Below are 1,153,433 nucleotides of genomic sequence, written 5' to 3'. Positions count from 1 at the left end.
GGACATCCTAAAGTGAGCTTCCCACTTCATTCCTAGGCCTGCTAGCAACCATAAACTTTGCTAGAGCTATTAACAATGGTAATTTCTTTTCTTAGTGTGGATCTTAAAGCAATCATATGTCACCACCAAAAAAAGAAAAATACAGTAACTACAGATACCTGACTAAGGTTTTCCAGACATTATTGTAACTCAATAACTGTTCCACTGTGCTATGAACTCTACAGCTTCAAGCTGGAAGTCAATCTAGGACAACCAATAGAAAGTGCACCTGTACAATTACTGCATTTCCTAATTCAGAAGGCCAAACTAGAGACAGATAAAGCTTGTGTGTACTCAGATCACCAAAACAGAAGTCCAAAAGCCCACACATCTTTTGTACATATTGCACACCTGTATTATCGTTAATTGCAATGAAAAATATCATTTATGCAATTCAGAAACAGAAAATTACATTCCTTAACCAACGTACATAAAACTTTATTCTAAATGAAATGTAATTGTCTACATATAGCGTCTAAAAACACTATATATGCAATAATTTTAAAAGCTTTCACACAAAGAATAATCACCAGAAGTTAATAAAAAATAATTTTTTAAAAAAAGTCATCTAGTAACTTAACAGTACCACACACAGAGATTTAAAATATTCAGTATGAACTCCATGCTGCATTAAAAAAAATAATCTGCATCACAAAAAATAACTTGTATCATTTCAAGGAATGCAATCTTATTTTTAAAAACTGCAGAAACCTACTATTTTTCAAGTGACAGAAAAAAAATTATTTAGCTCTTTGTACTCTAAAATAAAAAAAAAAATGTATGCTGCTAGTAATTGGTAACAATAATATAATTTATCCAAAGCAGTCTACCTTCCTGCAGATGCATTTTCATTCAATGTCTGACCCCACTGAGCAGTAAACAAGTTCACATATACCAACACCTTTCAGTCCTCCAAATATTAACCTAAGTTTCTGTAACTACAATAACATGTCTTAGTAACTGTCCTTTAGCACCGTCGTCCTACAACAATCAATAAAAATGGCTCTGACATATATTGTTTATATACTTGGGATCCCTTCAAAGTTTAAAGCTTGCAGATGTAAAATACAAATAAAATAACTAGAAAACAGAATTACCTTTAACTGATCACTGCACCAGGCCAGTAAGGAATTACAAGTTCCTTCTGCTTTATTTTACAGCATTTTTGAAGAGTAGGGATATTTTTATTATTGCACACACTGAAAAGCAAATAGAATCCCACACTCAAAAATACCACTGCAACAGCTTGATAGCACTCACCGCAAGTAATACTGTTTTAAAGCGAAGGCAGCGTTAGAACAACTTCTGGGAAAGTTAAACTCCTCTACAATTTCTCCCCACTGATTCTTCTCTGATACCTGTCAAAAACAACACACAGGCCGAGATACACAACGTACACATAAACATGTCGTCGACAGCGAACATCGCGAAAACCCACAGGCTGCCACGAAGCAAGCAGATGAAGATATAAAAAGAAATAAACACGAATGTAGATGGGATTTAGGACTGTGTGTTTCACTGACAGTCGGTAGTATTTCCCCTTCGGGAATAATCCCGCTTCTCACCGGTGTTCCACTTTATTTATTTTTTTTAGACATATACATATATATATGGATTTTTTTTTTTCGGGGGGGGGGGGGGGGGGGGGCCGGGGACACGACGGACACGGGACAGGGCCGGGAGGGTTTGTATTGTTTTGGGGTTTGTTTGTTTTTGTTTTTACTGCCTGGACAATAACCAATCGGGAGTCCCTCTGTCGCCCCCTTTTAAATCCTAACGCGGTCCGTTAAAAACCCAAAGAAGTTTAAAATAATGCGGGGAAGTCTTGGCGGGGGCGCCCCCTGGCCTCCGGGGCGCGGGGGAGCCGTCCCGGGGGGTCCCCCCGAGACAGATCCACAGACACAGAGAGGCCTTTCTTTTGAGGCCTACATTTCTGTCCCTAGCCTTGAAGCCTAAAGATGGCTATTTGATTACACACCGTCTTGGGTGCCCCTTTTGTTATTTTTCTGCGGGAAGGGCTCGGAGGGCAGCGCCCGGCCCCCCCCCCGGCTGCGAGGATCGTTTCCTAGCCCATGCTCCGTGCCGATTATCGATGTTAAACATGCCCGCTAATTTTGAGTTGCACTAAAACTGCGCTCAGACTCTCTCCTCTCTGTCTCTCTCCCTCTGCGAGAGGGAGACACACACACACAAGAGCTGCCAGCACAAGCGAAAAGAAAACTGCCTCTCGCCGACCGGAGCTCCCTGCTCCCTCCTCGCCTTCTCCCGGGGAAGCGGGGCAGGGGCCAGGGGCTCCGGCGGAGGCGGGGGAGGCAGGAGCGGGGTGTGCGCCGTACCCCCGGATCCCCCTTCATCGCTCCGCCGACAAGGCCAAGCCACCAACCTGCCTGTCTGCTCGCTTCCTTCTTCCACCCCCCACCTCCTCTAACCGGCTTTAAATAGGACGGTTCCCGGCCACCCCGGCTCCCCCCGCCGCCCCCGGGGGTCAGAGGAGACTTTTGGGAAGAGGTTAGTGGGAGGGAAACCCAAATTAAAACTTCCACTCACCTTCCCAAATCCGCCTAAAGTGGTGACTCTGGTATAGAGAGCGTGAAGATCCAGCTCCTTCCCACCCACCACGGGGATCTTCTTAAAAGGAGACCTGCCAAAGGAGATACACACAAAACACCACAACTTGTCAGCTCTGCCCCCTTTTCTCCCCTCGCTGGGGCTGCCGTGTCCTTCAGGGAAGGGGCTGGAAGTTGGATCTGGTCGGTTTAAAAGCCTCCCCCCCTCCCGTTCCATCTCCCCATTTTCCTCACCCTCTGCTGTGGTGAAACTGCCGCAGCTCGTCCAGGAAAGCGAGTCCCTTTCTCCGCTGGTCTGCGTGGTTTTTACCCGTCGAATTTGCCATTTTTGTATTAAAAAAGGTTCTCGTAAAAAAAAAATCCAATTTGAAAAAAAAAACGGCCGACAACAACAACAACAATCCCCGGCTCCTCCTTGTCTTTAAGAGACCCAGGTGCCCGTGCTCGGCCGGGGATCAGCCATGGAGAGGGGCTTGTTTAAAAAAAAGTTTAAAAGGAATAAGGGAGCCCAGAGAGTGTGGTAATTGCGAGTCCTGTCTCCACACAACACACAGGCAAAGAGACAGGGAGGGAGAGGGGCACCTCTCAGTAATTCCTCCTCCCGCTGCTGCTGCCTCTCTCAGCACCACAAACCCAACCGATCCAGCCTGCACATGAGACTCAACATGGTGCTGCTGGATCACACAATGAATTGGGTTACTGTTGTGGTGGGGTGGGGGGGGGAGCCGGAGTGAGGTATTGACAGTGTGTGTGTGTTACAGCCGCGGCTCCATGCGATCTCCCTCTCCCTCGCTCGCTCGCTCCCTCGCTCGCTCTCTCACACACACACACTGTACAGCTACGGCAGCGGCGGCGGCGGCGGTGGCGGCGGCAGCGGGATTCACTTCTCTTCTCTCTCAGACAAAAAGATCTGAGGCCGCCGTGCTTCTGCCTGGACGAGAGCGCAACACAGCGGACCCCGGAGGCCGGTCGCGGTACTGCAGAAGGCAGCTCTAAAGGCAAAAGCCAGCACAGCCCCAGCAAGCAGTTCCTGGCGGGGAACAATAGGCTCCTCTCGCCGCTAAGGGCTCATCTGCAATGTGCCGCAAACTTCACACAAAGCCGGGCGGAAAGAGGCGAGGGAGAAGGAGAAGAGGGTTGGAAAAAAACGGCTACTACCGGTTGTTCCGGGGCTAGGGGCCGGGGAAAGGGCCTTCCCTTGCCAGGCTCGCACCGATCGGCCTCTCTCCGCTGGCTGACGGCGGGGGGGGGGGGGGGGGGGCGGGGGGGAGGGGAAGGGCAGGAAAGGTGGATTTTGGAAAGCGGGGCCGAATTTTTTAATTGGACTAAACCCGACGCCCTGAGTTCAAAGGGGAGAGAAAACAACAACTGAAGGGGGCACTGGCGGATTTGGACTTTTGAAAAACTTTCCGAGTCCCCCGGCCTGAGGTGTTTCCAAGGGCAGGAAGTCGCCCCGGATGGCACGGCGGGGGGGGGGGGGGGGGCGGCAGGAACCCCTCGTTTCGAGGCGTGAGGTGTTTGGAACTCCCCGAAGGAGAATGCCGAGCGCTTTCCCGAGCAGGGGGTGCCCTGGAGAGGTTTGCCAGCAGGGGCCTGAGCTCTGGCTCGCTCCATAAATATATTTTTTTTTTTTCCTCTTGGAGATCCTGCGGCCTGTAACCGAAGTCCTTTAGGACTGCCGTGCTCACTCTAAGCCGCCTATATATTTCCGTATATTGACGCATGGAACATACAGCATAAAATTAATGAAGGAGCAAGGTCTTGGCCCTCACCCTGGATGGGCAGTAGCCACCAGTGGCACTGCAGGCCCCTTTCCCCGCTGCCTGCGGCGTGTACGGTGTTCGCGAGCGGTTGTCTCCTGACGTGTTTTCCACACAGGAGCCCCGGAGAAGACCTGCACGCCGGCCACGGCGGGGTCCGGTGTCGCTTGGGGTACACGGGAGCGAGGAAGGGCCCGGGCGGTGGTCAGCACCTTCCGTCGAACCTTTGCTCCTCGGGTAGAGCAAGCGGCGACCCAGGTGGGCATTCGTCCTTCCCTGGCAAGCAAACAGAGCCGCAGGTGAGCGCTTGCTCCAGTTTAAGAGACTCTGGAGGAACGTTTGCCCCTCGCCACCAATACATTGAAATCCAAGGCCAGATCGGGCCTTTAGGTTTTTTTTAAGCAGAACTCCTCATTAAAGTCAGTAAGGAGCTGTGTTTTAAAATCAATGGCACATTATGGCCCCAAGTGAGCGCTTAAAGAGGGAAAACTATAATTCCTTTCTACTCCATGTACTAACTTACTTCAGAAAATAAAACATTTTTTTTTACAAAGATTTTTTTTTTTTTCCTTTTGACTTGAGTGCTGTTTCAGCTTGAATATAGCCATAGAGACAGAGATATAGTAAGATGCTTGGTAAGATTTGCCCTGGGCTCGCGCTTCTTGGCGGGGGGGGGGGGGAGAAATCCCTAGGTTTCAAATTAATACTCTGTATTGAAAGTCGCCCTCTCTGTGTGGATGGAGTGGCGGTGTGTGGATTTCAGTGTAAGGAATGCATAGCGTCTTACTCGCTGTAGCATTGAGTCGTGTCGTCGTCCCCCCCCCCCCCTAAAATTAGACCTGCAGCAGATCCCGGTCTGCAGCTCGTGTCCGTGACACTCCTGAGTTTCTGCTATTTCAGCAACAGTACGCCTAAGACTCCCACAGCCCGGATAATACGAATGAGGGAGGTTTAAAACCGGCGATTGAGGGGCTAGACCGCTCTTTGAGGCACGCAGAGCTAAACCTTCCTTTCACAGGAGGGCGGTGGTTTTTAACCGTGCCTTAAAATTCCTTAAAAGCAGGGGGTCTCCCCTGCGCGAGGGGCGGTCGGCAGAGGTGAGTCACTTTCCTCGCCCGGGTGCCGTGTGGAAGGGCGAGCGGGAGGCAGAGGGGAGGATAGGCAAATTGCGTAGCAGGGCGAGGTGGGTTTCCATGCTAAGCACAGCAATTGCGCACGGTCCCTTACGTAACCGTCAGCTGGGGATTCCCTAGAGGGGGTCACTTTATTCAACCATTACACAGACCCCGGCCGCCGCTCCGGCGCGCCTGGGCCGCCGTTGCCGCCGCTACTGAGGCTGCGGCTACAGCTAGCGCGGCGGCTCCTCACAAAATGGCGGCGCCCATGGAAGCGGCAGCCCCATTTTGTGCCCGGCAGAGCCTGTCAACAAAACGCCGACTTGGCCGAGGCTGAGGAACAGAAGGCGGCGGCTCGTTCGCGTTACAGAGAGCGGAGGGAGGAGAGCGAAGGATTTCACCGCCCTCCCGCCGCCGAGAGGAGACTTTCTATCAAGTGTGCGCGTTGGGGGAGGGAGAAGAGGGAGGTGAAGGGGGACGCGAGCAGCGAGCGAGTCAGAGGCTGCGTTATCCCAGCGCGGAGCTGCCGGAGCTGCGGCGGGGCGGGGGAGGGAGGGAGGGAGGGAGGGGAAGGCGAAAGCAGGCGGCCTTGGCGCTGCCCGCGCCGGCTCCGCCGCTCGCCGGGGCCCAGCTCGCCCAGATCCGAGGGCTCCGGAGGCGGGGGGGGCTGGGGGAGAGGGCGCCGGCCGGGCGGGAGGGCGGGCGGCGGGCGCGGGAGCCCGGGGCTGGCCGGGCGAGAGGGGCCGCTCCCCGCTCTCGCCCTGCCGCGCAGCCCGGGCGGAGGGGACCGTGCCCGTCGGGTTCCGGCGAACCTGTAATGAATGACAGGGCGACCTAGCTCCTTGTGTAGCTAACTAGGTCACCGCCAGCACTTAATTACTGTTTGTTTCATTTTAGTGCGTGCCTTATGAATAAACCGGCTATTAGGCTGATGCTTCAAGTAACACTATCCAGCACCAAGGTACAAAATGTCTGTATTGGACTCTGATCTTGTGATGCCAGCTTGAGAGTAATTGCCGTTTTACATTAACGATGTCTTGGTTCTTATAGCTTGGTTCTTCACCTTACAGCTGAAGTAGTCGGAGATCCCCTAGGAGAAGGTCGTGAAGCTGATACTAGTGTTACACCACCGGTTTTGTTGGTTTTATACTGACGGGGGCTCCCCTCTCTTTTTGAGGTAGAGAAAGGGCTTGTGAGTTAAGACTTTTTTTTCCTGATTTATCTGTCTTAATAGGCATGCATTTTAATGGTGTTAAATAAAGGTGATGACCTGTTTCTGGTGGAAGTGATAATTTTTAAATGTACAAAAATTACGTTGATACTTAAGAATGCCAGAAGAATCTCTTGTTGCATATTGAAGAGTCCAAAGATTAAATGCAGGGGGAAAAGGGAAAAAGTCTTGCTATTTAGGAGAAAAAAAATAAAATCCTTTTACTGATCTCTGTAATAGTACCTGTCAATGCAATTTGCATTTATTTAAATTGTAAAATAAAACCTGTGCTATTATAAACTGCTTATAAAAGTTACCATATACAATTAATTTTGGTGTGTAAATGTTATGTGTGGAATGAGCATTCTTGCAGACAGACAGTGCAGATCCAGTAACTGAATTGTCACTATTCAGTAGTGGTTGGGTGGTTTTGTTTTGGTTTTTTGTGTGTGTGTGTTGGCTGCTTTTTTTTAAGTATCACTGTGCTAAGTGAATCTTGTGTTGTAATAGCTGTATCTTGTGTTGCAGTTTCAAACTTTTCTCTTGAATCTTTAATATGAAATTTGGGGCTTATTACTGATGTGCCAAACTGCTGCTATCCAGAGAGCAGGCCACAATTGCTCTTGTCAGTGTGCCACTAACTCTGCATTTGCTTTCTGGTGGGTGAAATACTCTTGCTCATTTCCATTTTCATTTCTGCTTGTGCTGCTCTTGACTTGTGGCAACATTACGTTTTGATCAGAGTAACTAACTAGTATCACTAGCTGTATGCTACTTACATTAAACTGTAAATCCTTAGAAACTCAAGTCAGTGTGTTTTATTTGTTTGTGTGTATGTGCCTGTGTGTATACATGTGTTTTTAGAAAATGTAGCCTGTTATATGGGCTAGAGAAGACAGCCAATTCACTCTTAAGACTGCAGACAGTAGCGTATAATATACGTGCAATCTGAAAATAAACAGAAGAATTACGGGATGAGCAGCATCTGGTAGAGGAGAAAGGGTCAGAAAGCCAGTGGTAGATTTTTAGTGACATTCATCTCAAACGTTTTTAATAAAAAATGTTAAAGTGTTGGAATTAACTGGATATGTTAGGCTAAAGACTTCAGTGTTTGCGTAGCTTGCTGTGACAAATGTACGCTTCAACAAGGGGCATTTACTTAGCAAGGTATTAGTCCTACCCCTTCTTACTGAATAATTTTTTAAAATTCTTCATTACGTTTCAGTGTGCTAGCTTCTTTTAAAGATGCTGCTACGTTGTATAGATGGTAAGTGGCTAGTCTTCAGTGGTGCAGTATTAAATCATAAATTAAAGGTCTTATGCATGAAAGGAAATGCTAGACAGTACAGCAAAGGTGGGAAAGCAGACGTACAGTATTACAGGCTACTTCTGCACACTTGTACAGAATTTCCACTACAATTAGTAGAACTTAACTACCCCAGCAGGCTTGATTTAGATAATCTTTAAAAAAGAAAAAAAGCTTTTACATTGAAAAGAACCAACTTCTTGTTTATTTAAATGACTTATGACACTTCCCTCCTAAATCTCCTAAAGTGTCGTGTGCCTTCCTCATTTCAACTTTATTTTTATGGTATTGCTACTTAGGAAATAAAACAGAAGGAAAAATGAGCTACATAAATGCTGTTGTACATACTCAAGTAAATTGGTTAAACACTTTTTAAAATGTTACCTGTAATTATTGTAATTTTCTAATACTTGCTGTTCTTCACAAAGGTCCACCTTTCGGAATCAGTTTTATGATCATCTAAACTCTAAATTAAAAGCACTTCAAAGTTGAGGGTTTCTCAGTTGTGCAATGAAGTATGAAACATGAAGCAGGAAAACCCTAAATGCAACTGAAGAAGAAGTAAAAATAAATATGTAAGTGCACTCCCACTTGATTTCAAAATTGCAGTACTTTTGAAATCTTAATTCTTGTGTAGGTCCTGACTTATGTGTTCTGAACACTTGGGGTTGGCAACACTTGAACAGTAAGTTTAGAGAGATTATCAAATTCATATCTTTTTCTTACAGGCGAAAAATATTTGCTGCGTTTCTTAAGTTATCATACCTGTAAGGCAGATGCAGGCCTTAATGGTGGAAAATGTTTTGAGGTTCTAACAAGCATTGGTCTGCAGCACAGAAGTCACAAATGTCCTGACAGCAAACCCGTGCAAGTTTTTTAAAAAGAAAAAAAACCAACAACATATTTGCACTTAGGAAATTACCCATTTCAAGCATTACTTTGTGATTATCTCTGTGTTTGTGTGATCTGGTGGATGGCACACTTCCCCTGCCACTATAGCTGTACATGTTCCCTGAAATAGCACTAGTGTGATTCATGTTTCTGGTTGGATGTGTGAAAGTTTGATTGAGATGCAAAACTGAGAGAATTCTTCTGAATGTTAAAAAGGAACCATGCTCAGAAATACAGAAACGATCAGGTTAAATTTGGTTCAAACTTAAGGGTTTTTGTAGAGTAAGAATGATGGTATCACACACGGGTGGGGAAGGTCTAGTTAACTTAAATCAAAACCAAACCTAGTAACTTCATAGTGTTTGTTAGAAGTCTAAGTGGCACAATGCTACTAGTAGAGTTCTCAGTATTGCAGATTTGCCAGCAATATTTGCTTGTCACGTAGCACTGTCTCATCTTTATATTTTTATCAATTCAAATGGCAGTCAACAGTAGCTAAAAATACGTAGAAATTTATCTGAGTAAGCAGTTGCCTTAGTTAACTTTTATATAGGCGTAAATGAAAAGGGAAGTAGTTTTTGCAACTGTGAATGTGTGGACAGACAATACATGTGACAATTTGTGCATTTCAATATAATACATGCTGCAAAAACTTTTCTGAAAACTTCAGTAGTAAATGAAGGAAATACTGATAAAATAACATCTAAACTAACTAATGTTTTGAAATTGCCCAAGCAAATCAAGTACTTAAAAGCAGTGAAAGCACACAAATACCCACAGATCCACTTTTGAAAGGAGAAAATCTGTTGTTGTTTAATTATGATTCTCAGTCTATCTGTTGGTGATCTACTTAATACGCATTTGGTCTTGCAGACTGCTGATAGATGAGCAGCATTGCATTGAATGCTGTTGTGTTGCCCAGATAAGAGGAAGTATGTCTATTTTCAGAGTAACTGAAAGGAAAAAAAAAAATCTCAGACTTAACTGTGTTGGTCAAATGCTGATGGGATACCTAATGTGAAAATTGCACTTAAGCCATCAGACTTAAACTGTTTAACTACAGTAGCACCTAACATAACTGAAAAAAGCTAGTGAGAAACAGTTTTTGAGGTTGTTTACATATAAAGGGCTATCAAATGTAGTCAAGTATCAGTTCCTGTTGCTTGTAGTAACATGATAGCTTTTGAAGCTCTTAGGGGAATCCATGACTCTCTTAATCTCCAGATATTATAAAAATGTTTATGAGGCTGAGCTGCTACTATTTCTGAATTTTGAACCTTAACATGAGATCTGTCTTACCCAGAGTCTTGTTGCAAATGGAGGATAACCGAAGTTAGGAAAAAGTAGAAGAAATAGAGTGTATATATGTTCCTGTATCTTCCATCAATTCTTGATTGTGGGCCTTCCAGAGCTACAGGGATCACTGTGTTTAAGAGCAGCTGATGCACAGAGCTGGGGCAGTGTGGTTCTGAGCCAAGACGTACCTAATACTGTTTAGAGAGGAGTGAGCATAGTCCCCTAACCCCTTACCAAGAGGCAAAAGTACAGTCTCTGGATATTTGGGGTAGCAGTTTTAAAACGCGTTACGCAAACTAGTCTACTTAGCCTTGTCCTTACCTAGCTTGTGTGCAGAGTGGGGAAACTGCAGGCCAGGGAAAGGTCTCTTCTCTTTATGGGACTCCCTTGCATGTGTTGGAGAACAATACAGAAGCTGGAAGAATTCTTGCAGTCCTGCTGCAGAAGGAAAAAGGGAGATTAAAGAAAATGCGGGCTCAAGCAAGGGAGTGAGGAAAACCTGGTGATTTTGGGTGGGCCAACCCCTGCTTTAGGGAGCTTGCAGCAGTGTCACAGGTGACTTCTGCTAAAGATACGTATCTCCTCAGATGCAATTACTGTATAGTTTGTTTCCATCTTTTGCTGATTCAGGAATATTTAGTACTGCAGCTATTACACTTGATTTGTAATCTTAAGACTTGCTTTCTTGTTGTAAGTATTTTATTTCAGTTTCTTGATCACAAACTTCCAGTGACTTAAGTCACATGCTGCACCGGGTGCTGCTTGTAGTCAGTTCCCCAGCATAAATAGCAGTGCCCTGAGCTTACAGTACGGTCTCTTGGAATGAAACTTCTTCCTGTCTCATTTCATCCTTCATCAAGTTACTCTAGTGTTGGTTTACAAAGTCAAAATAGATTAATTTTTTTTTAATGCTACAAGTTTAGCTCGATTTATAAGGCAATAAAAGTAAAGCAAGCCGGTCTGTGAATGAAACCCTTGGAATATTGTGTTTGATCTGTTACCTCTATTTTAATAAGTCTGGGCTCATTCTTCACTTTGCTTTAGGAAAATGAAATAATGTCATAGTTTTTCCTTCGAGAGGTTGCCAAGCTATTACATAGCCCCCATGGCGTTCCTTTGGAATTAGTTGTGCTTAGCACTTAGGAAAATGGAGTTGTGTGTCCTTAATCCAGGTGTTTGTGTCATGTTTGCAGTACTATACAGAAATGATAGTACCTATTTGATAGTGCAAGTTTCCCCATGTTGTTTAAGAATTGTGCTAAGGAATCCTCTCCTTTTGCCAAAATACGCTAATTCATCTTTCAAAGATGTTTTTAAATGATCTTTTTTTTAAAGTTTGGGTAACTAGCTGTGGCCAAGTTCATACCAGGATCAATTTACTTATTTATAGAAGAAAATACATAGACATTCGCTTTATTGTTTTTTTTCATCTGCCAAAGAGTTCTTGACTTTAAACAAAAGTCTAATAGTTTGTCTGCAACTGAACATTAAAATTATGTAGAATTACATACAAACATTAACATACAAACATATAAAAATTAAGGTTGAAAAATTCAGTGCTCATTGAGTTTTCCATCTGCGTGACACCGTGCATGTGTATTATGATAGTCCTTAATTATATGATCACTTTTTTTAATGCATGATCCTTACGTTTGAGATTGATACTGCTCACTGAATTAAAAAAAAAAAAAAACAGAGGTTATGCCTCTGTATCTGCATGATGTTTAAATGTTTATCTGAATACAGATTTTTTTTTTTCCCCCTTCCATTTTCTTACAGGCTTTTTTAGAGTTACGATTACTAATGAGTTCCCAAAATTCTGAGCTAGTAGCATTATCATCACTGTAATGCTGGGAAAGCTAAGTCACAGAGGAATTCAATACAAGAATGGCTGCTAATTTGGGGTGTTCTTCATTTAATCAAAGCACAGTTTCAATGGATATAATTTACAGGTTATTTGAGAGTAGAGGTAGCTCAGCGGTAGGAGCGCTAGCCATAACTTTAGAGCCACATTAAATTCAGCCATAGGCTTTTTCGTGAACTTGAGCGTACGTGCTGTGGTCCTATCTGCATTATTAGGGCTTTCCTAGTGCAAGATTATTGTGACGCTCTGTTCTTGCAAACGTTTGCAGTGCTGGGAAGCTGCAGTGAAGAAGGCTGTACACATACGGTAGATACCGCTTGGTATTTCAGCATTTATTTTCCAGAGGGTCGAATTTGGAACTCAGAAAACGCAAAGCACTTTGTTAGACGCCACCAGCGCCCTGTGAGAAACTCGCTGCTGTGTGTAAATCCCCGATAAAGACAGAAATAGAAATGGGGTGCACCCAACAGGATGCATTTGCTGTAGCCTCCCAACATCACCCATCCCTCCCCTCTCCCCCGAGGCCTGCTGCTGGCTCTTCGCACTGGCCTGGGTGCCAGAAGAGGGAGCACGGAGCCCAGCGGAGCCCCGGCCTTAACTGCAGTCCCCACTGCTGCCTCAGGTAGGAGTAACTCTGCTAGGACCAACCTGCAGCATTGCGGAGGCCATGGAATTTTCAGAAAACCCAGCTTCTAGCTCTTAATGCTTTTTTTTTTTATTATTATTATTTTTTGCTGTGCGTGTGCAGCTTGAGATTCAAAAGCTGATTGCTTCATCATGATGTTCAATAGGAAAACTGCCCAAAAGGCATATCCCTCATTCAAAGTCTACTCTCCCACTAAATTTCAAATTCTCTCTTCAAAGTAAAGGCCTTTTCAAGTACATTAAGAGGGCTTTTTCTGTACTTGAGTAAAAACGGGATTTTTTTTCTCCCCCAGATTCATAGTTATGTTCTTGTTGAAAATTTCTTTTGCAAACATCAGCTGGAGGCAGACACCTGGCCTGGAAAACTTAATCCCAAGTAGTTTTAAGTTTGGAAAAAGCAGCACATCTTCAGTTGTTTCTTCTTAGAAGGTGTCTTGGAACCTGGAGTCCTATCGAAATTCAGTCCTGACAACGTATCCTAGTAACTATTTGGCTCTATTTGCATTTATAGTCACTATATGCAATGTGATTGCAAAATATCTGTACACTGGGCTCAAATACAGGAAGTCAGCTATCTTATAATATGCTTAGCTCATTCTAATATAACGCTAATTACTCAGAACAACACTGCCCAATACAGAGTCAGTATATGAAGGAAAGGTAGCAAGTCCTGTACTTGTAATCCAAGTAGTAAAATATATTCCTTAGAGTGGTGATTTTGGTGCTGGCTTCCTCAAATGGGCTTGGGGCTCTGAGTAGCTGGAGCAATTGTGTTGCGTTAGGTACATTAACTGAGCCTTCAGTAGTATCTGAACTGTATCCTTCTGCTAGGTAGAGCTGTGATCACCGCATTCAGTCCTAACTGTTGTTAGAGGATCACGGTCCAAGACTGGAAGAGTTTCATCAACCAGCTGGATGTCCTGGGAGAATTCCCAAAGGATTACTTAGTTTGCTAATCTCTGCTGAAGGGGTTCTGGTGGCTTCCCTGCTAACAAAGGCTTAGCCTAGTAAGTATTGCCTGCTATTTATCTTTTTTTTTTTTTTTTTTCTTATTTGTTTAATTTTTAAGAAGGGACTGTCTAATGAATAGTGAGCTAGTGAGCATAATGTTAAGAGCTTTTTTATCCTCATTGTGGTACTACTGGCTTCAGTTAGGTGTGAGAATGATAGAAGAGCTTTACACAGCTGTTTGCTTTATTTGTCCTTACTCTGTCCCCATCCCATTCTCACACAAAATGTTTGGGGCATGTCTTGTAGCAATATAATTAGAACACAGAGAGCTACTCCATGGTCACATGCCTCTTATTTGAGGCAGGGGGGAAAACACAAAAAAACCTTCAAAACAAAACAAACCCGATGGTTGAGGGAGAGGGAAGGCTTTCCAGTTGCTTTTATATGATCTTCATAAGCATGGTTACTGTACAATTGAGAGTTCTATGGCTTGAAGTTAATAATACTGTTCTATAAAAAAAAAATTCTTCATTAAATACTCCACTAGGTATTTGGATGTTATACTGAACATTTGCTATAGTGAAGGGTCACCAAAAGTCTGCTTTTTGGTGCTCTTCTAGTCCCAGGGAAGATGCAGAAAGGAAAAGTTTTTTGTTTGTTCTTGCTGGTTTCAATGGCAAGTTGCAGTTCCTAGGTATAGAAGTCAGTGAAGCTGACGTCTTCTGTGTGCCTGCAAGTGGTTCAGTGCCAGCTGGAGAGAAACAGGCACTTTTTGAACAAATCATTGAAGCAGCTTCAGTATTCTTTAACATCTTTCCATAGAAATGGAGGGGATGTGATGTTTGCAAGTTTTTGAAGGAAAAATGGGCAGGATTTTAGATGGCCTTTTAGGTAGTCCGACAGATCTTCCCCTGCCTTGGTAGATGACAAAACTCCACCACAAATGATATGCTGTGCAGTCACTGGCCTTCTACAAAGCTGTCGTGCATGCTTCAAGACCACAGCTCTCTGGGTGTCTTGGAAATGGGTTGTCCTGCCTGATGAAGGAGTTTCTCTTAAGTTTCCCCTTTGTCCAGCGCCACAGCAGAGTACTGCTCGCTGGATGTTGGGAACAAATTAAAAAATTAGCAAAAGCAAAGCCACCGATCGCCAAACATATTTTGGGTTAATTTGTTACTGCCTTAGTAAAGCTTGCTGATCTTAAATAGGGAGTAGCAATAAATACTAAAACCCACAGCTTTGTAAATGCAAATGAAGTTATGGGAAGTTTAACATTTGGAAAGGAAGTAGTAGTAAATAGGCAGGCGGAGGAGCCTGGGTGTGGCAGGAGGAGACACCACTGCAGGCCAGCTATCTAGGGTGGCACATTTTGAGCGTAAACTATCAAATGCAGCACTGTACCAGCCTCGCCGAGTGTACCGTTCTTTGTGCTGGTGCCCTCCACGTATCAGGCAGAGAACAGGAGCTCTGCAAGTCACAGCTCCCGTAGCTTCCAGGACCTGAGCTCAAATACCTAAAAGGGGTTTGTGTCTATGTGTAAGTCTGTTGGAACTGGAGTCCAGGAGTTGAGCGGCGTTCTGCAGAAAATGTTGGATCATCTCTCAAAACCAGAGTCCTAGTATTCTGTATAATGTCTTACAGATGATAAAAGTAGTCAGGACTTAAGTACTGATAAATAGTTCTCTTTATCATGCTTCGCTCATGTCAAAATTAATTGGGCAAAGCTTCTGCCAATTCACTACTCAAAGACAGTAAGTAAAGATACTTGCAAAGAAACTCACCAGTTGAGTTCATATTCTGCAGCAGTGTTGCCAATTAATTTTTAGTAAGGGTTTGCTATTTTAAAATGCTTCATACGTATCTTGATCTCTAAAAAATGACTTTTCAGCATTTTTGTAGAGGTGGAAGAAAGAAGTAGATTGTTAATATGAAAATACAATCTTTTGTCTGAATATAAGATACAAGTTACCGTTTGGATGTATATACATTTGTAGTGTTTGATCCCAGAATTTAGCCATCCTAAGCAGTCTTCCTCATACTCTGTGATGCACCACTTAGACAAGAAATGAGGGTGTGTGGAGAGGAGATGGGAGAATTGCAAGCAGCTGATACTTGCCTTCTTCCTTTGCACATCAGTCACTTCTTAAAGTACACTGCAATTTCAGGACAACTTAGCAGTGGTTTGCACGTTGTTACATTGTTTTAAAAACATTTTATACTTTGCAGTGGTTATTTAACTTACAGACATGAACAATAAAGTTTTGTTGTTTGAACTCCTGCCTGCCTAATTGTAATGAAAGGAGAAGTACGAGCTATGCAAACAGATTTTATTGAAGTATAAAAACAGAGCCAGCAATTTACACAATCTACAGAAATGACATGTCATTACCACAAACTAGCTACTACAGGAAGTAGCTCTTGAATTGTGTGCCAGATTATGTATTAACTTAAGACTCTGCTTACCCCAACACATAAAATTAATTGGGGACAAAATATTCCATGCAATTTAAGAGCCCCTTAAACCTTGGGGAAGAAAAATCTAACAGATAACTCCTAGCTCTCTTACTGGACAAGTTTTGATGTAAAAGCTCAAATCTCCTCAAAATATGGAATATAATATAACTTAGGAGGCAGTTGTTTCATGGGATCACCTCTGAGTCATGAACATGTGCATGCACAGTATCTGTATCTCATCTTGACCAATGTGAGTCTCATGGTGCTGTTTCCTTCTAGAAACAACTGAGATTTGGGGCAAATCCCTGATACTGAAAACCTGCAGGTAAATAATTTACATAATGGTATCACTAGTAGCTCATGAATTGGTAGCAGTCTGACTAGCAAGTTTCTGAACGGCAGTAATAGCTTCATCCTGCAGCAGAGCAGCTTTTTACAGTTACGCACTAAATACTCAAACTGATGGCAAGTTCTGGAACCACTGCTAGTGGTTAGGTGACGGCAAGTTGTTCCACCATTGGTTTAAGATACCTTAAGCTGGTGCTGCTTCCAAACAGAAGCATATCATCCACCTTCATCCTCTCCTTCCTTCCTCTTGGCATTAGCATTCACACAGCTGTACTGCAACCTAGATAAAGATTAATTCAGCTGAAAATTTACAGGACAAAAAAGTTACCTTTTAAAAGGACTTGTTGCCTAAGAAGATTCACTGCGTGAAGGGTAGTGTCAGTGCAAGACAAGGTGGAAATAAGCATCAGGGAAAGGCAGGGCTGCCTCTTCCTCTATTCCACCTTCAAAGGCTCCGGCATCCACGCTATTCAGATACCAACAGCAGGACAAGGCACTGTCCCTCTTGTTCACACTGATGAGGGAGTCAAAGAAACCTGAAGTCAGGGCAGTTAGGTGCTGCTACGAGTTCCTTGCTGCTGTTTAAAAGCAAGATGAAGTGGCGGGTCTTCTGATAAATATTTCCTCCAGTTTGCTTAGCCCAGTTGCCACAGGCATTTTGAAAGGCATCCACAGTTAATTGTGCTCTTTATTTCTTTTTCAGGGCAGGTTGCATACAACTGTCATCTTGTGGTGTTTACAAGAAAACAGAAAACTAACTTTCATTCTACATGCAGCATGTCCATGTGTTATGGACACAGACGATACAGAAGTTAGTTAAAAAAAGCATTTTGGCTGATAACGACCCTGTTATATTTTTCTTCCGTTGCCTGCTTTCAGCCTGTGTGCCCCAAAACATTGCACTGCATCCAAAGACCTAAAATTTGGGAGTCTGCAGGCCTTGGGGATGGAGGGATGTTGAGCCTAAACATCCATAAAGAGCCATGTTTGCTGGATATTTTCAAGACTGAGATGTGGAAATAAGTTTCTCTCTTTCACTTAGGAAGAATCTAAGATACAACCTTTTGGACCATGGCACATCTACATTTAGATTTTCTATACCTATATACTTCTTTTCCCCTTTATTTTTCTGTGGACAGATTTTAACATAAATGCATACATGAAATAAATTGCACATCTAAAGTAGTGGAAACATGGGATATTGCTGGGATGGCTATGGTCCCTGCATGTCTTCATATAGATGAGAGAGACAGAGGACACATACCACAGCCTTGATTTTGGTAAGATTCATGTTTTCAGTCAACATTAAAACTGAACACTGAAGTGCTGAAGCTCTGCCCTGTCTCCTCTTGAATCTCCAAACTGCTGCCATCCTGTAGACCCATTGGTTTTAATTTCTGGTAAATCTCATCCGTTTTAGTCTTCTTTCCAGCTTCCACTTCCTCTACCTCCTCTCTGCAACCCTTTGGCACTGGTGCTACAGCACATCAGTCTGGAGATTCATGACTCCCCATGAGTACAGAGGGAAGAATGAAATTGCAATTAATCCCAAATTATAATGTGATGTTATAAACAGTAAAGTTAAGCAACTGAAAAATAAGTACAGACTTCTAACTGTCGATTTTCAATTGGATACCCTCCTGTTTCCCATGTCAATCACATCAAACCTATGCTATGCTTTAGAAAAACAAGGGGAGAGGTAGCTCTTCTAATAGCTCACAGTGGAAGTTTCACCCCTCCAGTGATGGAAAAGGATTGGGCTGGAGCCCAGAATTAATGCAGCATCATCAGCCTCACCACCTCCTCTGTCTTACTTCAGCAACTAGGGGCTTGGCTTCTGCAGAATAACCCAATGGCTCATCATGTATTACAGTCCCAGTACAAGTATGACCCTTTAATTTCTTGAAAGCATTGGAAGGCTCCAGAAGGACAAGTCAAATGCCTCTGCACATGAAGTAAGAAGAAATGTCATGCAGTTTAGACCTTGGGACAGGCTAAGAGTAGTCAAGATTAAGTAAATGCGTGTTCTTGAGTATAAAACCTTTTTTCTCACAATAAGACATTATAAAAAGTAATCTATATTCATTATGTGAGCTAAAGCAGAAGATATGGAGAGTCAGAAATGGAAATGAAGAAACAAGATAACTTATTTATCCCTCTTTTTAAAAGGAAAAATATCAGATTTTAGCTACAAAGTCCATACTCTTCCAGCCCAGCTATTGTACTTCTCATGCAACTGAGAAACACTATATAAAACACTTGGTGTTATGATAGACTTTCTATTTCACTGAACTGCAGTTTCTTTCCAAACCAGGTCCTGGTTCAGCATTTCATGTAAAATCAAGGGAGCCAGGTGCTTCACAATTGCTGTGACTGAACTGCGAGAGCAGCATCACGTTTTTCTGTTAAATGTAGCCATTGATGCCTCACACGCAGTTAACATCCATTTAAGTTTTTAATTTCACTTAAAATACTGAAAATCCTTTTAATTTACTTATCTTTTCTCCAAATAGCTTCTTGAAGTTTTATCTGTTTATAATGCTAGAAAAAATTCAGAAACAGCTAATTATTAAATGTGGAGACATGGTTATATTAAACATGATTCTTTAACTGACGCCAAACTCTGTTTTTACACATATTGTATTTTCCTATTTCAAGTGAACTTACCTATAATCTAAAAACATGTCTTAACTTTATATTTGTGAAATCTTCAATAACATTATGGGATTATTCATGTATAAAGTTGTGGATGCACAAGGAGCTTGGCTTAAGAATGCAAACACCTCCTGGTAGAGACTGTATTTGTTATCTGTGAGACCTATGATTCCCAATAAAATGTGACATACTGATGGGGGAATCTAAGTGCTACCACAGTAAAAAAAAAAAAAAAAATATTTACAGCTGAGGTTAGGGAAAAAATGAAGTTTGAAGGAAATTATAGCACCTAGACTGAAAGCGGTTAACATGGTTTAAGAGAAAAATCGGAATTTTAAATGGCCCATCTCATAAACCTGGCTGTGTTTTTCAGTGGCGGAGGGCCATACACAGCCTGTATTCCAGCTTCTTGCTACAAAGCCCAAATTTGGTATCCTTTAACATTCACAGTACGATACTTGTTGATGAAAAGAACAAAGGGAACACTCTGCACTTGAATAGCAACCCAGCTTCCAAAGGAATGGGATTTCTAGTCTGAAGGAAAAGGAAAATCTGAGCCCTGATGAAAAAAATTACCATCTGGGCTGCACAGTATCCAGCTTGTAGGTAAAGAACTTTGAACATACTGTCCTGCCCCAAATATTCCTGAAGCTTGACTTTGATGCTTGAAAAGCTGTCTAATAGTCAATGGGCAGTAGAATCTGCAATTTTAAGTTAAATGTCTAACCTGCCTTGTGCAGAGGGATGGGATAATTGCCCCAGAACAGGAACTGCACAACTCAGGAGTGAGTGGGACCAGGCAGTCTAGTGAAAAAATCTTGCACAAAAGAGGGTCTTGGAGCTTTTTCAAGCAGAGGTGCTGCTGTCTGCAGGTGCCTATTTTACTTGGGATTTATAGCCTACAATGCTATCCTGATTGGTGTTTATGTCCTTTCATTTGAAATATGATGAGGAATCCTCTTCAGGAGGAAGAGTTGTCATCCTCCTGCTTCAAATACATTAGCTGGGAAGTTACAGCCTTCACTGAAGAAAAGCCAGGTTCTATTTTAAGTGATAGCCCACATCTGTATTCACCTTGTAGGATGTATGCAGGACCTATTACTCAAGCTCAGAGACTTTTTTCCCCTTCTGTGTAGGATACAAGGCTGGGAGTGCCCCACACAAGTTTCTCTCAGGGACAGTGCTGAGGTGGAGTGGCCTGCTACAGTGAATTTCAGACAGGGTGTGAGTTGTTTTCTGTTTATTAGGCACTCAAGATGTGTATGTGCCTCTACAAGTCTTCTCCAAAGACTACTTTTCACTCGGCGTGACTTATAAAGGCTGGAGCCTATCGTCTCCTGTGCAAACCAGGAGCCTTAACTGCCTTAGAAGGTGATGTATTTCTGATAAACATTCAATCCATCATTATTTTAGAACAAGAAGAGATCAGGAGCTTGAACAGCAGAATTACAGACTCGGAAGGTTATGAAGACATCATTAAATTCAGAAGTCTATGGCCACATTAAATAGGCAGGAGCTGTGAACTGGCAAAAGCCTTCATTACTGAATCAATATGAGGCCATTCTCCTAAGAAGTTCTCCCTCAAGGAAACAGCTCTAGCCCTCACTATATCAAGACTTCTTGGGCACATGAGATTAGCCAGGAAGCTCATTGGCAAGTGAAATATGGCAACAGGGAGTCATCTCCAGCGCTGTTTCACCTGGTAAAAGCCTACATGAAGTGACTGCAAGCATGCTACCTTTCTCATCTTGGGCATGGATGGGTCTTGGAATACTATGCGTTCCTTGGACACTGGTGAGTGGATAGGACTCAACGTGGATAGGACTGCTCTGGTCATCTCCATAGCTAGCACCAACAATCTGAGAATGTCCCCTTAGTCTCCTTGTCCACCGTTAGAGGTGATGAAGGTAGCACCTGTCACAGCAGGCCTTGGCACCACAACGTTTCTAACCGCCTCACACTTGTATCTCATTTCTCCTCAGGATATGTTATAAGCCCTTTGCATCAGGGCCACAGTATTCCTCAGCGGTACAGCTGTGTTAAAGGAGCCTTCTCCCTGAGATTCCCTGTGGCAGGTGATAAGGATATTCAGATCTTGAAGGCCAAGTGAGGTTTCTGCTGTCAAGACAGTGAAAGTGCAACTCCTTATTCAAGGGAACACCAGGTTCCATACACGTCAGCACTTGAGGCATGGTTTAAGTGCAGAAAATCCAATGACAATTTCTTGACACAGGTGACTGGTGAGTCAGCGAGGGGAGGTGCTGTGCTGGACCTGTTACTCATGAACAAACTGGATGGGGGTGTGGAGGTGGAGGGCAGCTTTGGCTGCAACCCTGAGACTGTATAGCTAAAAATCCTGAGATAAATGAGCAAAACAAATAGTAAAATTGCCAGCCTTGACTTCCCGAGAGCAAACTTCAGCTTGTTTGGGGTCTGCCGGACAGGATCACATGGGAGACAGTTAGCTGCTCCTGGGATACCTAGTTAATCTTCAAGAACAGTCTCCTCAAAACACAGAATTGGTCCATTCCAAATCACAGAAAGATGAGCAAATGTGGTACAAGGCCAGTATGGGTGAGCAGGACACTCTTGACTGACCTCAAAGTATGCAGAAGGTAGAAACAGGTCCAGGACTACCTGGATGGAATATAGAGACATTGCCCAAGTCTGCAGGTGGGGAATTAGGAAAGCCAAAATTCAGCTGGTGTTGCAACAGCAAGGGATTTGAAGGGCAACAAAAAGGGCTTTAATAATTATATTGGCAACAAAAAGGCAGCCTACGGGAAATGTGGGCCGGGTACTCTATGTGGCAGGGGGACCTACTGACAAAAGCCATGGAAAAAGGTGAGGTGTTCAATGCCTATTCTGCTTTTTATTGTTTTGTTTTGCTTTTTTATTGGTAAGATTTACCCTCAGTCCTGAGACTAATAGCAGAGTCTGAGGGAGTGAAGCAGTAGCCACAGTGGAGAAAGACCAAGCACTTAAGCCAATCGGATGTACACAAACCCAGATGGGATGCATCCGAGGGTGCTGAGGATATCATTGTGAGTCTGCTGCCTATCAACTTTGACAGGTTATGGTGATTGGGGAGGTCCCTGATGGACAGATGAAAAAGGCAAATGTCATGCCCATCTTCAAGAAGGTTGAGAAAGAGGATCCAGGGAACTACAAGCCCAGCAGTCTAACCTCAGTCTCCTGGAAGATTTTTCCTCCTGGAAACCATTTCTGAGCTTGTAAGTGCAAGAAGGTGGTTAGAAATAGGCAGCATGAGTTTACCAAGGGCAAGCTGCCTCTGATCAACCTGATCGGTTGATCATGGTAAGATGACTGGTTCCATGGACAAGGGAAGAGTAGTGAATATCGTTTACCTTGACTTTAGCAAAGCCTTTCCCAAGGTCTTTGATAGTATCCTGCCAGTCAAAATAGTGGGATATGGTCAGGATAAGCAGATGATAAGGTGGATGGAAAACTGGCTGAGCTGCCAGGCTAAACAGGTTGTGATTGGCAGTACAAAGTCCATCTGACAGCTGGTTGCTAGTGGCAGTCCCCCTCAGGGACAGATTCTGGGGCCAATGCGGTTTGGTGTCTTCGATGTTAATGATCTGGACTATGGGAGACAGTGCACTATCAGCAATTTTATGGATGATACCAGCCTGCAGGGGAGCAGATGATATGCTGGAGGGCAGGGCTGTTATTTGGAGGGACCAGGACAGGCTGGAGGAATGAGTTGCCAGGAGCCTCACCAAGCTCAGCAAAGACAAGTGAGAAGTCCTGGGTTGGGCATGGAATAACCCCCTGCACTTGCACGTGCTGGAGGTCAACTGCCTAGAGAGCAGCTCTGCAGAAAGGGACCTGGGGTCCTGGTGGGCACATTGAGCATGAGTTGGCAGTTGGGGCAAACAAGGTCAACCTCATCTTGGATTATATTAGCAAGATGTAACCAGCAGGTCCAGGGAAGTAATTATTCCTGTCTATTTGGCACTTGTGAGACTGCTTCTGGAGTACTGTTTTTGGCTGCCCAGCACAAGACATTGACATACTGTTACGAATGCAGTGGAGCGTCACTAAAATCACACGGGCTGGAGTACAAGCATATGAGGAGAGTGCGGTGGAGCGAAGATAAAGAAGAGATGCAGACTCTTCTTGGAGCTGTATGGTGGTAGGGGAAGAGCTAATGGACCCAAGTTGCAATACAGGGAATCCTGCATGTAAGGAAAAATATTTTCACTGTTGGGGTGGTCAAATGCTGGAATGGGTTTTCAATAGATATTGTGGAATCTCAGTCCTTGGAGATATTCAAAACCTGACCAAGCAACCTGCTTTAGTTGGAGCTGCTTTCAATGAGGAGTTGGACTAGCTGACCATCAGGGATCACTTCCAACCTGTCCATCAGAGGGGTGAGGCAGAGACCAGTGGATGGCAAGAGTTTGCCACTGCAGATCTGCTAGAACCCTTATTGCCCTCAGAGAGCTCGCGTGTCAAAGGTGAGGCACCTGCACGTTTCAACGCTGAAAGCTGAGTTTTGATTTTGAGGACTGCAACTTTCAGTGTAGAATCCTAAAATCTGTCTGAATCTCTTTTTGAATCTGGCTCTTAATACTGAACTTTGAAAAGCAAGGATCTATTTTCAAAGAGTGCATGCCTCTCTACTGAAGACATGAAAGACCTAAGAGGATGATTAATCAGGATTGCTTTGAGGGACATTTTCCTTCCCATTGTCCTAAGATGAGATTGGGAGATAGTAGAAAGTGGCAGATGTTTTGGAGTGGCCCTGTTGTTTTCAGGACTGTAAATTGTTGTTTTCCTTTGTGGGTTTCTTATCTGCTTAATGCATACTTGTCTGTAGATAGCTAGTGTACATGACTGCAATTGGGACCTTTTTGGAGTTAGGTCATAGTTGTCTTCTAACTGTTGTTAATTCCCATTTCCAAAGATTCTGCTGAATTTCATCATTAGCAAAACTATATGAGAATGTGCTGTTGCTGCACTCACAGCAGTGCACAGTTGTGCACAGTGTATGTGGAGCTATGCATTACAAGAAGAATTGTATAAAATGAAAAGCTGACTTACAGTAGTATCTTTCTGTTAAAAAGTATGCACATTCTAAATGTAGTGCTTGGAAAAAAAAGTCATCTATCTCTTTATGACTGTGATCAAATTCTATACATTTTATAAGACACAGTATGGACCTACTTTATGTCTCACTAAAAATTTAATATACGTGATACATACTTTAATGGAATATATGACTTTTCCTTCTCCTGGTGTAATCACTCACAGTTTTGCAAAATTGATAGGGATCTCTGATTTGACAGCAGCTTCCACAGGTATAGGTAACAGGACAAATACAAGGGAGTGGATAATTGCAACCCTTATCTTAAAGAAAAACATCTGGCATTTTTTTAAGCTTTGATAACTAGAAAGTATTACTTGTATTTTGTCTTAAATCTAGCATTTCATCATTAGTTTGAAAATGCCTCTCTCTGTGTGAAAAATAGTTAGAATATAAACCCCCTTCTCCTTTCCTCAGTAGTATGTTAACAAATCCACACACTGGCTTATATTTTATTAGAAATATAGGGAAGGGGAAAATGGGATTTGCCAAATGGGGAAAGAGAAAAATATTTATCAGCTTTCAACACTTGGATTAAATTATATCATACTCTGTAAGAAAAATTATGTGGCTGTTCAGTTTTGCTTTAGGAGAGGTTCTATGATCCAAAACCCGTAACATATTCAGCGCATGTAATAAAAGCGTCACTCACATGCTGGTCACAAGAATATGCTTCTACAAAAGCAGTTGTAACTAATGAGTCTCTTTCCCCTTAGTTAAGAAAATAATTTCTATTTAAATAGCGTTGAAATTTCAAGATCTGCATTTTTTATAAGTGATAGTTTAAAGCCTGTGATATGATCTGAAAACTATCAAACCTATAATCTTCCTAATGTGCCGGGACTTTGATTACATAAAAATACTTTGTTGGTTCATGGTGAATATTCATAAATGGTATCTATATGGTATGTATATGCACAGTATAAAACATCATTGTCAAAAAAATAGCTCTATACTTACGGAAGATTTTGAAAACCCAGATCATTCCTTTCTACCTCTTTTTTTTTTTTTTTTTTTTTTTTTTTTAATTTTTAATTAATGCCTGTTTGGGGCATATTATCTCAGTATTATTTCTGCTGTGGTGATGTCTCTGTAGGATCATCAATAGTTCCTCTACAATGAGAACTGGAAGATAGTCTATATTAGCTACTAGTTTACTTGATCATGTCCTGGAATATCCCTAGCCTTCAGTCAAACTCATTGAATTTCTCTCCTGTTTTAGAGTGGGTAGAGGCAGCTGATAGCCCTGGAGTCATAGTCAATGGGGATCTAGTCAAAACAGTCAATATTGTCCAGAAAGTGAGTCAACTCATTTTAAAGCAGGCATCTACTTTTAGTCAGATGAATCACTCTCTAGACTCCATTGATGTAGATATGTCAAGCTGAATGAGATGGATCCCACCCTTACATTCCCTAGATCTTTCTGCTCACTTGTTTGAGAGCGAATTGAAGCACTTACTTAAAAAAGAAGTTTGTAGTGCAGTTTGCATTGCAGTTGCAATTGTGGCAACTGCTGTCTCAGCCTCACTGAGTTAGCTTTAAGTCAGCAGCTTGGCATTGCCAGCTACATACATGGACTCTACTATACCTGAAGTCTTCACAGTCCATACGTGAGTCGCTGGTGCATTCAGCATTTAAATGCAGTAGGTTCCTTTGGTGTTCTTACTAAAAACGGACTTTAATAAGAGCCATATTTAAACTTTAGAAAGCTTGCTTTTTAAGTAGCTCCAGAACTTTTAAATTAAGTTGGCTGACAGATTCTAAAAAACCTTCCAAGTGTTGTAAGAACTGTAGCAAATCCGTATCAGATGATACAAATTCTGACTGAACATCATTATACAATGCATGCTAAATTCTGTCTGTGAATTTGTTTACTGGCATGCGAATGGAGAAACAGCCTCACCTTCTCGTTCTGGACCTCCTGCCACTATGCCCCTTCTCAGGAACAGAAACATGGAAAGATTGAGTCAAAGCTGCGAATATGCTTTAAGTAAAAGAGAGAGAGGAAAGATAAGTTTGATACATCAACATGTACAGCAAAGGGGGAAATGACCGTGAACTTTTAAGCCCTTTGGCTTAGTCCATGTTGTTTTCTCCAAACACTCTGCCCTTTTTTATCCCTGTCCCCCACCTCAACTGGGTTGTTTGTCTAATGGCCGATTCCATGTTTTCCCTAGCAGGTTGCTGGCGGGTAGGGGAAAACGATGAAAAAGTGGATGGCCCAGAGCAGTTTGTAGGTCCTTATAGCAACCACCAGTGCCACATTTCATCACAGATGGGGTAGCCCTTAAAGGCTTTACCTTGCAGATTGGAAATGTGCCCTGAGCATGCAGAGGAGGTATGAGCAGCTATCCTCCACTGACTCTTGTTTGCTTTGCATGAATGAAGAACAGAGGAAGCAATTAGCAGGGGCATGAAATTTAAGGAATTGGTATTCTGTATTTTGTTTGTTAATCATCTCTGAAGTAGCATGATATCTGGATGGGAACTCCTCTTTCTTCCTGAGTTGAGTCAAGGGGCAGGTCATGATGGGGATGCTTCCACCCCCGCTTACTCCAAGGCTGAAATCCTTGAGACGGGTTATTTGTTCCTCTGCTCTACATCCCTCTGCGTAATTCTGGATGCCCTTTGCCTGGAGGAAGTCACAGCCCAGCTCAAGGTGCAGAGGCTTCCTTAGCAGTGTGGGAGGAAAAGAGGGAGTGGATTTCACAGAAACCTCTGATCAGGAAGCTGCCCGAGCAAGCCGGTGGGGAATGGCTGCATTCCAGGGGAGTTTCCTAATTGCTGTGCCACTGGGGCGTGCTGGGGAGCATATCCCGGCCAGTGCCAAACACTCTTGTCTTCAGCTGCCTTTGCCCAAGCACTTGACCGAGGGGTTGTGCTTGAAGGCTGTTTCCCCGTTCGGCCCCGCGGGTGAGGGAAGGAGGGAGCTTCCCATTGTGGGAATCTCATTCAGGCTTAAGGGGTGAGCTGGCAGGTCTCAAGCGCTGTCAAAATAATAAGACTAGGACTCCTTGCCTTATGGCAAAAGTTTAGGTTCATAGGGACGTAGGTATTCCAGTACCAACAGGTGCCTCACTGGAGATGGTGAAGCTCTGCAGTGCCTTTGAACCTTCCAAGAACCGGTGTCAAATAACAAAAGTGTCTGATATCTCTGCATTGTGCCCAAAATAACAGGCTAAAGCAGGTTTTATGCTTTCAGGGATACTTTTTCATTCTGTGAATTCAGTAATCTGGTTTTGCACCTGTAAGAAGTTGATGTGCTAGTTGCCTCTTCCCTGGCCTTTAACTAATTGCAATTTGAAAAATATTGTTGTACAATGTCCTTAACGTGGGCTTTATAGTAAGTAAACATTACATCCTGTTTACATGGCAACATCTGGCAAAACAGAAATATTGATGATTTGTCCCACATTTTATTTAGTTGTATTATATGCACTCAATATATTTAAGGATTATTTCATTAAAACAATTTGTTACTGTGATTTAAAAAAACTTCATGGGTTCTTTGTCCACAATCATGTCTACTTTAGAAATTTGTCCCATTCCCAGAAATAGATTTGAAAGCTAGAAAAAAGTGGCAGGGAATGCGATTTTGCATCTTCTTTGCTGATGGTCTGTCTATATCTTTATGGAATTAATTTTATGAAGGCGGGAGCTTGCTTACACCAAGTAAATAATTTTATGGTAGAAGAGAATTGTTATATACATAGAAAAAAATGCATGTAAAGTGCCAGTGTTTGAAAAGTAAAGTCAAATTTGAATAGGAGAGGTGTCATAAATTTTAAATAGTGTAACTACCAATAGTACGTCCATCTTCAAATCAAGATGTCAAACAAATTATCGCAGGTATTGCTGAAGGAGAGACTGTGGTGTTCGTTAGACGTAAGACCAAAGTACATACCCTAGCAGCTTCTTCCGCCTCTAGAAACTTTGACTATATGCGCAACCAAGACCTATTAAAAGGAGAAAATTCTCATAGCAAACAAGCTCTGCCTTGCTGTGCTGTATGTGGAGACATCACACTTCTGCTAGCTGGACCTGATGGAATAGCTGGTAACAGCAGGCTACTGTTCTCACATGGCCAGCTTCAATTTTGGTGAGACACATGCATTTTCTGACAATGGATAAATCTTGGGTTTGAGATGCCTTTTCTATTTTTTTCCACTAACTGTGTATTCATCTGCCCCAACCTTCCCAACTTTTGCCAGTCTGCTCTAATACCTGTCCCTCTCCCTGTGTACTGTTCCCACTTTCCTCAATTAGCCGATCTTAATTTAGTTTATCAGGTCGTTCATCTGGGCACTAATCTCTTTCTTTGTTTAGTAAAAACTTGTCCTAGGACCTCAAGGCTCCAGTCTTGTTGCCAGTCACTTCCAGTTCCTCCGGTAACATCCCAGTTCTTTATCTCTGTTCTTACCTAGCCATACCAAGCTGATTTTCTCTTTGCTCCCTATCCTACTGCTCTCTTTCCGCCTGCTCCATACTCCAGACTGTCTCAGCAGTCTTGTCTCCTGTCTTGGCCCAACTTACTTGTGAGGTCAGTCACTGCTTGTTCTGTAGAAAATCTCTTCATGAGATTTTATGCCTCTCCCATTTTGTCTCCTCTCCCCTACCCTTCACTGATCACGTTATGTACTCTACTTTAAGTGTCTAACGCTGCTAAAGAAAGAAAGGGAGGCCGTGTTGAGTACCTAATGTTGAATAGTTGATGGTAGAAACAGCCTCCAAGGTTCCTCTATAATCACTAGAAAAAAAAGTAGACTCCTTTGAAGAGGTGGTTGATGATAACAAAAAACCAGCTGCTTGAAGTTGACAGTGTGAATACCCCTTAGTATCCCAGAGTACTATACCTAGAGTAGCTATAAGCAAATATGACACTTCCTCGATAGACTGAGGCAGCTTCTTAAGGCTGGTGTACTGCTGAAGTTTTATGGTATTGTTTCTGAAATCTCCAGTATTCAACTTAACCTGAAATACTGAATGCATCAACAAATAGTGATTGTATAAAATGTTGTCTGCTAGAGAAGTTTTTCAAATTAATGCAAATATAAATACCTCTACCCTCTTACTTATTTATGACCAAAAGCCTAGAGTCACAATCATAACTCTTTGCAGTGGAATTGGTATCGTCATTGGTGACATAAGTAGTAGTCCTCCAGGAATGAATAAACAGACTGACCTTGTGTCTCGCATAATGACTATCCTACGTAATCCTTGAATGACTCCACCTAAATACAGTGGCATTTAATTCTAGAATCACTGTGAGAATGACATAAATGACAGTGTGTTGAATGTCGGGATCCTGCTCTCAAAAGCATGGATCTTTTTCTCTTGGAAAGAGTAGAGCAGTTAAATGAGGGAAGACAGAAAAAAAAGAAAGGAAGGGAGTAGACATGTTCTCACCTGCATGTCTCAATTAAAACTTTAATATGTTTTAATTAAGCAGGAGATCTAAAATCAATATAACAAGATACTATGTAATAAGGCATTGTTTATATAGCTCACAACAGTGGTAAGGAAACTATTTAGCCTGGTCTCTTGAAGAAGTAGGGCTTATGAAATGATGCTGTTCACCTGTCTGTATCAGCACACCCCCTGAAAATACCATTTGGCCAGTTTCAACCGTGCACCACAAGTAGAGGTCTTGCAGCCACTAAGTTTCTAGAGGTTGTTCAGAATAGCTGGTGAGGTGGGCTTGCGGTAGGGGCTGTTTTGTCAGAGTCCACAGAACTAGCTGTAAAATCACAGCCTAATCCTGAATCAGCTGTTAAAAACGGCACCAGCTGCGCTTGGCCCAGCCACTGTCTCCTCCAGCTTCTTCTCACCCCATCTACTTCATTTGTCATCCAGAGGCACGTACCCGGGCAGCTTCGCTGCTCTTGTTTTCATGAGTTTGGAAATATGCTCTTATAGGCAGATAAACACCACTGAGGGAGAGGCTTCATATGAGTTTCTCTCTTACTGGACACCAGAAAATTCATATAAGTAGTACAACGCAAGAAAACTTGAATCGGAGTTTGTGCCTCCTTAGATGTTCAATCAGTCAGGCTTAAGACACAAATCCAAAAGGAAAACAAGTTTCCTTAGATTGATTTTCACTGAACTGTGTTTTAATTAATCTAACTTTCAACCTTGGTTTCCAGCAGGACAATTACTATGCACTAGAATGACAGCTTTGGTATCCTTCTCCTGGGAGATGATCAGCTTCATTACTTAAATAATCAGATGAAATCTGGGACTAGCAAATCTTAATTTCATACTGAATTAGAATAGCATGTCCAGTTTTAGACACCAGACTTGAAGAAAGAAGAGAATCAGCTGGAGACAGTCCAGAGGAGAGTGACAAGAAAGATCAGAAGTGTAGAAATTATAACCTAAAAGAAAAAATGGAATAAATTATGTTAGTTTAGTCTGACACAGAAAAGATAGAGCGAAGACATTATAACACAAGAGGTTGCTCCAAGGAGGAAGAGAACAATCTATTTCCCTTGCCTGTGTTTGATAGAACAAGAAGTAATAGGCTTAAATTACAGCAAGGAAGATTTATTTTAGAAATTACAGAAAACTTTAATGGTGAGGATAGGGAATAGATTGCTTGGCAAGCTTTTGGAGTTTCCGTCTCCATTGGAGATCTGTAAGATCAGAGTACTTGAATAACTGCTTCCTGCAGGCAGGAGGATGGATTAGGTGTCTTCTAGAGGTCCTTTCTAGTTCTACTGTACGTTTTACTCTAGTAGTAAAACTGTAGTTGAAAAGATAGGCTTCATGTACTCTATCTCATCCTTGTCTTCAAGCAGTGATAATATCCTTCTGTAAAGAAGAGAGTAAACAATGTTATTACTCCAGTGATCTTGTAATGAAAAATGGAAATACATCTTGGAATAAAGTACTTTTTGATATACCTTCATTTAGATAATTGTGCAGAAGTACTTGGAAAGTTGGCTGTAATAGGGGAAAAACATATAATGTGATAAAATTCATTTGTTTAAAATTACTTTTTTGGCACCTGTTACTGTTGTACTGAATGATATCACTGTAGATCACTCATGTGGGAACTTCAGAAATCAATTGAATAAAATTGCCCTAATTGCATTCAGAATACTAAATATAGTTTAGATTTTTATATTATCATTCCTTCTATTTTAAAGAATTCATTTAACTAGAAATATTAGAAGTAGCACTTTAGTTCTCAAAAATTGTATGTATCGTGTGAAATCCATTAAAAAACTAAAAGGATAAAGTAAAGCGTAGACATTTCAGAGATAACTGTAAAAGTCCCTATTTATTACTGTGGTTGCATCCTCCAGAATAAAATGGTTGGGCCGAGGAGGCTGGCTGCTGACTTGTAAATCAAAGTTCTCAAAAATATGCTCCTGACACAGAGTTTCAAATCTATTTATTTGTTTAATTCTGGGCAGTCTTTATTTTTCACAGTTTGCATTGTAACTTGAATGCAGTTTGTTGCATTGCCTGTAATATGACCAGGGCATAGCACTTCTACTGCAGAATGTCAACAGAAATTTGACTGGGCTGTTCTATTTCTTGAATATTTGATTTTTAAATAGTTTAGTCTGTTCAACTGCGGGAGGTCTTCTTCGGGCAAAACCAGGAGCAGAGAAATTGGTTTAAAGTCGGGGCAGCAATGCCCAACTCAAGGCACCTTGCCAGCTACCTGGATTTTCTTTCCCCTTTAGCTGCTTAGACCTCAGGAGATCTTGGTGCTGACGAAGCCGAGCCGTGCTGAGCTGGCCCTTGGGTCCTGGCTCGTGGGAAACACGGTCTGTCCTTCCTCGGCTTTCTCGGATGTAGGCGCTGGGAGACCGCTGTACTTACGGGTTCCAGATTTAAGGCAGATGGACTGAACGAGGCTGCCAGGACACTTCACCTCGCCCCAGGCTTAATTCAAGCCTTCCTCCTCCCTTTCGCTTTCTCATGAGAGGCAGAGGTACACATACACGCGATGGGACCAGATGTCTACCACGGATACACGTAGATGATGTGCAATCCTCTTCTGCCATTGAAATAGCTATGGTTGGGGCCAGTGATATCAGAATTTAGGTGATTTTGCAAGGCTACAACAGTAGAAATTGATGCACTGAACGGATGTAGCCACTTACTCAGTGAACGGGAAACTGAGCCAAAATTTTGGAGGCTTTACTAGAGTGTAAATGTTAGACTTGGATACCTATGCTCCTGCAGACATACATGCCCTGTAGATTTCCGCACAGGGTAGAGTTATCTGAAATTAACTTTAAATACAATTGGTCAGCTATTGGAAGGAATCTGGCCTCAGTAAGAGGCAGCTCTGTCCATAGAAGTCATTGGCAAGGTGCTCTGCCTCCTCAAAACCATGTAGCTTCTACTGTTTGAAGTTGGTTGCTTAAAGCAAGCTCAATAGGACCTTGCCACTGGTGTTTTTCAAACTGTGACCCACAGCAAATACCTGGAACATGTTAAAACCCTGAGTGTTAACATGACAAAAGGTCACGGTTGTCCATAAAAAAAGGATAAAGAGTGGCCCAACCCACTGGGAATCTCTGCACCATTCAGCAACCTGTTGACATGCTTAAATTCCGCATGACTCTAACTCTTAAGAACATGTGTTTATATGAAAAACACATTAAAATGAAAACAAGTTTAATAAACAGTCAAATTTTTAATTGAGAAGCTCAGAAAGAAATACATACTTGCAAGAAGCAAGAATCTTCACAGATTTTTTGTTATATTTTTAAAACCAGCACCTCTATTCTGGGCATTCATGTTCTCTAATGGAGATCAGGCACATGTTCAAAGTGGTTTTACAGGTACATTTCCTTACATTCAATAGACACAATGGATTTTAAACAGTTTCATAGCAACGGATGGTTCGTGATGGCCATTAACCTAGATAAGCGAGTGTCAGTTTGGCGCATCCTTAATGGTCCATAATGGTCTGTGGGCAAAAAATTCTTTCTCTTCATCTGTTCCTAAGAGGGGTTTTTTGTTTTGTTGTTTGGTTTGTGGTTTTTTTTTTTTCCCTAGACTTTGTTTTACAGAGCAGGTTCATGTGAATTTTTGCATTCAGGAAAAAAAATTCATACCCAAGAGCTTTATGGTAAGAGCGTTTACCACAAAAAAAGATTTAAGTTTCTCTGGAATGTGGTAGCCGTAGTATATCCTAGCAGATAATCAAAACTTTTAAAAGTTGAATATATACCTTTACAGCAGCTAAACAGACATTCCTAAATAGTAGGGACTTTTAAATAACTGTTGGTATACCTCTTAGAATTCAGAAAGGCAGTTTCACGTTCTGTTTTTAATATTAAAATCCTTTATGCTGCTGGGACATGTTGTATCTCTTCTGCGAGACAAAATACTGCTAATGCCGTGGCAGAGGAGGAAATCACTGTGATACCTGACGGATGGAGCTGGCACAAATCCCTGGGAAGAGCAGAACCCAAGTGCTCCGGGAAGCGCAGAGCTGGGATGTAAGGATTAGTGCTGGGGTCCTCCGTCCCCCAGACCCCCGGGTGTCGCGGCACCGGAGCGACTGCGTCGGCAAGACGGTACACCTTGGAGGAGATTACACCACCTCTCCGAGTAGCATAAGTTCGGCTTAAGTACCTCACACCCTCACTCACATAGACCCTCGTGTCAGCAGGGTGGGTACCCCAGGGCTTGTGATTTACCTCCCCTAAACGTGCGCCTTCAATGATGTAGCGATGCAAGAAGTCATTTGCAGCGCATGCGTGGGCTTAATTCCATCCCCGAGAGGTACTCTACTAGGGTTTACTATATAGTAACGTAAAACCGTGTTTTAAAAATACCGCTTTAATATACTGTGAGGTGCTACATGATACCTTGGACTGATTATATGTGATGCATATTTCGATGAACCTTAATGAGACTTGCAAAAGTAAGAGGCAAATTTGAGAGAAAATTGGATTAAATGGCTTAATTCTCCATAGTTAAAGACTTTAAATTTTAATCAAGTCTTGAGTCTGGGACTAATAACTCTCAGACTGGATGTTTAAAATGACTAAAATTTAAAACCAAATAAGTATAATTTAATGTGCATTATCACCAATGTATTTGTGTAGTGGTAATTCCTAGAGGTACGAACATTAAAATGACAAATTTCAAAAGCCAGCATAGGCCTTTCCCAAAACTCGTGGTTGGATTTTGCTATGGTTTTGCCCAGCTGTACTGAGGGCGGTATCCTGCACTGCTGCAAACCCAGTTGCCCCAGTGCAAACTTCTGTAAGACACGCTTAGCGATCTGTATTGGTGCGGTTCTTGTTCCCAGTGGTGGGGCAATGCGATACCAATCCTGGTCTTGCTTCATGTGTAGAACAGTTTCTCTGTTATCTGCCTGAAATGCAATCTTTACAGAAAAAAAAATGTGAAAGAGGTGGTTTGGATTCCAGTCGGTTATTCCCTGTGCCTGTGGCCGCAATGCCTCCCTCTCAGGAGTATTCCGGAGTTTATAAATTTTATAAAGTTTGTGGATTTCAAAGTTTCCTTCAACTTGGGGTTGCTTTTCCACCTGGCTCCCACGGTTCTGGGGGACTTTGTGTTAGACTGAACAGATCATTTATGAGCGGTGGAACTGGTGAGTCCCAGACCCTTTCAGGGACTTTTTTAAGCTCCTTCTCACACAGGGTTTGTCTCACAGACTTTTCACATCGGGTATCTTCTCACACATAAGTTTGTCCGCTTGTCTGGGAATGCATGTGTGTGTGCGTGGCCATGCATGGCTGGGGTTAATTAATTTTTTCTCTCTTCTACTTACCGGTCACCATCCATACCTCTTCATACCACACAGCAGGTTTTGATAGCGGCCATCATGTACGTGAAAATGAGCTGGGCTGTTAAGAAGCCTGCCAGTACTAGACATTTTGTTGGTTGTCGTGAGGTAATGAGGGATTGTCTTGGCCTAGCAAAAGATATTTGTATTTGTTAATTGGAAAGAAGACGTAAAACTTTCTACAAGTTAATCTGTTGGATTTATATATCTATAGAGGATCATGAGAATGCTTCGGTGATAAACAGTAAGAAACTTTTAATAAGACATTTTTGAAGTTAGGCAGTTTTGACTACAATTTTAATAACCTTAGTGAAGCCATCATCATAATTCTAAAATAATTTAATAAGTTTGTTGTGACCTTAAGACATTACTAATATAGAATTATGTAAAAATAAATGAATTTATGTTTGACTAATGAAATAAGATATTCTGGAAGTGCTATGGAATATACAAGTATATAAGCTAAACAGTTCGAGTTTCGATATGCTTAAGAAATAATTCTTCAGAACTTTTCCCAAGATGACACCTTTACTTTCTGTGGATCAACTTGTCCTGTCAGGGTAAAGACGCTGTGTCTGTAACGGGGATAAGAAACCTCTAGCAGTGCCTTGCTTTCAGTCTACTTTTGGAGTTACTTTTAGTATTGCTAGTCACATATGAGACTAGCAAAGGTAGTAAGTATCCATTAACTTTCATCCAGTCTCAGCTGAATCTGGTGGTCAAGTGTCTTTAATATCACTAAGACTTCCACTGTTCTGCTAGATTTGGTTGAAATTGTCCAAGAGGTTGAAAAATTATTGGGGAAAGCAGGGTAATAGTTGAGTGAATGGATAATGAGCCTGCATAAACCTCATTTCCTTAGGACATTATACAAACCAGTGAACAGTCTGCTCGATGGGGGCATCTTCAATATTTAGCAGTATAGATGTTTTGTTTCAGTTGTTAATCTTACTGCCAGTTTGTGGAGAAAAAATACAGTTTGCTTAACAGAAAAAATACTAATCAGTCTTCATCGTGCTTGGCTTTTTCTTTGGAAAACATGTAAGAGTTAAACTGAATATATTCTAGCTTGAGTTAGCTGTAGTTAGCATTTCTGATCAGAACATCCAGTTCTTTCTTCTCTCTTTCCTTTGGAAATTATGTTTTTATTTCAACAGTACTTTCTACCAGCAGGCAAAGCTGCTGTTACACTCTACCCAGCTGTGAAATCAATATGATTTTCATTACAAAGATAACAGAAACTCTCTTAGAAAGACTGTGAATTGCCAAAGGTCAAATAACAGTCAGTGGCAGAGCTTAGAATTTAGATGTCCTAATTAAAAAATCTCGTGGTATAAATATATTAATGAAATGCACCCTGAGAAATGTTTGCATTTAAGATGGCAACAATTTTAAACTATTACATTGTTTCTTTAATTACTGTAGTTCATGTAAGTCACATCAAAATGTGATGAATTCTTTCTCTGGTTTATGACTGTTTCTTATAAAATAGGTATTATCTCTTCTTTCTTTTTTTTAATTCACAATTATTTAAGCGTGATTAGATTAGAAAGTGTAACAGTCACAGAAGAGAGAACATATCTAGTAAGATTTCTGTCATATTGGACTCTAAAAATTACACATAAACCGAATGAATGGGTGCATCAGTTATTTCTGTGATGTATGACTTCATTAACAACAAGAGGAAGTGCACAGTCAAACTGAAAGCAGCACTTGAGTCTTTCAGCCAGAGCAGCCAGTTCTATTTAAATTAAAATCAGCATTGTAAAATAAATGTTATTACTCTTCCTAAGATCATCCTTGATCTCTTCTTATTAAACCTTAATTTTTCCAGCAGTTAAGTTACATCTGCCTTATTATGGATGAAAATAACAGGAAATCAATTATTTTGTTACTTGTATTTGTTTGAGATCCCTCTCTCCTCTCTCTCTGTTTTTATTTAAATTCTGTCTTTTCCACCCCGCATGCTAAAACAGTAAACTCAGATTGCCAAATACCGTGGGTTTTAATAGAAAAAGTTCTTCACCTTACAGCTGAAGGGTTTTTACGTTATTGTGCTCCCTCTGCTGGATAGTGCCTATTAATTTTTTATTCCCTGAGCTGTACTAATACCCGTGTTCTATAAACAAGCAATCACACTGCCTTCCTGAAAGAGGTACAAAAAGTGGGAATGCCTCATTTTGGTCTCAGATGATGTGGAAGGTGACAGTTGTAGGCTAGGGAAAATCCTGTTGTCTGGCAGCTCAGAGCAATTGAAAGCCTTTGGTGGACATTTGAGGAACAATTATTTACTACCTCTTGAACAAAACCAGATGGACATTAAATAACCTTCTTTCATTTGTATAACTTAGAGAGGATGATGTTGATTCTCATCCTCTAGTAAGTACAACAGTATCCTCAGATGTCCCTGTAATGTTATTAACACCTCAGTCTTAGCGGTGTGGTTCTCATAACTTGCTTCATCCTTTGTTGAACCTTACAGGGTCGCTGCGTTTGCTCAGCGGAGAAAGCAAAACGTGCTCTCGTGCTCAGCGCGAGCCCCGCGGCAAGGCAGGCGATGGCTCGGTCCTTTCCCGTCTCCACCGCGGCGAGGCGAAAAGGAGGAAGAGCAATCCTCCAGTTTTGTTTCTACAAGTGACCTTGGTCTTCACGGCCTTTGACTTCATGGGGTGTTTTTTTGGGCTTGCTCTTCTGCTCGACCTTTCTCCCACTGCTGTCACATGGTAAACCTGGCTTCCTCCTGCTTTCCTTCCTTCCTTCCTTCCTTCCTTCCTTCCTTCCTTCCTTCCTTCCTTCCCGGGGGGATGTGGCTGGGGTGGGCACTGAGCAGCCCCCTGAGTCCCACCGCCTCCCCTCTCTGCTTTCTGCTTTGGCCGACCCAGTCGGTCCTATGGAAAGGCGATGGAAACTCAACATCCACTTCAGCTGCAGGTGATTTGCCCATCTGAGCTGCTTCTTCCCAGATCTTGTGCCATGGTTTTGCCAGGGAAGCTGGATACCTTTGCAGTTTCCTTCAAATTTAATGTGATGTTATAAATGCCGCTGCGTATTAATAACATTGAACTGGGAGTTATTTTTCAACTTGGCTTGGCTGCACTTACAGATTAGCTCTCCCATATTTCAATATAGATCAGACTGGTAGCATATTCCTGAAAAGAAATGAAAAATTACCAATTGTTGGGAGCAATAACTTACTTTTTAAAAACGGTAACTGTTTGACTCCTGGTTTAACTCGGAGACTCATTTTGGGGAAAGTCATTATGGACAAATTCTGGTTAAGAATTTTTTTCTGAGGTTAGTTTTAAATTTCAATTTTTGGATATATAAAATAATATGCAAAGTCTTTGATTCTCCCAGACAGTCCTACAGTGAAGTAATCAGCATAATTATCTCTGTGACTCTCTCTAATAAACAAAAACTACTTCCATGTGCATGTACACTTTCTTTTACAAACAAGTTGCTTTTTTGAACCATTTCTAAAAGAACAAACTGGGCAAAAGAATAAATTTCCAGTTCCTAACGCCTTCAATTCTTCCTGCTCAGAAGAAAAGGCAGATGTTTAATACCTTTTGCTTTTGCTAAAATAATAAAAGCTTGCAGTGTCGAACAAATATTCTTCCTTAATTTAGCGAGGCCTTAACAAAATCAGCATCGCTCTTTGCAGGATGGCTTGTCCTGGGGTGAATCGCCTCCGTTGAACCAAGTCAGGGTGGTGAGGGTTCTGCTGATGGTGGGACTGGGCTGGGGTGGCTGGGAAGGACTTCTGCAGAAGGGACCCTCTGTGGAGGAGCTTCTAGGATCGGGTTGAAAATCATTTGCCTCCGATGCCTATTGAGTTATAGCAACTGAAACACTTGACAGTGCTTGTCTCAGCAAAAGCACACACCATATGCTTTGGGAACATTCCCAAGCAGAATATTATCCTCCTAGCACCCCGGTGAGCTCATTAATACTCCCGTTATCCCATTCAGTGGGACTAATCCAGCAGCCCCTCAAGTCAGTGAGGAGATTCAAGTTGTCTTTAGGATGCTTTGAATAAAACCTTCGATGAAGTTCACATAATTTAAGTCACACCGGTGGAATTATTTTCTAAAGTTATAAATGTTAGCTTATTTGCCAGTTTCTTTATTCCAAGCTACCTGTTTTCCTCCATCTTATGAAGAGCAGTGATGTGAAATGGAAAAAGGAATATGTTTTTATAGCAGGATTTGAATTTGTGTACATTACTGTTGTTTTCCTAAGTTTTTCCGGAGAAGGACTGGAATAAGCTTGCATCAGCATTCCATATAATACTAATTCAAATGCAAATTTATATGTTGATCAAATGCAAATTTATATGTTCTCCAAATATGTGATCTGTTCATGGGAAGAACTGTGGAAATTTTACAGTTGATGTGGATAAAGAAAGCGCCAGTTTAAGCTATTGTAGTTCTCAGTCAATTCCGGTCATTCTTTATTGCTTTCTGGTCACACAACAAATTTAATAGAAAAATAATCTTTTGCAAAATAACTTATTATATGTAAAAGGAGAAGAATTGGGCTTTGCCAAAAAGAAACCCCCCTCAGATCCCAATATTTTTCCAGACTGTATTTCTTTATATGCTGGAAATTTTTCTTTTCACTCCCATTCATTTTAACAGCAGATTTTAATTTTTCTTTTGGAAAGAAAAAAAGAAAAAGAATAGGATATGTGGGGAGTGAGGAAGAATGAAGCTACAAACTAAACAGACAAAAGATACTATTTCAAATAAGTATATTTATGGTAGTGGGAGGGAAACTTAGATCAAACAAGAAGAAAAGACTGGAGAGGATCTACTCCAGATTCCACTGATGTGGTAACAGCTGTTATTACAGTATCCAGCTTTTTGAATTAAATATTGATAGAAATAAATGAATAAAAGACTGAGTAAACTGAAATGTGTGTTCTTCCTTCCTAAAGCTTTTTTTCAGCATCTGGAGTACAAGAATCAACACCCTTTTATACAATTAATAGTATTAAATAACGGCATCAGCTGACAGGAAATAAGAAAGTTCCTATGGCAACTAAAAATAAGCACAGGAGGAAAAATGCATCAAATGCTGTCAGCAGACAGCATAAAAGGCGGTTGTATGTAGATAATAGAACAAGAGCATACACAGAAATCCTACTTGTAAACATATGCGTTTCGATAGCTGTTACTGGTAGTATGTTTGTTTTGTTGGGTTTTTTTCCCCCAAAATGGGAGCATGATACCTTGGTTACAGCATCTACTTATCAGATATCTCAAATTGTTTTGCTGAGATAGGCTCCTGGTTTACGGCCTGTGAAACACTGGGACAGGGCACTTCAGGAGAGCAGACGTATCCCCTCGGATTTGTACACTGTTTAGAAAGCCTTTGGGTGCTTCAAATCTTGTGCACGTCTGCTGCTTTCTCTCAAGGTTAGTCTTTGGTCCCTGCATACAAAATGTTTGAGAAAAGTTTTCTATAGAAGCAGAAGTGCTAAATGCCTGGTGGAAATGTGACTTGTGGAAGAAATGGGGCTGTACGCATCACGTAGACACTACTTACACGTGCCACTCTGTTCGTTTAAAGTTATGCTGAGCTTGAGAAGGTGTAGATGATAAAAATCCGTGGTGGAGGGAAACCTGAGCGTGCAGCTGCTTCGCTGGCTGAGGCTACAGCTGGGCCACGTGCGAGCTGCTCCTTTCATCTCAGCGGGAGAACTAGTTTTGAAGACAATTTAACTCTTGAAATTCCTGGGTTATCTGCTTTTCCTACCTATCTGATCTTCCTTCCTTCGCTTCTCTCATAAAAAGCAAAGCCAACTCCCCCTCCCTCCCTCGCCAGACCCGTGCAGGGCAGAGCGAGCTGCACCCTTTCCCCTTCGCTTGCCATGCTCTCAAGTTGTTGTTGCTCCCACAGACCCATCCGGGCTCCCCCTTCTGATACAGAGATGTTGCTGGTTTTGTAGTAAAACTTCTGCTGAGCAATGCTGCATCTCCTCCACGCAGGACGCTTTGCCGGCCGGGGCTCGGTGGGGAGACAAACCCACTGTCAGCGTCTTGGTCAGCTCAGGAAACTTGGTTTCTGAGCGGGAGAACATTCAGCCCTGCAGATAGCAACGGGATTGCATTTCTCCCTTGTTCATTCTACCCTGTTAAGTGATAAAAATGAGTTTATTAAGGTCAACTCTGACATTACGAGGCCGTGTGGGAGAATGCCAAAGCAGGACCAAAAGCAAGGGCTGGGAGAAATGTGGTCAGACTGCCCTGATGCCAGTAGAGGCTTTTATCTTCACTCAGGACTTTTGTAATTTCTGATTTTTTTTTTTATGTGCCTGTGCTGAGTGGTGACCCAAATTTTGAATTCACCACTCCCATTGTAAAAGGCAACTCCATTGTTCCAAGGACAACTGCATTTTCAGTCTTAATATTACACAACCGAAAGGACCTCCTGGGGCAAGAAGCCCACTCTTCAGCTATGGGGGGCAACTATATCACATGGTTGCTTCCATAAAATTAATTTGGATGTGTTCCTCTCTATATATGTATATTTATACATCCTTCCCACTCCTGTTGTGCCATGCTTATATGATAGTGTATCACAGGCATAACCCATCATTATGTGACTCAGGCTGCAAGTCAACACATGTAACCACAGGCATGTGGAGTATGAATAGATATCAGCCACTGATACTATTCTAGCTTACTCTGGAGTTTGGGTATGGACAGGCTGTTGTGAACAATACCCTGCCCCTGTGTGGACTACACTTGCACTGCCTGCAAGTAACCACATGCACAACTCCAGAGAAATTTAGGAACTGATCATTAGGTAGTCCACAGCAAAACATCAGAAACTAGGTGATAGAGTCACTCAAAAGGAACCACTTTCTCAAACTGGCTGACAAGAACAAGCGTAAACATGTTGTGTTTTGCTCTGACATAATTAGCACAGCAAAGAAATTAGCTGTCTCCTGGTTGAGTAAGGGTGTATACTACACATCAGTACTCCAGCAAACAAAATGCTTCTGAAATTATCTGAACCAGGATGTCACTGTAAAGGGAAATTGCACATTATATTGTAACAGAAATTCAGGGGATGGCAGCTGAGTGTTGGCAATTACCTCCGGATCCGTAACAAACTCATTCTCATTCGTGTCTCGGCTACCGGAGCAGAGCAGCCTGCATCCGCGGGAGCTGCGGGTCTTGCATCAGGGAACGTTCGGCCTCTGAGCCGCGAGTTCCCGGTCGCGGTGTCGGGCAGGTACAGCCGGAGCAGGAGGCAAAGCGGATGACACAACGCGTTCTGTCCTTCCCTCCTGTCCGTGAGTTCCCCGGGCTCTTCAACAGCTGGACGAACTTACTGACCGCTTCCCCGCTGCTGTGACAGAGCTGGGTAATTACAGTGATTACAATTATTAGATTACTGTGCAGTTTTTCCTACTCTGCTTCTGAAACACTACAGCTCACCCCACCTTTTATTCATGGCAGATGGTAGATTTGCAGACTGTATGAATGGGTGCTGCAGGAGTAATCCTCTTTTTTTTTTTCCCCCCACCGCTAAGATATATTCTTCACCTTGTGTGAACTAGCAGGGCAGTAAAATAGACAGCACATCTACTTTGTGTGAGTCAGACTTGACATTTAATTTACCCTCTCATATTCAATAACTCCCTGATAATTGAGTTGAAAATTACAACAAACAACAACAAGCAAACAGAGCATGAGTGACCTCATAATTTTTGCTCCTTGGGTGAACAGATATTCTTGATTTGCTGAAGAAACTTAAGACAAGTATTAAGAAAGAAATAGAAGAAACTAAGTATATAATTTGAATCTTTGTACTAAACAAGCTCTAAAGAAGACATTGGGATTAAAAAGTTTAGGTTGGGTTTTGTTTTGTTTTTTCAAATACATTTTTAAAAGTAAAAAATGTCAATGTAACTCTTAAAAAATGAGATTAGTTGTAACACAGAATGAACTAAGGCATTGTACCTGACACCTGGAAGACCTGTACTAAAGCCTGCTTTTAGTGACTCAGAACATGTCTGCTGAAATGCTGACTGCTCAAAATGCCAAAATTTATGGAGGTTTAAATTTAAAAAATAACTGCAAAGCACAAAAACCAGTTCTCATTTGAAAAATGTGCTTCAAACAATGCAAATGCTCAAAGAATTTCAGAAGTCTTGTCTGTGGAAGGGATAAATGAAAGGTCACTCTTCTCTCCTGTGACATTTGTCATCTTCTGCTCTGATAAAGTCCAGCTCTACTGAACGTGGTGAACTTTTTGACAAAAGTATTGGGCTCACCTATGCTGATGCAAAAATTTCTCCTGTAGCAACAGCGACAACTTTTTCGGCAAGTGCGACTCACTCAGATTAGTTGATCCAACACTGGCCGCCGGGTAGACCCAGAAGCTGAGAGGGAGCCCGTGTTGGATCATCGCTATTTCAGCAAAGTCAGTTGTTGAAACTGTATGTCTGGTGTAGGATAGAGGAGGCAGAGGCACTTACACAGGGTCTGAAGCTCAGGTAACTCCTGCTGATCAAGTAACTAAATGAACTCCTAAAAGAAAAACACTTTTCAGCTGGAGTGAAGAAGTGAAATTGGGAAAAAAGAAAGAGAAAATGGGAATGCCTTTGCAATATTAATGTGTAGTGTAATGGATTTTTCCTTTATAGAGCATCTAGTGTTCTACTAGGAACTTTATGCTAACAGATGTCTCATTTAGTGGATCACTTGCAGATTATGGTCGACAATTCTCTTTGCTTTACTGATCAATAGTTCAATGAATGTGTATACAATAAAGTTACATTGGTTGTTTGTGGATAGTATACTTGGTATAAAAGAAATTACAGTGACTTTGTAAGCACTCAGAACAAAAACTTCAGAAATGGAATTTGACAGTGTACATACGGCATGTCAATCTACTTCTGTATGGGAGATCTCTCAGAAACTGAAGGAAACTCTGAAATCGGTGGGTCAAATGCTCTGTTGGCATAGCTGTCCTATTCTGTCGGAAAGAACTTTTCTCATTAAAAACAAACGTAAAATCTCGCATGAAGCTGTTTCTCAGCTAATTTAGAGCAGGCTCTTTCATGTGCTTATTCTTAAGGGATGCAAAACAGTCTTGGCTACTATTGAAATGAAAGATGAAATTGGTTAGTACCTTGAAGGACTGGGCCACCAGTAATCAAGGCTGATTGCACATTCTTGGGACCTCAGGCAGTGCAGTAATGCCGTCTGCTCAGTCACCTGCTATACTTAATAAATATAGCCGTCTCACTGGAAACTCATTGCATATGTTTAACCTGAAAATGATCAGAAATATTTTATTGTATTAGTAAATTAAAAATTTTAATTCATTGCACCTTTAAAATTGAGAGTACATTCCTTTCCACTTTGAGTGCATAGTTTTTTTTCCTTGTTCAGTACTTTTCTGTTTCTTCAGCAAGTGTAATTTGGAAGAGGAAGAGAAATACATGACTGATGCATTGAAATCAATCATGATAGCAAATTTAATATCCAAAAGTTCTTCAGATGTTCTGGAAAAAAATCTAAGTGACGACAAAATGTAGTGCGATGGTTAGTACTCATTTGCTATGTCAAAGTCAGAAATATGCTGTAGCTTAATTTTCCTCATGATTATAAATGGCTCTTAACTTTACTGGCAAGTCCAAACTATACCACAGCTTTTGAGATAACCAGGTTATCTTGCACATGCAGCTTAAAACGCATGTGGCAGAAGGGTATATGACATGCATAAGTCACTGTCCAGAGCCCAGTGCAGCGCATAAATATCATTCGGGTAGCACAGAACATATTTATAATTTTATGCTAATGTATGATAAGGAAATTTTTCAAAAAAGTCTAGCAGGAGTGTTTGAAATCTTATTGTAAGTCACAGGCTTAATTTATTAAGCATGGGCTCCAAATCCCTGTTCCAAGTTCAGGCCCTTCAAGGCTCGGCACGCAGGGATGCCTAGTTCCCGGGAATCTCCTGATCACAAAGGGCACGCGACAGAGGGGAAGCTGCCAGAAACCTCCTTTTTGCTGAAGGCCGTGGTGGTAAGAAGGATGAAAACCTTCGGGGCTTTTATCCACGATCTATTGCTGATGGTTTGAGTTGAGGAACGGTTTGAGTTGAGTTGGCTCCAAGGGTGCCAGATTGCCCAGTGAGAGGCATGAACTGGAGGATTGGCGCTAGGAAGCCTTCAGCAGAGCAGTCCGGTCCCTCGGGTGGGACGGGACCCTTGGGCTACCCCCGCACCGCTAAACAAAGCGAGACCGGAGAGGCTCCTCAGCCCTTTGGCCACCAGCCCACCTCAGCCCTACGCAGCCCTCGGTCCCGCGTCTCTTCCAGATGCACGGTGGCGTCCCCGTGACCCTAGTTCACATTTGTGAGGTGGAATCGATGCCGTTGTGGTGGTGCGAAGCTGAAGGTACGCCTCGCGTTCCCCGGACCACGGCGCGGGGCAGGCGGGGATGGCCGGGGGGGCACGGTCTGCTGGGACAGCGGTGGGGATGGTGTCGGGTGGAGGCAGGGCTGGGGGACATTGGAAAAAATTAAACAGCATGGATGATGTCCAGCCTGGTACCTCGGCCCTCTTATTTACCAGGCGAGAGACTCTAAACCAAAGTGACTGCCTCAGGTAAAGATTTAGCCTGACCTTTTGTCAGCTGTGTTCATGGAAAACCTGCTGTTAAAGAGGACTGCTTTGTAAAATTGCACGAAAGAGGGATTTTTACTGTTTGTCATTGGATTGTATTTCAGTGCTAAATCACATCAACCCCAGAAGGATGTCAGGAAAAAATGGAAAAACGTGTCTCTGCTCTCATCCCAAGCTTTTTTTACATTTCTTTACGTTAAAGCTTTGACTTCTGTAGTTTTGAGGTTGATCTTGTTCTCGTCTCTTCTAGGTTTCAAGAATATATTGTTAGGTACTAAATCAGGTCTCGGCGTTGCTTGTATTATGTTTACATATTGTAAAATCATATGGTCTAAATGATGCTCCTAGGAAAGCATATCAGCACTTAAAGCCATAAGTTTATGATTTTCAGTTTAGCCATCCTGCATTTCATTATTATTTGCATGTGTTAACATTATGTATTAAAAAAAATGTTAAAAGGACACAAAGCTTTGAAAACCAAGCAGTAAAACATAATTCTGTTTTTTTTCTGGCTTTAATCTGTACATTTTTAACTAGCTTCCTTTGGGTTTGTGCATTATGATCAGTCTTTAATTAAGAGAACACATACTACTTTTTTGTCCTTGCTGATGGACCTCTTCTGCTGAAACTCTTTAAAGTCGGACACCTGGCATGGAAACATGCTTCATATAGATGGCCCATTAATGAACCCAGTATTTGATTTTATCCTTGTGTTCGTGAGCATCCAATGCCTTATTCATTTCACATTGTGCAAACCTGCTGTAATGCAGAATTATTTGTTTCCTTATGACCATTTCTTTCATGTTCATCATTAGTGTACCCAGCTGTTTCGCAAGCAGTAATGAACTTACTGCCATACTCCTTTGCTGCAGCGAAGAGTATTATTAGTCCCATTTTTCAGACAACAAGCTGAAGTGGAGGAATATAACTAATAACTTTAACTACAGATTTTGGACACTGAGTAAGAAAACAACAGGCAACTATTCCTTAGACTTTATTAGTTCACAGAACGGCCTTCCCCGATGTCAGGTGTGGGTGTGAGAGCCCAGGACGAATGCAGCCCCAGGACACACGCAGGCTCCCGCTCGAGCCGGGCGCGCAGCTGAGGGGCCATCCGTGGCTACGGAAGGATGGCTTTGGGGGCGATGCCTTTGCCACGTTAGCCTGGTAAAAGGGCTTGAAAGGAGACCGATGCCTTTCCCTTTGCGACCGCAGCCACCTTGTGTAACCTCCACCTTGGCTTCGTGTCTGGCTCTTGGGCCAGCGCATCGGGGAAGGGGAATTGCAGGGAAAGTCCTGTCTTAGCCTCCTTTATCCCAGGGTCAGAAAGAAAACGGGCTTAGCATGGGCAGAATCCTTGGAAATACTATTTATCAACTGCTACTAAGCATATGCAATCAGATACTTTCTCAATTATTTATAACTTGGCTACGTTTGAGCATTATACCGCTCCGCACGCATAGATGCACAACAAAAGGCTTATCCATCACACAAAGACTATTCAATGCCAAATTTCACTTCCTTGCCTCAAGTCATCACGCTGCCAGAAATTATTGACAAAACTGTTGTAGTAATCACTGGTAAATAGTATGATTGGCAAATAATATATTTTCTGCTGATTTTATTATTGGAAACAACTGGACAATTTATGCTGACACTCTTTTGGAAAACAGACATGGAAAATTTCAGCCCCAACAGTTAAATTCTGGAAGAGTTTTGAACGACTGAAATGAAGGGTTTCTAATGGGAAGAGTTTGGCAGCATTAACTACAAAGAGCCTTAGCCATTCAGTCTGCAAGTGCTTTTCTCAAATCGTGAGTTGCAAATCACCTCTACCCCTAATTCTCCCCAGAGTCGCAGTCCCTGGTCAGATACCCGGGAATTTATTTTTTTTTTATATGGGACATGGGGGTAAAGAGGTTGCGTAGCTCTGATCTATACTATTTGTATGAAGACCACACTGCTAAAAGCATATGTGGAAGAATATGAGGATAAAATAAAAAGTAGAAATGAGTTTTACGTGCAATGTACACAAAGCATGTAATGAAATTTTTCAGTTTATTCATCTCTCTGGAATGAGTAGGAATAGTGTTATCTGTTATTTGAATAGCTGATAACTTCCAGTTGTAGAATCAGTGCAAGGTATTTACAGTTTTGTTTTGTTTCATTTTGTTTTATTTTTAGTTATGTGAATTTGATGTGAGAAAGATGCAGACTGTAATATCATATTAACATGAGTCCTGTCCACAAATAAAAAAATCAGTATGTACGTGCTAGGGCAAATAAGTTCTAGAGAGACAGTACAGGGGGAGTATTGTATGATTATGGTACAAATGCTGTTTCTTTGACGTTGCTGAAAGAAATCCCACGTGCAAAAATGCCATAACTTATTTTATAAGCTTATAATTCTGGTTGCGTGTGCTTAAAAAAAAAGCCAAAGGGCCTCATCTTTGAAGTGTTTCTTCAGCTTCAGGTAAAGACAATACTTTGTAGAATCTGTGCAGGAACTCTTTTAACAGCATGGAGTTAAAATGTGCTTATTTTTACATCTTTGGGAATTGTCAGTCATTTTGTACCTGTTTATTTCACAGTCAGATTCCAATTACAACCTGCTGCTAGGAAACCTGGCCATAAAAGTTGGAAAATACAGCATGGAAGACATTATTATATACTGAGGTATCATCAGAATGGTTGGTGTGTATATTTGGGAGGGGGTGAGGGAGTGCAGCAGCAAGGAGGTCTTTTTCATTTCATTTGCTAGGCATGACCCAGTGAACTTCTTATGACTGGGAAGATTATGCCAGCACATTGCAGAAAACAGATTTTCACTATAAGCACATTCACTCCCCGACTGGATGTGTCAGGGGGAAATAAAAAAAGCCAGATAGTTACAATTGATAATACAGAATTGATTGGACATGACAAAACTATAAGAGTTTACCAATGTGGTGGTAAAATTATTAAGATTTAAGATTTGAGAGGTCCGGCTAAGAAGTTTATCCTAACTAAAAGAACAGTCCTTTCGACTAGGAGCTAGCAGCGTGTGTTTGTTCCCCCCTCCCCACCGCTGATCGAAGGCAATACGGGGTGTTTGTCATCGTACAGGCTCCACCAAGGGCCACCCCTCCATGTCCTCACCTTCTTTACTGTGTGAGTCCCTCCTAGAGCTGTGGCAGCTAGCAAGCTGCTGAAGGAGTCCGTCCCCACTGGGGATGGATACCCGGCTTTTTTACCATCAAAATGATTGGTTTTCCTCACCTCTTTCTTTTTTTTTTTCTATTTTTTTCTTTTTTCCTGCGATCACTTGGCAGAGCACAGGGGAGCAGAGAGGGCGATGCTGTCCAAATGTTCTCTCCCTGTGATCATGGTTAATAAAGCTCCCGTCTGACCTGTCCTAAATTGTACCTGTGTTATTACACACTTGGATTCCTCAGATCTCCAACACCAACCTGGAACCCCCAAATTAGATGGTAACAAGGTTCTTATGATAGGATAACAAGAAAGTCACTTGCATATTAAAAGAAAAATATCTTTTTTTTTCCCCTCCCCTTTTTCTCCTCAGTTTTAAGCCTTTTAGAGGTCTTTGCACTGTATTTCAGTAATCTTTATCTTCAAGAATTCAAGCAGCTTTTTTAGCCCAAAGGAACAACTTTTTAAGATACCTATTTTTCTTAGCAAGACCACATCCACTCCGAACAGAAACATATTACTTGAAATTTATAATGTAATATTGTGTCTCTGAGTCATCATAATGAATCCACATTAGTTTATTATCACTTATGTTCAGCCCCAACACATTATCTAAATGACATTGGGTAGTTTGTATGTCTGAACACTGGAGTCTTACAAATGGTAGCTGCTACTCTGATTTAGAACTTGGATGGGCAAAATGGTCTTTATAATGAGTATTTGTTTATTAAAAGTGATAAAATCTTAGGCAAGGCATTAAAGCAAGATTGGGACAATAGAAACACATGCTGAAAGATTGTGGGAAACAAATATATTTCGCTTTGTGTTGGAGCACCCGCGACCGTGCTGAACGACATCTGCCTGGATGCGAGTTTCCTTGCTAACACCACATCCACGCCGGCCAACGGAGACCAAAGGTCCTGGAGATCTGCCCCAGCTTTTGGAAGACCGAGGAGTGTCCACCCGTTCTGCTTGTCCCGCTGCCTTCCCAAAACCCGAGGGCCTGGAGGAGGCCCAGCTCCACCATCTGCGGCTTCTACAGGAGACGCGCGTTCCCTCGGAGTGAATGGTTGTCTTCTTTTTACAGTGGTCTACCCCGCGGCTTCTGTTGTCATGTCCTGCGTTGCTTAAGGTAATAATTGCTGCTGCTGCTGGACTAGTGCTGTTGTGACTATACATGTACCTGTAACTACATAACGTCATCTACTCAGACAACGTGGAACTGGGTATACTTCAGATTTGTAGATATTATCACATACGATTAAAAGATTTTTAATCTCAAGGTACAACCCATAAACATCAGAGTTTATTTTCATGCTTACCAATGTAAAAAAAACATCCTTTTTTCTTTAAATTGGAAGTCTCAATTTAAAATGAAGACACTTGTCTTTCTTTAAAAATAGTATTTACATTCATGGCAATGACAGCATGTTCTAAGGCTTAAATTTACCCTGATTAGTCTCAGATGTTCATGAGTTCAAAAGGGCTTTTTTCCAATGGGAAAAATACCTTCTGTGTCACTATGGCCAACCTGAGTTAAATAATTTTGTCCAATATTATGTATCACATTGTATAAATCTCCACAATGGATCAAGAGGGGTTTTAAATTTTTATTTATTTTTTTATTTATTTTGGAGCTTTTTCAGTTTCTGTGGTATGGAAGAAGCTTTTCTGAATTAATTCCAGTGGAATTTTTAGTTGTGAGATGCAAACATAATGATTGTCTTCGTTTGTGTTACTTCAGCTAAAGCTGAGAGACTGAGTTAAAAAAGCAGAAAAAAGCTTCTGTCTTCCGGTTTACAAACAAAACCCCAAAAAGACAACAAAAACATCAGCTGAATCTGAAAATTAAAGAATATCTGGACGTATTTACAAAGATATTCTTGCATGTATGGCTGCTTTCCAGAAGTGCCTCGGCATCTTACTGGCGCCGTTTTCGACAGAGACGAAGCAGCTGGCCTCCTGCAGTATTTCTGAAATCCCAGAAGGTAATGATCTGCTTTATTAGGCACCAAATACCTTTGGAAATCAGGCCCACGATGACCAGAAGCAATCTGTCAGTTCGCTAACTACAATTAATATTTCTTTTGTATAATAAACCACTTTTAAATACAAAGTGTAGTTTAAAAACTTAATTTTTTCCCTCTGTGTAAACAGCAGGTAAAAGGTCATTTATTTCACCTGCAGAAACAATTTTAACCAGCTCTTTTTGTACATTCTTAAAATTTTAGTTCTCACTTTCATCTGAATACTGCTCATAAAAAATTCAAGACAAAAATTGGCACCAGAAAATGCGCCCGTCACTATGATCTGACGTAAATATATATGTATAACTAATCATCTCAATAAAGGTATGTGGGACAGATGAAAAAAACGTGACCAGATATTCTAAAAATACCAAGTTTAGCATAACTATAGCAGAAGTTGCCAATCAATGAAAATTAAACTTTACTCAGGGAGTAACCAAGAGGTCCACTGCGATGGTGCCCGTAGGTCGAGCTGGTGGGATGAAGTCCTGCTGGTCGTTTGCAGTGATGCTGGGTGCTTCCCTGACCTGCAGGCAGGGTGGAAGACGGTCCCCTCGCCTACAGAGGGGTGACGGCTCTTCAGGGAAGGGCAACGGGCAGCCCAGGGCGTGATCTTCGGGGAGGGAGCGATGCCGACAGCGGCAGCGTTGGAAAACCTCGTCAGGACGAAGGTGGGACCCGAGAGGGATGATTTCGCGGCACGGGTCACGTATCACTGTTGCAGGGAAAACTTCCTCCAAGAGAAAAAGAAGAGACGTGCAAACGCTTACAGGGATGGAAAGCAGCACAAACCTGCTGGTGGTTAATGCAGGGCGGTCGCCCGCCAAATCCCTGTCTCTCGTCACCTCCTCCCTCCTGCCAGCGTCCTGGTGCTGCTCCCAGCGCCATCCCAGTGCCTCCTCCCAGTCCTCGCCCGAGGCTTGCTGAAACCACTGGAAATATTCCTGCCAACTTCAAGAGCCTTTTCCTTCCCCACGTACGTATCCAAGGGCTGTAGCCTCTGAATCTGTAATTTCATCTATTATCCTGCATCTTTTTTTTAAAGGGATGGGGTGGAAGAGACCCCATATCCTGCATGAAAGCCCAAAGCGCTGTAAAGAATTATTCTCTTCGCCAGATCATGCCCTGATTTCACTCAGTCTTAAAATCAGCCTTTCTCACACTTCTCTTGCGGCTTCGCTACATTCTGGAAAAAAAGATGACTTGCTTCCCTGATATAGCAGAGGCTGTTTATCCCAAAAATGTTTTACACAAAATGTTTCCATTCATGTAACACAATTTGTACACACAGAGGCTGTAGTATACACAGGCGTGTTGAATATCGGGCCAATTTTCAATTTTTAGCTTCAAAAGGGACTTTCTTGCCAGTAAATCACATGGGATTTTTTTCAATACTTTATTCTTAGTGACATCTTTGGGGGGGGGCACGGAAAGGTAAAAATCAAGAAACATTTGCTATTTATACAAATACTCCATGCTTATTGCTCATAAGGAGCAATTTAAAATGACAAATCACTATTCTATAAATCAGATATAGACAGACAACTTACTGGACTCCTTCCAAGATACACTGAGACATGCACCAAAATATCAGAGTGTAATTACTTTCATTATGTATTCCAATTAATCTGAAAACAACTGAGACTGTAAAGTTCGCATCCTGCTAATTTTTACTGACATAAACTCCAAAATTATTTATAGAATTGGTTGTCCTCTGTTTACTTGATTAAAATATGGACTAATCAGGCATTGCTTTTCTAGAAATAGTTTTTCAGTATGGTAATTTGCCATCTGAAATTTTCTTTATTTAGCCAAAACACAAATGCATATTTTAATTCATGGCAATATTTTAAACTTACTTCTGTTTTAGAACCAATGACTTAACTAAAAAAATTCCTAAACTGAAAGACCATTTTTTAATGTGTATCTGAAAAGTAGAGTCTCTTGTGTGAACCCATGTTCTACTTCTGATATTCCCGAGGCGTTTTGTTGTTTGACCACAGCCCTTTTCCAATAAGCATAAGCAATTATTTTAAGTTGAAAATTATTTTGATAATGAACTCATCTTCACCTTTGACATCATTGCTTCAGTGGGGGAAAGGATATACGGCAGTTGTGGGCATATAACCATTTCCGACTCTGTATTGTCAATAATTTAGACGTTCTTCTTTGTCTTTCGAAAGCAATGGTTTATCTGTATTATTTGTTTCAAAAAGTGCTTCCTTCTTGCTTTAAAATGGAGATTCATTTTTGCATATCTGGAATTCTCCATAACGGGAAAAGAAATTGAATGAATCTTAAAATGTTGTAAGACATTAAAAACATTAGCTAATTGAATACTACTGTGTAGCACATTTTAATAAAAAACCTTTAGCTCTCATAAAGGATTGGGAAGTTAAAGGAAAAAGCTAATATTCACAGCAGAGGCAGCAAGTTAAAGAATGGGGCATTCCTGCCCTGATGGCTGCCGGGGATGAATGTGATGCCGCCGTTCAGATCAGACCAAGTACTCTTTTCGACCTTTGGGGCAGTTTGGCGGGTGCGGACTTGCATGGAGGTTGAACGTGGTGTGCCGGCTCGTGATGGCCCTGCTTTGGTCGGTTGGTTCTTCTTGGACAAGTACTACCTGCCCCGAGAAGACCCCTGAAGACAAGGACGTCCTGCGCAGCAGGGCCCAGAGCTCTTCTACGGAGAGAGGAAGGGTATTGCTTTTGCCTGCTCCCAATCCCACAGCTTCCCAAACACTGAATTAATTATGTTTGTAATCCTCTCTTCCTCTATCAGTTTAAGTCTTCTCTTCTGACCTCGTTCCTCCCTCTTGGCCCCTTCTTCATTGGCACCATGCTCCGTTCAGGGCTTAATTACTCCACCGCACTTTGTGTTCCCTAGTTTGAAGCCACTGCTTTTTGTTTTGTCATTTTCTAGTAATGCGAATAATCCCCTTCCTTTGAAGGTATTTATATTCTGTGATCTTGTCTCCCCTGAGCTTTCTCTTTGGCAGACTGTAGAAACTGAGTTTCTTCTGTCTAACCTAACTCACTAGATACCTTTTAATGTTATTTTCTCTGTGTGTGTCTTCTGTAGTTTCACGGCACTTCCAAGCTGTGGGGAGCAGAGTGGACCCAAAACGAGGTCCCAGCATGCTTACCTATATAAAGCACTCTGTAACCCATATGACCTTTACAAAATAACAGTGTACAATCACTCATCCCTCCTGAACTTTTTCTCCAACTCTTAACGTGAAGGAAAGTATCAAGGAAAAGGGATATCCATTAACCTATCAACAATTTGTCGATTTAAAATCTGTGCCCAGCCTAAAACCCATAAGGCTATGATTCACCATGCAAAGCAGTACTGAAACTGGATTACAGCTGAGAGTCCTTTTGGCTGAGCCTTATCTAAACTGCACTGGCCGAATACATTGATTCTAATGAAGTTATTCATGGCTTGCATTGACTGACTTAAAGCCTTTGTCTTTCATACGTAAATTTATTCTTCCAGACGTAAGGTAGATGGAAAGTCTTGTGATTAGCTGCACTGAGGATACATTAGAGAAGATAACAACCAGAAGTGCCCCAGCTCCCTCATGTCCTGGATCCTTCTCAGCAAGGGACTGTGTTATAATTTACAGAACGACTTAATTGAAGAAGCTATGGAAGTACAGTGATCAGAAAAATTTACAGTGGTTTCTGATGTACAAAGGTACTGTGAGCAAGCACTAATGCCTCAGCAGGTTGTTCCTCCATCATCTTGTCCATGCTATTTATTTTTAGACCCTGATGGTTTAATCAGTGCCATGCGGGCTGAAGGCTCCAGGCACTTGGAGCTCATGGAGGGTTACAGCCGCAGGTTGCAAGAACCTCATGGCAGTGACTGCCTTTCAGCCCTGTGCAATCCGGTTTTATTGGAAGTTATTCATTAAAGGCAGATAAACCATCCAACATTTTAAATCCCTCTTGGTCTGAGACATCTCGCATCCGCTAGTCATGCCTCCAAAATAAAAGAATGAAACCCGTGCGGAAAAAATACTTCACATTGTTTAATGTGATTAAAAATAAAAGTAAATTTAAAACAATGCTTTTCCTAGAATCCTTGTTTATCTCAGGGTATTTTCAGTACAACACCTCCACTTTTTGCTTTAATATAGTAAGTGATAATTGCACCCTTTGGGTACATCTTGGCTGATGCCTAAAACACATGTAGAACTGTTTTCATATTACTATGAAAAACTGTTTGAAATGAGAGGCTACAAGTGCTTTAATAACAGGACTGCAAAATGAGCCATCAATAAACCTCCTCTGTCATTTAAAAAAGCTAAGCAATGCTGAGATTTATTAAACACCAAATATAATCTCATTGGCGCACAAAATACCATAGCCCCATTCTGTTGCATTAAAAACAAAGGAGAAAATACAAAAATAATGAGTTTTATGCATTCAGAAATCTCATAGATCCCAGATAATAACTCTGGTCTTGACTTGGCAGTACACAAAAGGTCTACCCTGTGCCACAGAATTTCCCAAAAACTCACTGGTACTAATAATGCTTAATGGCTCAGTGGAACTAGGATTTCTCCCTAAGAAAGTTACTTTCTCCTGCTGTTATGGTAAAGGAAGTCCAAATCAAATAACATAATTAAACTTATGTTGTGCTTTCTAGCACAAATGATGCTATATTTTGTAGGCTTCTCCATAAGAGGTAAGCAGCGTGGATCTTGCCTAGTACTTGCAGGAGAGACCACCTGGGAATCCCACAAGGTGCAGTAGGCATAGTACGAGAAGTCACAGCAAACCGTCCGACACGCAGGAAGCCACAGCAGACAAATAAACTGGAAAACACCGTTTGGCTGTAACACAGGACCTCAGGGGACAGGTAGGGAAAAGATGAAGGGAGCGCAGCAGGTAAATTCATGTTTGCAAAACGATCTTCTTCCAAGCCTGGATCTCATGTGGTAAAGCAGTTCAGGCTGTCCACAAGTGCCCCATAGGCTTCGTGCAGGTTTCTGCACAGGGATGTGTTCAGTGTGAAGGTGGAACTCTAAAATATGGATACCAATAATCATTCTCTTCTAAAATTATAGACATTTCTAACTGAGCAGAGTTGAAATATTCTTTACATGCTAGTCTAAATAGATTCAGATTTACTATGGAAAAATGTACAGTAGCTTTTCCTTATGTACAAGACCCCCATGGATTCCAAGACAATGGGATCAAATTCCACAGCAGTGATCTTTTAATTTCAAGACAACATTAATTTATTAGAACATCTTGCAATAATATTCCTTCCCATCCTCCTCCTGGCCCAAGAAGAATCCCATACAACCAAAGTTTGCAGTTAAATGTATTTGTTGACATGACATTTGTTAATGATTTTTCTGCCATCCTTCACTTTGAAGATAGCTTTTTCTTAAGATTTCTGCACTGCCTGGCTTCAATTCCTAATCCTGCACAACGGACACGCTGCACAAAAGCAGGTATTTCTGTCAAACGCTACCTGGCATGGTGGAGAAGGGCAAAACAGTGGGGTTGTAGGTCTGCGATGGAGAGGAGCACAGGGCTGCAGCTCTACGAACCACATCTCCAAGATGTCCCAAGTCAAAAATGCACGTTTGTGCTGTGCACGGAAGAGCGGGACAGGGATCCTTGAGCCTTCACCTTTCCAAGACAAGAGGTCCATGCAGCAGGTGGCTGGGCAGAGTTACTCCTGGGGATCTGGAAGCTGTAGCTGCATTTTCCTGTAGCATTGAGCCTGGGGCTCGCACGCTGCCAGGCAGCTGGGCACTGCCTGGCACCACCAGGTCCCAGCTCGGCGTGTCCACAGGGAGAAAACATCTCAGCTTTTTACAGCCAGTTTGTGCTTCTGAGGTTTTCTCTTTTGCTAGGAGCTCCCAAATCATTATATTAAAAAAAAAAAAAAAAAATCCTAAAACACAATACAATTAAGATTTTATACATAATTTCACAGCAAACATTAGGTTTTGGTATGCTGAAGTACCAGGAAATTTGTGGATTCTTGCAACTCATTTCTTATGCAAGGAGATGGAAACTTGCATGTATCTCATGTCAGCCTTTAACCGGTTGCTTGGTGCAACTGGAAAACATCGTTGAAAGTGTCCCTGGTCACAAATCTCAAGAATGCAAAGAACAATGCCAACACCCTGCCCACTATCTGCTTGCTAAATAATTATATGTTTTAGGAACTAATCCCATGCATACAGCTCTAAGAGTATGAAAGGAAAGAAACAGCAGGTACGGTATGAAATGTGTGCTGTGCAGCCTTCTGAGAAGTGGAGAAAATGTAAAGAGAAAATACAATTTTGTATTCTGTGAATTCCAGTTCTTAAAAGCTCTCTGAGCAAAATATCTACTGTTAGCTGCCCTATAAAGAAGAATGGGAAACGGGCAGCTGAAATATATGAAAGGAACAATAGTCTAAAAGCTAATTGCTCTTATTTCCATATAATTCAAAAAGATAAAATTGCCTCAGCAATGTGACAGAAGTAATTTACTCCCAGCCTGTGAATAACCTAAGGCTTACATTTTTCCCTATTTGAGAAAAACTTGTGGAGGGAAGTTGAAACAGTAAGCTCGTGTATGCATTTCTTTCCAGGGTGAGGTTTGCCATTTCAAGACGGTATGTAGCTCTCGAGCCGGAGCAGGGACAGGTCTCATCCAAAGCAGCCCCCTTCCCCTGCACAGGGCTCAGGTCCCCCAACCACAGCTTAAAAGTCAGCACACACGTCCTTTTCGTACTAGCAAGAGCTCCCGCTGTCCCCAAAAGCCTCCTGGAGAGGGTCTTTGTGGTCCCCGGCGCCTGACTACAGAGTGTAACTGTCTCCCCACAGGAGCTGCACTCAGCGTTGGTCCCTCAGCCTGAATTGCTGGATCTCTGCCTCGCCTTACAAAAGCGGAGGACAGCATCTCCTGCCTTAGCAGTAGACTCCAGTAACAGGGGACGCTGCTGTAGCTGGAAGTAGCAATTAAACGCGATACTGGCAGTGCTACATAGCAGGACTTCAAGTTTAATAGCTCAAAAGTTAGGACAGTAAAAGTAATCATCATTCAGAGAAAAGCACACATCAAAATGCATTTCTCTGAAAAACTAAAGCAATTAATCTAAAATCACCAGGACAGAAAAAAAATAATTAAATCTATAGCACTGAGTGAAAGGAAGTATTGTCACTACTATCATAGGCTCACAGAATAATTCAGAGTGAGGAGAACCTCAAGAGGTGTCTAGTGCGACCTCCTGCTCAAAGCAGGGTCACCTCTGAGCCCAGACCAGGTTGCTCAGGGCTTTATCCAGCTGGGTCCTGAAAAACTCCGGGGATGGAGACTGCACAGCCTCTTCCACTGCCTGATGGGGAAAAAGTATTTCCTTTCAACCAATCTGAATGTCTCTCATTTCAATTTATGCCTGTTGTCTCTTGTTCTCCTGCCGTGCACCACTGTGAAGAGCCCAGCTCCGTCTTCTTGCTAACCTCCCCACAGGTACTGGGGGGGTGCTGTTGGGTTCTCCAAAGCTTCCCCTCTTCCAGGCTGACCAAGTCGGTTCCTTCAGCCTCTCCAACCAGCCTGGGGGCCTCTGCTGAACTCATTCCAGTTTGTCCGTGTTGTTCTTGGCTCAGTATCTAGATGTGATCTAACAAGTGCTGAGAAATGGGGGGATAATCCCTCCCCTCAATCTGCTGGCTAATGCAGCCCAGAAATGTTCCCAGTCACCTTCTTCTCCTTCACGTGCCCAGATGGGTACGCCAAGAGGAGTCACTGAATGATTTTCTGAGGGAACAAAGTGAGGCTGACCAGCCTGCAGTTCCCTGGGTTGGCCTTTGTACCTTTTTGAAGATGGATGAAACACTTGCCTTTTTTCTCCAGTTGTTGGAGACCCCACAATGATCTCCATGACCTTCCAAAGATGATAGAGAGCAGTCTGGCAAGGGCATCAGCCTGTTCTCCCAGCAACCTTGGAGGTAGCCCATCTGGTCCCATAGACTTGTATGGGTGAAGTTCTCACAAGTAATCCCTGACCTGACTCTCATCCACTGCTGGCGGTTCTTCCCTTTGAACCCTGGGAGACCTTGTAACCGAAGACTACAGCAAAGAAGACACTGAGAACCTCACCCTTGTCTGTGTCTGCTGTCACAATTCACTCACCCAGGCAGCAATGGGCCCTTGTTTTCCTTCTTCAGCGTTTTATCATTAATGTAGTGCCCTTCTTGTTGCCCTTGACATCCCTTCCAAGTCTCAATTCCAGCTGAGCATTGGGTTTCCTGATATCATTGCCTGGGCAATATTTCTAAACTTCTCCTTTGTAGCCTGTCCTTCTTACACCTCCTGTATGCTGCTGTTCTGCACTGGAGCTCTGCCATGAGCCAAGCCAGCTCCTCTTACACCCACCCGTCTTCCAGAATATCAAGGTGGGCCCTGCCTGTCCTTGGAGGATGCCGTCCTTAAAAGCTTGCCAGCTCTTCTGAGCATCTTTCAGAGCTTCCCCATGGCATCCCACCTACCAATTCCCCGAACAAGCAGCAGCCTCCTCGCCCGGAGTCCCAGGTCTGTGCTGCAGTCCTTTCTCACTCCTCACGGGGTCTTGGACCCCGCTATTGAGCGGTCGCTACAGCCATGGATACCACCGACTGCCCTGTCCCCCACCAGATCTTCTTTGTCAGTGCTGGGGAGATTCACCCTGCTTGCTCCACCCAATACCTCTATCAAGACGTTCTCCCTTGTTCCAAAGTGAAACATTAAAAATAGGGATTGAAATGATAAAAATATGAGCAAGGTTTACAAGCTAGCATTCAGTAAACCATCCTCTGTATTTCATGCCATCTCTGAGTTTGATCACATGCCTATTTTATATATTAGTGGAAGAAAGAAAAAAGAAAACTTTTATTTTATGTCAAAGGAACAGACCGGAAGGAACGGAGTAGAAGAACAGACCATTTTAAACTCTGGCTTACGGCATGAGATTTTCAGCTATTGAAAGGTCAGAAAGAACCCCGAAAGATTCATGGATTGTCTTCTGGAATGTGAGAACAACCAATTAGGTCAAATTACATCTCTGTCACATAATGCTGAATCTAATACTGATCAATATAGGATGCCTAGGGTTTGAATATTAGAAAGAGTACAAATGAAGGATGCTCTTGTGTGGAACACCATCTGGTACCCCAGGACACCGTCTCATCTTCAGCCGTCATTGGGTTTGGACTGTTGGGCTGCAGACTGCACCTAAACCATGCTGCTAAACAGTCCTGGTAATCCCATCCTTTACAAACTCATCTAATTTCCTTTAGAGCTCATTTATAACTTTGGTGACAATAAATGACACAATGAAATTGCACGTTGTGTTGGAAAAATGCTTCCTTTTTTTTTGTGTTAAACACACAGCCGAGGCTGTGCCTAGCTCCTGTGTAACAGGAAACAATGGGAAACGATGAACAGCAATTCCCTGTTCACCTTCTCCCCACTGTACCCAGTTCTCATAGATCCCCATCAAAGCAGCTCTCCAGCGTTTTCTTTCCTGATGAACTTCCCTTGGGATACATTTCATATGTCCATCTGTCTCTTATCCCCTTCCCATGTGTCTCTCCCATAAACACCAAGTTTGAGAACTGTTTACAAAACAGTCCACAGATCTCCTGGCAGGCTCTTAAGCAAAACACAGTCTCTAGCCAATGTCTGTGTTTTGGAAACTGTGTTTCTTTAGTAAGTATAGTTTCATTTTTATTTGATTATCTCCATTTGCTAAATGTGGTTAGCTGGCATTTTACAACAACTATATTTCATCAGCTGGAAAGATGGGAGGGACTCTGGTGCTGCATTTGGAAATGGGAGCGGGAGAAAGATGTCAGGAATGGCCTTCACCAAAGTCTTTTAAGTTTTATGTATGCAGAGGGCTCCCCGCATCCTGTGTCAAGGCGACTGCCCCACGGAGGTCATCCCTGCCACTCAGGAATTCAGGTGGGAGGCTTTGGAGGAGGAATCGGAGATTGTCCTGGAGAGGCAGGACAGGGATGCTGGGGTGTTCAGCCCCAGCGCACAGCGTGTGCTGGCGTTTGCCCCCCGGGCTGCGGCAGCCTGCTAAAGCCAGTGGGATTTGGGGCATTTTTGCTTTGGCTTTAGTGCCCTTAGGAGCAATAGTCCTATAAATCAGTGCTAGAAAACTCTTTCTTGCCATGAAGGTAGAGTTTCAGCACACAGCAGATGACAGGGGTGACGAAGCAGCACGTCACGGACCAGCTCCCCCCACAACTCCCCGCACTGATGTGTGAGGCTTTATGATTCAATATGTAGCAGAGCACCGCCTTGCCATTTTTTTTTCCTTATGGAGCTGGTCAAGGTGCATTTTACCCTTTTATTCGCAAGCCAGCTCCACTAGAAATTTTAATTCTCAGGGGAGGACTTACTTTGGGTGTAACTCTTCTGGTCATTCAGTTCAGAGACGCGTGTGTTGTCCTTACAGAACAAACTCCTTCCCCTGCCTCTCATCCTCTCTCCCGTAAACACAAAACCCAGCAACCAAAGCCATTATTCTACATATAGCTGGGACAGGACAATGTTTTTTCTTTTCCTTACGGTGGCCAATAATGCTGATCGAGATTAAAAGAGGAAAGAAAGACAAGGCAAGGCTATTGATTCTTTCCTTGGTGACATTTGGTTTTAGTCTTGGCTTTGGAAGACCTAGAGAAGTTTCCTCAAGTCTATCGTATTTTATGTGTGTCTCACATGTCAGTTTTGAGTTTGAGCAGAAGTCTTGGCTGTCAGACGCATGTTTGTAGGTTGTGGATGGAGAGAACCAGTGGAGAACTTCCTCAGATGTAGCCTCTGAACTTTCATTTTAAAGAGTCATACGCTGTTTAACCTTTTTTCTAAGTAGTGTAGTAAAGTATATCAACACTCATGTTTTCTCTTCCACAAATAAAGCCTTTTGTTTTCCAGCAGCTCCGTTGCTGTAGCACACCAGCAGATGGATAGTTCTTTTTCTAGCTGTTATCTCATCACGGTAAAAGGAGTAACTTGAAGGTACTTAACAAAGTTGATGGGCCTTTCTTTTGGCAGTAGTGTCAATATTTTTAAGACTTTTCACTTCCTTTTGGTTTAACCATTTAGCACATTGTTTTAGTTTTCTTTAGTACCATAACGTGCTAGACCTTTTCCTCTTATCTATCCAGACTTCTCTGCTAATGGCTGCAAGCCTTAATTGTGTGGAGTTAAAAAGAGAAAAACATAAAGCATTAGTTTTGCCAGTGCAGATAACATACGGGAGATAACAACATTTACCTATGACTTTCTCCAGCATAATCTCTTACAGAGTATACTGAAAATATGCAGACAGGCAATCTGTGTAAGGTTTCTGGGAGTGCTCTGGACAATATTTCTGACTAGATCCTCAGCTGATTTAAGTTGGCATTAGTGTGTAGACTACACTTTTAAATGATTTCAGTTATGTGCAGTGAACCCATGTTTATCTCAAATTTAAACATAGTTTAAAGGCGGCTGAAGATCACAAGCTCTTCTAACCAGGAGCCCATTTATTCCCACTTGAAGGATAGAAATTTTAAAGCTGGTTAAAACTGCTATGCAGCCAGATGCTGTTCACTGGGCAAACTGGTTCAGAAAGGCTTCCAGCACATATTCAGTCTCTTTGTAGAAAGGATTGATATGGTGCAGAAAAGTTCCAGAAGTTTTCAGGAAAAATAAATATATTTTTTTCCCCTATTTATTCCAGGGAACTCATATGGGGAAAAAAAAAAGCAGAATTAGATTGAAAATAAATTTTCATGTGAACCATTAAATTACAAACCTACCAGTGAAAGAAACTGACAAATATTTAAAATGTTCTTTCCATAGGCAGTATTTCAGATGATGATACTTTATTCTGGAATTTATCAGTTCAGAGTTACAATTCCTATGCATCATCAACAAAATGTACTGTTACTCTTTAATGTGGTTCTATTTTAACTACATTATGATGAATACTAATAGGAATACCATGGGTATTTTGAAAAATTTTCTCTATAGATGTCTATTCCATATTTGTATTATAACATCAGGTTAAACTCAATTAAATCCTATTTCAGAACTCTACAGATAACTCTTATTTTCATTTACAATTAAAAAATATTGATGGTTTCTGTTTTCAATTTTTTTAAAAAGATAAATCAAATTTATATACCTTAGTTCATAGTACATCTTCATCTCTATAAATCATTAATTAGAAGTAAACAATGTACACATTTCTTTTATATATTATCTAATTGCACTTTATAGTATCGAAATTACACATGCTACTCTTTTTTTTTCTTTAAGATATATATACCATTTAATTTCCACTTTGCTTAGTTGTAGCTAGCAAGTAACCATTACAGATTTTATTGCTTCACTCCTCTGTTTTTTGGTGAGGGTGTGTTCCTCTCAAAACCACACTCATGCATTTTTCCAGGTGTAGCTGTAGACGGACCTCTACCGCTGGAGAAATTGGAAAAGTTGTGGTGTTCTCCTTCATCGGCGATCTTGGTGGGCATACTTTATTTTTATAGGACTTGTAGGAAATGTGGCTATAATTTAATAGGAAACATTCAGTTTAGGATTAAGACTTTCAGTTAGACCTTGAAAAGAGTCTGAGGAAACTACAGTACTTCATCAAAGTGCTTGAGGATCCTATTTCCTAAAGCATGAGGAAAAAAAAAAAATCAATATTTTATTAAATAAGCTGTTAACCACAAAGGTTTAGATCATCCAGCATGAGTTTTTGACAAGGGAGAGGCCAAAAAAAAAAAGAAAAAAAGGGTGCAGAGACTTTGTGCTCTGCATCCCCACGGAGGGGCTGGGTGTATTCCCGCCGATGTGCTGAAGGTTTCCGTGCCAGCCGTGGCTCAGCGGGATCACCACGGCCCGTCCCGCCGCCGCCGCTGCCCTCCTGCCCAGCCTCGGCTGTCACTCCTGCTAGGAGGGTCCGTAAAGAAAATGGAGCTTGTGCCTCTTTCCAGCAAGAAGGGTTACCTCCGCATTTCTCCAAGCTCTGCAAAGGTTGCGGTCTAAACACTCTGTTTAACCCCAGGTTATTAGTACAGGTCTGTTGACTATTGAGTCGGCTCTTCTATTTTCTTTCAAGCAGGACAGAACATCATCATCTGATGCATTTCGAAGCGGTTGCAACGGCTGGAAGCACATCTGCTTTCTTTCCTGCATGGAGCTGTTGTATATCCATTGTGAAGGACATGGAAGAAGATTTCTACTTCTCTTTAATTTTTCTGCTGCCATTTTTCATAGTCTTATCTGTGTTTGGAAGGTTTCCAACATGGAAACTGCTAATTCACAATTTTTTTGTTGCACTTTATTGGATTTGCAGTTTTGGGAGTTCTTAAGAATCGATCTTCGATCAGCAGCTTAGATGTTTTCCCAAATGCCTATGTTCCGACTGTTTAAAATATTATATATTTATATAACTTATGCCATATATCAAACATTTTGCAGGTTTTTTCTGAGGTTGCTTGCTGTGGAAGGATCACAGTTCTGATCAATCTGTTAGATCTACAGATGTTTCGGTGTTTCCTACCCTCTGTCACCGTTTTCTGTTTCATTGTGCGTTATTAGGACCCTTTTGAACTTTGTCCTCTAAATGACACCCCAGGCGATTACCCACGGGCCTTGTGCTAAAGGCAGCTCTGGATAATCTACCTACAGCAAGGGAACATGCTTCCCTGGGATTCACAGCAAGTATGCTGTCTTTCTACTTAGACACTATGCTGTTAGAGGATTAAGAAAGGTTTAAGAAACCACATGTTTATTTGACTTATCTTCCATTACGCACAGGGTTTCTCCAAGCTTTATGTTTCTCTGAGCTCTCGGAATCCTTCACTCTCGGCAGTCCCCTGCCTCTCCGGTTGCATGTTGCGTGGGGTGTGATGACCCTTCTTTCAGCTTTTCCTTTGTTCTCTCATCTGCCGTTTCCCCTAAAGGTCGCCCTGGAACATCTTCCTTCTGCTGTTCCCACCCACACAGCACCTCGCGGGAGCTGGCTCCAGGACAGTACGGTGGTTCACGGCTTTCACTACGTCAGGGTCAGACCGATGCTGTTGGCAAAACGCCTGTGATGACAAGCTAGTTCTGAGACTTACATTTTCTTCCTTCCATTCACGTTGGTAGAATTACAACAAAGAGTGAGTAAGCGAGCATCTTCTCCACACCGCTCCTGGTTTTATTGACCTTAAATGTCTCTTTTCCACATAATGAGTCCTGCTGATTTAATTTTTCCCCATTTAGAAGGTGTTCCAACCTGTAGACCGTCCCCCTTGTCTTTCTCCTACACCTGTACCATTTCTACAATGATTTTTTTTCAAATAGAACCTGAACTGTCAGCAGTAAGACAGGGTAAATTCACACCATCTACACAATGCCATCATTTCATTTCTGGTTTGTTTTTTTTTTTTTTTTTCTTTCCTATATGCTGACACAGTCCATAGGCTGGGTCTCTGCAATCACTTGGCAGAGCACGGGGGAGCAGAGAGGGCGATGCTGTCTGAATGTTCTCTCCCTGTGATCATGGTTAATAAAGCTCCCGTCTGACCTGTTCCAAATTGTACCTGTGTTATTATGCAGCTGGAGTCCCCAAATCTTCGACACTTGACAAAAAGCCGTGTGTCTTTGTGACCGCTGTTAACAGTGAACTGAGAGCTTCCCACAGACCTACCAGCAGCAACTCCTAGTTCTCTTTTCCGAACGGTAATAGCCAATTTAAAATCCATTAAGTTATATATGTCTAGTTAAGGTTGTTTCCCTCCATATTCATTACTTTACATTTACTGACATTGAATTTTGTCTGTTATTTTACTGCCTGCATGCTCAGAGCGTGTTCATCAGACTAAATGCAGACGAACGGCGCCTGGTCCGGTCGCCGTGTGCTCCCGTTACAGGCGGCAGAGAGAAAGAGGCATCTCTAGGGCTGCGATTCCCCTGATTCTAATGTATATATCCCAAACAGACCAGGGGAATCGAGCCTTAAAAGTGCCTGTTTCTCTCCACTGAGTACGAAAGGAGCCTCAGGTGACTCGGTTTCTCTAACAGCTATGTTGTAGATGTCCGTGGTTAGGTAAGATGAATCCCACGTGTGTCGTATTGCGAGCTGTCTCTGTCACACCGCAGCCAGCTTTTGTTTATATTGCCCTCAACTATTTTGTGTCATCAACAAACTCCGCCACGCTGCTTTTCACTTTTCTCAGATGATTTATGGGTAAATGGAGCACACAGCTTCACAGATGCTGTTGGGACTCCTCTGGAAATCTCCCTTTTTTAAAAAAAAAGACCTTTTGTTCCTACCCTTTCTTTTTGACTACAAGAGCTTTATCTATTTAAAAACCTTTCGGGAGCGACCTTGTCAAAACCTTTTTGGAAACACAAGTATGCTGCAGTGACAGCACCACTGCAGTCTGTGCTTTCACTGACTCTTTCCAAGGAGCTCAGTGGATTTATCAGGTAAGATTTTCCTCCCTACAGAAGTCATAGCATTTTTGTTCCGATTGTATCGTGTTTTCCCAGTGTCTCTTAGTTCTACGCTTTATCATAAGTTTCCCAGGTCAGTGGTCCCAAGTCAGAATTACAAGTCTGTAGATCTCTGGACCTTTTCTAATTTTCTTTTCCAAAACTGGGATCACATCTGCCTTTTTATTCCCTTAGGAGCTTTTAAGCAAGGGGTTGTGCGCTGCAGTTAGCAGTTCTTTTACAATCCTGGGGAAATACAATACGGTCCTGCTGATTCATTACTGCCCATTGTATTGATCCATCCTAAATCTTCCCCTACTACATTTGAGCCGCTCTTATTTGTTCTCACCAGGAAAGCCCATGCAATGGGAATCTCCCCGAGATCCTCTTTCGTGGTTACCGAGTCCACTTAGCTTTTCTCTTTCTGGAAGCCCTGTGGGCCTTATTGATTACCCGACAGACTGCCAGCTCGCAGGTTTGACTGCTGCTTTGGATTCCTTTAGCCAGTTGTCTCTCAAAACGTTTTCCTGACCTGCCTCCTTATGATTTTACCTTTTGCTTACCAGAGCGTATTCTTTACCCATGTCCTAGCGATTTGTCCTGTATGTTGTTTATATCGATCAAATATTTTTTCTTTCTTTTTGTGTTGTAAAAGAACAATATTCTGTTCATAGAGGATTAGATTAAGTGAAGCAATGACCTACATTAGGCACATATTATTTCCTGATTATTACAGCAAAGAGGTAGTTTGCCCATTTCTGCTCACAATCTATAGTTTTGGTAAAGAGAAAGAGAATAATTTCCGTTAGTCTGAGATGGCCAAATGTAGGCAGCAGAGGTATTTGTGCTCTGGTACCCTTCCTTTCCATGCCATTTTTAGAATGCTCTCTGCTCCGTTAAAAAAAAAAGAAGACACACCCTCCATTTTTAAGTTAATTGAGTTAATACTGTTCTCACAAGAGAGGAACTTCCTCAGAGGAAGGGCAATAACATAATTAGGAAAACATAATTAAGAAAGTGGTGCTGAAGAACCAAGTTGCTGGCCAGATGCTTCCCTCAGTACAGCTGGCAGACCCATGGGGCTGTGGGTGTATCCCTGACACCAAAGGCCAAATTCTGCTCTGAGAGAGCACAGCAATGCAAGGGGAGAGGCAGGGTCCGTCCTTTGGCTAGGCGTGTAGAAAAGACAGAATTTGGCAAAAAAAAGCTCTGAGGGCTGAGTATCTGGTACTTGAAAGTCAACACGCACTATGATTTGGTTTTATAAGCACTTGGTCTTTTGCAGCTTTGTGTCACAAGTGTGCACCAAAGGCATCATATATGTTCTTTGCTTCAAAAGGTAGTTTTTCATCACGTATTCATTTGTAATGTTCAATGTTTTCAATTTATGCTTTGATATTTATTTGCGGATATGAGCCTGACTGAAGCCTGAAAAAAACATATAGCCTACTAATGCAGTCCACACTCTCAAATTTTTGATCTTAATGAACCCTCTAATCTCTGGAAGGTTTTTATAGAGGGAATCACAGCTAGTTTGGAATAATAGCCATATTTGAAATTTTGGACCTTTGTCTGTGACAGTTCATAAAGAGAAAAAAACAATGGTTATCCAATAAATTACTGGCAATGAATTGTTGTCCTTGCTATATTAATTATCACAGGAACAGAAGAATTGCCGTGTTTTAACAGACCACTAGTCTGACGAGTCCATTAACATTTCTTGCACAGTGGCCAATACCGTATGTTTCAAAGAAAGGTTCAACAAACCTTATGAAAATATTATGTAGTAAACCACCCATGGGAACAATTCTTAACTTCTGGCAGCTAGTGCCTGATTTATGGCCTCAAGCATGGCAACAAAAATCCTAAACGGTTTCACATGCCTTTTCCCAAAATGACCCCTCTGAGTACCTGAAAGACTATAGACCAACACCTGGGTTCCACCTGCACATTTTGGTTTTGGTTTTGTTTTTATTTTTTAAAGAAAAAATAAAAGTGGCAGGAAAAGGACACTTGTATTTATCTCTGTAACAGATACTGGAAAGGCAGTGGAAAAGGGAATTTCCCCACACTGTTCTACAGGGATGATTTAACCACAGCATTAACAGAGGGAATGAAGTCTATCTTACCTCCTTATTTTGGTTTCTCAAACTCCAGCCCTTGTTCCATCAGAGCACAAGAGGGTTTAATAATGCAGCTACCTTCTCACTGCTGGTAACTGGATTAAGACCAACAACTAATTTTACATACAGGAATGTCATTTTCCAATTGCTAAGCACTATTATCTTTCAGTCACTACTATGCAGAATCATTTTTATTAAAAAGTCAAAACCTCTGGGGATTTTTTATTGCTTGTGACCCTTTTTCCTCCTATGATTCAATTCTCACCTGGGTATATAATGCCAGTGAGACTGTAAACTCTAATAATTTGGTCATGCAGAATGATTCTTTAGGTGTTTGAATGCTCTAAGTATGGATTTCCTGATGTTCATTGACTAACATGTAGTTCCAGATTTTATTTAGTGGCCTATGATTGTTTCTAAAAATACATGTTTGGCCATGGATTGAATTCATTTGGCAACACTACTTAGGCATGGATGACTGATGGACCATTACAAGTCATTGACTGTGGAGAAGGTTAATCAGACAAATCTTCTCATTAACCTGAATCTGATTCTCTTCTTCATTATTGAAAGCCAGATAATTTTCATTTTCACTGTGAAGTTAAGCAATGAGTTATCTTATTATAAAATATGTTTATATACATATTAAGTATGTGTGTAGTTTCTATGAGCGCTTTATAAAATAAGGAATATATTGCGCAAAAGCATTTTGTAGTGCTTTGCAATCAGAAAAAAACCCCAAACAGTACATGTAAATGAACAGAAGACTATTCTTTTCCAGTGCACAAATGCATGAAAGTGCTTTTCAGAGACTTCTTTTGTCAGCTGATTACCTTGATGGCTCTTCTTCTTTTCTACAATTTTTCTATTTTCTGTGTTCTTGGTTTGTTTTTTTATCCTGCCCAATTTTTTTTTCATTGTTTTATGTTGATGTTTCATTTTCATTTCATTTTCTTTGGGCTGCTTCCTTGCTTAAAATACATGACTTTCCATTCCCTACAGTGGTTGTCTCCTAGTAGTGTATTTATGTTTTTAAAACAGATCTGCCCATTGTGAGCTTTATTTCTCAGACCACTAGGTAAAACCCTATTTATTTATCTTATTTGGCAAACACTCTGTGCCAATATTCCATAGTGAGTGGTATGTAGATAGCAGGTCAACTCATTCCTTGTGTCATTCAAAAATGACATATTTATATAATTTTGAATTATTAATGGCAGTGTGCTACATCTACATGTGGGAGAGGGAACAAGACTAAATGAGTCCAGGGTGTCGTCTTTGTTTGCAGTCATTGGACTTCCCTGTAAGATTCATGTTGTAGAGAAAGCTGGAAGCAGTAGTATCTCTAACACATCCTACATGCATATGGGGATGTCAAACCATAAATAAATACTTAAAATCTTGTCTGCTGGCCCTGGCAGGATCTTAAGTCTCTACTCACCTACATTTCTGCCAGTGAAGTCCTTAATTTCTTGAATGATAGGTTGGGAACATGACTAACACCATCTCATTGCTGAGAGTACCTAGGTATTCTCAGATATCCACTAAACATGGTTGTTTCTTCTATCAGATCAAGGTTTTGATTTTCTCTCCAATCAATGGTTCATGTCAAATAACTGAATAACCATGAGAGCAGAAACCGGAATGCAGTCCTCTTCCACTCCTACTCCAGGTGACTAGACTAGAGAGTAATTTTCTGGCTTGCTAACCCAAAAGACATGCAATCATCTCATAAAAACTTGAACAATTTACCGGGAGAAACTGGGAGAGCGCCATCCAGTTATATGCTGGTGGCCACAAGAAGAGCTAGGTTAAAATTGCCTTGGCCAGAGAAGAGTGGCCAAGGCTCCCACAGACCTGGATGGGTGTCCTCGCTGCTCCTAGAAAGCAAGGAAAGCGAGAAGGTCACATCAGCGGCTTTCTGGGGCTGAGGAAGAAGAGGCTTTCACCCCCAGCCCCTTAGTGCCAGCTAGGGGAGAGGGTTCCCCAGTCCTTCTGGTGGCTTTCCTAGATCCCATTCGGAATACGCGTATGTCTCCACGTATTCAACAGGGAGACTAGGGACATAACGCAGGGCTGGTTATTTCTGGGGGAGCCAAGATCTTGGATTCATCCCATGTAACAGTCAGCCTAAATTATTGCCTGGAGTTCTCCATTGACTTCAGAGGAGCTCAGCAAGATTTTTGTTCCCGGCTTAGGTTCCTGAAGTTAGTGGGATGAAGCCGGCCGAAAGTGCCGAAAGTTCAGAATTGCAACACTTGATATTGCAACATCTAAAGCCTTTTGTGGACTGATCTGCTGGGGAAATTCTGGTTAGGTAAACGCAGTGGTGTTTTACAATTGACTTTAATGGCCCTGGAAGTCATTTAAAGAATTCTGTACAAAAGCTAATGCTGCTACTCTAGAAGAAGGTATTAACTGCCTTTGCTCCGATAATATTGAGGGATCAAAGCCATTCCTCCTAGGTCTTGCTGTAATGAAAGATGGGTTTTAACCGTTCTTTAAAAGCAGTGAATCTTTTCAATTCTTTTTCTCCTAAAAGCTCTTTCTATCAGATGTATTTTGATAGAGTTAGAATCATGTCCCTGTTTTCTTACTAAATGTTCCTATTTATATGTTAAAAAACCTGGCAGGTTTGCAAGTACTGAAAAAAAAATCTCAAGGGGACAGCATTTTTTAAATGGAATGGGATTGAAAGTGAGAATTCATGAATATCCCTTTTGGCTGGGTATGACTGCAAATCTTACAGAGATCTGTGACACGCTCTTGATCAGCAGAGTCCAGCTGGGAACTGGCAGGTTGTGTCTCTGCAGCCCTTTTCTCTCTGCCTTGGTAGAGAAGGAGGTCACCTCCTGAGGCCAGCTCCGTGGTGGGGAAGGATATGGGTGCTCTGGTGCAGGTAGGAGAAGGGGCCGGTGCTTGCACGGTGGCTGTGGTTACAGCTGGAGAGGAGGCTGTCTGCAGGGCTTGACAAAACCTGGATCACTTGCATGAAACTGGGCTACTGGCAGCCTTTTGTTTTGGTTCTTGATGAAGAAGTTCAAGATCCTGGAAGCCTTTCCGAGCTCGGCACTAACACACACATCGCTAGACCTCTGTTGGCTTTTGCTGGTTACTTCTCTTTTAATACCGACTCTGCCGATATCTTCAGAATACAAATCACCATATTGCACCATGCATCCTTAATACGGGAAGCAATTATAGTCGCTGCCAAGTCAAAAACATCTGCCTGAGGGAAGATCTTACAGGCCCGGGCCGTGAAGGTGTTTTGGTGTGAGATAGCCCAGTGATGGGTTATTCCAGCGCTGCCCTCTTATGTGGTTCAGCTCAGTTCACTTCATCTGATCGTGCCTCCATCCTACTTTTTTTCTACAGTGTCCTTAAACTGATGGGTGAAAAGAGCCTCAGGAGCTGAGAAGGGCTGGAAGAGCTACTGTCAGCTGCCATGGGATTAGATCAAGCACTGCAAGGGCAATGGGGTGGGAGGAAGGATGGTGCCACTCAAGATACTGGTCCAAATTGGTATGCCTGATTGAAAGTCATTAAAGCTCAAGAACATACACAAAGATAACTCATTATTGGACTTAATGGGAGGTTGGTTCTATTGCATCAGGTTTCCTTTATGTTACAGAGTCGTCGGACAAAGCAGAGTCTTGCCACACCAAGAGGCATCAACTAAAAGCCTGGAAATAATTCTGTATAAAGAGAGACGGGGGACCACAGCTGCTTGATTCAGAAAGCAGATAGAAAAGTAAATGTATGAATAGAGTCAATATGGAGTGGAAGATGCACAAAATAATAAATGTTACAGAAAATCAAGGTCTCCTATTTATTCTTGAGCATAATGCCAAAACAAGGCAATTTTAAATGGAAGTGAAAAGCAGCATATCCTGAGTGGCGTATTATTAATTTATGGTATTGATTGATGCATCAAAATGAAGGATTTAGTAAAAATGAAAACAAGGAAACGTCTCTGTATGGAGAATGAGAAGATCTAAACCCTGTTAGACAGCACAGGATGACACAAGCCACGGGAACAAAAGGCAGGCCCCTAATTAATTGGTACTGGGTTTCTTGTCCCTTCCTTTTGGCAGTGATCCGAACAGGAGTCTGAGATGGCCAGATCATTTCTCTGGTCAGGTGTTGCAATGCTGTACAGACAGGTTCAGGCATGATTTTGCTAAAATGCTCAGGACGGCTTGCGTGTAACCATATTTCCAGCTAAAATATGTTTGACGTGACTTCAGTTGCATGCACTATGGCGAACCTGTTGTCAGCAACAGTCTCTTTTCACAGCCTAAGCAATACTAGGGAAAGTGAAGTTGGCAAGAAACTTAACTGAAGAGGAATACACTCATTCCTGATGTAACTCTCCTGACCTCGCTAGAGCTGCTCCAGAGTTCAGTCTAGCCTTGACCTGTTTTTCTGTAGTTCGCACGTCTTGCGGCTGGAGAACTGCTTCTGCTTCTGCTGTTCCATCCATCTTTGTTCAAAGTAATAACAAGAGAATTAAAAAAGGGTTCAGGGAAGGGTGACAAACATGACTGGAGCAAAGGAAAACTCTCATATCAAGGGAGATTGATAAGGTTGGAGTTGTTTCCCTTAGAGATGAGACAAATAAAAAGGAGACATAAAAAAGGAGACGAAATAATAAATAGTCTAGAAGGACTCATCGAGACACCCCTTGTGATCCGCTAAAGGACCTTTAGAGGTCCATGACAATGTAATCAAATTAAGCTGTTGTTACCTGCCTCTCCCTGCCAGTTGGCTGCAGTCAGGATCTCTGCCCTGTGCCTCTTTTGCTTTTGGGGGTAAAAAGGCTGCAAACTGTTAATATAGGGAAGGTAGGGCAGGGGCAGCTGTTGTCCCTGCTTCCCACCCGTGAAAATAGGGGCAGTCAAAGAATATTCCAAGCCAGAAGGAAGGGAGATACTTTTCCATATAATACAAAAACATCCACAGGGCCAGGCAATAAGTAATGTTCGAAGACATTGCGCTTTGTAACAAGGCTTTCCCAGGTTATAAGAGTTGCTGGTAAAGCTGGGTGCAGCTGTGCATGCTGGGGGAGGCTGCACACTGGTTTCTCCATCCCGTGAGCCAGGCTGGGTGCCCCGGTGGGTGCTGGTAATTAGCGGGCTACTACCCTCCCAGCAGTAAATCCTCTTGCTGTAAATTCTCCCCCCGCCCCAGTTACTAACAGGCATGCTAGCCTGTTTTCAACAGCTTACAGCAATTGGGGCGTAGGAGGAATCCTAATGTGGCACATTAATTATGCCACCTCTGCTAATGCAGGGGATCTCATGATGTCTAATGCCGACTGTCTGTCTGCTCTCGGGGTGGGATGGACCGTGGCTGCAGCTCCTGTGCTCCTGGGTCTGCATCTGCCAGCGCCAGGGCCATACGGCCACCCTGAATCCATAACAGTTAATTTCTTCCCCAATAGGGAAATAGCTCCTACTTTGACTCCAAAACCAGCTATGTGTTGTCCAGAAGAGAAGTTTTTGCAAATGATTTTGTTTTAGAGAGGGGTCAGTGCTTTTAAAAGGGGTCCTCCTGTGCTGTTTCAAACTCCATCCTTTCTTAGTTACATCTCGTTCCTATGGCTGAGACGACCACCTAGTACCTTTTTGGATCAGTTTGAGCCTAAGGTCATCAAAGTTTGAAAGCCATAAATGGAAATAGGCTAAAATTACATGACATATATTGAGCTTTTCTAGCAGCTCATTGCTTTCACTAAATGAAATGGGTGCTCCGCACCCTGCCATTCCCACCTCCACCTCTTGCCTACGGCTGGTGTTTGCCTTGGGCTCTGTTGAGCTGATGTGACTCGCCATGTGAGCAAAAACCTAACACAACAAAACCCAGGAATAGTCATCTGCTGGGACGGTGACCTGAACTGGCTGATTGCAACTGAAGCGAGTGATGACTGGGTACTGCTTTTAGTTGCAAGACACCCAGCTTAGGGTTTGGGGGTTGTTGTTTTTTTTTTTTTTCCTGCTTGAGATAATTTAAAAACTTTTATCTATCTGTCTTCTACAACCACTTTGCTAAGCAGGTAGGTGATATGGCATTGTGCGATGCAGCTTTCCCAGCCGCAACTAGTCCAGTCCCCCTGTTTAAAATACGCATTAATCCCAAAGGAGCACACACAGCCCAGAGCAGGCTGACTGTACTCACGCGGGCTGGCAGACATCTAGGCTACTGTTTCTGTGTCAGTGTTTCAATATTATACAGTAAGTTGCTTTTATTTGGATGAACAGTTTGATAATTGATGAACTGATTAAGAATCTCTTGCTCTGTTGGCACTGCTTGCTTTCCAAGCTTTTGGACTCATTCCTGCTTTTAGAGTACCCTGTTTCACACTACAGGTTTACAACATGCAGCTGGGAAACAGGAGACCTGCCCTCCTCTGCTTTCACTGCTGAAGGAAAAGTTAATTTCCCTTAATAGCCTCTCACTTACCGAGAGCCTGCTCCAGCATGGGGGAAGACGCCTGGCTGCTCCTGCGGGATGCGCGGTGCCCTGGACGGACGGATGGGAGAGGGGATGCGCAAGGACGGGCAGCGAGCGTGGTTCCCAGGGAAAGGCAAGGCTGAGGTGTCCGAGGCTTCAGCCACGCCGGGGAATTAGCTGCCCGAGTCAAGCCGTTATCCTGCATCGTCGACCTAGCATGGGTACGTTGCCCGTGGTCAGCGTGGAAAGCGGTATCTCACAGAGGGAGGGATGAAAGTGGGTCAGAGCGAATGCGGTTTCTCACGCATTTGCAGTAGACTGGCAGCAGAAACATGTAATCAGTCGCCACGGTTCACTTTTGGTGTTTGGTAACTCTGGGCGCGATGGTGAGATATCATGAGACCAAGTCCTAAAAACATGCCACCTCGTGCCTCTGTGTTTCTCAGGAAACAACCATTGTAACAGTCTCTGAGGACTCACTCAAACGAGTTCCCTAAGTAGTCAATGACAGCGCTGGCCTTTCTCAGTAAATTCAATTTTGTGTCAGTGTACTTCATTCTATGAATTTTTCATTTTTTGCTGCACGGCTTTAGTAGCAGCAGGGATGGAGAGTGCCACGTCCTTGCCTTTTGCTCGCCGGTTCGCTCACAGCACACCTGGGTTTGTAACCTGGCAAGCCCCAGAAATGGTAAAAAATGCATCTTTCGTGCCTGGGCTGGGTATTCTGGCTGGTCCCTTGTTGCCCAGCGAACTCCCACAGGGATGGCTGCCGGGAGAAAGGCGGGCATTTGGGAAACGGGAAGGGCCAAGGCAGGTGCCGGGGCATCGGGATCCGCTCGCAGGGACCCAGACCTGGGGATGGCAGTGGATCGCTGCTCCCATCCTTCTGGGGATCTGAGTCTCTGGGGCTTTTCTTTCTAACTTCTCTTTCTTCCTTCCAGGAGTTTATTCTTGTCTTAATACGAAGGGGTTTACACTGATCGTTCTTGTTAACAGCTGCTAATGGGAATTTTATTCTTACATCTCCTGTGTTTTGAAGTACCATTTAGTTTTCAAAGCAAACTCAAATTTGTGAGCGTTCATGGGAAGAAAAAAATCCTACCAGCCTAGCCTCTGCACTGCCTAGCTGATGTTATACAGCCTTCTCTGATTAGGTCTTTAAAAATATTTTTGGCTTAAGTACGTAGCATAGAGCCCTCGACACAGAGCTTTACGATGCTTATCACTTCAAACACGATATCAACAACCTCCGCCCCAAAAAGAACAGAATGTAGGTGTGTAAGGGACTCCCTTTTTTCCTCCTGGAGAGAATCTTTACTCTTAATATCAAAAGGCTGACTCCAGCGATGGCTGAGGCTTCAGGTGAGCTCACTGCAAAAACTGGGGCACCCCCCCCAAGTCCAAAGCGAAGCAGCTGGAGCTGGATGGGATGCGCTCTGCAGACACGTCTCCTTTCATTATTTTTAAAATTCCCTTTACTATATTATTTTGCTATGTTTCTGTTCTATTTTTCTTCTCGTTTTTCTAACCCAATTAATGTCGTTTCACTTGCAGCGGTTTGTACAGTGGTTAGAGGGGATTTGGGGAGAGACAGCAGCTGTAAAGTAGATGCTGGGATGCTTTATCTGATAGACCTCTGTGACTGCCCCTCTTTGTGTTCTCAGAGGCCTTTGTACATGCTAACCTGACTTACCTGAGTTTATCTAAGGAATTTAGGCAGTCGTACAAATCTCAGTTCATGGGGGGTTGGGTGGCTTTGGGATGCTCACGTGAAAATGGAGTATTTATGTAGACAAAAATAATAGTAGAATAGAAGACTATGTAAAGGAATTGCCTTTCTAACGTCCAGACAAAAAAACCAGGTTTGTGTTCCCTAAAACACATAGGATGAGCGTTCTGATGACTGAGTGTAGGAATGCTTATTTAGGCCCCAGATATCAGGTTGCTAGGTTTTTTTTATTTTAATGTATGTGAAGAAGTGAAAGATCATTTGCAAAGTCAAGTGTAAAAATAATACTGCCATGCAATAATTGCAATATTTTTTCAGGTGAACTTCTGAAGTTTAGTGTTTGTGTGTATATATATATTTTAAAAGCAATAATTAAGAATATATAAGCTTTTCCATCCTAACCACATCTGTTGAGCTGGTGTCTTACATATTTGTTCTTTTCTAGAATAAAAGTCACTTGCTTTTAGACTGAGCAAAATTTTCTCAAGTGGTCTTCAGCAGGAAAATGATAGAAAACATAGCATAATCATATCTTGTGAGATTTTCCCAACTTGAAAGATTCCTAAGCCACTCTTCAGAATATGAATGCAAAAGTTAATTTATAAAGATATCTGGCAAATTATTTTTATAATGGCATTAGAAAACTGCCCTGCATTGCTGCAAGTGAGGAGGGGCAGCTATTTACCACTCCTGCCATACCAGCCAATCTCTAGAAATGTGTCTGGCCAAAACAAAAAGAAGGAAGACAAGTGTAACAATCTGTATTTGTATTTTATTAACATTCAGAGTAGTTTGCCTTTTCACGTTAATAGGCTTTTAATGATTTTGCATGGGAGAATGTCCTGTTTAAAGAAAGAAGGACCAGCCGATAAGTTCAAATATAGGAAAAATAATTTAACGTAACTCGTGTAGCATGGCAGCATATTGAAATTTATAATGTAACTCGTGCTGCCTCAGTTGTGAAATGCCCTCATCTTTATTCCACTCCATACAGTTTAGTAGTCAGCTGAAAGACTGTTGCTAATAACTGTTTATCTTTAATACCTTCACTAACAGCATTATTTTGCAGCCTATTTTCAAAACACGCTGCATTTTAGAAATAGACCCTGTATTAGATCACATCATAACGGCCTCTCTCCCAGGGGGCAGACACAAGCTGCTTAAATAACTTCATTATTGCCTTTGTGAATGCTTTTACGGGCAACTCTGAGACTTGTAGCTTGTTGGACGATGGGGCTGGATTGCTGAAGTGTGTCTGCTCACTATTAATAGCAGTGGTGGGGTCTCCAGTGCCGGGGGGGGGGGGGGGTCTTGGCTTTCCTCACATATCCCTGGGGACCGGCCATCAGCAGGACCTGCCCCACTGTCATTAACGCTGCGTCATTTAGGAACGCGTTGGTGGTTGGCGACAGGTTTGCCTCTACGTATAGCATAGGCAATTCTGAATTATATTAAAGCTGCCTTTCACTTGAGCTAAAGGGAGGAAGGATTGAGAGCTGAGGGGGGGCTGAATTCACTAAAAAGGAAGCAACGTAAAATCAGAAGCACGATAGATAAATGAGTACAGAAAAAATAATTCAGTTGCTGCCCTGCTCCTGTTCACCCTGTCTTTTGAAAGCGCAGTGAAACTCCATACTGCACCTTTAGATGAAGAGCAGAGTGGTATGTGAGTTACGGGCTTTACCTTACACGAGGAGGAATCGCTCTCCTAATCCATCAGACAGGTAAATTGCATTGCATTTAGCCAGTAAAAGGTGGATATTGGAGGAAACAGCCCATTAAGTTACCATTTACTAGTCCTAGAGAGATGTTTCTGAAGAAATAGATCACAAAGGTGTGAAAGAGCAACCACGTCTCTCATCAGCTCCTGGTTTTGAGTTTGGAAAAAAGACGGCAGCGCTCGGCTCCGGGTGAATCACATAGCTTAGAGTAAGTCCCTTTAAAATCTTCTTATTCGTTACCGCGCAGACAAGAGACACGTGTGCTACACGTGTCGCACGTTACGTGCAAGTGGTATCTTGGATGCTGTAGGGGACTTTTCCACAACCGAACCCCCCCAAAACGCCTCTGCTAAGCTGGGTCAGACCCAAGGGCGGAGGGGAGGCTGCTTCCACCCCAGGACAGCCTGCAGCAAGTGCATGGGCTCGCAGCCACCCCTTCACCAGCCCTGGAAATAAAGTGGGGTTATCCACTCTTTACTCCTGTTTTTGGTTTTGCCGTTCGTTTCGAATCCTAGCAGAGGCTGGGTGAGGTGGTGGGGCCATTGCACGGCTCGGCGAAGGCCTCGGAGATGAGGGGGTTGTGTGTGGGGCCGGGGCTGTCTGTCTCTTGGGACTTCAGCAGAAATCCCACCTTCTCAAGAGAAAAAAAGTTGGGTTTTTTTTTTTTTTCCTTTTTCCAGTCTGTTCCCACTGCCAGATTTCTCCTTGAGGTTTCCCTTTTGATGAACTGGTATATTTTCCTGAAGAAAAATAGGTGGTGTTGAAAAATTCCCACTCAGCTGTATCCTGGACGATTGAAAACCTTCCCAGAGAGCCGGTCCTGTTAGCAGCACAGCGCGTTGTTAGAAAACCAGCTTGCAGCCATGGCCCTCGGGACTGGACCAAGCCGTCGGAAAGAGCTCAGGGGTGTTGCGGGTACGTGGGAGTGGGGAAGGGCAGCGGCCAAAGGTGACTTCCAGCGCTGGGACTTCTTGTGGCTCTGGTCCCACATATGAACCCATGCTGGCCATAAGCTGGTGATGATAAGTTTGAAGGATGGGGCCTTAAGTTTGTTTAAAAAAAAAAAACCACAAAAAAAAAAAAAAAACAAAAAAAACAAAAAACCAAAAGGAAGCAATTGAAAGCTTGACTTCTGGTGTCTGTATCTCCTGGAAATAAAATCCGGACGCTGGAGCACTCCCCTTCTGCTTTTCATCATTTAAAAATGCAAGTGGCCGGTACCACAGCTGGCTGAAGCGCTGATCCCGAAGCCCATCCGCAGTGTGCCTTCGGGAGGAGTGGGAGCTGGCACCCATACTGCTCGTCCCCGCGGCGGGACTACGCTTTGCTCTGAGGCTTCCCAAAGCTTGTGCTAGTATTAGTAAAACTACTCTGGTGTTACGATGAAGAAAACAGGTTTTAAAATAAATCGGGTCTTTAAAAAGCAATGCAAATCAGTACTTCATTTCATGCAGTACCATGCATCTCATTTTATTTCTAAGCTAAAACGTCAGCAACAAATGTAAACTATATATCAGAAAATATTGCATACCTTTGTAACTGATGTAAATATCCAAGCTTTTTTTTTAAATTGCAAGATTCTTTCTGTATTGTGCTCTTTCCTAATTTACAACCCTGAAAATTCGTTCAGTCGCATTTGGTACATACCTAAGATCCAGATCCAAAAGCACTCACATGTCTTAACTAAAAATTCTTCTAACACCCAAGTTTACAAATGTGAATCTTAAAGACCACCTAGCATCTATGTAGCTTTTTTACTGATTGATACAAAAGCGATGGAACTTTTCCCACCCTTCTACAAGTTAAAATAAACATATAAAGCACCGATCAGGTTTTCATCAAACCTCCCAACAAGGATAAAAAACAAACACACTTCTTGACAGATGCACAGCGCTGAAAATCAGCCTAAAAGCGAAACGAAACAATCTTAAAATCAACTCTGTTTGACAACTAAAATTTTCAGTCCTAGCTGGTATCAGCTTTCGGACTATAAATGGCCTCAAAGCATATATTAATGTCACTAATGGGAAAGGGTCACATAAAAAAAATCTGGATTTTTTTATTTCAGTCAAATCGCATGACAAAGCTAGGAAAAGTTAGGCCTCTGGCATTACCTACTCTATGTTATGGACTTGGATGTATTTTAGCAGCAGTACTTTGGTCTTAGGGCTTTGTAGAATCATGTTAATTTTCACACTGTGACATCTATAGATCAATATGAACATATATATGTATTTTTGCTCATTCACACACTTTCTGTGGAGTAAAGATCTTTCACTTTTTTTTTTGGTCATGGCTAAGCTGATTGATCTAAATCGAATCTGTTAATGCAAAATCTAGTTATTTTTTCTATTAACACACACACATCCTTGCAGAAAGGTTCTTGGCTAAAGTACGGTGTTTCTGGTCCAAGCTGGGAGGAAAGAGGAGGAGGAGAAGGAAGGAAAAGAGGAGCAGGGAGGAACATTTCTCCTCTTCCTCCCACCATGGGTGAGTATTTGGGGCCCATCCTGGGATGCTGAAGGCTTTGACTCAAATCAGACTTCCCTGGCTTCAAACTCGGCAGGAGTGCACCCAAATACTGCATGGTAGCTGGGATAAGAGTCAGCTGGGGTGAGAGTTAGCTGGGAAGCACTCTCTGAGTTTCTTCTACTGAAATAATTTTATACTGTCATTTTAGATAATTAGGCATTGGCGTAGGGACCTCAGTCTGCATTTCCCAAATCCCAGGTGAAAATGCTTTACTCCAGCCTTTTCCGGGCTTTTAAAGCTGTTTGTGGAAAAATCCCAAGGTCTTGGGTTTGCCTTGGGTTGTGGAATATAAAACAGTTTGGACTCTTAGAAACTCTTTGGGGAGGGAAAATATTTCCCATTCAGCTCTAGTGAAAAAAAAAAGGTTTTTTACTTAATTTTAAAGGTAGCTAAGAGATAGATAGTTCATTCCTTAAAGTTGCCTTTTCACGGAGCAATTGATGTACAAATGTTAGCAGATTAAACAAGCTGGTCTTGCTGTATTGGAAAGCGCTGCAGACAGCAAGCCTGTAGACAGATTGAAAAGAAAAAAGTGCTGGGAAATGCTTGCCATGAAATTAATTAGGTGTTTAAATAGGAGGAGCTGATTTCTGTAAAACCAAGAGTGCTTTTTAATTTTCCAGAGTGGTTCAGAGATTCAGTCCTCAAGTGGAAGAAGTCCTAGAGGGCAGCTCTAATGTGTTGGTAAGCAAAGGACACGGACCAGTGACTAAGGTGGCAATATCTGTTTTATAAATACATAGAGACAGCTTCATCTCTGTAATGTATTCATCATGAAGCAGTAAAAGCACTTTGGCCCCATGTCTTGAGGAACATTCAAGTTTTACTGTTATTGCAGTGCGTTGCATGTCCCGCTTGGTGTTACTGCACACTCAATATAGCTTTGGGGCTTGTAATTGGGGTGTGTCGGGGGGTATTTCTTTATGCTTAAATAATCACGGGCCAGATTTTCAAGGACTGTCAACATGACTGGCTGCAATGGAGTCGGTGGGACCAAACTCCTTTATAGCAGCTAAGGATCTGGTCCTGTGTGCTTAAAAATAGCCTAGTGAGGGAAGGACCCATCTACCTACTGAGAGGTTTCGTGACCTGCTTCTGCAGCTCTCCTCCTCATTCGGGAAGGCTCCGCCGGGCTCCTGCTTCTTCATCGCCTTGGTCTCCCCCAAATCGCTCACAAAAGCAAATTCCACCAGAGAGAGAGACAGCTGCTTCTGCATATATTAATAATACACAGCTCTATAAATGATTAATAAAAGATACCACTGACTTTGAGTTATGGTGTAGTAATTCACACTTAGCTGTTTAGATGGCTCTCAGCCTTCATCCCGGCATTGCACAAGGCACCCGGGATGAATGATTACCCTGTCATGCAGACTGTTGTTTCTAGTTGCTTAAATTGAGCGTGGCACATATCGGACGGGATCATGCAGCTGATTATGGCACACCAGAGAGACCTTGCCCACCGCATGGATGGTCAAACTCAAAATGATCAATTTTTCAAATTGTTTAATGATGCATCTGTGGGAACGCTGTTAGCCATAGACTGCAAGGGCTCCGTCCTTTGGTGTGCTGGGAACCTAGAGCTGGTCCAAAGAGCTGTTTAAACTTGTGATTATAATTAATCACATGTGCAGACATTTTGGTGGATCCTATGAAGTGCCTAGTGCAGAGCGAGGTCCTGCTGCTCCTCCGGTGATGGATGTGGTCCCGTTGTCTTTTTCCAGCTGTTCCCTCCATGGGAAATCACCGCACTTTCTGCTGTGCCTCTCCGTGTTCTCCGTGATGTTTGTGTGTGTGTGTGAGATCTATCCCTAAAAAAGGAACACTTCATTTTTAAAAAGCTTTGCAAAGAGGAGATTGTGTTTAAAAAAACAAACAAACAAACAAACTGAGAAGCCGGGGGCTTAGTAAATTGAATTGTCTGTGTGTGATGGCGAACAGAAGCAGAAATACAACCTTGCATGATCACCCACAGACAACTGAGCCAGTTCCCGTTTACCTCCAGGTGATTCACCACATCCCAGTGCCAGTCAAAGGGATCAGAAGGCTCATACCTGAAAAGTGCCAGTTTTTCTCTGTTAATTACAAAGGCATCCTAGGCTGGCTTGCTCAGATGCAGATGTCGATGCTCCAGAGCCCTAAAACTTGGGGAGGTGAGGCTTAGCCTCTAAATCCCTGTTCCCCCCATCCTCTATCACATTCCGTTGGGGTGACAGTACCCAGGAGACTTTTTGTGTGCTGTCTCCTTAGCATAGGCGAGTGAAAGGCCACAGTCATCACTAACATCCTATTCATCAAATAATATTCAGTGTTCAAATGCTGTAGTTAAAAAAGAGACTCTGCCGACGTGGAGCTTGTAGGGGTGTAAAATCCCCACAGAAACCTTCTCCCTGATGATGGTCTGCACATGGGAGGTGAAAAATCTGGTTGGGTTGTGCCAGGTGGAAGGATAAACTCCAAAGCATTTAGATCTGCAGTTGAAGCCTCAGCTCCTCTTTGGAGGAGAAAACGGGGCCTCAGGAAAGAGTTTGGTGCCTTTGTGCTGGTTTCTGAGTGAAACAAACCTTTCAGGGGGAACAATGCTAATAGAGTCATCGCCTTGGCACATGAGCCCTGCTGGAAAGAAAGTCTGTTAATCCCCTCTATAGTCTCTCTCTTTATACCCTTAGGCTGCACATAAACTGGCCAAGTCCAAGAACAAAAGCTGACTAGAAATATCTCCTGTGACTGTTGTTCTCAAGAGCTATTATCCCCTTTATTAAGGATCAGGAGAAGAACAACCTCTGTTAAGGACAATGTTCTGCGAAGAAATGTGATTATCATGCTGATTTAGGTGAAACTTGGCCCTGTGGCTTGCCTCTCCCTCTGCCCTCAGTGCCCATTTTTCTTATTGTGCTTTTAAGTGGTGGTGCCATCAGCCAGGCTGGAGGAATGCTCCCACCCCAGCTGTGTCCCTTGCTGGGGGAGCGAGCCCCAGGGGCGGCCGGGCTTGCACATGCACCAAGATCAGTATCAGCCTAGAACTACAGTTTGCCTCCTCAGCCATTACTTTGAGATATATAATTTTTACAACAAAAAGGAAAAAAAAAAGTCTTGGGGTATGTATTTTTGTGTCACCTTAGAGATGGGTTCTTCTAGAGAAGGGCAAGGCATGTACAGCCCGGGTTCCTTTGTGTCTGTCAAATCCAAAGAGGAAAAACAGACCAAAAATGGCTTTTCTGATCTTTCTGCAAAGTACGTTTCCAGAGGCTTTTGGAGAACTTTGTCCTTCATGGAAATGCACCACTGACTGAGAAGATGCTTTGCAAGTGTGGAGTGCAAACAGCTCCAGTGGTTTTGTTAGAGAAATTGGAGGGTGGGTGGGTGGGGGTGGGATTCATCATACTTGGCTGTACTGAACATGAAATTTCCTCTTTGGAAAGCTGTTTGTCTGCATCAAGAATAGCTGTGATGTACCTTATGTTCCTGCAGTTAGAATTGTTGAAAAGAGCTGATTAGACTTAACTGTAACAGTTTTACAAACTGTGACCAAATGTAATGTTTCCATTCGCATACTAGAAGTGTGATTGAGGATAAATCATTAGATAATGTGGACTTAAGGAGTCTATGAACTGAATGATGGAGATTCTTGAAGTAAAGTAGTAAATTACTTTTTCAGACTATGTGGTTACAATTTTCTAACCCTTCCAGTATTGGACAATCAAAAATTTTATCTGCAGGGTACCCTGACCTTTCAGGGCATAATCCTATTTAAGGCTAGACAACAGGAATAAATGAAATCAATGCAAAGAGCAACACATTAATTTGTGGGATTCTTTTTTTTTTACTTCTTGAGCTATGATACTCATTTGTGAAATGAAAGTAAGCTACTCTAATAACGGCTTAATTATAGATAGACCAGATGAGGCTGTTGGTATTTAAAGATGAGGATGTTTATATTTAAAGAGATGAAACTCCTGTCACACTGGAAAGATAAACCAAAAAAAGATAATGAGATAAAGAGTGGTAGGTGTTTAGGCTTATGTCTGAGGCTGACCAGGACCAAGTGTTGGACTTAGATGTGGTGGTGCTGGATTCTTATGAGCGTGCTGCTGCTGAGAGAGCCCACCAGTGCGGGGCAAAGAAGAACTGCCTTGATGCCATCTTGACCATGAGCAAGTACAGTCAGTCCTCTTTCTTTGCAAGACCAGCTGAATACCAGAAGCAACAGGAGAAAGCAAAGATTTGGGAATTTTTGCACAAATGTGACTCATTCTGGGATTTCAAAGTGGGTCAATTGGGTATTTCTAATTTTTGTGAAAGCAAGACAAATCAGAGTATGTTTATTATGTCACGTGCACAAATGAGGCAATCCTGAATCTGGAGGAGGGAAAAACATCCACCTCAGAGTCAAGGTTGAGGCATGCCATATCTTATTCCCGGGTGAAGAAGAGGGAAGTTGGAGAGCCTACCGTCCACCACGCTGAAAATTGTCTCTTTGGGCTTGACTGTCTGAATCCACAGCTCGTCTCTTGCCCGTTAAATCAAGAATGAGCTCACCTCCTAGGGTGTTGTACAGAGCCGCTAACTCCCATGTAGGAGCTACAGGAGCAAATATGGGAGGACAACCACTGGGAATGTCCTGACTGGTTATTGTAAGAATTTCTTTCTCTATTAAAAAATGTCTATTTAAATGTTTGATAAGTTTTTCTCTTCCTGAGAATTCAGCTTTAATTGAAGAGGGGTATCTGGAAAATGGAAGTGGTCTTCCTGAGCCAGTTTTTGCCAGCGTTGTTAACGTCTCTTTGAGAAGCCGCTTCTGAGAACAAGTCTCGCTCCTTTGCAGGTCCTCCAGCCGCCTCCTGGCCAAGCCTTGGTGGATGCTCAGCTTCCTCAGGGGATTTGAATTCGGCCCCCTTTCCCTTCCCTTCTGGCCTCAACTCTGCATTTTGAAGATGCATACTCACAAGTTAAGACATTACATATTGCTCACTCCTGCTCTAGCACAGACAGGATTTGATATTAATCTTTGTTTACTCAACAGCAAAAGTTGTATTTAATCTAAGATCTGTTAAATTTAATACTGATAAATCGAGCACTTGCTTAATGTATGTTCACATTCTGTCTTAGTCTATTATATATGTGCTGTACAAATGTGATGCATTGGCTTTGTAAACACACAAATAAAGACAAGGAGAAAAAAGCATTTGCAGACCAAGTTACTTTTCTGTGAAGTAATGGAGCTGTGAGAGCTGCAGTTCATCCCATGCAAGGCTGAGGATGTCTCAGCTGATCTAATACCTATCATTACCCATGAAGGGGCAGGTCCGATCCCCCAGCTTCTGGCTGTGTGCTCCCTCACCCCTTGCACTGGTTCTGGTGCTGGCTGGATCTGTAATGAACTGGTTTGACTCGCTGATCCAGACTAAAAGTGAATAGGTAAAAATGGAGGTAATTTTCCGCTGGGTTGGTGAGTTGCATCGTCTTCACGAAGGGCCTGAGGAATGCTGTGCAGAAGCGTACGGTGAAGGTTGATGGAGAGGGGGGGCGAGGACCCTTTTGGTAGCAGCGATCTGTTAGACCCGCTCAGCTGCCTCTTCCACCTCCCCATCCAGGACACGGGTCCATGAGGGTTTAAAGCAGTCCAAGCGGGTGCTGCTGTCCTACCTTGCTGTGCCCTGCCGTGATGCACTGCTCCTTCCGTGCACCAGCAATTGTGTCCATCTGGCCCCGCAATGAGTTGGTTCAGTGTGCTAGGCTGGCAGAAGAATATTCAGTATTTGTACTGGTTTAGTTTGGTCTCTCCCAGTTCCGCATCCTGAGCTAGTTCTCCATGGTGTCAGATGAACACAAGTGATAGTGGAGAAATGTGCAGGCAAGCTTGCTTGGGAACACAGGGGGTGGTTGAACTATGACAGAGGTGGCTTACATTAATTGAAACTGTGGGCTGCGGTTCTACAACATACCTGTTTTCTGCATTTCTGTTTCCCCTTTGCTTGGATGAATTTGGGAGGCACAGTTACATTTTACATCTGACTGATTTTTCAGCTTTACAAAGCCATATGTATACAATGGACCTAACTCTGATTCCTGGTTTGCAAAAATCTCTTCTTACCCACAGGATGCTGAGAGGAGCCTACAAGAAGGAAAATCTAGCTAAAGAACAAAGGTACATTAATAATTTTAATAAGATCATACACAGACATGAAAAACAAAACCCAAATCACCAGCTCATGTTCAGTCATCAAAAATGTCCTCAGCTGGTCCAATTAATTTGATGAGGTACAAAAATTAGCAAATAACTTTGCTTAGGCTCTGGTAAGGCTAAACCGGGCTGTAAGAAATGGATGGACCTGTATTGCCAGGCCCATCCATACATCAAGTACAGCAGTGAGAAAAAGTTCCAGCATCGTTCCCATACGTGCCGTAGATCATACTTTAACTGCTTGCTACTTTGGGCATCCTTCTCGTAGTAAGGTTCCCATACTTGATTGAGTTTGTAGTGCGGGTGATACCTCGGTGAGCTATGCACACCTTCTCTGTGCCTGGGACTGCTAAAGGCCATTGGAGAACTAGAGCAGTCATTGTCTTTGATTTAGTAGCAAAACCTGTTTTCATTACTTGGTCTCAAGTCCTGAGGACAGCCCAAATCCTCTAGCACTGGAGCTTTCAATAAGACATTGTTTGTTCTGCTGCGCTGTCAATAAGATGTCATTACTTTAGCTGCAAGATAAGAAAGGATTTGTTAATGGCTGCTCTTGGGGGATGGTGACATTTTTTTCCCCTTATAGATCACTGGGGAAAAAAATATGGGAGCGGGCTGACAAGGAAAGAAAATCAGTTCGGCTTATTTTTTGTATTTATGCCTCCCAGTTAAAGCCTTAAGTTATGAAGAGCACAAATGCAGCCCTATTCTTTTATTTGTAGTCCTGCATGAAAACAGTGATATAATATGTAATGTGCATATCGTATATACCTTTTTAAGAGAAGAAAAAAGATACTTTAGCATCTCTTTAAAAGAAAACTGCTGTGAACTGTAACAGGTCTATAACCTATTGTTAATCTTGACATACGGTGCTCCAGGAGAGGCAGATCAGTTTTTGCCTTCCCCAGATCTAACTAAAAGTAGTTACTAATTAACAGCAGATACGGCAAGAATTTGTCAGCTCTTGCTTTAGCATAGCTGTCAGTGCTGTAACCCGGGGAGGGGGCGGGTTGCGGCTGTTGCCCCTCGCCCCCGTGACCTCTGCCTCTGGCCAAAATCTCCTGCAGATACCCCTGTCTGGTGTCACCTCTGTCCCCAGCTGCACCGCAGGCTTCTGCCACAAAACTCCCTGGTCATCCCGGGGGTTTTCAGAGACCAGGTGACATTTTGGCAATCTATCTCAGAAATAACAGTGAGGTATTCTTTGCAAAACCGCACGTAAGCCAATGGCGAAGGGCCCGATTCTGCCAATTTTTAGCCGCCTGCTTGATCTTCTATGTAGTTGAAGTTATGAGCACGCAGAGGGCACGTCGGAACTTGAAAAATTCACTTGGCTCCAGGTGAAGCGTGAGCTCAAGGCACAAGAGCTGCCCCTGAACAGAGATATCCAGAGGACCCAGACCAGGTGCCAAGACCAGCCCTGCCCGTTTGCAGTTGTGCAGGGGACCCTTAAAGGCACAGCCCTGCCCGTTCAGCTGGATAACCAGCTCCGGCAGGCAGGCAAGTCCCTTTTTTTTCACTCATTAAAATAATCGTGGGATGAGGAGCACATTCGGTTGCATTTTGATAGATTTCTTGGCTGGCCCCGTCCCCTGCTTCCCACCCGGCGTGACCTTCTGCCAGGCTGCCCGTGCCAGCACAGCCACCCATGCGGCCACAGCCACCCATGCGGCAATAGCCACCCGTGGCCGGCAATAGCCACCCGTGGCCAGCACAGCCACCCACGACGCCCTGGGGTGGCTGGGAGCAGGCAGAGCCCCTGCCTGCTTATGCTGGCACGGCCATCGAAATATTTTCAGGGGACGAGTAACCTTATCCCCGGCTGACCCCTTGGTAGCCAGGCTGCTCTCAGCTCCGTAAAACCCAAGAACGTGACAAACGCCGAGAGCCACCGACCCTCGGTGGAGCGGATGGATGTTCAGGGCTGAATGCTGGGCTGGGGGTATCGGTCACTATTTTCACGGGCTTGCCAGGCTCTGGCAAGCGAAGGTCCTGCAGTGGCCTTGCCGCAGAGGCTTACGTGTAACTCTGCTCCCTCTGAGCAGCCAGACCGGTTTAGAAAATGACTGCATGAATGAGCACAATACGGCTGTAACAGGAGACCAAGTGGGAGCCCAGAGAACGGGGACGTAAGGCGATAGCCGCAGGTGGCTCTGGCTCCCAGCACAGCTTATTTAGCCGCTTGTTGTGTGACATCCACCCAGAAGCTGAGAAACGATACGAGAGGCTTACATGGGTGCTACATGAATAGCTAAAAAAACAAAAACAAAAACAAAAAAACCCCTGATACTGCATTAATGCTATCAGAGTTGGCCTGTAATTTCCCTCGTGTTGCACAGTTTAAGAATTTGAGTTTCTCTCCCCCTCCCCCCATAAACTCTCTCTTTTCATATGCTAGAGATAGCTTTTTGGTGTGTTGGTCTGTGCTCGCTGCACCATGGCACACAGTAGGATTTTTCTCCATGGTCTATGTTGCCTGCTTTTTCTTTCTCGTCAGCATTTAGGAGATTACATTAGCCTGGAGATTTATAGAGAATAATATATCTTGATACAATTGGATGGAAGCCTTTTTTCTTTACTGGAAAAGCGCATCTTGCAGCATGAGGCAGGCCGTGAGTTACGTTCTTTATAGTTGGCAGAACACCCATCAGTGTGTGCATGTATGCATGTGCTTGAAAGAGGGTAGAGGATACGTGTTCACATGTGTGCTTCCACACCCTGTGCTAGGACTGCCTGGAATAACCAGAGAATTGATGAATCCATTCTAAAAGGAAGAGAAATTATTTAATTTCTTTGCATCACTGCTGACTGATAAACTGTAACTTTAATTCCAGTGATTAGCATTGCTTTTACAGGATAGGTGTATCACAGAATGCAATAAAAATTGTAGAAAGCAACTTTAAAAGGCTCTTGTTTTGATGCACTTCCAGCATGTAAATAAAAAACACTTTCTTCAACGTTCCTGGAAAGAATTTGTTACTATATTTTCTTATGAGGCAAGTATTGCCCCAAGCCATGTGGAGGTTATTTATGACTAACTACATCCATATCTTTTCAGTGTTTTGTGTACCTGTAACTGATCCACGGTTGAGGTCCATATAAATGCAAATAAAAATAAAACTTGCAGCCACCAGCGCTGCTCCCCTGTATAGGAAATGCAGCCTTATTTAGTAGACTGGAAATGACAGGTGGGCATACCAGAGAAAAATCTAGACTTGGTGTGAATTGCTGATACCTTTGCTGACATCTCTGGTGATGTGCAGGTGGGGTGCAGTGACGAGGTGGGGTGTACCAGGTGAGGCAGAGCACAGCTTGCTTTCATCTGGCACATACTGGCTATCCAAAATAAGCTCAACTCATCCACGCTGTGACAAAAAAAATTAAAACTAAGCAGGCACCACCAGAAGTAAGATCCTACTTTGGCTATTTGTGTCCTAAGTAGAAAAATACTAAAGCTTGTTCTTTGAAGGGTTTTAAATGTATCAGTCGATTTAAAAACACCCCATCCTCATATAGATTTGGCCTATGATGATACTATATCTTTCTGCTTGTAGGACAATAACCCTTATTATTCCTCACCACGAAGTTTCTTTTGTTCTCGCTCCGACAAAGCCAAATCAATGCAAGAGCGGCAGAAGGAGCTTGGGTACTGGCATCTGTATGACACATAGCCCTTGGTCAGCAGAAAACAAGTTGGAAGTGGTAGTACCTCTCCTTCCACAACTATCATAAAGCTACTGAAAGCAGATCTTGGGAATCCTGAAGGGAAACAAACAGCACACCTCAGTGCAAAGAAGGTCTCTGTTTAAAATTACTCTCTAACCTTCCTGTTCTCTTAAGTCTGAGAAAAGGGTTTCCTCGAAGCAGAGGGGAAGAGTCAGAGCAGAAGCAGAAGAGAACTGATGGCTGGCTGGCAGGGAGAGACAGAGCGGGTGGACTGCCTGGAGGTGGGAGCATCACAGGCTCGATCCAGATGAAGAAATAAATGATGACTCTGAAACATAACACAGGGTTTATCATGACAGGAGTGAAAGGGTATAAAGACCTAAACTGTTTATTTGTATGAGAACATAATGGTCCTTGTCATCGACTTGGTGTTGAAAGGAATGACTTCCATCTAGAGGATGCAGAAAAAACAGGAGATAAATTTCAGTACTAGTAACAGTTTAATGGAAAAAGATTGAAAAAGAGGAGCAATATGGAAATTAGACAGGGATGACACTGTAAGAATTTAAATGGGGCATTTGGCAGCAGCAGTGTCGTTCATGGAAAAACAAACAATGCCAATCAACATCAGATTCATTGTTATTTTAAAATAGACTTTATTCAATGACAATAAATATAAAGACATCTTAATATTCAGAAACTAATAGCAAACATTCTTAGAAAAAATACAAAAACCACATTCTTAACATTCTGAATTTTATCAACATACACAGAGTCTAAAACAGTGGCGACGGTCTGCAATTTATGGTGCTTGTTAAGGCAACGAAATGGTCACTGGTCCAAATTCACCCTGACTTCAACAGATCTGTACAAAGTAAGAGTCCAGCCTACATATCAAGTGTAAAAAAAAAAGTAAAATTGATTCATAGTTTAAAACAAATGTTAATTTTCCCTTCAAGCAAATCTTTAAATATTATTAAAGTGACCTAGCCTAAAAAAAAAAAAAAAAAGTTGCAAATACTCATATGTTGGCAACTGCCCCCCCCCCCTTTTGTTCTGATGCCTCCGCAGAGCTCCCTGTGTACAAGCAGAGCACATTTCAGCAGTTGGAGGTAGAGGTTACAGAAATTGCACAGCTTAAATCAAACTATTAAAATGCAATTATTAGGCACTCTGTTGGTTTTCCTCTTCTTTCTCTCTCATTCAGAACTGTGCTGTGAATAACAGTGTGCATATGGCAAACTGAACTGAATTCCTGATATAGTGTCTTCTGAAATGAAATGTTACAGCTACATTAGCAAGGAGTGTGGCACTTTAGAAGCAAATCACGAGAGCAAAAAGTTGATGTTGACTAGGTGATGCCCACCCAGTACTCACTGCTCACTTCAGCCTAGCTGTGGTTTTAGCTCTCTGGACTAAGTGCCTGTCAGAGACCATTAAGTGCATATCTAAAACGTGCCTTCTGGTTCAGTTTAAACCAAGAGGGATCCAGTCCTTGTGCCCCGAGACCAGTCTGTGATGGGAAGCACCGCCCAGAAAGTGGAGACAAGTGGAAGACTAGTTTCAAAAGCACATTCTTGATCTGAACAAAAATGGTAATGTAGAAACACACCCGAAGCTGGTTAGGATTTTATTATGGGAGGAGCCCAAGTCATAGGTATACACGCTTTGCTGATGTAGAATTTTTTTAAAATCATTATTTTAAAGGCAGGAATATAAACTACAAAATATAAATGCTGCCAACTGATGTAAAAAGGGGCAACTGAGAAAGGCCACAGGAACCAAACAAGGAGCAGAAGACCAGGCACTCCTGAAAAATCAGCCTTAAGCTCTGCCACTGCTCACAGTGTGACCCCGGGCAAGGCACTCAACTCCTTTGTTCCCTAGTCTCTTTACCTCTCAAAGAGGGCAATAAATGCTTCCTTAAGACCAAATAATGACCTGAAATGGTCCATTTCGTGCTGCATTTTTTTCCTTTATCACAGGATGCCTCCTAGCCTTCCCCAGCCCTCCAACACCCCACCTGAAAAGGTATTTAAGGCACACACTGGTGCTGTGATCATTGATGGGGGTATCTGAAAATGGCATCTCTCGGCTGAACAGAACTGCAGATGGGGAAGGGTCAGCTCAGAGCTAAAATCAAAAGCTCCAAGTCTGAAAGGAGCTAACTGGCCTTTCTAACCAAACTCATGTTGCACAGGGAAATCCTGAGTACTTCACTAAAATTGTTCCATGAAGCAGCTTTTTGGACAAAAATTTGTTTTAAACAGAAGTTTGCTATACTATGCAGTGACAGAAGAAGAGGCAATGGGCACAAACTGAAACACAGGTTTCCTCTGAACATCAGGAAACACTTTTTCACGGTGAGGGTGACCGAGCACTGGCCCAGGTTGCCCAGGGAGGCTGTGGAGTCTCCATCCTTGGAGATGGTCCTGGGCAACCAGCCCAGGGTGGCCCTGCTTGAGCAGGGGGGTTGGGCCAGGTGACCTCTAGAGGTGTCTTCCAACCTCAACCGCTCTGTGATCTGGGAAAAACGTCAAACCAGTATTGAGGGGATATATTTTGATAAGAAATTCTGCCCTGTTTAGACACTTCTGAGTGTTTGTCCATCTGCTCAATTTATATTTGCTTCCTGGTACATTAAAGACTTGTCATGATTCTGACGAAACCAACACAAATGGCAAAGGGTAGAATTCCCTGTGCAAAGAAGCACTGGTTCTATCGCTGCTCTGGTTGACTGTCTTTTATTGTTACGGTCTATCTTGTTTTTCTGTCCTGCGTCTTTTTTTTGTCTTCAGGTGGTGTCTACACAAAGTTTTCTGGGCATTATAATAAGTAACCTTCAGTCCTTCAGTGTCAGAAATGCAAGTGGTTCTGTGGAACCTGTGAGTTTCTTTCTTTCATCTTTCCTTGATTTTTGAACCAAGCGTTCCTCTATGCAATCACGCAAAGTCTTGCTGAGTGAAAGCTTGTGTATCATGACTGCTGCAAGGACTCCCCTCATGTGCTACCTCTTCTGTTTTAAATGTTGCCGTTTCAAAGAATAGGCTTGAGGTGCACAGCAGTCAGTATTTGGAAGTTTTGCTACAAAACTCAGGCATTTGATTCCTTCTGGTTATTAATGGGATAAAATACATCTTATAAATGCTACATAGTTTCTGCAAATGAACTTCTTAATATGTAAAAAGCTATATGAATAATCTGCCTAAAAATTCTGCATATCTATTAGATTTAAGAAGAGTACAAAATTACAAACACAACAGTAATCTCCTGGCTTACAGAGTACAGGCATACTTTTGATTTTTTAACAGGATTTTGGTTTTCAGAATTTGTAGAAATTGGTCCACTAAAACTGTTGAAAGACAAAGCAAGTTAATAATCTGGAATATCACTGCTGCAGACACAAAGAGGAGCTCTACATACAAGCTTAATCTGTAATTCCCTAACTCCCAGCGTGCAACTGGAGCCAATAGCCAAGCAGCTCTGCAGCCTAATTTGAAGATGACTGATGGCTCTAGCACATGTATCCACACCTCTAACATCCTTCCTAGTTATTTAAAGCTTCATAACATGGTTAAGGCATATTAAACCGTTTATTGCAATCTCCAGTTTCAATAGATTCATGGTCTTGTCAGAATTCACTTTATCATGCAATGCTGTATCACAACAGGTCCAGCTGCACATTCTTCCTATGTCGAAATCTCAGGGAAGAGCACGGTGCCTCTGGGGTGGGAGAAATGCAAAAGACAGCCCTCCACAAATACTGATTTTGTACATGAGGAGACTTCTAACACTCATTACTGTTAGAGGTAGGAGACCTTCAAGGCTATGGTCATTCAGAGCAGGATGGGCAAGTGAACTAATGAAAGTACATTGACTGGGGAAAGATAAAATGCCTGAGGCTTCTACTCACTTGGAGTGCTGTAAAGTTAGTTTTTACGCATTGATTTCAAAGGCAATTCTCCTGTTTACACAGAGATTGATGAACAGGATGGGCTTACAGTCCTGCTGCTTCTTGTGATCCAAGTCCATGATTAATTGAAATATCTTGTTATCCATTTAAGTCTCAGTATGCATAGCTAATTCAGTGTAGCACACAACAACGCTTACTATGTCAATTCCAATGGCTTAACAACATGATTTTGAGTTGCATTTTCCTTCTCTTTCCTTCATGTTTTGGCTTTTCCTCTTCATTTTATATTTGGGGTTTGCATTAGCAAGCAATCAAAACTCCTTCAGAAAACGTGATGGTAGAATTAACAACAAATCATTCTTGTTCTTAAGGTTTTATTCAAGTCAAACAAGAGATCTAATAGGTGATGCCTAAATAAAGCATTCTATGTGTTTGGGAATTAATCTGCATTTTCTTAAGATGATAAATAATTTTCATCTTCACATGTTAACAAAATATGTCCTACTAAAGTGTTTAAAAAAACCTCTTATCTGAGTCGCAGTGGTTGCATATGTCCAAGGGAAACAGGTAAATGAGCAGGTAACAGTTGCAAGAAACAATGTTTAGTAAAAGGAATTAATCCAAAGTGTTTGATTACCTATTGGTAATATCTGGACAAGTATTAGTTGGCTAAATACTGTTATTCCATATAAAAAAGTACTTATTCAGCTTTCGGTCGGAAAGCGCTATCTACTCCTTTGAAAATTTTGTCAGCTATTTTCCCCATGGTTTTTTTCACAACTTTGAGATCGTTCTCATGCAAGAGTTTCTGTGTTACGTACTTCTCTCGTTTGACCTTGCTCTTGGTCTTTTGTGATACATCCGGAATTACATATGAAATAATAAACTTCACAAAGTATATGACATGCTGGGGAAGGTGAAAATGAAAAAATATCAGTCAGGCTGAACAGGACATTATTATTATTATTATAAATGAAATGTCACATTACCTCTTAAGACTCTGAGCTGGTTCTGTACCAGTATCTATCACAGTGGAACAGTACTTTAAAAAGCAGACATGACTAATGAATAGAATAATTGTCTGATAAACAGGAATTTCTGATTTTCTATTTCTGATTTTAACAAGGACTTCTCTGCCTGCTGTGGGGGAACCCTGGTACCCAGTGCTTCCCCCCCTGCATGGAAATAGTGGTTACAGTTTCTTTTAAAATTGTTTTAGGTTTGTTCAAATGACTCTGGGGCAACGGAGTTTTCTCTGCTATGGGAACTCTGATCTAACCAGTTGCATGTTTCTGATGACTTTAGTCCCTGGATCCAGACCTAAGTAGATTTTATAAGGAAATAATACCTAATATTCCTCTCCCTTCATGTTGGACCGACTCCCATCTTTCATAAGCCCAGACTGTAGTTGCAGAGGAAGGAGCAATTGCTTTTTGATGCTCATCTAGAGACTCACCTCTTGCAGTGACCGTCTTTATAGACTTCACACTGCTAGCGCACATGTATTATGTATATGTATTCATGAGATTGTGTGCAAACTTCCTCTAAGTATATGTAAAAATATTTTTACTGTAACTGTCCCTTCTATTTCTGATACTAAAAATAATTTTACAGTTCTTGAGAAAAGAAACTGCAAACAGGGGCAATCCTCAGCTGATGTCATGACTTCAGAGACTTCTTTTTCTAACGGTGCTACACTTAATTTACATCTCCCAAGCTCTTGCCCATGCTAGCACACCTCACCAGCTCTGATAGCCATACCTGGACAGAATGTCTTTGAAGGATTTTCTGCATGGAGGGAAGAGAAGTTTAAATAAGTAACGCTCAAAACTCCGTACACTTACCTCCATGACAATGATGAAAGCCAGCTTGGCTGCAATGACATGCCAGTAGTATATGTTATGCTCATATTGGTGCTGATGGCCAGGAGGGTAGCGGAAATCCCGGTATCTGAAAGCAAGGTAGGAAAGTCAGGAACTAGTCTCAGGCATCTCTGCAGTACGGCACTGTGGCCAGAGGATGGAGCAAGACATGTCCCTGCTTAATGCATCCAGGAACAGTTAGCTGCACATAACGACAGTAATGGGTAAAATCACATCTGCAGAATAAGCTATATTTGGCTGAAATGTCCTTTTTTTTTGCCACTGTATTAAGAATTACTTATAAAACTTTAAAAGTGTTTTTTTTTGAAGACTATCAATAATAAGAAAACCAAAATACAGTAAGAATTTTCTGAGTAGCACAAACTTATGGGTGAATACTTCCACTCAGTTCTGCCATTCAAAATATGCTGGCTTTTACTGTGTTTTAACATTTCTTACTGTATACTGTTAACTGAATTAGATGATTTAGATATTAAAAAAATGTATTTATTTTTGTCATTGGAAAAGAATGGTTATTTGACACTTGCCTGCATGTCGTTTGGTTCCCAAACCAAGAAGGGGAAAATGGCTTGCTTGCATTCTTGAAGTCTGATATATTGAAGACAGAAAGTGTACTGTTTATATACCCTTTCATAGTGTGACTGCTGTGACTCCCATAAGGAGGGACCGAAAAGGACCAGTAATAAACCAGGCGAGGAATCATGTCAGATGTAAAAGCAATGATCATAGCCTGCATTTCAGAAAAAGAAGACAAAAAGCCAAAGCAGCATTTAAGAAATAAGCCTTAATATGCATGGCTTTGCCATATACGTAGTACCTCAAAAGTTACAATATGAGCTAAAAATAGAAAATATGTGCTTTTCCAGTCAGTGGTTCCCTCTGTAAATGAGCACGTAGTCACTCATGGGCATAAAACAATCTCTTTCTGGAATGTGCACTCTGTACGGTTTTTAAATTACGCTAGCTCTGCTGGATGCCTTAAAAAAGTTATACTATAATACACATTCTCCCTCAGGAGCATGCAGTGGAGGTCAGCAGCCAAACTCACTTTAAACTACTCTAAGGTAACCTTCAGCAAACGTACTTGCTATCAGATGTACTTACGAGATGCTTAAAGAAATCCTGCCTGATGAAACTTGTGGAAACAACAGAAGAGTCGTTCAGTAATAGAAAATTAAATTTCACCAGGAACCCTAAGGTTTGAGTAAAGGAATTAAATAAATTATCTATATAGCTGATTCACCTCTGACCCTAGAAATGTCCCACTCTTTCTGAGGTGCTAGACAGCCCAAATTCATTTGGCAGTTGTTGCCTCTTAAGTTTCAATGTCAGTACATGTGGAAACTGCTCCTGATGCCAAGATAATTTTTTTAATAGCAGCTGCATAGTGCTGTTTTACATATGACGTGACCATTTGTTTTTATCTTGCTCCCAAGAGAGTCCCTGTCCTACTCAGTCTGCTAGTCCCAAACTGGGTAGGAAATTGGATCTGTGGGTTTGTTCTGGGAAGTCTTTTCTAAACTCATGAACTTCCCAAAACATCCTATTCTGGAGGACAGGTTGACTATGTTTAATCCAATCTCCTCCTCTGCTATTGCAAATTCAAAAGCTTTCCCTGTGAGGAAGACTTTCCACTGGCAAGATCTGCAGCTGAGTGCCTAGCACCTAGGAAGGAGTGATGAGCTGCACTCTGGCTGAAAAAGAAGTCTTTTGTCCCACGACAGGGGAAAAAAAGCAGTTGACAACATGGATGGAAAGAACCGGGGCAGAGACATAGAGGAGAGACTTGTGAAGTAGAGTTCTAATGGGATCAGGGGAGGGAGGTTTAGGCATAAAAAGGGCAGAAAAAAACCATAGGAAAGGCATGGGACAGAGGAAGGGGCAAAGTTAAGCAGTAATGGGTAACAGAGGAGCAGAAGAGCTGCTTAACATCTGTATTTTATTCCCCCCATGCCAGTCTGCGATTCATGCAGTCTGTATTTCTTCATTTTCATGAGATGGGGCAAAAGCTGTCCACTTTCACGCAGCATTCCCAGCAAGACAGCCCCGACCTGAGGAGGTATTTGTGACACTTGTAGAAAAAAGGAAGGGGAAAGGGGAGAAAGGATGAAAAAAAATGCGGACACCTCTTCTACAGTTCCTCAAACAACGCTTTGGTGGCAGTTCTAGGTAAAACAGTTGCAGTTCTAGGTAAAACAACCTGCCTCTGCCCTAGCAGCTCACTCATGCCCTGTGCTGATCACTCATGCCAGATATATCGTGGTGCTGATCTGGCTGGGAATCCCCGCTGGATCCGTTCCCTGGTCTGGTTCATCGTACGTTTGTCAAAGTGCTGGTGCCAGCACAACACAAGAGACAGCAACAAGGGGAAAAGACAGGGAAGGGAAAGGGCAGTGAGTTGAAAAGGGTGAAAGACCCACCCCACCTCAAGTAGCACCACTGCCAAAGGATGAACGCTATCCCAATGGCTTACCTTTCGAGCTGGCTTACTTTGAAGCACCCGAGAAGCTAAACTCTAGTTTGCAGAAACAATACTTTTGAGACCGTGGTCCAAGACCTATATTTGGTTCTCCAGGATATTGTTACAATTGAGTTCAGCTGAAAGAAGGTTAATTTGGCTGATAAGAAAGAAAAGGGAGGCGTCCTAAGACTAAAATAAACTTGTTCAAAATTTTCAAGGATAAGATTTTTTTTTTTTGTACTGTACTCTGGCTTAAATCAAATTTAGTTGGCATGCACTTTTAAAAACTGTTTTTAAGCATTACATGCCAGTGTGAAATGAAGTGAAAATTATGTGTTGTTTATATTTACATGCAGAGTAGGTGTTTTTGGCTGACAAGAAATATATATTACGGTGTCTTGCAGTTGCAGGGAGACGACCTCACACCTAAATTACTCTGTTTTTAGCTGAAGTGCAAGCATAGAAAGTTTTAGTTAAATATAATTTCTTTCTGTTCATTAGCTCATCCAGTCAGACCATAGATGAACTAATAGCAACTGAACAGTAAGGCAAAAAAATCCCTTCTCCCTTTGGACCAAATGAGTTTGATGCTGCTTCTTTGTATCATTTAGAAAGATACTGGAATATGGTATTTACACAACTTAATATTTGCTCTTACTGAATTTTTTTGCAAGGCCCCAGGTCTCTCATCATCCTAAATCTGAACCCTGTCTCACTCTCCTCCTTCTCTTGGAATGATCTCCAGATGTGCTCCAGAGAGCTGCAAGGACAGAAATACGAAAGCTAATCCTATGGTGTCCTCTCAAAGGAAAAGTTTTTTTTCCTCCTGAATTATGGGCCGCATTTCAGAGTATTGCACTGGAGAACTACAAACAAATAGCACATTCTTTACTTCCCAAGCTTTACTGCACACAGGTTTCCATTTATACCGTAACTAATTAAAATCAGGCTTCAAATCAACAACAGATGCTTTGGTATCATGCAATAACTTGTCCAGTGCCTGAGCGGCAAGTCTCAAAACTGATAGTTTTGTGCAAAAGTTGCTTCCACGTTACTAGCAGGTATTACAAAGGTAATGCATGAAGGAGAAGATGACATACTACCCAAGTCTAATCAGCTGTAAGAAGTCACATAGAAGAGAAGAAGCAGTTTCTGTGTACTAAGGAAAAATCAAGGCAGGGATGGTAAAGGAAAGACTGATGACCTGTCTTAGATCCTGCATGTCAAACAAGAAAAAAACCTACTTAAAGGAAGAAAACTGCTTCTAGCATTTGCTCTAGTACATGGCTTTATATTCCACACTTCATTAGCAAGAAATACCAATCTCTTCGAGGTCCTTACAACACTTGCAGCAGGGCCTTTTGAACGTGACGGTCTCTGGTGCTGTGCCCCTTGCATGCTAATAGCCCCACCGATGTCAGCGGCAAATGCACTGCACTCACACTGGCATTAACTAAGACGCGAGACCTCCAAAAAGGGTGACTCTAAAAGAAACATGCCTGCAGTTAACAGTCACATGAACATTGGGATTGAGTGCCTGTCAAGGAGAACAGAGAGTAAAACCAAGTTGTAAATACACGTTTGCACATCGAGGACTCCATGTTTTCAGCGATGCCTTGAGGGGTGTAGCACATAAAGAGGAATTTGGAATGAAAAAAGTTGCAAAGGTCAGATTAGCCTCAGGTGGGCTGTGACTGGGTAGTGACAGACACCTATTGCTGGGTCATTTTTCTGCAGAAAGCAGGGCAGGAATACATTTCTAACGGAAGCCTACACATGTCTGAGTCACCCTGAGGCCACCAAGGGCACTTTAACTCTGCCCTGAGTATCATAAGGACTATGACTAAGGTACTTGCAACAATATTTTAAAGTAATCTTAAGAAGTATATACAACTTTTAATTTCATAGTGGTATTACAAGATCCAGCTGGATTGACTGGGAAAGACAGTTAGCTCATCCAATAGCATAACATATTTGTTTTTCTTCCAGGGCACCAGAAACTTTTTTGCCTTTTATTTTATAAGTTTTCTAGCAGCATAGTTCAAAAGAGGATATTGGTGCACCAATAATGTTGCCTCTACTTCTAGCTATGCTAGATGAAACTATGTTTCATCTGTGAAGTTGCATTATCTGTTGGGATTTGCATCACTTGCTAGGAGAGTTATCATTAACAATCTTTTGCACAAGCACTAGACCAAAAGAGCCCCAAAGTATCTCTGGCGTCACCTGACATTTCTAACAATCTGAACATGTGTTACCAAAGTTGCATCAGTTTGGGTTTTTTTTTAATTTTAACACCACATTTAGTAGTAGGCTTTGGATGTTCACATGCCTATAGAACAGCTGGATTTATGTTTGGCTTGCCTCAGCATAGCAGTGTGAAACAGATGGAGCATATGCTCAAGCTTGTTGTCTGTCTCCCAGATTCTCTTGTAAATTTTCCATCCTCAAGCTCCCTTTTTTCTTCTGACATTTCTCTGTGCTTAATTCTCTGCCTTTATGTCCTCCTGAGTCTCTTCTCTACATCCTAGCTATGTTTACCATACCTGTTGAATTGCTATAGTGCAAAATAAAGTTCTGAACAAGAATAATGGCCATTTTGGGAGACCTTCCAATACCTGAAAATACATCTGGTAGCTAAGGCTGACATTTAAAATTTTCCTAATCACTGAAATCCACCCTGGACTCCTATTTCTATATGGTACCACCTCCAGCCCCCAAAATAACAAAAACAAGCTACTGAGAAGATAATAACCCAATAGGCAGTCAAGTCATGGAAGCTCATCTATCCATTCTTCAAAAATAACCTCATCCTTCCAGGGGCAAAACAAAGACTTCTTAAAGTAGGGGGAAAAAAGAGAGAGGAATATGCAGGGACACTCATCTGGGTGTGGGAAAAGAAGGTGCACATACCTACCCCTATATTATTTCTGTAAAGCAGAACTCCTGGGGCTAAAACCCCAGACCAGCCAAGCACCTAATGACTATAGAAGGTGCCTGAGATACAGGGATATAAGTTCGTGTCCTTATTTAAATTTGAATTATTCTTTTACTTGCAATAAGTTCCCAAACTATTGAGTTAGTAACTCCAAACTATTGAGTTAGTAACTATAGTAGAGTGCTCAGCTCCATCTCCCTCCTCTTACCCAAAGTCCACCATTCTCCAAATAGGCAGGGCCTCCTATGAAAGCTCGGGCTAAGATAAACTCTTGTCTTCAGACTCAACTGCTTTCGCCAGAAACTCCTACTGAGTGAAAATAAGGTGCTGTTGCTGCAAGGGCGAGGTCCTGGAGGAAGTGACTACCTTTAAATGTGTCAGAAGGGATCCCTGATCTCACCGATAACAGCAGAAAATGGTGACCCTGTTGAAAAAGGCTATTAACCATGGACAATCTGTGGTGTTACTGTCCCTGCAGAGGAAACCAGTGGTCACTGCTCTTTTAAGAAAGGCCAGCAGTGAGAGTTTTTTGAAAGATAATACATATTAGCTACTGTTTAAGAATAAGCAATCAAATAATTCACAGTGGTAAAGTCCAAGGGATTATTTTTCTCCCCACAATGCAGCCTATGTATGAGATCTTGGTAAATTAATGACATGGGAAATTTGAAAGGTCTGAACTTCATTGTTAGGAGTATATTCATCAGAAAAAAATTTCTAAATATTTTAAAGAACTTCTTTTAAAATTAATTTTAAATCCAACTGAAAAACAGATTAATTTGCAAATTCTCAGAAAATTCATTCTGACCTCAAACGGTAAGTGCTGCAATTCTGAGCACACATTGTATTTTTAAGTACACAAGAAAGAAGCTGAATTTGTTTTAAGTGCAAAATTGCTTAAAGCCAAATTCAAACATGAAGGCATTGACCATAAGAATTGTAACAATTAGAAACCACAATCAATTATAACTTAGCTAAACTGCAACCTATTTTTTTCAAAAATCATGCATTTAGCTGTAGACTGTCTACAGCTAAGAAAAGGTCTCTATAGTACGCGCTGTAATTTTAGAAAGATGTGCTATAGTCTTCATATGTAACAGATTCTTCTGAAGGCTAGCAAATCTAAATAAAATTTCTTTTCTTTAGATCTAATATTTTAGACAGTACCCATATTCTGTTTCCAAAACATCTGGAAAGTAACTGAGAGCCTATTTCACAGGGGCTGAAGTCTTAAGGGACTGATGCTCGTAATTCATTTAGGATCATTTAAGTGCTACATTGCCACACGTGGCATTCCTACATTTGGATGTAACACCTGCAGTGAAGGCATTTTGTCTTTTGCAATTGTTGGCACCGTACTTACATTGGTGACCACCGCCAGAATGGCTATGCCTTGCATGATGGGCTGCCAAGCACCGATGTCTTGTGCCTTCTGTGTAACCATGCGCCTGAACTGGGTCGTCAGCTTCCACGCATCCAACCGGATTTCCAACATGTTGTTAATAAGAGCCAGAAGAGGAGCCAGGGGGAACGATGCCACAAACAGAGTGACAAAGCCAAACTGTATAACTGTCAAAGGGAGAGGTTACATACATCGATGAGGCTTTCACTTACTGGAGATAAGCATGGATGAGCACGTATACTTTATATACTTCAGCTGTGGGAGAGATAGAGACAAGAAAGAGTAGCCGAGTTCCTAGTGAATCTTATGTATGAGAAGATAGGAGCACAACAGTACTGAAAAAACCTGCTAGGTGAAGGGGACAGGAAAATGTGACAAGTCACAACACACCAAGAGGAACTATTCTGGGTATTTAAACATCCATTTCTTTCTTATGTCTTCATCATGAAGACCTGGAAATCTAATGACTATCATCTGTCTCAGTGCTGTGCTGCAAAGCCTGGACTAACGATCATCTTATGGGTGTCCGAGTCCTGCGACAAGTACGCTGGCAATGCTGTGACAGAACGGATTGTAGCAACAAACCGGAGCTCTGCCAGCTCCCAGGAGGCCAGTGGCAAGTCCTGGTGACTGCAGAGCCCCGGCAGAGCAGTCCGATGCAGGGCTCTGCTGTACAACACCAGAACATGGCAGCGGTCTGACTTCTGGGTGCATTTCTTGGAGGATGGGGCAAAGAAGCGGCAATACTCCTCCTTGTACAGTCAGTCACATGCTGTTTCCTACTTATAAATTGGATTGAGGCTTAGCTGCTTAATAAAAGCTTGCAAAACTACCTGTAATGGCTCATCAAAACTTTTCTTGGAAAACATTCATGTCTCCTCTGTATACACTTATTAAGCATTGCTTGTATGAAGATTTTCTTTAGAGCATGTTTGTATCCAGCAGTGGTAGGGAATCCAAACTAAACTGCTACTTACCCATTTCAAGATACTCATAGAACAGTCCAAGTTTTCCAATGGGCTGTAGGTGGTAGTCCTGTTCCCAGCGTGGAACAACTTTTTCTGATCTAGTAGCTGCACAGTATCTTCCGATTAGATTCTTAACCCAACTATCAGCCAGGGAGAAAAAGACCACTAACATTGGTAAAATAACCTAAAAAGTTCAGTAAATGGAAAAAATTGACATTTGTGCTGCTATAGCTTTGAACAGTGGATATAGTTATTCTTGAATTACTGAAAATTTCCTTCAAACATGAGCATAATCTTCTGTTGCCTTATCCTGAAAGTGGTTATTTACAACCATAAATAAGAGTGTGAAAGGGCAATATATCAGAATCATACTGATTTATACTTATGTTGTACAGCTGAATGACATGTAAAATACAAGGTAACAAAAAATTGAGTTAAATGTAGGCCTGTGGTTAGACAGATTAATTCCTTCTGATCACAAAATTCACAGAATCATAGAATGGTTGAGGTTAGGAGGCATCTCTGGAGGTCATCTGCTCCAACCCCAACTGCTCAGGCAGGGCCACCTAGAGCTGGTTGTCCAGGACCACGTCCAGATGGCTTCTGAGTATCTCCAAGGATGGAGACTCCACAGCCTCCCTGAGCAACCTGTGCTAGTGCTTGGTCAACCTCACAGTGAAAAAGTGTTTTCTTATGTTCAGAGGGAACCTCTGTGTTTCAGTTTGTGCCCATTGCCTCCGGTCCTGTCACTGGGCATGTCTGAGATTAGCCTGTCTCCCTCTTCTTTACTCTCGCCCTTCAGGTATTTGTACACACTGATGAGATCCCCCCCGATCTTTCTCTTCTGGAGGCTGACCAGTCCCAGCTTTCTCAGCCTCTCCTCATATGCGAGGTGCTCCAGTCCCTTCATCATCCTTCTGGCCCTTTGCTGGACCCTTCAGTAGGTCCACGTCTCTCGTACTGGGGGGGGGCCCAGAACTGGACACAGTACTCTAGGTATGGCCTCCCCAGTGCTGAGTAGTGGGGAAGGATCACCTCCCTTGACCTGCTGGCATCAGTCCTTCTAATGCAGCCGAGGATACCATTAGCATTCCTTGCAATGAGGGCACTTTGCTGGCTCATGTTCGACTTGGTGTCCACCAGGACCCCCAGTCCCTTTTCTGTCAAGCTGCTTTCCAGCTGGGTGGCCCCCAGGTGCAGGACTTTGCAATTCCTCTTGTTGAATTCCATGAGGTTCTTGTCAGTCCATTTCTCCAGCCTGTCAAGGTCCCTCTGGGTGGTAGCACAACCCTCTGACTTATCAGTTTGGTGTCATCAGCAAACTTGCTGAGGGAGCACTCAGTCCCCTCATCCAGATCATTAACGAAGATGTCAAACAGGACAAGACCCAGTAGTGATCCCTGAGGAACACCACTTGTCACTGGTCTCCACTTGGACATAGAGCTGTTGACCACAACTCTTTGAGTGTGACCAAGTCAACCATAACTTCCCCATGGTGAAACCATGCTGACTACTTCTGATGACTTTCTTGTCCTTCGTGTGCCTGGAAACAGTTTCCAGGATTAGCTGCTCCTTCACCTTCACAGGCGTTGAAGTGAGGCTGATCTCATCTGAAAGGCTTGCAGAAGAATTTAAGAAAACTGATGAATTGGCAGTAGCCATTTTCAGCAGTCAAAGAACCATATTCAAAAAAAGGAAGGTGGGGGCAAATGTCTATCAACAGAGAAAAAACCAAAATGATTCTTTTTATACTTGCAGAATGAGGGAGCAGTTAAGAACCAGATGCAGAAGTGATACTCAGCATTTCAACACCTAAATGTTACTTGTCACCCTGGGAAGTGAATTCAAAATTCTGGTCAGATGAATGTAGTTCCTGTACACAGAAGGGGGAGTCAGTCATTTATGGCTGGAGCTGACATCTGCAGGCATGCTCAGTTTAGGGACCCTTCCCCAGCTAAAAGAAGATGTTGAAGAGAAGGATGGGTCTACAGGTCCATCCTGCAACCAGCAGCATATACAGAGCATTGGGGAGGCACCGTATCTCAGCAGAGCACCCTAGCCTCAACCCTACACAGTATTTATGACATGCTTTGAAGAGAGTGCAGCAAAGGAGCACAATTCATGGGCTTGGAAGAACCACAGCCAGAGGGAATACAATGCCATGGGCTGGTGATTATGGCATTCAGGAGGGCATGAGTAAACTGGGAGATCCCTACTCCAAGCAACATAACAGCCACTGATCAGCATAAAATAAAGAACAAGTCCTAGGAGAAGGAACAGAGTCCTGGATAGTATCTTAACCTAAATTAAATGGAGGGCATTCGTGATTAGCACTTTGGTTATTGTTTACATTAAAACATGACCTTCCAGAGATCTGCCCCACTGAAAGAGAACCTACAGGCACTATGAATGTCAAATACGACTGTAAAACTAAATGAGTTAAATTAGTAACTTATGCATGACTTTAAAAAGCCCAATGTATAACAACAAATCAATCTACTCAATATTAAGCAACAGTTTTTAGTTTAATAGTTTCAGAGCTTCTATAACCTTAGTTTTAAGTATCCAACCCGAAACACATTGAGTCTGATTTGCAGAGGAAGGAAGCATTTCTGATTACAACTCAAATCAAACAGAACGACAGAGACAGGAGCTCAGAGCTACCAGACCGAAAACAGCCAAACTGTCTAAAAAGGCTCCAAAAAACTAGTCTGTGATGCTTTTTAGAATACAATACGCACCTACCAAATTTAGTGACCAAATGCATGAACACATCAAGCAAAAGCAGTATCTTTCAAATATGAAAAAGCAGATCACTTAATAGCTTCAACTTACGGAAGAAGCACTTCTTGAATGTTGTTCCAGATCGCTTTACCTCCTACTATGATGGCAAGCTGAGTTGTGAGTTCGAGGAGACATCCACCTGGATCACACTGAAGGTTAGGAGAGACAGGAAAAATTTTTGTAATTGGGTAACTTTTCAGGCATGGATGAAGCATTTAAAATAACGCATTCCTGGTTTATTATGAGCACATTTCTTAAAGCAATACAAGAAGACTATTTAGGCAAACCTTTCCAGTAAGGTATGCAAAAGCCAATTCCAGGCCATGTATGGTCACATATGATAGGTTGACAGGACACTAGTGAAAGAGTGAAATACCAGGTGAAGTCATGCAGGTCTGTACTGTGCTGTGACCAGGCGAGGGTCACCCAGCAGAATAGGAATGCCTCTACTGATGTTTTCCCCTTCCCATGTGCCAATTCACAGATTGCTGGATCATGGCAAAATAAGCTTGTCTGGCTACATGTAATACATTTGTAAGTGCAACTGGTCTCGTGGCATATTCTTTTATGCTAGGGGTTACTAAGGAGGCAATTGGCTTGGCAGGCAGTCACTTTTTGAAGCCTCGTGTTAAATATGTACAACTATGTTATACATGCCTAACTGCATGCCTAACTGCATGCATTCTTACCTCTTCATTGCGATACTTTCCTAGCCAATAAACCGGATTTCCAGGGTGACCTACAAATCTACCCTTAAAGAAGGCTATGTAGAAGCATGAAGAATAGTAGTTGACAAACTGGAACAAGAACATCTTTGTGGTCAGACTGTTTTCATAATCAGTCTGTGTCCTTGGAAGCTCTGCAATTAAAAAAAAAACAAATTAAAAAAGAAAAGCCAACCTACAAGTAACCTACAAGCTGCTTTAGAGCCTCAGCTGGAAAAGTATGTGTATGCCTTGTATTCCTTAATATGACTGATCATTGTAAATTAGATTGTACATAATTCCCATGTATACTGTAACCATTATGCTAATTCTAAAACTATATGGGTTGTAAAAAGGAAATAACTTGTTCCCTGACAATAAAGAAAAAGAACAAGCAAAAATTCTGATAACTCAGGGAAAAAAAAGCACCCAAATCCAGCACACTCAGGAAAGATGCAAATGCAACACTCTGAACTGATGAAACAGTATTAAGTGAAACTATATTAAAACACCGCACTACTTCACACATCTAAAGTAAAATAGCTACTTTAATGTTGATGGCCTGGATATAAAGAATAATAATATTTGTGACTGTTTATCTATTTAATAACATGGGAATGGTATCTAGCTTTGGAACAGTGACCTTATTTCATTTATTTACAAGAAAATAGCTATTTTCCCCATAAACAAAAGCTAATGTAATTGAATGCGTTATGCGTTACTGATCTGTTTTCATAAAGCTTGGTTATTATAGTAATTTTCTTTGCTTTGTCTGTTTCACAAGCACAAAACTGTAAACAATTGATCTTTCATGCTGTCTATACAAGGAGTTTTCAGGCAAAGAGCTGAATATCATATTCCTTTGATATTGAGAAAATCCGTATTTGAAAATTTCTAGATGGTATTGTATGACTTGGTGGGAAAATTCTGAAATATGTGGTACAGGTGTTCATTTATTGGAGTTCTTATTATACATGTACATGGTATTTTTTCTTCCTATTTTACCACAAGTTTCTATCTGAGGTACAGCAGTGGCATACCAAAGTCGGTAATCAGGATTGCCACTTTTTCATAGATGACGTTGAGAACCATAATGACTATAAAGCTGATGAGTGAAGCAGTTACTGAAGTGGCTGTCTGCGGAGTCAGGTACTTGAGGATCGTCTCCGTTCCACTAATGTGCTGTGACAACATTGCAGAAAACACCAGGAAAACCGAGAGCCTGTAGACAATGATTCCAATAACTGAAGCAATAATCAAAAGAATCTGCCAAGGAAGCGCAAGAAAGATGTTAATGTTGAACCATTTGCTTTAGGAAGAAGTGAGTTTGAAACACTTTTTACAATAGGCAAAAGGAAACCAATTGTGTGCCTGTCATTCCATCGCAAGAGGATGATCAAATAAGATAGAAGGCAATAAATACAGAATCCATAAAAGAAGCCTTTTTTTTCATGCAGCATAGTCAATCTGCAGGAAAGAAAAGAGATGGTCTGTTTTATGACTAATAACAAGGTTTGTACCGATGCGAGCAAAGATAATGAGATGCGTAATCAAATCTTACGCCTTGAGGCATGTGATAGAAGATATCTCCCTCTTTTGACATTGGGCAATTGGTAGGATGGCAAATGTACTAGCAAGTCTACATTGATTATGGCAGGGGTTGTACCTTCTCTTCTGCGTGATAATATTACAAACTACAGACCCCTGAAAGGAACAGACAAATTTTAAGCCAAGTCATGTAATCTGCAGGAGTCGTAATAATGATCCATGCACCCCATCTTGCTTGCCACCTTCCCTCTTTCTGCTTCTCCTCCTGCTTTTATTTCTTGCTAGTTCTCTAGCTATTACTCAGATTGAGGTCCATAGAGCTGTGAATCTTTTTTCCACTATCTCCGCAAACTGCCATGAATCCACCTACCTCCCCCTACCCTGCGCATAAAAAGAGTGCAGGAACACAAATGACAAACCCAGACCAAATGTCTTCCCTTCAACCTGAAGTCCTGCCTATTTAAATCCAACAGCAAGCCAGTATTCTTTCCTTTGTGTTTCAGAAGTGTTAACGCTGAGGCTCTCCTGGGCTGCCAGCCACCACTCTATCTCCTATCTCTCTCCTGTCTCCTAGGATGAGGGCTTTTCCAGCTGCTGTTTGTGCTACAGGCAAGGAGGACACACAGCATGCTAAACCACTGAGCTTTTCAAGCTGACCTCTCCGGGCATGCTCACCATGTTAGATATTGTTTCATGGGTGACTGGACTGCTTTCAAGTTTTAGTTGTAATTAAAGCAGCAGCTCTGGAAGATTAGAGAACACCCAGCTTTGCTCTGTTACTTGAAATGAAAAACCTGAAAGAGGCCAGGACTGTGAGACACGATATTGAAGCAAATGGCTGGAACAGGTAGGATAGAAACTGGCAGGGAGGAGAGCATATAGACCAAAGTCTTTCCCCTTCTCCCCCCTCCAAGCAAAGCAAGACATTTATCTTAAAATAATGAGGGAAATGGACCACATTCACAAGCATAACTCACAAGCTACAGCTGCAGAATATTTTGACGTATTTTCTGTTGACTGTAAGCTAACGAGTATTCGGTGACTACAGCTACCTTCTCCATGTGGGTCCATACCTTATGGGCTTGGATTATGCATCAGATGGAAATCCAACTGAACCTGTTCCTTTGTTACCTTTAGTTCAGTTCAGGAGGATCTTTTTTTAGACACTTACTAGAGAATTGAATTCATGAGGTGAAAGAATAAGAGGAGAACTTTACCCAGAAGAAGACTGCACTTGTACAGAAAGTCATCCTTATGCACTTCCCACAGGCGGTGTATGGCACATGTTCTTCTTGCTGTAAAAGATTTAGAAGCAGATCAAGGATGCACGCAAGCTTTTCTTCATATTTTTTGGGTGCTGCAATTAAACCCTTTATGATATTGAGGGCAGAAAAAAGGAAAGAATTCTCTGGTTTTGTTTCCTTTCCTGCTTTGTTGTCCTGGAAACTCACATTTATTCATGATTTCAAAAGTCTTGCCTTTACAGGTGTCTTTTTTTGCTGCCCATTCTAAGATAAAAATGACTTCCATAGAGGCTGAGTGTCCTCAGCTCTCACTGACTTCAGCTATGACAAGGTGCATAGTCCTCTTTAATGGACCCATCCTTCTCTGCTGACCATGGCATCCAAGGTCATTATCTTTCAAACCTCCTTGGCTAAAATTAGCAGGCACTAAGATTTTGGTCCCTGATCTCCGTATTTCCCAATTTATCCCATGGGAACAATGGGATGGCTTTCCCAAGGAAAATGCGTACCTCAGTATGGTGGTGTGAAAATTCACCAAGTCTTTATAGGATCTCTTGAGGATCAAGATCATTATGTTTTAGCATATTCTTCACTCTTTGAACTGTCTGAAAAGAACTTTCTAGCTATGTCTTTATACATTAAAGGTGGCATAGGTTTATAAGCTTTTAAACAGAACCAGTTTTTTTGTAGTACAAGATATAAAAAGAAGATCTATATAGGATAGTTTCAACCATGGCAGTTAATTTTGAAACTTTACAAGTGCCCTCTAATAAACATTAGTATAATGTGGATGGAATGTGAAAGCAATGCAAATGATCAGATAAACGCCAGAGTAATATATTGACAGAGAATAATAAAAAGTGAAGCTGGAGTAAGCTACAGAAGCTAAAGCTACTCAAAATGTATAATAAATAGAGATCTAAACTAAGATCCTCATAAATATGAATCCTATTTCATTGAAATGAGGATTATCCTTGTCCCTGTGAGTTTGCTGTTATTAATCGTAATTGCATCCACATGGACTTAGCAACAATACCTATTTATACATGTCTCAAACAGAAACATCTTTGGTTAAAAAACCAGTCTTGGCATGATGCATAATGTAACAACTTTCCCTCTATTTCACCCTTTTTTCCTGGTGCATTCTTAGGCAAAGATAGCAAATGCTCTGTGATCTTGGCCTCTGGCAGCAACACTGAATCATTTCTTGGGGGATTTAATAAAGTAGACTTAGTCTCCTAAGCTGGGGATGATGCCTACTTCTGTTTATTTATGACACAGGAACCTCAGCAGTGCAACCTCCTCAAACAGGCAACTACTTTAAGGTGCCTACAGTTAGGTATAAATTCCCTGCCATGCATCTGTACTTTGTAAGTTCACTATTTCCAGGCCAGCTTATCAACTCTCCTTGAAGCACTGCTGATTTATACAGGTCTAGTCTAGATTCACCACATTCATAGTATCCTCTCACAACATGTCTATTGCAGTAGCCATCACCAGTTATCAAAATATTCCTTACCTGTGTGATTTCATTCATTACTACATGAGTGCATCGAGCTTCATATTCTGGGCGAACTTGTTCTTCTTGCTCTAAGTACTCAACTGTGTCCCATTCATACTCCAGTTCAGCCTGACGCCGCTTCCAAAACTCCAAAAACAAAGTAACTATCCAAAAGATAAAGAAAGTGCGCAATACCATGTGAGTGTTGGACACTGCTTGACCCCCCTGGGCACTAACATGTGGCTCAGTTTTCCATACAGCTTTCCACAGACATGGAACAAAACCCTTATTGGCTAATGCAATAGTGAAAATAACTGGATATACTCCTTTATGCAATTATTGCTTTGGATATATAGGTACTTTAATATGAGAAACCTGAGGTAAATGGTGTTGTAAGCATATGCTAAAGAATGCATATACATTTATTTGCTTTCTGCCTAAGGCTAGAATATGAGGACTTCAGATTTCATATTATAGACTGCTCTTGAAAAAGTTTATCATGGGGTGCATAAGAAATCAAGTTGGTTGGATAGGTGAAGACAAAATGCTGGAGAGTGCAGGACTCCTAGAAAAGAAAAACTCAGCATGCCAAAAATTGCCACAGGGAAAAGCTCACGTTCATTCGGTCTGCAATTTTCGTGTGGACAAATTATCAGTTTGCAGACTACGAGAACCAATGATGATTCAGGTAAAGCTGCTTAAACACAGCTGCCTTTTCTCCTCACTAGCAGGAATCCGAAGGGGCTGCAGCTCTTTTTGCATGGCATGGAGCTTAGAAACTCTCTGGGCTGGGCCAGCCGTTTCCCTGGACTGTGTGTGCTCCTACAACTGGAAGCGCTGGGGCACCAAGTACACAGATGCCTACGTGGTACTGGCTAGACATGAACCCAGCCAAACTCATTACCTTGTCCCGAGTCATGAAGCAGGCAGATCTGGCAGCAGAGGCAATGACAGACCCAGCTGAGAAGGCTCAGGACAACGGGTGTCAGCGCCACGCTCCTCGGTACACCCGGATACTTTATTACTGAAGACAGCGCATCCTCACACCGAGTGGTGTGGCTCTGCAGCACTGCCTCCAGGAGGAGTTAGTATCCCATCCCTGCACTCCTCATTACTCCCATTGTCTGGGAGTAATTAACCCTAAAAGTTTTTTTTTTTTTTATTAGTTTGGCCCCTCATCCTGAATGATGAAACATCAATGGCATGTGGTTGCAAGTCCAAACATTAAAGGTTATTTCCAAAATCAGGTGTGGTCAATAAGCCCCAAACTGAAGCATTTAAAAATGAGAAAACTCCATGGGCTGGGCTGTGAGGCATCCTTGGCATCTGCACACAGGCAAAACCCTAGGAAACCCTCCTCCCCTGATTATTCAGGGGCCTCTTTCACCAGGACTTCTCCGCTACTTCATGCTAAGAAGCACAAAGGCCATTCCAAGCAGCGGGCTAGAGGATCGCATCTGCCTTCTCCTGCAGAGCAAGATTAGTCTTCCATACAGCTGAAACTGCTGCCCAGCCCAAATCACAGGAAGCTACAGGCTGTACTGATTTGCTCCAGCTGCAAATCCAGAAGTGCAGGACTTCCCTCTGTGATAGCCTTCGTGTTAACAGTGAGAGAAGGGCACATAACATGGGGACAGCTCTCTCAGCCCCAATGCAAAGAAAAATTCTGCTAGCTAAAGTAAGCCAGCAGCCAAGTTGTGTCTTTCAGAGCAGGGAAGGAGCGGCTGCTGGATTTGACATTTGCCTTTTGTTTTGAACCAGCATTTTTTTTAACAGTGGAAACAAGTGACGTTTCAGCATCAGGAGATCTGAGTGCTAATTACCCCTCACACTGGTAATTTGTGGTGTCCCCTTTCGCGTGTCCCTCAACACTGCCATTCAGTATGGCTTGGGTATTCTGCCTCTGAAGCTGTGTCACCAAGGGCTGAAAAGCTGGAGAACTTTTGTTTGTTTAACTGATCTTGTTCAGGGAGGGGATCCAGCGATGGCAGCAAGTAAAGTGGAAGCTGCCTCTTGTTCATGACCTTTGCCAATCTAATCATACCATCATGGGAGAAGTGGCAGAAGTGTTGGTCCAGAGCATTAATATATAAAGGACTAATTCCTGAGGCCAAATTCCCTGGTGTTTTATAGTGCCTTAAGATCTTTGAAGGGAATAGACTAAAAAAAGCAATTATTAAAAGTGTATTGATGATAATGATGCAATAATATATCTAAAAATCTGATATTATTTTAATTGTTTTGGACCAGGAGGTCTAAAAAAGTATTAGAGCAAGATGAAAATTACAGCTGGAATTGCACCAGGACCATGGGTCGTTTGGATTCAGTACAATTTTGACTGAATTTCTGTAATACAATTCACCTCTTTATATCATGGACTTATGACAAGAATACTAATAGACCTTGCAGCCATCACTATAACCATGCAGCTTAACTTTGTAATTATTACTCTTGGAACCATTCTTCAAAACAGGAAACACAATTTTAATTAAAAAGCAAACTGCAAATAAATTAACTATTCAGATGACAGGAGAAGATTACATTAGTATCAAACTTCTAATTTTCTTTTATTTAGAGAATATCCTACCGGTATTTTGATTTTAGCATATATTTTGAAAGACATCTTCTTTTTGAAATTATATGTTTCATCTTATATTTCTTTAAAGCAGTAGCTATTTTGAAGCACTTTAGGTCATCATTGGAAAATAAAAATACAATGCATTTTACAAAGAAAGCAAATTATGTATTCTTGTCAGCCTACATATGAATTCAAAATGTTACATGAGTTATTTTCTCTATAGTGTCCTGTATACAGAACTAACATTGAGCTTATTTTGGTAATTTCTGGATAAGACAGTGCAATAAAAGCCAGTTAACAAAGTTCATAATATGAACAAATGAAACCGTTTCTGGGAAAACAGACCTTGCCCAATGCCTTGAATACAGGACCAAGTGGTTTCACCCATGGGAAACATCCTGGTTTCAGATACATTTTCTCTGCTAAAAGATAAATCTAGTGCTTGTAACTACTACACTTTTTACAATCAGTTTCTTAAATAAAGACAGGAGGAAAAAATTCCTGGGAAACATGATAAATGACTATTTTTCAATTGCCTTGCACAGTCACACAGCTGTTAATAGGCACAGGCAGCTCCAAAACTCTTTGGAAAAAAATCAGCTCCTCTGCCAGATATACTTAAGCATGTAGCTGGCTCCTGCTGGATGAACATGAGGCAGCTCTAATCACTTCTCTCGGACTTTTCTCCAAATCAAATGAAACAAAACAGACACTGAAAACCAACTTTAAGTTCTACAATTTTCTGTTTTCTTATGATGCTAAAAAAGAGTTCCTGTGAATGTACGTATCTTCTACAGAACTACCTACTAGTGAATTCCTGAGTGCTAGAAAATGAAGTCGTTGCAAATTTATCCATGTTTTCTTGGCTGATGCTGGAGGCTTGGCCAAAATTAGATAACAAACCACAGTTGTTGAAATCGACTTACCCCATATGCCCATAAATACTGCAAACACCAGTGTTCCAAAGCTATCAAATATACAGAGTTTCTGGAAAAATGGAAAAGAAAAAAAGGCTTAAAATATAATTGACCATTTTTTTTCTTCTACACTGACCCAGAACAGAAGCTGCTTACTGAACATGTTGATTTTTAGCTTTTAGGTAGTTTAATAAACAATCTTTATTGATAGTGTTTCCTCAATTTCTGTCAATGTACACCATCCTCCAGTAAATTAAGGAAATTAAATGCAAACCCCAGAATTAAAAATATAAGCAACATTAATTAATTTTTAAAATTTTTAATAAAAAATAAATAACACCACAAATTATCAATGTGAGGGAGAATTAGCACTCGGATCTCCTGATTTTGAAACATCATTTGTATAATTAAATATTTTTAAATTAAAATAAAATAAAACCAAATCAGTCTGGCTGTATCACATCTAACAGGTCATGGCTGTGTCACAGCTTCTGTCATGGCCCACATCAGCCTCTCCATGTACCTGTCTCCTGCTTGACAACACGGGTTAAATTCAAGGCATGGATCCAGATAATTTGTTTGGGGAGGGATGGGGCAGAATTTAGAAATGTCAAAACATGCTTTAAATATTTCCTTAGCAAAATTGATTCAGATTTAATAATTGAATGTGGGTTTTCTTTCCCCTGCCCCCAAAGGAAAAAGTACCCTCAAATGAAACCAAAGTGTTTAATTTTTGATTAAAAACCCCCTTTAGTCCTGTATCAAATATTTGGGGATTATGTGAAATAAAAAAAACCCATTTTTTTCATCTTAGATCAAAGTGGAGTGATTATTGTTTTCACTTTTCAAAGTTCAGTCACTGTATCAAAAGACACAACTATTTGCACAGTTCTTTCTAGCAATTCTGCAGGACATTAGTGGAGGAACAACATTGTTTTCTATGCAGTACTAGAGAAACTGCAACTAAAGTTCAATAGCATGTCTATAAGCTGTAAAAGTAGTTACCTTGGATGATTCACAGGTGATGGTGAGGTTCCAGTAGGTACACACTTTATCACACTGAGGGCACATTATGATATTACCTCCTATGTTGGGATCACATACTTCTTGGCTAAAAACAAAACTTGTCAGTCACTTACCAACACTAAATTCTTTAGTCCTTTTTCGCACATAATCTCAGGGAATTGAGAAATAATTTACCAGTGATCTGCTCTCAAGAATCCCCCCTCCCCACCCCAGCAACACATCCCCATTTCCATTCTTAGTCCTCATCTCAAAAATGGTTGACATGGGAGGAGAATAATTTCCATCCATTGTGCATGGTGGCAATTCTCAGAACTGCTCACATTAAAAATAAATCAACTCTTCGAAGATCTCACATTATTCAATAGGAAACCCACACTTCCATGCTCACAGGTGCTATCATAGCAAGTCTGAGGGGAGAAGGAAGAGCGTACCAGAGCAAGGGAGGGCTGCAGAACTGAAATGGCTACCTAGTCCCTGTGGTCTTCTAAAGAAGATCAGATTGGAAAACACGCAGAGTCGGGCTGCTAGGGTAATTCAAGGGATGGCAGGTCTGCCTCCTAAGAGATGGCAAAAAAGTTGCCATCTAACTGGTACGCACCAACCTAGTGTGGTGGAGGCTGAAACGTGATGTAATTGCTTTCTACAAATACATCAGCAGGGTAAACACCAAGGAGGGAGATGAACTATTTAACTCAGTGATAATACTGGCATAAGGCTAAATGGGTATAAATTGGCCACAGGAGCAGAGCTCCGGAACAGCCCTTCAGCACGTTTTATAAAGATGAACACCCTGCCTGAAGGGGGTACACTGTGTGATGGCCCGTAGACGATTTGGCACAGTGACCCAGGTGGTTTTCCCTGGGTCATTGTGCCATGGTTGAATTTTGGCACGATCTGGTGAGGGAATCTGTGTCACGGCTGTGCCTCTCCTCCCAACGTACCCTGGGCAGCTGAAGCCCTCTGTGCTGTTGTTCTTCCTGTTTTCTTCTCTCAAAAGAGAGGGAAGAAATTTTGGGGGTTTTATTGAGGTCTTTGGGTATCTCCTTTAAGGATTACCGCAGTGAAAAAGATGTGTTATGGCAATTTGTTTTGACTTCCGACTGTCACTCTTTTCTTCGTGTTTCTGCCCTAGGTGTGGTGAACCTAGAGCAAAATATAAAGAAAATGCTGAAAAAACAAACTCTCAAGATGTCTCCCACTGTAATGGTCCATAGACATCCATTACTCCTCTAGCTCACATTATATGTGTTTACCTTCAAATCCATAACTGTTGTTGTTCTCTGGCTCTTTCATTTTGCCTCCTTTATTATGCAGTGCCTTGCAAACCCCGTACAGTTCCCCACTGTAGGGGACTGATCAAAATTGCACGTGATATTAAAATAGGCCTGATCAGGTACCTCCATGTGCAGTTGTCCTTTGTCAGGCATCCATACAGAAAACAGCCAACTCCCACAACTGCAGCCACGATCAGCATATTAGTGTAAAAGCCCAGCCAAGCAAAGTAGATTCCAATTTTTTCTCCATAGTATTTCCTGTGGAGGGTAAAGGTTTTTTTCTGAAATGCTAGTAAATTCACATTTCTGTTTCAAATGGCTCTTCATTTCAGACATTTTGTGCCAATTCATATGGTCATATTCCTCCGGTTTGAACTTTGTGATTGCAGAAGTATTACAGCTGTGTATTTCTATCACCACTTTTATGCTTTTATAAGAGGATAGGAAGGGAAAAAAAAAAAGGAAAAAGAGAGAAAGATCATACCTTGCAAAGAAAAATTTTAAGTGATTGCCTTTTCATGAATTGGTTTATCATGAAACCATGCTCAAAGTATGCTCACATGCGTGAGCTGGTGTGGGTGTATGTACCTGCCCTCAGTACTGAGCTGTGCTGCTCTGATGTCCCCAAAACCAGACCTGCTATGTAAATTCCTAGTTCCCTCTGCATTAGCCCAGCCTCAGTCACACCAACCTGATGAAATCCAGGGGTTGCAGTTTGAAAATGTTTTTAGGATGAGCCCATTCTCTGTAGAGAAGATATCGTTCACTTGGGCAGTCAGGATCGGTTGACAGGTGCCTAAAACTAGACTGCAAAACAGAAAGAGCGTGGGAAGAAGATACCATTAATCTAAGCAGCATGGATCTCATCTCTGCAGACCCCATGCCATGAACCCAGAGTCTGGAATAGCCTTTTAGCCCAGTCTCACTGCAAGCCAGAAAAGGACCTGGAAGGCAGCTCTGGGAGTGCACCAGGATTCGGGATAAAGGTTGTCAGAAAGGCACCTAATGCTAAAGCAAACGCTTTACATATGTGAGCTGAAAATAACAGAGAGTCATAATGAACTTAAATCTAAGCACATGTCAGCGTCTTGGCACTTATGCATAGAAAATAGGAAAGGATCCATTCTAATTAGAGCACAGGACTGAATTAAAATTGATTTTAAGTAGCTCTAATGTGCTAACATGCTTTGCTTCAAAATAATATTGTACTGGAATGAAGGCTGGAAAGTCTGAGGGATAAATCCAGGGCTTCTAGTCTCTGTTTTAAATTTAAAAGAGAGTTCACATGGAGATAATCCTTGTATTTTTTACTAGGTTATTTGAAAACCTATTTCAATAAAGCCTATTTTATTTGAGGGAATTTTCCATTCTATATCTGTGATACAAGAAGACAAGTGACATTTGTAGAAATCTATAGGCTACTTTTGATTTTCACAGTAGCTGTGATATATAATTTTAATTGTGTAAAAAGACAGTCATTAATTACTAGGCATACTGAGTCCAAATTCCCCATGCCATGATAGAAATAGCCTGCAAGGCAGGTTTTAAATCTTTAAAAGGAAACCTTAAAAATGGATAGTCACAATGTTATTAATTCTACCCTGTAAAGCTTTGGGTCACTTACAAAAAACATGATTTGTCTTGATTCTGCCTTAAAGATTTCCTTGAAATCCTTGGAAGCCTCCTGAATATGTTAAGCAGAGTCCAAACAGCTGAAGCAGTTACCACTCCTGACCTCCCATGTTCTCAGTATCTTCTCAACAGAACACACCTCAGACACAGAACGGTGGCTCTGATGGGGAGGAGGTGTGGGGGTGTGGGTATATAATAGATATAATGCAGTCTTTGCTTCCTCTACCCCATTTGCAGCCTCACATGGAGTTTTTTCCTTAGTCAAATACTCTGAAATCTGATTTTTTTTCTCCTTCATTTTCTTTTTCTGTGCTATTGCTTGCCTTTGTACACAAACCGGTTTTCAGATAACTTGCTTTTTTAAATGATCTACTTTAAAAAGCTTCAGAAGTGTAGGTACAAAAGCTTGCATCTTATTGCAAGATGAAATTCAACCTAGTTAAACTCTTCTCCACACGATTCTGACACCACCTCTGAGGTGTTGGACTGGCCAGACAGAGCCTTCCTGCAGAAACGTGAGTGTCCCTGTACATATGTCACCATGTTTGGGAACTGTGGGAATGTTTCCCACTGTGTGAGATATTCACGCATCCTAAGATGAGATTTGCATTCTACATCTTTATTAACAATGTTGATATTTGATAGGAATTTTAATAATGAAAAAAGAGACAATGTTAAAATTGATTTAGAACTGATGATACAGTGCATCATGGGAACGATCACTCAGGCCAGGCACTTTACTGAACTACATCTCCCAGAGAATATAAGGTGAACACCTCCTAAATGAAATATATTGTTTTTCAGTTATGGAGCTACATTTTTAACCAATAGTGCTTTGGAAGAAAACCTGTTTAGCCAAACTGTGTCCTATTCTAATATGTGGATATAACAACCAGTCAAGGAGTGAGGCAATCAATAGTGCTTGTATCTTTTGATATAAACCCCATAGAAACAGTTCAGACCTCTGTTTCAAAATACATTTTAGTTACAAGCACTGGACTTACATCATGAAGGGGAAATGCCGCTTTGTAGATTCCTGTGTCCAGTAATTTGTTAATGCCAAACTTTTTCACGTTGTTTTTAGTTGCATATTCCACACGGGACAGGATAAAATGAACCTGAAATTTAGAAAATATTTTTGTGTCTCTTGCAACCTGAAAGTAATCATACACAGCTATACCTGTTTCAGCATCTACTTGAGTCAGGAAAGGGTAGGTGGTGCAGACAAAATTAATTGCACTGGGTATATGAACCACTCAAATCCCTCCTTTAAATTCTGGTGGAACATAAATGGGACAAATGTAAGGTATGTTTTCCTTCTGGATTGCCCAGACTGCTTCATAAATGATGCAGGACTATTGCATCCCAAATATTTCTAATTTTTCAGGATGCTTTCATGAAGGTAATTGCACTGATTTGATTAGAGGAATCTTTTCTTTTTAAGATTAAATGCTAGAAATATTCCACAGACTTACAATTCGGCTTCTAGTTGCAGGATTGAAAAATGTGTCTTTGTCTTGAATATAGAAGTTGGACAAATGTTCCTTTTGAAAAGGGGCAGTGAAAAACTCTTGCTCGGGTTTGATGATATTTTCATCCACTCTGAAGAGTCTACTAAACCAGTTGAAAGCTGAGTCTCGCGTTTTCAGGTCATTGGGTTGCAGAGGCAATTTGATGTGCATAACCTCGGCGTACATGCACAGCACTTCCCAAGGTGCATGCACTTTCACAAAAATAAGTTTTTCATCCAAAACCTAAAGTGAAAGAATATTGAAAATATGTGTGTAAGGAAATCAAAGCAAAGATTTTTCATAACCGTTCTTAAACTATCCAGAATTTTCTTTTTTTATACATCTCATAGATGATCTATTCAAAGATGCATTCATTGTCCATCTTAGCAAATACACCATTAGCTTCTGTAAAAGCACTGACGTGAGGTGGACACACTCGAGCATATAAAGGCGTATAAAAGTATATTAAAAAAGACAGCTAAACGTTCCCTTAATGCTTAATGTTTACAACTCTGCAAAGTATTTTACAAAGCAATTTAAGTTTAACAACACTTCTCCCACACGGGTTAATTAGGAGCGTTTGTACGTGTAGCCTGGCAGGGCAGCTGTGGCTTTGGAGCTGCCAGTAACTCCCCAGCAGCTCAAGTTCAACTCCAGGGTGACGTGACTTGATGAAAGCAGGCTAGGCACCCACGGGTGCTCCTGGGCAAACGTGAATTCCCAGCTTCACAGGGAGAATGGCGAGAGGGAAATCAGCCGAGACTGCTGAGAAAGACAGCTCGGGGCACATTTGCTCCCAGTTGCATGCCAAAACCAGCACCAGTAGGCAGCGGGAACCCTGACAGCTACTCTTGTCTCCCGTCTACACGTGGCCTGTAGACCTTCTATTGACACCCTACGTTAGTGAGCCGCAGCCTTGTGAAATTACATGATGTAGCTCGTTGGCTCAGGAACATCGGTCAGGTATCTGATCTAGCCTGGGGAAACTCCAGTTTCAAAATTTTGTCAGTCCTGATTGTGGCAGAACTATTGAAAACTGCAAGAGGGCCATGTCAGACTTCCAGCAAGCGGTTTACTTTCTTGCGAATGTGAAGAGCCAGACCGCATCCTCGGATGTGCAGCAGCAGCCCTCGCTGCAGAAATCAAATAAATGCCCTGATGCCATGGATTCTGAGTCTAATTTGGGAGGAAGAGGCAAAGCGACCTTTTCTGGAGCTCACTAAAGACTACCAAATGACAACCAATTTAGACTGGAGGTGACTGTCCTGGACGGGAGGACGCGGACGGAGCGCTGCAGCCCTGCAAGGCTGGAAGGGAAAGGGGCTCTGAGGAACCTCAACCCTCCCTGCAAGAGGCAGCGGCTCCGGCAGCTGGTGTGCATTATCACAGCACTCTTGAACTGCCTGCAGGCGACATCACAGCCCAAAATATACAAAGCATGAGAGTTACAACCGCTTGCACGGTGCCAGGCCTTGCGGGGAGCAGGGTCACTGCTCTTCTGGCAGGGGTGTTCCGCCCCAGACACCCACTGGTTTCCCACACGTCCTACAGAGTCAAACTGGGGACAGAACCTCTCCTCCGAGTATAGCCAGTAATTTTATCTTCCAAGCGGTGAGCAAACACAGCCTGTGTAATCTCCCAGATTCCCAACTTTTATTTTGCAGAGGAAGGAACAGACACAAAGTTTAAAAGATTTCGCATCAGATCACAGAGACACTACTGACAGAAAAATGGTGAGCCTTTTTCTCCCGAGAGGAGAGAAATGTTACAGTAAATTCACATATCCGGTTTCCTTATTCCCATAGGGGCAGCTTTGCTCTCAGACACAGCCGCTCACACAGAGAAGAGCACTCACCGATCTCGTTGCTTCAAGTTGCAAGCCGTTGTTTATCAGGTTTGATTCATATACTTGTCTCTTCCTCTGTTAAAAGGTATTGAACACTGTAAAATATCTGTTCCAAATTTCACAAATACGTATGCATAGAAGAATGGAATTGCTTCCCAAAACAAAGAATTGTTGGGTTGTTATCTCTAGACCCTACTTGACAGCTACTGTGGTCATAGGTACAGCCTTATCTACTAATGCTGATCAGGTTTTTTTTGTCTGATATGCAATATTGCCCTCAAATGCAATTGTGGAGAATTCACCCTTTCAGTTTCTGGTACATTACAGGGTAAAAATGTGCCCCAAATTTTGAATTTTGAGAGCAGCTACCCCTGAAACTTGTCATCTTCACCTTTAGTCATTAGTCGGACTACTGACTGCAGCCTCCCTCCCCCCATTGATCTGCCCTTTAGAAAGTCTTCATCTCAAGGGCTTTCCATCACACTTTCCTTCCGGCAACCCGTAACTTTATTCTTCTTTCACAGTAATTGTATGAGTTCACACAGTGGTTCAAACTGTAGTAGCCCTCTACATTTTAGTCCATGGATAAGCATCCCCAAAGGAAGAAGCCGAGAGCTGTAGCAGTTGTAGAGTCAGTGGTGCTGTTCTAGGAACATTCAACGTCCCCAGAAGGACAGGACAAGTTTTCCTCAGTAAAGATGAAATTCACGGATCATTTTAATTTCACTTCACAGTTACCAGCACTTGGCAGGTAGTAAGTTACAAAAAATCTGAAATGTCTTTGCAATCTTGAATTTGCTTCCCTGCAGACATGACCACCCCCCAAAACCCACAGAGACAGGCAGCCCCTCTCCCCTCCAAATACAAAATATACATCTCTATAAGGGATTTATAAGAAATTTTGAAACTTCATGTGAAGTAATCCAATTTAAAAGCTATCTGCATCAACCTGATAGTTCCCAATAAGCTATTTCTTTATGTAAGTCAAGGGTAGCCAGCTTTCCCTGGCCTACAGACTGCATGTCAGAATATCAGCATGGGTACAGGTGAGGGCTTCTGTGAGCAGTTTGCCAGAAGGAGGTGACATTAACGCACTGGGGACTGATGGCTTTAATCCTGAACCAGGCTAGGCTAGGCATGCAGTGAGGTTCTGAGTCACTTGGTGATACTGCTTTCTTACTCCCTGATTGCTTTCATGCTGCTGGCCAATTTTTTAGCTGTTTATATGCCCTGTGCTTAAAGGATTCTGCAACTAGCACTACAGGAACTTAAAAGAAGAATGGTCCAATGGTTTCTGTCGCCTGGTTCTCTATAGCCAGACCAACTGCCTTAATATCTGTGCTTAAGCTCCAGGCCTGTTGCTACTGTGAAGGACCAGAGTCAATGAACAACCCTTTAGGTAAAGTCTTAGGAACTTTGATAGGTACATGGAAACTGGTCTTCAGGACTAGACCCAAGACCCACTCATTCTAGGGGGCAAAACCAAGATGCTTCAGCAAAAAGGGCAAAAATCTTCAGGAGTTCCACAGAACAGGCTGGTTGTATGTCCACGTAAGTTTCATCCAGTTCTTTAATGTTTAAAGACTGTTGTAAGTCCCCAAAGCAGAAAAAACTATTTTTCCAAAACTCTAGTGTCTTGCCATTAATAATTATAAAAGTGAGTAATAATATAAACAACCTACCCCATTTATACTTCATTAGTTCTGAGCTGCAGCACCTGCATGTGGCAATGGTCACCATGGACTAGTTTCATATTTTGTTACAAGGTATTTCTTTGATCTGTTTTGATCTTCTGCCTTTTTATTCCAGTGAATATCACCTCCTTCTCAGGTTAGGGACAGAAGAGCCAATTTTTTCAAACAGTTTTCTTCTTTCATCACTACTTACCACATTTCTCCTTATTCTTCTCTTTTCTCAAGATAAAACCACAATCCCAAACTTTGATAGCACTCTTCATAGAGGTATCTCTCCATGTCCCATTAATCCAGTTGTTTATTGGTGACAGTATAATGCTCTTTATATTTTTCATTGTTTATATAACATTGTGTGTGTATATGTATATATATATATGTAGTATGCATATTTATAACGTATTGTATATATGTAATCCTTTCTATTATCTAGAATTTTGATGGTAGCTGAACCTTGAAGAGGACACTTAATATAGCTGTTTCCTGTGACATCTAAGTCTCTTCCTTGTACTAACAGCACTAACTTAGAATCCCAAATCTGAATGAGTTTTTGCCTTGCAGTAACATACTTCCTTGCATTTTTCAATGTTTCATAGCTAATAGTGCTCTCCATTCTCCTTCAAAGCTGAAGGTTCAGAGTCATCTGGCTTCTGAGTAAACTACATAATGATTTCCTCTACAATTTGTGTTATATCATAACACAATCCCCTTACCAGATCATTAATATATGTAGTACACAATGCAGGAGTTGTTTGTTACTCCATTATTAACTCTTTTGCCATTTCATCCTACCTCTTTGCTTCTTCCATATTCACGTGGTTCTTTGTAAGGTGAATAATACTGAGTCATGAAAATATTTCAACCTGAATTCTACTTTGTTTCAGCAAATAAAAAAGGCGGAGGGCTAAATACCTGTTTCATTTCTTCCTAAATAGCACAAAGATGGATGCAGGGCAATTCTCATTTGTAGAAGTCTAATTATTATTATTATTTTTTTTAAATCTTACCATTCAGATTGCTTTAATAATTTATTATGGCAAGGAGTTCCCCAAATTAATTTTGCCCTCAAAATCTTAGAGGAATGTTGACAATATTAAGGTTTCTAATAATGCATTAATGCAAGTAGTGAGAAACGAAGCCCCTGGGAGGCTTTGCTAATTAGGGGCTTTGCTATTTTATATAAATGATTGAATTATGCGCATGATGATCTATGGAGGAGCTAGACTTTTACCCAGAGGAGTCTATAGTGGTTTTGCCTTGGCTGGGGAATACAGCATAAAGATATGATAGCTTATTAGGCTGGAAGGTGGAGACTGTCCAAAGTTTATTTTAGTATCCGGCATTTTGTTCAGCTACCTGCAAGGCTAAGTTGTAATAATAATGTAATCATGGCAATGCTGCTGATCTAAACCTGACATAGATTTTGATGACTGAATGGCTAGCCAAAAGACTAAGACACTACAGAATGCATAATCATATACAATCTTAAGAAAGTGAAAGCATAGTGTAAGTAAATGCCAAGTATTACAGGCATGTAGAGGGTTAGGTCTTGGGAGCTACTTTTTCACCATAATCCTTTCAATGTCTGGTGACTGTCTTGCCAAGCTGAGGAGACTAACAAGATTGTGGGTCTGGAAACTGGTGGCAGACCACTAACAGTTTTTTTCTCTGGGTTTCATAAATAGTAGGGAGCACTTGCTTTGATTACAGTGACAGAAGGACGCCAACTCCTATCTTTGTTTAGTTTCTTTTGCACAAAGAGAAAAGTTCTCCACAACAATATCTGTGTGGCTTCAGGGGAAAAACCCTAACAAGGAAGGAGTGCTTGAATAGCCACCTCTGCTTTACCTGACAGGCAACAGATAAATCACAGCCAGTAAGAGAAAGAGCATGGGGCCCAAAGCCTCCCCCATGGAAATCAGCTAAAGGGGGTGGAGAGGAGAGGATCACTGTATCAATATTAGCTGCCAACTCTCACAGTTTCTTTGATGGTGTTTGGAAGCTTTCCTGAAAGTCCCAGCTGTCAGCATCAGGAAATTAATTGATTGAGAAGCTCTGCTTCTGTAAGCTTCTTTCCCTTGTGTTTGAAGATAATCACAAAAATGTGAAGCATAATATGCTATAAAGGCTGACACAAAAAAAGTAAACCCAAAGAACTCCAAATACATATTTTCTTAGATACCCTCTGATTTTAAGGCAGACTCGTGATTTTCTGAAACCTGATTCATGACCACACAGAACTGGCAATACTGCAGTCTAGCCCTGCTGTCAACAGTGGCTTCTAGTCACCCTGTTTGGAAAGACCCATTTCTGGTCCTATGAATGTATGCAGTAACTTCAGAGTAACTCCCTCCTTCCATTTGTCTTCCCATCCTTCTGGCATCCTTCCTTCCACCCATTAGGCAAAGAAGTAAAAATTTGGGGTTGGGTATGACACATGCTAAACAGTGGGAGAAGTACAATTAAGTTTTTGAAAGGTTATCCAAGCTTTTTTTTGGTGTTGGTTATCTAAACTAAGTAAGTCTAGAGGCAGGAACTCTTCATTGTTTGCTTATGAAGACAAACTTCTCTAGCCCTGCTGGAGTTCTCCGTCAGAGCTTACTTAAAAAAAAAAAAAAAGATGCGTGACATGCATGTAATATTCTCTGTGAATTACAGTTTTCATTTAATTTGGGAAAAAAATCTATTTCTGTAAAGCACAGATTACTTCATGGCTGGAAATGAAGGTTTTGCCCACATTCCTACTTAAATTACTGACAGTTTTTCTGTTTATTTCTGTTGGAGGGAAGCAGATGGACTAGAATGACATTCTGCATGGATTTATTTTGAATTCACCTTTCTGGTGCTAACCCTTTAACTTTCAACAGTAAGCTCCTTGAGGACCTCAATGGATAAAACTGGCATTTTGGAGCATTCCTGGAAAGACTGGTGATACTTAATTTCTATTCTGATGGTAACCTATCCTGACAAATAAGGTACATAAATTGTAGGTTTAAAAAACATGCTTTGGGCAGGAATTTCAATTGCTTGCAAGGTACAGTTTCTGGAATCTGCTCCTGAGAGTTTGATTTTTGCTAGTGCTTGCAAAATTAATTGTATACTGACTTAAAAACATTTGGAGTTTGAATTGAGTTGCATATATGAATCTTATCTGCTGACTTTTGGATCTGTAAATTATGTTAGAAACTTCCATGAGGATGTCATTTCATTAGTTTGACTTTGCCTCCTTTAAACCAGATTTCAGAAACACATGAAAATGAGAGAAGCACAGCACCACTGCACATCTCCAAGAGCTTCAGAATCCCATAGTTTTGTTCCCTCTATCCAAATCACCCCCATGCTTTTAGCCAAGTTATTTCCTTCTGTCCTCTGAGATGTTTTCCCAAGAATACTGCTAATGAATATAAATTTAATGCTGGGCCATTTTCTCAGTTACACTCATGTAATTCTTTTGAAAAAGGACAGAAAGCCATTCAAATCAAATATAATGATAGTCCCAGGACCCGATTCTTCCCTTGCTACAGAATAATAGGTGGATCTGTGCCCTTTTTCTCTGAATCCAGTAAATTGGATACCTAGGTCTGATTTTCAAATCCTTCTGACAAAATTCAGTAAGTGTTTGGGGACTCCTCTACTCTCAGTATCATACAAAGCCACCCAGTGCAGCACCCAAAACTTTTCACTTCAGATATGTAGACCTATAGATGTCCACTGACAATTTAAATTCTGCCCCAACTTCCACGTCATGCAATCAGATGGGGTGCAGTGTGCATCAGACAGAATTTGTCTCAGCGACTACACTCCTGGTCCCTACAATTCACAGACCTGTAACGTTGCACATGGCCAGTGGAGACCTTGCTGCTGACCTCAGTGAGGTGAGGAGAGAACAGACTTCACTGGATCTGCTATCCTTTAATAAGCTGGAGTTTCCAAATTCTGTGAACAATAAAGCTCTGGATAATAGCTCTATAAAACTGTCAGGGGAGTCAAAGAAACAATAGCAGGAGCAAGGAACCTATTCAGGCTTAAAGCACCTTGAATTACACAAGATACTGCTTATAAAATTTGGCATTTTCAGTTCATCATTGATCAGAGACAGACAGTGATGTTTGCAGTATTTAAAGCTGATAGTAAATGGCAATACTCCTCATTTTGGTTGTATTTCGTCACAAGGGTAGAAGTCGTTTGCCCCGGAAAAAAATACAACCAAATAAACAAGAGTGTAGTAGGACAAGTTATCAAGTAGGTTTTATGCCAACACTGATAAGACTTGTATGTATCTTGGGCAACATCATCCCCACACCATTCTGGGAACTGTGGTAGGCTAAAATGTTAATTCCCTTCCTGGAATTCCAAGGATGCAAAACTGTACCATAAATGTCACCTTCCTTTCCATCTCAGACATAAGGTATATGTGTTTTGTTTCTTAGTTTCAAATATTCTATTCACATTTTTTTCTTTATTACTTCTCAGTTTCTCTCCTTTCACTCCTAGTATGAGTGTAAGGTAGGTCCCAAGGCAGCGTCCTGCATCCCACTCGGGAGGAGGTACAGGAAGAAAAATATTATCGGTGCTGCCAATGTCTGTGCAGCCTTTGCTTAGGGAATGAAGATTTGCAGCACATACAGCTTCTTCCACTTGCATGGCAAGTGATCTCAAGTGAGCAAAGGACCTCTCTGTCTTTGAGATGACTAACGCGTTTGTGTGCTTGGAGCTGACCTGCACCCATCCCATCCTAAAAAGTTAGAAAGCTTACATCTATTCACATTTTAAGAGACTGTTCCTCCAACAATAGATTTAGAAATGCATTTCTAAACTGCCGACACCTGTCTGTGAGGTTTTAGAGAGAGGGAGCCAGTACTTCTGAGTTGTATCACAGGAGTTTGGTTATGACCAGGTGACTCATTTCAGCTTATGTGACAGACTCATTGAAAAAAATTCTCTCCTTGCTCCCTCTTCTCCTTCCTCCACCTTTCAGTGCCCTCTGGTACTTTACCCTATGTGTAGTGTTTTGTCTGTTTCATGGCCAACTTTGGGTTTTTTCATTAGTTCTCCAGCTCAGTGTCATCACACTTGTATCCTTTGTTCTTGTCCTTGGAAGTCCTCTGTAACTGCCACTTCTTCATCCTTATCTCCTTCTATGCTTTCTACTGCCCTTTCAGCACTGTATGCATTCCCAGTATCAAAATTCTTGCCTACACCTTCCACAGTACCCCTATGGCTTCACATTCTCCCTGTCCATGGAAATCCTGGCTCTGAAAACTGCTATCACTGCTGTTTTCAGCTTCCTTCCGACATATCCATGTCACCCCAATGACGCGTCTCAATCTCCTGGCAGTACTTCTGTCCATACAGACTTTGTCGGCCACTTTCCTGCCAGGCCACAGAGCTGGCTCTTGTTCAGCTTGCTGTCCACCAAGACCATGAGGGCCTCTTCCACAGAGCTGCTCTCCAGCCACTCAGTCTTCACCTTGTCTGACCATTAGTCTCATATACTCTCGTTCTCACCTTTGTTGCGTGTAGGTAGACCGCTTCTTCTTCCTCAGCACACCACAGATTCAGTGTGGCTGCAGATCCTTGTAGGACTGAGACCTTTGAAAGTAAACTTTTTTTGCAAGCACCTAGCGCATTACCCACAATCTCCTGGTCTAATTATTCATGGTTTCATTCTGGTTAATGTCCTAACATTAATGCTGCATTAAAAATACTACTCCATTGCTCACATTTAATTTCCATCACTGTTTGGAAAAGACACTCATTATATTTTTAAGTATATTTGGGCAATGGCCAAATATTAAAAACATAAATGTAAAATGCTAATTGATAAAAACAATTGTTTCCAAAGGGGCAGCTTTTTGTTTCTAATTACCTCTTTCAATTAATTTTTATTGCTGATCCTGTGATCACGTGTAATGCAACATCCACCCACTGCAGGACTCCCTCAAAACCTACTAACGACATTCCTTATGGCTGCCCCATTAATGCCAACGACAACACTGTGTAATGAATATCAACCAACTTAGTACAGGCCTTTTTACTCCTACTCTTCTCTTTCCTAACTGCAAATTATTATTTGCATATGAGGTCCTATCAGTGTTATCTTTGTCCTTGCCTGTCGCTACCAGAGGCTGCTGTTGGAACATGGAGAGTTGCTAAATCAGAGAAGGAAGCGGGTGGGTGGGAAAGCGCAGATGCCAAGGGGACTACAATCCCGTGGATGGATATTTCTCAGGCAGTTCACAATTACAATAGCTCAATGGCATGGCTGAGCTTGTTTTTGTGGCCCTGGGTGCCATAATGAATGTAGTTCACTGATAGAACTACTGAAATAATTAAAAAAATAATAGTTAAAAATAATCTATGATTGTCGTTCATAGTTGTTAAGGAGCATCAAGCAGTCACTGCCTAGAGTCAGAGATTTTTTGCAAGGTCCCTAAGGGGGGGCCAAGCTGTCGAAGTGTCAAGGGAAGGAGTGTTACAGGGAGAAATTCTGATGGTAAAGTGACATACAGTTATTTCCCATAAATGACTTAGGTACTTTATTGGGCAGAATGTCAGCAGCTATGTTCATAACTGTGATCTGGAGCACCTGGTCAGCTGCTCCTTCTATGGGTTCCTCTGAATACCCTGATTTTAATACTAAAGTCCATTAGGGACCTAATTCAATCACTGTAGGTACAGAAAATTGCCCTAGTCTGAAGATCAGGGTGTCTAATTCTAACTGGGAACCTGACACTAGCATTTTTCTGCTCACATCTCCTGAAGGATTCCGTCCCAGGAGGATGCTCTGAGGTCACCTAGCACGCACTGACAGACACGATGTGCAGTGCTCTGCCCATTTACACAGCAGTCTGCTGGCTTAAGCTCACCCCTGCTCCCTGCTCAGTTTGATGGGCTTCAGTCTCCCAGCTCCCAAGAGTACTCCTAGGACAGGGCAATGCAATTGCCGTTCTGCGTGAGGGCACTACTGTCCTTTCTGCCTACTGCTCTTAACACCCAACAAATGATTCAGATTTATCCTGAAAATAACTTACCTTTTGCTTTTTACGATCACTCCTCTTATGAGTCATTTTTTTGCTTTCATCTTCATATACCAAAACAAAGTCAATTCTTCGCTGCCCATCGTTGAAGAACAAGGAGTCAGGCTTATCATCAAAATCAGCCTGGAAGGCAGGTAGGATAGGTTAATATGAAGAACTTTACTTGTCGGTACCTTACTTGCCTCCTGTTACACAGTATTTCAGTGAACAGAGAAACTCAACACATCAGACATGAAGACCACCAAAGTGACAACAAAAGTAGCATGGAGTAGAATGGAGAAAAAAAGTTGGGAGGTCTCCGCATGACATAAGAACAGCAGAACTTTGACCTAATTTTGTTCTTTAAAAATAGCATATTAGCTTTTGGCAATGGGAGGAGCATTGGGATGCAGAACCATTCCCGAACAATGCATCTGTCAAGAAATTTGCATGCCATCATGGATACAATGTTAGATAGTCTATCTACAAGATATGTTGTTGCCTAATGGGAGTCTCAGAATTAGTGCGTTCCCATCTGTCTCCTTACCCACCAGAAGTTTAAGCATCACTGCAATTAAAAAAAACCCAAAACAAAAAGCCCAGTAATTTCATGGACCCTAATACCCAAACCCATCATTGCCCAGAGAACAAAGAACATGACCAGGCTGCAGATGAACTCTCAAAATGGACACATCCTATGTGGATTTATTTCCCTTTTCATTCGCAACATCTCAGCAACCAAAAAACATTTTTGTACGCCACACATCCATCATGTTATAATATATGCCAAAATCAAAAGGATTAATATATCCATAAGCCATTATCTACTCCCCGGAGGAAAGTAGGATAGATTGTCATATCCAGTAATAACATCTTAATGTGTTATTTCATGTGTGAAACGATACAGACACTGATGACGGGGGAACCTGAATCCTCGAGTAATGATTTTGTAGTTTCTTAGAGCACTCTGAGGGCACTGTCACATGTAACAACCCCTTCTTTCAGGTAATATATAGCTGTAACGTTATCAGAATTGTCATGTAATGAGAACCAAACTCTCAGGTACTTGGCCAAATCCCTCCATGGTGTTAATGAGGGCAGTGCAACTGAAGTTGATAGATATCAAATGTCTGAAATGGGACTCGGCATTGCATTAGAGATGGTAAGATCTCCAAAGGTGGCAAGAGTCCCATAGAGAACCACAGAGGAGCCTTGGCTTCCAGATAGCTGGGCATGCAGGGTGGCCCAGGGCAGGATCAGGCTGGGCAAAAGGAGCCAGAATAATCTCTTGAACATGCTGTGCCTTTGGGGACATGGAATAGATTCCCAGATGTCCTATCCCTGAAATTTCCCTGTCAGTGCAGACCAAACTTCATGAGGGATGCCAGGTCCAGTTTGGGGAGTTTTGGGATGTCCGGTCCACAGAAAAGCACATGGAAATGTAGTTAGGGTGTCAGAGACCCCTTAAGTGTGGACTGAAATGGTTGTTCTTCAACTGTGATAAAACTGAGAAGAATGCCAGTCTTCAGTCAGGAGCACCCCAGTTCCAGGGAGCATACAATGTTTTAGGAACCACATGTGTCAGTGTTTCCAAAACAAAATTTCCCAGGAGTCTTATTCTAAACCTCTCGCTGTGGACTACTTTGTTACTGTTTATTGGCTGAGCCAAAACAGTCAACCAAGATGTGTCTCCCCTTAATTACAACAAAATTTCCATAGTTTAAATAAACTCAGGGGAGTTATTAAGCTCACTATTTTTTTATGTTGTATGTGCAAAGGCTAGGATCTGCTGCAAAGAGGTCCTGTTAACTTAGTTGCTTCAAACAGTCTGAGCAGATTCTTGGTTAGAACAGTTATCTTTGAATCCCACCTGTGCCTAGAGATTTGTGACAAACCTGACAGCAAGCAGCTGCTGACATACATACATGCATATATATATATATATATACACACACACACACGCACGTTGACATAAGGCCAATATACACGTATATTCTATGTTGGTTTCACAATCTGGCCTAGCTTTCAGAAACTACCTAGGCAGTCACCAAATCAACATACAACTGAACACTGTGAAGAAAGTTTTAGGAAAAAAATTGCTTTAAACTTTCAGATGGCATCACCAGACCACAATGACACTGAGTATCACCTAAAGCAAGTCACAGATGGGCTTGCGCAGAAATTCTTCTAAATTCTTGAGTGCTAGCGTTGGCATAGTCCCATCAAGCAATCAGACTTGACCCTGACAAGTTTTCCTCCTGCTGAGGACTAGCCATGGGTGTAAAATGGAGCCCTGCTGCGACCATTTCCAGTCTCATTTACAATATAATCACGATGATTTCACGTTGACTAGATTCCCATCGGGAGGAAAGCATCAACGACAGCCAACGGCCCCTGTTGGGAGACAGGTTGGGAGGTGAGGGAACGGAGCCCAGCAGGCACCGAGCCCAGCCCCGCAGCCGCTGCTCTCCCCCGGGACCCCAGCAGGCTCTGCCCAGGGCTAAAATTGCTCCGTGTTGCAATGCTGGAAACACAGAGCCCAAACCTTGTGATAATGAATAAGGAGGGGAAGTGTTGCTGCTGCATAAGCCAGAAGTTTTTTTAATTGGGCCTCTTCGTCTTTTGAATCTTAGAAACAGCATTTATAATAACTTCTGTTTAAAGAGACAGAGTTTAGTTGTGAAATTCAAGCACTTGAAAGCGTAAAAGCAGTAATAGCTTTGAGTTTTTTTCACTCCAGCTTTTAGCTCTTTCTCCTATATGACCTATCCACAGGATAGAAAAGAAATGGCAGACAGCAAACATCAGATCAAGTTTTGATCTATCAAGTTTTGATCGTAATTTGTGATTGCATAACTTTACCATTTAAGTACTTTTCCTTTAAATGTAGTCTCCTCTAAGCTTATAAAACTAGTATGTAACTTAGTGACAACTGGCTTAACAGAATTGTCAATAACCAGACAAAAGACTGCCTGTTAATCAGTATTCTGACTCATGCATTTACTTACATACGTGGTCATCCACATGAGTATATACATGTTACCACATACCTACATCTTGATTGCTTTCTTTCTTTCTATCTATCTATCTGTCTGTCTGTCTCAAACTATGCATATAGATAATGGAATATAGCTGAAAGATTAATCAATATTGGACTGCATGAATCCAGAGAGCCAGAAGTTCACACTTTTGAAACTAACTTCTTAAACGTAATCTCTATTGCTTTTAATCACAAGGGCATTGTTCAATTGACCTATCCATAGACACATTATATATCAATAAAATAATAAAGAATTGACTCATTAAGCTGGAATACTTAAGAGATCAAGATTAAGACCCACACAAATAAATTGTAGTGTAACATTAAATGTAGCTCAATTAAAAGTAAGAAGTAAAATGCAAATGGTAATGTAATAGTTAAGGTTCCGACAGTCACATTAACTGAGATGTGTGGCGTATCTTGTAATCCCTACTGGATAGTTTGTAATGAAAAATCATATATTATTCAATATAATTACCAGGGGAAAAACAAGACTGGAAACCAAAAAAGATGTGCTGTACTCTATAGTTAATAATTCCTTTGAGACAATGTTTGTTTTCTAAAAAATATGTAATATTATTTGACAGTATTACAAATGTTATTATCATACAAATGCACACAAGCTTGTGTACATAGACACATAAGTTAATGAGGCTGAAATTCCAATACATAATTTTTCTTAAGTATCAGTAGCAAATTATAACCCAAAATAATGAACAGGCCCATTGATACCTCTTTGTTTTAGAAGAAACAAATGCCGGGTCTGTTTACTGCACTTTCTAATTTTCTTAGCCTCAGCATAATCACATTTTAAGTACTGACGGAGGCAATCGGTTGTGCACTCTAATGTTATAATAATACCCTAGTGGACAGCAGGTTAATATTGATTAACATCATTAATAAATAAAAAAATATAATACATTTAGCTGTAAAACACTAATTATATTTAGCACATACTCCGTGGCGCTTCTGAACTCTCCAGGTGCTGTACAATCAACCGCTTGCCTACCACTGAGAGACAGGGAACTATTAGCTGCTTTATTAACAGAAGGAATCTGACGGAGAGGAGGACCTGGCCGTGGATAAGGCTTTTTGGAACACTTAGGTTACACCTACGTGGGCTAGCCTAGAGGCAGGATGGCCATGTTCATGTGGGTGTACCTCTGCGTTTCAGTTCAGAGCAGGGTCAGGTCGGGTGAGCATCAGTGGCTCTTCGCTCCAAGGAATGAGACTGGAGGTAGCCAAAAAAAGCCCAGAAACGTGTATAATGCAGACACCACCTCCTCAGCGCCAAACGCCTCGTTCTACAGACCCGCTGCTTGGGTCCTCGCTTCCAGAGGACGCACGCGCAGCTGGAGCTGGGAAGCGCTGCCCTGATGCCATCAATCGCGCTGCCGGCCCTCTGCCCCGCACATTTACACACCTCCCCTTCGTCCTCCCCGACTCCAGCCCCCCGCGGCCAAGGAATAAGGAGCTTCCCGCGCTCTTTGCTAATCCGGCACAAGCAGTCGTCGGTAAACAGCATCTGCTCTCCCAGCCCCCGGCACAGAGTGGCACTCGGAGGAGGGACAAGCTGGCCACGAAGACGAGCTTGCCCCTCCACGCAGGCTGAGGTAACCGGTGTGACTTCAAGTGACAGCATCATGGCCCCGACCCTCAGCCCCTTGACTCAGAGCTCCTCAGGAGGAAGACTACCGCGTGCTCCTCCGCACGTATAACCGGGCTGGCTCGCCGGTATCTGAGGGGAGTTGTCGTGTCTTACTCTTGAGACCGCTCCGGTAGCCATGGCTACACGTGATGCCTGCGGCGGGAGGCGAAAGGAGACCACGCCAGTGGAAAGCTCCCTTCAGCAGCAGCGATGCTCCGCGCCAGGGGAGGAAAAACGGTGGCGTTACGAAGAAACCTGTCTTCACTTTTCCGGGCTTCTCTGGGCATTACATTGTTAAACATTCAGTGGGGGTAGTGGTGGGAAGGGCAGCACCGAGGCAAGCGTGAAGAAAAATATCTGCTCAGGAATTGCAGTTATTTATTCTTTACTACACTCTGAACAAGCACAGTATTGTAAGCTGATTTTTTTTTAAAGAACAAGAAATTCTGCAGGAATGACTTATCTAACTGGAAGGATAAAAGTGCTTTATTTTGTCCCCATGAGCCTTTGGTGTGACTGTCAATAGCACCAAATGTAATCATTACTGGAGGGATAAACTACTTGTCTGCGACCTCACATAATTTTCAGATATGCTTCAAAACAGCTTCCTGCAGCATGCCAGGGAATAAATCAGTTCTGGGAAACAAGGGAGCAGAGCAGAGCCTGTGTAACATCGCCTCTGCTGACAGGTACCTGCAAAAAATCCTCCCGCCGGAGCACGGCAACAGTCTTGCGGGGGACCCGCAGGTTACACTTCAGTTGTGGGTTTTACGTAGGTGAAAATTTCAGACTGCCTGTTTAGGAGCACAGTTATTTCTCTCTACAGGCCTCAGGAAACTTCAAATCAAGTAAATAAAAAGGAAACAAATTATATTACCAGGGTATCATGAAACATAATTATCTGTAAAGTGCTTTGAGATCATCTGAAGAAAATGTTGCAGAAATATAAAGTTCTTCTTACTGTCACAGCTATATAACAAGATCTTTTATTACTTTATGTTCTGAGTGACCAATAGAGACAACTCTCTGACATTAAGACCAACACAAGCATTTACTTCTGGAAGATATAAGAGATATATATATATATATACAATATATAAGATACTTCTGGAAGATATAAGTTTATTTGCATATCACATGCTAATGTGGGTCTGTCTCCGTAGGGCCATAAAACTGTTATGTCTTTAACGTTTTTCCTTGTGACTCATATTTGCTAATAACAACAGAGGACTGTTTTAGTTCTGTTTTTAGCAACAATGAGATTATTAGCAAGCACTTAATCAGAAGAAGGTGGGGTTGGTTTTTTTTTTTCACTTCCTCAACATGCAAAGAAATTTTTGCTGTGTAACAAACTGAAATAAACTGAGGCTAAAGGCAAAGTAGAAAAATACGGGGCATCGTTACAGCCGCACATTTCTGTCAGCAGAAAGCGGTTGGTAACCGGCCAGGCATCGGGATGCCTTGTCCCCTGAGCTAAGTTTGGACCAGACACCCACTTGACTTCCTGTCTGAGCGTCAGGTCGCTGCTGGCTGCAGAAGGAATTCCAGTCACTCCTGATTAGAGAGAGACCAAACGGACTTACTTTTAAAGAAAGGTGAAGACTGTACGCTGCTGAAAACCTACTTTTCAGCACCTCCCATCTTTTCCTGGGATGCAGGAGTTGGGAAAATCACTCTTTCAGACTTCCCTGAAGCCTTCTCACTGCAGAAATTGTATTTGAGGGGCAGCAGTAACAGACAGTTTGAAGAAGTTATCCTCCCCTCTGCAGATGTTGACTCTCAAGAAAAAAAATCTTACTGTTACATCCAAATTCAAACTATCTACCTATAAAGCAGATCAGCCTGCAAAATGAAACGTCTGAGAACTGGAAAAGGCTTGAATGAATGCTCTCTATGCAGTTTTGTCTTCCTTGTACATACTGTTTATGATACATGACTTAATTGTACAACCACATGCCATACTTCTACCCTCCTTGTAGTAGTTACAGAATACTCCTTATTATCTTCTTCATTCAATGCCTTTTTTTGTTACACCTCATCTAAATAGTCCGAATGCTTAAAATAGGGATTTCCTTCTGACTATGCCTGTGGTACTCTCCTCATAGAATCTCAGTGTTGTACAAATGTTGAGAAGTTTAATTTTACAAGGTCCCCCAGGAGAGAAAGTAACAGTATAACCCTCATTTTAATGGTGATCACATAAGGTATCTAGAGAGCAATGCTAAAACCTATTGACTGTCTTCTAAATTTGGGGTTCCAGCTTGAGACACCAGGACAGTGAAATCTTTCCAGAGAGCTCAGCAATTCTCTCTCTTCAAAGAGCAATGCACTCACTTTCAGGTCCGTATGTGACTATTTTGAACTAATGCAAACAGGGCCACAGATGTTCCCCTTTGACACTCAGGAAATAAACAAAAGCTGGATGTGACTTTGCAAGTCTCGCACAGAAACCCTGTAGCAGGAGCAGGGATAAAATCCAATTATCTAGGACCGGACTGAGTTTCTCTAGTTGTAAGAGCCTTTCATTCCTTCCCTGGACATTCCTTCCTGCCACATTTACACCATGCTGAAGTACTACAAACAACATTCTCGCAGAATATGGGCTTTTTGGAGATTAATGTCCTACTTGTACCAGATGAGGCAGGGATCTTGTGGCAAACTTAGCATGTGATCCTCTAATTGGAGACGGCACAATGAGAAGAACAGGACCATTTTTATTAACCAGTAACTTAGTCCTGGCTACTCCAGGACGACTTGCAAAATCAAATCAAATTTCCAGAATACTTCCAGCTGCAAAGCATGATCTAAGTTTAGACAACAGGTGGAGTATTTTCCTTCTATTCAATCGTTTAAGGTTAGGCTTCCTATTTAGTTTCCATTTCTAGCTACAGTTAGCACTCATCCATTTCACAGACAGGCTCAGTAGATCTCAATTTTATCTTTCTGGCCCCTCCACCCCACTGAAACTGCCCAGCGGCTGACAAGGAAGACCTGACTCGGAAGGAGCAGTGCAGAAAAGATGCTGCTAAAACTGAGCAGAAATTACAACTGCTGGTAAACATGAGTAACCAAAAATAAAAATTGATTTTGACAGTCGATTTTCAGTAGAAATAAAAATAAATTCTACCAAGACTGCTCGGAGGAGACTGTTCTAACCACAAGGTATATGACATTCTAGCTGTTTTGATGCTATTTCACATCATATAAATACAGAAAAAAAAAATTTCATTGAACCACAGAGAGTCTAAGAAGGATTTTTATAACATCCTGGTCAGGGCACTCAGTTGGGAAATGGAAGCTCTTGGTTACACCTCATGCTCCAAAAAATGTTTAAATATTTTTCCAGAGACCAAAGCAGCTTCAAACAAAGAACACCCTGCTGCAAAACACTGGGACAGGGGCAGGGGAGGTAAGGGTATCCAGCTCCCAGAAGGAAAGTCATTTCCTGGTGCTTTGGGTATTTGTTTCCTACAGCAGAGGCAAGAACAAACCCTCCTGACCCATAACTATGACAAGTACTTTGCCAGCTGAGCTGCTAGAGCAGCTCCCCAAGGCTCTGGTGCACCTTGGTGCAATGAAGAGTGAATCTATCCCTTCATTTACACTGCTTTCAAAATGCACTAACACCACAGAAATCCTTTGTCTCTTTCTTTCATGATTATTTCCCATTTCAGTTTGATATGAATCGAAATAGCTTTCAGTCTGGTGGCCAGGCTGAAAAATAAATTATCTAAACATCTCCAGTCATAATATCTACATATAAGACAGGGCAGGCTTAATTCAACCCCCTGAATCTGAATGCTTGATTTGAATTTTTAACTTTTTAGCTCACTCTTCATTGTATTGTATGTTCTCCTAGTCATATAAAGAAAATAACATATTTCCTTATAGGCAGAGAAGTCAGCAGGACCTGGACCTCCACAGTCATAACAGACCTCCTCTGTGCAGCTAAAGGGATAACCGGTAGCAGCGGTAGCAGGCTGTCATTCCTGGAGCAGGATCTAGTAGGCAGTGGTAAAGAAACACACAGGCAGGTTCAATTATTTGTAAATAGCTGATAGTTTAAATGTCAATGCCTTGGACGGGGCTGACTGGGAACCAGCTCCAGCTCACATTACTTCGTGACACCATTACAGTACTTTCTTGAATGATTTCTCTACGTGAAAACTGTCATGAAGCTCTTAGGTGCTCAAAATTAATAGGTCCAATGAGCAATTATTGAAACTGTTGATCCTGTTTCTTTATGCCTTGTTCTCCTGTAACACTGATCCACTTGTAGAGGTAGCTTGAATAGAAAAGACAACCTATACACACCCAAAGCCAGTGACACTAACCTCTGTCATTAGAGTAACAAAACACAGAACAGGCTTTTTTTGATTTATATGGAGTTGCTCTGTTAGATTTAGGATAAGTATATGATTTTACACCTTTTTTAATCCAGGCTTATAGCTATCTCCTTGTGCAACTGCAGACCACACTTGTACCATTCTAGGGGAAAAAAGAAAATTGGACGTATCAGCATGCCAGTTGGGCATAAGGTTGACAAAGCATGTGCCATTGCAGGGCTTTTTGGGGTCAACTGGCCAGCCCTTAATGATAAATGAGATCTGAGCGGATCCTGAGTTAGAGCCAGAAGCCTGTTAGCTGTAGAAAACATTAGGCGAGCTGGGGAATCTGAGCTTTGGATAAAAGGAATGGACACCTCCAGGTCTTTTTTCTTCTTGCCACTTCTATCTCTGATTGGAGTAAGGAATTTCTTGGTGTCTCCAGGCTTTCTGTAAAAATGAGTCCTGAACTCACATGTCAGCCAACTAATACCTGGCTGTGTATGGACTCTATAGTGTATGTGTGTTTATATGTAGGGTGTGTTCATAACTATTTATCCTTGCATACACACAGAGAAATCCTACACATGCATGTACAAAATTATGTGTAGAGAGAAGGTGTATGTGTGTGTATCAGTTTATAGTGAATATATATTGGTCACTTTTGAGTCCAGCGCCTGTGTCAACCTGCACTTTCACATCTGAGTCAATGACTTCAGGTACTTTTTAGTGAAACAGAGATAGAGCAACTCAGATTCAGTCACGCAGATGAACTGCATGTGCTGCAAAGGCAAAGGAATGCTAGTCTTCCGGAACAGCTACTGACTGTTGCATATCTATATGAGAAAAAATTACAGGTAGTCATAGTTAAAGTAAAGAAGTACCCACCCATTCAGGAGTATGAAGGTTTTGCTGATCCGGCACAGTTCCGTAAGTGGGAATAATCACTTGGTTCAGTTCCAAGACTAAAAATAGACATAAAAAATGAAAACGTTTCAGCATTTTGTGTGGTAGGTGTTGGGGCTTTTTAAAATCTTGTCAATGATTTGTGGAGAAGCCACTTTATTGCATTTATTTAGTATTTCAGAAACAGAATGTTTGTATCTCACGCGTCAGTTATAATCAGCAGGTGGCAAGAGAGCAAAACATAAATTTCACCAGGATGACAAGCTAATGCTAGGAGAGCATCCTGACCAAGCTACAGGGATGCAAAGCATCCCTTTGCTAGTATGTGTTATTTAATGTTTCAGAAACTCTATCCATACTCTAGCAGTAGTTATGTTTATCTTTCAGTGAATAAGGGTACCAGAACTGGCTCCACCTGCACAAATAACCCTACCCCATGCTGACCGTACTTGTCAGACAATAACAAATAACAGTACCAGGGAATTCTTCAAAAATCCTAGAATGGATGTGATAAGCAGTGATGCTGTAACATTCACTCTGTAACAGGAATGATTTTCACATAATCTAATAACACACCTACAATTCAATGTGTATTGATGCCCCAGTTACTCCTCACCCATTTCCTCAATACCTGTTAAAAACCAACAACCTGCAAACTGAATTGGTTTCCTGAAAATACAGCATAAAATTAAAATGATCTTATGAAGTATGCTACTCCATAATACTCACCACCAGATCAAGCACTGGATAACACACAAATTCATCCTAATAAAGCTGCTGGAAATAAGTTACAGAAGCTCTACAATTGCTGCAAGGTATTGGTTTTAGTTTCTTAACAAATATTTTTGGATCTTAAGAGGAAGCCAGATAACAACCTGAGGCTGAAGATAACATCAAGTAGCTGAAGGGAGAAGGCTGCTTTCTGCCTATGCATGGCAGGCAGATGGACCCCATGTGTTATTTTTAGATCCTTAAAATAGAGAGGTGTCTTAGCTAAGTCTGTCCTGCACTGAGGAAAGGGTCATGGATATCAGTGGTACCTAAATGCCAGTGTTGTTGGGAAAGGATAGCCTCAACTTATCAAAAAATACTATAATACTAAAAGAAAGCCCCCAAACTCTAAAATAATCTGATCTATAGTACTGTTAGGATAGCTAAACACCTATTAGATACTATGCCAGGACAAACATAGCTGATATGCCTGGGTTTTTTTTTTTTTTTTTTTTTTGGCTTAAAAACTTCATTGATATGTGGCCAAATTCTCAAGAACTTTTAAGAAGCTTTTTTTTCACGAATGATGCTCGTTTATACCAGCTGAAGATATGTCAAAACACTTAGAAACAGAGCACAAGACCGCTCTTTACAAATCAACAGAATTCTCTCATGGCCTCTAAGCATCTGAATTCTCTGGTTTAAATACTCTTTCAGAGAGTTTGGTAGCGACGTCGTTCCAGATGTTGAGCTGTCAGTCTCCAGATCTCTACTGTGGTGATAGTGTGTACTCTAGGGAGGAGACAAAAGCAGCTCCATGAATTTTTCCATCAACACCGCTTCAGAAACATTTGAGTCATAACCCAAAGGTTGGCCAGTTGAATAATCAAAGTCCGTGAGCTCTGAAAAACACTAACATCTTTAGAAACATTTCCCAGCATTTAAAAACAGAGCAGGAAAATGTGGACTAGTGTAGCACACAAACTTTACATGGTGAGACAATAATATGAGGACTCGGAAAAAATGAGCATCTCAGCAGCTACTGCAAGATTGCTGTATACGCGCATCATTATGTTTTAATGGGTTCAGCTCAGACTAGTGTGAGAAGGGCAAAGACATATTCTTGATGTCAGTGTAATGGGCATCACCCTACATTCCTTAGGGCATTCTTTATTCTCTATCTGGACACAAAGATACCCAGAGACAAAGTGCTTCTGCAAACCCACGGGAGAGGGAATGTTTCTGCCCACATATAATGAGCAGAGTGAAGGAGAAATATAAGCATCTTGCTTTGAAATATAAACATCTGCTCTGAAGCTCTGTGTGTCATTACACAAAACAAGCAGATGTGGATATAGACACGAAGACTTCTGCCAGCCACTGAACTGCAGTAACGAGAATCATGAGTTAAAATGGCCTTTTTGCTTAGGCCTCACGATGTGTAACTACACACCCCTCATCAGTGCTGTCTAGAAATCCCTTCAGCCAGAACTGAAGGGGGAAATGTGGCATTCACAGCAGGAAGGATAACTCCAGTTCTCCCAAATCCTGATGGATCTAAGGCTGCTCAGGAATATCCTCCGGAGAAATTTATACATGAGTACAATTTGATTCTGCCTCAGTATCTCTGGCCAGCACATCTTCCCCATGATATGGTGAGTGTCATGCACTCATTATCATTTTATCAATATTTAGCATCTTAACACATTTTTACTTGAAATACCACTCAGTACAGCCCCCGGGCCAATGAAAGGACTTACGCAAAAGGGACCTGCCACTCTCACTTCTTATGGGACATTAGCCCAGAACTTCTCTCAAATTAAATACAGATTAAGGCTTGTGTGAAGCCAAAAATACAAAGCCTTGACACTACCTGAATGTGTACTTAGATAAGATTTGTTCTGGCAGTGGTTTGCAAGGACAGTTGTGCCTATTTGTGCAGGTTTCAGCTGGAAGAGACCGTTCTAGCATCTCGGAAGTACAAAAATGGTACCTGCAAAAAATCAGCTTTGCCAGAAAAACCTGCACCCACACAAAGTGCTTTTCCTACCCCCAAAATCACTTCATTCATTTCTCCCACCTCCCCTCCAGCATTATGGTAAGGTCAGTTTTAAGTATGGGGGACAAGAAAGAAAATTGCAGCACAAAAGTTTGGGGCTGGACATTAAGGAAAACATTCTAAGAGCGAGAGCAGTAGAAGAGACTGCCTGGGAAGGCAGGGGAGGTCATATGAGGTCTTCAACATCAGAGATTCTTCAGTACAGATTAATTAAATATCCTGGAACAAGCTAGGCCAAGTTGAATCCGGCATGAACCTTAGGAGGATGGCCCAGATGAGTTTTTGAGGTCCTTTCCAGACCCAGTTTCCTCTGAGTGTAAGGCTGGTCATTGTGTTCTCATAGTTATGTCCAAAAAAGACCAGTGTGTTGAGATTTTATATTAAAATAATAGTTCTGCTTACCTATTTCGACTTCAGAAGCATTATCACTCCTGTTAATGTTTGGGTCAGAGCACATCAAGTGTAGATGCTTATTTTCTACCACCCAGCCAAGTAAAGCAAAGAAGGTGTAAGGGAACAAAGAAATCTACTGGATTTGTGCTGGCATACTCTGATTTTAATTGACCAATACATCAATTTCTATCTTCAAGTAATCCTGGCAACATATGCTTTTGTCAGAACATTTTGTCTAATTTCTTTGAATTGTACTCATAGATTTTGAGTTCCTGCTCAGTGATACCAGTTGGTCTTTGATCTAGTTCTTACAAAATATGCTGTTGTAAAAATTTTAAGTACTGAATCTGTGCATGCTAATTTACAAGAACATCTCAGTGGTATCTGAGCTGCCAACATATCAGTGGTATTTCCAGATGCCTGGAGATGGTTCTGCAATCCAGGACACTGAATTGCGCTGTCAGCATTTCACACCTTACCTCAAATATGCCTATACACAAGTACTAAGAAGCCTATGTTAATCCCATGCTGCTTCTTTATAACCTGTGTACATCCCACACTTTGGGCCGGGCCCTGGGAGATGAATCCTACTGTTGATTCTACCTGTAATTTGTTTTACGAGTTTTCTCCATGGCTTTGCTTTCTCAAAGGTCAGCCAGCATTTCTGACTGGATTGAATAAAGATCCTAAAATTCCTTGAGAGCCAACGTAAGATGTCCAGTCTTTTCATTAGTTAATTGATATTGACAGTGAATGGGTTTATAAGTTCAGTGATCTTCCCATTGAATAATTCAATTTTAAAGGCTTTCATGAACATTACTACTAGCAATCTCCACCTATTGCTATGGCAGAGGTGAGAGGCTATGGCATGCTGATAGGCATGGAAGCGGCTCTCCCTTTGGCATAAATATAAAGAAGAATTAAACCTTTCCTTGGAATCTGAATAGTGAAATAAAAGAAGCTGCCTAAAGCACAGGCAGTAGGGATGAAACAGCTTTTTTGAGACTGTAAATTAAGAGGCCTGAGAATGGAAAAAAAGCAGTATCCAGAAGTGAAAAGAAAGGTGCTGCCCAGAAAAACATTAATGACAAGAAACCCACAAAGATATTGGATAAGCTGATGTTTGAAAAGACCACTGAGCTTGGCTCTATAAGCACAGACATTGCAAACATGCCTGAAGTTGCCAGACGTTTTGTGCCAAAGAAGTTCTTGGCTATGATCAATTTCCTCTCTAATGGAAATAATCAAATGTGAAAAAGGGCAGCAGCACTCTCTAAGCTTGTAAATCACCTACATAAGCCAAATTAACAGGCACAGAATTATTCTGAGAAATCCAAAAGGTCTTACAACACCAAACTCATAGCACCTAGTACTTCACTTCCCTGAACAAACCTGTGAGACATTGCAAAGGACAAGATCTCAGCCCTGGCACTGAACATGGTACCTCATGAGCAATCACGAATGTAAAGCCAGGAAGCGATGTCTGGAATTCCCAGGCATTGCTGCTTTGCTATAGATACTATATCACCTCTCACTTCCCTCAGAGTATTTTGTAATTCTGTCTGTCACAGAAATTTTAAAAAGTCTAAGTCCCAAATCCTGTTCTTACAGGGGAAAAAATAAATTAATAGAATACTGTGCTCCCCTAAGTACAAAACTGATGTGCTTAAGAATATCCGCTCAGCCCCTCGGTGGGATCTGCCTGCTGCATAGAGTGCCTCCTCCATAAGCAGGGAAGTTTACAGCGTGATTACAGAAAACGAGTTGTTGCAAAGCTAGACTGCAGTGCTGGGGCGCATCAACTTCTCTGCATTGCCTGGCTGCATGCACAATGCTGTCGCACAGCAAATGCAGGTGGAAGGCATGGGAGGAAAGGGTAGCAGGCATTTACCAAAGGAGAACACTGAATAGATGGTGTGCTTCAAACCCACGCTCTAGCTTAGCTCACAGCACTGCCCTCGTGTAGCCGTGCCTTAGGCAACAACAGTCACGACATACAGAAAAGTAAAAATGTAAATACACAATTAGACACACTTAAGTCTTTTAGACCTCAAATAGATTGTGAAGAAAATTAATAACAAAATACTTCACTGGCTGGAAAATATCAGGAAATGTTTACATGCAAGTTTTATCTGAATCGACACATTCCCTGAAATCTTTGTTTGACAGCCCTGCTGCCACATTAGAACAGAAAAAATAGTCATTAGCAAAGTCTATCTGTTCTAATGAAGACCAAATGAAAAGATGACATCACGTTTGCCACCGTGAGGCTCAGAGAACTGGATGGAGTCAGATTGTTCCCATCTGCTGGGATAAACGAGAAGATCCAAAGACGGTGGGCTTTGCCCCAATGATACTGCTTTTTCTAAGTAGAGCTGATCCTGCATCACACACCTCCTCAGAAAGCAGACCAACATCATGGCAGTGTCTCCCCACCCCAGCAGGCTGCACTCCTGCTAGCAGAAGATCGGTTTCATCATACCATCACGCACGGTACCCAAGAGGCAATGAAGCAAAAAGCCTCACCTCGCAGGTACTGTCTCAGAAGCCAGGAGAAGGCAGGAGGTAAAATACCGGATATGAACTGAGTCCTGGAATGAATGAAAACTACTCTGAAGCCCATCATCTAATCAAGTCAAATTACTTTCACCTTATTGCATAAAAAAGAACAAACTACTGCTGTCTGGAATAAAACTAATGTTTCGGAGAGACTAATCTTCTCAAAAAGGATGAGTATTGACATATCCAAGCCAGGGTACCCTGTGAAGAAATGGCAATCACTGTATCAAAACTGTGGAAATAATAATGGAGAGCATCATTAGCAGGTGAATCAGTCTAAAGATCCAGAGTCATCCCTGAGTACCAGCTGGGGACTGCAGTAAAGCCACTGTCCTGGAAGGGACTTTATGTAGATAGCAGCTTCCTTAAGAACGTCCAGCCCTCTGTCTCTTGGTCCAAAAATAATAAAATTATGGTACTGAAGTATATGATTCTGTCCTGGCTTTTGGGGAGAGAAGGGGGGGAAGAAGGGGACAAATTTATGCCATGTTGTTTTAAATGCTCCTGAAGATCAGAAAGGCAGAGAACTGACAATACAAAGGAGTTTCCCTACTGAGCGAAGATTGTGCTTTTCCAAATCTTAACACTTACTCAGGAAGTGAAGATATTGTTATAAAAATGACTACAAGCTCTGGGGCTATGAACAAAGAAAACTTTGAACACATGCTATTTAGACTAGACAAAACAATTGCTTTCCTCCCTGATAATTTATATCAGATTTTATATATTAATATATAATTATGCATAATTAATATATTAACACATATAAAATTAATATGTTAATATATTAATTTATACATTAATTACACGTGTATATATAAAATAAAAAAATTAATCTAATAGTTATTACTAAAAAAAGCCCATCAGAACAGATCACAACCTGTTTTAAGGACTGATCATAGAACAAATTTTTTTTTCAGTAAATGTCAGCTATTCAAGCCATATGTAATACTTGCTGAAATCTGAACTGAAGTAAAACCATTGCACAAGTCGATTTTTTCTGGAAACAGAAACTGTTGGACCGATATACTGGGTTTTGACAGCCACAATCTCTTTTGCCGGTGCAGAATATTTCTTTATTGTAGTTTATTTCATATGTTCAGTTCATTGTATAGCAGTACTCTCAGAGCCAAGAAAATATTTAGCAGTTGAAAAACCAAGAATATGTATTTTCCTTTTTAAATATGAATCAAAGAAAGAGATCCAAAGCAATGAGATCCATAGCTCCAAAACAAAATTAATCAAGGCCATTATGTTCCTTGAGCTACTTCCTTTGTTAAAAAAATCAGTTTTAAACGTAAAATATTCTTGATGGTCTTGATCCTTATATATCAAACCACATATAAAACAGTTTTGTTTAATCACCTAAACAATTTTAATCAAAAAACCTGCATCAAATCCTCCTTAGCTAGGATGATATGTTGGCCTAATTTCTTTCACTTCACAGAGTAAATGAATAAACGCAAAGACTTAAGAAAAGAATGTCTTAGGTTATCCTGCCAAAATGTAGGTCTGATCTTTTTACCTTGCTCCTTGCTAGGTGAAGACATTATTATTGGGATCTTTTTGATGGTTAAAGGTCTGTCTGGGTTGAATTGACTTTCCCAGATTAGCTCTTCTCTGGCATACAGTCTTTTCTCCACTCACATATGAGGGCTGCCATTATGATCACAGATTATCAATGGTTTCACCTCATTCCACCAAAATACTATTGGCTTGCATTTAGTAGCATTCATTCTTTTAAGTTCAGTTATTTGATTGGAATGTATTTAAATTAGTTTTATTTCATACCTGTAGACCTTATTTGAAGAATACATGCTACTAAACCCCATATTCTTCACTTTCGGAAAAGCTAGGTATTAGAAGCGAAATTGAATTACTTTTGTAAGAAACTATACTTTATAACCTATTATTTATAGTTAATAAGGGATCTATACAGCTGCATTCTGTGTGAAAGTCTTGTTCTCTTCTTATGGTCGCCTGCAGTCTTACAGCATGTGAGAAAACCAAGGACAATTAGTAATGCCAAAATGGCTTTTCAAGCTGTCAATAAATTACGTTCTTCGTGCACTCACACAGAGCAGATCTGCAGGTATCATCAACCCAAAACCTAATCTATGCCACAGAATAAGAAAACAGTTGATTTTCATTTCAGACACCCAAGCATACCCAATATGAAGCTATAGATGCTGCTGGATCACAAAGGAAGCGAAATGGCTGTCTTGGAAGATGATTCTTTCCTGTTTGAAAGACTATTCTTTCCATTAAGTTATCTTCTCTTACAGCTGTGCAAACAAAGGATTGGGAACATGTGGTGTGACTTTCAAAAATAAATACTCTTTCATGACTAACCCTAAACAGGAAAATATTCAGTTGGGAATATAATACAGAGTGTTGCTAGTCTAACACCCCATGTCCTGAAACAGCCAGCTCAGAGTCGGGGTAGCTCACTGTCCTGGTTTTGGCTGGGATTGAGTTAATTTTCTTTCTAGTAGCTGGTACAGTGCTATGTTTTGGTGTGAGAATAACATTGATAACACACTGATGTTTTCAGCTGCTGCTAAGCAGTGTTTATACCAAGTCAAGGATTTTTCAGCTTCTGATGCCCAGCCAGCGAGAAGGCTGAAGGGACACAAGAAATTGGGAGGGGACGCAGCCAGGGCAGCTGACCCAAACTGGCCAAAGGGGTATCCCATACCATGTGACGTCATGCCCAGTATATAAACTGGGGGGAGTTGGGCCAGGAGGGGATCGCTGCTCGGGAACTGACGGGGCATCGGTTGGCGAGTGGTGAGCAGTTGCATGGTGCATCACTTGTTTTGTATATTCCAATCCTTTTATTATTATTATTGTCATTTTATTATTTTTATTATTATCATTATTATTTTCTTCCTTTCTGTCCCATTAAACTGTCTTTATCTCAACGCACGAGTTTTACTTTTTTCCGATTCTCTCCCCCATCCCACTGGGTGTTGGGGGGGGAGTGAGCGAGTGGCTGCGTGGTGCTTAGTTGCTGGCTGGGGTTAAACCATGGTACTCACCAAAAATAATAAAGTAATTAGCAGGCAGTTACAGAACAAGAAATTAGATTTTGTGGAAATGATTCTGCTGATAGCAGTGCCTAAATATTTAAGAGGCACTGAGTTGGAAGATTTAAGGGGCTCAGTAACCAAATTGTCAAACAGTTCTTATGTGTTCAGAGCTCAAAGTGGGACACTTGCCCAAAACCTGTGGCAGAAATCCTAAATCATTTCAATGAGCCCTGGACTAGCCCCAACTTCAGTTTCGAAAACAAACACTGGGCTAATGACTTTTTAGTTACAATTCTGTGAAACCAGAGTAATCCGCTGAAATGCAAATGCTGGCTCCTGGTTTTCACTGCTGCAATTGCACGCCAGAACCAACCTGTCTGCATCCAGTCTGCGCATCAGACACCAGTTGACTGTAAATCACTGCAGAAATTCAGCTGCTAATTAGACTGTTCCAAATGCTTTTTCTGAAGCTAAACAATTTACCCACCTTCAGCTGAAATGGCTGTCAGGAAGAATTATTTTGGCTCTCATCTGTCAATAAGCAGTATATAGATACAGAAACAATTTTTGGTTTTAGAATGTATTAACACGCCTACCTGCTATAATTTTAAACAATATTTGGTATGCTTTTTGGTTGTACACTGAATGCATACATGTCAAACAGCTAGCTAGCTTTGTCAGAGTATAAAATAATGGGCTAAACTGATTAAGTCAGAAGGCTTTAGGCTGATAATCTTTTCAGGCATTAATCTCAGGTTGGAATGTGGGCTTGAATCATTCTCTCAAGGTGTCCACATACACCTTCTCATAATCTATTAAGTAATTTAAATATATTAAAATGATGCAACAAATAAACCTTCTTAAATTTTTCACTTAAGGCCTGTTTTGTTTTAAATATGTATGGAATCAGGTAGAAAACTGCTGTAATGTTGACTGCCAAATGAGCCTGTTTCATGATTGATTCAACCTATATCACATTGTTACAAACTGAGGCACACATACATATATACTTCATTTCTTTCATTTTTAACAATAGTGCAAACATTGTCATTCCTGCTGTCAAAAATGCAAGTTCTTAATTTCTAGGGTTAAGGAAAATAACCCTAGAAATAACCCTCAGTCACATTAAGAACATAAGACATAAGGGATCAGCTGGGTCACTGAATCCAGCACCAGCTTACAGACAACTTTTATTTTTAGTTTTGTTAGTATGTTCTGAGAGAAAATTTTCTTTACTTGGAATAATCGGTTCAAGTCTGAAAAAGGGATCAAGAAGAACAGGCTGCTGTTTTTCTCTTGCAGTAAATAAAATCCAGGTGGCAGAGGATGAGATCCACTAATTCTAAAAACCCAAAGGGCATTAGGACAGATTTGCGGAAGGTGTTAGGCATATGAAGTTACAGATAAATTCCTGCTGGGGTACTCAAAAGTGTCCAAGCAGATTGACAGTTTTTATGCCAAATTACATCAAACACAGCGTACGGCCCTTAGTGACCAGAATGAATCCATCAATTTCATTAATCAATCCATCAATTTCATTAACTGCAGTTAATGCTTCCCTTGCTTAATAAATTATTTTAAATGCAAAATGTTTTATAAATGCACATTCTTCTTAAGTATTCAGCATCTTTAAGATAACTAATAAACATGTTTGCATGTTGTTTTTCTCTATGGTAATTAACTCTACTTACCAACAAGATGCACCTAAATACAAGTTCAGAGTAAATAGTTATTATCTAGTAGCTAAGAAGGAAGTCATTCAACAAGAAATTAAAAATCAGAGTAAGTGTGCATTGAGCTATATACTTGCTGAAATGAATGTGTGTCTATGGAATTAAAGAAGGGATGTAGGTACCTAAAACAGGATTTGGGAGTAACCAAAACATTCGGGTCCAGAAGTACAAACCAAAAAAGTGGTCATGTAGCCGCTGGCTAACGGGAGCCTCCTGCCTCACTATCACCCACTGTGGGCATCTCCCCTGGGGGTCATCAGGGACCAGGCTGGGTGTAGCCCCTGTGGTACCCTCAGCAATGTCATTATCCAGCAGAACACAAGGGTTTTACTGTCTTAGCTGCTCTACCAATCAACAAGAAAAACCTCTTTCTCTTAGAAAGCCTTTAAAATAAAAATTCAAAACACGATTAAGAACTCTATATGGGTTACTACTTATTATGAGCTGTAAATTAAATCACTAACTTCAATCATTCCACTTTAGTTAATACTGCTCTACATGGTAGAATCTGATTTTCAGGGCTTGTAAAAAAAGTAGAAATTTGTAGCCAAATATGGCAATTGAGCAGATCAATAGGACTACAAACTCAAACTCACAAACACTGAAATAGTGCTGGTTCAGGACTGTCTGTCATCACTGATGCTTATTTTAAGGAAGACAAAGGAAGAGATTGGATCCTGCTCATCTCATTTCAGAAGTGGTTCTTACTCCATAAAAGGTAAAAGGTACACAGCAGTACCACTTGATCTAGCACAGGAGATGCTGGTGGATTTTAAAGGAAAGGAAGTAATTTTTCATTATAAACCCCAAATTGCTATTCTTTTTTCTTCAGGACCCTACCTCCTTTTGTATACCGCAACGAGGATGACTCCAGGTTTGGCCAAGGAAGAGAACTTGTCTGTCTAGACCTTTAATTTGTTTTTGCAAAAGATGGATAGCATATAGAGACTGTAGGAAAACTGAAAGGAAGAAAGATTTCTGATTGTCAAAGAATTTGCATGCGGCCTTGGCGAAACGCTCTATGTATGCCCCAGCTTTGGGATCTAATACATGTGATGCTGAGCAAGCTCCTTGAACAGTTTTGCAGAGCTTTCCACAGCAGAGTTTTCAAGCTAACTGTCCAGGGTGTTACAGCCGGGAAACTCAGCACTTTTACAGCAGAGCTGGGCATTTGTCACTAAGTTAGCTGGAGAAGTACAGTGTGGTACTGGAATACCAAGATTGGGAAATGCTTTTATTTCTGAAAAATCAGTCCCAAAGCTTTTGTGATTGGTGAGCATTTTTTGGACAACTTTGTGTGAAATGCAGAGAGTTTATCAACCATAAACCCAGCACAGTGTTAAGACCCAATTGTACAAAAGTGGTTGAAAATGAATTATTTTCTCACGGTCCTCCAATAGATGTGTTCTAGGGAGGCCTGCCAGTGGGATGTGGGTCTCTCTGTTCAGCATCTTGCCTTTGCACAACCCATTCAAAAGTGTTTTACAGTGCCCACATCTTATCACCTCAGCAGCCTGCATTCCTATCACGGGGGTCTGGATTCCTGAGACTCCCATCCCTGTTGGATATAGTGCTCAGATGTGGTAAAAGCACCATAGAAACACAGAGGAGGAAAGGAATGAAAATGTATGCTGTACAAGGCTTGGATAATTTGAGTTAAACAAGGCTTGGAGCCATGCTCTTAATGAGGAAGATAAAAAGAAATCTGCAATTACTACCAGTTAACTGAATGAGGCAGTGGACTTAAGAGGGGAAAAAAGAACAGTGATTGTGTAATTAAAAACTGTAACATGCATGCAAACAAATGGCAGGAAAATTGAAGTTGCCTGGGTAACGTTAATGCTGACATTGCCCAACTTCTAAGTGCTTGACTTCATAACCTTAATGTTAACATTTTTTAGACATAATATATAATTAGCCGCAACCAATTAGGGATGCTATGGCTCCTGTTGGCAACCGGTAATATTTACATTTAAATATGGAGAAAGATTACTGCTGGCTATACTGTATTATTTAATTATACAGTCAGTTTAGAAATGAAATTATATCTGAAGCATTTGAGAGATTCCCTTGAGCAGAAGTGATGGAACAATTATTACTGCAATTTGGCATGAGGAAACTGCTGAAAGTCTAGGATTTCACCTAATCAGACAATTTGATTAGTGGTCCATGTGTAGAAGCACTCTGTGCTGCTGATGAGTAATTTCAAAATGCACTGTAAGAAAAGTAATCATCATAACTATGGACACTTTTCCTTAGCAACTCACATATCAAATTTTTAAGTTTTAAAAGGCAGTTCAGAGTAATGTAATTAGTGTAAATTCAGTACCATGATGGAAAAAAACCCGTGTCTTTTAGCTTATTACAATCACTCTGAATAAAAAGTTCTGGTTTCTGCTGACAATTCAATTCATGATGCCCAGCAACTACAGCTGGGCAAGGTCTGGTAGCTTTGTGCCAAGCAGCTGTGGCTTTGAAGACACAGGTTTCTAAATTACTTTCTGGGAAAAGAGACATTAACAAGAAGGATGCATGTGTGCACGCAGCTTTCTAGTAACAGTAATGTGGGCAGACTGATGGAAAATAAGAATATGCTCTCTCTGCCTGGCACTGAAAAGTCCACTATACAACTAAAGAAAAATAGATGCATGTGAAAATACCAACTCAAGTAACTTATACACAAACACATTTGGAAAATATGAAGGCAATAAAAACAAACCCCAGAGTGATACAAACATTTTCCCCTGGACTTTGAGAACCTGGAAGTAGAAGGAGGTAAGATCTCAACAGTCGTTACAGTCTTCTTACAAGACAAGGATGGAAAAATGCAGTGGATTCCTTTGGAGAGAGAATGCCATGCTGAAAGTCCTGATTGTTTCAGTCACTGGTAAAGAGCCTCCAGCTTTAGGCGACGTGAATGCACAGATCAGGCATTGCACATTTACCAGATCAAGCCTTGAGCTTACGCAGGGTTGGTAATGCTACTGGCTTTCTGAGGTAATGCCACCATCAGACTGCACCTTTGGCTGCAGTCAGCCTCTTGTTGGGATGGGCGACCTGTGATCTAGCTTGTGAGCCTCATCGGTGGCTTGTCCTTTCTATCAGATGTAAGAAGGAAACTCGGCACTTGCCGGTGGTCATTCAGCTGCGGGCCTTAGCGCTAGCACCTGCCTGTTGTCCTTGGACAGACTGCCTGCTCCCAGTCCTCAACTTTATGTTATAATGGAGTCTTTGGCCTATAGCCTGCCTCCTGTCATGTTCTTGCCTTGCCTTTTGACTGTAAGGCTTTGACTCCCTTCACCGGTTTTGTACAAGGTCAGTGATTTTTGGGAAACAGAGTGCCTGTGCGGCCACAGAAGAACAAGCGCACATAAGAACACAAGAATGTGCTTATGGATCATCCCAGTGGTCCACCTAGCCCAGCCTCCTGTCCCCAAGAGTGACCAATGGTGCTCAGGGCCAAAACCACCACTCAATGTTCTGAAGTGTCAGATGAAGGCACAGAGGCAGTGAAGCTCCCATGGTATACAATCAGACAGAAGCAGTATCTTTTTGGTTTTAGATCATCTCATGGCTTTTTAATTCATTAATTTCTTTCTATACCTTTTGAACCTGCAACTGCTGCTTACACTTCTTGACACTGGGAAGAGTGAAGACCAGTAAGTCTTGATTCCCCTCCATTCCACGAGGTGGCACAGTAGAAATCTTCTCAGATAGATTATGTATTACTCCACACCTTGAGGCAGATGCCATAGATACCTGAGAAAAATTATCAACAGTGCTGCACTTGGGATAGCAAGAGCTTTCGAGTGCTTGATGTGCAACGATGTTAATAATGCATTGGGTATCTAGAGATATTTGTGCTTATTAGCAACACATATAGAGGGATCATTCCCTGGGTTATGTCACACTTCAGATTTCAGCATTGACCACCGTTGTCAATAGGTCTTTCAGAGTGGGAACAGTGGAGGCAGCTATAGACCCACCAAAGTGAGCACATGATAGTTCATCATAAAGTGTCATTTCTAGAATTCTCTAACAATTGTTGCACCTTCCTAGAAGATTAGGATCCCAGAGTGAGTAAATTCAGTCTAAGGACTCATCAGGAAGGAATGCAGGTGAAATTTAAAGTACAAGTCTCCTTTTGCTTGGCAGGTAGCATAAAAATGTGGAAAATAAATAGGTATTTTGATAGCTTATCTCAGGAGAAAGCAAAAAGAAGTCAGGACTATACAGTAATGACGCTGATGAAAAATGACTGGCTTTGAATCTTAGATACCATTCAGCTATAACAAAACCAACCAGCAAGAATAATAAGGATTAAAAAGCCAAACAGCAATTCTTTTGTTTTCCTCCTGTCTCACCTATACCGCAGTGTAATTCCATGAAATCTTTAAAAAAGCCCACAAAAGAGGATATGCAAGCTTTGCTTTGGAAAACATGGAAAGAGATTTTACTTTGGTGTCTACAGAGTCCTCCTAAACTGTTTTACAACATTATGAACGTATCAGACGGCAGTAACACGGGAACAACCACGGGACTTGCTCATTTCATACAGCATTGCAGATCTTCATGAAACCACAAACAGTGCTGAGGGACCCAGCCATACCCCTCTTCACAAACTCATTTCCACTGAGATTCTAAACCATTTCTTCAAAACTGTGGAAGTAAGAGGATATAAAAAAACAGTTTTCAGATAAAAAACCCAAGCAGCCTCTACAGATGTGTTTTTCATTTAAGCTTAGGTAAGATTGCTTACACATCTCATTATAACAGTAGGGAAAAAGCAAGTGTGATGGGCTGTTAGGAGGCTAGTCATAACCCCTTGACACTGGTTACGCTGAGTTTTGTTTTATTTTTAAGAGGAGACCAGAGTGGCTTTACTGCAGATTCATTTTTTTGTGTGGAGAGGAAGAAAAATGACCTTTCGAAATGTGTGAATCCAGCTCACAGACTGTAAGGCAGGAAGGTGTACCAACGAGGTCATCCAGTTTGATCCCTGTAACACAAGCCAGAGGATTTCATCTCCTACTTCTTCTGTCAACTCCAACTTCTGGCTGAAGGTGAATAAACTTCTCAGCTCCGAAGATACTACTGAATTGCAGACTGATAGCATGAAATCAAGGAGATCTCTTAAAACAGACAACAAAGTAGGATCCAGTAAATCCATCAAGAAAATAATCTGTTTACACTTTATCCTAAGTATGGACTTCACAAATCAATAACTTGACATTTGGCCATACTAATTTATAACTCGGTGAAAAACCACACAAGCTATGAAATAAATGCTGCAAGCAAACATACAGAAACAGACGAATCTAAAGACAAACCACTATCCACTTTCTCTATACTGTTTTTTTAGGCCTACCTGTATTTATAAACCAAAACTCACAGTGCCATTATATTTAGAGCTCTAAGTTTAAACACAAACTTCATTTTGGAGGGTTTTAGCACTCAGCCCTTCTAACTGATTATTAGTTTTCTTGAAAGTCCTTAGAGTGACAGGTTGATGGAGATGTTGCAGCACATGAATCAATCTCAGTATCTTCTGCTAGCACAGTGAAAACACTACATTCTGCTCTCCCTTCACATGGTGGAGGCGGGACAGAGAAGGAGGAGGAGAAGAGGGCTTCAGGAGTAGCAAACACCAAAAAGAGACAGCAAATAGGTGACAGCATTAGTTGTGCCAGCCACTCTTTAATGTAGTCACACACTGAGGGGACTGCAAGGGGTCTCTCACAGGCACAGAGGGTCTCCGGTGGCCTCCCCTCTGAGCTCTCTGCAAGGGGCATGACTTAGCTTTTAACGAAAAACAAAAATATCACATACTTCAGGAATATTTAAGGTGGGACAGCTAAATTCCAAGCCATATTTTTGTTACTGAAAAACTACTGTTTATGCCTAGAATGAACGATGCAAAACATCTCCACTGATTTCAATAGCAATGTACATTCCAAAAGCAGGGATATACATTTGAGACCAAAACCTTTAGCTGAGATTTGGCTTGCCTGACTTCTTACCATCCCATATCAAGGGGACGTGTTAGACAAGGGTCCACAGATGTGGAAAAACCCACGTTTAGAAAAGTGTTGGCACTTTCATTTCCCTTGTACTATGAAATGAAGCAATCATGTTCAGTTAAAAAATAGCGGAAAATTCTGCTCATAGACTTCCAGAGACAAAGAGAAAAAGAGCAGTGCTGATCCCCAGAAACACACATAATTCCACATTTCAACCTCCCTGAAAGTAAACTTTGCTAACTAGGCTGCAAGGAATTTTTTAAATATCAAATACACATTTTCTCACTTCTGTAGACTTCAGTTCCCTACATTAGCACAGTTCGAAAGCTGCCTGACCATGTAAAAGAAAAGCTTTTTAATCTTACTTACTGTCATATTTTTGACCTGCATTATACACAGACAAAACCTTAAAGGTTGTAAGTACTCGCTGTATCAGTCCCCTGCTGCACACAGCCCTGATGGGCTATGTTCATGCTGAACTCACACAGCTGGGTTTTCAATAGTCACCCTCCCTGTCACCACAGACTTTGGTTTAGTATCTGCAAAGTGGAGCACTGCCGAAACATGAAATGGCCACATAACTCCTCTCTCTCTGTTTGCTGCAGGTTGGCACTTTGACTGTGCAGTCCGGAGCCTGAGAGCACTTTATGTCACTTCTGAGTGACATTTCTTTTCTGCAAGCACCAGATCTGCTCATATGGAGTCAAATTCAGCACTCCAAAGGCCAAGAGAATCACTGACCCTAAAGGTGACACAATAAAACCAGAAACAAAATAGCGAAGGGGATGAAAAAGAACTGAAAGACTTTTTCTGAAGCCAAACAGGATTTCTCTGGAGCTTCTTTTTGTACACAAGGTGTTCCTATGGAACCTTCTGTTGAGGAGAACGGTCAGTGGGTTTGTTCAGTGAACTGTACGCAGTGAGAGATGCAGAAACTCCTCTGACGGACACATTTGGTCTCATCTTAGAGTGCAGGATAAACATCTATCCCCAAAACATTTAATTAAACTCAGAGGAAACAAACAAAAAAAGAAAGACGATAAATGGAGTACCGTTGTTTAGACAGATATTTATGCTTCCATCATGAATAGCTTTGGAAGATAAACCACTGGAAAAAACCTCCAACACTTCAAAAAACCCACTCTGAACAGCAATATACAGTCTCTGGGGGCTGAGACTGCAACATTTACACACTTTAATAACTTTATGGATGCTGACGGTTCCACTTAACTCAAAAGGATCGTTCTCATGTTTGTGTCATGTTTGGCTTGTAATGCGTCCCTATGCGGACTGGTGCGCAGAGATGAGCAGCAGCCTGCTACCTCAGAGGTTTATGCTGTTGTGTAAGGACTGTAGGAACAAGCTGCAGGTAATCCTGTAAAAATCAGGATTCCTACCATGGGCTTAGAGGAGTACGTGAAATTGTGGCAATGTAACAGCTATCAGAAGCACTACACTACTTGGGTCCAAACATCATAAAATGTCATTGGGTTTATGTGTTTTCTTTCCCTGAGAAATTTCAGAGGAGTTGTTAGTGAGATCTGACTTAAATCAGCTCTGTTAAACCACAACATTGCTGATATTTTAAGAGGTACAAAGGATAAAATCAAGAAGCAGCATAAGCTGTTTATCATTTTTGTGTCTAGATCACATGCATGCCCAGAACCCGGCCTAATAAACATGCATATCTCTGAAGGCTGATTTGTTGAAGGACTGTGACCTAATGCTTCGGTGGGGACTGTAGTCAAGAGTGTGATAAGTTCTTTTTTCACCCGCTCCAGCGCTGAAGCCCATCATTGAACAAATGCACCTGGACTTCTGCCAGTCCCCGAGTACCTTCTCGAACCTGAAGGGGTTTTTCTTCATGGCTTAAAATAATGTGAGGTTGTTTTTTTTTTCTTATCCCAGAGCAACTAACCCAAATGAGCTGTCCTTAGGCTGGAAATATAAAGAAGACAAGCTGCTTTTGCCATGAGATAGACTTGCCAAGACCAACCCCAAGCATACTGTCAAAATTACTGCCCAATTACATGGGGAACGAGTGTGTTTTACGGGAGGATAGCCCATACGAAGCAGTTGCCCCAAGCTACAAACACAGCTTTTTCAGCAGCCAAGCTGATCCCAGGGTGTTCCTCACCAATGCCAAGCCTCCAGGCAGCTGTGGAGCCTTTTCATTGGGAACCGAAATGATTAACCAAATTGTAATTGCAAATTGCTGTTTGGTTAGACTTCAATGCCTATGGATCAATGAGTTATCTAATTAGGAATCTTAAGTTCGAAATCTGTTTATAAAATTATACCCATTGCTCTTAAATTTACATGTCTCCAAGGAGATATATTTGAATTTCTGTAATGAGTTTCTCAGAATGTTTGCTTTAAAGTATTTCCTACACTTAGCTGTTATACAGTGTGTTTACAGGAGTGTCCCAAAAAGATACTTTTAATTACTTTGACTACGAAAATATTAAGTTTAAAGTCAAAACCTACAGGCATTTTTGAGCTACTTTCTGTGTGTAGGTGCAAAGCCTCATACCTGCAAGTATTCCCAGTGTTGGACCTAGGATTTAGAAATAAACTGTATTCTTTTGTTTCCTAATCAGGAAATACTTTGTAGTTTTAGCAATTGAAGGACTCTTCAGATTTTTCTTCTAACAAGTGCAGCTTAATAACAAACTTCTACCTAAACCCACCCTCTTTTGTGTGTAAGAGGTCTAAAAGAGACCTTTGCTCTTGCAAACACCAATAAACTTAGAAAAACATCTGGAGCTCTATTTGGCTGGACTGCATTGCCCCTGAAGCTTTTTCTCTCCTCACTTTATTATCAGCAAGGAACAAGTTAAAAGAAATAAAAATCCAGCATTGACTCATTTATTCTTCAGGTCATATTGATTTTTTTTTTTTTAAATAATACATTACATATTTAAGTCTTACCAAATATTGTAGGAGTTTTTGCTGGGCTGTTTGTCTTAAGCACAGCCATCAGTTTATAGATTAAACTGTCCTTTTGTGCAAATCCCTTCTTGTCTTTTATAGACAGCAGAATAATTAAATGAATTTAATTATTTTTCCTAGAATAAATCAGTATATATGAAGATGATGAAAGATTTAATAAAGATATTTCCTCCATTAGGGACTAGTTCTGCATTCTTTACTATGAATAGCATTTACAAAAATAATGCTATTCCCACTGTAGTCAATGGGACTACTCACAAGGGTAACGTGTGCATTGTTTGACCTCATCCTCGTTCATTAATGTCTATAAAAACTCCATTAGACTACTTAAGGAAAAAACACATAGAAAGAGAATGCTAATAATTTTACTAATATTGCACAAAAAATAATAAAACTCTCTGGCAATGGTAGAGCCCTCTGGATCACCATCTCTGTCTTGTTTCGTTAAATGTTATTATCTCTAAGTGCAGTGCAAACCTAGAGCACTGGAAATTTTTTGCAAATAATTAATGGTATAAAGACTGTCTTTTTTTCCTGCTGGATAAATTACCTATGAACACATTCTGATTTTTACTATATATTAAAAATACGCACGAAAACGCCACAGATGAATTACTTCAATTCACTGCACCCACAGTTATATTACCTTAGTCCCTTGCTGTAGCTTATTTTCCTGATGAACTGACTTGGAAGAATCTTTATGCCACTGCTTATGAGTTCCTGACCAGATAAATAGGTGAAGAGCTGCACTGGTCGGCTTTACCCTTATGAATACTGTCAAGAGTTCTTCCTCTTTCCCTTTTACTTACTTTCTTTCTTAGTCTGTACCCAGGACTCAGCAGATGTTTTGCCTTTACTTCCATCTCCTAACTCTTTTCATCTGTTCGACACTTCTTATTTTACCAGACCCTTCAGCCAAGACCCCAGTGTGTGCGACAGGAGTCTCTCCACTGACCTAAGTTCTAGTTTTCGGTGCTTATCTCAGGCTCCCTCCACTGACAGCCACAGACCCCAGCTTCTCCACAGGCAGGACATGGGTGGCTCTTCTTCAACTCCTGCGCTGTGCCAGATCACAGCAAGTTGGATTAGCCTTGGATTACACAGTCCTTGGTTTACTCATATCAGTCCCCAGCATCTTCAGCGGGGTTGCTACACCGACAACATTTTATTATCGGCTCTCATACTTTCCACCCTGATCTGCAATCCAGATGACGTTTTCTAGTTAAATATTCCTCCCACAAAGGAAGGGAAGAACCCACAATCTTTCACCCACTGAAAAGTCACTAATTTCATCCTATTCTCCTGACCAAACCCCATCAGCACCACCATAGCACAGGAGACTCAATGAATCTCAACACAAGTGCTTCTTGCTCCCACTGTTTGTTCCAAATTCTCTTCCCTACCCAGTGAAGATTCCTCATCTGATTGTAATTTCCCAAAGTAGTTAATGGTTGAGGGACAGGTCATGGGTCTTTGCTGCAGCAGTGGAGCAGGAACAGAGATCTTCCTGTAGACACTGTGACAGTCAGATGCCTTAGCAAAAGATCCACCCCAGCTAGAAGCCCACGGGACAGAAACACACCATGGACACTCAAGTTATCAGACATTCTGCTGCAGCAACTGCTCTCAAACAGCGCTTGAACAGAACAGAGGTGGTGGCTGCTTCCTGCAGAAGAACACTGGCGCAGCAGCTCATTCTGATGACTGTACCGTAAGCAGTCTCCTATGCAAATATTTAACGTCCCATGCTAAATCACATCTAAAAAATGCTGGAGAACCTGACTAACCAGATTAATGGGGTCAGGGGAAACCCATCAACAAAAAAATGAAGGGAAGGGAAACTATACAAGCAAAGCAAAATCTGCTATTGGTGGCAGCTCCTACAAAACTTTGATGTTCAGTTATGTCTAAAGAATATTGATGATTAGTGGTTTAGTTGGAAATTACTTAATGTAAACACTAAATTGAAGGGTTCAATCTTATTCAGCCTTTATACAATATTTTGAAACTAAGCTGCAATTTCTACCACATGAGGCATAAAATCAATTAAAGAATGTTTATGCTCCAGCAGACTTGTAACTACACTGTTTAAAGTTCAGTCAGTTTGTGTTTTAATACATTTTTGTTAATTTTCCAATTTGAATCTGGTATTCATTAAAGATGTTTAAATGTGGTCTCTTTCCAAAACCATTTGGTCTTCCTGGTTCTTCCTGCTAACGGGGTCTATGCTGGTCTGAATCTTGCCCTTTTACAAACATAACACAGACATTTTATTAATATGGCTATTGCCGTTAGCAAAACTGTCTAGGCTCTGCCTATTTTGCATTCAGTAATGTTATGCCCTTCAACAGGCCAACTGCTGCGTAGGAAACAGACCATCTATATTGATAAGGTTTGGAACTGAAAGGCTTGTGAAGAGGAAATGGCTCTGACATGCAGGACAGGAATGGGAAAAAGGGATTATACTCCCATTTGATAGTTTCATGCAATGGAAGAATATATGCCAGGCTGCCGGGTGCTAATGCGAGTGTAAGTCTTCTCCGTTCTCTACCCTTCGCCACTTAGCAGCCCATCCCTGACAAACCAACAACTGCTTTAGGTGAATTATCTTCTCCTAGGCAGAGTACTAAACCATGTATATACAAACATGGGGCCTGGGCACACCTCTTGACGGAAGGTATCCCATGTGTACATAAGGAGGTTGGGGAGTGATTCTGAATCCTGCAGAGGAGTGGAGACTGCTCAGAGATTAAATCAAGCCAACTTGAGGTTAAGGGCTTTTTTTTCATTAGCTCTAGTGATGCTTCAGGATCTCACTTCTGAAGTCCACGCAGGGGATTGTGCCTACATGTCTCCTGTTATCATAGGCAGAGTTTGGGACAGCTCAGAACAAGGGTTAGAAACAATTCCATTGAACCAAGCAAAAAATATATTTCAGATGCCTGTATAATTCCTCAGGAAGCAATCAAGACACTCATCCTGTCACGAAACCCTCAGATAGATGTGGGATGCCTGAGGAAAGTGTGAAGGGTGGAGAGGACAAAGGGTTCTGTGCTCAGATGTTTGCTTTCTTAGACTGATTATCTAACAAAATCCATTGTTTGACAGCAATTCGCATGACTGCCGGTTTTCGTTTCCCACAGAAAACACTGGAAATAAGAAAATAAAGGGTGCAGTGTCCTTCTTTATAGCTTTGCATTCCTACCACACTGCCACTGATATACCCCAATGAAAAATAAGGCCAAAATGCCACGAAGTCTTAAGCTGCCGCTGTAAGGTGGTTGTGGGGGGAATACTTCTTTTGGTAGCCAAGCCAGTCAGTGCTGGCTTGACGTGTTTGTGATATTGCGGCCTATGGCTTTCATTTCAGCTTCCACATTCATCAGACATGAACCCTAACACAAAATGTTAACAAGGTCCCAGCAGGCTCTCATCGCGGGCAGTGCAGTGGGTGAACACATATGTTCTTCAGTGGGAAAACTGTTCCACCTACATTCACTGTGAGCATGGATTTGAATCAAATACCCCTAAAAACTTACAAGTGATACTAGGCCCGTGCCTTGGTGAAATGCTTTTTTAATTTTATATCAAAAACATCAATCAACTATCAGTTTAATAACATATATTTCTACAGAGCAATACTTCAGACTGTTAGAAAGGACTATGCCAGAGACATGCACTTAAGCAATAGTGACAATCCAGTAAAAGCAAGCTTATTTTTTCTATTCATTAGGATACAGAGATCAGCGCTTGCATAATAGTTCCGTCCCCACCTTTGTTTTCTGAATGTACGAACAATACACAATCCAACCCATGTCACCATTCCTCAGTGCCCTCCTCTGTGACATTCACACCCTGTTAAATGCATTACCTTGTTAAACACACACCTGCAGCGGCTCCACATGCTTAAAGCCTGCAGCACCTTTTTTCAAAGATCTTCTCATGTCAAGCACAGGACATTTAGTTTCATTATTTGTGCATTATTTATAATTCACAAAAATTAGTAACTCTTTTTCCTGGCCTGCCCCAGTTAATCCCAAACTTAGGCTAATGCTTTTTTATTTCACTTTTTTTAGGGGGGGTACAAGAAAGTATTATCTCAAAATAAAAATAAACAATAGAAGAAAAAAATCCATCGTTCTTTCTAAGGGCTAAGCTGGAAGGCATTACAAAGACTATTTAACTTATGACAGTCAATTGGACCCATACAAATAATTCCTCTGTTTTGTATTTTTTTTTACCACAGCAGAAGACATCAGTTTTAGTATGAGTTCCCCCTTGGGGTTTGCCACATGTCTGGTGACAAACTAAGACTCAATTCCACAGCATGCAACCCATCATTTCCTAGGAAATGGCAGGTACCAAGAAATACTAGGATGAGGTGATTTAAATGATAACAATTTTATTGAACTCTCCATGCATATCGTAACAGATCTTACTCATTATCCTTCTCTAATTACTTTTGAAAGGCCCATTTGTGTGACGTCTGTTATGGCATGCATAGATCACCCCTTCCATGTCTCTGGTCTCCTGAAATTCAAGCGCTCTACCTGCAGTTTGATATACTGTATAAATTCCAAATCAGCTGATACTAGGACATTTTTTCCAAGTTTTTGATTGGATTACTTTCAATAACTGCAACAACTATGGAACTGCTGGAGTTCTGTACCATGTTACACATGCCTGGCTGTTTCCTACATATCAATTTTAATAAGTTTTCTTTTTTACAAATGATAATGCTTGAAAAGTAATTTAAAAAATCTAAGATGTTGAGCATAAAGGTGTATAGGCTGTTTTTCCTTTTAAAAGAACTTGTGAGCTGTGTAAATAGAAGGAATCACCTGTGATAAATATCTAACATAAAATTAATGACTTAATAACCAGGAAAAAACCCAAAACTATTACTATTAACCTTGTGCAAAAGGCACAAGTTGATACAATGGCAGATAACAAGTCCGTCCTACAGATTGCAGATTTATCTGTAAACCGCACTCATCTGTTCAGTACAGCTAAGTCTAAAACACAGGCACAAAGAATACTTTCAAAGTATAGGAAGTTTCTAATGGACAACTGGGAATTCTGTTATAGTAGAAAAACTTTAAAAAGAGAAAGATGTGGTAAATTTGTGAAGTTTATCAGTTTCCTAATTTCTGATTCTTGAAATACTCTGATCACCTCCAGAGTTTATGAATTATAAATAGCTGCAAAACAGTAATTATATTGTAGTTAAATATTTATACTCTCACTATGTGTTTTTTAGTAGTTTTGTAGAAAAATCATTGAATCAGAATTAAAAAGTGAGCGGTACCAGCAGCATAGTGTTCAAATACAGCCATACTCGTTGACAAGGCTGTTACCCCTGGGTGGCTTGGATTCAGTGAAAGTGAAGTGGGTAGAAAGTAAAAAAATAAAATTACTGAAGTATGAAGAGAGAAAGAAACACAGGTAAACCATCACGTTAACAGATATAAGAGGAACAACATGAAGGCATGAAAGGTAGTTTAAATTTTGACCAGTATCGCAGGCCAGCGTTTCCTGGACATTTACAAGTCCCAGCTCACCATGAAGAGTCTCTCACTGCCCCAGTAGCAAACCAGAATAAACGAGACCATGTGTCTACATTCCTGCTTGCTCCTGTTCCTCGTCCCCTAGATGCACACGTGCGAGAACAGCGTTGCAAACAGAGCACAGAATTGGGGAGCAGAAATTCTTGATTCTCAGCTCATCAGACATCCCCATCCTACAGTCTTCTTCAGGGGAGTGGGTGACTGAAATGTGGCCCAATAATTTTTAGGTTGATTACAAGACAGAGAAGAAAAAGAGAAGAAAACCAGGTGTGGTAAGAGTGGGCTAGGGCAGTCTTACTCATTGTGGTAGATATAGACTAAAAAGCAAGATATTGTCCTTCCAGAAACAGATTTTTTTTTTTAAAGAATCTGCTTATAAAGCCTTGCATGTTATGAAATTAGCAGATCTGATCCCTGCACCTACTGCCGAGCAGACCACTTTTAAATTTCCCACAGTGTGGGGATTACAGTTAATAAATGACAGGACAAAGCCACATTTGTCAAACAAGGAATCTAATTGTTCAGGCTTTCCAATGCCTTCAGAAGACTTCTGTAGAGAATTGACCACTTCACAGCATCATGAAGGCAAACACTGGAGTAATTTGTAGAACACTGTTGGTATCCTGTATATTCCTATTGGAGTACAGTATATGATATCAATAATATTTGTAGAGTCATGTGAGAAGCAGGTCAGGCTAATGAAGCTATTGAATAGGAAAAAATAGAAGCTCTAGGCAATATGATAAAATTCAGTGTAGGCCATGAGGAAACAAGCAGAGAACAGAAGAGTGAGAAAAAGTAATGAGGTGAAGAATAGCTATGCCTGCTCTTCACCATCTGGACTACAACATCACCCCTTAGGACAGGGTTCCAGTTGTACAGTGGGCTGCACACACCTGCTTATTTTAGGCTGCAACTCCACAAATAATGTTGTTTGAATAAGACAGCGCCGCTGTACATTTTTATTGTAGCTGGTAAAAACGTCTGCTGAAGAACAACATGAAATCCCTTTCAGAAAGAAGAGCTGGAATCCTCATCAGCACTGTGTGAGAAGAAAAAGGTTAACATGTGAACATCCATTTCTTGGTCATCTATAAAGCATGGCCTGATGATTACTGCAGCGGTGTCAAAAGATGGGAAGATGTTGTACACTCAAGGCTCAAGGAACAACTAGGAATGTATTTGAGCAAAACCAAGACAACAAAGAGTGAGGATATGCCAATGAAAAGTATTTCATGTGGAATGGTTAGTCAGAGTGGATGCCTCTGGATATTGTCTGCAAAAGTTAATTTTTCCGGAAAACACACTCAGATATTCTGTAAATTCCAAAACACAAACAAGCAAACTAATTTAGATATGGTATGAGGTTTGGCACCAGGGAAAGAAAAACTTTACAGTTTCTAGGCAGGAAATAATGGGTTTGGAGAATTTTAAATGCTGTGGCAACCGCAGGTCAATGTCCTTCCCATCATTTCTGCCTGGTGATAAGGTATCTCAGAAAAAAAATTGATGCCACTAATGTAACAATCCTCTTAAAAACAGTCTGAGTCCAAAAGAAAAAGTTACCCATCTTGTTTAATCACTAGAAAAAAAGGTTTTCAACTTGTCAGAAAAGCCTAACCTTAGGACAAGACTTTCTTCCTTAAGCACAAGTCTGACCGAAACAATCCATTTCAAAGCTATGTACAGCTGGCAGTGCGGTTGTGGTACCTTCCTGTGGGTTGGGGCTCATGAGTCCAGCTCTTTTGCTGGACTCCTGCCGAAGTCTGCTTCTGACGTGAGTGGTTTGCTAGTCATCAGCACGGATAACCAAAACCAACTGTGTGCCAATATGAGCCAGAGCTCTCCCTTTATGTGCCATGACTACAAGCTTTGATATGCCATAATAGTGCTTTTCCTGATGAGCTATAAACACTTGGGATTGATATTGAATAGGACTGGAAAGAGTTCAGAAGTCCTGCTTCCTTGTTAAAGCAGGGATGGCTTTCTTGGGAAAAGTGCAGATGCAAGTGGTACAATAAAACTGGAGGTAAATGGATGATTTACAAGTTTGTCAGCCTAATCAAATAGATCTCCTGTACTTATACCTAACGTCAAATCCTCGAGACTGTTATCCATGCATTTTGCAGGGCAGAACAGCAAATGTGACAGAGCTGCGCACTGCGTGACAGGCTTTGCGAAACAACTCATGAAATCATCGCTGCTCAATTTTTAGTTGATTTTGCCACATAGCATGTGTTTTTCCAAACTGCTGTATCCTGCAAGCAGAACATGCAGCTCATGATTTGCTGGCTCTGGGAGCTGAACTAACCCCAAATTTGATAGAGTCACGAGTAGGAAACAATTTCATTGTTCTCTGGGGTGAAGAATGGAAAGAAAAAGGCATGTGTTGATTACTACACTGCAGTGCTGATCCACCCTTTGATTCAGGGAGTGGAGTCAAACAATCCCTCCACCTCACTTTATATGGAAAACTGAATTTGTCTTTGGACTATTGCTGTAAAGCAGAGGATACTCCCACAGCATCTGAAACAAAGGCTAGTAATGTTGGAGGAAAGACTTTCCCTGATTGCCACAGACGTTGGGTGAGGCTCAAACTTTATACACTTTTGGAGTGAGCTAACTGAATACATGAAGCAAACTGTACTGGCCATTATTAAGGATTAGTATTTGGAGGCAACATAAGTGTCAGAGGGAGTTAATGCCACTAGAAATTTTGACTAATGCAGAAATTCAGTCCCAATAGTAAAAAAAAATAAAAATCAAAATTCAGTACTTGTCAGTAAAAATATCCACAACCTTTTGAACACAAATGAGCAGGAACCCTTTTTATTTGATAAAATGTATATACACAGATCTATCTTCTACTTGCTTGTCTAATTGACCTTTGCCTGCATTCCTCGTTTGTCAGATTCGTTTTAACAAATGAAGTAGAAATAAAAGGCTTCAGAATATCTTGGGTACTGCAGCTGAAAACAGCTTCTGAACCAAAGTAAATCTGTGAAATGAATAGACCCCTTCAGCCCGAACCAGCTGAGAACCAACCCCTTTCGGGCTGTTTTCTGGAAATACTTTAATAGAATTCATTCCCACAGTACATACAAATGTCATTGTCCCGGGCTGCTGCTCTTGGGACAAGACTAACATACACCGCCTTTGAATTTAAAACTCTCCCGTCATTTTGCTGCCTGCATTTCTGGCGGCGGACACAAAAATGCATTGTTTTCCAGCAAAATTACTATCTTTCTACGCTTTGCCAATTCCCCCCCCCCCCTTATTTCTTTTTTTTTTTTGGGGGGGGGGGGGATAATCTTCCCCCTCCTTTCCTTGGCTGTCAAACGAAGACAGGCAAGCCTGGCAGGAGCCGGGCTGGCTGCTGCCCCTTGAGGCTGCTGCCAGCCCCAGGGACCAGCCCCGGGGGCTGCTGCCAGCCCGTGGGTGTGCGTGGGCGATGGCATGCTTCGCATTTTCCACGGGAGCAAAACCGCCCCGGCCCCGGCTGTGCCCGCGGGCTGGGAGACCGCTGCCAACACCGCCAGGTCTCCGGCATCGCGCTTCGTCCCAAGCGCTGCTCCCCTGCCGCCTCACGCTTTTCTTTCCCTCCCTCCTCGGGAGAGGGAAGGGAACAGGTCAAGTTTTTCGCTGTTTCTCTGAAAACGCGCCCGGGCTGATGCGGTGAAAGCGGGAAGGCGGCAACGCCGCTCCCTGAGGAAGACCCCCCGCCACCCCCTTCCCCGGGCAGCACGGACAGAGCCAGCACGTATTTCCCAGAGGAAAACCATCAGGAGTTGTAGCAGAAGGAGGTGAGCTGAGGGGCGAGCACCCTGCATGCCAGCCCGGCGCCAGCAGCTGCCCCCCCGCCTCAACTTCCCCGGGGGACGACGACCCTCCCCGCTCCAGCCCCCTACTCACCGATCTCCCCATCATCATCTTCCTCCTCCTCCTCCTCCTCCTCCTCCTCCAGATCCAGCAGCACATCTTGGTTCTCCGCATTCATCTTCCCGAAGTTGCGGTGTGTCGTTCCCCCCTTCCCCCTCGCCGGCCCCCCCCCCCCCCCCCCGCCCGTCTCCTCACCCCGTTCCCGCCGCCGGGGAGGCGAGCCCGCCCCGAGGCCCGGCCTGCCCCGGAGGCGGAGCGGCGGCGGCGGGGAAGCGCTGAGGGGAGATCCCGCCCTTGGCCCTGGGCAAGAGAGAGAGAACGAGCCTGTGGCAGCTCCCGCCTGAAACCGCTGGATCTGGGGAGAGGTGAGCCCCAGGCGGGATGCGGGACCGGCGCCATGTCCTCACGTCGTTGTCGGGGGCTGGCGGGACGGGGCGAGGGGACTCGGCCGGTGGGTCCTTGGGCTGAGGGAGGCAGCGAGGGTGGTCACAGCCCGCGCTCTGTAAGCGAGCGCGCTTGCTTACTTCACGAATAGCATCCTGAAGGACCGAAAGGGGGGACGTGGAATAAAACGTGTGTTCATTGTGCGTTTTGTTCTGGTTTTTGCAGCTGGCCCCATCGTCAAACGCATATACGTGATGCTATCATAAGCCGAGCAAATGCCATCTTAAAACTGTTTGTGGAACAGTTTTTCTTGACGGGATCCAGGGTGAAGATTTTACAACGATTCCTCTGGTTTCGCCCATATCTTTACCTTTTGAAAACTGGCTCAGGAGTGAAACCCCTGGGTCTGCCTAAAGTGGGCCAAATTATGCACCCAAGCATAGAAGAACTCATCATTGCCAAATACTTCTGAAAATGGGAAGTCCGCATACGTAAAAAGCCCCAAACCAGTAAGTACCGGCAGAGTTATTTGGAGAAGGTAGCAGAAGTTGGAGGGGGAACGCTCACGGACTGAATAAAAAGCCCATCTCTAGAGCTCTACTGATGTATTCAACGCAGTTGACTGTTTCACAAGAGCTTGTCCTCAGCTCCATCTTTGTCTCCAGATACAAACTAGGAGAATTTTGCATCACAGGGAATGCAAAATGGGCACTATGCAGAAATGCGGTGGGGGCAGAAGTACTCATAAAAGGGGGACTTGAGTCCTCAGCAATACACCAATCTACCTACATGTGTTGGTTCCAGGGGGGAAGTGGAGGGTTCCTAAAACTGAAAGACATCTGGAGGGGTGCCCAGAGAGGAACTGGACCAAGCTTGAATAGTGGGGAGAAATGGAAATAATACTGGAAAATGGATTGAAGAAATGGGGGAGTCGTGTTCGGGGAAAGGAGAAGATAAGAAGAGAAGAGCAAGATAACCTTTTTTTTTTCTGCATAAAGCAATAAATGCCCTATAAGCAATCTATTTTCAATCTCTAGTCTATTGCTGATACCCGAATGGCCCACAGGAGCCAGGATGTCTAAAGCGTACAAACCAAGAATCGGGACCAAAATCCATTTGTCAGATAAGCTTATCGCTTGCTAATATGGTTATCTGTTGTCAAGCAGCTGTGCGTTAGGGTCACAGCAGGGCCTGGCAGTACAGCGAGCCTAAGTGCAAGTGCTTTCTGACAAAAATGAGTTGAGAAATTTAATTGGAAAGTTTTGGAGCAACTCTGCTTAGCGAAGACCCCCCTCACACTCATCGCTCGAAAAGAAAAATGGTCTGTAAGGACATAAGTGAATCAATCAGAACAGAAACTACCCCTCTCAACCTTATTGATGCCAGCACCCGTGTTATCGAAAGAGCGTTATCTGCACCATCTGACACCAAGCATTTTTCTCACTCTGTTAGATAAAGAAAGCTTCACAGAGCTGAACCGGAGACAGAGGGCAATACAATGGGGTGATACCCAGTAGAGGGTAACGACTCATAGTAAGACATGTGGTTTTTTGTGTCCCAAGTTAGAAATCTGGTGTGCTGCCCTGTGACAGAGCGAGTCTGCCTCTGACCATCCCAGCATGTGCCTTACTCACTGTTAGGACGACTTGTCAGGTTTTGCACTTAGTGAGGTTACAAGGAGAGAGTGTATTATGCCGCTCCAAGGAGCGTTTACTCCAGGCTGGCTCAGCCGCAGACACCACAAGGTTTCAGTGCGTCCGGCAAACAGTTGCAGCTACATCATTATATACCTGTATTCTGTAATATTCAGCTGCCCTCCTTTCTTGTGGGTCCTCCCCAAACTGTGGTCCCACTGGTGAGACCTTATTTCCTAAATGGTGGGAGGAGAGCAAGGATTGTTACAAACAAGGTCCAATTTAGGACTCTGATGTGAGATTTGTGCACTCTCGCATACACACCAGGGACATCATTGTTACCTTAGTTACACACTTCCTATTTTCACATTCCATGAATGAAAATGTAATTAAAAACCTGCAAAGTGGGGTGGGGGTGGGGGAAGTGTAGAAAAGAGGAGCATTTCAAAACCAGGAGGCTATACACAAAATGTGGGGTTTTTTAACTTGATCCTACTAAAAATACAGGTAGAGGATCTACCTCTTCAGTCCACTGTAAGATTTCTCCCAGCAATTACAGAACATGAATATTTTGTAGGCTTCATTCAGCCCTCAATACCTGAACGTTCCATTTCATAGATTACTATAGAGCTGAGTTTTGCAGTTATCTGAAAAGGCAATGAGAGTACTGTGTCTAAAATTCCCATAAAACTTTTTGAAAATGTATAGCTATTTGTTTTTTAACTTTATGCCTGAAGCAAATATTTCTGTGTGTACTTCTCGTAAAGCTCCAAAGCTTTAGAAGCTCGGTTTTGTTACTCCTGAAAAACAGAGATTAAAAAAAAATAGCAAAGGAAGAGAAAAATGCAACAGCACCACCCTGCTGCCATCTCTTTGTCAGACCGATAATAACAACAGATCCACTCAAAGAATTGTGGTTGTGTAACCTCTAGCCAACAAACAGACTTTTTCAAAAGTCAGCTGAAGTGAAGAAGTTAGGTTAAACCAAATTCTTTTCTCCCCCCTGGTTCAAGCCTGGCTGTTTTCAATTTTATTGAAGAAGAAATAAAAATGTTTTAACATTCCTGGTAGTGAGAAACAGAGCAGAAGACCATGGAGCCAGCGGAAAAATTGCTTCCATGGGTAAGGGTTTCATAGCAACCGTAACAACATAGGTCAGGAAGAGACGAAAAGAGATTGTTTAGTCCAGCGGTGACAAAACTTTGGCGCAGGCACCAAGTCTCTAACTGACATGGATCTGGGCTGGCACCAGGGTCTCTGAGTCACAGGGCCTTCAACAATGAATCTGGCACTGAGCATCAGAAATACGCTGTCAAATGCTGGTCTGGTCCAGCACCGCTGCAGTAAGACAGGTTTGAACATATCCGGACCTTGGCGACAAATATTTGCCGGTCATGTGCTTCACAGTCTCCGGTGAGGAGTCTGTTGTGGTCCCCAGGTAAGCTCTTGCCAGAGTTTCGCTCCTGTTGCTACACAGCCAAAATAATTTTGCAGCAATTGAAGCTGTTTTCTTCTTGTCCTTCTCCCAGCATCCATGAGAACGGCTGGTTGTTGTCCTCTTAGTAATAACATATTACATGTGGAAAACTATCGCCTTAATGCCTCTGAAGCTTTTCTCATCCAGACTACACAAACTCAGGTCTTTCAGCCTTCCAGCGTGTATCAGTGTCTGTGCTTTCCTCTCTGATAAGAAATTAGTGTAAAAAGCTCAGCGTAAGACTCTATGGAAGAAGAAGGTGATGTTATTTTACAAAAACTCTTAAGTACATTAGCTTTACCCACTCACAGTCATTTTCTCAATGATTTAATTCACTTACACTCCCACACTCACATACCTAGAAGAACCAAGATGTAAGTGTTCAGGTGGTCTGGCCAGGGTTACTTATGTCCAGTACAGAGGACAAGGGGAACACGGAGTCTCTGTCCTTGGAGATATTCAAAAGCCATCTAGACATGGTCCTGGGCAAATGGCTTTAAGTGGCCCTGCCTGAGCAGGGGGGCTGGACCAGATGACCTTCAGAGGTCCCTTCCAACCTGTGAATCTGCGAAGGGACACAAGGTATCAGGTCCTCATCACATCTGTTAAGCAATGAGAAACTAATTTTTGGACAGGTCTTTTATACTCGAGAGCCCGAAATCACTGTGGCATGATTCTTCTGTGTCAGAATTTGCTCACTTCCACCTCCATAAATTTTAGGCAAGTCTGCTCCAAGTTCCTTAAGGCCATAGTCTGTATCCTAGCTGGGCTGAAAGGAAAAGGAATGGCATATATGATGTGCTGTTACCTTCTTCCCATCTTCCTCTTGTTAGAGGGTAGGGTCTCTGTTCTTTGGTTTTACTGGAGTGCAGGCCTCCTGGGCTTAACGCCGGCAACAGTCCTCGACCTTACTGTTGTGGACTGTGTCCTTGTTTACGAATATAGTCCATTTTTTACATTGTTCTCATGCTTATGCAACTATATCTACTCATACTTCATTTCTGACATCTTAATATTTTCATTACGAGTCAGTACCTCTGTACACCTTCTTTCATTGCCTAACCCTTTATTTTAAGGTACAGCACCCAACAACAAATACTGTATTCCAGGTAACAACTCACCCGCAGTGAATACAATTGCTGTACCAGTCTGAATGTGATGCTCCTTCTAACGTATCCCAGAGCGACAATTACTTTTTTTGCAGCAGGATCACATCGTCTGCTCATATTTCTATTGCACTCTGCAATAAGTCTTAGATTAATTTCTGCAGTTGAGTTCTTTGTCGTGCTATTTACCCTTTTGTATTTCTGTAGTTGATTTTCTGCTTCTAAGTGGACATTTTTTCCCCCTTGCTTTTATTATCTTTCCTCATTTGATCAACTCTTTCTCATTCATCAAGATAACTTTGGATTCAAATGTTGTCTTTCACAGTGCTTGTGAACTGCTGGGGGACAAAATCCATACTGCTTAAACCATAGTCATAGCAGAATAAAGACCATGAGCATCAAGGAAGCAGACAGTCAGCAAGTGTGGAAGACTGGTAGGTCAAGTGTACTTAAAAAAACTTGGAGGGAAAGAGTTTTGTGGGAAAGCTATCAGTTATTGAAAGAAACTGTATTAAGGCTGCTACAGCAAATTATATCAGTGAAGACAAAATTTGGGAAGAATAGCAGGAGACAAGTATCACTGTGTGAGGAATTCTTTAAGGATACGAAGGTCGAAGTGGTCCATCACAGTGGGATTCACTCCAGAGCAGAGAACACAGCTGTCTTTCTGTTCTGCATTCTTAGGTGGAATGAAAGGAGTAATTATCCTGGAGACCAAACAAAGTCTATTATTTCACGTTTCATAAAACATTAGTCTTTTTAATAACTGCTGGGATATTGTACCTTTGTGTCCGAAAGCAGGTGAAATTGAAAGCGTTATTGAAACTGTTTGAACCTCAGTTAACAGAAAAGAGACTATTTGAAATGCTGTATTAGATAGCCTGCAAAGCCCTTGTTCTAATCGAGAAATAAAATCAGAGAGAAAATAAAAACAAATAAAATGGTAATTCCCCACAAGAAATTCCCTTAAGTGCACTGAATTATTCAGAAATTTGCTGCATTAAAAGTCAGCAAAAGAAGATGTAGGAGAATGTACTTCCAGTTCACCAAACCATATATTCCCTGGTACTGATAAATTAGTGCTTATTATCTGTTCAAGACTAGAGAAGACTGACTGTGAAGAGTTTGGAGTTCATTTTGTTTCAACAAGCTCTGGTGTTTATTTCAGTATGATTCACAGATAGGGAGAGCAGTGAAGCATTAAGGGAAATTAAAATTACCGAAACCCTGTCCAGCTCTAGTATTTTTCTTTTACTTTGGTCATGTTTTCAATTGTTTGTAATCCTCCCAGATTTCTCAATTCTCATTCTTGCATGCAACTTCCAGTCTGAGATGACAACTTCAGTCTCTTTTGCCCTCTATTGAAGTGAATTGGTAATAACAATTGCCAATAAAATGTGAACTACAATATATAAAAGAGGATATAAATACCTGATCTCAGACCAGTGGCGTGTGTAATTACTTTATGTAGACGTCTCATAAGTGCTGCCAAGTCTTCCACTGGCTCCTACCTATGTGTTCATTTTACCTTCTTTCACCAGCTGTCCTTAGTATGGGATGTAGACATGGTAATTTTACAGCAAACTTTTTGTCTGATGTTTCTGACCTGTTTAATACAATGCTTTTAATTCTTAGGAAAGGGCTATATATGGCCAATGGATATCTTAGAATAATAGACTCAGAGTTCAAATAGTTTTATTTTTCTAACACAAATGTTTGAACTCAAATAGTTCAGCATATTTAAATTTCAGGGGGTTAATGGGGTTATTTCACCAGGTGAATTACGAACGATGGCATACAATCATTTAATTTGCAGTGTGCTATAGTAGTTTTACAATATTTTAGTTGTACTTACAAAAAACCAATTTAGTCCCATATCTGTCTGGATATCCCTAAGTCACAGGAAATTACTGTAGCAGATCTTACTCATTCTTCAAGAGAGAGCATGTTCTCAGTTATCCCGACTTACCCTGCAAGTGCTCAGTAGACTGCAAACATTACTATGGGTAGGTGGTATGGAAGGCAAAGTCACCCACATGGGTTAGTTAGTTCAGGTATGGTACATTACTAACATGACTAGTCCTTTCAAAGCCTGTGCTAGTACCTCTGCGTGTTGCTGCCCTTTACGTGGGGATATACCAAGCTGCTCTGAATTAGCGGCAGTATCTGGGCATCACGTTCACCTGATGGACAAGGTATGTCCCACACTTGTGAGACTGCAAACAGATTTTGTCTTAGCGCTCTGAGAAGATATAACTGAGTGTCCAGGCTACACTGGGCAGTGCTATCAGTGGGACATACAGTCTCGGAGTAAAAACCTGAACTTACCTTGTGACAAATATGCAAACGGAGTTTACCGATGATAAGGTCGGAAAGGGTTGTCTTAGCACAGTCAGACTAACTCGTGCAGGTTACATCCCCTCCCTTCATCGTCACCACCTCCCCTTACTGGCGCGGCTGATGCATCCCACACTGCAGCTAGTGTTCATTTCTGCTGTACTTCCAGTGGGATAAGCAAGTGCTCCCTCCACGTGCTTTCGGAAAGGCTCTGTGTTTGTGGTAAGCAAAGTGCTTTCAGTGACTGCTGTTGTACACCTCCCCCACCACTTGCAAGAACAGATTTTCCATTAGAAGTTGAAGGGAGAGGAAGAAAGAGGAATTCTGAAATCAACCCCACAATTAGATAAGTGAAGATTTAATGACAAAATACTTCACAGCACTTTTAAGGATAATTTGGTTCTATCCTGTGGCCATGAAACAATCTTAAAATAACTTGTCAATAACTGTATCCTGCAGGGAGAGAATAGGACCTTCTGGCTTTAATGAAAAACCTGGCAATCAAGTTTCATAAGGCTTTACTTATAGCTGAAAGCATGAATATAAAAGCACAAGGAAACACTTAGCAACAGTTTGATTCATGTCTGAGGTTTTGATACTCAGCAGTTCCTCCCAACAGGTAGAGGGAAGCTTCAAACTCCCTTGGCTCCTTCTCTTCCAGCAGAAAGGAAACAGCTTTCTGCTATTTCCGGATCAGACTTTTTATATCAGGATGGGTAGCTTTCTTGCTGGGGCTGGTCTTAATTTGCAACAGTCCCTCATCCCATCTTCAGTAAAATCCCTGTTGCTGGGTTGTTCCACTGTTAGATTAGCTATGTCTGTACTTGCTTGTGGTCATGTAACTGGTGTACATCAGTAGATTCCACAATTCACGATGTGAGAGTGTTCTGTGACAGGCTCTGATGCTTGCATGGGAGCGAGAGGAGAATAGATTTCTACATGTGTGTCTCAACTCCCCTTCCTCTCTGCTGCAAAAGGGAATGGTCTTGTCACCAGTTCTTCCTCCTTCGCCACTCTGTTGTGCCATGTTGCACCTCACTGTGTTGCACCTGTACTCCGGGAAGGAATTACGCCTATAGGCAGATAAGGAGAGTCCTGGTCCTCCTGGAAGATGTGGAAGGAGGGGTTCTGCTGTACACTGGTTTGGAGCCCCAGGAGGAATACCAATCTGCTCTGCAAAGTCTCTTTATTGCACTTGAAAGAGAAATTGATCCTTTTTCACATATCTTCCATGTCTAGCAAAATGCAAGATAGAAAAACACTCTTATTTACTACTATGAAACATTAAAAAAATATATATATCTACAGAGTGTGAGAATTTCCTAACCTCAAGGTATGAGTTGGCTTTAAGCAGCTTCTTTTTTCTTTCCCTGTGTCATTTTTCTCTTTTATCTTCTATCGAAAGTAAGCTTATAAGAGCCTTAAGCTGTTAGTTGGATAAGACCGATATCCTTCACCAGATAGAAGCAGGAAAGGAAGCAGATAGATGTGTGAGGCAGCTGGGACCGCAGACTGAGTTACCCATCCTTTGCTGTGTGTTTGACACCTGCGGTGATTTTAAAGTGAGGAGTTTGCTCTGTTTGTCTCTGTGGCTTCAGCCTCCTCAGCGCAGGCTGCTGCATCGCCAGGAACGTGGATGGTTTCTGCTGCACGGGATCTTGTTTTGTTACCGCTTCCTCCTTCGGCTGCTTGCCAGAAAATCACCTTGGAAACCCAGGCACCAGTTTCCATGGTCACTTGGAGGAACATATGTTTCCTCCCATTGCATTGGGTATTAGGAGGAGGAAACCCACGAGCTTTTTTTGCCAGAGTAAGTTCGGTGGGATTGGACTCAAAGAGTTGCATCCTGACCTTATTTCCTTCATCAAATCCCCAGTGAAACCGCTGGAGCTGCAGAGTGTAAACAAGGGCAGAATGTGGCTTTACGTGATCGTGCTCACAACGGAGCTGTGAGATGACGTCTTGCAAACAACTTGCCTCTGACTTATTACCAACCCAGAGAAACTCAAGAGTGAGATAAACAGGAATTAAATGGAACCTTGTTCTCCCCCAAATGCAGACACATAAAATTCCACGAACAAGAAATAAAAGCCTTTGAAAGCACTCACCTGATGGTTGAGGTGAAAACCAGCAGTAGCTGCTCAAACTAAAGGTATGACTGTGCCAGTATCCTGTACTCAGAAATGGCCTGGGGCTGGTTGTAGAAAAAAGTGCAAGAAATAGCACAAGCGTTTCTCCTGACTCCCAGGTTCCTGAAATCAGCTAGTTGGGTTCAAGCACTGTAGGATCAAAGGCTAACCATGCAGATGAGGAACTCATTGACTTCCTCTAAGGAGAAACAGAAATATTGCTCAGGCTGGTGTGTGAAGACCTGAAGCTCCTCGCTATTGTGACCACATAGGCTGCAGCAGAAACATCCTCACATCAGGTATTGTAATCAGACCAGGGGAAATACAGCAAATACATAATGCTCTTCTGTGGCTTGAACTTTTCCAGGTAAAGGTTGTCACCATTCCCCTTCCATCTCAAAGCAAGTTTCTTTCTGAAAGGTGCTATACCCATCTCGTTCCTTACAGAAACGAGGTGCCTAACCACAGGGTCCAGGATGCCGATGAACTGGTAGATCACAAAGTGGTCAAGGCCGTACTGTGATCCTGCAGAATACCAGAAGATCTGTTTAACACTTTGCAGCAGTTTTCCCGATTTCCAGTTTGAAGCCATGGTGATTGCTTTGTGAACAGTAACTCTGCTTGTTGCAATTGGAAATTAATGTTTCAAAGCAAGAAATCCTCCCCGTTTACAGATGTGACCATTCTCAAATGTGGGTCTGAGACACCAAATCACTACAGCTCCTGCTTCTTCATTCTTACTCTTCCTAACCTTCCATTCTGAAGGAAAAATATTAGGGAAACAGTAAATCAAAGTCAAATACCACGAGAATATTTTCTGTTAAATTCGATGTTTCAGTATGGGGATGTGAGCGGAGACACATCCCTGCCAATGCACAGAAGGGCGTGAACAGATTTGGAGCTTATTTTGCCCAAGCTATGAGCTGACTAGCTGCCAGTCAGCCAGTCCAGAAGCTACATAAACATGGTAGCATGCCTGATGTGTTGCGCTCTCTCTCTAAGCCAATATGCCCTTGCAACACAAAATAGCCCTGCATATTATTTTCCACATTATACTAAGTATGCAGAAACTAAATTACACTATTGCTGTGGCCCTTTCAAGGCAAGTTTAAAGAGAATCAGTTCAGTAAATTCAGGTTGTTTGGGGCACACTTCGTCCACGCTGGATAGCCCATTAAATCACGCTAATTCTCACAGCAACACATTCGTGGAAGGTACTGTTGAACGATCGGTCGGTTCCCCGTTATGTGATATCCCCTCAGGACACCCGGGATGCTTTTACTGTATTTGTGTTGCCATCAGCAACTCTGATTCCCCTGAAAGCAGCCGATGGTTTTCAGTAACCACAGCTCAAGTGAAGAGTTCACCTCTGCGTTGATCAATTTTGTGCATACCCTGCAGAGGCATGGATAGAGTTACAGCCTTTTACTGCTAACAAGCGAGAAGAAAATCAACTCTGCTTATATTAACTTGCAAGTTCACCTCAGAAACACTACCTACTACCTTCACTACCTAGTTATTTGCAATTTCACCACCATATTTATGTATTGCATCAATTATGAAGTTCAGTTTCTAAACAGATACAGTAAATTCTGTGGAAATACTGCAGCACAGCCTTCATCTTACCATGGGTAGGGTGCAACGAGAATTGGACCCTTCCCTCCACCTCAAGACCCCCCAAGAGGTTGTGTTCACTTTTAGTGATTTTTTTGTTGGCCATATACTCCAATTGCCCTGTACATGAACTGTTCCAGCAAAGTATAATATTGGGCCTGGCTCACTAACCTTTATTTACTTCTTTGCTAGGAGATTACCCTCTTTCTAAATATCCATCCCTAAACTGCGAACGTCACCCTTAACTGGACAAGACTAATATTAATTCTGTTAAAGTTAATTTCTGCTAAAATTGTTTTCAATAATCCGTTATTTTCTGGTGCACTTATTTAAGCAGGAGCCACTTGGCTTGGCTGTAGGAATGTGGCATGTCAAACTACTGTATTTGTCACTCTTTCTAAAATGACATTACAAATAATTAAACAACATGAAATGGCTGCGATATTAATTGAGAAGAATTTAGGAAATGCCAAAATGCTGTCTGTCTGCACATCCTTAGTGGGTTTACCCAGCGTATGTACTTTAGTTTACACTCCATAAAACAACATCATGTTACTTTTTTCCCATAAGTCTTATGGGAAAAACAACAAGAACAACAACAACCACAACAACATAATTACACATAATTATTATGTGGACAAAAAGGTCCACATAATAAGTAGTGCTTTCAGGAATGGAGCCTTAGCTAGCTAAAATAAGATAATATGAAAGCCCTGCTGTGGGAAGCCTTATGAATATGTGCTTGTGACAGAGTTGCTTCAGAGAAGGAGTGTCGGAGCAGAGCCCATAGGAAAATTAGTTGAACACAGCCCTGCACATGGACCATGGTAGATGCAGGATAGCGTGGCTAAAGAAAAACACCGAACGGTTTCTTCTCTGAGTGCGTCCCACATTCTGCCCTATGGGTGAAGTAAGGGTCCTGTTGCAAAAAGCCTTTGCTAACTTGAAGATCCCTGACCTTAGAAGTTTTTTCAACAGCAGCCTTTATGCATAATACAAACAAGTTTATATTATCCATGCAGTATTTACATCATTTACAACAGAGAAGGAAACTTGCATAAAATAATTTGCCTGATCATTTCTGCGAGTGATGGATTTCTGCCACTGAAATGCCACAGAAAATATTGTATCCAGCTTTATTCTCAGCCACTGAATATAAATGTCTTGCTCCATGCTGGACTCGGTTGCCTCTGCACGGTGACTTTTTCTGCTTCCAAATGTGACCGGCAGTTTTTGAGAAGTCTCGTCAAACAATGTACACATGCTGCAGCTACCTGCGGACGCAGCGCTGTGAACTTCTCTCGCATTTGTGATTTGCACATTTATGTTTTGATGGTTGGTAAGACCTTTTTAACACAAGGTCACGCATTAGAGAAGAAGGACATGGCATTTTAGCCAGGCACAGGGACCAGCAGTGGGCTGCCTTGGCAGTGACTGACCCTTTGCATTTGCAGCAAGAAGCTCCTGCTGAACACCCACCCACTGATCTCCAGTTCATCTCAGCACAGAGAAAATGGATTTTGATTTGGTTTTGGGGCTTGGTTTAAGACACAGGGAGGTTGTACAAGCCAGAAGGAAAACACCCCATTGCTCTAGTCTGGAGGGCTGTGAACAGCACTCCAATATTTCAGGGAGGAGATGAGGATTTTTAAACCTTCCCATGCCGTTCCTGGGGAATGTGGGAATCCATCCATCTCTCTGTTAGCAGAGGTAAAGGAGGGGGGCAGCCCTTAGTGGGGCTCACCTCTATACTGGTGTGAGGGAAATCTGGTCCCTTTTCATCCCTTCCATGCCTGTCTCTCTGCTTAGGGCCCTGGAGAGCCTCCTTCACGTGTTTGTGGTGCTTCTGCCCTTGGAGATACACCTCTCCTGGTCCCACAAAGGGCCCTAACCATGCTTTTTCCCAGATGTTTCTGGGGATCATCCTCCTGGTGTGGCCTTGTAGCGATAAGGAACAGTGATGCTCTGTGACATGCACGAGACATCTGAGCGTGCAGATGAGATGCAAGGGACATCAGACAGAACTGCTCTTTAAAATTACAGCCAGGCGCAGTTGCTTGTGAGCTGAGACTGATGCGCTGATGGGTCGGTTGATGGTGGAAGGAGCCCAATGTAAGACAAGAGTCCTCTGTGGTCATGAGGGGAACAAACTGAGGTGCTGAGCTACCCCCAGCTATACGCCTGGAATTCCCAGACCGGCTGCAATGTCTGCCTTGCAGTAACACGATACAGTATTTTGGTCTGGTTTTATATTTCTTTTTGTTGAAGAAGAACATCGCCGACTCCATAGTCTGAACTTTCAACTTTGATGATACATCCAATTAGCGCAAGAGGTTTTCTCTAGGAACCTCAGACCTTTGTAAAGGTCAAATCTCAAAGTCAGAATTTTGTTCTGAAAGATGGTTTCAGTGAGGGTGGGTTAGGGTGCATTAGGGTAGGGCTTGGACAAAATCTCCTTGTAGCTGTTGGTCCTAAGAGCTGTTTTTCCTTCAGAATAAAATGTAAGAAACAGTAAAGCTCCTTCGTGGAATTAGATAGCTGAAACAAAAAGAACTATTGCCAAGAACACAGCAATGTACACCACTGTAAGGATCCCAGATAAAAGAGAAGGTTTTCTTTGGGCTGAATACAAATGCAGAGGTGTGGGCACTGTTTGGTGGAGCTGGACGTGAAGAGAAGCAGCAAAACTATCACAGGCTGACACAAAAACATTAGAAAAGCAAGGTGATAACCATAGCAAGTATTAGGCATGTGGCCTCTTAAAAAGTCTATAGCCAGAGATGTCTTTCCGTGAGAGCTCTGCTGAATGGATTTTGAAATTGAGAATAAAGTGCTTGCCCTTTTTAAATAACTTTGTTTTTAGTCTTTGCACATAAAAAGGACAAAAGTCAGAAAAAGATCTGACTTTAACAGCAGTTTTTCTTCCTGAAGGAAACTTCCAGTAAGACTCCAAACACTGAATAGCAGCTCGTATCCAAAAAGGAAAAGCATCTCTCCCCAGAATCTTGCCATCATTCCAGCAGACTCTGGGAGGTGGGCTGGGGCAGCCATGGTCCTGCCAGGTGGAGGGGAATTCAAATTGTAGCCATTTAAAAAAATCGTAACCATTTAAAAAAAATTTAAAAATTGTAAAAAAAAAAAAAAAGTTAAAAAATTAAATTGTAACTATTTAAAAAAATGTGAAACTCCTTCAATGTACCATGCCATGAATAATTAATAGGACAGTAACAAAAGCACCAGATAAACATCATTATAGCCTGTGCTTGTTTCATACCTCAACCAGAAGGACTCCACCTCTCCTCCCCTACTTGCACACCAAGGTAGGGGTGATCAAGCGGGCAGTGGTAGCACCTCTCTGTGCCCAGCCCGCAGAAGCGGGGTGTCTCACCCTGGCGCTCCTACCTCAGTCAGCCTGGAGGAACCTCCCTCTGCCACTTACTGGGAAGAGTAATGCTGTTTCCAGACTAACTGGCTTCGAGTAGCATTCGGAGCCTTGAACGCCAGGAATAGTTTCTTTCTGGCCCCACAGGGAGCTATAGTGGGTCATGGAAGCATCATGGAAGGCCAGCCACTAGGTCTAACCGAGCCTGAGCATTAGATTCTCTTCTTTGGTGGGTTCCTCATCTGTACGGTAGCTTGGGCTTCCTTGAGGATAGCCTCTTCCTTCATAATCCGCAAAGCTTCCTTATAGCTTCCTCAGATGAGGAAAATCTTCCTTTCCTGTGAGGTCAAAGGATCAGCACCTGTGGAGCATCCTTTTGACTCAGCTGGTCAAAGTTTAAAGACTCCATACACCAAGATGTATAAAAAAGGAAAGGGTGGTTGTAGCAGAAGGCCTTCAGGGGCTTGTGCAGACAAAGTGAGTCATCAAGGGAAAACGTACATTAAAGTGAAAGTAGGTAGGAAGCTCAAGCCTGGAAGCACAGACTAGCAGCAGCTCCTGTGAAGTTTGTTTGTGCATTCATTAGCCTGAGCCTTGTGGGACTAGTTAGTTCTTTAGTGAATTTTCATTTCCTAGAGCTCTTTGAAACTTTCTGTAGTTGCACTCATCCCTGAAAATCCAGGCTGGACTTAGTATTTAAAATGCGTTTATCATTTTTGAAGTGCAGAATATAGGAAGAGGATGCTGACACCAACAGGGTACAGACAGAAAACAAAGCAAAATGGTAATTTTCTAAACATATGCTTTCATTAAGAATGAATTACCAGATGGTTCTGGCTGCTTTGGTTATGGCCAGTGGTACAACACACTCACAAATTCAAAGGAGAGATGCTATCTCTTGTGAATAGGAGAACAGCTTAGCAGAGGAAATAGAATAAATACCACCAGTACAAAAGAAAAAAAGGCTGCCCATTAGCTCCTAATAAAACTAGAAAATAGGTGATTGTTTTAAAGAGAAGTGGAGTGGCTCTTGCAATTTGGCTGTTCCTATTTACATTTTGAAATAGATATGCACATAGATAAGCACAAATACAGGCTGGGCAGAGGATGGATTGAGAGCAGCCCCGAGGAGAAGGACTTGGGGGTGTTGGTTGACAAGAAGCTCAACATGACCCCGCAACGTGCGTTTGCAGCCCTGAAAGCCAACCGTATCCTGGGCTGCATCAGAAGCAGCGTGACCAGCAGGTTGAGGGAGGTGATTCTCCCCCTCTACTCCGCTCTGGTGAGACCCCACCTGCAGTACTGCATCCAGATCTGGGGCCCCCAACACAAGAAGGACATGGACCTGTTGGAGGGAGTCCAGGGGAGGGCCACGAAGATGATCAGAGGGCTGGAGCACCTCTCCTGTGAGGACAGGCTGAGAGAGTTGGGGTTGTTCAGCCGTAGAGAAGAGAAGGCTCCGGGGAGACATTATAGCAGCCTGCCAGCACCTAAAGGGGGCCTACAAGAAAGCCGAAGAGTGGATTTTTGCAAGCGCATGTAGTGATAGGACAAGGGGTAATGGCTTTAAACTGAAAGAGGGTAGATTTAGATTAGATGTAAGGAAGAAGTTCTTTGCTATGAGGGTGGTGAGGCACTGGAAGAGGTTGCCCAGAGAGGTTGTGGCTGCCCCATCCCTGGCAGTGTTCAGGGCCAGGTTGGATGGGGCTTGGAGCAACCTGGTCTAGTGGAAGGTGTCCCTGCCCATGGCAGGGGGGTTGGAACTAAATGGTCTTCAAGGTCCATTCCAACTCGAACTGTTCTATGACTCTATGATTCTGTGATATGGCCATACAAATGTTATGGGCTTTGAATATCTGGACGTTGAGAAGTTGCCTCTTCCTGATTCAGAAGAGGTGCCCATCAGGTAAGCCAAACTGCCGGGATCTGCCTGGCTTTTGGGAAAGGTGTGGGAAAGCAGAGCTACGGACACAGGCAAACAATGTCTTCTGGCTGCTTTTGGGAGCTCGCGACCCTTCAGCCGTGCCTGCCAGCACATAGGAACATTATGCAGCTGTCCCCACTTCCCACTGCCATACCGGCCATCTTCAGATGGTCTCAGTGTTCAGTAAAGGAGCCAACTGTCTACCTGGTATTGCGGATATTTGGGGTTTTTAAGGGGTCTAGATGAATCATATTGTTAATCAGAACTATAAACGAGCCCTTTCCCCAGTCATACCTGGGATGGCTTTTCATGGAAACATAGGTAATTTATTAACTAGTGTTCATTAGGATCTATAGAATGGTGTGTATAACAATGGTACTGAGATGGGGTGTGTGAAAATGGCATTTGTAAGCTGCTTCACCCCTACAGTGTCACTCACCGCTGTCGGAAGCAAGCTGTTACTAGAAAGCCTCGGCAGATGTTATTGCACTCTCTGGGGGAAGGGATGCTACTAGGCATTTCGGCTGGAGGGAAAGGCCATGATGCTTCAGAGCTCCTTTCCAATCCCATAGAAGTTAATAATTCCTGATGATTATTTAGTTGATCTTGATCTAAGGATTACAAGACACTGCTAGGCTAGGAAACTGTCCCAAGACCACAGGACAAATCATTGATAGACCAAGGAATGGCAATGGAAAGACTCCAGACTCACAGATCAGTAAAGATGAGGTTTTTTTATTTACAGAGCATTGTGCCTGTCTATAAAAATGGATCTTTACGGAAAAGTTTAGCTGAATAGTCCAGGATTGGATAGTTAGATTCTCTAGAAAAAAGAAAACTCTTCATTAGCTTTGGATAAAATATTTTTTTGATGTATAAATTTTTGCACAAATAACATTAAATAAATTATCAGAGACTGTGAGGGCAGCATGTAGCTGTAGTACCAGTGTTTTCCTACAGAGAAATTCTTAGGAAAAGCTCTTCAGCTGATACATACTGAGGTAGCTCCACTAACAGTTGTGTTAGGAGACTTACACCTGCCCAGTATGTATGTATATGTCTGTAATCTAGAAATATACTTAAATTGCTACTGAAAGTAACTGAAAAAAAAACCCCTAATACAAATATAATGTTTTACTAGTAAGATTAATAATATCAAATTGTCATGTTCTTATAAGAAAGAGTACATAGTTATTTCATCTGGGCACTTCTTAGTTTCCTGAACCCGGTTTGAAAGAGTCACCGCTAGCACGGAGTGATTTCCACCGCTGTCTTTAGCAGTATGTGGCAATCATGTTAGTGCAATTAAACACACATTCACTCATGCATGCCCAGTGTAGGCACTAATAGCCACTTAACTAAAGTCACTTTTAGCCATAATTTATATGCAGCCCTAGGGTAGCTCATTAGTTCTCCCTTATTGCTATTTATATACCCACGAGCCATGTCAAAGAGCTGGGGATTGTTTATAAGCTACGTTTGAAGCAGAAAGGGAGCTGCTGGAGTGAAACCCAGAGCAAGGCAGCCAGCCTCCTGGTGGCAGCATGCTCTCATTTACCACCTCAGCCCAGGGCTACGGCAGAGTTCACTCACCCAGAGAAAGGAGAAAAGAAGAAAAAGGGGAGGGGAAGAAAAAAGAGAAGAGAGAAAAGAGAAAAAGAGAAAATAAGAAAGAGAAGAGAGACAGAAAAGACGCTTGTTATACTAACAGGTTGGGGTTTGGAAATGGTGTTAAACAGAGCAGGTTAGGTGACATTTCTCTAGGGAAAAAAATGCATTTAATTATTGTTTTAAACCTCTGGAGGCCTTTAAACAATTAAAAAATATTAGACATTTGCTGGCATTTTGATGTAAATTTGACCACACACAATATAAGGAGGAAAACATTTTGTATGGTTTATGCACTCTATATTCAAATATACTAATTTATTTCCCCTCTATCTAAGTTCCTTCCATAAAGAGGATTTAACTCATAACTTACACTGAATAAGAATGTTTTGGTATTTTTAACCATGCAAAGGATTAATACACAAGAAAATACACAAGTGCTGGTCACATTTTGCCTCCCAGTTACTTATTTCAATGCCTAGTAGATGCTTTTTCAAAGGAAAAAAAAAGCCTTCACTTGTACAAATGAACTTGTGGTACTGAAAATTTAGGTTTGCCAACCCAGCATGGGGGTTGCAACATGGAACAGCAGTCCTGTTCACCACACAAGAATCTGAGAAACAGACTTCTAGAAAATTGATCCCCAAAATAGGTGGTGTTTGTCCCAGGGAGAGCTTTCTTGACATACGTGTACTGGAAGCAAATTTGCAACAAGGACAAGCTGCCCTGGTGCAGTGTACTCATGGAGTTTCCATCCATTCCTCCTGTGGATCCTCATGCCAAGAATTAAAAAATAGGCAAAATTTAACAAAGAGAAAATAAGAGAGTGTAATACTGAAGATTTTAGTCAACTTTAAATTTTTTTATTTAGATTTATTTCTTCCCTTTCCAAACCCTAGCCCACTGAATCCACTCCACCAAAGAGAAAAAGGCATTACCCCATGGGTTTTTTTAAAAAAAACTTTCTTTTTTTTCCAGCTGGGCCACTCTAAGTTGCATTCAGTACAGCTGAGCAGAAGAAGAAGGGTGAAGGAGAAGCTGTTGGGGAGCTTATAGTAATTCCTTGAGTTTCATTCATTTAATGCTGTTAGAAACTCCCATTGAAAGGCAGGCATGTCCCGTCTTGTCCGGTTGAAGTGAGGTCTGTCTGGACCTCCCATCGGTGGAAAACCAAAGTTGCAAAGTTCCAGTTTGCCATCTCCAGCTACTCTCAGTGCCGGGTAATCTCCTTCCTCGACCCCGACGTGCCCATTTCCCCCTCTTCAGCAAGGAAACCCCAGGTGCAGACAGAAAAGCAGCAGCTTTCACCAACTGGATCTCAATGTATGTTGATTTTACAGAGAGCGAGGGAACCCCCAGCATGGAGAGCCACCAAGTTAAAGTAATGGCAGATGAACTCCGATAGGAACTTTCCTTTTGCAATAGATAAGGAAGCAGGACTATGCAGTAACATTTGGGGAGGATTGCCCATTTGTTTGCTTTCAAATGCAAAACCTGAGTTCTGATCGTGAGTCCCGTGTGCTGGATAACATGTTTTTGTGTCAAGAGTGGCGCTTAGAGGCTGCGTGTTCACTACATGTTTTCAGTTTAACATACTTTCCTCTGTCTCTGTCTGCAAGAGGCACTATTTTATTCCCCAGAAAATAATAATCCAAAATGGAGGTTAACCTTATCCAGCATTCCCATCTTTGCCAAACTCTTAAGTAGAAGCAGTTGCCTTAATTAACAGAAGAAATAGGGTCCCTATAGGACCCTAAGGGGTCCGCTATGGGACCCCGTTTTGCTGCGAAAGTAATCTTCCCAAGTTCTGTGTGCTGAAGTAAAGTAACTGGATTGAAAGTGTTTGCCTTTATATTTTACAGTCTTCTTCCTCTACTCTCAGCCACTTAAAGAAGTGCGTTATCTCTGTTTTCACTGTGACAGACTGGTACTTAATCTGATTCAGTACACTGCAAATCCATTTGTAAATAAAAGGAATTCAGACAGGATGCAACCATTATGCAGGAGTGATTCAGATGTTTGATTTTGCCTACGAGGGAAATGATGTCTCATGAGCTATAAAAATAGAGGAAAGTCAGTGGTGCTTACGTGTCCTATGTTGTCTCTCAGCGTCCTTGCAAGGCTTCTCTCTAGCACAATACAAAACAGAGTTGATATATTGACATGATTCTGCTTGGAGTGTAAAAGAGACCCTTCAGTACTTAACTGGATGGGAAAATACTCATTGCTACACATTTTGCACCTTCACACTAGGAAGAGAAGATCCATTATTCTCATCATTTGAGTGTAAAGTTGTGAAGATTTGCCTAGGTTTGAGAACAAAGTATTTATTCTTCACTTTGTCACTGGTTTTGTTTTAATTCTGTCTATGGAAATAACTGTTAGTTTACAGTTACTGGAGAGACAATCTAAGCCCAGGACACTATTGAACAGGCAGGCATTCACCCCCGGCTACCTATACTCTCAGAAACTTTCGTGGGCAGAGCTCTTGCTACCATTGCTATACTGAAAAATGGTCTTTTTTCATGTTGAAGAAACAGTTCCAGATTTCCAGGAAAGGAATGGCATTGCTCATTTCATTGTTTACACTATAACTTTCGGCAGATGGAAGCTTTTTGCTTTGGAGTCACATGTACTTGTACTCTTGACTAGCATGAGTTGAGTTTGAAGTAAGTCGAGTTAGCCTCACCATACCCATTCTTCTCCACCTGGCAGATGCAGTCCAGGACTTCAGTGGCAGTTGGGTGAGAAACCTGGCCACAGCCCTGAACGGTTGTTTGCCAGCTGACTTGTCTGTTGGTCTTAGTGCACAGCCTTGTGCGAAGGCTGTTACTGGAAATGCATTTACCAATCTCTGTCATTGCAAAGGAATGTAACAGGATAACAGGTTATTGCTATATTTTTCTTCTGTCATCTTTGTCAGGGAGAAGATTGTACTGTGTTTGCTGTCAGAGGACTGCAAAATGGCATATGTTATTAATCTAAGTATATTAATATGGTAACATATATTAGACGCTACATCATTCCTGAGGAAGGCTTTCTACAAAGCTAGAATTTTGTGGCAACGGCTTTCGCATCCCGTTTCTGTTCTCTCCATCACCAGGATTGAGATATGCCACTTCTGATAAGATCTGTTCTGGACTCTGTGAGCACTTATATAAGTGTACTAGCACTTACAGTACGTCTTTGCTGAGAGTGAGAAAAATTCCAGCTGAAAGCTAAGTGATACATGAAATAATGGAATGAATATTGGAATGAATGATTATTGGAATGAATACTTACAATCTAAATACAAGAGACTTCAAGATCCAAGATATACAGCACTGCATGTTCTGGAGAGTTTGGTCCAGTTGCTCAGAGTTTGCTAGATCTCTCTGATTTATTTGTAACAGCATAAACCCAGGAAACAATAGGTTTTTTACATTTACAATAAAGCAAGATGGAACAACATCTGGGTAAGTGACTATTTTATTAATAGTAGTAGTAGTAGTAGTATAAATGTTAAAATATAATTCAGAAGTTATACAGCTCCTGAGAGAGAAAAAGCATTATAAAAGCACATTCCTTGCCTACAAATGGGACGTTCTGCTTCCGTTCCACAAAAGACTCTGAGTGTGTTTATACTCCTGCTCTTCAGAGCCCTGCATAATGTAAGAGCTTTCTAAAATTACTAGTTCCTGTTCAAAACTTGCATAGACACATAGGTCAAGACCTCATATCTAGGCAGAGAGATATAAACCGGTATAAAACTTACTATGTATAAACTTCAGATTCCTGTATTTTCCAAGGTTTATTATTTTTTCAAAGTATGTTGTATTTTTTAAAAATACATACACATATATATGTATACATACATAGACACACATAGTGTTCTTATTCCTTAGGAGGGATTTTTATTCCTCATAGAGAAGCTGGGAGACAGACAAAACAATTTCTGGAGTCACCTCTTTTGGAGTTCATGATTTGTATATTTTGAGTGCAAGCCTGCTGCATGCTAGACTGATGTCCAGTTGAGTATGTGCCTCTGAGTATGGACTGTACTTTTTTATTGAGTTAGAAAACCTGGGACACATGGTTTTCTCTGGAAAACACTGATGTCTTCAGGCCAAATGAGAACAGTAAGAAGCCACATACCATGCTAGCCTGAGGAGCCTCATGATTAAAGAGAACTGCATGGTATGAAATATCAAACAGAAATTAAATTGGCTGGCCACAGCTCTAACCCTCATGTTCCAAAGACCGTACAATCTGAAGATGTTATCTTTTTCCTTACCTACTGCATCATCTACACCAGACTTCATGAGACATGTGTCTGAGCCAGATTGTCAAAAATCAGAGCATAGGTCCCCATTCAATCAGTGCATCTCAAACCTGCTACCTGAAATGACACCTCAAAAGTGATCTAGAAGACCTAAATGATGAGCAGGAAGCTGTCTAACCTTAACCAGGGGAAAACACCAGACAGAAAAGCCTAACCTCCCTACCTGCCTCTTCAGCTAAGGCATATTTCATATGCGTATATATACTCATATTTCAATACTTCACATAACACTTGTTCAAGAACTGAGACAGCAGGTTTCAAGTCTTCCTCTGAGTTTGTGTTACATAAATTCATGATTTAACGCACACAGTGTTTCCTTGATAATTTCACCCACTGCTCAGAATAATTTGTGACTTCATAATATTTTATTTATACAATAATTTCTTTGATTCTCATTAAGCTTAATTCGTAACTGTATTGTTTCATTGTAGTTAGTTTTCCTAAAGTTAGAATAGTTTGGTTTGGATTTTAATTAACTTTGAATTGCTGGTTTAATAATTTTTCAATAAAAAGCTTAAAATCCTGCAGAGCTGTTGTTTTCTTTCAAGGCTGCAACATATGTTCACCAACTGTGGATGGTATGAAGTAACCTCAGATGATAAACCTGAAAGTCGCTTTGTTCTCCTTCTGATCTGATAGTCTCTGGTCACTTTGCTCACATTGCAGTGAGGAAAAAGGCACCTATTCTCCTGCATCGCCAAGTATGTCCTCATTGACAGATGGAAGAAGTTCTTTCTAAGTGTCCAAGTCAAATTCAAAATGGAACAGAGTCCTAAGTCAGGGAAGATGTTTTAAAGATGCTACTTTAATTTCACTCAGTATTGATACAATTTAAGCTCATACTTCATGCAGACATGCATACTTCTGCACTAGAGCTGCATTTCCATCCAGCATGGTGGTCTAGCACAGCCTCACCTTCTTGACTATAATTTTGGTGGCCTTGTTCTTGAGGTAACTTGCCAGCAGTGCTGCTACTGGAAAGTGCCAGGTTCAGCCATGTAGGGGTTCTGCATGCAAAGCTTTGAGCTATGCCAAAGTCCAGGACGTTATATTAGAATACATGAGTTCAACGAGCTTTCCTTCCCTCCTCAAGAACACTAAGTTTTAAAACACAGAGAATCATTTTTCAAAATAATTTAAGAATAATGATTAATATTTAAAGGATTATTATGTTTTATGATGTTTTCATGATTAAATGAAATGTTAAACCACTAACTTTAAAAAATGGAGGACAAGCACTGAATACTTCTGCAAGAGTGTCCTGCTTTCAGCTGGGAGAGAGTTAATTGTCTTCCTAGTAGCTGGTACAGTGCTATGTTTTGAGGTCAGTATGAGAAGAATGTTGCAGTCAGTAATATTAACGCTCTTTGCGTGCCTTGACAATTACCTTGGTTCCTCATCTTTTTCTAGCAGTCACGAGACAGAGGTCAGTGAAGCAATTTGTCTCTCTGCTTTTCATGGCCTCCTCTTCCATTGTGCAGCCTCGCTTGCCATCCAGGCTTGAGAGGTCTGGAAATGTGGACAGGCTCATCAGTTGAGAATAGAGTAGAATAGAATAGAATAGAACAGAAATAGAATATTTCAGTTGGAAGGCACCTATAATGATCATCTAGTCCAACTGCCCGACCACTTCAGGGCTGACCAAAAGCTAAAGGATGTCATGAAGGCCATTGTCCAAATGCCTCTTGAACACTGACGGGCTTGGGGCATCGACCACCTCTCTAGGAAGCCCGTTCCAGTGTTTGACCACCCTCTTGGTAAAGAAATGCTTCCTCATGTCCAGTCTGAAGCTCCCCTGGCACAGCTTTGAACCATTCCCATGTGACCTATCACTGGATCTCAGGGAGAAGAGCTCAGCACAACGAGCCCAAAGACCTCAGCTGCTCCTCACAGGACATTCCTTCCAGCCCTGTCACCAGCTTTGTGCCCTCCTCTGGACGCATTCAAGGACCTTTACATCCTTCTTAAATGGTGGGGCCCAGAACTGCACGCAGTACTCCAGGTGAGGCCGCACCAACGCTGAATACAGCGGGATAATCCCCTCTTTTGACCGGCTGGTTACCCTGTGTTTGATGCCCCCCAGGATGGGGTTTGCCCTCTTGGCTCCCGGGGCACACACTGCTGGCTCACGTTGAGCCTGCTGCCGACCAGCACCCCCAGATCCCTTTCTGCAGGGCTGCCCTCCAGCCACTCCTCTCCCAGTTTATACTTGTGCCTGGCATTACTCCGTCCCAGGTGCAGGATCTGGCATTTGGACTTGTTACATTTCATCCCATTAATCATTGCCCAAAGCTCCGATCTATCTAGATCCCTGTGCAAGGCCTCTTGTCCCTCAAGAGAGTCAACAGCACCTCTCAGTTTGGTATCATCAGCAAACTTGCCAATGGTGCATTCAACTCCTGCACCCAGATCATTGATAAATATATTGAACTGGCCCCAGAACTGAACCCTGAGGAACACCGCTGGTGACCAACCACCAGCCAGATGTAGCCCCATTCACTACAACCCTTTCATAGAATCATAGAATCATTTAGGTTGGAAAAGACCTTTAAGATCATTGAGTCCAACCATCAACTATGCCCACTAAACCATGTCCCAAAGTGCCTTGTCTATGCGCTTTTTGAATACCTCCAGGGATGGTGACTCAACCACTTCCCTGGGCAGCCTGTTCCAATGCCTGACAACCCTTTCACTGAAGAAATTTTTCCTAATATCCAACCTAAACCTCCCCTGCCGATTTCCTCTTGTCCTATCTCCAGCCACCTGACAGAAGAGGCCAGCACCCACCTCACTACAACCTCCTTTCAGGCAGCTGTAGAGCGCGATCAGGTCTCCCCTCAGCCTCCTCTTCTCCAGACTAAACAACCCCAGCTCCCTCAGCCACTCCTCACAAGACTTGTGCTCCAGACCCTTCACCAACTTGGTTGCCCTTCTCTGGACACGCTCCAGCACCTCAAGGTCTTTCCTGTAGCGAGGGGCCCAAAACTGAACACAGGACTCGAGGTGCGGCCTCACCAGTGCCCAGTACAGGGGAACAACCACCTCCCTGCTCCTGCTGGCCACACTATTTCTGATACAGGCCAGGATGCCATTGGCCACCTGGGCACACCGCTGGCTCGTATTCAGCCGGCTGTCAACCAGCACCCCCAGGTCTTTCTCTGCCAGGCAGCTTTCCAGCCACTCTTCCCCAAGCCTTTGAGCTCTGCCCTTCAGCCAGTTCTTCACCCAGTGCACCATGAACCTGCTCATCCCACAGTTGGACAACTTGTCCAGAGGGATGCTGTGAGGGACAGTAACAAAAGCCTTACTAAAATCCAGAAAACCTACATCCACCGCCTTCCCTTCATCTGCTAGGCGGGTGACTTATCATAGAAGGATATCAAATTAGTTAAACAGGACTCTCCCTTTGTGAACCCATGTTGTCCATGCCTGATGATGGCATTATTCTTTAAATGCCTTTCAATAGTACCCAGTATAATCTTCTCCATAATTTTTCCAGGACCTGAGGTTAGACTAACAACTGAAGTTGGCTTTAGAAACACAACTGCTGTGGGCTCAGTTTTCATGCTGGACAGGGAGGTGTCCACCGGAGTCCCACAGCGAGACAACCACGGTTTTGTGCAGTTTCTGCTGCCACCTCAGGACATTGGGCCAGCCCAGCTCAGCATCTCCTGCCGTCTCCCTGGCCAAGTCAGGGAAAGCTCAGCAATGTGCGAGTTTCTACACAAAGTCCCCCAGAAGAGGACCTGTTCTCCATCAACCCATCAACCTTTAATTACCCTCAGAAGGAAAAAAACAATCTATGTTTTAGGCAACCTGTTTGCAGCTGTCCTCTGGCAGAAAAGGAGGCAATGCTGCTCCGTTATTTTCATTTGCTCACCAAAAGAAGAGACCTCCTGCCCAGGCAGCTGGGGGCCATTCTTCGTTCCCATCAGCTGCAAGCGCATACTGGGGAATGCCAGGTCAGAATGATGTCAGACATCTACACGTGGGGAATTTTCTCTTTTTCAAAGTAACAAGAAGTTATTTTTGTCAAATTAAATATTATCAGTAACTTTACCAATATTTGTTTTGCTTAATTTTTCTGTTTTCCATTTCGAGCACCACACATCTGTGTGGGGCCTTATTTCAAAGGGACATTACACACTCCTCATAGAGTAGCTTCTCCTTGAAGTATATATTTGGAAAGTATTTTGCTCTCAGTCAGTCATTAAAAGACAAAGTAACTTCTGCCCAATGAAAAATGTTTTTTTAGAAATACCTTTTTGCCACTTTCAGAAAGCTCACCAAATCACTATTTATATCTACATTTTAATTCTTCTAACAATAAAAAGTGGAGATAATAAAAGCTCCTTATCTACAAATAAAGTTTCATATAGGGCTATTTCAAATATAGTGTTAGGCAGTTCTGGGCTTACAAACATTTGCCTATGAAAAGAAGTTAAATAATTATCAAATAGGCTGTTGAATTGCTGATCCCTGGTGTTCCTAAATATCTGTATTTATTCCTTTGCTTTAATTGGGGCTTTCATTAGCACATGCTACTTTATTGTTTCATATTAAAATGCATGTTAAAGTCACAAAGGCTCAGGCCCCACATTGATTCATAAACTAGCATGAGTTATCAATTAACTTCATTAGTCAGATGAGATGCTATATGCATAAGTAAGCATTTCTGGGCTAAACTAAAAGTGAGAAATCTCATTCACTTTCCAATCAAATCGCTGATCTGCCAGTACTGGAATCTCAGCCACTGAATGAATAAACTGTTTGCTTCTCATATGCAAATATTGTCTTACTGTGATCTGATAGATTAGAGAGGTTTTCTTACACATAGGTTTTTCAAGGTCCAAGATTAACGCGAAATTCTGATGAATATTATTGGCTAGATATGACATTTAACACACATTAATTAATCATTTAAGGCATGTAGGTAAATTGTGGTGTTTATAATACAGGGATGCATTGCAAACTTATTTCATACATGGGGGATTTTCAAAGTCCCGCGTGATGACATTGATATAGTGCCACTACTCTGTTATAATCTTTGTATATTATTTAAGTGTAACAAATACTTCATTCATTGCCTGCCCTAAACTTTGCATTTGGTGACATTCTTGCTGCTGTGTTAATATCAGGTCTATTAAGCTGGACCTCATGGTCCATTACCCTTTCTTTAGGCCTGACCCCATGAAGTTTAAGGGTCTTGAGCACAGTGTGAAAAAGCAAAGGGTTTCACTCTCACCCAAGGAGCTCATTAGGACTTTATAGAAACACAAAAAATACTCACACAGTACCAACATTTGCACTGAGGGATACTCACCAGACAAACAGCCTGGTGTCAGGAGGTGTTCATTGTTCTCTTTTTCCAGGCCTGCACACCAATTTAGCAGGCTAACTAAAGGGATCGCTCATTTGTAATCCCCCATTTCAGCCTTTGTAGCAGAGATTCATTTGCCAGCATCTTTTAACTTTGCTTCCTTGAAATTCCCGTTTCACTTAGGACAGCGTATTTGAAATGAACTGAAATACGCTGGGTAGGATTACACTTGCCAATTGCTATAGTGGGATTTGGAGGTTGTCTTTGTTTGCTGCCTCAAGGCAAGTAAACAGTCATTCACAGTAGGTTTTTAAAAGACCTTTCTGCAAATCACTTGTTGACCGAGGGCCAGGTTCTGCTCTGTTTACCTGCCTTGAATAATGCTCCTTTTCTCCTGGATTGCAGTTGAGTTACTGAAGGAGTAATGCACTACCAAAGCTGCAGAAGGCTGTCAGAGTCTGACCCTAACCAAGATAAGACTAAAGAACTGCTCTTCTGCCATCGACAAAACACGTTTGCTCTTCTTGGGCCGTAGTCCACCTGTCTAACTGTCTCTACAAAGTGTCAGCATCTTCGGTAAATATCCTGTGTGCCATTAGTGGATGACAACACAGTTCGTTACGGCTTTGGGTTCAGTATAAAACATCTCCCCGTATAAGACACTGGATTGTTAAGGTTTTTGCAGCATTCAGCCTCTGAGCACAATGTAGGTAGTGTCTCGACCGTATTTTAAACTGGGTTTTTTGTAGTTAAGGCTCTGACATGAAAACCCAAAGTACTGATTTTTAAAACATTTTTCTTTCTTTGAAAGCTGGTGCTCATTGCCTTGGGCAGCAGCAGGCAGCTCGCCGGGCAGCAGCCTTCGGTATCATTTTCAGAATTTCTACACTTTCTGTAAAGACACTAACAACAGATTTGCAAACCAAAGGGACCCACTTTACATCAAACCCTAAGAGCTTTTTATTTTTCAGGGAAACAGCAAAATTGTGTAGATAATTTTTTCTGGCAAAGATTCCTTTCAATATTTCACAGTAAGGTATCCTTCCACCAGGAGAACCTGTTTAAATTCCTGGCCATTTCCCACATTCACTGTGTGAGGTTTTGCTCTAAGAAGGGGCAGCTGACATTAAAATAACTACAGCTTTGTGTTTGGCCAGGTGTGGGAAGCTGAAGTAGGAAAACTGTTGTCTGCTCATAAATGGCATCTAGGTGGGGTATTCCTCTTATTACATTATGCTATGAAATCAGTGGAGAAACATATGGCAAGTATTTGTTATTCTGTTTTAATATACCAGCAACACAAAAGTAGCACTGCGTGACACCTGTGTATCTTCCCCGGGAGCAAAACTAGTTTTGTTAGTCAATGTGGAATTTTTTCTACTTTAAAAAGAGCTACTGTGTAAGTCAATTTGGTGCTGTCAGTGGATTCAATGCAAAATAAATACAAACAAGACAGTCTGCTAAGGAAATGTCATATCCCTTCAGACTCACCAGAATGGATTTGGGTCACTGGCACAGTGCAGGAGTGCTGTACGTTTGCTGACAAATAAGTTCATAGTCAATTCTTGGTCAATGAACCCTGCCTGGAAAATCAGGTGTGACTTATTCACGCTCACTGCCTACCATAGAAAAGCCTGTGCCCTGCTTGTTTGAGAGCCATTACAAAGCAAAATCCTGGGATTTCCGCAGCCACAGTTTGGTTATTTTTTAGTTACTATGCCATCTCCGCGTAATTGCCTCGACTCATAAGATTACAACTCTCGGAGTTCCTTAGCTCCAGCCCCCAACTGTTTCATCTCAGCTTACCTTTAACTAAGCCCAAATAGTTAATATAATTTTGAAAGGAATTACAGGGGGGGAGGAAGAGGCCCGTGGAAAATTCTGTGCTTCATTCAAAGGCAATTAGAAGAGTGAAGGGAGATGCTGCGAAGGATGCAATGAGGTGAGGTGGTAGACCCACTGGTCACACGCAGTATGAACGGGGAATTTTTGAAGATAGCAGCCGCCTCCAACTTCACAGTACCTTCGACAAGTGGGAGGCCCAAAGGACAAAACGTGAAACCAGTTAGCAGCAATTTCAACATAGCCTCAAACAGCAGCGTGTCCAAAATGGCTCATGTGAGGACCCACGCTGTCTTCTCTGCAAAGTCACCGAGTTTATCCTAAACAGCTTTTCACAGCTTATTAAATGTATCTGATATTGCTGATATTTGGATTCAGGAAGATGCAGAGCCACTTACACAATCTATTTTGGCATCTCTGCTTTGGGGATGCAGAGAAAGGAGGAATGGGGGGGCAGCAGCATTTAAACAAGTATTTCTGCAGTGAATGTCTGACTGTGGCCTAGGATTTTGGCCTTTGGCCTCCAAATATATTTAATCTGAGACATGGTCAAGACACTGTAAACATGAAGGCTCCTGAAGCTATCACAGCAATAATCTGGGATTTTCACTTTGTTGTCTCAGAAGCAGCGCAAACAAACAAATGCAGAAAATGTTCTTCCAGCTGCTGTTGTTTCTAATTACAACGCAGAGGAAAAGTTAAGTCGGCAGTTGATTGAACTGAGTCCACTAAAAGTCATTGCTCTTTAACAGCACAACTATATGGCTTGAAGGCTTGTTAGATAAATTGTAGCATAAAAATCACCAGCAGATCATTGATGATTTTAATGCTTCCTGTATGGATTTATTGGCATTCTTAAACAGGCAGAGGCCGTGTGTAACATCATTCTTTCAACATTTTTCAGGATAATATTTTTATATTAGATGAAATCGTTACTTGGAATAAGCTGCATCTTTACTCTGTGTTTTGTTGTGTTCACCGGAATTTCACTCCCAGGTGCCTAGGGACAAGTCCTTGGTGAGATGGGAGAAGCTAAAAATGAACGTCTGCAGCACACCACCACAGGTGCAAGAAATAAAGTAATAATGTATTAAAATCTTACAAATAGCATGGGACCCTCACTACTGCGTTTCAAGAGTCCATGCTCTATCTGATAGTACTGCTCAACTTCAAAGTTTTCTTCAGACTGACTTGAAATAGAAATTGAGGTTTCCAAGTGCTGTCAGTGAACAGTCATAATGTACCTATGGCTAAATAAAACTCATACCGATTTTTATAGCTGCATATGCAGTTCTTTGCACAATGGACCATGAATAGCTGATCTCTAGACTTTCCAATTCTATTACCACTAATGTAAAAATAATATAATATAGTAAGTATAATATAGTAGCAGTAATTAGGATAACTAATAGGACAACTAGAATAGGAGCAAGATAAATGGATGCTTTCCAGTGTGACCTTTATAAAAAATAAACCAGATGTACAGCACCTATAAAGGATCATACATGAAATTCAACAGAACCCCATACAATGGTATGATCCTGTACAATGATGTAAGAGTGTTAGGCCTTCTAAAGTGGTATCAAATGGCAAAAAAAATCATAAAGGCGGGTTTAACTAAGACCAAAGAAAAGGGTGATTGCATGAGATCTGAAAAGGAGGAGAGATTTATTATATGGGGTGCAAAGGTTGGGCAGGGGTCTAACAAGGGCAGATGATGCTAGGATATTACAAATGCATCTTCAAGTGGAGTTATGAAACTATACCAAAGTACAGCCATGCGCTTGGTATCTAGGAAAAAAACGAAGAGGTGACTGGACTTCAAATCAAAACAGAGTAACAGTAAGAAAAACTCCACATTGTCAGCAGCTGATAATGTATTGCCTGTAAGTGTCAAAGGGAAGATCCTGTAGTGCTGACTGGCAACACTATATTTCAAGTAGCTTGAGAATAAAGAACAGCCCTCCTGTTGAGGCTGGCATGAGGACAGTCAGAAAACCACATAGCCATAAACCCTGCAAGTAATCTATTTCATGATCACTTCTGACCTTTTGAAATTGCATTCCCAACTGGAATAATAACTTGGGACATTACCATTTTCTACAAAGGGAAATTTCAGGTAAGTGTTGCCCGTGAAACATGTAGATGATTTTACTGTTTTGTTTTGATGAGAGTGATTACTTGGTATCTTAGCATCAAAACCAAGTGCCCATAGTAACAATATGTAAGTTTTCAGTTTTGTTAATGAACTTCTAGACAAAAATGGTTGTGGTATTTTCAAATGGCTGTTTTCCAACCAAAAACATTTTGTCAGCAAGTGTTTGACTAGCTGTAATGATTTTAATAAAGGGAATGGTTCTTACACAGTACCATTCAGATGTTATTCATTCTTCTGCAGGGTAAAAAAATAAGACATTTAAATTACGTGAGTGCCTGGGGAAGAAAGAAGAGAAGTAATTGTATACAAGGGAGTAGGTGCTATACAAATACCTGGCTAGATTACAATCTACCTTAATTGAGTAATTGATCACATCCTTTTGAATTCTATTTCAATGAGCTGAGAAGAGGGGTTAAATAGGGGTTACTGGGTGCAGTAATGTGCTTATAGAAGTCTAATGTACAATCAAAGTTTATGTACATAGGACAGACAGACTGACAAACAGTGATAGGTTAAATAACACATGGTAAACATGTCAGAGGGCCTTACCTTGGCAATTACATCTCTTTGTAACATTAGGATATCGCCTAAATAATTTCTCCCTGTTGGCCCAGTGTCTCAGGGCCAACTGATCTCCTCCCAGATACATGCTACCTAGGTATGATTTGTTACATAAAAAAACCAAACTAAAACAAAACACAAAAATTGTTTCAGTAATTATCTGGAAAGATAACTGGGAAACATATGAACAGATATGCACTAGTCAGCATGGATATATAAAGGGAAAATTGTGTTTAACTAACGTGATTAACTTCTTCATGGGAAAGACAATGAAAACCGGCAGGTGTGAAGTAGGGAGACATCTGAAGTTGACAACAAAGAGGCTTTTTGATTTAGCATCGCATAAAAGATTGATATGCAACATCATCAAATGTGGTATTGATGGTGACATTTTACACTGGGGAAAAGTGGTTCCTTAAATGAAATAAGAGAGCGGTATTAAATGGATATAAATTGAGGGACATCATCAGAATTGTAATTAGGTATATAATTTTTTCCAGTAATATATAAACACGCTGTAACAGATGCACATTTGTGCAAAGCAGAAAAAAGTTGTAAGGCTGAATTTTAGTGAAGAGAAAGAAAACGAATCGTTGAAAGTATTGGAAAAGATAGATATTTTAAAGTAATGAATCTTAGATCACTTTTATTGTCAAAATTTATTCTCACACTTTTGTGAAAATAATCAGAAAAAGGTTTTTAGAGTAATAACAAACTCAAATACATTGCTTGATACTTGTAAAAATTTGGGAAAGGAAATGGCTTCTTTGCTATTTGTTTGCTTGGAGAGCAAAATGTAAATGAACATCTACAGCTTGGTATGCTAATTTGGCCTCACATTAAAAGCAGACAAGTGAAGACTGCAAAAGACACCAAGCACAGGTAATAACATAGTGTATCTCATGTCTGAGGAGCTTCTAATCTACAGAAACAACAATTCCATGCCAACCTGTAAGGTATGAAAAGAAGAAAAAGAGGATTTCTTATATGCAATCCTATATTTTCACCACAGCACAGTTTTATGCATACAGCCTTGCACCCCATGATACTCTGAATCTCATCACTCTTAAAATATTTCAGGTATAACCTCAATCTTAACTGAAAGCTTCACAGTATTAACAAATGCTTGAAATAGTGCTCCATGTCAGGAAAAAGCCCTCAGTACACCAAGACAATGAACACTATTCTAATTTGAAAAGAAGTATTCCTAAAATAGATAATGATCTCTTCACTAATTTTGATTTAGGAATTTTCTAAGTCAAATGCCCAAATTGGGTAAGACCCAAAACAAAGGTGAGACAGAACTTTCATTTTTATATTTGACTTCACAAAACTTGTGTAACTCTACGGTTAGGACAAAAAATACTAATGCTGGTTCATACTGCTTATAAAATAGTTAATTTCCAAAGACGTGAGTATCCTCCTACTGACTATAATCATTCTAGCTACAATTAGCTCCAACAAAAACCCTCAGAAATTTTTATCATACGGTTTCAACCAGATCCTTATCAGACACAACCTTCAAAGTATGATTACAGGCCCCTGTGTCTACAGCATTGGCCCAACCAGACTTCTCACCAGCTTTTGGGCAACTACAAACCCTCTATTTTCAACAGTTAAATGCCCCACGAGCTCTGAGTTCTCCCACAGCCCATGGGAGTCAGTCACCCCCCCAAGGCAGAGGTACCCCCAGTGCCTGTCCCATGCCTAAGCCTGCCCTGGAGCCCTGGTTTTGCCGAAATTTCTGGAAGGGCCTGTTTTGTTCAGCAGGATCCAGGCATGTATAATGGATGAAAAACTTAAGGTTAAATACAATAGTTAGGGCCTCTTTTAGCCAAAATACATTCAGTGACAAAGACGATACCCATTTTTTATGCTTTAGCCAGGTGTACAGCTAGGCAGCCTCAAGCCAGCTGATGCAAATACTAGAGGCAATCCTGCAGCAGAATGCGAGGACTCGTCCCCAGGTCGCAGAGTGGGGCTTTTCTTAAATGCCTTCTCTCCTGCCCCTCAGGCCTCCTAGTCCTCACTGTGCTCAGCCTAAGTGCCATGGCCTATGATATATGAAATAAAACCCCCAGTATTTTGGTCTAAAAAAGGGTATCTGCAAAAATAGGAGCTTATTATCTTTACCCAGAAGACGCCTAAATACAAAAGGACTTGAGGTTTTGTGGATCCTAGTCTTATCCCAGTATAAGGACCTGTAAGTAAGGGCCATAGAGGTTCTCCAGAAAGATCTAGGAATATTCTTCCTTCATCACCTTCTCTCAGCTCAGGCAGCTCTCTCTCAAGGTTCAATATACATTGTAAAGCCTATTAAATGGAAAATTCCCAATTAGAACATTATTAAAAATTGGTTTGATGTTGCAGCGCAGTTTACACAGACCTGTCATCAGGAGCTTTGTTCCTGAACACTAGAATTGGCTCATAGGATAATTCAGGCTGGAAAGACCTCATGAGGTCTCTAGTGCGACCTCCTGCTCAAAGTTGGGTCACTTCTGAGCTCAGACCAGGTTGCTCAGGGCTTTATCCAGTTGGGTCTTGAAAAACTCCAGGGGTGGAGACTGCACAGCCTCTCTGAGCAGCCTCTTCCACTGCCCGACTGTCCTCATGGGAAAAATGTTTCTCCTTCTATCCAGTCTGAATCCCTCGTTTCAATTTATGCCCGCTGCCTCTTGTTCTCTCTCTATGCTCTGCTGTGAAGAGTCTGACTCTGTCTTCTTGCTAACCTCCCCAGAGGTGCTGACGGGCTGTTGGTTTCCCCCCGAAGCTGTGTCTGTTTCAGGCTGAACAAGCCCAGTTCCTTCAGTTTCAAATGCTCCAGTCCCCAACCAGCTCGGGTGCCTCTGCTGATCTCACTCCAGTTTGTCCGTCTCTTTCTTGCGCTGGTGGGCTCAAAACTGGACGCAGTGTCTAGATGTGGTCTAACAAGTGCTGAGAAATGGGGAGCAGTCCCTTCCCGCAGCCCAAAGGCTGCATCCCTGTTCCTACACGAGGCAGGCGGCTGTCCTTGCTGCCGGGGCACACAGCTGCCCATCGGAACCCCGTTCCTGCAGAGCTGCTCCCCAGCCTCTCCCTCCCCAGCCCAGGCTGCTGCAGGGGTGCTTCCCTCCTGGGGACAGCACTTGGCATTTGTCCTTGCTGAATCTCACAAGGTCCCCTTAGTTCTTGTAGTTCCCCAGCTTGTCCTTTTTGGGGATGGGTGCAACATTTGCCTTCCTCCAGTTGTTAGGGACCTCTAAGCCTCTAGGAGCTTTCAAAGACGACAGATAATAGAGAATCATGTTTTATAGATGAGGACATAAATATAGCTTGCTCCTATTTGTTACAGGAAAAAAAATATGTTTTAACAATGTTAGGGAGACATCATTTTGTTCAGAGACCTCAAATGCAGTGGGTGAAATCTCGGCTCCCTGGAAGCCTCTGGCAAAGCTCCTGTTGCATCCAGAGGGAAATGTAATGGCATTTATAGTTCAGTCAGGACTTGGGTTTCCTTGCTTTAAAGCTGTATTTGTCAAAGTAATCAAAAGCAACTTTTATTTTTTGTAATGTACCTGTGTTTGCTCTAAGCATGACTCAAAGCCCCCTGACAACGGCAAGACTATAATTTTTTAGTGTACATTAGATCAGATATTTAATATGAAAATTTATGTAATTAATTAACCTTGTAAATCAAGGGAAAAATAAGAAATCTGCAGGGAGCTTCTAGCTGCCATGTGAAGTCAGGAGGGTTAGTACTGCTGTACTGTGCTCTAGATATTTCTGCTATTTTGCATTATTTTAGTTGCAAGAAAAAAGGAAAATTTCAGAAGAGATTAAATTGCTGCAACGAGTCATTTTTTCTAATTAATCTTAGGAAAGTATGCAGATTTTATTGCTGCGGGAATGCTTGCGCTAAGCGTATTTATTTTACTTTGTCTAAATCTAAAGTTACTGAAATTGTCTTTCTACCTGACAATCAAAGAAATCGTGGGTTCCTGTAGGGATTAAGTCAGGAAGCAGTTTTTAACAACAACAAATTGAAACGTTTACACAAGGAAGTGTTGCTTTTATAAGTGATGGGAAACTTCAAATTTGATTACAAGCAACCTTTGGCTTCCTATCTGTTCAACAATAGGCCATGTTGTTAAGGGCAATTTCCATGCACAGCATGTGGGTCCCATTTTTTCATCCTTAGACATGGTTGTTTACTGTTCAGAACTGTTTATGCATTTTAATCAGGCTTATTCAGCAGCCCTTAATAAATCACCACTAAGTGAATGTACCAAAACAAGAACTATTATACAGGATTTGTTCCCCTTATGCAGTATTTGCTGCCCTCAGGTTCCACTGGATATAAAAATAAAGAGTAAATGGGTAATTGAGTCAAAAGAATAATTATGAGACATATGATTTTAATGCCTTTTGCTGAGCCGTTGCCTCCAGCAACTTCCGCTCACTACAGGAGCCTGCCTTTAAATTCAGCCCGGGCCAGAATGACTTAACAATTGGAACCTGCCTTCAGCTCATGGCACTGGAAGGCTTTTTGATGGGATGAAGCTGACAGCCCAGTTCCTGCCTGGCAGACGTTCACATGAGACAAGACTGAAGTCATATAGATAAGCGCTTAAACATTCAGGTATCTTGGGCTCTGGAAACAACGGAGGAGAGCACTGTTGGTAAGAAATTGGTACACAGAAGTAAATACATCTTTTTGGTTATTCATATCGGGAACAACCAGAAAAACTTTTTTTTTCCATAGGCTGGTGAACAAAAAATTTCCAGAGGAATTTTAATAAAGGCTAATGGTTTTCTGTGACAGCTCTAGTTCATAAATAGAAACAATTTCCAGAAATGAACTTATTTATTTTCAGTAAAGGAGTATTTAATCTTGAAAGACTTTTCCAATCCTGCTTTTACTGGATATTACTGGATTACTATCCCTTCCTGTGAAAAACAGGGGAATTTTACAGACCTATAGATCATGTGCAGCGAAAATGTGACACACATGGCATGGTGCCCTACACATGTCAAAGAGTTATGTCTGGGAAAAACAAAATAAAACACAACAACAAAAAAGGCTTGTACCACGTAGGGCAGACTTTCCCAGAAACTACTACTCAAATGCAAAATACCATTTTGGAGATTATTTAGCAGGATCCTTGCCTCAGTCTGTCAGTTTGCCCCACTGAAGCCACTAAGAGAAATTAGGGTGCATAGATTTGAGCTCCATTCTTTTTGCTTGCAGAAATCCTGCTTTCCTTGGGTCAGTGTGCTCGGTCAGGCTGCCCGGTCCTTATGTTGCTCGTAGCAATAAAAGCTTTGTCCGGCAGTCAGCAGCCATGCAAGATTCCCCACCTACTCTCCTGCTGGACCATAACCCCTACTGCAGCTTTGCAGACCTTTTCTTCTCTTTCCCCGCCTCCCAAATTGTTTGTGAAGCATTTATGGTTGTTTCCTAAGAAGCAGGATATTTGGGGTTTTTTGCTTCAATCTGTTATTGTTTACCATGATAATGAAAGGTTCCTTTGTGAGCAGAAAAATTGCCACAACATAGCAAAACTCTGATAGCTAAATAGAGATTTCCTTTAGGAAATTATAAGGCCCAGTTCTCCAAAAGCCTAACTAATATGAATGGTCACCTTGACTTTAGTGGTGCTCAGGTACCATGATCAGCACGGCATATAACCTTTCAGCTAGCTGGAGCAGGTAGGCTCGAACCTTTCAAGAATACCACACTGAAATACTACTATTTTCTTCAGTAACACCTTGGATAGACCTACACAAAAGATGGTCCCTGAATTGTGCAGGTAAAGTGCTCAATTACGAATATCAAACTGGCAGTTGCACCATTCTTTCTTTGAACATAGATTACAGTCATTCCACCTGCAGAAAGAGAAAACATGTTGTCCTTGGATAAATGAATGGCTATATTCAACAACAATACTGTTTTATTTAATTGTTTGTTGTTAAGCAAAATGTGGCCAAACCTCTATTTCTTGTGCACCATTTGCAAAGTATGTCCAGCTCAGACCACATTGTCCTCTTTACTCTGAATTTAGATTCCTTTTTTGTTATTCTACTAGCAGCCTTGCTTCTCTCGCTGAAAAAAATAAAACCTCCATGCTGTTATGATGGTGTGCAGTGAAGAGAAACTGCCACAGGAAACCAGTCCAGTACTTTCTATGCGGTGTTACCTGAGCAGGAATTTGCTTGACAAACGGACCACGTAATTGTATTGTAAATGTTGGGTTGAGACCTAGCTGTCAAGGTTTTACTTCTTTCACAACTGCAGAAGCTATTCGTGTTTTTCTTTGCCTTGAAATTTCATTATACTACCTAACACTTCAGTTAGGAAGTGCGAGAGTCATGCAAGTCAGCCATTTGGGACCTAACCAAACTGTGAACCTTCACCTCTTGTGGGTAAAATGCTTCTGAATGCAGTAATCCACTTCATGTGCTCCCCTGCATTACGTTACAAAGTTTAAAAGAAATTAATGATGTCAACAAGTGGGCAAATATTCTCTTTTTCATACATACTCCCCCACTTGATTCTCTGCTTTTTTGGGGGGAAACAATTATTTCTAATGTTTAAGGAACAACGTTCAAAAAACAACTGAAGTTGTTCTTTTCAAAGGAAGCATGAAGAGGGTATGCGCCCTCTGATAATATGATGGTGACTGATTTCTCTTTTAATAGCATTATCTGCATGTGTCTTATTGTAGGGCCCTTCTAGGTACAGTAAAGAAACTAGTACAGTAATTGAAACATATGTAGGGAATAGAAAAAGACTGTCCATCTGTCCCAGTTATTTTGAGACAGACTCACCTGTGCTGGAGCAGTGCAGCAGCATGCTGTACCCTCTGACCTGAAGATGTTAAAGCTTTGGAAACTGTGGCAGCAGCTGTAAGGGAAATAAAGAAAACTGTGACCCTCTCACCTTCTTTAAACTACTTAAATCTATGAATTGGTAGAAGGACATTTAATAAGTTAGTCTTTTGCTGAAAATACAGCCTGAAACTATGATCTGTGAGAGGATCACAGTGCTCTGACCATAGAAATAGCTGGTACTTTTGAGCACTACATGGATTTCAGCTGGTTAATCCAATATTGAAAAACATTCCTTAAAACAATTACACAAGTCTCTAACACCATCACTTTCTGAAGAGGACAAAGGTACACAATAGAAGTTGTGAAATACCCAAGACATTCAGAAAACACCTTGCTCTGTTTTTTATATCACCAGATGCCTGAAGTATCAACACTGCTATAAATCATACCAAGGTATAGAAGACGATGCTGGACAGACTATTGGATAACCTCTGTATTTCACATCAGCAGAGTTGTAAATATGATTTATTCTTAGGAATATAAGTCATCTTCTGAGAAATCACTGTATGTTTTATATACTGCCTTCTGAATCCTTTGTATCAGAGTGGGAGCAGTAGATCCTGCTACTGTCTAATTAAATGTGAATTACAAGTTCCATTATATAAGCTCTTTCACACACTCCACTTTATTCCCAGTATGTCACAGAGGTGAAAAAAAATCCAAACTATGAAAATGAAATTTCCAAGTAAAATCCTGTAGGATTGAAGTTTTCCATGTGTGGTTTCTGCAGGGAGAAGCATAGTTTTAAAAGTTTGAGTCATATCCATATAGCTAGCTTTCGACATGTGTTAAAATCATGCATGAAAGTCAGGGTGCATGCTGCAGTAAGATTTTGCTCACATCTGCAACATAACTTGACAGGGAATCAATTTCTTTTCACACTTCAACATTTCACTTCTTTTTTTGCAACTTGTTGAGATCTAATGCCAAGCCAGATTTGACGGAAATGACTTCAGCCATTTGAAACTGAGCTCTTGAAGCTTTTTATGGAACTGGATAGAAAGAATGCTAATTCCATCTGTGTTTGTTCAGAATGATGGTGATTCCTAAGCACAGCAGAGTTTCCTGGTGAATGGTTAAGTTCAGCTGGGAGTGCTGTGAAATGCTTTAGCTAAATCTAGACTTCTCAAAAGCTTGACTAACCTGGCAAAGTTTATATTGCTTTCAGGATGTCAGGCCTGAAAAAAAAAAAACCAAAAAAACCCAGCAGGAGGTAGGAAGAGAAGTTAGTGTCAAGGCAAACTGCCTCCTCAGAAATTAAAATGGCAACAACAGGGTGCCCCAAATCTTCTAATGTTGTGGGCTGGCTGCCAGTTTTGCTCCTCCCTCATAAGGCAGCTGTGGCTTGCAAGGTTTGGGAGGCTTGCAAGTGGTTTGTGTGGGCAGCTACAGCGGAAGCCCATATCCAACACAAGCCCACCCAGGCTCTCCTTGAGGCTGCCCCTTGCTGCTGCATGCAGAGCAAGACAGTGGTGCAGTTTCCTACTCTGTTTTCTGAACACTGCCTATGTCTCCCCATGCACAGAAAATATTTCCAAGTCAAACGGAGAAAATACTGAGCTGTGACAGGACCCCAGCCTAGCCAGAGTGTACAAATCTAATTTTCCTCTCCTTCCACACCCTGCCCTTTCCTGGAAAGAGATGCCGAAGGCTTCCCCAGGCTGCCTGTGGGAGATCCATTCATAAAGTGGTGCAGGCAACACTCACCCAGCAAGAGTCTCCACAGTGCAAGTCACTGCAACATTTTTTGGTGTAAGCTACGCTTAAGAAGTTAGCTTATAACAGGTTCATGCCTCACATCATGCAGATGCCATAGTTTTTATTTGAACTGTGTCCTAAACTTTATGGTACAAAAAGCAGCATGTGCAAGCCAGAATAGTTTGGGGATGGTACAAAAACACGGAAAAAAACTTACGGTCAAAACTCAAATCCCTCCTACAGAGCTGGATCTTTGCTCCTAGTTTGCTGAGTACCTGTGCTACTTCTGTCACTGCTGTTCTGTGGTGTCTCTGGGTTGGAGCTAACCAGAGTGGTTTGCACCCAGGTTAGCATAACCTGACAGCGAGCTGCTTTCTCAGGCCAGGACATTCAGCCTCCCCATGTATGATCATCACCAAAACGTCAAGGGAGTGATTTTTGAGTGGGGAGGGGAAATTTAGAGCAAAAACTGCCTAAAAGTCTACAGCAGCTCTGCAGTGATGACATTGCCCAGCCTGAGCTTGCCAAGCTTGGTATTATTTTGAAGAACGTACTTTTGCAGACTGTTGTCTACTATGCTCAGGTTAGATGAAACAGTGCGAGACTACTATCTCCAAGGGTGTGGAAAATGCATCTACCTTAGAAAATGGCAGATAATTATGTTATTAGAAGTGCATTTTGATGCCGAAGTCCAGGGCATTTTTTGCCAGAGAACTTCAGCATCAATCTCAAGAAGTGCATGTACACTCTGGTAGGATTTGCGTATTATTCCTTTGGCTAGAATATGCCACTCCAAAGCTTACAAGCAGAAAAGTAGAGAGAGTATGGCATTATTTTTGCTGGAAAAGCAAAGTTGGAAATAATTAATAAGTGAGTTCAAATAGATGTCTCTAACGTGTCATACACTGAATCCAGTAAAATTATGGCTTGGTAGAGCTGCCTTTAGCACGCTTAAGCAAAGAGAGCATTAGAAAAGACCTGTATTCAATTACCTCATCTCTGTCTCCTGCAAGTGTGCGTCTGTTTATCAAGATCCTCATTCCTGGCTATATGGAAGAAAATGGCAGTAATACAGTTTGAGCATCTCAGGCTGCCAAAGAGGAACATTGTTTGGGAGCATGGAGGCAGACGGCTCACGCCACATGAGGTCTTCACACCCAGAAATGGCAGGTGTGCTGAAGTTTTTGCATATCTGATTTTAATAGAATGTAAAGAGCATTTAAATGACTAATTTCTCAAATCAATTTTAGGCATTTTATCCATGCTGATTGGAGATGCCTTTGTGAAAACTCGTAGTCAGGAACAGCACAGCGTGAATTTGCCCTGGGCTAGGTAGGACTCCTCTGCTATTTACACGCTTCTTTTGAATTACAAGGCTTTTCAGCTGCTGCTGTCACAAGGTCCTGGAAAACACATCTTTTCCTGAGATACCTATGCTACCATTTTCCAACATAGCCTATGCAGTAAAATAAAGGAGCCTCCCCATTATCCTTTGGATACCTTGGAGTAATTTACTGGAGTGCAGATCTAAACCTAAGCGGCTTAAACTTTAAGCAGCTGTCTTAGCCAGGGAGGTTCTCCTTGTCAAAAAGGGTTCGCAGAAAAATTACGTGTATGTAAATCTGGCAAATAATGTAGATGCCGACTGAATCTGGTAGAGTGTAAAATAAGGAAATGAATAAAGAATTGTTTCTGTTATTTGGATTTTGTGGTTGACTGCTGCAGCTTATGACTAGCCATATATTTGGCAGCTTTAGAAGAAAGTAAGTAAAATGTCAACAAGTTAGTGAGAATTACTGGAAAGAAAGTTAAGAGGAACATCTGATGGCTAATAATACATGCTTCCCGCTAAGCAATGGGAATGTTTGTAAGAAAAGTTTGAACTAATGGCAGGATTCGGCTTAACGTGAATTGCTACAGGGAAAGACCTGCAAGGGAGAGATCGCCCAGCTCAAGGATGGAAATGCCATCTGAGAAAGGGCAAAGCTGATGTAGAAGAGGGATCATTAGGGAGACTTTGATTTAGTTGCACAGATCTCGTGCTTAGGATGTTAAATAAATTGTCTGCCTTAGCAGTAAGACTGTACCGAGGACTCCCGGTGGGGAAGGCACAACAGGGAGAGCTGAGCATTTAATGTACGTTCCATGTACCCCATTTTTAAGCTCTGCAACCCAAGAAGCGTATCTTCATGTTTTCCAATCACCCGATGCAAGCCAAGATATCCAGTCAAGGCAAACTTTCTTCTTCTTTAGTCTGGTTAAGGTAAAAGTAAACTAATAAATTGGCAAAATCCAAATACAGAGTAAATCCCTTCCAAGTTTGCAGAACCAAATGGAATGAAAGCTTTTCACCATGTGAATACCAACTCTACTTACTGTCTGTATCCAGGTAATACACATGCAATGACTTTCCAGGTCCTTGGCTAAGGATCTGTTTGTCACCCATTTCCAGGCTGCATTCACTGGAAAGGATCTGGGTTTAGGGATGACACTTGTTTTTACATTCAGATCAGCTCATATTCCAGATCCGAACGAGGAACCTATACTTTCTTGTACTGTGCTCTCCAGCTTTTGACAGGTAACACCTCTTGGGCCTGACTGTACCCGATTATCGCATGCCCAGAGGACAAACAGAATTTGCTAGCTACTGCTCAGCAGGGCTACAGACACGTGTCCCAGAGACAAAGTGCTCAGAGGCTGCCCTCGTTTAGTGAGTTTATTCAGCTATATGTACTCTACCACCCTTACTTAAGCTCACATGACCGGTTCTAGGTCGGCACTGGGAATCTCTTGAAAAATATTTTCTCACTGTCTTATTTAAAACCTGGACGAGTTCTCTCATCTGGTTCACAGTGCTTTGTTGGTACAGCTATGAGAGCAGAGCCAGAACATGAGTGAGAGGCCACCGATAGATGAAAATGGGAGAGAGGAAGGGAACTGCTTAAACACACATTGCAATGAATGGGCTGAACCCTGGAACTACAGATGAAACCTGACACGACTCGTTAACCCGTCATGTGGCAACCGATCACTCTCTTCCATGGCACAGAGCAAATTGTCAAATGCTACATGTGTTGGGCTTGTATTTCACAGAAACATGCAACTTGCTAATCATACTTTACTGAACTACACAGCTGAGATGATTAACACAATAGTAGCCACTTTGGCACGAAAAATGGCTTTGGAGGAAACCAAACCCCAAGCCTGTCTTTGAAGGCTACTGTCTTTGAAGGCTACTGTCTTTGAAGGCTACTGTCTTTGACAACCATCTTTTCCTTGGTGAATACCTTTTATTCATGCGGCACAGCTGGATGGACTAACTGCGCTTTCCCAAGTGTTGAATTATGGTTTTCAGTGTCTCAGGCCCTTGGGAACTCTGTGAGAACTTGGTCAGTGAAAGGAAAGACAGAATAAATCCTTAAGTGTGAAGAAATTTATGAGGGGTAATTAGAAAGGCAGCTACTCGCTCAAAAGCAGGTGCCCTCCTGGGAAGACTCGCTTCTTTCCCTTAGAAACATGATAAATATATATTTCTGCATCTTAATATTACAACGATGCATATTACCTTCAGATGTACTCTGGGATCCACCAGGCTGGATTCTGTCATTTTCTATGGCAAGAGGCAACTCCAGTCTCAAAACACTCACAGGTAAAATACTTGCATTAATACCTTGAGTTTACAAAGATGAGGGCCTTCAGATCTGTAAATACAAGTGTTTAAGCTGTGGAAATCCTTTAAGCTGAGAACAGTTAGAGAATGGGAGTGTATCAGGGCAAAACTATCAGGTATGCTCATTTCGGTCTTATTCTTCTTCATAGTTTCAGCCACTGCTGAGGACAGGTCAGACTACAAGGGCCCCTGGCACGAAGCATCCTTATCAACTTACTTAGGTTCCCATTCACCACAGGTAACAACATCTTGGTGCCAGCGGAGTAAGTGCCCAAACTCTGGCAGGGCCAATCTACCCAAGGACATGAAGCAAAGCTTGGGACATCCACACGCTTAATCCACATCTCCTAAGGTATTACTTAGTACCGCAGCAGTTACACCATCCTTCCTGTTTGCTGTCTGAGGACATGGATGATTCCACTTCTCCAGCTGGTTTTAGCTATGAAGTACCCTCAAGCCCAAGGGGTTACGCCCCTACTGCTATACAAAAATAAGGGACACACCTGCTCCAGAGGATTTTGCAGGGAATATCCCTGAGATTAGACTGGTGAACGGCTGCTTTGAAATAAAAGGATCTCTCTGCAAAACGGGGAAGGTCTTTGGGAACAGCATCCGATTTTAACTTTCTGCATGTGTGTTTGAACTGGAAAATGAGACATCTTTGCCACATTACTTGGTTTGTAAGAAAGTAAGTAAGAATACAGGCAAGGAAGTGGAAACGGACAGAGCCACCCCTGCCAGAGCATGTTTATGCCCACAGAAAGCATCGTCCCACATCTCGAGGAAAACATGATTAACAGCGCCGCGCTGATCTTAATCAGATTTATTAAGACAAATGTTGAAAATCCAACCGGGGGGGGGGGGGGGTGGGGGGCAGTCACTAAGGCAAAAAAAAAAAAGGGGCCAGATAAAAGTGCCCAGAGGGAGTGAGCTAATGCCTATCTTCCCATTACCTCATGGGATCGTTAGGTCAACATGATCTCGCCGCGGCGAGCACCGGAGCCACCTCCCCGCCGGGACGGAGGCCAGAGGCCATTCCCTTCCCCTCCACACAGGTGCAGCTCCGCAGCGGGAGGCGCGAGCCCGCCGCCATGTCGGGAGGCCGGGGGCGCCCCCTGAGGGGGCGCCCCCGGCCTCCCGACATGGCGGCGGGCCCGGGCGGGTAAAGCGGGACAAGCCACCCCCGCGCCAGGACCGGCTCAGCTTCCCGCCCTTACCCCCCTCAAGCGGCGGGCGGGAGGGGGGGGGGGGGTCTGCCGGGCAAGGCGGCATTGTTGGCCGCGTCCATCACTCCCCCCCCGTCCGCGGCTGACATAATGAATGCGCTTGGACACACCTTCCAGCCCGGCGAAGAGGAGCGCCGCGTCTCCACGGACAGCCCCGCCGAGCTCTCCGCTCGCCTTTTCCCTCAGCCCTCGGGGAGCCGCCCCCGTAAGCCCGCCCGGCCCCATAGCCCGGCGCCCCGTCCCAGCCCAGTGAGGGGCCGCGGCGGCCGGGCTGGGCTGGGCTGGGCTGGGCAGGGCGAGGCGGGGGGGTGGGTAAAAGCCCTCGCTATGCTGCCCAGCGCCCTGTACTGGGACCTGGTGGGCTCCTCGGCTCTCCTCAACCTGCCGGCGGCGCCGGGCTTCGGCAACCTGGGCAAAAGTTTCCTCATCGAGAACTTGCTGCGGGCCGGGGCGCCGCCGAGCCCTGCCCAGCTCCGTCCCCTCCCCGCCAGCCCCGTCCCCCTCAAGCTGTGCCCCGCGGCGGAACAAATCAGCCCCTCAGGGGGTCCCTACCCGACAAGATGGGCTTTTCAAGTGCTTAACCCCTCCGCGGCGGACGGCGGCCGCCTGCCAGCGCGGGCTCCGGCGGCGGAGAGAGGCGGCGTCTTCCCGCCGGCAGCCACAGGTGAGCGCCGGCCCCTTCCCGCGTCCCGCCGCCGGGGAGTCGGGACGAGAAGGGGCTTCGCGAGGAGCGAGGGGACGGCGACGGGGAGAGAGGCGGCCGCTGCCCTCCTGCCGGCCGCTCCGACCAGCCCGGAGGCGGCAGCGGCGGCGGGACGCCGTGCCCCGCAGGGTGCCGTACCGCCGGGGTGTCCTCCCGGCGGCGGAGGGGTGCTGCCGGCGGGGCTCCGGAGCGGGGTCTCGCCCTGCTGCTGGCGAGGGGCCGGTCGTGAGGGCAGGCGGACGGCGGCTTTAAACCGCGCGGGCCGGCGCACCTGTGTGGGTGTAGTGAGCGCGGCAAAGCCTTGTGCTTTCAGGTCTGCTCGTTCTTCGCGGCCTGAGGGGATGGTAAAAGAGCTTCACCGCCAACAGGCGCTCCGGGAAGGGTTGAAATTCCTAGTTTTGGGAGAAAGGCGAGCGGTCCCGTCCCCTTCGGTAGCGATAGCTCGGGAGGCAGCAGCCCCCTCCCCAAGTGCCCCGTCCCTGGGGGACAGCAAGGGCTGAAGGGCCGGGCTCTTCCTACCAAAAGGAAAATTAATTCAAGCAAAGCAGGTAATTTTCTGGAAGTTTTGACAAAACCAGGGGCAGAAAAAAAAAAAAAGAAAGCTTTAAAGCTGTGTAAAAGGTCAGTAATTAGCCATTCGGTCCGGCGTTAAAGTAAAAACTGGGTGGTGGGAGACGCGTGCCCTGTGCCGGGCTGCCCACGGTGTTTGCTGTCGCGGGGGGTGGCTGCGATTTTCTGTCGGAACAGGCCCGCAGTAAGCTGTGTCATTGAACTGGAAACGAATAGTTCTACAAAACAGGTTTTGTTTCTTGGATGGGCCGATTTTCACGTAAATATGTTTTGTCTGGGCACGAACGACGTTTTAAAGTATTTTTAGGAATGCGCGCTTCTGTCAGCCGTGGAACTGATTGAAGTTGAATTCAAAGTTAATTCACAAGATTAGGTATTAGACTCACCGTCTATATTGCGTTTTGCCTTTCCGTTATAATATATCAGTTTATTTCAGTCTTGTGTGGTGTTTTCAGAATTTTTATTTATGATCATGCGGTTTTAAATGTACTTGAAATTCAGACAAGCAGAATCATATTTATTGAAGTAAGTCTTTGAGGTGTGAAACCAAAAGGCTCGTTATAGAAACAGAATAACAGTTGTTTTCTTTTCAAGCATAATTTTACTTCAATTAAATCCTACAAACTGTTCTGCAAAATCCAAACCAGTTTTTGATCCTTTAGCATGATGTACTTTAAAGGTAGGTAGGAGAGAGTCAAAGAAGCGTACATTAGCATTTCTGAACATTCCAGACCTCAGCTGCCCTAAGCGTTATCTCAAGCATATCAGTTATTTAAACATGTTTATTTTAACCACCAGGAAACAGGACAAGTATCATCTTTCTGGAATTAGGTGCATATTCTTTCCCCCCGCCCCAAAAAAAAGCTCTAGAAAATGCTACGTTTATGTGTGCAGAGCGCATGTAAAAGGGGAGACTTCACATGCCTCAGCACTCATCGCTATAGGTGAACTTTCTGTAAATATTACAGAAGTTCCTGAATGTCGAGTTTTTCAAATGCTTGCTTCCAGGATTAGTTCTTTCTTTGATTAGCCTGCAGTGGTACTTGTGAACTTAGGAAAGTGTGGCAGGTCTGCCTAGTGATTTGGAGTCTGATCCTACGTTTCTTCTGATCCCACAGCTCCCAGGGATTTCAGTGGGAGCTCTGGGCAAAAGCACCAGGCTCTTATATTTGGGCAGTGAGAAATACTAGGTTTCCTCATGCATTATGCACTCAGGAAAAAAAAGTCTCCTGTGAATGTAGAAGATGTACCACAAAGATGTATATATTCTAACAGGGATCTGTTGATTCTGATCTGACTTACATGTCTTAAAGTGTTGAGGGCTCTTGGGTGTCTGAACTTTGATAAATGTAAATTAGATTGGAACTGTCCTGCTAAACCAGATTTTGTGGTTTCTAAGGAGTCTCTTCTCTCTAGCGTAGGTGTACGCTGGGGGAACCATTCAGACTGGACACTTGCATTTGTGAATAGGGCTGGGGTGGTCAGGCTGTGTTTATGTTTCTTGTTTATGCAGTGATAGGGCAAAAGAGTGTTTTTCAGAATAAGAATTTTAGCCTTCAGGGACTAATGAAGGTATTTTAACTAAGGAATTCATACTAAGTAGGGTTTTTGAATTTACTGATTATTGTGAGTATTCACTGATTTTTGTGAGTTATTTGAGGAATAAACTCTTTCCTATCTGGAGTCCCCAAATCACATGGCATTTTGGAAAATCTTGGTCTAAGTCTTTAATAAGACTATTGAACATGATAAAGCAAAATGTTTTTTTAATCCTTCTGAACTAGCAAGTGCTTTATAAATCATGCAGGGACTAAAAGTGCTCTAACAAACTAGCTTGGCATAATCCAGGGGTTTTAAAATAAAAAAGAAAAAATGCTACAGAAAAGAGAATTGACAAAATATCAGACTTTTTGGAATCAGTAATCTGTATTGCTCATGTAGTCCCAAATTCTGGTGAGGTCACCAAAAGTTCTCAGAAAGGAGGGAATATAAAATCACACCAGGGACTGAACTGAATAAGCTGAACCTTTTTACAGTTCCAAAACCAACATGTATCCACAGCACCTACCAAGGAAAGACATGAAGAAAGCACTCCATTTTAGGGTACCTTTTAACACTCCCTAAAAGTGCTAAAGATGAAAGTTTTCTTTCTGTAAACTGGAAAACTCTTATCCATGGCAGCAAAGGACACCAGGTAGGATGGCACTCTTGATCTGGTCCATCTGGTCATGGTAGCTTTTCCCTTTGTAACTCCTCAGCAGCAGACTTTTATCAGCAAGTTTCCATTCCCATAATTTACAGGTTTCAAAGGATTTAGTTTGACTATATCAAGAGCTTATCTGCATGTGTATTCTGAGTTCTCCTCCAAAATTATCCAAAATGAAAAACTGAACAACTACTCAGAAAGTGTCCCATCCAAGATACGTCATCTCATGAGTGGGCTTGAAATAAATATCTTTACGTTGTCTGTAAAATATTAAAATCATCACTTTCCATTGTTACACCAGTTTTAAAAAATTAAATGTAATCAAATCATAGTTTTTTTAAATGAATTTAGTTTATTTTGACTTAAGAGTACAACCACATGCAGAAGCAGCATGTTACATAAAACTTAAGAAGGAAAAACAGAATGAGCATTATTGCTATATGATAAACTCACTTGCCTTCTGCAACGGTATGCCTGCCAGATTCCCGCAGGCTTTCTTGCACCTTGCTCTGAAGCCCCGGTGCTGATGATGGAATGCTGAACTGGGCCCACCACCTTCAGCAGGTGTGGTAGACGCTGTGTTTCTGTCTAGCTGAACTGAATTTCTCTTAACCTGTGCGCTATGGTCCTGATTCTTCTCTTTTAAGACCTTTTGCCTTGATGAAATAAATGCATAATGCTGGCTTCTGCTTTGTGAGAACTTTGCATACAGTGTGTATTTGTAGCCCTGCCTAGGTAAAGCAGTGCAGAATCTGGTTCTGCCTTTTAAACACTGGATGCCCAGACTGTGTTCTTCCTGGCTAAAAACTTTTAAAAATGCATCGTTGTAAAGCAGCATTTCCCAGTGAAACATATTACAGCTATGCAGCTTATAGTTGCACTGCCTCTTAAAGGATGAGGGAAGCTTCAGATGAAAGTTCTCAGCAAACTAACGGACTCTTAAGCATGGAGGAAGTCCTCAATTTCTGCTTGCTAATCTGGGATTTAGTCCCTGTCCTTGTACTCCAGTCCTATCATTATCGTCTGGATAAATTAGAAGACTTGACCAGTTTTCCTCAGTGTTCTCTGACATAGGAAAATTACCTGGAGGATGCTGAGATGCAGTATATTGTGGCACAGGTGCTTTAAAGAGATCTACTCCACATCTTTCCTCATGACTTGGTTTCCAGAAGTATTGGTTGACAGCAGGTCAGAGTGATCTCCTTGAGAAATGCAAAGTTACTCTGCTACCTGGAATGATCTTCTGAAAAATCTCTGCTCTTCTCAAGTAATTTGCCCTGGACGAGGATGACAGTAAGTGCTTTACAGCCTGAATATGGTCATTAGTGGTATGACCATGAATATGGTCATATGTGGCAAGAATCCGGCTTTCTGCTTTAATCTTGGCATTTTGATAGATTAACAGAGAAAGGAAAATGAAAAGTGCAATGAAACAAATAAATGTAACAGTGAGATACTTCCACTGCAAAACTTGCTGAATAATTAAGTTTACAGGATTTTTGCCTAAAGCGTCAGAATACAATAGAGCAGAATAAGGTACGGTACATATAACACAAAAGAAAGCAATTAGAACAAGTATGTCATGAACATAAATTGGACTTATAATAATAAACACCCATTCTGTGATACAGCTGTAGCTTTTCTTTCTGTAATATTTGAGTACTTTACATTTTAATACATTTATCATCACAATGTGGCAGTGCGATAGGAGAGATTTCTACTGCGTAGAGGAGGAGCTGGAGCAAAACGAAGTGAGTGACTTGTCTAAGGTAATACAGAAAAAACAGTAGCATTGCAGGGAAGTAAAACCAAGACTTCCTCTGCAGGCTAAGTCTTTGGACCAGGGTCAGTTTTTTCCCCCTCGGGTGATGACAGCAATTCTATCCTGCAACAGTTATTTTAATCAATATACCTTATTGCCCATTTTTAGTAAAATCTCTTGTGTTTCTTTATGACAACCAGGAGATACTTGAATTACTGAAATTAAGTGATTTTTTTTTTCCCCCTTCATTTTGGACCCTCTCTTAGTGAATAAATGCTTATTAATTATTGATTTCAAACCAACTGGCAGCCAGAGTGTGTCCTCAAGTGACATGTAACACTAACTTTCAGTAAAATAAAAGGCAGGAAAGAGCCGAGCGTTTTCTCTCAGCTCCCACTAGGCTTGCACTAGCCTCTGGAAAGTGCTACCCTCACTCAGGCAACAAGTTGACTAACAAGCCTCAGGATTTTCCTGTTTTGTTGGTGTTCTCTGGGGATAGAAAGTTTCTTCAGGGTGGGGAGATCTATTTGGCATCTTTTCTTATGCCCTGATTACCAGGAGCACCGAGACACCTTCACCTATTTTAAAAGTTTGTCTTTGGAGGCAGAGAAGTTTCTGTGAGTATCAGAAATCACACACTGTGTGCAGCATCTTTTCCTGCTTCCAGTTAACTTTGTGAGTCATTTAATAGAATCGGTTTGGGGTGCCTAGCATACCTTAAAAGTGGCTGCAAAATGGCTTTTTAAAGGACAAATCTTTGTCCTCATTGTAAGGTTGCCAGAGCTAGACTAGTGCCAGCTACTCTCTGACTGAGCCACCAGTCTGGCAGTCTGGGCTCAGGAGGGAACATGAGCATTGGCTGGGCAGCGCTCTTGCCTCTGGAGACTCTTGCTGTGCCGTCTCTGAGAAAGGAAGAGGATCCCAAGTTTGGTCCTTAGGAAGATTTAAGCACTGCCAGAAATCTCAGAGCCACACTAGGAAGACAAGTGGTAGGGTTTGCAGAAAAGCAATTCACCAAGGGGAAACCCTGGAATCAATCATGCCTACAGTTAGTGAATTAACTTCTGTAAAATGTATTTTGTATTGCAGAATGAACTGGTCTTCTGAAATCTTGTAGTATATTCTTCATGTTTTTAGAAAACACATGAATGTGATAAGGAATAATGTCATCAGGCAAGTTCTCGAGTGTAGATTTCAGGTTTCATTGTACTGTGATTTTTTTGTATTAACAAATTCCCCTGAATTTTGGAAGGCAAGTTCTCTGCCTCCATTGCCCACCAAAGGTGTTACGTGTTCTTGTATAATGCAGCTCTGCAAAATAACTCTTACTCTGATTTTTCTAAATGGTACTTTTGTGGTCTATCGTGACCCATAGCGGAATTGGGAAGGTAATTTTTTCAAAATGAAAACAAGTGCACGTATATAAAGTAGTAGGAGGCTGTTTCAAATGTTGGATGTGTAGACCTTGATCCTTATAAAGTTAAGCACCTAAATATTTTCACTAACCTGGGCTGTGTTTCTTTGAGGTGAGTCATGATGTTGGAGAAGTGGCCTTTGCTTTGTGCTGAAAAGCTTATGAAAATTTCCCTTGAGAGGCTGCCTTTTTCTGAAGTTATAACACATAATTCTCTTGAGGTATTTTGTATGTATGTTGAGGATTTTACCTCCTCCTCTTGGACAAGTTGATGTTGTTTGTTAAAGTCCCCACCCCTGGAATCTCGTGAATATCTCGAATTGCAACTTGAAAAAGTATTTCCTTGTACAAATGTAAAAAGGCTAAAAACATCATGTGTTTAAGAAAAAGTAGGAAAAACAATTCACCGTTTGTTATTTTTTAATTCGAATGTTTAGCCGATCTTTAGACTTCTGTCTGGTTGGAGCTGGCAATACTGCAACAAGTAAAGACTGGTCCAGGTAGGAAATTTTAGCTAATCAGTGCATACCGCTGGAATAATTGTGCATTTTGGCCTATCGTACAATTTCAAATTCAGGCTGCAACAATGAAGAACCAGTGAATTCCCTCTTGCAGCATATGACCCTAATTTTGCCTTGCTTGAGGAAATTATTTCTAAACAAATTGTAATATGTTGAAAATCAAGGAAAATAATTTTAGTTCTTTCATGGCTGACTCTTATAATTTTTTTACAAAGTCTTTATGGCTGAACAGATGATTGTATTCTTTTGACGTTACCTATGAAGGATAAGAAGAATGTCACAGTAATTCAGCTGTTTAATAAAAAGTAGGTGTCTTGTCTAATCTAGTTGTCTAAATACCCTGTCTAATCCATAGTCAATACAGAGAGACGCCTCCAGAAGATGACACAACTTATCTTCTTAGATGTCTATTTTAAGGTGATGAATCATTATATAGAGCTAATTATCTCTTCTCATTGACTGTACAGGAGGCCCAGACAAGGAGCTTAAACAACACACTGAACTTTTAGACAGAGAAGTGACAGTAATGCCCCTTTTGCCAAGAACTGGTAAGCAGAAAGTGCTGGGGCACGCTCGCGCATGGGCATCTTGAAGAAGGACAAAGCTGGAGGCAAAGCTGGTAAATCCACAGCTTTCCAGATCCCCATCTTTCTTCTCAATAGCAAGGCTGTGTACAAGGCATGGAGAAGGTGGAAGCCACCTTTACTGCTGACACCAGGAGACCCATGGAGCCTTTGGCAAATGGTGTGGGGTTTGGTTGTTGCTTTGGATTGTCACAGAGGTGAAATGTGAGCATGCATTGTCACCAGCCTGTGCCACCCATGTTTCTTTAGGTGGAGAAAGACATGTACAGCAACTCATACCCTAATAATAAGCCATGTGAGTGTTACTTCTGAAAATTGACAGTGATTCACGTGATCTCAGCTAATCCGCAGCGTGACTCTGTCAGCTACTACATTGCTATAGATGGAAGAAAACGATGATCATGCTGTTGGCACATTTCAAGCCCTTTTTGTTGCGACTACTCTGCTAATTTTTGAAAGCCCCACCGAGACCCAACATAAAAATGCAAGCCCACTTCTCACATCTGCCTTTTGTGTAGGATTTAAAAATATATATTTAGAACTTCAAAACGCATTCTATGAACGTTTGCCAATATTTTAAAACTGATCTGCGTATGCTGCTCTGGTCTGCCTTTTGGCTTGACTTCCTTTGAGCATTCGTGCAGTTGTGTTTTACAGGAATGAATGGGAAGCAAATAGACAGTGACTTTGGGAGTGCAGGAAAGCCAGCTCTGATGGATGCTGTACCACAGGCTCTTGCAGTAAGTTTTGCCAGGTCCATGTGGTTGTGGCTGCCTTTGGTGGAATATTGCAGTGGCTGTTGCTTCCTTTTCATGGCCAGGTGCTCCCCTTCAGCTGGCTGAAATGCTTTGGGGGTGCACAACTGCTGCTCGAACATTGCACTCTAAACACAGTAACTGCTGGGGACAGAGCCATGGTTCATTGTGAGGCCCAGGGCTTGTGGTTCAGGAGCAGACATGGTGCCATGTGGCTCAGCTAGACCACTAACCTGGCAGAGCTGCTGCTGGACTATTTGCAGGGAGCTTTTCATGACATGAAACTTTCCTGCAGCTTTGCAAAAGCATGCTTTAGTCATTGCCAAGAATGAGTGTAGGTAGGAAACTGCAGTTTACTTGTGCCCACTTCATGGGCACAAACCATCCAAGGTTCTCAGATGAAATGTGATCATTTTACTGATAATATTTTTAATTTGCCTGCCAGGGCTGGAGCCTGGGTATCGCTGTGGAAAGCAGTTCATGTGGGCATAGCAATACTTGGAGAATTAAAGGGCTCATGCAGCTTGAGGTCTGTCTGTTCCTGTGCTTACTGTTTCTTGTTAGCTGGCTCTAGGCAGATTTCTGAATCATTCTTTGGAAGTGTTTCAGCTCTCTTCACAGGTTTATACCACATTTTTATCAGTTAGCTTTAAAAAAACCCAACAAACGAACAGCATGTACAGTGAAGGAGCCGTGTATGGGTCATACCAGAAGTTTACCATCAGTTTACTTTTCCTCAATAGCCATTTTTTCTTCACCTGTTCCCTCTTTCTTGCTGGCTAATGGTCTACACTATTTCCTGAGTTACTTCACAAGACTGGGATTAGGAAAAGCAAACAGCGTCTTTAATAATAAGCCATTTTAAAATTACATATCCATTTGAACTGAATTGTACTGAGGAACCTTACTCTCAAAATGGTGGATAATGGAAGGAAAACTTCCAACTCCCACTGTCAGCATGACTTTTTAGTATGGGAGAGCTTTTGAACTTAGAATATCTTCAGAGCTGTCGGTATACTTTAAAATATCAGTATCTGAACTAATCTCTGAGTTTTAGCACTAGATGGGCTTGAGGTCCATTTGCATGTTTAGTATCATTTTATTGTCTGTTTGTAAAATGCTTTTTATTCACAAAGCTGAATGTAAATGAGCATTATTACTAAAATTTTGCATGCAGCAACAGTGTCAAAAGAATTTATCTTTTGTGAAAAAATAAATAATGTATTTAATTTTAGATATTTCATCCTTTTATATTTATGACCTGATAAATTTTCTTTTAAAGTATATAGTACAATTTTTGGAGTGCCAAGATGCACTTATACCATACTCTGATATTTCATTTTCATGGATCTGTGAAGCTAAACCTGTACAATCTTGACTCTTGTGAAACACTTAATTCCACACAATCTCTGGTTTTATGAAATAGGAATGCAAAGCAGAAAAAGAATTAAGTATCTTGAATACGAATTATTAGGATTTGGCCCCTGGTTAATGTGTACTCCACATGGCTGGAAGCAGCAGCTACCTTTTGGTTACTGTGTACTTCATTCTGGCCAATAAATACAGAATTAATATTCTGACATTTTCAGCAATTTTCAGCCTTATGTGAACAGCAAACAATGTTTGCTTCAGGTCGCTTGACCAACAAATATTGGTAGAGTGGCCATGATACATGTGAACAGAAAATAAAAGCATTGGCAATGCTTTCTGTATATTGTCTTCAGCACTGATAGCTATTCTGTCATTCTTACAGGTACAATCACAGAATAATTCTGAAATACATATACGTTAAATATATCATTTTTGTCTGAGCAATTTTCATTCTGTTAATGCAGTTTCACGCAGACAGTGGAAACCATTTAATGCGATGAATATTCTCTGCTGTTTCTATCAAAGATAAAAAATATACTTGGATGTGTTAGCTTGAAGCATTAACATTTTTCTCTACATAGAGCTCCCAAGGTAGAGTTGAGCATCCCTGTATTATTATGCGAGATTTTTTTTACTGGTGTAACTCTGTGTAACTGCTACACATTGGTTTGAGTGCACCAGCTTCACTGGACGTGACCTGGGGATGTGGTTTGATATACTTAACCTACAATTCACTTGTGCATTTAGTGTAGTTGGAGCACATTAAAGAAGTTTATAAACTAGACAGATGCGTTACAATAGGCTTAGGAAGACATAATGCCATTGTTTGTTCCACAGGACCTAGAATAAATCAGTCTTGAGAAATGGTCTCGGGAACCACTTGGTTCAGAGTTATATGAGGATATCACCCGCATCTTATTTCTTAAGCAAATGTTCTGCCTTAAAGGGATATGTGCTATGCAGGCAGAAGAGACAGCAGTTGGTTGAGGGAATTAAGTAAAATGCCCAGTAAAGCCAGAAGCATGATTTTCATTGACTTGAGCAGAATTAGTGCCAAGATCTCTACTGTCTGCATCATGGTGCTGTGCTAGTGCGTTAAAGCATTGCCAGCAACATCCATGGAAATACATGGCTTGTTTGGAGTTTCCTTAAGCAAAATGTCTCAAGTTTTGACCCTGATCCAGCTCCTGACCTTTATGCTTGCAGCTTGCTTGTTGAGAGATTTAGTGAACGGAGAAAACCTATCCTTTCCTATTCCTCTATCTTTATTTGCAGGACTGTGCTATCTCTCTGAAGCAATAGCTTATGCAATTCCGATTTATCCAGGTATCTCCTGGCTGTATCACGTATGATCACCACATTATCAAAAAAGAGGAAGGAACTGGGGAGAGTTAAGAAACCATAAGAGGGAACATCGAGGACAGGCCACCATGTCTGACAAAAATCATATGGCGTGAATAATGTGCTGGAGTAGTGATTAGAGGGAATAGGGCATTACGGCAGCCAAGGAGTATCTGAGGTGTATGAAAAGGAAGCAAAGGAATTGAGTGTGGCACCTTCTGTATACTAAGTTGTATTTTTAGCGGTGGAAAGTTTTACCTGACTGTAAGGGAAACTTGATAACGGCATGAGGAATGTGGGTCCCAAGGAAGGAAGGAAAAGCTCTTCACCTGGGAGTTTGGGAACTGCAGCAGATAAAACATTTGCAGCAGATGAAAGATACTGTCAAGAACAAGTTCTCATGTTCAGGAGGATGGCTGAGATTATCTGGCAGGTCTTTACCTTCTCCATCTCCTGTGTTTCTTCAGTTAGTCAAATCCTTTCCAACTTGTACACCCCACCAGTTGCATTGAAGCCCCTTGGATACGTGTGATAGCTAATGTTTGGCTGCACATTCTTGACTGTTTTAAGCTCCTTAGGACACAGGTCCACATTTGATGGTCTTGTGTGGAAGAGAAGCTTTAGACTACTAATGCCTGATGTAAATCATTCCTTTTTGTAAATGTTTTGTAAGCATGCACCTCAAATATAGGCAATTAGTTCCTCTTGGAGTATATTTATATTTCATTAGAAACAGCAAAGTGTCAATGAAGAGCTCTAGCAGTAAAATGCTTATCAACTTGTAATTACAGTTGAAGAAATTTTCACCTAAGCTTTTATAAATTCAGATAAAAAATAGAGGTAAATATTTAAAAAATGCTTAGAGTTAGGCTTCTGCAGCAATAGTTCATTGCTTTGGGAGATCAGCAGATTTAATGGTCAGAAAACTTATTATGACGCCCTAATATGTACTCGGGAACCTAATTTTGAGTGATATTTATTTTTAGTTCCAGTTGAAAAACCTTTAAAAATCAGCAACATGGCTTATATACATTTATCTATTTATCATTCTTCCTGATTGTTGACTTCTTAATTTTTTTTATCTAAGCATGCAGTTACTTCTTTTTAATTGATTAGGTTATTTCTAGAGATTTAGACAAACTACAGTGCAGGGTCTAGAGCTGTGTATTTTCTTCCTAAACCAAAACAGGAAAGTGACATAAATGTTTTGATGCTGATCACATTCTGCTAGCCTACAGTTCTAGCAAGCATGATGTATCTATTTTCAAAAGAAAAAGATATTCCAAGTTTCATAGGTGATGAGTATATGCAGAAATTAAAAGGTAATTAAGATTAACAGAAAAGCCCATGAGCTTTATAGAAAAATTTAAGGGCTTATTAGACAGTGAAGACCTTTCCAAGATTTGGAAGCCCTTTTTAGACATAACAGACTTTTGATTCATTGGTTCAAAAAATACTATAGAAATTTTACCAAATATTACCTAATTCTGTGGGTTGATTTTGCAATTTTTTATTGTATTAAGCAGAGCCTTCTTCAGCAAGTGGTTTATTTAAATTTAGAGCACTTTCCCAGCAAGACTGAGTTTACCATCAGGACAGCAGAATCAGGCCCTGTAGTTTGTGCCTATAGAGCTCAGCTGAATTGTCTCATTGCATTTTATAGAATTTATTCATAAAGGTTTCTTATTTATTGGAGACCTTATTGGTTTGAGTACTAATAACAGCATTGGAGTACAAGTAGAAGAGACAGGATTAACTTTTAGATTCTGTTTTTCTAGGATATCATGCTTACTAGAGTTATTTAAAATAACTTGTTCAGATGCATTATACTCATTATTTCAACAATGTATTCTTAAAACAACACATTCAATCTCAATATTTAGGAAAAGAACACCATAATTATAGCAATTACAGAAGTAAATTTCAAATCTGGAGAGTTTCATTCTTATGACAAATGTATTGAGAGTTTTGGATATTATAGTTAAGCTACCCGTGTAAAATAACCTTCTAAATTAAAGAGCAATTACTTAGTTTATCATTGTTTGCCTTAAAAATATCACCATCTTGAAAAAAAGGAAAAAGAACTTGTGGGGCAGGACTTTACACACTGACTTTTTGGAGGACTGTTGTTATGAATATCACCTAAGCTCAATGGATAATCAATTAGATCTATGCTTTCTTTGCAGCTCTTTCCAAACACTTTTTTCTCCGAGCCCCGCCATTCTACTCAGCATGCTGTGGTGGGTCCTGTCAGCACCCTGCATCCCCCACTGCTTTTCCAAGTAAGTTTTTATGCTTCATCAGTAATGCTTGAGTTATTCTGTAAACCAAAGCAGCAGGATTTAATGTGTTCTGGAAAACTAATTGGTGATGCAATGGCAGCAGCTAATTCCTTAGTAAAATCACAGCAATCCTATTCAGAGGGTTTCCAAAGATTTATCAAACTTAAGTACACTGAGCAATTGTGAGAGCTTTCTAATGGCATTGAGACACCCAGACAGAGCTAACCTAGGAAGGCTGCTTGTTTTCAGTGTGCTAGAAAAGATTCTTTAAAATCAGTAACTCTTTTAAAAATCTGTGTCAATAAACATTTGCAAATAAGAAAAGAGCTGAAAGATCTTAAAATGGATGCTGCATTTTAATGTCTGTTAGGGATAAATTAGATTCAGGAAGCCCTAGCATTATTTAAATAAAACAGTCATTCTTTCTGTAGCAGTCAAATGCATGCACATGTTTAATTTGTTTATCTTTTTTAATTATGATGTAAAAAAATTGAAGAAGTACGTTGAAGAGAATTTTGGCCAGTATACACTATACGTTCAGGATTAAGACCTGGAATGCACTTCCATTTAATCCAAATCTAAATTTAACCATGATTGGGAAGTTTGTGTGCCATGGCGTAAGAATGGATATTCATGATTTTACATGTCTATGGCTCAGGAATACAAACAGAAGCAGCACGTCCTCGTCCTGCAATGCAGAGAAAAAGCACAACTCGCGTGTCAAATCCAAATAAAAATTGGAGCTTATGCGTGCTCTAGCATATACTTTTTTATCACAGTTGCATTCAAACCCTTCCTGACTATGTGCATGCGTTTTATGAATGTTTCAGAAGGGCAGTTGCTAAGTTGAATGATTCTTGACAAGTGAGGCAGCAAATGCTGGCAGTTTAATGAGCTGCAAGTTTCTGAGCACCTCTTTAGGGGGCTGACACTTTCCCACAGAGCGTTTTACATGGCCCCAGCTCTCCCACAATGGCTGACAGCACCATGACCAATCACCACTTTCACTTTACTCATCCACACGCGACCTCACCACAATTTTTCACTGTGCAGATGAACTTTAGGAACCATTTCACATTGAAAAGGCCTGGGCAAGGGTCAGTTGCCCTTTTGTATGGCCATAAAGCAATACTCTATGTGCCAGTCTTTTCTCCTGTCTCACATTCCAAGAGATTTTCTGGACACCATTTAAAGCACTTGACTGAAAAATAAAGCAGTGAATGAAACTGACTTTTATAGACTCATTCTAGCTCATCTTCCCATATAACCCTGTCTACCTGAAAAGGGATTTAGTGGATGAGCTGAGTGTATACAGGGACTTGCTGAATACATAGGCCCATTATCAACTGTGGGGATTGTTTATTAACCAGGACTGATACACTACTATTTTGGAAGTGACCTATTAATTGTCCATTTAACTAGAATGTATTGAATTCAAATGAAAAAATGGAAACCATGACTAAAGCTTTTACTTGCTCCTTCAAGGTGGTCTCTGCCATGAAGGCAAATGAAGATTGTTCCACAGATTAAGAGGACATTTATCACTATATATTAGGATACAAAGGAAAGACTTAAAAAAAACCCTCAGCAAAACAAAAATCAAACCAGCAACATAGGAAATAGTTAGTAACAGATTCACATTTATGTCAGCAGAACACTGAACCTTTTGATGCACATTCAGAGCGACAGGCTGCAAACTGCCTTATTTCATTTTGATGCAATTGTTGAAATGTATGAATGACTGCCTATCCCGCCGTGCTGAAAAATCCTTTAATCCACAAACCGAAATTTAGGTTTTGTGTGTGCAGTCAGAATGCATTTTGGAATATGGGGTATTCTTAAAAAAATTCTCTAGGCTGGTGAATTGGGGGTGAGTATTCATTATCCCGAACACACGTTTCAAATTTTTTGACCCAGCGGCTGTTCACTAAAGCTTGTGAGCATTCTGCTCATCATTAAATTTTGTTTAGTTAATCTTTTAAAATCAGTCACATACTGTGCCTTAAGAGTGTGTAGATTCTCCACTATTAAGTTAGTGTAACACAGGTGTTGAGCTGTACCCTGCATACTGCCTGTATGGGAATTAATTGGCACCTCGGGGCTCCGGCGGGAGGTTGTTTCTTTGGCAATTGACTGTTAACAACCAGCCAGGCAAGACAAATTTTAAGGGGTCACATAATCTGGCGTCCTCTGTCCTTGCCTGACAACTCCATTGTGGAACGGAGGCCAGGAGGCAAGGACCAGCCCTGTTACGCCTCTTCCTCGCTGGTATCTCTCATCCCGCGGTGGGGATGAGAGAAGGTACCAGCTCTTCTACTGTCAGACTGTACCTTCCAGTAAACTTGAGAATGGCTGATGATTCATCAGAAACTACTCAGAGGCTACCTGGAAAAAGGTACCTAAATTCACCAAATTCGAGCAAGACGGAGAGAAAACATGCTTGAGGAAGAAGGGCCAGTGTTTGCCTCCAGCTTCGTGGACAGGATGAGAGCTTGAGGTGGGGGTTGTGAGGGGGCCATGCACTCCTCAGAAATAGGAACCTGGCTTGCCCTTTGTAGCAACCTCCATTGCGGCATTTTGACTTTTGTTCTGCAGATAGTTTATTTTGGTTTGGCTTGAGTCTGACTGTGTCTCACTGGGTAATAAATATCAGGAAAGTAACCGGTAGGTTATGGTTTTTCTATCTGATCTCAGATACAATTTTGAAAATTGAAATACATCTGTATAAATTTAGACTTATTTATATTGTAACATTTTAAATCATAACAATTACTTTTTGCTGCAGTCTGTTATGAGGGGCAAATATAAAGATGGTCTTAAAGTGTAGAAAAATTCAAGAAAGGCATGTCTAGCAGAATGCAATGGTCCTTAAATCAGTAATGTTTCACAGTGGCAGTGTATTTTAGGGAAGGATCGTTGTACACTTGCTCAGCTTCTGATATTCTTCCTCTAGCGGTCACAGCTGGAGGCAGGATACAGGGGTAACTATGTAATATCAAACCAGTCACACAAGCACCACAAAAGTATTTAGTCAACTTTGCAAGACATACACGTATACACTTTAGTTTCTCATCATTATACATACACGGTTCTACAATATCCTTGGTATGTCTGTGTTTGTTTCTCTGTGAGTGTTTAAAGATACACATGCCCATGTGTATATATGTATAGTATACAGAAGTTGAAATGTGGTTTAGCCCCAAGGAACAGTTTGTTGAAGCTGCATCTGGGTTTAATTAGTATTTTCAAGACCACTGTATCTATTGAACAAATGTATTTAATCCCCCTCCACTGTTACAGCTGACTAGAATAGATAAGACTTTTTCATGAAAAAAATGTGCAGTCTTTTAGAGAATCTGCTTTACATGGGGAGTTTTCCATTGGCTTTGATATGAAAATGATCAGATCCTTGATAGAAATGGAACAGCAGCACACCTTTGCAGCTGCTGTAACTATAAACTGGGACGGCAATCTTGGCCCGTGTACATGGGAAGGTGGACAACAGGAGGACAGCTTGCACCCCTTTGGAGCCTGAATTGCACGCGTTACGAACTAAAGCCACCTTCGTGGCTGCCCTCCTACAGAAAGTTCGTAGGCATCAGTGGGTATGTAGCCATGGCACGGTTTTCTGAGTCAAAGTGCAGTTCTTTCCTGGCCTGCTTGCAGCTGCCCCGTGCAATTGTCACATCCAATGCTTGGTGACAGGCCCTATTCAGCTGGCCTCTGGTACTGCTCCCTGGGTGAGCATTTGGGGAAGCTGGGAGTGCTGGAGGCATACCAAGCCTCACCAGGGACTGCTCCCTGAACGCCCCATCCTTCTGGGGGGGAGAGGGAGCTTGGGAAAGCACTATGGCTTTAGGCTTCAGTGGGTGTGAGAAAGGTGAGAGATTTACCTGGATGTGGGTTTTCTGTGCTCTTTGTGAGGCCAATGAAGGGACAATGTGAACATTTCTACTTCTCCACTGTGGCACTGTCCCCCAGCTTTGAGGCTGTTTTCCAGGGTGGGGTTCCCTCTAGGCATGGATCAAGGGGATGTGATGGGATTCATTGAAAACTGCCCTCCCAGGACTTGCTATGAGATGTCAAAGGATTAGAAACCAGGCTGAAAGGAGTAAGTCCAAGTACTCCCCAAATCCTCTACTAAAGAAATTGCTGTGGTTTCCAGAATAAGTGAGTGAATGGGCAGGGATTTTCTGAGAAATAGTTCACTCTGAAAGCCTTTCGTTAGTAAACAAAACTAAAGAAAGCCTATTTAGTTTCTTTGAATCAGTATTACAGACCACTTTTATCTGGTTCTACATTTCACACAAGGAGAAAATAAACTCCTAGGAAAACTTACTGCAGTTTACTCAGTGATGATGATGGGCAAAGGAAAAAGTGGAGAAATTTCTTCCTGACAATATTTGAATTTTTCAGTACCACGGGCCCTGTGTTAATGTTCCTCTATGAACTCATCTGATTTACTTTTTACCATGTCAAGGGGAGACTCTTGACCACTGACAACACCTCTGGATCCAAGTGAGGATTTAGTCCTTAATGAACATGACTGCAGCATTACGACACACTTATAACACCAACAAATCAAAAGTGGGACAGTAGTCTGCTAGCATTATAATGAACGGCACTTAATATTTCTCTGATATGTGTTAGATATTATGTGAAATTCTCATCCATTTCTACTAGGAGAGGAAAGTGTGTTGCCTCTTCTGACCCAGGAATCTAACTCCAAAGCCCGGAGAGGTATATTAAGAAGAGCTGTCTTTTCCGAAGACCAGAGGAAAGCTTTGGAGAAAATGTTTCAGAAGCAGAAGTACATTAGTAAAACAGACAGGAAGAAACTGGCCATTAACCTGGGTCTAAAGGAGTCTCAGGTAAGGAATGACAGAACATCTGTGACTTTCTGTCTTTTTGAGGAAAAATCTTTAAAATGGCTTTGAAGGAGGAAAATTGAACAGCACAGAGGCAGCCCTGAGCTCCTTCACTGAGCAAAGACCTCAGTAAATCAATGGCATTTTTAACCAGGGAATGCTTGAACAGCTTCCTGGTTTAATTCCTGAAGGTGTACATTCAAAAGTTGATTGCTCCATTTTCACACAAAGTGGGAGAAACATGACCTCTGCATTTCACTTCCAACTGCCATTTTTCTGTCTGACAGAGCCCCCTCAGGAGCTTTGGGGTGGGGAACTATGCTCCGTCCCACTGCCTGATAGGCAGTGATCCAGGCAGAAAACAGCAGAGCATAGAGCCCTCTTGTGTTCCTCTGAACACCCTTTGCACTGGCGGGTGAACAGCTAGTGACAATGCAATCAACAGCACTTACTCTGAAACCATTCTGCCCCAAGAGACAGGCAGTCATCCCTGCAGAAAGAGAGTTAGCTGCACAAGGAAAGAGATCCTCGGAGCTGAGAGAAACTGTAGAAGGAAAACTTTTGCAGGTTGACCTTCTAAAATGCTCCCACTTACCAATTTGCATTTCATGGGATTTTTCACGAGTCTGAATTGGCCTACTGCAGGACTTTAGAGTTTAGCTGAGGGTCTAATACCTCCAGTGAGCTGTTCTAGCTGAATGAGTATGTTAGTGGTGATGCTGAGCGGCAGTAGCCCAGTCTGGAATCTCAGGGGCCTGACCTAGCTGCAGATAAAAACAAAGGAAAACTGCCTGGCTTGCAGAGCACAAAACCTGAAAGAAACTGGAAAAAATGTTTGTGAGGGCATGTAACAGCAGAAATTGAACATGGTAGCTGCTGGCAAGTGGGATTCTGAAGGTGCTGGAGTAGATGCAGATCTCTAGAGTACAGCTGAAAAAGAGTGACAGTACAATCTTATTTCTTTGCATGCAGCAGGAGTGAAAGTGCTTAAGATATGTATGGCAGAAGCTGTCTAGGGGGCAGAAAAGCCTGGGAATGGCAACGGGAGTTCTCACCATCTTTATCTTGGAGATTTTCAGAACTTGACAAGGCCCTCAACAATTTGACCTAACTTTGCAGTTGGTTCCACGTTGCACAGGAGGTTAGATCTTGTGGTCTGGAGTGGTTCCTTGTGACCTGAATGACTCTGACTCTATCGCAAGTACTGCAACTATAAATAAAACCCAGAAGCAGAGTGTGGTGCTTCTCAGTGTGATGAACAGAGCTGTAATCTCTGCAGGATAAACTGTTTCAGTGAAAATGCGCAATTGCACTCACCAGTGTACTGCCTAAAAATTTCCCAATATGTAGTCAAATTCCTAATATTGCAATTATTTACTTGCATTTTTCTTCTGTGTTCTTGATATTCAGGAGAGCCTCAGGGAATAAAAAATAATGGAATGACACATAGATAATGACTACCACTACAGGAAAATAATTTCATGATAATGATAGATCTGGTGATATCTATATTTTTTGGTTTGGGTTTTTTTTTTACCTCGTGAAAGGAAGAGCAGTTGCTGTGAAGGTTACGTCTTCAATTTTCTGACCAGTTGTGCTGGAGGAACTGTACCTGCCATCTAAGGCAATGATTCTCAAACCTTCAAAAGCATAGCCCCTTTGTCTTCATATCAAGTATCTGAATACTAGAAATAAATGCAAATATTTAAGGGAAAATAGAACACAATCTGAATAATTTGATTGATTCCCCCCACCATTTCTTCTCTTTATGTAAACCCAGTTCCTAGATGTATATTTCCCCAAGATTTTGCCAGTGTTTCATAAATGCCTTTGAATGCTCGTGATCAAGCTTTGCAACTCAGAGTTTTTGAAAAATTGATTTTATCTCAAAAGCACATAGATTCTAGACAGCTCCTGGAAAACTGTAGTCAGGCAGACAAAATGTCTTTACATCCTCACTACTGTGTCGTATGTCATAACACACATTTTGAAGCTATATGTATAACCTAGTTATGTTTGTGAATAGGACAGTCATAGTTCTTAGAGCCTCTTTTAAATAGAGGGCTTCGCATCGCCAGTAATATCACTTAGTTTTGTTAATGACGATGCTAATTTACTCTGAGAATCCTTTTCTGTCTAGAAGGATGTTGCTATAGGAAATCGCTCTATCCCTAGCCACTGGGCTGTCCTTTTTCCAGTCTAAGCCAAATAATCACCTGCTAGAGGTAGTGAAAGTCAAGGAGAGTATTTGGCCAAGCTGTAGTAAATAGTGATGGGAAAATCCTCAGATAATGTCCATCAGTCAGCTTCACTGGATCTGCTGTAACAATGAATAAGAAAGGAACACGAAACTAAGGGGATGGAAAGAAAAAAACCTTGTTAAGGCAAAGTTGTTTAAAGAAAAGAATGATAATAAACTCTCATTAACTTGCAAACAGGTGAAAATTTGGTTTCAGAATCGAAGGATGAAATGGCGAAACTCCAAAGAAAAAGAAGTGCTTTCAAACAGGTGCCTCCAAGAAGAAGGTCTTCAGGAGAACTACCTCTCACGATCCACCATGAATTTTACCTCCCCGTGCCCATCTGTGTGGGAAGTGTCTCAGGAGCAGGCGAGTCCAAGGTGGAGGGAGACTTCTCCAGGAAATTCTGAAAGACTTACTAGTACACAACCACCTCCAAGAGCAAATTCATCCCAGAGCCCACTGTATTTGTATCCTGACCAAGACACTGCAAATAAGGCAGTTACATCATCAGCCTAAGGAAATAGGGGCAGTTTGTAAATTGAGTGGAGAGCAGAGGCTTCAAATGAGCAGTGTTCTAAGACTAACAATATTTGGACATGTAAAGCTAACTAGTTTATGCCTCATAAATTTGCTAAAGTCTAACACCATTAAAATGACAAACAACTAATGATTTAAGAAGTATTCTTCAATACTCAGTCTTTTCTTGTGTCTTTTCCAGTCTTGTACTGACCTTAAAAGTGAAATAGGAACTGATGGTAAGTAAAATGAAGTGAAGAGCATGAAGCTGAAGTTGTGCTCTGGTTTATACATCTGCGCTGTATATGATAATTCATTAAAAACACGCTGATAGAGAATCACTTTTATTTCTCATTGTAGTCAGACCAATTAATTTCTTTTGTGCACAAGATAAGAATAACCCTGTTTCCCTCAAGATAGTAAGTGGCTTTGGGTTCTTCTTGAAATTCATTAACTGACACAATAGGTTCATATTAGACAAACGTAAGCATTTTTAGTATGTTTTTTCTGTCTGTCCTCACCTACATCAGTATTGCATTAGTTTTAAATAGCATGGTCACAGGTCAGCTGATAACCCTGGTAAAGTATGCAATACTAAAAGACAACCAACCAACCCTATAAAATATTCTGTGTTTAAATCTCTTTGATGTGAATGCATACTGGGAAACACAATTCACTTACACCTGTCTTTTCTCCCGTGGATGAACCTTCCAGTATTCTTACTCTGAATTTCAGTGGCTTTTGTCAGACTGTTAGTGCAATCTCTTGTAATCTCTTCTGTGTTTCAAAACTGTAATGGCGATATGCAGAATTGTAGTCCAAATGCACTAAGCAACAGAAGTGTAATGGGAAAAACTGCCACTGCAGCCATCTCGGAGAAGTACTTAAGGAGATGGCATACCATAGTAGCCTTATTCCTGACTTACTCCTGTTTAAACTGGTGCCAATAAGTACACATTAGCGTACGTGTGTATCAAAGACAGGACAGTATTCTGTGTAATGCAGGTAGCCTCAAATTATATTAAAACTGCTTTACTTAAAATGATTTGCTTTCTTCATCTACTTTAAGGAAATCACTCTATGAAATTAAGTATCATTTTTTGTTTATTTGCAAGGCTTTATAGCTCAAAACAGGAGCAGAACTTTTTTTTTTCTTTATCATACATTTATGAATGCATTTGTTGAGAAGAAAGACTAAAGGTATTTTATGTTATAGGCAAAACCTTTTGGAAAACATTATGGTTTTATAGGGACTATTTCATTTCTGGCAGATTCATATATTTTGTAGTCAAAAGAGATGATTATGATAATCTAGTCTGGCTTTCCTCATCATGCATGCCATGAATGTTTCTAATTATTCTTGCCTTGAGCTCCAAAGCTTTTTGCACTGTATTGTACATCTTTCAAAAAGCCATACAATTGTCATTTAATGTTTTACCTTTTGATGGATGGTCTACTATTCCCATTGTTACATTGTATTATCTGGGAGGTGAAGTTTAGATACATTTGCAGCTAAAAAACTTGAGATTGCAGTGATGAAGCTTGTATCATAAACTTTATGCATGATCAGGCAAGTTTTGTATCCCGCCTTGTGCATGTCCTGCCTTATAAGTGGTCAGCTGTGCAGTCATAGTCTTGCGCTATATGTCATTTCTTTGCATGTGATTGCCTATGCTTGTTTTAAAGAAAAAAGAAATTACAGAAAAATTAAGAAGTCATTTCTTCCTGTGGTTACAAACCCTCATTAGTGTAAGCTGCCTAGATACCTACCCTCAGAAGGCACTTGAACACGTTTAGTATGCCATGTGTTATATGCTATTCAGTAACATCAGAAGTTTATTCCTATCTTGCAATTGAAATCCCAGAACCAAGTCATATTCTGCCTAAAACCTTTAGGGATGGAGAGACAGATTGCATACATGTAGGGATGAATTTACTGTCCAATTGTCCTATGGAAGTCATAGCCCTGCCCTGTTTGACTAGCTGCTACCTGAAGGACCAGCAAGTGTTGGTGGCCCAGATTCTTCTGAAATGGCATTTGCTAGTGTCTGCCTACAATAAAAGGCATGCAGGTATTTCCAAATTACCATCAAATGATCAAGTGGAGATACATGCGTGTGGGGGCATTCATCAGTGCTTCCCATTTTGGAGGAAATCAGTGTATGGTGGGGGTGACTGGGATTCAGGGAAAGGGAGCCTTTATAGCCGCTCATATTCTTTTACTGCAAGTCAGTTGAGCATCAGTGTTAGAAGCAACACTTCTGGAGAGGGGAGATGGGATTCAGAGTGCTCGCTGGGAAATTCTTTCAGTTGATGGTGTTGCAAGCACTGAATGTGAACTGCTGTCAAAACTCTGAAGTGCTAAACAGAATACATCTGAAGGATGTCTCACCGAGGCAAAGATCAAGCAAGGCTGGTACAGAATTGGTTTCACAGTTACAATGTTATATGTGTTTTTAATTGGGCAAGTTCTAGTTTCACTGTAGCCTATTAAAACTTAGGCCATTTCAAGGCTCTCCAAATCTCTTAACACCTCCTACTGCTATTCTTCTTCCATAGCTAGAATAAAGTTTCGGTATGCCAGATAAAACATTCTTTACTTGAAAATGCTGATCAAGCTTTCTTAAAAACGCTAAAAGTATACATGTGAATTTTGAATGATAACTACAGTAGTCTGATTCAGTTAGTCAAAATGGGTTTAGGCCCATGACAACCTTGATTCCTCTCATTTTAAGCTATTTAAAGAAGTTTCCCTTCAGTCCGTACTGTGAAAACTTGGTAAATGAGAAACAGCACCCAGTATGAATACAAAAATACGATACAGTTACTTTACAGTCCCAGTCTTTTCTGTGTCAAGGATCAAGTAATAAGTATTCATTTTCTTCAAGTAATACACACGAGTTATAAAAGAACAAAGAGAGCACAAATTATATGCAAAATCCGCAGCAGATGTTTGAAATGCTTCATAACAGGCACATTGCAGAGGTGTAGGGTGTAGAATGCATCTGGTATTATGGAGTGATGTGATAGATACCGATGGCACCTCACAGTTAAAACCAGTAACGTACTACTTTGACTTCAAAGATATGACCTAGTGGATGACCTTGCAGCATGGTTGTAGGGTATCTGAGGTATTTCCTATGTGTGGCATTTTGAGACTATAGTTCTAGGCTGTAGAGTATTATGAAGGACATTTGTTGAGGTCCTGGGGCTGGGGAGAGTTCAGGTACCTCAAATTGCGAGCCACAGTTAAAAAAACCAGCTCTTCAGAGGCCACAAACAAAGCAGATACTTATACTGGCTGGGCACCTCTCTGTTTAGTCTGGCAACTTACCAATGCTAATGTAATACAGAATACGACAGGGAAAGGGAGAAAGGGCTGAGACTCAGTACTCGCTTTGTTACCCGAGGTGCAGACTCCCGTGCCCTCAGGCTGTGCTGCTGACAGAGGGATCTTGCTGCCCAGCTGAGCAGCCTCGGGAACAGGAGAGGCTTTTCTCTCCCCACCTATGGGAGATCCCCCAGACGGGTCTGAATGCGGATCCTGAAAGTCTATTCTTAAGGTCAGGCACTCAAAGGAGCTTCTCTGATACCTAACAAGAAGGTGCTGATTTCCTTTTCGAGGTCTGGCTCTTGGTCTTTTGAAAAGTATCACAAATGGTGCAGATTGTGCAAGTCTGCATCAGGCACAGCCACAGTCATGTTTTATGGCGTGTAAAACAACTGTGAGACTGTGAACATGAGAGACCAGCTAGCTCCTCCACGGACCTCATACAACATTGCTAAAAGCTGGATTTGCTGACCACACCTGTGTCAGCGCTTACACTTTGGTTGTACAGATGTACAGTATGAAATAATTTTCTAAAAGTTCTCTTGTTTTTATTGATTCTTTGCCAAACAGGAATTAATTGTTATGATCTGCTGAGGAGAACAGGACTGCTTTAAGGCACAAAACTGCATTACTAACTTCAGTGTCAGAGCAATAGTACAGCGGTCAAATGTCACTCCTGAGCTGCAGTAATATATCAGATTTGTTTTATGCGCTGTGATTTACTAGTACTGGGTTTTAAATACCAGTTGCCATCACTGTAGCCGCACAGCTCCTCTGACGAATATATGGTCCACAGTCGAAAGACTGACATAAATTAAGTATGTTCACATGCTTCAGCACCCTCTACCAACAAGACTGTTGCTGATTTTCACAAACCAGAAGGAAAGACAAACCAATTTCAAGCAAGTTAGCTGTAAATTCAGTGCCTTAAGAAAGGACCGGAGAGGAATTCGTGTCTAATTAACTTGAGAGTTGGCTTTGGACCGTGGGGAGACCAAAAAGCCCCTGCAGACAGAGGTTCATAGTGGACAGAATTGCCATTGACTGGAGAAGTCTTTAATGACCGTGCTTCTAAGTTATGTGCCTGACGACTGCTGCTGAGTAAGATAAACCGAGGTATGTAAACCTGGATCTGAGATGCTCCCCGTGCGGGCTTGCACCTAAATTAATGGCCAGAAAACGGCAACTCCCACTCCTTGTGTTCCCATAGATACTGGTTGTAATTCTCAGCAATGAAGCTGGGCATGGTGGACGGGGATGTCACAAGGCAACACCACCTCAACAGTGATCCTCCAGTGCTCGCCCAAACGCACAGAAATCTCGCCTTTTATAAATGTCCAACCCTTGAGGAATTCTTAAGTTTTTCCAAGTAGTTTTTTCTTTGCATGTCAACATTTGAATGTAATACGGCGTAGCTGAACGTTAATGCGTATCATTCAAAGAAGACTGTTTCCGTTTGTTTCTGCTTTGCTATCATATGGTTTTAGATAAGAGTTAAACTACAAGTGACATCTGTCACTTAATCTATCATGCAAACATCAGCACATATCAGATTCAGTCTAAATTTAAGATACACTGTGAAAACCATTTAGCACATTATGAAAGGAACAAAATGAATTTTCAGTCACTGAGAGTGTCTCTGTCATCCTTCATTCTGAAAAAATGGAAAAGTTAACGATGAGGAAATGTCTCACGTACAGAAACAACTGCTAATAACTGAAAAAATGAATTGGACTATACAAAAATGTCAATATTCTAGGGTTATCCTGCAATGTTTCATGGAATAAGGTCTGAAGACCAATTGGAGATATTTTTAATTCTTAAATTTATTTGGCTGACAAGGAAAGTTAATGGAGACAGGTTCCACAAAGGGAAATTACACCATGACTTACTTATAACATACGTTGCTACAGATTGTTGCACGTGAGCCCAGCACTTAACTGGAAGCCAATCCTGAATTTCTGATTTTCCATTAATTTGCGAAGTTATTTCTTCTAAGTTAATATTCTCAGGTGCAAATGATGCATTCTCAAACTCCAAAGCATTTAATTGTAGTGCACAATTTTACATTTTCAAAAAACTAGTTGCGCTGCTTTCTTGAGGAGAAATCATGTAGGAGATGAAGTATTCCCCTGTGTAAAAAGCAACCATCACCGGTGTTTCTGTTTGAGGCATCGGTGGCCACAGAGGAAAACCCATGCCCTTTTCAGCCCACCGCTCAGTTGTTTTCTCAATCAAAAGAGGAAGCAAGGCGATGTTGGCAATATAGGAAGGTTTTTGTTCTACCAACGCGCCTCGCTTCAGCCAAAGGCAAATCTTGAAATATACCGCTAACGAGTATGAATGACTGTGGATTATACTTCGGTGCATTGTTGTTCCTCCTGTGGCACCCGCTTCCTCATTTTCTCTATTTTCGCGTTTCTCCACAGCAAGACATCCCCAGGGTTTTGCTCTTTGAAGGAGACGAGAACTATTTGTATGATCTGCTCCGTTTGCAACATGCTCTGCAGCTGACCCTCAGCCGCAACGCCCGGTGTGTCAGCCCAGCTGCGCAAATTCCTAGTAGCCGTTCGGGTTGATTTCCGAGCCACCTCGCAACTCGCGCTGAGCGCCGCCGGCCCCGCCCGCGGGGCACGGGCACTGCGGCGCCCCCTTGTGGCAGCGCGGGGGCGCAGCGCGTCAGCCCCGGCCGCGGGGCCCCGGGGAGCGGGGCGGGACGGGACGGGACGGGGACACTGCCGGTCCGGTCCCGGAGGGAGTTTCCTTCCCTCAGCCTCGTTGGGCTCGGTAACCCCTCCCGTGTCTGTCACCTTTCGCTTCTCTGGGAAAAATGCTGTAACTATTAATTGCTGCTACATCTTCAGCGATCGCGCATAGATGCAGGAAGAGCGGGCATCCTTCTCTGGTTCTGTCTGTTTGCCTGGAGGAGCCTTCCTTCACTCTCTTCGGAGCTGTGTTTTGTTTCCAGAATTTCTTCAAAATTTGCACGTGAATGCTGCTATTTCATTATGTGTTTCTAGTATCTTACTGCTTAAAGAATTGCAGCTACTAACTTCTTCAGGGCGGGCGCTATATAACCCCTTGCATTTCTACCACACCTGCCACGACAGGGACCAGATGCGAACTGTGAACACTCAGCCTCTAGTTGAGAAAGTACGTCAGCTGTCTACTAGATAGTAGATATCTGAGGATATCGGTAATTACAGAGATGTAACTGAAAAGGTTGTTCCTCTGTTCTGCATAAATGTTTCTTTGAAATGTTTTCCAGCCGAGTTTCTCAAGCCCTAATCCAGTATCATTATTAAATAATCATCAGCATTTTACTCTCCATTCTTGGCAGCCCGAGCTCCAGCTACCGTCAACAACTGTCAAGATCAGGGGAGGCCAGAAAAGAGCATTCAGGGATGAAATAGTCAAGAATATTAAAAATAAATCCATGTTGATTATGTCTGTTCAAATGGCTCATTTAGGATCTGAATGCAAAGATGTTTTGTTCTATAAACAGCCATCAGCACCACCCCACTGCTAGGAAAATGTGATCGCTATAAGATATCTGACAGCTTTCGGGTTTTTATTTGCTATGGAGTTTGTCATTATTACTGTAAACCCCAAGCCCTGTGCCAGCATGTGTTATGGGAAAGAGGCTTATTGCTACATCAGCCAAGCTCGGCCCTCAGACTGAAATGGTATTTGGACCAGAATTCTGACTTACCTTTCATATAGAGACTTTTCCTTTAGGAGTTTCCATTGAAATCAGTGAAGCTCTTACAGGTATAAGAGAGCATTCAAAATGAATAGAAGTGCTAGGAACTAGATCTTATGGGGCACACGTGAAGGCCCACAGAAATTAGTAGGAAGTGTGATGTGAACATAGAAGTCTGCCAGGGGCCCTGCAGTTACATGAACTGATCGACAGCAATACCACTCACTCTTCAGTGTTAAGCAATATTCTGCAGGTATGTATGTATGTAGAAATGGGGGGAAACTTTTTTTTTTTACATAAAAATATACTTTATTGATAGTATATAGATGTATTTGTACCGAGGTTTAACAAACTGGATTCCACTTTCAACTATGTATATATCTAAACTGTGTGAATCAGCCATAATATAGTCTGTCACAGTGTAATGTGCAAGGACATTTATTTATCTACTGCTAGAGTACTCCTTTTTATCTGGTGCATTAACCCACATACACACATGATGCTTTATTTAATATTTCATCTGCATAGGTCAACTGTGTCAAGTAGCTGCCAAAGAATTTCAAAACGGCTTTCCTATTACAATTACTGTAAATGTGATAATTTATATATTCTAATTTTTCATCTTTATAAACAACATGCTGAAGACTACCTGTCAAGAGATTACAACTCAACAACTATTTTCTGGCATAATCCTACATTTAAGAATTTTTAAGTAGCTTTGTACTTTATTGGAGTCTCTCCTGAAACAGTGAATAAAGTCAGAGTCACTCATCATGTTTGCTTCATTACTAATTGATAAACCAGTGGCTTCAGATGATGCCATTCCATTTAATGAATTGCTGATGATCCCCATGGACTGCATCTGTATTGAAAACAGGAAAAGAAGTACAACTTATAACTACGCATACAACAAGTCTTTAAAATACTAGTGCAGAAGTCAACTGGGGCATCACTATGTTGGGCTGTTCGACTCCAGACCATTTTTGTCCTTATTGAAGATATATGTAAAGCTCCTTACATAGAATAACATTGTCTTTTTATCTTAACGGTATTGATACAACCTTTAGACTAGCCTGAATTGATCTGATATACTAGCAATGCAAGAATACCAGGGTATAACTCCATCTGAGTTTAAGTTGAGGAACCCCTGTTTGGTAATTGTTATTTCCTCTTGAAATAATATAGCAAATCAGTCTTGAGATTTTTTAGCCATTTATTTTAATGAGTTTTGTAAAGGGAAGCTTCTAACGTGAGCATTCACTGGTGCTGTTTAACCTGGTGAACTCTGCAGACTGTTATCACCTCTCAGAGTTAGCAGCTTCACAACAGAACCAAGCTTAGAATTAATGTCTTACAGAAAAACACAGCTGCAAAATATTGGAATGAATTTGCATTGTTTGCTTCATTTTTTTAATTATATTTCTACCTTGTGGTATGTCTGTAGTACAGAGAGGTCAAAACTTCAAAGCTTTCCTTCTTAGTAATTCCTTCAAAGGTGTTTTAGAAAAATAAAATCAGGTAAATATACTAGAAGTGTGTAGCTAGTTTAGAGTTTGATGGATTGCTTCAGTTACAGAATGAAGCAAACAAAGGTCAAGCTTTGAGGTTGAGTACCACTGAACTTTAAGGCCATTAACCCAGAACCATGGCTGCACTTGGAAGATGGGCTTTCCGTTTGTAACTCTGAGTCACCCTAATCAGGGCTGCATTTTAGAGCAGGGTACAATTCCTCCCTTTCTAGTGTTAAGCTGCTTATTTTAAAACTTGTATTCCCTACCTGCGTTTATAAAGCTAAAAGGTGATCTACTAGTGCAAGATACTAGTTTATTATTCACTTTTTAGTGAAACAGACACTTTGGCAGCATAGCCATTCCAGAGAATGGACACACAGCCCACACTTGTTTAGCCAAAACTACAAGTAAGTTTAGATATGAATGCACAAGAAATACAAAGATCAGGACTTCTAGCTAGTAATGAGAAGACAGAAATGGAAATAACAAAAAATTACATCCAATAATTTATATATGATCTACCAGAATTTGGAATGGAGTTTTGAAATTGTTTTGTGACTGGCATCTGACTTAAGCAATGCCACTGTTGTCTTGAAGAACTTATCCCAGCATAAAATTGTTGCCTTAGGAAGAAGCTCTTTGCAGCAGACAGCAGTGATACTTGAATTACTTAGAATGTAAATCCAAATAAAACTGAAAACAATAATTAAGTATTTGTCACAGTCTACCCACATCTCCTCTACTGCCCTAGAAAAGTCAAGTCATTACTGGCTCGTATGTGAAGCTGTAAATGGCTCTAGTCTTTGTACTTGTGTCTGTCCTTCATATATTTCATATTAATAAAATATTGCTCTACACATATGGACATATATAATGGCATCTACCTATCTGCCAATCCGTAAACTAAGTCACATCCTTTGACTGAAAAATTCCTGTATCTGTAATGAAGTCCAGCATTGCTGGATCAGAACCTCTGTTGGCATTAAAGCTATAGCCCTAGTGAGAGCAAGCATGGCCCCCCCCGAAGTCACTCACACCACATGACTAGTACAAATAAAAGCTACATTGAAAATCTTGCCTTTTCTGTTACTTTCTCAACTCCAGTCTTCAGTTCATGTACCATATTGCTGATTTGCTTAGCTTTGCTAAGGCTGTCATCAGGTAGCTCTTGATGGTGCTCAATATGCTGGTTGAAGTGGGAAAGTGGTTCTTTCCAGGCTTGCAAAAGTTTCAGTATCAAGTGAGTGAGTTCTTCTCTCTGATAAATTAAAACAGTAAAGAATTTCTCTGTTAGTTTGCAGCAGGTCATATGAACACTGTTAGACAGTCTCACGGTGAAATCTCAGTGGGATTAAGATTTACACCTGCAATTCAGTAGCTTTCAAACATTCAGAACTTGAGGGCCACTCTGCCTCTGGTTATTTGCTTATGTATAAGCAACACCCGAAAGTTGTATTTATTTGTCTTGTTTTCAGCTTTCCTAGACTCCTAAGCTCTGTAATACCTAAAACTGTGCATACAGCATTAGCAAAATGGTGGCGTTCCTGTCAAACTTACTTGGTACTAAATAAAAGTTTTCAGGAACTCCTAGGTGTCTCAAGAGCCCAGGAATCCTCATCTAGACATCTCTGTTTGCTGGTACGGAAGCGTGGGTGTTTCCTCACACCTGCTGTGGCTATCGCTGTGTTGGTTAGAGGTTGGCTGCAGACACACTTCCCAGAAGGTGCCTGGTCGTCAGGACGGTTGCTTCTCTAACAGAAACTCAATGGCCGTAAGACCTCTCTTGCAATGTAAGTTCAGAAATGAGGTTGACTGGTTAAAGTTTCCTAAAGCAGGCAGGGTCTCATTTCCCATTGCCCTTCCAGGGGAGCTTCTAAACGCCTTGGGGGAAGCTCCTCACTCCAGCACAACCAAAGAGCAAAATGTTAATATTCATCTCCATCCGTCTCCTCCCTGAGGCAAAAGTTTCTTCCGCTGCTGTATCCTCGACATGACAGTCTGCTTTTTGTCTGTCTAAAGAAACTCTTCCTGCTCTTCTCTAAACGAATAATGATTTTTTTCTCTTTGCCATTACATCTATCTAAAACAATTTGCTGTTCTTTTCCCTCTACCTAACTACCGATTCAGAGATAATGACTGTTACTTTTCTCCCGATTGCTTTTCGTACTTTGCAGGAACACTGATTAATTTAACTTGTCTGTCACACACAGTTTTCTAAATTTGTGTCCCACAGAGATTGCCACAAAACAAAACCAAAGGGAGGGATGTCTGTCAGTCATTTGGACAAAGTACTACTGCAATACCCTTACTGTGATCTGAGCATATGTAACCCTATACACCTTTAAAACGCAACAAACCAACGATTCGGATGCAACACCTCCGTGATGTGCACCTGTTTGGGGTCAACACTTAGCAGCTTCTTCAACCCAAACCGTTGATGAAGCACCGGAGGCAGAAGAACCTCTCCGCCCATCTCCAGCCCGACCGGGGTGAGGGACCACCGCAGCCCCATGGCTGAGACTTCTGGGGGCTCTGACAGGACGGGACAGGGCTGGTATTTTCCCCTTTCCTCAGGGGGGGAGAAGGGAGGCGGTGTGACCCGCGGGGACCCGCCGTGCCCCCCCACCCCGCCGCCCGCCTTACCGGGATTTTTTGGGCGTATTCTTTGCCGTTGGGGGTCAGCATCCCCGACGTGTGGCACTTCCGAGCGGGCTTCCCCAGCTCGTTGTCACGGGGAGGAAAGCGTTTTTCCTATGAGGGAAGAAAACCCGAGGAGACACCGAGAGCAACCCCCCGTCCCCGTCCCCCGTCCCGTCCCGCCCCCGGTGGCCGCTCCCCGGGCGGCGGGAACCCGTTCCGCGGGCGGCGGGGCCGGCCCGGCCCTCACCAGCTCGGCGTAGAGCGCTGTGGAGAGGCTGTGGATCCTGCCCGAGTGCCGGATCACCCGGTCGAAGAGATCGGCCACGGTCAGGAGGCGGCAACCGGCGTCCCCCGGGGCGCAGACCAGCAACCACAGCAACGCCAGCCCCGCGGAGGCACCTGTGGAGAGCTCGGCGTCGGCGGGGGGTGGTGGCCCGGCCCGGCCCGCTCCGCCCGCTCGCCCTCCGCCCTCACCTACTCGCCCCGCCGCCCGGGCGAGGGCCATGACGCCGCGGAGCCCGCTGCCCGGCTGGGATGGGCCGGCGTTGCCCCGGCGTCCCCTATATATATATGCCGGGTGGGGATGGTGAGTGGCGGGAAACCTTCCTGTCAGGACGGGTCCCTCCCTGACATGACGGCTCCTTCCCTGACGTGCGCAGCCGCGGCCGGCGGGAGCAGGGCCGCCCGCGGCGGGGCTGCCGGCTCGGCGGGCGGGAGCGTTCCTCTCACCGGCGGGACCAGCAGCCTCCCCTCCCGCCCCGGCAACCCACCGGACCCGGCAGAACCGGGGCTCCGGGGCTCCGTGGTGGGGCTGTGACACCCCCGCCGTGGGGCCAGGGCTGCGCCGGCGCCACAGGCCGGACGGCAGCGGGCAACGTGAGGGGTGGGAGAGAAGCCTGGCGTGATGACGGTCATGTCTTAACCCGTCTCTTCTCATCACAGGGCTAAGATCGGATCTGCTTGCCCTGCTCCCTGGCAGGGGGTCAGAGGTAGGGCCGCTGAAGGTGACCTCGTGCTTGGTGGTGCAAGCCTGCCCGAAGATGGTTGGCGATGCGTCCCATATGGCTGAAAGGTTGAGTAACGCAGCACCGCACTCAGATCAGGATCCCCAAAGGGGTGCGAGTCCTACGGACTCGGCTGTGCTGTCCTCCATTTCTGGGGGCGAGATCCTGAGCAACCCTGCAAGACGTACAAGGAAAGAGGAGGCGTTTGCCATGAGGCTCACGACTGCTGACATGTCAAACTAGGAGCTGCTTCAAGCTGACCGACGGGGGAACCTGAGCACAGGGTCTTACTGCTGTGTTTTCTGGGGTTTGGCACCCCACCCCTTTGAAACCCACTGGGAACAGCTCAGGGTCTGCTAGAGCTGGAATCGGGCACCTTCCCATCCTGTGGGTATTCGGGCTGAGGTTGGCCGGGGGACTGCCGTAACTTGGCGGCTCTTATGACATGGGGAATGAGTCAGCTCTGCCCTTCTTGTTGAAGTTTTTCACCACCAAGGGAGCAGTCTCCTTAGAAATGAGGATACATCTGACATGAAATTGTCATCTTTCCTCTGTGACTACCCCAGCCACTAGGCTAGAGTCCTGGATCTGTTTCTAGTCCCTGAGTCCCAGTTTCCATGATGGAAAATGGAAAGACCATACCTCCACCAGAATGATGAAGAACGTCCCTATCCCCTCCCTGCCTTTTAAGGAGAGCTGGGTGACTAGGATCCCTTCTGGAGATGGAAGACGTGAGTTTGACTAGCTCTTGGCCAAGAAGGAAATGACCTTGGTCACCCGTAATCTGTGTGGATGCTAAAGAATTGGTGGAAAACAAGCAGAGGCGGCTGCTTCTCTAGCTGAATCTTAAAAGTAATTGTCGTCTGCCACTGCATTCTGCATGAAGTCAAGTAGCATTTCCAAAGGATTTGGATTTTGAAAGTGCCAGCAGAAGTCACTGCAAAGTAGGGCCCCCTTCTTGCATGCTTGTGCTCTCTGCCTGGGTTCTGTTTTCCTTGTTTGCATCTGTTTAAGGATTTGGCTCTTTGCTAACAAGACAGATTTTTAAGTAGGAAAAAAAGAGATTTTAATTTCCTTTTGCCCAAAGGAAGATTGATAAGATAACATGAGAAGGAATATTCAGATATCTTTCTCACACAATCTCCTTCATTCATATAGACATCTCAAAGGAAGGTTATTTCTCTGAGAGCTACCCACAAATCCTGTGTCCTTCCAGGGAACTTTTGCTGTGATGTGCTTTGAGCTAGCTAGATTTGATTTAATTAAGTGACTGCAATCTCCAACAAGAATTTACTTTTTTCTTGACAGAGTTGGATCAATATAAGCAAATACTAGAAATCTCACTACTGGGCTAGTCCACATGCTCCTCAGCCTCTATCAGCAATGCAGCTTAGCCAGCCCTTTAAACCGATACATGTCTGAACCCAACAGACCAAACTCACTTCTCTAAAATTCCCCAAGTCACTTCCAAAGGTCGCTAGCGCGATGGGTCCATAAGATACTTTTTATCCTTCACTTTTTTGAATTTTAAAAATTAGTTTTAAAAACAGTTCATTAAGGTGTACTTAATGATCTACACTATTCAGGTTGTTCTCATTCTCTTGCATCTGCTTTATTTCTAATGAATAAAACAATGCATTTAATTTCAGTGGTTAGAGCTGCTGAGACAGTTCTTATTGGGGATTGTACAGTAAGCCTTGCCAATAGCTCTGAGCTCTTTGGTAGCTGATAAAATACTTCTGGCTTGTGGTCCAACTGAAGGCTTGGAATTTTAGTACTATTTCTGATAAGCAATCATGCATTATGATAGGATCTGAAAAACATTGGTAGTGTGCATATGGGAAGCAAGTGGATCAATGACTTATTTTTATTGGCCAATAGCCATTTTCTTTTGGTTTTCACATGTCTTGGAGAAATCCTGACATATGCAAATCTTATCCTAGAAGAGGTTCCTTAAAATGTTAAGACAGTTTTTAAGTTTTGAAGGAGCTGTGAACTTTGTGCTGTGGAAAATGTAATGACTCGCACAGCAAAAAATGCAGTACAGCTTAGAGGTTCCAGTTTCTAAAATGAATGATGTTTTCTTAACGAAAGATATACCAATGTTTAAGAATTGTTTTTCCTGGCTCTTCACTGATATTTTAAGTTTGTAGATTACAGCAAACTGGAAGAAGTCACTTGCATTTTAGAATTCAACATGATCTTGAAAATTAGAGAAATGGCCTGAAGAAAGTAGGGTACAGTTCAGTAAAGAAAAATGCAAAATACTATGCTTAGACAGGAGCTTAGGCTGCCCACATACAGAACGAGGCAGCAGTCGAACAGAAGGGGATCATGGCTTGTACGAAATAACAAGCTGAACCTAAGTCAGTAGTATCTTACTGTTGCTTTGCGTTGTTTATTCATTTGTTTTGCAGCCTGGGGTGTGTCCTTTGAAATGCTATCTGTGAGACATGCAGAAGAGTTCTTCTGCCATGCCTTGCATTCGTATGGCTTCTGCTAGAATACTGTGTTCCATATTGGCCATCCCATTTCAACAGAGATATGAGCCAGGTGGAAAGAGCCCAGAGGAGAAAAGCAAGAATGATCACAGGTAAGAAACCCTCATGGCCTACAAAGAAAGACTGAAGGAAGTGGGGTTGTTTGCTCTCTAGAAGGGAAAGACGAGGCAAGGATACAGTTTTCAGATGTGCAGAAGGTAGCAGCGAAGAGGAAGGGAATCAATTATTCACCACATTCATTATGGATACAAGATATAGCAGGTTTAAACTGCAATAAGGGAGATTTAAATTAGACATTAGAAAGAACTTCTTAATGGTTAGGAATGTTAAGGACTGGAACAGATTGCTCAGGGAAACCGTGAAAGCTCCATCTTTATCTAACCTTTCTTACAAACTTTCAAACAGTTTTCAGCCAGTCAGCAGTGGTGTTTGTCCTGCTGTGGGCAGGAGGGTAAGTGGGTAATGCCAGACCTCTCCCCCTTCCAGCCTGCTGAAGTTTTATAGTGCAAGACCAACTGCAACTGGAGTTCATTACGTGTTCAAAATCACTCCTAAATTTACATCACAAAGGAGTAAAAGCTGAAATGAAAAGGTTTGTTTCGACCAAATACTGTCCACTGTTGATTTGCCCTTTTCCTATAACATAGCAACAGGCATGTTTTACAGCTCAAGAAGGGACAAGTCACACACTTTTGCTCTGAAAGTTGATAGTACGAGCTCTCGAATAAAACAATATGGAAATGATGTAGCCTGGATCTTAAAAGTGAAATGACTGACTATCCGCTTAAAGGAGTCAATCGTTTTCTGAAGGCCAGATCTCAGCAATATGATTTTTCTCAGTTCTATAAACAAAAAGCCATACTTCTTTTACCACTTCCTGTAAAAGTATTTGGCTTTTCTCATTTCTAACTTCTCTGCTCTTCTCTCTCTCCTTGGGGTGGTGCATTTCTTCCCCCTCTCTGGGCTGATTTATGAACTTGGGAAGTCTCGCTAGGCCTTGGCATAAGTGTGATGAGTTGGGTGGTTAAGTGTCCCTTGACTGTACCAGGAACTCTTACATGGCTAAGACAAGGAGCTGCAGTGACCGTACCAAGGACTCCTGTTGTCTGGCGGAGGCTGGGGATGGGAGTAGGGATAATTAGTCATTTCCTGACAACCTTGGGACATATCTCAGTCCTCTCCTGACAGCCTTGGAGCATCCCATATCTGAATCTTAAGTCATTCTCTGACAGCCTTGGAGCCTTCCTTATCTGAATCGCAACTCACGTGAAACGGTACCAGTTCTACTGGTATCCCAGCAATTTGTTGATGACAAAAGTCAATCGTCTCCCGAACCTATAAACAGCGGTACTAAGTGAGACCCTTTGAGCTCTCCTGGACTGCAGCGGGCTGTGACCAGCATCTCCCTCTGAGCGGGACGCCTCTCAGAGCTTGCAAACTTTTCTGTTTGCAAAAATTGGAGGTCTGTCACCGAAAGCCGACAAGACTTGGACTGATACTCTCTGCTCCTTGAGGCTCAACCCTTCTTCGCCCGTTGAGAAAGGTGCCGAAGCATTTGATGTGAATATTTTCACTGAACTCCAGGGGAATTTTTAACAGGCATACCTCTTTTACTTGCTTATATGTATATCTTTTAGTGTCTTTGTGCATGTATGTGTACTAACCTGAATATTCTATAGCAAGTATATTACAAATACTGCTTTTCAAATCTATACATAAGTCACTGTCATGAACTTCATTCAGCTGTTAATGTATCTCAGGCTGCTATTATAATCCCTTTAGATATAAACTGTTGACCAAGTCTGAGACTTGGAGTCGATCCAGCCGCACCTAGACTCTGACAGGAGTTTAGAAAGCAAGGGGGTCTTCTCTGAACCTCCTGACTCAATGGGACAGTCTCCCCTACCTTTTTACATTCCAAATCTCTGTACCAATCATGATAAATCGATTCTAACATGATTTTCCTTTGTATGTTTCTCTCTTAACCTTTTGCATTGATGGTTTCTGTATACATAATTTTAGTTTGATTCTAACTTAATTTTCCTGTGTATGTTTCATCCATTTATTAATTAATAGAGTGAACATTGCCATTGAATTCTGTGAGGTTGTGCTTTTGTGTGGATTTCTGTTGGATCATTTTTGCTAATACCCTTGACAGTGATTCTTTAAGTGGTCCAAACCACTCCATTTTGTGACACTCCTCTGATGAAAAGAGCTGTGTCCAATTCGGTGTCTCCCACCCTGCATTCATATACTTATCACTAAACTTACTGGTTTTGTCTTGATTTCGATTGCTCTTGATTGTTGCAGTCTTGAAAATCCAAAGACATAGGCAATACAAGGTAAGTAAGAATAGGTAGTATTTTTTTGTTGGATCAATTGATACAGCTGGAAAAAAATGGAAACAAGCTTTCAGGCAAACATGAACTTTTTCAGAGTGAATCTGAAAAATTGTCTATTTGCCCAACTATCCATTTTTTTAAAATGAATTGTTAGCAAATCTCATCTTGCTCTTGGTTTTATATTTCTTGCCTTTATATCTTTCTTCTCCTCCTTCCTCTCACTCTTCACAGTATAAACATTCTTTAGTCCCCTCATCTTAAAACAACAGTCTTTGACTCCATTCGTCTCTCTGGGCAAAATCCTTCCCCACCCTCCATCTCTTTTAGTAACTCTTCACTCACTGAAAAGTTGTTTACATTCATCAGATAGTTTTCTCTCCCTTTTATGCTCTCTTCAGTCATGTTTCTCTGTTTTGATCTTCACTGAATCTGCTTTTGTTTATATCTATAATGACTTTTTATAATCAAAGCTCTCCCTTGTCATCTCCTATAAAAAGCCTCCAGCTTTCCTTGTCCTCTCTTTGCTTCTACAACTATACCCTTTACTGTTTCTCCTGCTGCTTCTTTAATTTGTTACACAGACAACCCTCCCCATCTCTTCTCCAGTTTTATGTGAAGGCTTTACAGGAGTCTGTCTCGCATTTTACAATCTCATCACCAAAAGCAAAAATTCAGCTATTGCTTCTTACTGCCACTTGGAGGCTTGCCTTTCTGCTCCATATTGGTCTCCTTATGTCCAGACAGAAATCTCAGATTGCCTCTTCAGCATGTGCTTTTGAGTGCTTGGCTTTCAGCTCAAATGTAAAAGAGCTAAAGAAAACCACAGCTCCTATTTTTTTTTTTTTCTTCCTATAGAAAGCATTGTATTTTGATTCTCTGTGCACATCAGAGAGCTTGAACTGGAGATGTGCGTGTGTTTGGTATGTGTGCTGGTGAGTGCTTGCCTCAGATCCACGGCATTCCAGAGAAGCAGTTTGGTTGAAGATGGGCCTAGGCTGCTGGAGCTGCTTTCTGTATTCATCATGTAATTTGGGGAAGGTGGTGCAACAGAATAAAGTGTAGCACCCTCAGCTCTCCTTCCATAGTCCTGCCTTGTTCTCTCCTACATTCTCTTGCTTATGCCCTTACACTGACCCAAGGAATAACGTCCATAAAAGACCCAATCCTCTTTTTAGCACTGGAAAACCATGTATTGAAATAATAATTTTTTTCTGAGGAGGGCCAGGTCCTTATAGGACAAACTTCTAAAGGGAAGTATATTGTCATCTTTCATTTGTAAAATATTAAAGAGAAATGGGTGTTCAGAGCACGCAATGTGATTCTCTTCCAGTCATTCAGGATAGGATTTCTCTCTTCCAATTTTAGGTATCTTGAAGTTAGACACAGGCACCGTCTGAGGTTCATCTGGAGATAGGTGCCCATCACTAATCTCTGGTAGTGTCTCGTTTTGCCTGTCAATTGTCAGGGGAGCTTAGGGTGATGAGTATAGACTAAGTTAGGGCAGAGGAATCTCATTTTCTGTTTGCAAATGTAGGCCAGGAGCTGGCGGAGCATATGCTTGATAAGTGGAGCAGGAGTGCTGCTTCTCCTGCTACTCCTCTTCTGGACAGCCTGTTATGGATGTTGCATGTTTGCCTCCTCTGGGGCTACAAAGATTGTCCTTAGCAGCCATGAAAACATCGTTCTTACTATTTGTGGCAAGGATGGTAGCACACAAGTAGAGAGGAACACATTTTTGAAATATCTGCTCTATTCCAACCCTCTGGAGAAGGTTAATTCCTTAGCTGATCTGGTGACTGCTCATCAGAATGAACTGCTGTGCTATTTTAGGAAAGACCTGTATGCACATAAAGATTAAGTAAAACTGAAGATGAAAACCCAGTTAAATTCAGGTACTTTAATTTTTGGAGCCTTTCATTATACATCCTGCTAAAGAGGTAGAATCAAATGTGTAAAGGCGGATTGGGCTCTACGTGGAGTGTCTGAGCAAAAAATTGCCATGTTAAAGAGATATTGCTGTAAATCAATGATTTCCACCATAGTAAGCATCACACAAGTCAAGGGGGAAAATCAGTGTCTCAATGGTTTTTATTTATGAAGTGAGGTTTCTTTTGGATATTGTTTCAATTTATTTTTTAAGAGGAGAACATTTCTGTTCTTATCTCTGTTGACTTCAGTGGGATTGCTTATCTGTGTGAATTTAGTACTACTTGATAGAAGATTTACTTAATGATTTGGAGGGACCAATCCAATCACAGGGAAAGGTAGGTTCTATGAAAACTCTAATCTTCACTGAAACTTGAAAGGGTAATATGCCCTATGACATCTTAACTTTGAATTTTAGATCCCTTTCTACAGAAATTTTTGTTTGTGAAATTTTATTATTTCAAATTTAAGTTATATACTTTATATTAGATTTTGTATATTTCAATTTTACAACACTTGAATGTGGCCTGGAGAAACAAACTACTGAATTTGAACATGAAAGGTAGAATCTAAAATTAAAATATTTAATATTAGACAACGAAACTTTAGGAGAAAATAAGCTCTGCACTCTGGGATGTACAATTCCACTGAAGAATGCACTTACATATAAATGTAAAATATTTCTAAAATAAAAAAGTAAAAGAATATAAAACTAGATTTAAAAAAGAGAAATGCATGATCAAATCCTACTACTTGAATATTTACAAACGATCTTATTGCTTAAAAAAGACAGAGAGAGATGAGGTGTCATATTTTACCAGCTACAGATTTTGTGAAATGTTTCAATGGAACTTCATTTTCCTCTAAACTGCTATAAAAGAAGCCAGTCTTCTCAAAAGAAGCTGCACCCTAACTATAAAGGAGCATTACCATCCTTTCTACTCCTTACAGTGTCCATATAGGATAGTCTGTATAGTACCTCCGATGTGCTATAACAATACTAAATATTTCAAGCTTAGCCATCTTTCTCCTGATATGACAAGTGTCACTGCTGTGTCAGCAGGATCAGTAGTAGTGTAATAAAGAGATGTGTTAAATTTTAAAGGAGATGGACTTGTATTTGGAGCAAGCTTTTTTGAACATAAAGATAAAATTATACATTTCATGTTTCTATGTGCATTAGGCAAAAATGCATTCTTTAGCTCATGATCAGAGATTATATGGAGATAAATTTCAGGCAAAGTCACTACCCCAGCTCTGAGAATTTTAAGGAAATAAAGATATCTCCGTCACACACTGGAGGCAATCTCAAGGCGATGCCCTAGGGCCCACTGAAATCTCTTAATCGGCTTTGGCTGACTTTAATAAACACTGGATTAGACATCACGCTGGTATAGCTCCACTACTTTGATGAATTTACTTTCACACTGGTGTCACAGAGATGGGGTTCAGGCCCCGAGTCTGTGTTATTGATAAGCATGCACAGTTGAACATGAACTGTAACCCCCGGGGTTAGTTCTGTAATACCCATCTGGAAAAAAATACATTGTATGTCCTCTGTTGAGGAAATCAAATTACTTAGAGCATTTAGTGAAGCAGGGAAGAAGACACTAGCGTTACCCTATGCACATTTTGTTTTTTTTTCAGGACCATTCACAGATTTGAAGTGATGCTTCATTTAAATTGTGAGTTCCCATCTGCCACCATATTGAAATCACCATTGTAGAAGAGAAGCATGTCAGAGGTACCAAAGGTCCAAGTTTTTTATGAGTGTAGTATGGACATAAGTTAACTGCAGTTCATTTAACATCTGGCTAGTGTCAGGTGTTGCCAAGCTGTGTCTTCCCCACTGGCATAATAATATTTTACAGCACAGAGTAGTTGGCAAGATCTCAAGCTTTGCTTTTTTATAGCAGGACTCATGGGCAAAATGTCATAAATATATGAGTCCTCCATTTTGTCAAATAATTTGTAATTTCTGCTACATCCTTTTCATATTCTCAAATATTGTAAAGAAATTTGTTATTATAAAATACTCTTTACTGCAGTTGAAAATACTAAGTATGCTATGGAATCTTCCTTTGCACTCCTCCTGCATACAAGCGTAATAGCCTTTAATGACATGCTTGAATGGTATTTTTTTTCACATGGTTTCTGCTTGGTTTAGTATACTGTATTCAGCTGAATAAGCAGCTATTGAGTTTTGTTTTTCTCTTCTTGTTCACTGTGTGCTCCCATGCCTTATTTACTACACACCATTCAAACCCATTCTGGATACATAATAATTTTCCTCCTGGATTCTTTCTATTGCTCTTGAACACCTGTCTGTTCACAAGCATTAATTAATTTATTATCCCAGCATATTCCTGAGGTGAGAATTTTTACATACCCATTTTACAGATAGGTGAAGAGGTACAGTGAAATTACCTACTCATTTGGATAGTCAATTTACGGTGCAAAGGATATGAGTAGTACTTGAGGAATAGCCTCACATCAGATTATGAATAACTTCACATATAAGTACTACCTTTACTGAATTCAGATACGGAAATCTTTTGCTTAGGTCCCAGATCTGCTATTCTCAAGATTCTTGTTTTTCCCCCTACCATAGGAGAAAAAAGGTAGTTTCACACAGCTCTGCTTGGAATCCTGAGGTCTGTTTTCAGACTTTTTTCCTCTAAGGTAAAAAATTGATAGCAGTGGAAAGTTGTCATTCATTTGTGGGGAAAGGGTAAAGATATTTGCTGACAGTAAGGTGATGCTAAGGGAGGCCTGGGAACATTTTGTTCCGTCTCAAGTTGTAAAGGGGTGGTGCTGTAGTCGGATACAACTGATCTCCATTTCAGTCTTGTCTCTTTGGTACTGAGACACCGAGACACGGTAAGTATTCCCTTTACCGAATATGCCTAGCGTCTGGGTATTTTACCCAGTTCTCCCCTGCCTTCTTGTTTTGAGGTACCTGTTCAACCTGTTACATCCTTTCTTCCTACCTCTTCTAGCAGTCTTTCTCCTCAAACTTAGCTTCTAGTTATCCTGTCTGCCTCGTAACCTGTCTTCATTAATCCCTAATCTTCATTCCCTTCCTTGCACCCGACTTTTTGCCCCATTCTATTTGCCTTCTCACTAGTCAGGCCTGAAGCTTGATAGGACAAATTCAGGTCCTGCTTTCCTCCACCTGTGCTTCCCAAACTGCTCTACACGGGACTGGTCCATATCCTCCCTGTATTTGAATCAAATTCCTTTTCCAGGGTTTCAGAGCACAACATGGAAGCAGAGGCAATGCAGATGAGATGTTGCATGCTCTGAATTCAAGTGTCATGGCCAAGGTCTTTAATCCCATAGTAGCTTAGAGCTGCATCATCTCTGTGATGGAGGATGCTGAGTGGAAGTGGGATCGCTTGGAAAGTTTGCAGCTAATACCAAGGAGGTTATATTGCATGTACACTGAGTGTTTTCCAAAGGGTTACAATTTGACCATATGAGGGTAGATTTGCACAAGAATAAAAAATATCTATCCCCGATATGAAAACAACTCCTGATACCATGTGTCCACCTCTACTTTGAAAGGGAAGGGTGAAAGGAGAGTACTGGAATTTTATAAAGCAAGTGCTGCCGGATCTTTTTCGAACATAAACAAAACAACCTTTCCCCCCCCTCCCTTTATTTGGAAACAGCCCCAATGATTCAGGCTGAAGTCTTTCAGAAAATCAATAAACCTTCACTAGATCCTGAAGTTTTGGTCATTTCAATCTAAAAAAGCAAGGCTTGGGAAATTATAAAGAATCAGGAACCAGGAAAGTACGCAACCTCCCTTGTGATAGGCACTGTTATCTGCCTGGATTACAATAAAAAAATACCAGAAGAAGATGAGAGGTCAGTTTTAATATGCAGTTCCCTGATCATCTTTGAAGGCTGTGTATCCAAGATGCTCTGCTGTCATGACACCTTCCCTGCTTTTCCTTTGTTTAAGAGAGGGTGGCTGAGGATTTTATAAGCTGCTTCCATGAGCGGTATTTTCTTATTTAGCCCCACGAAGATGCCAGTATGTGGGCAAGGGAGCGTGGGTGGAGTGGAAACAAGGTGTGGAAACTATTTCCTCTCTCCAGTTCTCCAATTCTTTCATTCCAAGGAGGAACGCAAATGATCTAGCAGGCAGCTGGCCCCATTATACCTGCAGAATGAAAACCAAGGAGAAAATTGACTTTTTTTTTTTTTTTTTTTTTTTTTAACTTTTCCTCAACATGGGTAGACTAGCCAGGAGTTGATACCTCCATATGTGACAGGAACAGTCTTTCCTATTTTCCTTGACAAATGTTTTTCCTGGATTTGCACTACTGCTGAGATTCCCTGCCCTGAAGCTTACAGGACACCTGTGTAGGACAGCTTATAAATGTCCTGTATGTGACTTCTGCTGAGCAAATCCCGTTCCCTTAACTCAAAGGCTTTTCTCATCCCTGCTCACCACACCAGCAATATTCAGGGGAGACAGAGAACCAGATCTCTCTCTCATGGGGAGTACTACAGGATGCACTATCACACTTAGGGGTTAGGAGGTATCTTTCAATTATTTACAGATAGAAGAAACACCGAGTGGAAAAGTGACCTATCCAAGGTGGTACAAGGAGTTTTCCTGGCTAGGAATAAACCCCCTGCCTTTCGGTTCCTGTGCTGTGACCTCAGGAATCCTTCCCTGAACAGACTGGGTGCTCCTTGCTGAGGCAGGACTGGTGCACATGCTTCTGACCTTTATGTTCTGAGATCTGTAGGAAGTTCCAAATTATTCTCTTGTGGCTTTTTAGTAAATATTGTATAAAGTGACAAATTATTCAGAATCCAAAAAGAAAAATTGCTTCCTCTTGTTCTCTTAATGTTGTTTTTCTAGAGGTTTTTTTGTGTGTTTCCAAATCACTGACTTGTACTTCCATTTATATTCACATGCTTATGGGCTTTAGTCTTCTGCCATTCCCTGAGTGCAGCCACGTGACAGCATAATGATAGTGAGAAAGCCTGCAGGTTTTCTTACCAAACTGCTGCAAACCATTTAATAGATTGGAATAAGTGGCTAACCTTCCACTTTCTTATGTAAGATGATGAACATAGATTATTTATAGAGGCTGCTGTCTCTAAATTTGTTTACTGTCACATGGAATGTGTGTCTCTTTCACGTGTCTCTGTCAAAACTCTTTGGAAAAAATCAACCTACCACCAAATGCTAAGAACTCACTGGTCCTGATGTGTGTTGTAGTTGACAAAGATGAAAAATGACATACTTATAATAAAACAAACTGGAATGAGTAATTGTGTATATATATATAAAATTATTGTGCTCATATGTTTAGATCTAACTCATGCCAAAGGAAATCATTAAATACTGAATTACTGTAATGTAAGTTAAGGCTTCATTTCAGTGTTTCCTAATAATCCTTTGCATTCCCAGGACAGGAGTTATTTAAAATGGGTCCAGAATATCCTTCCAAAAGGGAGAAGCAGTCACCCAAGGTAAAATTTGCTTTCCCCTGTGTATCTGCTGTAACTTTGTGTGAAAGAAGTGCGGAGAAGTAAAAATGCTCCTACCCTGAACCAAGCATAACTGGGCAGGAGTACAAGATCCTTCCAGTCTGCTCTCCTCATCTTCTCTTATTTGTTAGAGAAGGAGTAATCGTCTTTACTACACTCCATACTGGAACCATAGGATCTGTGCAACTGCAGGGTTCTTCTGGACTGTGCTACGGGAACGAATGTGTCCCTTGCCAAGATCTCCACAGCTCTTGGGAGCAGCTCTTCTTGCTCCAGGCAACCCAGGACACAATGGAGCAGGAGGCCAAGCACTGCTCTTTCTTGTGCACTGGTCCTCACCCGGTGCTCCTCCTGCTCCATCGGCACTACGGCCCTGTGCATATCGGTGTGCCCACTCCTGTCAGTAGCCAGTGCTATTTGAATGACAGAGTTTAAATCGCAAGTGACAGGAAAAGGTCTTACCCAGAAAACGTTTCTGAAAATGCCTGCCGACATCCCTGATTTATATACCGCACGTGCTGTCAGGTCTTAATCCGTACCTGCTGCCAGGGATGAGTTGTTCCAGCTGCAGGTAGGCACAGTAGAGGCTGTTGGAAGAAAGGGGAATTGCAGCTTCGAGCAGTCCACAGCCAAGTGCAACACTGGCACGGAGGAGACTTTTCCTCCTCCTGACTCCTCTCTGATAGCCCTGACCACAAGACAGAGTAGAAGGGAGGATGATGTGAGCAGAGACAATGTGACCAAGGAAAGGCCTGCTATGGAGTGTAACAGTTTGTGTTTCTGATTAACTCCACGATGTAGTAAGACACCAAGCCTAACCAGTCTCGTGGTGGTGTGTGGTATGTGGTCTGAGTGCCCTGTTCAGCCACATCGATTTCTGAGGGGTTCATAATGTCTGTCTAAGGTGTAGGTGGCTGGCTGTTTGGTAGCCTAAAGGCATATCTGAGTGACACCCAACTCTTTTCTTATTGGGTGTCCAACGTGGTAAAGAATATGGTGTTGAAAGAAGGAAAAAAAGTGGAAAAAATGGTATGCAATAAATTGGCTTGGGCTAAGAGAAAAATCTGGGAAGGAAAAAGTAAGGACCGTTACAAAAAATGTAAGCCCAGCTGGAAGGAACTAATAGACTTTCCTGCAAAAAATGGCTCTAATTGCTTTTCCCTGCAATGACAAAGAAAACTGTGAAGCCTGGAAGGAATGGGACAAATAGGAAGGGAAGCAATTCTGAGGGCTAGCTACCCTGGTGAAAGGAAGAGGATCCCAGGGGGGCCAAGATGTTCAGCATTTCAAGCTCACGGCACAGACTGGTCTGTCACTCGGCAAGTGAGAAGTGTGAGCAAAGTTTTCCTGAGCTCTGAGATAGGCCAGAGAAAGCTTTGTGTTCCCATCCCTTCCGATTTACATTTCCCATTTACTTGACAAGTAGACCATTAATAGTGTTGATTTTTTGTTTGTTTGTTTTTAATGTCAGCTAAAAAGATTTCTGTAGGAAGAAAAAAGAGAAGAAAAACCAAGACTATGCTTTTCTCAGTGTTGTCTGATGGATGTGTCAGGAGTTTTCAGTTGTTCTTCGGTATGCAGGTATTTTAGTTCATTGTTTGTACAAAAATGAACAAACCGTCACATCATGGGGAAAACTGTATGTGGCATTAAGAAATAAGTTATAATTACATCTCACCAGCTATCAATGGTCTTTAAGAACTTACAATTCCTATCAGTGAGAAATTGTCCTAGACTTTGTGGTGGAACATATGAACCCTGAAGGAACCATTACAGGCAGACTCATTAGCAAATGCTCATTTCTTTAAACTACAGACAGACTATGTTGACAGTGAAACTTAATTGCCAAGAATGTATTTGGTTTAAAATTACTGAACCAAATACTGGGAGACTTTTACAGGGAAGTACGTTGTCACACCATCTTTCTTATTAAAATGGGGCCATGAATCATCATACTACAAATCCAAAGCTTAGCAAGAACAGTTCTTTTTTTTTTTTTAAATGTGTATAGATTTTGAACTAGACCTATTTCATCATTCTTTTCTCCTAATGTGGCAGTAATACTTTCCTCTCTATCTCCCACTGTCAGGTCTACCATGTAACTGTATGTAAACGTACAAGGCACTAAGTGTGAGATTAAGTAGCCATACTGAGTTATAGTAACTATTTGCTTGAATAGCAATATAGGTAAGCCTGGGATAATGTAATTAAAATGGTGTGGTTGTCTGTCTTTTTGTCAGTGGCAGACTATGTCTTCAGAAGGGAAAAACTGTCAAAGAAAACAAATATAAAGACATCAGCACTTCATAATATGAAAATACATGTGTGACTATGAGAGTGTGCTAGTTGGACTGATCAGTCTGACAGCTGCAGGATTACTCAAAGTTACACTTGAATATGTTTCAGAATTGAAGCCTGAAATCTTAAGGGTTAGATCCAGATAAGACCTTCTGCAGCTGTGGAGAATCCAGGCCCAACACAATGGTATGAAGGACTGATAGCAACAAGGCAGCCCTGCAGAGCCACCTCTGATATTTTAGGAGATGGCAGCTGAAATTAAATACTCACAGTTGAGATTTTCCTTTGTACTTGGGATTCTCATTCACATCCAGAGCTAATATAAAACTAACTCCAGGTGAGATTTTTAAAGGAGTTCTTCATCTGAAGTAATGACTATTTATAATACCAGTGATGTGACAAATAATATTAAGTAGAATGAGGATTATTAAAGTCTGCAGTGCTAGTGAATAGGTTGATTTGCTATTTTCTCTGTGGTATGCATTTCATATCCTTTAATGGGAGAGATCTATGTTTTGGAGTCACATTGTTGCCTAAGTAGTCTGACATTTATCAGATGATTTTTCAAAGGGACAGAAAAACAGAACAGCAAAGAGACGAGGAAAGTCAGTGGGAGCTCAAGTCAGGGTCTTTGAAAAAGTTCTCTTTAATTGTTTTTTAGGTAATGTGTAAATATTGTCCGAGAAGTTTGGTCTATTGTTTAACAAGTTAATATTTTGTCTTTGCCCATTAGCAAATATTTGACTCATACAATTCAAATCATTAAAAGTGTGCTTCAAGCATGAACACGTGTGGAACTAATTTTTGACTGGTGTCCTTATCATGTGGTAGATTTTCAATGATTAGGAGGCATCGAATGAGTCACTTCATAGTGCAAGGTTAAATAAGGATGATCTTTACTAGGGTTTATTCTGTCTTGAAGGGAGGGAGGTCACAACATGGGTTTTTCTCCATTGCTCTGTAAATTCACCTTAATTTTGACCTGCAGCAGTAGCCTCTAGTTAGGCAATAGGGAATTTCAGTTTTATACTTAATTAATTTTTAGTCATCCTTTGACGTTGGATGCTGGCCTTACTGGTTTTGTTGTAATTTGTGGTATTTGTCCGTTACATGACAAAGTGAAGTTGGTTTGAATTAAAGGCTACCAAAGGCCACAAAACTCAACTCAATTATAAGCAATAAATCCAAAGATGGTATAGTATTAGTGGTTTATCTTGTTATAACTAGATTTTTTTTTTTTCCCCAAAAACAAACATGCTTCATATCTACTGCACGTGGTGTGTGTTGCCTTTACTGTTAGTTCAGTTTTTTATCATAGTTATTTGACACAGCATCACTGATCTCTGTGGGGCTGTGTTTTCTTACAGCAGCGGATCTTCCAGCTCTAACAGGAAAGTTTGATGCTTTTGCCTTGCAGATTAGAGTTTCTTTCTCTCTTCTGCAGATAAATACTCCGTAACACTTCTGAAAAGAGAAGATCAAGGAGGAGATCAGTGAACTGAGCAGAGGTGGGTGTCGGACAGCAGAAGCAGTACTTCCACAGAGCTATTAGCAGCTAAATACCAGCCTCCTGTTATCCACACCCCAGTCAGCCCTTGCCTCTGCGGGCAAAAAGTGGTGGCATAGCATTTTACACTCAATTTAAAGAGCTTAAGGAGGATCAAGGACCAGGATGGCAAGGCTGAAGGTGGTGACAAAGTGTCTCTAATGAATCCAGAGTTAGTACTGAGCAACTTAATGGATACAGTGACACCAAAGCTGATGAAAGGCAGCATCAGGAAGAACAGTAACAGATGGCAAAAAACTGTAGTGGGAATGGGAAGGGAGGATGGCAAAGTATAACCAGCCCTGAGGAACAGCGTGACTGCCTGCCCTATGGCACCGTTTAGCAATCAGGATCCCTGACACAGGACAGGAGTCCAGGCAGGTCTCCTCAGCGTGGTCTCTGGCACGTGGATGGAGGGGACATGATTCAGTGGAAACCCAAGGGGGAAAGATGGAGCCATTTAGTCAGTTTGTGAGGATATTTGTGTACTGGGTTGGAGAGAAGAGCACTATTAAGAGAAAGCAAATGGAGAAGTGCAGGGCTGGCTCACTTAGGAGCAGAGCGGTTCACTGAGGGTGGCAGAATTACTAGAGATGGACAGATACTGTTTGTTTTGGCTTGCTGAAGTCAGTAGGCCATCTGCTTTGATGAAAGTTGCATGACATTTTAATACAAGTGTAAAGCTAACTGCAATTACATGGAATTCAACATTTTTCAGTCCTTCTGGGAGGAATAAATCAAACCCAAATAAATGTGGCAGTTTCCTGATGCAAAGGAAAGAATAGGTCAGTGTAGTTTCTAAACATCCAAAGATTCACCTGGCCAAAGCAAAAAGCCATTCAAACAATGGGCCCTCAATTGAATGTAAACATGCCAAACCTCCATGGGACTCAGAGAAGATGTTTTAATGTGCATACATATATTCCCTTTTTTTCCCATAGAAATGTAAAAGGTACAGAGGTGAAGAATTACTCCAAAATATACACTTTTATTGTTAGCAGAGTTTAGCATTTATTCGATTAGGAAAAATATTTAAAATTATATTTACAGTCATAAGGCAGTTACTGAAGAAAATATTTTTCAGCTTCCTAAAAACGTCACAAAACTCCACACTTTCTTCCCTTATCAGTTCTATAATCTGTTGTTCACTGGAAAATGTCAGGTTTTGGGGGGCAGCTTTTCTAGCAGCGTGTGCAACAGTGAAAATAACCTGAAATACATTAAAACATTTGTAGACATTATTATTACAAGCTGTAAATTGTATGAAATGTTTCTAGAGGAAAAAATTCTTTAACAGTCCAGTGTTCTTGTTTCTCTTCAGCCAAATGGCAGAAGAAACAGTGTTTCTATATCTAACTCTGCATTGTGGTCACAGGCAACACTTGTGTTTGCAATCAAGGAGCTAAATGTCAGCACTCTGCTTTTTATTCAGATATGAACGCAGAGGTCCTGGTGAGGGCTCTTCGGAGATGTGACCTACATGTCTAGCATGTTACTGATAATACATTTTTAAAGACAGCAAGCTAAAGGAGAAATTGAGATTCAAACCTGGCTATAACAGTTAAAGCAAAATGGCTGCTGGGAAAAGGGTCATGGCTTCAGGAGTTGCTTCACTGCAAATTTATGCCTCCTGCCTGTAAAGACACGTGTAGATAGTTAACAGAGGACTGGTAACAGTACAATATATATCCCAGAGTAAAGGAAAAAACCAACCTCCTGAACAAGCAAACCCTTTTTTCTTTAATGTTGAGGCTTTTTCCTTTGCCAAAGTGAACACTGAAGAATATTGCATTTCATTCCTCTTTTCTCTCCTTCTTCCTCTAAAAAAAAAAAAAAGAAAAGAAAAGGAGATGGTTTATTTTTTCATTTGGAAAAAAACTCCAGAAAATTTAAGAGCAGAATTTTTTTCCCCAAAAAGCTGTATTTCCATTAAGACATGCAGTTTTACTTACTTTGGTCTGATAGTTGTCTCCTTGAATCATGCAAAGCATTAGGGATATACATAAAAATTTGAAGGGCTGGAGCTTTGCTCATTGTCTTTGATTTCCGTTGGACCAACTGGATATCAGAGCATGAGTCTTTAGATCACTGTTGGTTATGAGAAAATCTATATTGAAAGAAGGCTTCCCAGGAGAGACTCTCAACTTCGTTACTACCTTGTTCATCCATCTGTTCTTTTCCCAAATTTCAGCTTTACTCTGGGTTTTTTCTAGACATGTTTTGTCATTAACAGGCTTTCTGGATTGCTGATCTTTTAATTCTGATCTACCTAAGGCTTTCATTAATACAAATGTACTTCTATTCCATGACCAGATGATATACCCTACATCTCCCAAGTCAATGGTTATAACTGTTGTAAAGTATAAGCAATTTTATCCTCTTGCTCAATCCGTGTTAGTCTAGTCCTGTAACGTGACACTTTTAGTTTTCACATTTTCCACATTTTCTACCTATGTTTTCTTTCTTTTCTTCTTCCTTTTCATTATCAGGTACTGCAAGTATCTCTGCCTCTAGCACATGTTCATCACACATGCTGTCCTCTTTCATTAAATACCTGTAAGAGGAACTAAGACCGATCCGAACAACTAACATATTGTGTAATGCTTTTTATCTGGTTGTGAGAGTGCTGGAATTAGATCTGACAGCAATTAAATGTTCTCAGATTATCACACGTGTGAGCTGAACCTGATCTGCTCCGCATACTTTGTCTCTGCCTTCAAAAATTGATTGTTACTGACTGTAATAGTCTGGGCTGCTCTTGCTGGTTGGAAGGCTCAAAAAAAGCACAATGTCTCCAGCTACCTGCATAATAGCCACTGAATATGTAAAGAAAATTTATGATCCTTTAAAACAAAGGATTCAACAATTTAATGATTTTTCTACTTCATGCATCGAACTAATAGTCTGCAAACAAGTAAGCGAATTGTGTTTTCTTTCTCTCTCATTGGGACTGACACTTGTTGAGAATATCTGCAGAATGATGACTACGTTATCGAAGCACTGATACAACACACCAGTATATATGAGATTTTCCAGCCCGTTATGATTAGGTATGGGAACACATGCTAGGGGAGCTCAGCAGGGATTTCTAGAGCCTGAACCTATTCATGAGAGGGATGGGAGGGCCTCTGAACTAAAGATTCACAGAGAAAGGTTTCCAGATTTCTTCCGAGCGCCAGGTTAGGTTCAAGCGGTAGCTGTTGTAGCAGTATTTCTGAAACAGATGAAAAGCTTATTCAGCAAAACTAAGAATTCTTACTAGCAGGAAATCTCTCAGTGCAACTACAATATAATAGTCAATTTTTCGTGGTTCTTCGCATAACATTGTATGCAAGCAAGTCTGAAATGTACATTATGGAAATATCACGGAACTGAAGCATATCATCCACATAACCTACCTAAACCAATGCATATATCTTCATCTGTGTGAGAGAAAGAGATGTGGAAATGCTGGGGCTAAGGCGTGAAGACAGGCTGGCGTCAGGCTCATCACACACAAAAGGATGCTGAGAAGTTTCTGGGCTGGTGTCAGGGACAGGTATCAGGTGTTGGACACATATGGGGTTGCTTATGGAGCTATGAAAGCAGCCAGATTTTCTGAGGGTGCCGTGGGTGCCCAAAGCACCCTGAAGATCTGAAGTTGGGACTGTTGGTTTAGGGGATGGTACCTCAGGCTACCAATATTGTCAAGAAGTTTGTGTGTTTCCATTGCTTAAAGTATTGAAGATCTTTTATTGGTGGGTTTGACATCACAACTGAATAGAAGAAGTTGTCGCCAAGAAGAGACCACCTCTAAGCATTTGGGAAACCCTTAGTGGAAATGTGATGAAGAGTGGAGAATCGCTACCTTTTACCCCTTTTTAGAAAACCTCTGGCATAGGAGGGTTATTCCCTAAATCAGCTCCTCTGTTTAATTTTTAAGGCTCTTTATTTCATTTTCCTCTTAGCCACAAACGGTGCCCAATGGCAATTTTAAATGGATTTTTCTGCCACACGATGGCACTGCAATACTTTAGATAACAACGAGAGACAGTGGCAAACTATTTTCTCTTTCTAGACACAAACTTTCAGAACATCCACACAAAACAACCATTTGAAGAGACTGTTTCCAGCAGCTTTTAGAGTTTAAGGAAAAAGGGCATGATAGTTGTTTTAACTGTTATTATTCACAATTATGGCCAGAATAATTCACCCTATGCCTGAACATGCGCAACTGCTGTTTAATTATCGGGCACATAAAACCATTAAAGAGATTTGCACAGCAAATGGGGGATTTTGTGGTAATATGCTTTATATGCATCCCAGATGGCTGCAGTATATGGATGGCTTATTATAGTACATTTCTTTTGCGTGTACCTAAATGCAATCTCCTGCTGCTTGGAAGAAAGTTGGATCTCAGAGTGTGCCTAAGTGCTTTGTGGAAACAAGATCCTAGACCACTTTCTAGCTTGATGTCTGGCACTTCCTCAGCTTCCCCAACCTCCCTGCCGCAGTGTAAAATTAACTGCAAGAGCATCGTTGGGTTTTATTTTTCTTTTGTTAATGGCCCAGAAGTTTCTATCTAGGTACCAGCTGGGATAAATTCTGCAAAGAAATGAAGAATCCCAGCTCAGAGAATGAATCGAAGGTGGCAAGGTAAGAAAATAAGATGAGCCAAAGACCACGGTTCACTCCTCCAAATGCTTCTTTCATAGACCTGTGGTAAGCTGTAAGATTTGCAAAATTCCTTGAAGGAGTTTTCCATTCTTTTGATGTACAGCCAAAGGCACTCAGATAGTTTGAAAAGGGTAACTTAAAAATCTGCTTTGTTGTTAAGGATTTATAACACAATGCCTGCCATCAGTATATAATCAGCGTATAATAAAGACAGCTAAGGAGACACAAATTTGTCTAATTAAGTATAGTAAGGTATTCCAAAATGTCTTATTTTTGTTGTTGCATAGCCTTACAAAAGCTGCTTTAGGTAGGACATGGTTAAAGTCTGGGCTTGGCACTCAGAAGCAGCTGAGTGCAATTCTGCTCACTGCCATGCTTCTGCGTGACCTTGGAGTCAAGGAGATGCAGAGAAGAACAGGGAGAGTAGTTTTTCTCTCCGTGTCTCAGTCCTCATCTCTGAAAGCAGAATTACGATTCATCCCTACTTTCTCATCTGGATATCCCACCTATTTTGAACATAAGTGCTTTAAATACTTCTGTTTCTGTACATTTGCAAAATTTACTTGACTAAATTGTATCTTCCTGCTACTATTGCGATACTGCTAACACTGTAATTAAATGCACTATCACTGTAAGAATTAAACCTGGGTGTGACTTGACAATGTTGTGTTAGAGAAGACATTTTCTCATGGATTTATTATACCAGTTCAGTGTTATATGCTGTCCTCATTTAGGTGCTTGCTAATATGGGGATTTTTTTTTTTCCTCTCAGAATACTTCAACTCACCATTTTGCTCTAGCAACAGCACATTTCTCTGGCAATATAAAGTGTTACAAACAGGCTTTTTATTTAGCTGAATTACTATCAACAGTCAGGACAGGTGTAAGTGAGGTTAATGGGAGCTACGCTGATGTGCATGGAGGATTGCAGTCTAGTACATGCTCTATAATTGATAAAACAGTTCAGCTTTTGGGGAATCGCTTTCATAAAGTTTATCTTTGTTCGTAAAAATAACTCACTGTTGGTGCATGAGAGCCACAACTTTTTCTAGTTTAAACCTTTCCAGGCAAGCAGGCCACAAAGCTTCCTTCAGTGGCTGGCAAGGGCCAGATGCCGCAGTCCCTGCCCCATGGTCTGCCTCCATCTCCTCGACGTACCACCCTACAGCTACCCAGTCCGGGGTTCACTGCTTCTGGATCACTGCGGACACGAGCAGGTAAATCCTAGCTGCTGCCACGAGACCGACCCTGGCAAAGGAGGCAGAGAGCCGTGACCTGTTAGTGGCAGAATAATCATAGGGTTCCTTCCTAGCTTTCCCCAGTCCACCAGTTTGGGCAGGTTGGAGGCTGTGGGCTGGATGAGTTGGTTCAGCTGGGACCCCATGCCAGAAGGGGAGACGGACAGGACATGGGGCAGCCAAGCCTCAGGAGAGGCAGCGAGCCAGTGCCGCCTCCAGAACAAGGTCTTTGCTCTGGGAAGGATGCTGGGGAGCATCCATGGAGGGGGTCTGGAAGGAGGAGGGATGTGGGTGTTGGTTGGTTGCAGGCTGACCACCTCCACCTTAAGGAAATTGCCTAGTTGAGAACGGTTTGTAAATAGAAACTAAAAATTCTCGGGCTTACAAGTAATAAACGATGCCCCTTTTTTCTGAACAGTCACTCATCCCCCCTGTTTTGCACTGTCTGAGGAAGAGCATGAATGCACGAGACCTAGTTGGAAAGAGCTGAGTTAGTGTCAAGAACACCTACACTCGTTAATGAGGCATGAAATAAAACTGTGTATAGTAGCAAAAGAAAATTAATATTGGCCATGAAACCTTCTGTTTTATAAATTGGAATAAGTGTATCCGGTGCAGTATTATCACTTTTAATAGATTACTTTGCTTCAGTAATCTTAGAGAACTGACTCTTCAGTATATCTGGGGCCTGTAGCACTATGTACCACTAAGCCTGCCTGATTATAAAAGACCATTTCAACCAATTTTTATGATCAAGCTAAAGTCTGTTTTTTAAAAAAAATTCTCCATACCAAGATTATAGCCTCTCAGCAAAATTATTTTAACAGGTTTGGTTAAAGCAGCCCAACCATTCATTGAAGAAGAGATTGTTTTGCCCAGCAGCCTAGGGAAGGAGGTCAGAGACTGGGGAGGAAGCAAGGACGTGATGAAAAGTTTGGATGCTTCTAATGTGAAGACTGAGACTGGGTATTAGTTGGCAGAAAGAGACAGACTGGAGAGAAATTGAAGGGAGGAAAGGACTTTTCTGGAAGGAGAATTAGCACTGAGATAAGAAACTTGAGATGTAAAAATACAGATTTTCTATAACAGAAAACATGATTGTACTGAATGGAGAGGAAAGAGACTGATGGAGAATCTTGAAAGCAAATTAGAAAGAGCTACAGAGATAGTAAAAGCATTTGCACTTGTTAGTGAAGAGCTGGAGCAGAAATAGTCTGAGTATAAGGATATGAAAGCAACCCCTTGGAAGCAAGTTTGGAGGCAATGGTCAACGAAGGTCACATATCCCTCTGAGCTGGAAAGGGAAGCCTAAGATTAACAGCAAATGTCTTTAGACTATGTGTTTATGTCACCCGAAGCTTGTTACTGATTTTATAATGTACAGACTTTTGTTGCACAATATTTATTTCCCTCTTTAGCTTCTTTAAAACCAAGAACATAAATACCATACTCCATAGAAGAGGTTTCTCAGATTAGGGAAGGAATTATTAATCAGGGAGGGAGAAATACATACATGCAGATGAGGTCTAATGCCTGATTTCCTGCACACTCTGAACCCTTCTTGGACAGCAATTATTCATTTCCATCTTGGCTTTTATTGTCACATCAGAACATCCCATATATGCAAAGTGACCTTCAGGAAAGTCCCATGAGATATGCTTATGTGCGGTAATCAGGATCCTCTTCCTCAGATGAAGACTTTAAGCCTGAAAGCTTAAAGACAAAAGTATCCGCTGGTTCCGAGAAGTTTGGGAATTGATTTTCAGAGCACAAGCTCTTTTTGTAGCACTCTGGTAGTGTCCACTCCAGAATCTGCCTTCTGTTTTGGCTGGGCATCAAGAAGTTCCCCAATGACCCCAATCTTTATCCAGCTCACTTCACAAAACATAGTCCTGCCCCTATCAGAACTAGAAACCTTGCTCTTTGGTGACCCCGCACATCATTATACCTGACAGAAAAGAAAAAAATTTGGATCCAAGCTCCAGGAGTCTGGCCCAAAGGTATAAGGTTGTTCATGTTGTTTCCTCCCCTCATCTTCGTAGCTCTCTCCATAGTTTCGTCACTCTTTGCAGGTACTCTGACTTTTCTGTTCCTGACTTATTAGTTGCTACAAATCACTGCAAGATGGTGTTACCTGGGTTTTCTGAGACTTGTTCCCCCTTTCTGACATTTCTTTCTCCAGGATTTGTCGGATGCGCAGGGCAGCGCGTGCTGCATATGAACTGCCCTGGATGCTTGACAGCACCTCACACCCCCTCAGCCAACCCAAAGCTTCTTGCCGAGCACTTGAATAAACATCCAGGCATCCCAAATATACCTTTCCTCAGATTGCTGTGTGATTTTCTCAAAAATCCCCTGTGTATACACATTATGTGCAGAGGATTGAGTCTAAGCAGGTGTAGAGAAATGTCGTATTCAGAAACTTACTGAGCTTTGAAAATATCGGTTTACTGTGCATGAAAACACCTGCAGAGAAGAGCATTGGATTTAAATAACGTGCATTTGTTTTCACTAATGACTTTTCTTCCCTTATGCTTCTACTATATATTTTCCAAGCAATAATGATAAGTTCACCAGCGCCCAGACCACCCCCATGCGCATGATATGATGATCCTTACTAGTTACTGGGCTTTTGCCTTCTCCTTTACTGGCCAGCCCAGGGTGTAAGCTGGGATGCCACCCATCAAACATCATCCTCTTTCAACAAGGCTCCGTGCCTCCGGAGCCACGCAGACTGAGGCTCCTGAAAAGCTCTTGTTCCATTTTGTTTCTTGTCAATCTCTACTTAAAAAACCAGTTCCTGTGGCCCTAAACCTACATTAAACAAGGTTATTATGACTGGAGGCTGAAAATTCACACTCAGTGACCTGAGCCAGGTCGTTATTGCTTCGCTCACCTGTGAGCGCCTTCCATGCTAGCAGATGAACTTTTTACCAGGAGCTTCTGGTACTGTGATATAAACGTGCAGAGACAATAAGTAAATGTTTCTAAAATTGCAAGAGTGTTTTATTGTGCGTCCAGTCAAAAAAAGGCTTCAGCAATTAATGGCTGTGTTTGCGTCATTTGGACAGGTTTTGCAGGAAATGGATAATTCTTGCTTTAATTTTTCTTTGCATTTTTTCTGATTAGGTCCAGGAAGGTCATTAATTCAGCTTAGCCAATTAAATTCTGAGGAACTGCATCTTTCCTCCCTGAACCAGAGTAATTATACAGCTGCAGCAGTGGCTGTGGTCGCCCGTGCTAGTAAAAGCCTGGAAAATGCAGCCACAAAATCCTTGTTGATTTTACAATATGTAGGAATCCAGGAATTTATACACACAGTTTTTTTAAAATAAGATGGAGTTGTAAAGAAGAGTGTATTCACCAGCATAACGGAGAAACACATACTGACTTCTGCTTTGCTTTTGCTGAAGTTAGTTTAAAAAAAAAGCAAAACCCAAATCTGCAACACCCCCCCCCCCCCCCTTGCATCAGGGCAGCAGAACAAAACTAGGCTCATGGTTAACCATTGGAATGATTTAAGACAAAAGCCAAAAGCTGGAGAAAACACATCTGACCACTTCACTTTTCCTTTTCTGCACCACTTTACTGCTTCTTTTCTTCAACTGCTCTCTTCCCCCATCTCCATTTGGGACACATTGGGAAAAGCATAAAACCCAAAATGACTGAAATGAGCACAAGTACAGAAAGAAAAGGCAGCTGCAAGAGGACAAATCAGTCAAAGTAAATACATCAGAAGGAAAAGAATTCAAAAAGCTTATTAGAAATTACGACATGAATTCAGCTGACATATGATTTATCATTTGGGGCATTTCACCGTTGCAGCTGAGAGTCCTTCACCGAATGAATTGTAAGTGTTTGGGTACAGTATCTGTTACCATTTCTATGGGAAAGGAGATCTTCTGAAAATGGGCCTAGTTAGTTCACAGCTGATATTTTCAGTGGAATAAAAATAGCTGGTGTGGGGGAAGGGATCATGGAGAGTGGCAAAAAGCAGGGACTTGTGGGTGTAAGCCTGAAGGACTGGTGGAGAAGCTGCTCTCTCTGCTGCAGCAACCTCTTTCCAAGGTGAACATATGCTGTGCAGCCCCCAAAAAAGCAAACAGTTTGTGGGAGGTGGTTTTTAAGTCAGATTAAAAGAAGCTTTAGCAAACCTTCCCTGTCAGCAGTATGGTTGGTGCACGACCGCTGTGTTGGTCTATGGCCCAAAAGTCTCCTCAGTGAATCACCGCCCAGGGCTAAGAGGAGCTGCAGGCTCTGGCTGAGGCTTTAGCAGGTCGGGTTAGAGGAAAGTGAGGTCTCCAAACGACTGCTTTTTAAAATGCTTCTGCTGGTGCTCCGTGTAGCCAGGTTAATGTTGCCTTGGGTTCAACTAAATGTCTTGCCATTTCATCTCTGATATGCCACGATAAAACCCTCTGCCAGCTGTGGTTTCTTATTTATTTCTAAGAGGACTTCTTTGGGAAAGTTGAGCTTTTGGAGATTCATCAGTGTCTGGAAGAGAAATCTAGTTTCAATTTATCTTCTCTAGGGCTTCAGGGACTTGAATCCTTTAGTTTACTTGGAAAACTGGAGATTTCATGGTAAGAAAGACAGAGAGAATGGGTTCACAAAAGTAACTGGGCTGCAGAAGTGACTGTCTGGATCATGGGGCAAAACTGAACACAATAAGATCTCAGACAGGACCTTTCTGAACTATCCCTTGTTACCCAAACTCCGGAGAGAGAACAGAAGTTGATACTTGGAAATGGAACTTAGTACTGTACTGCTTGTTGACCTCAGTTTAAGGAAATACAATTTCCTAAGACAATTCAGTGTGCTTGATAAAAGCTCCATGTAAGCCCTTTAAAATGACTAAGTCTTTCAGAACAGACCCATACATCCCTGGCAAGTACAGATGTCTCACTGCATAAGGCAAAGCTGGTGGTAGAGCTTGGATCAATTTTCTAACTTGCTTGATGCTGTGAAAAACTTGCTCTGCCTGATGATGAATTGGTACGCATCTAGGTCTGAGCTGGTCATCTAGACTTCCTTTATAGAGAGAAATGGGGTCTTTATGCTATTATTGTCTCACCCTGAAGCCAACATCTAAAATGGGTCAGATGAATCAACACCTAGAAGTGTCTCCCTTAGATGAAGCAAATTTAGCATGACAAGCTCGGATGGAAGCACTTGTATTGCAAATGTCTCAAGTGAGGTGAAATGAGTCTACCTATTCACCTTTTTTTCCTGCACTGTCCTGTAGAAGACTGAGAAGCTTTCTCAAGAAGAATTAAATCCCTACCTTACTTCTAACTTCTTTAGTTCTCTTTGGCCATGTTTCCTGGACTGTCTGAGATTATCGGTTGTCAAAGCAATAAGATCTTAATTCTCTGGAGTCCTCAGACCTCAGATATCTTGAATAATTTTCTGCAAGGAGCATGATACAGTTTATCTTGAACAATACCATGTTGAATTGTTAATGGTGGTCCATATTAACAAAAAATTATTCGATTTATCAGCTTTCCTGTGACAAGAGAAGTACTGAAGAAACATTTGATGCTTTCCTCCACGGGAAGATAAAGCCACAATCCAATCAAGTGCAGGCAGGAAGGTTGGGTTATGTCACAAGATCTTATGTCCTGGAATGAGGGACATATGTGCTGTAGTAGGTCATGCTGATGGTAAAGTAGGGTGGTTACAGCCCCTCCGAACTTTCCCTTCTCTCCATCCAATAAATCCATACCTGCTTTACTCTCATCGATGGGAAGTCCATCTGAATGAGAGCTGGTATCAAAATACAATGTGCTATTCATCAATTGCAAATGCAAATTGAAATACTCCTTCTTTTGGGGAAGAAATAATGTCTGTCACCCACTTGTCTTTATACATAACCTATTCAACCTGCACTCATACAAATGAAGAGTCAGCCTACCTGTTTCAACTTCTAAGATGCCACTGTGGCACTCCGGTACCTATTACCCCATTGCATGCAGTGATTATAACCTGATATGAAACATCATAATCTTCCACAAAAGTACTAACTTTCCCCCCAGGTTTTTAATCAGTTCTGTGTCATTTTCCAAGGCACGTACTTATTCTCTTTTCTCACAAGCAGCATTTGTATGACACAGAAGTCTAAGCAGGTAGAAAGCTGGCACAAACAATGGATAATTGTAGAGACACTTAGCTGTCAGGCAGGCAGAAGATCTAAGATGCAAAACTCTGGACTTTCAGTTGATACTGTGATGTGGTTTTCTTAATATTTTTAGAAACAAGTGTACAGTGTGTAGAATACGTACTAGAAGATGAAAAAAAGCTCTGCCTTCCTGAAGAAAATAGAAGTCATGTGGAATGTTAACTAAATTGTTCTTGCTTTCTTTTTTTTCTCTTCTGCAAAGGTAAAAAGAGCTTTTTTCCTGCTCTCCTAAAAATAAAAGATTGATGAAAACGATGCATGACATGCACATCAGGAAAATGCACCCTGACATTTTTGCACAGAATATGCGTTGCATGTTGACAGATTTTTGCTATAAAACTGACAGTTTTGGTGCAAGCTGTTCCTGCAATGACTATAGGGAATAGATAGCAAAAGGGAAAAGTATAATTTACACTATGCACACTTGAAATGGACCTGACAGGCTACAAGGTGGCTCAGTTGTTCCATGTAAAGGTACCATAAGGTATCTAAAACTAGTTCCCATGCCCTTCATAGAACAACATCCCTAAACATTATACTTGTAATGTGGTGAACTGATTACAGGAAAATCACAGGCCTTTTTACAGATTTTCACGTGTCTTTAAAAAGTATTGGTGTGGACCAGTGAATTGAAGTCTTTGTGAGATTCCATCTCTTCCCCCAAACATTAATAGTGCAAGACCAAATTTCCTTTAAAAATTTACATGAAACAGGACTGCTTATTTATGAAAAGATTAACAAAGGTGACCATGCTGTGTCTGCATAGTTCTAAAGACTTTTTACAAGAAATAAAAATGGTAGCAGTACTTGTAGCAAATTAAACATTTGGCTGCACAGAATGTATATCTATTAATTTTAAATGAGAGTACATCCAAAAAAATCTTTCTTGTTGTATAAAGGTTATCATCAAAGCTATAATATATTCAAATTCAATACAAAATGTCATTTTACTAATAAATTCCTTATGCCTTGAAATTTCAAAGTGGAAAGATCTTTAAAAAGCAATGATTAAATATGCAAATGCAATCCTTGCAGCCTTTTTTTTTTTTTGTAGAGAAATGTACCTTTTAGAAACCTATCTGCAGATGAATCTTACTTTTTTCTCATCTTATTTTTCTTCTCCGCCTCTTCTATTTTTAATGATGGATTGCGGTACAGTAGGCTGAATACCACACAGCTTCAGTCTTCCCTATTTAGATTAATCTAGGGAGAACATTAGATTTCTAATCTTGGGCAGTCTCACTTCCATTCTCCCATTGCTTGAGGGCTTACCTGCTGTCACCTCAAGCTAAATCCTTCTCATTTATTCACATGAACCATCAGCTTCCATGAGACTGCCAAAATAAATAAGACCAGCAGGATATGGCCCCATATTTATCTCAGTAACAGCTTTCTTCAGTGTAACTGCTACACAGAATGACAGTAGGGCTCCGCTCTTCACACCCACTAGTTTCTAGGAGAACGACTTGATTTTTTGTTTTCTTACAGCGTGAGCTATTTAGTAAAGTTGTAAGAAATGGGTAAGTTAGGCATGTTCTCCAAACCCAACACAAGTTTGAGGTATTTTTATTTTCCTTGGCATTATGATCTATTGCTATTCTATTCAGTACCTCCTGAGGCTCTCTTTTTTTGACTTTTATATGCCTATTCTAGGTTTGGCTCCTTTCTAGAGCTCTCTCAACGGGCCATGTTTGGAAAGACACATGATTGATAGAGCTAGTCTGATGAAGTACTGGGGGATCAAGGCTGAAATTTTAAAGCTCATCCAGAAAGTGAATGAATATGATCTTTCATATGAAGAAGAAGAAGGAGAAGAAGAAGACGGAGAAGGAGAAGAAGAAGAAGAAAAAAAAAAAAAAAAAGAGAATCCTTCATATTCAGACATGCTGCTGCACACTGGCTAGTGTCAGACACCCATAAACCAGCTGGAGCTCAGCTGCATCCTTTGGTGCTCATCCCACCTGAGTGCAGGAAACGAGTCCTGGAGTTACATAGGAGAAAGCTGGGATTAGAGCCATAAAATAATTTAAATGCCCCTGTAACAGCTTGGGATCCTCAAGACCTCACCTTTTGGGGTCTTTTTATTGGAAATTAACATTTCTCTGAACCCTGAACTGTAAGCGCACTCTACTAATCCAGAGGTCCTCCTGCACCTAGGTGGCCCAGCAGGCTACTGTAGTCAAGACGTGCGATGGTGACCAGCAGCATTGAAAGAAGTGATGTGGCTGGCATTACAACTGGCCACCTTTCACTTTCCACCTTTAAAGACCCTAAGTCTAAACAGTAAAGGCAGCTATGCCCAGGGCATGAGGGAAGACTGAAATGGGGCAGAAGGGTATTCTGGGTCAAGCAACGGCAGAGAGTCCTGGCATCCCATCTGGTCGCTTTGTTTAATCCCAGAGCAGTAGTTCGCCGGTTTCTTTAAACAGCCCATACGGGCTCTGCCGCCTTCTCCTTGCTGAAAGGGACACGGGGCATAACCAGTCTCCTTACGCTCTCTCTCCCTGCCCTTCGCACTTTACCGGAGCTGCCGTGCTAGGTCTCCCGGTATTGATGCTGCCCCGCTGTACCTCCCTCGCCATCAGCCGCAGAGCAAGGGGACCCGGGCTGCGAGGCAGTGACAGCAGAGGAGGCAGGAGGTGGGGGAGACGGCACAGCTGGTCCAGAGCGTGCAAGGAGAGACTTACACTGAGCAAAATGCATCTCTGACTTCTGCCTTTTCCTTATGCATCTGCATATGCAGTGCTGCACCTTGTGAAAAAGGCAGAATCAGGGCTAGAAAAGCGGCTGCTGCTGCCTACCCCCATTTCTACATTCAGTGTCAGGGTGTCTCGCTGCTAGGGGAGACCCTCTGCCAAGGAAGCTGCTGCTAGCTTCGTACAAGCAACAGCAGTGGGAACGCAAATTCTCTCCCAGTCTATCCCTCTCCCACAGGAGATGATACAATTTGGGGGCAGCTCAAACTTTAGGTATGCCATCTGCTTCCGCAGAGCTGTAAGAAAGAGACTACTGCTGGTCAAAAACACAGATGACAGATCAGTACAAGACAGAAATGTGCTGAGCAATCCAAAAGAAGACAAGTTTCTCTCCTAAAACCAGAATGCAATAATGATTCTGGAGAAAGCAAGGCTGTGTAGCAACCTGTTCAAAAATGATATTCTGAATGATATCGAAGTATGGGATAATTATGAGTCGGAGAGCTAGAAGTTCATTCCCCACTTTTCTGAGCTCAACCATTATAGTAGTTGCATCTTGGCTACGTTCTCCAAGAGGACTAGGGATCCTCCATGGTCGCCCACCTCCCCCACAGCATGTCACCCGGAGAGCAGAGTTACTGTGTCTCATAGGCCAGTATCCAAAAGCATCTTCAGTGTGCTACTGATTTGTTGCAGAGCAATCTGTCATGAATGCAAGCCAGGAGGAGGGAGGAAGAAGTAGGAGTGGAGGGGAGAGAAAGGAGTGATGCTTATTGTCATGGAAACATTTCCCCACTGTATTGTTGGCCAGCACTTACAGATGTGGCTTGCCAAACAGCAGGGCAGACCTACAGAATCCATCAGCGGTGGCACATGTGACCCGGTGTGCGGTGGACAGGGTATTTGCAGTTTTGCTGCCATTGCATAGCTACTTGTATATTGCAATCAATAAACCACTTGAGCCCAGTACTCCAAGACACTTGCAGTAGCCTGGATACTCCGCTGCTGATGAAGACAAATGTAGGATATCTGCAGACAGCAAAATCTGCTATGGGGCTGTTCTGCATTCTAATGGTTGATTCTAAGTAATGTATTTTCTGACCTTGAGCTCTGCATTTATTTTTGAAGAAGCTCGAGAATCAGTTTCAAATTATTGGAGGGATAGTTGTAATCTCCATTTTCTTCCAAGTGCATTGCTTTCAATTCCCATCTGTCCTTTCAGACACCTCCTCTATTAAATGGTCACAGAAGATGAATATCAGTGGTGTGAATTCTTCAAAATTGCATTACATGTTATTCTGCTCCTTATTAATGTTCTATGTTGTTTTATTTACGATAACCTTGTGAACAGTAAGATGAGATGACATCCACATGGTCTCTACATCCAGCTGAAAAATGACACAAGTGTATTATTAACATCCAAGGATGGGGAAAACAATAAAAAGCAGGAACAAAGGAGAGAAAGTACATTTTCAAAATTAGGTCAGAAATTAAAGGAAGACTGTTACTGGTATTGTTTGGATGAGTTCTTTCTTAGTTGCCAAGGTTTTAAAGATCTATTTGTGTAATTCATTTAGTTGTCAGAAGTTCACATGCTTCTCTTGTAACACCTACTGTATGCTAATATGTCTTTTTCTAACGGATTTTATTCAGAGTTATTTAATACATGCAAAAATGAACACTGCAAATTTTGTATTGCCTTTACTGGCTCCAAATACAGTGTATCACAGAGAGCTTTGAGATCAAGGGAAGAAAGGTTTTCCTTCTGCTATATATTTGCTTCATAGATTGGACTATTCCAACATTTTCACTGTTAGGATGACATGGTCCATGTTTGCTTATTCGAAGTATCTTAAGAGTATGGTAAACATTCCCTAGATAAGGAGCATGAGTAGTTGAGTAAACCATTTTCTACATCACTGTACCTGTAAAAATATTTTAAAGTCTATTACATGTGAAACTATGTTCTGTACCACTTTCCTGGCTGCTTGAGAAGACTTTCAAGTTATGAAATCTGCTTCACCTCACGGTTCCTGGTGGCAATGATAGAAGGACATTTGGAATGTTAATACAAGAATTCTGCAGGTCCGTTCTGTACACTGGGTCCCCTTTCCTTTTCCACAGCGCACACAGGCATCGAGCCGGCCCCAGTTGTCTCTCCCTCCTTTTAGCACGGTATTGCCAAGTTCAATGCTCAAAACCCGTGGCTCAGATCTCCAAACTCTTGACACTGCTTACATTGGGATTTTAAAAAAAATTAATTTCAGGTCTCTCATTTTTTTTCTCTTCAGAATGTTTAGGTGCATCTGAGTCATGTTTTCAAGCTTTTATCTATGAATTTGAGTGACGAACGCTTTTCTTTTTTCTCTTTTTTCCTTCAATGAAAGCCAATAGTCTCATGCAATCGCTTGCTGCTAGCTGTGGCCTTCAGAAAAACAGCAAACATCCCAAGAGTCAAAGTAAAATATGAGTGCTGCCGAGATAGCCATCAAAACTTCTCTGCTTTTTAGGCTTTTTATGGGGAAACTACATAATCATGAAGGGCAAGAAAAGGTGTTAGTAAGTCGTGCAGGGCTTGATGGTGGGAATAAGAGGTACAGGAACAGAAGCTTTCTGATGAACAGAAGGCACAGAGCAGAAAATATGTTTCTGTCAGAGCCATCTGTTGTGGATCTCCCCAGGCTCAGCTGTGGATTTGGGTGGAGATGTCTGTAAGGTGATGGAAGAATTATCTGTTGGTAGGAGTTTTTAACTTGTATATATAGATTGGAAAGTTATGCTACCAGTAATTGTGAAGTCCTGGTATTCTTGGATGAGAATGTCTATATGTTCTGCTATAGGGTCACTATATCAACCAGAGATGATCCTGCTTTAAACTCAGATCCTTACAGACTTACAAAGGGACTGGCTGTCAAAAATCATCTTTGATCAGGTGATTATAAATCAGCTAAAACAGGTCTGTAACTAAGGTTTTGGATTCAGAATGGCAATTTTTTGTGTGTGTGAAATAAAGCTCAGTGGAGTGAGGAGCTCAAGAATTTTAATGCGAAGGAGGCTTGGAGTTAATTTAAGTCAGAAGTGTGTATTATTTAAGAGTTTTCTTGTGTATTGCAGGTGCAAGGGGAAAATGGTAGGAAAGGAAACTTGACCCGCCCGGCAAAAATAAGCACCCACAGAAAGTGTTCAAGAGTGAGAAGAAACCTGTCTCTAATGGAAAAGGAACTGACAGTTAGGAGGGCGAGGTCTCACAGGTCAGAAAATGCAGGCATAAACCAAAAACATTCGTAAGCCTCGCTGAGCTGCACCTCATGAAGAAAACAAAAATAAATGGCAGGAGATACTCTATCCCCTGAAATAAAAAGAAGGCAAGAAGTGCGGGAACTGCTGACTGACAGATAGAAATGAAAGGTTAATCCAGGTGTGGCCAAACAGTGAATAAATCCCGTTCCCAGGATCTGGGAAGGAGATGATGCTGGCACGTGAATGAGGATGGCAAGGTGTTGGAAGTCATCCTTTCCCGAGGCAAAAGCAAAACGGTGGGCACATTCGCACAGTACGTTGCGGTCAGATGTGAAGCGAGCTAACAAGTCCCGCCGCTAAGGCTTATGACCGCGGACAAGCAAACGTAGCTCGCATGCAGCCCTTCCACCCAGCACCGATTGGCAGCTCGAAAGGCCTCATCCAGTTTCGAGCCGTCTTTAGTAAAAACCTGAAGAAAGGCTGGCTTCCTCGCCCACTTGGAAATGTGGGAAAGTCGGTTCCAGTCTGGGCAAGCAGCGGGTGACACTTCCCCGCTCCCAAACTGTGAGTTAGGCAGATGGCCTGAAGCAAACAGAAATTTTACTGTAGGGTTTAAACATATTGAGAGGGGAAACCTGAGCAACCTGCCACGAGCAGGGCAAACACTTGAAATAATTTACTGGCAATAATCCTGACCACATCTTCTCCTCCACCGCCGAGTGTTGGGTGAGGTGAGAAGTGCTCGCTGGCTGCCAGGCTGGTACGTAAAACGGGGTGGTGAGGGGCCCGGAGAGCTGATGCCTCCCTGCTCTATAGAAACTAAGGCAGCTGCATATATATTAAAAGCCCCACAAGTCCCGAGCTGTCAGAGCCCTGCACGTGTATTTGAAACTCCCTCGTCCAGCTGGGAAGCCGATGGACGTGGGAGCTGGTCCCTTTGAGCTGCTCCTGCTCATTTTTTGGTGGATGAGCCTATGCGTTGTCATTGCTCAGCTGTCCTGCTCTCTCTGCTCTCTAAGTCCAGCCTCGGGCAGCAGTTTTACCCCACTTCTGGCATGGCCTGGCCTTCAGCCCTGCCTTTCCCAAGAACTCTCCCCTCCGAGCCCCAGCATTCGTTTGTTTTGGAAAAGCCGCAAGGACAGGCAGGTTCTATGTGGAGTCCTCGCCAGTACCGGTGTAAGAGGCTGAATTGTTATCTCGAACCATTTGCCTCAAAGATTGTGAGGTATGAGGGACTGGGCTGTCATCAAGGAACTGTGAACTGCCCATCCAGAGCCCTTTGTCTCCAAGATGGCCGGTTTAAGCGGGACACTCCTCTGTCCATAAGGACGATTACCAGGCCATTGAGGCATTCAGGGGAGGAAACTGGGCTGGAGCTGATAAGATATTGGTTTCTGGTATCGATCACGCGAAGGTCGTGTGTGATGAATGAAACCTGCAGCGCATGACATCATCGAAATATGCCCTATAAAGAACCCCTAGAAACAAGTGGTGAAGGGGGGGCCTTTTCTTCCTCACCAAAGAATTGAAGATTGAGGACCAACGGGACGCCGCTGGATCCGTGCTGGTGACCATCCTTGCAACTCGCACCACCGACTGCTGGCCTGAGGACCGACGGGACGCCGCTGGATCCGTGCTGGTGACCTTCCTTGACCGACTGCTGGCCTGAGGACCAACGGGACGCCGCTGGATCCGTGCTGGTGACCTTCCTTGACCGACTGCTGGCCTGAGGACCAACGGGACGCCGCTGGATCCGTGCTGGTGACCATCCTTGCAACTCCCACCACCGACTGCTTGCCTGAGGACCAACGGGACGCCGCTGGATCCATGGTGGTGACTATCCTTGCAACTCTCACCACCGACTGCTTGCCTGAGGACCGACGGGACGCCGCTGGATCCATGGTGGTGACTATCCTTGCAACTCTATCCCGACTGCTTGCTTAATTTCTACCTTTTCTTCCATTCTATCCTATCGCTACCATTTTTCCACTTTTGATACTTTTGATAATAAAAACTCTTTTGACTATACGGCATTTGACCTCGTTTGTGTCTTAATCTCGCTCTTGGGATCATATCGAAACCTTCCCCGACATTGGATCGGGACATTTAAATTGGCGTCACGGACAGGATCCCTTGAGACGAGAGTGCCGTACTGTTTCCCTGCTTTAATACGCGAGACCTCTCAGGAACGTAAGGGGGGCAGGCTTGTGGTGTTTGAAACTTTACGTGCTGCCTTCCTGAGACGACTGCTTCCCCGCTTTTTATAAGGTGTTTGAAACTTTACGTGCTGCCTTCCTGAGACGACTGCTTCCCCACTTTAACACGTGAGACCTCTCAGGAACGTAAGGGGGGCAGGCTTGTGGTGTTTGAAACTTTACGTGCTGCCTTCCTGAGACGACTGCTTCCCCGCTTTGTATAAGATGGGTGATAGCAAAATTGCCCGTTTGGGGAAAGAAGCTTTGTTTGATTTTTTACAAAAACATAAAGCGCGACCCTCTGTGCTTGGGATAGACTGGGCTCAGGGAAATTGGTATAATCTGCAGAGCGTTGTTGATCGGATGGTCGCTTTACAGAAAGATGCTAGAGTGCGGTCAGGGAAAGGAAAAGCAATTGTCTGTGCCGTTCTCGGAGCCAGTCTGGCCGCAGCAGTGGAGGATAGGGATTGCCATCTCACTGCAGAATCTCAAATTATTGAATCCCTCCAAAATCTTGTTCAGTCCCTTATGGGACAAGTGGCGGGATTAAAAGCACAACTTGAAGCAGAAAAGAACCAAGTGAAACATTTGCAAATTGCTCTTAAGGAGCAGCTCCTTGCAGGTACTGTCCGTGAGGAAATTCCTCCAAGATCAGAAATTGGCTACCCCTTTAAGGACCTGCAAGCAGCAAAAGAGAGAGTGGAGAAGTTAGAGCTGCCTTCATTGCGACCTTTAGTCAAAACTGAATATACTTATGATGATGAGCAAGACCAGTTCCCCCAAGTTACAACTAAAGAGGTCCCCTATACTGCCACTGAGTTGGCAAAACTAAAAAAGGAATTTGGCCGAACCCCTAAGGAGTCAGAAACGGAGTATGTGTGGAGAGTATCATTGTCGGGGGGGGACCAGATTCTGTTAAGTGAAAAGGAGGCGGAAGGGTATTGGGGACCGGGAGTGTTTTTAACTACTGGGAATCACCGTGCCCCCTGGTCTTTAACCCAACGAGCAGCCTATTGGGAGGGGGGTTTGAACCCCTTGGAGAGGGGAGATCCCCTCGCGATTACGGGGACTGTTGATCAATTAGTGGAGAGTGTGCAAAAGGCAGCTTGTCTGCAGATGATGTATGATCGAAAATTGGAGCCTAGGCAGGAGTCCCCAATGATGATGTTGGTGGATCCTGAGCGAATGACTCCCCTTATACGGGGACTCCCTGATTCCCTGAAACCAATTGGTATACAATTACAAGGAAAGATACAGGCGATGCCCCAGGGCGAGAGTGTTGGGGCTGCTTCAGGAGGATTCACGCCTGATCAGCACCGCCGCCCCCCAGATAAGAAAATTTGGACTTGGGGAGAAGTGGCCCAGGAATTAATTAATTACGGGCGCAAATATGATCCTGTTAACCCTCCAGCCACCAAAACAGACTCCAGGGGCTTGAGGCGGACTGAAGTAAAAATAGTCCCGTGCCCTGGGAGTGATAAGAGAACACCCCTTGCTAAACCGCCGGGGGGGAGAGATATCCCGAACAAACGTAATATACTGTGGGCGCGGGGATACCAGAAGGGGATCCCGCGTGGCTTAATGGACGGGATGCCAACAGACAAATTGGAAAAATTGGTAACAGCGTGGCCTGATAAACCAGTAAACAGAAAAGTGGATTTTGAGAATACTACCCTGAGCACACCCTCCCTGATTGATTTATCAGAACCAAACGCCACCCAAGAGCCGGCGGGAAACTAGATCCTTCGCCTTCCAGTGGTGAGCGGGGGGGCGAAGGTTGGATGTATATTAGACAGCTCACTGAAAACGGCCAGGGTGATTTACTAATTACAGGCATTGTGGGACCAAGACAAGTCCCAGTCACCTTTTTGATAGATACCGGAGCTCAGATTTCAGCTATTAAAACCAAAGATGCTGCTAATTGCGGAATTACACCCTCCAAACAGCGGCTTTTTGTGGCAGATGCATTCGGCATTGTTCAGCCACAGGCATTAGCAATGGTCAGCCTGCGTTTGCCAGGAGAAGATAGTGCCACTACAGTGACAATGGTTGTGGGGGAGTTTCCACTTAACCTTTTAGGACTCGATGTTTTAAAAGGAAAAACCTGGATTGATAACCAAAGCAGACAGTGGTCGTTTGGCTCTCCCACAATAGATATTCGGCTGTTAAAAGCCGCGCCGCTGCTTCCCCCTTCAAAGCTTACAAATGTTAAGCCCTACCCGATACCCTTGGGGGCCAGAGAGGGAATAGCGCCTGTGTTAGAGGACTTAAAGGGACAGGGTATTGTGATTCCAACCCATTCTCCTTTTAACTCCCCGGTGTGGCCAGTGCGAAAACCTAACGGCAAGTGGAGATTAACTGTAGATTATCGCAGACTTAATGCAAATACCGGTCCATTGACAGCTGCGGTACCAAATATTGCTGAGCTTATAGCTACAATCCAAGAACGAGCCCACCCGATTATGGCAACAGTGGATGTTAAAGATATGTTTTTTATGGTCCCCCTGCAAACAGAGGATCAAGACCGCTTTGCATTTACTTGGGAGGGCCAGCAATTTACTTTTACCCGACTCCCACAAGGATACAAGCATTCACCCACTCTGGCTCATCATGCATTAGCGCAGGAGCTAGAAGTAATTCAGACAGAGGAAGGGGTCAGTGTTTATCAGTACATTGATAACATTCTTGTAGGTGGGGATGAAACAGAAAAGGTTCAGAAAACTCAAGATAACATAATTTCTCACTTGGAAAGATTGGGGCTGAAAATTCCACCAGAGAAAATACAAACACCCTCAAGCGAAGTAAAGTTTTTAGGAATTTGGTGGAAGGGAGGGATGAAATGTATCCCCCCTGACACCCTTTCCTCATTGGATCAGATTAAAATGCCAGAATCAAAAAAGGATTTACAGCACGTACTAGGATTACTTGTGTTTTGGAGGAAACATATCCCTGATTTTTCAATTATTGCAAGACCCCTATATGACTTGTTGCGAAAAGGGGCTCAGTGGGAATGGACCAAGCCCCACGAAGAGGCATTGCAATTGCTAATTTTTGAAGCAACTGCCCATCAAGCCCTTGGTCCTATTCATCCCACAGACCCTGTCCATATTGAATGGGGATTTGCCAAAAGTGAGTTATCAATACATTTATGGCAAAAGGGCCCCAAAGGACCCACTCGACCTATTGGGTTCTATTCTCGCAGTTTTAAGGATGCAGAAAAAAGATATACTGCTTGGAAGAAAGGTTTGTTTGTAGTCAGTTTAGCCTTGAGAGAGGCTGAACGGACTATTCGACAACAGTCTATAGTACTTAGAGGCCCGTTTAAAGTAACCAAGACTGTTTTAGCAGGAACTCCGCCCCCTGACGGGGTGGCTCAGAGAGCCTCTGTACGAAAATGGTATGCCCAGATAAAGCATTATTGTGACATTTTTACTGTGTCTGAGGGGGCAGCAAAGATGTTAACCATTCAAGAGGAAATACGTGAAACTGTTAATTGTTTGTGTAGTTTTGTCGGTGATTGCTTTGTTAATATTCACAGGATGTTCATTATACCACCACAGATGTTGTTTTTGTTAACTATTGTTACCGCCTTTAATATCTGGGGAAACTCCTGTGCCCCTCTTTTCGGCTTGGAGTGGCAAAATAAATTTGTGGCTCTAGGCCAGCAAGTGGCCAACACTTTTAATCTGACTAATTGTTGGGTATGTGGTGGGCCCTTAGGTTTGGAAAACTGGCCATGGACTGCTGTCCCTATTTCCCCAAAATGGTTAGTGAGTAATTACAGTGAGGTCAAAAATGATTCTTACTGGAGTGAAGACATGCAGCCCTGGACAATACAATACCCAGTCCAAGGTGAATATTGTCTGAACCGAACACAGAAAGATGGTATTCCCGTGGGAAATAGCAAGTGCAACTGGACCTATACTTATGACAACCATTGCCTCACTGATGGTTGTAGACCAATTGATTGTTCAAACCATAGGGCAGCTATATCACTGCCAGAGGGGGGCGACCAGGCATATTGTCGCCTTTTGAGTTCTAGTTCTCCAAATTTTGTGCCTCGCTGGTCTGGATGGGCCTGGGTGAATCAAACAGGACACAGGAAACAGTTTTCCCATTTTTGGTCTTCCACTAATCAGTCTAATAACCTTAATGTTACCTGCTTTTGGCACCATGATTCTGGTGCCTGGAAATGCAGACTCACTGATAAAACATATTCTCGTCTCCCTGATGGGACTCAACTTTGGTGGTCAAGTGATAATAAAGACTACTGTAAGGGACATTTGAGTATAGGTCCGGATGGGCTTCCTATCTGCTGGGACACCACAGAGGGGGTGGGAAAAACTGTGGACAGGTTGTTGATGAACGGTCCATCAGATCATCCTCTGGGAGTAGGTAATTCAACATATTTCCAATCACCACAGACACCTACTGGTTTGTTTGAAAATGGTGCACGAGCCTTAAAGGGTCACTATTGGGTGTGTGGCCAACGGGCCTACAAACTGCTACCAAGAAATTGGACTGGAGTGTGTTATGTGGGGGTAATTCACCCTTTGTTTTTCCTGCTCCCAGACGATGAAGGGGATGGACTGGGTGTTAAAGTATATGATGATCTCAATCGATATCGACGATCCATTGATACCTCTATAGCAGGTGGGAGTGGTCAAACCTGGGGCAAAGACAAGTGGACGCCTCAACGTATCATACAACATTATGGACCTGCCACCTGGAACCCCAATGAGTGGGTTAGCGGTGCTCGAGAACCTATCTATAACCTAAATCGCATCATCCGGTTACAAGCTGTCCTAGAGATCATTACTAACGAGACAGCCCGTGCCCTTGATCTATTGGCGGATCAAGCTACACAAATGCGAACAGCAATATTACAACATCGCATGGTTCTCGATTACCTGCTAGCCGAGGAAGGAGGTGTTTGTGGTAAACTAAATGATTCTAACTGTTGTTTAAAAATTGATGACAGCGGGAAAATTGTTAAACAAATTACTGCGGGAATACGAAAGCTGGCCCATGTTCCTGTCCAGACATGGAAAAGCTGGGACATAGATATGTTTTCCTGGCTCCCTGGAGGTCCATGGGTTAAGCGAATCCTATTTTACTTGTTGTGTGGCTTTGCCATGTTATTCTTTTTACCATGTGTCATTCCATGCTTTATACAATTAATTCAACGTGTTGTAACTAATATGCAATTTGTAACTACTATTTCACCTGACGGTGTTAAACAAATTCGCGCTGTGCACCGAACCACACGGTCGGTAATACAGATTGTATAAAATGCTCTTTTCTGGCTTTTCTATATAGCTATCTTTTCTCAAAACCACCATGGGTCCTGAAACAATCTTTGAGCCACGGGGTGGTGTAAGAGGCTGAATTGTTATCTCGAACCATTTGCCTCAAAGATTGTGAGGTATGAGGGACTGGGCTGTCATCAAGGAACTGTGAACTGCCCATCCAGAGCCCTTTGTCTCCAAGATGGCCGGTTTAAGCGGGACACTCCTCTGTCCATAAGGACGATTACCAGGCCATTGAGGCATTCAGGGGAGGAAACTGGGCTGGAGCTGATAAGATATTGGTTTCTGGTATCGATCACGCGAAGGTCGTGTGTGATGAATGAAACCTGCAGCGCATGACATCATCGAAATATGCCCTATAAAGAACCCCTAGAAACAAGTGGTGAAGGGGGGGCCTTTTCTTCCTCACCAAAGAATTGAAGATTGAGGACCAACGGGACGCCGCTGGATCCGTGCTGGTGACCATCCTTGCAACTCGCACCACCGACTGCTGGCCTGAGGACCGACGGGACGCCGCTGGATCCGTGCTGGTGACCTTCCTTGACCGACTGCTGGCCTGAGGACCAACGGGACGCCGCTGGATCCGTGCTGGTGACCTTCCTTGACCGACTGCTGGCCTGAGGACCAACGGGACGCCGCTGGATCCGTGCTGGTGACCATCCTTGCAACTCCCACCACCGACTGCTTGCCTGAGGACCGACGGGACGCCGCTGGATCCATGGTGGTGACTATCCTTGCAACTCTCACCACCGACTGCTTGCCTGAGGACCGACGGGACGCCGCTGGATCCATGGTGGTGACTATCCTTGCAACTCTATCCCGACTGCTTGCTTAATTTCTACCTTTTCTTCCATTCTATCCTATCGCTACCATTTTTCCACTTTTGATACTTTTGATAATAAAAACTCTTTTGACTATACGGCATTTGACCTCGTTTGTGTCTTAATCTCGCTCTTGGGATCATATCGAAACCTTCCCCGACATTGGATCGGGACAACCGGGAGATTTTTCTGAACACTCTTTCCCTTCTTTGAGAGTCTCTCAGGGTCTTTGAAAGAAATGCCCCCAATACTATTGAACCTGCATGTTTGTTAAACCTATTAAAGACTTAGTGAAAAAAAACCCAAACCCGAACCAAAAGTAGGACTGGGTGATGTCCCAGACATTACTTCTCTCTATCCTGACACTTCACCTGCTCCCCAGGAGATGCTGGCAAAGTTCTTGTCTTCTGCTGGCACTTCTCCTCCTGCCGCCTCCAGGGAGAAACATGCTGCTTCATGGCATGAGCAAAATAAAAGAAGAAAAAAGAGTGGAGGAGGGAGATATAGATAATCACAGCTCAGCTGCATTTTGTCCTATATGAACCCCAGGAAAGATTTTAGGGAATAAATGAAAAAGCAAATAAAAAGTGGACTGAATCTATCTAGATTGAAGGAAAGTGTTGAGACAGGGTGTGCCTCACAGGAACTCATGTTTGAGTAAGAGATGACAGACGATTAATTCTGACATTGTAGAACAGAGGAGGTTGCTGGATTACAGGAGTAGAGAGCGATAGTTACGTTCCTTGTGAGGGCAGCCTTGGGCCCAGGCTGGTTTGATGTTTTCCTTCGTGACCTTGGTGCAAGAACTAGACGTGCGTTTACAAAATCTGCACATGACACAAAGCTGGTACGTACAGCTCATACAGACCAGAGGAAGACTTGATTATTATGCAGGAAAAATTAGATGACCTTGTGGAACAGCAGAATAGAAACAGCATGAAATTTAATAATCCAAAGTGCAAAATCATGCCCTTGAAGACTAATCACCAGAACTTTTGCTGTAGGAAAGGGGTTCATGAACCGGAGGAAGGAGAGATGAACAAACTGATTGACCATAGGATGGCCGTGAGCCCCTCTGTGCTATATGGCTGTGAAAACAGCTAATGATGCTCCAAAATGTACCTGGCGAGAATTTGCAGCAGAAGGAATTAGCAGCAGGGTAAAAGGCATTGAGCTCAGATGATCATATGCGTTTCTGCTCACCTGAGCTCAAAAGATGCTTTAAACTGTAAGAAATGCAGAGAAAGGCAGGTATGTACGAGTAGGGAAGGTCAGATGGGGTAGCAGTCATTACCATTTCTGTGTTGTGTGTTCTTTATTCTCCTCCCTCCCCCCAAGCTTTCATCTGAGGTTTGCTGCTCTGTGTTTATGTTGTCCTTATTGAGTTATTCCCATCCCCTCAGGGATATTCCAGTCACCTGCACAGGTGAAAAAGCGAATTCCCCTTCCCGCTGATGTATAAGTTCATCGTGGGGAAGAGGCAACGTTTACCTCCCTTTCATTCACTAGAGGTTGGCTACGGTAGAGTATTAAGGCAAGCACGTAGAGTCTTCTCGTCGTCCTGGGAAACCAGCCCGTGCCTCTCGGCTCTACCCTCCTCTTCACCTGCTCAGGGCTGAACTGACCCACAGGGCTGAGCGGGAGCGATGGAGATGCCAGCAGCATCCACATTGCGGGGCTGGGTACCGGCAACGACAGCGTGGTACCCAAGGGCTGGTCCATCCGCACGCTGCTCTCTCTCGCAGCCCTATTGCTGAGGCGTCTCTCTCTGCTGGACTTTGCTGGGTTACTCCACTTTTACACCGGTGCAGGGAAAAAAAGAGGCTCGAGCCCAGCGTGAGGTTTTCGGGGCACCCCTGGCATTTTCCCCTTCCTCCTTCTGCCTTTCATGATTTCCGGAGCCATTTGGGGTCAGAAGGAGGAAAGGAGATGCTTTGGTGGATCGGCCAACGGGAGCTTTCAGCAAACCCCCTCCCATCAGCACTGTAATCTGTGAAAAATATCTTCCAATAAGGACAGGCTGTTCATTTTCCTCTGCGCACGGTTCGGCTCGCCCCGTGTAAGCAGAGGCTATCTTTAGCATGTCGTCGGTCTTTTTTATGAAGAGATATAAAAGCTCCCGCAGCAGGAGTCCTCTGGCTCTGACACTGGGTGAAGGAATAAGGCTATGACAGACTGCTTCGCTGGCCCCACCGTTCAGAGCCATCTGCTTGCCAAGATTTCTCAGCTCTGAAGAGAGAGGCAGACACTGCCCTTCTCAGCGGTGGTATGTCACTGGATGTATTGAGCACTACTCAGAGATTAGGAAGGGTTCAGATAAAATGAAACCCAAACAATTTAAATAGACGAACAGAAAATACTTTGTACTGGCTGCTATTTTAAAATAATCCCTCTGGTTGTAAATAAGCAACAAAATGTAGTAGCTCTCCTCTCCCCAATGCAAATCAGCAAGGCTCTCCCATAATTCGTTCAGACCCCATTAATGAGTATAAGCAGTTTAAGCAGTTTGTTTTATGGCCATATCTCTGCAGTTGCTTATGCTGAACATCATTTCCTTTCCTGTTGCTAGCTTTGCAACAAGTCCCAGGAGTTATTTACAGACACCTTAGTTTTATCTAATTTAACAGCTTTGTGTTGTCAGCAGTTTTGCCATCTCATTGTATTCCCTCTCTTCCTGGTCATTAATAAATAGATGGGGCCGGAGAAAGAGTGGAATTAATCCTAGCACTGATCCTCCGGTACAGTCCCTGTGGCATCACACTCTTACCACCTTTTCATCCCAACCGTCTGCCGTTCATCCCCATCCTTTTCTCTCTCTTTAACCCGTAACAAAGACCTTATCTCCTACCCCAGGGGTACCGAGTTTCCTTAAAAGCCTCATGTGAATGATATTATCCAATGTCTCTGTAAATGCATATCCCGTGATTCTCTTTTAGTCAATATTTTGCTAACGATTTATAACATTTGAACAGGTTAGGAAAGCACAATTTATCCTCACTGATAAGTGTATCAATTTATCTCTGCTGATCTGTGCTGACTTGCAATTTGTTCATCCTGATTTCTTCTCTCTCTCCTACATATCACCTGTAGGTGTTTTATAACTATTTTAAATGATTTTTCTCAACTATTTTCCCCATTAATGAATTAAGATTCTCTAGATTTCAGTTCTGAGGGTCAGTCTTAAGAGCTGTTTTAAAGATTGCTACAGTGTTGGCCATTTGCCAGTTATCCAGCAGAGTGGCTGTTTTAATGATGAATTACGTATCTTTAACAATAAATTATGGTAGGCTGAAATTGTGCTTCATTCTTAGGATTTCCTCAGAATCTCCGATGAATTCCATTTGGTACCATGAATTATTGGAACATATATTTCTGGAGTTGTTACACCACGGATATTTTTAATATCTTTTATCCGACAGGGCTTTCACATCATCACATGTAACTTCAGACTAAAGATTCACCCCCAGCCCTTCTTTTCTGACACCCCAATAAATCATTTACCTTCACAGCAATCTTTTCTCACCCTGTGCTTTCTTCCTTTACACTTAGCAGTCTAGTAAGCCTACATGTAACAGTCAGCTTTCCATATGTGATTTACTTGCATCACTTATTTGTCGTCATGCGTTTGACTGTTTTTATGTACTTTCTGAGCTTCGTCTAACTGTATGAGTCGTATCTTGCCTGCCAAATCTTCCATTTATTTGCATTGCTTTAACTGGGTATCCATTTCTGAAAGATGCTTTGGGTATCAAAATTAAGCCTTGAATTTTACCATTTAATTATCCTCTGCCTTCCCTTGTTTCTTTGTTCTGAACTGTGGAGATCTGCTAAAGCACAGGTTATAAATAGCTTCCACTCTGAAGTTATGAATCACATTTTTAAAAAATAATTATTTCTCTGGAAGAAAAAGCCCTGTTTTAAATGCTGATATTTTATTGTAAAAATGCTGATATTTTGCTTAAATTATTTAGCCTGAATATGACTTCAATCATCCATGCTTGTAATTCTATCAGCTTCAAGGGAAATACTCATGTAAATAGGGATATCACAATTATTCTCATCGTAATTACTGTACTTGGGACCCTACTCTCTGCACCAAACTCTGTTGTTACTAAGCTAATGAACTCCATTACACATAGTATTTCTTCATGCTGAATCATTTTGATCCACAGGTGTGTTTACAGCACTGGATTGGTTTTTCTAGGATCTAGAATTTGCGTGCCAACAGTCAGTTTCTCCTACACGACCTGATGGTTTAGGTGCTTTAACTCCTACCTTTATCCTCCTCTAAAAAACCTGATCGTCACTGAATATCTTTTGATATTCCCATCTAATAAAAGTTACGTATTCACAATTGCTTCATTTCTTCCCAACTTGGTACTGGTTTCTCAGCCATCAGTAACCCTCCTGTACCTCGTATGTCCCTTTCTGTTACTTTAACACCCGTGGTTTAGCGTGCCTGGCTCCTGAATCGTCTTCCCCAACCAAGAAGAAAGCACTGATGTTATTTTAGATGTTTAATTTCTTTCTCAAGGTTACACTGTTGTTATAATTCAAAACCAAGAATGCAAGGAATTCCCAGCTTCTAAAATTGTTTTTACATCAGTGGTTAGGTACCGAAGCTAGTGACTGCCATCTGTCCCCATTAACAGTCTAACTCCCCTAGCCAAACAGGTATGCTTAAATATAGGATCTCCAGCTTTACATGTGCTTGAACAAGTAAGGAGTAAAACTGCAAGTGATGTTCATGAGAAATGTCTAGTGCCCAGACTTTTGAAAAACAAACCACTTGGGTTAGGACTAATCAAGCATTTTGTGGTGAAATAATTTTCTGCTAGAAATAACTCAAGAGTTGGATGCTTACTAGCAATAGAGATAAGCCAGGATGAAGCATACGCTGTAATCAGATGAAGCGGGTACCTGAACCTGGCCCTCCTAGCCCTACGTGCATTTTTGCTATTAAGGGGACAAGGAGTGGGATCTAAGATATGTGTTAGAAGTTGTCTACAGATGCTAATTTTTAAGAAAATATGGGCCTAAATCTTTCTCCTCCTTTTGTTTGTTCAAAAAAGGGAATAATGGAATTTATTTAGCGTCATGTCCTGTAACAATTTAGCTGTATTAATTCACAGAGAATTTTAATTTTTTGGCTTAAAAAGCAATGTTGAAGTCATACAAATTTTAAAATGCAGGGCGTACATTTACACTCTGGAACTGCTGATCAAATTTATTACCAGACTGTTGGTTCTAGCTTTTTGGATTTTTTTTTTTTTTTTTTTAAATTACATCTGTAGCACCAACCCAATGAAACGTGACCAAGGCGCGGCGTGCATTTCTTCTTCCTGACGATGCAAGTCAGGTCTCCCTTCAGCTGCAGGACGATTTGGCGAGACTGGCACTGGGCACCTTTAGTCTCTGCAGCAAAGCAGGGTTCAGAAATCCCCAGGCTTTGCCATGCCAGAGCGCAGCGCTGTTCAAACTTGCTTCCTCGGGTCCAGAAGCTACCTGCCGTGTCCCAGCAGCACAGCATCTGAGCTAACAGGTCTTTACAGTTCTCCCGGCAGGAGAGGCCACACCAAAGCATAGACAGGCTCCTCACCGCCCAGGTTGTTGCCTTTCTTCTACGTTTTTCTCTCTAGGCAGGAGAAATCCAAGGTCCGTTAAGAATTGGAGTTTGATGATGTGTTAATGCTACTACACAATGCTATACTACTTAAAGGCCTTCTTAATTATCTGATAAACTGATAGAATCATTGAAGCTGTTCCAGTTTGCCCAATAAATACGCCTTTGTGTATGAAAACTGTACAGATCAAGTTTGAAAAGCCTATTATTTGTCAGGCAGTGTAAGAGATCCTGTGATACTTTCTCTCCAGATACTGCAGAAGTAATTAGACTATACTAGGAACTGTTAATTTTGAACCTTTGAGGTCACAAGCACGTTTTAAACTGTTTTCCTCCTCTCCCTACAATGCAGGAGCCAAAATCTGGCTTTGCTCAACTGAAAACTAAATGGATGTATGACAGGTATTAATATTCTGTTCCACTGCAGTCCCACTCATGACACACCGGACAGACTGGATCTCTTTGAAATTATCTGTGCCGGATTCGGGGAATTTGTTGATATGGCAGTTTGTGCCCGCGAGAAGGAAAGCAGAGCCCGGTACCACAAGTGTCCGCTGTTCTTTTCGAGTGAGCGGGGTCTGGGGACGGGATCTGGATCTGGTCCCTGATCCAAAGTTGCCTGGAATCTCTCCACTGACTGCGACCACCACAGCGAGCCGTAAGTGTCAGCCCCTAACATCGGTGTCAAACCTCTGAGAACAGCATGTTCTCTACAATGGCATCTGCTTTTAATGAAAATAAAGCCTGGAGAATTCATCGAGCCTCTTGCGGTCATTAACAAATTCTGCTGTCAAGTATGGATTTGTTCTGATTTGACTCTCAGCTACTGGATTTTGTTTTCTCTTTGTTTTCTACAAGAGGGAGTCTTCTACTATGAGAAATCCTCTCTCCACGTTGGTACTTGCAGATGGAATTACTGTATTACATTAAGGCGGTGGGAGAAGAACAAAATAGCACCCACCTTCTTTCAGGGACTCTCACTCCAGCCAGTGTCTGGCTCCAGTGAGGGCTGAGTAGATTTTTTTTCTTTATGACAAGAGTAAAACATACCAGATTAAAGTCTTTCCATGCCAGCTTTGTTATCATAAATATTTGTGATGGATATGCTAATCCATTTTTTAATAGGGGATAATACTTCAGATGGCAAAATGATCAAAACACTGAGCACACTTAGGTCAAGGTAATTTAACTCTAATCTTGCCTAATTGTTATTGCAGTCTGGACTGACAGAACTGAGATAATTAAATCCTGATCATGAACTATCCGCTTCTTACTTCATATGGTTCCACACGCCAAATACAACGCCAGCGCTTCTAGCTGACATTTTCTGTGAAAAGACATTTTTAGGCATCATAATGTGTGAAGGCTGCCAGCAGGGCAGTCTATCACTTTTACCTTACATCAAAGGGATGTGAACCCTCTTGGAGGAAGAAAATAAAGCAAGTATAAAAAACAAGACTCTAGCAAGCAAGGTTAACGTGGGCACCTTGCAACTCTGAAGATTCTAAGTTTGAATTTGGGAAAAAGAGAGCAGAGCCTGCACTTTCAGCCTTTCTTCCTTGCCCTTGAATCAAACAAGACTCTTTGGGAAAAGTTCTGAAAAATACCTTCATCTCTACCTCCGTCTTTACCTCTCATTAATGTAATTGCCTCCATTTCTCTTTCTGCGCTCAGAAGAACGTGGCCGTAACAACAGCCTTGTACTTTCCACCGCTCCCGGTGCCGCTTCTCCACTGCCGACTGCACCCGTCCGCTTGCCAAAGCTGCAACCTCAGGCGCAAGACGTGAAGTGGCCGCAAGCGCAGAAGATGTAAAAAACCAGGAAGACATGAAACTTTTAGAGACATAAAGTGTGTTCCTTAAATAGCTACAGCCTTTGTTTCACAGCTCTCCTTTCTGACGGTAAGGAATTTTTGCTATTACAAGTGGGGCAATATCAAATCTGTATGAAACATTCATAACTGTAACTAAAATGGGTGATGCCTCCTCGGCTGGTGCGTGCTTGAGGAACGCCTTTGATGCCGAAGGCTTTTGAACGGGGCTGGTACTGTCACGGTCGGGTGTGTAGCTTCGTCAGTTTGACAGTCTCTGCTGGGTCTTTGGCAAGTGCTGTATTTAAATCCCAAGTCCTCCGAGGCTTTCCTGGTCCGAAGTGCGTTTCTGAGACGGGAAACCTGCAGCGTGCGGGATGCTGGTACAGAGAGCAGCTCTCACCTCGGGGAGGCTGCAAGACTGACAAATTGCAACGAGGGGATGAGCAAGGGAGAGGGCGTGCATGCATCTCGTCTGCGAGAAAGGGGGAAAGAGAGAGCGCGCCGGCGCGAGAGAGAGCTGCCGAAGGGCAGAAAGCGTTTGGGGAGGAGGAGACTGGGCGAGGGGGGAGCTGTGAGGAGGATAGCGAAGCAGCAAAAGTAAATCGCCTGCTTTATAGAAACAAGTAGAGGTGTGTATGTGTTGGAGGGAGAGGGTGCCACGGGAGAAGTTCCTAGATCTGGTCAGGAAGCTGGCAAGAAAAAACTATCTAATAAACACCCGAGGTTTATTCAAGAACAGCATCTGAGCTTTGCTCCTCGCCGTTGAAGCCATCATTTAGAAAACAAGTGAAAATGAGTTTGGTGGTCTCACCTTAGTCCCACACGGCATTTTACACATCACACAACAACTGTACGTTTTTTACACCTGACTGTTTTCGTAGACGGGAAATCTGGAGCGTAATGATATAGCAGTGCAGACGGAAGTCCACCTTGAAGGGTATTAAGAGAAACTGCTGCAGCATAATTTGCCTGCATGTTCCCTGACTGTAACTAATAAAAGCCCTCATCCCCAGCAGTATCAAATTTACTCAAATTAAAAAGCTGCTTCTCTATGACAACAGACCATTCTCCTTGTTCCACTTCAAAAAGTATTAATTACGGAACATCATGTTTTACAAATATTTTTCTGTAGAAATGCTGCATTAGAGCACTATAATGTTGAGTAAACAACCATGTGTGTTTTGCAATATAAGGAAGACTGTTTTCTATACTCTCAGAAAAAAAGTTGCATCAGTGTTTTATAAGTAGGTCAGTGACAATTCCTTATGTAGTTCTTAACTTCACATGGACTCTCCAGGTTCCGGCACAGGCATACATGGGTAAAACTACTGTGAATAAAATATTCATGTTTTTCTTTAAAAATAAATAGACCCAGATAAGCTGCAGTAAGAGAGGTAAAGCTTTCCCAGTGCGGGATTGTCATCTGCATGCTTTAAGAGCTTGACTCGGTTCAATTTATTAGCATATAATTATTATGAGCGTAATTAATATGAGATTCCCTTTGCAATGAAATCATTCATGAATTTGGAGCTTGTAACACATCCCTTAACTCTTCATTTGGCATGAAAATTGCTGTGAATATTAGCCATTATTCAGAAGACCTCCTTACTTTTTAGGATCTAGTAGGGGTTTTGATGAGGTGGGGATGTCAATATCACGCTACCTATTTAATCCAAAAATCTCACTGAAAATGAAACCCTGATGACCAGAAGACTGGTTGTAAGTCAGTTGTATTACAGACCATCGAAGCTGTGTTACACAGCGTGCTCCTGCTAGTGCGACCGAAGCACGGCAGGCTCACCTGCCCCTCCGGCAGGGACGTCACCGGCGGGGTCGTTCCCCCTTCCAGAAGATTTGGTGGCCGAGCCCAAGGTCAGCTCCCCAGAAAGCCTCTTCACTTATACTTGGACAAACTCTATTGTGTGGTACTGTTGCCATGTCCATTGGTGTGGAATTGCAGGACGTCATTTCATCCTAGAGGTTTCGTCAAAAGAAGGTTGTTTCACTGTAGATGTGGTAATACCTATGACCAGGTGGTATTCTAAAGAAAGTCACAGGAGAAGTCCCATAGCCAATGCAAAAGATTAACCTTGTCTTCTACAGATGTTTCCTTGAGTAATCCCACCTCTAGCGTTTGTAGGGATCAGAACTATCTCAGCTCACAAAAAAAAAAAAAAATACCAAGATACCTCCGAGACTTCTAGACTCTGGAGAGCCTTGAAAATTGCTGGGAGACGTAAAGGTTGATATCTGAAATGGGCTTCTTTAGACAGAGACCTTGCTTAATATTGAAAGCACTGGAGTATCGTGCTTTCACTAACGCACGGTTATTATAGATATGTATACGCTGTACCGTTTTCTTAGGTTTGTCACCCTTTGCCATGTGTGGAGTAGAATATGGTAAGCCTCAGTACGAAGTGTATGTCTTGGCTAAAAGACATGGTTTCCATCAAAGGGAAGAGCGTTCCAGCCAGCTGAAGGCGTAAAAACCATTTTCTTTTTGGTATTTCCATAACATCCAGATTTAAGAAGGGACATGCCCAGCGAGACTGTGAAACAGTATGTTTCATGAGAGCTCAGAAAGTGATTCCATGGGTAGAAATACGTATTAGGTTTAGCCAACTACTTGAAGGATCTAATCATCAAGATAATTTTCCTTGTATCGGTAGAAATTCTTGTTTTGCTGTTCACTTACTTCTTGGTTAGCTGAATTATGTCACTATTGACATCTCACATGGCAGAAACACAGCTCTGTGTAAGGCTTATAATGTCTGCCCTGGGCTCCAGATAGGTAAGAGGGAATAGATAAAGCAGTTGGATGGCGTTTTGAGTGATTTTTCATGTATGTGACATGAAGATGAGCGGCCACTCCCCGGAGATCTATTGAGAGAAATGGATTATCAAAGGGGTGGACTCCACCTGATTTACACACCTACTCCGCTCTGGCGTCCCATAGTAATGGCCGATGGCAGCGGCTGCTGGCAGATGCAAAGAATTCAAGGCAGATGTTTGCCTCTTTTGGTTTGTTCACTTGCATCCCTGACGCAACTGGCGGTGGGGGCTCACTAGGCACCATGATTGCTCTAGATTTTGAACCTATTTCTACTCAAATTAATTGCTTCTGGTTCAGTTATCTGTAACCAATGTGATTGAAATAGCATGAAAACAATCACCGACGCGTGGCTGTTGTCCATTTACTCCCCCAAGGAAACACGTCATTCGTTGGACTGCCCTGGCAGCCAGCGGATGCCGTGGGTTCGGAAGCACGGTTCCACGTCACCAACAGGCTGGAGGCAACGCTTCGGTGCGGAAGAGGAGCTAGGCTGATTAGGATGAGGGTGGGATGTCACTATCTCCTCTGCCTATGCAAGCTATATCATCAGGGACACCGTGTGACCAGTTACACAGCTGGTACCAGCAGCAGAATTCCTATTTTGGTTTTCAGACCCATTGCAATGGGAAGTGGCCGTAGAAGCAGCTCTCACGGGGCTCTGCTGGCTCTGCCACCTGGAGAAGAAGCCTGTAGCTCTTCCCAGGCTGACGCGGGTAGTGGGCACACTGGAACGGTGTTCCAATGCCCGTGCTGTGGATTTGGGTTGAGGGATGGGTTGCATTTTCCCGCTTTCATCTTTAGACAGTCCTCTCTCCCTTTTTATTTTTTTATAGGAAAGAAGGTGTTTGCTTTGTACATTGCTTAGGATCTCAGTTGGTTAATCTGGCCTGGAAAGGAGAGTTACCATTGATTCCCATGGTCTTCTTTGGGGGTGAAAAAAAAAAAAAAAAAGGGAAAAATCCCCTCTTCCTTTGGAATTATTATTGGGAAAGATCTGTAAAGGTTACTTGTAAAGATTTTATTATTTGCAAAGATCACAGAGGATGAATTTGGGGGAGGTCAATAAACAACACTGGAATTACCGGCTGACATCAGGGTCTTACTGATGTGCCTGTAAAACTAGGGAAAAAAAAAAAAAAAAAGTTTAAAACCCCAATCCTTTATTCCACAGAATTTGACAAACTGGCAACGCGACGTTTCTGCCTTGCATGTTGGGAGTCCGTGAAAGGGAAGAATGAGGCTATTCTTAGCCCCCTTTATGGGCACACAAAGTAAAGGCACAGAAATGTCACTTGCCTGGGGGGGGGGAGGAGGGTTTGTTAAGGAACCGAGGAAGCCGTCCCTCACGACAGGGCAACCGGCTGGGCTAGCTCCGCACGCTCCCAGCTTCGGCAAGTCCTGAAAACGTCCCGGCTTCTTCACCCCCCCCCCCCCCCCCCCCCGAATTATTTTTATTCGTGCTCAGCCATCAGGCCGAGGTTCCGACGGCATTCCCCGGGCACGCCGAGTCAAGCGCTCACTTCCACACGGCCGGACGATCAACCCAAGGGCAAAACCCGGCACCGGTGGACTTTGGGGGGGGGGGGGAGACGGGGACAGCGAAGCCGTGCCTCCCCCCCCGGGACCCCCCTCCCGTTCCCTCCCCTCCCCGGCCCGGCGGAGGCGGTGGGCGGCTCCTGCGGCCTCGCCATAAACCGGCGGGCCCCGGGGGAGGAGGAGACACGGGTGTTCCCGGGGCGGAGAGCTGGGGGGGGGGGGAACCGGGCAGCAGCTCTCCCCTCCAGCCGGGGGGGTGGCGGCGGCGGGGCGGGCACGGACGCGCCGCCTCCGCATCCCGGCTGCCGCGGCCTCGCTCGCTCGGTGGCGGCAGGCTCTGCGTGTCCGTGTCCGTGTCCCGTGTCCCCCCCCCCCCCCCCCTCATTGTCTGCCCACGGGCGGAGGGCTGCGCTGCCCGTCCTCCCTTCTCCCTTCCCCTCCGCCCTCGCCTTTGTGTGCTCGGGGCGGCGCGGCCCCCGCCGTGATGCGAGCTGCGGGGCGGCGGGGGGTCCGCTCCTCCCGGTGAGAGGCGGGCAGGGAGCCCAGCCTCTGCCCCGCAGGGTTTTTGGGTTGTTTTTTTTTTTTTTTTTTTTTTTTTTTTCCACTCGTACCAGCCGGAGGAGGGGGATTATGGACTGAGAGCATCGGTGGACCATGGAGTCCGGCATCCGCTTGAGCACGCTTTGCTTTCTCCTCTGCCTGGGGACAGGTAGGTGGATGCCGGACCCGCCGGGAGGGCACCCGGGGTTGGGGGGGAGGTTGGGGAAAGCTTCGCGGTCCCCCCGGGCGGCCGCAGGTGCGGGGAGTCCGCGGCTGAACGGGGTGGGAAGGGCGGGAGGAGGGTGGAGGGCTGCTCGGAAAGTTGCGGTGTCGGGCTCCGGGGGGGGGGGTAACGGCACTTGGTGGGTCTAGTCGCAGGCTTTGGCGTGGACCCCTCGCTGCAGATCGACGTGCTGGCCGAGCTACAGCTGGGAGGCTCCGCGGAGGGGGTGCGCCAGGTGCCGGGGCTGCACAACGGGAGCAAAGCCTTCCTCTTCCCAGGTACGGCCGCCCCCAGCCCCGTATCCCCCTTCCCTTCCCTTCTCATCCCTTCCCTTCCCTTCCCTTCCCTTCCCTTCCCTTCCCTTCCCTTCCCTTCCCTTCCCTTCCCATCATTTCCCTTCCCTTCCCTTCTCATCCCTTCCCTTCCCTTCTCATCCCTTCCCTTCCCTTCTCATCTTTTCCCTTCCCTTCTCATCTTTTCCCTTCCCTTCTCATCCCTTCCCTTCCCTTCTCTTCTCTTCCCTTTCCTTCCCCCGGCCCCGCTCAACTTCGGTCGGGCCCCTGCGCCGCACACCGGGGGGGTCCGTCCGTCGCCCCCACCGTAGCGAGGGATTTGCCGGCTCCAGAACCACCCGGGGGGGTTTCTCTTCCCTTCCTGCCCGCTTTTCTTCCACTCTTCTTCTTCTCCCTCCACCCCCGCTTTTTTTTTTCCCCTGTCCCCCCCCACTTTTTTTTTTCCTTTGACTGGTAGACGCTTAATTAAAGTACAGCAGGAACGGGGACGGCAGATGGCTTATTTTGTGAGTCGTGGGGTGCAGTGATGAATAATAGCACCACCCACTCTTCTGCTTTACTTGGGAAACGCTAAACATACCCCAGTTCCAGCTAAGGAAATGCTCACTGAAAGTTTCGTGTGAATCGAGCAAAAGGCTGAAATGAAGTGCCCCAGAGGAGTGAGGCAGGTGGCTGAAAATAAGAATTCCCTTTTTTTTTTTTCACGAAGGGAAAGTGGCCCTTGTGAGCTTCTATGTCATACCCCTCGTGAGAAACAAAGAATGAGTTTCGGTCTTTCTTAGGGCTTGTGATTGGTTTTTTTGTTTGTATCGGTAATAGAAATAAAATAGTAGTCTTGTTCCATCTTTCAAGAATATGTTTAGGAGGTTTATTAAAAAATAATTAAACTTCCTTGTATTGTAATTTGTAAAGGACTGTAAAATAACTCTCAGTGGCTAGTTGAATTTATTGGAATAGGTCACATTGCCTAGACTTGCTCATTTTCAGTGTATTTTTGAATTACGCTTTAATAATGTACTGATACGTTAAATGAAGCTGGAGTCAAGAACATTTTCGGGGAAAAAAACCTATATCTTAATTTAAAAAAAAAAAGCCTAAAAATGGCCTTTAGAAGCAAGTGTCTTATCTGAAAGATGATGAAATGCTCCTTAGAAGCATGACTAAACAAGAGCAAGGAATATGGCTCAACATCTGGTGAAGCAAGAGCAAATCTCCCCATCAGCCTGTAGTTTTTAAAATAGGGGGACTTGATTGCTGGCTTCTCGTGTCGTGCCAGGAGTTTCAGCTGGGATCCAAAAGCATTTCTAGTGCAACAGGCAAGAGGCTGCGTTTCCCATACAGAAGAGTTGTAATTCAAGGGAGATAAGATCTGGAAAGGGAATTTCTTTTTCATGTTTGCATTAATGAGATAATTTATCAGAAGCGAATACTTGCCAAAGGTGGCAAATTTTTAATTTTTTTTTTTTTTAAGGTGATCTCTCTAGCAGTGTTCTTCCCCGGTACAGCCAGCGTGTGTCACTATGGACATTGATGTGGAGACACATGGGCATATACATTCAGAAACCCTGACACATGCTGGTTTTTAATATCCGTGGTGGGCTTGTGGCTTCGGAGCAGAGCCCTCTGTGAAGGGGGTGACTGCTTAGAATGGCAACCTGTTTGTGTGGGGTTCGTGTCCTAAAATAGCTGTAATTTTTCGGGTACGGTTCCAAGTTGAGGCCTCGTTGCGCTATGATGGGGTGAGGGAAGTCAAAACTCCCTTTGGCTTCAGTGGTAACAGAATTAGAGGTCTGTAAGAGTAAGGGTTTTTTTTATTGTATATTTTCCCAGCGTCGGGACAAAAAAATTAACTGGGTGGAAGAATTTTTTTTTTCCAAGTTGTTCCCTCTTTTTTGTAATTATGAGCGTACGTACTTCCTAAACGGCTAACTAGTTTAGTCCTAGCAAAAAGAGATAAGAGTTTAAATTTTCACACCAACCTTTTTATTTTGTTGATGTCAATCGGGGAAATAACGAGGACGAAAACACTTGGGTTTAAGTGGTGGCTGAAGTCACGCAGTATCCCTTGGGAAGTCTTCAGCGCCCTGCAGGACTGGAGATACTTTTCCTGCTACAGCATAGGACGGCTGCTGATTTTCTTATAGTAAATGGGGTCCTTACTGAGCAAACGGATTTTCATTTCTTAACTTGCATTTAGAAATAGAGAAGTCTCCTTCCTTGATCAGACCACTGGGTCCGCTTAGTCATTTTTGTTCTGCTGTTAGAGCTCACACCATGGGAACATTGCTGCAATGTATGCCTCTGAGCGTATGTATTTGCAGTGTGTGAATTTCAAATACATGTGCGTGCTGACTTGAAATTTGTTTTCTGCCTGTGTGTTTTTTCCTTATCGCAGCTAAAGCCTTAGTCATAGACCCAAATGGTTTTGTGAAAAGGACACAAACGACTTTAAATGATCTGTGAACTTAATCTGGCAGCTTTGTGATCCTTTGCCTTTTGGTTTCTTGACACATTGAATCTTGTACTATATACATATTTATGGCATTTTAGTATGTTGCCTTTCTGATAGACCACATTCTCGACTGGTGTAAAGCCTCACTTTACATATGTTTAAAACATACAGAAAGCCTAAATGCTGTTTATTTTAGAAAGAAATTACAGTAGTGGCAGGTTGAACTGCCAACAGGTAACAGACAATTAAAGGTATATGATGGGAAAAGTGTACGTGCAGCTAAAGCGGAACAGTCTCTTTCCTTCTGTTTCTAGGCGAACAGTCAGTTTTGACTGCTTAATTAGCTGTAGCATCAATTTTCAATACAAGGATTTTAGCATCTAATTGGCTGTTCTGACAAATTCTTCTTTGCGTAATTGATTTTCAAAGCTGCTTATATTTCTAGGCCATATAACACAGTAAGCAGTTACTCTCTGAAGGTAGTTTTAGTCTGTTGTAGTCCATTCAAGACCATTTAGATTGCCCCTTCTACAGTTCCTGATTTAGAAATATTTATAGCCATTTGAAGTTTGTGGTCACTTGGACTTTCTTTTTGTGTACCAATCTGCTCTGTCATTGTACAAATCTTATAGAAAGCATAAGATTTGGGAAAGAGAACTCTTCCCACCGACTTCAGCAGGATTAGATGCTGTGGTCTTGAATTCTAAAGCTTTTTAGGTGCCTGATGCTCCTTGGTTGGAGTGGATGGTAGCACCTGAATGCCACTGTAATCTGGCTCTAGTTAGCTGCAGGGACTTCTCTTTCTGGAAATGTGATTTGCAAAGTAATTGTAAAATGTTCCAGTGTAGCTTGTGGGAAGATACAATTATGAATAGAAAACAGGCGGAAGTCTTCCAAAATGTTAGTGTTGCTATATGTGAACATCTGCCAGCACTTCCTAGCCAACAGCAGATATTATTATGTCAAAATATGTTGAAAGGAAAATTATTCCTCTTCTGGTCAGAGCAGCAGAACACAAGTCAGAATACCTATACCACAAACTTCTCTCTGTTGGTGACTGTTTACACAAGTCAGTGAAATTTTCAAACCCTTCATTTTCCCTTTGCAAAACAGGGATGACACTGAAGGTAAAGCCCAAATCAGGTGGGTGGATTGAAATGTAATTAATGTAGTTGAAAAAGGCTTTTGGAGAAATACCAGTTGTCATTCTTATAATTCTTTCGTTGTAAATGTACTGCATTAATACAATTTGAGGAGATCAGTGGAGATGAAAGTCCATAGAGCCGTTTTCCTATGCAAACATGAACATCACATTGCTGCAGGAGCACTTGTTGCCTATGTAACTGCATGGAAATTTGAAAAGGCAGACAAAACCACAACAGCAGAGGCTGGAGGGAGCTGAGGCTTTCGAATGGGTCGGACACATCTGACTTAAGTAATTCTCCCGAGCGTAGACTTAATGCGAAGCACGTGCAAGGTCCCACTGAAGCCAGGTATTTCAACTTGCGATAGGAAATGATGTTTCGAGGTGTGAGAAACTAAATTAAGGCTGCAAGAGTAACTTGGTCTCCTCTGGCACTCCTCTAGGCAGTAACTCTTTGCGTCGTGTCCCGTCCCCCCCCTTTAGACGCTGTATTATTTTATATATTTTATAGATATAATACTGTGTTAGTGTTTCTGGGTCTGACTTGCTGTTGAGAGTACACACTACGCAGCAGACTATCTTTGTCCATAAGAGCGTACGTGTAGTAATGGAGGCACTTTCCAACCACCTCCAGCAGCAGTGGAGAGTGGTGGAAGGTGCGCTGTAAATCAAGCGATGAGAGGCACCAAATATGCAAGTGATGTGTAAGGAAAGTATATGCCCATCAAAAGGTATATAAACTCCTCAAAGAGGAGGCTAAAGGGTGGACAGAAGAGTGCAATCAGACGGTTACAAGCAAAGGAATATGTATTTAAGGAAAAGATAAAGGGCATGACTGTCACAAAAATGTGGGAGCCTGTGTATCTGAATGCAGAACTTGGAACTCATTCAGAGGATAAGCTTTTTCTCTGCCAGTTAGGATATGTAACTCTTAATATGGTTATAAGTAATATTTAGATATTTCTGATGAGGAGGGACAGTTCTAGAGGCAAGATATGGTATATTCCGATGAGGAACAAGGTGTGCTATAAAAGACCAAAGAAATTATTTAATCTGTCAGTGGGATGCATGAAAGGACTCAGCACTACTGTTCTTTGAATTGGGGCTTGCCGGCACAAACTGCTGGCAGAAACCCCCCCCCCCGAAATAGGCCTCTTGATGTAAATGATTTGTTACCTATTGCTGCATGACTGGATCATTAGCCCATTATTTTAAAATGCTAGCAAGACAATATTACTATATATATAATATACATCTTATATCCCTTTGGAAAGATCACTGGTTTTGGCCCATGACATAATCTCTGGACATTACTAAATAAAGGAGCTAAAAATAAATCTTTAAAACTACATGCAAGTGAACTTTCCCTCGTAGAAATAGGGTTTACATTCCCTATGCACTTCACACAGGCTTTTTTCCTTGCCACCTGTCATTGAAACTATGGACAGATGCTTTCTCCTGGTTCCAGCTGAGCCTGCTGAAAATATTACTGTTCCCAGCTGCTTGTCACCACCCGGGAGCTAGAGGTTACCGTCCCCACAACTTTTCCAAAGCAAGAGATCATATGAGCATTCCCGTGTCTGCTGATGGCAAAGTCGACCAGCTTCAGGAGCGAACCTGGCTGACTGCAGTGACATGGATTAGAAAGCCCCGTAAAATCCCTTTTCTCCAGCTGTACTCATCTCCCAGAGGAGCGGTAACAGACAGCTGGGGGAGAGGATGCTAATGTTGCCAACTGGCATGGCTGACGGCAGAGTGAATACCTATCTGCAGCTTTTTTTTGTCTTGGAAGAAAGCTGGTTTCTCTCAGAATCACTAAATCCTCAAAATACGGGACCTCCAGCATAGAGATCATCCGTCGGTAATAAAAATTCCCAGAATTTTTCAGAGAGACAAAGAAAACCCCTCACCCCTTAGTTTTCAAAAAGATGGAAATAACTGAGTTTAATTTCAGTAAGCACTGGAGTGTTTTTCAATGTTAGAAATGCCTATAGTGTAAGCAATTACTCTATGACAACGCGGTAGCCAGAGACCTCCAGATTTTGGCGTGTCTGGAACGACAGCCTACGCCTTCCCCCTCGCTGCCCCCATCCCCGTCCGCCTCCGGCACGTTCCAAAGTCACCTCTGCACCCACGCGAACAGTAAACCGTCGTGGTACGGCACTGCCCGGGTTGTGGTCGATGCTGCTGGCAAGGTGGGCTGGCTGAGTTACCATGCGTGGAGAACTAGGATGCTGAAAAATCATGAATATACCTGGTACTGGAGACTGTGTTGCTTGCTAACTACTGCTGTGCTGGCTTATCTGTAAAAGAGAAGGGGAAGAAGTTATGGGAAGAAAAATACTTGAACATTGCGGACTTGGGATTGATGCTTGTAATGGTACAGCAGAGGGTAGGACTGAGAAATGGAAAGTGAATGGGGACCTAATATACGGCAGATAGCAAGGAAACTCAGGTTTCCAGGGAAGAAAAGCTTGCAATCCCTGTACGTAGTCATTAGTGCATAGTTGATGCACAATAAAGTTAAGGTATGACAGAAAACTTGGCCTGTAGCATTTGGGGATTGCAACTGTCTTAATGCTGAAAGTTTCAAATAAATAATGTTGCTGAGTGTGCGTATTAGGCATATAAAGCATCACAAAGGTATAAGCGTAGAGCAATAAAGTTGTTTTAAGTACGGCTCTAAAAATTATGTCATTGTTCATTGCAAGGAAAGGTATTTTAAAAAAAAATTTTCTTTTCTTGTGTTTTTTTTTTTTGTTGTTGTTGTTTTCTATAGTGGGCTTTTTGGGGGGAGGGAAAGGAAATAAGCAGAAATTAAATATTCCCTCCATAGCCTTTGGGTTTTGATTTTTTTTTTTTTTTTTCCTGTACTCGCATCTCTTGCCATGTGTCTTGATATGGGCTTTTGTCAACTTTCAGTTTGTTAAATTCTTAAGAGTATGGATTCTGGAAGAAGCTACAGCATGGGGAGAGAAATGATACCTGCTCGCTGGTGTAGGACCGTACCTTACCTGCCCAGATCCCCTTGGGAGACGGTGCCAAGCAGCGTGACTTCCACGGCTTTGCCTGGTCTTGGTGGGACAGCTGATGTCTCCAGCCTCTGCAACTTCAACCTTTGGAGTGAATTAGTACCTGCGTTTACTAATCAGCGAGGGTGTGACTCCATTTAGAGGAATGTCCTGTTTTATTGTGTTCTTACGGGCTTGACCCGGTGCTTTTCACAGCCAGGTTGCATCCAATATCTGCAATAAATTGAAGCCCCTGGGGGTCTGTTTTCTATTGGGACAATGCTGATTCATCCAAAACTCTCTTTTTTTAATGAGCGTTCGATTGTTCAGGTTAATTCAAATAACCATGTTCTGTTTATACCTTCAGTATTGCCCAAAAGAATTCATACCGATTAATAACAGACAGAATTGCACTTACTTGTTGCTAACTTTACAATGAGGCCTCTTCTAAAACACCGCAAGTACAAAACCCTTGTTGAGGCTCGTATTATCTCGGGGCTCGACCCGGCGTGTTTGTTGGGAGGCTGAAGATGGGTATGATGTGCAGCTCTGGGGCACGTATAGAAGGAAGACACGTGAAGGCGGCGTCGGCGCGGCGATGTGGGGCGCAGGAAGGGCGGGAGGGCCGGAGGAGCGGCGGCCGAGGAGGACCTCCTCCACGTCACCGTCCCCGTCGGGAGCAGCCAAGGGCAGGTGGCTGCTCGGCAGGCGGCCTCTCCTGGCAGCGGAGCGGGGGACGCCGGCCTCGGCCGAAGTTAAAGATGGGATGTCGACAGCGGGACAGCATCTGTGCTGCGTGCCAGAGAGAGCCCGGCGCCTGCGGCACGTGTGCCCCGGGAGGGGGGACGGCGGCTCTTCTGGGTAGCTGTCAAGCACGTCTTTCCATATTGCTGGGGGAGGATTGCATTAGCAAGGGGTGGTGACGTGGGGAAACGAGGTCTTGCTACCCTTATGTAATTGCTTTTGCTGTGACATAGTTCTGTAGTCACGAAGCGTGGCTGAGACTAGCTAGGTTAATGGTTTTTTTTTTTATGGTTTCTCCATCTCCTGCAGCACGGTTCAGTCTCCAGTGAGGTTTCACAGAGGACAGCAGCATTTGCTATACATCCCTTCATCTAGATCAGTCGTAATGTCTGTTTTTTTCCCCTACTGTTTGCTTATAAGGCGTGGGAAATAGGTTTCCTACTCTCCCTGCCTTGCTTACGTTCTTCTAGTCTGTATCCTCCAGGGCGTATGGGTGCTGGCTTGGAAAAATAACTCCAAGAATGGTTAACTTCACTGCTTCCAATGAGTCTTAAGGGAGGTACAGAACCGAGCTCGTAAGTTATTTAAAACCAGTGGATAAGAGCTGGAGATTATATATAGCTGTCACGGGAAACTGTACTTCCATGTAGTGACTCTTTGGTTCCCTATATTTTGTCCTGTTTGGTCGTGTGCCAAGGTACAGCTCCACAGAGCAGCTGTATTCTCCTACCTGGGGTGCTGAGGTGCAGCTGAATAAGGGGTGAAAATGATTTTTCACTGAATTTTTTCTGTCCCTCTGTTTTGGCTAAATTCCTCCATATTTTGTCTCAATGTTTAAGACATGCTAACTTTTCCATCTTGGTGTTGTTCAAAAGATTTCTTCTCAGGAAAATCTGAGAAGAAATATTTTAAGAAAGGGTACTTCAGTTTTTCAATTTTTTTGCCTGGTCATGTCTTCCATGATAAATACCCATTATGAATGTTCACTCAGATTTTTCAACTACTGAACTTTAAAAACTTAAACTTGTAGCAAATATGTCATCGTCCCACTTAGGGAGTAAATTTTTTTTTTTCTTTTTTTTTCCCCTTTAAACCATGTTTGGGAGGGAAAAAAATGCTGTAGCCATTTTCAAGGTGGAAAATTTTACAGCAAAAATTTCTCATTATTTGTTATGTTAAACAACATTTTGTTTGCTTTTCTTTTTTTGGTGCATACTTTTTTGGGGTGTGTGTGATCCTGATGACTTCAGAGAGAAATGCAAGCATAGAAAACTGACTTCTGTTGAACTTTCTTGGGAGATGCTACTCGCAACTCTGTGCTGTTGCAAGGTGCTAAAGCAATGGGCATGGTCTAAAAGGACGAGTAGACTAAAAGAGACCTCTGAAGACAGTGTTCAAAAAGCTTTTAGCAGATTAACATATTTGGAGCAGCAACAACGTTGCTACGATAGACTGTAATGTTTCCAAAGGAGCCATTACAATCAATACTGCTAGCGATCCATAACTGAGAACTCTTTTAGTGGAATTTGAGTGGCAATAGCCCTGTCTGAAAACATAGAGGGAGTATAATAAGAAAAAGACTTCCAGTTGTAGACTTGTTCTCTCTGTTAGGCAGAGCAAGGTTTATACGGTTTCCCCAGCATAAATGCTTATTTAAGTGTAATTAGATGGTGGTAACATCCGTACTGTTTCTCCTATCAAGAGAAGAAGACGTGCCAGCCTTGACTCCACAGCTAGAAGTCTGCCAGTCTCTAAATACAGCTGTGTAGTGATCCAGAAGGGTTCCAAAGGAGCTTTTGTGGTTTTGAGGTCAATAATCTGTGTTTTAATAACTCCCTAAGCATGCATTTGCATATTGGGCCACAGTTGTTCCAAAGGCACTCCTAAGATTTCCTCTAACATTGGCTAGTATCCCTTGAACTTGCAACAGTCCCCAGATTTGCTCAGCACCCATTCAGGGAGTGGGGTAGGCTTGAGGAAAAACTTGTGTACCCTGTTCGGTGATGTTCTTCCTAAGAATCCCTGCAGACACCGTTAGTGTTTGAAGCATAAGGAAAGCATACTGTAGTAAGGCATCTGGGAACTTGAAATTTTTTTTAAACTGAGATTGCGTCTGGGTTATTGCATTCACTCTGGGTTTCTCCATTTCAGAAAAATATCAATGAATTGCAGGGAGTAAAGACAACAACAGCAAACCTGATTACACAGAAAAAAGGACTGGCTTGCTAAGAAAGCTTTTGAAAGAACTTGAGTATGTACAGCTTGTCCAAGCAATGACAAAAGTGTTGTATGATAAGTGTCTAGTATTAGAAGATTCTTAGAGGTTTAAAATGAAGGAATTATTTAGTATTCAAGAGCTAGAGGTAACAGTAATGTAATGATATTATAAATGGAGAGGATTTAAGATAAAAGGAGACTTTCACAGTGAACTAGTATAGATTGTGGAATAGCTACTGAAAGGAATTGGTGGAAATCTGCAGACTTTCCATTTTGTAGAAGATAGCATGAAATAAAAAATCTAGGAAACATTAGCTATGTTGTAGTCCTTGTGTGACATTCAGTTAATATGCTAAGGAGGGGGTGGATGACCCTGTAAGTCTTTCTATAGTCTGGAGATCTGGGGTGTTGGTGGAATTGTTCTAGTACAGGGAGAAATTTTCAAAGACACAAAGGGGCATTGAGCACCTGACACTCAATAATCAAACTGGTGCCTTTGCATTCTCCCTAAAACCTGTTCTTTGGTGCGCCTGAATATGTGTTAACGGTACTTGGTTAAAACAAGCCTACAAGAGCAAAGAAATCAGGGTTTGGAAGCATTTCTAATTTTAACTCATCCAAGCTTATAAATTGGGCATGTGTTTAAAACCTGTAGCTGATTCACTGGGGCTAGCAGACACATTCATAGAAGCATGGACTCCATTAATACCTGATTTAAAAGAAAACTTCGTGCAGGAGAATCTGAACTCTGGTCCTCCCCAGCTTCTGTGGGACCTCCAGCAATGGTAGCTTGAGTCCCCCATGTAATTTCTGTCTGCCTGCCCTGCTCATAGCTGAGCTGTGTGTATGGTGTTCCTTGGTATCCCTCCTCTTTGATGTTCCCGATTCAAAATCCTTCTAACCTTTCCTTTTCCTGGCATCAAAACAGATACTGAGTGAGTAGAGATTTTTCTGAGGGTGCCGGTACGGCTGGTAGCTTAGGTGTCCCTCCTCTCCCCTCAGGTGTGGTCTCTCTGCCACTTGTCCCTCGTTTCTGCTGGTACCTGAACTTTCTTTACGGTTCAGCCTCCTGCCTTCTCCTCCCATCTGCTGCTGCTTGCTCACTCCGCTGCCGGAGAGCTGTGGCTAGCAACAGAGTTGTTGGATGAGTGTGGCATGCTTCAGCTCTCATTTTTTTTCCAGTGGTGGCCTCCCTTCCCCCCTGCCTTGATCTGCTCTTCTTGCTGTTGCGATAAAGGTTTGGGTTTTCTGGAGCTCTCCAAGTTGGTGACTGTTGACCGTTCTCTTGTGTCCGAAGTTAATCTTTCATGCAGACCACGTTGTTGTGGTCACCTGGGAAATTAGAACGGATCTCATATTAATGCTTTCTTAAGCTCACCATTGTGTTGTATGAAAATAAAACAGCCTTAACACTTAGAATTTTGGTGAGCTGAAGGCAATTAACCCTAATGTGGGTAAAAAACAATTACACCCCAGAAAGCCAGAGGTGAAGGAAAACTGGGATGAGAGATCCAAACCACTGCAAAGGGGGAGAAACAGATTCTTAATGGGGAAAAAAAGCTAAACCCTCCAGGGCATCTGCAAATGATTGGGACTGGGCTAGACGATCTCAAGAGGTCCCTTCCAGCCTAAATGCTTCTGTGAAACGCAGGCCGCAGGTGGTAGGTCCTCAGGAGCAGCATCCCGGTCACAGGGAAAGGAGGTTTTGAGAGAAAATGACTGAGCAGAGACCACAAGTAGGTCTGACTGACACTTGCACAGTGAGAACCAAGTGAGGGAGAGATGGGGTGCGTTGCTCAGAGGGTGTAGGAGTTTCTACATCCCACGATCATAACCCAGAGGTGCCCTGGTGGGTGCTGGTCTTCTACAGTCTGTCATCGTATGACCCAGTTCCCTGCTGGAATATGTTATATTTGAGAAGCCTGAATTGTGTCATATATTGGGGGAGAAGGGTAGTTCACGTAATCCAGTTTGATTTACACCTAGCATAATCTGCTTGCGCGGTTTATTATTGCTGTTAAGTTTGCACTTTATTGTTTTTGATTGATTAGTGTTTGTTTACCTTCAGTAGCCTGCTTTTTCATTTGGAAAGGGCTGACAACACTGCTTCCTTCTCCTGTCTTCCCCCTCGGCGTGACTTGCATAACTTTTTAAATCCTGACCGTGCTATACAACTAGGGACTGGAAGGAAATTCAGTCTTTTAGCAGTTCTCATGTGTGTCATGCCCTTATTACAGTACCAGTAGGGCTGGAAGGCGATGCATTATTTTTCTTGTGCTCTTCAGCCTGTGTCCCAGTGTTAACAGCATTTCTTGGTGTGATATTTTTGTTTGTTGTTAGGTCAGTTTGACACAAAGCGCTCATACGACAGTATGCAGCCAAGCATAACTAGGTGCATATGCCACAGATGGCAGCAGCAAGGAAAACAAGACAGGCTTGATTTTCTCCACAGGTTTCAAGGTGTTCTCAAAGCAGCTTCTAGAAAACTGCTTTGTGCCTAAAGGGATGTGAGTGAGTGCACGTACATATGCACATATGTATTTATAAAGCTAGAGTAGCTGCACCCTTTTAAATGTAGCTAGAACCTGTCTTGAAATGAAGAAGCAGACAGAAATCCCGCTCTACCTACCTCTGTGTCCTTGTTCAAAGGTACTAAGTTTTGTAGTGGTATTGGCCACAAAAAACCTAAACATCATCATCGTAAGTAGCAGTACTTGATACTACCTATGAGGGAGCGCATACAAAGCGTCTTCAGAATTTAAAGAGGAACTGAGAATAGTGTTGGAATATAAACTAGGGAAAACTGGTAATCAAAAAAGCTATTGCATCGTATAATTGATAACCTGGAACCTATAAATCATCAGAAAGCATTGCAATAATAAATACCTGGGGCAGAGCATACCATACAGCACGCGCTTTAATTTCCTAGGAGTAGAATTTCTGTAACAAGAACAGAAGTCATCTTTTATCTTCATCACTTTGTTATGATGTAATAGGTTCCCACTGAGTAGCACCCTCTCTCCTGGTGATAGTATCTAGCATGATGACATATTTACAGTGAAAGGGAGAAGTATTTCTTGTGGGCAAGGAACAGTGGTTTTCTGTATCATGTATGCCTTTAAAAATTCCTGATAGTACTTTTGTATGGTGCTTCCCGCTATGTTGATGTGCACATTCCTTACATTCCTTTCGGGAATGTTCAGGAGCGCACATTTACATTTTCTTCCGCAATTTGGTGGGAGTTGTTTTAGTAACAATCTAGCGTGGTAGGATCTGTATTGCTTATTAAGTGAATCAGCTGCTTCAGCCCTCTGTGCTAAGAATACAGACTTCTAATCTGGAGCGCTACACATTTAAAGTTCAGGTTTTCCTACAACTAGGTTCCTTATCCATTCATTTGCAAAAGGTTAGAAAAAATGTCAGAAATATGCTACTGTAGATACAGTCACTAGAACCTTTACTGTATTTATTTACCTCTTATTTGCTTTTTGCTTGCTGAGTCCACAAGCCATGAAACCCTCGGTCATGGACCCTACATATTTTTGGAGGAGCGCACCTGACTTGTTGCGGTGCAGCCGGGCTGCTTTACCTTATGGTAAATGGTTCACACTTGTAATCCTGGTGCAAATTCTTTCTTTGCCGAAGGGACCACAGCCAAAGGGAGAACGAGAGATGTCTAAGTGTCTTAGCGTTGTGCTCTGGCAAATTAAGCCTGGGACTGAGAGCTGTGATACCTGGACCTGATGCTCAAATTGGTGTTTATAGTGGTATAAATCCACCGCTTGTTCTCCCTTCATCTATTTCCCTGTGTTGTACGGATCTACTAACCAAGCAGAGCTGCTGTCTGTGGCTGTTTGTATCGTGCTGCTGACACACTGAGACGTACCACCATTGAAAGGACATTTCCCTGATCTGTAATCCAGGTGGGGAATCGTGCTGAGCAGCCGCACCATTCATTTGACAGCTTCACCGATGCAGTTGGATTCTGCTTGTGTAGCAGGTGGATGGGCTGGAAGGAGAGATCCACCTTCCCCATTTGTCCTGGTTTCAGCTGGGATAGTTAATTTTCTTTCTAGTAGCTGGTAGAGTGCTATGTTTGGGGTTCAGTATGAGAAGAATGTTGATAACACACTGATGTTTTCAGTTGTTGCTGAAAACAACTGAAAGTTGTTTAGACTAAAGTCAAGGATTTTTCAGCTTCTGATGCCCAGCCAGCAAGAAGGCTGGAGGGGCACAAGAAGTTGGGAGGGGACACAGCCAGGACAGCTGACCCAAACTGGCCAAAGGGGTATTCCATACCATGTGACATCATGCCCAGTATATAAACTGGGGGGAGTTGCCTGGGAGGGATCGCTGCTTGGGAACTGACTGGGCATTGGCCAGTGAGTGGTGAGCAATTGCATTGTATATTTTGTACATTCCAATCCTTTTATTATTATTGTCATTCTATTATTGTTATTATTATCATTACTAGTTTCGTCCTTTCTGTTCTATTAAACTGTTCTGATCTCAACCCAAGAGTTTTACCTTTTTCCTTCCGATTCTCTCCCCCATCCCACTGGGTGGCGGGGAGTGAGCGAGTGGCTGCCTGGTGCTTAGTTGCTGGCTGGGGTTAAACCACGACACCATTCCACACCGCGTGGTCTAGTTAAGTACGTGCGCACCACAAAGAACGATTTCATAGCCCCAATCTCAAGATCATCTCAGGGGTTCGGCCGTGTTTTGAAAGAGCTTGATTGTATTTGAGTGGCTAGCACCTGAACAATTGTTCTGTAGACTCACAGGGACGCAAGGGAGGCTGTTTCAGCAGGGGGTGTCAGTAGTCGGGCCGTAGGAAGGTAAGCTGAGCATTACAGAAAGATTCCGCTTCACGTGACTTTCCTTGGTTTCTAAAAGCAGCCAGTACATAAGCTCAGAGGCTTAACCCAGCCACTAGTATAATCACTCTCAAACTAGCATTGTATCATCTCTTTTGCAGAATGCTTCTAGACAGATTTCGGTGGTATTACTGTCAATTTACTGTGAATGCATAATACATTACAGCTGTAGTTTGCGCCGGACAGTCTTGGATTTGCAAACGCATTCCTAAACAGTCATCCAAGTCAGTGCCAGGAGCTGGCAGAAATGGTTGAGGGCTTGCTTACCACTCACTTATCTCATTCTATCATATCAGGTAGAAGGTTTTCCTCCTAGTAAATAAGTTCTGTTTTAATTTCATTTGCATAGTTGACAATTTTTAATGTTCCTTTAGCTTAAAAAAGAAAAAGTTAACAAGCTTAACAAACCAAGCAAAAATTACCTGGGGACTTTGACCATGGAGAAGAAAACATTACACACAAAGCACTTTGAATGAAATCATGATTACTTATGCCAATGCACAAACTACTTCCGATTACACAAGCAAGTCAGATCCTTAACAATGTTTTGGTTATTTCAGATCGGAAACATTGCAGCTGTAGTCAAGTGTATGTGTCCAGGCTCTCAGTACCTTCTCCCCCTCTTGTCCCACAATGGATTTGTGTTCTCAGCTGTGCCAAAATGACTTTCAATGCACAAGTATGTAGCTTGTAGGTGAGCCAGAGTTTTGGCCAGAAGTGATACGATTAACATTTTTTGAGGATATAGGTATGAACAGTCAATATAATTGGGGGAAAAATGTGTGTGTGTTCAGAGACAAGTCCTTCTTCTAGTCTTCTGTGTCAGTCTGTTGTGACTTGTGGGACTTTGCTTGCGGTTTGAGCTGGAGGAAAGCCCTTGCTGGATGACCCACCAAAGCTGTAGCTGACATTCAGAATAGAGAAAGCTACAGAGCAAAGGCAATTGGAACCTCCCCAAGTGCTGCAAGAACAAACTGTGACATTTTCCCTCTTGTTTTTATTTGATTTAATGATTTGGCTTTAAGTCAGTTTTTGTTTAGATTGTTTAGTTTCAGCTGAAGTGCATTTTGCCCTCCTTCTTTTCTCCTTCCCATCCATTGCAGTTCCTTCTGCATGCATCCTTGCTGAGGCATTTGTTTAAAGGAAATAAGAAGGGAGGCACAGGGATTTGGTGGTCACTGTGATGGTGTCTAAACTACAAGGGCAGTTTGTGGGTTATCCCCCTTAACAGTCTGTGGGGTATCTCAAGGTCTGATCATTCAAATTGGGAGATTTACTAGAGTCCTTGCTCCCGGCATTTGTGAGTTTTTGTTCTGGTGAGACCAGGTTGTACCCCGTTTGTAAGGAGCACGTGGGTACATAAAGGTCTAGATGTACCTGGTTGGGTCCTGACGTATGATTAGACTGTAGTCCCAGTGTTCACCCAGCCTTGGGAACTGGGCAGCGTTCCGGGGTCCTGCAGCTCAGGCACACCCTTTGGCAATGGCCCCAGTGGGAAGGGAGTCTTACAGGGTCAGGGTTTACCCCGTATCTTGTAGACTTTTAAACTTGAGGTGGAACTGCAACACCTTCCCCCAGCCTCCTGCAGAGCTCCTTCCTACAGCCGTGGAGAAACCAAGTCATGTTCATGTGGGGTTGGAAAACTGTACTGCTCCTGTTTTGCTGTTCTCTCTGAAACGATTGGGAATCTGTGAGAAGGGAATGAACAAATGTATAGGAAAAGTAGCTCAAAATGTTTTATCAACCAGTATCTTATGTATCAGCTCAAGTAAAGAGTCAGGTGTATTTACAAAAAAAAACCCAAACCAAAAAGGCAAACCAATCAACCTTCCCACTGAAGTATCTGAAGCATAACACATCTAGCAGGGTTTTGATCTAATAAAGGGTGTTTTACTTCTTGCTATCTTCAGTTTTCATTACAGGAATGCAGCTCCTGAATTTGAATGCACGGTGCTCCACTTAAAAACCCGCTGTGCCCTTTCAGCCTTGTAAAGATTCTGCTTTTGGATAGTCTTTGCGTGCTGCCCCATTGGCTGCGAGCAGCTTAGCCCACGTTGGTTACTTAAATAAAAGAACAATATAAAGTAAATAGTCTCAGATATTGTTGCCCTTTGTAGGCTGTATGAAATCCCTAGTTAAGAAAAAGATTAGCCAGAACTTTTAATATGGGGAAGTGACACGATGTGAATATATACTTGTGACAGTGACCCCAACTAGTGTAGGAAAATGAAACAAAATTGAGCTAGCCTTATTATATTTTTTCAGACTCTTTTTAGCCTGCAGTCCTTCTCCTTTTTCTCATAAACCACTAGAATTTAATTCATGTGGTTCAGCAAACCTACAGTCAGACGCAGAATTGATTTATAGATGCTGCTATTAAAAGCTGATTATGTGCACACGAAACAAACTGTGGAGCTCAATTAGAATGCCTCCTTCAAAGAATCTTCTGCAGGAGTTTGTTTCATAATTCAGTTCATACTGTATGTTCAGCTTTAGATGCACTTCAGAAACTCAAGAGCACACCCTTTCCTCAGACAAGTTATCTGTTCTATTTAATAACTGTTTGTTTTTATTGTGTCCTGGAAAACACCTGTAATGAATGGCTTGTCCTAAACCGTATTTGCATGTAATCTTTCCACTGTGCGATTTAGTACACTGCTGGTGCTGTGTATGGAAATTTTCCTGCTTACCTTTAGTAACGCGTTCATGGCTGCTTCCAACACCTTTTTTTGGGGGGGTGGGGCTGGGCTAGTTAAAGCTGGATCAGTTGCCTGATACGGTTCCTCCTATGTTTGCATGAATGCAGTTGTCATCATAGGGATGAGGAGAAGGAATTAAAGGCTGGTGGCAGAGCAAAGGGTAGAACCGCCTCCTTCTGCAGCACCAGTTTAGACTGGTGGAAGTGCCTTTGGACGTGTGGAGTGAATCCTGTTGAAAGTTAGACTTACTGTCTTGGTTATAGTGCAGTAATTATCATCTCATGAGCGTGACTGAAATGACAAGGTCTGCACTTGACACCTCCAGGAAACACTTGCGTGGCTTTGGTGTTCGCTGCAAAGCTCTGACTGCAGGTGTCTCTGAGACGGGAAGATTCTGGTTGTGTCCTGGTTGTGAGGGCTGTTGCAAGTGCACGGTAGAGGCAGCCACTAAGTTTGCCCTCTGAAGGGCTGAGTTCCTGCAGGTCTTACGGTTGGTGGTTTTCTTCACTGGGTTTTCAGTTTGCTTTGCAATGTTAGATCTTAAAAGACTTGGTTTTCTGCAGCTATCACCTCATAACGAGATATTACAGCTGAAGGTTGACCACCACCTACTCTTGGTCTGTGTCCTTGTAAATCATTATCATTGCCAACCACAGGATGAGTTAATTTGCCTTTCTTCCAGCCTCCTTCCCCCAGGCTGCTGTGGTGTTTTCAGTACTTCTGCTAACTTGCATGTCTCAAACCAGCCGCATGTGTTACCGCATGAGCGTTATTATTCCTTCTAAAGGCATTTCCATGCTATAACATTTGACTTGAGCAAGGAGTGTGACATGCTTTGAGTTTGGATTTTTGTTTCTTTCCTTGTCACTTTGAACAACATTCTTCTATAAATTAAAGACGGAGTATTGACGCTATGGGTCTGTGAGTTGTCATGGTGTAGTCAAACCAAACACATGCAATATTCTGGGAAAGTAAACCAAATATATAGGTATCTTGGCTAGAGACAAATTTCTCATTCAAGCTAATAGTTCACTCGTTATTTTTGCACTCTAGTATCGAAAGATTTACGCCTTTGGTTTTGTGTATTAGGAATGTTCACAGTATGAGGTTTTTGTTGTGAACTGTTGAGAAACCACAAATTATTATCTGAGACATACCAGTTTGATTTTCCAAGCTATTATGGAGGAAGTCCAGTTCCAGTAAAGTATTTTCCTCAGGTCTTAAAATGATTACTAGAAGCCAAATGTCAAGAACAAGCCTGAATCGGTATTTATTGAGCACAGCTGGTGATCTATCAAGCACCTACTGCTAGTGTTCAAAGGCAATTGGAATGAGGGATTTGCACTGTTGTGTTAGTGTAAAAAGAATGGATCTAATGGATCAAGGACCTTTCAGTGGTCTTTCTTTAAGAAATCCACCTGGTGCCGGCCCTGAGCAAAGGGTGCTGTGCTTCATCAGAGCAGTAATAATTCAAAAAGCTGTGTAGCTCTTTGGTACAGCAAGTATGAACTGGCCTATTTGCAATACCAAAACCGAATGGCCATGTGTTTCGGCAATTTAATACTCTAGCAGTTAATGTGAGGATAATCTTAATATATAGGCTTCCAGCACGATCTAATCAGGTTGTGATACTTTTGTATGTATTTGAGAAGATAGTCTAAGGCCATGATGAATGATTATAAGGTTTTATAGGTAAAAGGATGGAAAACTTCCGTCCAACCTAGTGATCGGGTAATGATTCACAGGGGTGACACGGGTAGACCTCAAAAAAGATTCCTCTTTTGTGGGCGTAGAGGCAGCTCCGTGTTTCCCCCACCTATCAGCGCAGCAATGAGGACTGGGAGGGCTCGGGAGAGTTCCACGTTGACAGCAAGGGTTTGTTTCCTTCCTAAAGCACAGGCCCCCTGCAGCACAGTGTTTGCATCCCAATAGCTCCAGTTAGAATAAAAGTGCATGTAGGAGGGGGAGACAGTTATTTATGTGTGATTGGAACTGGCCTTGTATAATGGTAGGGGTGTTATGCATATACTTTCTTTCATCAGCTGCTAATGAGAATATCGTAGGAATTTGGTAAAATTAACATTTCTTTCTAATTGAAAAGTTGTGGATTTTATTTTTGTTAAGTAAGCATAGTCTCCGTGGACTATTTTCCCACTTCCAGCATAGAGCATTTATGATTTCCACTGGTAGGGTGTGATAGGAGTTAAAACTAAGAATGATATAGGGGGATAACTGGGACAGAGAGGCACCCTAGCATCTTCCAGGGTTCAGAGCTGTGCAGGGGAAATCCGGATTCTTGGAAAAAGGTAGTTGCTCTGCATTTCTCATCTTCTTTCTTACTACCATTTCATTGTCTTGAGGGAAACCTGAAAGAAATCCATTGGCGACAACAGGAACAGAGCAAGAACAGCCAGGGAACTTTCTGCAATTTTTCTATTTCCCACAATTCTGACAGGACTTTCTCTTTTTTGCCTTGCTTGACTTTTTTCCCTCCAACACTCTTCCTATCTCCCCATCAAATTCACATTTCATATATGTACCTCCTATCTTTTCCTGCTGCCATATTAAACCACGAATATTATGTGTCCAGCTGCAATATACATCCATGGAAATTGATAGTACCTATTCAGTACCTTAATGCCTCTATAGATTCCTGTTTACTCACTCTCTAAATCTGAGTGAGACTGAAGCAACCAGATGCAGAAGCTGTTGGATGAAGGACCTGTGCAGCTTCTTCGCTATCACGTTCACGTGGATGTGTGCTTGATCAACCCTGTATAAATGGCAGGGAGCGGAGAGGTGATGATGTGGAAATCATCTTCATAGCCCTTTTTCTCCACCCTTCCCTTTCCTCCTAGCAACTCCTGCAGTGTTTCAGGTGAGGGGCAATCAGCCTGAATTAACGAGGCTGAAAAACCATGGGGTGTTTGTGGTGTATACTCTATAGGCTTGGTTTCTATAATCTCATTGTCTACTGAAGTCAAAGTGAGATATCTCTACCAAGGGAGTTTAAAAGAAGTATAAAAGGTTGTTGGAGGGACAGGAGCGTTGCTACAAAGTAGTAACAATTATTAATACGTAAGCAAGGTGACTTCCCGCGTTCCAGTAGTCTCAGCTTGCTCTGGGTTTTGTTCTCCCACTTTTATTTAGTTTAAGTTTCGCTGCTCGTCCTGACTGCGGCTTCTGAGGCTGCAAGCCCTTCAGGCAGGGCAGCTCTGCCCCTCAGGGCAGACGCTCTTTTGACTACACACACAAGCACGCAAACATAGTTTGATTAAACTTCGTCAGATCTTCCCTCATTAATCAAAAAGAGATTGTTCTCGCTCCAGTGTAAACGTGTAATGTGTTTGTGGGCCCAAAAGCAGACTCTGTAGATACTCTTAACGATAACGAACCTGCACTAGAAGAGGATGTTGGCTGGGCTTTCTAAGCTGAGAAACCCGGCTCCCTGCCATGGCAAACAGGGTTGGAGGACGTGCTTTGCACCTGGGAATCTGACTCTATAGGCTTTTAAGTGAGTTCCACGTCTGTATTTTCCTGTGCTCTTCTGTATCTTGGTAGGAAAGCTGCTGCTGCGAGCTGCAGCACGTGAGGATCCTGTGATTGTGATTAAAGAATATGTTCCTTGTGTGTCCTTCTGCTCTGTCTCTTGGGAGTAGATTGTTTATATTGCTAGAAATTGTTAATGCAGTTAAACTATCTTCCAGCCTGCAAACCTATGTCATTCCACTCTGTTTGTTAGTGTCCCTTGGCTAAAAATGAACGCTTTGATGTAATTGTATTTGAGTTGCCTTATAATTTATTAACAATTGCATTAAAAGACCATGGATGTCTGCTACAGTAAGGGATATATGCAATGCACAGTAGAAAAGACGTGAAGTTTCACAGAAAAAAGCTTTAAATGATCTTTTCTTTCTTTTTTTTTCTTTTTTTCTCTTTCTTTTTTTGTCTTTTGGATTCCCCTTTATAAAAAATGAATCAAATTCAGCCTGGTGTGACACTGTGCAGAAGCTTGGTTAGGACTTCAAGGTTGTACAGGTTGTTGCATTTCTTAAAACACATTGAAAAAATATTCCTGGTCCATAAACCACAATAAACTGTTTGCTGTTAATACAGAGTAGCATCTTCATAGATACAGCTTAAAGAATAAACCTGTTTTTAAGAACAGCAGTGTAAGCTTACGCAAAAGCTCAGCTCCAGTGCTGCCGAAAGAAAATCACAGTTTCTATTGCAGTTAGATCTCTGCTGCTGTTGCTGTCCCTGAATTAGTGTCCCTGAGTTACAGCAGGATGGTCAAATTGCAATGACAAGAAGCTTGTGAATTGATTTAGTTCTTACACAGTTGATTACACATGCTAATGAATTGATTTTGTGCATTAAAAATGTATATTAATTTTTTTCTAGTATAATGTATTATGGAAAACCTTGGGAATTGTTTTTCTAGCATTTGACATCTTATTTTGTAAATTATCTCTCTAGAGGGCTTAAGGTTGGGCCTTTTTATTTTCTATGCAAGTTCTGTGCATATTCAGCAGAAACATTGCTTCAGTTTTGGTTGTGTGTGGGTTTTTAAAAGCAAAATCTTTATTGTGTGTGTGCAGTTACTCTAACAAATGTTCGTGACATCCTGTGCAAGAAGCAGCAGCAACATACTGCACAACTGGAGAATATAGCGATTAATTAGCGACAATATATTTTGAAAGATGATGAGTTTTGAAGTTAATTTATAACAATTACTTAAAGCTGAGTAAATTGTCCCTAAAGAGATGCTGCTCTGTTTTTTTGGTTTGGTGTTTTTTTTTTTTTTTTCTTTTTCTTTTTTTAAATTAATTGTGCATAGCTATTAAGCATAACATTTTTCTAGACGTCATTAAAAAGTTGCTCAGGTCGCGCTTCACAGCTTAGGCTCATATCCAGTGTTGTCACTCTGTGCTTCAGTGCTAGTGAGTCCATATTTTGGATGAGATATTAAAGGTACCATCTGGCCATCCATGGAGAAAGGAAAAGAGTTATGACCCTGTCTTAAAAACAAAACAGCCCCCCCTACTCAGAATAGAATGGGTGTCCTAGAAAATGTGTTCTTTCATTGAAACGGCTCCCATTGCATGTAAAAGCTGGTGTTTAAAATACTTTGGTCCCTGCTTTTGCCTGTCTGTTCAAGTGGGCTACTCAGGAGGAACTTGTTATTTTGTAAGCTCTTTGAGTTGAGGATATAAAGTAAAATAAGATTTTTATACTGACTGTTTATTCTGGGTTTGTTTTTTTTTTAGATACTTCAAGAAGTGTCAAGGCATCTCCAGAAACAGCTGAAATCTTTTTTCAGAAATTAAGAAATAAATATGAATTCACAATCCTGGTGACCTTAAAACAAGCCTATTTGAATTCAGGGGTTATTCTCTCTATTCATCATTTAGATCACAGGTAAGTACTGCTACCTGTATGCTAGTTAACAAAAGTGGATGTATTTATGCAGTCAAAAATTGAACATAAGTTAGGGCAAAATTGTTGTGTAGCAGGTCAGTTGCAAATATTTATAGTGTTTGGGTAGGCATATTGTACAGATTCATAAAAATTCACAAGTCCAAATCGGCCAAGGGAAAGTGGAACAGCTTTTACTCTTTAAATATCTCTTGCCACCAAGGGCATGAAAAGCCAATTCTCTCTTGTCATTCATAACCATGAGGACCAGATGCTCAGCTGGTGTAAAACTGTTGCATCAAAATAGCTACACTGATTCACAAAGCCTGGCCCCGTATGCCCACCTCTTCACCAGTTGGCTTTTATCACTGCAAGCAGTTTAAAAAAAGCCGAAAAATCTTCCAGGTATGGGCTTACGCCTCCCGTGAATGGCAGAGCACTTTACTCAAAATGTTGTCAGCCTTAAAAAACTAAAGTGAATGACACAGAGCATTTAAAGATTATCCCTTTGATAGGATAACAACTGCTAGAGAAATAAGATACTCTTTATATATCTGTCTGAGTAATAGCTATTAAAGATAACCGCCCTATGATTCTGTGACATAATAAAAAGGAGTTTTAAAATGTGCACTTTCTAAGCAGTCATTAGGACTAGCAACAGATGATCTCTGCTTTAGGTTCATAGTCCTTTTTATTTTCCTGTGTACAATCCTATAATTCTTTCTTGATGGTCTCACTACAAAATAGAAAAAAAAAAAAAAGGTAAAGACAGATGTTCAAGCAAAGCAAAATGTCTGTTTCTTTTACATGAGTGTACAAGTTTTCATTAGCAGGCATGGTGGCAATTATTTTGTGCTGGAAGATGCTCCAATTCTACTTTTATTCTATTTCCCAGAGGCCCCATCTTCTGCAATTCACTTATTTTTTTTAAAAAAACAAAACCAACCAAAAACAAACCAGAAGAAGAAAACAAGGGAAAACATTCCCAAGGATCATTATGCCAAGTTTATAAAAGCATCTTTAAACATTGCAAGGGGGTGGTTGAATACCTCCTGGATGATGTTTGCAGATGTTATATCAAGGAAGAGCCAAGGGGCTTCTCTGTTAACTGTTACTTACTTCTTATCTGCAGGAGTGAGCAATTTGCAAGGGGCAGAACTGGGCAGCTGTGATTATTGAGTTTTGAACTCGGACTGTACCACTGTATGTGCAAATCATCCCAGATGGAAAAGTTTATTCTGTCTCAAATGAGAGAGTAGGTCTGCAGAACCAGCTGTGCCCCGACAAAGCTTGTTTCTACATTTGTAGGAAGAACATGGATTGGTTGGGCTACTGGTAGGGCTAATGCAACTATATTTAAAACTTCAAAATTAGAGATGAAACCTTCATGTGCCAAAATAGCCGCAGAGGTGGGCAAAGAGGTCACCAATGTGAAACTCTCAGACTCTGGAAAAGAGAATAACCATAGCCCTTCTGAAAGGAGGCAGTGTTTGCGAGAAAACCTTCCCTGGCCTCAGGAATGGCATGAAGAAAGAGACATGCCATAGAAGATCAAAAAAATGCATAGTGTATCACTGAGCAAAACTTGACAAACATTAACTTGGAGAGTGGCCAACAGGGAGAAAACACTGCCACTTAGTGAACATAAAGAGTGATAAAAGTACAAAAAATAATGTGCAATGAACTTTCACTGAAGGGTTGCAGAAGAATTTGAGATATTGTTTGGGAAAATAATGAATTCTTGAAGCGAGTAAAGCCCGGCAGGTAGACCCGCCGTTGGTCTTATGCGAACAAGAATGCATTAAATTGATTCTATCCAGCCATAGCAAAGAAAAGGAAAGATTAGAGCAGTGCCTGGTGTCCAGGTTGCGTGGCCATACAAACATAATGCTGCTTATCTCGTTTGAATTGGTTTCATCCATGTCATCTGCCTATGCCCATATATAAAAGATGGTTGTAAAAGGGTGACAAACGGGACTCTGAAAATCCTATTTGATATGGGTGTGTTTTTAGGAATGGGTGATTGGATTTTTAACAATATATTGATAACATTTATACTTTTTCAAGAAGTTGCTCTCATACTTTAAATATTTGCAGGTTTTAGTGTTACATTTTTGCCATCTGTTTATCTGCATATCGGAATCTGAACTGTCGTAACTGCAATGGAAAGTATTTGTCAAGGTTTCTAGCTGAAATGAGAAGGTCTGCATTATGTGTGTAGGTATTTTAACTGTGGATGCATAACTTAGTGGCACTGCTGAGCGTTTTTGAGGTCCTTTTTCTCTTAACTGTGGAAACTTTTAGTACTGCTGTTCTAATGTTAGAGGTATGAAAAATGAAAATACCCAGTTCATGCCTTGATGAAAAAAAACTCTTAGCATCATTTTAGCCAGTGTGACCTCTTTATCTTACTATGTCCTCTTAAGTGATGCCTAGTGTTTACAGTTTTTCTGTAGGGATGTATGCTTTATGTTTGGTTTTGGGGTCTCCTTGTAAGCCTTTGTATAATCAAAGAGGGAGAAAAAAAAGCCTTCTAGGTTATTTAGGCAAATAGAGTCACTCATCAGGTCAGCTTTGGATGAAGCAGCTAAAGAACAATCTACTTGTGAATATTTAATTGCTTGCTTTGGGAGAATATTAGGTCATCTATTTAAAAAGAAACTTGAAGAATTTGTTTTAAAAATGTTAGGCCTAATCTGATCCCCTTACAGTGAGAGAAAATCTTCGTTATCTCCAGCAGGTGTAAAATCAGTCTCAGGAAAAGTATGGCCAGAAAGAACTTGTGGCTATTAAATTAGATGTGCCCTTAAGCTTTTAATAAACACATTCTGGTCTATTCTGTGCTAGGATGTACAGAAAGATGTCTGTGTGCCATAGTAGTGTTTGTTCAATTTAATTGTGCTAAAATGAGGGCTGATGTACGTGTGGATAATACTGGAATTAGGCTAGCCTCTCTGAGTCTCCTATAGTATCTTTTCTGGTTTTCATTTTCTTTTATGATGAATGACAATAAAGACAAGAGAACGTAGAAGTTAAAAGGAGGCATTTGGACGGGCTACCTTAAGTAACTGCTTCTTCAGTGCTGGATTTCCAGCTCTCTGACCTTGCCCACTTCTGACCAGGGACTTGTCTGTAACAGCCCTTTAGTTCTTAAACAACTGCTTGTGAACTCTCTGTCCCAGCAGTCACCATAGTTGGTAGGAGAAGCAGCAACGCCAGACCTGACTCCACTCCTTTGCACCAGCTTTAGCCTTGTACAGCTCCTCTGATGTCAAAAAAGTTGTGCTCGTGTTGAACTGTTGCCTCGTGGGGTAGAATCCCACCTGGCTATATTCTTAATTTACAGCAGTCACTACTAGCTCTTACTTTTCTGCAGTGAGGAAGGCTGGAGGTGGCAGTAACTGAAGGATATAATCAGTTAGCACACAAGTAACTTTTCATATGTTTTATTTTACGGAGGTTTCATAACACCTAATGGTTCTAGGGTTAAAGAATTTCTAGGGTACAAGAAAATCAAAATGTTCGTTTAAAGAGTGGGAAAAGGTATGTTCAATTATTCAGTGGCTTGGGAAATATCTTATGCGTTTTCAAAAATAAATTGGAGTGAAAACTCATCCTCTCTTTGCTTGGGTCTAGGGACTTTGGTGCAAATATGCTAATTTACAGTGATTGAGGACATTTCCTAAATTGCAGTTACTTTTAAAATTTTATAATTTTCTTTAAAACTATATACTTAAAATGGTTTACATAATTCAGAGTTTCCTGATTCAGTATGTGTTGTCTAGTTTTATGGGTGTTTTTTGTGGGTTTTTTTTTTGTTCTTTTTTGCTGGTTCCCTTTTGAGGAACATAAAAAATGACTACTTCCACTGAGATATGGTCATGCAACTACTTTAGGCTTTGAGTCTTAAGAAGTTGACAGGACTGCTCTCCCAAAGTTTCCCCTCTAACGTCATGTGGTGAATGCTGTCCCTGGGCTATCAGATAGATGCAGAAGTTCTCTGTGTAAATCTAAGGCATTTGCTGAGGCTGGGCTGTTGCTGTCACTACAAAAAGTAGCTCCTGAAAGGATTTTCTGCAGATATAGTCATCTTTTTCTACTCTACTAAATGCTTTTATTTTTCTTTTCCTAGTTGAGTACCAAAACTGTCTTCCCCTTTTATAATGATTATGCTTTTCTCTAGTGTTTAATATATTAAAATCTTTTAAAACTGATCTTAAAGTGAAAGAATCTGAAACGATACCTGTAACTCTCCCTTTCTAATTTGCTCATATTCTTCCACAGAGATTGTTATTTTCCCCAGTGACTAGAGCAGCCAAGGAGTTCAGGCAGTGGTAGTTTTGGGTACAGCTTGGACGTGATACTTTCAAGAAAACTCTTGTGGTGTCAGGGAATCCAAACTGCACATCAGTAATTGTTCAGATGAGTTTCAGGCAGCTGAATGCAAATTTCTGGGCAAATTTATGTATGGCATATATGTGAAAGATAGAAGTTACAAATGTTTTAACTTGAGAGCATCACCTTGACCACATAGAATGCCCTGCCTAAAATGCATTGTACTTTACAATAACAAGGTAAATATTTGGAATGATGTTAACAAAGTGATGCCCTAAGTCCAAGTGGAAGCACTGTTAAACACTGATTGCTGTGTGCTTGCTCTCAGCCTTCAGTTTAAGCTGTATTATCCTCCTCATTTCACTTCTGAATTTCTCTTAGCTTCTTCTTGATGGAAGAATCAGCAGAGAGATGATTTTAATCTGCAACGGGGTTGTAATATATGTTAAGTCTCACTATTCCATCATATTTTTTCATTTAATTGGCAACAGTGGAGAGATGTAATAAAGCTTTTTCCTCCCTTCATGGTTAGATGGCTTTATGCAACTAATGTTATATTCGTATCTCTTGAGGTACTGCGTATTAGGGCCCTTAAAGGATGAAGTCACAGGATTGTAGTTTAGCCATTCTTTCCTTCAGTTAATGCTTTTTATATCCTGAAACCGAACACTGAAATCAATAGAATATTATGGACAGGCTTTCCCTACACTTAATTGTGTATCTCTACTAATTTATTCAATTTCTGCCTGCCTTAGCATTTGTTTTCACAGCTGTTGGTGTCTTGTGATTATCTGCTGTCAAAGGGGCTGTACTACACAGCAGTTTCAGACCTCTTCCAGTATCCAGGAGGAAATCTGTGACAATTTCTCTCCTAGTGATTTAGGCGCAGAACGAGATAAGTTGCCAGAGGTGAACTCCCGATGCATGAATTTTGTTCTATCATTTGACCATTGTATTAAAATAGAGGTGGAACTGTATGTTCCCTGCTTTTGATGTATGAGTGTCTGTACTTCTGGACTGCAGCGTGAGGTCTCCTCTCCGACACCACAAGATCTGCTGCAAACACAGTGCACTGGGAAGAACTTTCAGTATTTACCACTTAAGCCAATACTGTAGAGTTATGCTGGTTTTGTTTGAGGGGTGCTCTCCCCCTCCCCATCAATAACTTGCAGAGCAGACGTTAGGTAAGAACAACGTGGGATTCATTTTCAAACGTTAAAGCTGTACATGGCTGTTCCCTGTGCCAAAAGAAGTAATATCTTATTTCTGCTTTTTAAAACACTCCATGCTGTTCTTTGCTGGAAGAGTGGAGGGTTGTAATGTTCTGTATTTTGGTTTTTTGGTAGTAAATCTTAGTTGCTGTTTCTTACCGGTCTGATAATAATTATGAACCCTCTTAAATTTGTTCGTAACAATCAATTGCTTTTGAATTGACTTTCTCTAGCAATTTAAAACTCCTCTGGTGTCAGCCTTCTTTTCTTTTGATGCAGTTTGCATGTTTCATCAAAGGTGTCAAAAAAAAAAAAAGGTATTTTCTTTCATTCATTCACTGCTTTTCTAGTGCGTGAGAAGATTCTGTGGAACAAAGGATTCTCTATGTAGACACTAACAGCTTGGTTGGGCTCTTTCCTCTATCCCAAAAGAGAAGAGTTCCTTGTTTCTGTTGGTTTGGGAGATTAACTTCTATTCCCGAGTTTGTGTTTGGATGGAAATATTTGTAAAAGAGCAGTTTTGTGTTATACTCTGTTTCATGTCTTCAAAATGTTGGGAATGACTTGTTTCTTTAACTGTTGGTTATAAGGGATGTTATTAAATTGATTGATGCCTTGTCACTGTTGCCTGGGTTTTTTCGCTTTGGTTTAGTTTATGCTTTGTGACCAAAAAAAAAAAGAAAAAAAAATTGCCAACAGGATGTAAATTCTTGTAATGCACCCACCTTAAAAACACCTTCCTGTAACTTTTGTTAAATCAAGCAAGGCCAGCCTGTCTGCTGATGTAAATCATCGCAGTGCTGACTAATCCAGCGTGATTTGGTTGCGAACTTGTTACCAAATGCTCATATGAGCCTGGATCCTCTAGTTTGAATTGAGACTAGCAACATACCTAGTTGAGTGAGAGACAAAAGACTTGTCCCTTGCCTATGACACTGAAAACCACCACTGAAATAGTTGAAACATGAGTTTTGACTGATATCATTATTCTTCTACTGTTGTTTGAAAGGGTTTCTATTAACAAATAAATAACAAAGCAATCTATATTCTGTCAGGGTAGGAAATGGGAGGAATTAGGTTGAAACTGGCTTTTGCTTTTACTAATATCTATCTATCTATCTATCTATATCTATATCTCAGAAAGTTGTTTATTGTATTTGCAGTCCTCTTGCTCTCCGTGGAGAAACTTTGTCAAGAAAGGGAGTGAGAGAGATAGTTTATGCCATTTGTTTTTACAGTGTTTGATCTGAAAAAGTTCTTCCCTCCTTGATTTTTAGCAGAAGAGGAAGCTTCAGATAGGCAAGATTGATATTAGTGGGGCTGTGTGATAGTGAGAACAAAATGGAAATAAATATATTGATAAATGGGGTTAGTGAGAGAGATGGGAGGAATGAGAGCAATTGCTCAAAGGCAAGAATTGTGTTTCAAAAAGTGTTTCCTGGTTTGGGAATTTGATTTCACATTCACAGCTCGAACAGGGATAGCATGGACAATGTGCTGTAATAGCAGGATTGAATTTTTCCAAGACCAAGCCAGCACCTTTTGGGAGAATAGGTCTTCTCGGAGTGCTTTGAGGAGCTTGGTGGGACCTCAGCTCCTGCTTCTTGCTCCTGCTGAGCTCCCGCAAGTGCAAGAGCCTTGCCTTGTTGTCAGCAGTAATGTTAGAGGGTCCGGGATATCTTGCTCCTGTGATGACCGGGGGCTCTTGGATCATAGTGCTAAACTCAGCAGAAGCTATGCAGACTCTGCAGGTGGGGAAGGCAAGATTTTGCCTCCCTGATTTAGGGGCATGATTGAGCTCAAATTTTGGGAGGTAAGCCAAGAGATCTCTCAGGTGAGAGGCAAGTTCTTGCCTTCAAAGCCAGCAAAGGTTTCCAGATCACAGCAGCCCCACTGAAGTCAGGTAAGGGGCTGCAAGATGTTGATGGAAACAATATCTTACTGACATACATTTTTGTCCCACATCCTTTATTAGTTTGAATCGGGTACAGACACTGAGAGGGACAGGGATGAAAAGGATTTGAACAGCCTCACTTGCGTTTATTTCCTAGCCACCTCCTCCACCTCAGGGCATTGCAACCTCACTCTCCTAGCTGCTACCTTGTGCCTGTGGCTTCCTTCTGGTTGGAGAGAACCTGCAGTGCTGTGCAGGAGTAGTTTGTGCCGGTGAATGTGTGTGGATGGTGTCTCTCTGCCCTTCCAGTCATCTGTTGCCTGGCTGTTCGCTCCCATGAGCATCCCAAAGTGGAAGGTGTTCCTTGATGCGTGTCCCAGCATGGGGCTCTGTCTCCTGTGCACCTTCCTCCTCCCCAGCTGTCCTCCATAGCTATCCAGAGCGATGAGCAAGTGTCGTGCTGGAACAAAGCTGAAGTCATTGACCTTTTTAGTGGTGGAGGAAAATAAACAGCAGAAAAGATGTAAACGCCAGAATGCTCAGTAGCTCGCTGGCTGGGGCGCTTCAAAGGCATTTTCCTCGCACTGTTAATCTCTGCTCTGCCTGATTTGGAGCAGGGACTTGAATTTGGTTCTTTTCCATCTGAGGCAAGTGTCCTGAGGAGTGTCATTCTCTCTTTTTTTTTTTTTTTTTTTTTTTTTTCCCCCACTCAATGTGGTAAAAAGCTTTGTTGGCAGTGCCTGGCCAGGGCCCAGGCCCAGGCTGGAGCACGGGCCTGCTGTTGTCCATTCTGCATAATTGTTAGCATCTTCCTTGGCATGCTTTTGCCTCCTGCAATTAGCACCCTTGCAGACAACATCAGAGCACGGTTTGTGGAGTAGCATTGGCCAGGGACTGTTCCCAACAGGCAGTGTGGAAAAAACCCACCCATTTCAGGGAAAAAGTGGGAGAGAGCACCCATATGGATGTGAGTTGTAGTGGAGCACCACTGTTAATAGTTGTCTTCAGGGCCGGGGAATGGGCCTTGCTGGCTTTATTTATTAGTACAGTCTGTGATGGGTTGACCCTGGCTGGTTACCAGGTGCCCACCAAAGCCGTTCTATCACTCCCCCTCCTCAGCTGGACGGGGGAGAGAAAATATAACAAAGAGCTTGTGGGTCGAGATAAGGACAGGAGAGAGATCACTCACCACTTACCGTCACGGGCAAAACAGACTCAACTTGGGTAAAATTAACCCACTTTATTACAAATCAACCAGAGCAGGGTAATGAGAAATAAAACCAAATCTCAGAACACCTTCCCTCCACCCCTCCCTTCTTCCCGGGCACAACTTCACTCCCGGCTTCTCTACCAACCCCCCCAGCGGCACAGGGGGACGGGGAATGGGGTTTACGGTCAGTTCATCACACGTTGTTTTCTGCCGCTTCATCCTCCTCAGGGGGAGGACTCATCACACTCTTCCCTGCTCCAACGTGGGGTCCCACCCACGGGAGACAGTCCTCCACGAACTTCTCCAACGTGGGCCCTTCCCACGGGCTGCAGTTCTTCACGAACTGCTCCAGCATGGGTCCTTTCCACGGTGTGCAGTCCTTCAGGAGCACACTGCTCCAGCGTGGGTCCCCCACGGGGTCACAAGTCCTGCAAGAAAACCTGCTCCGTGGGCTCCTCTCCGCACAGATCCGCAGGTCCTGCCAGGAACCTGCTCCAGCGCAGGGTTCCCACGGGGTCACAGCCTCCTTCGGGAAACCCACCTGCTCCGGCGTGGGGTCCTCCACGGGCTACAGGTGGAGATCTGCTCCACCGTGGACCTCCATGGACTGCAGGGGGACAGCCTGCCTCACCATGGTCTTCACCACGGGCCGCAGGGGAATCTCTGCTCCGGCGCCTGGAGCATCTCCTCCCCTCCTTCTGCACTGACCTTGGTGTCCGCAGAGTTGTTTCTCTTACATGTTCTCACTCCTCTCTCCGGCTGCCGAATCTGCCTGTCCCAACTTTTTTTTTCCTTCTTAAAAATGTTATCACAGAGGCGTTACCGCTATCGCTGATTGGCTCGGCCTTGGCCGGCGGCGGGTCCGTCTCAGAGCTGGTATTAGCTTTCTCTTGAACACAGGGGAAGCTTCTAGCAGCTTCTTACAGAAGCCACCCCTGTAACCCCCCCCGCTACCAAAACCTTGCCAACAAAACCAATACACAGTCATAGGACTTGAGATCAACTTACTGAATTTAGGTTGCTCTTGGACCTGACTTACTCTTTTTGACTGATGAATTATACGTAATGGAAGAGCCTCAACAGGTCAACCTGAGAGACTGGTTTTACTGTCCTGTTGTTTGTGCACTCTATTTTGATACGGGAAATACCCTCTTCTGATTTCATCCTCTCTTCACTTGGGATCTCTGCTTTCGAATTGGTAATAACTGTGGCATTAAAGAGTATTTGAGAAAGTCTTTCAGAGAGTCTTAGATTTGCTCTGTCTGTCTCTCATTTTAACAAGCATTTCATCCTGGACCCCACAAGCCTTGCTGCAAGAATGCTTGTTTCTATCAAAAGATTTGGTTTTAATTAATGGATCAGCATTTTTGGACAAAAATATCCTATGTCAGAAAACTCTTGTCTGGCTCTAAAACTGTATTCAGCAAAAGAAAGGGACGGAAACTGAATTTGGTGGCTTTCCTGCCCACTGTGCACTTGCACAAAGTGCTACCAACTTATCCAGAAAGGTAAAGACTGTCTTTTTATTTATCACTCCCTGGCAAAACTGCCAGTCATCTCTTGCCTAGGTAGAGCTCTAGATAGTCAGGGAAAAGGGCAAAGCCAGTAAGGCCAAGCAGTAATGTAAGTGAGAGGTGGGACTAGGTTTTTACAGGTACAGTGCAGTTGCCACTTGGCATTTAGAATCCATCTGGGGCTATTTTGATGCCATATTGATCTCGGAGATGCACCAAGCAGTAAAAACTCCTAGTTAATGTTTCAGAACACTTTAAGTGTTACTTCCAAATAGAAAAATAAGGCTCACTCTGCTGACTGCCCAGTCATTATACTGTGGAAAATAGCAAATAACACATTGCTGAATGTGGTGGCTGTACAGCGTGAATTGCTTTTATATCTTCATAATCTACACCCAGCAGAATTGCTTACTGCTGTTGTAGCCATAGTTCGCACTGAATAGGGTCTACTAAGTAGGATCTCTTTTTTTATGTTTTATGTAATTATACCTAACAAAAAGCCAGAACTTTTGTATCAAGAATCTTCAGATAAAGATTTTTATAAGTAATGGAGATAAGGATTTTAATTTTTTTCTGAAGTACATACTCCTTTTTGATTTTACTGGTTTTCCTTTTCTTCTTAGTGTAGATCAAAGAGCCATGAAGAACTCTTTTAACACTCTACCTATAAATGTGAGTAGTAAAAGTTTAAAAAAACCAACAAAACAACCCACCCTGTAATAAATTCATAAGAAGCAGACATGATATCTTGCCTTTAGCTTCTAAAATATTTGTCTACACGCTGTAAATTGAAGTCTGTTTTTATTAGTTGCCTGGAGTAAAGGCGGGCAGCTGCAGTGTGTGTTTGCTGTGCGAGCAGGGATGCCAAAGGAGCGAGTGAGCCATCAAAGGCTTGGCGTTACCAGCGCTGGCCGTTAGCTGGAAGGCCATAACGTCCCTTTTCTCAAAGACTGCTACCGCGTACGCCAGGACCACCTGGTGTTCCACCTCCTAAATCTCCAGCTTTTTGCTGTACATCCCGACTTCTGCTTCCACGGTCTCCCCCACGCTGGTCTGTCGCAGCCTGAAGAACAGGTCCGGTACAGCCTCGTGCAGACCACGTGCTCTTCGTTGGGACGGTCAGTAGCAGCTCCGCAGTTGAGCAGATCTGCTGACTCTCAACTCTTATCCAGGAGTTACAATAGATCAGTGCTGGGCAGCAGAGAAAACATCCCTGTTTTCTGTCTCAAATTCCTCTGGGGCATTTGAGACAAATTCCTTCCTCTTATGAAGATAGGCTCAGCCTTAGTCAGTACATAAGGGATCGCTGTCTGGCTGGTTTCCAAGGAGAGCAGCTGATCTTACGGTGGCCTTGGCTGTTGCCTTTGCAATGATTGTGCATGCACAGAGTGATCTACAGAGATGTAACAACTTCTTTTTCCAGGTTGGCATTTTCTTCTCCGTACGTCAAACATAGTAAACCTAAGCACGTATCATCTCCCTGCGAAGTTAAATCCGTTTGACCCAAAGCGTGTGTGGTTTTTGGGGGGTTAAAATGAAGTAGGCTGGTATTGATTAAACAACCACAGAGATCACAGACGTTAGTAAAGGGGGAAGCAGGTTCTGCTGTTGTACTGTGTTTCTCATTGCAGTTTATTTTTCACTCCCAGAGCCATTTGCCTTTTGCAGTATGAAAGAGCACCTTGGAGCTGTTGGGAGAAGCAGCAGTGATATTAGTCATGGGACTTCTTTGGCTGCTGCTCTCCCTGCAGTGGGTGGGCTGGGCTGGTGTGGGCAAGAAACCAGTGATTCAGCTGATGAGGTTCCCCTGCAACTTTTCAGTAATGAGATTCTTGGTTAGGGGAAGACTACAGTACGATGCAGTTATTGTTTCCTTTGGGAGTAAGTCGTTCAGGAACCAAGATCACCCTCTTTTCTCTCTCAAAAGGTTAGTAATCCTGAGCGTACAGAGAGGGTAGAGTATTTTTGTCACTATAAATGGATTTTTAAAATCCAGGTGTATTTGTTAATGCTTAGCTTACTGTCTCAAAGACTCTTCCAAACCTTCGGAAAGCACGTACCCAAGTCTACAGCCTCACAGACGGCGCAAGAAACCTCACTGCAGGTGGACTTTGCATTTCCACCCGTACCTGTTTGTCAGTGCTGAGGCTTGTCCCATCTTCTGAAACTCATGAGACTGAACCAGAGCCGTTTAAGTCCAGGCAATTAAACAAATCTAGAGAAGTGGAATAGCAAGCACAGTATTTTGTAAAAAATGAAGTGAAAGTGAATCACTTTCACTTCTCTGTGTTTCAGTGTCATGACGTTAGTTCAAGCTGAAGGCAGTATTGTTCCGGCTGTCATTCCGCTTGCTTTTCTAATTGCGTTTTGCTGCCTCTACAAATTATTAGTAAACCATAAATGATTCTCCTAATAATTCTCCTAATGGCTATTGTTTTCTTTTTCATATTGCTGCACGTTTTCTCTAACAATCATCAAGCCTTTAGAAGTTAGATGTGTTTGTTAGTTTACCAAATGGAAGGACAAAAGAGTTTGCCTGTGGATCTCAAAACAGTGCATTAATCATGGTTAAAACAAAACCCCAGGTGTCCACAATTTTTGCACACCTTTGCGTAGGAAGATTTCATTGCTTACTGCAGTGTCATCGAATGCCAGCATCTTCTCTCAGCAGTTCTTAATTCCTGAAATTTTTACAGCGAAGTCTTGTTTTTATTGGGAAATCCGTGTTTCATTCTCAGAGATTTCATTATCTCACCTGCATAAGGGGCAACATAAGTGTTCATTTTTTACCTTCTGTACTTGACTGTATGTCTATTTGTGTAGTTTGTTCCCTGCCTGCCTGCATCTCAGTGTGCTGGCATCAGTTCTGCCATTGACTTTGAAGACAGTAGAAGCTAGCCATTGGTTCTGCCAGGAGATAATGTTTCAACATATCCGTGCCTTTCTTTTTCCAGATGGTTTCTTCAGCTGGGTGGAGACACTTAAAAGTTGCTGGAGGAGTCCAATTCTCTAATGTTGCCCTTCTCTGTTAGGTTGAGAATGACCTTATTTTTATCCTTGAAGCTTGAGTTATGAGGGAGGTTATTAAGTTGACTGATGTCCTTTCATTATTGCCCAATTTTTTTCCAGCCAGGCCTTCAATTAGTTTACACTTCTTGCCAATGCAAGAATTATTTTTGGGCCGTGAGGAGGTAAATTATCTCAGATTATAAAATTCATTGCTGACTCCAGTTAACTGCTTTGTTAATACTGGGGAAGAAGAAGAAATTGCCTTTTGCCAGTTTTGCAAAAGGATAGTTGGTTTTGTGCTGTTGCTAGGCATGTTCCACTGTGAAACACCCTGAAGGAAGGAGAGATGTGCAGTGAGCCCAACCTCTTCCTGGGGATAATGATTGTACAAGGTGGTTTTGATTTGGTCTAATCTTCACTCTTGAAAACTGCAATCATTGTCTTGTCTGTTCTTTAATACAGATAGCCTGTTAAAGTAAACGACAGCACCCTAAAACACGTGTGCACTCAGATTACAAACCACTGTTATGCCTGATTGCAAAATGTAGCAGCAAAAATAGACAAAAATGAATTGTCCATTTTCCCAGTTGTTGTGCATCTCACCACATACCATGTTATTTGCCTTGCTCTTTAGATGTAGGTTGCATATGATTATTAGAGAATCTCCATTTCTGTTTGTCTTTCCTGTTTTAAAAGCATTTTAAGGGGGGACTTTAAAATGGGAAACTTAGTACTTTGAAGACAAATGGTTTGTCAAGCTTGTTCCCAGAAGAGGTCCGATATGCAAGAAACAAGCCTGTCTGACTAAGTACCAAGTTTGGTTATGGGGTGCTTTCTAAATTGATCTGCTGGAATTTCACCAGCAAAGCTTGTGTTTGCAATCTGCAAATCTGGTGTATGGTGTACTTATCTTGGTACAGCTGCAATGCTGTTTATTTACCATGTATATACATATGCACATATATGTGCAAACATATACATACATGCGTGTATATATACACACCCACCACAAATACACATGCTTATTTAACAAAGCAAATATGTGCACATATATAAATTGTTCTGAAGAGTTAGCATGTCTTGATTTTGTATTTCTTTGGAGAAATTTCATTACAAAAAATGAAAGGAGATGTTAACGGTACATCCGAAAGCAAACAAGGCAGTGTTCTGTCTCAGTTCTTGCTTACTTCCCTGGTTGGTAATGGCGAGTGATGTCCCTATCGCAAAACTTGGTGTTGTCTTTTGTGCATTCATGCCTTCAGAGTATCCTTACTGTGCTTTCAGGATATGAGGCAATTATTCATAATGGAGCAATTGTATTTCCAATCAGATCATGTTATGGAAAATAGTGTTGCTAAAGGAAAAAAATATTTGGCTTGGGATCTTGTGTACTTACATAAAAGTTGGAACCTGCTATTACGTGTTATTGAGAAGAAGGATGCAGCGCAAATCTGAAAAGTGTCTACGTTCATCTTTGTACCTCCTTGCTTGTCTTTCCCCCTCTTTTAAATAGTTCCTGCATGATAATGAGAAGTTGTGTTATGTAAAATGTTGCTGTGCTGATAAGAATGGTTCATGACATGATGATGCATTTATGGTACAGGTACCTGGAGTTGGAAAGCAGCGGTCATCGAAATGAAATCAGGTTGCATTATCGTTCAGGCAGTCATCGCTCCCATACAGAAGTATTCCCATACATTTTGGCAGATGATAAATGGCACAGGCTTTCCTTAGCAATCAGTGCCTCTCACTTGATTTTACACGTGGACTGCAATAAGTAAGTAAAGAGTGTTGTTTTATAAGAAGTTGTCACATGTGGAACATTCCAGCTCCAAGTGAAGGAAACGATAACTTGGGACTATGTTTTTCCCTTCTCTTTCAGAATTTATGAAAGAGTTGTGGAGAAGCCCTTCATGGACTTACCTTTGGGTACAACCTTTTGGCTGGGACAGAGGAATAATGCACATGGTTATTTTAAGGTATGCATTCACTGGAAGGAAAAGAGTGAACTTAAAAATGGTTAAGGGATTGGAGCATCTTTCATATGAGGAGAGGCTGAGAGAGCTGGGATTGTTCAGCCTAGAGAAGAGAAGGCTTGGGGGGATCTCATCAATGTATATAATTACCTGAATATGTGTGGGAAATGAAGATGAGGGATCCAGACTCTTCTCAGTAGTGCCTACTGACAGGCCAAGAAGCAATGGGCAAAACCTGAAACACCTGAAATCCCATCTGAACATAGGAAAACAGTTCTACCGTGGGGTTGGTCAGAGTAAGACTACTATGGAGATATTCAAAAGCCGTTTGGACACAGTCCTGGGCAACCTGCTGTGGCTGATCCTGCTTGAGCAGGGGAGTGGGAGTAGATGATCTCAGGAGGTGCCTCCCAACCTCAACCAGTCTGTGCTTCTGTAATCATAACACAGTTTTTAGGGCTGTGGTGTGTTTGGTATCAGCATATCTGATGCGGCGAGCTGTGTTTCCATCAAACTGGACTTCACTAAGTAAAGCTGCAGAGCCAGATGCATAGGGCTCGGTGTCACCAAATGACACAGCCAACCACAGCCTAAGACAGGGAAAGGTAAATGGCCAAGTGCAACAGAATTCCAGGAGATAAATGGTCAGATTATTGTCTGTTTCATAGCTAGATGCATTTTTCTGTGTGTCACAGAACACTACAGTCTAGGGAACTCCAAATTCATTGCCCCTGTAGGATTTAGATTTCATCACAAGGTCGTCTTGGCTCAGAAACGAATGAGATGACTGGCGTCTATGAAGAGAATGCTTTTTCCCCCAGAGGAAGAATATTTGTACATGCTTTTTGCTTACTGCTTCTGCTTTAACATGTATATATAGCAAGCACCTGGTGTATAGCAAGATTGAAGAAGTGAATGCTATGTTGAACTGGAGTGTAAATTTTGATTCCTCTGAGTCCATTAGGTAGCACTCATTGGTCACAGCCGCTTTCTGTCGTTTGGCCTCGATCTTCTCTGGAGCTGCTGTAACAAATGATGGCATGTGATGCCTTCCACACTGCAGTCCCATTTGCCTCCCAGTAGGCATCTTTTTACTTGAGCTGCAAAATAGAATTGATGATGTTGATCACAGAAGACCCAATCACTTTTTAAAATATGGCCTGCTAAATCTTTTTTTAGCCTAAACCACTTTGACTATGGTTTTCACAGCAAGTTCTGTGCTTTTGCACTAAAATCAGGGTTTGGGTGTTGAAATACTGTTTGCTATACTTAAATGCTAATTTATATCCTTGTTGTGTATGAAGTACAGAGGTCCAGTGGGGCACTCATATTTGAAAACTGAAGCATGGCTTTGTTTTTATTTTTCAGTTCAATATGTGTTTCCTTTTCCTCCAAGACTAAGAGGATGTCTATTAAACAAGCTGCAAAATTATATTTCTGGCTTAAACAGTTGACTACAAGATTAAAATCAGAAAATATTAGTGCATTGCTTAAACTGATCTCAGATACATTTCATTTATTCTATGTGCTTATAATTAATACTTTTTAAAAAATATTCCTTTTTATTTTTTTGTGCCTTCTCAGTTTTTGACTTGATTATATTCTTCTTTTTGCCAAATCATTAGGTGTAGAGAAAGAAATACTCCAACAGTGGACTGAATTTTTTTGTTTGTTTCTTTCTTTTCAAGAAAGGTAAAATTAAACAAAATACATGGAGAATTTTGCCTCAGTTACATATATAAGCCAGCTTAACGGAAATACAGAAATGGATAGCTGTTAAAAGAGCGTCAATATAGCCAAAATATACTGTGCTAAGTGATTTCTCCAGCATAATACGGTACCAATGGTCAAACTGCATCTGAAAATGTGATGCTGGTGTACAGGAGATTCATCAGCTTAGAAGATGAGGACTTTCAATGCTTCTTTGTGTTTTGGAGAGCCTATATTTTTAGACACTCACTGTGGGATAACTCCTACTGATCTGATTTTGAGAGGTCCAGGTGCTTAGCTATTTCTGAAAATCAGGCTGCTCTGAGTGGATTAAATGGATTGCCCAGAGCGGTCAAGGTACTCAAAATCATAAGTCACTCTGAAAAAGATTTTATTTGGCTGTATTTGTTTTTCAACCTAATATTGCTGCACTAAACCCATGTGCCAGTAGGCATATTCACACTGGGATATATTTGTACTTGTTTCACTATAAAGTCTGAAGTCTGAGAAAGCAATTCTGACTATCTGGTTTCTGTCACGGTATAACTTCTCTCGGTACCTAGCATCCAGCGGTGTGTTAATTTGAAGACTAGGTTCTTGGGGAGCCTGTGCAAAGCCTCTCCTGTACTGTCAGGAGGTCCTGATTTGGGAGCCCAGGCGGGCTAGGTGTCACAGCTCCCTGGGGTTACTCTGGGAGAAGGAACCTAAATTCCTGGCGAGTGGCAGAGGCCAGCTTGCATCACAGCTGATGTATGATGAATAAAGCTCCTCAAATAGTTGGAGAAGCTTTACTGTTAATAGCTAAATTATTTGAATACTTGGCTGTGCGTTCAGTGAAGAGTGTTTTAAACTTGAATGGGTTGGACCCTGCCGTTCCTCGTTTTCATGAAACTGCCATAACTTGGGTTGACATGAGTTTGAACTTGATGACACCGAGGAAGGAAGGGAGGAGAAATTAATACAGTGAACTTTTTGGTGTGCTCTTCAAAGAGGTCTTTGCTCCTGACTTCCAGAACACGTGCTGTGAGAGGTCCTGACGTGGAGCCCTGTCTCAGGCGCACCTATTTTTTTTACTATTAGCTAATCCCTGCAGCTCCTTGCACAGCGTGGGGAAGCATCCAGTTCCTGTAGAGTGTAGCTTTGTTGTTAAGGGAGAAAGGTAGGCATGGTACTTAAGTACCCTCTTAGTTGCCCTCCAGTGACACCTACTCTTCTCTGTAGGTCACTTAAGCTGCTAAGTCACTCCGAGTCATTCACTTGAGGTCAAAATTCTGGTTCTTTGACCTTGCAACATCTGTATTGAATGCCCAGTGTATGTGGATGAAATGTGGACTTTTGCATTTAGTTTGCATTGTGTTCTTAGTGTTGTGAAACATTCCCTTTATAAGCACGCTGAAGCATGTTGTAATTATTTTGCTTTTCCTCCTAAGAAGGAGTTTTGGAGATGCAGGGAAGGAGCCATGGATGAAAGGGACATCTGGAGTGAAAAAGACAGGATGGCTCACTTTGAAATTGCTATTTGGCCTTTGCTGTTGCAGGGCAGCAAAGTGGCTACTAATTATATCTTAATGACTAAGGATGCATGTAAATTCTGCCTGCAAGTATGGGATCTATTCTTGTGCGTGAAACTGGCCCTTTCCAGATGGCATAGTTGAATTTCATGCTAAACTTCCCCTAAGTTCTTGCCAACATGCAACACTGCAGCCGTGTAACAGACATGTAGTTTCTCGGCATTCCGCATGCTTTATGGAAAAATCCCTGTTGAAATCATAAAGGGTTTGCATGAATGTGTTTTTCCTGACTCAGGTTTCTTTAATCTTCACTTCTATTTGACAGTTATAGCTTAGTAAAAAATTTCCGTTTTATTTAAAAGTGTCTTTCAAAGTAACTGAAACTGCAACTGTTTTTCAAATTACTTTTAAAGGTCATTTGCAAGCTTTTCTGCAATGACTAACTAAAAATAACAATGCATTCAAAACAGCCAAACTCTTGCCATGTTATTACATCTTGACATTTAATTTCATGTCTTTAAAAATGATTCAGTATGTCTGTATTTGTACATCTATCTATTTTACTTTCTGTTTATTCTTTTATCACTGCATTGTGTCCAGGCAAGAAGCTGTGTATTCATAAGTATTGTTTTTATCAGGCAGCTTTTCTGTGTGGGCTTTAATGTTTTACATGGTGAATGGAAAACATAATTTTGACAGGTAAAAATAATGTATCCTTTTTTTTCTTTCCACTTACACATAGGGCATAATGCAAGATGTGCAATTACTTGTCATGCCTCAAGGATTTATTTCTCAATGCCCAGATCTTAATCGCAGTAAGTCTATTAATTCTTATACCATAAAATGAAAGGTGTGCTTTGTACCTACTTTTTGTCCTATAAGCTTTCTTAAAACCTTGAATTTCAGTGTATTGGTTGTCAACTTTGACATGATTGAACCTATTGTGAATACATGTTGGTTTTTTTTAATTAATATACGTATTTTGTTATTCTAGCGTGCCCAACTTGTAATGACTTCCATGGACTTGTGCAGAAAATTATGGAACTGCAAGACATTTTAGCCAAAACATCAGCTAAGGTAGTGTTTACTAGGAGTCATGGCATGGGAGAAATGCGGACTCTGAGGCTGTAATTGCTGTCTTTTTAGATTATTTATGCATATGTGGGGATGTGCACGTGGGTGTGCGCGGAACACCCCTGCATGGTATGTTTATACGTTTGTATTTATATATCTGTGCCTAGTGTCTGTGCATACAAATTCCCAGTTCAGAGAGCTTTCTTGTTTTTTAATATTTTTATAGAATCATATTTTTTAATAGTAAACAGAATCCAAATCCCTGAGCAAGGAAAGGTCTCATAGATCTTCAAGCTCTATCTATTAGGCTAACAAGTCGATAAACCTAGAATGAAATAGGTTACTGTGCTTATAGTGCTTATTGCAGCAAGACTTATTGGTTCAAGGCTTTTCTAGACCTGAGCTGCCAAAGGTGTGTTCAGACAAAATATATACAAAAGAAGGAATTAAGGATCCAATCCAGCATTTTCTTCTTCTTTTTCCCTAGAATGTCACACCAAAGACATTCATGTCTGCCGGTCAACATAGACTAGTCTTCTGGTTTTAAATGTCAGTTCTTGCAGATGTCTGCAGGAATGCTGTTACCTGGCTGATTTTATACACAAATGTTAAAAATGCCTTGGTTGAAGTGGAGAAACAGTTGCTAACATGTTGGTTTTGAGCTTTACCACCAATTTTGCCTCTCCGCTCAGATTCAGGTCTTTTGTGCATAACCTAATGTCTGCAAGTAGTTTATGTTGAGCAAAATTCTTGGTCAGTTCACACATACAAAGATAAGAAACCAGGGGCCATACCCATCTTCACCTACTCACTTTGTTTCATGATGTCCCTGATGTTAGAAAAGGATGAAATGCATTGTGTCTTGCTTCTTAATTTCCATCTCTGAATGAGTGATGTTTTAATCATATTGTATTTGGCAATAATTGTTTTATTATCTTTGACTGCATTTTTCTACATGTATTCTCTCATCTGCATGCTTGACAATAAGGGGGACAGTTTCAATCATGTTTAAACTAATGTGGAAGCCACTTACACATTCAAAACTTTTTTGTGAACTGTAAATACAGTTGTCCCAAGCTGAGCAGAGGATGAACAAGTTGGATCAGTGCTACTGTGAAAGGACCTGCACAATGAAAGGCACGACTTACAGAGAGTTTGAATCCTGGACAGATGGCTGTAAGAACTGCACTTGCATGGTATGGCTACAGTTTGAGTGGAGACTCAGGAACTCTAGTGTTTCCTCTGATGACAGTTTTATGGAGGCAAATAATGAGAAAACTGCCAGGTGTATCCTAGGTAGTAACCACAAAGTGCTAGAAAACCTGTTCTGAATCCAAGGAATAGTATTAATAAATACATTTTCCTATTGTTTCAGCAGTGCCAGCATGCGTAGCTCTCCTATATTTCATGTCACCATACGTAGATGCTGTGCAGTATACTTAGCTATCACGTTATTCCCATGCACTGGGGTGCAAATAGTTTCTCTGGATAATTAATTCCCTGCTTTTTGTCACTATAAACACAGCCTTTTTCTTAGCAAATGATTTACTGGATCCCTTGTGTCTGATTCCCTCTGGTTGCCTTTGGTTACATCTTAATAAGTAAGAAAGAGTAAAATGTCAGGGTCATATGCATGCTCTGTTACATCACAAATGAAAAAGATTTGTTAGATGGATGGAAGATTCCCAAAGGTATCACAACTCCAGAAGCTATTGCAAGTATCCTTTCAGGTACCAAACCATGGCATCTTTGTTTTGTCCATTCATGTAAAACTCATTAATTCCATTTGAACTCATTAAATGCCTAATCCAAAAGCCATTAGAAATTGGTGAAAAGGATGTTGTTGAATGTACTGCACCTTAGATTGATTTGATGCTATCTATAATTTGCTAAATGCTTCTTCTTAAGCTTAGTATGATTTTGATCTTTTTATTTCTGGAGGGATATTCATTTTGCTTTTAGTATTTTGTGGTTGATGAGAAGAAGACTTAGTCCATGATATAAAATCTGGCTGACAGCTCTTTAAAATTCTTTGAATTTAGTGTTAAATGTATTAGGTATTTTTGTCTCAGATTTTTTCTTGCAGCCATGATACTACCTTTTAGAAATGTATTGTCTGTTATGTAAAAATCAGAAGGCAGAGTATGGTTCCGTGAGGTTGTTATTTCACACTAATCTGTCAGTTTGCTGCTAATTGGCAGAATGTTTTACCTCCAGATAGATTTGCCTCAAAAAAAAAAAAAAAATTTGATCATTATCCCCATCTCAAAGAACACATCATACATGTCTAAAAGTTTGTACGCATGATATTCTAAAGATACAGTTTTTGTTCTTTTAGTTATTAAAAGAACCATGTTAAAATGTCTTTTTGGGTGTTGTTACAGAGTTCGTTGCATTTAAAAATAGATTTTTAAGTTCCTGTGTTTGAGAACATCTCTGTTCTTGCTAAATATAACTACCAGTTAAGCACCTTTTATTCTTCTAGAATGGTACTGTGCAGTGCGAGGCTTTGATTTGCCCCCTCTCTGACTGCCCACTTAACTCTGCCCTGGCGTATGTGGATGGCAAGTGCTGCAAGGAATGTCAATGTAAGTTTTATTGTGGTGTTTCCTTCTAATGAGTATTTTGAAATCTGTAAAGAAAATGAACCTTTCTGTAAACATGTCAGTGAGAGAACTGGTCAGGGAATGAAATATTTGGGTTGAGGAATTGGGGAACCTAGACTTCTCTGAAATATTTTAGGAAATTGGTAACCAGAAGGTTTTAAGTTTTCAGGTGCGGGTATTTTGTTTCATTGTAGTTATGGTGGTAGTGTTTGTTGTTTTTGTTGTTGTTTTTTTTTTTTTAGCATAGATATTTCTTATCGATGTTTAAAAAGAAAAAAAGTTATTTAAAAACTTTCTGCAGACTTCCATAGTGTATCTTTTAGACCAAACTGCTAGAAATTCAAGAGCGATTGCCTGGTGTTTGTTTTGACCAGTGTTTCTAACACCTCTGTCGCAAGAAGAATGTACTTTCAACCTTATGTTGTAGTGCTAGAAATGGAGGTTCAGATTTATGATTCTTCTTCTGTAATTAAGGGAAGAGAAAACTCATACTAGACCCAAGAGACCAGCAAAACCCAGACACCTAGAAATGTTCTTTCACAAAAGGTCAGACAGAATTATACAGGAAACTGGATAGAGGTAATTTAATATTGTCATTTAAGATAGGTGATTACCTTTTGGTTTTATAGCATGTTGGTTTTGTTGCAAATGGGGCCAGAGAAGGGGAATTTTAGGTTAATCGCTATCTAGGTGGGCTATATGTAATATTTCAGGTTGATTATGGGCCTGTATCGCATATGTGATGGTTATTTATTTTAGGCTACAGTGGAATCCATTCTTGAAATTGAGCATGAGATGCACACACTTCTTTATTCTGTAAATGTTGAGATTTTGCTGTGTGGTTTCATCACTCTTCTACTGCTGTATAAACTTCTTACAGAGTATAGAGAAATATATAACTGGTTAAAATGACACGTTGTAAGATAAAATTCAGGAAGACGTTTTGTACTCCATTGATCTTGCTCCCACAGGAGTTTATTAATATTTAATTGTGTTAGAAGTTACACAAACCATCCCATTTTATGAAACCTTATTAACTTACTCAAGTAGATTAATTCTAATTGAGAGGAAATGAGAATTCAAATACTTTTTTTTTTTTTTTTTTAACCAGCTACATAGAATTTCCATGCATATTAGATGGCTCAGGGAATTGGTAATTCAGGGATGTGAGATGTGTGGAGTTCAAGCCTCTATTTGAATCTTTGACCATGTCGGCAGATTTTGAAAACCTGATCCTCTGAAGTATGTTTTGTAATGTACCACCTGTGAATTGAGTTGGGAATTCTCCATCCGGATGTTAATGGGGAAGCACTCACATCAATATGACTTCTTACAAAGTTGATTTTATTGACAAAGGTCAAGAAGTGTGAACGAGCATATGGACACTGACCTTGTCGTACAGCATTGCTACTTCTCCTTTCAATTAAGATACAGTTCTGGTACAGCACACTGTGAAGTTTACTCTGATACTGCCTTTTTGATATTCTTAATATTATCAAAGGCCTGTTAGCTTCCAGTGTTGTTAATTTGATGCCAGTATATAATTCAATTTATAACTGACATGCACACATATAACTCTCTTGACAAACTACCAGGAAAATGATTAGATAAAAAAATATAAATAAAAATTGCTTTTGAAAAATTATTCCTAATTTCATCTAGGTTATTTAAAGTGCCTTTAAAAAAAACCAAATTCAAACAACTTTTAAAGTGGCCAAATCCCAGGGACCAAAGGACGAAGAGTGTAAATTAGAGTCCCGTTGGCAAGGTAGTTAAATTCCAGAGTGTAAAGAGTGGAGGCAATGGAGACTGCAGGACCCTCACTTACTCTCCAGGCCAGTTTGGTGGAAATGCTGAGTTGTCACTAGTTCATATATATATATATGCCAGCTGTACCCTGTTTTCTTGGTGTCTTTAGCTCAATGTCTGAGCTGATTGAGGTCAGTGTGCTCAGTGACCACGGTTCTTGCTGGAGGGGTCAAAACTGAGTTCCTCCACGTGGATAGGTTCTGAGAATACTTTTTTGGTTTTGATTCTGAGAACAATATCAGGGGATGTACTGTCTGACTAGATTATGCAGGGCGAACACAGATGGCTTATAATTGGGAAAACAGCTAATTAGGGTGTGTTGCTCAAGGAGCCGCTATCCTTAGTATTTGACAATCAATCATAAATGCTGAGAAAAAGTGATGCCTAATACACTGTTCTTTAGCTGGGTTTAGTATTTGTTTCAAGACAGAACGTGTATGGATATCTCTGTTCCCTTGCTGGTATTTGTGGTTCCTTGTACCAGACGACGGGTTGTCTCTGCCCAACTGTCGTGTGGGTAGAACTGCCCGGGCAGCGGTAGCTGTGGCAGCCCTGGCACTGTGTCTGTCCCAGGGCTGAGTGCTTCCCACCACACTCCTTCCTTTCTTCTGCCGGTGTTTGAACAAAGCCACCAAAAATGAAAAGAGTGGAGTCTGATTTAATGACAGCTGGCATAGAAGAGTGAAAATGTACAGCACTTAAGCTTTTACATTGACCAGCAAGCAGGCTTCCCAGGTTTTTGGTTTGATTTTGTTTGTTCTTTTCTTTTTTTTTTTCCTTCCCCCTGAGTGATTGAAGATGCATCCAGATGGCTGACTGGGAATGGCCTCTGATCAGCGCCGTCCCCCCAGCCATGCCTGGCGTTGCTTCAGAGCATGTTGGCTGGTTCAGGCCAAAATGGTGCCGTGATGTGTGCTGATGCTCAAACTGCATGGAGGATTACAGACTGTAATCAAGCATTTTTCAAGCCTGTTGTCGTTTACTAGTTATGGACATGGCCAGTTCGGCTCTCCTGATAGCCAGTGAAAGAGGCTGGCACCTCCGGAGGGTGCTTGGTGCTGAGAGGGGGCTGGAGGGGATGGGATGAACTGCCTTCTGGAGGTGGACATCTCATTCCATGGACTGTATAGGGAGCCCCGGCAATTAGATACTGAATTTTTAGACAGCTAAAGTTGTGAGGCTAATCTTTCCATCAGTTAATGTAATGAATATCAGGTGTGTCAGATAGGAATGGAAAGTGCTGGATTTTTTTAAGCCTGGTTCTGATATTAAGCAGTTACGCTAAGAGACTTGGGGGAGCCTAACACACTGCCAAGCCCCAGGAATTGAATTTCAGCCCAGCCCAGCATTTACATATTGGACAGGGTGGCTTTGTTGTATCTTGTTTGATGACATTTTCAACACTAGAAATTTCAGCACAACTGACTCTTCATGTTGTTCTTAAATGTTTAGTTCAGGGCAGAACACTTAGTAAGGAATGTTGTAGCTTTTTTTTTTTTTTTTTTGGTTTGGTTTGGGATTTTTTTTACCAATATTGTTTGACTTTGGTGGTTCTTGTGAGCCAAAAGAAAAAAAAAAAAATCCCAAACTCTGACCTTCTCCCCTAACTCTGTACCTTTGCTTGAGGAAATTCAGACAACTTGATCTGTTTTGTCTTGTGTGAAGGTCGATGCTGGTAGCATAAGGAATGGCAATGCATGCAAATTATCATTGGGTTTTCTATTAGCCGTAATGGGCTAAAAAGCAATGATCTTCCAAGGCACATAAATTGGCCAGTGTGTTGGATATATGTTTCAGCTGCAGACAAGCTATTCAACACACAACTCAGTCCAGCTCCAGAGCATACATACATCTTAGATCAATGGGAGCTTCCTGTGGAGAATTGTTTGGAGCTGGAAAGCAGACTACTTTCTTTTCTATTCCCAATGCAATTTTAAACCTATCTGAGAAAGATGTGCAAGAGATCATTAAATTCTTTTCTCCTCTGCAGAGACAAATGCATTGTGTTGTGATAGACGCTGATACCCTATAAAGTATTGCTTTAGACCACAGGCTTGGCTTAAGAAGTACAAGGACGAGTTCATTCATTTTAAGTGAATTGTGGAAGGACTGCCAATGTCTTAGTAGCCGAGACAATGGGTACTTGGTCAGCAAATCTTTTTATGGTAACGTTTTTATTAGTTGGTGTATTAACACTAAGGCATCACTTCCGATAGCTATGTGATGTATGTATTTTTTTTTAAATGAAGCCAGTGTATTTTTAACAAACTAGCTGATTTTCCTTTTTTTTAAGGCCAGAAGTGATATTTATACCAGTATCTGGCGCAGTAATAATTCCCATCACCAAAGACTGATCTCCAGGAAGAAATTGTGCTCTTCTCATCACTGGCCTCCTCCCAGGGACACTGCAGACACTTATAGACCTAATCCCAAACTATTTAAATCTATCCCAACAGATTTCAGTGGAGGTTAAAGTCTGAGCCATTATGTTCAAATCTGCAGGCTGTGTTTTTTCCATGCACTTGTTTTTTCTGAAACAGGACATTTGATGGTTTTCTGGTGCATTGTAGCCAAATCCACACTCTAACACAAGTATTTTAAAGCATATGTGAGAAGCATAGGGCTGTATTGGATCAGTTTACACTTCTGGCGCTAGCAGGCATGGGGAGAGAGAGTGTAGAGGGGTTATATAACTTGGAAAGCATTTTTGTACAAAATAATTAAAACAAAAATATGGACATTGTAGCTCTTATAACATGCGTGGGTTTCTGATGCAGTGATCCGTCTTGCTAGCTTACAGAAACTTTTAATTTTACAATTAAGGTTAGGGGGATTTCCCCTCTTGCTCTTCATCATGCACTGATTTTTTTCCCCAAAGCTACACACTCTTCTGCAAGCTCCAGCACTTGTAGCCTACTGACACAGAGAGAAGGAGCTGTAAAAGCCCATCTGCTTCTCATTTGCACAGCAATGGGCCATCAGCAAGAGTTCAAAATTTTTATCTAGCAACTTAGGGAATATTGATTAAGCTTCCTCTGAAATTCATCATTTATCCGGGTGGATTGAAGCATTATGGACTTAAGCCTGTGCTGCTCACTAAGTTTCATCTTTTCACAAAACTGCCACCTTTTTTGTGAGCTGAGGGAGTGGCACCGTCTTGCCTTAGGTGACATCCATCAGTGGCAGGGTGGCACGCCAGCCCGTGCCTTGTTCGCCCCAGTGCCGGCGGAGCTTCTCCTGCCTTCAACGTGGCACAGAGAAGAGGCTGCAGCTCAGAGAAATGATTGAATGACAGGATTAGTGAGCGCTGACTGAGCAGGCCATCTTATCCTTGGAGTAAATCAGAAGAAGGGGCAGGCTGGAAAGCGAAGGCTGGCGGGGACACGGCATGGGTCCGAGAGCTGCGGGGCAGGCAGCAGGCTCAGGGCGGCAGAGCAGGCATCGGTACTGGAGGAAGAAGAGGCAGTCTTGAGCAGTGAAGCAATGATTAGTCATTTATCATAGCTTTTTTAAAAAAATGCACACTTTAGAATATAGAGGAGAAGCAACATTCTGGCTAATGCAAAAGATTAGTGGCTTTTGATTATAAATATTTATATGTGGCTTTTTAAAGATACGAGTGCAAATAGAGCATAAATTCTGTTATTTTGAGGTTTTTTTTTTTTTTATATGAAAAATCAGATAAATTAGCCTACTTCAGAATAGTACTAAAAGATATCTGGAATATAGCCGGCACTAGATTATTTCCTAGAGCCATGTTATTTATTATAACCTCCTGTAGTCAACATGCAGAACTTCTGAATGTTATTTAGCATTTAGCAGAATAGTGTCCATTCAGCCTCTGCTTTCTGGATTTTCCGTGCTGAAATGATTCACATCAACCTTATTTCTCAGGCTTTTGAATCACGTACAACGATAATACCACATTGTATTGACAGTTAAAAAGCATTATATACACACTTGTACTACTGGGATGAATTACACTGTACTTCACTGCCCATTTATGCCATTTTATTACTTCAGCAAGTCTGTGTCTTCAAAAGAAAGGCAGTACTTATATTAATTTAGAAATAGGATGCACAAAATTTTTCTAAAGAAATATTTTGAAGGGAAAAAAATGTATCCTTGAACTCATGTAGGTCAATAAAATCAGTGGAGCTATTTTAGATTTACAAAGCTACAGTGGAAAAGCATAATTGATGCATGTGTCATTTGTGAATCCAGCATAGCTCCTACAATCTGAGTCTCACAGAAGGGTTGAGGTTGGAAGGCACCTCTGAAGGTCATCTGGTCCAACCCCCCAGCTCAAGCCGGGCCACCTACAGCTGGTTGCCCAGGACCGTGTCCAGACGGCTTTTGAATATCTACGCAGATGGAGACTCCACAACCTCTCTGGGCAACCTGTGCCAGTGCTCGGTCACCCTCACAGTAAAAAAGTGCTTTCTTGTGTCCAAATGGATTTTCATGCGTTTTAATTCATGCCCGCTGCCTCTTGTCCTGTCACTGGGCACCACTGAGAACAGTCTGGCTCCCTCTTCTTCATTCCCTTCCATCAGGTGTTTGCACACATTGGGAAGATCTCCTCGGAGCCTTCTCTTCTCCGGGAAGCGTAACATCTCTGGAAGCTGAGCACTGAGACACTCTAAGAAATGTTTTGGGGCCTTTTCTGTGCTGAACCCAAAGCCAGCTGAAGGCAGTGGAAAGACTCCCCTTGGCTTTGGTAGGCAGGGCCAGTCTCACCCTTGACCCTAGCTACTCAGTCTCTGCTATGGGAAAGCTATGGAAATTTTCAAACTACTCTTATACCAGAGCAATATATTTGGTTTATATCTGTTATATATCCAGTGGCAGAATTGTTGGGGGCTTTTCGGTGCAGAGCTTGTAGTCTCCAATGACAGTTGTTCTTTGTAAGCTGGGCAGTATACCTCCGTCGGAAGGGAAACGCTGCCTTTTCACTTGCAGTTCCCTCCTGAGCAGGAACTCACTCCTCATACATCTGTTGTTCGGTGTAAATTAAAATACAGCTTACAGTAAATTGAAATACAGCTTACCCTAATTGGAATTCTCAGAATATTTTGCTCCTATGTTTCCTTTTGTCCTTCCCCGCATCCTTTGAATTTCATTGTTCCGCGTTAGCAGAGGAGGACTGGGGGATTCGGTGCACTGTGCCTCAGTCAGACTTTTCGTACATCAAAGTGCAGCTCCCTTCTCGGTGAGTGGCTTCTTAGCTATTCTGGACCCCATGCATTATGGAACTCCACTGGAAGACTCTAGGTCTGGAGGCAATGCATCAGTATATGAGTTAATGGTAAAGCCATCCAGTTTTAGTCTTACTGTGTGCCTGAGGGATGAATTATAAAATAAAGTATGCTTAAGAAAATCCTTATTCATTACAATACATTACACTGCGTGTATAGCAACCTGCACTAAAGAAGAAATTGGAAGCATGATATTGGTAATTTTATCGACAGAGAACTAAAAATATTTTTTTACATGGGAAATTTTGCTGTAGGCCGTGCTCTGCTCTCCCCTGCTCTTCTTATAACCTATTTTGTCGAGGCTGTCTGGGAAGAGAACCTGTTCTTTTCCATTCCTTTTTTTCATTATGTTCTTACCAGGGAGTTCACAAAATATAAAATACCTTGGAACATATTATTAATTTTATTTTATTTCCAGCGCAAATAAAACATTAACAGATGTTAGATATGGATATTTTGGCTTTCAGGCAGCTGGGAGTGGATAGATTGGCAGTGTTCCAGTCTCTAATAAGTATACTACCCTGACTTTAGTAACGCTGTTTTCACTAGAATTTGCTTAGTCAGGTGGTAATGTAATAATAATAATAATAATAATAATAATAATAATAATAATAATAATAATAATAATAATAATAATAATAATAATAATAATACCTGTTCTATTTATAATTACAAAAATCATCTAGAATATGTGGATGTTCACATGGCTATGCATTGATTTCAATATGTTTGTTCTCACCACTAATGTGCTAATGTCACTCTGCACCTGCATCATTGGATCGTGGTTGGGGTTTTTTTGTTGTTTTTATTTTGGTGGGTTTTGTTTGTTTGTTTTGGGGTTTGTTTTTCTTATTATTTTTTGGTCTCATATCCAGAAGCATGTTGCCAAATCAGCAGCTTGTAGCTGATGTTGTAGTTTCTGCCTGGAGCTTTTCCTCTGTAGATTTTGCAAATTTCTGTAGTACCTGTAACAATGATCTTTAATGGGCATGCGTTCTGAAAAGAGCAGAATTTGGCTTTAGCTAAAGATACCAAAATGGCAGGTTTTGGACAAGGTCACAGAAAAGTAACAAGTTGGAGGCAGAGGGCAGTTCATGGAGCTGAATAGAGCAAAATATCAAAACTCAACCAACCAAACAAGAGATTCATGGCTTGTTGAGAGCTGTACAGTTTTGCAAAGACCAGTTTGCACCTGATATACTCTTATTTGTAACAGGATTGCCACACTGACAAGGGTCATCTGAGTGGAAAGTTGGCCTAGGGGAGACACTGCTAAGAATGTAAAAGGCGGCACATGTACAGTTTTCTGACAGTGCCTATGTCATGTGAAATGAAAAAATTGGAAGGTTGCGAAGGCTGAAACTCAATAAATAAAATACTGACAAAACCCCACCACAAAACCATCAATAATGTGATGTTATTTCCCTGGCAGTCTAAGGAAGGGATGCTAAAATATGAGTGAAGTTGATTCAGTGAGATTAATATAAAATGATGTTTACTCTTATCCTTTATTTGTCTTTTTGTAAAGATAATGATTTAAAACAGTGGCTTTCAGTCTTCTGGACTGCAGAAGTTTGAAATTTTTCCAGTGGAAACATGTAGTGAATAAAGCCTTCTACTGCTTGGCTTACTTCACCCAGCCATCACTTGCAGATATCTGAAGTGTGATGTATCGACCTCCAGGCTGTTATCGATCACTGTTTCTACATCTGTCAGCTCATAAAATATATTTGGCTTCAAATAACGGCCACTTTGTCCCACGTGAGCCACAACTTTAAAATTGAAATCTCACCAGATATGGTGTACCAGTCCTTTCTCATACTTTCCTCATCTGTTCCTTTCAAAACAATTATTTCAGTCCTCTTTATTTGAAGAGTTTCTGCTATTTGCTTTCTTCACTGTACCGGGCATAGCACTGTATCTACTACAATGATTTTCGTGTTTTCGTATCACTGTTCTGCATCTTTGCCAATATAGACAGTGTTATTACTAATTTTTGCCTTTTTGGAGGGGTTTTATTTGGTACCAGTTTCCACTAAGGAGAAAGCTCTGTCCATTTGTTTGGGAGGGTAGTTGACCATCCATACTTCCTGTATGGAGTAGCTAACTAGTATTTTTTTCCTACTACTTGTTGAAATGATTTCCTGTAACTTTCTGCTTGGAAATGAAAATTCTGATACTCCTCTGGTTGCTCTTGGAAAAAGTTTATGTAAACTTTTTTCAAGTATGATTTTGACTGTTTTCCCAGATTTCATTTTATTTATAATTGATGACATTTGGTTAAAATCCCTGAAAATTATTTAACATCTAGAACTTTTTTCCCTAACAGGTAAATAAATTTGAAGATGTTATTAGGTTTGTTGTTTTGCATTGTCATGAACTATTATGGTGAAGAAGAGCTTTTTTACCTTGCTTATTTCTGTTGGCCAGTATATACTTATATATAGTAGTGTTAGAATGGTATTACAGTGACATCGTTGTTTGATGTAATGAATTGGGGCAGAAAATGCCTGGTTTGAATTATCAGATTTTTTTTTTTTTTTTTTGCTATCTGGAAAGCAAAGCAAGAAAATATGCTTACCTCATCTAGGAAATAGGCACATACCTGTTATTTCTAGTGAGGGAGTGCATCAAATACTTTGAAGGTAGGGAAGATGAACTGGCATGATTCTCCCTATATCATTATTACTTTGACAAAGAGATGTAAATTCAGGTATTATTTCCTTAAGATGTTTCTTCGGGTTATATTTGTATTCACCAAAGTGCAGCATCCTCTCTAGGCACATTTTACAGGCTTGTGAAGAGGGAGGTTGTTTTGTAGATGTTTCCATCATGCCATAAGCTTTGTTAGATCCTCAAGGCACCTAAATGAGAAATCAAATCTGAGTATAGCATAAAAGAGTTAACAGTCTTGCATATGGTTGTTGTGAGTTCTCAGACAGGCTTCTTAATAGTAGTAGAATATGATTTCAGAATGCTTATATCTTGTCCAACATCTTCTGTGGCTCTGTATGTATAGACTTGATAGTATGGTTTAAGCACCTAACCACTAATTTTTCATTTTACTAATTTTGCAGTATTTTACTGCAGAGTTGCTATGAAGAAATGTGGGAATAAGTGATTACATTTAAAAAAAAAATAGAAAATTAAAATAGACATATAAATAAAGGAATCGCATCCTTTTTTTCATGCATCGGTTCAACCATCTTGATTCACATATTTGCACCTTTGCTTCTGTTCCCGGTGTGACATCTTGAGTCCCGTGAAAACTCAATGGAAATAACAGGTTGATTCTTACAGTGTGGGCAAACAGATTAAAAATCCTCACCTTGGCTTCTGCCGTACTCTGAAAACTAGTCTGTATGTACCTTGCAACAGTCTTTTATCATCTAGGAAGCTATTTACCACTACTGTTTAAAGCAAGTCGCAATCATTCTTTCTTGCTGACAATTGATCACGGACAGCAAGAGCCCTGTCCTTCGTTCTTTCCAATAAAATTCCATGTTTTGAAGTCTAACTTCTAAACATATGTGGACAGATGTCAAGGTCTGTTAAATAAAATCCTAAGGTGGCTGTTGAAATAAAATATTTTGTGGAACAGAAGAAACTGTCTCCCTTGGGGAATGACAGCCCTTTGCATTTTTTCCCCTGCCAGAAGTTTGAAGGTCATATTGCAAAACAAACTGGATGCTGCCTTTTAGAGTGCAGTTCTTAGCAGACCATGGTTGACTTGGAAGTGGGTAGATGCAGTGAGCAAATTTATTTAAGTAGCTGTACTTGTTATCGCTATTATTTGTACTAAGGTACCTTTAAAACCCTGCTGTTACGAAGAGCCATCAGTCTAGTTACTGTACACACAAAAGACAGTCCTCTGTTCTGCAGGATTTGGCAATTTAAGTGTAAGAGAAGAGGGTAAGACACTGCATATAGAGAAAAAGATGCGGGGAGAGTAAGGGAAAACTTAAATAAATGAGTCATTGTCCTGTCAGGCTTCTCTCTCAGGTGTGTCTCTGCACTTCTGGCGAGACGTTCATGAGCTCTGACCTGGAGCTGTTGGCACTGTGGGCTATACCTTGTTTCATAGTCAGGATTGTGTCCTGCATACATACCGAGTTACTGATATTTATTCAAGATTTGAAAAATTTTTCTTTCTCTCAAGATGTTTACTCCCATTGTATTAGCATTGTTTAACCATTATGGTTGTTTGCTCCTCACGTTTATTGTGGAAATACTGAAGTATTCCCCATGTATTGAGGTGATGTGATCACAGGCGGGTTCATTTTCTCAGTCCCAATAAAGTTCCCTCTAAGAAAACTAGACTGTTCCACAGGAAAGACAGTACTTGTTCTTGCTGGGACAAGACCCCAAATTTCTTATCTGTCAAGTTTGATCATCATACGTCCACTGTTCCTTTATAATTCTACTAAATATCCATACTAGATCTCTGCAGCTAAAGAAAGCAAGGTCTTTGCTAATAATATATTGAAAACAAATTCAAGAATTTGTCAATGCAAACTACTGTTTTTCTCTCAGGTTTTCAAGGGCTTGAAAAAAATGAAAAACATGAGAACAGGTTTCATAAAATTCATTAAGCTTTTTCTCTTAATGCCATTTAACCCAGTGCAGTCATTTCTGAGGTTCTTGGTAATGAAACGAATTACAGTTAAAGATGTACCTATTTCTTTTCTGTGCCGTTGAAATTGCAGAATTGTACTTTGCCTTACGCAGGTTTGATGCTAATAGGCGATAATTGAAAATGAAATCTTTTTTCTAACAGTGCTTTCCGATTCTTGGTTTCCATACAAAGGTAGTGGTAGACAAAGGAAAAGGAAAAAAAGTGAGTTGGCTGACATCAGTAAGATGAAAGTATTGCAGCTCTCCTAGAGACTGGCATACACCACAGCCCCATATAGACAAACACCTGGTCGCACAAGCACGAGAAATCTGAGTCTAATGTCTGGAGAGGTCCCCCTGAAGACAATAGGAGTGTTAACATAGATATAATACATAATTTTTTTTGTATTATCAGTGACTCTGAGGCTTTCCCTCATTGATCTAGTTCCCAAACAAAAAAGGAATAGTCCCATTAACAGTTGGTATGAACTCTAGCTTACTGTTTTTCTGTGACTGGGTTGGAGCATCAACAGATGCACTCTGGAGAAATTAGCTATGACAAAGCAGAATCTGTGAACATCTGTTCCAGCCACTTTTACATTTTTAATTATTTCAAATCCTGAACTGACTTTAGACATGAAGTATTGGGTTGTTTGGGAATGCACAATGGATAATACTAACTTCTGGCAGCCTTGAGAAACAGGGATGTGATGTCAGGGGTACATAGGTTTCTATTTAAAGTTGTCTTTTGAAAAATTCCAACTCTATTGGTAGCACCTGATTTTTTTTTAGATTAGTTTTTGATTAAATGCTATTTGATAATGAATGATGAGAGTGAGTATATAACAAATTTGGAAAGCCCATTTGCATAACTGACTTTAATCAAGATTTCCAAAATGTGTTTATCTTGCTGTCTGTGTTAAAAACCTTTTGCTGAACTAATGCTAAGGACTTAGCTTAAGAACGTTAAGTAGAGTTCTCCGGAGTGTTTGTGATTATGCCAACTAATCCCGTCATTCCGGCTGAAGTGAGGGAGGAAGATGATGCATCTCGGAAGAGGGATGGGAGGATGGGCAGATTCCTTATGCGGGAACAAAAACGCTTGGAGGAAGAGTTGGGAGCATGAAACCCTGTTCAGTTGCTGGGTGGACCTTGATACAGGTGCTTGGAAAGAACTGAGATCTAACAACAGCAAGAGATGCGGTGCTCCATCTGTGCACTAATCCACTCCTGGGAACGTCTAAACACATTAGACTGGCCTGTGCCATAATGCAAATAAGGCATACGTGATTATTACTGTAATATCCAAGTTAACAAGGGGCTGCCATTTGTAGGGGAAGTGAAAGCACTTGGATTAGGGAGGAAAGTAAATACAGTAAAATGGAGCTATGTGATGCCAGGTCACAAGAAGTCGTGCCATCACCATGGAGGCTCGTGCAGCAAAGTCACGGTGCAGAATTTCTAGCTAAAGCATCTGTGGAAATTGTTCTGGGCCAAGGAGAGTCTGGTTGAGAATGGGAGCATCAGCAGGGTCCCCGACAGTCACTCAGATATGGGTACGCCCATATCTGTGGGTGCTTAAATAATGGGGCAAATTTTTGGAGAAGAAGCTGTTTGGAATCTCTATGGCTTGGGAGCATGGAAATGTTGCCTCCAAGTGATTTTCACGCAAAGAAATGCCCCATTTACTATTTTGCGGTGAACTGAGTAGTTTTGCTATTTGCATAGGATGTTTTTTAAGGCTGTCAAATGAAACGCTGTCAAAATCTCTGAAGGTGCTGCCATTCAGAGGTACTTGCCTTTTACTGAATATGCTCGCATGATCTGTGTCTGCAGACATTGCAGCAAGCAACCATCTCACTAATCATGGGCAAAAATGTGTTGTTGAAAGGTATGCATAATTGGTGCACGCTATTTTTGCTTGGCAAATCTGGGCAAAAATATGGGTAGTATCCCAATATGCTTTATTTCTTCCCCCCCGCCCTGTTTGAAGTCTCTGTGGAGCAGAGTAAGAGTTACCCCGTGTAAAGGGCTGTTGCAGGAGTAGGTGTCCTCCCTCATCGCATCCGTGGGTGGTCTTAACTTATGGCACGGCAATGGAGAATGCAACCTGCTTTTTATATAGTAAATTAATGCTGATGGGTGATAACTGTTTACCTCTCAGATTTTAAATAGTGACTCAAAAGGGTGCAGGTCTTTAGCAGTTCTTCATTAGTTCAGAAATTCCCAACACTCAGTCCTAATCAATTAATTGGATTTCATCTTCCATATGGATCCCCATGACTTGAGGCCTTCTGATGGGTGTATGTGCAAGTTTAAGCATGTCATGAAATATAAGGTGTTTTAGGGAGGTGTGTATTTATTTTTCTACACCGCACAATTTTCCTCTTAACAAAGTTTTCAGAAAAGCACTTTTTACAGTTATCCCAGCAGTCCAGCTGAGAGAAGGTGGAACTGAAGCAGAAATTTCCCCGTCATTAGTAGCTGTCGGCATTTGATAAAATACCTATTTGCCCCTTTACTGAGATACAACTATGTCACTACTATTGTGAACAGCTTACATGACGAGTCCATCAAATAATGTCTAATCCTACTTTTATGAGGATTAAGTGGGCACATAATGTTTGCATTGGAGTTCTTTTGGTCTTGCAGACTTGTGCTATTTATAAACCTTTAATATAATTGTAATACAGTGGTCATATAATTAATATTAACCTTAATTGCTTTTCTTCTCTTGACACCCTCTAAGGCTTTTGTCTTGGCATTTGATTTTATTGTTTCACATTTTGCTGCAAAAGTTGCTTGAGTATCGGGTGGCCAACATAGTTAAATCGGCATAAAATGGATGGGCATTTTGATCGCTTTGGTCATGTCCAAGTTTTCAAAATCCTATGCTTAGTCCAAAATATTCCAGTTCTGTTTGACAAGCAGAATATGGTTCATTGCTCTAAAGCCAAAGTTGTGCATGTCTGTCAGTAGAAATATTTTGGCTGCCATATTTAACCAAGCTAAAGTTGCAGTATGGGTAGCAATAATGCCATTTTTAAGAGAAGCTGACATCAAACACGTTGTCCAGATTGGATCTTTCCTTAACTGGAGACAGCTCCCTTTGTGCAATGTGAAGTCTGTTGGCTTTGATTGGTTGCAAGCTCTTTCCCAGACTCCCTGTCCAGCAGCCTACTTTAAGAGTTTTACTTCATCTGTCAGGTCTGTTTGCTTCAGCAAAACAGAGTTTTTAGTCACATTTTGATGTGCTTTTTCAGTGTTCAGATTGCTTTTTTTAGTCTTTAAAGATGCCTCAAGGAGCCCTCATTCTAGGGCTCAGATGAATTCTACAGAAGACTTCCCAGCAAGAACACACGGGATAGATGAATTATGTCATTTCCCCATAGCAGTTGATGGAAATACAGGAAACATGAGAAGTAGGTGAAAGAATTTGTAATTTTAGATTGACTCCTTGCCAATGTGACTAAACAGCCTGTTAATGTTGTTGGAGGTGGCTCACACCGCAGATGCTCTTAAATTATTGTAAAAGTACTGTAGAACAACGACTTCGTGTTTTCAGTGTAATAGAGACATTTAGCATTTCCGGCTAACAAGAAATAAGACACAAATAGTAATTGATTCCTTATCATTAGGAAAATTCAAAACAGATTTTCTTTTTTTCAGCTGAGGAAGCAGAAGCATATATATGCAGCTTTTTAGCAGTGATTGACTGGAAAAATTAGCAATATATTTTCCAGCCTGAAATCTGGAATAATTTTGAATTGTTGAGGGGAGATGGCATGAAATGAAGCACGTGTCCAGTCTCACTGACTGCAGTAACAGAGGAACTTATGCTTTCCAGAAAACGAGCAAAGAAATAATGCCTGAATCCCTGCAAAGATAAATGAAAAAGGGGTGAGACCAACGCCTAGTAATGGTGTGGCATTGAGAGAGAAATTAATGAAAGGTGACCATTATCTCTGTGTGTATTTCTAAGGATAAAGCCACAGAGAGGTTTTGCACTATGTAAGCTTGCAAAGTAGGATTAATGGGACTTACACAGTGCCTAAGCCTCGATCTCTGAAGAGTGGCAAATGTAATCAAGGAGATTCCAAGGAGGAAGTTGGAAAATTAAATGAATGAGACAGGAGGTTTTTTGGTATGCTAATTTTTGGTGGGGTTTTTTCCCCTCACAAACCACAATATGTGAACAAAGAATGCAGTGACATAGAGTTAACTACCAGATTTAACTTGTATATCCATAATTGCTGGCAAATTTCACAAAACTTCAAGTCACATCTGCCACTCATAGGGCAGTTATGAATACAAGAAAATAAAGTGGTTTGAGGAGTTCACCAATGCCCCAAACTTTTGCTTTTCCTTGGTGATGAGTCTGAATCAAAATCAGCTTAGATACCACAGGGAAGTGTACATGCATTTCTCAGAGGACGGCATACACAATCTAGATAGCAAAGGTGATAAATACAGAAGTGAGAAAATGTACTAAATTACATCCTGTGAACTCGGTGAACAGAAGGCAGGAGTTAGCTGGGTCATGGATTTTGCATGGACATTTTAAGAAATGCAGAAGGAAAGTGCCATTTGGAAGCCAGTGGGAAGAAGAAAGGGTTGTGAAACAGAAGTGCTGGTTTGACAAACTGTTGATAATTCACTGAGCGAACACAACAGCCAGTGGGCTCCCGAACGATTCCTTTCGCTGGTTGAATATGGAGAAGATGCCATGTTATCACAACGTGTTAAATGGTACTACAGGGAATAGTTGTATTATCACTACTCCTGTGTAAATTAGTAGTGGGGATATAAGCAGACCTTGCTGATAATATTGTAATATTTGATCACCTTTTGTATACAAATATATTGAGAGTAGCCAAACTTCCTAGTGGGTTTTGTAGACTTCCTGTTTCATCTTCTGAGAAAAATGTGCTTTGAAAAACATATGTTGTTTTAGGTACTGGGGGGATGTGCAGGTTTGATGGCAAGAGGAAATGGTTGATGTAATTCAGCTGTAGATGAAATCCTACATAGGCAATAACTATCGAGTTCTGGCACAACTAATCATCAGGTAATTTCTTGACTGTGACTCAGTCTGTTGAATAAAAGGACTTAGGAAGATGAAAGATGATATGTTTCCCCAGAGGCATACCAATCACAAACTAATCACAGTATCCTGGGAAGCATCTAGCCAAGCAGAAATTAAATCCGGACTTTCCAATTACACAATTCTAGTCCAGATGTTCATGTTGTTGAAATATCTTTATTTCTAAAGGAAAATAAAGACGTGAAACACCACCATCATGGGACGTGTACTGGCTGTGACAGTTGCTGTCAGGAGGCAGGAGAAACGTTCTGTTCCACATTGCCTGGGATGTGGATCCCACTGTCTTAGGAGGAAAGTGGGACAGCAGAAAATTGGTAGCTTTGTCTTTCTAGAAGTTTTTCCAAGTCTGCTCAGTGCTTACCTAACTAGACAACCTTAGAGTAAAGTTTTTAGAAGCCTTCAGGTAGCTTGATGAAAATGTGCCCTTTGCTGTCTGGCAGGATGCCTCCTCTGTGGGCAGCGGAAGAGCGGGCTGGCAAGACAACAGGGAAGAGACAGAAGCATTTATGGGAGTATTGGAGAAAAAAAGACAGTGTGCACTGGCAAACTTAGACCATTACTAAACCCACTGGTATCTGTCTTGTTAAATAAATGTGAAGCCAGTGGTACTGGCATAGATGAAGTGCCTGTGTGATTTTTGTAAGCTCATTTGGCTCAATTAGCATAGATGAGAAGAGAAAAACTAAGTGATAGTGCTCGGAATTAGAGCTTCAGAGTGTACCTTAGTTCTTGCTGCTTTTTAATGGAAGGAACTGCCCAAATATGGTGGAATCCTTCATGTTTTAGAGAACACTAGTAGGAAAGAAATAATCCAGGTACTTTGATTTTGAAGATTTTTAAGAAGAAATGTCCCTTTTGAACGTGGTTAATGACAGCAGCAGTCCGTAAGAAGACATGCTTGGGCTTGTGCTCAGATTATTCAGGTTAACAGGTTTTGAATTTAGTTTCAATTTAGTTTTTCAATTGGCCATTTATTGTTTGTTGGGTTTTCTCTCTTTTCTTAAACATAGTTTGGTTGTTCTGTATAGGCAGGTCCCTGATACCTGGGGGCTTTATAACCTTGCTGACAAAGCCACAGCAAAATCCAGTACTTGGAAATGTTTATTTAGGGGAATTCAATGAAAGAGATGTAATTTTCTTACCTGCATGATGGCCAGGTGTTGTGGTTGTGGAGGTGGAGATGCGAGCATCTGTGATTCACTGCTTGAAACTTCTGGGACCCACACAAGCAAGTGTCTTTAAACATGCACTCTGCCTTTGAGAAACAATCTTCGAGTGTATGAAGACACATGGGAAAGGGGCAAGGGCTCTCTAGGCAGAGTCATCTCACAGCCCCAGAATTTGTAAGTTTTTCTTTTTTCCAAGGCTTTGTGGAGAAGAGTTGATTTTCTTGCTGAAAGCAAGTGTTTGCGATGCTGCTTCCCTGCATTACGGTGGTTTCATGTGCCAAGAATTCCGAAGGCTGTTGGTGGAGTCAAGAAATAACTTTGTGATTTCACACTAGGCTGGATGTGTTCTTTGCTGTGTACATTATTTTCTAAGTTTTTCTGAAGAATCAGAGGTTCGTCGCCATTGGTAAGGTGACTGGATTCAGTGGACTATGCTTTGAGGTAATATGGATACTGGATAATTTTTTAATTTTTTTTTTTTTTAAGATGCCTGGGTGGTCTTATTCATTTGTTAACAGTATTTTGGCTTCAGGAGAGTGTTTTCTTCCAAGACAGGATGACGGTCATTTTGATGTCTTTTGTCTTCCCTGTGAACAGGCATAGTCTGCCTGTTGGAAACATGAGGATGTTATCAGTCCGTTGCCATTGTGTGGTCCTCAGGCATTGCCATACTTCGTTTTTCCTGTCACATATAGTTCTTAGAAGCTTGAAATGTATGGAGCAAGGGAAAGGGCTTAATATATCAGTATTTCAGTTTAGTGTCATGGCCTGTAATACATAGGAGGTGATATATATGACTGGATGATTGCCTTGTCCTGTCTGGATTCAAGATCTGCTAGTCCTCAGTAAAGATTTATATACATTTTTTTTTTCACATACTTCCTTAGAGAAGAGCTTGTTTTCTGGGAGAGGAGAGAGGCACTGTTTGAGCTTTTCTGACTCTTTGTGACCTTTCTTTGTGGATGTTGTACAAACTTTCTCATTCTGTTAGCCCTAGGACTCTCTCCTGTGGCTCTTTTCTGTACTTTCTCTATTAAGTCTGACTGCAAACTCTGCTATTCATGGGATTCAGAATGTTGCAACATGCTGTGATATTACTTCCTGAAAGTGCTGTGCAGACCTATATCACACAAGATACTTTATATTTTATTTGGTATTATAACGCGTATTTTGGAATTTGAAAAAAGCTTTTTTGTCACTATGGCCATCACATCTTTTTCAACATCAGTTCCAAGAGTTGTCTTTTTACATGCTGAGAAAGTAGTAAGTTTGTAAAATCAAGGAGCTGCAAGTTTAAAAAAAAAAAAGTAGAGGAGAATTGAAAACAGCAGTAATGGTAATTAATATAGGTCACGCAATAAAAACTCCTGTACTTTTAGATATTTTAAAATTGTCTACCAATTGTTGTCTATTTAAACAGAATAGATAAATCTCTGTGAATGAATTGTAGTATAATTGATTTACATCTCCAAATCAATGATTAGCAAATTAGACCTCTAACATGTAATCTAGAACTTGAAAGCGGTAACCTACTCTTGTTATTTCATGATTATGCTTACTTGATGAGCCTTGACTGTGTCCTAAGCAACAGAGACAGACATCCGATTTTCTATACCTAGCAGTTACATTACTTAGCCTTTATACTTTGCATAATGTAATTGCAGTAATGGACCCATTTAAAAAAAAAAAAAAAAAAAAGTAAGACAGTTTGCTGTGAAGATATTTTCTGTAACCCTTAAAAACCAAATAGGAACTTTAGTGAGCAATCCAGTATGAGCTGTCAGCACGCTGCTGTAAAACCCAGTACTGCCAGGGCACAGGAGTGGCACCAGACTGGATTGTGGTATAACAAACACCGATCCAAGGGGAGTCATTTTGTCATTTGATCATTGGAGACTTGATCCTATTCTGTTGGTGAGAAGAGAAAAAAAAAAAAAAGGCAGTCACTGAAGGTCAGCTCCTGTACAATAAAATTCATGTGCTCTAATATACTTCAGCAGTAATGGTAAATATCCAGGATAATCAAGATACAAATATGTAACGTTTAAATAACTGTGGGGGGTGATGAAACACCAAAGGGCTTTGATAACAAATGAATACGTGGCTTCAGTGATCACCCTTCATCATGCAACATTCCTCTTCAAGAAACTGATTATCTATTAATGCCACTCACGCTGCTCTCACAGCTCCATTTTCCTTTTTGCCCCTGACCTGTGTTGCAGGCAGTCATAGCTCCCTTGGCGTGACGTCTCTTCTGCCCTCTCAGTAGCTATCTGTGCTCCATAGTGCTTCAACAGCCTTTACCTTCTACTTATGTGTGCTTTTCTGGTTCTTTTGTGTCTTTTTTTTTATTCCTTCTCCTCTGATTTTTTTTTTTTTTCTTGTAATATCCAGAGTCCTACAGGTGGGTTTAGAATATTCTTGCAGCTGATTCAATCTTTTTATTTTGAAGTGCAGTTATCTTTAAGAAAATGTATCAGTTCTATAAGCAGAGTACTAACACTTTTTTACAAAATCATTGTGTTTTTTCTTTTTATTTATTTTCTCCTGAAGCGGTGTGCGTATTTGAAGGCAGAACCTACTTTGAAGGACAAAGAGAAACCGTGTATTCAAGCTCAGGGGACTGTGTTCTGTTTGAGTGCAAGGTAAGAATACTGTTGATGGGAAAAATATTTCTTGCATGTTAGAAATATCAAAGTCCCACTGAAAGAAACTGTTGAAATACAGACAGGTCTACCTTAGGAAGTGGCAACAGAAAAGGCATCTAAGGGGTCCCGTGTTTATTTTGTCTTACTGAGTTCCACATCAAATTTTGCAAATAAATTTACTTTGCATAGCTACGAGCTTTGATTACGCAGCTTGACAATCAAGCTGCATTCTTTCCTCCTTAGGTATCGTCTCCATCATCAGTAATAAAAAACCCAGCAGACTACCTTATGCTTCCATTGGCAAATGTGCAATGTTATTGTTCAAAATTATGTGCTCAGGTACGAGAGGTGCACAAATGTGATGGGGCCATAATTTGAAATTCAGGATAATTCTTAGAAGAAAAGCTAGATGAAAAAGAAAGAAAAGAGCTGGCACACCAGGTGTCTGGTATTTCTAGTGATGGAAATGAGGTAGGGTTGTTGTTTTATTTGTAAACAGAAATTGCCTGATGTTGAGTCAGTCTTGTCCTGCTGCTCAGACAGAGTTGCTCTTCAGGCACAAATGCACTTTAAGGGCAAAATATACCCCAGGGACGTCTGCGGGTTGAGGATTACACAAACTGCTGCCGTGGGTCCTGCTTTGCCTCTGCGGGGGAGGGATGGGGAGGAATTCCCTCCGGTAAGAGAGCTGCATGCTTCGGGGTGGAGTTGGAAACCTGAGGACACATTTCTAGGGCAGAGAAAGAGAGGAGAACAACTCCGCTGGCCATGCTGCAGCTATCTATCGGACCAGTTTCTGGAAATCTCAAAACTTTTTCATACAGCTATGAAAAAGTGTGTTTTACAAAGTAGAACCGAGGACCGTTGTCCTCCTGCTGTTGATTTTAATCTTTGTGAGCTTAATTCCTGGAGTAGGTGCTTTGAAACCCTTTTGAGAAAGGAAAGGAGAAGCTGACCAGAAATAATTTTGAATTCAGTCGTACGCTTTCCAGGACTGTGAGCTCGTATTTTTAACATGACACCTGGGACATGAATTCGGTGATTAGTCAATGGATATAATTAACAACCATCAAAAGTTATGTGGTGGTGCCTCATGTTTCTTGCAGCTGGCAAGTACAATATTGTGTGAACAAAATGTCTCTGTTGGCTCTGCTGGTCTGCATTTTGTTGATTATACTTGTTTGCTGGTGGGCTGCCTGACTGTCCTGGTAGAAATATTAAGCAGCAACTTTGGCTGATTCAAATGCTGCTTTTTCAAGGACCGAAATACATACAGTTTCTGCTGAACAGCCTTGCGAATGATAATTCGGAGCAGAAAATCCACATACTGTGAACTGTGTTGGTCAGTTAGGTAGTCATAGGTGGACACTATTTTATTACTACCAGAGTTCTCATAAAAGAATATAATTAATGACTCCAGCTCAAAAGTGTCTTAATAGGGATGGCACAAGTACTGATTGTGTGCTTGAAGGCTTATGATGATGTTATCAAGGCAATGTTGGGAATTTCTTCTTTTTGTCTGCTTGTAATTTTAAACATAATTTTTTGTTTTGTTTGGCTGCTGCAGTTGTGCCTGCTATAGGCACACACTTTTCTGTTTGAATATTATACAACAAGTGAATGAAAAATTCTCTTCCAAATTAGAGTTTGTAAAAGAATTAAATGCAATCCAGGCTACTCTAATTGATATTATTTCTATCAAAGGGGTTTTTTTTTCTTTATTTTGTGGTGTTGCTGGGTTTTGCTTGTCCTGGTGTACAACACATCTGTGGCTGGTTTGCTTTACTGTATTATCAGGTTAGGGTTGGTTTCTCTGTCAAGATTATTTAAAGTAAAGTTTGAGCAGTAATTTTGATATTGGCCATTGTGTTCATGTTTCATCTTTATATTTCATGCTTTAAGAGGATTTATAATTAAATGCTAGACCCAAAATAATAATACATGCAATGGCATATGCATGATTTTAGGCACTTTTCTTGCACGCAGAAATACAGGGTCCTGTGTTCAGTGAGCTCATATTTTAACTAGATTGCTGATTTTAAGGCAGATGCCTCTGAGGAACATGTTGTTTGCCTTGTTTTCTGTCTTTGCCTTATCATGACTAGAGCACTGCAAGACACATTAATTAGGGCCCAAGGGAGCCTATAGGTGGTACGTCTGCACTAACTGCATTGCTAAGGCAGGCATATTTTGTGTGGACATACTGCCATGATTGTGTGTGACCTGCACTAAGTGCCTGAAGACGTTCAGAAACCATCTTGGCGTTGGACATTTCCAGAAGCCTGATCCAAACTTAGCTGAGAAACCCTCTCTTTCCTAATACGGAATCAGTGCCAGTTTCCTTCAGCGTTACTACCACAGCATTGAGATCAGAGATGTTCAAGTTTGATTTTACTTGCTGTATAAATAAAAAGCTGCTTTAGAGTATTTGTAATGAGCACCCTTGATTCTGGAATCTGCTGCCTCAGTTTTTGAGAAATAATTGTTACGCTTTCAGGCATAATTTTAAGAGAAACTTCTGAGGCAAGTTGATTGATAGCTAAGATAAGAGAAGAATGAGAGCTATTGCCACGCTTTTGCTTGCTTGAGAAGTTTTCAGTACAGGGGAGTTCCTGATGCTTTTATTGTGCTACGTTGTCCTTTCAAATGGTTTCAAAGGTACCTGGAGTTTGGTGGAGGTAGTTTTTTGTTTGTGCATTATAATGCTAAAACTCCACTAAAGTTATCATTTATCTTTATTTCTTATCTCACGATATTAATCAGTTATCTCAATTTAACAGGACCACAAAATGCAGCGTATTCCAAAGGACAGTTGTACAGCTTTGAACTGCCCAGAATCTCAACAGATCCCCTTATCTCACAGTTGCTGCAAAATCTGTAAAGGTAAGGTAATAGTCGGATATATAAGCTCAGTGTAATTTTCCATTCCTATAGTTTATATAGACTTTTTTCTGATTGTTTTGAATAGGACACTTCTAAGCATGATAATCACTGTAAATACTGGGAAACTGAATAGGTAACATCTGCATCGTGACATCTGAAAATTGTTTGTAAAATGTCTAGTAGTGTAAATTCTGTGAAACATGTTTGTGTGTTTCATTCTAGCCAAAAGTGGGTGAAAAGTCAAAGAAATTATATACATAATTAGTGATTTTCTACTCTTCGCTCACTCCAGTGTCCAAACAAAATGAGATTGGAGAAATGTCCATGCTCACCAGCATCTTTCTGAGATGCTTTGAGATGTCTCTTTCAGAGAACTGTTCATGCTATGCAGTTGTTCGAAAACTGGATTGACTTGTTTACCTGTTTGGGGCTGTAGTCTGCAACTAGAAGCAGAAGCTTTGGGAAGTATTTTTGTATGCTGCGTACCTTTTTATGTTACATCCAGCCTGATCCCTACCAAGGAGAGAGGTGCAGGAAGCGTTCTGTGTCTTGAGCCCGCTCTTTTGATCTGGACTAATACCGGTATCTTCAAAGCTATGAGCAATTGCATCTTCAAGTGGCTACACCTGTTTCTCTACAGCTAAATAAGATAAATTGATACCTGGCATGAAAGAAGATGTTAGACTCTTGGGCTGATTTTAGGTATACTTCAGTTGAAAAGAAAAGTGCAGCTATAGTTGTTTCTGTGCTACTCAGTGCAAACACAAAGTATATGACTAATCACATCAAGCAGAGAGATAAGAAAGTAGGGGAAAAGAACTTAAGAGAAGTTGATAGGTCTTGAAGTCTATCACAAACAAAAAGGATTTTTTTAATGATAATTTTCTATAAAATCTTCAGTGGCTTAGAGAAAATAATTCTGTGTTTCTTGTGCCTGGTATAGCTAGAAAATTTTAATATATGTCGGATGAGTGCTTCCTGAACATTTTCAATCCTCCCTGAACCATGCTAGCTTGGCCTCTCATGAGCTACAGAGCTTATTCTTTAAACAAGAAGCTGCTCTATGCTATTATTCAGCAGCATGTATTTTGTTTATTAATACAGTTGATACATAACTGTTGAGAATCTTAAGGATAACAAAAAATTCAGTAGAAAAGCCCTCACCCTTTCTGGATGACATGTATATTCCTAGTTATTTAATGTCAAAATCTGATACAAGCCAATCCAGGCCAGGAAAGCCAAAAATAAGACGGTTGCTTTGTCATTAACTCAGGCTTAGATGAGGAAGACAACAAAAAGGCAGAGAGTAGATGTCGCCATGGCCAGAGGTTGCTCTTGACACACACACACTTCTGCTGTCGTCAATGAGTGTTGAAGACCTTCTAATGTTAGTAAAAGTGTAGAGCTTTTTGCTTCTTAATGTCCTGAGTTAGGTAAGAGCACTGTGGTAGCTACAGTGAATTATAATATTTAAGTAACATTACCTAAGTGTATCTCTAGGTTACAGTGAGGCAATCCACAGCAGAAAAGAAAGAGAGAAAGAAAAACATCAGCCTCTCATATCACAGTCGGTCTGTGATGTTTGCATCATGACCATGTCACTGGGTCTCAGTAGTAAAACATTCTGCCTTTACGGGTTCTTCTGTTTCTCTTGTCTTGTTTTGCTTGGTTTGTGTTGCTTCGCGCTGTTCATGAGCTGCCCAAGTGCAAAACACTTCTCTGACCTGACCTCCTAGCAGACTTTGCCGTCGTCCTGCTTGAAGTGCTCATTTAACTTAGCTCTGTGAAGTTAGGGGTGGAAGCTCTTTCACAGCAAAATATGAAGCAGAAGCCAGGTGGAGTGATAAAAGTAATAATCTTTACTGCCAACGAATACTGTTGTTTTGTAAGATGCCTGTGTTGCAGCCCGATTCCAGCTTGCATTCTGGAGCTGTTGCTGTTACACTGGTCCTGGTCCCCTGAGCCTGACCCACGTTCCCCAGTTCTTCTGTGGGAGGTTTTGAGAGAAGAAAGTGGTTATTGGAAAACAACAGTGAAGTACTGCTGCTTGATCAATTCTAATGCTTCAGTTAAAGAAGAAAACTTTAAACAAATGAAATTATTGAGAAAACAAATTGAGAAAGACAAGCTCCACACCTTTATAGACAGATGTGGAAATTGTGGAAGCTTCAAGTCAGTTACTGCAACCAGCTTGAATTCAGCATAATAAAGGATGATTTATTGATGTTCAGCAACATAGCACATTAGATTTCATAAGAGCAAACAGAAGGAATTTAAAAAACCTACTAAGTTGAAAGGTCCGATCTAAATAAGGTGCAATGGAAAATGGTCACACTTAGGAAATGGAAGGGAAAAAATAGGAAAATAGGAAGTAGGGATGGCTAAAAGGTGAGATTTTAAAAATAAATTTCTCTGAAATGGAAAGAATGATGCAATCAGGGAAGAGTATTCAGTCAGTGGAGCTTGAAAAGAAGAGATAAGGGGAAGAGAAAAGCAAAGCAGGTCAATGTTAATCAAAGACTTTTGGTTAAATGTGGAAGGATTTTATAAACACACCTGGGAACAAAAAAGCGCTAGGAAAAAAAGTAATACCACTCGTAAACGAGCTACTGAGTGCCTAAGCTATTCAGCTCTTTTATAAATGTCCAAACAAAAAAAGAAAAAGAAAATAAAAAAAAATATATAATTAAGAAGTGCCCTGTAAAAGTACTTAACAATGACAAGGAGACAGTAAGGGGATTTAAGCAAGCTTCCTATCCAGCTGCCTTAGATCAATGCCATAACCTGAAATTGAATCGAAGACCTAGAGACAGTCTGTTCTTGTGGCCTTTACTACTCCTTTCATCCGTTTCATGCTTGGTACAATTTATTTTTCTATATCTCATGGACAATAGAAAGGTATTCTTTGACCTAACTGAGAAAAAGATAGGACTGTCTTTGACAGGGATGTTTTGTAATCCCTGGATTCTTTTTAACCCTCAATCATATTTGTTTCTGTACAGGCCATGACTTTTGCACTGAAGGACATAACTGTATGGAGCATTCTGTCTGCCGAAACCTAGATGACAGAGCTGTCTGTAGCTGCCGAGATGGCTTCCGAGCCCTTCGAGAGGACAATGCCTACTGTGAAGGTAATACTTGTATAGATGCTTAGCTCCGCTCTATAAATTACAGTGGGTTGAACGTATTGATTCATGAGTTGTCAGAGGGATAGGCCTATTAAATACAATGAATTAGATATGCGCCTTATTAATCAACTAAAATGATTATCTCTCCAGTTAAGTTCTTTCAAAAAAAGAAAAAATCTGATCAGTGTTGAAGTGGCAAGTTAGTATGGCTGAGGTCTTTAATTAGAAACATGCTTCCATAGGAAAGTTTTCCTTTTTTTTTCTGTGGTGTTCAGATACTCAGGCAACCTAAAAGTCAACCATTTGAATAGCATATTAGTATAACATTTAGTTTCTCTTTTCACGGCTGCCTCTTCCTATTCTGTCTCCCCAGGAAGTAAGTAAATGCTATAGACTAGAGAGTAGTATTGTTAATCAAACTGACTAATGATTTATTTGAGCTGTTCTTTTTTGTATCAGGGAGCCACAAGCTAGTTAATCAGAAGAGAAGCCTCTACAATTTGTGTCTTTACAATCTAGCGTAATCCTGTGAAAAAAAAACCTATCCCCACTCCAGCAGCAAGACCCAAAGTCCTCTGCACAATCTCTTAGCTTTTGTGCTAACTGTTGCTTTTCCTCATGAAAACCCTGATTCTGCAAACACATAAGACTAGTCTACTATCAGGGCATTCTTACCATAAACTTAAGTGTTGGCAGCAGGATGGCCTTTGACTAATAAGCAGTTTGGTTCAGATTTAGCCTGCTAAATTGAAAGTCAAGCATCTGTGAGTAGAGTCTACGGTACTTTGCAGTCCAACCTAATACCTGGATTGTTCTCTGGCAATGTGCAATTAAATGGGATGAATCAAGGCCTTTTAAGACTGTTCCCTTGGCTGAACTCTGCAAAAGTTAATGCCTGCAGCTTACTTGAGTTAGTAGCTGCATTAACGTCAGTGGGAATGCTCATCTGTAGATGTAGATTTGAGAATCCATGACTGTTTTCAGGAAAGGAGCATATAATTAATTCGGCTTCGCATACCTCTCTGCTTAATGTTTACGGTAAGCCTGCTGATGGAAGCCTGTTTTGAGAAGTAGAACTAAAAATCAGGCAGAAACAAATCCCTTGCCCCTCGTCATGTCCCAGCAGGCATCTGACATCAGGACCTGCAGTAGAGCTTGTTCTGTGTTGCAGCATCAACCACGTTTTATCCCATAGTCCCTGGAGATTCTGCCAAGGCTTATGCTGCAGATCTGCATTTCTGGGAACTCACCAGCCATTTCCTATTCAAGTGGGTCACTGGAGCAATGGAGTTATGGTGAAATCAGGTGCTTTAAGAAGGTTTTTTTTCTGCGGCGCTGCTGAATGAAAGCAGAAAAACAAGTTATTCTCTCTTAGTGATCTCCACATTACTCAAATTAGAGTCTGTTGCTATGTGTGGAACTTGCCAGGCATGTCGTAAACAAAAAACAAAAGAAGCTTTTTGATCAGCATTGGTGGTGAAATATTTAGTTGAGGACACAGTAGATCATCGTATGTGAGACTGATGCATTCGTATTGTAAGTGGATTTACCAGTTTGTGCAGTACGGGAATTCAGTATGATGACTTTTTGAGAAGATTTCTTGGCCTGATTGCTTCTGCATGGGCAAATGACATTGTTTCTGGGTGGTAATTATCAATCTGCGTAAGTGCTTTCAAAAAACTTGCATAAGTGAATAAAAGGTTGGGACACATTATTTACATAAAAAAAAAATTACATATTACTATGTTTGGATGCATTAAACTCCCTCTTAAAAATGTGTATGATTTAGGGTCCAATCCAGGAGCAACTTGCTCACATTGAAGATTGCAGATTCCCGTTAGGAAGATGTGCCCACGTGAGCAAAGCTTATGAGGTTGGGTCCCTGCCAGATGAGGTTCTCCCAGCCGAGGGCGAAGCTAACCCAGCAGGCAGAACAGCCCAGTTTTGCTGTTCGTTATGTACCGTAGCTGCAGTGTAGGCACCACGCTTGAACTATGCACGCTTGGTTCACGGGTCCAGACCTGGCCTTGGCTGGCCGTCCCTGACTGAGTGTTCAGGTCATGATGCTGGAAGGAGGGAAAATGAAGTTACAGATTGAAACTTTAGGATTGCCTTTGTGGAAGAGGAAGGTCAGGGGACCGAAATACCCGTGTTTCTTCAGAGCTGTGCTTTCAGTATTGTAACCCTTTTTCCAGCCCCAAAGTCTCTTTGAGCACTGAGTTTTTTATATCTCGAAAGAGACTCTTACCTTAATATTAAACAATGTAATAGCAAAGGGCACAATAGCAACAGTTTAACACCGAGCCTTTTCCGAGTCCTGTCCCTCATCTTGAAAGGCTGGAATGGTCCCAACCTCCCTTTCTCAACACGTACCCTTTCTTCGCTGTGCCATTATTGTGGCTTTAATTACGAGCAATGCCAAGTGTGGAAATGTTGAGTTAACACAAAGCCTTTCAGAGAAGGCTTTTTGTAATGGCTGGAGCCCATGGGTATGATAGCAGTTTCTATGTTCGCACTGCACAAACTTCAAATATACTGCAAAAGTGGATGTAATTGATTCTGTGTTAGAGCCAAACTTCACTAAATACAATCCTGATTTGTGCCTCAGCACTGTCAAAATTCAAAAAACAAACAGAAGTAATGATGCTCCCATTGGTAGAACTTCTCCTTTAAGGTAGAAGAACAAAAATATTCAAAGCTGATTTCATTGTGGGTCTGGAAAAGCTGCATAAATTTCATCTGAATGATGGAAGAGTTTGGCTTCTGTCCTAGAAAGAACCGGTGCTTTTCCAAGATACCTCTAGATACTGTTACGGTGGATACCTTTCTGTTTTATAATAATAATATTTGTTAATATTTATGTCACATTTAGCTTTCCCTTGGAGGACTGTTTAAAGCAATATTTAAAGAGTTGGAATTTTTCATTTTTGTGCTGTAAGCCTTATTCCAAGTACTCTGAAATCTACTTTCTGCCTCAGGTTATTATGCAGTTTGAGATACCTTGTGGGCAGGTTGGGTGTGGATTATGCTGTGCTGCCCAGGTGTAGGTGCTTTTGAATATAGCATCCTTGGTGTACAGCCTACCTAACATCAACGTTTTACAAAAACAGATGTTCTGATGAAGTGTAATTAGTTTTTCCCAAAGCAACACCTGCAGTGCTCTCAAACCGATGATCGCCCTCCGGGAGATATTTCAAATAGTGTTCAATGCCCACTGCATTTGTGGTGTCAGAGTTATGCTGAAAAAGTTTTTAAGGATAAAGCTTGTGACTCTTGGCTATCAAGATATTCTGATGCATCTAGAGGAGTGAAATATATCTGTATTTCAAATAAGATGGGTTTGCAAATAGTCTGCTTGATGGCAGCTTTAGGTATTCTTCTCAGATCCTTGAACCTAAGCTGTTTCCATGCACTGTCATGCGCTTTTGGCAGTCCTTGAAAGATGTGTTTGGGGAGGAGGTGTTACTTGTACCCTTTGGAGACTGCACTTGGAAGGATTGCTTGAAGTCCGATTTTCTGATTTAATAATAGTGCTCAACTATCTCTGTGCAAAATCCGATTTCACTTCAGAAGTGTTGCCAAGGATTGCTGATTAAATAGAAGAGGACAGTAGGCTCAAGAAAGAAAACAGGAGAATGCGGTAATCTTTTGTAAGCACCAGAACTGAACGTGATCTGAGAAAACCTGGTTATTTGCTGCTTTATCAAGAGGATTTTGCCTGATACAGGGGCGGTTTTACATCATGTACTGATTTTGGCTGGGATGGTGTTAATCTTCTTTGTAGCAGCCTGTATGGTGCTGTGTTTTAGATTTGTGACTAGAACCGTGTTGCTAACAGGGATGTTTTAGCTATTGCTGAACAGCGCTTGCACGGTGTTAAGGCCGTCTCCGTTTCTCGCTTTCCCCGCAGTCAGTGCCTTGCGGGTGGGCAAGAGATTGGGAGGGGACACAGCTGGGACAGCTGACCCCAACTGGCCCAAGGGATATCCCAGACCATACGACGTCGTGCTCAGCAGTAAAAATGGGGCTACTCTTTCTAAGGCAGCTGTTGCTAGACGACTGGCTGGGCATCAGTCTGCTGGTAGGAGCTGGAGAGTGATTGCCTTCGAATCACTTTTTTCCCCCTTTTCCCCCCTTCACTTATTAAACGGTCTTTATCTCAACCCATGAGTTTTTCCTCACTTTCGCTCTTTTGATTCTCTCCCCTATCCCACTGGAGGGGGGAGCTAGCGAGCGGCTGGTGGGTGCTGAATTGCTGACTAGGGTCAATGCTCCACACATCCCAGATTTACCTTACGGGTGTGTGGACCATAATGTTTATTTTCTTATATTTGGGCATTTAGTTGTACTAGTTGCGCAGTACACAACCTAGCTAAATTATCTTAACAATTTGGGATCATTTAATGTTATTAAACAAATTTCTGTGAAACCATTTTCCATTTTTATTCTAATTTATCATTTTTCCTCAGTAACCCTGCTAGTTTCTCTGCTGTTGCCATGTTTGTCCCAGTTTCAAGTGTAGCAGCTGAAACGAGACCAAAGACTGAGTGACTTTTTCTACATTTGAGAATTGTATCAGCTTCACTGATGCTTGTCCCTCGAGGGCAGAAGGTCTTCAGTTTAGAAATCTGCTTTTGAATAAGCTGGCTTGATTTGAGTCTTAGTCAGTGGAGGGAAGTAAGCAGTCTTAGAGGATGAATTGTGTCTCTCCAGAATAAATGTCTGAAGCCCATCGAAGTGCCACTTGGTTGGACCTCTTCAGGTTTCCCTTAGCTCGGAGCTGTATGTTCTCATTCTGCTTGGAAAGACTTACTAATTTATCCCTGTGTTTGGGTAAAATACTAATGCATTATTCAACCCTCTTCCCTAACAGCAAAAACATTACACTTCTTCACTTACCTAATTAGTACAATCTGTTGTTAACCTTACTGTTAATATTGTTGTTTTTAACTACTGGATTACAAAAATAAAGTACATTTTCAGAATACACCTGATTTCTACGGATTGCAGTGAAGAGAAGAAATCTTACAAAAGATAAAAGATAGTAATCAAATTGCAGTAGGATACATGTTGCATCATATTGGCTAAGTACAGTAATCAACAACACATTTTTTCTTTAAGCAAGTGTGATATTGAGGAGAGTGTAAGTAAGGTAGAGACCTCTGTAATAGAGATAAACCCCAGAGTATTAAAATATATTTTATTAAGTCGTCTGGGTCTTTAATAACCAGTACTGGGCTATTTGCTAGCTTTGCTGTCTTCATGGTATGCACCATATTTTTTCAGTGAGAGTCCTGCTTAGGAGCTCTGCAGTACTGTTAGTTTTGTGAAACTGGGAAGGTCACCCAAGCTTCTCTGTTCATACATAAATTCTTTTTTGTAAGAAGTGAGATGTGGCAATAGTATCACATATAGCTAAGAAATAAAAGTTTCTGTCTCCATCAACTGGCAGTGTTTGAGTCATTACCTTGTCATTTTGGGTTGGGTTGGAAAACTATTCAAGCAGAAAGAAAAACTTTCGCTCCAGGAGGGCAGAATGTTATTTCCAAATCTCTATTAAAAAGTAATTAAACATTATTAATATTAAAATTAAACATTAATATTAAGCAGTATTAATATATTATTAATTATTAATATTTTTTCTCAACAAAGGCAGTACTTATTTCCATCATTATGTTCCTAAGAAATCTAAATATGAAGAATTATCTGGCCAGTTCTAATGTGTCAGTGTGTCAGAGTGGGCCAAATCCTTCTTGTCTGCCAAGGCTCTTATTCAGGAAGGTAATAAAGCATATTCCTAACTTAAAGTGTACAAGTAGTATCCCTGACACCAGGGATATAAAGTGTGGAGCATACTGGGGTACAGATAGTCCCACCGCCTGTAGCAGTAGGATAGTTTATATGTGGACAAATTGCAGGATGTGATTCAGTGTTATTTGATTTTAATTTCTTCTACAGGAAGTGTGTTCAGACTGCTTCTATCATCCACCATTGTCCAAGAGTGACAGTGATGTTACTATGATAAAAAAAAGCTGAAACTAATCATATAAAGGGAGCCTCTTGGAAACTTTTTTAAACTCCGCTGTGCTAGCAGTGCCTCGTAAGGCGATGCTTTATTGTACTGAGAGCAGCCCTTTTCCACCGGCAATAAAAGCATATGTTGCATTTTGGTTTTAAATGAGAAATTAAGGTGAAAGTTTTCATACAAATTGCTTAAATCTGCAACCTCAAAGCAAAAGAGAAAAGAAACTGAAGCCTTAATTTTGTTCTTGTTTTCCTTTCTCTCCAGTTTTCACTAGTAGCTGGGGTGAAACACTCTTCTCAATATTACACTTGCTTAAAGAAAAAATGTGTTGTTGATTACTGTACTTGGCCAATATGATGCAACACGTATCCTTGACTACTGAAAGAATTAGATGCTGTCACTGTGCTGAAGAGTACCCACAGCCAGCTGGTGGGTTTTCGTTTGTAACTTTTAAAACCTCAGTCTAAAAGTGCGACGCGTCTTAATGGTACGTAGAGGCTGGATCCCCAACAGCTGTAACAAAGACACAGAAATGCCTGGCATGAACCCAAACTGAATTTAAGATAAATATTCTTTTATGAAGAGTGCAGAACAATAGCAGCCACAGGGATTGTATCTGTTACGGTACTCTAACTAGTACCTTGAGAGACAGCCGAGTTGTGGTACGGCCACTTGTTTCTGTAGAGCGGGCAGTAATCTACTGGATAGCTTGTAGGAATGTGCTGCGTGCTTTAGACCCTACCCAAACCCCAAATACAGTCTAACCCACCCACAGGGCCCTTACCACAGCTTACAGGTACTATCCTGTTACGTGTGCATCTGTCTTCCGATGAGGAGTTTTAAAATATACATGTGCAATACAGTCTGTGCTGTCTTTTCCTGAGAAGAATCTGATATATATTTGTAGTTTCTGTATGAAAATATTAATGCTCCTTGCTCCCCTTTTAAAATAGGGGAAAACGAAACCACTAACAGTGGCAAGTATTTATAAATTCTTGACATTTACAGTTCAAAATGTTGAGAAGCTGTCATACTTAAAAAAAAAAAAAAAGAAAAAGATAATTTTGCAAGTCAAATTTAAAGACCTATTTCTGACTGAGTGCAGTGCTGAAGGGGGATGGATCATGAACTGGAATCTCAGTAAGTTGTTCTGATTTTTGGAATTCACTAATTAATCATATACAACATCCTTTTTATTCTCAGTATGCAGCTACATCAGACTAGTTATTTGGTGCCTAAGGAAAGGCGCCCTGGGATGCTTTCATGTCTGACAGATAACTATATATAATTACTTGTTTTATCATGTATACACTACCATATGAATTAATTATAAGATATTAAATAGTAAGAAGATGCAGTTTGCCAAGTAAAACATTACATGATGGCAGACAATATTTGTTTTCAAAAATTTCCTGTGTGATATATATATTTTAAATTACATAATGTCTGTGGGGTCCAGTGATGTTTTCATGAGACTGAGATGAAGATTTCATTTTCTTCCAAGAGTCTCACTTGCATGGGTAGCTCGAACAATATCTACTACTACATGTTTAACAAGGACAGTTTTATCTCAATTGTCTGTCTTCCTTTCCAAAAACTGGGGCAAGTTGAAATAAAAACAACTCTTTGTACTGTTAAAAATGATATTTCTGAAATGCTGTAATGTTGTATTGTGTCCTTTCAAAGCTATATAGAGCTTCTGTCAAGGAATGTAGACCTTGAGTGACTTTGTTTTTATTTTAAGAGTATTTTCTGTCCTAATAGCCCCCTCTCAGGCTGCAGGAGATGGACAGAGAAATCATGAACTTAAGCAAAGATTAGAGATTTAAAATAATATGAAAGGAAAGGCAACAAGATGCATACAATATGTGTATGTGTTATCTATGCAGTTTAGTTATGGGTGAGGAAAGAACACACCTTGTGTGAAGATGCCATAATTAGAATTTATTTTTAGTCTAATTGATGCTTTAGCAGTCTAGTCAAGATATAATGACCTCTTATTAGTTCAATTACAACAGTGCTAACACTTATCCAACTCACCCAGTTTCTCTTAAGGTCCATTAATAATTCAATAAAAATCAATAGACACAAGTAGCTGCCCATTTCCTCTCTTACCCTCCCTATACATTGCTACAGTGAGTTAGTGGCCCAAGTTCTTTGCTGGGAGCAGCGTGGTGGGGACGGTGGAAGGTTATTTTGTTTTTTCTCCTTGGCCTTTGTGTATGCTTGAGGTTATTTTTGTATGTTTTAACTCAATACATGGGGTATGTTCTTGTAGTTGGTTCCCCAAGTTAGTTATATTATGATTCCTTAGGTCTTAGTGCTTTTCTCTTTGGGGAAAGAAGAGACACACAACTGCAGAAAGGTAGGCAAAAATAAACATAATAAAAAAACCCAACAACAAACCCCCCAGTTTCAGAGGTAGATCGTATACACGTGACCACTTGGTAATTTTGCTGTTGGAGCTAGGCCTTTTACTGGCTGTTGGTAACACCAAAGGCACAGGGCTATATATATAAGGAGAAGAAAAAGCTGAAGTTTATCTATAGAGGGTATGAGTGATGATAACTATGGTGGTGCAGTCACCTGGAATAAATAATGCGGGAGATTGTGAGAAAATACACAATTTTGATTGACGTTGATGTTAACATCCTTTGTGGACTATGTCAGTTGGAAAAACTGATGCACTGGATGTGATAGAGCAAAACAAAACAGAAGTGCAGTGATCAGTTTGTGACTGACTGGAGTAACAGTAGTAGTTAAACCATAGGCTTGCCTGGTGATGGGAGAGCCTAGAAATGGTACTGGGAGTAGGAAGAGCAAGGGCTGTGCCAGAGCCCTGAGAAATTTTGTCCTCTTAGACATTGAGTGAGAAAGGGTATACGCAGGAGATGCATAGGAGGATAGTGTTGTGGAAACCAAAGCACGTGAGATATTGAAACCAAGTTGTAGCTGAAAGTGAAGGGAGCCTGGAGAGAATAGGAGCTTGGAAATATGGTCGGGGAAGTGGGTGAGACCCTACTAAGACCATTTTTATTGGAGCAGTGGACTGGGAAGTTTTAATGTACTAAACACTTGAGCAATTGGGAAGGAAGTGTTTGAGAACGAGTTAGTGTGTTTGGTGGTGGAAGGAAAGAAAACCAATACTTTCACAGATGGGTAAGCTGGTGGGAGCTGGCTTCAGTTATGAAAGTTACGGTCTATCCTTTTTCTTTTAAGGAGGAGGGGCTGTTGAGGGGATGGGTTGAAGATGGGAGGAGAGACAAGGTGAACAAGACCAAACTTACTCAGAACTTTTTTTCCTTTGTGACCCTGTCCAGGATGCAGGATAGGTTGTGTTGGTTTTAAATCCCCGTTCACCTTTTTCAATGGTATTGGTTGCTGTGATCGGTCACTGTTCATTCTCCTCTTTTGTAGTCCCTTCATTGGTCAGAAACAACTGCTGATCCTGCAATGCTATTTTTCTAGGTCAGGGACCAGATGAGAAAGTCTCAACCTTTCCCAGCTTGTCTATTTCTGTAAGAGTCAGGTCAGGAGTGATAAAAACAAGATCCTGAAGGCCCTTTATGGTGACTATCATTACTGGCATCCGTCCTTGGGATTCTTAGCAGAGAGGCCCAAAATTCACAGGAATGGTGGGTAAATGATGCCCTTGCTCTTAGCAGTGGAACCCTCAGGTCAGGATGGAGATTTGCTGATGAAGTTGTGTGTGGGAGGTGGAAAAGCATTACCCTCTTCAGCAGGTAAATGTGGGGCTTCTTCATATTTATGGGCTGTGAAGACAGAACCTTTCATTAACACAAAACCCGTGGGGTTTTGTTTGTTTTGTTTTTAAATTATAGGTCTAATCTACTCTACTCTTGTGTTCAGGGTAATTTTTGATGCACTTTTTTTGCACCATTTTTGTAAATAAAGCTTTTTATGCTCCCGTTTGCTCTCTTCCTAGGTACTTAATGTTGTTTGTTGCAAAAATCCTACAAGAGCATCTCCCTGCCCACCGTGTGCCTCTGTAAGTGTGACCAGGGAGATCACTGATGCCATTGAGCTTTAAAGGAAATGGCTGGAGGCAGGACACTATCCATAAAGGATCCTCAGTTCTGGAAATAGCCTTCTCTCTTTACAGCCCAGATTTACTGACTTAGTACCAGACTCATTTGTTCTGGCAGCCTTTTGTGGTGGATAAAGGCAATGATGGATAGTGAGGCCTAAGGAGAGGCTTTGTTTGTTAGCGTGAGGCTTTAGTCAACAATGATTTATAGATTGCAGGTCAAGTTCTCATTAATGGGATTGTAAAACATAACTGGGAATTTCACTCTGGGGAAGCAAACTCATTAGGGTGCGGGAGGAAGGGATACAGGGAAACTTTTCCTGGGTTATATATTTTGCATAAATTTTGTTTGAGTGCTTGGGGGGGATAAAGAAAGGCTTTTTGTTGTTGTTGTTGTTTTGATGTTTTTGCAAGTATAAATAAATCATTGAAGTGCAGATTCCAAACACTTTTGCACTAAACAATTTTCCCAGAGATGCCTCTTTTCTCTGTTCCACTGGGAATAGAGCAGGTTGATGATCTCCATGACTACATTGTTGTCAGTACATCACAGCTGGTGGCTCAGTATCACATCACAGACTTCAAGCACACAAGTCTTTATTGTTGAATGTGTAGAGCCATTGGAGTGGTGCATTCATCCTATTGAACTGACTTCAGCATCTTACTGGCTAAACAGTAAGACATTAATGCGCATTAATATGCTAACTAGGCTTTTTGGCAGGGGAAAATTAAGATAAATGTTGTAGGCTTTCTTAGATATTGAAATGCATCAGGTTTGCTGTTGTACTTAGTGCATTTGTATCTAAAGGTGAATAAAAGGCTACACCAGCGTTTCAACCAGTAAGCAGGATGAAAAGGCTTTTATTTTGGTAGCTTTGAAAGAGAACAGATGTTGGGCTCTTTCCCTGTCCCAGTTCAGTCTTCCTTGATCTGTAATACCTTACCCTAATGTATACAAATCTTGCACATAGATTGCTAAAGGGGGAATGGAGTCACATGTTTTTAGTGCGGGCAATCTCTGTGTGACTAGTTGTCATTTGACTGTTACTTTGCCCTTTCTGTATTAATTATCTTTTGTGTCCAGTGGCAATGTAATTTAGTGCTAAAGTTGCAAACTGTTTGTAAAAGCTGCCTCTTATCAGCTGTGCGTCCATGGCGTAGAGCGATGGAGTTTTGACACTTGGTTAGCGTCTTCAGGTGCCAATGTAATATAATAATGTGATAGTAGCAATAATAATCACTTTATTTCCTTAGCATTCTGTACAGGCTCTCTAGAGACCTGGGTGGGAAAGAGTTTTGTTTTCCAGTGGGCATGTAAAAAACGCAGACGATATCTTTGCAAATCAGTTTGAAGAAAAAAAATCAGATTTGTTCAAATGAAACATTTCAAAGTTAACCTGATGAGTTGTGGTTTTTTTGGTTTTTTTTTTTTTAACAATTGAACAAGCAAGGTTTTGAAATAAAGGCAATTATAAATAAAACATTGTGCAAAACCTCGATATGTGGTATGTTGGCAAAATGAAAGCTTTTATTTAGAACACTTCTAAATTAGGAGGTTTGAATCAAAGTAGCTCTGGCTTTAAGTTTTTCACTGCAAAATGAAAACCATTAACGTTTTGAGTCTCCTGTGGCTATTTACGTGCCAAAGCAATCATTAATATAGTTTTCAGAAAGTTCGATTTAATGCTTTTGAGGGTGCCAAAGCCGGCTCCTAGGCAGTCTGTTGATGCCAAGAACATAAGGCCTCTAATTACTCGAAGACTGATGTTGTTACTTAAATACAAATCAACACCATTAATTTAATATGGAGTTGTGAACTGGAATTATGAAAGACACAAGTTGCATCGTTCATGGTAGTAGCTGAGGCATATGTTGTAACTGCTGGTGGGTTTTGCATACTGCACATTTATGTTTCTGCAGAACATCTGTATGTCAGGAGATCTGTGCCATTTTCCACTTTCTGTGCAAAAGCAGCTGCCTCTGCGGTAGTCTTGTGATAGCGTCACTTTTTTTTTTTGCTTTCTTAGATGACTTTCACAAAATGTGTTTTGAGCCTCAGTATACACACTGTGCTCACTCTAAATACACGTTTGTTTGTGTATGTATGTACATGAAAATTACAAAATCAGCTTTTCCAATCCAACACCCTGATAGAGCCATCATTCTTCTGTGCCTGCAGAGCTTACAGGGAAAGGAAGGGAAGGAAACCAGCTGAAGTATACTGGCTGTGAAACTCTTAGGAACTCAATGTGCAAAGCAGGCTGGGCTTACCACCCTGAGCATTCGCGGTGGACACCTTAATGGTTTGTAGCCAACTGCCGCCAGCTTCTCCAGCAGAACGGTTGCACTTGGCAGAGAAACTGGGGAAAACAGAAGTTTTTTTCAAAACTGAATGAAGTTAGGAAATCAGAATCGCTAATATTCAGTGTGTCGCATTGTTTTGTACTGGAAGGCAAATTTTCTTCTGGGAATGTAAAAGGAAAAAAAAAAAAAAAGCAGGCAATGAGTGCCATTGGTAAATAGCTATTGATTTAAAGACACTGGGAAGAGAGGAAGAATTGGGAGATAAGCATACGACCTAAACAGGAGTAAAGTACAGGAGTTAACGCTGTTGACATTTAGCATCAAAACATTAAGAAGTCAACCCTGATTTGAGTTTATATATCCAGTCTATTGTTTTGAACTATCAGCAGACTCTGGACCACAACACTGTTTTCCATCCAGAGATTTTACTTTCAACTCTGAAAGCTGTAAACATCATTGAAAACAGGGAGGAAATCAAAACTGATGAGCATGAAAATACCCAAGCCAACAATCCACCCTTTTGATTTTTAACATACTGTTCTAGCAAGGTTCAGTGGCACATTGCATGATAATATAACTAGATGTACAGAGCATCTCAGTAATGCTGTCTTTATCATTATTACAGGAACAGCATGCTGCTAAGCACTTCCAAATCAATATAGCTTTTCTTCTTTGTGGCATAATAGTAGTGTGCAAAACTTTTTTTGTTATTTGTGGTGCTTTCTCTGTCTTATCATTGAAGTATAACCTGCTACAAGAAATACATCTAATTTTGCAGCCCAAGGGAACACCAAAACCAATCAGGTTTTGAAGTCCATGCCTACAGTGATTTATGTCCGGAGTTTGCTCTAGGACTTTACACTGCAGCAGGTATTCCACCCCAACGAGTATTTTATAAAGTTGCAATTTGTCAGAGCAGGTCTTTATATAAATCAGATTCTTTCAGGTTCCTTTCAGATATGGTGTGTGTATATGTATCTATATACATATGTATGTAGATATGTATAGATATAGATATATGTGTTTATATATGTTAAAATTACCGATTGGCTACTTTATAGTTCTAAGAGAAACTTATAATAAGTTCCAGTGTCTTTTCAGATCTTACCATGTTCCTTACCATTTCTTCCCAAACAATAATACCTGTTAGATCAAAGGCATATAGTATGCCTATAGTAGTGTGTTTGTATATTGATGTGACTGTACAGGTACAGTGATGGATGACATTGCAGTGCTGAGGCAGTTGGTTTGCTGTTTGGGACCCCAGTTATTTTGGTTTTCTTCTTATTTAAATCATAGGAATAACATCGTAGGCACTTCAACAGGAAAGATGTAAGCCAATGTAATCTTCTTTGTAACTCCACTAACAGCTGTTCACAGAAAGCTCATGCTGCTTGTCTTGTTTTAACACTTCAAGCAGTTTTTTTTAAAGGAGAAAGCCCCAAAACTTTCCGAAATGCATTGCTGTTGAAGTAACTTTTCAGTCTAACCCAGTACTGATGGAAGTGAATAGTGGTGTATCGAGAGATTGCAAAGAACGCCGCTGAATTTGACTCGTGTTCCCCTTTGCCTTATTCACAGATATTGATGAGTGTGCTGAAGGACGGCACTACTGTCGTGAGAATACCATGTGCGTAAATACACCAGGATCCTTTATGTGCATCTGCAAAACAGGATATATACGCATTGATGATTATTCATGTACAGGTAAGAGCTGTATATTTGTGAAAGGAAATAATGGGATGATGGTATTTAGGAGCACTGATACGATTCTTCTAAAGTTAATCTTTGTTAGAGTCACAGAACGTCTATGTGAAATTTTAAACAGAATAAACAGCAAAATAATCACAAGGATACAGTGCAGAAAAGCTAAGGCATTTTACAGATTATGTGTATGTTGTATCGTTTGCCTGAAATTGTAAGGCAGTCTGGATTGTCTCATAGGTCTGCATGGTTTTGGGTGCCGATCAAAAAGGTGAAGGGAAGAGGCTGAAGGGAAAAATAAGAGAGCAAAAGCAGTGCTATGGGTTACTCGGTTTTCATGTGGCATACCAGTACAGCTTCACTTGGAGTATAATGACTCTTCTGCAGACTTTTGATGGAGTTAAACTTGCTGCATGTTAGAAGTGGCCGTTTTCCTCAGTTTGAATTCTCCTGCATCGGGGAGGTTTCCCACCCGAATCCTGAGTTCAGAGGGCAGGAGCTCTGCCTGCCTTGAGCCACTGGACAACATGGTCGGGCTTACCTCTGTATCTTCCCTCTTTGCTCTGTTGCCAGTAGATGCTCTAGAGGAGGTGTTGGGTTCATACTGACTTTCTGTCTTCTAGTCTTCTTTTATTGCAAGGTATTTTAGGGTTATGGAATGAACACTGAACATTTAAAACAGCCTTCTGTATCAGAGCCAGGCTGACCGTAAGTGTTCCTGGGGGGAATGTGTTTTTTCCTACTAGGCAGATAAAACAAATGTGATTCAAAGATGTGGCACATTCTCTCAGTGAAGAAAAACGTATGTGAACAAAATAGTACCACTATTTTGTGTGCACAAGGGAATGCATTAGCTCTTTCTGTAAGAGAATATATTTGTTCAGTAAAACTTTTTTGGAGTTATCTAACAGTAAAGCTGGATATAAATGGATGAGAGTATTCAGAATGTGGAGACAGCACTGTGAAGTTCATTTCTAAATTTATTTAATTCTGTCCATTATGTCTTGACATTTTTGAGCATCAAAGATATGTCTTGGTACAGAAACAGCTTCTTCATAAACTGGCATAATTTGCTCACCCAAACATGCACAGCACTCAGGGACATAGATTTGAAACCACATACGTGTGATTTTTGTGCGTACTGTCTTACCTGTACTCGACATTCTTCTCACATACACTGGCAAGCACTATTTTACTGCAGTAAGCCCAGTTCTTGAAGGACCAAGTTATAGGCTGCTTGCAGGTCCTTTCTGAAGCAACCAGTATGTTTCTGATCACTCTTTCGTGTTTCCCACACCCTCAGTTGAGGAATAAAGCAATTGTTTCACTACCTACTGAGTGTGAGTGAATGTTGGGATTACTTTAGGACTGACTTAAACTAAATCACTGTGATACTTTCTCCGCTTTGCTTCCCTTAACTTGCTGTTCTGATTGAACTCTGCGAATGGTAAACCATTGCAAACAACTTCACAGGGGCATTCGGTGCCTATAAATACAATAAAGTTATTTCTCAGTACTCCACACATTGCATTCCTCATATTTGCTGAAACGTACTGTTGTGAAATTCAGTGCAGTTCAAGAGCTCTGGACAGTCAAACTGGCATAAAACTTGCTGGAAATCCATTACAGATCTCACATTCCAAATTGACTTTGGCTCCACATTTGTAAATAATAGTTCCCTGTGAAATCAGCCTGATGGGTGACAAAATAAATTATTTCTTTTCCACCTTTCCCTTGATCAAGCTGGGAAAAGTTAATGCAAAAGGAAGCAAAATAGATGAAAGAGTTTTTTAAGATTTCAAATCTTAGGACTCTCTAGGCCAGAGGAACTGTAAGTCACGCAGTGACTTTCTGTACGGCTGAGCAATGCTACTCACTGTCGTTTGGGACCTGGAGTTTTTCTGGAGTTAAATTATAGTGAATTTTGGATACTGAGAGGCAACCATGAGGATGCAGTGCCTGTTGGGTGGTAGAATTTTGATGAATGGCAACCTATCATCATTAAGTGTGTATGTCACAAAATAACTGCATTTTTTTTCTGGTTCCACAACTATTGCGACCCCCTCCGGTGGAGGCAGTGCTCAGTTATTGATGTATGTAGACTTAAGAGACTCTTGCATGACATTTCTATCAAACAACTAGTGAGTGAAAGGTTAATTATGTTTTAAAAATTGAAGGAAACAGAGGATACATTTAAAGTCATGTGCTTTGATCAGTAACTGGCATTTTGTGCTTGTTTTAGTCTACATGAGTGACACAGAGCATTTACATTATAGCACTGTATTAAAGCAGGTGGCAAGTGTATATATTTGTACATGAGACTGCTATAGGTTTTTCACCCCTCAGCAAATTATTTGCTCTTTGCTGGTTTTACCATCTATTAAAGCTCCTGATTTCGGAGACTTTCATGTGCACCCATTTGCCCAGATATAAATCTAAGTGATGAAGTGAACTCAAGTAGGGAGGGTATCATGCTGTGGCTTTAACATGGTGTCTATGGAGGTTTAAACTACTAGATTGCTTAGTATTGTCTCTCCCAAAGAAACTTCTTCTGTTCTGAGAACCAACATGAGCTCGGTGTAGTAGAAACACTGACCATGTTTACAGGACTGCTGAAAGATGTGTATGTTAATAAATCACTGCAAAATAACAGTGGGAAGGAGTTTATGATGCTAATAACATTACTTTTCTGTCCTGCAGACAGACCAATAGGTTTAGTCTAGGCCATTATACTTGGGTATAGCTGACTTTTCCCAAGGATTATTTTCTCTTACAGCATACTGTGGTATTTTAAAGCAAGTAGTTTACAAGAAAAACTCATTATACTTCCCTTTATTGTCTTTTTTTGGTTTGTTTATTTGTTTGATTTTAATTTAAGTGGAGCCTTAATGACATACAGCTAAACAAATGATATCTAGGACTTGAGAAGGAAAAGTATTTTCAAAAAATGTTTTGTTTAGAGAATGAAGGCAGTAAAGTGTGTTAGGGATCTCAACCTGTCTCAGCCAACCTTGCATTTGCTCTATTTAAGTCTATCAATTTAATCTGCCTTTTTGATTGTAGAAAGCAGCAAGTAGAAATTTTTGCACTTTGAGAATCGAGATAGCAGCTTGTCCGTTCCCAGCACACCTCACTGTGCATCACGAGCTCACGGCCCATTCATTGCAGCTGGAAATTATTTTGGTTAAGCTCAATTTTTGTTGTCATGATGGTGCTAGTTCTTGAAGTTAAAGGCATAAACTAAGCCTTTTTATCTGGCAGAAAAGCAGGACAGTAAGGAGAAAAGCAATCATGACAGACCAAAGAGTCAGAGCTCTGCAAATTAAGGAGATATTTTTGAAAGGTTTTGTGAAGAGTACCCTGTTGAACTTAGCCTATCTGTGAAAGTAACTCTGTGCACTGTCCTTAACAGAATTTTCTAGGTTTTCCATATTTCTTTTTTGTTCTAATAATCAGATTTATTGTAGAAGCTGCACAGAATAGTTGATGTATTCCATAGTCCATACAAAAGCCTGATGTTTACATCTTGCAAAAATGGAAAGTGGGAAAGATGTCTGTAAAAGGAATGGTATTTTAAAACCAATTCAAACACTGATATGCAAAATACATTTACATTCTTACCGTTGGATAGTCTCTGTTTATGTAATTCACACAAAAAATGGATATTGTAGGGCATAATTTCTGCATTGCTCTTTTCTATTTTCCTCGAGATAGCTGGAAGCATCAGCTTCGATAGCATCAGTTCTCAGCTGCTGCAGAAGGGTATTATGAAGATGCCTCTTGCCAACTGCTTGTGAGAGCCGTGCTGCAGAAGCCTCACACAGACATCTCTTATGTGCAAAGGCAACCTTGAGTATTTTAGGGGCACCTTGGTACTGCACGCATACTACAGAAACTACCAAAAGCTCCAGGACTTATGTTGGCGTGGTTGTACAGTATGCAATTCTGCTCAAATCTCTCAGTACTCGTGTACAGAGAGTCTGATGCACTTTGGTTTTTGCCAGCGTTTGCAACTAAATTTAGCCGTTCAACCTTCTTTTGCCTTCTGCAGAATTTAGAGTTCTTGGCAAGTCTCTATTTGCCTCATCGGCAATTCTGGGTTTAATTTGCCGGCTGAAATATCAATGAAACTGAAGAGGAGGCAGATTTTCAATCCAGTTCAGGAATAACAAGAATAGGGCAAACAAGCGACAACTGACCCTGTGTGTTACTACTTGTTAAATTTTTAAAATATATTTCAAGTCACACTGTTCCTTGTAATGCTGCGTGATCGAATCCAGTTACGGAACTGTAGCTGTGCATAAAATAGCTGACTTATTGTAAGCTGGACCAGAAGCTCTGGTAGAACATCCTTGGGAATGTTACTGAGCAGAAAGAAAATGTTCTGTAGCTTGGCATTAATATGTCATTGTTTGCACAGGATAGGTGAAGCGCAGGAAGGAGACGTTGAGGAATTATACCTGAACTTTGATTAGGCAAGTTATGATGTGAGTGATGTCCACGCAGCTTGCCTGCAGACTAACGTAAAATGCCTTATTGTTCCATTCTATGCACACATATATAATTTATCAGTCATTGATCAAGATAAAAAAGAGACATGAAATCAGTGACATTGAAGGGTTTTTCTCCTGTATGAGACATTTGAAAAGAAGTCTGTGCTATCTATCTCTGTCAGAGTCCTGGGCACAAAAGACTGATTTAAACAGCATATAGCTGCTTCCAGAACAGCTCCAGTCTCTTTCTTCCTGGCGTGTTTATTGCAAGTTTTACAATAGATCTGAATTACATTTTGATTTTCACAACAAAGGATGTAATGAAGACATCAATTTCAGATTTTGTTATTTGTATTCATCTTGGAAGCAAGATTCGCAGGGTTAGCTTCAGTTAGTCACAACCATATTTACACAGAAATCTGTTGTTAGTGACTGATTTTATGTTCAGAAATCAATCATAGCTATGAGAAGGGAGATGAGTCCTAAGCTGCACCCATATGCCAAATGGGTGCACAAACGGCAAATTAAAGGCATAAAAAATATGCCCTGGGCTACCATGCTTTCCCTACATTGGTATCATCTCATTCCCCTTCCACTTTGCTTTTCACAGACGCTGAAATGTAATGGTGGTGTGCTGGGGGAAGGAAGGCAGAAAATGGCACGAGTCTCTGCTGGGGTAGTTTTATATGTGTAGCAGTACGCTGCACCATCACTGTTAGATATGATTAAATCTGAACGCCTTAGTATTTTTCTGGAATAGTAACACTTACATCCTTACTCTGCCTGGGATTACAAAAATGCACGGGCTGTTTTCTTAGCTGGAAAAAAGAAAGTTTTCCTTCTGGAAACAAGGTTGCAGCCAGTGTCACCTCCAGTCTTTCGGGCTGCTGTGTAATCTGCAGCTGGTAGCAGTGCTCTGAACAGTGCAATACATATATATCCCTTCTTGCACCATTTATTATTTTTTTTTTTAATGGAAAAGAGAGAAGTTAGGAAATGAGAGATGAGAGCTCTCTCTTTTTCGCGCTTGGCTCTCACAGTGAGGAGTTCTGACTAGCCGCAGTGGATGGTTAATCACATTTAGTCTGAACAGATGTCTTTAGTTTCCTGCCTTGGGACCACTCACCTATCTAAGTAACCCATCAAAAATGGAACAGAAGAACAAAGACCCTGTGAGATTTAGTGCCTCCTCCTTAGATCGTATGAAGGCAGAGGAAGATGCATGCCGTGGCCTGGAGAAGCCATGGATTTTCTGAGCCCCAGATGATTTTTAAGGCTCAGTTTCTGTGTAATCTCATGGGCCACCTTCTTTTTTTTTTTTTTTTTTTTTTTCTTTCCAGTCAGCATAAGAGGGGGAGGTGACACTTGTGGGGAGGGTAACGCAGCTAATGTTACCCTCCCAGAGAATCCTTCCCCAGGAGCTGTTTCGTGTTTCACACCCAGTGGTACTCGAGTGGGAGGCACTGGGGCTCCCCATCAGCACCCGAGGTCTGGGTAAGATGATAAATGACCGAATGTAAGACAGACATAGGAAGTATGGAGTGTGTTAGCATATAAACCAGACTCTTCGCATTAATGTTTGTACATGTTGTCATCTATGGGGTTTAGCAAATTCATGTTTAGGTTTTGGGTTTGTTTGTTTGTTTGTTTGTTTGTTTGTTTTTTAGAGAGAGAGAAGTGAGTGTTCTACAACTTTGTACCCTCACACCAGTGAGGTATTACAATTGTGCTATACTTTGGCAGTAAATACATGTGAATTCCTAACTGATTATTAAAAGCATATCAGGTATGTTGCAAATCGTGGCCCACTTCTTCCAAGCATGGTCCAGCCCCGTGAGCAGCCACGTCCATCCCCACAGCAGTGCTGAGCTGTGGGGGACCACTCCTGCGGGCATGTTTTAAATGCGTGTGGACCTTGTAACGTTTTTTCATAACCATTTTGCTAAATCCATTCCAGACAATGTTGTCTTTCCTTTTCATTTTCACTTAAGCTAAGTCATGCTGATTTTTTGCTCCTGCTTGCTTTTAGAAAGAAATAGCTTAGAAGCCAAAGGAGATGGCAAAATAGGTGGAGATTCTAAGTCTGTGAGGCCATTATTGTGCATTACAGCCTGGTACTGTCAGGTTCATGCTCCTGGGTTTGTTTTCTGACTTCTAAAGAAAATTGTGAAGGATTTTTATATAACATACCATGTCTGTGGTGGGAACATTTGCGGGGTTTATTCTTCAGACTCTAAATAGACGGAAGGGATGAAGTACTTCTTTAGAAATAAAAGGGCTGAGTGGAACAGATGAATGGCTTTGGTCTTCGGGCTTTTTGACTTGGCCGTATGGAAGGCCTACTCAAAGCAATGAAAGATGTGTTGAACCCACTGGGCTTTAACTGGGGGTATCCAGCTGGACCTTGCTAGGCCTCCCTCCTCCTCCGCCCCAGCCTATCTAGGTCTTTATGAGTCTCAGAGATTTTTCTAACAACATTTTTCTGAAAATGGTGTCAATGCATTCAGCAGCATTTAATTTTTCTTCTGCAATAGCCTCTCACAGTAAACTGAAGTCTAATAGTTGTTTCCACATAAATTACCAAGAAGCATGGTGGTAGCAAGTTGAGTGACACCTGAAATCTTAATTCTTTGGAATACTGGCAGCTCTGCATATTTTTAAAATCAAATTAAATCACAAATCTGTTGCAAATTGGAAGGAATTCCAAGACCAACATTAAAATAATTAAGGGTCTAGGGAGATTGACTTGACATATGGGAAAGATTTAAGGAGAAAACTACACATTTAGCTGCATAATGATGATGAATGTGCAGAAAGTAGGAAATATGATAACAATAATACTAATTAGTAATTACATGGGGGGTGTCAATAGTAAAGGGAAAAATGTAGGGAAAGGCTTGCACTGCTGCAGGTCAGTGGCCAGTACTTTTTGACATTAGTTTTTCACATTGGACCCATATTTGTTGCTCTTTAATGATACTGTGGGATGATTGAAGCAAATTCACCTCGTCATAATGCATAGAAAACAGATTGTCAGTTACCCCTTTCAGCTCTCATGCATCTGATACTCTCTCAGCTATCTTTGTGCTTTTCTTCCCATGCAGCCATTAATGTTTTCTCACTTCGTGTTTCCAACAGGCCACATCCTTGTGATATATTTTACTTTTGCTTTGCCCACAGCAATCAAACTTGTGTCCTTCCTAAGCCCTCCTGTTTGGTTCCATTCTTTTAGATAGCTGTGGCTTATAAACAACCTACACATCTGCTTGGATTTCAGCTAATGCCACTGGCAGTGTCCCCGCTTCAGAAAGAGACCTGTTGGTTTCGTATTTTGCTAAGCATTGATACATGGTGAGGTTTTTGAGTGTGTGTTTTGGTGCATGTATATGAAGAAGGATTTTAAAGAAACATCTCTGGAATACTTCTGTCTCCATGCTGGCACTGGGTCAGGAGATGATGGGCTAATGATGTTCTCCAGAGGGTGGGAGACTCTCTTCTTTTAGAACTGCCAAATTTCCTCCACTGCTTTTGAGCATGAAGTGTTAAAAGTATAGTTATAGTCCTCAGTAGAAATTGAAGTTACTTTTAGAGGCTTCTTTCTCTTCTCTCCCCATCTTTGGAAGTGTCAGTATTAGTTGTGTACATCTGATAAAAAAATCTGCTTTATATGTGCCAGTGCCCAGTTTTCACTATCCTATCAGCCAGGAAATAAGCTCACATCTCCGTTTTTTTGGTATAGTGTATAGCCAAAGATTGGCTCTTGCCTCCTTTTCCTTCATTAATGCTTTGTTTACAATGCAAGTCTTCTGCGGCTGCTTATAAGGAAACAGTGGCAGTGTCTTTGCAATGCTAATGCAACCCATCGTTATCCCCCTGAGCGCAGATGCCCCCACTATGGGAACCACCAGTCTGGTATCTGGGTGGACTTGAAATGCCAGTAACAGGGACCTGTGATTTTGCTGAAATAACACAGCTCATGCACTGTTTATGATTCAGATCCCCAGATTATCAGGGCTTTTGCTGGCTGCCCAGTTGTTACCCTCTGTGTCTTGCAAGATACAGCTATTTTTGAGGGGGGAATACATTCCCCGTCACTTTTTTTTTTATTTTTTTTATTTTTATTAACATAGTACTCTGACATACTTTGGGTGAATGTTTCCTCTTGGCATCTAGAAACTCAAGTTCATAAGAGTGCATCTGCCTGTGGGCTTCTGTGCAGATTTCACTGGTTTATTTTTGACTTGTAAATCCGTCAATTGTTTGGGACATTAACAGTCTGAGAAATCTCCTCTTTTTCCTATACTGTGCAGCAGAAGTGATGCTTAACGGCAGGGATACTTGAGAAAAAGTTTTGTTGAATTACTTGTGAGGATGCTGAAGGTAAAATCCGTCTTTAATCCCTAGGGCACAGGCCAGGTAAAATTCCAGACTTGCAATACATTCCTTTCAGATATTCAGAAAAAGTTCATTGATGGGTTCTGATGTAGGTCAGGTAATGGGTTTGCACCAGTGTACGTTGGTAGGATTCCAGCAAGCTGTGAAGTGTGGGTATTTCACAATATCATGTATTACTAGTTATTTTTGTTCCCACTGTACATTTCAGTTCCCACAAATGAGTTCTGAGAACTGAAAGGGAATGCCTCTCCTTATTTAAAATGAAGAATAAAATCTAACTTACATGCGAGGAATGTGGGCTGTGTTTTAGCACCTGCACCAACCTCTTCTAAGAGTGGTATGTTTGCCTGGGTTTCCATGGAGGTAAGCTACTGTAAGACTGATGTAATCCAGAGTTGAATGAAGTCATCCAGCTTCTGTGTTTAAAGCTGCATGCTTGTCCTCAGTTAATTAACAGTATAAAATTGGCCTGCTTTTTCAGATACACAAGAGCATCCACAAATCATCCTGAAGATAATAAGAGCCGATAGTGCTTAGTACTCTGGTAAATGAGGCCACGTTTTAATACGTGACTAAATATGGCCACAAGATGCAACTTTATTCAGTGCTGCTGTATACCCTTTACCCTTCACTGCTGCAAAGAAGTTAAAAAAAAAAAGTCTGTGACCTCAGATTAGTCAAATGCTTATAGTATACCAGCTTCGTTACTTGAAAATACAGTAATGTGAGACATGATGACAATAAAAAAAGCTAATTTCTTCCTGTTTATTTCCCTTGACTTATTTTGATGCATTCAGCAATATTTCAAGTTTTCCTCAAGTTCTGCAGCTTGTACAACAGCTGAGCTTGTTGACTGTGCTTAAATAAAGACAGAATAATTACGCGGTATGGTGTGAGGGACAGAGCAATAAGCAAGCATACTGACAGGGGCTTGTAGCATCACTGGAGTGACATACTATGGCTTGAGTAAGGAAATGTTGTAGTCAGCAAAGCACCAGAGAAAACATGCGGTTTTGGATTTATAATGACGTGGGCAAGATGAACCATCTGTCTTTTCCATCTCTGATTTTGGTGATTTCCCTGCCCCAATTATATTAGAAGTAACGTGCATGCGCATGCATTATCACACAGTGTAATCCAAACTCCGCTGAGGCGACGGTGTCCAGCTACATTGTCAGGGTTGCTGCTAGTAATAAGCACTCGAGAAGTCAGCTTGTATGCACAGGTTTCGAGTTAAAAATGCTCTATTTGATTCTGATTTCCATTACTTGGCCCAGTTTCCATTCTGCTTTATAGTATGTCAGTCTACATGAAGCTCTCAATCCTCTTTCAGGATAAATTCTCTCCAATACCCACTTTCTAGCTGTAAGATAATTCACAAAGCTAATAAAGGAATGATCATTCAGACTGAGCTTGTTGCTATGCAACCGCATTACTAAGATAATAACACAAGTCATTTTTATATATCTGCTGTATCTTATACAACGGAACTCATTTATGTTTTATTTGGATTGAATTGGGTTATCGTTGACAACTTAGTTTGGATGCTGTTTTAACTTGGAATGAGACCTTTTGTTTTCCTTCCTAGAGGATACTTTTTAGGTTCCATTTCCTCCTTGGTTACTGACCCAGTTCATAACAACTGTTCAACTGGCTATGCAATTATAGCAGGATTGATTTCTCAGCTGATCAAAATCCAACACATTTTTAAAGGCTCTTTGGTAGAATATGAATTGAGTTGATAAACAGAAAATTTATTCCCTTGACAAAGATATGAATGTATGATCTTTGGTATTGGATGCTAAATTCTTTTACAGAAATCATTCTTTTACCAAATGTATGTATATTTGGTATGTGTGTGTGTGTGTGTGTGTCTATAAGTATATCTACATCTCTATTTATCTATCAATGCATTATAGACCTGGATTCCCTATTGGCCTTAGGAACAGAGGATGGTAAAAGGTATTATATCAAAAGCAAGTCTCTAACTATTTTGCATTTCTACAGTTTCTGTATACTGTTTAAAATCTGTCTTTCTGCAGAAGCAGACATCAGAATTGATTATTTTGTTTTACAAGGAATAGATTTTGCATTCTTAGGGGGATGAGGAATTTTTCAATATATAAAAAGAGGTACAGGTATCAACTTGAGAATGTACTCAGTTTGAAACAGTAACTCAGAAAAGAGTGAATAGAATAGAATATTTAGTTAGAAGGGACCTACAATGATCATCTAGTCCAACTGCCTGACCACTTCAGGGCCAAAAGCTAAAGTATGTTATTAAGGGCATTGTCCAAATGCCTCTTGAACACTGACAGGCTTGGGGCATCGACCACCTCTCCAGAAAGCCTGTGCTGGGGTTTGACTACTCTCTCGGTAAAGAAATGCTTCCTCGTGTCCAGTCTAAACCTCCCCTGGCACAGCTTTGAACCATTCCCACGTGTCCTATCACTGGATCCGAGGGAGAGGAGATCAGCACCTCCCTCTCCACTTCCCCTCCCGTGAGATCCTTCTTCCGTGTAAAAATTCTGAAATGATAGTATTTTCAAACTTTAACTTTGCTTAATATTTATCTCACAGTATTACGACAGACATCCAGTGTACCTGCCATTTCTCAGTGTTCTGAACCCCTCTGCAGCTTCCAAGCACCCAGCGTCCCTTGACAACTTCTGCAATGCTGTTAGGTGCTGTGTCAGTACAATAGGATTGGAAATTAGAAATGTAGCGGTATAGCAAAATGAACAGAGTACATTGTAAAAATAGATAATCTAACAAACCATACAGCACTGAATGAATTATTCATTTCCATAGCTAATTACATTGACTCTTCATGTTAGAATTTTACTGAAGTTGACACAAGAGGTGGAATCCAGTTTGCAATTAAGACAACCAAATGTAGATGTCTTCATCTAAGCTCACACTGTATCCAACAGAGGTCAAGGATTCAACTGGACCCAACTCAGTTGTCTATTTAGAGGTTCGAGGCAGTCGTCATCATGGGATTAGCAGATCCGACACAACTTACCTTGTAGGTCTTGCGCTTTTGAGTGACAGCTGGGTGCAAGCAAAGTAAGTTACCTCTTTCCATGAGTTTGAGCCCCTTATCTGTGGGCAACTCAATCCCATGTTAGGTATCTATTTTACACTTGACGAGTTCTGTCGGTTACACTGACTAAAATGAGAACATAGATGTCTATAGCAAGATCTGGTTGCCCAGTTATAGGTCTAGTGCCTTTTTAGATGCTGTGGTGTATCCTACTTGCTCTCCAGCTGCTGTTAGTCTTCCCGTAGAGCCTCATGTTACAACCTTTGCTGGTGTCTTGGATACCTGTGAGGTGCCAGGCTAGGTGGGACTTTTTAGCTAGCTGTGTATTTATGCAGTAGAGTCCTGCCCAGTAACGCACACGTAGACACCTGAATTTAAGTACCTTAAGCTGGAGCTGAGTTGCACCCAGAATTACCAGCAACCAAACAGCTGCCGTTTTTCTTTAGAAGAGTTTAAGTACAAGAGACTGAAGAGTACATGGGGTATTAACTGGTCAAAACTTCTTCATCTGTTCATCCCAATACTGGACGGTAGTTGTGGACTGTGGGAATTAGGATGATGGTAGCAAGAGGATGGCTGGTCTTAATTAATGGCAACATGACCTCCCCTGGCCCACCCTTGTGTGGATGATCACAGACTGTGAAAGATAGACTGCAAAGATCAGGAAACAGAGTAGGCAGCCTTGAGGACAGTTTCTTTGAAGTTGTAAGGATCTTTCTGGCGCAGGAGATGGGAATCTGCTGCTGCCTCATTGAGCGAGGCAGAAGTGAAGGAAGTTGGATAGCTGACATCCATCATGTCTGAGCCAGCTGGTGATTGCCTCATGCTGGGAGAGCACAGCCTGTTCTCAGAGGGACTCCAGCCAAGGTCAGTGAGAGACTGGAGCTACTGGGTAAAGCAAGACAGTTTTTAAAAAAGGAACAGCAGAGTTATTTAAGGTTATGTGGTCATGCTGTATTGAAGTCAGCGGTTTTCTACACATTCACAGTAAAATCAAGGTGACTATAGCCATGATATAAATTAGCCAGGTTTTGAGAGTAGTAGATACAGCTGGCAGTATATGGATATAAGGTCTGTCAGTCTGCTGGCATTCTACTGTTGAAAAACATTTCCAATCTTAGGATAACACAGTTGTAAGAAAAGGCAGAGGGTAAGAAAAGTAACTGTCTGTCGAGACTTACAAGAGGAGACATGACATTTTTTAATTTTGTCCAGGGCTTCAGAAGCCGTTTCTTTAAGTATTATAGCTGCAAGTTTTTTCTTTGAATGAATATGGAAGTTTCCTGCTTGGACAGGTATGAATCCCTAAATTATTTCTGTTCAGACAACCTGTGAGCATGGGAACTTTTCATTCTTTATCATTTGATTCCCATTGCATGCTACATGGCATGTCCGGTAATCGCTGATTCCTGAAACATCTTAGACGTGTCCTTTGTTTTTCAGGAAATGATTACAAGAGATTAACCTGCTTTATGCTAAATGGCAGACTGTTTCCTTAACTCATGTTTTATACTGTCAGTCATGGTAATTTAGTATTTGTCATCTTCTTTGGCAAATCCTTCCTAGGTTTGTCTCTGCGATAGATCTTTATCAATGTTACTCCTTTTTGTCAGTCTTTTGGACTGATTTTTGACTTACAAAAACAAACGTACTTCACTGCATCAAACTGCTTCTTCAAATTAGAAATTAATTTCTACAGCCAGAATAATTCAGAAATAGCCTTCTCGGTTACAAGCCTCTCTTCCAGCCATGTGCTTAAGTAGTGGCCTTACTTGGGGTACAGACCCCTTGACCACAGCAGGAGTTGCGTCCTTGCTAGTCCTTTGCACATAGAATTATGCTGAAATCTACCCTGAAATGTCCTGGTGCGCAAAGTAAACATATTGGGCTTATCCACTTCACTGACTCATCCGGCGTCTGTGTTCCTATGCATAATCCCAAAGAAAGCTTATATTTTTAGTTCTGCATGTAACTTCTGATTCACACTGAAATGTGCTGATGATTCTGCAGCCAGGCCGTGGCTGGTTCTGCACAAAAGTGCAGAGTGGAAGCTAAACTCATGCTTTTTCTGCCCTTCTGTTTCTGTCTAAAACTAGTTTCGGTTCCAGAATTTGCTCTGTGTGTGTTTGCCAGTTCATCTAAATGAATAAAGAAGACAGAGTGATTGGCAGGACCTCTCTGCAGCAGTCAGAAAGAGCTGGCCAACAAGAAGGAACAAATACCACCTACTGAGAAAATATATTGGAACCCATCCGTACGGTTTTGTTCTGCCGATGCCCCAAGGAAGATTGGCCAAATCATCATCATTAATTTGAAAAGTCACGTAGATACAAAGGGAAGCATCGCTGTCTGTTCTGTGCTCCCGTACAACAGAATCCCTAGGTTCTTGAGTGAAATTTCATTTTTGCTAGTGAAGATACATATTGTGAGGCAATGTTTCTGAAAGTACTGTGTCTATAAAGATACTTGATATTTTTCCTGAGGACTTTCTCAATATACAGAACTGTTCTGTCTTGTCGTCTTTTTTTTTTTTTTTTTAAGAAAACACTAGAGGTTTTGAGGCATCTTCAAGACTGAACCAGAAAACTGAAACCAGAAGTTATTTCAGAAATGGTAATCAACTTTCTTGAAATCAGTTACCTTTACAATTTATGTACTCAGATGTGCAATAATTGAGGCCCTCCCCATCAAATAACAAAAAGTTTGAAAATCTTGATGTTTCTCTTGAGAACCAAGAGCTCTGTCAACAAGCTCAGCAATAAAATAGGAGGCTGCTCTACCTAAAAGGTTTGTAGGAGTTCTTGTAGGAGTGTTTTTGCTTTCTGACAAGCTTCCAAATCATCTTAAAAAAACTGCATCTGTTTCCTACTGTCATTATATGCTGCAATCTTTTCACATCATCTTAAGTATATTCTTAGGAGAAGTGTTGCAAGCAATTGTATCTATTTTATATTTTAAAAGTGATAGATATTCCAGGGAAATGCTTGCAGTCAGCTAGCTTGACTAGCCTGTAACTCACATTGCTCTAAATCAAAAGTCGCTGTTGTCTTCTGTAGGTGTTCTTTAAAATTGTCACAAGAAGGCAATGAGAATTAAGTATCTTAATGTTTTATCGCTTAATTTTTTTACCTCACATTTTGCTTTAGGAATGAGCATTTTCTGAAAATATCAATGTACTTATTTATTTGCACTTTATTCCCTCATTTTATTTACCCAATTTAGTGTGTTTCCCTTCCAATATATTAATAAAAGAAATGAGCATTTGATTTAAATGGGGAACAGAATTTCATTGTAAATACTTTTTTTCTAATGCAAAATAATATTAGAGTGGTAGGCAGATTAATCATGCAATAAAAGATAAATTTGTACTACCCCAAATATCTGTCTTGGCAGATATTGGAACTAATTTGTAAATACCTCCTGAGTTAATGTCCAAGTCACATGGAAATGGAGATTTGGACTGGACTGACAAAGACAGGCAGCTCTGAGTCACACAGACCAATCACCAGGGAAAATATATTGTCAGCAACAGTAATTACAGCAGGTAATTGTGTCATTTACCCTGTTACAGACCAGTAAATGTGATGAGTTTGGAACATACCAGCTGTCACACAGTGTTAACTTTGATGTTCAGGGTTTGGAAACCTGTAGTAGAATCTTTTAATGACGGTGCATTTAAAAAAAAGAAGGTACAGGTTTCACACTGTTCAAAGCAGGCATAAATGGCCAGTTCTTTTCAAGCTAAGAGGAATCTGTTTTAATTTTTTCCTATGTATTTAATAAGTTTGGAGTGTGCACATGCTTGGTAAGAAGAATTTATTAACTTGTTCCTAGCTCTTTGGAAGGTGGAAATGGATGTAGAATTCAACTTACTTTCTGTCTACATCATTTTAATGTTTGGGAGGTAAATAGAGATTGTGGTTGGTGGTAGCCTGAAAGGATATTCCAATCTGCTTTGAAAACCCTGTGTTTATTCACTTAGTACGCTTTCCATGGAGTGAGCTTCATCTTAGATTGAAGTCCTCCAAAATTGTTCACAGCATCTCAGCTTAAATCCTAACTTTTCCAAAGAGGAGACTTGTAAAGGAAGTAGGATTACAAAGGTGAAGTCATCCTGGGATGACAGTAGTATTAGGAAAATTGAATATCTGGTCAAGGTTTGCTTTTTTTTCTTAACTCTGTGGTTTGATTCTAAATTGATATTTTTGAGTATTTGAGACCTGAACAATACTGAAGACTTAATGTCATCTGTGGTTCTGCTTATTAGAGCAATTCATGGTGTTCTTAAATAGGACAGCAAATTTGATAGCAGAATTTTTCAGATATGTAAAGTTTGCTAAGATGTGCTTGTGCAAATATTTATTTGTCAATATAAAATGCACATAAGTATCCATATATGTAAGTTCAGAAATAATTATTTGTAAGCTTGATTGGCACTAGCAGTTGAACTGTGGCAACAAAAGCATGGTGTGGGCTAGAAAACCTACCTGTGAAATAAGTAAGTTAGCCAGTGTCAAGTTTTATACCATTGCGGGGGGGGAAGGAAGATGAAAGCTAGTTTCATTGCATCTCCATTGCTATGCTGTGCTGGTTTTTGCTAGAAGCAGTGCAGACGGCTCTGCAGGTTATCTCCTGGCATCAAGGGCTGTGTTTGAACTGCAGAAGCCAGGAGCACGTCCTGCCTTCCAAGGCCCGGTATGCGTGTTAGCTCTTCCCTGACGGTATGCTATGTTGAGAACTGGCTGTACCATTTCCCCCAAGTGCTTTTGTTTCCAGGGAAGGCAGCTTAGGTGCCCTGTTTGTGGAGGATATATTTGCTGTGCTGTTTCGGTGCGCCTCCGTAAACTATCAGGGAGGATGTGCCCTACGGAAAATCGGGAGCATCACTAGAGATGGTATGAAGGCTGACCTCAGGGCAAAGCATCAACATTGTTCTGCTGTACCCTCACTGAAGCATATCTTTGTCCCCGTTTTCAAGTGGAGAACCTTCTTCAAAATCAGGTGAGCAACACTGAAGGCAGACATCCTCTCTCCATAGAGCTCAAGTACTACAGCTGTCTTATCAAAACCAGTACTGTCCTACTTTATATCCAGTGAGTCATCTGAGTGCCTGTGTCACAGTTCCACCAGGGAAATAACAGGAACCATCTCATGCATTAAGAAATCTCCCTGCTGCATAAGAGGACAGAAAGAGCATTTGTTTCCTAATATTTATGGTTAGGTAAGTTGCTCCAGATTCCTGCAGACAAAAGCAGGATCAAAGCAAGAGCAGCATTTCATCCACCACTGTGCTGCCTCTCATTTTCTTCACCTGACAAGGACTGTCCTTGATACTGGTGCTGTATGTTGTAACTGTGATTGTCCCAGGAGCCCCTGGAATGAGTTGGCAAACCCTGGTCATGATGCTATCCTAAAAAGAATAGAAGAGGGGCACCAGCTGTCTCTAGAGGGCTTTGAGTACATCTATATTTGATCAAACCAACCTTGGCCAGTACTTAATTGCTGAGACATCTTTCTCCTGTCCCGTTGTATATCCATCCTTCTGTTAATTCTGTGCTGAAAAAGTGTTGTTCAGAGGTGTTTTTGTGGAGCCCTCTGATTATGTAGATGGTGTGTGAGTTGTTACTGGTGAAATACGAGAACAGGCAGCAAGTTAAGAGCCTCAGCAGCCGTCGGAGAGCCACTTTCCTGCTTTCTTTGTATAACAGAAATATGTGTAGGATGGAGGCCAAATATCCAACATGTATCTGTTGCTGGTGGCAGACTTGTATAACACGGAGCCTTTTAGTAAGGAAACAGTAAATTAAAAGGGTTGGCATTAGGAGAAGAAGTAAAATAAACATTTTGCAGTTGGCTGAGGAAATTGGAGTAGCATATTTACAGCTCTAGTCTGGCTATTCTACTAGCAATAAAGTAGGGAGCACTACTACAGACGTAGAATTTGCTATCATTGTCACTTTTGACAACATAATAGAAGATTTTGAAAGCATCAGTTTATCATAAGTGCCTGGGAGGTTTCATGTACAATACAAGTTGGAATTTAAAAAGATTTACCTAGGAACAAATAATGCATCTGGCTAGATAAAAAAAAATAAAATAATAAGATGAATTTATGGAGAAAGTCTACGATGAAATACCTTTTAAAAGATAGAAACCTTATTTTAAAATGTCAGTGGTAAAAGAGACAAGATATTAAGAGATCAGTTTGAATTAAGGCAAGAAAGAAATGGGTGACAGATCACAGACCTTATGTCTAGACTGAAATCTCTTAAAGTGGGAATTTCAAAATCATTTTGCATTTCCATTACAGTCCTGCCATTGAAATCAGTGGGAGTTAAGATTTTCCTTTAGGGGAAACAGTTAGGCCTATGCTAAGTGCTTTAGAAAATCTTTCCCTCAAACTTTTCTGTTCAAGAAGGAATATAGAAAATGGCAGACGTGAAGGAAAGTGGAGATAAATCAAAGCTTTTTTAACTTTAGCTGTCATACTAAATATTCTTCAATATATTTCTTCTAACTGGTTGAAAAGTGTAAAAACTCACAGTATGTTACATGAAGTAACACTGATTAATATTACAATAGAAGCCTCCAAAAGAAGAGTATGAGTATTTTGCGAAAATATGTCTTGTTCCATGAAATCAGAAATCACAATTACAACACACCTTTGGAAGATGATGAAACTTAGTTGGGTTTAAGAAAGTTTAAATGATTTCCTGAAGAACCGTGGAGGCACATGGAAGGAGTTATTGTAGGCCCGCCTTGAAATATGTATTTTAACCATCATCTTGTCTGTTGTGGCTGAGACTGGGAATATCTTTGTCTTCCCTGAGTTCCAGGAGATCTTGGCATGGGCTTCTTGGTGTGCAGATACCACAGGAAGGGTGTACTGGTCAACATTCAAGTCACGTGTTAGGCTTTTCAAGTTGAGTGCTAGGGGAGAATATACCCTGCTTAGAGCCATAAAATCCGTTATTAGAGCTACAGAATTTGGAATTACTAGTGGACAATTCAAAGGGAGTTACAGCTATGAGTTATGTAATCCTTCAGTCTAGGAGGAAAACCCAGAACAGGAATAACCAAAAAATAAAGAGAAGAGATTTTGTGCAAAGAAAAAAATCTTAAAGTCAACGCAAAAGGGGAGAGAAAAAAGTATGTGCCTCTCATAGGCTTTGGTGTGTGAAATAGTTTTCTTTAGCTGAAAGTCTGTTGTGAAATAAAATGTAAAATTGAAAATCTTCTTAGAATAAGTTTTTGAAAAACTTGTGTTTACTAGGATTAGAATGTCCCATATTTTTGGAAGTTGTATTTGCATATAAACGTGCAGTACTTCTCTAGGGAGTTTTGGTCCCAGGATCTTTCTTGTGTTCTCCACATTGGTAAAGAACAGCGCACACATTAAAAATTTTGTTTCTCCTAGAGAGAAAAGAACTTCATGATTGGAAATGGGAGGTGTTTTAGGGATGGATTTCATCATCACATTCAGTATCACGATTTGTCTTTTTGTGAAACAAATTGTACCAGTTCCAAAAGTCCAGCTCAGTCCGTGCCAGTCTCAAGTCTCGTCAGAGCTACAGCCACCCTGGAGCTTTCTCCAAGGCCCTTCTAGCCTCACAGGCAGATGGAAGGAGCGTGAGTGCTTGTTCCTTCTCTTGATCAAGTGTTTTTTCAGCTGTTTTTAATCCTGCATCAATAATTGCCAGTAATATAGATTCCCTGTTATATCTTCCTAGTAGTATAACTAAGATGCAGTCCTGGAGCTTTCTCATAATGCATATGAAAAGGAACACGGGATTTTGGCTGTATCCCCAAGTGGATTTTCTTCCTGAGGTTTCATTACAGTTTCCTTGTTTTTCCTTTTTTATCGTATTAACACTGAATATAGAATAAGTAAAGAAGCTAATAATAAGAGAGAGAAGTAGACATCTGGATGAAATGATGGCAGCTGTTGTCCCTGAAGAACAACAATGGACTAAGTAATTACAGACAGAAACAGCATTTCAGAAAGCAGGATGGTTTCTAAACAGACCTTGAAAATAGAACATGCACATGCTGGAGCTATTTTTATTATCAACATAATTAAGAGAAAAAAGTAGGAAAATTCTGAACATAGATCTACAGAAATTGTTGTGTATGGCTGCACTGAAGAAAGAATTAGAAAATGAGGACCAAGAGCAGCATGGATATATGGGAGTGGATGAAGGTCAAAATCAATGAAGTAACAGGATTAGCAGTGAATAGACTATTGTAGGGAGACCTGGCTTTTCATATCCCCAGCTTTGAACTGAGGACAGCTGCTGGTGGTCATTAATTAATGATTAATGACTTCAGTGTCAACTAAGGGTAAACTGTGTGATGGTAACTCTATGAGTAATCAAAGCATGGGTTACATTTTGCATTTGAATTAAGGAATATCTATAGAAAAATGAATTGCGGCATAGTTGGGTTGGGGAATATCAATCCAAAAATTTAACATAAATATATGGAAAACATAGAATCATAGAATTGTTTAGGTTGGAAGAGACCTTGTAAGATCATCCGAGTCCAGCTGTAAACCTGACACTGCCAAGTCAACCACTAAACCATGTCCTTCAGCACCACATCTACACATCTTTTAAATACCTCCAGGGATGGTGACTCCACCACTTCCCTGGGCAGCCTGTTCCAATGCTTGACAACCCTCTCAGTAAAGAAATTTTTCCTAATATCCAACCTAAACCTCCCCTGGCGCAACTTGAGGCCATTTCCTCTCATCCTATCACTAGTTACTTGATAGAAGAGACCAGCACCCACCTCACTACACCCTCCTTTCAGGTAGTTGTAGAGAGCGATCAGGTCTCCCCTCAGCCTCCTTTTCTCCAGGCTAAACAACCCCAGTTCCCTCAGCCGCTCCTCATAAGACTTGTGCTCCAGGTCCTTCACCAGCTTCGTTGCCCTTCTTTGGACACGCTCCAGCAAATAGCATAATTCAATAAATTTACAGCATTTGGTCTTTGAAAACAGTGTGCATATACTGAGACTTTAAGTAACCCTGCCAATTAGAGTTTAAACTAGTTAATATGAAGTCTTAAAGAAATTAACCATCTGTCATTTCCCAAATGATCTTAATGGAATAAGTCTTCCAAACTACCCATATAATTACTATTTTTTGTCTTGTACATGAACTATATGAGGGGGAAAAAGCTTGTAATTAAGATAAACTGTAAGTGGGCATTTAAATGTGTCGGCTATTGATGATTCAAGTAACTCTCATCTGTTGTCACTGCCACGTCAGATGGCCAACTGGTCACTGTGGTTCTATAGATCTATACCTAATCAATGGGAAGGAGACAGGAGGCTGAAAGTAATTTCAGTTCAAGAATGCAGAGGCATCGAAAGGAGAAAATACCTAATATATTCTCTTTATTTAAATTATTTTAATTTAATCCTGGTCTGCAAGTTCCTCACTCAGAAATGAGTATCTGTTGCATTGTGTTACAAGATTACAATTGGAGAGGCACATTTTATTTATATTTTTGGGAACTTTTTTGCATTTCTGTGCCTTAAGTGTGATCTCAGCTCTTATTTCCCAGTGTTGGTAATGGATGGTTCAGGAAAGCTGCCAGCATAATATCCTTTACCCGTGAGTGATGCAACTCAGACATCATTCCTTTTTACTGTTGGATTGGATTCTGTTGGTTGTTTATTTTTTTCTTAGACATTTGCAGAATTTGGATGCGCAAGGCAAATATTGGGAAGGCTTGCAGTGTGCAAGTAGGAAATGCTATGCGGACTTTTGTTTCTTTTTAATCATGAACTACACAGTAGGAAGGATAAGGGCTGATGTTGCATAGTGCTGGGATAATGAGGAGGAGGTGGCAGGTGACACACCTTGTGGACAGCATGTTAAATTTTACTAAGTTCAGCAAGAATCTCTGCACAGATAATAAACTTGGTAAGACAGATCCCCAGCTGTCATTGCATTGACGTACATCACAGGATCTAGTGGGTCCTGATCAGTTTATGCCAGCAGTCTTTCTCCCTGGGATGCAGTACTTCACCCTAGATATCCTTCTGAAGTTACATTTTTGTCAAGCAAACCCTATGGAATACTCTGGAGTAGTATTTCAAAACGAACCAAGGTAAAATAAAGTACATCACTCTTACTGTATGTGCATATATGTGTATGTACGTATGTGTGTATATGTGTGTGTGTATATAATCTATTTGCCGCACACCCAAACGTGCATAAGTAAATTAATTGCATCGTCACATAATTTTTTGCATCTCTAAGTCATCTGTGTCATAAGAACTATTTAATGAAACATTCATACATACTTACTGTTACTATTGTTATTGCCATGGAGCAATAGCAAATTTTGGAGTTGAAATTTTTTTTCTATCTAGAAAGACCTCATTCCAGGGATAGTTTAGTCAATATAAATACTGTATTTAAAACTTCAGTTGATTCCCAGAACAGAGATTTTATGAATTTTAACACTGTTAAGCACAGAGTCCCAAACAGTGCAAAATGGAATTTAGATATATTAGATAATAAAGGTTTAGAACTAATCATTGAAACCACTGCATTTGGTCATTCTAGAAGATGTTTATGCAAATTCAGGTTTGTTAATCATTAAAATCTCTCTGCAAAAGTAATTTTAATTTCTCTGCCTTTGTAATACTATTGTACCTGGCCTGTCCCCATCTTCATTATGGTGTGAAGTGAAGTAAGTATAGAACTTTAGTTAAATGTGTCACATGTTTTCTAAAGATGCTTGAAATAAATGGCCGCAGTGTTGTTTCTTCCAGCATCAATATATTTGGGCAGTACTGACACTTCTAAATAATGCAAATAATGTTTCTGTACTGGTTTTTGAACTTAAAAACCATATTAACGGTTCTATATAAATGATTCTATTATAAATTGCTTTTTTGCTTCTTTGTAATGCACAGTCCTATCTGCTTCTACAGTTCCTGGTTTGCTGTTTAAGATTGCTGAACTCAGTCTCTGTAATGTCCTCCTTAATTTAAGGTGATTTTCCAAGTGTTTGATTAGAAAAAGAAACCAAAGTGATAAACATGAATTAATGAAGAATTGTCAACAGAGCACCACTCTTTTTATTACAAATAAATATTTCTAACTTTATTAAGGCTGGACACTCTACCTTGTTATTAATAGGCAATTCTGGAAGAAGCTGTTTCTGATGGTCTCTTTAAATTGATGTGGATAGCGTACCATGTGCTGGAAGAGTGAATGTAGTAAGATGCTTTATGTACAGGATTTTGGGGGGATTAGTTCAAGCATTTGTAATCTGTCCATAAAAGATCCAGTCCTGAAGTGTAGGCTGACTGCTCTGTTAAGTGCCACTGTAAGAAGGAATATGAAGAAGTACTATGTTTAAATGGTTTTAAGTGTGTTACTGAACCTAAGCTCAGATGATACAGAGCAACAAATCTAGGTGAATTGTAAAACATCCTGATTCTTTTTTTGCTCATTTTTTCCATTCCCATTGTTTTAAAAATCTCTGCTCCTTTAATTGAATCACAAAATTTCCTCTTACTCTGAAACATTTTCCTCCAAAAAAATGACATGTAAACTTCAATCCGAGAACCATTTATCATACTCATGAATTTTTCATGAGTCACTAATATTTGATTTAAATAAAAATAGACCTGAAATTTGAGCAGATAACCACAGAAGTAGAAGTGCTGGCTGTTTTGATAGAGTTTGGATTATGTGCCAGACCCTCTTCCTGAAATGTTAGCAAGCATCCTCCGTGAACTTTCTTACAGGAGGATAAGAAACACCGACGCTTCTTATGTAGACTAGGAAACCAGGCATATTCTCTTTGAAGCCAAGCCCCATTACTTAGCTGACGGAAAGTTAATTTTATTGATACTGTACGCTTTAAGAAAAATCTGTCTTAAAAGACTCAGTAGTTTTTCTTAGCCCAGAGAGCAAATGTTAGGAAGGCACACTCAAGTGTGACAGCCGTCTTTTTATATGAAGGACGTACATCAGTGCAAATGGCCTTCAGGGCCCCGGTACTGCAAGGTGTTATAAATACGGTGAATGCCTTGTCGTACTGGAATACCAATAGCAAGTTTGCTTGGCATAGCGACCAGAGCACTTGCCCTGCCTGTGGGTGCCTTGATGGGCTTTCAGAGCTGCTCCAGCCACGCGTGTAGAGCCATTCCTCTTCGCGTGACAGTCCGTGATCACCTGCTTTCCTCTAATATACTCTTACCCCTAGTAAAGAGCTGCCATACGTGCCAGGGATGCTTTTGCATTCCGAAGGCGTGGGGTGGATGGCTATGCTTCCTCGTTGAGGATGATACTTAATTTGTCAAATTCAGTGATTTGAGCTGAGTTTACCGGTGTGATGTGTTGTTGTATAGACCTACCTCCTGAGATACCAAGATAATGGCTTTGCAAGATATTTTGGCCTGCTGAGTGCATAACGTTTCGCAGATTTCCATAGTTATTTTCCTGTTGTATGTTATACAGAACCTTTGAAAATGAGAAAATAATATGCATTTAATATTTCAATAGCATACCATATTTGAATAATTTCATAATATTAACACAAACCAAGAAAGCCAGGATATTATTACAGTACAGATAACACTTTTTACATAATTTGCATGGTCATTACTTTATTTTTCTTTTATTTTATGGACTGATTTAGCATAAATACTGTTTCAGCCAGCATGAGAGATTTCACTATGTTAGGAGGTCAGAGTCAAATTTTGTAACTGGATTTTATTGGGGGTGGATCATTTGGTGAACAATAACGATTTTAGTTATTCATGCTGAGAGCAAAGTAATTAAATCTCATGCTTCAGGGCAGAGGCCTGCAGCCCGTGCTCTGCTGCACCCAGCGAGGGACTCAGCTCAGTAGGTGCTGGTGCCTCGGTGCTGAGGGTTGAAGAGAGCATCGTTGGTGATATGAGAGATACATAAGGCCTTGTTTAGAAGAGGGATGTTAGGTTAGTGTTATTAAAAACCAAACAAATAAACGCTCAACAACAACAACAAACTCCCCCCCCCAAATTGTAGTGTTTAAAATTGATTAGTTACACTCTGGTGAATTTTTTCCCCCTTTTAAAGAAGTGCTTGCCATTACGAGAGGACAATTTACGTCTACTGATGGATTAGAGATGTGCCATTCTGCCAGTTTTATACCCCTACAGTTTATGGACAGTATTGAAATAGCAAGTGGAACATTTCCATAGTGATTTGCAAATGTTAAGAAACTAATTTTCCTGACAGCTCTGTGGGTTATGTGCAGACTTTAGATCTTTATATATAAAGGGGAAGATTCAGAGCAATATGTGACGTACCCAAAACTGGGGAAGAAAGAGCATCCAATTCCAGATCTAAGACTTGTGTCAGGTAGCCAGAACTGGCATAAGCTGCGCTAATAAAATTTGCTAAAACCTGGGCAGAATGATGGCTATCAAAAACTCACATGCACGTTAGTCCATGTGTGCTGATTGAAACTAGGTGCCTTTGTGTTCCCCAAACAGTCAGTTTTCCTGAAATTAAAGTTTCAGGGGTCTGAAATTATTTGTGGATAGATGAATATTGTTGATTTAAAGAAAATGCAAGGAGTATTTCCAGACGATGGAAACATTTCATTTTGATGCCTACAGACTAAGATACTGCATTTTGAAAATGGTAGAGCATTTCATGTAGCATTTTGAAATGACACCTTAGAGCATCTTATTTTGAAATTGCATTTTCCATTTCTTAAAAATAACAAACTAAACCATTAAAATGTTCAGTAACCTAAACACCTATACAATACTTTTTTTGTTTCAAGATTAAACAGTGCATTGCAAGTTAACACAAAATCATACTGTCCAGACTTTTCATTTATTCCCAAAAGGGGTATTTCCCAGTATGTCTAAGTCTAGTCACCAGAATGAGGAGTCTCATCCGTCGCACTCCAGTGCAAGGACATGCCATGCCAAAAGTCCTTTTTACAGCAGGCAGACCTTTGTTTTTGGGTTATTTATTTCATGTAAATAAAGCGCTGTGTACGCACTGAAGGGAGGGAAAATACGGGCTACGTTTAGAAGTCCTGCCTTCTGCTAACTGTATCTTTTGCAGTTTGGACCGTGTGTCTCGCACCATTAGTCAGCTTTCTGAAGGAAACCCTAGGAATCCCACATAAGATAAACCTGCATGAATAAATTATACAGTAGATCTAGCATATGGATTTTCAGTATGCTAGCCAGCTTTTTGGCAAATGTTTACGAGAACACTGTAGCCCACATAGAAAATGTAAGGATGGTGGCTCCCTGTTGATGAAAGTGGAATTATGTTGCAGCACAGTTATCACGTACTGGTATGCGCTAAAAATATATACCCTTGCTATCCCACGGTTACATGTTCACATAGCCCTATTGCCAGTAACTACTACTGTGCTTATCTCTTTTTAACATGGAAACCTATACTAAGCTTTTATTTTGTTGTGTTTTAAAAATTCAGGACCATCCCATTCTTGTTTCCATTTTCAGAGCATGACGAATGTATAACAAACCAGCACAACTGTGATGAAAACGCGCTCTGTTTCAACACCGTGGGTGGGCACAACTGTGTCTGCAAGCCGGGTTACACGGGAAATGGTACCATCTGCAAAGGTAAGCTGCTGAAAACCCCAGGGTTCGGCAGTCTTTGAACTGGATGAGATGCTTTGTCATAGTTGATGCAAATCTGGTCACGTGCCTTGAAGAAGACAGACAAAATGCTAGGCTAGGCATTTAGGTCACCGACAAGAAGGTCTTCATAGGCAGATATACACCGCCTTTGCATTTGGCAGGGTTCACAGGAATTTGAGGATGATGCGTACGTAGGTAGTATGCTCTAAAATTTGAAGTAGTTATGTTTAATTTCTGTGTCCACTGAACAGTTTCTATACATGGTATGCCATTCAAGAAAGTCCACAGCTACCAACAAAGTTACAGCTGTGAACATTGTCAGATCTACATTGTCTGTGGTCAATCACTTGCTGTTTTGCTTGGATGAACTGAAAGTTGTTTGGTATGCTGTCTTCTTCTTGTAAATGAGAAAAGCGGTAGACATGCATGCACAAAACCTTTGCTACACATGAAGTGGTGCCTTGTTTTCTAACATTCTTGTTCACTGGTAAACATTAGAAGTTACACTTCTAGTCTTAGAAAGATGCTTTCCCAGAGATACAATGCTGCTTTTATTTCCATTGCATTTCACATGAGAGATGATACTTAGTACTTGGGCCCAAATCCTCGCAAGTCTTCAGGCTCCGAGTGTAGGATTTAGAGGATGCTTGAAAATAAAAGTAGTGTAGCTGTAGGGGAACTGGCTCAGATGCGAGAAGTGGTCCAGCTGCACCAATAGCATACCCAGCGTTCCTTGAAATTGTGCCTCAGTCCTCTTGATCTGTTAGGTGTCAGAATCCAAGGGGCTTCAGTTAACATTGGTAATATCCCATAGATACCTTCTGCTGCTGTGTGTTATCAAGGCTAAGCAACCCAGAATTTCTTTAATTGCTAAGCCTGATTAAGATCTTAGCACTAGCTATTCCTTCACCTGAGTCACAGTATGATTTTTCTAAATATTCCAAACGTAAACAAGCTCTTTGTGAAACACGGCAGCTAAGTCCGCTTTCAGTCAAACACATGGGTAGAGGGAGAGATGTCAGCAAATACGCCCTTTTATGCTGGGCTCTCTCCTCTGGGGAATTGGAAAAAAGTCTTAGCCTGAGGAGGTTCAAAGCCAGAGCCCGTCCTCCTGGGAGAGAGCTCTGTCTGCACAGCTCACTCCTGTGCTGTGCTTGGGAGTATTCCCCAATCCTTCTGCTGGAGGTGTGTCAGCTTACAAAAAGGTAATTGAGATTTCTTTGGGTCAAAGAGAAGGTGCATAAGCCTAGACCACCACGTTCGGCTCTTCTGTTGCCTGAATAAGAGGTCTGACATTTCAGAGGGCATCTGGCCCCACCGTGAAGGAAAAGAGCATCCCTCCCTCTCTCCCTCCCTCCCATTTCAATACCAAAAAGATGTTATGCAGGAGAAGGCACTGAGCCCGTGTATCGCCATCTGAGAAATGTACTTCCCTGCAGCCCTGGCTTGGATGCCCCGTAGCAAGTCCTTATGTTGGTGATAACCTCCATCTGCCTCGTTTCACTTACAGTTTCTTGTGACCAGAGCATTTCTGGTTCCATATTGTGGATGCAATCAGAGCAATTAACAGCTGCCGTGTTTTCTGTCAGAGCTGGTTGCATTTCTGTGTCCCCAGAAGGGACTCCTTAAAGCATAGACATATTCACAGCTGGATCTGGAGAACGCTGCACCAAAATATGTAAGCACGGCTTCTCAGGTTGCAGCGTGCCAAAGAACAAATGCAGGGATCGACTTCACACGGCAAATGGTAAAAGTTTTTAAGTTCTTCAGAATCCCGTGAGACAAAACTACTATTTTTATTGTTTCAGTCTAATTGCTTAATCGAGGAATAAGGCAGCCAGACAATCGAGCGTTCAGTTGTGCCTATTATGCCCAGGCCTTTTTTTGGGCAGCAGAGACCAGCACCGCCCTAGGAAGAGTCTGTTCCTAGGGAAGATGCTGCCGTTCGCTGCTTCCCAATGCATGCGAAGGAGCACATATGTGACCTGTTGTCTTCAGATGATTTACTCTAATCTCCTTCTGTAGCTTGTCAGCCCAGCTGGCCAGTGAGGCAGGGGGGCTATAAACCATCTCTTCGTGCCCTCTGTCCTTAGGAGAAGGCAGTTTCTGCGCTCTGTGCCGCAGGGACCGCGTTCCGTGTCAGCCTGCCAGCAGCCCGTGGCCACCTGCGTGGCTGCTGAGTGTAGTTCTGTCACCCATATATTGTGATTTTGCATTTTGCAGCATTTTGCAAAGACGGGTGTAGGAACGGAGGAGCCTGTATTGCTTCCAATGTGTGTGCCTGCCCACAAGGCTTCACTGGGCCCAGCTGTGAAACCGGTAAGATTATAACTGAATTTACGATGAAGGTAATCGAAGGACAATGTTTGGGGTAATCCAAGAATAAAGGATTATTTAAGCATGTGCCCTGAAAGAGGAAGCTGCTACTAAAAAGTTACTCACTTTTCTTATATGCCTCCCAAGAGAATATATTACAGCAGTTCTAATTAGAAGCACATGGACTGCAAAAATGAGAACACGAATTAAGACATCTCGGGTTTTGATGTTTCATAATTAATAAGATTATTACAGACTTGCTTTTTACCTCAAATGGCCTTTGGTATCTCCTATAAATCACACATAATCTGACATCTAGAAATAAATTCCAATAATTGATTACTTCTGTGCTGTAAATGTGTGACTGGTTCAGTAGCCCACCTTCCCTTGCAACCGTATTTGAAGACTTCTCATTAACTCAGCTTTCTTTACTCGGTATTAAGGCAGGTTTCAGTGTTCCCACTGCTTATACCTCCTTTCGCAGGCATGCCTTTCTCTTCCTGCTACCCCTGAGGATGGCAGTACCACAAAGCCTTGTTTTAGAACTTTGGTTTTTAAGTCTTGGATCTAGTCAAATTATATTGCCCAGCAGAGTATGTAGAATGTTAATACTTAGCAATTCAAATGCCTGTAAATAATTTCTCAAAGTTCAAATGAATAGTTTCAGCACCTTTATTTATTGCTGCAGAATTTTTAAATCCATTCTAACCGTACATGCCTCCAGGAGGTAAAGGGAGAAAGCTCGCTTAGATTAATTGGCTTCAGTATGCCTAATAAAAGGGCAGTCTGCCACCTATGATTGACTATTGTTGCTGTTCTATATTGCCTTCAATAAATCTTCCAAACAGAGGAAAGGAGGTCATTTGAGCAAGTATTGCTTTCATCTGACTTGTAAACATGTCCAGTTTAATGAAAAACACAGACTGATCTGAATTCTGTATTATCTGGTCCATTTGAGAGGTGAGAAATGTGATTGTTTTCATTCTTCTGTATTTGAGCGGATATTAGCAGAGTGCTCAAGACGGATGCTGTGTGAAAAGCAGTATCCTGATTGTTCATCTGTTTCTAGAAAAATGGCAAAAGAGCAAGTTTTCGAGTGTTCCTCACTGTTTCACAGACTGCAAATAACGTGGTACAGGATGCCAAGGCCTCTTCAATGTAACACTGTTGGTTTTTTGCTTGGAACAAATTGTGTGCTAAGATAATGCGCAAGTATTGATACAGTTACTTTGTTTTAGTAATATTTGTCTTGTATGCTCCTTGCAGCATCCTGCTGTTATCAACTAAATATAACATGTATAGTTTCAAGGCCCACATTCATCTTTTCCAGGTTTATACTCCCATCTGAAGTGTGTAGACTAGAAGCATTATTTGGTTTAGTCTCCTTGTATAGTCAATATTAATAGCCACTATCAAAGAACGATCTTACAGGTTTTTCTGAATTGCCCCTGGAAGTCCTGTCTCTGCTCCCTTCTTTAGAGGAGAACCCAGGGACGCTCTGTTCCCAGTTCAGAAAGTTCAGGCACCTTAAGCTAACTGAAGTTAGCTTAAGTGCATTCAGCCCCAAATGTCCTTTGAAAGCAGCCGGACCGCTGGCCTAACTGCCCGTCCTTCCTGCCCTTCAGGAAACATATAGGAGGGCAGGCAGAGACTTGGACGAGACGTGATGCCTTTCTGAATATCTGATCTCAATATTTAAGGTAAGGTTAGTACGGTAGTGACCTGGTATCTCATAGCTAGTGATACTGTTATGATTTGGAGCCAGTTTGCCAGCCCCAAACCAGTTTTGTAGGTCAGCTTTGCAAGGAGAAGCCCCTCCGTCCTGGTGGACCTCCACTGGACATCATATTTTTTCTTGCTGTTGAAATAAGTAATGCTAGAGATCAGCCACAGGGGTACACGTCTGGTCACCTCATTTGGATATTAATGTGCAAGAGTAGGATGGTAATCTACTTGCACATGGCTTTGAAACATACAGTCTGAAATACTGGCAGAGTGGCAAGTGGAAGAGCTATCCTGTCGATGAAGAGCAAAAGCTGGTTCGTTCTGAGACTGCATTGTCAGAAAAATGGTGCTGTAGACAGCCATAAAAGAAAACCTGAGCTTCAGACACCACCTATTCACTTGTAGTGAACGCAACAGTTTCCTGAAGATACTTCTCGTTAGGCTTGAAGTGATTCAAGACATTCATACTACAAATAATTTATGCTGGAAGCTTCCCTATTTGAACAGTCACTTTGTCTACAAAGGTGATGTAATCTTTTCTAGGCAGACATCTTTAGTTGTGATCACGTACAAGGAAGGAGGAGGATTGATGTAAAGATGCCAAATCTATTTTTAAATCGCATGTTACTTATTTTTGTTTATGCTACATATATTTAAAAACTGCTTATTGAAGAATCTTGGCATTTTTAACTTAAAATAAAACATACAGTTATATAGAAATTGTCAGCAGCTGTCGAACCTATGAATTAATTAACAGGAGATTGAATCCACACCCCAGCAATAACCTAGAAAATACAATCACCAGTTTTTACTGTTTCCTTCTGTAAAAGGTGGTTTAATAGCTCTGTTTAAATCATTTCTCAGAATCATAGAAAGGATGAAGTTGGAAGGGACCTCTGGAGATCACCTTGTCTAATCCCCCTGCTCAGAGCAGGATCAAATAGAGCTGGTTTCTCAGGACTGAGCCCAGCTGGATTTGGAAGTGTTTTCAGGGTTGGGAGACTCTACAAGCTCTCTGGGCAACCAATTCCAGTGTTCAATCACCCTCACAGTAAAAAAAAATTCTTTTCATTACGTTCAAATGCAATTTCGCATCCCCCTAGCCCCTTTCCTAGGCATGACTGAGAAGTGTCTGGCTTCCCCCAACACCGTCAGGTATTTATACACATTGATAAGGTCCTCCTCAGCCTTTTCATTTCCAGGCTGAACATCTTGGCTTTGTCAGCCTCTCCTCGTATGACAGATGCTCTGGTCCCTTAATCATCGTCACAGCACTGCGCTGGATTTGCTCCATGTCTCTTATGTACTCTCAGCACTGGACCCAGCATCCCAGATGTGATCTCAACAGCATGAAATAGAAGGGGAGGATCACCTCCCTTGACCTGCTGCCAATGCTTTTCCTAACGCAGCCCTTCTTTGCTGCAAGGGCATGTTGCTGGCTCATGTTCAACTTAATGTCTACCAGGACCTCCAGATCCTTTTCTGCAAAGCTGCTTTCCCACCGGCCGGTCCCCAGCCTGTACTGGTGCCTGGAGTTGTTCCTTAATGGCTAGAGGACTTGGCATTTCCCTCTGAACTTGATGACATTCTTGTTGGCCCATTTTTCCAGCCTGCTGAGGTCCTGCTGAATGGCAACACAACTACCTGGTGTAGCAACCCTTCCTCCAAATTTTGCATCATCTGCAAATGTGCTGAGGGTTCACTCTGCCTTATTGTCCAGATGTTAAACAGTACTGGCCCAGTACCCAGTATTTACCCAGGCGTACACCGCTGAGTGACTAGCCTCCAACTGGACATTGTACGGCTGATCAGAGCCCTGTGAGCCCAGCCGTTCAGCAAGTTTTCAATCCACCTCACTGGCCATTTATTTAGGCTGCACTTGTTAGCTCATCTGAGGATCTTAGAAGAGCATCAAAAGCTTTACTAAAGTCAAGATAAGCAATATCCACTGCTCTCCTCCCATTCACCAACCTAGTCATCTTATTTTAGAAGGCTATCAGATTCGTCAGGCATGATTTCCTCTTCATAAATCAATGCTGACTATTCCCAATCACCTTCTTGTCCTTAATACATTTGGAAATGGTATCCACGAGGATACCATCAGCTTCCCAGGGATGGAGGTGAGGCTGACTGATCTGGAGTTTCCTGGATCCTTGCCCTTCTCAAAGACAGGAGGGACATTTTCTTTCTTCCAGTTCTCAAGAGCTTCTCTCAGTCATCATGACCTTTCAAAGATAATTGAGGTTGGCTTCACAATGACATCAGCCAGCTCCCTCAGCACTCCTGGGTGCATCCCATCGGGTTTGATCGACCTGTGTTTTTTCCAATTTATTTAGATATTGATCCTCCTCCACCAAAGGTACATTTTTGTTGCTCCAGACTTTCCCACTGGTCTTGGTGACCTGGGACTCCTGAAGGCAGATCTTACCAGTAAAGACCAAGGTGAAGAAGTCGCTGAGTACCTCACTGTTTTTCCTGTCCTTTCCAAAACCCATCCCTGCACACTCAGTCAGTGTCTCTATATTCCTCCCAAAGCCTGAGAGGGATTCTGCTGTCTCTGCTTAGGTCCTGCCTATGGAGCCAGGCTCATAGGCTTGACCGAGAACAAGAATAAACCAGAGCTGAAATAGGTGGGATTGTTGGTGTCCAGAGCATCCCCCTAAATTTTTGATGAGGCCGTCTACTGTGTGGCAATGACCTGGCCTGTGTCCTCGGTGCCCGTGTTGGTTGGGGAGGTGTACTGTTCCACGTGATGGGACTAACAGCTCCTCCAAGCCTTCCAGCGGAGCAGAGGCAGTGACTGATGGGGCACTGCTGAGTAGGAAGCAGACAGCCTGCTTCTGATGGGAGAGGTCGGAAGGCTTCTGATAAAATTATCCTGAGATTGAAACATGGTTTCAGGGCAAGCCCATTCACCCAGAACTCAAAGCGGCTTTCCCAGTTCTGGTGGATTAGCACCAGAAGCTTGCTTGTGTTTATGGGCACAGCTGTAACTCTTTTCACCCGTCAGCTGCCATCAAAAGGCTGTGTCGGATTCCTAAACTCAATGCAGCTTTTGCAAAGAGAATTGAAGCCCTGTGTAATTAAGCATGGTAATGGGTTTCATAACATTTTTTGCTTCCAAATGGGTGCTTCTGGGGTGTCAGTAGGTGCCACGTCTCTCTCAGAAACTTAAGAAGGAGAATCAAGTACTACTGCTTGTCAGGTATTCCCATGAGAAGAGGTGTTCACTCGGGAGTGCCTTGCAGTTAACAGAGCTGTTGCAACACCTTAGAATGATCTGTTGGAAGCCTTTTAGCTTAATCACGACTCCGTGCCCTGTGGAAATGGATCAGTGGAATAAGGAAGCAGATGTAATAATCATGTGCAGATATATCAACCTCCAGCACCTTTTCTTTAATTGGTAATAGGACATAAAAATGAGACATGGGAGAATTCTTATTTCTCTTCCCAAAGGATGTGGGTTGAGGCATTGTTAAAGTTGGGGATGCATTCGTTGGCTTAGAGAGGTGGGGTTTATGTGCTAAAAGATTTTCAAGTCTTAGAAGGCACGGCAGTAGTTAACCCAGTGGAGCAGCCTTCTGCAGTGTAGAGAGCTGAGACTACTAAGGGAATCTAAAAATATTTGTGCCTGTTAAAGTTTTTCAAAATACCTGATTTAATACTGTCTTGTTTGATTGCAAAATTATGAATTCTTCAATGGGCATTTTTCAATGCTATCTTAAATTGTATTTGAAAAGTGTTTTATTTTAGAATCCAACAGAGGATGACTTTGTTAGATCTGCTTGATGTTACTGTAACTCCCCTTTAATTTGATGACAGAACTTTAAGAGTGGATTTGTTCTACTATATATGCATATCTGCTAGTGCGTGTATACAAGATTACTGCATTTTTGCTGCTTGTCAGCTTCTTTTTTGAGTTCCCACACTCATTTTGTGCTTTGAGTATTCCCCTGGACCATTTTTAATTATGCATGAGATCAAATAGCAGAGTTTCGCTGCTAGTAGTGTTTTTGATGTAGTTTTTGTTAACAGGTTGGCTGGAAGTATATGGATTTTTATGGGTGGTTGGCTGTAACTTGCATTTCTTGATAATGAACTTTCCTTGGATATCATGGGAATCGTGTCCACCTGTTATTAAACAATCCATGGCAAACTGCTGAAAATAAATGGGCACGCAAAGCTGTTAACATTGAAAGGGACTGTTGAGAAAAAAATTAACTTACAGATTCTACATTCATTCAGCCATACATTATTACTAACAGTTGGCTCAATTAAATGTGTAACTGAATTTATGAAGAAAATGGTGAGCATCAGGTATGTGAGATCACCCTCTCTTATCTGATCTCTTACCAGAAATAGCCAAATCCAAGGAAAATGTATTATTTGGCTCTTCTCTGTATTTTCTTCCTTTTTTTTTTTTTTTTCCATGTATGGAAAGCTCAAACAAAAATAGCATAAGTGTTGTGAGTACTTCATGGAGAAGGAAAAAAAATGATGTTGCTAAAACAAATTTTTGCAACTTTGTGCTTAACATTTGTAGTTCAAAATACTGAAATACAACTTAGACAAGTGATTTGGGTAAATAATTGTTATGGACCAGATCTCTTTAGAGTTTTGTGCCGCTTTCTTTATAAGCTAAATAATTAACATGCGTGACTGTTACTCTTTTCAGCAAATCCAAATTAATTTGTTCATGTGCACTGACCATAATAATAGCAGGCTTCAGATTATTGAAGACTATTATTATTCTTGTTCCAAAGGAAGCTTGTGAAAATCTTTTAATTCTGATACCCCAGTTATTAGGAAAATAATTTTACTGGTATTGGAATAGAAGGCTTTGTCAAAGTAACCAGAAAGCTTGTTAACTTTGCTGATTTTGCAAAAATGAGGTATTTTAGTACGTCTAGCATCACAAGAGAACTGCTTCCATTTAAGCCCTTGATCCCTTGTGTTCCGCTAAAACAACCACTATCAGCTTGTGGCCAGGTAGGCTCTGAAGCTAAAGCTGTGACACAAATGGCATTTGAAGCCCCCAGAGCATTGAACCAATTCTGTAAGAACTGGAATTACTTTTGGCAGAATTCTTAAAAATTCTTGGCCCCAGTCTAATGAAAACTCTCTGTAAGCTATGAAGGTATCACAGTGAAAACTTTCCCAACAACTCAGGAATCTGCCATTTGCTCAGTTTTATTTTTACAATGAAGTTTTAAATTACTGATAGTCAGGTTGGGATTTACAACAACAATACCAAAAAGCTAAAATTTGTGGCACAAGTATGCAAGGTCCTGCACAAACCTAGAGTAAGTGCAGTGCCCTTCAACAGTTCATAGTCTCATCAGGGGAAGCCAGTTGCATGCTGCAATAAATGAGCATAACATACAAACTCCTTGAGCAGAAAGCATATCAGGGTTAATCATTTTATTCTCTGAAATCCTTAAGGGGTTGCTGGGCTTTTTAATGAAGGAGGAAACAAAAGGAGGGAGCAAGAGGAAAGTAGAGCGAACACGAAGGCAGCGCAGGCATGGACTATCCAGAGCAATAGCTGTAGGAAGAAGGGATGCCTCCCATAGTTCCTTAGTTTTCATAGCCCACCTGGCTTGCTTGGATCCTGGTGTCCTGAGAATTCAGGCTTCCGTTTTTGGGGAGGCTTCCAAGTTTGAGACTTAGAAGTTAGAGGATAGTTTTGGCAGGAAATGTTTTAATTACATTAAAGGGCTGACTTCAATTCAGAGAAATAAGAAAATGTTGAGTTAATCTATAGAGCCTGGATAAAAATTTTACAAACAAATAGTACTTGAACATGATTTGCAGTGTAAAACATTGTAATAGATCCCAGTGTGCGGTAGGAATTCATCATATTCTGAAAGTCAGACCTTTTGGAGTCACTCAAGCCTGGCATTTCAATGTCAGTAATTTTCAAAGTTCATAGACTGTTCAGAACTTTTCCCTTGGTGCAAGCAAAAAATAAAGTCACCCAGAACAAAACCCAAAGAAGCTAAATCGTGGCTTGCAGGCGGTTGAGATCTGCCTCGCATGCTGGGTGTCAGGTCCCTGCGCGAGCCGGAGCCCCGGCTGTCGGAGGAGGTGGACGAGGGGAGATGCTGGAGCCGACGTGCCCAGCTCGTTGCTGGACTTGGCTGCCCTAGCCTTGGGGAACCGCTGCCGTTTCTCCTCCTTGAGTCCTTCCAAGGGCTCTCCGTTTCCTTGGCAAGTCTCCTGGCTTCCTGCCCTAGGGAAATTTGGGTATGTGGCATGTAGCCTTGGTAAGTTTGGCCTTTCCAGCCATAGTGGAGACACAGCATTCTCAGTATCCTGTTTAAACTGGTTTAACTTAAACTTTTAACAGTAAGTATCTAACTGTACTTTCTATTCTCAGGAGCTGAATCTCTGAAATGCACACACTTTTGAATTACTGCATGCACCTGCATTTAATTAATATTTTCTGTGGTTTCCATTTCAGCAGAAAGAGATGGGACCCAGCTGCTAAAAATAATGTAATGATTTTGCTGAGGATGCTGAAACATCTTGCTTTATAACTTGCATCTTTGCTATATAAAGTCACTACCCAGCTTGCACAGGCTGGGTAATGAGTGGTCTGCGTTACAGTCTTGGCCTTCTCAAAGACAGCTATTTTGCATGTTGGTTACTGATTTCAGAGGCAGGAACAGCATCGTTTGAGCTAGCCTTGGTTTATAGAGGTAATGCATATACCTAGTGTGTTTAGTGATGCTGCATCTTACTCTGCATTATTCCGTTCTACTGTAGGAAAAGCAGATAATAGAATCATGGGCAAACTTACGGGAAACATCCTGTAACATCAACTTCTATGTCTTCTTTAAACATAACAGCTAATTCTAGTAATACGTCGTTATGATAATTTTCAATAAATTGATACAGGACCCTAATTATGAATTTTGAAATACATAATTTGTGTTTTGCAGTCCTATCACTGAACTACAATTATGCAATGTGAAACAATCATCTTCACATAGAGTTTTTTTGGTGACTTGACGAGAAGTTAGCAGGAGATGACTATATGAGTTATTTCCTTACAAAGCCATAACAGTATATCAGTCATCTAATTGACAACATTTCTGCTCTTCTTGTGGTTGCAAAATTTTTTAGTGTTTTCAAAATATAAGGTGACTTTTGAGATTTCAACAAGCACTAGTAAGGAGTAGGCTAAAATTGACACAGTAACTTGCATGGTCAGCTTAATGTAATTTTCCTATTGCCCAGGGTGAAAGCTATTAAATTTTACCTTGTGCGCTACTGTAGGCAAATAGTGCCTAAGAGCAATGATTCAAATACTGAACTGTGCCCCAGGGAACGATGTAATCCAGTACCTTGGTGGTGTCCCCAAGTCCTTTCAGTACTTGGAAAGTGTATCCATTCTGGTTTTGTTTTGGTTTGGGGTTTTTTTTTTTGGTTTGTTTTTTTTTTTTCCTTCTTCTTTTGGCTTGACTTGATTTCAAATAAATAGCTTTTGAGAACAGTAATTCTAAGAATTTGGACCTCCGCACTACTTACATGCTTCTGCATTGTTTTGTTTGGTTAATACAGTTTGCTGATGTACTGCTTAGGGCATAATATATTGTATCTACTTCTGACTGATGATTAATAGGGAGAAATATCCTCAGTAATAGAGGGTGACTGTTCCTGCACTCCTGATAATATGCTTTACATAAAATCATGAGGTTAGGAGCCATCATCTTCACAGCTTCTGTTCTGGTCAGGAGCTTTGTTCATATGATACATCTGGTGAAACAGAGGAGGAAAAGAAAGCAAACAAATTACGGCCTTGATATTTATGCATTTTCAGCTCCCCGAGACTGTGTGGGGCAAGGGGGGACTTTTTGTGTACCTCACAGCTTTAAGTTTTATGGGTGTTACTGAAAAGCTGGTACTGAAAGTCCCATAGAGTTCTGCTGATGAAATGGTTTATTTTCCTTAGTTATGGTCTTCCATAGTCAGCCAGGGGTATTTTATTAAAAGTATAGAGTATTATCTTTTTTTGAACCATCTTCCAGTAATTCAAAATCAGTGATTATTTTGTCATTGCTTTTTTGCCATACTCCTCATCTGTTTTGGTTTCTAGACAAAACTGATAAAAATAACTGTTTTCCTAACTGATCTCCTTCTCATGCTTTCATTTCACCGAAACTGAGCCTTGTACTCAACTGATAGAAATTGATACAGTTCTCCTGGCATACACACCTATGTGCTTTTAATGAGCTGCCTTTGCATATGATCCAGTTTCTCTTGTTGCTTTCTATTAAGGAATAATAATAATAAGTTGTAATGAGTCATTCTAAAATGTCCATTTGTGCTGATGCAAAAATGACTCTGCCTTTGATGGTCAAGACCATTTTGGTATCTCTGACCAACACTAAGGAAAACAAGGACCATGAAACATGCTGTTGTAATGCTCACTCTTTAATATATTTCTGAAGTCAGGCCTTGGGTAAGCAGGAATCCTATTAAGTTAGAGTCTAGCTGAAGGAACTATAACATGCAATGTGTTCATAGCTTTATTCATAAATCATCTGCCTCCCCCACAACTAATTAGTATTCTAGGTGAATAGCTGCCCAGTCCAACATGCATAAAAATAAAACAAGTTGCTACTAATGCTTGTACCTTTAGAAGTAATAGGCGTACCATGGTTTGAAAAAAGTCAAGATAGGGTTGATTTCAAAAGAGGCTTTACCCCCAGAAGGATCTCAAGCGTGATGCATATTTCTAAGCTATTTAAATGAGTTAATGAAAAATATGTTGACTTTGCCTAAGTCTAAAGTCACTGCAAAGCATTTGATATATTGCATCTAGAGAGGCAAATACTGCAATCTCCACTTTTTTTAATTGGGCTTCAGTTGCTCTTATGAACATAGGCAGACAGACAAGAGCAAACACTGGCGGAAGCTAAGCAGAGGCAAAGGTTTTAACTCTCTCCTGACTGTACCTCTCTTTTAACTGGCATCTCCTTTAATGCTGAAGTCCCACAGAGGCAGGGGAGAGAGCAGCGTGTGGAATGCATGATGCAGTAGCAGCTTTGCTCCCAGGGATTGTAGGTGGCAAAGGGCATGTCCCTCACTCAGTCTAAAACAAGTCTGCTCAAACAAAGAGGTGAAGGTTGAAGGAAGGGGACAATTCATCCCAGACGTGGGATGAAAGCTCATGAATGATTACATTCTGCGGGAGGAGCAACCGAGATTTGATGGGGATCTTAATCAGTTGGGAAAGCGGTAAACTACAAACCCTATGTAGAGACTGAGCAATAATCTGGTAGGAATTAGGTTACAAATGCAGGTTGTCCAGGCTGCCATCACATCTGTGTTGGGTTGACCCTGGCTGGATGCCAGGTGCCCACCAAAGCCGCTCTATCACTCCCCCTCCTCAGCTGGATGGGGAGAGAAAATATAATAAAGGGCTCATGGGTCAAGATAAGGACAGGGAGCGATCACTCAAGCAATTACCATCATGGACAAAACAGACTCGACTTAGGGAAAATTAACTTAATTTATTGCCAATCAACCAGAGTAGGATAATGAGAAATAAAACCAAATCTTAAAACACCTTCCCTCCACCCCTCTCTTCTTCTCAGGCACAACTTCACTCCCAAATTCTCTCTTCTCCCCCGCAGTGGTGCAGGGGGACAGGGAATGGGGGTTACAGTCAGTTCATCACACGTTGTCTCTGCCGCTTCAACCTCTTCAGGGGCAAGACTCATCACACTCTTTCTCTGCTCTGGCGTGGGGTCCCTCCCACGGGAGACAGTTCTACATGAACTTCTCCAACACGAGTCCTTCCCACAGGCTGCAGTTCTTCATGAACTGCTCCAGCATGGGTCCCTTCCCCGGGCTGCAGTCCTTCAGGCACAGACTGCTCCAGCATGGGTCCCCTGCGGGGTCACAAGTGCTGCCACAAAACTGGCTCCAGCGTGGGCTCCTCTCTCCACAGGTCCTGCCAGGAGCCTGCTCCAGCGTGGGCTTCCCAAGGGGTCATGGCCTCCTTCGGGCACCAACCTGCTCCGGCGTGGGGTCCTCCCCAGGCTGCAGGCGGAGATCTGCTCCCCCGTGGACCTCCCTGGGCTGCAGGGGGACAGCCTGCCTCACCATGGTCTTCCCCACGGGCTGCAGGGGAATCTCTGCTCCGGCGCCTGGAGCACCTCCTCCCCTCCTTCTGCACTGACCTGGGGGTCTGCAGGGCTGTTCCTCTCACGTCTTCTCACTCCTCTCTCCAGCTGCAGTTTCTGTTCCCTTCTTAAATCTATTCTCCCAGAGGCGCTACTCCCATCGCTGATGGAGTCGGCCTTGGCCAGTGGTGGGTCCGTCCTGGAGCCGGCTGGCATTGGACATGGGGGAATCTTCCAGCAGCTTCTCACAGAAGCCACCCCTGTAGCCCCCCTGCTACCAAAACCTTGCCACGCAAACCCAATACAACATCTCTGTCCTCTTTGTCTTGTCTGACATTTCGCCATTCATTTGTATAAAGGGTGTAAAGTGGCTAAAGTTTATTTGTCCTCCCCCAGCCCAAAAGAAGTTGGAAGATCCTTTTCAGAGAGAACAAGAAATTCTAGCACAGAGTTTCTGCTGAAACTCTTCTCCAAGAACCTCTGCATGAGGTTTTTTTCCTCAGGAAAAAAATTAATGGATTTGAAGGGTTTTAATCATAAATAAGCCTAGGAAACTTGGGCGTGTGATGGTTCCAGTCCAAGAGTAACTTTAGATTCAGAAAGGACTGTTGTTGAGAAGAGAAACAGTACTGCATATTCCACAATACCAATAAAAATCTAGTGAAGAATTGATGATTGTCATTTGAATTGTTGTTATAATTAATAATTCCAGCAAACTTCAGCTAACTATGTGCCAGTAAAAGCCAAGTCTTCATATTTACTATTACAAGGAAGTTCAAAACAGAAAAAGAAAACATGATTGGCAGTCTCAGAAACTGTAGTGGAGAGGTGTTCAGCTAACCCCTGGAGAATGAGCCTTCCCTGCAAGGAACGCTCTATTTTAACAATGTTCCAAGTGCTAATTCAGGCTACAGAAAAATAGACGTATGTAGCCAGCAGATGGGTTACAAACATGGCATATATGATATAGATAAGCTGTTTATAAGTGAGGTTCTGAAATTCAAACAAAGTTAATTACATGTGCTGGTGCTATATTCAACCAGTCTTTCAAATATCCATAAAAATTAAAGATCCTTAGAGTGCAGCAGAACTAACTGTACAGGATACTATTATATTTTTACAAAAAGCAACAGTTGTGGTCTACGTTGTGAGATCTGTTCGAAGCAAATAATGCAAGACTTAAATTACTATCAGTGGGTGTCCTTGTGACTTCTATGATCTGTCTGTGCTATCAAATAAAGCAGGGGGGAGAGAAAGGACAAGGGGTGCAGCATCCATCCCTACAGCTCAATGCTCTTCCTCTCACCTCTCCCCAAAACATGTTGGCCTCCTCTGTAGTTCCCATTTCCCAGTGTGTTACTGTTCCCCAAACCATGCCTTGGCATTGTCACATGTGCTATTTACCAAATCAGCACTTAAAATCTTTCACCCAGAGTTGTTTATGTACAAAAAAAGAGAGCTGGTAGAAACGTTTTCTCCCCATTTTACAGATGTGGAAATCAAGACACATGGGGAAAGTTGAGTAGGTGACAAAGTTTGCATAAGAAGGCAGTGGCAAAGTCCAGATAAGATATAGGTTATCTCATTTCTGCTCCCCTTTCTCCCCTGTTCAAATACGTCAACAGCTGAAAGAAGACATGGTGTGGTTTATCTAATATTTTATCTGAGTGGGAAGTGCAGCCAATTCATAAAACCTAAGAAAATAATTTTCCTTTGACTTTCAGAAAGGACGTATTCTAAAATGGCTAGCTCATTAAATTGCAGAAAAAGGTTTAAAAGTTGTCTATGAGAGTAAACAGATGAGATCTGCAGCAAGCCAAGAGGAAAGCTGGGGTTCTGCGGATGAGATGCTTTTTGCATCTCATCTGCAGCATTTGGAAGGGAGGTCACCCTAATCCCCATTATCACCTGAATTTTTCTCAGATATGAAAAACAAGCTCAAAAATGAGCAGTGAGACATGGGCTGGTGACTTTAGAAGCTTGGAATGTTCTACTTTGCTTTACATTTTTACTTATATTTATTCACAAAGTACATCTTTGACAGAAATTAACCAAAAAATGCCTATATTGAGTTTGGTGAGCATTCTGGATTTAGGCATGAACTCTACTTACCTCATCCTTTCTGTTTTGTACTTTAAGATGCTTTGCTGTTTCATCCTTCTGTGTCTTTTTCTCCCTTCATTTTCCTTGCCTGACACAGTTTCTTGGGTGCATATTATTTCTTTCCTCCCTCAGAGTCCTTGTCAGTTTTAAATAACAAAAGATTTTTCTCTGCTGAAGAGCCACGTACTAGTACTTATCTTTTTCTCTTTATATTTTCTTTAGCTTGTTGCAACACTACAATCTTATATGTAGCAGCTTAAAAAAAAAACAAAGAGAAACCAGGGAAGAGAGAGTGCTACAAAAGAGCTTTTGAAGAGACAGGATTTTTTTGTTATTTGTTAAAAACATCAAAATGCATCCACTACTTACCTATTATTTGCTACGGGAAAGAACCTCCTTCACTAAACATGAAAACTAAAATTTCAATTAGGTTCTTAAAATACAGTGGGCTATAAATAGAACGTGAATAGTGCAGATGGGCAGCATTATAATAGAATTTCCTTCTGTTATATAAGGGAGATAGGGATGACCTTCATCACTCACTGTAAGCTCTCTCTTTTATGAATTACGAGCCGTTCAACTATTAGTGGAATTAAAATCTATAATACTGCCAATCACTGCCCCGTATCCCTGTGGAGCCCTTCCTCTTGCTGTCAACAACTGCTGTCTGCAGTCTCTACAGATGTATGCCAATGATATGTTTATAGCCCAAGCAAAGGAATAGTGTGGGTTTTTTTCCTTTTCTGTGCTTCAGTAATTTTGTACAATCTCTACACAATTTTACACTTCAGGAGCAGCAATGTAAATTAATGGTCACTGGTCTATGGACCGAGAGTCATGGTAAGAAGTCACTGGGAAGAAAATGTAGGTAAGAATGTTTTAAACTTAAGCACACGTATAATATGCGTGATACCCTGACCAAAGGATAGAAGACCATAGCAGAAGACCCAAGTTCAAATCAGGGTGTCAAATCAATTCCTAGCCAAAACTTTGAGTTGCTTTGTGGGTTCGTTTGTTTTCCTTAAATGGCCTCTGAACTAAATACTTGGAAATTTACTGTAATTCATACCAGAGCTGATCTGAAACAACTTTTTGCAATGCTGAACCCAAACTAAGCTGAGAATGTGCTGGCTGCATCCTTGGTTCATATATGTAAAAGTCATAACTTATGGTTACGACTGACTTGACTCCTCACTTGAGGAAACTCAAGATCTTTGGTCAGTACTCTGTGCAAGTAAAGCCTTCCTTCCCACCCACTAGAAAGAGATAACAGCTGGCCAAACTAGCTCTTCTCTTTTCAGACAAATTAGTTCTCTCTCGTTTGGGGCTCAGCTACTCTTACCCAACAACTGACACCTTTAGTCAGTAGCATTAGTGTGTTAGTCCTATTTCTAACATGTGCAAATGGAGCTGCCTAACTTTCAAACACGCGTAGGTATCTAAAATGGGTTTGTCAGCGTATTTCAAGGTATAAAAGTGCTTTTGCTATCCTGCAGAAAATAATTACTTGTCTTTTTCAAGATAGGGCTAACAAGGAAACAGAAGTGTGTGTTACAGTTAAGATGAGATGCTGTACTGAGAATGATGGACAAAGTGAAAGCAAAACCACATCTTTGTCAATGACTAGAAACAGGGGCCCAATACTGCTCAATTAGTCTTTCTAATGGGGATTGGCACAATCGGTTTCACAGAATCTTGTTGAAATATATTTTCTTTTTTTTTACACTATTCATGGATGCACCTAGTTCGTCATGGCTAATTAGGTGTTCTGAATTATCGTCTTCAATTGTTACAAATACCACATCCTTTGATGATATTGGGTGTATAATAAGAGACTGTCATAGTTTCAGTTATTGGTGTGGTCTGTGATTGATCAATTTTTGACAATAAAGAATTGTTAACAGGGCTAGATCATGAAGCAGTCAGTGGAAAATTCCCTTTCATAACATTTCTGTCTAATTTTGGAGCGCCGCCACTGCCACACATGAAATAACAACACGATTGAATTTCTTTTTGCTGGCATTTAACAGGACCTATGGGGGTGTGCAGAAATCAATGGGGGATCAGGAGTCTGGAAAATTACATACTTGAAGAATTAATGAACTATAATTCCATATTACATCCTCAATCACATTTTGCTTCCTTTTCATTAATGGAACCAAATTAGTTTTCCATGGACAGGGTACTTTAAAAAATGCAATCATGCTCTTGCTAGGGTTTAAAAAAAAAAAAAAAAAAGAGACCTGTTTTAACAATAGTTTTTTTTCCATGCAACATGACAGTTGGAAATTTTTAGTGAAGAACATATCTACAGCACTGACTCAACCTGTTGAAGCAATTTTTAACATGACATTTATAGCCCCAGCTCTAGTTTCCTGCCCTTTGAGCCAGATTATGGTTTTAAGGTGACTCAGCCAGAACTTCTACTAGACCTGGGAGGTGTAGAGATAGAAGGAGCAACTCCAAAGGCATTCAAAATGCATTTTTTCCAACATGCGCCTAATTTATTATCCAACGGATCAGGGAGAGGAAAGGCCATAGTCTTCACTCTTCTCTGAAGGCTGTATCTGAGATAACTGATGTTTCTAATGCTGTGTAAAGAAAATCCTTTTGCTCACAGAACTATCTTTTGCTAGGATAAAATTGTGGGTGATCCTTCTCCTTGCTATGCCCCACAAGCCAGCTGTAATCTGGCCCTTTGTGATTTAAACTTGTAACTGGATGAACTGTTGGGACGCAAATGCAGTTAAAATCAAGAATATTCTATGGTTTAATGGGGATTTTGATGTGAGAACCCATAGAGTGAAAAGCATCTCCTAGTACTCAATATCATATCATATCTTTAAAGAGTTGTGGGAAGCCGAACAAATTAGAGTGAGATTGTAAACAAAATCAGGCTCCAGGACTTTTATTGACCAAGGAAGAAAGTTCCTTTGGCAATCAGCAGCAGTGTTAGAAAAAAAAGGAGCTGATCAGACTTTACAAAACAGATTTAAAAGGCATTCCAAACAACTTTGGTTTTCTGGCATAACTGATATCTTCCTGGATTATTTCAGCAGTCTCACCTTCTGTATTCTTGGGGCTTTTATTCCTCTGTATGATATTTATATGCATGTGGTATATGGGAATGTAGTGGGATGGAAATCCCAAAAGCTGATATTTTGTTTTAACAAGATAGCTCCAGTATATTGAACTAGTTTCAGGCTCTTCCATTTCTCCACTGGGACCTGGTTTTTGCATAACATGTCAAATCAAAGGTCTGATTGAACAGCAGGGTCTTCTCAAGTATCATCATATTAGAAATCTGCTGTCACATGAAAACCAACACAAACACTTTTCTCTTCTTACATGTGAGAGATGGGACTCTAGAACTTTCAGTTAGGGATAATGAACCCTTTTCAAAGCTACTCCAGAAAATTGAGTTTTGACAGCAGATACATTATGCAGTACAGTGAACTTTCATTTTGTCCTACTGAATAAGGCCTTTTCCCCCTTGCAGACGTATTTACTAAAATCAGATAACCCAGACATCATCTTAATCCTACTGGGCATTCTGTTATCTGAGCATAAGTCTGAATAGTTGCGACATGGTCTTTTATATCCAAGCCAGACATAACGTCCTTGAAAATGTATTGACATATGCAAAGACATATCAGAGTCTGACTGTTCCAAATGTACTCATGAAAAAAAAATTGAAGATTTATCTTTTTAAAATCACTTCTTCAGTGATCTGTTTCTGAAATAATTTTTCTTTCACTCATTGCACTTTATTTATACTGTATATGGGGCTGGGATGTGGGTGGCTCTGGAGGTTAGCATTAGGCTGGGAAGGCTGTTGCCTTTGAAATGAGATCTCAAATTTAGCCTAAGTCAGAAGTGACTGAACATTGTGGAAGTTGCTGGCTGCTCATTAATCTTTATAAATATATCCAGTGATAATAACCCAATTAGCACTGGGACAGATTATTGCAATTGAGAGTCTCTAATGGCAGTCTTAGCTGAGTGTCATGTATTATACCGTCCCAGAAAAACTTCCAGGATGGAAATAATGAAATTCTAAGTATTCACAGCTGCCACTCTGTGGTGTTGCCTTCTTGACAGGAGAGGGCTACTGGGGCTTTGGTTTGTATTGACCTGGATAAAGCAGTTTATGAAAGAAAGGCTTTTCGGACAAAGTTGTGCTCTGGGTCTCTGTAACTTTGTGCTTGATGGTGGCATACAGGCTTTTCTGGGAGGAGGATATGATGATTAATATTTCAGTCTTGAAAAGAGTAATGTAAAATGGTAGAAACCCCCCCTTTCTTCCCCCCACGCCATGGTTCTTTGTTGAGTGCAGCTTAACCACATTAGAGAGCTTGGTCCTATTGCTGGATGAAAGAGCGCTGCTATCTTTCAAATTGGCAATTTTTTACCACTTTCAATCTTCAAAAGCTCTTATTATACAGGAATTCTCTAATAATATTCATCAGACAGCTAGCTTTACTTTTTTCTTACTGTACAAGTGAATAATTTGCTAATGATCTTATTTTACTCTTCAGGGAGCAGAGTTTTCTCAGTCTCCACAAGAGCAAGGGGTATAATAGCTAAAACTGTTGCCACAGTTCAGGAAATGAGTGGTTCTGAGGTATAAAGAAGGTGATTTGGAAGAGCAAGTTTTTTTCATGTCAAGGGGAGCTAGGTGTGTACAGTACTTATTTTCAAAATGCCTGTGACTGTGCGTCTACTTTGTTAGTGTGAAGCTTCAGTTAGCAAAAAAAATCTTTTTCCAATGGAAAAATGGGTAACGGAATATGGAAAAAAGCAGGCTGACTGATTTCAGTTTAAGAAAAATGCACAGGAGGAAACCTGAATATTTGAAAACTAAATCATGTGCAGCGTAAGTGTGTGATAATCAGTGACCCTGTTTTGTGGCAATAGGGTATGTACAGTACTGCCACGAGTGCATCCATGAAGTACAAAGGGTAGAGAGAGTCCCCATGCTCCCGGTGTTTCGTGGGCTCACCAGTGCCACAGGTGTGTGTGTGCTCCCCATCTGTGGTGTTCCAAGAGCCAAAATCACCAATTTTTTGCCATGCAAATGCCACAGGGTGGAAGCACGGCCAGAGCAGGCGGTGCGGCAGCGCAGTGGTCCAGCTGTGTAGCTGCTCTCCAGCTTGGGGTGAAGGTTTCTTCCAGCGACTGTCTCGGTATTACTTTCTGTTCCAAACCTGGCCACTCGTATCAGTGGGGTGACGGATTTGGTATGTGCAGTTGTGCTCTTTATTTGAGAAGGAAAGAGGAAAATAGAGAAAATGCCACCTCCATGGTAGTCAGTGGGAGTTCTGCCGTAAATTGGAGCAGGGCCAGGATGAGACCGTTTGCTCTGGCCTGTCACACATATGAGACTCTATTTTACTTCCTGGATAGGGATGCTTTCCTTTTTTTTTTTTCCTTCTTCTCCCCTCACTTTGCCACAGCTTCTTATAGCCAGTTAGAGCGGAACTTGGGTACTCAGAATAAGTTGTCTGTTTTGTCTATTTGCTTAAAAATGTCATCACCTGCTATTGAAAAAAAATACATCCCTCCTTTCCTTGTACTTAAACATTTTGTTTAATTTTTTTCATAACTGAAAATATAAAGCCTTTCAGTAACTTCCTTCTATAGAGTAATATTTCATTTTTCATGCCTTTCTAGTACAGCATCAAACAGGACTTCATTAGTGCTGTTAATGTTCCATATAGCCCACTGATATACCATAGCCACTGGCCAAGCAAAACTTCAATCAGTTTTTCTTCTCTTGTCAGCTCACACCTCTGACTGAGCAGCTGCAAGATGATTCATCGGAGAATGTTTCACCATAGGACAGAGAAAAATTATTTCTGGGTTGCTTTTCCCATACTAATAAGATAATTTCAGTTGTAGATACTTTTGCAGCACTTCCTGAGCCATGCTATGCCCATTTGAAAATAGAAATCCTTTTATCTAAATGTCAAGAAAATTTTCCATGAAATCAGTGCTTTGGCTCCGCAAAACACATTTCTGCTGCATTTTCTTGTTTAACAGAGTTGCGACAGTTATATTTTGTCCCATGACAGAGCAGGTCTCTACTAGAATTAATGATCAGCATTAGCTGGGAGAGTTAGAACAAAATCCTGTGCAAAAGGAACATCTATATTCTGAAACCCATTGGCACGTGCTGTAAAATGTCATTTGCCTAAAAAGTTAGTTGCTCTGGATTTCTTTTGTTTGCTGCAAAAGCATGTAAGGAGTAATGAGTTATTCAGCATCAATGCAGCAATGGTGCCAATGCAATGGTTTCAGGCAAACAATCTGTCAAGAATAGGGCATTTCTTAAAGACCAGCAGCGTGCTTCCATCCACACTTGTTATGGTAGGCTTTCTTACATAACTCCACTCAACTTTGCATGCAGCCGTAACAAAACCAGAAGAATGTATTTCTTTCTTTGTTTATTGGCATCTGTAAAAGCATTTCATCCCAGGTAATATTTCCTGTGATATAGGTTTGTCAGCTAGTTTGCAAATAAATACAGAAAAGCTGCTTTTGTTGTCAGTTTACCAATACTGATGTGACATTCAAGGCTTGTTTTTCCTGAATAATCAGTAAGTGAGTTCATCAGAATGCATTCAGCCTGTGCCTGCAATACTGTGCTTATAATTATAAGGCTTACAGATCACAAATAAATTGTTCTGAAGAGAGGAACACAGGCTTTCTTTAATTCATATCTGTTACTTTGACCTAAATAACACTCTTTTCTCCACCTCATCACCAATGCATACATTCCACTTTCCCAAAGAAGAAGTATATGCCACCCAGTGTCTTAATGCATGTTATTAAGTAGCCAGCATGAAGATTCATATAGATTCTGAACAACAGATCTTCTCTTTCAGCCTCTGAGTTTGCATGCTTCATTGATTCTCTGGGGCTCATAGCTTTGGCCAACCCCAACAAGTTATCTTGTACTGACCAGGTGATCCCAAGCGTTTAGCACAGTCACTTAGATTCTGTTCTGCCAGGCAAGCTGTCTCCCAGGCGGCATATTCCCCAGTGGTAAGGGAACTTCTAGATTGTAGCCCTTTCTTCCTTTCCTTTTTCTTAAGTAATCTGCAGGTATGTGAGCGAATAGCAGTGGATAAGACACAGACTGCAAACCAACCTTTTCTCATGACAGTAACATAATTTTCATTGATCTTCCTCTGATCTCTCAAACACCTCTGAGGTCCCACTGGCTCCTGGCTGCTCACAAGAAAAAGGCCAGACTTTATACTGATTTAGAGAAAGACACACTGAACAGCCGAAGGTTGTAAAGGTTTGGCATTTCTCAGTCACGCAGCAGGACTACTTAGATGATTACCCTGGAATTCACAGTGGAGTTGAAAATTCTGTGTTTTAAACCAATAGAAACTTATGATTTAATTTGTGGTACACAAAATGGCAAAATATATGCTTGGTGCAATATTCCAGCAGAACTACTGGTAATTTTCATCATCATAAATACAATCATAAACCAGCACGCCTGGTTAGAGAGACTGTTGATAGAAAATCAGACTGAGACGTAAGAATTAAAATTTCTAATAAAATTTCATCAAGCATCTGTAAAGCTTTTAAAAACCAATACACTCATGATACGGTTGTACGGTTATTCCGGAGATTCCAAAGAGATGTTATTTGGCATGTAAATAAAATACCTAGAGCACCCACATACTTAATCATTTTCTTACCTTCAAATGTGGAACAAAGTGTTTTTGATGAATAAGGAAGCCTTGGGTTTTTTTAAAGTGTGTGTTTGAACAGATTTTGTAAGAGACTAGAGTGAGTATATCTTTATCTATGCACACATCAGTATTGTCAGAAAAAGAGATTTGTTACCTTACTGCAGCTCACAATTGATTTTCTTAGCCAGTTTACACTTCTCGTATGAAAATAACAGATGACATAAACGGGAGCTAACAGGGACTGTGGGCAGAATTTTGACATATTTTACATATATCTCAGTGGTCACATCACACCTCTCCTTCATATCCGCATCCCGGAGGATACTAGATCAACTGCTGAGGTACTTTCAAGAGTCTGAGTCTCAATTTGTTATTTTAGTTCTTATTTTTAAAGCTTCAACCTTTTAAAGAAAGGTTGAATCCCTACTCTGACCAGAATGGCCAGTACGTTGAGGGTTTATTCATTATTCAAACTCGTGGGGGGATTTAGAGCTTTTTGTTTCTGAAGGCAGTTTGCATGTGTTGTGTCTCCCTCTGTGCCAGTTCTGTAGGCACCTCTCGGTCACCTTGCTGCTTAAGTAGGTATGCTACGGCTGGTATAAAACACAATGATAATGCAATGGATCTGATAAGGAAGGACACATTTTTATCCCTGTTTGACTCCGTACTCCTGGTATTCCCTGACTGTTAACAACACTCATACTCTGGGACCTATTCTATAATAGAGCTTACTGCGTCACTGAAGGCACTGGAAATGCATATGTCACAAAGTTCTCTGCATCGCTGCTAAGTCCATGAGTTCAGGTGTCTGCAGGACGTGCTTTGGTGGATTTTGGATCTAGCGAGTGCATCCAGAAATCTATTCTATGGTGAGTTGTTACTGTAAAGTTCAGTCAGTGGAAGTTGATCTTTTAAGAAACCCACATCCCAAAGGAATTATCAGGAGGGGGAGAATGCGTTGTGTTTCATCTTCAGGGTCTAAGCATTTGTTTGGAATCCCAGCTGTTCTCTTTGATGGCGAGAGAGGAGATTGCAGTCAGTTATGTTGAGAGTCAGAGGCGCTGGTGTAAGTCAACAGGAACTCCACAAGATAGGGAAGCCCTACTAACCTAAAATTGGTGTCACCAAGAGCATAAGCAAGGACCAGACTGAGTATTTAATGTTTTGATATGCCCCTAGAAACAGTCTTTGTTTATCAGGCAGCCTGCACTACTCAAAGGGTTAACATCTTATTATTTGAACTGGGATCCAATTCCTTTCTTTATACTGTGGGCAACTTACACAGATGTCAGATTACCTATAATGTATTGTGACAAAATACATTGTTGCTAATTTGTAAACAATACAAGTTGCTAATTTGTAAACAGTAAACTGGGATTAGCAGAACCTCCACTGTTGGCAAGGCCAACACTGTTAGCCAAGTCCTTTTATGGAAATGATTCAAAACTTTACTGCAAATAATTCTGGAAATTCAAGTAGTCAGTAATGAAAATACACTGCTGTGAAACCCAGAAATACCAGAGACATTGTTCTTCCATCAGATGAATGTAGCAATTTCCTCTGTGTGAATTTTCTCCTCCTTTTTTGTTGTTCTTACTAAACAGACATTGATGAATGCTCAGATGGCTTTGTTCAGTGTGACAGCCGTGCTAACTGCATTAACCTGCCTGGTTGGTACCACTGCGAATGCAGAGACGGCTACCATGACAATGGGATGTTTTCACCAAGTGGAGAATCCTGTGAAGGTCAGTATCTAAAAAAGGTGGGGTAGTGTTATGACTCGCATTACAGTAATGTCTAGTATCTCTGTACTGGTCAAGTATTGTCTTGGACACTGTATCAATGCAAGTTAAACCTTGAGCCAAAGCAATAGTCTAAATAAGCGTCATAAACAAAAGGCAAAAGAATATGAGGTATGAATATTCCTAACATATAGGTGGAGCATTAGTGGCCATTTCTATGATTTGCTAAGATAATATGTGAACTCAGGCATGGTGCTTAAAAAGCAGTTTCTCTGGCCCTGCATCTGCTTCTGTGCATGGTCCTTTCAGAATCGATTTCCCGTGGGCTGATAGCCTGCACTGTAATCTGTCCCTCCACAGTAACCTGTTTATATGTCAGGTTCTTTATGTGTAGAAACGGGCCTCAATCCAGACCTCAGTCCCTCCACTTCATTCCTTGTACACTGAAACAGTCTGTGATGAAAAGATTTCCCATTGCAAAGAACGATTATGCAGCCCTGACCCCCTTACCCACACCTGGGTTAAAACCGCGGTGCTTCTCGGGTGCGCAGGCTAACTGCTTGTAGACAGCTGCGATTTGAAGAACAACCCTACAGACTGGGGAGCTCAGTGGACTTAGGGCTGGGGCAAGGTGCAGGGGACAAGGAGATGGGCAGGTTTTCTTTGTTTATGAATGATGTTAGAGAGAACAGCAGGTTAGTAAGAAGACAGTTGTTTGCAGATGCAGATCTCTCAGCACGGAATGTTATTCAGCTCTTAAAATAGTGCATGCTGCTGGTCTTAAGTAAGAGAACCAACCAGTCTGTTTTGCCGTGGACTACTTAGGGCAAAATTAGTAGCCTTTCTCCCTTCTGTCTCTGAGTGCTGAAATATTCAGCGCTCACACAGTGTAAGCTTTCCTACCTTGCTGTTTAAACTCACATTGGTGGGCTGCATTGGTCCCAAAGGGAAGCAATTGAATTAATTTCACTAAGGCAGACAGACAGACAGTTCTCCAGGAGCGAGAATGACCTTTTCGGTATCCCCATCATCAATACTTTATTTCAACACATTTTCGCCACTGCTGAAAGCCTGTATTCCCAGGAGGAATCAGCTATTTGAGGCAGCCACTGCTTTCATAAGTCGAGCTTTCTTTGTCAAGAACTAACTAAATGTCAGTGTTAGCTGGCCAGGTGTTAGGACAAGAAGGTGCAAAGAAGAAGTTGTGATCCCTCTGATAATAACGTTGCCCTTCTGTCACTCGTGGCACAGGTAATACTCTAGACAGGCATTTATGGAAATATTCTCAGTACCCCAAGTTTTATCTTCAATGTCAATAAACATTTGTCCTGTGGGTTGAAGATAGTGGTTTGGCACATGCTACCTCAAGAGATATACGTGATACAAAGTGACTCTGTTAAGATGTGTGCAAACAAGCAACAATTAAGCAGCAATTTCTAAGCAAATGAAAAGCCAAGGAAAAAGAAATATGGGGATTGCTACGTGTATGCAGAAGTGGCAATTATTAGAATGTTTTGACCATTTCTACAAAGCACCAGCAGCTCTTTATTAAACATACACAGAGGATAACAAGTAATTAGAATTAAATCACAGATGCCAGGAAATTATCTTCATTGCTGATAACCCTAGTTACTAACAGTGGAACACTTTCAGTTTGATTGATTGCAGCTCCAAATTTTGGAATGCGTAGCAACTTGAGATGGGAAGGAAAGTTAGATATTTTATTAGTCTTACCACATCACTTTTTATTGGATTGAAGCCCGTGACATTGTGTCTCAGACAGAAAATAAAACCTGAAAAGGTATGAAGAGACTGCCTAAAATCCATTGCAGTATGGAAAGTTGAACTTCCAGTAGCAAAGCACAGTAGCGCAAAAGCAGTTGGCTTGTCTGCTGTCAGAACTTCCCACAGTGAGAGATGCCCCTACTGGGTTTAAAGACATAAGAAAATGGATTTCTTTCGTCACTTCTTCAGTATCCCCTAGTTAGACATGATTAGATTGAGCTGCTGGTGGATGGTCTTTTAGATACTCACTGTAATGGGGGAGCAGCTTCCAGGCTATACTAATCTCAGATTTAAAATCTCAGTTCTCCACTTCTCACCTTCAACTGTATGAGCTTCTTGCTGTATCCAGGACCAGTGTCCTCTGAAGCTTTCTGGCTTCTGCAGGTGCTACAGCTTGCAGAGCTGTAGAAGGAACAGTGCAGAATTACACAGAAGAGAAACTGGTCCTCTTGGTGAACAAAGAATTTAAACTTCATGGGGATTAGGAAATGTTCTTTGAGGGCTTGTCCCTTTTGCTTTCTAAGAGGACTACTTCAAAGCAGTGTTTTATATTGAGTGCACAATAGGCTTGGCTTTGGCTCATCTTTTGGAAGTTTTAGTCGCTTTGAAGAAAGTTCCCTCTTTCAGTGGAGAAAACCTTTAAAAGCCAAGGAAGTGTGTGTTCAAATCTTTTCTTTCTTGATTGTTCTATATGGTCTGCCTCAAAACTGGGTCTGTTTATGTCCCCTGGACATGTACTGATAGTACTACAGAGAGCACTTTTGTGATCAGTGTTAGTCAGCTCCTTGTTTCCTTCAGCAAAGCCTCCAATTTTAACAATTCAGGTGGAAACACCTCTGCTAAGGTCACAGAAATGCAGGAGCATTTCCTTAAAATCCTTATTTGAACAGAATACCAAACCCGCACCTACCCCTTTTGCTGAAAATGGTCCCATCAGGACATCATACTAAATATTCCTAGCTCTCTAGCTCCTTGGTAGCATTAGACTTTGTCAGTGCTTGATAATGAAATAATAGTTGCTGAATTGCCTGTTTTACACATATATTGACCTTGGCTACTGCTGCTTCTTTGGCACAACTGAGAATATTGAGTATTTTGACTAATGTCCTTGAATGCAGAGATTCATAATCCCATTTTATTGTACCTACAGGCAACAGAAGACCTAGAGATTCCTTTGCTATTAGTTTTGCTTCACATTATACTCTTCGGTAGACCTGTGGTCTCTATAACAATTACCGAGAGAAATGATGGGAAATGCAGCTGTAGGGCTTCAACCTCTTAGCACCACTTGCTGCTTTTCCCTTGGAAATGGAATTATGTTATGCATCATCATATTTCCAGAAAAGTGGTGAAATATCAGCCACTTAGTCTTTGAGAACTGCATGGCTTTGCAAAGTCTTAAATGTTATATATATGTAAATATAGCATTCAGCATGGTATATCACCTGGTACCTTCCTCTTTGCCGCCCTACAGCTTTTCTTTATAGTTTCTTTACACAGTCTTACTGGTGCTCTGAAGGTTGTCTCTCATGTACCATTTCATAAAGGAGAGCTAGACTAAGATAGTAGGTATTGCAGCCTCAAGCTTCATTGCATTAAAAAACTGGAACCACTGAGGGCAAAATCCCAAAATAAGAATGTTCAGGCCCAGTTAATATTTGTTCTGCAGTTGTGTGAGATCCTGGTTCCTTTGAATTTGTCCCCTGCAATGTCTAAAAGCTTCCAAAATCAGCTGAAGAAAGAGGCTGTATTGGTTTGTGCCAGAACAGTGCAGGTTATGCCTCATCAGTTGCTGGACATTTTGCATACTTCCACGTCCGAAGAATAGCTCACCTAATTAATGCAGTCCCTTAGGACTTACCAAGAGTATCTGGCAGGTACCAGCTGTTGTTGATGCAGAATATGAGATCAACATACTTTCACTCTCAGCAGGTACCACATTCTTTAAATGAGACAGGTGGAAATGAAAGGATTGGAAAGTATCAATCCAGAATGCCCAATTCAATAAGGATCTTTTTTTTGGTTGTAAGGTCTTACCTGTATGTGATCTCACAGTTTAGGATTTCTGTTCTGAAATGTCTTGTTATGTTTTTCTTCTGCCATCCTGCTTCCAGAAGTAGAATCAATTCCTTCTCTGTGTGATAGAGCAGGCTGCCTGACAACACAGAGGGTTGGGGCTCTACTGGAACAACATCTTCCACAATCCAGGATAATGAGGGGTGGAGGCGTATTACGAGACTCAGGATGCTCCCCAGCCTTAATGAATGAACAGAGTCCAAAATGGTCACTTCAGCATCCACGTCTGTGGATCTGGAAAGCAGAGGAATTGCTGACTGTCAGGATGTCTGAATTTATCTCACAGTACATCTGGTATTTTAACTAGTACAGGAAATTTCTTGTAGTTCAAAAACCGCTGTCAGTTTGGAGTCCTACACTTGGATCTTTCTACAGTGCTGGTAATGTTTAACAGAAGCTTTGTTACTGATAGCACTTAAGGAGACAGGAAATAAAGAATTGCTACTCTTCAGCAGGAAATCTTACTAGCACTCATAAAGCTCCACTGAAATCCTTTTGCCTTTATTCATGATCTTAAAAGGTCCACAAATAAAGTGACCTTTTTTCCATCCATCCCAAACAGAGCGATAGGCATTAAGGCTTCATTATTGAGTTTGGGAACCCAACTTAAGCATCACCAAACAGAAGGCAGATATGGAGACACATTAGTATTTAAATATTCTGGAATGTGGGCAGAGTACAAAATTGACAGGGTTTCTCATCTTTTATAAAAGGACTAATAAAACAGAAACTTGACCACTGCATTTTACAAGATGGGAATTTGAATACATTTGCTGTATCAGGAAGCAACATTTCTGTGAAGCTGGTGTTACCAGCATCTGAAGTCTCAGCTCTTCATCTTCCACATCTGCTAAGCACTCTGACAGCTGGCTTGCATGAACTCACGAATAAATTATTCACAATTCACTTGCTCTTTGAAGAATGATGACATCAGTCAATAGATTTACTTAGGACAGAGAAGAACAGAAACCTAACTTTCTGCTCAGATGCGCTTGGGCTCCCTATCAAATGCACGCCTTCCTTTTTTTGCCTGAAGCAAAAAGTACTCAGGTATCCTGATGTTGTCACCTTGCTGAGCTAATGCTACTCCTCAGAGCTAAGGTAACGGAGAAACTTCAGTTGCTTCAGAGCAAAGGAACTGTTCACCCTCCCAACCCGTCTCTTCCAACAGCATATTTCTCAGTGATACAAATGTTCATCTTTTCTTTACATAGATGACGCTCTAACTGATATCAGAATGATTCTGGTAGGAAATCATGTCTGAGGGAGACTTTGGGGGGCTTTATGTGAATGTCCTGCACTTAAGTCTGGATAGCTTATCAGAGGAGGGAAAGTTGCAACTTTCCATCAGCTATATCAGAATGGGTCTCTGAGCCCTTTGTCACTTCCTAGCAAGGTGTACACAGTTGGTTTTTTTTCCTAATTGTGCCTTGTTCGTGTTCCTTGTGAGTTCATTGCGAGTTTTCTCATCTGTCATTATCAATATTGTATTTGTGGGATTTTGTCCAAAATATTATTGAGCTGTCATTTTTTTTAGAGCTATCCACGGTAGCTCCGAGATCTCTTTCCAGAATAGATCTAAAAGACTGATTTGAGTTTTGAACGGGTATTTCCCCATGCACCTTACAATTGAATCTCATCTGACATATTATTGCTTACTCAGTCAATATCATGAAATACTTCTATATTTCACTGTCAGTTGTTTGTTTTTAACACTTTCTTATCAACAGTCTTTTTCATCTCACTGTTCATCCATTCCCCCAGATGACTGAGTATATTGAGCAGCACACATTCTGGCACAGATTCTTGGGGAACTCCCTTGGGACGACTCTCCATTGTGACAACCTGACCATTTGTTGCTGCCTTTTATTACTTACCAATTAACCTGCTATTAATCTGTGGGTCAATGACCTCTTTTATTCCATGGCACGTAGTTCATTTAAGGCCATGTATTATGCAAGGGAGCTCATGAAGTTTTCAAATAAAAGTATTACAGTATATGAAATGTATCCCCCCTTTAAAGTCTTTTTAATTAGTATAGTATACATTTACTCTCAATCTATAATATAGTATCTTTAAACAATCTTCTTTCTATCTGAAAACATGTTATCCTTTTGGTTGCTAGTTTTAACTAATCTTTAAAACATCATTATTTTAACATAATTCCCTCCGTGAAACTAAGCACTACCACAGAGATTTTCTGCAGCCTTTTAAATTCCTTTAAGGATGTTGAACTTGCATACATTTTGGTCACTGTTGGTCACCAATACAGAGCAGTTGCTCAGTAGAGACATTTCGAATCAGAGTCTGTACACTGCTCAGGGCCAAGTCAAAAGGTGCTTTGTCCCTTTGGGATTCTTTGACTATCTGTTCCAAGAAACAGTCAGTAAATCTGTTAAATACAGCCTTGGGTCACAACCTGGTGGGGCAATTGAAATTCCCATTTTTATGGAGCATTCTGCCTTTGCAGTCTCTCAAACATTGCAAATGGCGTTTAGTCATGCCAGGTACTGTCACCATTTTCTATGGCTTTAGTCCAATATTTTTCCTCTGTAGGCATGAAATTACTTGTGATGCAATTAACTCCTAGCTTTCTGTAACACGTATCACTACTTCTTCATCCATGGTACTCCTTTGTCATTGCAATATTAAGTTCTACCCAGGGACAATGGTAAGAAAAGGAAAATTCTTAAAAGTGTGCCAGATCAAAGCTGCTGTAATTTTTAATGTAGGTTAGATAAATAACAACTGGTCCTCAATTTAGCACTAGAAAACTAGTTACATTTTGTTTCTGTTTTTTTCTGAGGCAAACCTCCAAGTCTTTTGAGATCTAATGTTCTAATGTCATAACATTCAAGCTGCTTGATTCTTAAGCAGGGTGTTGTAAATAGCCTGAAGTGAATTATTTGTTGTTTTGTTGGGGCTTTTTTGTTGTTTGGTTTTGTTTTTTTTTTTTTAAATAATATGAGAGCAATAATAACATGCCTCTGTGGCTGGATATACTGGAAATAAGCAACCTGTAATCCTTCCCTTTTTCAGACACAAAAGATGCAGCATACCCTGTCCACATGGTTATGGAAATTGGAGAGCTGGTTATGGCTGTAAACAAAATGTCAGTAACAAACCACCATCCATTATAAATCCAAAGTCAAAAAGCTGAACAAAGTTTTGCTTGGTATGGATGATTTGTGTGGAAGTTCTTTGCAGATAATGCCTGAAGTCTGATGTGGATGAATAATGCAGATGAGAATTTCGTGCATACAAAGTTTGTGTTTCTCTTGCTGCGTTATAAACACACTGCTGTTTCTGATAAGGTTAGAATCAAAACATAAATAGCTCCTGCTTTGACCAGCGATATTTAAATTGCCCTATCCAGAACATTTATTTTCATGAATCAAACAACTGAAAAAACAAGGTTGGGATTTTTCGTAAATTCCCAATCTTGGATAACCTCGGCTCGATACCAGAGTCAATGATGAAACCTCAATTATTTTCAGTAACAGCGCACTAACCATTACCGTGTTGAAAATCGAACCCCAGAAGCCTTTTTCTCATGGGAAAATTGTGAAATACACTTGTACACAAGTGCCAAATGCAGCCTTAGTGTTTATAGGGTCACCATTTGTTGTTTAAAGGAAACTGTTCTTATTTACATGACAGCTGAACTTCATCCAAGTATCTCATTAAATATGGCTGCTTCCAGTCAAGTGGCCAGGTTGTTGAGAAGTGATATTATTCATTTATGATACTACCTATGTGAAAGCTTTGTACAAAAGTGTGTTTTAAACAAACGAACACGAGGGTCTGAAAGTAATTTATTAGAAATTACTTCAATAATAAAGAGATTCCTGCTGTTAATCTGAATCATTATATTTAAATAGGATTTGCGTTTCTTCTCTTTATTGCATAACTTGAAACCAGTTAGACTGTGAGCCTATGGGGATCTTAATTTTATATTGCCAGACTGTATTATTTTCAGGATGGATTTAAGAGAAAATATAGGAATGAGAAAGCGGCTCTTCCACCCCTCTGCTCTGCCCAGACCAGCAACACAAACCATTCCTGCTGGCTGCTTGTCTAAAAACCTTCAAGGCTGGAGAGGGGACAGGCTCCGCGGGGCCGTGGGTTCCGCTGGTGATGTATCCGTGCTGTTCGGGTGGGTTTCCCGGTCTGAGGTGCCGGTGACGTTTCAGCTGTTCAGGTCCATGCGAACAGCCACGCTGACTTGGGTTCATGATCCCAGTTATCTTCTGCCCTATCGCAACAGTGACCGACTCCAGATGCTTCAGAAGGTAGCGAGGTAGAAGACGTGGAGATCTGAGACGATTTGCCTGTTCTGGGTTGTCTGATACGTAAATAAGGGCACCATAGACCCTAATGCATGAAATGTAATCTCTCTTCCAAAATCTGTTAGCATTGCAAATTGAATATGCTTGCTAGCCTTATACACTTTGGGCTATGCAATTTTTTTCCCCTTTTAACATTCAGTGGCAGTGAGTGTCATAGTTTGTTTATGCATTGTATGAAAAGTTATTTCCTTTTATCAGGCTTAAATTTGTTGTCTTTCAGTTTCATTCACTGTCCCTTGTCTTGTGTGTTAGGCAATATGAAGAACAAAAGCTCTCAACATGTCTTCTCCGGAGTATTCATTAGTTTTTTCATTATTTCCCTTGCTGATGTTCTTTTAGAGATGAACAATCTATTTCTTTTCAGTTCTTCTCAAATGATATTTTCCTTGTCTTTTCCATAAGCCCTAGTAATTTTGCGATACTTTTTTTTGAGATGGTGCCACTGTTACTGCACACAGTATTTGAAGGAAACCCACAATGCTGCTTATTTATACAATGGAATTCTAATAATTTCCCTGCTGTTTTTCATCCCAATTCATATTCATGTTAGCAACTGGTTTACTTTTTTTTTTGACTGCAGCCACACTTGGAATTGAAATTATAATTGAGTTATTTTGCTTTAAACTGAATGTGCTTGAGGTGAATTGGAGATTTCATTTCCATTATTGAACTCAAAGCTGTGTGTTTTATTAAGTTTTTATGCTGATGGTGAAAGGTACATGCATGACCATATTGCTTATTTTGTCTTGTACTGATCTGTTGGACAGCTAAATATCACAACGCTACTTTTTAATGAACTCTAATTAAGAGCTTGGGCCAGACTGTTGTGAAATTGTATTTAGAGTTGAACTCAGTGTATCGATATTTAAAATCGCAATACATCTAGTCTTTACTCTTCTAGTGTTTTCCATGTTTTATCGCATATAGCTGTTTACTTCATGCCCTTTCAAAGCTTTTCTCCCAGATAACTTTTCTCCATATGGACAGCTGAAAAAGCTAAATAAAGGCTGTTCAAGTAGAAGGCAGTGTGTGCTGCTAGTTTGCCCTTGCAAAATAATTTTGTGTACCTTGATGAAGTAGACCTTTAAAGGTACTCTTGAATTCTTTGAGATATGATTGTTTTGACGTCATTTACCTTTCTGCACTGGAGACATTAATTTTTTTTCTTTAATTTGTATGCTAGACACAAGGGCTATAGATGTCCCTGCAACTTGAATAATTAAAATATTCTAGTTTGCACACCCTAATAAATGATGCAACTTAAAGCATGGTGTGCTTGCTTAAATGAGCTTACAGGTCAGACGTCACCTTTCACATTAACTTCTCACAAGTGAATTCAAATGTGCTAGACAGAGCCAGCAAAAGGTTTTGAAAACAAGATTCTGCAGCTTTTCTTTAACTGCATGTCTCATGGACAGCTGCCACAAACTAATTCTCTTTAGGGAGCTGAGAATTATTTTTGTTCTTATGTTTCCTGTGATTTCTTCACTCTACCTACCTTACTCAATGGCATACACTTAGAAAGATGTATAGAAAAACTCAAAATACCATGTTTTAAAAGTTTTATCTGGCTTGAAAAATACTTTTTGTGAACTCATAAGTTATTTCTCCCCGTTCTGGTGAAGTGCAAATTAATTTTCAGCTGAAGTCTTTAATGGCCAAGAATCATTTATATTGACTGCCGCAAGAACATTTTTGTTAATTGAATGTGGTCTGAGAGCATTACATGGCATGTTTTTGCAGACATTGATGAATGTGGAACTGGAAGGCATAGCTGTGCCAATGACACTGTTTGCTTTAACTTGGATGGTGGGTACGACTGTCGATGTCCCCATGGCAAGAACTGCACAGGAGACTGTATCCATGAAGACAAAATCAAGCACAACGGTCAGATTTGGGTGCTGGAGAATGACAGATGCTCTGTCTGCTCGTGCCAGGTCAGTAGAAATAGAACTAGCTGCTTCTGCAAGGTGGTGGTAGTGATGAAAGGAAGAGTAGCATGATTCAAGTGAAATTCCTGGTTTAGCTGCCTTGTCAGGCGTGCTTGTAGTGCTACAGAAAAATGGAATTGTTTATTACAAACAGTTTTGGGGAGAGCTACTCTCTCCAGTCTGCATGAGTGGAACTTCCATGGGAGGTTTATTTTATGATACTGGGAGAAGGATGATGGTACTATTTTCTTACCAGAGATACCACCTGTGTTTTCTGGGTGGGAGTAACGGCATTTTGATGCAAAGAAACTGTGTGTCTAGACACATATTGGCGTTGGTGACTGACGCCAGTATCTCTAGCAGCTGGCTATAAATAGAAGTAGGTTCTGTATCTGCAGAGTAATTCAGCTTAGCTTTCTCAAATGTTAGCTGTGGGAACCTGGATCTCAAGCTAAATGCTGATGGAGAATGAAGGCCCAATACACTGCTGACAAAGTCCTAAGCATTTCAGCAGCTCAGGTTTCATGGGCGTGAATTTAATTTCAGACTACCTATCATCTTCCTTACATGAATAATTACAGATGAGAGGGACTGATCTGGAAGTTTAAACCAAGACTTGACTAGCATCTGTATAAGAATGACATAAACTTAGTGCAATACATTAAAATTTGTCCCTTGGGAAAGACACCCTTGGGTTTCACCAACTTAGGTGAGAGCTGTCTGAAGGTTGGTTGTATGAAGGATGTATATAAGACAACAGGGGAACTTTTTGGTAGTTACTGAGTGTGTATTGTGGTTTCTGCCTCTGTTTGAATTGTATTTTGACAAGGTTATTGTATAGTCAAAAAACTCGTGAGCTGCTAGTGGCTTAGAATCATGAAAAAAAAAATCAAATTTTGGTACCAGTACGGCCGGAGTTGATCACGTTTTTGCCATCGCTCTATGCCTGTCTTCCAACAACAGAGTGGATATGTGATGTGCCGGCGAATGGTCTGTGACTGTGAAAATCCCACCGTGGACCTATTTTGCTGTCCTGAATGTGACCCAAGGCTCAGCAGTCAATGTTTACATCAGAGCGGGGAGCTTTCCTACAACAGCGGTGACTCCTGGATACAGAACTGTCAGCAGTGTCGCTGCTTGGTAAGGCTCCTGATTACAGCAGCAGAGACAGGAGGGGAAAAGGATATGAGATATTCTGATCTGTGAATAGTTAATTTTCATGCATTAGCATCCATTTAATTTCCTCTGGAGTATGCATATAATCGAAATCTGATTTTCATGGATATTTGTCAGTATTGTCAAGTTCCAGTCAAAAATGCATTTTGACACAATAGACACAATAGAAATTATTTAATCATGAGACTGTTCTAGCAAAGAGTGGAGGTCATTTGGATATGGCACCTACACAGCAACACTCATGTGTTCACTCATTCAGAGACTGAAGAAGCTGTATAAGGAAATTCTAAATATGTATTTATTATCATGGTGGATAATTTCAAAGATGCTGGTAGACTAAAAATTGTTTATTCATTCAGACATTCTGAGTAACAGAAAAATAATAAGACTTGATGCATTTTTCAAAATGGTGAAATGAGGTTTGAAAAAAAAAAAACTGTTAAAGCTTGTGATCTTTTTCTTAGGCATGTATTTCAGAGTCAGAGAAAAAACTATTCTGCATAATGCCACTCAGGAAGTTTTCGTGACAGAAAAAAATCCCAAGATAAAACCGACTAGCTTTTATCACCTGTTATCTCCAAATGTAAAGCCTAGTCCATCTAGCAGCTTTCCTTTGTCAGAGTATCATGAATAACAGCCAGAAACCAATTTCTGTAGACACTGTGCTTTCAGTGTTACCACTGGTAAAATCCAGCAAAATAGACTCCCAGGTGGTTCATTAAATGTCTTAAAAACAAACCAAAACCACCTACAGTTTGGGATCTCGATAGATGTCTCTTTTTTCAAGATGCTACTTCTGTAAATAAAGCCTGCTTTCTTTCAGTTGTCAGGGATTTTTTTGGGTGACGACATATTGTCTACTCCTTGCACTGTCCATCACTACAAAAAATAAATTGAAATATCAAGATCAGTGACTGGTTTTAAGATTGCTTTCATTCTTACCATCATGTGATTCAAAAAGACAAAAATTGACCCAGATGAGAATTTTGCAAAAGAATAACTTCGCAATACTTTCTGCAACAAGAGGAGTAAATTTTCAGCTATGGCAAATCCCTGGGAATTTTTTTCAGCTTTTGCTCTGGAGATATTGAACTCATCATTCTCAAAGCCTTGGATCCAGTTTTTGTGAATACTTCTTTTCTAGAGCCAAATGCAATTCTCTTTGCCCCGCTTAAATCTGGACCACTCAGTCTGTGCTCAAATATGCTGAATAAGTTGGAGGTCAGAGATGGACCCGCTCCAAAAGAAATATGGATTAATGACTTCTGTGAAGTCTTTTCTTTGACCAATAGATCTGAAACTTTGGCCCTTGTCCAGAGTTGAAGGGAAGCTGACCCCAGCTTCTAGTAACTGATGTGAATAATTAGACATCTTTAGGTTTGTGTACAGGCATACAGGAACTTCCCCTAAGAATATTCTGGCCCGACACGAGTCTCTCTTTTGACCTTTTCATACCATGACTGTACTGAACCCATCATGCAGAAAGTGTGATTAAGTTTGGAAGTTCAGGTATTCTCATTGTAACATCCTAAATGGATGGTAAGGGGGTGGAGGTCCTCTTACTGAAAACACGCTGGTGTTCCTTGCTGCATTGGGCTGCTGGTAGCTTGACACCCTTAGTCCAGCCACTGCATTTGTAACCGTGGCCAAGATAAACTCTAGCCCATCCAGAGCTGAACTTGAGGGCTTTCTATGGCAAACCGACAGTCCGAATAGAAGTAAGAACTAGGTGAAACTGGAGATTTCATTTTTTGCAGTAGAGCCCTGTTACGGCTTCTGTCACTTGCAGAAGTAGGACTTCGCAAGGACGTAGCCATATTCCACATATTCCAATTTTCAGCTGCAGCTTGATGCAGAGCGTGTTGAAATAATTTAACTCTAATACACTTCCTGAACAGCATGCAGAAAAAAGCACCCAACTTGCTGTGTCTCTCACAGGGAGTGAATATCAGTGTTCTCTGCACTGACTTCTGAATAGGACCAGATGGATACAACTAGCCAGCTAAGAAACAGACTGCTGAGTCAGAGGAACAGATAATGAAAGAAAAGAAGAGCTAACAATCTTCTCTTGTTCTCGTCCCATTTGTAAACAGCAAGGTGAAGTTGACTGCTGGCCCTTGCCGTGCCCGGAGGTGGATTGTGAATTCAGCGTCCTCCCCGAGAACGAGTGCTGCCTGCGCTGTGTCACTGACCCCTGCCAAGCGGACACCATTCGCAATGACATCACTAAAACCTGTCTGGATGAAACCAATGTCGTTCGCTTCACTGGATCTTCTTGGATCAAGCACGGCACAGAGTGCACCCTCTGCCAGTGCAAGGTAAAGAGCATAAAAATTAAGCAGAGATGCTTCTCTCCCAGCTTGTTCTGTGGTATATAAATGTTAATGCACTGAGTCCGGTCGGTGGATAGTTGGTGTCTGCGCTAGTTTTAAAGCAGCGGAGATAACAGTAAAAGTGTTCAGCTTAGTTAACTTTACTCTTGCTTGTGCTAGAAGGGTGGTTTAATGTGCTAGCAGGTCAGAAGCACGACAACAGCCCGTGCCGCAGTGTGCTGCGGACACGGTAGTGGGCTTTGCTTTTCCACCAGGATAGCTCAATTCAGGTTTGATCACAGTTCTTACTATATAGCTCCATGCTATCTTGAGAACATATGCAATAACAAAGAGGTATGTAAGACTAGACTTCACACAAGAAATTTGTTCTGTGTGATACTATAGCGTTATCAGAACTGATTGAATTGCTTTTGAGAATAATAATTGCTTTGAGAATTAAAGGACTAGTTACATGGTTACACAGCTTTCTTGCTTTAAAATGAATAGTAGAATCAACATAATGTTTAGAACATTTAATAGTTTTTGTAGTCAAAGGAATTCATTGTCTGAGGAGAAAAATTAGTGGCTATGGGCTTATGTGAATTCTGGCATCTTTTTTTAAAGATGCAAAAGAAAAGAAGGTTAAAATAAGTTTTCCCATTCAAAATAAGCCTGTAAGGTGAATTGTATTTTCCATCATCCAGTACTGAAGAATGACAGAGTGTTTCCGCAGTAGCCAAAGGGAGAGAGACAGCAGGATTCATCCAGAAATCTTTGATTATTACTGAAATTCACAGTTGATTTTGGTCTTTATCCTATGTCCTTCCCAAGGAAGATACTTGCCAAACTCGTAGTACATGGTACAATTAACTACTTTGAAAAAGTGCTCATAATAAATAATCTAACTTCAACACCTCCTGGGAGAGATGGGGAGTAACAGATCATGTAGCAGAAGCTGTCAAGCACCACCTTCTTCCTCCACTTTGCCTGACGCAATACTGTGTGCAACGGCGGTTGCTGCTGTCGAGGCAGAGTCCTTTTACGAGGGAAGCGGTACGTGCCAAGTAAGCGTAGGCATTTGTCTTGACGTCAGAATGGGTTGGTGGTTAGAACAAAATGATGTGACCTGACAGAGTGGCTGATGGTTAGAAAGCCAGCTGCTGCCCAAAGGATGTTGAAACAGGCTTATGTGCAGAAACCCATACTTCTGGGGTCTGTAGCTGGCGGCATACCCCAATTCCAATGCTGGAAGTTACTTTTTGCTTGGGCAAGTTGCTGAGGTTTTTGTGCCTCCGCTTCCCCATCTGTAAGACAAATAGTTATGTGTGATTCTTCTCTAAAGCACTTTTGCGATTTGGTGACGGGAAACGTGTTCTCATTGTTGTGTAGCAAATCAGTGGCAATGCAGAAGCCATGTGTCAGTTCTGCTGATGGCCACCCGTGTGCTGCTCCCATCTGCCCTTTTCTCTTAAGCAAAGACTGAACCTTAAGCGTTGACTAATTTCTATTCAGTGTAAACACCTACATAGGCTAATAAAATCCATTGCTGCATTGTGAACATATGTAAGATTAAAACAGATACTCTGCCAAAACCCATAGATTTAATACAGCTCAGGTGTGAATCTGCATAAAAGTGAAGATGTACCACTTTGTCCCTCAGCAAGCCAAATCTTACTCAGTTTTCTTTACAGAGCAGTTTTCTTTTTGAAATACACTATCATCTGCTCATATTGGCAGCATTTTAATATTGTAGTTCTGCCTGCAAGAAGCCCGCTCCCTCCAGATCAGGTTAATCAGGCTGTGCCCAGTTTGTGTAGTTCTCCATCATCTCATTCGTCCTGTGTCACCCCACTCTTTTCCTGCAGAGCATCACATGGAAGGTCAAAGCTCCAGTCTAAGCCTCTCTAAGCAAGCTATAGCAAAATAGGTTTACACAAATCCTTTAAGAATTCAGAAACCCGGGCATCAGCTAAAGCTGACTTAACCACAAAACCATTTCAAATCACAAGTAAAGAAGGTGGGCAGTAAGATTGTCTAACCTCCTGTAACAGAAGGAGTGAAAGAAAATGTTGGAATGATTCAGACCATGGTCTTTATTCAGTCCTGGCCGTTCAGTTAACTAAACATACTTGGAGTAATTTAAAAATAATACACACTTTTATTTGCATTGTAAGAATCAGACTTAAAAAAAGAAGTAGTAGAGGTGCAGAAAATTATTTCTCCGGTACTTTAATGATGTCCATAGCCAATCTGTTCCCTTAATTGCTAAAATTCTCAGAAGAATGTCTGGCCTATCAGGAAGAACTTTATGGATTAATGTTTGCTGGTGTTACAGCCAGGTTGTATTAACTTGAAGCATTCAGGGCTAAATAAAACCCAGAGTCCCTTCTGGCTGATCTAAATAAAACTCCCAAGCTCCCTGTCTTGTTCAAGAGCTTTGTATACTTGAGCAGACGCCTGATACCTTTATGTCGGGAGCATTTCTTCCAGTGATCCCAGCTTCTTTCAGTTTGACTATTGTAGCTCTGGGATACAGACCACAGCAAAGCAAGCAATTAGAGGAATCATAATAGCCCGTTCCCTTGGGCAAGGGAAGGACATGACGACAATGTCGTGAATCCAATCAAAACCTGTCGATGTCTTGTATTTTACAAATCTGTACGTTCAAATCTGATGGGGGTTTGCAAATGGCTGAGCTTGTTAAATTGACTTGGTTTGTACAAAATGCTAATTGTTTCAATTCTTTCCTTTTTTCCTTCCTTTAGAATGGCCACGTCTGTTGCTCAGTGGACCCACAGTGCCTTCAGGAACTGTGACACCAACAACCATCTCTCACAAGCAGTTTCTGGTTAAAGAATTTTCCTTCACAAAAAAGACCTTTAGACCAAAAATTGTACAAAATTAAAACTAAAATTAGATTGGTTTTGTCCATCTAAAGTGCAGATATATGATGAACTCCGTTACCTGAATCAGCGTGAAATTTATGGGACTCAAGATAAGCTTGGATGTGTAAACCTTTGTATGAGGTTAGGCCCAAATCTTCTGGCTATTTGTCTGTCTGACATCATTATGCAGAATATTTAGGTTAGTGTAAAGTGACACATTGTAATGCTGTACATAACGATGTCAAGATCCAAAATCAACTAGGAGCTCTTACAGGGTCTTCCGAAGCTTTGAGAGTCCAACACTTGACCAGATGCAGAGATTTTTACCTAATCACAGTTGCATCTGCACAAATGTGTTTGATTGCTCACTGCAGAATTTAGCAGATGTTTGAGTAAAAGGATGAAGCCTTCAGGAATAAAGAACCTAGCAGCTAAGATGTGATATGTACAGTATGTGCGCTGGAAAAAAAAAAAAAAGATAGAAGTTATTGTAAAAACAAAAAAACTAAAAAAAAAAAAAAAAAAAAAACCAAAAAAGAAAAACCGTGATGCACAGGCATGGCTTCTTAATGTTTTCTGATGGGAAAAGTCATCAATATTTCCTTGTTTTACTGCACTTACTATTATTTCTTGATTGAATTTGTTCAGTATAAGCTCGTTATTGTGCAAATTTAAATAAATATTTCTCTTACCTTACATTTCTGTTTGTGCTGCCTTTCCTTTTCAGGGATGTCATTTTCATGCGTGTTGTTACTGTTCCTTCTTTGCCAGCATGCCTAGGCAGCTGGGCCATACAGGTAGAGTATCGCTGGTCTAGCTCCTCTACGTATGGGAGCGTCTTCCCGGCTCAACCTTATGCCTATTATGTCTTATCTTTGTTATTCTTCTGGGAACACATAAATAACTTCATACATCTGAGTCATTACAGTGGCTAGAACAGAAAATTCATGTGCCAGCGGGATGCTGTCACCCAGAGTGGGAACAGACCATTTGTGTGTGACTTGCATCTGTTCAGATTTGCAGGGAATCTTCTCCAGATTCCTCCTCTCTCCAGCTGCCCTGGGTTGGTTTGTCTTTCTATAAGCTCCACAGCTGTTTTTGTTGTTTGTGTAAAGTATCTTAATGCGTGGGGATCACTGCAATATGCAAACCCTGTTTTCACTACTGTACTGTTGGGACAATAAATAAAAGAGGCTACGTGACCAAAGCTATGTTATTGTGGAAGAGAAATAAAGAATAAAGCAGTGCTTACAAATTACGGGCTGAAAAGGCTGAATTTGTAAGGAATGCATCATGAACAGTGGAGGCAAAACAGGAGAGGAGGAAACTGCCCAAGATGACAGCATCCTTTAAATACTGCTTTAGTAGTCATGTTCTTCTCAAAGCGCTTTGCTGCTCTTCAGCATCTCTCTTGCCTGTTCAGTAGATCGTCATGCAACCTGGACAGGCAAAACTTCCATTAATATTACCCCTGTGTATTATAAAGTTACAAGGGAAGTCCATGTATATTTTTTTTTACAAACAGAATTATTTTCCTGCAAACAGATGCTACTTCACAGTGTTTCATGTACAGCAGGAGATCAAAGGAATGCCGTGCAACTGCATGTATCTGGTAGGTATTCCCTTGAGCCCTAGTGTCTGCTGAGTAGTGGATGTTTATGGAGCAGGGAATACAAGAGATGCCAGGCCACTGAATGAAAATAATACAAACAAAACCAAGAAACTAAAAATCTGAAAAAAAATATGCAACCGCCCCAAACTGACAGTCTACATTGGACCATTAAAGCTATGAAGATTTTCAGACCAAATAAACCCTTTTCCTCACCTAGTCCATAAATAACAGGTACTCAAGGGTTTTACTGGATTGTCCCGTTCCTGGCAAGCTGCAAAGTTTTTAAAGAAGAGTGTCAGCTCCTTGAAAAAGAAACTGTTTTCTGTACAGTGTTTTCTTGCCTGCTAGTTATTGTCAGGAGGTCATGTTTTCCCCTCGGATGCAGAGGCACATCTCCAGTGGATTTCAGCGGCAGCTGCGTGGCTATTTCTGAGAGAAGGTTTAGCAGAAGGTGCTACCGTTTAAGAATTGCACTTCAATTTCATTCAAGAAAAGGTGTAAGATAGACATAGGAAATACATGAAGACCAGACTTCTTTTTTTTGAAAAAAGTTAACATTTTTCAAGGGCAGAATCCTTGGGCTCTGGCAGAGGCTGTAGAAAGCGCTGAAGGAGCGCAGTGGAGCTGGTAGAGAGAAGGGCAGATATCCACAGAACAGTTGTAAGCATTCCTGCTTTGGGTCCATGGATAGGTAAGTTACAGGTAAGGCAAGTGTCCCTGCTTTTTATCTCTTTCGGTGCATCCACTGACATCGGATTTAGAGCTGTAACAAATACGAGAACTGGAAGGAAAATAATCTCCAAATTTTTTCTCAATCCTTTCTCAAATGCAGAGTAATACTGGTGGTTAATCCCAGCTTTTAATCGAAACTAAAATGGCGTATAGATGGAAAACAAGCATCTCTTTCCTTTTTTTGCCTACCCTGAGCTAAGTGTTGTAGGATCTTTCTGCTATTGTAGGTTCGTGAAGCACAGTGCAACACACTAAGAAAGAGGCCAAGAACTGAGACTTAAAATAATAGCTAAAACTTGAATCAAATCCTTGGAGAGACAGTCAGTGTTACACATATGTAAAGAGCAGAAGTCATACTGCTGAGCAAAGCTGGAAGTCCCTGCTAAATAAAAAATGAGAATGGGTTGAGTGAATATTATCTAATTTATCAATGTTCAAGGTTACTAATCAGTTGGGAGTTCTAAAGGTCAGCAAAGTCCAATGAGGCATCTCGGTGACCCTTGTTTTAATTCCCTTTCACCCCCTCTTCCCCATCTCCCTCCTGTTCAGTCAAGCCAGTATTTAGTAGCTCAAGTTTTTAATTTTCCTCGAAAAGTAAATTTAAATATTATTAAAAATTGATGTCTAATTTCCAGGCCTAAATTATCTGTCAGACGATATAGTCCATAAAAAAAAAAATTATATTTCTGAACGATGCAGGTACGTTGTGCTCTGTTACTGGCCTTTCATTATTGATGCAGTGTTTGCAGTACCAGAATTCAATAACTTCCATAAAGGAATTGTCACCTCTCTGCAGAGTAATTGCCCTAAGTTAATAGACCTACAGATATAAAGGCGGAGACGTCTTCGGTTACAATGCTGACTTCAATGCTATGGTGAAACAGGTCGACAAAAAGCAGCAGTGTTGTAAACGGTTGAAAAGGGAGCTAACTCCGCAGCTGCACATTTGTGGTACTCACAGATTTACCGTGGGCACGAACAGGGGGCTGGCTGCCTCAGCCCTCCTTACGGCTAAGGACGCCTTTGCCTTCCGTGAGCGCTCCACCTTTATCGGCGCAACTGGGGAAATACGGTCATTAAGTCGTAGCTGAAATACTAGCCACCGCTTTTTTCTAGGGTGCCTAAAAGTGGGTATTTGTGCAGGGAGTGCTGTAAAACTGCCCTCCTTCAGTGCCGGCACAGGGTCTTGCCATTAACTGCGTCGGGCTACGGCAGATTCACCCTGGGGCACCTCGGAGAAGCGCAACCCTGTGAGCCACGGAGCCCAGATCTCGGATCCCGCTGACTTCAAACGCGGGATGTGTATGGCGTGGCATCGTCTCCTCCGTGGGCACGGTGAGTCCGTGACCTCGAACGGGTCACCCGTGTCCCCGCGGTGGGGAAGTGCTCAGCCGCGGGGTAGGCTGCGTGGGACAGGCAGCACTCGTGGGTCTCCCCGAAAGCGGAGGGGACTCCCGCTGCGGCACAGTGACGGTGCTCGGCTCACGTGGCCTCTCAACAGGCGGGGACTCCCTCGCTTTCTCAGATAAAAATAGCAGGAGCTTTAAAGTAGGGCTCAGCTAGTTATTTTTTAATAGTGAAACTTACTTACAGGCAAATGCAGTTTCACTTGTCCCCAAACCAGTTAATAATTTAAGTTAAAAAAATCACCAGATAGCTTTTGCCAACTGTATAAAGAAAATGTTTCAGAGTAATATGAGTGAGAAGACTAGAGCAGCTCTGGCATCTCCTGAGTGGGTGACCCGTGGAGAAGCATCTCGTCTTCAGTGCGCCGGTAAAGCCCACCGCAGTTGCGTCTTCTGCCCAAGTCACAGCCATATTCGCCAAGTCACAGTCCTGGCAATCTCTTCTGTTGCTATTTTAATTTCTAATTAAAAATTTAAAACTTCTTGTTGCTTTAGCATGGTGGCCAAATCTCTGTCCTGGGAGAAAAGACAGAGTGTACCATTGGATTTTTGAGTAAGAAGTGTTTTAGAGAGGGCCTGAAAAGAAAAAGACAACGTTGTAAACCCCGTTTCTCAGATCTCTGTGCCCTGGCTGTCCATCAGCCATGTGAACAGCCACTAGCATGTCAGCGTATTTCACTTTTTTGTTTTTGTCAGTATGCTGCTAATGCAAAATGATAAAAATAAAAAATCAATTGTTAAAATCAATTACTCATCTAGGTCTGCACTAATCACTATTTTCTTATTGCCAGAGTTTAAACAGTCTGTAAAATGACAAATAGGCATTGTTTACTATAACAGGAGATTTGCAACCCTATATTCTACTACTCTGTTCATAGATTATTTCTATAACATGAGACTTCAACTACTACAAACCCTAATAATCTATTGATCACATAATATTTCATCCATAAGAGAACAAAACTCAATAACTATGCTTCATCTTAAAATCTGTCTTCATCAGTAACCTCATTTTACCATTTTGGACTTCCAAGGTAACTCCCAGGATGTCATTTATGTATCAGCGGTATTGCTTGGAACCGTAAAATAACATTGTTTAAGGGCTTACTTTAGGACTGAGTCATATTTGTAAACCAAAATAACTAGAACTGCATCACCACAGCTAGAGCATCCGTCTAAATAGAACAGCAGAAACAAAGTACTGACTCAAGTGCAATTTCGTGGCAGGGAGGGAAGGCAATTTCATTGAGGGGAGAGGGGAACAAAATAGAAAAACAACCAGCAATCCCACCGATGCTAACTCAGTCCTGTCCCTCTTTTAATGACTGCTGATCTGAACAAGAAGAAGGATACAGCCTTTTGCATGGCTACCTTAGTTCTTAGAAGAAGCTCCTCAGCTGATGCTGCTTTTGAATATTTCATCCGACTGAGCGGGCCACAGCCCTTTCCTGTTTATTTTCCTAATGCCTTTGGTAAAAATGTAAAAAAAAAAAAAAAGGCAAAAAAAAAAAAAATGCTTAGGACCATCACAATGCAAACAGTTTTTTTCCCAAGGTTGGGACTGGCCCACTTCAAAGCCAGGCACCGCACCGCAGCTGGAGCACCCTGCCGCAGGCAAGCTGCGGGCACCGGTCCGGTGGGTGGGGGGAGCGGCACCCCAGCTAAAGGTGTCTTTGTGCAGTTCTGCTCTTTTATTAGCTATGTGTAATTGGGTCCTCCATAAGCTGTGGCCGGAATGACCCAGCTCAAGATGGTTCCCCTTGCAAGGCAAAAACCTCCCCTTTTGGCTGCCGTACATGGATTTGGCAAGTCGAGTGGTTAGTGCAGAGGGATGTAGGGCTAGGACTGGGAATGTCCCAGGAGCTCCCGTATCACCCCAACATGTGCAGCCCACAGCCTAGGAAAGGTGAGGTCTGCCTTCAAGTCCGGAACAAAAAGTTCTTATTGTCTGAAAAATATTTTTCCCCTGGGAAGAGGCAAGAAGCCAGGCCCTTTATTTGCTTTCCAAGGCAAAAATCCTGTGTTCGCCTCATTCCCACTGGCCGCGGACAAAATATGACTGCTCACAAACACCCCTCAAAGCGCAGCCCCCTCACCGCTTTGGTGTTTCGTGCTCATGTGGCTCTGCAGAAGTCACTCCCATCAACCCAGAGCGAGCCCCCTCCCACGGCCGGCTTTCCCTCTGCGGGACTTTTTTGGGGAGATGCCTGCCGATGCCGCCTTGCAGGTGGTCCCTGCGTGGCCTGGCCCGGGCAGCCCCTCTTCCCCTGCCCAGCCGGGTCAGGCTGGTGACGAATGGATGTCAAAGCCCAGCTAATGCACATGGTGTGAAAATTTGGCCTTGCAGACATTGCCGGTGGCAAGGTGAGGGGGTAATATTGATACTGCTTAAATGATCTTTTTTTAATTAGTCTGTTTTGCAATTTTAAATTTCCACTGGGTAATAATTACGTTTGATGGGCCCTGATGCTCCTGTGAAGAACACAGCAGGTGAGGAAGAAATAATTCTTTCCTCAGTTGGCAAACTTGAGAGGCTGCTCAGCTGCTGCTGCCTTCAAAGGAAGGAGAAATGCAACCCACAGAGCCTGTGATCCCACTGAAACCAGCACAACTCAGCAGAAACACATATCGCACCTAAACCAGTCCCTGCCTGCTCCGGGCAGCTCCTGCCCTCCAGCCTCAGCGGCAAGAGCGCTTGCTTTTAACATCCCTGTCACACCAAATTAACTCCTTCAGCACAAAGCTATTGGCTTAGCTTCCTCTGGCTGGAAATAGACTGGGGAAAGGGCGACATACTGGGGTTTGCTACTACATTACCCTCTGCTTGGCGTTTTATTCAGAAAATGATGTGCTGCTCCTGCCTGCGTCTCCTTTACGGGCACCAGTATCAGCACCTGGCAGACGACTTTCAGTGCTGGCCTATCTCAGCACAGCACTGATGGTTCTTGTAACAGATCATCTTATCCTGCCGTGTCTTCAAACTTTCTTACATGGAATTTATCACTCCTTGGGCTAGAGATTACCTGTCTTGCTTTAGAGGTTTCAGCCAGTGTTAACCATCCATTTACAAAACCTAAAATATATACATTCCCACTGTGCATTTGATATGTTCCTAGGAAGCTGCACAATTAACATCACTGAATTTGGATAAATTTGGAGTCAAATTCTTACTTTAATCCCAGTTTTCACAGTTCAGACTCATCTCTATTTCCTATTGCTCTGGGACTTGAACCAGACTGAGAAAGTGGTCGCTGGAAGCCTAATTATCTTTGTTTTTCTTCTGAATGAGGATTAAAGCAAATCAAGGATCCAGGCTTTTTTTTTTTTTAACAGAAGCAGCTTCCAAAATCTGCAGCCCAGGAGGCCAGTTTTCACCCCCACGCTCACAGATCTAAATTCTTGAATCACCTTACACCAAAATTTAAAATGCTTCATCAATTCCCAGCAAAGCTGTAGATATTCAGACATTTATACAGTCCATTTAAGTGATCTTTTTATAGCAAGTTTTCGTCATTTGTGTGGCTTTCAAATGATTTTTGCATGCTTCATGTGTTTGAATTGCTTCTTGTGGGTAATATCCATTTGCACATAAAGCTTCTCAGCTGTTGCATTTGACTTTCTTGAGCTTAGAATTTAAGTTTCATATATGAAATATATCCTTGTGTACACCTGGTCAGCAGAAGCAAATCCTACAAAGAGCTGAATTTGGCCCAGTACACACAATAGTGAGGGCAAACTTGTGCTGGATTTAGTATTTGAAACGGTTTCTGTGTTTTATTGTGTTCCTCAGCTGTGTTCCAGCAGTTTTGCATTAATCTAGTTTGTAAGTGTAAACCTGGATTTCTGAACGATCAATCAGTACAAGGTCAACTGCAGCCATCGCCTGCATGGTGTGAATCAAAACTGAAGACACGTGGACATTTGTAACAATATAGAAAAGCAGAGATTTCACTGCAACCAAAATGCTTTTCATGTACAAAAATAAATATACAGAATGGTTTCAAGTGAATTAGGTAATAAATTTTTCCCCAGCTTTAGTGAGAGCAAGATCAGAGGAAAGCTTAGATGTGAATTTATAGTGTATTTCCTGAGTGCTGTACTGCTCTACACCAAAAAATCCTGAGACGGCACCGGCTGAATAGTGCAGATATCGCTCAGCTGTTAAAAAACTTCCTCAGGATGAAAAAGCATCCTGGACTGAAAAACCGAACGCATGGTGAGCTGGTGATGGAGAAGCGGTTTAGGGATGCTGCTGTCACCTCCTCTGCCGTGGTATAGCTGACTGGTTAGGAGCAGCACACGACAGCTACTGCCCTACGGCTGAAGGTCTTCAGGAGGTGGTCAACCCGTAGTACTGTCCCTGCTTGTGGCTCTCTAGCCATACCCTTAGTACCGGTTTGGGTTAAATGCACCTAGTTTTGAAAGAAACCTCCTGTCACGGAGACCTCGCAGCAGTAGGAGAGCTGGCAAAGAAGCTGCCAACCGTTAGCTCGCTGCCTTGAGGGAAGATGACCTCCGGCCAAGGAGGCACCAAACAGACATCAGGGAGTGGATCCAAGGCCCAGGGAAGTCTCAACAGATTTTTCCCTCATCTTAGGACCTGTGCCCTGAAATATTTATGCGCATGCTAAATGAAAGAGTGCTATTAACCCATGGGTTTTGGTAGGGTTGGAGCACTTACATAGCGTACCTGGCACGGCGCAGACGTGCTCTTCCATCACTTTCTCCGCAGGGATGAAGTTCAAAGAGTCTATAAATATATATAAACCTGAAAATTATGTCGACTACAAATAAAGTTGTTGGTCTATTTTGTTTGACTGAGGCAAGAAGAAAAAAAGTCAAATCGGTTTTAAAGCTACTCTGTTTTCCGAGTTGTGTTGGTAACATCAGGAAGGCGCTGGCTGTGTCCCTTGAAGTGTTGCAAAGGAAAGGATCCATTTGATACAGGGCAGCTTTTCAAAGGGTGCACAATTAGGGGCAGCGATGCAAAAAATTACAGACACAAAGAACAAGAAAGACTTGCAGACATGTGACTGAAACACCATGGTTGTGAAAAGAGGGGTCCAGTCTGTCCAATTGTGGGCCTTGGTCCCCCCAATTACAGATGCAACCTGTTGGCTTATCTTCAATGGCTTAGCAAGAAGATTACTTTCGCGGTGATTCCCTGATAATTGTCTGCTTGCTTATTAACATAGCTGACATTTCCTAACTCTGCTCAGATTTGCAGCCTGAGCTAATCCATATCCTATTTAGTTCATAGGTTAAAGTTCAAACGGAACAAATTTTTGACCCTATTTGTGTGACTGCGTATAATTTCCCTCCCTCCTTTATGGCCAGAATAAAAGCTTCAAACCCAGAAAAAAACCCCAAAACTCTAAAGCAGCAGAAACCTCATTTATATTTATGCTGGGACAAAACTGCTTTGTAACTCTGAATACAATTTCTTTGCCTTAATCACTTTCACCTTTAGTTCTCCACAGTAGCAGTTCCTCAAATCTGTATTTCTTTCATACTTGGCCTATACTATAGTTTTACATATGTACCCCATTAAAGCAACAAAAATTTTTTCAATTTATTTAATGAAAATAGGTATAGAAGCTCACCGGATAATGTGTATTGTTAGAACTGGCAATGTTTTTGACATGGGACGATAACATAATATGTCAAACCAAAGCCTGTCTTTGAAGACCGCCATTTATCATGGCCTGAATTTGCAAGGTGTATATCAGAAAATGTTTAGCCTGAAGAAATGAATAGAACTGGAGAATTTTTTTTTACTTAAATGTCTGCTTCAACACTGTAAATTTTCCGAGAGCAGTCATGAATCAGGTGAATGCTTGATTTCAAGGGCTCCTTGGGACAAGCTAGAATTACTTGCCTAAATAAAAACCGTACTCAGCTGAGCTACGCTGCAGTCGCAAATCTCGGTGCTCTTCTGGGATGGAGGAGCCTGGAGTGTAAGACCCTTCTCTGCTTTCTTCTTCACTCGCCCAGGAAGCAAGTGCCCAGCCATGACCCCCTGCACCCTTCTGGTCCCATTCCTACCTTTTCCCTATGCTTCTTTTTTAATCCGCTTAAAAAAACCCCATCTATCCTCCTCGCTGAGTGCCGTAGCCTTGAGCCTAGCCATGCTGTCTTTAGCTTGGTCTCCTTTTTGCCCAGGACACTTGCATTCCTGGATGTCCAGTTACCGCAAGGCATGGGGTGGGCGAGAGGAAGGACCCACCATCAACGTGCCCCCCCAGGCCCTGCAGTGGGGGCTTTCAAATGTGTGTGCCTCTTAGGAGACAGAAAACTGAATGCTACAGAGCAGGGGCCCAGTGACAACAGGTTGTCAGCACTCACAACCCACGCAGATTTAGAGCTAATCAAATAACAGCATGACAGCTGATCATGAACTTGCCCATTGCATTTATGGACTGCTAAATCTTTTTGGAAATATTGTCTTACAGGAAAATAACAAGCATTTAATGAATGATTTTTAATTTAAAAAAATTATCTGCTTGGGATATAATCTTAGCATCATTTTTAACTTACTAAGTAGCTTTTATTCACTGGACCGCACAGTCTTTTGTTAACATCCATGAAAACTCAAAAATGTCATATTAATCACTGGAGAGCTCCCATTTTATTCCCCGTCTACACTAGAAACAAATACAGAATCACAAGGGAAGCATTAATAAAAAATTGAGGCTAAGGGCTGCAAGGACTGATGCAAAGTGCATTTCCTCATATGCATCAAGAGCTAACAATATAAAAAATTCCATACAATTCATGCTTAATATACTGTGGTTTGATTTTTCAAAAGGAACAACATATTTTACACTAGACCTAAAATTGTCTCCATAAATAATAAACCATTTAGAAGCATTAGATTAGTGCAGATAAGCAGAAACAGTGGCATCATAGTGGCCTGTATTATGGTGGAGTCTCTCCTATGTTTAGGTGCTAACAGATAGGTAAGGAACCAGGTCCTCCCTTTCTGATCACAAGGGATTTACATTGACATGGAAGAATTAAAGCCAGTGAACCCCGCAGAGGGCATGAACTCACACAGGCAGCACAAGTGGCCAAGAAGGGAGATGATTCTGCACCACATTTAAACCAAAGGAACTCATTCCCTTCACTTCTGTGTGAAGGACTTCTCGCCTTTCCTTGAGGGCCATTAGTGGGACAGAAAAACAAACCAAAGGATCAGCTTGGGCATTTTTCCTCCTCTTTTCCTTTCTCTACTCTTGCTTTTCTGTGTTTCTGAGTTTTATCCGCTGAGGTTCCTGGCACTGTATGCACAATGATTTCACTCATTAGGCTTGCATTGCTTTTGTGTTCTCTGACCGCTAAAACCAAACCTAACCGAACAAGACACTAAGGAATATCTAGCATGTCGGGAAAAGCCAACAGGGCTGTTAAAAGGCGAATATATAGACTATGCATTGCATGAATGAGAGGCAATTTAGAAGAACAACCTCATGTCTTCATAAGCAGAAGTGGCTCATTTTCCTTGTAGTGGCATGCTTTTGAGCCTCTTTCTTGTCTCCCAATTATATGCTTGTCAAAGATAGAGCCAGAAGGTCACAACCACTTTACTCTCCTCACTATATAAATCAGCCAACCAAAACTACCACTTCTTAGTGCATTTCAATTATTTATGACCCCAAACCTGGTTGAACAAATACACTTCTAGGCCTGAATCTGAAAGCTAAAAGAGAAAAAAAATGGCATCACGAATCACTAGAAGTGGGCAACACCAGACAGGGGATTCTGGAGCAAAGAGCTCTCATTGGAAGTCAGTTGTAATAAACTCTATATTGACAAGGAATGGCACTGAAAATTAGCCAGGGATACATTCCTACGTACCTCTCATTGACGTAATAACTATTTAAAGTGGAGTGGAAATGCTTCAGTAGAAGGAAGAGGGTGTCGGGTCCTGTGAAGCTTTCCAGGACTTAACAGGTTGTAGCTAAACAGTCATAATCTCCTGAACAGCAAAACAGAGTAGAATGGCTATTCATCACTGCAGCGAGTGTTTTGGACACGGTATTTCGGGTAAAAACTGGAGCACCTCTATCCCCCTTTTTCCTGGGAAAGCCCTCACTCCTCCTTGGCTTTGGCAGGAGGACCTACCTCCAAAAAAGAAAACCCAGCTGTGCAATCCAGCTAAGAAGAGGTACGTCAGCCCCCAGGCCTGCCTGTGGACCGCTGCTGGGATGCGGGGATATTCCCAGGGTGGTACGGGCATGGGGGGTCCCCACCTGCCTTCACGGGCCACAGACCAAACCTGTTTCACTTTCTGAAATCGAAATAGGCCTATTTATCGCCTTGCTTATTTAAATGCAGACAGGCTAATGCAGTGGCTATTTAAAGTGATGGCAGTCAGCAGAACAGATGCTTGGGACGCGAGTGCTGGTCTATCATTAAAAGACCTCCTATGGGAAAGCGCAGCCCTCTGGGACTTTTCGGCTTATTAAGAAAGTTTCGAACTACCGTGTCTCTCTAGCAGGGATAAAATAATGCAAACTTGCTACTGATGCCAAATATTGGGGCCAGCAGCATGTCTTTCTCTTTCCCACTAATGTTTCTGGATCTTCAGACTTCCCTGTTTTGGTTCTTGTAGGTAAGTGACTTTGAGGAGAAAGAATGAAACATCTTATGTTGTTGCATATTGAGAACTTAATTTCTTGCAAGTACCTACAAGTACTCTTGACTTTACCTTGTAATTTCTTATAATATATATTATCTAATATATGAAAATTTCCACTCTGATTTCCTCTTGTATACTATTTTCTAGATAAGACATCATTCTGGGTGCTTAGATCAATAATTTCAAGGATACAGAATGGATTTGGATGCACACATTTCCTTGAAATGAGCAGCAACCATGTTTCTAATTTAATGGAGCGATTCTGAAAAACTGCAGATTTACAGCTTATTTTTAACAAAGGAATTATTTCCTTTTAGTGAACAAATCATCTGTAACATGGAAAGCTGTGGCACATAAGCCAGTTCCTAGCTACATCGCTTCTCACCAGAAGCAAATCAAACAATTTGTGTTCTGTATTTCTGTGGTTAATAATGTGAATTAAGTTGCATTTGGTAAACAGAAAGATGTGTGTTGCAAAAGTTTTCCAACATCTCACTCAGAGTGTAATAAACGGTGTATTATTTGCTAGCTTTGTGGCTCCTCTAAGTTTCTGATCATATGGTCTAAGAAAAATCGATATCTCATTTCTCACATCAGCCAGATGGATAGGCCAGGCAAGGGCTTCAGCCAAGACTTTGTGCCATTCTGACAGCGAAAAAGCGTGTTTTCCCTATTTCAAGCTCTACTCTTTACAAGCAGCTATTGACAGCTTTGCAGTACTTTCTCCAGGTAAGATCTATCATGGTAGAGCTTTAAAGTCTTGCTGGCTCTGCTGTACTTTTTACCTCCCCCCCCCCCCAATTGCCAAGTACAGTTACAAATTCTTAAAGGGGTTCTTACTTTTGCATGTGCTCGCTAAATGTTGAGATTAGCCAAGGAATAAAGGAGATGTTCTGAATTTACGGTCAGCCTGACTTATGCTGAACCTCACAAAAAAAGGTGTCATGAGATTTTGGCTTACAAAAACCTGGCATCTACACTTCTGTGCCCTCTGATGAAATTAGTTTCCCTGTATGGCATAGCTTGTTATATCTGTTGCAGAACAAGTTGGTGGAGAACCAATTGGCAGTAGAAATGGTGTGTTTTTCTGCTCTGTGGATATCACGGAACACATTAAAATAACGTGTAATTTTTAATACCAGGATTAGGGAGAATATTAATATTGGTATTAAAAAAAATCTTCAAAGCTAGTAGAGAGCTGAAAAAAGTTATATTTTGCAATGCACTTTCTTACTAATAAAATTAAAAACATTATTAGTGAAAGCATTGTTTTTCTACTTGTATGCACAATATATCATAATCACATTCCCCCAAAAAAGAGTATTAAAAGATAATTGGACCTTGTGATTGCCAAGTGAATCACTCATTGTATGGGAATGCCAAATAAGAATTATCCATTTAGCTCTGGTTGGCCATCCCACTCACAGTGCTTATTACACATTATTTTTTTCCATAGGGAGACGGTGCTTGGCAAAAAGAAACTGCACTCATTTGCCTGATTCATGCCGTCTTGTAAAACCTCTGTATTAACAGGGGCTGAGGGTATGAAGAGCCCTCCACGACAGTTTCTTCATAGCTATGTCACCGCCCATGAGATGGTTGTGAAGCTGGCTTCAAGAAAGCTAGTCCTAGCATTTAGTGCATCTAAAGCACTATCAGTACAGCCTAATTCCCCTGTAATACAAGAAATTTAAAATTCAAATGCAGGTACTCCATTTTCCACATGTCACCATCAGGAGAGCTATAGAGGCAGCTCAACTCACAAAGGGAATTTGTGTGCAAATGCAGGCCCTTCATACACTGCTGGAAAGCAGCAGAATACAAACGAGATCTGTGCAACACTTTTCTATTAAACCCTCTTAAAGTGCAGACCAGTCCAAGTTCTATGATGAATCCAAAAGCTCAGCCTGGGTCTTCCCTCTGCTTTGTCCCATCCAGTTCCTTCAGACCTCGAGGTCGCTGGGGAAGCCAGTCCTCGTGCAGACCCAGAGTGACAACATCGGCCCCCCCCGGGCTGAGTTTGGTTCCCGTGGGGCCTCGTCGACACAACCCTACACCGATGTGTTTTATCACAGTGCAACCCTGTAAGCTCAAGGGCTTGGCCCTTCATTTCCCCTTGAGTTTTCAGGTTCAAAATTTTAAACTGAAACCAGGAGGTTCAAACCTAAGGCAATGTTCATTCTCGGAGAATGAAAGCAGGAGCAAACAGGCTTCTCTGGTGCCTGCACAAAACACTGAAACATAGCGGGTCTGCATGAAGCTTCTTAAATGACTGAGGGGAAGCTATGGAAGCCAGCTTTTGGTTTGCAGAATTAAATATAGTGAGGCACGGATCCATTTTCCTTCCATTTGTAACTTCTGAAGTGTAGCTGATTCAGATGAAAGGTTCTGTTTTGGCTGATATCAACTGAAAGCTCAAAATCAATGACACCGCATATCAACACAGGCAAAGACAGAATATAATGTGCCCTACTGTACTTTTTGATGCTTACTTTTGTGAAAAGTATACTGTACTGTTCTTCTGGAAATGGAATTTAAAGACCATTTTGTCAGAGACATCAGAAAGTGCAAAGAAACAACATTTGCACAACTCATTTTTAGCTGGTCCAATTTCAAGACAGAAGTTGGGAGTTAAGGCAGGAGCAAAAACCATGACATAAAAGCAATGCTTCCTCCTTTTCTGGACGATTGCATGCTCAGATTACACTTAAAATTCTCAGGGGATGTACAGACTGAGATGACATATTGGTTTGGTGTAATGGCAGCATGGAGCTCATAGCTATAAGCTATTTTTGTAAAGCATAAATCAGTGCCTGAGCACCGAACCATGGGAGTCTAGCATTCAATTCATATATTATCACTAATTATAATTTTTTGCTTGACGATATATCATCACTCATGCAAGTAGCTATAAGCTATTTTTTCCACCCATAACCACACAACTTGTGCACAAGGCGATGACTGCTGAAAACTGCCAAGTGTAAATAAGAAAAGGATATTTTTGTTATTGGTAATTCTGCGCCCAGTTGAGGAACTGCTCTTTCTCACTACAACCCAGGGCATTGAACAGTTCTTTTCCAAAAGAGTTTATTTTTTAAGAAGGCAAGGCAAGCATGGCTCAGAGAACAAGATGCAGCAGCCAAGAATCAAGACCGAGTGACAGTTTGCAGTCAGCGTGTTAATTCAATGCTTTTTTTCCTTAAAAAAGAAACACCTGAAAACACTGTAAGCAAGGATGGGGTACAGAGGCTGTGAGGGAGAATCTTGACAGCCTTGGAAAAAGTGACTAATTAGTAAGGAGGAGGAAAGGCTCAAAGTTCAACATGCTGCTGTGACTTGTTTCCTTAACTGTTGGCCATCTTGATCAGTTAATTTTCAGCATTTCTCAGCATGTGCCCTCATCCTCAACCTGCAGCTGAGAACATTGCCTCTGGAATTGGGTTCTGCAGAGCAGGTGCCAGCACTTTCACTCTGGGCTAACAACTCATCAGTGGCTCACAGATGTCTGCTGGCATCAGCCTCAGACGTGGTCCTCACTGCAGCCCTTGCTGTAGCTGTCTTCATCCCTGCTTCCCTGGCTGAAGATGTCCTTCTGATCTCCTGTGCTTCATCCTTTTTCCTCCTTTCCCACATGTACGTGGGTCAGAGCGTGGTGCACCCATGTGGTCCAAGTGTCCAACAGCATCTGAGGTCTCTCCCATATCAGCCTTACAGTGTTTGGGTTTGTTTTTTTTTTTTGGAAGGAATGTGTCTTTCCCCTTAATGTTACCATCAAGTTGCAGCAGCTCCAGCTAGCTGGAATTGCTCTGATATGACAAAGAGGATCTCAGGAGACAAAACGGGCTGAGCCTCATCTCAGCCCCTTGCCTTTAGCCATATTCACCAAAGCCTCCTACGTTACAATAAAATCTTGCCGATCATCCTGCATTGGTGAACAAGACCCTGCTGGCTTCAGCCAGACGTGCAGGACCCGCTGCCCGGAGGGCTGGTGTGGCAGCTTCTCGCCTGCCCTGCTGTCCTCAGGTCTCACTGCCACTTGCTGTAGTCTTCTGGCCACTACCAGCCACATCTGCTACCCACGGCTAGTAGTTTGCTGTGGGGGAGTCTGCAGAGCTCTCTCTTGGTAGCGTGCCCAGATAACAGCGGCTAAGGTGAGGTGAGTGTGCACGGCAGGTGTGAACACAATACACAAAACCGTGCATTCGAGAAAGGTGGTCGCCCCAAACTGGTAACACCATGCGGAAAGTAGGAATGGTGAAGTTTACTTGAGACAACCATCAGCTGAATTAAACAGTAGACAGGGGACTACCAGGAGATTCACGAGAGTAGGAAGAGCCAGGCTGGAAAGAAATTTCAAGGAAGCGTGAGAAGTTGTGACCGGAGACGAGACCCGGGAGTGGGACGAGGGAAACGGCAGCCACCAAAGCCAGGGCTGGTGGCTGGATGGTGTGAGCAGCCTGCGTGCAGCCAGCATGCTGACATTGATGGGGTGCAGCACTGGGGGGTGGGCTCGTGGCGTGTGTTCTCACCGGTGGATGGATGAGTGGGTAGGGAGCACGTAGAGCACCCATGTCTCCCCAGGGAGAAGCGCATAGTTGGGGAACCAGCACCCCAGAGGAGGGGGGGGTGCACCTAACCATGCATGTGTGTGTCTGTGTGCTTCGAAATTTTGGGATTAGCCATGGAAGGGCACTTAGAAATTTCTAGGTGTTTATCAACATTTGCCAAGTGTCTTGAATTGTGGTTTATCTGCCGTGTTGCTGATACCAATCCTAAATGTGTAGTGGAATGCTTGCCAGTTAGGTGCTGCTAATAATCAGATAAATGTCTCCTATCCCCTCTGGCATACCTTGCAGAGCTGAGCTCTCTCCGTGAGGCACGCTGCGCCCATCCCCTATGATGTGACCTCACAAAGAGTCACGGGGTCGGGTTGGAGAAGATGACCTCGCAATCTAACCTTTGGACCCCTGCAGTACCCAGCTCCCGCTCTTTCCTCATGTCGACGGTGAGAGCAATTAACCTGGTGCTGCCTGAGACTGAGGTGCATTTGGCCGGCTCCAGCATAGATGGCCAACTGGTTCTGGACCTCAGGAGTACCCTGGTGGACCCTGTCGTGAAGGTGGAGCTCGTGGGAAGAGGCTTCCTGAGGTGGCTTGAGGAGTATAATCCTGAATGGGACTACGACAAGAGTATGGCTTGCACCAACCAGGCTGTCTATGTCTTCAAAGCTAAGAATTTCCACGTAGAGGGTAAAACGCTGGAACGAGGCACTGGTTAACTGAACAGCATCTTAGCAATGGGCTAGGGAAGGTGGGGTCAGACCTTTTCCAGTGGGGAGGAAGTCTTCCTTTTGCCAATGTCCATGTGCTCTGTTTCTGTCCCATGGCATACTCCTTTTCACTACATCATATGTAACTTGGGCTTCGTGATGATCAGTAGTGTTGTACAGAAAGCAGTATTTGAGAGTATGAGCAGTCCCCCATGAGCTGGTGGCTGTATCTGTGAAGTGAACATTTGTTGCACAAAAATCTATCACAACCTGTTGTCACATCCCAATTTCTCAGGACGATGACTCAGGTTTGCTGATTTCCAGGTCGGGGTTAAGGTGAAACAACACCAGGGATCCTTTAACTCACAAAACTCAATTTTTAGTTGCTCACAACAAGAATTGGCATGCTCACCACCAAGACTGGTATGCTCACAACAAAAATCGGCATGAAACTATGTCAGTAAACTGTGTGACGTGCTAACCATACATCACCAAACATATACTACAGGCCTTGCTTATTTGGGAATCAGTTAAGGAGAGCCCTCCCATTGAGTCACAAGGTTCAGAGCAGATCCCCTTGCTTTCTAGACTCCTTCTCAGTGAGGAGCCATGGGGTGGCTGGATCCTCTCCTAGTCCCAGACTTGATCAATGGTTTATATCTAAAGGTATGAGGTATAGGGAATACAGAAAAGGAAAAGGGAGAGAGGAGATTTCACCAGCCCTGGATCCAGCGTTGGTCCAGTCAGCCAAGGAGTCCAGTTCCAGTGGGCTTGCACACATGGGTCTTCCGTTTGTGTCCATTTATCACCCTTGCCCCTCCTTCGGGCGGGCACTCAAACTCATTTGGCTAATTAGGTAGCCTTGGGGCTGTGGGCTTGGGGGTTGTTTGGGGAGTAGCTTCCCCTTCCCTGCAGAGGTGATCTTTTGCCATCCACAGTGAGCTGCCCTGCTCAGTACATCAGAACAGGGAGCTGTGCACCCTCCAGCGTGCCCCCCCCCCTCCTGTTGCTGATGGGCTTCTTTTCACCCGGGGTTCCTTGCTAAGCAGAGTTAGTTGTTAAGCAGAACTTGCCCCGCCACAATGTTTGAGACATTAACTTTCAGTCTCTCACACCTGTCTAGCAGCAGGTAGGAAAATTTAGTCACAAACACATCACCGATGCATTCTTTGGTCATCTAAAATGCTTGCCTTCAGTGTTCTTGTTGACTTACCTATCAGCAAGTACCCACTGGGTATACAGGCTTTGTTATATTTGCAACTATAGTAAAGGCGTTATTAGAGTTACTGCTGTATCTTTACCGAGGCAAGAAACATGTGAGACATACACTGAAAACACCTGCAGAAGTGTGATTATTTCACTGAATCACAGAATCGCAGAATGGTTGAGGTTGGAAGGGAACTCTGGAGGTCATCTAGTCCAACGCCCCTGCTCAAGCGGGGCCACCTAGAGCCGGTTGCCCAGGACCATATCCAGATGGCTTTTCCATTTCTCAAAGGAAGGAGACTCCACAACCTCCCTGGGCAACCTGTTTCACAGCGAGAAAGTGTTTTCAGATGTTCAGAGGGAACCTCCTGTGTTTCAGCTTGTGCCTGTTGCCTGTTGTCTTGTCACTGAAAACAGCCTGGCTCTATCTTCTTTACACCTTCCCTTCAGATATTATACAGCCCAACATGCACACACGTGAATGCAGAGCTAACTATTAAAATGTACAGATTTATTAAAAAGAGTAAAGTCAGTGGCATGTAATCACCACCTAAGACAGTGAATTATTCCGGAGGATGCTTAAAGCAAAGGAAAGCCTCCTAGGAGGTGCAGTCCCCTTTCTCAGCTCCTCTTTCTTAGGGTCTGTTGGAACCCCATAAACTTTAGTCTACAGATCATAGGTGGTTGCTGCCCTAGATTAGTTAGACTGTACCAGTGTGTGGAAACTGTGCTTTTGAGCTACAACCTGCAGTGGTCAGGCTTCATTTCCTCTCAGATTTGAAGGCTCTACCTCACCCAATGGTCATTTTCCCCTTACACATGCATTAAAGTCTTAGCCTTGCTGTACTGCAGCATGCTGATGCTTCCTGTAGGCTACCAGATGTTGGAGCCCTGACAGAAAAGAGGGAGAAATGCTGAGTGTTGGAAAAGTTATTTCTTTTTGCCATTATAAGAACAAGTATCTGTAAAGCACCTCGGTTCTGGATCTTTTCGGCTAAAGTTCAAATTGGTGTTGCTTAAAGACACACTTGAACCTCTATTCTGCCACCTACATACATATTCCTGTTTTCAAAAGGGTTGAGCACGCACATCCTTGCTAATGCAGTACAGTTCAATAACATATTTTTACTACTGTACCTCAGACTTTTTCCTCCTTTTCCAGCATTGATTACATCTCTGTAGAAGTGCTCTAACAAGTTCAAGCAAGCCATTTTAAAACTTGAAAGAATATATGGACCTGACCCTTCTTACGCTGAATACTGTGTGCCCCCCACTGCTGTTGGCATACAAGGAATGTATGTTTGAGCAGATTGCTGCCTGTGTCAGCTTTTGACACTCAGCTGCTAATATGCTCTTGATAGCATCTTAGTATCTGGTATTTGATCTTACAACACGCCCTACTTGGGTCACATCTGATGTCTCTGTAAGAAGTGTATATACATGGATCCAGGTGCCTGCTGACATATTTAGAATCATAGAATCATTTAGGTTGGAAAAGACCTTCAAGATGATCAAGTCCAACCATCAACCATGGCCACTAAACCATGTCCTGAAGTACCCCGTCTACTCGCTTTTTTAATACCTCCAGGGATGGTGACTCAACCACTTCCCTGGGCAGCCTGTTCCAATGTCTGACAACCCTCTCAGTAAAAAAATTTTTCCTAATATCTAACCTAAATCTCCCTTGCCTCAACTGGAGGCCATTTCCTCTTGTCCTATCTCCAGCCACCTGACAGAAGAGACCAGCACCCACCTCACTACAACCTCCTTTCAGGTAGTTGTAGAGAGCAATAAGGTCTCCCCTCACCCTCCTTTTCTCCAGACTAAACAGCCCCAGCTCCCTCAGCCGCTCCTCATAAGACTTGTGCTCCAGACCCTTCACCAACTTGGTTGCCCTTCTCTGGACACGCTCCAGCACCTCAAGGTCTTTCCTGTAGTGAGGGGCCCAAAACTGAACACAGTACTCGAGGTACGGCCTCACCAGTGCCCAGTACAGGGGAACAACCACCTCCCTGCTCCTGCTGGCCACACTATTTCTGATACAGGCCAGGATGCCGTTGGCCTCCTTGGCCACCTGGGCACACCGCTGGCTCGTATTCAGCCGGCTGTCAACCAGCACCCCCAGGTCTTTCTCTGCCGGGCAGCTTTCCAGCCACTCTTCCCCAAGCCCGTAGTGCTGCGTGGAGTTGCTGTGACCCAAGTGCGGGACCCGGCACTTGGCCTTGTTGAACTTCATACTATTGGCCTCGGCCCATTGATCCAGCCTGTCCAGATCCCTCTGTAGAACCTCCCTACCCTCCAGCAGATCAACCCTCCCTCCCAGCTTGGTGTCATCTGCAAGCTTGCTGAGGGTGCATTCAATCCCCTCATCCAGATCGTTGATAAAGATATTAAACAGAACGGGGCCCAACACCGAGCCCTGGGGAACACCACTTGTGACCCGCTGCCAACTGGATTTCACCCCATTCACCACCACTCTCTGGGCTTGGCCATCCAGCCAGTTTTTCACCCAGCGAAGAGTGCACTTGTCCAGGCCATGAGACGCCAGCTTCTCAAGGAGTATGCCGTGACTGACAGTGTCAAAGGCCTTGCTGAAGTCAAGGAAGATAACATCCACAGCCGTTCCCTCATCCACTAGGCGGGTCACCTGGTCATAGAAGGAGATCAGGTTGGTCAAGCAGGACCTGCCTTTCATAAACCCGTGCTGACCGGGCCTGATCCCCTTCTTATCCTGGACTTGCCATGTGAGTGCTCTCAAGACAAACCGTCCCATAATCTTCCCCGGTACCGAGGTCAGGCTGACAGGCCTCTAGTTCCCCGGATCCTCCCTCCGACCCTTCTTGTAAATGGGAGTCACACTGGCAAGCCTCCAGTCCTCTGGGACCTCCCCTGTTGACCAGGAATGCTGATAGATGATAGAGAGTGGCTTGGCAAGGACCTCTGCCAGTTCCCTCAGTACTCTTGGGTGGATCCCATCAGGTCCCATAGACTTCTGAGTGCCCAGATGGCGTAGTAGGTCACTAACTATTTCCTCCTGGATTAAGGGGGGGTATGTTCCGCTCTTCATCCTTACCTTCCAACTCAAGGGGTAGAGTACCCTGAGGATAACTGGTCTCCCTATTCCCTGAGGCAAAGAAGGCATTAAGTACCTCAGCCTTTTCCTCATCTCTGGTTGCTACGTTCCCTTCTGTATCCATTAAAGGATAGATATTCTCCTTGGGATTCTTTTTACTGTTAACATATTTGTAAAAACATTTTTTGTTGTCCCTTACAATAGTGGCCAGATGTAGTTCTAGCTGAGCTTTTGCCTTTCTAATTTTCTCTCTGTATGATCTAACAAGATCCCTGTACTCCTCCCAAGTTGCCCGCCCTTCCTTCCAGAGATGATAAACTCTCCTTTTTTCCTTGACTCCTAGCAAAAGCTCCCCGTTCAGCCAGGCTGGTCGTTTTCCTCGGCGGTTCGACTTGCGGCACATGGGAATAGCCTGGTCCTGAGCCATTAAGATTTCCTTCTTAAAGAATGTCCATCCCTCCTGGACCCCCTTTGCCCTTCAGGACCGTCTCCCAAGGGACTCTCTCAACCAGTGTCCTGAAGAGGCCAAAGTTTGCCCTCCAGAAGTCCATAGTGGTGGTTTTGCTGACCACCTTCCTTGCCTCAACAAGAATTGAAAATTCTATCATTTCATGGTCCCTAAGCCCAAGACGGTCTCCGACCATCACACCTCCCACCAGTCCTTCCCTGTTCATAAACAGTAGATCTAGCAAGGCTCCTCCCCGGTTGGCTCACCCACCAGCTGTGTCAGGCAGTTATCTTCCACACCACTCCAGGAACCCCCTAGATTGTTTACTCACTGCTGTGTTGTATTTCCAGCAGATGTCTGGAAAGTTAAAGTCCCCCACGAGGACAAGGGCACACAATTCTGAGACTACTGCCAGCTGGTTGTAGAATGATTCATCCGTCTCTTCAACCCGGTCGGGCGGTCTATAACACACTCCCAGCACAATATCTGCCTTATTGGCTTTCTCTCTCATCCTCACCCATAAGCACTCTACCTTGTCATCAGAATCTTGCTAAGCCCTGCCACTGCACAAGAAACTCGGTATTTTCCCTCTGTGAGACAAAGACTGCTGGAGGAGCTGACTCCTGGCAGTCATCGAACATGACTGGTAACAGCTCTAGGATAAGTAGATCCCAAAAAGAAGAAGATGAGTTTCAGTGCTCAAGTCTGCCGGCTGGTAGGGGTCTATACATCCAGCAGCCGACCTGCAGAGGCAATGCACAGTCCACCCCATACCATGCCTTTACGGCACTTTGGGTGCAATACCAGATGGTAAAGACACCTTGGATTCTGGGAGAAATGTCAAGGTTTCCATAAGGTACAAACATCTTACCTGTTTAAAAGGTTTCTGGTAGCAGCATGTTGTTTGGTTTTCAGGTGGCTGGCTGGATTCTGGGGTCCACACCTTTGACTTCCACTTCAGCTTTCCTCCACATATTCCCTCCACATTCACCAGCAAAATTGGCTACATCTCCTACTTTGTTCAAGGGACTTGCTGCACCCGCCAAATTCTCTTAGCTAAGGAGGAGAGATGTTTAATGTTGCAAGGAACTGCTGGTGACCACAGAAGACACATGAAAGACAAGGTAAGGGGAACAAGCTATCTGAGTTGGAGACACAGAGACCTACCCCTGTTCTGATCCAGAGCTGTAACTGCTCACTACTGAGAGCCCACGAACTTTTAGCTCTGAGCTTCCTCCTTTTAGCATTCAAATGACACTTCAATATCTTCTGCCAACTTTGTTCTAGGGCTTGCAACAAGATGTTTCTTTTCTAGCATAAAAGGTGCATTGTAAGTGTGTTGGGTCTGGCTGAGATGGAATTAATTCTCCCCATAGCAGCCCTCGTAGCGCTGTGCTCTGCATCAGTAGCTAGAAAGGTGTTGATAACACACCAGTGTTTTGGCTGCTGCTGAGCAGCGCTGGCACAGCATCAAGGCTGTCTCTCCAACATTTTTGTGCCCCCTCAACAGCAGGCTGGGGCAGGGCAAGATCTTGGGAGGGGACATAACCAGGACAGCTGACCTAAACTAACCAAACAGATATTCCATACCATGTGATGTCAGCTCAGATATAAAAGCTAAGTAAAGGGAGACGGAAGGGGGGCATTTTTGTCTTCCGGAGCAACCACCACGCGTACTGAAGCCCTGCTTCCCAGGAAGTGGCCAGACATCGCCTGCTGATGGGAAGTAGAGAATAACATCATTTGTTTTTCTTTGCTTTCGCGCACGACCTTTGCTTTCACTTTTTTAAACTGTCCTTATCTTGACCCACGAGCCTTTTGTTATATTTTCTTCCCCCTGTCCAGCAGAGGAGGGGGAGTGATAGAGCAGCTGTGGTGGGCACCTGGTGCCCAGCCAGGGTCAACCCACCACAGTAAGACTTCAAGAGTGACATGTAGGGAGCGCTTTGGGATCCAGGATGAGGGAAAAGGGAGGTTATTCTCTTGCTTTGAAGTCTAAGCCTTGGGCAAACATCACCAAATAGGACATGCCTTTTTTACCGAACTCTACCTAAACTGGGACAGTCACTTAAAGGTCATCAATACAGCTAGAACATGAGGATTCTAATAATTTTGTGGGCTCCCTCTAAATTTGGGTATGGATAGCTAAAGGTGAAAATGTTTACATGTGCACACATGAATTCTTTGCACAGATGCTCAGGAGGACTGTGATAATTCCGCCATGTCACGTTCTGTGCAGTGAGGAAGACTGTCCTCTGGGTTAACGGCGGGCCTTGTGGGGAGCGTTGAGCAGCCTCAGCTGTTGGCGTTAGGAGTTTGCGCATGTGGTGTCTGGGAATTACCCCGTATCCAGCAACAAGAACTCACCACGCCTTGCCTGTCTGTTCACCCTCTCCATGCAGGCCCCACTGGTGGTAGAAGCTAGGAAGGACGTAGTTTACTTCTGCTGCTTCAATCATGGCTCTGTGATCCTTCGGATATCCCTGGAGAAAAGCGTATTTTGCCCCGGAGAAACCATTGCCTTCATGACAGATGTTGCCAACAGGACATGCAAGTATGTTAGAAAGGTTGTTTTTGCTGTACACTGCATTGTCCTGTGCAGCGGTTTCAGCAGCAGGGGAGAACAACACTCCTTGGAAGACCGAAGCGAAGTGACGCGGTTGGAGTTGCAGACAGACACGGCTCCCTCTGAGGCCACGAGAGTTACCAGCACGCTGGTTCTGCCGAAACCCATGCCTGTCACCAGCACTCTCACGGAAAATAAAATCATGGCATTCAGGTACGAGCTGGTAGGCACTTCTGACCTTCCTTGTACCACATCCAGCGTCGTGGGCAGGGTGCCCATCATCGTAGCAGCCACATCGGAGGGTTTCTCTGTGGAGCAGAACACCGTGACTCTGCAAGAAAATGAAGGTGACATCGCAAAGGGGGTGAGCCTTCAGAAAGACATTTCTGAGCTTGACCCAGGAGCAACTGCCAGCAGATCCACAGAATAAAAGATTTTTTCTGCAAAATCCACGCACACCAGCTGTATGCTTTCACAGGACGAGCCTGCTTTTGCAGCGATGTGCCAGTGATTCCCAAAACAAGAGGGGTAAAGCTAGCCAAAGCCCAAGGTCAGGAAGGCGAGTAAGGGGAGCCCCTAATTCTCTTAAACTGACTCCTGATAACTGGATAAGGAAAAGCAGGAGACTCAGCAGTAGCCCAAGCAGAGAGGGGACACTTCGCAGGCCCAGAGGATGGCTGTGCTCCCATCCATGGGAAAACAGCTCCATGCGGAGCACACCCTCGGCGGGCGGTGTGGTGCTGGGGGGAGGCTGAGACAGCGGCGATCATCCTGCCGTGCAGAGGGACCGGGGCGGGCTGGAGAAGCAGCCAGTCCTGGGGACATGATGTGCGTGTAGCCCACGCTGCAACCACACGCGCACAAGTGTCAGTGCGGACGACCAGAAGGTTTTGGGGTTAGAAGGTTGTTTAGGATTTTATTGGTGTTTATTAACATTTGCTAAGTGTCTAGTAATGCGGTTTATCTGCCGTGTTGCTGGTATCAAACTTGAACATATAGTCCACCGATTGCTGGTTAGTTGGCTGCTCTTAATTGAGTAAATCCCTCTGATCCTGCTGTGATTTAAGCCATGGGAGCGTTTCCACATTTTGTTCCCCAGAAAGGGCGGTGAGGAGTGGGGAAGATAAGCTGAAGACCAGTGGGTGCCCCTGGGCCCCCACCTATACCCAGCAGCCCTTACAGGACCAAGAAACCACCATTCACCCCCGGCAGCTCGGCCCCACTAATGGCCTGCGTGCACCTCAGCATCGCCCACCTCCAGCCCACCCCCTGTGCTTTTGCGCCGTTGCCTTCTGACACACCGTTTTTGGCAAGAGCCAAAAGCCTTTCCTGGTCTCCAGACCAAAACAGCCATCGCCAGACCGGCTGGGAGCAACGGGTCCATGCCAGCATCCCGCTCCCGCAGCACCGAGGGCCCCACGCTGGGGGATGCTGCACCTCGCCCACGCTGAAGTACGCTGACGCCGGCATGAGACAGAGGTTTCACAGATGACATGCACGGGCAAAAGAAACTTTTCTGTCTGTGCCTCATTAAGTAATGGGATAGAAGACGCAGGGCGCAGCCCCGCTCCACCTCCTTGCTCCATCACCGGACTGGGGCAGAGGCACGGGGTGATGCCACCTCTCCTGGTGCCAGGCGCTCGCTGTTGGGAGAGTCGTCTCGCTCTCACAGAGAGCCCCGGCTTTCTCCTCCCACCCGTGGAGACTGCTTAGAAATGAGATTACACTTAACCAACTTTAATTTACAGCAGCAGCAGGTCTGTTAGCGGCGACTTCCCATATTCTTTCGGCAGCAAATTGCCAGGCAGCCCCAGCCCAGGGTTTTGCACGTCTGCAACTATCTCCATAGCTGCCCGGGTGCGTGGCGACACGTCGAGGGAGCCCAGCATTTCTCCCACCGCCTGCCTTTCGCCATTCCCTGTCTGAAATGTGTTCATCTGATTCGTGTCAATATAAACAATGTTAAGGCCGCATAATAAAATGTGACCCTCACTGTAACCATTTTGTCGGTCCTCGTATAACCGCAGGCCCGGAGGAAACAGATGATATGTATATAGTTCTTTTTTGCCAGCCCCAAACCGGTTTTGTTGTTAACTGCGCAGTGTTAAACAAGAGATCCTAGGGGAGAACTGAGGCATTTATCATAGTATTAAGCGAGGTTACGAACGGGGTGATCTTTAGTATGTATGAATAGAGGGTGTATTGAAGTGGCAGTGTGTGAGCAATTTGTTATATGCATTTGTTGGGGGGGAGGTGTCTGTTGTGAACTTGCTTGGGTTTTGATGGCCACAGCTGGTGCTGTGCAGGGTGTCGCCTGTTGCACAGGATGTCTGCTGTCATGCCCGAGCAGTGAGGAGCTTGGGAGGAGATACATTGTATAGTAGACCCTCAGCCAATGAGGAGAGTTCGAGAAGTTTCTAGGAGAACCTAAGACCCCTCAGCCAATGAGGAGAGTTCGAGAAGTTTCTAGGAGAACTGAAGACCCCTCAGCCAATGAGGAGAGTTCGAGAAGTTTCTAGGAGAACTGAAGACCCCTCGGCCAATGAGGAGAGTTCGAGAAGTTTCTAGGAGAACTGAAGACCCCTCGGCCAATGAGGAGAGTTCGAGAAGTTTCGAGGAGAACTGAAGACCCCTCGGCCAATGAGGAGAGTTCGAGAAGTTTCGAGGAGAACTGAAGACCCCTCGGCCAATGAGGAGAGTTCGAGAAGTTTCGAGGAGAACTGAAGACCCCTCGGCCAATGAGGAGAGTTCGAGAAGTTTCTAGGAGAACTGAAGACCCCTCGGCCAATGAGGAGAGTTCGAGAAGTTTCTAGGAGAACTACTGCACCTGCACAACCAGGAGGTGGAGAGTCTTTTGGAAGGACACGCCTAGTATGAATATGTAACTAATGTTAGAGTATAAAAGAAGCTGGGTTGTTTTTCACAGTGTGCGTCTTGGTAGAGCAGAGACTCCCGACGCACCCAGCGCCGTTTGCTTGCCTCTATTCATTTAATAAATTCTAAACTTTGATTGGAATCCTGTTTGAGACTAAATTCATTTATCACACCTGTGTGTCCACAGACTGACCTTGACTGGCAAGACACCCCAGCCTGGCTGCGCGCAGGCTGAGACATTGCACAGCACTTGTCACGTTCTGCTGCTCACGCGCGCTCTCACCAGGCTCACGTTTCCCCTCGTCTTGTCCCTGAAAATTGTATTTATCACACTGGCACTGGCAGGGCCCTTTCACTTCTCAGACGAGACTGTGTATCGGGACGCTACGTGCAGAATGCCATTACAAATGGATTGTTGTTTTACAGGTCTCCCTGTTTCATTGTTCAAGCAAAAATTAATGCACTTACAGCATACATGACAGGAACATGTTAGAAGAATATTTTTCACTGCTTGTCTTTTGAACTTCCAGCATTGCTTCTCGGTGACACTTGATACAGCTGAAGGAAAAGCACAACCCAGTATAAATTCTGAAGCTGCCATCACATAAACACTGGCAGTCCTTGCATACACTATGAAAAGGAATTTAACTGCTTCCTTTTTGCAAAATATCATTTGCAAAGAAACAACAGGACCTCCACATTTGGGGGGATAAAAAGAGCAGCTTGGTAACTTCTTTGCATGTTACTTGCTGTGATTTGAAGCACTGTTGAAGTCTGTTTTCCAGACTCACAATGTCTGAAGCCAGACTGAGATCAGCAAACTCTGGAAGGCAGTTGAGGAACTAACTGAGGTATTTCCACTTCTCATTCAGGTCACCCTGCAGGCATTTTCATGGCAGGAGACAACGGGCGTCTGATGCTGGCAAAACTGCCTTCTGATTTCAAAAACTTCATTCTCCAGATGGAATATATGCCAAGGTGAAATACGCCTAATCCTGTTCCTGGGATGTTTCATGCCGTGTCTGTGTATGTGTGAATCTCATCAAGCAAATAAAACGTCCGACAGCAACAAACTAGAAAGGCCAAAGTCCTAATAAAATAGACAAGCAGTGGGATACCCACCTTCTGGGAACTTGGGCAAGTGATTTCATGTCTTAGCATTTTAATTTTAATTTCTACCTTTGCATGTCTTTCATACTGCAAATTCTTCAAGCAGTTCCTTTCCGATCTTTACAGTCTTACTTGTCTAAGGCACTCACATGCTACTGTGGAGTAAATAGTAACTAGAGCAATACGATGAGGAGGTAGTTTGAGTACGGTACATTTTTCCAGCAGACCACGGAAGATGGAGCAGAGAGGTCTCTAAGGAAGGTCTTGTCAATAGCCTGGTTCACTTCTCCAAAGAGATGGTGTTACGGATGCACAACTAACCAAATCCAACAGGTGTTAAAACTCAGATTTATTCTTCAGCAAAAGTTAGTTAGAAGTCCAGTAACATTTTATAAAACCACAGGCTCAACGATGTAAAGAGAATTAGTACTACACGGCCGACTTAAGAATCCCCAAGATTTAAAGTGATGGCTCAAAACGCGCGTATCACTCAACTAAAAGCTGAGGGCTCTCTCCCTCGAGGAGTTACCTCGGGCGGTGCCCCGACCCGAGGGGGAGTCCCGAACTGCAGACCCGCTGCTCCGAGGACGACTGCCAACGTGTCCTCCGGCGGGACCCCGTTTATACCCCTGTCGAATCTGACCTGTGGTCATTTAATCCTATCGGCTAGGAGGGCCACCTCGGTGTACCTGGCGCATCTCCACTGGCCAGTTCCAATTTCAGCCCGCGGCCTCCAGGGTTTCCTTCCCCTTCTCCCTGCCTGGAGAAGTTTTGTTTCCTGCTGGCAGGATGGGGGGGCGGGATGTACTGCCACAGATGGTGAATATTTTCGTGATGTAAAGTTGGAGCCATCAAAACACCAGGAGGGACATTTGGGCTATCCATGTTTATTCCTTCATGTGCCTTTTGCAAGGCACTAAAATACACCCAAATGAACTACATGCCTTTGAAGTCCAGTCAGACCAGTATTCCACTGTATTTTTGTAACACTCCTTAGAGCAACAGGGATATCTGTTCAGGTGCAGTGACCTAAAACAGCCATATAGCTCACATGGACCTGAGCTTGTACCTTTGGATAGCCCTGCATGAATTTCAAGAACCTGTTAGCACAGATCGATTGCTAACTAAGGACCTGTCACTGCGCTCTCTTATGTGATACAGGTATCGCCTGGGCTTGAAAACTGAAAAAAAACCTCCACTCTTTTAGGTGCAACAACACACATTTCCATGGAGGTTTCATTAAATACTACACACAAAACCTACCCGTAGTTGATAGGTTCATGTCGTGGTTTAAGCCCAGCTGCAACTAAGCCCCACCCAGCCACTCGCCCAGTCCCACTGGTGGGATGGGGAAGAGAATCAGAAGAAGAAAAGTGGAAAAAACACGTGGGATGAGTTAAAGACAGTTTAATAGGGAAAGCAAAAGCCGTGCACTCAAGCAAAGCAAACCAAGGAATCCATTCCCCACTGCCCACGGGCAGGCAGGAGTTCAGCCATCCCCAGGACAGCAGGGCTCCATCACGCCGAACGGGGACTGGGGAAGACAAACGCCATCGCTCCCAACGTCCTCCCTTCCTTCTCCTTCCCCCAGCTCTATCTGCTGAGCACGACGTCCTACGGGCTGGGATCTCCCTTGGGTCAGTCGGGGTCGGCTGTCCCGGCTGTGTCCCCCCCCAACCCCTTGTGCCCCCCCAGCCTCCTCGCTGGTGGGGTGGGGGGAGAAGCAGAAAAGCCCTTGGCTCTGGGTGAGCACTGCTCAGCGGTGACGGAAACATCCCTGGGTTATCAGCACTGCTTTCAGCACAAATCCAAAGCATAGCCCCATAGTGGCTACCATGAAGAAAATTAACTCTATCCCAGCCAAAACCAGCACAGTTCAACAAATAATTATATTGGCCCTTGTAAGCAGACTTGCTGTGAAAACGGAGCAGGAGGTTACTGTCGACTTCTGCCGCATCTGCTCTAGCTGCTTTTATATAAATAACAAACTCTTTACACCTTGGAATCAATATTCTTTTTTCTTTTTTTCTTTTTGAATGAATGATGCCTGAAGTCTCTCTAGGACCCCATAGGAAAGAGTTTGATCTCTGCCCCCTTCGGGATTATTTCTGAGGAGTAGCTTTGCTGTGGAGCTGGTGGGATTTGTGCAGGTCAGAAGTGATGGAAAGGGTGGAAAGAGAGTAAAGGCATGGCACACATGAAGGGAAAATGGCTATATTGTCTGCTCACAATTTAACTGTAACCTTGCAAAGATTTTGGAAAATGTTCCATTTTTGTATAGTTTCATGAAGCAAAAATAGAAATTTTTCTCTCTCCAGTAACCATGGAAACATAGAAACAATGATTACTGGAAATTATCTGTACTTGTGGGATTAGGTTTGTGTTATCGCTGGATGACACAGAAGTTAAGCCACACATGCATCCTCAGCAGCGTTACCTGGCAAGGCTGCCACAGCCGACAGGGAATGAACCTCACAAAGGTCCTCAAACATCTGGAGCAGCTGGAGCCACTGCAGTTCTGGAACATATTAACTCCAGCTGCTGTTGGCTCAAGCTATACCTGCTTTCAGCAAAGGATTTTATGAACAATTAAATACTGGGACTCTGACCATGTGAGAGTATGTGTTTCGTAGTCCAAAAGACTTAGTAGCCACCAGCACATCAACTCCCTTTATGTCCCCTTAAATCTCTCAAAGGAAAGGTCAGCAAGGCATGCAGTGTCTCAGAAGCAGTCACCATTGACATATATCTCTACTTAAAGGCAAGGAGAGTCCTTCAATACTTCTTTTAAAAGCTGTTTTTGAATAAGATAGTCTCTTATTACCTAGTTCCTTTGCCTTTGTCTTTCTATCCTTTAAAATTACACAGGCTCTTCAGATAAGCTACTGCTTTAAGACACAAATGTGGATTAAATGGTATTGATTTGTTTGATCTTTCTACATTCATCCTCTCCTTTACTGCTTAAACCTCCTGCTTTTCTGCAAAGCTGTCACTCTCCCTTTCACATTCCTTTAAGTAATCTGCCACCTTCCCAGACAAGAACTTGAATGGGCCCAGCTTTCTTCTGATTGCCTCTGCTCGACTTGCTGGGAGGGAAGGGCTCCTTAGTTGCACTAGTGTGCTGGTTTTGGCTGGGATAGAGTTAATTTTCTTCATGGTAGCCACTATGGGGCTGTGCTTTGGATTTGTGCTGAAAACAGTGTCGATAACCCAGGGATGTTTCCGTCACCGCTGAGCAGTGCTCACCCAGAGCCAAGGGCTTTTCTGCTTCTCCCCCCACCCCACCAGCGAGGAGGCTGGGGGGGCACAAGGGGTTGGGGGGGGACACAGCCGGGACAGCCGACCCCGACTGACCCAAGGGAGATCCCAGCCCGTAGGACGTCGTGCTCAGCAGACAGAGCTGGGGGAAGGAGAAGGAAGGGGGGACGTTGGGAGCGATGGCGTTTGTCTCCCCCAGTCCCCGTTCGGCGTGATGGAGCCCTGCTGTCCTGGGGATGGCTGAACTCCTGCCTGCCCATGGGCAGTGGGGAATGGATTCCTTGTTCTGCTTTGCTTGCGTGTGCAGCCTTTGCTTTACCTATTAAAATAACTTTTATCTCAATCCACGAGTTTTCTCACTTTTATTCTTCCGATTCTCTCCCCCATCCCACCAGGGGGAAGTGAGCGAGCAGCTGCATGGGGCTTAGTTCCAGCTGGGGTTAAACCACGACAACTAGGTAAACCTTAATTAAAGCAAAACAAACCCCTGACCAGCCTTGCCTTCACATTGCATGCAAGCATTGGTTTCTAATTTGTTTTTCCTTTTGGAGACCAGTTCTAACACTCTCGTGTGTGCAGACACACGAGGCCAGTAATGGAAAGCCAATATGCAAGGAAGTCCAAGAAGAAAGAAGGTTTTTTTCAGTTAATCTGAATGATTTTTCATTTAATAAAGATCACAATATGGTTGTATAGATTAATGACTCAGGCAATGCATAAGTTCAGCTATTCAATTTGTTTCCTACTGACCACTCCAAACAGGTTTTCCAAAAATGTAATAATCCATTCTATTAATGGGTGCTACTGGTTCTTCTAGATGAAATATAATAAAGTATGATTCTTTTATGAGTAATTTTAAACATTCACTCAGGGTAATTGATTACATGAGCCAAGGATTGCAAATTGAAGAGATAATTGACTTCTTCAATATGCAAATACAGTACCAGGCAATAAACAGATACCAGTTACATCAGTGTGAAATATAATTACAATTAACCTCAGCATCACAAAGAAACTGTCTTGATTTTCTTCAATGTTTGCATGCCATTTTCTGCTTTCAGTTACGCCCGTGTAGCATCTAGTGAGAGCTGGTGTGGATTCACTCCCCGAGGGCAGAGCGTACCTGACCCGAGCCATGCTCACGTCCTGATAGCTTTGGCTTCACACTGTGTCACTTGTCACGGTTTGCACATAGTCTGATCATTTCCACTTATTACTACTGGGAATCTCTTCTGGAGACTTCTACCAGTGGCAACATTTATACAGCGATATTGAGAAGGTTTTGGGACAAGTTGCTCTGGGAGGTTGTGCAGTCTCCATCCTTCGATATTTTCAAGACCTGCAAAGATAAGGCACTGAGCAACCTGGTTTGAGCTCAGAGCTGACCTGGATTTGTGCAAGAGCTTGGCTAGAAATCCCTTCCAGCCTGAATTATCCTATGAACCTACGAAAGTGGAGGTAAGGAGAGAGGAAAGGAAGAGCCTGAATGGAAACTGCAGAATGATTTTGAGGATGTTGAGAATCAAAGAGATTTAAATGGTGGGAAAAGGGAGGAAAGGATCCCATGGGAAAAAGAAACAATGAAAAAAATCAGTTGATAGCTGAGGAAATGTTCTGATCCATCTCAAACTGCCTCTCTGAAAGCTGGCAAAGAGGAGGGAGCAAACAAGCAGCCAGTATTGACTTTTTAGAAACAAATACTGCATTTCAATTTTGACTACTGTGACTCCATTCTGCTTTCTTTCTCATTTCCCTGACACTAGGTAGGATTTTCACCACAGCCAGCCACACCGACAGTACTTGTCTGTCTGAAGAGAAGAAAGGAGCCTGCTCTTTCTTAAAATCCCCAGCCTTGAAGCTATGCCAGGCAGGACACACCGGGGCTCTGTGCACGAGCAGGGTGAAAGTCCCTTTTCCCCAGGAACTGAAGAGCTAGGATGAAGGCAGACTTGAGGAAAACATCTATTACGTTCACGTGGCTCATGTCTCCTTTGAATGTAGCTGAAAGGAAAGCAGATTACTTGCAACAGGAGAGACAGGGCTCTGGTTGTTGTAAGGAAGTTACACAGAGTCATGCGTCTTCTCGAATAAATATATCGAGTCATAAAAAATAACTGTCTGTAAACACTCCCTTGTAGTGCTCCATGGAGGGACCTGGTTAGAAGGACCCAAAACCTTTCTGGATGTACCAGACAGTATTGCAATGAACCATGCTCACACTAGATCTGTCCCTAGCTTGTGACAGAGCCTTAGGAAAGGTACCTGTTGCTGCTTTGGCAGAATCTCCTTGGCTGGGCAGAGCCTGTGTACAGATGGTACTGCATCAATAACAGCAGTTATGGGCCTTCGGTGGGTGATTTGCAGTTTAGGTCACTAACAATAAAAATTTACTGGAAATAAAAACAGAAGAATGAAACAGACTTTAGGGGGGAAAAAAAAAAAAAGAAAAAAGGAAGAGAAGAAGGAATTCAACATGCAGAGAAGCGCTCCAGATGTCACAAAGCAGCATGAGACCCAGGTCTATAACATGCCTGCAGGAATCAGATAAGCCGCTCTTCTGCAGACCCCAATTGCTACACATCAAAGGAAAAACATGAGATGAGAAGTATCTCAGTGACTGTGCTGCTGCCGTAACGTGTATTTCTGAAAGGATTTGATGCTACTTCACTCCTTTTTGCAAGGCAGCTGGATTCATGCTTTTCCTCTCTCCAATAACAAGTTTGCTGTGGAGAGTACCAGCCTCCTGGGGTTTCTCCTACCTAAGTTTCTTCCCTACTTCCCATTCAGAAAACTACCCCCCCTTCCCCCAAACAGTGAAAAGCCGCTGACATCTCCTGTGCAGAGGAAGTGTTAGGAGGGAAATAAGATGGTGTTAAAACCCAGTCACCCAGAAGAGCTACTCACCCAGAAGCTATCTGGAAGCTGAGAACTGTGAGCATTTGGGAACAGGGACTCGCTGCTGCTGTTTGAATATCTGCAGGGGATGGAAAGGATTTCTAGTGATTTGCTGTCTCTCCATTTGTCCCCCCGTGCTCCTATGAAACAGGACTTCCATTTATATTGACTTGCCTCTGAAATGGTCACAGAAGCCATTCTGCATCACCTCAAGGCGGTGGAACCCACAGAGCAGACTTCGTCCTTTTGCCTGTCCTTGGTTGTCCTACTTGGAGTTTGTATATTAGGCATCGCAATGACATGCCCCATCACATTCAGGGAGCCCAGGCTCTCCACAGGACATTTTTGAGTGCACAGGGAAATGAGCAACCCCTTTGTCATTTGTGACTTAGAAAGGACGCACAGGAAAGAGACTGTATGGTAGAAGAGCTGGTCTGTCTGGTGTTTGCAGTGGCATTTCTGTTAATAAAGGGACAGCAACTGCTGGTTAATAAATACAGTTTGAACCTTCACACGTCACTGTCTGTAATCCCAAGCACAGGGTCACTCTAACATCTGATAGATCTGTGTTTTGTCTATATCCTGCGCCAGGCAGCTACAAGTGAATCAACTTTATGTTCTTATTCACAGTTTGGACTGTCTAATTTTTATGATTCTTGTAATCTGCTCAAAGTTTAAGCTGGTTACTTTTAAATGCAACCTAAAAAGCTGAAACACTCTGCTTGCAGGACCATAACTACTTCAACTTTATGGCCTGAGCTAAAAAGTCCTCCCCCACTGAGCCCCTCCTAGGAGGTTGTTAAAATTAAGGACAGCGTATTAAAAATCTGTTACATCTTTTACTAGTGAGTCATAACCTGTTCACTTGTGGGAAAATGAGCTTGCCCGTGTAGTAAGTATCTGAATTGCTGCCTTTCCAGTCTTTGAGAGGTGTCTGCTCTTTGTTTCCAGGAGGTTGTCACGACGGAGGCTATTCACCGCAGGAAAAGCGACAATTTAACACATACTATAATACAGTGCAGTAGCCCAGAGTATGATGATACTAGCTGGAGAGGACAGAAATCTTTTAAAACAGAACAAATTCACTTTTTGCATAAATTAGACAAAAACATAATTTGGGGAAGCAGATAGTGCAATTAAATATTATTTTTCAGTTTTATATTTTCTAGGCAATAGAAGTGGAGGCAGAGGAGATGAAGCAACCTGGAGTAAGTAACTCATGGGGCAACGTAGAATAGAGGGGGCAGTAGTAAATCATCTGCTTGAGAGACTCAGCAGTTTCCCCCAACAGAATCAGCTTATCTCTAGGCTCCTAACGCACATACACATCTCACACAGTTGGATTTCAGACATACATATATACTTTCATAAGCATGAATGTTATATTTAAGGTACTTTCTAAAAACATTCTTACCTTCTATTTGCTCCATGTCACGTCCATCTTGGCAAAGGTAATTGTTGAGGATGCTAAGGCAATTTATAGGCACGTGTGGGCTCATAAATCTTACATGCTTATCCTAGAGATGTCTCTTCTGTGTATGCTATTTTAGGCAGTATCTATCATCCATCACTGTGCAGTGTATCTATGGTAAAAAAAGAACTATTGTACCAAATCTGATCTCTGACAAAGGAGACACAGGCCAGCCCTGTAGTGATAGCAGCTGCTAGATGGTTTATTATAGAGGGCAGAATGGAGACTTGTGCAGTGTGTGAAAAAATTGACGCTTCCTCAAGTTTCTTCCCTTCTACGGATTCTTCAACTTCTTCAGGAAAAGAAAAAAATACTAAAGAATTTGCGTAATAGGCTTTCAGGAAAAGGTCAACCATGCACATCAAGGTCCCAGTGATGGGTACTAGACTAGAAAGCATTTCAGAGTGTTCTGAGTTAGTGAAGCATTTCACAATATTAATAATGAACAACAGTTGAAAACAATGAATGTGCTTGGAGGAGTAATATTTCCATTTCGGGTAACCAATTTTAGGCCTTCTACGTAGCCACCCAGTCTCCCATAGACCCTTCTACAGTCCACAGAGGAAGACAAGTTGCTTCAGGAGAAGACCGAGGATAACTCTGCATTAGTAGCTCAGCTCAGGGATGCAGTTTAGACTGTGCCCAATTACACGGTCTCCGCACATGACCGAGATTTGTCCGAAACGTACTCCAGCCACTCTCATGCATTCAGTCTACGAGGACCAGACAAGAGCTAAACTGAAGTAAACCCCTGAAATGCACAAACTGCGGGTACTGGGTCTTCAGCACCAACTGTTTTGCTCCACAAACCCATTCCTGCTGAGTTGCGCTACTTAACTAAGGCAGAGATAAATGACTAAGGTACCGAATCACCTTTAGGGTGTTCGGCTCCCAAGTCTCTGCCTGCTTCAGAAGGAGCTTAGGGCAAGCCTAGCCACCTAACTCAGGCTGCTCAGCACTGGAAGTGGAGAGTGGAAAGACTCCTCTCTTCTCCCAGCTGTGCCTGTGTTTACAAATGAGACTCCCACACAACCGAGGAGCCCTTCCTCCTTTAATTAAATTGATGAGTTGACCATGGTGAGTGGCTACACTGAATCTTTTAACTTCTTCTGAATTCACGATATAAGCAGTCTCTCTGCTTGACCATTAATTTAAATACTCATGCAAAATCTAGGATTACTTGATGCTTTTCTCTCTTTCATGCAGGCTTATAATGACTTTAAAAGCATTAACTCAATGTGAGGTCACAGAATTATTTTAGCTGCGGATCAGTTGCTTAATAACAGTTTTCTCAGAGTCGTGTAATCATGCAGGCTGTAAGGCTCAAGTAATTCTTTCATTTTCTGCCTACATATTAATGGCTTGAACCACTCCTATGCACAAAAAGGAGAAATGAGTTTTCAGTACTTGGGTTTACAGTGTCCAAAACATACAGAGAAGCATGTATCTGCAAAATTAACCAGCTATTTCTGTAACTACTCAAGAAATCAAATGCTATTTGAAAGTCAATCATCAATATAGTCACCTCTCATATAGTACAAGCAGGATCTCACAGCATTTTACCATTAGTAATTAATAGCTTGTCTTTGACTGTATCTTAAGTCAATTAAATAAGTTTATAGACTGCAGTGGGCAAAGGCTAATAGATTTATTTTTAGTCATAATTTTTAATGGATAAAAATTTAGTACGATTATAAAGTGAACTTTCTCCTGATTAAATATTAAGTGTTCCATACGCAAAATATTTGATTTTGACATTACTGTGATACTGCCTGCCTTTCTTAGTGTCAGAAATATTTATGATTTTACGAAGGACAATGCACAGGTAAAATGTTTTAAAAAATTGCAAAACTAACAGAATATGTTCCTGCCTCATAATAAACAATTGTTGAATGATGTTTATTAAAATTGGCTCTCAAGTGACAGTTAATAAATGCATAGTTCTATTATGCATGCTAAATTCAACATTCCGAAAACTTAAAAGCAGATAGATCAAAACAACGGAGATAAAAAAGTCACAAAGACAAAATACAGCAACACCAGTAAATGACAGGGAAATAATTCAGACTTAAAAATGACTTCTTATTTAGTAACTTGTAACAACAATTTATAGAGCTAAATCAGAGGCAAATCAGAGTCTTTCTGATGTTTTAGATATGCAGTTTCTCTAGTGCATGTAGTTTGATCAGACAGCAGAGGAATTCATATTACAAAGTCCCCTTCAAAAAAGCAAAAAACCCAGTTTCTCTACGTTTCTGCTTCCAGGTTACACTTATTCATGGATAATGAATGAAGGGGTAAAAAAGGGTACAATAAAATTCAATTATTAATCTATTTTAATTAAAACCCCTAAACCTTTCTTCAGTATTTGGAGAAGTTAGTCTGTCTATATGTGGTGTGTTTCTATGTATATTTCACGTATGCCCAGACCGTATCTGCACTGAACCGCACGAACACTGGATTTAATGGGCTTTGTGTCCTTTACCGTAATCACTCCATTGGCTCTTTGATGTTGCATAGGTTTGGCGTGATGATGGAAAGAGTTGCTTTGACCATGTATTTTCACCTCTGTTTCTAAAAGGTGAAGGGCAAAACTTTTAATCAAGGAGCAGTTTATCTTTAATTAGGAAAAATATAATTAGGCATTATCACCTAATTGCTATTACTGATGGAGAAAGTCATATTTTCACAAGTAGTGACCCATGCTGTATTATCACTCCACTGTTTACTGCATAATGAATCTGTATTTGTGTTTGGCAGCTAGCCAGCAAAAATTAAAAGGTAATCAACATGCTTCTCTGCAGTCCGGTCATCAAAGTCATTGGCTTCACAGATCAGTAAATAACAAAGTCAAGTTGTGATGTCCTAACAGAAACCCTTCTTTAGGAATAACTATATTTATCTCCTCTGTCAAGACATCAAATGATACTTGAAATAACCATATACAAAAAGCTTTGCAAAATAGATTAGAAGAACTGTGCTATACATCTGGTGTTGAGTTAAAAAACAGTTTAATGTCTCAAGGCACCACCACGGTAGAATTTTATACCTGCAAGTAATCATCTAATACACTATTATACAGTTAAGGTAATGTATTAATAAATAGCTTGTGCAATTTTGGGAAGCAATCTATAAAGGAATGTTAGATATACAGTAGGCACATACTATAATACAAATAAAAAACAGAATTCCTAGAAAAAGCATGCTGAGCACCTTTTGGTATAGGTTGAGTTTCTTATTCTAAACACTATGTAAATCTTAACTTACAAAAGGTAAAACTGAAATCTTATAGTAACTGCTTATTTAAACTGATTTTCCTGGGTATTTGCCTCTATGTCACAGGATTACTCTTAGGGACAGAGGACTCTGGTACTGGCTGTAAAGGGCTATCTTGTTCATTCAGTTGTGCATTCAAGTTTTCAGAAGTTAGGAGAGAAGAATTAAAAACTATTTCACTTAAGTCTGATTTTATGGATACGAGATGTGGCTCTTGAAAACTTAATGGTTCTTCTACTAACACCTGTGTATTTTCTCGTGTCATTCCCATATCTGATGGTGACTTTCGTTTCATTCTTGTGTATGATTTGTCTAAATTCTCCATGCCTTGGTCAGTTTTCTGAAATCGCCCAAAGAACCAGATGAAGAAACCGAACAAAGCAAAAGCCAACAAACTTGGAATAAAAGCCAGGCATTTGACATCAAGGCTAGAGCCTGTGAATCTGCTGTGCAAGAACATGTCTCCTTCAGCATAGGTCCGGTTGGTCAACGGGTTAGTGTTATTGGATCTCCACTCCCAAGATAACTTAGTTCTGTTAAGGTCTTTCAAGCTTTCCGAGTCCTTCACTGTGTAGATCTTCTGTCCAGGACCAATATATTGACCATATTCATGAGGTTTGTAAAATATTTGGTTCTTCCACATATTCAGATCCAAGATTAAAACAAGAAAGATAATTCCATAGTTAAACCATTTGCCTGTTTGGAAAAAGAAAGTTCTGTCATCTGAAATATCCTTTTTAGAAGCAGTACAAATGCAGCCATACGTAAAAGCTACTCAGAGAAAAAAAAATCCTTTTTTTACTAACCTGTAAAGCAAAGTTGTAGTAAGATTTCCACCATAGTCAGATTTATGCTGAATATCCCCTAATATTTCACAATTAGGTCTGGCCTCATAATAAAATAATTTTGTAACACAAGCACAGCAGTATATCAATTGAATTCACACTGCAGTTTGTAGGTGACCTGTTGATTAGACCACTAGGTGATGTGGTATAGATCAATAAACCTAAAAAAGCATTAATTCCAGGGCTTAAAAAATATTCACATGGAGATCTTCCATGAAAAGGCCATATTTGATAGAACTGTTTATATGCCAGGAATGACTGAAGTGACTGAAGTTTTGGGGGTTGGTAATTATGTAAATGTTAAGAGTATATACATATATTGTTTGATATACCAACCCTGGTGCACAGACTTATTCAGGTGGAGGCAACTGGGTAAACTGTGATTTAGAGATATTACACCCTCGAGAAATAGCAAGGGCTGATTGTAGTCTTGGGAGGCTAGTCAGCTTAGCTTTTCCTATACTCCGTGTAGTGAGAAACTCCTCCAAGGAGTGACTCATAGTGTAACATTAAGCTCCTGCAATACTGGAGGAGGAAACCTTTCTCCTTTTATTATTTAAAATTGCTCTTTTGCATGCTTCCTCCAGGCATCCAAAAGGCGTTAAAGATAAGTTTATGCAATTGCAAAGTTGGCTCTGCTTTGAGTAGGGTGTTGGAACAGATGAACTCCAGTTGTCCCTTCTAACCTAAATTATTCTATCAATACACAAAAGAAATTATACTATTGTCATAGTCAAAGCATCTCTTACATTCTAGCCGAACATATGTTAAAATCTCACCTGTGCCTTGATGACCCATCAAATCTACATGTCAGCATTATGTGAAAGGACATTCATGGAGGAATGTTCCTGCTGGTGATGAACGATATTGGTCCATACTGGAATCATATTTAAGTATGTTTCAAGTGAAAAAGAAAATGAATGTATCAGAGTATTATCAAATTATTTATGCCACTGGCTTGTAAAGAATAAATGGATTCCAGTTCCTGAAAGTCTGTGTGTTCAAATTGTATGACCAGAATGCTCCAGGAGGGTAAGGAGGGTAACCCCTTGTATTGCAACAATTGTGTTTAATTGTCCTCTTCAGTCTAGATTATACTTAGACTGAAGATGAACAAGAATGTTCATTCTCTTGTGTTATTGTCACTATCCAGAAATCAAACTGCACTGAAGAGACCTTGCAGCCAATCCTGTTCACATAATTCCTGAATAACTCCTCTATCTTTTTTTCTGGGTTTTCATCAATATTATAATTGACCTGTTAAAGCAAATTAAGCTTTTAGAAGATTATCACCACATTTTATAATATTTAAGCTTCTTAAAACAACACCAAGACACTGAAAATGATGTTAAAATATGAAATACAATAAAAAACAATAGCTTGATGCTGTTTCCTGCAGATTCTTGCCCTGTATTTCATGTGCTTCTCTCCATCAGAATAACCCTAGCTTCCCCATCACGTATGACCTTTCAACAGACAGAGACAGAATATATCTTGCATAGTGCGTGCTGACGGGCTGGCTGGGACACACATACTCACTGATCAATTGGCTGCTGTCAAATAGAACATAATGGCTGACTTCTCCCTGCCTTTTCCTCAGCTGGGCACTAACTTAGATGATTCTCCTTTACCTAACCACCATTTTTTAGGACACAATGATAATGTCACTATGTTTTGGATTCCCACCCTCTGAAAAATGTTTTTGAAACTGGCCATGGGTTCAAAAGTTATTTGATGCTGAGTGTTGGATAGAGTGAGACCAACCCACACAGAGAACATGGTCACATAATTCTCATTTCCTTAGGAAAATAGGCTAAATACAAATTACAATGAAACAAATATTAGAACCGTTATCTGTTTATCTACGTCCAGTTTGAAAGAAAACATGATTTACTGTACTCTGAACTTCCTTTCTCTTTTATGGTTGTTCCCTTGGACACTTTTTGAGACAATAATTTGTCATCAAATATTACTCTGTGTTTCAACCAGAAAGCAACCCCTTGCTGCATTGTCCCAAAGTTAATTCTTTAAGTCATATTCTTTTCCCAGGAAAATGCATCATAAGCCCATCCAAAAAAACCTTCCACTTCTTTTGTTATTCACTTCATCAAAATATTATCTGTGGTACTTTGTGTTTCTGCAGAGGCAAGATAGGTGACTTTCCAGAGGGATCTCCCAGACCCTAGGGATGGTAGGAAGGGGAAAAACTCATGTAGGACTGGTATTTCTCTTTCCCTTCAGCTAGACACAGAAAGACTGAAGGTGTGTAGGGCGAAAACAGACAATTGGAAGATCAAAATACGAAGCATAATGAAATGGGGACATTTTTGAGACAGCCTTTATAAAGGCCGAAATACACTCTTATGGTTTTCCGGATTATAGGTTTCAGGTATGACTGACAAAGGAAACTTAGACATTGCGATGCTGAGCCACAACCTGCCTCCTCTTTAGGCATGATGGCACCCAGCAGATATCACATCAATCACCTCTGTGACCACATAGTCCTAAATGGAACATATGTAGAGCAAGCCACCTAAGGAGTAAGACTGGAGATGGCAGCCTGCTCCTGGTGAAGAAATTGACTCAGAAGCTAGCAGAAAACACAAAAAATGCTGAATAGAGGTAGACAGGTGCTTGATCTTAGGCTTCATGTAGCATCTATCCTACCCTGTGGTTTCATAATTGTGAATCTCTTCTAAGATGGATCTATCTAAAAAAGGCTCCACCCCTCTTATGTTAAGAATTTGAGTGCTCACCTGATCTAAGAGAGATACATTTCAATTATTCCTGTTTCATGAAAAGCATGAACTTGAAACTCCTTCACTCAGCTCCCAGACAGAGTTAGGCAGGCAGGAGCACAGTGTGGACGATAAAGGGTGCTTAGACAAACAGCTTAGATGCAGACATCCCAGTTAACCAAGATGAATCGCAACCTATATGTCTAAGTGGCAGCTTGTTGCCTGAGACCTGCCTCTGTTCTATACTGGATCTTCTCACAACTCCTTAAATTTCTCATTTCTAGACAATTTTTCCATCCTCTGTATCACTGTCATGCTTGATGAGCTCTACGATTTTTCCTTCTCTTTTGAAAACTGTTGTCACCACAACCAAACACTGTATTTGAGTAACAGTCTCACCATAACAATATATGAACACAATGACATCTTCCTACTCCTACTCAGTATTCCCTGTAGCCAAGGGCTGCGTTAATCTCCCTAGACACAAAATGACTGGGAGTTAGTGCTGTCTTGGCTACTTACAGAAAGTATTTGCCTCTTTTCAGAATACAGTGTCCTCTGCTGTCTATCCCTCTTCCAAGACATGTACTTTACTGCTGTACTGGCAGGTGTGATAGCCAAATAAGTCCAGTTTACCAAGCAATCCTTCTAGATCACTGATGAATGTGTTGAAGCAAACTGAACCAAGAGATTTGACAGCCTCCACTCACAAACATCTATTTGATGATAATTCCCCATGACAAGTAATTTTTGAGACTTATTATACTGACCAACCTTAAACATTATACATGTGTATAATCTATGTACATGAAATGATTGTCTACCACAACTTCATTTTAGCATAATGTTTTTTATAGCAAATTTTAAGTTATATATCAAGCTTATATAGGAAATAAGCTCAGTAAATTTGAAGTCACTCCTGACCTCTCACCTTGTGCATAAACAAGCTCAAGTTTATGGGGTCAGAACAAATACATTATGAAGCTATAGATATTAATTTTCCTTAAAAACATATTTATAGTTTCTTGTACAGTTATAAGTTCTTCAACTTTCATTCCAGATGAAGAGTGGTAAAGGCAAATGGAGCCCCATGCTATGAAATGATTTAATTTGCCTCTTAACCAATTTCTGTAGGATCAGTACCACTATTGCTCGAGGGTTGGCTCTACTCCAGTGAGATCTGTGTGGCCAAGAACACAGGCATATACCTGGCACTATTTAGCCCTTCTTGGAGCAGGTGGATTTTTCACAGAGACAATTTGAAATGGAAGGATGTAGTAAGATCAGCTCTCAAGACTGGAAGGCTAGTCAATCATTTCAGCAAACTGCAAAGAATTATACCAAGACTCTTCAATGAAGTTACAATGAAGAAAATCAGGTGGTAAAATAGGCTGTGTCATTCAGCCACGTACTACCTAAAAAAAGGCCTGGTTAATAACTGGCTTTCACAGCGCTGATGTCCTTACGTGCTACACATGATGTTTAGACAGTCAGGAATCTGGTTTGGTTTATTTGGAAATGTGGTGCAATATTGAAATTTGGTGTGATAATGATCCCAAAAAAGAAAAATTTGAGGTATGTAGCTAGCCAAGAGCCTGCACTGGGTGTCCTTGTGAGGCTGTGATGCAAACGTGAAACCTTTTTCTAGGCATCGTGCCTACAACCACTATTTGGGGATGAAAACTCAATTCCTATTTTCTGAGAAAGTGTGGCTGTTGAGGACGATTGTACCTTCATGGCTAGGGCACTCGCCAGAAGCGAAGCCTTGACCCTAGAACAACCTCCGCTTATGGCGGTTTGGACCTGCATCGTAGGTCCATGCTCTGAACACCAGCCTGTATGGGGCTCTGCTTAGAAACACTCTCCCCTCCCTGCGGAAGCTGAACTGTGCTCTGCGCGTGAACGCCAGGGGCCTTCTCATGGTGAAAGAGGTATGGATTTTTCTTTTTCCTTTTTCCAGAAAGGTACCTATTTTCACCAGCTGAACAGGATGTTTGGGCAGTGGTCATTTCTAAAGAGGCTGATAAGTTCTATGAGAGGTTCAGCAACCAGTCCACAATCCCACGTGCAACTGATTTACTGGGCAACTGAGGCAGATCCCACAGGTCCAAATATTCCAAACCAGCTACTGATTCTGGAGCATTTTTAGTTTTGTATGTCCAGTCTGTAACAGAACAGTCACGTCCTAGAAAAGAGATCTCGTGTAGAAGCCAGTCCTCAGCATCCCTCCTGAGGTCAAGAGGAAACGTGAAAATTCCACTTATTAAGGCTAGACTTAAGCGGCCTCATGCTGTGGAACCGCAGCCAGAGGCTAGTGTAGGAAACGTTGACTTTAGACTCTCATCTCAATCACAATTTTTGCCTAAAAACATTCAGACACCTCTGTAAAACATTCAGGTATCTTCAAAATGTTCTTCCTATCTTGTCACGTTAGTGTTATTAGCTAGATACATGCATACAGACCACTCACAGCTGAACTAAGCCACAAATCCTCTGAGGTTTTTTCACATCTGTGTGCACGGACAGCTTTGTTTTTACCTCTAACCTTTCTATTTTTGCCCATGGGCTCCCTCAGGCTTCTCTGTGTAGCTGATGCTTGGCCTGAATCTAGACACACTTTTAACTCTGCAAGCCAGCCATGCTAGGCATTCGCCAGCCATGAAGGTGATGGTTTCTCCTTTGGGTGGAAGGGTACTCTGGCTAGATCAGCACTCAGAAAAACGTTTATAAACAGTCAGAAAAATCTCCCAAATGTTTTGATACCCAAACCTTAACATTTCCTATTTGAAACTTATCCACATACTTGACAGCAGATGCTCTCGGATCTCCAGTGCTGCTATTAATGGGTACCAGCCAGGCCCCCTAGTGCCTTTTAACCATGAAAGAATCTGAAGTAACAAAATTTACTTTTAAGTTCTACAAATTTCCCTGGGTATTATAGAAACTAGGATAGACTATGTATTTTCATAAACAGCAGCCCAAGAAGGAAAACACACACTTTGCAATGAACCATCTGTCAAGGGAAATCCAGATGAGTTAAGCAGATGCAGGAATTCAAGTTATTTTTGATGTTCATAGATAAAAGCAGCTATCAAAACAGGATAGAAATATTTAATACTGAGTAGGTGCTTGCTAGGAGTTCCTAGATGCAAAGAAATTTGAGCAAAATGAGTTACTCGGTTACCAGTGAAAATAAGATACATTTTTGATAGTAAATTTAAAATTACACTGAAGCATATCAGCTACAGGGTGTAGATGTTAATTCAATATTACTGCCAACTTACAACATCGAGAAATCACAAGTCAGGCCTAAGAAAGCATGTTACTAGTTTAAAGTAGCAAGATGGATTAAAAATAATACACTTAGTACTGTTTTATTTATCTGCTTTTTTAGACATGGAGTTATGCAGAAACAACATGTCATTTTTTTTTCTCTGCAATCATGAGCTTTATTTTATGAAAGCTGAAATTCTCATGTAGCCACTGAATTCAGGAGCTAAGACTTTAAGAAAAAATGGAAAAAAAAAAAAAGAAAAGCAACTGTCTTAAGACTTGTGATAAAATCAGGAGAGTTGGCAACACCGAGCATGTAACTGTGAAATCCTTCATCTGTACAGAATTGCATGAAGCCATTAAGCATACACCAACAGAAAGGTGGTTTAAAGTCCTTTAACCCTCTGAATGTCCCTTTACTTTGAACTGCTTCTTTGTGGGACTGTTGCTCATTAGAGCAACCCAGCACCAAATAGGGCTGCTCAGGGGAGTCCTAGGGCTGCTCTTATTTATATGAAACAACAGTGACTAAAACAGACTGTAAAAGAATGTATGAAGAATAAAGTTTGCCAGGAAAAAGATGGTAAATGTTGTTTCAGCCATGCTTTCTTTCTCTTTGCTATTTGGGAGAAAAGGGTTTCCAGTTTCTACAAATCAGGGCACAGGTCATAGATTTACAGCCTGATTTTATCCCTATAGCAAGTACCCTCAGCAAGTTTGCCCATGACACCAAGCTGTGTGGTGCGGTTGACATACTGGAGGGAAGGGATGCCATCCAGAGGGACCTTGACAGGCTTGAGAGGTGGGCCTGTGCAAACCTCGTGAAGTTCAGCAAGGCCAAGTGCAAGGTCCTGCGCATGGGCTGGGGCAATCCCAAGCACAAATACAGGCCGGGCAGAGAATGGATTGATGCTGCCCTGCGGAGAAAGACTTGGGGGTGTTGGTTGATGAGAAGCTCAACGTGACCCAGCAACGTGTGTTTGCAGCCCAGAAAGCCAACCGTATCCCAGGCTGCATCAAAAGAAGCGTAACCAGCAGGTTGAGGGAGGTGATTGTCCCCCTCTACTCCGCTCTGGTGAGACCCCACCTGCAGTACTGCATCCAGATCTGGGGCACCCAACATAAGAAGGACATGGACCTGTTCCAGCAAGTCCAGAGGAGAGCCATGAAGAGGATCCAGGGGCTGGAGCACCTCTGCTATGAAGACAGGCTGAGAGAGTTGGGGTTGTTCAGCCTGGAGAAGAGAAGGCTCCAGGGAGACCTTATAGCAGCCTTCCAGTACCTAAAGGGGGCCTACCAGAAAGCCGAAGAGTGGATTTTTACAAGTGCATGTAGTGATAGGACAAGGGGTAATGGCTTTAAACTGAAAGAGGGTAGATTTAGATTAGATGTAAGGAAGAAGTTCTTCACTGTGAGGGTGGTGAGGCACTGGAAGAGGTTGCCCAGAGAGGTTGTGGCTGCCCCATCCCTGGCAGTGTTCGAGGCCAGGTCGGATGGGGCTTTGAGCAACCTGGTCTAGTGGAAGGTGTCCCTGCCCATGGCAGGGGGGTTGGAACTAGATGATCTTTAAGGTCCCTTCCAACCCAAACCATTCCTTGATTCTATGATTCTACTAAAATAAATGATATTCAGGCCTTAGTCTTCTTTTCATGCTTGTTACTAAAAAGAAGTCCTATGGTTAAATTTAACATTCTGGATCCCATGTATTAACCAGGGCTTAAATACAGCAGGCTTCCTGCCATTATCAGTGTCCTACCCCCATGTCATCTGCTGCAGTTGCATTCATGCACATCACTCTCTACCCTAATTTTAGTTTGGATTACATTCATCTTGTTATATATATATTGAACCAGTTCTTTCTTCCTTTTATTAGCTCCTTGATTTGAGTAGAAAATTACAAGTATCGACATATCCACACAATAACTAGAGCTTGAAAATGATCCAAGATTATACCCTAACCTAAGACAAGAACTGATGGCAAGAACAGATGGTTCAAGCAAAACTTACCCAAAGGGAGGTTCTTGTGCCATGTGTTATGGCTGCTTATTAGATCTCCTAAAGGGTGGTGCAGCATCGAGATAAAACAGGCACTCAGTAGACAGAGTACGTGATGTGCAGTCAAATGGATTGATTTGTCTAGTGAATCTAATAAATGGATCTTGTTAATGCTGAGCAGGGAAAAATATTCCTCAGCCCCTATTCATTAGCTCATCCTCATTAAAAGAATGCCTTCTCACCAGAAAATCAGAGAGGCCTCCAGTCCTCTCTGCAGAAGACTCTACAATGCATAAATACTGGTTTCTCTCAGTTGGTCTGTTTTCAAACAGCAGCACTGCTAGCAGTTGTATTTCTGATCCCTAATTTATGTTCTTTGCTGTTGCTTATTCTTTGCTCTTCCCTGATTATCACCAATATTCCTGTCTCTTCTACAATGCAAAACTGTTCTTTGCCCTTCAGTCCCTCTTCTACCACTCACTGTTTTTCATCTACATTAATTATATCCTGAGGTTCTGTACCTGATGGGGCAGCCCACCCTTCCATGCTTCAGTCATTGTTCATGCTCCTCTGTGCACCCATTCCGCTACTCCTCCTTATACAATGGAGTAACTACTGGGCATCTGGGAGCCTTGTGGAACCGAGTCCCTCCAAATTCATGCTCTAGTCTTGAGAAACAGAAAAAAAATCTTTTTCGTTATCCCTGAATACCATGCCTATTATTCACATCAAATATTTGATGCTTATACAATTACTTTTTTTCTTCTTTCCCTTTTTGCTCACTTGGGAGAGAAAAATGTGTTCGTCATGTACACATCCCATCTTCTCTCACCTTACACCTTTTAGTTACTGACCATGAGATCATTTACTTCATCCTGCTCCATAAACCACTAGTGTCTCATTCAGACGTGCCCCAGCCCTTCTCTCTTCTTGCTGGCTGTCTGTTCTCTCTCAGTATTCCAGCAGGGCACCTACATCCAATTTTGAAAAACTTTCTATCCTTCCATCTGTACTTCCTACTGGCCCATTTGCCTTCCCCCATTCAATAGCCAGCAGGTAACTTTTGCACTCATTTCCTCTTCTTTTCTGTTTGTAATCGCAGATTTCTACCTTCTCTGCTGAAAATGCCTTTTCTGAGGCCTCATTCAGCCTGTCTTGACTGAGTCCTGGGTTCATCATTCTTTCCTCCTTGGTGCATTCTCTTCCCTTGGCTTTTGCTGCCTGGTGAGTTTGTGACTCACCTGCTAGCTCTTGGCCTTATCTTTTTATCATCTCTGAATGCTCCTTTTGTCCCTGCTCTGCAGGGAGTTTCATACCGCTATGTCATTGGATGCTCTCATCTATCTTACTCCTGTACAGTATCATGTCCTGTGATTGTTTATATTAGCAGTTGAAGACCCCGTCAATCCACACCTGCCTTCCTTTGCTATCCGTTATTATCCAACTCTTCCCAATGTAGAGAGAGGAGCTATGCTCCTTCTGCATAGCTTGAAGGTAAAACCAAAATATTTATCCCTGTTTAACCTTCTTCTCTTTTTCATTCCCTACTGTTATTAAAATACTGTCTCAGAGTATGCAAGGATCAGGTACTTTTTATCTATAGGTACCATCCATTTGAATAACTGCGATTCTATTTTATTTGAGGTTATTTAACTGTCTGCTTCTGGTTAGATGACTGATGGAAGTATGGTTATGAGTGGCCTTTGCCAGATGAGAATGACCGAAGTTATGAAAAGATATTAGCATAAATCATAGCAAAGGCACCTGAAAGCATAAGAGTTCTGAAAATGAAATAAGCTGCTAATTCCCCTGGAGAGTAATTTTAGATAAAAGATCTCTGAAGCTACATTAGGTATTACTTAGTGTCACAAGAAGTTGCTGAAATCCATGAAAAACAGCAGGTCCCTGATTCATAAGATACAGGTTCCTCATTTCCCTGAGACGTTTATATATGGATGATGTGGATACGGACAGATAAACAGATAGAAAAAGAGTAATCTGGGACACACACACACACAAGAAAAGTATGTGGTTAAGAACATGTTAGCATACATTTATTGCACAGAAGCAGTTCACTGTGTGACTGCATCACAATCTGTAAGATTACATACCTGTTATATGTATGTGATATTCCTCTTTGAAGATCTTTTGGAAATAAGGTACTTTGAACTGCATGTGTGCAGATGGCAAGCCTGGAAGATTCACTTCAACATCACCCATAAAATGTGGAAACTCCCAGTCCTGTTAAAAAAAGAAAAGTAAGAGCCTAAACATAAGCTTTCATGGTATATTTTTGCCCTTTAAAATGGCTTAAATTAATAAAAGGGAAAGGTTCTAATTTTAAGCCTCCCATTATTGGATTTTTCTTACTTTGACTGAATCACTTGAAATAGAATACCTTGTTTATATTAGACATTACAATATGATTTTTACTTCAGCTCCATGTAATTATGTGTTTAAAAGTTCGCTTTGGAATGACAGTTGAGAACCCCCTGTACCAGCTGATGGTACAAAATAGTCTAAGCATATGAATACCTATATAGCGACCTTGCAATACCAGTTACAACTCCTGTTACTGATTTGGCAAACAGTTCATAGGTAAGAAATTGGCAAAGAAGGCCTAACCCTTTCAAATATTTCATATACCTGTATTCTACTTGTTCAGCTTATAGGGTGTTTTCTGTATTTGGCCTTAATACATCTAAATAAACACTGCCTGCAAGTGCAGGCCCTTCAGCATAATCTGCCTGAATCAATCCAAGCACAGTTTTCTCCACTGCTGTATTTCAGCTGACAAGGTAATGCGGGAAATGTGGCAGCTCTTACCCACCATTATGCCTATTTTGGTAGCACGTGGTAACCCAGCTGAGGAGGAGCTGCATTTAAAGGAATTTTTCACTTGGTTATCTGCACCCACCATCAGTCACTTGGAAATAGGTGTAACAGCATGGCTCGTTAGAGCCCAAACTGAAAGCCTAGCACTAGTGCTAGAATCAGTACGATTACTGCCAGAGAAATCACTGTGTGCTGCAGACTGTTGGTGATCTGCTGTTAAAAACACGCTGGCCCTGTTCCTATGCATAGCCCTGGATTTGTATCCCACAAGTTAGTGCAACAAGCACCTGACTGACTAAAAGTAAGATAAAGGAATCTGTAAAGCGAGGAGCTCTGTGAGCGACTTGTGCTTCCTTCACATGAAAGCCATTCCAGCGCAGCCATCTCCACAGAAGAACCAATTCCTTTTTTTTTTTTTTTTTTTTTTTTTAAATTTTTTTTTCAGTTTTATAAGGCTGGAAAATTTCCTAGCAGGGTAATGAAAAAAAATTATCCAAAACTAAGAATAATCACTGAAAGATAAATCACTATATATAACTTAACTTCCAGGAATTCCTAAGCCCTCCAACATTTTCTACAGCGGAAGGGAAATAGAAGAGTTTTATCAGCAGGGAATAGCATGGCCCAAACACTAACAGCAGCTGATTTGTGCTAACTCCTTGTGATACTGAGTTAAATGAACTAATAGGTGTACAAGCAAGGAGAAAACCTGACCCTCTGTACCTGGTTCTCAATGTTCACAGCGATACAGAAAGTACCAATTTGCAGATGCGGAAGATAAGAGAAATAAGGATGCTCTCCTTTTGCCTTATCACTAACACAACACATGCACTCCTGGTCATGAGATATGGTAATAACTGCCCAGCTGCACAATCCCTTACGCTGCATCTGCAACCATCCTCTTGCAGGTGGCAGACAGCCAAAAAATGCCCAAAGATAAAATTTTTTTGGGGTGTACACTCTCAGTTTACAGTATCTAATATACATCTCTGGACTGGTGTCTCATGTTAAGCCATACATACTCTCACCCAGGAATAAATAGGAAGAAATACATTAAATATTCCTGAAGATAAACGAATGGAGAGCTGTGGACTCTGCATTAGAAATAAGTAAATGTGGGACTATAAATCCGGCCTCCTGCTCTTGGCTTGCCCCAATAGTTCTACTGTGCCTTTTGCTGATTTACAGATAAAATTCCACTGTACAGAATTTTGTATTGGACTGTGTCTTTGCATCTGAGTTTTATAAAAAAGTTCAGCATTTTTTCTGATCTGTATGAATATTACCTGATAATGAGTAACTAGAATGCCAGCTCTGTCAGATGTGCAATTTACTGTATTATTTGTCTCAGCAAACAACTACTGAGACTGGAAAATATTTCACAGAACAAAAGCAAAACAGAGAGATCCAACCTCAGTGTGCTACTGTTTACATAGATCAGACAGGTGAGTGGAGAGCCCATTAGAAAAATACATATTTGACACACCAAACTATGGCTACCTTTCACGTGTACATTATTTCACATTTTCTACATATATATCCCACACTGTATGAAGCATGACTGAATTGTATCATGACCTCTGTTACCCTGTAGCCCCGTAATATGGTATTGCCATTGCTAGAGAGATGGGCACAGGCTGGCACTGGAGACCTCACAGCAGATCTGGGGCTGGACAAAACTGCTTTTCAGGCTAAGAAGGAGAGCAAAAAAGTATCTAACACACGTGAAAGGCACTGTGTATAGTAAACCCGGCTGTACCGTGGAGCTTCAGATCAGTGAAGAAACAGCAAGGTCTAAAAGTGTGTTAGCAAACATAAAAATGCCCCCAAGTGGATCCCGGGGTGAGGAAAAAGAAACCGTCACGATGAACGCCATGACCTTCCCAGCAAAGGACCCCAGATGCCAATGAGACACCGTAATGCCCCCACTGGCCCCCACCAGACTGAAACTGCCCATTTCAGGACCCGCAGGAACTGGGGGAGGGTGGACGAAACACCAGGAAAAGCAGTAGAAGCTAAGAAGTGTGTGTTTAACAATTTTGACGTTATTATTACCGAAACTTTTTTCTGCACAGAAGTATTATTTTCTGTAATAATTAGATCTCAACTAATAATGATGCAAGGATTACACTGTTAAAATCTAATTATACCAATAATAAATTCTTAGCTTTATGTATAAGGTGTTTCTTCTTCACCCATAAATAACCTTTTGAATGTAACACCTTTATCAGTATGATTATAAAATCTGTTATTTAAGAACAGACCCACTGGAAATACAGAAATAAAATTAAAAAACCCCAACAAAATAAACCAAAACACAATAAAATGTACTTGAAAGCAATATTAAAAAAAAGGAAACTAAAATAATGAGTTAAACCTACTGACTTCCATGAAAGTCACTACAGCTACAGCACTTAGGAAAATGAAGCTTCAATTTAGGTGATTAAATAGCCTTTGGGGCTTCATTTGGCTCACAGCTTTGGCAAGTGTGAGCATTTACTGTCCATGTAGTGACATTATCACCTGCGGACACCGAGCTGTGGTATTATTATTGTGCAGGAGAAGAACAGATGACTATTAACTTTTCAGGCTAATGCCGGTATCAGGTTGTCAAATCCAAACCCAACAAAGTGGCCATTTTGCTACCTAGATTCTAAGAAAGCGTTGTCCAAACTCTTCTGACTCTAATTTTTTCCTTACTGACAAGCAAAAGACAACTTAATTTCAGCAATATCCAAAAAAGCATTTTTCCAAGAAATTCAAGGTGCCTAGTAGGAATAATCTACCTCATTTATTAATAGGTACACTAATAGCACAAAGGTACAAGCCCATAAATCTAACCGCTTCCCTCTCTGGAACACAGCTCGGGTCTGCATCGTGCTTTCATACACGGCATTTTCTCTCTGTGGTCTCTGATATCAGTCTGTGCTATCAATCTGTGCTCACGTCCGGGACATGAGTGACATACGCTATGTTCTTTAAGTTCTCCGCTCGTAATTATGCGAAATTCACTTGATCAGCTTTAGTCCTTATACCTGAGGTGCCTGTACTCCGCTGTATCTGGTATCTCATTAGGAACGGGGCCCAAAATACCATATTTAGAATGTACAACCATACTGTTAGCTCATATTTGTATCTCTCATACTGCATGAACAGATTGTTTCTTCTTTAAATCCATCAGCACCAAATTTCTAATATTCATCTACTTCAGTGGTTTCCAACCTGGCGGGTCTGTAGCATACCTCTACGCAGTTTATGAAGAAGAAACCAACCCAGAACCAGCAGGCTTAAATCAGCCGCACAGAGGGCTCTAACCTCACCGGCAAGTTTTGTGGGATGTGCAAAGCAAATGAGGTTATTGCCTCATTTCACTCTAGTCATCAGGAAAGGGCAGCCAGAGGATGAATTTAAGATCACTGAGGGGTTCATCCTAGTGTTGCAATGGGCAAAGGGAGCACCTCTAATTTCCATCAGCTACCTCATTAAGCCCAGAAGCCCAGACAAAACTGGATGCTGCAAAAGAGGAGATCATGGTATTTTGATTTTTTTTCCCCTTTGCTTCCAGCTCCCCACGCCAAATGAACGCACACACACTCTCTGCTGCAACGCCAGGTATTGGTTTAAGACCCTGCAGTGGAGCTGGCAGCACTGATGTGGTATCTCTGTAAGTAAAGCTATTTTTAGTAATGGTAACTGAGCATCAAAGCCACAATTTCTGATAGGATCTGGCTCTTCCCTGCCATCACCTGAGGAAAAGAGAAGTCGTTGCCTGGGGAAGCCCTGTCCTGACCCCGAGCCAGGACACGCAGCTGCCCTGGGGCTCCCGGCCAGCAACACCCAGCGCCCTGGCTGGCTGCAGGATCGCTCCTCGCTGCTCGGTGGGTTTTATCGCAGGCTCCGGGCTGCGTCTCCCAACCCCGGAGGAGCAGGACCAGGCGCCGGCAGGATTCAGCAAGGATGAGAAGCTGCGCGGGAGGGCGACGCTTAGCCCTCGGCAGACTGCGTCCCTCAGCCACCGGCCCCTTTCCACCCGGGGAAAACTGCCACAGAGAAGGTGGGACCGGGATTAAAAACCAGTAACGATTCATGGTAAACAAAGGTGCCACGCTTTCATCTCTCCTCCTGTCTGCATGTAGCTCATAGGGTGTTTGGTACACAGTAAATATGAAATTACACTAAAAATAATATAAACGCTGTGCAGATATGATCATGAAAGAGGACAAACGCACACTGAATATTTCTGCTTTAAGTGGTGATGATATATGCTATATTTAATGCTAGGAACGCATTTGTACTTTAACCCCCTCAGAATAATAAACAAACAAAAATAGAGGGAAGGAACTGAGAAAAGGCATATATGAATGTGTATATGTGTGCTTGTTCCAGAAACTGCCTACAGCAGTTTTTATTTAATTTATTAAAATCCTTTTAACTTATGAGGTAGAAGACTGTGCGTTTTCAGGTATCTTTGCATCTCTTAGATAGCTTTGTTTCAACTCTCAGAACATGGCAGACAGGCAGACAGCTAGAGGAAATTTAATGAGAGGCAATGGCGATATATTCTTGCAAGTGTTTGAAGTAAGAAATGAACAGCTGGAATTCAGAGACAAAGGCCCAACTCCTCTGTGGTTATCTCTAACTTCATTGCAGTGCTGCAACTTGCAGTGATCTCTGCAGCTGAGATCTCTGCAGCTGTGAGCTGCTAAAGTACAAACATCATTTTAATATTTCATTCAAACGTACATAAGAAGGGAAGTCAGCAGCCATGACTAGAACTCACTTTCATGCCCGTGAGATCAAATCTACCACTCAGTTTCTGGCCTTCTATTCTTTGCCAATACCTTATTTAAATAGGAAGAGAGTTTGATAGACATTGTGGTTTTTAGCCCTCACTAAACGAAAAATATACATCTACACTTAACATTGCCACCTGTACACTTGTATGGCTTCAGTGGGACTACTTAGCTCCCACAGTGCAAGATGACACGTTATTCCTCAAAAGACCTCCTGCTTCATGTTGGTACTATCAGTGCTAATCTATTCATAGTTTTCACGTCCAGAAAGTTTTATTTGATCTGCTCATCTGTTTTGGCTTCACCTGCTTGGATTGTTACTGGCAATAACAATCACAAAACCCCATCAGGAACTGTGGCACAAAGTCCCTAATTGCAGACACAGCTACACCTTTTATCCCTTAGTCTCGATTTAAAGAATTCAAAATACGGAAAATCCACTGTAACACTGGAGTCACTGCTTCAGCTGAGCTCCAGGCTGCTGAGACAGAAGACTGAAGACAGCTTCCAGGACCAGACGCGGGTATAGAAGGGCTATGCCTGCGCTATATGGCAATGTAAGGCATGGACATACATACAACCTTGCTTTCGTTCTCCATCATCTTTGTGCTCTTCTCCTCCTCAGTCTTTGCTTAGCTTCTTCAAGCTCCTGGCCCTTCTCTAGAACCATCACTGCAAGTCTTGCTCATTTTCTCCCTTATTTGAGAAAATGATAATAAGATGGCAATAACTCCCTCCTTGAGAGTTAAAGCAGCAATACAGCCTCTTTTTATGTGTGTGCTTGGCCTTGAATGACCCCTTCCATTAAAAAATCATTACAGAATCCTTTAGTCTATTATCCATTTCTGCTTATTTAAAGGCAACAATTCCCAGGCCACCCAGGTCCCAAACAAGCCCTGGGTCTCTGCACTTAGACACTAATGCATTTTGAGCCTAGACAAAGCTGTGTATGCACATGTCCTCAAAACAGTGACTCTTGTTACTGAAATGTCCGAATTGGTATTTAGCTTTTCCACAGCAAGCACAAAGTAGTATCAAAATTTCAGACCACCTAAAATAAGAAGTGCTCGCATTTCACTGAAATCCATGCCTATAGTCACTGGCAGATGCCTGATTTGTGATAGACGGCACTCCCTCTCTCTCCCCTGTGACTATAGCTTGGGTATCATCTTCTATTCACTCCTCGCAACCTGGTAGTGCCTTGATACTGCAGATCTGTTCTGCATAACATATCAGAGATATGACAATTCCTATCAAACCCCACAGCTACAATTTTTATCAAGGCTCTCATCATCTGCTGTTCAGTTACATCGGCATCTTTCCCTCTGGCCTTCACAAGTGCAGTTGTTCTCCACCGATACAGAAATGCTGCTGCAAAGACCATTCTCCTAGTCTGTTTCTTTGACCACGTCACTCTTTTCTTTGATCAGAAAAAATATAGGCCACTTCCTTTTATATTCAAATCCCTTCAGATCTTTCACTACCCTAGGTACAGACTGTCTATATGACAGCTGCTCCTTCAATCATTCTATAAATTCAGGCTACGAATCTTTTCTCTATTTAAAGAAACTTTCCCCTGTGCAGTTCCCTATCAGCTGCAGAGCCTTCTCCTTTCTCGTTCTTTATAATTATTCTTTGCTATGAGAAACCGTGAGGATGTCACGCATTAGGTATCCTGGACTACCTGTCATCCTGACCAAGGAAGTCACTATTGCTTATACCCGCGTGTCCAACCAGCCGTAACGCTTGGCTTTTCTTTAGCAATGGAATGCTCTAGGACTGGAGCTGTATTTTGGTTGTCTTTGAGCATCACCTAGCACGATAATGCCCCAGTCCTTAGTGACCATTGCTAGTTCCTTGGTAGGACAAATATTGCTAGTAGTGTGAAGAATTAATGGTTATCCATTCTTTCTGTTACTTTAGGGACAAATTCTGTTTGAAAACAAGCCAGAGCACAAGGAAGGACGGACCCTAGAAGGTCTCACATCTTGAGATGTGTAGTGACCAGGAACAACAGTAATCACCATTTCCCGCTGAGGGCAAGGACTGTTCTTTCTTACAGCTATCCTTTAAGTTTTAGCTACTCATGAGAGTCAAAGAGGAGCAAGGTGAAACAACTTTATCCGTGCCAGAGGTGCAGCAGACATCACTAAGCACAGTCTCTGTGCACACCCAGGATGTCCTAGGAGCAAGTCCACCAGCTTCTCCATCAGGCAAATGTGAGGTCTCATATATCTCAGTGACACTGTGAGGTTCCTCTTCTTTGTAACTCGCTCTCGCCTGTTGATTAGCTATTCACAACTGCTCAAAATGCTGATTAAAAAAAGCTGCTCAAAAGTAAATGTTCTCCTATTTTGTCTCCGAGTTTCTCCAATTTTTGCAAGCTTTTGCTCTTGCTTTACTGTCTCACTCATGTCTGACCTTGGTTGAGCTAAATAGCTATCAGGTAGTTCATCTGGACGAGAGACACCAGTGTGAGCTTTTCTAGTTAATTCTTGAGTCTGATAAGCTGCTAAATAAAGTGGTAATGTTACAATATTGTGTACCTGTAAGAGACAAAGAAATCAGCTCCTGCAAAGCAACTGTGTCTTGTTCCCTATGTGAAACTTCCCTAAACCACCGGCAAGTCAGTCATAATGGTTTTTCTAACTACCTCAGCGACACACTTTATGAAAGCCATTTCTGTGGTGAATAGGAGAAATGAACATTCACTAATAATATGCAATACTTATATTTACAGATTTACTGAGACAACAGCTTGCTGTCAAGGGAAATCACAACAGAGCAGTCAATCTTTCTGGTACCCTAGAAGACCAAATATCTGACTATGATGTGGAGTATAAAAATAAATTTTAAATACATTACTATGTAATCATCTCCAACAATATGAGTACATACGCACTAATACACATACCATTGCCTTGTGGAAAATATACCCACATCGCAGCTGAACGGCAGTATGAAATTTGGAGCATTTCAGGATTTGTAAAGACTGCTAATGCTATTTGCACCTATTTGAGAACAGTAAGCTCTACTCAGAGTTCTGAAGTCATTTTGCATTAAGGCAGCTGTCTCCAGCTAATTTCAGCTGCATTAAAATGTATATTGTCGCTTTCTCCTTCCAAATACCCACGTACATGAATTTCCTTGTTGCCTGATATTCAAATCTTAACGGTGTTTTTCAGTGTTGCCTAAACCCAAGAAGATAGATTTGCAGTAAAATACCTGAGCAGATATTTTCCTCGCTATGAGCTTTGCAACATAATAAAAATGGTGTTACAGAAATGAAGAGTATCTGGAGCAAGGGGATTACTATGTGTTGCTCACTGCAGATGGAAAGTAAATCAGTCACCTTAACATTAGAAATGGATGACTGAGGAGCCGTTCTGTTCTGGACAAAATTCCTTCAGATCATATGTGCTCTGAAGAGTTTTACCATCACCTGTTCTGAGAAAATTTGAGGCTGGTTACAAAAAAACCTATTAAATTGCCCTTTGGTATTAAGCGTGATCTGAAGTGGCAGGTTTGAACCAATGGTCTCAGTTTGAAACTTTCATCCAACTTGTTCTGGTTTATCTGTAACTGTAAATCACACATGTGCTTGTGCAGGGTTCAACTTGCTGTGATTATGGCAGTGAAACAGTAATATTAATTTTCTATTCAAGAAAAAAAACAGGATTATATGCTGTGTTTGACTGATACTGAGAAAATTAATAGAGCTTAAGAAGATGACAGAAAGTAAAAACACCGGGTGCATATGGAATGCAGGGAGAAATGTGTCTCAAATTTAAATGTGGGGTTTGCAAACAAATCAGGGCAAATGCCCTGTCCTTTAAAAAAAAAAATCAGTAATAACTCTTTTCCAAAATTATCTTCCTCCTCCTAACTTGTGCTAATTAATACACCAGTTTTAATATATAAGGAAAGAAAAAGGAAACTGTGTGCAAATGTTGCAAGAAGAAAGGCTGACTTCACAAAACGTGGCTACCCACACTTAAGTTTTTGTTGCAGGGACAACAGTAACATGGAATATATTTGGTCTTGCCAGCTCCCTCTCTTGTTTTTTTAGGTGAAGTTAAAATACTCTTCTGTGTCCTGAGTTTTAGCTTGCTAATAGGATTAGCAGCGGCAGCATACTGTACTTGCGACTGAGTTGCCTTCATTTCCTGAAGGCAACATATCCCGTTCCTGAAATCCTCCTTCACGCTCCCCCTCCAGCCCAATTTATCTTCAAAAGCTGTGGTGTGGCCATTAGGCACATCTGTTCCAGACGTAACAGCAGCTTGTTTGGTATCAGTTGGGGTGGCAGTAGGAAACACATACATTATGTTTGCATAGCCATTATGCAAACACATCTGGGTAGCAAAAGAGGATATAAGGAAACACATAAAGCTCAGGAGGTGCGCACGTAAAAATAAAATCAGCTTCACTTGCATATCAGCATCTCTGGAACGTGTTTTCAAACTGCCACCAACAATCTAGAATACAAGTGAAAATGGATATATGTTATACGGGTGTTTATTTTGTCCATTCTTACCGGCATTATACCTGCTGCCAAATCAGTCTCTAACATTTATTGTGTGGATTAGCTTGCCGCTCACCGGGATGGGAACTAGCATCCAGCTAGCTCCCGTGGAGCCACCTGCCTTTAGGGGTCCTGAGCTTCCAGCTGAATCACCCTCGGGGTGTTCCAGCCCAGTCCCGCTCCAGAAGCCTGATGAGCCACTCGGCTTGTCAGTACGTGCTACAAAGCAGATGTCCCTTCTCACACTCGGAATACGTAAGCCCTAACTGGCAACGATGGCTGGTCTAATGACCTCTGAATACCTTTTCTGTGTCTGTCATGATCTACCTACTTTTTTCCATGAATCATCGTAATTTTAATATAATCACATGAGACAGTTTCTCTTGCCTCCCTCACCAGGTCAGGAAGCTAAACAGCAGAACGCTCACCGAGCTGCTCTGGTGAGGTGCATCCTCATCAAATAGGAGCATCTCCCTTTGCCCCCTGCAATTAAAATTCAGTACAAACCGTCACCTATTTCAACAGAATTTGAATGGAATGGCCCGCTCTTCTAATAGAAACGGACTGGAAAAGCTCCTGGGAAGTACAAATCCATGAAAACAAAAGGAAAGAGCCTTCTTAACTGTACTGGTGCGAAATACAGGCTCAGCCCGGTGCGTGAGATACAGACTGCCAAATTCAGTAACAACGGACCCAGGAAACCAAAACCGCCAGCCCAGAGTCCTCAGCAGCCTTTTTGCCCTACAGAGGGTGAGATGCTGAAGAGCAACTGGGTCTTCACCAACCACCCGGATAAGGAAAAAGGGATATGAACACAAAGGTGCTCCCCCGCCAGTTTAACAAAAGAGACCGTGAAAGATAAAATGAGAGATTCTTACACCGGCAGCCGTCCCATCTCAGGTGAATTCTGGTGAGTACACAACTCAGCACTGGATCAAGGCCTCAAAGTGATGTGCAGTGTGTTTTTATAAGTGTATTAAATTCTAACTGTATTATTCTATTATATTAATTAGTTTCGCAACTTCTAAAAAAAGACATTCTTAAATTACAAAACAATTTACTGAATCAGACACCAAACATACTCATCTTCATCAACACACAGAAGAAAAATTATGGGAAAATCCAGTTGCTAAGAACCACTATAAGACATTTGTCATAAGATAATCCTTATTTCATTGTACTGTACATCATTTAACTAAGGGGACTTTGAGAAAAATAGGAAAAAAATAGTCTCCCTACATAAGTACAGGTCTAGTAGTTTTATTATTTTCAGTAACAATAAGAGGCTACATAAAACTAGTGTGCTGCTTGGATTATTATACTGCATCTTCCATAGAGACCATGGCATTACATTAGTCATTCACTGCAGTTCAGTGACATGAAATATCCTCTTATTACAGAGAGTGTATGTCACTTAATAGTTGCAGAAATTATTTACTTAAGCTCTCCCCTTCCCATCTGCCCTCCCCTCTCCAAAAATCCATTCATTTTCTTATTCCTTGGGGAAACGCTGCCAGTACTCCCTGTATGTTACGCATACATAAATTACATGCCTTAAAGAAGGAACAAAATCATAAACCCAAAAATACAGCCTCCAATGTGAATAAAAATTAGGGAAGATAACTCTTCTCTACAGCCTCCTCTCTGACCCCAATGCAAAAGCTCACTTCCTGAGCGTGAGAGAGGAAAAATGCACTTTCAGCTTTTTATACCAGAGCAATATATCTGCCTTTGCCAAGCGCATGCAGAAAACATGAACTTCATCCTAAAAGGTTTTCAGTGTTTAGAAACCACCTGGGAGAACTTGTCAAAAACACAGTGAACCAAGTTCTAATTGCACAAACTCACCCTGGTCTTGACAAACACAACAGTTTGGTTTGAAGTTCAAAACTGTTCCCATCAAAATCCTTGGGAGCAGAGAGAATGTTGTTAAGGTGTCTTTTTGAATCTCAAAGACAAAATCAGAGGCTGGTGGTGTGCAATGAATTAAAGCGTTCTCCTAGTGAGATCTGAATCTAAATATAGCAACTATGCTGATCACAAGGAAAGGCTGAATTATAATTTTAAAAAGAATGACAGATGAGACAGGGTGGACAACCTCAAAAGGTTTGGAAATTCAGTGTAGATAAGAAACCATATATACAGCACTTGGCAGAAGCTTATCCAAACTAACAGACCCTTCTGAAGGATGCCCTCCTGCAACCCTTCTATTCAGTCTTTACTTTTGATCTGCAAGAAATCTCTTTCCCCCCCTCACTGCCAATGCTATTTTTGGAAGACAACTTGCTAATTTCCTTCCACAGAGAATTTTCTTTGGGGTCAATTGTAAGTGCCCCACGAGCCCCTCTTTTTGGAGGGGAAGATGGACTTTTCCACTCTCTGTTGTTTCAGAAATTTGGCTCTCTTTCGCCTACCCACATAACCTTACATCTCCATAATCTTTGCCACTAGCAGTAGCACTTAACGTGCTTTTCCTCTTGCTAGATTTTCTTCCATAATTTTCTCCTTAACATCTACAAGTGGTAGAGTTAATTCAGTAGTTCATGTTTTTAATTTTAAGAACTTTCCTGCTCAAAGTTTTGGGAAATGACATGTTGCCTGCTCTCAGGGACGCTGTTACGAGGGCAGCAAGCAGATGCAGTATGCTGCCTGTAGATAAATGCGCGGCTTCCAAACTTCCAAGTATGACTCCAAAACTTTTAATTACTGGCATCAATGAATCAAGGGAGTTACATTACAGCAGCTGAGTGATTACTCTCTCAGTGTGATTAATAGACCAGGTGGGGTTTAAAAGGCAGGTTCTGTATGTAGAGGAGAGGTAGATGCATGTGTTTTGGGCGGAGTTCCAGTTTAACTAGTCAAAGCCATATAATGCAGACAGCTACTGAAACTTTCTGGACAGGAAAATATAGAATTCAAGCATTATTTTCAATTGTTTAAAGAAATGCTAAATCAATTTTCTCATCAGAGGAACTGTTTTAGAGCAATTCACCAAGTCAAGATAATGAATGAGCTGTTCTTTCACAGCATTCCTCAAGGAAGAATTATCCCAAATGATATGGTTACTTAATAAGAACATTTATAAAGGGACAGTCATTATGCGAATTATGTATTTTACATAATTTATTTCAACTTCCAGTTTATAGCAGCACTTTTATCTTTTTTTCATTCAGTGATAAAAAAGGCATCAATTATAATTCTCCTAGCATGTCTACAGAACAAATGTCTGCTAGTGAAGTTGCTGTGCTCATTCAAACATATAATTATACATTGGAGGGTCCTAGGCAATCTACATTTACCAAAATAATGAATAGATACAACCCGCACACTTAAATGTAGCAGTTTAGGTATATGAGAAAGGCAGTGCAAAATATATTTAGGGGCGTGCTGGTCCGTAGCAGTGCTACCTACTATGTGATGACTATTGGCCGGGCACTTCTGCTGTTAAATATGTAAATCCACTTAGAGCCCAGAGAGCAATATGCTTGCTGCCATGTTTTTAAAAGAAAACAGAGACTATTGCTTTCATGTCTTCTCAGACTCAGTACATTTTTACTGAGGTTTATCCAGTTTGCATGTACAAAGCATGGCTGCAAAGCATGCAAGTGTGAGAGAAATATGAGCAAACCAGATTATAACAAGTATTATTGCAATTTCAAAGACTCTGTAATCGGAGGTGGAGAGATATACTGCAGGAAAGCAATTTAGAACCACGCCACAGGTTATTATTACAGCAATGTACTATTTAGGAATTAGAGACTACTGGGCTATTGGTCTGCATCAGCATGCCTGACAGCAGAGGTTGGCCAAGTGTTCTGGTCTGGCCTAAAAGCAATTTCACTGGCTTCTACAAGCAAAAATTCAAAAGCCGAGTTGTTAATAAAATAATATTTGCTAATGTACTTTGGCAAAGGCCCCGCTAGACCTTGCAGATGCTGAAAGGATCTGAGAGCTCCATCTCGTAGTCTTTCCACTGCAAACCACAGATATTCACAAAAGGCAGACTCCCCTGATCTGGGCTACGAAAAGCACTGACCAGAACAGAATGTTTTTTAATCATGGCTCAGGTGAGCATTGTGGAAGATTAGAAGCTCCTATAGTAACAAAGCACGGGGGATCCATGAGGCTTGAGGACACAAAGCTCATCGTAACATTTCCCTATCTTCTTGTAATCTTGACCAATATAAAGGCTGATCAAAGTATTGACTAGTCCTTAACAATTTCTTAGAATGACTAAACCTTTCACAAGAAACTCAAAATAACAAGGTCATGAAATAGGTAGGAATTAACTGCTCCTTCCTAAAATGTTCATGACTTTTCCCCCTCTCATTTTATCTGCATTTCCCAACTTCTCCTCTGAGTTTTCCTGCAGTCAGCTGCCAAACTTCTTGCTTTAAATGCTGAGTTAAAATACAAGGATAATATCACTCATGTCACTCTTGTATTTTTTTGTAGCAACCATTTAAGAAGCAAGCAGTACTATTTCCTTCTTGATAAACACACACAGTTCCAGTTTATACTGTCTCACACCTAATTCTAAAGACTTAATTGTTTTCTATGAATCCTTACTAGATACATGGAAATCCTAGTGTTAATAAAAAAAAAAAAAGTCCCATGAAACAGTTTCTTTGACAGAAAACAGAGTTATTCAAGGCTCGCTACTTAATTGGCACTAATGACAACATTCTACATACTTCCCTGAAAACTACACCAAAAGCTTTCACTGATTTCTGTAAATGTAAAATCAATTACCAATCACATATCTGGTCTCTGAATTTCTCTTTTTATGAGTATGATTCTGCACAAGGATTTCTACCAGAATGTGTTACCTTTTAGAACTAGGTCACTAAGGAAAACGGAGTTCATGTTCTCATTCTGACTTTAATGTTATACAAAGCTATAATTTCCCCACAAAATATATTGATAATTTTATTTAATATTCTTATACAACCTGGAGGCTCATCTAGCCTGTGTGCCAGCATGGTTCTGTGTGACTATACAGACATGGTTATGCCATCCCCAAGGAGATCCGTAGTTTAACTGTTATCTTTTAAGACTCTCACTATTTTTCTGCATTTCCAACAGCAATCTGTGTCTTATAAACTAAGAATACTGGTAATTGATAGAGTAAATAACTGCATTTGATGGATAATACTATCCTGACAGGTAAAGCAATACTCACTGAGGCATTCTTTACAGAAGAAACATCATAACTCTGTATATTTGCATTGGGACACCCTGCAGAAATTTATTGACCAGCTCTGTATGGGGAATGAAAACTTTATCTTTCAGATCTTTTCAGCGTTTGAAGCTGCTTATACTTACAGGTGCTATGTAAAGGAAAAGCAAAAGTATTATTGCTATAAAAATGAATATGAAAACGAGGTTGAGAAAGGATTACATGGAAGTGTCTATCTAACAACTCTGCTGAGACTCTGAGCATCACCAGTATGAACTAGGCATTTTGCCTGCAAATTAATACACTTGTGTCAAGTTGGAGCCGCTGTCTGAGTGAAAGCTAAAAATGGAGCCAGGATGCTGGAGCACAATCCTGTAGAGCTGGGAAGAGCCTCACCTCTGTCGATCTGAAATTCCGCAGGTGAAGGGGGCAGAGGCTGTCGTTCGTTCCGGACCCCTCCCAACCACAGAGCAAGGAAACTCTGTACGGGAAACCCTGGTGATTTTTGCACTTCTCAGTCCTTAGGTGTAGTTTTATGAGTGCAAAAGAAAGAAATGCAACGAACTGTTTGCACTATGAGAAAGGAGCCTTTGGGGGTTTATTTCACTCTTGAAATGGCACTAGAGGAATTCATACAACCCATACCACAAGGGAACCCAGTTACCACTGCGGTGGGTGCCATATAGAACAAACAGAAATCACAGCACTGCTGCTTACCGTTCAACTGTGCCTGTGTACAATATACTGATTTAATTTGCTTATAACTTTTCTAAATTTAACTGCTTGGGTTGAACACAGCCCATGCCAGGTGTCTGCCTCAGGCTGTTTTTATTTTTCTGTTTGGTTCTATGTTTCTGTTTTAGGGTTTTGACATTTTCAACTAGCACCATTCAAACGCTTCTGAGAGCAAGACCAAAGAGAAAATAAGATGCTTTGCTTTGTAGAAATGCCTCATGCTTTGAAGTAGAGATGTGCAGCTTAGCAAGGGAGTAACTTTGTGTCAGAGATGTGCCTTTTGCTTCCCTGTGACTATCTGCCCCAAACTGGAAGAGTTTAAGGTACCTTTGAAAAGTCAATAATTTTCACACTTGCAAGAATTTAGCTAAAGGTTCAGAAACAAGTACCTTCACAAACTGTGCATCGCTCAGCATGCCAAAGTGTCTCTCAGCTCCTAGAGCTCATCCGACTATGAAACCGCGGCTCTCAAGAAGAGAGACAGAGCATCCTCCACTCCCCCTCTGCCTCCCAGCCCCATTGCTGCTGCCGGCAGGACTCGGAGCTGCTCTCAAACTGGGACCGAGCTGGCCCCGCACAGCCGCTGAGGGACAGAGAGCCAGCTCTCCTCTAATTCCTGATCCCAAGTACTCTGCGTGCAGACGGAGCCAGGCACCTGGAGCTGAGGGAGGATGGGGACAGGAGGGCTCCGGGCTCTGGGTCTGAGTCTCGCAGGGATGCAGTGGTCCAAGCCCTGTCCTCCTCCCTCCCCACCGGCCCTCTGGGAAAGGTGTGATAGGAAAATGGGAATAGGCTACACGAAAGGAGCGGGAGGATGGGAGAGACTTGAATCTGGGCAAGAGGGTGAAGTGTTAGAAAGGCTGGTGGGGATGGGAGCAGGAGGTTGGGACTGGCTGCCTAAGGAAAAGGGACTGACCTGGGGAGAGAGGGAAGGGAGAAAAGGAGAGATTTTGATTTGGGCAGCAGGCTCGGGGTGGATGATTAGTATTCACTGGACGTGGAGACAAGAAACGAGAGACTCAAAGACTGAAACCCGGGATTAGATAAAAGTAAGGGGATTTATCACAGAACCAGGGATGAGGAGGACCCTGGATGGGGACAGAGGGGGACTGGAAGTGACAGGAAGGAAAAAGCCAAGTTTGGGGAAACGATCAGAAAGTGTCAGTGCCTCTTTGGCTCTGGAGATTAGACTGGTCACCACGACTCCAATTATCACCACCCTCTGCTGTTAACAAGCACATGTGAAGCCCAGAGGCAAAGTAAGTGTCTCCTCTTTCTTCTGAGGTGGCTTGTTGGAAGAAAAAACACACGCTGCTATTAGCAGCTAGCTCACACAGCAAACGTCTATGCAGGGGAACTAACAGTTCCGGATAAGACACATTGGATTCAGATGGCAGACTTTTGATTTTGAAGTTGCTATCTTTCTGTAAAAACTAAAGGATATATGCACACAGAAAGTCCTGCATTATGGGAACTGTCTGGAGGTTTCAGTGGTGAAGACTCATGAACTAGGAGATGTCAGGCTACATGGTACAGTCCTTACTTAACTACATGATCACACACTGTTTGTTCCAGAGTACACGACCCTTTTTCATTAAAGAGGATCTAACTTGTGATTGTGAGATGGGAATATATAGCGACAGAGACCCCTGTAGTTCTCCTGCACTCTGCATCTGCTGCACAAGCTGGAAAGTGGTTGGGACAAAGGGTGGAAATGCAAGAGACAGCAGAAGACATGAAAACATTTACCTCTTGTTACGGTGGTCACTGCTGCTAGGAGGAACTGAATTTGGCCAGCTCTGGCATGACACATCTGCGAGATACTAAGTGAATTTCTAAAACCAAACTATGCCCAAGCAGTTATAAATTGTTTGCCCCCCCCCCCCTTTTTTTTCTTTTTCTTCTGTGTGTTTGCCTTTACATCCCACCTAAGCTTAGATTTGTTCAAGTGACAAGTGCCTATGGCTGGTATTGAAATCAATGAGAGCTGGACCTGAATACATCACCACTGGGGAGAACAGGAAGGGCTGACAAAATATCCGTACAGATAGCAAGAGTCCTGTAGTGCATAGCACTACCTAGCTAGGACTGCCCTGTACTGCTTTAAGATCAGCGTAAAAAGTAACCAGTCTTTTTTATAGAGCTCAATATATGACACAGTTATAGCCATCACTCAAAACAAGCAACAAAACTGCTTTTCCAACTGTTTGAATTCTACAAGGGAAATAGGGCTGTCGGTGTAATAATGTGTAAGATTACATCAAGTAAATATGTGGCTCTGTCTGCTCCTAATGAAATAATACACTAGACCCTCCTCCCCCAATTAGGTAACCGCTCAGCTAAAAGATGGGTAATAATATAAATTATCATAAAAATGTCCTCAGACATCTCATATTAGGGACCCTTTGACTTAAATTTCTTTGTGCCCCAGTATACAATGTGGACAATAATGGCCAATAATACTCCTATTGTGAAGCCTATTGTGAAGATAAATACATTAATGCTTGAAAAGCCCTTAGGAAGTACAGCGATGAGTGTCACAAAAAAGCCCACAAGGAATAGAATTATTTCATCTTCATATCAAGGTTTCAATAGTGTGCAATAAGTAAGGCCTGGGGCCACACGCTGCACAGAAAAGGTAAACCAAAATATTGAATAGCTTCTCATTAAGTGAACACCATTCATCCAGCACAGCAAGTGAGACAGAGGTCCTGTGGAAAAATAGGATGTGAATAGATAATTAAAGATTGTATTATAATGCATACACACAATAGGGGTGAAAAGTTTACACCAGTGACCTTAATTCTGGCATCTCCTAACTTCTGAGTGCATGACTCTGCAGCCTCAGTAGCGTCGTCTCATTTTTAACACCATTTTTTATGTGTGTGTTTGTGTTGCTTAAATCATCATCTGCTCATTTCTGATATTACGCTTGTTTGTGTGTTGCTTTTCTTTCCCTCATCTCCCTGTATTTGGAACACTTTGTCCAGATATGCAAATCTTTGCAGCCCGACCTTGAGGAATAGTAGGAGTTTGTATAATTTAGATTAGTGCAGTAATTGTTTGGCCCAGATGCCGGAAACATCCCCCAGGGTATTTAACATTCATTCAGAAGATGTAGCTGTTGCTTCGCAACTTAAGGTCAGGACAAAAGTACCAACTTGCAGCCAAGAGAACACGCTGCAGCTCTCGCCTGGGAGGCGGCAGCCGCAGGTGGCTGGTGCGGCACCGAGCAGGCTGCCTGCAGAAAGGCTGCGGGGCACAGTCCGGGCAGCCTTCCCCGACACACCGTCTGCAGAAACCGGGCCGAATCGGGGCCATCAAAAAGTACACTTGCAGACTCGAGGTGGGACAACAGTCCCTTGGGCTTCCTCTAACTCTGGCTGCCCGATAACGCAGATCACTTAATCAGTTCTTTTCTGCCACTTGCTCCTAAATAAATTGTGTGCTGTACATGGGATCACTGCTGCTCTTGAGGATTGTTTGTTTCTCCACTTTGGGCACGCGGTTCTGAAGTGGAATGAAATTTCATTATAAACCTAATGCGTGCTGCACATTGTATATAGTCAAGCCCAAAGACCACCTGAGAGAAACTAAAAGCAAAGAGCCATCCAAGAAGGATTACAGGATTATATCCTTAAATGCATAGCGAGATACATTAGAAAGAGATGTACACTCTTCTCTCATTTTCATTTACAGGCGATAAAATGGATTACCCAGCCACAAATTTCCATCATCTAATTCCTCGTGTAGTACCTGACGTGGGAAACAACATCATAGCAGAGCTCACCGAGAACTAATGGAGAATGAAATCGAAGCTTGTTTTGTACGAAAGGAAGAGCTACAATTTGGCTGGCCACAGCAGAAAAACAGCTCCACCAGGTTTGGGTCACTGAAACCACGAGTACTTCATCCCGGGAGCAGAGCTCTATGCCTACCTCCGTGCCGCTGGTGTCCTGTACGGCGTTGCTGGATGGAGGGAGAGGATTTCAGGGAATCGAGCCGGTTTCAAGTCCTTCTCTCCGCTGCTGTGCTACCCTGCACGGCAGGACGAGCCGGCTACCACCGCGGTCTTTCTTCAGAGACGGGGAACTGCTTGCAAACGGGTGCTTCGAGCTGGAGGTGGCCAGGCACAGAGCCGCAGGTCCTGGGTCCCTCTCTCCCTTACGAGAGCTTCGAACCACTCCCAGCGACCTGCTGCCTTAGGACACGGACTGCCTTGCTCAGAGCCGGTCCCGAAAGCGGCTCTCTAATTCACCTGTCTTCATCCAAGGACAAATGGATTCAGCACCTGGTGTAACTGAGTTCCGAGGCCCCGACAGCTCCGCCTTGCATTGGTTGATAATGGATAGTCCCCTCCGCACCTGCGCCTGCCCTCCCTGCTAACGAAGTGGGAGCTGAAGGCATACGGAGCCAGCTGTACTCATCACATACTACCTGAGGCTGTGTCCTTCTGGCATCAGAGGTATCAAGACAAGTTCAGCATTACTGGCTACTGCAGCAATTGAACAAGTGTTGGCGGAGGGAGGTGAAAAATAAAGCTCTTTTCCAGTTTGAATAACATCGGTTTTTGTCTCTTTTCGTACCATTTCAACAATAGCGACAATGTGTTAATGCAGCTACAGCACCCGTTGGCTCATGCAGGGCTCTAAGGAATCTTAATGAAAAATTATATTGCAAATACTATCTAGGTATGAGGAAGAGATAGAGGAGAGGTTAATTATTTGGGGACCAGCTGAGACATAGAACAGTCCAAAGTCAGCTGCAGCATACTACTGAGACTATTTGAGAGACTCTATAGGCATGTTGATTTAGTTGCTTCGTTGCTCCAGTGGGAAACACAGATTCACACTGTGTCATGCAATGCCTGTCCCCAATCTATCTGTCAGATCTGGTAAGTGTTATGCTGGGGAATCTCCTCTCCCTAATGAGCATTACTGGACCGGCAGGTAAACACGGTCAGATTCCAGAAAAGAGAAACTTTTTAGCTTCTGACCTGTAGGAGACTAGAAGCCTGGTTGACTTAAGGCCACACTTACACAACACCTATGACCCACAGGGACATGACACCAAACGCAATACAGCTGAGTAATTAAATGTTAGTTCAAAGTCAGAAATCATTGTAACTATAATTTCAAATCATTAAAAACACTAGGGAATACTTGCCCTCCTCTATACATATGAGAATGAATTACTTATTGATGGGTTCAATAAAGTCTGATTCTAACAGATGCAAAAATATCTAATATACTCACTATCTCAAGACACTCAGTGATTAACTACATATGTCCCTTTTGTTACACAAAGAAAAGCAGCAGCTTTATAGCATGTTAGAAGAACTCAAAGACAATAAAAGTAAGTATGTCTTTTTGTTAATGTCTCATATAACAGGCTTCAAACTTCCCAAGGAAGTATAAACACCTGCCATTCAATCAGCTTTGCAGAAATAATGCAGTTAGACCAACAATATCAGGCATATTCTTGTTTCTGTTCCCCTCCAAGGTGTGACTAAGAGCAACCAAGCTGGTTTTGCTCCTTCTCCTTACTTGAACTCAGTATTGTTGCTAGCTGGATCTGTATGCCCGGGTATGACCTGCCACTAAGTCCTGTAAATTCCGTATGCCACGTAGCTAAATGTAAGATATGGATAGGCATAAAACTTCTCTTAAGGCAACACTCTACCTAGTGATGGCAAACTGAGGTTTATCTTTCTTTTTGTAACTCACATGGTTGCATTTACAAATTGCATGCAATTCTATCACTTAGAAAACAGCTGAACCAGTTCAGCTCAATCTCATCTCAGATTTTTCATTTTTAGATAAAAACCTGTGTAACAGTGCTCACTCCAAAGCAGATTTCTACAATCAAATAATATATTCCAGAGCATTGCTGTGGAGAGTTGAAATTATCTGAATGTCACCATTACTGTTATATCAACATATATCACTGCAATATAATCTTAAGCAATGCAACACTCATCAGACACATCCCACAACAACAAAGCCTATCACACACTGATTATAGCAGAATCTGTGAAGAGACTCTCCTTGCAACTAAAGATTAAAAAGTGAGACCTGCAAACGATTTGCAGCTTTTCTCGTTCCTAGAATTCCATGGGTTTTGTGCATTTGGGCTGGATGTGGCGGTTTCAGGGAACAGTGTGTGAAAACGCTAGGTCTGCTTTTGGAGAACTGCTTCATTCTGTCAAATAGCGCAGGCACATACCTGCACTGCGAAAGAGGGGCCTCAGTGTCACATGTATGGCACGTACCCATTGTCAGGGTAAGAGGGAACAACTGTGACAAATGAGAAGCTTTTTCAGCTAATTCATTTTGTGTGTAGTCATCTCAGAGCCAAGAGGCTCCAGCTGGGACTGGTGCCTGATTATGCTAGAAGCTGTACCAAGTCAGACAGCATCCTTCTCTGAGCACCTTAGGGGCTAAGCAGACAATCAGACAACTAGTGAAAGAAAAGAACTACAGTTGTTCCTTTTCAGCAAATGAGGAACTGAGTCACAGAGCTAAAAAAAGGGCCCAGCCCTCCGCCAGTATAAATTGGCACAATAGGATTCAGGTCAGCACAAATACACCAAGTTACAGCGGCTGAAGCAAATCCTGGAGTTGAATCTATAATGCCTGAGACAATTACAATGCATCCAAGTAAAATTTAACCAGCCGCAAACAGTGTAAAGGATGAAATGAACTTAAAAATACTGTACTTCACATGTCTTGTTGGACAAAATCCACAGAATAAAATGATGGTGCCGGTTATCAAACTAGACAAGCACAGAATGAAAACACTGCAATATAAACCAGACAGCTCATTAAAAAGGTAGGGTATATAACGTACAAGGGACAAGATACACCCACCTTTTCTCAGGGGAAAATTTTTTTTTTTGCTTATCATTTTCTTAGTCCCAAAGTAACTGGAAGAGTTGAAGAAATAAACTGTACTTTATAGTGGGTTCTGGCAAGGGGCTGAAGGAATGTTCCAGGGATTTTCAAAAACAATTTATAAATCCAGCTGGATCTTGAAAATATTCCAACAGAAACTTCTGGGTTTTAATTACATGTAACAACGCCGTACTTTTCCCCCTCATCACCCTTTTACGTAAACACTACATATACTTGCATCAAACTCAAAAGGTGTTTCCCTTCAAAATAAAACCAGTGGATTTCAAACGCATTATTTTATTCTCTGATCTACAAGTATAGTACATTTCCACTGTCTTTGCCTTGTCCATAGAAAACAACAACGTGAAAGAGGTGGGGAGGGTCCATGCCCGGGTTCCTTAGAGCCTCACTTCCCTGCCAGGAGAAGGACAGGGAATTTTCACTCTGTGGGACGCTGACTCCATTTCTAGCTGCTTGTTCCTGAGCTGTCAAATGGGCCGTTTCTGGGACCACACTAACTTGTCCCGCTCAGTACACGATGGCCAGGAAATAATCCACTCCCTTGACACCAGTCACGCACAGAAGATACAGAAAACAGATGTCTGATGGGATGGACAAAAGTGGAGCTTGGGAGAGCTGCTGTTCTGCGTTCAAAATAGAAAGGAGAAAGATTTGATAACCCTCAAACCAGTGATTCTCAGGGAAATAAAATAAAGCACTTTGGGACTGAGAAATTCAATGCAGATATAAATCCATGAGTAGCAGCTGTGGAGGCAGATTCAAGAAATGGAACAATTCTAGGATAGTCAAGAAAGACCTGTGTCTGACCCCCTAGAAAGAAATGCCATGGTGCCAATAATGGCATGAGAAACACTATCATTTTGTTGGTTAAACAGTGTTTAGGAATGTACCCAGGTCTGCCACTTAAAGTCATTGTAAGTACAAATAAAGTGAAGCTGTAGATCAAGAGTTGTTCCTGTCTAGTCCTTCTTTTTCTAGTCCTTTTATTTTTCAGGAGTATTTTTGAATGTTTTACATCAGTGCTAATAAGGAACATTTTCATGATCCATAGAAGGATGAGGATGTAGAAAGGACAAAGGAAGAGGGGAAAGTCTTTCCGATGCGAGAGACTTTGCAGGAAGGAAAATCTCTTACTTCTTACAGAAAGGTTTCTCCGAAACTTACCTCACTTGAACTTGTCCCCTTCTCCTTCAGGGATCTGCAGGCCATGGGAGGTACAGCACCGCAGAGCCAACCCTCACGGTAGGGTTCTTTGGCAGACATTGCACAATTAGCTGAGTACAAGCGTGTGTTCAAAATGCTTACCCATTTTCGTAATGCTGTTTGACAGGCATGTCTAAAATCCACTAGTGAAGAGCAATGTACTCTGAGCGGAATGAAACGCTGCACATAATATCTGGAAAAAGTAGTCCAGGGTATATGGCTCCTCCCTGTAAAACCTTGCCGTATGGTAATGGCTGGGGATGCCAGTAATGGAGCTGAATATGCCATCAGTTTTATTAAAGGTGAATTCTCATCTATCCTGACTCCTCTGAGAAACCTGGCGCTGGTCACCTGCCCTTATGGCTAGGTTCCCATCTTGAAAGGGCAAGTAGGACATGAATAAAAAATCACAGTAACCCCTCACATACAGAAACCCTGAATGTCAGAGATGATGCAAAAGTTGTTTGCTAACTTCACTAACACAGAAGTTTCTCATGGATTTTGACCTGTAGTTTATCATTGTGTTTTCAAATGTTACAAAACCCAGCAAAGGTTATAATGGAAAGTACCCTGACATGCAAGTGCTCGCTTCTTCAGAAGCTGTTGTGCTGAATGGGAGGTTTTTAGAAGGACATTTTCATTCAAAGTTTGGTAACTTCCTTGGGAACAAACTATATATCGGTACTTTTTGCTGTTACTTGTTAGGAAACAAAAAAATTTATATACCACTCTTGAACCAAATGTACAGCTGAGAGGATCTACTCTGACAGGAATGACAAATTATTTTTTATATCCTGCTTTGTCTATGAACACAAAATCATTTCTTGCTTATCTGTTTCAAAGAAAAACTAGTATACCTGTGTATTCTGCACCAAGTGTAAATCAGGATTCTCCTCTTGTTTGTATACGTGTAAACTAATTCTATCAAAGTACCAAGTGTAAATCCAGTTAAGAGTCACAATCAAATTACGTTTGCAAAGTTAAATAGATTTTCTAAAAAAAAAAACCCTCTAAAAAACAAGTCTTTACTCACTTTGTGTGGACAAGACCATATTTCCACTCTAAGTATCCAAGCAAATTATATCTTCTTCTACGCACTTGATGTTGTGGGTGGTGTTTTTTAATGTGCTCACACATCGTACTAGATTTTAATCAAAACAGCCTCTCCATCAGTGTAAGACTGAAAATAAACGGAACTGTCCTCGCTTTATGTATTTGTTAACAAGACCAGAGTCTGTTCTGTTTTGCTGATAACATTTCTGTGTTAGTGTTTAACAATGACATATACAAAACATAATTAACATTACAAAGTAGCTAAATTAACTACTTTTTTTCAGGGAAATATGAAGATCTAGAAGAAAAACCACAGGAGAGACTAAATACAGATTTTCTTCAATCTGTTAACCTTCTAATTCTCTTATTAAAACTCTACCAAAGACAGACGACCAGACATTCTGCAGAAAACAAAACAAAAAAAGAAGTGACAGGCCACCCATTAAATATCTTGATTTTCAACTGCAGTAGCAAGGAGTGATCTACAGTTACATGTTAAAGCAATTTACATACAAAAATATTACGAAAAATAGACTTGAAAAAAGGTTATTACTAAAAAAAAATCTGTCTGCTGATATCCTGATACCTACATAAGCAGAGATCCAGCACTAGTCATAAGGAACGTTGTTAATTATCTAACTCTGTTTGACCTTCATTTCTTTCCAGATACCCAGAAGGACAAAATTCTATTCTCCTTATTTACAAGAGTATCCCATTTAATATTAATGGGATTATTTTGCTAGTTTGGTTAAAGATTCACATACAAGAGCTTTCTCAAAGAATCTTAGACATAAGCGCTGCCTGCCTTCTGTTTATTCCACTCAGCCGCTGCAGAATTTCTTGAGTTTATTGAAGAATAAATTCTCCTTTTGGAATCAAATAGTATTTTCAGGTAGCTTTTAAATCACTCAGACATTGTATCTGAGTGTACTGTCAGATAAAAAGTTGCAATAAGTCATAGGAGTTGCAAGAATTTACACCATGGGACTTGCAAAGCACTCAGCAAGGTAGCTACAGCGTGTAAATCCACAGCGATGCTGAAAGACTTCACGGTCTTTCAGAAGTCTGGAGGAACCTGTAAACACTCATGAAAGACACTACAGAGGTGAAACAATTCATCTCCCCTGGACACATGAGGTTTAATAATCCAGCCACCACAGGCTCCTTCCCATTAGCAAAGTCACTAAAACATGGCACAAAAAAAAAAAAAAAAAGCAGCAGTCTATAGGCTAATGCATGAGTTACTGTCTACTTGCTCAAATAGAGGTGTTTGGAATGTGGGATTATAGTTTCATTTTTCATATTTACTCCTTTAATGAATAGCTTTTCCATTACATCTTTGAGAAAGAGAACTAAATATGTGAATTTTTCATTAAAATAGTAAAAAGTTCTATTACATGATAATGGCATTTCTACATATCTGGCTTTAATATGCTTGGTCTTGCACTCAGTTTGAAGCTAAGACTAAAAATATAATGATGACCACGTGCAGCAGTGAATGGTATGGGTGCCAGACACATACATATGTTGACATCTTGCCATCTCAATTATCAGGGCAGGCATAATTAAAGACACTGTGAAACTGAATAACTACATCACTTCCATACTGTGGAAAAAATAACAAACTTGTAGGGTTTTTACTTTATTATAAGCAAGCACATGTCCTTTAAAATGAACTAATGCACCTGCATTGGACTGAATTTGATCTTTTTTTCAGGGAGAAAATATGCAATCTCTACATTTAAAAAACATCGGTGTTTGTATTTACATTGGATAAAATGTCCTGGCAACCAGGACTGGAATAGAGGCCTCTGTGCTGCCTCTCAAACAGCCTAAAATGGGTGTTATCTCTGATATGCTGTCCTGCGCCCACTGAAACTTAAATTCCTTTCAAACCGAGGCCAGGCACCAGAGGGAGAGGTGGAGATGACCCTGCCTGCGAGAGTCTCTGAAGAAGTCTCCGTGATGAAACACCAGCAGACAAATGCCACTTTGGCTGTTTTACGAGCTGTGGAAATAGCGGAGCAGGATCCTCGCAGAGCTGCAGCTCTGGACTCAAGCCATGCCACCCTCGTAACCCTTTTTCTGGGTCTGGCTTGAGGGATGGTTCCTCTCAGCTCATCACGCTGGGTCTGTTTATTCTCGGTGGAGAGAAACGTGCACCGCTGGGGCCTGCCGCATCTCATCCTACGGTAGATGTTTAAAGGCACCCCAGCTATACCTCGACCTCTCCACTGACTATAAAGATACAGCAATTAAAATCAGGTGGAGAGGTATACACAGCCGCCATCTAGAACAGGCACTCGGGGTCCCTTTCCCCCACTCCAGGGAGGGCAAATGCAAAGTGAAGAGTCGCAGCAAGGTTGGCAGAAGAGGTAGGAACACAGCCTGAGCCAGAAGCCAGCCACACTATCCACGAGGTCCTGTTGTTGTCCTGCAACCTTCTCCACGATCTGTTTTCTTGGATTGTCTTAATATTTTTGTAGTCGTAACTTTCACATTTACACTTCAGCCCCATGTCTCTGTCTTCTACTCTGTCTCTCGTCTGTGCTTGTCTCCCTGACCCGTCCCCTGAATTCCCAGTGAATCGCTCGGACTGGAGGAGCCTTTGCACACTAGAAGGAGAGCAGGGCCGGGAGGCAGCCAGAGTTTGTTGCAGGATGGAAACCAAAGGTAAAAAGTGCACCTACCCTTAAGTATCGCTCACGTATAACCGTCTACATAAGGTTCAGCTGTCTGTGTTCTCCTCTTCATGTGTCTGCCTGGGTTACATCTAATTGAAAAAAGGTAGCTCTTCAGGGTGGGGACCTATTTCTTTCTTATGCTCTACCTAGGGCTTAGGTAAATATTAAATTATAATAATACTAAGAAGGCAAAGCCAATATTTACAATTATGTGATTGTTTTTCACAGCATTGAGAATGGATTTCCAAACTCAATTGGTTTTCTCTTGTTGTTAACACAGTCACATTTGCAGTATTTATTCTACAATTCAGAGGGACGGAAAATGCCTGTACTCAAAAATTAGATGAGACTTAATCTGTGCTCTTAGTTAACGTCAGCCTCAAACAGAAATTGCTTAATACTAAACTTTTTTTTTTTTTTTTCTAATTTTACCAGTTTCTTGCTAAAGCTTGTTAAGTCAGAAAAAACCCTGTGAAACAGACAACACTCTTGGAAAGAATTTCTAGAGACATATAATTCCAAAGCATACTTCAGTCAAAGGATCATGATCCTGATGGTCTTCACTTGTGATTTAATACTTTGCTGTCTCAACTTGACTTTATTGCAGTAGCAATGCAGTGATGCTAGAACTACACTGTAAATAAAACATGCCAACTTAGTTGCACAGTCCAAATAAATAACTTTAAATAAATAAATAACTCCATCACAGAAACATCAGTCAAAAATGCAATTAAAAAGAGCCTCTTGCTTTGTGTTGTAAAAATATGACATAGTACTCGGGACAGGCTGTTTCACATAAAATTCTTCCCTATATTCAGCAACTCCAAGGTCAAAGTACTGGAACTTCATTTTTCAAAGTTGAAAGGATGATTTAATAATTATTTGGTATGAAGACAACTCTGTTTCTCTACCCTGCATACAATATCAAATTCAGTATTGCTTGATATGTCGTGTATTTTCATTCACGCTTTCATTACAGCGCTGTGAAGTACAATCATTTATTATACATTCTCTTGAATTTTCTCGAAACAGCGAACAAAATGTAAAACGCAAAGGGAGAGAAAAGAAAGCACCAGAAATCTTACTAGAAAAACAGTATTCCCTTTCTTATCCTCCTTGTTCTAACCACGAACCACAGCGAGCACTGAACAGTGCTGGACATTGGAAAATAAAACTGAACTATAGGACTTTATGCAGCTTTAATGTCCTAGTACAGCAGTGATAAATTCTGAGTGCCACCACAGTGTCACCTCTATGATAATTACTCAAGCAATAGGTATCTCATTATAGAGAACTAAGTGTCTCAGAAATGGTCTTTGCTAGCAGAGTTAGTCAGTAATACACTGGAGACAAAGGACCCATCAGTTCTTCTCAAATTCTTTGCTAAACTTCAGTTCAACCATCTAACATGTCTAGGACTAATAGCAAAAGTCACTCAGGCCTTCGATGCTCCTTTTCCTCGCCTCTGCCCAAATGACCTAATTTTTCACAGAACATTGGGTGAGTTATTCACACAAGGCTCAAACCACAGACAAATGCAAAGCGTAGAGAGCAGCATCACATGAAGGAGGTTTTTGGCCACATACTTGTGACCCAGATTCCTTTCTTAACAGCTAGATTCAAAGGAGCAGACATCAGGCAGACTACAGGGAATCATCTCCCCGGTTAACCTCGCTGGCAGAAGACCTTACAGTACAAGGACGTGTCATCAAAGTAAAGCAATCTTCACGTGCAAGTGGAAAGTGGACTTTTAGTAGCAAATACTAATTTTCACCTATTAAAATGCTGTAATATTGTAAATGCTTGAAACATGGAAGTATTTCTTTCTCGTTTGGCCGAATTTCTCTCATCTTCCTAACGGAAGCTTTGAATTTACAAAACAACTAGCTTCCGTTTCTTTTTCTGATGTCATTTTTGCAGAAAACACATTCTAATTTGGAAAGTCGTGCAGTTCTTACCTGTTAGTCTAAGAAGAGAAATCAGCAATGTTTTCACAATAAAAGGCCAGCAGGCTTTTTGCAAAGTCACTGAGAACGGTGTAATAAAATGTCCCTACTAATAGTGGTTGCAAACTAAACATTTATTTACCTTTATGTAGTCTTAGCTAAACACCATTTGGTCTAGAGGAAACAGAGTGACTAGGCAGCCTCAGCAGCTTGAATGAAACATTAGGAGAGGGTACCTGCATGACAATAAGAAGGTCAAACACCAGGATGAAAGAAGCCAAGAAGGCTCTTGAGACCTCGTCACTTGGCAGAAACCCACGATTCAGCTTGTCCCAGCTGATCCAGTCAGTAGTGATGACAAGCACAACTACAGAGGTCAGAGTAAACAGAACCGTCCTGCAAGGGAAAAAAAAAAATAGTTCAGAGAGAATACAATAGTAATGAAGATGCATCATTCTATTTTATCTGTCTTCGAACGGTCAACTAGTGCTTTATCAGTACTTTTCTGCTGATGAAAAGAGATTGAAGAAAATTAAGTGTACAAACAAATCATTTAATTCAAAATAGGAAAGCACTCAGCTGTATCCTTAGTAAAAAGAAATTTAGTAGCTAGTACTAACCATGTCGCAAAATTAGGCTGGAGTGTATCACTCTTGTTCCTCATTCCATATTTTTCACTGCAGATGCAAACCAATTAAGTAAAATCAGAAAGAAGCAAACTATAACAATGTACTAAGGACTGTATGATCTAGGCCAAATTCAAATGAACAATTTGAGAGAACATTTTCTAAGGCACCAAAGACATTAGAACCTTTGAAAAGTCTTTTCTCAGCTGTAGGAGCTATAGGACACTAACTGTGAACTCTAATTTTTATATAGAAACCCATCTGTATGAAAGCAATTTTCATTGCACTAAATTAATCTTTAGTAGATTCTGGGAGTTGTAGAAAGATTTTGCTTTGTGTCTCCTAAGATGTCCTTTGTACAAGTTTTCAACGCATCTTATGGCATTTCTGAGAAGTCAGTGAAGAGTGAATTACAAAAGTAATGAAGCCTCCATATGAATGCTGTGAGAATTCCAGAAGACACATTTGGCTAATTCATACAATTTTGCAATATGGTATTTAAGAAAATATCTTTCTAAGCTATCCCCCCAAAATAGCTCTGCATCATTTCCAGCAGCACTTTGGTGATATCCTTCAGAGTTGTCAGCGATGACGGATTGAATTCCTGGTTCTGTGGAAGCAGGCAAATTTAGCTGGTAATTTGAGGGGGAGCAAGGCTTCTCCCAGTAGCCATAGCTGTCAGTAAATCTGTGCTGTAATAGGGGCATATCAACATCTGAATGCACGCACGCAGCTAAATAATTGTGGCAGGGTGGAGTTTTTTTCTACAGCAATTAAGTCTCATTTTCTTCAGCTACCGAGGGCTGTAAAACAATGTGAAGAATATTTCCCATGACACTTCCAAACAGGACAAATACTCAGCAGAGTAAAAGAAAAATCTGTACACCAGTAGGCACAGGCTACCAGCCTGTACGCATTTTTTCTTATACATCAGCCTTGGCTGTGTCTGTGTAGGAAGGGAAAACAAATACGCACATAAGCAGCAGGGTACACATTTGGACTCCTAATCATCATTCTTCTGTGGCACGATGGGCTGCGCTTCTTCACAATATAATGAGACACAAAATTACTTGATTGCTACCATCTTTACCTTTGAACATTTATTTTTATTCTTAATAAATAAATCCAGTTGTATTCAACACTGTGGTTGGCACTATACCAGTATCCCTTGAGTGTATTACCAGCATCTGGGCAAGAAAAAAAAGGCATCTCAGACTTAATTAGACCTAAGTAATATTCAAGCCTGCTTACCCCCAAAATATTTGCTTAGCTACCATCTCACCTGCCAGTACCTGAACCTGACTGACTTTTCTACAAGCTCCACTTTGGCCCATACCCAGAGTGGTTTACTTCGGAAAGGCGATTCATTATGGTGCTTCTCTCTTGCACATAGTCTCTTGAGACCACAAAGGTGGGTTTTCCCACCTATTTCACCTTCCTATCTGAAATTTACACGGAGGTAAATGTTCTCACTTTAGCTGAGAATTTCTCCAGAAAGAACACAGTCCGCAGTGCTTGTCTGCGGCCGGTGCAGACTACCCTGGCTGCTGAGCACACTGATTTTCCTCATCCTTTTTCTGAGGAGCCCATATCTCCTGGTGCACGGGCAGTTTAGAACTGTAATTCACGTCTGCATAGTTTGCTACGGGAAGGAACCATGTACCCAGACGTTATGCTCAACACTATTCTGCTTCAGTCCTCTTGAATTATGCATTTGCGTTTTGGAGCAAGAGTTCAAAGCATGGAAGGTCAGACTTTGGCATGTATGCAAGCAAAGGCAGACATATTTTTATGCACGCTTCATTGGCATGCATGCAAAGACCAATGTGTGCTCAAGTCCTGATTTCCTTGAGGAAATGCATATGCACTTAAAAAGCTGCTTCGTTATTCATTCTGAAATGTCAAATAGGGAGGGAAGGGAGCAGAAAATGGGCTGCTAATAGAATAAGAAAATGTGAAACCAATAAAAAAGGTTAGAAATAGACTGTTGAAATGGTTGCATTAAACAGCATAATTAGCACTCAGTTGTATTTTTGACCTATGATACTGGAACACAGCAAGATATTCAACACTTGCTTTTGGAGTTATTATAAACTGAGTTTGTCTGGGTTAGAGTTCAGTTCACTTCCTATGAAAGTATAGCATTGCTCCCGTGTCCTGGCGGTTAAGAGAAGCAGCTGAGGATTTCATTTAACTTGACAGAACTTGTATCAGATGAACCAATGTGAGCTACCCTGCAATATTTAGGCCAGTGTAGGTTGTCCTTTGTTCTGCAAGGCACATTACTGAGAAAGAGCTACGCCACCAAAAAATTCACAGCGTTGCTGGCAGGACCTCTCCGTCTTCTGCTTACAGAAGGGCTATGAGGGGAAAGGCAAGAGAGGATTGTACCAGACACTGTCTTCTCTGTACCAGACATCAAGAAATGCAACTTCTTTCTCTACTTCACAGAGGAAATACACTTTTATATTTCACTTCTAATTCTAGCTTGCTGTATTGAAAGATTATGTGCCCTGGGCACGTATTCAGCTACAACAACACACATTTTACAACCTAGCCCATACTCTTCAAGATACAAGGTTACTACGAAGAATAAAAATAAAAAAAACTATCTGCAGAAAAACACTGTCCAGGCCAATTGTATACTGAGAAGTTAAAATTATTAGGTAGGTCCAGAAAAGTCAGTACTGTGCTCATCACTGCCAATGATAATCTAAAATCCTCAGTTCTACACTGAACTGAGGGAAAGCTTGAAGAGAGGAACTTTATACTGCCAGGAATCTCTCAAGAAGCAGGTAATTTCTTAGACTGTATCTCTATAATCTTTGATAGTCAGGACTGAGTTTGGTCTTGAATTTGCCAAACCAAGTCACTCATGCCAAACTGAATCCACACTGCTGGCCCTCATTCGCCAACAGAACATTAATTTTGTCCTCACACACTTAGCAAGGGCCAAAACAGATGTCTCTGGCTTCTGCATTTCCCACAACAGCACTTTCTGGGACCATAAGCTTTGACTAAGCTGACCGAGCACTTAGCACCTATCACCCAGCTTATTATACACTACCAGAGGTTATGCAGAACATGGGCCAGAAGCTTGAGCAGATTTTGTCATTGGCGGTGGCTGCAGACAATTCCTCATGGCAGACAGGGTCATAACCTCTACCTTGCAGTCTCTATCATGCAGAAATGCCATTTCTGGAGGAGAAAGGCTGTGACACCTCATTTTCCTCTACACTACTACAATCAGTAGTAAGTACAGAACATCCACAAGCAATGGGCCATCTTCAACAAACTATGCCAAGTACCTGGCATTAATTTACCTACAACGTCTCCACACTGCCATCCTAATGTTCAAGAACGTAGCCATCATCCTCTGAAGTCTGGACAACCCAACCCTAGACAAGTTGTTTGGAAAGCACTTAGAGGTGGGAAAATTCAGAGCTGGTGTGTTATGTCACCAGTCACACGCTCCCATCACAGGTGTCATCCACAGCTTTGCTCTGTGTGATCTCTTGAACTTTGCAAAAGACTGAGATGCTGGTCACATATTACTCTTCTGTTTGCTCAGTGGAGGTCATAGTTATGTGAATAGAAAAAGGCTGTCATGGCAGCATAATGCAGATGCTGGTGGATAACAGGTTTACATGAAATGTTTAGAAAACAGGGCATTTCTGATTCAGGGCAGTCCAGTATACAGGTACAGACCTGCACAGTAGGCAGTGCTGCATATTCCCTGCTGTCTCTGGGGAATATCAGTCCTTAAATTTTTTTTATATGCACATAAATTTCACAGCACACTCATGCAGTGTGTGAGAGTCCATACATACCTACATTACCCACACATGCAATGGCCACCATGCATATTATCTCAGCCCTGTTTCTGCCTGTTGGGCTGAAAAGCTCACACCCTTCTCTTAAACACCTCTTGCTCTTTCAAAATCACAAAAAATTTCTCCCTAGACTTTCTGTCTCTCTGCCCCTTGTATACAATGCCTGAGCTCTCACTTGGCACATGATGACCAGAGATCAGACTGGACTTTCCTACTGATTCTTCAAATAGAAATCGTGTTGTAAAGGAAAGTAGCTCTTCATCATCTCTCCCTTGCTAGTACTCTTCCCTCACCCTCGGAGAAAAGCTCTCCTCATGGGGCTTTCTGAGAAATTTCTCTGCTGGAGTCCCAGTGCCCAGATGCCCTGCATGCCACACTCTGGCACAGCTGTGGCCAAAGGGTGAACGAGAACCGAGAATACTTAAATCAGAAACACAGATAAATAAACAAGACACACTTACAAAGTGTAATGAAAAAAATAACCTGGACACAAACCACAAAGACACAAACCCAATACAACATCACAGCAAGGAAAAGTAACAGAAGCAAAAACAGGGCCAGTTGAGGCCAACACATTCCCTAGAAAATAAAATGAGAATAGTGTGCATTTGGGTGAGCAGAGCTGTGCCCTTCTTCAGCAGACAATACTCTAAAGTTAAAGTGCCAGGGCTACCTGCCTTAATCTACTCCGAAATATTGAGGATAGGGTGTGATTTCCTAAAAAGCTCTTCCAGAAGTCAAAGATAAATCCTAAATGTTCAGTGAAAGAAAGCAAAAACCACAAAACCCGGTGGAGTGAGCAACCCATCCAGTGCTGTGAGGACCTAATTTTTTTGGTAGGATTCTTTGCCACAATCTTTCCCCAGTAGATGTTTCCATTCCTACACTCTAGGCTACTTCATGGGTGACATCACTCAACAGTGGAAAAAGTAAAGATGACTTTTCCCTTGCCTTCAAGCAAGCCTGGCTTGTTTCCATTTCCAAGTGGTAGGGACAGCCTGAGATACTCAACTTCCTTGGGATATGAGGACCAGGAGCTGACACACTGCATGCTGGACAGAACTGTGTTAACGTGTTAATTCCCAAAGGAGTTTTGTAAGCTCAGTCTGGCACTGAAGACTCTAAGACTCTGCAGACTCCCTTACAGTGCTGTTTTGGCAGTGCCCTCATCTTACTGCAGACATTGTCCTTGCCCTGGCTGACTGGTCCGTAACTTTTCTCCCTTTGCCTTGCACCTGTACATTCCTGAGCTTAGGAACTGCAAGTTCTTTATGAATGGGATGAGCCAAAATTTGTCTGTGGAGAAATGAAAAAGCCACTTATTCCTGGGATCTGTAATGCAGTTGTTCTCTGAATGTGAAACTGCATTCAGATACATCAATAATTCTCTAGATCCATAACTAGCAAGAAATAAAGTCCTTCTCCCATCAGAAGCCAGCAATTTGGAAACTCCTTTTCAAAGAGTGTGGCAGAGAACGTCACAGTTGAGCCTGCGCAGCTTAGTGCGCAGACTGCCTGCCGTACCGGGGTTTGCAGTCTGTCTGCCCAAAGGGAAATCCCACCACTGCCATCTGAAATGTCACGAGTGCCATCCCATGCTTGTGCAGTCCTGTCTTGAGAGAGCGCTGTGTGCCAGAGCAGCAGCTGGACCGCTCTGAAACACCAAGTTGGGCTCTGGAGGAAGAGCTCTGAGAGACTGAGCCAGGAAGGGAGAGGAAGGGAATACCCAAGCTTTGCCATCTACTACAACCGATGTCAAGTGTTGATGCAAACCTAAGACTTTCTGGCTTTATTTCAGGGGGAGGGAGGGCCACATCATTTACTTTTCTTTTAATTCCAAAATAACATCACTGCGACCAGCCCTCCTGGTAAAAGATTTTCCTGGCTATATCTGTAAACCGCCCATGCAAGTGCACATATTCTAATTGCTCAGTAACATTATGGGCCATGACAAAGGCAGTTCGAACTAGAAGGCTGGTTTGCCTGTGCCACTTCATTAAATCAGTATGCCAAGCATGAAGTTACTGACTATCTCAGAAGTCTCGGCTGAGAGATGACACAATGTACTGCCGTGACCTTAGGTCCTGACTGCTTGGAGACACCCTCTTCTGCTGTTTTGCGTGTCCCACCCCCCACATCAGAAATTCCCTAGGCAGAGTCCATGAGACCCTGCCTCATCCTCTCGCAGCCCCAATGCAGCACCACAAAACCATTCCTAGCACATCTCCTCCAGCCCTGTGCCAGAAGTACCTTTGACATCTTCAGGAAACAGTCTGTTATTTGTACTGAGCTGAAAGTGAACAAAACAGAATTTGTCCCTGGTAAGATAAAGAAAAGCTAAGAAATGTATACAAGTTCACAAAACATTTAATGTTGGAAGCAAGAACTGCTTCCAGTCTGAGTCTCCTTATTCTTCATGTCTAAATCAGCAGGGAAAAGTGTACCAAATCCAAATTCTGGTCCGTGATGGGACCTCATTTCTAAATCATCACATAGTGAAAGTGAAGTTTTTCACTGCTCAAATATCAAACACAATTCTTTGCACAACCATACTTAAGGGGAAGATAATACTACCTTCAATTTACCAGCAACTTTGAGCTGGTCATTGTTAGAACTATTTAGAATTTTCTTGTGTTACAAGACCCTGTCAAATCTTTTCTGAAGCTACAAATTTGATGATCAGATAGCAAGAGTTCTCCTAAGATCGACTGAAGAGATGAAAGACAAATTTTGGCTATTTTCCTCATCTTCATTTTGTCTTTTCAAAGTGGCAAAAAGCTCTACACCTTTTCCAGAAAAAAAACCTACCTGTGCTTAGTCAAAAGTAGCTGGGATAGCTACTGGCTGGGATAGAGTTAATTTTCTTCATAGTAGCTGGTATGGGGCTGTGTTTTGGATTTGTGCTGAAAGCAGTGTTGATAACCCAGGGATGTTTCCGTCACTGCTGAGCAGTGCTCACCCAGAGCCAAGGGCTTTTCTGCTTCTCCCCCCACCCCACCAGCGAGGGGGCTGGGGGGGCACAAGGGGTTGGGGGGGGACACAGCCGGGACAGCCGACCCCGACTGACCCAAGGGAGATCCCAGCCCGTAGGACGTCGTGCTCAGCAGATAGAGCTGGGGGAAGGAGAAGGAAGGGGGGACGTTGGGAGCGATGGCGTTTGTCTTCCCCAGTCCCCGTTCGGCGTGATGGAGCCCTGCTGTCCTGGGGATGGCTGAACTCCTGCCTGCCCATGGGCAGTGGGGAATGGATTCCTTGGTTTGCTTTGCTTGCGTGCACAGCTTTTGGTTTAGCAGTTAAACTGTCTTTATCTCAACCCACAAGTTTTCTCACTTTTACCCTTCTGATTCTCTCCCCCATCCCACTGCGGGGGAGTGAGCGAGCAGCTGTGTGGGGCTTAGTTGATGGCTGGGGTTAAACCACAACAGTAGCTCTTAGATTTGTATGACATACCATTTTGAGAACCATTCATCACACTTTCACATATAATTGCCACTAAGCCGAGTTATTTAAAAACTGTTAAACATCGCTAATAATCATTCCAGGTATTGCTTAATACTATGTACATTTGGGACAGAAGGACACATTAAAAAAGAAACGAGATCATAAATCCTGTATTCCTATTATTGTTCATTAAGGAAATGATCATATATACTTAATAAAACATATAATATATATGTGAACTTACTAAATAAAGAAAATTAACTACCATATAGCCTAGGTATATTTAAACTCTAAATAAAACCACTAGCAGTTAATCAGCATTCATCAAAACCTTCAGCTTCAGATAGTGCTGTAGGAAACAGAAATGCAATTTTAATCAATGTTTTGTAAATTATGTTTTCATAGAATCATAGAATCATACAATGGTTTGCGTTGGAAGGGACCTTGAAGATCATTTAGTTCCAACCCCCCTGCCATGGGCAGGGACACCTTCCACTGGACCAGGTTGCTCAAAGCCCCATCCAACCTGGCCTCGAACACTTCCAGGGATGGGGCAGCCACAACCTCTCTGGGCAGCCTGTTCCAGTGCCTCACCACCCTCACAGTAAAGAACTTCTTCCTCATATCTAATCTAAATCTACCCTCTTTCAGTTTCAAGCCATTACCCCTTGTCCTATCACTACATGCACTTGTAAAAAGTCCCTCTCCATCTTTCTTGTAGCCCCCCTTTAGTTACTGGAAGGCTGCTATAAGGTTTCCCTGGAGCCTTCTCCAGGCTGAAGAACCCCAACTCTCAGCCTGTCTTCATAGGAGCGGTGCTCCAGCCCTCTGATCATCTTCATGGCCCTCCTCTGGACTTGCTGGAACAGGTCCATGTCCTTCTTATGTTTGGGGGACCCAGCACTGAATGCAGTACTGCAGGTGGGGTCTCACCAGAGCGGAGTAAAGGGGGAGAATCACCTCCCTCAACCTGGTGGTCACACTTTTGATGCAGCCCAGAATGCGATTGGCCTTCTGGGCTGCAAATGCATGTTGCTGGGTCATGTTGAGCTTCTTGTCAGCCAACACCCCCAACTCCTTCTCCAAGTCCTGAGGGCTGCTCTCAATCCATTCTCTGCCCGGCCTGTATTTGTGCTTGGGATTGCCCCAGCCCATGCGCAGGACCTTGCACTTGGCCTTGTTGAACTTCACGAGGTTTGCACAGGCCCACCTCTCAAGCCTGTCAAGGTCCCTCTGGATGGCATCCCTTCCCTCCAGTGTGTCAACCGCGCCACACAGCTTGGTGTCATTGGCAAACTTGCTGAGGGTGCACTCAATCCCACTGTCCGTGTTGCCAACAAAGATGTTAAACAGCAACGGTCCCAATACTGACCCCTGAGGAATGCAGCTCATCACTTCTTCTCCAGTTGAACATGGAGCCATTGACCGCAACGCTTTGAGTGCAACCATCCACCCAATTCCTTATCCACCAAGCAGTCCATCTGTCAAATCTGTGTCTCTCCAATTTAGAGACCAGATGTCATGTGGGACAATGTCATATGCTTTGCACATGTCCAGGTACATGATGTCAGTTGCTCTTCCCTTATCCACTTCACCGGACTGTCACGACTTTTCAAATATGACGGACAGTGGCTTAGCAACTTCATCCGCCAGTTCCCTCAGGACCTGTGGATGCATCTCATCAGGTCCCCTGGACTTGTGCACCTTCAGCTTCCTTAGATGGTCTCAGACCTGACCTTCTCCTTCAGTGGGTGGTTCTTCATTCTCCCAGTCCCTGCCTTTGCCTTCTGCCACTTGGGCGGTGTGGCCGGAGCACTTGCCAGTGAAGACTGAGGCAAAAATGTTGTTGAGTACCTCAGCCTTCTCCATATCCCGGGTAACCAGGTCTCCCATTTCCTTCTGGAGAGGGCCCACATTTTCCCTGGTCTTCCTTTTATCACCAATGTACCTATAGAAGCTTTTCGTGTTGCCCTTGATGTCTCTGGCCAGATTTAATTCTATCAGGGCTTTGGTTTTCCTAACCTGATCCCTGGCTGCTTGGACAATTTCTCTGTATTCCTCCAGGCTACCTGTCCTTGCTTCCACCCTTCGTAGGCTTCCTTTTTGCATTTGAGTTTGTCCAGGAGCTCCTTGTTCATCCACACCAGGCTCCTGGTGGTTTTGCCTGACTTTCTGCTTGTTAGAGAGTTGCATCACTCCTGAGCTTGGAGGAGGTGACCCTTGAATATTAACCAGGTTTCTTGGGCCCCTCTTCCCTCCAGGTCTGTATCCCATCATACTCTACCAAGCAGATCCCTGAAGAGGCCAAATTCTGCTCTCCTGAAGTCCAGGGTAGCGAGCTTGCTGTGTGCCCTCCTCACTGCCCTAAGGGTCTTGAACTCCACCATTTCATGGTCACTGCAGCCAAGGCTGCCCTTGGGCTTCACATTCCCCACCAGCCCCTCCTTGTTGGTGAGAACAAGGTCCAGCATAGCACTTCTCCTTGTTGGCTCCTCTATCACTTGGAGAAGGAAGTTATCATTAACACATTCCAGGAACCTGCTGGATTGCTTATGCCCTGCTGTGTTGTCCCTCCAACAGATATTGGGGTGGTTGAAGTCCCCCATGAGGACCAGGGCTTGTGAACATGAGGCTGCTCCTATCTGTCTGTAGAGGGCCTCATCCGCTCAGTCTTCCTGGTCGGGTGGCCTGTAGCAGACCCCACTGTAATGTCACCTGTCCCTGCCCTCCCTTCAGTCCTGACCCACAGGCTCTGGGTCGGCTCCTCATCCACCCCCAGGCAGAGCTCCGTGCACTCCAGCTGGTCGCTGACACAGAGGGTGGCACCCCCTCCTCGTCTGCCCTGCCTGTCCTTCCTGAACAGCCTGTATCCTTCCATTCCATCACTCCACTTACAGGAGCCATCCCACCATGTCTCCATGATGCCCATAAAATCAGAGCCCCGCAGGCACGCGCATGTCTCTAACTCCTTTTGTTTATCCCCCATGCTACCTGCATTTGCACTGAGGCATTTAAGCTGGGCCCCTGATGAAGCTGACTTACTGGCTGGAGTGGCTGGAATTCCTTTGTGCTGTTCTTCAGGTGATCTTCTGCTGACGTGTGATCCCTCTCCAGGTTCTGGGCATCTATTGCTGGCACTGGCATCAAACTGGTCGGAGTGGGATGGATTGAGGTTCCCTTCCCCAGCAACTTTAGTTCAAAGCCCTCTTCACCACCTTGGCAAGCCTATGACCGAAGATGCTCTTCCCCTTCTCTGACAGAAAGACCCCATCAGTCCCCAGTAAACCAGGTTTCTCAAAGTGAGTCCCGTGGTCTAGAGTAGCCGAACCCCTGGCTGTGGCACCAGTCCCGTAACCATTTGTCGATTTGCCAGATTCTACTGACCCTTTCAAACCCCCTCCCTTTGACTGGGAGGATTGATGAAAAAACTACCTGCGCTCCAGAGTCCCTTACTGCCGCTCCCAGGGCTCTGTGATCCTTCTGGATACTCCTCAGACTGCTCTCGGCTGCATCACTGGTGCTCACTTGAAACAACAGCAGTGGATAATAGTCAGTGGACTGTAGGCTTGGCAGTCTCTCGGTGACATCCCTGATACGAGCCCCCGGTAAGCAGCACACCCCTCTAGAGAGCGTCAGGTCGGCGGATGGCTGCCTCCGCACCTCTCGGAAGAGTCGACCGCTACTATCACCCGTCGCCTTTTCTTAGTCGCGCTGGTTGTTATTCGGGGAGCAGATGGGGCTGCCTTACTCCACTCCAGCGTCTCTCCTGATGTGACGGGTCTTTCCTCTTCAGTCTGCAGAGAGGTGAACCAGTTCTGCGAGGGCACCTCAGGCCTCGGGGGAATTCTCTTCTCCTGCTGGTCCTGGCCGTTGCAAGCTTCTATTCTTCTGCATTATTGGCCCCGCAGGCTTCCATGTGTGCCGGTTGGGGAGTTTTTGGCTGTTTGGCTGTGAGTGCACTGCGGACTGTGCTTGGAACCAGCTACCGAACTCCTTCTCGGTCTCCCTGATGCTACGCAGCCTTCTCGCCGCCTCCTGCAGCTCAGCCCAGCTCCTCCACCCGGGCGCACCTTTTGTCAGCCGCTCTCTCTCGTGAGAGCTGCTGGCTCCCAGCGGGTCTCCGCACTCCCCTGGGGTTTCCCTGGCTCAGGAAACCTCCTCGGACAATTCGATCCCCTGCCCCGCTCCCCCTGCACCGGAGCTGGTCACCTCAGTCATCAGTTGCAGTGGTTTATAATGTCACTTTTCATGAATGTGCCAAAATAGTTAAAAACACCCTGTGAAAACAGATACAGAAAGGGAAGAACAAATTTTACTGCTCTTGATATTTAAAAATGCTTTCCAGTCCTCAGGAAAGAAAGATCATCCATCAAGTTAAATACTCTCCATTATTTTTAATCCCAGAATCAGCACTGGCCAAACATACCGTTCCACAGTGTACAATAACTATAAAGAACAATGCTACTGCAGATGTTCATATGCAAATGCCAACACTTTTTATTTCACTTGTTTTAATTAAGAAGGGTTCTGTTATTAAATCTGTCAAAAACAGCAACTCTAAACGCATTTAAAATAAAATATTTAGTCTGCCTGTTGCTTGGTGTCAGCACCACTTCTGCACTAAGCAAGGGTAAGGGACAGATGCTCTGCTGGTGAGAAGCATCTGGGTTCTCTGGAGCAGCATGGATTCAAGCCTCCAGCTAGCCACTGCTCTTCTGCCCCGGCGGGACAGTGCTCTGAAAGGGGAGAGAGCAGGGACTCGAGAGCTCTGCCTTTATCAGCAGCTACTGCAATGCAACGAGGTAGTGCAGGGCCATAGCTGGTGCTGAGGACCCCGTATTCGCCGTGTTTGCATCTTGTGGGCTGAACTGAGCACCCATCCGTAACTACCGCTCGCTAGGTGAGATCCCAGAGAGCAGCTCCCCCTGCGGTTGCACCCAGCAGAAATGCCACTTGTGCACCCCAAGGTCAACCCCCAAGGTGACATGAACCAAAGGGCAGGTGGAGAGATGACTGGGGGATCCGCTTCAGAAGTGTGCTGCTGAAGTGATCTGCTAATACAGACACAGCCTAGAAGAAGTCACACGCAACAAATATCTAGGAATGTCTGGAAAATGAATTACACTGGATCTCTTTTGTTAAAATACGGTGCTTGTTCCCTTGATGGGGACAAATATGACACACTACTGCCAGATTTCAGAGAACCACACCCCCCATGGCACGCTCCGCAGGCATAAATAAGTGGGAGAAAGTATATTAATGTAGATTACCATCAAAAAGACTTCATTATCTGAAGTTAAATACCAATTAGATAAAAATGTTTTTTAATGCAAACTTTGAATTGCATTATCTTCTTAAAAAACTTGCCATCACAATAGTGTATTTCTGACTTCTATCCTACACTAGGAAGTAACGGGTAAGTAATTCAGTATTTGCCAGCAACTGCCAGTTCTGAAGTATCTGTTCTGAAATTGCAAGTTCTGAAATACTCTCTGTTTCAAATAGGGCATAGGAAAGGGAACTCTGTGTTGGGACTGGCTCAAAAATGCTTATCAATAGCAGATACTGCACATTTTGAGAACCTTGCATTCCCAGCTAAGTCTTCTAGTTTCTGCTTGTTGTTGTTCTGCCTGGTGAGCTCAAGAAACCAGACACCACAGAGTATAAAGGATGCTCTGAGTTTGGCAAAACTGGAATTGTTTATTCTGCATTTTTATACATACATTTTACTTAGAAAAATGAAAAACATTTTTGTGAATGTACACAGTACTAGTTTATTTTTTCCAGTTGTATCAGTTTGTCAAAGAAAGGATATTACCTCTCCCACAAACCTTGCTTTGCTTCTATCCTTTGACTGTGACAGTTGCAATTTTATTAGAGTGTATCAATATGATTCCAGAGCTATTTGGGATTTTTGCACAAAGATTTGTATAAAGTCTGAAATTACATTTATGTTAATGCACAGAAGAAACATTTTACTATGTTTCACGTAATAAAATGAATAAGATTAGGTAACATAATCACATGGTGAAATATTAGAATTCTAGAGAGCATCTTTTTTTTATTATAGGTAGAAGCATCTTTGAGTTTCCTTTTGCCACACCATTAATTTACTAAAATGAAAGTGTTATCTATTTCAAACAGCACCTCATTTAAATTAAACTCATCAGCCATAAGCTTTAACTTTCAAATGCCATTTCCTATCTGTGACACAGAAAAGGAAAAACAGTTTAAGAAGGTTCGTGGTCTTGCTTGTAAAAAACATTTTCAATCAACACCTATCATATGGAAGGTAGTACAGGACTCACATGAGTTATATCGGAGGAACTCTACTCCATGTTCAACTTCCAAAGTTAGAAGTAAATTGCCTAACTCCAGTAGAAAGCATTTTGAAAACTGCCACAATTCTACATGAGGTAAAGGGAAGCCATTTTTCTGGTTTACTTTCAGATGGATACTCTATCAACAGAATTTGGGGTGGAAGACAGCTGTCTCAGGAAACAACAAGAAAAAGATTTTCAAAAATGTCTTCAGAGCATCAAATGTGCCTTAGGATAGACCTGCCTGGGAATTTTTCAGTGAAAATGGTTTATATTCAGACAAGGGCAGTTCATCAGATATGGAATTTACCCATGAAAGGGCCGACTTCTGTAACGTGAGGGCAGCTGTGTCAGAACTGGGCAAGATTCCTGCACCTCGCTGCGGTCGAGGAGCCAGGAGTTAGGGCAGCATCTCAGCTGGGCGAGATGGGGCAAACAGGCCGGGGGCCAATAAACTGTTCTGTGAGATATCTGAGTATCAGTCTTAAAGAGACCAGCTGAATGCCATAATAACCAGGCTTTTGGATGCCACACGGTACTATTTGTTCAGACTCTCTAGTTGGAGCTGCTCTAGTTTGTATAAACAAGTCAACATTATTAGCACAACTCTCTGGATGCAGATTTCCCACACCCAGCTGAGTATCTTAGTGGCTAGTTATTAAGTCTTTATGCTATTTTCAGTCCCTGGTAAGAGTGAGGTAAAGGCTTGCTGTTCACCATAGTGGGAAGACATGGGATCATATGCCAAAACGCACGTAACAGGGATTTTGGCTTTCCATGTTTCCAGCATCCCCAGTAGCTGTCACAGAAACTGGTTATGAGAAGAAAACATTCTTGGCCTCCTTTTCTCAGTTATCATGAAATACTCAGTAAAGTCTTAAATTCATTGCAACGTAGAACGGGAAAAAGCTTTTGAAATGGAAAAAACATATGTCTCTACATTCAGAAGGCAACTCCCATTTCAAAGGCATTTAGATGGTAATTGAAATGCTACTCTAAGAGCCCCAAATTAGGCTCTTCAGATCTATAGCAGGAGCTAGAGGTATGTCCCAACAACTCCTTGGTTTTCCTGAGCTGAAACATGTTATTAAATTCTAGTTTTAGAAATAAGCAAGAGCATAAGTGTGGATTTAACACCACGTTTTCAAGCCATTCTATGATCTGGGTTATTTGGATTTCTAGATAGTTGATTTAAGACAAAGTGATTTTCAGAAGAACCAATTAACAACATGTAAGTCAGGAAGGTGGTAAAAATCAATGAATTAATAAACCAATTCCTTCATTAATAAATCAATTTATTCATTATTTCCCAATTATTGAATTTACTAGCATTGTTTGTATTCACAATTTATTTCATAATTAACGAAACTTTAGCCCTGATCAAAGTTTTACTACATAGGCAACACTGAATGTTTTCATCAGGATATAATAGACTCATATTTATATTCTGCATTTAAATTATTCAAATTTTTCCCAAATCACATGTGAAGTCTGCTACATTTTGGCTAGAGCCAAGTGAACAACTGATGGTTAATTTTTTTAACACAGATTATTTTTACGTATGGTTTAGCTCAGCACAATTAAAACATTTTATAAGGAACTCAGATTCAGCCAGGAACTTAACCATAGAAGTGTTTTTGTATAAATCTACATCTGAGCTAACATATCTAATCTCACATTACAGTCGACAGAGATGTAGTGTGAGATTTGGTTGCCTAAATGTATGTGTTTAGTGTGATTTGGGGCACTGTGGAGCACCTTGGTTGGCCTCCAGACCCTGCAACAGAAGGTCTCCTTTGAGTCCTGTGTCATGTCTACCAGGTCTGTGCACTTTTTCAATACTCTAAAGTATTTCAAACTGTAGTCAATGCCTGTGTTTAGGCACCTGAATCCCACCTTTATTCAGTCGGTGGATGCTGGAAAATTATTCAGGTGACTGAATACAAGTTTCTACTTGAGGTGAACTGAATGACCATCATCTGCATTGGTCAGAGCTCCATTGGCTGTAGTAGGAGCTGGCATGTCGATAGCCATAATCAAGACGTAAATACCAGGCACCTGAATCCAGAGCTGAATCTCTAAACTGAAGTCAGTTTTCAATGTTTTAATTTCTTTCAAGGAATTAACTAAAAGCCTGCTTGAATTGGAAAACAAATACATTTTATTTAGGAACTGTCAAGACTCACCTTTGAATAAAATAATGGATAAGTTCTATTTAGAAACTGTCAAATGAAAAATGCCACTGAAAAGTTGGGGTTTATTTGCTTTTTAAAACACATTTTAGAAAACTGAAATGACTTTGCAAAGCATTTTGATGTTGCAGAGTCTTAAAATTATCCTTGCAAGTTTTTGGAAAAAAACAAGAACAAACCCCATAAAATTTCCCGCTGTCTTGTGATCATGAGTTACAAAGCATTAAGGATAAAAACAGAATCTGATTTTATCTATGTAGAACATATGGAACACATTGTCCTTGCCCAGATGCTGTCATGTTGCTGCTCTTAAACAAAGCTTTTGCTAAGAGTAGGTAGGAGGGCTGTATAGTATACATTTATATTCTCACAGCTTTTTAGGCAACATATTATACCCACAACCAAAATTTAAAAATACAGTACAAACTTAGAATAAGCTAATCATAACAGTTTAATAGCTTTCTATGTTCTGGACTAGATCAGCTGTATATTTTAGCTATATAGTAGTTTGATGGAATAAGAAATTTCTCATTATTTTAGGTTTCATACACCATGGTATCTATGGGATATAACTCCTCATTCATCAAGGTGTTGTGCCTTTTACAATTACATTTGTGCAAACCCTATCAAAGTAAAATATAATTACAATTGTTTTGAACTGCTCTTCAATGTTGGTTTTTTTTTTTTCCCCAAAGCATATTGAATAAATGTAGGCTCTTTCATCTAACAAGTTGATTATATTTTGATTAAATGTATTTCCAAAACAACTCCAACACACACACAAAAAAAAAAAAATCCAAAAAAGCTTTAATCTTGCTTCCTGAGCAATGCATTTTTATGTCAAAAATCTTCTAGAGAATATCAATCTTACCTTAGTAAGAAAAGGGCATTAGTAGACAGCAAGCTGAGCATGAGCCGGGCATGTGTGCTGGCAGCAAAGAGGTCCAACAGTGTCCGGGGCTGTACTAACAGAAGCACGGCCAGTAGATCAAGGGAAATTATTATTTCCCTCTACTCCACGCTCATTAGACCATATCCAGAACATCACGTTCAGTTTTTGGCCCCCCAGTACCTAAAAAGCACCAATAAATGGAAGTGGAGGTCTCTAAGCTGGTTGAGGGCTGAAGTACTTGTCCCGTGAGGAGAGGCTGAGGGTCGGGGGCAAGTTCGGCACGGAGAAAGGGTGGCTTTGGGAGCACCGAATAGCTGCCCCCCAGTATCTCTGGGGAGGTTAGCAAGAAGATGGAGCCAACCTCTTCACAGCAGTGAATGACAGGACAAGAGGCAACACATATGTTGAAACAAGAGAGATTCAGACTGGATATGAGGAAAAACTGTTTCCGATGAGTCCTGTCAGGCAGTGGAAGAGGCTGCCCGGAGAGGCTGTGCAGTCTCCATCCCTACAGGTTTTTGAGACCCAACTGGATAAAGCTCTGAGTAACCTAGTCTCAGATCAGAGCTGACCCTGCTTTGAGTAGGAGACTAGAGACCTCCTCAGGTCCTGAATTCCAGCCTGAATTATCCTGTGATCCTACGCTCCTACAGTATTTTCCTTCCAATAAAAGAATCCTAGTAGCCAAGCATGTAAGTTACACATCATCAACATTTATGACGGAAACATGATCTTATCATCCAACAAGCAATCCTATTTGCCTATAGAAAAAATGTGAACGGCAATGGCACTAGCCTCAAACCAAAACCAGCATTATCAGGACTTCTGAATTTCAGCTGACATCGTTGCTGCGACTAAGACTTTACAAACGCAAGCACTCAAAACTTCACTTGACATTTACAGTAACTGCAACGTATAATACTTTTTGCAGATGATTCAAGAAGAACTGATACCAACTCAAAAGTCACTCAGGAAACAAAAGTTAATATGTGTGTTTTTCCACAAGTTGAGCCAGTTCCAGTATAAGGCTGACACTTCTTCTTAGATGACAAAGAAAAATCAAATCCAAATTACTGTGATTTTGATCTCCTGGAAAGTTAACCTTTCTATGAACAGAACTGGGTTAGAAAGAAGTATCAGCAAAAAGGAGCTAATAGAGACTCACCAGAAAACATGCTGAAGACTAGGGCTACTCTGATAATTATATGCCCAGTTCTGTGACAATATGAATATTCCCCTTTTTCAGTGATAGATGGAGATGAGGAACTTCCGAGAAGCAAGAAGGACAAAACAATTTGGGAATTGTTATGGCTGAATTCACTAAGAAGCCCAGATACATATTTGGTTAAACTTTGAGCTTGTCAGGAAATGGTTATCCCCCTCAAACAGGAACTTTTCAGTATTTCAGAAAAAGTCCTGTTCTATCCTGAGACTCATCTGCACTCTTTTCCAGCTTGCTATGGTAAACAGAAATCAGAAAACAGATAAATCCTGGAAGAAGCAGCAATATTCAGGGAACTCAGCAAAGGTGCAGTAAATCCAGACAGGCTTCTTCCCCCACCTCCTCCCCAATGAGAAGTGCAGGGGCTCAGATTAACATTCTTCCATATGGATTAGATCACCATGCTACTGGCTACTCTGAGGAGACTGAGTCTCTCACTAGTTTTGGTCAGAAATTCCTTCCCACAGAAGAGAAACATTTCTCAATGAAAGTTTAATCAAAAGTGATGCATTTCTGAATGTTTCAGTTTTCTCAAAAAAAAAAAAAAAAAAAAAAGGTTTTTTTTTCAGGATTCCCAACGAGGTGGAAGCAAAGGTCCCTCTCCTCCTGAAACAATTTGTAATCCTTTATTTCCAGCCTCAGTCAGTCTCTTCAACATCTAATGTCCTAACAAGTAAGACTCAGATGTGAAGATGCTCATAATTTGCCAGCTCAGTCCCGTGTAATTTGGATTAAAATCCCCCAATTCCTACCATTTGCTTTTAGCTGATGTGCTTACCTGGCAATTAGTACTTTTGTGGTTTGTTGTCACCTTCTGTCTCTTCCCTGATAGGTCCTTAGATCTGCTTCTTCCTCCTGACCCGGCCACTTGACCTGACTTCAGTCCCGCATGAATTTCAACATAGTCCGTAACCTGTAATATGGCCTCCCTGGCCCTAAGATTTGACGGTGTTTTGGTGATCTAAGATTCATGCAAGCAGCTAAGGATGCCTCAGCAGGACTGAAGGCACCGGGGATTGACAGCAAGTGGAAAAAGGCATCAGTTTTCATTTCTTCTGTGGTATAATCAGTGGCACTTGTTGCTTCTCCTGTGGTCTTCTCTTCTTGTGGATCTCCTTTAGGGTTATAACTATCTCCCAGAGAGTATTAAGGAGTAGATAATCAACATCCCATATCTTACGCCTAACCAGCAAGGTAGTTCTTTCACCAGAGCCAGGCTACAAGCTAGAGACAGCCCTTTTCTCTTGCCCAAGGAATCGGTGGGCTGTCAGAACAAGGGGCCACGTTTAGATTGGGGTAGGTATCCACCCAGTTTGCCTTCCAGAGACCCACATACCACATCAACTTGTGCTCTGCCTCCATGATTATACCAAGCCCAAAATAGTTTAGGCAGTGCTAAAGAGACCCTAAGTTTAATAAATACTGTGCTGACCTAAATTTTGTTAAATACATATTCTGTGTTTGATATTCTGTTAAATGCTTTACCCAGTGCTGACTGAGTCCCCTCCAGTTTTACAGCTATACGATCCTTTTCTTCCTGTGAAGTACTTCAACATATGTGTTTGACAAGCACAAGAGCCTACAGGCTGCCTCCCCATCACTTACATGATTGCTCAATCAGTCTCCAGCAAGCACCTACAGAGAGCAGCTACAGCAATACTTTTGGAAGGGCTGTTTTTGCAGTGCCTCACTTTCTCTCAAAACAGGGAACCTTTGTATTGTTGATGAGACTTTGAAACAAATCAGCATTTGGAATAGATGGACACACTTGGATTCTTTGATCAACAACCACCGGAGAGACTAGAATCAGTCAAAATTTTAGACCTCCACAGAGAAAATAACTACATCCATTTCACAAAGGCTGTAAAATGGAGTACAGCTTTGGGGACTGGATATGGTCTCTCAGAAAGCTTTGTTTAGTTGTTTTGATTAACTTTGTTAGTATTGTCTTCAGTTTTCTCCTAGGTCATTCAGTCATCGTACAGAGATAACATTAAATTAATTTGGCCAGTTCTTCACTGAGTTTTTTGGCTTTATGTTCCTCCTGGGAGCCTTGAAAATAACTGTCATGTCTAGCTAGGAGGCCTTGAAAGATGAGTTTGACTTACACTCATTCCTGGGCCTTTCCAACCATTACTGGCAATCTATCACAGAGAATTCTGGGTTGATAACCCCATCAATGTCTACTAAAAAAAGGAAATATATTTCATCTGAGGCAGTGGCTACCTTCACTAAGTTGAAGCAGGTCTTCACATTGCAGTGGGGGTATTTTAATGCTGTATTTAGGGAGGAAAGGACTTTACACTTAAAACTCCCCAAATATTGTGAAATACTATACCAGACCAGCTGGTTTTTGAGTTTGAAAAGTGTTCACAAACCCTAAAACAGATGACTGCTTATATATGCATATGTCATTTGACATTTAAAGGTGGCTTCAGAGATGGATTATACAGGACTGGAGTAACCACCAGTTGTGCTATGAACAGTAATTGCAGAATGCCACAGCATCTCCTCTGCAGGCAGCTGCCCTCAAAGCAAGATGTCCATAGCTGCGTTCAGCATGGGATCCTTTATAGCCCACAAGAAAATGCTGCATCATAGAATAAATATAAACAATGCTTCCACTGACTAATGCTGTTACCAATTTATCTGTCAATCAAATGATAGTTTCCCTGACTTTGCATAAATCTAAATGCCGGGAAAAAACTTGTTTAATTCTATTTAGATTTCTGGAATTACATTTGCATCAAATTGGTTTAAAAGACAGGACACGTGGCTCTGTAATGAATGATGCAAAGGCTCTGTTGCTTTACTCAGATAGGAAGAACTGAGCATATGAAGGTTTTTGGTTACGAAGCAGAATTCAAAGACAGTGTATATATACATTACCTGTTGCTTAAGGACAAAAAAAAAACGGTTTTCATCATTCAGTTTGAAGTATCAAGACTATCTTCTAGCTGGACTTACCATGTGGACAAATGTCCTCAAATCTCTTTTAGAAAGATGATAACAGAACAGCTCACAATGTCAAGAAGTTTGGAATGAACCATTACCTTATTCCAGGTGAAAACTGCTTAAAATCTCAGCTCCTGCTTAACATGCTATGCTGGCGATGTGTGTCTGCCATGTTGACAGATTGTACCACCTTGGACCTTGCCATCAATTTCATTCAAAATAGCTCTGCCCTAGGAGCTCTTTAAAAATGAAATGTTTAAAAACGTCTCCAAGAGCTTTCTACTTATGTTATCACACTTTGTATTACAGAGCAATGATTTGTCAAGCCTGTTCTTTTTGTAACCCAAGGCCTGGCTAATGATTGTTTAATTTTAGTTCATTTATTACTGAAAATTTAATAAAATGTAGCAAACTGAAATGCATATTTAATTTTGGGGTTATTTTATAATATAGTCACACCTGCTATTGAAGCAGAGTCTTATTAATACTCATCCAGTTTGCTCATGTTGCAGAGAATGATAAAACTGAGTCCTAATAGGCAGTGGATGTCCTAATGAACACAGCCGTGTCATAAAGCCAAAGGTTTGTGAAGCAATCCAAAGCCCAGACCTTAGATGGCATCATCTATACCATGTCCATATAATCAAACTTTGCAAATGGGATGATAACATCTTCTTTCTCTTTCTGCTTATTCAGGGAGAGACGCTGAAGTTGAATCCCGCCTCTCTTGAGTTCAAGGAGCTCTGGTTTTGTTCTTGTGCTGGCAATTACCTCAATCACAGCAAGTCACCTCACTGCAGATATCCAAATAGCATGAATGAACTTAATAACTAAAATGATCAAACTGAGGAGGTAAATTGAATAATGGCGTTACAAAGTAGTGGTTCACATCTCCTAAAATTGCTTAACCTGTCTCTATTTCCAAACTAATCAGAAAACGCAAAAATGAACATACTAAGATGGCTTGACAAGATGGACAGATAGTTAAAATATGTGAAATTTTCACCTGGTCCAGGAAAAGACCTTACGACACAACTTTAGCTTCTGTCTTAAGCTAGGATCCTATATCCTAGGGATTCCAGGGAATTATATTTAAATGGTCTGATTTTCTGGAGTACTGCAAGCCCCACAAATCTGATGTAAGTCAAATTCAAGGGAAATTTTTATATCTTTAGATGCTTAAAATAATAATATAGGATAGTAAATTCAGATGGTTAAGGTATGAATATTTTGGCTATGACTCATTTTCCTGGAAGGATAAAGCATTTTTCCTATGCATCACTTTCTGAGTGCACATACCTAGATCTTAGTGTCAGCTTCCTTTATTCATCTGATCTTGCTATTGTGAGGCATAACCTGCTATCACAAGACACATTACAGTTTAGAATGCCGCACTGCACAAGGTAAGCATGCAACTTCTGACACTCATAAAGCCAGATTATTTGCCCACATATCATAAGAAATAACCCAATCAGGTTTCTGATACAAGAATCGTAAGGATAATACATCTAAGAATATTACTATTACTCAAAATCAGAAAATAAGCCTTTAAGAAAAACAACAAGCCAATAACAAAACTCAATAAATGAATGGAAAAAGGAGCCTGATGAAGTGGAAACAAAAAAACACTGAGAGAAACATATACCAAGCACCAGAATTTTGCTTATTGAACAATGAGAAGATTTGAACCAACACTGTGAAGAAAGAAATATAGAAGTTGAAGAGGGAAATATTATCAAAGGTGAGGAAAGTGTTTAAGATTAAACTAATCAAACAGCATACCTGTCATTGTACGCTTCAGAAATTTATTTATATGGATGCCATGGAGCTTATTAACTACTGCAGGGAAAAATGTCCCTTACAACTAACTGAAAAAAAAAGCTGTCAGTACCTAAAAGAGTATTACAGTTTCATTGAAGACTACTGGGCTTTTACCATCAACTTCAAAAAGATGAAGGTCAGGTGCTTATTTCAATATACTTATACAGATGTTCTTTTTCACTAGGAAAAGTCAATCGTCTTGAAGGTTAAAGTGGATATCAAACGCCATCGACCACAACTGTTCACAAGCACAGAGTTTTCTTTAATTTTGCAATACCACCAAGACTGCTTACCCTATGCCTGAACTGAAGCTCCTAAATTAATTCCGCTTGTCTAGAAAATGATATGATTTGGGGGTACTACCATGACATATCGCTGGCATCTCCGGTAATAGGGGTCATATTAACACCACATTTTTTTCATAAACATTATTGATATTATTAGCAGTTATAGATTGTTAAATGGATATAAATAGAGATTTTTCTCCAGACCAGAAGAAAATCTGTTAGGAGCTCACAACTCCATTGCATTTAATAAAATAATTACAGTCTCACTAGAAAGTAAGCTTTGCTTCAGTAACAGCCTTGAAACTAGTTAAAGAAACAAAAGCACGTTTCTGGCTTTAGCTCAGTGTTTACTTTACACAAATGCCTTTGCTTCACTGTGCCATTATCCACCAGTAGTGTATGCCATTACTGGAACAAAAGCTCTCATTCCACTAATGTTATTGCTTAAAGAACATATTAAGATGCTGGTGTTTTCATATGGGAGATAGATATCCATACATCTTCCACAAGTAATTACATTACCAGTAATCCTTTTAAAAGGGTGTCTTTGCTCAGTTGCTTTGCCAATAGCTCTAAGCTTGGTTATATGACAATCCCAATTACTCATAGTGTATGAATTGATAACAGATGAACCAGCTAATATGCTGGTGCTCTCTGATCAGTGACAAATTGTAGAACTGAGACCCATCAAAAGAAAAAAACTCTCTTTACAAAGCCCCAAATAGTTTGGGTTTATTTATTACTGAAAATAGTAGAGAGCGCAAAGAATTACTGACCCTGAAAATAGCATGCGTTCCTTTACACATTTTGCAAAGAATGATAATTATCAGGAAATATAACCACTAACTTTTTAAAGAGCTCCAGCATTCATGATGATATAAAAAAGCAGCCTCTAGCTATAGTACAAGCATCTCTTTCATGAAGGATAAAAGCAGTGATATGAAGATATGGAATACAGGCCATATCACGCAATACTCTAATTTGAAGATCTAATAATGCCAGCACATTCAGGCTAAGAAGTTTTGCTAAACACTCAAACACTGTCTGAACTCATTCTGAAGACTACTTCCCATATCATGAATGATGTCAAATCTATTAATGAATAAAAACTGTTAACCTGAGTACTAACACTGCACTTTTCTACGACAGAGTCTACTCCTTGCTCCTGAGATGGTGATTAAAAGTAGCAACTGTCACTGTATCTGCCAGTCAGTGGATATAGACGAAGCAGGAGGCAGTGTGGAGAAGTGTTTTTGGACCATCAAGCAGCAGTACACAGAAAGGCTGTGAATAAATTAAACCAAAAATATAAGCCTCAGGCTCATGTGTTTGAACTTCACTGCAAACATTCTTCATACATATTTAATTGCTCCATTGAGACTGTGACTGTTCTGGAGATGTTCCAGGCATTATTTCCATTCCATTAGTACGCTTGCAGTATGTGTACTCCTTAACCCAAAATGATTGATTCCATAAATGTCTTACCACTTACTGACCTGAACACTAATTGAGGTTGTGTATAGATTAAAAGAGAGTGTATGCTTCTTGAAACCACCCAAAATATAATGTAGTCACTGAAATATCTTGTGGCACAAGAAGAAAGTGGTGCTTTCAACTGAAGACACCAAAATACTGCTTCACAGAAACGTTTCAGGTAGGAAGAGCTGGAAATTATACAACAGGTTGAGAAACTCTGCTAAACAACGCGTTAAACAGAAGTTTAATTCTAAGTACAAAGCCCTACCTTTCTGAAACATAACGCAATCTTTCTTTGAAACATTATTATCACATACCAGATGCTTTCGTCTGTGCTTGCATCTTGTAAATTAATTTGCTTTGGGAGAAGGTACAGATTTTTTTACATTCCATAAAAATAAAACTAAAGAAGTTCAGATAATTTTATCAATTCAACTGCACACAAGGGGAAAAGCTAAATGTTCTTAAGGTTTTTATTCAAACCAAGATGATGTTGTAAAGTGTAAATTATTCTACTATGAACCAAAACTCTTCCTGTTCAAGTTATTAAAGAAGACAAGTATGATTTGCGGCAGCTCAAACCTTAAGTAAGCCACCCCGAGGAAACAATCCTAAAGATGTCCATAAGCACTGCTGGCTTCTGGGTTAACCTGAAAACTATGGACAGTCCTAAACCCTTAGTACTTAAGGCATTAAAATTAAAACAATCTGTATCACAGTTTGAATGAAAAAGGGCTATATTCATAATACACTTCCTCATAACAGAGGTATGTTCAAGCAGCTTGGTCAAGCTTGTATCAGACATTGGAAGAATCCCTGGGAAACACTTAAATTCATGTTATACGTTATTTATAAAGTTTAGAAGCATGAGTATGTTAGACTTCATGTGACAGAATACTGCAGAGAAGCTTAGACAGGAAATCTGAGCCTGCCTTTGAGAGAAGTTTTATCCTGAGAACTAATACACTAAAAGTGACATTGCCATTGCATGTGCTGTCTCCTCCAGATTCTCCACATGAAATTTATTGAACTGAAAGATGATTGTTTCCCACCTAAATTCCAACTCTTTTAACTCAATATATCATTTAAAAGTCAAATAAGATATTTCCAGCTTGTTTACTGTCATTGAAAACACGCCTCACTCTATTTCCTTGCCCAAGAACTATGCTTCGTGCGCTATGCCAATGCGCCTTGAATATTCAATAAATGAGGTCAGGTCAAAGCATGCAAATAACTAGAAGCTGAGCATGTGTCAAGGGCCTTTTTTTTTACTGACACGCTTCTTTTGTGAGCAGCAAATATGCATTTGTAGATGAGAGATTTAGCACATCTCTGTGCCATGTTTTTTTTTAAAGTAGTAATTTCAGACAGTAACATCCCCGGGGAAGAGATTTCACTTGCACTTGGGCTGCACATTGCCAGCACAATGGAGGGCCCAAATGAGTGCATTTTTAATAGCTGTTTGTTTTGAAATAATGGCCATGGGTGGTTGTTTAAAGGAAATTAATTTACTAAAAGTTTTAAAATTATTATCTGTTTCAGTTTACAGTAGAGACACCTTAGGGCACGTCATTATTCAAAGTTCCAACAATTATGTGTAAATTCACATAAAAATTAAAACCATCCCATCTAAATGAAACATAACTAACCAACCAGAACAAGAAAGAAAAGAAAAACAGAAAAATATCCTGTGCATTTTACACATCATGCAGTTCCCCAATGTATGAAAAAGTAGAAAGGCCCAGAAGCTTGCACTGGAGGTAACATAGTCGCACAATCTCAAAGAGAACATTTGTTCAGCCCTGGGAGAAAACTGTATGTAGTATCTTTAAACAAGAAATACCTCCTTCTTTTTATTTTCAGCATATCTTTGAATAAACTACAACTGCCATAGCAAGTCATGAAACTGAAATGAAAACCTCCTCCATTTTAATGTAATATTTTGACAATTTCTTGGCCTTTGTCCTCCCTTACCTTCCCAACTGTAAGATATTCTTTACTTAATGAACTTAAATTCAAATTACTCTACAGCAGAACTAGTGGATTCTGGTAGGGTGTGTAAAAAAGAAATGGGGAAGCAGCGAACTAGAGTATAACGAACAAAGCTTCCAAAAATATGGGCCTTTCTCAAGGCTGAATAGATTTTTTTTCCAACTCTTGTCACTGGCTTTGCCTTACCCCTTCAGCCATCACAGACAAGAAGGGCTGATGCCCCTTCCATTGAAATCCAGAAAGATTTACTCTTTGTCTGCATGAGGAGCAGCACTGTGCTCACCAATGTACCAACACAATCAGTAATACAAAGCAAACAACAGTAAACTGAAGTCAAGGTGTTTTTTTCTTCAAGGAAAAGAACATTCATTTCAGTAGGCAAAGAATCTGAAATGATGGAAAACGTTTAGTTCTGTATTAATAGCATCTTTGTTTACACACTGTTTACTGAAGCTTTTGACTTTGATTAGTCAGTATGACAAATTCATTATGTTCATCATGATAACTCCCTGCTAGACAACGTACCTCAAATAGGCATGGTCTGAAATTTAACTGGTATCTGTTATTGTAGGGACTTAACTGCTAACATGATTTTTTTGTTTCGTTAAAAAAAAATCCAGAAAAGATGCTAATGTATCGAAACATACATTATGAAACCAAGAGCCCTGCAGGGCACCTTTTGTTAAAAATGTTTGCTGTGATTTTATTGACAATTTAATCTACCCTTTGTTTTAGATGGTGTTTTTTCTACTGTCACAATTACAGATAGACAAGATGCAATTATTTGAAATAAAAATATAGCCACAATATTCTCATTATGTTATCCAGCCTAAAAAAGATATTTTAAAGTTGAATGTCTGAATTAAGATAGCTGTCAGCAAATTCTTTTCATTTTACAACCCTACTGATTTTTTTAAAGTAGAAAAGCAATTAAGAAACAAAAGAAATGCTCCTTACATCAAAATGGAAGTTTTATACAGGGACTAATTAGTCATACGTACATTCATACTTATAGTTCTGTTAAGCACATCCTGAGACATTAGTTTTAATTAAGTTTTTTTCATTTTTATTGAAATGGCTCTATTCTGATAGTGGCCATGGGGTGTAAGAATCTGAAGGGGACAGAATGCGATAAGGGGTGAAGTCTGGCAGCATTTAAATAATAATTTCCTGCTCCACCTTTAAGTCCAGTCTTTGCAAAAGACAGAGTCTCATCTGTTTCTGTTAGCCCTAAAAAACTGAATTTGTATGTAACAAGCTATTTTTCTCCTTCTTTTAAAGCATCACCAGTTAGAAGGTAACTCAGCACCAGTACAGCCACATTCTGGTCCCACGCAGTACTCTGGATCTCAAGCTGTGATTTCACTGGAACCATCATTACTCTATTGCTGTTTGCCTGTTTGCACCAGCAGAATGGGTTGACATGGTGGAGAGTTTTGCTAAATTCTATTTGCAAAATTCTGTTGATGCCCAAGACACAGCAGAAGTCATGCCATCAAGGACTATCAGGAAATCAAGAGGAATAAAACTTTTTAATCAAATGCTCGATGGATGACAACTGCTATATCCTCCTGAAACCAGTGGAAGACTAATAATCTCATCCAAAGTGTCCCCAGGGAGCGCGTTCTCAGTCCCCACTGTTAAACAATCCCATTAACATCACTGGAACAGTTTCACTGTGTTAGTGCCTCCAGTTACACATGAAATCCACAGGCCCTAAAACCAGCGAGTTTCCAAACTGATTTTCACGGGGCACAAATCAGTTTCAGAAGGGCTTCTTCACGTGGATCTGAAAGCCAAAGAACACTTGATATGATCAGCATTTCTTGCAGTCCTCGCCATGATAAAAAAAGTTTGTAGTTTTGTGTCTTCCTATGAGCTTTCCAGTCCAGAATGTGTAAATACTCAATATTTACGGGAAGTATGGGAATATGAGAAGGATGATGAGTCAGGTGTTCAGCTAAGTACATTCAGCAAATTCTAAGGGCCAAATTTAAACACGCCATTATGGAGAAATACAGTTTTTAAAAAGTACTCCAGCATTCCAGGAAAGGAAATAATTTAATTGCTTTAATCATCACATTTCTTTTACAAAACTGAATTGATTTTTGGAATCCAGCCATGACAAAGTCTATGAACTCTGGCTGTGAGCACGAGCAGCTGAAGCACTCATTTTCTGCTCTCCATTGAACTCTGTGGGCTTTCAGAGTGCACATCTTGCACAAAACCACCGGCTGAGGCTGCATCTTCTCCACGCAGCACATCTTTGTGCGATGGATTCTTTAAAGCTTCCCCAAAGTGACTTGAGTTCGAGTCGAACTGACCACGTTTTGGGCTATGATTTTGCCAGGCCTCCGCACACTGAAGCAAGGATGCAAGGCAGTGAATTTTTACCTTGATAATCTGAAATCTATCCTTCTGCTGTATGAATAAAAGTCCACATTGTGCATGCTGATCTAATTGCAATACTTGGAACTTCTGTCATGGACTTGCTGTCACAATTATCCGATTATATATTGTTATAATTTAACTTCCAGCATTTTTTTCTGCCTACATGATCCCATAACGCATATTATCTGACAGCTATACTCATCCTACTCTTAGAGTGGACCTAGAATGAGGCCTAGGCTAGCTGTAAATGCTAAAGATAGGAGAAGATGTTTTTGCTAATAACAAATGGATTTATACTGTGGAAGAGGAAGGAAGGGAAAGCACTTAAGCAGAAAGAGGGCACTGACAGAACAAGCAACCGCATCAGTGATCCTGCTGTTCTCCTGGAGAAGCTTCCACGGGGCCTGAGTGGCGGCAGAGGTGTCTCCTGCTCAGCAAGGACTTCGTGGAAAGCAGAGAGAAGGTGCTAAAAGAGGACTTGCTGCAACATCCCTTCTACACTGGCCCTGTGCCTGAACTGAGGATTGCAGCTGCCTATTTCAAAGAAAAGAACTTTTGAAACCTGCTAAGGAACATTTTCATCTAAGAATTAGAGCTTTTCCGTTTTTGGCACAGAATGGGATTTTGTGGAAGTATTTTCATTTGGAAGTACCGTTATTACTGAAACATTGCAGACACTGCACTTTAAGAAGTTTTATTAAAGCTCCACATTGGATAAAATATTTTTAGTAATTGTTCGTGATATACCTCTCTCTCACTAACAGGGATAGAATAAAACCTACTTTTTAAAAGAGGTGAAGATGGGTTGCCATATCCATCCAATTACGAGGGCTATACTTAGGGATCTAGCAATTATGTAGGAATAAAAACAACCTTTTATTCTAACAGGCTATCAGCTACTGAATTGCAAGTAGCTACCAAATATAACTCAAAAAGCTTAAACAGGCAGAGGAACTGGAAAGATATGCTATAAAATACGTATATACGACAGCAGTTCAAAGAATTTAAAGCCAAATCAAAGGTGAAACTCAAGTCTATGGGCCCAAACCAAAACCCCACTGTAGCTAACGGATGATCCTTTTCTCTCTTCAGTGTAACTATCTTTCAGCCAGATTGCTCTACGAATCTTTTTTTACACCCCCGGACATGAAATACTTCCACACTAGAACTTACCAGGGGAACGGTGTTTGTGCAGGGGTGTTAGGAGCTCCCTTCCTCCCCTCTGTTGCTGTCTCGACTGTGTGGTTGTGTGTGTGGATGTGGACGTGCGTGCGTGTGTCCTACTTCAGAGGAGAGGAAAGCTGCCACGCTACACTCGCTCTCCCTCTCTGCCAACCCTTCTCTTATTCATGCAAATACAAGTAAGAAACAACATATGTTTTTGTTTGATCTGTAGGAGTCTCCATCAGAAAAAAACAAATAGGATGAGACCACTTGATGTAACTTGACCGAGACAAATAACAAACCTTCATGCTAAAGTGATCTCACAATTATAGTATTTTTTTTTTAATCCGAGATTCAGAGCTCCCTAACCTTGATTTTGTCTCCCTTGATTGCTTTTCCTTATGAGAAGAAAAGTGAGATGAGGAATGATTTGTCTCACTATTCTTCCTATCACAAATAGAGTCGGGGAGAATGCATGATACAGCCTTTCCAGATATAGACTGGCATAGGCAAGATACAAATTTCTTCCTTGGTAGGTGAGACAGATGGGAGACTTTCACACGCACTCCCTCACATATGGATACGTTCTCTCTCCTCATATATAAGTAATGTCATGCAAAGCATCTACCTCTTATGCAGTGCATTACTAGTCCACGAGTAACATGCTCCATGTGGCCACATGCCGGCGGACCGACTGCATTTCCCAAGATGCTTCTATCTCCTTGGCTTTTCCTAGAAAGGTTTGAAAGGTTTCCAGGGAAAGGTTGAGACAGGCCGTGACGTTAGAGCCACGAATGCTGTCTTGGAAGGCAACCACTCCACAGCTGGCTTAGAGCCCCAGGTTTGCCTTGCCCTTTCCCTCTTGCTTCTTCACACACTGGCAGCGTTTTGGGCTATTGCTGTGTTGGAGGGAGGGAGGAAGGGAAGAAGGAAAAGGACGGACGTGTTCTGCCAGGGACTGGAGTGATTGCTTGTACTGGAAGTCAGTGGGGAGGCAGGAGCATCTTAGAGGAGGACTGAGAAACACTTCCAGCTGAAAACAGTGCTTACTGGGGAGGGCAGATTGATGGGAGAACCCTGAATTACTGACACTGTGGTCTGCATGCACCGAGGAGAGGGGGGAAGGCATCAGAGAATGAGTGCCAAAAATGGGTCTGACTCATGCGGTTGTCAAGCTTCAACCATTCTGGTGAGTCTTGACCACTGTTATTTTTCCATACTAGACACTGTAAAAGCACTCGGCTGTCAAAATGGAAGAGTATTCCTTAGGACATGAACGGGAGAGTTTGTACAGGATCAAACATAGGTTTGAACAAAAACCTTTTGTGTGAATATTTTAGATAATACAATATTTTCATATATATATATAAATACAGTATTTTCAAATATAGTATAGGAAGGTTAAATGAAAACTAAAACTAGGCAGAAACCTTAAAAAACTACCATTTGTATGAAAGAAAGTCCAGTGGTGTGGATTATGATGAGTTATTTTCAACATTTTTTCATGTTAACCAATTGTAATCTTACAGCATAGTTTACCATTAATACCCAGCACAGAAATTAAATAAATGCTATCAAAACCATTTTAGTCATCTCTTGACAAATGGTAATCATACTTCTCGACTGCCAGCCTAAATGTGACAATTACTATTCATGGGCAGTTTTATCCTCTCAGAATATATTTAACAATGTCTGCCCAGATTAGTAGTCAGATTACTCAATATAAATCCTCTATGGAGGACCTTAGCGAATATTTTGTATTGAGACAAAAAGGAAATAGTAAAGAATTTATTTCTTGTCTTGCTTATCCAAATTGAAGTTATTCACTTTGGTTATAGCATAAGAATAAAAGATTTACTGGGAGCAATAATATTGTCAAATATTTTTATGTTCTTTTATACTATTTACCAGGAAATCTGCCTCACCTTCTACATGATTCCAGGTTTCCGTTCAGTAGTCAGTATCTTATCACAAGATAAATTACTTAAATATGAAAGAATGAACAGATGAACTTAAACCCCTCCAAAACAGGGAGAGAATAAAGTATGTGTATCTATATGTATGTATATTAGTAGATATAATTATTTTGTTGTTTCATGCAGTTGTATTTGTGGGACTGCATCACAAAAACCTTTACTCAAACTTAATGAAAGGTTTGTTTTGTTTGGGTTAGTATATAATTTAGGTTGACAAAGCTATAATGTCTAATTAGTTTTTCTCAGTGCAGCCTATAAGAAAAGAATGGATGTTTTAAGAAGCTGTCTTTTGAAACAAATGTATGAACTACGTTCATGTATGTGAAAAGAACACTGTCCAGTGTGCATTTATCATCTTGACTATGGAAGCATAGAATATGGAAATATAACTTATCAAAACAAACACTCAAACAGGTCCATAATAGAAAATCTCTTAAAGAAACTATGTTTTATTCCTGTGTGGGAGACATGGCTATCTATCTTATAAGGAAGCTTCCTCTACTTCCAGGGTACAATGTATTGCCCAATTAAGAATCCTACACAAACCCATGTTTAACACAATCCTCTATAAACATAACATATGTACATGAATTAGTACTCTGTAGCAATTCTGAACAATTAATTTGAATAAAAGCTTTTAAACCTATATTACTAACTTGCTGAATCAAAGTACTGTGATTACTAACATGCATTTCTAAGCACATGTAATATTATTTTTTTATTAAAGAAAGCTAGAGAGATCTTATGGAAATACATACTAAAAGAAGATTATTTAGTTTGCAAAGTCAAACACAGCAAACATAGGGAATCAGAAATTTACAGTTCTCCATATTACTTTATTTCTTCTCCATGTTGGTCTGTGCTTTGTGTTATTTCAGACAAGACTCCTATGCCAAAGACACATTATTGCACCAATCAAGACTGATCATTGTGTACACGTAAAATGAATGTCTAGCCAGGGACACCACGGAAATGGATTCCAGTCTGCTACTTGCATATTCAAACGTTCAGCTTGTATATATTATTCTGTCACCCTGCCTGCAATCAATATTCAGCTGCACAATCCACTGTTGTTTCTACACTCCCCTATTTTGATAAGCTACCTTTGAATATCAATTTTCTCTTCCCTGGTTACACAGACCTCAGCAGCTCTTTTCCTCACTTCCAGTAAACTCGTTTCTTTTTGTTGGTGTTCTGTTTTTCCCTATAGCTAAAAGTTCACATGAAGAACTCTTTCTGTCTTGCTCATTATATCCCCCCATCATCCTCTGTTAGGGAAGTTTTGAGGACAATTAATATTGGAACAGTTTGTCAAGAGAGAGTATTTGGGTCTTGCCTCCATTAACCAAACGGCACACAGCCCAGAGATGTCCTGGTGATTTTATTCTAATTATTATGCTTGATTTTTCACAGGATGTTGTGGGCCACTGCGGAAGACGTTGTAACGAGAAGATAGTGATTTCAGGCACAAACTAGGCAGACGTCAACCTTGGTGGCAGAGACCTGTATGTTAACATGGGCGACGATGGAGCACTGTCGTGGTTTAACCCCAGCCAGCAACTAAGCACCACGCAGCCGCTCACTCACTCCCCCCCCACCCAGTGGGATGGGGGAGAAAATCGGGAAAAAGAAGCAAAACCCACGGGTTGAGATAAGAACGGTTTAATAGAACAGAAAAGAAGAAACTAATAATGATAATGATAACACTAATAAAATGACAACAGCAATAATGAAAGGATTGGAATGTACAAATGATGCGCAGTGTAATTGCTCACCACCCGCCGACCGGCACCCAGCTAGTCCCCGAGTGGCGATTCCCCGCCCCCACTTCCCAGTTCCTGTACTGGATGGGACGTCCCACAGTATGGAATACCCTGTTGGCCAGTTTGGGTCAGGTGCCCTGGCTGTGTCCTGTGCCAACTTCTTGTGCCCCTCCAGCTTTCTCGCTGGCTGGGCATGAGAAGCTGAAAAATCCTTGACATTAGTCTAAACACTACTAGCAGCAACTGAAAACATCAGTGTTATCAACATTCTTCTCATACTGAACTCAAAACATAGCACCGTACCAGCTACTTGGGAGACAGTTAACTCTATCCCAGCTGAAACCAGGACAAGCACGTACCGTGGCATTAGCGTGCGCTGCCTTTAACACCACCACCTGTACGTGAGAGCTCGCTCCTGCGCAGATCTGTAAGCGCGTAATGCTCTCAGCAAGCCTTGGTGTACCAACTGGAAAGCTCAATATTGCACAGGTTTGTTCCCTTGGAAAAATACTGTAAATACTATAAAAACAGACACTCCATAACTATTTACTAAATTAGTTTTAAGTAATTTTTCATGAACTCTCTTAACATTATTCCCTTCCATTTGTAGTTCATTTTTAATGTATTTATTTGTCTGTCCTCTGTCTTAACAAGTCGTTTCCTTATAAAAAGAGACCTTTAGTGTAGGTTGGACTTATTTTGTGTTCCAGGGGAATAAAAAATTATTTGCAAAATAATCAGCCTTCTCACATTGTACTTCTCTCTCTGCTTCCTCTAATATCCAACATTAAAAATAACTACCATTCTGCATTGTCCTATTTATTTAACTTATCACTAGCTACTGCTTCTGGCTTGTCATCAGTCTTGTCCATGATCTTTATTTGGCTTAATTTAACAACCTTTTTTTCTTGTTGCTTCTTTCAAACGCCAGTCCTCTCCTGTCATATGTAATTTGTTTCTCCTAAACCAGCCAAATCATCAACATATCTAAAAAATATCAATCAGCCTATTTCCATTCATGCTGGTAACTTCGCAATAGTGATGGTAACCACAGAGCACTGGAGACAGTTGTTTCTCTACCGCAGCCTCATCTGACTGCCAGGTGGTGCAGATATTTAACCCCCCGTGGGTATCCGTCTTTTGTAACCCACAAACACGTCTGCATCATCCCAGTAATTCCACCAGGGTTCCAGATACTTCATTGCTTTCTAGAAGCCATTTTGACGATACACTTTCTTAAATCTGTAAGAAAGTGTGTTTGCATTTGCATTGTATCACTATGCAATATAACGCAGACCGTAACAGCGTTACACAAAGGTGCCTCTGGATGGTGGAATTAGCCATGAGCAGAGCTGGAAATGACCAAAATGGAGACCTTTTTATATAAAAAAAAAGACAACCCTTCACTGTAAAAAAAGTAGAAGGCACTTCAATGAACTCTTTAATGACGGGCTAGACAAAGGCAAATAGCAAATGGATATTTTTGAGATAGCTGAGTTGTTTGTGGAAGAATTATATCGTGAAGACATTCAAAAGGCAGCCAGAATCCTCAGGAGCAACCAACAACCAGTTGCTGACAATGTTTCCAGGGAATGATTTAAAACAGGAGATGATATGCTAAATCAAAACCTTTGCTAATTAGTTGCATTGGAGAGCTGAAAACATTTCCAAATGAGAAACACAAAGCAGTCACATGATCAGCTGTTATAAACAAGTGGATGGTGCCTTCATCCCCATGACAATCCATCCGTCTTTGGTACGTTCATAGACGTTTTCTAATTTTACCAAGTAAACTTGAAAATAAAAATGACATTAACAGAAAAACAAGTCCAGTGCGTATCTAAAATTTTCATTTCATCAACCACTTTAACCTGTGCATCACATATCTATATTTGGAATAATTAAAATACAGTGCACTGTATTACACTATCTCTGCTAAACAGGTGTGCCACTCGGAAGTGTCCTGAATAAACAGACTTTGGCATACCAGTATCTGTGTAGGACATACTATTGAGGATGCCTCATTTAGGACATTTCAGAAATGAGGCTGCTCACATCACACTGCTTAAGCAAGAATAAATGAAATACAAATACACCACATTATCATGCATAACATTATCAATACTTTAACTCCCCCCTCTATTTTTCCTAGTTAATAGGGGAAAAAAGTCTACTTTTACTGATATCTAACATGCACTATCTAAATAATGTCTCTACGGAATGTAGACTGCTGCCCAGGGCTCTTTTATTTCACAGCTTAAAGCTAAAAGTAAAAGCATTTATGTCACCCTTTAGGTTTTGAAATCCCCATTAAGCATACTCTTTAGTATGAGAATCATGCATGAAAAGAACCATCATTTTTAACTTTATCTCCATTTTAAACTTTTGGTAGGATTTGTTAATGTGAGTATTATTGGAAAGAAAATACAGATTTATAACATTTCAGGCTGCAAGAAGTCAAAACATCTCTCACAACAATATTTAAGTACTTTTGATAGTGTTTTATTGTTCTCCCTGTCTGGCATGTAAATTTGAAATCTCCCTATTATGTCACCTTGCTTTTAACCCTTTTTTTCCATTCTTCCAGTCTTCTTGTGTAATTAAGTTTTTTCTTGACTCTTAACTAATCTCCTTTCCAGTCTTTCAGACAAGGCTATTCTTCAGACAAGGGTAAAAAAATCAATGCTGTTCTAGACTGAGCTTTTCGCTGACTTAGCCAAATGACACTAATCACTGCTAGCCCACTTGCTACCTATTTGAGCATTTTTTTATTCATCTGCTTTACCTTTTTGCCCACCCTGGCACGCTGAGGCAGAATCTTCCTCTGCATGTCCCGCAATGATGACAAGGAGCTCTTTGAGCCCCCCCTCAACCCCCTCTATAACTCAACCTTTTCCATCGCGTTATTTTTTTTGACCTAGCTTTCTAAGATCCCTCTTCCATGCTAGCACTTGTCAAATTATTAACTTCATCTTTAAATTCTGTCATGTCATTAATATATATGATGTATACAAATAATGAATACTACTTCTAACATTAAATAATGGGATTCCCCTGTGTTAACAATGTAGCAGAAAATTATTTTATTTATACCTTTCATTGCACGTTTCTGAGATGATTTCTAAATGTTCAGCACACTCCATGGGGCGTACTAGTTTTCTTAATTGCCTTCAGTAAAGAACTTTGTCAAAAGCCTTTTGAAAGTCCAAATAAATTAGATCAAGCATTTCTTCCTTATCCATTATTTTGATGACATGTTCAAAGGGTTCTAACAGATCAGAGGTTTTCTTTCAGCAAAGCTGCCCTGGCTTCTTTCAGCAAAATTTAATCTAGAGTTTTGCTCGTAATTCTATTATTGATGATGTATTCAATCCATTTAGCTAATACTCACACTTTACAGGCCAGTAGGATTATTCTAGTTTGTTGAAAAAAAGGCAACAAAGCCAAAACAATAGCCAAATTTTAACACTCAGTTTTTCAATAGGCAATTAAGTGCTAGCAAAATTTGCATCGGCTCAGTCCCTTCAGTTCCTTATAAACCTTGTTTGTAGCCAGTCAGCCATCTGATTCTGCTTTCTTTTTAGTCTTTAAATGTCTCTTATTATTTGCTTTAATTGCCTCAATTTAATATAGTATCTCATTTTTACTACTTTAAAAGTATAGATATTTCGTTGCATTTTCTGTAGCAGAATCCATGTAAATAAATCTTTCAACTTCTCTGTAACAATTCCTTCTAAATCTACTCTTTAAAAAATAGCAGGTCTGCTGATATTTTCATGAGGTTTTCTGCTTCTGATGCAGCTGAAAAAAAATCTTTGCAGTTTCTTTCATCTTCAGCTATAAGGTCTTCAGACCGTCTCTTAGACTATACATTTTCCATCTTCCATTTTTCCTTCCACAATTTGTTTTCTGTTTTAACAGCTACAATTTACCTGCAAGAGGCTACATTTGGAGTCAAATAAATGCTTACCTCTCACAATTTTTCCCATGGATTTTAAAATATTTTTCTTAATAATCAGAGGCTGAGTCACCATTCGAAATCCCATTCATGTGTTAATTCAAAGCATTGCTATAATTAATTTCAAGGTCACAAAAGGACACTCACATATCTACTTACCTTAATTACAAGGACTGACAATGGGACATCTAAATATTATCACATGCAGCAAAAATTTTGCAACTCAGATATAAACAGTGTCAAAAACATAATAAAAGAAACCGTATAAATCAATTTTTAAATCATATTTTTACACCAACTCTTTTGATTAGGAATTGTTCACTCATGTACAGCTTTTGTAATGTTTCATTTTTTGCTAGACCAAGTTTCATTTTTTTCCAACCACACATTCCATTTATATTTCTTACTGCCACAGACAATTAGAAGATATATTTTTGGATATTCTATAAAAGGTTCATTTACAATAATTTGATTTTACTAATTTCCTACCAGAATAAAATGATTCTAATGTTTCCTTTCTTCCAGAAAGCTCTGGCAGACTTTCCCCAGTCTGGGTAGGGTTTGTCTTGAAGCATCATATCAGTGACCTGGAGGGAAAGAAGAAAAAATGCAGTTAAACTGGTGTCACAAAAGAAAGTACTAACACAGACTTTAAGAACACTTCATGTATGACACGCCTGCTTCTGTTCTGATAATTTTAATTGTTCGACAGTAGAAAAATAGTATTTCTAGTGTTACTTGCAATCAAGATAAAGTATATTGACCTACATACGTGGCCCTAGAAGTGCACACAACTCCTTGAGAAACAAGGAAACCTGTGGAGATCCAAAGATAAGAAGAGAAGAGGAACTAGTCTAAAAGTTACAGCAACCTGCTGTACATAACTACGTTCCCCTATGGCTACGAAGCTTTCCGGTCCAGCCTGGGAGAGGGGACCCACTTTCCTGAGAGCGGCATCAGCAGAATTTCCACTCTTGAAATCAGAACTGCAGCCAGGGAGTGCAAGCCTGTGAATTAAGCACTATATGCCATTTATAATCTCCTCTCGCTTTCTGGTATCAGTAAGAAAAGCACACTTGGGACTAGAGACACGAAAATCCCTTAAAAGTTGCACGAAATTTAAAAAGTATGAAATATTTATTCTCATTTTCATAATTCCTATCTAAAGAGACCATCTGTTTCTCTGTCCAGAGACTCATATGCATGCACCACTACTGGGTGGAACACTAAAGTAAAAATGACTTTCAGCTAACTGAGGGAGGTGAATACCCCTCAGGCACTTGCACCTTCGGGAAGCTGTGTTTTCATATCCATTTACTTCAAGTTAACTGTACTAAAAAGCACCGAACGTTACATTACAGTAAACTCATCAATTCCATTGTGCAAGAGATTCAGAAGAGTCAAAAACCTGCCCATAGGTAAAGATTAAGAAATAATTGAACAGATAAAGGAAATAGGGGTGAACACCTGCTTCAAAATACAGATAAGTAAAACATTCTTACTATCTGTCATTGGTAGCAGTACACAGTGGAAAATTACAAAACGTTTTGATTAGTCTGAAAATAATCCTTAATAAGATTTCAGAAGGAAATAACTTCAAATTGAAGTCAAGTTTTCCACTACATTTATTTTGATATATAGAGTTTTTAAAATCCAGTTTACCATCCAGAGTGTGAGCTACCACTTTCAATCAACAACATTAACAGTGTTTATCAAAAAGAACACATGGCCCATGATTAAATTAAGGCTACATATAAACTACATTCAACTTCTAAAGTCCAAGTCCATTTGGGGTTAAAAGTGCTCAGCATATTAGTCTGAAGGGCTGGGTCCAAAGGATAATGAATATGTTAAATAAATAGAAAAACACATTCTAGGATTTTATGATTCCATTATGCCTAGCCTGAAGAAAGAACAGATTATATCCTGAAATACCATCTTTACTATTTGTTTTATGTAGGTAATCTTTTCTCAGACCAGCATGCTGGGAGACTTTTTTGTAAAATCCCTATTATCTAAATAAATATTTTGATAAATATTTAATGCTGAACAAGACATCTGTAAAGATTTAATCCACTACTTTAGTAACACCTTTTTCTCTTAGGAAGAGTCTAAGTAGTAATGAATTTTTGCAAAGAAGAACAGATATTTTGAGGGGTTTTATTCAATTTTCAAAATATTTTCTCCAGACACTTTCTAGGAAATACTTATTGTATTTGGCAGAAGGATGCAATCTGCTGCTCTATGACCAATTATTAGAGTAGCATGTTTCATAAGAATGACATTCCAGAAGGAGACATTTTCTGAGGAAAATGGCAAGACGAGGCAGGACATGTTCTTTCTGATATCAGACAGTTGGTCTTTCATCTCCTAGCTTTGGCATTTATTTAAAGTCATATCACCAGATCAATGTCAGGTCGGTTGCAGCTAAATTGGCTGAAGCAGAGACAGTCATTAAAGGGATGCATTCCATAAAGAGAAATCCAATTACCTTTTGCATTAGAGAAATCAAATTCATTTTCTGGTTTGGTCAAGGACAGTCACTGTGGAAAACGGCTCACAGGAGAAAAGCACTCAACACTGTCATAGTGCAAATAAGTTTTAGATACGAACATCAAAAACTCATTGCTGCTGTTAGAATGGTGTTTTTAGAAAAAGAAAAAATTACAAATTTTAATTTAATTTGCACAACTTAGTATAAAGAGATGTGTGAGTGTGTATTTTTTGCGCTCTCTTTGTATTTCACAATGCAATTGCTGGCCAGCAAACATTTCCCTCTGTTTCACAGGACTGTATTTGAAAACACTGCTGATACTCAGGAATAAAAAAGAATTGATCACTTCAGCAATTTTCTGTATGCATGCATCTTACATAATCAAGATAAAATAGGGAAAGCCACTTACAATGTAATTAAGTAATGTATTTTTGTCTTGAACTAAGAGATGCAATATACTTTAATCAATTAATTACACTGCTTCAATACAGAAAGGAATGGCCCCTACATACAGTGACTGTATACGCTTTCATTTTATTTAGTGTCTCATGAGAGAAATGGTTACACTGTATTAAAGTGCAGAACCAAAACTGCATAATACACATTGTCTGACTTCTTAAGTTACACGAATGCCACAGCAAAATATTTTCATTAAAAATTAGCATGCCTTGTATATATTACGGAATCTTAGATTTCACTTTGCCCTATAAAAATCTGACTTTATTAACTACTCCTATTATTCACTTCACATTAACTATGAAGATAACTTATAATAAATTAATAGCAAAATGTTATCATTCCCATTTTTGTTACAGAAAATTAAATTATTGCTTTTGATATGATACACTACAATAATTTGAAAAATGATGTCATATGACATAGAAGAAAGAACCCAGTATTCAAAGTCATATTCAGAGCAAGTAACTTACAGAGACAACAAGTGCAGAAAGCAAAATCATAAAAAATTCCCCCAAGCCCCAGCAAAACGGTAAGATACCTAAAATCCTGAGATATACTAAGCCTAGCAGTAAGACACCTTAAGGATCATTTATTCCTTCCGTGTAGCTGCTCTTTGAGCATATTGCTCAGGATGCTCTGCACATACTTTAGATCTCTCCTCCCTAGACAGTCATGTCAAACGATGCTACGTTGTACATCACAGGATCCTTCCCAGCAGAGGCAACGTCTGCAGCGGGAGTTTCAGGTAAGGCTAAGTATCTTTTCTATTAATAAGCTAACTGCAAGTGGAACTTTCTTTAAAATGACCTAATACTTTGGTCATGCCTTCAAAGTATCTTCCAAATTCTTCACTAGCAGGAACTATGCTGTCATCTTCAGAGTGCAAACAGATCATTCCTGGAAAACTAATGCGGCATGGGCTGCTGGCCAAGCTGTTCTCATCTGCCAAATGGCATTTTAGAAACCTAGAAGTATAAAAGTACATCAAATAGTTTCATAGCAGCACTTCTCCACATAAGCTCCTGCAGAAACTGCATCTTGAAAGAGAAATGGACTCTGGACAAGCTCTCTAGGATGCGACATATTCCATGCTGTAGCATTCATTAAGTGGAGACCAGCCCTAAGTGGAGATTTTCATTGCTTTTTTCACATCATCAAAACAGGGTAAGAGCAGCCCTCCAGAATTTAACAGAATGTAGAAGAAGCCAAGATCCACAAGAAAAGCCTGGAAATACAAACCAAATGGTGCACTCTGAAATCTTTTTTATTGTTTTGATACACTAATGAGCAGTGAAAGGTCTAATGGACAGCAGGACTCCAACAGCTTATATCAGTAAGGAAGTTGCTCATACGCAACTACTCAGACAGGAGGACAAGACATCATGGTGCTATTGCTGGAAAATGGAGTAGTCTGAATAACTCTCCATTTGGCAAAATACATATATCTACCACTGTCAAGTACATGACTCAAATATTATAAGTGTTAATTTTTTCTATTTTTATCATTTTGCAATTTCAAAATATCTTATTTTAAATCATAAACATCTTCATAAGTAGCACTAAATTAAATTAATTTGAAACTCAGCCTTTAAGTAGTTCATAAGTAGCACTTTACCACTCTCCCCAAACTCTTTACACAAGAAACGTTATTTTCAGTCCTGCAACTGAGGAATTTCATTGATAAGAATGAGTATCATAAATTCTAAAAGTTTTCAGAAATTGTAAGGATGCCATAGTGTCAGGGCAGGTCCGAGGGCAGTTTCCCAGGGCAGGTGCATGCACGTTCCTTAGTTTTGTGCAGCACAACGTTCCTCATCAAAAGAACCCGTTGACATCTTTTGCAAAGACTCAACGCCGCTTATGTGTTTCTGAAAAGTACGCATTTTTTTTCAAGAGTGGGGTTGCATAAGGTTAAAGTAATTATGTTTCCTGAAGTCAGAGTGTGAAGTCAATGAGAGCAAATGTATACCACTGAGTGCATACACTCTCTTTGCTTTGCTGTTATGTGCTTTTAGGTAGCTATATATAGGTGTCCCACTAACTACACATCAATTCTTTATCATAGCTTGGTCTTCAAGCACTATACTACATCATGGTAATCATATACCAAACCAGGGAAATATTTAGTATTCAGTCATTAAAAGCTTCTATCCATCATTTTTGTCTCCATCTTCTTTGAGAACTTTAAAAACTGCAGAGCTGTTCACTTGAGGTACAAAAATAACCTATATGGATAATGCTTTTATGCTTCTTTCATCTGGATGTTAAGGAGAAAACTGTCTTCTGTGGATCATACCTCAACACTTCCATGGCTTACACAATGATAATACGAAATGCCTCCTTTAATTATGAAATTGTTTTGGCAGCTGAGCAGAAGTGTCGAAAACTTTGTTACACATCCTTCAGAAATAACTGTTAATTTATTTTAATCCACTCTGCTGCATTTTGGAATATACAAAATGTGCAAATGTTTGAAAACAAATGTAACAAATATTTGCACTTAGGCTTACTGATCTATAAGGGGGATGATATTTTTCAAGCTAAATATTAAGTCAGCTGTAAATACGCTGCTAGATTCTAAAGTAGTTTTGTCTGCTTTGTACATTTTCGAACATTCCTAATGTAGTTTCATTCCTACACTGAAAACAATCAAGCTCATGTTAGGTTATTTCTCCTTCAATTTAATTGTAAAAAATTCTTTTAATATTTGCATTTTAAAAGTGACAGCAATCGCAGAGACAACATATGGCCCCTTCAATCTACTCTTAATTGTTTTCTAATTTTAACCAGAGCCAGCACATTGTTCTTGTCTTACCAACACGTATTGTTTTAACAATAGGTAAATCCTGAAAAACAACATTAATTTGCTGTCACAATTCAGTGATCAGTATTAGTGATAAATAATATTATGGTTCGCTTTTGTTCCTTCTGCAACAGCCCCCAGTATTATTTTGTGCATTTGCACATTTCCCACCAATAAAATGTTTCCAGAGTGTTGCTCTTATGATCTATTACTCTCCTGATCCACAGCATTTGCACACACACTGAATTGCCACCAAAACCAGGTAAAGAACTTCTTTTGTACAAACGCTGAGGGGGCTTACATTAATTATTGCCATCTTTACTGATCCACGCAAATTTATTTCTTCACCCATTGAGGAAGCAAAAAGCCTCTTCTTTTTTAGCCAGCAGATCTTGATCTGGTTTTTGAATATTATCATAGCAGTTTCTGCCATAGTCACAAGCCACGCAGGGATACGAACTCAACAAGAGAAGAACAACTAAAAATATACACACTTTAGGCTCAACTTTAGAAAAGCCGCCCCTGCCAGCACTTCCTTTCAATTTCCAAATTGAGTTAGGACAGAATGCTCCATAAAACCAGTGTCTAGCCCACAATCAATTTGTGGTGAAAAACTTTAGATATCAAAAGGTGAGTCCGGGAGAAATCTGGTCTGCAACTATTTTAGGTCTATACAAGTTATTCTGGAAATTATACTTTGTATTTCAACACCAGCACAAATAATTCCTGAATAAATTCTGTTTAAAAAACCAAACAACATCTAAAACAAATAGAAAAGAATAATAATTTTCTTTTAACTGGAAATTCCTTGACACTTAATAAATACAAATAACTGTTTAGGAACAATTGGACAACTGAAGTAGGGCTTCTGCAAAAAAATTCTAAGCTGTGCCATCTCATTTCCTACCATGTTTCAAGTCCATACTGTGCACACAAATCACTGTATATGTGCAACAAAATACACTGGCTGCCATGTGGCAAGCACTTGCTCTTTATATAACCATTGAGACCACGTTTCAGAAGACTTTTTTTCTGGCTTTACCGCTTCCTTATTAGTGTTACAAACGCAGGAGCAGAGGTCTGGGGAATATCACGTATTACAGACAAAGTGTGAGACATAAAGCCACACCATGATTTTTATTTAAGGCATTCAACTCAGCTCCATCTTAGGCTGACATGGCAGGAGAGCTTGCTTTACTCATTTAGGGAGCTTGGTGGTTTTGGTAAAAGGCCAGAGACAGAAGCGATGCCATGTTTGGTGCACGTATACCATAGGCATCTAGACCAATGTAGATTCTTTTTATAGTCAGCGAAAAGAAAAAGGCGTTTTGGGAGTGCAATTAATTTTAAAATAGGTTCTGTTGTAAAGATGTACCTATTGCTCCTCACTCTAAACCAGGGCCTGCTCAGATGTTCACACTGCTGACGCTGGAAGTCTGGTAACGTGAATCCCAACCTAGCTGCCATACATTTCTTAGTGTTTCTCATCAAAGTGTCATTAACTCACTTGATGAAATACATACGTGATGGCTCATAAGAGATGAGAGTTTGGCATAGGCAAAGGGCCATATTCACAGCCATGGTGGGCTGATTTGGACAAACAAACTTAGAGAATCCAAGTTCCTTGGGCAGGTCCTGGAAGGGAGCAAGCAAAGGACTGTAGGAATGGACAAGGCATATCACAAAAGGGTGATCCAATCTGGTGAGCAGAGTCAGCCAGTGCAAATACCAGATACAGAGGTACTTACCTAGGTGCTTGACTCAGCTTTCCACAGGATGTGTTTCTGTATTTTTGAGATGAAAAATGCAGAGCTCTCTAGGGAACGATGCCAAAGAGGCACTGCTTTGCTTTTGCACAGTAGACTATTGCTTAAAGCAACCAAATGGGAAGGCCCATTTTTAGTCTCGGACCTACCAATGCTTTAAGTTTAACCAGTGTTATAGGCTTTACCCACTGACTTTAATGCAAAAGACACACCAATTGCCTAGGCTAAGAATCAGCCTTCAGGACTCCCCACCTCCTGTAACTACAGAATCAGACTCTTTCACAATTTATCCTTTCTTTCAGCCTATCAATCTTGTACACCTAGCTACAAAGTGAAGCACTGAAGAAAGAATTGAGCCAGCATGTGATTAGCATATAGGTAGCTTCTGCTACCTTGATGGAAAGGACAGAAGCTTCAAAATGCGTTCAAGCTGAAAGGGAATTTTAATGCAAAATGCAAGTAGTAGTTTTTAAGTTAGGGTGGGATCCCTAATATATTAGAATAATGCAGGAATGCAAGCATTTCCCCATTTACCTCCAAACTACAGCAACGTACAGGTTCCAGGCTCCCAGCTCTCAAAGAAACATAGGAGTCTTTGTTTTATCACATATGAAACTGTACACCAAATGGTGGCACACAGTAATTAAGGTGTGATTCATTCTTTGAGATTATTGTAACCTAAGCAAAATTCTGATGTCTGAATGTGCCTGCAGGCCACAGACAACAAGTTCAATTGACTGATCTTATAAAGGACAGAGAGCTCAGGAAGGTCACTGTCAGCAGCAACGAAAACTGGGAAAAAATCTGGTTTGATTTGGCTTAATACAACATAGATGCCGAGCTGCTCTGGCTAGATCACCAACAGTTCTGGATATATTGACAAGGAGTACTTATGTCTCTAAAGACAGTTCTTCTGGACTTTGCAAACAGGCAGCTTACCAGAGTATCTGCTGTGGAGCACACTACCTGCTTAGGCGTGTATTTAAAGAAAGTCAAATGTCAATTCCTAAGACACAAAGGAGTCCCATGCAAGATGTGTTCCCAAGACAAAGGTTTCTATTGACCTAATTTCATTTCAGGCCTGTCTTCTCTCAACATCTCCATCTTGGTAACCTTGCATGTATTCACGTGCCGTGACAGATGCAGACAGCTTTCAGCACGGGCCATTAACTATTACTCTTGGGCAGCGGCATCATTTTTATTTGTATCATGATGCCCTCAGAGACTCACAGTTAGACTTGTAAACTGTCAATGCAACTTCTTCTGTGTAGTCTGTTTTGATGTGCCAGAAGGTCAGCATTTGCTGTTCCGACAATTGTAGTTTTGAAGTTCTTGCCCTTCAGAAAAAAGTTGGTGTCCATAAATGACAACACATATGCCACTTGGTGCCTTTTCATCTGCCTTTCTCCTTCCCACTAATACTTTTAAATTATACTTGGTGAGCTAATGGATGACAGAAGCCCAACAAATGCATAGGCAACACTTGCAGTGAGGACATAGTGTTAGGGTGATTCTATGGCAGGTGAGGGAGTGAAAGAAGAAGAAACATTTCTGACAATAATTTGTGACAATAGCATATTACTAATGAATAATCTGGGAGGTTGCTGCTTCCTTCTCTATTTAACTTCCACTTAGTGACTACTGAGGAAGTATCATCTTGTGGAGAAGACCGAATGAATGTGAGATATAATGGGTGTGTTTTGCCACTTGACTGTTGGGAATTGTTTTCACTTTACACAATGTGTTCTAGATCAACAGCAAACGTGAACTACAGTAAATATAAATAGCACAAGCACATCTTCCAAAAATCTCTGTTGGTGTCTACATCTCGCAGAACCTGGTAAAAATGAATTAATCAATTCAAATAAAAACGAAGGATATGATTTCAAGCTCTGATGTTTACCCTCTGTCTTCTACCACTATCTCACACCCAGGCACATAAGCCACAGGAGAACCAGCTGAACACTGGGAGGTCCCCAGCGACATGCGGGAGGCACACAGGCCACTCTGCTGAGACACCCGCCTGCTTCCTCTTGCCAGAACAAAGAGCCTAATTAAATGAAAATCCATCTCCACGCTGCTGACACTGTGCTGCTTTTCCAGTTGATTCAGAGCTGTAATGTACTGACAGGTCAGAGAGGTTTCAATCTATTTCACTTCTTTACGATAACTGGCACAGAGAAGCCGTAGCTTCCGAGTAAGTAAATGGGAACTTGAAACTTCCTTTATGTGGCCTTTGCTGTTCTGCACTCATAGCAAACACAGCTACTGTAAGACTGTATTTCCACTCGAAGTAGAGAATGAGAACAATTCTGTGCAAAACAAGTTTCTCATAGTTTCTAGAAATACTGACTTGAAAATGAAAACTGTTAACAGAAAACAAACTGCAAAAATTCATGAAGCACTTCTGAAAAACCTTCCCATGGTACTTTACAGTATTTTCTTTATCATACTACAGGGGATTATACAACTAAAAGAGTTTTCTGCTCAGCTCCTGGTCCTTTGCCAGACTTATGGGCAACATCATTAATTGTTTTTAATTACCCTTTTATACTGAAGCTACAACCACACTGAGAACATAATCCATCAACAATTTAGAAATCCTTCTACTTGTTCACATTTCCCGTGCAATTCTGCACTTGAGGTGCAAGCATGGTCACAGTTTTGTCCAATCCCCTTTAAAAAAAAATTACTTTGGTCTTACTTTCAGAATAAAAATAGTGTACACAGAACGTACTCAGTGGAAGGTGGTTTGTACCAGTTCCACTTCAACAGAAGAAAATCTCCAAGCTCTGTTGCAAAGTCACCTGCTATTCTGAATAACAAATATTTTGCTTTGAAAAAGTCAGCCAACTATTTTTTGTGTCTGATCGTGTTCTTCAAGAACATTCAGACAGTCAATTTTTTAACACCTCAAATTATAATTAAAATGTAAAAATACCCATAAAAAATGCACAAAAGGAATGTAGTATCTTTTCAGAAAGTAGAGAAATAATGATTACTCTTAAACTGTATTGGGATTGTTCAAGGTATTCTCAGTGCTGAAAGAGGAACGCAAAATGAAGTATGTCCCTATTCCCTGAATAAGGAACTTTTGGGATTAATTATTCAGAAAATTGAGATCACCACTTAAGTTGTCTCTATTAAAGAATCATAATATTGGAGGCCTTTAGGGTTTCAAGCACAGTGATATTGCTATTCCCTTAAAATGGTGTGATTGGCTCAGCTCAGATATACCAAATTAAGAAAGATAATATCATTAAGTTTCCTTTTATTTGCATGGAGGTTTTAAGGTTTATGTTTTCAAAGACTACCCACCAAATATGATGCCTTGAAATGAAGTGGAAGATAAGACACTCTTATAGTCACACAAAACACCAAACTTTGCCTTTTAGATAAAATTCCTGCTACTGCAGAGTCAAGACATAATATTACAATTTTTAACGACTGAGAATATTGATATTTTTTTCTATAATAAACACCAAAGTGGAAAGCTGGTTATTAAACATTAATGGATACAACTGAAGATGTCTCATACTGATCCTGGTTTGGGAAGAATATAGAAGACACACAGGGGATAATGGTTTGTGAAGAATTCTTAAGTACTAGTTGGGTTGCTAGAGAGTGTTTTTGGAAATGGATGTACAGCAAGATGAGAGCTGAGAGAAATTGCTGTTACTCACACTTCCTTCTGGACTTGTGCTGCAAGATGTTCCACAGCCAATTTGACAGTAAGTAGATCCCAGGTTTTGCAGGATGGGAAGTCAAGGATAGCTAGAAATGATCAGTAGTAACATTGCTTTCTTGCATCCCCTTGGCTATAGAAAATAGCAGTCTAACCAAAATGCTTAGTTACCTGAGTGTAGGCAGAACTTTGTATTTTTGTTGCTTTGGTTCAATAAGGGGTGAAAGAATGCCAGGACCTCTGGGCAAGCAGAACATTCAAACAGAATGGAAGGAAATTCATTGCACTTTTAAGCACACTTGAGAACACAGTGCTTAATATACAGTTGTTTTTCAGCCTTCTATATTATAAAGTCTGTGCCTATGCTATATTTTCATTTGAAATTGAGTCTCTCTTACAAAAAGAAAGAATCAAGTTTTTTTCAGGTTTTCTTTCCTGGCTTCATATGCATCACTATTCGTCTGCAAACAGTCATCCCATGGGGAAGCAGGATTGTTATAATTTAGAAGAAAGCAAATAACATTAGATCACAGTTGCACAGTTATTTGCCATTTGTTTGACGTGTTTATTCTTTATCTACTGTCTACACACAAAGCCATATGAAGTCAGCTAATGGTCACTCATTAAAATGTACTTTTACCTTATACATATTCATAAGACACACTGTTGAGAAAACCAATATATTCTTTAAAAAAGAACAAAGGAGAAAAATCTCAAGGAGACCAACTTTAGATGAAAGGGAAAGTGCTTTTCTTAAAAGTTCAGATGTTACAAATTAAAAAATGCTGCTTTATCAACATGGTGTGAAGCAGATTTTTTTATCAGATTCTCTTTTGAACAACAATTTTTGGTCAATTATTACTTCTCATGTGGACATTTCTCAAGGCTGAGCCATACTGTGTGCACAGCTGATATGGTACAATCTTTGGTCTACAGCTGGTCTTGTTTGTCATCTCGGCTTACTTGATTAAGCATTTTAATCAGTGTTTTGCATAAGATTGTGCACCTTCTCTTGAAAATTGGCTGGTATTTAGTTGAAAACCAGTTGACTTCTCAACATCTTTCTTCGGCTTTGGCCGTTTCTCATTCCATAACTTTTGAAGGGTTTAGAGTCAGTATCTTAAATTCTTTCTTTCTTTCTTTACAAAGCCATAACGAATATTCTCCAAGAACTGCAAAATTCTGTACTAATAATGTTGGTAAGCAGCTTCCAATGAAGCTGGTAAGCTGTTTTACATTTAGCATAATGCCATGGAGAATATATAACAAGACTGTCTTATTTTGCCTTAAGCTTTGAGCTTTTTGCCTCTAAAAAATAAAATACTAGTTTTAGTATTGTATTTATCCCTTCTCTTCTGACTGTTTTGTTAAGTTGTCCCTTTTCTTCAGCCAGATCAGGTGTCTGGGAGGGTTTTTTTGGACAAAGTAATTCTGCTTTTTCCCCCAGTGTTCTCAGGAAATTGAATGCAGATTATATTTACGTGCTTGAATTAGCTATAAAGTACAATTTAAAATCACCTTTATTTCATTCATCCTGTCTATGTTTATATATGTTTCCTTTATGATATTAACATAACCCAGGAGCATTACCATTTGGGCTTTTCTGAGTAGACCATTTGGCTGAGCTCCAGCTCTTTGCGTTGCTCTCTCAGCACAAGGAGGGAAACACCATATTTTGGGAAAATGTAAGTCTCCCCTCCAGAGCCCATATCACCTTGTCTTAATACCTTCTAGAAATTTTTATTGATAAATGAGAAACAAAAAGCTCTCCAATGACTAAGCATAAACAGAAGGACTTAAAAAACCCCCAACCTTTGCCCTACAGCTGCAAAGAGAAGGCAAAAATTCAGTTAGATTATTAGTGTTCTCAAACAATAACTACATATTCTCAAGGGGTAGGAGACAACAAAATTCACTTTATGTGGGAAAAGATAAAGATATGATATTTACTGGATATCCACTATTGCAATAGGTAAAGTAAATACATATTTACAGTTAATTTACTTTATGTTTAAGTTATATCACCTCTGTATCAAATATATACTTTCTGCTTTACTAAAGTCTCATCCTCCCTGCCTTGACTACAATAGGTCATCTTTGAACCTGTCCCTAGACTCCAGTTTCAATGCCTCTGAATTCTCATTGTTAATCCTAAATCCTTGTTCAGAAAAATGTATTTTAAAATTGCTCAGCCCACGACTGAGTAGCCTGATTATATGAGAGCACTGTGACATTGTACCTGACAACTCCATTCCACCTCCAGTTTGAAAGACAGTCTGTGGAAAACTAAGCTAGTTCTGATGCACTTGCATTTTACCCTAGGAACATACTAATCTAGAAGGCATACTGCTGGCTTAACTACTATCTAGCAGAGTTAATGTGGTAAAACTTCAAGCATAAATGACAAATACAAGTGATGATGCTTGGCATACATGTAATGCATAAAGCTGGAACATAGATTCCCTGATTTACCTTGTCACATAAATAGGAATCTCAAGAAAATGTCCATATCAGTTGGCTGAAAAATTGGAACAGAATTTTTTAGGTTTATTTATATAAGCATATAAACATAAATCTATATATGCTTGAAACCCAGTAATATCTGTAAACACTTTTATTAAAATTGCAGCTCCTCTGTGTATATTGGCTGAAATGTTTTATAACAGATGAAATATGATTACAGCTCTAGATTAGCTAAAATTGGTATGACCTTGGGTCTAGTATGAAGTATTTCTCATGTAAAAATACAGCATATACAGGCATTTTTAGTTTGTAATAGGACCTCCTGAATCCTACGCACAGAAAAACAAAGTTTAATAAAGGCTCTTATCAGCTTTGAAAAATCTGATCATTTTTGATGGGAAATTGAAACAAGAAATTAGACAGTCAGAGATGACTGAAACAAGTTCTAGAAAGAGACAGACCTTGATGGAAGACAGAAGTGTGGAAATGATAAAATACTAAAAATGAGAGCATGAGGTTGAAATAAGCTCAGTATATGGACCTACTAATGTATAGTTGCAAAAGAATGGAGATCCAGTTCAGAGCTTAAAAGTACTTGTTTACAGTTCCTTCAACACAAATGAAGGTTGACACTGACAGGTAGATTATCCCTCGATTAGAGAAAGCTACCTCTTTAAGCTAGATATTAGAATACATCCTAGGACATCTCTGATTGACCATTTGTTCCTGAACTGTTTGAAAGAGAACCAAACAGCTGTTCAAGTAATATAGGAGATCAACCCACAGGACAAGAACCAAGCCAAGACAGACTAAAGACACAACTTCTGGGGGCAGAAAGTTCAGGTCTAAGAAGACCCCAGTGTTATGTGCTTGAGAGACAGGCAGAAAATAGATACTAACTAAAGTTTTTAATTCTGAAAGTACTCCTAATTAAACTAGTCTCTAGATTTTTCACTTTCATGAGTAATTAAGATATCTTAAAAATACACAGAATCCAGAGCTGTCATGTGAATCTCTGATGTCTGCTAGAGAAACAATGGAATGGTTGCTTAGTAATTTATAAGCTTTACTATTTTATATGGTAAATGTGTGAAGAGACTTCATATGAGTCTTTGAGCACCTTTGGTCCACAATGCAGCAATGTTGGAATGCAGCAAAGAAATCTCTAAACTGGCATCAATACAAGGCAGCGTGTTTTCTCAGTGGACCACAATGCCATCTGCATGTACTTAACTTCGGCTCACAGGCAGCTGACCTAAAATGCCTTGGCCTCCTGAGAGGCAGGCATATTAACTTTGATGTAGTACCACAAAACACAGCTTTCGTTCTTATGACCCAGGCCTGACATCTATCCATTGCTCATCCTTGTGCTTCTTATGCTGGGGTTTGCACATACGGACTTGGAGTTAGGCTGGACACTTGCTATTTTTTTCCAATTGACAAATGAAATGTAATGAAGTTAAACTGATTCATGATGTGAAATTTTCAGTTCAGCTAATAGGCTAACAGGTTAAACTATGTTGTAATCCTGTATTCAGCAGGCAGCAATTAGATTTAGATTAGCATGAGAAGACTCTGAGTTTTCTCTTTGCTCTGACTGATGATCTATCAAATGTTGATTCGTTGGGGCTTCTTCTGTACTAGGAGTACAAAGGGGAAGGTGATGAGCACTATCGAATGTAGTATCTGTGCCAGATACCTCGGACACTGTTTCTTCACCAAGCCTAGACCCATCCCAGCAACCATGAAATTTTGGGTTCCAATAATGTAGGACATAAATTTGAACAGCTCTTGAATCCTATGTTGTAAAGCTATCTATCCCTGGCTTGGCTACTGTCAATCATTTCCACTACAAAAATAAGGCTGTGAAAGATCTGGGACAATCCTGCCAACAATTGACACACAGAATTTGCCGGCAAGTTAGTCATCAGGCAATGGAATGACTGACTGCTGAATCACATTCTTCAGTCTCAGTTCTTTAACCACAGCACAACACTCCCAGTCAGTATTGGAAAGTAATATTTCTGCCATTTTTAGTAAAATTGTTTTTTCCATTTCTGACTACACAATTACGAAAAATATGCTGGCAATTACCAATGATAGTAAACAGGACGTATTTGGAGCTGTAACTTGCAATCTGGTGCATAGAATTGATGAAAATGATCAGAAAAATGACAATTTGCTAGCTGTTTCAGTAAAACAACCAATGTAGCATAAAAACAGCAAATGAGTGTTTGATTTCCTGTGTCATGGAGATACTTATATTAAGCCCTCTTACAAGTAGAAAAAAGAGGCATGTAGGCTTTTGGAAAAATAAATGACTCGAGGGATTAAAATTTGTAAAATTACATTAGTGATTAGTTTATTTTCAATGGTGAATTTTTTAATAGCACACTAAAAAGTGATAGCCACAAGTCTCATGCTAGTACAAGAAAACAAGTTTCTAGATAAATGACAGGTGCATTTGCATTTTTGTTTTGCATTTTTGCAGGCATTTTTGTCGATGCATGTATCCTATGCATAAACATAGGATTAAATATTTCATATGCCTATGCCTTTCTGGCCTGAACAGAGTGCTTTTAAGATCAGACTGGCAGAGACCAACAGGGTGAAAAATGAACTTAGGTCCCAGTTCCACAAAGAAAGACTTCTGTATGTATGGGCAGCAGTTGACAGACTGCAAATTCAAATGCCGTCAACAATGCCAGGCTCAAGCTCTTGCCCCAGTCTCTAAGGCGGGGAAGTCTACTGCACTGGACTATCTACCACTCTCTTAACTGAATGACCCTCCTGCTTGCCACCTGCCTCCCAATAGCATGCCATCCTCAAACTAGTCTCACTGGGTATCTTCCCATTCCTATCATGAAATAGTACTAATAAACAAATGATCTCAGGCTCAAGACTTTTTTTTGTACAGCCTCAGGGATTAATTTTGTCCTCCATCACTCCAGAGGGATTTTCTCCATTGATTGTTCTGGTTACACAAAATGACCTAAAAGTGTTCTTTAGGAGTCGATGAGAAAGCTCAAAGTACACCAGCTTTCTGGCAGCCTGCATTGCCTCCACACTGTCACAACTCCACTGCAATTATTAGTAACAAAATAATTTCAAAATGCTAGGAAACAAAAAATGGGCAGCGGGAAAGTGCTTCTAGAAAGGAGAATGAAGCAGAGCTGAAGTCACTGTGTTGCTACAGAAGTGTTACAAAAGCACAGAATGAACTACTTCAAACAGAAGAAATAATATCAGGTTTAAGTGCATACCCAAGCGAAACAAGTAAGGCATATTTACATATGTGGTTTTAGCTATAGCATCGCAAAAGTTCTCATTTGAGCATTGAAAAGGATATTTATGAAGGGTGTTATTTATGAAGGGCATTTATGTGCCAAAAATCTTATATTACATCCTAAATATATGGTATGTACACATCGATACTATTTTACAGCAGAATGCGCAATCAGCACAGACAGCATATGTATGGTTGCTCTTACTAAATTTTTTTACAATGCTCATTCTGCTGTGGGAAGATACTGAAATGCAGTTAAAATACATTTTGCCTCTGCTCATTCTTGGTTTTGTAACTGTTGCTTAACTATTTGATTAGTTTGAGTGTGAGGTTTTTTAATCTAAATTTTTGAGTGAGAAATCCTGAATTGCTATGAATGAATCTCCAAATTACCTTTTTTTTGGCCTCTGACTTCTTTCACATTCTAGATTCTTTATATTTTTCCAATCCAAGAAGTTTCTGGCTTTTTAATTTTTGCAGTATTTTTATTAGCATACATTGTACAAATGTGTTCCACTTCAGAGAAAATCCATTAATGATAATTATTTTAGCAGTTTTTCAGAAGTTCTATAGATAAGTAACTTGCAAAGATTTTTTTCTTTGTTAGTAGTGTGATAGCAACAAAATTCCAGCTTGAAAATAAGTCCTGTGGTTTCGATTATCCTCGTTTCTCATTAATTGCACTATGAATTAGAAACCCACCAATAAATATTATGGCACAATGATTAGGAATAGATTAAGTCGTCAATTGGAACATGATTAGCAGCAGATTCCTACGGCTTATATTGTTTTGTGACATTTTCCACTTATGAATCAAATTAGGGAGTTTAAAATCTGTAGTTAGCTTTCTCAGTTCAAAATAATGATGCTTTTGGCAGCATTTTAAGCCTGCTGACTTTGTACTGAAGTGCATGGAGAGGGTTCATGTGAGCCATTCTGCTGACTTGTGTGTGTGGTCATAACATCCAGCTGAAGGGTGACAGAAAAAGACTGAAAAGGCCACTTAAGAAAGTTCTGCATGGCTATGGCCATCTTCATTTTCACACTTTCATTTGACCCCAACATCATCATGGCAAAAAGAACATGCTGCTTTGTAGGTCCTGTAGGATACAAAAAATAACCAGACAAATGATACCAACCACACAGAAATGTTAAGGAAGGCAAATGAACAAAGCCCATTTAACTTTAGCTATTTGAGTGGAAATGAACTTGCTCAGACAGCTGTGCCTGTTTACTATACTGGGGATTTCAGCACAGTAAATATCAAGTTACGGGCACATTTCGGACACGCTTTATTTTTTTCTGGAGTTGTCTTTGCACGCACATGACATTTGTCTTCCATGTGAAAAACAGTCTAATGTGACTGGCATTTTAAATAAGTTTCTAGGATAACAGTACTTTTTGGCCTAGATCCCTAGTCTGAGACTTGGGCATGAGAGGACAGTAAAAGCTTCGAACCACATTTGTACCTTTCTGCTCCTAAAGCTCGTCAAGCTCTGACTCGGCTCTTAAGTGTTCAGACTGTTAAACACCAGTGTTGTTTGCCCACCACCTCAAGGCATCGTCACCATACCAATTTCCCATCCGTCAGCCAGGCAAAGAGTGAGTGACCCGTTACACCTGTAGCTCCAGCTACAAACATGCAGACGTCACTGTAGATACCTCACTCCTCTAGAAGCACTGAGGATCACACACCTGGACTGATGAGGTGTAGTTATGGCTTGCCAAGGACGACTTCTTTTCTTCTGTTTGTTGGGATGTTAATAACAAGATGCTGCAAATACAGTACATAATGGAAGTATGGCTTGGGACCATCCAGATACCTACTGGAGGGTGAGCTGGTGTGAGACACTTCCCACAAAAATCCAAGAGGCTGCCTAATGCATGAAAAGTATAACACATTTCTGCGGAACGGCCCTTTGCAAAGCTAACCCTGTGATGTTTGACAAGGAAGAAAAACCTGAGCTGTTCTACACACAGCAATAGAAACGGGTTTGCCAAACCGAAACAAAGATGGAGGAGTTTATGATTCACAAGGGATCCCAAAATACCTTCTGCTCATTTCTGAAGGTTAACAGCAGTTCTGACTCAGGATCTTTGACTTGCCAAAATCAGTGGAAAGTTACTATGACAAAGGATGAAGGAGTTAAATTCTGCTCTCCATTACACAGCTGTAAACTTTAGGACAAGCCCATCAATGTGAACGTATGGCAAGAAGGATCATTATGTTATAGTCACCTGAAAGAGAACAGAGTTTAGCCTAAAGACTTCCCTGTTCTTGCATTCTGGTGCTTCACAAGGCAGTCAGACTTTCCTGTCACGGTTTATTACTCTCTCACCAGAACTGTTTGACGCAAATTACAGCTTTGACACTTTTGGTGTCTCTCACTTATTCCTCATGAACAATATGTAATGCATATAGCACAATTAGCATCAGTATGGTCTATTTAGGAACAGGTATGCTATAAAGTTGCTGGAAAGAACATAGGAAATACAGAACTTTAAATGACAAAAATTCTGCATAATTAAGAAAATAATTCAATTCTAATTATGGCACACAGTTTAAGAAATTAGATAAACAGTTTTAGAAATCATACCAACTGCAAAATAGTTTCTAAATATTAATTAAGGGTTCTATTTAGAAATATTTCACACATGATTTCCTTACCATCTGTATTTGTAAAACTTGAGAAGAAGAAAAATGTAACAACATCTGGTTAAAATTATTTGAAGGTGCTAATACTACGCTGCTTGAATCTAAATTTAATAAAAGTATTCACCCTCTCTTAAAACCGCATTGTTTTATAGCTGAAAAGAAGGCCAATATATTCTTTGTGTAGACTTGTCATGTGTCTACAAGAAGTGTCAAACTATATTTTTAGCTATGGAGTTTACTTAATCCCACAAGACTTTATCCTGCCTTTATGTTGACAAATGAACAAGGCTGAAATATACGGGATCTGAGCTTCTGTCAAGATACACTCCGTTACAAAAGTCATTGTTCCTGCACAGCTGTTTCCTTTAAGCCATTGACTTAAACACAGTTTTATTATTCTTCTGGGCTTATTACTGAACTCCTCAGGAGCTGTAGTTAATTGTCTCCAAGCTTTATGTTTCTAGACAAGCCAAGAGAATGCAGCAGAAATATAACGATACCAAGACGTGATGAGGTGACTTTGATAACTCTCATTCAACACACAGAGCTGTGTTCTGGCTAAGTGTTCTTACTTCCATGTTCCTGTCTTTCAAAATATACTTGTGGCATATTATCAGATTAAAGGGAAAAATGCTACCTGCATTACTTGTAACACCTTTTAGTTAGTAACACAGGCAGTAATTATTATTAGTATTAAAATAATGTTTTGGTTCACATCTCAGACTTCATTTTATCTTTAATGTGTCTATATTGAATGATGAAAAAAGATGCTACCAGATGTCTGTTTCTTCTGTACTAATAAACAATACATCTCAACAGTTTCTAAATGAATATTAATAACTTCTAGCAGATTAAACACAACCTTTTAATTTTAGGTTTTATAATAGCTCCCCCCCCCCCCCCCCCCCGAACTGTTACATTCTTGGACTAAATTAAGCCTAGAGCAGCCCTAGAAGGTTCCCTGTCAGACTAACAATTTTTCCAGACATTTTTTAATACAATCAAAATACTTTGCACTTGTCTATTTTAAGACCAACATAGACAACCTCTGCTAGACCTCATCTAGAAATATTTTATCTGAGGTTAACTGCACAGATCTGTAAATTCAGTAAAATTGTATGTACAGCAATTATGTTCATCTTATCAACACAAGCCAAATCTTGGACTCCTTTCTAAGTTTCTATTTATGTTAAAATAAAAACCTGTAACTGAACTTAGAGAACTGGGAAATAAAAATGCCCAGTGTCGTTCTGCACCACCAGAGAACTAACAGAAGTTGTTTCACTGTTGGAAGACTTGCTCCAGATGACCCCATTGCACAATCAGGACAACAGGCTTTCCTTCATCTCACAGAAAGAATTGATCATGGATCCAGTTTGCCAGTCTGATGGTCCCTGTGGAACCAGAGCAATTCCCTTTGCTTTGCATCACTTCTGGTAGTCGGTTGCCCATTCCATTCCCCAGTAGGCTATGGGACTACCATGGGACTCTGAGCTGCTTAGAGCTACCTTGCTACTGGTGAAGGGACAAGTACCCAGTGTGATTCCTTGTACTAGCTCTGGAAGAAGGGAGGGAAGGAGGCAGGAAGGTAGGCACCTACTACTGTAACACACAGGTATCTACTCTCAAGCAGTCGGGGTTTTCCTTAGTCACCTCAAAGCAAATTACTAAACTAGAATTGCCCTGGTATAACCAAAAAGATGACAATTCTGGGAGGGATGACGACATTGATTCCACTCGGTAGAAAGGACGAAACAACTATTTGGATCAAGGAGAAAAGATTTTCAAGTTGGGTGTGGCTAATGTAGAAGATCAGCATGTGAAAATGAGCATTCCTTAATTCTACCAACACAGGGAGATGTTGTAATAAACTGCAACATCTGTACAGCACAAAGGGTACTTCAGCTCTCAAATAATTTAATAATAACCAGGATAAGCATAAGGAATATACGATGTGAAAAAGAATAACGTTTCTCTTCAGTACATGCATTTAAAGTACTTAGCTTCTGACAGATTAACCTCAGAAGCCAAACGGAATGCAAGGACTGAGATTAAGATCAGAAAACAAGAAAAAAGAACGAACCACCTCTTTCTTTTTCTGGGTTCGGCCCTGTCCTGTAGTACCTAGCATCCCTGGCAGACAGTGTGAGGGCACGTGCATGCAAATTCTCCTCTTGGGCACGCTCAGCATTCTCTTCTCTTACAAAGAAAATGATAGACTTTGGTATGTCTTGACTATTTTCTTACTTACCAATAATGCACACAAGAGCCTTGATTTCTCTCACATAACTTTAGAAGTTTAACTGCTGTGTTTGATGACTCTATAACCAAGACGAAAAGGTAGATACCTTCAGAGGACACTCAGCTCTTGGAAAGACTGAACTGCCCTCTGAACAGAGACTGGTCTCTCTCCATTGCCTAGAGAGAGGCACAAAGGTGCTGACGCTCTGCACATAAGTGCCTAAGTTAGCAAGGTGGCTTGCTGAACACAGCATCAGGAGACAGATTCTTTGCTTCCAATTTCCAAGCCCTTTCTGATCAGCATTCTTCACAAAAAGTTCTCTCTCCTGGTTTTTAACATGTATGATGAATGAAGGGTTGCTAGGCTGCCTATAAGTCAGTAAGGTGCACAAATACTTAAAAATAAGTGATTTGCTTATTGCCAGCAACATAAGCCAGTGCAGGAACATCCACAAAACAGTACAGTAATGTTAGTGGTGGTAATAGTGGGTTTTCTTCCTTTTTTTTCAGTGCCTGTGTGTGGCAATATATGAGTAATCCTTCAAGGTCTTGTTAGCTGCTCTATCTAAACATATTTCAAGAGTATGACATGAAAACTGTTTGTTTCTACTAACTACAGAGTAGTTAGTCTAGCTGTCATACACGCTTGTGAGCACGAAGTCTCCTCTCTTTACATTTAGCAAAGGGATATGCACATCTTTTTCTTAAAGCACCAATTCGTTCAATGGAAATACTTATTTTTTTGTTATTTTCAAGCAAATGAAAAGCTAAAGAAAACACTGAAGAAGCAAGGAAAGCAATCAGACTACAGACCAGCTGTTGTTCCTTAGTTACACAGATATGAATATAGAGCTAAATTTGAACTGTAGTTCTTAACAGGACATTCTTAATCATGTAGTCAACAACTGCCAGCCTATGAGCAAACTGGGGAACACATAAACCTCAATCTGTACACGGAGACTGCATATCCTGAGGATGTAGGGGATGCACAGGGTGCAAGAACTACTCCTACGTCCTGTCAAACCACTATTTCTTCCTCTTCGCTCACAATGAAGACAACAAAGAAATGAAGAAAATCTGCCACCTTACTAAACATCAACATTTTGTTGGATGAAGTACTGAACAACATACTTCTCTCCAGCATCTATCAGACACAGACTTGGCAGCAAGGATCCACATGTGTATGACCTCCAGGCTTGATTACTGCATCTCATTGTATCCGAGAATGAAAAGCATATATCGTGAAAAAACTCCTGCTGCTACAAAAAGCAGCTGCCAGTCGGCTTAGCAACACAAGCGACTATGAACACATCGTCCTGGCACGCTGGTCTCGGCGCAAACTCCCCCATGATTTCAGAGCCCAGGTGAAGGTCATTGCCACGGTCCTCAAAGCTCTCTGTGGGACTGGCCTTAGGTGCTTGAGAGACTGCCATCCCCTCTGCAGCGATGACCTTCTCTGACAGCTATGCTCCCTTGGAACAATGAAACTGTCAGCCAAGGGAAGAAGTTCAGCACTGCAGAAGACCTAACTTTACAGAAGCTAAATCTCAGTGAGAGCACTACCACTCAGAAGAGAGGGAAATGACTAAATCTCACCAGCTGCAATTCTCAGATCTTTAGCTTACCTTCCCCAATAAGCTTCCTCCCCGCCCAAACAAACCCTGCAAAATGGATGGATGGATGGATTGGATACCAGCCATCAGTGTATAATCATTGCCCAATGTAAATACAAAACAGACATAAATTGTAAGATGATTAATATACTTTCATAATTGCTCTTATTGTGTTGCTCATAGACTAGAAAAAAAGTCTAGAAGACTGCCTATTTACTCTATCACAATTGTATTTTATATTGAGAACAATAAAAATCATTGAAAACTGAGTTTTAAGTCATTCTTCCCACTTCCCTGCTCACTGAATTAGAATTATTGGTAATTACAATTTAAGTTCTTTCCCTAGAAAGTCCATGGTTCTTAGCACCAGCAAAGACACTTCTCTCTCCTTCTCCCATAAAGTGCTTTTTTCTTTTACACTGGGGAACTGCTCAACAGCGATAGGAAATTCAAAGCAGTCTGCTTAAAAGTGCTGTATTTTAAACAGTACAGTGCTTGAGATGGACAGAAAAATTTCCTGGAGTATTTTTGAAAAAGGACAGGAAGATTCAGTCTCAGAAAAATTATAGCCGCTTTAACAAGAGTTGTTAGCATCTGAAAGAAAAAGGGCACAGGCTGTCATAAACAATTATTAGGATCAGATGGAATGGGCCTGAACTTTTAACACTCTTCTCATACTGTCATGACGTCAGACTTAAGGCCTGGGACTTTACCCTTACCTGAGATACGGGTGTTACTGAAGAAAATTGCTGCCCAGGCTTTAAAAACCCATCAGCTGGTGGAAGCAACTGGCCTGTCTATAAACCTTAGGGTAATAAGATGACCTGGCATGAATACAAATCTATATAATTCACTCAAGGGATTACACTTCTGACATCATAAACTACAAGAACATTGCCTGAATGCTTTATGGACAGCAGCAGAGCCCCAAGAGCAAAAATCAACATTGCTCTCTGAAGTCATTCAGTATTTTATATAGAATAGACTATGAACTCTTCAACACTTGAAGTTCAAAAACTTTTAAAAACACAATGAATAATTCAATTTTTCTCTCAAGTGACCTCAGTGAAATGATGCTGGGGGCAGGATTCGGCATTTATTAGTGAACTGAAACTGGAGCAGCAGCTACTAGTGCTACAGCCTAGAAGCAGTGGGAGCTCTCTTTAAAACTTTTAAGGGGCTCCTCCTCCTTCCCTGGTGTGTGGGCTTGATCTATACACTGCTTTTTACACCAATACAACTGTATCAGTTAGGGGATGACCTTTCTCATGTAGTCAAACCAATTTTGATAAGAGTGCAGTTGTGTCAGTATAAATGTGTGTGTTGATTCAGCCTTCTCTTTTCTTCTAAAAATATCTTGGCTCTAACTTCATCAGTACTTTTAATCTGTGGCTACCATAAAAGGGTTATTCTGACTTTATCAGTACTATTGCTGATAGTTGGGACACTTTGCACAGATGTTCACAAGCTAGAGCCACAGGGACGGCACACTGAGTGCTTCTCTAAGGGAGCCATGTTGTTTTGCCGCCTGGTAATGTCACTTGTGAATTGTACAAAAGCTAATGCAGTGAAGTGAGTACACTTTTCCTGTGCTACTACTACATTTTAGATTTTTTTTTTTTAAAATACAAGTGATTCAATCTGCTTCTCTTCCAAAAATGAATTGATCATTTGCAGCAATTGTACACTTAATTCAGAAATTGATTATATTTTTAGCAATTAATTTTATTTCATGAATCACAATATCTAATGCCAATCTGAGTTTTCTCTGACAAGTCTGCCCTACATTAGAGTGTTACAGTCAATGTATTTCAGTCAGCATCTGTGCATCATTACTAATAGCAGGTGTAAAGATGTACTTTATTTGCAGAGAAAGGACCACATTCGCCAAGTCCCACCTCATGCAACTCTGTAAAAGACAACAGTTACAGCTAGGGTTAATTCAGCCCACTGTGTCTTCTGTAATTTCCTTTAATAGTGTTGTGAAATTACAGCCATTAGAACTGGCTAGTGCATTGCCGTGGTCATGCCCCGGCTGTATTCCTGTCAATCTACCAATTTCAGTTACTTTTATACAGTCTTGTGGGCCACTTTGATTAATACCTCAATAAAAGGTATTCAACCGCTTACATTTTATTGACACATTTGACAGAGAGGTCTCTCCTGGGCTGAAGAGGAGCACATAGATATCAGAGAATATGCATCAGTACTGCACAGCAAGCACAGTCCTCGGTGCCAGCGAGAGCTGTAAGCTTGTACACTGTCCCCTCTGAGCATCAAAACAAACTACATCATTGCAACAGAGACAACAACATGCACGGGGGTGCAGGACTTACTCCATTGCCCATGACACAAGAGCAGAGCAAAGCAAAGCAATTGTGCTAATGCTAAAAAATTCAACCAGCACTAATGTTTATAATTATTATTACAGCATACCCTTAGCATTGTACAGCTTGCAAAAAACCCCAGCCAGTGAAAGACAGTCAGTGCCTTTTTTACAGCATAGAGGTGTCAGAGAAAATGAAATACAGAAGTACAGTAGATGAAGTCATCATAAATTAAGTAGGCAGATTTTTAATTCCATGTGAAAGAACTGGAGTTCAATGTGTACCGAGAGGCTGTTCAGTCTCAAAATACTGGGCAAGAGACTTGGAATGAACAAATGAACAAAGTAGAAAGAAATCTGAAGAGTTTAAGGTATCACTGTGTGGTGCACAGAAAGGAGGACGGCAGGAAGGGAGACAGGCAGAACTTGAAATAGAAGATATTTGGGAGCCACTAGGAATATCCTAGAATACTGACACACAGAAATAAGAGTAGAAGAAGACAATCTTCTTTGTAGCTACGGTTTGAAACGAATGACAGGGAATGAGTTCAAAAAAAGCAACCTAAGAGGAAAAAAATAATTTCCGAGGTAACAGATTATGACAGCATTGTTCAATGGCTAGATTTCAGAGCTTTTAATACAAAACCCACATTACAGCTAACTTCTCAGTACCCTCCTTGTTATCCTTTCTTGTCAAATAACTGGAATTTTGTAATACTTGTTAGTAATTCGGGTTTCATTCTAGCAATACAAGGCTTTATTCCACTGTGTCCCAAACAAGCCTTCAATAACCCAACAGAGCAGCAGCACTGAACCTTCAACGTTAGAGCTGCATGCAGCTCTCACCGTACCAGACCTCCATCTCCCAAATCTCTACGCCTTTCCAAAGGTGAAGGAAGACGTACAGTTGGCCTGACACGAAGCCAGAGGTAGGCCCTCACAGAAGAATAATCAACCAGTGTTGGCATCTGTTCCGAAGTCATTCCCAAATATCTGGCTTGGAGCATCATGTGGCTGATTCAGGCCTTTCATACTACCTCAACTCATTTAATAGCCCCTTAGTCTACTAAACAGCATAAGATAACCTTGGAAATAGGTTAAATCAATATAAATAGTAGGTTAGCAAAGCATGAATAAACATTGTAGATGGGTTAAATCAATATAAATAGTAGGTTAGCAAAGCATGAATAAATATTGTAGATGGTATAGGCCCAGTCTGGCTTAGGTCGTGCCAACAAGGAGATGCCTGGAAATCACCACAGGATAGGAGATTCAGGGGAAATCAATGAGCCAAATTTTTCTGTGGTCACAGGTCAGCTTAGTAATAAATAAGGTGTATGTGTTTGCCTTATATAGATTAGGACACTTTGGTATTAATAATATTCAGTTGCCTTATAAAGATTAAGGCAGTTTTGTATTAGTCATGAAAGAACATAAAAAAAGGTTGTCTCTCAGGCACAGTGCTGCTGAATCTGTGCATACACGCACACATACACACGTTTTTATCTATAAATGCCCAGAGACCTTCTTTGAAATGAGTCTTGAAATTTAGATAACTTAAATAACATATCTTCTTAACAGTTTTGCTAACTTCAAGGTAAAATTTAAAGTCTTGGAGGATACACAGTCATGCTTGTTCTCATTACTGTCCATACAATCCTTGATTTCACACTGCTGTTGTATGTGAATTCTTTATGTTTTATTTGTGTTACGGTTTAATTTATTCACTGCTGCATGAGCCTCAGACTTTATGTGAAGTTCTTTTAATGTTTCACCAGGAAAGCCTTGCCGCTCTAGAAGTATTTCTTTACCTTCCTTAGCTCCCAAGGGATGTCTGACAGCAAAAATTGCCATGCTTTAACTCTGCTAGTTTGTGGGACACCTTCTGACATTTCTGCCTCCCCTGTATCCAGACACATAACTTTAGTACCTCAAATGTAAACATCTAAATCTGAGTCACCCTACAATTCCTTTATTACCAGTGGAGAGAAGTAAGTGGTTTTACAATGTGATTCATTGGCATCATTTCAGATGTCAACTATACTCCAATGACTTAGCAGGCCTTTTTCTCTCCATTGAATATTAAGATAGCCCAGAAAATCAACCCAGATTAAAAGGTTAAAATCTGTAACTGTCCAAATGTACATCATACCACTTCCATGACCAAACCACCATTTGGTCACACAAATCCTACTTTCATTTTCTGGGTCAAGTATTAACCCAAGTGAAACACAAATATCCCTACTTCCCACTTCTATAGTGAAGACTGTGTGGCAAATGGATAAGTTGGGACTATATTGTTAGGCAGTGTAAGGCCATACACATATAAAGCCTGTTCCTCATCTGCTGTGGATATTCTGGGGGCCTATGAGAGATAATAAGAAATGTGCGTAAAATATGTCTGCTGTCTGAAAAGCATGGGCCTGCCTAATACAATACTTAAGTGTTGTAACTTGAGCTGTACCTTGCACTAGTGCTGGAGCTTTCCCAGTGGTACACTGATGTAATCATACCTACGTGTTTTGTCCTCATTCTGATAAACCTTCTGACAGCGCTCTGTCCATTATGAAGCAGATTATGTTGTCTAATAACTCTACTTAGGTTGTTTCTTTACTATAAAATTGGGGTGTTGGGTGGTAAAATTAATTTTTGTGGCATCATATGATAAGCCAAAAATTTAAGCAAAGATCCACCTAATTTCAAGTTAAGAGAACTGGAATACATGCCCTGATTCTCCACAATCAGACATTAGTATAAACTCCATCACTTTGGTAGAGTTACGCAAGCATAAAAGGAATGCAATGCAGAAGAGAAGAGAGGCCAGAGGTCTCCAGAAATGGGCACAGAGCCTTCATAGAAAAAACATGTATTCTGTGGTTCATACACAGCTGAAGCCAGGAGAATGGGAAGCACAGTCCAAGGCATCCACCATTTGGAAGCATCCCTTCACCTACATACAGGTGAGGAGAAACTTTATAAGATGTTTTGGTCACCAGTTAGAATAAAAACCAGAGCAGCTCCTTACATTTATGTATCCCCAGTGCACATACATGCCATTTCGATTTTCCATAAAAGAAATGATTCAGTATCTTTGCAGAGACAGATACCTTTTAGATACATTGGAACGCTGCCATCAATGGAGATAGAGAAAACAATTTCACTTAAAGATTTGAGGAAAACAGTGATGGGATGAATCCAAAGCCGAGAGCACGCTCTTGTCTCAGCTCCATCACCAGTTCTCTACATGACCCAGACAAGCACCAAAGCATTTTCAACTGCAAGATATAAGGACTGAGAATCTGCTGCCCAAAATAATTTTTTTTGTCATCATTTACACTAATATAAAGGTCGGTGTAACTTTATTGGAAGCTGTGCGTAACGCCTGATTAATTTGGCCTCAAAAAGCTTAAACCTCTTCCTTTGCTTCAGTTCCCTATTGTAAAACAGAGGCATATTAGCATACCTATCTCCACGAGTTGCTATAAAGATCAATCCCTAATGTCTGCAAAATGCAAAACCTTTTTTATTACTGCCAGTGTAGGAGGCAGTGATTTCTTTTGTGATTTGGAGAAGTGTAGTACTGTAAGAAATTACAAAAATAGCTTTTTAATGGAGGTTTTAAAGGTACTTACAAAAGTTTAAGTGAAACTCGACAATCTTTCTATCCATTTAAAAAAGTACTTCAAGTTCCCATTTCAAGTAATGTAAAATAACAAAAAGAGACCAAGACAAGATTAGACTCATCTTACCGAGTGCCTTTTATTAAATGAAGTTTTATAATTAGTTTTAATTCAAATCCATTGAAACTTTTTATTTTAATATCTCAGTTTATAAGAAGCAATTGTGTATTTTAAGTCTGCTGCAGTCAGCAGAATTCCACCAAAGTTAGACCTGGGTTTTGGCAACAAAGACCTTTTGGAAGCCAACCTATCTGATTTTTTTCTGTAGAAACTGTGTTTGAACATGTTGAATTTTCACTGTTTCTTGAGGACAACCACAAGTATGGATATCAAAAAAGTGACCTTCTGGCTAGAGTATCGTAAGTCTAAGTTTGACAGTTCCTAAGATTTCTCCATTTCAGGCTCAGCTTTACTGTCAACTTCTGTACATACAGAGTGGAGTTAGTGATTTCACTTACAAGTCAGGAATCCTCACTCAGTTTGATGCAGGGTTCTTAGCAAGGTGGATTAAGAGAAGACCTCTTAGACCATATTACGACAAATTCATATATTATGCAGTACCACACAGGAAAATTAATTCTGTGCTGTATTTACACAAGCACTTGCTTAATTGCTCTTCTGATATATTGTATTGATCTTCAGAATGCGTAGGTTGAGTTGACCTATGGCAACATGGGATACCATTTGTAAGGTACTGTAGCTGTTGTGAGCATAACCTTCTTTTATTTTTAGGCATAATTCAACACAAAATGAATGGTATTCTGGTAACCTGGGCATTTAAATCATTTCTTTCTGGCCATAGTCTAAATATATTTTCTCTACAAAACAGCATCAGAGATGAAATCCAGACAACAGGAATTTATCATTGATTTAAGTTATGATGATTACACTCTAGGGAATGTGAAATGAAAAGTGTAAAAAGAGAAGACATAAGTCTATATAGAAGGGAAACAGACAGCAGATGCATCTGCAGCTTCTTCCACCCTCGTAATAAAGTTTCTCAGCTGAACAACCATTCCTCAAAATAATGCAGTTTAAGACTAGCAGTAGTCTTTTCTTTCTTAGTTTACCATTTTCAACCATACTCTCCCTTGTAGAGAAGTACTGATTTTATACATCATTTTGTTAGGCAAGAGCGCTGTGATAGGCTTTTTCATACTAAAACATCCTTCCTTCCTCTTTTCCCTTTACAGAGTTTCTAATAGTTCATCCTACAGACCCTGAAGGAATTCAGAATTAAAGAAATGCTTTGCTATGTACCACTGCCATCTGCTGCTAATCTCTCCCTGAAGGTCTTATTTCACCATATATTTAATCTACTAAAGATCTTCAGCCGAATTTGCATGGTCAGTTCAATATTCCTTTTATAATACTTATCAAACAACCTCTTCCCATTCCGTTATAGAGCCTCTCATTGCACATGTTGGCAGATTTATTGAGGTAATGGCTTCAGTTTCAGTTCCAGCAAGAAAATTCTTTTCTTCTGCCAGTCAGTGAAAAAGGTTTGTGCTTGCAATCTCATACAGAACCAGACTGTTCCCGAGAGGAAGTGTCCATCTTAGAGACTCCAACAGTTTACACATTTGCCATCTGTACTCAAAGATCTTCAGTGAGAACATGTTATTTCTAGAGTCCCACTTCTGCAGCACTTCTGACACCCACTCATTCACACCATTTCTAAGGAGTACATCATGTCAGAATACAGAATTGCTGCATAGTTACTTTAATTTATATGGTACTCTGACTTGAGTTTCTAAATACATGTAACCAAGATATATCAAGATGTGCTGTATAAATACCGTCAAGAAGCAAATACAGCTCTACATGAAAAAGTGCAAAAGAGAGTATGATAAAGAGGAAAAGAAAATACAGGACCCTGAGTCTCCCTGATTTATAACTGTATGGCTAATTGAAGCTACAAAACAAATCAATTGGACAAGATTTGAGTTGCAGGAAAACATATCTTCTCCCTTACACCTTGTCTTTTGAAAAAGATGGAGCCATATCTTCCATCTACAACATTTGGAGAACAGAATAGCTCCCATTAATATTTGACATGATCCTTCATGCATTTTTAAAGCATCTCAGAACCCTGGAGATTTCAGAACAGATATCATCACTGTTCTGGAATTAAAAGAAACTTTATTGTCAGAACAGAATGCACAGATAAGTCTGAGATAAAAAGAAAGCAAGTATTAGGCCTGTTTCATGTTCATTGCAGTCAGAAGACAGCCACCTTAACTTTTAAGCACACCACTATACCATTGTCTACGCGGATAGTTCTTGGCTTGCTAGCTCACATTCCCCCTCTGTCTGCAATAGCGCAATTCCTCACGCCCTACACACAGGCATATGTGTAACACAGAAAAAACCATCACAGAATGATCGCTGGCTAGCGAAACCAGTGAGGCACGCTGTGCCCACACAGGCTCCCTGGGCAAGATGCCATAGATTTTTTTGACCACTTCTGCAGAATTCTCATCTGCCTGATGAATCTACTTTTTGCATTGTTTAGTTTTTAAGGGGTTTGAAGGCTATAAGGGAGCACTATGACAATTAAGAAAGAAATAGGCTTTCTGTGTTTTAATAGTGAAATCAACTACAATGCATAAACAAACCCAGAATCTTATCATGCACTAAGCGTTATCCCAGATGCCCTCACAAGAGATAGCGCTGGTTTCAATTTTATAATATCAGAAGATCACACAATAAATGTAATCAAGAAAAGAAAAGAGATTTCACTTCACTTTTCCAATCAGAGAGAGTTCCAAATTCTCAGGAGGAATGCAGTGTGTGTCAGGGCATTCAATACGAAACCTGTAGCATCTAACCAGTAAACATCTGTTTCACTTTCCTGTACCTCCTGAGCCTCCTCCATTCTGCCTGTGCTCCACTCACTTCACCCCAGTGAAGAACAGATACACCTTGTTCCTACCTGATTTACTTTTGGCCTCTGTCCCTCTTTCCCAGGAGGAAACTTCTTCCTTGCTTTGATCATGAAAAGCTCAGCTAGGTAGCTGAAGCAAACAAGCTCTGCAGTGGTCCCCACTGACAGTAGCTGCGGCTCTAGTTATTGAAGGCTTCATGGAAAATGTACCTCTCCATCCTCTTCTCCTTCCTCTCTTTTTCACCCTCCCAGAGAGTCTATTAACTTTCACTGTGAGCATCTCACACTGACCAGTGAAGGATGCAGGATAATATACAGGGTGAATGAGTGGTATTCTCCAAAACTGAATTCCTGAATTCATTTGAACAGCGTACTTTTAGTTGGATTTTTACCATGACCCTACATCCAGAACTATGGATGAACTGTGAAAACTAATGCTAAAAATGTATCTCTTCCTCTTTTCCAACAATCAGGAAACTAATGCAAAATTATTTCCATTTCTGGAGGATAACTACAATCCTCTCTACTTACTAACATTTCTGGCCTTCTATTAAGTCCTCTTTAGACCAAGTAAATCTTATTGGCCTAAGTGTTGTTTTTATATAAACAACTGCAGCTTCTAAAGAGTAAAACCAGGTTAATAACCAGCCACATGACTCTTCAAAACATTCAGTTCATATGTGAACTTGCACGATTGCTACATGAGCACGGCAGTGCAAAAGAGCAGATACTTCTGAAGGGGCACACCGCTGTTCAGTACAGCTCCATCTACTTTCTCTTTGCCTGGAGAACACCAAAAATAGGTGTTGTTTAAATAACATCTATATCATCTGCAAACAGAAGATGAAACAGTTCTAGGAGAGGTAAGAATAAGCACGGGAAATGAATGAACACAAGGCCCACACATCTTAAAGATCTCCAGTTACCAGAAAATCTCTTTTTACCCTCAGTTGTTTACTTGGACTATGGATGAGGCTGGGCAGTGAAGTGGCACATAGAGAAACAGTGAGACTACCCAATTAACTACCACATCGATTATGGGCACCTGTATATGGCACACACCTCTATGAAAGAATAACGATAGCTCTTCGTGGTCATTTGGCCAATGCTAGGAGCAGAGACAATTTCCAGCTGGAATGTAACTTGAGCTGTAATTGAAATGTGCTCCAATGATGGAAAGAAGCTCCACAGCAATCTTGTAAATCCTTAGAAAAAGAAAAAAGAAAAAAAAAAAGTGGGGGAAATTTCCCACCTATTTGGAAGAGCTCCTAGAACTATTTTGGCTTGTCATAGAAAGCTATCAGTGGCTGCTTTGGAGAAACTCTAGGATAAATTTTAGGGCCCAACTTTTGGGGCTTCCAATTCATATTCTTGAGCTCTGAGGTACAGCTGGCTGTGGCCTTCTTCAGAAGAAAATCCTGAGCCTTTTACTGCTAGATATACCAAGCACATGTTTTAAAGCCCAGAAAGTGGTTATCAACAAAGACACCTGCTGTGACCATGAGTTGAAGGAACTCACTGGCTGGGAAACAGACAGGGATGAAGTAACATCTCTGGCAATGCCTGTTCAGAATTCAAATGACAAGGTAACAGGGGAATACAAAAAAAGATCAAGCTTGAAAAGGCAGATAATTATAATCTAGAGGACATGAACAGATGGCTACACCATCAATCAATGAATAAATAATAGTGCAATCTGACTTGATGGGATGATTGGATGAACTCAGATGACACCAGGCACACTCCACCTTATATAAGTAAGTACCAGCCATGAAGCACAGCAGGATGTGAGCACATTCGTGCCCTACAAAACTGAAAATACAAAATTAGCAGGTCTCATATGACTGGATGTATGAGTAGCCATTGTGCCCATGAATTTACACGTGGGTTATCACCTGGAGACAGAATCACTAGCTACAGAATGGCTCTGCAACTGGACTGGCCCTTAAGAAGAGGAAAGAAAAACAAAACAAGAAACACAGATGAACAAAAAGTGCAACTGGCATTGTGTCTGCCTCTCTGAATGGAAAGAAACATGTTGCCACCAATGATGTTATTAGTCACATTCCTGTGCAGTCCTGGCAAGTGAGTTTAGTAACATGTGTCATCCACTTTGCTCCTTCCACTTCATGCTTCATAGTTTAATTTCATTTCCACTACTGAAGTACAGCAGAGTTGTTAGCTATACAGTATTTCAGATGCCACTGCAAATTCAATTACAGTTTTATTTTGTCATTTGATATGTCAGTGCAATAGAAACAATCAAGAAGATTGACACTGATCATAACCTAAATTGTCATGCCAAATCCTTGACAGAGGCATGAGTTAGAAAAGGTGTCAGTCATTCAAGACTCCTGACTCTCCAAACTACCTTGGAATGTGCATCAAAATGGTGGATCCTTCACTGCTTGCAGATAAAACAATATACTATGCTTTGCTGAATAGAATTTCCTGGACAGAAGAATTACTTTCTAAGACTCACATAAATTTAAGAGTGAACATTTGTGTCTATTCTTTTAGTTAAAAACTTACATACAAAATCACAGAAACTTTATCTTTTTTAATGATAATGTTACGTTTTCCTTCAGCATATTTTTTATACGGGTGCCCTTCCCTGTACTAAAGAAAATTTCATTTTTTAGTCACATTAGTATATTATTTTCTATCTATTTGCACTGCAAGAGTTTAATGTGCCTGCTATTTTCAGCAACATGATAGTATTTGCAGCATCAAAGTTGCTTACTTTGTTTGAACACGCCCTAACAACACATTCACATTATGAGATGAAATACAGAGGTAAATCAACCTAGTTTCTGCACAGTGGCAATGAATCTTTCATTCCTCTAGGATGTCGACATAGATAGTTACGTCTCAGAGCAAATGAGGACAAGAATAATCTTCTCTCTTAATGGACACAAGGGAAGCACTTAAAAATCATTCAATAGCTTGTTCTCCTGTTCTACAAATAAATGCCCTTTTTCAGGATCACAATGGCAACAGTCAAAAGTAAACATCTCCAAATACTGTTAAAACTCTTGCCAATAGCTTGCAAGTCATCAAAAATGTTTTAATGGCAATAAGTAAACATCTGTTCTTATTACAAAAATGAATAAAGAAGACAGCAGACAGAGCATAATCTACAGGTACCAGGTATCCACCAGAAGATTAACACCAAGTGATGGGTTTATTAAAGTGTAATGCATGTGCTGCATTACTTCACCTTACACTGTGCAGTATATTAGACCATTATGCTTCAAATTTATAGAGAAAGACCACACCGGCATTTACAAGGTCAAAATGAAGAGCAAAGTATACATTTGTGGGCAGTGGAACACTTCTATCCCCAACTACAGCAATTAAATTGTGTCCACTGCCTGTACAGCAGGGAAGGAAAAAAAAGATGTTTCTCAGGAAGAAGGTCAAGAGGGGCCCAGATTCAAAGAATGACTTTAGCAGACACAGGTTCCTGTGTCCAAACCTATGATTCAAAAATTCCACTTAACTATGAAAATAACAAAAACTTGTTAAGACCCTCCCTGTTCAGCCTACAAGATCCACAGACCACGTAATTTTTCAGGAAAGAGAGGTTATGCATCGATGGTTGATGCTCTCTGAAACATGTCATCCATGCACATATTCAGAATATAGGTCTTACCACAGGCAGAGACGTTTCTGTCTTCAGGATAGTATTAACAGCCACGTTCAGGCTCTGTTGACCCTTCTGACATGTGCAAGAACATACAAAACAAAATATTCCCACCTTAATTTTTGTTCACCTGCAAAATGGAGCCCAGGCCATAAGACAAAAGGGTGTTGAAGGAAAAGAACAGAGAAAATTAATGAAAATGAGGTAAAATGAACACATGAAGTTTAACTGTTAGGAAATAAGCTCACCGTCTTTCACTGATAAGGCACATGACAATGGCTCCATAGTGTTCCACACAATCATAGCTCCTGAGCTGGGACTTTTTGTCTTTCATGCAAACAGCACTTTCAGGGGCACCCAACATTGTCTGAATACCTCTTTAATGGCAGCAGGAAACACTGAGGCTGTGAAAGGAGTGCTAAGTGGCTGGCTCTGTAAATATCAGGAATGGGGATATTTCAGAACACGATTACTGAATGAGGTCAACAAAGCACAGGGATAAAGGAGATGTGGTTAAAATAGCCTAACCTGAATTTTCTAAAAGGCTTTTGAAAAATCCCTCATCAAAGGCTTCTATGGAAACCCAACAGTCAGAGCTTTAGGGAAGGTCTTTATGTTGATAAATAACTGGTTAAAAGACAGGGAACAGAAGGTAAGTAGGTTAGCCAGACAGCTCTTGCAATGGAGGGAGGTCATTAGTGGCATTCCACAGGGATTTGTGGAGGGGATGCAGTCGTTCATCATATTCCTAAGCAACCTGGTAAAATGGGTGAGCAGCGAGGTGAGAAGGCTTTATAATGATATTAAGTTATGCACAGTAATAGGGATGATGGCTTGCTGACTGTGAAGAACCGAGAAAGGTCCTTACGGAAGTAAGTCCCCAGGCAATAAATGGCAGATGAAATTCTTTGTAGATGAATGCAAAGTGATGCACAGGGGGCAAAACAATTCTAGGATCATTTATGAAACGATTGGCTCTCAGCTGACCATTATAGCTCAGGAGCAAGATTTTGAGGTTATGATAATATCGTATCATGAAAACATGCTCTTAGTGCCCCATATAGTCAACACCTGCCCGCCACAAATGTTAGGAACTATTAGGAAAGGAATAGAAAATAAGGGAACATCATTATATCACTGTAAAACTCATAGTTCATTCACACCTTGAGTACTGTGGACAGTTGTGATCTCCCTATGAAGAAGGACATAGCAAAACTGGAGAAATTGCAAAGAACGGCAATAAAGATAATCAAATACACGGAGAAACTTGTGTACAAGAAACAGCTTACTAGGCTAGAGATCATCAGCGTGAAGAAGGGATAAATTAGAATAACTGTGATATATGTCTACCAAATCACAAACATTAGGGAGAAAGCATACAGGGATGAAGTGTTTGCTGTCTCTTCAGTAAAGAACAAAAGGCATCAAATTAGGTTAGCAGGAAACAAGTTAAAACAAACAAAAGGGGGTGATTCCTTATACAGTGACCTCTGGAACTTGTTGCCAAATAATTCTGTGGATGCTAGAAAAAGTACTTGGGCTAAAGGTGAGATTGGGCAAGACCAGGAGGGAAGAGACATCCGTCAAGAGTTATTATATACACAAAACTGCATGCAGTTGGAGAGAGTATTAGAGGACACTACCATATATGATTGGCTTGTTCTTACTCTGCTGGTAGGCTTCTGCTTATAGTCACAGTTTGAGGCAGGATACTAGGTTGGATGGATTTTTAGTCTGACCAGATACGACTGTTATGTTCTTACAGATGTAGCCTGAGTTCTAACATGGTGCACATGACAGAAAGAAGTTCTGGTTTAGGAGTCCACAGATTTACTCTGTGCTTGCATGGCAGTAACCATTCACTTAAACCTGTCAGCTATTGACGTTAATAGCATCAAGGACCACGTGGACAGGCTTGAGCCCTCTAGAGTGTTCTTTATGAACCAGCCACAGGTCCCTCTACTAGCTACACTGTGACCAGCCATGTAAGCCATTTTAGTCTCATAAGATGGGAAAATACAGAAGCCTCCTTCACCAGAGGATGAAGATAAAAAATGCCTAATAGAGAAATGTGAATGAAAAGAACAGAACAAAATCTGTTTCTTTGACAACTAGCAAAGCCAGAACACATAATGGTGTGAGATTTGTCCTCTGGAATTATAAGACCGAAAACCTGGTCCATTTGGCCAGATAAGTACACTTCCTGGAGCTTTTTTGGCTAGCACTGAAAAACTCAGAGAACAGAAAATCCTGCTCGCAGAAGAACAGATAAGCTTTATCAAGGGGAGCAGCATTCCACAAGTTATATGTCATGATGTGGAGGCATGATCACCTAATGATGTGACTCTTTTGCCTGAGAAACTTCACAGAAGCCCAGGCAACTTGTGTATATGGGGGTCATTATCCAATTTCACTAATAAAGAAAGGTAGGTGTGGATTCATCACTCAGTAATAACCTTTTGAAATCCCAATACTACTAATTCCTCTGCTAAGATGATGAAAGACAGAAATGGTCCTGGGAGTCTTCATGGTCCCAAGCAAGGGAAGAGTCAAACTGAAATCAAGTGAAGGTGTCAGAAAGAACAGCCAGGAATTGTGGCAATGATTCAGCTTACACTCTAAAACATTGTGCCAAGTACTGTGCTAAAGCACAGTGCTGAGAGAAGTCTTGGCTTTGCCTTGTTAAAAAGAACATGCTGGTGCAGATTTGGTAAATACTAGTTTGATAAATAATAAGCTAAACCATCCCTTGAGTTTGTCATTGTTTCTGATGATGTGAGTCTGCAGTGTCTCTGCTGCTCAGGAATCTCTCAACCGTTCTCAGTTCCCTCTAGCAATTAACAAGGGAAAAGAGAATCTCAATTAAATTACCTTTCAGAAGGAAGGTAAATGGGAACAGAATCCCTTGCAAAGAGGATCAGCCCCTGATACATTCATAGAGATTAGTGCCAGCCTCTGGCTGAAGTTGACTGCTTCAGCTTCTGATAATCCTAGCAAGCAAGGTCTGAGGAAGATGTAACAAACTTCTACTGCTTAGAATCTTTCACACATATGTAGGGCCTGTAGGCAGGGATATGCCTTCAATGTCAACGCCAATGGCAGTTGGTAAGTAAATCTCTCAATGTGGTATGAGTGTCATTCATAGCACAAGGCCAATACGTAATCTTTGGAAAGCCCAAAAAGCCATCATCCAAAGTGGAGAACAACAGTTTTGACAGTCTAAAAGCCGACGGTGCCTGGAAAGAAGGAGGAAAGCAGGCTGTTCCACCTCACCAGGAGGCTGGAAAGAAGAGAGGAGGCTCTGGTCGTACTCCGCCTTCTGTGTCCATGTTCAGTGCCACGCACTCCTGTAGGTATACTCTGAGTATGCCATGCTCAGGACCGTGTCCCTCACAAAAACACAGCTGCAGCAGGTTGCTCATTTTTACAGAGAGGGTCAGGAGGCCACCCAACTCTAATCATCAGAGATTCTGCCCTGGAATCAGCTCCTTCCTCAGCCTGCTCACACTCTCCCAGAAGGTGGCCATAATTGCTAGTTTATACGTTTGGGTGGAATCCAACCTTTTTTTCAAAGCTAGCCTACTATGCCAAATCCTGTGGTGTCTGCCTCAAAAGCACTCTCCATGAGAACAGAATGCACATTTTATGAGAGCAGGAGAGCATGTCAAAGCAGGTGCAGCATATACTTCCCTGGCTTCAAAGAGGAAAAAGCGCAGAGAGATGGTTAGTGTATTGAACCCATTCCCCTCTTCACAGACTTATTTAGAACATCTAACACTACAGATTTCAGCAAAGATGATTACTAGTAGCAGAAGTTCCTGTCCAGAGGTACAAAGGAGAAGCTCCTATGCACCCATAGCATGGCCCCGTTCTCATTACACACAATGGAAGGAATATTGCTGATTTTATTAGGAATTGAGTCAGACCCTGTCAACAAGCTAGCCAGTGAGCTAGAAGTATTGAGGGGGAAGGCTCATTTCTGCCTTTTAAATCCAAACCAAACAGTAATCCAAAACATATTTTCCCATTTCAATCACTTCCCTGATTTAATAAGCCTCTCCTTGCTGTACTAGGGCAATATTATTGTTTATTGATTACTCATTTTTGAAATGGAACCCCATCTGTTCTGCTTTACTCCTGCTTATTTCCAAAGTTTCCAATTAAATAGGGAGTAAGATCTTAATTCCAGTATGGTTCAAATACACTGAAATGAAGGCTACAGCTGCTTTTTCATCTACTCCTTTGTAGTCTTAAGGATGGGTGGCTTCTTTACAGAAACTGCTTAAACATTAGAAAATATAAGCACTGCTGTGAATGGGAAGATCTGCAAAGGTTCCTTTACAGGTCTGTTTTTTCTTTCCTGTTTCCAAACAGGACTGGAGAACTTCATAAAATATAATAATCCCACAGAAGACTCATATCACTTTGATATCAACTCCATGCTGGGCTTGACATGCAGAAAGTCAAGCAAATTCAAATATTATAAACAACATGATAATTTCTGTTCATATAGAATAAGACTGCTAAAGTTAGGCTGTATGGGAGGTTTGCAGCAATGTACATGCACACGCACCAATGTACAGGTCCACTCTCTGTTACTAATACTTCTCTACCTGCATTGTAGCTTTTTTTGATGTTCCTAGGCTTAGCTGCCCTTAAACACTGTAACTTCCATTGAATGATTCATACACTTTGCCTAGAGATTTGCATTGCAGAAGCACTCTCACTATTCTCTTTTGGTCTGAAGATTTAAACACCAATCACCACACTTCTTAATTCTCCTAATCCAATCAAAGCATGTCCTAAAAAGCATTGACCCTCCAATTCCATGCCCTCTGCTCTTCCTGAAAGCTAACAGAACCAGGCTGGTTTGCAAACAGCCTCCCCTTTCCAAACTGCCTCTGCAGTTTCTCCCAGTCTCTCTCCCATTCTTTAGTGGTAACTCCATCCACCACTGGAACCTACTGTGGCACAACCCAGTTGTGCCTCTACTCCTGAAAAGACCTGAGAGGGCTTTGAGTACACAGAAAAGGATCAGGATTCTCGAGCCTCTTGAATCCAGCTGTTTCCATGCTTTATATAGTGCTGCATATAACAGTTTTTTTCAAAGAAAAGAGAAAAGAGGGACTGAAAAAATTGAACGTTATCTAATGTAGTGCAATTTGTATGTAATCTATCACTGGAGCTTTAAGTCACATATGTATGAAGAACACGACCCTTCTCAATTCAGCTTAGCTTATACATCATCTTTCCTTCCATAGTGGGGTAAAGCCCATAAAAAAAAAAGGGTCAAGCTAAAGGTATTCAGAAGTAGCCATGAATTTTATCACAGATTCACAAGAAATCCGCATTAATTGTCACATCAGTCAATGCACCAATTCTGCAATGTCCTTACTGTAATGTATGTACAGATGATTTGCTCTGTACACGCTTTTCATGGCCACCACTTCACAGAGCATAATTTGTCTTGGACAAACCACTGACACATACTGAACAATATGCTGAAAAAATCCTTGATGCTTTTTTTTTCTTCTGTCTGTTGTACAGTATGTTCCAAATACGTGGAGGATAGAAGACAGATTGACAGAAACTCGGATGACCCTTCTAAGACTATTCCTACAGTTTTATAGACTATAGTCTTAGCATCTTACAGTCCTTCCTGCTTGAAACTATTCCTACAGTGTTTTCTCTTTAACACATACCACAGTCCTAAAATTTATCCACCTTGGCTTGTTTCTTTGCTTACGTCAGAGATTATTGCAGTCACTAACTACATACAGTGCTAAGATCTTTTCCATCCATGTTTATGTCATATGTGATAAACATTCACCATCAGGCAATGTTCCCTGTGTTAACAAATTCCTCTAAAATTATCTTGATTCTTTTGAGTAAACAAAGAGAGGTATCAATGAATCATTAGGAAAAAAAATCTAGATTAATTAAAACCAATTCTGCAAGCTTAAAAATCATGGACTTCTTTCCCCAATTTAAATGAATGTCACAGCCATAACTGTTAAAATTCTTACCTACACTCATCATAAAAACCTAATCTTACTTAAAAAAAAAAAAAAAGGAATTCAGCTTTTATCACTTTGTGTTTAAGAAATGCTTTTCCTGAACAATAAAAACATGTGCAAATGCTTCCTTTTGTTCCCAGTTAGCTCTCATTTTCTGATTCTCTTTCACTAAGCTGATCTTTGGGTTGCCCATATTTCAGGGGAGAACCTTTGTAACAATTATAATCCAAGCTAAAACTTTATTCTTCTAAATCCTAAATCAGAGACAAACTTAATCTGATAGTTTCACATCAAATGGGCTACCTTCAAATTCTGGGATGTAACTGGCTTCTGTTCTTTCTCTCGTCTCCATCACTTTGTCACATATTTCAGTAAATTTTTCTTCTTTTTTAATCCTTTTCTTTAGACTTGTTTATCTCTAGACATTACTCACTGTTTCACCAGATAGCAAGTCTTGATGTTATTCCATAGCAAAGAAGGGCCACTGTGCTGTCCTCGCAGAAGTCAATTGCAAAATTCCCACTCACAACAGAAGAAATGAAATATTGCTCTGATACATTTTAACTGAAACTTTTCTGGACTCCCAGCTAATTAAATTCCCTGCCATTATGCTACTTCGCCTTTGTTGACTTTCCACTTGTCTGGGTTGAAATACTTGAATACTTCAAGAAATTTAGTTGTCTCTCTTCTCCTCTCCTCTTTCCCTTGAAACCAACAAACATATTCCTTTTCTTTTAAAATATAATATTACGTTTCTTACCATCCATGCTGTGACAAAATCTCCCATCCAAGTCCCAACTGCAGCTACCTTCATAAAATTTTCATTCCTGATGCCCATGAAGTCTGTTATAATGTATGCACTGTGGAAACAAGAACACAGACTGTAAGCTATACACATTTGCTTAATGCAGTTACAAAGAACTTGCTTTAGTGACAAAATTTATCATTAGCTGTGAAAGATTTCCCATTTCTTTCACAATCACTCTTTCTGCTACATCTGAGTCTTGACATAGAACTGAACAAGGATGGGTCAATTCCAATTAGAAACAGAAATGTGAATCTGATTTTACAGCCCATGCCCTTTTGAAGGTGCTAAGATAATGATAGGCAAAGGCTTTAGGATTATGTAAGGCTTCTGGAAATATAAACTGTTTTACACCTTTTACCTCTTCCTTTGTACAAATGGAATCAGTGACTTTGCAAAATCTTTATAAAGAAAAATGAAAATCTTTAAGTTCTCTTTAAAAAGATAATTGAGCCACTTGACTTTTCACTCTACCAGTTATATAACCACATTTTTTTTAACAAAAGAGTGCAAACGAGCTTTGCAGAATTTCAGTCAGGTGTCACTGTTTCTTGATTTATACAATGTATTTTCATAGATATATTTTACTAAATCCAAAAGAAGCATTTCCATTCTGCTTAAATAATGCAACAGATAGGGTTTAAAACCTCACGCAATAATTTGACCTCTACTTTCAAGTTCATCAAGATGCTATAAGGACAATTAAGAAGGTAAAGTTACTTGTGCGGGATTAAAACCTTTGTGAAAAAATCATAGCTTTTAATATAATCATATCCTTTGCTAAAAGACTTTGATAGTGTTTAAGAGAAGACTTTCCTCAAGAGCTAACACATTGAATAATTATAGCAATTATATTTTAACTTCCCAAGAGAAATCTTTGTTTTCAAGATACCTGTAAACATCGCTTATATAATGTTATGCCTATTTAAGGGTGCGCACAAGTGACCTAGTTGCTTGTAACAACTTCCTTGAACATTGTGTTATCCATTATTCAAATCTTACTATTATTATATACCAAATGTTGTAATGTCTAGGAGCTAACGGACCATATCCCTGCAACTGGATCAATGCAAGCTGATCCCACTTTCTGGGGAAGCCCTATTAAAATCTAAATACTTGATGATAGAGGGTCTTGCTAGCACAAATCCATGCATAGCACTGTATCACTTCTTAGATACAAGTTAGTATGTTCTAGAGTTGAAATACTAATGTCACTGAATAGTTTCATGACATATGTAAAATGGCATACCCTAAAGGCTCTTTTCATTATACACGTCATGAGCTTTTGGCTAATATGTCACTTACAAAAATACCACACCTTTTTTTTCATCTGTTGAACAGCATATAAATGCTGGCTCAGATTTTCTGCTGGAATTATAAAAAAAAAAACAACACATTTTTTTCCAAGCTATTTTTAATTATGTTCCTTGTAGTTAATAAGATCATCAACATTCTAAATTCACCATGTTGTAAATAAGGATGTAACAACACAAGAACAGCTACACTGGGTCAGCCTAAAGTCTCCTTATTCCAACACCCTGTCTCCAAGAGAGGGCAACAGCAGATACCTAGGGAAGACTGTGAGAGTAGGCAAGCACACCCCTCCCACATATATTCTCCCAGCCTCTTTATAACTGGGAAACATTTGGAATTCCTTTTTTTCCTGCATCTTGGGTATGCCATTCTTGTAGCATCCGTGAAGGTGAAAAATTGTCAAGCCTGCACTCCTTAAGAAGGTGTCTCATTAACAAAGAAGGCACGACAGTAAACGTCGGTTGTAAGGACTGGCCCCCAAAAGCAAACCATATCTTTATCTTTTTCATCAGTGTGAAACACATACAAAACCCCCACAGTTCTCACCTTTTTTATTCCCATTTCTCTTATGCATTATACATTCTCATATGCATTATACATGATTACAGGTGTACAGAAACTGAATGAACACTTGCACAACGCTCCTGAAAAACGGGCCACTTGGGTAACCCTTGTAGCCCCGTTGCATATAGTGGGCCTGCCACAGCCACGCATGGCAGGCTGATGTACACAAGACGGGTTATCCAAAAAGGCTGAGAGGTCACTCATCACTGAATGTAGGCATTAACAAGTAGAAGAGATATCTAACCAGACATAAGCTACTTTTTTAATGGAAATTGAAATTCTCCATGTAGTCACTTGTTTCTACGAATGTTAAAAGTACCTGAAGGCTTATAATAAGGTTGGATGACGTGGATATGATACTTAATACACAGAAATGCCTTATAAGCACCAGATCATTCTAACAGTCCTGTTTGTAATTTGAAACATGAACATTTGCAACATGAAAGAATCCAAGAAGCCTAGTATAAATTGTGCATTGTAGTCTATAAGTAATTAATGCCTAAATTAAATATGCAAATTGACAGACCTTCAGTTAGAGTTAAAATAGCATATTATTATAAAGAAACTCTTAAGAACATAATCTGTGCATATTATAAGTGCATTTACCAATTAAAATACAGGTACAACTTTTTATGGAACAGGGAAAATATTTTTAGCACTGTCATTATCTTATTAGAAATAGTAATGAAATACACTGCATTTTATTAACTATTTTATTAACTATTAGCATTACATCCTGTGTCTCTTATGCTCTCTGCAGTATTATTTTCAGTTTAAAACACAAAGAGAAATTGACTTTTTAAAAATATGGATTTTTGCCTGCTAAAAATGAAAAAATGCTCCATTTTTAATTTTCAGGTTTTAGTTTAAATATAAATGAGAGTAGTTGACATTTTTGAAAAAGCCGTGCTTGCCTGATGATGTCACCAGGATAGATAATTTAACAGTACCAAAAGTAAAATCAATTCTATTGTGGAAAAATCCCCACTTTTTCCTAGCTTTAGCTAGTGATTAGAGGAGTTTTCAATAATCGGTTACTCTGCTTCCTGGCTAGGAGCCATGTCTGCACCTTGCAGGAGGGCTAATAGCTGTTGGGTTCCAGTTAACTGTCATGGTCAGCCCAGATTTTCTATAGCTTGTCAAAAGGCTTCTGTTTACTATGCCATACTTGTATTCTGTAGCAAGGTACATCCATATTGCATGAATAGCACAATCTAAGAAAACACTGAGTGGAAAAACACAGCAGTTAAAGCTCATAACAGAGTAAAAAGCTCTTCAGAAACGGACAGGATAAGTGTAAATAATTAAAGGCTGAGGAGCCAATACTCGTGAATGTTATAGATAAAGGACAAGTTTGCGATTGGGATTTGGGACAAACCCACTATTAACCTTTGACAGTAAAACTGGAAGCTGCAAAGTCAGGGAAATTGCTCTTTGCAGGCCAAAGCCTATGGAAGGTAGACCACAATTTTGACAGAGTAATACAAAACAGGGGAACCGAAAGACAAAAGAGACTTGAGACACATAGTTCTAAAACAGAGTCCAAAAAACCCTGTCACAAGGTGCTGCCGATATCCATGTTGTTGCAAAAGGTAAGTTAATAACAGTGAGTCAGCTAAAAGATTTATGAGCCAAATGTATTTGATCGCTTTTCTGGAGTTAGCAGCAGAGCGTGCACAGAACAGACAAAGAGGGAAACAACTGTACTAGCCCAGAGAAATTGTTCAAAGGAAGATATCAGAGCATTTTTTCAAAGAAGGATGACACTTTAGCAGCTGCCAAAATGACAAGCAGTCTGAAAGCAAATGGAACGTTTTTATTTTTAAGTTGGATAACAATGTACAAGCCACCATGGTGCTATCAACATTATTCTAGGCATTGGAATAAAAGTCATGGCTGAAACTTAGTGCCAAGATGGTGTTTTCTTGACCATCACAGCAATCTAAAACTGGGATATAGCTTGAATTTAGACACTTAAATTTAAGGGTAAGTCAGGGATCCAAATGCTCAGTGGAGCCTAGTCAGAATAGTCAAAGCAGATTAGAGCATGATTTGTCCTTACACTAATGTAGACATGCTGGGTGAAGGATTTGTTTGCCTTCTGTTACTGCAGGATGGCTAGCATGTCAAAGCAGCATGTTTACGTATCAAAAGGCATTGCTAGACCTATGTGACTAAATAATTCCAGGTGCTGTGACATATCCTGGTCTCCAGATGATAATCCAGAGAGATCTGGATTTCTTGTAGGGCCTGTGACACATCTGACAACCCAGACACATCTGAACCGAACCCTAGGTCTCCATGGACTGCAGTGAGAGCACAGACACTTTGGGTAAGTTTCAGTTGCCTTTTAATGCCGTATTAGCCACCTTGATGCATCTTAACTACACTTCAGCTGGCTCTTTATACACTCTGGAGAACCTAAGGCACTGGGTTGGCACACAGCACACAGGGCACATTCTGTAGAGTCTACAAGAACTGCACCCATAGAAAGTGGTAACTTAAGGCTCTTTGAAAAGGAAGGGAGGCCTAGATATCTTTTACGCTGAGTGATAAAAAGTATGTACATGTTCTGCAGTGTGATATGTGCTTTTCTGAGGCAGTTTTATTATGTGGCATTCACCCTAAATAGCTGATTATCTATATGGAACTCATCTTCCTCGGTGCACCGGACTTTCCTCGGACAAAGTGAAATGCCTTGACAATGGCCAACAAATGACAGCATGGGAGTTCACGCAGGCTGCAAAGAAGTATGTGTTTAGACGTGGTACCACAAGCTTCCATTACTCTTAATTTAGCTGAGGCAAAGAGTGTCAGAATAACTGAAAACATACATAAAAGACTGCAGACACAGTTCCTGATCTATATTTGTCACTCTAAAATGACAGAATGGCAAATGAGACACTTGGTAGCACTTTGCTCAGCTGAAAAGTTATCCCTCTACTGCTAGAAACTGAAGTCAGAGCCACAGGGAACTGGAAGATGCACAGAGACAAGAAGACCTGCTGTCCTATAAATTGGCATATCATAATGAGAATGGCATAATATGTAGCTACCTACAAACAGTACAGAGAGCACAACAGCTCGCCATACAGTCCCTAACCATCCCCAGTACGCACTTCAGAGGCACAGATGAAACTTTTTCTATGACACCAGAACAGAGAGAATTAAGAGGCACTGAACCAGGGATTTTGCTTGACAAGACGTCAAAGAGGTAACAGCCACAAGAGGCTCAGCAGGCTAATCTCCAAGACACAACAAAACTAGGATGCAAAAATGGCTTGGCCATAGCGAGACAGATCCATGGCACAGTGCAGAACACCTGAAACTGATGGATTGATGCTGTAACTGAGCACTGCTGGTTGGTAACTTATTTATACTTTTTTTTTTTTTTAAATCAGGCAACGGAATGGTGATTCTGAAAACCTCTGCTCATCAGTCTACAGGCATGATGGCTGCCTAACTTACTCTGGGGACTTGGCTTTTAAAGCTCCCAAGCCATTTAAAGTTCTGCTGCTAGGCATGTACAGGAGCTGCTCACTCTCCACAGGAATAAGCCATTTGGCTTCTAGCTCGCATCTTATACTGATTGATATCCATAAAGTGGTTATTCCTCCACTTGGTTTGCCTGCGGAGCTCCATCTGTGAAGTGTTTTGCAAGCCTGCCTATAAGACAAGGCCCATTGAAAAATGCAGCAATTGCATTTCTGTTAATGTAGAAGAGGTATATGCACATAACTTAAATGGCTGGGAACACATGAGATCCAATCCCTATTCCAAGGGACACTGGTTCAATGCCTTTCAAAGTCAGAGAACTGCGTCACTCTCAATAAGAAAAGAAAAGGTGATGACCAACTCCTATTAGGACAGTAGATTTTTTGTATATGGCACTCACCAAGAGGATGAGAAAAGTGTGTTTCAACCTCCTTTAGGTGAGGGGTAACCGAAGCTGTATATTCCATGTCTTGTGCAAGTATCGTCTTTTCCCTTTCCCTTTTCTCCACTTTTAGAGAAGTGGAATGGATGCTACTGATCAGGATAGGAGTTTGGATTAGATCACAAGTACAGTCTTAATTAAGGTGCTTCAAGCAAGTTGGGACAGGATTTAAAATATATTTGTGTCCTTAATATAGCTTCTTTATTGCAAATTGTAGGAGTTTCTTGTTCCCTGTGTGGTTTTTTGTGGATCCTATGCCAACAACTCTCAAGCACTTGATGCCCAATACAGTCTGGCCTTCTCTTTAGGGACCAGGTGGTATTAATACAGATTAACTTTTGCTTAATGACGCTAGTCTTCCTAGGCTGTCTCCATAATCAAAGGATTTGACAGCAGTTCAGAGCAGGATGTTACTTTAGATGATTTTCACATATGGCATCACTAAGGGTCAACAGCTTGCTTCTAAAGGATTTGCAAAAGGCAACTCATAATGGTAGGGCTACTGCCAGGACATGTGAGAGGCTCCATCTCTACTGGGAAAATCTTAGGGATCTGCCAATTCAAAAGTATTAAGGACCTCCACTGTGGGAGGAATGCGGTCTCCCTGGGCTAAAGGTAAACTTTGGTGAGTGTTGACACATACTCCCAGCAAGTTTAAATGGCAGGATTTGCTACACCTACATTTTTTTTTATGTCAAACCTTAAATCACATAAATAAAATCAGAGACAAGCAGTGGCTGAGTTGGGAACTTAACCCAGATTTCTCCCCTCTCAGATGAGCAACTTTCTCCATCGTTACGTAAGTGCTTTGATGAAAATGCTGTACTACCCCTACAGACTCCCCTACAAAGCACTTCTATGGACAGGATAGTCTGGGAAAAAGCATTAAAGGTGCCTGACGAAAGATTTCAACAGATTGATTTTTCAAATTTATTATATCCATAAGACATCTTTTCCAAATTTTCAACGATTTTTGCTGTTCTTATGCAATGTGTATCATCACATATATATTCTGTTTAGTCAGACAAAAGAAAAACAATGGCTGCAGAGTGCATTTAGCATCCTTCTGCAGCAAATAATAAAGGTTACACTACTCAGCCAAGGACAGGTTGTCTGAAATGCTTCTAAAGTTGTGCTACTAGATGAATGCTCACCTAAGGGCACATAGTGATAGGACAAGGGGTAATGGCTTTAAACTGAAAGAGGGTAGATTTAGATTAGATGTAAGGAAAAAGTTCTTCACTGTGAGGGTGGTGAGGCACTGGAAGAGGTTGCCCAGAGAGGTTGTGGCTGCCCCATCCCTGGCAGTGTTCAGGGCCAGGTTGGATGGGGCTTGGAGCAACCTGGTCTAGTGGAAGGTGTCCCTGCCCATGGCAGGGGGGTTGGACTAGATGATCTTTAAAGGTTTCTTCCAACCCAAACCATTCTATGTTTCTATGATTCTAAATATCCATAGGACAGTCTTACCAGCCCCCACCACACGCTCAGACACGAGCACTGCAGCTGTTTACATCTAGCTGTTTATGCTTCCACTTAAACTCTATAACCACTGCATAAGTTGTTTTTACTGAAGCAATGAAATAAAGGGTTGCCTCTTACATGTCTGTTTGGTACTACAGGAGAGGATTAAGATATTTACTTACTGCTAAGTGAATTGTTTATTGGAAATTGTTTTAGCAGACAATCAAACAAGTTAAGAGAACCATGACAAGTTAAGACAACCGTGTCACTTTTTAGGATCTCTTTCAATAGACTAGTAAAATTCTGCAAGTAATCCACAAGACTGTAGTACAAGCTGGTACATTGCATGCCTTATTTGATTCACTCCATTTGCCTATATACTATGGTATCAAAATAGTTTTACAGTACAAAGGTCTAAAGTGCTAGCACAGGTGCCCAGGGACACAAATAGAACAAGTGGCCTTGGGCATACTCATTCTGAAGGTTTAAAGAGGATCTTGACTCACCATACTGTAACACACTCTGCAGACATACACATTTGCAGTCCTAGCCCTTGCCGTACGCATCCTGAGAAGGATAATGAGTGTTGATTTCCAACACATTGCTAAACAGCAAGCTAAATTATACACATGTACATTGAAGAAAAATGTATACTCAGGGTTTCTAAAATTTAGAAAAATGTTGTAAACTGTTTTGGTTTTGGGGTTTTTTTTTACATTTAACATTCTGTAAATGTAGGTTTTAACATTTTGTTAAATGTAGGTTTGCTTATCTTAAAATGCAGATAATTTGTTTGGCAAGTGACATTTAAAAATAGCTACTAAAATTTGAAAATAACATTAACAGAGAACTAAGGAATATAACAAGCAATGCATTTGGGAAGGTTAAGTTAGGTTAGTAATTCAGCAAGAGAGACGCAGTAAAATATTTTCTTTTAAATAAATACTTGCTTTGTTTTTAAACTTGGCGAGATACTGGTAAGAATGGCTTTGAACGATGCTGCACTGGCTGAACTCTTCAGAATGAGACATGGCTTACACACATCCATTCCCAGTGTTGACATTTCAGTACAGCTAAGAAGGGATAAGGACAGATGTGCAGCAATATTCTCAGAACTGGCAGTTGCAACAAAAAAATTATTCACTTTAAAAAAAAAAAAAAAAAGAGAATTGCTCATCTCATTGCCAGAATATAAACAAAATTTAATGATGTGGTTGGAAATTTACCACTTTGACCAAATGCTCTGACATTTAAAACTTCTGTGAATTCCAGAAAAATCTTTGTACTTTCTATCCGTTTCAGTTTTAGGGATGGCAGAGAAGTTTAAATGCATTATTATAATGCTGAATAAAATAGCAACTGCAGTATTATTGCTATTCAGAAAGAGAAAATTAGAACAATTTACAGTTGCTACAAAACACTGGATGGACTCTGCTTGTAAATAGCAGCCCAACTGAGAAAGCGAAAGCAGATACATATTGCAGCAAATTTTAGTAGAAACTTGTTAGTATTAGCAGATAATGCAACTTTACATATTAATCATTTTTACCTTATTAAACTTCCTTGAACCATTGATAAACAGATTTTTTATATAATTTAAAATAATGAAATGCCAGAAAACTACAAACAACATCGTAAGTTAATGAACTGGAACTGAGGGAACAAAGAAAGGCTGGCACAGAATCTCTGCTGACAGATTCTCAGCAATCATAACCGAAAAAAATTTGAGCTGGCTCTGAAAAAAAATTATAAGCCCATAATGTAAAATAAAGTTGTGAAAATTTCTTACGGGTTTACTTTTTAAAAATTTATTATAAACAAAGTAGATTTTTTTCCTTATTTAATGACAATGTTTTAAGGCTTTATAAAGACTAATATTAGTTTGAATTTCAAGGGTCTACTGTAGTGATTGGGTGAAGCAAGGCCCATGTGCCTTCTTTCAAGATTTTATGTTCAGGAACCATGAATACCCTGCAGCTGAATGACAAATGGCCAAAGGACTGTCCTTTCAGCATGGACCACGGGACTTCTAGTGCTTTACTGAACACTGGAAGACATTGCAAGAACCTATATATTTGTGACTGGAACGAGGTGAGATGCTTCACTACAGCAAATGTTGGACCAGTATTTGAACCTCTTAGACGGAGTCTGAATTTGAGAAGTAACTGGAAATACGGATGAATGCAACCTGCATATGGATGCCCATTTTTAAAGCAGTGGAGACTGATATATGACTCACATTACAATTTGTGTCAAAGTACGTAAACATGTGGTAGAGGAGTGTAATTGATGCTAAATAGGCTAAAATGACTTTTTTTTACTATATCAGTACTGTGTGGCAAGTTTTAATTTTGACATTTTTGTTTCCAGAGTTTTGCTGCAGAGACATGTCAGAGTATCTGAAGCAGAGAAGACATCCTTTATAGGCTAGAAGGTGATTTCCCTGACACCAGGCTTTAAATGACAATTTCAAATCCATTCACATTACCTTTTACATAAGATATGAAGATATTTGATTTGGCTTGTGTGCTTGTACTGCCAGGGCTGATGGTACCTCTGTCTCTTTCTTCAAAGTTATCAGGAATAAAAAATGGTCAGGAGCATTTCACTATTATTATAAAATGGTAGGTCATGCAGAGTCTCCAATCACTTGAAGTAACATATTGCTTTTAATAGATTGGGGGGGGAATTAAAATCTGAAAATACAAACATATTTACAAAATACAAAAAACTTGCCAGTTCTCGAATTGAAAATAATCTTGTGGTTTGATTTAAAAATTAAGTTACTTATACTTAGAAATACTTAGCTTGATTTTTTTTAACCTGTTTCTATGATCATTCCAGCTTTCTTTCCAAATCTGCGTATCATAAGCATTTTAATTATTTTAATTTCTTTTGCTGGTTTGGGACAGGAGATCCTTCTAATCCGCAAAAACTCTTGGGAGACTGAAAAAATGTTTCATGTCCAAATCACTTTGGATTAGCATTTATTGTGCAAGTTTTTTCTTTCAGAAAAATGTATTTCTAACCCAAATTACAGTACCGAATAAGGTCAGATATTCCTTTAGAGGATTCAAAGTTTAACTACCGATATGAAAACGTTCAACAGTAAGGTAATTTAAGGCTAAATTACATCTGAATAGTATCAAAACTGATTTACCAATTTTCCATTTTCTATTTAAATATTATTCTTTCACAAGAAACTTCTCACATTTTCTTATGAATCAAGTACACAGTATGTAAGCAAATTTGTGAGAGAACGACCATGTAGGTTCTGTAATGACTATTTTAAATTGTCCAATCCAATTTGGGACTTTGTATCATGATTGTTCAAATTGTAAAAAATACTACAGAAGTATCAAGGTTGTAGAACAGGTGATTCAACTAAACTGATGTTCTAAAAATAAGTATTTCTTTGAATTATTCTCTATGAAGATAAGTAACATTTGAAATGAATAAGTCAGGAACAAGACCAGTCGGTGATAACATCTGAGACTGGATGGATGGATGGTGGGGAAGAGTCCTGCTACTTTGCATTGCAGAAGTATAAATTTACTAAAAAAGGAACAGTGACTAAGTAATACCTGCCTTGGAGCTTGTGGGATGTTTGCTGAATGAGTAGCAAGGAGATTGGACTTCATGGAAGTTTAAGGATAAGATGAAGATTTTTTAAGTATTAGATTATTGACAGATCCATGAAGTAAGCAATTACTAATAATTAAATAAAGCAGGTAAAATCACAGAAAAAAAATAGGTTGGAAGGAAACTCAAGGGATGAACATGTCCAACCCCTCATGCTAAACAGGGCTAACTGGCATTAGCTCAGCTCGCTCAAGGCCTTATTTATGATTAAAGATTGTTTATTTTAAGTTACATTTATTTAAACTTATTTATTTAAACCTAAATCCTGTATCAAAAACAAAGCTAAAATTACTTAAACATCTGAACAAAATTTAAAAGGGCACTAGGGAATAAGTGCACTTTACAACTGACTGCTCCAGATTTCTAGTTCAAGCGGTCTCCTTAGATTATGCCAAGACCTCATCCATTTAACACAGTGCTAAAGCAGCCAGGGATTTGGCACAGAATACTTCTATGCAAACAGCCAAGATTCTCCTCGTCCTATCCTGTCATTAGAGTTCAATAAAATAAAATATATGCTGCTATACATCACCCTGAACATTTTGAAGAAGGAAGACAGCACTTCATTTTTAACTCCACCTCATTACATGGTTTAGTATTTGTTAAATATCCTTCCTGAAATAAGACAAATGTAAGTATTTTGTATTAATATAAATAATACAAAAGTTAACCCTGCACACAGGCATACATTGCTTATATAGAATATAATTTTTTTTTTTTTTACATTGAGAGACAGAACAAGTCAAAATGCTAAGAGTAAAGTTAAATTAAAATATAAACTCTGTTTCCTATAGGATCTTTGTGTTGCACATAGGCAAAGCCTAAAAAAAGTGCCAAGTTATTGAATGCTGAATTTGACAAGGGCCACAGGGAGACCATCAATCAGCCAAAACCCGAGAAAATCATATGCAATAGGGGAAGCAGAATATTAAAAAATACTTAAAAGAAGGAAGGAAGGTAGGAGAGCTGGGAAACTGGACTGACAAAGTTGATGGAAGGGAAATGATGAGTATATACAGAAATGCAGAAATACATTTCAAGTACAAAATACCTGAAAAGGAAGAAAGGTCAGAGCCCAGAATGGAATGGATGTGGTCACAATACTCAAATGTTTTTAGGAAAAGTGTTTAGATTCAGCTGTAGTTTGCTACTCCTTTTGTAAAGATTCAACTGTCTAGAATCTCAGCACTGTAGAGCAAGTCTCACTGCAAGAGGAAAAACAGAGAGGTGCTTCCTTCCTTGAAAAGCACTCAGTTAAAATCTTAATTTCAAACAAGGGAATAGGTCCAAGCTTTACATGTTATTTTAGTGCATCTAGCTGCTTACAGATGATTTGCTGTATTAGGGTGTGTGCAGATAAAAGGAGACTGAAACTGCAGTTTGTTCAAGGAATTGAGAGCATACACCAGCCCAGAACATCAGTACGCAATGGCACAAATAACTGCATAGGGGTCTTACGAAGACCGAAAATGGAATTAGCATGTCAGCCTTACTAGGCTTTTCAAAGAACCATGTCAGCAGAAACAATAATTCAGCCCAAAAACCCACGAGTTTATTCAGATGGAGAATGGATACTACAATTTGATACAGCCACAAATGAACCCTAAATAAGAACCTTCTGAAACATTTCCTCTGCAAGTGGTTTGTTCTAAAACATTATCTAAGTTCTACAGGCTGCATACACATACCCAATACTCTGTTGATAAATCAAAATTAATCAGGAAACTCTCATATGAGAAGAAGTTATTCTTTAAAGCTACTCACAGGTGCAAAAGAACAGGAAATATCTTTGTGTTACGTATGTTTGGTTTCGTATCTGTTGAAGAGGACTGGTGTGTCTTGCTGCAGTCTATAAAACCAGACTGAGATATAGACACTGTTGGAGTTGTTAAGAAACAATGATCAAACCATGCTCACAGGTACCTTTGAGAAGAAATGGAAGGAAAATGTGGCACGACAACTCAGGAGCTGGTCTGAGGATTTGGTGGGCTTCTCTCATAATGTAGGAACAGCATCAGATTACAGACCAGATGGAAAATAACTAGACTTCAAGCAATGTACAAATTAACAAATCGAGGAGATGATTGCTTCTTTACTATATTACTTGAAAATGGTATATAAAGAACAACTGGGTGTAGGGCCAGTCATCCGACAAAAGCTGGCCGATAATCACAGCAGAGAATTTCACATGGAAAATGCAGTGAAGACAGCCTGTTCTTCCACTCCTTGGCTGACAACGCAAACACCTTTATGATCACTCTTTGACCATCCAATGGCTAATATCATCCAAAAGAGTCCAACACTGCCTCTGCTAAAAATTTTCTCTGTATTGTACTGACTACTGCTATATTTGCTGGTCCTTACACTACTCAGCATTTTAAATAAAATTATCACTTAAATAAAGGGGGAAAATTGTCAGAAGTTGTTTGAGGATTTTATCCTCAAATCAACATAACTCTATTGCAGACTGTCCATTTTACAATACAGTTTTCTTTTAATGACTTGAAAATGAGTTATCAGAAGACAGACACATCAGAACCACACACTGCAAGTGTTGCTCAGGCACTATCACTTGTAGTACAACTTTAAGACACACAAATGGAGAAAAGACACAAATTGTGGTGTGAACTTCATCCTCAAAAAGAATATTCTCCTAATTTTTCCCAAGTAAAGGATAGCACATTGTCAAACAGTGGAGAGAAAGACGTATGCACATGCATTTTTGATACCCAGACACTAAACTATGATGGTTTTGCCTATACTTTTAAGGTCAGTTAGTTACAAATACTGGGTTTCATCCCAACTACAGACTTAAAAAAGAAGTCTCAATTTCAGCTAGTAGTTCTAGGATCCACTAGAAGAGTCCATTTCTCTCCGCAGACTATTAATAGAGAAAAATAAGTACCTTACAGATGTAATTCATCTGACTTATCTTAGACATCTGCACTGGGTCTGGCTGGGATGGAGTTAATTTTCTTTATAGCAGCTTGTATGCTGCTGTGTTTTAGATTTGTGATCAAAACAGTGCTGATAACACACTAATGCTGCCTACCGAGGTTAACCTGCAAGAACATCTCCAAATCAGATGAATCATCTTCTGGAGATTTCAGTTCAGTTAAATGTAAAAGTAGTTCGTTAACTTTAAACTCATCTTTATTGGATTCTTAACCTATGATATAAGACAAAATATGGATTTTTATGATTTAAGACTGGCATGGTTTAGATCAGTAGACTGAAGGTCTAATGTCTATAAAATGTCCTTGCAAGTCTACACACATCCCAAACTGCAACTAAAACCAGTGAGATACTAAAGATAAAATATGCAGTTTGGGAAAATACCATTCTAACTGAAAAAACTTACCTCTTATTTAGACATAAGTTTGAAAAAGACACTTCCAAATAGCGTAAAAGATTACATGATAAAACATTGTCAGTAAGAAACCTTTACAAGAATGAGTAAACTGCAATGAAGATTTCATTAAAATAGTAAGTTAAATCTAAAGTTGAACAGATGGTTAGCAGCACAGATATAACCAGAATGAAATAAATGATGTAGTAAATATTCTATCTTTGTCCGATGCTCATTGTGGAAAATATTTAAGAGCGCTACTGTTCAATAATAATCTGATCCAGAAATAGTTTTATACTGTCTGAAAGTTATCATCTACATGTACTAGCTGAAGCAAATAGTGTCATTAATAAGAATATCTTGAGATCTTTACATTGGATGCAAGCAAAGCTTCAGGAACAATGACAATGTATTTTACAGTAAGTATTTCCTTAGTTCATTTATTGATTATGTGGGAGATTTTGTAATTAAAGTGATATTCTACATTGATGAACAGAAGAAATAGAAGGTTGCTGGATGGCTCTGCAGAGTGATTATAAACCCTTCTTTCTGCTCAGGAACAACCCCTGCAAAAATTCTCCCTGCCTCCTGAAGCCAGTTGAGGACGTGAGAACGGTTAGAAGTGCCTGCTCTGAAGCAGACAAGACAGAATGTAATTCTTCAGTTAAAAACATATCTTTTAAGCCTTGTACAACAATTTTTTGTTTTTTTAAAGATGAAGATAAAGATAATAAACAGCTTGCTTTCAAGCAGTAATGGACACACCGCTATGAAGTTAGAAGGCAGTAAAATACTGTGAGACCTAATCAATAGAAACTACTGGCTAGAGGTAGAGTATGATTAAATTATCATATTTCAGGAATTTTAAATCCCATTTGTAATTAAAGTTTAAATACATCTTTCTTTAAACTTTTATTATTTTTCAAAAGAAATCTTTCACTAGCTATATGTCAGATATAATGCCCACCTTGTGTTTTTTTCAAATGCTCACATGTGAACAAAGAAGATCTTCGTATCTAGACAGGTCACAGCATTAAATCAGACCTAATACTGCACATCTCCTTTTGATATATGTATTCGGTCTGGCTAGGACGGACTTAACTTTCTTTACAGCAGCCCCATAGTGCTGTGCTTTGCATTTGTAGCTACAACGGTGTTGACAACACACCAACGTTTTGGCTGTTGCTGAGCAGGGCGCGCACAGCATCATCAGGGCTGTCTCTCCAACCCACCACTCAAAAGGCCAGTAGGCTGGAGATGGGCAAGAGGTTGGGAGGGGACACAGCTGGGACACCTGGTCTGAACTGACCCAAGGGATATTCCATACTATACGGCATCATACTCAGCAATAAAAGCAGGGGGGGAAGAGGAGGGAGGGACATTCGTGATTACGGCGTTTGTCTTCTGAAGCAACTGCTATGCGTACTGAGGCCCTGCTTCCCAGGAAGTCGCTGGACATCTGTCCGCTGGTGGGAAGTATTGAATAAATTTCCTCTTTTTTCCTCGCCTTCTGCACATGGCTTTTGCTTTTCTTATTAAGCTGCCTTTACCTCAACCCACGATCTTGTCCATCTCATTTTCTTCCCCTGTCCTGCTGAGGAGGAGGAGTGAGAGAGGGACTGGGCAGGGGCCTGGCAGACAGCCACGGTCAACCCTCCACAATATACTCTGTTCATGCTGACTTTCTAGTAGCAAAAGGGGTTCACAACTGATAAAGTAGTCCTCTGGTTTCATTTTAATATTACTTTAAATATTACTAAAACAACACTTCAAATATGAACCATAATGCAAAACTTCTGGTAGGATTTTCAGAGATGCCCAGCACCTACATTCATCATATTTAGCTCTCAATAACATACTGTTAAAATAAATATGATTAGGCATTTAAAAAAAAAAAAGTGATCTTCATTTGCTAACGTCACTTATTTACAAAACCAATACCAACAGCTCCATAAAATTCCATTTTCACATTTTGTTCAACTCACCTTAATCTAGATAGAAATACTGCATTCCTATTTATAGATCAACCTTATACCATCCACTTCTGGCCACTGTCTGGGACGTTTACAACATTTAGGTCTTTAGTTCAAAATTTATGAACCAGAAACCTTCACAAATCATGTAATTATATTTATGATAAATGTATCAACTTAGTGAGAAATCTCAACATTAACAGGACAACACAGATGATCTATGAAAAACCTAAAAAAGAAGTATCCTCATGTTTGTGAGTTCATCTCCTGTAATGTTTAAAGAACCTTCTCTTGTCTTCATCTGAAGCCTGTTCAGTCAGTAGTCTGTCACATTTGTGAACAAAATTCCATTTCTTGTTCCGTACTGCAAATGAAAACAAAATCCTCAGCTAGGTAAGAGAAAAAAGAATGGACTGTGACCCTGTCTCTTTTGATTTACTGGTTGTACAGGCACACTGTCCATTACACTTGAGTCATCTCTTTAATTTCCCCAAAGGTTGTATCTCAGAGCTGGCAGGAGATCTGCCCCTTGCAGGAATCCAGTTCCACTTTTTCACAGCCAGTTTTCACATTTCCTGTTATACGAGAGGGTGGCCATTTGCCAGCACTTAAAGCTGATGGCTTTTTTACTCTTTTCTGTACTGACCAGAATTCAATTGTTCTACAGGTGATTCTTTATTCCAAATAAGAAACAGGCAAGTAACAGTGCAAAAGCATGAATTTTACATGTTTTCATATTTTTATACTTCTCACGAAAACGTAGAATAATGTAAGTTGGAAGGAACCTCTGGAGATCACCTAATCCAAACTCCTGCTCAAGGCAGGGCTGATTTCAACGTGATCAGGCTGAGGGAAGTCAAGATCTCCTCTCAAAAGTAGAGCAGAGCCCAGATTGTTGCTGAAGTTTCAACCTCCACAACTGCTGCAGAGTCAGAGACAAGGAGCAGCACAAAGGTTAGCTAGCGCTACGCTGAAGACGCCACTTGGGAAACTGCTTAGGGTTTTATTAAGATAACAGTATAAATACCCTTGCCCTCTTTTGCAGATTGGATGACCCATTTCAGGAACATTGACAGCAGCAAGCAGTCCAAAATGAAAGTTTACTCTGTGCTCTAGCTGATTTAATTACTTTAAATACATTTCAACTGATCAGATTTGGAAAGATGAAGACAAACACTCTGCTCATCTAAATTTGAAGTGAAAGTTATATCATTTTTTGCCAGAAATGTACCACTTCCCTTAGTTTTAATTTTTTTTTTCTGATAAATGTTCTGAACTGATGAAAAAGTGCATTCGGTTTTTTTAAAATTTCAGATGAGCTACACTCATCTTGGCAGTAATCATGTTGTTACATAAAGAAAAACGCAGTGCAAAGTTAAAACAAATGTGTTAACTGGTTTTGGACTGAAAAGCTTACAAAGATTTCTTGTTAAACAAGGATTTACTAACAGAATGGTAAAGAAATGGCTATCCATTTGGATAGTTAAGAAGGCACCTCCACTGGGCTGCCTTTGGTCTTCAACTGGACTGCTGAAATAGAGAATAATTAGCAATTTTTAAAATATTTCTTTTTTCTATTCCCTTAAAGGAAAACAAGACTTAGGCATTAATTCGTCACGTTGTCAGGAAGCATTTCTAAGGCTAAGAGAGCTCTTTCTTAGAAGCAGACCACTCAGGAGTGAAAGAAACCATGCCACAGATGAGGAACATACGGGTCTCCTGCACAGGACAGTTGGATTCTTAATGTGCTGTGGATATGATACATTTCCATTACTTTTCCAACATAGTGTTTCACCCCGTATTCTCTCTAATCTGTTGCAGGCTTGACAATGTCTGGCACAGCCCCATATCCATACTGTAACTAGTATGGCTGGTTATAACAAGTACAGTGCTGCCTTGTTATGCAAAAGTACCTGTGGGAAGACAGCACTAGCCATATGGCTTTTTCCAGACAGAGGAATAAGTTAGAGTTTGGAAAATAAGTACATGAACTTTGCTGGTATCATGCCTTCAGTCTGGAAAAGAAACAGCCTCACCAACAGAAGTTTTCTCAGGGTTTTATATCCCTTTTCTTATTACCCTTTGTTTACCACAGTCCTAACAGTCAGCTTACCGTTACATGCATCTTTCTGTATGTCCTTCTGATAAGACTTAGTTATCAGCATTTCCATTTCTCACAAAATATTATATGGCCACCATGAGACAAAACTGAAACCTCACATGAAAAACTATTTATAGAAAATATAGAAATGAGCCTTTTGCCTGCAAAATAGATGTTCATTAAACTTAAGCTATGTAACAGTGTACTGCTTCATTTTTCTCTATTACCTTTTAATTGCTGACACTTTCAGGTATAGAGAATCTAGTTTTAAAGCCTTTTCATCTGCTTAACATGAGGAGCAAATCTTTTTCCATTGAAATCAGTGATTCAATAATTACTATTTACAGGGATGACATTAAACTAGGTAAATGAGTAGCAAGATTTTATCTAGTCACAACATAGATGATTGTTCTTTTGAGTCAATGTGGAAGTAAAGAAACCCCAAATGATTTGGCCAGACAGGCAAGACACAAAACAGCTATGTTTTGGATGCACTCCCTTATCAGGGATTTGTTTTCATTAAAAAAGATCATGTTTCCCTTATGAAAATTTTGTAGCAGAAGTGTCTCCTTATTAAACAAAAGCAAACAGTTTACTTCAAAACAATGAAGACAGAAAAGATGGCTTTTGGAATGGGACTACGAAGTTGATCCTATTTCTCTAAGGCGCTGAATGGGCTGTAGAGACACTCAGTGTTTTAACTCTGTCAAGAGAGAAAGTAATCGAGAGAATACCATTTTCTTGATGCCACCAGCAGTGCCAATTTGGAACAAATATTAGCTTTCAATATTCTCAGATGACCTCCAGGGCAGAGAGAGACTAGAAAGTGGAATGGCTTTTATGTCACTGGGAGCATTTGTTCCCACAGATAGTCTGGGGATAAATTCCCCAAAAGGTGAGAAAGGGAAGTAATATACGATGACACATGCTTGACAGGCCAAATTTGGAAAGCTGACACTTTGCATTCTTACTGTGGTAAGATAAAAACTCATTCATTTATTAAGAATTCTTGAATACTTTTTCTGAGACATTTTCAAATAATTATAAGCGCTATGGTCATCCTAAATAAAATATATGCAAAGTCTAAAGTAAAAGTAGGGTCCATATTCAACATACTTCATCCTGAAGTTCTTCTGGCCAGGGCTGCGATAAAGCAAAAGAATCTGATCTGATACAGAGGATATCAGCAATAAGAAAAAAATGATAATGAAAAAGTTTGTCATCAATCTTTCTTCTCTTGGGCAATGGAGGCACTACGGTGAGCTTTCTTGCTGGAAAGAGATTTTTGCCACAACAGAGAAGCCTTCATTATTAATAGGTAGTTCTTTCAAGACCTGATGCCCATGGCTGCAGGAAGAAATTTATGTTTAAGGCAGGCTGAGTGAGTAAGTGACTACTGTTTACTGGAATGAGAGCCATGAAACACTAGCGTGGCAAGTGCCAAAAAGAGAAGTGATACTGAAAGAGAGGAATTCTTGTATATTTGTAATTTCAGACTTTGTGTGGCCTCTAGTCTCACTCATCAGTCTTTTCTTAATGGAGTGAAACTACTCATTGTTGATAAGTTTATAACTGGAGAAAAAGGAATGGTCATTCACCTTGAGTTTTGTAGTAGGATTTTCAGGCTCTGACTACTACTTCCTTGTAGATGCTGCTTACGTAGTTTTGCCCTTACCTGCATGCTGTCTATTTGAGGTGAATTTCTTTCATATTTCATCTTTTAAATTACTTGTTTACAATGTTTTGACTAGAATATTTGATTTTCAATTAAAAAATAAGGCATATGATGGTTAACAGCGTAGTTACTTGTGAATTCACAGATTTAAAGGCTGTAAAGTGTAAAACAATAATCTACTCTGACTTGCATAATCCAGGTCACAAAATTCTATATAGTAATTCTTAGCAGAATCTGTTGGAGCAGGTCCGGAGAAGGGCCATGAAGATGATCAGAGGGCTGGAGCACCCCTCCTATGAAGACAGGCTGAGAGAGTTGGGGTTGTTCAGCCGTAGAGAAGAGAAGGCTCCGGGGAGACCTTATAGCAGCCTTCCAGTACCTAAAAGGGGCCTAAAAGAAAGCTGGAGAAGGACTTTTTACATGAGCATGTAGTGATAGGACAAGGCGTAATGGCTTTAAACTGAAAGAGGGTAGATATAGATTAGATGTAAGGCACAGACCTTTAAGAAATTCTTTCACCTTTTTCCCCAAAACTTCCATTTTCTAAGTTCTCAGCTTCCTGTTTAATGCGTTCATGACTGTAATTGAGGGATCCACAGCTTCTCTGGGCAACCTGTTCCAGCCTCACAACCCTCATAGGGAAAAATTTCTGCCTTACATGTGCCATCCCTGGAAGTGTTCGAGGCCAGGTTGGATGGGGCTTTGAGCAACCTGGTCTAGTGGAAGGTGTCTCTGCCTGTGGCAGGGGGGTTGGAACTAGATGATCTTCAAGGTCTATTGGAACCCAAACTATTCTATGATTCTATCTATGATTCTAAATGGACTCTTTCTAGATGAGGTTGAGTCAATTAGAAAGTCTCGATTTCAGTACTCTAAGCATACATAGAGAATGTACACATCATCAAATTACTTAATCTCACTCTATCGGCACTTTATTCCTACTCTGAATTTGTCCAGACTCTGCTTTCAGCTACTGCATCTTCTACTCCTTTGCTAAACTAAACATTGTATTACCAGAAATCTTATCTTCTATCGCAGTAATTAAAGGCTTCATTCAAGTTCCTCATGACCTACTCTTGTATAAACCAAACAGTCTTAAACCACAAAGCATGCTTTTTGTGCTTCAAGTTACTCTTAAGGTTTTGTGGTTTGTTTTTTTTTTTTTTTAATTCTCATGAATTTTCATATGGAATCTGTATGATGTTGTATTCATATCTCCTAATTTCAGGGAAGAAATTACTTTTTGTATATCCAAAGTTCTAACACTAACTCATCTGGTCAAGGTTTTAAACAAAATCATGTGAGATTCATTGTCGTTTATATCATAACATTACACTTGCCATGCACAAAATAAAAGCTAGAATTGCTCTATTAGGAGTAGTGCAGCAGCAGAAGAGTGGTTTGCTGGTACAAGTACTCATTTATGAATGTGCCGATTCTGTTGAAATCAGCTACAGTGTTATTCAGGTACTCTGCACATACCAGTGCAAGCCCTTGCACCTCTAGAACACCAATAAGAGCTGAACATAAACACAGATTTGTGTTCAGATGGATCTCTGAGATACAAGGATTCATTGTTTGTTCTTCTTAATGAGCAAAATTAAAGTTCTCCTCCTCACATTTTTGCTTTTGGGTAATTCTTTTGATTAATTAATTTCTTTCATCAGAGGTAGGAGGAAGGGCAGTTTATGTGGGTTTTGTTATTAAAATTGGCTGCTCCTCTCTTATAGGATGAAGGAAAAAGCTGTTACCTATCCCTTTTACAAAACTGTGAAGAACGTGAAGCAATTCCCTCTTTCCATTTTGTCTACTTTCCTCCTTCAAAGTCAACAAATTAAAATAGATTGTTATAGCTGACCTCGATCCCACCAAAACTGTTTCTGAGGTGTGAAAAGCTTTATGGTAATTGCTGCAATTTGGACGAAAACATTATGAAGCCAACTGACTTCCCTGAAACAATTAGTTCTACAGTCCTTGCAAACTTAGTCCCTGAACAAAATCAAACCTTACGAAGGAAACAAGTAGCAAGGACAATTCAAAGTCACAGAATGATCTGGGATGCGACTCTTTTCCTAACGCATTTAAAGGTTCACTACACACATATGCCTAACAAATGTTGTCAAAGAATTTTTCCTCTCTTTGCATTGATTTTTAGAGGCATTTTTAAGAGAGACATCATGTCTGTTTCTCTCCTTTCTGCGACCAGCAACCTCAAATATCCTCACTCAGCCCAATTCTGATTTATGGTTAAAAAAAAAATCTCTCACTTACAGTCATGAACCCATTAAACAGGAAGCTGAGAACTTGAAAATGGAAGTTTTGGGGAACAAAGTGAAAGAATTTCTTAAAGGTCAGTGCTGGGAGAACAGACCAAACGAGAAAAGGTTAGCACAATGGATTGTTAATTGCCCAGATCAAACTGCCATTTCAGTCAAGAAGAGGAATATGGACTCTGCAGGTGGGGGCAACAGTTTCACCACAGTGGGCCACCAATCTGCCACAGTTCTAGCCCCCTTCTCAGAATTCTTGAAAAACTAAGATCCTGAAGGTAAAATTGTGAAGTGGCGAAGTGAAGCTGCCTCTGAGAATGTAGGTGGTGTAAACCAACTTGCTTTGGTTTAAAACAGATGCTTCTTACTAAAGCAGATGAGGATTCAGCTTTTGATTGGAGAAGAGCTTCCTAGAACCAAGTTCTTCTGACTGAAGGAGAAACTCATAGTGGTAACAGAAAAATTAATGGAAAAGAATATTTAATGCAGCAAAAAACAGTCACCAGAGTCCAAACAGCAAATGCAAATACTAGTAGCAGATATCATTATCACTGGTTTTCAGATCCTTGACTATTCACTTCATTTGTTTACAGGTTCTAGAAACAAACATGCTTAAGATCTGCTGTTCATTATCGCCTCTCCTGCGGTCCAACTCTTTCTGTTTAGTTAACATTCTTAGAGTCTTGAGCAATATAAAGAAGACAACTCCCATGGCAGTCTAAAGAGACTCCATGCTAAGGATGAATTTGTAAAGTTAAACCAAAAAGGGGGCAAGGACACATTTAAATACCTGAATAATGTTCACACATAAGTTCAAACATCAGTGTGTGTGAGATATTCTGAGCCTGATTTTATTTCAGTTCTTTCTGGAAACAAGACCAAGTCACTCATGTTCAATAATATTGGTCTCTCCCCTCTTTCTGACATGTTTTAAAAAATCTTCTTTAATGATGTTGACAACAGTGCATTTTCATTCCTTTTACAATTCTAAATATTAAATTGTATCAATAAATACAAATTAATATAGGTAGATACAGAAATGATGCACTTCTGCACAGAGGCATTTGAGTTCATTTCAGACTGATAGAATCCAAATAGGCTTTTGTTATAACATTCTCGGACAGAAAGGCTATTATGAATCAAAATGAATGTTTCTCAAAATCTCAAATCAAAACACAAGTTCCTTTAAGCCAATCTTGTACAGAATGCACCCTGTTCGTGTGCTAGTGGGACTGCAACCTTAGTCATATACAGTCAAGTTTATCGGAAAAGAGTTTTGTAAATTCTGCTTTTCACCAAATCAATACTACTGTTAAAATGAAAGTTCGAGTAACGTAGTAAGTGCGTGGGTTACTATTTAACATCAACAACACTTAAAACGGTTTGCGCAATGAGTTCTGAAATGACTGCAACACATTGCCATAAAATAAGCCTAAAATATCAGTATGGTATTCATTAATTTATTCTCACAGGATTTCATTAATGGAATTGCAAGGCATCATGTTACTAATCTGCTAGGCTTTCCGAAAATAACCTGCTCGATGAGATTAAGGATTTATGTGTATACTCTGTCAGAGGGCTTGTTTCTTGGATCCATTCCAGCCTTGAAATAGGTCCCATTGGGAATTATTTACTTTCAAACTGGTAATAATCAATAATTCTAGAAGCTCAATTTAACAGCTTCAAATCAACGTAATCATACAAGTAAGTTCAAAGTTTAAGATGCTTCTTAGAACTATCAGGTTACAGAATTCAGTAATACTTAAGATTCAATTCCCTCCACAATAAAATATAAGTTCAAGAATTAAGTATTACTGTCTCCTACAATCACAAATTGCTCATAAGAATATCTAAAGGTTGCAGACAGGGAGTTCAAAGTCTCAGATATGTTTTATAATGTTTTGAAATTCTCAACTGTCTTTTTAACTGTGTTCTAACCTTGTGTTTTAGAAACCTACACTCAATATCTTAACAAAACCATAACATATCTGAAGAAAACAATATCCCAGGAACTTCAGTATTTCCATTGGTTTATTAATTACAATTAAGAACAAGTATTGAGACAAAATGATGCAGCAGGGATCCAATGAAATGACATGTCCAAGTACAAGATGCAGCACGTAAGGAGTGAAACGCATGACTGGCCCCTATGTTCATGTGGCTACCAGAGGTAGAAAGGGAGAATTTAGGTATTTTACTAGCAATTAGGTACTGAAATATCTTTTTTGCTTTGGTAATAAATTCTGCTGCATGCTGGCTGCTGTAGTCTGGTACAGCAGAACACTTACCTTCAGGTATAGTATTAAAGCTACTGCTGTCAGAAAGTGTGCACTTAAATTAAGCATGTTGCTAAGTGGTTTGCTGAACCAGAGCATCCTGGCAAAATGAAGTTCTTTGGAAACAACATAATAATTCTGGAGAAACAGTGATCTTTTCTTATCAGTCACTATGCAGCAGATGTTTCTCAGCTGATTTAGGTGATACAGTCTGCAGAGCATCTTCAACATTTACATAGGAAAAGTGAATAAAACCAAAAGGGAATATACAGACAATCAGCAAGATTTTTAAATGACTGTTATAAAACTACAAGCATTGCAGGCCTAGTTCTCCACTATTTTGTGTGATGTATGCAGTGCTTCCCATAAAGTGAATATAGAGTTACTAAGGAAAACGGTATATATTTGCTTTGGCAGATGACTGGACTACTATCAGGAAACTGGATAATTCCTGATACACATAGCTAAACAATACAAGCTAAGACCAAGTTGCAATATATAACCATGTTAGGAACATGTAAAATCAGAAATAATCCATAAATAGATGTAATTAATTGTAACAAAGTAGAACATAACAGCACATATTCATGTCAAGATTTCCATGTAGAGACTTGCTTGAAGAAAAGACAAATGTAACTAAAAATCACAAACACTGGATCAGATAGTCGGTTAAGGAAAGCAGCATAATTCCATGGATTCACAAATTTAAACAACTCATGGTCTCATCTCAGCTGGCCCACCTTTAAGCGGATTCCTTACGTTTTCAGGGTCATGTAAGTTGAAAACAAACTGCAAAGCCAATTTGAACAAAAAGGGCTAAGGCTGAATATGGGCTTCTAAATTCACAAGTGCAATTCTAAAAGCTTTCACCTAATCAATCAGATACGAATCTACCTATTTCTGGACCACCACAAAGAGTAAAATAAAAAATTGCAAAATTCAGAATATCAGTGCAAATTTACTGCAAGTTTTCAGTAAATTACTTTCAAAATGAATTAATGAAGTAGACCAGTAAGTAAATGCAAGAAATCACTATGAAACAGTATCTGTTCCTGGCTGATTCACTACTGAAAGTAGACGTTAAATAATTAAATAAATAGGTACAGCTGTAGTTTTATTTGGAATTGCCAGTTTCAAAATAAAACTTCACTTTATTCAGTGATATAAAAATGTATTTTGCACTTATTAATTGAACTATAGCTACGTGTTAGCTTTAAGAGTCAAACTTAAGAGCAAAAAAAACATGAAGTATTTAACTGTAATTCTGAAACTCCGCACAAGGTTAAGGAACGCTGTAAATAGGTGTGAGGTCACAGGTATCAATTGGACTGCACTGACTTACGTTCACTGATGATCTGACCCTACTTTTCACATTTATCTCATTTCATTAAGATACATTAATGATAGTGATTATCCAGAAAGGAAATAAAGTAAGAATCTCAAGGTGAGATAGATGATGGTCGTTAACAGTGCAGATTACATTGTTGTTAAATTGCATAGAGATTGATTTCACCAAATACTAGCATTAACATATAATAGAAGGCTCAAATAATAATACTTAAGAAAACTGCTGTAAAATGCAGAATGAAATATCTACAAATGTGTGCCTATCACATGTTTGAATTTGCTCCACTGAAACAGCATCATCAGCAAAGTATTTAAGGGCATATTTAACTTACAGTAATTCCTCACAGTTCAGAATTAAACACATATACTTCTGAGCTTTTTTGACTCGGACCTAAAAACAACAGACATGTTACTGCATTTTTATTTCCCCTCGTTTATAGCATTTTATAGTAATTGGCACTATGTACAAATTTCTGTCTGTTATTAATACATAAGTGTGGGGAAATTATCTGATTCCCTTACTCACATTCCCATTCCTGAATCTTTATTTACACCTTTTATTTACTTGCTTAGTTCTGTCATCTCAGTCTTTTGGTTTTCTATTATTTCTCCTTATGCCACCATTTATCTTGCCTGCTTAGTTTGCGGATTACAGTACTAGAGTGTGAACTAGGAGATGCTGACACTGCAAATCTGCCTGGCTGAGGAGGAAATAATTCTGTTAAGAATGAATATCCCAGATATAGACCAAGGAAACCACCTGGAGCTGACAAGAGATAAATAAGATTATGCTGCTAGAATCACTTGCCTAGCTCAAGAGAATGCCAAAATCAGAAAGGTTGACATTCCCACTAACATTTCAAGGTTACAAACATAAATAGAAATAATTTACTTTAACTCCTAGTAGATAGACATTTGCTCTCCCAAAAGCACTGAATGTAGTTGAGCAACTTAACAGATGGCATTTCAAATGAATCCTAAGGCTACAGAAAAAAGAAAGAAGTTGGGTCCATATGGATTAGCACAAAGATGCAGTTCTACTCAAATTCTACATTGGAATGGGATGTAGAAGCTGATATGTTTATCTCAGCACAGTTCAGTTTGTTGCTTACCTTTCTATCAATTCCGAACTAACTCTGATGACAGAAAAGAGTTTATGTATCATTGGGATAATACATTTTTTAACTTCCAATAAATGACCGCCCTGGGTTTCTCCATCCAAAGAAAAAGAGCAAAACTAAACTAAAGGTCAGATGTAACTGGGCATTTGGGAACACTTCAGAGAATCATAGAACCATGGAATGGTTTGGGTTGGAAGGGACCTTTAAAGATCACCTAGTTCCAACCCCCCTGCCATGGGCAGGGACATCTTCCACTAGACCAGGTTGCTCCAAGGCCCATCCAACCTGGCCTTGAACACTGCCAGGGATGGGGCAGCCACAGCCTCTCTGGGCAACCTCTTCCAGTGTCTTTCAGTTTAAAATTGTTGACCTTTGTCCTGTCACTAGAGGCCTTGGTAAAAAGTCTCTCTCCATCTTTCCCATGAGGCCCCATCAGTACTTTGCTGATGACACTGTTTCAGCAGAGCCAATTCAAACATGTAATGGGAACAAATATTGAACGGCTGCAATAAGGTGCCCCCGCAGCCTTCTCTTCTCCAGGCTGAACAACCCCAACTCTCTCAGCCTGTCCTCACAGGAGAGGTGCTCCAGCCCTCTGACCATTTTTGTAGCCCTCCTCCAGACCTGCTCTAACAGGTCCACGTCTGTCTTGTCCTGGGGGCCCAGAGCTGGACGCAGGACTCCAGGGGGGGTCTCTCAAGAATGGAGCAGAGGGGCAGCATCACCTCCCTCGACCTGCTGGTCATGCTGCTTTTTACGCAGCCCAGGATACAGTTGGCTTTCTGGGCCGCAAGCACACATTGCCACCTCATGTTCAGTTTTTTTGGTAACGCAAACAAGGTGACCCAGAGATCTTTCCCACATTTTTATTTACCTAAATGTCTAGCTTCAGAGCCACTGACAGCAAAAAAGTTAATATAGAACAAAATACAGACGTGCCTCCTATAAGCAACTGTGTTAATGAACCGTTTGCATTGCTTGCAGCAGGTTAAGAATATTAAGCCTTTGCTCCTGCCACGTATGGCAGATACTTTCTATTTGTCATCTCCCTAGGAACTTGTCCTAGTGTCTCATGGTAAGGATGTTTCTACATTCTGTAGTTACTGGTTAGTAGGTAAAAAGTATCTGCTTGAGATCACTGATAGATTATATATATCACCTATATGGCAGATCTGACAGCACCTTAAAAGTCTGATTTTATAAATGATCTATAGCTTCAAGATGACTAGTCCTCCTGCTGAAGTGTTTAAGGGGCTGAACTTCACCCCAGTTTCCTGGTTGTGTCTACTTTTAACAAGCCAGGGTATGCCTTGCTATATCTTCCTACAGCTGCTTTGATGTTATTTTTGCCTGCAAAAGGCTTGTTCCCACTATTTCAAAGGGTACAGACCCTGAATATTCTTTTGCGCAACCTGAATGACTAATGGGAAGTACACCAATGTTTATAATTGTTAAACCTGAAAAACTTAAAAGAATTCAGCATCAATCATAACACCATACTGTATTTGCAATTATATATACTTCATTAATCTGAAATACCTGCTGTAAGGAGTTAAAGGTTTTTCATTTCTGTATAGTTATTCATTATAATTATTCCTTTCCATATAATCACATCGCAAACTGAATGCATTCCAACTACTAACATATAAAGCATGCATTTTGTAAAAAAGTTGTTACAGGTGCTATCTCCTATTATTGTACAATTTCTAGTCCATATTATATAGGCAAAATATGTAAAATACTCTGTACTTTATTCCAAGGTTCCCAAGGATATTAATTTTTGTCTTCTAATTAAATGAAGAACAAGTAGGTGGCTGAAAAAAACCCTGAATTAGTTGGAAAAAGGTTAATTTTATATGCATGTTTAAGCTGAACAAAAAAATGAACTTTCGATGTTTGCCTAAATTCATTGTTTCAATACTAATTTTTCTCTGAAATTGGGGCAAAAAGTTGATACAGGAAAACTTTCTGAGAGAAGATGAATTCTGAAAACTTTCCAAAATGTAGTTTTGCAGACACATCTCCTACGCTGTGCTGTGGACTATCCCTCTACGAGAGAAGATACAGTACATCATGAGAGGTACAGTCTGGCTGTTGAGCGTTGGTGACAGGCAAGTATGAAGACATGAGTTATCCAAACCATACTTCCTATAATCCCATAAACCACCACAGTGATTTAGATTCATGCAAGGAGCAATGGAAAACTCTTTTAAAAGCCAGCATTTTACACTACCTTTCCTTAAAGTGAAAAAAGTAAACACGGTCCTGTTGAAAATTTTCATTTGGCAGAAAATGCGTTTTCTGTAGAAAATTCAGAATTAAAAGTTTTATCCAGTTGTAATACAAATTTGTGAGGGTTACTTGGTTTTTTTCCCCCCCCTGCTGGGTCTGTCTGTAGTGTCAGTCTTTGGTCAAGCAGCACACTTGAAAAGCCAGAGCATTTTCCACCTAAGTCTAGCTACAGTTATCTTGACAGCAGATGTCAAGAAAAATCTGCCACAGGGAAATCAGAAACATATGCAGAACAAATCTGGGGAAAGACTTCAGGAGTAGCAAGGTGGAAACATTTTTAATGACATACTGCAGGAGCGCTGAAAACCAGTAGTTCAAGAGTTTCAACCCACCGATGAAAACAGTAACTTTTGTAAATACAGACATGTCACTTAAGTTCTCTGCCACATTTTCTCCAGTAGGTTTAGTGGCTGATAGAAGATATAACTACATAACAAATGCAAATCTCCTTCTAGATTAAAGAAATTTTGTACGTACTAAAGAGAAAGAGCATTACTGTTATTACAACAAAGTTTATTTATTAAGGGGTTAGAATTACACTAAGACACTATAAGGTCTCATTATTAAGGTATCAGTAAGAAACAATAAGCAGAGCTAACCTCGTTCTTTTTCTACCGGAATGGTCAAAATGGAAGAAATTAAAGGCAGAAAATGAGATATTTTGTACATGGATTTCCGTGTGTATTTAGAAGGACGTATGAGGAAGTTCTATGACATGAAAACCCATTTGGAAATATTTATACTTTGCTATTTCCATCTCTCCTTTCTTCGCTCTTGGCCTCACCCAGTTATAATTCTCCTAGTTCTCAGTGTCTGAAGTGGCTTCTCAAGAAGCTAGAAAGCTTTGCTCCAGTTTTGCAACTGCCGATGCCAAAACTGTACGTACATAAAACAGGAGTAAGAGCCTCAACAATGTCCACAAATAGAAATAAACATACTTCCCTTCTCCTGTTCTCTCTCCTAAATTTATAAACCCACAGACAGATACTGTCTCTTATCCCAACTTCACCATGCTGTTTCTTTTCTTTTTCTCAGTGGTCCACAGGCAGAAAGATATCCTTGGAATGGCAGCATTTTCAATCAGACTGTCCCTTTCAAAGCCTTCGTTACTGAGCAGTGGATAGAATAAAGCTCTTCAAGTCACATTGCAAAACTTCTGAAGAGAGGACATACCATGCAAAATTAATGCTTTGTTATGAAACTCAGTCAACTGATGCGCCTGCACGGAGCAACCACTGATCTCAGCAGAACTCATCACCAATCTAATAAAAGATAATAGTGTATTTTTACTCCATTACACTCTGAACTATTTCAGTTTATTTCAGTTTCAAAATGGTAACAACAGCACAGTGTTACCCCTGAATTTAGCTGCCTTGTACTGTAGTTCAGGTCATTTATTCTTCAAGGTTTCTTGTTGTCTTAACTGGTTCACCTGCAGACAGCAAGATAAAATTCTTTAAAATTAATGCTCTGTGATAATATAAGCAGGTGGGGAAAAGCTTTCAGTGTAGATATCTCCACTATGCAAACCACAAGAAATAGGTCAATTTTTGGTCCTACAGCCTTAATAACATCCTTTCGATTGACACAGATTGCTGAAACGTTGTTTAAGTGTTTTGAAAAGAAGCAACAATCCTAAGTACATGTTACTTTTGTATATTAAGAGTTAGAAATACCCGTACAATAGACAAAAAGCAGACAAAATATTCTGTGAAGCACTATTTTCAATAGAAGCATTCCTTCCTGAGCCAAAACAGCACTGTTGTCCAGCAGATAGAATAATGCCACTTTAGTCATGATGAAACAAGGGCTGAACGTAGGAGATATTATACAAAAAGAATCATTCTCTCTGCTCTACTTCACTACTCTCTGGGTGTAATAACAATCCTTTTTTCAATGGCAGTAAGCAGAAAGTTAGCTTTCTTTTATGAGGTTTCTGGTGCCAGCTACACTGCGGCACTAATATATAAGGAGCAAAAAGGGAGTTACCTGCATGCAGACGTAACAAAGGGAAGAAAATGCAAACCTTGAACATTTAGGGAATTAATCTACCTAAAGTCTATGAATTTCCCTTTATGGTGGTGGTGGGGGTATTTTTATTTTGTCTGTCTCAGAAAGTAAATTCCATTTTATCTGCATTTTGTCATGCGATTCTTCCTTCACTGTAAACTGAAATTTCCCCTGGTGATGACCCTTGCATGAACAATAATGTCATTAATTCAAGATGGCCTTTGTCCTCCCCCTGCTGCTTTTTTCCTTTTTTTTTTTTTTTTTTTTAACAAATTAGTCCCCAGTTTTGTTTGCTGGCTACCACTGAAGATAATGCCATTTTTGAAGCTTAAATTAGGCATTTCAGAGAAAAGAAAGTAAACAGCAGCAGAAGACATACACAGGACCCAATTATGAAAGGAGAAGCAATATGAACAGAGAATATTATTCATTCTGTCCCCTAACACAAAACCTAGGAAATAGCCAACGAAATTATCAGGATCTTAAAAAAAGCAAGAATTTTCCACAGAGTGCATAATGTAAGCCTAGAGTTCTTCTTGCTGGGTACTGTAGTAGCAAAAATGTAGGTAATTTGAAAAAGTGATATTATAAATTCATGTAGAGAAAGCCCATTAAGGGCTACTACTACATAGATACATCATCTAGGTCAGAAAACTTCTAAGCACTGCACTAGTGGAAAATGTGAGGACACACTGGAAGAAGCATCACTGCACCCTTCTCCTGTGCTCCTTTCCCAGATGTCTGACCACTGTCAGAAATAGGATGTTTCTAAAAGTTGGACAGTCTGACACATTACAGCCTTTGTTATATTCTTATGAGATGATAAATATTCGCAGGTCATAAAACCAAACAAAAAACTTCTATGAAGTGTAAACAGCTATAAGAAATATGTTGGCTTCTTACTTTCAGAAAATCCTCTAAATAGGTTTAAACTGGGGTAGAAAAAGAAAGTATCCCCCAGAAGCTTTTTGTTGATGCTGGGTCCCAGTGAAAACAGACATACAGCAATAGTGCTTTATTTATGTATATGCTGGCAACAACACTAACAAATAATTTATTCATGTCTTAAAGTTCCTCTTGGTACAACACAATTTCATCCAAGGACACTTTGGGAAACTTCATAGAGAAACTAACCACTGTTTGTCTGAAGTGCAGACAGCTCCAGAACATTTTTTTAACACTCTGTGGTACCACTGTTTTATGTGGTACCACATACTTTAACCATAGCAAAATTCACCAGCAACCCTCCTTTCTAAAGAACTTTTTCTCCCCAAAAGAACAGCAGTACAAGACAGACCCTCTGAAGTTGTAATGGCCTTTGGTATACAATACCAATAGGCAGTCATAATCTGGTGCATCTCTTGAGCAAAAGATACTCTGATAAAAAATACACACTCTAAGTATCCAGGAATTAAAATCTGATTATCTCAGTTTAGCCCATACCTCTCCATTACAGTATTGCATCCAGAGAATCACTGGTTTCCATATGTCTCATTTTAGTGATGACCAGAACTTCAGAGAAATCACACAAAGGGAAATTATTACGACCAGCCTAGGGGCCTGGAAGCAATGTGCTGCCCTATTTATCCTGAGACAGAACAAAACTGGAGCTTTCATTGCACCTGATCAGATGCTGTCCCACAGGTCTGTAACAAAGCATCTGTTTGTCCACAACACAAACCACTTTAAAGGCTGCCTTGCAGAATAGCACTGGTTTGGATCCTGGACATAAGCTGCCTCCCAGTGGTGAGGAATATAGAAAGCAAAATGAAAAATAGGAAACTGAAAGGGAAGGCTGCACACTACTGAGGTCCCAGCTTCCTACTCATCTCCTATTTCCTACGCTCCTGCAGTGGCACTGGTGCTCACACCAGGACCAGACTAAAGCTCGGCTGAAGTAACTCCCTCACACACCCCAAACCGCATACAGTGAGGACGCTCAGCCCTCAGCACCGATGTTTTTGCTTTATAGATTCACTCCTGTTTTGCCACACAACTTGCTAACACGGATGTAAGCTGCGCAGGCTCCTCTTGCCTAGCTGAAAGCAAGGTAAGTCTGTGTTTATCTTAGCCTTTTGAGAAGGTTAGAAGCTAGTCCTATCTTAGCACAGAGCCCATTCTTGCACTTAGATTGCATCTAACTGTGAAAGAGATTACACTGCATGTGTTTTCCTTTTCCATGCAAGGGCGAATTTTGACCTGACAAAATAAACTGGGCAAAGCTGTTTTAGTCTAGATGTAGGCTCTCAACAGAAAAAAGGTTTCGATATCCAAGCTTACAAAATATATACTGTATCAAAAGGTAAATTTTCATAGTGGATGTCACAATAAGAGCCAGCTCTTCAGGAGTGGTAGGGCTTACCCATGCTATGTTGAGCCCATGATGTACAAGTACAGCAGGACAGGGAACCAGCCTAAGAACTGGTCTTCTGGGAGATGCAAACAGATTTGGGGAAGCAGAAAGAGACACTCCGTCAAATAAGTAACAAACAATAAGGAATCAGACTACTTCTTGACTGCATCAATTAAAATGGTCCCCTGAAGCTAACACAGGCCAGAGCACACCAAGTAATTAGGTTGTTCATGTGGAAGATGTATAGATGGTAACACACCCGAGTTTCTTTTTTGCTGCAACATTGACAACAAGGAGAAGAGACTATAACCGGTGGCCCAGAGGTGGCCCTGGAAGAGAAGTCAGACCACGGGAAGAAAGTCCATCATTTCCATATTTTAGAAATTAGCTAGATTTAATGCATGCCAAGTGAGTCCTATGAAATGCTTTACTATTTAAGTATGTAAGAAACATCTTAAATTCCCTCCTCCCTTGAGGCAATGAGCAAATTGATCTATCTGAAGAATTTGTGCCTCGCCTTGTCCTAAGACATGCAGCTCACTAGCCTGGCTACTTCCATTCAACTTTCCTGCCTAACTGTTAGGAGGTGGTGGCAGAGGGCTCTGCTTCTCAGACTCTGCTCCTTCTCCTCTTTGAATCTTTTTTTCCATTTTTCAGGCTGGAAAACCCACCTCTAGCCAGGAATGAAAAAAGCTTCCCGAATTAACCAAGGTCTCAAGTAATACTCCGTGGCTAGCCTGTTCCTGCTCCTTCCCTGAACCCTCCCTCAAGCGCCTGCCTCCCTGAGAGGCAGGGCAATGGCCAACCCAAACCGAACGCGCCTCAGTCTGAAGGAGATTTCCAAATACAAAATGGCAACTCACGCACAAATGAAGTCAGACTCCAAGGAGGAGTTTACGAAGCAAAAACAGATTTAAAAACAGGCACAGGCACCTCTTTTTGCAGCAAATGGTTTACTAATACTGCTGAAGAAAATCTGTGGCCTGGAGACTTGAACTACGCTTGTTGGTCTCCCACAGATGTTTTCACTGTCCTGCTATCTCTGCTCATTGTTCCTGCGGTACTTTCATTTCTATCTAATGAATTAATTGCTTCCAATTAATTGACAGCAGCTTCATACTGTATTACCAAAGGATTACAAATTAAATTTTAATTATGGTTCATTGTGCAGGAGAAATCAAGTATAAACATAATCACACTCCATTATAAAGTAAGTACACTAGACATTTTCCAGAACAGATGCACACTGTCCAAATTATAGTCAATTCTGATATATTGTAAACAAGCTAAGACTCATTTATTAAACTGAAAGTATCACACCTCCCACACATAAATGCACGAGACAAATGTTTAGAGCTTCAAATTTTCACAGATGGTAGCAAGAAGAAAACACTCTTATAAGACAAGTATTTCATGCCTGCAGTCTTCAGCAGTCACTGGTGTTCCACTGAAAGGCAAACAAAATTCCCAATATAGTTTTTCCTGTACCGTGGTAGCAGTAAAATCACTTAATTGTCACTGTGAGCTCAGCCTGACATCACGCAGAAATCGGTTCCTAACAACAGGTTGCCAGGTGCCTAACTCCAAATTGTTAAAATACATGTCTGAAAACAAGTTTAACAGTTGTCCAGGGCAGAAAATATCCTTTGCAGTAAGGCCAGCTGAGTTTGAAAAAACCAGACAGGCAGAAGAGAGATTAGAGAAGTGGAGCATACCGCTCAGAAAAAGGGTATCTTCATCAGTGCAGTGCCTAGGAGAGGATGGCTCTGTTTTCCTCCTAATGTTCTGTGAAACTTCACCCTCTCTGAGAGAGCAAGTGGAGTATTTTTGGAGGTAGTGGGAGGAAGAAGGATAAAGCAGACACAGCTATCTCCAGAGCAACAACTTTTTTTTTTTTCTCAACAGGTTGACTTTGAAACATCTGATTGTCAACCTAGCCAGTGAATTCAAAACTTATCACATAAGCTAAGCCAGATCCTTAGCTGATAAAAATTTACTTAGCTCCATTGATTTCAGTAATGGGAGAGGTGAGTTTTTGAGGAGCTGAGAAAGACAGCACCTTTCACAACTAACCTGCAAGGGTACTGCCTACAGGATTTGATTCTCTTTTGAAAAGTTACTTTATGCAGAAACAGCTGGGCAAATTTTTTAACAAAAGAAATAGGATCCATATTTTGAAATGGCTGACAAAGACTTTTTACTCATCATTATTTCACTCCACTGATTATCACTAACAACCTGAAAAGTACCACTTCACCATACAATAGACTTCATGTAGGTGACTCGTCTCAAAAATTCTGATTTAAGAGTCCCACCAACTAGAGGCCGTCTTTTAAACACACACAGCATGTGTAGCAGCAACAGAATACAACCCTTCCAAACCATCATGCTGTCTGAATGCAAAAACAAACCAATTCTTCGAAACTGAGAGCTAAAAGAATAGGCAGTGAATTCGTCTGCGTTATAAGATGCAGTCCTGTACATATTTGTCCTGGGGTCCCACAAGATCAGTTGTCACTGATCTGAAAACACTACAAGTTTACTATTAAGAAAATTGCAGATGACACAGAGCTATACTGCAAATCATAGGCATAATTATGTCATCTGGATAATTTATTACATTGTGTTCATTCAAATAACATTTTAATACTCAATAAAATAGTGCTAATCTGTAAAACAAGAGGGATATCATCTGGGAAAGTGTACTATGAGCATCATTACAGCTAACAAAACACAAGGTCCCAATGCAGTACTACAGCTAATGGGTAAAAACATCCCTGGGAATATAAGCAGAGGAATATGTATCAAGACTGCAATGATGGTATTACTCCTAGGTATGGAGGTGTTTTTGGACAGCATGAGTATTTTCAGAGTGCTGTTTCGGGTTCTGATGCTCTGAAGGAAAACACCAGAAAAAAGGAAAAATACTTATACAGGAACCACTAGATAATCAGAGGACAGTAAATCCTGCCTTACAATGACAGACTTAAGAATCTGTGTCTATCTGATCAAAGCAAAGATTAAGAGGGGACTTAATTACACTATAGGAGTACCTACATGGGAGATTATTGATAGTAGAGAGCTCTCTAATCCAGCCAAAAAGCGAGTAACAACATTAAATGGTGGAAAGATTAAGTTAAACAACACAAAGTAGAAACAAGGTAGAAATGTTTAACTGTTAAAATAATCAACCTTGGAAATGCCCTGACTTTAAAAGTCTATGAATTATACATGACATAAGCCAGTAGAATTTATGATGGTAAAGAGAAATACCTCCCATACACCTCAGCCCCAAAACCTGCGTTTTTTTAAGAAAAGTATCATGCAAAAAGTTACCTGGCTTTCTGGTATAAGTGAAAAAAAATCAACAATGCATTCATTTCATCTGCACCGCTGCAGTATTTTACTAATCCTCTGTGTTTATATTGTATGAGTGTAGCTAAAATTTAATCTATTGCCCTGCATCCGACTCCTGCACAGGAAATCCCTGAGACTCAGCAACGTGTTTCTGAATACACAGCTACACATTACTACCAGTATTGAAATACTGCCTTTCAAGGCCATCAAGTTTTCTACATGTTCTACAGAAGAAGCAGAACTATTGATATTCTCTCTGTGAACTAATATCATTTAGTTAAGTAAAAGGTTGAGCCACTAACTGGAGTTCATAATACTGTCACTGATCTTCATGGAAGATTTACACTGACATGCATACAGGCATGTCAAAAAGAAATACATGCACACATCACAATCAAATGATTGCTGGCAGTTTTTCAGGCTATACTGCTGCAACTTTAAAGGTATTCATTGTAAGTTCTCACATGGGACCTGCAGTCTATTACAAGATGCTGCTTTATGCACACTGCAGACACTTCACTGTCATTTAGCAGTCTGCTGACAAAAACAAAATTATACTAGTGACATGCAACAAAAATGTGTTATCTACATGATTTGTAAAAATGAAACCATAATATGTGTACACTCGTGGTGATAAACAGTATGAAAATTGCAAATACGAGGAGAGATACTGAACTAATTTAAGGGTTTGAATGTTTAATATGTTGCATGACACATGCGCATGTGTAAGTGTGGGTGTCAGAGAGACTGAGAGGAGCTGATTTATCCTGTCAAGCTTTCAAATGTTTCCTTCTTTCGATATTTATAACAAGATGTCACTCTTTAGGGTCAGGTTACTGATGACTTATTTAGCTAATATTTTAGGACTGTAGGGAAAACATTTGATGGAATATATTCTGTCCAGTGTCTGATAGGTGCTGTATGAAGTGAATGAATGAACTGGAGACTGACTGAATGAAATAGGCAGTTTCTCTCTAGTATAGATTTGTTAACAGAAGGGTTTGGACAGAACTAGAACACACAGTGTACCCCAAGGAATTTACAATATTACCTCTGCTGTACCACAAAAGGCTTTCAAAATACCTTTCAATTTTCATTTTCTCATGTCCATGTTTCGCATGTTTCTTTCATCCGCAGTCTCTTTTAAAGGAAAGGACAAGATTTTATAATAAAAGACCAGTAAATAGTCTAACAGAAGTCAACTCATAAGCTTGCTGGTAGAACTTAAGTGTGTTTATGTAGCATTCACCTGCCTTTCATCTATTTTTCACAAAACACTTCAGCAATTCATAATCTCACTTACTCTTTTGCAACATTGTTAGATTTTACATTATAATCCTTCCTATGTGTTTAGCAGAACTGTGAGAATGAGAAAATACTCATTCTCTGATGGATATTTAGTTAAGTTTGATACAAAGGCCCTGTACTTGCTGCAACTCTTAAATAATATATACTGAATCAAATGCTACTATTCCAAATAGAATAGTACACAAACAGAATTCCAAATAGAATTAGACACACGACCAGAATCTCAGATGGGTAATAAACACAAGCCAGCATTTCCAACCAACCTTCCCATTTGTAAGTCTATATACATGAGTCATCAAAGAGGAAACTTCACTTTTTTCCACTTTTTTTCACTTCTAATTTTTTTCCCCACTTTCTTGCTAAGTTTCCTTTCAGCGCTAAAGCATCTCCAGGTTTCTAAGGTCATCACTCAGGACCTTATCAGCAGTTCATGTATCTGGAAGATAATTTCTATCTTTCATGAGATTACTTAGAGGAAGCCTCAAAAGGCATGAATTTTCTGTTCAGAGAATGGCAGAATGGGCATGTTAGGGATGTGAACTGCAATACTCTTCAGTAAGTATTTCATATGGCTTAATACGAACATGACACTTTTTGAAATAGCTGATTTATTATGATCTAACATTTAAGAAACATACGCAACCAGAACAACAGGAATATAATAATGGCTGTACTTTGCCAGATCAAACATCTGTCTGTCCAAATATTTCACCTCAGACAGATGAGCAAGGAAAGTATTAGAATAGGGAAATGCTATAGGTCACAGACTCCCGCAGCTGTCAGCAACCTGAGGCTCAAGGGCTTTCTCAGCCAAAGGTGATATCATTGTGTGTAAAACTCCAATATACTTTTGTTCCATGAATTTATGAATCAATTTTGCATCTACACAGACATTTGCAATATTCTTTGGCAGTTAGTTCCACAGCATGTGTTGCGTAAATAAGTACATCTTTTTGTTTTCATCCTACTATTTGATATTATTTGATAATTCCTAAATTTTATAGCATCAGAAACAGTGAAAAATTGTTCTTAGTTCATTTTCTCTGTGCCACCCATGATTTTATAGACCTTTTCATAGACTCTAGTCTACTTATCAGCTTCTTGTATGGAAGGTGTTCCTTTGATCATCCTTGTTGCCCTTCTTTATGTATTCTGGAGTACTTCATGTTATTTTCTGAAGGGGGAACAAAATTGTGTATATTATTCAAGATGTGGGACCATTACAGGTATGAACAGTGGCACAATGATTTCTGTTCCTTGTTGTTCTCTGCTCTTTTCCTAACAATTCCTTACATTCTTTCCTTTGCCCTCTGCTCACCTTTGCACTGACATTTTTATACAACTACGTATATTAACTCCAAGCACTGTTCCTTGGGAGGCAATAGCTTGTCATCTGCCACATTGTCATCTACTAACTTGGTGTTGTGAAATCCTTCTGTAGCTCTTTGCAGTGAGCTTTCATTCTTGCTACACTGAATAACGCAGTACCATCAAAAACTTTGCCATTCTGCTCTTACCCTCCTTTCCAGCATACTTCTGCAAATACCAAGCAGTACAGACACCAGCACAGATCCCTTTAACAGATTACTAATAATCTTCCCTTATTCTTAAAATTGACCATTTATTTCTACCCTTTGCCTCCTGGCCTTTAACAAGCTGTTCACCTCTGAACACATCTTCATTCTAATCCTGACCAAGATTCTTGACAGATGAGAGAGATATGCTGAAAGACTTGGAAGTTCAAGTAAATTGTACCAGCTGGATTTATTATTCTACACACTCACTATGCCTTAAGGACTCTAACAGATTTTTGTAAGGCATGAACTCCCCCTGCAGAAGGATTCTCTTAGAGTCATCTTTAATACAGCATATTTGTTTACAGGCCATTGATCCTACCAGCTTGTCCAGTAGGGATATCAGACTTCTGCATCTATGGTTTCCCAGTTTCCCCCAAGCACACTATAAAGGAGTAACTGCAGAAGTGCACAAAAGTTTATGTTTATATTGAAATTTTAAGATAGTTTTACTTTCAAACTGTGCACCACAAAACTTTTTCAACTATAGCAACACGCTCCCTCTCCAAAGCATGCTTGGTAAAATGGACAAAAAATTCAGGAACTACATGGCCCAACTCTCTAGAACCCTTTCAGAAGTTTTGGAAAGCGCTACTCTGCATTTTAGTATCATTTACTGTTCTTTCAAAGTACACTCCATTTGTCAATTTGCCAGCCTGCCTAGTGTGATGTTAGAGATGAAATTTTACATACTCCTTCTGAAGTTGTATCTTTTGTACTGTTTCCACTATCTCATCTAGAAATGAACTATATACCTTTTTAAAGTTATTATCTATCTGCCAGTACCTCACTAACACCTTTTATTAGTGACATCCAAAAATGCCTAAAAAACACAGGCCTAGCTGCCCTGTTTCATGATAGCAGTGCTGTTCCATGAGATTTCAGACCAGAAGGTAAGATTACCACAGATCTTCTGAAGATACTTGGAGAAATGTGAGTAAATACTGGATGTTAAAACCAATGAACTGTTCATCATAAGTACATTTTAGGACTATCTGGAACCCGTCAGAAGACTGAATTTTAAATGAGTTTAGTCACAGCCACTTTTATTTATTAATGCAGCAAACAGGAAAAAGTACTGTCTACTATAAACCAGGAAAAAAAACCCAAACCCAACAAACAGCTGCTATTGAACAACAAATCCTCTCCGCAGGGAACAAGGTGATCTCCCGTAACTGTAAACAGCTCCAAAAGGCCTTAGGTAAACACTGAGAGAAACCCAAGGGACGAAGGAGGCACACTTATATGTGAAACAAAACATCATAACAGGAATACTTTTAATCCAAAAGTGACTACCACCTCTACAGTTCCTCACTAGCCATGCAGTGCCAGTATATGGGACTCAAACATCCTCCCTGAGCTCTGCATTACTGGCTGCACTTTGGCGCAGCACCTCCTACACAAATCTTATTGCTATCTCCCGTCCATGCCACCCAGTGTTCTTGCAAGACAGTTCGCTGCTGGGCATTGCAGGCATTTGATTTGCAACGCACTCATTTCAGTATTTGCTCTATCATATATTAAAGTGAGCCACGAGAAGCCAACTACTATGCTCTGCCTCCGTGGTACTCATCTATGCAGCCTGCCAGGTTCATTACTCTCCCATCTCCCACCTCCTTCCCGAAGCTCCAGGAGTAGCTCATGCCATACCATGTACCCTAGCAGTACATAGACGATGCTCCTTCTCCTTCAAAACACAGGCACCTCTGTTACAGAGGCCAGAAGAGGTTTAAACTGGAAGTCCCTCTGGCCATAGAAAAAATAGAAGAAAGGAAGAAAGTTGCACAGTGCGAGGTGTATCTTGGCATTCACCAATGCAAACTCAACTGCTGGATGAGCACTGATGGAAGCAATCAAAACACAAAGGACTCCAGCTGCCCCAAATGCCTTTTCTTTCAGTACCTCCCATGGCTCCAATACTTCTGTGTGACTAGCGGTAGTGCCAAGTGTCTTATTTCGCACCTACCTCCTCATATATGTGGTGTCAAGATATCTCATTGTTTCACTCAGGTTGTCAGCACAGGCTGCGGGAAGTTGCTCTGGAGCAATGTAGTTGGCTATCGATGTGGCAATTGCCTTAGATGCTGCCAACATAACCTTCCGTATAAGCTATAAGAGGTAGGTTGTCCTGTGTACTTCTGAGTGCAGCACTGTACTCAATAATGTCTAAAGGAATAAACAGCAACAGGTACCAGACACCATAGGGTCAATTGTCTCTATAGGGGGAGCAGTTTAGAAAAGAAACAGTGAAATGCGACCTTTAGTACCAACTGGTCTTTTTATTCAAAAAATCTCTGTAAAGTAGTGTTTATCAGGGCTTTTTTCAGTGCTTTTCCAAATACCTAGAGGTAGTGAGAGAAAAATCAAAGCCTATATTAGAATGGTCTAATACACTGCTTATACCAGCAGCAATGTTACCTAACTGAGGGGTGGATGCGAATGACAGACTTCACCAGGAGGGATGTAGACCAAAAGATTTAGGGAAATGTGCGGCTAATTTGCATCAGTAACAGAAGCACTATGCAGAAGATCAGAAATCATTTTACCTTTATACACAGCATTGGTAAGACTGATACCAAACTGCTGCACATAGTTCTGGAGTCCATGTTTTTAAAGCATGTTGAAAAACTGTGTCAAAAAAAGACTGGAGAAAAGCCATACAGTGAGTTCTAAAACATACCTGTTTAACTGATTAAAATAGGACTGAGAGGTGACCTGGTCACGGAATACACATATCTTCATGGGAAAAAAATGAAAGCACTGGTGACAGAAAGACTCCTTAATCTATTATGGAAAGGTATAAAACCATCAGGAGTCAGAGCTGGAAACTTTTGCACCAGAAAAGCAGCACAACAGTTCCCAGAACAGCTTACCAAAGGAAGCAGCAGATTCACTGTCCATTGACATAGTTAGTTCTTCGGATCGAGAACATTTTAGAGCTGCAGATTCTCCTCCATGAGATGGCAGAGTGTGTGTATTACCAATAGAGAGCAGGAGCCTCTGGAGTAGTACATCGGAGCCCTGTCAAACTCCTTAATGTTCAAAAACAGGTGATATTTAATGGCCCCTAATATACAGGCAGGCAGACTAGATAAAGGGTAATTAATATCTTCACAGACAAAGCTTGGAGGACTGAGAAGTGAGCTTGTCCCTAAGAGCAGGTTAAGGGAGGGGTTTCACCTGAATCACAGGCTGCAAAATAGTGAGTACTCTGTACCCACTTGCATCCACATAAATGCCAGGTACATGAGAAGCAGGGAACTGGATATACACCATCCTCTTCTAACATGTCATTAGTGAAAATACAGCCTGACACTCAATCAATCCCTGTCCATCTTCATTTATCTGGAAAAGACTTTTATCAGTATAAATCAGACTTGGATCCATCCTGCCTTTCTAACCATCTATTAGACTATGACGCATGAACAAGGAAAATGCAGGTGCAAGAGAAGATATTTCTCTATGTTTGGTCTTATAATACCTAGATGTACAGTACATTGTCAACAACGACAAAGAATTATTATGGGGACCAGAACTGCTCACTGGGCATAAAGGATTATCAACCAATCAGAATAAGAGCAGTTTTCAGGTTTCATTACGTGTATGTGAAATCACAGTTTAAATAGTCACAAAACATTGGTGCAGAGCAACACTTCTCCTGGTTTACACTAATTTACCTAAATAATAAAGGAAAACCAGTTCGCTGTGGAATTCTGGGGTTATACAAAATTACACTTATAAAATAGGTGTTTTGCAGAATGAACTGCTAGGAGGACTTCTATTTAAAACATGCACTCTACTGAATCCCTGAGTTACTCTAGTTTTGATCTTCATACCACAAGACAGAAGGGACTTAAACAGGTCTCCTGTTGGACAGAGGAAAGGAAAAGAGAGAAAAACAATCCTTGTATGTTCTGAATCTCAATGAGAGGAATCAATTATCCTGGGTAGTTTCCCTGTAATCTAAGGATTTGAGCAGGTCAATTTGATTCTTTTCATACCTACTCCAATAAACTTTCATTTCTTTTTGGTGGTTTATTGTAGCAGTTTTCTCCTTGAAAGTAAAGAAAACTGAACTGATAAAAATCAGTTGCCTTTTAATTAAAGAACTGAAGACTAAGTTTGTAATAAATCTTACAAATCATGAATTTAATACCCTTGGCGCAACCATTTGTTTAAGTCAGCACAGTAGGTTCCAATTAACATTTTTAAAAGTATACTTTGTGCAATATTCACAGAAGTAGAATAGCTATTGGTAGGGTGACAAAAATTCAATATCTGTATTTACTGTTTGCGAGCCTACTGCAAACTCAGATGTTCTACAGGATATACTTAGTGCTGCTGCAAAGATGCAGACAAATACTTTTCAATGACACTGGAAAATAACACGGCCAAAAATCAGGAATAGGCTTAATCATAAGAAATCTGAAAAGGAAAAAACCCACTCCCTAAGGACATAATAATTTCATCTTTGCCTTGAGCATGCACTCAATCCACCAATAAACTCAAGACTGATAACTGGCTCAGCTGTTACCTATACTGTCACCTTCCTGAATAAAACAGAGACAAAAGAGAGGAGTTGAGTCGTGGTGCAGCTGCAACACACAGCACGAAACTAATCCCAGCTGAACTGCACAATTGTGAACAGTTACCAGCACACACCAAATTAGGTGGGATTAATAAATTACTCCCTCAAATAGATGGTGTAATTAAATAACAGCAGTTAATTGGTATGTGATTTATGTAGATAAAAGCATTCAGATGTGTCAGATGTAAACTTTACATTAAAGAGCCATATACATAGCCATGTTGCATCCTGATGAAATATTAAGCCAAGAACTCTGGAATCATGAAAAACAATGTAATACTTCCTTTGATTATCACCACTTTTATACAGGAAACATAAGCTAGCACTCTGAGTCGCTTATTTTAAATTGTACCATAGCCCTAAGGTTCTCAATACACTTTTCTGTATACATTAAAAGACACATTTTGTAAAGCCTATCTGTTCTCTCCACTAGCTATGCATGTATCACATACCCAGCAAAGATTACCTTGTGATTTAGAGTGAGCTATCTGGCACCTGACTTACTAATTCCTAGCAATTTACTTATGGACAGACTTGGAGTACTTTGCCTACAGGAGTACCAATTCAAATAGGTTGTTCTGCTGGTTTAAATGAGGTCACAGGAGGGCTAAGGCTTTCCTTGAGGAAATCTATACAGCAAAATGACTTTAAATCCAACCTTGCATGTTCAGAAGCTACTATTCACAGTAAGTCAAAGTCTGGAATCTTTCTTTGGTAAAATTTCCATGAGATATATTTCACAGATGAAATATTGCTAGTTATGTATGAAGGAACTGATCAGGTTACGGAACACCATTTTTGTTTTACTCAGTTTCCCAAACATTCAGAGTAAAGACCAAACAAACTCACAAAGCAATACTTTATGCACTGCACTGAATCCCTGATCAGAGAAGCAACTTTTGACATATATAGGAATATCTCATCTGTCACCTACTTACATACATAAAGATCCCACTACAACATATAGATAACAACTTCCCTTAACAGTTATTTATTAATTAGACAAATGTGAGTAACGAATAGAAGATTTCAACATCTGAAAATGTGCAGATGGCACTGTAAATATGTACATGGTTTATAGTCAATATATTCTTTAGTGGGAACTCAGTCATACCCTGTTCTGTATATTTTTGGCTCTTCATACAAAAGCTCATCAAAGACAGAAACAACACATCTTTCAGATGCTTTTTTATAGCAATTTTGTTGCATTCTAGAAACAACAAAAGATATGAGGGGTAACTATAAAGCTATTGTTAATTCTGAATTATAACTTCTGTCTGGCAAGTAAATCAGGTCTAGTTAAAAGGCAGATTACAAGTGTTTAGCCACAGTGCCCTCTAGCTGCCTTAATTCTGATTTTATCATTTCAGTATAGTTTTCCACACACAGAAGCGAAAAACCCCTGCCTGAACCACCAGCTCTATACCAGTACAAAATGAATCCACATTTCTGCTAGAGAGACTATGGGCATCGCTACCTGTGATCCATCTACCTGGTTTTACCTATCATGATGACTCACCGACCACACTGCACCCCACCTCCAAAACAGCATTTCTCTAACATCCAAAGAACAAAACGTATTTTTCTTATTGAATTTCCCAGCCTGAAAAGCAGAGATCAGGAAACCAGTCTGACCAAAGTAAAAACTGATTCAACATTTTTTTAGGACCCAAACAACTTCAACAGAAAGAATGGTTTTCTCCCTTTCACTACTTTTTACTTTTGTGTGCAATCTACACTGACTGTTTTGAATTGGAAAGCACCAGTAAAGAGCAGCGGATCTGGCCTGACCTGAAAAGGTAGGCTGTTAGAAAAAATGTGAATCCAGGCTCTCTTCTCAGATAACACCAGTCAGCTGCAAACAGATGCAAGCTGTTTATCACATATTTTCCTAATCTAACTGGCTTAGGGAAGTGCTGGGTCACTTTTCAAAGTCTGTATCTTTCAGGAACACTGTCTGATGCACACTTGGTTTTCTCTTACTCCTTTCTCTTGAGACCTAGATTTTGCAGGCTTAAGACCTCTTAAACCATAGCCTCTGAAAACCTACTAAAACCTGATGGCTTCACCAAGGGCAAGTCTTGCCTGACAAATCTAGTGGCCTTCTATGATGGAGTGACTAGATCAGTGGTCAAGGGAAGAGCTACGGATTTCTTCTATCTAGACTTCCGTATGGTCTTTGACATGGTCCCCCCCAACAGCCTTCTCTCTAAATTGGAGAGATATGGATTTGATGGATGGACTGTTCAGTGGATGAGGAATACGGTTGGATGGTCGCGTCCAGAGGGTAGCAGTCAACGGCTCAATGTCTGGATGGAGATCAGTGACGAGTGGCGTCCTCCAGGGGTCCATACTGGGACCAGTACTATTTAATAGCTTCATCAATGACACAGACAGTGGGATCGAGTGCCCCCTCAGCAAGTTCGCAGATGACACCAAGCTGAGTGGTGTGGCTGACATGCCTGAGGGCCAGGATGCCATCCAGAGGGACCTGGACAAGCTCGAGAAGTGGGCCCATGTGAACCTCATGAGGTTCAACAAGGCCAAGTGCAAGGTCCTGCACCTGGGTCGGGGCAACCCCTGCTATCAATACAGGCTGGGGGATGAAGGGATTGAGAAGAGCCCTGCTGAGAAGGACTTGGGGGTACTGGTGGATGAAAAATTGGACACAAGCCGACAATGTGTGCTTGCAGCCCAGAAAGCCACCGTATCCTGGGCTGCATCAAAAGAAGCGTGGCCAGCAGATCGAGGGAGGAGATTCTGCCCCTCTGCTCTGCTCTGGTGAGACCCCACCTGCAGTACTGCGTTCAGCTCGGGGGTCCTCAGCACAGGAGAGACGTGGACCTGTTGGAGCGGGTCCAGAGGAGGGCCACAAAAATGGTCAGAGGGCTGGAGCACGTCTCCTGTGAGGACAGGCTGAGAGAGTTGGGGTTGTTCAGCCTGAAGGAGAGAAGGCTCCAGGGAGACCTTACTTTTTAGTTTAAAACCATTACAGGCCCTACTAAAATGTCTGTCCCCATCTTTCTTATAAGTCCTCTTTATATATTGAAAGGCTGCAATAAGGTCTCCCCAGAGCCTTCTCCAGGCTGAACCACCCCAACTCTCTCAGCCTGTCCTCACAGGAGAGGTGCTCCAGCCCTCTGACGATCTTCGTGGCCTCCTCTGGACTTGCTCCAACAGGTCCACGTCCTTCTTATGCTGGGGACCCCAGATCTGGATGCAGTACTGCAGGTGGGGTCTCACCAGAGCAGAGCAGAGGGGGAAAATCACCTCCCTCAACCTGCTGGCCACGCTTCTTTTGATGCAGCCCAGGATACGGTGGCTTTCTGGGCTGCAAGTACGTATCGCTGGCTCATCTCCAATTTTTCATCCACCAGCACCCCCAAGTCCTTTTCTGCAGGGCTGCTCTCGGTAAATTAATCCCCAGTCTTTAATGATACTGGGGATTGCCCCAACCCAGGTGCAGGACCTTGTACTTGGCCTTGTTGAACTTCATGAGGTTAATTATACCAGTAATGTAAGAGCTTTCAGGTTTTTACCATACTTTTTGAATATCCTTTGAGTAATGTATGTGTTTGTGTGTAGGTATGATTTAGAAAGGAAATGGTTAATAGAAAAAGTAAAAAAAAAAAAATAGTTTGAAGGTGACTGAAAACAGCTTTAAAACAAAGTTGAAATATTTGAGGAAATATGTTTTGAGTGTACAGTTGTATATATAATTATGTGGTATTTTAAAAAACAGGAATTTACATTAGTGTGATGGTAGTCACAAACCTGAAAATTCAAAATGTCAGAAAACGGTGAGAATAAATGTTCATCGTACTTTACTTTTACCACAGCTGCCTTGAGCTGTGAAAACGTATCCTTAGTTCTGCAAGTCTATAAATATGCAGCATATAATAGTAGGCTATCACACTTTCACGAAAGTATCTGAGAAAATAAACATTGTCTCAAACAGTCATAATAAATAGCACAGTACTTTGGAGTGAGGGGAAATACTTCTCGAGTCCCAGGTACATGTCCTAAACACTTGAAATTAAAAAAAAAAAAAAAAAAAAGCATACAGTATAAATCTGAACTTCAGCATAGAAATGAGCTATTCAGCACCGCATTCTGATTTTGGCTTTTCACTGGCTGATAGACAGATATACTCAAATTAACGTAGAACTACACTGATGCTAATCCAGCAAAGGAAGGTGACAGGCGGTAACCCTCAATCTAGAGAGGAAGCCTGTTACCATTAATAGCAAAACCCTGAATGACCCTGGACAACTACACAGTTTTGCCTGTGTCACAAGGCGACAAGAAGTATCATGAATATGCGTGAACTGCCCAAAGTCTGGGCACGACTCTCGTAGTGTCTTCATCTCTAGAAATTTTCTTGGGAAAGTGGCATGCACGTGGTATAAGCATCCTGCTGACCATCCTAAACCATGTTCTACAAAGATGTGGAGGACTGCTGCTAGCATTACTTATTTCCTCAACCTCCTTTTGATAAAAAAGTGGTGGGATTTCCTGCTCACTGTGAAGAACAAGGAGCTCTACTGGAGCACCATGTGTTTTTTCCTCGTCTATGGTATTCTGAGACTGCAGCTCCTGCATAAAGCCAGAAGGATGACATACTGGCAAGAATAACCAAGCCCTTAAATATAAAAAATATTCCTTTTGATTTATTATTTGATTCTATAATTTGCATATTTTTTAATTTTACTTCCAGGACTTTTCCTTTTCCTCGATTGTTAGGGTCATTTTAAGAGACAAATCTTGATCCCTTACCTTCAGTAGAAACACTCCTGATTTATCATGGTATTAGAGACACTCATGCAATTCTCAGATCAGTCTGTAACCTCTAGAATACAATAGCAACCATAATATAGGCTGGTTCAAATGCCATGGAGTCTGCTTTAAAATGAACAAACACTGGGGTGATCTCAAGTCTCCCACTGGGACTTAGGGCTCTCCAACCAGATTCTTAGACAATCCCAGGGCACCCTCAAGAGACATGAAGCCTCCCCATTCCTCAGCCACTGTGTTCTTCTTTGAAATGGTAAACATTTACTGAGAGGAAAGGTGGAATTGGAAAACCTAGGGAAAGAATCACAGAAGTCCTAGCAGCATTTGAAATTTTCTATCCCAGCCTATTTTAATTTTTAATGTATAAATCCTGAGCATAAGTTTGTGGTAAACAAACAAACAAACAAAATTTATTTACAGCCATTTTCACTGTTCTCTTTTTGAAATGAAAAGCAGCTGGAACCAGTAATACCAGATGGGCACATACAATCATATGCAACGTTCATCGCTACAGCATTCAAGCAATCTCTCTGACACTGTGTGCACTCTGCTTATTTACTGCCTGTGAATCACTTCATTTATGCAGCTGCAACATAAGGCAAAGCAGAACAGGGAGAACCTGGATCTTAATATCCACTGTGTGGAAATATCCTGGGGTATGGCCTGCCTCCTTGACACAGGATGCTTTCAGCAATAGATGAAAAACAAGGTTTTCCTCCTCAATCCTGCCAATATGTGAACTGAGCATTTACTCTCCACTTCTTGGAGGAGGCAGACAATTCTTACTTGAAAAAAAAACAAAAAACAAACTGAAATATTTAAAAAGGTGGATGTTTCTGAGTCACAAGAACTGACCATAGGTGGACTGGTTGTAGTGGTGTTATGCTCTAGCTTATTGAATTTTGGTTTCAACTTACCGGCAGGAACTTTTTGCTGTATTTTTTCCATCCTAACTTACCTTCACCTTTTTGTATGCTTATATGAAAGCCATTTCAGCATGGAATGCTTCTACTGGGTAAGTTTTGTGAGAAAGCCATTTTTAATTATCAACAATATAACTCTGAAAGAGACTAAAAGATGCCTTTGCGACCTCAAGTACTACGTGTTGCTACATATGACTAGAGACTAAGAGGAATATTTTCAGCCCTGGAAACTTCCAGGCTTTTGTGACACATGTTTCTGAAGTCTATAATCTAAGGTTTCTTTTCTTCTGTCCCTGAGCCAGCCCGGCAAGCCTCAGTACTAAGCGCAAGAAGCAGAGTACACGCAGGTCACTAATAGCTGGTGTCACAGAACCAAAACTGCGGGTTTCTGCCGCTGCTGCCACACTGCTCGGGAGCGGACCTGCTGTACCGGGAGGCATCGGGGAGTTCACACGGAACTGGCCTTCACTCCTCTAAGACGAGAACAAAAGCCCTGTGCAAGTTCCCCCACTGTGCTTTATACAGAGCGGGGTGTCATCCTCCTGTTACTTCAGATGGCTAAGTGCTAAAGGAATATTCCCTTTCTTAGCCTCGCAAGCATTTTAAGGCTAGAAAAAGGTTCTTTTGATTCTATCATCATTTATTCATCACTGGAGAACTAATTGTAGGTGTCAAATGCTGCTGTTACCCAGTATCAATTTATGTTCCTAGTTACCATTATGTGTTAGATAGACTGGAGGTATTACAATGGGTCACCTGAAAGAAGCAGAACCTATTGTGTATCTTTACTCTACTTTTCAGAGCATGTGTCACTGAAAGCCATTTTATCACAATTCTTTTTACAGGTTGCTTCCATTTAGATAGGTTCTAACCGTGTCATTTTCAATGTTTCATTATAACTTTTACAACCAGCAGTGCTCTCCATCACAGTCATGCTGATTCTTTTACAGTAAAAATGTCTCTAAAAATAAATTCCCAGCCTACACTTTGCTAGGTGAGCATTGGTAAGTGGCAAAATATTTCTAACCTATCTGCACAGCACTCAAGAATTTTTGTGAGAAATCTTTGCATAGAAAATGTTTGCATTGGAAAATGTTTGTATCCTAACTTACATTAATCTTTTTTACATGCATATACGAATACCACTTCAGCATGCAATTTTGGAATTTTGTGCTCAGCTACTTTCAACCTCGTTCATTCCTAAATTGGTGAACTGCATTAAAAGTTTTACTTACTTTAAAAAAAAAAAAAAGGGAAGATAAAATCTTTAAATACTAGACTCCCAGTAATGCCTTCAGGCAAAAGTATACATCTTTAGAATAAAAAAGAGCCTTTTCATTTTTTCAGAAATAGCCATACATCACTGAAATTCCTCTGTCTCTACATATATCTATAGGTACTGATTCACAAACAAACACAACCAAGTTGCTCTAAAATACACTGTCCATTCCACCTTTCACAGAATATCCCTACAGAATGGACAAGGTAAATATCTCAGTCAATGTAATTGCATTTTGTCTGAATAATACTGAAATTTCATGTTAATTATAATGCTTTAACACTAAATTTAATTGAACAACAGTAACATGGAGAAAGCTGTGAGTATATTCATTATAAAAAGTTCTTTTCATTAATTTAGCAATTTTTTTCTGCCATCTGGTACAGCCATAAGTAGTTATTTGTACATTATTCAAACTGATCTTTGAATTCTTGAAGAATTTTGGACTGATTGTGAACTTTTTACAGCAAGCATTCAATGTTTTATTCAAAATAACAACTGTGTCAATTTGCTGTAACTGGCTTTTTGGCTACTTATTCAAGCATGAAGTTCCTTTGGGTGCTGGAACTACATAATACACAGTTTTGGCACAAACACAAAAAATAAGAAAATGGTAGTAAGTCCTGTCTCAAAACTTTGCATATTGTTGCTGCACAGCAAATAAAAACATTCACTTCAAAACCTGTAGATGAGTGCAGTGGGAAAAAGGCTTAAAATGTATTTTTGTGAAGAAGGCTCAAGAAATTCTAAGACACTATTTCTTGTTTACCAGTAAAAGAAAGTAGGGTGTTGCAGCTATTACCAAGCAAAAATCCTGGATCATCCAGTGGGTATTCTGACTAAAGACCTCAGGATTTGGCATGAAGGCTCACAGAGACAAGAAACAGCAAATGTATCTGAGTAATCAACTGAAAAAAGAAATTAAATACAGCAAGAAAGCCTTTAACCTCCTCAGTATTTTTTGTAGACTAAATTTCCTTTACCAAATCTTGAAAAATTCTCCTCCCTCCCCAAATGTACTGTCTTTTTTCCTGTTGGGGGACTACAGATTAAGATTTCTCCATAGTATGAGTATTGCTTAGAGAAGACTAAGGATTTAACTCCAAGTCCATAGTAAAAATACTGCTAGTTTCATTTTAGATTAACTCAGGTAAGTATCAATTAAAATAATGCAAGTAACAGGAATGAGATGCGCTATTGCTCTACCATCTTAATTTGTGCCCTTTACTGTCTGGCAAACTGAATATTTCCAATCTCTCTATGACATCCAAGAAGACCAAAAGATTTGTATCAAACAGCTAGACTTTCAGCAATTTTTCTCTTACTAGAATATACCTGTTTTTCTTAAAAACTCAAAAACTGTTCACAGCTTCCATTTTGCAGCCAAAATGTTAAAACTCTCTAGTTTGGGTGAAAAAATCATAAATTTTTGATCAAAAATACAAAATTTCTAGATTAGAAAAAAGTAGTCAATTTTTAAATTGCATGAAATATTTAAAAGTTCACATGTACAAGCATGTCTCTTAATCTGCTGATTTGTAGAGTTCTGAACATATTAACGAACAGGTGTCACCTATGAGCCAGATACCCTGTTTTAAAAAACCTGCAGTAACCCTGCAGCTTAATCATTAAAGCACAGTTTTATTTATATCACTTATATTCTCTTTAAACAGGCCTAGAACACATGCAATTGCTGGAAAATGCAGGTAAGTATTTCTTAAATGGACAACTTCTTAATTTTGTTACAGTTGTCGTATTAGGGTGATTGATGGTTATAACATTGGATAAAGCAACGGGGAGACGTGTTATCACTTGCTAAACTCAGACATTTCTATAAAAATGACAGATGACAACAAAATATGTTTTACAAATGCATGTACTTTGGGGGGGACTGCAATCATAAAAGCTTAAATAAACTCAAGTCATATTTTCTCTGAAAGTAAACCTGGTCTTTCATTTTCTTCCATTTTCTCTTGTACTATTAAACAATGAAGAAAACAGGTAATTTAGATTACCCTCTCTAGCTAAAGCAGTTTAACCACCAGCATTAGGGCCATAACCTGGCAAGGACTACCTCAAGTGCTCAATTTCGTTCACACAAGTAGTCATATTCAAATGCGAGGCATTAAATGCACCCGGGGCCATCAGAAGGGCACTATAAGAGACTATTATCCCAGGTGTTACCCTGTGGGAGCTGAAAGCACTACACAGGCTAAATTTGTCTGAGTCGCATCAGCTGCTGCTACTGCTGCTGCCAGAGGAAAGCGAGCGCCTACAAAATTTCTTCCTGCACTTTCCAATTCTTTCTCTTTCCTTCTCTGCCATGGCTTTCGTGTTCAGCAGTCTCAATCACAACTGCACCCTCCACTCCAGCAGCCTAACGAGGCTGGGGAATAGGCTGCCTACCCATCTGCTGCTACCACCTACCTCGTTATTGGCAGAGATGTTAGGGACAGGTGGGCTCTCTGCTCCCCAGTTCTGTTAGGGCGATAAAAAAAGAGAATACAGCAGCAGTACCTAGAGCAAGCAAATGTCTCACTAGGGTGGCAGCTGTGCTACATGTTTTTTCCATTCCAGGTACTTGATATCTTCAGGGTTTTCAGCCAAAACGAAGAAGGATGAAAAGTGCCAGGAAGCATTTCCCTTCTTAAAAACCTGCTTCTTATGGAAGTGCTCTTTATTACATTAATATTTATTAAAACTTTGTGTTTAACTGAATGTCCTTCTATGAGCTAAAAGCAAACAGAAGACAGACAGTAATGAACCAGCTCCTCAGCTAGTGGAAATTGGCAGTAGTTCCCCTCAGACTGCCCTGCAGAATATAAGCCCCAATTCGAGTTGCATCCCTGGCATAGGAAAAATCTTTTAATAGTCCAGATTACAGCTTTACAGATTTCCTAGTTTATGGTGAGAAGAGATGACCTGAGGACCTGATCTCCTATACAAGAAGACACTACACTCTAGCCCGATCATCCTGACAAGCCTATATCCTAACTGGCCTCAGGAGGTGCCTTTAAACTTCCAACCTCCTACATCATGATTAGCCATAGACATATGGCCTCACATAGAATCACAGAATCATTTAGGTTGGAAAAGACCTTCAAGATCATCGAGCCCAACCATCAACCATGCCCACTAAATGATGTCCCGAAGTGCCTTGTCTACGTGTTTTTTGAATACCTCCAGGTGACTCAACCACTTCCCTGGGCAGCCTGTTCCAATGCTTAATAACCCTTTCAGTGAAGAAGTTTTTCCTAATATCCAATCTAAACCTCCCCTGCCAATTTCTTCTCGTCCTATCTCCAGCCACCTGACAGAAGAGACCAGCACCCACCTCAGTACAACCTCCTTTCAGGTAGTTGTAGAGAGCGATAAGGTCTCCCCTCACGCTCCTTTCCTCCAGACTAAACAGCCCCAGCTCCCTCAGCCGCTCCTCACAAGACTTGTGCTCCAGACCCTTCACCAGCTTCGTTGCCCTCCTCTGGACACGCTCCAGCACCTCAAGGTCTTTCCTGTAGTGAGGGGCCCAAAACTGAACACAGGACTCGAGGTGCGGCCTCACCAGTGCCCAGCACAGGGGGACAATCACCTCCCTGCTCCTGCTGGCCACACTATTTCTGATGCAGGCCGGGATGCCGTTGGCTGCCTTGGCCACCTGGGCACACCGCTGGCTCGTATTCAGCCGGCTGTGGACCAGCACCCCCAGGTCTTTCTCTGCCGGGCAGCTTTCCAGCCGCTCTTCCCCAAGCCTGTAGTGCTGCGTGCGGTTGCTGTGACCCAAGTGCGGGACCCGGCACTCGCCCTTGTTGAACCTCATACAATTGGCCTCGGCCCATCGATCCAGCCTGTCCAGATCCCTCTGTAGAGCCTCCCTACCCTCCAGCAGATCGACCCTGCCTCCCAACTTGGTGTCATCTGCAAACTTGCTGAGGGTGCACTCAATCCCCTCATCCAGATCATTGATAAAGATATTAAACAGAACAGGGCCCAACACCGAGCCCTGGGGAACACCACTTGTGACCCGCTGCCAACTGGATTTCACCCCATTCACCACCACTCTCTGGGCTTGGCCATCCAGCCAGTTTTTCACCCAGCGAAGAGTGCACTTGTCTAAGCCATGATCTGCCAGCTTCTCAAGCAGTAAGCCGTGAGAGACAGTATCAAAGGCCTTACTGAAGTCCAGGTAGACATGATGAGCTGCAAACGCAGCGTAACCCACTAACTTCAGCCCAGGTTATTTTTCCCTTTGGAACGGAACAATCTGGGTTAGAGAAAAGCATTTTTCAGTCTTCAGGAGACTAAACGCATGTGTGTCATGGGCAAAGAAAACAAGACACGTAAGCAGTAGCAATGCTATTGTTTCTGAACCGGCAACAGGGCTGATGGAGCAGAGTATTTTCACATAATCCTAACAGACAATGCCACAGTGACAACATCATGGTGTGATTAAGGGATTCTATCAAAGTGATTAACATTGCTCGCAAACTGATCAACCTGTATTATGGCCACTTCATGATAACAGACCTTCAACTGTGCCACAGTTTTTTTGGCAGCCTTTGATCCTGCTGACCACAAGGTACTCCTGGGATGTGTTTATGGATATGGGAGCTCTTTGGTATCCTGTCTACATCCATCCACCCGGAGATCTATGACGATTCTATGCTGGTTGTTCTGTGATGTGCAAGACCTACTTTGTCCTCTGCACAGAGAGTGTGGTTTGGGGAATGAATTTCTTAGTCTTTACAGGGCTTGGGATTTCAGAATCATCACCTTTTAATTACATCCAAACTAAGCATTTTCTTTGCTTTGCCATTTCCTGGCTTAGGAGACGGAAAAGTTTGCTAAAGTCTACTTTACAGAAGATAGAAGCAATATGGCAGATTTAGCACATGGAACCATGAGGTACTTTTTCACCAGGTGATATGACTGCGAGTACGTTTAGCTACAAAGGTTGAAACACCTTGAACTAGCTTGGAAATTTTTAAGTAAACTTTAATTTTCGAGTACTAATGCTGGCCCAAGAGACTTTTCAATCACAGTGACTTGGAAAACACAGTTTCTTTTGCTGATGTGATCTCACTAGACGCCTGTGTGTTAGGATCCCAGCTGGGATGACAACCTGCAATAAAAAGCCTCACTTGAAGACCACTTGAAGACTGCAGCCTTCTGCATTCTTGGAGCAGTATTTTACATCCGTGATTCTTATAACTGTACTGAACTTTCTGCCTCTGTATAAATTTACACAGTGTAAACCTGTCACAGCCTATGCTGTTTAGAACCTACATGTACTCTAAGGGAGTCCCTGTTTTCCACATACTCTTTGGGAAAGACACATAACGGCCCCAAAGTCTCTGAGAATGGCATAGAGGACGTACGGATTTGGAACCTTTCCTTTCAGCAGTTCACAAAAGCCTGAACCTTCTGAAGATCACAGTATAACACAATTATCTTTGCCAACTGAGTAGGGATGAATATTAAGCCCTTTTTTCTCGCTGAGAGCTTGAAACAAACAAAAAACCCCAACAATTTAGGATTTGCCTTATGGCATGACTATGGTATAAATACATAACTAAAACAGATATATACAAAGGATACATCAATATAAAGCTCATGAAACATATGGCTGGGTAGACACAGCTATGAAGGTAGTCTGGAGGGCTAATACAAACCCACTGTGGACCTTGCAGTTCTGTAGAACATTAACAGTGGTTAGGAAAACACACTCCTGTTTGTCCTTAAAACTTGCTTTAAAAATTATGCTAATGATGACTAATCCTTGACTCATCATAAAGCAATCAAACAAACTCAAACACAGAATCCTGAATAAGATGTGGTATAAAGCCTTCAGTAAATACACATTTCCAGGGACACAATAATCTGAATGTAGCTACAAATGGGGAAAAAGGAAAAGGAACAGTAACTAATTTGGATAAAGGTAAAGTATTTAATAGAAAACTATTATTGTGGCTTTTAAAAACGTATATAGCTGTTTCCTTGTTTCAGCTTGTTAAACAAAATGCAAACCATCTTTATATACATTTGTCAATTGCAGATCATAATTGGGTCCCAATTCACTGAATCACTGAAACAGAGTCCTCTTCAAAATGAACCTTAATTAAAATTAATTAAAGGAATATTTTTTTATTCCTAAGGAATTCCTGCTATTACCATAAACTGTGTTGTAATTTCACACATCTCTTGTGAAAGAAATGAGCAATAAGAGAAGACAAAAATACACCAAAAAGATGTACCTCTCCTAGTGCTTTAGAAGAATAACTGAAACCCTTTGACAGCACAGGTAATAAATTCACGCCAAACCCTCTCCTGACACATTCAGCACTCAAAAAAGACAATCCCGACAACTTGTATTATTGCTATAGCAATGCGACAATTAGCATCAAAAGAGAAAATGGTTTGTGTCTACAGTTTTAATGACACTTTACCATGTCGAATAATGAGGCACCTGAACATCCTTTGGTCAATTGAAAATCACTTCATCTAAGACAAGACAGCTGACATTTGTGAGACAAGCAGTCACAACTCTGATTTTTGGATGTCACGTGAAAAATACATCACTGTTGTAATTTTAAATATCAAAGCATTATTTAATGACGCATGCTCCCAAAGGAGAGAATGGATTTCCTTTAGGCAATATATTCTCCACTTAAAAGCAATACAATCGGAAAAACTTCAATACATGTAGGTACTGACTTATATGTTAAGCACACAAAAGTCACATATAAATGACAAAAATATGGGGCAGTCCCTGGACAGTTCAAGACCCAGAATTCCTTTAAGGAAAGACAACATAAATTAAGGGCTTTGAATCAGCTTGTGGCACAGAAAAATCCAGAGAAAATGTTTGATAGATAGGATCCCTGTATATTTCCACGGGATTTAGCTTTTCCACTGTTAAAACGTGCCCTTTGCTGCCACCACGTGGGCCTTGCCACAACACACTAGGAATGATGAACACCAGTAATACTTGTTCCACCCCTCTGCAATCCTCTTCTATCCCATGTGATTAAAAAAATAAAAAAGGTCTTCTTCCTTTCATTTATATTTCAGCCTTAATTAAATAAGCTCGGTTCCTTATCTGTTAGGTGTTACACAGCTCAAAAATCACTGCTTAAGTTCAAGAATCTCAATGACTTTAGTTAACAAATAAACACTGAAGTCCCTCACTTTTTAAAAAAGTATTCAATGGTACTTTGATAAAAGACATATAACACCTGTACTTCACCCTACCTGTTCAGATACCACAAAGTCAATATTCCAGGAGTTCACCAGGTTGGGAGCTAGATGGGACTTCAAGCAATAGGCAGAGTTACTTCGTAGCTGTCAGGACAGTACTTTGAGTACACAAGGCCTGAACTGCATGTATATAGGTAATGTTTATGATTAAAATATATGGTGCTCTTACATAAGACGGCTCCAGGCTGCTGGGCAGGTGACACAGGCATTACAAATTAAATAAATGCCCTTGATCTGAAAAGTGTTGAGAAGTGTCACAACTCTGGGCCCTGGACAGAACATAGCCACTTTTTTAACTGTGAAAAACCTTTCATCCACACCCACACAGCAGATTTATACTAAGTACATTTACGTGAACCTTTAGTATGGAGAAAAAAAGCCTCCTTTCCTGTGAAACCACACTGGAACTGCACACCAGCATGCCTTGCAGCATGCAGGATGCCATTGGTAATGGGGACGTACGGTACTGAAACATGGAGTAGATCATAACGATGCTCATCACTCCTCCAGCAGTGGCTGTGGGCATGTGCAGGAAGAGGACACTGGAAGCATCTACAGGTTCAGTCACTCTACCACACAAGAGATAATAAAAGGTTGAGGAGGGAACTACTCTCCTTACTCTGCTTTGGCTTTTTGACTGAGAGACCTGCATGTGCTCTGAAAGCCAAGATCATTCTAGAGTCATCATTTTCAAAATCCTCACAGCTCTCACCAGCACATTACAACCCTTCATTTTTAATGAAATCCTGATCTACATTTTTTCAGTCTTTCAACTCAGGCTCTAAAATAGCAATCAGAAATGGCCAAGCACAGGAGACAAAGTGCAAGACAAGTATCTCACGTTCCACTGGAGTGCCTTCAGACAAGCCTTCCCGGCATCTTCTGCAAGGGGGCAGAAAACTTGACCGTGCTCACTGGCACTACGCAAAAGTTGCCAGGCAGTTAACTTATCTACCCAAGATTTGAATAGCATTGCCACACTGTATTTTGAAAAATAAAGGCCATGAGTCCAAAGACAAAGGCAGAAATCAGATCTCTGACAAGGTAGCACAGAGTATCAGTTACAAGGTACTACAGAAGGTCTTCAGATGAGAGAGTACCATGGAGCTTGGCACCTAACTGCACATGCATGCTGTGAATTGGGAATCACTGGGAAAGCCCTAAGAATTCAATAGCCCAACACTGCTCCAGTTTCCTCCAAGCAGCAGACAAAGGATGATTCTGATGAGCTTTGTCCTTTGTTTTTTTTAACCATGCAATACTGTAAAACATTGTCATAAAATTCTGTGTTATTCTCACATTGTCCTTGTCACCATTCATTACACGAACTCCTGTCTTTAAAATGTTTTAAGAAATTCTTCAAGCTAGACGATGCTGACCCTAGCTTTCTAGAATTTCTCCCTGCAAAACAATGTGCTTATTTAATCCTCTGAGGGCTTTACTTTGGCACGCCGGGCTCTGAGCTACTTTCGCACATACTAGGTTTGAGTTTGCTGCAAATGTTCAACAACACTCCTGCTTTTCAAATTTTACTGCTTCTAACAGAAACCTTGGCCTTGGCCAATGTTATTGGTCTTGTCCAATAACTAACTATGTGTTATTAATAATGATGTCCAGCACAAGGTATTATAAGCACTTAAAGGACCCAATTCACATCTTCAAAGACTTGGATAGCGATCTCCTGCTCAGGACTGTATGAACAGGACCATACTGTTCAAGCCTGGGTGGGGGGACCCCAGACATGGCCAGTAGTGCACAATGTTTGCAGAGGGGTTGTGCAGTGACCTCCCCGGATGGACAGACAGATGGCCACCTGGCCACCTCGCGGTGCATTCGTAGCCCTAACTGTGTGACTGGGTGGTGCCCGAAAATCGTGCAGCCACTGTTCACCGTCACTTTCGATCACGCTGTGCTGCCACCAGTTCATGACCCCCAGCCTCACCCAGTGACCGCTGGCAACCAGAGTTCAGCTTCCAAGCAAACTATTTACCCCTCTTCAGAGCACTGGTCAAAGAAAACGTTATGATGACGTGACAGGAGTTGACAGGCGCTTCTGCAGAATGGAAACCAGCAAAGCAGAAGCTGAGTACAAGAGAGCGGCCACTATCTTCCTATTGTCTATCATCATAGAAAAAAACTTCTATTCACTATATGCAGACCTGTGTTGATGGAAATAGTGCCGAGTATGAATTAAGACCTCCAAACAGGCTCCTGCAGCTGTTGTAAGATGGATAAAGGAAGGAGGGATTTTTTTCAGCCATGTAAAGGCAAACAATAGTGCAGAGCAGGCAAAGTGACAGGGACAGATTTGACACAGAGGGCCACTGGCCTCTTCCCGGGGCTGCCTGGGCTTGCTCTGCGGAGGACCGTTGCGTACATGTGTGATGGACCACTGTGCACAAGCGTGACGGACCACAACGTGACAGATGTTGTACTTCTGCTCATGTGCACAAAACCACCAGAAGACTTGTAGCACGAACAGCAGATCCCCAGGCCAACGTACGTCACATCATGTGGTATCAGAGTCCCTCTCGCAACGCGTCATACCACTGGCTAACGCAGCCCTTCTCGCTACTTCAAAAACTTAAAATCCAAATTACAGAGAAGATGCAAAATTCATCTTTCTTGCAGACAAGGACCAGCTGGACCAAACACCTCCTTCCTGAAGCCTGTGCCTCAACCCTGCTGGGCCTTCAGACAGTTACACAAACTGGGGCTGACGTGGGCCCTATGCCCAGCTCGGCTTCTGCTTACTTTTTTCAGGGATGAGAAGCAGTAAGAAATAATAGCTGCAGACCATTCTCCGACAGCTTTTCAGACGTGTCTCCTCAACACATGTTCAGCTCCGACTACAACAGCAATGACCTAATGTACAGTGGGTAAGTGTCATAAACTGTGAAGTCCCTAAAAGGAAATGTCACGGAAAAAAGAGGAACTTAAAATTACAAAAGGTACATTCCAATCTGTCACAAAATTTTCAGTTCAAATACTCACACTTTCACCCGGCAAATAGTTCTATAATATATATTCAAATACCAGCAACTTGTTCAGCTTTTGGTCTTCCCAGCAAACTATAGTCCCTACTGCTACCTTTTTAAGGGATACATTCATGCTTTCTAGGTTTGCCACAGGAAGACACGTGAAGTGTCATTAAAAATACTTCTAAAAAACCTCCAAATCTTAGCAACTGTAAAATATACCTTCTTAGAGATGGTAACATGACAGGGCTTTAAAGCACTCCTGGCACAGGTTTCTTGAACCTTCAATAGGATATTGCTTCTGCTGCGATCATCCACACTGCCACGCACATGCAAGACACATGACTCTCCTATTCATGAGCCACAAAGGGATTTTCATTGATGAGACCAAACATCTGACATAAAGAAACCTGTCAGAATTACTCTCTTGCCAGCACACTGGGCAAGCTGAATCAGGGACAGGGCAAGGAGGAAACACATGCAAAAAAAAAGAATGTTGTTCGCTCAGTCTTGTAGACAGTAATTGTAAGGCTTTTGTAGCCTTTATATGGAAAGATGGGTATTCTGGATGCTTGTGTTTCATAGGAGTCCATAGGCACAAAGGTCAGCTTGTCTCTACAAAGACTGTAACCTCCATGCAGGCAGACGCTGATCTTTACCCTGGAAGCCAGTCTCTCTGGCGTCAGTCATTTCAATAAGGCACTGTGGCAAAAGGTGTGGACAGAGGTGTTCTTTTGCACAGAAGTACACACCTTCTGTGTGTGAAGCAAATAGCTTTCATAAGGATTACATTTACTCAGGAAAAAATAATACACTCCTTGAAACACTTTATTATAGCAACATGAAGTAGTTGGCTTTGATGATGTTTGTTGTAGAAATACTCTTTTCAAAAGTACTACACATTGTTCTACCTCAAATTTGGGAGGACTGACCCAAGGGCTCCGTTTGACTGATGGTTTACGTTGTGCAGTTTGAGACCGAAACTGTTTGTTCCGTATCCGCATGCTGCCTTTTTGCTGGAATAGACACCCAAAATGGCTGTAACAAGCCTTCAGTCCACTTCGAAAAAGGCAGTGTGATTCCTTGAGCACAGTGTGGTCAGCTTCCCAAAAAAATCACAACAAATCTAGGGCTGGGGCGTAAGCTCCAGGGAACGAAAGGCTTTACCCTGCAGAAAGCAAGAGGGCAGATTTGACTGACACCAGCTATTTCAGTACTAGGCTGTGCCTATTTCCATGGATGTGGATGCTGATTGCTACACAATCTCTTCAGAGCAGTTAATGGACGCTTGTAACAGATATGGGGAGCAGGAATGTTGACAAGGACAAATGAACTCTTGATTTCCAGACACAAGTCAAGCTTTCAAAATCATTAATGCTTTGTCTAACAGCTAGTTATAGTTTACAGAGCATTAGAAATACCAAACATAAATCTTAACATAATACCAATAATAGTACGACTATATAAATAGGGAAGCCAGAAACCTGCAATGCTCCTACCCTTCTCATTTCAGGGATGATTATTCTGCCTCTTATTGGGCACCTATTCATATTTACCACATTGTTACCATGATTGTTTCCTAAAATACTCGGTGATTCTGCTGCTTTACCTGCCTTGCTTGAATCAATACATTTAGTTTCATGTCACAATCTCATGATTAGCCCAGCTGATCTGCGCTTAATGTTCATTCAGTGATACCCAGTCTGCCTCCTACTCACCTTTTCGTTTATGTCACACTGGTAAAAGGACTACATACACTGTGTATTTTTGTTGACACACTTAAGATCTGTAACACACCACACCAGGGCCCATTAAATAACTCTTCATCAGACTCTGTTGGTGTGGCTCTGATATTCTGCTAAGAACAAGTCATTCAATTATTTGCACTGTTCTTCAACTCATATATACACTGGGCTTCTTATTCCTTGCTAGAAACTCTTCAGATGCTACCTTGCCTTTCATAAACAACATGACCACATATTTTTGTCCAGTGAACTCGTTTTGTAGGTATTAGATGACTAATAATGGAGGTTTTCTCAGGAAAATCAACACATGAAAGTGGTGTTAATTTTGAGATAATAGGAGAAAGCAAGTCTTCTTAAGTCAGAAAATTAATATAAAGAGTTCCATTTAAAATAAATCCAGACATAATAAAAAGACAGCTGTTCATCTGTCAGCCAACCATAACTTTGCCCTGTCAGAGCACCTTATGGGAAAAAAAAATAGATCTTTAAGAATATTTTTAACAAACTGGATCAGCAAATATTATTGTACATAACCAAAATAACACTATACTATATATTCAATGTTTGTGTTTTGAGTTTGAGCTTCCTCAAATGTTGATGTTTCAATTTCTTTTAACTTTAACTCTGAATTTCCTCAGTATGCACAATAGTAATGCTTATGCTTTTAAACTACTCAGCCCTAACTTCAAATCAAATTTGTTGAGCTATAATTTTATAATTTTAAATTTAAAAAAAAAAAATGTTCATTAGTACCCTGATGTAATAGTTGCTATCATTAGTCTAGGACCCCACATTTTATAACTGACAGTTTAATCCTCTTGGCCAATTAACCAATTAAATTACTATTCTACCTAAATTCAGAAAGCAGAAGAATAAAAAAAGATAGTGAATACAAGTATGTTTACATCTTGGTAAGCTCTCGTTCACTGTAAAGCAGCACAATATGAAAGGTTTCCAGGACAATATATCCTAGAGCAAAAGAGACAGAAAGAAACTGTGTCACCTACCTCATATTCCCTGCCATAATGAGGAACAGATTATAAATGTGAGAAAAAATGAAGAGGAAGAGGATGGTACTGAAGAACATCGTCATCCAAGACCCATGGTCCTCCCGAAACATTTTCAGACGGAGCAACTGACCTATGGTACAAATAATACGAGAAAGCTTATTTTAGTCAGTCAGTAAATACATGTTTACAAGATAACAAAACCAAAATAGAGTACTAAACTGTATTTCTTTTTATATCCAATTATTTCACTGTGTGGGGGTGTTTTGGGTTTGCGTGGCAGGGGCTTTGGTAGCAGGGGAGGGGCCGCAGGGCCAGCTCCTGTGAGAAACTTCTAGAAGCTTCCCTGGCTCCAAGTCAACCCACCTGGCCCAGGCCGAGCCCCTCAGTGACAGCGGTAACACCTGTGGGAGAACAGATTTAAGAGGGGAAACCTGCAGCAGGGGAGGAGACTGGAATGGGAGAGGAACCTTTCTGCAGATACCGAGGTTAGTGATGAAGAAGAGAGAGGAGCCCACGCTGGAGCAGGTGGGTGCCCCCCAAAATGGCCGTGACTCCATGGGAAAGCCCGCGCTGGAGCAGTCTGTGCCTGAAGGACTGCAGCCCATGGAAGGGACCCACGCTGGAGCAGTTCGTGGAGGACTGTCTCCTGTGGGAGAGACCACACGGCAGAGCAGGGGCCGAGCGCGGAGTCCTCCTCCCCCTGAGGAGGAAGGAGTCCCAGAGACAAGGTGTGAGGAACCGACCCCAACCCCCATTCCCCATCCCCCTGTGCCTCTGGGGAGGAGGAGGTAGAGAAAATTGGGAGTGGGGTTGAGCTGGGAAGGAGGGGAGGGGTGGGAGGAAGGTGTTTTAAGATTTGTTTTTTCTTCTCAGTATCCTTGTTTTGATTTGATTTGTAGTAAACTAAACTGATTTTGTTTCTTCCCCAAGCTGAACCTGTCTTTTGCCCGTGACCATAAGTGGTGAGTGATCCTCCCTGTCCTTGTCTTGACCCACGAGTGTTTCTTGGTATTTTCTCCTCCCTGTCCCACCAGGGCCGGGGGGGGAGGAGGGAGTGAGCGAGCAGCTTTGTGGTGCTTTGTTGCTGGCTGGGCTGGTAGATTTAGTATAATGCAGCCAAACTCTACTCTTCTGTAGTTCAGCATGAACAGATATTATTCCTACAAAATTACAAGGTTCCTTCCCACAAACTGATGAAAAACTGGTTTGGGCTTTTACAGTCAAAATCACTGAGGTGGAGTTCTGAAGGAGTCCACATCATATCCTGATCAAACTGTGGCTGTGGTTTTACAGACACAACATGTGATTCTGCATGCTGGTTAAGCAGCTTTCACTGTTTCCCTGTTTCAGCCATTAGTATCTCTACCCACTCTGCTCTCATGCTGGCACAGCAAGCTGAGCAGCCATGCATGAGTGAACAAGAGTGGGGAACTGACCCATCTAGAAAAAAAAGAAAATTTACCTTGTTTTGTTTTTTTTTCTTTCATGTGAATTAGCTCCATCAACCTGCTGACCTTGAAGCTCAATGAACAGTAGTGCTGCACATCTGTGCAAAAATCAGAAGGAGTGATGGATTGGAAGGGCAACTGCCTAAACCATCACGTTTTCCAGAAACTGTTACATCCTAACACTCCAAAACAAATGCCACTGCAGTGAAGATCTCATGGAATTAGTCTAAACCTCAAGGCAAGAGCCACTTTTTAGTGGCATTTGAACAGTGTTTTTAGGAAACAAGTCTATTTATAAATTTTGAAGTGTCATCAGTACCTCAGGCTGTGTGAGATTCATTATTTGCTGCCAGTTATTTCTGGATCAGTAACAAAAGAGTCATTAAATGTTGATGGTTGCCTGTCTCTTTCCACTGACTATAGACAGCATCAGGTCAAATATCATGACATGGTAACAGTGATCTCTTCATATGTGTGTGTCTAGCTTGTGAAAAACACAAACATGGAATAGAATTGGGGATTCAGGACATTTAGGTGCATGAGAAAAAATTATTTGCTTTTCTGAGAAGGTGACTGCAGGACCAGTTGAGGATGAAAGAAATTGCCTGGACTAGAGGGAAACTCCATGTACCAGAGGAAAAGCCATCCTTTGAGTCAAAGATGACTCTTGCTGAAGCCCCAAAGTACACAAAAATACATGGTTAATAATAAGTAAATAATCGCCTCTCCTGTCAGTAAAACTGAGATAACAATATTGTGCAATGTCACTGCTCCTCTATTTTGTGAGGTAGTACAAGGCTGCCACGTGTTCTTGTGTACTGGTCATCTAATGTCAACACAGGAAACTGAAAAAGTCTTTGACTCCAATACTACTGAACTGCTCAGCTGGGATGACCTCACCCAATGGGGTGATATGGGCTGGACAAGGGCCAGGAGCCTTAGAATCAGTTTCAGATTCAACTAGAGACCTCCAGTGACATTATGGACAAATCATTTACACTCTACCACAAAGGTAAAGAATAATATTATTCTCTTTCTTACAGTGTAGACTTTTGCTACATTATACCACAACAAGGCCACAAACTGATTAAGCCTGTAAGTGGTAACAAAAAAAATCATATCACAAAAGAGAATAGGGCTTACAGCCATACCTATGATGTAATTACTATTAATCTCCTAGTCAGATATGTACACCAAATGTTGTCACCGTGTCACAGAGAACTAAACATTCCCTAGAGTGCTTGACCTATGACTGTTTCTCACGGTAATGTCATCGCCCTTTCACAAATGTATACTACAATTTGTCAGAGCAAGGTGGATTTTACTGTCCTATCCTCAAAAGTCTTATTGCAATACAACACTCTTCCTTATCCTGCTTTTTGTAGTTTATACTTGGTTTTAATGGTTCCTGCTTTTTCAAAGGCTATTTACTTGCAGTGATTAATGGTCCAAATAGGAGTGGGTGAATGATGCTGGAAAGGTGTAGAAATATTTTTTCAGTGCTTGACTCCCAGCAGGAACAACACCTAACATCCCAGATGGGATTTCAAAAGGGCTTTGTACCAACAGATAACATTTAACATGTTTAAGAGCAATATAGTTGCTACAGTGGTCACTTTTACTATTAAGGTAACATCAGGAAGACTGATCAAACTACCATGCAATTTATTAAACTAAAATTTGTCAAATGCTGAGTTATAATGCCTCACTGTGATATTACAAAATAAGCTCCTACGGTCTTAATATTTTTTCACCATTCCTACACAAAGAAAAATCTCAGTTCCTTCTGCACATTTTTTCTGTATCCTATTTTCAAGTGTTAGACACTGAATATGAAGTGCAAAGGAAAAAAAAAGCAACAATAACTTACTAATAATGGTATTTTTTAAGAGATGCTGAGAAATATTACAAACCATTACAATTCATTTCAAATGCTAAAAAAAAAAAGGTTACTGATTCATACATCATTTTCTTTTTCATGTCTAAGAAAGCTTTTCTCGTGTGAAATAGAAGTACGTCCCCTGACATGCCTTATTTGCTTCCCTAATTTCATTAAGAAATCAAATTATGAGACTGTAGAATCTTGTAGTGTGTGTTCTTCTTAGGCCTAAGTACTTTAATCATGTGATGTGTTATACTTCATTCTGCAGAGAATGCCTTTTTCAAAGAATAGTGGTATGTCCTGTCACTTGAAAAGAAGCTCTGCTTACTCTCACCATTGGGATAGGTGAAACTTTTGTCATGTTTTCTTCAGGAACATATTTGTCCTGGACTAGCTTTCCTTCTCCATCTTCTCCTCTTACCTTTTTCTCTTTGTCCTTCTCTGTTATCATAAACACAAAAGCTTCTCACCTCTATTTCCTGTAGCCCTTTATCCTTTTCACCTGCCCATATAATTTCATTCTATCCAATTTCCAGATCTTTACGTCTACTCTCATCCCTCTTTTCCTCTTCTGAATCTCTCCGTCTTGTCCAGCCCTCTCCTTTCCCAAAACAAACATATCTACTGGTTTTTAGCATTGTAATAGCCTCTATAGTTGCTTCTGCAAGAATACCCTATCATCTTTTTGTCTTTCATCTCTAAACTCTTCAGCCACACTGTTTATTCACTGTCAGGAGTTTTTTTTTCTCCTGGACCCCTATGAGTCTGGTACAGCTCCTTGAGCTGTTCTTATCAGAATTTCTAATCACCACTTCCTTAAAGCTCAGCCATACTAGTTCTTCCTCATCTGGGTGAGTGTCACACCCCTCAATCTAGTTGTTCATGCTCTTCTTGACACCCTGACCTCCTTTTGTGTTCACAACTCTGTCTTCTAGCAGCTCTCCTTCTACCTCTACTGATGTTAGTAGGTAGTTTGTGTAGATCACCATCCCTCATACTTGCATGCCCCTGTAACTAACAGAGTATCATTGTTTTATCATGGGTTACCTAGATGGTCTATGTTTTTTCCAGATAGAATTTTTCTTTCCTAAAACCAGGTGGCTTTTTTTAATAAGTTCTTTGATTGTTTGAAGTATTGAAAACCTCACCAGTGCAAGAGATGGGAATTTGCTTTTGCAAGGTGGAGAGTGCCACAGCAGAAGCCAAGAGGGGTAAGGAAGACAACCAATAATTCAAGCAGTAAGGTGAAGGACAGAATCTAATGAGGAGATAGTGCAGTCAGGTGCCAGAAGATGTCAAAATAGGGAAAACGGAAGGAAGATGAGGAGCTGGACGGGAAGTATCAAGAGAGGTGATACAGCAGACTGAGAGGTGGGATGGTCTGGGACGGAGGCAATCTCTGGGAGCTGCTGTTGAACTGCAAAGTCCAGTTTCAGTATGGATTAGGGCTGGACACATGGGGAAGCTATCAAGTGGGGGAAATTAGTAAAAAAGTGAGGTGTTCATTCAGGGAATGAAACAGGAAGATCCCAGGACTGGTGTGCGCTGCTGAAGATTGGAGATGCAGGTTTGGGGCCTGGAGCAGACCTGGACTATGGCCTGAAGTGGGAGGTAGGATTTGAGCTCTGCAGTAAGCAGAGTTGGAAGATGGGAGTTCTCCGACAGGGCTGAGATTTCGGAACGAGGTGGGAACCATGAGGCAGCAGAAGTGATAGGAAGGTAGGTGGGGTGAACCAAGCTCTGCGATGGGGCAAGAGCAACATAGGTCCTTGGACCGGTCCAGTAGTAGGGCAGCAGTAACAAGGATTCTGGCAGTGAAGAAGAAAGGGAAAGTGCAAACGCACATATGCATGCTCCAAGCCCCTGTACTCTTCTCTTTCACTGCTGGAAACAATGACAGCCCCAGGCCTAGCTAGACTCGGGATGTGCGGTCAGTCTGTCCTCCCCTAAAAAGCAAGCAGAGGCTGCTATGGCAATAGCAATTTAGCCTGACTTACTGAGAGGAGGGGCTTAGTGATAAAAGATACTTGCCTTGCAGTTTGATACATGCTCTCTGAAGGGCTGCCATTGCATATGGAATATTAACGACACCTTGGATTAAAAACAGTACTCGCAGAAGAAAGTTGTGATTTTAGAATGTCTAGATTAATGGAGAGGAAAATCACAGCTGGGCATCTAGATTTCTGTAAAATAGCCAATTCCAATCTATCTAAAACAGGTAAGAGATAGGTTTATTAAGTATTCATTGCACCTGTATTCTCCAAAGCAATATAATTTCCCCTATTTAGCTATTACACACAGATTAATATATACACATATGTATAAATTTCACATTTTTTTAAGTACTTTTTCACAAATATTGTCTTTGGTAGGCAAATTCTTACACCTTAACTACCCTTCTACTGTAGCTTATGTTTGCCATATAGGACTTCCTTAAATCTCAAGTAAGTACATGAACATCATTTTTTAATGAAAGAAATAGCAGCTCAATCACAATACCGATTGAGTCATTAAGAAAGGAATTGGATATTAGCACAATCTACTTACCTAATTGCATACAAGTACTGCTGTATATTACTTATTGTTCCCATCGTACTAGTAAGTATAACATGCTAAATGCAGTTGAACTAAAATACGTGAAAAGCTCCACTTAATACCCACATTGCATTATATATCCTTTCATATCAATTCATTTGAACATAAAAAGGGAATGCATAAGATGATTACCTAACAGGGAAGATGTTAAAGTAAAAATTGCAAATAAGGCTTGATATTTTTATAACAAAACCTAGGACTCCCTCTGTAACACTTTATTAGCTTGGTAAAATGAGCTAAAAAGTATGCTTTGAGAGCACCTGTAACAGAAGTACATTGGGGTGTGAATAGTCAGAAATCTGGAAAACTTATCTAGATGGTAACTGGAACAGATTTGTACTAGATTAAAATACAGTTGCAAACAGGCAAACAAAATTCTCAGAGTAACCCCAACAAATAAAACAGTTCATGTAAAATTAGGGCTTCTACTATAAAGAATAGCAAGCAAAAAGGAGCAAGGGGCAAAGAGAGTAGATAAGGAATAAAATTACATAAAGTAAGCTGTTAGCTTGATCTTTTTTTTACTTCAGGCCAAATTAATCGCTTATTATGACCTTGTCAAAAATGCCAAAAAACCTCCACAGGTATGACAGGGAAGAATATGGTTCCTAGGATATATTTACACATACAGAATTAGATACTTTTTAAATAAACAAATGCACTAAACCTAATGGAACTTTGCAAATACAAGTTACGTGCCATATGAATGACTACCAGTGATAAACTGTGAACTACAATTAGCTATATAAACAAATCAAGATTCTTTTCAGTTACACAATGTTTCTTAGCTCCACATGAAGTTTGCACAAAAAGTAATTTTTTACTGAAAGAAGGTCTTCTATCTACTCCAAGACTTTGGAGCCCCCATCACAGGTACAAGGGGAACACAGGGTTGTACAAATGTCAGGATTTAGGGCCCTGCAACAAAACCAGGCAGTAAATCAGCTCATCACCTGAAACCTGCTTGACTTTATATAACAGCGTGCAGACACTGTCAGGGACAATGACAGAGGAGCATGTAGATATTCATTGTCAGAGAGTCACAGGTCTAAGCCATATTTCTTTTAGGTCCAGGAGAAGAGACAACCCAACAGGCAGATACAAAAACTGAGTCAATCAAACAGGTCACTTTTTAAAACTAAAACTTTTCTAGCATCTTTAGATCCACAGCCTGTAAGATGGTTGGATTCATTGCACTGCAGAAGGAGAAACAAGAGAAACATGAAATTCATACCCATTAATTTAGCATGCTTTCTTGTCTTAATTATGAGTGATGGAGCCCATAAACTTCAACCCTTTCCTGGGCATATGTGTAATATTCTAATATCAAGCCCTTCATCAAATCAGTCGTATTCCTTTAATTCTGGATGCCCCATCATGTGATTGCTCTTTTTGTCCATTTAATGTCCACTGCCATCTCCCTCAATGGCTGAAACTGTTCAGCTGAAAAATTAATCTCAATAAATTGGAAATATTTTTTTAGCCTTGAAAACCAAATCCTACTTTCATCAAAGTCTGGCAACTCTGTTCTTAGTCAGCACTAACAACATATGCAACTCCTCATCTGTCACACTACAATGTCATGGTGCTGTTGCTCATTCTACCACTTCTAAGATGTGTGTATGTGTGTTGGCTGGCTTTGTTTAAGAATGGCACTTAGCACTGAACACAGCAATGTTCAGAAAAAGAAAGTTTTCTTAAATGACAGATGCAAAATTTTGGACTTGAACTATGAAGATGATCTAGTCACATCCTGTAACTTGAGTTATTCTGTTGGTGCTAAGATGGTAGGCAGAAAACTTGCCACCATCTGACGTAAAAAAAGTCACTTCTGAAAATCATTACAGCACATATGCAGATCTGGTGGATGTCAGGGTAGCTCCAACGGCCTCAGGATATAGCAGGGCATACTGACTGTCTTCCCACATGCAGTGAAACTGGGTCCTGATTGTACAAGGCTTCACATTCTTCTGATGGATGACCAGGAGTTCTTGTTATAGCACCAAGCTGGGGGGTCGAACCCGTTGTGTTCTTCTCTTGCTTATTATGTTACCTGAGGAAAGGTTCTTTTTATTTCTGCACCTGTTCCCCTGTGCCCACCCTGTAAGTCGCTCACATCAATTGCAAGGCACACTGTTTCAAGAATCTGGTCTTGCTTACGGCCTCTAAGCTCTACTATAATACAAAGAATTAATAGGAGACAGTAAGAATATTTTAGCAAATTGAAATATGCATCCCAAGGTAGATGCATGAGAAATGCCTACACAAACACAAGACATGTTTTCTAATGACACTCTGAGCTCCAAATGCACCTTACGCAGCTCTGCAGTTCCAGCCCCTCCAGCTACGTAACTAATGTCGTACAGCTCAGCCCTGCGTGCAGTCCAGTGAACTGAAGGTGATGAAGGGGGTAGGGGGTTTATTAGTTCAGGTCTGTAACTGCCCTAACGCAGTTACGAGGCTACACATCCAGGCTTTATCCAGCCAACTTACAGCAAAGTGGAGGAAGTGGCACAGCTGTCTGCCTCTCTCCATTTAGACCTACCTATAGTCCTTTTCCAGGAGCTTGATGAGATCAGGAATCTGGCATTACAATTCCCTCATGCAGCTATGGCCATGCTGTTTGTACCCACTTCAGGGCTTATTTATACTGCCTTCATTTGTAATGTTTGAAAAGGAAGGCAGAGAGGTAGGAAATAGAATTTAATTCAAAGCACACATGACCTCTAGCCAAGAGGATTTTAGGAAAAGGTAACTTTCCTATGCATATTCAAACCTCTTTTAATTGAACACATCATAAGAAAATGTTACTTAACTGTATTGTACCTATTAGGGTGGCTACATTTTGAAGAATTTACAGGGGTATCTTATAAAATTCAGCTGAAGAAAAAAATTACACAAAGTTTGTGTAATTTCTTTATATTCACAAAGGCTATGGAAAAGAGTAGGGAAAGAGTACAGCTACCCTAGGTTAAAGTACAGTGCTTCAATACTTAACAAAATATGTTCAGAGAGCAAACATCCCCCACCTGTGAAATACACTGTGAGTAGAACAGATGGCTTTCTATCCACATTCACTTTCTGGAAAGTCATTTGACTGCTTTTGTTGCTGAGCTTCTAGAGAAACAACTTTCCTTCCCAATTTCGTCGAGTACAGTCTGAACTAGCTTTTTGTCACTTCACTGCCTGGGTGAGCTATAAATTTGCAAAGCACAATAATGCAGTCTCTATTTAGCAGGTCTTCACTGTAGCTCATGTTTGTTATATTTTGACCTGTGTCTGTGAACATACCTTTGGAAAAGTCATATTGTCTTAAGGTTGACTTGAAAGCAAAACATTACATTCAAAAAAACTACTACTATCAACTTAATGGTTGAAGCGCTCTGAAAATTTTCAAGATATCAATAACACTTTGAAAAAGTCCTTTCTTCCATTCAATGTGCAGTTTGTACCGAATAAAATTTTATCCTGTCATCCTATCAAGCACTGTAGCGGACTCTGATCCATAAACGGCTATTTGGATGACCCTCATACAAAGCTCCTACTTGGACAGACCTCACAGTTTGGCATCTGCTGCATCGTTTGGAGAGATGTTCTACAAACATAATGAACTGCAATTGGTGACAGCTCATTCTGGCAGAATATGCCAGCCTTTATTTTGTTTTTATTAGGAGTACAAAATCATTGGGATTAAACACAAGACCTTACAAGCCTAAAAACCTTGCTTTGTAAAATACACTGCAGATTCCAGATATTCCATAATGGGCAGTGATACAAACTGGGCCATAAAGAGTGAGACAAAATTAATTCTCTCTAACTCTACCATAAGCACAATGCTTTTGGCCTGGGACATTGATTTACAGAAGAAAGTCACAGAAAAAGAAAAAAAAAAAATCTTGTCCAGCACTTTAGATGGAAAGGTTGCTGTGGCTATCACCACAAGCAGGATTTCATGCTGATTTGTTTTGATGCTGTCTTCTGGATGTCAGTCACAGCTACCCATATTACACATGCCTCTAGGCCCAGTATGGATACTCGAGGCAAGGATGGAATGAGCGTGGGCAACTACTGTCCTCCTGCCCTCCCCTCTGCTTCTTCCAAAGATAGACACAGATACATTATTGGGCAAGGGGATGCTGCTGTTACTTGAGGGCGCGTGCTTTTTTCCTTTCATCTATCATACACTACACTAAATATTAGAGAGGAAAGAATATAAAGGTTTGGATTAAAGTTCATGAAGATCTACCTGTGCTGGTGTTGTAGAGTAAGCTTTAAGTGTTACCTACTCGGAATTTACTTTTTTTTTTTTTCAGATAGAGAGAGGTGAGCTTGTATGTTATACCATATTCCAAATTATTTTGCCAATTCAAACATACTGGATTTAACAGAAAAGTTTTGAATTTTAAATTCAGTACATCTAATTCAACTTTTATTTTAAAGGCTGTTGGTCTCTCTTTTCCCTTCAGGCATATTCCACAGAAAGATGATGAATGGTACATGCACTATTTTAATTTGCAACAGAAATCCTAAGCTGGAGTGGTACTGCTATTTGCTGATTCTGGTTTGCCTTTTCACTTATTAGCAGGATTTCTAGGCAGTATACTTGCACTATGACATTATGTGTTCTGCGTGAAGACATGGACTACCAATACCATATTTCTCTTTAATTTGGCACTGTATGACTTTACTTGGACTCTCATGGCACCTTTTTCAGTACATGATAGTCTCCGTAAGTTAGCTGTCTATTCCAGTCAAGCATTTTATCAGATCATAAGACTATTTTTTAGTATTAATATCTATGGAAGTGTCTATTTCCTGACACTGATCAGTTTGGACAGATACGTAGGCACTGTCCATCCTATCACTTAATTACCATGGTGGGACAAAGGAAAAGCTGGGTTTTGTACCATGACAGTATGGATCTTCACAGTGATTGCATCAGTGCCTGAGATCTACTACACAGTTGCAGCTGGAAGACAACATGACATCACAGATTCCCTGGATGGCACTGAAGGACCTTTACAATTTGCAGTGCCATTCACACTCTCCAAGATTGTACTGAGATTCCTAATTCCAGTCACCATCATCTTTACATGCTATATATTGACTCTCAAAGCATTACTACAACTCGGTAAAGGTCAGCAAAGAAGGAACAGACTTGTTAGTCCTCTGTTACTGATTTCAGCCACTATGATTGTATTTGCTGTTTCTTTCATACCTTATCACGTTATGATGATGGTGATACTAATTTACAGAATTGTCAACCACCCTGTGGGAACATAAGCACATTAGGTGCCATTTATAAAGTCACAGAGATCACCTGCAGCATCAACAGTTGCCTTGACCCAATCATTTTTACAGTAGCAAATAAGACATGCTATCAAAGAATTAAAAGTATAAAGTGTCATCCCAAGTGCCAGCACTGCTGTTGTCTGACCAGAAGGGTAAGGGACATCACTCTGCCCCCAAGAACAATGACTTAAATACCAGTCTACAAACACATGCATCTCCCACTGCCCATTTGGCTTTGTGTCATCAGACCCGTTTAAAATTTGGCCTCCTGTATTGTATAGCAACCTCCTGAATAAGCAAGAATACACAGCAATGCAGAGTAAAACTTAATGTGAAAAGAAACACTCGGAAGTCCTAGCTTTACAGAATTGGCATTTTAAATATTCTTGTCATAAATATACCTTAATTTATCATGAAACAGCACTTCTTACCTGTATGTACATGCAACACGGAATGAACAATGAAGAAAAGTTCTAAGTAGCTACTTCAATTCTTGGCCAGAAAAATACAGGAAGATTAAGTGCACATAGTGTTGAGGAGCCTTCTTATAGTTTCTGTTAATTATTCTTTCATCTGTTTGTAAGTGCTGCTGTGATTGGACTGTGCAATTAATAACAATCATGATGCTTACAACTGAACTTCTCGAGCATTTGCAGAGAGGCTTTCTACAAGTACTTCATTTTAATGCTGCTTGCACTAGAGTTCCACTGACACTGCCAGTGGAACCTCATTAACCCGGATAAGTGCAGCACATTTCCGAAAACAAACAAACAAAAAATAAATAGTAAGATAAAGTCCCTGAGGATAGTCAGAGCCACAGCGAATCTACTCATGAAGCAAACGAGCACAGATTGAAGAGCTTTGTTAAGTCTTCCCCCAGGCAGCAGGGGGTTCCAAACCAGGGCATACTGGTGGTATCCCCCAAACCCTGGGCAATTACAGTTGTTTCCCGCAAGTGTTCTGTCTCAGGGGAGTGTGTGGTTCTGCCATGAACTCTGAACTCATCAACAGGGAGAAGTCTGCACAGGAAAAGTTCTGAAATACAGAGATGGCTGAGCTGCAAGAAGAGTAAGAGATGCTGCTACACAGAAGTACTTCGTCTCCTGTTCATTTAGGGTCTTAGCATCACACTTTCAGGACAGTCTAAGGTAATCAGTCTACAGTGCATTTTCATCATTAAAACAGCACAATATATAGCCATCAGAACATCCACCTTCAGGAGTCATTAAATAAGTGTTCTTTCAACACATTGTATGGGCAAAATAATCATGTTCCATAATCAACGACCTGCTGACCTGCTTTCTTGCCAACTCCCACACACTACCTCGTTAACTATAAAAGCCCATGTATCAGTGAGCACGTTAACTTTATTTTCAGAAGTTACTAGTGACAAAGTACTTTTTAATACTTTTTACAGTGCCTCAATTCTTTAATTTCCATCATTTTAATATAATTTTGTCCTCACATGTCTGTATGTGAAAATAATTCTATTCTACATAGGTATTAAATCTCTCTTGTTGCATGTTTCAATTGTATTGAGTAAATATATATGCATATATAGTATCTAGAACAATGGGGTTTTTAATTGTCTATAACTGTGACATGACATGAAGAACCAGTTCCTGATAATCTGAAACACTTTACATGTGTTTGGATGTACTAGCAAACTCACAGGAGCTTGTACCAAAATGACGTGCCTATATTCTGTGCAGGGGAGTTATGTACTCACCTCATTGTAAGTGCTGCTTTTCTCCTTTGGTAATTTATCAATCTTTCAATTTCTCTTATTTTAAAAGAAAAATATTCACCTTTTTTTTTTTTTTTTTTTTTTTTTTAACGCATGAATTGTCTATTGGAAGCATGACAGGGTTATTAACAATGCATTGCCTTCCTTAAGAAAGAGAGCTTTTTAACCCACGCATGGGCACCCATTGGCAATTACCTACTATAACACGCACTTACATCTGAGACTGATACAGAAACAATGTCAATGCCATTTAGCAACAAAGGTGCTCTCAGCATGAAAAAGGATAGAACAGGAGAGATTAGTGTGAAGCTCTGGGCTACATGAGTTTATTGCTCCCACCTGATTGCACCCAAGATTGTAAACAGTAAGCTATTTCCAATATCAAACACTTGCCATTTTTATCTTTCAATCTATCTTTAAAGGCACAGACACACTGTTTCTTTCTCCTTTCTCCACCTCAGTATTGCTTTTCAGCAAGTTAATTTGTGTTCGGGCTGGGTAAAATTCAATGTGAAATCAAAATATGCTTTTCTAGACACAAAATTAATCATGAAAACTCACTGCAGTCCTGGGCTAGAAATGATAACTTCACACCTCTGGGAAGCAGATGTTATCAGGTTATACCTGCCAGGATGTCTAATGTGTGAGCTTTTTCAGGAGAGACAATGACTTAGACCAGCAGCTTCTCTAAATTTTCTAGAGATTTTTATAGCAAAACAGTTGTTTTTCTGTTCAGACAGATCATTTTACTCTCACTGCATAGTATCTACTATATAGCTGTTAATGTTACTATTACATATGAAGCAGGTATCACTAGAAAGATCTTTTGTTAATGAGGAAAGAAGCAGTGAACTCAGAAAAAATTTTGAAAAACATTATCAAAGTCACTTCTTGATTTTGGAAAAAAAATGGAATTGTTTCCTCTTGAAGTGCTGCCATTATAACACCTATGAATGCAGCCTGTGCTCACAAGTACCCAAAGTTGGTGAGAATAAAATTAAAAATTTCAGTTAAAGACTGAATTGAAAGCCTCCAGTGAGCTCAAGATGAATACAATAATTAAAAAGCTTCACAAATAACCCTTCCACAACTCACATGCAATGCATTTGCAAGCTGCATTAATGCAGATTGCAGAGATTCTCAAGCAAAGTCTAGGGTTTCTCTGCCTGTGTTTCAGTGTGTAAAAAGAAAAACTAAGGCAATAATAAGGAAATGCTTTAAAGTCAATGTGAGAGTCTGACTCAAAAAAAAAAAGCCAGGGAGAAATTTCATTCTGGTCAGGTTATCAGAACATAAAACGCATTCAACTGAACAAGAATGACCTTTATATTCTCAGTGTGACTGAACTCTGCAGTATACTCGCATAGAAAGATGCAAAATGAGATGCTTTTTACCTTCTGTCAGCATCACCCTACCAAAGAGCTGCACGGTCCAGGGCATGCGTGATGGAGCGGTGCCAGCAACTGCCATCGTGGGCCTGGGAGCGTATCGAGGAGCGCTTACTGTGCTGTGCCAGTGACAGGGAAGGGCTGGGGAAGCAAACAGGCAGGGACCTGCTTTTGCAGGAGAGAATCCAGATCTCGGTCAACTCAGAAGATAAACATTGCCATGAAATAGTACGGATCAAGATGATACTGATTTCTGTCACGTATCTTTTGATCCTCCCCGACCCCCAAGAATAAAAGCAAGAGATACCGGCAGCATGGATGGTAGCCCTGCTCTAAACTCTTTGCTGGGGACAAGCAGGAGCAAGCTGGAGACTCCTCTAGTTCACTTATGTAGGACTGAGTAAGGTGTGTGTCCTAGCTCCAGTTCACTGTTCTGGGCTCACCTGCAGAACAAGGGACAAACTGTTTGGACTCTGAAACTCTAGTAAAATCTGTTTTTCTGCATTGCTCCTTTTTGTGTCCCACTGAAAGAAAAATATGGAGTAAACTGTGCTACAAAAGTAAATCCTTGCCTTCGTGACTTTCTGTAGCTGGATGCAATCCCACATGGTCCACACAATCCTATGAAGCTCATTAATTTTCTATCAGTAAAGCCATCTACAACAGCAATCCCAAGGTACACACACACATAAGAGAAAAAGGGGAAGAAAAAGCAAAGAAACCACCTTATGCTTCTGAAAAGATTATTCCCAACCAACCCCAAATAATGAAGAACAGAAGGGAAACAAGAGGACGGGGGCATTCCTACAAAAAGTACCTGTGTCACAGTGCCTCTGTTGTCTGTTCTCCTGGCCTGGGCACCTCACACAACATGCCTTGTGCTGGGCTGAGTCTAAAGGCACCGGGTAATCTGTAAAAATCATCTTCAGGACACAAAACTCATGAAAAATACTTCCCTCTCTTACCCTCAGCTATTCATGTTTCTCATGATACTCAGCTGTGAATACACCCTAGTAGCTGACAAGGCTTCTAGACGTTTGTTTGCCCGTTCGTAAGTGATTCTATAATCAATTAAACACACTTTTTTAAAGCATTTTTCTTCAACTAGGCTGAACAAATGCTAAAGTTGTCCTGACTGAAATCAAAGGTTTTCTACAAAAAAGAGTTAAAAGCACAAGACAGCTGTTCCTATTTACTTGGCCATATTTTTATTTGGCAATGCATGCTCCTAAAATGTTTTATTATAATATTCCCCAGGTAGATTGACATAAACAAAATTAAGTAAGTTTATTCCATTTTGCTACAGTAAGCGAACAGTAAACTAAACGGCTAAGAGCCAAATTCAACATCTTCTACTATAACAAGTATGTTGCAATACTGGTTTCTCACAGATCTTTGTTTGGATTAAAACTGAGGACATGGTATCCTATTAAATGCCCAACCATTATAATGAGTTTGAACACATTATTGAATGTTGTAATAATGTATTAGCCTACAAAACTGACTGCAAGATTTCGGTAGCTTTCATGTACCGTATCTTGATTCTGAGATATTACAGTGATGGATATCCTTCTAATACGCTAGATGAATACAAAATAGACCATGGCCTGAAAGATTCAACTGTTTATGTATGTGCTCAGCTGTGGTCAGAGAAAAAACTTCCTCTTTTACTACTGTAAATGCAGCATTGTTTTGTAAGCAGAAATTGTTAAAACAAAAACCTCTAAGTTGAAGAGGTAAATTTTGCTACAAATGTCCCAAGCTGCTTTCTAAAGAAAGCCATCTTTATGCATCTACTGTTCTCCATTTGTCCGTTCGTAATACTTTTATCTCACAGAAAAACTACCTGAAATTTTCACGCTTATTAAGCCATGAGCTTACCTTTTTTAAATAAAAATGTTCCAATGTTCCTGAAAGTTTGGTTTTCTCTTCAATATACATAAACGGATGTATTCTGATATCAAAGTTGTTTTTTTTTCCACGCCTCAGAAACACCTTACCTTGCAAAAAGCTATGACAAACAGTACCACAAGGCAGTTAAAATACTTCACCTTTGTACACTGCTTTCATCAGTGGAAGCCAAAGCTCTTTGGGCAGAAATAAAAATATGCCTAGACTGATTCTACAGCTGCAGGAACCCCAGCAGAGGAAGGTAACATAGCTAAGTCCACCATCCGCCTTGCAGGGAAACAGCTTCTCTGCTCCTGCCTTAGAGAAACATGCCAGTCTCAGGGCTGCCAAGTCTCCCTGCGCTGTGCCTGGAGCCCACAGTCGGAGGTGATGGGACATGCTGGCCCCTGGGCAGGGACCTACCACCTCCATAGCCCCCCTGAAGCTCTCTTTCCAGGCCTTTTACCAATTTACCACTTACCAGCTTGGTCCCTTCCTCTTCACATGACTCAGCACGGATGGGGCTTCCTCCAGCTGGGAAAGGTGAACCTTAATCAGGGAGCACTGCGGTTCTCAGCTTTTGCAGTCTAAGGTGAAATGCAGCCTAATGTCACAAAACCTAACAGTCAAGGTCTCAGCTACTGACCTCGCTAGAAATGTGATGTCCTCGCAAAGTACATCATGTGCTAGGGCAATGGGAACCTAGGATCTCCAGTTTCCCACCAGTCCACCCAATACCAGTCAGAAGACCGACATTAGTAGCCAGACATCTTTCGGCTTCTTGTGCAGCCTCTTACCTGACTTTGGTGGTCTCAAGGGCCCAGTCTGAACAAGAAACCACAAGTGAGCAAATGCAGGTGAAATGTATAGCGCACTGCCTTCCTGTAATGCCACACAGCCTTTACAGATTGCTTGCTATTTCTCAAAGAAAAAAGAATACAAATACAAATGTTCATAAGAACGCACATGCATCTTTTAATACAAAAACAAGAACAGGAAGATGGACTTTTGCTGCTGCAAGGGAAGGTCTGACATTTTCTTTTCTTAATGGATTACCCAAAGGCAACCGAGAGCAGGGTGGTAATGGTCAGTGCCATCTGCTGTACCAAACATTGCAGGGAATTCATAAAGGCACCACATCTCCCTCTTTGCTTTACATTAATGTCATTACTATTACCTAGATGCAATAACTCAAGCTGCTCTTGTGAAAAAGCTGTAAAATGGAGATAATGTGGGAAGACTTAAAGCTATGCCAGAATTACAGTGGGTAGGCAGGCTTAATTCTGTGTTTTTCTGCATCTGTCAATTGCAATTATACAGATTTAACATATAATTTTAATTATAGACTTTACTCTTACTGATGTTATTACTTCAGGTTTAGACAACTGTGCTGATGCAGTTAAAAGGAAACCTGTAAAAATAGGTATTGATTTCCTATAATGTTTTAGAACATTTTTTAGTAGGGAAGCAACTGAAAACCCTGCGTTAGCAATAGAAAATGCTAACGCGTTTGTTCTTGAGGTGTAGATTTTTTAATTCTATGTGACTGTATCCCAGGTTATAAAATGAATGTGAAAAAAATTTTCTCTCTTTAGATGTCCTCACTGCATAACAAAAGAAAAGTTGGTTAGAGGGCACGTAAGTATTAACTGTATATTTTCACCCTTTATCCTTTAAGAATTTTTAGCATTTTTTAAGAAACCTGCTTTTTTTAACTGCCAGACCTATGAAAGTAATTTCATGATCCTCCTCCTTTTTTTAATTTTAGACCTACAATGTTTCATCATCTTATATGTAGTGCCTACAGAAACTAGATTTTCCTTCTTTGAGTTCATTGGAATCCAAATTACACAGTAACAGCATCATTTATATCCCGTATAACGCTGATGCTGAACTCTGAAGGGCAGTGCTGTAATCTCTGTTTTTCAATACCAGTTTAGCAATACTCTGCAACAACTTGTCAAAATAATTCTTTTTTTTCCTATACTGTTTGCTCTTTTCTCCTGAAACTGCACTGAAACTGATCCACAAGCTTATTTTTAACAGTAAATAGAGTTGCTTACAATCTACCTACCACACAGTCTTTTAAAATACACATTTATAAAGCATTTTTGAGTCAGAAAACAAAGCAGATTCTATCATCATCCATCTAGGAGCATCTACAGGTTTACAAATGGCCATTCCAATAAGTGGTCCAAAATGCAGTATTGTGGCACAGTAAATTGCAAACCTGATGGTAATATAAACATATAAAAATGTAAACATAGTTGAATATGTTTACATGTAAGTAGTTTAATATGCTTAAATAATAGCAAATACACATAATAAACCTTTAGCCTGATTTGAATGAGCAAAGCCCCTTTCTATCAAACGTGTGAAGTGGAGGTTGACAGAAAACAGCCACTTACAACTAACCCCAGTGCTGAACTGGAACTCAAAAGAGATTTAGATTTGACCATGAGCTTTGCCAGAGATATTCTATGGGACTAAGGCAAGCAATGCTGTCTCTAGGACTCAGTGCAGGGAATGTAAGGGTCGCTACTAAGCACGCATGCTGAGCCATCAAAGACTGGCAGAGAGCAAGAGAGAAAAGAGATTTACATTTCCTCCAGGCAAAAAAATAGTCCCTTGGTCAGTCAAATACAGGAGATAGCAGGTGTTCTAACAAAAAGAATTTGTGTCTCAAAGGCAGTGAAACAATGCTCATTTTAATTAAATAATGAGCTAGACTCTTGGTCAAGAACGGAGTACCCTATTTTTTGTTTAGACCCCCTCAGCAGATAAGCGCTCCCATGCAGGAGGTTCCCTCTCTCTAGTTCTTCTCAGAGGCGTAAAGTATGCAGAAAAAAAGAAACCCTGACCAGAGACAATTTCTGATTTAATCTCAGTATGTACAGATAAAGCATGGGTTTTGTTTTATTTCTTGTCTTCAATAAATATTTGCGGCTCTGCTGTCTGTTTTGGACACCGTGACTAAATCTCCCAGTGCACAAACAGGAACCCAAGGGGTTACAGAGCGTGTTTGCATTTCCAGTGCACAAGACAAGTGGACAATCGATGTTGTGGGACCAAGAAGAAGTATATCCCAGTGACAAGCAAGACGTCTCTCTAGCCTACAATGAAATATGGGGGTACGCACTTAGACCTGAGCGTTTTCAGACTTGGTGAAAACTGTTGTTTCATGAGCTATATACTTCTCAACTAGCATCTGTATATGCATCCGGACAGACACTAAAAAGGGATACAATCAAGTTAATCAAGTCCTATGTCAGTATTAGCGTGTGTTGCAAGCTGCATAGATCTTACACAGGAAAGCCGATGATTATTCTAGCAGACTCAAAACAGCCTCAGGGTTAGGCAGTCGTACTTCTAACAAGTGACTGTGTAGCACTTGCCATATTTTGCAGAACATTGTGCCCACTGTCACAGAAGCAGCTGACAAAACCCCAACTCCATTAACTTTGCCCCAGGTTCTCAGTTGTCTTACCACCTCTTTGCCCTCCTACCATGGGATGGAGGATGCAAAAATACGAGCTATTTCAACAAATCTAGTTCATAATGGCACAACCAAAACAAGTGATACGGAATGAGCTTTCACTGGTTAAAACGTTTGCAAGACCTATTTCAACTTTGTGCTGAAGTTTCCAGATGCTGAAAAATTTCTTCAGGAAAAAAGGTCAAGTTCCCTACTTTGATAACACAGGATTATGTTTACAGAATTAAAAAGCAGAACTATAGTTATGTCTTCTTTTAATCACCTGCAAATCGGACTTTTTGTATTTGACATTTTTTCACACATTTTTCAGAGGAACCCCATGAAAATCGAAGTATGAATATCTGTTTCATACAGATAGCTTCCACTTATGCACAAATCTCCTGCAATGACATAATATTAAGCATTACTCATTAATCCTAATTTGCCTTTCTAGAAATAGCATATCATTCATTTGTATTATGTACACTGTGTAATGGTGTCCAAAAAGGATTATTTACTACATACAAATTGAAAGAGTAGAATTCCGCAACATCAGCTAAACTACCATATTCACTGTATTTAGGAGTAACTTTGGAAAAACTGAATTTTAAATCATTTGACACTATGTTATTTGCAAAAGTAACCATGGCAAATACTATACTGAGAAATATATCTTTACTAGAAATACACTGGATGGAGAAACTGTGTTAACAATCAGTGAAACTTTGGACAAAATAAGAGTTCTGTAGCAAATTTCCACTGGAGCTAAATCAGGTATAAAATGAACCCAAATTTTCATTACTAAAAAAAGCCAAAGGGTGGGTAGGTTCCACAGTTCAACACATAAAAATACTACTTCATTGTAAGTGCATAAAAAGCTAGTAAGCTACTAGGTTGGCGGGGGGGCAGGGAGTACTGTAATTGAAAAATGTTTTAATTTTTCCAAATATATGCTTTCTCGACTCAGGTTTTGTTTTTCCTTTGTTTTTAAATGAATTATTAATTTAATCATAAAAATAGTGTTCAGAAGTATTCATTACTATTCTTTGTCTAGCATATTTACATCTCCTCATTTAGAGAAAATAACTGTTTAACTAGCTGACATATTCATTCAATACCACTAGAAGGTGCTCCTCTGTTGAAAGATAATTATTTCTGTCTGAATTGCTTCTCAAAGCTAATTTTCCTCTGATAACTGTGGTTCTGGCCAGTTGTTTACACAGACTGTAATTGCAACAATCGCCCCTGTTATACAACAGCAGGACCTCATATGCCATAACCATTACCACAGCATGAGAATAACAGATCTGTTATCACTCATTTTCTTGATAAATCTGAATTCCAGCTGAGCAGGAGTCCAGTCAGTTTTGCTGGAAGGTGAGGCATGGAAACTGTGGTGGAGCTGATGCATTGTAAAGAGCCACAGTTTCTGTAAGGTTAGGAATCACAGAATCATTTAGGTTGGAAAAGAGGCAGAATGCATCCCTAGAGAAACATTTGCATGCTTGTCTGAAGTCTGAAGGCAGAAGGAGAGTCCAACGTAAAAAAAAAAACTATACGACAACCATACGAACATAAGCATATGATCGACACCATTTCCACGCGAACAGGATCAGGACATCAACCGCATCTGGAAATCCAAGGATCAATAATTCATATTTCATACACAACCTTGTATGAGCCTCAACCAAGTTAAGATTCAGTTTGATACCCAGAAAGGCATTCTGATAACCTCTGGGAACACACAGACTGCCTCTGTGAGCTCTTCGCATATACAATAAAAACCTTAACTGAGCGCTGAAATAATTGCAGTTTTTCTAATAAAAAACTCCAGCCTGCACAACGTCTAAAGAGTTTTAAGTTTTGCGTCATCTGGGATTGGGTAAGATTTTGGTGAGAAATGGGAAAGAAAAGGGGAACTGAGGATGGACTGATCGGCTAAGGCGAGATTCTGACTCTTTTAGCTGTAAACTTTGGACAAAGTCTAAAAGTGACCACTAAGGAATGCGATGTCTGGGCATAATCTGAGAGCCTCCATCAGCTCTTTTAGCTCAGACAACAGTCACTAGAAAGGACATTTTCACTGAGAGAGGGCAAAGGAAGAAAGTCACCACGTAGTTCAAACAGTTTAAACCATTAAAAACTAAGGTCAGCCCGCAGGGAGAAGCTTCCTGCTGGTAAGGAGACATGCACGTGGCCTTTCCCAGATTTCAGTATCGCAAGGGAAGCAAGCACAGTGTAATCCTCCACTGGAGACTTTCCTGAGGCTGTTGCAAGAGACAAGCTAACTAAGCTTAGAGGCTACTCAAATAGAGTTTGACTGACCAGACAGGTCTGAATGATCAAAATTGAAATAATCAAAGGAGGAAGGTGCTGGTGAACTGATTGGGATGAAAGCCTTTTCTACCCACCTCTGTACGTTAATATGGCAAAAGGCCGTTCCCTGGGAAGTCTGATGCTACTACAGAAAAGCATTCCACCTCTAAAGTTGCATCTGTCCAACTTTTAGATGGATGATAACTTACATAGTTCAGGGTCTAAGAGAAAAAGAAATAATAAAAACATGTCAGTGATGCAGCTTTCGGTCCAGAATGCTTTATGTGCAGCAGGACAGTGTGCAGCATCTTAACCTGCGAACAGCCAAAAAAGAGCTCTCCATCTTGAGATACGAGTGTCTTAACAAGGAACAGAGACAGAAAATAGTGCATGGCACTTGTTTCCTTGAGGTTATGGAGCACTTTCTCAGTTTTGCTGCTGAGCATTTCCAGCTCTTTCAGAGGAAGATCCTTTCCCTCTCAGAGTAAGGAATTCAAACCTCTTCAACAGAGTGAAAAATGTCTTCGCTCATTTTGAAGTTGTGTTTATTTTAGGAATATCTTGTTAGACTACATTCAGTACCTCTTATATGTATTGAAAAATAACCATAAATTTTGTCTTGAGGCATTTACAACGGTCACAAAATATCCACTGAGACTCCTTGAGAGGTCTAGTTATAAAGTAGTTCAATTTCAAACAATATGAATTATTCAGTCACAAAATGAATAGTGCCTTTCATAGTGCCAAAGACACCTAAGTGACACTGACATACTTAGGAATACACATGCTCTTCCTTCTCGGAGGAAGTGGTCTTTGAAGGATTTCACATTTCCATAATACATCACACCAAGAAAATGGCTAAAATAGGCTTAACTTGCTTCCCTCAACAAGACAAAATAGTGTAAGACGGCTTTAGGGCATGTCTTTTGAAGGATAAGGTTTGTGACTATAAAAATGAAAAAGCGGAATTGAATATATACTTACATTGAATATACCTCAATGTAAGTAACATGCAAATTCCTACTCTCAGTTTTGGTCTTCTAACGTAATTGTATCATCAGGTGTCAACCTGATTTCCAGGGCACTACCCACAGGAGAAGGTGAGTGAAGAACCTGTGCTCTGCAGCAAATGGGGTAACTTCCAGGCGAAAAGTCTTGTCTGGAGTAGCTGATCTATGGGGAGGAACTTGTACAGCATCAGTGGAAACAGAAGAACTAAACATTTTTGACTTACCACCAGAGGACACAATACCAAATGAGAGTTTTGCAGCAAATGTATGACAATACCGTAATATTTGGGACAATAAGGATTTCGGCTCTCTAGAGTTCATGGGTGTTGGTAGAGTGCTGAGGGTAAGACTTTTTCAGGTACGTTGTGGGCCAACGCTGTGCAGGCAGCAGTGCTGCAGCGTAGCCCCTTTGACTCTGAAGAGACTATTTGTTCTGGTATGTGCCACTACCATGGCAATCAGAAACACAGTCTCAAGAGAAGTTTGCTTTCTCATCTGCAGCCTAAGAGATGGAAATCTGTAGATATCCCCAAGAGAGTAGTATTCCTGTTTTACTCTTTGAATTTAGATAGGTTACACAGAAATTACCTCTAATTCAGATAAAAATTGCTCCACCTTTGGCTGCCACAAAGAGGAGGCGCATGGGATATAAGCATGGTCCCAAACCACTTCAAAGTAATCTAAAACTGGTATGTGTCAAGAAGAACATCAAGCAGAGCGGAAGGCATGGAGAAAACTATTTGCAAAGACTTTACATTTTCATTTGCTATATGAAAGTGATACAAAATTGAATGCTGTGGTAAGCCCTGAATTCCCCAGGTCAGGAACTCCAAAGAAGCTCCACATAAAATACTAGTTTTCACTTTCTCCTTCACTTTCTATACCTCCAGCACATTACAGTGTCAAGAGTGAATTAAGATCCGTATTTTTTGTCACTGACCACAGATTAGCAAGAAAGCTAGGATATTTGCGCATTTTTGTTCATTAAAGCTGGGATCTCTCAATTTTTAGACCTTGTTCCCTTTTTCTCAAGTAAACTAAAATTAATTATTGTTGCTGCTGTCACTCTCTAAGAACGTTTTCCTCAATCCTGCCTCACCTCTTTATGCCCTCCCTGCCATAATTCCCCTTCTCATTATTTGTTTAGTATGTTTGACTTTGGCTGAATCTTGTACAGATTTAGTTTCTTCTCTGCTTTAGTATTAAATGGAAGTGTGCTTCTTAGTAGACACACATTGCATCAGTGCCCCAGAAATAGAAAACATTATTTAGCATGTGCCTAAGTGAGCCTACAAAGCCCTAAGCAGACGTCCACTTTGAAAGATCATATCCCAGTGTTGCAGATGAAAGATGAATTCAAGGCATTTTAAAAGACAAGAAGACCTCAGCAGAAGAATCTGCTTCTTTTCAACCAACACTTTGTTTTTAAACATTTTATTTTTTCTGGACTTCAGGCAAATGGCCAAAACCATAAAATTTCTCAATATCTTAACAGAAGTAGGAGGATGAAGGAGTCAGTAAATTTGGGGGTTTATGAGTACATGTGAAAATTTGAGAAGGATTTGCTTCTTAGTAACAGGTAGGCAGAAACAAAGACTACTGCTAACTACCACCTTTATTATTTGTCTTCAGAATGACTGTCAAAGACATCTAAGAATAGACATATTTTTGTCTGAATTCTGAACAAATTGTTGGCAGCTGGGAAGCTATTCTGGGAGTTATCAGTATAGTCTTTTCTATTCCTATACCTTTATCTCATCATCCACAGTGGGCTACTGTCAGATACTGAGCCATAAGCATCACTGATTTAACCCATAAAGTTTGTAATACTTTAATGTCTTATAAATCATAACAATAAATAGCTGATAATCACATCTAAATCAGGTACTTTGCTATAACTTATTCAATGGTCAATTTGAATATGCCAAAGATACTCTTTTTTTATCATTCCAGCTGATCGATAGATCTGCATCTATCAATACAGATAAGGTGATGTGCAAAACATGAAAACATGGTTGTAGCTTGTAATTTTTAACTCATGTCTTACGAAATTATTTTTCTGCCTCTTTATTTGGATATATAATCTAAGAAATCTTAAATTCCTGCTTTGCTGAGCTTAATGGAGGACATCACTTTAAACACATTAAATGTTTTTGGGTATTTATATCGAGCAGGAGAACACTCAGTGTTTTTCTCATTACCCTTGTCATCATTAAAATACCATCATAACCATCGTTAAATTACCATCAGCATTTTTCCCTGAAAATTTCAAAAGAAGAGTCTTGTTCCCAAATACCTATGTAGTCACCTGCTCCTAGACTGTGCTGCAGAGATTGGGCTGCTGCATAACTGCGCAGTGAAAGTCAGTTCTAATGAGGCCTTAACAATGGCACCAAAAAACCATAACATGCATGTTAAAGCATTCCTAAAAGGTAGGTATGCGATACATGGTGGAATTGAGCTCTGCTTAGGACTAAAATACAGCTGTCTCTTGAGTGAAACATGGTAGATGGGTAAGAACATCTCACCAAAGGAAATTATAATGATTTATCTGAACCAAGCTTTGAGAAAATTTGGATGAAAAGTCTTTTGTTTGTAAAAGCTTCACATGATAATTGATTCTGACTATGAGTTACGCAACAGTTCCTGTTCATGTTTCAGTTCACCTTGCCCTGAGGATCTGCTGCTACCTCTACCCAGACGCCCAGTCTGGCCTTGGGAGACTCCCTTCCCACCTGGAGGCACCAGGAAGAGTGGGAATCCTCAAAGCAGAAAAGTCTCTGCTATTGCTGCCATCCCCTGGCAGGGGCTACAGAGTGGGGAACAGGGTACTGCCCCTTCTGACAAAAAGAGAGAAAGAAGAAAGCAGAAAACTGTTTTCCAGCATCTGAAATGAGGTTATGTGCCGCGTCTGTCTCGGGAATCACATTTAGAAATATTTTGCTACTGCCCTACCTGCCTCGTAGGGAACAATTACTGATCCCTTCTCCTCAAGTGTCACTCTGGTTTGCTTAGTGAGTATATTTGCAATTTTTTTTTTTTTTACTTTTGCCATATGCAAAATATCTATTAGAAATGTATAAACCACACTTACTATTTGCTAAATAGTTCTTAAATCCTGAGAATGTATTCAAAGCTTTTAAAGCCCAGAATGTTGGGTGGGGTTTTTTCATTTTGGAATTTAAAAAAAAAAAAGGAATATATAACTTTATAAGGCAGACGCACAGGCTGACTCGGAGTCCCAGCAGAATCACACAAAGAGAAACATTGTCTGGTACGTGAAGGACCTTCATGCCACTCTGACAGCCTAAGGGGACCTTTGAAAGGACACAGCATGACCAAGGAGATCACATTCTCCTTGGGGCTCTCCATCAGGCACATGGTGAGGTGATGTTCCACACTAACATCCCCTCCATCTCCTTGCTGTATGGAACAAGGATAGAAGAAATTTGCCCCTGCACTAGGCTGCACCTGCACTATGCCCATCAGGCTGCTTCTGCTAGGAATAACCTCACTTCTATTTCTGGAAACAGGGGAATGGAGACATATTATTCCTGTAAGTGGCAGGCATCATTCCAAACTCACTCCCAGTCTCAAATGGAAAGAAAAATCTGAAAGTCACGTCAAAAAGATCAAAACACAGAGTTGACACATCGATATGAAGTAGCAATGAACTTATTTTTAGTTTTCAGTCACTGGATGCTAAATATTCTCTAGAGCCTTCCCATTACAGATAATCTGACACATGTAGCTCTTCTCGCAGACTCATGCCGCTGCTTGGGGAATGGGATATGCACCTCCAGTAGAATCAAAGCTTTTACTGAAGAGAGAAGAATCTTTTTGTAGCTACTGCCTGTACCTCTCCAATTAAACTCTATAATTTACTACCCAGAGGTAATATGGTATGAGACTGATTTCACAACTAATGCTAAGAGCAGACGACAGCAGTCTTCTCATTGAGCCTGAAGAGAGGAAGCAGTAAGATGTTATGGCTCTTCTAAAAACAAACAAGTAAAAGAAGAAATTAGGAGGTTACTTGCATGCTTTTCATTTATATTTGACAGGTCACTTGTGGTCTCCTCATGAATGATGTAAAGTTTATTTTAAACTACCATTTTAATTACTGGCAAGGTGCCAGAGCTGGAATCTGATGAGCCTGCACTCATGCAGTGGCTGGCTGCGAGCCTCTCCCTTTTTATGTTTTTTGTTGAGGATTCTGGCTCTCAGAAATGCTTGCTCACAGTCATTTGTGCGTTATTATTAGCAAACTGTTAGATTGGCCCCTTGGCACACACTTTGTAGGACCAAAATAATCTTATTGTATTGCTTCAATATTTTACTGGAAACAAAAGAGGTGAATTGACTGTGAAGCAATCACAGTAGACCTTGAATGCCTTCAACAGCATTAACTTGATCATTGTTACTGAAATTCATACTGAACAGGCTCTTGAAGACAGCGTTTTTTTACCAGCTATCACAGCAGTTGCTTTCTATTAGGCTGAAGTCATCAATGGAAAAGAAAAAGCAGGAACAAAGTTGCTGGGTATTAAAGTGACAGATCTTATTGTAATGTAAGATACAAAGCTGACAACAGAGAAGAATATGCTCTATCAATCAGGTTTGAATTTTATGCAAGTATTGCCATACACCCATCACTTGTTCCTACAGATGGTGGCACAACTGTTCATATAACTACTATCAAACAGGAACGGGAAACTATCTGGCTGAAAAACAACCATGCAAAAATCTCATCACATCTCTTTTTTTTTTTTTTTTTTTTTTTTGGCAAAACAGATCACATTTGGTTCATTAGCTATTGCACAAGCACCACTATGAAAGTGATATGCCCCAGCAATACTAGCAGCAATACCACAGCCCAGATTTTACACTAACGTGACCCCTAATAGATCAGGATACTAATTAATCACATATGTACTATTGTATGAATTTATCCTGTCTGTTAGCCATCTGACAGATTCACTTTTCTTAGCCAGTGCACTATCATCCTGACTAAATCCCATTCTGCCTAATTTCCTCTTGCAATCTGCATACATTCATTGCCTCAGTTGATAAACACTTTAACTTTCAGCATAAAAGCAGACACTGAAGAGTCTGCTTTTAATAGGTTTGCAGTATCTTTTAGCGCCTTCCAGATAAGATGTTTGACAAAAAGAGTAATGCTTTCAGACAACAGGTCCTCAGTGGGCGTTTTGTTTGAAACTGTCTATCATGAAATTGCTCCCAGCATGGCACTACTGTCCATTAAAAAATTTGCAACATTAGTGTGTACCCACAGCTCAGTGCAATTCCTATAATGACTGCTTTATTTATTCACTCCAGCGTCTATGAAGCTCAGATTATCATTTAATTCTAAACAAACTGCATACCACGAACACTTGCAAGAGAGCAACCCATTAAATTCAACATTTATTCAACAGCTCTAATTTGCTTGCAGTATTATGATGATCCCCCTGTTTTAAGAAATATAGCTTTAGTTCTAGCTATCTTGTTGTCCATAATTTTTTATAACACATTAAATATTTAGTTTCCATCTACATCATTTAAAAAGGAACTTACAAATATAAATCCAGGCGAACTCATTGGCAGTTGCATAAAATCCAGTCTCTGTAATCACAGGCTTTTACTCAGATTTTAATACGTCTTTATAATAACTTAGAATCAGAAAAATGGGCAGGTAGACACATGCACATTTTGTAGTAAGTATGTTTTTAAAAACTGATGTATCTAATATGCAGCATAAGCTAAGGATTATTACACATGGAAAACAGTCAAAGCGAAGATGCTGGATGGAAAAAATTAAGGTATTATTTTTCCAAGTATACTGTCCATTTATCCATACTGCTAAAAGTCTATTCAAATGAAAGATGATTTTAAATTTACATGATAGATCATATTTATACATTGATGCAAAATGCTCAGCCTGAACTTTGGACCCAAAAACCTCCCACTGAACTCAGAATTTGAGCCTGAGGTTGGAGTACAGAACTGCAACTGTGCATATGCCGAGAAAGTGCCGATTAAAACATACACTTTCTACGCACTAAACACAGTGTTACTTTCCAGACAGTGCCCCAGAGCAATATGAAAAATGTGGAAGAGCTTATTCAGGAATTTCTTTTAAGTCGGGATTTAAGATTTGAATGCATTTTCTGAATGCATAGTGTCATCAAATGGGGTCAGTTTGTAAGCTCTTTCTGCTTTTAATAAAGCAGAAAAAAAAAATCAAGAAATCTCTAACTGCAAAGAAGTTACCACTCTTCCCTGCCTCAGGTAACTCTCTCGTGCAGAAGAAAAAATAACAGGGGTATACATCTTGATTTTTTATTTCCCCAAACTTCCAGTATTCATCTATGACCTTTCATTTGCCATTGTAAAATAAAAATCATGGCAGAACACAATACCCAACCAAACAGAAGATATGCTTAATGATGAATCAAAAGAATATAGTGGATAACAGCCAAAAGACAATTTTAAAATTCCGTTTATTCTGACCATATGCCATAAAGATATAAAGAATGTACTTGATAAAGGCCGTTTTCCTTGGAAATATTTATCACGGGAGATGTTTATCAAATGAAGTAAGTTATTTCTTGACTGAAGAGCAAGAAATGTAACTGTTTTCTAATCTTGTTTTAAGCCATGAGCAGTGCCTTGAAGGAGTCCCTGAAGAGGTTACTGTTCAAAGGTTGCAATAAATATTATCAACAGAAAACATCCCATCATGACCTCTAGTTGAGATCTCTACTTCTCAACAATATAGTTTACCTACTCCCTTATCTCCCTGTACTGAGAGAAATGAAGCCTAACGTTGCCAGGACCCTTCTCCTTCCACTTTTAGAAACATAACATGCTTGAACTTATTTCTATTATTTTTATAGTTCATGACAGTCATGGCTATCAGACAGCGGCTGTCACAGATGGTAAACTGTACTACGACATAGTTCTAGCTACACTATTTTTCCAGTTCATATGCAAACTCAGCAGCAAGAAATACAGAAGACAAGGGACAAAAGAGCAGGAAGGGCATAGAGAAAGAAAATCCTTTCCACTCATCTTCATCTAAAGTGAGAAGTGCAGACTAATCCTTCTCAATTTCAATTTGCAGCCTACACTGTGAGCCAAGATCTGACAGGGGAAGATTGACTGGTGCTATTTGGTTTCCTGACTGCAGGAAGTTATACACAGGCCACAAGAAACAACCAGTCACAATTTCCTCTACAAACAGAATTTAGCAGAGAAAAAAATAAATAAATGAACAAGGATTAAAAAACAGAATGGTTCCAAGTAATTACAGATTAAAAAAAAGGGATTAAATAGGAAAAAAAAAATTGCAGCAGCTACTTAAAAAGATAAACTAGGGAAATTAAAAACAATAAAAGGGTGAATTCATGATGTGCTTGATGCCAGAAGATCCAGAGAGCATACTCAGGGCGGATCTCAACAAAAGGAGGGCTTTCTACGCAGTGAAGACGTTAAAATAGTGGCAAATAACTAGCAGGAAAGATTTCAGCATGGGCTGTAGAAATCTTCTGGAGACCCAGAGATACACTCAAGCTGTAAACCCACATCATCATCTCATGGATGCGATCCCTATCCGCACTAGCTAGTTTACAGCTACCATGGCCACATCAATCAGCAAAACAGTCAGCTCTTCAGTCACACAGACTGCCATCTGCTCACAGCGTATCAGAAGCAACAGCATATTTCCACTGACACGCTGTGTGGGTGCACTCCCACAGCACTCGAGCCAACACAAGGCAGGGCTGCCGTGGCCCCCGACTATCTTGGCTGCACAGTCCTTGGCCGTCGCATCAGCACTGGCACTCAAGCGATCGCATCAGTTCAAGGAGCTGCTGTAGATGACAGCAGAAGCAACTGGTTTTGCGTGGGATCACCTGCCGGAGCTGGCTCGCTGCTCCATCGCATTAACAGCAGCACTGGCTCCAGGGAGGCACCAAAACGATGTGGCTGGGGTTAGGAGGGTGGGACCGTGGCAGATCTACGTTAGCTCAAACGAAACTCAATGTGCATCAGCTAGCCTCAAAATCAGATTGTACCTACACCCGTATTGGTCACCCAGACCATAATCGTAAATATCCATAAGCCAGCGCTGTCATCAGGGGTAGGAATCTCTCGCCTGCTAATTTCCTCCCAACGCCGATCCCATCTTTGTGCTGCCACAAACATCAGTATGATCAGAGATATGATCCTCACAGAAATAAAAGATGGGTAGTGCTAATGGGGCTAAGTTCCCTATCCTGTTTCACTGAGCAACCGCACAAAAGCACGAAGCAGCAGACACTGAAGGCCGGGCAGACCTTCTCCTTTTGGCAGTAATGCTGATTCAAGCCACTTTAAAATTTATGTTAAGCTACATGCTATTTACGATACACACTTACAAATCCAGAAGGAGTTATCATAATAACCTACCTAGACAGGAGATAGAGAATTACTCTGTAGTCAGACTAGAGCGTATTCCCCAAAAGAAAAATTCACATGTCTTGATGAAACCACATCCTGTGACAACTTGTTCCACTGATTGTCTAGCCTTTCAGTTGGGAAAAAAAAAAAAAAAAGTGCTGGCTATTTGCCACTTCCAAGCACTGGACCTTGCAATACATTTGCTGGACTGAAGGTTCTGTCCTTCAAGTCAAATTTGAGCAAGTCACCCTCTAATCTTCCCTTTATCCTCTCAATCCTCTCACTATAGGGCTTATTTTCCCATTTTATCATCAGTTTCATTACTTTTCCCTAATCTTCTCCAATTTAACAGAATCATTCCTCAATTGTGGAAGCCAGAATTGAAAACATTATTGTGACAGTGCTTGTTCCAGAGCCCAGAAATTAAGGTAAAATGTCCTCTTTATGGGGACATTTTACGTTTACCACTACATTATGGTAAGTTGTCCACCAAATAGCCATCGAGATGCTCAACTATTTTTCAGAATAAGTGCTTCAAGAGAAGTCTGTATTAAGAGAAGTCTCTTAATATGGCTCTGCTTGTTCCGTCCTTGACGTAATAACTTTACGTTTGATTTATTGAAACAATAGCAGCTCTCTCTCTATCTTAATAGAACGAGACAGACTAAGGAAATGGCCTATCGCTCATGTGCTTCGAGGTATTCCAGTAACCATCCATCCTGCAGTCCTACCAGTATAAGAACATAGGACTAGTCCATCTAGACCAGCAATGACACACCTAGAATCAGATGTTTCAAAGAACGGTGCCGCTGGCGGGAGTGAAGTAATCTTTTCCATGATTTCTATTTACCTCTAAAACTTAGAGACAGCCTTGAGCCCTCAGACGCAACATTTTCTACATTTACTACGTGACTCAGTTAAGACAATGATAGGTATTTGTGTATCTCTATATATTTACATCTAAGTTCTCAGTCTCAGAATTTAGTCCAGGGTCATTCCATTCCTTTCAGTCAGTCCATGTGAAGTAAGTTCCTCAGTTTAGTCACATCTTGTGTATGAAAGCATTGACTGCCATGGTTTTTTCCATTTCCTACCTTCCCATTTCACTGACTCGCTCTTGTACCAAGAGACAGAGAGGTCCTGCTTCTCTCGAATTCCTGTTTTCGCATGGGAGTTCTTCAGCACAGCTCTGCTAATACTAACAACAGCCTCTGCTTCCACTTATGCGACTTTTAACAAGACGTGTAGCGTCGCTGCCCCAAAGAACAATGTTTTTTTCTGCAGATTGCCAAGAAGACTATATAATAAGATTTAAAAATTGGTCTGAAGATGCAAAGGAGTATTTTTATACTATTGAAAATCACTGACCTCTCAATGCTTTCAAAACATGTCAGCTTTCACTATTTTTAGCGTTTTTTGACTGAAATAATTGTGAATTATGGTCACATAAGTAGACATGGCATTAACTTCCACAATGATGTAAGCTTTGATGTACTGAGTTCTGTACGGCTCTAAACAGTTGAAACGATTAATAGCAAAGCTTACAAAATTGCAATGAGTAGAAAGCTAAAAGGAGAAGTCAGAAAGCCATTATCAGGAAGTCAGTAGGTGCATCATGTAACTTACCAAACAGGCGCTGATGGAAGAGAAATTTCCCAGCTATCAGTCCTGTGAGAATGGCAAGCAGCCACAGAAGCACCTTCAGAAATTTCCAGCCTCCTCCTTCAGGGTATTTATTTGTTACAAAGGAGAAACAATTACCAACAACAATAACATTGGCTTCTGTCTGACTGTGAGATACTGGGTCTTCAGCAAATATTAAGAAGTTAAAGAAGATCACTAAGTAAGCCACAACTAAGCGAGACCACGGGTGCTGGAAGTAGTAGCGGAAGTCTTTATCCATCCTCAGATACTGCAGAACTGTTCTTTGCCTGTATGTAAAGACACAAATGCACAATGTTATATATATATCTCCAGAATTCTTGGAGCTGAGGAGATACCTGCACATTACAAAAATCAAATCACTGTAACCGTGTCATTAGTCGTTTTTAATGCTTCAGACTTGACTAGCAGTGAAAGTTTCAATTAAAAGATACTGTTAGATCCAGGTAGAGAAAAACTGAAATTTCTGCCCATTCTAACGTAAAAACAACAAACAAACTTATATAGATTATAGCACAGGATTTTTAGTCTCAAACATCTCCGTATTATCTCTTTCAAAGAACAGCTCCATAATGGGGCGTGAAAATACAGCATGTAGGAACATGACAGGCTACGTGAAACTCAGAGCGCCTTTCCAGCCACATTCCAAAAAATACAACACACATTTCGCAAATGTTCAGGCTAAGCCTAAACTGAACCTTTCTCCTTGTAGGAAAAAGGTGGAACAAGCCTGTAAGTCCAGTGAGGTCTTCTACTGCCTCATATCCTAGAAGCTTACAAGCATATACCCCAGCAACATCAGAAACTTGTGTTCATATGAAGGAATAACATGACGGAAAAGTTGCTAGAATTAACCCTTGCAGCTCAGGCAAGTCTGTGGAAATCTTTTCATTGACTTGAGGGAGTACACCTATAATTAAGCATATTTTCAAAACCAGCAAATAAGAGTGCCCTGAGCACAAGCTGTTTTGTACGAGTACAAAAATTGTATTTTGAAACTTGCCTACTTATGAAGCACTGCTATGGAAAAAAACAACTGAGCATGGTTACGTTTCAGTTGTTTGCCATTTGATTTCTTTTATTCACAACAAATTGGTTGTTTCATCCTGTTAAACCACTTTGTATGCACAAAGATACAAGGCCTTTGTGTTGTGGAACACCACAATTATTCAAGGGACACAGCATGTAGGAAGAAAAGGAAAAAAAAAAGGAGTATCTAATAATATTGCTTGTTTATTACAGCAGGATCCTTGAAGGATACAGTGTACTTAACTGAATGGTACAGATTTGTGCAAATGTCATATGCTCCACAGGGAACAAAAAAACCAAACCCAAATCGCAGCAGAAGACCTAAAATCCCTATCCCTCATCCCTTCTTGGACTTCTGACTAAGTATCACTTTGCAAACTTAAGGAAAGGCTTGAATTACAATGTCTCCCTTCAGGTAGTCGCTTTAAAATAATTTAACTCTATAATCCGATTTATATGTGTAACGTTAGAAGGAATCCTGTACCCACTAAATCAAAAGGATAAAACCACCTCAGCAGATTCAAACAATGCATTCAGTAAATAATAAAAATTAATAATGTCCCACTACGCATAAATTACATGTGACAAGGAAAAAAAAACCGTGTTAGAGAGTTAAAAAGTTGGCACAAGGAAGCGTCAGCGCTCTGAAAACTTTATGAATAAAGTGATTTAAAGCAAGGGTCACTGGCCCAGCAGCCTAAGAAAATACCACTTTGGGGAGAAAAAACCGCCTTTAGAGCCGTAAGGATGCCCAAAGCTATCTTATGTTCTCCTTTCTTCCCGTTAAGGGGAAGAAAAGTTTTGGTATTTCCTTACGTGTAGGAACCATCCTAAAGCCGGAACGGGGCCGGAGATAAACAACTATACGTCCCGACATTTTTGGCAGCTGCCGGCTACCCGAGAGTTACCAGCCACCCAACCGAAGACGCAGCTTCCCGGGAAGCCTCTGACAGCAGAAAGCAGCCCTTATTTGCAACAGCACCGGCGCTAAATCGCTAAGAAAAAAAAAAAAAAAAAAACCAAAAAACAAAAAACCCGCTCCCCGCTACCTCCACGCCAAAACACCCGGGGTGCCCACAAACCCGCGCACCACACGCCCATCTCAACCTGTTAAATCCCTTTCCCCCCACACACCCCCTCCGGGGCAGAGGGCCACGGGTGTGTGTGTGTGTGTGTGTCCCCCGCCGGTGCCGGGGGGCTGCCCGCCCGCCTCCCTCCTTAACTCACCGCCTCGGGGAGCGGCGGCGGAGGGGGGGGTTAGAATCCGTCGCGGCGGGCGCGGTGCCGCTGCGGCCCGGCTCGGCGCCTGCCGCGGTGCGGCTCTCCGCGGCGGCCGGCAGGGTCGTCCGTCCCCCGTCCGTCCCCCCCCCCCCGCACCCCGCCGCCGGGCCCTCGGGCGCTGCCGCGGAGTCCCGCCCGCCGTTCCCCCCCCCCCGCCCCGCCGCCGCCGCCGCCGCCCCGGGCTGTGGCGGCTGTGCCCCTCCGCTCCGCTCCGGTGCCGGGGGAGGGAGCGCGGCCCCGGCAGTGCGGCAGCCGGCGGTGGCAGGGCTGCGGCAGGGGTCCCGGAGCCGGTGGTTGTCCCTCCCCTCTTCTTCCCCCCCCCCCCCCCCCCCCCCCCGGAGGCTGTCTGCAAAGGATCCGAACCGTGCGAGTTATTTTCCCGCGGGTGTTCTTTTTTACTCACCCTGGAAAATGGTGGCCTGGGAGCCACCGGGGGTTTATCCAGCCGGGGGAGGTGAACGAAACCGGAGCGACACGCAATTCCCAGCGGTCAGATTTCAGCGTTAAGTAGACGAGCTGTAGAAAATGACAAACAGGGGGAATGGGGGAGCGGGAGGCAATCTGGAGGTGTATTACCCCGAAGCGAAAGCACGGGGTTGGCAATAATAGCCGGATCGCTCGGGAGGATTTAGGAAAACCCTCGTGTTCGGGAGGGGAGGGAGGTCTCTACCCATTTTGCTTCCGTGGGAGGGGGCTATCGGGGGGCCACGGCCGGTCTCCGGGGCGAGCACACAGTCGGGATTGTGGCTGTGTCGGGCAAAACGCCCCCGTGCAGCCCGACGGAGCTGTTGACATTGCACTTCAGCCGAATTGTCAACCGAAGCCTTTTTACGTGGGATGTGGTCCCTAGTGCCAGCGTGCTGGTACTGCTGACATCCCAGGAAAACGTTTACAGGATGCTCTTAGCATTGCACTGTGACTGGGTCTCAAGGCAGCGGGTACTAGTTCTGGTCGTCGCTGAGGACGGGTAAAACCAAGCCGAAGGTGCTAGAGACAGCCTCAACGTCTTGTTGTGAAAAGCCAGGTAACTCCATTGGGGCAGGTATCTGAAATACAGCATCCGACTGAAAAGAGGGATGGATACGCGCTTGGCTGCTTCAGGCCAAGGTACGGAGGAATGTGGCGGAGCTCCACGGAGGAATGGGGAAGGGTCTTTAGGGGAGTCAGGCTGTGAAAGACCAGCACAACCACAACAAGCACCAGACGAAGACTTGGGAATCCCTTCTGTACTTATGGCAATATAGTTTTACGTATTTTTGTAAACAAACATAACTGTATTGAAGGTACCTGACATAATCACCGCATTATCTTCCTCAGTAGAACAGCCTATGAGATGCTCAATTTTAGGTAGAAAGATGCAACATTCAATATTTAACACTAACACCGCCCCCCAGCGATCTTTACAGTAAACAGAAAATTAAAATATTCAGAGGCAAAAAATCATCATGTGCCATGAAAGAGTACAGAAACACAGCGTACAGCACTGCCTGTTCATGCAACAGTTCTGTGTGCACTGCCACGCTTGCAGAACTGTCTCCTTCTGTTCAACAAATGAGAATCCACAGAGAAGGAGGCAGCACCCACCACAAAAGAGATCACGCTCTTCGTGCACCTACACACTAAGAAAAAATTTTCTTCAGCTCAGATGGAAACCCATGCTACAACTACAAAGCGTTCCTGAACATTTTTTCAGATAGTAAATCAGTGAGCAAGTTTTTGAAGCCACTAAGTCAATCAAATGAAAATCATCTACTTTTCTATTAAAGTCACCAAAAGCAGAAGTGCACCATGTACCTCTCCCAAATTTCATGTTGCAATTGCTTTCTTAGAGGAAGCTAGTATTTTTTGAAACAATGTAATATTTCACTCCTATATAAAAAAAAGCTGGGCCACTCCTATTCCTTTTTTTTAAATCAAACAATCAAGATTTAGTTGATGAAATACATACCTGAATAGCAACAATTAACAAATAATCTAAGCAGGCAAGACCAATCGGGCCCACTCTCTAAAAACCAGGAACTGCTAGCAACAGAAGAATATAAACTCTCTTATCTACGAAATTGTCAGCAAGTGAACAGGCCAGCAGTAAAACCAGTAAGTTGAACCTAAAAAGCAGGTTGAATCAGGACAATGAGTCATCTTGAAATGCTAGTTTGGATACTTATGAATGAAACTATTTTACCAGCATTCCTACTACAAAATAGCACTTGTGTAAAGGCTATCGAGCCAGAGCTGTGAGTACTGAACTAACCGTATATACATCTTACTGCAGTATCAATTTCTGTAGAGTCATTTTACATTCAAATATGAGGAATCAGCCTTCTGCACATCAGTCTGTAACTGGAAAGTTCTCTTACAAGACTCTGCTACCTCAGACAACTCTGTCTGGTGCAGGAACACGCGCCGAGCTACAGTATGTTCCAAAATAATGATGCTGTACTAAGAGGCAGGTTTCTTTGCTTTTCTATGCCAAAGCAAAAGTGCTAGTTTTGTCAGTGAAAAAGCTGCAGGTCCAAATTAGAAAGACTCGTGTAATCACTCTATTCAAAAACAAAATAAAAAGAAAATGCAATTCATTATAAAATCCTGTGTATCCAGCACTGAAAGGTAATTCTGGAGATGGGAAAAAAAATGCTACAGCTTCCTCTGAGAAAGCTCTCTGATATCCCATGTTATCTATACCAACTACGTGCTTAGCTAGTTGATCCACAAAACTGTGGGTCACTTAACACCCGTGAAATTTCACCAAATCACAACATAGCTGAGGCTGGAAGGGACCTCTGGAGATCCTCTAGTCCAGCCCTCTGCTCAGAGCAGGGTTGTGTCCAGTTGGGTTTTAAGTATATCCAAGGTTGGAGACTCCACAACCCCTCTGGGCTACCTGTTCCAATGTTTGACCACCCTCACAGTAAAAAGGTTTTTTCGTAAGTTCAGTGGAACTTCCCGTATTTTAGTTTGTGCCCGTTGCCTCTCGTCCTTTCACTGGATAGCACTGAGTCGACTCTGGCTTCATCTTTACTCCTCCTATCAGGCTTTTAGACACATCGATAAGATCCTCTCCCTTGAGCCTCCTCTTCTCAAGGTTAAACAGTCCCAGCTCTCTCAGCCTGTCCTCCCACTCCTTTCACCTGTGGTTGCGCAAATGCCTCTTCCCTGGCTTGCTGCTTGGAAAAAGTACTTCATCCCTCAAACCTCAAACCCCCATTACTCAGGGACTGTGCTTCTAATGTATTTTTCTTCTATCCTGCTGTTGCGGGCTGACCCCAGCCAGCAGGTAAGCACCCACACAGCTGCTAGCTCACTCCCCCCCCGCCTCCTCCCCCAGTGGGACAGGGGAGGGAATAGGAAAAAGAGAGAGAAAACTCATGGGTCGAGGCAAAGATGGCTTAATAAGTGAAGAAAAAAAAGTGAGAATCAATAAAATGTAATAAATGAGAATTAAAAAAAAAAAAGTGAAGCTAAGGCAATCACTCACCAAGGCCCACAAGCAGACCGATGCCTGGTCAGTCTCTGATAGCCACCTTTGAAGCCAACCCCCATCCCACCCTTTTCTTCCATGCAGTTTTATTGCTGGGCATGATGTCATATGGCATGGTGTATCCCCTTGGCCAGTTTGGGTCAGCTGTCCTGGCTGTGTCCCCTCCCAATTTCTTGCTATCCCCAGCCTACTCGCTGCGGGGGGAGTGTGGGCAGAGTGGGGAAGAGAGACAGCCTTGATCCTGTGCAAGCACTGCTCAGCAATAGCCAAAACATCGGTGTGTTTTCAAAGCTGTTTTAGCCACAAACCCAAAACACAGCACAATATCGCTGCTATGAAGGAATTTAACCCCAGGCCAGATCCAGTACACCTGCAAAAAATAGCCTTGTAACAAAAGAGTCCCCCCTTTGAAATTTCACAGTCACCGATATGGCAACCCATCTCAGCTACACCACTTAAGATCTATTCATTATCTGCATACCCCAACTCATTTCTTACTGTCTAAAAGAAGAGAAAGCAGCACATTAAAACATGGAACAAATGGGATAAAAAACAAAAGCTGACAACAGTTAGTGTATAACTAAAGAGTTAAATAATTTAAAAACTTAGAAGAAAGAAAAGGCAAAAATATATATCTCCCATGCAAAGTAAGAATGTTAAATTAATCAGAGATAATGACATTGCAAATACTAGTACTGTTTCACTACAAGATGTGAAGAATAGAAATGTCTAGAAGAATGTGGAACAGCAGAAATGTTTCTATTGCATATTTGGAAAACACAAACAGTGTTTTCACATTATGTAACATTGAAATACTTTCCGTTAAATCAATAATATGAAAGGATAGTAAACAGCAGCAACTTAAATTAAACATTTATTTTTAAATGGCAGGTCGAAGAGTTATTAGAAAAATAAATGAAAGATGTGACAGACAGCAATGTTAATCGTTAAATTTGTTTCCTAACAACTTCTGAAATGCTGAGGAAATTTCATAGAACTAGAAGAAAGTTAATGTTGTAACAATATTTAAAGGGTAAATAGGATGACCTACTTAATTACAGGCTTCCCAGGCTGACAGCAAGCATGGGCAAAAATATGGGAAAGGCAGGTTCAAGTCTCAATTACTGAAAGAAGTGAAAGGGAGAAGAACCGGAATAACCAAACGGAAGACAGTGGTGCAGGCTGTGCAGCCATGTAATCCCCAGCCTCCACACGCAACACGCTCTAAGTCAGAGCAGCCACCAGATTTAGTCATGATTTTGGCCTAACTAGTGCCTCTGTTTCTGCGAGAACAACCAGCAATAATACGAGCTGACAGAACGCACTCTTTGAAAAACTGTTCTGATGTCACTTCGGGATATAATGCATTTGTTTGGTTAGGTCAGTACCAAGTTATATATATATACCTGAAATCCTTAAGGGATTTATGTGATCAGATAGCTACTGACATTTCAATGAAAGAATGATGCAAAATCAACATTACATGCAATATACAGGTGAACTAACAGGCTTCCAAGTCATGATAAAGGGCTTTATTTCTGCTTCTATCTAACATTTTTCATCAACGAAACAAGGAAGAGATTGCAAATTATCTAAAATGAGGGAAACTAAAAATAATGGCAAAAGGACACATTTCTGACACTAAGCCTCTGGACTCTTTGACTTGTTAGGTACAACCCAAAACATTTCAAACCAAATGTAAATGTGAATAGGAACAAATTATACCTCCTGTTTCTATAACGCAGAGTTTATTTTATGTCCAAGTTTATTGCAAGGGTGAAAGAAGACTTCAGAAAGATAGAATTCAAGCTGGAAGACAAAAGGTCAGAAAAATAGTAAGTGATAATAGAAGGTCTTTGGGAAAAGAAAATATGCTCTAATGTTGCTGAACTCTAGTAAGAAAAATATAACATCATGTTTTGCTCAGTATGAGCTTTATATTCTTTTATACAAGCAGGCCTCAGATTACTATCTGACAGGAGAATAATTTAAGCTTTATTAGCTTATTCAATACTAAAGACAAATTTGTTTAAAAATAATGAGGGGTAATTTCTTAACCTCATGAAAAAACACAGGACAAAAATAGAGTCTTGTGTTTTCAACCACTGTATCTCATAATGTTCTTCCAAAGTGCAATGAACAACTGTACTTTGTGTAACTACAGTATAACAACACATTGCCTCCGTAAAAAAAAAAAGTCTGACGGCTTTACTTTGTTGTCATACAAATTCCCTGTGTCTTGATCCTATTTCTATTAGAGCAAAAATAGGTCTAGCATGACATAAAAATTTTGCATCTTGACAAAAGTACTGCTTTTAAACTCAAGCACAGTGTGATAACTCAAACAATTAAATGACTTTATTTTCATACCTCCGCATCCCTGAAATTGGAGTACGTTATCTAATACAATAAAAGGAGTCTGAGAGCTGATCATGCACTGTCATATACACCTGACCGGATCAGGGGAACAGAAACAGAGGCAGGGCAGGGAGTACTATGAGGCACTGGCTGCTGCGCTGGGGGTCTCGGTAGAGACTACGGCAAACCGGACACTGCATTAATACAACTGAGGAGCAAATCTGCCCCTGCCGAAGCAGACACACACAGCTGTCTTGTGCAAACCATGGCTGGCTGAGCTGTGGATCAAACCCCAGGAATACAAGTGAGCTATGCTTGCTAACAACTTCGATGTGACTGTCCAAATGGTAGCACTTGGTGAATCAGAACTATAATCTCACTGAAAATAATCAAATGTACCAATATTAAACATGAGAGAGCTAATCATAATCTGAAGATAATTAAGAGAATCATATATACACTGCTATGCTTAGAGAGCCGGGTTTTTGCTGTCAGATTTTTAGTTTTAGACGAGTGATGAGAAGACCAACTTTTGTGACCTTTCTTTAAAGCTTCTTCTCATCGTATATAGGGATATGCAGTATCTATTATGGAAATAGACATTTTTTCAATGGCCAAAGAATAGCCTGTGACAAAAGCCTGTTATTTTTAGCTCACACTAATGCACTGTGAAAAAGCATAGTATGCAAAAAAAAATAAAAATTACAATGATAAATGTAATAATTTATTTACTAGCTGGAAATCCATTGAAAATGGACAGGCACTTTGAATAAGTGCCTGAGAGAACAAGTAAGAATGTACAGTGCGGTCAAAATGTCCTTTGCTTGTTTACTGAATTTCCTTTCATTTATAAGAAGAGCAGTGGGTGCACTGTAGAATCTTTTGGAACTAAAATGAAGTACTGGAGATCTTCAGCTTATGCTGAGACATAGCATACGTCTGGGTTTCTGTGTGCCTGTGAGGGTCTTATTCTGCTGGAAACTAAGTGCAAGAAGCTGAGTACTAACATAGCAGTTTTAAATGCTAGAAGGGAACAATGCAAATACTTCAGGTTTCACTGCAAGTCTTTCTCCTAACCTTCTTCCACATTTCTGTCTATTTAAACAGTAAGCACTGCAGAGCAAGGATCTGTGTCAGAGTTTTATTCTGTCGCATCTCAGAATACTTTCTGCAATTAGTAATAAAATCCCTAATTGGTCTCATGGAGCCCTTTTGGGATAAAACTCCCCATATTTTCTCGCTACTATTTTTTAATAGTGATTTATGGGTAGAAACTGGGTGTCACTTCTGAGTGACTCAGCAGAAAAGTCTGTCTGACTGAACTCCTCTCCAGCAAGTGGGACCCCATGAGCAGAAGGAATCCTTTGGCCCAGGTCCTCCCATTCTTTCACCCCAGCTTCGACACCTCTCAGGTCTTAGCTGTCCTCATGATGCCTACATCAAAAAGTGGAATTATCTAACAACAATTTGAACCTTTTCTTAGTTTCTTTGGAAATTTGGATAAGACTGTAAAACAGCAATGAGAAGCATAGAAGGAGCCATTAGAGGGAACCTGATAGTCGGTGGAAAAGGAATATGGTTGGATGGTCGCGTCCAGAGGGTAGTGGTCAATGGCTCAATGTCCGGATGGAGATCAGTGACAAGTGGTGTCCATGAGGGGTCTGTATTGGGACCAGTACTGTTTAATATCTTCATCAATGACACAGACAGTGGGATCGAGTGCCCCCTCAGCAAGTTCGCAGATGACACCAAGCTGAGTGGTGTGGTTGACATGCCTGAGGGCCAGGATGCCATCCAGAGGGACCTGGACAAGCTTGAGAAGGGGCCCATGTGAACCTCATGAGGTTCAACAAGGCCAAGTGCAAGGTCCTGCACCTGGGTCGGGGCAACCCCTGCTATCAATACAGGCTGGGGGATGAAGGGATTGAGAAGAGCCCTGCTGAGAAGGACTTGGGGGTACTGGTGGATGAAAAATTGGACACAAGCCGACAATGTGCACTCGCAGCCCAGAAAGCCACTGTATCCTGGGCTGCATCAAAAGAAGCGTGGCCAGCAGGTCGAGGGAGGAGATTCTGCCCCTCTGCTCTGCTCTGGTGAGACCCCACCTGCAGTACTGCGTTCAGCTCGGGGGTCCTCAGCACAGGAGAGACGTGGACCTGTTGGAGCAGGTCCAGAGGAGGGCCACAAAAATGGTCAGAGGGCTGGAGCACCTCTCCTGTGAGGACAGGCTGCGAGAATTGGGGTTGTTCAGCCTGGAGAAGGCTCCGGGGAGACCTTACTGCAGCCTTCCAGTACTTAAAGGCAACCTAAAAGAAAGATGGGGACAGACTTTTTAGTAGGGCCTGTTGCGATAGGACGAGGGGTGATGGTTTTAAACTAAAAGAGGGTAGATTTAGACTAGATAGAAGGAAGCAATTTTTTGCGATGAGGGTGGTGAAACACTGGCACAGGTTGCCCAGAGAGGCTGTAGATGCCCCATCCCTGGAAACTTTCAAGGTCAGGCTGGACGGGGCTCTGAGCAACCTGGTCGAGTTGAAGATGTCCCTGCTCATTGCAGGGGGGTTGGACTAGGGGACCTTTAAAGGTTCCTTCCAACCCAAACCATTCTATGGTTCTATGATTCTATTAGATCCAGTAAGTTCACAGCCATACAGGCAATGAAGAAACAGGCAGGAACCTGGGATCTGAGGAAGGATAGGCAATATGTCAAGGAAAAAAATAAGAGAAAAGACTGAAATTTTCAGGCAAAATGTCAAGGAAAATATAAGAGAAAGACTGAAATTTTCAAACACTGATACTCCTAGGCTATAAGGTAAACAGTTTTAGCAAGCCCCAGAGGCTCTGCAACACTCTAATTAAGAGAGGAAGTGACTTAGGACTTTGTGTCTTCAACACAGAGTGCAAACAATGCCTTGGCCACAGTCACATTTGCTTCATCTGGCATTAGTCTGTACTAACCGTACCTCATCAAGAGAGGAACCGCCATCTCTGTAGTAATGGGAAACAAGATAAACAACTGCATATAATCAGCACAGTGCTGGTGTTTCAGCTGATAGTATTTCACAATGACTTAATGCACTCATCTAAGGTAAATATTAAAAGAAAGTGGAAATATGTATGAAAGGAATGTTGCCCAGCATCTCTCTTTTGAGGTCACAAGGAAAATTACAGGATCCATGCTAGTGCTGCACCAGTTTATCATCCTAGATCATCTGCCATTAAAAGCAGTTCACATACTTCCTACTCATAGAATCCTGTCTGTACCAAAGTCAGTGAGAGAATTCTTAATGATTTCAGTAGAGTCATGATATCCTGCATATAATGTTAGGAAAAACAGAAGTGTAATCTCCGATTTTTGTAATATGCATTTTCACCTAATCATTGTATCTGCCTTGTTATTATTTTTTAAATGTTTTTTATAACAGGAATATTTGAGTGAGGAAATCTTTGAGAAAACGACTACTTTCCAGCGTACTCAAAACTACCTACCAGCTCATTAGATCATGCAAACTTCGAATACTGCTCTGTGCTCAGACATGACTACTGGCCAGAAAAGCCACCCACCTGCAGGAGGTAATTACCAGTCTTGGCAGATAAGGTCTACTCTAAATCTAGACAGTATTGTGTTTGGTGGCTCTCTGCCAGGACTCACTGGCATTCTAAAAGGGGTCCTTCTACAGTCACCATGCGCTGGGCTGTCAGTATGATCATCCAAATGGGACTGAAACAGTCCCAAGCACATTTTCTTTCTCATCAAGAAATAGCTAGCAAATCCAATGAAGTGGAAGATAGAGTAGCCCTAATTGACATGAAAATGTGAAAGGAGAGGCTGCTGAAAGACTTTGAATGTACCCAGTCTCTTCAAAAATAAATGGATATTGGAACAATTTTTCTAGATCCAGAGGAAGGTTTTGCAAGAACACAAACAGCAGCTCATGTTTGCCTTGGAGTTTTTTTCAATACAAGACACTGATTTTTAATATAAGTGTTATTTAAGTGGAGCTTCATCTTGGTGGCAAGCAGATTTCATTCCTGTTGAATGAAGATAATAATATGGCTTCAGTTACTGCTTTGTTATCATCTTTGATCTAGGCTACAGCAATGTAATACACCTTGCTATAAATAATTAGTACATCTCTTTAGCCAGTCACCCTATTGGAGCAGATCATGTCCTGCTTCTGTTTTCTGCGCAGTCTTCCCCTAGAATCCAGTCAAATTTAAAATCTTGGTATTTATGGTCAGGCATATGATGGTCTGGGAAGAAGGCACGCATACACTAGCTTAGTCCTGATAGCTTAAAATGGAAATTGTGACTTATAAATCTACTCCAGAGGCCTAAGGGAGCTGTCCAGGTCTTTACAAAGTTTTTCTTGCTTTCTTTGACCTAAGAATCACTTTGAACATCATGTAAGATGATTCCTAAAAATCTCTTGTGTGCTCTACACACAAGGAGACTTCTTGGAACTTGTCATCAATAACTGACAAAGCAAACATAGGTTTTAAATAATTAAAATAATTTTTCCCACTGGAGGGAAAAGGCAAAATTGAGAACCACAGAGATACCAGTTGTACTGCTTAATGCGCTTCAGAAATGCATTCAAATAACACACCATGGAGGCAGAATGGAAAATCTGAAAAGAGTGGCTGAAAGGGTGCCTGGATTACAAATCATTTTGCACAATGATTTTGCAGTGGTATTTACACGTTAGTTAATCACTACTATTGGGGTAAGTATATGAAAGAACAAACAACAGTTGAGAAATTTTATAATTTAAAAATCACTGAGAGCATGCAACAATTTGACCATCATATTGCCCATTATGCTGTGCATAGAGAATGTAGAGATGCCATGTCTAGTGTTTATCTACAGATTTACCAGATCAGGTTAAGAGCTAGAAATGGACAAAGATATCAACAAACCATATTCAGAATCAACTCCTTAATAAGGTCTAGAAGCACTTAACAGAACAGAAAGATGTAAGAAATATGGGAATTCTGACCAATTGCGCTTTGTTCAGTTTATTTCACAGGACATTTGCTTCTTATTATCAAAGCATACCAAAACATGACAAGAATCAGTTGTCTACAACTTTCAGGATAGCAAAACCTTTTGCTGCAAATCTGTTTTCATCTATGGCAGTGGCTAGGAAAACCCCAGCACCTCAGACCTGGCTATCTACGACACTGTAATTCAGTTTAAAATAGTTGTCTATCTAGCACGTTCCTGGCTACCCACAGACAACGCCTACTGTGTCAGCTGTTTAAGCAGCCAGAAAGAAAAGCCCCTCAGATTATGAATATTAAGAGACAGGAGTCAGACAGTTTATTTACTCATTTACAAGAAATGAGCAGAAATACCTCAGAGCATAAAGAAATTAAGAGATATTCATACTGCTATAAAGACTTACTGATGAACATAAAGTGAGAGCTGTCAACAGTGTAATAAAAACTACTTGCTGTAATGGCAAGAGCGCGATGTGTTCTTATAGCAATACTTCTTAATAGTAGACTTACCCATAAGCTCTAGCCATCACAAAGAAATACCTTCTTATTTGACTTGCACATAGTGTGTTGGTTGATTAGAGCTACATATACTGAGACTTACAAACAGGTAACACTGGCACGCTCAGAAATCTAAGTCCATTTTGCTAGGAACACCTTTCACACATATCCTCAAAGTTATAAGGAAATCTGACTCTAGGAGTGGTACGATTTCTAATTTCTTTGTTTAGCTACCTATGGGTGTATGGGAATGGAGATTACTGGAAGCAAACAGAGTTGAAGAAATGAAGTTTTCACATATTTCTGAAGGAAGTAGTTGATATTCATTCTTACTCTATATGGAAGGAAGTTCATCTTGCTGATGGACTAACTCTCTGATACTATAATTATCTTACGAAAATATGGTTATTTTTGAAGAATATGCTGATGGGGGAAAAGAACAATCTAAGATGAAGCTTTGAAGAGTGTCAGGCTAGAGATCCACAGGCAAGGGAGCTCCACAGCAAGAAAATGAAATTGTAATATTGCCCAGTAAAAAGGTTTTCCCTCTTCAGCTGTTGGAAATGTGTTTAGTGTTTGAAGTGTCACCTCAAGATAGGTATGGACTGCAGTGATAAAAACTGTATGTAAAAAAATACGTGCATTTCCATTGTCACATGGACAATTATAGTCAAACCTGGAACAGGCCTTCCTGGCAACATCACAACAGGAGAAAATGTTTGCACACGATTCTGGAACTATGAACACAATTAACTGAGGATTCCACAGAGATTATAACCACAGCATTTAATAAACTAGCATAAGTGAATAGAGCATTGCTAAATCAATGAAGAAGCAAACGTATAGGGAAAGACAATAAAGACGCTGAAAATGAAAACAAGACCCAGAAGTCACATAGAAAATGCTGTACCAAACTCCATTAAAAATATTTCCTTTTGACTAGTCATTTATTATTCAGTTAAAATAGTCTTATTAAATTTGGGAAACTGCAATATGCTGTCTCTACCAAAACAATCACAGCCTTAATTAGATACAAAACCTAACGTATTCTGGAAAAAATTAATTCAAGTACAGGGAAGAAGATATAACTAATAAAAAGAAAAAAGTTACTTAATGCATATGCTAACAGATAAACCTCCCTGTTCTTACCCTGACACTCTTATGATCTGGATAGGAGTTTAATAATCAAAAACATTTTAGTAAGACTCTGAAGCACACTGAAATTCAGAAGTTTAGGCTTCTTCAATAGACATAAAATCGTTACTTGCTTGTGCTTGTTCCTGTGCAATGTCTCTTCTTTGCCAAACATCAAACCCCCTAATAGAGGAAAATATCTGTGATATTGAGATTTAAAAAAAATAGACTTTCAGTTCATCTTTTTGCCAAAAAGGTGCTACAAAATGCCAGTGCGTACCAGTCTTGTTTCACATGAAGCAGATGTTAAGATCCCGCTTCTGCACTTTGGAGCCCTCTGACATACTGGCTGGAACTGATGTGATGTGACCTCAGATAGTCAAGGTGGTCTCAATAGGGTGACAGACATTATAGTCTCATACCACTCTGATAGTTCCAGTCTAAGCATGGGTTTCCATTGAAAGCACAGTTCCACAGTCTTAGCTACACATCCTCGTTACCACATTGTGCCAACAGTAGTGCTCCTGGGGACACATGACTAACTCGATCAAGGAACTGATCTGTCTTTTCAGGACATCCGCCTATCAAGGAAAACTTCCTTTTCCCTCATAAAATTCCAGGCAAATCCATCCTTTACAAACACTACAACCAACACAGCCAACATGGCAGGCTTAGGCTCAAATGATTTAAAGTAATTGTGATAGCACCACATCTTTGTTTGCCACTCTGGCTGGATCTCTAGTACTTCTTTCCTCTCGGAAAAGCTGCTCTTCTTATAACCTCTGTGCTCCTGGAGGCTTATAATAGGGGAATTAGAGCTGACCTCTGGGTACCTGGGAAGCACCTCCTGTCTCTAATTTCTTGGTTTCACATGAAGTCTCTTCCCTGCCTCTTTCAGCCTCCTTGCTAGAAGAAAGATAAACTGCAGCTTCTCTGTTTCCCTGGCTGCAGCAGTCCTCACAGTTAGTCCCAGCTCGCTAGCTGGTGACGCGTCTCCCCAGGGACTTCGTATTTGCCGGACTGGCATTACGCAGCACACCTCACATACCACAGTTACAGTGCTATTTCACGTTTCCCAAATAGGACACTAAATCCCTCACCTCTTTAAACTGGGGATCTGACAAAGTGCAGGCACCCCCATCTATCAACACAGCTGACTTCAGAAATTCCTGAGCTGCAGCACTCTGGAGGCTGGGAAGGTGAGCCAGGGAAGGATTACCACGTGCTTGCCTTACTCTTCTATTCTTGCCTGGTCCACTGAGCTAGATATTTGGTATGCCCTCTTACAGCATTTCTTACGTTCTCAGTTTGAACAGTGACCCATAAACCCCTGCTAACTCCCAGGAATCTGAAGGAATCATCAGCATCAGGACATTACATTAAGTGCCCACAGCTCTGTTACATCTACAATTGCCTGCATGTTTCACCTGCGGAGCCTAATCCAGACCACAGCACAGATTAAAAACACTGAGTACAGGAGGCAGAAGCCATTTCTAGAGAAGAGATAGAAGCCATCTTTATGTTGTTAGGGGACGGTGCTTCTCAACCTGTAGACAGATGTGCCTGCGAAAGACAGCTAGCAAGAGCAAACCTACCTTCAGAGCACGCTTGAAGTCATGACGCAGGACTCTTCTTCACCGGGAACTTTAAAAGTTCAAGGAAACCTCATCAACACAGGTTGAAAAGGTGTAAAAGCCTCTGGCCGTGTGGGCAGGCCGCTCACCGAGAAGCAGGTACACCCTTTCTCTGCCTGGACCTGTGCCTTGCGAATGCAGACAAGCGTATCAACCGCCAGACCCATGCTGAAGGAGAAGAAATCTTCACTATTTCTGTTGATGCAGTGCCACCAAGTAGCAAAAAACTGCAAAATTAACAGAGAAAGACTGCCTTGTCGGGGGCAAGGGCTTGAGCCGAAAGAGCAGTGGTTCTGGGCTCTGCCCCCTGAGTTCTGGGCTCTTTCCCCAGATTTCTGGGCTCTGCCCCCTGAGTTCTGGGCTCTTTCCCCAGATTTCTGGGCTCTTTATGAGTGTTTAATGCAGAATTCACAGCACACACGAGCCGCCTGCTGTCCCACCTTGCGGCTCCTTCCCTGCCGCCCCGAGCAAGGGCGGGAGGTCCCCGCGTCGAGACTCCTGAAGATCAACTCAATTCACCTCAGTGATTTTGATTTTTCAGTACTTCGGCCAACAAGCAACCCTGCGCGGCACTTATCCCTTTCCGCCGGGGAGGATGAGGGCGGGCGCAGGGGACTCTGTACCCCGTCCCCCTTTTAAAGCAGCCAGAGGAGACGTCTGGAGGAGCGGGTACGGGGGAGGCTCGGCCCGGCGGGGGCTCTGCTGTGGGCGGCGGCCGCTGCCCGCCCCCGGGGCCCTGGAGCCGGCCCGGGCCGGCGGGGCCCGGAAGGCGCCGCGTTCCCTCCCGGCCGCTGAGTGGCGGCGGCGCGTCACGTGTGCGCGGCCGAGCCGAGCCCAGCCGAGCCGAGCCGAGCCGGGCCGGGCGGGGAGGCGGCGGCAGGCTGCGCTGCCCCGGGCGCGACATGTCCCACCAGACCGGTATCCAAGGTATACCCGCGGTGCTCTCCCCCGCGAGCGTTGACCGCCACCTCCGTACCGCGGTGCCCACCTGCCTTTCGTGACAGCCGGGCCCCCCCCCCCTCCTCTCCCCTTAGCCAGCCGGGCGGAGCAGCGCCGTTGTGGCCGTTTAACGGGCCGTTGCCGGCGGAATTCTTCCCCCCCCCCGCCCCTGCCGCGCTCTTTGTTCGCCGCGGGATGGCGGGGGAGGCGAGCTGAGCGGGGTGGGGGGTGTGTTGGGGGGGGGGGGGGGAAGAACCGCTCGAACCCGGAGCTTCGTCCCCGAGTCAGGCGAGGACTCGCGGGGTTTATTCGCGCGGCTAACCGCTCCTGTCCGCCTTCGAGCGGCGGGGAGCCCGCCTGAGGAAAGTATTCACTGTAAAAACCCATAAACGGCGAGCAGCAGCCCCCCCCGGCCCCCCCCCGCCTCAGGTAACTTCCCCGAGCGCGGGCTGCCCTGCTGCGGCGGGGTGAGTCCTGAGGTGGCAACCGGCGCCCGGGGCGGTGGCGGTTTCCCCGGGCACCCCTCGCCCTTCCCGGCTTTGGGAGAAGCTGTCGCCTGCCTGGGGCTCACCGCAGGAGGGTTTGGGATGGGATGGGATGGGTTGGAGAGGGCGGGAAATGCCGAGGGTCGTTGGTGGGTCCGTTTGGGACGGGAGCCCTGAGGTGAACCAGGAGCCCCGGGGCAGGGAAGGCCGCCGAAAAACCCATCGCTGGAGGCCACGAAGGGGAAAAAGTGTGGGGGATCCTTGTTTTGCTCATGTTTCCAGGCGTTGGAGGGGGGCGAGGAGCAATTAGAAGACGACAGCGTATTGTTTCTCAGTATTACCGGGTTCCCCCCGCATCACAGAATTGCTAAGCAGGGATTATACTGCAGGATTATGGGGGGGGGGGGGGGGGGGGTTTTACTGCCTCGATTTCTGCGGTCTGCTTGTTTGGTGACTAGTACCGTGTACTTTGCCTGCTCTCCCATATTTATTGTTGAAGGTGACTTTTGTCCTAGCCACAGCAGCTCTTAACTGCTCTTCTGTTCCCTTTTTTGTCCATTGGCTGCATTTGGTCTGCACCCTTTCGCCTCTCTTCTTTTCCTTCCCCGCATGCCAATCTTTGCTCTTTTTTTTTGCTGCTTCTTGTCTTAAGTTTTCAGCCCTTCTCAGGCTAGAGGTGCGTCTGGGATAGCTTTTTTTCCAGGCTGGGGAAAACTGTTACAGTGGCTCTTCATTCCCTTGTTCTCTCTCCTGGCAATGCTGGAGGGAGGAGCAGAAGAATATCCTGTTGCTTACCACAAGCAAGAAAAGTGGCTGAGCCTCTTCTGTTGCTCTCCTTCATGTCTTTGAGAATCTTTTGTCCTCTGAGGAGAGCTGTAGAGAACTCTGGAGGTACTAATCAGGAGTCCTGCTTGCAGCAAAGCATCCGCTTCTGCGATTTGGAAGAGCAATAGCACTTGTGCCACTGCTGGCTTTAGCTACAAACAGGCTACTGTCACTCATAAACAATTCCAAGATTTGGCAGCATGGGCTGCCCTTTTCTGGCAACAGAAATGAAGTCATGGGGACAGTGATATGTACCAGGCCATTGCTAAAAGGACTGGACTTTCAAACAGGCCAGTGCAGATAAATAGCATAGGAAGTCGCAGAATGCATTGAGCTGTGGGAGAATACACTAGAATATGTTCACAGTCTTCTAAATAATTTAAAATTAATATTCCCTGTAAAATATTTGTGAAATAAACTCAAATTTTAATTCTGTAGGTCTCTGCTATACAGAAAGTTTAAGTAGAAAATCACATCACTCTCTTGTGAATTTTAAAACCTTTATGAGAAAAAAAAAAAGCATAGATCACTTGATAGTGAAGTGGTTTCTCAAATGTCTTGTCTCAGAATGTTACTTCAGGAGCTGTCACAGTTCTGGTATTGGTGCAGGGACTGCTGTATTTTGGTCTCGTTTTGGTGTGTAGGGTTGAAATGAGAGAACAAAGAACAAAAACGTAATAGACAAGAAGAGGACAAAAAAAAGTCCTGAGGGAGCCGAAAGGTCTAGAAAGTGGTGCAGCATTTGCGTGCTGAATGGAATGGTGAGTACCAGCAGAGACAATTAGAAAACCTGGCAGCAGATTACAGTGAGGGTCCGCACTTGTTAGCGGGAAGATGCTAACTGGGATGAAGCTGGGGTTGGACTGGTAACCCAATGCAGTTCAGTTTGTTTAACACCCCCTTTCCCTCCCACACCATTTTGGAATTTCAGAATGGGCCTGGGCATCACTTCCATGGGCATAAATTTAAAATGTTTTGAGTATGGACAGTAATGTTGCTGGATACCATCTGACCATCTGTTCAGTTGGCCTCAACCTGACTATAAATAATCCATTTTATTTGTTTCCTGGTTTGGTGTTTGTTTTGCTGGTGCTATGCTGTATGCTGTAGGATTACTTAAAGGACCAGCTTGCAATAAATGTTCTTCAATAAATGCTGTACAACCCCCTGTCTACAGTATAATTAAACTGATTTGCACTCAGATTATTTAGCAGAGCAGTTGAGATAAGAATGATCTTCGCATGACTCAAGCACAGTTCTTCAGTGTGCTTAGGGAATTGAGTCTATCATGTTTGCGGTGTAGTGTCAATGTGAATTATGGACGTTTTAAAATATTTTTAGTTACTTCTTTGTAAATTCATTATAAAGCTGTCCTGTTGCGGTAGGCTGGGATTTGAACAAAGTCATCAAGATACAAAGAAGGAGGTAAGGTGGTATGAAAGATGAGCAATGAGTGGCAGCCTTCACTGGTACTCTTCAGAGACGTGTCCTTAGGAAAGACCAGCGCTTTTGCCAGACAAGCTCTAACATTTTCCTGGCAGGCGTAAAGTTTCTGTCTGAAAGTTTCTACTAAGCCTGCAGACTTCATGAAGCTATTGTAATTTGAGATGCGTCATATTTTTATTGTGTTGCTGTGTTAACTCTGAAACCTGAGAGTAATGATGTGATGTCACCTTTAATTTTCACAATGTTGAAAATCATACGGTGTGCTAGAAAGCAGGGCTATTTTGTAATGTTGCTTGTCATCTTTTTGTGGCATGCCGGTGGCTGGAACAGTATGCAGCATAGAGGGAACATCACTCCTGTGTTCCTTTTTCAGTCCAACTTTGTAGTGAGGGGCCAGATGTACGTTTTTCCAGTGTTGTTCTCACCTTCGTGAATATTCTTTGTTCTAGGGAAGTGAAATGTGTTAATTTGGTTACTTTTATTTTCTCTTTTTCAGCTAGTGGAAGTGTTAAAGACACCTTTGTTGGAGCCAGAAATGGACAATACAGGCTTTTAAAAATAGTCATTGACAATGGTTAGTCAAATTTTAATCTTTTCTCTGATTCTTTTAGATATTTTCCCAGTTGTTTTTGTGACCTACATGTACAATTGTTTAAAAAACAAAACTGCAAAGCTTAATGTTACTAAGGTCTTTCATACACAGAAGGCAAGATTTAAGTTTTGGTGATGCTAAGCTTTTCAGTATGATGCTACAGTATTTTTGCATTTGAATTTTTCTTCCAAATGTCATTTCATATATTATCAAGAACAGCTGTGTATTTCACATGGATAATATAAATGAGCTTACTCTTATCTTCTTACTAAAGAAGGAGTAGAGGAAAAAAAATTCCACACCTGTGTAGTGTTTTGGCACTTTGGTTACTTTCATTAGAGAGAGAGAGATTCTTACACAGTAGCTAGTCACTTTAGATGAAGTATATGTGTTATCTGCCTTTTATACTGGGATCAGCTGCGTGTAGAAAGTCCTATTAAAGCAGATGTTTAAGTAGTAATATGGCTACACAGAAAATACCTTTAAAATTCTGTAACTTTGGACAAATTTTCAAAGCTAAAACTGTTCCTTAAATCTCACGTATATGTATAAATACAAAATTACATAATTTCTTGCAGAACCTGAGTTTGATCTTTGAGTTTCTCGGCAAGTGATCAAGGCTGCAAACATTGCAAGATAGAATGCATAATTACTTTTTTTTAATAGCAATGCTGGTTGACTGTATAACACACTTCATGGTTTAGTCCATCTTTTCAAATATGTCAAATGCGCGCCTTGGTTTTTTTGTTCTTTTTAGAGTTCATTTATTTACAGTACACTGAAATACCTGTTAGCTGGAGAAAGGTACATGTGTGTACGTGTACATACGCATATATACTTTTATTGCTAGGTCAATAGCCCACTGTTACCTTCTTTGTGTTTGCTTTTCTTAGGAAGTCTTCTGACATTTTAATACTGCTTTCCTTAAGGAAGTGGCAATAGTAATATTATAGGCAGGTCACTGTGGTAAAGTCTCACTAGCACAAGGTAGCAAATGCTAGCATACCATTGTTTGTTTGGTGGGTTTTTTTTTTCCCCATTAGGCAAGGTAAACCAATATCCTTTTGTGTGTATGCTGCTTTTTAATATGAAATGAAGCCTAGAAATAAGGTGCAAATGGAAGACATTCCCTTTTTTTTTTCCTTTTTGTGTGTGTGTATATCTATGTGCATTTTGTCTCTATGTAGCAGCAGAATCCAGTCTTTAATACTATTTTGCCCAGTTCAAAAAGAAACCTGTAGAACTCCCAGAATACTGGCAGAGAGACAGTTGCCTCATCTGTCTGCAGGAGCTTTCAGCAGCTGCCCTTAGTCAACAGATAATAGTCAAAATGAGTTCTGCTAATCTGAGTTAATAAGAGAAGAGGCTTGCAGCTGGGCAATAGAGTTTCTGATTGTATTTTTCTATCTGAAATCCAAGTGAGTGTAAAGCCACCTAGAGTTCAGAATTGGCAAGTACATTCTGAATACTTTGGTCTATGTGTTCAACTTCAGCTACTTTGCATCTAATTCAGAGAAAGGCCAAACACCCTCTCCCTGAGCTGTTCGTGTTCTGTGACTTACTGTGGTGCAGTGCCTTTCTCTGAAAATTTTGCTGTAGAGGCATTTGTATACTGTTGTACTTTTGTCTGAAGTTTTAGAAATTGGGTCCTAGACTCTTAAAAGATATTTTGTATACTACCTTCTATGATGGTCCTCAAACTGTTGTCGGATCCCATTTAAACAAGGTATTTCTGTGTTGATTGTGCGGGCTAGTATTTATTGAGAAGCTGATAAATATTTTGAAAGACACTATACTAATAGTTTCCTTTGGAAGCTGAGATGTGATTTATAAATAAGAGAAAAATCTTGTTGCTACAGCTGTTCACATAATTAAATCTCATCTGAAGTATTCTGTACAGACTTAAGCCAATTATACATAATAAACAATTTCAGTCATTTAAAGAGACCATAGTTATGAGGCTGTATTAGAAAGAGGTTTATCTACTTACATAGTCAAGTTAAAGTGATCAGCGCAAGCATATTCATTCCAAACTCTTTTCACTGTGTAACTGAGTTATTGACTTCTTACAATGACTACAAATGTTAGTATGTTACAGCAAGAGCATCAATAATTCTAATTCTAAAATTGAAAAGCTTGCTGTCATCTCGTTTCTACTTAAGTATTCCAATTTGAAAATAAACTAACTGGCAGGAGACAGTTTTTATTTCCCTTCTGTGTACCTTATGCTAATAACACTCTTATCCGTTCGGATCAAAGAACTTGATGACAACCAGCACATTACTTCTCAACTATTTGTATTTGGGTTAAAGTAAGTTAGGGTTTGAACATACGCAGCTTTGGTAGGAATTCACCTGCTTTCACACTGACTGTTCTTGACTTCCATTCTTGTGGGCATAATTATCAAAGATGAGGTGTCTGATTAACTGTTTATTGCCAATTTTGAGAAACGGTATTAACTGTATTGTTGCTAACCTGTAGCTTTGGTTATTGGTTATAGAGCAGCTTGTTGTGGGATCCTCTAGGCAGCCAGTTGGATCATGGGAAAAGGATTATGATTCCTTTGTCCTTCCCCTTCTTGAAGACAAGCAACCATGTTATATATTATACAGACTAGATTCTCAGAATGCTCAAGGATATGAATGGATCTTCATTGCGTGGTCACCTGATCACTCTCCTGTAAGTAACAGTCGTCAGAGGCTTCATGTTGTTAATGATTTTTCAACAGTGCCATTTGATCTGAATCCTAGATATGAAGGAAGAGGATTTGAGAAATGAAGCATTTCCCAACCTTCCCGTCACTTCCCCCCAAGAAAACTGAGAAAATATCTTCCTTGAAGCTGACTGAGGAGCAATATCACTGATCTAGATGGAGTCCAGCTGATCCAATTTATTTCTAGCCTGACTGGAGGAGACAAGACAATGTTTTTGCCCTGTTTGTTTGTCTATCTTTCTGTCAGTGTTTCGTGAAAATTCATGGAAAGATACAGGACAGAAATCTCAATGGGTGTTATCATAGAGAGAAGGATTATAGGGTGAGCTCAAGCTGTTTATTCTGTTCAGCTTGCTGGCTGCCCAGCTGGCACTCATGGATCTGTGACCTGCCACAGAATATACTGTTTCTTAGCCAGTAGTTAGAGAACATGGGAGGGAACTGAGGTTAGAGTTAAGGATTTCTAGGAGAAACTAGATTCTGGGAATGAGAGATAAGGGAAGACAGAAAGTAAAGCTATTCCGGTATTCCTATTACTTTCACTAGCAGTTAGGAAATAGTAAGACACCAAGAGTTGGAGTGCATAGAAGAGATTAGGTGGAAAAGGTGGGGTATTGTGGTGAGGATGGCATGACAGTGAAATATGGTGGGAAGATGGGACTGTTGAGGGAGGAGTAAGTGACTATGTTAGACGCAAGTTGATAGGGAGCAAACATCATTAGGTCTTCTACCCCCCGAAAATTTCATTCTTCCACTCTGTAGTTGAACCAAAACTATCTGGAGTCACTGTCAAATCAAAAATGAGAAGTTATTTGCAGTCTCTTTCTCAATCTGTAGTATCCATTACTACACAGACCAGTGACAAAAGAGCTAAACAATTGTGTTTTTTCCCATTTAAAATTAGTAAAGATTATGTTGACACCCCCCCCCCCCCCCGCCATTGAAAAGAAGGCTCATACTCTTACTAAAGCTGCAGTTTAGTTTTGGAATTACTTTGATAATAATGCATAGTATCACGCTGTTGAGAATTTAATAGCCCGTGTTAGTATCGTGATCCAGAGCTCTGTGGATTTTATTCTTTATTAAGAATTACAACTTCACAATGCAGTTTCAACACTTAAAATATTTGTTCAAGAAAGGTGTTTGTTAATGGACTTGGTACACCAATATGCTAGATTCTCTGTGTACACCAAAAAAATAAAAAACCAACCCCAAAACAACACTGTTTTGTTATATGCTAGGTTCGTCAAAAAATGTTGTATGCAGCAACACGAGCTACACTTAAGAAAGAATTTGGAGGTGGTCATATTAAGGATGAAGTATTTGGAACGGTACAGGTATGTTTTTCTTTTTATAGTCAGCACATTGACTTTAAATACTAAATATAGTAGCTGATGTTACTGGTATGAATTTGTGGTGTTTCTGTTCTTTTTTGATTAAGGAAAAAAGACTTAAAAGCTGGGTGTATTATTCCAATGTTAGAATGTAATTGCTCTCATTTGAACAAGTAACTAAGTATTTTTAACAACTTCAGGCTAAGAAGTCCTTGCTTTAAATAGTTACGGAAACTAAGTAATCTAAGAATAATAGGAGCCTCTCTTAATTTCATTGCCTGCATGTTAGTCCTCTAAAAGCTGTAACACTCTAACTTTCAGGCCAGTTGTATACAGAAGCCATTTTGGATGTATGGTTCTGAATCGGGAGCGGGCTAGAACAGCAATCTGTCAGCTGTTAACATCTGAAAACAAATGTTTGTATCTTAAACCAAGGATATTAAGCTATCAGTTCTTTAGAATTTGACCATAAAATGTAACTCAAGTCCATGGCTGCCATCGTAACTTATGGAGAGAGAATTTTAGTAGCTACTGATTTGTTCAATGAAAATAATAATAGTTGACTGTTCACTTATGGTAAGATAATTGGAAGGTGCATGTATGAAATCTAACAAGCTTCTAAGGGATGTTGAAAAGCCTGCAAGTGCTGTGCATGCAAGGAAATGTAAGGCTATTGCATTACCTTGGTTTCTTTGGGAAATAAGTCTTACATGGTTGTGATGTTTGCCTGTTTGTCAGGCAGACATCAGATAGTCTTGACTTTTTAATCCCTTGCCAGTTTTAAAGAAATACAAGTTAGCATTCTCAAAGGTACAGACTTCCTGTAGCTTTCATGAAAACTGATGATTACTTAGAGATCCAAATTATCATTTCCCTTTTCTTCCTTCGGCAAAGACAGAGAGACTGCAGCAGTTATCTTCTGTTTGGCCTGTTAATTAGTTCATCGTATGCACAAATCTGAACCAAAGCACAGCTACTATTGACCCAGGGAGCTGGTGCTGAAGGAGGGGAAAGAGATGGAGATTTGGGGAAGAATAGAGGATGTTGTAGTGGGGAAAAAGCTGTGGAAGAAACATGGGCTGTTGTGGTGGACACACAAGTCCCTAAGGACACGAGGCTAGTAATTCTGCTGCTCACAGGGTAAATAATTTGTTATATTAAGCATTAACCTGGGACGGAGGCTTCATTATCCTAACAGACACACTAACAAACCTCTCTGGAGAGGCTGTATTCTAGAGAAGTAGATAACCGAGTTGCGAAGACCAGTTGCTCGCTGGCAGAGGTCGTGTTATTTTTTTCTTGCCCATTCAATCAACTAATATCTGACCGCCACTTGCACCAAACCATTAGCAGTCTATGTAATGTGTAGAATTTGCGTCTAGCCCTACAACTCAGAGCCCAAGTCTGAGCTCCCATCTCAATTGTAAGGAGGGAGCATTGCATTTGTCTGTTATTTCAGAATGTGCTTGGGGTACTTAGAGGATGGAGTCAATGTAACCTGCTTTTTCCAAGTTCATTATGTTACAGCTTAAAATATCTCTGAGTTGTTGGTTTTGGTGTCTTTATAAACTTCTTAATTGTAGGTGGCTTCTAAAGTTCATCTGTGTGAAAATCACAGCTTCTTCAAGGTATTCAAGTCACAAACCTCACTCAGAATCTTGGTCAGCATCCAGTGGGTTACTCTGTCTTTAATTTGTTAGACACAAGGACGGTTTAGTTGCAACCAGCTCTGTTATCCTGGTGGAACCCGGTTATGGTCCCACCTGCTACTTCACTTGAAACAAGGTATAATGGAATATTGGCACTGGAAATTGTATTTGGGAATGTCTGTCTCTTTTAGAAAGGGAAGAGCTAAGAAGGAGCTTTCTCTTTCTCCTGAGAACTTGAGTATAAAATCACATTCATATGATTGCATAAAGTCCTGCCCTTTTCTGAGTGACTACCTTAATAATAAACACAACAGGATTTGCCTCTGGTATCAACCTCTTTGGAGAGGGCCACAACTGACACTGAGTTTTAACAAATTCCCTAATGTGGTTATCAGAATTCATTGCTTCTGTGTTGTTGCATTCTAAACTATTTGCAGTATCATGTGCTTACTCTCTGTCCTAAGGTAGCATTTCTGTCTCCCATTTCTTAGGTAGAAAACTACCAATAAGCTACCAGTCTGAGCATGCAAATTTTAAAAGAAAATAGATATTATTATTATTATTATTACTATTATTATTATTATTATTATTATTATTATTTAGAATTGTTGCAGTTCTGTGAGGTTTTGTCCAAGAAGGCTGAATAACTTCATGCACACAGTCTTCATTAATGCTAACTTCTGAATTAGCAAGGTAATTGGGAACCGATTGTGGAAATGCTGCCCACGGTACAATTGGGTACAAGAGCAGCCCAGTGGACCCTGCTGTACAGGAAGATGAGCTGAATTTGCAAACGCACCTGCACTTGTAATCCATTCAAATAAAATCACCATAACTGTATGGGAGGTAACTGCTTTTATGCTGCATAGAACATCTTTGAACAAAACTTAGTATAAAAAATGATCAATATTGATATTGTGCTTTCAGGATGATGTTTCACTGAATGGATATAAAAAATATTTGATATCACAGTCTTCCCCTGCACCTCTGACTGCAGCAGAAGAGGAACTTCGACAAATTAAGATTAATGAGGTACCTACAGTGTCTTCAAGTGTGGGTGGGAAACTGGGTGCAGAGTTCCAAATGTATTGTAGGGAAAAAGTCTTTCTAGGGTAGAAAAGGGCAGAACAGAAAATGGCAAGTTTCAGAAAGTTTTAGTGGACAAGAATATAAATTTATTTCTCAATGAGTTGAGACTGCAGGATGATGACGGCTGGAGTTGAAGTGGCATGATCTTGCTGAGTTTGCAAGGCCTAGTGTCTGAGTCAGAGGTCTTACTACTGCAGAGCTTAATTGTTGCATCTTTGGCTCTTAACATGCTTTTAGTATCATGGGATGTGCTTCATTGTGAAGGGTGACTGAGCACTGGCACAGGTGCCCAGAGAGGTTGTGGAGTCTCCATCTTGGAGGCACTTCAGAAGGCATCTGGACAGAGACCTAGGCAACTGGCTCTGGGTGGCACTGATTGAGCAGGGCGCTTGGACAAGATGACCTCCGGAGGTGCCTTCCAACCTCAACCATTCTGTGATTGCCCACATACGTTTCCGTGGTGGTAGAAACTGTAGAGAAAACATAAAATAGCAACTGTTGCAGTGAATGATTGCCAGGAGTATTTCAGCAGCCTTATTCCTAGAGGAAATGTACTTAGCTTCCAGGACCAGTGCACTTGTCTTTAAGACTGAGAGGAAGTGAACGGAATTCCAATAAAAATAAAATAGAAATCCAAACCAAGTAGCTAGTCCTTTTAAGAGACTGATTTGCTTTTGCTACAAATGCTTTACAGAAAAACCTCTAACAAATGCCTTTAACCAAATAGTTTGAGGATTACCAGCTAGCTAGTGACTGAAAAGTTTCAGAGGATACTTTTCTCACATTTTTCCTTCACTTGATCGTTGTTTGTGTTCAGGCATGTTTTAAAATAGGTCATGTGCTGATCTTATTAGTGCTTTAGGCTTGTATTTTACAGCTGTGGTACATGTGTTTGAAATATGATTTGTTTCTGCAGCTGGATACCAGCAAACCATCGTGTTAAATGCAGCTCTGAATCTTCTCTTATGTTTTCACTCTGCTGTGCTTTTGCTTGCAACTTTGTTGTTTACTGACTTTTTACAGTGGTGTCTTTTGTTATTTTCCATGTCTATTTTTGATTAATCCAATGTAGAAATGCATTCGTCATCATCAAACACTGCATTTTACTTGAACAGCTTTAAAAAAAACCCAAAACACTAATGAATGTAAAACTTTTGTGGTATTGATGATCACTTCTGGTAGTAGTATTATCTCTTATGCACTACATACGCTGTGTTTAACAGCTGATTCATGCAGACTAAAACTGTATGTGCTATTATGAAACTTCAGCAGCAATAGCTGTGCTTTTCAGAGATACATGAACTGTAGATTGCTGGCATTTTGGCTTTGTTTGAAGCATCTCGCAATACATTAACATGTCATTTCTCTCTTCATTGTTTCCACCATTATGAAGCCTGTAATTAGACTCAGAAAACTATAAAAGCTTTCTGATTAAAAAAAAAAAAAAAAGAAAAAAGAGTTTTCCATATGTATATTCTTTCATAATTACTCTAAGAAATATTTTACTGGGTCAGATCAAAGGATCACCTAGTCTTCTGTCAAGTCCCTGAGGGAACAACAGCAGAAATCTGGGAAGGTTGTAAGAACATGGCAAGAAGGCCATGATAATTCCCTTGAATACTCTTCTGTTGCCTTAGCGTTTGCAGGTAGGGATTTTCCTGAGCAAGAGATGATGTCTTACTTTATAATTGTTCTTAATGGGTTTTTCATCCATCATCTAGTCTTGTTGTTTTTCTAAATCCACATAAAGTTTTTGTTGGCCACAGATCCTATGGCAGTGTATTCCACGGCTTGACAAAGTACTATGTGAAGAGCCACTGCCTGCTATCTACTAGTGTATTCTGATATCGCTGCAGATTGTGTGGGGAAGGCAGAGAAAAGTCACTAAGTCATTCCTCGGTTTTCCCCTTCCCTTTGATAAAGCCAACTGTATCCCAGAAAGCCAACTGTATCCTGGGCTGCATCAAAAGAAGCGTGACCAGCAGGTCGAGGGAAATGATTCTCCCCTTCTACTCTGCTCTGGTGAGACCCCACCTGCAGTACTGCGTTCAGCTCGGGGGTCCTCAGCACAGGAGAGACGTGGACCTGTTGGAGCGGGTCCAGAGGAGGGCCACAAAAATGATCAGAGGGCTGGAGCACCTCTCCTGTGAGGACAGGCTGAGAGAGTTGGGGTTGTTCAGCCTGGAGGAGAGAAGGCTCCGGGGAGACCTTATAGTAGCCTGCCAGTACTTAAAGGCAACCTAAAAGAATGATGGGGACAGACTTTTTAGTAGGGCCTGTTGCGATAGGACGAGGGGTGATGGTTTTAAACTAAAAGAGGGTAGATTTAGACTAGATAGAAGGAAGCAATTTTTTGCGATGAGGGTGGTGAAACACTGGCACAGGTTGCCCAGAGAGGCTGTAGATGCCCCATCCCTGGAAACATTCAAGGTCAGGCTGGATGGGGCTCTGAGCAACCTGGTCGAGTTGAAGATGTCCCTGCTCATTGCAGGGGGGTTGGACTAGGGGACCTTTAAAGGTCCCTTCCAACCCAAACCATTCTATGATTCTACTATATCCATGGGCCTCTGTTGTATTCCTTACCAGTTATCTCTTTCAGGCTGAAGAGTCCTAATCTAGGTAGTTCTTCCTCCTTGAGAAGGCACTCCGTACTTCTGACCCTTTTGCTTTTCTCTGCAGTTTTTCCAGTTCTGCTATATAATTTATGAGATGGAGGGATGGGGAAGCCAGAACTGTACGTGGTATTCAGGATGCAGGCATGTTACTGATATCTACAGTGTGTAATGATGTGTTCTGTTCTCTACTCTTTTTTTAACAATTTTGAACCTCTCAGTTGTGGGTGGGGAGTGTTGGGGTTTGTTGTTTTTTTTTTTTTCCTGTTTGGGTTTTTTTTGCCAAGACTGGCCACTGGGCTTATATTTTCAGAGACGTTCAGTGTGACCTGCAAGGTCTTGCTCCTGAATGGTAGTAGCTACCTCAACCCCATCACCATACAGGTAGAAGAGAATTGGGTTTTTTCCTTCTGCGTATGTTACTTTACATTTATTCACAGGAAATTTCATCTGCCATTTTATCGACCACTTAGCAGCCATCACTAACAAATCTTATGGTGTGAATTTAACTATTTTTAAGTGACTTAGGTGTTTTTGTTTTGCTTTAATTATCTGAAATATGTTGCAGTATGGACAAGTAGATTTTGTTCATTTTCTTAAATGTGGAGTTATGATGGGTTACTCTCTTCCCTTGCCTGTCCCCGCGTTTCACAGCTCACTTTTATGTTTGGGGTTTTTTTTCTACCTGCATTTTAATATGGTTTATATAGTATGGTATTTTATTATGGTTTATTATTTTTGTGATGCCTATTTTATGTTTATTAATCAGGCTTTTATGCAGATATATTTTGCAAATATTTTTTATATAACCTTCTTCATAAATTTGTCAATCTTTATACAAAAGTAAGCTCTTCCACCTGCTTTCTTCTCTTCTTTCCTTGTTTCTGACAAGCTGTTCCTTAAAATGTGGAGTATAATTTAGTTTTGCCCCAAGTATCTTTGTTTTTCATTTTTTTATCAGTTTGTGTCATCTTTCATTAGTGTCTCTTTTTAATTAAAGCTGAACATCTTCTAGTTGGTAGATCTGAGACCCACACTTTCCATTTTGTACACTTTTCTGATTTTTGCTGCTTCACCACCAATGTTAAAAGTATTTGTGAAATTATAAAAGGAAGTCTATATATTCAAAAGCTAATACTTAGACAATAAGTTCAGACTTGGGAAAACTGGAAGCGAGAGCTCATTTTGAGAGAAACTGCATGAATGTTAAGATAAATATAAATTCTTGAAAAATGGCTTTAAAATAACTGTTCTTTTCTCTCAAATAATTTGTGACTAACATAACTGGATTATGAACAATTGTCTAGCTTGCAGTTACCCTGGATTTTTTTTACTTTATGTTAGACCTTCTAGAGGTTAAAACTTAAGATTTTGTTTGTTTGGTTTGTTTGCTTTCTTTTTGGTATAGGCTTTTGGTGGGAGGGTGTTGAAGCAGGAGGGAGGGAAGTTACTTTGTTTTTCCTTCAAGAAGATCGGTTTGTCTCATAAGACATAATTTCTCTTTTCCTCTCAAAATTTTGACTGCCTAGAAATTACATTTGTATGTTTCAATCTAAAATTTTTCGAGATACAACAAAGTTTATGAGCAACACTGTCAGTTCAAAAGTATAACACAGCATATGAAAATCAAGCTCTTTCCTCCTGGCTTATTGTACCTTTATACTAGAATTTAACTTAGAGCTGCTTCACTGACACTTGAGCCAGTTTTCCCTCTCATGATTCTGTTGGCTCTGCAAAGCCAGCTGTTTCAGAGATATGAAACTTTTCAGGTTAGCAAACAAACATGACCTGTAAATTAAAAAATGCAAATCTGTTGTGTAAGGGGATGATATTTTAGGGTGGTTTATTCTTGGAATAGCTACTGCTAACTCTGGGTGTAACCATAAGCAATGCATTGTCAGTTATTGTATGAAACCAAATAAATGCTTGCAAAGGTTTCCGTTTACGTCTCAATTGACTTGTGTTCCAGGTACAGACGGACATTGGCGTAGATACCAAGCATCAAACGTTGCAAGGAGTAGCATTCCCCATTGCTAAAGAAGCTATTCAGGCTTTGGAGAAATTGAAAAATAAGAAACTCAATTATGTACAACTGGCAAGTATAAAATACTTTAACTATTTTTTAATAGTGAGTATAAAATATATTACCCGCACATTAAACAATGTGCATTGATGACGTACACTCAGAAATTATCATTCTGTATTAGATTAATTCAAATTTTTTTTTCCATCCTGTCATGTTCTCTGGTTTGCTTTCTGTGTATTAACTATATTCAGGTTTGCTTTGTTAACAGCAAATTGATATGAAAAACGAAACTATTATTTTGGCCAACACACTTCATACTGAACTTAAGGATTTGCCAAAAAGAATTCCAAAGGATGCTGCGCGTTACCACTTTTTCCTGTATAAGCATGCCCATGAAGGAGACTATTTGGAATCCATAGGTATGAGAAGTTTTCCCAATATGAAATTTCATTGGCTTGTTTCAAGTACTTTAGTAATTTTGAGGTGCAGAGAAAGATGTGTCATAAAAGTAATCTTGTCTGTCAGCATGAGCATAAATTTCAGAGTCATTTGGTTGTGAAACTGACTTCTGAAGAGTCCTTATGTTTAGAAAGCAGTGAGCTATCTCTTTTGATTATGAACACCCATAAATCAGTCATCATGTGAAAACATAAAGATACTGTCCATTCTCTCATCCTCCATTTGAAATAAAACACTTGCTGAAGCAAAAAAGATCCCCAAAAGAGGTGTCACATTTTTCCCCTTTTAGACTGCGTAGTTCATTTGCAATGCCTCCCTGCTGTAAATGAGTTTATGATACCGGTTTTGATGGAGTGTAGTTATGGTCTGATTTGTGTTGTTTTTCTGCAGTTTTCATCTACTCTATGCCAGGGTATACCTGTAGTATACGAGAACGAATGCTCTACTCTAGTTGCAAAAGTCCACTGTTAGAAATTGTAGAAAGACAGTTGTGGATGCAGATAATTAGAAAGGTAAGTACACTGGCTATACTGGTATTTTCTCTATCCCTCTGTTCCCTTCTTAATATCTAACTATAACTGGCTCTGCCACCATGTTCTCTAAACAATGAAAAGTGTTGTGTAACTATTAAAGTTTGTCCTGAACAAGAAATACTTGTTGATAAAGCTCCAGATACAAAGTTAAGTCACGGAAGGCTTTCTCTGGTTCATAATTTCTACACTTTCATAGCTTTAACAAACATACCCTTGTGCATCAAGGGAGTGTTTGAGAGTACTTTGGAGGACTGTTTAGAACTAACATGATTTCTTACTAAAAGACCTGTCGTATTTTGGACCACAACACGTTGCTGTTGTTGAACACTAAATTCCTTTAAAGCCAAGGTTATTTAAGGATTTTCAAAATAATTTTAAGCTGCAGTTCTGGAACTTAAAACTGCTATCTTGGGAGTCCTTGATGGGCCAAACAAGGATTTGCAAGTAAGCTGATCTTTTCACATGATATAGATTTTACTACTATGTAATAAGTTGCTTCTCACTTCCAGAGCAGAGAACATAGGAATGGTCTATAGGAATGTGACCTATGGTTACATTCTTAACATATGTGCTGTGAATCTAGAAAAACTTTGAGGCTTGGTTTCTGTGGGGATTACATCCACCTAAAAAACAGCAGAGTTAATACTACCCATTTTTACTGAGGTGACATGAATTAAGTAGATTATGACTATGTGTTTTTATACGTAGTTATTAGAAACTTGCTTTCTACAACAAAATAAATGCACCATGTGACTTCTGAAATTCCTGTAGACCTGTTTCTGAAGCATGTACTTGTAACAGCAATACTGTGCGTGGCTGGCAGGTCTGTCAAGTGCTATGGTTGGCAGGCCATGAAGTGCTGAATGCTCACCAGAGCAGGGCCGAAGGATTTCTTTGAATTCTAAATTCCTGCAGTTCCAAACAATGGGGTTTGGCTTGAGAACAGTATTTTCTTTCCATTCAGGTTTATATGCTTAAATTTTAAAAACCAAAACAGCCCCCCTTTTTGTTCATTAACCTTATTTTGGTTTTTCCCTGGTTTGAATACCTGCTGAGTTGCAGTAGCCAGCTAATCATATAAGCTGTTTGTACTCCTCGCCTTCCATCTCAAGAGACAACAATATGTATGCACATTGCTTTTACAATTACTGTTTAAAGTACGTTTTAGTGAAAAAAATTTAATTCTTAAAATGTGGAGGTTGCGTTGGGACAATGAAAAGTTTTTATTTTAGAGGGGAAAAATAAAGGAAATTGTAGTTCTGAAAGATCCGCATGATGCTTTCTTATCTTTTATTAAGGAAGTTATTTTACAGAGGAGTAAATAAGCACTTGTTTCCACATGGAATGTGTACTCCTGGATAGTATTAACATGTACACTCTGCTAAAGCTTGGGACAGAGGAAGTTTCTTGGCATATGTACTGTGTAGTTGTGCTTATATTTCAGGAAAAATAATTAAGTTGAATCAGACTTAATACTGGTAAGAGTTTAGTGGATTCTCAGAAAAAATATCCAAGATTGCTCAGGGCATTAGGCACAAGTTGGAGAATATTTCATGCTAGATTCTCAACATTATTCCATATATGGTTTTAATATAGTATTTAGAGCTTCAGCAAAATTTCAAAATGTTTTTAAACAGGTCTTTAAGATGAATAATGTAGGTGTTGGTTTTTTTCCCCAGATTGAAATAGATAATGGTGATGAGTTAACTGCTGACTTTCTTTATGAAGAGGTTCATCCAAAACAACATGCTCACAAACAAAGTTTTGCTAAACCAAAAGGTCCTGCAGGGAAGAGGGGAATACGAAGACTGATTAGAGGTCCAGCAGAGACTGAAACACCTAGTGATTAGAAACTGTTGTTTGCATTTGTTATAAAGTATTACAGTAAGAAATGAAATTCTGGGTTTTGGTAATGAACTGAAATCATTCCATTCATAGATGCTAGGGGAAAAAAAAAAGGCTGTTTTTACTCTTCTCTCTTCTGACCTCAACACTTCTTACATTGTTACAGGATTATATTTGTTGACTGTGTTTTATGACATGTGGAAGAGCTAATTATTTCAAAGCTAGAAGAGGAAAACTAAGCTAGTACTCCTTTATTTTAAATTAGAATCCATTATTTAATAGCTGTACATGTGACCATAAATTTTGCAGACTAAGATTATTAAGCCCATGTATTCTGTGGGTAAGTTGCAGCTGTATGCCTAGATAACAAACCTGTATTCTTATGAGTAGCCTATTGAAACCCATAAGGCTTTCCATGTGGGAAGAGCTGAAGGACTATGTAGCATTGTCCCAGATAAATCCTTATTTTTCCTTGTGGCTGTGATGGACAATAGTACAATAGAAGGTTTTCTTCTGATTTTGACATGATGTATTGTTGGGTTTTGTTGTTGTTTTGTTTGGCTTTTTTGTAATAGAAAAGATAAACTAAAATCAGTTATCCCTCAATTAATGTAAGCGTTCAGGAATAGCTGGGTGTTTTCCCATGCAAAAGCATAGTCATTTAAAATTTATAACTAATTGCATGGAATTGTCTTTTAAAGAAATCTGACATAAAACCACTACAGCTTTCCCAGACTTCTATACCACTCGTAAGCCTTGCATAGTAAGTACTGAATGACCAAGTAAAAGGTGATTAAAAGTGCGTGAGTTAGTATACACAGTAGATTATGGAGCTGCTTTCAAAGCAATATGCTTAAAGTTTCTAACAAATAATTGATTATCTGTGCACTTGGATCTAAAGCTGTGCAAGTTCAGTCAAAATTGAATAGATTTGCATCATAATGGTGAGTTATTCTTGAGATCCTAGTGTGTTTGCAGTATCAACTGCAACTTTAACTTTCAAAGGATTCTGAAAATGACTTTTCCTAAATGATTGAACTTTAATAGTAACTTAAATCTGTAACAAAATCCAACTAGCTCTGGAATAACTGCTGGCAGCACATGGTTAGGATTTTGTCTTTCCTCCCCTCTCCAGAAGTACTAAAATCAGCCAGAATAGTCTAAACTTGATTAAACCATCAGTAATGTGTTTAATAGAAAGAGAAAAAATAGATTATTTTAATAAATGGATTAAAGAAGAATTAGATGTGGAAGTCAAGTATTGGATGACCTTAAATATTTAAAATTGTGTAATGAGGCAAATACTAGTGGATAGATTATATTCCCCAGAGGGGACTTGCTTTTTAGTGTCTTGTATGTGAGTTTTGTGGGGTTTGGGTTTTTTTGTTTTGGTTTTGGGTTTTTTGTTTTTTTTTTTTTTTTTTTTAAAGCTACATGGGAGTTGCAAGTCTTGGTTCACTGCATATTATCATAGGTGCTGGGTGTACACATTATATAGCTGAATCACGTGTTTACCTGGTGGAAGATAGATTTTTAACCTAGTTTTGTAGGGAAATAATGCTTTGACACTACTAGTTCCTGATAAAATTTGTTTTATATATTATTTTGTTTGGAGATACTAGCTTGTTATCGATGTTTGAGATTGCACTATATAATGTGAGGATTGCAATAGTTGTTGGTTTTACTGTGGGTTTTTAGATGCAGTAGAAATTTGACACCTCACCTTGTTTCAGTTAATCTTACACACTACATCAATCCAATTCAACAGCTCCTGATCCTCGGCTCATGTCCTGCTTGCCCTTAGCTACTGTGTTCTTGTTCTGCCTCTTGCCTTCTCCCCCCAGGGCAAGGCGCTGGTCTTTGAAGCGTTTCTTCTATATACTACCTGGCAGGCAAGCGTCATTGCTTTTTAAACATGGTTAATGTGTGTGCGCAGCTCATTGTACGCTGTAATTAAATGTATTTTTGGTTGAATTCTGAATCTTTTCAGCACACCTAATTCACTTCAGGTTTTTTGTTTTGGTTTTTTTTAAGGAAAACCTTTGAGTGTGGCAGTTAAAAATTGCTGCTAGAGGATTTTTTTGTTTGAATTTAGTATTCCTGCCCATGTGTCAGCCATACCAAGAGTGCACATACATTTTTACACTTACTTGAGCCAGTAAAACTCAACTTTTTAATACCAAGTGTTTTAAATAATGAACAGTTTGACCTGATACGGTTCTGTGCATGTTGTGTTTTGGTTGGGGTTTTTTTCCTAATCCTGCCCTAGGTAGACGAGGATAGCAGGTAGAAACCTTAATCTGGAGGATGGCGAGAGCTGGTTAAGTGATTATGCGAGGGCGTTGATAACGAGCTGCTTTAGAGTTCGGCCCAAACCAGACATTGTAAGTTACCTCACTTGAAAATACTCTGTGTGGGTGTACAAACCCCTGAGCAGCCAGCACAGTGCTGTGTCCCGAGCGTATTTCCCCCTCGCCTTTCCTCTAAAAGAGAATGGTATGAAGTCTTGCACTGCCCGCTGCCTCTCCAGGCCTCTCGTAGCTATTCTCCTGACAAAGCAATAAGAAGCATCTGATCTTTTTGCAAGATCTATCCATCACGTTTACGTCTGCGTAGTGGCCTCACGTAACACTACTACCGTTAATGAATGTTCAGAGCCAGCACAAAATGAGGGCATTAGTGGAAGTTATTCCTTTAACTGTCTCTGGTCATTTAATAATTGAAAGTGTCCGTTCAAATTGTTGTTGGCCTTCATAAAGCCCAAAAGCAATGCAGCTTCTTGCAGTTAACTCACAAGCTATTAAATAGTTAATTAACATGACAGGTAATTATTTTTGAACTGTTTATGTTGCAAGGTAGGGAGAATTAGATCTTTTAAAACACTCCTATCAGAAGTTTGTAAAACTAATCAAGGTAATAATTGCTCTATTACTTGGATAAACACTTTGATAAAGGAAACTTTTTATTTACGGTGTCTATGCATTCAATGAAAACCACCTTCAGATGCTAAAATTAACTAAGTTTATCTATTTTGTAATTTACTTTATAAATAAAGATTGATGCTTTAGATTGGTGTTGTCTGAATCGTTTCATACTCTCTTTAACAAAGATCTATAGTCTAACATCACAATGCGTAAGAGGCAGTTCCCGTGGGACTAGAAAGCGGTATAGAAAAGGTGGTTGTGGGCTGTAAGAAGGGAGGTGGGCAGAAACAGAATTCCTGGCTTTTGCTATTGGGAGAAAAATCAGTATGTTACAAACAGCTACTTTCCTGTTGCCTTCTGGAAGCAGCAGAGGCCTCCATCGCAGGATCCAAGCGTGGTCATCTCTTGAGGTTTTTATGCTTTCAGTAATAAGCCCCTTCAAAAAGTTCTTCTATCCTTTTAAAATGCTGAAGTAGTTGATTAGTAATTTAACACTTCTGTCTGTTGTGACTTGCTCAGCATGAGGTAGTATAATTAAACTATTCAAATGGTAGTGTTCCAGTAATGTTTTTTTGTCTAAACTGAAAGTAGTTTGCTTGAAGCCTTCCTATTGACCTCAAAATTCAAGCTGAAAAGAACATTTAGTGGTTTGGCTTTTCTTTTAACTGTCCTGCCAACACATGCCCTTGGGGAAATCGATGATATGGCAAGTTTGCAGTTGAAAGAAGGAAATTTGAAGATTTTGGATTGAACTAGGATTTAAGAGAATATTTTTAATGCAAAAATGCAATACAGGAACAAAGGTATTCCTCTAAGAGGAGCAGGAGCAAGGTCAGAGGAGGGAATAGGCTAGGCCCCTGTGTCACCATGAATATCAGATGCAGATTTATTTGCATTTTGGTCAGTGGATGTTCAATAAAACTCCCAGCTGGCCAGCCCAAATATAAAGGTGAGGCAATTCTTCCCATTTCAATTACATGAAGTACTATGGCTGGTAAAAGCTGTGTCGGCTCAAAAGGCAACTGGACAAACTGATCAAAGAAAATTTGATAGAGGCTTAATAACTAATGAAGACCTCGCATCCTTTTCAAAGTTAATGAGCCGCAAACTGTACAAAGCCACCATACCCTAATGCAGTACCTCCACACAGGTGTCCTGTGCCTGCATTCCTTCCTCAGAAGCCATTAGTCCTGGCTGCGCAGACACCTCTGGTGTGACTCCTAACAGCCATTCTCTTACCTCCTGCGGTAGGTAGTTGTGGGGAGAGCTGCTGCCCTTTCCAAGAGGTTTCCGGAACAGCAGTTTTCTTCAGCTCCTTGGCATTTGCTCTTATCTTGCTGCATCTTTCTAGAGTCTTAGTTGGAACTGCAGTAAATCGCTCACTGGTTTTCGTTCATGCTTCCTTCTGGGGGCAACTAAATTGCTTTATGTTAGAGTTCTCCAGATCCTTAACGTGCAGAAGGTTGGCTCTTTCACCGAGGGTAGCGATCCTCGGACGCCCTCCACGGCACGTTCCCTGCCGAGACAGGCAATACGGCAGCCACACCAGCCCCGTCTCTATCCCAAGAACATCTCCCACGCGGAGCTCTCTTCACCCGCCAGGAACTGTACCAAATTTTCTCTCGCCTCCAGTTCTATGGAACTAGATCATCCCTTCACTCACAAAAAAACTTGAATGACTCCAGTTACCGATTTGTGTCCTGGAAAGCTTTACTATAGTAATTAATACAAAGAAGTATGGATCCTAGGATAGTTTGTTTTTGCAGGGAATAAATGAACAAGAAGTCAGCTACTCTTATCCCCTGTTAATGGCTGTAGGTGCTGACTTTACTCTATGAAGACGTCAAAAAAAAAATCTTGGGGGGGGGAGTTCCTTCTCCTTGCACCCTGTGTACTTTTTTTTTTTTTAAAAAGTTCTCACTTAAGTTAGTTAGCTTTACCTAACACCTCACACTTTCATTCCTCACCAGAATAATACAAGTTCAAAAAATATTTTGCTTTCCTTGTATGAAATGGTAGCAAAGATGCTTCGTTTCCAGTAAGGGAAAACCACTGCCAAAACTCAGGTGCCGACAGCAGCCCTGCAAAGAGTCGTGGTCTACTGTGACAGAAGAACAGGAGCTCATGTGCTTGTAGCCAAGATTCTCCTAATGCTTGGAACATCACGGCTGGTGCATAAACAAAATTGTTCTACCACACCAGAGGCGAACAGCGCTGACTGGGGAGTTACTGCAGCAAACACACTTCAGGACAACACTGTGGATGTATTTTAGCTCCAGGGAACAGTAAAAAGCAGACATGACCTAATAAGAAACCTTCACATTAACAGCTGGAGATGTTTAAAACTGAAGAATGGCTTAAGCAGATTTTATTCTGGTTTAGCTTTATAGCGGCTTTTTTCTCCACTGTACAGCTTTATTCCATGCAGTGAGGTTAGCGTAATGTCATTATTAGAAATGCAAGCAACGTAAAATGACTATTGTTGCCAAGGCCCAAAGTTTTAATAGCAATGATAACACAGCGTTTTTATTTATGTTAACAGCTTTTTACAATTTATGCTCAATAGAACTAGAAGCTGTTTAGGTGGATACCTTTTTCTAAATTAACCTATCCGTTTGGAAAGGCAATAGAGAATGAGTTAATAGCCAGACTTCTACGGATACAAATACAAGTGTTAGAAATCACATGCTTCCTACAAAGATAGAGAGATATATATATATATCCCTGAATGCAGTCAGATCATTTCTCATTGTTTCTTTTTTCTGTGATAATCATGGATTTCAAATTTAGCTGTAAGGCAGACTATTTTCCTACCCCTAAGCTGTCAAGAAAGAGTTCATGAGGTGCAAAAAAGGTTTACATGAAAATAACCTCTTTCATTTAAAATGGTAGTATTTTCATACCTACTTAGTCCAAAGTATTTGGAATCTTACCAGTCACTTTCATTCCATTTTTAGTCTGCTTTGATCTGTCAATGCTTCTATTTTAGAAAGCTTTCCATGTTGTTTTTTTAAGTATATTTTAATATTTATTTATTAATATACATACATATCTATAAATGTATGAAAGAGCTTAATTATTTGACTAAAGAAAATGCAGAACTGGTCTTAACAGAATTATTATTCTGTCCCCTATAACAAAATAAACCATCTGTATTTATAATCCATATGGAATCTTCTCCTAGCATGTAAAATACTCAAAGTAGCTAAAAGTCTTCCCAGGAACAAAAATTAAATGGTTTGTCATCATACAGAGTTCACCGGAAGAAAGCCGTATGTATTTCTGCATTTGCACAGCAAGATAATTATTTTGGTTTTTTGCTTTCAAGGATTCACAAGCAACTTAGAATATGTCTTGCAGCATTTATTTGACTAAAACTAACCTTTTTAAAAAATAGTCACATTCACAAACACTACCAGTCCATTCACACTGATATGAACTCTCAAGTTAAAACACTAAAGTTTGTTTTAAATGGGTACTACTATTGTCTTTTCCCCAAAAGACAACATAAGGGCCATTTGTATCTATTAAATGTTGTCTTCAATAGAAAAAGGTTAGTACACCTGATCAAGAAAGCACTTTGCAGAAAAAAACATTCTACTCTTGTTACTGTCATACGCTTTTGCAGCTGACGTACTTGATACATGGAAATCAAAAGAATTAAATAGATTCTAATATAGAAATGCATTTAAAAAGCTGTGGAGAAGATGCACCAGCACTGCAATTTGTCCATACAAAAAAAGTTTTCTCATGCTGAGGGCCCAGTGGCTGAGGATATGTGAAAAGGCTGCTCACTTAACAAAAGCAGCACAGTGGTGACAGGCCAACAGCACACCTTATATGCACACCAGAAAGTTCTGGAAAGCAGAAACGCTGATAATGTCACACTAAATACTAATAAAATATTTGCTAAACATTTCAAAAACTTTTGTGTATCAGAAGAAACACGTATCAAGTTTTTATCTCTTGTAGATGCTGTTGGACCTGCAAGAGAACAGATAGAAATATAAGTAACTGGTACTGTAACCCCACACAGGCGCACACACGCTCAAAATAAGCCCTTTATCTGAAAGGCTACATACCATCTTTATGTCTGGCCTTCTGTTTTTTTTCTCATTCAGACACTGATGAGCAACCGAATACATTTTATGAACTGAAGGTGCATCCCAGTCACTCATCTTTTCATCAACATAATCCTCAATAGTTGCTTCCTCATCCTCAATTTCATCTTTGACACTCAGCTACAAGAGAGTTTGAACAAATGAGCAGATAGCATTGTAAGCATCTGACCATTACGTATTCCACACTAACAATTCAACACTTGCTTTTGAGTGTTCATTTCTTTTCTCAACCACTTTTTGAGACAAAGAATGATGACAATGGTTCAGCAGCATAATTATTCATCAATACCTGCGGAAACAGCCTGTGAGACTGTAAGTGGACTGTACATTTTTATTATAAATTACTTCTAATTGAGTTAACAGAAAATTGTAAAGCAATTTTCTTTAAGCTGCATCATACACATTTAACCTTCTCCCAGTTCAAGGCTCAGTTTTGTAGTATTGTCTCTTTTTTAAGAGAAGCAGCATGATCAACATAAAGTATTTAAGTTTACTTAATAACCCACAAATATGCAAGCTTAAGTGTGAATAGGGGTGTTTTTTGTCAACCTTATAAAACCTCCTTCTGTAAACTAATGCCTTCTGTCACCAGTCTCAGTGGCTGCTGTGTCTATTCTGAAGGAAACTTCTAGTCTGAAATATATTTTTAAACCTGACTGTTTTAGTCTAAAGCTCTCCAGCTCCAACACACTAGAAATGCATTACCTGTAATCACAAATACTGTTCAAGGAATACCTCAGACAAGTCAGTATCGTAAATGAAGTAAGAAATAAAAGTCAGTGAGTAGAGGCAGGTCCTCTGCCTTCCTCTATGGGTCAGTCTGAAATTGCTGACTAACATTCAGCTACGTCCAAATTTTCAAAGCTAAGGATGCCACATTATCTTGCACTGACCATTCTCTTTATGCTCCCAGAAGTACATTACAAAAATAAACTGTACCAGTCAAATCACACTTTGTATTCCTTTTTAGATCCTACCTCTGAAAAAGCCTGCTTCAAAAAAACCCCCCAAACCTCAAGATCCGATCTGACAGGGACTGAGTTCTCCAAGGTCTTTACAGAGCTCAATAGGATAAGTATTATGCCACTCCAGAAGATACAGCTTAGAGGAAAAAAAAATAATCTATTAATAGTACACGGGTATTCCTCAAGCTGTGAAGGAAGTGATCTGCTATCAAACAGTATGGAACAAAACCAATCCAAACTTCAATGCTATTTCATACTTAGTAAATTTTATGTAAAAAATATTCTAGGAAAACCTTGGATTAAGTAGTTCAGAATTTAATTTTAAGCTAAATGAAAGGCTGAATTAAGAACAGCCTTCTAATATTTTTAATTCAAGAGAGTAAACTCTGAAACATTAGTTTCCTAATTAGCAGACTGAATTGTTAATTGAATAGTAAAAAAGAAAACAAAATTCAACCCACCCCTCACCCTGCAAAAAAGCCCTTACATTCCAAACTTCCCTAAGGTTAAAAATACAAGGTATTTGCAGATTATTAGTAAAGTTGAAGAAGATGAAAATTGATACAGGAATGGTAAGAAGTATAAGGAAACATAAAGAAACAACCAAGATGAATAGTTTAAAATGTTCTGGTGAATGAGGAACTATCAGGGTACCTGGGTATAACAGGGGTATGCTGATAAAGCATAATGACAAGAAGATAATATGATAATAAGAAGCCATACCAAAACAAAGAGAATTACAGTATCAAATCAGAAGGAGATGGCCTTGGGGACTGAACAATCTTCTACCAGCCAAGAGAGGAAATTTTCAGCCTCACCTCTAAGACAAACATTGACACAAGAGCTGTTTTCATAACTACATATTTTGATGACTCATTTGATTGTCTCAGAACCTGTTAACTGACTATGATTTCATACAAAGTGATGCTGGAGCAGGGGGAGGGGAGGAGAAAGCAGAAAGAACATACCAGTAACTGTGGCTCCCGGTTTTCATCTACTGGAGGAAGACCCGTTATTATTTCTAGTAAAACCTAGGGAAAAAAAATCAGAAGAGAAAATGAAGTGCAGAATAATCCTTAGCATATATACCATTTACAAAAAGGAGCATGACCACCGGTCTTTCAAACAAATGCTCACAGGATTTGTATTTGTCCAAAGAGAGCTCTCTATACAATTGATCATTGTTGCTATTGTTCCTACCTTTATTTTCACTAACTGTTATTAGCAGTGTGGCTTATGAATTTCTATGCAAGTTTTTCTCACCCTACATTGTGTTGCTTCAAAGCAAGAGGGAAGAATTTCCAAAGTATTCAGAAACAGTAGCTGACCTACCTCCCCATGAAACTAAATGCCATGAAGGAAGTGGTCAATAGCAATTAAGGTTTGGATCTATTCAGAAAGGATTCATTATTAAGCTCATGTCTTTTTTGTACTCAGCTTTAAAGCAAATCCTGCATGGACAGCATACTCTTGGTGCTTAAAAATAGTAAAACACACTTTTGGATCATTTTCTTCAAAATATTTTTTTTTTCCAGCCTGAGTTACATTTTTGTGCAATAGTATGCAAGATGAAACAATGTTCCACATTACTTCAAACTACATTTAGCTAGAACTTGGAATGTTATTTTCCTCCAGTCTTTCACATGCAAATTTATATTTTAACATAATTATTGTAATCATTAGCAAATTCAATGTTTTAATCAACATATTCAAATGATTTTAAACCAATCAAAGTTTAGAAACTCTATCTTAAGAGCACATCTGTTGGGGAAAGGAGAAACGATAGATCAGAGTGGATTATTTAATTTCAGATATTCTTGATTTTGTATGCTTTTATCATTTACAAAAAAAGTCATATACAGCTTCCTACATTCTACTTACTACTCCAAAACTGAAGATATCAGATTTAGGTGTTATCTCTCCTCGCAGAGCTTCAGGTGCCATGTAGGCTGCTGTTCCAACAATTCTTTCAGTCATGATTGTTTGTGTGAATGTTACGGATGCTCTTGCAAGTCCAAAGTCAGAAATTTTGGGCATATATGTATCGGTTAATAAGATATTTGCACTGGGGGGGGGAGAAAAAAAAGAATTTTCCAAATGAGTACAGTAATTAGGTTTTATAACAGACTAAAATAACTCTTTAACAACCAAATGCAAACTGCTATTTTGACTGTTTCTTGAAATCCAAGACATTTATTTGTTATTCATATAACAAAAAATGCAAGAGTTAGTTTTATTGGAAATTGCTCCATTTCAAAATTAATTGCTCTAAATAAATTATGAACTGGCTGCCAGGATCCATCCATGTTCTTTCTTACGCGTGCATGCATGCATGAATTCATTAAAAAAGAAAAAAAAAAAGAAAAAAAAAAACAACGAAAAAACCACACACCCCCTACCCCAAATCCTACAAATACAAAACTTTCTTCTAAGACCCCAATTATGTTACACCCATGTATTGGATCTGAATACTCTTTTCTTTAAGAAGAATAATAGAGAATACTTTGCTCTGATCAACTGGTGCTGGATCACAGTACAATTCTTAACTGTCTAAATCTCTACTCAGAACTAACAAAAGCATTTTTTTATACCTATTACCTAATACTATGTCAACCATTACAAATTCACATGCCAAATGAATACTAATACTCTACTCTTTTCCTGGAAGAGAAACAGAAAACTTATTAATGCTGGAATAATGTATGTGCTGTGTTTCCACTTGATCTCCAGGTTTTACTTCCTTTTAAAAAAGCGTGAAGAACGAAACTGATCTAAAAGACATTAACATGTTCATAAAATACTCAGTGGGATGAATTACAGCATAAACCTTCTAATCTTTTTTTTTTTTTTTTTTTTTTTTCCACTTGTAGCACGTGGAACCATTTTAAAATACTTGATTTAGCATTTCTGTAATCCTCCTCATTTTCTGACGCCCTTAATGGAACTGTAAGAAAACCATATAGCCACATACAACATGTAACACTTACTAGAAACTTGTATTTCTAACTTCCCCTTCTTTTTCACCAAACCTTCTCAACAAAATTAACACAGCTGTAAGTTACAGCAGATCACTTGGTATTAGAACTGCTGTAAACAGTGTTAATTATAAGACAACTGCAAAACGCCAAACACTAGTCAAGGCACTATCCACCAACTGGTTCCGTGTTTAAACCTCAAATTCTACAAGAAGGAAGAACAGGATCACAGCCTCATAAATCTGAGCTTCTTATCAACTTGAGTCAAGCCCAAAGAGTGGTCACTTTTTTGACACACCACAAAGGGCACAACAGAAGCAAGTTTTAATGCAACTGTCAAGCTTCAAGAGATAAATGACCTATTTCCTGGGCATAATCAAGCCAAAAACCTATGGACAACTCCAAGAATACCCATTCAATCATGGCCCCTCTAGCCTACAGAGAAGCTGTTCTAGTGCCTGTGTGGTTACGAATTGTCTCCACACATCATAGCGATATGAAGACTGAAGTAAAACTTCTTAGATGTCTCGTCATCTATGTTTTACCTGGGAGTGGCAGCACTATTAATAACACCAGCCAAATTTATTGAACTATTCACATGGCAAGTGCAAGACGTTGCAAAATGGAATCCAAACAAAAGAAAAAACCAAAACAAAACAAACCAAACCCAATCCTGTAATATGATCAACTCACAGCAGTTAGAAGGGTAGAGTAGCATAAGGTAAAAAATGCGTCCCTTCCAGTCATTACACTTGTCCAGAGGCTTAAGCCGGGAAGAAAGAAGAAACATAAATTGTCAAAGCAGCAAGCACATTTTATGAGGCAGCTGAAGCAAAACCTTGTTCCTCACAAGCTGGAAGGTCACAAAACCAAAGTGGCCTACATTTAGCAGAGTCGCCAGAAGCCAAAAAGCTACTGAAACATTCATCCATGACACCAAATCAGTCAGTTGCTCCTTCTTAACCCACAGAAGGAGTAAGGCACCTGGGGCTTTTCTTCGGGGGTTTGGACTTCTTTGGTATTTAAAAAAAAACCAACACAAACTGTAGCAAGGAAGGGAAAAAAAAAAACAAAAAACAAACCACCAAACACCCCCCACCCACCTCCACCAACCCTACAACAAAACCCCCACTTTTTCTATGCTCTGATATCCCTGGAAAATTTTCTGGTATAGCAAACAAGTGAACATACATTATCCTTGAAGAACCCTGAACTTCATAAACCTGACTGAAGTAATTTTCCTGTCTTCATAATAAATAGCAGTAAATCAAAGGAGACATTCTGAAGAAATGCTCTAGGAAAAAGCAAAAAATAGGTGGGTTTTCATCGGAAAAATTCCCCATTTAGAAAGTCATTATGTTCTCTAACAGCAGCTCTTTTAGCAGCAGTTGTGAAAGAACAGAACTTCTGGGTGTCCTTGCAGCACTCAAATAACTATTTGATAGTAACGGATTACAATAGCCTCATAATTATCTTTAGAAGTGTGTACTGGTCATGTCCTTGTGGCACAGACAAGATTATGGTGATGGATGTCACTTGCAGAAAAGACTGTGCCCTTGACTGAAGCAATGCTTCTTTAGTTTGTTCTATCTAAAATTACTTTAACAGGGGGAAGAAGAAAAAAAAAGAAGGAAAAAAAAAAAAGGAAAGGGAAAATGCAGCCAGCGATAGTCAGCAGCTTTTACCTTTTAATATCTCTGTGAATATGATTATTTTCATGCAAAAAGTTGATGCCATTTGCTGTACCTTGAACAATTTTACATCTTGTATTCCAAGAAATTGGTGGAGTGTCATCCTTGAATAAGAAGGGAGAAAGGCAAGTAGAAAGGTGAAAATCTAATATATATATGCTCACATAAAAGAAAAGAAAACATATAAAACCCCCACAATCCAAAACCGACTTCCTGCTATGTTTTGTGGTTTTCAAGTAAATCATTAAAAAGACTAATAGCATACATTTCTTAATTTACTTGGGCAGAAATACATGCATTTGTCACATTCAGTTCTTTCCCCTGCATTTTGCCTTAGATTAATTCACCTGTCGCAAAAAGTGTTCTTGATAATATTTGACTCTGACCCTACAAAGCCAGCTGCACTGCAAAGAACTACCTGTATCTACTACATCTTCCACTTCGTAGCAGCACCGATACCAGAGTCTTTTAATCCAAAACAAATAATTCAAAGCAATCAACAGTTTTTACTAACAATGAGAAGTCAATCTTCCAGTGGTTTTGGATTTACGACTTCTCAAGAGTTTAGCTCAATTCATGTTCCTAACTAGACCTTAGAAGTGAGGACACCTACATTTCAAAACCACTTCTTAATCTTGTCAGTGGCCAAGGGAAAAGGATTAGAGTATCATCATTCTACCACCTCCCTCGCCTGCTCATCAAAGCCCAGATAAGAAGATGATGACATAAGCAGGAGTCCATGCCTCAAACACATCCAGTGAAGTCACAAAATGAAGTTATCAGCAAGAACACACATTCAGTATGCACATTCCTCACCTATTCGACTTTATCAGAAGATTCTTTCTGATTTATAGATTCTGATTTAGATTCTTTATGATTTATATCATAAGTTTGTCTCTTCCTTGCAAAGGCCTCAGTTATTTCTACTTTAGCTTTCAATTACTACCAATCCTTTAAGCTCACTTGATGATAGTGGCCAAAGTTACACAGATGAACATTTTCATATACATCCCTGTCAAGCACCGCTCATTTCTACAGATAAACTTGCACTGCCTTAAGTAAAACTTAGCCTCTCTTCTGCACTAATTCCGTTTTTAAAAAAAAAAAAACACCAAAAAATTGCAAATGTATAAGTGTGTGCAAGCAAATCAACCAAACCAACCTGAGACAGCAGTGCTACCAAACATATCCAGTCCTTTCCCCATCCACTGCTACTCATTCTCGTCCTAACACCACTTCTTTCCTGTTGTGGCAGAAGTATCTGTGCAGCCTTGCAGAGGAAACATCTCCAGGTGAAAATGAAAGATTTTTTTCACCAAGTGTTTTTTCAGCCTGATCAGTTCCCTAACCCAGCTCTTTCTCCAGCTACTAAATGCTTGAAGCAGTACAACAGGAAGATCAGTGCAGAAAAAAGCAAAATGACATTTTTAGGTCCAGGGACATGGGGGGTTGAAGTAGCAACAGTTTAAAACATTCACCAGGTTACAACCTCAGAAGCTGCATTTGCTTAGTATGAAGCAGATTTTTTTTAACTCCTTCACCAGACTAACATGGACATTTATCTACTAGGTTAAGTCTTGCTTACTCTTGGTATCACTCTAACGAACCACTGTTTGTCCTTCAGACACAGAGCTGCCTCACCAAAACCAGAGCAACTTATTATTTATTAAAGGCTAAGGCTAGAAGATACGTCATTTGATTAAATCAGAAGGAAGCACTGCATTTACACAAAATACTACTTAGAAAAAAAATATTTCCCATTTATTTAGGCACTTCAGAAAGAGATACGCAGACTATGAACATTGTGTTATAACCACTGTCACAAAGGCAATGAACAAAGGGCAATTTCACAATGCAGAATCTCAAGAACTAGCAGAGAACATGCCAATGGCAGAACTGGGAACAATACTGCAGCACCCTCTGCTCCGCTCCACGCAGGCATAGCAAGTCTAAGCTCCTCTGCCACTTCAGGTACTAGTACATGATATTGTATTGTCAGCCTGCTTTGACTTTAACTTGCCTAAAACATTTGTATAAAATGTTATTGGAAGAATACTTGTTATCATATTTGTCTTCTAGAACACAGAAGTAAGTAGTAAAACATCATTTGGCCATTACAGTTCAGTACTGTTTGAAAGATTTCATAGATATCTGTACTTCAGCAAAGTAAGCCAACTGGAAACTAGAAAATATATAACTTACCAGACAAGCAAGTCTGTCAAGCAATGAACCATTGGGCATGTATTCGTACACCAGACATGGCTGAGCACCATCACTTGAGAAACCAAGTAATTCTACTAGATTCTCATGCTGACACCTATAGCAAAAAAATCCTGTTCATATATGCTCTGAAAAACTCCCAGCATTTGAGGAAAATACAAGGCAGAGGGAACTTGATCCCCAATTACTTGTTTCAGCCCTACTGCACATAGCCAGGTTTCTGCAGTGGTGCTTTAAAACGAACAAAATACAGTCATGTTGTGTATGAAACATTCTCACTTAACATGAAAATCATTAAGTTATGCTAGAAAGACAAAAATAAGGGATCACACTAGCTGATGTGTTATCTGTCAACATTAGACTCCCACAAAAGGCTATAATGACATCCTATAACACTGTACTCACTTCGCCATCATTTTTATTTCTTGATCAAATTGCTGTTTCAAGTCCTGAACACTAACATCAACCATCTACAAAAGGAAGTATTTGACGTTAACATCACTGGCCATATTAAAATGCACAGTTATTCATTAAAAAAAGAAATCAGAATTGTAAGCCTTCCTTTATTTTAGTTACATGTAACAACTACTTAACTGTTAACAGTATTTTTTTTACTCAACTCAAAAATAAAGGATCAGAACATGACTTTTAATTCCTTGGAACACAGTATTATTGGACAAATCGATCCAGTCTCAGCACAGTCACCAACTTACCCATTTTATTTCACTGGAGTTACCCACTAATAGCACTTACACATAACAAACTTAATTATTCACACAAACCATTGGTTATGAAGACTACAATTCTGTGGCAATACCTATTTAGCTTGTGAATGGTTCATCTGTTTCTGAAAGGGAAACCTCCCTAGCACCCCTTCCCTTCTGCCACTTCTTGTGTGCAGGGGAGGGAGGGGAACTGCGGGAGGACTCTGCTCTTCCAGACAACTTGCCCGAGCCACTCAAAGCAGAGCTACAGAAAGGGCAAGACTTCATCTCTGGTGACTGTGCTGACTCACACCACTCATGGGACTACAGGATAAGGTTCTCAACCCAACTAATGTTTAACGTGGTGACACTTTTTGAAGTGTATCATTCAACACTTTCCACAGATAAACAGGTCTATACTCTAAAGCACACAGTCATTAAAATGGAAAATGCCCAGAACAACTCACAGCAACAAGCTTCTTGACAGCCACGTTTCTGCCACTGATGTAGCCTTTGAACACAACACCAAAGCCACCTTCTCCCAGTTTATTACCTCCAGCTGATTCTGGTCGCGCATCAAAATTATTTGTAACGCTTTCCAAGTCATGAAACGAAAAATTATGGAAATCTGAAAGACATATTTGCCATTTAGCACAACTATGTTTTCACTTAAGAACAAGTGTACTGAATAGATTCTCTGCTTCAGTTCTATTAAACCAAAAACTTGCTACCATGCAAATCCTGACATACTGGAGCCTTACTTCCAGCTTTGTGATGAAGATACCAGGAAAAAAAAAAAAAAAAAAGAAACACAGATAAATATATATAATTAGCTATGCATTATTTTCTTCACAACTAGTACTGTAGCAGCCTTCTGATTGTATTTTTTGTTAATACTTGTAATACAGGTAATAGAAATCAAATGTACAGCAGACCACAGAAAGCGCCACACTGCGTCAGATGTAAAAAATGTATCTAGATCACATCATGTTTCTGGCAGCAACCCAAAAGTGGACCTTTAGGAAGGAACAGACTAACCATATACTTTCCTAGAATGCTTTCTTTAGTCATCTTTTCTCCAGCATTCTTAAGTCATTTCTGACATGTAAGATCCAGCTTTAAAACACAAGATGCTAAACAGTCTACAAAATCAGTACTGAAAAAGGGCAACAGGATTATGAGTAGCACAAAATAAACTGAAATTTAATTAGCAGTCAAGTTTCCCATCACAGTAGCCACCTTATTGGCAAGGTGCATCTCGTATTCTGACATCTTATTATCCAAGCTAAATTCACAGCCACTCAGAACAAGAGCAAAAGCAAGATGCCGTTTCCCATAGATGCATGATGATAGGAATATAGTCATTACTTCAATGCATTGTTATATTTTATTGCACATGGGGTGAAGGACAGATCAGCAAAAAAAGACTGTACTTAATTCCACCAAACTAAGTGCCTACCTGTGTTACTAGACTGTGAGCTGCTATTTTCTTGACTTAAGTAGGGAGGAGCTGAACATTGCTTCTCAGTACTCTGAACTAAAACAGGCTTTACAGATGCCACTTCTTTTTCCTGTATAGGCAGTTGTTTCTCATGTATAGGCAAGGTTTCCTGTGAAGAAAGAGGTAATGTAACTTCTTGTGCCATCCTTACAGCTTCTGAAAATGGAATTTAGAAAAAGTGTTAACTACATTAGGAATCAGAAGAAACAAGTAACATTAATGCTAGTATTTACTAAGATCAGGAGACATGTAAGCATCATAAGGTTATATTCTGCCACCATGTGTAAGCTGCAGGACTCTCGTTTGAACTTGAAACTCTTATTTAAACTGTTATTACAAATAATGGAAAATGGAAAATATGTATTTTGACCTAATCCTTTCTGATTTTCAAGTTACTGTGAAGCTCTTTAGCATCTTAGAAAACTGAGAACACAGTACAAAATGTACAAGAGTAACAGTTACCTGGAAGCAAAAGGCTTGCTGGTGCTAGGAATTGATTCCTAATCAGCAGATCCACAAGATCACCAACTGTACAGTTTGTTGTTCCCCAGTCATAAAGTAATTCACACGTGGGGCTCTTTCCCATTTGTACAAAAGCTTCAAATCTCCTTAAAAGATAAATTAAGACCAACATTAAAAAAAAAATTACCTCGAGAACCATGAAGAGGGGAAAGAGATTAAAGGTAAATGACAAAAAAAAAAAAAAATTTAAAAAAATCTGAATGTACTGAACCGCACTGTACAATTATTTGCAAATCTTCTGAAAATGCAGCTAAAAAAATAGAAGAAATTTGAACTCAGGGGAAAAATATGCAAAATGTGAGAAAAACTAAGGGAAAAAACATGCATACATGGCTTCAACATTTTGTCCAGGACCCATAATATATAGGGACATGGGACTAACAGAAAAGAATGTCAGCGAGAGACAGAGAGCAAGTCAGAGACAGATCAAATGGAAAAAAATTTAAGTGTTTTCCATCCATCTGGCATTCACACTTCATTTTGAATATTTTGAGATGGGCATTAAGCAGAAATTGAGATCCATTACTCTGACTGATTTATTATTATTATACGAAGACAAATGAAGATTCAATGCTAACATCACTAGAAAGACTAGACACCCAAGATGATACATAGGGTATTTAAAATCTCATAACCTTTGAAACAGCTTAAGGATTCAACAAGCCCTTCAAGCAGCAAGGTGTTCATAAAATACTGCTGACATTACTTTTAAATTAAACTTGTTAGGTATAGGCCTCAGGCTCCCCACGTTTGCTGGACATTTCCTCGGGAACAGTGAATTACAGGTTACAGTCCAGTTGTTTCTTGTGCTGTTCCTGTGTGAGATGCACGACGAAGTCGATGTTTAGTAGTCTCTAGGGCATGGAAAAGTTACACAGCCAATGCTGTATCACTAAAAATACATATGTCTGTGGCTCTAATTAATCCTAATTTCCGTAGTCAATTTTCTTTGGCTATAGCTTGTCTGAAAACTGAACTACAGAAAAATTAAGAGTAATTACCTCGAGTTCCCTAAGGAAACGGTACTGTAAGATGAGTTCTTAAGTACCTGCCAGCAACCAGTTACAGTAACGGGATGGACAACCGTATTTATGTTAAACAGCCAAAAAACAAGATTGTGTTACATGACTTCTATATAGGACCTTATGTGCATCTGGTTGTATCTGCTTTCGCCGGAGGGATCGGTTATATCAACTGCCAACTTCTTCCACCCTTCTTGCGGGTCAATGAAATCTGCCAGCCGCCTCACCAGCCCGTAGCTGAGGCAGCGGACGTACGTTGAAGTTGTGACGGGCTTGCTCATCTTCCCCTCCTACGGAACAACAAACGCCACAGTTAATGAAGAGGTTTGCCGGGGCTGCGGAAAACCACCTCACCTCCCCTCCCACCCCCCTCACCTCACCTCAGACCCCCCCTCACCTCACCTCACACCTCACCTCCCACCCCCCTCACCTCACCTCACTTCCCACCCCCCTTCACCTCACCTCCCACCCCCCCTCACCTCACCTCACAGCCCCCCACCACCTCACTTCACACCCCCCTCACCTCACCTCACAGCCCCCCACCACCTCACTTCACACCCCCCTCACCTCACCTCACAGCCCCCCACCACCTCACTTCACACCCCCCTCACCTCACCTCACAGCCCCCCACCACCTCACTTCACACTCCCCTTCAACTCACCTCCCACCCCCCACCACCTTACCTCACACCCCCCCTCACCTCACACCTCCCCCCCCCTCACCCCACCTCCCACCCCACCACCACCTCACCTCACCTCACACCCCCCCCCCTCACCTCACCTCACACCCCCCCCCTCACCTCACCTCCCACCCCCCCCCTCACCTCACCTCACACCCCCCCACCACCTCACCTCCCACCCCCCCCTCACCTCACCTCCCCCCCCCTCACCTCACCTCCCACCCCCCTTCACCTCCCACCTCACCTCACCGCCGACCCCCGTCGCCTCCTGACGGCGGCAGCTCCCGCTCCCCGCTCCCCGCCCCTCCCTTCTTCCCTTCCCGTCGGGCTTCTCCCCCTGCATCACTTCCCCTTTAAGAGGGCGGGACTCAACCCCTGACGGGGGAGGGCGGCCCGCTAAGGGGAACGAGGAAGCGCTCTCCTCCCGCGCGCCCTTCCCATAGGCTGCCCGCGAGGTGCCCCGCCCCCTCCGGCGCGCCCCATAGCTGGCCGGGAGTGGGGGACTTCCTTTCCCCGCGAGCCTGGAGAAGTTGGTATCGTCCTTGGGCTCCCTCTCCCGTGGGGGGGGTAGGGTGGGGTGGTCGTGGCGCCCCCTGGCGGCGGCTCGCGGGGGCGGGGGGCGCGCGCGGGCCCCGCCCCGCGTGGCCGCGCTGTGGAACCGGCCCGTAACGGCCGTTCGGCGGCGGGAGCGGTGCCGGCGGCCCTGCCCGCCTTTCAGCGGCCTTTCCCGTAGTAATCGATATATTTTTTTTTCTCTCCCCCCCGCCCCTTTTTTTTTTAATTTTCTGCTCTTGCAGGTGTAGTGGTTTCTGGCTGGGAGGAGGGGAAGGCAGGGGAGCCATGCTTCGTTCCTTCAGCTACCTGACTGACCACGCTGGCTTCTGTGGTACCATCAAAAACTCACCGAGTGACTTCGTAGTGACAGAAATCGAAGTGCCTGAACACTTATTTAGGGATACCCGGGCTGAATCACCTCAGAAAACGGGTGAAGAGCCGCTAGAACAAAGCAGCCCGTACCTGCAGCCCCCCAAAAAGCTGAGAACGGAGCCTCCCGGTCGGTGTGCCGAGGGCTGCCGCGGTGGTGCGCCCAGTCCTTCCGAGCGTGGCCCAAGCCGGGAAGGAGGCGACTGTTTTCCACCCCCTAACAATAAACAGCGTGAGGATGAACCCGAACTGAAATCAGGCCTCGAGGAAGCCAGTATATTGGATTCCTTACTAGGCGAACCCATGAGTGAGCTGCTTTATAAATTTGCTGGTGATCTGAAGGATGCGTGGGACTTGGAAAATGATGCCGATGCTGGCACTAGGGAGTTCTCGCTGGGGCCTGTACTGGACAAGAAAAATCGAGCTGATTTACACAGTGCCGTCAGGCAGAAATTCCCCTTTCTAGTCACTGTTACAAAAGGCAATGAAATGATTGTAAAAGGAAACGCTGATTACAGAGAACTTTGTCAGTTAGTGACTGAAAAGGAAACAAGTGATTTCTTTAAATTTTTAGATGCAAAGCTAGAAAATTCTACATTTTCTTTTGAGCCTGATGGAGACAAAGAGCACAGAAAGGTAGTTCACCACTTTATCAATAAAAGATTTGGAAAACTGTTAGAAACAAAGTCTTTTGCTGTGACAGATGTCAATGATCAGCCAAATATGTCAATAATGGTACGATTTCGAGAAAAAAGTTGGTCCAGAAAAAGATCTGCTGGTGGTTTCCAGGAAAAACAAGATCTTTACACAGGTAAATGTTACATTTTTAGTGAAAGTGTCAGGTCTTACGGTGTTCTTTACTAAGACTGAGATTCGGAATCATTTTTATATGATATATAGGCCTGGTTGACCCATTGTTTATGCTGAAATAAATCATTTTTAATGCAATGCAGTTACATCACTGGAGAATGAGATGGATGAATCAAGTCACTGCAGTGATTTTACATAAACTTTTCAGTGATAATGGTTGCAGTTCTTTTGGCTGTAGCAGTAACTGTGTTATTCCCTGTATGCTAGTTTTCTCTTGAAAGTAACTGGGGGATTTTAGAAGATGCATCTAGGTGTTGGACAAGTTAGTAAGGTCAAATTTGATTTACATTCTCATTCCTTGAAGCAGTTGGTTTCTGATACAATGTTTCTAGCAATAAGTCAGTAGGTGTTCATTGAAATGTGTTGCATTTTATCAGGTACTATTTTTAAAGGCAGCAAGGTTTTCTGTTTGTTTCAAGAGTTTTGTTTACTATGTCTTTACTTTTCTCTTTCAGTACGGAAAAAGTCCAATGTCCTTTAGTTTTGTGGGGTAGGAGGACTATTTCATTGCAGTTGCTATGCTGTTATAGTGTGAGCAGAAGAACCTGCCCATCTGTCGTGGCAGAACAGCTGTATGATTTAGAAGTGCAAATTGCTAATAATTCTGAGATGATTGTTTCAGCTTTCACCCTTCAGAAAGAAAATCTAGAAACACTAGAAGCAATTGGCTTCTTGGCTGCTGAACTTGGTGTTCTTCCTTCGGACTTCAGTTACACTGGCATCAAAGATAAGAAGGCTATTACTTACCAACCTATGGTTGTGAAGAAGGTGACTCCTGAGAGGTACGAACAATCTGGGTGCATTAAGTTTAGCACATATTTGTATATGTTAATAAGTGTCAGCGTGGTACAATCTTCTGAAATGTTCATATTGATGTGTCTGCCCTTCTCCTGTATTAGAGCACAGTGGAAATGGCTTTAATATTTTGTGGCTTTAGGGAATATGTACAGTTTAGCGCTGAAGTCCCCCAGTGTTGGAATTTGAAGAAAAGTCACAGCTTTCTATGTATTTTTCATAATACAAATAGACTGTATCTTCTGGGACAGTATCCATCCAGTTCACGCTCATGGGATCCACTTTACAATTTCTTAAATACCATCTACTAGCTGGAACCAAGAAGAAGCCTATACTACACAACACAACAGGTTTCCCCACACTATCAAAATATTGTCTTGTGGTCCACAGACAACAACTTAAAAGCTTTATACAGCTACAAAACTAAAGTAAATCATTACAAATATACTTTGTACAGATGCTGTCTTTGAGTGTTAAGTATAAACTTCTATTGTATTGTCCAGTTAAGAAAAATGAGACTAAGTAAAGAAGATACCACTGAACCTGAGGCAGAAAATACGTTCTGAATAATGTGTCAATAATACAAGACGTGCCTTTCCATTCCTTGTTTTTGTTACTCTCTGTAGCCAGCTCAGTGGGTAAAAAATACATATTAAATTCTGCCATAGTAACAGTAAAAATGCTGGAGTCAAAACCATGACTTATTTCTTCCTCAGCTTTAACTTTCTTGTGGCTTTTGGTCTTAGCAACAAAGTACACTGTGCAAATAAAGGAAAGTAGAATTTAGGTTTTTAGGATTTATTACTAACAAAGATATATATCAATAGTGAAATTCCACTGCAAACTGGGCTGTAAGGCCAGTTGTTCAAGAGATTATTAGCAAAACTTTGTATTAATGTTTAAATGATTAAGCAAAATAGTTAAATGCTTCCAAGCCACTAGCATAATGGGGGAAATAAGTAATTTTGATAAAGAAATAATTTATAATGTTATTAAAATATTGCTTAGAAGGTAAGCTCTTATGTTGAAAGTTTCCTTTGATTTGAATGACTATTACTTACACATAAGAACAAAGAGATTGAGTGGATGCTTTAAAGGGCAAATACTTGAACTGTCAGCTGTGTTTCCAATTACAAGCATGTGCAAGCGTACCCAGAGAATCCGTGCGCTGAGTTTGTTTTTGTTAAGGCTGACCAAGAAAGAGCAATTGTGTTTTGGAGTCTGCTAGAGCACATTGCTGCTTCTTTTTTTTTTTTTTTTTTTTTTTTTTTAAATGAAAAGCAGATTTTAGGACTGAAGAGTAAATTACTTGTTTTTCAATAAAACATGCAAAATTCAGTGCAGTTGCCTTGGGAAAGTTCAATGAATTGCTTCATTCCAGTATCTGTCAAGCTACATAATAAAAGTGCAAATGAAGCAAACATTTAAAAAGTATTTCTGGACTATAACTAAATTTTAAGACTTCTTTCTCTGCATTTGATTTGGTTTTCTCATAATAATCTGTTTTGAATTCCTTTTTTTTTTTTTAAGTGTTTTTAATTCTAGTGCAAAGGTGAAGAAGACACTTATTAGAAGTTGGATAGCTTTAGTAGAGGGTAGTTCATAATTTCTTCCAATTATTTATGCAGGTTGAAAGAAATTGGAAGCAAAATGGAAAAAAAGGGCATGAGAATACACAACATACATTCAACATGCCAGCACCTTAGACTTGGTCAGCTGAAGGGCAATCACTTTGATATAGTTGTGAGAGATCTCAAACACCACAGTCATGACTCTTCTGCAGATTTGAAAGAGAGAATATATGAAGCAATGGAAAATGTTGAGGTAAGAAAGCCTCGTGCTTGCCAATAATGAACAGAGTTTTAATGCTGTGCTGTGGAAAAAAAAAAAGTACTTTTAAAGAAAATGCTTCTAATAGCACAATAATGGCACTATTTCCCAGTTTTGATGCTTTTTGCCATTTTATGTCTTTCCTGCATTACTTAAGGAACTCAAGTTGCCTTCCAAGGAGGAACCATAAGTGCATTCATTCCGTGCTATAGACTGCAGACCCCAGAGTGGTGCAGCAAGACAGATGGGGAAATTTAGTAGCAAATGAGTATGGATATATGAGCTATTGCTGCACAGATGTAAAGCCAGCCGATGTGTTTCACTGTGGCAGTTGACAGGGTGAAAGAATATGGTTACGTGTGTCAACTGGTTGCGTTTTTTGGTCATGTGAGGAACATGCATGATCCGCTCGGGTGAAAAACTTTCATGGCTTAAATACATGTGCAATGTCCACAGCACAGACAGAAGGTTCCCTGAAATTCAGTGGATTTTGATTGCTGTTATCCTTAGTCCCTGAAGAAAACCCCATCATCAGACATTCTTAAACCACTGAGAAAAGTAAAAGCAAATCATGGAAAGGAAAAACTTTAGGCATTTTGTACAACAGTAATTTTCTTGCCCTATCTTTCTAAGTAATAACCATAATACAAATTACTTTTAAGAAGATTAATCCAGGAATAAAGACTTGAATGAAAACTACCCAGTGTGCAAAAGCAAAATACATTACAAGTATTTTGGAGATTAATTTTTTTATTGAAAAAAGCATTCAACTGGTACTTTAATGCTTTTCTCTCTCTCTCTCTGCTTCATCTGGCTTTTTTTTGTTTTGTTTTGCTGTTTGGAAAATGAACACAGATTCCTGTGATTGTGTGTCTTGCTTTATTAGATTTAGCTTACTAGTCAGATGATGAATGAGAAAACCAGCATGTGTGTTAATCCAAAATATGCATTTTTCATCTTCCATGAAAACAAAATTGCGTATGGGACCTATGGATGTCCAAAGCAAGGTTATATAATTTGAACTGAATAACCATTTCCAAAACAAATGCCGTATGTTTTTCGCTTGTCTACTCCATGCATACTTACCATTTTCTAGAACAGGATGTTCTCATTGGGTCACATGGCTGTGATTTTACTGCCCACAGTTGACCTCAAACTCATCAGGAGACTTAAAATCCCAATTAGCAGAAGTGCTCACTCTTGGTCTTTACTATTGTAATAATAATACAAATGATCTCCTGTGGAAAAAGATTAGTATTTTTAAGAAAAAATGTCTAACAGTGGTTACTGTTCATTACCTGTGTTATGCTGCATTTGCTTGAGTAGAAATTTCATAATTTGACACATATAAAAAGCTCAATTACTCTGACTTGACCTGTAGTTGTATTTATAATAATTAACTTTATAGAAAGTGAAGACAATGATAGAACTTGGTTGTCTCTTTAGATGTTTCTAAATTAGGTGCTAAAATATTGTAATGAATCATGAGTTATGATATTGTTATGTATTACTTCTGACTAAACAGTTTGTATGCATTTTGGATGTAAATGTAGATGTATATGTGTTGTGTGCTTAGTCTTACTAATTGCACCTGGTACTTTCATGCTTTTAATGTATTTATTCTTCATCTGTAGACAAAAGGTTTTGTAAATTACTACGGACCTCAGCGATTTGGACAAGGACAAAATGTTCAGACAGATCAAATAGGATTGGCTTTACTGAATGAAAAAATGGTATTTTCATTTTGTAATTTAAGTAGTTACTGTCAAGTTAATTTCACATTACTGTTGCAATGTCTAGCACTGGAGTTGACCCTCCCAGTGAACAATTTCATTTGTGAGATAAACCCATACGCGTGCTGGAAGTAATTGCCAGATCAGTTTTGACAACAACATAAACATGAAGATCTTCATACAAAAAATCTTTTTTAAACAGCAGGTGCAGCTTTAATAGTTCAGGAAGTGATTTTTCTCTCTATGATTGGTATGTGATTGTTATAGTCATCATGCCACTTGGCAGGAAAGTGGCTGCATTCCATGCAAGGTTTGAACACTAAAATGAAGCAATCTTTATACAATATTTATTCATGATCCTGATTGCTTCCTAACTTGTAGCCTCTTTATTCTGCTGGGGGTCTATATACTTCTTAAAAATGTCACAAGATATTACATAGGATCATATGAAAGGCTTTGCTTTTTCAATACCACAGTAATTTATCTGCTATATAGAAGAGATTGCTGCTTTCCATTATTCCTTGGCTACTTTCCCACACTCTTAGTTCTGAGTGATTGCTCCCATGTAAGCTAAGGAGAGCTCATTTCTTAAGTAATAATTCATAAGATAAGAGTCATATACTTCTCAATCTATATGGTATAGTACTTGGCACAGGTCTAAAACAGAATCAGACACTACAAAGTCAAAAGAGTATCCTTTTCTTCTAATCTTGTTTTGATTCTGAGAAAATTCAGGAAAACATCCTCCAAATATAAGAAGAATTAAGATTTGAGGGCAGCCTACAGAAGTTACTGTTGATGTATCTGACATTTTGAATTCCAGTATGCTAGCAGTTGGTACCAGGTGCCAGACCCTGAAGATTAATGATCTAAATCTCTAGTCTTAACTCAGTTACTTTTTAATTTAAAATATGTAGGAACTACTATTTATATTAAAAAATATGCCAGTACGTGCTTGCACAGTCCAATATAGAGGAGGACAAGAACAGATGTCACAGGTTGGTGTAAGTGCTAGCAAATTGTGTGGCTTCACTGGTGTTCCAAGTAGCAGAAGTTAGTGTAGTGTTTTCCCTGTCACAGTGTCATCTAACCTAATACAGTTCAGTATAAAAAAAAGAAAGATTGTTGTCCCTCTGTATGAGACTGTGGAAAGTGTTCAGTCTAAATGTTGCATGAAACACGCAGGAGAGAAAGAAAGAACCTTCCTGTTGAGGATAGAATGATGGCATTACAAAGTGGAGGAGTTCTAACTGGATGTTGAAGAAGAGTGACCTATTTCTCATAGAGCTTTGAAAGCTGTCTTCTGTGCAACTAAAACCTTTCTTTAATCTGAGAAGGAACACAACCACGTTGGTTTGCTGTTCATGACATCTTCTGTGAAAGGGAGGATTTGACTTTGACTTTAAAGAACTGATAATAATTTTGAGAGCTTGCAGAACATGTTAACACAGAAATGGATGCATGATTGTCTGTTTAGTTGACAAATAGTTATATTTAAATGCAAAAAATACAAATTATTAATATTGTTTTTTAAAGGTGAAAGCTGTGAAGTTATTCTTCACACCCGAAGATACTGATGACCCTGTAAACAACGCAAAAAGATACTTTCTTCAAACAGGTACGTCCAGTTAAATTGTCTCTATATTTATTCAGGGTCAGTATTGTGAGAGAATAAGGTGTTGCTGCGCAGAGATTGTAGTGTTGTAAGGTGTTGCTGCTGCTTTATACCACTTATAGCTTATTCCGCAGAGCTCGGTGGAGTTGCAGTTAAAAATTAGATGAGGGTGAGGCCCTGAATGTGCAAAGTAGTGGAAAACTAATGTACTTCAAGTGCAACACAGTATAGAAACAAATGCTGTATAGCATAGTGCTGGAAAAGACTAAGATAATTTTATCAAAGCCTGCTTCCATCTGTCTGCTTTTGGAAGATAAACTTCTCCTCCCTAATAAAGGAAGTATACAGGAATGAGGCACCCAACTCATACTCAGCACTCAACACGTGTGGCCATCTAATTTTCTGAGATTTCTATAACAGTCTTAGCTCTTGGTTTTTGCACCTTTGGGCTTTGCTTTTACATGTCTCTAATTATGTCTCTCTTCCATGCTTTCCTGTGATCTACCTTCTGTCTGTCTTGAACAAAAATCAACAAAATACGTCAAAGGCAGAAATGTGCTGAGTAAAATGCTCTGTTCATCTTTTTCTTTTTTTTTTTTTGTCATTCGACTTATCATTCTCTCCAAAACTAAAAATTTGGAGCTGCTCTCGACTTCAAATTTTTTTTTTTCCCAAATATTCCACATCTGTCAGCTTGCTTATCACTGTAGATTGACAGAACAGCTATGATAGATAGCTTCAAAAGACACAGATATGTTTCATTTCACAAAAAAGATAAGATGAATCATTCTGTGCTGTACATTGCTGTATGATGCATGGAAAGACATTGATGTGGACTCTGAAAACAGCTGCTTGCCTCTTCCTGAAAGCAAAAGGTAAAAAGCTATGCAAAAGGCTTCATCAGATAATCACTTGCAATGAGAAAATATGTAAACCATAAAATTTTAAATATAAAACATTTATATAATGTAGTACAAATCTGATTAAATATATTTTCATCTTGGTTGAGGCCCAGACTTCCCAGTGCCCAATGCAATTTGTACCTTTAAAATAAAGACATGTTTTTTACCTCCCATGAAATACATGTTCTCAAAAGCTGTGAAATAGAGGTTTAATGTCTTTTATAGCTTGGTTTTTACTTTCAGTTACCTGATCTAAAAAAAATCTTCGGAGTGATGAAGTAAGTTTCTAAAAAAAAAACCATAATGCAAACTCAACTGTATAACTGAATGACAGCTAGTTTAGTTTATACTGCATGAAATAGAATAGAATTGATGGGACTGTGTTGATAGGCATATAAGATGAAATTTGTCTAACATGACACATTGAAGGAAAGGGAATAATAACCTAAAAGTCAGCATAAAGAGGTTAGACTGACACCATTTTTCCCTACTTGATTATTTTATCTTCTTAAGTGTATTTTTTCCTGACAGGTAATATTTGAAAGATCAGAGATTACTTATATGATTATTTTTGTTTATATTAGAAGATGCAAAGGGCGCACTCGTGATGCTGCCAGAATTTAAAGTGAGAGAGAAGATGTTGCTACGAGCTTTAAATCGCTATGGTGTAAATCATGAAGGTTGTACCAAAGGATGGCTCAATATTCCTCATTCCATGCGCATATTCTATGTCCATGCTTATTGCAGTAAAATTTGGAATGAAGCAGCTTCATATAGGCTGAAGATTTATGGTTCAAAAGTTGTTGAGGGTGATCTTGTCTTCTCAGAAGAAAATGATGAAAACGCTTCCCTGAATGACAAGGTGAGTCTTTACAAAAGAGTTCTAGTAAAAAAAAACCCAAAATAGCTTAGTGCACTTGAATACATACTCAGACTTTAATGGGGTTTTTTTGGTTCATTCATTAAAATATTTAATACTAGTGGCAAAGGTGAAAAAAGTGATGTAGCTTTTTTTGATTTACCATAAATAGGCTTATAAGCTAGATGTATATTATCAGCTTTTATCTGTTCTGACTGTTCATTTTATTCAAGTGAGAAGAAGGAACAGAATGTCAGAATTGATATATGTAAGAATTTAGCCTGCGTGGTATATAATGCTCTTCTTAGGATCTGACTGGGGAAAACCTTCAGGATGGACTCTGGGTGTGCCTATATTATCAGTCAGCGCAGATCTGAGTCTTGCTCTCTGGGTCAGACCTTCCCATTATATATATTAATGAATGTAAGCCCATGGTGAAAGGTGGCCTCAGGCTGAACTGGTAATCTCATTGCAGCTACACAGTCAAAGCATGATTCGCACAATTTCACTTACTCAGGCATTTAAAACAGATTGACGGTGGGTCTAAACTGTTAGCAACTCTTCAGAAAATGCAGCAGTCTTCTTCGGAAAGTAGTAAAGGGCAAGGGAGTGCTTCCGCTGGCCCACAGCACAGCCTGCGAGCTGTGCGTGGAGCCATGGGTGAGCGAATGAGCAGAAGCCAGCAGAGCAGTGTCTGGTCCCAGGTCTTGCTGTGAAGTCCATTCTGAAGCCATCTCTTCTTTCAGGGTTAGCATACCTTTTTCTTTTTGCAGAAGCAGTTGGGTCTCTTCCCCAAGTCGCAAGTGATAGGACAAGAGGAAACGGCCTCAGGTTGTGCCAGGGGAGGTTTAGATTGGATATTAGGAAACATTTCTTCACTGAAAGGGTTATCAAGCATTGGAACAGGCTGCCCAGGGAAGTGGTTGAGTCACCATCCCTGGAGGTACGTGGCATTTAGGGACATGGTTTAGTGGTGGACTTGGCAGTGTTAGGTTTACAGCTGGACTTGACCTTAAGCGTCTTTTCCAACCTGAATGATTCTATGATTCTATCTTTCTCCTGATCATCAGATAAAGTATACAATTTTGCAGTGTTTTACTGGATAATAAACAATTGTGTGCATAGGCAGAATGTATCTCATTTCTTTAGGGTGACCATCTTACAAATTTGAAAGCAAGAGCATTTGAAAGGCTACTGAATAACCTCCAGTCCCTGTAGAGTGGCTTCTGTTTCCATTGTGATTTTTCTTCAACAATATTTTTGAGAGTGAATGTTAATAAAACAAGTAGATCAAATAAAATGCAAAGCAGAGGTATCAAATTCAGTATTGAGTTACTGAGTTTAGTGTAGATATACTCCTATTTAATATAAAATATTTTTCCTAGTATTTTTGCTTTTGCTGGTGTAGCACAAGATTGCATTGGCACAGTTAACTTCAGACTCAAAGAATATAAGTTTGGAGCGATAGTTTGCTAATTAGTGGTAGCTAGCATCAGTAAATATTTAATGCAATGCCATCTACCAGTAGACAGATTACTTTCTATTAAGCATCTCTACTATTTTTCATATGTGAAATAGATTATTGTCCTTGTAGTAGTCAAATGACTTTAGAATCCTTTATGAGTTTGGGAGTACAGTGCATAATTCCTAAAATAAAGTGTATGTTTTATTTTTTAAAAGTTTTTTTTTTCTTAACTTCTTAAATGTCTTGTCAGGTTCATGTAGTCACTGCTCCAGAAGAGTCAGCTAACAAATACTCTCTAAACCAAGTAAGTCTGTATGAAAAATTCTGAGTTGTTGATCTCTTTATTTGATTAAAATGTTTTGTTTTAAAAATACTGTGATTAAGTTAACTGGTGCAATCTTCTTCCTTGCCAGAATGCACATTAAAGAAAACACATGTGAACTAATCTCCACTCTCATAACAAACAGGAGGAAAGAATATTTACTTTGTAATGGAAATAAGTACAGTGTCATTTGCAGTATGGCAATATTTATCTTGAAGCTGAATGTAAATACTTTGAAAATTTTTTCAGTCTACTGGGAAAAACATTCAAGAGCAGTTGACATTCTAATTTTTGAAGGTTCAGAGTGCATAGTTGTGAAGTTTTACATAAGCAACTTAATGTCTTTATTACTTTATCTTTCCCAACAAGCATGGAAATTCATGTTAGTATATTTCTAGTTTCTTTTAGGAATCCTGAGACATTGATTATTTTTTCTGCTGTAATTACATCCAAGATACCTGCCTTGCATAGCTTTCTTTCACAAGAGAGCTGCTGTTTTACTATTTCAGGCCCCAAAACACAAGATCTAGACACATTTAAAATTGTAATCACTTTTATTTAAAGGGGAATTGGTGGGCTTTATTTCAAAAATATTTGTTGTTTTGTTTTTTTTCTTTGAAGGTGGTTCTTCCGATGGTGGGCCATAGTATCAAGTATCCCAGTAATAAAGTTGGGCAATGGTACCATGAAAGGCTTTCTAAGGATGAGCTGCAGATGTGCAAATTCAGAGTGTCTCCATTACAGCTGAATATACCTGGATGCTACAGACCCATTCTGAAAAATGTTCAAAATCTGTCGTATTTTTTGGAAGGTAGTGAAAAAGGAATCCAAATTGAAGACAACCATCTGAATGCATCAAAAGTCTCGCTTCATGTATCGTTTGACCTTGATCCTTCATGTTATGCAACAGTCTGTCTGAGAGAAATAATGAAATGCGACTTTTAAGATTCCAATTAATGAAAGATTGCAGGAATATTATACAATGGTGGTATTTTATGTATAATGCCAAGAAAATAAGGGAGAATGACAGTTTCAAGCCAGAAATAGGAAAAATTTGTAGATTGAGATTCATACTGATTAGGAAAAAACCCACCAAAATCCTTTGGAATGTTGCAAAAATATTCCAACCTCTAAATGCAAACCCTCGGATGCATTGGAGTAAGACTATGTGTTATGCCAGGCAGGTCTAACAGAACTGAAAGAAGCCATGGTCTGCAAGCATGAATTTCATGTTTGCATAGACATCTGATTTGCAAAGTTAAATCCTGGAAAAATGTTTGCAGCAAATTTATCTTTTATTTCATAATCATTTTTTTAAAAAATGGTTTATACTAAATGCTGTTCAAGCAATAACGTTGCAAGTTTGCAGCCTACAGGTATCTAACTGAAAAGTTGCTGTACCGAGGTTCACTAAATGTATTGTATTTTTGTTGTGTTCAGGCACTAAGTGTTAAAAGGTAAAAGTCCTGAGTCAACAGTGATAAGTCATCTGATACTTTATCAGACGTTTGATGAATCCCCCAACTTAAGTTAATGCTAAGGATTCCAGGATTAAGTAGTGCATAGCTGTTAGTGCCTATTCAAGTAAGCTCATCAAGATGAGGTGAGTAATTAACATAACTGCAAAACCATTTATAATAAACCCAAACCCCTGTTTTATTGTTTACAGGATGCAGACTCTATTCCTATTACTGTGAAGCCTTATGGTAGCAAAAAAATGTTAATGGAACCATCACTGGAAAAAAAGCTTTTATATTTTTTTCTTAATTAAAGAAAAGCAGTTAACTGTGATAAAATGAGTGGATTTGTGGAAAAGGGGAGAGCAGAAAATGTCATTTACCTTGACTTTAGCAAGGCGTTTGGCACTGTCCTACAATATTCTTGAAACCAAGTTAGGACATTATGGTCTGAATGGGTGAACAACCAGACCGGTAAAAAAGTGATTGGATGATGAGGCTCGGAGAGTAGTGGTTAATGTGTCATACCCTACCTGCAGTACCACTGGGGTCTCTCCTGGGCCCCATCCTGTTTAATGTCTTTGTCAGTGCCCTGGAGGAGGGGATGGAGTTCACCCTCATCAAATCTGCAGACGACACCAAATTAAGGGAACAAGTGGATACTCTGGAGGATCAGGCTGCCATTCAGGGCAACCTAGGCATGCTGGAGGAACAGGCCAACCTTATGAGATTCAGCAAGGACAAACGCAAAGTGCTGCCCCTGGGAAGGAAGCAACCCTGCAGCAGCCCAGGCTGGGGAGGGACAGGCTGGGGAGCAGCTCTGCAGGAATGGCGCTGGGGGCCTGGTGGGCAGCTGAACATGGGCTAGCTGTGTGCCTTGGCAGCAAGGATGACCAGCAGCCTCCTGGGATGTGTTAGCAGGGACACAGCCAGTAGATCAAGGAAAGGGATTATGTCTCATTTTTCAGCACTTGTTGGACCACATTTAACTTCCACATCCAGTTTTGATCCCCAGCACAAGAAAGACATCAAAAAACTGGAGCGGGTTCAGCAAAGGGCCTCCAAGCTATTTGGGTACTGGAGCACTTGCCATTTGAGGAGATGCTGAAGGAACTGGGCTTCTTCAACCTGGAGAAGAGACAGCTTGAGTGGGCAACCAACAGCAGCTCCCCAGTACCTATGGGGAGGTTAGCAAGGTGGAGCCAGGCTCTTCATAGTGGTGCACGGCAGGAGAACAAGAGGCAATGAGCATAAATTGAAATGAGAGATTCAGACTGGTTAAAAGGAAATACTTTTGCCCCGTGAGGACAGTCAGGCAGTGGAACAGGCTGCCCAGAGGCTGTGCAGTCTCCACTTGAGGAGGTTTCCAAGACCCAGGGGGATAAAGCTCTGAGCAACCTGGTCTGAGCTCAGAGGCAACCCTGCCTTGTGGAGGCAGTTGGACTAGAGACCAGAGGCCTCTTCCAACCTGGATTACCCTGTTATCCTAGAGCAGAGTATTGCAAGTGTTTATTCAATCTGTAGATGGCAGTATGACTTAAAACTAAAATGGAAAAGTCTACTCATTTTTACTGAGCGAGAATTCATAATATAAATTGAACTCTGTTTATGGCACCAGTCTTTCAGTTGTTGCTAACAGCTGAGTAAGATAAATCTCCCAAGGCTGATAAATAGACCTAGAATTGTACCAATAGGAAAAATAGAAATATAGAAATATAATTCACATGATTTCAATGCTTGTATAAAACTGTGTAGCAATGAAGGATCCAGATAATTCACTGCCTTAAATAAGAGGATTACTCTGTAAGTCTATATAAGTAATTCAAAATTTAGCTTTTATATGGTGGTGTTTTGCTACAGCACACCTCAAAAAGTGTTGTCCTGTCACCACTGACATGGTAAAGTGCTCCGGTGCAGACAGGAAGCTCCATGCAGTTAAAATGACCAGAAGAAATACATTAGCGCTGAAGTTCTATTTAAAGAGACTATTGTGGTCATTTTCGATATGGCTCAAAACAGCCTTGAAAACCATCTCATCACATACAAGATTTGAATACAGAAAGTATTAAAAGTTGAGCCTTGATGGAAAAACACAAAAGGTCAGATTAAAAGGGTTTTGACTGAAAGGCATGCGATTTTAAAATAAAAGATCAGAAGATGGTGTTAGAAGAGTTCCCCTATAATCATTTTAGGCTCATTTGTCAGTACTTCTATTGAACACTAAAAGGACTAATCTCCTTAAGCAAATCATTCTTTCAGCAACTTTAAGGTGAAAGAGCTAATTATGTGTGTCCATGGGTTAAATTCCTATAGTAGAAATGTTCTACTAGGGAAAAGTCAGGTTAGCTATTAGAGTGTTTATATAGTAAACATCCTTTTTATTTCAGTGGGCATTTATTTGTAATTCATTCTCTTGATCCTAGCAGCTATTTTGCGGTATTGTGTACATGAACAGTTGAATTCAGAGAGTTTAGTATGAATGCAATACTTGGCTCCCTAAGTATAATATATATAAGCAAAACATCTGTGCCTTTGCATTTAGAAAAGATGATTATCGTTGTGCACTGATCTGAGTTTAAGGAAAAGATTGATGTGTTAGTCATCTCTCATCTTACTAAGCACTTCTATTGCTACCATCCTTTTCTGATAAGACTTAAAGCACTTTGCTAATACTAATGAAGACAGGTCTCTGATTCTGTTTCTAACAAAAGGGGTTTTAAGCTCAATGGCCAGTTGATTTTTTTCAGCACAGATGATAGATAATTGGGCATTTGAATGGGAAAAATGCAAATGTTCTTAGTCTGTGAAATCCTGTTATTTTGAATTAATTACAAATTTGACAACTAGTATTATCCTCAATGAGAATGTACAAATTTTCAGATCTTTCAGAATGAGATGGCTTAAAATTACATTCCTATCATAAAGGCAGTTCAGAAGCCAGGTAGATGTGTGATTATTGGCCAGGCTCATTCATTAAAACTCCATTAACTCCTCTCTTAGTGCCAGTGCCTGTCAGCTGGTGATTTGACCTCTTCATACAGCTCATGAGCACAAACCTCCTTTCCTTTCTGTTGCAGAACTTCTGCCCATAATAAAAGCTCAAGGGAACAACCGAGAAACTATTAACACTTTCCTTTCTTTCAGTTCACAGTCATGCCTTGCAGCCCACTGGTTCAGATCTAGATTCCTTTTAGAGGAAATGAAACCAGAAAGTGAGCTCCAGCTGCATGCCCAGCACACTCTGTGTCCAAATGGAAGAACAGGAATCCAAACGAGAGGTTGGTCATTTGGACAGCTTCAAACCCTATACATGGGTGTGTTCCGTTGTGGAGCCTAGACAATGGTTGGCCCAAAGTAAAAGCACTGAACTGCATGTTGTGTAAGTACAGGGGCTTCAGCGCTCCAGTGTATTCATCTGTTTCTGTCACACCAAAAAGCTTGCTCATGTAGACATTGTCTCAGAATGTTGTGTTTGCAAAGAAGGCAGAATCAACGAAGTCAGCTGTTTGCACCATCTGAAGTTACTTCATTCTGTTTAGCAGAAGTGAGAATCTTGTATTACAGCAGTTTAAATGCATTTTCAGCTTATACACAAATGCTCCTACCTGCTTAGAACAGTAAGGTTTTTAATTAGCTTTAGAAATGACTGATTTAAAAAATTGATTCTGTCTTTCAGAATGTTCCTGCACTTAAAAACTGAGGACACCCTCTCCACACCCCCAGCAAAAGCCACTTTGTGTTTTTAGCTTCATATCTCTACTGAAATCATTAATATCTCTGTTGAGCTCATAAGCCAAATTTTAGAACTCTGCATAAAAAAACCTGTATAATACATGGCCAAACCATTCACTTGTGAAAGCACAACAGGAATCATTTAGTGATTTTTATATTGATATTATATAGAAACAAATACATAGAATTAAACTGGATTTGGATTTAGCACTCTACAACTGCAATGGTTTGGATCAAGGGTCAGTCTTGTACCTTATCCTGTCTGCAACAGTTCCTATAAGTGGACATGTAGGAAAGAGTAAAGCAAGGGAAGCATATATGATAGTCATCCTCCAACTATTTTCAGCTCAGGCGATTTCCTAACCCTGAGTGGTTTTGCTATTTAATAACTCTCAATGGATTTCTTTCCCAGGTATTTCTCATCTTCCCTTGAATATGTTCAACCTCTTCCCAGAGTTCCATGTGTGCTACCTGTTGTATGAAGATCAATGTTTTGGTTTCTTTTAAACTGCCTCCTTCTGACTTCATTGGATGATCCTTGGCCCTTATATTTCAACACAAGGGACAGTAAAGACTTCATCCCTATCCATCCTCTTGGTACCCAGCTGTTTGTATGCTTCCCGTATGTATCCGCTAAATCAGTTGCTTACCACAACTGAGCAGCTATGCAGTCTGTGCTCCTATGGAAGCTATTCCATACTTATCATGTTGTCCTTCTGTGAGCTTTTCCTAGTTTTTAATGTATCCTTTTGGAGAGGAGAGATCTAGAACTGCACCCAGTTCCATATTTATACCATGGATTTCTCCACCAACAAAGTGATGTTTGTTTTGTCCTGTACCTCTCCTAATATGTGATTTCCTTTCTGACACACCCTTGTTCCCCAAGCATTGAAGCAATGTATTCTTGGAACTAGGTATCGTAACCCCAAGATTCTACCCCAGAGTGGTGATTTCACCCTGGAGTCAGGTGAAAGCTCATTATTTTATGTGTGAAGATGGGATTTGTTTTGTGTGTAAGTCACTTCGCATGTGTCTACACTGCAAATTTCATCTGGTGTTGTATTCCACTGTCATTAGCACCATAAGGTGTTTCTGCAGTTCTTCACACTCTACCCTTATCTTTGTCACCCTGAGTAACTCAGTATTGTCATCAGTCTCGGTCACCTCTGTGCTCCACCCCTTAATGCACACACTGAACTGCATTCCAGGGCCCTCCAGTTTATGCAGTGACTGCTTAAAGGTGCTTGGTGATGGACTCTGTCAGGTGCCTTCTGGGAGCTCAAGTGTACCATCTCCACTGCAGCAGGCATTTCCATGCAGCTCTTAACCTCTCCACAGAACTCCAAGGAGTCTGTAAGGCAATGCTTTACTGAAGCCACATCAGCTCTTCCCCAGTAGATCGTAATTCTTCAAGTGTCCACTACTTCTATCCTGTAATAGATTTGTCCATTACAGTTCTCTGGCTTATAGGCTTGTACGTCCTCTCATTTTTTTCATCCCTTTTATACAGTATATAATTTACAGTTAAATAATTAAATAGCTTAGATATCTACTATATCATAGAATAACTGCAGAAAATGCATACTGTTGCTACCAGTAATCTGGAGTTGAAGGTATGAGAAATACACTGAAGAAGGCATGCCAGTTTAGAGTATTTTTTAGCCTCATTAAAATGCTTATGGGTTTTGAAAGATCTGAGTTTGGCTCTGTGCTCTGCTCAGTTCAAAGCTGAAATTTGAATCCATATTTCATCATAGCCTGTTAACCACAGTTATAGCCTGTAAAAGTAACTGTTAATGAAGGTAGTGTCAAAGTATGACATTTTTGACTGAAAGTAAGAGAAAGACTTTCTTGAAACTTGAATACGGGAGACAAAAGGTCAAGTTCTAATTCAGGTAGAAATTAGTTTGAATCTGTGTGCTGTAGTCGCCAGATTATTCTGCAACAAGAGACTGATACAGCTGCATGCCCATGCTCAGTGTTTCAGGTCCTAGTTGTGAGATACAGGAAAGATTGTCCCTAGTGAGAATCTTGCTTCTGAGCATCAGAGGTTTGGGATGGGAAGACAAGGAAATACTTAGTTTGGTTCCTATGTGCCCAGCAGCAGAAATGAGCTAGTGAAGGAATTCAGACTCCTCAAGGATTTGCATATGCTAAGTAGGACATGTGGGAATGTCATTAATACCTAACCACTGCTGAGAACCCAAGCCTTAGAGGCAATATCTTGTAGAAAATCAAGTTAAGCACCTAAATCAACATGTCACTTTTCAAAGTTCGGTCTGTAAGTTTGGGCTTAACTATATCAGTTAAAGATGTATTTTTTTTAATCCTAAATTTATACCTACAGGTCTGATACAACATGCCAAAATGCATGGAATTGCCCCCCTGGCGCAATGCACCATTCCTTCCTCAGTGCAGGTTAAAATGACTGGGGAAAGCGATACCTACCTCCACCCTAATCTGCTAGTGGATACATCAGATGCTGCATAAAGCCAGGCATTTCTGGGCAAGTCATCTACCATCTTCCCTGGGATGTGTAGCCCAGCTGACAACCATCCCACGAAGGCAGCTGAAAAGGTATGATTTTTTCCCCGTGGGAAAGGAGTTTCAGGAAAGAGTCATGGAGACCTCCTGCTAAGAATCAGCCCGTGCTTCTGATTTCAGTGCTGAATCTTTCCGGCCCCTGAGGGCACCCACAGCTCTGACTGGCCCTGACCCTCCCTGCACCGGGACTGCCCATGGCCATCCCCGAGGAAGTGCTGGATGCCCGCGGCTGGGGCAGCCCCAGTGCCCCCAGTTGCCCTGCTCCTGGCTGTGGCGGTGGAACAGGCTCTGGCTGTGGCATGGCCGCCTGACAGAACCTCTCACTCAAAAAATTTTCGCCCTCATAAAACTCTGGTTGCAGGATGCATCATTTATATGATACACGCTGCGACCAGGCCATATAATTAATCCCAACACTTCCTTTGTAAAGCCACTTTCTTTTACACCTTGCAAATAATGCTTGTTAGCTAAATGGTTGACAAATTATTAAACAGTGTTGCTCAAAAAAATCCTGGAAAACTACAGGGCAGGGTTCACAATCTCACACTGCCCGTAAGCCCGAATTCTTGGCTAGACACCTGATACAGATAATGCTTATCTCCTACCAGCGTGTCCAAGGCAAAGAGTAGTTTTCTGTTTCACAACATTTTCACATAAACACACACTCAGGCGTTTTAGCAATGCCTCAAGCAGGCTGTCAGTTACTTATTCTCCCAGAATAGCATATGATATACTTTATAATATTACTGTAAATGAACTCTCTTCTATTAGTTTTTCCCAAGGGGAAAAAACCCAATATACTCCATCAAATTAAAAAGCTCTCTTGAAGATTGACAGTCCTCCACCTCTCTTTTACTCAGACAGCCTCTCACAGCCAGGCTGGGGAAGTACATCTCAGGGTGTGTAAAACAGCATAAGATCATTTTCTAGATGAAAAAGAAACTTCTGGCGTGGATGTTTTCAACAACTGTTTTAAGAAAAGTGTGAAGAGATGATTTTGGAGGCTGGGATGACTGCTGTATCAGTCTATACAGTATAAGACTGATACTCTGTGGAGTGCCAATGGGAGAGGCAGGAATGGAGAGAGAGGTGGTCTGAGAAGGAAGCAGTGCTTGTAAAAGAATGATATTGGGAAGAGAATAATATGGGAGGAGAAAGTAAGACAGTAAGAGATAAACAGATCTGCTTGTATAAATTGACATAGCCCCATTTAACTCAATATTTACTACAATATGTACTGTTGCCTTTGCTTGAAAGAAGGAAACCAGTTTCTGAAATAGCAGTTCTGTTAAAAGCTGAGGTAGAGTGGAGTAATGAAATCGACTACTTAGAAAAATACACTTACGGGCTTAATCTGATGCTGCCTTGCAATTTATGGAAGCACCTCTCCTATGAAGACAGGCTGAGAGAGTTGGGGTTGTTTAGCCTGGAGGAGAGAAGGCTCCAGGGAGACATTATAGCAGCCTTCCAGTACCTAAAGGGGGCCTACAAGAAAGCCAGAGAGGGACTTTTTACAAGGGCATGTAGTGATAGGACAAGGGGTAATGGCTTTAAACTGAAAGAGGGTAGATTTAGATTAGATGTAAGGAAGAAGTTCTTCACTGTGAGGGTGGTGAGGCACTGGAACAGGTTGCCCAGAGAAGCTGTGGCTGCCCCATCCCTGGCAGTGTTCAAGGCCAGGTTGGATGGGGCTTTGAGCAACCTGGTCTAGTGGAAGGTGTCCCTGCCCATGGCAGGGGGGTTGGAACTAGATGATCTTCAAGGTCTCTTCCAACCCAAACCATTCTATGATTCTGTGATTTACCCCTTTTCCAAAACAGACAAGATCAGAGATAGTTTTGCAACTGTGGCACAGAAGGGTGAGTGACTATGCAAGTCTGGAAGTACACTCTTGTGGGCACAGGAGCGACTGCCTGCAATCAGGACCTGGGGTCAGATACTTGCCAGCTTGACTGACAGGAGACATTTGAGATACTGCAGGGAATATATAGTACAGTGGGGTGTGGGCTGTCAAGGAACACACTGATTAAAGGGCAGTTTAAAATAAAAGGCAATCTAATGGAGAAAAAGCATGATTTTGGTTTATCACTGCAAGTGCAGCCCCAGTGTGATTATAGTATTCCCAGCTTCAGATGGACTCTAAGGTTTTATTTTATGCCATTTGTTTTCAAAAGAAGCCAAAGGTTGTGTCCTGCTGTTAATTTATAGCTGCTTTTTAGTACTTTTTAATCAGTAAATAGGAGAAAAACATTGTATCACAACCTTCCCCCTTCTGTCCTCCCCACATCATGCATTTTTGTGGTATTTTTACTCTCTTATTTAACCCTGACTTCTTCTTTTCACCTTCCATTTAAAGTCTTTCCTCTCTCTTACATGCTGAGAAGAGTCTTCATCATAGGAGCAGCAAATAACTCGTGCCCTACTAAGGTAAAAATGTGACTTTTTAATGTTAACCATTCCAGTCAGAGAACCTGCCACACTCCTTCAAAGTCCATCCCTGCCTACCCCTGGCCTAGGGACTGCCATTCAGCTTTGCGTATCTGTGCTGGTATTTCTTTCCTGTCTTGCTGGTGTGGAAAGAGCTGTGTAAAGTAAAACTGCAGGACAGAGGCTCAGTTTCAGAGTAGGGGCATAGGTTCAGGAACTCACTGCCTCATTTTCTTACTGAGCTCAGCCCTTCAACCCTTGAGAGCTGTCCAGTATGGGCTTAAGGGTGTCAGACAGAGCAAGGGGAGACCCAGGAGCACCCAGAGCTTGTCCTACTTGAATTTACACAACAAAGACCTTAACAAACATAAGAAAAATAACCTTGCAGAAGGCTAGTGTATTGGCTTTGGCAAAGCAGCTGGCCTACAGCTGATAGATTTTCTCTGAGGACCTTTTTGATGCTGATTCTGTTCAGGAACTGTGAAGTGATTTGTCATCTTCAAAGGACAGGTTTGTCTTTAGTGCTTTTAAGGCTTAGCTGAGCAAACAGATGAAGTGCTATTCCTAAAATGCAGTAAAAAGTGGCACTCTGTTCAGAATATAAAATATTCTAATGAATTGAAAAATGAGAATCAGGTGAATGTGAAAACTTTTCATCCTTGAAAACTTCTCCCTCCTGCCCCATATATTAAAGCAACGCAGATGTGGAAGGTAAATCCCTTACTATGTGGGACAACTATGTTTTATACTGTGGTCTCTTAAGCTAACATCAGGAAATAATTGTAAAAATATTAAATCAAAAATCTTTCTTTTGTCACATGCAATCTTTACCTTTTAACATCATTTTCTTCCAATGTTATAATGCTGAGAAAGGATACATGAAAAGAACCGATTAGCATTTCTACTGTCAGAACTTCAGCTGTCTTCTGGAACACTGGTATTTACTAGCCCCTTTTATGTTCTCCATTGTAATATATGAGCAATTTGCTGTGTCTTCTAACACTCCTGTTTTCAGACAGACAAATTGTGCAGGTGAAACAATTCATAATTCAGTTTATTATCAGCATAATTGTCCAGCCGAGGTAAAAACACCACAAGAAATTTGATTCTAGGATTTAAACTGCTTTTAGGCATTAAACAGGAGATTTCCAGGCTGTCATATTTTTAACGAGCAAGTAAAGAATAAACCAGCATATTGTGCTGAGGTTCTTGATGAAAGACCATCATGTGGCTGTGTAGGAATGCTGAGGTAAAATCAGAGCCAGACAGACAAATTCACCAGAAGTATTTGTGTGGGAAGGGCATTTGATTTTACATGCCACGGAGTCTAACCACAAAGGTTACAAGAGAGACCCACGTAGGCACAAAGTGCACTGGTACAAGGTGTTCAGTCAAAAGAATTGCTGCTTTCCAGAGACATGCGTATGGAGGAGAAACTGTGAAAATAGTGAAGTGTCACATTCCTCGTGTTCTGTGTTTTAAAAAGCACATTGACACATGCTTGCTATAAAATAATTCGATATGCATTCCTTATTTCTAGAACATCAAATTGATACAATTCATATGAATCAGATTCCAGTAGAGTCTGCACATACAGACACACATGCACACGCACACTTCAGAGAATCTCTCTGCCCTGTTTCTGGTTCCCCAGAACATCTGAGGCAGAAGGGCTTTTCCAGGGCTCTTTGCTGGCTCTTCATGGCAAGATCTCTGCATTGGATCCCCACACATTCATGTGGAGCTGCTTATCTCAACTACATACAGATTATTCTTCTCCTGCAGTATAACAATTTGCATGACAGGGCCTAATACGAATCAGAATGTGGGCATGACTTACTGAAGTTTTCCCTTTTTTATGGCTTAATTACCTATTTAAAAACAGTTATATAGAGTTAAAAATAAAAACAAATCTCTATTAATAGACTCTGAAATGAGTATACTGCTTTGTGGGGTTCACAATTAGCACATCATACAACTTCATTCCATAGATGTTTCTTTTGTATCAGTTAGCATGCACAATACATTAAATAGAGTTGACTAGAATTTACTAGATTATTGTGGTACACTTTACTATTGAGATTGGCAGGAGATGTGCAAAAGACTATTTTACAGGGCCTTAGATATGGTATAATTTAAAGGGTAAGTTCCCCGGGCAAGAACCTGGGAGGAGTAGAGAGAAATTCAAGGCGGAATAGTGAATACTTTCCTTTAAAAGCTGAGGTGTTCCTGATAACTTCAGAACTGCCTCTGCAAATCAGGCCTGCCTGGAAGCCTTACATGAAGCTGGCTGCAGGGACCTCCCAAAGGAGAAGGTTTGGATGTTCTAGATGTTTTAGAGTGGAGCCAAGCTCTCTTTTATCCAGTTCATGTGGAATATTCTGAGCCAAGCACACTTACAGATCCATCCACTAGCAGATACCCCGAGGCTGGCTTTTTCTAAGCAGTTTTAATGTTCTCAGCCAAGCTACAACAGAGTCCACAGTCAATAATGTGGGCAGACCAGGCGTGGCTTTCCCAGCCTTGAGCCTGCTCTTAACCTTGCTGTGTATGTAGGGAGGTTATGTGTAGACATAATTTGCAATTCCACATTAAAGAATTTTTGGGGTCTGTGCGTGCTTTTCTTAAAAGCCTAGGAAATTACTGGCTAGAAACTGCATTAAAAGAATATTATGGTAGCAAGAAGAAAAGTGCTGAAACTGAGATTCCCTGTGCAATCTCAATTCAGTCTTCTTCTGTGTGTCTGTTATTATACAGGCCTTTATTAATTATTTTTCCCACAGGAAAATGTGAAGGATGGATAGAGTTCTGAGGAAGACTAAGAATTGTGTAGTGAAAGAGGCTTTGTCTTCTGATCTGTACTTATGATGGAGGGGTCTACAGAGAAAGGAAAAATGGTCTTTTGTTTCAGGCAGTTGAATACAGAATTGTAAAATGTGGAATTGCAGCAGCTGAGTGTTGTGGGACTAGATTCTGTCGTTGCCTCCAGCACAGAATTCCTGTGTAATATTTGTCAAGGCATTTACCCACAGACTTTTTACAAATGTGTCCTCACTTTTAAGGAAAGCTTTTTTGAGACCATAGGATCTGATCTGCAAAGTGCTGAGCCATGGACTGAAATTGAAAGCAATGATACCTTGGCTTTCCTTTTGTGAAAATTCAACTGTAAGGATCAGATTTGGCACCTAAATTTGATGGAGAATGTTTCCTTAAATTTCTGCTCCCTCATGTGGAGATAAATGAGTCTTTCATTTTCTGAAGTTTTTGAGAAAAATTGTTTATTGTTTTTGAGGCATGGATGGTACTACAACATAAGGAAATGCCCATGAGGAAATCAATAAATATCTTCAGAGCAGGGTTTGAACTCCTGCATGGAGCCTAGAGCTGTGCATTGAATGCTGAATGTCAAAAGACGCTTTCCATAGCTGCCTGCCTGGTGTTTATGGCTATTCTATCCCTTGGGTGAGACTGCAGACCCACAGAAACACAGTACATAACAATATTATTAAAGTTATTTCCTAACACATTGTCACGATGGCATTTAGTGGCATTTTCTAACTCTGCATGCTTGACCTTAACACTTCTGATGCAGCTTCTTCTGTACAAAATTGTTACATGCTGGCATTGATAGTCACACAGCCTTAACAAACAAATAAAACAGATCCTGAGGCAAATGGATACTACAACTCTTTTGCATATAGGATCTCTTTTCAGAAGTAGCCCCGAAGGAGTAATTTATTTTGATTGAACAAGCATTTGTTATTCAGAGATAGTCTGAGAACCTGATCTAATCACCACTGACATCAGCGTAAGTATCACATTTATTCACAAAAGGTGATGGAGCTGTGATGTGGCCTTCAGTTCACAGTTTAATTTGTCTGAATGTATATAGTCATTATCTCAGACAAAGAAACATGCAGTCCTGAGATGGCAACTTCTGTTTGCTGCCAATTTGGGCACAAATTCAAACAAATACTCTGAAATTTCTGTATTTTTCCATTGGTCAGTAATTTTGTAGCCACCTGCAGTATCTGTTTAGATGAGCTTTTAATTACAAGAGATAAGTGAATGAAAGTGACTGACAGGAGCAATTGGAGCTAAATGCAGAATTCTGAAGGGGAAAATACTCTGCCCTTGCTCTTTTGATCCAAATTGTGGCTTTGCCAAGCAGAAGGTGATTCAAGAAAATAGGAACACCTGATTTAACTGAATTATGAGATAAAATGAAACAGCAGGTGAGGAAACCCCCATCGTTACGAAAACAATGCTATCCCTTGTATTTACAGCTGTCTAAATCTCCAAATGAAGGTATTAACTGAGATCAAAGATATTCATACAAATGGAAAGGGAAGGCTAAAACTCAAAGTAATAAACCAGGTAACTATACACACTGGCAGCACAATGATGTTCATTTAAATCAGCAATAGCACTGGTATCTTATTTCTGGGGGCTGTAGCACCTGTCATTCAAAAGAATTTTCTGAAATATCCAGAAAGGAATCATTTCAAGTGGTTGAACCACTGGCAGGCTGACGCCAGGTTCTAACCCAGCCTGCAGCAGGGTGTCGGGTTGCCCTGGTGTAGCCTTTGCTGAAACCCATCCTATTCTCCTGTGAGAAACAGAAAGGATGAACTGCAGTGAAGGCTTTGGGCTGGGACTTAGCAGATGCAGGTTGCCAGGCATTACTGGTGTGACCTTTGGCAGCTCTCCTCGATACTTCTCAGTGCCCAGCATTTAACCTTTTAGTGCCTGTGTTTCCTTCTCATGTTTTGGAGGTAATATAAAGCCTGTTCTCGTCACACTGAGGAAAAGATGGGATATAGATCCAACATGAAAAAACCTCAATCCATTTAGCGTTAAGAAAAGCTCAAACCACAATTTCTCTGGTTTGCATACGGTGGTCATTTTGAAGAGGAAAGTCAAAATAACAGTAGTCACCAGTGAAAGGGAAGAAAAAGGAAAGGAAAGGCAGATAAAATATTGAATACCAACCTGACAGTCAATGATTTTTTTAGTCAGTTCTCTGGTTTGTATGCAGTTAGATATGCAGACAACACTCTGCAACTTTTTGAAGGAGAAGGAAATGGTGGCCAACTGAGCAAGCCCCTGATTCAAAAGCAGGTGATACAATACGCTGCATATCTTAATATACTTGGCTCAGAAGATAAGGAACAGACTTGAGTTGGGCTTGACAAATTAGTTTGTTAGTGCACAGTGTTTTTTATGTGATGAATAGCCTTACATTAATTTGATAATAAATTGATACTGTTTTTCCATTTTTTTAATTATTAATAGTAATACAGATGACAGTGAGCAGTGCTGGACTGCACGACATGACTATTCTTACATTTGAATGTGTTTCAACAAAAGAAACATCTATGTGATTAAACTAGAGCAAATCTGAAAAATTAAGGCCTGACTTCATAACTAACAGAGCCAATGTGATGTTCACCTAGGAATATCTAATGCGAAGACATGGGGCTCTCAGAATGGAGCCCATGGATCTGAGCGAGCCCTTGGAGCACCTTATGCACTGCCTGAGGAAAACTGAGCATCTCAAAATGAGGTCCATGAAAAGTAAAAGCTAGAGGGGTTTCGAAGATCCGTGTTCTTTGGACTTTGGTACCTGATTTGGGGCTGTAAAGTGACACGTGGAATTTATTGTCTCTACTCTGTGTAACTTCTGCCATCAGGTGCCTACATGATTTCTTCAAGACTTGGGGATTGGCCGTTCCTTTCTTTAAAAATGCAATTGCAGAAGACAAACAAATGACCTGCCATATTTGTCCTCTTCGACCTGAGAGCATTCAATCCCAGATCTCCCATCTCCTAGTTATCCTGGGGTGGATTTGTCCTCTATATCTCTTTGTCAAGCAGTGCCAGTCTGCTAATAAAGGATTCGTAATTCATTGTAGTAATAGATGGCAGCAAGGGTGAGCACAGTCCTGTAGTTTAATGACAAGACATTCCTCTGGAAGAGAGGAAACCTGCTAAAAAGATTGCTTATGGATTTCACTGAGGGATTATTTAATTACAACCAAAATTTGTTATCTTTTGGTTAGTGTGGGAAAAAAAGCAAGGGGATGGGAAATATCAGAATAAGGACAGGTCACTGGTTTGATGACTTGGTTAGCCACAATGATGGGAACAGACTATTTTATCATCAGAGAGGATTAAAAAGAGACAAAATAATGCAAAAGAAAACTTAGGAAGTAAACTTAGGAATAAAAAATAAATCATGATCTGGTCAGAAAGATGTTAGAAGTCAGTTTTCTTTGGCATTTACTTAATGTGAACCCATTATTACGGGGAGGGAGTAGGCGTAGGTTAAAGGCAAGTAAGCTCTATTCCCATGTAAACTTAAAATGAGATAATAGGAATGGCGTATTAAGATTTTTTTACTAGCACAAAAACCTCCTTATTTTTATGACAATGACAGTGGTGCTGCATTATTGGAGGAATTATTATTTTTAAGTAAAGCAGTGGGCTTCCAGTGCCTGCCAGTCACCTAATACCAGGCTGTCAGGGCACCCTGACAAAGCATCAGCACACTTTGAGTCTGGGCTAAGCCCAAATCAAAGACATGCTTCAAGACAAGCTCTTTTGACACTGTCTTCCTGCCAGTGTTGCAATAGGTAGCTGATAAAAGGTCTTGCTTTGTAGCTAAAATCAGCCTTTGCCTTTGGTTTCAGCCCACCGCATCCATTATCATGGCAGTACATTAGCGAAACCGCTAAGAAGGCTTTGCATCCTAGCCTGCATCAAGGAAAGGAGTACGAACCCAGCAGTCTGAGAACCTGGGCGTCACAAAGGTGAGTATGTCCTCTTATGTTTGAATTGGAATTCTGGGATCTGGCTCTGAAAGGCTACATTTGCATCTGAGCTTGTGCAATTTACAGTACAAATGTTCCTAGAGAAGATACTGAAACCAGAAATTGCAGGGAAAACATATTGTAGGAGTACATAGCAGAGGACTGATATTGCTGAAATTATAAAGGGATATAGGAATATTACACTGCTGCTGAGGACATGGAATGAGTTTTCTAGATTGCAAGATAAAGCAACTATGTACTTCAAACAGCCACCCACAGAGCTACGATGTACATGTGGTAAGTGACCTGCTTGTGGAGCAATTTCTTGTAACAGTTTTGGATCTAATTATGGATGCAAAAGAACAGCCTTGAAAAACTGCTGAAAGATGTGCATACACAAACTATTCCAGCAGAAACAGAATGGCGAATAGAATAAAAATAGAATCCATTTAGAAACAGCCATGAAAATCTCAGAAAGATTAAAACTATCAGATGGCAGAGAAGATGAGCAAATATTGCAGGCAGCTGTGAAGAAAAGGGATTTCTAAATCAGAAACTAGGAAAATACATTCAAATTCTACAGATTGTTGGAGAGAGTTTCAGTCAGTTTATGTTTGTGATGTCAAAGATTAATACATTTTTTGTATCTTTAAGACCTCACGAAAACTACCCATTTTGGTAGCTCAGATGCTATGTGGACTCCACCATTACAACTCCATCTCCTTTGATACTTGTCATTAATTCCCGGTTCAGGCTCTTGCACTGCCTTTGCTGTATTCTGATGCTGGAGCAGAGCAAAGCATTGCTCCCTTTCACTGACTGTATCACATCGGTTTAGATGGAGCCCAACTTGACGTGCAAGGAGGAGGTAAGTTGGCGCTTCATTTTGCTAGGCCACAATATCTTGGTTTTGAATGTTTCAAAGACTGATGTCTGCACTGGGGCAGAAAGTTCTGCTTGCCCTTTATCTATAATTGAGAGGATTGTTCTTAGCTTAGGCCTTGATTTTGCTCTCATGTCGGTAATCTTGAAGGCATTGTGGACTTAGACCATTTTTTCCTCTCCAGAATCCTCCCTGTGAATGAATTTCATTTGTCACAAACTTCAGAAAGTTGCTTAAATACAATGCTCTTTCTTCTGTATCTGTTTACTTACAGTAACCCTACACTATTTTTGTCCCATTATTATTTATTTTTACTGTCCTCAGATCCTTGGTCTGTAAATGTCAATGGATTAAGAATGCTGAAAGGAGACAGTTTTATGCCTTCAGAAAGTAGCTTTTTATCTACTGTGAAAGCACACAATTGCCTTTGTCACCACAATGTGTGAAAGAAGAGAATGAATTTTCAGAATATTTATATATTCTCATAGCATAGTTTCTTCAGATCATATGCGCAATGTCTATGGGGTTGTCCCTAATCAGCATCTCTAATTTGCAAAATCTTTTTTGTGTAACTTAGAGAATAAGGGCAAACTCCTGTGAACATGATCAGCCTTGGATACCAAAATGTGCCCTGAACTCCTGCTGCAAGTATTTGCCTGCATCATACCTATGATTCCTTTTCTTTTCCAGGCCTCCCACCCAGGAATGTGCTCTATCTTCTTCCAGTTCTTCAAGCTACAGCAGGAATGTTGTTGCGTGAGATGTGCTGCCACCTAGTTTAGTTAAGAAATACCCAATTGATAGCAAAAACATCAGAGACAGTGCATATGTACCCATGATACCACAGGCAGTGAAAACCAGTGGCAGCTCCTCTTTCAGGTGAAAAAAAAAAAAAAAAAAGTCTTTTTTTCTCAGGCAGAAACACTTTGAATGAATTCACTGGAGTTAGTTTTCTTTTACATATAATGGTCTTCCAATAGACTAGATTTTTTTCTGCAGCACTCTCTCTAAAATTTCAAGCACTTTTAATGCTCTTTAAAACTTTTCATTAGGTTTTTAATTTAACTAAAGCAGTATGGAAAGGAGACTATATCAGAAGAGAAATCAAAATTCCAGAAGCTGGTCATATAGAGTTCTTGATAAAAACTTTTCATAATTGTATTAGAAGTATTATGAAAGATAGATTAATAATGCCCAGCATAGTCAAGATGCCAAAATCAGTGGAAGAATGTTTTCAATCATTTTGATGATAAGCAAAACTAGTATGTCTATGTTTTCCCTAGTGTGACTGATTATGTTAGTGAGTGAAACCACAGTTAATATTCATGATGAAATTATGTTAAATGATCTTATGGGAACTACATTTTCAGCTGTACTATAGTTCTTACAAAACCATTTTTTATCACATTGTGACTTTGGAAGATTAAGCCTTAGAAAATCTATTGATTCTGTTGAATCAGTTCTTAGAGTACCTTTCTAGCAGATGATAGCATTAATTCACTGTCACTACAAGTTCTTTCCAATTTAGGAATGAGATTCTCTAGAAATGTTGCATTTATCTTAAACTGTATTTAGCAAGATGCTTAAAGATCTGACATGAGCAAGGTATTTTTAAAAATCCGCCTTCTTTTCCATATGTAGAATTAGATGCTTAAAGATGGTCACTCATCTGTGATCTTTGCTTACTCAAGATGTCAGGACCATAACTCAATATACATTTGAGACCAGGAAGAGTGACCAATTTAGCATTTAGCAGCTAAGACATTCGTAGGGCAGTAAAGGAGATCTGGATTCCGTTCTTATGGCCAAGAGCAATTTAGAGCTTTCATCCACAAAAACACAGGAACCATGCCAAGTTAGACCACAGGCTCCTCTAGCCCAGTAGCCTACCTCCAACAGTAGCAGATGCCCAAGGAGGTTAGAAACAAGCTGAGAATGCAGTAATAACTCCCCAGAATATTTTGCTGGCCCACAACAATTTGTGGCTCAGGGACATCGCTTGCCAAAGATACTTTTTTTTCTTCATTTGTCTCAATTGCGATTTGTTTCATTTGTTCACTTTCCCTGGAGCAGTTGGAGAATTTTATCAGCAACATCATCTTGTGGCACCAAGTCCTACAGCTTTGCACAGCTATAAGCGGTGTGAAGAATGACCTCCTTGTTTGCTGTGAGCCTCCCTCCCTCATTTGAGGCCCCATAGTTCTGTACTAGAAAAAGCAGTAAACAGTAATCCCCTATCCACCTTATCCAGGCCACTTAGGGTTTTGGAGTCCACTTCCATATCAATCCTTGGTCATGTCCAGTCTGAAAGTTTTTGTCTGCTTAGTTGTTTCCCATAGGAAAGTTGTTCAACATCTTTGAAGATCCTTGTTATTCTTCTCTGACCCTTTTTCATTTCAGTCTAGTCTGAGCAGAGCTAATTGTCTTTGATTGCTGACTTCCATCAGGAAAACGAAAATTAGCTGTTATTATTTGCTGCACATCTAAATATGTAAGAAGAAAGGAGTTCTACTCCCTTTTCCTGCCTTTCTGCAAAGGCATTCAGATGCCGTTTTTGTTATAAAAAATAATTAGTTGCTTTCTAACCAGTATAAAGAAATTTCCAGTTGGTATTTACAACTGCTTCTCAGTCATCTGTTTCAGAGGAAGTGAGCTGTTGCCAGTAATAAAACATCATAATTTACTTTTACTGTGTTTTACGTTATATATTTTACTTTACTGCAGTTAAATTTTGTAATCAACATTAAAATAAAAAATTAATACAGTAAACCAATACACAATAAAAGAAAAATATTAAACCCCTAGTATTTTTTTCTGTAGTTCAGCAGAAATGAAATTAAATTTTCCAATGCCCTTCTTGAAAGGCTGTAACCCATAAGTTTAAAGATTCTGCATCGGGATACCATACAAAAGAAGGCCATGAACAACCCCCTTGGGCTTTTTTTTAAAATTCTTAAAAAAAGACTAACTCCCCTCCCCTCCCTTAGGATCATATAGAATATCTGCATCAGAAGCACTAGGGTGGTGGCTCTGGAGTGTCCATCACGCAGCTGGGGCTAAGGGCCAGGGCACCAGGTAGCGGTGGGACCGGGGCACCGCGTTGGGTGTTTTGATGTTCCCCTGCGCTGCTTCGGAGAGGACCAAGGGTCTAACTCACTGCCCTGGATTCCACTCTGGGGACCAGATGCTGAAAGCTAGTGATGGTGAAGTTAGCAACTGAGAAGTTTTAACATATTTCAGTGCCCAAGTGCCTTTTTGGATCTAGCTCTCTCTTAGCATGTACAGCGCGGGGTAACAGTTACCACATTCATCGACAGAAGCTTTGATGTATCTCATGCAGCCTGCTTAGCAAAGGATGGGGAGGGGGAGGTTGGCTGGCCTTAAAGCCTTTTGAACTATTTCCATGTTTAACTCTCTTTTTTGTAAGTGTTCCAGATATGAAGCATCGCAAAAAAATACAAAGAACTGCATTATCCTAAAAGAAAAAAAAAAACTAAATAATTTATTATTTCAACAAATGATAGATGGTGGAAATCAAAGAACAGACTTGGTTTTGAATAATGTTAATGTTCTCTCCCTCCGATATTGCCTTTAAATGTTGATATATCGCGTCTCTGAAGAAAAGGTGGTATTACAGCCGCTGGTAGTGATTATTAGATAAAGGTTGCAATTGTGTGCTTACTTCCCCCTTCCTCCCCGAAAAGGGTCTGATTGTTAAAACATTCTCTGAAGAAGCTGTTTCAAGCTTTTCTGCTATGCTAGACTTCATCCTTGGTGATTAGCAGCCTCTTTGCTTTGAAGATTTAGTGCAAGCAAACTATACTTCTGTGACCTTTCATTTATGTTCTGAACTCTCTGAAAATTCTTGCTTGGCACAAAAGAAGCAACGCACATGCCAGCCTGACAAAAGGAAAGCAGCTTTCTGAAATGGAAAGATATAAATCAGAAGCAATTCCTCACCCTTGCCTATTTAAATATTCACTTTTTCTTTCTCTAGCTCAGAGAATATAATTTATTTTTATAAATTGCCATTCAGAGATTGCCCTCACAGTTGAGGCTTTGGCTTGACACAACAGAAATCTGTTTTCAGTTTGTGGCTCTGATTTAGACTTGCTGTACCGCCTGTCAAGTGACCGGGGACAAGAGTAATCGGCCCTAGCAGGCATCAAAAGATAGACTTTTAAATCTGAGTGAGTCACTAACAGACTGCTAATCTGAACTGGGCTTTCTTTATAGGTACAGATTCATTTTCTCCTAACACAGACAGTTGGGATAGGCCAGATGAATTGCCTTGTGATGGTGCTTATTTATCTCCATTAACTGTGGAGAGACTCCAAGGTGACACGGTTCTACTTAGCGTTCGACTTTTGAAAATAAGATGTCTGGTGAAAAGACTCCTACTTAAAATCTCTCTATTTTCCATCTGTAAAATGTAATTACGATAGTGCTTTTCTCTTCTTTGTTTGCCTTTTCTCTTAAAATAGGAGATTTCTGGGGAAAAATCAATGTTTTATCATGTGAATTTCTGGTGCCTACCCTGGATGGGGGGTGGAGGGGAGTCATAGGTTCAGGCAGGGCTCTTGCCTCTCAAAAAATACAAAAAATAAGCCATAGCCACAAACTTCAACAAAAATAACAATCTGAAATATGATGCACCTCAAAGATACTTGCAGGATTGTTAAAGGGTCCCAGGAAAGATTGCAATGCTCCAGAAAACAACGCTGATGTCTGAGAAGAACTCTACATTCTGAACCTTTGGAAACCTTAAAATTTCATGAGTAAAATTTTCGTCGATTTGGTTTACTGAGGTCACAAACTTGACCTAACACCAGTGATGTACTGGAGAGTGGTTGCTGAAATTAGATTCTTAATTTCCAGTACCCAATTGCTGAAAAGGTGGGAATGAATTACCTGGCTGGGATGAGCTTACCTCTTGCCACAGGTAATCCATGTCTAGCTTTCTGAGAATGCACTACCACCTCTGATGGATAAGCAAAGTCATTCTATAATTATCTTCCTTTTAGCAGAGCTCTGTTCCTGGCAAAATATTTACAAATAATTCCTTTGCAGTTCTAAGATCTTGCTCAAAAGAAGCCATAAGTTGACACGTATATTGAATGCCTTTCTGGTGGTTTCGTACGGTTGTTACTTAATGATTCTTCCCATTAAACTGCATTAAGTCTTGTTTCCAATCTCCAGCATTGGATTGAATTTAATTTTTCACAAGTTCGTGTCAAAATAGTTTTATTTTCTTTCCTCTGTGGTGGTTTCTGAATAGTTCACAACTGCCTGGGTGATATGTTTATTGCTATCTAGATTTTCCCTTACAGCAGAATACTACAGTTAATGAGTTTTCTTCGACATTATTCATAAACGGATAAATCAAATCAATTCATTCCAGCTGACTTTCTCTCATCTAACTGCAATAACTGGCATAAGGCTAACTCAAAGCATTTCTAAACAATGAAGAGTGTGAAGTTACTGAAGCTCACACACATCTGCTGTTTGCCTCCACTACAGAACTGGGTTTAACTGGTCCAGACCAATCCTGGTAGAACTAGTGCCTGAGAACATGCTGGGTGGCTGGTTAGTGTGGTTTGATAGATAATATGCCTTCCTCTCAACTAGCAGATGTTGTCCTTTCTCTCCTCAAACTTCACTCTCACAAAACAAAATGCTGTGGCATGGTAATTCTGATCCAGGAGGAAACGCTTGCTCCTGACTTTGCAACTGATGCAGCAACAGTCATTTTGACAAAATAAGAGCTCTGGGGAAAAACATTTCACCTGGCAAGGTGAAAAAAGACTTTAAAAAAAACAAACACAAGAGATTGAACTAGGAGAAAGAGAGGATGGGGAAAAAATTAACACTGATGTTCAGGAATGGAGTGACATAGAAAGGAAATGAAGTAAGAGAATGAGCTAAAGGGAGAGCAGGATGTGAAAATTACTGTGCAAATATCTGGAAGACTTCTTAGAGGGAAGACACAGAAAATAAAAATACAAATGAATCAAGGAGATTAAGCCACGTGTTCTGAGGTAATTAGAGATCATAGTTTCATGCAACACGATGAAAGCTTTTATTTATAACAACAAACTCTGCCATCACTTAAATAAGTCTGAGCTGATTCCATTGACATCGTTAGCTTTCCATGTAACAATTTTCAAATTATAAAAAGTCAGAAAAGTCAGATGACTCCCCTGGCATTCATGGGACATGCAGCCATGTAAACTGAGAGCAGAATTTAGCAAAGTAAGTTGAGTCAGTGCCAGTAGTAATCATTTTCTGAGCTGTGTTATTTTGGGATTAGTCTCATAAAGACATGAGGTTTGTTCAGAGTAAGTATTCAAACCTTTCTTTGTGGTGTTACTTTCATCATCCTAAGAGGTATATTTTCCTGAAAAAACTCATAAAAATATTAAAAAATAAGCCCAAGTAAGTCTGACAATTTTTATTAATTATGTTAGTAAAGCAATATAATATACACTTAGTAAATGCATATTTATAAATCAGTTATCACTCAGCTAGTTACATATATTCTAAGACATAAGCTACTTTTTTCTTCACGTTTTTTAAAAATACTAAGCATAAAAGGTTTTCATGTGTGCTTTTCCCATGTTTTTCTTTTGGGATCAATAGCGCCCTGAGGGTTACTACGCTCAATTTGTCTTTCTTGCTGGAGGTTACTGCAGGTCCTAGAGACCGTCTCTCTGAAGTGGGAACAAAGGCGATACTTAAGCATATCCTTTCTAATTGAAACAAAACAGTGGGAAAGAAAATTCCAGACTCTGGGACTGGGGTGAGAGGTTGGAGTGTAGGAAGAGTGTAAACTTCTCCTTATACTTTTTGATACACAGAACAGAGATAAATAAAGAGCAACTATTTTCCAACAGATGTACTCTGCGCTAAGCCTTTATCAATCCAATCATCGTTGCATTAATGAAGTGGGATAAAGAGTTTACCCTGCAGAAAGTGACATAAGTCCTACCCTTTTCCCAGCTCCCTAATAATTTCCTTCCTTGATTTTCTTTTATTGCACCGTCCCTATTATTAGATGCCAAAAGTTCAGAGGATTTGGCAGACTGCTGCTATCATGTGGCAACCCCCTTTGGTGCGCAGTAGATATGTTGTGGGTTTACATTGTGTATCTCCTTTCCACATGCTTGAATCAGAGGACTCTTTTTATCCTGTACAATGCTGAAACATTGCCACAAAACTGCAGCTGGAGCTGTAAAGAACACCATAGGCTTGAAGGCCAGGCCTCAGAGCAACTTTATTGGACAACAAGGCAAATTTTTAAAAAAGAAAGGAAGAAAAAAAGACAACAAGCACAGCAGGCTATTTATTTTCTTCCATTTAGCAAAAGTGGGGTTTCCAAGTGGGGCTGCAGATTTCACCTACCAGTGCGTTGTAATAGTTTGCCAACTGCAAGCACCTTCAATACCTCCAATGTATTAAAATCTATTAAAAGTTTTATTCAGAATATGTCAGAGTCTATAATTGTAAGAGAAGATGAAATCAGCTGTTGTCCAGACCTGGCATGGAAGGATGATTCGACTATTTGCAGCAAAGTGACAAATCACATCCATTAACTCTAAAATCTTCAAGTGAGGGATCTTCCATCTTACACTATACCTATTTTTAAAAAAGAAAGTAATAAAGGAAAGCATTAGAAAAATGGTAAAAAAATTCTTATATTTAGTACTAGAAGTACTTAAAGAGTTCAGGGCAGCAAGAGGGTTTAAATCCTTTTCTGAAAGATAAGGAATGTATCTGTACTTTAAATCAGGTTGGTAGACAAATCCAGATGTGGGCATGGATAGATTCTCATTTATTCTATTACCATCTGGAGAACAAGATATTTTGTGTCAGAAGCAGTTTTATATATGACTGTAATCCTCTATTTTCCTCTCAAAAGCTATTAGGAATTTAATTTTTCTCAAGTTTAAAAATAAATCTGTTTGCAGCCTTCTTATACTGGAAGAGGATTTTTGGAAAAGTGATTTCAACTAAATGAAAGAGTTGCTAGTCCTTACTGTGTGCATCTCTTCATTCTCATTCTTATTGCACCTGGGTAAATTCAGTTTCCTATAGGCATGTAATTGATTGATGAATAGGTTGTAACTCAGTCTGGCAATTGCATTCAGCCTTTGTCCTCAGTTTCACTCTTTCTGGAGGAAACAGCCACTTAAAGAGGGACTACAAACTTGAATACAGGCCGAAGGTGTACAAAGTCAGCTTTTAAGAAGCAAAGCCTATATTAGAATGTAATGCTGTAATAAAAATCATAATACAATATTTAAAATTGTTTCTGAGCTCTCCCTGTGATTAAATCAGCTTGACTCAGCAAAATCTTAAGTGTCATGTTCATTTGACCCTGGCAAATATTCCTGCAATGGAAATTAGTATGCCAGATCTATTTTTGAGATGTTTGTGTCATAGAACTCAATTGTACCGCTACAAGTGTTCCATAAAGAAAAGACCTGCGTAGGTAAATACTGAACTGGCTTAATTTTTCCCGATTTTTTTCTGTATCCTGTTTATGCTGGGGATACACAGAACTTCCTGCTGTACGAACTTTTACAAAATATTGACTTCTGTCACAGCTAAAATATGGTTAAATTTCAGCAGTAAACGTTTCTCTCTTTTTCCTTTAAATAGAGATTTGTTTGAGAGCCCATGCCTGCAATGTGCTGGTAGCCTTCAGCTCTGCAGTTGAGGGAAGTCTCACTTTGGAGGACTGCAGTCAGAAGAGCTGAACATAAGCTCTGGAAGGACAGTCTAAGAAGATGTTGGGGCGGACTTTAACCTTCATTAAATGAGTATTGCCCTTTACAATGTCATGACTGAGATCAGAATCTGGCCTGCAGACTAAGGAAAACATGGTCTCTCATGTTGGGAGCTGCTAGCTCAGGGTGAAGTTGTTAACACAGGCAATAGAATGGAAGAAGCCAAGAGAAAACATAGCTGCTGGGATTAAAAAGATTTAAGAAAGGGCTAGAAGAGTCCGTGGGGTAGAGAGGTGTCAAGATAAAGCCAAAATGTGCACCAGTGCTCCCTCCTATAATACAAAGTGACTGGGCAATGGATGGGGGTCTAGAGTCTGACTGAAGATGTGCCCCAAAAAGCTGGACCTGAAACACTTATTTTCACAGCAGAAGAGGATCCTGCCCAGGAAGGAAAAGCCTTTGGACCTTACTTCGTTCTCCTTAGTTACTAGAAGAGAGATTCAAAGGATGAATGTGACCCTTCTCCTCACACCTAGGGGTGCCTTGGTTTTGCGGTTGAAATATAATTATGGAAGTGGATTTTCTTCTCTCTCTCCCTAGAGAGATCTGGAGAGTAGCTTCCAAGCTGATGAAAGAAATGCAGATTGCTATTCACAAAAGAGCTGAAGAACATCAGGATACCACCTGCAGAATACTGAACCAGGAGAGTGCTGTAAAAAAACACTGAAGGAGATGTGGAGGCACTTTCCAAAGGGAAATGACCATATTTTATTTTTCTCCTGCTTTAGGAAAAGAAGGAGCTTAAAACTCCAGGCTTCTGCATTCCCTCCCTTCAAGTCACTCCAAGGCTCCCAGTCTTGTGGTTAACCTGGACAGGTAGGTAGTGAGGACCAGGCTGGTAGGGTAACCAAAACCAGTATGATGTATTTAACAGCTACGGATCATGCTGGGAAAAAAAATAGGAGAATTAGTTAAAATGTGATGGAGTCTTAAGGAGACCAGTAAGAACTATGAGCGTGTGACCCAGTGAGCTCCTTGCCGTGGCCTGAGGTACCAGCAGAATCGCACAATTTATATTTTCAGCTGCTGACAGGGGCCAGTTGAGATATTCTGCCCGTTACGCTGGAGGAAGCAACCTACCACATAAGCCTGCTGAAATTACAGCAGACAAAGTGAAGTTACAGTGGCCAATGGAGCCGTTCCTCCTGCTGCCTGGGCAGGACATGTCCGGTGTTAGTGACTTGGTCACCGTCCTGTGGGGAGAATCTACAGGCGCCGAAAGTCGTATGTAAGCCGTTGCCAGAGGCAGGTTTGCTTTTGGAAAGGAAGTGATACAATAACATTGGTGGCCTTCTAAAAAATGACTTTTTTCTTTGCCATAGACTAGCTTTTACTAAAATATAAGAATTCTTAGTAGTGTTTTTTAAGTTGACTGTGCAACCAGTTACTGCTTACTGGGTAAAAAGTCAAACAAAACATGAAGTTAGTGGGATAAATAGGACTATTCCTTACAGGAATAGCTGCAGTATCAGGTCTTGCACTATTGCTGTAAGAAGATACTAAAGAGTGGAATCAGAGGTTGTTATAAATGCTGAATTTCAGAGTGATCTTTCAGAACAGCTAAGGTGCAATGACAGAAGTTAAAGATGTAGATTCAACCCTTGATCCACTAGGTATTACAAAGGCTATTGGTTTCATGCTAGAAAAATACTAAATACTGAAGTTTAGCCTAACAACAGGAGTTTGCATTCTTTTAAATTAGACCAGATGAAGTTGAGAACAGATTCTGGGGCACTGAATTTGCAAAGACAAGAAACTCCTAAGGGGAAGATTTAAAAACCAGCCATCCTCAGAGCACCAATAACTGCCCGTAGTACAGGTGAAAGGCAGCCAAAGGGTCTCAGCATCACAGATGTAGAGGCAATTTTAATGTTAAGAGTTTGAACTCAGTTAATTGCATCTTCAGAAGATGAAAGTTGGAGGCCCATTAAAAGTGAAAGCTATCAGTGTAGGGATTGATATGTTCATGTATTGCTGCACATACATTATAGGTATTTGTCAAGACACAAAACAGAAATTGTTAAAAAAGAAATTAAACCAATGATGTTTGCAAAATTAATTAAATGAAACTTGAAAATCTTTAGCTTTCAAGAATAAAAGAAAAAAGTTCTCAGTTAGAGAAACAAAGTAAAAAGTGCCAAGATCAGGTTTCTTTCTAAATCAGCAACCCCCAAATATTGTTACTCAAGAGCCTGTATTCTTCGCATCCTCAGAAGCTGCTTCTTGAGCATGTTTTGTACCACAGTGTGTCTGTATAAACAACTTTGTCCTTAGAAGAGAAGCCTTGAGTCTACTAGTGGGATGAGTCATTTTACTGGATTTATTACATGAAATGTAGCCCTTTAGAGTAAAAAGAGCTGAGTTTTATATTGTGGCTTTATAAAAACTGTTAAGAAACATAATACAGGTCACTGTAGAAATGCTGATGAAAAGAATAATTCAGTGACTTTTGGATTTTCACTAAGTCATATTTGTTTGTTATTTAAATTCGCTGGCAGGATGAGACACCAAGAAAAAACACTTAGTTTTCAGAAGAAAATCTATTCTATCAATGCACAACAGTAGAGAGATCCATGGAGCGAGGATTTCTAGATATCACAGTAAATCTGCTGAGATTTCAATAAACAAATTAAGATTCATGAAAAGCTTATGTTAAAATTTTCAACAAAACTGAAGGATTTCTCTTAGAAAAATTTTAGTTCACCTTGATAAAAAGTTAAAGATAGAGAACTGCATTATGAAAGTCAGGGAAAAGACAACAAAATGATAGAATTGGTTGCTCTGTGAAGTGTGCTGTAACTGATAAATAGGCAATGCCAGTGCGTATCTGAGTATCTATCAAAACTCTTCAAAGACCCCAGAATAGAGAGCCAGACTAAACAATTTCCGGAAATTGAAATTCCCTTGTATAATGATCTGACTTGCCATCAGACTCTACAGAAGCTCAGCCAAAAAAAAAGTAGATTCTGCTGTTTATATTGCGTGGTATCTCTTTGACTTCACTATGAATTAGTTCTCATTTTTTTACTTTCAGAGCAAGCTCAGCTAAGCTCAGACAGTAATGTGAAACATATTGAGGGCAAAACCTGCATGAATTTTAACAAGCATAGGAGCTATCTAGGCAGCTTGGAGCCCTGAATTAAAATTAAGTTCAGTACATCAGATACCATTTCCTTGATTTATTTGAACTCTGTTATTGTTATTGTTAGTATTGCTCCATTGAAAGGTTAACTGCTTGCTTGCTAATGCAGAAAATGTACACTGAATATTAGTGAGAGATGTGACACTAATAATGCACTTCTTAATTATTTCCCTATGTGATGTTGGTTCAGTATTTGAAATATTCAGTATTTGTATGTCTTCGAAAAGGGCATGCCTTAGCAATACTACAGGTATTGAACTACCATTGTGTTTTGCTGGCAGTAACAACCAAATTTTCCAAGGATGCTCACTGGTAATTGCCACATTGCTTATTCTGGCATCTCATCCACCAAGCTGCTGTTTTTAAAATGCTATCTATCTGCTGAATTACAGCAATGTGGAGGCAAAAGATCCAGTAGTCACCCATTTATAGAAACATTAACAGAGAATTAATTGGAAGCAGGGATCTTCTGAACCTGAATGGTAGAAGGAAGAGTCTAGAGTCTCGAGTGCTGGAGTATAGGAGTTTGGGAACAACAGGTGGGAGAGAGAAACAGCAGCTGAGGGTGAAATGAAGGAGATGGAGGAGAGACAGAAGGACTGGAGACGGAATTTCTCAGAGCAAACCAGAAGGAAGATGCTCAGGATAGTAGGAAATGACTGGGAGGCTCGGCATCGTTCTTCAGTCAGCCCTTCTACAATAAGATGGTCCCAGTAAAGACCCTCCTGAAGATCACCAAGAGGTAGGCCCAGGAGATTTCCAGCCAAACCAAATCTCCCTCAAACTGTTGACCTGGAAGGTGGCTGTAGGTCACAGGTGTGTTCCACAGTGATGCTTTCAGTATGGGTCCTTCTGGTTCAGTTTTTGACAAAATCCGGTCTGGTCCCTTTGAAATCACTGGGACTTTTCTGCCTTTGTGTTTTGAAGACACAGGGCGAGAACAGCAATTGCTTCAAGTTTGTTTCCTTTCCTCAGACGCTGTTGGGCACAGAACTATGCAAAAGGAGATGGTTTTGTTTTGTGATCTTGTCGGAGCTGCTTCCTCGGGTCCGTCTCACCCTTTGGCACACAGTTAGCCCCCATTGCCCTTCTAGGAGGGGAGAACTCGTGGAGTATGGTGACCAAATGCACATAGAGTGCAACGTCTGCAAAGCCACATCATTCCTCAGTGTAACCTCCCTGACAAAACAGGATCGTCTGTGTACCAGTAGACATTTTAGGTCAAATCCTGGCCTTGCTGAAATGACAAAAATCCCTGGTGAATTCATGGAGCCAGAATTTTTCATCCTCGTGTTCTCTTATGGCGGCATTATATGAGGAGAATTAATTTACTGCCACAGAGTTCAGAGCGGGTCTTAGTGTCATACAAGTTAAAATTAATACACAAAAAGGATAGGAAATCTTCTTTTTTTTTTTTTTTCCTTATGTTTTTTAACAGATCTGGCGATTTAATAAACCACGTCATTTTGATTCAAGAAAATAATCTGTTCTAAATAACAGCTCATCTCATTTTTTAATAATAAATAAATGGGTAATTTACTGTCAGAAGACACTAAAATACACTGCAAACACTGTCAAACAGAATGAGCCAAACCTCCAGAAGTCTGGAAACTGTTGTTAGCATACATAGCTGTGTTCATTAAAGTATTTTTTTTATACTTGCCTGGAGTACTAGTATATATAATACTCATCCATGGAACAATAAAGAATTTAGTTAACAACTTCTATTAAATTGAAACAATGTGCATATAAAAAATTGCTTGCTCAGTCAAAGAAATACAACCAACCACTTCCAGAAACTGGCTTTTCAGTCATACTTGGAGTTTAAAGCTTGGAAAACGTTGTAGGCACCTTTATCTGCAATGCTATTCTTTGCTAATAGTTTGGCTCTGGTTTACTTTAGCAGATCTGCTCAGGGTGAAGAACTGGTTGGCACTGATTTTCGTTACCTGTAGTGTATGTGAAGCAAGGAAGTACTGAATGTGAACAGCTTCAGCAGAATCGGATCAGTAGTTGAAAACAGACTACAGTGAAAAGTATGGAAACTTTTGTTACTGCATGCAGCATATTTTGCCATTTCATTGTAGTCAGCTGTATATCCTTTTTTTCACTTTTCTTCAAAAAGTTTGGTAAAAATACAAATAAAGAATATGGAAAAGTCCTTTCTTGTCCATCTCCCACTAAAATAACAAGGCCTTGAAAAAGAATAATGAAAAGAAACCTGAGCGAGTAAAAAAGTTGAAAGGGAAGTTTTGTCAGGGTGGATTAAACATTGTTGCATCTTGCTTCATGTAAAAGATCTGTAGCCTGTTCAGTAAGAGCTGCTGTCTTTCAACTTACAGCCCTCTGTTATCCTATCCCTCACGCAGGCTTTGGTTCATAACCAAACTCTTAGGACACTCTTTGGCAAACATTAATGCTATGTAATCTCTTGCTATTAATAGCACTCGCTAGCTTGTTATCTCATTGATTCCAGCCTATACTGGTACTTATATATACTTCTATGCAATATGTAAGTGAATATCAAATCACTGAAAAGAGTGAACATCTCAAGAAGAGCTGCATGTCCGACTTGCAAGAGACAACCAATCGCTTCTGCCAAGCCATCACCTCACATGCTTTTAAATCCATTCTTGAAGGGTTGTTTCTTCCACAAAAATACAACGGTAAAATTGACAGTTGACAACAAGAAACAAAAATTCTAGTGATACCCTGTTGGCTCACCTGTTCTGTCTTCTGAAGACAATAAACTCTTGCAGGAGAAGCACAAACAGTGTTTGGGGCCTTCTCTGAATATGCTGTTAGAGCTTAATAATTTTGGACAAGAACAGAAGAGAATTTTAATCTGTCGGAGGGATCAAAGATCGAGCTGGCAAAACTGAGTGACACAAAAGTTGTGAAGTTCAGCAATCCCCATGAAAATTAACAGCTCTCAGGAAGTACTAAGTGCTGTTTCCAGAAATTAGTATTGTTAGACTACACCAACATAACAGCAATCCTAGTTCCTTTAGGTCAGCAATAAATGGAGACTGGACTCCAGAATAAATCAAAATAATGCTAGCAGCACAGAAACTGATGTCAACAGAAGCAGAGCTGCATGCATTTCTTTGAAACTGCAAAGATCTGTGAAGCCTGAGGATAAGAAAGACAATTTCTTGGAAACGGCAACAATAAAGAGAGCTACAGCCAAGAGCGGGTAGATTTTGTAACCTATCAGAAACGGGACTCTGCTCTGTCCCCTGATTTTCTTTGCAAACTGCATTACAGTGTAATGGATCAAAGTCTCTGCTGCACTGTTAGCTTCACTCACCCAGAAATATGAGGGTCACTTCTATGCCAGTACAAGTCCCAACTACTGCAGAGCCAAGAGCTGCTCTAAAGCCTGACAACTTCCAAAAGCTTTTCAGGAGCAAGGCTGGCTGCAGCAAAACATGCCTCCTCCTCCTCCGTGGAACAACGTGGGTCCAGCTATGTGACTGAGCTCAGTTTGAAATTCAGTAACCTAAATACACTTTGGAAAGGGCATCGGTCTTTCTGAGCATCCAGACTGCCACAAAAAAAAAGCATCTCTACTGCACTAAAACATTGCATCATTGAATGAGAGATCCCGGGGAAAAAGGGAAGGAAACAACGCTGCCTTCAGCACACACATGCCTCTCCCATCGAAAAAGACAAACCCATTTTTGTTCACTTTTGCAGAGCTTAAGTTTCCACACTTTTTTCACTATGCCTTCAAATATTTATTACCTTTTAAGCACTTTCAGCTAAAGAGTTAAAAAAAATGTTTTCACTCTTCTGCTGTAACTTAATTAGCGTATAAATGTTGCCTTAACAGCCCTGAAGAATGAAGTCTGCTCATCCCCAGCACAGATACAACGCAGTCAGAAATGCTGCATTTTTTTCCACATTGCCGTACCAATAAATCTCAGCTGTTGCTCAAACAGAGTACTTCTAGGAGTGAAAGGACAGTTTAATCTCCATGTCCATTCAATTTTTGGCCTCTGTAAAGAGACTGCCAAAAAAGTTGCCAATTAGTGCTAATTGTAGAGAAGGTTTTTGTGATGTGCACCCTTGTCCACTGAAAATTGGATTACAACCATCAAACTCATTTCCTATGCTGCTGATATATTTTATTCAGGTCACCAGCACTTCTGCGGTTAGCCTTTTTAAAAATAGTGTCTGATCATACACGAAGAGAACAGAGGTTGAAGACTCATTGTTATATTTCACTCTTTTTTCTTTCAATGTGTTAGATTTATTTGGGGGGGTTACGTTAGTTGAATTTTCTCAACCACAATACACAAAAACAAAATAAGACTTCAAGAGTCTTTCGGTTCTCATGTGGTTATGTAATAATACATTAATATAAAGGATTTCCATTTTTAGACATCAAACCCCTGACAGATGTTTTTGGATCTAGTTGCATTTAGTTAGTCTCCATTATTATGGCACACTTTGATCTGGAGAATTCCTTGTCTGTGATCAAATGTAAAATGAATTCAGATTCATTCCCTTTCATCTCATGCGAGCAAGACGTGTGAACCATTTACTTAGCCCTGCGACTCTGTATGATGAGTATTGTCTTTTTCACTGGTTCCTGGTGGGATTTTTTTCTTTTTCTGGTAGATGAACCAGCTCCTTTATATGATCTTACAAAAGACACCGGCAGAATGTCACTTCACATTTGTCAAGAGCAAGCCCCACAATCTCTTTAACAAGTGATGTTTTACAATGTCTTGCAGGAGATTTTTGCAAACTGATGTTAATTAGCCCAGAAAAAAAAGATAGCAATTAAGGCATCAAAACTGTCTTCGGAAAATCTGAAAGGTTTTACTCAACCCTGGAGAGGTAGATATTATGAAGGCTAACACTACAAAAGACTCCTTAACTCATCTCCTTATAAGTAAGCATTGTAGTAATCAGACAAAAAAGATTACCCTTGTTTAGGAGTCTTTGCCGCCACTATTAAGGCTCAACAGAGTGTGCTGAAAGAGATTTTCAGTAATATTTGTTTCTTTGTTTTTGCAGGTTTACACCATATCATTATCATAGCTGTATGCATTTCCTATACCTCTATGTTGTTACTACAAGGAATATGGAAAAGGCAAATAGGTAAAACAAAGATACTCTTCCCCTCACACTTTTACCATCAGTAGTTTAAAATAGAGTGTTACTATATGTATCAAACATCATATGTCAACCATTTAAATCCTGAACTCTCAATTTGCCCATAATCTTTTTTTTAACCTATAAGAACAACTAACGTTCGTACAAGCTTTGAAGAACAGGTTCTTACATACTTACTTTGTACATACTACTTTCTTTACTCATTTATTTGCAAACTATTTTATAACTGACTCTTACACCTTACGCCAACATATTTAAAAGTGAGATACTACCATGGTCTACACAAGCATATAAGTGTGCATGTAACTTCAGCAATTTAAACAGCCCCTTAGACAACATAAGGGATGTCTGCACAGCACTCGCAGGAGAGGCATCTTTAGATGGGATAGTTTTAAATTTTTGGTCCTCGGTGCTGCTAGCAGTTCAGCCTCAGCCGCGATTCATCTCAATAGCCAAAACTGAGCCTGGCACTGTGCAACACCTCTGTCATCGTGGCCTTCCCTGGGGGGTTCGGTTACGTCCTTTCTGAATTTATCTCGCTTACAAGGTTTTCAGCCTCCTCCGGGCCAGGGTGTCAGTCCAGTCCCCAATTCCTCGGCGCTGCCTTGAAACGGGCATGCTCTGCCAAACCTGCTGAGTGTCGATGGTGTGGGCGAAGGCCCCCATGTCTGCCCGTCCCCGGGCACCCGCATGCCCCCGGGTCATGCTCACAGGGTGGATGACTCCCCGTTTGAGCTGGAACTCTTAAACTGAGGTTTAGATGACCCTAAGCTGTTGGATTTGTATTTTGCACTTCTAGGATTGAGATATGGCAATATGGCACGTATCAGCACCAAACCAGAGTCTAATTTCAACTTTAAGATACATTTTTTGTCCAAATTATTAACCCGTAACTTAGAATTGTCAAATAAAAATGCTGACCTTCTTGCTAACAGCAGCAGTTATTTACGTGAACATCTGTGCAATGTTTTAGCTTTAATTTAACTCTCAAACCATGTTTTTGATATCGTCGGTTGTTTTATTGTCAGTTTAGTGCATTTGAACCACTTCTTCAGAGAAAGCTACTTTAATGCCGTATTATATTGCAGGTTAGGAGGGAGAAACAAAGTTTATGAAATTCTGTGGAAAGGTCAGCGAAATCAATAATTGCTGAATTGACCCAGGACAAAAAGCCTGTGTAAGGCTAACTTCATCTTTTCAGCCTTACTTATGTCTGGGGGGGGGCTGCTTCTGGAAGGACAGAGAAATTTCTGGTTGTCTTTTGGAGTGAAAAGATTTAAAAAGCAAGTGTTGCAGCTGGCTGGACTGCACAAGCAGAGGCCGGGTGTGCACTGTGCGGGTGAAGAAGCAGTTTCTCTAAATAGGTTACTAAATAGCAAATGGTGAGTGTAGTTTCACAAGCAGAAACATAAAAATATTATAAGCTATCTATTGCTGTCCTTTTGGTTGCTTGGAAAGATGGATGCTTGGAAAGCATGAGCAAATTAAACTTCCAGTGTAAGTGAGAAGAGACAATAAGTATGGAGAATTAAGTAAAGTTTTGAAAATTTGCTGGTTTTCAAAATAGGTGGTTAAAAATACAATGTGAAAGAGCTGATAAAATCACCTTTTTTGTCTGCCGTGGTCCAAGAAAGCACACACAGTGCATCATTGTTGCTCAGCTGACGGGGAAATTTATCAAGCCATGGTAGCCAAGTCCCTTGCAAATGCATGGGCTTCCAGTATATGTTCAAGACAAAAGTGTATTTTCACTTTCTTACTACTTTATAAAACTTTCTTCTGATTTGGCAGGAATTCAACTCAGTGGATTTTTCTCCCCAAGCTAAGCTTTTGGAGGGGACTCTGAACAACACACATTATATTGTAGGGTAGTATGCTGGTATTACTGATGGCAATACTTAAAGGTGAAGAAATAAAATGATCCATGTGTTATGAACTGAAGCTCTTATTGGCAGATGATTGAAATACCTTTTATAATCCTTTTTTTGCTTCAGTTGTATGAGCTGGTATAAATCACAAATTCATGCTGGTAAAATCTTAGTATCACACAACCTTTAATCTTGTTTCAAACTTATCATTGCCTTTTTAGCCATTTTCTGTTGGAATGCAAATTCTATAGGTGCAATACCTTCCATCATCTCTATTTGCTTTCTGGTCAGCTGAAAGTCCTTGGCTGATTTTATTCTTCAAACTTCACCCTAGAGAGGGTGGTGTTTACAAGTAATTATTATTAATATTGGTTCTATACTGCCTCTGGATGGCAGTAAAGAGGCTGATGTTAGAGGGGTTTTTTCACACGGGATGTTTGTATGCCACATTGTGTTGTTCAGGCACTTTGAATTCCCAAATGTTACAGTTCTGGGATAATAAGAAGGCAGGGAATCTCAGTCTCAAACTGAAGTGTTCCAGTCTTCAAGAAACATTTGTGACCTCAATTTTCTCTCAGTAAATCACAACCTTTCTGGCTTGCACACAATTCTGCAGGTTATGGCCAAATAATTTAATGCCATTTGAAATCATTTAAATGTCATGCGTGCTTTCTACAGCAGTACACATACAGAATAAATCAAAACAATCTGAAAATTAGCCCCTGAGAAGGTGCATATGCCTGCTACATCTTATTGCTTAGGTAACCAATGGGCTATTTCAATGGTCAAATTAATGGTTCAAAAGATACAATCATTTAAATAAAAAATGAATTCTGCATTTTGAACAGCATTACATCCTGGAGAAATGAATACACAAAGGCTACTTTGCAGCTGTGGAAAAGATTGCAAACAGTTTTGTTCTGCCAACAACTGCCAGCCAGAAAGGGCATGCAACATTACGGTTTGCTGTTCTGTACGGCCATAGTTATATTTTCTGTACATAACAGTAAAAGCGTTATGCCCTTGTAGACAAATTTCATTCAAAGTAGTAGGGCCCACAGAGGGCCCATAGTTTCATCACATAAAGGGTGACAGCAAGAACTGCGAGTCAGGCGGACAAGGGGCCTTTTAGTGCTCATGAGCATATCAGAATTAGTTTGCTCTTTTCTTTCAGTCGCAGGATGTTGGGATTTCCCCTTCCCCGCGTTTCAGGGGAAGAAAGCAGTTCCGTGATTGTCCAACGCTACCAGTGCAACCAAGGAGACCCCCCCAGACTGGCAGGGCTGTTGTGTTGAGCCTATAAACGGTGATGTGCGCAGATTCTTCGGAGATGCCCTCAAGAGGCAGTGCCAAAAGGCCTCCCCAAAGGGCCTCTCCGGGATCCCCCTAAGCCTGCGGTGCGCTTGAAGAGATCGCTGCAGCAGACAAGCATCTTGTATTTCTGTGTGATAAATCTCTAACAGCAAACCTCTGTTCCCGAAGGGGCGAGACGTCAGTTACTGCCAGTGAGTAATCGTCTGATGGCATCAGCCATCCACGCATCCACTGCGCTGCACACTGCACCGACCCCAAAGGCAGTTTAGGACGTTGCTCAGAGTCAGTGTTGAAGTCATTTCTATCCAGGAACCATTTGTCACCTTCCTGGAGAGTTTGAATTCATCCAAAGAGCACATCTCAGAGAAACCTCGCACTTGGTACAAATAGTTTCCAGAACTAGACCTGTCTTCTACTTAGAATTACTGCTAGGGAACCCTTCATTTCTTCTGTCTCTTGACTTTGTGAGAGCTCGCCTTTTGGAAGAAACTCAAATCTGCGGTGAACAGACTAGGGAGAAATGTATGTAAACTAAAGAAATTCTCTGACACTCATTTTTGCAGCTCCGTTTATGTTACTGTGTAATCTCCAGCAGCCATTCTTCAGAATCTTGCTAAGGAAGTCCTATGGAAGCAAGGTATTGTCCCCATCTTCTGTAGGTCTGGACTGGTTTCACCTAAAATCTTTTCCTCTGTGGATGGTGGCACTATTATAACTGCCTGTTAGTGTGTCATGTCCATCAACAAATTCGGAGTCCTTCATTTTGAGTTGCAGTGGAATTAAATATTCATCTTTTGCCTCTAGTGCTCATACATAAAACTGGTTTTCCAGTTGGGATATTTTTAATGGGATATAGTAAGCAGGTTCTCTATAGTCACCTGTGAAGATTTGTTCATTAGTTTTCAGTGCCTGCATGTAGGAAAGATTTAGGAAATGGTTTTGTCTGTCTACTCAATGATGTGCAAATCTGTCAATAACAGTTGCTGACATGATTTCCAGAATTGCTTTTTTACATAAAGAGAGTAAATCAAACACGTGCAAACATTATCAGTTACTTGACTTTCTGACTTTAGTTGCTGTTACTGGTTCCTGCTGTAAACCTTGCCAGGACAAGATGTCTTTTAAATGCTGTTGGAGTGGGATCATTAACTTACATTCAATATACTTTAGCTATTCCATTTTATTTTTCTGCTGCCACAATGTGGGCAGCGAGATGTCTTTTATATTGATGCCTCACAATAAGGAAGGGAAAAATGAACATACCCCAGTGTCACTTAAAATAAAGGTACAGGAAAGGTGTGACAAGATATCTCATGTTTATATGGGCAAGTTTGTTTTTACCATTGCTGTTATAAAAAGGTGGAAGTTCTACCAGAGTTCCACTTGTTTGTCTATTTTCCCAATGTTTAGTCTGCATTTCAGTCCTCAGCATTTCAGAGCCTCTTAAGGTTTTCCCTTTCCTCATGGAAGCAGTTGCTCTGATAACAGAATTCAGGCAAAGAGCTTCCAGGACTGGAAACTCAAATTTGTTCTGAAAGTCACTAAATAAAGCACAACATCTCAGGGTCTGATAACTCAAGAATACTTCTTTTACATATGCCTGTTTCTAGGCAAACAGAAGTGCACTGTTACTCGGGAAAGAAAAAATGTAGCACACTATGATTCCTCTGTGTGTCTAGCAAGCATGACAATTAAACTAGTCTTGGGTATTTTTCAACCAAAACACTTCAGGATTAAAAGAGCTGTCTTGCTACAATTTTCATCTTCCACATTTGGAAGGGAAGTGGAAGACATAACTAACTTTGTACCCATCATACTGGAGCACAGAATTACAACCATTAAAATCAGAGTTTTGGATCTCGCTGAAGCACATTCTTCCTTATAGCGCATGCCTCACATAACCTCTGGCGCATTCAATGAGGGGTGTGAAAGTGGTCTCGCTCAGGTTGGAAGTACAGACGAATATAGCTCTCTAAAGAATGTAAAGCCACATACTTCACTCTCTCTTCACTTTAGCACCATTTCTGAGATCCATGCATACCGTGGTAAGTGATAAAATAACAAGGTGTTGATGATTTAGCTAAAGACATTTGGGGGAAAGGTATGTTCATCTTAAGTTCAGACAAAGTCTCCAACTATGTTAACAGTGTTTTCTTGTGGGTCACATAGCATACAAATGGTAAGATTTAAACTGAGAGTTTAAATTAAGTTTGAAGTTCTGGACAAAGATCAAATACAAAAGCACATTGCATTTAAAGTGTAAGACTTTAGACTGACAGTTTAAGATGTGAAGTCCTCATATCTGGACATGTTTCATACCTCTGCTATGGATTTCTTGAGTGAAGCTAAGCAAGTCATTTAAATCATGACATGTTATGGAGTTTTGATCTCTGAAATGAGGATAATGACAACTGTTCATCAGGAAGGTTGTGATGATTAATATTTCACTGAAGCATTTTGAAATCTCTGGATGGAACTTGATATATAAATATGCAGTATTATTTCTGTTGTAAATGGGTAATTTATTTACTCTCAGGGGATGCTACAGTTGTCGTTTAGAAACCCCTTTATATCTTAAGTCTTTGTTTGCAGTGGCTTTTCTTGATTACCTTGGGCTGCAAACTTACATATCTACCTTAACGCAGAAGTCTGAAGGAAAGCCATTCAGCTGCTATCAGAATATTTTAAAAAATTATTTCTTTCAGCTGTTAGAGAAATTGAGCAGGAGTATTTGGCACTTGGCTTCTAGTATGCATGTGCAGTAATCACCACCATGAACTGCTGCTTTGTTAAAAATAGTTTAAGATCCAAATTCAGTTATCTATTTCATAAAGAAGATGTATATTCTCCTTACCTAAGGGAATGGAAAATATAACACACACACATTTGGATAACTAAAAATACATGGGCACCTGCTATGGGAATATATTAAAAACTTAAGGGTAACTGAAATAAATAAGGCACAAATAAGACATACTAAATCTTTTATACAGTGGATTCCAAACTACAGCTGTTGTGAGAGCCAGCAGCCCTAAATCTTGATCCTCTGGCTGCTTTGCCCCAGCCCATCCGTAGCGTGTGCTTCCCTTAGGATTTTCCTTAGAGGGCGAGTATCTCAGTCTATGGATGTCTTGGCACTAGACTATTTTTGCTCCAACCTTCTAAGAGTGGGAAGGAAGCATGGTTAGAGCAGGGCTGTCATTTGGCATCCCTAAACGATGCCTTTGCAGGCACCGACAACTTTGCCCAACGCACAACAGTTCTGAGTCTCTTCCAGGTTGTATTTGGGACCAAGCGTTCCCCCGCTCAGCCTCAGCCTTGCGGAGCTCAGAGAGGAGCATCTAATTACTTTGGCTCTCATGCCCTTGTCTTTTCTCCAGAGTAGCTTAGCTGCACCAGAGAGTCTTGTTTCCACAAACTGTTGTCCAGAACTGTAGTAAGGGTAATATTCCCTGCAGATCCAGTCCTAAATTATGGAGAATTGTATCTGTATGCCACCGACAGAGGTGACCCATAGTTTTTCCCCACTGAAGTCAGTAAGATTATGCTGGTTTATCCAGCTGGAATCTGAGCGAGTGAGTTGAAAAGTATTTTTCACCCCTGTTGCTGGTCTTACATACTCAATTTCTTTTTAGTAATCAAAGACATCCAGGCTAACTTTTGTGTAAATGAAATCAGAATGTGATTATAGATCATAATTTTTGAGTTAAAAAGTTACTACTGAGAAATTCAGTATGTTTACTGCCCAAGTATTGCTGAATGTGGCTGCTGTAAACCAGATGAGATTTACATACTGATAGGTGAAATTTGGGCTGCAAATTCTAAAACTGAATTTGGCCAGAAGTCTAATTCCCAGTTGTATAGACAAGGATGAATGTGCTCCTGTAGCTTGCTTGTTTTAAGGGCTGGATATTTTCAAATAAGGGTATTTTTACCATGGAAAAAAAAAAAAATTTCTTTTTCTTGTAATCACAAGTTGTTTCCACACCACAAGCTATACCGACCTGTTTGCTCACTAGCATGGTCTTTTGTTCATACATCCTACATCTGCTCTGTTGCTTTGGTAAGGCCTTAGCAGAGGAAGGTCAATCTCAGCAGTCAGACAGCGTACTGACACTGATGTACGCATCTTTTCAGTGTCTTGACCTTGACAGGTCATGTCAGGTTTGTGGAGATAAAAAAGAGACAGGTCTGGCTTTTATGTCCTCTTGTAAGAAGTGGGAAAGAACCAGCTAGCACACGCTTAAGAAAATAATAGACAGCCATGTCTTTTTTTTTTTTCCTAAAGCATCTGTTAGTATAAAGTTCCAAAGTATCAAATACTTTACTTACTTTTCAGTAATGTAAGTAGCTATGGTAGGTAGGACTTCCATGATTGCTTAGAATTGAGATTGTACAAGGTACCTTTGCAGGATCCTGTTGTCATCGTTCATAACTTTACCAGACTTTGGGTTAATTATATTTGAAAAATTTCAGATAAAACATTGTAGCGATCAGTGATAATTAGATTATACAAATAGTAAGTTGTTTTGTACTTGCTAAAAAACTGCTGCTCACGTAAAAGAAAGTTTCTTGGAGCAAAGACGTGGTGTATATGATAGTGGATTGGCCTTTGCATTCTCCCAGATTTTAGCAAATTATAAACCTCTGAAAATTCAGACTGCACTAGAGACTTCCACAATTTACAAGCTAGATCCTCTATAGGTTTTCTCCAAATGGAATTTGCGTTATTCCCTTGCAGCTTCTGTGCTGATCAGATTGCGTATACACCATCCTCCCTTTTCCTAAAAGGATACCAGATGACTCCTTCTGGCACTTGGCTTATTACAGTGCAAAATAATAAATAAGTTGGAAAAAGGCATCTTTTTTTTTTTTTTTTTTAACAGAAAAAAGATCAGATCTGTTAGCAGTAATCAATTTAAATTGGAATGTCTGTAAGGAATTTTCTCCTCACCGTGGGGAGATTTTTTTCCCAGTCCCGGTTTCTACTCCGCTCCGCTGTGCAAACCCCAGGCAGGCTGCTGTGGGGTGACACCCTCCGGGTCCGCTCCTTGCAGCAAGCTGCAGCTGGCTCAGTATTTATCCAGCACACTGGATTCAATCAAATTAAATAGCTATAGCCTCTGCCACAGAGACCAGCAGCCTCTCTCTAGCATATATCCCTCTCGCATGAGCACACGGACAGGGAATGCTAGTTGATCCCTGTTTCCACTCTCTCTCTCTTCTGATTCAAAGGCCATACAAGGCAACAGCAATTTTTTTTTTAACTCAGCATCCACTGTAGACCTCCTACGGGCTCAGCTGAAGACACCGACAAAGGTGCCTAAGGCCACGTGCTGCCAGGGATGACAAAAGCAACCACATCCACCCTGCCTGCGTTCGGGAGTCTGAAACCAGGCGTGGGAGCGTAGGAGACAGCAGCTTCGAGGTGGGAAAGGAGCAGTCCCCAATGGCAGCGTGGTTCCCTGTTCGCCTGGTGCAGGAGCCCTGGCCCTCTGGAGCTCTTCCTCTGGCTCTCCTCCGAAATTCTTCCTCCTTTCCCTTCCCTCCTTTGCCCTTTCCCGAGACACAAGTGAACTTTCTCCTGACTTTTCAGGCAGCAAAATTGAATTTTGCTTCACAATGCTAAGAACTTTGAGCTGTCTTTGACTTTGTTCCAGAACCAGGAAAATAAACAAACAAGTAAGATCAGAATAAAGCACATTCCACTAATCAAATACTTAGTCACACTTTAAAAAGCAGAATACTAGTAATGAATGCTGTTGTACATTTATCTTAATACTACTAGATGTTCATGAAAACTAGCTTCCGTATATTCGATGGTCATAAGTAAAAAAAATAAGTTGTATAATTCCATCTTTCCTACAGTGCTGCAAGTCATTTTGTGTCTTACATAGGCTTTTATTGTCAATCAAAATTACAAAAATACCTCTTTTTAAATAAGAGATGTACTTTAATAATTGAATTTTAGCAGCTTTGGAAGCATGTTTCAAGCAAGTGTAAAGTTATATTCTGGCATTTCTTCAGGACACTTCATTTCTTCTTGACAGCATTTTTTTTAACAGAAGTGTAAAAGAAGTGACAGGTTATTGTGTATGTAATCATGGCTAATTTTTAACTTCAAAAACTCCTCTGTGATCTTAAAAGCTTTTAATTTGTTCACAGGCACAGGTTTGTACAAGCCCTGTGCAACATCTGTACGCCGTTTTAACAAATAGCTATAGTGATAGCCCTCCCTCCCAAAAAGTTTAATTAGTTTTGAAAAGTGGCTTCAGCTCTTATATGACTTTGACATGTATGTGAATCACCACAAACGTTCACACTTGGAACCTGGTACTGCAAGGTGCTATGGCCTTCACGGAAAAATGCTGCATCCCCAAATCCGGCTGAGATTGGTGGGTTTCAAGGTGAGCAGCATCTCAGAAGACATGGTCGGTGCTTTGTTGAGCTGGGAATAGCTGGGAACTCAGAAGTCTGTGGAAAATCTCTCATGTGCTTTGGTGCACTAGGAATTTTGAGTCATGGTGCTCAAATACTGAGCTGATACTTCAATGATATTAGAGATCAAGAAAATAGAAAAACATAACTGGGTTGTTCCCAGACACACATTCTCCATTACCCCAACATGCACTATATCACAGATACTCCTCTTTGGGAGGTATTTTTCATTAAAAAGACCTAAACTCTGTTACTGAGAACATCATACACATCATCACAGTTGAAATACGTTTATATATTGTCATGTGTACCAAGTAATTTACATTTCATTCAACATAGATAACTAAATAAGACTGAAATTAATCATATTAATCAGTAGTATTTTAAACTTTGTAGTCAGCTTAATGGCATTTGAGGAAACCATATATCTATTTCAAAGTGGTTTAAAATTTCTTAAAATATATTATTTTTAAAATATATTGAAATACCAATTTTTAGAAATCAGTATCAATTTCCATTCCTTCAAAAAAATCTTGAAGTAATAAAACTTTTCCTCTGTATTTAATATTTAAGCCAGTAGAATGTCTTTAAATAGTTCTTGTTGTACAACTTTAAGAATTACATTTACTTCCTTATAATCAATTTAACATCTTTGTAGGAGCCTGAAACACTTCTACTGTTAAAATTTATAGTAGAAGTAAATTTAGGATAGTTAGCAAGAATAGAGTTAATTTTTAAACAATGATCGAAATTCACTCCTTCGGTGAAACTATACCTACTTATGTTAACTGGTAAATTTGATACTATTTGTGTTCAAGCAAAAATACGTTATTAATCTGAAAAACATGTGAGTGCTTTTAGGATTCTTTCATGCTTAATTCAATCCCGTGGTCCTTGATGTTAGTTGCGGAACTGCCGCCGTCGTCGCCAGGAGCGGCACTGAGCCCGCAGAGTTTCTTCTTGTGCAGCTGGATCTGTCCCACTCCCCAAAGTCCAGAGCAAGGGGTGAGGCCTGCAGTAACACCTATTTATAGCTCCTGCTAGCTCTGGGAAGCGCAATCAGAGAGTGAAGTGGGAAATGTCTGTCCAGTTAGGTGACTGGGAACCCTTAGAGGAGACAAAAAGTGAGAGAGGGACGCAGTGCCTGAGTCTCTAGCAGGCCACCCAAAACGAGGTGGGGGCTCCTTGCAGTCCTCCCCCACTGCCCACTCTCATAGGAGTCACTTGCAGTTTCATATTTAATCAGTCTTGCTTTTGGATTGTTTAGTGTATGGTAGTTTTTGCTAAAAATTTTAATTTCTGACATTCGTCGTTCATCTCCTCATCTTAAAGTGCTTTTTGGCATATCCTAACAGGAGCAAACTTGACCTGCAGGTCACATTTTGACACAGCCAAGCCACTACCAAAGCTATAGCAATCTAGATAATCTCCCTCCCTGCACTAAAAAAGGCTAGATAAAAGCAGATATTACTAAAGCAGCTGTTTAATGTCAACATTCAGAAATAATGAGCTGTTTCCTCTGCATTTCTCTTCTATATTTTCCTGTGGTCATAGAGATCAAGTTGTAGGTATTTTATCACTTATTCGAAGGAATGACCCAAGTAAGGTAGATTTCTGATTGTCTAACAGTCCGTCACAGTCAGTCTTTGCCGCTAATAGTTTCCATCTCTAAGGCACTGTAGCAAAGTTACAGATAATTCTATTTAAGTGTCCCTCTGCAAGGTTTTACATGTCTGCCTGTAGATGACAATGAGAAGATACCAGACAAAGCTGGCTGAGTTCACTGGGCACGTACGGTGCAATTCACAGAAAAGCTTGGTCCTGGGCGTTCTCTAAATGTGGAAGGAGATAATTAGTTTCCAAAGAGGAATGAGATACAGTAATAATAGTAGTATTACGCAAGCAACACGGGTTAATTTCTACTTCCAGATAGATAATGTGCTTGCCATATTTCTGAGTGAGTCTTTTACTATGCCTGAAGTATTATATAATGCATTCCTGAGTGCAGACAAGAGCATATTGTTAGGGCATTCACTAATGCAAGCTATGTGTGTCCAAGTAGACTGCTAAAATCTGTAGGAAAAGTTTCCATGTATTATCAAAAATTATCTTTTAGCAACTAGAGAACATAATTCTCCCTAGCATGCTTTTGAGAAAATTGGATGCAAAATGTTTCAAATCAGAAAGACTGTATCTAATGGGCACAATTTACAAGTAAAAAACCCCCCCATTTAATACTAAACATAGTGTATAGCCTTGAGTCAAGCTATGAGAACAATGTGTGTGTGTATATTTGTTAAAAAAGGGTACATTTATCAGCAAAATCCTTTAGAAACAAAAGTTTAAAGCAACTTCATTGTTGAAAACTAAGTTATATTTTTTAGAAAATGCATTATACATAAAGAACTCCAGGTATACCTACTGCATTTTAAAAATCTGTTTTTTTGTAGGATATATACTGAATATGTGTCTTAGCAAGTGAACTGCAAGAAAGGAGAAAAAAATCTTAAACTCTATAAATGAAAATATTGTTTAGAAAAGGGGAATAACAGAGCACATGACATTACTTCATCAAAGAAATATGATCGCATATTTTAAAGCAACATTTTCTTATTGCAGTGCACGGAGAGCAATGCATGTAGGAAGAGGAGAGTAACCAGCATGGTCACTTGTGGCAATCTGAGAGCAGAGAAATTTGTGGGCACAGACGGTGTGCACACACAGATCCACTAAGTCTAATGAGAGAAGGATCACGGGCTAATGGACAGTTGACAGTATCTTTACACTCATTTTAAAGAGCAAGTTATAGATTGGGTATTAAAAAAAACCCTACGGAAAGTAAGCAAACAACAATACATATAGTGACTTAACCTTACGAATTAAGATGGCTCCCTCACTTACATATTTTTGAGTCACCATTACTAGTTAAATTATTTGTGAGATGACTCACTAAAATGGATGTTAAGGAGGAATGGTGTTTTTCTCTACTTAGTGTTAATCTTTCTGATGAGGCTGATTTGCTTTTTATGAAAAGCCTGACTGATGCCACCACCTGCTAACTTGGGATCATTGTATCAGATTATTTCCTTCTACCACCAGCTGTACGGAATAGAGCTGGAATTCAGCTGATGTTTTTACATACTGGTGACAAGATTGTAACTGTTTCTGTAACCTGTACTTTAATCTAGTGGCTTCCCTGGGAATATTCTGCTAATTTTAGCTAGTTCAAAATGCTGCGATTATGAATTAAAAAAAATACAGAATCTGATGACTCAGGTTTTAAGAATTATACTTTCCTTACTCATAACTTAGTTTGGTTCCCTACCAAATCCAAATACTGAATTTACTTTAGATCTTTTACTTTTTTTACTCAGTTTGTACTTGTTTTGTATACGGTTAGTTGGCAATAAGATGCCAAGCCATGGAGGATGGCATAATATCTGTAATAATAAAAACTCATTATGTATAAATGAGGATGTAGACTGTCCATGTCTTCTAGAAACAGAAACAGGCAGCCATTCAGAAATTACCGTAACTACTCTTTTTGCCTGAACAGTTTCACGGGAATGCAGACATGACAGAGCCATGTGTCATTTCTCCCTGTGAGCACTGATTTGATGTGGCCAGTCTTAAAGAATGGCTAATTTCCAGGTAACTCACTGTATACATTTATCTGTAGTTCCATGCTTTGTAGCAGCAGTTTTCAGGAGCAAGTGTGCATGTGAGCAAAGTACATTTCCCCATAAGAGGACTGCATGCCACTGAAATCCCTTTCAGGCCTCTAGATAATTCTGTGAGTAGGGAACAGTCTTAAAATTTTATTAAGCATTGAATAAAAGTACTCATTATTGTGAAAGAGCTTATTATTACGGATGTGTGGGAGACTAATGTTAAAATTACAGTGGAACTAGGGGTTTCTCATTCTTTAGTAACAAATGCATTATTGAGTATAGAAGCTTAATATTTTTCTAGGTTTAGAAATGAAAATGTTTAAAAGAAGAGGGAATGAGGTTAGGAAGAAAAAAGAGGGAATGAAAATGGCTCAAAAAATTCAAAGTAAAGTACTTTTATTCAAAGTACTATTATTCAAATATTGTCCATTTTGTGACTCTCCAAGGTCTTAAATCAAATTACCTGATGATTTTGCTTCAAGGCTTAGCAAACAGGGTCTACACCACAACACCCTTTGCTTGGCAGGAAAGTCTTAGGATTGTCAATAATAGTTATTTGGATTTTGCTAGTAACATTAAAGTTTGTATCCTAGGTTACAGAAAGCACAAACACTCCCTCTCAATACTGGTTTTAGCCAAATGCCTTGGTTTCACACCTCTCACTTGCTGGAAGTGACTTTATAAGTTTTACATGAAGTGGAACAGTGGCATCTCAGGGAAATATTGTAAGCTCCTATTAAATCAGTTTTGGAAGCGCCGAGGGAAGTATCCTTGTACTTCTATACCAAACGCCCACAACTTACAAATTGAGGACACTTGGTAACCATTCAGCAGTCTGATCTTCAAAGCTGTTCAGGACCATAAATATTCAAGGCATATATTTTGGGTCCTGCTTGGTGCTATATAAAGTTATTACCTTTTTGTTCAGTGGCTGACAAAATTTTTTATTGTAGTTCCTTTGTTCAGACCTAATCTAAATAATTTTTCCCCAAAGTTCTTGATGAGAGAATGTAAAAGAGAGAACTGGAAGAGCTTCCACCTTGATGCTATTTATTTCAAGCTGCCAAAAGTAAACCAGAGGAAATGACTCCAGTGATAAGGAAAGAAGTTCTGCCCAGTAACCCCGACTTAGAGACCTCAGCAAGAATGATGTGGGATCCTTGAGTTTATTTTCTGTTGCTGCCTTAATGAGATATGAAACCATGCAACAGAAAGCTGATCTTACTGCTATACTGTAACAGATTTTCCACTAGGGAAATGGAAAGTATGTAATATATCGCGGAACGTCATCAAGAAAATGGGTTACAAGCATGCCCAGCTTACTCTACTGAACAGCTAATAGAAACACAAGATCAAATCTCCTTTGGAAGAAATAGAATTAAACATGGGTTTACCCCTGGATGAATTCTGTAACTGCTGGCTGGGGTAAAACAACTCTCCTCCTTCATTAGTTTTATAAATCTAAAACTAAATTCAGCCAAAATCATCTACTGAATTTGGATTTATTTATCAAAATAGTAATTTCTCTGTAGTCTCCTTGAAGATGTAATCGATTAGTCCAGTTAGGGCATCACTACTTTCTGCAAAGTCAGCATGTACAAACCAGCTATCAGGAGATAATCTTTCAGATTTAGTAAAGATGGAGTTACAACATTTCCAAGACTTACAGAATAATGGATTCCAAAACAGGTTGCAAATATAACTGAAATGAATTAATTTTGGTAAGTTACTTAGAATTCTAGAAACTGGATCAAAATGTATCAAAATAATATATGATTTATCAAAGAAAAAAATACTAAAAAAAAGAAGCTCAGGGTTCCTCCACCCATAACTTTGATTGTTGAGCTTATATAGGCCTGGTGCAATAAACATAGTGTTTTACATACGGCTTTGTATTGCTTTGCCATGGAAGCCCTCATTCATCCTTTGCCTTGGTGGTCAGTTTGGTATTTTTCTTGTGAGTCTCCCAGCTGGGGAAAGTAGTGTATGGAGGAAGATTAAAAAATCATGTATTCGATAAAACAGCACAAAGCTGGTAGCTTCTGGTATGCTAATTCAGTGACTATCAGCTGGCAGAGAGCTGACAACTCTTTTCCTAGAAGTTTCTTGCAAGGCATGAAACATATACTCTCTCCAGGAATAGCCTGTTAATGCTGTACGCGATTTCACTCTCCTTTTGTCTTCAGCAATTGCATAGTCAGAGTTATGAATTCTAATATATGAATGGTATTCTAATAAAGAATGAGAATATCTTGCCCAGTGAGGTACTACAAAGATCCATGAATCTGTGATGTTCCCGCATTCGTATAATATGACTATAATGTCAGATCAGTGGAATTAGTGCAAAACAAGCTCACACCTCCTCTGAAACACAACACTGTGATATGAGGATGTCTCATGACACTAGTGTTGTGCTCTAAGAAATTTTTTGTCACACTATAGAGCCACACCTAGCACAGTGAATGAAGTTCAGATGCCTCTCAATCCATGTAGCCTTTGTGCAGCTCACTCCTATGGTCATAAACTTTAATACGAATTTCTGGTTTTGAGGAGTTTAATTCCTGCTAAAGCTAGCATTTCTGAATGGCACAGGATACCACTGGGTAAACTCAGATTTGAGTTAGCACAGTTAGGAACCATTTCACTTGCTATTAACAATTTGATGCTCGCATTTGATGACTGCTATTTGTGTCTTGGGATGTTGAATTTATATTCTCTTGTGGGCTAATTTTAGGGTACTACCCGGAGTGGGACTCTGGAAAAGGCTGGTAGCTAGGAGAGTGCTATGTGAGCCAAATTATCCCTGGCATAACTAGCAGGGTTGATATGAGAAATGAATTGGGCCCTATGTCTCTTTACTGTAAGGAATACTTTCTCTTGAGCCAAAGTAACAGCTGCAGTGTGCTTCTGTCTTAAAAAAAAAAAAAGCTTGGTTTTTTGGCAGAGTGAGTGCACATGCCTTTGTCTTCACAGTACAGTAATTCTTACTTTTCTGAATGATTTGTATGGGGTCACTTGTACATCTCAGGTTAGAGGGGGTGTTTCTTGTGCATTCTTCTCTAAGAGTATGGGGTGACCTACGCTTGCCTCCCCTTGAAAGCTGAAATTTCCCCGGCTGATAGAACAGGTGCACTGTGCTGGTGGAGCACGAAGACGGGGTGAAGTTCAGAGCGAGATTCCTGCCCCGGGGTTAGCAGAAAGCACAGAGCAGTCTGCCAGCTTTTGTCCTGGGACACTGAGCCCCGGTACATACACGGGGCTTGCACAACGCTGGATGTAATACCTTGTAGCCAACATATGCCTCTTTGCTTTCCTTCCCCGGGGATTTGTAATGATATCAAAGTGCCTGTCTTCACTTGTAACACAAAGAGATCATTTTAATCAATCATAGGCTTCTTAAATTAGTAGCTATGACTGCCTGGCATATATTTAATTGCAAATAATATTTTTTGGCAGGAGGTTAGTATTTCACAGACAATACTGCAAAATTATTCATATGCAAAATAATGTAGGATCTCAATAAAAACTAAGGGAAACAAGTTCCAATTACGTGGTATGGTATACAGTACCTTTCAGTCTCTGTGTAAGCCTGTATTTCACAGGATAAAACCTGGCAAAAGGCTTCATGTTAAATAATATAAAAGTAATGAACTTTCAGAACTTTCAGTTACCACTGATTGAGGGAAGCGTAAAGGTGCAGACATTAACCTTAGAGTAAGTCACCATTGTTCAAAACCTATTATAGTGTGAATGCAGATAGTAGCATACACATAAACATACTATAGTAAAAAAAACTGCATTTTTTTTTTCAGAAGAGCTTTTGAATCAGCCTAAGAATGAAGAAGTTTATTATATCGAACTGTTGAATCCATTTATAATATGGTTCAAAACACCTACAGATTTCTACTGGTTTCTATAAAATTTCATTGATTTCACTCCCTTTAAATTCTGTGCCTTCATGGGTTCACCTACAGGGTCACCCTGAATGGCTCGCCTGTGCCCTGGTCTCCTCAGCATCGGCACCGCACACACACTGACGTGCCCCTGGTCTCCCTCTGGAGTGACCAGGCTGGCTGAAGGGACGGTCCACTCGAGGTCCACCCAGCGAGGGTGGACGGGACCATGCCAGGGTTGACTTCCTGGCTCACCCGAGAGCATCCCTGCTGTCCTCACACCCTCCTCCTTCTTTATACGCTACTCCAATGCTTACAGACCTTCCCAACCTGCTCTCAAGACTAGAGAAGATCTTAGAACTGTGCTATCCAGTGTGGGTTGGGTTTTTTTACTTCATACTTGACCAGTGATAATTTTATTTTAAGTGCCCTTTATCTGGACCCTGTGGTCATTTAGCCTCTGTTTTACTCATGTCAGCGACAATACACTTATATTTCACTGCAACATACATAATGTCCTTGTGTACTTGTGGAGGTTTCATGGCTAGATGGTGGCTCCATGGTGTATATTTATATATACGGTATAAATATAACCTCTGGGACTTCTGAGGATAAACATCACACAAGGGGATGAATAAGAGAAGTGACTGCAAACTGGGCAGAATTGTGCAATGGGTTTAGTGTTCTGACAAGAACAGTAAATAAAAAGCCTGAAGGATTGATTTAAATTGTATTCCACAAGACAGAAAAATGCCAAGATAGAATAATAAGGAAGTAAAATATATACTTCATATAGTCTCCTTTTCCAAATCAAATTCATTCATAAGTCTTACTTTTTATAACAATTTCACTTACTTAAATGTTGCCTTTGCCTTTTCTAACAACTGACTTTTATACTGCTACTATTTTCCACTTTGTGATTTTCAGTCAAAACCACTTACAAAAGACGACTTTAAAAAAAATAGAGGCAAAAAGAAGTTAAAGGATTTAATAGCTAATCTGTGGCAGGTTGTACTGGACCCAAGGAAGAAATTCATTAACTACTCAATGTGCATGTTTACAAATCCTACTCTTTTATCTGGTAAGCCTTATCTACTGCAGCATGTTAAGTGTACAATACAAATATTTGAATAATCGTGACATAATTGCAATTCAGTTTGTCCATGCAGTCCCAGCGAAACCCCGAGGAAGGCAAGTGGTTTCAGTGAGCACAGAATATCCTTGTATTTCATTCACTTGCAAAGTAATTGGCACAGCATACTTCATTCCAAACATATCCACTGAAAGAGATAAGTGAAAAGAATAAACAGTGTAAATAGATGGATTTATTTCACTAATGTAGGAGGCATTTTGAAGGCAACTGCTCAATAGCAAGCTTTAATGTCAACGCAGATTTAATGAAGTCAGAATACATTACATCACACACATTTGCAGATGTAAAGCAGCATAGTTCCACTGCCTTAGCTGAAGCTTTACCAGTCTATCTTCTAGCCTTGAAAAATCTTATCAGATATTCTCAGTTGTTTCTTCTTTCTTCCTCTTCTCTTTCTTTGTAGCCTAAGACTATTTTCTCCTGAGATTTTTCCCCCTACATCTCTGTTCTTGTAGTAGGTCTAATGATTCTCTTCTTCCTCTCCACTTTGGTCTCCTTGTCTTTCTCCAGGAATCTTTTTTTCTTTGTTTCATAGAATCATAGAATGATCTGGGCTGGAATGAACCTCTGAATGTCATCTAGGCCAACTTCCTGCCCAAAGCAGGGCTAATTTCAAAGTTAGTTCAGGTTGCTCAGGGCTTCCTTGTCCAGTTGAGTTTTGAGTATCTACAAGGATGGAGACTGCACAGCCTCTCTGTGTCCTTGTTCCAGTGCTCGACCCCTCATTTGAATTTTTATTTTTAATGTTTCATTATGTATTTTTGCAGTTCTGCTCCTTTAGACAGTTTCCGTAATTCTCCAGCTTCGTTTCTTCCTCGTGCCTGTCTCCACCCTTCTACCTGTTAAAGTTGTAGCAAACATACTATTTCCATGCTTTCTGAATTTTCTGATGCACTTCTATTTCTTCATAATAGAAATATACCCCTTCCTTTGATATGCAGGGTTGTATTTACACCTCACAAGATTCAGACTGATGCCATATGGGTAGAGGTCAGGATGAATGACCGCAGCTTATTGCCCAAAGCCATTCAGGTAACATGAATACTACTAGAACTGCCTTAAAAAAACCCTCTTGCTCTCCTTTGCTCCTGCACACTAACCCATCTTGCATTTGAAAATCAGATTTGTGCCTAATACCTGCAGAGCTTCAGTGGTTTCTGAAAGCGTAGTGGCTGCTAAGTACAAAAAGGTGTTTGAATTGAATGCCTGACACTGCCTGAATCACCAGATTCATGTTTGGAAGGTTACTTTTTGTTTAGGATGAAAATTTGAAAAAAACGATCAAAAAAATTGGCTCAGTTGGCACTGGATTTTGATCACTAGTCCCACGGCACTGCCAGGAGCTACTGGAACAACACTGGCAATCTAAACAAATGTTGTCAATTTTAAATTGCTCTAAACAGTCAATCTTTAGACAGAGATGGACCTTCAATGTTTACTATAGAAGAGCTGATGTTCCATTCCAATGGATAATACAAGGAAAGTTAAGCACATTAAAATGAGATTTAAGAAAAGTAATCTTATTTTTCTTAAAATAGTCACATTTTGAGGTAAATGTTGCCTTCTCTAAAACATTGGAAATACATACATAAATGCATACATAAGTTGTTAAAAAATTGACTCATCTGCTTAGATTTGCTTCGAAGTGGGCTACAACAAAGCTTCGTGCTTGAAGTGAGAACACTGAACTTTGACTTCCCTGATGCTTCACGCTTCTGTTCATTTTTAGAAAAAATAATTTTGCAAATCATAAACAAATGAAACATCACATCTTAATCAGAGACTATTTGCTTACGCTTAATGAAATAGTGCCCATTTAGTTCATCACTGACAACTGTTTAAGGTGACTAAGGAAGGAGATAACTTGCTTCATTCTGATTACTGTTTCAACGAGTGAGATTCAAAAAAGGGGCAAATTCTCATTTGCTGGAGAAGTCTCAGGCATGTGCAACAATTGCTCCTCTCAATTTAATCTCTTCCCATTGTTCATGCATTTTACAACAGTCAGTACAATTGAAGCATTCATCCTTGAAACTGCTCTACTACTATGTGAGCACCCCATGTGTTAGTTTTCTGCAACGGGACATCTCGGTGTACTGAAATGAGCCTTGTACCTTCATGCTCCTGTGATGGTGAGGATGGAGCTCTCTCCACCCACCTCCTATTCTTTCTCACCACCCAATGCTCAGAACTGGAGTTTTGTTTACATGTCATGTTCAGTCTTCTCCAGTGTATGCAGTTTAAAAGAAATCAGTTTGGAATTCTTGCTTCTTGTTGGATTACTTGGATATTCATGGTATTTGGAGACATAGGCTTTCTGTTTGTTCTCACTTCACTGAAGTCTTCAGATTTCCAATATTTGTTTCTTGTCATATGGCAGTGCTTATCAGTGACCCACGTAGAGAAAACCGTTTAATATGCGTCTGAGAGCTGCCATCTTCAGAGTAATCAAGAAGACAACTCAGTATTCCCAATGAGACTCAGTATTCTCAGGATTAGGCTGGATACCAATATATTTTGGAACAATCCAGACATCCCTTCTACAATTCTGGACTCTGACAGGGGATATCTGACTTTAGCAGTGAAGGTTCTTCCAGCACTACTCGCCTTCATTCAAAGCCTGATCAGATCATTCCCTCATTTCAGGAGAAGGAAACATGTCCTCCAACTCCGCTTCTACATTACAAGACTCCTGAAATAACAGGTGAGTCGGATCACAAAACAGCCTTAAGACATAAAAGGCACTTTGAGCTCAAAGGCCATCCTTGAGGCCATTTTGCCTTTGACAGAGAGGTCACTGGCTCCTCTTGTACCCCAGTGAGAACAGAGGAAGAGGCTGGATGAGCTCAGTTCCACCTGTGCACTCTGTTCCCTCCAGCCATACAATAAGCAGGTTATCACTTCTGAAGTTGTTCATGCTATCTTGGCCACCAGTGCACCGACGAACAAACGCACTGAACGCAGTACTTGCTGAGATTATAAATGACTCTGTTTAAACCCTTTATCTGACTTACTTTTTGTTGAAGCAGACAAGAAAAGATTGAGACAAAGCACTTAATAAAGAGGAGACAAAAGGAATATTTAAAAAAAAAAGTTGTATGTACATTGCACGTTTTCTGGAGAGCATTGGTGGCTGAATAGACAGATCTCACTGCCTGTATTGACTAGACCCCCATCCAGCGTAGAAACCTGGCTCACCATAGGTATCTGCATTGTAGATATTTTCATTTAGATGGATGACGCTGAAGACGATTCCCCCATCTTTAACAGTGATTAGTCATCAACTGAGTGGATTCTCCAACTTGGGGAATTTTTAGTTCAAGGCGAGAGTCCTGCCACTCCCGCCCCCTTGACGGTGTAGGTTTAACCACAGCTGTAAGAACTAGATTTGAGGACCAAACAACTAAAGATTACATTTCATTAAAACGAAAGAAGCTGCCTACTTTTCCTGAAAAGGAACCACTGCACTCGTACAGCACTTGCGGGAGCACGGCCTCCCGACAACCTGTTTCCAGCAAGGCTGGTAATCCCCAGGCTCCATGTGAGGGACGCACCTGAACGCTGGTACGAGCAGTTTTACGAAGACTGTGCCTGGAGGGAGTAATCTAAGCGGGGAGGATACCTGGTGCTAAAACAGAAGACGTCGACACCGTGGGGTGTGTCGGGCTCTGCCTTCCAGACACCTCCTGCCTTCGGAGCTGCGTGTGGAAACGCCTGGAGGGGAAGGTGGCGGGCGGGCGGGCTGCGGGTGGGCGACGCTGACCCTCCCTGAGGGGACACCCTCGACCTTCGCAGCGCTGCCTCCGCCCTTCTCAGGGCGAACCCGGCACCGCCAGCCTTCTCAAAAGTCCCGGTTTTGTCTTCGCTGACACCTCTCTCGGCCTCTCATGCCGGGCGACGTGGGGAACCCACACACAACCGGGGCCATCCCTTCCCGCCCCGGCGGGTGCTGAGCGACCGGCCCGGGCGGGTCGACGCCTGAGAGGGGAGGCGGGGCGGCCGCCCTCCGCCATTGGGCAGCTCCTGCCCCGGGGGCGGGCCGGGCCTCCCCCCCCCCGCCCGCCGCCCCGAGGGTCCGCTTTGAAGAAGTGCGGGTCCGGCGATGGCCACCGCCTGAAGGCAGCCGGGCGGCGTTCTCCTCGCCTCCCCGCCGGCGGCGGGGGTCTGGGGGCAGAGGGAGGCGGAGGAGGAGGAGGAAGAAGGGCCGGGAAGGGCCGCCCTCGCCCACCCCGGCGGCGGCGGCGAGGGAGCTGGGGGAGCGCGGGCGTGAGGGGCTGTGAGGAGAAGGGAGCGCGGGCGTGAGGGGAGCCGCGGAGGCAGCGGGACAGCGAGGAGGGACCGGGGTGGGGGGGAAGCATGGAGGAGCCGCGGGGTGCGGGGCCGGCCCAGGCGGCCGGCGGCTGCTGAGGCAGCGGCCCCGGGGGGCGCTGCGGGCACGCCCGCCGCGGAGCGAGCCATGCGGGTGGCGAGGTGGCTGGCGGGTCTGCTGTGCCCCCTCTCCCTGCTCCTCACCCAGTCGCGGGGAGTCCGCTTCCACCCGGGACAAGGTAAACAAGCGGTAACAAAGGGCGGCGACCGCCCCGGGGGGGGGGGGGGGTCCCCCGGCCCTGCGGCCGCGGGCGGGAAGGAGGAGGGAGCGTTTCCTCACGGCGGGGCCGTGTGGGGTGTGTGTGGGGGAGCAGCGGGGCGGCCGGTTTTGGGGGTGCGTCCGTTGGGGCGGCCGCTGCGCGGGACGGCTCGGGGTAAGGGGGGCAGCGGGCGGCCGGAGCGGGCTCTGGAGGCAGGGTGTCCCGTCCCGTTCCCCCCCCACCCCAGTCCCGCTGCTGTCACTGGACCCCTGGCGAGTGCCACGAGTGCCGTGCCGGGAGCCGTTTGGGTGAAGGTTGCCGCCGTGCTGTCGGGTCAGGCTGAGTCTCTTTGGCTTTCTGTTGCAGAGACCTTAGTGAAGCGGCTCTCCTCGTACGAAATCGTCACGCCTGTCCGGGTGAATGAATTCGGAGAAGCTTTCCCTCACACGCGTCACTTCAGCAGGAGGAAGAGGAGCTTGGAGGCACCACTGGAGCCCGCTGCTTTCCGAACGCATTACCAGCTCACTGCGTACGGGCAGGTCTTCCAGCTCAACCTGAGCGCCGATGCGGGCTTCGTTGCTGCTCGGTACGCTGTGGTGCACGTAGGGGCCCCGCGGGAGCAGTCCTCCCCTGATTTGCGCCACTGTTTCTACCGCGGGCATGTCAACGCGCAGGAGACGCACATGGCTGTCTTCAGCATCTGTGGTGGCTTGGTAAGCATGTTGGTTACTGCCTCCTGTCTCCATTCATGTTCTTCTCCTCCCTGAAAGAAATGTAGTGGGATGCTTTTGCTGCAGAGCTGAGCTGGAAATTCTCGGGCATCATTCCAAGTAGTTGGTCATGAAATGTCTTGGCATCCGCAGTTTGCAGTCATGATGATACTCTTTTGGTGGGATATACAAATGCTGCTTTCAAAGGATCTATGGCTGGCCTGTAATAGATTTGGTTGATGTAACTCCTGACACCAAGAGCATTATAATGGCGGAAAAAACATGCCTCAGAAACACAGTAAGCTATTGTTTTGATAAAATGATGCTGTTAGTTGGCATCGGTTATGTGTTTGTCGCTTTATAGGTACTGTGTGGTTATGAGTGAGGAATAATGGTGCTTGAAATGATGAGAGAAGAACTAATGTTGATATTTCTCTTCTGCTGCTTTCAGCAGTGCTGTAGAGGTGTGTCATGTTCTAATAGGTGTGCAGCAGGGCTCTCTAATCATGTTTCTGTTAAAAGGGAATGGGAAGCTTCCTACTAACTTCAGCGGGAGCGTGTCTATAAAACGCTTCTTGGGAAATGAAATGAGCAAAGAAATCGAAACTCCATGGATACACATTCTTTACTTATCCCTTGATAGCATTCCTTATGTCCTCCAAAGGGATAATGAAGCAATAGTATTGCGCAACTGTCTATCAAAACTGGTGTACTGTGCTGCTAAATTTCATAGTTTTGTGTCTAGAAACAAGATGACCAATACCTAGTGCTTTACCACAGCGCTGTTTATTGAAATGCTGAGGACAAGTATGTGACACGCACACTATAAAAATACGATGTTGTAAATACTACTGTGAATTTAAGTTGAGGGTGTTCCGTGTTTTTGGCAGCCGCTCAGGAAAGTAAAGGTGCAAGACTTTTATTTTTGGAAATTGAAAAAAAATCCCACTTCATATTCTAGTCTCTTTCTAGTAGCCTATAGAAAATAGAATGGAGTTGGCTGGATGCGTGCAGGAGGGTGTAATGTGTATTAAAAGAAGGTGATACACATGATGGAAAAGAGGATCAGAAATAACTGGCACTTGAGAGAGACACCTCTGTTGTCTCATGCTTATTCTTGGCCATTTGTGTATATGCCACCTTGTCTTTGGGTTGAGCTCTGTAGGCTTGGGCTAGTCCTTGGAAATTACTGGAGAAGCAAGCATTTGAAAACAGTAACTCTGTATTCATCAAAGTTTTGCCTATATATCTTGCTATACAAACAGCTGTCATTGGTTCTTGTCTGCATTACCCAAAACCCAACTCAAACCCACACCAAATGCCCCGATATGTTGCCCTAACTCACAGAGGGAGTAGGAGAGAGGAGGAATCACAAATATGTTGGGGTTTTTTTCCATGTTTCATCTACTAAGATGCTCATATACCGTGGCATTGAGAATAGTGTCATACTCTATAGGGAATAAATATGAGAAGTTTTAAAACCTTCACTTTTCATAACTTTCACTGCCTGTTTTAATTCTGTCCCTGCAAACCGTCACTTTTCATTACTTGAAGGGACCACATGTGCTGAAAAGATTTTTTTCTGAAAAACCTGTACCTACTGCACTTAAAAATCGTCTCAACTACCTGTTACTTAGCAGTTCTCAAACTCTTCAGCACAAGACCCTCTTCTCTGTAGTAATTTGAATGTCTCACTTCTCTTGTCTCTCTCTCTGCTTCACTGGTACATTACAGTTTGCATCACGTATGCTTCCACTCAGAAATCCCTGAGTGCCTTTGCCTCTTCTAGATGAGCCTTGTGAACTTTCACTGCAGCTTCTGGCTGGATTTCATGTCCTCAGTCATTGCCTGGCTGACAGAGTGCCTAGTCTGAGCTACCAGCAAAAAGGCCTTGCTGTCCTGGTGCTCTCGGGACCTTCTCTCACTGCTCATTTCACCTTTTGCCCAGGCAGACACAGCCTTGTGGAGGGTCTGTAGCATACCCAGCGCTGTGGCTGCTTTCCACTGACTAATGAAGCTGGTGAGGTTTTCAGACGAGGAAGCAGAGCCCTGCATGGGTGCTGGTGCAGTTTTTGTGGGACATGCCTATAGTTCCCCAGGGAGGGATTGTGTGGGGACGAAGAGGCGGTCATAGCCAGCTGGTTGCCTGTATCTGCACAGAGTATCCTTCACCCTGACTCAGAGCTTTTAGCCTAATGTTCTTCCTCCTCCTCGTGAATTCAAAGTAAATGTTACACTCTCGATGTGACTGCCAGGGGAGACAACTTTTTTGGAATCGAGAGAACGGATGTGAAAGGAGGGAGATAGAGGCCAGGTGGAATTTTCCTGAATGCATTCCTGACTCCCAGGTGGGGTGCCCTCAAAAATTAGTAAAAAGATATTTTTTTCTCAAGGTTTTTAAAATTTCATAGCTTTATGCATTCAACAGATGTACCTGCAAAAATAAGCTAGTCAGTTATTGCTCTTTTATTGAACGGTACCACGCTTCATGAATACATGCAAAGATTTAAGTGGGACTGCTGCTGAGGTAAGATATTACTTATCATGAGTGAGACAGTAGAAACCAGACTAGTGACTCGGTAGCCCTGTGTTATATTTATTTTAAGTAAAATCCCTTCTCTTCGCAGGATCCGTTTTCCCGAAAGCTGAACTTGAGCTGGGTGTATGGAAATCAAAATAGAAGAGGTTGCTTTGAACTATTAGGTATAATTTTATCTTCCAGCTTTGCATATATAAGGCAATTGCTGTAGACCAATGCTGTAAAAGCTAGGGAGGCAAAAAGGACTTGGACTTAGATAAAAAGGTACAGGAAACTTAAAAATGGAATTTTAAAAATTGCTCTGAAGATGTGCCTGAGTGATCTGAAGTTAAACCAGGTACTTGCGTTCACTTTATCCTGTAGGCATCTGTCCCCAAGCTCTGCACTGCCTTCATTCACAGCTTCACTCCTGCTTCCCAAGTTCCTTCTTTTCTTTTTTTGCATTCTCAAGTTGAGTGTGTTCTCCCCCTCAAGCTCTGCTTCCTCTTTTCACCCTCAGTTAAGCCTTTTTCCGAGTGTGCCAAGAGCATGTACAACCCAGAGTACCTATGGAGCATTGCTTAATGGCTCCTGACACCCTGTATGCAGTTTTGTTGTGTTACATTTCAGACCATGCCCTGGGTTCAGGGATGCAAATGGCAAAGGGAGGTTAGAAGGTCAGCAGGGAGTCTGTAGTAATTGCAAGGAGGGAGTGTGTAATTAGGGAAGTTTGGGATGCCGTCAAAGGCAGAAGGTCATTTGAAGTGATGGCCTGGGTGCCTAGTTGAACATCTGATCATGTACAGGCATATTTGTTGCATCTTTAGAGTAATTTTTGAAATTTCACACTTTACTTAATTTTATTTTCCTAAGTTCTATATCTCTTTTACTGCTTTAGTCAATTACAGCTTCCTACAAACATGGGAAGCGAGATCTGCTGAGGACGTCCCTGGATGCATGTAGACTAAAGAGACCTCTCAAATGTTATCCAGACAGCAAAATCAAAGAGGTACAAAAAAAATATTACGAAATCATTTAACTTTTGAGAACATATGGCTTACAAGTTTATTCACAAACAGGAGCAAATACCAGTGAATAAAGTATCTTGAGATGAGGGAGCTATCACCATTTATAACTTGAACGAGCCTTCAATTTGTAGCAGGCCCCTGTCTGAAGAAAGGAGCTTTTTTTTTTAATCTAATCCTGAATGAATGCTATAAAAACAGGTTTTTTAGTCCTTTGAGAAGCTTGGTGTTATTTCTTAGAGGTCAGGAATGTGTTGACCGATGCTGAGGATAGTTAAAACCAGTTCTTGTGAGCTGGGAGAATGCCTAAGTGCCAAAGGTGTTTAATGTGACTGTACTGTGAGAGAGGGAAGAGTAAGAAAGGAGAAACATATATCTTTTTGGGTGTACAGTCTCTTGTGTATAAAGCAACTTCACATGTTCTCTGACTGGCAGAAGTTAGGAGTAGGAAAGTACATGTGAATCTTTTCTTGCATGGATTTGCTAGCTATCAGCTTTCCGCAGTCCAGGAAGGCAGGACTGCTTTGTTCTAATGTAGCTTCTGGAGTGTAACAAGTCTGTGTGACAAATTCCTTTTGCGGGAGCTCAAGGAAGCTCCTTGGTAACACTCCTTTACTGCACATTAAGCTTACTTTTGTCTGGAGGATGGCAGGAATATGAACCTAAGTGTGGATCTTCAGAATTTCCTCAGTACAAGAGGTTGTGTTTATTTTTTTTATTAATACGGGTCAGCGGATCACCTTTCTGAGAGATTTTGAAAACAATTCTGTCTGCTACTGTGGATGAGTGCAGTGGTTCCTATTAAGGAAAAGTAGGCAGTCCTGGAATTTATCTTAATGAAATGTAATTTTTAATTGTTTGGTTAAAAAACAAACAAAAAACCAAGCCAAACCAAAACTTGCTAGAAGCTAGTGCTAGCATAGCCAGCGTCTAGTTTCTTGTGCAGATATAGTGCAGGTAACAAACTCTAGATATTTGCGCCTCAGTTTTGTTTTTTTGCTTAGTACTAATAACTTCAATGAGTTAAGCTACATTGGTTTTCCAAAGAAAGCTTTAACACTTGTAACTGGAAGATATGCTTACTTTGACATAACTTAATGCTTTAACTTATGGGCTGTCACTTCAAAAAAAGTTACTTTGTAAATCTGAAAAGCAGATTAGTTTTCAGCATTCAGGAAGCATTTATAAACCTGTGAGCATCCATAAGCCACATAATAGTTGTTATAGATTTTTATCTTAGTGCAGAGATTCCATCATAAGCTGGGGAAAAAAATCACATTGAAGTGTCAAACAATTCTTGTTTGGACAAACTAAGTCTTATTGCTGGTGACTGACGTGATGACTTCCACTTAATAGTTCTGGTTTCACTTGTCATATAGGTGTACAAGGTGACACTCCAGCTCTGAATCTCTGCAGTACAACAGTCAAAAATGTAGTGCTTCCATTATCACCCTGTGCACTTGTTCTATCTCTCACCAGCACAAAATGGTTTCAAGTACAAGGATTGACTTTGCAAGTAAAAGATAAAATGTTCTTTCTTTTTGTCTGTTGTTTTTATAGCTAAAGAGAACAAAAAAGGATCAGGAAATAGACTGAACTCTACCTTCTCTACTTTGAAAAGGTCTAGATAAATATTTTTGTACTTGATTGCTTCATTTGAATTTTTAATTTAATTTTTTGTTTTGCTGCTTGCTTCTCTGATTATTTATTCTTTTGCTCTTGACTTCATTTCATTTATAGTTTTTATCTCATTTACTTTGGTTTGTTTTCCTCTTAGCTTTTCCTTAATGTGTTCTCATGTATCTTTTACTGTTGCTATCTTGTCTCTTTTTAGCTTTGTTTTCCTACATATAGACACTAGATGTCTTCTTCACATACATCTGAGAGTGGACCATAACACTTGAATTTACTTGAATATGATCCTGTATCCCAGAGTCAATTTCTGCTTGCCTGCCTTGGTAAAATCACTATTCATCACAGAATTTGTTATAAAATAGTAAGACAGCTTAGGTCACCCCTGCAGCTGTTACAAAAACCTGAAACATCCCCAGTACATTTTCGCCAAGCTCTTTACATCTCTGATCTTCCTGAAAATGTTTCCACAGATGCTATGCTTTTACACCTGGACCAGCACGGATCAGCAAATACAGGTGGTAATTGCAATTGTGAACTGAGAAAATACCAGGGGTTGTGAATTGTGCAGCTGAAGGTCTGTCACAGAAAATGTCTGTGGGAAGCAGCAGGATCTGAGTATGTGTCTACCTTTTCACCAGCAATTCTGCATGAGCTGCCCTTTAAACAGCCTGGGACATGCCTACGTAATGTTTTACGTCAAGGGTGCTCAGCCATCGCTGGCCTGCCTTTTGCCCACATCCTGTGTCTGGTAGCCTTCTTCCCGGGTGGCTGCTTCAGCACATTCTGTTTGCCAGATAGATAAATTGTTCTGATGGCTGCAGCCTGTTCTTAACTGCTGCCTTTATAGAAGATCCACAGTCTCTCTTTTATCACTTTGCGTTTATATGACACAGGTGGATTTGCTGGAAAGCTGTGGGCAGCCACGGGAGGTTGGATTTACTTTTATTTATATATGAGCATGTTCATTAAACTTCCAGGAAGTACACAGAAGGTACTGTGCATGAACATGAGTGATAGGAGTGTCACGGGAGGAGAGAGGACACAACATAATGGCTCTTTGCTGTCACTAGGTGAGCTAAGTTACTGAAGTAGTGTGCAAATTGGTGCTTTTTTTTTTTTCCTCTGGTCTTAAGTTAATGCTTCCAGCCCCAGGTGGCAGTCAACAGTTAGCCGTCATGGATCTCGGGAAACTTTGTACTCTTGGGGAATAGATAAGCTTCCCACATGAGATAACGTATCTGCAATAGTCTCAGTTGTTATTCAGTTTCAGACGTACCCTCATGTAGAAAATGGCAGGGTTATGGTAGCAAAGTCAGACGCTGCGAGAACAGGTCATATCCTCTGGGTATACACATATTGACAAAAGTACTCAAGGTAGCTTACTGCGTGGTTGACTAAAACGGGTGAAAATCTAGCCATACCTTGCGTGTACTTGAGTGATAACCACCTGATGGTGCATATGAGGTTGAAAGGACTTTATGGAGCTATTCATCTCCCAGTGAGAGAAAAAGGTGGTTCTGCATGTACTTAAAAACATCAAAGCTAGGAAGTTCTCTTTAAACAGAGATAAGTTGCAAATGTAAACTTGCTTGGCGTTTACTGAGACAGACAAGATTATATGGTGGAGTTTCCTCCAAGATTAAGTGAATGGAACCCATAGGTCTGTGTTCTATGGGAATGCTTAGCTTGATGATAGTTTATTTATGTGTTGAAAACAAACCCCCGAGAAACCAAAAATCAAAGCCAACCACCCCCGCCCTCCCAGAAAAACCCAACCAGACAAAAAAACCTTTTTATGTACATACACATTTTGTTTCAGCGGTTTCAACAAGTATTGCAGAATAGCTGCTTTACCATAATGAAATCTCCATGTATATGTATCTATGAAAAAAAGCTGTTGTGTGTAATTTTTAATTGACTTGTCTAGCTTGTTCACTGTGAATTGTATATAAAGGTAAAAATAAATAAATCACCGCTCTTTCTTCCTTCCACTCCAGTGAATCTTGTTAATTGCCATGAACCCTGTTCTTTCCAGCTGTCTTTGTTATTCTAACATTCTCTCAATTTCTGTGCTATGTAGCCAGTCTGTTGCGGCTACAAATTGTATTTAGAAGCTCCTGGAATACCATTTTTACCAGGTTTCAGCCAGACTTTCTTGCCTAGAATAGCCTTACAAAGGGATGTTCAGGGTACCTAGTGCCAGGTTTTACACTTCCTGCAAGAATATCTTTTCTCCTATGCGTTATGCAAAAGGGAAATATCTTTTTCTGTGTGTGTTTGTGTTCCTGAGTGAAAGTAACTTGGCATTGAGGACTCTGGATCCAGTGCTACAGTTATCAGTATGGTTAGATCAGGTGTGATCTAAACATACAAATGGGTAAGATGCCTTTAGGAGTCTACATGGAATTCAAATTCCAATCTGGAATTACGTAATTTTATTTAACCAGTGATTAGGTGCCTTTCCGGACCGGGACACTTTGGAGCATAGGTAGATGCCTCATCAGTTCTGTCAAGGTGTGATTACTATCTGCTCATGAAATCTTAACATCACAGAATTTGTAAGGAGATGTAGTTGATCATAGTTAAACTTATGACAAAAGATTTTTTCCCTATTATAAGCTTTTACCGTTTTATTTCTCTCTAAGAACTTCAAATATAATGTTGCTTTCAATCACTAGAAGTGATTTCCACCAGAAAACACTTATTGCCAGATATTTCTTCCCTGCTGCTTAGCTGGTGTATTATTTATTAATTGTTTTTAGCTGGTGTATTATTTATTAATTGTTTTTAGCTGGTGTATTATTTATTAATTGTTTTTAGCTGGTGTATTATTTATTATTTTATTACTATTTTCTTATTTCTATTATATTAGCTCTAGTTTTAATTAATACATTAGCTTGCAACCACTACCTCTGGTTGTGTTTCTAGCTGAATTATCTTCTAGTAGAAATATTTTTTCCAGATGTTGGCAGGATACCATGATCAGATAACCTCTAATACTTTTTTCTTCAGTGAACTAATTAAGCTACGCTTCTTAAGTCTTTCGTTAGAAAACATTGTAACAGTGGAGCAGGAAGAAAAAGGTGAAGGGCTTCTCACATGATTCAGAAGAGCTTTGAATTAACGCAATGGGGAGGGAGAGGAGGGGGGGAAGAGAATAATGTAAAAGGAAGGGATTTTGTAATTTACTTGGACCATGAAAGTACTCTTGCTATAAACTACTTGCAGGTTTTTGAGTTAAGAAGCCATACCATGAGGGCATGAAAAATACTTGAGCACAGGAGTGGAGCTTACCTGGGAGGGAGTCTGCCAGTTTAGAGCCACGTTTTCCAGAACTTCAGTTGTTCTTTTAGCATTTTTCTGAAATCTTTCCAATTTTGCTGTTGGACATATTAATTCCACGTTTCTGAAACCTGCTATATATCCCTTATGTTTTCCATGTGTTCTACAAAGTTGCCATTATACACAAGGATGTAATTTGTATATGGGCATGGTACGTACTTTAACCATAACTTCTGCAATATTTATTTCTACTACTCTTGGAATAGAGCAAATACATTGATTAAGACTATACAGTTTTAAGCCACTTTAAACCACTAAGACATACCATATATAGTGAGTAGCTGTGTTGATCCATTGAACCTTGATTTAATATAAAGTGTCTAACTCATCCAGAGTATTTTAAATCCAAGAAATAAATTATCTTCCTCATGTGGGTTTTCTCATAAATTTCCTCAAATCCATGCATATGCATAGTCCTGGGTAGCACTCCCTCTTTGGACCGCTTATTTATGATGTGCAAGAGACTGTTTTCAATTTTGTACTCTACTTCTACTGAAGAGATCTTTTAAATGTACTTTTACCTCTTTATCCGAGAACAGAAATAGAATGTTTCAGGCAGATTTCTTGTTATATTATTTGAGAGGCATCTGTAGATGGTAAGTAAATCCAGTTCTTTTCTGATTTCATTTCCTGCATATGCTTGGGCTCCTGTTTCAGCAACCTGCCTCTGTACATCTAAGTGACTTTGCTTTATTTGGTTTTACCAAAAGTATTTTTCATTTGGATTTTCATTTGGTTCTCACAGCCCTTTTGCTCGTGTGCCTAACACGCAGTAATAACTCCATTTGTATCATCAGAGTCTGTCACCAGGTTAAGTATCACTTTCATGAATGAAGGACTATAAAGCAGACGGTGTACCTGGTGGCTGAATTTTTGTAGACCTATGTGTTAGGAAAATGAGGAGATAACCATGTGTAGCTAATCAAACTCCATCTTTATTCTTTGTAGAGAATTTAAAGGATTGGAATTGGTGGCTTCAAGCTCAATGTCTGCTTGGGTTTTAAATGACAAATCACATACCCTTCTTAAGATACAGCACTGTTTACATCTCTTATCCCTTGTTCTTTCTCATGTACAATATAATAAGTTCTTCTCAACTTGGATAGGGGATGTGCAAAAAATTTATCGTAGACTACTGGTGGGAGGTCTTTCTAACTAGTCAGTGGTAGTAATTGTTTACTTATACATTGTTGAAGAGGAGAGAATTCATTGAGGAAAGAATGAAAGTTTGTTGCATTATAGATTTTTTGATCAGCTGTTTCTTCCATATCTAAACAGACAGTTGATCCTGGGATACAGTGCAAGAATCAGTGGGCCAGAGAGTGAGCAAGTGAGAGGAAGCCTGGCTCCATTTTTCTAAAATAGTTAGCCCAAGTATCTGGAAAGGTAGAATCTCCAGTCTTAAGGACACTATTCTGCTTTATTGTATTAATCTTTTGATTTAAAACAAAAAGCTAAGAGTAATTCTGAGGTCATGAAACATAATATAGGATTCTTCCCTTCCAGCTGTCTGTCCTAACTTTTTGGGCTATAAGTTTGTGGTGTGTTTTCTATTTTCTTGGGTATAACAAAGGAGATTTCATTCTTTTGCTTACTAGGTAATTTATCTAATCATTTACTGTGAAGATGAGCACAGTTACTGCTACTTCTGAGTATCTTTTAAAAGAGGGAGAATTGCCTGCTTTTTTTTTTTCTCCTCCCTAGATGACTGCAGTGTGTCATTTTTCAGCACAGGATTCTGGATTTCAGTTAAGATACATGTATGAGTTTTGACTGAGATACTTAAGACTGTAGAGTAATTAAAGTTGTGCCACAGATGTTGCCAGGCATTTTCTATTGTGTATTCATTATTAGGTTCAGCTTGATGTGCAGGCTTTGGAGCTCCATTCTGGGTTGCCTGATGGGCTGGTTTTACAGTAAGCTCTTGCTGATACGAAGTTGCTTTTTTGCCAGGAAAAAATGGCTCCCCGTTCCAGGTGACCCTTACTATTTCAGTTGAAAAATACCTTTCTTTGGTAGGAGGCATAGATTTTTAACTGCACAGAGGAGTTGGTACACAGCGTACATGATTTCCATTGCTAGTGCTTAAACAAGGAAGTGTGGGAGTGCGCACCTAGAGGAGGGGCAAGGCAGGAATAGCTCTTTCGGAGTACCAGCAATCCTGGATTGACTTAGATCAGTCATGATGCCTCATGTTGACTCTTCCCAATCCACTGGGTAGGATAATGCATGCATAAATATAGTTTTGAATTCGTAGATAGAATTTTTCCTGTGGTAGCACTTGGTTGTCTGAGTATGGGGTCAGGAGTCTGAGTGGAATTTTCAAAGTGATCAGACTCACTCAAAAACATGTCTTACTCATTTTTTAAAAAATTTTTTTTTTTTTGAGTGTTAAATGGTAGAAAAATATAGCCTTGTTCTTGCAGTTCATCTCTTCCAGTGGAAGTCTGATATTCTGGAAGATGAGTTTAGTTTAAAATGTAGCACAAACTCTTTCCTTAATAGTTCTGTGCTATTATTCTCATAATCAGTATGTTTGTTGTAGCTGAAACTGTTTCTTTGTAAAATCTGAAAGCCTGTTAGTTGGAAAAGCCATTGAAGAAGCAAATACAGAATATCTGCTCTAGCTATTAGAAGGAGTAGGAGGGAAGTAAAATGTATGTGTGGAGTAAAGCAGTAGCAAAAATGTTTTTGCTTAAACCTAAAATAACATTTTAAATGTCTCCTATCTCAAAATAGGGTTTATGGTATGTCAGAAGAAAAGAGTTAATTAGCATGTTAGTGTTCACAAATAGTATGGGGTCAAATTTATTGTGTGTTGTTAATTGGAACTTTAATAATTTGTGTAATAAACATTAACGTGGATCTTAGCATCAGTTGTTGCTGCTGTCCCTGAGTGACAGGCTCTTCTTCTCTGTCCCTGTCATTTTGCCCAGAAGGTTGCACCTACTTAGGACTAACTGACAAGCTGTGGCATATCTGTTTTCATGAGGCCCTTTCCAGGGAGGCACATAGCATTCTGAGTACACTCGATCTGCCATCCTCTACAAATCATGTGCCCTGGAAACACTGGGTGCGAGAAGGCTGAACTGAACATCCAGCATGAAGACTACTTGCAAAGAATTTAAAGTGGGGGGAAAAAAGTGTTTCTGTGAGTTAGATTAAACGATCTTGAAAGGAAAATACTACTTAGCTGGGTCTTTTTTCATTCTGCAACAAAGGTGATGCAGAGGATGCAACCACAGTGGGTTTACAGTAACTGTAAATTTTGGATGATATGTATGCTATGTGTCAGGCAAGATTACAGATAGTCTGACATATGCCTGAAGCCTAACAGACTTTTAAACGTAGAAAACTCATAACTGCTTAGAAGGATCCCAAATTCAAGGGCATATTATAATTGCAGCACAATACCCTGGACGCTAAGGTAATCTGTGGCAGATTTTAAGACTACTTGTAGGTTGCTTGAAAAAAACCTATTCTCTCTTCTCTTCTTGTGTATCTTGCTCTGCCACTCTCTCTATAACCCTGAGTTTCAAGGCTGACATGAACACTTAAATCTCTTAAATCATATTATGTAGTTTATCACTATTCTCTTATTGGTCAACACGCCTCACTAATATGGCAAAACAGCTAACAGGATGCAGTGCGCCTGCTCACTCTAGGTGCTTAATTGGCTGAAGTGAGGAAGTTGCCAAAAAGTCTGAAAATAATTTGATGAAATTCTTACATGTTTTTTCCTTCTCATAGTCTCTTGAAATAAGGTCTTTAAGCCATAGGAAACTATGTAGTTTGTTAGAAATACAGTGAGAAAGAAGAGACTCTGTTTTAGGATTTTGTAATTGAATGGATTATGGTGTGAGGGGGGTAGGGGAAAGGAGCTTAATGTTTGTTCTTTTTCATTATATATGTGCCAGTGCTTTTGTTAGTAATCAAGTTCCTTTGGTTCCCATTACATAGTTACCCATGTGTGCCCGCTATATGGGGAGGGGGGAAATTGAGGAGAAAAATGCATTAATGAAACCATCAACTTTAAATTCCTGGAATTCATTTCAAAGTCTTTAAGAAGAATATCAGGCTAACACTGTTTCTAATCTGTGGGCAAATGGCAATTTTAGAAGAAAAATATTATATAAATCATGTACAGGACAGAAGGCAACAAATCAGTCTAGAATTTGGACAACACTCAAATCCTGAATTTCTTGATGGCCTCTGTTCCCCTTTACACAGTTCCCAGTGGGTCCTGCTTGGTTATACCTAGATTCTCTTTACTTTTGTGATCTCCTTTGTTTCATTAACTCTGTCTAGTAATTACTAGATACATTGTTCATACACAAGGTAGTCTGTTATGAATTATTCTGGTGGGACAAGTCTCTGAAAGCAAACTTCTTTGCCTTACCTTCAAGCTTCCATCTCCAGCTTCCACTGCAGCTTACTGCCTTATGTGCAAATTTACTTCCATTAATTTCAAAATATTATCATACATAGTTTATTATTTCAATGAAAATTATTTTTATACCAGTATTTTTAGTAGAAAATAAATCAATTACTTCTCTTACTTTCAGATGGGCACCTTTAAGGCACATGATGGTGAATATTTTTTAGAACCTCTCATGAAAGCGGATGGAGGTGAACATGAAGATGAGCATAACAAACCACATCTTATATACAGGCATGAAGAACTTAAAAAAAAGTATCAGAAATCCCATAAACCTTGTGAAGTTTCAGGTATAGTCATACTTTAAGTTTCAATGTGGCTTTTTCAAATGTCAGATGTTGTTTTTAAAAAAAAAAAAAAAGCAAGATTTAATGTGGTAAATAATATTTATCTCCAGATTGTTCCATTAGAACCTACACATTTCTTTCATGCAGGCTTGGCAGCCATTTCTTTTTTTTTTTTTTGCCAGTGGATAATTCAAATGTAGGACAAAATGTGCATGTAAAAAAAAAAAAAAATTCATGATATTGCAAGAATGTCTCTGTGCATTTACTTTTACACCTACGTTGTCCGATATGTAAACATTTAAAGAGTAGATCAACAGGAGTTGTTGATAATGTTCACAAAAGAATGAACTTAAATGCAAGTCTAACATAATACAGGACACTTGTCTTCCTTAATAATGGAAGTTTCTAATATTACCCATTAATGTAGATTTTTTTTTTGTCCTTATAAGTATTTTAATAATTTATTCATACTACTTATTCATAAAATTTAGTTTTATTTAAAAGAAGGGAACTGGAGTAATTTACAAACATACTATTAGCATATGTGACAAGTGAATGGTTTTACTTTCATAGATTCACAGTATATAGGTTAATCATTAAGCAAAGTAACTTAAGAGCAAGCATGTATGCACTGATAGTGACTATGAAGGACAAAAAAGCTTTATTAGTACCATGAAGCAGTGAGTAGAAAGCACTGTGCTGTAAACCAACATGTGTTTTAGCGGGGCAGAAAACTTTCAGTAGTTGTTTTTCATAGTTATGCATGTATCTTTGTAGTCAGAAAATAGTATAATGTGGGAAAGGCACCTGCAGCTATAATCAAAGTACAAAAACTAGACAAAAGAGCACAATTAGAAAGGATTTATTTGAAATTGTAGGTATCCATAGACTCATTCTAAACGCTGAGATACCATCTGTTTTGGGATATAATGATGTAGAAGCCTTTGAAGATCCTGCCTGAGCAATGTACTTCTTAACGTTTACTGTTATACTAGTGCCATTTTAAAAATATTTTTCATTGTGTTGGAAACATTTTTTTTTTTTTTTTTTTTAAGCCTAGTAGCATAAATGCTTTCCTTTTGCTTTTGATAGAAGCATACGGGCTTTGTTTATTTGGCTTCAAAGAAAACACAAGTGGGTGGAGATTCACAATAGGAGAAAGCAGCTTATATTTGGTTCAGCTTGCAATTTAGAAATATCCTGTCTAATTAAAATTCTATACCTTTCGTGAGATTTGAAATCTGCATTTATGCATTTTGAATGTACTTGCGTTTCAGGAATGGTTGAGTGCATAAATATGACTATTTGAAGAAAGGGAAAATAATGAAACTTCAGCTTTATTTTCTTAAGGAATATCTGTCCAGATGTTTGAAAATATAAATTGCAAAAATAATGGTGTAGCTTGGGTGGCTAGTGTTTTTAATTTTGGAAAATTCTTAAAGCATATTTTATATTCAGAAACAATATGTTGAATAATGCTTTTCCATAGATCCTAAGGCCAGAAAGCAACCATTATGATCATCTTGCATTCAACAAATTCTAGTGAAAGGCATTTCTTTTCTTTAGCTCTGTTTTAGGAAGCTGATGCTATCTATTCATTGATTGTTATTGCAGAAAAAGGAGTTAGTACTTTGTCTGAAAATCAAGCAAGTGTTGTTATTCCTGATTCTTTTTTTTAATGATGAATAATATGTACTGAACCAAAGTAGAGGTCTTTCAGTTTGTGTGGTTTGGTTTTTTTTAATATGTTGCATATGAGAATTCTATTAATATAAGCAACCTAGTGTGAGGAAGAAGGCTCCAAGCATTAAGAATATGGTCGTTTTTCCCCCTTTTCATATATTGGAGCAACTACAAAAGATTGTGAGCCAGGGATTACTGTCATTTTGGGGGGAGCAAAGTTGCAGAAATGTTCATGGAGAAGAACCTTGTGGTGTTATATTTCTGTACTTCTAAAGAAGAGATTTGTCTCCTTTAAGGCTAGTCTTGCCTGGTTATTCATATCTTCCTGTCAGGGAAGAACAGAGTATATCTAGCAATACTTGTGATCATGAGAGCTTCTCTTTCTCTAGTAAGTGAGCCTTGACAGAGGATATGGAGAGGCATAGTATTCAGTACCTTTTTTTAGTTTGAAATTGGACCATGGTAATTACTTCTAAAATTGTTTAACTGATCTTTTCCTCACTTTGTACTCATTTCTTCTAAACTAAATTAATTGGAAACCCAGGTACAAGCCTTACTCAAGTCAGGACAGGACATCTGCTGCATTTCCTCTATTCATAAATCCTGTTTCCTTATACAGGGAAGCTCATCTGAGTTTGCCATAATATGTTTTTGATAAATGCAATAGCTATTATTCATCCACTTGTTGATGTCTGGTGTTTATAAACAAAACTAATTTGTTTTGTTCTGATATTGAATTTGTCTTGGCTGGTCCATAAATTTAGGTTGTCTTTAAACTCCCACTTTAAATATAGATGCTGTTTCCCATTTTGCCAGTACTCTGAAATCTCAGACACCTTCTGTGACCTAGTAAAGATAATGTGCATATGAGATCGCTCCAGCCAGTTTTCTTCAGTGCATCACAGTCAGTCTGAATGCATCTAATACACGTAGGTACTCAGGAACAAGTTCCTCATCAAAGCTGGTCCCCAAATTCTACCCTCGTTATTGTTAGTGCTCATAGTTTTTGCAATTATTATAGCTATAATTTGTGACTGACTTTTAGACAATTGCTCAGCAAACTTTAAGGTGCTTGCTGTTGTCCCTCAACTGTTCTTTTCTGGCTGTATTGTACATCTGTATGTAAAGTACCCTAACTTTAAAGAGGACAGACAATTGACCTGTCAAAAGTAGCTTAAAGTTTATGCATGAGGGCTCTTCCCTTGAAATATAGAATGCATAGATTTAAAACTTCTCAAGTTGAGGGTGACAGAGTTGGGATCTCTGAATTCTTGAGCCAGTGTTGTAGTCACTATGTCATTAGAATAAGAGGATTAGGAGACATATCCTTTGGCTGCTACTTTTTAAGAGGAAATCTAGCTTCCAGAAAGACAGTGGAGGTTTGTTCTGAGGGGCCCGAAGTGTTTAGTTAGGTGCTTATGTTCTGGAGAGTAGTGTGAATTCAGATATGCTTCTCAGTTAAGTATTTTTACCTGGGCTATTGCTATGGTGACTCCCTGATCACTGCATGGATTTTATGTGTTGGGCATCAGAAGCCTCTGGTGTCTGGACTATACAGTTTAATTGGAAGTATTACAGTACTCAGTTTGGAGGTATCTGAGTAGGTTCTATATTTCCTTTAGAACCTGATCCTACATAATGTGTATTAACAAAGCTGTCAAGGAAGTCACTGAAGGCTTTTGATAAGTACTTGCTTATGAAGTAAACTCCATATTTATATACATTTAATGTTATATAAATGAAAAAGTCAATAGGGACTTGAATTCAGGACTCAGCCCTAATCTTTGTTATGGTTTGTTTTGGTTGATTCTGTTGGTGTCAAATGTTTGTGTGTAAAATACATATTTTGTTTAATTAACTTGCTTCCTTTGTTGCACTGCTTAAGCTGTAGTACTTATCTCCTTCTAGCCTGCCTGCTTGGATTATACTGCATTCTAGGAACTGTATAATACTGCTATCTCTTAACTAATTTTTAATAATGAATCCATATATGATAGAGTTATCTGACAATGTACAAGATGTCTAATTTGATGTTCCTATTACAGCCTTCCATGTTTAATACATTTTTTTAATTCTTGCACTGGTTCTCTTGGAAATGAGATCATAAATATACATTTGCTTTGTCTATTTTGGGCAGCCTTTTGTCCATTTCTCTTTTTAAATTTAGAAACTGCATTCAACAGTAAATCCTTGTTTACTTTACAGAAAAAGAGTTGAAGAAGAGCACTTTACTACATCCAACCTTCAGCAGTTTAAATGAAGAGAGCAATATTTTACAGAAGTCTCTGAGTTTAAAGTATACTTTAAAGAACCTATCCATAGAGGATGGTGGCAATCTGCATTCCAGGAAAAAACGTTTTCTTTCCTATCCAAGATACGTAGAAGTGATGGTTACAGCTGACACCAAAATGGTTCGTCACCATGGACAGAATTTACAGCACTACATACTAACACTGATGTCAATAGTAAGTAAACTTAAGTTCATAAATATTAGCAATTGCAGTTATTTCTGTTCTGTTGTTTTCTGTTCTGCAACTTCCCTGTCTTCTGGTTTGACTGAATTCTGTATTAAATGAGATTCCATAAACATAAACAAAAAAAGCAGAGCCAAAACTTCAGATTATGTATCTTTTCAGTTTAATGCAGTAAGGTGTGTAGGTGAAATGTTGTGACCTATTTCCTGATTTGCTGTTGCATTAGAAGAGTTCTTAAGCTTCAGTGAGTTAAACATATAGATGAATTACAGCAGACAGAGGTTAAAAGGCACTGTGAAAAAAATGCTTGGTTATAGTAATCCTAGTTTTTCAAGTAATTTCAAATTAATATGGGTCAGACTTTGAGTTGGCATCATTTAGTTGAGCTCTTTCTGTGATGAATTTTTTCTTGAACCAAAAGTCACTTCTTGTATTGATTCAGGATCTAGTACAATAAGCTCTGTAAAATCAAAAGGTTTCCCATGACACCTTGAACCCTTTTTTAGGAAAAGATGTGCTTAAAATATTCTGCATAGTAATTATTTCTAGATTTCTGTCCTTCTATCTATTCAAGAAGCTTAATTTATATGAAACTGCATCTAACTTTGGGCTTGCAAATTAAGACACCTGCATATAGGTATCTATGGAGATATCTGTTTTAAATAATAGAGAACTATTCATTTGACCAGTTATAGACATCTGCTTTTGGATGAACAGAATAGCTCTCTAGTTTCCACTGAGATAAACTAATTTGCTTCAATAGAAGTGTCCGGTGCCATTTAAGATGCCATAGGACATCTGACTTGGCCCCAGCTGCTGCTTCACGAACGTGTGCAAGTCCTCATGTAGATCATGTGTCGTATCTACCAGTTCTGTATAGGTGTCTGATAACCTACAGCATCTGAAGTGACACTAGATAATGTGTAGTCAGGTAACTGAACGGAGTTCTGATCACTGTAATGTCTACATCTCCAGCTGATGGCAGCAGAGGTGCTGTCACCTCTTACACAGATGTAGGCACCTAAATTTAGAAGATGGAATTTTCTTTAACTGGTTTTTAAGTAAAATAATGAAATCTTAAGGAAGATTAGTGTACTTTAATTTGATAAACTCTTCTGAATTTTTGTACTGGCAGTGGTGTGAAGGTCTGAAAGTTATGTCTTACAAAAAAAAAATCAGTATTGAAAGGTGGATTTTTTTTCTTATTGTACAGACTCAATTTGGAATTCTCTTAGAAACTCTTGATCCCAAAGATGCCATTTATAAAGTTACTTTTTTAATACAGAGCTGTACTAAGAACTAAAATGAAGTGGTCAAAACATTATTTTAAAATGGAAGCTGTTTTTTACAAAACTTTACAATAAGATCAAATGGAACATTTATTGTATAGTTTTCATGAGGCACTGTTGTGATTATAGTTGATGTAGTTCCTGATGTTCTTTTTTAAGAACAACCATTGTTCCTGCATCTGTAGATGTTGTGCATTCAACCACTGTTCCTTACAGTGCAACGTTTCTTGTGTCTTTTTACTTACATAATTGGACTTCTACTATTTGAATTGGATATGCATTGTATAATTGCTGCCAAAGAGAGTCTATATGAACTGTTTTTAAGATCTAGCATTTAACATATGCATGCATGAGTGAAAGAATACCAGTTCTTTGCTAAAAAGCTTGTGATTTCATTCTTGCGCTTACCTATCTATACTGTAAAACTAGGGCTTAGGGCAGTTATTGCTGGCTTTGAGGTAATGGCATACAATAAAACACTACATCTTTAATGTGAATTTAATATCTTTGAATACCACAGTATATAGTAAGATGTATAGCTGGCATCTTCTGGCAGCTCTTATTCCGCATGCACATCTGCTACTTCTGAAGGCAATCTTGAAACAAAAGTTTAAGATGTTATTTCTAGAAATGTTTAGCTTTTATAAATGTAGATTTTTTTAAAAAGTATAAAATCAGATCTTAATTCTGAAATATTTTCTTCACAGTCCAGTTAATTTTCTCCCCATCCCCACAAGAATACATATCCCAGCTCACATCCCTTTTTCTTGAAGCATTTCAGCAACGTCACAGAATCACAGAATAATCGAAGTTGTAAGGGACCTTTGGAAGTCACCTGGTCCAACCTTCTACTCGCACATTTGATTTGTTTGACAAAGCAATATATAATGCATATGAAGATACAGTCTTCAGTTGCTTCTTTTCCTTCTCCTTCCCCATAATAGTTATTTTTCAGTAAGCTAGTAATAAATGTGAAGAATAGGAAAATGAATGACTACCACTCTTTGCTATGTAGTCTGTATGAAAATGCATCAGTATGCAGGTGGGTCATTTCTTGAGCCACAGCCTATTAGTGTTTGAAATAGAACCATTATTAGTCTTATTTCATTACCCATAAAGGGAAGAAATGAAACTATTAAATTTTATCCTTTCTGCCATTATACAGATAGCTTTGATTATTAAATTTAACTGGTACTTGTGTCTGGTCAAGCAACTTCTCCTGTTACAGGAAATTGTCAGGTTGCTGGCATTTTAAATGAATCAAGCATTATATTCTACTCTTATAATAATTCTGAAACTTTTAAGGATATTCAGTTTTGGCTTGGATTTTAAAGAAACTTAAAAAGTATAAGCATATAAATCCCATTAAATTTTAATGAAACTTAGACATCTAGCTCCCAGAAGAACCTTTGAAATCCTGGCCCATTTTTCTTTTCTTCCTTTTTTTTCTTTAGCATCAACAAAGCCCCCAAAGTAAACTTGCAGTTATAGGATACTGTTTTATGAGTGGAAAATAAAAACTGAAATATACTGCTAAATATTTTTAGGGTTTTAAGTGTCTTGTCACTCATCCAATTCAACCTGAAAAGGCTTAACTCTCAGCGTGCAAGTAATCCTATTGAAATGGAACTGGAATGCATTTTCCCATTTCTTTAAAATCGCATAAATCTTGGCAAGATGAGTATTCACAGTATTTACACTATGTTTTGGGAATACTTACTAGTTCTGATTGAAATATGTATTTAGAAGTACAAGGAATACCTTTGCCATAGGACTTTAATGTATTTCAATACAAAAGTTTTGATAGAGTGGCATTATTTACCATGACATGATAAATAAAATAATAAATAAATCTGTGATTGCTTAACTTGAAATGTTCTTTCTTGTTCATCCAAGTGTTGCATCAGCAGAGCAGGCAGTAGGTGCTGCTTTAATAGATTTAGTAGCTGGAGCACTCTATCTTAGGCATATTACGATGGGACAGTTCAAAGTCCCTAACATGAAGGCTTGATCTTGGCAACTGAATTAATTCATTAAAATACTGGAGTCTACTGTAAAAGCACTGAGAACATCAAATCTGGTTCCATGACAGATTTTGAGGTAGTGTCCTCATTTTCTGAATCAGGTACCTGATAATTGACATCTTTTTAAGAAATACAATGCTTATATAGTTAGTTTGGTAGTAAAAAACTTCTTGGTCTGTTCTTAGTCTGCTTGCAGCAAGAACTTTGTAATCTTGCCTTTCTGAAAAGAAAACTTGACATGTAAAACCACCTGTGGTAGGGCTGTGTTGGTCAGCTCAGATCGTGAACTTGGCTGACTGCCTCGTCATGTGAGTGCTAGAGTTGGAGCATGGGAGGGGGGCAGCCATGCATTCAAGGAGAGGATTGAGACAGCATCAATTTAGATCATTTAACTTGCAGTGAGACTGTGGAATCATAAAATGGCATTATATAATGCTAAAATAAGGCTATAATACCATTGTAAAATGGTATTAAAAGCTGGTATTTTTAATTTTCATCCAGACAGGTTCCTAACTTGGACTGCACATAAATGGCTTTACTCTCCATTGTTTTATTCTTTGTGTAGTCTTTCAGATCTGTGCAAACAAAGCTGCCATTGAAGTACCTTGAAATAGTTACGGTTGTTTTAGTAATGTTTTATGGCTACCATAATTTACTGAGATGTAAATTGTAAGGCAATGAGTAACAGGTCTCAACAGCAAGAAATTTTACTAGTTGTAGTCTTCTTTATACTTTTTTTTTTTGCCATTCTCACAGCTAATCATTAGCATTGATAGTGAAATATTTTTCTTTGTGGAAAGATTCCATGCACCAGTGTGCTGCCCTGTCATTAAAAAACAGCCAAATGATTTTGTCCTAATATATGGGATGAATTTAAAGAATGTTTTTATACTTTCTTTGCAGTTCATACCATACTACTGTTAACAATTCATCTTTCCATAACACTCTAGGAAAACATAGATGCATACTAGCATTTAAGAATATTTGACATTAGTGATTCTGCCATATAGTCATAATTTAAAAATAGGCAGTAGACTTGAATAATTTGTAGGTTAATCATTTCATTTGCATGAGTAGCATCTGAAAGGCAATAAATATTTTTAAATTCAAGATTTAGTGATGAGTATATTGTTCCTTGCATCTACTACTTAGACTACTAGGCTTGTATTTTACCCCGTTTTCACTCAGATCTGCCTATTACTGCTAATGCTGCAGGAATGATCAGTGGGTTTCTCTCGCATTCAGTGAAATCTAGAAAGCCAGCACCAAGGTGTTTGTTTCTTGCTTAAGCTCTATACCTTAGTTTCTTCTTCAGTGTATATATAAAACCACATGATCTTGTGCACTTTGACATGGTTAGAATGAAAATGGGTATTTGATAATACATGAATGAATATACATAGCTGGAAACAATTATTTTTGAAGTATCATTCATACAAACTTCTGAGCTAGACTTGTTGCTTATCTTGACATATGGATATCTATATGGGTGTGAAAAAACCCTACTATTTTTTGAATTGTGACTGGCCTTGTATTCCAGCTCCAGGGTGCCTGTATATTAAATGTCAAAATGCCTCATACCTCACTACATCTTGAGGTCTGCCAGGTATTAGAGCCAGCAGTGTGCCCAAGTGGCCAAGAAGGCCAGCAGCATCCTGGCCTGTATTAGAAATAGTGTGGCCAGCAGGAGCAGGGAGGTGATTGTTCCCCTGTACTGGGCACTGGTGAGGCCGTACCTCGAGTCCTGTGTTCAGTTTTGGGCCCCTCGCTACAGGAAAGACCTTGAGGTGCTGGAGCGTGTCCAGAGAAGGGCAACCAAGTTGGTGAGGGACCTGGAGCACAAGTCTTATGAGGAGCGGCTGAGGGAGCTGGGGCTGTTTAGTCTGGAGAAAAGGAGGGTGAGGGGAGACCTTATCGCTCTCTACAACTACCTGAAAGGAGGTTGTACTGAGGTGGGTGCTGGCCTCTTCTGTTAAGTAACTAGTGATAGGACAAGAGGAAATGGCCTCAAGTTGTGCCAGGGGAGGTTTAGGTTGGATATTAGGAAAAATTTCTTTACTGGAAGGGTTGTCAGGTATTGGAACAGGCTGCTCAGGGAAGTGGTGGAGTCACCACCCCTGGAGGTATTTAAAAGACATGTAGATGTGGTGCTTAGGGACATGGTTTAGTGGTAGACTTGGTAGTGTTAGGCTAACAGTTGGACTCGATGATCTTAAGAGACTTTTCCAACCTAAATAATTTTATGATTCTATGAAATTTTGCAGTATGTAGACAGGCACATATTTGCCCATCTTTACACTTCACTGCTGTTAGTGCTTGTCCTGGTTTCAGCTGGGATAGAGTTAATTGTTTGTCCTGTTTTCAGCTGGATAGAGTTAATTGTCTTTCTAGTAGCTGGCATAGTGTTATGTCTTAGATTCAGTGTGAGAAGAATGTTGATAACACACTGATGTTTTCAGTTGTTGCTGAGCAGTGTTTATACCAAGTCAAGGATTTCTCAGCTTCTCATGCCCAGCCAGCAAGAAGGCTGGAGGGGCACAAGAAGTTGGGAGGGGACACAGCCAGGACAGCTGACCCAAACTGGCCAGAGGGGTATTCCAGACCACGTGACGTCATGCCCAGTATATAAACTGGGGGGAGTTGGCCTGGGGAGATCGCTGCTCAGGAACTGACTGGGCATTGGTTGGCGAGTGGTGAGCAATTGCATTGTGCATCACTTGTTTTGTATATTCCAGTTCTCTTATTATTATTGTCATTTTATTATTGTTATTATTGTTATTCTTCCTTTCTGTCCTATTAAACTGTTCTTATCTCAACCCATGAGTTTTACCTTTTTCCTTCTGGTTCTCCCCCATCCCACTGGATGGGAGGGAGGGAGTGAGCAGCTGCGTGGTGCTTAGTTACCAGCTGGGGTTAAACCACAACAGTGCTCTTTACTACTAGAGTTACCTAGCTGGTGGTGGTGGTGGTTGTTAACTAGATATTTAATGATTAGAGTAGTACTTGTCTCTATGGCTTTCTCCTCAGTAGTCCAGGGTTCAAGGTCTGTCCCTATGGTGAAGCCTTGGTATTGTTTAATTATGACAAAGGTCTTGCTCTGAGCTACCTGGAACTTGCCTTGTGTGTAAGAAGGAGACATTTTGGCGAGCAACACTCATATGTCTTTATCTGAGTAGCTTCTCATGGCTAGAGAAGCCCAGCTATGGTTGTGCCTTGTGAAATGATCTTTTCAGGTAGTTTCTTTCAGATACTGAAAGGAGGGATTCTTTGACATCTGCTGTGCATAGTGGTATTTGATGTGATCCAGTTATAGCCTCGGTGCATATTTTTATCACAAGGCTGTAGGTGATGACGACTAAGTCACCGTTTTCTGAGTTACTGCAATATTAAAGGCATATCTTTGCAACCATCTCATTCCCAAGTTAGAGATAAGATAGAGCACAGGCATTCCTGGCGGGGTGACTCAGCCTTTAAAAGGGATGTATTCTTTCTTTTTGCCTCCACTAGAGCACAATAGGGGGTCATCTGGAACCTCTACTTGGTTAACTCGGGGGACAGTAGATTGAAGAGGACTTGGATGAGGGGACAGGAGACAATCTAAAACTCATAGGGGGGGAAAAACTCATAGGGGGGAAAAATGATAACTCTGAGGTGTGTAGGTATACTTGTGGAAGTTTGCATGAGAAGTTTCTGCTGGCATTAGGTTCCACTGGTGAAAGCACAGGTTTGTACAGAAATATAGATGGAACAGAATAGGAGTAACACCAGCAGAAGTAACACAGCTCTTTCTCATTCTCTTAGTGAAGCAATAAATGTTGTGATGACTTCTTTATCTCATGACTTCAGACAATTCTGGGGTCTTACAAAATATATGACAGAATCAGGGTGTGACAATGGAAGAGGTGAATGAGAAATCTCCCAGATCCTGGATATCTTACATCCTTTCAGCACTACAGTGATAAATAAAGAGATTGTTGGAGCCTGCAAAAGACACGTGAGCTAAGAAGTCATAGCATGTTTCTTTCAAGGCATGTGGATGTTTGTATTCTGGCTGGTACCATGGTTGTGTGTAATGGACAAGAGAAAAGAAAAAGAGGTCTTGTGATACAACATTTAGGAAAAAAGAGCTGAAGAAGTCCAATTTGATTTGGATATATCATTTACTTATCTTCCAGCCTCTAAATGTACTCGTTTAGTGGCCTCTTCTCTAAATATGGCATTTCGCCACAATTCACATTCCCAGTTTAATGGACAGTTACAACAGGGATATCAAGAGAAACTAAACTTTGTTGTGACCAGGTTGTTTCCAGTCCCCTGGCAGCCACAGCTGTGGTAATGACAAGATTGACTTAATCTTTGAGAATTTCATGAAAGTGAAAGCTGTGATCCTTCCACTGAAGGCTTCATTTATATGTATATATATATTTTTTTCCTTTGTTGCTGTGTGATCTGAACAGTTCTGTGATGTGGATGCTGGTTTTAAGAGTCTGAAAAATCTCTTGAAACTAATTGCCCTTTGTGTTAGCTATTACCTCCTACTTCTGTGAAGCCTGGATTTAGATCACTGTAAAGCAAGCAGATCTGGAAATTGTAAACAAATGGTATATTCTATCAAATTCCTATCCCATTTCATTATCCATTTCATGAATGCTTCCAATAAGAGAGCATTGAAAGAGGTATCCTTAGAATACAGGAGCAGGGAGTACTTACCCCTTTATTTTTTTCACTAAAAATAGGAATCTCATATTCAAGATCTTTGATACTTCCCTGCATTGATCTATCATTTCAAGTCTCAGTTGATGGTTTTAGCCTGTACAGTCCTCTAGGTAAATCTTAAAGTTTGGTTTGTGGTTTTCAACTCTCAGGATTTTTCTCTTCACACGTGTGTTCAGCCAGCCTGCAGAATATACCTTACTTCACTGGTAAGGGCATCTCATTATCAGCACAGAGTCTTGCTCTTTGATCTTTTGGAAGCAGTGGTAATAACTAAATGTTTGGAGGTCATGAAAGTGCCCATGAAACAAAGGATCCATATTTTGACTCAAACGTAGGGCTAATGAGAGCAGTGTTACTTTTATGTTTAGCATGAGCTTACCTGTCTCCAATATGAGAGAAAGTATGCAAGAACTGCTAGCCTCTGGCATCTAAGTGACATTATTTCAGGCCTCAGCTGTTCTCCAGACAGAGATAGCTAGTAGATAATTCAGATGGTGTATGGATATGGTGTTGAAGGTCCTGCAACAGATTCTCTTCAGGTGTGCAATGAGATATTCTTCCCTCTTCTTATACTTACTCAGTCTAATGCATCTCCTCTGAGGTATGAGTAACTTGCATTGGGTTTTGAAGAAATACTTTTTGCTCAAATATTTTAAAAGGGCGTTGTGTCAACAGGCAGGAAGGAGGACACCTGACTCTGGTTTCTTTGCCTCCTCTATGTTTTCAGATTTTGTTAGCAGATAACCTCAACGGACAGCACTTGCACAACAGTAACAGTTTTGGGTTTTTTTTTTTTCAAGGGCCTATTATTATGTACACGAGGGAACATACATCAACTACAGTAATAGACATAAACAAGAACAAGAAATGCTAAGTTTTAATACCAAGAAGGCTCCAGCTTGGACTCCTTGCCCAGATCATTCTAATAACCCAGGATCAGAAATGAGTCTTCCTTTCCCATATATTGGTACAGGAGGCCTTTAAGAAACTGAGGGGTAATGTTGCACTGAAGGTTGATAGTTGCAGTTTAGACACTTGTGGTGTTATCTGGTGTTAGCTGAACCTAGTTAACCCCCCCATCCAGTTCTCAATCCCTTTGCCTATTTTACCCTCGTATATTGGACATATACCGTTGTAGAACTGGACAAAACCTGTATTGGTTTTTGTCCACTGTGTCAAGTGTCACTACCTCAGAAGACCTGCATGCTTTTTACTTGACAGCCAGTGAAATGCAGCTCTTCCCTGAATTTTAGAGCTTTCTGTTCCAAAACAAGACATTAACGAGATAGATCTACAAGTTAATCAAAAGATATTTCTGACTAATCTAGTGGCCTGCTATGATGGAGTGACTGCATCAGTGGACAAGGGAAGAGCTACAGATGTCATCTACCTGGACTTCTCTAAGGCCTTTGATACGGTCCCCCACAATGTTCTGGCCACTAAATTGGAGAGATAGGGGTTTGATGGGTGAACTGTTAGATGGATAAGAAATTGGCTGGATGGCCATGTCCAAAGAGTCAATGGCTCAATGTCCAAGTGGAAACCAGTAATGAGTGGTGTCCCTCAAGGGTCTGTATTGGGACCAATACTATTTAATATCTTCATCAATGACAGTGGGATCGAGTGCACCCTCAGCAAGTTTGCAGATGACACCAAGCTGAGTGGTGCAGTGGATTCACTTGAGGGAAGGGATGCCACCCAGGGCAACCTTGACAGTCTTGAGGAGTGGGCCCCTGTGAACATCACAAAGATCAACAGGGCCAAGTGCAAGGCCTTGCAGCTGGGTCGGGGCGATCCCCAATATTGATACAGACTGGGAGAGGAATGGATTGAGAGCAGCCCTGTGGAAAAGGACTTGGGGGTACCAGTGGATGAAAAACCGGACATGAGCTGGCAATAATGTACATTTGCAACCCAGAAGCTCAATGGTATCCTGGGCTGCATAAAAAGAAGCATAGCTAGCAGGTTGAGGGAGGTGACTCTCCCCTTCTATTCCACTTTCATGAGGCCCCACCTGGAGTACTGCATCCAGCTCTTGGGGTCCCCAGTAAATAAATACACGGACCTGTTGGAGCAGGACCAGAGGAGGGCCACAAAAATGATCAGAGGGCTGGAATACCTCTCCTATGAGGAAAGGCTGAGAGAGTTGGGGTTGTTCAGCCTGGAGAAGAGAAGGCTTCAGGGAGACCTTATTGCAGGACTCATAAGATTGAGAGAGACTTTTTACTAAGGCCTGTAGTTGATCAGAAAAGTGGTAACAGTTTTAAACTGGAAGAGGGTAGGTTTAGATTGGATAAGGAAGAAATTTTTTATGATGAGGGTGGGTGATACACTGGAACAGGTTGTGCAGAGAAGTTGAGGATGTGCCCTATCCTTGGAAGAGTTGAAGGTCAGGTTGGATGGGGCTTTGAGCAACCTGATCTAGTGAAAGACCTGATCAGGTGTCCCTGCCTATGGCAGGGGGGTTGGAACTAGATGATCTTTAAGGGTCCCTTCCAGCCCAAATCATTCTAGGATTCTGTTTACTGTATTTCTATAGCAGTGCCTGTTTCAACATTATAATCTAGACATGAAACAGTCTGGCTTTGTTACCTGTTCCATAAAAGATCTTTCTGTTAATGCTGTATGCATGTAGTCTTCTTGTATAGGCTTATGCTGTAACAAATTCTCTGTTTTAAGCGGCTCTTATATCAGCATATCAGCTTAAGTAGTAGGAGAGTCAGTCCTCGGGGCTAGGATCTTCAAATTATAAGCCGAAGAGCCTTGCAGATCTCATTTCAGATTCCTCTCTGACATGATTTTGGAATGCCATATGAACCCATCTTCTGTTTCTTCTGTGCTAAAGAGAAACAAAACTTGAAATAGTTGGGCTGGAATTAATCTCCCCTAAACTCATACATCTAAAAATTAGACATTTCACCTCCCTCCATAGTAAAGGGATGAAGAAATGAAATATCTTATCTTACTGTCTTGTATGAAAATACACATCTCTAAATATGTATCTCCAGATAGGCATGTCTACACAACAGTTCATCCTTTCTCCTTCTCCACTGATTGTTGAAGGAATTTGGACAGCTTGCTTACTGTTAATTACATGAGCTGAGATGAACGAGATAATTGTGTTATGTTATTCTGAGATGACATTTCATTAAGGTATATACCTTTACTGTTTGTGATATTTCACGGGGAGGATAAATACCCAGAAATATTCTTTCTAGGTTCTCAAACTATAAGAACACATTGTGAGCTTTACAGTTTGTGGTAGTTTAAAAGTCATTTTGATAGTAGCAAAGTGGTAGTTTATTCCATTCAAATTCACATAACCCCTTCCGCCTAAATAGTACTTGCGCCTTTACAGGCACTTTTTCTTTGATAAAGGTGTTCTGAGTTTGTCTATGCCTAATTGAACTCTTCAGTGAGTGCTTGAGAGATGCTCCTTATTCCCACCTCAGAATAATTGGACACTTGCTGGTCAGTAACCAAGAATGAAGTCCATATGGAAAGAAGCAGACAATAGCTGTGCTGCTCTGAAATGTGTTCTCCACATGGATTCTAAAACTCAGCCTCCTTCCCTGCCCTTATCGAATCCTCTTATTTCCAGCTTGTGTATCAACAGAAGAATGAAGGACAATGCTGTGCATTGTGCTCTCTCCTGTTTAGAGGAAGGGAGGGTATGAGTTGGGAGCCAGTACTCTGTCAGTTCCAACTTATAGCAGAATTACTTGGTCTCAGGTACATACGATTCATACACAGCGAGGCTGTGGTTTCACAAGCAGTTTGAGCCAGTTCAGGTGTAGGCTACTTTTGGAAGAAGTCTGTTCTTCTGCACCTTTCCCTCTGCCAGCATCTGTGTCAGAGGGGCTGCACCAGGAATGAGATCATGTTGATCAATATCACATGATAAAAAAAAAAAAAAAGAAAAAAAAATTGTTTTGCAGCTGGATCAGTTTCTTGATCCTGTTACTTTTGTAGCCTTGCAGCCTTAGCACAAGCCAGGAGGGAGGAAAGCCAGTACTTCTGTGTTTGGTGGCAACTCTTGTCTAAATAAGGCTGTTGTTCAACAACTGCTTTAAGCCAAATTGTAGAATCCATATAGATGGAATGTCTGAAGCTGTTACTGAGGATGAATAAACTTTTTTCCGGCTTTTATGAAGAATAACTTTCAAAGTGGTTCACTTTGTATGGAATTGACTCATGATTTTTATTATCTGGCTGCAATATTATATATAAAAATGCCTGTTGGGTATGTAAATACGAATTTTATGAATGAGGAAAGAAACCTTTGTATGTGTCGTGTATTTTCAATACAGGTTTACAACTTGGTCCAGCTTCCGTTAAAAGCAAGGGCAAAAAATTATTGGTTCAAAGTTGCTTTCTAAAATCTTGTAATATTTTAGGTATTGATTCTACAAGTCATCTGCATAATCCAGCTTATGTCTATGACAGTCGCAGTAACATTACTTTTGTTCTTTATTTGATACTTTATCAATAAACTACAGGTTTTACAGTTTTTAATAAGTATACTTTTTACACTAGCATTTCAACATAGTGTCTAATGTTTGGAAATGAATATAAAATTATAGCTATTTAGATATTAAAAACTGGGCAACTATTTTGGGTTTGTCACCATATCCTTGGGTAGAAAGGTACAGACAGATGCATGAGACATCTGTTGTGTAGCAACTTGTTTTTCTTTGGTAACTTGTTTGCATGACAAAAAGAGATATGGTTTATCACATGAGTTTAATATTCTAATCTTCTGACTTTTTTCTCTTTAGGTTGCAGCAATCTATAAAGATTCAAGTATTGGAAATCTTATAAATATAGTTATTGTAAAATTAATTGTAATTCACAATGAACAGGTAGGAAAAATAAATATTAACAAGATTTCTTTCTAATAGAAGAAACAAAATACGTCAATTTGCATTGTAATTCCAAAGTTTAAAATTTTTTAGTTTTAAATACAAAATATTTTCTTTAACTATAAAATTTTATTTTAAACTAGGAGAGTAAATGTCAAATGTGAGGTTAACTGCAGAGCCTGTATTTAATGCCTGCATTTCCCCATCTCTCTATTAGCACCTCCTGTTGACCTAAATGGACGTAAATCAGATACTATATGAAAGCTTATGGCATAACTGCTTACAGTGTGGTTATATGCATAGAAACATGACAGGGAAATGACAGCTTTTATAGAGGGTTTTGATGGAGGGTCTTCAGCCCTGACAGCTGTCATACTTTAAGATTGTAAGAAGTATACACTTTTCAAATGCATGTTTTTATATTTATTTATCAAAAATGTCACTTTAAAAAAAATATTTAACACATGGTACATGCTTACATACACCGATTAAAATATGGGTTCTCATGACTGATAACTTGTCACTAAATTAAGATCTGATCCTACAAACAAATCTGCGTGAGTGAACTCTTATGTGGATTCCTGATGACTTCCTTTCCATGCACAGTCATTGTTTGCAGATTAGGGGCACAAATGACAAAGTAATAACTGCAAGTGCATGAATATTAAAACCCTTATTTGTTTTATTTTTTGGCCATTTCTTGCTTAGGAAGGACCAGCTATCACTTTTAATGCAGCTACCACGCTTCGTAATTTTTGCTTATGGCAGCAAGGCCAAAACACTTTGGATGATGCTCACCCTTCTCATCATGATACTGCTGTTCTTATCACTAGGTACAGTATCTGAAATAGCCATAATTACTCAGCTAGGTGAGACAAATGCTTCAGTTTCTTTTTTACAACATCATTTTTTCACCATTCCACTGATATTTTTCATAGATAATTGAAGTAAATCAAGACTATCTTGCACTTTCCAAAGCACTGATTATCAATACATGAGCAATTATTCTGAGAGTGCTATGTTCGTAGCTAACCATCTGATGAACCTTTCATTAAAGATGATGGAAATTACTTAGACCTGAAATTGTTACAAGGAAATGAAGTCTTCAGCCATTGTACATATATGTGGTAGGGGTGGAGTGCTGTACATATGGGAATCAGCTGAAGGATGCAGTGACAGTCAGCTCCTGATAGCCCAGATGTAAGCTTTTGGTAGTTCAAATTACAAATGGAAAACATTTACATATTAGTATATATTCTTCCTGTATGCCAGTTGCCTCAGTGAAGGTTGTGATGTTCATTCACTGAAATATATTCTCTCTTTCGCTGTTCTCTTTCATTATTTTTTCCCCCCAGTGTTCAGGTTGGACACACTCCAGCACTTCAAACTGTTTGATATTTGTCCTGAATTTTACGTTGTTATTTTGGCAGATGGTCCACTACATAAGGTAGTTTCAAGTATACTGCAATCTGCATGTTTTTCAGCAGCATTTCATGCTTGATCTACCTTCTGCATTGCAGATAAATAACATAGTATCTGAATTTTTATTCTTTGTAAGCGAGATAGAAAGCAATACTGTGACCTTAGTCTGGTGAATTTAAATTACTTCTTTCACTAGAATGCAAATTGTTTGAATGGACTGTAAGATAAACAATTGAGAATCAGATTTACAATTGCTGTAATTAATATAGCAACAGTGGAATACTTAAAAAATCTTCTTTTATTTGCTGTAATAATTTTAAATAAATCTTTTCCTTCAAGGGAAGATATCTGCAGAGCTAGAGAGAAGTGTGATACTCTTGGTGAGTTATTCTTTTTTAATCCGTATGATTTTATAACAGAAAGTATATGAGAATTTCACTGTAGGGAGAAAAATCAATTAGGAATAAATCAGAAAATAGATGCAAAATTTAAGTCACACAGACAAAAAAAATGAACTTCTCAATGCTGTTCTGCCCTGGCATGTACTTTGTGGTTGGTTGTTTTGTGTAAGTTTGCTTTATAGTTGAGGCATGACTTTCAGCTCGGGTGCCATGGTGTTTGTTTAGAGAGTCACTCCTTCTACATGAAAATTCATTCTGTTAAGCTTTTATATAAGGATTCAATTTTGCAGGTTTAGCAGAGCTAGGTACAATGTGTGACCCACTACGCAGCTGTTCTATAAGCGAAGAAAATGGATTGAGTGCTGCTTTTACTATAGCGCATGAGCTTGGACATGTGTAAGTACCTATTTCTCAGCAGGTAAATTTTTTTAAGTTTGCTTTTGAATATGACCAGTTTCCAGTGATGGGCTCTACACTTCTAAGAGGGTGCAGTCTGCTATTTCCTTTTAGAAGAGTCATAATTTTTGCCCCTTGCAGTGAGCCAGCTCTGCCTGCCACCTAGAGTTAGAGAAATTGTGAATTTTATAACCTGGTTGGTATCCTGAATTATGGGAAACACTGGCCATACTTCTGTATTCTGTCCTTTTGTCATATGAACTGGTTGGGACACTGGGACAGGTATCTTAGATGTGCAACATAGTCCTGTTAACTCCAGCTGCATTCTAGCCCTGATAGGAATTTACCTTTAAGAAAAGACAATTGTTAATGTAACACAGAAATATTCTTCCTTGTGTTTGATCCTTTCAGAATACAATAGAGTAACACAAAGAGAAATACTTTACACAGAAAAATAAGAGGAGATGACAGCATTTTATTTTATGAAGCATACCTCATCAGTGATGGCAGAAAGGTGCTATACTCTAGCTCCATGAGGCATGCCACAGTGTAGGTAACGCCAACGTTACAGAGCTCAGTAGCTAGCTTGTTGATTTTCATGTGCCTGGAAGTTCATTTAGATACATGCCATTTGTCATGGTACTTAAACTGAGATATAAAATAATAAGATGATGTGTTAGTTGCATAAATATGATGTTGATGTGCTCTGTAGTTTGTTTTTGTTACTGAATAGTAAGAATTATGATGTGAATATTGGGGTAATGTGTTATGGACAGTCTAGCGATGGCCTGTATATTCAGTTGAGGAGATGGGTTGTTCATTCAAAGTGGCATACTCCCAAAACACTGGAATTTTTCTGGTGGGCTAAAGAGCTGTGTAATTGTAAAATTCTTCCTGTGCCCAGCATTGTCTAATTAGGAGTGTTTTGGATAAGGAAAGAATTTTATAAGGCATTTTTAAGATACCTGTTGCCATAATGTCAGATAGTTGTATTAAGTGAGTCCCATTAAATTTTAAGGCATTTTCAAACTCAAAGCTCGAGCATTTGCTGCTACAACAAAGAGAGTCTTAATTATTGCTGAATTTGTTTTGGAGTTTGTCTGTTTTGCTTTTTAGATTTAATGTGCCTCATGATGACAGTTTTAAATGTAAAGAAGCTGGAATTAAACATCAATACCATGTGATGGCTCCAACTTTAAATTACCATACAAGTCCATGGACCTGGTCAAAATGCAGTCAAAAATATATCACTGAATTTCTTGAGTAAGTATCAATATAATGCTGTTTTTATTTTTTCATTTTTTTTCCAGTTTCATGTCTTTCTGAGAAGTATTTTAAAGTTATTGGTTAAATACCGTTTTTGTGTTGTTCTTAAGGTTTAACCACTGACTTGTAGGGCCTCATTCCTCCAGAAAAAGACATGTATTTAACTCTTTGGATGATTCATGACTTTGTTAAAGTTGTACTCAACATGTAAAGCTAAGAAGATTTATTTACTTGTTTTAATATAGTGGCATTGGTTATTGAAAATGGCTTTAGTATGATTTTAGTGGGTCAGAATAGGCACACTTTATTTTTGGAAGTTTTTATTTTAAAAAAAAAAGTGGTAGGTATAATTTAGGCAGTACCATCTTTTTTCGTGTAAGAATGAAAAAGCGAAATGACAGACAAAAACCCAAAAGAACTTAAGCTTTATGTGGTGGATCTAATGCACAATCCAATAAAGGAAAATCAAGTGACCTGGTTTATTTTCTTGGTTTTAATTAAAGTCATTATATAAGTAGGTAGGCATGCAAACCCATAACTCCACTGAGATACGCATATGTAAGTGTTGTGTGAGTAGGCTCCCAGTGAATGAAGAGTGATTTATTCACATTTTGTTCCTGTTTTTACAACAGTACTGGTTATGGTGAATGCCTCCTAGACAAACCTAGTGGAAGAATATATGATCTTACCTCTCAGCTGCCTGGGTCAATGTATGATGTCAATAAGCAGTGTGAACTTATGTTTGGTCTTGGGTCACAAGTGTGCCCGTATCTGGTGAGTGAATAACACACAAAGTCATGCTCAATCTATACTAAAAAATTACTGAAAGGTAGGTTTAGAAATGAAATCTCAGCACTTCTGGTTATGTAAAAATTTTATCCTGAAATGTGTCAAAGTTTGCGTTCTATTCTGTTGAAGGGGAAGAGTTCAGTGGAGAGCGTTGCAGCTCCATATACTAGAAATATATAGAATTAAAAAGTAGGATGCATTCATTTTGATCTGCACATCTGTGAATGTGATCATCATTCCTTTAAAAGATCTAAAGCTGCATAAATTAAGGCTTCCTGCAACTACTGAAAGATAATTATTTCAGAAATATCAGAAATATAATTATTACAAATGTTTTCACATTACAGCTCCTATCTTACATTAACAGGTCTTTCTTATCTGCTTCTTTTAGTGCTTTTTAAAAATTTATAACTTGAAAGTATATATATTAATTCAAATATTTGTTCTAAATGTTTGGTGCAATGCGTAGATTCCCTCCACTTTGTCAAAGAGTCAAAAAATATTTTCATGCCTGTTAGAGTGTACATTTTGTATACTTAACCAAAAATTTCTTTACAGCAAAATTGGGATCTGGAAAGAAAACTTGAGTAGATTAGTATCGAAACTTAAGTTGTATTTTGAAAACTTAATGTGGCTGGTGCAATATAAAATAAATACAAATACAACATTATGACTTCATTCATTACTGTCACAATGTCATGTAGAATTAGATTTTTGACCAACTTGTCAAATACCTCTACTAGTATTGCATGGCTTGTTGGAGCTGTTTAAAGGAGAAAATTTAAGATCAGATTCAGACTGAATTTAGTGGAGCTTTTGGTGAGGTAAAATGTTGTTTAGGAGGAGTCAGGCTTTATGGGAATATTATAGAAAAGTAAAGGGGGATTCAAAAACCCGAAGGTGGTGTTATTGAAGACTGCTTTGAAAATTTTGTAATCCATAAAAGTTATTTGTCCATTAAGAGTCTTAATTTGAAGAGGAGGCTTTCTTCTTGATTTTTCTAGTCAGTGTATTTTTAAGAATTCCAATTAAAGTCGCTTTCTGGGCATTATACGCAAACTGTGCTGCATAGTATCAATCGTAACCTCTTACATACTTTTTTATTAAACTTTCCACTGAATTATAAAATGAAGTTATCTATTACTTCTAATGGGATCAGTTTCAAGTGTTCCACGTTCCTGCCTGGCCTTAAGCAAAATCCATTTTGTTTCTGTGGGGTTTTATCTGTGAAAAATGGTAGTACTAATAGCAAACACTAAGCCCACATAGTATGAGAAAAAAATACAAATATCCCAACTAATGTCTAAAATGGTGTTACAGGTACAACAAAAGTCATCTTGTTTTCTTTTTAGAAACAATGCAAACGCTTATGGTGTACAAGCACAGAAGGTGTTCACAAGGGTTGTCGTACTCAGCACATGCCTTTGGCTGATGGAACTGTTTGTGGTGTGGGAATGGTAAGCCTTCATTTGTTTCTCAGTACTTGTATGTGGCAAAATTGTTCATGTAGATAAGAAAGATCAGTGCTTGCTGTGTGGCAACACTATGCCTGTAGCATACTGATTGTGTGAACAGTATCTACCTGACTACCTGCAGTTTCTTTTAGTCCTGTAATGTTGTGACATAAATAACACAGGTTGTCTGTTCAGAATAATTATAAAAGTTTACAGATGCCACATTGGTGCAAGACCTCAGGGGAAAGTTGCCGTGTTTCCTCCTGTGTGAAAAGTTCAGATCATTCATAACAAGTTGGGTTTTTTCCTCATCGGTAGTGCTCCAAAGTTGAATTTCCTGCAAACAAGACATCCCAAAAGCGTGTTTCCCCCAGTTTGTCTTGTTGAGGCTGTTTCACTGAACCAGAATGAATTAAGTATGAGTGACTTAGATACAGGGGTACACTTTTTTGGAAAGAGGGAGTCTTTGGATTAGAATCTTGGTTTCAGTAGATATTTGCGCATTGTGTCTGTTTCAGACAAAATATGAAAGCGTGTACCAGTACCTCTGCACCTACTGTAGTAAGTGCTTTAACCACATATAACTTGCATTCATACACTGTCTTGCCTATTGTAACATAATTCAGGATACTTGGATCTGTTCAGTGCTAAAAACCTTTCTTGGGCTGTCCATAAGGGTCATGAATATCTTATTAGTAGATATGGTCAAGGAACTTACAGAGCCTTGATAGAAACAGAAGTAGTGGTGGAGGCCACTGGTTGAAGCTAGAGTTACCAGTGAAGGTTTGAGGGTTTTGGTTTTGGATTTGTATGTAGTTTAGGAAGTGAACAGAAATTACGTGCTTGAGTTCTTTGCTGATCTAGTCTTCGGCTTCTCCATGTCTCAGTTCACCACCGGCAAATAGAATTACTTTCTTACCTGTCAGGGGATTGTGAGAATAAACATTTCGGAGATTTTTTTACATGCTCAGATACGACGGTGATTATATTAAGTATGGCTGGTTTATTATGTTGAGCTGATTTTAATAGTAATGTGCTTTGGCAGCTTCAGGGGCTGTGGGAACAATGTTAACTTTTTATCTTTTGATAGTTTTGTAGGTTCAAAGATGATTAAAAAAATATCTAGCCTAATTTGTATGTATAATAGGCTGCTACATTTCACTCAATTATTACTAACTTTGCCCCAATAACTTTTAATCTTTACAGATTTTTTTTTCTTTTTCTGTATTTGGTGAGACAGTAGTAGTAAGGAATTTGAAAATACTGTCTTAATGGATAACAATTTAATGGGTATATTGTCTCAAATGGTTTCTTTCTCTCTTGCAAGATTAAGGAAAAGTTATTGATGGTTGCAGTGGAAGCTCTGCTTGATTAAATCCTATGCATGCAGCTGGTATTATAAAGTTTAACCCATTTTTCTGATCAGTGACTGACTGAAAGCAAGTTCATCTTATATATAGAACTTCATATGTAATCTTTAGTTCAACTGACTTGACTCTAATTTGCCAACATCAGAGGACTTCTTTTATATTAAGAATACAAAAACCTATTTTATGCAATTACTGCAGTGAAACCAGTTTTCTCTAGGAAGCGAAGAGCTAATTACAGTCATTACCTCTGAAAGATGTAAGAAAGAACAGCAATTAATCTGACAAATTGTCATCTGTTCCTGTCTAAGGGACAGCTCCTTTCAAGCTCAGTCAGCAAGTTTCTGTTGATGTTAATGGAAATAAGACATGGTGACTATTATAATTAATGTTTGCCGGCAAGCTAAATAAATTTCTATTTGGCATTTGCAGCATTATTGCTGTGATGAATACAGAAAAGATCCATTTAAGGCAATTGTAATTTTAGTATCAACTTTTTAAGCTTAGATTTGACATGTGGGTTTATTTTCACAGTAATCTTTAGTTTTTCTTCAGGTTGTGTGTCTGATTAGTGGATCTTGCTGCGTGGACTGCTCTAACAATTCTTGTATCTTTCCTTCCCCCCAAATACCAGAAGATAGAAATTTAATAATGTAAGAGACTCTCAAGTGAATGAGCAAACAGCTTTTCCTGAGCGCCTGCACTTCCTAATGGAATGTCTTCTTGCCATATGCAATCTATCAGTATGCACGCGTTTTGAAAGAGAATTGTGTTGTATGTCTCATGGTGCACACACCTGTAGAGCTCAGTGACTTCTTAATACATATAATATTAGTAGTAGGTATGGGTAGCATTTTCTTAAAATATTAAAGGGAAAATGCAGCCTAACATTTCAGTATCTTATAGAGAATAAAGAAAATATTTTATTGGGAATTTGAACATTTCCTGTATTAATTCTACAGAGTTAATATTATTAATTATCTGGAATTATATTACTAAAATAGAAAACTTTCACTTTTACTTCAATTTGCTGTCTAGTCAAATTTCTTTGAGCCGATCAAACTATACTTTGTTCATCCTAGAGTTACCTGCAAAAATGAATTATATTTGCTTGTTGGGCTTCTGCTGAAGTATCTGAAATTTTTTCTTCCTCTCCTCTTTTTATACATTCTGAGTGCTTAGGTCTGACAGTAGCCTATAAGTAGCAATTCTGCTGTGTCTGAGAACAGTTTCTCATTCCATTGATATTCACATTGTGTCTCATCACTTCAGGTGCTTTTTTGTTTGCCCATTTGGGTCCACAAAGGTCTGTAGGAAGTCTAAGCTTCTGCCAGCTCTTCTAATGTCACACAGACCTTCCCTGAAGCAGAGGATGCAGCCTTAAAATTCTTTGGCCTAACTGGTACTTCAGAGACAAAATGATAGTAAATGTATCTAGTTGTGCCATGTGTAAACATTTACTAGTTTTGGAGCTGTGAATTTCTACATCCCATAGGCCTATGTTAGTCATTGCTTGAAAGTGTTTCTGGTGTTCTTTTGTGAGAGATACTATTAAATACAAAGGTATACATTCCTGAATTGTCTTCCTAAATACAATTATATGACACAACCACAGTATAAAGTTTTTATTAAAATACTATTTTTATTGTGTAATGAGGCACAATGACATGAAAAATATTAAATGGTTAGTGCTTTTTCATGTCTTGTCTCTGTAATCAAAGCTACCATGGGAGTATCTTCAGAATTAAGTACTGTGCCATATGACTAGTTGGAGGTAGCCTGCTCACTGGATGCCACGGTGAATTTTTTATATACAGTTGTAATTTTTGTTGTGATGGTATAAACTATATGTACAAATTAAAACCATAATAAATCACAGTAAGAACAGTATTTATATGCTATATTGAGGACCAAGATACCAGAGGAGGCCACTATGTATTACAAGACGTATGAGAGAGTTAGTTTTCATTAGGACAGAAACTGGAATGCTTTAATTGGCCGAGTTTCCTTCTCTTAACCATCAAAATTCTTGTTGCCATCATGTTCCAGGCTGGACCCAATTTGATGGATGTTTAGGAAATGTGAACGACTTAGAGCAGATCTTTTAGCCGCGCTTCCTCTTGGGTTTTCTTGTTGCACTCTAGTCAAAAATTTCTTCGTGCTTTGAAATTTCTGCAGACCAGCATTATCTGACTATCTCAGCATTATCTGTTTGGATTATGTTTTCAATTTGATTTCTTTTCTTTTACTCTGTTTCTTTTATTTTTTGGGAGACTACTCTATTTGAGGGTTTCTGTAGTGAGGAATTTACTTGCATTTATACTCAGGGACAGTACAAAAGATTTCTCTTCACCTTGAGCATAGGAAGTTTTGGGGTTTTTTTTCCTTTCTTTCTGAAATTCTAAAGAAGTGAGTTTGGAGAGTGATTCAGGTTTTGGCATGTTGAATATCTTTTTTCAGATTTAAAAAAACAGAACAAAACAAACAACCAAAAACCATAACACAAAATAACGTTAGTAGGTAGAATCCCTAGACTCACTAGATTTGTTCCTAATTCTAAATCTACAGAGTACCAGTTTTCACAGTGTGGTTGATGTCATTCACAAAAAATACTTAATCCCATTTTATGGAGGACCTAATTAAAATTAGTAAGCTAGTTGTATTATGGAAAAGAAATATCTACACTACCATGTGTAACCAAATTGGCTACAAGCCAACTAATACACAAACTCTCCTGACACATATCCATCTCCAGCTTACACCTGGCTCGGAATCATGGCTTCTGTATAATCAAGTGATGCAGGTTTTAGCAGTGTAGTTCACGTGATATTCCAGTAATGGTAGCTCATCTGTTGGAGTTGGTGATGCACATCTGAGCCAAAAAAACCAGCTCCAAAGAGGAGTAGTTGGTGAAACCATCTATCTTGTAGGAGGGGCATTCCCAGAACAAGCCTTTTTTTGCTATGAAAATAACAGCAAAAATACCCAATAAAATGTCTCTTTTTTATATTTATTTTTTGAGACACTCAGAAGGGTTGCACTCTGATCCTTCCTGGATTCCTGAGCAGTATGCGAATATGCCCATATTCCAGTGCTTCCTTGGACATTGGAAGGGAGAGGTAGGAGGTAGCCATGTGATTCTGACCCAAACTTCTCCATGTCCGGGAGCTGTCAGAATGTTCTACATAATGGCAGTTTGCTACTTAAACACTGAAAAAACAAATGTCAGAAGTCTGGAAAAAGCTGTTTAACAGCAAGAAGGAATCCACATGATACAAATAACAGTTTGATTAGAAATCATGTCCCTTTGTGTGTTTGAGAGAAATGTTTATTACTTCTATTCACTGTAGAGATCTATTGCATGTTGAGCTAGTGTCTCTAAAAATATCTAAAATAGCTATTGAGTGAATTAAGTTTTCATCCTACTCCCTGTATAGCCACATAAAGAGAGGGATGCAGGGACAATTGAGAATGGGGAGGCATACCATCAAAGAATTGCTTTGATCAGTAAAAGAAATACCAGTCTCTGATTCTGAAGTATGTTTGCTGTTCTCTAGTTGTAGGTTACTACCCGTGTATTGATTTCTTTTAAAAATCATTGCATTGCTTGACTACCTCATGAATGTAATACCTGAAGATAATCTGTAAGAATAATTCATTATATGTGTATATATATGTAAAGTAAGTATAAAAAATTCAAATGGATTTTAATAGAGTTGGGTGATAGGAGGATATGGTAACCATCTGGGAAGCAGGAGCAGATCTTTTGAACTGTAAAAGCGAAGTATATTTAAGGGCTCAAACCAAGAAATTTTGCTATCAACTGGGATTTTTGTGAAATACTTTTCTGATTAGATGTGATTTCAGAAAAATTAAAAGTTTTCTGTGGTAATATTTCAAGGCAGAAATAAAGTATGTAGATTTTTTCCAAGAAAAAATTGAAAATGTTGGAAAAAATTATTAAAATATTGTGGTCTTTGTAGGTAATGTCATCTAAGTAATAAATGTGGGCTTGTCTGAGAATCCATGCTACACAGAGAGACCTGAGTTGCCATAGTTACAACTTCAGTTAGACGTTTCTCCAACTTCCATTTCTTCTGTCTTGTATACTTATTTTACTGATTGCTCTATTTTTGTTGTTATTATATGCTCTACACCCCACTTCTCGTCTTGTTTCTTTGAGCAATGTGCTTTCTTAACTATGTTTATTATAAGAAGATGGAGAGCAGGCATAAGTCTAATGTGCAGCAAAATGTTTCCTTACATCCGCTTGCAGCAGATAAGGCAGAGAGAGGTCTGTAGCAGTACATTCATTCAAGGGAATGAATGGGAACACCCCATAGGCATAAATACAGCCAGAAACAACAGCTCTGAGATTGTGGACTTTAGCATTCATCTGAGTGGGTGTTCTTATCTTCACTCCCTGCTCACGGGGTTATGCGCTGAATCTATGTAACTTCTAAGATTCATACTCTTTTCCCAGGTCTATGTGATTGGAATCTACTCTGAGACAGTTTATGCTCAGACCTCAGCTACAGGCCAGGTGCTTTATACTGAACTAGTCTTGTGCTGCAGCACTGTGTTTAGTGTTTATCTGTTTGGTGGCACCAGCTCTGCCCATTTTCCTTTCCCACATTCAGTCCGCTACAACTTTCTCTTCCTGTGCTATTCACTGGCTCATAGTCATTCTCGGGGCCCTGTCCGGATATCAGGAGTGAAGAAATTGTATTTTATAAGGCAAAAAGAAATCAGAACAATAAAATTGGGTATTTGAAAGGCAAAATACAGACCATCATGTCCACTTCTGCAATGCTTTGTCCTTTTCATTTTTTCCTCAGAATTGTCTTCAGTGTTCAATCATATTCTTTCTTTTTAGAAACACCAGCAGCTACCTGTAGCATCCGTGGAAGCATGTTGGTGTCTAGAAATAGATGAGTAGTTTTTCCTGAGCCTCCTTTTCTGCAAGGCTACACAGGGCTCCAATGCCTGAAACTATGTTCTCATACACTGAGCATTAGTGTTTCAGCCTTTGCCCCAAGATCTTGAAAAATCATGTGTATCTCTGGGAGTAGTCTGGAAAATGCAGGTAGTAAGAGTGAACTTGGAGTCCTCTTCCTGCTGTGAGTCATACCAGGCTGTATATGAAGTACTTGATTTCAGAAGAGCTCTGGTCCTGTTCTGCATGCATCTATCACTCTCCTCAATTCAGGCAAAATTGAGCATAGTCTGGCAATTAACACTTTTAATAATTTCTTTCAAAATTGCTTTCCTGGAAACTTAGCAGGTTCTATAAGCAATGAGATAAGTTGGAAGTACCAGAATTCAGTTTATGAAATCATAATCTAATGCATAGGCAAGAGTAAAACTGCTTTTTATAAGCAGGTGATTAATACATACGAATCTCTGTACCTGGAGGTTCATTGATCCCAAAATTGAACCATTAACCCTCCCTCTCATCTCTGAAGATATAATAATTGCATGTGGATTTGGGTCAGAATTTCTGCCTTTTTGACAGAAAGCCAACTGTTGACCTTGGCTAGAGCAGAGTTGCCACTTGCTGCAATCACTGTGTTTGGAATTACGAGTGATACCCACTTTACATGATGCATACATTATATTTGCCATATCAATGTAGGGAAAAAAAATTGTTAGCGATTATATTTAAGTTTATGAAAGTTCTGTATATCATAATATTCTCAGTGAAGCAATGATTCAAGCAAGCACAGAGGAACATCTGGAATGTGTCTGGTGCAGGAGTTTTCTACTGTGACTTCATCATGTTGCTTCTGTAGGAATGCAGCAGAATAATAGCTGAGACAAGTTTGTTGAATAAGCTATTAAAATCCCAGATGTCAACATGTGCTTCGCATTTTTATGGATCAAAATAATGCTGTTGTGGGTATAAAGTTTCATTTTACAACTCTGTCTTTTCCTGAAATCTCCCTTCAAGTTATTGTAAATGTTTTTGTGGATGAAAGAAGAACCTAAACTCTAGGTTGCTGTCCCGTATTTGGATGCAGTATTCATTTTGTGAAGGGGGATTTAGAATCTTCAGCCTATAGTGGTAACAAATTATTTCCTAAGTTGCTAATGACAGTTCTTGGAAAGGCAAGTTCTTAATGTTTCCTCGTATTTACCTTATGGCTGTCTATCTCTTATTCCTAGGTATTAAATGCTAGGTACTAGAAGGTTTCAGTACAAAGGTACTCTAAGGGTATCTTGAAAAAAGTAATAAAAATTAACAGTAAGCACTGCAGTGAGAAATTATATGCAGATATGCAGTGAAATAATGGTGTCTTCTTAGTGTTAAGTTAAAGCATTAGTCTTGGCATCAAGCGAGTGATGATCTGGCCAATTTGCTGGATCATTTAAATGGTTGTATGACAAGATAGATCTAGCTTTTGTTCTGTTTGCTTTGGGCTTGAAAATCACCTTGAATAGTCATATTCTTACAGGAAGGCATTCAGGGCTTAAAAGATACAGCCCACGTGCAAGTGTTGGTATGACGAAGGATTATACAGACAGGCAATTTTATCGCCAAGTTGGATTAGGAACTCGGGCACAACTCAGAAAGGAGAATCTGATTCTGTGACAAATTCCTGTTCTGAGAGCAAAATGATTGTTAGCATATGAGCATAAGTATCAATATAATAAAAGCATATACTAATTAGGAAAAAATTGCTTCTAGGAATTATTTTATGCAGTGATAAAACCACTGAACAACATCTGAGTTTTGTGTTGTTCAGGTACATTCAGAAAGATTGCATGCATCACTTCTGTGTGTTCAGCAAAATTTATGTTGATTGATAGCTCCTACAATAAATTTGTAACATCATAATAACTCTTGAGAAATTCTACGTAACGTTTAAGTCAGTTTTAAAATCCTTGAATTATTTTATCTTCTGTGTATCAGAGATTCTTAAATTGTTTTATGTGCCAGAGACTTTGGTTACCAAAACCCTTCTAGACTTTAAGGTATTTTGAAGCTGGTTTGTGTCACAGAGAGAAGACAGGGAAAGCCTAAGCTTCAGAAATAACAAGCAGTTGAATTGATACAATCTGTTCTGATGATTCTAGTGACTGATTCATGTATGTACTGCAGGGAAAGATGGAATTAAACCACTCTGTGTCAATACGACTAGGAGAGTCCCTCCTGACAACAAACCTAATGATCAGTCTAATCCTGAGTCTGCAAACAGTCATCTAAAATAAAGAATTCTGTCTATTGTGTGTGAGCGCTGACCCCGTGTAGTCCATCCTGCCCAGTGTCTTGTCTCCAGATGTGGGCAGTCTTTGATGCTTCAGAGGCTGTTTGGAGTCAAGGACAGTGTTGAGGACACATTATCCACATAGAAGTCAGCAGGAGACATAGTGCTGACATTATAGTATCTTGTAAATAGTCTATTTTAATATGTAAACTATTGCACTATGTTGTGATCAAATATACCACTTGGGATTTTCTAAAGCATACAAGTGAATTAGAATTCCAACTGCCATAAGTCATCAGTAGGATTAGCGCTGGTAATTCCTGCAGGTTCTTTGAAAAAAGTCACACATGCACCAATCATAAGATTCTCATTTAGACTTTTTAGTCATATACTTTTTGGGTAACCACTGAAGTGGCTAAATATTTGCAGAGTTGGGGATTTAGATAATAAATACTTAGAAGCAAGAGATTGATCACTTGATTGTTCTGAAAAAAATAGGCAGTAATTACAACTTTTTATAAGTAATAACAGTTTATAGATGGGGGGTGGTGAAGTCTTATAACTGGCATGACCAACAGAATAATCTTGCAATCTTTGTCTTCTTAATAATGTAAACCCCAGCAGATTAAATGAAAATCGCACTTTTATATAGAATTTTTAGTTGGAAATTAGATAGTTCTTCAGCAGGAATAAAATCTGAAGTAACACAATAGACATTGCAATGTAGTATCTTGCTCTAAGAATTATTATTTCTTTAAATATTACTTGAGTATTAATGATAATGGTAGATTCATTAAATTAGTAGTAAATATAAAATTATTGTAATGTATAAATAAATAAAAATATAAAATATTTTACACCTGTTGTTATAGGTGTGAAAGTCCGAGTTTAAGCATGAATCTATAACATCATCTTGCTTTAGCATAAGCAAGGTCTTAAATGCTTATCTACTTTTCGCAAACAATCCCACTAGATATTTAGCTTTCAGGATGCTCAAAACACCCTGAATTTCTTGGTGGTTTGTTATCGTACCTTTTCACTTTTTGTATTGGCATGAATTTCCAAATCAAACTGGAAGAATCTCGTACATAAAAGACGACTGCAAATCTATTTTTGAAGCTTGTGCATGAAAACATATCAGGAATTCAAGATCAGGATTTTGAGTTTCTTATATGGCTATTTGAATAAAGTGACAAGACCTAAAGATATATTCAGCATCCAGTAGCTTTCATAGAGAGCAAAGAACTGTACACAGCATTTGTGAAAATATGGCTACTGGATAAGATATTTTAAAGGAATTCGAACATTTTAGAAAATGTCCAGACTCAGATTAAGAGCAGTGAGGTCTTAAATTTTGTTCTTTCTGTGCCTAAAATATACAGTAACCTTTTGCTTGACTTACAAATTTTATTTTGTTTGTCAACTGTGCAGCACTGTCGCCATGGAATTTGTGTGAGCAGAGAAATGGAGATGCGTCCTGTAGATGGAGAATGGGGACCGTGGGGACCTTATAGCTCATGTTCAAGAACTTGTGGAGGCGGAATCAAGAGCACCACCAGGCTGTGTAACAGACCAGAGTATGTTTTTTAATGCATTTTACATTAGTGCATAATGAAGATACTACGACATAATGGATTGGTTCAAAACAAAATGAAGGTATTGTGGGTTGCACAAATTAGTTCGAAGCACCAATAAAAAAAATGCTTGTTTCAGCCATGTTTGAAAAGAGAGATAAGTCTACAGATTAATATGCGGAGAACTTATAGATTACTCTTGTGTCCCAACTGTGTCATTCATATTTATAGATATTTCTGAAGACTTATTTTGGCAGGGTCTTTTTTTTTTTGCTTTACTCAAAATGCTGAGGGCTTCTTGAAATATTGAGTTGCTTTCTTTGGAGTAAAAGCTGCAAAAAGAAACAGATGTATTCCCTGGTAATCTTTTTTGTGAAACATTGATTTACTTTGATTTAAGGCTTTTTCACATCACCACCAGTAGTGCCGACAAGGAACACTGGTTACAGCAGTGTCGTTTACAACTTACCTTTATAATGAGAAACTTCCATTGACTGAATAATTCAGTGTGGATTTCATTCTCTGTAATTAAAGTCAATGAGAACTTTACCCTTCTCTAGAAGCAGAACCATAGCTGCAGCCTGGTTAGTTTCAGGGTTTTTCAGGAAGTCATGTCATCTTGATATTATCAGTGGGATAAATGAACCTCACTCAAACGACCCCAGGTTATTTTATTTTCTCTGATGAGTAAGAGGCAGTAGACTAGATTCCCATTGGATATGCCTCTGTCAATCTGTAGTAACTGATAGTATCAATATGCCATTGATTTCCCCCCCCCTCCCCAGGAGCCTACTAATACTGAATTATTGTGTAGCAGGGTTTATAAGAGTTAGGAAGTGTATTTTAGACTTTACAGTAAATGGGGTGTTTTCCACAATTTTCCGTTTTCAGTTCTTTCAATCTCCAAACTGAAACCAATACTAGGACTACAGAAAAGAGTGTGTCAGTGCCTAACTCTCTCTGCTTTCTTTGTCGCTCTGTAAAATAATAATTTCAAATTACTAGGGGAGGTGTTGCTTCTGTAAAAATAGGGCTGTAAACTCAGTTAATTGATAAAAGCACTGAAGTTAATAATGCTTTTTCCCAGGCAAAATAATTATGACTGTAAGAGAAATAAAAATTTAGTAGATGTTAATAAACATCAGTAGCTTCATTACCACCTACCTTAGGAGTAGTATTTTACACGGACTTTTTATTTTCTTCACTTGGGTATAAATGTACGCACAGTGCAACAGAAGATAAGAGTATGTGTGGGGAAGTCAGTAACAGATGGCAGAATGGTGTGTGAGATTTTCCCCTTTAGATCAGTGGCTCAAGCCACTTTTTCATGGAAAACAGCAATTTTTGAAACTGAGTGTGTTTTACATTCACCTATTTTTGTTAGACCAAGAAATGGAGGAAAGTACTGTGTTGGCCGCAGGATGAAATTTCGATCATGTAACACTGATTCATGTCCAAAAGGCAAAAAAGATTTTCGGGAGCAACAGTGCTCTGAATTTGATGGCAAACACTTTAATATCAACGGTCTTACATCTGCTGTTCGCTGGCTTCCAAAATACAGTGGTAGTAAGTAATTATAATTTTTTTCAATTAATGAAATAAAAATGTTACTTTAATTAAATTTTTAAAACAGACAAGAAACCTGTTGGATTTTCTTTCCAGTTTCTATGAAAGATCGCTGTAAACTTTTTTGCCGAGTTTCTGGAACAACTTCCTACTATCAGCTGAAGGACAGAGTTGCTGATGGTACTCCCTGTGGAGCAGAAACCAATGACCTTTGTGTTCAAGGCTTATGCAGGGTATTTAAATCTAAACTTATTAATTATTAAAATCAATTTTAAGAGATGCTAAAGTAGATATTAAATATTCATCCAAATAACCATTACTGAAAATATGTAAAGCAAGATGTTTTGAATTTACTTAAATTCAGTCACTACCAAATTAAAGATCTGGAAATGGAGGCAGTGAAGTGAAGAATATACAGCTGAATCTGAAGACCCACAGTCTTTCCTCATTAAGCCTCGTATGTGAGAGAGTTAATATTGTCCAAGTGAGCAGAGAGAAACTGATCCAAAATTGGCATAAAGGGAGGAAAGAAGCATGCTGTGTGTTTATTGCCATCATATTTCTGCTATCAAAGAAGTAAAAAAGTAGAAAATCCAAGGGTAGATAGATTACATAATTATTATTCCATTGCAAAATCGGGAGGAACTGACCCTTGAAAGGGATCGTTTCAGCATTCTTTGCTTAGTAGCAGTTATGGAAGTGCCACAAGATTTTGTTGGGAGAGAAAAGGTGCTATGTTATAACAACTCAAGACTTTTTTGTCAAGCCCAGGTTGTTTTGCTGATTGCAGTGAAACTGAGTAAATTCAGGATGAGGAGAAAATGTAGCCTTTTTTTATAGCGTTGGATCAAGAGGAAATAGGAAATGCCAGAGAATTGTCCTGTTTATCATAATTTAAAAAAGAAAAGGAAGTTTAAGTAAAGACATGTAAACAAAAATTGTGCTTATGCTAGTTTAACCAGCATAGTCTACTTGTATTCCTTTGCTTCTTTTGCAGTAATGACAGACTTTAAAAGAATTAATGACCATGTACACATATGTACAGCTTTTAGGATTCCAAGACTTTTTAATGTAAATATAACTTAAAATTTATACACTATGTTGATTTTTTTTTATACAAAGTCTTTACATACTGTTACATGTTCTTGACATATTAAGCGTATTTGGATTGTAGATTCGTAGTACAACAGCATTATTGTGTTTTGCCCTTACATCACAGCACCCAAAACCATAAAAGGCTTTTCATGAATTGCAAAGCAAGACCAGATATATACAGTGAATAAGAATATTTTTGGCCAGTGGGAAGCTTACATTGTTTGTTTTCATGGTTTTCCATTGGGCTGAGTGACACAGGGCCTTTGTATTTTTTTTTTTTTGTAGCAAGCAGGCTGTGATCACGTTTTGAATTCCAAGGCAAGGAGAGACAAATGTGGAATCTGTGGTGGTGATAATTCTTCATGTAAGACTCTTGCAGGTACTTTCAACAGTGCTCATTATGGTATGTTTGGTTTTTTGATTTTTTGTGTTGTTTTTTTTTTTTTTAAATGTTAATGCACATTTGAGTATGGCTTAGAAATTGTTTTACATTTGAGGAAGTGGGATTTCAGTGTATGTTCTTCAGGGCCTCTATCAACAAAAAGTATCTCTGATTTTCAGTCCCATGTGCCCTTTCAAGGATGCAGAGGCAAACACTGTGACACACTAACCCATTCAAGGGGAGAAAAAAAAAAATCCATCTGCTCTAAGGTCAAAACAAAAGACACAAATAAAAGATATGATGAGGATAAAAGTACTTGAAAAGGAAGAATGCTTCCTGCTTTGCACTTTGCATTCTCTCCTCTGAAACTATGCAGCTGAAGGACTTATTCCAATATCTCCTTTTGGTTGTGTAAAGAGATAGCAAGAAGTCTGTGGTGTGAGCAGCTGATGAGGTTCCTTTTTTCCTATACTGAAAAAGATAGCCTGGGAAATGTGAGCCTTCTCTTTCCAGAGAACATGGGCAGCAATGTTTATGTTCTTTCCTCTTCATTGGCATGTAGTGAATGAGAAACTTCTGAATAACTCTGGGAATTCCTATTTATTTGATTCAGTTTCTCTAATAGAGCTACAAATAGTTCTTCTATATGTAGTCCTTTCTGGGAAGTATGGAGAGACTATTGTATGTGTGTAGCAGTGCCGTTAAGCAGTTAGAGCGTAGAACATAAGGACAGAAGTCTCCAGGTTAATATCGGATTCCTAAAGGCTCCTTCATGCTGCTTCACTGGTTGAAAGAGACCACAGGCGAAGTGAAAATGATACCTGGAGAGCTGCCAAATAGGATCTTCATAGAACAAAGGAATTGCTGGTCAAAGAGGAAAGTGTGCCCAGTATCCTGTTGGATTTTTTTTTTTTTTATCCTGGTGGAGGGCTTGCACCCAGCAAAAGGACCAAAAAACTTAAAGATGGGATACAGCTACCCTTCCCATACAAATACATGTAATTTCTTGTGTCTGTCCTGAGAAGTTGGAAGAAGGCACAATCAGCTATTAGTTGCTGGGTTTCTGAACATGTGGTCAAAACACTGAAGGAAAAGAATGTGTTATTTTGATAATTTTGAGTAAGGGACTGTCAGCGTTTTTGTTTCCTACCACTATGAAAGATATTTTTGCTTATAGGTAGTAGCACATGAATTCTGTCACAAATACATTTGATACAAGTGACCAGTACATGAAACTGCCATTTATACAAATATGGTTGAGACTCTCTCTGCTGTTTATCAGCTTTGCATTGTCACAGACTTACTTGCTTCTAACTGAAGTTGGAAGAAAAAAAAAAATCCCCATGTTTTGAGATGAGGAAAACCTTGATTTATTATTTTGGTTTTATACTTAGTTGAATGTTTTAAATTATGTTCAAATTCTTGGAATTATGGTATATATAAAAGGTGACACTGAATTATACTACTGGACAGTATGCTAAGCATTTGGGATTATCACTCAGGTGTGCTCAAGTAGGAGTGCAGCAATGCAAACAAGAGGTGGCTAGCTGATCATTAAAACTGTAGTGTCCATGGGAGGCCTATGACCTCCCTAGGGTAATGACTGAAAACGTTGTCTGAGGAAATGTTCTTTTCCAAAAAAGCTCTGAGTTAGGATCACAAGAGAATATGCCAAAGTCTGTGCAGTTGATCTTTTTCTTTTAACTTCACCTGGCCCACTTCCATACTGACACGAGTCATTTCACTGAGGCACAACTTGGAATTGGACAATAGCAGCTTGTGGTACGTGCTTGTATTTATACAGTTATAATGTTGTCATTAAGTGTTTAAACAGTAGTGAAACAATCATCAGAAATTCATTACAATGAAATACTAATTTACTTAGCTCCCAATTTAGAAATGCTAATCTAATTATGTGCACATAATTATTATGTTGGCTATTTTTATTGCTTCAGATTAGAGTATCCAAGGATTTCTTGGAAAATGCTCATTCTCGGTGCCTTAGTATGTGAGCTGTTCTGTGTATCCTTGAGAACATGCTATGCAGTTTTGTTTATAGTTTCCTCCCATATTTTGTCTTCTGTCGTTCTATTACTACAAGGTTTTCAGCATGTGAGATGGGGGGCTTTTCTGAGTGTGTTTTGCTTTTCTTCCCAATATGTTGAAAGATTGACCAAATGGCTGTGTATTTATCCAGAGCAGCATGCAGTGTGTCAATTTGCAATTGCAGTGCTGCCCCCAGCTGGTAAATATGATGAACCTGTGATTAGATTAAATGTTCATTTAAATGCATGCCATAGTTCTAATAGATTAAAAGCGCTGGGAAGTTAATGAGTTATGAAATTGAAAAGAATATTGCCATTTAAATTTCTACCCACAGAGGTGAGTTAGCTAACTAAAGTTAAATCACAGCAAGACTGTTAAACACAGCAAAATAAGTGGAAAAGTTAAAAAAGATTATATTAATGCTTTGGATTGCATGTTTGTGTTTATTATTTGTTTCCAATGTTTGCCATACTCAGTTTTTTCAAAAGAATCCTTTTGAATTTGTGATTAGCATCTGTGAGAAACAGCTTTTTTTTTTTTAACGTATGCTGATGTGCAGAGCAACAGTTCTAAAAAGTAGATCTTGATGCATCTTATTTTGTTACCTTACGACAAGGCTAGCATAATAGTAGTTGGAGGTATTGCACGAAGCGATGACTCATTTGTGAAGCATTTGTATTTTGAAGGGAGCACACTAGGGTAACATTTTAAGTAGCAAAATGTGGATCAAAATGTGGCTAGTTTATCTGATATATCTACCTATATCTATGGCCTGCAACACTGCAACATTTGAGTATTTAGGACTCATTCTTTAGAGTGCTGTCATGCAATACTCTTGTGAGATAGAGAAAAGCTAACCCAATTGTATAAACAGGGAGTGCAAATATTTCATGTTAAGTGACTTACTCAGTCAAAGTTTTGCAGTTAAATTGTGAGGAGCCACAATGTTTCCTGAGTCCCACTTGGTATACCTGACTGCTTTCTGGAGTAGTGCTCTCTCTAGAGATTTTTCTGAGTAGGTTGAACTCATGTTATTGGTAAAGAATTGAATTCACATTTCTGAACACAGGAATTAATTTTAATGAGTTATGAAAATAAAAGTTCAGTTCAACTGATTAAAAAACAAAAGCCAACAACAAAGAAATCTTATATGTGTGAAGATATTCACATTTCCTTCCTAAAACATGAGGGCATTCAGCAGTGGTTGTCACTGGTGCACTGTAGCGTTTTGTGAATAAAACTAGTTAAATGTATGTTCATATTTCCTATATTTGACTATTTTTGTATATAGTTAATTTGTGAATAATTACATTGCAGGTTACAATGTTGTAGTAAACATTCCCAAAGGAGCAACAAACATTGATATTCAGCAACACAGCTACTCAGGGAAACCAGAAGATGACAACTACCTTGGTAAAAGCCTCCTGTGTATAACATTGATGGATAGTTTTTGTGCTCTTGCCAGAGGTCTGCTCTAGACGTATATTATCAGAAGTCTGATAAAGTCTTTAGAGCATATATCTAATTACATTGTATCATCATTTGCCTGAGTCTCTCTGTAGATATTAGTTTTCAGAAAAATGAGTGAGATGTTGTTAGGTTTCTAATTCTTAAACGTGTGCATTCATTTGTCAGAGAATAGGAATTACAGCACATTGCATCATTCTGTCAGTTTTTTACTTTGTTGTGGCAATGTTAATTAAAACTCCACAAGTGCACTCAGGAATAATGCAGGTATTTGTGGTTTTAAATCTTGGAAGCAAGTACTTTGTTTATAAACAAAGCAGTCTGACCTTCAGTAAACTTACCAATTGTCTCACATTTCTCTTTTTCTATTGTGTCTGAGTGTAAAGATCACATATTGATAGATTTGCAAGTGTGTGAGAGGAACAAAGAATTCATAAGCACATTGTACCAAAAATCCTGGTGGTTCTGTTTCACAGGACTTAGTTATATCTGAAGTGCCTGAGAGAATATTGGTGCATATTTTACTTCTGTCTCTTCTTCCATTACCATCCTACTCAACGAACTTCAGAGTTTTCAGAATGTTTTTCTTGCCACTTGTTGTTGCACATGCATCTCACAGGACACAGAACAACCCTCACCACCTGACACTAGCTACTGTTTCAAATGTAGTAAAGCCTGAATAGCATGCCTTTACTAAAAATTTTACTTTATTTTAAATCTAATTTTTAACTTGTTATTCATCTTTATTATTGCAAACTGGTCATTATATTAAATTGTTATTATAAATGCATAGTAATTTACTTTACTTTTACTTTAAAATTTACTTTTTAAAGGCACTTCACTAAAAGTAGCTCTAGCAAATACAAGAATGTGGGCTGTAGAATAAGCAAGAAATACAGATAATTATTGTTTCCTTCTATAGTAGCACAACCTAACCAAATTTAAAAGTGATGACCGCAGGCAACCCTTCAGCAGAACAAATGTGAAAATTGTGTTGTTAATGCAGAGAAAATCCATGACAGCTGCTCAGGTGAAAGTTACTGATGGTCAGGATTGAGTTAATGCATTAGAAACTGTTTGATACAACCTTAAAGTATTACACATGGACTAAAATAAAGCTAAGTGTTGATAAGAAGATATACTATTAAGAGTTTTTATTAATAGAACCTTTTAATAAAATAGATGCTTTATTTCCATTATCTTATTTTACTTATAGCTTTATCTGATATTCATGGAAATTTTATCTTGAATGGAAATTTTGTTGTAAGCATGTCAAAAAGAGAAATCAATATACAAGGAGCCATATTTGAGTACAGTGGTTCAAACAATACGATAGAACGAATTAACAGCACTGATAGAATCGAAGAAGAGCTAACCTTACAGGTGCATGTTTACTTTTTTCATAAGTTTGAAAATTTCCTACATGATCATTATATTCATAATTTTATGTTCAAATTCACTGAAAAACAGCTATCATTTTATCTCAATTAAGGTTTTGTGTGTAGGGAATTTATACAACCCTGATGTGCGTTATTCATTCAATATCCCAATAGAAGATGGAAGTGATCTGTTTACGTGGGATCCTTATGGACCCTGGCAAGACTGCAGCAGGATGTGCCAAGGTACTGTGAATTCTTTTGTCACCAGAACCAAAGACCTGGTGGCATTTAGGAAGGCACTAGTCTTAAGTACTCAGATTTTTCACCTCTACTTTTAAGGAAGAAACTTGGCACACTCAGTAAACTTTTAGTGTACAGAGCCTTTAAGGGCAGAATGGCTTCTGATTTTTGTTGTGCTATTTTCATTATTTATGCAGTGCAATTCTACATTCGAAACTACATTTGTGCTCCTTTCTTTTGTAGCCATAGGAGTGGTTTATAAAAAGTTGAATCAAGTCTAATGAATCTTTAGAAAGCAGTATTGTATGTCTACTCATATGTGTAGGCTTCTGTTATCCTACTTCCAGATGGTCACTGATTTTTCTAGTGTCTTTCATATATATTTATTTGTCTTTTTTGGTTATCTGCTACATGGAGTGAAGCTATTTAAAGATATGTCTTACAATTTTTTAACTGTTATTCTGTAGGCTATTCCAGTGTAAAAATAAAACTGCAATATGTATGAAGTGTATATATAAAGTGTATGTACACCGATTTTTGATAGATACTCCTATTAGCAGGTGCTGGAAATGCCTGTAGATATGCGATGGTGAGTTTCTTTTGGTTTTGTGTAAGGCTATAGACATGCTCATGTGCTAGAGAAGCACCCTGTGATCAAATTTTCTGCTGCTTTAAAGAAAAGGATCACAAACTCTAAGTTAACATGGTGGTTTGAAAATTTGGTAATTAGCAAAGGACAGACATGATGCATTTGGAGTACTTAGCTTGATAAGTAAATGGACTGTTGTACTTTTGCAGTTTTCTGGAAGTTGTTATCCTTGTGTGACCACTATAGTACAGCTGGGAGGTGGCAGGGGTGATGGGGACAAGGTTGTTCTCCACCTGGAATGTAGTCAGCTGCAAAAAGCAGCATGTTTGTGCAGGATCTGCTGTATACAGTCATTAGTGTTAATACGGTATCTCAGTTAAATTCCTAAATGACGAATGGAATCCATTAGTATAAAAAGGCACTCTTATTTTAGCCCATTATTCCTGTTTTTTGGTTCCTTTTCAAGGTATTCGAAGAAGAAGAATGACATGCGTACGTAAAAGTGATCACGTGGTAGTGTCTGATCAAAGATGTGAACTTATACCCACTGTACCAGATGTCTTCGAGGAGTGTAATACAGAGTGTGAATTAAGGTAAAAAGAGGTTCCTAGCTGATGGAGCTATTGTGGTCTTACATATTTTTGTTGATAGAGATTGAAACAAAGTAATTCAGGTTGCTTTGTACTCTGTCCCTCCACCCCTCTCTACGTCAGTCTTCCCTCCTGTCTCTCCTTCCTTTCCTCAAATCTATTCATATAATGGGTTTATACATTATGTTTACACTTCTGAATCTAAGTAGAACTACTGTAATTTTCCAATTTTTATTGGTAAAGTACAAAGTCTCTTGTTAGGATTGTGAATCTGTCCTATATATCCTGGCACAAAAACTTGTATTGCTGGGCAGAATACATTTTTCACCAGAATGGTACCCACAACTGGAACTAATTTGAAACAGACTTGTGTTTTTGCACTCCAAGAAAGCCCACGCCTTCAGAGGATGAACAGTTAGAATTATAGCTTACATTTTTCAAAGTCACCTAGGAGATTAAGACAAAAGAGCCTTTAAATTTAAAAAGATGTTTTTAAGCCTGTGAGTCAAATTCTTTTATATTGCTTTGAAAATTCCAGTCATGAGAGAGATTTTACAGTTTTATCTGTTCCCTAAAAATGCATATCTATATTTACATGACAATTCCTGGTACATTCTCCGAGTGCTTTATTCACCATGGTCTTATTTTTTAAAACATAGTTAGCTTCCTATAACAGCTTATCCTTGTAGGTGGCACAATGTTGGCAAAAGTGACTGCACATCGAAGTGTGGCCCAGGGTATCGGTCTATAGAGATCCACTGCATGAAGTACTCTATTTCAAAAGGACTCAGTGTTCCAGTGGATGATAAGTACTGTGCTGATCAGCAGAAACCACCAACCAGAGAGCCCTGCCATGGTGACTGTATGTTAACAAGTTGGCACTACACAGAATGGTCAGAGGTACAAATTCAAAACCTTGTAATTGTACCATTATAGTTCTGGTTAGTGCTCATACCAAATTTTTATTTCTCTTATCAATTTTTTTAGTTTAACTAAAAGAAAATAATGTTTGAAAAATGCAGAGTTGTAGGAGGAGCTAATACCAATCCTTATATTTCAGAAACTTCCTCATATTTTTGTAAGAAACTGTAGCTGAATTGTTTGCAGCTTGGTTTTGGAAGTTAGCAGAGAAGATCTGGTGGTTAAAGGTGTATATTTTACTTACAGTCTTAATAATTTAGTTCTGAGAGTATTTTGGAGAAAAGGAATAAGTACAATTTCAGCTTTGATCTTCATTAAAGAGTTTTATCTTGGAACTACTAAGCAAAATGCCAAATTTATCTCATGTGAACATATTAGCAGTCTGTGGATTAAACGTAGGATACATTTGTCTTAACACAATCATTAATGTCTTTTGCCTTTAAGACTGATAATGTATTTTGACCTGGCTTTATCATGTTGTGTTTCCTGTTTCATTATATTGTCTATACACTGCAGTGTTCCAGGAGCTGTGAAGGAGGTGTCAGAACCAGAGAAGCTTTTTGTATGAACAATTTGGGTCGTCATCTTCCTGACAGAGAATGCCAGGAACTTCCAAGAGTTGTAACACAGAGTTGCAATGAATTCTTATGTCCAAGCTGGTCTGTTAGTGAGTGGAGTGAGGTAATGAACCATTTAAAACTTAAGATGCCTTTGGTCCTGGTCATCAATATTGAAATAAGCTGCTTTAAGTGTTTGGGTTTTCTGTTCTGGCTATTTTGGCGTACACAATAATAAAAATTCTGAAGTCCTAGGATTTGGTTGATAAACATCCCAGATGTACAAATGGAATGAGAACTTCTGAAAAACACACCTAGAATTTATTTTTCTCTGAAATTTTGTTACATTAACATGAGGTAGCAAAGCTACTTAAAGTAAATCTATCTACAGTAATATGCATACCTTCCTTTTATATGAAGCAATGAGAACCATCTGGCCAAATGAAGAACAGAATTCTCTCCATTTTATTATAGATTATATGGGTATAAACCAATCGTGGATAGTTTAAACATTTTTCCTGTGAAAGCTGTGATATGTGCACTCATATTTTAAACAAGTATTCTTTATTCAAATGGAAATAAATGATTTCTACATTGTTCTCATATTTTTGTAGCTTTAGAAACTTAATAGTGATTCCTTTGTATTAGCATTTGGGTTGATGTTTACAGGAAATGGAGGGTTCATAAAAGAACTAGTTTTGCTGGACTACTTGCATTCATGGAATGTTTTTGTTATTTATGTGAACTTTAAAATCCAACAGATTACTAGAAGAAAGTAAAGCCATTAATGCAGATTCATGTCTTTACAAACTGATGACTCTAATAATTTTACAGTGTCCTGTGACATGTGGCAAAGGAATGAAGCATCGTCAAGTATGGTGCCAATTTAATGATGAACAACTGAGAGATGATTTCTGTAATCCAAATGATAGACCAGAATCGATAACAGCCTGTGAACTTCATGAATGTGCATCTTGGCAAGTAGGGCCTTGGGGATCAGTGAGTACATAAGGATTCCTGGCTTCTTGTTTTCTAGTTCAGACTGAGTGATCACAAAACAATACCTTTTAAATATTTTAATTGGATCTTAAGCAGTTACTTTAGTTGAATTGATTCACATGTTTGTTTGCTTCTATTGGCTATCTAACCTGTAATCTAGGAACACCCACACCTAAAACAGTCATTGACCCTGAGCCTTATTATCAAAGACACTTTTACACATGAATACATTACATCTCCAGAATAATAAAAATGTAGATAGCAAAATGTTCAGATGAATGAGACAGGTAAAAGACCAAATATTTATAGGTGTGTGGGCATATTTAAGTGGTAGCTTTAATTTAAGATCATAGAAGTGTATATGCTAATAATAGCAGGGAAAAAGACTTAGTATTTTGTTGTTATGTTTTGTTTTGACCTTCAGTGATAAAAGATCTGCTATCTCTTTATGTGAAAGTGCTGTTGAAAAATATGTTCCTGTGTTTAATGATGCTCATCTAATGTATACCAGAGTGGCTTCAAAATTCTGGAAAAAAGAGAATTAATTTGTGAAGGAAACTTTTGTCACCAAATAGATGAGAATTAATTAAAAAATAATAAGGTACTCAATTTCGTGGAGCTTTCATAAGATCAGGTTACTCAAACCAACAGAACTGTTGGATTATTCAGTGTTTCTTGGATGTTAGTGAGAATTCATAGCTGAATAGCAGCTGAAGTTTATTTTTTTACATATTACCTGGTAGTAAAATACAGACTAAATATACCTTTAGACATTAAGTATATTTTAACTTAAACATTTCTTTTGTATAGAACTTTGCTCATGTAATATTTTTTCGTATTAGAGATAGCCATGCTGTTGTCTAACATGTTGAATTTCTTTTGAGTAATCTTTTGATCACAAGGTGCTGGCTTTCCATTCCTACAAGCTAAATGCAAAAATGAAATAAATTAATTCAGTCCCATGATATAATTCTTCTGAATAAAAAAATCACTGTGTATGGCCATGCTGGAATAGCTTGTACTAGCAATTTACCAATCCATGTCACTGGAGCAGAGCTTTCCATTGCAGTTTTTCCACCATACCATCTCGTAATAGCTATTCATGACCTGGGTTTTTATCAGTATTTGTGCTTGAACCACAACATTTATAGGATGGTATTTATGTCATAATATTTTCAGCCATCTAACATTTTAGGTGCTGCCTTTGAGTGTGCTCTTGTCAAACTCTACAGTGACAGGAAAGACATTTAACAGCTACAGCTAGTGATTCATTTGGAAGCCACCCCTTTACTCCCGCCCCTTCCTCTACCCCAGTTTTTATTGTTGAGCATGACATTATATAGCATGGTTTGTACCTCTGATCAGTTCGGGTCAGCTGTCCTGGCTGTGTTCCCTCCCAATCTCCTGCCCACCTCCAGCCTGCTCACTGCAGGGGGTGGAAGGGGAGAAAAGAGAAAGCCTTTATCCTGCACAAGCACTGTTCACCAATAGCCAAAATATTGGTGTGTTATGGATGCTGTTTAAGCACCATATGGTCTGCCGTGAAGAAGGTTAACACCATCCCAGTAGTCATTCCTATTCATTCTAGAAGGAGTTTTAAAATAGAAAATGTAATTAAAAATTCAATTTTATTATAAATGGTGCTGTGTCAAGTGTGTGAAATTATTGACTTTAACAGTGTGCTGTAACGTGTGGACGCGGATACCAGATGCGTGCAGTCAAATGTGTTACTGGGACTTACAGAGTTATTTTGGATGATGACAGGGAGTGTAATGCTGCTACTCGTCCTAGAGATAACCAAGTAAGTTAAAAAATAACTTTCAGTTGATTGTACTTTTTAGTTAAAAGCGTCTAAATACAAGTGTTCTCTACTGACTCTTTGAGGGAACTTGCAGGAAATGAGTTCTAAAATGAGAAAAAAATACTCAAACTATCTGCTTTTTTCCTGAACTTCAAATTTGGCCTAGGGAATTAAGTAACAGAAGAGTAATTTGGAGATTGAAGATTTGGGTATTGAAAGTTGGGTATATGATTGAAGGAGTCCAAAGGCCTTTGATTATTTGGGGGTGGGGGAAGCTCCAACATGTAAAATATTATAATGAGTCTGCTTGCCATGATGCTTAATAATAGCACCTAACTGCCTTGCTATTCTCTAAAATTCTGCTTGTATATAGTTCTTAAAAGAACAATGTGGTTACTTGAAGAAAGCTTCAGTTGTTGGAATAATACTAATTCAAAACTGTGTAGACATGAATTATGATTCAATATGGTATTAATAAGGTTCTTAACCTTTTCTTCTTGTCTCAGCTTACTTACTTCATCACTTCCCTTAACTTAAACCTATCATTTTTCAGAAGAAATGTTTTTAATACAGTCAGTGACTTTACCTTTAACTAAAAGCATTTTGGTATCTTAGGTACTATGTATTAATATGTTGAACTGGCTACCAGATTCATACATCTCATTTATATCCAGCTATGCTGGTAACCACATACCTCCTTGAGGGCATACTCTGCTGCTTGTCTTGAGGAGAGAGCGGAAAAAAAGGATTCTATGGTCCAGAGTAAACCAGTCACAAGTTACCAGTCCTCTGATGGCTTCTTGAATAAGATTTCAAAATATAAAAGCCGAGGATTGGTATACACTTATTTCCATTTACATGTGAAAACATTGGGTTTGAGTATGCTTTGTATTTTGAATTGTGGTACCTGTTTGGCTGGTACCACAGGTACCTGAAACTGGGTAATTTTGTGTTCTCAGTAGCTGAAGGTATAAAGGACAGGACACCACAGCCATCTTCACAGAGTTCTTCTGTACTGCATGTGGCTATGAAACAGGACACAGTCATGTCTATGCCCCTTGTCTCCAGCAAGTTGCCCAACACAGTTCTTTCTCAAAGTGCAAATATTATTAGTTATTACTAATACAGTTTTAACATCAAATAAGCTTTCTCGATTTGCAACAAAAGAAAACAATTTAATTGAAAAGCCTTTGGATAACACCAGGGAAAAGTTAGAAGATGGTATTTACTTGCTAACTAATGCTGGCTTTTTGTAATGGTAGGATCTATTTCTGGTGGAGTCATTTGCTTTACATTTGGCTCTTCCAAAATGTATACTTTGAAAGCTTATTTTTTTCTCGCCCCCACAGGAATGTGAACTGCCCTCTTGTCCAGAAAATACAAAATTATGGACTACATCGCTTCCTCTAGTTCATGTGGGGAAGGTGACCCAATGGAGATATGGATCGTGGACCCCAGTATGTAATGTAATAGTGGTCACATCTTGCAGAGCAGTCCTCCATTCCTTCACCCATTTTTCCATAAAGTTCTCAATGTATTTTTCAGACTGAAATCTGCTTGGGATAAATTTTAAAGGAATTCTAATTTTTTTTTTTTTTTTTTTTTTTCTCTTAAGAACCTTTTTCTTAAGGAGATAGACACTCCCAGCAAATTCTGTTTGCTTCAAATCTAGCCAGGGAAAATAAGGAGGGGAGAAAAACAGGGTTCTAGGAGCTGGGATTCTGAGTAAAATAGCTTTCATATGATTGAGAGTGTGCAAGGAAGTGTTTGTTTTTTGTTTTTTATTTTTTTTTTAAATAATTGATCAGTTTCTGAGTATAGAGAACTTCTTTCATTCTAAAATATGTTTTAAATCTTTTATGTGAATAACAATATTAAGCAGTTTGGGTCTTTAAAGGTCTAATTTTACATAATTTGTAAAGTAAGCATTATAAAAATGGTTTCTACACAAACTTGAATGGAAGAGCTTTTTATTTTGATAGTGTTAAATCAGTTTTACTTGACAGCAATGTGAAAACTTGAAATTATTTATAAAAATGTGGGGGTGTGTTCATCCCTTGAGGTTCTTAACAAAACATATAAGACAATTATATCTTTACACAACTATCTTAAGTAAATAGCAGTAAAGAGTGCATAGACTGAGGGTACTCAGAAACTCTTCACTAAATTCACCTTGAACTTCTCAGCTATAAAGGCATTAGAAGGGTCTCAATGGAATATGCTAATATAAATTAGAATGGCAAATGGATTGTGAATATCAGTTTTTATTAGTTGATGTAAATATTGCATCATAACTAAAATGTTCTGGAAGTTATTCTCTAATGTTTCTGTTGTTAATAAATAAAAAAAATTGCCATTGCAACTGTATAATGATTCCATATTATAGTTGAAACGCTACCTGTTCAGATATGCTAAATTGCTTCACAAGAATTAAGGCCATGCAATTCAGTTCCAAGCCAACGGGAATTCTTAAGGCCTAAACCATCCAGCAATATTTCACTTTCCTTCCTGAACGCACGGCTCTATCAGTGTGAGATGGAAATCTGGTTCTCAGTGTTTAATTCTAAAGTCAAGCTGATACTAAGCTATGTTAGTATTTTGGATGCTTGCATGATCTTGTTTTGGTCTCCTAAAGTGCGATGAGCTTGGATTGTTCTCTGACAGTGCTCTGCGTCCTGTGGGAAGGGTGATCGTGCTCGCTATGTGAGTTGTAGAGATGCTTATGGAGGAATAGCAGATGAATCTTTCTGTGCTCATTTACCACGACCAGCTGAAATTTCAAGCTGCTTTAGCCCATGTGGAGAGTGGCAAGTTGGAAATTGGTCCCCTGTAAGTATTAATTGTAACTTACTTTTTTTTAATGTGTCTACTTAGATTATTGGCCAGATTCTCTGGTTAGACATTGAGACTTCATATTCTGTGCAAGTGTGATTGAAATTGCATCCCTTGATAATATGAAATGTGTACTTTGTTTTTTTCAATAGTAAATATAAATGTCTTTGGTTCTTAATTATCAATGTTCTGTCACAAATGTTGGGTTAATTTTTGGTTAGTGCACAGTTACCTGTGATAGTGGAATAGTAACAAGACAAGTTATCTGTGTCAACTATCATCAACAAATCAACGAGAATTACTGTGATCCTGAAGGCCGACCTTCCAAAGAACAAGAATGTAACATGCCACCATGTCCACCAGTTTATCATCATATTCCGAAAATGCATGACCATCCAAGCCATTTTCCAGAAACAGGTTACCTTCCAATACACCATCCACAAGACAATATAAACCAGTGGAACCGTCCCTCTGTGGGAGGATATCAATGGAGAACTGGACCCTGGGGAGCAGTAAGAATTTTTTTTTTTAAATATATTAATCTGTTCTCTCACATGTGTGTTAACATTTCTAGAAATGTTATTGCAGTTCAGATTTGGTTAAAAGAGAAACACATTTATTTTTAAAAAAATTATTGTTATTATGAAGAATATATTACATTAAAAATGTAATTTTTGTGCAATGTCATCTTTAAAATACTTCTACATAGTAGTAATTTTTATTTGCAAATTTCAGTTTTGAAAGTCAACATTAAAAAATTTTAATTTTAAGTTGTTTTAACCAATGTATTTTGCATTTTTCTGATTATGCAATGGTGATACATATGTTTACATGTTTTGGTAGTGCTCTAGTACTTGTGCAGGTGGATTTCACCGTCGAGTTGTAGTATGTCAAGATGAGGAAGGAAGAAGTGCTAGTTATTGTGATGAGGCAACAAAACCTCCAGAGTCAAGACACTGTGATTCTGGACCCTGCCCACGATGGAACTATGGAAACTGGGGAGAAGTAAGATCATTTCACTTTCAAAGGGAAACACTATTTACCACATAAGCTTAGAAACAATAACATAATTATTTGACTGTGCATGGAACCGAATACCATTTTTTTTTTTTTTTTACTTATTTAAAAAGAATGAGTTTCAACCTGTTTAGATAAACTTTGTTCTTTGATGAAATCCAGAACTTTAGTGTAAATGAGCAGTGTAAATATACATCCAAAAGAAGCAAGTATTGTGTGAGGCTAAGGTTGTACAACATATAATTGAGTGTTGCAGTAGCGTCTTGAATCTTGAGACATGCAAAATTATTTTCTGTTACAAAAAATTAATTGTATGCAGAAAAACCTCAGTGTAATAGCTAGTCTAAAAAAAAAAGGCACAAGAAGCTATAAAGAAACTTTTATTACATCAAATTTCATAGGTATATGGGAATAACTGCAAGTAGTAATATCTACTGGGTTGTAGTTACAAGATAAAAAGATGTGTCTGGCTTAGAACATTTTGATGAAACATTATACGTTATTGGGAAAAGAAAGGTTTCTCCATGCCATGTAATGTCATATCTTGACCATGCATTCTTGCTCAAACACTACAGAAAGAGTTAAAGCTGGTTAACTTGGCACTCAGTCTAATCCTGCCCTCTCTTCTTATTCTTGATACATCAGTATCTAGAATTGGGAAAAGAAGAAAAATTGTCTGAGTGACTTTTTTATTTTTCTTTTTTTTTTCCTCCCTCATTTTGGCCAGATCTAGCCATTTAGTTCTTGAGGCCAGTCTGAGTGTCATGTTTTTTCTGTCCATAGCTGCAGACTTGGGGTTCCGGTTAATGCAGATGCTGTAGTTTTTGTCTAATTTAGAATCCTCTGAAATACAGTAAAAAGCTATAAACTGTTGGAACATGCTCACTTTTGATCACATTTTTTCTAGTAGCTCATTAGAAATGAGAATTAGTATTTTTGTCTGGTATTGCAGAATTACAGGAAAACTGAAACCCAGAAAACACATCCTGTAAGTATTTTACACTAAGTCTGTATAAGTTAGACTATGAGAAAGTGCGCCCAGCATCTGAGTTTTCTCTTTTCTGGCAGGGAAAACTAGTTCTAGGACCAAGTTCACTCTTTTCCTCCTATCAAAGAGAGATACAAATGCTCATTTATTCTCACAAATGGTTACTTCGTCCTTGATAGAGTAGATTCTCTGTATCTGAGACTTTTTGTGGAAAATCACTTGATAAACTACAAAAATGTAGTTTGATAAATGTTTTGGTGAGAGGATTGTTTTTTCATTATATGAGATTAGACTGTAAGTCCTTATTCTTGAATTGAATGTCCAGGGAATATGAAAATAGACATAGTAAATAATAACATGTACTGATTATTGCTATATCTTTTTGGTTTAATGGTATGTGATGACTCTCAACAAAAATATTGCATATAAAATTCTGTATTTCAGTGTACTCAAACTTGTGGAGATGGAATAAAGACAAGACTGGTGATTTGTCAGCTTCCAACTGGCCAAATGTTGGGTGATCAAAACTGTGAAATTCTAGACAAGCCACCTAATATGGCACAATGTAATGTGCATTCTTGCCCTGGTGATGTTTCATGGCATCGGGGACCGTGGAAATCGGTACGATAGCATTCACTAATACTTTTCACTTTCTTGTTCTTTCTGTCACTCTATTTCCCCTTGCCTTTTAAAAAATTATATTATTATTTTATTTGATAACAGTGAAATAATAATGCATGTGGAATATAGTCTATGTAGTTTTATCAAGCAATTGTTCCTGCAGTCATTGAATTAAATGGGAAACAGCCATTTACTTCAGTGGGAACAGTATCATGCTCTATAAAACATCATAGGGAATATTTTTTAAATTACCAGAAATCATCATAGCTGATAGCAATACCTAATAGGTGGTTCTGTTTTGAAGGGTTATGATTTGACCTGTGTTTAAATTTAAAGCATATGCTGTAATTTATACTGTAGTATTATCGACATATTTATATTTGTAAAAAAAAAAAAAAAAAAAAAAAAAAGCTTTTTAATACATAACTTTTTTCTAATAGTATATTTAAGTATAAAATAACTCACACACCTGTATATTACACTGTCATCAAACATTTTACTCCTTATTACATGTACATTTGTGCATAAAAGTTTATATTTGTGGTTTTAAAACAGTGACTAATTAAAGCTGTCTATGTATAATTATGTATGTAACTATAATATGTTATTGTCTACATGTCACTGTCTACTAATGTGTAAAAATGCCTACAGTAATCACCATTAATCTTTAAAATTGCCACTAGCAGATTATTAACATGCTGAAGTAATCATAAGTTGTACAATACAGAGTACATTATATTTCCCAAGCTGTGGATTTGACAACAATATTTATTATTGTGCTCAATCCTAAAGGATAATAGTAGCAATCAAAGGAGGTTGGATCCAGTTCTGGTTCCATCAAAATCAGTTAAAAACCTGTCATTGACATCCCTGGGAGATGGGCTAGGACAACAGTTCTTTTTTTTTTCCTTTTTTTTTTTTTTTTTTAAATTAATAAAATTATGTAATTTGGTTCTTTGAATTAACATAGAAACATTTTTAAAAATATTGTCTCTTTTCAACTTTAAATAACTTATTAGTGTTTATGTAATCTATTCTAATTTATTGCAAATAGGCTTTAAAATGAAAGTTTGAATTAATAATTTACCACAGTTATTTTTTTCTTCCACTGTGCAAAACAGAGTTTTGGGTTTGTGTTTAACAGACACCAGAGTATATTATTTAGCCATTAGCCAAATACTTAGTGGTGATTTGCTAATGCTTAATTAATGTATGTACTTAAGGTGCTGAGAAGACAAGCAGGGCGTTCAGCACACAGTTGCCTTTGAACTCGATGTTTCTTTTCCTTTTAGACTGAAAGTTATTCACAGCCTGTTTGTTCCCAGAGTGATGCAGTTTGTCCTGCATCAGTAGGTTGCCTGTAAGCTATTGTAATGTATTGTAAATGTTACGTATGGCTTAGTTTTGCAAAGATTTTCATGTTGGTTTATATCTCAATTAACATAAAAGCCATTATAATCCTTCAAAAACTAAGTTTAGAATGGAATCTAGTCATCAGAGAGAGAGTTTGTGGCCTCTGTTTTAGATATGATTGCAAGCACTATGGTTATTCATTCAGTAATACTTTTAATTTCATCACACTGTCACAGGGTGGTGTACAGAAACAAACGTGGCTGATTCAGGAGGTAAAAGCAGGCTCACACATTAAATATGCCGTCACTTTTTAGTAATTTAGCTAGTTTTAACACTGCCAACACACAAACTTCTGTTAATTTTTGTTGCTGTTTAAGCAGAGCAAAATTTATTCATTGAGGACAACTATTATGAAAAAGCCGTAAAAGCTTTAGTCACAGAGACACTGTGGTAGCCTAGCACAAACAGCTTTGTTCAGCCTTCCCCTGTGGGTGGTTGACTAATGATGTGATAGTTTGGCAATAGAGCACGGCTCTGCCTATCTTTATGCCTTTCTGACATACAGTGTGGTCTGATGTCAGGGACTGTTAATGACTGGACACTCTCTGGAGGCTGGAGTCGTCGATGACATGTCACATCTATGCTTATTCCCTTCTCTATAAAGACAGCAAGAACCAGATAAAGCACTATATATTTATTATAATTTTGATAAAAGTATTGAGTAATATTTATGTATCTGGACAGCAATGCATTACACTTTTATATCTACTAGTGAGATTCCAATGTCAATACTTAAGTAGAAACTGAAATGCAAGGCTTCCCACATGTAGCGTAAGTTGCCATAATAGGTTCTTGCCATCTTTTACTTCTGGCATTCATGGCACAAATGTAATATGTGGAGAGGGTGAGTAGAAGGAAGGGAATTTCTGAGCAATTGCTTTTCCTGGAACAACTCCTTGACTTCCTCAAATATTGGCCCTGTCTCTGGCCGAGCCGGTTCAGAAATGGATATCAGAATTGCCTAAAAAACCTTTTCCTCATTCTGATGTAGCTTTGCCTAAACCATGTCTGAACTAAAAGCTTTGCTCATGGATTATTCCAGCTTTTACATAGCCAGGTAGTTTCCTCTTGGATTTGAGACTCCAGCAGAAATAGAATCAGAAAAAGTCAAATTAGCCGAGACTAATTCAGAATCCTGAGTCAAGAACCTGATCCACCGTGTAGAAGGACTGTTCTAGTTTATCAGTTGCCAGTGTCTTTTATGCTGTCTTCCATATTGGGGCATTCTAACTTCTTCCACTAGCTGTCACTATATTTGAGGATAGAAGGCTTTTAGCAATATGTCTTGTAAGTCCATTTCTCTCAGTTTTTGATTCATTTTACACAACATAATTAAAATAAAACATATCTTGTAAATGCACAATAGGGCAGTTGCAAGGAACACTCTGTTTGTGATTTGAAGCCAGAATTCTGGTTGATGCTTTCTGCAGTTTAACAGCTATGTGCTGTTCCACTTTATAGTGTCTATCTATGGCTACCAGAGCTGAGCGTTACAAAGCTTAAGGGCTAGGTACTCCTCTGCTGCCAGTTTCTGCAGCTGTCCAAAGGGGTGTGAGGCAAGTAAATCTCAATTTCTAAAGGCTCGTACCACTCCAGGACACTTTCTCAGAAATATTATACATATTCAGAAACTTTGATTTTTTTTTTTTATTTATTTATTTTTTAATCTTTGAAACCTTAATTCAGTCTAGAATTTTCATATCATGATATCCAAGCCAGAAAGACGTTCTGAAGTTTTATAGGGAGGATGGCTAGGAAACACATCCTTTTGCCTGTAACTTGAATTTGTTTGATTTGGAGGTCATTGGGAGACTCTGACGATGATCTTTTTAGAATGTAGCTTACGTCTTCTGCTTTCTTAGTTTTGTGCAAGTTTCTGAGGGAATTTTCTTTAGTAAGAACTGAATCATGCCCCCCCCGCCTTTTTATCAAAACCCAAAGGAAAGGGAGTGGGTTTACACCCAATCCATTCATCCTGAGGGACTCTGCCTTTTTTTCAAAGAATATTGGTGTCAATTCTTAATGTAAATGAGGTTTATAAAAAAATTATACAAACATTCCTAAATTCAAGTGTTTCAAAGTTTGAAACATTTGATTTCAAGATTTCATTGCCTAATTGGCATGTATCTAAGTACACTACCTCTTTTTTGATGTACAAAAATTACAATACAGATGTATATATTTTGATATATACATATTGTAAATATATTTATAAGTTAAATAATACTTGAGGTAAATATAGCTGGTTATTTTAATGGAGTTGCACCAACAGTAAATTTGGCCCATATATCTTGGATATTTTTCTTTTAGACTACTCTAGTTTCATTGGTGAAGGGGTTGAGGCAATGATCCAAAATTTCATGAAAGAATGAATAAATTACAAGCTAAAAAGTATGGAAACCATATGTCACATTATATAACATCAAGAAAAATTCCATCACATTCTGACAGCTGGCTAAGAGTACTTTGTTCTAGTATAGATTTTTATTGTATCCCTTCTTTCCACAGTGCATTATTGGGTTTTTGTGTTTAGTCCATGCAGTAAGACTTCTGGTTTATTGTATTAATCTTCATTAGAGTGGGTCAGGTTTTCTGACCCTAATGACAAGAAATTGTTTTTTCCTTAAAGCATGAAAAGAGAGAATATTACAAATTTGCAAAGATACCACAAGTTTTTAAAACTGAACCGTAATTACTAGATTTAACAGTTTTGTGCTAGAAGAGTTGTAGAACAATCTATCTTAATTGAGTTCAAGAATGCTGCTTTGTAACTTTCAATACAAAGCTTTTTTTCCTTTGAACAGCATTTCCCATATCCACATGCTTAAGTATTCTTAGCCAAACAATCGTCTGTTACCTGACAAAAAGTTAAGTGGGAATATAATCAAATCAGCTGTATCAATGGTTATGTTTAGATACAACAGATCTTCAGACACATAGTGCAGATACATATACAGTCTTGCAAACCTTTCATGTATAGCACCAATGTAAAGTAGCTATACTAGAGAATAAAATATTATTTTTAGCAGTACTTGGCTGGGAAATAATTTGACACACAGTAGCAAGTTAGGAGATTTCCAGTGCCAAAGCCCTGGCAAGGTAACTGGGCAAAACTTCTAATGTTTTAGAAGTTTTAGCTGTTCTTAATGGAGGTTTTTTATGGTGCTTTTACTTCAAGGATTCCATTTGACTGCTAACTGAAACTTCCCCCTTTTATCTCGGTTTCTTGTAAGATTTTGGTATTTATTTCTTGGTTAAGTGGTCATATCCTCCTTTCTAGTCTCTTTCTCTATGCCTCCTAGGTTGTTGCTGCACAACAGAAAACAAGTTTCTCAAAATTCCTGATACATATATGCTTTTAGTGTACTGTGTACCTTTCATTTTATACATTTTCTTAAAGTTTTTATGGAGTGTGAGGAGGAATTACACTGGAGGAATGAAATAGGCTGTTCATATATGGGAAGACAATACCCTCCAGCTTCACATAGTGAGGAAAGTTTGTTCACATTTTTGGATGACAAGAATTTTGATACATTTAGGAGTTTTATTTTATTTTTGGTCCCCTGTAGTTTTTCAGTGCTTACCAAAACCCTTGGAAAGCCAGGTAGCCAAACAGCAAAGTTCCTGCTTAGGCAGCTGGTGGTAGCAGTTGATGTTACCTTGGAAGCTTTGTATTTCGTTAGGACTTTCATTCTGATATGAGTGTGGAGAGCAACCTAAATTTTATCAGAGACAATTTAACCAGGTATGTCACAACTTGAAATATATGTTTGCCTCTCATCCTTTCTCATTCCTTTAGAAAGAATATATAGTTGGATTACTGAATCCAGATTGTAACTAAGTGTTACCTAAAGGTCGTTGCAGTAGTCTATTATCAGTAAATCTTCGTGGCATGCTGGTAACCAGATAGCTTACTGTGTGCATGTCTTAGCAGATGCAGCACAAGAAGCTGCTGTAACTTGAAGGTAACAAGTATTGCCACAAAAGCAAACGTTATGCCTTTGCTCTGTATCATCCTCGGTTTTACCTCAAACGATCAGTCTTTTTGAGGTGTTCTAGTTTCCTCACCTGAACAGTTTCACGTATAGTCATTGTACAGCTTTGTTGCTAAGCACTACCAGTTATGGTTCAGAGCGTAACAAAGTTAAAGTCCATCTTGAGGTTTTTATTTTCTGTTAGATTTTCTTGAAAACATCTACATTTGGAATTTTATTTGAATACTAATGTAAGAGGATTTATACTCTCTAGCGTGAGTTAATTGTAGTGCAGTCATTAGCACTTCATTTTCTTACCTTTGTTTTCTTAGCATGTTGGGCTTCATGCTCTTTTACTTCACATTTATATTGTGAGTTGAGATACGATACATCCAGTTCTTTTCAAAGTTAAGACTTATGAAGAGTTTGTCCTAAAATTTTACCATATATCAGTTGCGAAGTCAGATAACTGTAGTATTCTTTTCTTAATTACTTTAAAATTTTTAAAAATACTTTCTGTAATTAAAGGGACCTTAGATTAAAAGTAGACAGACACAACTTTCCCAAGAATAGTACTTGTGCAGAGTGCTTTTATGCTGTACTAACACTATAAAAGAACAAAACACTGACACCAAACTAGTCATGTCGATTGTACTTTGTTAGTCAAGAAATTGAGTAACACAGACAAGTGTTTCACTAACTGTTCAGATTATATTAAAAAAGAAGTCCCACAAAACTACAATTTAAGAATGTTAGTTTTTCTGAGTTCTTTGGGAACAGTGTTAATCTGATTGTGCTGAGGTGTCTTTAAAGTCAGTGATACAGGCAAGATTTGACCCTTGCAGAAGATACTTGTATTTTGTTCGTCTGAAATGTTGATAAATATTTTTATTTTTTTTCCTCAGTCTTAGGATTTTTATGTAATTTCATAAGTATTACTTGTGATTTCAGAGAAATAGGCATAGAAAGAGTGGATCAGCTCATCTTTTAAGTTACCTTTAAGTATCAGAAATATCTTACTACTATTACTTACTGCGCTTCAGACACATAATTTAACGTTCTTGAAAGTGGCTGTTTTTCTAGTTTTTCGGTTTTCTTTTTAGTTGCCCCAGAATAATTTCAGTGTAGTTCTGTCTTTGCACTAGTGGAAGAAATGTTATTACTTTTAATTAATATACTTATTTTTTTCTTAAGAATTGACATCCCAGTCCCCTTCCAGTGTTGTTACTGCCAGGCATCCCATTGACTTCTGCAGGAGCAGAAGCAGCCCAAACTTGCATAAGTAAAATATTTATTTGTTTTCATTTTAATGCAAAAAAAATTGCTATATATAAGTGCCTTCATTCACTTTTCCTAATGTGTAAAAAGTATTTATATCTTTAAAGATAATCTTTTATATTAAAAGGGAATTCAGAGTCAGTGAACCTGGTTTTCAAAACCAGCTTCAGTCTTTTACCTCTACTTCTGCTGCTGCCTAATGTCGAACTTCAGAATACCTCATTACCAATACAGCACATTTCTTTAATATCCCACTGGCTGAAATCTTAATGTTAGCATATGCTATTCGTTTTTTAAAACTTTGGAAATAGGGGGTGCCTTTTCAGAGATAACTGATAACATATGTCACTACCCAAATAATGTCATAAACCAGACTTGGGATAGTGCGTTTCTTTTAGGGTAATTCTAATAAAAGTGAAAGAAAATACTTGTTTGCAAAATTCAAAAACAAATATTTGTGTACTGTTCATTAAGTTTAGAGGAAATTTCTCTGTTTTGGTGCTATGTTGCCTGTATAGCTTGAAATAATAAATAAGTTATAATGTATGCGTGATAATTTAATTTAATGACTGTGACTTGTGTCTGTGAAATACAGTTGCATTTTTAACCCTTCTTTTTTATGCATGTTGTGTGGCTTTGTGTTTATATTTAACGTGTCCTTTATTAAGGAATGCTAATGTTTAAAGTCCTTAAAAAAAATTTTAAAAAAGGGGGGAGGGATGGCAACTAACCACTTTTGCTGAAAGTAACCTCACTTGCAGCATTTTTACCATCGAGTAATCTTTGTGTTGCAATGAACTTCATATGATATTTTAGTGACATTGTTTTCACGGGGGAAGCTGTTATACTTGAACGGAAAAAAAATATATAAACATTGTTACTGATAAAAGCAGCAATTGATGCCATTGGACAACTGGACTGGAATAGGTAGTTGACACATGATCTTTGATGATAAAGCTTGAAGTTACTAGCTGTTGAACCTTTTGCTGAAGCTATAATTTTATGGCCCAGTCCTGCTCCCACTTAGTCAGTGACAAAAGACATAGAAAGCTAAGGATCATAACAATGCTGAACTCTTAATCTTAAAGACATAACATAATTTTTTACATTCCTAAAACACTTTTGCATGAGGAGGTTTGCAGAACTTTCAGACCCTTCATTTACAAAGAGGACAAGTAAGAGGGGAACATAGTCAAAGGGAAAACAAACAAACAAACAAAAAACCCCACCCCAAAACCAGAATATCGGAGGGGGGGGGAAGCAGGTGGTCCTTAATACCATTTCTAAATACATATAGCCATTTAATGAGAATGAAAGGAATGTGAAGCTACTGATGTATTTATTTTTTTGCAGTTAAAACTTCCAGAAAAGCTGAAGGGTTCTGGATGGTCAGATCTGTGTGAAAATCATTCTGAGCTGCCTGTATATATGTGGCAGTTTTGAAAACCCTGGTCACAACTCATAAATATTGGTTAAAAGTGGTTTTGAGACCCAAATTTAAAAGTTATTAAACATATATTAAAGGATTAGCGTTTCCTAACATTTATGAAGGTTAATACACAAATATTTTGGTTACCTGGCATGGGTTAGGAAATTAACAAAATGTTCCATAGTTCTCATATTACGGGAGTTCCTAGTCCTTTCTTTGGAAACTGGTAATTGTGGGAGACTGGTGACCCCACTAAGACAGACTTCTATATTGATCAGTATATATTCTAGCATACATTTATCAATGGCCCTTTCACTTCAGTGGGAGCAGGATCTGGCACTTAGATTTCCTGCTGAATCAGTTCAGAAGCTTGCATGCATGCTCACATTTATGCACATGACTGTAATGTTGGAAAGATTGACCTATAAGTAAACTGAAAATATACAGAAGAGTGGCTTAGATTGAAAACAAACTGGAATTCAACACCTGAAGGTAGGTAAAATGTATTTCTTATTACCTAAAATATAAACATATTTTCATGCCCGATTAATATTTAGAATAATTTGTGCTACTTTTTTTAATTCTTTAGCTGATATTTAGTTAAATGCCATAGGAAGAGTTATATTTTTGTATGCTTCTAAAAAGTTTGAAAAATTTCTGACAATACTATACATTCCAGTGTATATTGCTTTGTATTTCCAGTTTTCTTTAAAGTTCAAATACAAACCCTTAGTTTTTAATCAAATGAAAAAAGTGAAGTGATAGTTTTTATAGAGCAGGCAGACACACAGAGCTCATGTATTTGTTATTCCTTTAGTTTCTGAGCTACTGTTTTGCTGCTGCTAACATTATTAAAAATGATAAATCAGAGATGGCAGTTGCTGGGATCCAGCATTTCTTCTGCTCATGTTTAGGTTTTTGCAAACTTGGCTAAAACTAATTGGTCTACTGTTGTAAGACTGTATTATCTCTAGTTACTTTTGTAATTGGTTAATTGAAAGGACCCTATCTCTTAAGATAAAAAAAGAATACATAAAATGAAGTTTTAAATTGTGAAAAGAATATAAACAAATGCTTTTTTTCTGTGCAACCCCTTTGATTGTGCAAAAATAGCTTCCACACCAGCGATCCTCCTTCATGTTAAAAATATGTTCCAATTTTTATTGTGAAGACCTATGAATAAAATGTCACTCTCGAGGCGCGAACATTACTTTTCAGTGAGAATGCCAATTGTGTCATTCCCATGCATTTATTTAGTTTTCCCAAGCTTTACAAGAGGCAGGAGGCTATCCTCCCTGTGATGCAGTCTGTTAAACTGTGTCCAGTTGTTGGAAGCAACAGTGGATTCACTTTGGGTTGCAGAGGTTTGTGAACACAACTGCTGGATGGACACAGATATATCTGTTGTTCTCCGTTTGGAAAATGTGTCCAGAAATTTATCCATTTATTTGAAACAGAGAAAAAAACCCTGCATTTCTTTTGCTCACACTGGATTTCCCTGAGGTCTCCTATCTCCGTTTCTGCCACCCTTCTTTCTTGATGCTTGCACTTTACTCGCTGTTTGTCTCCAGTGCTGCTGCCTTCACGTAATTGCTTAAAGGTGTTGCTAGTGTTACATGACTGTGGAATAAAGAAATATGAGACTTGCTGAAGTCTGGCCAAGTCAGCACTTTGACGTCTGCAATGGTATAACGGTAAAAGTGCTGGTACCAAATACTTTCTAGGAGGTGTCAAAGGCAAGGACCAGGGTGGCTGTTCAGTCTTGAGAATTTGACACAAATTTATAGTTGTAGATTAAGATTTCCAGAAAGACCTAGTGAGTGTCTAGCTCTGTTCCTGTTTGCCTCTGATTTCAGAAGGAAAGGTAAGGCAGAATTGTCTGTTGGGGTTTGGTTTTTTGTGGGTTTTTTTAATTATTATTTTTATTTACCACTGTTCCTGTGTTTTTAATTGTGATTTGCCTCAGCCATCTGTCTGTTGTATATATCATTCAACTGAACGATGATAAAAAGTTAGCTACACGTACCAGATATGTTGTTGCAGGAATGCTGGCTGAGCAATGTAGTTTATCTGTTCCCTCCCTCCCAGCAGTTTATAAGCTGATCATACTTCTCATTGTTTTAATATATACTGTCATTAATTACAGTGATAATGTTGCTGAATGAGGGCCGATGGTGAAGTTCTTAGCAGAGGTACATGCAGACCCTTCAGTGACACTTAAGACCTGCACATGAGGTAGCAGAGCCTGCCAAATGGCTACTGAAAGGATGCAGAAATACCTATGGTTTTTCTGATTCTCAGGTGGTAACCAGATGCAACGGATTCAAATCAAGAGCAAGTAAGGCAGGAAGAATAACTATATAATTCAATTTTTACTGTAATTGAGAGATGAAATGAAACCTATAAAGGAAGTGTTAAATGAGATACCAAATGTGATATGTCGTTATGGTTGAAGGAGAACATATTAATCATCAACTCATGAAATCGTGATTGTTATTTTTAAATTTTCCAAAATATCAAGCAGACATTAACAGAATCACCAAATATCTTCAATTAGCATAAGGCTTGGTTTTGCGTCTCACTGATGCTGTCATGTAGCAGTGTTAGCATGCCAGCCACTGGTAGGTGGTTCTCTGTTAGGTTACTGTTGTGTCCGGTAGTGAGCTCTTCTTCCAGGGAAGCTGAAACCTGAAAGAAAGTAGTATCTGGGGGACAGGTCATGACAACTGAGTCTGATTTTGGACTTTTGACTCAACTTTTCATGTTTGAGTCCAATAAAGTATGATACTCATTTTCTATTAAGATTTTCCCTCTTTTTCTAGCCTTTCTTGTATTTTTGCCACTGTTCTGTTCATCTTGTTTTATTTTCCTCCTCTTCCACTGTGCCATACAACGTTCTATCAACACCTGCACTAATACCTCCATAATCCATGTGAAATGGCTTTGCCATGACATGGAATACAATATAGTTGTTCTCTAATGCCTTGGATTATACTCTTATGGAAAACGGGAAGATGGTAGTCTCTTCCCTGTATGCCATGTTGACTTATTCTTGTCCAAAATTGGAGTCAAATTTGGTTCTTTGTTATGAAACAGACTTGAATATTGCTTGGACCCAGATTTCCTTTCTGAATTATGTGGTTAGTATTTTTTAGGCTGTACAGTGAATTTTTATGAAGGCTTTTGTTTTATTTATCAGTTCTCAGTCCCCCTAAAGCTTGAGAATTTTACCTGGCATCAGGAATTTTCACTCTTTATAGCAGCAGAGTACTGGAGTCACCTCCAAACAAATCAGACAACACTTTTCTTTTGAAAGAAAAACAATAGAACTTTGTCTAGAAACAAAATCTTGTCCCTTTTAAGCCGTAAATTTATTTCTTAAAATGAAAAGTAGTAAGACTTCTAAATTCTTAGGAAAAAAAATAGAAAATGCAGGAAGAGTAGTTATGTAATAGGTAAAATGTGATCAGTCATTTACAGAAAAAAGTTTCTGAAAGTTTCTTTTTCTTTAATGATGTCATCTAAAGTAGCATCTGGGAAATACAGTCCTCTGGGCACTGAATTAGTATCTGAGCATGCCCTTGAAACGGACTTGGATATAACTGAATGTCCACCAGGAGCTAAAGGTATAGGTAGTGTAAAAGCCAAATCCTCCAATTGCTAAAATAATGTTGCAGCTGCTTTGGCAGTTCTGTTGTTCTTGTGTTATTGTAATAGCTAAAAGCTTGTTTGAAGATTTAATTGTGCTATGTGTATTATGTAGGTAAAACAAAGAGAAGGTTGCCAACTGGAAAAGCTTACGGTCTCATTATTTAACGAGATGTATATAGACAGGTTGGGAGTACGTGGCACAGTGAAGCCTGGCTGAGTATCATGGAAGGTGGGGAGCTGAGCATGGTAACAGCCTGTTTTTCAAATGCTCTAGTTGGCATCAAAAAGGGCGCCAGGTTTTAGGCATTGATGGGCAGAATGGTGGTGTTCATCATGAAGGGGAAAGAAGTGACAAGGCTTTCAAAGAAGGACCTGGTCATCTGTTTTATTTGTGCTGAGCTTGAGGTAATGGGTAGTGCTTAGAGATGTCAGAGACAGGCCAAATGAAAAAACTTATTCACAAATCTAACTGGAATGAATAAATGAAATTCTGTGGATGATCATTAAGTGGAATTTCAAAAGTTCTGGTTTTGATTTTTCCAACAGCTGCAAGGAGTATGGTTGTTCATCTGCCATCCAGGCAGACCACTGTTTGCAGAGAGGTCTCCCTCATTAAGGCTACTGCCAGCTGCACAGGACAAAAAATTTCAGACCATGTGGTGGCAACTTTAAACACTGTCTAAAATTCCTCTGTAGCATCATCAGTAGAGTTTGACTTCTGCAGACATGAAATCAACTTACCTTCAAGATCTGTCCTGATGGTTCTGACTTTAATATAATCGAAGGGTTTGTTTGGGTTGGGTTTGTTTTAATCAGGATGTCTTTATTTTTAAGAGGAATACATTAACACTTTACTAGGAGATGCCATATATATCCTCTCATAGCAGTTTTACCTTCCTATTATCCACATCAGTCCTAAAATCTGTCTTTAATCCTCTTTGTTCCTTCTTCATTCCTACTTTTTCTATGCATCTATATATATGTACGTAGCTTCTCATATATGTCCACCTATTAAGTAGATATGCTTCAGCATGCTTGGAAAATAATTATTCAGGAGTTTTCTGTTATCCTTCAGATGAAAGTTGAAACAAAATTATTATCTTAAAAAGAATCTTGACAAAGTCTGCCGTTTTCTGGAGCGTAGAGTACTCAATCCTGTCAGAAAAGGCATGGTTATGGACAGTGGACAGGTTAGATGGCAGCAAAAGAGGCACTGCTGTCTCTGACTGCTCTCAGCTGCCACGTGCAGACTGCTAGGTCGTACTGCTAGTACACTTCAGAGTCTCCTCTGGACACCCGCACTGGGATTGGTGTGGAGAGCACTGGTATTCACATCCATGATACGTACCTGGAAGTCCTGGAAACCAGCATATGGATGGTGGAAACTTGGTGTGTGTCTGCTGCTCACCCTGTTATGCAGCCAAAGTACATAGCCAGAGCAAAAAAAAAAATGTAGAAGTGCTTCTTGGGCTGACTTGGAGAAAATGATTTCTGCCTCCTTTTATTGTTGAAAGGAGTGAAGTTAAGAAATTCCAATATTAGGTGGTGATCCTGGCTGCAGATGATGGTACTTTGAGTAGATCGTTCTCTAGTTTCCATTCCACTGAGAGCAGTAGGTAATGGCAGTTACGTTGCATGGGGGCCATCCTTCTTGAGCTTCTGTGTTGAAGAGAATGGCTTCTGAAAGGCAAATTTACCGTCATGAAAAATGAGAGAATTGAACTTTAACACAAGTTTTCTTTATAAAAAATCTGTCATGTGTTTTACTTCAAATTTACAAATTTTTAATTAATTACAGTAATTGAGGTGAAATTGTTGGGGATACTTCAAACTGAAGATTTTGAAGTAACACTGTAAATACGTTTAACTCGGAACTGTACTTATACTTGAAAATTATCTGAACACAGAAGAGGTATTCTCGTAAGTACTGTAATTTTGATGAAAACTGATTTTTGTATAAAAATAGTATCAAATGATACTTTCTGGGTGAAGTTTAGCTCAATGTTAACTAGAAAAACACGATTGTTATTGGCAGAATCTGGCTATAACTAATGCAGGTGTTAAGTATTGCAATTAAAACACTAGGGTGTTTTTGGAGGAAGGAGGATGGCTTTCTTCATGTGTTCAAGAGGCTCTGAGACTCTCAAACCTACCTACATGTCTACTCATAAAAATATCCCTACAAGTCATAGCAGTATTGTTGCTTATATTGGATGGAGAAGGATTTGGGCAGAAAACTTTATTTCAGAGGCTGTAACAATTTTTCTCGGTAATTTAGGTGAGGGAAGATTGTTGTGGAATCGTGGGCCATCCAGGCTTAGCAGGGAATGAGAAAGGACTTCAGGCAGCTCTAACAAGTTCATGGAGGATTCAGTCTTGGACAGCTAATCCAAATTTGTATTTTTGTAGGTGGTAGTAGTTGCAACAGCTAAAAATTGTGGCTTTTTTTTGTGGCATAGAACTGGCAACCTGCACTGTGAAGTCTCACTGTAGAGCTTGAACAGAAGAATATCCATATTTTTGACCTCTCTCTGCCTAAAGCCTGGGAAAGAACAACAGTTAAACATCACGATTACCCGTTTGGCTTAGAGAGGTGTGGTTGGAGCATGCATGGCTGGGTTGTCTGTACCTGGTTTGGTTTTCAGATGTGCTACAGTACCTCATGGCACGCTTTGCAAATGGTTTTGACAAGTCCAGCAGTAGGAATATGGAGATTTACCCTGTGTCATTGACCTTGGGACCATTTGTCAGTGTCATGGGAGCCAAAGCTGTGCTGTGGAGTGGACTTTTGCAAAGTGTTTTCAGGATGATGTTTGTGTTGCATCTTACTGAAACGTGGGAAGTGCTGGTTTCTCACCTTTCATATTTTGATATGCAAGAGGTCAAACAGATTCAAGGTGTGCTGTATTTCCTCATGCAAAGGCAACAGACAGGGAGGAATTTGCAGTAAGTGTGGCAGCTATTTAGAGCTTTCCACAAATAGACATCACTTAGCAGAAATTCATCAGCTTGAGAGAAAGGGACCTGTTGGAACTCACTGGGCTCAGCTGGCTGCGCATTTGGTCATTAGAAATACAGTGTTGCTTGATTTAAAAAAAAAAAAAAAAAAAAAAAAAAGAAAAGTTACTGGGCTTAGAGATCCAGTCAAATTGTGTTGTAGGAATGTCATGTAGGTCATGTCTGGATCAGAGGGTAGTAGTGCAGCCTTAGTGGGAATATGGTTCACACTTTTAGAGGGAAGTGTGTTTACTGTTAAGTCAAAGATCCTGTGATGCTTGCAGTATGATTGCAAATACTACTGCAGAAAGTAGTTTTCACTGTAGATCTTATCTTCCAAATGTCATCTAGAATTCTGCAAAGTGGGAAGGGCACAAAGAACTTGAACAAAGAAGAATACCCGGTATATGCTTGTTGGGTATATGCTTTTTGTCATGGCATATTTTAACTCTAGTGCTTCAGTTGATGCACAACATACAGTCTTGGATACCTCCTTGTAAAATAAACAAAAAAAAAGTGCAGACGGAGTGTTCAGAGGACAGCAACATGAATGGTAAGAGACTTGGATAAAGTGACAAATGAGGAAAGGCTGGGGTAGCTGTGTTTTTCAAGACCAAGTTTATAGAAGAATGGACTGAATGAGGTATTTTTCCAACACATAATCAGTGGTTATAAAGAGGTGAGTGTTTCTGAGTCTGCTAAGGATAGAATGAGAAGTAACCATTTTATTTAACAGTAAAAGAGACTGTCAATAAATCCTAAGGTACTTTTTCTAACTATAAGGATGGTTATACAGTGGAACAATGCATGCCAGGGAGGCTGTAGCATCCCTGTCACTGAAGACAAGACTGACAAACCGCTGTCACGAATGGTCCAGGTGTATCTGGTTCAAACTATGAGCAGCATGATGGATTGGATATGAAGTCTTTGAGTCCTCCTTAGCCTAGCCTTCCTCCCTTCCATTGCTATAGCTGCAAAAGCATGTTTAGGAAAGTGGCAAAGCAGACATAGACTGCAGCTGCCAGGAGGACTTAATCAAATCAAGACATTTTCTGAACACCAGAGGACTGTGATGTAACGCTGAACTTTTGAAATGAAGCTATACTCAATGAAGTGACTTGAAAATATCTTCAGTGTAACTTCTGTACTTAACATAGGTGTAACTTAGATGTAACGGTAAATCATACACATAGCTCCACTCTTTCTCAGGAGTGATAGAATGTTTGGTCTTTGTGACCACGGTTTCTGGATGCTTCAGCTAATGGCACAAGTGTTTGTACTTGTTTTAGTGAAGAATTACTGACTCTGAATCAAAGAATTCAACAGGACCTAATTACAGAGTCTGTGTTGCTTCTTGTTAGTAGTCTATGTACTTAAAGGAAAGAACAACTTTTTGAATACTTAGAGCTGAAAAATGCCTGTTTCATGCTCAAGCATCACAAGGACCCCTGGGGAGATGCAGCTAACAGGGAGGAGGCAGGCGCAAGAACTAGTTCTAATATGGCAAGTGAAAAGTAGGAGTAACTGTCAACTAAGTAATGCTCTGAGTAATGTTTTGTTAGTGTCTTGTGCAGTAGTGGTCTCAGTCTACTTCTAGCATAGTTTTAAAAGAGCCCAAACAGACTTTGGGGCCAACTAGAGATCATCAAAATGCAGTTTGTCAGACAACTTAAGCAACTACTGTGTTTAACCCTGTGGGTTTGTAATTATTCTGACCCATTATATAAATTCATCGGGTTTTTTTTTTTTAAACTGATCTTCCTGTCCAGTCACAGAAGTGCCTGACAAAAAAAAAAAAAAAGGACAGAGGAAGAAATACCTTTTAACATTTGTAGTATGTTTTATCCTTTTTCAGTGCTACTTTTGTAGCTTAACCCCAGTAAGCAGTTAAGGCCCCCACAGCTGCTCGCTCACTAACTCCCCCATGGTGGGATGGGGGAGAGAATCCAAAGGGTAAAAGTGAGAAAACTCGTGGATTGAGATAAAAGTTATTTTAATAGGTAAAGCAAAAGCCGTGCACGCAAGCAAAGCAGAACAAGGAATCCATTCCCCACTGCCCATGGGCAGGCAGGAGTTCAGCCATCCCCAGGACAGCAGGGCTCCATCACGCCGAACGGGGACTGGGGAAGACAAACGCCATCGCTCCCAACGTCCCCCCTTCCTTCTTCCCCCAGCTCTATCTGCTGAGCACAACGTCCTATGGGCTGGGATCTCCCTTGGGTCAGTCGGGGTCGGCTGTCCCGGCTGTGTCCCCCCCCAACCCCTTGTGCCCCCCCAGCCCCCTCACTGGTGGGGTGGGGGGAGAAGCAGAAAAGCCCTTGGCTCTGGGTGAGCACTGCTCAGCGGTGATGGAAACATCCCTGGGTTATCAGCACTGTTTTCAGCACAAATCCAAAACCTTGCACTATACTAGCTACTATGAAGAAAATTAACTCTATCTCAACCAAAACCAGTATAGTTGCAGTATGAACTGATGATGGCATGCCTGTCTGAGAGTCTGTCTGTACCCCAGAAAGCACCAGGAGTTCTGCCAGGCTGATCCTCACAGAACTTTGTTACTATGAAAAAGACCCTAACAGATGAATCCTAGTTACCAGTGTTATGGAATGACTTTGAACAATAGTAATCAAGTCCAGCTTTTTACTGTAGTTTTATGTTTTTAGAAGAACCTGACATATGGGAAATATTACTTTAGCCAATGTTGAGACAAGTGCTAGAATTTCTGTGTAAAATGGTTACAGGATGGTTTTTTAACTTGCATTTTTTTTAAAGAAATGTTCATATTTCTTTTGAGATTTGAAGTTCTTATGGATTATTTTTTTTCCTACACATGCAATCTGCAGAAAATATATGGAAAATGTGTGTGGAATGTCAATACAAGTGAAGCTGCATTGTAGACATATTGAGCCATAAAGACTACGTTGTTCTTGACCATGTTCAAGTTTGAATGGAAGGAGGTCAAGCAGCAAGAGTTAAGTACAGTTGTACTTTCCCCGATGAGAAGAGTTAAGCCTTGGGAAGATCCCTACCAGAGCATGTCACAGAACAGAGTGGGCACCAAACAGTAAGAGGACCATGTTCCACAGATAGTGTGTGATAATGCCGTAGGAGCTCCAAGAGGGAACACAGGTTTATGTAGGGCAAGAATTCACCCTTCTAAGAAATGCGCTATAGGCTAGATGCGCTGAAAGGACACGAGTGGCTTCCAGAGCACAGAACAAGGTAAAAGTGAGAATTTGATGCTTCTTACTGATCATACAAAGCTGAAAGGAAGCTCATCAGGCAGGTGTCAGGTCAGTGCTTGCAATATGCAGCTCTCCAAGGAAAATACTGATGGTGGGGATAAAGGTCAAGGCAAGACACCTCCCTGTAAGCTGTATTTAGATGCCTTTAGCCACTTGGGAATCCCACTTGGGGATCTTCTATGGAACCTATATTTTTCATTCAAAGAACTGAGCAGGAGCTATGTTCTGCCCTTATGGAAAAGTTAAGAGGCATCCCCCAATCTATGTTGATTAAAGCTTTTGATTCAGCATTTGAGAGACCTGGTTTTGTTTCTTTGGTATTCATTCTCTGTGCTGGAGGACGGGCAACCCTTATCTACTTCTCAGGAGTCTCCAGTGAGAAGCTGTATTGGGCAGGAGTAGTCTTCATTTCTCTAGTTGAAGGTGGGTCACTATCCAGTAAAGAATACATCTAAGCCTGCCTGCATTCTGGGAGGGAGGAAGTGGTCCCTTTAAGAACTATTTTTATGTATTATCTAAGGAATGAAGCCAGAATATGTCCAATTTCAGGAGAATACTGTACCTACAGAATAATATACCCTCTTGAACTTTCCGTTGATGATCCTGGATCATCTACATCCAGGGTGAGTGCATTAGCTTTTTCATGTGTTAAAGAAAAAAAATTAGGAGCATTTCTCTTTCTTCGATTGCACTAAATGTCATCTATCACTGTGTTTTGTAGCGTGCCGCAGTCACCTGCTGTGTGCCTAGTGTACTCTTAGAGCGATGGCTTTCTTTTTTTAGCTTGTTAGTGGAAATAGAGGAAAATCTGTTTTCAGGATGCTGATCGTCCTTATGGGCATGTAAAGTGCTGAGCTGGTCAGTGTGTTAAAAGGATTGTGCATGCTTGTAGAATTCAGACTGTTCAGCACCAAAGGAACTTTTTAAGGTCTTTGACTGTGGTTCAGGGCAGCCTAGGTGCTTCTGTAACTGATACATGTGCAAGGCTTTAAGAACAACAATCCTGCAATTAGCTGCCTGAACTTTATCAAGATCCCATTGAAATTGTAAAGGGTCTGATCCTTAGAGAAATTTAGGTTTTTCTTCCCTCACGCTGATGTTGGTGGGAGATGCTCCCTGCAGCAGATACAAGAATCCGTGGAAGCGCGCTGAAGCGGGCAGGAGCTGCCCCACGCAGTCCCAGGGGACGCAGTACCCCACGCACCTCATTCAAGCAGAGCTGCTTGGAGGCACTTCTTAGTTTGGCAATTTACTTGTTTTTAAGTTTGGGCAATTGTATTTTAAGCAGAGGTTTGCAGCTGCTTAATGGCTGGGTGTCTTTTAGCTTTTAAAAGTATTGGGATCTTTCATTTCTTCAGTGAAACAACAAACACACGTTAACCTAATGAATTAAACTTCTTTCATGATATAAGTAAAACCCCCCCAAAAACCACCACAACAAAAAACTCCCGGCAACTTCAGAAGCTCCTAAGTTGAAACCCGTAATATTAGGATACTAGTGGATTACCTCTTGCACAGCAAAGTTTCTTTTTTCAGTGTAAGATCTATTCAACAGGAGGTTTGGATGCATGGAAGCACAGGCTCAGATCTGTAACTTGAGGAATATGTGAAAGAAGAAGATAGCAAATCTGTAGACAGAAATGCTGTCTGTATTTCTGGAAAACTTACACTTTAAGGATTTAATGCATTTAAGACTTTTCAACATAATCCCAATCTCTTGAACATGTCTTTTTAAGTTGTTAAAGATAACATTAAATTAACATGGAGTGAAAAAGCTCCCTGGAAAAAGTTATTTAAATATGGATATTTTCTTGATATGAGTGGGCAACATTCTGTAACTTAGCATCTCTTACAGCAAGAAAACAAAACAAAACAAAACACCCCAGGTGACTTATCCAAAGTTACATTACTAGAAAGTTAAATGACATTCCTTATAATTAAATAAATTTTTTTAAAATAAAAAAATTAAAATAATTGAAAATAATTTCTACCTACAGATTTTAACTATCTTTTATTTGTGTTTTGGCATGTAACATTAAGATAACAATAGGTTTCAGCTAGCTTGAGTCATCAAAGCTAGACAGTATTTGAGTGAAAGAAAGTTTAAGTAGTATTTGAAATATAACTGTTCATAAAGCCTCTGTTATTCTTCACATCCAAACTGGTATTTTCCTTTCTGAACTCCCTCTTCAGCTTCCCATCTAATATGATTGAAAACAAATGTGGATTCTCTTAATTCCTGTATAATTGTACTCTAATTACAAATTTCAGTAGAACATCTTTGAGAGAGAACTGCAAATAATCTCTTTATACAGGCATTGCTCTGTAACTACTAAAAATACCTTAGAATAGGCTAACTTAACACACAAATCTTCAATTTCTTGCTTTAGAAGAAAGAATGGCACAAATTACAAAGATTAAATTGGGCCATTTAGATATGAGAGATGTAACTCAGTTGCATTTACACTAATGGAGAGAAAAAAAAAACCCAACAAAAAACCCCAGACTCAATTCAAACCTGTGTAGAAGTAAACGTGTAGTGCTGTACCTAGTGGGTAGAGATATTATTGGAAGATCTTTAGAAAACTGAGATGCAAGGTAAAAGATTTCTTTGCATATTCTATTGCTATTAGCAACCATTAGCCCTGTTCAATAAATCTCATTTTTTTGTTGAATAAAAGATATGTGCCCAAGCTGTATAAACAAATACATATATATGCTGAAAAGCGTTGTCTTAGTACTTAATGTTGAGGGCAATGAGAAATTAAAGAGTGAGATTATTCTGTGCTGTGGTAGCCTCACCTCCAGAAGTGGAGACTTCTTCGGACACCTTCTTTGGTTGCAGTTCTCAGTCTGGAGTGGCATCCCCACAAGGACGAAGCCCTCTGGAGCCTAATTTATGCTTATGATGGGGAAAGCCATCGAGGAAGGAGGGGCATGTGGTGGTTTCCGAACACATCACAGGAGGAGGTTAAGTAATTTTGTGCTGCGCTTCCCTTACTTACTACTAAATAATAAAAAGGAAGAATCTCCAGAGTTCAGGGGTCCTTTATGTCTACTTTTTATGATTGAAATTCCTGGAAAAAAAGCTTTAAGGGAGGGTAGAATCAATTATCAAGATAATATCAGTATTTTAGTTTTCATGCATACATGTTATCTTGCCTGCTTTGATAACTAAATCCTCTGGATTCAGCTCTGAGTTTTCTGAAAGGCTTTTATAATGATATGGTTTGCAGAGTTTTAAGTTTTCTGACCTACATTATACATAGATAAAATTTTCAGTTAATTTTTATTATCTTCCTATCTTAAAGTAGTTTCTAAATTAATGAAACATAAATTGTAAAACTATACAAACAGTATTTTCAAATGATAAATTGAAAGGTTTTGCTGAGAGCAAAATTATTTCATTTAGAAACAAACATTCTTATTTAGTGGAATTGTATAGCAGACATATAAAAGGCAAGTTGTGGCCAAATCAGTACTCTTATCTTCTTGCAAATATAATTATACTTGCATAAGAGAAACATGCTATTCATTGTATTGTGTGATAAATTAAATTTATTGCTTTATTCTGCAGAGATTTAATTTTAAAATCATTGGCAGTTTCAATGAAACCTTTAAGATTACACATATGAATGTTTTAGGACACATAGGAATCCCTGTGGTATTGAGGATAAGTGAGTCAGCTGAGATTCTGTTTAACAAAGCGTAGTTATTGTTATTGTCAAAAATGTTTCTTACCTAGCAGGTTAATTTATTATGGTTGCTTGTTCTATATTTTAAGAACTTTTCTCCAGCTGTTGTTCTCAGGCAAATATTTGCCAGGTTCTGTAGTGAAAGCTGTATGATCTGAACTTCATTTCCTGAAAATAAAGATATATGTATTTCAAAGTGCTTGGTTAAGTTAGCGTGTAATGCTAGTGACATAGACAATGATGTAACAAAAGGAAGAGAAATATCTTTGGTGCTTTTGAAGAAAGTCTCTGTTTAACCCCCCCTTTTTTTTTTCACATCCACTTAGAAATTAAATTTTGATTTGAATATTAATTCTCTACCTGATTGTATGGGAAATGTTTGTCCAAGTGAAAAATAAAGTACAGAGGAAATTCTAGAACAAATTAAGCACATTCTCTTTCCAGATAGAAGAGGAATTGTTTCCATTGATCAAAACATTTTGATAGGATGATGTACAATAGGAAGATTAATTACAAGATTTTTAAAAAAAAAAAAAAAAAAAAAGAAAGGAAAAAAAGACTTAAGTGCTTACATTCACAGTGCTCATGGTCCAAGATAAGTCAGCTGAGTAGTCACCTAATTTGGAAGTGCTTCAGATATTCCTTGTTGGACTGAAAGTTCCCTAGGACCTGCAGCTCTGCTCTGCAGGTGAATAGGACACCCCTGGCTTTAGCAAGGCTTGAATTTAACTTTTTAAGTCTCACAGCAGTCCAGCAGTTTAGCAGAGGAATGGCCGTTTCCCCAGAAGAGACCGATCTGTCGGACACACTCTAATCACGGCTAGTGTGTACTGCCAGGGTGGGTTTCCCAAAACGTACCTGCAGCCCCACTGGTTCTACGTTGGAGGGAGGGAAGGAGGTCCTAGAGCTAGTCGTGCATATCATACCAACTTTCTGGAGGGAAGAGAATACCAGGGCGTTGGGGCAAGGCCATGCCTCCAAGGAGTGCACCAAAACTTCTACTGTCAACTTCATACCTCTTCTCTTGCCTCTTTGTCACATATGGCAAGATACCCAAAGCTCATGGAAGGGAGGTGCCAGAGCAAACATGACTTCGTAGCCCAATAGTTGGAAACACGCATACCCATGATTTTGAGGTTTTTCTTTCTTTAATGCTTATGATAAGCATAATGCGTACATGAAAATAGCAATATATGTGCTGGAAACAGGCTGCTACAGCATGTTCTTGTATCATATCAAGCTGTCTCCTGCATGGATACGGATGGCTGAGCTCAGGTATTTGCCAACGATGGCATGAATGAATGAACGAGACCTGAGATGTTTGACACCTGATCAGTAGTGCTCAGTACGAGAGACTTACAGAAGAAATTTCAGATACATACAGTAGATGTTATGTCATAATACAGAAACTTATTCCTATAATCATAGAGTCCATTTTGGGCGAGGCCACAACTTCTTTTGGTTTTCTTATTACTTTGTGATTTTTAGTAAAGTAATGAAATACACTTCTCTTTTCAGTGTTCTGTTTCCTGTGGAAAAGGTTTGAAGTTTCGTGATGTGCATTGTTTTAATAGCTTCCAAGCTAAAATAGAGGAAGGAAACTGCAAACATTTAAAAAAACCACGGATGTACAAAATATGTAGAGCTGGAAGATGTCCTGCTTGGAAGGCTGGCAGATGGGAAGAGGTATGTAAAATCTGCTATAATTATGTTCTCTATGAGTGCACCAGATGAGATCATATTCATGATACAATGCTTCAATGCAAATAATTGTCAGGAAGTTTTTTATACACATCGCAATGAAATTACAAATGAGCAAGTAGTTCATTATATTTTCTTTTTCTTTAAGAGTAATTAAAAGTAAATATCTGTGAAAACTGAAAGTATTTGGTAATCTGAACCTTGGACTGGATGTGTACTTAGGGCTTTCCTCAACTTACCTTGTAAATTCAAAACAACGGTAAATTTTTAAAGTTTACTTCTTGCCTTCAGTGATGAATTCAGTATTATCGCTGTAATTGATAGTTTAGTCTGAATATTGAAGTGAAGCCAGGTTTGTGGGGGAAGGACAAGAAAAAGAGCTTGTGGGCACAAATACTGGCCTTTTCCCTGCCTTGGTCTTGTAAAAGATCTCTCACCTTATTGTGAAATTGTGCATAACTGAGCGCCTGGCAGTATTTTGCATTTCACTCACTCTTTCAAAATGTAATTCCCCACATTGATATAGACACATTACCACTCTCCACAATTTGGCCACACTTGATAGACCAATATCTACTTTACGATTAGGCTTGAGTCTTTAGGTAGGCTTTGGGACCTAATTGTGCTTCTGACTGGGGTAAAAGGGGGCTGTCTATCTCAGCAAGCCTTAGTGTTGTAATGAAATAAATTTGGCCAAAAAGGAGGAAGAAGCACGTCGCAGGAAGGATTTGAACCTTTTTAAGCTCCTCAGTACTACCTGCAAAAGAAAGAGAAGTATCCTCAAAATACTGCACCATTTGCAAGATTTTTCTAACCTGAAATACTGAGGGTTTTTTCCTATCATTTTAGTATTTGCATTTTAAAACAACAGACAAGGCTGTCAGCCTCTAATATAGGAATGAAGTAAACTCAGAACTTAAACTGTTTGATCTTGCAAAAATGTAAACTTTGGCTTTGCATATGCCTATAGTGATTGTTCCTGCTGTGAATTAAGATAAGCCAAAAGATCAGTCTAGGTAACTCAGATGCATTTATTTTCCATATTTCCTACAAATTTTGATTTTCATTGTAGTTCTACATTTTCAACATAAATTTCTTCGGATACAATGAAACGCTGGTGTGGTAACGGCTGTGGAGTGTATTTTAAATAATATCCTAAGAACTTGTAATAGTGGCAACTGTACCACCTTCTGCGGACTGTCTCATTTCGCACTGAGATAACTAATTTTGGTCAATTTTAGTGTTCTGTATCCTGTGGAGTGGGAATTCAGCAGAGGGACATCTACTGTCAGCTGAAGGACCTGGGCCAAGTGAACGAAGCAATGTGTAATCGTGATACCCGACCCGCTAGCAAGAGGCATTGCCAGCTGCCTGCCTGTGTGCGGTACCAGTGGTTGGTGGATGAATGGGAAGATGTAAGTAGGGCTTTCAACTTGTATGAAGTAACTGAGCGATGTCATAAGTTGTGGGTTTTTTTCCAACTTGGATCCGTTTCTAATAGCTGTTGTGTCACAGAGTAACGAGTGACCATGCTGGATATTTTGAAGGTCAAGCTTGCAAAGCTAAAGAGAGTGACAAAAAATGTCAAAGGCTTTGTTTGCTCTCTTATACAGGATTTGCTTGTCTACTGTTGTAGGCAAAAGCTCTAGTGGAGCTCTGAGCAGGTCCCTATTGATAGAACTGTGCAATTTGAATACAAAGTTCTTTACATAGTGCAGAAAATGTTTAATAAAACCTCATTATGAAATACCATTTAAAAAAAATTCACTTCTTAATAATAGAAATACAAATGAAATGTCAGCTGGAAGTAAAAATCTCAGAGGTAAAACCTTTGGGCAATAGTTTTTTTTCAAGAAGATCTGTATGGAAGACTTACCAGAGAAGATAAGCAAAATAAAACTCGGCATTCTCCTACCAAATATGCATTTTTCATACTTAAGAAAATTTAAAGACACCTTCAGGAGAGAACTATCGTTTTTAAAGATGTGATGACTATTTTCTACATGCTAAAAATCTAATAACTTTTGTATCCATGTATGCAAACATACAAACATATATAAAGAGAGAGGGAGAGGGAAACCCCCAAATTATGTATAATACCTGAAGTGGTGTACAGAAGAGCCTGTCTCTTACTGTAACATTAAACAAAAACCCAGTTCGTGCAGTTGTGGCGTCTTAATAATCTGCACTGTTAAATTTCCTAGGGCAACCCCCCTGAAACTTTGAATATGAAGACTCAAAAGTCTCAGGGACACAGTGCTGTAGAAGTGACTACTGTTAATATATAAATCATTTGTCGGTGCTCTGCAAAACCTGGATTATATTCATGCAGTTCAGACATATATATTCCTCTGTTAAGCTATATTGAGGGAAAGCTGACAATATATGTTTCTTCCAAGTGTTCTCTTCTTGTATGAAGCTGTTAAAATCAGGAATTAGTGAAAGTGGCTCAGAATGACCTTTTACCACAAATACACACTTTCAGAGAATAAGGGTGAATTTTCCTTTTCTGTCAAACAGTTGTATACTCCAGCTGGGTATTTGGAGCTCTCCACTACAAATGCATTGTGTTTCACCACATCTTCTGGCTAGTTCATAACTTCTTCCACATGGATATTGCTGCTTGTTTGAAATTCCTGTGTTCAGTTCCCTTCTCTGACTAGATTCATATATAGCCCTGTACATCTAGCATTAATAGTAGTTCAAGTGTTTATCCATCTGTATTTCACTCTCGGTGCAGTACGTCCTCCACCAAACTCGCAATATTTTGCCCAGCTGTCTCAGCTCTGAGTGCTCGTGTGTCATTTCCTCGCCTCGCCAGTCACAGCATAGCAGTAAAATTTCCAGATCTAGCATTTCTCCAGCTTGCAGCCAGGAGGCTGGCTGATACACGTTTTCATACTAGAGAAGAATGTCTACAACACTAATGTATAAAGTATAATAAAAATAATTCTTCTGCCTGTCCCCATTACCACATGACTGGGTTATTCCTTATGTGCCTAATATTCTGAGCTGCTCCATGCCACTAAAAGCTCAGGTGTTTCTGTAAGTTATGCCAGCCAACTGGATCCACGCTCCATCCCCTGATACAAGTCCACACAACATTTTCGTTCTCTGAGTGACTAGGTTTCCGAAAGGCATAGTGCAGGTATGGCTTCCATTGCTGGGCCACAGTCTCTTGTGGATCTTCTGAACGGGTGGGTAAGCCTCTCACTGATTTACTTTGATTGCTCTCTCTGATTTCCTTCCATCTTCTTTCTCAAAAATGTGAGGTGACAAAGAAGGCAATCACTCAGCAAGACTGGGGGATTATAAGCACTTACTACCCTAATCATGAGTCAATGCTTAAATTTCTCCTTAAGGTCTTAGGACCTTACTTCTACCTAATGCAAGTGAATTTTTGTCAGGTTTTTTTTTCCCCTCAAACCACCCCCCCTGCTACAAAAAGTGATGACAGGCTGTTCCTCAGATGTAGTAAGACTGTTGTTTTTCCACATCAATAACGTGATATCACTGATTGTTTTATCTGTTAATTTGTTGCTCATGTGAAGAAGATAAAAAGCTAAGGCTTTTTTGTCTGAATGATTTTTTTTTTTTTTTTTTTATCTGGGTCTCTGCATGTTTAGAGCTTTCAGGTGAAATGAAGTTTGTAAGCCCAGATGTATATTTTGCAGCTTTTTTCAATAGGGTACTTACGTCAGTGAAGTTTGTAGAGCAGTTCCTCATGTGCTCGCTCGTCAAGTTTGCAGATGATGCCAAACTGGGGGGAGTGTTTAGTATGCTGGAGGGGCAGGGCTGCCAACCAGGGCACCCGGACACGCTGTGGGAATGGGCCCACAGGAATGTCATGAGCTGCGACGAGGACAAATGGAAAGCGCGGCCCCTGGGAAAGAAGCACTTCTGCAGCAGCCCAGGCTGGGGATGAAACAGCCCTGGGATCCCCGTGGGTGCATCCTGGCAGCAAGGATGGCCAGCAGCCTCCTGCGCTGTACAAACAGGGACGCAGCCAGTAGATCAAGGGACGTGATCATCGTCTTCTGTTTCTCAGCACTTGTTAGATCGTATCTAGCATCAACATCCCATTTTGATGCCCCAGTGCAAGAAAGAGATTGACAAACAAGAGCATATTCAGCAAAGGACCCCCAAGCGGGTTGGGGGCTGAAGCGGTTGCCCTGTGAGGAGAGGCTGAAGGAACTGGGATTGTTGAGTGTCGAGAAGAGACAGCTTTGGGCAGATCTCACAGCAGCCTTCCAGTATCAACAAGGAAGTTACCAAGAAGATGGAGCCAGTCTCTCCACACCGTCCTATACTGGGAAAGCAAGAGGCAGCAGAATAAGGTGAAGCCAGAGACGTTCAAATTGGATATTATGAGAAACTTCTTCTCCATGAGGACAGTTCAGGCAGTGAAACCGGCTGCCCGGGGAATTTGTGCATTCTCCATCCTCTGAGGTTTTCAAGATCCAACTTGATAAAGTTAGAGGTTTCCTCTGGCAGAGCTGCTTTACTGTACAGCTCCTGGGTTTTGTACTTCAAGTTGCATCTTTGAGTCAATAATAATAAAATTTGTACAATAGGCTTGATCTATGTGTCGGACCCTGATGAGTCTTCTAACTGACTGTTATTGGGTCCAAATTACTATTAAGTTAGGTTCAGGTCTGACTATAGTAGGTGGTGTTATTAATTATTGCCTCTGCTGAGACTGGAGTTTGTGAATTTGAGCCTTCCTTCTTCATCACAGCAAGATCAAACAGGTTAGATGAGGCACCCATAGCTGGGGACGTGCTGTTAACATGTATTACTTAGCCTGTACCTCCACTTTTGTGAATGGCAGCAAGGTTCTCATCCTGTCCTGGCAGAACTGTGATGACTCTCCATCCCACCAGCTTGCCATGGGGAGAGGTCTGAGGATACTCAGGGCAAAGGCACAGGTCCAACAGATACTGCCACCCAAAGCTGCCACTGCCTTCATTAATAGGCAGGTTTGTTTTCTTTTCTTTTATCAGTGTAATATCATGTACAGGCTTCCAGGTATTCTTTTTGTTTTGTTTTCAAGACCAACTTACTCCTTTCATACTTCACCAAAATCCTTTTTTTTTGCTCTTCCCTTTTCATACAGATGAGCTTTTTCACTCAACCTATCATCCTGGCCTGACATTTTCATTTTCTCCTCCATCTCACCCAACAGTTACAGTGTCATGTCATTATACGCTATTGTTTGTTCAGTTGATTAGAGGTACCTGAACTTTGAAAACAAAGGATTTTGATTCAGTGAGTAATTCAGTCCGACACTGATAGTAGATGTCATAAAAGGTGGTGTTGTCTGGGTTTCACTGGTGTGTGGCCATTGGCAAATAACTTCATTCTGTAAATGGCTGGTTTCAGCACAAAAATTGTGACTTTTTCTCACTGTCAGTGCTCGGCATCATATAGAAGAAAGGAAATATACCGAAAGGTTAAGTGTGTGGATGAAAACCAGCTCCAAGTGGATGAAAGCTTCTGTGATCCTGCCACAAAGCCTCCATCAACCAAAAACTGCAGGATAGCTCCCTCTAGATATGTTGTGCTTACAGGAGAACTGTCACAGGTAAAGTAATTATACTGCTCGCACATCTTTTGTATAAAGTTACATTTAAGAATGTTATATCTCTGCAAAACGTACATTATGTGTGCAGAGCAAAAAAAAAAAAAAAAAATACATCTGAACATGGGTGTCTAAACTTTCTCCACATTAAGAGTTCCAATCAGCCGTGATATATTGTAGTGACTGTTATCAGTCTTCTGGTAGCCCCCCTGGGACCTATGAACACCAGCTAGAGGACAGCAACCCCTACTACAGGATTCCTTTGCTGGCTCCCAGGAAACTCTCTTGCAAGCTGATCTCGCTGAAGTAAAGAAAAATCTTGTCCTCGATTTCGGCGGAGTGCTGGATCAGTGCCGTGTTGCCCTTGCACTTACCTGTAATTGCAATGCTGCAGAAAGGTGGTTTCACAGAAGTGATGCCTGTGCTTGGGGATTTTATTTCAGTGCTCAGCCAGCTGTGGGTTTGGTTACCGGCAGAGGATCACGTACTGTGTTGGAATCCATTCTGTTCAAAACCAGCACGCCCACGGCCTTCGAAATGTAGCGTACCGAGAATGCCCGGTGGAGCCATCCCCGTACATTTATAAATGTAATATCAAAGGATGTTCACAAGCAGCGACCTGGAGAGTGGGGAAGTGGACCAAAGTGAGTACAGATGTGCAAGCTCATTTTTGATAGTTGCCTCCAACATAAATGAATGCCAAGACTAATTTGCTGACATAATTATGTTAATTATTTACTACCTTCTAAACTAAACTTCTTGACGGCTATCCATGTCTAGTGCTCTGTGTCTTGTGGAGCGGGGGTAAAGGAGAGAACCGTAGAATGTGTGACTGAAAATGGCTTATCCAGTGACTTGTGCCTGCCACGTTTAAAACCAGATGCCAGAAAGATCTGCCATGAGGAAGAATGTAAGTGACAGCTGTAATTTTCAGCTGAAGTTAATGTTTTTCCAGGTTACTTACATAAAAGTTATATATTTGGAGCACAATTATGCAGAAGTAAGTCTGAAAACTAAATGCTATTCATGAAATACTAATATGATTTAATCATTCATTTCGAAGGTGAAATTCTTACCACCTGCAAAGATATCCAGGTTAAAAAAGGGATTAGAAAGGATGGTGAATACCTACTTAGCATGAAGGGAAGGATGATAAAGGTACTCTTAATATTTATGAGTTTTATGAGCATATATTTTTATGAAATAATACTTTTCTAATAAAGATTTTGCTAAAAGGTTGTATTTTCTCTTCCAGATTTATTGCTCAGGGATGCACTCAGAGAATCCCAAAGAATATTTGACATTGGTAAAAGGTGAAGCAGACAACTTTTCTGAAGTATATGGATTCAGGTACAAAAGTGGTTTTGTAACTTTGTGAAGTGCACTTATTCCTTCCAAAATAAAAGAATAAAATAATACTTACCTTTTGTGAGAACAGATGAGTAGAATTTTTTTCCTTGATTTTCTGTTTTGAATATCCAGGCATATGAACACACATGCAGAAATGTAGGTACTTCCAGGCTGAAATTGTGTTAATTGCACTAAATGATTATAAAAATTTTCTGTCTTGACTTTAGTAGAAATAGCTTCAATCCACATTAGTGTTTCAGCTAGTCCAAGATTAATAGCTGAGCTTCTTGTTCAGTAACTGTTGTTTAGTATTTTTATGTGGCATAGTGTAATGCAATTATTTTTCATGCTGATGTTATGTTATGGAAAAATGTCAAAAGGAAAACTAAATTTTTGCTATTCTCTAGGCTGCAGAATCCATATGAATGTCCTTTCAATGGAAGCAGAAGGCAAGACTGTGCCTGTCGAAATGATTACCTTGCAGCTGGCTTCACAGTTTTTAGCAAAATAAGATTTGATGTAGCTTCCATGCAAATTAAAAGTAAGCATTTTGGCAGTTTTAGCCAATGTGAGCATTCTATTGAAATTGCACATGGTCATGATTACCAAATTACCATTTTGACCCACTTACAGATCTAGTTGTGCCATTTTGGGGCAAACAAAATTCTTATTTCCTTTAGGAATTCAGTGGGAATTTCAAAGAAAAAGAAAATTGAGAAACCACCGCTACTTCCCTTGTTAGTTTGTCCCAAGTGGTCAAGTGGCATGAATCTTACAGATTTGTATTTTATATGTGACCTAGCTTCAGTCTCTAAGGTGTTGTTCCCATTATTCCATTTCCTTTTAGTCCCTGGCATATTTTTCTTGGGAAAGCCCTCCTATGCTGTAGTTAGTCCCTTCTTGGGCTTTGGCAGACGTACTAAATGGACAAGGAATCTTGCAGCGCTTTCAAGCCCCTGCCTGCAGGTGACAAGGTGGCCCACAATCAGCTCGCCTGGAGCTGTGTCCAAGTGCACAACCATCCTCCTCCTCCTCCCAGCCCCCTCCTAGCTCAGAAAGCAAACTGGGCTTGTAGGTTGGACTGATTGTTGCGTTTACAAAAATGGACTATTTAAAACATAGTTTCTAAAAAAACAAACCAAAACACACAAAAAAGCCCCCTCCAAACAAACAAGAAACAAAAAAACCCCACCCAACACAAACCCAGCCCCCCCATGTTAATGCCTTTTCGCACTGTTTTCACCTGAACTTCTAATGCAGCAGTTTCAGTGTTGAGTAATTTTCTGTTTTCTAGCCACAGATTTTCTTTTTGCTCAGACTATACTTGGGAGAGCAGTTCCATTTGCTACAGCTGGAGATTGCTACAGTGCTGCCAGATGTCCACAGGTATTTATGATTTCTTATCCACTTGAAATGTGCACGTAAGAGGGGACACACCCCCCCCCCGCAATCTGTGTGACTGCTTTAGAGCTGTAAGGTTCTAAGCCAATCTCCTATTCTGTCTAGTCTGTGTGCTACATTAATAAGTATTTTTTCCTCATTCTTTCTTCTCCTGTTCCACCATCTTCCCCCCGCCACCTCCGTTTCTCCCTCAAGTTGTTTACTCTGCATTTTCCCTCTAGGCTCCATGTATGTATATCCAGCTTTCCACGTATTTCATGTGTTGCTGTCCCTCCCTGTGGATGTGATGTATCCTTTGTTTCCCCTAATCCCTCCTCAATCTTTGTTCTCCCCCAGTGACTTTCCTTTTTTATAACCCTGCAGAATTTTTCTTATCTTTTCTCTGTTTCTCTCCTGATGCTTTATAACTTTGAAGACTACCAGAGGAAATCAATCCTGTTTAGCAGTATGATTTAAAATTTATACATCCATTGGTGTGTCTATGTTAGTGTTTTAGTTTGGATTGGATGGCGCTTTTTAAGTTAATCCCTGTATTGTCCCAGCTTACTGTTTGTTGGTTCACATCACGGAGCAGTCTTGAAGGACACGAACAGGATGCCTTCTGGATGAAAGTAAATCAAACAAAATGCTCCAGAAGAAGGCTCTTAATGCACTCTAGCTGCTAGTGGGGATTCAGTCTGTGGGACTAGATGAGAGTTGTAAAACCAAAGTACAAAACCCAAAGTAAACCCTGATCTGTGTACTGCGTACAGACATTGGGCTCTCTGACCCAATATTTTCACTCTATAGATCTGCTCACACTGCAGCATCCTTCCTGCTGGTGTAGACATAGCCCTCGTCTGAACTAGACAGCCTAGGCTGCCTTTGGAGTCCGTTGGCAAAAATGGGATTCCCTAGAAAACAGTTCAGCTAATCTTACCGTATTAGACACCTTAGGATGAGGAGGGCTGTCCTCTGGAAGTGTGTATTTCTTTCCACTGTTCACAAAGGGAGTTAAGATCGACTGGCTCAGACTTGCATGGAGGTGAATCCCTGTTGTCCATCTATCCTAGGGCTTAAACTTAAGACAGGCTATGTGGGTGGATGCATTCAAGGGCAGCTAGAGACAATTTATGTACAATTTAAGTACCAATGAAGTGCCTAAGTTAGGCAGACTTAACCCCTGACGAGAAAACAGTCCAAGTTCATTACAGTACTGGGATGCCTTCAGCCTGCAAACTCTTCACACTTAGTACAATGCAAATCTATTTGCGATCTGTAACTTCTGTTGGGAAGTCGTTCTGCTTGCATGGTTTTGTGTTGACGCATTTCTATCTTATAAGATCTGCACTGAAACTCATGCTTTTAATGCAGTAAAAAGGCCTCCATTCCTGCACTCTCAGTCCTTGAAATCTGTTCCTGGCCTCGAGTATGCTGCCTGATATGTCAGGCAGCTGTTAAGCTGTCATTATGACTGTACATAGCACTTCTCATTTACTTTTGCAAAATGATGTCACCGTGAATGAAGTTACTTTGGGCCTGTTAATTGTGGAAAGCATTCCACACTGTTTGTATGAATTTCCTCCAGGTTCTTTATTCATTAAATGGAAATCTACTTTTTGGGCACTTGAAGAACCACCTACCCTATCCGTATGAGCTTATGTTAGCTCATCCTGAGTATATGAGTGCTAGAAACACAGCAATTTTACATAGAAGTGCTCTCAAAACAAATCTGCCATACCGAACAATGTAAGACTGAGTTTTTGTGAAAGAATTTCAGTGAATCACAAGAACAAAGGATGAGTGGTGTATTTTTATATATGCGCACATACATGCACCCACACAATATTTATATATATATAAAAAAGTATATCTGACGATATTAAGCAATAAAATACAGAAGCTACCATACATAATAGAAATGTTATCATTGTTAAAGCTTTTATCTCAGGATTTATGCGATTTTAACTAGGTCTGAATACAGAAATTCAGGCCTTCAGTGAATTGTATGGAGGTGTGCAGGAGTTTTCTGATTGTAGTGCTCCCTAAACTGGCCATTAGGCTCTTTGTGGAGGTAGTACTGCTTTCCAACAGATTGCACTTCTGTGTGAATGCAATTTAATAATTTTCTGTACCAGTTTGTTTACCAATGCAGTGCAGTTTGTTGCTTTTAATATGTTTCTTATTCTCATATGAACTGATTCTGGTTTAAAGCTAGTTTTCAGAGTATGTATTTGCATAGGCAAATATTTTTAGAATGGTTTGTATTGCAAAACATTCCGTTTAGCAATAAATTTATTTATTTTAACCTTCACTTACGTTCATGTTCAATTATGTTATTTGTTATACTGAAAAAGAAATGAAAGGTGGTAAGATGATGATGCTTGGACAGCGTGCTTACAAAAATTTGAGAATTAGATGGCTAAGAAGTGATTTGTCTGTAATTTCCAGATAGAGGTAGGTCCTGATCGTGTCATTTCCAAAATGTTCAGGCACTTGGGGGAAAAAAAAACCCAGAAACCAACCAACCAAACAAAACCCCAGCCTCATTCTTGCATATTGCATGTCTACTTTTTGTAAATTAAAATTTAGTATGTAGAAAGCAGGCTAAAATAATTTGAGTTGTCTGATGTTAGTTCTGTATTCAGACTTTGCAGACAGGTGCTACAGATCAGCTGATGCACAGGTGCTACTTATTGCAGAATAACTTGTTCGTGTGTCTATGTCCCAAGTGTCCAAAAAAAGAGTGTAATGCAGTGTAACTAACCCAGGTTAAGTACGCACCTTTGAGTCCTTAATGTCTAGATACACCCTAAGTGATATGTGCAGATATACCAATGTAAAGTGTTTTAGTATTTTGAACTCTGTTTATGAGCTCTGTATTTTACATTTCTTTTTTTTGTTTGTTTTTTGTTTGTTTGTTTGTTTTTGTTAGGGACAGTTCAGCATTAATTTGGCTGGTACAGGTCTGAGATTATCCAGTACAGTTAGGTGGATTGCTCAGGGCAACTATGCAACTGCTGACATACACAGATCCCACGTAAGTCAACGTTCTTTTCCTTTACCTGCTCTTATGGTCTTATGGCTTGGAATATTATGCCTCCAGAGGTACAAGTGATGAGTCTCTAGTGAAAGCTAGTTGTGAATCAAAAATAGTGCTCCAGGTCTCTGACCCATCCAACTCTTCTTCCAGATGTAATGCACAAACTATGTTGAATCACACCACTCAGAATCTGATCCACATCAACACTGCCTGCCTATTTTAAGAGCCTATTGTTATATTAATCAAGTTTATTAAAAGTTTTGAAGATACCTAATAATACTTAAAAAAAAAAAAAAAAAAAAAAAGATACACACAACACTCCAAAACCCCATTTTATTAAAGATACCCTACTACAGAAGATCCTTACAGGTTACTTACCTCCAACTTGATTCATGTGAGGAACCCAAAGACCAGTTGAAAAAGAACAGTAAGCATGCACAGTTTAAGACAACGTTGGATGATGGTAAGCCAGGAGAGAAGGTATACAGCGATACCGATAAAGGATCTCCATGCCCCTTTTTGCTAATTTGATGCTGTCTCTTGATTTAGTATTTGTAGGTACGATTTGTCAAAAGGTCTATTGTGTGCAAACCTCAAGGAGCTTTTTGTACAACTGTGATTTCAGTCGCTTTTCTTGATTGACTGTTCTCTTTGTCTAATTCCCAGGATGGTACTAAAATATATGGAAGATGTGGAGGATTTTGTGGAAAATGTATTCCTAATACAATTATTGGTCTCCAACTTCAAATACAGTGAGAACTCTGATGTGGTAAGAGCATCAAAGCAGGCACATCTGCCATTTAGGTGCAAATTGTAGGTGCTGTGTATATATATATTTTAATTCTTTCATCTCTGTAATGCTCATTACTGTAATGCTCACTACTAAGAATTCCTGTTTTCTTTAGTGTTTTTTCAGGGATGTACTACCAGTTTGTGGGCTAGCAAGTGCATAAATCACAATCATAAACCTTCAGGTTTTAATGGAGAGGCATTCATTCAATGTACAGTATATATTAGCAAGTAAATTGCACTGAGGTTACTACCATGGATAACACTCTAAATTGTACTATAATTGTAATACTTTACCTGCAACTAATCAGTGCAATTCTTTATGCAGTGTTCAGTAGAATTTATACTCTACTGGTTTTCTTGATCAACTGTACTAAATTACAGAAAGGAAAGAGTTATGGCTATATAAGGAAGACGGGTAATAATTTCAAATACTTCCAATTTTGTGAAACCTTTTAGGAATTATCTGTCAACAACTTACAGCAGAAAGTATATAACCGACATACTTGAGCTAGTTTCTATAGATCTGTGTGTTTCTCTGTCAGTAAAAATGTTTTTTCCCCATCCCTTTCATTATATTCTTTGTGGTGCTCAAATACTAGCAGTAATCCTGAGAAGTGTGGTTTAACCTCTGTAATCTCTATAGCACATGTTAAACATCTAGGCTTAGTTTTGTTGTGGTTACAGGAAAAGAAAATAAGGAAACAAATTGCTTGAAAATCTGATTTTAAATCCCTGCCTCTCATCCAAGTATACTGTAAAAGCAGTGTATTCTGTTTACTGTAGCACCTTGTATGTGGTTATATGAATATGTATTTACTTAAACACTTTCCGTATACACCTTACTCCTTTATACTGGCCAATGGCATATTAGTAAAGGTTGTAGTGTGTGTCCCCCCATACTCCAATTCAACATAGTTTTCAATAACCTTGGTGAAAACCCTGGGCAGAGGCAGCATCAAGCCCCACAGTGGTTTTGGTGTCCATCTTTTACTCAGTTTAATTTTTCAGTGTTTGTAAATACAGTTCTAACATCTGCTAGTTACAATTATTTCTTCCAGAAGAGTAAGTGTATGAAAGAGTTACAAGGTTTAAAAAACAATCTAGCTCTTTAATTTGTTGTTTTGTAATACTTTACAGTCCAGAACTGTAGAAATCTATGCGTGTAAAGATAATCTGTTTCAGGGCCAACTCTCAGGTATTCAGAATAAAATTTTCTACATGCGTAATAACATACGTTATGTACCAGATAACTATACATGCTTTTTTTGATAATATGCATTCTGTAAACCAAATATATGTTTTGCATGCCAGTACAATTGGTAGATGAAATGGCAGCTATATCATATTTTTACCCACAAAGAGTTAGCCATGAATTAGCAACATGCATTAATTAAAACCAATACTGTACCACAGAAGTGTAAGCAGCTACTTTTTAGATAACACATGTAGGTAATTATTTTGTGATCTCTGCATCAGAAATGTATTTTTGCACTATGTGCCTTATATTAGTTGTAAACATTAATAAGAATACAAAACATTATTTTCCTAGAAATGTTTACATTTATAATTAAAATCTTGTAATTTATAAACTATTTATACAATAAATATACTTGTGTGAATGGTACCAGAGTACTTTCTCTCTCTCTCTCTCTTTTTTTTTTTTTTTTTTTTTTTTTGGCATCAAACACTTAGTACAAAATGTTGCAAAAACATTTCAACTTGTTTATGCACAGAATAACTACATTCTTAATACCTCTTCACAGTAGTATACGTTGACTTTTACTGGAATAACTGCCACACAAGCAGGTTACAGTCATAGGAGTATTTTCCATGGAAGCAAATCCTACTTCAGAGGTACAAACTCCGTGTCTGTGTGCTCTTTCCAGTCATCCCCCCATATTCACCTGTACCTTTCTTGGGGGGTTGCCCTGTAAGTCGTTCACTGAAATAATGTAGAAATCCGAAATAATCTTCCTCCTCCTTGTGCTTAACTCGGATCAGTTCCTTTATACCATGGTCCCTCGACAACTGCTTTGGCAGAAGGGGAACTGCAGTCTGCCTCCATCCCCAGGAGGACCATTTTCTTTTCAGCCCTGAAACTCCAGTTAAGGGCTAGAAAGTGCTCAGCTCTGCTGCTCTCTGGAAAATCCACTACCAAACAAAGTGACTTTTAACCCAATACTCAACACGGCATGTTTTTATCGGGTAATGGTAGTGATTTTTGAGTAAAAATGTATTTTCTATAATTAGAGCAAACCCTGTGGCCCAACGTCAACTTCCGCGTAAATCAGCACTGTATTGTATTGTTGTTTTTTGCATCTTTTCTTTCTTTTATCCTTGCTTTGGAGTTTCAGCCCTAGTGCAGGGAGAAAGTCCTTGTGCGTTCTGGCATTTTGTGAATTCCTTGTGTTAGGATTTTGATTTTGTTGAGAAAAAGGGCTTAATCAACCACCCCATTTCAACTTACTTTTTATCCCGAGGGCAATTTAAGGAAAACGTGAGCCTGATGATCAGCTCTGAAGAGTTTGGAGACTTGATGATGCTGACATGTTAGAAGGTCCGGGGAATAAAATGGGAATCATGGGTTGTGCTTGCAGTATGGTGTTTCCATCTCCTTTAATTGACATGGCTGTGGATTTCCATCGCGCTGGGCAGCCGAGATGCCCGCCAGAATAGCGGGTCGCTCCACGCGAGCGCTGCGAGCTCCACCTCGTGGGTCCGCGTGTGCCGAGCTGCCCACGGCTGGTCACAGTCGCACGCAGCTCTCCAGCTTTGGTTGATGCTTAGGTAAGGAAATGCTGAACTGTCCCGTCGCTATTCCATACAGAAAAAATAATAATTAAGGAATGGTAACAGTTAAAGATGATTGTAACGATACTTTGTTAGATGTCTTCTAGGACATCGTCAATCCCATCAGTGACAGCATCAAATATTAGATGACACAACTGCACTTACTTGCTTGTGTGTAGGCACACGCGCGCATTTAGTGCTTATCTGAATATTGAATGCCGAAGATGGACTAGATGTAAAAAAACCTTGTTGCTCACATTCAGCTAACAAAATGTCACTTGGTGTGCTATGAAATGGTGTACTTCCCTGTGGCAGTACCTCTGAGGTCTCTTGAAGACACCATCTAGATGTCTTCTACCTGTGTTTCCCCAAAGGTTATACCTGGGAGGTAGCAGAGGAGCTGGAAAACCTGGCTCTGGGACGCCTGACAGGTCTCCATCCCAGCTGAATTCATCCTGGCGTGGTCTGTCGTGTCACTCTCCCTGCAGAGAGGAGCAGAATACACCCAGGCGTTAGATCGGGGACAGGCGTACGGGTGTCGTACAATCAGCCGATCCGTGGGAAGAGTTGCGGCTGGATGATTTCAGGGTGTGTTTGTATCTATGCAGGTTTCTGATGGCTGGGCGTGTATTTTTCTTACCTAACTGAAAGGCTGTGACACCCCAGACGTACTTAAAAAAATTGAAGGAAAGCTTTGGGGCTTTTCTTCCTCTCCGGTAACCTGGAATGTGTTTAGTATAACCTCTCGGTTTTGTTGACTATTGGAAATAAAAGTTTCACATAATAAGGAAGGGGTTTATGTCTTTGCAGTTTTATTGTAGCAACACATGAGATCCCTGAGAAATTCAGAATCTGAATAAAATATTACTATATCTGGCAAGTGCTTTCTATATCTTGCAGGGCTTTAAGTGAGATTAGTGAGGAGTGTGAGGGGTTGTTTTTTATTGTTTCCATAAAGAAACAAACAGATTCCTGAAAATTGATGTTCTGTGGCTATCAAAACTGAACTTGAATTAGAATCGGAACAGAAATACGCTGTAATATTTTAACCTTAAATTAAAAATAGAGAACAGGAAAACTATGTACGAAAACAGTTTTGAAGCAAGAGAATTGAATATTTAAGTAGGAAATTAATATTAAAATGGGTATTATATATAAACATTGCGGTTGAGATTTCATAGTAATCTATGCTGGCTTTATTTACAAGTTAAAACAATTTCCAACTGCACTCCAAAGAAACCTACCAGAATCTTTTCCAAAAATTAACTTTCATGATACAAGACGCTTCCATATTTCTGGTTTTATTGATGTGGTACTTGAGCCACGAAATGCCAAAGGCTGCACATAAATGCCTTTATACTGACTCATGTATCGAACAGTAACATGGGATTTTACTCACTCAATGCAGGTAAAGGTAGGACTGGAGCTCAGTGTGGCAGAATTGACACGATGTGATGTCCTCCGGGCTAGAGAGTGGCAACCCTGGGGAAGCGTTTGCATCCTCTGGACCAGCTCATGGTCTCTCTTCTAAGACCTGCTTTGCTCTCCTGGAGTACTTGGCCATCTCTTCCTGAGCAGTTATGATTTTTCAAGATGGTCTCATTATATCTGTGTGTGAAAAAAGACTTTAAGGTGAGGCTTATCACCCTCTCTCTCTCTCTCTCTGGTGTGCTTTGGAAATAGGCTGAGTAGATGATAGAAAAAGTAAGGTATGGCTTTGAAAGCGCATTGCTGCTTCACCATACTGGCTTTCCTTCAGGCAGAGCAGTAACTGTGAGGATAGCGGGGGAAAATTACCTGCGCTTTATTCAAACAGAAGAACAAGCTCTCTGACTTGGAGTTGAATCTGACATTTAATCTTCTCATCCACAGAAGGTGGTTTTCTTTTGCACAATTAAGTTTATTTTGCAGTACCATAGCTTGAGAGGATTTTCTGGGCTTTGTTTATCCTGGCTTTAGAGAAGCAATCTGTGCTCTGTTTCTGATAAACTTCTCCTTGTGCTCAGTTATGACAGATATTCCTTTGAATTGACTGTATAAAAATACTGTAGCAGCAGAGCAGAGCAAAGATCTGACTGTATTTACGTCTATATTCTGCCTTTAAACATGAACAGCTGCACACACATTCATCTGTCTCATGTCTGACTCTGTGCTGCCATCCAGAACCTTTTCCTTTTTAATAAACAAATGTTTCCTTCTTTAATCTGTGTGTGTGTTTTATCTCTGTTCCTGCAACAAAATTTTCTTGTCCACATATGTTTTTCAAATCTTATTTGTATAATTAAACAAAGCGTGCAACAGGGAGAACCCGCACTGTAAATGGTGGAGAACTACTCTCTCTCCAAGTAGCTGAAATAAAACAAGTTATTTCTGTCTTGCACACCATTCGTATTTTGTTTTGGAAAGCAAAACCCTGCATTTATGAATACTGAAAGACTCTTTTTGAAATCACTGTATGGTCTTTTAGAGCCTGATTTACAGAAGCGAGGAACATTCAAGGAGAACTCATGAATTTTCTATGTGCAAAAGGCTGGAGTGATTCATAGATAGCAGCAGCATATATTTATGCCTAGTGGGATGAAATCCTTTTTTGCACTTTAGTTGTCTCCGGCAGTCATTCATTGATCGTGGTAATGGCGTTGATGGTCAGTTCATCATTTTCCATGAGTTTTTTGATGTTCCTCTGGAAGCCGGAATGATTGAAATTACAGTTGCACAGAACACAAATTGAAATTTGTGCTTGTAAAATCAGAGGGCAGAAAGTTTCTTTTTAATGCTTTGTATTTAAAATGTCTTCCAGAAAAGGCTTGTTGTAAAAACATTTATTTAACACCTCAGTAAAGAAAACAGCAGCCCTGCTAGTATTTGTGTTCCTGGAAGGTCTGCAACTCGGACAGGACTAAGCAAGCTGCCACCAGTAGCCTCTTTCATCAGGGTTTACAAGGTATTTAGCTAAGAATTCTTTTGCCCTTCAATTATTGTTCTCTGCCTTACTTTTCTGGCAAGAGTAGTAATAAACTTAACAGAGCCCAGTTCCTCAACTAAATTCCTGCTTGCAGCAGAGAGAAGGGAAAAAGACGAGTAAATTCGGAGTTGTTACCTCAAAGGGAAAACACACAACCTGTGTGCCAGCGTAAAAGCTGAGCTAAAAATGGCACAGTAAAAGAGATTATTTTACTTCTGAAGTCCTCCTTTCCATATCAGGATTAGAGATTTGTTGCTACTCTTTCTTACGTGGCCAGGTATGTTTTTCATATTATGCTGCCAAATATTTACTCAGAGGGATTATTTTGAGACGGATCTATGGAGAATGCAGATAGGCAGGCATAAAAGGGGGAGATTTTCTTTGGATTGGAAGTACACCCTCCTGCAATGTGTTTGCCTGGCCAGCTGTCGACAGCATTGCTTTGTATGAAATTCAACATTCAGAATATTTTCAAAGCAATGAAGGGAGGGAATTCTGGAGCGCTGTTTCCAGCAGTAACTTACACCCCTGTTTAAGCAGAGGGACAGAGAAGGCTTTATCTTTAAAATGGAAACAAACTTCTGGCTAACTGAAAAGCTTACCTAGCCCATAATCAAACAAAAACCCCACCATTGTTAGCAGCACTAACAATGATCCTGCCATAATAAATTATAAATAAGCTGTAAGAATCATAAAATTTTAATTAAAAATGTGTCTACAGGCCAGTGTGTGCTGTGCAGTGTCTTTTTCTCTGTGTGTTTTGTTCCATGCACCACAACCTTTGTTTCATATCTTTTGGATGAGCCTGACTTTTCTAACTGAAACAACCTTCTTTTGGAGAAATTAGTTCTTCCAATTTTTTTTATTTCTGCTTTACTCACTGAAAAAAGTGAGGTAGCATATTTTAATGTCATTACCCTAGAAACACACATTCAAACAACTGTGTATTTAAATATTTCTATCCATCCCCCATACACGCTCCTGATCAAGCCTGTGGCCTTTTCCATGTCAGAAGGCAGAAGCTGGCATGAGCATAAGAAGCAACTTGGCAAAGGTTTTTTGTTTTTTTGGGTTTTTTTTTGTAATGTGGTACATTACAAAAAAAATTTCTGTGAATTGGTGTGACCACTGTTCAGTACAATAAAAGACTTCTGGCTCTGATCCCACAAGTCGCCATACCAGGGTGTATTTCTAGCCCTTCACTGAATCTCACTAATATACGTGTAATTCTGCGCTGGTGCACAGATCCAGTTCCCCACCTTTGAGACCTTAAACTGTGGGGTTTTTTGATGTTTGTTCCTGGCCATGCATCTTCCTCTAGTGTTTTGTCCAGGACAAAGCACGTGGTTATTTTTCAAAATATGCTATTGCTGATAGGAAAACAGGAGAAATGGCGTAACACAGTAACTTTTGTGGGTTTTTTAATCAGGAGTTGCTATTTAACATTTCTGTCTAATTAGAAATGTTGCCAGTTAAATTCCCCATTGTTACGCAAGTATTACTCGCTCTGAAAGCAGAGATTTCATGCACATCTGAGGGCATATTTTGCTTTAAAGGTCTATCTAGTTGTGTACTGTGCTGCTAATTCACATTGCCTTTGCCATATAAACCAAAGCTAAACGGTGTGTCGTTCCAAGTACGAGCTAAAAATATCAGAATATTAGCTATGAGGACATTAAAATGATCTCTTGGCGTGCAGGAGACAGGCTGTCATCCCTACATGGCTGCAACTAGCAGACGAGAGTCTCAGACCTAGCTCTTCTTCCTGAAAAGCGTGTCAAAGAATTTCCCTTGCGTATATAAAACGGCTGGGAAGTGATTTACTTTTCTGCACTCGCCTGGTTGACCCAGTCCTTGCTCCAGCGATACCGCGTCATCAGGAAAGGGCTCGTCCGTGCGTCGCGAAGGAGGGAGCTCCTTCCATCCAGCGTGGGCTTCGGTGGCCGGCGCGGAGCTCGCGCCTTAGCGTCGCCTGGAGGCAACGTGGAAGCTGGTTCCCCAGAAGCGCCTTCTGTCCGTCTCGTAGCTGAGCCCGACTTCTTTCTGCAGGCGTGTCGAGGAGCCTGGGTGTCCTGTGTGCAGCTGTGGCTCACGCGGCATGGCAGGGCACCTCCGAGGCTCAGCACTGGGGTATCTGCGGGTCCTGCTCAGGACAGATCTCCTTCTGTCCTGCTGAAGTTCAGGAGCCACCTGTCTTTCAGCCCATTGGAAATAGTAAGACAAATCAAGCACGAAAGATGTTGTCTTCAAATCTCCAATTGTCTGGTTTAGGGTTCTTGACTGTTCTTAGCATTTATTACCTGTAACAAATTTCACAGTTTCATTACCATCAATAACCAGAGGCTCCAGCTGACATCAGCGGTCTGTTTTCTACTGTCCTATACAACCAGAGGCCTCAGGGCAGGAGGACTGTAACACACTGAACAACAAAAGACGGAAGGTGACATACGCTGCTAAAAACTGGGAAATAATCTGTTTGATGATTTCCCGTCCAGCTCCCTACATACCTGCATTAGAGTCAAAGATACTTCTTAACAAGAAAATGCGACTATCAATCCAGACAAGAAATATTAAATGGGTCTTGCCAGGCATCAAATAAAATCTTGCCTTCATGGCTACATCTACCCCACTAAGTAGCGGCACAACACGGTTCACCTCCATACGTCTAGAGGTATAAATCCCCTCTCTGAGGCTGCCCCGAAACGTGCCCGCACGCTGTCAGGAGAGCGGTACGGGCCAAAACAGCGCCAAGAAACGTGGTGACAATTGAATGCCCCAGCCGGCGAGGCAGAGGTCGTCCCAGACCCCAGCCCTGTTTAATTTACCACCCCTGGAGCAGCCCTGAGGCTGAGAGCGAAGAGACCCTCTCGCACATAGCTAACGCTCTTCACCTTGGCTGCAGAGCATCGCTCCTATCGGCGTTTGTTGCAAAAACCTTTAACAGCCCCAGGCGCGGGAGATGCAGGGATGAAACGCTTGCTAACGTATTCCTTCCCATGCATGGGGCTGTCGTGCTGGTTCACTATCACCATTCCCTCTCCTCGTTAACAGCAATGGTGAATTGGATCACTAATCTTCCCTCGGTACGTTTTGAAGGAGGGGGATGCTCGCTTGAGGAAAACATCTTGAATTTTTAAGAAGTTGCAAAAGAGTCTGTAACTCTGGCAGATTGCGAGGGAGAGGAAATTTGTGGTTTTGAATAACATAAAGTGGCGCCAGCTCCTCTACTTTTATTCCAGGGGAAATTTTATGAACAGTTGGGAAATACAATCTGACTCCAGATTTCTCTATCGCAGACCTCTCAGATACGACGTCCTGGCTGCGAGGCGTCCACGGGCAGAGCGGGCGCAGAGGGATTTGCCGTAAGGAGCCCGTTGCAGGCTCGTTACGACACCTCTCTTAGAAGCCCGCAACGCGGCGTGTTTGTTCGCTGCAAATCTGCTTTGCTGTGCTGGCTGCTGCCCGGTGGCCCTGGGAAGGGTGTGCTCCGTATTTTGGTGGACGTGGGCGGCGAGGGAGGAGAGCTGCGACGGCTCTGCGAGCTGGGGGGGGGCTGGAGCAGCCCCCCTTTACCCAGACAGCCCCCCCTTGCCGCTTTGCAGCTCTCCAACTGACTCGCCCTGGCTCAGGGTAGAAACCTGGGACAGAAGTTTAGAAGTCAGGATCGGGGAACATCTGGTTCACATTTACCCAGAAAAGTTTGCATCAGACACCAACTGCTTGGGCCGATGGAGAGAGGGAGTGTATTTCTCAAGCATCTTCAGACTAGGCGCAGTTTCTGAACTTGAAGTAATAAATTAGGGCTTAAGGAAACCATTTGAAATCAGATGGTTGAAACAGAGACATTCTCTGAGAAGACATAAGTGTTTATGTTAGCAATCTGATTTCTCTTCCCCCTTTGTTGTGCCAACTTTTATAAGAATCCGCACACAGCCTTTGGGAGAAATATTTGGCCTGCGAACGGGAAAGTTTGCTCAGCAGCACAGTAAAACTGCAGGAGCTCTAAAATGCTCATTTTACGGTATCGTGTGCACTGACAGCAGTGTAATATTTAGAGCAATCACTTCCTAACCATTTTCTTCAGCACATGGTGAACCCACAAGCTGAAGTCAGGAGCACGCCAGATGTTACCCTAATGTCCCACAAGATGGTGACAAAATAATTCTAATTACACAACACTTTGATTTGTGGTACATACAGACTTAGCGACTCCAAATATTTTCTTACCATCAGTTGCATTAAACTCTGCTTATATAACATACTTTGGGCATATTTTAATGGCTTACTCATTTGGCAGAGGATCATTCTTTTAAGTACTTTGTTGATTATATTTTAAATTAATTTCAGGACTACACAGCGAGTTTCAGTCCTCCCACATTAGGAGTCACAAGTTCCCTAGATGATGGAGAAGGAAAAGCACTTTTATTGCTTCTGATCCATCCCTTTGCCAGACTGCTTCCCCTCCCTCCCTCTGTGATGTTTTTTGTGTGAGGTCTTATGGTCCATAAATTCTTTCCTTTCTGAATTAAGCATGAAAAAAGTGGCTTGGTAAATTAGGCGTAAGAAAGGTGGCCACTGTAGAGCAGGTACGTGATGTCCAGAGGCAAGGCTGGGAACACATGTGGTGGGGAAGAACTGAGGCTTCAGGAGCAAAGGATGGCTGGAAATCACCCCCTCCGCCCTTAGCCCCCAGATAGTTTATTAGACTTTTTTTTTTTCTTCTTTTTTTAACTATGAACAGTTTTGGCTATTTGCTTTTTTGGGCAATCAAGTTGAGAAACTTGAAAGAGGCCTGAACTGCAGAACTCCCCTCTTGAAAATCGTGTCCTCAGACTGGGCACTGGAGACGGAGCGGGCATCCCACTTTACTGATTGCTTGTCTTTTGGGGGTAAATGTATCGTCCAATATTAGAAAGAGTTGCTTCCTTGGGTCCTATTGTTTTAGAAACAATAAAGGAAGCAAAACCTTTTTTTAGCCTGTCAAGGGACAACAGAAATACTCTGTAAATGCTAGCTGTTCGTTTCAGTGAAGGCCGGAGCTGATTTTCAAAGACTGAATGACTCCAGCCGTTCAGGTGCCTGAAAAAGGTTGTAAAGAAAATACATTCCCAGCTGTAGCCGTGGGTTTCTATCAATAGATGGCAAGATCAGACTAGTCCTTTGGTTAAGACTTACCCATGCATTTCAGTGACTTGAAAGCCATAGGCCCAGATTTTCAAAGGTGTTTAAACATCTAATTCCCAGTCATTTAAATATGAATTTGCTGTCTAACTATGTTCCATTTCTGGCCAGAAATACCACTTTAAAATGACTTACGCATTCAGGAGCCGGTGTTAAATGCAAAGCTGGTGTGATAAAGCAGGGCTGCGCAGAGACGCCCAGCTTGTTCTGCACAAGCTTGTTGGGCTATCAGACGTGGTGTGCCCATGTGAGCACGGCAGCCTGCCCAGGAAAATCAGCCCTGCTGAGGCACGTACTTAGATCAGCTTCAAAATCTCACCTCCCGCCCTCAGCACTGCAAAGACATTTGCTGTGAATTTCTTTCCTAAGGATTTTGGCCAGGACCAATACAGGCTGATGGCAATGCACTCGTAGTTTTTCGTACTACAGATGGGATTCAGTTGGGTTTATTGTGGCGATGTTTAGCTCCTACCCTGGGAGACGGGATGTGGCCAGTTGGAAAAGCACACTTTGACGGCGGCGTAAGCAGCAGCGGGTGAGATGGTTTGAACTCGGGGACAGCCCCGTCCTCAGCAGCAGTAGCTTAGTAGGGCTTGGCGGGACATATAATTTTCCCACTTTAATTCTAATTTTAAGCGTTATCCTCCCGCTCCCTCCCTCTCCGTGCCTCTTTCTTCAAATGCCGTGTAATCTCCGTCCCAGCCCTGCTTCGTGGCAAATTCCCACGCAGGTGCATGTTCAGGTTGTACGTGGTTCCACACCTCCGCTATTGTCTGATGCTGCGTTTGACACCCGGCACTGGAGGAAACCCTGCCCTCCCCTGCCGGCACAGCCACGCTGCGCGAGTTCCTGCTGTCTACACCCACTTTTAGCAGGTTTTTACATATAAGCGAAGCGAATGATCACAAGCACAACCGTGTTTGTCTGGAAGTGGGCTGTTCGCACTTGTATAATTTTCAAATAAGAAGCTAGATGCCTAAACCCATGTTCAACGTATAAATAAACATGACCTAATTTTAAGCATCTGCCATTCCCGTGGGCTTTGCAGACATTATTTAAATGTGCAGTCTTTGGCACCCAACTGGGAAAGTTTTGGCTTACGTTTCCATGGCCTGTAAGAAAGCTCATTTGTGTGCCATTATTTTACAGGCATAAATACAGTGATCTGCAAGCAGGCTTCTGGGCTTACCATCAATCCTGGGCAAAACATCAGAGTTACTGATAAAGAGTTCTCTTTGCAGGAGAATGCTATCAGCAGTGCCAGCTGATATGGTTTTAGGGAAAACAGCTCTCGTCAGACTCACCGGGCATCATTTTTCAAGCTATTTTAACATGGATGTTTTAACAAAATAAGGTGGTTGATAAAGGTTTTAAGACCGATAAAATTTATTTAGGCTTCTGCAGGGCATTTAAGACAATCGTGATGATTTTTTTCATTAGCAGAAACAACAAAAATGTAACTGTAGAAGAGAAAACATTCTCAGATGACTGTTTTTCTAGTCGGGCCCCACAGGGACAGGTTCTTGGCCCTATACAGCAATGAGGGGGAAAAATCATTAAGCTATGAATGAAAAATGCCACAGAAAATGCAGAGCCCTGCCCCTCCATTCTTACTTGGCTTTCCAACTAGAAGGCCGACTGGATCAGTTTGCTCAGGATCTCCTCATATAGTTGAGTTTTGAACATCTCCAACAATGGAGATTCCACAGTCTCTGGGCACCCTCTTCCAGTGTTTGACCCTCATAGCGGGGAAAAAAAATTATATCTTACTATCTAATCGGAATTTTCTGTGTTGCGATTTGTGTCTGCTGCCTTACGTGCTTTCAAAAAGAGTACGGTTTCTTCTCTATAGCCCCATTAGATTTTTGTAGACAGCAATAAGGTCTCCCCAAAGCCATCTCTTCTCTGGACTGAACAAGCCCAGCTCCCCCAGCCTCTCCTTACATGCCTCGTGCTCCAGTCCCTGACCAGCTTGGTGGCCCTCTGCTGCACTTGCTCCACTTTGTCAATGTCTTTCTTGTGCTGGAGAGGACCAAAACTGGACAAAGTATGCCAAGCCTGGTTTCACAAATGCTGGATATGAGGGGATTTGATATCTGCAAAACCACTGAGAGCGTACCTCACCCTGTAACCCAGATTTTGAATAAAGATGTTGAACTGTATTGGCTTTGGTGTTGATCCCTGAGGATGCCACTATTAACCAGACACCGGATGGACTTTGCCCTGCTGCTCACCATCCTTAGTCTTGCTGGTCACCATCCATCTCGCCAATTTCCACCTATCCTGTAGTCCAAGATTCTTGCCCGTGTCTCACCAGTTTGGCTATAAGGATACTGTAGAAAGTCTCGCTGAAGTCAGAGTAAACAATATGTCCTTCTCTCCCCTTGTCTGACTGCCAGCCGTCTCATTGCAGAGGGCTAGCAGGTTGGTCACCGCCTCTGGCAAACCCTGGCTGTTCCCAAGCCCTTTCCCATCTTTTATGTCCTTGGAAACGGCTTCCAGGAGGATCTGCTCCATAAACTTCCTGGGACTGATGCAAAATGGTCTCTTTAGCTTCAGAATAAAATGAAAGTCTGAATATTTCTCTACATTGGAAACAACTCCTAATACTCCTGTTCAACCTCTTCATAAATGAGCTGGATGATGAGATTGAAAGCACTCTTTGCTGATGACACTAAACTGGGTGGTGAGGTGGACGTGTCGGAAGGGAGAACCGTCTTACAGACAGGCCTTGGGCTAGCAAGAACAGTATGAAGTTTAACAAAAAGACAAGTACAAGGTCCTGCACCTGAGACGAAATAAGCAAAGAGTCCAGTACAGGCTGGGGTCTGTGTGGCTGGGGAGCAGCCGCGCTGAAAAGGACCTGGGCGTCCTGCTGAACAACAAGCGGTGTTGGATCCTGGGCTGCACCCACAGGGGCATTACTGGCAGAGACAGAGACGTGATCACCCCACTCTGCTTAGGGCTTATCAGGCTGCATCTGGAGTACTGTGTCCAGTTCTGGTCCCCACGGTTCAAAAAAGATGCATACAGACTGGGCAGGGCCCAAAGGAGGGCCACAAAGATCGTCCAAGGGCTGTTCCTTGAGGAAAGACTGAAGGAGTTGGGTCTCTTCTAAGAAGAGAATACTGTGATGAGGTCCCCCCCCGAGCCATCTCGTCTCACTTGAGAAGGGGGGGACCTTCTGTACACAGTATTCCAGTACTTAAAGGGCAGCTACAAAGAGGATGGAGGCTCTCTCTTCACAAGGAGCCATACAGAGAAGACAAGGGACAATGGGTACAAATTGCACCAGAAGAGGTTTCATCCTGATACAAGGAAGAAATTCTTTACGGTGAGAACAATCATTCACTGGAAGAACCTTCCCAGGGATGTGGCGGAGTCCCCACCACTGGAGGTTTTCAGGATGCAATTGAACAGGGTGCTAGATAATCTCTTCTAGTCTCCCTTCCCCACAAAAGGTTGAACCAGATCATCTTTCGAGGTCCCTTCCAACCTGGGCTGTCCTATGATTCTAATTCACAGGCACTAAGAGAGCGTGTGATTTGTAATTACTCAATTTATGAGTTTTTAAGACAACTATAGAGTAAAATTGGGCCGGAATCAGGAGAAGACATGAATGTCCTGAGTTCCATGTCACTGCTTCATCCAAAAATGTGGCAAAATATTTTTGGACCGTTTTCCCTTTCCTCTTTGTGGACAGCGTGATACGTAGCCTGTCCACTTCCAGCGGACGCTATTCCTGATATCAGTTTCTATCCGCACAGGTCTGCTCGAGCTGGAAATTGCTAATTGGACCAGAAGTGGAGGACAACTACAGTCTTGTGGGGTGGAACGTATCAGCCGGTTTTGCAAGCCAACACGTAACTGCAGCCCCCGGGGGAGCAACGGAGAGGGGAGCAGGCACGGGCTGAGGAACGGGACATCTCTCCAGACCCCGTGGCCTCTGGGGGAGACGCGGCCGTGGGCAAAGCGGTTCCGCATCCTTCCACTGCGCTTCGCGGCTCGGCGAAGAGACCAGCCTCCTCCTCACCGGCCGGCAGGCTGGGTGTGAAATGCAGCCCCCTCCGCTCCACGGCACCCCGTGCTGGGATGGGGACCTCTGGCAGAGGAAGGGAAGGTCAGGGACAGAAAAGGGGAGGGAGGGGGAAGCTGCGACCTCTCTAGCTGCCTCGGCAGGATCTGGCAGAGCTCCGCTGCCGGAGCCCTTCGGCGCGGCACAGGGCCCGGCGCGGTGCAGCAGTGCCATTCCCTCCATGTCTTCAAACCTGAGCTCTGTCATCACTTCTGCTGCCTCCCTCGCCTCTCTTCCGAAGAAAAAAAAGGCCGCTCGCTGAAATTTCTGGAGCAAGATGTTCTCCGAAAGCTGCCTTTCGCTGATCCCACCCTGAAGACACAAAGTGTTGCGGCATTTGGGAACATCCATGAGGAAGACAAGCTCAGTGCTGGATTAAAGGCACTTTTGGCAGGAGATGAAAGATGGTCTCTCTCTCGCACACACGCACACGGACAAGCAGGAAGAAAAGCTCTCAGGGGCACAATCCATTACAGTTCATATCTCTTCTGGGCTGTCAGAGATAGTCGCTGGCACGGGCCCTGCTGGAGTGCAACCCCAAAAGGGATTTTTAAAAACAAATCCTCAGCCGGTGTATACCTTGTATACCGGCATAGCACACAGCAATTTGTAGAACAGGCAGAAGAAGACTAATATATGATGATACGCAAGCACGATGAATATTTTTCTCTTAATTGAATTTCCTCTGGCCTTCTGTAGTGAACTGACTGAAACAAAGGCTCTGCTGTTTCATGCTGTTCATGAAAAGTGCAAGATTTTTGGAAATTTGACTCAGTCCCAACCAGGACAGACATAATCTTTACACGTAGCTGTATGTATAAATGCAGCTACCAATGGGAAATTCTAAAAATATTTAACTTGGAAAACTGAATATCTGGTACGAAATGCAGACCTACTGCTTTTGTATGGTCTTGTCCGTTCTGCTGCTGCTGGAAGTGGCTGTAGAACTAGCCAGAGCATGGACAGCAAACTCAGACAGAAATCCCAACTAGAAAGTAACCTGAAAAAGTCACCAGACCTTTCTTGACAGAAACCACAGCATGCATTTTATCAGTTACAACCGAGAAACACAGCTCAAGTGCAAATATTTGCAACCAACCCAAAATTAAATATTTGCTCTGTTATCGGGTGATCAGTGCGAGGTCGTCGTGAGAGCCGTGTAAATCCAGACTAACACGGCTATTGTGAACGATGGGGAGCTGTGCTGCGGTCCTGTAGGAAAACACCGTGTTGACTTGATTTGGTTATACAAAACGCTGGGACAAGTAGTGGGAGTTTTTCTGCAGGAAAACGTGGGTTTAATGTTGGAGAAGGATTGAAAACAAGCTGGGCTGAAAAGCAGAGGCTTGAGAGCCATCCTCATCCAGCTCACGCTTTGGGTTTGTTAGGAGCTGAGCTGTGACTGTAAAAGCCCCATCCCTCAGGCTCCCACCAACAACCTCAGCCTCCTCTGACAACCACAGATCGAAAGGACTATAAATACTTAATAGGTGCCCCGGGTCCGTGTCCTGGCCATGGTTAGGGGGATGCAGGTCTCGGCATCCCGACTGGGAGGCAGCAGCACGTGCTCCTGGCCGGCGTCACCTCTTGGTCACTCGGGGAGCGTGAGGGGTCCTGGGTGGGGGATGCAACCTGGGCAGGGGGTTGCTTAGACCAGACCTGCCACCGACAGGGACGTCCGAGCAGCCCCAGCCACAAGCGCGCCTCAGAGAAAGGCACGTGGCGGATGCGTCCTCAGCCCACGGTTTTGAAATTGTTTCCGTCTGCGTTATGGCTTACTCCTTCTGCTAAGCGCCGGTGAGAGTTTGAGTGAGCAGAAATCACAGCCTGCTCACAAACGCGTCAGAAGAGGGAGACTAAGAGTAGCCAGTGATTCGTCATGAGTCAGCTGATGTGAGACACAACCCTGGGTTTGTAAGGTGCAGAGGAACTGACGTGTCAAAGCGGTGTAAAAAGTAGTTGAAATCCTCTGGATAAGCGTCACCATCAATTACTCCAACTACTTTGGCTTTTGGGCCAAAGTCCGAGGGCAGGTGCAGTACTTCAGTCACTTCTCTGAATGCTTGCACCAGAGAAATCACAAAGACTGTGCAAATTATGCAAACTCGTTAGACCATTATGCCAGAGCCCCCAAATTGCCATGCAGCCGCTTGGGAAGGTGCTTGTAAAGGATGCTGTTCGGGTGTCTTTGGGGCCCCTGTGGCTGCAGGGCTGGTGCAGTCTGCTGATGCTAAATTCAGCTGGGGCTGTCCATGCCCGAGCAGACCCGGAGAGCATTAATGTGCTGCTCGTGGCTCCGTTTGCCTGCCATACCCAAACCTCCGAGGCTTTCCCGGTGCTTCGGGCTGTAGCCAGCAGGTCGTGCAGGGCAGTGCGATACTGTTCTCCATCTCCAGCCAGCCCTCTCCCCCTCCCTGCCCACCCCCTTCTCAAGCCTGATGCAAATGCGTTGCATATTTGATGTTACATTCAGTTTATGTCACACCCTTCTTTTAAATTTTGATTTCTGGCCTCGTTGCAGATTTTTGCGATCCAAGTTTAGAGGTGCTGTGCGTGCGTGCAGGGAGGGAAGGGGCAGAAATTGAGAGCCTGGCTCAGGGGGTAGCAGGGACCCATCTCACCCAGGGGGGCCGGGGGAGCTGCTTTGGGTTTTAGGAGCCCAGGAGGCCCTGACCCAGGTGGTAGGATCGCAGTAATAAATAAAAAAATTCGGTTTAAAGCTGCGATAAAGACAAGTTACAAGTGTAAATTAGAAGCCTAAATCCTACTCGACAGCTCTTAAGATCTGGGGTAATGATTTGAGCCACATGTCTGATTATAGTAATGGCATATTTTAATGTTGCTTGTAACTGAGCTTAATCTTCACTGTACTTGGTACCTCAGTGTCTGCAAAGGGCAGTCTCTGCGTTACGAGCCCGGGCAGCTGGTGTGGGCAGAGGAGCCCGAGGGTGGCATTGGTCCGGGTAACGGGGGCAGGATCAGACCTTCTGGTTCTGAGCAGGGGCTGAAGGCTTCTGTGGTTATAAGGGAAGAGAGAGCCGCTAGAGCAATTAACAGCCCAGTTCCTGGTGAGCAGACCTTTCTAAGGGCCAGGGAGATGTGCCTGAGCAGCCATTTCGAAAGCAGCCCGAGCTGTGCAATGCGTGGTGGGTCCTGTCACCCGCATCACCCCCGCTCTGCAGGGCAGGACCGATTTACCCAGCCTGAATCGGGATGCCGAGGCTCTGTCAGTGGCTTCGGACATGCCTCTGTTCCAAGGAAGAGCTTGCAAAACTTCATTCATTCAAATTTTCCCTAATTGTTACTGATGGTTGGTATACTCATGCTTCAAACTCTGCTGGACGTGGCACCTTTGTGCACCGCTTTTCATGTGATCACCACAGAGCATGGCAGGAGTTGTTGAATTCAGAGAGATTCTTGAAAAAATAATCGGCTGAGGAGTATAGAGAAGAAGAATTGGGGAGGTGGGGGGGCTCTGTTTTGTTTTGGTTTGGTTTTTTTTACTGTTTTTCTAAATATTGTGGGGCATGTTGTGGAAAAATTTTAGCCATCTGTCTAACGGATATTAGTAAAGTGGCGACTGTGTTAAAAATAAAGTGCCAGGTTGTCCTCTGCAGAAAGTTAATAAAAAGAAGGAAGTGAAAGACTGCTCATTATTTTTAATGACTTTGCTTTCCAGCAGAGTGCCTGTATCTCCCTGCCTTTACATTCTGCCTTATTTCAGTTCGTTACGGCACATTCAACCACTCTGGAGAATGATGGCTTTGTTCTAAAGCACTGAATTTATCAAGAGGCCCCTGGCCCAGCCCGGCCAGGCTGTTAATCACAGCCCCGCTGCCAGGAGGAGGATGCCGAGAAGAGCCTGATGCACGGCAAGTCCAGCCGGGACGGCTGGGAGAGCCGTGCCGGGCGCTAGCGGAGCTGAACGCCATGCGCAAAGCTGTCATCGGAGTCGATTGAGCGGTGCTTGGCGACTGCCTGAATGTTTTCTGCCTGCACGTCTCTGTATTTGTCTCTCTTACCGGCTCCGCCTGACATGAGCCTCTCATTCCCTGTCAACGGATATTTGCTTTATTAACTTTAAAATATAGGACACGTTTTGCAGCTCAGAAGATGAAGATTCATGAGTGTGCAATTCGGACCACGGTACCAAGGAAAGCACCCAGAGCATTCAGCTAAATCTGCAGGCTCCTTGCAGGCAGCAGGTAGAAAAGCTAAAAGCAGAAGCTGCATTTCCAGATTTGACAACCAATAGCTTTTCTCAACAGCCTTGCTTGCAAAAATCCATGCTGTGATTCTCTTAATCTAAAACTCTTCTGCTATGCTCTTTGCATAAATCGAGGCCCACGTTACAGCCAGTTTTTACAGCACTACAGTTACAGTGATTTGTTTGGAAACAAGACGCGTATTTTCTAGGGCTCAGAGGAATCACCCAAAAGGGGTCCGCTGCCAGGCCCCAGGGTCTTTCCGGGGTTTTTTCTTACAGCTCCTCACAAACTCATTTGCCGGCAGATTTTTGTTGTCTTGCCCTGCTTCTTCTTGCTTATCGATGGTTGTGGCCCCGCAGCAACACCTGCATCCTGCGTCTCATATGTAACGCGAGTGCAGAAGTCCCAAATGCCACGGAGGAGGCACCGCGTGGCTTGGGGCAGCAGCAGAGGATGGAGGGAGACCTCGCACAGATGTGCTCACAGCTGGAGTGCCTCCCTGGCTCTTTCCACGACTTTCCTCTAGCTGCTGCTCCCCGTCTCAGCTGCCGCTCCTGGGAGTACGGAGGCTCGTGGGAAACTGAATTGGGGAAATTCGTAACCCCAAGGGCCTTCCCGCACAAACGATGCTCCGCTGGGACAACGGCCCTCAAGACCAGCCTGGCCGACGGCAGGAGGATCGGGTTTTCCTGGGGTTGGGGTAGGTTGGATGGGATAGTAAGGAGCTGATGCGTTAAATTCTAGGCACAGCAGGCTGGCTGATATTTTGAATTTGCTTACCTTTTAGCGCAGAACAAGGCCAAAGCTCATTTGTATTTCAAAACCACATTTTTTTGCCTGTCTTAATCCGGGAAAGGAAAACTGTGACCAGAAGTGTAGTCCCTTTGTCTAAACACTGGCATGCCAGTGTTTAGAAAAAAGGACTCCACCATGATTCTTCCCAATTGCTTGCAGAGTGAAACGAGAGCTTCAGGCAGGGAGGAAAATGAGCCCATCGCTGCGTGGAAACTCAGCCAGAGATTTGGGGCGGGGGGGCAGGGGGGGGGTGTTTCTTTGCTTTCCAGCCATACCAGACATCAAACTTGGCTGTACCCTGACAAGATGCTACAAAGCACTCTTCTGGCAGTAAGTTAACAAGAGAAACATTTGATAGATGCCTACTGGCGAGCTAATTAGAAGAGAAGGGATTCACTGGATTGCAGGAAAAACAAAGGAAGGAAATCAAAATATTCTGGCAGATCATTTAAGGTCCTCATCCTGGGAGAGGGGGAGTAACTGGTTTCATTTCCCAGAGGCTAATCCTGCTCTAATTGAGTTATTATTGGAGTCTGAAGGAAAACAATCCATGTGGCCATGGGGAAGGTGTGATTGCGGCTGCTGGGGGGGGTGGGACACGGGGAGACAGGAGGTTGCAGTGTGTGAAGTGACACGGGGTAACACCGGTGACGTGCCAATCTCGGCGGCGTAAGAGCCCTAACTGGGCACAGTGGTTAGCGTTACGCTATGGACGGGGAGCATTGAGAACAGGCTCATGATTCATTTTGACCCAGTGGTTTCAAACTCACTAGTCTTCCAAGAGAAAAAGATCAATCTCTTTCTAAACACAGACCAGACGACCAGGGATAGCATGTTACAATGCGGTAGCTATAGCTTACTCATGAACTACAAAAAACCAAACTACGTGTTTACAAACCAAACAGGACGGTGAGATCCTGGTTTTGTGAGAGGCGATGCCATGCATGCTGTACGACAGAGCTTTAAGGACAAAGAGGCATCAAAATACAGTAAGTCTGGGAGCCGAGCAAAGGCTGAGGAGATTTGCATTTTTCAGCATTGGGAAAATCTGTTGTGCTTTCCATTAACACTGGAAAATTGTTTTGAGTCCCTAGTTTGCATAATTAAAATACATAGCTAGAAAGGAATTCAAATTTGGGCTAAATTACACTGAGGAAACTACGTTCAGTTTTGATCATTTTGCTTGACAAGGACTTTTTGGTATTAGAAATGCACTGAAGATATACTATTACTAAAATAAGAACTATTATGGAATGCCTAAGGGATACAATTCATTATCCAGATAAACTTTCAAATAAGCAGGCATAAATGCATGCTAAATTACAATAAAATTCCTGTGGAATTACATATTTCTTCCATAACAGGCCAGACGATCTCATCTCATGAATGTTATTACTGTGACTACCACGGTTCTCCAGGGAAGTGCAGAAGACACAGTGAGCTTCAGGTATGGTTAGATAGTATGAGCATATGGTAAATTAACGAAACCAGCCTCAGAAGAGGAAAATCCAGCAAACGGAACAACTGGGTGGAAAAATACCTTCCGCCTCTTCAGATAAACTTTAATCTAAGATGTATTTTCCTGCCTGAAATTGGTGGAAATGCCTTTTCTCCAGAAGGACTTGAAGGGAATGAGGAAGTGTTGAAACAGCTGACCTTGTGAAGATCCCGTCAGATATTTGATCAATAGCTGTGGTTTGGCAAGGAAGGTGTAAAAATCTGGTACCTTCGGTTGGACCGGGTTTTCTGAGATTTTGGGCCAGGCTTTTCAAGTAGGGTTTTTGTTTGAGTGTTTCCAAGAGTTTTTCCAACTGGTAAAAAAAAGAGTAGCCTAAAATTAGCAGACCAGAAGTATTTTACATTGCTGGAGTATGTGTACGTGCAGGCGATGGGCATTGCTAAGTAAGGGAAAAGCTCATCGGAAAGCAAGGAGCCAAGGCGCACCACCTAAGCTTGCAGATTCACCCGGCATACAGCTATGGAGAGACAAAAAATTAGAAATGCTCCTCTCTGAATACAGCACGTTGCAGATGGAAAATGAGACGTGTCATCCAGCTGAGTGCAGGGACTCATTTCACGCAACTCGTTCAAGGTGGGAACACTTCTGCTAACACTTGGGGCTCTGCTTGGTGACTGGGTGAAATGTTCGACCTGTAGTTTGTCAGGGAGGGCCTGCAATTCTAACAGCTGCTCCTGAACCGTTTTCTTGTCCTACAGACCAAGAAATACACCTGCACGTTTTACTGAAGTGCTCTGAAGTTAGAAAATTTCAGAAATTCTAAAAATCCTTTAAAACTTTGGCCTTACTGCAGACTTTTTCATGTGGAAGAACCAGCTGTTGTACCACATAGTAAAGTGAAAAAACAAGAATAAACACAGGTGGTAGAGGCAGGGGAAAAAAGCTTTCAGAGAAATTGGTGCATTTCTCACTTATTAGGACATTTCCTTGATTTTAAACATAATTTATTCTGTTTCAGATGCATGGTTTCTGCACATTTCCTTTGAAACATCTGTAATTCTTTCTGGCAGAGATCTGAGGCAATACAGTGTAGTCTCATCTGGGAACAGCATCCTAGGAAAGCGAAAATATCCTGAAGCTGTAACGAAAATAATAAGTTAGCATTGAAAGGCTTGAATGAAAAACTGGACTAGATCAGAGATAAGTGAATCTCCTCACCCAGTGACTTGGGCAACAGGGAGGAGGAGGAGGAGGCTGGTGTCAACCTGCATAATAGGAGCGATGCATGAACTCTCTCCTCAGTGGAATCCACCCAGGAGAGAGAAACCGTGACGGAGTCGTCACTTATTTGGCGATTAGTAAGGCAAAGCCCTGAAACGTGCTCTCCCCGGAGCGGTGCCCACCGGTTGCCACAGGATCGTTCCCTTCCCCAGGAGAGGACTCCAGCACGATCGAAGGAACGAAACCTCCTCGGCCACTGACCAGCTCGAGGGGTTCCGCAAGGGCGGAACGCTGAACAAACACCGCCGGTACGCCTCCCCCGTGCCAGAGCAACGTGGGCTGGGATCTCAGACCCCAGCGAGCTGGCGGGTCCACGCGGCGCCCTGCCCTCCCCTGCAGAGACGCTCGCTGAGGTCCCAAAGCAGCGTGGCCACATCAGCGTAGCACCCTGCCTGGCCTAATTAAAGAAATGGAGCTAATTAGGCCAGGCCCGGTGCCCTATTGATTAGATGGTAGAGACACAGCCCTGACGTGCTAGTGGGATAACACAGCACTTGGCTTGCCTTTACCCAGATAAATCAGCGCCTTTATTCTCTGAAACTGTCAGCGTGGCGCTGCTCGCAAGCACTGCCTTCACACGGACGTTAGTGCTGCATTGTGTTTTGTTTTTCCTTAATATTACCCAGAACTCAACAGCCATCTCCCTGTTTTGTGGGCACCGTTCCTGAAATAAGATTAACTTTGTCTCCAGGGGTCACTTTCCAGCCAGCAACCCAAAAGCTGTGCAGGAGAACAAAAACAAGGCAAAGAGAGAGAGAAAAAAAAAAAAATCAGGCTGTGTTGCAGACCTTCAATTTAAGATATGAAAACCTTTCAGGGCTTTTTAGGGGGACATACATACACCCACAGATTAAGATTTTCACGTTCGAGCCCTCCACGTTCGTCTAACTGCGAGGAGCTGATGGTTTCCTGGCCAGGGGCCGTCCTTGAACATACAGATCATTGCATGGATCCAGTTCCCAATGGATCCACCCCCGAGCGCAGCCCCCTGCCAGCTCCCCAGATGTCCTGAAGATGACGGCACAGCTACGGTAACCGCGGGTGGATCCATCCTTCTGGTAGTTCTTTTGTGTGGCCTCCATTTGCCGCTTGAATTCTCGTCACCTAGGACGTTTCAAAAGGATAGACATATTTTCTTTTCCTAAATTATTCAAGGGGGGCTGTGAAAATGTTAATATTTATGGGTCTGACTAGCTGGGAAATCAGACTTCTTCACACCGTGGTGTAACCGTTTTGAAGAGCCTGTTTCAAGGAAAAGTGGATCCCAAGTTCAAGCGGGGCTGAGAAAAAAGAGAATATTTTATTATCTATGATCTCTCTGATCAAAGCAATACCAAAAGCATTTCTCCATCTGCAGAGAAAACAATGAAGAATGTGGAGTAGGCAGTAAACCTAATGCTCATTCAAAATAATACGAGTGCCTGTACCTCTGAACCCGCTCCCCACCGAAAAAAGAACAGCACAGCTTTTCAGGCTGCAAGCGTGTGCACACATCTACATTTATCAGGCAGTGAACGTCTCTATTTTATTCCATTTCAGTCTGTAAAGAAATGCAAATGGACTGATTAAGCAAAATTACTTTATTCTACTCTCCCTCCATGGAAAAGGTGATGGAGCTGTTTTGCTTGAGAGCAGACAAGAGGGGGCACTCATGCATTTCCTACATGAGGGCTTTGGATTTTCGCTATGTTAGTTGGTAGGAAACGTATCTGAGAGAGTCCTTGGTGGAAAAGGTTGCAGGAAAAATACCGTATTAACATAACACCATAAAGAAGCAGAAAATTTGTCAGAAAAGGAAAGAATAAAAATGGAGGTGCGTGGGTAATGTCAGAAGACGTCCTGCTGCCCCGCGCCGGGAGGCCTGACTCTGCAAATCTGCTTAGGTGGGAGGACGAGGTGCTGCAGAAGCAGAGGTGGAAGCGAAGCTCCAAGGGGGTGAAAGAAAGGCTGGGTCTAAAGTGTAGTCCACAGCAGTGAGCTAAAGCTGGCCTCAGGTCCCTTGCGAGCTTTTATATTTTCGGAGCAATGAAAAAGGGCAGGAGAGGGGCTGGGAATAGCCCGAAGAGATACAGCTTGAAGAGCAGTCCTCATTTTACTAATGAAACGGTTTGGGCTGCCTACACAGGGTCACTCAGGAAAGTGAAATAAATCAGTCAGCTAAAGGTGTGAAGTCAATTTATATAAGTTATAGCATATTAAAGCTCCATGTGAATAGTTTCATTCAGGGTGAATAGCCTTAGATTACTACAGCTTAATTTTCTAGATTAGCAGAAACAAAATATGTTTTGATAGCAAAGTAAAACAAGATGGAGGGAGAATAAACATCCAGTTGGTAAATTAGTCCTGCATCTATGGTCTGTCTTTGTTTTTAGCAGCAGAAAATACAAAGCTACTCAGATGGAAAAATGAAGTTTATCATGCATTATAAATACCATCTCACACCCTTAGCTGCAAAAGGCTGTAAGGAACAGAAGGTGTGTTACGGCGAGCAAGTCCAAACTTCACGGTGTTCGCTGTGCCACTGCGAGTCCCTTTTGCTGCCCACGTTTCTCTGTGGCACCCTGACTGGAACGGAACCATATTCCTGCTGCAAACAGCAGGGCCAATTAACTATGAATTAACTTTTAACTAACATGATTTAACTAAATTACCTGATAGTGATATTATCAGAAACATAACTAATTCTTTTGTTAAAAACTACGTTCATTTGCTCAGTTTAGCGAAACGTTAAGTCAATCAAAAACTGCATTGCTCAGTAAGCTTCCCCTCTCTTCCCTTAGCTCACCATCAGGCTCTCCTCAACTTTTTTTTCTTTTTGTACCAGTAAACTGAGCCATGCTGGTGTCTTTTTTACCTTTGGTAGGCTTCCCCCCGCATTGGTCTCATCATCATCACCCCAGGCTCTTCAAGAGCTTTACTCTGCTGTACGAATGAAGAACTTCTGATGCTACAACTAAGTAAGTGAAACAAAAAATAAGGTAATTGGCTGAGGTCAGTATGTCCTGTGGACACTAGTTTGTGAAGTGTACCTTCTTCACAAGGAAACCTGAATTGTAAGCAACTTCTGAAAATCACCAGTTCCCCACTACAACTTTGTGGACTGCTCGTTAAAGCCAAGACTGGGATTTTCTAAGCAAGTGAGTTTCACTAGTCACTTCAGACACCTTGCACCAAATCACTACCTGAGGATGAAATTAGATGAGACAAGGAAATATTGAACAGCATAGATGTACAATAGGTCTGATGCATTATAGGTCTGATTTTTTTTAAATTAATGGCCATATGTAAATGGATTTTTCATTGAACTATTTTATTGTTGAAAATAAACTTTTCCCTAGAACATCCTAACCTAGCCGCAAATGCGTTAACGTCCTCAACGATCACATTTTCCCTTTGGAAAGGGGAAAATATCAGGCTTGCTTTAGCAAATTTCTGACCTATTTTAACAAGATGGGTTTGGAAATGTAACTCTAAATTGAGTATTACTCAGTTTCCACGACTCTTAGTGGAAACTCCACAGGAATGTGAAAGTGGGAGGTGCAATCCAGTGAGAAAATGACAGCATTGCAGTAACACTGAGATGTTTAGGGCATTCGCTTTATAAAAGGGGTAAACCCCTGTTTGGGGAGAAAAGGCAGGCTGAAATTAGACTACTGAAAGTTACAATGCCCAAACGTGTCCTTAAAGGTTACAGAACCTCAAGCTCCATGATCCTATCTCCTGGTTTAGAGGCAACGTGTGTTCTCTGTATAACACATTTGCAGTGTAAGACTGATTAGATATCCTGTATAAAAATAAGATATTACTAACTACATGGATCACTTAAGGAAACTATAAACGGTGTATAAACCAAGAATCTTATGATGGTTCTGCATAGCCTTTTCAGCAATCTAAGAAGAAACCTATTCTCTCCTCAATTCACTCTTTTTCCCCAATAAGCTTGGAGAAGTGTTCTGCAATATACAGCGTTTATATAGTAGAAGACAACTGGGTTGAGGCTATAGGCTCCATCACACCATGTAATTAATAGTTAGGCTATTTCTCCAACCTTTTTCTCTAATAGTTTTGTACTAACTTCATATTCATTGTTATAAACTCCCATTGCCCCAAAAGCAAACAATAGCAGAAATATTGTTTACTTTATTACAAGGAAACAACATTTGACATTTATTGGTGAATGAATTCTTCAGGCATTTTAACAGTGAACATGCTCCTGGATTCAGAGAAAATTCACCCAATCCTGAAGCCAAATAGCTTTCAAACCATCTTCTTAAGGTCTGGGCAGAATGCTTCAAAAGGCTTTACGGGACGGATATAACTCAGGCATTTGTCTCATCTGTAAAAGATGCCAAGAGCAAGGCCACACAATACTAAGCAATCAGGAGGCTCGCTCTGGAGAAAAGAAATGACATTTGCTTAAACGTATCTAAGGCATGAGGTTAAGAAACCAAAACAGGACCAAACCAGAAGTCTTAAGTCTATCAGACTGAAATGACTTTCCTTATCCCTGTAATTACCTGCAGGAAATCAACACAATAACTACATATTTTATTTATTTTATTTATTTTTTAGGACAGTTAGTTGCCATTTAAAGCAAAGAGGGTTTAGAAATGCTCATAGCCTACAGAAAGGACTCATCTAGGATTTATGTCCCTGCTTCCAGGCAACCGGCTTTCTAAGATCCTCTCTTCAACACTTGCAAAGATTTTCCTTTTACATTTTCACTCGGCCACAGCCCTCCTGGTCTTCAAGGCACCATCCTCTACAATTCTAACCCCGTAGCACTGGAGCTATGTTCTCAGTGTCACAAACCCTCTGGTTTGCCCAGAGTCTATCAGCGTACGCTTGAAAGGTTGCCAGAAATGCAGATGCAGCCCAGCATTCGCCAGCCTCCCTTGGGAGCCGGTGACCCAACGCAGCCGTGCTCTCATCCCCTCGTGGCTCTCTGCTCTCTGGAAACTTGTGCCTTGTCCCTCGTCCTGCCACTCGATCCCTTTGCTTCAAGAGTAAGAGAAGGAGGTTTGCACAACATCATGAACGTGCCCAAGCTCGAGCCCCGGGAGGTGGTAGCCCTGCTTGGTTTCAACCGCAGCAACAAGCAGAACCACAGCAACTTCCACAAAGAGGGAGATCAAAATTATTCGGCGGGGAATTAACACAAAAAGGTGTCTGAAATCCTTTACAGGATAGCCAAATTACTATTTGGGAAAGGAGACACCTTTTCCCTAAGAACTCTTTCATACTAAATCCCTGAAAACTCACAGGCAACCAACTGGAGAAGAACCATGGGAAGTCCTGCAAGGTACCGTGCGTGACCTGCTTTCAGGCAGAGCTTAGCATTACTCAACCCCTTCCAGCGTCAGGGTACGTAACAGTCTCCTCAGAGCTTAAATTTACTCCCACGCATTTTTGTACTATCCTACAAATTAGAGACATTTTAAGAAATTAAGAGATGGGGAAGAAGAAAGAAACAATTAAGCCCCTGAGAATAAGACAAATGTCTCCAATAGAGAGAAATTTATGCATATATTTGCCCATGAACAACAGAAGGAAATCCATAATACTGCACGTAATGTTTTAAAAGCTATTGGGAAAGCAGACCAAGAAGGGTGAGGGCAAAATGTTCAATCTCCTTAAGCAGCAGCTGAAACAGGCTCTAAATTAATCAGGATTCTTAGAAACTCTAATAAGAAGGGACTGATGAAAAACAGCTGCACCCAATCCCTATAAAAACCTTCAAAAAGAAGGGAATTAAGTGATAATGTTGGTGGAAGGGCATATCATCACAGGATGGTCTCCTGCTGCTACAAAATGCCAGAGCAAAACCAAGTACTTTTCCAAGGGGAGATAATTATGATGAGTCTCAGCTCTGTTTTCAGTTCCTGGTCTTGATTTCCACTTTACGGTGTGGTGATACAGCTCTCATTCGGGCAGACTTTAATTTGTACTGAGCACTGAGAATAAGAGCATCCAGTTCTAATGTCTATTAAAAGTGGTATTCAAAACATCTCCTCTGCCCCCACCACAGAGATTTGCGTGAGAAGAAGGATGTGTATCCAAAGTATGGCTTTGTAAAGGAGGGGAATAGAAGGGAAAAATAAAATATATGCTCACTATTTAAGTGTTGAAGGTCTTCAGTACCGTAGACTCAATAAAGTTAACTTACAGCTGGGTATTGGTGAAGGAGAAAGTATCCCACAGAGAGACAGGATATAAGTTGATGTCTCTCAGGAAACCAGTTGTCTGCACAAAGAATCGTTTGTGGAATAGCAAGAGATGATACTAACAGGTTTTAGTAGTATTTCAGAAAAAAATAATATAATAGTTTGGTGAGATTAATGGTGCAACAAGGTGATGTTGTACAAACCCAGTAGTTTATGGAAAGAAGGAAAAATGATTTTTTGCATGATTCTCCCAAAAATGTACATTGATTTTTTTTGACAGAAAAGCTGCCGGCTGTCAGTAACTCCCCTTGCTTTGTGTAATGCTGTTTCTGAGTGTCCCCCAGGACAGACGGATGTGCAGCCCACAGTGGAGCTGCGGTCTCCACACACAAGGTTCCTGGCCTCTGTGGGTTTACAGCAGCTTTTCCCCAAAACTCTGTAGGATTTGAGCAACACTGACAGCCTGCAACTGCAAAATCTCCCTTACTGAAAAGACATTTACAACATCGACTCTACAGATTTAAGCACCCGGTTACCAAGGTCAGTGGTTTGCCTCCAAAAGGACTTTTGGTGACTGTATGAAAATGTTTGTGTGTTGGACTTTTCATCTCATTTTTTGCCCTGGAACAAATTGCTTAATTTTTGTCATCTTCAGTTTTTGTGGTTTTAAGATTGTTTTAATGCTCATAGTTACGCTGGAGACTCCGTGAATGAAGATTTCAGGACTCCCATGTGGAAACGCGCTATTGCATCAGAGTTGCTGCTTCTCCTCTAAGCCAAGTCATCACAATAGGAAATGACTCCTGGGTAGGAGACGTTACATATAAACTGTAGACACTCATCTAACATTCCTACAGAAGCTCAGTTATTTCTCTCTGACAAAGGTCAATCTCACGATCGGTTATCTGGCGCAACAAAAGCAGGCTAAAGCAGTAAGGTTTTTGCTTGCGTCGACAGTGCGGAGAGGCAAACAGAGGTTCAAGCACTACAGAGGGCCATCAAGCAGGTACTCACCCCCACGGTGAGTATTATAACTATTATAACTGCCTCAGCGTAAGGTCTCGGCTTCCTCCGCTCCCTTGCGCAATCCCCAAGCCCGTCATTTCCCGGCATAGCTAAATGTCGAACCCTGAAAAAAATGTTTGATCATGCAAATGTATTTAGTAATGACGAGCCATTCTGAGGACCTTGTAAGAGTCATAAACATGTTTGTTTTAATCGAGGTAGGGTAGGGTTTGTAGTGCGATAGAACGATGAAAACAGCCCCAATTAACAACTCCTCTCATCTCCTGCTCTGACAGCCCCTTTCTCAAAGCACCAATATTACCCACTTAGAAAATGGATTTATGCCAACGTTTAAAGCACTTCTTCTTCTTTCAGCACACCAGATGGTACTAAAAATTCAAAATATTTCCTCCAACAGCTGTATCTTTGACAACAAAATTAATACAAGCCAAAATACCACTGCTGTGTGTAGGCCATAATGACCAGACTCCTCAGTTTTATGTCTAATGTAACAAGGCATTTTATAGTTAAAAAATAGATCTGATCAACTCAGTATTGCTTCAGTCATGTGACTCTGTCTGGGTTTTCAAAACCAGATGCAAAATTTAGTGCCTTTATAGTTTAACAGCTGGTCTGATAAGAATGTAAAGTACACCTTTCCCTAGAGCTGTAATAAATGTGTTAACACTTTCTTACAACCAACCCTTTCCTACAACTCATCATTTTCTTGCCCCAAGCTCCGTCTTTATGTATTTGATGACATAAATCTTTTAAGCAGGTTTTGACCAGAAGCTAACTTCCCTTACTCTCTGATATCTGGACAATAATGTGTGGGTTTTTTTCTTTGGTGTTTAAAGAGGAGGAGGGAGAAGGGGGAATATTTTCAATTCAGACAAAACAAAAAATGCAAATGATAGTGCTTGCAGTTTCCATCTCCTTAACACAAATGCATACAGTAGAGTTTTTAATGATCTATTTATTAGATCATTAGCTGGATCATTAGATGTAAGGCATGCAGCTCTCAATGTTTTAGTATTTTAAACAGTGTGGTAGCTGAACAGTGAGCAATAAGGGCAGGAAACACAAAACCAAAACTCAAGCCAAATAATTTGCCCATCAAAAGGGTTTAATATCCAAGCAATGTAATGAACACAATTCTGTTATCTGTATATGTTTCTACATGTACGTGATCATTCTTGATGCTAGCATGTGAACATCTGCTAAAAAATTCAATTACTCAACAGTGCTGGTAAGCAAGAAATGACTGTTAGCTCTTGTTGTAGAGAGGGAGGGTGGTCTGGTGGTTATTAACGCTGGACTCAGCCTAGGGAGGGGCAATTTCATGTCCCTCCCCTGTCAGAGACCTAATGAGACACTGAGCCACCTCCACGGGGAGATTTACATCCCAAAGCTGTCTAAGGCCTGAGGCACACGGGGGATCTAGCAGGGGAACAGACATTAGAACCCCAGCACCTCAGCTCTGGCCATCCTTTTCCGAGTCAGACCTTGCCTGTGGCAGGTGAACATCGTCTTCCCCACCACTGCGTGTCTGTCTTTGCTCTCTGCCAAGTGCCAGTCTCTGCTTTCCCACTGGCACCTTCCCTGCACAAATCACTCCTCTCATTCTCTCGCAGTGCAATTCCCACCCTCGTCTGCGGGATCCCCTTTCCTCCGGGACTCTACTCCTCATTCAGCACAAGTGTGTGCTCAACAAGGCATCGCCTGACATCATTGAAATGATGCGGTCAGCTTGGCACTGCCATGCTGGAGGTGGAGGTGATGAGCAAATGGTGGTTATTTGCAGATGTAGCATTAGAGCTATTTTTAACCAACTTCCTTTTACACAGCTGCAATGCTGTCGTATTAGTTCAGCATCCTTGGAAATTAACATTCATGAAGCAAAGAACGTAAGGTTGTGGATTTTTAAAGTATTGATAGAGTTTGTTAATATTTTAAAAAATTACATAAAAATTTTTTTGGAATGTGCTTCATTTAAAAATTTGCAGTCCCTGCTCTCAGCTGCATTAAAGACACAACACAGGCTGGAAGTGGAATGAAGGACTGTAAATTAGATGGAGGTGGAGAAACAAGACAGCTCACGTCACTCCGGGCTCCCTGCAGGTATCTCCCAAAGTCCACATACTGCCCTGTGACCTTGCAGGAACAAGACCGCAATAGGAAGGTGGGCAATGGCTGTGCTCAGTGACTTATAAAGGCATTTCATTTAAACCACATGAAGGTAGAGTTGATGCTAGTTTTGATTTTGTTTTACTCAATACAAGTGCTCGCGTTTAAAATTTTTAATTAATTAATTAATTACTTCTTACATTAAGTGTGGCTAGTTCTAAATGAAATTGTTTGTGTTCCCCTTCAAAACAAATATACTGTCCAAACTGATGCCCAGAGAGGTGTCAGGCAAATATGTGTGACGTTAGCAGACATGAACAGATGATTTTACTCTAGATAAATCTCTAGATTATTTTATCTAGAAATCTAAATTATTTATTTAGACATCTAAATTTATCTAGAGGGCTCTAAATACCACAAAGGCGATGGCTTTCTGCCTCTTCTCAAATCCAGTGCATCCCCACAGCCAGCTCAATTTCAAGATGAAAAATACGGGTGACTTCTATGCCCTTCTGTGCCGTCTGTGACCTGAGCAGGATCAGGAGGAGAACAGGCTTCTCTGTTTTATACTGAAGACTGAGATGATCTCAGGGGCTTAGATTCATCCTTGTTTTCCTTCCCTTTCCCACCCTTCAGAGCCACACAGACCATTGACTGGCAGCCACCGTGAGCTGACCCACTGTGAAGGCAGGGACCCCTTTTAATTCAGGTAAAGTAATTTTAAAGTGAAATTTGGGAAAAAATTCTCTAAAGGACCCATTGCATCTCCTTGAATTTCTGAGGGAAGGAAATAAACAAACGATCTCTAAGCAGGGTATTCTGAGCACTGTTGTGTTATTTTGATTTGGCCAAGACTTACTTACAGTTGTTTATTTCCGTTTCCATTTGCAAGAGCCCAGCTAGCTCTCACACAAATCCCTGTTAATGACACACATCCGTAGCTCACTGGAAGCTAAAGGGATGGTCACACTGTTGGTTAAGACCCAGCTTAGCTGCTTATTTGGAGCCAAATAAACTCCTCAACCTCCAAACCCCTGACTCTGTCAACCCCTTTCGTGGTGCCTGCTAAGCAAGTAGGAGCCGAGCATCAGCAGAGGACCAGCCTGTCCCGGAGAGCTTTCTGTGCGCGGTGCGGACAGCAAGCTGTGCTAAACTTCAGCCACTAACAGCTATGGGGCAGAAATTTCCTCTGAAACCACTTTTCAGTTCTATTTATTTTGTTCCAGCGCAAAGCCAAAGAGGTTAAAACAGAAAGTGCCAGTGCTTTAAGCTAATACATTTATTCCTGCACAAGAATGAAGGATAGCTGAAAGAGGTTAAAGGAAACATTTTAAAGTTATTTTTTGCCATCCTTCTTGGTAAGACTCCATTCCCAACTGTGTACTCACTTGGACAAAACCAGAGTAAATCAGGTGAAGCACTGGGCCAAGGCTCTGGACTATTTGATCACATTCTCGGAAGCCAGAGCCTTCATTAAAATGACTTCCTTCCTCAGTGCTAGCTCTGCTAGCTGAAACAAAACGCTGTGCATTTGAGTGATTCCTAGAAGACCATCTGCGCTTCCCAAAGTCTGTCCCTGTAAGTCCCTTTCCCAGCCACAGCACATACATAATCACTATGGCTAACTGATTTTTCTGGGAGCGTGTGTGATTCCCAACCTGTCAGATTTTCGTGGTTTGAGATGTTGACATATAGCTCCAAGCTGAACACTTTCAGCTGTAGGATAAAGCACATAAAGGAAACCAGGGTGAGTTTAGTACACCTGTTCTCCATCCATCCATCCACCAAGAACACAGTCTTTAAAGACTGGAGACAAATTCACCATAGACTCCCAGAGGTAAAAGGCAATGAATGAAGTCACTCTGCAATTTTTTATTTGCTGCTAAGATACTGCAAGGTTGAAGGAAAGCTGACACCGGGAAAGGTTACACAGGCATCCTGCGAAAGAGCTCAGGAAGCAGTGAACACCACCCCTACACTTTTAGCGCATTACTAGCTAAGCTCCGCACATTTAACAGCTCGCCCTTCATCAAAAAGATTTATGATGCTTGATAACAGAATGGTATTGCAAAGAGGCTGCGCTGCAGGAACGCTACCCTTGTGGTGGCATGCAATGACATCGCTGGAATAAAGGATCTCGTTCCTTTACCGCAGTAAGCGGTCGCAATCTTTCTGAGCAATCTGTTTACTGAAAGAGAATTGGGCTGCAGATCAGTTCACACTGCATTTCATGAGCAGTATGGAGACTCCAAACCCCGTCTCCTTCTTCTGTGAGGTGATGGAGGCCCCAGCTTCACCCAGTCGTTTACTTTTCTGGTTTGTCCTGAGGAGCTCACGGTCTCCATCATTCTGCTGTCATTGGTCTCTCAAGGTCCAGCCTTAACCTGGGACTTTCTTTTACGCTCCTCGGGTGCTTTTGCATTCCTCTCAGTCTAAAATCCATTTTGTCAAAACCAGAGAGCAACTATGTGTACTTTAGATGCCTTCACACAACCACAGGAGCCACAGAGGTGTAAACTGCAGACGGCACGGTGTCCGTCCGTACCTTTATGGCTTGCTGTTGGCTGTTTGTTGCTAGTTTTTGTCTTAGTCCTGGATGTATTCTTGCTTTTACTGTTCCCTCTGTCATGCTTTGTACCAATTATCTGTCTCCAAAGCCAAGATTCATTGTCAGCAGTGGCAGAGCACAAAATTTATTTCTCTGTATAACCAGAACTATGTCAAAAAAGCTCTGCTTGTAGAAAACAACATGTGAGCTGGGACAGACGTGAGGTATGTGCACGGCCAGTTAAGAACTACTCAGGGGTGAAATGTCTTTTTAAAGTACTGAAGTGAGGTAGTTGCAATGCTGTGGTTGTTTGTACAGGGTGAAAGACAAGAATATTTTCCTTGGCAACTGGCTGAAAAAATGCAACGGCACCACCGGCCACGTACCAGCGTCCTCCTCAGATGGGGAACCTGCTTGGGAAAGGCGCTTTTGAGACACAGCACATCTTAGTCAGAGCAGCAGTTCACCGTGGACGATGCCTCGCTTTCCCCTGTAGCAGGTTAAGTCATCGTGACAGAGGTTCATGCTCTCCAGCGCATTTGTTCCACGTTCTTTGTTTCTTGTGCTAACGAACTACAGTTCACTCTTGTTCTAATCACATGTTTGTCCTGGGATCTCCCTTTTCATGGCAATCGCTGAAAAAATCCCTGAGCCTTGTGCCTCAATAGTCAGAGCACTATCTTTCAAGTCACCTTTAGTTCCCCACAGTGACTTTGAGGTGTCCTTAGCCTTTCTAAGGTGATTGCACAAGTGATGGATATTTGCAGGTCAGCCTGTGTGAGGATTTGGGAGGCAGAGTCTATTCTTATCTCTGTTGCTTCTCTTAGTGGGTCACCTTGGAGGAGTCCGCTCCCTGCTCTTTGCTTCAGTCTCCTCATATGTAGGAAGAGATACTTAATATTTCTTGATGAAAAGCAATTAGCTAAGCCGTAATACAATTTCGCTTCCTAGTTATCTGTCAGACTGCTGTCTACTGAGAGAATGCTCGATCTATGTGCTCTCATGCTTGCAGATGCACTGAGGCACTATTTATTTTCTTTTTTCTTAGACTCTCTCATACTTCTTGGGCACAATCTTTGTGTCTCTTACTCCTCATAGAAATAGGTCGTAATACTCTGTCCATCCTAAGTCCCATCATAGCACCCTTGGTAGGTAAACACAAAAAAAATTAGCATTAGAGTTTTAATTTATAGTTCTAATAGATGATTGATATTTTAAGCAATATGATATCTGAAGCAATATGATATTTGAAGCAAATTGTAGTAAGTAAGTAATGGCACCCAGGCTCTGTGAAGGACTCTCACAGAATTCTACTTGACTGTAGACTGCACAGGAGAAACAGATCTCAACAGAGCAAAACACTTGGGATTCTGCACCTTTCTGAAACATCCTTTGGAAGAGCCTCCAAACATCTGCCAGGACAATGTACATGATACCTCCATACTCTGGAGCATGAGCTGGTGAGTGCATGTTCAGAGTAATCATTCAGGGCCTATTTAAGAAGTCCAGCGTGTCTGGGATACGCCAGCGTCATGTTTTGTGTGCTGCATAGTCAATCTGCCATGTGCAATGACCATGTGTCTGGGACTTCTGGAAATCTGGTAACTCCATTAGCATTATTTCTCTTTCTCCTTCTCTTTGCATGGCCAGACTTCTTTAATAGGCCAAAAAGCTCTTTCTTTCTCCTGACAGAGTTTCTGGGTAGAGAAGAAAAGTGGGCATGTCTGGGAAAATCCAGAGATGGATGACCAACAGTAAGTCCAGTAACCCTCATTTCCCTATACCCACCCCTGCTTCCCAACCTTCACGTTATTTTTTTCCCTGAAGCGCATAGACACTCTCCTCCTGCCCTCTCCGTGGAGTCTCCTCTCCTCCAGCTAGTTTTCTGTTTCTTTGGCTGATGGTGCAGAGGAGAAAAGCCCTCTCCGTGAAGGCATGCGCCTTTGTTCCTCCTTTTTGCCCAAAGCCGCCTCGCTCTTCAAACCGCTGCTCTATCACCTCTGCCCCTTTGTTCTCCTGCTTAGGGATTTTCCACTCCTCACCTTCCTGCTGATAAAGTTAATCAAACTAATTTTCCCACTCAGTCACCTCCCTTATCACAGTCACTGTTTGGCCAGAGCCCAATGGATATGGTTTATGAACTCTGCTGTTTGTTCTGCAGCTTTTTCTGACCAGAGTGAGTGATGTGTCTCAGGGTCTGTGTCAGCTCCTGGCTGATTTACAATACCTTGAGACAAATAACAAATACATTTTGAACCATTTTGTGAAATAACTGGAATTCATAAATTCAAGTAATTTCATCATCAGGAAAAGATCGAGGATTGTTTCGTTTTGCTTTGAAACTCTATCTTTATATAGTGCTTAGCTGCCCATGTCCAAGTGATGACCATTACTTGGTTCAGCTTCTGTGTCAATGATGGTAAAAGGAAGAAAACGTAGTTTCTTCTGCCTTATCCTTGCTTGTGTTGCAGCGTAGGTGTTTTGAAGACGCAGAATGGGAATGCATGAGAGAATCAGCTGGAAATGGTCTCTGGCAGATATCTGGTCTGATCTGTCCCCTGGGTCGCCTCTGCAGTCAGCAGAAGAGCCCCTGGCCCTGCAGCACCCAGTGGCTGGGGGGAGATGAGGCAATCGGTGCAGACCAGGCGCTTAACCCCAGACGGGCTTAAATTAGGGGTGGCGAGTCCTACCCAGCGAGTCAGAAAGGTTTGCGGTCACTCTTCCTATTGCTGTTACCGCTCCAGCCCCACTTGTATTAGTAACACCAAGGACAGCACGTAAGAGGGCCAACAGCAGCACTTGGAGCAATTTGTCAGAAAATCAGGGGGTGCCACAAGTAGGTAGGTGGATGCTGGTGCTTGGGGTTGCTACTCATCCCTGGCCTTTGATTTCATGCCACTGAGTTTGTCTAATCCTTCCTATGCCAAGCTCCCCACTGCTTGGCTGTCAGTGTTAGAGACCTCTGAGGAGCTCACAGCTCGGTGGCAGGAAAATCCCCGAGGACCCAAGGCTTGCGTGGGATACGAAGCACTCCCACATCGCTCCCGCTGCAGGGTGACACCCCAGCATTTCACAGGTTATCCCACTGAGGCAAAAAAAAATAAAACAAGTTATGTCCCGCTACACGAGAAACAATTTTTAAAAGCCTGCTAGATTTGGAAGGCAGGTGCAATGAATCAAAGGGCAGATCCTGCTCTGCCCTCACATACACATACACCCTGGCCACTCGTCCGTGCATCCCTTGCAACCAGCTCTGGACCTCGCTGAAGCCTTTGATGAGCTGATTTAACTCACTGAAACAGCAGAAAACTACTCCCAGAAGGAGGAAAGGGAGGTGAACCGTTGCCAGAGGTTTCAGCGAGATCATTTGGCTTGGCGGGACGTCCGGCGGGTACCGTGGCTGGGGAAGGGAGCGTGGTGGTGGGCACAGGACGGGGGGTAGCGAAACCTGCCTTGCCCTGCGCAGCAAGCTGTGTGCCAGCCCAGAGGCGCCCGCAGCTGCGCTCCCGAACAGCCTAATCCCTCTAACGTCAAGCGCCGGTACTCGGGGCAAAGCCCCGTGAACCCATCTTCTCCCTGGGAATTCGACCGAGTTTAAATGCCATGCTGGGGATTTCCTGTAGCCCAAAGACTTGATAATTAGTTTAATTAGGCTATCAATTTATGATCTTGCTAGTGAAAAGCTGCTTGATACAATGTTAGCTTTTGATATGCAAAAATGCTTTTGAAACTCTACCTCACCCTGGGTGGCCCAGAAAGCGTTATCGTTTCACTGTCAATAGATAATTCATTCGTAATACACACATGTACGCCTGCTTCACAAATGCCGATGGGAAGTGTTGAATAATCTCTGAGGCTATGGATTCATATCAAGTTTTCTCTGGCGTCGGTGCTGGAGTGATATGTTTTTCAGACTCCCCCCAGCCCAAAACCATCAGATCACTTCACCGACCTCCTTGTGGACACAAAAACATTTCATTCAGCCTAATGAGGGCACATGAAGACAGGGACAGGGACAGGGACAGGGACAGGGACAGGGACAGGGGCAGGGACAGGGAGGGAATACTCTCCTCACACTAGCACTAGTATTGGGAAAAACATAACATGAAACTAAAGCTTGAGTTTAAGTACAGGAGTCTCAATGACTAAACTTTCTATGACATGTAACCACAGAAATACCTAATAAATGGGCATTATGGTGGTAGAAAGATAAAATTTATCTGCAATTTTACATTGGTGCTAAATACGATTGCTAGCAAGATGAACTGGGAGATTCTCAATTCTGAGTTATGGAAGATACCAGCATAGCAAAAAAAGGAAGGCTGCCTACACCAAGGCACAATGTAGTGTTGTCAGCACCCTTCTATGTTTGAAAGGCCCCAGTATTTCCATAAACAGTATTTTACTAGTATGATAATGAGGATCACAGTTATTTCAGAGGGATTTCCGCTGATCTCATATCATTTTAAATAATGCTCAAACTGTCTCTTCACCATTTGTTTCAGTATTTTCAGCTCTTCTGATTTAATTTAACATGATTTTCTGCAGAGCCAAAAAAATTTCCCCCTCTCATTTCTTTTAGACTGATTTGCTCATGGGGCACATTTGTTTCTGTTTCAATTACGACCCTGTTAAAATGCAAACATTTTCTAAGTTTTAAAAATCTGCTTTGGACAGCACGGCGTTCTTAAATTAACATTAGCCAGCTATGCACTTTTCATGTTAATACACCGACAATTTAGACTGCTGAGCCTGATTTCCTCTCCCCTAGATTACTTGGGAGAAGCGCTATTAGCGACTCCCCAAATCACTTGCCATTTTCCAGGAGGCCAGTTCACCTCCCTGTTCAAAGAGCAGTTATACCCTCGTCTTTAACAAATGCAATCCCATTTCAGACTGGTTTGCCGGGCAGCTTGCAAAGTGCCCGACGTCAGCAGTGTTGGTCTGCTTCCATGGTTAACCTTGCCCTTCTGGACCGGCATCAGAAGAGACGCGTCACTCACAACAGTGCGTGGTTGTGGGTGCAGGGTCTGTACCCCCATTAAATGGTCCGTACCACCCAGTGATGCCCACATTAAGAAGAGGGAGGCATGGCTCAGGAGCGCTGCTGTACAGGGTCGGGGGAAGAGGAAAGGAATTGACGCCTTGAGGGGACATCTGCCCACTATCTATCCCACCGTCGCATCTATGCCTTCTCACCTGCCCTTGCTTCACAGACATGACCCAGGGCGGGAGCACAGCCATGAGGAACTGCCTTCAAATCCTCCCTCACAAATTTCTCTGGCCGCATCAAAAAACCCTGTTGCCCCTGGCCCCAGGGTAGCAGCAGTGTCAAGTGCTTCAGGCTCAGTGGTAGCCAGGAGCTGTGTCTGGTCAGGGAGGGAAGCAGCCGTTCCTACATCTGGTTGCTACTCTGGGAGATGCAAGTAGATACAGGCTTCTAAACTGCACATTGGGACATCGCACCTGGAGACAGAAAGGTCGTTTCCAAATTATGGGAACCACTGGGGCCAAAAGGCTGGGATGAGCGTTGGTGGGATATACAATGCAGCATGACATAAATGTTGTGGGCCAGTGCCACGGCGTGTAGTGAGGTGTTGATAGGGCACTTTGAAGGAATAGAGAGGCTTCTTTCAGGTCAGTGGTAGACCTCTTGTGTTTCTACTAAGCCCTGCTTAGTGAGTGCCTCCTGACCCCATCCTTATCTCAGCTTTATCTGATCTAAAAACCTCCTGCAGCCTCCAACCTTTGCTTTCTGTCTCTCTGCTCGCAGCATTTGCTAACGCTCAGGTCAGGCTGAAGGTGTGGGAGCTGGTACCACTTTTCCAGGGGTGGATATGTCTTGCTGCCAGAGTAAAGCGTTGTTTCCAAACTGTGCATCACAGCTAATGGCTTTATGAACTCCCTCAGAATTAAGGGCTTTCCAGGAGGCAGATGGAGACCTATACCATGCAAGGAAGGAGAGGAGAAGGCGAGATATCTAAGCTGGTGGAAGAAAGGAAAGGAAAAAAGATTTGTTCTGCATACATGCAAAACAGGCATTTTAGACAGCTAGAGACATTTCTGCATCTCAGTCTGGATGGTGGCCAGTTTAGAGAGGAAGCTGGTGCCAGTGAAGAGCTGAAAGAATTGCAGCAGCTTTCTTAATCCTCCCTGGATGACTATTTCTGGGGAAATGCAGGCAGGCCTTCCTGCATGGTGTGACAGAGAAACTGGTCTAAATCAAAGTCTCCTTTTCTACTCACTAATCTTCAGCTGTGAACCTCCAGTGTGAAAGGTGCAACAAAGCAGAACCCAAAGAAGACCTGAGAAAAGGAAAAGTCGCACTTCAAAAGCAATCCAGAGGGGGAGTTACTTCAAAAGGGAACCCTGGAGTAAGAAGCACTTCAAAGGGGAAAACTTCCCTAGGGACCTTGTTGCAAATTATCTTAAAGCAGGTCCTACCATCAAACAGATGTAATTAGTTTTATTCCTATTTCTACTGTCATGAAATCTTGTTCGTTCCAAAACGCCCTGAACATTTCATATGGTGGAGGAGCACTTGCTGAAGGATACACAAGACTTTAAGCGTAGTCGCCATCCTGCAACTGTGGACAACAGGCTGCGAGAAGTACCTGCTCGCCAAAGCTTGCCAAAGCTCAAAAAGGTCTCTCAGAGCAGGTCTGCCCAATATTATACAACTTGGGTTCAATTACTTCTGTTTTTTCACAGCTGACTCGAACATTGTAAATGAATTTGTTGCTGCAGCAAAAGCCGGTGTAATTTTCCAGCCTCTCATGTATTTTCAGGCACTTTGTGTAGTCTGATTTGAGCACTCTGAAACTACATATACTTTTTTCTTCATCTGCTTCATTGTCTCCAGGGATAAGACAATTCAAACTCCATGAGCTCCGTGTACTGCCAATAAATTTTACTATTATCATAGTCAGTGTAATTAAAATAACGACAACATGGTCTGATCCTCCCATTTTCCCTCTTTATATCTTTCTTATAATTTTCTTCCTTCTCATCACTTTGCTCCCTTCATCTTCCATATATCCCTTTCCGTGTGCTTGTTCTCACGACAGAGGAACCTGCTCCCCCCAGACCTCATGGCTGCGGCTGCACCCTCCCTTGGCCAGCATCCATGTTAGCTGCCTGGCCCTGCCACTAACACTAAAGTTAATTTTAAAATGTCTGTTTTCTTTTAGAAGTTCAAACTCTATACTCTCTGAAGAAACTAAGAGGGTGAAGAGGGTTGTGTTCGCAATGTAGGTCAAGCATGAACAACAACTTCCAAAAAGAACTGAGGTATATCAGGGTTGTTAAGTTTCAAAGTGCCCACAGCCTGACTTCAGGAAACCTCCCTCGGTTCTCAGCGCTCTGCTTCCTCAATACCCTCCCAAACCCCTAGAGATGAGTTAATTTCTCATTCTCTTGAGAACCAATTAGCACCTTTGGATTAATTAAAATGAGTGTCTTTTGAAACCATGCCCATGTCCATTCAATAACTGCTAAGGTACGTTATTCCATTATACTTAAATGGATACATGAAAAAAGAGTGAATACATATTATAATGGTGTTAGATAAAGCACGTATCACTTGAAGGCTCTCACACAGACACCTGGAAAGCTCAGTCATCTTTTTCTTCTCTTTCCCATCAGACTGTGTCTCTTACTCACCATGCATCTTTTCCATAGTTCAACTTTAGAAAGCTTGTTTGAATCTCTCTGGATAGCATCTACACTTTTACCCTAGCTCAGGCAACTGTGGTTCCTTATTCTGTACCTTGTGTTTCTTGCCCTCCAAGGTCAGGCAAGGTTGTATATGTGCTGGAAAAGGAGAAAGGGATGAAATGAGGCAGTATTGGTTTTAGATTCTTTACCAAAGCAGCAACATTTATTCCCCCGGCTTGAAGTTTTAGTGGCATTTTTCTCCCTCCAGCAGACATACTATTACACTGTATTTTCACTGTCTAATTTCCATACTTCATGTTGAGCAACCTTATTTCAGCAAGTCATCCCCTGCATTAGTAGTGAGATTAATCTTGTCTTCGAAGACAATGAAAATATTAAAGCAATATTTATGCATAAAAAAAGATACCCTTCCCTAGACCTCTCACATGCACCAATATTCTGGATTTCAGCAGCACGCAGTGCTAGACATACAGAGAAACAGCTACTGTGAGTGCAGGGATCACTCAAGCGTGTGCAACAGGTACACTGTCATAGAATCATGGAACGGTTTGGGTTGGAAGGGACTTTAAAGGTCATCTAGTTCCAACCCCCCTGCAATGAGCAGGGACATCTTCAACTAGATCAGGTTGCTCAGAGCCCCGTCCAGCCTGACCTTGAATGTTTCCAGGGATGGGGCATCCACAACTTCTCTGGGCAACCTGTGCCAGTGCCTCACCACCCTTACAGCGAACAACTTCTTCCTTACATCTAATCTAAATCTACCCTCTTTCAGTTTAAAGCCATTACCCCTTGTTCTCTCACTACATGCCCTTGTAAAAAGTCCCTCTCCAGCTTTCTTGTAGGCCCCCTTTAGGTACTAGAAGGCTGCTATAATGTCTCCCCGCCTTTTTTTTTGCCTGACTTTCTCTTTGTTGAGGTGCATCACTCCTGAGCTTGGAGGAGGTGACCCTTGAATATTAACCAGCTTTCTTGGGCCCCTCTTCCCTTCAGGGCTGTATTCCATGGTACTCTGTCAAGCAGATCCCTGAAGAGGCCAAATTCTGCTCTCCTGAAGTCCAGGGTAGCGAGCTTGCTGTGTGCCCTCCTCGCTGCTCTAAGGGTCTTGAACTCTGCATTTCATGGTCACTGCAGCCAAGGCTGCCCTTGGGCTTCACATTCCCCACCAGCCCCTCCTTGTTGGTGAGAACAAGGTCCAGCATAGCACTTCTCCTCGTTGGCTCCTCTATCACTTGGAGAAGGAAGTTGTCAACGCATTCCAGGAATGCTCGTGTTGGAAATCTAGGGTTACTTACAGCAAGGTCTAGTAATGCAGCCTGGGAAGGACGCACATGTGGATCTCACTAGCAGGACGAGGTGAGTTTCCTGCAAGCCTAATCAAAGAAAGAGAAATCATATGATGTGATACTTATTACACTTGTGCTCTGTGAAACAAGAAAACACATCTGCTTTGTACTCAGCTTGGAGAATGATGTGTGTGAGCAGAAACAACTGTGCTGCAGCTCCTCGGTGTCTGCTCACCAGGACTCTGTTCAACACAAGATGATAACAAGTTAATAGGTATTTCCTGCTTAACAATTACATGAATAAAAAGCAGAGCAGCACATGCCAGACATCAGCTGAATGTGGCCAGCTCCCAGCCAGGGAAATACACCCTAGCAACAGATCATAAACCAAACACGGGAGCAGCAACGCTGGTGACCGGAGACAAAAGCTTGTGTAAGCAATGGAGACACTTTGCGTACCTGTGTGACAGTCAACATTCAAGATGGCAAGTACCTCCTCTGCAGCTATCAAATCAACTGACTGAAAACCAGGCGCAGGAAAACACCCAGGTTTCTTTTTAGGGAGAAGGACTATTATGAGGTACCCCAAGTCCAAATGACTACAGATGGGAGAAAACAGCTGCACCAAGAAAAACAAATAGCTTCTTCTCAGCCCCAAACCAATTGGCCCAGCACATGCTGTAATAGCATCCCAGTTCTACCATCATGATTTATTTTTTGTATTTTCACTACATCAAAGAAGTGATTTAAGAGGTAACACTTGCTGGAGTGATTGTTGCCAGAAAATGTACGGAGTCCTCTCCCTTCGACTAACAATGACTGAAGCTGCAGCAGAACCTAAAGTAGTGGTTTTGAGAGGTATGAGTTGCCTCCATTATGGCTGTCCAGTGAAAATGTTTGGGATGTTAAATGTCATTAACTTGTCACTGCTTAAATTCTGCAAAACAGCAGAGGCGAGATGATGGGTAGGGATGGAGGAACAATCACTGCCCTGACACTGCCATGTAGGGAGAAGGGAAAGATCCTTTCCAGGTCTGTGAATAGCTTCAGTTGAAAAAGTTTGAACATTTTATTTCAAGAGACTAAAAATAAATATTTTTATATTTCATTTTGAAACAGCGTATTTCCTTTTGAAAGAAACTTATATCTTATAGAAAAGAAAAGCATGCAGAGTACATCAGTAGGAAACCCAAGCGGTATTATAAAATATTTTACTTTAGGTCTGGGAAAAAAAAATCACTACGCATCTTTTCATTGACATGCCTGAAGTGATACTGGCTATTAATTTGGCTTGGGAAGATAAGAAAAAGTCCTGAGTGTTTTACAAGTTAAGCCCAATTGGAAAAATTCTTTCAACCATTTCCTTCCAATTTAGATACAAATCCATTGTTTGCCTGGCTTTCATAGAGAGCTGAAAAACTGAGTGAGTGAGGTGTGCATATTCAGAAGAGAAATGCTGGTTTTCCCCCCTTTTTTTTTTTGTGCCTGACTTTTGCCCAGCACAAAAAAAAACCCCAGCAGACCTTACAGACTCTCCCCAGTGCAGTGCAAAAGCATGCTGGCTCCCCGGCCAAGCCCAGCAACTCAACCCAGTCTGGGCAACTAACCTCTTCGCTCCCCATCCCTCCTGCCCACATCGCCGCCTGGGGCTGGTGCAGGGGGCCCGTGAGCAATCAGGGGAGCCGGCCGAGATGGGGTCAGCCCCCCGTTTCGTTTCCAGGAGCAGACGGAGCGGCAGGTCGCGGTGAGGGGGAGCAGCGGCAGCGGGGCGCAGCGGGCAGCCAGACCACGGAACCGCCACGGCTGCACCATCCACCCTGCGCCAGGGCTCCTGGGTGGGACTGTGTTTGGAAAGTGAGCTTGATGGGCCGCCGCTATCTTTCCTCGCCTCCCCAGCGGCTAAAATCGCAATGTTGAAAAGGATGATGAAGAAGAAAGTAAGGAAAATAGCAAAGTAAGCAAGTAAGAGCAACCAAAACCGAGCTGATGTTCTCCCATCAGCCAGGAGGATCCCCAACCACCAGTTTTTCCTACGCTCGGCATTCGTGTGCTCCTTCTCTTGTGCTCTCTGGTCAGAAACGCAGCCAGTGGGGAGGTCCCCAGTGGGACGGTGCAAGGACACTGCTGAAGTTACCAAAACAGGACTTTGGAGACCAGAACCCACCATTGGCTCACTCATAAGCTTATGAGTGGCTGCAGGCAATTTCCCAGGTCTCATTTCATTAAAGTCATTCCCCAGGAGCTGAACTTAATTACTTCAGTGGGATTCACGTATGTTCTTAAGTATTTTCCTGAATCAGGACCTTAATTGCTCTGTGCCTTTGCTCCCCATCTGCAAGATAGGTTTAATGTTTGCTTTCTTCCGCACTCTGACTATTTAGATTTACGTTCTCCCAGGCAAAGCCTGTCTCGCGGTCCCTGTCTGTTCAGCACTTTGTCCGATAAGGCTGAGGTTTCACTTGAGCTGGTTTTGGACCTTGTCACATTTCACGCTTACAGAAGCCACGCTCCAAAACCTGGTGGCCTTTGTGCTGCTTTTGTGTCTCTAACAGTGGCAAAATAAGTTGCTTGTTGATTTGGGAGCAAAGCAGCAAGCAGTACTTTTTTACTTTAACTCCATCACAAATAGAATAATTACATGGCACTTTGAGACAATTTGCTAAAGATGCTCACACATTTCAAGAGGGTAAAATTACTTTATCCAAAGCAATTACAAAATAGCTAATTAGTGAAACTGACTGTGAGCTCTTACAAATGTGTTATGTGGAGATGTTCCTTCTAATGTCAGACAACAAGCCTCCAGTTTATGAGCTGTTTCCAGGTAATGAAAAAACTCTTCCAATGCAATAAATATGTTGTTTTCAGCCGAGACTTTCTTGGCCAAGATGTGCATAGATCCCCAAACCAATGTCAGTGTTCCCGCCACGTGCCTTCCCTACAGCCTCATCGCACCGTAACTGTGTCTTTGTCAGGTGAGTAGCAAGATAATTACTGGAGCAGCTGGGCAGCAGCTTCACGTGAGGAAGGGCAGCCAGGACATTAACGAACTTGTCACAAAACAGATTTCGGGTACCTCGCGGGCGAATGCGCTCGCTGCTGCTCTCTCCCCAGGGGAACCTCGCTGCCTGCTCCAGGACCAGTGGCCACAGAAAGCAGCTTTGGAAGAGCTTTCTAATTCTGATATAAGGATTAATCGCCAGTTAATTCTGTCTGTCATCTCCCTGCAAGCTGACAAAAGACCTGTGGGGAAAAAAGCAGTTATCTTGGCCCAGCTGGTTGTTAGGTGGTTTGCCGTGTGAGACGGTGGGATCCGTGAAAACAGAAGAGACTGCATTTCAGTGGTTCGTGTTTAGATTCCACTAGCTGATAAAAAAAGAACAGATTATGGACAATATGTCTTTTGCAAAAACACTTATTTAAAATTCTATGGGGAGAACAATCACGTGTGAAGAAAAATGCAATTATTGGATTGTTGGAATTTTCCTTTTATTTTCAGACAAAAGGTAGCCATTATATATGAAGTAATTGTTGCAGGCTGTGAAATTAGTCCTAAACATAAGTGATGGACAGGAGTGACATATCTTTACAGAGTTAATAAAATACAAACTGGAGATAAAGTGAGTACCTGGGGGGTTTTGTTGGAGAGCTGTTAAAGCAATCGCTGGCAGAACATTACACCTTAGTGTAAATCTAGTGACGTTTTGCAATAAATAACTTTTATAAAAAAATCCAGACTGTGAATTTAGCATAGAATTTTAAACCGTCTGTGCATTGTCACTCTAACACTGAGATCTCACTTATTTGTGTGTTTTACCCATATGATCCGATGTAAGTGGGAATAGGAAGGAAACACTACAGACTCCATTAAAATCAGAGATAACACAGATAAGCATTTCATTCTTTGTAGGTTTAAAATTTCTTTCATTTTTGCTTTAAAACCACGCCTACATCTAAGTTCCTCTTCGTCTGTGTCATAAAAGTTAGAATTTATGTTTATAAAGACCCAATAGCTTAGATATTTTGTACAGTAAGCTTTACAAAGTGGAAAAATGAACAATTCTATTCCTTCTGCCCGTACGACTAGGGAAGAAACTATGCAATATACAGGTGTGTTCTTTAGGTATAACTTATGTTTTACAAGCTCACTTGTTTTTTGGATTGATCTTTCTCTTATAAATGAATGAAACCATAGCAAATCTGTTTCAAAACCAAATGCCTTCATTTGGCTGTCTGTTACTCCATGGAGGTCTTTGGCAGCACTGTGTTAATGCAGTAACTGAAATGCAAGAGCATTATGCAAATCTGATATACAGATATATAACAAACTCATGTTCTTAGTAAGTGAGGACTCCAAATGTGGCCTCCACATTTCTGAATATCCAAATTATAAGTAGGTGATAGATCTGAGGTGAACTCTGTATGTGAAAACAGAACGAGATGAACTAAAACCGCAGATTGCTAAGTGTTACGTGTTAGCTTTTACCACTGACATCTCCCTTTGCTGGTTCAGCCATCATTCCAAGCAGTGATATAAAAATGTTGCCTCCATTAAAACGTTCGGTTACCTCGGGTAGACTCTGGACTTGCTTAGAGTTTGTATGTCTTAGACCAGAAGGGAATGGTTTTTGCAACCTGTCTGCTGTTTTCGTAAAGGCCTCACTCCTTATTTTTAAGTGCGTCAAACAGCCTTTTTTTAGTATTTGGCTATCAATTTATTTAAGACTTTTCAGTCATGATACATAAATAGCTACATATTTCCAGATAGACTACTAACCTCTCTTTTAAAATCTTTTACAAGGAGCTGACCTTCACACCTATCACAGTTACAGCTGCTCACAGTTAAGTAGCATAGCTCATCCCTATTGACAGCCATAGCATGATTTCCAAGCAAGACAGTTGACTGGTGGGCATCAACAGCAAACTATGGTCTGGAGGATTTTCCTCCTTGTTTTCTTACTGTCTTGGCAGGTTTTTTTAACTAGCTGTTGATAAGAAGCAATAAATCTACCCAAGTGCTGACATGGATAATCCAGACAATTGTTGCTCTCTGACAGAGGTGGAACAGGTTTTCTTAGGTTTGTTTATTGTCAAGCATAATCTAACATTTATCCCCTTCTGCATGTGAGAAATTTACTATGTGTTCCCCTCTGGCAGATGTTTGAGACAATGTCATCCTACACAAAACCTGTATATTTGGAGATGCAGCAGCGTCCAGACTTGGTAATCACCGTTAATCTATGTGTCAGCCTGTGGTTTATGTGCCTGCTCCAGCATAATAGATACTCTCTCACCCAGATGGGAGGCCCAGGAGGTATGTGTGTCTAGGAGTCCTCTTAACCCTAGAACATTACTAAATTACAGAGATGCTATACCTGCTAGGTCTTTCCTGTCAGTCCTGGAAAAGGTACAGCAAGTGCTGGTCTTACTAGGCTAGCATTCCTGCTGCCGTCTCCATAGCTAAGGCTTTCTCTTTCCAACCCCTTTTCAGGTGGCCCCATCATGAGAAGGGTAGCTGGTAGCTGGAGAAAGTGTGTCCCTGTGCCTTAGCCCTGGGCAGCGGATGCACACCTTGCACGTTCCCTCCTCAACACCTGTATAAAAGCTGGGATTGAGAAAACTCTCAGACTGAACGGTTTATGTCCGATAGATAACGTCATTGCAATGGTGTATGATCAGGCAAGTACAACAAACTGTATATAACAAGTAAATTTAAAAATTACTTTAAGCTTGCTACTCTCGACTTCAGGAGAGCAGACTTTGGCCTCTTCAGGGATCTGCTTGGGAGAGTATGATGGGATACAGACCTGGAGGGAAGAGGGGCCCAAGAAAGCTGGCTAATATTCAAGGGTCACCTCCTCCAAGCTCAGGAGCAATGCATGCCAACAAAGAGGAAGGCAGGCAAAAACGCCAGGAGGCCTGCAAGGATGAACAAGGAGCTCCTGGACAAACTCAAAAGCAAAAAGGAAGCCTACGGATGGTGGAAGCAAGGACAGGTAGCCTGGGAGGAATACAGAGAAATTGTCCAAGCAGCCAGGGATCAGGTTAGGAAAGCCAAAGCCCTGATAGAATTAAATCTGGCCAGAGACATCAAGGGCAACAAGAAAAGCTTCTATAGGTACATCGGTCATAAAGGGAAGACCAGGGAAAATGTGGGCCCTCTCTGGAAGGAAACAGGAGACCTGGTTACCCAGGATATGGAGAAGGCTGAGGTACTCAATGACTTTCTTGCCTCAGTCTTCACCGGCACGTGCTCCAGCCACACCGCCCAAGTGGCAGAAGGCAAAGGCAGGGACTGGGAGAATGAAGAACCACCCACTGAAGGAGAAGGTCAGGTCTGAGACCATCTAAGGAAGCTGAAGGTGCACAAGTCCAGGGGACCTGATGAGATGCATCCACGGGTCCTGAGGGAACTGGCAGATGAAGTTGCTAAGCCACTATCCGTCATATTTGAGAAGTTGTGACAGTCCGGTGAAGTTCCCACTGACTGGAAAAGTGGGAAACATAACCGCCATTTTTAAAAACGGAAAAAAAGGAAGACTGGGGAACTACAGGCCAGTCAGTCTCACCTCTGTGCCCAGCAAGATCATGGAGCGGGTCCTCCTGGAAACTGTGCTGAGGCACGTGGAAAATAAGGAGTGATTGGTGACAGCCAGCATGGCTTCACTAAGGGCAAATTGTGCCTGACATATTTTGTGGCCTTCTACGCCGGGGTTACAGCATTGGTGGATAAGGGAAGAGCAACTGACATCATCTACCCGGACTTGTGCAAAGCATTTGACACTGTCCCACACAACATCTTGTCTCTAAATTGGAGAGATATGGATTTGACAGATGGACCACTTGGTGGATAAGGAATTGGCTGGATGGTCACACTCAAAGAATTGCCGTCAACGACTCAATGTCCAAGTGGAGACCAGTGACGAGTGGCATTCCTCAGGGGTTGGTTTTGGGACGGGTGTTGTTTAACATCTTTTTTGGCAACATGGACAGTGGGATCGAGTGCACCCTCAGCAAGTTTGCAGATGACACCAAGCTGAGTGGTGTGGTCAACACACTGGAGGGAAGAGTTGCCATCCAGAGGGACCTTGACAGGCTTGAGAGGTGGGCCTGTGCGAACATCATGAAGTTCAACAAGGCCAAGTGCAAGGTCCTGCACATGGGTCGGGGCAATTCCAAGCACAAATACAGGTTGGGCGAGGAGTGAATTGAGAGCAGCCCTGAGGAGAAGGACTCAGGGGTGTTGGTTGATATTTCTAAAGATGTACGTCTGTTCTTGTACTCCTGCGGTCATTATAGTCTCTGATTCGTGGGAATTAAACTTGTTACATTGTGGCCTTATTTGAGTTCACTGCCAAATCTGACTGTCTTTGTGTCCTTCTGCTGCTCCATCCTATTTCTTTTTTCCGCCTCTCACCAAAATGTGCCACCATGGGATGTAAACAGCTGAAAATATTTAAGCAATAGTCCCCAAATTGCAGATGCCTCTGACAAGTTAATTAACTACAATGACAGTTGAATGCTGAGGAAAGGCACAAAAATAAAGAAGCCTTTGACTTCTGTGGTAAATAAGAAACATTTGCTGCTTTCATTTCTGAGGATTAGAAAACATTCTCAAAAATTTTTGAAAGAATGGCTATTATTTCTTGGAGGGTGATATTGTCTCCTTATTCTAGAGGACTGACTGTGCTGGGAGAAATCTCATGGAAGGAGAGACTGCCTGATGGTGAGATGCCATTCAGCCAGTAACACCTCACTGCCAGTTATTTAGGCACTTTTAAATCTAAAACTGGGATTTCCCCAAGCGCCCTGTTGGCTGGTAACCTCTTCTTTGGTGCCATCAAAGTGTGTAAGCGTCTGAGTTTTGCCAGCAAAGCCCAGAGAGTCTGAATTTCCTGCTGCTGCACACAAAGAAATTCCCTGAAGGTGTGACAGCACTGAGAACCCAGGTGGGTGGCCACCTCAGCCTCATGCCTATTTGAGGTATATCATGCTTATCCTCCCCGTACTGGGCAACTCAGCACCCCCTGAACTGGTCTTCCAGGATGGAAGACTGCTCCCCTTCCCTGCCAAATAATACCCTGCATTTGAAGGGTTAGAGCATTCACCTGAAGCATAGGAGACACAAAGATTTATTGTTTTGTAATAAAGGCGTAAGTACTAATTGGGACAATCATTAGTATCCAGGTCTCTCGCATCTCAGATAAGAGCTGTCCTCCCAGCTACAGATTCCTATGGGTTTTGACCCAATATAGTTATAATGAATGTATAATTAATCCAGGCAAAATGAAGGAGGAACTACAGCCTGCACAGCTACAGCGCAGCAGTTAGGAGGTGGCAAAGAAGAGCAATGGGGAAGATTGAAGGAAAAGGGAGATTTGAACTTGAGTTCTGCTAAGGAAAGGATGGAAATCTAAATTTTTGGAACAGGATATGGCAAAAGAGAAGATCTTTTCTGGTTGCGCTTTATAAGAAGGACTTGGCAGGAGGTCTAACCCCTAGGATAGGCTGCACAGCTGAAAACTGCACTCAGGTGGAAGGATGTGCTTCCCTGCAGTCTGTATTCAGGGATGAGACTCTCCCGAGCCACTCTTTACTCCACAGCACTTCCACTGCTCAGCTTGCAAATGTTTCTGTATTCCGTCTTTGTTGCTAAATCCTCCAGTATGCTGTAAGGAGCCTATGGGTCTAACTTAATCTGCAGGTTACACTGCAAACAGCATATTTAACAGCAAGGTACTGCCATACTTCAAATAGCAAGTCTGAAGTCTTTTTGAGGAGCTAGCCCAAAATGTAATTTTACTTATCTTTTCGGTAGGAAGGTCTAGTTTTCCAATACCAAAGACTTTTAGCTGCAATGCTCTAAATAAGAGCCTAATTTGTTTTTTGAACTAGTGATGCTGACGTAATTTAATTTTCCAAATTAGCTTAAGGTGGTCTGCAGCATGAATTCTTCCCTTTCTCTAACCATCCAAAGTACCATTGATCCGGTGCTACAAAATTGAACAGTTGGGAGCCAGGTTTAAACTATATGCAAAGGAGTAGCAAAATGTTCACAGTACTGTATTATTTGTTATCACAGGCAGGTCATCTGTTCCTAAGCCAACTTTTTTTCTCTGTTTTCTTCTACTGCTTTTTTTTCTCTCTCTCTTTGGGATGTGATAAAGAAATGAAGAGAGTTAGAGCAACGATTCTCTAAAAGATTTCCTTTCTAGTTTAAAACAAGAACAACTTTATTTTAGTTTCTTTCTAGCTCAGAATAGCAACCTCAGGCTCCACTGCTATGTCAGACTGCTCTACAGTGGTCTAAATATCTACTAAAACACACAATTATTTTTTAATGATTTTAGAGCTTGAACTTCATTTTAATAAAGAGTATGGTTTGGCTCCTGTTTTTCAAATAAATCAACTGTTATAAATTCCAAGTTTAGTTTTATTGGGTATTTTTATTTTTGCAAATACCACAGTAAAAGCAGCTCAGATATCAGAAACTGCATTGTATTTCATCACCTTACAAATGCCAACAGCGCATATGGATGTTCCATAAGCTGCTGTCACCAAGGCATTCATCTGTAATGGGTTGCCTTGTAAACACAAGTTGTGTGTATTTTACTTTCTGAAGTCAGGTGAAGTTCTTTCATCTCAATTCAGATGTGATTTACTGTAAATAACTCTGACGTTGCTAAGAGACAAATTTCAAAACAAGTCTCAACCACAACAGTGTTAATATTAAAAATCTTAAATAAAGATGTTCATAGTGTGCAGAACTCACTTTAACATCCTCTGATAAGGCCAAGTGACTTTTTTTTATTTGAAGGAAGCTGACTGGCCAACACTGGCAGGTCAGAGGACAGTAGGTCTGACGTGTCCCATAGTGGGATGAGAATTGGGCCCACGCGAAATTCATGAAGCTTGATAAGGCCAAGTGCAAGGTCCTGCGCGTGGGTCGGGGCAATCCCAAGCACAAATACAGGCTGGACAGAGGATGGATTGAGAGGAGCCCTGAGGAGAAGGACTTGGTGGTGTTGGTTGACAAGAAGCTCAACATGACCCGGCAACGTGCGTTTGCAGCCCAGAAATCCACCATATCCTGGACTGCATGAAAAAAAGCATGGCCAGCAGGTTGAGGGAGGTGATTGTCCCCCTCTACTCCGCTCTGGTGAGACCCCACCTGCAGTACTGCATCCAGATCTGGGGCACCCAACAGAAGAAGGACGTGGACCTGTTGGAGCTGGTCCAGAGGAGGGCCATGAAGACAATCTGGGGCTGGAGCACCTCTGCTATGAAGACAGGCTGAGAGAGTTGGGGTTGTTCAGCCGTAGAGAAGAGAAGGCTCCGGGGAGACATTATAGCAGCCTTCCAGTACCTAAAGGGGACCTACAGGAAAGATGGGGAGGGATATTTTATCAGGGAGTGTAGTGATAGGATGAGGATTAGTGGCTTTAAACTGAAAGAAGGTAGATTTAGATTAGATGTAAGGAAAAAGTTCTTCGCTGTGAGGGTGGTGAGGCACTGGAAGAGGCTGCCCAGAGAGGTTGTGGCTGCCCCATCCCTGGCAGTGTTCAAGGCCAGGTTGGATGGGGCTTTGAGCAACCTGGTCTAGTGGAAGGTGTCCCTGCCCATGGCAGGGGGGTTGGAACTAGGTGATCTTTAAGGTCCTTTCCAACCCAAACCATTCTATGATTCTGTGAATTCTATGATTCTATTAACTTGTCTCTGTTTGAAGGAGCCGTTTTGAATAAATGAGCAGTGGTGCAGCCACTGCCATGACTTCTACCCCATTCTGCTGCCAGTAAGAGACCTGGGCCATAGTTTCCAAAGCCACTGACGGGCTCAAGTGCACCAGCGATTCCTTACTAGCCAGGAGCTGTGTTTTCCCAGGACAAGGCAGTTGGCAAACTCTGGAAGCACAGTCTCAACTTGGGAAAGAATTATTCTTGATTGAGGTGTTTTAGCTCTGTAACAAGCGCCTACAATTATGATACTTCTTAAGGTCTGACCATAATCAGAAGTAGATTTTTGGCAGCTTTTTTTTAAAAAAAGTTTCATCCTGGTAGGTGCAATGGACTTGAAGTGTGTGCCTACAAAGTATAAATGGAGCACCTAAAGTGGAGGATTGATTAGTTGCTGCAGACTTCATTGCAAGTTAACTTTTTACCTGAGTTTCTTTGAAAAGTGATGTCCTGCAGGTGATGTGACCAGGAGATGTGATGTCTGGGAGGCTACTCCTGACTATGGCTGGGCTGTGCATATGCACCCACGCTCACTGCCACCAGGGAAATGGAGCAAGAGCAATGTGGGGGTCTGCTGACACACAGCTCCCCCATGAACTGGGCTACCGTTGAAACGATTTGGAGGGGAGGCTGAAACCTCAACAGCTCCATGCTTTCTACCTGGGCTTGGGATTTCTGAGATTCATCCCTTTTATTTTCCTGTAAATTGGATTTTAGAAGGCCTCTGCTGAATGGTTTAGTTTTAGGACCCTTACAGATCTTTCCTGGGCACACTACACATGACCCAGGAATGTGATGAGTTCACATTTGGACAGACTGTGAGAGGGGGGTTGAGGAGCCTTCAGGAAAGGTGTTACGTGGGAGAGGGTTGCAGCAAGGTATGTAACCTTCAGCCCCCTTCCAGCCTGCGTCTCGGGAGCCCTTGAGGGAGCTGGCAGCCAGAGCGAGCTCCTTGAATGTCTCTTTTGGAGAAACCAGCTTGTTCCTGGCCACTTTCCCAGATGCTCCTCAATTAAGCACGAAATGGGAGCGTGAGCCGGACAGTACATAGCAGTAAGTCTGATCGCTCTGAGAGTGCTCCTGGCTGCAGTGAGGTGTAATATTATTCTGGTTGCCTACTTGCACGCATCTGCATCAGAGGTCATCTAGGGCTCTTTAGCTTGTATCTCAAGTCCTATTTACAGGCAGCTGTGAAAGCAGTCGTAATCACAGCACAGACCATGATTCAGCTGCCTTCCACCTACAGGATACCTCACGGACAACCTACCATTTGCCTGCAGGAGATTTCCCTCGCTCCATGCCTCGGCCTCGGAAGCCTGCGGCGGTTGAAACCGCCGAGCCTCCGGCAAGGGCTGCTCTCCAGGAACCCCTGGAGCGAGCCTGGCAGACCTCAGCGAGAAGGCGGACGAGCTGCCAACCCACTGGCAACCGACTTGGTGTGATTTAAATAACGGCGTCCAAAAAGCTGTGAATGAACAAAGCATTGGATGAGTAAAAGCAGAGATATCAGGGGGAGGCTAGCTGTCGCCAGAAGGGATGTTTGCTGAACTAACCTGCATGCTGGCATGTCGGTGGGTTCATTGGAGACGGAGTGAATCACAGGACAGCAGGCCGTTTTGTTCATGCGTTTGATTTTTGGCAAACAATGGAATGGGGTTAAACACTTAATATGAAATATGAACTCTGATAATGATGACAGACTTTAGAGGGACCCATTTTGCATTACTTAAATATGTCTTTTAATACAATATAATTAGTCTTCCAATGGATGAGTGAAAGCTGGAAGGTTTCCAGGTTGTTGTCATGCAGTAACTGTAGTTCAGTTATGTCTAACCAGGAAGAACAAATTTGAAACACACATTTTAATTAGAAAGTAAGGTGGCAGATCTTAGCGACCAGTGCTACATTAACGATCTCTTAAATAATTCTAGAGCTAGCTGGGCCTTCTGGAATTGCCCTGTTGGGATCTACCCATCAATAAAGTGAGATAAGCATTTGATACTTTAGGAAGGTAAGAATTGCGATTGCAGTTTTATTGTTATAAGACACATTTTAAGTGGTAAGGAGATGCCCTTCAGAAGGAACATATTTAAAACTGTTCCAGGAAGCCAGCCAAGGTACACAAGCATTTGCTGAAAGTACGTGAGAGATTTATAAAAAAATTTCCTGGATGAAACATTAACAGCACAATGTCTCAAAAGCAGAACTGCAAGAAATGCAAGAAGTTTGCCTGAGCATCCTACCAAGATACAGACAAACCGTGAGAATGCAGGATGCAGAGCATCAGCTGCATGGTTGCACTCCCACCGAGAGAGCCAAAGGATGACATCAATATGGAGACTACAACGTGGAAAACAGACAGACATGTTTCTGCTTACCAGTCACTCGTTGCACGTTTTGTCGGTTCATGTTACCTGAAAGATCCTTCCATTTGCATTGCAAATGTAGCATTGCATTACTACTCCATGGTTTAGTGCCTCTGGGCATGAAAAACCTCCGTATTTTTTTAACATTTGTGCCACTGACCTTGGTTGTGGATGTTCCTTCTCCTCAGCTTTCAGCTGCTCAGCCTCATTCACTCTGTCTACTCTGCTTCCCGTTCTCCAGCACCTAATTCCCTTCTCTGTCCCTTCATATTTTTCACGTGTGTAATGCCATTCAGCTCTTTCCTTGCAACCACAAAGAGCCATCGGAACTCTGGCAATTCACAGATGCAAATATGTACCATGCATGAATCTTACCTTTATTGCTCAAATAGCTTTTCCTACTCTCTGCCTTTGTCCTTTTTAAATCAAACCCATGTTGGATTAGGAATTGTGACAGTATATTTTTACAGTAGCCATCATAACAGGGTGGTGCTGCCATGTACTGTATAGAGGTATTGCCATTATAAAATAGCAAAAGAAACAAATGAATTTGTAAGAGAAATAACAATACTGAATGAGGAAAACTCAATGTCTCTTGGTGAGGTCTAGAGAAAGGTAAGAGAAAATTATTTCTGAGGTATAAAGGTTTATTCTGAAGACTTGAGATGCTCACATAGCATGTTAGTAAAAGAACAGTAAATATTGCTGGAAAACCATGTTCATCAGAAATAATGCAACAGATACAACTGACAAACCAGTCATTTAAAATTCACCACACTAACGTATTTTGGAGCAGCCAGTTTAGACAACTCTATTCCAATGTGAGCATGTTGGGTATCATCCCACAAAAATTTTGCAAGCAAAGCTGGTTTGCAAGCTAGGATTTCCTTAGACATATATGACTTATATTCTTGCCTCATTTTTAGGGGAGCTTAAAATTTTTAGACACACTGTTCAAGTTAAAAAGTACTTTTCAATGGAGTCCAACACCATGTTGCATGTCTTAATGCTCCATCTGGGACAGAGAAAAGCAGCGTTGCCTGTTCAAGAAATAAGAAAGAACACTTTTTTTTTGAAAAAAAGAGTAAGTTTGGAGTTTTGGAAACTACCATTTGGTAGTATAGGACACATCATTAACTTACTTAAGCATATATAAATTTTGATTACTTGTCATCTCTCTTTCTGAACAAATTATTGCACCATGGAGCTGACTTTGGTCTGACTGCTGTCTACTGCTCATTCATTCCCTAAAATACTCCTCTCATTTCAAAAATGCTTCTACATGGCTGTGCAGTCCTAGTGATTTTGCATGGAGTTCTGCAGACATGACTGATTTTTTCAGGTGGAAATAAATACCTAAGCCTTGGTATCATGTGCATCTGAAAGTACGTTTGTTCCAGCAAACGTAGATAGTCACTGTCTTCTGTGATCTACCAAAGCTGTGATACAGATGTTTAGAAGAAAGTTAATGACCATAATAGCTATTCAAGACAATGAGCTATGATCATCTGAACAATCCTCTGTGGAAAAAAGCTGCATTTGTACAGATTTTGGTGAAGAGTGAATATCCATTCCTACTGGAGCCAATCTGGCTTTGAAATATGCTGAATCAATCATTTCAAACAACGCTGAGCAAGATCTGATTGCAGCTTTGTAGAAGCCTACTCCTGCAACAAGGCAGAGGTCTCTGAAAATGTCACTGTAGACCACCAAGAGGAACAATATTTTTTATTAGATCAAGGACTACATCAGACCTGGAAAATTCTAGTCCAAGTGGGAAGCCTTACAACTATCACATGCTGCAAAAGTGCAATTCACACTTTACCAAAAAATTAGGCAGTGTGACAAGTCCTGGATATTTTGAAGTGAGAGTTAATGCATGTGTGGAATAACTTCATTTCACAGAAGAGCTCAGCAAAACTGATGCACTTTAAGCTTGTGACATGATGCAGGTGGAAGAAAAATCTCAAAGAAAAAGAATATCTGATATTTAGGATTTATAACTGGTGCAGATGGTTATAATTCACATTGTAATAACAAAATTGGCACCAGACACCTTCCTGAAATCTGTTATCCAGATTTCCAAAGGGTGGATAAGGATATGATTCTAGCTAGATAATATCTAGAGATCTTATTCTAGAATGAAAGAAAACTTGAAGGACCAAGTTTCTTCTTGGCAGATAGCAGAGTTCAAGAGTCCACTAGATAAAAATTCTACATTTCAAGATGTCAGAAAAGATCAGAGGTGCAGCAGATACTTCATGTCTGGAAAATGAGAGTTAATTCCATTCATTTCAGGGGGTTTTGTTTGGTTTCATATGGTGCCTATGTATCTCAACCTGCAAGAGTACAAAAAAATTACGTTTTTGGATAACTCTTTTAAAATGCATGTCTTTTTTCTATCTTTCAGAGGACTTTTTATTAACAGGTTAGAAGGCAGTCACTTTTCAACCAATGATTAAACAGATAAATAAAATAACATATTTATTAATTTTTGACTTTTTAGTCAACTTTTTGGAAAGATTTCATATACCTGATATAAGCAGAACGTCTTTGAAATCACATTGATTAGTATGATCATGGCTTTCCTGGAGGCATTACGGACATCACAAAATGTTTAGGCCCAATATGAAAGGAATTTATTAAACAAATTTCAGACAACTTATGAGAAATAACAGTATAAGGAGAACCTTATTGCTTTCAGAGTACACTATTCTGGGAACCAGATGCAGTGATTCAAACTGGAGTCTTAGGAGGTTCTGTATTTGTGTCATTTGCACTGATTTGCTGCTTCAACTCGGTAAATTATTCTGCCCAGTACATTTGAAGTTGGCCTAATCTCTACATAAAACTTTATGAAAAAATGATACAGTTCAGTTAAACCAAACAAAACCATTACAAGATCCTGTGTCTTGCCTTCTAATAAATTTAACATTAGGTGGTACCTTGGGAGTAAATTTTGCACGGACAAAAAAAAAATTCAGGTATTGATATATCCATGTGTATATATACTCAGCTAATATATTTTTCTCAGAAAAACTCAAGAATAATTTTTAGAAACTAAAATTAGGTCAGTTTTCTCGCAATTTATTGCAGAGGTTATTGCAGAAGGGAAATCTTTTTATTTGTAGTCAAATACAGTACTGCTGTGCTGGTGCTGAAGGCATTGGGGGTCCCTCATGATATGCAACCAGGAACTGCTATAGCGTTGCATGAGCAATCACCTAGTCAAGTTAATAGCACAGGTGACAAAATGATTCCTGTATACGACACAATATGTTTTGAATTTACATTTTTGGCAAACAATGTGTATTTGTAAATCCTTTCGTAAGTCTATACATATTGTAAACAGGCTGCCTAAGCTTAACTGGGATATGGTTTAAAAAGTATCTAATAGAATTGCAATTAAGTCAAGAGAAAGGGTTAGTAGATTTTTTGCCCAGATGAAGATTTCATTCTGCCTACATAAATTCTGCCTTTTGCTTTGTAAGCTGAAGTATTCCCATTCCCCATAAGTATTACAGCATTATCTTTCCTAACAATTATCTCATTCTGCTTTCTCCTTTATTTTCCCAAAGGGTTTTTTTTCCCCTTTAGCAAAGTCTAATTTGGCCAGATCCACCTACATATGCTCAGCTTTCAAATGATTCATTTCAGATGTTCCTTCTGCTTACTTCTCAGCAGCATTTGTTTCCATCGTTCTCCATATGTCAACAGGTTATTTTGAAGCAGGCTCTCTTCCCATTTTGTCAGTAGGGTTAGCTGTGTTTTCTGTGTGGGGACAGTGGGTATAGAGAAGAGTGTACAAGCTTTTTTAGAGAATAAAAAAATCGCTGAATCTTTCATCTGCCATTGGTTCATAACTCTTGCATAAATACCAGATGAAAATCTTCCTTGTTTTTTCTGATATCTGACCGGTCATTCATTTGCACATTTTTTCTCATTAGGCAACAAGATCGCCTTTGATTTCTCATGTTAATTTTGAGTTTGATGTTGTTGCAAGTGTCAAGTCCAAGTAAAGGCACATGCTAATTATGTGGGGTTTTATTTCTGTGATTGTACAGATTTTTCCTGCAGATACTTTCCCCCTTCAGCATTATGTACTCCCTCTGCACTAATTCATCTTTCTCCATTTTTAGGGGGCTACTGTTCAACTTTTTCTTTTTTGACAACTGAAGAAAAACATGCAGCTCTTATTTTCCTTAGAGGTATTCCAAACATTTCTCTCTTACATATATATCATCGTGAATTTAAAAGATTTGTTCTTTCCAACATACTGCTCCCTCTCATTCAGGCTTTTAATGTCCTACAAGAAACACTGAGCAAGATGGGAGAAGTTAAGGGTCCGTGGTACAGCCTTCAGTGCACTGACCTGCTGCATTTTTCATGTTAGACTGTTGTAGCTCTTCTGCATTAGCTAGTTTACAGGATTTCAGGAGAGCAGAGGTTATTTGTGTAAGTTCTCTCTCATTTAACATATCAGTTCATTCTCAAAATGAAAACCATTTGGTGTTTTTGAACATACAGAATTTTTATTTTAATTGGCAACTACTGCACTTTGAAAAGGGCTGTAATTTGCATTGTTACAACCCTTTCATGCAAACACAGCGTTGTTTCCAATTCAGTCACATTTCGTATTTAAATTTTAAGGCATACTTTAAAAAGAATCTGCTTTGCAGATAGCCCAGTTGGTAACAAACAGGCTTTGAATCACGCCTAGCACAAACTTTCTGCAGACAGCCAGACAATAGAAGGCCCGTGTCCAACTTGACAAATGTTAGATGCAGATTTCCATTGTCTAGCTTGTACTTTAGGTTGTGTCAGGGAATTTCTGCTGTGATTTTACTCACTGCAACCTATTGTTAAAAATCACACCCCAAATCCAAAGTTATTAATAACACATCCAACAGATGGCAGATTATTTCATAAGAGCAAAATTTACCTGAATGAGCGATGCATTGAATGCGATTTTTACAAAATGGATTTTTAACTCACATTGTTTGGCTCTGAATACAATCTAATCAAATGTAGTTTAAATTGTAGTATAATGTAAAGGAAAATAATTTTGTGCCTCATATTGCATCTCCATCTGAATCCCTGATCCTTACAAAAAAATGTCTAGTTTTATGTATTTAACAAGTTTATTAGAAGATGAAAAATAGCATTATTCAGCAGGAAAATCCCATAGAAGTATAAGGGTACAGATATTTACATTGAACATGTGGAAAACAGAACAAGAGTTCTGAGTGGGTTTTAGTAATTAAGTTGGTTGGGGTTTGTAGAGCTGGGATCTAGATATACTGCCAACCATTCGTCTCTCTGAAAACAATCCTAAGCTGCTTTTAGACCTCTTCGCAGCAGTCTGAGAGGATGAGCGGGTGGAGCTGGACTTTTATGATCATTTAGGGTTAAAGCAACCCCCAGAAAAAATCACATGAAGGCACATTGCAGTAGGAGTAGTCAAGGTTTCTGGGCACCACACCTCCTTTCTCTGTGGGTCTACTGGAAGAAGTACTGTTACTTGCCTGTAACAGCAAATAGTTCTCCCCATCGCACCAGCTCTGCTGCGTTTCTTGTTTTCCTCGTGATATATCAGCAAGTTTCTACCAGTTCTTGCACCTGATGACCCAACACGGCTCAGCAGCCAAGGCGAGTGACTACTCCAGCATCTATCCGCAGCACGGTCTGCATATGAATAACCTGCACAGACGCTTAGATTGCATTTTTCATCCCTTTATGCCTTAATGGGAAGGAGGAAGCACCGGTCGGCTGTCAGAAGCAGAGCCCCGTGAAGCCCAACGGGGTTGCTCCTTTACAACCTGAATGCAGAATGCGGTTCCTTCCCGGCGCTGCCGGGGCCGTATCAAAGGAAACCCACATGTGATGGAAACTGTGCGCTGGTTCCACCTTCGGGTGATGTTGCAGCCCTGTAACGCTAATGAAAGGCCACCTATACTGTCAAAACATAATTAAAATGTAAACTAATCTCAGTACAGAAAGGAAAGTACAGCATCTGCCTTTATCAGCCCCAGTCATGACTCACTGCTCTGTGGTGTAATAAGCCTGACTGAATATGCAGTTGGAGCTCAACCCACACAACTTAGCTCTAAATTAACAGTGACAACAGCAGGAGAGACATATCTTGCAGGAGCAACTGGAAAGTTTCGTTATCAGATACTTGGCAAAAACCTACTTTTTCTTAAGGAAATTTCAGTTCGTTTCTTGCTAAAATAGTAGCAGTAAATATGCATAGCTAAAGAATTGTACATTTGTAAGTATTTACCACAAAGCCCCATAGAAAGTTTGATGTATGGTTAGCATATGCTGTGTTGAATGGGAATATAGCTAAACTACGCTCAAGCTGGCATCATGTTTCTTGTGTTAAGTGAATTTAGCATGGAACGCTATCGTGAATGAGATTCACACTATAATGACTTGGATTTGTGTTTTCTATGGGGTCCGTGAAGTAAATGGCACTATTTTTATTGTACCAGAAGAGATTGTTTGAAGGGGAGGGAGTAGAGGTAGCTTAAGCGACATACAAACAGCAAACTGTGGGAGATAGTTGTCCAGAGACATTTTTGGTCAAAATCATTCTTTTTTTTTTCTTTTTTTCTTTTTTTTTTTTTCCTCCCAGCATTGTTAAAGTGCTTTTCAAGCATTACAGAGTGTTCTGGGAATACTGTCTATCTCTATTTTTATCCATAGTTTACAAAGTCTCTCCAGCTGCAGACAGGCAGCTGAAGGAATTCGGGAGACCGAGGGTGACATGCCGAGCTGCCCTTTGTAGTTAACCCAAGTCTGTCTGCGGCACTACCTAAATGAGTTATGCGTTGCTTTCATCTTAGCTGCTTACAACATGAAAATTGCTTCCTACAAAAGGGACGGCATTCGTCCCCGCATGCGTTGCCATGCTGCTAGATTTAAAAAATCTGACTATATGTTAAGGCTATATTTATCCTTACAGGGCACGATAACTGGCTAAGGAAATTAAATCACCAGCATATAAGCAACAAAAATAGATCTTGTTTCAAGGTGCTCCTTTATACTTTTAGTCCATAAGGCTGATGATCTGAAATAGTTATATAATGTCACCATTAATTTCTGTATTTACCAGGCTCCGGTTCAGCAAGGTAGTCAAGCATGTGCCTAGCTTCAGTAGAGTCACTCTTAACTTAAGCTGAATTTACACTTAAACTTTTGCTTCAGTACCTGGGGTCTCTAGTATCTTGTGTCAGTGGGTATAGGCGAGAAAATCATGGCAGCGCTCCACATTGGGATAACTAAAGCAGTAACCTCTCAAAGTAGTCTTGGGTTGATATTGCGAGAAAATGCATGTAAATATTTACTACTGACAACAAAAAAGTAGTCAGTCATTAAGGGTGTAAGGTTGTTCCCAAAACGGACTCCTGAAAATCTGTTAACTGAATTCTTTTTGAATGAAGTTTACTTGAATAACCAGTTGCATAGTCCAGGGCATGTGTCTGAAGGAAACAATTCCCTTTCTTATCTTACACTTATTTATACAGTGAATTCTTCTAAGCATGTATGAGATTCAGGACTAAATTTATGAAGAGCCTGGGAAGATTCAGAGAAGTTCGGTCTTAAATTTCTCTTTGACTGAATAACATCAGATATAGGAAATTCTTTAAACTTCTAAGATGAGACCCTATAATTTTAACATAACCACAAACAAACAATACTAAAAGTATCTTCCTCTTCCCAAGGCCCTTATTGCTCACGCAAGAATGTAAAGAACGTTATTTGAAATAAACAGAGTTTGTAAAACCCAGCAGGTAATGGCAAGAAGCGGGGAGACACAATACCTGCCTTTGTAACACAGTGCTGTCCTTTGACAGAGGCAAATATGGAGGGACAGAGAAACTCGCTGCCGAAACACAGAAAAACCCAGTCTGGAAAGAAACTGGGCATGATCATCATCTGGATCAGCCAGTGCCTCTGGTCAGTGCGCCCTGGGTATATAAACCAAAGACAGTGGCCACTGTCATATATTGTAGGTCCAGTTTACATTTCCTAGTTGCTACTCTCTGTCTACTTTCCTTAAATTAGGATGTGATGAGTTGTGTGGATTTTATCCACTTCCCTCCTTATCCTTTAGGGGTCTGTTGCAGACTGACGCTGGGGTACAAGCATCACAGAGCCCAAGTTTGAAAAAAACCCTAGCTTCTGTTTGCACACCCAGACTTCTGCACAAAATCAGTATATTTCTTGCTGTAATGTTTGCAGAGGGAATTGCTAATGGTTTCTGTTCCTTTCCATGCAGTGGTTAATACGTTACAGATAACGTAAATGCATGCATTGCAGACCGCACCAGTGCATGCCTAAAATGTAACTTTCAAGAAGATGAAATATTTCAGGAAATCTAACGCCGGATCTCTGCGAGGCCAGTGAGCTGCCAAATCAAGCAAGATTCTGTCCAAAATTTTGTTCCACTGCATATGTGCCAGATTTTCAACCTCGTTTCATTCAGGTGGCAATTTTTGAATGTGAAAATTTAGAAAGCATGAATAACTGAAAAAAAAACCCCATGGTGATGGTAGTTTGTGATAAAAAACCATTCTACCAAATCTATAGCACTTCAGCATTCATCTGCAAATACCCAAGATTTGTCTGGAGCCCAGCGAGTATATTAAGAGAACATATTGTCTTTTAAAGGCGATGGTGGTATTTTGTAAGCTTTGATTCTTTCAAACTGAGCCTCCTTTGAATATGGTGAAAGTTTACAGGATACCATCAAAATTCTGTGTAGCTAATAATTATTTGTTGAGTAAAGGCTGTTCCAAAGCACCAGGTGAGAGCAATCGCATAATGAAGGAAGTGATGAAACCATGAAGGGCTGTTTAACAAGACAGAAGTTAAGTTTTACTTTCAACTCTCCTACTATTCACTCCTGGCAGGTATTAATTCTGATTTTCTCCCCTGTGTTACCACAACATATATCATAGTGCTGCATGAAATTTTTCAAATAAAAAAGAAACTCTTCAGTGTTCACTTTTCTAAAAAAAGAAAAGAATTTTGTTTTCCTAAGCATTTCATATTACTATGATTTCCATCCAAAACCCCCATAAAGCACCCATGTTTATAAAAAATACTTTTTTATCAGAAAACTAGTAAGAAAAAAAGGATTCAGTAATTTTAGATAAGTATTCCTGAAATTCACCTAATGCTGAGTGTTTGTTTTGAATCTCATAAAGTAAACTCAACTTGGAAATTTTATTAATGCTTTTAAGAATTTGGCTATTGAATAACTTTGGATTTCTTCTATAACTCACTCTGGATCCTTTGCTCTATGAGCAATATTAAGAACTGGAAATGGACTGGGGTTTGCTTTTTTCCAGTATATTTTCTGGATTCAATTTTGTATGAATTTGTAGATTACTTTTTTTGATATAGACCGATGAAATGTGGGGTGTTTGGGGTTTTTTTTCCTGGTTTTGGTTAGCTGTCTGGTGTACTGTCTGTAATTTCCTAGCAGAATTTACTGTGCTTTTTCTATGAGACTGCTTTTCTATGTCTGTATTGTGTTCTGAAAGTTCCCCGTTTTTTACAAGGAGGTATTTACACACTCATGCACACACACATGCACGTGCATTCTGAACTAGAAACTGGTTTCTGCTGCGATCATCCCAGAGCTGGGCTTTAGCTCTGTATGAAAATACATGGGAATTCCAACTCTGAACATCTTCAGATTGTCAGTGTTTAACTTTGTCTCGAAGGTGTCCCAAGCCCAAGGACAATTTTATGTTATACTGGGCAAGAAAGCTGAAGAAGAATTTGCAGAGTCAAGGGATTAGTTGTAAAGAACTGTTAAATTAGAAGTATACGCTGGTAAGGGCAAAATGATGGACTCTAGTGCAAAGCAAAAGTACGTTTCCAATAACTGCTCATTCATGTTGGCCACCAAAACTTCTTACTATTAAAAACAAACATGGATGTTTTCTGCCCAAGGCATTTTTTTCAATTACTCTCGCTTTGTCCTGGAATGCTCCGTCTCATTAAGTGGCTGATCCCGATCACAGAGAATTGCATGCTACAGGATCAAAACCCACAAGAATCAACTTCCCTGACTTTCTTCCCTTACCAAAGCCATTTTTATGCAAGCTTATAAATATGCTCCTATCTATGATCTAAAGTAAATGTAAGCCTTTTATTTCCCTATCCAGCGATCGCTGCTTAGCTAGCTCTCCAGATTCTGACAAATTTGAGGGTTTTCTTTTAGACAATTTAGATAATTTTAGGTATTACAAGCTATCTTTAAAAAAATGCAGGCAAGTTCCAAAAATTCATTTGACTTAAGGTAACAGTACCTGGCTTTGTATAAAAGTGAGATTTTATTTTTATTAGTAGTAAAAAAGATATGAAGAAAACATCTTATGAATTATAAGAAGATTAGCTATGGGTGCTCAGTAAAAAGAATCTGAAAGTAAGTACTGTTCGAAAGAGAATATTTTTCCAGCAGTCAGTAAAATATCTTCAAGACTAAGCGATGAACAGCAAGCCTAGTCCTTTTAATTCAATTGCATGGATAATCCAGTTCCCTGAAAAGATTATTTTAGTATGAAAATGGAAAACGGAACAGTTAAAATCAAGGGGAAAATCTAAGGCTGAGCAAAAGCGAACCTCGCTTATTGCCGGATTCGACCAATGCCGTCCGTAACACATTTTTGTTACCGCTTTTCAGTAACACCAAGAAACTCCCCGCAGAGAAAGACCACTTCTACCAGACAAGCCAGATGTCGAAGGAGAAAGGGGGGCGAAGGGGAGAGACCCTGGCACGAGGCCACGGACGGGCGGCGGGAGCGAGGGGAGCGTGTGGCCGCAGCGAGCCCCCCGCTCCTCCCAGCATCCCTCCGGCCTCTGGAACTGGAGCTGCCCAGACACGGATCAGCACAGAAAGCCCTGGGGGTGGTGGACCCTCACAGGCAAGTATCTAGAAACCATAAATATAATAAATGTCAAGAAAACATTTAAAAACAACTGGAGTTACGGAATATCCAGGCAAGGAACAAATCCGTGGTAGGAGACCATCCACGCTTCTAAGAGGCAAAAATCCGCAGTGGTATAGTCACTTCTTCTAGCATTTAACAGGCCCATCATCCTGGAAGGAACCTTTTGGCCAAGGTACAAATTAGAAGACACTTGTTTAGACTCCCTTTTAGTACAGGTGCAGCTTATCAGGGTAAATTGTTTATGTCTGTGCTACATTCACAAACAAACCAAGCTGCCTTGCCACTGCTTGATGTGGAATTGCCAATAGGATAATGTCTACCTTTAGGTTTTTACTAGCTTAGATAAGCAATACACTCCTATTTACCAAACACAACCCCCCAAGCCCTTCTTGATAAGCGCTGCCACGCTGCACGTGTTAGCAAAAGCTCCTTCTGGTGTCCTGTAGCGTTCTCTCATTTTTATCTCCCTGTAGAAGATACATCTCTGCGTGATGGGCATCCACAGCCACAGGCTGGTGAAACAGTGACAGTCGATGGAGTCTAGCAGGAGAAATTTCTTCAGCTGATCATTGCTTAGCAGACCTCTTTGGGTTTGTGTCCTCAAGGAACCCCCAGACCCCTTCTGCCCACGGTCCCCTGAGAAATTCCTGTTGACACTGGCGAGCTGGGCTTCACGGCACGCACACGGAGCTTTAAGTAGCACAGACTGCGCTGGGCTGAACATACTTGGAAATCAGGTATTTTATTTCTTTCTGCCATGGCTTCAGCTCACTGCACCATTCCAGACTGAAGCCGAGTAACAATTTACAGTGAATATGACAGTTGAGCCTCTGCTGTTTATAAATTTTCCACAAGTAAAATTAAAGTTCTCCTGACTTAAACTTCTTCAACTTTATTAAAAGACAGCATTTTAGAATTTCTTGGCTGTCTCCCAGTTTCCTGGCTTGAGTTCCCAGGCAGATTTGATGTTGTCAGCTGCTGACCACAATTTTGAGCGAAAGGGGAAAAAGGCAACTTTTTTTCTCCGTGACTTGAAGGACCCCTTCTCTTCCGAGTTGTCTGGTGCTTTTCTTACTGTCCTCTCTCTTCCTATGATCAAGGCTTCTTCTAACACCTTTTAGGACATTTTCTTCTTTTCTGTCACCAGGGTATCTTCTATTAATTTGCCGCTTTCTATCAAAGTTAACTGTTCCTCTTTTGACACCAATGTCCTCTTAGTGGGTGATTTCTGATCCAGTCAGCATGCTGCTTTGAAATTTTTGGCAACTAAGATGTCAATTAACCATTCCAAGTTGGAGTCTCAAGGCTCCAGAGAATGTCAAAGCCACACACCAATAATGGAGGCTTTCATGAAGTTTGCTTGCATTTGTTCCCTTGGAACCCACAGAGTTCAGGTGAGTCCAAGCCAAAACCATATCCCTCTGCATAGCATCAGACGTGGCATGAGTCATTTTTTCCTCTACCTGCAGATGTGGGAGTGTCGAGTGCTGATTTACTGTGAGCCTGAGGAGCTTTTTCAGCCACCTCCCATTAGCACTAGCCACCATGGTGCACATTCAGATGTCCATGCAGCAACCCCTCTTAAACCAGTGTTGCATTAATCCATGGAGTATCCTAGTCTGAAGGTTAATGCATTTGTTCTTGTTTTTATCACGTCTCAACAAGACTCTCCAAGTCTGAGGAATCATTGGGACCTTTGATTTCCAGTTCAGTAATCTGACCTAAATTCTTCTGTTGTGTTTCTTGGAAAAAACATGCTTTTTGTAATACTTTGGCAGATGTTCAACTCAGACCTCCTGGAGTGATTTCTATGACCTTGATCATGCTTCTTCAGTTGATCTTACTGGGATGTATTATTTTATATTCATTTATCAGCACATCTCACAACAGACCAGCACAGAGACACTTGCTTTGGAGACCAGCACATAATGATCATGAACTGTGAACTCTCTCAAATTTGACTTCAGGAGTCAAAGAGGTATATTTGAAAGATCTGCTAATTCAAACAAATACAGCCTTATTGGAGGGGCTCGGTGGACTTATTAGCATATTATGTGCAGTATGCACACCCTTGGTCATGCAATATAGAGACCCCTTAGCAGGCTTTTCATCCCCTGCACAGCCAGGAGATGTTACTGTCTCTGAAGTCCACCCTGAGTGGCTGAGCCTGGCCACTGAAGTACAAGCTGGAATTCTGCAGCTTCCACGTTGCAGCAACGTGGAAGCTGCAGAATTTGGCCTTTGGCTGTGCAAGGTGTTTTACAAAGGGTGAACACATCGCAAGGCTATTAACTGTACTGAATTTTAAGCACCTAATTTAGTTGTCTCCTAGGCTTCTCCTTTTACCAACAGGGAGAATCATGTTGAGAGCAATTTCAGAATTGCTAACTTAGGCTTCCACACTATAGGAGCTAACTCTCTCCCCACTGCCTAGGGCTTAGGAAAATAAGGAGCCTATCTTATTTAAGTTAGGTGGTTTGCACATATCCTCTGACAAACATACAACCAAATGTCACAAGGCAAATTTCAACCAGATGCTTTCAAACTCAGTTGGAATTTAGTTTGAGAAAGGCTTGAAGACATTGTCCTCAACCAGCTGAGGAAGTTAATACCCTAGGAGATGTATTTAGAACAGATAATTCCTCCATGTATTGCAGACGACGAGAGCAATTAGTATAACATTTACAAGCAAAAAAAAAAAAAAGTGTTAAAAGCACCATGCATTTTCTTTTCATATAATTTTGTAATTATGTATTTCATCCTGGAATTGATTTTGTGAGCATCTTCATTTTAGACTTGGAAGAGCTTCACCACTTCTTGTTGATCAGCAGGTGCTTTTTTTTAATGAGAGAAGAGGCAAAATGTCAACCAAATAAGCTTTTGTCCTGGTTTCAGCTGGAATAAAGTTAATTTTCTTCCTAGTAGCTGGTATAGTGACGTGTTTTGGATTTAGGATGAGAATAATGCTGTTAACACACTGATGTTTTCAGTTGCTGCTGAGCAGCGTTTATACTAAGTCAAGGATTTTTCAGCTTCTGATGCCCAGCCAGCAAGAAGGCTGGAGGGGCACAAGGAGTTGGGAGGGGACACAGCCAGGACAGCTGACCCAAACTGGCCAAAGGGGTATTCCAGACCATGTGACGTCATGCCCAGTATATAAACTGGGGAAGTTGGCTGGGGGACACTGCAGCTTGGGGATTGGCTTGGCATCGGTGAGCGGGTGGTGAGCAATTGTATTATGCATCACTTGTTTTGTATATTCTTTTATTATTATTATTATTTTCCCATTCCTTTTCTGTCCTATTAAACTGTCTTTATCTCAACCCACGAGTTTTACTTTTTTTTCCAATTCTTTCCCATATCACACTGCAGGGCTGGGGGAGAGTGAGCGAGTGGCTGTGTGGTGCTTAGTTGCCGGCTGGGGTTAAACCATGGCAGCTTCATATTTCCTTCATTAAAAAAAAAAACCAAAAACAAACAATAGCATCAGAAAATCATAAAGTAACCTGCATGGTCAGATATACCTCATAGGCTTCTATAAAAGCAGTCAGATCTGTGTATAAATTACATTGTTGATCTTGGGTAAAGAATTTTGTTGTGTTAGAATCTGTTACATGCTGTTGCCATGTAAATTATTTGGCTGGCACTACTGACAGTTTGTCTAACTGGATTGCAAGTTGCTTATTAATGCAGTGTTGGAAATCATGTGAAACTATCATTCTTCTGAGACCAAGTCAATATTTATCTACATTTAGAAGATGCAGCTGCCATGGTGATGGAAGGGCTATGGCAGAGGCCAGGAATGACTAATTCCCAGGTCCTCACTGCAGGCACAGCGTGCTCATGCCTCTCTGGCAGGTATGTTCCCCATACGGCACCTTGGGAGTTTCCCTATATAGCACCTTGATAAAAGTCAAATCTCCCCCAAGATGGCACCGCTCCCAGTGTGTACGGTACCCTAAGTGTACCCTTTTGTTCCTAAACAGACTGAAAAGGGGTTTGTGCATAGTGAAGCAGGGCCAGGAGGATGGTATTCCTGCCCCTCAAATCTAATTGCCTACCTTAGCCAAATTAAACTGAGTCTCCCTAGTCAGATTTTTTTGGGTTTTTTTGGTGGTTGGTTTTTTTTTTGGGTTTTTTTTTTTTTTTTGGTTTTTTGGTTTTTTTAGTAATTTCACATCAAGACTTGACTTTGGCAGTCTCAGCTGTCCTCTTGAGGGCTTCCTCCTTCTCCCTCTGCTGACTTTAAAAGCAGATAAATTAAAAATAAATAAATAAATAAGTCAGAGCTCTTCCTCTTATGTCTTGCATGGAACTCCGAGTTGGCTATGGCCAATGTGAAATACTGTTATACACCAGACACCAGTGCAAGCACTGGCCTCTTTAGGAATACAGACCTTATGCTGCCCTCCTCCACCTGCTTGTCATTCCACGGAGAAGGAAAGGCTAGAGGTGGAAAGAGCGAGCGGGGGGGAAATAACCAAGGCAACCGTGCACCAAGAGGCCATGCTTACACCCAAGGAAGACCACCACCACCACAGCTCACCGGGCAAACCACAGTGGCACTGCGAAACAGCCCCCTGCCATGCCTGAGGGTCAGCTTGTCTTGGACATCATCCTGTTTAACAAAAAGCAGACTGCATCCCGAAGATCTGACACTGACAGTCTTCTCTGGGACGTTAGTGTACATCAACTAGCTCCTTCTCAGAACAATAGGAGTGCTTGAAACAAGAATAAAACCCATTATTTGCTGGTTGTGGCAGGTGTGCGTGTAACAGGACTACAGAAAACTGCCTCAGCTGGTTGACAAGACATCATGTCTGCCCCAAAGTCAAGACAGAGCTGTGAGTGTGCAGCCTTCAGGGGTGGCTGAGCCTGCCGGAGAGCGAGGAGTCCTTGCCTCATTATCTTCTGAGTTTTCAATCTGCCAGCCCTTTCCTGGGAACAACTGTGTGGTGTTTATATAGCTGCTGGAGCCAGAAGATGGAGAACATATGGGACACCGAAATGCAACTCAGTCATCAAAGTAGCCCCGGTGGCAGCCTGCAAAGCCACAGCGGCAAACTTGGAAGATAGACGTGAATCCTGCACTGCTGCCATCACCCAGAGATGTTGTCACTGGAAAAGCTGGACAGGGAAGCTGGGAGCTAGGGTGAAGTTCACGCTGGGGGAAGAAAGCGCAGGAGGGAGGCACTCTGATCCTTTGGCCCATGAGGTCTGAAATAGCCGCCTGAAATTATTCTCATGGAATTTTGTAGGGTGCTTCTCTGACTGACGCGGTGCTAAGCCATGCTATAGATCAAGGGCGAGCAGAGACTGATGAGAGCAACCCAACAGCAGGGACTCTTCTCTGGCAGATGCCGTGGGGTCCCTGCAGACAGAAATCTCAGTTCGGTCTCTGACTTCAGAGAGGACACTGCGCCATGTCAATCAGCCGTGTAAATCCATCGCATGGGGCACTCGTTTGTTTTACAGTTATGGACCCACCTGTCATAACAAACTAATAGTTAAAATTCAACCTTTTTTTTTTTCAATACTCTAATTGGAGCTGGAGTTTATCCTTTTAAGACCAAATTCAAATGATTCCCACTCCCCCCCTTAAGGAATATGAGAGCATTTGCTAGTTTTAAATAACAAAGGGATCAAAGACAAAATCTGACAAATGCCACAATAATCATCCAAGTTTCTGGCTATCCACCTGCTGAAATGTCCCCAGCTAGATGTGCATATACCCGAAGTACAGGGAGAGAGAAGAAAAAGAGAGAAGGCAAAGATGAGCAAACAAAGGAAATACCTCAAGGTGTAAAGCTGGATAAACACCACAGGCAGGACTGAGATACCTATACACTGAATAAAGCTGTTTACCATGAGTAATCCTGTGGATATTAGTAGGCCCAATGGTGGTAGAAAACGTTTGCTACTGTGTGAGTAAGAAAATCACAATTTGGCCAATACTCAAATGAGAATGAAAAGTTCTTATCAGCAAAAGAGATTAAAGATTTTTTTAAAGGCAGTCTTAGAGTACTTTTAACATCTATTTGTATCCAAAACAAAACTATCATGAGCCTTATTTTTCCAGTGTTTTCACTGTTAAGGAAGAAAGCTTTACAGCTTTCTAAAACCTCATGCATAAACCACCATGATTGTCAAGTAAGATTTTCTTATAATACATCATCTGGTTCTTCAGAAGGAAGAAGACAATAGTCTGTATACAAAATAACCTCCGCATTATTATGTTCTTGATCAGAAAAAGGAAAAGGTAATTTTAGACATCTCTGTATTTGGCAGCTTTGCAGGATCTAAAGTAGACTATGAATTACCTCGTTTGAACAGATCCATATCAGATATGTAATTACACTTCCCAAGGACAAACCCACCCAAATCAAAGCAGGGATCATCAAAAGTCATGCAACAGCTAGGCTCTCCCTGAAATTAAAAACGTAGCCGTACCAAGAGCATTTCAATAAAGGAGGATGTTAAACAACCTATCTTCTCCAGTTTCCTTCAGTTAGCTACGTGATTTAGGATACGTTCTTTGCAAGTCCAGAAAACGCTCCAGGTACCTTCTATCTTCAAGCTCAGGAAGGGTATACTAAGGTATGTTATAACCAAATGTACACAGTATTGGCATATTGTAATCACAACAGCATTATCAGCTTTAAAAAGAAAAATTAAGGTCTCCACTTTTAACTGGGAACAGGTGGAAATAATGACATGAAAAAAAAACCTATTCAAATTGAAATACTGCACCAGGCTGTAAGACACAACTTTTTTAATCCTATCTATGCATTCGAACTGCAAATATCTAACCTGTGATTAATCATCACATAATCCAAACCTTTTCTCTTTAATCCTCAAGTTAATGGGGAAAAAATAATCTGGATCAATAACACTATAACAGCTTGACAGATGCTGTAGATAGATACACACTAAACTAACGTGGCAGATCTACAGTAAATTGCAACACTTAATCTATCCATGTCATTTTCTCAGGGAGAACATAAGTTCATGTAAATCAAGTGTTCACTCCCACTCTAATGACTCCATCCTGCGAACACTTACAGACTTTAGTTTTCTTTCTCATGTGATCAGTGGCAATGAGTAACAGGTCTTGGCCAGCCAAGTCAACGTGTTTACAGAGTAAAACAGAGGGTGGAATCCAGTCTACCTCACCTATACTTTAGGCATGTTGTGTCAGGGTTATTGGAGACAAGGAAAGGGCTGATTCATTGCATCTAAATTTGCTTTACGCAAGGAGAGCACTTCAGAAAACATATCCCACTATGTTCAGCTTCTTCCATTTCTCACGTCTACAGAAGAGCTCATGAACTCTTCAAGGGAGATCCAGCCCTTCCAAGCTTTTATCTTCCCCTGAGGGTATGAGGAACCAGTAGCAATTTCCAGATGTCTCTAGCTTCCAAAAGCCAGTCTTCACGACCTTCTTCAAAGGACCTTGATGAGCGTGCCACAGCGAGATACTGCAGCACGATCCCTGCTGCAGGCTGGGGACTGGAGCCAGGCAATGGGCCCTGGGCTCTGCTTGGGGAGGGGAACCACAGACGCCCACCCTCCTGGCAAATGCCCCCAATGCCAGAGCACAGGGGACCACCCAGTCCTCATGCTGGCCAGGGGTGGCCAGCGGGCAGGAACAGTGCCCAGGCAAAAGCCCACGGGAGCCCACCACCGCCCAAGAGGTGGCCGGGTTGAACCATGCCTCTCTATTGCACATCCACGGGCCAGTAGTAGATGAGCTGGGAAGATCTGAAGAACGTGATGGGTAAACCATGAGTGTCTCCCCAGTAAAATCTTCCAGCTCCTAGTTAGAAAGGGTCTGAGCCTGGGGGTACAAGCTGGCGGGTCAAGCACTCGCTCAGGAGCTGGGGTGGGTGGGAGAGGCAGACCTATGACAAAACCGGCTGGGGTAGGGGGTTACGCAGTGGTGGTCTCATGTAAAAGAGAAAAACATGCCAGAGCTGGGTTTGGAGCACTAAACACCCCCACGTATGTCCTGACTTTTGTAACTGAAATGCAACCGCTCTCCTGCCCTGGTATTCTGCTCCTCCTTCTCCGCAGGAGGCCAGCCCTGGGAGAGCAAAGGCTATAATTAACAACTGTGATGAGCACCTGAGCAGGGAATTTTCTCTTGGTAGTGGTGTCACTCTATAGCACTCACAGCATTAATGAATTCCTCTTTGAAGAAAGACTCTTTAAAGTCCATATTCAGGAAGAAAACTTGATTCCCCCCCATATTGTTTGTTTTTCTAGAAGTGCTAAAATCACTGAAGAGACATTCTGACTTCTCTTGGGATGCAACTATCAAAAATAAGTGATGCTACTTACTATTCCCACCATAAAGAACACAGAATTTCAACAGTATCCAGTCAGATTATTTTCTCATCTCTCTCTTACTACAGAAACTTTGTTTTGAATATTGCTGAATATTTCACTTCAGCCACTCTATAAATTAGTCTCATCTGAATAAGTTTCAGCCCTTCCTAAATATATGGCTTTCACCGCATTTGTATTTGTAGCACAGCTATTGTTTATGTCAGTTTAAATGTTTTGTTTCTCTTCATTTAGCCCTTGCATTTTCAGTTGCTACAGAAAGAAATTTATGGCTGAATCAACAAAGGTTCTTGGGAGAATGTCAGTCTGTTTAGGCATGGTCTGTGGGGAAAACAACTGGAGGCACATTGCCTGCCCTCTGCCTTATTCGAAATAATTTCTTCTGTAGAGATAGGTATGCTGCAATGGTGGTGTTCCTACCCGAAATGGTATGAGACATTAAGAGCTGAGGAAGATGTGGAAAGCAAGGGGAAAGCAGTGTTTTCTTCAAACAAGAAGTATCTTCAATACTCCACCCCCAGGAAGGAGCAGGCATGGGAAAGGAGGAGTGGAGTGTTTTTGGCTAACGCGAGGGCACGTCTGCAACTTTGTCCTTCTGTGAAAGGGAGCTAATATGCAAAAAGGGAGCCTCCTTGCTTTGCTTGCTGTTGCCAGCTCTTGTGGCTTTATGTGATAACATGTGATATTAGCTGTTTTTCTTGTAGCTTCAACTCCTTGGGGCATGTGTGGGTGAGACTTTCAGCTTCTACTTGTAGAGTAGAGCTACAAGCTTTCTTGGTAGGGGAGAGAAGCAAGAAACAAGACCCAAGTGTACCCTAATAGCTAAAGAGCCCAGAGGCAAATAAAACATGCACAATTACTTTCATGAATATCATGATTCCTATGCCTGTTGCAGGCATTTTGAACCAGACTGATGATTTTTTAGCTTGCGGCTTACAGTGCTCCTTATTAATGTCCTAGTTAATCACCTTTTAAAAACATCTTTAATTTTATGGTATTTTTCTTCCAAATCTCCCCAGCCCCCAAATATATAGTGTTGGACTGAGCCATGTGGGACTCTGACACTGATCTCAAAAAGCTGTTGTAGAGATTAACCGGTTCCTGTCGATAAACATCTACAAATAAGAAGCGTTATAAAAATCCCGACTATAGTGGTTACCATTAAGGTATGTAAAATTTTGCCTTCTGCCTGACTAGAGTTACCATGGTATTATCTATGCTAAGGTACCATGGCAACTTTAATACTTGCAAAGGGTAATTATATACATGTTAATGTTGTACCACTGCATTATTAACTGAATCACTGAGGTTTGTAAGGACAGAAACAACTTCAACAAGATGAGAAACACTGTATGAGAGCTGAAGCAAGCAAAGAGAAAATAGAAAATCTCTAAGAGTGAAAATACTAGGTGACCTCTAATATCTTGGATTCTGTTTAGTTCTGTATACTGTGCATAGGAGCTACTGAAATAAGAACTAACAAACCCATCAATGTCTTTCACTAAACCATCAGAAAATAAGTCTCCCCTCTTACATCCCCAGAAATGTGTCCCGTGTCTTCACTTAACACTTAAAGATATGCATCTAAAGAGCGGGGTTAGAGAGGAAGGCCAAGTCTTTCTGAAGAATGTTCAAGATGAATGGCAATGGAGGTTGTTCAGAAATTTTATTCATGTTGGAGAAATGCCAGCTGCACTCATTGTTAATATTTGAAAAATTACTTGTACTTGCCAAAAGACCCTTTCAAGACAGATGCTTCAATTCCTTTTAAAAATGCAAGATCAAAATATGTATCATCAGTTACTTTATTTTGAAACATTACAAACTCTGTCCAAGATCAAATTCATGACACAGTCACACAAGCTGATATTTAAGATCAGGTTTGGGGCCTTTATTTATTTTGATAAGAATAAGCTGTTTCTCCATCACTAACATTTAAGAAGAAAGAAAAGAAAAATAATATGAAAAAGACGATCCGTGTCTTTTTTAAAGGGGGAAATATTAGGGATCCAAAAGACCCTTTACTTTCCATTAATTCTATGTCAGGTCCTGCATGGCTGGAGCACTGTAATGCACTGTTGCTGTAGGTCTCGCCGGAGGAAAGTAGAATCAGTGATCAGCGTCGAAATGTGAGGGAGAAAGCTAAGAAGGAGATACAGGTAAGGTCTGAAGCACGTAAGGACAGCGACTGTACCTGCCCCCAGGTAGGATGTGCTGTCGTAGCAATCAAAAGGAAGCAATGAAGAACTGGGTGATCCCGTTTTGTACTACTGATCCTGTTCTGTATTGCTAAGCTTAGCATTAATATTTATTTTATTTTGTGTCTGTCTTACAAGTGTTATTAAAAAAGCTTTATAGGATTTCATAATACATGATTAGAATTTCCCCCGCCTGTGGAGTTAAATAAATTCTGTTCCACTTTTTAAAGATAAAGCATAATGTATATCTGACTGGGAATCAATGGCCATATCTTCTGTACATATAGAGCTGGACATCAGCCAGATATTCCAGACACAAGTCTGGTTCCCAGAGAGTATTTGCCTTAAGGAGTGGTATCTGAAGAAGTTTTATAACCGCCCAGTATCTTTGTTACCTCTCTCCTCAGTATTTCTGCTCTGAGGTGTCTCTTACCACTTTTCAGATCAAGTTTTCTCCAGCTATTTCCTGGCATCCACTTTGGGTACCTGATTTTTTTATAGCCATTCTTTGGACAGTGAGGTAAATGGTTTAATAGTCATTAAACAAAGTAGCAGCCAGTGTGGCACTAAAGATAGCTCGACACATGCTGCTTTAGAAACTGCCTCCCACAAAGCGCACTGTGGGCACAGCTGATGTGAGTGTAAGAGTGCAGATACGCAGAAAAGCCAATTAGTTTTGTCTCAGCTAATATAAAATACATACCAGGGACTGTTCGGTTCAGGCAACTTGGGCAGCTCCTATATTTCACGATATATCCGCTAACCTGAAATCAAATGACTTGAATGATCAGTCATAAAAGAGTTGTGTGGGACAGCAAGGAGGTAACAACAGCATCAGCATCTGGGTTACAGAAAAGTTCTAGAAAAATTAAGTTCATGTAAAAGTAGTTATGAAAAACCCATCCTTCGAGGTTGCACTTCTCAGTATAGGAGGTGGGACTTGCCGGTGAGACTCTGCAAAGAGCAGGTGAGACAGGAGCAAGCTGGTACTGCCAGAGTCCTGCAGTCTTCATGGTAGGGCTTGAAGACTGAAATTAGGTATGAGCTAAATATTGGAGCAGGCTGAATTTTAGTAATATATCCAGCAGAATCTGATGGGTGATGGGTCTTCAGCCTAGCAGGAAGGAAAGCTATAGTAAGATCCAATGCCTAGAAGCTGCATGTTGACAAAATTCAGTCTAAAAATAAGACTCTGTACTTTAGCTGCCAGAGTGATTAACTACTAGAATAGTGTGCGCAGGGATGAGTAAATTTCTGCAGACAAAGACCATCCTTTTTCCTAAATGACAGAGATTCAAAGAAGAGTTCTGAGCACAGTGCAGAAATTAGTGAGCAAGTTTTTCTGGCAAGTGTCATGGAAAACGTCATACCAGCCCATCAGTACCACAGCTTTAGGTCTTCAGATCCTCTTCATTTGCTCGATAACCCAGAGGTCTGCATGGCTGCTGCAAGGCCATGGGCAATACCCAGCACCACCGTTGTTCTTCAGGAGATGATCTCACTACAAACTTGAAACTCGGGTCAGATGAATTGAAAATTTCACGTTTTTGAACCAGCACAGGGCTACTCGCAAACTAACCAGAGTTGCTCATCTAGATTTTAAAAATCTGTAGGTTCATCTTCTTTGACACAAAATCCTGTGGTTAAGGCTTCCTATATTTCTTTTAGGCACTGCCAAAAATGTAGGTTTTGGCAGAAATAGTCAAAAAGAAACTAGTAGAATGGAGTTTGTGACAGCAATCTCCAGTACTGCTGAGTTATGTACCACAGATCTTTTCTCCTGCTAATCTGCTCAGTTTATGCATTGCAGAAAGGCAACATACCTCAGGCACGTATCTAAGCATATGAGAAGACCCATTCCAACAAATATTTAAGTCACATTTTACAGATGTTGCTAAACTGAGATCAAGAAAAGGGAAAGCTTTTGGCCACTGTTCTCCCTCCAATCTCCTACCTTCCAAGACGGGCTAACTGGTCCCCTCTACAGAAATTTCAGAAAATGGCAGGAATTCATTTGTTCTGTGTTTTCAGACCAAACAGCAAAGTCCACGTCTTTTCACAGTACATCTTCCAAAGGTGCAGCAATAGCTAGAATAAGCACTTTCACTGGGTCTGTGCCTGCCCTTGAGTTCAGCAAGGTGTTTTCCTTCTGCCTACAAACTATCTTCAATGACTCATTGCTTTTTGCAGTGTGTCTTTCTGAAACCACAGACTATTTGAAATTTCACCAGGTTTCACTATGTGTGTATGGATTTGGTAGGGTCCAAGATTCAAAATGAAAAGCAGGGATCAGAAACTTGGGATGAACTACAACTGGCCAGTATCATAAAAAAAGAAATATGAGGTTTACAATGAAAGAAGAGAGAAAGATCCAACAACTCTACATAAATATATATTATTTAGAGCAAAACTCCATCCTTCCCTAGATTCTTGATTTTTCAGCCTGTGCATAGCATCACTTTCAAATAATTAATGAGCACGGCTCCCTGAGACCTCAAAGCCTGTTTAGATTTTTTTTATCTGTATCTAATCCATTTTTCTACAACAGCTTTGAGGTAAATTCCTGTAGTTTGTGCTAGGAATTTTAACCTCACCAAAAGGCTTGTGTAGGCCAGAGTCAGACAAAAGATGACAAAGCTCCATTATTGCGAAGTGATAATGCTCAAGAGATTCTATTATGTGTCTGTCTCTCCCAGTAAGCTGAAGCATCAGATTCTTGCATATATGGATTAACTTTCCGTCAGCACAGATAAAAGACTGTTGGTGGTGTTACTTTCGCTAAAGCCTCTCACACTGGGGATTTTTTGTCATTTTCTGTGGCTAAGCAGTACACACGCAGAAAGGGAAGAATGCTGATGTGGGTGAAAAAAGTACAGCGGTTACCTTCTCCTAGTCAGCGCGCAAACCCTCCCGCAGCCGTATCAGAGATCACGGCAAGGACACTGTGCCAAGCGCTGCTATCCCTCGCTGATGGAAGCCCACCACCTTCAGCGCTTTGGGAAAAAAACGCACTTCATGAAAGCCTCTGCCAAGCCTTAGCCGTGATGCCAGATTTTGTCCAACGATGATGATTAAGAGCTTCCCCCTTTGGAAAAAGCACAGCAGTTTGGGGGATGGGGTATCTGGGGGGGGAGTTTGGGTTTCTGACCTGAGGCACCAGTACTGGTGGTAATGCCTGCTCCAGGAGGCAACACATCCCAGTCCCCACGCAGCTGGTGGTGGGTCGCGGAGAGGGTCCCGTGAGGTGGGCAATGCCAGCTCTCGCCTGCCCTCTCCAAGAAGGCAGCAACGTGTCCGAAGCCCTGCAGCAGATCCTAGGAATTAGAGCAGGACAAGGCCTATGCCATCTTTCCAAAAGCTCTCCAAAAGCAGTGGTGAGATGCAGGAAGCTAACAGGAAAAAAAATTCACTATCTTTTCCAGTGCAAGACCTTCAGGGTGTCAAACAAAACTAAAGGACCAGGTGAAGCTAGACGGTAAATTCAAGTTGAACAAAAGGTGATAGTCCTTATTCACTTACGACCAGAGGCCATTGCAGACGATAGCAGCTTACACAAGTTCACAAAGAAATTGGATGAATTCATGGATGAAAAATCCATCTTGCACTATTAAATAGAAAGAAACTACTGCTGGCTCAGGAAGCATCTGCACCACAAATCACCGAAGCTGCAAGACTGGGCTAGGGTAGTTTAATTATATGCTTGTCCTGTTTTTATGCTTTTTCTTAAGCATCTTCTCTTTGACAGCCTTGGATACAGGCTTCTGGACCTCTGATCTGATCCAGTTTATGGTTATTCTTGTAGTCCCATAATCCTCAGAGAATTTTGACCAAAGCTATGATGTTTGAGTAAAATTTATAATTTCTGTAAGTGAGTGTGATCTGCTGCAATAAATACATAATTGAAGGCAGGCACATACTTATTTTTTGATTACTGATATGCTAAAAGTAACTGAAATCATCCTATACAAGCTGTTTCCCACTTTTCACTTGGCTACACTTAATTTCTTTTACTAACCTGCCCACATGCTTAGCTTTCTTATTGCTGTACTGTAGCATGAAGCAGATCTGTGAAATAACTGGTGGAACACAGCCAGGGGGTGGGAGGTCTGGGTCCAAAGTTTGCAGTTTGATTCCTACCCCTTTCAGCAGAAAAAAAAACCCTAACCTGAGTTTTAATGCCTCCATTGGCAGGCTTGGTTTTGGTGAAATTATTTGAAGTGTACGTGTAAGTGTTCCTAAAACCCCGGTCTGTCAGGCATAATATGAAGTAATGAACTTAAGTGCTTTACAGCAAGGGCAGTGCCTGGGGCTCCTGAGATCTGGAGCCAGGTACCCAACCCTGCCACTGGTCCACTGAGGGACCTTGCCATGCTCCTCCTCTTCCTCACTCACACCTAGATTTGGGCGTCTGACGAAGGGTGTGCTCACTGTGTCTATATTCACTCCTCATGCAGAGCCCGTCTCTTCACTAAACTGAACAGACTCAAGGCAGAGGCACAGCAGTGCAGTGATTCCCAGGAGACGGGGTCGCAGCTGGTTTTGGCCCAAGCCATGCCAGGAACGCGGGTAACGCCGGCCAGGGACTGCACTCAGCTGGCGGCACGCGTGTGGACACCGCTTTTGGGAGGGGAGAGGTTGGGGTAAGAGAGTTTTCCTATGCGGACACGAGTCCCATTTGATTTGCCGGTTTAGATGCAGGCTGTAAGTCTAGATGCAATTGCTGTTTGCAAAACAGAAGATGGGCTGAGAACCCACTGAAGGCAAAAGGAGTTTTTATTTTATGTTGGTGGGGTTTGGACCAGGCCCGCTGTGCCCCGTCAGGTTGGTGTTTGAAGCTACAGAAATCCTAAAGGACCACAAAATCTGTCTATCAGTTCTGTGAGGAGCAAAGGCACTTACCTGAAGCATAGAGGTATACTAGGCATTTTAACAAATGATTTGTGGGCTACTGTCTAAGAGATGCCAAAAATGAGTGAAATTTAAGGGAAGCAACTTTCAGGATGGAAAAAGTGGGAGTTTAAAGTGATGACTGATTTCTGGATCTGTTTTCCTTATCAGGGGAATGCAGCACTGGCGTTGATAACGCAGCAGTTTACAACGCTGGAAGGCACCAGCTGCACTATTCCCTGTTTCCTAATGCTCACAAGCAGCAGCCCTACAAGCTGCAGCTGACACTAATGGCTTTCATACACCAGAATCATATGAAAGTCTTCCAGGCATTGCCATTTGTCTATTGTATCTTGTTACGACAGCACTGCTGCATCAGTGTTCCAGGACAATATTCATGTGATGCAGATATATTAAGCTATTACATCCCTGTTTCTACCAAAGTATATCAGCAGAAGAGACGTGTGGGTACAGTTGTGTACTCGGGTCTTCAGAGAATCTCTGAATGGTCCAAACACAATCATTTCCCAGAAACATTCAGCTTGTAAGCTATTGACTGAAAATGTCTAGACCATCCAAAATAATTTTTGGCAGGCGAACTGGAAGAGATCCCAACCCCTTTTTTGAAGTATGGCTATATTTTATATAGACACATAAAATGTCATGGAACAGGTAACAAATTTTTGAACGGTGAAGACCTAAATAACAGTAGGTTGCAAATAGTATAGCACCAAATATCCTAACTCCGTGGCCTTCAAAAATGGTCTCCAGGCAAAATGAAAGCATAGGAAAATATTTTATAGTGCTCCTTTCCCTCTTTTTTTCAACATATTCGCTTCTCACTATTTAAAGTAGGTTTGCTGATATCGGGATAGAGTGTATTACCAGTTCAAGTGAGGAGGGGAGGCTTTATTTTCAGTATAACTCTGGGTAAATACTATCTGCTTCAGAGGGTACTATGGGGCTTAATTAATGTTTACAGTGCCTCAGGAGTCTCACCCACATTAAAGGTATAATAAGAACTATTCCTAATTAACTTCCTACTAAAAAGCAAAGTTTCATGAAGTTTTAAAGCAGAACAGTGGGTGAATTTGTAAACTCCATTTATTTGAATCCCTGGAGTAGGAAAAGTTAGTGGGGAAAGTGGTAAAAATCTTCAATTAATTTTCCTCAACCTGTGGGATTTAATTAAGATGTTAGCAAAAACCTGCAAGTCTCCTGTGGGTATTTCTTATTTAATTTTCAGTTTCACAAAGGCAGATCTTGCAGCTTAGAACAGATTTTGTAAGCCACAAAGAGACTGATTCAAAAATAGATGTTAGTTTATTAAAATTGAACTGGGTACGGATCAAATTATCTAGACAAAATTCAACAGCTATGTGCAGCACTACATACCATTTACATTCTGTAGTTTCCTTGCTTTGAATTTCTTTAAAAAGAATTGCTTAGGATCCCAGAATATGTCTCACTGGCATAATTCAGCACCACGTAGAGATACCTGAGCCACCTGCGAAAGAGCTAACTCAAGTGTTGGAAGCCACGTATCTCTGCTAGCTCAGAATTATATCTGAGTTAATTAGTCCTGGGGAGAAGAGGAATATATTAGCTTCAGCGGAGCGCAATATAGCATAGTGATACCCAAGCTACCTTCTCTAGACATACCCTCTAGGAATATATTTCCAGTTGAAAAGTAGGAAACTATTAAAAGGACCCACAGCACTGCGTGCATTGCACTGCACCAAAGAGGAGCGCTTGCCTGTGCCTTCAGGGTGCATCCACACGCTCAGGTAGGAGGAGACCTACTTCCACGGGCAGAACTATAGCCCGTGACCAGACGTACTCTTAACCAACCTTGGCTATGTCTCTACCCATCCAACAAACCACCGTGGAGAAATGTGAGAGCTGCAAAAGTCCCATTTCCTTGAAGACTGGTCACCACGTAGCATGTGGGGGCAAAAGGTTGTAGTTTAGAAAGCATCAGCGTTGACGAGCTCTGACCATGTGAGGAAACAGCAATGAAACAAGGGATGATTGAAGACAAAAAAAGAGGAGTTAGAGAGAAAGAAATTACATCCTTGTCTTGGAGAGTGTGGGTAAGCTTTAGAAGCTGAAGTACTTGTCTCAGAACCGTATCAGGACAGGCAGGGGGCTATGTGCAGTTCTGAGGGTGAGCCCTGGCTCTGGGCAGCTCTTGTTCCCTCTCTTCGCTCGCCTGGCTTTCCAGCTTCTCTCACAAAGTCACTTAGTGCTCAGCGCTTGTCATCAGGCTCTGTCACCTCGCTGAGCCTGAAGAGACCTTCTGCCCTCAAGGGGAATGTCAGCGGTGTCCAGCACCGCTGGCACTCCCCGCAGCAAGAGGCGGATGGGACTTGAAGCTACGCGGTGATAAACCTTCAAGCTCCCTGCCAGCAACCTGCCTAATTTAGACACGTGAATACACCTACAGCAGTAAACGCTTAAGGCTAAGATTTTCAAAATAAGTTAGAAGGAATTAAACACCCAACTCCTATAGACTTTCTCAGTCTAAGTGCTTTTCTGGACTGGGGCCAGAGTGCTAATCAACTTGCAGTCCTGAGCTCGTAATGAGGAACTTAAATCCCAACTGCTCCAGTGCGCTACTTGCCTTCTCATTTGACTTTGGCCAAGAGTGTGCAATAGCATCTCTGGTTTTTGGAATACTAAGGCTTCACAAGTGTTATTTTACATCTCTTTTGGATGAGGTTTTTGTCTGATGTGCAGCACAGCCTGCAAAAATATATCCTCTAACATGCAGAATTCCAAAAAGTGTGGTAATATCTGTCTAACGCGACATCTGTCTAGCATTAAATCTGAAGAATTGGAACCATTTGTTTGATGAGCCATGTAACAAAGACGAAAATTCATTCTTAGAATATCAATGGGGAACTTTTTTTTTTAATGAAATGTGAGATGATTTCAACCAAAAATTATGTCTGCCAGTGCATATAAGCCTCCAGGCAGCTTATAAAATGTTTGTAAAAATAAAGCATAGACTCATTAGAAGACTTTGGGGGTAAAATGCAAATAGCCTGAGATTTATATGCTGTTTGGCGATATACAGGTGCTCCCGATGAAAAGAACCAACAGAAAACTTGAGGGCATTTATGCAGACTACATACTTCCTGCCACACAATAGGTTGTTTGTCCTCATATTTTATTCACAAATAATTTGAGACCACAAATAATGTGGGAGTTTGCTATAGAAATCACTAGGGAAGTGCAAAGCAGTCTCTCAGAGGTGCTAGACAGGGATTTCTAGAGGCCCTCCTCCATAGGTGACTGAGTAACCAATAAATATGTGTAAGGACCCTCCGTGCCAATGCAGCAAAACTGATCTCTGTGGAATCATACCAGCTTGGATGGGATCCAACAAAGTAGACGATTTGGGCAAAAAATTACTGAGAAAAAGAAGTACAGCAAACCCAGGAGAAGATGCCGGTACTGCAGGCTGTTGTCAGACTTGACAGAGGTTTTACAGAGGTCAGGGCAAGCTGGCTGGGGGTAACGGTACATCTGAGGGAGATGGAGCATCCCGTAATGCATCTAGGCTGCTGGGAGATAGGAATATGACAGATGGGAACGGATGGGAGTTGCGAATAAAATGGTAGTACTGACAGGTGGAAGTATCAGTATTTTCTCCTTCAGAAAACACTTAAAACCCACTCCCACAACCTATTTGGCTTTAGACGCAAAGCTTAAAGGGAATTAATAGTGCTGTTTTACCACAATCATTGCATTGTACCAATCATAGGAGGCTCTTTGGCTCAAGGTAAAATTTCAAAACCAAGCTCTCCTTTGAAGATTCACTGAGATTTTTCTCTGTGTTCCTGTTAGTGTCAAGTATAGCATGATCTTTCTTGCGTCTCTCAGCTGGCTCAAAGCATAACTCAGTGTTCAGCTGAGCAGCTGTCACATGTCAATAGTTTCCATTGGAGACCCTGCTAATTTGTCATTAGTTCTTTTGTTTATTCTATTAACAAAATAAACATAATTTGAACAGTAAAGATTAATTTTTTTTAGTCGTTCAGGAAAAAAAAAAAAGCCTTTATTTCAGACAGTAACGAACCGAGGGCTATTTGTTTCTCAGTTGTTCAGGACATGTTTAAACGCCTTGCTTATGTCTCCCACTATAATTGGGAAACTAAACCATGTCTGTTAGAAACCAAATAATGCTTATTTATGACTCACCTCTAGGTTTTTTTGCTCCCATTGTTCTCATTTTATGTAGTACAATTAAAATACAAAGGACAATGACTATCCATAGCTTTCGGCACATTACCAGTTATTTAAAATACAAGTCCAACACAACAGAGCTCATGCAAAACAAAATTAAATTAACTTAGCCAGCTAGTAATTCAAAGCAGTAAAATATATCCTGTCCCATTCATTCCCTCAATTCTTCCCAAAAAGCCTTAGGAAATAGACAGTCTTTGTAGTATGCTTTAAAGGTCAAAAGATTGTGTTTGAAACTTTTCCTCTTTTAAACTGAGGGGACTCGTGCTTGCATCCCTCTGGTGACACCGGGATTGGTTATGTCAGCAAACTCTGAAAGAAACAGTAAGGCAGAACTTAACAATACCTTAACATCCAGCCAAGAAACCAAGCAGCGGCCAAAAATCACAGGACACAGATCTTACATGCTTACAGAAAAATACTGTTACACAAGCTCAGTCAGTTGATTGCTGGCTCAGCCCAAGCAGGCACAAAAATGATGGAGTCTGGGTAACACTCATTTAGTGGAAATAAATTCGTACAGTGATTAGGGGTATAAGACATTTTTTTTTTTCAGTTTGGCCACTGAAGCAAAGAAATTAAATACAGCCCCCAAATTAGACAGTTCAGAGTTCAGAACTAAAACAAAACTGTTTTTCAATTTGAACCCCATCAAGGAAAAATAAAATGTCATAAGGCTTCATTTCGGTATAAAGTTGTGTCACAGCAATCAAAAAGAACTGCAGCTTCATTGGAGGCATCTCTATGAAAACGAAAGCCGTGGACGAGACTGAGGAAGCCTACAGAGCCGTGATGGAGGAGGTGAGACAGCAGCCTCCTTCTGTCCCTGCAGGGTGCCCGGCTCCCAAACCAGAGGGGACCACTCGTGCTGGTCCTGACGTCACCGTTTCGTTTTGTACGAAACAACTTAAAAAGCCACCAGCGCAAGGCCTGGACTACAAACGCCTTGCCTCTTCGGTGAATACCCAAAAGCCACAGGCTCTGGAGCAATCCTCTCTCGACCGGCACTTGCGACAGGAGCCAGTAGCAAGAGCAGAGATTTCCCAGCACCCCCTTCCTCGCTGATCCCAGAGCTTTTGTTTGCCTACATACCCCGAAAGCCCTTTCTCTGGGGATGTGTGGTTGGAGTAGATTTTGCTCCTGTCACTGAAGCAACCTGCGTGCTATGCGCCGGAGAAATCCCTGCCCTAGAGCGTGGTGGTGGAGTCGCTTCCCAGGTTGATGGGACTGATACGTTCAAATCTCCTCAAGCAGAAGACAGAGCTGAGGCTGAGTTTTGCACAGATGGATCAAGATTCCAATTGCTGGGTGACTGGGGAGGCCATCTCCGTTCACAAACTCAAACCTAGCCCTGAGGAAATAAATCTATACGCATCTACCTCAGAGGACAGAAAAAACAAACAGCTTAAACAGCTCTGCAGATGTGGGTTGAATTCAAGGATATTTTCAGGCCAACAAAAATCGTGTTTTTCAGTGAATAATCTATTTGTTGGAAATAAATGGCCTAACCCTAACGGAGAGCCAGCTCTTTTCCTGCTGCTGGAATAAACAATTCCCCTTTTTCCCTGGGGCAGGACTCACACCCACATGCTTCCAGGCTTCCTTCCTGAATTACCTCCTCAGACAGCGTCCATCTCTGATGAGAGGGGCCACACCTGAGAGTGGTATCTGTAAATACACCACGGAACACCCACTCCCCCTTCCACAGAGTGCCTCTTGTTGCACTCTGATCCCTAATAAGTGACCTGCCGTGGTCTGTGCCAGCTCCGGTTTACAGCCCTTGCTGCCCATAATGCTCATGGGTTAAAAGAAACCATGATCTCCTGGAAGCATCTTGCAGGAGAAACATGAAACAGCTATCGTGACCACTTCGGCGTGTTTATTTTTTTAAGACTAGGGAAAGCGACTTCAGAGGTCCAGCAACGCTCTGCTTGCATTCTGCCTGTCTAAATTCTGCCTAAGGTTTCCTTACTAGGTGTCCTTTTTCTTCAGCTTCTTGTCTCACAAAATGTGCAGCCGCTCCGTTGCAAATAGGGGTTCAGAGAATTAATTGATAAATGAGAAACCCTTTCCTATCCCACAGAGATATTCCAGGTACAGTGTTTTATATGCAATATTGTGAGATCTTCAGGGAAAGCAAAGAGAACTTGCAGAAACAGAGGGAACCCTGTGGACACACTTTTCAGAAAATCTCCTTTTTCATGACTGAGATGTCAGATTAGCAAAATTTATTCTTTTTGATAATAGCTGAGAAGTAGTGGAGAAACCAGATTCTCCTCTCGGGCCCGTGGGTGTAAATCACAGCGAACTTCCGTGGAGTTGTACCCATAATGTCAGACTCTCATCCTCTCACAGCCAGTCGGTGCTAACATGTTGTCCAGGACAGGTATAAGGGATTTCTGCTGCCTATCACTCAGCATATGAATTTTCAGTGGGGGGAGAAAGAGTTTAGCTCTTCTCTGAAGTCAGTTTACATTCATTGCTCTCTTAATTAAAGCAGGGTGTTATTTTCCCAGACTGAAGTGGATTAGAAATACAATGGCTTCAGTGAAAGCTGAGAATAACTTCTCTGTGATGCATTAGTAGGATGACAGAGGAATGAAAGGTTTAGTAGGCCTGCTTCTCAGAATTTGTTTACACATCCAAGAATAAAATGTTAAAACAGATTTAAAAGTCTATTGCCCGATAGAAAATTATGTTCCCAAAAGCATTTTCACCACAATGACAATTAACCAAATATTGCATGAATTCCCACCCTTGGATGTAGAAAAGAAACAAAAATTCTGTAAGTTCTCAATGTGGACATTTACTGTAAGGGATTTTTTGTTGTTGTTATGATTTTTTATTGCAGCAGAAAGAATAGCATTGAAATGGTGCTCTTTTCCCACAGAAACTAGCTCTGTCTGGGCTTCATACTTAGTTTAATTGTATCTATAGCAGTACCTATAGCAATGTATAGCCAAAGTTAAGACAACTTAGTGTAAAAGAAAAGTCAATTAAATGTTTAATTTGGCACATGTACCTCAATTAAATGCCATGGCTATGCTTCAGTGGAGTATATACAGGAATTAGAACACTTCTGTTAAACAGCCACCTTTGCCAGGTTTAGTGACTCAATATTACTTACTTCCTGGCTAGGATTAACTTCTGATTTTATGGATATTTTTTGTTTCTCTACTGTAATCAGCACAGACAAACAATTTCAAGGATACAATCCTTTAGACCCTCCTCAGGCAAAATGATCACTTAAGAAAACAGACGTTTTGGGGCAGTGGGGACTGAGTCCATGCCGACATAGCTCTCGTGCAAGGAATAGAAGTTAAAATAATGGATAACTGTATTCAGGAAAATAGACGGGTAATTAAAGACATCCAACCTTTTAATATTTTAATTCTATACTTCAACTCCATGAAATACTTCTCAACACTCAGTACAGGATTTAGGCAACACTAGTAAGCTGCAAAAAGATTAATACTAATCAATCCTCTCTTGCGCAAACTTAGATGTGTTTCCATGCCAGTGTTTTCTGATGGCCAGGAAACAGATTCTGCAGGACAGCTTCCTTTTGCCGACCAGCAGGAAATAATAGAATATTTTTATTGCTGCTGTGTTAAAATTTGACTGAGGGACTCTAAGAAGGCGGCCAGATAAGAATGATCTGTTTTTCCCTTCTTTCCAATGTCTTTATTGCCAACTTTACCGTGATGTGACTAAAACCTCATTTTAATAACTTGTGAAAAAGATCACTAGGGCTACAATTACAGGCAGTTTCATGCTGAACACAGATTTTTTTGACAATCAAAATTAGATCAGCTGCCTGGGGAAATTTTCCACTATATTATTTGTAACAGCTTCAAGTTCTGCCTGTTAGTGCCTTCACTTGTAAGGACCCTTATTATCCTTAGCCTGGAATGTGCGCAGAAAGAAAGGCATTTATTACGAGAAGATATCTGGTTTGTTCTCATTTTAAAAAATGAATAGTTAAATACTTAAAAAGTCTTGATCTCTCAGGTTTACAGCAGATGTTGAGCTGCTATTCCTACAGTGAGGAGCTATTAAACACCACTTACTCCATGACCAACAGTATGAAATATCCACATCAGTCTTTTTTTCCGTAGTGACATGATTACATGCATTAAAGCACATAACATAGAGAAAACTAAGTGGATGTCCACTCATTATCATCTGAGAGCAGATCTGCATTTGCTTATACAGACATTTCTGTAAGCTTTCAATGAAAGGCCTCAGCTTTCCTCCTTACACATGCTCCTCTCTCCTTGTGCAGTAGATTACATCTCCATTTCACCTGCAATGGTTGCCTGAGGTGGTCTAGCCTTCCTGACAAAGAGAAAAAGCCTTCTTTCACATATCCATAGCTCTTCTCCCTCTCTAAACTAGATAGACCTTTGCTGACATAGCCCTGGACTTTTCCTTAGCTGGGCTAAGGAAGGGATGGGGTGCTCCCATACTCAGAAGAACCATCTCAGTAAGGAAATTTAAAAGTCCTCTGTTCCAAAGCTTTTTTTTAGTGCACATTTTAATTCAGTTCAATACATATTACACTCTTAGGAAAACTTGCAGTGAGGTTCCTCTCTTTTAGTTGAGGAGTTTGAAAGTTAGATGAATGGTTTGGATCAGGACAAGGCTTCTAGCCCTATGCTTCCTTGAGAGTCATTGCGAGAACGAGGTACCGAACAACTGCATGTGAAGAGAAGAGTCAAACTGGCCTCACAAATCGCCTTCTCTCCATAGACCACCTAAGCAGTCAAAGGTGACTGGTATGGATCTTGCAGAACGGCTTAGAAATATCCTTAGTTTGTTGAGAGGAATCCTTTGTGATTTTCCTACACCATCACAGAAAACAGACATGGAAGTGACCGGAGTGTCAGGTTAAGGGTAGGTGTAAGGGCAGCTGTACCAGGGTTGGCTTACAGGCTCCGCATTTCTGGAATTGAGCCTGGCAGTAGTCCCAGGTAACAGGGTGGCATCCTTAGTGACTGTGGCTGGCCGAGGAAGGCTGAGCGGTGAGCCCACGTCAGCCCCTTGCAGAGCCCCGCGCCGCACAGACACACAGCGAGAGGAGCTGTGACCCCTTCCCTTAGAGTTAATCTCTGCATCTCCATGGACGTCAGACATTTAAATACAAAATTTTCTACTAGTTGAGGGTCTGGCCAGAAATGTATTTCTAGGCATGAATGTAATGAGAAGCAACACTACCTCTCTCATTAATCTATTGGTATCCCATGTTTATGGCTGCAGCGTTCACTAGCCTACCTGACATTGCTGTCAGCAGCAAATCTGTGCACATTGCCTTTTTCACCTGCCCTAGTGAGGGGGAGTGCTGGTAGTTGTCCATTTGCTGAGAAGAAACCAGACTCTAGAGAAAGAGAAGATAATGGACCAGGATTACACTGGAAATTTACACAGGTTCTGCTCACCCTTAAATTGAGTATAATGAGGAAATGTTTAAAGAATTGTCATTTCTGAATTGCCATCACATCCAGAATATCCATATACGAAATCCTAACATTCTGTAACAGTCTGGTTTTTTCATTTTCCTATTTCTGCCTCATAAAAGTCTGTACTATAAAAAATGGTGGTGTGTTCTTAACAGTAGACATAGTTTCAGTCTTTGGATCTGTATTAATCCTTCAAGTTTCTCTCTCACGGTTTATTATGTCATCCAGATTTCACTCCGAACCATCTACTCTTTTCCATATGTTCTTAGCAGGAAATGTGCATGAATTTAGAAACACAGCAAGACATACGATATTCAATAATAAGAACATTTTGAAGAGACACAAAAGAAAAATCCAAATGAAAGTTCTAGCTGGCTTCCAGCCTCACTCAGTCAAACAAGATATCCAATATTCCTTAATTTGAAGCTTTTAGTTACAGTAAAAAATGTTTTGCTTTTCATTTATTTAGATACATCTGAGATTTTACTGTGGATACAGACTTAGAAGTTGTTGCTTTATGTTTACTCACATCTAAGTTTTATATTAATACCTAGAATCGTGAGGTTTTTCTTAAGTTTTATGCAGACAAAAGCAAACAAGGTTTTAAAGACAAGTCTTTGTATTTTGAGATTCGGTAAATATAGAGGTATGTGAGATGCCACAGCTTGTTTTATGAATTACATTACATTTGTTATGTATATATCAAATAACATGATTTAGCTGTCTAAAAAACCTAAATGTTATACACATGTCATATCAACAAGGAAACTGCAAATGATGTACAGGTAATTGTCTGAACCCAGAAAAATGATTCCCAGATATTTTTCCTATTAAGAGTGAACTAAAACTGCCACAGACCTTGAGCATTCCTCCCCTGTGACCCTGCATATAGGAAGATGATGGAAGAATAAGAAAATAAGAGTTTGCTACTGCCGAAAAAGGAAAGGAAGCCCCAGTCTCCAGAGCCTTGTGTGTCCATGAAGCAGGGGTGAAGGCAATGGAGAGGGGAATGGGAAAAGCAGAAAGGACAGATCATGGGAGTTATACAAGCCAGAACTGCACCCCAAGTCAATCAGGGATGTTCCGTAAGTCTGTTTAGTCCCATAAAGCTTGGTAAAATGACAGTTCATTTGATATCCATAAGAAAAAATGGCAATCTTTACAACAGGAAGTCACATTTTTTAGGGGAAATAGATCGTTTTTTCTATTTTGCTATGGTTTTTTTAATTGCATGCAAAGTTCTATTTTATACCCTTCTTCTCCAGGATGACCAGTGTGTAGTATTAAATCCCTCCAAAAATATCGGTTCAGGGAGATGGTGTTAGCAGTGACTTTCTGTCTTCGCTTGGTGGTGGTGGGTCTCTGGGCAGGCAACCATTTGCCCACCCAACGGGGCTGTTTGCTCCAGGTTCTCCATGGGATCCACAGTCTGGAGGGAGCAGGGAGGCTGGGGCAGGAGATAGGGATGCATTCTTCTGCGTTCTTCCTCACTACCCTGAAGAAATGAGGTGGGATTGGTTTCTGTTGCACCATGTAAGGATTTATCGTGGGCATTAACGGTGCTACAGCCCTGCAGTTTGTAGGTCCTGGTGTTAGACTGGATGTTGTCAGCAGGATCAGGCTGCACGCCCCATGTCCTCTCCCCAGTCCTGGCTCTGTTCCATCCCTGCCCTCTGCCTCACACGTTATCATCCGTATGAGATCCACAGGTCTACCTCACCACAGGATAGAAAATAGCCGAGGCTGAACAGTTTTAGAGACTGCTAGGACCACTGGAGGCAAAACTTAACTACTTCCACTGGAGGAAGTTAAATTTAAAATTATTAACAGAAAATTGTTAAAATAATTAAAACTGTTAAAATTACTCACGGAGAGGGCAAATTTTTTGTTTCAAGACCACAGACAGAGAGTATTCATGATCGAGATCAGCAGTTCCCAAACAGTCTTCTGCAGACGGTCCTTTGTGGGGCATAAGTCAGTGGCACGCAACCAATCCACAGTACACTGTCACCGTTACACTGCTGCAATAAGATGAGCCATGTTCCAGGTGCTCCGTCAGAGATTTTTAAAAGGTTTTTCCATCACCTTTCTTTCCTGACTTGAAATTGGTTTAAGCCTCAGAAGGATGAGTCCAAGTTAGCAGCAAATCAGAACCTTATTAACTATTCCGGTCAGCAAAATATTTCTTTTTTTTTCTCTTATTAAATAAGCCTTATAGTCCAGAGAAGGTGGATCTCAAGTACATGCCTGTACAAAAACGCAATGTGAGCTCAAGCTGAAAGCTCCTACACTGTAAAGCTTTTTGGACTGTGGTATGTAGAAAATTCTAATTTTTTCTGATGATATTTTTTGGTATTGTAATTGTGTAGTCTATGCGTACCAGGTCTGTAATTTTAAGCTGCCCATAGGCAAACATGGCAAGTCAGTACATGTATAAATCAATGGCTGTGACAGGTGTGGGCCACTGTAACAAATCTTCTATACTTTAAATTAGTCATAAATATAGGCCTTTCACTAAGCAGCCTCTCACTCTCATGAAAAATAAGGTGACCATAGAAATCAACTGCGATTTAATTTGCTATCTTAAAATGAAAGACATATGTGGACCCAGCTTCCATTAGTGAATTCACCAAATAACCCACATTTTTTTAATCGTTATTGAAAGAAGAAAAGGTTTGCATCTCAGGGATGCAACCTCCATTGTTAAACTTTTTAGTTTGTTTGGGTTTTTTCTTTTCCTTTGCACATGGAGAATTTAAAGTTCAAATATTGCTCTGCATATGTCCTGGCAAGGCTGCTGAACAGCAAACACCCCCAAGTTCGGCCAGTGCTCCATTCCTCCGTTCCTCGGGGAGTTCCTGTTTCATGTGTTTTTCATTTTAAGTTCTGCCTCCTTGAATGCTATTTCCTCTCTTTCGGTTTTCACCAAGGTCAAAGAAATCTTTAGCAAATAAAAAATGTGAACATCCAGTCATCTACTGGAAATGTGCCCATCCAGTGTCTAAATAATAAGTTAATAGGTTCACAGAGCAGTCCTACATGCACTAAGCGGAGTGCGGCAGAAACCTTCATCTGAGCACTTCATCACAGCTAAATAGAGAGTACTTATCATATGAGGGCTCTTTTGTCTTGATTATGAACTGCAGAGAAATCAGTTTGGCAGAAATCAGAATTCTAGCAAAGACTCTCCCAAGCCCCTGGGGCAGGTGACAGGGCACAGACTTTCCCCGTTGGCCTTCACCTGCCTGTGGGTTGGAGCTGCAGAAGGCCCTACGCAGAGCAAAATTGGTGGCAAACAGTTGGAAAGCCCAGCTACTGAAAATATGTCTCATATTTTGATAACACCACATGAAAATCATAGGGATTAAGATTCCATAGAACCTATTCAGCAGATATCAGGGGATATCTGGTGAAAATTACCTATAAAAAGAAAAAATGTGATTTAATAATAACATTTACTAACTGCAGCCAGATGCACTGCTGAAGTTGCCTGAAAATCAAGAGTCACTAACCAACAGGATTTTTTATAGGTGATGATAGGGCATACATTATTAATGGAGATCATTTGCCTCTGCAGAGACAAATGTGTATTTTGTAGAATGAGCTAGCCAAGTGATTAACAGCTACTGATATTTCTTATAAATTTGGGCTTACTTTTTAATCAAAAGTAGAATTCAGCCTCAAGCTATCCTTTGGGTGGTTCTACCAAGCTGAGTGTCTGAGCTCTGCATGAGCTGTAAAGGAAGTCAGATCCAGAAGAGCTCTCCTGGACTGCTGCCTCCAGACTCCCCCAGCTGCCTCGCTTTCCATAAACTGGTAAGGTTCCGTCTTAAGAGCATATTTGGGTTGATGGATGGCTGTTCCAGAAATGTATGGCTCTTCTGGTTAGAAAACTCCGCATTTCCAGTTGAGGTAATCTGTGTCACAAAATGACACTGGTACTTACCTTTCCTGGAGGTTCGCCACCTGATACATTCGAGGACCACATTTATATTCTCCACAGGCACATCACATACTGTGTCATCCGGTGATCAAATAGTCCATTCCCAGGTCTTTTTTCAAAGCTTCCTGCTTGGGGAAAAAATTATGAGTCCTAAAGTGCCTGACCTCACCTTTTGGGTTATTCAAATTCAACCCATTTTTATTATTCCAGTCCTGTAGCTTATCCAGTTCTTCCTATATACTGTCCTCCTCCACATTCACACTACATATTGCATTATCAGAAAATTTCATGAGCACAGTACTACTTTTTCTGCCAAAGTTGTTAAAAATGTTAAATAGGATCAGTCCCTAGACACATCTTGGAAGAACTCCACTAGTAACTTCCTTTCAGTTTGGTATTTCTCCTTTCAACATGATCTTTCATTTTTTTCCACCTCACAATTCTTCTGCTAATCCAAATTTTCTCCAGCTTAACGAGCAATTTCCTATGCAGCACTGTGTCAAAAGCTTTCCTGGTAACTGAGTTGCATCTCATTCTCTTACCAATAAAAATAATTTGTCAGGTTGTTCAGACATGGTCTGCTCTTGCTAAAGTGAGTGGCATTTCATTTAATTTCATTTCCATCTTCATGTCCTTATCTGTTTTTTTCTCCAATGTGTATTTTAAAATTTCACATATTGTTAAAGCCAGACCTGCAGTTGCCCAGACTTCTCTTTTCTTTTTACTTAACTTAGATCCAATGCCTGCTTTTTCAAGGAAGAGCTATCATCGCTGATAAACACATTAAAAATCTTTGTTAGCAGACTTGTAGTTTCTTAAACCAGTTCTTTCATAGTTCTTCTAGGATGTGCCTCCACTGCAAGCTGACTCAGTCACATTAATCTCTTCAGGGTTTGGCGTCCACCTTAGATGTGGTTAATTCCATTTCCATTCTCATATTCCCATTAGCAACACAGCCTTGTTTAACATCATCATCCCTGTTGAAAACTGAGCCAAAGTATTCATCTTGGGGCCATATCTGTATTATCCTTAACTTCACCATCTTCGCTGCGCAGTGGCTATAAATCATCATTTTGTTTATGTGGCTAAAATAATCTCTGTTTGATTTAGCTGTGTTTGAAAAATCCAACTTAGTTTGTCTTTTGGCAATTCTCATTTTATCCATACACTTCCTGACCTCTAAGACTTAATCGCATTAGCTGAACATTACTCTTTTTTTCCATTCTTCATAGGATGTCTATTTGTTCTGAATAGGTTATTTTTGAGCTGGGTAATCATCCACTAGGTCTAGATCCCTTCCCTTGATTTCAGTAGAGGCCCCAGAGAAAAGTTGTACGTTTGTCACTCAGAAACTCCAGCTCTCTTTTACACTCAAGTCCCTGAGTTTCCCAGTTCAGTGAACTGCATTTTTGAAACTGAAAATGGTAGTTTCACTTTCAACTAGAACTACCTGTTTTTATCTTTACATTTAATTTAAAATTAATCAAGTCAAGGTCTCCTGATCTGGTACAACCAGTTCTTCTCCAGTGTCCAAAGTAGTAATCCAAACTGCATCTAACTGAATGATCTGTATCTGGTTTAAAGTTTATTTGGTGAAAAAGACCGTCAGCTATCTAGGATATTAAAAGACTCCGACAGTAGCACAATTCTCAGTAACGTTTCTAACTCTAATGGAAATGCAGAGATTTCTATCCAGAATCTGAGTCGGTATAAATCTGTGTTGCTCTGCTGAAACTAGTTGAGCTACACAAATTTAAGCAGACTCTTTGTCATGACAAACCAGATCAGACACACGACAAGCACAGCACACTTTGGTTTAAACTACAGAGCTCTGAGCTGCCTCATTCTCTGCAAGCTTTCACATCCCAGAAAGACTTTTTATGGCACCATTTATAAGTCTTATCCCCTAGAGCATCAAATGAGGACACTCCTATCACTCCTGCTGCCATTGAAAAAGCATCTCACGTAATTTATTGTCTTTCATTTGCTCGCAAAAAAAAGCAAGGATGTTTCATTAAGTAGGTGGGAGAAGCTGAAGGCTCTTTTCACACTCACATGTTTTCTCTTTGTTGCTGTTTGTACAGGTGCAGTGAAAAAGACTCAGAGGGTGTATTCATAAAGACAGGACTTGAGAAATGCCACTTCAAATTGTTTCAAATCAAAGGTTTCGGTCGCTCATAAACAGGGAGCTATTTTTTCCTTAGGACTGCAAATTTAAATATAAGGAGCCACCCTCATGTACAAATACATTCAACGTACACATGTAACTACCATTAACGTAGCCTGCCCTTGTGGATTGTGAGAACAGGCCCTTTTCATTTATGTTCACTGAGAATTTCAATACCAAAGAAGAAAAAAAAAAAAAAGGCAGGAAAAAAAAAAAGAAAAAGAAGAGATTCTCATAATCAACCAGCACATTCAGATGTTGAAATAAAAGTATCCAATGAGGATGTCAGGAAGCCTGTAGTCCATCCAAACTGACCAGCTTAATGCTTGCTGTAAGCATACTTCCAGACTAGCATCTGGAAATCTTAAATGAACAGAGATAGACATAGACACCCTTACTCTCTGGGAAATAATTAAAGTTGGAATAAGAAAACGTTTGTGGACCAGATCATCAGCTGGTATAAATCAGCACAGCTCTAGTCATTCCAAAAAAGCAATGCCAGTTTATGCTAGAGTTAAAGTGCTAGCTGGCTCCCGTAGCTTTCCTTTGTGATTAATTTCAGCGCAATCATTCGCTGGAACATACTTTTGGACCAAGCTTCCTGAAGCATTACTTTTACAAATCTCTTGCGTGCTCTTGGACTGCTGCCTGTAGCACACCCTTCTGTATTAGGTCTGCTTTTCTCCAGCAGAAAGCTCAAGGTTTGGGATTTTTTTTTTGAAAGGTTATATTAAAAATAAGACAAAACCAAAATTTTTGCTGAGCAGTTACTTTGTACATATCACTCGACCCTCTTCTGTGACTCGACGGCACCTGACTTTTTCATTCTTTGCTCAGACTACCCGTAGGATGGCTAGCGTCAGTATTTTCCACTCCTTGTGTGCCCCAGGCCCCCACCGAATTTAAGAGTGGAAATCCGACCTCGTGGTAGCGCAGAAGCAGACACAGGGCGGCGGGCGCCGTTTCGCCCCGGCTGGCACCCCCTCGCGCCCCGGCACCTGAGGAGCCCTCGCCGCACAGGCCGGCGCTCCTGCACCCTCCTTTTTGCAAACCACCCTCGGGGGTCCCTAGAGCCGGAGTCTTTTTTTTTTTTTTTTTTTTTTTTTTTGAGGTCTGCTGGGACCTCAAGCACCGCTCTTGGGCCTCCTTGCCCGCCCCGGCAAAGCCAGCAGCACCCGACGTGGTGGCACCACGGATGGAGAGGGAAGCCGCAGCACTGTCCCGTGGCTGGAGAAGTGTCACCGTGAGGGGCTGCGCACTCAAAACTCCCTCGCTGGGGCGTACGGGTCCACCTCGCTGCCTCGTGCCCGAGCGCGTATTCCACAGAAAAAAAAAAAAGGGCAAATTACTTAAAATATTGCCTGTTCATTCATACATTGCAATTAAGCACACTTTGAAAACACGCAGACACTTGTGAGTTAGCTTATTGCAGCCCGGGCTGCCCTTCCCCTTCTTGCCCAGCTCTCTCCTCTCTTCCTCCCCAGTGCCAGCCAGAACCCATGAACACACGAAGAAATGTAGGCAACCTATCTGTACAAGGCCATGACTTATTTGAAGGCCATGGTAGCTCTTAAAATATTCTCTGACAGTGTCCCTCAGGTGTGGATGGCATTGCTCCTGCAGGAAGGAGGGCTCACAAAAGAATTCGGGACTGCAGCCTGCTGTTAAATGGAAGCAGCTCACTTGTCCTTGGTCACCCACAGACAGCTCCTATTCTCCATTACAGGGGATAAGCACAAGGCTGTACGGCCCACAGGTGTTCAAAGACACCAGGGACTTGCTAAGAGCCCTTAAGTGTCGGCAGAGACTCGTTTCCTTCACGGCACTGGACTAAATGCAGATATGTGCGGTCTTCTGCTTATGAGAAACAGCTCCTGCGATACTGGGGAGCTGCGCATAAAGAAATGAGCCGAAGGGGGACTTCACCACACATCACCTACCAGCAGCACGAGACCACCATGATCTTCAGCACTCAGAAAGACACAGGAGAGGATTGTCGTTTTGGTGTTAGCCATGCTCCCTCTGTGGCAGCAACTTGCCGAATCACTTTTTCTGGGTGCTTTGGTTTGGGGTTTCCAGGTCCTGATTTGCAGAAGTATTAGGTGCTCATATGGTTTTGAAATCTCCATCCTAGGAGATACTCCAGGTTTGACTAGATATGACCCTGAAAGACCTGATCTGATTTCAGAGTTGGGTATAACTTCAAAATTGGCCCTGCTTTGAGCAGGGGGGCGGATCAGATGGTGCTTTCTAACCAGAATTATTCTCAGATTGCAACTGCCACTGCAGTCACTAGGAGCTCTGCCTTGAACAGACATGTGCTCCAGAAAAATCAGACATACTCTGCTCAGCACCCAAAATTGTTTGGAACTTTTGAAAATATTCCATTTAAACACTGCATCTATAAAATGGAGCAAATAATGCCAACACAATTCACAGGTAGGGGTTAAAGATTTCTTATGAATCGCTCAGGTATTGTTTTATAAGCATTAGAAAAGACTCTGAGGAAATCAGCAATTTACTACTCAGACCGGGGCTCCGATAATGTAAATGGACAGAGCTCTTCACAGAATCACGATGCTTAAACACAAGGCTGAAAACTCATTCATTAAGCACTGTCTGTTCTGTGTTGCTCCTTTGAAGCATGGCTTCTGTGCAGAAGGTAATGTGTCTTCGTGTAATTAAAAACTGTAGCAAGCTTTAATTTTTTTTCATTTATTAGCATTTATCTTTTGAAAATTAACATTCGGCAGGCCATTCCAATCAACTAGATATAATCTTATATCAATATTGAAGCAGCCATTTGTTGGTATTGCCCTGTTTGGTCAAAGTTAAGCTTTAAGGTTATGAAAATGGAGGTCTGGAAGCTTACAATTACAGCAGATGCCTTGAGTCTGAGTCAGAGTCAGTGACTAGTATTGACAGGATACTATGAAAGCAGAAGAAAATGCTGTGGAGTATACACATGCACATATATATCTGGGTGAAATGTACTTCACTCAGCAATTAATCAGATTAAGAAGTCTATTGAAGTAACCGAGATTTCATTTAACACATTTCTCATGGGCAACTACTAAGTGTGATAGCAGAAACAAGCCTTCAAGACTAAAAATAGAAGGCATTCCTATTACGAGTTTTGCTCGAAGCTCAAAAACGAAAATGCTGTGAGAACAAGGGAATGGGAGCCTAATGAAAACACTTCTCTTTGCCTCTCTTTCTGCAATGCCATGCTGAGAAGCAGCACTTACTTTCTCCAACACACAGAAATCTTTGTGCCTGACAGATAGAACAGGAGATAAAAAGGATACAAAGCATCTGGCTTTCCAATACGTACGTGGGATGATGATTTAAATTACAAAGTTTAAAGAATTTGGCACTTAGCAAACTTGAACCTTGCCCAGGTTTTTTTTCCCCCCCCCTCAATAATAAGTTTAGAAAACATGAAAAAAGAAATATTTTCCCCTGTAACGCAGTGTATAAACAACATCTGCACTTTCGAATGAGTTCAAAACACCTTCGGAATGAAAGGTTTTTCCCTTTGAACAGGGAAGAAACCCTTCCAGCATGCTCCAGCGGAGGGAAAGCCTCGCAGAGATTGAGCCGTCTGGTTCCATTGTAAGGTTGCTGGCAGAGACCCCGCGGCAGGATTGACGTTGCATTAATTACCAGGCCCATGGGCCCTCCGACCCCACTCCACCACGAGACGTACTGGCAATGGATCTGAGGAACGCTGGCATTATCTCAGTCCTGAAGACCTGAAGGCAAGTTGTCACCTGAACTGCAGGTAAAGTGAAACATTTCACTGCGTTAATAAAATACACGTTACTTTGGCATTCAGACTGTCTGGGAGATAACTGTTTAATGTATTACAAACTTCATTGCTGATATCTGGCTTTGACAAACATGATTACAGAAGACAGACTTTCTGAAGTGTTTTGGTTTGCTAATATTGATAATACTAATAGTATTTTGATAATAGAGATAAATTATCGGATATGGATTTTGCTCCTCATTAGTTGACAATGGGCCTCATTCTTATTTACGCCTCTTCAGCAGGACAAAGTAGCATCAATATAAGAGTGTTACAGCATGCAGTCCAAAATAGTGCTGGGCCCGCAGAGAGTTGTGCTCCACATTAATTTTCCTGGCTTCTGGGGTGAAGGGAGAAGAGTGCATCGCAGTTACATCAGCTGGCATTTCTTAGCAACCAGTCCTTTCAGATGCCTTATCTTAGCTGGCTTAATTTGAATTGCACTGCACCAGCTTGCAGAAATTTGGAGAACTAGCATGATCAATTCCGTGCAAATTCTTTAAGGCTGTCTCAGTTTGTGCACTAAAAAGTTAAGCACTCACTCACTTCACTGCCGTCACTATCTAATTGATTCATTCCTGTCTTGCTTGATTGCATTGCCATTTTAGCTCAAAATCAGACATAATAGCTAAGAAGATGGGAGCCATCAAATGACTTCTTAACCAGCATCAGTTCCTTTGGTTATCAACCTTGACTATAAAACAGTGACAGGCAAAGCCATAGGACTATATACTGCTCTTCTTTATGAACAGGAAGAGCTGCTGATTTTGGCCTCCTCTCACTATGAACACCAGAATAAGCGATCGGATACCTGAAGTCCAAAGAAATATCATTTGCAAACAATAAGCAACTGTAAAAGGAAAACTTTTAGCTCAGTCTAATATATAATCCTTTAATCCAGGTGGCGTTTAAACCAACGTTTGGCCTTGACAATTATTCCCACAGAGTGATTGTGCAAGCACTAGAGAGTTTAACAATGTTTGTATAAACAACATGAAATGCAAGATAAAGAACTTGATAATTACATATCAGTTTTAAAGATACTAGTGAATTGTTTAAGTCTTTCAAATCAAAGTTGTAATGGATTGCAGCTTTATATGTAGTCAAAATAAAGATTTGTGGAGTATGGGGTTTTTTTATGGCTTGTAGATCTATTTTTAAATATTTTTAAAAATAAAGCATCCCATGATTAGCCCTTTCAATTACTGCATCACATAGTGTTTTTTACAGACTCTAATTATATCTTAGATTAAAATTCAAAACACCTGCTCTTGTGGATCGCACTAATTTCAGCCTTGAGTATTTTGATACAAAGAGCTATAATCAGTGAGAACCAAATGATTTCCTATTCTCTGTACCACACCTTCTCAGCTGAGTACAGCTAGAGATCTCCATTTCCTTCTTATTTTTTGCGTTATGATTATTACATCTTTTATTTAAAGATGTCTTCTTAATGCTGAAAGATGTAGTATTTTTACTTAAATCAGATGCAACATTTAAGGCAGATATTAGCTTTTAAAATAACAGTCATTTTGATTTTAAATAGCAGATAAATAGTGTAGCTTTCTGCTGTTAGTTTCCCTTTTCATTTCAGTGTAGCTAATATAAATACTTTGTTCCTGGCTTTTAAGAAAACAGCTCTTTAAAAACCCTGTAATTTGAGTTCAGGGATTTAAATGGGAACACATACTTACTTGAAAGATAGTTTTTGATGTGCTTGGTTCTCTGTTATTATTCATGCACTTCTCTGTGCTTTAGGGGTGTGATCCAAAGTCCACGGAGTTAATGGGAAAACACACAGATTTCACAGGACTTTGGGTCAGGTTCTAAATCTTGTATGAAGAAAAAGAAAATAGTTGAATTGTCCGTGTAGATTCTATTACAGTAGAATAAGGGTATCTTTATTGACTTTTCGATGAGCATGATGGGATCTGACTCTTTGCACATCTACACTGGTTTTAAGCCAATAGGACAACTCTATAGGACACAACAGGACAACAAAGAGCCATGGTAGGGCACTGAATCAGGCCCGTCACAGTCCTCCAAGGCCCTCCAAAGCAATTCGGTTACTCTGAATTTTAAGCAATGATCTACTTTCAAATAATGCCGTCCGCTGAAGCCGTGGGGGTGGCCTGGCAGTTCTGCGTCAGAGCTGTTTATTTCGTTTCTCCCCCATGCTGTGCTGTAACTCGCCACCTTGCTCGGTTGCAATGGGCAGGTTTCTGAACGCCCGTGAAAAGCCACCTGGCTCTTGCTCCAGAATATATTAATGCAATGAACACAGATTTAATGGCATGTCACATCAGAGTTAGAACAATCTTTTCAGAAATCCAGCATTTTTATACCCTGTGTTCCTCACTGTGATTAATTAGCTGTCAATGTATTTATTGATGTTTTTCTTCCCTTTTCCATGTTATGCATTAGAGAGGTAGGACAGGTAAGTTCTTTGTGGAAAAATTCAAGACCTCCACATGACAAAATGGCATATGCCCCTGGCATGTGCCAAACTCTTCTGGTTTTCCCTAAACGCTCTAAGAAACTTGTGCCTGACTGTTGGACAGTGAGCTTTCCGTCACCTGTGGACAGCTGTTCTGGTTTAAGATAAATGATAACACGGGCCAGAGATACTTGCTAGCATCTCACTGACAAGCCTAGTAGCTCTGATTAACCCTATGCGCTGGGCTTTGCTGTGTCCAGTGTTCCCCAGGAGTTTCTTACCCTACTTTCAGCTCTGCTCAGATGCATATAGCCAGCTCAGGTCTGTGACTGCTGTGGGAGAAGGAGACCTTCCCTGGATGGGCGAGAATCATGCGGGAGCCATGCGGACGCATGGAGATGGCTCTGCGGCGTTGGCCCTGCGCTCCCCTGGCTCTGGGAGTACCTCACCACCCCACCGAGGATGCACAGCACTGTGCCCCGGTTAATAAGCTGGTCTTATGGAGGGTAAGTTTGGATCAAGGATCAGTTTTGTTTTCTGTTGTCCAGAGTTTCCAGTCTTGCAGGTGTCTCAGGACGACTGAAGCTGGCTGCATACCACTCTGCCAGCTTGCAGACTGCTGTGGGGCAGAGCCCAGCAGCTGCCAGCACCGAGAAAGCTTCGTACCCAGAAGGAGAAAAGCAATTAACACCAGTGGCACTAAGAACAGAACAAGAGATGCAAGTTTTGTGCATAGGAGCCAGGGCCTTGGTTTATAAAGTCTCACCTCTCTGCGTGGTAGATGCATGAAACTCGGTGTCTGCCTAAAGGAGCTGAAGGGCTGAGTCAACCCTGCTGAGATTTAAGCCAGTGGTTCCAGAGAGTCTAGGTGTTTCAAAGGTGGTGCTTACGCCACTAAACTACCTCTTCAGCTTTATTTAGCTGCTGCTACTGCTATGAAAATAAACCACATGTTGCAAATCTATTTATTATGGGTTTGTGGTGGGTTGACCCTGGCTGGAAGCCAGGTGCCCACCAAAGCCACTCCATCACTCCCACTCCTCAGCCGGACATGGGAGAGAAAATATAAGGAAAGGCTCGTGAGTCGAGATAAGGACAGGGAGATCACTCAGCAATTACCGTCATGGGCAAAACAGACTCGACTTGGGGAAAATTAGTTTAATTTATTACCAATCAAATCAGAATAGGATAATGAGAAAATAAAAACTAAATCTTAAAACACCTTCCCCCCACCCTTCCCTCCTTCCTGGCTCAACTCCACTCCCGGTTCTCTCCACCTCCTCTACCCCAGCAGCGCAGGGGAACGGGGAATGGGGGTTGGGGTCAGTTCCTCACCCGTTGTCTCTGCTGCTCCTTCCTCCTCAGGGGGAGGAGGACTCCTGACTCGTCCCCTGCTCCAGCGTGGGGTCCCTCCCACGGGAGATGGTTCTCCACAAACTTCTCCAACATGAGTCCTTCCCACGGGCTGCAGTTCTTCACGAACTGCTCTAGCGTGGGTCCCTTCCATGGGCTGCAGTCCTTCAAGCACAGACTGCTCCAGCGTGGGTCCCCCGCGGGGTCACAAGTCCTGCCACAAAACCTGCTCCAGCGTGGGCTCCTCTCTCCACAGGTCCTTCCAGGAGCCTGCTCCAGCGCAGGCTTCTCACAGCATCCCAGCCTCCTTCGGGCATCCCCCTGCTCCGGCGTGGGGTCCTCCCCGGGCTGCAGGTGGAGATCTGCTCCCCCGTGGACCTCCCCGGGCTGCAGGGGGACAGCCTGCCTCACCGTGGTCTTCACCACGAGCTGCAGGGGAATCTCTGCTCCAGCGCCTGGAGCATCTCCTCCCCCTCCTTCTGCACTGACCTGGGGGGCTGCAGGGCTGTTTCTCTTACATGTTCTCACTCTTCTCTCTGGCTGCAGTTTGTTGTGCAGCAACTTTTTCCCCTTCTTAAATCTGTTATCCCAGAGGTGCTGCCACTATCGCTGATTGGCTCGGCCTTGGCCAGCAGCGGGTCCATCTTGGAGCCGGCTGGTATTGGCTCTGTCGGACATGGGGGAAGCTTCCAGCAGCTTCTTACAGAAGCCACCCCTGTAGCACCCCCTGCTACCAAAACCTTGCCACGCAAACCCAGTATAGGGTTTATGTTTCATTTGATGTGAAAGGGTTTTTTTAAAGCAAGACAAAACCTTGTGGTATTCAAACTGCTTTAATTTTTTAGCTAAACAACATGTGCACTATCTGCTTTTGCTTAAAAAACTTTTTTCCATAGTAGAAATTAAAATGCAGCTGATGTTTTTAATTTGAAATTTACTGCCGCTATGAAAGTCTGCTTACCACCTAGTAAGTGGAAACATTAGCAAGTTAAAAAGATAACGACATAGATGTTATTCAAAGGGATAAATAAACTGAAGCTGTGCGCAAGCAGTAAGTGTCTTCTGTCTGACAGGAGTCCTCGGAGAGCAATACTATGGCATTTTCCAGAATTAAATTGCATTATTATAAGAGCTTTAAATTAAGCTCCTAACCATGACCTTTAAACACGGTGATTGCCATTATGCCTGCTGAGGAGGTTGTGGAGGGTTTGGAAACCCTGTGTAAGATTGATGGGTTTTAATACGTAATCAAGTATAGGTTCATTTAGCACAGCTGTTGAACAGAGGGCCTAACACTGGGTTATCACAGGGAGCGTTCTCTCTTCTCTTCCAGACAAATCAGTGTTAGCAGTGGGAGGCAGGGCTTGTTAGTGCTAGGGAAAACAACACGGTGTCTTCCTGATGGGGCTGGAAGAGGACGCGGAGTTTAACAGCCTTGCATCTCCTTTAGAGAGTGACCAGGAGTAAAATGTTCCCCCAGCGCTCGTGCAGAACCACATGTCAACAAAAGAAAGCAACCGATGTATGGTTTTTGTCTGAAAGTATTTCTAGGGGTACAAAACTCAACTGTCATCCCAAAGACTGTTAAAGATAGTAAGCCAAAAATGCAGTGGAAGTACGTTCACTTAGACCGGGTAAAACCTCATGCAGTGCATACTTAAAAAAAATACATGCTAAAAAAAATCAGTAGAATCCTTAAACAAGTGCACAGAGGTAAAAAAAGTTTTGCAGCTCTCCATATTCTCAAATTTATCTACTGACATATATATACCTGTCTTATACCTAATATCTTATACACTGTCTTTTCTGTGACTTACCTTATGCACTGTCTTTTGTGTGACAGGTTTTCAAGTGGCTTAACCAGCATAAATGTACTGTACCGGTAACATTGAGCTGTACTGTGTCAATAGTATTTATTCTACATTTTTTTATTAGTTCAATTTCTAACCAGTCAATCAAGTAAAGGTAGGCAAAGCCTGAAGCATCACTTTCATATTTTAACACTATATTAGGCGAAAAATTCCAAGACGTTCACTGAGTTTTTGTACTAAAAAAAGTATGAGCTCCAGATTCACGTGGCCTACCATCCCACGTAAGCTCTCCTTCATACTTATCCAAGCAGCTTTGAAGGCTGAAAACCAGCCAGTAAAAAAATGAGGAATTTAGACTCTGTGAATCTGGGCTTCTGTGAAGATTACAGAAATGGGAAATAAAAATGTTGATAGGGTAAGTTATGTTTGTCAAGGGAGTTAAACTGTCCAACCGCATTGATCATTCATACTATAGGATTATCATATTTTCAGGATATTTTTATTTATAACCAGCACTAGTTTTCTGTAAGAGGCATCGCTATTTAAATATACAACTGGCTGCACATATTTTGTCTTCTAGTTTCTCCCAATTGTGGGAAAATGTAAGGTTTTTTTCTATAAGAAGTCACTAGAGTATTGGTTACAACATGTATAATAACCCTGTCCCAGTCTCAACTGCTCTCATTCTTTTCCTCTTGTATCAGGCATGATCTGACAGAGCTCTTGGGGTCCTCTATCTCTGACCGCGTGGTATAACTTTTAGGAAACTTAGACATACTTCTTTCTAGCTATTCCACTGACCTCTTTTGGCTGGGGAAGCATGAATTGCTTTTGTAAGGATGTTCTGCTGGAAGAGGTCTGCACAGAATTTTCACTTCTCATTCCCCCATCACCAACATTTTGTCACAGTATTTTTCTCCAGGCTTGTTCTTTTTTTAATTTGCCCTTTTTAATATTATTTCAATACTGGTGTAAATTGAGACATTAAACCCTGAAGTCTGTTTATCTGCATATCTAAGGCAAGGTCAAAGAAGAGCACTACAGTCTTGTCCCTCCTCATTTCTGCATTTCACAACAGCTTGGTTTGTGTGCAGCCAAGTGTTACTTGTCTCTCGGGCTTTGTAGGTGAAGGTAGAATACGTGCCCCTTCAATCACTGGACTCTGTTCTTAATTTCTCCGATGAACCAAAGGTATCCTAGCACTAGATTTAACACTAATACAGAACTGCTTCTGTTCTTTGCGTGGGATGCAAGATTTCTTCTCTTGATATCACATCCATTATGCAATTTGCTTTCTTGATCTGATGAGGTTTGTCTTCCCTTTACATTGGGAGGAGGAAAAAAGTGCGTAGAAATGCATCACTCTTCCAAATCCAAAAACCTGTTCCCTTGTCCAGCTTAGGTCATAGGGAAAAAATGTTTGGTGGTTTTAGTCACCTTTCCAGAGCAAGCAAGCATGCACTTGTATAGCAGAAGTAGTACTTGATATGCATTGCTATTAGTCATGGTACAAAGCAGCTTTGCAGACACTCATATCCAAGTCAGCTATCCAAGTGTTTCTTCTTGTAGACATCTGATTAAACTGAACGATTTATGATTATCTGCTCTGGAAATCTGCATTGTATTCTTACTGTCTGCTTTCCTCACACTCTTTTGCTGGTACCTCTTTCTGCACTTGCCATCACGATAGTGTACGTACAATAAGTTGATGTGCAGTCTTTTCTTAGGATCCTGTCCATCCTTATTTGGTTATTAATTATCTAATATCAAGTAATCAACAGGAAGTTGTCTGGAGAGAAAAAATATCCTCCAGATGAGACTTTCAGCTGGAAGTCATAAAGTTGATGGATCCTAAGTGTCTATAAAACTTGTAGTGTTCCACAGAGAGTTATCTGAAATACAGTTTATGACTCTGCTGAGGGTAACCCCTAAGCTGGGGATCCAGCTGCTGCTTTTGCTTTAGAGGAATCAGCGACCAGCTTTGTGGGACAGTATGTATGTGAAGCCCAACAGCTGAACATCTTCCACTGTCGTTTGGTGTAGCTGCCAGCCTCTGAGACATGTCCGTGTGGATGGTGGGAGTGAGATTGGAGGGCTCTGGGGCACTTCATAGATTCTTGGGCCTTATGCACCTGGCTTAGCACCTTCCAGGGTGATACCTCCAGGCCCTCCGCTGTTTCCATGTGAATAGGCTAGGACTTCCAGCTACAAGTGTCCAGAAGTGTATTTATCTCATTGGAGACCTTGAGAAAGCACGTGAAGTCCCAGAACTGAATGCGTCCTGTAGCATTTGTTGTTGGCATTCAGATGTAGAAGTTGCCAACCCTTTGGGGCCTGCAAGAAGGGATCCAATGACCTACTGCCCCACCTCCCAATGTCATATGTATCGTCATCTACTTTGTCACACCTCACTTAAATTTGGAAGCATTAGAAGTTACTAATCTCTTTCTTTTACTGGGAAAAAAGACAAGAGGCACCTCCAGTTCAAGAAAGCTGTTTTAGGAAAAAAATCTGGGGCTTTGTAACAAATATAATGTTGAGTTTTGAGGTATTTTATCACTTTCCTATGTATTATATCCTTACGTTATCTTCACAAGACAGAAATTGTCATTCTCCCATTAACAGTGAAGCTTCAAAGTGGATGGTGTAAGACTTCATAGTGTGGATTTTGCATGCTTGAAGGTATGTAGGTGCAAAAAGTGATGAAATACATCCACGGAAGTAAAAAGTCTCAAGAGCTGTTTATACAAAGCTACCATGTTTTCCTGGGAAAGTACTAGCTAGTTGGCTGCTGGAAGATGGCAATGTACTAGGAAAAATATCACTGTAGACTTGCTGGGTTTGTCTACCTTTTCTCTAAGCATCTGCCGCTGGAAACTATCACAGATGGGTCACTGTTAGAGATGGACCTTTGGTCTAATCTGGTAAAATTGGTCTTAAATCCCTGTGACTCTCCACTCCTTTACTCTGATTTCATGCTGAGGTACCACCACTGTACCACTATTAATTCAGTGCATTTACAGTGTCATAAAGCTGACCTAGTGAAGTGCAGAATTAAGCCCGACAATGGCAGAACAGTAACTTTCTGAGTTGTATTCGAAGAGTGACTGAGTGTGCTTTCACATGGCAAATTTACAGGCCATACCTGTATGCTACCCCTCTTTCAGGGCAATACAACCTCTTCTTTGTAACTGCAGGAGCTCTTTCAGAATTTCCCTACAAAACAGCACTCATTTCTTGGTCAATGAGTTCCAGGTTATTTATTACTTACTTAAGAATAATTACCCCCAAAGACAGTTAAATGTTTTAAGACTAAAAAGCAAAATAACTATAGGTTGAAAGCCATTATGTACAGATACAAAAGACTTTTTGTCAGCAAACTTTTCATATAGCCATCCAAAATAAATTCTATGGGTCTGATCCAGAGACTTCAATCTGTGCAAATAACCTTATTGGGCTATTGCACTCTCGGCATTTTGGTAAGGAACAGTTTTGGGCAGATCTATATTAAGGCGATATTTTGGTCCAAAGACACAAGTATGAAATTGTCTCCCGCCATCCTGTCTCATGTGAAAGCACTACCTGGAGAAAAGCAACAGCACTGATTTTGAATAACCCAGCTTGGAGGGGTACCAAGCCTTGGGCCAGCGGCAGGGTCCCATTGCAGCGAGGGCTTCCAGAGGCTGCCCTGCTCCCAGAAGTGCCAGAATGGATCAGCACACTGGCTCCAGCCAGAAATGGACTCAAAATAGCTGTTGTTTCTTCTCCCCCGGCAGCATTTTCGGAGGAATGCCTCAGAGGTAAGGGCTGAGGTTCCCAGGAACGGCCAATGTCACACCGGGAAGGACTGGAGCATACTCATTTGCTAAATGCTCTATAAAGGGCAATATTCTTTAGCCACTTTTCAGATAAATCCCACTCCGCTTCTGAGAGAATATTTACAGACAGTATATCTTGAGCATCCTGCAAGTGACTGACACAGATACACATGGATTTTGTTTATTCTTGTCTGCTTTGGTTTTAAATTTTATACATGTCCCCTAGGCATGACTTTGATGCTGACTTTTCTAGGGAAAAAAAACCCTGAATATGTAAACAAAGAAGTCATACATATATAAAGTAGTAAAGCATAAATCAAAGTCAGCCCCTGATTATTTTTTTTTTTAAATGCCAAATACTTTAAGAAGCAAGATTCTGTTTCAATGGCTGTCTTGCCTTAGTTCTTGTCTACTTCAATTTAAGGGGCTTTTATTTCTGCATCATGACCTCCTCAGGAATTTAGTTATATTGTGAAATTTTATAACTGTAAAGACAGAAAGCTAAGAGCTGTGAAACAGTTTCACAGCATCAACATCTCATCTTTTCCCCATGTGTGTATCAAAATGAGAGAGAGGTCGTTTCTCTATCTGAGGCGATGCTCCGGTCTCCGAGAGGTTTACTGTGTCACCTGCTAGCACGACAAATCCAGTTCTCCAGCTTTTCCTGAGATGTGCTCGCACAGAAGATTCTGGGTGGGAAGCCACTCACAGACATTTTTCAATGGCCGTGCATGTATTTTGCCTCCCTTGCTGATCTCTGCTCACTAGGTGGGTGGCATCGGCTTTATGGGGTTCTTGCCAAGGAGCAGCCAAAAGCACTTTCACTGTGGAAGTCTGATCCCGAACCGCTGCCGAGGGCAGTGACACCTGCACAGATCTCCGAACAAGTGCTGTTTACACCAGGGAAGTCTGCCTGGACACAACATTAGTTGCACATCCAATTTTTCCAGGAATCCAGAACGGGTTACCCATGCACATAATTCTTGTGTTTGGTTGGTTCTCGCCCCTACCCTTTCCTGTAACTTCTCCGCAACCGTAAAATGGCTCTGGATGACTCCTGAAGTGCCCTGGCTTGCTTCTTGACTTCTCTTTGGAAGAGGAGTGCCAGATATCTTTGAAATCGTTGAGCGCTATGAAGACGAGATACAAAAAGGCAAAATTCAGCCCAAAGGGACCACTCCGTCACTTTTTTCTTTCTGTGGCCTCACCTATGAAACCCAAGCAAATATAACTGATAGACTTGACCGTGTTTAAACCATGTTTGTCCCACATGCGTCAAATCAGTTCAGAAACCGAGCTATAGTCTGGGATCATAAGTAGCCAAGGTATTATTTTCTGCTTTTAAATGTCCAGAATCTCTTGGATTGATTATTTCCTGTGTTTGATTTTGGGTGTTCGGTAGCTAGCATGAGACCTCTGACTGGGGAAACATCACGCTGCAAAGGCTCAGCTGAAATAGCTCCCTGCCCACACATCTTTCTACAGCACTTTAAAATATGCATTTCCTGCACATACTATAATTAGGCTCTTTCATTCTCCCTCCCGTTGCTATTAAAATTCTCATTATCTACTAAAAAACTCTTGTATAATGCTATTTTTTATATCCCTCTTGTTACTTCAGGAGGCAAATAGAGACATTTTAGTGGCTGTAGTTCTAACAAGGGAAATTCCAGCATTGCTTAACCATGACAATGGGGCACAATCATCAATGAAGCAACAACTTCACCGTGGATCACTGCAACCGCTAAAAGATTTGAGGCTGGCTTGCAGCCACAGACAACATCCACAGGATTGCCTGCACCTCACCGAGCTGCACGGGCAGATGCTAAACTTGACTCCAAGTCAAAAGATGTTGGAAGGATTAATAGTCCTTGGTACCTCAAGCAGGGAACAAGAAGTAAAGAAGTAGGGAGGCAGGAGAAGCTTCTCTGGCTATTGACAGTTTGTTGTCTAGGTAAAAATTCTGCCCAAAACATGGCTCCTCCAGAGCAAAAAGAGATTGGCTTCTGTCTCAGGATCATGCCTTACTCTCAGAGAGGACCTCTTGTATTCTCAGTCCAAGGTTTAACCCCATCCTGCCCCTTTGAGTTGGCACTTGCAGTTTCACACCTGATGAAACCAAAGGAAAGATGCAATGCCACTGTTTGCAGCTGGCCATAAGCCAGCTGCTGGAGCTACATTGTGCACCTGAGCAGCATGTTGTGGCCACAGCCGCAAATGCCCCAAAAGGTTTAAAAATATTTTTTTTTGAAATATTATTTGACTCAAACAGCTTCTGAAGGGGAAAGGACTTCTCAGAGGGAATATGGCTTTCAGGAGAACTTCTGAGGAATCATGTTCCTGCTTATGGATATCTTCAAATTAAAGTGTATTCTTTCACTGGTGCTAATCTGATCTGGGAAGTGCAAATTAGGCTGTGAGAAGACTGATAGGAATATGCCCTGCAAAAAAATACGTCAGTGCAGTAATGGATAATCTGATAAAATACATTTTGTATAGAGATATATAAAACTCAGGTATGCATTGTTACTAAATACTAGAAAAGATTCTGGCATGACCCAGACCTACAGTAAGCGGGCAGTTACAATTTACATTTTGGCTAAATCAAGGTATGTGAATGTACAGTCTTAAATTTAAATTTTTATATATAAACTGAACTTGCTTTGACTTTTCCCAGAGGACATGTGCAATGCAGTTTAAACTTTTTATTTATCTCCGAACAGGATCAAACATGCAAGGGATATTAACATGTTTAAAGTGCACAGTTAGGCAGAAATGCGCTTCCTATTTAAGCAAAGAGTTGTATAATTGTCTGTGGCTTCAACAAAAAGGTGTCATTATACTGGAAGCAAGCTAACATGAGGAACGTAGTTTCTTCTAACTTTGAAATACTTTAATCTGAAGAAAGAGTCTGGTAGTAACAGGCCCACAAATCAAGATAAAAGTTCAAAGATGCATATGTAAGGTATCAAACCCTTAATTGCACAGTTGAATGTGCATGTAGACATTGTTTCCTTCAAATGATTTTGCAGTTGTGTTCATTTTATACAAGTCAACTTAGATATAAGCTCCTGTAAACAGTGGTTTACTGCACATACACTGATTAAAATAGTGTTGTTTACCTAGGAAGTACCACCGAGTACACAGAATTCATTTTGAGGAAGATATTAGTGAGGCACAACAAATGAATACTCTAGTTCATTACTAATTCTCTTTTCCTTTTCTTTGAACTTTGTCAGCCCTGAGATTTCTCCTGAATCATTAGATACCTCTAGCCTCATCATACTTTGTGTCAACCTATACAGAAAAGATTTAAATCATACAGTCTCACAGGATCACTAGCTATAGTCTCCTGCATTGCATCCTTTTCCTTCTGTGGTCCGTTGGGAAGCGCTGCCTTCTTTCCAACTTGAATATAGTTACCCATTGCTAAAAGCGTACCATTCCCCTTACTTTGAGATGTGGCAGGCCCAACTGTGCTTTTAAAATAGCCTTTGAAAAATGGAAATGTCAGTGGTTGTCGGTGTGAAACGGAGCTGCTTGGAAATCAAAGAGAAGAGAATAGGAAAAAAAAATTCAAAACATAAATAAGGAGACAAGAGGCAACTTGAGATAACACAAACATCTCCCAGAGATGGGATTCCATCCTCAGGAAAGACCTCAGGAGCCAAACTCCAACTGGCTGGGAGCTGTAAATTATTAACACATTTGTCTCAGAAGCATATCCATGCACTGTTATGACAAATCTGTGCCCATGGTCTGTTCCTGGCATTCAGTGCTTAGTAGTTTCTACATAGCTGTCTAACACGAATATATATGAGCAACATCAATCATATCAAATTCTAAAGCAATATCTTCCAGTGTAAGAGATTTTTTTTTTATTTTATTCACAAGACAATATGAAAGCATGTCTAATTAAATGTTCTCCACTTTGCCTCTCTCAGAATCCAAAGAGTTTTTTAATCGTGGGGGACATTCGTTTCTGCTGAAGACTGCATGACTTGAAACTTTGCCTAATACGCATCAAATGCTAAAACAGACGTTTTTAATTACTAGCACAAAGTCTTTAGAGATATGTTTTGTAATGAGGAATGTGGTTAAGCAGCAAAGTAGTCCCATTTGCCTTTGCAACAGACTGTTAACATTTCATTTTGACCTATCCTTATACTGCAGTTCTGGGGGTTTTTTCTAAAAATTTAGAGTTTGTTGCTAAGTCAGGTAAATACAAATGGACAAATGCTGGCCTGCCAATGCAATGCTGAAGCCAGTGGACCTCTGCCTACTCATATCCACCCAGGATATTTCGCAAACACATTTAAATACCATTAAGATAACGGCACATATCAACAAAACAAAACAAAACATATTATACTAATGCTCTATCTTAAACCTAGTGGGAAAGAACAAGGTACATTTAAGAAGAGTTTTTCTGTTCCCTGGATAGATGCACATCAATAATTTGCATATAATACCATGTTTTCCCTTGTAGTGGTAGTGTTTAACAATGACAGTATAAAACAAAGAACAAAAAAATTATTTTACAATTTTCTTAAAAGCCTGCTTAAGGTTAGTTAGTGTTATAATTATGCTGAATCAAATTCACCCCAGCAAGCTTCTATCTTATACAGAAGGCTTTGTGTACCTTTATTTAATTACTAATTTAGTTGTAAAGCAGAAGAAACGAAGGAAGGCAAAGAGGACCTACACCAGCCCTTGCTGGACAGAAATAGCCACCTGAAAAAAAACCTAATCTCACTCCAAAATATGCGTTTAAGTCAGATGCATTTCTCTGCAAAAGTTTCTTTTTCTCTCCGCTGATTATAAAAGGAGCAGAAAGTCATTAACTGTGATTTAGAAATCTAATTTTTAGACATCCGCATTTGGGTTAGATGAGCTCTTGCCTATGGGAGCGTGGCACAGAGAGCATCATTGAAAAGTGCTGTTGGCTCTGTTAGAGCTCATCTGGCAGAGGTTGCCAAGAAAGGTGATACTGAAAATATTTAGCTCTTCGAAGTAGGACATAAATTGATGTGAGCTGAGTCTTGCCTTATATCATCTAGAAAAAACATGGCAATATATAACAGAACTTTTATGTTCTCAGGATTTAATGTATCTCAGGTTTAGATCACTAGCTAAGTCAACTACATGGATGTAAGCAGAACTTTACCAAGCTGCTTTTTTGTTGTTGGTTTTTTTTTTTTTTTTCCCCTGGAGCTACGTCTGAGAAAGAAAGACCAGATAGTGAAAATGAGAAGGATTATCTCATTGAGTGAAAAGTCTGAAAGTAATGAAAATATAGAGGTTGCAGGAAGATACAGGAACTTCAGTTTTATTTTGCCTACTTCTTACCTTACAGTATGTTTCAAAGGGCTAATGGCTGAGGACAAAAAGATCTGAACATCATTGCAACATTCAGAGAATATTAAGTGAGGGGAAAAAAGAGCTGACACTCTGAAGAGAAAAATTCAACATAAGTCAGTTCCTCAAAGCGGCAGTCTCAAAAGGAACACCCTTTCTACATCTATAATCTGGCACCTACAAACACAAGAAGACAAGCCATTGTGAAAATCTTGTTGTTTCCAGTACAATGGGCATTTTTTTTCTCAGAGTTATAAACCCTGAAGGAGGTACCAAATTGAAAACAGAGCTATTGTCAGACAACAGTGCTTCCTGCTCTATGAGAGACATGGCTGCAGATGTCTGCGAGCAACAGTTTCAAGACTCGGGAAACCTGACAGCTTCGCAAATCAGACTATTTTGTTAATGCACTGCAGCTTTGAGTGTTTCTGAGGTATGCTCCTGATGCTCTCAGTGAATTGGACCAGCTCTCCACAACTCCCGGCACTCATGCAACATCAGTTAATTTTATTTTTTAAAGAAAAGAGAAAGAACGTAAACTACTCATATATATATTTGATATATAAAACTGTATTTCGTGCCTAATAAATCCATACCATGATACACACTTTTTGCCTGCATATGAGAATAAAGCACACACACACGTGTACATATACAATGTGTGTGTATGTATATATATACATACATATATTTGCATACCCATCCATCTGTGAATGCACAAATATCTCCAGGTAATACCCAACGATAAGCAGATTTTTCTTCTCAGGAAGGGAGGTGGGCTAGAGTTACCTATGTTCCACATTACCATTGATTTTACAAGGGACGCACGGTGCTGTGCAGCTGTGTAACAGTCTAAACTACAGAAAGAAAAAGATGGACTGTTTATGTGAAGCAGCAGCAAAAGATTTCCAAAGTCAATGTCAGTAGGGGATGGTGACCTGTTGGCATGACAACGCAGCAGTGTCTGAGGACAGTGGTGCTCTGGTTAGAGAGGACAGCAGTGTTGCGTGATTCCACCATTCCCTCCATTGCCAGAGCCACCGGGAGGCTGTCGTAGGTGTGACCACTGGTACGGGCTGTCCAGCTCCTCGCCTGGCTTCTGGTCCCACCACCACCACCAGCCAGTCCTCTTTCAAACCAGAGTCCTTGCAGGTGTCCCCCAGAGCGGGTCTCCAGGGCAGACTGCAATGAAGCTGCTGGGCTTTCAGCTCCAGCAGAACCCAACCTACCTCTCCTTGGAAAAGCGTGGCTACCGTGTCTGTGCACAGCAGCACAAAACGTCCAGAGCAGAGCAGGGGTACCGGACTTCCAGATTTAGGGAGGAAAACTGTCCCTCTTCCTCTCGTCAGGGGAAGTGAGCAGCAGGCGAGGAGCCGGTGGGAACCTGTAGGTAAGCTGAAAGTCAAGAGGCCGCTGCGTGCCTGCCCCCTCATCCCCACAAAGGAAGCCAACTGCCTTCGTTGAGCTGATCTTAACTGGAAACACAGACAGGGCTGCTGCAAAATATGCAGATGGATGTTTTGTTAGGATTAGTAACTGAACAGATGTTGACTGGTGACCTCAGATGCCAAAAGAGAGACACGAATCTTGGGGCAAGAGCCCTCACCCTGAGCGGTGCACTCCATGGGAGCCCTTGGGCTTCCCTCCAACACCCATTTCATGGCAGCTGCACATAACAGCGGGTTATTGTCTCTCCTCTGGAGACAGGCTAGTTTCAGTTTCTTTAACCCAAAGCAATAGTACTTGCCAGTTCTGGTGAGGAAGGCCTCCAGGCAGCTCTGTGGCTCCTTTCTGATATTGCAGCTGGAGAGTCTGTGAGCGATAAGACCATGGTCCTTGCAGAGGCTGACCAAGCCCACCATATCCTTGAGACTTCATGGCACTGTCTTCTGTCTCCCCACTCTGGCTATTTGGCAGTTCATGTGAGCGGGAGGGCTCATATGAGCTGCCGTGCTCTCCAGAAACCTCCTTTTGTAGGGCACGGCTGTGGTTGGGCACGTGGTGTGACCTCTTGGGACTCCTCACATCCATATCTGACGTGATTTGGGTATGTGGAGTTTGCAGGGCCTGTGCTATCTTTCAGTCCATAACCAGAGAGACTAGGACAACAGCACAAAACCCTGACCACGCTTTCATGACAGTGTACCTACAGTACCCAGGAGCTGGAAGGTGTTCACATATGGTTAGACACCCTGGAAATATAAAGAAGCAATTCACAGAAAATAAAGACAGAATTTCAGACTGCAAAGTAAAATGGTTAAGCCAATGTCAGAAGCCTGTCTGGGGATATACGTGTCTCAGTTCATCCTTCCTGATATGCTGGCAGCTGCCCAATGTGTGCTCTTTCCATCAAGGACAACTTTGATAAAGAGAAAATAATTGCTCTGTAGTATTTGATGGTCTTGTTTATTATTTTCCATGAGGAACGATGCCCTGTGCCTCACCTGGGGTCAGATTAGAGGACCGTAGACCTGTGAACTATGGGCCAGCAGCGACAGAGCGTTTAGGCGCTGGACGCAGAAGGGGTAACTGCACTGCACTGAGCTGATGGGCACCAGCACCAGCAGGAGGGCACGGCGTTGGTGGAGAAATACAGAACCAAGTGGAAAGGAAACAGCACGGGTTCACCTGAGGGTTTGGAAAAGAGAGTCTAGAGGGGTAGTTCTGTTAATTGTGGGTTGGAAACCCCATTAAGCTTTCACCTAATCCTGATCCTATAGATCTCGTCTCTCGCTCTCTACATCTTATGCACTATAATCTGAACTTCCTGCATCAAGGAACACATTCTTTACAAAATGAAGTAACACTGTAATTGTTCTGCTCTTAGTGATTTTCATTTTAATACTCTGACTACCATAACAAACAAGCATAAAATGTTCGCGCTCCCATTTCACACATAGCATGCCTTCGCCTGCCAAAGCAACGGCAACCCAAGGGTTAATTTTTTTACATTCTAAACATATGCATGCAACGAAATGTGTCCTAGGGCTATGATTCATTTGAGGAGTTCACAGGGATAGAAAGACTCTTGAATTTTAGCAGTTAAGCCTTGTTTGGGGCTTGCATATTTAACTGGTGAACCTTTGTATTAAAATCCATTTTATGTTGCTTCTGAATAAAGCAGGGCATCCCTGCAAGAAATACACAAACCAGATGTTTTATTTTTGAAATAACTTGTCTAGTCTCACAACTTTTATTTGGGAAAAACTTCTTGACATGCATGAGAGGGTGAATTTCCCAATGCAGCTTGCACCTTTAAGGTCATTCCAACAAGGGAATGAGTGTATTTGTTGAGGGTCAGACACATATACCCTTCCTTTGATTACCTTCTCACCACAATCAATGGAATAAGAACTCGTTTTCTGACATTACCCATCAGCTGATGCTGTCGGTAATTAATTCTGGTTTCTAAAATAATCAGAGCCTGTGGGTGATGAATTTTAGCTTTTTTGGGACCCCTGACTTGCCATAGTGAAAGACACGGTCTCTCACCAGCCCTTGTGGGTCCCACACCTGCATTTCACCTAAAATGCAGCCCTCTGCCTCCCGGCCTGCTGCAGGGACGAGGCTGCTGAGGGCATCTGTCAGGTCAGCCTCCCTTCTGCCGAAATTCTTCCCAGTTGCCAAAGACAGAATGTCACACTGTTCTGAAGCAGTTGTGGATGTGAAAAATGTGAAAGCCAAGACTTCTCTTCAGCTTCAGCAGCAGCTTTTAGAACTGGCATAGCTTTAGTAGATTCAAAGCAAGCTTGAAGAAAAGTTTGTGTCTTACAGTGCCAGAAAGTGTCTGGGAATTTGCTTTGAGCTCTGGTAGACTTTTAAAGAAAATCACTGGACCTGGCAAGGGCTACCTTTGCCTAATGGACTGTCAGTGAGCTTTAGCATCTCAAAATAATTCCTCACCCTCGGAAAAAATCCAGCCCAACTCTGGTCCTCCTACCCCTGAGCACGGGATTAAAATGATCCGGTTCCCAGCAACTATTCATCCTGTTGCCTCTGCAAATCCTGTCTGTGTCACGCCAGCGTTGGGGGTTTTGGTGAGATGAGGAGAGGAAGAACAAAAAGTGTGGGCTACGGACTCGGAGCCGCTCCAGGAGCTAACCCTGTTGTAGAGCAGAGAGGAGCGTGTACACACAGTGGTCCCATTTGTCCAGGAATATGCCTGAACGATTGATAGCATGTTATGACACATGTACGGCCTGTGGCTCCAGGAGAGCAGGAGAAAGAAATAATTGCTTTCATTACCTGGCAGTAAAGGGCATCTAACTCCTCCCAGCTGCATTAAATTGCTGTTCTCGGCTCCAGTCACCCCTGACTTGAAAGATGAAGCAACGGGAGCCGTGGAGCTCCCTTTGGGTTGGGACATCCTCTGTCCCAGTTTGCTGCAGGCCAAGGATTCTTGGCTCGCTGGCCGGTCCCTGGGAGGTACGTCCTTCGCGGGACTCTTGTCCTACACGGGCTGCTGCATTCCCACCCCAGTCACCAAGAGCTGCCCTGAGAAACATACCTGTGGCTCTGGGGGCTCACAAGTGTCCCAGGACCCCAGTGTCAGGATCGCCACATCCAGAGAAATGGAGCTGTTGGCCGGGCAGCTGGCCATTATCTCTGACTCGAGCCAGAGGGACTTAAAAACGAGTAACAGCATGCCTTTACAACATCCATAACAGACAGCGTAACTGTAAAGATAGGGAAGAAAAACCACACGGCATTGGTGACCCAAGAAAAAACCCAGAGGGTCTCTCTCCCTCCCGGTACCCAGCCGAGGTGCTGTGGGTGCCGACGCACGCCAGGAATCTTAATAAAAACCTGCCAGAATATGAGCAAGCGTTGAATATAACAGCGAAAGCTCCCCACGTCTCCGTCCACTGCCTTTATAACCTGACATGGGCCTAAAGCATAATTCTGCGTGGAGTTATTATTAAAATGTAATCCCTCAGCCAAAATATAGCTATATGAAATCAGGGAGCTTATAAAACCCTCCCTGGTGTTTGAAACACTTATCTGCAACTTCTTTGATTTGCATGTTTTTAATTAAAGGCATTTTTCTACAGATTTTTAATGCAGAACCAAATACTCATCTTTTGACCTGAAGACCACCATCTAGAAGCTATTTTCTGTGCGTTTGGAAAGAATAACTTGTCCAAGAACACACGGCACATGAATCCCATCAGCTTTCATTCAACCTGACAAACGTGTTATAGTTGCTTTGCAGAATGGCTTCAACAGTGCCAAAATGTTTGAAACACTTAAGCGGAAACACTACTCCTAGTTTCCCTCTCATTATTTTGAATTGTTAGCACAAGCTTGTTTCGAGCTCTAGTTTGTAACACAGTGTTCTTTAGAAATACATCTTTTTAAAGACAAGTATTTAGAATGCTCATAGGGGGTTTATGTTTCCTTGATATCCATCCATCACTGAGGAAGGTGACTTGCAAAATCAGGACACAGGCTGTTCACAAACTGTTGTCAATCCATAGATGGTGAGTAATTTGGAAAAAAAAAATTCTCCTTATAATTGTCAATTATGGTAATTTTAGTTACTACTTCTTTTAACTAAAGCCACTAGAGTTTTTTCCAGACAAGAAATGGATTTTCAGAATCAATGGCCTTCAGCGTTCTTCCGTTTCACAAAAAGTGGCATATCATCAAAATTATTTACAAAGTAATACTAAGATACCTTCTAATTTACACAGTAAAGGAAAATAGTGGGAGGGAATACAGTTATTACTTTTGTGAAGAGATCTACAGTTAGAAAACTGATTTTGTGTTGCTTTTTCTCAAGAATTTCCTGTAAGTCAGATCTAGACTGTTCCTGGAAAGCAGAATCAAGCAACGTATCACAAGCACTCTAGCTGTGCCTTGGAGGGCAGCTCCTTTTTTGGGAATTGCCATTTTGAGAAGGAAAACATTCTGAGAAGACAGGTAAGCCTATGAGTAACTAATAAAAATGAGCCAACACCTGGAAGCAATGATATGCTTGATGGAGATTATCCATCATGCTCTTTTTGCTGCCAATGAGAACACTCCCACATACCATTTCGGTAGCTGAATCCCACGACAGAAAGCTTGCAAATTACATTATGTATTAAAAAATTCAGCCGGAAACATTGACATAATACGCCATTGTGTTATTTCCAAAAATCAAGTAAACCCTATAAAGATTCTGAATAAAAATCTGGTTTTAATGTTGCATTACCAGCCACCTCGATCTTCTTCTTGTCATGTTTGAAACCTCCTTTGTATGGCTGGAAATTCAAAGGAATGCTGAAGATTTTGCTGTTGATATTGGAGAGAACAGTGTGCTCTCTTCATGTGAAAGCCCATGAGTTTGAGAAATACCTTTACATCTTAAAAGACAAATGTAGAAGAGAGTAATATAAAGCAAGACTGAGCCATGATATCATTTTGCTATGCACAGAGGAGGGTGAGATTTTCAGAAAAGAATTTGTACTTTAATTGGTCTGATTTAAAATAAATCAGTAAGAGGGGGGAAAAAAAAAAATCACTTACCTCTTCCAGCAGAATGGAATGGTTTATCATATGTGTACCAGGCAGTGCAATATGTTCTCACCTTTATTAACCACAGGAGACTTTCTCTGGAGAATATATATATATATATATATATATATGGATTTTCTTTGACTGGTATGAGCACAGGAAGCATGCATTTATCCATGGAAGCATTTTTTCACCTCACCTTTTTTTAAAGACTCTTTGTTCTATTTGACTATCTCTACTATTCCTTTCTAATTCTTGACAAAGTATGCTGGTGGCTATTTTGGCTTCAAGATTATGTGTTCAGCTGCATTATAGTCTAATGCAGTTGGATTTACAGAGTCATAGAGTCATAGAATATCTCAAGTTGGAAGGGACCCATTAAGGATCATCAAGTCCAACTCTCTGCTCCTTACAGGACTACCTAAAATTAAATCATGCGACTAAAAGCATCATCCAGAAGCTCCTTGAACCCTGAAAGGCTTGGGGCCATGACCACTTCCCTGGGGAGCCTGTTCCAGTGACTGACTACCCTCTCAGCGAAGAACCTTTTCCTAATTTTCCTAGTACTACATAACTTTGCTCCAAAGCCTACAGACTTTTTTGCATGATAGCTAAAACATTCCTATCCTTATTTTAACCTAATAACTTTGGTATCGTGATGGCTGTAATTTATTAATAACTTTCTCCTAGGAAGATGTGCTCTGAACTAGTAAAGATGGTAAAAGATCGGAGATGCTTACTCACTGGAAGAAGTATTTCTTGATCTAACCTAAGAGTCACACTACCGGCTACCATACTACCACTATACAAAGACATCGCTGTGGGTATGCCATGACTCATGTAAGATGGCACCAATATATCTTTGGATGATCATCTAAAAGACATTTAGAAGCCACTCCTCTCTCTGTACCAGACACATTCGCTGTCGCTGTAAGACCTTGCCCTGAAACTGTTTATAATCTGCACTAAGAAAACAGAGTGGGGAAAAAAACAAAAACACAAAAGGGAGAAAGGAGTCCAGTCTCATTGTCATGGTGTGTGGGAGAGCTGGGGCCACCTCACCTCGTCCCCTTCCCAACACCTAGTTACAAGGCAGAGGGCCTTGATGCTCGAGGATTTGCAGCACTTTACTAACCCTAAAGAATGAGAAATACCTGCTGGAGACCCATAGAGTGAGGGGTCTTCTTTCAGTGAAATCACTAACTGAGTTCCCACTGCCTTCAAGGGGAACAGGCCCTCCACCCAAAGAATATCAGATTTGGTCATCACCCACAGCTTCCAATCTCTCCCCATTTGTGGATCTCCAAGGGACACGCTAGCTTCCTCATAAATGCGCGTCAGCGCTGCGTACAAACCTTGCAAAACTGCTTTGCATCCTCTCCTTTTGTGGACGCCTGGGAAACAGAGCAGGTCTCTAGGGAATCTCCTGGCAACTGGTGGAAAACCACTCTACTCATGGTACAAAGTGTCAACTGGCAGAACTAGGCTAGATACCTCAAGATCATACATCCTATCCAGCAACGTCATATCAGCAAGTGCCTGATAACAGGCACTGTAAGACATGCCTGATAACAACAGGTTGGTTTTGTCAGATCGTTTCCATCGTTAGGACCGTGGTGGTGCAGCTACCTCAGCGCAGGCTGCTGGCAAGGCTCACACCGTCACCGTGGGGCTTCCTCCTGCTCCCAGGGGCTCTGCAGCACAGGTAAACACCATGAAAGAAGTAAGGTCTCATCACCAAAAAAAGCAACGTACAGCGCCCGATATTAACCGTAGAAGCATGACATGACTCCCATCTGTTATCCAGTTGTAACAGATCATCAGAGCCTGCAGCAGTTTAAAAACAAGGTAAGAGCTAATCACAGGCAGTGACAGTATACCGTGGAAGAGAGGAGACCATTTCCCACCCAGAACCTGGGACCTGGTGGCAAGGTGAGGTGTCGCTCATTTGCTTTCTGGAGCTAGGAAGAGATGGGAGGAGGGACTGGTTCCCAGCTTAGAAATGTCACCTGCTAGGTGGTGACAGACAGCAAGGTAAGGGAATAAAGGGGGTTCTTTCTCTTTCAGGAACCGTAGCGATTTTGGTGTCATTTGTAATCCATTTTTGTTTGTGGCTGTCAAGAGAAAACAGGACAAATAAATCAGCAGAGCCCTGTGAGCAGTCTTTCCAGTTCTGGATGTTCTTGACACCTCAGCTGGAGACATATTTTGCTGCTCCATGTCACAAATATTCCTCATGTGCATGGGGCCAATAAGCCACAAAACTGCTAAGAGATTCGTTCAAAATATCAATTACAAGAAGAGACACCAAAGTTCGGAGTTCATTTCCAAAAGTACAGTCTAAATGAAATCCTTCTGCAGGCATTCACGATATTTATTAGCTGCTATTTTCCAACCTATTTTGAAGGGTAATTATGTGGATAACCTGCCACACGCCTCATTTTTTCGCAGAGGTGATGTACGCTGCAAGCCCTAAGCATTCCCGAAGGCCAACTCAGAAAGCAAACTCCGCAATCAGAGCGCTGCCCTCAGCTTGACTGGACTGACAGAAACAAGCCAGGGTTGAAAAGGCCAGAAATGTCTCCAGAGGCTGCGGGAGGGAGTGTGGGGAGTGTCAGCAGCGCGGCATTCCCCTGCAGCCCCCGGAGCCCACGGCCGGCGAGCCATGCCAACTCGGTGGGAGTGAACAAAAGGGAAGCGGAATCCAGGGAGCAGACAATTTCCACAACATGTTCCCTGCCTAAACCGGTGGCGAGAATTGTGCCAGAAAAGAAAAATAATAAAAAGAAATCTTTGATTTCTGTTGTTTTGGAGTTGATTCCAGCAACGGAGCCAGTGGAAGGAAAACAGCTAATGAATGCACAGTTTCAATAGCGGTTTATTCCTTGTTGTGAAGGGCTCGAAACTTGTTGCTGTGAAAACCCCGCGGGTCCCCGGTCCTGAGAGATGCGGACCAGATGTTAGAGGGCCTTCCCGAGAAAACTAGTCCTCGCTGCAAACAACTGGTGGGGATGGCAGGGAGCAGGGACCAGCCAGGTCCTGCCTGCCGCGTCTGGCGTGGCAGGAGGATTTTCTCCAGTGAACGTTTTACCATTTTAAAACCCTTTCCTAACCCAAACTTCGTTTCTGCGACGTCTATACGTTATTCTAAATGTCAGAAATGTGATCCAAATGTTGTGGTGCTAATTGCCTGCAACCCCTGAGGGAAATGAGCTTTCTCATTTAAATGTGCTTTCTCCCGGGCTAACAACATCGCCTTTCAAGTCACAGGAAAATACGTACCCCGCGCAAGAGTCTGACCTCCCAAATGGTATTCAGGCATCTCCCCGCCACAGCACCCATGAGGGATGTGAGTACCCGGGACTGGATTTAGGCTGTGCCTGGTAGGATTTCACATTCACGATATTTATATCAACTGGGAAGAAAAAACAGTCTCCATGCGACATCAAATTGAAGTCCCAAGTGCGTTTCTTTGCCTGAGTTATTAACCCCTAGTAATGAAGGTTTGAAATCGAGGTATTAACTGCTGGAGGGGCAAATGAAGTTGCTTTAATAAGGCTAATTAGCCGGCACCTGCAGCGGGGCTGGATGTGGCTGCAAGGCGCCGGCAGCCGGGCTCGGGGGCCAGGTCCCTGGCTCCTTGCAGCTTATCAGTGTCAGGCAGCAAGTCCTGCAGCAGGGCTCACCCCAGGACCGCAGCCAGGTCCTCTAAGAGACGTTTATCCAAAGGCAAAGCCATCGCAGGCAGCAGAGACACGAGCACAACCATGCATCCTCGTCCCTGCTGAGGGTTTAGTCTTCCAGCTTTGATGGGAGGCTGCTGAAGGCCAGCACGGCAGCGGCACGGCAGCGGCACGCTTGTGATAGCTAGTCCGTGCACTGCAGCTGTTGTCTTAGCCAGACATTATCAGCCTGATTTACATGTTAATTGTAGGACCATTTCTAGTCCTTTTTATGCCCCCCTCCCTCCTCTATTTTTTTTCCCCTAGAGCTCAGAAATATATCAATACTTGAATTGTCATTTTTAAGATATTGGGAGAGAAATAGAAAGGAAAAAAGAGGCTAAGGCTTTTCGTTGCAATTTTTGAGTTGACTGATGTGTTAAGAAGATTAGGAGTTTCTCTAACAAAATCATCTGCATAAGACTTACACCCTTCCTCTGATCCTCTCGTGCTGTTTTGCTTTTTACCAACTGACAGGTTAATCCAAGCATAAACAATTGCATTATCATCCTCAAAATTATTTTCCATATAGTTGATATTTTTCTTTAAAGAGTCTGTCCTTTCTCATAAAAAGTGAATGCATAAGAAGTCTTTGAATAATTAAAACACTTTAATTGACTTAGAGGTATCGAGCCACCTCCATAAAACAGACTCCAATGGCCTAATTACTAATACACCATATGGAGGAAAAGCAGAGGTGTGGTGCAGTCTGTTGATGGATCAATTAGCACACAAGGCAGAGGATTGTGTCATCATCGCTGTTACCATCAAAACAAAATCCTATTTTGCATGTGTCTGTAATATCACACAAATGATCTTGTTTTTTTCCATTTGTGTATCACCTCCTTCAAAACTAAGCTCTCAAAACACTTTGAAAACATTGAATTAAACTGTCTCTGCCTCTGCTTTATTCTCCACAGGTTAGGAAGGTGTAAATGACACCCTGGTTTATCTGCCGTGTAAAAGTAAATAATTTCTAGAGCAGCCAGTTTCTTCATACTCCACCGAAAAATCTCAGCACTTCCACAAAGTAGTGGAAAAACTGCTGAGAGTGAAGGAGCTGTCTCTGTGAGTACAAACTGGTGAAGGGCTTTTGCCTTCACAGCGTAGGAGTGGGACCCCCAGGTGTCTACTTATCTCCAGGAGTTTAGCAAAGCATTGGGAAATTGTAGTGCGGTGCAAATCTCTCCGCTGCTTTTATCAGTATAATACACATTGCATTCTGGGGGGAAAGGTTAGTAAGTGTGAATTCTTTCACCCCCGAATATGTTGTAGTGAATTACAGCAAGCAGTTCATGCTGTTACAGTTAAAAGGAGCTACCACTGGTAGCCTCTCATCTTAGGCTTGGATTAAGCGCCTACAAAATTTCTGGGAAGGGTTCCTGGGAAAAGGCATATTGCTAAAAGTTAATATTATCTGATTGTACTTTAAATAAGAGAGGCAAAATGTCACATTTTGAGAATAAATTTTAAAAAATGACCTTGATTTTAAGTACTGAAATTTCACAACTTACCAATCTTCTGTATGGTAGAGCACAGAACATGCAGGAACACAGGCTACCTCTGCATCGGGGCTGCAGCTCTTCCTCCCAGCAGCTGCTGCCCTAACTGGCTAATTTGGTAACTGCAGGTCTGCGGCATCATTCACACAAACCTCTTCTATCAAAACTGCAGGTTTCTGGGCTTTCTGAGGCATCCTAATGCCCAAGCATTGGAAGAGTCCACCCTCCACTGTTACACTGTGATGGGACCATTCCGTCTGTGGAGCTGCCACCTTTCCTTCTGTGTATACGCTCCACCGGTGCAGGAGAAGGCTTGGTTCCTGGTAGAGTCTCTGTGAAGGTGAACCATACCATCATACCCAAACGCACGATTTTCAAGGGGCCGTACTTGTGTACAGAAGTCAACTTTTGAAAAGGTCACTGTTCCTGACTTCTCTCTTGCTCTCCTAATAGAAATGCTGCATTTAATTTAATACTTTGACATCTGTTCTGTTCTTTGATCAGTCTGCTTTTCGTGTTTTCATTCATTTTCTGCTGCTATCTAATGTGGGAAAATGTGCCTTGTGCACAATTACTGCTTTGCTCCTCCAGATTTCATCTGACGTGCATTTTAGCTGCTGCTTTCCAGCTTTCTTACTCAGGGCACAATCTAAATCTTTGCTTGCAACATCACTGTCAGATAAGTTATCCATTCCTGAAAATTTAAATAGATATTGAAACCAACCCTATAAGGATGCTTTACCCCTGGAAGGACTTTAGACCACTGTCATTTAGCTGTTTCCACTGCCGTCTCTTCATAATAATCTTTTATACTTTTGAAGTCAAATCTCAGACAAAACAGCTGTTTACTGAGTCCAAGATATTTAAATGTGACTAAGAAGTCTCGGCAACTCCATCTGTGGGGCTCCTTTAGTTGTTTGGAAGCAATACAGACTGGAAAGCCAGACTCTTTATATTTGTCTCAAAACAAGTAAAATTTGGGCAAAACTTGAAACACTCAAAATCATACATTTCTTCTGAAAAGCCAGGTCTAGCATTTTATATTCTTCTGGAAAGACTTAGGCAGGAATCAGTATGTCTCAAAGAGATGTCAGAATAAACACGGCGTCATGTTTCACCCAGCGTACGAGCAAGACTTCCAGGAAGCTGCCTGGTGCGGAGGCTGTGGACAGGAGCACCCTCTCTTCCTGAAGGGACAGCCCCATGCATTTTTGTTGTGAAGGAAGGCTGCTCCTCTGGGTGCTTTTAGAGGTGCAGTAAATGATTGCTAACTCCCAGAAAATTACTGTCCTAAAGTTTAAGAGCAACCTAAAGATGACCGATAGCTTCCATTGTACCCAGGGAAATTGAGTTGTCTGAGGCTTTGAGGAAGCCTGTTACCAACGCTCATCTTCCAGTGGCAAATTGTTTACTGTTGGACTGTCTCTCTTTGTATGGTGGGCACAGTGCGGTAAAAGCGCTCTCACTCCTGTTCGACTGGCTCCCTGCCCAACCTCCTCCTCCTCCCACCATCCATGTGCCCAGTCACATCCCCTCACAGGAACGGTGCATAATACTGAAACATTATGGGAACCATATGTCTAGAAAATTAAGTGGGCTTGCAAAATGAGATGGTCTCTAGTCAGAATTTGGTTCTATTTAAAAATGCCTGAAGCACAGCAATACTTCTATGAATTCTACTGAGAAACTGCTGGCCGGGGTGGGAGTTGGACCTAAGGAAAGATACAACTCCTTGACTGCACTTCCAGTCAAGGGGTGGGAGCTGCAGTTACATGACCACGTAGGCTTTACAGCCATATGACAAAGTGCACACGTCATGTCACATTTTGCTCCTCTACTGTGATAATTGTCCCTCGAGTACTATTTCTCTTCTTGTCTTTTCTCGTGTTGCATTCAGACAATAAGGCATCATTATTTTAACCCATTGACTCTTTCCTGGATAATCTTTGAAAACATCTTTGAAAACTCAAACATCTTGATTTTCTGTGAAGAGAAAAACACTGTTCACCCTATACATATGCTCGAGAGACACTCAGTAAGCCTATCTATAGACTTCCAGCACTGTGGGCAACAGCTGCCCATTAACATAGTCATTTGTGATGGGGGATCACTGGAGATGTCAGGGAGATAGGAGCCCCAGGCTCAGTTCACCTTTGGTATCTCAATAGTATTTTTCAGCACACATGATTGGGTGCTCTACCCATAGAAAGACTACTCTTCAGAAAGAGGAAAGCAAATCATTACTAGTTAATTTCTTCTGTGTAGGAGAGCAGCTATAAAACCAAAACTGCGGTTCAGCAGGGAAGTACACCTACCCTTCAAAACTCCTACTACTGCATCAGAAATGCTGCAACTGTAAGGCAAAACGCATTATTCAGACACAATACCACCCATTCAAATCCATCCAGAAATGCTAATGGATTATCTGTATCAAGCAAACCTCAGCTCAGACCAGCTATTGTTGGTCCACACCAGTCTAACTTAAGCTGTACTGAATGTCATCCATTCTCCCCCAGCTAGTATAAAGCCAACATAAACTCTGTGAAAGCTCCGTATGGTGTGTTCTGGCTAATTTGACAGAAATGTGATCATGTGCCCGTTCTTGAGCCAGATCAAATTTGTACTTCTGGGAGATCAGTCAGCACATAGGCCTCCAACTAACGGCTGTGGAGCCGCAGCTTGAGCACGAGCATCACACAAGTTCCTGTGACCGAGGCCACCGGGGCTTGGACAGCATCCAACAAGCTCCCCAAACTCCCAGACCCTCAACCCAGCTACTTTTGGCTTCCTTACATTTTATTTTTCTGCCACGTTCAGATGCATCTCAATCAAACAGGACATCCAACACTGTCCAGTACCATGCTGCTTTCCTCCAAATATTCTTCTTTGCCATGGAGCATTTGCAACGGTCTGCGCCATTTGAACTGCCACCCCCAGTCCTCTAACTCACTGCTCTCGTGTGTAGCAGGGGAGTGTTCATCAGCAACAGGCTAGTTGCAGGAGGAGGATAAAGCCTAGAATCTGATTTATTCAACATTTGAATGCCATCACCCTCTGAAAGTGCCTTTTTATGGTTTGCAGCAGTAGCTCCTGCACTCTCAGCTGTGTAGATGCACTTAGCAAGGTTACAGCTGTGATATTTAGGAGGTATTTTTCATGTTTTGGGCTAGGATGGCATTCTAAAAGAACAAAGCTGCCTTCCCATGAAACTACAGTTTTATGTCCAGTTTGGTTGCAGCTGATACCAACTACCAAACAGTACAGACTTCATTATTTCAGGCAAGCAGTGATGTTTAACTCCTTGTGCCTGGTCTTGAAACTTCTTGCAGATGCTGACTTCAAAAAGGTAGACAGAGATAATTAATAACCTTGTTGATGCCATTTAGATTTCTATACTTTATACTTTCTCATTGAAATGTTTTAAAATACATAGATTTTGCTCAAAGGCAGAAGGTTTGTAGAATATTCTCTTTTCTTTTTCTGAGTTTTCCTTTTGAGTTATACCTTCAGAGTGAAATACCATATGGCAGACACACACACTTCTTAGCAGAGTAATGAAGTCCCACAGAAATTACATACTTTTTCCCCCAGGGAATAGTTCTGCCTGTACTTCACATAGCCAATTTTATACAGCTCTTTCCCTGTGAGACAACTTACAAATTTTACTTTAAGGAATGAATCCTACTGATACTTATACTGGACTAAAACTAGAGCAATGTTCTTGAAGGCACTGAAGTTACTTAAGATTTATGCTGGTATAACAAGGCTCTGAATGTGAGCTAGATATTGTTAGTTGGTGCTTGTAGTAGGAGACCTGAAAAACACGGTTACCAAAATGTCACTTACCCTGAATTTACTATCCATGTTTACACCATCAGCACTCCCAACATCAGCAAAGAACAACAGCATTAAAGGACAACTATGTTAGACATAATTTTTCTAAAGCTAAAGTCAATGTGTAGCTGAGATACTGGGGACAAATCCTGAGATCTTCAGCCATTATTAGATCTTTACTTTGCAAACATCGCTACTGAGGTAAATACAGGTTTTGATGGAGCAAAGCATGAAGTAAGAATTAAAAAGCATGTTTCTTTTGAGAGCATTTAATTTCTAAAATGGTCATAAATACATAGCTTAGGCAATTTTCTGTAATGTTACTTTATTTTTCAAAGAATAAACAAAATTACCATTTTGTTTTTCTGCATGGAAGATGCTCTTTTAATTCCAGATGTAGGAGACATATAAGACATGAATGCAAGCTAAATTTCAACCCTAATAGAATCTGCATGTTGCCACTTCAATGACCTTTTAATCCCTTGGAGTTTAACCATTTCCTAATGTCTCCTAACAGCCATTTTCTTGTTGGGAAAGCCCTTTCTAACTGATAACATCTAAACAAGCTCATACCTTAATTAGAAAAATTCTCCCATAAATATTTATGTTGCTGTGATTAGGCCATTTACTGAATCCAGCTACCCATTATGAGTTAAAATAGAGTGCCTTGTTTTGAGAAGCCTGGGGCATGACATAGTTTATACAAGGGGACTTTAAGTTGTAATTCATCTAATCAAGTGCCTGACCCCTTGCCTCCAAAGTAGCCAGTAGTCGTTGGAGGAAAATAACCTTCTGCTGAGCATAGCATCCTTCGGCCCGCATTTTTGTATGTTGGAAATAAATGGGATACATAGCTAAGCAATTATTTAACTGCAGAATAGCCTCATGCAGTCCTTTTTTTGCTTCAACAGACAACATGTGAAAAATCTGAAAGAGAAAGGGAGCAATCTCTCTTTCTCAGAAGGCAATACAAAAAGTTACACAAGTACCAAAGGAGGACTTTTACCCGAAGAATATTGCTGCTAGCTAATGAGGCTCCCATGCCACATCGGTGCTGGGGGGGACCGCGGTTATTGCGGGCTGCCGCCAGGCAGCCTGCCGTGCCTGGAGTTAGGTACCCGGTGTGACATGTCCTGTTAAGAGGGTGATGAGAGATTTAGGCAGCCTGTTCTCAGGGGCTGCTCCCTGGCTCCTGAGGTGTGGGAAGCACTGAAATGGGGCAGTGCACGTACAGAGTGCGTATTTCCCTTCTTTAGCTGAATCTGGAGCCAGAAGATATGCTGCCCCGGAAAGAAGGCAGTCTGAATTGCTCTCTTTTAGATGCCTAAAGCCATTCGAGTGCTTGGACTGGGCTTCTGAATGAAGCCTTTGGGCAACCTGCATATGTCCGTACCAGGAAATTTAACCATGCCTGGGAGCTAGAGCACGACTGTCACACTGCTGAACTGCTAATACTCCTCCCCGGCACATTTTTGGCTGTCTCACTCCGTCATGCGATTCCCAGGCACAGTTTTGGCAACAAAGTTTTCCAAGGCTGGTTCCTGGGAGGAAGCTTGTGCATGGTCGCCCCAGTTTGGTGGCTGAGGAGTCTTGTAGCGCAGACACGGCCGCTCCTGGCCAGCTGGCCTACATGGGTGAGAGCACTGCTGGGTATGTTTAATGTACTAGCGTTGATGTCATTTCTGACATCTAATGGGCTATTTCCCTGTGTAGGTAAAGATCCAAGATTGCTTCAAGAGTTCCAACCCCTTCCACAGCAAATGGGAGAAAATATTGCTTTTTAAGAGATTTTTAAATACATTCTCACTTTATTCATCAAAAATGTTGTTCCTTTCAGGAAGAGTTGCCTTCACTAATTCCCAGACATCTGAGCCTAACTTGGAGTAACATGTTTGAAATGACACGACTCCTCATTTTTCTGCTTTCCACCACTTATGCTATCCTCATTTGTAAAGATACAATTCTAGAGTTAATTCATCCATACTTCAAAGACAAAATCCCTTTCATACCTTTTCCAGCTGCAGACTTCCATCTTTCTGTTTCCTTTTCTGGGATACAATTAATTTAAAGTAAGAAAATCTCACTCCTCTACATGTTGCCTTTGCAGCTGCAGTTACTCAAATCAATTTCCATTATTTTTTGTCTACTTTTTTCATTTCCCTTAAGATCACATCTATCTTGTTCATTGATCTGGGCACTTTACAACAACAAATTTACTTTGAAATGGTTAACAAGTAAGGAAGTCTGAAAATACAAGAGATTCTAAACAAATGCTCTCTTCATCTATTATCTATCGCTATTTATCTACTTCTTGGTTACTCTATTTCCTCTCTTTACACAAAAGAAGAAAGCAAGTAATGGGATTTTCTGTGGCTTCACTGTTTATTTCTTTATTGTAGAGTCCAGTTTAGGTTACATATTCTTGAAAAACGGAATGTACTTACATTTTAGTAGTATAATTTATTGTCTGTTTTGGATAACAATTTTTGATGTAACTATGGTTAATGTTTTAGTTAGTGTCAACTCTAGACTTCGTAAATTTGTTTCATGATCACCATATCATGATACCGACCTTGAAATAATAAGATTAGAAAAATAATCCTTTTAAGTCTTCTTATGTGTAGTCTGGTTTCTGAAATGTTAGGGATCACATTTTTGAGATTTTTCTTCCCAACCACACCAGGAACTTTCCCTAAAAAAATATAAAAACAAAGCTGAGACGCTCTGCTGATTGAAAGAAGTACCACAAAGTGGTGCTTGAAAAGCAACAAAAACAATCATGAGAGTCACATTTAAAATCATGGAGGTTGGCTGCATTGCCTTTCCCGAGTTGTGAGCTTTGCTCCAGGCTTGCAAATCGTAAGTGTGCACCAACTGAAGTTTTCTTGATTTTCAGAGATACTGAGCATCAAAAGCTCTCCTTGACAACAGTTATCCAATGCATCTAAAAATAAAGCTATTTTATGTAGATACACTGGGCACCATAACACTTGTATGAAGGCCTGTTAGGAAGGTAGAACTGCTGTGTCTCTTTTAAGGCAGGGCTGTAGATGAGGTGAATACAAGTTATGTGAATTCTTTCTCTTTTATTGTTTTTCTTTGCACTGTACTTGGTATTAATTATTAGCAGCTAAATCAGTTCCAAAATTTCATTTCAAATAATGTTTCCTGTCCCTAATGAGATTTGCCAAATTTGTTCTGTCCTCTCCAGAAAAATTCTGAGTTCTGATCACAGATAAATAAAATAATCTGTGCTTGAATTCACAAGTCAGACCATTTTGTTATTTGTTATTCTTTCCCTGAACACTGTTTCTGCCTACTTAGCTCAACTTGTCTGTGGCACTACTGATGACTGCATGAGATGCTTGGAATTACGAGGTACAAAGTGGATTTTAAAGCCTTTTACCCCTATAACATTTCAATCTTCCTCAACCAAAATTATTTTCTCCCTGCTTCTCGCAAGTTGCTTACCAGCCCAGCTTTCACCTCATACTTCACAGCAGGACCATCTGCATCACCCAGCACACCATCAGCTTCTACTGCCCCAGCTTACTCTGAGAAATTATCTGTTGCCTGTCAGTAGCAGATTCCTGTGACTCACCTTTCCATCCATCAGTTAGCAATGAAAATGAGTAAATTGATGTTAACCAGACAAAAACCATTTACGGTCTTATTCATGGAGACATTTTTTGTAAGAGTATTGAACATGCCAAAGGATTGAATAAGACAGAACGTCTACCATACAGGCTGGTTGTTCAACTATTTCTGATACCAGCTGTGGCAACGAGGAGAAAACTCCACTAGCAATTTTCAGCAACAGGTCATTTCGCTGAATGGCCAGCAACTATTTCTCTGGCTGAAAAAAAAGAGAGCAACTCAGCATACCTCAGCTAGGGTGAGGGTATGATGGGGTCCTAGAGCAGAGATGGATGAAGAGAGCGTATGTGAAAAGATCAGTTTCAGTAGGAAACTGCAGGAATGTAGGCAGAGGTTCCAGCAGTCAATTTGGCAAAGGAGACACAAGTGTGGAGGCTTGCCTGAACCTCGTCTTAGTTGTGACAGCCTCTGGGGCTAGTTGAAATCAACTGCAAAATCTTAGAGAAACTGGTCTTTCAAAATCCAAGCACTTCAGCGTTTCCAGTCAGGCCAAAAAACCACTGTCAAGGTTATCGAACCTCCATGTAATATTTTAGTCCTTCTATACACATCAAAAGGAAGAAGCACGGAGGACCACAAAAATGCCCTGCACGCTGCTTCAAGACTTTCAAGGCTGTTCTGTTGTTTTTCGGCTCAAGGCTGCTTTGGTTCAGACTCACAGCCTCTGATTCGGGGTATAATGGGTTATGTCTGATTTTATCTAGCATCACCCTGCACCGAAATTATCTGTTGATGGCTTATTATGGGCAACCTGCCTGCTTGAGGGCTAAATGCATTTGTCTGATAAATGAAATCCCAGTGTCATCCTCTCTGATGAGCCCTGATTATGAGCCGTGCCCCGGGCAGGGTCCTGTAGCCACAACTCACTAGCTGGGCAGTAAACCATATTGGTAGCCTAATTCAGACCCTGCGTAACCCACCAGGAGACGAGTTTATGAGGACCTGGTCTCTTCTGAATGGGGTGTTTGTGCACCTCGAAGTCAATCCCAAAGGACACAAATCTTATCTTTGAAGACCCTGTGTCTTTTTCCTCTATGGTAAAGCTCCTTTAACTGGCCGTGGCCTGAGCAGACGTTCCATTCTGTACACCTCAGTAGTGGTCCCATGCTAACCAAGAGGCAGGTCCTTAGTTCTTTCATGTGTTAAGAGGACCGACTTAGTGATTTTCCCCTTAGCCATCCCTCCATACCATGTGCCATCTTCTCTGTGGAGCGGAAAAAGGGAATGCCACCACTGAGATCAGCGCACTGTTGAAAACACTGAATCATCTCCGTGACACTTCACATTTCCATGGCTCTGAATTGTCACTGAATTTAAGCTCCAACTGTCCCAAACTCCTCTGGTACCAAAGCACTGCAACAGATCACATCTGTTAATCACCAGGGTCTCTTGACATTTTAAGAGCAAATTATTCATCCTCTCCATACGTAACTTAACCAACCCTGGTAAGAATATCTCAGCTGACCGTTTAAGACTACATGCACACAGGGGTGCTCTCAGAAAATTTGGATGATGATGCTTAGCAACATGGACTCGTTTTCCCCAATTATTTTCTTTCTGGTGATAACTATGAGTTATCGCCCCGAAGGGGCTGGCTCCTTTTCAGTGCTGCAACTATAAAAAGAACAAAACAGGTGCAGAGGACCATGCTCCAGATTTGGGAGTGACAGCCGTGTAGGCTAACAGCAGGAAATGAAAGGCAATATTCTTGCTGTATATTTTTTCGTTGCCAAGGCTGACATGAGAGTGTCGTTACATGGAGAAAGAGTCGAGATCTGCCACTTGGAAGGTCCTTGTCCCATTTTATTTTCATTTGTGGCACACACAGAAGAGGTCAGAGTACTTTTCCTTGCAATTTCTTTTACAGTCATCTATGCACCAATGTCTCTAAGCTCAGCTTACTTTTTGTCAACAAGGGGCATTTTTTCGTATTTCTATTGTGCTGCAGGCCTCTGTGGTTCACCACGAATGCTTTACTGCTGACATTTCTGGCTGATCCGCCTCAGCTTTCCACAGTTCTTGCCTGGTAACAGCCATGGAAATAGTCCAGCAAGCAAACTGTGTAGCCATCATGAATTCATCGTTCTTCTCTTGCTATTTAGGGCTGTTTACCCCCACGGGCTCCTGCAGGTGAGGAACCCTTGCTAGCTATCTCAGCCATGGCCGGGTTCTCCTCCGCTGCCACCTGAGCATTTGCTGGATGGCCGAGGAGCGGGCGCTCAGCTGTCCTCAAGGAGGGACTGGACTGACGTTCTACAGATCGCCTTCCACACCAGGACCTTCTCGTCTGGTACGTGTCCTGCACAGCACTTCCAGCAGCGAGGGGGAGGCAGATGGAGGAAGAGCAGGCGGTGAAGCCTTGCTGAAACTACAACTGCCACCATTCCCTGCGCGGCTCTCTCACTTCCCTGGGAGACTTGGAAGGAGCAAACCAGGAGGGACAACTGGCAGAACATTCTCCGCAAAATCTCTGCTTGTGGCTTGCTGTGCAGTGAAATTGCTACTTTCCATGAATCATCTCTTGGTTCCAGTCCTGCTTTCTGCAACTTGCCTCTCACTGCTGACAGCCAAGGTCCACAGTCCTCAACAGCTCTGCCCAAAGACCAGTATTTCCTTTATTGCCCCGCTGTACCGTGAAGGTTCCTTTCCTGCCAGCAGCCCCCGGCAGCCCAGGCTTAAAGGAGCTAAGGTAGTGTTTCCCTGAGAAATTGGTGGAAACTTAACCTGGTGAATGAAGGAAACCTGCAAGGGCAGGAAAAAAATTAAAAAGCTGAGGATTCATCGCGGTGCTGGGAACAAGTGTGTACAGCTATTTGCAGAGGTTTCAGCCATGGGAACAAGGGGAGGTAGCCAGGATTGCTGTGAGGTCTCTAGGCTCAGCAGGTCTGTGCTTGGCCATAAAGTGCTCCTTGTTCCCTGCCGTCAGATCACCAGGAGGCTGGCTGGAGGGCACCCGGCATGGAAAACGGACACAGAGCTGTCCACGTAGCTTATAATCCCAAGAGGCTGCAGATAACCGCTGGCTGCTCGCGGCTGTGTGTACCAGCTCTCACAGCGTTCACCTCTCGTCCCTCCTGGCCTGGGCACAGAGCTGGCTGGCGTCGGGGACCCAGCGGTGCTCGGCTTCACGCCACGTTTGGCTGCCTCACGCCTCCTACTCCTGCACGTTGGCAGTTTGCAGCACCTCTTTGAAAGCTGCCAGCCTCCCTTCCCTCTTCCCTGTTTATACTGGATCACGTTCACCATCCTCTTGGCTCTGGCGCGCAGTCTTGTCGTGGACGGTCTGGATTCACCCACGGGTACTGCGACTCCGAGCACAGGGAAATGAAAGCGGTCTCTGTTCCCTTCACTTGGAGAGGGGCAGGAGCTTCTTTTCCTGACTTTTAAGGGTTGCCATCGTCAGCCCCTCTCTCCCAGCGTGACTCCACCTTCCTGCTCACGGTGTAGGGATCTCTCTGGCTCGGGAGGGGAAAGGAAATTTGGGGTTTAATTGGCATCCAAGAGAAGGACACGTGGTGGGGGAGGAGAAGGTTGTGTGCTCATGGTGGCAGAAGCTGTGTCTGCAGGACCTGGGGTGTTTATGGAGGGTGAGGGGGATGCAGGATCAAATCTAAATGAAGGACTTCTGTTCAGGGGAAAGCCCCAGCTGAGCCTGGGACCAGTGCTGTGCAAAAGCGGTGGCTGATTGCCCCGTTAAGGACGGCTCTGGCTTTCTCATGCTGGATGAGATGGTCCTGTTCCAGCTCAGCAAAGGTGTTTCTTCACCTAAGCTAAGGGAAGTTCAGCCAAGTGGGCCTGGATGCTGGAAAAGCCAGAGCCAGGGAGGCACTGCAGGCCAGGAACAAGAGCTAGGCAAAGCCAACGCATGGGACCTCCACCAGATGTTATTGGCCACTTGGTGGGGCCACCTCAGAGCTCTTGGCCCACCGTAGGTTATTGTATTTCCAATGCAAGGTTTGGGGCCAGAGTGATTTGGCCCATCGAGGAAAAGTCTGAGCCCTGTGACCCTCCCGGTGGAAGAGAAAGTGCGTGGCTAAAGGCAACTCACGGAGTAAGAGGGCAACATCTGCAGACCCTGAGCAGGAGGCACTGGGAGCCCGAGGGGTCTGGTGGAAGATACCTGGGAAAGGGCCAAGGCAGGCACAGCACGAGAACCGTGCAGATAGCCGGGCAGAAAACGCGTTTACCTGGCGAGGGTATTTTTAAATCCATCGCTCGGTGCTGTAAAACCAAACCTCCCGCCATGCTGCTGGCGGGGAGGGGGCACGGTGACAGCAGCAGAAAGCAGGCGTGGAAGCAGCAAATCCCCCGGGCGTCTTCGCCCTGATTTTACAGACCTGGGAGCAGACGCGCTTCTGCTGATATGCCTGTTACCTACAGGAAAGGTGAACTCCGATCTCAGCAACGCTTTCTGCAGAAGCTGAGAGAGAGATGCCGTGCGCAGGAAAATCTGCTTTGGCCTCCCCTCTGGAGCAGACCGTGGGTGGAGGTCTCCCAAGCTGTCCCACTGCTTGCTTTCCCACCACGGCTCTCCACCGCTCTCCGAGGGTATGTTTAGAAGATAGCGCTTTACTTTGTGGCGCTGCTTATACTTGCTCATTCAGTGTGAATAACTGTATTAACTTTATAGGCAGCCCCGGTTTGAACTGACTGAGATTCATGTAGCAAACTGGAACTACGCCAGGCCCACCAGAGCAGAGTCCTGTTAGTACGAGGTAGAGCCCGAACAGCTCTCAGGATGGGAGGTCTCTCCAAACGAATGCGATCCCTCCTCGCTCTTACAGATTAGTTTTAACACTGACACAATGGCTGCCAAATACTGGATCTGCCAGAAATGTTAACAAAAGGCACTTTGATCTCATTCACTTGTTCTTGTTAAAAATGTATTGTATTATTTTGCCTCCTCTGCGGTCAGAAGAAAAATGTTTTACCCTTGCATATCACTCGTGTTCAATAATCTATGTGCTGTGTTACGCAGGGCTTCTGCTTTTCACTGCTACTTGCTTTTGGGCTGCTTACTTTAGCAGTTGTTGCATGCTATGCCTTTGTTTAAATACTTTAGGGAGGTTTATATTTTTTATATAAAAGACTGAGGTTTGTGGATACTTCCTGACATCCTCATCTAAACAACTGAAGAATTTCATTTTTATTATATGTGTAAAAACTACTTAAAAATCAGTTTAAACTTTCATGCTACTTATTAAACTCTTGGCTGAGTAGTTAATACAGTTCACATATCTGTTCTTGGCACAAGGTTTACATTTTTCTAACCACATATTTACTGTAAAAAGCAGCTAATATTCACTAATAGAATGATACATTGACAATTATCTAGCAACAGTATTTCTTGCAATGCATGAGCCTCACTGTGTACGGTAAAAAATATAGTATACGAGTCAAACAGTGTAATTCTCATCTTCAAACACGATGGGAGTTTACGGAAAATGTAATCCCCACTAGCAAATTAAAAAAAAGAGGAAACTGCTGATGAGGAATTTTGGTGCCAAATCAAAGTACTACCTTTGTTTACATATAAAATTGAAGAATAAGATGTAACATGTTAAACTTGTTGCCATGAGGTATTGAGTATACTCTGATAGTTTGGCGTGACAATACAGTCAGCAATTATACTGTATAAGATACAGATAAATTTGCAAAATAGAATGAATATGCATCATTATTACTATTTCTTGATATTCTAAAACCAATGCTTGTATTTTTTATCTTTGAGAAAAAACACATGGAAAATCTTTATTTTCGAAATGCAGAGAACATTCTGATTTTGAAACAAATTGATTACTTGTGCTGTATATCACACTGTAGTTGATCTACTCTCAATCTCATCTTTGAAGGTTAAGTTTCCGACATGTGATCACATAAAACAAAAATTTATTGTACACTTCTTCCAAAGGGTAGAAGTCAGAAAAAATGCAGGCACATTTAGAAAATGCCACTCCATGTTTAGAAAACTGTCCAATGGTTCTTTTTGCAAAGAGAAATTTTGTTTTGACCCCTAGATTATTGAATACCCGATGGGCACACACTTTCGCAACTTCGCGATGTCATTTCTAGGTGCTCTATTTTTGTTAGTAAGAGCTGGTAGGTTTCCTTTCTTGTTTTCCTTCCTTAATTGGCTGGGAAATTTTCACAAAAAATCACATTTCTTCTCCTTGGAGATTTACTGTCAAAAGGAGTATGTATTGATGGTAACATTTGTTATCATGTTGAGTAAGTATCAGGATCAGCATATTATTGAGAATTACTAAGCTTGACCCCAACATGATAACAGAAATATTCTTCTGGGCTCTGAACAAAATACAATACAAAACTTAGCACAATTCAGAAAAGTTCCGTAATTTCAATCCGTAAAGCTGTAATGGCCACCTTCCTTCCTGTTGGTGCCCATCGTAACCCACAATAGACACTACCAAGAGCATTAGGTGAGCTCCTTGAAGTTACTGACCTACAAAGTTGCTGCTTCAGTAAAATCATGACATGATAGGTGTTACTAAACTGGCCTCTCTTTCTGTAGATTTCAGGGTCATCAGAACACCAGCTGGCCAGGGTAAACCCCTTTGCCTGCATGCAATCCGTGCAATGGCAGATACAACTTAAGGATTTCAAGATTTTTGGCCATTTCGTTCCTATTATCTGGAGCACACATTCATGCCAAAAGCTTATCTGTCATCCATTGGATAGATGAGTTGCTCTCCTGTAGCTAGAAATGCACTGTTTAGCACATTGCCACTAAACTTGTGCTGATGCCAGTGATGTTGGACTTGGACAGCACAGAAGCATCTGAAAACCAGCATTTCTACCATTCCATCAACTCGCTGTCTTACAGATAAAAGGGCAAGACTTGGGAAGAATACCAAACCATAAGAAATTCACTGGAAGGGGTTATCTGGGATTATCCAGATCATGCAGACTTGAGTATGGACCTCCATAGTTCTTGGCTTTTTGGTTTGCAGGTTGTGCGACCTGCTTGTTCTCAATGATTCTCTCCAAGCAGCTTTTGCAGTTCTCAGGCTCTGACTATTATTAACAAAATCACTGTACCACTACACACTCCAGGGTGAGAGGATCAATTCTGACTAGCAGCAGCAGAGATGGAGAGATCAGGACAATTGGGAGGAAATAGAAGGATAGAAGAGGGCACATTTTCCTTCTTAACAAAAATCCTTCAAAATCCAGACAGCTTTGCACAGTAAGCTATAAATTTCCAGTATGTGTCACATAGTCTCTCTGTTCATGTTGTCAAAGACTCTCTGACAGCTGCTAAAATTTAAGGCAAGTGGTAACTTCTTTGCACTACTTGCTCAAAACGACAAAGTGTGAAAATATGATCAATGCAGGAATTCATAGGGAGGGGAAAAAGCACTTTGCTGTTCTTGAAGTCTGTTAAGTAAAATTGTGCAAAAAAGTGTGACTAAGCACCATTGGTAACTAGAAACTACAGATAGATACCTCACAAGTACTTTAGTACAAACTCAGTCTGATTCAAGCATTTCAAGCAAGGTTTTATAGTAAAGCTAAGCTGCTGTTGGCATTGTTCTTTCTGTTGGTGCTTTCTGATGAAGAAGTAAACCTCTCACCCATCTGCTTGGAAGACACTCATACTGGGTAGCATTCTTGTAAATTCACATGCTGCTTACAGCTTGTTCCTGCTTGTAGTTTTCAACCTTGCTGGTGTCTTGTTAGCCAACAGCTAAGGTCACATTTGTTACATGGCAAATATTTCAGATCAATGTAATTTTTAATCTTCAAATGACAGCTAATTCTACTACTCTATTTCCTGTGCTGCCTTCCAAGAATAAAATGGGGAATACAGTTATGTAATTCTGCAAGATTACACAGTTTTAAACTCTTAGCAACCTGAATAAGCTATTATTTAAAATTTTCTAAGTGTCTTCAAGCATTCCCTGTTTACAGATGTACTGTGTCTGACTGGGATGGGTTAACCCACAGCTACAGACTGTCAGGCAGAAGCATGGGAATTAGTTGTAACTCAGTAGTTGAAGGCTACTTTAAGTAGGTACTCTGAATTAACCTGCCAGGGGAAGTTCACCTGGGAGAGAAGGTGAAAACACTGTAAGATGAGTAACTATGCCACTTACTGGGTAAATATGTATTGTGTTTATTGCATGAGCACCCTCATTCCTTCTTTATATCAAGAAGTTTTGACAGGATGATTATCATTCTAAAACCAAGAGCAGAAGATGTAGCTTCAAGGAATTCAGGTAAAAATGCCTGTAATTAAAAATGTCCAAATCTTACAATTTTAAGATGCCGGATTTTAAATCCTCATCACTTTGCTCAGCTTTAATTGTTAGAACAGAGCCTAAAAACATTTGTCACAGGTTGACTTTTATTTGAAAGTTTCAATTGAAAGGGTTCACCCATTTTTCAGAATGACATTAAGGAGATTATGTTATTTTTCCCATGTTAAAAACAACATTATTTATCAGAGAAGTTCCAATGTCTTACTGATTTGGGTCTGGGATCTGAAATATGTCAGAGCTGTGTGTATAAGATCCTGGCAATAAGAATTTGCCTTTAGTCATTCCTTGGGAAATTTGCCCAAATTTAGTTAAAAGATAAAATTATGAAAATTCTCAGTTTGCCCCTGATAATAGATCACATGTTAGCGGTTGGCACCTGCGTTTCCCCAAGAATCTCTGTCTGTTTAGCATGCTCCACCATAGGGTGGAAAGGCACAAGAATTTGTTCCCCTGCAATTACTCCTGCAGGCACTCAAGGATGCGTGACCACACGCGAGCAAACTCTCCCGTACGCTCCCACTACTTTTCCTGATGGCTTCCAGCTTCGTGAAAGAGAAGGAAGAAGCTGCCTCATGTCAGAAGGGCTTCCGAGGAGTGCTGGAAGGAAACAGGGGAGAGGGCAGGAACTGGAGAACGGGGTTCGGGTAGGTGCGGAGGAGTACAGCACCCCTGAACTTCAAACCAGGCTCAAGACCCCCCAGCTTCTGCAGGCTCCAGCGTTGTGTACCTGGCTAACGGGATCTGATACATCTCCTTCGATGCCCAGCCCTTATAGAGCCATACTGCTTCTATCAGTTTCCTTTAATAGCTTAAGGATCCAATACCATCAGCTCCAGGACTGAATGCCACCAACAGCCGAGCAGGGAGCCAACCGTCTTCCACTCACAGAACTGCTGCATCTTGTACCGCATGTGTTTGCATCTGTTTAATTTCTAGTTTGCAATTTCATTAAAAGAAAACTGATTTTAAATACATTGAGGTTGAGGGTTCACCTCTTTAAATACATGCATTTATATATCCCACTGTGCTAAGCCAAGCGGAGTTTCTGTTTCTCAGTGTTCTCATTGCATCAGAAGAATGAAATCCAAAATTAGGGAAATACTTAGGACTTCCAATTAACTTTTGAAAGCTTGATGACTGCTAAAAATATCATGTGGAGCAGGAAATAGACCAACAGGCCTACGGTTCATTGATGTGTTTGTTTTAGTCCTTTGTGTGTTTTCTAAAGATCCACTGATTGCTCTGCTATATTTATTTGGAAATGCTACACACGAGAAGGAAAAAAGGATGCCACAGCAGAAAATAAAAATATAATTTCCGATAGTTTAGTGGGAAAATAAAAATTGTTATCATAAAGTCATAGGGAATTTATGTATTAATTTTACAGTGAAAAAAATATTTAAAGAAAGATGAAGCATAACACTTTTTTTTAAAAATAGCTTATGCAGAATTAACTATTTCACCTAGTTTGGCATTAAGCAATTCTTGACTATAAAAATTGTAAGACGGGTTTTTATTCTTAGACATTAATAAAATTTGAAATGTCAGGTTTAACCTCATTTTAGTGGGGTTAGAGAAGTTCAGAATAATGTGAAGAATCTGTATCTGATTAAGAAGATTTTTGAGAAATCAGGGAATCAATTCCCAAACCACAGAAACTCATTTCATGCATATGTAATTCTTCTGAGTAATATAGAATTGAACCTGTTCAATGAAGCTGGGGGAGGAATCAGTAATGGCAAAACAGGTATTTAACTGCCCGTTCTCCATTCAGCCTGTAGCTTGAGCTACTGCATTTCTGATCCCACATAACCTGATGAAGCAGGAGTGCACAGCTGAGGGTATTGCTCCAAGAAGATTTTGTACCTATAAGCTCTGAAATCATGGATTGCAATCTATTGTGCAATACCAAGAAGCACTTGGAGAATTTCATTTAATAGAAAATGGACTATTCCTCCTCTTGTCCTCCATCAGCGGTGATTACTACCTATGGGCGCTGCTGGATATTAGAGAACTGAGGTTGTCTGATCAACAGCTTCAGGGCAACACAACCAAAACGAATTTGAAAACTGATCGAAATCATCACTGTGGATGCAGAAAAGGCAAGCGCAGAAGGTACAGCTTAGCTGTGAATGTCATGTCCTGGCCCCAACTCAGTGATCAAAGACATTCCAAAACAAGCACTAAGTGTTTGCAAGCTGCCAGAGAATTTGGGTGCAGTATTAGGAAGAAGATAAAGAACAGATTATACATCAGTAGCAGCTACTCCCTAGTTTGATGAGGATGGATTTAAAAAAAAAAGCTGGGAAGATACACAAGCCTGTTACACATCCACAAGGATCCTCAAGAATAGTGGTGTAACATATATTGCGTTGTAGTGCTCCAAGTTACTATTTAAAGAAAGTACAACAAACAGGAGGTTGTAGGGTGGAGACAGGAGAGAGAGTGATGAAAGAAATGGGGAACCAAAAAAGGAGAGGAGAGACGAGGAGACTAGGAGGGAATCATGATACAAGGGCAGCTTTGAAACTGGGAATCTCCTGCTCTGAAGCTAAAAACATATTGCTAGAAAGTCACGTCACAAGAATTAACAATTTTTGGCACCCCTTTCCTGCAATGAGTCCAGGAGAGGAGAGGACACAAACATCAAAATGTGGAGACAGCTTTCATGTTTGTCATGAATAAGAGACATCTCATTTCTGAAGAGCAAAACACTGCTCACAGAGCAGAGTTGCAACTTACTTTGGCCATCCCTCTCTCTGTGCCTACCCATTGCAGAAGGATGGAAACAGGCTCTCCAAAAGAAAACAACGAGCTCTGCATGGCTGGTTTGCAACAGCATGTGGTGCCTTGGAAACCGCTTCTTCAGCCAGTTCTCTTGGCTGCTTTGGGGATGCAGTGATGTTCAACTGCAATATGGCTAGGCTTGCTTCCCAGATTGTATCTACGCTGGCTTGTGGAGCCTCTGCCTCCAAAGCACTGGAGGTAGATGTAGAAACCGCTCAGAACGTGTACGTGGCTGGAACAGACTTGCACCAGATGGCCATTGAAAATAGCAGTCAGGAGAAAAGCGTCACACTGAGCAGATGCAAGTCTTATCCTTAAGAAAAGTCTTCCCAGCTGCCATTTTCCTCTGACTCGTCTTCTGGAAGAACTGCGTTTATTTCAATCGGAGCCAGTGCTGAGTCGCAGATGCCACATGTCAGACCAGTTCACTGGGTCCCCAGTGGTTGGGGTGAGAAGAGCACTTTAGGCAACTAAACTTTTTTTGTTTAGTACATGCAACGTCTCAGCTTTCTCTTATTTTCAGTTGCATGATTGCTAGAACAGTGGCACATCTTTTGAAGCACTAACACAAATACAGACAAAAATATATCAGATAGAGATTGCTAACAATGATAAAGAGAAACCCCTTGATTTTAAGGAACATTGGATCAGCCTTACATTAAACCAGAACTTTGGGTGTTAGTGCTGGATGTTAAAAGTTATTTTAAATGCAAAGTGGCTGAGATCTTTACAGACTTAATTATGTGAGACAAAAAGTTCCTCTGAGCACCTGCACCTGTATGAAATGTTCTTTCAGTTTTTCTGCTCCCGAGAAAGCTTTTTTTTCCTTGATATTTCAAGAACCGCCTTTTTCAATACTTAAGCCATGATTTCTTTGTACTAAAACTGGATAATATAATACAATGTCATGAAAGATAAAAATAGACCTGGAGGAGGTTTTTTTCATTTCCTGCTAATTTCCTCAGAAAATTCTGAAAGGTTTACAGCCATTTCATCAAACATTGGTACTGTCTGCACTAAGCATATGGTCTATTTTGATCTTCTTTCAGTTCCCAAAATAAAAAGCTAAGGGTCTTTCGTGAATATCTTTCCTCCTCTGCTAGAAAACATGCGAAAGCAGTTCCACCACTCCTCTTCCTAAGCCCCAGTCAATCTGTGCCATGGAGGAACAAGCTTTAGTTCCCACCTTAGGCTAGCCTACAAAATGCTTTATGTCTCCTTGCTCCAGCTGTGGGACTCTGCCTCTATCCATTCCTGCTGCTCTCCTGCAGTTCATCCTACCAGTTCCTACCATTTTACTGAGACAGGAGATTTAATTTACCATTTTCTTGTAATAAGTTTTTAACCACTTTCATTAAAAAAAAAATCCTTTTTTGCCAAATAATATCTTTATGCTACTCAAAATCAAGGGTTTGGGCAAATACTGTTCAGTCAGTGGACCAACTCCAACAATTTCCTTAGAATCCATTAAACTGGGAGGAAGCTCAGAGGCATTTACCTTTCTTCAGACATACCAGGCTCCCAAGATTTCCCAAGTTAATTATTCACCATATAGACTTTTCCAGGGTGACATAAAATAAATAAACAAACAGCAGAACAAGAAAGGTGGCTTCATAAAGCCTCAACAGCACATACAAGGACAAAACTCTTTGTTCCATTTTTATTAATTTGATGTATTTTTCCATGGCACTGGACCAAGTTATGCAATAAGTGGAAGACTGTTAGCATTTTAATTTTTGGACTACTGCATTGCCTTGATTCTTTGGCATCGCTGAGTAAACCTGTATGATTTTCATACAAGGAGAAAACATCCTGCTTGTAGGTGGTCAAACACCTGCTCCCCAAGCTAGAAAGGCAGCAGCTGTTGTCCTTAGCGTGCCTGATTTGAGGAAAGTAGGATGTTGTCTACATATTTTCACGATGCCATTTATAAGGCGATGTTTGTGGCTTGCCACCGTATGAATTATTGCCTTTGACAGGAGAAATAAAATTTTAATACAAGACTTTGACAGGAATACTCAAAAGGCTTTTTTTTTGAAACACAGGCTGAAGAAGTCAACTGCTTTGGAAAACTGAATAAATTCTCTTCCCAGAGCTGTGTTGCTGCCCTCCAGAATAGAAACTCCAGAAGCCTGTGAACAAGTCTAGCTTCTTCCATCCTGAGACAATGGTTCCACCATACTTCAGGTATTCCGTATTTCTGTTGAAAAGCCAACTGTATTGGGTCTGGTTGGGATGGAGTACGGTACATCAGCATATTCAGATGTCAGGATGTTTGGATTCTGTAAGGAGGCTCATCTGGAAGCAATGTATGTTTCAGTTCTTTTTAGAAAATGCTTAATTCTAATTTTTCACGAAAGCCCCTTCTCTTGGAACAACTCATCTGCTTAAAATTAAGCATGTACTTGTTTGTCTTGCTGACTTGAGGCCACACAATACACAGTCCTCTGATGCTGAGTAATTTATATGCTTGCATAAATCAGTGGGCAGCCAACAGAGGACAGACCGGGTGCAACAGTTTCACATATGCATTCTTCTTTCATGGTCAAAAGATCATGGAAATGATCTCATACTTCATGCCTTTGAAAGTCCCTTCCTTTTTCTGTCATCTCTGGAAAATGCCATGGGTTATGATTATTTCCAAGATTTTTAGTGAATTATTTACAATCCCCAGCATAGAAAAACTGTGGACTTTGCTATCTTCTCCGGTATTGGGAATGAAGGTTACAAAGGTGACCACAGTCTACAACAGTTCCTTCTCTCCTTTCACCCCTTTGAGAGATTTAAATGTATGAAGGCTGTGTAAATCCTGAAGAAGTCCTAGTCCTGTAAGAGAGCCAAAGACTAACAAGAAAGCCATGTGTCCTGCCCCAACTAGCAGAAATGATTCTGTAAATGAAGAGTTGCAGGACTGTAACTGCACATTTCCAGGTCCCTCTGAGACACAAATTAGAGTGTGCTGAACTAAAATGCTCTTAGAAACACCTCTTGTTGGTCTTCTTGAGTTATAGATGGGCCTTCACATTGAAAGCAGATGAGCTAGGTTGCCCTGTTAGCATACGGAAAGAGTTTTTCATATCTGTATGGGAAGTGTAAGCACACCCCGCATCCTTGTCAAATTGCAGAAAAGATGTGATAAATGTGGTAATACAGAATAGAACATTTGCATAGATGTGAATAATGCCATAGCGAAGAGGTAAAAAAATAAACGTGGATAAGTCCAGACTGGTAAAATCCCCATTTCCAACCCTGATCTCCTTGCTTGCCATGTACCAGTGTTTATGGGTTATACTCAGGGAAAGGAGCGACACTTTGCTAGGTACAGCACACACTGAAGTATAGGTCTTTCAGTGTTAGGCCAGACTCTGCCGATTTTAAAATCCTAAGCCCTTCACTCATAATTCATTTTCCACCTCACATTCACTAACGGTAGAGACCATTCGCGTGCATTTAAAGTTCTTCCTGTAAACTGCATGTTAAACATTTAATTCTTGAATTACATCTTAAAGTCAAAGGAGTGAGAAAGAGGCAGCACCTCCCAACCCTTTTTAATTTAGAGGTGGGGGTCAGAATTGTTGCTAAACCCAGAGATAACTGAAAACGTCATAAGATTTATGAAAAAGATACAATTTTTTATACGAACCAGAACCAGAACTGACCAAATTTCACTAGATTTTCCCACCTAAAGTGCCAGTCAAGCATGTGAATTGAAGAAATGCAGCTAGCGAGCAATCCTTTCTTCCCCTCTGAGCCCCTTCCACACATGGTGCAGACTATGTGTGATACTGATATGTTAATGCCTTGTATGTGCCTCTGGTCATGAACAGAGCCTCTAACATGGCAGGCGGGAGAACATCTGAACCAGGCTGACATCGGACCAGACCACAATATTCGAGGTTTATGAGTGCAAGCAGAACAGACAATCCTCTCTACCCTTGCTTTAATAGTTTCCTTAAAGTCTGGGAAACTACAGAGAAAGTAAACAGCAAGGTAATTAAAACATGTATTGCTTAATTCATCATTATGGGTGGCTGAGAGTTTTTCGGACAAAATATTTTTCCTTTAGGAAATACCTGTGCTTTGAAAAGAAAAAAGTCTGTTGCAAGGAGTCATTCTTCTCAACTTAGTTATTCCCAAAGCCTATTTGAAGAATTATCAAAATGTCCAATTTCAACATTTGTAATATAAAAATTAATCTTTGGTTCAAATAATCTTTCAGAACTTCATATTAATTCTAGTAAAAACTGTAAATGAGAGTCAGAGTCTAAACGAAAACTTTACAAATATTGACATACAATGTTTTAACTTACTCAAATCAACATTTTATGTCTTATTTAATAGATTGCTGGAATGAACGTGTGTAAGAGTTCGATTTTTCATCCTGGTTCAAGTTAAAAATTTCTGTTCAAACATCAACTTTCCCAAGAAAAAGATGTGATTTCCTCATCGGCTCCATTCCTTATGAATATTAATTTAACAAGTGTATGGTACACTGATTTCTGTCAGCAGATCACAGTGAGAATATACTGTGGTAGGAAGGAACTCCATCTTCCATTCTGAATTATCTTAAGCAGCTCTGTTAATATAATAGGCTTGTGGGCATATATTATACAGTGACACGAGGCCTAACCTTTCCCTTTCAAGCAGTTTCTCATTTCCTGACTTCAACAAACATAAGAGAATATCACATGGTAAAAGAATGCTGTGAAAAGTATATTGAATCATCTGGCAGTATTTAAACCATGAGATGACATTTTATTTTGCTTATTCTACATGGAAATTCCTAACATCAGCTCTTGCTCAAATACATCAGTCCAGGCTCTGCTGTTTCTTTTCAAACATTCTTTATTCCCCTCTTCTTGTTCTTGTTATATCTTTTTATCTCTTAGCTGGAATGTGGATTTCTGTGGATGTCTAAAAAAGATAAACACCCAAAGTCTGAGCTTTTAATTTTTCCTTCTGAAAAAATCTGAATACAGAATTAACTAACAGGACTTTTTTCCTCGTTCTTTTTTTTTTTTTTTCCTAGACCACTTCAGAGTCATAGCTAATCAATAGTGTGTTAATAACACGTGCTCCATGGCTGTCCTAATACTTCAGGGATGCTCTAAGAGAACCTTCAGTAGAGAAGTGTCAAAATAATGACATTATATGTGTGTAAATCAATTGATTTCTGGCAAAGTGGCCACTATGATCTCGAGACTCCACCTAAAAACATGGTGCTTCTTAGCCCAGACTGCTCGTACACCTAAAGCTGACCGTTTTCTTAAGAGCTTTCTTGGAGAAGGTCCAGAGCTCTCAACACCTTGAAGGGCTGAGCCTCAAACACAGAGTTATTTCCCAGAAGAGGCAGCACTTAGTAAAGCTATAAAAGAAACAATTCAGGAAAAAAGTATGTGACAGTATGAAAAGAAAAGAAAATTAACAAAGCACAATAATGCATCAGTTGGATCCCTCTAGAGACAAGTAAACAATGCGTTACAGCCAGCAAGTAGCAACCGATCGCTGCCATTTGAACCAAAGGGAAAAGGCTTTGCTGTTAGCAGGGAGGGTCTTATGACACCACATATGTTTTCATGGATTTGAAACCCAGAAAGGACTATTAGATCTTCTCGTTTTACTTCCTTCATAGCACAGGCCATAAAAATTCACGCTCCTCCTTCTATTCAGTAATGACTTGTGTGCTGGCAAGAGCAGCGTGATCCCCAGGGGCACGTCCAGCCTCAGTCTGAAAACTTCAACGGTGGAAGAAGTGGGTCTCTTGGCCCTTACAGTCTTGCTACAGTCCATCCATTCCAGCAAAGGTTTACTAGCCCACATGCACTCCAACACCAACATTACGTTATCCAGTGACATGTAATTATACACGACAGCCCATGATTCATTGCTTGCTTCAAGTGTTCCCAAATGTATCTTGGTTACATGCCACTGCTGACGATGACAGCAGCTCCCAGCTGGACAGGACGCTCCAGCAATGCACTAATTCACTCTAGTGCACATACTGCAATTTGGGAAGACCCAGCCTGGCTGAAAATTTGTTTGTGGCAGTACCTTCGTCCATCATTTCTGCCTAGAGAAAGGTAGAGACATTCAAATGTCACAGAAAACTTCTGTTTATCTCAAAAAGCCTGATTTCAAATTCTCCGTAGTCAAAAGGGAAATTACTTCCCGCTTCAGCTGACTCCATGGAAGACACCTTAGGGCTAGGCTTACTCGAGAAAAGGGGGAATATGAGATTACAGCATTAGATATGGTGTTAGAGATGGGCCACAGCACTATGACCTTACCGTGTCCTTTAGAGTAGTTCCCAGCAAATTTGGGGATTGCTCCAGTGCATATGAAAAAATACCTTTTTTTGAGTGTAAGAGTTATAATAGTTAATTTCCACCAAAACAGAAAGAAACAGCTCGGAGAAGAGGACATAACCATATTTATCCTATAAGAGAGCTTTGCTGTAATCATGTATGCAAGCTTTCTGGAAGGAATTTTCTTTCTTTTTTTTTTTTTTTTTTTTTTTGGTCAAAAGTAACTCCTAAACTTACAAAAGACATGAAAAGACTTTCTCTGTTTCTTTCTAAGCTGTATAAAATAGAAGCTTCAAAACACATTTGTTCATCAGCTTCAGCCCCTATATAAGGTGGGTAACCATGTCCAATTTTTGTTGTAGAGGACTTCAATTCCTTCTTTTTTAGTAGTATGGGAATCGATTAAATCGCACCTGTAAATGTTCACTTTTTATCTCGGAGATGTAGAACTCCTTGCAATTGAAGATGAAAGATTGCTTGGTGAAACCATAGAGGGAAATAATTTTCAGGAAAACTCCTTGGACTACAACACTGGTGCCTGTTCCAAGCAAAACCCTTGCACGATACAGGTACATGTACATCAATCCCCGGTCTGAGATTATGTTCCACCCATCCCACGTTTTTGCAATAGTGTAAATTCAGAGTTTGTCCCACTCTTCAATAAATGTTGATGAGATCTGTGCATGCACAAGATGAAATTGTAAATGGTGAATGGAAACAATGGCAGCAGCAAGAGAAGTCCAGTCCCTGAGGGAATTTTCCTGAAAGTTGAACAAGAGGTTTCATTATTCCTACGCAGCGCATATCAGAGTAAAGTCTAGGAAAAAGACATTTAGCTCTCAGAGAGCAAGCACAGGCTTTCCAAAGAGCAAAAGGAAGGCAATACGGGGTAAAAAAGAAATTAACTTGATTCATTCAAGGCACAGTTAGACATTTTGCTCACAAACAAGAATTGATCAGTCTCAAAGCCCAGTCTTCTCTAATGCTTGGCTTTTATTGGGTTACATGGGTGCTCTGCACTTTGCAGCAGTTACTTTGCCTGTTTCAGTAGTACAAAAAAAGTTGGAGGCTTAGGTAACCCTGCCTGACTTCCAGTCATCCTAGTAACAGCCCAACAGCAACCACGCAGTGTCTGCGAAACATCCAGGAGATGCCAGACAAATTATCTCCAAGGTTTTTCCAAAACAAAAGAGAATCTTTAAAGACATTTTATTATCCATAAACAGTTCTGAGACAGATAGCAATTTAAGGAAGACAAGCAACTTCAGAAAGAGTGGAAATTCTGAATTCGTGCCCAAAATTAAAATAACTTCTTAATAGCCTTGCCCTTAAAGAGGAATTAATGAATGCTCTTTCACATCTTTACATAAAGCCAGACTCTGGCAGATGTGAGATAGATTACTACGTACAACATAAACAATATTTGGTCTTTTATCCTGGCAGCGGGGAGCGTACATCTCTGTACTGGAACAAAAGACCATTTCTGGCTCGGCAGAGGATGTAAACAGCCCTGGTCACCAGCCGCGCTCCAGGAACCCGCAGGAATACCTGGGCAACATTTCTACCAAACCCTGAAAGCCAAGCTAAGGGGCAGGTGGTGGGGGACACGGCAGCAAGCCTGGGGCAGGATTCGGCCCGAACACCAGGATTCATCAGCCGTGTTTGCTTTTGTGCAGGCTGAGGACTGCCAGCCCCTGCCCAGCTGAGCTCTTCAAGCCGTAGCTAGGAGACTGCCTCCGACACGCTAAAAATACATCCCCAGCGCTGGTCGGTGGCAGCTTGTTTGCAAGCGAGGGGGGGAACCCTGGATGCCGCCGGACCCTGGTTTCAGCAGGGTGAGGAGGTGGCCACCAGCGGAGCCCAAGCACCCAGCGCGGTGCTAGCAGGCTGCAGGCGGCGCGGGGCCTCTGTCCCTCCGTCGGTCGGCTGGAAACAGGGACCTGGGGAGCCACACGTCCCATTTCCAGACAAGCATATAGGTGGTTGAAGCTGATTTTTTGTTTTTGTCTCCAAACTGAGTTGAGCGATGCCGTACGGTGCTGGGAGTTGGACTGTGTGTGGTCAGGAGTGGGAGGGTGGGTTCATTTGGGTCATCAGCCAGGGAGATGCGCCTGGCGCACACTGAAAACACAACTCCGGGGCGAAAATCCTGCTAAAATGTATGCCAGAAGAGAGAGGTCATTTATTACCGATTATTCCCTGTTAGTGCTGCCATGCACATTGTGCCAAGCTAAAGGTAAGACCTGGAGTAAACAATTATGGAGTTCCGCACAGAGATTTCACTGTCTCCAATTTCTGCAGATATCTGTGGCTATTCCTAAATTCCCATCCACATACCAAGCACACACATTTGCAACACAGGAATATTTGTTTTGGGGAACTGTGCTTTCATAGTACAGCAGGAGCCCTGGGCAGAGGAGCTACGAGGAGCTATACGTGCCATAACCACAAAGGTACCTTTGACGAACTGGATCTCTTGCGTTTGCACATTTATGATTAAACTTAGTTAGAAAAAAATGTAATTTTCTTTAACTAGAAAAATGTATACCTCCTGTGTAACATTGGTATCCATGGAGATACAGCACAAAAAGCTATTCTAGTGTCGGTTTATGACATCTTTGTTCAAAACAGCAGAGAAGCACAAGCACTAATACCAGTTTAGTCACTTTGAAATGAACAGATTAATGTACCGCACCGCTCTGTGCACATGGATGCATACAGCCACAAAGTCACTTTCCCTTCCTTCTCCCTCTGTCCTCGAGACTTTCTTCTATGCTTAATTCTCATTTGTATTAGTATCGATAATTCTTAATATATCACCTTACAGTAATCAATGGAAGTTTAACATCAATCTGTTTCAGCATTTCAGCTATTGTTACACCCTGGAATGAGCCTGGCAGCATTTGGGTGGGATCTGGGTTTGCAGGAGCACAAAAACAGGTTTGCAAAGAGGGAGTAGGTAATGGAACACCAGGTAATTACTTAAAAGATCACAGATTGCATACATTGATTTGAGACACAACACTGAAACAAGGGAGGGGCCTACTTAGCGTTGTCTTTCCCTTTGTATTTCCTCTAATATCCTGATCCCTCCAAGCTGTTAGTCATAAGAAGAGCTTTATTAAAGTTACTGAAGATATTATAAAGGAAAAATAAACAGAGTGACCTGATAGAGCAGGAGCTGGCAGAAGTTTGAAAAGCCTGCCTGTTGTTTTCCCTTTGAAATCTTGGCAGGCACGCAGAGTGCTCAAACCTGCTCCCACAGCCTAGTTGTCGTTCCCCATCCCGCGGTGGCTACCCTTATGATACACCAGGTATGGCCCAGAGATTTTTATGAGTTTCACAAAATGTGTTGCACAACCTGGAGACAAAACATATAAAGAATACATTAGCTCTTGTAGACAGCTTTGCAGGCAGCGGCTCCTCCAGACAACCACAAGACTGTTTACAGTAAATGGTATCGCCTCTTAACCAGGTATCCGCCTGAATCGAGGCTGGAGGCCACATCCTGAGGTCCCTCGGAGGCGCACAACCTTCTGCCTGCACCAGCTTTGCGGCTAGCATCTCCCTAACCTATTGACAACCAACTGTTTTAATATTGTTTTCTAATGTACTGAAAGGCTCTATCTACCCCAGGCAAAGCTGTGTTTGAAAACACCTTCACTTTCTCAAAGTCCAGACATGCCCTTGATCCTTCATGTCAAAATTGTCCTTGAAAGGGTGGTTGAAAACGTTTCTTTGATTCTTCATATTTGAGGTTAACCAAGAAGGAGTCTAAAAAGCACATTTGAATCGTATCTATAAATCTGAGTAGTTGGCATTTTCAGCCAGATTTGCCAGGGTGACAGTAATAGCTCCCTCTACCCTTACTGTCAGGGCTGAACTCGGTAGTCCTGCTTGTGTGGTCAGGTCGACCAAGTTCAGCACCCATTATAGAAACTGGTTGTCAGCTCCTTGTTTGTACAGCTGCTCGAGGTTCGTTCTCCAGAGTTTTGGGGGTCGGGTGCTTTTTTGCCGATGAGCTGTGAGTGCTAGCACCTTGTTTTCATTGGGGAACGTGGAAAGGTGCTAGCTGCACGCTCCGCTCCCCGATGCGCAGCGCGCAGCTGCCTGCTGTGCCGCCGTTGCCGTTGGGATATCAGAAAACCTGAAGGATCACCTAGGACTCTTGCACAAGTCTAACTGGGGAACATAGATGCAGAACAGCAGCTTCTCCAAATGTTCAGATGCCATTTCTGGCAACACCCTCCTGCTTTCTTTTGTGCGCTCCGTACTCATACCTGTGCACACATGAAAGTGTACTTCAATGCATAATGTTTAATGATATTCTTGGAATAAGTATCACCAAGACACATTAATTTATGGAAAATACAGTTTTCCATATGTTGCTGACTCCTCCGCTTTCTCACTTTTAAATTATGCATATATATATATATATATATATATGTTTCTCACAGTCTTTTCTCTACTTTTTAATTTCAGCCCTTCCCATGCTGATGTTGCTCCTGTTTTCTGTTTCCCTTTCAGCACTGTTCTCTGGTATCCAGCTGTAACACAAATCCTCTTCCCAAATCCTTTCAGAGCACTTTGTCTTGTGGGTAGGTTTGGGGTTTGGGTTTTTTTTTTTAACATGGTCATTAGGAAGCCTGATTACTCCCTGAGCTTCCTTGGCAACAATTAGGAAAATCTCTGAAGCTGGTTGAAGGGGGCCCATCCCAAGCAGCAGCAGAACTGCCTTTCGCCTCACTCTGAGCTTGAAAACCTAATACGCATTGCAAAGGTAGTGACCCTTTCTACAGTCGTATATCCATAAACAACATCTACTTAAAGAAGCAAAGGCAAGCGCTGATTCAGTGCAACTCCTGAACAGACAGGGCAATGCATTCTCTGTGAGTGCAGGGTTTGCACACCCTTGGTAAATCACACTAATGATGTCTCCTGTGCAAACACTGTCCTTGCAACGTTAAACACAAAACCAGTTTTCCTTTGACATACAGCACATATTTTTTCAGTGTAATTCCTGAAATATATAGTCATCCATGCCTCAGAGTAAGACTAAGGAGTCTTTGTAGGACAAACCATTTCAGAAGATAATTATTATAAATAAAGTGACTAGGATATCTTCCACACATTCAAAAAAAAAACCCCAAACAAAACAAAAAACAACAAACCAAACAAAACTGAAAGCAAGCAATCAAAAAAAGCCCCAAACAAACCCCCAAACAAAAGATAAACTAAAAAAAAAAACACCCTCTTGGGATGGGCGAGTGTCCGGGTGATGCTCTTTTTTTACCCATATTAGATAACACAATTATAAAACATCTGCAGCTGTCTCACCAGCCGTATTCAGGACAGCGAATAAATACCTTACAGTGCTGGTCCCCCTGGGGCCAACCGCATCTCTCTTGGCAAGAGAGGCCCCACACCTATGACTTGGGGGTGTGATGGAAAGAGGGATATATTACACACCGTGACAGCCTCGGTGAAGTGGTGTTGGCCATGACTGATTGGGAAAGGAACTGTGTCATTCCTTATCTCAAATAACTTCTCTTATCTCACGTATATTTTGTTTTATCCCTGAAAGAAAACAGTGGAGGTTGGCAGATGGGCTAGAGCGCAGTTGGCTATCCTACTTCAAGCAGCTGCCATTTCTTGTGGTCTAATTTTAACTGAATCGCAGTATGCATTTGTAATTGAAACCAGTCATTTTACTTTTAGGATATCTTACCCTGTCAGGAGTGAACATCTGCTTTAATGACCTTCAGAATGGTCTTCAAGCCTATGTAAAACCACCTTTTCCTGTGCCTGTACTTCCCTCCTTACCGTGTCTTCCCAGCAAAAAACACTGGTTTCGAATCCACAGTCTTACTCAAAAATATCTCAAATAATGTGTAGGTTTTTGATTCATATGGCTCTACTTATTGCCAAATATTTTTATTCCAAATCCATACCATTTCAATAAAGGAATATGACTAATACATACAGGTTATCTCCAACATCCGTCATCCGAAAAATGAATTGATGAACTCACCCATATTTTTTGTGCTTTTCTAATACACAAGCCAAGTTTCAGCTTTCAAACTAAGCAGGGATGTGCCAAACATCATTTAGCTCTGTTCAGCGGTATGTGTACAAAAAATTTACACACCTTTTTTTCTTTTGCCAGAGTCTATTCATAATGTTAAGTGGTTGACTTAAAAGCCCGGTTCATCGAAGCTCAGTTTCTCACTTGCTGCTTATGAGGAGACTCCCTTTGGCTTTCGAGTTCTCAACCTGGACCAAAGGTTGCAGATGGCTCTCCTGATGTTTATAAAACATCGAGTGCATGATTTGGATGTTCTTGGAAGTAACATGACCCAAATCATCACCAGCTTTTGCCTACACAACAAGATTTTCAAAATCAATGCTTCATTTACTTTTTACAGTAAAATCTGCAAAATCTAGAAAAAAAAACTAAAATGCACAAGCTGAGACTTGCAAGCTTAGCTGGTTAGTGTGTACCTTCTCCTGTCACTGTGCAATTTAGGGCAAAGCAAGGATATTTGCATGCTCAGTCCATGACAGCTTATGTCTTTTAAAATTAGTCTTACCCTTTTGGAATTATGATTTATTTTTCAGACACTGAATTTGCAAAGAGGGCTAGAAAAAAGTCCTGGAAAAGTGGCAAAAGAATAAACAGACAACTATTAGGTAAATTGAGTTTCATTTAAAATATTAATGTTAAATAATTAAAGTTAATTAAAAATTGTGATAAAGCTATTTCGCTGGCAAAGAATATTGTATGCTGTTGTATACTGTATTTCTGTATGCTGTTCTATACTATATAGACAGAAATGTTTTCAAATAAAGCTAACAGGATTTAAATTATGAACTCGTGGAAGCAGCAGGGAGTTTAAGAAAAACAACACATTGAATCATATTTTCCATTTGCACTTTTAATCACAGATTTCAGAAAACAGAGTCCTTGTAGTGACAGTGATGTTACCCTGAGAAATTCTTATTAGAATTTAGAAAACCAGCAGTGCTTCAGTCAAAACACTGCAGAAGTACCAAAATTGAAAAGAAGTTTTACTTTGTTCACCACAGCAAAAAAGGGTTAGAAAAGCCCCAGGGAAAATACATGTTTATTCATAAATCCAAATTATATGAACTGAAACAATTAAGTGGTAGTTTAGAAGCACTAACACCAAGCCAAATTGCTACAATGGCGTTGCACTGCAGATTCATTAGTTGGCACTAAGCTTCGATTAATCGTGTTCAGGGACCAGCCTTCGTCAATTAAAGATGATGTATGTCCCTTTGTCTGAATTACTGCTTGTTTTAGGCACAATCCATCCATCCAGAAAGAAACTTACCTTTTGAGAAGAAATTTTTTTAAAAGTTCTCTAATCTGATTGGCCAACATCAGGCGGGAAGGTTCAATAATTAAATGTCTATTGATCAGTATAAACATGCCTACATTTGTTGCACTCTGCTGTGCTATGGATGGGGGTGGGAAAGCCTTCCGATTGTTCATCTGGACACCTTTCGCTCCCTGGGAGAGTGCTCGACCATCCTCTGCTTCCTACTCATTGCTTGATAATTGAGATGGGCAAGCACCCACACGCTACAATTAATTCTGAGTTTTTCAGCAGATGCTGGAAAGTCGGGATTAAAATGTCTGTCCGGGCGTTGCTGTCTTTTCACATGTTTATGTGAAGGGAAGGGAGGACAGGCCTGCGGGTCTGGGTGTCACAGAACAAGCAGTGACACAAAAACGAATGGAGCATGAAATTAAATTTTAGAACTTGTGCAGTGTTTCCTACCGCAGTGATAGTCAGGTAATGAAACTCACCAGGTTCAAGGTATCAAATGATTTCTATAACCTCACATACTTAATCCTGGAACTCAGCCAGGTAATGATTAAACCTGCCAAAAGAAGATCCAGAAGAATGCACTTAGATTTGACAAAGCAGTCAGGGGTTTGAAGTTATTCCAGACCTTGACGTAGGCTGGAAACGTCTGGTCCCCAAGGAAAGGAGCTTCATTCTTTTCCAAAGAGACAGGAAAACTGTTTGCAGATCAGCGAAAACATCTCTTCACCGTCGCTGGAGGAGCCCAAACAGGGCTTTTGGGAAAAAGGAAAGGGCACTCATTTTGAAGTTCACACAGTAATTTTGAAATTCTGGTTTGCGTAAGTAAGACTGAATGAGGATCTCTTTTTTATTTCATTTTTAAAAAACTACTTCTATGAACTTTTACTCAGTTCTCATATTTACAGTCTCTTCGTTCTCCAGTCAGTAAGGATGGTTGCATACTGGAGGCAGAAAGTTTTTAGGGTTTAAGTAGTCTTCCGTGAGAAGATTCAATAAGGCTGGAATTTTTCTGCTTTATTCAGTTTCAGGTCAGGTAGTCTTTTGCAGGAAAAGCTTCTAGCTGTGTGATCCAGTCACTTAGACACCTTTAAGTGCATACACAGCCTTCACTCTGTCTTAAACTTCTAATTTATTTTATTTACTTTTTACTAATGATAAACACAACCCTTTAATGCAACTTTATTAAATAAATTTTGAGAGAAATGTGACAAATGTAAAAGCAAGAAAATATAGCAGAGCTGATCCAGGGTAGAGTCTGGGTTTCTTGAGATAGCCATCTTGTTCATATAAAAGTTGCAGGCTTTATTTGTTCATTTCATTTGGACCATCTTTTCCTCAAATAGCTGAAATGTTACTCCAGCAGATAATAAATCAACGCACTTCTCTTGATTCTCTTGTCTGGTCAATCACATTCTCAGTCTGGTATTTATTCCTACAACTATAGTGATTAAATACATTCATTGCCCAGAATCACGAAACCGAAATTTCATCCATGTTTGTCATTACTGAAAAATGCAGCAATTAGCAGTAGACTTTTAAAATAGTGACTTTCTCTCTTCCTGCAGTTTGCAAAGCATATCCAGCAAGTTTGGGGTGACGTAAAGTGATGCACAAATAACTTCTGATCTGGATTCTCTCATATGCCATGTTTACTGTCACCAAGGGATTAGGTTCCAAAAAAAAAAACCCAGTGAAATTTGTAGCATTTCAACAGCACATAGCATGCATGTCAGTGAAATGAAATGCCAGTGCATCCAGCAGTGATATGCCCCAGCTGAAAATGCCTTCGGTGACATGCATTTTACTTCTCTGAAAACCATGCCAAATGTTATAAAATGCTGAAACTGTTTTGTCACATGAAGCCAAGCCATTCTTATTCAGCGATGTTTTTGATACAGGACACTAGGAAAAAGCTAAACAAAATGCAGAAAGTTTTTTACTACATGACAGTGGCTAACTGTTGCCGCTGGTGTTTCTTTTGTGTCTTTCCTGACTTATTTCACGTGCTAAATATATTGGCATTGCCCTGGACCTCTGAATAGGTGTAATTCAGGCATTGATCTGAAAACCTAAAATTTGACAAGGAAGGTCACAAAACCTCAAAATGCTCCCGAGCGTTAGAGTTCTCATTTAGTCACGAGCTAGTTGAAATAGTGGTTCAATGGCATCTATCTAAACGGCTCCTTGTTAATACTAATCTGAGGAGGCGGATGAACCATCCGAACGGTGTAAAATGCACTCACAAAATCTGTTCCCTTGATCAAGTGACAATTTTTTCGCTTATCTGGGTACACATTCGTATGTGCGTTTCTGGCAGCTCTTCCCCCCGTGTGCTCAGGAGGGGCTATCCACAAATGAAACATGGACTTTCGAGTCTGGGCTCTTCAGAGGAGCGACTGTGACTCCCTGAGGGTTTGCAGCGCGGTATCTTCGAGCAAAGGCCTCTGACTGAAGGGATCAGGCTTCTGTAATAAAATTTTTAAAAAGCAATAAAGGAAAATTTACAGCGGTGACATGATTTAGGAGTTCACAGGGAAAGGCGCAGGAGCTCTGCATGCCAGGAAACGCAGCGCAGGTCCGCGTGGCACGGCACGGCCGGGCTTTGCAGCAGGGATAAGCCAGGAGAAAGGAAGGGCGGTTTCTCCCGGAGGTACTTCAAAATAAGATCCTCGGAGCTGCAGACTGGTTACGGGAAGAAGGAGGTTTTGCTTGTACCGCATCCAAGTCTGTTAGCGGTTTAATCCCGCACCGTCAGGACCCCGGCTCCAGCCATCCCTTCCTGGAGGAGGCGGTGTTTCTCGCCACCGCCGCGCCGCTGGCAGAACAAGGGATGGGATTCAGCCTTCACGCCGTAAATCACGTCCCCGGGGCAGCTCCCTTCGCAGGCGTGCCTTGGGAGATAACGGGACCCGGCAGCCGCGCCGGTTTCCCGGAGCTCGCCAGCCGCCGAGAAGAGCTGCGTCCGTGGCAATCAGCGGGGCAAGGCCTGAGCCAAGGCTGACTACCCGCCCTTGCCCGAGCCTTTGCCGAAGGCCGAGAGAGCTGCGCCGACGGCGGAGAGACCCCGCCGGTGTAAAGGAGAGGAGATTTTGGGTCCTGGCGGTTGCAATCGCCCGTGTACTCAGGGCGGGCTCGCTCTTCCACTCTGCCGCAAGTTTGGGGGCCATTTTTCCCTTTGCTTGCTTTAGGGGATGTTTCCCTTTCCATTCCCCTTTAGGGAACGTTTCCTGTTGTGGCGTTGCTTCGGGCAGGAATTCCCTCGTTTTACCTCGTCTGTCTCCAAACTATACGGAGGTGGCAGAAAGGGTCAGTCTGACATTTTTCAACATTGAGGCGTCTTGTTTTGATGACCTGCTCGCATTCCCTGCAGATCCTTTGCCACCGTGCCGCGTACAGAACACGTCCCCTCTGCGGAGACCGGCAGGCTTCACAAGCGCTTCCGAATTAAGCCTCCCGACACCCTTGCTAAGCGCTGTTATCCTCCGTCTCCGGAGGAACTTTGAAAAAGAGAGAGATTAAATAACTTCTTGAAGGTCACATAGCAAGTATGTGACAAAACTGGGAAAAGAACATAAATTACTGCAACTCACCATCCTTTGTCTCCATTAGCTTCCGCCTTTTGTTGTTATTGCTATTAATAAACACAGACAGTATTACAGCAGGCAGTTTCCAATGAGGAGCAGAGACCATTGCTCCAAGCATTGTAAAAATACAGATGAAAGGATGGCCTTTGTCTTGAAGAGGTTGAAATCCAAAAATAAGCCTTTCAGCCCCTCACATTGCTGGGACGATCCTGTCCAACCTTGGAATTTTCACTGGCCAGTCACTCCACATTTTACAAATGCAGCTGTCTATATGAGAAAAACCGCGTAGCCCTCCTGTGTAGGGGAGGCAGCGTGCCAGGAACACGAGGGGCACTGAATTTCAGCTTACCCTTTTTTCTGTCTTGTATTGAAAAGCACTCACAGCAGACAGGATTTTTGCTCATTTCCTGCAAACGGAGCTGAGAGGGAAAGTTGCTGATAGCACTAACTGACCTACGAGTAGCACACACAGAGGTGAGCAGGACTGTGCTCAAAATTCAACTCGATAGCAATCCCTGTACCAGCCAAGCCTGATCTAACACCAATATTACAATGTGCGATGCTGCCAGATTCAGGCCTGGCTGCCTTTACAGATTGGTCACAGGTTTCTCTTTAGTTATGAAACAGCTTCCAAACTTCAGACGTGAGCGCAATGTGCTGACTCACTGCCAGGTATGTCATCCACAGGACAATAATGTCTAGGAAGTGCAAGAATCTGGATTTATTTTTAAACTTATTTTTATTTAACACTCCTTAAATGCAATAGCAGTAAGTTTCTGCTTTTTCAATTCCTTCTTTTTCTTGAGCTACAGACTAGGTGATCAGGCAATAAGTAACTCCAGGCACTGAATTTACAGGGAAATTGTTGCACTTTTCAGCTGGTTAAAGTCATTAACTCATACCTTATTACAGCAGCTGAGGCGTGCAATAATCAGCCCCAAAAGTACTGCTCTTTAGGTCTTAATGCTCAATTAATTTTCTGGAATCCACATCAAGAAACAAAGGAATGAAACCACAATAAGAAGAACCAGGGGAAGAGTTATTGTGTTTCCTTTAGTCTTTAATTTCAGTCTTGGTTTATCAGAATTATAAATACTTCCACAAAAAACCATGCAGGTCAAGCCTTGCTGCCAGTCCAAATTGTTCTTCTATTTCCGTTGACTCAAGCAGGATTAATTGCAGAGGGCAGCCATGTGGGTCAGACCAAAAGTCCATCTACGCCAGCAAGAGTCTCCAAAAGTGCCCAGCCGTGGATGCCCAGGAAACAGTACAGGCATGGGGCAAGCAGAAAGCAGCGCTTTCTCGGGTGTCCCCAGTGTTCAGCATCTCTGTGAATCCGAGATGGTGTCTTTCTATCTAATATCCCTCAACGGACTTTTATCCCATGAATCCGTCAAGTCCTTTCTTGAACAGGTCTATGATGTTATCGTCCGCAGCGTTCCATGACATGAAGACCTATGAATGAACCTTGCAGGACACCGAGAGGTGACTCCTTCCTTTTGTTCTGGACTTGGCAACTGCCAGTTTTCTTTGACGTCATGACTTTCTCGTCAGCTATGTATTACTGGGGCATAGCTGAGAAAAATTGTGCAGTATTCGTCCAGCCTCCCAAGATCAACGGTGTTCCTTTTTGAAAGGTAACAAATGCTGGGTTTAGTGTAAGAATATTGTAAACACTTACTCGCAAAAGAAAAAGGAATAAAACAAAGGACAAAATGCACTCGTGCATTTTGCACAGGCCTACGGAAGAGGTTTTATGTCCAAAACACTTAACAGAAAGCCGTTACCGACAAGCTACACTTCAAAGCAGTGCAGGCGTGCAAGTTTCTGGACAGGGCTCAGCCTTCTTTACTAGAACAGCTGCAGAGGAATGTTATCAATGCAAGCTCAGGAAACAAATATGCAACTCTATATTCGTGATCCAAGTGCAGTACTCCTGAATTTTCCTACTGCTTACAAGGCCAGAGAGTGCCTTTTTGGTTCTCTAGCCCGATCACATGGCTACGAATCTTAAACAGTACTTAAACAGTACTTCTGTCATCAAGCCCACATTTTCTTTTAGAGATAAAAAATACTCATGCTAATTGGGAATTTAAGTACACTCTCTCGGGTGCCAAAAATCTGCAGCTGAGAGAGACAGAGACAATGTTCTGCTTTGTTTTAAAAAAAATAATAATAACTTAGAAGGAAAATGTAATAAAGAAATTCACAAAATTATTAAAACAAATGGAAAAGCAAGAAAGTTGACGGCATCAAATATCATGGTACAGTGGGAAGTGAATAAGGCAGGAAACAGGACACAAGATAAAATCTACAGCAAAAAAAGATTAAGGACAAAACAAAATTTAAGTATAACTAAAATAAAAGAAGTCCTAACAATAGTTTTAGTACAAGAGGGCAGAAGTACTTAATAAATATTTCTGGCCTTGTGGTTGGGAAAAAGACAGATTTAGATATATGATAAAATATTTTGCATACCAATTATAACCATTTCTAAAGAGGATGCTAAGCAGCAGATTCCAGATGAAGATTTAATATCAACAAAATCAGATAATTCCCATGTATTAATTTAAAAGAGCCAGACAAGGATCTCTTTCATATTAGTCATCATTTCTAGTAAGTTTTGGAATACCTAGTCATTGCAGAGGTTTAAAAGAAAGCTGACTTTGTGACAATACATTAGAAGTGTAAGCAGACATCCTGAGCAATTATGCTCCCAGCAGTCTGCTATCAAAGGCAGTGGAACAGCTACTGTTGGTTTCTATTAATAACAAATTTTAAAAGGTAATAAAAGAAATGCCAATCAACATGCTTTTATGCAAAAGAAATTTTGCCAAATTAATGTGGGAACATTTTCACAGGATTACAGGTTTGGGTCATTCTTTATGCATTTATGCATTTATACATTGCTTAATATCAGCACTGGAGGCAGAGAGAGCATGGGGACGTCTCCCCTGAGGGAAACCAGCGGGCACTGGTGGAAGGCACTGGGGGAGCAGGGACCAGGCGCAGCATGCAGACGGACAAGGGGCTCCTCCAACCCTCTCCTGTCAGAATCAGAGGGGTGTGTAAATGGCCTAGAAAGGCCGCTGAAAGGTAATTAATTACGCAAAAGGCCACTATCAGAGTATCAGAGTTTGAGGCAGAAGAAAGGTCCGTCTAGCACCGTACCAGGTCCTAGAGTGCCCGTCCCAGGCTGGGCATGCTTTTAAATACGGCTTTGTGAAGGGTATTGAGGGAAACCAGTACGAAGACTATATTTGCAAACATGGCACCAGTTGCTCTAAGGTTTATGTATTGCTCTTTTTTTAATGGATTCTATATGTGCTTTGGGTGATGAACATAGGACAATGTAGTTTGATCAAGGTTATGCTCTTTTACTAATTTAGTTTAACACATATTGTTTTACAGCCGATCTTTGCACGTGGTTAACAAATACTGCATAAACCTATAAACTCTCCTTTTGAGCAGCTGTGAGAACATGTTACGGTTTGTGTATCCCACAGTGAACGGAGAGGAAGGCTACTTAATGAGATCCAGTCCAAGCGGTTTCTGAAAAATTAATTCAGCAGTTACGTTCCCAAATAAATGTTGATTAGCACCTATTTCATGCACTGTCTATGGGCATGAAATGTGCATAAACTGTGTTTATGTTGCAAAATTGGAAACTTACTTTTCATTTTCTACCCACTACCAGATGACCAGTTTTAGCAAATTAATCGCTTAATATGTTCTAAAACATTCCTTTGCTTTATTTATTCAATCCTTTGTTCATTGTTAGTTTTCTAATAAAATACAGTCTTTCAAGTCTCGTTTTAAAATAAACCTAATTTCTCTAAAATATGGAAAGCCTTTAAGATTTGCAGTGAAGTAGCCCATGGATATACCTTCACCGTTTCCCTTTTGTCAGAAAGATTCATAATCTTTGTGAAATTATTATACCCGAGAGAAGGAAAATTAAACCTCAGCTGGCCAGTGCTTGTTATAAACAGGTCTGACTTGAGCGAATATTTGGATTTTCTAGATGTCACTTAGTGAAGCAAATGTTTCTCCTCCTTTAGTCCCTGGATGTTTTTACATCTCTGTTATAGAGTAAGCAGGATTTTCACCTGTTTAAGACGTGCAGAAGGAATGTAAGTGCAGAGTCACCAGGCAGGGTGTGTCAGGTACACAGACTGGAGGTTTCGGATGCAAGGCGACACAGCCTCGGCCGTTGATATCAGCGGAGGAAATATTACCCTAAGAAAATGCAAGTCAATGAATCTATCAGCTGCTCCTGACGCTCAGTTCCTCCCTCCATTTCCTGCTCACTCCCGCTCCGCTGACCTCCGAATCCCCTTGTTTCCTATCTTGCTGACTTCTTTTTCAGCATCCTCATCACCGTTATCTTTAAGCGTTCTGTTGCTGGCACTCCTTCCTTATTTTCTGTATGTCATTTCTAAGACACCATTTCTCAGTGAGAGCCTAATAACCATTATGCAAAGTGGGAGGCAGCAAAGGGCGAATCACTGTAAGATACTACTAACAAAAAAAGTCATTAAAAACATACATGTTGGACTGATTCCTGCAAATCCCCAAAGGTGAGAATATCTTTACAACGACTTAGAATGAACTCTGTGGGAACAGCATTTTAGCAAGGACTGAAGAAGTAAGCTGTGTTTAAAAATGCAGATGGCTGAATTAATTTCTTCAATTCTTTTAGTAGCTAAAACAGCCACTGAAAAAGTTCAGATTTTTGGCAGCTTTTATAAAGGCAGATCTTATTCCATGGATATTTTGAATGAGTAAAAATGAAAATGGCTAAAATACTTTATATTTTAAAAATACATTTTATCTTTATATTTTAAAATTTGGCCTTTTTAAAGGATACCATTTTAAAGGCAGAAATAACTTAGAAATGAAATATCCAGTGAAATCTCCAGCCAATCTAAAACAAAGCTTAAGCTGGACACTGCTAGGCCACAAAGCAAAATATGTCCAATATATGCCTGGCACTAACTATAAACGCTCTCTGTGTTGCTGAAACACAAAAGAATTCTGCAGATTTAAAAAGGACACAATTTGAAATAGTTTCCTCTACTGCCATAGCAACTGGTACCTAAAACTAATACAAATGGAAGAGATCAGCTGAACTGTTCAGTCCTTTTCTTTTGAACAGTCGCTGTTGGAGTTTCCCCCATTGCAATGACTTGACTGGGGTGGGATGCTTCCCGTCTTTATGCTTCTTTTATAAAGCAGCAGCACAGAGAGACATTGCTCCGAATGGAGCAAACGTGCTTACAAAGCCCCAAAATGTCCAGCGATGGTTGCTTTGCAGTATTCTGGTACTGACATTGCAAGATAGAAATACTGTTTTATTTATCTAGATTCATTTTGAGACCATTTAACTTGGGAGAAGTTCACCCCAAGCTCTGGATAGTTCTTTATGAACTCCCCAAAACAAAAATGCATCAGGCACAACCCACTTCCACCCATCATCGGTGCCCATGTAGGGAAACCAGTCTGTCCCCAAACCTGGGTTACAAGCGTCCCATCCTCCTGAATCCTCCTTCTTCCCCCTCCCCGACAAAGCGCAGGGAAACGCTTTGCAGCGTGCCCGGGTTACAAATGTGGGCTCCAGGGCAAAGCAGAGCCCAGACGTGATGGGCTGACAGGGAGAGCTTCCCATCAGCAGCCCCTCTGCTGGGGCATCCAGACAAATGTTGTGGCTGGGAAGTATGAGAAGAAAAGCTGTCTCCTAGGCGTATGAAAAGGTGACCTAAACTTTTCTTGACCTTTCCTAAAAATGGAAAGATAAAACCGTTTGCGGCTGAAACTGTGGCTAGAGCAATGTGGTTGGTATGTGTTTTTTCAGTCTCATAATATCTGTAAGTATTCAGTCAAACTGATGCACCATTTTTTACCTTTTTTCCCACGTGTTTGTTTTGGTTAAATGGCATAAACTTGCTCTGAATTTTAGCAGACATCACCATGGGAATACAAGACATGCCACCCTGGCACCGACTAGCAACCCTCCTCATCTGGGATCCAGTCTCTGAAGGGGGAAAACAGCAAAAAACTGAGGGAGAAAAGTGCAAGAACATTTTCTGTTTCGCCAAGACCTATTTTCTCTGAAAGACTAGCATTTTAAGCCTCTCTACAAATTTCCCCACTATTAAATTCTTCTAGTCCCATTTCTGTCCTTTTAACATCTGAGCGCTAACAGCGTGGTGCAGCTGTGTCCACAAATTCGCTCCCTCTCATGTGAAAAAGCGCAACCTCTTCTCGGCTTTAAACTTCTTGCTGCCTCCTCATGAAGTGTCCTAATTACCTTGCCTGGTGCAGTCAGTATTTCATACGCAGCAGCCACATTCCCTGTCGTCTCCTTTCTGAGTTAAATATAGAACGAGCCATTTTGCAGCGCTAAGGGCAGCACAGCTGCACGAGCGGCAACTCCTCGGCCGCCCGCAGTGCCCGAGGCGGCCGCTGTGCTACTGCAACATCTCTTCAAGAAGAGATGTCTTTTTAAAGTTTCCTCGAGATCCATTTTCTCAACAGGATCCAGTCCTTCGCATGCATACGGCAGCCAGAAAACAGCTAAGCGGGCCAGCAGAAAGCAGGAATTCGCTCTGAGCGCGGTGACAGCCATTCTGGGCTGGCACAGAATACTCCAGCGAGAAGCATCCACTCACATTGAGAAAAGCAACTGTTACCGTATTTTCCGAAATAAAAAGTTTTCCTGAGAATCCACTCCTCATCTCTCTACATTGTACCAGTATAATTTTAACCTGTTTGAATGCTGGACCACACCACGTGGGGTCGGAGGTGCAGGGATCACTAGTTATCTGTGGCTGAAAATCAGGAGTGTGTGAATTTTTACAAGTTGTTTACCCTGGGTTTAATTAGAACTCCAAAACTGTACCTCTGTGATTGATGGCATTGGTAACTTGATTTAAATCTGTGCCATGAAGATATATGATCTAATTTTTTTTTTAACCAAATCATATAAACTTTAAAGAGAGTTCTACCTGACTTTCATTTCCATTTTGGAAAACATTAACAGAAGAAGTTGGTTTATTCTTGTCCCTTGGCTGACTCTCTCAATTGTTCTTCTTTTAAAAAGTAAGATAATTTCAAAAAAAATAAGGTATTTCTCAAGTCAGTGACAACAGCAAGGAAGTGAAACAAGTTCAGCTAGCTGGCACTTGCTGCCAGCTGTTTACTATGCATGCCGACTGGTCACATTAACATTGAGTATCAACTATCAAAAGGTTTAAACCACTTGTGGGCAAATCCAGGATTTTGAACTCCAGCTTAAATGTCCTCCCAAAGCCCAACTGTGTGCATTTGAACAGCCATAAAACCATCCTTGAGGGGAGAGATGGTAGGAAGAAGTATATATATATTCACTTTTGCTTGCTTGTTTATTTTAATCTGTGATCTGTTCCTGTGCGTGTGGTATAATGAGTCTAGCAGTAGTTTAAATCAGGTTTGTGTAGAAAGGAGGAGAATCTCAATAAAAATGTTTGTACATCCTTTGTTTATCTTAGAAAAATGGTTTTTTAGATGGATTCAGAAAGAACCATCTTCACAAATCCACCAGCTCCTACTTCTGGGAAACCACTATTGCCTAAGTGTCAGTCATGTGAACTACTACCAGCATTAAGCAAGTTTCCAGAATTTTTCACAGTTTGGTCCACAACTTTATGCCCAGCCTGCCTCCTGGGCTGAGATCTCCTGGATTCTACTCTCAGTCACAAAGCCCTTGTAGAAATTGTGTCTCTCCTCACTATGGGAAGAGCCTGAGGAACCACTATGCTAAGAATGCACTTAATATAACTCTCGGTTCTCGTGGCTGTAATTTAGGGGCTGGAAACAACGAAGAGGAGCCATTAGCATGTGACCAGCCAGCTCCCCAGAGGCTGTTGTCACATGCTCTGGGAACCACAGCCTGGCAACCCTGTATCCCCCCCCCCACTAAACCCCAAATTCACAGCTTTCCCAACAAGCCTCCTTCTAGAGCACAGCAAGGAGCTATAAGCAATTTTTTTTTTTATGTATATAGTTACTTCTCTTTGTATATTTATTTATCATTTATGTTTATTTAATCACGCAATACTATGGAACTGATGCTGTTTAGTTGGCAGTGCTGGCTGTGGCTGTTGATGGTTCTTAGATGCTGAGGTCAAGCCAGTCAGTCCCTAGAGTTCTCCGGTGAGGACCTGTCTTCTTTTTCCCTGTCTTTCCTCGCTTATCATCAATGTCTATTCTATTCTATTTTATTTCACTCTTAACTACGGAGCTGAGCGCATGCCTACCTGCAGTGTAGTCACAGCAGGTACAGGTTAGCCAGGAGTGCCCTCGCTTCTCCTAAGACCACCCCATGTACCTCAGAGGGGCTCAGGCTGTCATCTGGGGCTGGGGCAAGGCAGGCAAATCAGCCAGAGACATCTTCCCAACTGGATCTCAGGTGTGCAGCAGTGCCCGCGGGATGAGCCTCCTGCCTGATCTCCTCTTCCCCGAAAATGGCGTGGGACCGCAGCTCCCGCGATGCTGGTGCCCTCGAGCTGGCAACACGTGCCTATGAAGCGTGGGCTTTAAAAGCGTTTCCTGCGGCCGAGATGTCTCGAAAGCTATCTGCAGGGAGCAAGGTGAAGGAAGCTTTAAACCGCCATCCAGTCTCCTTAAATCTGGGAGTTTCTGTTCGTTAGCTGAAGACCTCAAGCAAAAGCTTGGGGTCTCTCTAGCAAAAACTGCCAGAGTCCTGGTTCCCAGGCATGCATGCTGCCCAGCAGGAAGGAACACTGGTACATCAGCTGAAAGTAGATCCAAAGTCCCAAACCTGAAGGCTGCAGATGTATAGGAGGATATTCTGGGAGAGCAATACTACATGCTTACCCTTTTTTTATACTCTTCCCAAGCACACATTTTGAGCTGGTATCAGAGACAGACAAGAGGGCCAGATGGACCTCTGGTTGAACACGGTATGGCCACTCTTACGTGCCCAGGAGGGCACGCCAGCTGTGGGAAGGTGTGCTGGGCAGCACGCCGGCGTTCCTTCTCCCTGGCTTTCCCAGCAGGTCACCCCGCAGCTCCCCACGCCGCCTGCATGCTCCGGTTTCGTTTGAAGGGACCCCAGCTCCGGAGAGGCACGGTGTGCAGCTCCGTCTCCTTCCAGCATGGAGCCAGGACACGGAGGGGGACTCTCCGGGAGCGGGTCCGTGAGGCACGTCACAAAGAAGCCATAGCACAGACACAGCCTGCGGGAGCTGCACAACTGATGTCAACAAGAGAAAGATCAGACCCTGGTGCCTAAAATTACTTGCTTTAAGTTAATGTTAAACATATTGCCAAAGCATCTTACACAATTTCAATTATGCACTGAAAGAATCTGCATTGTGCAGTTCAAGTTTAATTATATTGTCATTTACTCCGAGGAATGCTTGCGGTTTAATCGCTGTTTACATTTATTATCTTTTGGTTTACATTTTTTCCCAGATTAATAGATCATAAGATACCACCGCATCAAGATTTCGCATTAAGGCAAGATACTATTTTAACATTATGTGGTAATTCTTTAAAAACCAAACAATTGTCAACCTCGTCTTGCTGAAATAACTCTTTGTTCCAAATTCACGTCCCTGGAAGCGCTGGAATGTCCTCATGGCGAGGTGGCCTGCCAAATCGCTGAGCGAGGGCTGGGGTCAGCTCCCCTGCTGGTGTAACACTAATGAGTCCGTGGAGCCATGCCAACGGGGATTTTGGCCCTCCGTATAACCCCCCCCAGGATGTTCATTGTTCGATTATACGGAACATGCACATGCTGTGGACATGCAATGTCCTTCGAATAATCCACCCTGGCAAAGCGACTTTGGGAGGCTGGTTAATACACAGAAATAAGGAACCTGAACTTTACTTTAACCCCACGAACGCGGTCCCAAGTGGCTGCAGAACACTTCGGTGTAACCGGTAATTTCCATCACAAACCAGCCATGTAATTACAGACTAACCACAGAACTAATGCTCATCTCACAGCAGCTCAGTTGTGCTCTGGATCCTGATCGTGCCTTCCCAGACTATCCAAAAGTCAGCCCTGACCTATAAATGCCGGCCCGGGTACGGAAGGCACTTGCACACGTTGGCATTCGTAGGTGGGTGCATAGACAAGGGGTGGCCAGCAGGAATTGGATGACCAGGTAGGAAAGTCCTGCATTATCAGAGCAAGATTTGGTTTATACAAAGTTATCGATAACATCAGCATCAATAACATCATTATCGTAACTGTAGAAAAAGAACTGAACTGAAGGTATCACATAAAAAAAAAATGCGTCATCACAACACTTCACAACTTCCAGATGGTGAATAAATATTATAAAAGAGAAGAAGAGAATGAAGCCATTTCTTCCACTCTTTCCTACCTAGCTTTGTTTGGGAAAGACATTTGTCCACATTTCATTTCAGATTGCCATGTAGGTAGAACAAAATCTCCTCAAGATGCATTCAGACTATGCAAACTCCAGATTTCTCCTCAAGCAAAAGCGTGTCATTCAGTGCAGACTCAAGCAGATAAGAAAAGTGCTGTGCAGTCAGGGAAGATATATTATCATAAAATAATACATATACTATACTAGGACTGCAATATACTATATAATACAATAAAGATAAATATGTATATATATTCATTAACATACATGAACGCAAAAGCACATGTATGGGTCTGTTCTTACCCCTTCTCATACCAACAAAAACATACATGAAGTTTTCTCGAGCTTTAATATACACTGCGCATTTGTGAGGACTGCAGAATCTGGTTGTATTAGAAGAAGTCATAATGTCAGTTTGACCGCATTCCTCAGGTAAGTTATATACTAGAACAATGTGCAGAGGGCTGTCATCCATACTAATAACTTACTAAAATACACATGGCTTGATCAAATCTCTATACTTAATTCATATTTCCTTTTTTTAATTAAATGACAGATGTGCCCCATATAAACCATGAATGTGTGTGGAGACTGTTAAGCTACTCATTATAAATGCAGACATTTCTGCAGTCAGTGAATCACTTGCAAATAAATTCTGATTTCATTCTAATGCATTCTGCGTACTCAAGGATCCACCAAATATTTTCTGTGACAAACTTTCAGCTGATGGGTGCTACTCAACATTCACTGAGCACAGCTAGTAACCCACTGTGTAGTCCTCGCCTTGATTGAATGAGAAGGAAGACTTTGTCAACAAGAAAATAAGGAAGAATGATTAATTCACTTCCCAACTGAATTTTAAGGCATTCAGAATCATTCATACTAAAATTCATGAGACTTTGGGGATTTATTCATACCAGGAAATTAATTTCAACTCATTTGTAAAGAGACTGACTTAGTAAATCATAGAGCAGTGACCAGCTCAATCCTTTCAAGAATTTTTTTCATTCACCATTTGTTCCTGGATTTTTTTGCTTTCTTGTTTGTTTTCTGTATTTGACCAGATCTAAAATATAGAATCATGTGTATTTGTATATATGTATGTATATAAATACAGGAAACACCATGGTAGCCACCACGACCAGGAAGAACGATGGCATGAGGCAGGAAACACCGTGGTGGCCACCTCCGTGGAAATCTGGTAAGGGAGGGGATGCTTTTGTGACCAATGCCGCAGTCTTCTCAGGTACTCTGCCCCCCAAGCTTTGCTAAATGAAAAGCTGAACTTAGAGGCGGACGAATCAGACCAAACTTTAGCCACCCAAAATGTAGGCACCAGTTAGGCTGGTCAGCTTGATGGTCCTTTGCACCCAGTGCAGGGATGGACTTTCCACAGTGCGAGTCACCCCGGTAGTCCCAGAAGGGGATAAATCACCATCTGGAGACATTTATCTTCAACTATGGGGAGATGGGACTGCGGGGACAACTTAGGCAAATAGCTTAGTGAGAAACTTAAGTTTTATGTAGTTCAACATAAGTCAGATGAATCTCACTCTTTTGTCTGAACTTGGGAAAATAACAAGTAAAATAAGGAAGTCATAAGAGATTCAGTCTTTTTTTATTACAGTCTACCAAGCTTTGTATAAATGCTGGCTAAAGCATTTCTATATCTAGAATAATAACACGAACTGACATTGCTGGCTGCAATTTTTTCCCCCTTTCATTCTGAGGAGGCTGAACACGGAAAACAAGTCACTGGGAGGGAGGGAAGCGTGAAAAATGTGTCTCTGTCTGCAACTTGGAACATTTCGCTTATTAATTCTCAAAGGACTTAAGGCAGAATCTCGTGGAAGTTTAAAATCTGACAAAGCTTAAGAAAAAAAAGGCAAGTCCTAAAACTTCTAAGGTAATAAATCATAGATTTCAGATTGCCCATTTCTTAGAATGTCAGTTAAGATGAAAGAGCCTGAGAAGGAATAAGATACCTTATCTTCTTTAATTATTATTCTTCCAAGTCATCATTCCTGTTTTTTTTTTTATTTTACCTGCAGAAGATCCATTTCTCTCTGTGTAACTTACAATTAATTTGCAGGGGATCAAACTTTTCCATGGCTTTTTGCAAAGAATGTAGAATAATCTCTGCGATGGACTGTCATGAAATAATATCCTAATGTACCATACTGAAAAATTATCTCGACTTTATCTCCTATTAGACAGGAGAAAGATGCATCAGATCACACATCTATTACTCAAATCAGTCAGACACAGTATCGTTCTATTACATGTGGCCCTGAAATTGTAGAAAAAGACCATTGAAGTTGCAAAGTACAGCATACAGATGCTAGCAAGTCCCAAAATTAAGGATGTATTAAGTGCAATGTCACTGGGGCTTCATTGAACATCGGTACCAAAGAGCAATTTAATGTTCCCATGCTGTGCGCAGAACTACCTAGATGCGGCCAACAGAAATGCCAGGCATAGCGATGTTTCCTCTGCAGCGTATGCAATTAAGTCAAGACTGCGCATAGATATTTTTGTCCAGTCGGGATCTAAAATTCAGATTTTACTCTAGACAGTAGGTACCCACCCGTGCACGGCAGGGGAGGAGGTTTCGTCACCACGACTTAGGATGGGAAAACAACTGAATAGGCGAAGCAGTCGACCAGGAGGAAATATGAGGTTAATTAACACTGAAACAGCATTCGAACTGAATGCTGACCAGGAGACTCTGCTGGCCACTGAGAGGGTCAGCTGGGGGCGGAGGGGCAAAGCTGTACCTCGTCTTCGGAAAGCGCCTCGCGGCGGCGAAATTGCTGGTGTCTTCGGGTCTGACAGCCCTTGATGGCTTTTCCTTCTGTGGACTCCCCCTCCAACGCCGCGAACAAAGCCCATCTCCGGCGGTGGCGGGGATATTTGTGCCCCCACAGGGAGCCGCGGGTCCAGAGCGAGGGGCCAGCCGGCGGCGGCGGGGGACACGCTTTCCGAAGGGCTCCCCAGCAGCCAGGTGCCTCGGCTCCGCTCCAGCCTGCCAGAGGTGCCGAAAATAGCTAGGCTCGCTCTGGCCTCAGGAGTTTAATGTGCCTTTTATTGCTGGAGCAATAGCGTAAAACATCTGAACAACAGTCCCAGGATGTAATCTAACACATTGTTTTGTTTGCGTCTTTTTAAAATAAAATTACTAGGGTACGAAAGGCATTCTGTGAGTTATGCTGGCTTTCATGTGGACTGGAATGGGATGTCTGAAGCCATTCAGAACAAGAGTCTGCTGCGGCAGATACCGTGTCCACACAGTAAATACAGTGTTATCCCGTGATCTGAGCGAGGACATTTCCAGAGCAGGTAATCCTTAGCTTTCTCGTTTTTTAATTAGCTCCCTAACTCTGTGCTATGGCGTGGACATCACAGATAGAGCAGGGGTGTTCCTTCAGCCCGCTTTAGGCATCCCCGCGGGGGCTCAGGAGACCCCCTCCTCAGCATCCATCTCCACAGGTCACCGGTGCCCGACGCGGTCCCCCTCATCACCCCTCCGGGGAGCTCAAAGCAGCCAGCGCGGCTACGCCAGGGAAAGCTGGATTTTTCAAAGGACTTCAGCGCCTACGATTTAAATCCACCCGGCATCTACCAGCTCCCACGAAAGCTGAGAGCATTTAAAGTTTCATCACTTCATTTAGCTGCCTACGTGGGAACTGGTGGGCGCTGAACTTTTTGGAAATGCCTGCCCTGTGAAACTAGCCTCCAAGCGTTTTACATCACAGCTGACGGTGTCGGTGTCGACTTCTACATGTGGAGTAAGTAAGGTCCTGACATAATACACTATAATGACTCCCTGTGCAGCTCTTTAAGGCTTTTATGTAAAGACACACTTAGACGTCTTAATAGCTCAGAGTTGTTACTTTTAGTACTCATAGCTGTCTTAAACATACGGGTTTATATATCGATTCACGTCGGTGCAACTGCTAGGTGAACATATTCGCTTAAGCCCTGGAATTTTTCTTGGAAAATGCACCAAATCTTTCCCCCCTCCCCATGAAACAAATTACGTCCATTTGATGGGGTGCTTTCTCTGGTATTCAAAAAGGCCATTGCTACAAGAGTTAACCAATTATCTGCCAAAAAATCAGTTGTAAAGATAGGCCTGCTTGTGTACCCACTAAACTAAGTGTTTTTCAGTCTAGTAAATTAAAAACAAGTCTGCATTTGTGGTCTCAGGTTTTTAAATTAATCATTCTTGGTTTTCAACTTTGGAGAGGTTTCTCCATCTAACCGTTGAATTCCTGAAAATAAGGAGTTTATGTCTGGAGCTCTACTGTAACAAGAGAAGCAAGCCTTTAGATTGCATGTATACTTTAGATTACACATGTATTTTACAAACACGCTCCATGTGGCTATGTTTAACCATCTAAAGTATATTGCAGTGAATGAACATCTAAAAGTAATCATGTAAAGGACAAGGGAGATCTCTGGATTAATCACTACAGCTTTTGGGTGGTCCAGGATACGCCTGTAAAATTTTATGCTGAGCAAATTTAATATTATGTAGGAAAATCATCTTTGCGATATATTTCACCTCCTCATTCCCGTGTCTGCCTTTCTCCCTAGCAGAGCCAACACGGGCTCAGGCACTAACAGGGCCTGGGGCCCCGGGAGTGGAAAAGCTGCGCAGACCCCTCACGGCTGTAGGACTGACTGTGCAGGTACGTATTGCCTGGTAGACGATGGACTTTTTGCCACTGGTACTTGCCAGACTGACGAACCAGACCAGCTCCTCTTCTTTCAAGTGTATTCCTGATGCTGCCGAGACTTTGAGAAGGCCTGTATAATAATGTGTTTGGCTTTATTTTTTGGCAAAGCAGACTCTCTGAACTCAGCTCAGGATGAATGCTTTTTTTCCCCTTAGCCTCTAGCAGTATGTAAATAGGTGAAATCATCTCTTACATTCAAAAAAATAATTAAAAAGTTAGAATACTATCTAGCTAAATCCACTTTTTCAGATCTGGCATTTATTGCTTTCTCTGTTTATAAAAACTAGGTCACAGTCTGTGTTCATTTTAAAGAAAAAATTTAAATACACCTTTCAAGCACAAATTAATGCTTCCCAGTTGCACCTTTCTGTTGTGTTCAAAAAAAGTTATTTAAAATAACAAATTTAGCATGGAAGTAATGAAAAAAATTCTATTAAAAGAGAAAAGGCTATCATAATTTACCAACCAAAGCTTTGAAGTTATCAGTTCCAGTAAGGTTGAAACCGGGGTGATAAGCCTAGCAGCATCACACAAAGGATAGATTTATTGGTTATGATTGTAATTATTACATCATTCGCAAACAGTACTGTATTTTTGTGACAAACTTGGAGCTATTAAAGCAATAATAGCTAAAAACCTGTCCAGTGAACAAAGAACAAATGAGTGGGAAAAAATAATGCTTTTCAACAGAAGGGTCTGTTCATTGTCCTTGCTATAGGTATTTGTCGGAAAACTATTCAAGCAAGAGAATAATCCAGAAGCAAAACTTGTCTACCACTGATACTAAATCTTCCAGGATCTTCTTCAGCTGCAATGGCAAGAGAGGAAAAGAGCAGAAGAAGCCGAGGTCTTTGGTTCTCTCCGGTGAGCAGGCAGGGGTGCTTCCCAGATGTTGGCAGCTGCACGTACAGTTCAGCGCTCCCCTCAAGCCAACGCAACAGCACCGGGGCAGCAGAAAACACAATTTCCTCCAGATTATTGTTATTTTTCCAGTAATAGAGCAGAGAAACACCCTTGGTAGAGAGCAACGAAGAGAACTTTGTTTCCCTTACAAAGCTTGATACAGTTTTGGTTTCCCCCAGGGCCTAAGGAAGGGAGGCTGTGCTGATAGCTACCAGCAGAAGCACAAAGTGCTCTTGTCGCCTTCAGGAAAATACGAGCTTATTCCCTGTTCAGCTGAGCCCCCTCGGCTGGATGCAAACAATATGGTGAGCGGCAGCGACAGAACAAAGCGGACGCACACCTCTCTGTTTACCGTGCCCTGCGGCGAGATACGCTCCAGCTCTTAAGTTCACATTTGAAGTAAGGAGTGACCGAAACAAGTGATCAGCTCTGGCGTGCCTGCTGGTGGCCCTGCCGGAGTTAGCCTTCGCCCAGGTGTGGATCCAAGGCAAAACAGTCCCGTGAGGGCCAAGGCTGCAGGGAGGCTGGAGGAGAAATTGGGCAAGGGACCAAGAGGGAAATTTGCACTGCTGCTGCCCACGTTGCCTTGACCGCGTGGATAAAAAGCTTGCCCTTACAAGTACTCTGCGATGTATTAAAGCTTTTCTCTCTCTAGCTTCTATCTCTTTTTTTTAATCACACACACGAAAAGATTTCAACTCATTCTTAATGTTAAAACGCTCTTCAGTGCTCTGGCTAAGGAAGGTAATGAAAGATACATGCTGAAAAAACCTGTTGCTAATGTTAGCACAGAGGTAAACAGTCAGGTTTTCACACTGGTAGCTCATTTTGAGACAGCTATCTAGCATTATCATTTTTCAGCTCACATTCAATACGTAGCAGGACTAACGACTCATTCTCTAATCCACCGGCTGCAGAGGATACCTCTGCAGGTATGTCTGCAGACAGCCATGGATTAATATAAGTACAAACAAACCTGGTGTTCCTGGCCCCTATTGTTTAGAACTGGCAGCAGGAATAAAGCAATAAAACTGTTAATAAATATTTTGAAATACCTACTCAGTCATAGCTGAACCAGACCTAAACCCAATCTTTTTTGGAAAGAGGGAAGAAACAGACACTTCATTTCTGCACCCCAGCTACACATGAGCACAGCCCTTGTTTGTAAACCTGGCAGGCTCAGGCTTACGGACCTTAAAGTTACAACAGCATTGTGTGCGGAAAGCTGTTTCCATTCATCCTTAGGAATACCTAATTGTGTATCTTTTTTTTGGCTTGGTCCACAGCATGTACAAAGAGTGCTAACACAAAAATGCAAAATGCCTGGGACATTCCTGGAGAGGTGAGAACCGAGAAATCTTTTTCCCTCTGCCTGGAAGACTTTTTCAGGAAGGTAAATTCACTGCGAACTGCCAGAATTTAGGACCTAATCCAGCTGTAACTGCAGATTAAAGCATTTTCATCAAGTGTGGGGTGAACTGGATGAGCCTCCACTTAAGATGCACTACATATATTTACTTGTAGCTTTGCCTCTCCCGAGCAATGGAGCCATCCCTAATAATCACTCCCCAGAGGACACAAGCCCTACCGATCAAGGGACTGTACACACAATAAAAAGACTGTCTAAAGGAGTTTAGTCTATCTAATGTACAGACAATCAGAGAATCAGCTGAATGCCAGCTGTATTTACTTAGCTGTTTTTTCTATCCCAAATGTACACAATATGTGTAATTTCTTTAAAAATCAGTTGCATATTAGTTGAAAATCGACTTAATAAATAAAATCGGTAAAATATATTTAAAATACATTCATTCACTGATTTCTTACACTGGTTATTTAAAATAATAGCATATGATTAAAAATTGTTTTGGCTAAACCAAAATATCAGTTGTCCCAACCATTAAAATGTCCTGGCTGTGCTCCTAGGTGATGACAGTACTATATTTAGTCACTGAGTACCACCAGCTGTCTTGCTAACAGAAGTCTGGCATTTTCCTTAATTGAGAGATGCAGTATGTGTGAAATGATACCACTCACACTCACTCATGATAATACTAGCATGACCTAGTTGAAAGCTTTTGATTTTTTTTGCTTCTTTGTTCAGAAGAATAACAGTTGGTTCAGTACAATGTTAAAAACTGAAACCTGTCCAAGGGGTTTATAAGGAATTCTCTGGAGATTATGATCTAGAAACCTCATTTTTCTGAGTCCCCTGGCAGGGAAGGGCAGGTGAGGAGGAAGAAATGGAAAATGTAACCTTCAACATTTGACAATTACCTTCCCAGTCATCCATCCTTATCTTGCAAGTTTGGGTGATGTTGTCTTAATTTTTTTTGCCTAACTGAACACTGGGCCAGAGATAGCTCAGGGTGTTACATTCTGGTGGACATTACTGCTTTCTCTCAGCCTTCTACTTTAAAAGCAATCGTATAACTAGAGGTGGATGATGACTTTTGTTGCTGAATAGTTATTCTGCTCCAAAACTGCAGATGGGTCAGGGCAATCCCAAGCAAAAATACAGGCTGGACAGAGGATGGATTGAGAGGAGCCCTGAGGAGAAGGACTTGGTGGTGTTGGTTGACAAGAAGCTCAACATGACCCGGCAACGTGCATTTGCAGCCCAGAAATCCACCATATCCTGTGCTGCATGAAAAGAAGTGTAACCAGCAGGTCAAGGGAGGTGATTGTCCCCCTCTACTCCGCTCTGGTGAGACCCCACCTGCAGTACTGCATCCAGATCTGGGGCACCCAACAGAAGAAGGACGTGGACCTGTTGGAGCTGGTCCAGAGGAGGGCCATGAAGACAATCAGAGGGCTGGAGCACCTCTCCTATGAGGACAGGCTGAGAGAGTTGGGGTTGTTCAGCCGTAGAAAAGAGAAGGCTCCGGGGAGACCCTATAGCAGCCTGCCAGTACCTAAAGGGAGCCTGCAGAAAAGATGGGGAGAGATTTTTTTATCAGGGAGTGTAGTGATAGGACAAGGAGTAATGGCTTTAAACTGAAAGAGGATAGATTTAGATTAGATGTAAGGAAGAAATTTGTCACTGTGAGGGTGATGAGGCACTGGAAGAGGTTGCCCGGAGAAGCTGTGGCTGCCCCATCCCTGGCAGTGTTCAAGGCCAGGTTGGATGGGGCTTTGAGCAACCTGGTCTAGTGGAAGGTGTCCCTGCCCATGGCAGGGGGGTAGGAACTAGGTGATCTTTATAGTCCCTTCCAAACCAAACCACTCTATGATTTGCAAATTCTGGTTTGAATTCCTAGAGTATAAACTTCAGAGAGGAGCCAATGGCCCCTTTCCCCACTCTCACACCCAGACTGTATTGTCCAGTAGGTAGGACAAACATCAGGTCAGAAATATAACTAAGTGCACAGCTTCCCACGAGAGCTCCTTGGTGCTGGGATCTGGGTGATAGGTAATGATGTGGCTCATTTATTCTCTCTTGTTGACCTCCTTCCACTCATATTCATAAATAAACATTCACTGAAGCAGCCACTAAAAATCTGAAGTTCCCCTTGTGAGATGACCTAATCACCATCTTAGAGATATGTATATGATTTTTTTATCCAATAAATATTTAAGTTTTTATTGTTAATTCGTCCAGCCATAACAGAAGAGTCATGAGACCCTTGCCTCAGCACACACTGCAGCTTAATACTTGCGAAATTTTCTGAGTGGGGCAGCCTGGGGTTAAAATCCCTGCTGTGGACCAGGCAAAGAGGCAATCGGACCCAAGGTTTCCCACATATGAGTGAATGTCCAGCACTGGGATCTAAGGCACAGGAGGGAGGAACAGCTTTAATACCAGCTTCTCATGATTACCTCATTCCTCTTGTGAATCTGGCCCTTGGGGTTTTTTTACGATGTCCCAAAGTGAAACCAAATTATTCAAGGTGAATTAAATGTTGCAAGCAGCTTTTTCTTGATTCATTGAAAATGTTGAAAAGCCTTGGATGGGGGAGCAGTCAACCACAACACAGTCAAAAAAAGTGGAAGAATGGTTGTTGAGCAAGAAAGGTCCTCATTCACTGTGCTTGCTCCTGAAGGGCCAGCTGGAGCTGACATGTGCAGCCAACCATCCTTACTGAGAGCACGATGGCCTGTGAATGGACAAAATAAATATTTAACAGTATTTACAGGCACCGTGGGCAGGTGAGGAGGCTGAACCTGAGCCCGCAATTCAGAGATGTGAATTCAGTTCCCAGCTGGGCCACAGGATTTCAGCGCAACCTGAGGTGATCCCTGGATGCGCGGATGCAAATTCTTGTAGCTCTGTGAGAGGTTTCTCTGCTTCTGTGGACCAGTTATACCGGCTGGAGATCTGGGCCCTGATACCTCATGCCCCTCGGTATAACAGGGTGGGTAATGCTTTCCTAGACCTTGAGGACCTTGGACTAATGATAAAGTCACTGATGTCTCATGGGTGCCTATTGTGATGGGCTCATAAAGACCTAAAAAACCTGAACAAGTAAAACAAATAACTTGGGAACACCTTAGCCAGCAATTTAATGTATACTACATAGCAATTTGCCGTATACTATATCACACTGCCATCATGGGCTTTTAAAATCTTTAAACACAGGATGTTTTCTTGTTCTCACACACTTGACGTTTCCTCCAAATGGGGAACTCCTGGTGCGTACAGCAGATCAGCCGTTCATGTATTCATTGTTCTGTGAAGTCACATTTTTCAGGAGTGAAGCTGTGACTTTTTGCTTCAAAGGTGATTAAGAAGACAGCTGAACCCATACTACTTAGCAAAATAATGTAGCTGGTCAGAATTTCTTGCCATGTATTAACTGTGAAATGTGCTTGAAAATTGAGATTTTTAATTAAAATTGTGTTCTTACCTGACATCACTGGAGGGTCACTGAGCAGCACAAGAATGCAGATGAATTCTGGCCTGCTTCAGCAGTGGTTAACAAGCCAAAGGAGATTATACCGTCTCACAGAAAGCCTAAATAGCTGAATAGGAAACATACTGTGTTTCCCAGCCTGCCAGTAAGTAAAGATCATCCGATCTGTTTTTCTGCTTTTCTGTTCCACACTTGTGTCTGCCATGGGGAAAAATCTGGAAGGGATGAGCAGGCTCTCAGTCACTGTTTAAGTACCTTGCTTTTCATAAAAGCACAAAGCAGAAGTGTTTTGTTTTCCATTGCATTTCACAGCTTCTTCACGTTAAATGCCTTCAGATTCCTGCAGAGAGCTAAATCTGGTGTGCAGGCTGCAGCAGGTAAACAAGGTATATCTTAATGAACTGCCAAGTAATAACATGAGGGAACTTTTTAACACAGCTTTACTTTCATTACTCATGCTAAACTCCGTGACTGCTCCTATAGCCTCTAAGCCCTGAAAAAAAGGGCGTTTGTCCCTGTGATTCCTGATGTAACACGGCTAAGAGGCATGAAGGCACAAACCTGACCCTAATTTAGTGCAGCTGAGTCACATGCCTTTACAAAAAGACTGGGTTAATTAATTTTTAATCATTTTTTTGGTTTTTTTAAGGGAAAAGAGAAAATGCTGAAGATCTACATTTAATTAGAGAAGACGTTTGGTTTCAAGAATATGCCCAGCAGGGTGGCATTTAGTAACAGCACCGTCTCTTCTGGCAGTAGCTTGTCATACTAGGGACGCCCAGTTCTACCTGCTGTTCAAACACTATCTGAGAAATAGGTCCTTCCCAGAATATTTTAGGATCTCAAAATAAAATGTGACAAGTTGGTGCAAGCAAACAAAGAGGGCTTGAAAGGGAGAAGCAGCGAAAAGGAAGGTCATATGGCGGGACAGCTTGGCTTAGTGCTACTTGGGCCCGTGTTCTTTTAAGAAGAGAAGCAAGAGATCCTAATAATACCGGTGGGCACCTTCCATCAGCTAGCAGTTTGGTATGGACATTGTGGTAGTAAGGGGTCTTGAAAACCAACCTGAAGGAGAAGACAGAATCCCACAATCATGGCATGGTTGGGGCTGGAAGGCACCTCTGGAGGTCATCTGGTCCAACCCCAACTGCTCAGGCAGGGCCACCTAGAGCTGGTTGCCCAGGACCACGTCCAGACGGCTTTTCAGTATCTCCAAGGATGGAGACTCCACAGCCTCCCTGGGCAACCTGTGCCAGTGCTCGGTCACCCTCACAGCAAAAAAGTGTTTCCTTTGTGCCCACTGCGTCTGGTCCTGTCACTGGACAACCAGGAATAAGCAGGATGTTCTCTAGGAAATGGGTTTCACTCATAGATTGCAAGACTCCAGATTTCTGTGTTCACAAAGCATGAGATGGATGACCTGATAAAATTCTTACCAGGTTACTCACAAAGCCCAGCATTTAAGAAACAACAGGTCAGTTCCAGACACTGTAACTTGAAGACCTTGTTTGAAAAACAAACATAGAAAAATTAGAGATACTATATCCCATATCCCTGCAGTAAACCAGGGGCTGCCTATTCCATTTGAAATTGCCTTCCTCCTTAGGATTTCTAGCACGGTCATTTGTAATGCCACACCATCACTTCATATGTTTCAACATAATTGTTATTCTTTCTAAATCAGCCACATATTCCTGCTCCAGAAATCTAAGCTTTCTTTTTCAGTGTATTAAAATCATTAGCATAATTAACAGTAAAGGAAAATGTCAGGTAGCCAATATCAGTTCTCTGATGTGGCAAACACTGTGAAAACAACAGCTTTGGTATGTGACCTGCACTCATTCACCTCAATGCAATATTAACAATGGAATATTAATTACAAGCATAATGCTACTTCTTACATCAACATTTTAATCCATTTCACAGCTCACTTTTGTGAAAACATCACCAGCTGATGGATGCAGTAGCAGATGTTATGGAAAGATGCAACAGGCAGCTTGCTGTTGTCACTGATGCTGTAGATCTCAAGCATTCTTTGCCAAACTATAAATTACTTACCAGAAGGAGAATATTCTCCAGGTTTTGCACTGAAGGAATCGGCTGCCTTCTATTCCCAAAAATCACAACCAGGTTACATATCTGTGTCTCTCAACCTACTTGTTCTCCCAAGACCATTTCCACAGGGCATCTGCAGTACAAAATTGTGTGATACCAGAATGACTAGCTGACCAACAACTAATTTAGCACTACCTGATGTCACCCAGACCTGGGTTATTCGCTGACTCACGATGATCTATTTCTTAATAGGCAATGTAAACGGTTGCTAGCTATGTATCAGCCAAGTAGACCTACACAGCAGAGCATCTGTATTATGCTCTCAACACAGGATCCTGATATCTAATACTATATACTAATGGAGAAAAGTGGGGTTGTGGTTTTTCTTCCCTTATATGAAGACCTAACTTAAACCAATAAGCATCTGGCGGAGTTTGCAAAAGAGCCTTGTGGAGCTGACGGCTATCACGGGTACTCCTTAGGCAATGCAAAGCCCACAAGGGTATGTCTGCAGCATCTAAAGTTGCCTAACAGGCATTAAAGACCTGAAAACCTTTAAAGACCTGAATCTTAACACTGGAAGGTACATTTCGGAAGGGTGCATTTTGTGAGATGGTTGTCATCCAATTCAAAGGGCCACAAACTGCAAAAGATGCAATTTGATGCTGCCAAGCCTTTGGGAGCAAGGAAAGAAGTAATCAGAGGGCTGCACAGTGAAACAGCGCCTAACCAGCTTCTAGGTGTCTTCCAGCTTCAAAAGCCCCGCTGTGGAGAGTAGGCAATAGGGCAGGAGCGGGAAGACTGGAAGTGAAAGAAAAATTACTGTTTGGCACGGTCCTCCATCACGTCAGAAATTGGACAGCTGATTTTAATGAACAACGCCAGAAATTGCTTTGCGCCTGCATCTTTTCCAAATACAGTGACTGTGCAGAGAGACGAGCCCCGTTTCTGGGAGGTGTGGACTTCTAGGGACTCAGGTGGTTCATATATCTGAATGACCAAGGCTGGCATCTGTGGTAGGGAAGCCAAGAAGTTTGTCTAGCTGCTAGAGGCTATGTGTCAATCTGAGGGTGTTAACCCCTCTCTAATGAAAACCTGGTCATGTTGTAGCTTTTACAAGTAGATTTTTCCCCTTTTCCATGCTCTGCCATGAGGGGGAAAAAGGCCAGTTCCAAGCTAAGCATTTTTTCTGGCTTTGCTCTTTCTTGACCGAGATAAGCACAAACAAGTAAGGAGAGCATGATAAATCACGTGACAGATTATTCTCAATAACTGAAGCAGAAGCCACAAAAATAAACAAACAAACAAACAAATAAATCTGAAAATACAAAAAGATCCATCTTTAAAAGCGTAAGCCTCATTTGCACTGTTCATTCCTCACTTCCCTATGTAAACTGCAGTGGGATGTCTTCAGTATTTTCCGTGCCTATTTATCTTACGATATTTTCATGGATCTAACCTCTTTTTTCCTCTCTGAGACATTTCTAGAACTGTGGTTGGAAAGCCCAGCTGGGGTACAGCTGTGTACTGTCCAGCTTTGATGAGCTATAAACGTTTTCCCTTGTGCTAACATTGTGACATTGCCCACTGCTTTGGTTTCTTGAATGCTGGTGGTTAAAAGGCAGATCTGAAATCCCCCAAACTGCTCTTTCGTCAAGCGTTGCTCTCCTTTTGAGTCAGCAGTTTCTAATTAAACAGCACCATTCTAGAGGACCTAAAGATCATTAAAGGTGCACTCGGAGTGTCCAAGAGTAGAAACACAATGCAGGTGTTGTTCCCTCAGTGCCTTTTCAAAATGGACCGGTCAGTCTCCTCATTGATTAGCAATTGCGCTAAATGTCTTATAAAAGTCTGACCCTAACACTGCTAATACCTTCGGTCAGCCAAATAAATTCTTTCAAACTTTCACAGTGGAAAAAGCCTTCTATTTTATGATTTTATAACCCTGTCATTAGCAATCTTTGAAACAGCATTCCACCCCCAGGTTGCGTTCTGTGGTTATGAACTTCATTTGATCACTGCCCCATCAATTTGACATTAACTGCTACAATTTACAACTGCTCTGGCTTTCTACCTATTATTGTCGTACCTCTGCAAGTGCAAAAAACTGCTGCCCAGGGGAAGTCTGAAAGAATGCAATGTCTTGTTAAAACCTGAAAGGGCAATGGGGGTGGGGGGGAAGAACCTCCTAGAAGAGAAAACCAAAGGTTTGATAATGAATAATGCTTCATTCTCTGCCGTGAACACGGGTGACCTGGCATGTAGACCACAGCAAAGTAGTGAATAATTCACTGAGAGAGTCATAGACCTCCTGGTAGACCACAGCATTGCTTTGTCTCACAAATATGTTCTCCCACAGAACGGGGCTCGACAGGATGTTTCAGTCTACAAATGTTTAAACAAAAGGCGGGTGTGACGGGGTATGCAAGGGGAGTACCGTGCATGGAGCAAGCCAGCCTGCATGACTATTTTTCCATTAGCAGTTGATTGATAATTCTATAGGCACTGCACATAAGGGCGACGGAGAGGAGAGTGGCTTTGATGGAGCTGAGGCATACAGCTCATGTCTGGTTTCTAACCCAGACAAGAAACCAATTCCGCCCTCAGACGGGGACATTTAAGCAGCATTAATTGTCTGAGCTGAAGCCACGGGAGCATGGACATTTTGAGCAGCAGCTGGAATCCAGGCTGATTTCCTGACCTTTGTGCTCATAAAAGGAAAAGCATCCAAAGGAGCTATTGGGGCTGGAATATGGTCCCAGTTTCCATGTAAGTTGCTTTCTTTGCTTTTGTGGGTTTCTCAACCTGAGAGACAAATCCGAGGCCAGGTTGTTGCTGGTTTAGTTTGCAAAAGGAAAAAGGCTCTCAAGTCACTGGACACTATTCAGGCTCTACCTCCTTCCGTCTCTGAGCCCAGGACTGTGAATATGGGCCTGGGTCCTGAGGGTTGTGCTGGGGACAGGAGAAGAGCAGTGCAAAAACCCCTAAATCCCAGCTCTGATCTGGGTTTCAGTTGCATTTGGGAATAAAGCTAGCAGGCACTTTTTGTTAACTTGGATATCGAGCTGTTTATAGAAGCTTTTTGCCATTTCTCTTTTGCATTTCCATCTTTGTAGCCAGAAATATTTTGACACTAATCTCATGGTATATCTGAAGTTTAAATTGTTTGGTCTGACGAGGCTTCTGAGTAAGTCACTTCTATACCCAGAGCCTCTCATGTTACCTTACTCACACTAAAAAAAAGATCTTTTGATTTCATTGCAGTTATTTCCAGCATATAAGATAGTTAACGTCTGCCCTGTGCTTTTCTTCTCTTATCCAGATGAGCCGAGCTATTCTCAGGCTCTGTAAACTGCAGAAGAATCAAGCAACTCTTCCTCAGTTCTTCCTCCTGATCATCCTCCCATGTTTTTCTAACATACCAGGCAGCGCCTTGTCCTCTCAGGTGGTGAAGGACACGTCTGATCTTCAGCTCACGTGCCAGGAGGAAGACGCCCAGATGCTAAGACCTTAGTTTGGGGCCGTGTCCTTCAGCAGAGGGCAGGGTACCATCCTCAGTGCATGGGAAGGGGAGGCAGGGGCCAAATGCAGGACTCCCATGCTGTGCATGGAGCCTCCAAGGGAAAGAAATCACATCTTGAGTAAGACGATGTCTCTTCAGTGCCCTTCCCTCTTGACGCTGTTTCCTCAGCACCACTGGTACTGAGTGATGCTCGGTACGACTCGGTTCCACTCAGCATCACACCACAGGGGAAAAGAGACGCTGCTGTTGTGATTCTAGGTCAAAAATCTTTTTGCCTTTTCCATCTGCAGGTCGCGGACTGGTAAGAGTGGGACGATTCATTCTGAAAATGGCCTTTCCAGTTCATGCAGTTCTGCACATGCTTGCAGAAGTCTCTTTACTGAAATGCTCGCAGTAACCTGGTTTTAGAACTAACCAGAGAATTATTTTAACTGTTTTCCAAATGGATAAAGTTCTTGATTTTCACTGTATACTGCAAATCTGTCTAAAAATTTTGGTTTTTAAAATGAACCCATTTTGGTGTAAGTGGCTGCAGAAAGGTGGCTGTTCGACCTTTTTTTATGGTGCTTTTAACTCTCAGATCAGACTGGTTCTTCTCCTACTTAGTAAAGCCATAAATGCTTTATAATATCTGATATTTTTATTCCAGATTCTCGGAATGATTTAGTCATCATTTTGACTGGTTAAAAAGGATTTTAGAAGCTACACCTAATATTTACAAGCTTCCACTGTAATCTTATTATTTTTCCAACCATCAAAGTCACATGGTCTCCTGCAAATTGGTTCATGGAACACCACTTTCTCTGTATCTTTTTTATTATTTCCATCTATTACATACTACCCTCAAGCTGAGAGGAAACTTGAAAGGCACACAACCAAAGAATCTTTGTTTATTATTTGGAAAAGCTTGGGTGTATTTCCTTTGGCCAGATTTTACTGACTATGACTGGAGAGCTAAATGTTCCTGTTGTTTCTAGTAAATAACCTTTAAAATACAATTTTCTAACCCGTAGTAGATAATAGCAGATAACACTGCTGCTGGTATCAAAGGAGCCCTCGTATTTTCCCAATCGACGGATGCCTGGCAACTTCTACGAGAATTTTATCTGAGAACAGACTTAGTTATTGTTCAGCTTCCAACAGCAGGACTCACAGGCGGGGGATCCTGCCGCTCGCCGTCTCCTGTTTTCCTGCTTTCTGGTCTGGCTCCCAGCTCCCACTGAAATCGAGGGGAGCCAGGAGCCCTCTCAGCCTCTCCGAAGTCACCCAGGGCCCTCACAGGGCTGGTGCCCATTATTTTCGAGGACTGCTTCAGCAACCTGAATACACCACAGAGGGAAGGGAGCTGCAATCCCATTTCAGGCGGGGATGCTCCGAGAGTCACCGCGCGACACCTCCTGCAGATTTTAATAGGTGTCCCACCTCCTTCCACAGAGACCATCACCGAGGCCGTGCAACTCCAACGGTTACTCCTCTGATATCTAAATCTGCCTCTTCATCGAGGTGTTGCCCCTGCTGCGCGGGCATCGCTCTCTATCACTGACCTGTTAATGAGACTTTATCTACTGACAGCACAGCTCAGACGCTGTTCCCATGGCGCACGCCGAGAAGCGCTTTCCTTCTCCGCTTACCCCTCGGAAACAAGACTGACAGAATCTAACCCTTTGCCCTATCAAAATTGCATGTTGTTCTGAAAGTCAAAATGCAAATAATTCATGAATTTTGTAAACATCTCTAAGGGAAGAGAAAAATGGTAGGCAGAATTGGAGTCTGCTATTTTTACCCGTGTGCCTAGTTGATTACATGTCATTCTTCTCACACAGAACTAAGTATCTTAAATGCAAATAGCCAGAGGTTGTTGTACATTTTTTGCCCTTTCCACAGCTGTTCATTACAGAGCTCAATAGCAGCTGACAGCAGGTGAATATGTGGATGATGGGCCATGGATATATTCTGTTAAATAGAATGAATAAACCATTAAATGATCTTATTTCTTGATATGCCTGAATGCAAGCTGCATCTACAAGTAAAGCAACATTAAATTCTGTATAGCAAATCCCTCTTGCATTTTGCAGCACATCAGTCATGCAAATTTTATGCTATAATCTTTTAAGCAATTATAACCTCCGTTTATTTTTAATGATATCGAGTATCCTTTTGCTTTTAGTTCTAGACAATTGAAATAAGGATGCATGAACCTGGAATATTAGACTACTTACATATGGTTCATTTTGTAAACTATATTTGGTGGTTTATGTAACTTGTTTGACCTGGGTAGGAATGAGTGACAATGTATCTTCCCTTTTTGAGAATCAGTATCTTTGAAATTCTCTAATATGCTAATTTAGCTGTCTGTATGACACTGCTATCATAGGAATTGAGAGTGATTTGGGGAGTGCCATTTCAGAGTGAATGCATATTACATGTATGTAACATATAGGCATGTATACAATATAGACATAAATTGCACATTTTAGGCAAAAGGAATTAAAAGATGAAAGAAATTATAAAATTAGTCCTAAAGCATCATCTCCAAAAAATAACTGCAATATTTTGACCACTTTCTGATTTAGAGATCTGATGCTGGATTTGGAAGTGTGTCTCTTCGATTTATGGGTTTCTATTTTCTATAGAAAGTATTACTTCAGATGTAGCTCTGCTCTCCATCTGCTCAAAAAGGGATTTATTTCCCAGTAGCTCTGGGAATGCAGGACCTCCAACTCTTTCTGCGGCACGCCATCACGCAGGTGTGACCCTCTGCCAGCCCAAAGGCTATTTAACCTGGTCCATGAGAGTGTGGGTTTTTGGATGGTCAAGCCGATCAGGGCACTCTTTTGTATGAAGAGGAATTAAGAGGAAGACGTGCAGGACCTGACTGGGTTGGTAACTCCACCTGAGGGATGGTATCGCTGCACAGCTGTTCTCTACCTCCAAAAGTGGGGCTGGGAAAAAAAAAGTGACTAAAGAGCATTAAAAAGCTAACCATCCCTGCCTTCAGGGGCTCTTGTGCCTCATTGCTTACTCTCCCCATCTTGCTTACACAGCAGAGTTTTTGTCTGGCCTCCAAAACCTGGGAAGAAGCCTCACCACCTTCACAGAGACCAGCGTGGCATTACTCACTCTGGGAACCGCGGTAGAAGACATCCGTCTTGGATTAGTAACGCCTGCCTCTGTGAGACTTGCATGAGTATTGTGAAAAACAGGATGAATTGCAAAAGTGAGCAATTCCAACAGCGCTAAAGGCCAGGTGGAGGAGAGGGTATTTGATAGAATGAGGAGATTTCACATTCCTTCCTTGTGTGCAAGCAGAAAGCGGTGTGAATGTTTTGTATTCAGTAAAGCTCAGATACGGCAAGATGTACTAAAATCAAAAGTATAGGGCCTATGAATGGCGAGCTCTAGTAAACCGGAGATATCTTATCCCACCGGCCCACGTGAAAGTCAGACTCCAGCTCTCCATAGCCCACTGCTGTTATGTTTTGTGTGGAATTAGGTTGCGTTGTACAGCTGGCCTAATACTGTTTCTTTGCAGCCAACTGCGGACTAAAAGCAGGAGAGAGATTTAGTTAAGTTTAATCCTTTGTTTTCTGCCAGCTTCTGGAAAGATGTTGTGTGCTCTATATTTGGAGTTTTCTTTCTTTAGAAAATTCTTCTGTTACCAGCTTCCAGGGAGCCCCTTTTTCCAGTCATACTGCTGCAGTTTGGCCACAGTTTTGACCTAATGTGCTTTAAAAGACAGCTGTGCCATTTCTTTTTAGCAACTGAAATCCATGAAAAAGTGCTCTACAGTTATCTGCAGAATTGTCACAGGTTTAAAGGAGTGGGCTTTGCCCTTAGCATAATTCAAGCAGCCTGGCAGGAGAAGCATTTAAAATATGGTAATAAGAAGATCTGAACATAAAGAGCAAAAAGAAAAAGTAACATGTAGGCTACAAAAACATAAACTAGATAAGATTTATATATTAAAACATATTTTAGTAATGTACAGAGAAGTTGCATTATAATGAAAAGCAGATACAAACCGTCTAGCTATATACAATACTATAGATTTGTGCATGTAAGGACTATCATAAAAAATGAACATTGAGCTAAACCCAGTTGAACAGACCAGAAAACAAAGAGCAGCCCTGTCAGCATACCAAGTTTCACTAAGATTAATCTGTGTTGCAAGTGTTGTTCCCAGTGTATCTCTCTGCACTCATCCATCATCTCCCTCCATGAAGCCAACATGAGCTTGCGGCCTTTTTGCTGCCTAAGGCAAACTGGTGTATGTGTGCTTGTGTGTAAATATAGGTTATTTGTCCAGTCCCCAAACCAACAGTCTTCATGCAGTTAACAGCCAGCGGGACATTTTGCTGTCCCCTCACTGGGATTATCCAGGCCTTCTCCTGCTCTCGTATTCACCCCAACTAAATTCAGCTGTTTGAAAAATGGCCTTTTAGAATCCCACACTAAAATCGGTGGGAAAAACCGGGCAATTCCAAAGGAAGGAAGTATTTTAGACACTTATTTTAAAACTATGGAAGACTCTATGTTGACTACAGAGCAAACCTAAATGCCTAGCTCGAGCTAGACACCAATTTGTACACGGTTAACATTAAGTAAGGGAATTTGGTGCTTAGAAAGACACATCCAAACCCCGCTGCACACCTGAGTAGCTGCTACAGCCCACCAGAACCTGCCCATAGCCCAAGTACTCATTGGACCAGTGCTTGAAAACCACCATAGTCTCACCAGCAACTTGTTCCCTCTCTCTGACACACACTGGCGGTGCTTTGAAATGAGCTTAAATTAACTTGCTCCCTTCTTTTTCATAAGAATGGTATCTCATAGTGATGCTTTTCCAAGCCCTTATATACAGCACTAGTCTCAGCTCCCAATTTCCCCTGTCTGTGTGGACAGAGCCCGGAATATACCCCACGTCCACAGCAGAGACAAGGGAGAAGTGGGAATTCTCAGAGCCCCGTCCCTCTGTGGTGCCATCTTCTTCCTCCCTCCCCAGATTTCCTCTGGTGTCATCTCCGATGTCATTACTAGCACAGAGCAGGGTGAACACATTATCTCACAGGCATGTTGTGGGTGTTAATTAATAAATGCTTGTAAAATGCCTGGAAAGCTTCAGGCTGAAAAATGCATAAAATCTTTCCTATAAATATTGTTCTTATTTTCTGTATCCAGATACTACGTCTCCAGAGGTCTCTGCAATTTTAAAGTAGGTCAAAATTCAGATCTTAATAAGTCGAGTTGGAAACTCTGAAATTTTCCTCCAGACACAATTTTCTACTGCTTAAATTAAGAAACATGAGGCCCTCTTCCCTGTGCCCAAATGCTGCTGCGCAACAGCTGCGAACAGGGACCAGAAGATGTGCTCCGCATGCCCAGGGAAGGTGCACGTGCAAGCCCAACGTTGACCTCCAAGTGTCAACCCACCCCGTGCTAACGCACGCCCCTGTTTCCATGGGCTTCTACGGTTTTATCATTTGGCTCCCAAACAAAAGGCATCCATGCAATATATCATTGGCATTAAACTCCTCTTTTTGGAGGAGCCATGATAAGCCAAGTGGATGCACACGTTTTGAGTCGTGCCATCTAACCAGGTAGAACGTCAGCTGTTAAAATTCTCCGTACGTACCACCCGGAGTGGCATCAACCCCTAAAAGAAATACATGGCATTACGCTTTTCATTTCCATTCTGTAGAAGCAGACACGGCTGAGACGTAGGGTGTTTCCTGAGGTTAATGATAACCTGAGGTTAATGGTTTCTGGCTGAACTTTAGGCCCTCGGCTCCCCCTAACCTGTCATTAATCCCCAGGAAATGCCTGAAACCAAGCGTATTATTTAAATCTGGCAGCAATTAATTTATCTCTGGACCTTACAGATGCTCATATTAAATTAAAAAGAGGATGATTTATGGAGAGCGCCAATAATGTCCAGATCTAGGCAAAGATAGATGTTGTCCTTAATATTTAAAATTCAGGTTTCCTTTTTCACTGAGTCATTGGCTATCATCTGTATTAAAGGTTTTATTCAATTATTCTAGCAAATAGGATCTTTTCCCTAATTATTCCTTTTAAAAAACACTTTATCTTGTATATCCTGCCAGCTGCGTGAAGATTTTATCTTTTTTCCTCTTTAGGAGTGTTTCATGAACATTGTTCACTGTTGCTCCTGAATCAGAAAATAAATGTATTTTTAGCAACTTAGTTTAAAAAGAAGCAATCAGAACAAACGCAGCGGCATGTGTAAGAAATAAGAATTACCCTCTCGCTCAGCAGTAGATCTACAAGTCTCAGACAAAATAACAGCTGTGATTTTATTTCCACATATTAAGAAGATAGGCCAAAAACGCAGTATAAAGTTGTCAGTTTCTGGAGAGCCAGAAGGTGAAGCTGTACATCGGTTTCTAGTCTCAGTTTATCTCTGGCTTTTAGGCCGAGGCTGCCAACGGCGTGCACTCTCTCTATTAAGGCTTCTGAAGCCTTACCAGAGCTCTCAGTGATGTGGTTTGGCAATAGGTACCACTAAATCAGAGACACAGGCATCAGCGAAGTTGGCTCTGTAATTGTAAACAACAGCCATAAATCCATTGAAACTAATCCCTGTACCAACCGAAATAAAATCCTTAATCTCTCCTCCTTTCTGTTGTTCAGCTTTCACTTTCAAGTCTTATCGCAGCAGAGTGCCATTAGCTCTACAGATAAAATGGAGTCTTCCAGACTCCTTAAAATCTGAACTTCTGCTGTAAAAACAGCTTAAGAAAAAAATTCCGGACCTTCCGAGTTAAAGGTGAACTGCAAGGGGACAAAAATAAGAGCTGTGGATTTTTTCCTTCTTTGCAGAGAATTCATCCAGTAATATTCTTCATTATAAGATGGTTACTGAAAAACTGCACTTTATGCTTTAATGTTTCTGTAAACTGATTAAACCAATTCCCTACAGAAAAATTACCGCCTGCATTGCAATATGAGCTCTACTGATACGCAGTATTACTCCACTCTTAGAGAATAACGGGAACAATCTCACATGCATATATGTGGTCACACATCTGGCTCCGTGCAGCATTAGCGCTCCCTTTCCTGAAATCAATATCTCCTGAATATTTTTTTCCCCCAACAGCCTTTTCTCACGTGCCGGTTCTGCTGCCCCTCAGCAGTTTCTGGCATAACCCGCCCGTGGAGAAGACGACGGGGCAGGAGTAGTGGTCCTGCTATTCTGGTAAGGTGGGTCTCAGCCCCAGCGCTGCCTTCTCTGAAGGGGTTCCTACCACTGGTCGTACTGGTCTGTACACGTGGGGAGCACACGTACGCTGCTGTACACGCGTGCCCATGGATACCGCTATGAAAATTTTGTGTGAGAACTGGAAGGCGGACTTCAGCCTCCTCCACTGACACATGGCTCCTTCGTGTTCGAAGGAAATGATCTTTCTCAAGATGCAGTGCAGAAAGCGTTCAGAAATGCTTTTTTAACCCACTTTTTTTTTACAGGCTTTGTTTCATACAGTAGAACTTCAGAATCTCTTTTTGTTACAATATTTTGTCTCCTTCATTTTGAAAATGTCACTATATATGTTCCAGCCACAGGAGTTGCCCTGTTTAATAATAACTACTTAAAATACATATTCTGCAAGATCATTTTCTAATGGCTACAAATGGGTTACAGAAATACGGCTATAATATGCCAGCCGGGGAAGGTAAGGGCAGCATCTGCCCCAGCTGTACCTTCCTCTTTCCTGCACAGTCATGTGCAGTGCCCATTTCTTCCAGGATGCAATCGAGCAGCTAATGAGCTTCACCGGCGCGCTGGAACCTCCCGTTCCAGCTGGTACAACCGGGTTTGGGTTTTTTCCCTTGGAGCAGTCAAAATGTTTTAACCATGACTGAATAACTGAAGCGCCCACAAATTTTAAATGAGCTAAAGAAAACAGATTTCTAGTGTTCCTTTAATCACCTAGAGCCTAATCTGTGTCCTGCATCATTTAGGAAGGACTTTGCTACGCACTTCACTAATCCTTGGTGTGAAAGATATAGAATGTGCTATCATGCATGTTTTGTAGAGACATCTTTATGGCAAGAGTCAAATTCAATGACGTTTACATGATGTTTAGTAAATGAATACTGTTTCAAGGAAAAAGAAGACGAATATCAAGCTATGGCTACATTTCTTACGGTTTCCTAATTTTGTGCCTTCTGGTATACCTAAATCCTCTAAATATGACCTACTGAATCAGCATTTTGTACGCTCAGATGTGATTAAAGCTTTTCGGAGGACAAGGATTCCATTTTGCTGTAAATTTCGAGGTTTCAGAATTTGTTTTCACTATTCAGAGGAATGAAAATAAACCCCTCAAACATTTTTGCAAATGGAAATTGTTATGAAATGTCTGTGTCTGGATAGAAAACCTGATCTTTTCAGCTCAAGTTCTTTCTCCTCTGGCTGAAAGTGACAAGGGAACCCCAGGCAAAAACTTTCTCAAGAAATATTTGTCAAAACTGATACGTTGATACAACATTTTGGCTTTGATGAAGTGACATATTTCATTTCACTGAAAATATTCTGACCAGCTCCAGATGTGATTGACTTATTTAAGCTAAGAAAATGATTCATTCTGGGAGTCTGACTAAGCCAATAAAATAATAGAGTAACGCAATGTTCTTCAAATCAACAACATTGGATCTGAACTCCTGTCTTTATGTATGGGATAAATTCATAAAATATAAACAAATTCATATAGTAGAAAGGATCTTTATGTCCATCCAATATAATCTCCTGTATAATATTGGCCATTTCCTTTAGAATCCTCAAGTCATAGAAAAGTAAGGTCTGAATCCAACTTTCTCCTGTGTTGAAGAACTAATACAAACAGAACACATCTGAGAAAATTTTGTGTAACATGTTCTTAAAGTTTTCTAATAGAAGAGAGTCTAAAACTTCCCCAGATAGCTGTTCCTGTACTATCAGGGTATGCTGATCATTGAAAATGTATTCCTACTACCTAACCTACATTCTCTTGATGAAACCTCAGCTGATTAGTTTAAGCCAAACTTTACTTTAGAAGACAATTGATCATTGCCCTCAATTGTACCAGTTCCAGGTATATTTCAAATATAGTGAAACTTTTCAAGGTCCCCACTCGTTATTCCTTTTTCTTAACTAAATAAAGCATTTCCCAACTACCCGTGTTTTCTAAACATGTCTTTTTGAAAAGAAGAGCAAATTAATTAATTTTATGGAATGATTTCTGAATCATATTCATATTACCTGATTAGTCATTTCAATACTTACATAACCAGATATTCTAGTATTTGGGTTGTATTTTCTACATCAGGTTTAGCTACTACACCACCTTTAGTAAGGGGCCTCAACTTCCATTTCAGTAAGAGGAAGGTAGGTAGTCAAATCATTCACCGTCCCAGACTGTCGTAACGATGTCTGGTGTTAAGTGGAGCTCTGGCCACCAGCATGTGTCATGCAAGCCTTGACACAGCCACCAGATTTAGAAAATGTAGGGTGGCTAACTTCTTGTGAACTTCACACTTATCAGGGATTGGAAATCCCTGCCTGAACTAGAGCTTTGAGTATCGGCTGTGGAATTTCCTGAGCCATCTGACAAAGTGCAGGCATCACATCAATAGCTCCTGCCAAGCCATAGCAGCGACCCAAACACCATTTCCTTCTTAGTGTGTCAAGAAGATTGGTGTGTTATCAGCCCGAGCTAGAATTAAACCACAGACATGGTTTTGCTGTGAGCAGAAAAGAGGGGATGAATAATCATTTGTTTTGTTTTCAAAACCAGAAAAGACCAAGACTTGCCGCGTTGATTTTATCTCAAGCCAGAAAATGTGGCTGGGCCCTAACAAGGCTCTACTGCAGTCAAACAAAGAAGATAACTTTCATAATTAACTTGGCATGTTTGCCTAATTAATATAATTGCAGTATCTATTTAATCCAGAATTGATGCAATTTGGGTGGGGTTCGAGCACCAATAGGAAATAAATCCCAATTCCTAGTCATTGCTCCTGGGAACAGGCTGTCCAAGCCCACACAGATCAGAAAATCTGATTCTTACTGTTTTTCTCTTCAAGAAGACTCCTGGGGCCAATGGAAACATATGAGGTTTCATATCAGGTCATTAAATTGTCATGCTTTGTCCTTTGATTTAATTAAAATCTTCTTAGTTATTCAGACTTCTGTGCTGCAAGCTGAAATGTAAATGAATGGTAAGATGAATGGTTTAATATAACATCTGCAATTCCATATTTCTTCTTACGTGAGAAGCTAAAATTCGATGATGTACTACTGACTCCACACAATCATCACGTTTCAGTGTTCAGAATAACTGCTTGTTTTAGAAAACTAGAAAGCATAATTTATAGTTTCAATACTACAAATATTCCCTAAAAAATTCTCTTCTCTTTTTCTATCCACCAAATGTTGTTTAAAATGCTCTGAAGTTTAAGGGATTGAACAACATACAGATCATTTTGATGTTTTCATACTTTGAAATGCCGATTGATATTGTTCATAATTCAATATCCTCCTTTTTTATTCCTTTGGTGAATAGGAAAACACTTAGTCCCATGGCTATAATCTACTTTTTAATATACCACTAATGATTTATTATAGATGTCTCTCAGGAAGAAGAAGAAGATTCTTCTGCATTCTTCCTCTGCTGACTTCAGCAATATAATCAGACATTGTATTTTATTTCCACTGATACCACTAAGTTCTAAAATCTAAGAAAAACATGTGTATTCCTTGATACCACTGGAAACTAACATTCAACACAGATGTTTGCATTCTCCACATTTGCATTCTCCATATGTATTCTGTTTCAAAAATCTCTGCTTAGTGTAGATGGCAACCTACTCAATTACTCTCAGAGTATTTTGCTCTTCTAGACATAACATCTGCAATTCAATTAAATGTTTCATCTATTTTCTTCCTATCATTCCAGGATATAAACCTTGATTCTGTTAATCCAGTGTTGATGCTTGCTTCATTGTGAAAAGGACATTCTGAAATTCTTTAAAACGATGCAATACTTGCAAAGTGAAAAGAAAACAGAGTATTTTGACTTAGGAAAAGCTGCTATGGGATCAGATCCGTGATTGCTTCATAATCACAGCTTTTCCCTGGCAGGCAATTAGAGAAGATCATATATGCTGGATTTCTCTGAGGGCACTGAAATGCTTAGTTTCTGTTCTAGTTTTGAGTAAGAAAAAAATTAACAGTTCTACAGCTTACAATTCTGTGAACAGTCTCTGTCCTTCATCTACTTTTTATATCATTTTGTAATAATTTCTGCAAGAACAAGTTGTAGCTTTCAAACAGTGGATTTGCAGAAAGAGATCTCACATGAATTGCTGTGGAGTAGCCCAATACTAGACAACCTGCAAAAATACCCAGTCTTTCTACAGATAGGCTAATAAATGCCTATTTATGCCTATTAGCTTTTGCAAGCTATTCTGCAATGCACTGCCTTTTCTAAGACCTTGTCATTATGCTGTCTGAGCACATCCAGACGCGAATTGCCAGCACTGATATCCGTTGCATTTTCTTTCGTTCTCTATCATTCCTTCCTCATAAGGACAGCACTGCGCACAGTGGAGGACCTTTATCTATCCAGGTCCGTTCGCTTCACGTGTGTCCAGTGCTTTGTATGAGTCCAGTTACTCTGGAAGGCCAACCCACTGTCTCCAAGGAGGTCTCACTGCCCCAGGAGGTGGTAGTCATCTATTGGACCATGCTGGAGGTGCTGGAGAAGTTGGACCATGCTGGAGATGCTGGAGAAGTTGGACCGTGCTGGAGATGCTGGAGAAGTTGGACAATGCTGGAGATGCTGGAGAAGTTGGACCGTGCTGGAGATGCTGGAGAAGTTGGACCATGCTGGAGATGCTGGAGACGTATGGCTGCCACTCACAGTCCTCCCTCGGGACATCCCTTGGGGGTGCCAGCCCCAGGCTGCCGAGTGCGTGCTCGGGAGCCCAAGCAGCCAAGCGCGGGGAAGAGCGGGAGCACAGGCGGCTTTCTCCTGATGGAGGATTCCCAACGCTTCTCGGGTCCCCAGCTCCGAGCTGCTGCGTGCCGCCTTCCCTGGGGACCCTCTCCCAGCCCCTTCTTTGAGGCACCTCGAAGGGTGGCCATAAAACCCGGGCTCTGTCTTACGTCAGGAAGATTAAATCTGCGGACTCACAATCTGCCCAGACCCAGACTCCCTCTCCAAGCTAACCTTGAACGTGGAGTCATTTAGATACGAGTTCTGCACCCCAAAATGGTGTGTGTCCTTTGTCTGGAGTACACGCTCCCTTCCCAGCCTTATCTTTTTTCTTCTCCTGGTTTGCATCGTGCTTTTAGCTTGCTAGACCAATGCACTTCATGCTCAGTCTACAAAGGACAAATTATTCAACCAAACAGCACACGGAGGAGACAGCTTGTGACAATAGCGTCAAGTGTTGATACCGAGGGATTATTATTTTATAATAGAAGCTAGAACAAATTATTTTTTGTGAGAGAAAGTCTGCTTTCTCAAATGCATAAAGTTTATATAATAGTCAGAAATTGGCCAGTTCAGCAGATTTTATACACGTAAATGTTATATGTAATATTTTATGTATAAATGTTCCAAGTTTACTCCAGTGTAAAGCTTTCCTTTAAAGATTAATTCTCACCCCATAATTCACTTTTATGATTTTCTTAGGGCTTTAAGTGTAAAAGCTCAATCTGGTTTTGTTTTATTCTTTAAAAAAAAAAAAAAAAGGCACAGAGCAAGTTAATTCTTACATTGAATCTGCCAAAGGCACATCGTCAGATCTGAAGTTAAACATGTCACTTTTGCAAACACATGCACACACACACACGTGCACATCCAGATACACAACAGCTTTTTAAGGCTTAATGACAATAGAAATAGTTTCACGCGAGTGGAAGAAGGGAGGCCCCGACCGGAGCCGATGACTGCAGCAGGCTGTGCTCATTCTTGGGCTTCTCTCCAAGCCTCCCTCAGGCCCTCCTGTTTCACATCTCGTGTAAAGATGTTTCTCTCCCCCAGACAGTTTCTCACAAATCTGAAACTTAGGCTTTCTGCCAGACGCTGGATCTTAGGCTGAGTCCTTTGCCTGACCGCGACCCTTTCTGCGTCCTGTCCCTTCCCTTCGGTCCCAGAGAGCTGCAACCGACAGCAACAGGCAGGTAGGTTCTTCGTTTGGTCTTCTTCTTCCTCTGCTGTCCTGTACTCGGAGAGGAGAATGCTGACTCCTGCTCAGCCAAACCGTGGGCACACGTTCTCAAGTGCTTTAATACGACCCTGAAAGAGAGGAGTTGAAGAGGCTAACCGAGGAAACGACACGTGTTTGGCCTGGAATGTTATCAGACCACAACACAAATTTTGAGCCCTTCCTGGATCCACTGAAGCCAAGGACGAGGCTGCTTCTTTAGGAGAACGGCAAGAATGACTAGCAGGGGTGTCTGCTTCTTCAATCTCCTTCTTTCTTTGATAGCTGCCCAACTTTCAGACATACCACGCAACCAACCCCTTTTTGCCCCCCAATATCCTATTTTAGACAGAAATTACGCCCAGTATTTTCTAGGATCTAAACTATACCTGCTCCCAGAATTGCAAAACCAAAGCCATACATGGTTTGCATTAGCAGAACTGACTCCGCAAGAATCTCGAGTCCTAATACATTTTCTCCCCACGTAGACTGTGCTGTACTTGGGAGCTGCAAGGATTCCTCTTGCATTCCACTTTATATTTTAAAATGTTTTAACTCACGTACATGCTGCAAAAGGAAAATGCTTTTACCATCAGGATGCCATATGAAAGTGTTTAAATCTCCTGCTCATCCACACAGGGGTTACAGCACAAATAATGGCAGCAGCTACTCCACTGCCACTACCTCCAGAGTCACCACCATCTTATTGCTATGACAATTTCATAGTGGCGATGTTTAATAAAGTAACACTTTGGGATCAGCCAGTAATGTGGTCCCAAGGTTCATTGCACAGCACAAATACAGAGCAGCTTATAGGATTCCTGCTGCTCTTGAGCAGCTTACAGCTTCTGGTGTGAATATTCCTCAGTTATTTTACCATTTTTCTTGACAACCACATTTATAGAGGTGGATCTAGTTGTGTAAGTCAGTTTTCTAGGAAAACAGATTTTTTGAGTCAAAGGAGAAATGCCCAACTCACCAGGGGTAGTCATTCAGACTGACTACCAGAAATAAGCATTGGTCTCATGGGATTGCAGAGGATTCCTCAAATCACTTAGACCCGCGATTATCCGCGCTGCTCATATGTTGGTTCACTTTTCAAGCGAAAAAAGTGGTGCTCCCTAAGCAAAAGCCGGGTGCGGTTCTGGCGATAGTTTACTTCAGGAACTGCTGCTTACTGGGAGAGGTTTGGTTCCCAGCAAGCCACGTAGTACGTGCTCACATGTAAGCATACAACTGATACCCTCAGTATCATCTTATAAAAACATCAGTCTGCAACATTGCCTTCATATTTCAGACACCTTACACTGAAAAATCTTAAGTAAAAATATGTATTTATGTATACGCACATGCACACACGCATACACGTGTCTTACGGTCACAGAGATGCCGCTGGTGCCTCTATGCACTTAGCAGCTCTGCTATAGAGAAACTGCCCCAAAAGAGTGTGAGGGAGATCGCTTTATCTATACTGTTCAGGCACGGTTTGGTACCACCCTGCACTATTCTTGCTGTCCTGGAAGAGAGATCTTTCCTTGGAGCACTTCAATTGCTCATTTGGTGCTTGCTGCGTGTCTGCTAAATGAGGTGTGTGATCATGTAAAGAAAAACATACAAAGGGCTCAGCAAAGGAAGTGAGCTGAGGTTGCACAAGCATCTTAATTTTGGTATTTCCTAGCTTATGGGTGACTTCAACGTAGATTTTGTATTTTATTTTATTGTGAAAATTCTCATCCTCATTCTAAAGTTATTTCTCAGCTACAGAAAGTTTGATTTGAAGTGCTCCAAAATGGGAGAACACCTTCCTTACATCTTTAATTGCTTCTGGATCCAAACCAGAATGACTGGATAGTTTAATGTGTCACCATAACAACAGCTGAGCACTTTGTTTAAGTATTTTTTCTCTACTTTTTTGTTCAAAGAACCAGTAGCTGAGTCATAGATTTCACACTTTTATTCTGAAACAGGCTTAATCAGACCAAGACAACCATTTTAGTCTGTTTGTCCTTGGTACACAACAGACCACAGGCCGAACGTTTCCTTGGTCCCAAGGGGTAAGTCCATTGATGAAAATACTTTAAATGCATCATTATTATTGTGTGATCAGCAGAAATATGTGTGTCTGACAAAATGTTGGTAGCTTTTGATTTAGTTACCATTTTTTGAAGATTTCATTTCCATTCCTAGCAAATCTTGAATCAACATAAATAAATACATCTAAGCAACAGATTTCATATATCCGTACTTTCAGAGGGATTTCTTTTTCTGGTGAGCACACCCACATAGATTTTCAGATGAGCTTTAAAATCTTGGTTCCTTTACAAACAATTCCTTTACTGGAATCAAATACTGGAAAATGTTTGATAACAAAACCTTCACCTAAAAGGCTCATACTATTCAAAGTAATAGCCATGTTTCATCTCTGAAGGGTTTAAACCAAGCGGGATTCTTAGTTTTAGAAGTATTTAAATCATACTTAATATTTCTGATAACCAAGACTTATTCATATAAAAAATATAAAATTAATCATGAACCTCCATCACAAATTCCCTATAGAACCTTCTTTGCATGACTCACATTTTGGGGTTGCAGACAGCAGACACTAAGACACACGTGGAGACCAAGCTTCTACTTGCATCTACAATTCAGGTACTGAACTATACAAATAATGTTGAAACACTGTGAAGAAAAATATCTCAAAGATACATGATGCAATATAATTTGGAAGAGGTTTCCAGCTTTGTCAGATACAAACATCAGGATTAATTTAACGAAGGAGGCAGTTCTGACATAGTCTATGAATAGCTGTACGCGTCAGAAGGCTGGGATGCAAGACAAAACATTGGCCAATATCAAAAAAAAGCGAATGTATATCACACCCTTGTTTATCATGCCACTCCTTTTGAGTGGCTGCATAACATGAATAATTTTTAGTTTTCATGTTAGTGATGTCCCTGGTGATACAAAAAGCCAGCATAACATCCTGAGCACTGGAATCTTAAAGCATTGCTTATGCCTTTGAAAGCTCATTTACTTTAGTCCAAATATCAGGTGTAGATATCAGTCAGTGAATTTCTTAAAGACATTCTCTAGCATATTGTGAATGGATAAGATGCAGACCAGCTCAACACAAATCCTCCTTAGGTCTCTCTACAGATGAGACCACAGCTGAACACCTGTAGAAAAGATTATGTACAGATGTCTTCAAAGATTCAAAGAAGAGCATTAAGGAAAACAAGCTGCTGTGAATTCAGGAAAGTATATTTGGATCACTACAGTCACCAGAGCACTGCAAAAGTCAGACTAATTTGTCATCTAGAAAGCCACAAAAGCGAGATCTGTCAAACAAATGTGAACCTCCACCAGCCCCTATCCAGTTTCATGGCTGGAAATAACATTTGATTAAGTAGCTGAGAAGTTAAATTAATTAAAAAGTAATGAAAAAGCATGTAAGAACGTAGCAGTGTTCTATCCCAAAACTGACTATGTAGATCTAGAAATTATTTACACATCTAGGGATCATTCACTGCCGTCTTTCAGGGGTAAGACACAAACTTTTAAACAGCACACAGCAACATACGTATTCACAAGCATTTTCTCAGACAGACCAATTTGCTCAAAACTCTTGATTTTGAAAGAGCAACTGGATCTCTAGAATACGTTATGCTGATTTGAGGCTGGACCTAAACCTGCTTTCAGTCCCAGCATTACCTTGTGCCCACACGGCTCAGACATAAGTCCCTAGTTTGTGCCACTAATATTCCTTTTATCTCTGCACATTGATATGATTATCTACTGACTTATTGAGAAGAATGCTCACAAGTTATTATTCTGAAATATTTATTGATTCAGTGGCAATTCAATTAAAAATATTTCATTTCAAATATCGTTGTCTTGTTAAAGTAGTTGAAAATACAGGACAAGCTTGTCTGGCTGAGCCAGAGATTAAATCACCAGGAACACACTGAAGTATGCTCTACAGATCTTTAGAAAGGTTGGTGAGATTTCCATGGAGTTAATACATTGTTATCTTTTCTAGAACTAAAAAGGATGAACCAATGCGGCAGAAAAGTGATCCAATTTCAAGGAAGGATGCTCCAGATATTCTTCTCTGATGATCTAACTACAAATTCCCACCCTGCATCTGATTCCCTATTCATAAAATAGTTTCCCTTATCACACAGGATGTTATGAGGCTGTCCACACTGAACAGTGTGACTTCAGTAGTACAATAACGGAGTCATCCAAACTCCTAAAATAAATTAAAAAAAAAAAAAAACACAAACAAAAAAGATGGAGTCAGTGAACTCCCATTTTTCCTTGGGGAATCTTTTTGATGATATCATGCAAAGACTTTCCATGGGACACATCAGCAAATTGCTCAAATGTGACTGCAGGAGACCCATCATATGGTCTCAGTTTTTATTGGTTTATGCTGGTAACTTCAACAGGACCAGGCTGAAATACCTGCACATGGTTGTCCATTCCGTTTAGCTGTTAGCAAGCTCCGTGTGATCTCTGTCCATCACAGCTCACACTCTTCTCATCTGGGTGAGAGTCCTTATGGAGGATTCTTCCTAATTGGCAACATGGGGGGATCCACCCTGTTTGGAGAGGAAAAACACTGCGGCTTGAGCTGTGCCGTGTTGTTTGCCCTCAGAGGGCCAAGGGCCGCTACTCGATGCCCTCAGAGGCCATGGTCCATTTTAGTCACTAGAATAGCCATAAATCACAGTCCCAGACAGAACACCTTCCATCGCTGCTGAAAGACAAATTCAGCATCCTGGGTTTTATTGTTGATGGTTTTGGTGATGTTAGTGTGCACAGAAGCACGAGGCATAATAGGGAAATTTTTCCTACTATGCCCTATTCCCATAACCTTCTTTGCATTTTCTTTAAATCCCAGGCATGCATTTCTGTTCGTTATGGAAAATGTATGCTTAATTTAAGGCCCAAAACTGAAATGCTGCTTACAGTAATGCTTTCTTGAGTCTTATTAACTTATGAACTCTTGGTGGGTTGCCCAGCACTCAGAGCAGCTTTTCTGTTATTTTCCAAGCTACATCAAAGTGTTTGTCTCAAGGGCCTGGGGTTTTTTTTTTGTAATTTTCAGTGAGCAAAAGCCTCACGAATGATTTTCTAATGTTAGTCATGTGTGCTATAACTGCGTTTCTCTCTTTATGCTAAGCTTAGCAGTTCCTCTACACATAAGACAGAGGGGAAACAGTACTCCAACACTAGGCACAAGTGATGAGCAGGTTATCTGACGTATTACTCCTTCTAGCAACCTTGGGAAGTCAAAAGAGGGCCTCGGCCATGCAGTGCGAGTCTATCTCCAAATCTGCTCCTGTTACAGTGACTCGGGCTATTACACAACGACCACGGCAGACTGCGGGTGAACTTCAAGCACTGCAGCAAGTACGACATGAGCTTTTTCTTACAACAGCCCCTATCATTCTCACATACGGTAGGACCACATCCATGAAGAGCATGTATAAACGCAAAGTTTGCTCTCTAGCTGGCAGCATTCGCACCTGAAGATGAATCATGAACAATATGGATTACTCAGGCGTGCGTGGCTTTTCCTATAAAGCCAATTTGTACAACCAGCCCTTTTCCCCTCGAACCACATGAAGACACAGCTGCAGAGTAAACGTATTGCTGATGGGATTTCAAAGGCTTAGAGCAGCACACCTTACAGACTACGACCTCTACTTCAGCACATATTGGACAATATTTGGGTGACTAGTATCCACACGTTTCCTGAACGGTGCAGGGCAAAATTCCTTTAATAACAGCCAGTGTCCTGTGAAGAGACTTGATAAGCTTGCCCTGATGCCTGGAGAAGCATCTGCAGCGTCGCTCAGTCAGGGATGCCGGAGCACCAGAAAGCCCTTCTGCCGAGGTGCGGGTGAAGGGGGACCGCCGCGCTCACCGCAGAGCAGCGCCGCTGTCTGGGCTCACGCTCAGCTCTCGCTCACACCCAGGGCTAGCAGCTGGCATTTATTTTGCCACCCCATTTTAGCTCACCA

At 41.0% G+C, this 1,153,433-nt stretch overlaps 12 protein-coding genes, 4 long non-coding RNA genes and 1 pseudogene across 43 annotated transcripts in view; 11 read left to right on the top strand and 6 right to left on the bottom strand.

Annotated features, from left to right (window-relative positions):
- Positions 1-3,839, bottom strand: part of ARID2 (AT-rich interaction domain 2) — a 107,718-nt gene extending 103,879 nt beyond the window's left edge. Inside the window, exons 1-3 of the mRNA XM_030015070.2 lie at positions 2,841-3,839; positions 2,587-2,680; positions 1,300-1,397 (exon numbers count right to left, since the gene is read on the bottom strand). Coding sequence (XP_029870930.1) covers positions 1,300-1,397; positions 2,587-2,680; positions 2,841-2,932 — 284 coding nt within the window. The 5' untranslated portion in view covers positions 2,933-3,839. The remainder of the gene's footprint in view (positions 1-1,299; positions 1,398-2,586; positions 2,681-2,840) is intronic.
- A 1,717-nt stretch (positions 3,840-5,556) lies between these two features.
- LOC115341446 lies at positions 5,557-27,708 on the top strand. 9 transcript variants are annotated; one of them, XR_005932377.1, is made up of 9 exons: positions 5,557-5,919; positions 6,379-6,442; positions 6,532-6,658; positions 7,220-7,350; positions 8,426-8,572; positions 13,525-13,700; positions 16,378-16,423; positions 17,150-17,726; positions 20,515-27,708. It is a non-coding gene; the product is annotated as an uncharacterized LOC115341446 (long non-coding RNA). The 9 variants fall into 9 exon arrangements; XR_003923399.2 differs by adding an exon at positions 12,392-12,670 and having other exon boundaries at positions 6,532-7,350; XR_003923402.2 differs by having other exon boundaries at positions 6,532-7,350; positions 17,586-17,726.
- Positions 27,709-31,940: 4,232 nt separating this feature from the next.
- LOC115341447 lies at positions 31,941-53,207 on the top strand. 5 transcript variants are annotated; one of them, XR_005932379.1, is made up of 4 exons: positions 31,941-40,187; positions 40,289-40,423; positions 47,328-47,520; positions 48,246-53,207. It is a non-coding gene; the product is annotated as an uncharacterized LOC115341447 (long non-coding RNA). The 5 variants fall into 5 exon arrangements; XR_005932382.1 differs by having other exon boundaries at positions 31,941-40,423; positions 48,246-50,831; positions 51,075-53,207; XR_005932380.1 differs by adding an exon at positions 44,436-44,569 and having other exon boundaries at positions 31,941-40,423.
- Positions 53,208-54,371: 1,164 nt separating this feature from the next.
- LOC121233307 lies at positions 54,372-60,189 on the top strand. The gene is made up of 3 exons (XR_005932383.1): positions 54,372-55,771; positions 56,282-56,553; positions 57,715-60,189. It is a non-coding gene; the product is annotated as an uncharacterized LOC121233307 (long non-coding RNA).
- A 27,326-nt stretch (positions 60,190-87,515) lies between these two features.
- Positions 87,516-170,576, bottom strand: ANO6 (anoctamin 6). 2 transcript variants are annotated; one of them, XM_030015869.2, is made up of 20 exons: positions 170,458-170,566; positions 141,502-141,578; positions 131,616-131,744; positions 122,900-122,965; positions 121,009-121,287; positions 120,538-120,651; positions 118,593-118,708; positions 118,025-118,159; positions 116,607-116,712; positions 115,611-115,671; positions 112,125-112,270; positions 110,579-110,656; positions 108,854-109,079; positions 107,799-107,968; positions 107,161-107,258; positions 104,335-104,465; positions 103,319-103,524; positions 97,084-97,286; positions 96,518-96,623; positions 87,516-87,612 (listed from the first exon to the last, which is right to left on the bottom strand). In XM_030015869.2, the coding sequence occupies exons 1-20, from the start codon at positions 170,540-170,542 to the stop codon at positions 87,604-87,606; spliced, it is 2,541 nt and encodes an 846-aa protein (XP_029871729.1). In that variant the 5' UTR covers positions 170,543-170,566; the 3' UTR covers positions 87,516-87,603. The 2 variants fall into 2 exon arrangements, with proteins under 2 accessions (XP_029871729.1, XP_029871728.1); XM_030015868.1 differs by lacking the exon at positions 87,516-87,612 and adding an exon at positions 91,405-95,580 and having other exon boundaries at positions 170,458-170,576.
- Positions 170,577-205,425: 34,849 nt separating this feature from the next.
- Positions 205,426-216,331, bottom strand: LOC115342252. Its single transcript, XR_003923692.1, has 3 exons — positions 216,238-216,331; positions 209,029-209,104; positions 205,426-205,474 (listed from the first exon to the last, which is right to left on the bottom strand). It is a non-coding gene; the product is annotated as an uncharacterized LOC115342252 (long non-coding RNA).
- Positions 215,638-237,236, top strand: DBX2 (developing brain homeobox 2). Its single transcript, XM_030016302.1, has 4 exons — positions 215,638-216,349; positions 229,099-229,194; positions 233,878-234,065; positions 236,501-237,236. The coding sequence occupies exons 1-4, from the start codon at positions 215,776-215,778 to the stop codon at positions 236,819-236,821; spliced, it is 1,179 nt and encodes a 392-aa protein (XP_029872162.1). The 5' UTR covers positions 215,638-215,775; the 3' UTR covers positions 236,822-237,236.
- A 6,962-nt stretch (positions 237,237-244,198) lies between these two features.
- Positions 244,199-248,587, bottom strand: LOC115341694 (prolactin-like). Its single transcript, XM_030015052.1, has 5 exons — positions 248,481-248,587; positions 248,254-248,405; positions 248,010-248,117; positions 246,445-246,624; positions 244,199-244,717 (listed from the first exon to the last, which is right to left on the bottom strand). Exons 1-5 carry the CDS (start codon positions 248,509-248,511, stop codon positions 244,523-244,525), a joined length of 666 nt encoding a protein of 221 aa, XP_029870912.1. The 5' UTR covers positions 248,512-248,587; the 3' UTR covers positions 244,199-244,522.
- Positions 248,588-285,568: 36,981 nt separating this feature from the next.
- On the top strand, positions 285,569-287,083 carry LOC115341051. Its single transcript, XM_030013262.2, has one exon. It carries the CDS (start codon positions 285,569-285,571, stop codon positions 287,081-287,083), a length of 1,515 nt encoding a protein of 504 aa, XP_029869122.1.
- Positions 287,084-303,503: 16,420 nt separating this feature from the next.
- Positions 303,504-459,165, top strand: NELL2 (neural EGFL like 2). The gene is made up of 20 exons (XM_030015236.2): positions 303,504-303,988; positions 304,192-304,320; positions 326,750-326,900; positions 341,674-341,847; positions 341,953-342,049; positions 346,010-346,082; positions 346,262-346,344; positions 347,409-347,537; positions 348,827-348,929; positions 369,455-369,546; positions 372,330-372,432; positions 375,435-375,563; positions 389,519-389,644; positions 416,081-416,203; positions 418,445-418,540; positions 441,818-441,958; positions 451,909-452,102; positions 453,060-453,236; positions 455,366-455,590; positions 458,350-459,165. The coding sequence occupies exons 1-20, from the start codon at positions 303,934-303,936 to the stop codon at positions 458,398-458,400; spliced, it is 2,451 nt and encodes an 816-aa protein (XP_029871096.1). The 5' UTR covers positions 303,504-303,933; the 3' UTR covers positions 458,401-459,165.
- Positions 459,166-475,856: 16,691 nt separating this feature from the next.
- ARRDC5 (arrestin domain containing 5) lies at positions 475,857-483,852 on the top strand. Its single transcript, XM_030013261.1, has 3 exons — positions 475,857-476,109; positions 481,772-481,980; positions 483,259-483,852. Exons 1-3 carry the CDS (start codon positions 475,857-475,859, stop codon positions 483,850-483,852), a joined length of 1,056 nt encoding a protein of 351 aa, XP_029869121.1.
- Positions 483,853-496,664: 12,812 nt separating this feature from the next.
- On the bottom strand, positions 496,665-734,922 carry TMEM117 (transmembrane protein 117). 5 transcript variants are annotated; one of them, XM_030013218.2, is made up of 10 exons: positions 734,659-734,922; positions 734,180-734,445; positions 720,516-720,628; positions 717,767-718,071; positions 684,653-684,785; positions 620,116-620,215; positions 577,823-577,920; positions 539,261-539,420; positions 509,269-509,398; positions 496,665-499,002 (listed from the first exon to the last, which is right to left on the bottom strand). In XM_030013218.2, exons 4-10 carry the CDS (start codon positions 718,041-718,043, stop codon positions 498,362-498,364), a joined length of 1,539 nt encoding a protein of 512 aa, XP_029869078.1. In that variant the 5' UTR covers positions 718,044-718,071; positions 720,516-720,628; positions 734,180-734,445; positions 734,659-734,922; the 3' UTR covers positions 496,665-498,361. The 5 variants fall into 5 exon arrangements, with proteins under 5 accessions (XP_029869078.1, XP_029869079.1, XP_029869081.1 ...); XM_030013219.2 differs by having other exon boundaries at positions 734,738-734,922; XM_030013221.2 differs by lacking the exons at positions 734,180-734,445; positions 734,659-734,922 and adding an exon at positions 723,588-723,606.
- LOC115341043 lies at positions 690,134-696,167 on the top strand (annotated as a pseudogene).
- Positions 734,923-735,022: 100 nt separating the features above from the next.
- On the top strand, positions 735,023-755,832 carry TWF1 (twinfilin actin binding protein 1). Its single transcript, XM_030013231.2, has 9 exons — positions 735,023-735,145; positions 738,410-738,487; positions 741,006-741,184; positions 742,460-742,555; positions 745,129-745,233; positions 749,872-749,997; positions 750,197-750,347; positions 750,778-750,899; positions 752,600-755,832. Exons 1-9 carry the CDS (start codon positions 735,121-735,123, stop codon positions 752,768-752,770), a joined length of 1,053 nt encoding a protein of 350 aa, XP_029869091.1. The 5' UTR covers positions 735,023-735,120; the 3' UTR covers positions 752,771-755,832.
- Positions 755,833-758,202: 2,370 nt separating this feature from the next.
- IRAK4 (interleukin 1 receptor associated kinase 4) lies at positions 758,203-772,427 on the bottom strand. Of its 6 annotated transcripts, none has more exons than XM_030013223.2 (12): positions 772,334-772,427; positions 771,531-771,700; positions 770,329-770,474; positions 769,825-770,022; positions 768,833-768,993; positions 768,067-768,131; positions 767,644-767,758; positions 765,436-765,545; positions 762,657-762,840; positions 761,744-761,806; positions 759,772-759,930; positions 758,203-759,673 (listed from the first exon to the last, which is right to left on the bottom strand). In XM_030013223.2, exons 2-12 carry the CDS (start codon positions 771,689-771,691, stop codon positions 759,641-759,643), a joined length of 1,395 nt encoding a protein of 464 aa, XP_029869083.1. In that variant the 5' UTR covers positions 771,692-771,700; positions 772,334-772,427; the 3' UTR covers positions 758,203-759,640. The 6 variants fall into 6 exon arrangements, with proteins under 6 accessions (XP_029869083.1, XP_029869086.1, XP_029869084.1 ...); XM_030013226.2 differs by having other exon boundaries at positions 771,531-771,697; positions 772,355-772,418; XM_030013224.2 differs by having other exon boundaries at positions 772,329-772,368.
- Positions 772,428-772,560: 133 nt separating this feature from the next.
- Positions 772,561-785,189, top strand: PUS7L (pseudouridine synthase 7 like). 4 transcript variants are annotated; one of them, XM_030013214.2, is made up of 9 exons: positions 772,561-772,647; positions 772,887-773,824; positions 774,506-774,665; positions 776,307-776,502; positions 778,143-778,241; positions 779,778-779,859; positions 781,343-781,620; positions 783,333-783,386; positions 784,026-785,189. In XM_030013214.2, exons 2-9 carry the CDS (start codon positions 772,930-772,932, stop codon positions 784,347-784,349), a joined length of 2,088 nt encoding a protein of 695 aa, XP_029869074.1. In that variant the 5' UTR covers positions 772,561-772,647; positions 772,887-772,929; the 3' UTR covers positions 784,350-785,189. The 4 variants fall into 4 exon arrangements, with proteins under 4 accessions (XP_029869074.1, XP_029869073.1, XP_029869076.1 ...); XM_030013213.1 differs by having other exon boundaries at positions 772,588-772,622; XM_030013216.2 differs by having other exon boundaries at positions 772,593-772,618.
- A 55,825-nt stretch (positions 785,190-841,014) lies between these two features.
- Positions 841,015-944,345, top strand: ADAMTS20 (ADAM metallopeptidase with thrombospondin type 1 motif 20). 3 transcript variants are annotated; one of them, XR_003923604.1, is made up of 39 exons: positions 841,015-841,201; positions 841,589-841,935; positions 855,018-855,180; positions 859,066-859,325; positions 872,142-872,225; positions 872,934-873,058; positions 873,987-874,027; positions 874,339-874,444; positions 875,561-875,707; positions 876,343-876,484; positions 877,852-877,956; positions 887,960-888,105; positions 889,487-889,668; positions 889,765-889,901; positions 891,049-891,166; positions 894,509-894,604; positions 895,875-896,041; positions 896,151-896,280; positions 897,333-897,459; positions 898,146-898,356; positions 898,894-899,058; positions 899,769-899,933; positions 901,612-901,734; positions 903,084-903,191; positions 904,399-904,563; positions 904,788-905,078; positions 905,410-905,571; positions 907,016-907,192; positions 930,393-930,560; positions 931,817-931,990; positions 935,989-936,159; positions 936,600-936,800; positions 936,937-937,066; positions 937,220-937,314; positions 937,412-937,506; positions 937,914-938,047; positions 938,824-938,892; positions 941,822-941,926; positions 942,596-944,345. XR_003923604.1 is itself a non-coding variant. In XM_030015753.1 (39 exons), the coding sequence occupies exons 1-39, from the start codon at positions 841,111-841,113 to the stop codon at positions 942,683-942,685; spliced, it is 5,712 nt and encodes a 1,903-aa protein (XP_029871613.1). In that variant the 5' UTR covers positions 841,015-841,110; the 3' UTR covers positions 942,686-944,345. The 3 variants fall into 3 exon arrangements, 2 of the variants coding, with proteins under 2 accessions (XP_029871613.1, XP_029871612.1); XM_030015753.1 differs by having other exon boundaries at positions 891,049-891,142; positions 938,801-938,892; XM_030015752.1 differs by having other exon boundaries at positions 938,801-938,892.
- The last annotated feature ends 209,088 nt before the right edge of the window (positions 944,346-1,153,433 follow it).

This window comes from Aquila chrysaetos, chromosome 5 (assembly GCF_900496995.4).
Source record: "Aquila chrysaetos chrysaetos chromosome 5, bAquChr1.4, whole genome shotgun sequence".
NCBI lineage: Eukaryota > Metazoa > Chordata > Aves > Accipitriformes > Accipitridae > Aquila > Aquila chrysaetos.
The sequence above is the reverse complement of the archived record's forward strand: the minus strand, read 5'-3'. Positions and strand labels throughout refer to the sequence as shown.

What these genes read in the sequence shown, in the direction of transcription:
- LOC115341051 (XM_030013262.2), top strand. Translation starts at nt 285,569, where the DNA reads ATGGGTGATAGCAAAATTGCCCGTTTGGGGAAAGAAGCTTTGTTTGAT.
- ANO6 (XM_030015868.1), bottom strand. Translation starts at nt 170,542, where the DNA reads ATGAATGCGGAGAACCAAGATGTGCTGCTGGATCTGGAGGAGGAGGAG. An exon ending in GAAAGTATCGCAATGAAGAG is followed by an intron (nt 107,259 to 107,798) that starts GTAAGAATGCAT and finishes CCTAACCTTCAG; the next exon opens with TGTGATCCAGGTGGATGTCT. An exon ending in CTTTCATCATTGTCATGGAG is followed by an intron (nt 95,581 to 96,517) that starts GTAAGTGTACGG and finishes CACCTTCCCCAG; the next exon opens with CATGTCATATACTTTGTGAA.
- LOC115341694 (XM_030015052.1), bottom strand. Translation starts at nt 248,511, where the DNA reads ATGGCCCTCGCCCGGGCGGCGGGGCGAGTAG. An exon ending in CAGCGCTCTACGCCGAGCTG is followed by an intron (nt 248,118 to 248,253) that starts GTGAGGGCCGGG and finishes CTTCCCTCATAG; the next exon opens with GAAAAACGCTTTCCTCCCCG. An exon ending in TTGAGAAAGTAACAGAAAAG is followed by an intron (nt 244,718 to 246,444) that starts GCAAGATTTTCA and finishes TTTTCAATACAG; the next exon opens with ATGCAGTCCATGGGGATCAT.
- TMEM117 (XM_030013218.2), bottom strand. Translation starts at nt 718,043, where the DNA reads ATGGATAAAGACTTCCGCTACTACTTCCAGCACCCGTGGTCTCGCTTA. An exon ending in ATTTTGTCACAGCATGGATG is followed by an intron (nt 577,921 to 620,115) that starts GTAAGAAACGTA and finishes CTTTCCCTCCAG; the next exon opens with GTCACTGATATGATGCTTCA. An exon ending in ACCTTCTTATTGTCATGCAG is followed by an intron (nt 509,399 to 539,260) that starts GTACCCTCTCCT and finishes TTTTTTTAACAG; the next exon opens with GACTGGGAGTTTCCACATTT.
- ADAMTS20 (XM_030015752.1), top strand. Translation starts at nt 841,111, where the DNA reads ATGCGGGTGGCGAGGTGGCTGGCGGGTCTGCTGTGCCCCCTCTCCCTG. An exon ending in CTCGTCCTAGAGATAACCAA is followed by an intron (nt 901,735 to 903,083) that starts GTAAGTTAAAAA and finishes TCGCCCCCACAG; the next exon opens with GAATGTGAACTGCCCTCTTG. An exon ending in AGCTTCCATGCAAATTAAAA is followed by an intron (nt 938,048 to 938,800) that starts GTAAGCATTTTG and finishes TCTGTTTTCTAG; the next exon opens with CCACAGATTTTCTTTTTGCT.
- ARRDC5 (XM_030013261.1), top strand. Translation starts at nt 475,857, where the DNA reads ATGTCGACGGTGAGAGCAATTAACCTGGTGCTGCCTGAGACTGAGGTG. An exon ending in TAAGAATTTCCACGTAGAGG is followed by an intron (nt 476,110 to 481,771) that starts GTAAAACGCTGG and finishes TTTGGTTTTCAG; the next exon opens with GTGGCTGGCTGGATTCTGGG. An exon ending in GAAGACACATGAAAGACAAG is followed by an intron (nt 481,981 to 483,258) that starts GTAAGGGGAACA and finishes CTCTCCATGCAG; the next exon opens with GCCCCACTGGTGGTAGAAGC.
- TWF1 (XM_030013231.2), top strand. Translation starts at nt 735,121, where the DNA reads ATGTCCCACCAGACCGGTATCCAAG. An exon ending in AACTCAATTATGTACAACTG is followed by an intron (nt 749,998 to 750,196) that starts GCAAGTATAAAA and finishes CTTTGTTAACAG; the next exon opens with CAAATTGATATGAAAAACGA. An exon ending in GGATGCAGATAATTAGAAAG is followed by an intron (nt 750,900 to 752,599) that starts GTAAGTACACTG and finishes TTTTTTCCCCAG; the next exon opens with ATTGAAATAGATAATGGTGA.
- PUS7L (XM_030013214.2), top strand. Translation starts at nt 772,930, where the DNA reads ATGCTTCGTTCCTTCAGCTACCTGACTGACCACGCTGGCTTCTGTGGT. An exon ending in AAGATACTTTCTTCAAACAG is followed by an intron (nt 779,860 to 781,342) that starts GTACGTCCAGTT and finishes TGTTTATATTAG; the next exon opens with AAGATGCAAAGGGCGCACTC. An exon ending in ACGCTTCCCTGAATGACAAG is followed by an intron (nt 781,621 to 783,332) that starts GTGAGTCTTTAC and finishes ATGTCTTGTCAG; the next exon opens with GTTCATGTAGTCACTGCTCC.
- DBX2 (XM_030016302.1), top strand. Translation starts at nt 215,776, where the DNA reads ATGAATGCGCTTGGACACACCTTCCAGCCCGGCGAAGAGGAGCGCCGC. An exon ending in CTTCCCGCCGGCAGCCACAG is followed by an intron (nt 216,350 to 229,098) that starts GTGAGCGCCGGC and finishes CTTTCTTTGCAG; the next exon opens with CTCTTTCCAAACACTTTTTT. An exon ending in TGGGTCTAAAGGAGTCTCAG is followed by an intron (nt 234,066 to 236,500) that starts GTAAGGAATGAC and finishes ACTTGCAAACAG; the next exon opens with GTGAAAATTTGGTTTCAGAA.
- NELL2 (XM_030015236.2), top strand. Translation starts at nt 303,934, where the DNA reads ATGGAGTCCGGCATCCGCTTGAGCACGCTTTGCTTTCTCCTCTGCCTG. An exon ending in GTGCTGCAAGGAATGTCAAT is followed by an intron (nt 348,930 to 369,454) that starts GTAAGTTTTATT and finishes TTTCTCCTGAAG; the next exon opens with CGGTGTGCGTATTTGAAGGC. An exon ending in GTGTTCTGTTTGAGTGCAAG is followed by an intron (nt 369,547 to 372,329) that starts GTAAGAATACTG and finishes TCAATTTAACAG; the next exon opens with GACCACAAAATGCAGCGTAT.
- IRAK4 (XM_030013223.2), bottom strand. Translation starts at nt 771,691, where the DNA reads ATGAGCAAGCCCGTCACAACTTCAACGTACGTCCGCTGCCTCAGCTAC. An exon ending in TACAACCAGATGCACATAAG is followed by an intron (nt 770,475 to 771,530) that starts GTCCTATATAGA and finishes TTATCTTTTAAG; the next exon opens with GAGATTTGAAGCTTTTGTAC. An exon ending in AGCAAGCCTTTTGCTTCCAG is followed by an intron (nt 770,023 to 770,328) that starts GTAACTGTTACT and finishes TTCCATTTTCAG; the next exon opens with AAGCTGTAAGGATGGCACAA.